Genomic DNA, 951,245 nt, shown 5'->3' on the forward strand with positions numbered 1-951,245 from the left:
ATGTACAGGTAACAATAATAATCAAATATTAATATATAATAAAAAAATACCAAAATGTATTAAAAGCTACGGGAAGGCACATAGATAAGATCCTACAGGTAGTAGGTAAGTTTGCCATTGTATTTATATTGGCCTGAATTAGTATCTAACCCTAACGTCTACCTTAGTATCTAACAGATAATAAAGGAAAATGAAAAAAATAGCCCAATGACACTAGCGAGTTTACATCCGTTGCAGTTAGGTGACTTTGTGAAAGATTTAACTTTCGCGATAGAGGGCATCGTCATATGCGGAGTTTAGGTTTAGAAAAAGTGTGAATTCGGAAAATATATCGAACTTACAGCTACTCAAGTGCTCACCGATGACAACATTTACAATAATGTATATAACGAGCTGCTACATTGCATGGACAGTTGGACACATTATGAACGTCGCTTCATGCGCGACAGTCGTGTGACCGGTCCGTAAACATTTATTTATTCTTACGGTCCTGCGACGCGGTCGCAGACCCAATACGCATGTACTGTATTCGCGCCAAACGCTGTTCTGCCGTTCACTCTTCATTCACTCGCTCGCGACCGAATAAGCCCGTCGCTCGTTCAGTGTTTCGAATTTCGAAATCGTGTTTGTGTTTTGTTTAATAAAATAACTCGTGGAAATGGCGAATCTGGCGCTTTTGGTCCCCGTGCTGTTGGTAGCATTATTCATTAAAGAAGGTATGTTTATTGTTTACTATAACTTTGCTATGAGTAATTCAAAAGTTACGATTGCGTAAACTTTGTTTACGTTGAGGTCACTGTTTACACTTTTGTATAAGCATTTTTGGTTAACGCGCACATTACAAGTACACAATTACATCCCGTTGTTATTTTAAATGAAATAAAACGGCTTTTATTCTAACAAGAGAGCGTTAAGTTTTCCCGCGTTCTAGTTTTGCTATTACGTATTACTCACACGTATACACGGCTCTACTCGATTAAACGAAGCAAACTTAAAAATGTGTTCGTTATCTTCAACAATTGCACTAAGTTATAAGTATAGTTAAAGCCTAAGGGGCAGGGCCGGAACAAGTTAAACCTGTTTGAGGTTGCAACACTTGGTTTAAGTTCGCTAACGTCGCAATGAAAGTGAATCCAATGGTATTTGCTCACGTGTGCTGCGTAGGTTGCTATTAAGGTTGTACTCGTATTTACTATACGAGCGTAAGAATAGAAGGTTGTTTAATTGCAAAAAATAATTTTAATAAGACTTTATAAAACTTACTTTGTATTGTGTGCTTATTGTTATTAAAATTACTTTTCCAAATCTGCGTATTTCATATTTACATTAGTATACGCGCAATTTAATTTGTTATACCGATAACGGCTCAAACTATTTCGATAAAGTTTTCTATTACTCGTACAAAAGCGAAACATTTAATGTAGAGTTGAGTTTGATACTTGTGTAGTTTTCCTGTAGGTTACTTGTCCCCCGAAAAAAAACAGACACACACACAGGTGTTTCATCTTACATAGAGGTCTATCAACTACGTAATGGAACAGTCAAAAGATAAAGAAATATAGGCATTTATAACTACATAGGTATATATATTTCTTTAAATAAAACATTTGACTCTACTATGTATTATTTGATGGTAAGCGATTACCGTGAATTATTTTATAATAAACGTTTCATTTATCCACTATTAGATTGATAAGTAGGTATTGATTAAAACGTTAATCCTTGATTTCCAATAATTGCAATAATGTTATCTCATTATAAAGGATGCAGCTTTCTTTAATTAAGAGTTTCAGTAAGAGTCAATTGAATGTCATTTAGATACGAAATTACCTATATATAGTAGTAAAAACTTTATTAAAGATTGATTATGAAAACAGGTCATATTTTTCGATATAGGTACTTAGACGCAAATAACTTATATTAATTATATGAAAAGATTAATTACAGATTACAGGTAGGTAGATACTTAATCAATATAAACCTCGCTAATTAACTCTACTTATGGTTAATAATATATAGTTAGCCAATCACGCTAATTTGACCATTTTAAATACATCTCTGATAGTACATTCGACGTCAACGATATGTGTACATATTTCGCCTTATTACAAAGAAGTAAGGTGCAAAAGTGTAAATATAATTTTGACGTCGACGGTACAAGCATCATATTTGAAAAAAGAAAACATGTCCAATCAGTTTGGTTTATTTTAAATGACTTAATTGAACTAAGGATTGTACAAACCAATTAATTGGACAATTTACGTTGAAATTGTCTACGGCTGTTATCCGCGGCATTGTGAATAAGGTAAACCTTGACTATGACTATTGTGTCGTAGGTACAACAAGTACCCAGATTCACTAGATTGTGTACCTATAACAATGATCACGTCTCGCTTAGGGGCCCGATTCGGATTTTGAAATAGATATCTATTAGATATCTTTTAGACATCACCAAGATACGGTAACGATATCTTTAAGATCTAACCTGTCAAATTTGACATTTGTGCGATTCTGGAGATACTCTTGAACGATTTCCACAGGATATGACTTAGAGATCCAATTCACATCTAATAGATATCTTACTCTATCTAACGTAAAAGTGACATTGGTTGCCCGAATTGCGCTGCAAAAGAGAACTAGTTGATATCTAAACTATAACGTATCTAGAATGGATCTAGTACGTGTCGTCTCTTGTAAATATCTTGAAGTTCGAATACGGCAGTAGCTCTTGATCATTCAATCAGTTTATATCTATAACAGCATCACTTTGCGCCTATGCATTTAATAATGCATCTACTATTAGCAAGGATACAAGAATGCTTTTAAATACTTATACAGTTTGGTAACTATACTCAGTAGTATATGTATGTAGGTATCTTACTAAAAAATATGTCCCGTATTCTTGAATATGATGTGTGCACCCATATTTTTACACATGACTGTATCATGTGTAAAAATATGGGTGCATACATCATAATCAAGAATATGGGACATATTTTTAGTAAGTTATATGCACCCATATTTTTACACTTGACTGAAGGTATAGTCAGCCAAGAAAGTGCTCTACCACTTTTCGACTCTATCATCTGACTGATAGAGTCGAAAAGCGGTAGACCACTTTCTTGGCTGACCGTATTTAGCTAATTTGACCCGAGATATATCTAAGTATAAAAACTCTAAAATTGACGGTTTCAGTTTTGAATTTTCTATGGGCTAAATGTTATTTTAAATCAACCGACGAGTATATCCAAATTATCGGACGGGTGAAGTAGAATATTTTATTCCATGTTAAATAAAGTGATTTATTTTTACAGCTAAATCCATTTTACTCTGTTTTCTTTCCTTATCAGTTAGAACATGCACTATTTACTTCGATCGAATCAATTTTTTATCATTAAGAATTGACGGTAAACATAAGACATGTGACCGTATTGGTACTTACATCGAGATATCGTGCTAACTTGAAGCAAATAAATTGTATAATAGTACTTTTTTATTACTTGGGAAGTAGTTTATATAATAGTATTACTTATATATAGGTGTGTTGTGTGTTAGGTACTTACAATTTTTTTAAATATGTCTCAATATAATATGTTCTTATTTCGACAAGTTGAAACAAATTTAGCACGATGATATTAGGTACCTACAATTAAAACAAATAGGCAACATATAAAGTTACATTTTTTTCAGGCCGAAATTTAATCACAACAAACCATCTTGCTAATCTTGCATCCAACTCAATGTACATAATGAACTTAAAAAACTGTGAGAAGTAAAATAATGAATGAATAAATGTAGTCTATACGCCCACTCATTTAAAATTTCAATACACAGAAGAAAATAGCATATATCAAGACAAGGTATTTCTGTCGCCTGTCGCCACATCAGTTGACAACCGAGTAGGAAGGGTCAAAAGACAAATGAGCAAAAGGAATCTGGGCGGGACAGTCTCCATCATCATTACGCTATTGACGTATATCTCAGGACTGGCCTTACGGAGCCTAATAAGAACAAAGAAAGCCTGATAAGAATGTGCATGAATGGGGCCAGAGGGCCTATCACGAACCACGTTCGTTGTGTTGTCTCTCTGTCGCACTTGTAAATTCGTACGTGTGACAGGAAGGCAATACGTCGAACGTGATTCGCGGTAGGCCTTCAGTACAGCGGTGTGACACGGCTACAACGCGATTGGTTGATGAGTTGGCATCACGCTTGCGATTGGTCGCATCTATTTGCGTTAGACTACACGATTGGCTCGAATTCGTGAGTGACACCGCTGAACTAGTACCATTTTTAATTACACAAACGGGTCTACCGCGATATAATTCCATTGTTTTTACCTTTAATTCCGACGTTTCAGCTGAGTTGCAGCGTGAGTTGCGTTTGTGTAATTAAATATGTGTACAAAACGCGAGAGTTTAAAGTGTTATAGTACCATTTTTACTATTTTTAGTGCCCGTAAGGCCCGTCCTGAGATATACGTCAATGCACTACGCGTAGCTCGCGTAAGGAGCGAGCTCTATCAAATAAAAATATCCGGCCAAGTGCGCGAAGCGACCCCTCGTTATAATGGCCTTGCAAATGTGCGAACAATTTATAATACAAGCATAATAAAGTAACACTCCAGACAATCACTTCAAGCCCCAGCGTTTCCAGTGGGTTCCCTTAAGCTTCCAATCGAATGAGCGCAAAGTGTCTGCAGAAATGCGGATATAATATGATATACAATACACAGAAAGTATTGTAGATATACAACACACAGAAAGTAGCTAGTAAGCTACACAGGCGTAACTATTCGAATTTTAATAACAGGTTAATAATTATACAGGTTGTATTATATCTGGATGAGTTACCTATGGATCCATACGGAAAGTGACTTTTTTGGTTGAAGAAATGTCACTATTTACACTGACAGATCAGGGGTCCGATTTTTGAATTTCGATCGCTCGATTTCGTCACTCGAAAATCGGTGGAAAACGGAAAAATGCTAAATGCGGAATACGAGCGATCGAAATTTGGAATCTATTGGTATTGACCACTCGATTTCAATTCTATTAGTAGAATTTAAATGCCTAGTAGTGGAGATATTATTTAACGAAATACACGAAATCGAGTGGTCGAAATTCAAAAATCAGCCCCGAGATCCAGATTTAATTCATGACCAGTTTTATAAAACTTATTAGAATTTGAATACAATACGCCTGACATACTCCTATATGTTGCTTTTAGATATAAAAATTCGCACTATAACTTTATTTAAATACAGTATTTTGAATAATTACATAAGTCTTAACTTTTTGCGATGTTTTTATCGTAATCATTTTGACCGTGGAGTATCTTAAGTTAATGCCTCTTTATTTGCAATTACAACATATGAGACAAAAACTTAATAGTGTTTTTGTTACAAACACTGAACAAACTTACAATTAAACAAGAAAATTACTGATGATAGTGATGATTCATTCATACCATACGAAGTAGAAACTTAGCAGCTTAGCAGCGTATTACTCATAATGCTACTATAGTGATACTTTATGACTAGTCAACAAATTGAATGCAAAATACATACTTTGAAAAAATAGTCACGTCGATGACTGGTATAGCCAATGAAATCAAATGGCGTTTGCGATAGTTCTCTAATGCATAAATAGTTTTGGCTGTTATTGAACCGCGTCGAAGATTTCACCATAACCAGTCAGCTTATTATATAACACCCGTGATTCCAGCAGCACAAATTAGTATGACAACCGGCGTAGCGAGACCGGTAGAATATTAATAGAACCATATCGGATTTAAACTGAGGTGATGTTGAGACAAGTAGGGGAATGTGTTTCGGCCTGATTCGAACTTTAGATCGTAAAAAAATTGCTAAAGATACCATATGGATCGGATATCAGTGTCAAAAGTAACGTTTTTGTTTGAAGAAACATATCCATGTCTTATCTTAAGCAAATTTTCGACATAAGTATCTTAAAGTTTGAATCAGGCCGTTTGTCATAGGTAATATTAGGTATTGACGGCTTGGACAAATCTATGATAGGTAGGTACCTATTTGTAAGGAAGGACTTGTCTTATTTGACGAACTTGGCTTTGTTTTACCAGACTCGCAGTCTTTCAGCGAGGTGTTAAAATTCAAATCTTTACCTACATTAGTAGTAAAGGTGCTTTTTCACATTAACTTTGACTTTTGCGTGCATTGACCTATAACAATATACATACATAACATCCTCGCGAACGAAACTCGTAGGTCAGCTTCAACAGAACCAGTTTAAACACTTTGCATCCATATTGTGCCAAAGAAAATTAAATTAAAAATTAATAAAGCTCTTTAAATAATTTTCTTTAATGGAAGTTGTTCTAGTTGTTGTTGTAGTTCTTTAATGGAAGTTGAAAAGTTATTTAAGTAAGTAAACCAACAAAATTGTAAACAAGTATTACCTGCAAATAGTCTTATTTATAGGGATGCCATAGGACAACAACACATTACCTGCAAATATAAATAGATTATATAAATTTAATTATATGTTTAAATTTAGAGTAACGTTAACTGCAAACATAATAATGAACATTTGTAGCTATACAAGTTTCAGTAAATTAGGTTAATGTCTCTGAAACCTAAATTATATTATAATATAAATAATTTAGTTACCATATGCCGACTAATCGATCGGACCATAAGCATGTTAGTGTAGGTACATGTATGTGTGTGTTAATTATTTTTTAGTTATAAAAATAAAATTACTTCCTATAATATTTGAATAAACTTCCAAAACTAACTAATTGTAGTCAGAAGCGTAGAAAAGTAATCCCCACGTATACTTAGTCACCCTTTTGCTAGTACTCCACATTCGCTAACTATACATACCTACTATTTACTTACAACATGACACATCTTTAATGGTATCGCTACAAATGTACAAATATCGTTGAGCAACTTTCACCGCGCTATCGTGACGCTATTCGGCACACTTTGGCCCTTTCCCATTGTGGCCGCGCTGCCCGAAGGGCTTTCTACCGTGTCCGCCTATTACCATTAAACAGTGACAATGACGAACAGTTTTATTGTACTCTCAGAACGCATTAATTCGTGGGTGCACCCAGATTTTAAGATTATGGTTACACAATATTCTATCTAATGAATCCCAGTTCCCATAAATCATTTGATTAAAATATTTAACAACTCTCGTTTTAGTTAAACCGTTTAGATACCCACGGTTTCATTCACTTGAATTTTTAGTCGCTATTGGCGACATGTTTCGGGCTCTTCGGGGGTCGTTCCTCAGGTCCGAAACATGTCGCACTAGCGACTCGCAATAGCGACTAAAAATTCAAGTGAGTGAAACCGTGGTCGTCTAAACAATTTAAAATATGTCTCACGAAAGTTTAATTCCGAACTCTAGTTTTGTTAGTATATTCCCATGCCTCTATTCGTTATTGGTCTTTGCCCATATTAATAAAACGAAGATCGTATTACGTCGCACATTGTTCACTTATTAGCATCATTGCACTATATATAAACTTGCGCGTATTTATAGAACATATCATCCATAACCTTAATCAGAAACTTGTCCTTACCATCAGCCGCCTTGTTTACATTACCACGTTATCGTATACGTAATCCGGTAGTTAAAATTGTAATAAATCACGCCCGTATATTATAAACCCACCCACGGGGCCGTAAAATCATACCTAAACCTTCAGGAATGATGTGAATTTTGACTAGGAAATGATGGTGGAAAGGTTATTTGGTACATCGATAAACATTGTGTCGCCTGACCTGATTCGAGCTTTGTTGCTATTCTGGTGCAGTTCATCTCAGCGACAAGACACGTGTCGTTGATCTAATTTGACTGTAGCCCTATACGAACATTCTTATGAGGTAACAGTTGGTATTCAGAAACATTCCTGAGGCAGCTGTGAAGTCTCTTAGACACTTCATTAAGTTTTTGATTAAGGAACACCTTATTTCGCAAATGCTATCCCATCTCCTTTGGTCTACCATATGGACTTGACTCAAGCTGAAAAATTATAGTATTTAATTTTAAAGAAATATCGTAAAACAAAAAACCTTATGGCAAAATACAAATTTAATATAAGACGTCATCGACTCCATTAAAGCATAAGCATGAGAAGACAGATTTATTATAAGCCGTAACTTTCTGAAAGATCTAAAGTTGTGATAAATTAGAAATGTCGTCTTTCTATACAGTGGTCATGATTTCAAAAAGTGTTTTCCAGTAAAAACGTGAGTAAACTCATTGATCCTTCGAGCTTAATTCTGCGCACTAAAGTTTTGTTGTGCGTGACTGCAATGTCACCTTTGCGTCACACTCACGCCCTATTAGTGCGGCCAAATGCCACGGTTAAAATAATTAAATATCAAAACCGATTTTCGGGTAGTAAAAAAGTTATCTCAAAACAACAGACAAAAAATACGCCTATAGAGAATTACAAATACATAGGTAATTCGTCCTGGATGTCCTGATTACCAATTAACAGAAAACAAGATACACCTGCTAATAGAATTTAATTTAACACTTCATATAGCTCTAGATCTTATAAATAAAAACGCAAATCTATTTAGCTGCCGGTCTTGCTTTGTTATTGACCTTATGTTGTGTCTTCAACAATCCATTATCACTAAAACAATGAGTATGTTTATGTATTGCAAATATAAACCACACATCGGAATAGTGGAGCCGTTCGTTTTATTTGTTCCGTTCGTTCGTTGTAAACTTTAATTTTCTCGTACGTACAGAGATATAAATAAAGGTTACCGCTTCCTCGGCGGTACCTTGACGATTTTTAACGGTGTTAATATGAATTAATGACGACCCATATAACCATTCCAGTCGCAGAATCATCAAAGTGGTAACTAAATGTCAGATGTGTCGTAACAGAGTCCACACAATGTGTCTAGAATTGTTTCGAAACAAAGTGTCGTCGCCGTGTGTACACTTTTCCGTAACAAGGTGTCGACACATTTGTGTGCACTTTGCGTGCGGTTTGCGACTAAATCTGACAGCAAATTTGTGACAGCAAATGTCAATATAAAATACCTCTTGAAAACCAAGGTTTGTCAAACTACTATTAGTGTCTCGTGTGCTCGTAAGTAATTCTAGTAAGTCATCATGGGCGATGCAAATGATAATAATCGACCAAAACCATATAAACACCCAACACCCGTCAACCATTTACAGAAAAGTTTTTAAAGAAATGCAATAAGCTACTTAGGTCAGCCAACGAATGCTCAAAAAAGTTGTAGAGGGAAATGCTCGGAACACAATTTTTGACTCTGTAACTTGGTTTGGACAAGTTAGGAGGTGAACATATCAAAAGTCCCCGGCCGTAGCCCTTGAGCGGGGGGTAGAGAGGGGGCTTTGAATGTCCCATTTTCCGGTTTTTCGATTATATCTCGGAAACTATGCATCTTAGCGACATGGCCACTTATACAAAATGAAAGTTAATTTAATTTGTTACAAGTTTATTCAGTCAATTTTTTCGATATGTTGAATAGTTTTTGAGATATCCGCTCTTGAAAGTTTATTTAGGGCTCTCAATTTTATCTTGATATATCTACATCAGTGAAGGTGCTAGGCCGTGTATGGTATCGTTTTCGTATAAATCTGGGTTGCTGAATCCATTTAACATGGAAACCATTCCACAAAATTAAAAAAATCTTTTTAGGGTTCCGTACCTCAAAAGCATAAAACGGAATCCTTATAGGATCACTCGTGCGTCTGTATGTCTGTCTGTCTGGATACACAAAATAGTTCTTTACCTATAGATGACAGGAAAACCTATTAGAAATGTGCAGTCAAGCGCGAGTCGGACTTAATGTACGGAACCCTTAATACGCGAGTCCGACTCGCACTTGGTCGGTTTTTTTTAAACTCCTCTTGACGCTTAACCGCTGAACCGATTTCGTTGAAATTTGGTATAGAAATAGTTTGCATCCCGGAACAGGACATAGGATAGATCTTATAACCAAAATCATCTTTTGAAGGTGTGAAAAATGGCGTGGAAATTTGTACGGGAAATCAATAACCGCTGAACCGATTTATATTAAATTTGGGAAGGTCTACATCTTTGATTTAGTTAAAAATGATAAAAAAAAACATGACTTCAAACCTAAACTTAAACAGTATTAACTTCAAGAAGTCAATTCTGAATTCCTCCCTACACCTCATTTCACACCTTTGAAGGATGATTTTTGAGATAACTTATTATGTCCTGTCTCGGGACTCAAAATATATGTGTACTAAATTGAAATTAAAACTGTTCAGCAGTTTAAGCGTGAAGAGGAGTTTAAGAGAAAGTAAGTTTATATGTTTTTACTTTGGAATGGTGTCAATGTGATACCATAACTAAATTTGGTACTGCGAATTTATACGAAAACGATACCAAACATGGCCTCGTAGCTTTACTGTTGTAGAAGTCAAAATAAAATTGAGAGCCCTAAATTCTTATTACTTGACCAAACTTGTGTAGAAGGAAAAGGAAAAATAAAAGTCTTCGGTAGGATTATAAGACACAAATATAATTTTTTTTTGCGTTACTATTTCAATTATCAAATATAAACATACCTTGATTATATTATTCTAGTGAGATCCTCACAGATAAACAAAACCATTTACTTAAAAAATTACAAGGTCGAAATGTCACGGAACTTGTGAGAGTAATACGTGAAAAATAAAAACTTTTATGACAAATAAATCTGGACACAATTTAAGAAGCATCCAATTGCGTCGAGGAATCATCTGTATATGTTTGCTTGTTTCATTACCTCCTCGCTTCTTTTTTTGTCCTTTGTATTCTGTAGCAATTTGTTAGATCTGAAAATAAAGATAACTTGCGTCGTCACGGATGTCGATTTATAGGTTTTAGGGAGTGCAGAATTCGAAAACGATGATCATTTTATAATCCAAGATGGCCGCTACGTATTTTGTCAGAAAAGTCGTCATGAATATCGTTTTATAGGTTTTAGGAAGTGCCGATTTCGAAAATGATGACCAGTTTGGAATCCAAGATGTGTGCCGTGCACTTTGTCATAAAAGTCGTCATGGATATCGTTTTATAGGTTTTAGGGAGTGCAGAATTCGAAAATGATGACCATTTTGGATTCCAAGATGTCTGCCGTGCACTTTGTCATATAAGCCGTCATAGATGTTGATTTATAGGTGTTAGGAAGAGCAGATTTCGATAATGATGACCATGACCAACAAAACGACATCCATGTCGACTTTTAACATAGTGCATGGCCGCCATCTTCGATTCCCAAATAGTTAATATTTTCGAAATCTGCGCTCCCTAAAACCTATAAAACGACAGCCATGACGACTTTAATGACATACTGCATGGCCGCCATTTTGGATTCCAAAATGGTCATCATTTTCGAAATCAGGGCCCCCTAAAACCTATAAAACGACACCCATGACAACTTTTATGACATAGTGCGTGGCCGCAATTTTGGATTCCAAAATGGCCATCATTTTCGAAATCTGCGTCCCCTAAAACCTACAAAACGACATCCATGACGACTTTTATGACATAGTGCATGGCCGCCATCTTGGAATCCAAAATGGTCATCGTTTTCGAAATCTGCGCCCCCCAAAACCTATAAAACGACACCCATGACGACTTTTATGACATAGTGCATGGCCGCCATTCTGGATTCCAAAATGGTCATCATTTTCTAAATCGGGGCCCCGTAAAACCTATAAAACGACATCCATGACGACTTTTATGACATAGTGCATGGCCGCCATCTTGGAATCCAAAATGGTCATCATTTTTGAAATCTGCGCCTCCTAAAACCTATAAAACGACACCCCTGACGACTTTTATGGCATAGTGCATGGCCGCCATTTTGGATTCCAAAATGGTCATCATTTTCAAAATTGGGGCCCCCTAAAACGTATAAAACGACATCCATGACGACTTTTATGACACAGTGCATGGCCGCCATTTTGGATTCCAAAATGGTCATCATTTTCGAAATCGGCACTCCCTAAAACCTATAAATAGACACCCATCTCGACTTTTATGACAAAGTGTTTGGCTACCATCTGCATGCAAGACATTTCTATTATTTTTACGTACAAAAATGGCCCCCTGTCAACTTCCAACCGAGATTTAATCGATAATTTATTCGATTAATGTTCAGATTAATTCAATTTCAATCTATGTTAGGTCGACTAAACTAATCGTGATTAAAATTTGAGGATTAACTTTTTTTATTCCATTAATTAGTCGAATAAACAGTTAATCTATTAAGTCCCATCTCTGACCACGTCATTTTTACACTTTGAGAATATCTGAAAACAAATGAACACAAGGAGCCATTTTGCAAATCCAGTAACTTTGTTATTACTTTTGACAGCGCGTGTCATGTGTCTACACAGAGTCGACACAAAGTCGAAACATTTGCGACTACTTTGTGGCTGCAATATTTCTCAGCCTTAAACCATATTTATACATCATAATTAACAAGTTTCGTAGTATGTAAAGCGTTATTTCTGTTATTTAAGTATAGTATACGCATCGAAGTACTAAAAATGCATCAAATAATATATTTATGAACACAAGCACTGAGAAGTAAACAATTTCTTTTCCAGCTAAACTAAAACAATGTGGTGGCGCGTTGATTATATTACACTTAGTTTATCAAATCACTCGAGCAGTTTAATTCCCCATAATAATTTAAGTCCTATTGTAATATAAATGCAAACAATATATAATTACGTCTTGTAATCCGTTTTAGAGATGGCGTATTAATGTCACTTATTTTTATTTAACTATTTTTCCATCTGACAGTTTCCATTTGACAGGAACAAAATGAACGAATGAACGAATGATTTTGGCATAAAGTAGTCGCAAACCCGAAACAATGTGTGCACACGGCGACCACACTTTATGTCACTTTGTGTCATGTGTCGACCCTTCCCCATTTCTGGTAACTGTGTCGACACGGCGACGACTCTGCGACTGGAATTGTGACCGAAACAGACGGTGTCGACACAAGATGTGTCTACACCGTGTCGTAACGGCGACTGGAAATGGTTGTATGGGGAGGATGATGTAATCAAATGAGTATTACCGTTACCGCCCACAGTAGTAATAAGAAATGTATCGAAATTACATTTTCTTTTACAAATGCCACTTGTACATACATTGCTTACCTACTAGTCTAATGACCTAATATTTTGAACACTTAAACGTTTTTGCACATATACATATAAATAGAAGACGTTGTAGATAAGATAAGAATATTCTAGGTTAAGTACATATATTACGTAAGGCTCAATGTAAATAGTCGTTTGTTAGAATTTTTTCCTGTATTAGTCGATATATGATGTTGATGGCTTCAATACATACAAAATGTACAAATATTATTATTACTTCCTAGGATAAACTTAAGATGAAGCAGTTTTTCAACAACAATACGGATATGAAAGACATATTCTTCTGTAACTTTAACCTGTATGTTAAATTAACCTACCTACGTGTTAATTCAGCACTGCGTTTTTAGCCATGACCTCTAGCCGCCCAGACGTCAGAATTTGCCAATAAGAGTGCAATTTTGATTTGTCAGAACTAAGATTCAAATTACAATGGAACAGGAGACCTTTTTATAGGTCTCTGGGCTGCTAGAGGGTCAAAACTGTATTTAATTACATGGTGATAAGGATAATATAGAGGGAAAATAATAAACTAGTACTCAATAGAGCTATCTCTATTATAAGCAGTATCTAATAGTAGAGCAAATAAAAAATCCGCGCCTTCAGGTCTAGGTCGTTTACCAACCTACATTTCTAGAAGTACTTAATTGCGCTGAGTCTATAAAGGAGATCATTTATCACTGATCGACTGATACGACCGACATCGAGCGACCCGCATAATTTGAATGAAATTCAATAAAAAAGCACGACCCGCGGAGAGGCGTTAACAGCCATTGTGACCTGAATGAACGAATGAATGGCGGCAAATCACATCATTCATTTATATTAATAAACGATAGCCAAGTTTATTCCCTTTTTATGGGGAAAAAGTGAATGTACAAGGGCGTTTATTTATGTGAAAGATAGGATAGTACACCTAACTGTTAAGAATCAGTAAATTACAAACTAGGCTTTTTTAAATAATTGCAATGACAGTTTTTTCTTTAATATTATTTATTACGTGACAACTTAAAAAAAAAGTTGACTCTCTCACAGATTATACAAAGACATAAAAAATACGTGTATAAAGAAATGAATTTGACACACCCAAACAACCATTTCTGGTCTGTTCTAATAAGTGCAAGTGAATCATAGACGGGCTGTGACCTCTTGACATATAATTATGATCCCACAGGATCATGCCTCATCCATTACTGGTACTTAAATAAACCAGATGGCTTACTGTGCCCTTATGGCTTCATTATAGTCATGAACCTTGGCACGAATCGATGGAGGATTAAGAGACTTAAAAAAACATAGTAAGAACTGCTAAAGTTAAGAATATACTCTTGCTAATCAGCTTTGTCAGCAGTGTTGCCAACTTGGCATAAATGATGCCAGATGTGGCCTATTTTCACTCGCTTTGGCACCAAAATTTTCCATTTAGCATCTGGCATATTTTTTAGCATAATTTTGTCTAAGCCAAATTTGCACCAACTTGGCAGCAACAATATGCGCCATCGCCTTATGTGGTTCATATTTTCATATGAATTTTGACTTTTGTGGACGGATGGACGTCAACGGACTATATAAAGTTGGTCAAGCAGATCTTGTCGGTAGAAAAAGGCGGTAGTTTTGAAAAATGTATGAGTTTTAAGTGTCTAAGTTCAAGTGACCCTTAATGGATTCGTGATATTTTAGCATTTTAGCATAGGTGTTTCAAAAATCTTTGGCATAATTTTGGCATAATCTAGACATTAGTCTAGCATTTTTTCAAAATCCGAGTTGGCAACACTGTTTGTCAGAAGAAAACATAGTATTTTGTATGGAAAATCACATCGCGTCTACATTTTTCAAAGGGCGTTTACTGACACGAACTTTACTGACGCATTAAATTGCGAAATGTCTCCGCTAGGTAGACATAGGTAGGTATTATGCTATATTTGACTGCTGCATTCGCACTTAAATGATGCCAAGATATGTACAGCTAACTGCTTCAGACCTTCTGTCTTAATTGATTGCAAATACGTATTACATTACACTACCTTTATTGTTGTGGTAGGTAAAGATTTTTTACATTATTTAATTTTGAGTTTTCAAGAAAGCTGCTATTGGAAATATGCATGTTACATGAAAGTTACATTCGTTCTTTAAACTTAAGGAGCCCACTGATTAAGAGTCCGCCGGACGGTATCCGCCTGTCAGTTGTTCGGAACTGTCAAAATTATGTCCTAACTGACAGGCCGGTACCGTCCGGCGGACTGTTAATCAGTGGGCCCCTTTACAATCGTTGAAGATAAACTAAACGAGATAGTGATTTGAATCGGAGAGACATTGTATCGAGGGTCCTGTCACCGGAAAGGGACAAATTGCTCCTTTGAACAGTAATTTCATTAATGTTAAAAAGGCCCCCGGTCCCCCGTCGTTTTAAAATTATCATTATTTTAGGGCTGTCAACAGTGTCAACCATTCTTATTTTTATATTTTAAGGGACATTTTGGCTGTCTACTATCAAATATGGACGTGCTTGAAAACGTGTACCAACATATGTGTCGTTAGGTGATTGATAATCTTGTTAACATTGAAATAGAATTTCCAAGAAAACTTTATCTCATTGTTTGCCTAGGACTAGGAGGTAATTGAAAAATGATTTATATACTACGTCCTAGAAAGCGTTATTATCATCTTAGCCATGTTTATTACAAAAAAATGTATGCCGATGTGTATAAATATCTGGGAAGATTAAAGTGAGGTACATAGTGGCTGGTAGTAGGTAAGTAAATACTGTTCTGGCTTATACCAATAGTATTCGCACTCGTACTACAAAGCAGGTAGTACCAATTGTTCGGATCTCATTGTAGTCAATAATGAGTACGCGTGATTAATGGTTCGATACAGCACAAGCCTATCAATTTTATTTATTTTATACACGTCACTAGAAAAGAAAATAATTATTTTGGCGAATTGGCAACCCTATTTTGAATTAGGTCAGAAAACGTTAATTAATATGTGGTAATAAAAATGTAGGTCATCTTAACAATATACGCCGACTGAAATTTTAATTATTTCATCGGATAACTATCTTGTCTCTTGAATGTTTATATTTTGTCTAGATATTAACATAGATAACAGATAACATGGCATGACTAGAATTTTTGGCTCAATCTTACAATAGACATAAAGCAGGCGTTACCCCGAAGACATGGCTGTTTTCCAACTACATTCAGAATAATATTAGTCTGCCAAGCTTCAGCTTTGAAACAGATACAATTAAATGAATACACATGCCAATATATCTTTACGTAGTTCTGGTTTTGCACGCCTATAGAATAAGGTGCAAAAGTGTAAACATATCCTTCACGTCGACTGTACCTGATACGAAAGTAGCCGGGATATACCATGTAACACTAGCGATCGAAAAAAGTAGGTACTCGTTACATAGGTCCATATCCCTAGAATGACGTCGAGGACCACTATCACTATTGCCAAGAAAATTTCAGAATACTATTGAGAATATTAACAACGTGCCATAGCTAGAATGCCAGCTAAATTTAATTTAGGAATTTTAAGCCCATAATAACCAACAGAACCGTGTCTTAAAGAATAACTCGTAGTCTCAAACAAAAACAGCACAATCGAACCGGTTCAGAGAACTCCCTAAAGAATGTAAAATGGAGCTTAATTATTTAACGAAAACTACAGAAAATACTTAATATTGCTTCTTGTTTTATGTCAATTCATATTACGAAACTTGATACACAATTTAATGCGTCAATAAAAATACTTTTAAAAATTCTCTCCGCATTTGCATTTCACCTTCCATCTTATCCTATATCTCGTTAAATACATACCAAGGTTATGAATCTATGGCTCAGTTAATAATACATAATAACATAATAATAAATACATAATAAATAACGCTAAAAAATACGCTCGTGTCAGCCATGGATCAAAATTCCAATAAAACCCTGAGAGGAGTCTCGGTTACCACCTCACGTTAAAAAACCTAACGACATTAAGTCAACCGTCATAGTACCTTGAGGGTATCTACCTTCGTACCTAGGTAAACATAAATAAACCGAATCAAAGGTCAAAAGGTACCTTTATGTACTACGGTTGGACAAATTCAACGGTAACCTTGGATGGACATTACGCTAATAGTGACGAAATCCCTTTGGGATGCTTCTTGTTTACGCTGACATGTCAATGTCGACCTATATTTACGAAGTTCGTTACAGCATCAATGAGGCATTAGGATTATGCGATGAACATTCGATATTTCAAATTTGGCCGTTAAAATGACGAAACAGTATCCAGCTGGTAGGTATTGTGAAACGTGTCTCAATTTAGAATGTGACGCTGGTTTGGTCCTTGCTAAATTAGACTATGATGAGCTCATGATAAATAAATTTACCTAGAAAACGAACTTTAGGTTATGGGCTCTTTGGCTATTAACTACTTCGGAATTTTGGGCGTCGGATCGTCTCTTACTTATATTAAATGCAACTTATTACTTAATTTAGTTAGAAATACCTAAGTATAATAGTTGCGACTGAATATCGAGGCAAACAAATACTGTTTTATCGATACCATTCTACATAATGGGTTTAACGTTACCTAGTGTATCTAATTACCATAATAAAAATAATGAATAAGTATGTATATAAATAATGCTAAAGTACAAGTATCTAAAACGATACCTACTTAGTTAAAGGAAATCGATCATAAGGCGCAGATCAAATACAAACATACTCGGTAAGTATGTTGGTTTAATGATGAACGATTATTCCTATCATGGATTTCACCTGTGTTTCATTTGCAACGCACAAATAGGCCCACACCGTGGTGGTGATCTGCCGAAATCTCTCATAACTGCATCAGTTTGAGACCCATGGGTTTGGGACCTGAGGAAGCTTCTTCTTGTTCTTCGCGTTATCCTGGCATTTTGGCCACGGCTCATGGGAGACTGGGGTCCGCTCGATGACTAATCCCAGAATTGGCGTAGGCACTAGTTTTTACGAAAGCGACTGCCATCTGGCCTTCCAACCCAGATTAGACCTTATTGGGATTAGTCCGCCGGTTTCCTCACGATGTTTTCCTTCGACGAAAAGCTCATGGTAAATATCAAATTATATTTCGTACATAGGTTCCGAAAAACTCATTGGTACGAGCCGGGGTTAGAACTACTTTGAACCCGTGACCTTCGGATTGAAAGTCGCACGCTCTTACCGCTAGGCCACCAGCTTTCTTCGACTTAGACTAATTGTTGCATAATCTGTTAAATCAAAGCTCGGTTTAGGAAACAATTCTTAGTTGATTAAAAATAGCAAGGTTATGATTATGATTGTTATCTTTTTTGATGGGACTGTGGGCCCGATTCGGATTATGAAATAGACATCTATTAGACATCCTTTAGACATCACCAAGATACGATAACGATATGTTTAAGATCTAACCTGTCAAATTTGACATTTGCGCGATTCTGGAGATACTCTTGAACGATTTCCACAGGATATGACTTAGAGATCTAATTCACATCTAATAGATATCTTACTCTATCTAACGTAAAAGTGACATTGGTTGCCCGAATTGCGCTGCAAAAGAGAACTAGTTGATATCTAAACTATAACGTATCTAGAATGGATATAGTACGTGTCGTCTCTTGTGAATATCTTGAAGTTCGGATACGGCAGTATTGTAAAAGAAGGACAATGTTTACTACTAGTTATTCAGTCCTCCATTAATATCCATTCGTTTTTATACTGACTCGTAGTGATTAAGTACTTTATTTCTTATTTTCATTGTTATTGTGCTTCGGATCCACGCACTCCAATTTTGTTACGGTTAATTGGCCGTTTATGAAGCCATTTATTTTTACCCTGCATAATATGTAGGTCAAGTCCTTCATGTCAAGACGCACTTTACAGGAGTAGTGATCCGTTGACCTCATTTCAGCAGGTCACTGGGGGAACCGAACGAATGCGCTAGAACCTTCCAATTATTTACTGCGTGTGACCAAATATTGGGTAACGTTAGATTTAATGATGTTGGTTTAGGGCCAAAGAAAAATATTGCGCGTACAAGTTTGTGCCGTAGCATCTTTAATCAGGAATCTAGAACATGTCGACATTTTCCATGAACATGTATGAACCCACCGATAGTTAAAGGGGATCTTGGTCAGATCATATAGAAGGTTAGGTACCTAATACCTACTGGCTTTCCGTCACAGAGGGGTCCTTACGCTTCAAGTGCAATATATAAGGACATTTCCATCTGAAATTATGATTGAAACGTCCTTATTGCAGATTAAGAAGCATTAAGCAGAAAAGGGTCCTTCCTTTTCTAATGGAAAACCACCTAGGCACCTATAAACTATATCACTCGCATAATTGCGGTGCCATTAGCTATTAGGTACCTGAGCTAAAAGCTATTAACAATTTCGGTGCATCGGTCAGATCATACATACATATTAGGTACATTGTGTTGCATTGCACGTTACGGAGGTACGTTACCTGCGTCTTGTATCTTGTACAGTCATCTGCAGAGATAGTTGTAAGTTGACCCGCTACATACAACTACGTACAAACTTCTATACAGACGTGGTCAATTATATCCGCAGCTGACCGTAGGTACATAAAATCGGAAAACATTTTCCTGCCTTCATTTTCAGTCGACTAAGAGAGTCCTCGATAAATCTTAATTAGGAAAAACTGTATAAATCTTTTGGTCTTTCCCGGTTGTTTATTAGTTTTTTATTATTCATTGAGCGAAGAAATTGAAAACACCGGCCAAGTGCGAGTCGGACTCGCGGACGAAGGGTTCTGTACCATTACGCAAAAAACGGCAAAAAAATCGCGTTTGTTGTATGGGAGCCCCACTTAAATATTTACTATATTCTGTTTTTAGTATTTGTTGTTACAGCGGCAACAGAATTATTCATCATCTTTGAAAATTTCAACTGCCTAGCTGCAACGGTTCATGAGATATAGACCGACGGACAGCGGAGTCTTAGGGTCCCGTTTTTAGGTTCTTAACCTTTGGGTACGGAACCCTAAAAATTGTATGATCAGAATAATAATATCTATGAGCATTAGAAGTCATTGCATTGGAAGTAAGAGATATTTTCCAAGTTAATTAGACACGAAAGGTTTCGTAAAATCGGTCAATGCTACCGACTTGTATTGCGTGCAAACTTTTATTGCATTCTAGTATTTCTAGTCAATGGCTTACCTATTATTTTTTTATTATTTAGAAGCGTAATTTTAGCAAATAATTATCAGTAATAAATGTAATAATCTAAAATGTCTGGTATTTCTAATTATGTACTTTTTAATTAAACGTCATTATAACATTTACCTATACGAAACGGTATTTAAACAATAATAGTCTTATTTGCAAGACGATTTGAAAAGCTAGGTACAAATCAAATATTGTAGGTACTTGTATTAGTCAAAAATATGTAAGTATGAAAAGAAGTTAAATCACCACGGGTACACTTTTGCTTATCAACACATGCCTACATAAGTAATATGTTAGTTTAGCTAGTTGAAGAAACGGGGTTACCATCGTTGCACCTGGTTTGAGCCACCAATTAACGTTTTAACTGAACGATCCTTTTGAGATAACGGTATGACGCATGCGTGCTAGCTATTAAGCGCACCACAGTAAGCCATGCATATCTTATACGTCGCAATTAAATGACAGTTAATGACATACCTTATGCTAATTAATTAAGGGCTATTTTTCCTTGGCTAATCATACTACAGTTTAAATGTGCCTTGCGTAATAGCACAAGACGAGCAATGGTTCCTTCTCACTTAAGATTTAATGAACTATGACCAATACAAGAGGCATTAAAAGGTTGGATACGGTACTGTTTACTATTGCCTTTATAAACCAGTAAGGTCAGAAAGGGACAAATGCAATAATTTTAAAAATATGATACAAGAAATGAAATGAGTCTAGAGCTTTTGAGCCACTTATCCTACCTACCATGGATGAACTTTATGACTGGCGAAAGTGTTAATGACAAGACTCGCTTTATGTATTTTTAGAGTTGCTGCATTTGTCCCATAGTAGCATTTGCCCAGCAGGGTATCATGATCGCGTTTTTATCACCTGTCATGTCATGCGTCACTTTCGCACTTATCTACATATGTACTTGTTAAAACGTGACAAGCATGGTGACAAATGATAAAGAGCCGGCCATCTTAGCACTTCTAGCTGACGGTACGGAACGATATTGTGCGATGGAATGGGATAAATATTTGTAGAATGAGCTTGAGCAAGCATGGAAACGCACCATTAAAGATCGTCCAAACAATAGGAAAAGGTACTGTAATGCTAAAAAGACGTCGAAGCAATGTTTAAAACATATTAGCAAAACGTAAGGCTAAAATGCTACACATAGGACACGTCACATGATGAATGGTGCGTATACGCAGTTCGCTTTGGTCATGAGATTCATGAGTGAACTAATTGGAGGCAAATTAAATTAAAAAATCACGGGTATCTAATTTGATTACTATGCAGACAGAGCATGTTTAGAATCAATAAGGTAAGTTTCAGATCGGTACCATGTAGTATTTGGTACCTACTTGCAAAATACGTACATAGCATGATAGACACTCTGACATGTTACTACCCTAATGTGGCTTCATGCAAAACAGAGCTTCGATTTGCGGATTTAAAACAGATTTATGCTGACGGATCACGAAAGCAAAGTTTTGATTTCGTGATACCATTTAAAGATAAAATGTTTGATGTTTGTACTTTAAAATCATAAAAACTTCTTTATAGTTTTTGTAGGCAATTCATTGATATGATAAATTTGCATGCTTGAGCGGTTTCACGTCGGCTTCAATGTCGTCTCATTGTCATTTCCGAGTTGCCGTGACGGATGGCAAAAACCTTAGCGCGGATGCAAGGGCCTTGCGGTACTTATTTCATTCTATAAGTTTTTCATTGTTGAACCGAAGGTTGACACCATTCCTGTCTTACAATGAAGTGTTTTGAAGCACTCATTCAGACGATTGTAAACTACTCGTATTACAGATTTTAAATACCTACGTGATATAATTGTACAATTGTACATGCTGGATATGTTACAACGAACATTCATGTCTAGCTAGAGGCCTAGACCAAGACTTCACCGCCAAGTGTCCCTTCTAGGAGAGAAGGTCACCTTTACGCCTTTACATTACCATATCTTTAAGCTATCCTGATCCTGAGTCTTTCATAAGACGACTGGGAAAACAGAGATGAGGAATATATCAGTAGGTAAAGTAGTTTTATTATTTAGCTGCATACCTTTTCCTTGTTTCAACGAGACTTAGTACATGAACCAACGATAACATCTCGGAATGAAGTTCCATAAAACATAAATTCATTATTCTTTATTCAAACCGAACATTGATAAAAACAGTCTGAATGGAATATTTTCCCATTGTTACGGTAATGGGAGGAATGACAATTATTACTGTTTCAACTACAAGCTGCCTACATGCTAGTTGACTGTTCATCTTGAAATTGCTCCATTATGTATTGTTATGGCAAGATTATAGTTTAGTGATAATTTTGTTGTTTGTTTATGCGTTAAAATGTAACTATTTTATTTAGGTAACTATCGGGGAAATAACAATAACATTTTTATCGAACTTATCGTTTTTTACTGACTACCTATGCAAAAGCCTACCTACTTACTTGTAAGTAAAGCAATTTCGCGTCTGCAGTTTCCGTAAGAAGTGAGTGTATTATACATAAAGAATCCATTAGATATTTTTTCGAGAGCCAAATTTGGTACTTACATGTACCAAATTTGGTAATTACACGCTTGCTACCTCACATCATCTCGGCGAAATATGTGGCCGGCCCAGGCCCATTTTAGCGTAGGATATTAAGTTTGGTTATGTGCGAGATTTACTGAAAAACCAACCTTAAATCAACCTTCTCTGTCTTCCAGGAGAATCCGTGCGTTGTTGGACATGCTCGTCGGACCTTCACAACAACTACTGCTCGGATCCCTTCATGGCCGGCCGGATCGACAATCCTTACGGCGTGCAACTGTCCAACTGTGACGCCAACACTGGCGCCACCTACCCTTACCTCACCTCGTCCAAGTCGGCTTGCAAGAAACAGAAGAAATATGGTGAGTTTCACAAATATACCGGGAACACCTGGACAACTGCTGCTTAGATCTATTCATAGCTTATATTACCCTTACCTGAACCCATTTTAGTGAGCGGAAGAAATGATATTTGTCTCCAAACAGACGGCGGAGCGACTACATTCCATCGTCACGATGAAAGTTTCAATAACTTGCCTATTTCACACTTGGTGTAAGTCTATCTGCAACAAACAAAAAGTTTTAAAACAGTACTTACCGTTTCTTTAGGTAGGGACCTACCGTTTTTTGTGGAACTTTCTTTTAAGGGGCCCACTGATTAACAGTCCGCCGGACGGTATCGGCCTGTCAGTTGTTCGGAACTGTCAAAATTTTGTTCTAAATCACGAGCATCAAATTATATTGAGCAGTACACAGCGTTTCGAACCCTACATTAAAACTATACACCTTATTTGAAATAACTTATACTTACGTAGATAGTTTCTCACGGCGTTTAAAAGTCCCTTTGGCCTATTTACGTTTTTCATTGTTTTGACCTCGCTTCTGGGTTACGTTTAACTGATAAAGTTTGGTACCCTTATCAAGGTTTCGCTCTGACTCATCTCATCTGTTAACACTGCTTCTCGATACGTAATAGTACTCATCTAACGTTCTTAATCAATCCCATTGTACACTCATAGTATAAACAGCAACACTCTTAACTGTACCAGGCGTGGCTCACTCCACGATTTCGTCGCTTTGCTACAGGTAGCTAAAAGTCCATCCATTTGGACCCAATTTTGGGGTTTGCCATAAGCCGCGCGTGGCGCTATCGCCACCTAGCGGCCATATCTGTGCTGATCGTGACAGACGCGTTTTGTTAGAGAGTGAGTCTTCTGTACCTAGTACTATTATTTATTCTGTGGTAGAGTTACCAGTGTGGGCGGTACGTGCAAACTTGAGAATCGATTCTAGTTAAGCGGTAAATAAACAAATTACTCTAGGGGCACTATAAGTGATTGATGGTGTGCTGACGGTTTAATTATGTGATGCTCGTCACATTGGAATGTTTACGTGACTACGTTGGTACATAGAGTTACTCGTAGACCAAGAAAAGTCAGCAGAGATTTTGTCAGCATACGCAGTGCGTGTTACTTTAAGGTTTACGTACTTATAGGTAAATAACACTGGCACTGCGTGTGCTGTCAAAATATCTAAGACTTTTCTTGGTCTAACTCTATTATCCGTGCTATTTACTTATCTTTATTGGGGTAGAGTTTTTATTGCTTGACTACCTGCAGCAAACACCTAGGTAGGTATAACGTAGGTATAAAAACTAACGAATGTAGAGTTAATTGTATGTATGTATGTATGTATGGCGTTATTCATAAACGCACTACAAGCCTCAATTATACTGCAAAACGTAATTCAAGACCAAAAAAAGTAAGAAATGTTGCCACTTGTTTACTAGCGCGTCTTGTATTTATGTACAAATAAGTAAATAAAAGTAACTTTATTCAATAGTAGGAGTAAAATTACTAAGGAATAAATTATCTTAGTGTGATTATTTACCAAAAGGAATTTACTATTTTACAAACAAATTATTGTAATGGCAACATTGTCGTACGTTTTGCAGTATAGTCGTGTATGAGTATGTTAAACTGATATTTTTATGTAACCTACTTATAAGAAAGGGATACAACAAATTAATTAATAGGTACAGTTATATGAATACGGGGGCGAGGCAAAAAAAAATAAAAAAAATACACCGACTATAATAATTATCACCGTCATTCAAATTTGATTTGCTATTTCTATTGCACACCGACTATACCTGTAGGCAGCTCAAACTAAGATATTCTTCAATGGGTACCTACGTTATTAATACCTGTAAATAGTTATGCAGCTTACCATCGTTATGTTATATTAATTCATGAAGATCTACCATAAGCCTTCATTACAAATTCCCCTCGTCTTACGTCCGCCTTATAAAGCTACTTAATTTACATTATACTTACCACAGTTTCTCAATGTCAACCTCACCTACCATTACACAACGTGGCCAGGAGTACTTATACATCATTCTATTGTGTTCTCTAACCGACGCTAATTATGTGATATACATGTGTAGGCATAAAGAAGCCGTGTAAGTGCTATATTTCGCGCTTCCTACTCTTTGGGAAAACTTAGATGTCACAAGGTTGAAACTTCTTGTCACGGTGTGGTATAAGATGATTCATAACCACTCAAGTTGTAGGTACCTACCTGCTACGTGTCCTTACATACTTGCCCTTCAAGGGCGCTTATATGTAGTGTTATGATAGGTAGCCATTTTTTTATGCGTCTTTTAATGTTGAAATAGTTTGTTCATAACAACAAAATACAGACTATGTTGTGTCATGCATGATACTTCCCATGTTTTTTTTATGTAATTCAAATAAATAAGTTCGTTTAATCACTCACTTATAAAATAAGTATACCTACCTATGTCTGTATCTTTAGGTATTTAAAAAAAGTAAATATAATCTACCCTCAAATGGTTCCTTGAGCCAGTTGAGGGTAAATGAAAAAATTACATGGTCAAAGAATGGAGGTTAAAGTCAGGTCGTTCAGTGACAGATCTAGGCGGCTTTGCATTTGGTTGGTTAACCAATAAATGTTATATAGTAACAGCACCAGTCATGGGACATTTAAGAGGAAATTTGGAGTATTTATGATATTTCCCATAAACATGTAAATGGTCTACCGCTTAGCGTGTTAAAATATGAAAGTCCTATCCGTCTTTCATGTTTTAGGCGTGTTGTATCAAAGATACTGCAATTAGTTTCCACATATTTAACAAATTAAAACTATGCTTTTTTTCTCCAGTCATGGACACCAAAGTTCCAGTAATGGGCCCCCGGTAATGGACGTGGATCCAGTAATGGGCCCCCTATAATGGACATTGCTCTATCAGTATAAAATATTGAAATGGGGAATAAATTACGGCAAAATAAAACAATTTTTGGTATAAGCTTTTATCGCTGAATGTATTTTTCTTTCCACAGACAATTATTATTGTATTAGATCCATCGAGACAATTCTAATATACCCTTACAACACAACACAATTAGTTAGGGTTTAATGCGATAAAGTTCCCATGGCCACCTCCTGTCTCCATCATCAGATCAGGTCCATGTTATCATAATATTGCATTATCATCCGATTTGCATACTTAATTACGTACTTACACAAAATTTCAACTGAATCGGAAATCGAAAAGTGGCTCAAATTCAGCTACCAAGATTGGACCCACACTAACTAACAGGGCAAGTTAAATAAAAGTTTGGAAAAACGATATTAATTTATCCGAAGTCCGAGAATACCTCCTGATTGACATATATCTTAACTACATTTTATTTCTGTATTGTTTAAACATGAAATTATGGCATAGCAAGCATCATTCTGTCATTTGTCTCATCATAGGAGGTACGCAGTTTTACAGCTCCTATTGGATTGGGCCAAATACCACTATTTTTTTACATCTGTGGAGTCACAAAATAGTGTGTTGTATACCTTATCTCATGGTAAATGCAATTAACAAAACACATTCTAGTTTTCATCAAGTATTAATTAATTAAAATTTAATAAATTAACTCACCTCTCTTAGCGAAGTTGTTAAGAATTCGTAGTGGTATTTTTTTTCAGTGACACGACAACTTTTAGGTTAACGCCAATTTCTTAAAAAACAACCAAATTTAATAAAACTTCAAACTGAAACAGCTCTAGGACTCTTATTTATGATAATATACAGCCAGTGTTTATAAACTACTTTTAGATACTTATTTTAGAGGAATTATGTTTTTTGTCCCATTACTGGTTCCACGTCCATTATAGGGTCTACTACTATAACTACCCGAAAATGTACTAATTAGTCAAATTATTTTTTTACTTTTATTTAAATACCTAAAGATACAGAGTATAGTGTTTTTCAATAACTCATGTCACGTTCTTGTTTATATTCTCATGGGTAATAGCAAGTCACGTCCGCAATAAAAAAGTCCTTATTTTTTCAACGGTGTACCTACATTACCTACAACTACTTACATAGCGATTTACGTAATAGATCTACCAACAAACAATGCACCCACGTGTATACGTTTGCGCAAGGTCGAAAGTAAGTAGATAATGTCCTGTTATTTCTGGTTATAAAACACGATGACTGCATCTTAAAATATAGATCTAAGTAGATAAGCTAACTAGTCTTGCTCCAAATTTGTTATGACTTATACCTCAGACCTAAAATACCAAAATTATACACCTACGTCCGCGTAGAAAAGTGCACATTTTCCCAGTGTAAAATTACGGTAGGCAGGTAATTTAATACCTAATAACTTTCATATGCTGACATAAACAGAAAGCGTGGGTAGAATGGGGATTTTATAAATAGATAACTTTTCCTGGCAAACCGCTTTTCTCCGTGATTATTCATCTTGGTTCAATGTAGCAACCATATCCGTAGTTTCTAGTGACTCTAGTCGCTCGGCTAGATTATCTATGTATCTAAGAGGGAAAGTAAAGATAATATAGATACTTACATTTCCTATATGTAAGTACCTAGTATGGGGTTAAAGTGAATACTTTAAAGTTCTTACTTATTGTGGGTATAATATAAGGTAATAGGTACTTACAACAAACACTATTTCTATACATAGGTACCTACTTACCTACATAAGATTTAAGTATTAAATTTAGCAAAATCTAGAACGTATTTGTTTTGCTTCACGATGTTCTGCCTATGATGTCTATCAGTTGCCCTATTTGCCCTACACGAAAATAAGTTCATATATTATCTCGGGTTGACCTCCACATTGGTTAATAATAAGTAGGTAGGTATTGTAATCGCAAAATGTAAATAGCTTATTTCTCGATAATTTGTTAACTTGTTGACCTGTACCAAGATACAGAATGATACCTTGATTTGACACGCATAAAAAGTTCTTTCTTAATTAGTTAACTCAAAACATCATAACTTACCTAGGTACCTTCATACTTAACCTATACATATAGGTATAGGTACATTTTTTACGTACATAGGAGGTAGGTACAAGATAAAAGTAGGTATAGTCGCACCAATAAAAGTCTGCAGCGGATTTGATAGCCCACGCAGCGCAAGTTTAGTGTTATTTATACGTCATCATTTCATAGAAGTTTGACTTTTAAAATGACACTTGCACTGCGTGGGCTATCAAAATCGCTGCAGACTTTTTACGGTCTGACTATATATAGGTATGTAATTGACTAGGTAGGTCTCTTGACAATCCAAATTATCCACCTTTAATTTTAAGCGGTCACCTAATGCAAAGTATCCTAAAGGTTGTCAACTTGTCAGGCACCCGACATAGTTTGCATGCGGCGATCGAAACATTTGTAGGATAATGTAACTAAAGTACATGCAGAGCGGTGAGCGGCCGCGGTGGAGGTCCTTGAGGTCGAATAAATGCTTTGAAATGCAGCTACAGGACGTCAGTGGGTTGGTACAGTCAGCTAAGAAAGTGGTATCATCTGATTGATAAAGTCGAAAAGTGGTAGACTACTTTCTTGGCTGACCGTACTTATAAAATTGACTTACCCTGTTGGCACAGGGGTCCAAAAAGACACCGACAAGAGCCTGCTGGCCAATTGTTGACTCGCCAGTCCGCCTCTACCATGTCGCTACAGCGATATCTAGGGCATCTACCTGTTTCACAATTCTCTAACATAAACTATCTCTATTCCAGTGAACGGCGAGCTCGTGATCTCCCGTGGCTGCACATGGAAGCGGGCCGACGATTACTCAACGACCTGCCCTAGCACGTCCAACGGGCCCAACGAAGTCACCTCCTTCTGCGAGACGTGCGACTACGATGGCTGCAACGGCGCCGGCGCCCTCGCGAAGACTGCTGCGCTATTGCTGGCGCCGCTTGCGCTTCTTTTGTTTAAGTAAACTTAATTTTAGATAATAAGGTGCCTTTTGAACGCCAGTGATATTAAGATCTTCAAATTAGCCTTATCAGAATAAAAAGTATTGCGCAAAACTTAGGCCACAGATAATTATTTCTCCAAGCCGCATGAGCTGTTGTATAAAGAGTATCTCTATAAATATAAAAAAAATAGGTAGGTATTATTCTGTGATGTGGAGTGGCGGGAATATGCATTTGGACAGAGCCAAGTGGCGGGAAAGAGGGGAGGCCTTTGCCCAGCAGTGGGACACACTAATAGGACAACAAAAAAAAAGTATTACTTACCGATGTTCGAACCGACGGGAAGAACCGTCGTTAAACACACCTAAGTTGTCATACCAACGACCATAATGGCTGGTAAGTTTACAAACACCGTTTGGTGTATAACATTGTTTACCTATATAATATGGCGTTCAAAAGGTTAATCATAGCCTGAACAGACTGGTCTTTGCGATCAAAAAGGGCATAATGTACAGTTGTACACAAGATGGAATGTAAACACTTCACATTGGCCGCCTTCGCTGGTCAGTCTTTTTGGGACCTGATTCTCGCGGTTTCGTTTTAGCATTTGTGATAAGGTATTCCGGTGTTCTGATATAATTATACGCAGTTGAAATTAAAGATACATCTTGGCAATTATGCAGGTAATTATATAGGCAGCTATTGGTTAGTTTATTACGATACGTATACGACTACCCATGCGAATATGTATTACACAATATTTAAACTGGTTTAATATTTCACCTTTAAATTAAACACGCTTACGATTGTGGAAATCGTAAGGTGTGATGCTTAACCTACATGTAAGTCAACGTTAAATATCAAAACATCGGAAAACTTCGTTTACTATGACAGAATAATAATTTATTACATAGCAGTACCGTCAGTAAATAGAGGGTCACAGATTACCTTAACCCTTATCTTGGCAAGGCTCAAAATATCTTTAATATAAACATTTTTTTAGTTTTTTGGCACCTATTGAGCATACTAGACTATTAAAAAATAAGAAAAAATATCCAGGATTTTCCAGTTTCGGAAAATCATATGTATCATATTTGATACAATGCCAATAACTCGACAAAATAGTTACCTACTTTTTAGAAGAAAAATGAAGATTTTAATAAAAATAAAACATGTAATGCAACAGAAATTAGCATTTACTGCTAATTAAACACAATCTAAAGCATCAGATGACTATTAAACCTGTAAAAATAAATTATATCTACGAATACCTGATCACATGGGCGGAAAATTAGATCCCTTAAAGTTTCAAAAAAAGTCGTCAGCAAAAAGTTGAGTAAAATATAAAAAGTAAACAAATAATTAAAAGTAAAAAAAAATATTTTTTTTTTACTTTGGAGCCATTTTTGCCATACACATATTTTTCCGTGCTACGGGCTACGGCGTAGCAATAATGCTACAGCGTACGAATATATAGTTAAATATCATCTAGTACTTAAAAAAATCAAAGTTTAACAACTAAATAATACGACAACTAATATTAAATAATTGAAGCATGTTTTGTAGCCTCACAAAAATAAAAAAATTAAATAATCATGTAAAAATATTTTGACGATAACTTGGCAATGTATTAAATGTAATACAATCCTTTCGATATGTACATTTCTGAGTTCTTGGCAGTGTATCAAATATAATACATAACAGTTTCATGTAAGGTTCTGCGTATTAAATGTTTTTAAATTCGAAGGCATTGTAAATATGTATGCATATAGAGACAGTAAAGATATCAAAATGTAGATTATGGAAAAATATATACTAACATAAGAAATAAATGCAAAACTTCCAGTACGAACCGAAATCTATTGTTTCCGCGGCGCCATGTTGATTATTACTAATTAATTTACAGTGACACTCGTGTCAATTATTTTTTTCTATAAGTAAGGAGGGTAGCTCGACATATTGATGGCAGAATTATTGTGTTAGGTAATTAAGTGAACCTGCTAGATTTTTTTAAGTTCCACGTATCACGGGTGTTACGATGCCAAGATAAGGGTTAATACTGTAAAAATAATGACGTCTTCTTCCTTACAGCTCGCTGTACTTCCTTGAAAGAACCAAATTAGTTACCCACCGTAGAGCTCTTTCTGACGTCCAGTTTTTCGCGGGTACGGTTTTTTATAGGATCCAGTTTTCTGTAGTATGCATGCAGGATCCCGCAAACAGAATCCTCGTGTGAAAGTTACTATATTAGCACCTATACTACTAAAACGGGATCCTGCAAAAAACCGTACACGCAAAAAACTGGACGTCAGTGGGAAACAGCTCGTAATGTAAGTTAATTCATTGTTAAACAATAACATAAAGCTGCTGTTTTTATTCGATGACTTACGTTTTACGTTCAACAAAGAATAATTATTCAAAATGTTTATATACCTACTTTTATTCTTCGAACAAGCCTTTGCTGTGCCTTAACTGTTTTTTTTTATAATTAATTCCAGCATTTTAATGTATTTTTATATACCTACCAGTGTACCTAAATAAATAGGTGGAATAAGCCTACTATTCACACTAGAACTTTTATGTTGTATTTGTAGATAGCTTGAGTACCTAGGAAGTAAATAAAAATTTACTGTAAGAAGCACGATTAGAGATGGGTAGTGAGTAAATACTCACGGGTAAATACCGAGTAAATACTCAGTATTTACTCAATATACCCGTATTTACTCGTTTATACCCAAATTGGTGGGTATAAACTATTTAGAGTGCTGAAAGTGGCATATAAATTTGAAATATAGGTGTATTTTGTAAGCCGCTACTGGATTAAGTACTCAAAATTGTAAGAAATGTATTTTTAAGAGGGGCACTCCATACATGTAACTAATTGTCACAAAAAAAAAAAATTCAGAAACCACCAACGTGTTGCACATCATTAAATGGGTCTTTAAAAATAACTGGAATGTATCTAAGAACATTTTTGGATAAATTGAATATTTTGGAAAAAAAAACGTTTCGAAAGGCCAAAATAATGTTTATCTCTCTATAACTTTAGAACCAAAGTTCAGAAAAAATATGAAAACATATCGGGAGATTAGCCGTATAATAGAGTACAAAAAACAATATTTTGAACATCATTGGTTGAGCCATTTTTGAGTTTTCTTTAAAAAACCCTTAATAAAAGGTCGTAAGTGCCGCGTAAACACACACTTTTTGCGCGACATGCAGTTATCTAGAACATCAATAGAATTTAAGTACCATATTTTTAAAGTAAATACCTTCTTATTTAAAACAAAATTGTTAACTTTGCATTATCACAATTTGCCTCTCACTAATAATTACCTTTTTTTCCTAAATTAAGCGTCCTATATGCTTTTTATTTTAAAGATATTGTTAATACACGTTAGCACTCTTCAATAAAAGACAATTTTGTTCTTAAATCTCACTTTTTGAATATTTTATAAGCAATCGTTTTTACCCACCTAAATGAGTAAATACGGGTATTTATCGGGTGCATTGAGTAAATATCGAGTAAATACTCAGTATTTACTCACCCCTACCCATCTCTAAGCACGATTAAACCTATATCTAAGAATAAATCAATGCATTGACTACATTTTACAATAGCACAATTTTTTTTTTTATAAGTAAAAATGTTTGTGAAATTTATAAGTTGTAAATATTGTTTTGAGTTTAATAACAAAAGGGTGTTTTTCATTTAATTAACGTAAAATAGTTATTTACGATACAAGTGCGTAAAAGAGAAAATTCGAAACGAGTGGCGATAAATTAAAACATCGACCGAAGGGAGTGTTTTAAATCGACACGAGTTGCGAATTATATTCGCACGTGTATCGTACGTTTTACAATACATATGGCCCTTTAAACTTTTGACATCGCACGAAAAGTGCTATTTTACGCACCAGTGCGGAAAAATAGGACCATATGTACTGTAAAAATACTTATCTACTTTTCACCCAGGCGTTATTTTTATTGTGACAGTTTTTAAATTCGGTTTTGAAAATCATGTTTATTTGTTTAAATTAACTATCTGGACAATTCTTACTAATTTAAGAAAGGTGCTAACTTTAATAAAGTTTAACCTAGCCTAGATACGATGTTTTATGCCTTACACCTGCTTACCTACCTACCTACTTAATTAGTTAATTCCATAGCCCCATTTCCATTTAGGCAAGCCGGGTGGGCGCATTGACGTATATCTTAGGACTGGCCTTATGGGCAATAAGAATGGAGCATGAATGGGGCCAGAACAGCGGTGTGATACCGCTACAACGCGCTTGGTTGATGAGTTCGCATCACGCGCTCATAGTTGCGTTAAGACTGCACGATTGGCTCGACTTCGTGAGTGACACCGCTGAACTAGTACCATGCCATTTTTAGTGCCCGTAAGGCCCGTCCTGCATCCTCCATGAAGGCAGAATGATCCTACATTGAAATGGAGCCTAGAGGCAGAAACGCCACTTGGCCAATACAATTTTTTTTTATGAGAATAGAGGCAAACGAGCATATGAATCGCCTGATGGTAAGCGATTACCGCCGCCCATGGACACCTGCAACACCAGAGGGGTTGTACAAGTGGTTATAATGTTCATCCCGTCACTCCCCGTAGGTAACTGTAGGTTTCAGGTACTTATATAAAGATTAGATATAATTTCGTAAAAAAGTTTATTTCTACACCTAAAGTAAAACTACAGTCACTAAATATAAAAAGCAATGGACGGAGTGCAGTCTTATTGCCACAGATTTTCTGCTTATATATAGATATAAAATTTATAAATACATTACTAAATTTCTTCACAAATTAAGTCACAAAACATTAGTATTATATTAAACCATGTACGTAAAATGAATCATAATATAAGATCAAATTCCGAATACATATACATATATTATTATATGATAAAAATTAATATTTATTCTAAAGTTTGTACAGAAATATGAGATTCACAAAAAGTCTAGTCTAGAAGGCACTACTATTTTCAAGTGCTTAGGCACAAGTGTGTATGGGTAAGAATAATATTAACACATTCAGTGCCGAAAACCTGACTATAGGGTATTTTATGCTTTACATGACTAAATTATGGAGAATAACCGGACAAGCCCCCGTACACAAGGAGATCCAGACGCGGAAATGGCATTGGGTTGGACATATCCTCAGGAAACCTGACACCCACCTATCCAAAGTGGCCCTGACCTGGAAGATGCCCGGCAAACGGAAACATGGTCGCCCTAAATCGACTTGGCGCCGTTCTGTGGAGCAAGAGCTGGGTGTATTGGGGATGGGGTGGGAGGAGGCTACCCAAGCTGCCCAGGACCGGAGTCAGTGGAAGGAAAAGATTCGAGCCCTACACCTCAGCAGGGGGTAACAGGATGGAAAGAAGAAGACATGACTAAATTTTTAAGGTCTGGCACAGATGGCATGTAGGGCTCAGCAGCAATGAATGTGTCAATTATTCTTCAGTCAAGTTTGCTTTTTATTTTATTGCTATATTTTTTACCTAAGAAGTAACTTTATTGATTTGTGCCGATCACACAACAAGAGGTTTGTTTTATCTAGTTTTTTTTTTTTTAATTTAGCATGTTTACATGAACAATAGTCAGTTTTACTGTTTATAATAAGTTATTACTTATTATTAATAAGTGACTGATGGAGCATCAATTTAAAAAAAGGTATATTTCTCTTATTGAATAATTCTTGTAGTTCGAATATTTATGCTAACTCTCTACTTTTCTAACCACAAAATGGCGAAACCAACTATCTATATTTGTATGGTATGAAACATTAGTCATAATTTGATATGTTCACTAAGGTAGGGCTCAATAGAACCCCGCCAAAGAGTGCTTAATTATGAGTTACACTTATTTCATAGCAAAAGTTACAATAAAGTAATCAATTGAAGAGTTCTGATTAAATTATCCAAAACCAAGTTTTGGACATTACTAATGGAAGTGATGTTTCAGTAGATTCAAAGTGTCAAGGTTAAACTGTCGTCTATCCAGGCCCATGTCTTCTGCTCCCCACACGCGCAGATTTGTTACGACAGATTTTCTTTTGCACCCAAGAAAACTGGCAAGTGAAAAGCAGCTTTAATTTGAATAAGAAAAAACTGTTTTTCGACTGGGGTTAAAATGGCTGGAGACCTCATAGCAAATACGGGGTACAGAATAATTGACGGAGATCTCCAGTCGGGTAGATAGAGGGGTCCTTCTTTTTGGCATCTTGGTAGACGACAGAATAATATCAAACTGGTATTTTTTACTAAGAAAATAGCTTCAATAAGCAGCTGATGCCGACCAGCACCAGCAGCATCAGAGGAGTCGGAGTGATCATGTACGATGCGTTACAACCATCCTTACTGTTACATGTGCAGTACTCTAAGAATATGTTGTAGGTCCCAGTTCTCATCAAGCAGAATCTCTCGTCCCCTTGGATGCCAACTTCACCGAGATATGCGCAGTCTCTGAAGTAACGCCATTCCCCGTTTACTGAAAAACCACATTAGTATCCTATTATTGTAAATTTTACTTAGGCCCACTTGCACCATTCCACTATTCCGGGATTGACTGTTTAAACCGGGAGCACAGAATAAATAATAGTACTAGGTACAGAAGACTCTCTCTCTAACAAAATGCGTCTGTCGAGAGCAGCACAGATATGGCACAACACCTTCACACACACACAGAACAGAACAGGCACCTTCTGGGCGAGCTCGCTCCATCGTAGGCCACGTCTACGCCTCAGCTAGTCTGTGGCCATGAGTAAGCCCATTCATAATAAATAAAAATAAAAAAATGGCTGCTAGGCGGCGACAGCGCCACGCGCGGCTTATGGCAAACCCCAAAATTGGGGCCGAATGGATCGACTTTTAGCTACCTGTAGCAAGGCGACGAAATCGCGGAGTGAGCCACGCCTGCCGGGAGTTATCATGGTTACCAGTACAATTTGACACTGGGTTAACGGTTTAACCACAACCCCGGATCAGTGGGATGGTGCAAGTGGTGCTTAGAGAATTTTGATTGGAACACACAACACAAACTTAATCAGTAGGTATATCACCTACCAGATAAGCTGCTAAAATCATAATAGATTACCATACTGCTAATAAAAGGGATGGAAATGACATTTGAATATTTAAATACATAATCAGAACGTATTCTATAAATTGAACTTACCTTTTTGTCTAATTTTCCGGCACATTGTTGGCCTCACACCCGGCAAATGAGGCAGTCCTTTTTCTTGCACGCAATCCGTTATGGGTACGGTACTGTTGTCGAAAGGGTCAGCGCACTTGGGATCATTGTTTGATCGACAATTCCAACATTTTATTGCAGACACTGAAACCAAAATTGAACCATAACAACCTAAACATAATAATGGGTGTGGTGCGGCTAACGAAATTTCAATTAATCACTTCAAATATTACCGTATGGCACCAAGGCGAAGATAATACTCAGACAGACCATTATCTTAAAAAACTCAGTCATTTTCTCCTATATCTATAATGATTTCATACACGAAATACACGAATTATCAAAATATAAATTTTAGGCGAACGTTTGAAGTTGACTTTTTTTGTCCTCAGTTTGACAGATGTTAACATTACCACAGATAAGGAAAGCACGCTGTGTTCAACTTTAAAGTCATTATAGACGGGTCTACCGGACCGCGAACTTGGTGCGGTCAAAATACTCAAAATATTATGTCTTTTTCGCTCTCATTTCTAGCTACGCGAACGTGCGCCGGACCGTACTAAGGTCGCGGTCCGGTGCGACTGTCTGTAAATCCTATTAGCTTGGAGCTTAAGGCCGTAACACACTACCGCACCGCACCAAGGTCACCGGCTCGCCGGGCGCAGAATTATCTCCTTCTCGCTCTCACGTAAGGGTGTGCGGCACCAAGGTCGCGGTGCGATAGTGTGTTAACACTATTAGTACAGACTAACTAAAAACCGTAAATTATACAAATTAGTCACAACACTACGTACTGGGTGTGTTCATTCATTCCGTTCTTTTCATTCATTCATTTCTGTTTCAAAACTGTTGAAGTATCGTGTGTTGAGTTTGCGACTTTGTTTTGTGTAACAATTTAATTATTTTCATGCTTTGTTAAAGTTTATATTTTAAATATGACAACTTTATACAGTGTATTGATTTTCGCTTGTACTCTGCCAGCAGGTAACTACAGATTTCATTCATAAATTTTCTATAATCTATAAAGACATTTTGATTTAACAACTATTTTAGTTTTCAGCGTACGTTGTTATCAATGTGCATCGTCCCAAAACTTGCTAGAAGATACTTGCGGCGCTTACAAGACATTCGACAAAGAGAGTCACATAGCAGTTGACTGCTACAGCGAAGAAACCAATATACAGGGAGCATTTTGCATGAAACTCACTCAACAGGGACCTAAAGGGTTTATTTGTAAGTAAATTATAGGTTGCAGACTCTTATTCCAGTCTTAATACATATAGTTCATGTGCTATAAACAAATGTACTCAACAAGTTAACAAATGCCTAAGTAGATAGTTAATCTGTTTTATGTACTTTCCAGGGGATGGTAGATGGCGACAAGTGATTCGCCGCTGTGCCTCAATAGCAGATACTGGAGTGACCACAGTGTGCAACTGGGGGGTGTATGAAAATGGCGTATATTGGGAGGAGTGTTACTGTGCTTCGGATGAGTGCAATGGTTCATCATTCATTACCTCTTCCGTTGCACTGACTTTGAGTACCATAGTTTTAGCTTACCTGCACAAACTTGTTTTGTGATGTAGTTAAGTAATACTTTCAAAGTTGACATAATTGATATTAACAGGGCTCAAACTTTTAGTGCCGATGATGTACCTAGATGATTGTAAACAATTACCACTTATAAACAATTACCACTTATCAATGTTTTGAATTAAACAATATTTTTGGAGGTAAATGAAAAAAATGTGTGTTGCTTACTGCTATAATTTCGTAAAATTTACTTTATTTACAACATCATCCAGTGTGTAAAATGGCATCATTTTTACATTACTTACAATAAAAATTTGAGTCCTGGACATATAAATGAAATGATATTATGGTGGGCTGAAAGGGCATTCATGAAAAAATAATAAAAAAAAAAACATAGGTACATTCTAATCCACCCAGAAGAATAGTTACCAACTGTTGAAAGTTTGAGAACCTGCATGATGTTCAATAAAAAGTAAATAAAAAAAAAACAAATGACCACAACAATTGGATTCTAGTTAAATTCTAGCCAAAGGAAGGTGTACCTATAAATATTAATTTCAAATTAATTTAACAGTGGAAGAAAAAAAAGTGGAAGTAACAAGCATTAAGCCTGTATTTCTGTTATGTTTACAGTTTTTTTACAGGCCATGTAAAGCATGTGTAATGATAACAGAAGTAATACAATTTTCGTATCTTGGGTAGAACATACCTTTTCCAATAGAGTTAGAACATGACAAGAGCCTAAATATTGTAAATTTGTATGTTGTTATTTTGTTCCGTCCAATTTATAATACTTCTTAGGTTTTAGTACTTATACATTTTATACTAACTTTTTAATGAAGTGAAAGATACCATTCTGGGGTAGAATCTGGACCTACCTATATGTATTTTTTCAATAGAGTAGGTTAGTAAATGTCAAGAGCCTTGTAAATTTGTGTCTTGTAATTCTTTTCCGTCCAATTTATATTAGTTTTTAATACTTATAACTGCATTTTATGCAAACTTTTTACAGCTGTCTTCAGTAAAGATCTTATTATGGTATAAATATTTTCTCATTTCAAGTTTAAATTTACACAATATTGATTTATGACAGAGTAGAGTTAGTAAAATATGTAATAACAAAATGCCTTAATAGAGTAAGTAAGTATAAAGTAGTATGTCGTGCCTTATAGTCCGTTTTTTTTAGCATTAGAAAGAACTTCGCAGAAGTAAGCTTGTGGTTCCAAATCCGGCACTATTAGCGGTAATAATTTGAAGTAAATTATATGTATTGACCATGCTAATTAGATAATTCAATAATTATTAACAATTAAAGAGCCTGATAAAAACTGCACGCCTGCTTCTGTGGAGTTCTTTCTAATGCTAAAAAAACGAACTGCATACTCATAAATTTTCATTGTAGATTGTAAGTGTTTCATTATCTGTTCTTTGACTTGAGAATCTCATTAATATTGTTTACTTATCAAATGATTCATGCAGACAATTATTTTATTATTTTCAAGATAAAAGATTTCAAAAACATTCCCTAACCTGTGATTAAGAAGTAACTTCTTTTTTAACAAATGTATTATCAGTTAAAATAATTATGAATTATTATAAAACTATGCATTTTCAAATAAAGAGGAATACCTATACACTATTTTTGTATAATTTTCAACATCATCATCATCATCATCATCAGCCTACTCTCGTCCACTGCTGGACATAGGCCTCTCCTATTGCACGCCATTGAGCACGATTTGCGGCAACTCTGATCCAGCTCTTGCCAGCCGCCTTGCGAAGGTCATCGCTCCATCTAGTCTGAGGGCGTCCTACGCTACGCTTTCCGATGCGCGGTCTCCACTCGAGAACTCGTCTACCCCAACGGTTATCGGTTCTACGGCTAATATGACCGGCCCACTGCCACTTCAGCTTGCTAATCCGGTGGGCTATGTCGACGACTTTAGTTCAACTAATTTTCAACAATGAACCTCTTATAGTGACTTAACGTTCTATATAACTATAAGCATGCTAATTTATCGAACAAGCATTCGCGTTGTTAACTGGCCAAGCCAGTAGGCATAATGATGCTAAATGCTGGTCAATGTAATTGATTTGGTTCCCAGACGATGGTAAAACAGTATATAGCTTTGTTAAGTTATTTATTATGACTATTATCAATCAATTCGTCATAAGTGGTGGGTAATCGCTACATTGAGGTAGATAATATAATTGACGAACTACAGAACAAATTAAATGGGGTTAGCCGGTTGAAGGGCTTATGCGAACCTCGACCTGCGGCCTTGCTCACATCTGGCCATTGGTTTATGTATTTCCAAGCTCTGCTTTGCTGTAGCTCGGCCTTCGGCCTAACACATCAGCGCGCCGCCATCGGCCCTGGGTGGATTTTGGCTTTCGGCCTCGCTTTCAGGCGATTGGTTCGAGACCGAGCTCAGTTCGCTTGAAAATCCTCCCTGGGTCTATAAAAGAAACGATTCGTGTATTGCATTGATACTGACTATACGTAATACGTATACGACCATATACTTGTAGTAAATAACTACATACTTATAGGTATTATCACTGGGCACATGTTTCTAACGTAGGGTGATTTTGTGTTCCAATCCAATACAGAACTCCACACCGTGAAGTAGGTAAAAGGTACACTTATTGAACACTAATTACTTTTCTACTGGTAGATGGTAGACAGTATACGTACCTATAGGTACCTACCCGATGGCCTAAAAGTGTACAAACATGTTTGCTCACAGCAATGCTGATAAACATCCTGATAACGCTTCCCAATCTGTAGGATCGCCAATTCGTCATCACAACAAGGTAGGTACTTAGTTGTGTCAAAACACAGGCTACTGTCTCATCCAATAAGGGTTGATACTGCCCTAATTTAGTTGAATTAGGTAGGTAGAAATTTTAAAATATTGAACTAAAATAAAAAAACCGGGCAAGTGCGAGTCGGACTCGCGCACGAAGGGTTCCGTACCATAATGCAAAAAATAAACCAAAAAAAAAAGCAAAAAAAGAAACTGTCACCCATCCAAGTACTGACCACTCCCGACGTTGCTTAACTTTGGTCAAAAATCACGTTTGTTATAAGGGAGCCCCATTCAAATCTTTATTTTATTCTGTTTTTAGTATTTGTTGTTATAGCGGCAACAGAAAAACATTATCTGTGAAAATTTCAACTGTCTAGCTATCACGGTTCGTGAGATACAGCCCGGTGACAGACAGACGGACGGACACTGGCATTTAAAATTTAAATTTGGAACACTTAAAAAAAACAATTGTGCATTTGAATTTCGAATCTTTTTTTAATATTTGAGTAGTATAGGTAATTTTGCAATTTTCTGTTTTCTTGAACATGGAGTGGACGCTTAAAGACAGCCGTACCGCAATAATTGCACTACATCGTTGTGGTCACTCGCCGACTAACATTTTTAAACTACTTGAAAATTTAAAATTCTCTCTAAGATTTGTGTATCGTACCATAGAAAGATACCTACAGTGAGGTCTCTAGTTTAAATGACAAGAAAAGGAGCGGTCGTCCGCGTACAGCTAGGACTCCAGCGGTTATACAAGCAATTAGGGCACGCATTGCAAGAAATCCCGCTAGGAAACAAAAAGTTATGGCCCTCCAGATGGGTTTGAGCAGAAACACGGTGAAAAGAGTGCTTAATCAAGACCTGAGACTTCGTGCTTATAAACGAAAAACTGGCCAGACTTTAAGATTTAAAAGATCAAAAGCTTTATTGAAGAAGTACGCTAAAAACAAGCACCGTTGTATACTGTTTTCGGACGAGAAAATTTTAAGATACGTTGTTAACTAATATTGTGAAACCACTATCCCAAACAATGTTTCTAAACCAGCATTGGGTTTTCCAGCAGGACTCTGCTCTAGCCCATAAGGCAAAGTCTACACGAGCCTGGCTCGCCTCCAATAAAATCGACTTTATACGGCATGAAGATTGGCCCTCCTCTAGCCCAGATCTTAATGCATTAGACTATAAATTATGGCAGTATTTAGAGGAAAAGGTGTGCTCAAAGCCTCATGCAAATCTAGACTCGTTGAAAAAATCCCTTGCTACGGCAGTGGCCAATATCGACATGAAAGTGGTGCGTGAATCCATTGACGACTGGCCACGAAGACTTCAAGCCTGTGTAGATAATTATGGCGGTCATTTCGAATAAATGTTTTTATTTTATTTTATTTTTCTTTATTATTTAGATTATATTATTTAGATTCTCTAGTTTATAAGCTTTCAAACGCTGTAAAAATTATACGGAATACTTAAACTGAAACTTTTTTTTTTATTTGATACTTACTATGTTTATGACAGAACTTATAAGCCGACTAGGTATTGCCCGTTGGATTTGATAATTTTGCTAGACCACTCTACAACACAGAAACAACCGTCGGAATTTCAACCTGAAAAAAAACCTACATACGAGTATATATCTTTTAATTTTTTCTAGAATTTGTGCACTTATTAAAGCCGTAAAGTTGAGTAACTCCGCTTTACGGCGCGTAACATTGTACGCGGGAGCTACTTGCCTTCATTGCTCGGGTTCATAAAGTTTATGTTCTCTAAATGCATTATTGGACAGTTGTAAAACTTAAGTAACCTAATATCTAGTAATTGAAACTTCTTCATCAAAAAATGTACGTACCTACACACAGCCAGGCCAGGCTAGTCCAAGGGACGCCATAAGCCTTTCAGTAAGAAGTGCATAATTTATACAGCTACTTGGAAAAAATCGACCTATGCCGCTGTGGGCCGGTGGCCGAATGGCACAGGCGCCTGCCGCGATAGCAGAGGACGCTGTTTCGATTCCAGCCTGGGGCACGGAGGCCTTGGTCACTTTTTCTTAGTACTTATATGACATTTATTTCAGTTTACCTATACCTGCAGTACCTACACACAACTGAAAAAAACTGACATATCTTGGTACTTGTTCTCGTTACGAGTTAGATAGATTCCTAACACATTAATCCATAAATAACATGTTTATTGATGTTCCATTATGTGAATTTTTATGTCATAATCATAACTTAATACACTTTGAATATTGACTAGATTAATACAGTATAATGTCGAATTTCACATGATTATTGGCTACCTTGCCTAAACGAAGTCGTTATTGTTTACAAATAATTTATTACCTAACAGGCCAACATGCCTTAATTGCCCGTGGGTACCTTTATATAGGTAACAAAAGTCTTACTAAAGTTATAACATACGTCTCCGCAATAAAGGCGACATAAGTTTCGTTTAGTTGCGCATTCAACGAAGAAATATTCCCACCGCGCGAAAAGAGTTTGAATATGATAAACGAATGCACTTCAAGCTAAACCGCTTCAGCGGAAGGGCACTAAAAGCATCTCAGAATTGTCATTTTCATACCTACTGATGTAATGAATTGTCGTTGTTCATTGAGCTTTCGCTAGCGGGCGCCCGTTACCGACTTCGGGGCGCACCGCCGCTCAGCGAGCGAACCTAGGAATCCGTTAATCCTACTCTGACTCACGGCTGAGTCACTACGAGTGAGCAAGCCGGCAGTATGTCCCGGGTCCTCTCAGACGCTCAACGCTCGCTCCCAGGCTCCAGTTTCCCTTCAGGCTTTTCTCTTTCAGTTTTCAGGGAACCGCGGGGGAGACCGCGCGTCGCCGGCCGCGCTACCGGCAGAACCGTTTCAAATGCAAAATGATTAAATAACCGAGCGGCACAGAGAGCCAATCAAACAGTCGAGTGATGCAATTAAATATCGGGACATTTTAAGTGATAAAGTGTTATGTTGACAAATCGAATACATAAGCGAACGATTAGTGGTGTCAAGAGAGGACAGTAAATCACATCGCGTCAGGATAGCTGTGACGGATTTCGGCGTAAGTATATTTTTATTATTTTCTTGTCATTATCGATTGGTGTTATTGTTTTGAAGAGCCGCTGGTTAAAGGTTACGACCTTTGGCCTGGGAGCCTGGAGCGTGACGTTATCTAACCGCCTCGCCAGGGACGCACCAATAGCAGGTATGTCGAGGAATTTAAATGGAAAATTCTATTCTAATACCTCAATTATTTTAATAGGTAATGAAAGTTCATATTACAGTCTTACTTTAAATTAAGTTGAAAATATTTTGTAAAATTGCATTAAACGTCTGGTTAGACAGTGAAATAAAAATCAGGGTTGTCAAAAGAGAAAAACTTATCGAAGGCTGAGAGCTTATTTTAGATTTACCGTGGAAAATAGATATAATCTGAGATTTTAACTATAAAATTCCCGAGAGACTCTAACATAAAATATTAAATATACCAAACCATATTCACTTAGGTTACGCTTACGGCTAAAGGTCGGGAAAGTAGATAAACATTACCTGAGTGACCCGTTGTCACAGGATACATACTCGTACTTATTTGATAGGTATAATCTGATACAATTTATCGTTTTTGACAAGCCTACTACGGTCCGGGCTCCCGGGCAGCCGAGCCAAGCCATGGCAAAAAGCCGGAACAACGCAAGGAAGATGATGTTGAAAAATTAAGATACATATTTTAACATTAAGTGGAAACGATTTATTCCTCTAAGTAGATTAGTAGGTAGTTATATTATTCTCGAGTCATTCGTATGGACCTATTCAAGATATACATAGGCATCTTGAATAGGTACATATTGTACATACCTAATACGCTTCGATTTGATTCAAAATATATAACATATATTTAGATATATGTGTTATATATAAATATATAACACATAGTGTAGACACTCCAGCAAAGTGCAGAACTGTAAATATATTGCAAGGAGATTAAACCAACTTAATCTATTAAATATGTATGTATATCTAGTTATGTAGATCCACAGAGTTCAAAGATAGGCAGGGTCGCTAAGATAAAGCTGTGATATCCTAACACGCTGTTAGCCTCGTATTTACACGCACACATTCTCGTTCTGGACAAACAATTCTAGGGCTGAGTGGTACAGTCACCTGCAATAATAAGTTACATGACGAAGGCCGTAATATCTGACACGATCATATTTGTAGAGCCATAAGAAGGTGTCACATATTTTTGCGGCCTTCGAAGAGTAACATAATGCAGGTGACTGTACATGGAAAAATGGCTTAAATTCGATAAGTAAGTAGGCTTAAATTCGGTGGGCGTGCGATACGGACTCGTCATAAAGTTATAGTTTTGCTTTAGCGACCCTACCTACCGCTATCCCTGCTATCCTACCGCTATCACTGTCTTTATCAATTGTGGGTCAAAAACTTGTCTCTCATGTAGACAAAGTTATCAGCTTATTTGCATGTATGTAGTGACTTTATCACATGGGTTAAGAGAAAAGAAGACCCCCTTTATAAGGGTTTAAATAATAAGTAAGTATAATAATATACATGTATGTAGAGACTCTTACTTGCAGGCAAACTGTAAATATAGTTTTGCAGGGATCTGTATAGATTTAAGCTCTGTACTGTGTATTAATAATAAATAATAAAAAAAAATAGAAAATTAGGTAGTACATAGCCCTTAACTTTGCGTAAGTAATGTCCCACAGGAGAGATGTGTAAGGCAACACCCATCATCCCCTTACACATAGGGTTGCCAGATCGAAAGGCGTTATTATCGGGAAAAAATAACAATTTTTCGGGATTTTGGGACTTAAGTCGGGAAAAAAAAACATTCTAATTAAAGTAATCGTATTAAAAACAACGATATTATTATTTTACATTATTGGAACTACGTCAGCTGCTCGGTCCATAGACGTTTTTATATAAAAATAGTATAATACTTTGAGATCTTGAACAAACAAAAAATGTCTTCTCATTATCTACCTAATATTATCAACGTGAGTCACTCGCTCGCTCGACGACAGTTTCGGAACTTGAAATTATTGTTTTATAACGTGAAGTTGTTTTTCGGGACAGTTTTCACTTTGTCGGGAATCGGGAACACATGCTAAAAATCGGGAGAATCCCGCCAAATCCCTACCATCTGGCAATTTTACTTACACACGCTTATCGAACTTATCGAATGTAAATTAAGGAACTTTTTAATTGGTACTGATCTGCCCATTTGTTAAAAGAACGAGCCAGATTGATGATGTCTAATAATTTGAAACGTTAAATATTTCATTATGTAGGTAGGTAGGTATATATATATATATATATATATATATATATATATATATATATATATATATATATATATATATATATATATATCAGAAGTCTCTTCATTAGGCTGGTAGGTTTGTTATAAATTCATGTCTGCCCCAGTTGGTCTCTGTAAATAAATGTATTAAAATATGAGTGATGAGGAAAAGGGAGTCATCATTATGCATCATTAGTCACAAGCTAACGATCCTTCTGACAGTAAAATTTTACATTTTACCTCCCACTTATTTTCGTTTTATGATATTTTCTTACTCGTTGCTCCTCTGGCACTTAGAAACAAGAAAAAGACGTAATTTTGTTCTCTGGAAAAGAAACGCGAAAGTGTAATTGGGTTATTTGGAAATGTTTTAATGTTAGCCATGAAGTCGCGTCGTTTGTAAGCAAATCCTCGAGTACATCATTAGGAAAAATACGCATTTATTATTAGGCAAGGACAATAAATCATGTTCCGTTCGTAATTTAATTTTGAGTTGAGCTTCACATTTACACGGCGCAAGAACTAGCAAGCATTGCTAACTATACTTTGGCAAATCCACTATGTCGGTAGAAAAAGGCGCGAAATTAAAATTTTCTATGTGGCCACCCTACGCGCCCATTTTTTAAATATGCCGCCTTTTTCTACTGACGGAAAGAATCTCCAATTTTTCTTTGGTCTACCTCTCTTCTTCGAACCCATTCATTCTACTTCGTCTACCAGTCTTATTCGAAATCAAGTACCTCGTATGTGGCCGCGTTTTCTGTCTATCAAATTATATAGTTTAGCCGTATAAATGTAAAAGATCGACAGAGTTACTTATACTTATCCCTACATTACAATGTATTCCTATCCTATATTGTATATCACTAGCTCAACACATATTTACGTAGTTTATCAATCTAGGGTGCAATAGTGCGCACAAAAGCAATTACGGACAGTGCGTCGAGTGCATGGCTGACAAATAACACAAGTTCAAATCAATTTCCAAGATTGAACGAGTGAATCACATAGCTGTAGGTACAATGTACTTACATGTACAATAGTACATAGTTAGAACGGTCATGTCCTTGGCTCTTATATCAATCTTAGATAAGTATAAAATAATCTAACCGCAGATGTATTCCAAATAATAAAGAAATAAACAACAATTTCTAGAATAATAAAATTGAAAGAAAGGTGGTTCGCTTTTCATACAAAATTCAATCAAAGCTCATTAAGTAACTACACACTATTAGTACACAAATATTTCCGCATTTATCTTCTTTCGAATATTCGTTTGCGCGAAATTAACAGGAAAACAATGTTTCATACAGAAATCATGCAAAATTCATAGTTAACTTTTCATCAATTTTACGTATGTGTGTGTCACAAATGTCGTGTACATTTGCGACGTTGCCATACCATTTCCGACGTTGCCGGGCTGACCACGGCTCGAATTTGGAGTGCCGTCATGTTTAGTGCAATTTTGTTGACAGGTAGTTAATTGACCTAAGCGAGAATTTCGTCAGCTTAGCTAAGAACTATCATGGCGTGTTATGCAAACAGTCGCATTTTTGCTTGCAAACGGAAGATTCCCGGTTCGATCCCCAGTCATTGTATGCTGGAACATAACTTTTTGTATTTTTGTTACACCTAAATTTCGTATTGTTTTTTTATTTTTATTTAATTTTTCTTATTATCATAAATCGATTATTAAGTATGGGCTACACGTATTCTTTTATTTTTACAAAGATAATTAGAAATTATACTCTACCTAATCTCTCTGATTTTTACAATCAGGACATCCTCACTGCAATAAAAACCGGGCAAGTGCGAGTCGGACTCGCGCACGAAGGGTTCCGTGCCATAATGCAAAAAAAAACAAAAAAAAGCAAAAAAAAACGGTCACCCATCCAAGTACTGACCACTCCCGACGTTGCTTAACTTTGGTCAAAAATCACGTTTGTTGTATGGGAGCCCCATTCAAATCTTTATTTTATTCTGTTTTTAGTATTTTTTGTTATAGCGGCAACAGAAATACATCATCTGTGAAAATTTCAACTGGTGACAGACGGACGGACGGACGGACGGACGGATAGCGAAGTCTTAGTAATAGGGTCCCGTTTTACCCTTTGGGTACGGAACCCTAAAAAGAAGTGTATAAAATTTCCTGTGGTTAAAAATAATGGATTTTGTCTATGAATGAAAAACACAATTATTACTATAGTTTGTTTTTTTTAGCATTAGAAATAAGGTAAACAATCTTGACGTGTCTTTTAATTGAAAAACACATTTTAAAAATAAGTTACGGCAAATATGTAACAATTATAAATCTAATACGATCATTTATATTCTTCTGCTTTCATAAGTAATCGTTTTTGATTTTTAAAAAACCTGATAACACTGAGTATGTGGGGGAAGCGCTGCTGGCCTAGCGGAAAGCAATTCGGAGGTCGCGGGTTCTAACCCCGGCTCGTACCAATGATTTTTCGAACTTTTGTACGAAATAGCATTTGATACCTATTTATGTGAGGGGGCAGGTGGAGGAGCCTCACAGGGATGATGGGAATGAAAAGGCAGGATCCAGAGCGATGAGGGGTATTTATTATTTAAATAAAAAGGCACCTGTAACAATACAGGTTACGTGTTAACAGATAGGTATGTATAAAAACACTTTCGTAATTAAGAAGGTTAGAAATCAAATAACTTACAATATGTGCCTTGGTGATGATGTAGATATATATCTGGAAGGTGTGCAGGGCCACAAAACGAGCACTATACTGAACTGCACGCACTTATGAATTATTACGTTTACTAATAAAAATCACACTTAAACGGTCGTGTTTAGAAACTTGGGAAGTACAGTCCGTTAGATAAAATGATGTTTATCGATCAAAGTATGTGATCGAACTGAAAATAAAAATCATTGAATGGAATTTGGAATAGGATTTGAATTTCAAAAAGGAATTTAGAATTTGTATGGTGCCAGAAATAGTATGAAGGTCGATAGTGTAACGCTTCGTTACACGCACCGTTACACTACCGGGGTCGCCCTGGAAGGGAAAATCCTGGGGCTTATGGCCAAAGGATTTTTCCGTAATGTAAATATAATGTAATGAATATGGGTATGAGTGATAAATTTAGAAGGTGGGGATGTTATATACAATGTTTATCATACAAGAGAGGCGATTTAAACATGCATACCAAAGGTCATTCATACATCATCTTATAAAATTTTGGTTAATTGTTTAACCAAAATAAGTTTCAATAGAGTACTCCTTTAAGTAGAGGACGTACTCATTAAATCGCTCTCCATTAGTATTAAGGCTTATTAATCAGTAACCACCCGCTGAATATTAATGAATCTAAATATAATATCTACAATAATGTGTACCTACAAAGAGTACGATTGTTGAAATTTATTCAACAAAGTAATGCCGTATGGAATGTAGGATTACTACAAAATATCATAAGATAATTCCTTAATGGAATTAATAAATGTACTGTACGGTACGTATGTACCTAAGTACGTAAATATGAACGTTATGTCAAGGGAAGAAATATATAAATAAGTATTGTTCTAACTCTGGTAGAGTTAGCTTTGAATAACGTTATATGAACGTAATATAACGTTATATAAATTAAATAGTATAAATGAACGTATAAATTCGTACTAAGTAGGTATGTACGAAATGTAATGAGTCCGAAATGTATAATGGGGATGAGATATAATTATAAATGTATAACATTATATACAATATTTTACAAGTTAGGAGCTTAGGAGAAAAGTAGCTAAGTTTGAGCCAAATAAGAATCTAATTAAGGAAAAACAGTATATTATTTATTTTAGAATTTTGGGGAGAGGTTTAAGGTCTCTAATATGCCATCGTCCGAGCATTTTGCCGGACATGTCTTGTAGGACATATACTAAGGGTGATATTTTTTTTAGGATAGAACATTTAATAAACTTGGGTGCAAGTTTAGCAGAATAGTGTTTAGGAGAATTACTAATTGCGTAATTTCGTTTCCAGACGATGTCATTTTCGTTGAATTCGAAATGTTGGTGATGTTTATTATACGATGAAGAATTGGTTTGGTGCGCTCTCCAAAGACGGGCTTGTACTTCGGAGAAGACAGGCTGGAGAAGACCAAGATTATCAGCGTATTCGTCTCTGGGCGCGAATATAATATCATCTGTGAGATCAGATTTATCGTATGCTGATCCACATGTGACTAATTCGCGACCAAATACAAGGAAAGAAGGAGTATAATTTGTTGTTTCATTTACGGAAGTATTAATAGCAAATTGTATCTTATGTAGGTTGATATCCCAATTCCTGTGGTCATCCTGTATGAATGAGGATATTGCTGTGGTAACAACTTTATTATATCTCTCCACGGGATTTGGTTGGGCGCATTTAATTGCGCAATAGTGTATTTTTGGGATCTGATAGGAGTGGAATAAATCCGTTGTCTCTTGACTAACGAATTGAGGACCATGGTCAAGAATTATGGTCTGTGGGATTCCATATACTAGGAAAACTAGGTTTTCTAGAATATGAACGATTACTGATGACGTAGCACGTTTAATCGCAAAGAGGAGGCAGTATTTTGAAAAACAGCAAGTAACGACAAAGATGAATCTGTTGTGTTTTAGTGTAGTAGGCAAGGGGCCGATCAAATCTATTGAAATGCATTGAAAGGGTCGAGAGCATTGCTTAGGTTTACCCATTAGGCCAAGTTTTAGTTGGGTTTGGTGTTTGCAAGCTAAGCAAGTCTCGCATTTGGCAATAAAATTTGAAATATCTTTGTACATTCCTGGCCAAAAATATTTCAATTTAACTTTATTGTATGTTTTAAATGTTCCGAAATGAGCGCAAGTTGGGGTGGAATGATTTTCTGTGATAATGGGTATTCTGTACTCTAGTGGGATAACTTCTTTCCAATTATACTCAGATTGGAGTAACGAAGGGGTTTTTGAGTATCGGTATAATTTATTATTATGTATTATGTAATCTGGAGTGGTGTTGGGGTTAGAACTGCATTTAGCGTAGATATTATTATACCAGTCGTCATTGGTATTAGAACTATTGTAGTTAATAACGTCTACTGAAGGTAAGCGTGATAAAGCGTCAGGGATTAGATGATCTTTACCACGTTTATGTTTAATTTCGAAGTTAAATGTAGATAGACGAATACTCCAGCGGGCTAGACGTCCGGTTGGATTATCTAGATGGAGAAACCATTGTAATGCGGAATGGTCTGTGTAGATTGTGAACTTTAAGCCGTTGTCAAGATAGCAACGCCAATGTTCTAGGGCTAGTAAGACACTTAAGAGTTCTCTTTCTATAATTGAGTAATTTCTTTGGGGACCAGTTAGGGATTTGCTCATATAAGCAATGGGTTTCTCAACGCCATCAAATTCTTGGGTCAGCATGGCACCGATGCCGAAGCTGGATGCATCACAGTTGACTGCGAAGGGTTTTGAGAAGTCTGGGCAAGCAAGAACAGGGGTAGAGACTAGAGCTTCTTTAATGGATTTGAAGGCATTGTCTTCTAGTGATGTCCATTTAAATGGTGGTGCTTTTTTGGAAGTGGAGGTAAGTTTAGTTAGTGGTGCAACCTTTGTGCTGAAATCGGGGATAAAGCGTCTATACCAACTTGCTGTACCTAGGAACTTTTTAACTTCTCGAGGAGTTGTGGGAGGTGGGATGTTAAGTATTGCCTTAACCTTGTCAGGATCTGTTTGAAAGCCGTGTTCATTAACTATGTAACCAAGATATTTAAGTTCTTTTTTGAAAAATGAACACTTGGGGAAGTTTATAGTAATGTTGGCTTGTACTAGCCTTTGGTAAACTTTATTAAGTAGAGTGATGTGTTCATCGAAAGTATTACTTATGATGATAATATCATCTAAGTAGGTAAATACTGAGTTATCAAGGTTTTCAGAAGGGAATAACGCATCCATAAAGCGTTGTTGGGTAGCAGGGGCATTAGTCAATCCAAAAGGCATTACGCGAAACATGCCTTTTGAGGGTACATGGAAACTAGTTTTAGGTCTATCAGAAGGGCGTAGGGGTATTTCCCAAAATGCTTTTGCTATGTCTATCGATGATAGATATTTAGCATTTTTTAGATTATCTAGAATGTCAGAAATGAGTGGGAGTTTGTAGGCATCTTTGCGCGTAATCGAATTTAGTTTACGGCTGTCGATGCAAAAACGCCACGTTCCATCTTTTTTAGGAGTTATTATGACAGGGTTTAGCCATGGGCTTTCACAGGGTTCGATAACATTAAGCTTTAGCATTTCATCAACTTCTTTGCATAAAGCTTTTTGTTTCTCTGGAGAAAGCCTATAGCATCGCTGTTTGATTGGTGGATGGTCACCGGTATCTATGTGATGTTCAATGAGGTGGGTTCGTCCTAAGGGTTTGGTTTCTGTTGAAATATTTTTAAATTTTTCAATAATAGTATCTGAAATTAACTGTTGAGTTTCAGAAAGGTTGTCATAATTAGTGATGTGTTGGTCGCAGGTGGAAATAACTAGGGTATCTATATGTTTATCAGAATATGACGTTATGTCAGGTAATATGTGGGGAGCTATATTGAATTTTCTCCAAAAATTTGTGCCTAGAATCAAGGGTTGCTTTACAGTAGGGATAACATGAGCGGTAATAATAGCCACAATATTTTTGTACGAAATTGGTAGTTGAATTGTACCAATAGAGTATATAGGGTAGCCGTCGGCTACAGAGCCTACGACTTTATGGTCGTAATTTATGGTAAAATTGTGGGATAAGAGAATTTTATGGGAATTATTTCCGAAAATAGTTAAAGCACTGCCACTGTCTAAGAGGCCACATAAAGTTAAATTATTTGTCTGGATGTTGACATAAGGTCGTTCATCGTATGGATCTTGAGTGAAAAGTGCTGATGTAGTATTGTATGATGACATAAATAATTTAATGGTATCTAACCATTGGTTCCATTCTGTAGCAGTAGTTTTATTTAAGTTACTTTTCTCCTTTATGCGTTTTTTGGAAATTTATGGCAAACTGTACATTTTGCAAAAGTGACATTTTGTTTGCCACAGCGGAAGCATACTATATTTTTACTTGTACAAATATCTAAAGAATGATCGTTTGTTCTGCAACGCGGACAGGAGTAACGTAACGTAGAAGGTGGTGCTGTTACAGTATGGACCGGTTTATTAAATGGGAATGGTGGTATGTACGGTTGGGAAGGGGGGGTATGGTTAGAATCTTGTTGAATGTTGGTATAGTTGCTAGAGCTATAAGTAGAGGTAGTATTACAGCTTTCGTACCATTTGCACGATTGGAATAATGTGTCTATAGACGTAACATCTGTAGGAACTAATCTGGAACTGTAATAAGGGCTCATGTTTCTACGGAGGATATCTATTTTTTGTTTTTCAGAAAGGGGTTCATGTAATTTGGAAAAGAGGGCTTCCATGGCTGAAAAATACATTATTATTCGTTCATGTTGTTTTTGTTTACGGGAATGTATATTTTGTAGTAAGTTGTGGTCATGGTCATGCAATTCGAAATCTTTTAAGAAGTGGGTTTTAAATGATTTCCAATCTGTAAGGGTTGTTTTCTTTGACCTATACCAATCTAAAGGAGTGCCTGATAAAAAATCGTATATATATTTGTGTAAGCGTTTGTCGTCAATGTTACGCGTAATTGCAAACTCTTCGATGTTTCGAATAAAATCATAAGGGCAACTATCGCCTTTATAGTTGAATTTTTTTAAAATCGCTTGGTTTTGCTTCAGAGAGGTTGGTTAATTTTCGAGCAAGTAGGTCTAAATTTGTGGAATCATCTATCAAAGAGGTTGCTGACGCGTAAGTTGACGTTGTTGTTGACGGTTGTGACATGTTAAATTTTGTTTGACATTTTGACAAAAATTCGCATATTTTCGAATAGTTGTCAATAATTTCTGGAGATAATTCAGTGGTAATATGGAGACGTTCTATTCTGTTATATAAATGAAATAAGAAAACCGCTATTCTATCGTGCTTCGCTTGGTTGGTGGTCGCAAGCTGTAGCTGAGAAGAAACTATTGTGAGGCATCTGCTAATTTCGGTGATATCCTGTTCAAGATCATATGGGCTGGAGAGATTCGAACACGGGTCCGCGAATAAATTTGGAGTGAGGAGCTGTCTTAAATCATCAGCCTGCGCGGTGGCTGGGAACTGAATGTTCCTGAGTTTGAGCTCATAGATGAGTTCAGGTTTATTTAATAGTGCTGGATTCATTGTTTATTAAAGTGGATACCTATCACGAAGAGAATAATTGATGTTATCAATATAAATAAAATATGTAGTTATTAAATTTTATTTTTTATTGAATCGAAAGGAGAAGTTTATTGTGATATTAGGCTTAGTTGTGTATATTTATTTAATCGGGTGAAGGATAAGCTATCGGATTATCTCCAACAGTACTGCCGTAAGTTAGGATTGGTTCGCACTTCAGTGACTCCAAGGAGTTTTAAAAACACTTAGGATTGAAACCAATTTGTGAGATTTCAGTGGAAATCTTGGATTGTGTAATTGTATGTGATAGATGTTTTGTGTAATCACTATGTTAAGAGTTTTGTTACGTGGCGCGACAAAAAGCGTAGGACGCTGGCATAATAGGGATTAGAAAATAGATATAGATAAATTGGTATAAGATGATGAATGATGATAGATGTATATGTAATTGGTTATTTAAGGGGGGGAATTTTGGTTAAACGGTTGAGGATTAGATAAAAGGTTGGTTGTAAAATAGAAAATTAAATAAAATGATGTTAGGCCGAGAGATATTGCGAAAATTTGAGTTGGGTCGACTATAACCTTTTAGAATTTTGAAAAGATCTTAAAGCTAGCAATTACAAACAATATAAAAAAAAATTGTTAGAAAAAGGAAAAATGTAGGACTGGAACAGCTGGTTGCGGTTGTTGGGTAGGAGGAGGTGCTGGCGCGGAGGTACTGGAACGGGCTGCTCAGCGTCGTAGGGCGGGTGGGTGTCTTGTCAGGTCCGGGTTTGAGCACGTTGATGGCGCCAGTGTGAGGGGGCAGGTGGAGGAGCCTCACAGGGATGATGGGAATGAAAAGGCAGGATCCAGAGCGATGAGGGGTATTTATTATTTAAATAAAAAGGCACCTGTAACAATACAGGTTACGTGTTAACAGATAGGTACAGTCAGCAGCAGATATACCTGAGCGGGCAAGGTGTCCAAGAAAAAATATACACTTCAATCGTCACAAAAATAAGGACATCTAAGATGTAATTTTCACGTAGGCTTTCAGTTCGTCACAAATACCTTAACTTCTGAGTTTTTCTTTAACACATACACCCTTATTTAATCACAATGACAGTAACGGTTAAAAAGTCAGTGGTAACTAAGCAATCAAATTCAAGCTGCTGTCATTAATACCTACACGCACTTCCAATCACGTACGTCAGCAGCCAGGGTGCCACCAGTTGCTAAGCAGTTGTTATTTCAATGGTAACTAAGCATCAACATTTTATCTGTTTAACTTTTAAATAAATACTGTAGCACTACGAATTGACACCTCCTTTCTTAAAGAAGTATTTTATCGTTAAGTGTCAAACTTATACATACAATAAATAAGTAGGTTCTAAAATGATCGGTTTTTTTATTTTAACTGTCATATGCGGCTGTTCTTCCAAACCGTTGATCATATTATATACCTATGTTAATATATTTATGTAGCCCACTTATTGTAGTAAAATATACTATACAGGGTGGCCCATTTAGATCGGCCAGTATGGGAAAATCTGATACTATAAGATATACACCGATCTCTTCTTAGGAATCATGTCATCGATTTTAGTAACACGAAAAACTGCATTCATACATTAAAAAAAATGTGTACTCAGCTCGGGAATCGAACCCCGAACGTTTTGAAAAATAAAACTAAGACTATTTCTATTTAGATATCGATTGTGTAGGTCTTAAGCAATAAATGTTACTATGAAACATGATGTCTGAAATTAATAAAATGCATTGTTTTCATATCCTTTAATTTAATTTAGTCAGTTTTCGAAGAGACCAGCATTTTTAGGGTTCCGTACCCAAAGGGTAAAACGGGACCCTATTACTAAGACTCTGCTGTCCGTCCGTCTGTCCATCCATCCGTCCGTCCGTCCGTCTGTCACCAGGCTGTATCTCAGGAACCGTGATAGCTAGACAGTTGAAATTTTCACAAATGATGTATTTCTGTTGCCGCTATTATAAGTAACAAGAAATACTAAAAACAGAATAAAATAAAGATTTAAGTAAGGGGCTCCCATACAACAAACGTGATTTTTGAGTACTAAATATCAACTGGCATTCCGCACAGGAGTAATCTAAGTAACGACCACTGCGGGTTCAAACCTACAACGTCCTGATAGAAAGTCGTACATACGCTACATGTGACATTATCTTCAAAAATTATATATAAACTAATGCGAAATTAACATAAAACCAGAAGACACAAATTAATAATAGAAATGAAACCCAAAAAAAAAAACAAAAAGCTGTAATATCTCTAGGTGCGTACGACTGAGATTTGAACCCGCGGTCTCTGCTTTGAAAAGCAAACGCCTGTTACTGAGACCACGACGTGCCTTGACAATTGGCTCTAAATTCGGCTTCAGTTAGCTTTTGCTATGTGTCATTCGTCTTGACGATTATATTAAAAGAAATAGTTTGCAGTAAGTTGACCGAGAGGCTCCTGTCAAATGGTTGAAGGGCAAAACGTGAGATAGATGTATGTGATGACAAGACTGTACTGCTTTCGATGATTGTCAAAACGCTTTACCTGAAATTAGCATGGCTATCTTTTATTCAATATTCGACCATACTTGTATGCTTTAAAGTCTATTTTTCCATATTGTTCAGATATATTTGACACGTTGACCGCTTAGATACCATTGGTTTTTTGACAGCTAAGGTATCAATGACTTGTTGTAAGTGTAGAAATTAATGAATAGCGACTGTTAACATATTTGTGACACGTTGAGCGCTCACAAGTAAATACTACCATGACAGTCAACAACTTTTTGACAGTTTAAACGTTTACCTCTCTTTGAGCACCTGGAGTGTATAGCGACTTCTGCTGCTGACTGTATGTATAAAAACACTTTCGTAATTAAGAAGGTTAGAAATCAAATAACTTACAATATGTGCCTTGGTGATGATGTAGATATATATCTGGAAGGTGTGCAGGGCCACAAAACGAGCACTATACTGAACTGCACGCACTTATGAATTATTACGTTTACTAATAAAAATCACACTTAAACGGTCGTGTTTAGAAACTTGGGAAGTACAGTCCGTTAGATAAAATGATGTTTATCGATCAAAGTATGTGATCGAACTGAAAATAAAAATCATTGAATGGAATTTGGAATAGGATTTGAATTTCAAAAAGGAATTTAGAATTTGTATGGTGCCAGAAATAGTATGAAGGTCGATAGTGTAACGCTTCGTTACACGCACCGTTACAATTTATACACCGATACCTATTTTTCGGTGAAAGAAAACAATGTGAGGGAACCGGACTAATCCAAATGAGTTTACTCTCTGGGTTGGAAGGTCAGGCCAGTTGCTTTCGTAAAAACTAGTGCGCATGCCAATTCTGGGATTAGTTGCCAAGCGGAGATTGAATATCTGGGAGACCGACCAAAGCTTACAAAACATAAAAACTCAAAAATGCGCGTTTTCTCATAGACCTAGCTAAGAGATCAAACCCCTTATAGCAAATTTCATCGAAATCGTTAGAGCCGTTTCTGATACCATCCAAATATATAAATAAATAATTATATATCTAATAATTGCTCGTTTAAAGGTAAGATAACACAAAGGAGAAACAAAAAGAAATTACCTACTCGCACCAGTCTTGAACCCCAAACCTCTTGCACGTATTTCCACGAACATAACGTTACGCTATTGCAACATACTTACGTTGTGTGAAATTGTCTACTACGAGGATCACGGAAACACTGTTTGCATGTGTGAGTAATAGTAGGAAAAAGCGTGACAGCAACACTCCGTCGAATTAAAAAGGTGGTTTTTGCACAATGAAGTATTCAATGTTTATTTTAATAGTTCAATATTTACTTAAAGAGTGCGCGAAACATACTTTTAAGTATACAAATACCAAGACCATTTCACAAAAAAATAAAATCTGAAATTTTGCAAAAGTGGTGCCATCTAGCGAGAGTTAAGTTTTGAGTAACCTAGGCGAACCACCTTGACGGTGGTCGTAGTTTTTGTTTTCGACTTCATGATACCTAATAGAAGCTATTTTACCTGTGACCGATCCCTAAACCTTATAAAACAAAGTCCCCCGCCGCGTCTGTCTGTTTGTGTGTTTGTATGTTCGCGATAAACTAAAAAACTACTGAACGGATGCGGTGTTCAATATCGATAGAGTGATTCTTGAGGAAGGTTTAGCGGCTCGATTCGGAAAATGAATTAGATCTCTACTAGACCTCAACAAGTTACGATATGGATAATTTAAAGATATTTGTAAGATAGATACGTCAAATTTGACGTTTCCGCGATTCTGGAGGTCCTCTTAAACGATTTCGACAAGTTATGACTTAGATATCCAAGTCACATCTAGTCGATATCTAATGTAAATCTAGTTGATCTCTATATCGTCTCTAGATCTTGTGATTATCTCGTTTCCCGAATACGCGTGTAGGTGTATAATTTGTTAGTTTTGTGTAACCCATACGAAGCCGGGGTGGGTCGCTAGTACTTTATACTCGTAATATGCAAATGATCAGTTCACGTGTAGGTAGGTAATACTCGGGGTTTGTACCTACCATAAAAAACCGGGCAAGTGCGAATCGGACTCACGCACGAAGGGTTCCGTACCATAATGCAAAAAAGGCAAAAAAAAAAGGTCACCCATCCAAGTACCGACCCCGCCCGACGTTGCTTAACTTCGGTAAAAAATCTTTATTTTATTCTGTTTTTAGTATTTGTTGTTATAGCGGCAACAGATATACTAACTAACTAAAATTTCAACTGTCTAGCTATCACGGTTCGTGAGATACAGCCTGGTGACAGACAGACGGACGGACGGACGGACGGACGGACGGACGGACAGCGAAGTCCTAGTAATAGGGTCCCGTTTTACCCTTTGGGTACGGAACCCTAAAAATCACACGTGTTTGGGAGCGTTATAAATATTCAAAGCGAATGTCACTGGGGGTGATAAATATTTACTTTGTACAACATGACGCGGTAAATTGGGAATGTCCAACCTTTGATTATATGTAAACGTAGATTTTTGGAGGTTATTAATGGGATTTGATTGGCTTCCCGTTGTGCAGATTCAATCTGGCCAATTTGGTGTCTTAGTGAAATGTGTAAACTGTAAATATTTATGTAGGGACCTACTTTACTTCGTGTAAACAATGCAATACACAGCTACTTATAATTTTTGTTTAGCCTATTGTAGTGTCCCACTGCTGGGCAAAGGCCTCTCCCCTGATTTCCACAACTCCCGCTGTAGTGTCTTCTCCGGCCAGCCACTGATGAAGGTGTCCAAGTCCTCCCGCCATCTCCGTCTGGGCCTACCACATCCGCGCTTCTTTAGCGGCATGCACATGGTGGCTATACTGGCCCACCTATCCGGATGCATGCAGCAGACATGACCCGCCCAGTCCCACTTCAGCCTGGCGGTCTTCTTCCCCACGTCAGCTATGCGAGTTTTGGAGCGCAATGTGGTGTTTCGGATGCGATCCGTCCTTGTGACACCTATACATCGTTTTTTTAGCATTAGAAATTAGGTAAACAATCTTGATGTGTCGTTTAATTGAAAAACACGTTTTAAAAATAAGTTACGACAAATACGTAACAATTATGAATCTAATACGATCATTTATATTCTCCTGCTTTCATAAGTAATAGTTATTGATTTTTAAAAAGCGTTTTTCAATTAAAAGACATGCCAAGATCGCTTACCTTCTTTGAAGTTCTTTCTAATGCTAAAAAAAACCGGGCAAGTGCGAGTCGGACTCGCGCACGAAGGGTTCCCTACCATAATGCAAAAAAAAAAAGCAAAAAGAAAACGGTCACCCATCCAAGTACTGACCCCTCCCGACGTTGCTTAACTTTGGTCAAAAATCACGTTTGTTGTATGGGAGCCCCGTTTAAATCTTTATTTTATTCTGTTTTTAGTATTTGTTGTTATAGCGGCAACAGAAATACATCATCTGTGAAAATTTCAACTGTCTAGCTATCACGGTTCGTGAGATACAGCCTGGTGACAGACGGACGGACGGACGGACGGACGGACGGACGGACGGACGGACGGACGGACGGACGGACGGACGGACAGCGAAGTCTTAGTAATAGGGTCCCTTTTTACCCTTTGGGTACGGAACCCTAAAAACGAACTATAGAATACTGCGCTCCATTGCTCGCTGGCAAACCTTCAATTTGGACTTCTGACTTATAATTACGAATAATAATATGTAGTATTAATAATTGTAATGAATAATGATGACGACTGCTCTCTGTGACAGTAAAGTTAAGTAACATACTTACTAATTACTAAATTATCCACATTTATATAAATTTACAATTATCGAAATAGAGCTCATTAACTTATTTTTCTAGCCAAAAATAAATGAGTTGGTGATTGGAGGTTTAAGTAGAAGTTCACTACTTGGGTAGGTATACTAAAGAAATACATCTCGCGTACCTACGAGTAAATGTGGTTTGAACAGAGTCAGAATTTAATAATACGACGAATTTAAACCTCCATCGAATCAATTTAAATCATCCGCTCCGTTTTGCTGATCTGGAAAACCTAAAAAACACAAAGAGAACATAAATAAACAGTGTTACATGTCGTAATTCCATCCTACGACTGGGGTAACACACGCCCCTCTGCACATTGTTTCAAAGGCAGGTAGGTAGACTTAACCAACCTACTAATTAAATGATAGACGCTCCACCGATCATCCGGGCTTCAATGCAAAATTTAGACCACGATACGCCAAAAGAAAATAAACGAATTAAAATCGAATTATTTGCAAAATAAAATAAAAAAACTTGAAACGACCAAAAAGGATATACATATATACATAGCTACACGTAACAATTATAAAATAAAATAAATGTGTTTAGGTAAGTAGGCTTTTTTTATAAAATCGGAATAACTGATTTTCTTATCAAATTCAAAATAAATATAACCATGGTTGTTTGTATTTCAAGATTTTTATTTATTCTTTAAAAATAATACATAATGTCAGTGGCGTAGCTAGGGGGGGGGGGGGGGGCGGCGGGGGCGGTCCGCCCCGGGTGTCACCCATTTAGGGGTGATACCCGACCGTGAACATCAGTAGTGCCACCTATAAAAATTTTCGTAAAATCATTGAAAATGAAAGCGATGGAGTACTTAAATCCTGAGCTATCTAACATAAATTACAATTACTCTTTTTAAATATATTTTACAATTTTGATTGAATTTTGGGGTGACACCCACAATTTCCGCACCGGGTGCCACCCATGCTAGCTACGCCACTGCATTATGGTCAGACATCGCACGTATACAAAGTAGGTACATATTACATTTAAATGGAGCAAAATAACTAGGGTGGGTTGGGTTAGGATACGGATTCTGTCATGAATTCCTACCTATTTCCTACTATTGGAATGGCACCGAAATATTCGCCCGCTCTTGCTTATATGTACCTACTTAATTATGCGGAGTCAATATTTTGTAAGCGTGACGAACATATATTTATCACTATAAACGTTCTAGGTTCTGCAAAATAGAAACGTAAACCTTTACAAATATGTAACAGGTATTTCAACTTACCTGCACAAATATTCACACACTACGACATCATAGAAAAACCTCACGCGATTTCGTACATACGAATATTTCCCGCGTTCCAGGAAATTTTACATCATGCTTACTCTTAATAGCATTGCACCTAGGGTTACCAGATTCAAATTTGGGATTTCCTGACAAAATTCCTGATTTGCGAAATTTTTCCTCGCTCAAGAAAAGTCTGCAGAGGTTTTGACAGCCCACGCTATAAAATTATCATGTCTATCAAAATCGCTGCAGCCTTTTCATGGTCTAACTCTATCTATGTATGCTTGATACATTGTTTAAAGATTTGTTTTAGATTTATGTAAGTAAATTTGAATGTAATGTACCTTCTTAGGTACCTAACCTACATAATAGAAAAGTCTGTTAATTCACTAAAATTCCCGACATTTTCGTATTCCGGCCGCGTTCCTGACAAACGGCCAAAATTCCTGACATGTCAGTAAAATTCCTGACATCTGGTAACCCTAATTGCACCGAAGTCTTGCATAATCGCGCCTTTCAACGTAACGCGATTCAGGTCGCCGGTGCATTTGCCCGAGGGCCCGGGCGCCATAGCTCCTTTGCTGAGCGGGCTTTCCCTCGCTGTTTATATAGTCAGGTAAGTACTTCGCTTCAGAAAATATCATCTTTCAAAGATTACCTTGGGAAGGTGTTGGATAGTTATAGCCAGTAGCAAAAAGAATAGATAGTATAGAGCGGTCCTGTCATAGTAAATGTTGTAGTCACTGTCACACACACGACTAAAACTCAAAATAAACACGTATAAAATTATCGAAAAATGAATATATCTGGATAAATTATTTTATTATTTTTATATAATTTTGACCCATGTTCATTCTCTGATATCTATGTGTTAAAATTGATAAATATGAAACGGTGTCGTCACGCCATCTAGCCGAGTATAGGCTAAAGGTGTGTGCGCCATCTATCCGAAAATGACTTTTTCTTGATCTCCGAGGCACGTTTTTTCTTAGACTTTATTCATCTTGTACGAAGTTACATATGTCTTTGATTATAGTTTGACATGTTTGTACATATTACAAAACAACGCAACTGAAACTAAAATAATATGATCAAATCATAGAGTCGTAGAAGTCTTCAAACATGCGATTAATAATGATCAGCTGTTTTAAGTGGGGGTATAATTAAATATTGTACCTTAGTATTTAAAACATGCTCAATGTGACATTGCCGCAGAGAAGGCTTATAAATCTTATAATATAATGAATGTTCAAAGTTTAACACTTTTAGAATTGGGTAAGTATTCTATATTTTTATAAACATATCCTAAAGATGCGTTTTAGATAACCCGTACTCGATATGAGTACCTAGTATTTAAAATAGGATCGGTGACTAAATTATCTCCCCAGAGGGACCGCATCTGCAGCCCAGCCCACGCGTCTAGATTTACCTACTCTGATAGCTTGCCGTCTCTAGCGGCGTCTACTTTACCAGTGAAAGATGATTGATATCAAATAACACGAAGTTGTAACACATATTGAAGTCAAGTTATGCTGGAACCTTACATTATTTTGTGAACCAGGTAGGACGAGTTACCAATATGATATTACACATCGATCGCAACCCCTCAAACACGACGAAGTCCGCAAACTTATTGCCCATGAATCCAGGCGGCCATATTGATTTAGGACGAGACGAGATCAATAGGGATTGAAGGATGTTACACACGTTAATAACGCGCGTGATACAAGTTTTCCTATTATTACTTGTTTAGATCAATTTTATTAACCTTTTTTACTCACATTTGCCACGTTTAAAAGTATTAAAAAATTAATTTCCCACCATTTGGGATGAAATTCATTTGCATAAGTAAGTCCAGTCACCTGCAATAGTACGTTACTCTTTGAAGGCTGCAAAAATATCTGACACGATCTTATTTGGAGAGCCCTAAGAGCGTGTCACATATTTTTGCCGCCTTCGGAGAGTAACATACTAGTGCAGGTGACTGTACCTACGATTGCCCTACGTCAGTAACCAATTTAAATAGCATTCCTGAACTTTTCTTTGCTTAACTCTTTTTATTATGAAGCGACGCGTCGATTTTGGAATTAAAAACGTTGGTTGGTTGGAACCACATTTTTTTTAACACATTTAAAGTATAAGAAAATTTCCATACTTCTGTACACAAAAACATTAATAATATGATTGACGTCATAACAAGAACTAAAATTTTTATTTCACAAAAATACTTTCTTCCGAATATTGCAGAGGATTAAGATACCAAGTCAATACAAAGGCTTTTGTTAAGCGTTTTTAAAGTAGACGTTAAAAAGGCGTTGGCCTTACGCTACGTCTTACGTAGGCGAACAACGCGCGAACGCGGCGCGGCGCGGCGCGGCGAAATCAATCCTTTGATGCCCATAGAAGTGTCCTACGTAAGCGATCTCGTTGCGAACGCGGTGCGGCGCGATTTGCACGCGAATGTCAGGCGGCGCGGCGCGGCGCGGCGGCGGCCGCTTTCGCCGCGCCGCGCCGCGCCGCGTTCGCGCGTTGTTCGCCTACGTAAGACGTAGCGTTAAAGCCAGGGACGGCTAGGTATTTGGCGAGAAATAATAATTAATAAAATATGAACCGAAGCGTAATTTGGCTCTCAGATTCCACTGGGCGGTGTCGAATATACGCTGTAAATATGAGTAGCCGGGAATTTTACATCTCACTAGGATTTTATGTAATACTTCGGTTTTGCCTCCTAATCTGTGTAGATCCTGGGCTGCATGTCATTTACAGAAATCAAAACCATTTAAAAAATCAGATAAAATTTTCACATGAGCTATGAGCTCAAGAAGATTCGCTTTTCAATTCGTTTTCTCGTACCTACTTACATACCTACCTATCCATTTAAGGTCCTGTTTGTGACAAGACTTCAAGTTCCGTTTTTTCCTTTAACGTTATGAAAAGATACTTAATTATAAATGAAACCTAGTGTGCAAATTTCATCTTTCTAGCTTTTGTAGTTTCGACTCTGCGTTGATATGTCAGTCATGCAGTAAGTCAGGACAGGTGCATTTATATAAAGTATATACCTAGATGTTTTCATGCTTCTATATCAAACCGACGCTCCCGAGAAATCGGAAATTTCAGACGATAGTCCTGATTGCTTTTGCCGTTAAACTGTACCTAAAGCAATTACGAGCGGAATTGGAATTACATTTGGATTAAGAAATATAGGTTGGCTCAGCGACAGGGATTGTTTACCCAACGATAAGTTTTGCAGACTCACGTGTTGTTTCCCGTGACTCAACCAGAAATGTTCGTAGGAAACATTTAAGCGGAAAGTTATTCCCTTCGGATCTGATTTGCCTGTGGCAACTGAAGACGTACGAGTTATGTTCGAAATTGAAAGTAATATTTCTCTCTTTTAAAATATATGTACCGCATTTTTTTGGATTCATCATCCGTATTTTCGCATTTCAGTGGCAGATTTTCCTAGGTTATATTATAATATGAAATCATTAATTAATCTTAGTATTCTTCCTACGGATGTTGATGGTATTTTGAGAGGTAAATGTGAAGTAGTAACATAACAAATCTGATGTACTTACACCATCAGTTGATAGACATAAGAATTCTAAATTAAAACTAATTTCCTGTAAGGTACTCTTACTTAATATCTTCCCCATCTTCTTCTTCGTCGGTATCACTCTTGACAGAGTGGTCGTGGTCATCACTTCAGGTGTTGGTGGCAAGCTTCACAACACGTCGCCACTCTTCTCTGATAGCCGCCTTCCTCGTGCATTCATGTAGTGATGATGAGCCATTTACTGCCGCCTTTATCTGGTCAGTCCACCTCATAGGCGATCTTCCTCGTGGCCTGGTACCCTCGACCTTTCCCTGGACCACAAGTCGCTCAATAGCCACCTCCCCTCGGCGGCACACGTGACCAAAAAAGGTGAGGATACGAGACTGCACCAAAGATGATAAACGCTGCTTGATGCCGAGTTCTCGAAGTATAGACTCGTTGGTACGGAATTCAGTCCACGATACTCCGAGCATTCTTCTCCAGCACCACATCTCTAGGGCGTCTATCTTCTTCTTCTCTACTTCCCGCAGGGTCCACGTTTCTGAGGCATACAAGAATATGGGGAATACAAGTGCTTCCCCATATCGTACTTGAAATCACCTTTTGTCTTAAACTACACCATCCTGCGGATCCATGAATATTTAAGCACCTACGTGCTCAGATCTTTTATTCTCGGTTGCATGACAAATTCGCCCATAAACTGCGGCATGCAATTTCAGGAGCTCCGTTTACTAGCAAACAAAATAGAGTGTCATCTAGCGTATTCTTGTTTACGGTGAACAAAAGCTGTGTATTCTGGAGCGCAATACTCCTTACATCGTTCATTTTCACAGACGCCCGAGTGGTAAACGAGAAAAGCAATTACGAGTGAAGCACATCCTAAGACAAATATCACATCGCAGAAGTAAATGCTTCGTAAGTCGAGCACGGTTTGCCTTCGGCTCGTGAATTTCAGAAGCAATTTCAAGATTCGAGTAGTTTTAAATGTTGCTCATTGAATTATTTCCTATAATAGGAGTGTTTTTTAGGGTTCCGTACCCAAAGGGCAAAAACGGGACCCTATTACTAAGACTCCGCTGTCCGTCTGTCCGTCCGTCTGTCTGTCACCAGTCTGTATCTCATGAATCGTGATAGGTAGCTAGACAGTTGAAATTTTCAAAGATGATGTATTTCTATTGCCGCTATAACAACAAATACTAAAAACAAAATAATAATAAATATATAAGTCCCATACAACGAACGTGAGTTTTTTGCGTAATCGTACGGAACCCTTTATGCGCGAGTCCGACTCGAACGTTGCCGGATTTTGTGAATAAGCACTTCTCATTTCGTTATAAACTACTTTTCTGCTTTAAAATTAAATACTGTCAGTTTTTTTCAAAAATTTCCGTCGTGAATACCGGAATAAACTTGAAAAATGTTTCTCATATACTCCCATATACGGCATCGTTTATTACTTTCCTAGCTCTCCCTGCTTTCAGGTAGCTTTGGCGTGAAATTCCCACTAAATTAGGTACGTGATTCACTTAAACATATTCACAGGATGAATAAGGCCTGAGGTTTGCATGAATAAGCTCTCACTTCTCAGGTTTGAATTCGGGTAATATCAGAGGCGTATTTACTAATTTGGCGCCCCGGGCCATTTTGATTTGCCCCCCCCCCCCTTCATCAGTGACGATAAAGTATTTTATTTGAGAAAAAAAAACCTGCAACCTTTGGGGTGTGAAATAAAAAAAAACTAAACATTTACCATTTACTCACATAGGCATTTACATTGTTTTCCTATGTACAAATTGTTTGACAAAATCATCAAAGACGCTGTCGTAATTTAAAACGTTTGTCAGCTCAGCTTCTAAGCTATTCAGGCACTCTTCGCTGATAGTGGAACGTAGATATTTTTTTATTATTTTCAGTGCAGAAAGGTGACGTCACTATAGTCATATGCCTTATGGGAATATAGTTCAGAGCCGGAAACCGCTACCAACTTTTAGTATGTTGTTGGGCATGGCATTGGGTCGCCAAAACTGCCGGGAGACGGCGGCGCCGGCCATCTACTTCAGCGGAATGACGTCATCAAAATGACACCCGCTTCGTTGCGAATATTGCATACTGCACCCAAACTATGCATAGCACATACACGTGTGGGGTATTAAATGAAAGCCAATTAAATAATCTATATTTTATTTATACAAAGTGTATCAAAATATGCAACAGTTTCAGAGAAATTTACAAAATAATAAAAATTACGTAAAAAAATATTCGATTATTTGGGTTTTACAACCAAACCAAAAGTCGGACGATAAAACAATGTACTACAACATTAAAGATGACGTCTCAAACCATACACTGATATCAATAAAATCAAAATTGGACCAAATATGTGGAAATTATGCATCAAAATGTAGATATTTGCCCAAACAAATGCATAAAAGTTAAAAAAATCCAAATTGGTCATTTTCAAGATAATCGGCATAAACTTCTAGTATGTTATTAGCAATATGACCTGGATTCTTAAACTGCCGGGAGACCATCTTTATTGTTCCCCAGTCACGAATTATGACGTCATACAAATAATCACTGCCGAATTTCGTAAAATGTAAATTATAGCTATACTATGAGTCACACATACATGTGTGTTACATGTAATGAAAGGTTATTAAATTTAGTATGATTCACCTAAACATTATTTCTAAAAAAAATGTACGGTTTAAGAGCTAGAAACAAAGAAATACCACTTTTTATGGAAAAAGTATATGTATATCAATTTTATAGCCAAACTAAAATCGTCAATAAAACGTTGCATATAACATTAAAAAAACCAGTTATTCAACTATACGTCACAGTTTAAATTTTACATTTTCGATAAAAACTGTGGAAGTTGTGGAAAAAAAACTAAAGCGCGCCAACAATTCTACCTTAATGCGCTCATATTATGCAAAGAATGGTTCTAATTATCGAGTATTAAATGAATGAACATTACATAAAATACATGAAAACGACATTTTTGAATGGAACCATAATTAAAAGAATAATAATTTACTTGATAATTAAGCAAAATACTGTTTCTTTAAGTGCATAATCTCCTCCTTTCAAAGTCGGTTTAAATGTGGTTTTTGTGACCTGGGCTACAAAGACAAATAAATTGACACCTCATTTATCATAATCAGATCAGTTGTTTCATGTAAAAAATACATAATTACATACGTAGACAGCAGTTCCTGCTGTAGTCGCGGTAAATATTAATATGAAATAGACTCTTACGCTACATTATTAGAGAAATGTAAAGTTACATGCCAGTAAGTAGGTACATGCCTAATACAAAATGCCTTATCGAGGTAAATGCCATATCAGTTCACTTAATGCGATACATAATTATATATTTAAGCCTCGATTAGCCTTATACATACATACATCACTGGCTCAGTGACCCAAAGCAAAGAGGATCTTGGCCTCTGACACAAAAGAGCGTCACTCTGCCCTATTCTGCGCCACTTCGCGCCAGTTGGGTATTCTTATAAAAGTGGAATCTTGAGTGGTGCAAGGGTTTCAAGGCTGAGCTGAGAAGGCTGGCAGAATTTTCCCTCTGATCCTCCGAAATACAGGTCACCCCTCTGGTCCTTCGAAGCTTCCATAAGGCATCTTGCTAACTCATCGAGGCGACGCCCGCTAGGCCTGCTAACATCTACGGCCTGAGGGTTTCAACGTTTGATGCCAAGCCACGCCAGGCCATAATAGTAAAGGTCTAATTATTGAATTTTAATTTTTTGTCCGACTACGGCAGAATTTGATATCTATGCGTGCATGTGTAGGTACCGTTTGCATGAAACTACTGAACTGATTTTGATAAATTAGGTGTCAATTTATTTGTCTTTGTAGCCCAGGTCACAAAAACCACATTTAAACCGACTTTGAAAGGAGGAGATTATGCACTTAAAGAAACAGTATTTTGCTTACTTATCAAGTAAATTATTATTTTTTTAATTATGGTTCCATTCGAAAATGTCGTTTTCATGTATTTTATGTAATGTTCATTCATTTAATACTCGATCAATAGAACTATTCTTTGCATAATATGAGCGCATTAAGGTAGAATTGTGGGCGTGCTTTAGTTTTTAACCGACTTCCAAATCCCAAAGGAGGAGGTTATCAATTCGGTTGTATGTTTTTTATTTTTATTTTTTTTATTTTTTTTTTATTTTTTATGTTTGTTACTCCATATCTCCGTCATTACTGGACCGATTTTGAAAATTATTTTTTTGATTGTATGTATATGCATACAGATTGGTCCCGTTTTTGTCAAAATCCAGTTCTGATGATGGGATCCATGAGGAATCGACGAAACTCCTCAAATCTTAAAGGCATACATATGGTGATTTTTGTGTTTTTATCAACAAATCAAGCATATACATTCAAAAACGTGACATTTGATGAAGTGGAACTGCTGATGATGATCAGAACGGAACTCTTCAACGACGCATAGTTCACCTTTGGCGATTTGTCCTCGTCGTTATGTTTGTTAAGCAAGTTAAGTTTTTAAGCCACAATTTTATCAAGCTTGAGTTCTGATGATGGGATCCATGAGAAATCGAGGGAACTCCTCAAATTTTAAAGGCATGCGTATAGAGATTTTTGTATTTTCATCAGAAAATCAAGTATTTTCATTAAAAACTGTCGCATTTGATGAAGTGGAACTGCTGATGATGATCAGAACGGAACTCTTCAACGACGCATAGTTCACGTTTGGCGATTTGTCCTCTTCGTTATGTTTGTTAAGCAAGTTTAGTTTTTAAGCTACATTTCTGTCAAGCTCGAGTTCTGATGATGGGATCCATAAGGAATCGAGGGAACTCCTCAAATCTTAAAGGCATACGTATAGAATTTTTTGTATTTTCATCATAAAATCAAGCATTTACATTAAAAACTGTCGCATTTGATGAAGTGGAACTGCTGATGATGATCAGAACAGAACTCTTCAACGACGCATAGTACATGTTTGGTGATTTCGAATATCGATTTTGACTTGGACTGGGACCCGGACTCATACCCGGATCCGGTTCGGACCCGGACTCGGACTCGGACTCGGACCCGGACTCGGACCCGGACTCGGACCCGGACTCGGACCCGGACCCGGACTTGGACCGGGACTCGGACCCGGACTCTGACTCAGAGACCCGGACCTTGACCCGGAAAACCACTATGATACCTAAACTAAATAAACCACTATGATTACCTACCATAAAATGTGGGTATGATGATGCCAAACCCCTCCCGCTCAAACTCCCGTACACCGCACCGCATGCGCCGTTAAGTGGGTTAGGTTAGGTTTGAACTGCGATCCTCACAGAACCGAACAATTTAAAGTGGGTTAGGTTTGGTTAGAACTGCGAGTCTTACAGAAACGAAATGCTACTAGAAAAGTGGGTTTGATTAGGTTCGAACTGCGATCCTCACAGAACCGAACTGCTATCAGAGAAGTGGGTTAGGTTAGGCTAAATAACTACGACCCTTACGGAAACGAAATGCTACTAGAAAGTAGGTACTGGTTTTACCTCCTTTTCTACATAGTGCACCATCTACCATAATCTTTCACCGGGCCCCATAGAAGTCGGTTTTTTTTTCTTAAAAATTATTTTTCCACAACTTCCACAGTTTTTATCGAAAATGTAAAATTTAAACTGTGATGTATAGTTGAATAACGGGTTTTTTAAATGTTATATGCAACGTTTTATTGACGATTTTAGTTTAGCTATAAAATTGATATACATCTACTTTTTCCATAAAAAGTGGTATTTCTTTGTTTCTAGCTCTTAAACCGTACATTTTTTTTACAAATAATGTTTAGGTGAATCATACTAAATTTAATAACCTTTCATTACATGTAACACACATGTATGTGTGACTCATAGTATAGCTATAATTTACATTTTACGAAATTCGGCAGTGATTATTTGTATGACGTCATAATTCGTGACTGGGGGACAATAAAGATGGTCTCTCGGCAGTTTTAGAATCCAGGTCATATTGCTAATAACATACTAGAAGTTTATGCCGATTATCTTGAAAATGACCAATTTGGATTTTTTTAACTTTTATGCATTTGTATGGGCAAATATCTACATTTTGATGGATAATTTTCACATATTTGGTCCAATTTTGATTTTATTGATATCAGTGTATGGCTTGAGACGTCATCTTTAATGTTGTAGTACATTGCTTTATCGTCCGACTTTTGGTTTGTTTGTAAAACCCAAATAATCGAATATTTTTTTACGTAATTTTTATTATTTTGTAAATTTCTCTGAAACTGTTGCATATTTTGATACACTTTGTATAAATAAAATATAGTTTATTTAATTGGCTTTCATTTAATACCCCACACGTGTATGTGCTATGCATAGTTTGGGTGCAGTATGCAATATTCGCAACGAAGCGGGAGTCCTTTTGATGACGTCATTCCGCTGAAGTAGATGGCCGGCGCCGCCGTCTCCCGGCAGTTTTGGAGACCCAATGCCATGCCCAACAACATACTAAAAGTTGGTAGCGGTTTCCGGCTCTGAACTATCTCTGCGATCGTTTCCCATAACATAAGGCATGGCACTACTAATGGTACTATTCTAGATACAGATTTATATGGGCCGTTTTTGTCACTCAATGACTATGCGACCCCGTTATATTTGCCTGATCTGATCGGTGACCGGTACTATACACGACGCGTATTACACAGGCCATGCCATTATCCCTCATTCTATGGTGAAATGTATTGTATTTGTATCTGATATCGAGAGCACTCTATCTATACTGAGTTTCGGCATGGAATCAGAAAAATTTAGTGAGATTCAATACCACGAAGACACAAGAACCACCCAATGTAGTCAGATGGGTCACAAATAATGCAGGTAATAGGCAGGTACGTAAGTGTAAACGCGAGCGTAGCGAGCGCGAAATTTTTTCGAGAAAATAGTAGGTATATTTTTAGGGTTCCGTACTTCAAAAGGAAAAAAACGGAACCCATATAGGATCACTTTGTTGTCCGTCCAGCCGTCTGTCTGTCTCAATATAAAGGGTTTTGACATGACAGCAAAATCGACAAATAATGCTTGTTATTTAAATTTTACAAATAAATAGGGGAGCGTCAAAATTCTGGTCGACCCTATCTGAACAGCAAATAAAATATGTTTTTGACCCAAATTTGCCGCCCCCTAAAATCTGCCGCCCTAGGCTTCAGCCTACTTAGCCTAGTGGTAAATCCGGAACTGCGCCGTACTAAGTAATATTTCTTGGACGAAAATCTTGCTTAATTTAGGTACTTGTTGGTAGATATTTTAAGCAATTGGTGGGGTTTGAAGCGTTCGTTTGTTTATTAATTTAAATGTCAATTAAAATATAGCTTAGTTTGATTATAAAAGGCACCCAGAAAAAGCCGGCTTCGCCGCCCCCCTCGGCCTGCCGCCCCGGGCCATGGCCCCCTTGGCCCTAGGGTAAATACGCCCCTGGGTAATATTGAGGTCTAGAATTAGAATGAAATATACGTAGTGTAAAGGTGTTAGATTTCATCACTTTCAAGCTTTCGAAGTAGGTAGCTTTATATTCTTCTTCTTCTAAGTCGGTCCCTCACTGCTGAGGATCGTGACTCCGCTTGCAAATTTTTCCTATGGCAGCTCTCCACTTCTCCCTGTCGGTTGCTTTGTGGAAAGCGTTACATAGTATGATGTCCATCACACTGTGCAGATTTATATATGAGTTTTATGATTTCTGTACATATTATAACATTTAAAAAACTTTATTAGGCACCGTATTGTGAAAACCTACGAACCTTTCGTTCTCCTGAAATTACGAGTGAATTTAGAATTAGTTACTTTTAGACGTACCAGCAGTGAGATATATTAAACCGAATATAAAGTATTCATTCTTACTATCCGTAACTAGCAAACTATATAAATAATCAAACAAAGAAGTCTCCCATTTACTTAGCCACTCCGATCGCTATTCTTCCAATCGCCGTCCGAAGTTGTTGCTGAAGTGACCGATTCAATTATTCGGGAAGTGCCAAACTATTCTCTCACAGACATCAATGTCACTTAGAGAGGTTTCGCACTACGTCCGATCCGAATCCGATCCGAACCCGTGAAAATATGGTCCGTAGTAGCCGTAGAACTATTTCTATGGTAAGTTACGCACCCCACACGTTGAATGACGGAAAGAAATCGGATGACGGAGATCGAATCTAGTGCGTAACTTACCATAGAAATAGTTCTACGACTTCTACGGACTGTATTTTCATGGGTTCGGATCGGACGTAGTGCGAAACCGCTCTTAAGGGGCCCACTGATTAACAGTCCGCCGGACGGTATCGGCCTGTCAGTTAGAACAAAATTTTGACAGTTCCGAACAACTGACAGGCCGATACCGTCCGGCGGACTGTTAATCAGTGGGCCCCTTTAAGTAATAAGGGTGTCCGTGGAAAACTAAGTAGGTATACAGAGACCGCCATCACCATGTCACCTGACAAAGAGCCTCCCAAGAGATTCAAAAGCCCATTCTGTAGACACGAAAGTTATTATGTTGATAAGTCTTTTGTGAAGTATATTTCATGTGCATATAATGTATGCTGGGACTATTGTGATTTTCGGGGACTGGCTCATATACAAATATGATAGTAACGCGTGGCCTAGACTACTCCGTTTTAAACCAAGAGACTTATAGTATTGGCTAACAAAAATTCATACACGAAATCTGATGCGAAAGAGTTTTACCTACCTAAGTATCTACTCCATGTAAGTTTCGTATTTATTATAAAATTAAAAGCATGAACTCAATTGTTAGTTGATCAAATGGAGGAATTTCCAATGGGGAGAAAAGAAGGGTCGGTAAATTTAAGGAGCGAGTAAACAGAATTTAAAGCAATAACGCGAGGTGGCTGCTAACTTTGATAAAGAGGTTCGCGTGATAACTTGAAATTGATTTACTAAGGAAATAATTAATCGCCTCTTCACATAGAGTGATCCTAAAAGGCAGAGGCAGCTAAGGAAGAATAGCGCTTTAGCTTATAGCAACGTTATTAAAATCATATTTTTAGGCAGGTACTCATATTGTTATTGGGCTATGTCCAGCAGTGGACTACTATAGCCTGATGATGATGATGATGATGATGATGACTCATATTGAATACGTAGGCTTTTAGGTGAAACGTGGTTCAAATAGGAGCTATTTTACTGTCGATCAAAGGTAGCTCAAATGTCCCACCAAGCGAGCGTAGTGTAGGTAGGTACCTACACTACGCTCATATTGTCACGGAAATAGGTCTGATTGGCCTGGTTCAATACCGACAGAAATCATGTAGCGATGGAACGTGAATTTACCTACCTTTTCGTGAACAGACGTTTCTGAATTGACATCTGTTCCATTCGATGAGTCTGAGAGTCGATGAGTTTGAAGCCGAATGGCTTTGGCTGTTCACTGCACCGTTAACGTGCTACATAACGAGACATACAATACAATACAATACCATTTATTTCTCTCATATAAGCTTACAGTAGTTTACCAATTCGCTTACACGGTAAAATAGAAGATAAGACACATTAACAAATTATAAATTCAAAGAAGTAAAAACTCAAATACAGTGAAAACCAAACAAATAGAATTAGGAAACAGATAGGAAAACAAATACAAATAGTGGCATAGCCTTAAACAAAGGTAAAAATTTAATATTAACTACCATGTTTGGAATAACTATTTGTTATCTAAAGTCGAACTGTAACTGTAACTTACAATGATTAATACAACAGACGGTGTCTTAAATAATCGTTCTAAATGTGACTGTTAACCAATAGTTGCAAAATGTATACCTATACCTACCTATGCTTTGTTAATAACCAAAAAATATAGGTACCTACTGTGGAATATATAACGCTCAAAGTCACAGACAACCTCACTTTATATTATGTTTCTAATGTTATGATGTAGTTTGATAACCACAAATTATTAAAGGAAAAGTGTTGCTTCAGAATGTACATTCATTTAAAAGATTTACCACATCATGCGTGGCCGGGTTTCATCGTGAAGAGTCTTTATAAGTTATTTCATTTCGCCGTTATAAAATAAAATTGAACGTCAATTAACATCCTAATTATACACAGCTTAAATAAGGAAAATCCATTGGTATTGTAGGTATTAAATAAATATAAGTGGTACAAACAAAGCGTGTGACCAGCACATTGAATGGATGAGTAATTGTTTCGATTAACTAATTAAAGTATCCTTGGCGGACGTGGCCAGCCTTGTACTTAATTAAATTGTTTTACAACTCAATCTACTCTATATATCGGTAAACATCAACCACATTTCCATTTAATAAACGTCGACTGTACGAGACAATTTTCAGAAATTTGTTACTTATTGATTTATTGATTCAGTAGGTACCTTATCCTAAAGATCATGAAACCGTAAGCTCGATCTAAGAAAACTAAATCTTTACTTACACTAAAGAATACATATTTGATTCCACAAATAAAGGCTATTACAAGAATTCACGATCAATATTTGTTTGTTACATCCACTCAAACCATGTAAATAAACTACTTATATCACGGAAATTGAATGTCTCCCGTAAGAAAATGGAAAACTCACGGTCATATCTGCAGAGAGGGAGGGAAAATTAAATTACTTCGAGTAGTTGGAATATAAACTAAACAAAAAAGAGGATAAACTGCTAGCTTCGTAGTTAATAAAATTCTCAATCTTTATTATTTTCTATGAAACAAGAAGTTTTTAAAAGTTATTAGCAATCTTAAAACCTGCATATCGTTTACTACCTAGCTAAATATGTAGGTACTCTTATTCAATAAAAACATTTAAGCATGTTAATTTTTACATATTGATATAACGTGTTATATAAACATAAAGGACCAGTGTATATATGTATGTATTATGTACTGGTTGCCTCCATTGAAAAATTACCTATAAAATTTGTGTATTGTATTATTATTACACAAATTATGCCTCACCGCACATAACCTACCATGCGCATACTTAAACCAGTTAAATGGACTACGGAGTGTTCTACAAAGCTCCTGTTGTGGTATTCCTGTTATGTACCTTAAACATATGTTATAGTACATATGTAGTACTAGTATCTAGTGCACTGTGCACCTAAGGTATTACCAATTTGATACCTAATGGAGTAAAGCCCTGCCATCAAACGTAGTTTTTACTGAGCTTTTTCTATTACCTGACACACGGAGCCGGCAGCGACAGCAACGACCCGACCGTTTGATCATCAATGCTGACATCCCTGATAAAATAAAGACTTCTTTTTTTACGATTTTCCTTGTTACACTTGGAGATAAATTAAGTTCTGGAAACTACACTACACTATGTTCAATTTGCAAGATTTCATGGCTATAAAATAGTAATTTGTGTGGGTGTGATTTAAATACCAATCGACATTATTCTGGTATTTTCGTTTTCAGAATCAAATGTAGGTATACGCATCTGCTAACTGTTTGTCATTACAAACTGGAGATAATTTATTTGTATTGTACCGTGAATTTTGCAAGATAACTCATGAATGAAATAATATTGTTCTCTTACGTATGAATAATTAAGTTGTACGAAATATGATAATTCTGTAGGTATTCCAAGTAAAATGAGAGTTTCATTAAATTCCGAGAACAACATGAAATATTAATTTGTTCCTGAGGGACTGTTTTGTGGCTTCACACGCCGGATATTAATTATTTTTTTGTAAGGCATCTACCTAACTGATGATATTTACCTATACTTACCTATTACACCTATCATACTTATTAAAAATGGTAATGTCCTATTTTTCTTACCATTACCGTTTAATGGTAAGAAAAATTGGACAACAGAAATTAGTTAAATTCGAAGAAAATAAATGCCATCAGAACGACTGCAAAAGTGCTAAGTTGAATTTGGCTGGCTTTTGCTGCTTGGTTTTTTTTTCTTCCCAATCATTTTACACAGGCAAGACTCCGTGATCTCCGTGATATATAAATGGAATTATCGAACACTCTCTGAACCTGTGTACCTACGGCCTATATACACTAATACCGTTACAAGAATATTCAGTTATAAGCTGCCGCTCGTACAAAGCGTGCAGGGATCGGAACCGATTTTTTGCAAAAACTTAGAAATATCCATATTTTTGGGATTATTTTAAACTCAAAATAGTAGTATAGGACTCAGTTGTGTTTTACGTAACGACTTCGTATACTTAATTAGATTGCCAAATTAGAAATGAAATAAATTTTAAACTGAAATAAATGTCATATACTAAGAAAAAGTGACCAAGGCCAATAAAAAATAGAAATAAATTTTAACAAAGAACGAAAAAATACCGTTTTCGTTCCCATACAAAAAATACCGGTAGGTATCCGATCCCAGCGTGTGATATCAGGCGGGCCGTATGCTTGTTTGCCACCAACGTGGTATAAAAAAAACAGACGTACCTATACGATACATTAAGTAAACGATACGGCTAGTTTTTGTCCAAATAGCTCAGCCCAACTATTACAAAGGGGTGAATGTAGACAAGTCGTATTTCTGCAAGGCGGACAGACTTTATTATCAAAGTTTGTGTCTTGTTTATGGGTGACGGAGAACGGGAAAACACATGCCTAAGTTCCATATTTATTTAGTTCGCTTTCTGGTTTATGGTTACACATTTTTTTTTTAAGATTGTTTTTTTTTATGATGCTTATAAATGTTTGGAATGTTAAATCTACCTATCATATTTATTAATAAAACAAATGTTCACAATATTTATAATTAATTACTGATAAATTTTAATGATCAATTAATCAATTTTAAAATGTGTAGGTACTTACATTATCAATTTTTTTTTAAAGTTCATGTAGGTTAATAATAATATAATAATACATAATTTATTTTGTTCGGGGCAAGAGACACAATATGAGGATTCCCTACAAGTGATTCTCTTGTGTTTCTCTAAACCCATCTAACCTTACATATAATTATGGGTTTTTTTCTGTTTGTTTAAATTTATCACATATATTACCTACTTTAATATAATTGTAAAAAAATAAAAGTATTAACAAAATAATTAAACTAAACATTAAAATAAATATATATTATACTATATTTAAGTAAAGTAAAGTTTATATGCCTCTAGCTCTAGTGTGTCTTAGGAAAAATATTATTAGTAAGAAACTGGGTTTTGATAGATCTTAAAAGTACCTATTGCTATAAAATATTGGACGACCCATCAGAATCCCATCATAAAATATATACGATAATACTATCGCTCGAACCCTGGAGGCATATTCTGATTGTAATAACAGGTTATGAATTTGATGTGGATTTCCATAACGAAATCCAGATCAAATTCATAACCTGCTAATAAATACAATCAGAATACGCCTCCTGAACGTATTTTGATGGCTACCGAGACGTGCCTAATCGTAAAATACTTTCTCATATCTATAAGAAGACCTCCTCAACTTTTCTTGAAAGTTTTATGAGTTGATTGTTATCCCAATCATCCCATTAGGTAGGTAAGTGACTTCAGTATCGATATGAATCAATGTTAATGAAAAATAAAGTTCACGCAAGGCAAAGAGAAGCATTAAATATGTTTGCAAAAGCGAAACCGGTTCATGCGAGAAATTAAATTGAAAAACCGGTTTGCAGTCACTTTGTACGTTAGAGGGGACACAACTTTCTTGGATCCTCGAAGCGATATTTTTTTAAATGTTATGTTTTAAGAACCCTTAACTTCTTTTTAAAGACCTATGGAATGATGCACCGCAAATTTATTTTACTAATATTATTTTTCTTAGTTTTAGTTACGTATATGGAGTGCTCCCTAGTAAGTAGCGGCTTACAAAATATACCTACGTCCCAAATTTCATTCTACTCTACGTATATTTTCTCGCTGTAGATGACAAACCTAAAATATATTATTTCCGGGCCTTGCCCTTTTAAGAAGTAATATTGCTAAGTGCCGTATTTTATTATGCTATGGAGTGTTACATTAAGTCGTAAGCTCTTCATTTATACAAATTGTATCGTAAAAGACGAAAAGCTTTTTCCAGGTTCAATTAAACCTGTAAAATAAGAAATAAAACGAAATTTCTTATTTAACTCTTTTAAATTGAGATTTAATTTAAAATATACGAGTGGTAGTGTGCCCAAAAAAGCCCTTTGGGACACCAAATTTTCGTAATATATGACAATATATTGGGTACTCAAGGTCAAAGGTGCTTAAATAAATACCACTTCTAAATCAATAAATACAGACTAAGAAACTATAGACCGACCGTTTAACTCAGTCTCAGGCGAGGACTCAGTTAAGCGGTCGGTCTATAGAAGAAACTGATGATGGTTGCAAAAAGTCTTATTATTCATTATTTGTTATTTTTTTAATTATTAATCATTCATACAATGATACAATTTTGACAGACGCCTTGAAATCTTTAAACTGCCGCGACAGTTCACAGTTTGTACTGTTTTGTTATGATATTCTTACTTACAAATAAACTGTGACATTTCTTTAACCGTCACTTTTGACACTGACAGATCATATCCATAATAAATCCAGATCAAATTTATAACCGGTTATTAGAATCAGATTACTCCTCCTGTATAAAAGATCCCCGTGGACGTTAAATCCCGAAACAACAAACAGACAAGTTATCGTTATCATGTCGGCGAGATAATTGTCGGGATGATTTAAACGTTTCCAAGTTTACCCGCGGAGTGTACATGAATTTTGAAACCATAACGAAGCTCAGAGAACTTTCTTGTAGCCCTTATTTAAGTCAGACTACTCTACAGCAAGGCTCGGAATCGGTTTTTTCTTCATACAAATGTTAGGTACCGGTATTATTACGTTCTTTGGTTTATTATTTCACTTTGAATGGGACAATCTAATAATACGAAGTTGTTACCTAAATACCTACACGATTCAGCCTTACGTAAAGAGCATAAAATAATTAAAAATATTGGGCTATTTTGGGATTTAAAAAAAACCGGTTCCGAGCCCTGCTCTAAAGCTGCCTGCGATAAAAATCGGTAATAAAACTGATGAGATATCAATTAGCTTTCTTAATGAAAAATAATCCAATCGTTAAAAGTTATGTTGTGTAAGTCACAAATTATTTTTCATAACATGTGACGACCGGTCTGGGTTTGTGGGTTGTGACCCTGCCTGTGACGATGGTCCTGGGTTCGAATCCCGGTAATGGCATTTATTTGTGTGGTAAGCACAGATATTTTTACCTGAATCATGAGTGTTTTCTATGTATTTAATCATTAAATATATTGTATATATCGTTGTCTAAGTACTCATAACACAAGCCTCCTTAATAGGCTTACCGTGGGACTTAGTCAATCTGTGTAAGAATGTCCTATAATATTTATTTAATTATTATCTTCGGTTACCGCGACAGTTACTCATGACATGAAACTCATCCATGCGAAATAATGCGTTTTAATAGTTTCATTTATTAGGGTTCCGTACCCAAAGGGTAAAACGGGACCCTATTACTAAGACTTCGCTGTCCGTCCGTCCGTCCGTCCGTCTGTCACCAGGCTGTATCTCACGAACCGTGATAGCTAGACAGTTGAAATTTTCACAGATGATGTATTTCTGTTGCCGCTATAACAACAAATACTAAAAACAGAATAAAATAAAGATTTAAATGGGGCTCCCATACAACAAACGTGATTTTTGACCAAAGTTAAGCAATGTCGGGAGTGGTCAGTACTTGGATGGGTGACCGTTTTTTTTTGCTTTTTTTTTGTTTTTTTTTTTTTGCCTTATGGTACGGAACTCTTCGTGCGCGAGTCCGACTCGCACTTGCCCGGTTTTTTATGTAAACCAGCTTTAATTGTGACGTGACGTGACTCTCATCGTAAATTTTCTATTTACTTTCAACAGTAAATAAAGCTAGAGCTACCCTAAGTGAACAAACTCATTCATTTTCCCATAGTGGAATTCGCCAAGCAAAACCAACGAGAATGATAAGTTAAAGTTAAATTCAATTAAGTTTTCCAGCATTTGATCAACTTGATAAAATCAGCATTAAATCGTCTCTATGCGGGCTGGCATGGCGGCTACCAAGATAACAAACCTTTAAATTTGGAGCCCAATTCGAGTTTTAATTATTAGATCTGTTTTCAATAAAATACTGATCTGTCAGTGTAAAAGTCACATTTTTAGTTGAAGAAATGTCACTTTTATAAATCAGTATTTTATTGGAAACAGATCATATAACTAAAACTCGAATTGGCCTGTTAAACCCACTTTAGTTTCGTATTTTGTGAATTGTGTTGTGGGACAGTTTTTAAGGTCCAATGAATCTGATTGCGGTCTAAAAGGATTCTGCAGAAAATGTATGGAGGTCCGGGGAATAAAAGGTTATTTTTAAGGGCTGTGATCTCCAGTTTGTCCCTGTAAATTGTCGCGTCTTTATAATAGGGTTATCTACTTTGTGGTTTATATACCGGGTGTTGCCTGTAATATGAGCAAAAATTAAACTATAGGCTGATGTACATCTCATATTTGTTCAGCGACTTTTAAAAATAACTTGTGGTTTGATTTTTAATACATTTTAAAGTTTATTCTAAGACGCAATGTATTGCGAATTTTGTTATGTTTAAGGTGTGACAAGCAACGTCAATCACAATGATATGGCGTGGCGATGGCGTCCATTGAAGATAATATTTATTTTGTATGAAAAATAGGGAGTCTTTATACTTCATAATTTTTGAAAGTTGTTGAACAAAAATGTCACCGTTTGAGGAGTACAATCTATGTTTTAATTATTTGCTCGTGTTACAGGCGACAGCCGGTTTTGTTGTACTAAAAATGATGTCAATCAAGTAAAGTTATGTAGGACCAATTTATCGGAACCAAGAAATTTCCTACATTTAATACTAAACTTAAATTAAATTATTAGGGGGCGGCTGTTATGACAATTAAAAAATAATCTGAGCACAATTTTATTATTCAGTTATTTTTGACTTGCAAAGTTATTTTTAAATAAACAGGAAAAAAATCACAGCTAAACAGCTATCTTAATTTTATTAATCACCGCCCGTATTTCGGGCATGCAAATAAGCCAATTTTATACGATGTAACTGGATTTGACTGTTCATTTCGGCTTATACTAAAGCTATAGTGAAGTCAGCGCGTCCGATTTCCCAGCAGGCTCGTGTGAAAACCTGATTAATTTCGCTTCGCTAGCAGTTACAGAGGGCCTACTGCGAACCACGTTCGACATGTTGCCTCTCTGTCACACTTTTAAATTCGTTCGTAAGTGTGACAAGTAGGCAACACATCGAACGTGGTTCGCGGTAGGCCCTCAGGTTTAATACGAAAACGTAGCACATTGAACTATATACGTACTGTCATAACAACTACATTTGATTGGAGGGTCAGTTATTCTGGCCTCACGGTGTAAGCTGGTTTTTTTAGGGAATTACCTTACTAGCTGTATGTATATCTCTCTTTTCTACGAGGGTGAGTGAACCAAGTCCTCGGACGTACCAGTGTAACGAGAACTTAGAAGTTCAGGACCCATAACGACCATAATGCATAGGATTTTTCTCTGGTTATAGTTTAAACTCACTTTTTTGCACATGTTAGCTTAGTTTCTCTTTAGTTTTTCTTTATTGTGTTTTTCTCTCAGGTTGCCCTGAAAACTAGCGCCATGGGTAAGTATAGTCATCGGTAAATGTTGAGTATAATACGATGTATTTGTAGGTTAAGTTTAATTTTGACACCAAATTAAACTATTTCTATTTTAAAACAACGTTAACCACACGTACCTATAGGTAATTTAAAAGCCCTTTTGCATGGTTGGTCTGAGCCATGCAAAACGCTCGTGCTAGGTAAGCTACTACGATTCCCCTGGATCGGATTGGCATTCGATTAGCCACGCTCCGCCAACGCACACCGATTGGGGATTTGCTTCCAATTCGCCGTTGCACCTACGTACAACTAACGCAAGTTGATCAAATGCCAATCACGCGCAAGTCTGCTACGAGCGTACTCTCTGCAATATACAGCTTGGCAAAAAAGAGTAGAATATAAAAAGTGGCAACACTGTAGTGTCGTTCCGTTTTCTTATATAAATTGGTTAGAAAGGGACGACACTAGAGTGTTGCCACTTTTCAATTTCTACTCTTTTTTGCTGTACATAAAAATGCAGAATAGGCTACTTTCGTATGACCGTTCGCTGTGGAGATCCTTGGGGGAGGCCTTTGTCCAGCAGTGGACGTCTTTCGGCTGAGATGATGAGGCTATTTTCCTACTATTAGGCAAATCAGCTTCTTTTTTAGAACTTATTCATTCTTTTAAAATTATGGCTTCAGTCCAGTGGGACTATTTTGCCAGTATCAAGGTATTAGGAGCTAAATACGATGACTAAAATTGTACGGTTAGTACAAGCACAGAATAAATAATAGTACTAAGTACAAAAGACTCACTCTCTAACAAAACGCGTCTGTCACGATCAGCACAGTAATGGCCGCTAGGTGGCGACAGCGCCACGCGCTGCTTATGGCAAACCCCAAAATTGGGGCCGAACGGATGTACTTTTAGCTACCTGTAGCAAAGCGACGAAATCGCAGAGTGAGACATGCCTAGTACAAGACAGTGTACGGTGATTTTATTAGCTCTTGTGAAGCGATAGCTGGACTTTAAAAGTAGTAGCCGTGGGCTACCGGCTGTTGACTCCAAAATAGTGGTTAAACGCATTTCAAGATTCTTAGTTCACTGCACTTTTTGTAATTTTAATTTGAGCCTTTTACTCTCTGCCACGCATACGGTAAATTTACTCCATGTTCGAGTCGAAAGTGTCTTTGTGTGACGTCCGTGTCTTAGAACGGACCAATCACGACACGGGACTTCGCTCACCTCGTCCCGCGCACCCCCGTATTTTAGGCATCATCGGTTTCATGAAATAATTGCTCTAAACTCGGTCTAATGGATTCCTAGTCTATGCTTTTACCATTACGGGACGTGCTACCGCCTTCCTGCAGTCGGAAATTAAATGACACCAAATGTGGCGTGAAATAGTAATTAGCTAAGTGTTGACTGTCAGGGGAGCAGTCAGCTGAGCTCATTTCTTTTCCCTCTTCCACTGAATCAGATTAATGTTTATGGTTAGCAGTTAATCTTTGAATTAAGTTTTATTACTCACTGTAACGAATCCGCGTACTATGCCTCTTTTTTTCCCAAAAGATTTTATAAAAAGGCCTATGTCCATATCCAGGATTAAGTTTTTTTATAGCAAGGTAACAGATACATATACTGATTTACTTTTGTTTTTTTTATACGAATAATTATCATTAAAATGGTTTAACATGGGAACTTAAAATATTACATTTCATTACATTATCTTACATAAGGTTACATTGCCAGTTGCCACGGGCTACCTTAACCCATTCAGCGCTTTTGCCTCTACGAAGTATTTTCGCTACATACCGGGAAGTCCACGTTATCGGCTACGACGTAGCGCTACGATCGTTGGTCAACGGTGCATGTGTTATTTTATGCGCTACGCGTACCGCAGTTACGTATTTTAAATTTCCTATATAATGCCTAGTTTCCTATCCCAGCTATTAATAAGCTTTTCATTTAATTAACTCACTGGATTTTCTGTCACTAATGAAAACATAATTATTTATAGCACCATAATAGATGTTTGCTAGTTCGTGATACGCGTAGGTTTGATTTTAATTACCGCACTGATTCTACACAGCGCACAAATGTGGAGCAAATATCGCGACTCGGGACACTATGAATGGGCATCGTTATCAATCTAGTCGACGGCTGACGTTAGGTATCCGTAGCTAAAATTAAACCATTTGTATTTGTGCTGTGATTGATATTAAAGTGCCTAGTGTTCATTATTAGGCGATGGTGGTGGTTAGTAGTTATTTGTCTTTCCGATTCAAACAATTTATTTGATGAGGATGTATTCCAAATGTGTTGGTGTGTCGTTTTGGCTTACTCAAACAGATAATTTCATCAATAGTACTAATATTGCGGTACTGCGTTACGCTATTACATGTGTATATGTACTAACATTGACATTAAATATTTAAAACTTTCGCGTTTAGAACACATATTAACTCACACTATTGACAATAATTAACATTATAGTGGGGTAGTAGTGGGTGGTTTGAAATGTCTACCCCAAACTTTTTCATACATTTTTTTCGGGTAGTTACACAAATCTCTGATTTCACATTTTGCTGGGACATTCGTTAGCCGCGACCACGACCAGTGAAACCTGTGTCGAAACGTCGGTGAATAAAGGTAATACAATGTGACGTCTCACGGTTAAAGGTACCTTATGGCGGTTGGCGCTTACGCTATTATTAACGCCGCTCTAATATTATTGCAGCGCTATGCGACGTAAGCGCCGGCCGCTATAAGGTACCTTTTGCAGTGGAACTTCACAACTAAATCCGTGATAGACCCGTCTATAAATGTGAGTTAACACTGACATTAAAGTTGGTCTGGTTGGTAATAGGGTTGATAACTATTGCCGACCGATCCCTCAGCTTTTTTATATTTTAGAAACTCATTTGAAAATACTTACTTTACTAATACTTGTCATTAGAGTGTAGTTGATCCTCTCTCTGATGTGCCCATAGGTGGCTCAAAACGCTATCTTCTTGCTTAAATACTCCCCCGACCGATTTTTAAAGTCGTATCAAAATAGGATCTAAACCTTAACAGATGTTAAATCTGCGTGAGTTTAGTTAAGTGACCGCGAGGACATACTTAAGCGGCTTCCCTTAAAGGGAGACAAAAGGCCCCGTGAGAAAAATAATCACTTACAGTGGGCGAGTAATGAGGGGCCCTTAGCTAATGACTTGTTTAGGGACCGGTGGGTTTGGCTACACGTGTTACGTGGGCAGCGGGAAAATATTTTTTAACGCACTAACTTCTAAAGCTTTATTTATAGATCAAAATGTTTGCATAACAACCTATTTTATAAGTTACAGTGCAAAGTAATTCAACATATTTGTTAACCTTTTGGGCGCCAATGACCGATATATCCGCACCGCAGGTTCAACGCCAAAGACAGATTAATCGGTCACAGACCACAGAGGAACATATGCATAAAGTTCAATTTCAGTTTTGACACTTGGGTGACGTGGCGTCTGAGTGACAGCTTTTGTGTTTGACATGGCGTCGAAAAGGTTACAAGTGTTGAACCAGGTTTTCAACTACCAGTCCCTTTCTAACAGACGCTGTCAAAAAGGGACTTCCACCTGTATTACAAGTTACAAGCTTTTGATAAACAGGGCACAGATGACAGTATGGATAAATGCATGTTACATAACATTTGGAACTCCATTGCGAATCTGGCTCACACATTTTCAATTTAAAATCAGTTTATTTTTGTGGGATTTGCAAGGGAAAACACAAAAATTGGCTTTTATACTCATCTTGACAGCATTGTGATGTGTTGTTTATGTTCTGTGCGCTATTGTACATGCAGCTTTACGCACGAGCGACCTTTAACATGATATTAATTATGGACACCAAAATTACTTACACATTGATTCGGTAGATTACCGCTGAATGGGGTAGCAACCCCAAACAAATGAATTGTTGGCGCTTTGAGCAGTTGAGCGGTTAATCTCGCCGACCGCTTAAAGGATACAATACGTATAAGTAGTAAGTTATAGTTGTAGCTATTTTAAACTTTTATGATGATATACACATCATAGGAGATTTCGAATAGTACTTTTATTAGATATAGTTTTATTTGCGACAGTAAATGACTTTTATTTTATATTTGATGAAAAAAACTCATGATGCTGTTAACGAAACGCAAATCTTAAAACATTGTCCAAAGCTGAATTTAAGCTTATTGAGTACCTATTTTGTCCGAAGCTCAAGCGTGAGTTTAATTAAACTATTGATTAACATTAAAATAACAATTTCAAAGTGGTTGTAAAATGTATAATGTAAATTCTCACTACCATGCTCTTTCCAACGTGACGACAAAATTGACGGTCTTTTCCGATGAAATATCCAATATTCTCGAGAACGGCAGAACGACACAACATCAGAAACCGCATTCGGATTTAAGAGCTTGATCTTTATTTGATCTCGGACTTTTCTATACTAAGTACGTAGTATAGCAGTCTATAGGTATTATCTAGCGAGACGCACTGGGAATGATGTCAAAATCACATAAAATTGACATCATATTTTTAAAATTCGCATATAGATTTTACGCTTAAGTACATTAATCAATACTAAGGTATAAGTAATTACTATTTTAATAATTATAATCGTTGTGGAGATGAATTTGATGTTTACAGCGACATTTCCCTAAGCGTAAACAGCGTGCTAGGTATGGCTAAGATATGTATTGAAACAAACTTAAAGTGAATTTGATGTCCTACAATAGTTCTGATATATTCTTTGTAGACATTACTTAATTACATGTATAGACATTACTTTTTATAATTTCATCTTTTCTATCAGATTTTAACAAACTTGAAACTGTTTTTTGTCATAATCCGGTGAGTTACATATTAATAAAGTTTTTTTCCAATAAGGTTCCCGACGATCCACGTCACGGTTGGCAAATATTTGATTTTATTTCGGTACAAACTTTGCAGACCTGTTCCTAAGTTTTCTAATGACTTCCATTTGATACCAATTATGAGACCAACGTTAATAAGAATGTTAAACGAAATGGAAAGTTAACTGAAATCTAAATTTCTGCGTAATTTTACATGCTCGACTTATCCCCTTAGTTAGATATGAAATAACATCTCTGGTAAAGTATGATACCTATGTATTTTTTAAATAAACAGATATAACGTCAGAGTGACAAATAAGAAAAATAAAATAAATGTTAACGGCATTTTTAAAACATAATAAAATGTTTAAAAAGGCATTTTTAAAACATAATAAAAACACTAAAAACTTATAAATAAAAAAAATATCCTAAGTCTTACAGCTGTATTCGAACAATGAGATACGTCAAATACTAGATATTGAAACGATATGGTTTAGATATGTCAGTGTCAAACAAGTGTCAAAATTGACATTTCTTCAAATAAAATCGTCACTTTTGACACTTGTTTGACACTGACATATCTAGTCCATATCGTTTCAATATCTAGTATTTGACGTATCTCATTGTTCGAATACGGCTGTTAGTCGCTCGGTAGAGTACCCAATTTTAATGATGCTTTAAACATTTAGGTATTTCACCCTAAAACTTTTTATACTGACAGATCGGTATCGTACAGGTGTGACATCTTATAAACATTGTTTGAATTCGGCCGTTTGTGACTTCCACGACTAAAACGAAGCAAACAACACGTTAAAATCGGTCAAGTTTGTGTACGGCATGTCTAAGGCATAAATACATGCTTTACTTATTTAAATAAGTAAGTAAATATTCTTTATTGTACCAATAATTATACATTTTACATACATGTAAAACTACAAAGAAATTTTAGTGCACCGATAGAACCCGGTAACAACAGGCGGTCTTATCGCTAAAAAGCGATCTCTTCTAGACAACCTTTAGGTAGGTAACAGGAAATGTAAAAGTCAACAGGTAGTGCACGGAGTGAAATATGGAGACTATTAAACACAAACACACATATTACATACTACTTATATTACTATTACAACAAAACCTAATACACAAATAAATATACAATATACGTAATTTATATTTATACTTACATATATACAATATATGTATTTATGAAAATACATACACTTTAAACCATTACTCGTTTACGTCATTGGGGTAATCTTATTTTTATGCCTAGGGTAACGTAACCCGCCCCTTAGCGGTCTATAACGGTAAAAGCCATTCAAGCGTGAAGCTACGCGTCACGTTATGCCGGTGACGTGAGCGGAGGCTGTTTAGGTTGTGATTACTCGTGGTTTAAGGTAACATTCCATTTCTGACCGCAGCTGCACCACTGCTCCGACACGTCGATGTTATTGTCAATTTTCATAGTAAAATGAATGACAAGACAAGAGTGACATTCCATTTCCAACTGCAGCTGCAATACTGTTCATTTTACTATGGAAACGCGTCGCTGTCATTATCAATTTCCATAGTAAAATGAACAGTATTGCAGCTAGGGTTGCCAGATGGTCGGGATTTGGCGGGATTCTCCAGATTTCTAGCATGTGTTCCCGATTCCCGACAAAGTGAAAATTGTCCCGAAAAACAGCTTCACGTTATAAAATAATAATTTCAAGTTCCGAACTGTCGTCGAGCGAGCGAGCTGACGTAGTGCCAATATAGACCAGCGGTGGAACAAAAATGGGTTTTGATAACATTAAAGTTTTTTCTTTTTTGATATGTTATTGTAAGCATGTTAAATAACATTCATGTAAAAAGTTAGAAAATTTTAGGTGGAGCGTTCGGCCATATTTAAATTTTTAATTTTTGCTAAATAACTATGTAAATATAAAATTAAAGTTACAAAAAACTTTAACATATTCAATAACACTTTAATTTATTCACACTATTCGGTTTTTAGAAATCTGGAACAGCTGCTTTCTGGTGAACGTAAAAACAGGAATTATTATGAAAATACAGAATTAGAGTAGCTGATATTGCAAAATTACGATATTATCTATCAACTTAGTATACATGTAAAAAGTTAGAAATGTAGACAATGTGCTTGTCTAGATATTGATTTCTCGTTAAGCAGTATAGCCAATATTGAATTAAAGTTTGTAGAGTTAATATTACACGGTCATAATAAAGATCTTACTTCTCACACAAAAGATTAGAAATATAAAATCACGGCGACACTAAATACTGATACGTAGGTATGCATTCCGAGCTTATATTAAGTTACATTTCAAACGCGCGGCGTTTGCGCGCGCCGCGCTGTGCGCCGTGGCAGGAGGCAGCGATCGACGGTCGCGGGCTAGCGGTTAGCGCGGTGCCCTTAAAAATACGCAAAGCGTTTATAAAATTATTATCAATGGTAAATAGTTATTTTACACAGTACACTAATGGAAACTTACCTTCCCTTATTTATTTCTATATGTACTAGGGATTGCCCGCGGTTTCGTTTACGTAGAATTCGTTATCGTGTTAAGTACAGAAATAATAGATACATTTGAAAATTATTTTAGGTGCATTGTCATACAGATAACTACCCTTGTTAAAGTATTCTTCAAATTCAATACACAGGTGTCATTTCAATATAATTTTGCGTAATTTGGCGCTTTTAGGTTATAAATGACTAGCGACATATATTTTTTAAGAGCGATCATCTCCGATAATATTTACTTTATCATAAAATCAATTTCAAACTGACGTTATTCAATATTTATCATTTTAAAGTCAATATTACCAACCAACTGATCCAATTTACCTACGGTAACAACTCAAAATTTGCATCAAATTAAATGCCACTTTTCTTATCCGTTACGAACAATCAAGAGGGCCTTTACGAGCTGATGTGGTGAAAATTTTATTTAACCTTCGTCCCTTGAAACCTTCACTACGCTCAAGGTTCAACTTTACGAACCACTAACTACGCTCGTGGTTCAATTTTAGAATGTTTGAATTTGTGAATGCCTCGAACAGCCAAACTGTGGAATGAACTGTCCGATACGACCTTCAAACCTTCAAAGACCCCCATCTTAAAGGTCGGCAACGCGCTTGCAACCCTTCTGGTGTTGCGGGTGTCCATGGGCGGCGGTAATCGCTAACCACCAGATGATCCGTCTGCTCGTTTGCCTCCTATTTAATAAAAAAAAATGTTTCGCTTGTTTGGGTATCAATATTAGCACGAGCGGTTAATCAACAACTTTTCCCCTTGTAAAACAAATAAATAAGGTAGATGAGGTGCAGGCATATGAGGCCCGGCGGGTAACAAGGCCCAGCATTCAAAAATAGCAGTTGCTCCCTATTATTCCCAATTATTCTGAATTTGTACTTGTTGCTAAGAAGGCCCACTGTCAGTGCAGGTAAAAAGGTCTAGTCCCGGGCCTTATTGAACGTATGAGATGAAATATTAGATTAAAATATTTTAAGATAATTTTCAATATTTTTAATCTCTTATTAATAAGGTCGATTTGAAGAAACTTCTATGAAATTATGACTTATAAATAACACTTGCACTGCGTGGGCTGTCAAAATTGCTGCAGACTTTTCTTGGTCTAACTCTAATAATTTTTCACTTGCTTTATTGACCTAAAGACGTTTTAAAGAATCAAAAAGTCTAATAACATTGAGGCACTTATACTTTTTAAAGGCAGTAACTAATTACAAGTGACTTTTTTTGTTAATACATAGGTAGGTATTTACGATCATCATCATATATTTAAGAGTATGACTCTTGTCGGTGGAGCAAATTCCATGTTTGGCGGTCCTCCGCCTTCTCTTTGACAGCCCGATACGACACGACTTTGATCTTTTCCTTTATTTGATCCATGTACGCTCTCCTTGGTCTTCCCCTCTTCCTGTTTGCTTCAACTTTCCCTTCTATGATATTTTTGATAAATTCGTCGTGTCGTATCAGGTGCCCAAGCATCCTTCCTCTTCTATTGTCTATAGTTCTTAACAAACTCCTCCTCTCTCCTACTACATAGGCCACACTGAATTTTTTGCACTACTGGCCACTGGTAAACATTTAAATTATGAATTGTATATTTAAAAAAAATACAGGCTTTTGATTATGGAATGTGACAAATGTTGGCGACAAATCGATCGTCTTTTGTTTTTAATGGCTTGTCAAAGTAAGTCAGTGCGTTGAACGTGGCTTTAACGCGAAAATATTTTTAGAGCTATGATTTTGTTATGATTTTAAAAGTTCGCTTACTCCGCAAGAGTGTAGTGCTTGCCTTCAAAATGCTTTTGGGATTGAAGCACCACATCTGAGCATCGTGAGGCGTTGGTATGGTAAATTTAGTAGAGACAGTATTATTCTAGATAATGATTTTCGTGAAGGTCGACCGTCCACGGCGATCATTCAAGGAAACGTGGCTACTGTGAGACGACTCATTGAAGAAAACCCACGAATCACCTATGACGAAATTTGAGGACAATTAGGGATAGGTATGAGACAAATACAAAAGATTTTACAAGAATATTTAAAAGTCGGGAAGCCTTGTTGTCTTTGGATTCCTCACGAATTAACTTCAGTCCAAAAACAGGTACTTTTTGACTGGTGCCGAGAAATGCTGCGTAAGTACAAGCAAGAAAGTTCAAATGCTGTATATAACATCGTTAGAGGAGATGAAATCTGGATTTACTGCTACGATCCGGAAAAAAGGCATTAGTCCAGTCAATGGGTCTTTCGAAGGTGACAGGAGGCCCATAGAAGTTCAACAAGCCAAAAGCGTTGCCAAACATTTTGATCGTCTGTTTTTTTTAAACGCGACTTTTTTGTACCGTACTTTTAAATAATAAAAGAACGTTAAATACTGAGTAGTACACTACCATTTGTGTGCCCGCAGTCATTGAAAAAGACCGCGAGAGACGACCGAGAAGCCGCATCCTCCTGCGTCATAATAATGCGTCCACCGATACCGCAATAAAGGCAAAAACATTTTTTAATTACGAAAACGTGGAAAATGTCTCTTATACGTATTATAATCCAGACATTGCACCCTGTGACTTCTATCTATTTCCCAAAATTAAGGATTTAATTTGGGGTTTGACATTTAAGACCCCGGATAAGGCAGTTACTACGTTTCATCACCACGTCGAAAACATGCAGTCAAGTGATTGGGCCTCATGCTTCCAAAAATGGTCTGAGCGAGTGAATATGTGCATAGAATGTAAAGGGAAACATTTTGAGAAGCAATAAATGTATTATTATGGTTATAAATGATTTTATTCAAAAGTTACGCAAAACTTTCAGTGCGGCCCTCGTATGCGTAAAACCTCTTCGTTAGTTTTCTTTTCTTTTACGATAGAATTGCGAAAAATAGATATTTAGCAACGAGTGACGAATTTTAAAACACGGTCAAAGGGAGTGTTTTAACGTGCTTATTATAGCACCGGTCGTAATGTAGCACCAGATGTACTGTAAAAATTATGTTAAAAGATAATACTTACTGTTACGAATAAATATTTTTACTGTAAAAAAATATCCCACCAAACACATTTTCATGTAAATTTTGTTGCTAAGACGAAACCATAAGACTCGCACTGTCAAAAAGTTGTCAGATCTCTTGTCGAGCCAAGCTTCAAACTCTACAAGCCCTAACTTCACTAACTCTACACCTTAGTCAAAATATGTGGCTTGGCTGTTTCGCTACCGCCACATGGGCATAAGGTGAAAAATTTATTAAATTCATTATTTTTAGGGTTCCGTACCTCAAAAGGAAAAATACTGAACCCTTATAGGATCACTCGTGTGTCTGGCTGTCCGTCTGTCACAGCCTATTTGCTCCGCAACTACTGCACCAATAAGTTGAAATTTGGTATACACATGTAAGTCTCTAGCCCAAGGACATACACGTAAAGTAAATAATAGAAATTCAAATAAAGGGGTCACTTTTGAGATGAATGATAAATAGAAGAAAAAAAAACTATATCTTGTTATAATTAATATAAGAGAATTAGAATATGAATTAATATAAGAGAATTTTGTTAGAATTTTAATTAGTATAAGATAGATATGTATATTGTCATGTTATTTTCTCGAACTCCCCATCGGCATACAAACCTCCTCAAGGTTTTGCCCACGATGGGTCTTGTAATAATAATGTACTTTATTTAGCTTATTGTTCAATAAATTAAAAAAAAAAATATATATATATATATATATATATCTCAAACGAAGGGGCTCATTGTAAGAATCTCAGATATATTTTTTCATAATTTTAAAATAAATAGTTTAGAAGTTATTTAAGAAAATACGCAAAAAATGACCATTCCCCCTCCCCCCTTATCTCCGAAACTACTGGGTCTAAAATTATGAAAAAAATACACATATTAGCTCTCTTCCTATAGATGACAGGAAAACCTATTAGAAATGTGCAGTCAAGCGTGAGTCGGACTTAAGTACCTAGTTTTCCGATACCTACGGGTTTTTTAAAGACTACTCACTTTTCTCTTAAAAAAATATATTGTTAAAATTTGTGTAATGTACAGAACCCTTGGAACGCGAGTGCGACTCGCATTTGGGCGGTTTTTGTATTATACTTACATACAATAGTTCTTGTAGAAACGAAACGGCCAAGCCACACACTTTTGGTGTAGAGCTAGTAAAGTTAGAGGGCTTGTAGAGTTAGAAGCTTGGCAAGAGATCTGATAACTTTTTGACAGTGCGAGCCTTATGGTTTCGTTTGGGCAACATTGTACATCAAAATGTTTTTGATGGGATTTCACTTCTTTTTGTAAGTTGTTTATGACAATCTTCCATCCCCTAATTTAAAGGGTTGGGGGTGATTTACTATTAAAAATCCTGAAATAAGTATCTGGTATAAGGCATCTGTTACACAATGTACTTCTTACTGATTCCCCATATAACCCTTCACCCCGTAAGGGTAAACTTTGGGGTTGAAATCTGCCTTCACCCCGTAAGGGTAAACTTTGAGGTTGAAATCTATTCTATATCCTTCCCCATGACAATACCTATCTACATACCAAATTTCAACTAAATCGGTTCAGCGATTATTGATTTCCCATACAAAATTAAACCCAATCTTCATCCCCTTAGGGATAAATTTTTTTTGAATTTATTTGTTGTTTGTGTACTAAAACTATCTTACATACCAAATTTGAGCTTCTTAGAGGACTTCAGGAAGTACCCGGTATTGATGATCATCAAGTGAGTGAGTCAGTGACGAAATCGAAGTTTTTAGATATGAATAAAATCTAAAGTATAAGAGCTATGCAATTGATATGCTTAATAAGTCCGAGAACTTTGTTTATCTGGTATAATCCAACCCCAAGTTATGAGGGTTCCAAAAAACGACGAAGCGCTTCGAGAAAAGGTAGATAGTGCCCTTGCGCTTTTCTCGTCTTGGCGGGGGCACTGCCGTGCCCCCAGATGTTAAAAGATGAGACTACTGTAACTAATAAAGATTTATGTTTAATTACCTACTATTTTCGCGTAAACTAGACAATTTTTATATCTTTAGTTATTAAGACCCAAAATAATTATTTTCACTTATTATAAATAAATCCTCCTGTTATGAAGTATCAAATATTGTTATTTGTATATGTATAAGTCTTAAGTTAAAGACAATAAAATCTGTTATTACCTACTGTCAAAATGATTATTTTTTGCGGGATTAAGTAATACACTGGTAGTGTTCAATAAGGCCCATAATAGGACTTTTATAAAAGGTATATTTTCCAAGAGTATCGTAATATTTTTATAACTATTTTGGTATAATGAAGAAACTTAAATAAATGAGAAACCTATTTGAGTGAGTTTTTCATACTTCATATCCTGTTTATTAAAAAAAACCATTTTAATTTAAGGTGGGCTGTATATAGGCATATACGGCCCACACGGAATATACAATAAGGTAAGTGAGGCCACTTACCTTATTGTATATTCAGGATGTATACCTTGTAATATTGATCAGTTGGTTTATAATATACATATTATGATATTGACGTTGAATAGGACAGGACATGACAATAGGAACCAGAAATAGGTATAGTTGGTCAAACCAATTTGTCAGTAAATAAAAACAAAAAACTATATTCATCCTTTTCTTTTGGGTGCTAGTACTAGTGTAAGTCAAAGATAGTATGATGATTCTCCCTGTCTATGTTTGAAATGAGACAGTCCTTTGACAAACTATGTATAGTAAAAAATAGTTGTGAATATCTTGTACATTTTTATTATTATTTATTTATTATTTAAATCTTGTCACTAAAAAAAGGTGCGAAATTCAAATTTTCTATGGAACGATATCCCTTCGCACCTACATTTTTCAAATTTGCCGCCTCTTTCTACTGACAAGATCTGATTGACCAGCTGTAGGTATTTTTACTTAATAAGATATTTTAATTTCACGTAATGTCCGCATCTAATTTATATATGTGCACGGTAAACAAACAAATGAATGATAAGAAAAGACAGACAGTGTTACTGAGCGGGAGGTGGGGCGAGATATAGGTAGGCTATGATAGGCTCTCGAGCGCCGCGCCGGCGACTGACGGACCAGCGCGGCGTATGTATGAATTTCGCGCCTTTTTAACTAGATTTTACTATTACAATGCAAGCTACACACAGAAATTTCTTACTTTCCATAATATGGCTGCGTATATTATTTTATAGTAATAGACTTATTTTTACAGACTCTAATTCAATATTAGATCTTATAGGACAAAAAACGTATATTAATTCTAAAGCATATATCTTATTCTTCTAGCTTTTTAGCTTGCCTATTAACTTATAAATTTAGATATGTTGTTGTGGATTTATTAAACTTTAATTCAATATCGACAAAATAATAAGCTAATTGTAGTTTGTCAAAGAAGCACGTTAAAAAAATTTCTAATAATTTTACATTAAAAAGCGTCATACATATTATAAACAATGGAACTTAAACATTGCACTTTAATTCAATATTAAAAAATCATTACTAAAAATATATAAATACCTAATTTATATCTAACGCTCGTTCTAACTTTTCATCATATATAGCATATATGCTTAAAAATATGTCCTATATCAGATAAGTATCACTTTTTCAACTTTAGAATTATCAAAACTTTTAGTGCAAAAATCCGGTCCCACTATTGAGCTAATAATGTAAAATATCGTTGTTTTTATACATTTACTTGAATTTGAATGTATTTCTTTTTTTCCCCGACTTAAGTCCCAAAATCCCGAATAATTGTTATTGTTTCCCGATAATAGCGCCTTTTGATCTGGCAACCCTAATTGCAGCTGCAGTTGGAAATGGAATGTCACCAGTGTCACCTTTACACTTTTAGGTGTAGAATACTGACAGCATAGACTAGGAATCCTCTAGACCGAGTTTAGAGCAATTATTTCATGCGACCGATGATGCCAAAAATGCGGGGGTGCGCGGGACGAGGTGAGCGAAGTCCCGTGCCGTGATTGGTCCGTTCAAAGACACGGACGTCACACAAAGACACTTTCGACTCGAACATGGAGTAAAATTACCGTATGCGTGGCAGAGCGGGGAAGCGCGACTATGCTCACAATCAGTCTGGAGGATGTTTTGTTTGTGACTAGCAGTGTACACCGATTTATACTGTGTAATCCAACTTCGAGCAAAAAAATGAGCGGGTCTCGGGTAAAAACAAGTGACGACGTGACAGCTTTAAGGAGGGCGCCCGGGCGGACCGCCGCGCGCAACCAAATGTGTTCGAGATTTTGAATCTCGAACGAGAATAATAAATTGCTCGAAGTTATGTTACTGCCGTATTCGAACTTCAAGATATTCACAAGAGACGACACGTACTAGATCCATTCTAGATACGTTATAGTTTAGATATCAACTAGTTCTCTTTTGCAGCGCAATTCGGGCAACCAATGTCGCTTTTACGTTAGATAGAGTAAGATATTTTTTAGATGTGAATTAGATCTCTAAGTCATATCCTGTGAAAATCGTTCAAGAGTATCTCCAGAATCGAGCAAATGTCAAATTTGACAGGTTAGATCTTAAACATATCGTTATCGTATCTTGGTGATGTCTAAAAGATGTCTAATAGATGTCTATTTCAAAATCCGAATCGGGCCCTTAGTTGTGGGTATTTAGGGTTCTCAAGGGTCGGGTTGGCAACGCTTAAGTGGCTCCTATGATGTTGCTTATGTCCATGGGCGACGATGACCGCTTCCCATCAGGCGGCTCGTCTACTCGTTTGTGACAATCACATAAAATATAATTTTTAAGAAAAAAAAAACCGACTTCTTTGGGGGCCGGTGAAAGATTATTGTAGATAGTACACTATGTAGAAACGGAGGTAAAACCACCCACTTTTCTACTAGCATTTCGCTTCTGTAATGGCTCCTCTACAGGGTGGGCCAAGCCGGCCACTCCAAGGGACGCAGCCTTGCGGTAGAATGAGATAGCAATATTACTTGCTCCCTCTAACGCATAAATGCGTCCCTTGGAGTGGCCGGCGTTGGCCCATCGTGTAGAGGAGCCATAAGGGTCGTAGTTCTAGCCTAACCTAACCCACTTCTCAGATAGCAGTTCGGTTCTGTGAGGATCGCAGTTCGAACCTAATCAAACCCACTTTTCAAGTAGCATTCCGTTTCTGTAAGGCTCGCAGTTTCAACCTAACCTAACCCTTGTTCGGTTCTGTGAGGATCGCAGTTCAAACCTAACCTAACCCACTTAATGGCACATGCGGTGCGGTGTACGGGGGTTTAAGCGGGAGGGGTTAGTAAGATTGGCATCATCATACTTTATACCTACATTTTATGGGAGGTAATCATAGTGGTTTATTTAGTTAAGGTATCATAATGGTTTTCCGGGTCAAGGTCCGGGTCCGAGTCCGGGTCCGAGTCCGAGTCCGAGTCCGGGTCCGAGTCCGGGTCCGAGTCCGGGTCCGAGTCCAGGTCCGAGTCCGGGTCCGAGTCCGGGTCCGAGTCTGGGTCCGAGTCCGGGTCCGTGTCCGTGTCCGGATCCCAGACCGGATCCGAGTCCGGTTCCGAGTCAGGATCCGACTCCGGGTCCGAATCTGGATCCGTGTCCAGGTTCCGGGTATGAGTCCGAGTCCGGGTCCCAGTCCAAGTCAAAATCGAAATTCGTTATCACCAGACGTGTACCATGCGTCGTTGAAGAGTTCTGTTCTGGTCACCATCAGCAGTTCCACTTCATCAAATGCGACAGTTTTTAATGTAAATGCTTGATTTTATGATGAAAATACAGAAAATTCTATACGTATGCCTTTAAGATTTGAGGAGTTCCCTCGATTCCTTATGGATCCCATTATCAGAACTCGAGCTTGACAAAAGTGTGGCTTAAAAACTTAACTTGCTTAACGAACATAACGAAGAGGAAAAATCGCCAAACGTGAACTATGCGTCGTTGAAGAGTTCTGTTCTGATCATCATCAGCAATTCCACTTCATCAAATGCGACAGTTTTTAAAGAAAATGCTTGATTTTCTGATGTAAATACAAAAATCTCTATACGCATGCCTTTAATATTTAAGGAGTTCCCTTGATTCCTCATGGATCCCATCATCAGAACTCGAGCTTGACAAAAATGTGGCTTAAAAACTTAACTTGCTTAACAAACATAACGAAGAGGACAAATCGCCAACCGTGAACTATGCGTCGTTGAAGAGTTCCGTTCTGATCATCGTCAGCAGTTCCACTTCATCAAATGTCACTTTTTAGTGTTCCGTACAAAACTTTGTTTACGGAACACTTATGGGATCACTTCGGTCTTGCAAATCAGTTAAATACGTTTTTCTCAGAGACCGTTTGACATAGATACCTAAAATTTGGAACAGTTATAGCAATTACCACCACTCATATTGTAAATAAGTCAAAACTGCTTATTTCTTATTAAAGGGGGAAATTTAGGGGGTTGAGAGGGGTAGGCTGAAACTTTTTTCATTTGTAAGAATCGTGTGGGGTACCACTACCATTAGAAAGCTTGCAAAAAATTGAGTCGATGGACTGATTTTGACTTCATTTTAGACTGCAATAGTTTCGTCAAAAAATGCATTTAAAGTTGCAAGTTTTCATACAAAAATTTTCACCTCTGTCCTGGCGATTTTCGCGAAAACTATAGCTAACAGGGAGCTGACCAGTCAATACCCAACTTAAAGAAGCATGGTGACGGCGGGAAAATTATCAGCTTAACTTTATCTTTATTAGTTTTCCAACTGCAGCTTGACCTTTGGTTGCTTAGGGCTAGCTAACTGATGCTTACACTGGTCAATTCATATTAGGCGAGAAACATCCTTAGTTAAAACTTTGGCATTGAAATTTATGACTTATGTCTTTGACACAAAGTTTAATTCTGCTTGCTTGTTTTTGTGGGATATTTAATTTTATCTCAATAGCCTACTATAAGTATGAGAGAGATCTACAAAATACGACCTTATTATATTGCAAATAAGTTTCAATTTCGAACGGGCTTTCCAACCAATGCATCTCAAAAATCTGAAAAATTCAAATTAAGAATTCCGTTCTTGACTGTCGTGTTTTTTTTTCCACAATAGGACACATAGAGTTAGTAAGGCGTATCCCACCAAAAACATTCTGTAAAAAACTAGCCAAGTCTCGATGGAGCTGCTTGTTTATCTCTAAAAAGTAATGAAATCTAGACAAAGTCGTGCCAAGTCTAAGGTTCCTTACTGCGATTTCTTTATTATTATAGTTAATGTTGTGTGACTTGGCCGTTGAAGGGTACACAAGGGTACAAAACCAGGTGCTCCATGACACCATTGCACCAATCTGTCGCCAGAACCGCTACCCATTGACGTTGATTCAATAACCAGTCAATTGTAGGCTTGATAAAGCTGCGTATTTCAATAATACTTATGTATGGGCGAGCCTGAAACAAACACTTCTTTTTGGTGCAATGGCAGATTGGTGCAATGGTGTCATGGAGCACCTGGTTTTGTACCCTTGTGTACCCTTCAACGGCCAAGTCACACAACATTAACTATAATAATAAAGAAATCGCAGTAAGGAACCTTAGACTTGGCACGACTTTGTCTAGATTTCATTACTTTTTAGAGATAAACAAGCAGCTCCATCGAGACTTGGCTAGTTTTTTACAGAATGTTTTTGGTGGGATTTCACTTCTTTTTGTAGTAAAAGCGTTGCGAGACTTGCACCTTTTTACATGTAATGTTTTTGATGGGATCTCATCTCTTTTTGTAGGCAGTCCTTCTTTTCGGGTACTCATACCCATACTATGTATACACATATCATAACTAAACATATCTTCATTCATACTCACATCGTACATCGTAGTGTACCTTTACTTTACCTACTATTTGTAGGAACTGCAACAGTAACTTTGTAATATCATATATTTATATGGGATTACAAACTTACTTATGCAGTTCTTAGATCTTTAAAACGTGACTGATATTGCAATATTTTTAGGTTTTCCCTTTATGTGGTCATTAAACCCTAACTCTGTACCAAATTTCAGCTCTCTGAGTTTATGGGAAGTACTAGTTCTATTCTGATGATCATGAGTGAGTTTCATAAATGCGAAACTTTGCTTTCGCTTAACTTCGGAACTAAATGACCTACAGACTTGAAATTTTGGATTTTAAGTATGTGATTATAGCTTACTGGACGACCAAAATTTCTGCGTTCTGGTCTTATCCAGAGGTTCTCAAATAGGGACCTGAAAATGCGGCGAAATGGTTCCAGTAAAGGATGGTACGGCAGTGCTTGCTTCGCGCTCGACTTGGCGGGGGCACTGCCGTGCCCCCCGATAGAGATAATAAAGTCATTTAATATTTATGAACAGCTTTGGCCTCATGTATAGATTTTATTGAGAGTATCTGATTCGTCGAAACAATATACACAATATTCCTTTTCATTAAGTACCATTACATTTCTGTATTAATTGTATAATTATGATATCTATTAATTATATTCAGTACTTATGTATATTTTTGAACGGATCGGTGAGCAACAAGATTCAGGGCTATAACCGCGAAAATAGAAGTTCGCAAATTGCGAGCATTTTTCTCTGTCACTCTAATTACGCCTTCATTGGAGTAAAAGAGAAAGATCCCCGCAAATTGCGAATTTCGGTTTTCGCGGTAGCCCCTCAGTCCTGTTTACGAGAAAATAATTTTGGAAGACATTATATACTATGACAGTTAAATATCACAGTTTTTAGAAACAAAGGTAAAATTGACGAAATATTTAAAGTAAGCCGATCTTGTTTTTTAGCAGTTCTAAATAATATTAAAGTCTATATATATGGCATAGAACTAGAAACAAAATCAAATAAAAAATAATAATGAGTTCTAAATTCAAATTGAAGGAGTATACATTTAAGGTATTATAGGCCAAGCGCGCAGCGCGCACCACGATATTAATTTTTGCGACACAATTTTAGAATCGCGCTGTAATATATCGCCATTATATCGCAGAAAATTCACTGCGCGCACTGCGATGAAAAAGTCGACGATTTGTTCATTCTCAACATGGATTTCGTACCAGTCGCTTGTCATGAAACGTGTCTTTAATATGCGATTGCTGTATGACTTTGAGCATTTATAACACAAAGGTGATCCCCGTCTATTTCCATAATTAAATGGTCAACATCTAGCGTCTCATTTTGAGACTCCATTGGAGATGCAGGTGCCGAGATGCGGGTTTGGAGAGCGAAATGCCGACTGAGGTCCGGCCGGGGTGCGATTTTATTATCATAGTGCGCGCGGGGCCGTACAACTCCGCATGCTGCAATCACTTTGCGACAATCGCGTCGCGAACAATCGCGGAAAAATGTGACAAATCACAATTTTAAAATCGCTGCGATTTTTTTGTCGCATATGCGCGCACTAACATATAAACACATACGTTGCATTTCTGCGACAAAATTATCGCAGGACAAAAAATCGTAGTGCGCGCTTGGCCTTACTCTAAATTATTATAATACATCAAGCATTCGCGAGATGCTCGACTTCGGTATTCAAACACAAAGCAATAGTACAAGAATCTAACTAAATGCAAAGGCCGAAGGAGCGATTCGAAGATCCGAAGCGTCCGACAGACGCGCGCCTCCCGTAACTTTTCCAAGTATTTTTAAGTACAAGTGTCTAAGTCGCAAGATCCAAAGGCTGAAGTCGCATTGGGCCGAAAGCCCGAAGCATCCAGGAGGTCAGTTCTAAACACAGGTAATTAATACAAGTGTCTAAATGCGAAGGCCGGAGGCCGAACTCCGCGTAGGGCCGAAGGCCCGAAGCCTGCAAGATGTCAGTGGTTAAACACAGAACTGACAGCCTGGACGCTTCGGGCCTTCGGCCCTACGCGGAGCTCGGCCTTCGGCCTTCGCATTTAGATACTTATACTATTGTTCTGTGTTTAAGTACTAACATCCTGGACGCTTCGGCCCTTCGGCCCTACGCGGAGCTCGGCCTTCGGCTTTCGCATTTAGACACTTGTACTATTGTTCTGTGTTAAAGCACTGACATCCTGGACGCTTCGGGCCTTCAGGCTACGCGGAGGTCGGCCTTTGGCCTTCATATTTAGACACTTGTACTATTGCTCTGTGCTAAAGCGATGACATTTTGCTAAAGCTCGGCCTTCGGCCTTCGCACTTAGACACTTTATACTATTGTTCTGTGTGTGTAGTTGAATACGGTATCCTAAAAACAGGCAAACAACCCCTGTAAAATGTAACGATGCGAGCGGTACGGTCAGTTTGGCATTGACATAAACGCTACCGTGGGCGTGAACGTAATTTACTTTCTATGCATCTCGCTCGTACTGACATATTAGTGCGAAAGAGATATACCTATAGGAAGTAAATTACGTTCACGATATCGTTTATGTCAATGCCAAACTGATGGTAGCCGTACGGAACACTAAATGCCTCGAGCTATCTCGGACTTGGCCAAATAATTTTTTTTTGGATGTATATGCTTGATTCGTTGATAAAAAACCAAAAATCACTATGTGTATACCTTTAAGATTTGAGGAGTTCCCTCGATTCCTCATGAATCACAAAAACGGGACCAATCTGTATGCATATACATTCAATCAAAAAAAGAATTTTCAAAATCGGTCCAGTAATGACGGAGCTATGGAGTAACAAACATAAAAAAAATAAAAATAAAATAAAATAAATAAAAAAAAACATACAACCGAATTGATAACCTCCTTCTTTGAGATTCGGTTAAAAAAAGTGGGACTACTATGCCGGGTCTAATAGACACTTTCCTTATACTGTGATGCTGGCTTGAAATTCTGTTTTGGATTGATTATACGTAAAATGCCTAGTAGATATAACCGCAATGTCTACCTATAGATTGTGTAATCCTTACGTCAAAATTTAAGCGTAGTGAGAGGTTTTTAAGGTACGTCGTGCAGTTCAATTGACCTGACGGGTTTCATAAATGTTTTTTTTTTATTCAAAATTTACCAACGAACATACTGTCTAAAACCTCCGATAGTCACGTATTGTGTTATCTTTATACCAGGAACTTCGTATCTGCTGGAATTTTAAGCGTAGCGAGAAATTTTGACGTAGGCGTAGACGTAAGGGGTAAAAGTGCAAATTGCAACGTAAAACTTGGTACCAATGTTAGTATGCACAATGTGAGAAAAAAGACATATACACCCCGATTTGAACTTTAATATACGTCAATTAATAGACTTAGAAACGATATGGATTAGATGAGTCAGTGTCAAAAGTGACATTTTTGTTTGAGTAAACTACACATTTGACACTGCCATATCTAATCCATATCGTTTCTAGATCTATTCATTACAGATTCATTAACGTACCTCAAAGTTCTAATCGGGCCGTTAGGATTTTAATTTAAATGAAAAATTCGTAGAACATGCTACGCTAGAGTGCTACGCAGGAGTGACCATGCTCGATAAAGTGCCTAATGTCTACATCCGCGGAAGCTACAAGATCAGGCCAATACAAGACAAAGTCACAGAATCGCGCTTACGCTGGTACGGCCATGTCATGAGAAGACCAGATGATCACATGACAAAAAGTGCGTTAAGCCTCATATCGGGACCATATCCTCGTGGCAGTGGCAGACCCCTTACTACATGGATGTCAGTTATTAAAAAGGATCTCTCCAGTAACAATTTAGATCCAGCAACGACCCAGAAACGATATCTCTGGAGAAGGAGGATTAGGAGAGCCGACCCCAATTAGAAATGGGACAAGGCCGGAAGAAGAAGAAGAGTAGAACATGCTACGCTACTACGCCGTAGCGCTCAACCGTAACATCGGATGGTAGAAGTTCGTTACGTCACAAGTCTCTGCGTTTCAGTCGATGAAGTGGACTTTAAACGAAGCTCAAAATAGGGGGCAATACGGAAATTGATTGTGCCTAAAACGTATCTTTGTTTCATTACTTATTTACCTCCTTATTCATAAAACTTTACGGGCCTGATTTAGTTACATTATGTTTTATCCCTTTCTCACAAATACATAAGCCGAAATGACGGATAAAGACAAACGATTACTAGCCAATTGAGATTTATAGCGCGTTTATGAATAAGGGGGTTAATCTTTATTGCATCTATATTAGAATAAAGGGAGCCCTGTAGAGATAACATTTATTACTTACCCTTTTTTACCATACAAAGTTTGACCAACCTATTAGTTAATATTGTATTCGGTTACCGCATTCATAATCATAAAATAAAACAATTCCAACGTATTATATCGCGTATAATGAATTTAAAGTACGCCTCCACGTTTCGAACCATTTACGGAGTTCGTGGTCAACGGGTAGTTATTATTGTAAATTTTAGTTAATTTAATCATCGTTCGATCATCAACGCTAATAATTACTACAAATCGAACAATCCAGCTTTGAGCTAACGGAGCGAAGCACCACTCAAATATATAAATACCTAAGTTAAGTCAACTACAAATATTTGTTTGAGCGGCACGCACTGACATCGAAATCAAAACGTTATTGAACTTTTCAGTAAGCAGTCAACGTTACTACAAAAACAAAAATTACCTAACCGTAGACAATCTGTCAAGAAAATAGCGGTGAGCAAAAAAAGAGATAGAAAAATCGGAGCATAAAGTGTAAAACGATATTTGAACTCGTCACAATATTGTAATCTAGTGTATAGTGTAATATTTCATTCTTACGAGACAAGACAGTGAGTTGAGAAATAAAATAGACTGTAACGGGATATTGTGCAAAAAAGGTTCTTTGTGTAAGAGAATAACAGGTAACTTATAGGAAAACATTTCTGAGAACGCTCTAGAGTAATAGTACATTACTACAGAGGCCGGGACGAAAGGGGTTGCCGGCCGAAGACATATAGACGGCCGAGCGAAGCGAGGCCGGATAGGTCTGAGCGCGGGCAACCCCATTTCCCGCCGAGGTATGTATAGTGCTTTTCTCAAACATGCAATGAAATAAATAAAATAAAAAATCCACGAAACCCAAGTTTTATTTACCTATAGAAAAAACTAAAAGTAAACTACACCCAAAATATAACCAACACGTACCTATATCATTATCACGCGTATGTTTTACACGAGTCGTGTATTTTTACTACCCGTATATTTTCATGTATCTTTGATTTTTTCGCCTTGTATCCGTCTGACTGTCGTTTTCGTCACATAAGTTTACATAGTCTTTCATGTTGATATCATGTTTCACATACATCGTTGCTTTATGCATGGAGTAAATAAGTGTAATTTCCACAGTGTTGACGAATTTGTAGTTACATTCATTTAAAATATGCCACAAAGCTGTTTCTAATAAACTGTAAACCATTTTTCTTAGTTTCTCAAATAATAAAATTGCCATAAGCAACCATATACATACTTCGTCTTCGACTTGGCGGCAGAGGCAGCAAGTTATTTAAAATCAATTCTGCTTACGCTGCCAATTCCAACACCTACGATTACAATTAATATTAATTTCATTATTTCGTCGGAACTCATATTAAAGTCAAAAAATCAACAACGCACCATAAATCCAATAAAACAGAATGAATATTTTTCAACTTTACCTCCATAACAATTTAAAAAATATAACTACGCGTGTTTGAGTAGACCTTTTTACCGCTAACGTTTAGATGAAATATTTTAAATGTTTTTATTTGTGTAGTTAAATTTATAATTCAAAATTATTAAATTATAGAATGTATTCTTTATTAAGTTCATGTTAATTTAATACAAATAAAACTGCAAATTACAGCAAACATTGTTTTTTGTTTTTTTTTTATAGGCGTAGTGGCAGTGTCATTACCATAAAGCAATGAACCATAAAGCAAATACTGCCTCTAGTTTTTTTTTAATGGATGAATGCCACGATGCTGTGTCACAAATATCTGTGAAATGAAAATTAAAAAAGAGGACTTTGCCGGCCTAGGCCTGCAAGATGTGTATGAAATTCCATTAACGACCTTTTGTCCTAGCCGCACCTGAAACGTCATACTTCGCAGCCTATTATAAGGAACATAACATCAATATTTCATTGCATGTTTGAGAAAATATTGTTATTTATACCGAGCTATCATTTTATTTCTATGGCGGTGGGTTTATGACCTAAGCTGTACCATACTTCTGCTGTACCATAAGTGATGACTTATGGTTCTAGCTAAATTGGTTGTTCAATATTTACACTATAGAATTTCCAATTTAGCAAGAACCCTAAATGGTATAACAATCCCGTGTGGTAACTGTAGGTACATGTTTGCATTGATTATGACAATTAATTTGACTACACTTATATAGACCTGGATATGAACCGTGATTACTTTTTGTATACGGTCACGGTTCATATCCCGGTCGATATAAGTCTAATGAAACTAACCGTGAATCATTCAAAACTGTTACAGTTAATTTGATTTTAATTATTGCCAGCCTATTCATTCATTAACATTTGTCTGAAATATTTAATCAGAGTCCATCTAAGCTAACTTTCCAGAGACATGATACGGAAAACGAACACAAAACTTCTCGTTTCCTATTAAATATTAAATCGGTTTGCGACAGTTTCACTCCATTAGGTACAGTCGACATCAGAAATATTGGAGCGGCCAAGGTGCTCACAAATATCTGAGCACGCCTCTATTGTCAAGGCGGTAGAGTGCTTGTTCAGATATTGTGAACACCTTGGCCGCTCCGATATATCTGATGGCGACTGTACATAACATTGTCGTGGGAAAAAACATACGCAAAACTCAATTTTCTCGCTATAACCCAACATAATCTCAGGGCATTAGGAATGTAGAAAATCGTGTAATAAAGGGTACCATTTTCTCTCTGAATTCTTAAGACACGGGAATAATAGAAAAAGAAATGTCGGCAAAATACAAATGCTTATCTGCATGGTATGTTAACATTTTCATTGCCCGCGAATCCCGCGATCCAATTTTCCTTACGAGTACAGGTGGTGATGCCGCCACCGAAATTACGGGAGCGAAAAAACTCAAATAAAATGTCATATACCAAGAAAACTTGGACTTTATTTGCGTTTATAATCTATTTAGTAGTGTTTCTACTTGAAATAAAAAGTAATTAAAATATTTTCTGAAAATAATTTAATTTGTTCTAATACTTCCAATAGTAAGGAGCGAAAAAAGTCCATATTTTTTGAGGCCTGCGGCTACCATGTTTGAAAAGCGATTCGCACATTTTTGTCACATTAGGACAGCCGATACGAGTAACTTCTTGTAGGTCTATCCTGCGAAATGAGTTGGAATTGATAGTCGTCAATCATCCGCGAATCTCTTTTCTATTTGAGCACAAAGTGTAATTAGTGCATACTGCTTACTTAAGTACCTACTTGCCACAACAGATGTCCGCATTTCCTTCGGACACCTTTGAAATCCTCTAAGAAAATAGCCTCCTAAGTAGGACAAATTCGAGGTAACCCGGACGGATGATGGTATCCCTACATATAAGCCAAGTTTCTGGCAGCGAAATGAGTTCCGGTTGCAGCGTGCTGTCATATATCGCTGGCACAAGACACAAATATTATACCCGGTACTAAATAAGAAGCAAATTTGAACTTTAAAACCCTGATCTTAATTTGTTATTGACATACGTGCATCTCGTTCATACTTATAGCTACATAATATATTACAAAATACATATGACCCAAAAACTAATTTAAAAGCACCAGAGCTTCGCGTATGAGAAGTATAACTCCCTGTTAACTCATAAAGTTTACATTCTATGCCAGAAAAAAGTAAACAAACATAACACTAATTAAAAACTAAACTAAAATATAAATATAAACTAAATAATAATATCACAAAAATTAAACTTAGTTATAAGTACCTATATAATATGTAGTTATATATTTCCTAAAATAGTTCCTTTATGTCATATTCTATTCGTTCGTAGCTTCGGGATCTTTTACTTAACATTTTTCATCGCCCAGTAAATAGCAGTGTAAAATCAAGCTCGCTGAAGCAGCAGTTTCAACGACTTGATAATTTGACGCTACGGACGAGTGCTCCGCCCAGAGGGCCTACCGCGAACCACGTTCGACGTGTTGCCTCTCTGTCGCACTAGTAAATTCGTACGTAACTGTGAAAGGGATACAACACGTCGAACACGGTTCGCGGTAGGCCTCCTGGGAACGCGATTACTAGAGTCAGACCGTGAAAAGGCTGCGATTTTGATAGCCAACGCAGTGCAAGTGTAATTTTAAACGTAAAACTTCTATGAAATTATGACTCTATCCAACAGTCATTCCCAAATGCGGGACAAGCACAAGCGAGTCGAAAGCTTACGTGAAATGTGACTAATAACTCTAATAAGTATTATTTAACATGCCTCCAACAACATGTAAAAAAAAAACTTAAGTGTTATCAGAAGCATCAACCGCTGGTCTATAAGCGCATTCTCTACATATTTCTATGTATTTGTACAAGGCCATCGCGCCGCATTTTTTTGATTTCGCGTCAAAATTGCTTGTATTACTAGGACACTTCCATATGTGTCAACGATTTGATTCTTCTGCGCACTTAGAACGCTTTGCCGTGGAACGTCACATATGTATCTTTACTATAAAAATCAAATAAAAAATCTAAAAAGTAATTAAAAACACAAACGGGCATAGGTAGGCATATAACATACAACAAATTGTGTAATAGTTATTTGTTTTACAAGGGGGCAAAGTTGTTGTTTAACCGCTCGTGCTAATATTGATACCCGAGCAAGCGAAAGATTCCAAAATTGAACCACGAGCTTAGCGAGTGGTTCGAAAAATGGAATCTTGAGCGTTGCAAGGGTTTCAAAGCACGAGGGTTAAACAAAATTTGCCCCCGAGTGAAACACAAAATTTTTCACCACACCAACCCGAAGCAAATTTTAAATGTAAAATATCAAACAAAATCAAACCAAATCAAATCCAAATCAATGTTATTAAATATTTGTCATCCAAAATCATCATTTAAAAGTCAATTGTACCAGCAAACATAAGAAACTAACTCAAAATTTGCATTTGATTACTTTGTCTCACATGTGAATAAAATGCAACTTTGCTATCAGTTTTCGAAGTGCAAAGTAAGCCTTTCCGAGCTGGTGTGGTGAAAAATATTTTGCATAAGAGATAATTGTGGGGACTACGTTTATATGTAAAAGAATCGACTCGTCCGCTCATCGTGATGAATACACCGGCAGCCCTTCCGTTTCTCTAAATTTACACTTATTAATGAGTGCTTAAGGTCCAATATCAAACCGCTTACTGAAAGCAATAAACACATCTGAAAAGCCACTTCTCAATTTTAAATCCCTTGCTACGCTTTTCTCTTATCATTAGGAGTGCGAGCGCTGTTTTAGCCAACTGCAAAACTCGCACTTTTTAAACCAATATTCGAAACAAGTTTTTTGTTACGGCTCGATTCGGAAAATGAATTAGATTTCTACTAGACTTCAACAAGATACGATATGGATAATTTAAAGATATTTGTAAGATAGATATGTCAAATTTGACGTTTCCGCGATTCTGGAGGTCCTCTTGAACGATTTCGACAAGTTATGACTTAGATATCCAAGTCACATCTATTCGATATCTAATGTAGATCTAGTTGATCTCTAAATCGTCTCTAGATCTTGTGATTATCTCGAAATCCGAATAGGCCTGTTAGAGTCCATTGTAGTAGTAGATACTTAATACAAATGTAATTGGTCGTTTTGAATATTATTACGTGGAAAGGGTCATTCAAATGTGTAAAGGGTTTTGCCCGAAAAGTTGCAAATTTTAAACTACATTAACATATTAGCCACGTTTAAACAAAAGTAGAACAAACTTTACTTGGTGAATGCGACCTAAACACACAAAACAACAAATAACCCAATATTAAACTTTAATTTAAATTCCGGTGAAGAACTTAATGCTAACATTACAAACCTAATACTATACCTTTGACATTATTCGTAAACGCACTACAAGCCTGAAACAGTCGTATCAAACCCAGTTTAAAACTATAAGACATTGATATCTAAATCGGGCTTCTGTTCCGGCTTGGGATTCGGCATATTATCACGGAACCGCCGTAATACTACATTTCCAGATGTACTAATCTCTCGCTACGGTAGCTTGAGTCTGTAAATCCAAAATCCAAAGCTTCAAGTGTTCAGCACAAATAGAAGACGTTATTTGCCAGCCTAAGAGATTACTACATTCATCATCGAAGGACACGGGCCCTTGGAGCTGTTTATCACGTCACGTCACACGCCACGGTCAGTCCCTAACTCCCAATATCTCAAATTACTAAACATAATTGTGTGTGTCGTAAGCAAGTCGTAAGGCTCGTGATAGTATTTAAAGTGTCATTCTATGGAGCTTGCTAACTATGCAAACAAACCGCCATATTGAAATCGTCACTGAAATCATTCAGTTGAATCAATATGGCGGATCATCAGAATTCAATATGGCGGTTTGTTTACATAGTTAACAAGTTCCATAGAATGACACTTTAGGGGCACTCTCACCACGAGGTTAAGTGCACGTATTGATAAACTGGTAATTCTGTTCTCTGTTTTCTAAATGCGCCCTCAAGCCTGAAACGGGAACACGTCTCTTTTCTGGCCCTTAAGCGCCACTTAAGCCACCGGTAAATTAATAAGCATGCCCGTTATCCCTCACGCTCCGGATCCCATGCACACGATTATTCCTGTAACGGCCCAGTAATTACATAGAAAGGAAATATTAGCCGGGAAAGGGTGATTTGATTAATTAATTTATATCAAGCAACGTTTTTCGGCTACCTACACTTTTATCAATAATTGATTTGACATTTAACTTAGGTACTAATTATTTGACGAAACTAGCAATACCTACTCAAAATTACATTTACAGATACAATGTATAATTATTTTCCATGGTATTTTCACGGAAACGAATGTGTCTTGCTAGGTACTTCCGTCAGTCTCGGTACAAAAATACTGAGGTTGACTGAAGTAGCATGACAAATACGAACGTTTCCGAGAAAATACAACTGAAAATAATTATGCACTACATCTGTACACACACATTTGGATTCCCAGAATACATAACGTCTGATAGGGTGAGATAACTCCTTTGTTGGGCCCCCAAATAAATATTAGTATATAATGTACATACTTATACACATAAAAGGGGGAAAAGGGAACGAAACGCAATCCGATCTTTTTCATCTGTTGACTTACATCTGAAGTGTTCCGGGAACCCCGAAGCCAAACGTAGATACTGACCTCTATAAAGTTTGTCTGTGCAAGACGCGGTGTGAAATCGAGATACCTCTGAGATAGTTTACGTAAGTACTTATTCGTTTCTCGTACTTGTCCGTACATGTATTGGCGCGAGGGTGACGCACGATAAGTAAATAACATCATTTAGATTTCATTTTGTATACGTTCGAATTGGCATGTAGGTAAGCTTTATTTGAATTAGTCCGATTTCCTTATGTTGTTTTCCTTTACCGAAAAACAACTGGTAAATATCAAATGTTATTTCGTACCCGGGAGACCCGTGCCTTTCTGATTGAAAGTTGAAAGTCGCATGCCCTTACCCGCTCAACAAACACTCCCGAATGAACATTAATGAACAATAATATTTTCACCACACCAGCTCGGAAAGGCTTACTTTGCATTTCAAAAATTTTGGAATCTTACGCTTGCTCGGCTATCAATATTAGCACGAGCGGTTAAACAGCAACTTTTCCCTCTTGTAAAACAATTAACTATTTAAGTAATATTTTGGTCTTAATGAATAATTTTCGGGGCAGAGGTGTACGGTTGGAGCCGGTAAAGGTTTATTTGACGTTCATAGGCGCATTGTAATATGCCTACTTGAATAAACTATTTTTTATCTTTATCTTTAATATTAATTTCCTATAAATTATTTGAAAGGTTCCCTTTTCAGTAAAAGTCATTAAAATCAGTTGCATTTTCTATCGATCGGCCAAGGCTCGAGAGCCCTTCGCTCTCCAGTGACGTTGGAAAGGCCATTAGTTCCAATGGCGTTCCAATACGTCATGACCTCTTGAAAGGACGCACGTCTACATAATATATGTATGATAGTGATCGGGCATGATTGTTTAGTATTAAGCCAGGGTTCTCAACAATTTTTTTTATGAAATATAATATATTTGATTTGCGTGGGTACATCCGAAATTTCGACGCAGACGAATGCAGAAAACGCTAGTTTGAACCCAGTACTGGGTGCTGACTTTAGTCATTAATTCTTTCATTGGTGTAAGTACCTAAGACATTTATTTCAGTTCTATATTAAAAGGTATTTAAAGTGAATTTATGATCCGGTCAAGTTATGACCTAACTAATGAATGGGGAAGACAAACAAATTATAGCCAGCATTCCATGAATGTAGTATGATATGATGCCTTTGAGTACGGTGCCTCCTCCTAACGCAACCCCCCGTTTTAGCATGAAATATGTACCGGTGGACATTTGCTTTTTTAATTTTTGAGAAAAGTATTTGAGTTAGAAAAAAAAGTGTCAAGGAAAGTAATAATCCTTCATAATTTTTAAACAAAAATGGTTATATGCAACTTTTTGGTAAGACACCATTATTCTGATATTTAAATGAAATTAGTAGTCCAAGTTCTAGCTATTTTTAAACCGTAAGCCTTTATTATCGAAAGAACAAATTATAACTTTGAAACATTTCAAACAACAGCCTATTGGAATAAATTATTAGGATGTTAATATGACCCACCCCCGTGTTATTTTCGAGGGATGTGCGATAAAACCCAATAACTCCTGCAAATGTGTTATTGAAATTAGAACTATATGTAACGTGCATAAAGTTCTTATATAAATGACAAAATACATATCTCGATTTACTTATCGGGTTTGACCGCCCATCCCTCGTTTTGTTCTTTACTGGACGTTAATTCTCAAATAAAATTCTGACGTGTTGTATTACATTGAAAACACACTAGTTCACGAGCATCCATTTTCCAAAGAAAAATATGTTAGGTTTTAACAAAGTAAAAAAAAAAGATCGTGGACTAACAAAAGTAGTGTCTGTTAAGGTTTACTCAATGCATAATTCAATGCCTATTATTATGTAAATAGTAGCCTCCTCTATATTTCGTAGACAGCGATGGAGCAATCTTATTTCTCGCCGTGTATATCCAATGCTTGCACACGCGTGGTCGAGTCTACTTCTTATTAGACCAGCATAACCTGACCTTTTAATCCATAACAACTATGCGTAATCAAATCAAGCTCCTATACTGGTCCATTGAGCAACCAAATTTCCCACGCTTGTACAGCAATTATAATAAAAATACCAACCACCGTGTTGTGACTGCCTCGTGGTCGCTTACTTGAATAAACAGCGCTTATTATTTTAAGTCTAGTTCAATTTTCATTTCCTTATTTGCATAATGGACATTCTATGATGTTGGTTTGAATTAAATTTCTTCGCCTCGGAAAAATACTGAAAGAAAAATAAATCTTCTGAACAATCTGAACTTAAAAATAATAAAAATTGATTTAGCGATCAAATGAAGAACCACCCTATTTTGGCTGTAAGTGGGTGGAAAATACAGAATGGATGTTTAAACACGTGTTATGTTGATTGATAACGGGACAATATAGTCTGGATCTTTAGGTATTTTAATAAAAGTAAACAAAATCTACCCTCAAATGGCTCCTTAAGCCAGTTGAGGGTAGATGAAAACATAACATGATCAAATAATGTATTGGTTAAAGTCAGGTCGTTCATTGACAGATCCAGGCGGTTTTGTATTTGGTTGGTTAACTTGAATGTTAAACCTACCCGAAAATGTACAAATTGTTCTTTTACATTTATTGAAATAGCTAAAGATACAGATATAGAAGAATGCTTAATTTTACAGCCTTTTAAAGTTTCTTCTAATATATTTTTACTTATGATATCTGTTATCATCTGTTGTACGAATTAAGCTAACCATTGCATACATGGATTTTATACATAATTTGATAGGAAGATGTACCTTTTCTTCATTTAAGTACATTAGGCAACGAAATATTACAATCTATGCATTGGATAAATAATTACCTACCTTTGAGAATTTGAGGCATAATAATAACAAACATTTTAGGACACAAACTGATATGTATTAGATAAAATCATTCATGCTCATATATGCGTGAAAACCTTTCCGATGGCTGTTTGTTTACGTAGGTATTGTAACAAATAAGGGATAGAAATAGAATGTTCATGTTGCGTATCAGAGGTTTTGATCAAATGACCCCTATATATCCCTATATCGACCCTTCATATTTACAATGAATAAAACTTTGTGATTTTCGAAGTTGTGACAGCTTTTATTGTTAAAAAGTACTCTAAGGGCCACTCTTGCACTATCCCACTAACCCGATGTCAACCGGTTAAGCATGGAGTTACCATGGTTACCAGTACAATTTGACACTGGATTTCTTAATGGTTTAACCGGTTAACCCCGGGTTAGTGGGATGGTGCAAGTGGCGCTAATCTGATTTGTCTATGACTGTGACTTGTTGAAATATTGTTTAGGTTGGTATTCTACCTGTCCAATGTCTTGGTCTAATGTGCATTGCGTCTCACTCTCTCACTAAACAAAATGTGAGACGTAAATACACACTACCTAATCTACCTACAGTATTTGAGGAAGAAATAAAATTAAAACAGGAATGGGCACTGGCGTAAATATTTTAATATGTTTTTCTTATATTGCCAACGAATCTATCTCCGTGGACCCCTAAAATCCATGATAACCCTTTCAAGGGGTCCGTCAAAATATTTGCCTAAGCCGTAACACATGCACGACAAGTCGCATCACTTACCCAAAATGGAAAATATGAGCCGGCAGCAGCGTTAAAACATAAATGTTTGAAAAAGGGTCCTGCTCTAATCACTAAAGAGAATAGCTGACGCCACCGGTGACCGTAGATCTGGCAGCTTCCTCGCGCAAAGAATAAGTATTGCGATACAGCGAGGAAATGCTGCCAGCATTTACGGCACCATGCCGCAGTTGGATATTTTGTAATCATTTATTTTAAGTTTAGTTTTATTTATTTTTAGATATAGTTTAAGTTTTGTAGGTTAGTTATTTAATTATGTTTTTTTAAGTATGTATATTAAGTTCGATTGCACTAATAAATATATCGATAAAGCCAAGAATAAAGGCAGCTTCACTTTGTTGTCATTCTACATTTTATTTATAGTCACGACCTACTACTTCGTCACTGTCTCACGGCAGCACCCAAAGAAATATCTTACGGAGTTCCTAAACTCATCAAAGTATGTACACCAGCTGCCGTTCCCGTATTAAATGTTGTTCGACCTCAAAACTCTACACGCTAACTTAAGAGGCCGGCCGATTTTAGTCGCAAAAATGTAAAATTGATAGATTTAGTCGACGAAATTGTACACCTTTTGGAGGTGGAGTACAGGATATGTGTAATACAAAATTACCGTTTTCAGCAGTTCAAACTTTACGAAATGTACAAATAAGATCGACAAAATCAGTTTAATTTAATGAGTCTGTTTTCAAAAAATTAATCTATTAAAAGGCAAGATGAGAAGACGTGCTAAATAATAGAAACCAGGGGCCTTATTCCACTCGTGCCAATCTGACATTTCACATCCACATCAAATCAACAGTTGATTAGTATCGCATGTTCATTGACAGTTACGATCGCACGTTGTCAAATGCAACAACTTGCGATCCTAACTAGAGCTGGGACACGTTGGCAAAATGCGTATCAAAAGTACGTTTCTATGAAAATACCAGTTTTACGTGTATCACCCCAAATAGGCAATTTACGTGTTTACCGTACTTAAGCGTCTTGCAAATAAGGGTTATTTATGCAAAAATCGACTTTTCATTAGTAGGGATCTGACGTAATCGTGACGTTTTGAGTCAAGGCCATTAATCAAATGACATATTAACAATGTAAAAATTTATTTCCATTATTTTTTGATCCATCAGACACACAGACGACTGTCAGTTAACAAAAAATATTTTACTTTAAAGTAAAGGTAAGAATGTAGGTACGAGGTGTTTGGCAACTTCATATTTGTTATATTTCGAAAATTAAAGTCCTTGCTTTTAAATACTCGACAAACAAAAAGTCGTCCATTAAGAAAAACCTGTCCCAAAATTTTTTTCAGTACAACGCCCCACCTCTAGTGTGGATAGAGTTCACTGACAGGTGGCGATTGTACGCAATTCCACAAGTCGCGATCCCTTAATGATCACACTCGCGGAAAGACTTACGTTCCATAATGGCCCCCCCGGTCACATTTCTTCAGTGGAATAGTCGAAGCATTATACCAAAGAAACCTGACCTTATTCAGCTCATCAACGATCATGCTGTGACTGTTGCGGCCATTTCGGAGACATGGTTACGCCCCGGCTCTTTTTTCAGAGTGCCGGGCTTCTCATGTCTTCGGGAAGACCGTAGCGATGGACGCGCCGGATGTGCGTTGTTCATCAAACGCGGTTACCCTTTCGCCCAAATTTCTATCCCCCCTCATTCGGATGGGATTAATGCCGTAGCTGCCAAGGTTATGGGCATTAATTTCATCTCTATATATATTCCCCATCCTGAAGTAGTTGATATATATGAATTAACGTCTATTCTCAAATCGGTTCCACCTCCTCTTATGATTTTAGGGGACTTCAATTGTCACAATATGTCATGGGGGTCATACCATTCGGATGCGTTTTCATCAGCCCTGTTGGATTTATTCGATGAAATCAATGTGGGAGTTATTAATGACGGTACTCCCACGCATCGGGTATACCCAGGCCAGAACCCCCAGTCAGTCCTCGATCTATCTGTGTGTTCTCCTAGTTTATCTTCTTTATTATCTTGGAGGGTATTACGCCAGTCGTTCGGCAGTGACCATTTTCCAATTATTATCACGAAGCCTTCTTCTATTCTTCCAATTCCGTCCCCTGAACCTCTTTTAAAACACAAAATTCAATCAGCAGACTGGCCCAATTATGCATTATTTGTAGAGGAAAGTATGAAAGAGTGGGACACGAGCGAAATGGGTCAAGATGAAAAATATTTAAAATTTAAAAATGTGTTAATAGAGTCCGCCGATAAATTTATCCCAAAAAAGAAACCTGCTAGACTTAAAATCCCTTCACCCCCGTGGTGGAACGCAGACTGTACGGCAGCCGTTAAGGAAAGAGATGCCGCTGAAAAAACTTTCAGCAATACCGGAAATCTAGATGACTACATTTCTTTTAAAAAAATCTCTGCACGTACAAAGCGCTTCCTAGCAAAGGCTAAAAAGAGAGGATGGAAGGGATTCTGCGAGAGCTTATCTCCTAGAACCCCTCCATCACTTGTATGGCGGAACATAAAGAGGTTCAGGAGTTCATTTCAACCAGAGTCTATGCCCACCACAGATGCTCCTTGGCTGTCAGACTTTGCAGATAGACTTGCCCCGTCAACTGTCCCTGAAGCATCCTGCTTGTTACTTCCCCCGCTGTCAGGCACCTTGAGCTCACTGGACATGCCTTTCTCATATTCAGAACTCAGTCTAGTGCTTAGTGGATTGAGAAATACTACACCTGGAGAGGATGGCATACCATACTGTTTCCTGTCTAAGCTAAATTCATCTTCACAGGAGTATCTGCTCGGTATTCTAAACCATGCCTTTGACACGGGAGAGATCCCAGTTGACTGGAAGACCCAAGTTATTATTCCAATCCTTAAACCATCTAAAAACCCAGACGAGGCTAGCTCATATCGACCGATTGCTCTTTCCGCGACAATGGGAAAGATATTAGAGCATCTGGTTAAAAATAGATTGGAATGGTTTGTGGAAAACAAGGGTATTCTAGCTGATACGCAGTTTGGCTTCCGAAAGGGCCGTAGTACAATGGACAGTTTAAATATTTTAACAACTGATATCCGACTAACCCTTTCAAAAAACGAATATCTGCTGGGATGTTTTCTAGATATTTCTGCGGCCTACGACAATGTCCTTCTTCCGGTGCTCAGGGCAAAAATGCTACATCTGAGCATTCCCGCGAAGATTGTACATATTGTCACCAAATTGTTCATGGGTAGGTCAATTAAAATTAGGAATGGTAATTCCTATTACCCACCTCGAACTTTGTGGCATGGTCTGCCGCAAGGATCGGTACTCAGCCCCCTGCTTTACAGTATCTACACCTACGACTTGGAGCAATCTGTCCTATCCTTCTGTAATATCTTGCAGTATGCTGATGACCTAGTCCTATACACATCAACAAAGTCAATGGACAAAGCCACTGCTAGTCTGAACACAGCTTTGGGTTACCTCAAGGATTGGCTTGATGAACATGGTTTGACCCTATCGCCAACAAAAAGCTGTGTAGTGACTTTCAGTCGCAGAAGGACCATGCCTGATGCAGATGTCTGTTATGGTGGTGTGATGATTCCAAATAAAGAGTCAGTTAAATTTCTAGGTGTTATTTTAGATCATAAAATGTCTGGCACCACACACCACAAATATGTACTGGGTAAATGTGAGAAAAATATTAATATTCTTCGAGCATTGTCAGGTGTCTGGTGGGGCTCCCATCCTTATTGCCAGAAGCTACTATACAATGCCATCATACGTAGCCATATAGACTATGGGTCATTTTTAATGGAACCCTGTAATAAGGATGGCCTAGATAAATTAGATCTTATACAGGCTAAATGTTTAAGGATCATACTAGGTGCTATGCTTCCCTCTCCCAAAAATGGCATGCAGGTGGAAGGTGTTGAACCGCCGTTGTCTCTACGCAGACAATACCTAGCCGACAGGTTCTTGATCAAAGCCAGCTCTTACAACAACCACTTGCTGCTTCCACGCTTGCAGGCGCTGGCACTGGAGGTCACTGAAAGCAGATATTGGACATATAAAGCTTTTCCCAGAATAGTAATTTCTTTTTCAAAATTAATTAATATCCACCCCAGTTTATATCAATCTGGTGCTAACCCTTTATTTGAAGTGGCGTTTGAGACCCTAATATACTCACCAAAGGTCATATTAGATATAGGAATTTTCAAAGATGATCCAGGAGCAAACAACAAATTTAATAAATTTTTAGATAAATGGCAAGATTACTTACCAGTTTTTACTGACGCTTCTAAGGTGGATCCTGCAAGATGTGTGGGAGCAGCGGTGTGGATTCCACGGTACAATATTGTTCTTCCATTTAAATGTCCTCCTCAAGCGTCCATTTTCACAGGTGAGGCAGTTGCTATTCTTGAGGCTGTCAAATATGCAGACACACATAACATTAAAAAAACAATTATCTTCTCAGACAGTAGGAGTTGCCTGCAGGCAATAGTAGGCAATCAATTAAAATTTAAAGCCAAATTCCCATTGATTCTCGAAATTAAAGCTGTGCTACGTAGGTGTGAATCGAGGGGCCTACATATTGTTCTCGGATGGGTTCCAAGCCACTGTGGTATTAGAGGCAATGAGATGGCTGATATATGGGCAAAACGGGCGATTGAGATAGGTTCACTAAAACAGGAAATTTACAGTACTGACCTATTGAGTTGTGCGCTATCTGATATGTTTAATACATGGCAGAGGCAATGGGATATTTCTAGATTGGAGACTGGTAAACATTATGGCTGTGTACAACCTCGAATTACTCGAAAACCGTGGTTCTATCGATTCCGTACTTCTCCGAAGTGGGTAATATCCACCATTTGCCGTTTACGCTTAGGCAAAGTATGTACCCCGTTATTTCTGGCTATGATTGGTGTCCGTGCGAACTCATTGTGTGAATGTGGGTTGGATGAGGGCAACTTGGACCACATCTTCTTTGCTTGTACAAAATGTAGCTACTCGCTGTACGATGTATTACCCGAAAATGTTCCACGACCTATATGCTTTAGCTCGCTACTTTGCCACATGGATACTAAACTAACTTCTATTCTAATTAAATATTTACAAACAAATAACATTAAACTCTAAATAATGTCTTGTCTTTTCTAATTTAATTCTTATAATTCATGTCAATCTACACTCGTTTTATTCTATACTCTATATTTCTATATTATATATATCGTTTTCTTCTCTTCCACTTCCTTCATGTTGGCACTACTAACGTTCTGTCATCCGCTTCCCGCTTCTTTGCTAATCGTTGTATTTGTCATGTGTTTGTCTGTGATGTTCATAACAATTATTTGTTTTTAGGTTTCCCCAACTACATCCTCCCAAAAATGCAAAATTATTATACCGAACATTCTCCTCACGTGTGAAAGTCAACACCGACATTGGCAAATTCACCCTGTGCAAAATTGCAGGGAGTAAGCCAGAAAAAAAAAAAAAAAAAGTCGCGATTTATCCGCATCAACTGGATATCCACGTGATAATTCAAATGTGCCTTCTCGAATATGCCCCCAGTACTTGTTATTTAGATATTGGTGTACAATTTCAACGACTAAATCTATCAATTTTACATTTCTGCTTTAAAATCGTTACCGGCCTCTTAATCGACATCAATCTGCCTTCGACGTAACGGAGAGGATGGCAACATTATAATGGATATCTAATACCCATTATAATGTTGCCATACTACGTTACGAACGTGTAATTGAATTACTTATCATTATTCCGGCATATTCCGTCTGTTTGCGTACCTATCCTTCTACACGAGTAGAAAATTCTAATGTGAATATGCTTATTTCGTTACTAGGTACATAAATACACGTGGAGAGCACGTATGCTAGAGGAATTATATATTGCGAAAATGTGATTGAATATTTTGTATTTCAAAACCGAGGCTACACAAGCTTTCACGGTCTGACACAAAATTCAATTTATTGAACTTTATATTCATGCGATAAACTGTTTTGTGTGATTTTCATGCGTCATTTCGATATTGTTGCAATATCAGTAAAATTGATTAAGTTATAATTATTAATTACCTACTTTGCAGTGTTAAACGGAAGATCTCGATATAATTGTACTAGTTAATATGCTGAGCAAATTCAACTAAACTAGCTTCTTCTTCTTCTTCCTCGCTTCGTTCCCGCTTGACAACTAATCCCAAGAATTGACATAATATGACTAGTTCTTACGAAAGTGACTGCCATGCGAACTTCCAACCGGATTAGTCCGGTCCGGTTTCCTTGTGTTTTCCTTCACCGAAAAGCAACTGGTAAATATCAAATGATATTTAACGACCTACGCATTGAAAGTCGCACGCTGAACCTCTAGGCCACACGCGCTTATTTTATGTAAATATGTTTACGATTTCAAATGGCGAGATCTTCTCATTCTTTGTAGTATTAGGGTCACAGATAAAGGACAGTACTTATATAAGAGGGTCTACTTATCTAAAATCGTCTTCAGAATATTTAAAAGAGGCATTTGTCTCTTTCCTCAACTGATAACTTATTAGACCCGATAAATCCAATAGGTGTGATGCGGGCGTCCCTAATTTATTTCAAACTTCCTTCCTCACCCTGTCTTCCGGCAAGTCAGCGCTTTCACTAGGCGTGTCTGTTGATGAATAGACGTAGAATTGAAGTTCAAAAGTCTCTGCCTCATGAATTTAAATCAGCTCTTATATACCTGTCTACTGACTCTGACTGTTTATTAAAAAAAAACCTTAAAACTAGTGGATAGAGGACATTTTCCAACGATGAGAAACGATGATCGGCTGTGATCAATATTTATTGCCCTAGGCTAACATGTCATGTCTACCGTGTTTGAACGTGGTTGTGTATACAGGGTGATTCATGAGACGTGAGCAGGACTATAATCCTACACACTCAGTAACTGATAATTGATCGATCACCGTAGTATTTAGGTGAAACAACCACACTTTTTCCTATTTTGTAACTTTTTGGTGAGGGCAAATTTAATTCTCTACAATCTTGGTCACCCTACAAAACCTAATTAATAAACATAAAACGTCTTTTACCGTAATGACAGCATTTTGATTACGAAGAAAATGAACTGTCAAACTTGGTGAGATACGAGTTTTCAAAAGTAACCAGAGCGTTATGACAGTGATGACATTCAATTTGACACAGACTATCGGTAGTTTGGTATTCTAATTTTAGGGTGACCATGCATGTCGTATATAAATTAATAACTTTTTTTTTCAACACGACTACAAAATTAACGTTAAACTCACTAATACTGATACGAAACACTTGCTTATAATTTACGAAATGCGCAGTGTTAGTCCTGCTCACGTCTCCTAAATCACCCTGTATATTAAAGTTTTTGTTTACTGGAAAATGTATGCGAATTGGTTTCATTTAATGGATATGCTGAAATACATTTTTATGCGAGAAACTTGACTAGATGTATCCGATTTCCGGAAGTGGCAATTTAAGTTTCTAATGATTATAACCCGAAGGCAATGAATAAAAGGAAATTCATCGCGAGTTATGAGGTGTTCAGTGTTCACCATTTATACGTCGTATTATCCTCGGATGAGTCTTGAACCTGTAAGTGTAAAGATTCAAATTATTTCTGAGACGGCACTATAGGTAGGTAAATAGGAAGAACTTTGAACAAAACAATTTTAAAATTAGGGAATTACCTACTGTAAAATGAATCAAAAAAGTATGTGCTTGTGAAAACAAAACGGGCCAAGTGCGAGTCAGACTCGCGCACGAAGGGTTCCGTACCATTATGCAAAAAACCCCACTTAAATATTTATTTTATTCTGTTTTTAGTATTTGTTGTTATAGCGGCAACAGAAATACATCATCTGTGAAAATTTCAACTGCCTAGCTATCATGGTTCATGAGATACAGCCTGGTGACAGACAGATAGACGAATAGATAGAACACACAGATGGTCAGACCGACGGACAGCGGAGTCTTAGTAATAGGCTCCCGCTTTTACCCTTTGGGACGGAACCCGAAATGAAGGTTCATAGGACAAAGAAACTATATGCGCTTATTGTACCGAATAATTTTACTGCCACTTCTATAGCTCTTTAAACTGTCCTTACATCAGTCATTTCTTTTATGCCTTCAAGATTTTTCTCGTTTTATTCAGCATGTTCGTAGCATAACGACCTATTTGAAGCTGAATAGTGAATTTACGACGCTGACGTAAGATAGATACGAAGAAATATCAATCCTGTTGTGATCCAAGTGGAAATTCCTGAAATGAAATTCACGGCTCATGTATTCCACGTACGCTTATTCAGGAGGCTTATTCAGATTTCAGTGACACCAAGTTGATATAAGTTGATATTAATCTCAGGCGATCCCTCTTACTCCAATATTAGTAAGAGTGAGACAAAACTAAACAGATACTCGTATCATTTAGATATCATATTTTACACTCTGAATATGATACACAAGTTTACCAAAGGCTATAAAACATTAGCAGAGGAAATTATTATTATCTGTATGGAAATGGATAGGATATAGATACTAACGTCTACAAAACATTGCGAAGTATGTACTAGTTTAATTACTGTATAGTTCCATACATAATGGCCATCGCCATCGTATGTTTAGAATTTGCCTGTTGGAAGGTATGGGTACATAATTAAATATGATAATTAATTAATTGTCATGGGCCAATTAAAAAACACAAGTAGGAAAGAAGGTGATGTTCACTTGTCCAGTGAGTTTTGATGTGGACCGTGGTAACACATGATCAAAGTAAAATCTTACGCAAATGGCGCAGAGTGAAAAAATATTCAAAAATTATTATGTCATCATTCTCTTGCCTTTGTCCCATTCACTAGGGGTCGGCGCAGCATGTCTTTCTCTTCCATACCTCTCTGTCGCCCATCATCTCATCATCCACTTGCGTTCGTTTCATATCATCTCTCACACAGTCCATCCACCTTTTCCTCGGTTTTCCTTTCCTCGTACTCACTAATTGTCCATAACTGTCCAAGCCACTCAAAATTGTAAAACAGGATAGGAAGGCGATTTATCACTCGAAACAAATTTCTCACGAAATATTGAACAGATGTCGTTGCGCGGGCGAGGCGAGTCGTGCCAGCAATTTACAAGAAAACTCGGGTCAGCTTTATGAACTAAAGTATTAAAATTGTTATGCATTATTCAGCTTGAAATGATTAAAGCCTTTGTGTTATCGCCGCGTTCTTTGGTTCGAAATTAGGCGCCTGAAAAGCCTCACACTGGTATGTTGATTTTGTACCGAATTAAGTACTCTAAATTTTAGAGAAGGAGAAATGAATTTGTGCTAAACTACTTATGAGCAATGTGAAATAGTGTAATAAAATAAATTGCAAATTTCTCGCCCTAAATATTTGCCATCTTGCAACGTATTTATTAACCAATTCACATTGAAGCTATTTTCTTGGTCTATTTTTTTTGTTTCCTTGATTTTAGTTTATAATCTAGTTATGTACGAGTAAAGAGTGTGAAAACTCATTACTACACAATGGTTAAATTATTTTATTTTATTTGATCCCTTGTTATAGGTAGGTAGAAAAGCGAATTCCAACAAAGACTGAATAATAAGATTGTCTTTCAAGGATTAATAAAAGCAATATCGGGCCAAGGCTTTGAACCTGAAACGATTGTATAAACGGAGCCTTGAATATTTTTTACAGATTAGCGGATCATTTCTACTGATTCTTTCTACGTAACATACGTACGCTCTACGTAAGACTTTCCAAACCTAAGCCTGTCTTAACCTGCCTGCCTGCCTGTCCTGTACCACATAGACTTTTATAGAGAGGAACAAAAAAGTTCCCGAGACACGTAATAGGCTTACCCTTAAGGCTTTCGTTAGAAAGGGATGAGCACAAAAGGGCAACGATCAAAGTGCATCCGTAAAGGGCTCGAGATAAGATAAAAAGCAATAACTCTTGCAAACTATTGTGAGGTCCAAACTCGACCTCGATGTAACAAGTGGTTCACCACTATATTCGGTATATAGTAGTTTGTGTTACAAGGGATCAAAATGATATATTTCCGTCAAGGGCGTACATTGAATCCTGAATGAAGCGATGGATTCTACAATAGAAGTGTTAACGCCCAAGACGAAATAATTTTGATAGGTACCGCGTGACACATACTGCTTTTCACAGCAACTATGAGGAAAATAAAAAAAATGTTGACACAATGTGATGCTTAAACAGATTATTTTAGCTAAAAAAGAATGTACAAAAAATTTAAAAATAGTGTGTTTGAACAGAAAAGTGTCACTTTGATTCCTCCTAGCAGGGAGGAAAAGTGCCACTTTGATCCCTCCTAGCAGGGAATAAAAAGCTCTTTTCCGAATAGGTGGTGTGAAATAATAAATACTTGACATAAACTGTATCTTAGATAAAGACCTACATTCAACTAGCTAAGTCGTGGGGCTCAGATTAACATAGTTAAATATATTTATATAAAATAAGTAAATAATTTGCTTACAGTGGCGACACAGAATAACTATTATTTATAAGGCACTAGTAGGTATTTCATAGTGGCGGGTGGTCACAGGACATAATCGTCTTTTGACAGTGGACATATGTCAAATAATGTGAAAGTTTTACTCCATAAACATACCTATCAGTGGCGGCGCGTCCATAAAACCCGATTCCCACCGGCTTGCCTGTTTTTGGACGTTTTAGCAGAGTTGTAAAGGAAATATGTAAGCCAAATTAGCCCCGGCTTGCCTTCGGATATGTTTGACGCGCCGCCACTGATACCTATTTACCTATTTTTAACGAATGGACAAAATAATAAGGCCCACTTGCACCATTCCATTAACCCGGGGTTAACCAGTTAAACCTGGAGTTACCATGGTTACCAGTACAATTTGAGACTGCTTAACCCCGGGTTAGTGGAATGGTGCAAGTGGGTCTAAGTTAGGTAAATTCATGCTTTCCTCTCCGCCAAAGAAACGTTGTTCCCAAGTGACGAAAAGAAATTTTCTTTAAAAAAAGCATCGCACTTATTTTTTTTATGGCAGTGGTAGAATTCTTGTCACGCGTCGTTCTTGGTTTGGATCTTGTAAATATTAAGTGGCTTTATAAACTTCGCTTCAATGATAATGCGTTTTTATTTGGATAAGGAAACTTCTGAATATAATTATCTAAACGAAGTCGATATTTGCATTATTTAACAAAACAAATTGGTGGAGAATACGAGTAGGGACTAGGGACCGTCAACTGGGGTGAATAGGAATAAAGAGTGGGAATGACATTTACCTCATAATTTCTTAAAAACTACCTACACACATTGTATCATGCAAGATGTGCTATTATTTTCAATCGCATAATACAATTTTTGGGATTTTTTTTAAAGAAATTATGCCTTTTCTCCTCGGTTGACTTTAAGTTTAGTAAAAAAAAAAGAAAAATGAGACGACAATATACTCGTACCGTAACATGCAATTCATCCTCAACATTTACTATAATACAAAAATGTATCTTGTAACTTTGTAGGGTAGTCACTGGTATAAAAATATTTCATTTAAATGATTTTGTTTTACTTTTCAATCCAGGTTTACGATTATAATAACTCGATTGTAGATCAATTAGTTAGATAATAATATCCTTTCAGCTCAGTCTCTAGAAATGTTCTATCCTGTATACAGTGTGGAAAGAAGTCCCGGGCAAGGCAATGAGTTTTAGAAAATCTTAGAAATGCAATTTTGTTTCTTTTAAAAAATAAAGGAATGTCTCCTTTAAGTAAAATGAGCCAGCTTAAGGATTTAAGGTAGTTTCCCTCCAGGGCCCGACTTATCTTTCCACCCTGTTTAATTTAAGATTATTATGTAATAGATAGGTACCTACTACTTATTGATCGTGAACTATAGAGATTTATCTCTATTTCTAAAACTATTATAGGGTGGCAGGTCCTTTTAGCGCGTTGTTTCATTCGCTCGTATCAATACTGACTGTACTAATGACATTTTTGAAGTCCATTTGGCTGATTAGCAATTCAAACTAGCTTTAATAGTTCCAAATGAATCTAAAACTATATTCATGCACGCTAATGGATATTGATTCCATCCAGTCCAATATCTCCATTGTCTGAGCTTGCACAGACCACAGACGAGGTGCTCCGTACCTATTTGTATAATGAAATGTGCTTTTCATTTGTGCTGTCCATTGTACTTACTTACAGGTGAATTTTACATTGTGAAATTCCTTTTCACGACTTTTTGTCACTCTCTGCGAGAATAATTATTTTAAGTACCTCATGTTTATTTATTTTTTTACTCTTTAAATTTCTCTCTCTCTTAATTAATTTGAAGATCGACTCAAGGAAATGAAAGAAGAATAAAGAGATGTTAGGTAAATTAATTAAAAATATGATCCGTCTCGTTTTTTCGAGAAACATTCATTATTTTGTTTATTTACATATTTTAATGATTTGATCATTTGTTCTTACTTGTGTGTTATCTGATAGAATATAATATAGAATCGAAATAGGTTAAAACTCAAACAATTATTATTCACTTATTAAGCTTCAAAAACATATATGATAGACTGTATAAAAATCGCTCTGTATTTCTTCTGAATTCTAGTCGAAATTAATAAACTATTGTTCGTAGAATATTGGGGTTATTCGCGGATGGTCTAGAACGCAAAATGACTAGTGTAATATTTTGTTTATATCGCAATTAGTCTAATCGCAAACGGTCTAGAACGCAAAATGCCCACATTATTTTTTTCCGTTTTATCTTAACTTTATAGCGATGTCGACGGAGCCCCGCGGAAGCGGGGCTTCTATTCTATGCTACCTGGCCTTCGGCCATTTGAAGATACGTAACGAATCTAACCTACCTATGTAAAATGTGGTGCTATTAAAAAGTGGGCATTTTACGTTCTAGACCGTCTGCGATGTAGACTAATTGCGATATAGAAAATTTATTACACTAGTCATTTTGCGTTCTAGACCGTCCGCGATTGACCCGAATATTGTACTGAACTGTGTAAACTGTATGTATTATGAAATAAACGTAAATTCCATAGCACTTTGGCCAACCCTTAACCACCATGACATTGTGAAAGGTACCTAATTTCTAACGTTTATATCAGGTAGAGGTAGACCAAGACAAGTCTGCAACGATTTTGATAGCACACGCAGTGCAAGTGTTATTTATACGTTATATAATTTCATACAAGTTTGATGTTTAAAATAACACTTGCACTGTGTGTGCTATCAAAATTGTTGCAGACATTTCTTGATGTAACTCTAAACATATTATTCCTAAGTAAAATCCTTCACTAAACTGGCTAGATCTGTGAGATGTACCTACATAAAACAGAGAACACAGAAGTCGACAAGCCTAACGGTGTTGGAAACTGTCGTATAATTTTCATTCATTCATTAAGTCGCTCCAAAGTTCCAAACGTGCTTAGTTTAGCAACTTGGCCAATTTAAATTAATGCGTTATATCTAAATTGGGAATTAGGAACATGCCTTCAGATCCCTTGGGTGTTCTAAATAGTGCAAATAAATTAGATAGCTACCGTTTGGGGCATGCTGCCATCTTTTAGTATAGGACCACGTGGCCGGGACATCTACATACCGGGTGTGGCCTGTAACACGAGCAAATAATTAAAATATATATTGTACTCCTCAAACGGTGACACTTTTGTTCAACAACTTTTAAAAATTATGAAGTATTTAGACTCCCTATTTTTCATACAAAATAAATATTATCTTCAATGGACGCCATCGCCACGCCATATCATTGTGATTGACGACTTGATTGCTTGTCATGCCTTAAACATAACAAAATTCGCAATACATTGCGTCTTAGAACAAACTTTAAAATGTATTAAAAATCAAACCACAAGTTATTTTTTAAAGTCGCTGTACAAATGTTGGTCAGTATGAGGAGTACAGCCTACAGTTTAATTTATTGCTCATATTACAGGCCACACCCGTTATACCTATGTAAATAAGTAATATACTTGTAAAATGTGGCGTTCCACAAAAAGCTAACTCGTTGTCCATGTATAAGTATTAAGTAAGTATATAGTGACGGAACATGTAAATACAAGGACTGTAACATTTTCATTTTCTGATGTAATGTCAATATTCATTATAAAATTAAACGTTTTTCCTTTTTGCTTTCAGATCCAGCCAGGCATGATTTGAACAGACAAGGTAGGTAATCATTTATTCCCAAAAGGGTCATAAACAAAACTGTGTTCGCGTCTTTCCTGTAGAGAAAAATGTACAGTTCGCGCGAACACGCTAGTTTTCTCTCCTGTGGGCAATAGTTTACAGCTTGTGGGCATGTAAGCAATGATTTTATCATAGTTCTCTAAATAAAAGGAGGACCTTTTCACGTGGATAAGGGTTAAATAGGAAAATTAACCTTAATAGTCCTTAACTCTTGTGTATGTCTACAGGAAAGACGCGAACACAGTTTTGTTTTTGACCCAAAACAATCATCCTCTTTGCTAAAGCTAATCTAACCAGAAATAGGTACCGATGTAGGTATATGTCATATGAATGGGTTTTTTTTTTAGTCGTCGACAGAAAATAATGGCGTTAAAATAGGATGTAAGTATTGTAGATATACCCGATATACCTATTTTAAAAATATTACTCTTATTACGTAAAACACCCCGTTGTGAAAATTAAAATGAAATTTAATAATGGCCATTGTTCCAAATGTAAATCTACTCTGTAAATGGTGCTAATGCTAATCTACATTTAATATTTGCATTCAATTTTTCACCCTCTATTTTGACGTCAATTATATTTATTGTGTGATTCACCTTAATTAGGCGTTTAATTATCTTTTATAATTTTCTCTCTCAGTGCACACATCAACGGTTAATAATTATTCAAATTATTCAAATCAAATAATCATTCAATCATCAAAAAATTGCTGAAATACATACCTAAAGTACCTATCGTATAAATCTAAGGTTTACTTGTAAGCCGAGTTATTAATTTTGAGGGAAAACCGTGAAACTTTACGATTAATTACGAGCCCTTCCAATTATCGAGGGTCAGGGACCCCCAGGTGACCGGTATCACGTGCCTGTCTTAATAGATCTCAAGTTTCTATACAGGGTGGAAAAAAATAAAGTACCTACCCAAAAAATTAAGGCACTTAAATTTACTAAAAAGAAACATATTTGTAAAAAAATATATCCAGGTCATATTGCTAATAACATACTAGAAGCTAATGCGGATTTTCCTGAAAATTACCAATTTGGATTTTTTAAACTTTTATGCATTTGTATGGGCAAATATCTACATTTTGATGCATAATTTCCACATATTTGGTCCAATTTTGATTTTATTGATATCAGTGTATGGCTTGAGACGTCATCTTTAATGTTGTAGTACATTGCTTTATCGTCCGACTTTTGGTTTAGTTGTAAAACCCAAATAATCGAATATTTTTTTACGTCATTTTTATTTTTGTGTAAATTTCTCTTAAACTGTTGCATATTTTGGTACACACTGTATAAATGAAATATAGTTTATTTAATTGGCTTTCATTTAATATCCCACACGTGTATGTGCCATGCATAGTTTGGGTGCAGTAGGTATGCAATAGTCGCAACGAAGCGGGAGTCATTTTGATGACGTCATTCCGCTGAAGTAGATGGCCAGCGCCGCCGTCTCCCGGCAGTTTTGGAGACCCAATGCCATGCCCAACAACATACTAAAAGTTGGTAGCGGTTTCCGGCTCTGAACTATATTCCCATAAGGCATATGACTAGGTAGTGCAGCTGCGGTTAAAAATGGAATGTTACCATAAACCTACCCAGTTCGAAGTTCGGGGACGAAAGTGAGCGAATTCCACCCTGCAGCTGTTTTATTACTCGAGCTCATACAAAAGAAGTTTTGAAAAGAGCTCTTGGCGAACAGCTCAGCTGTTACGAAACAAACCGGGAGTGGAAACAGTTCACAGACTGAATACAGTAAGGGCCCCCCCACATCTAGCGTCTTTCGAGCGTCGGCGTCTGTCGGCGTCTGGTCAGCGCTATGGAAAATAACGTCGCTGCGCAGTTGCGTCGAGCAGCGGCCATAGAATTGTAGACGCCGACGCTCGAAAGACGCCAGATGTGGGGGGCCCTAAAGGGTCAAACAGAAAACTGTGTTACGTCTTTCCTGTAGACATACACAAGAGTTAAGGGCTATAAAGATTAATTGTGACGTTCCACAGAAAAAGGTACCTTATGGCGGCCGGCGCTTACGTCGTACGTACGTTACGTAATATTGGAGCGGCGTTAATGATAGCGTAAGCGCCAACCACCATAAGGTACCTTTACCCGTGGGACGTCACAATTTTCTTATCTAACCCTTATCCACGTGAAAAGGTCCTCCGTTTATTGACAGAACTATAATGAAATCATTACTTACATGCCCACAAGCTGTTAACTATTGCCCACGGGGGAGAAAAATTTACAGTTCGCGCGAACACACTAGTTTTCTGTCCTGTGGGCAATAGTTAACAGCTTGTGGGCATGTCTGTATGTGTTCTCTAAATAAAAGGAAGACCTTTTCACGGGGATAAGGGTTAAATAAGAAAATTAACCTTTATAGCCCTTAACTCTTGTGTATATCTACAGGAAAGACGTAACACAGTTTTCTGTTTGACCCTTAAATGTCCTGGGTTATTCTCCAGATTTGTGGCGTTTAAACTCCGTCAAATCATACTAAATGTATTAAAAGTTTGATGGAGTTGAGGCTGACCGCAGTCATATAATTTTTCTTATAGTTTGAATGGCTCTTCTACACGATGGGCCAACGCCGGCCACTCCAAGGGACGCAGCCATGCGGTAGAATTAGATAGCAATATCACTTGCTCTAACGCATAAATGCGTCCCTTGGAGTGGCCGGCGTTGGCCCATCGTGTAGAGGTGCCATAAGTCAGGTCCCCACTGAAAACCAGCTCCACACGGATTGCCGCGGTATTATGCTGAGTCCTATTTTAGCGTTCAATATTTTTTATGTCTGTATATCTTCCTTTTTTATATGTAATATGTTGTGGCGTTAAATAAAATAAATGTATTTTATTGTTTTTACCTTTAATTCCGACGTTTCAGCTGAGTTGCATCAGCTGTGGTCACGGAAAGACTGACGTCCCAACAAATGTCAACGGAGATATTAATAAAACAACACTAAACTACCCGAAATTAGTTTATAAAAATGTTGTGTTTATGTAAATGTTGTTCAAAAAACACCCTAAAAATTTCAATCGAGAGGACGGTTACAAATTATCGTCTACTTGGGGACCAGTGATTCAAATGTTGAAACCAACAGATATATCTTCGGACCAGTGTACGGATACTGTGAGTGTTGTGTGTCGTGCCGTGGACAATAAACATTAAACTTTAACGGGTAGCTGCAATTTCTTTGTCTACCCCGAACATTTTTATAAACTAATTTCGGGTAGTTTAGTGTTGTTTTATTAATATCTCCGTTGACATTTGTTGGGACGTCAGTCTTTCCGTGACCACAGCTGATGCAACTCAGCTGAAACGTCGGAATTAAAGGTAAAAACAATGAAATTATATCGCGGTAGACCCGTTTGTGTAATTCAATATGTGTACAAAACGCGAGAGTTTAAAGTGTTAAAATGTATTTTAATTCTTCTTACTGATTGCTACACGGCACGCTGTGAAAGCATTTACAATCTCAGTATTCGAGTCTGTACTGTACCTATACTACGACGTCGCATGTTCAATTGTTGCGGCCCGTAAAGAAGTTTCATTCTAAATTAAACGACCATTTTCCAGAAATGAAAACTTTTTACGAAAATATTCAACTTGGAACGAGTATGTGTGAGTTTTCTTTCATATGGAAATTGTCGTTAGAAAACTTCACATTCGTAGCAATCGTTTATATAGAGCTTCTACAAAAGTCTTAACTACCTACCTATTTTTGACAAATCACTTTCAAAGTTACATATACGCCTAAGGTTTTATAATTTAATGAGGGTTTCCTTTCCGCGATCGAGTGTTTCACTAGGTGACAGCACCGTGGCGAGAGGTCTAGCTGTCATAATCTACCAATCATGTTTAACCAAGTTTTTTTGTTGGTCAAAAAGACCAGCAGCTGTCAAAAAGACTTCTCGTCACGGTGCTGCCATCTATTAAAAATCTCGATCGCGGACACCCAATACTTGAAAATATTTTTGAACTTCAATATTTGACTTGAATATGTAAATATTAGGTTGAATAAATATTTATGCTTTCAAGTTAACAACACATACTACTTATTAGAGTCCATCTATGCTAACTTTGCACTTTGCACTGACGTTACAGAACAAAGGAGTGTCGTTATTCGTTATACCGGGTGTGGCTTGTAATATGAGCAAAAAATTAAACTATAAGCTGTACTCCTCATACTGGCCAACATTTGTTCAGCGACTTTTAAAAATAACTTGTGGTTTGATTTTTAATACACTTTAAAGATTATCCTAAGACGCAATGTATTGCGAATTTTGTTATGTTTAAGGCGTGACAAGCAACGTCAATCACAATGATATGGCGTGGCGATGGCGTCCATTGAAGATAGTATTTATTTTGTATGAAAAATAGAGAGTCTAAATACTTCATAATTTTTAAAAGTTGTTGAACGAAAGTGTCACCATTTGAGGAGTACAATCTATGTTTTAATTATTTGCTCGTCCCATATAACCATTCCAGTCGCAGAATCATCAAAGTGGTAACTAAATGTCAGATGTGTCGTAACAGAGTCCACACAATGTGTCTAGAATTGTTTCGAAACAAAGTGTCGTCGCCGTGTCTACACTTTTCCGTAACAAGGTGTCGACACATTTGTGTGCACTTTGCGTGCGGTTTGCGACTAAATCTGACAGCAAATTTGTGACAGCAAATGTCAATATAAAATACCTCTTGAAAACCAAGGTTTGTCAAACTACTATTAGTGTCTCGTGTGCTCGTAATTCTAGTAAGTCATCATGGGCGATGCGAATGATAAAAATCGACCAAAACCATATAAACACCCAACACCCGTCAACCTTTTACAGAAAAGTTTTTAAAGAAATGCAATACGCTACTAGGTCAGGCAACGAATGCTCAATAAAGTTGTAGAGGGAAATGCTCAGAACACAATTTTTGGCTCCTTAACTTGGTTTGGACAAGTTAGGAGGTGAACATATCAAAAGTCCTCGGCCGTAGCCTTTGAGCGGGGGGGAGAGAGGGGGCTTTGAAGGTCCCATTTTCCGGTTTTTCGATTATATCTCGGAAACTATGCATCGTAGCGACATGGCCACTTATAGAAAATGAAAGTTAATTTAATTTGTTACAAGTTTATTTAGTCAATTTTTTCCATATATTGAATAGTTTTTGAGATATCCGCTCTTGAAACTTTATTTAGGGCTCTCAATTTTATCTTGATCTCTACATCAGTGAAGGTGCTAGGCCGTGTTCCACAAAATTTAAAAACAATTTTTTTAGGGTTCCGTACCTCAAAAGGAAAAAATTGAACCCTTATAGGATCACTCGTGCGTCTGTATGTCTGTCCGTCTGTCACAGCCTATTTTCTCGGAAACAACTGGACCAATTAAGTTGAAATTTGGTACATATATGTAAATTAGAGACCCAAAGACGGACATATAACGTAAACAAATTGATTTTATACCCAAAAAATGACCATTGCCCCCCCCCCCCTTTATCTCCGAAACTACTAGGTCATAAATTTTGAAAAAAATACACAAAATAGTCCTTTACCTATCACGATTATTAAGATGACAGGAAAACCTATTAGAAATGTGCAGCCAAGCGCGAGGCGGACTTAATGTACGGAACCCTTAATACGCGAGTCCGGCTCGCACTTGGCCGGTATTTTTTAAACTCCTCTTGACGCTTAACCGCTGAACCGATTTCGTTGAAATTTGGTATAGAAATAGTTTGCGTCCCGGAACAGGACATAGGATAGATCTTATAACCAAAATCATCTTTTGAAGGTGTGAAAAGTGGCGTAAAAATTTGTACGGACAATCAATAACCGCTGAACCGATTTATATGAAATTTGGGATGGTCTACAATTCTACATCTTTGATTTAGTTGAAAATGATAAAAAACATGACTTCAAACCTAAATTTAAACAGTAAGTATTAACTTCAAGAATTGAATTCTGAATTCCGCCCTGCACCACATTTCACACCTTTAAAGGATGATTTTTGACATAACTTATCATGTCCTGTCTCGGGACTCAAAATATATGTGTACCTTTAAATTAAAACTGTTCAGCAGTTTAAGCGTGAAGAGGAGTTTAAAAGAAAGTATTTTAATAAGTTTATATGTTTTTACTTCGGAATGGTGTCAATGTGATACCATAACTAAATTTGGTACTGTGAATTTATACGAAAACGATACCAAACATGGCCTCGTAGCTTTACTGATGTAGAAGTCAAGATAAAATTGAGAGCCCTAAATTCTTATTACTTGGCCTAACTTGTGTAGAAGGAAAAGGAAAAATAAAAGTCTTCGGCAGGAATATAAGACACAAATATAATTTTTAGAGTTACTATTTCAACCATCAAACATAAACATACCTTGATTATATTATTCTAGTGAGATACGCATATATAAACAAAAACATTTAAAAAATTACAAGGTCGAAATGTCACGGAGCTTGTGTGAGTTATATGTGAAAAATAAAAACTTTTATGACAAGCAAATCTGGACACAATTTAAGAATCATCCAATTGCGTCGAGGAATCATCAGTATTTTTGCTTGTTTCATTACCTCCTTGCTTCTTTTTTTGTCCTTTGTATTCTGTAGCAATTGGTTAGATCTGAAAATAAAGATAACTTGCGTCGTCACGGATGTCGATTTATAGGTTTTAGGGAGTGCAGAATTCGAAAATGATGACCATTTTATAATCCAAGATGGCGGCTAGGCATGTTGTCATAAAAGTCGTCATGAATATTGTTTTATAGGTTTTAGGACGTGACAGGTCCAACAATAGGGTATATTACTGCAATGTTCTGCCGCCAGAGTGCAGCACTACCGACTCAGTAAATTCATAGACTAACTTATACATACTGTGCCTTAAACTGTTTTTTGACAAGTTTTCAAAGACAATAAAATATGACATTGATGCATCAAGGCGGTTTGTTAACAAGTGCCTACCGGTAAACGCGAAAATCGAAATTTAGTTATCCGCCTCTTTATCGCTCGAATATGCGAGAGTGATAGAGAGGCAGAAACCGAACCCTCGATTGTCGTGTTTCACGATAGGCGATATGTGAGTGACGTAGTGACGCATGTTTGTTTACTGTATGTGTACTACTAGTGCCACCTACGCAGAGCTTTGCCTAATATTCCCTATTGTCTACATCACTGTAATTGAAGTCACAGGCCTCCATGGGCTACGATAAACGCTTACCATCAGACGGGCGGTGTGGTTGTTTGCCACCAACATGTTAATTAAAAGAAAACTCCACCATATCGCCAGTTAATAAGTTATTTTGCGAAGCTAATGACATTTGTCACAAGAAATACGACAATTGTCACGAAATTCCGACACAGAACTCAAGAATTACCGAAAGTTCTTTGAAATCTTGTGACAATTTCCATCATTATCATCATAAACATCGCAAAAGAAATACATGTTTTCGCCGATATAATAAAGTTTTTAAAAATAATACAATGATGGTGACAAACAGGAATACGGCCCGCCCGATGGTAAGCGATAACCGTAGCCCATGGATGCCTGTGACGTCAGCAACAATGAGACTTGTCGAAATGTCGCACCTGTCACGTTACGTCACATTGTCACGCCAGGGAGTACATCTGAAAATTGTGTGTTCCCATTTGTCCCCATACCGATAAGGTGGGAAAAAATGGGAAATATTTACATGCAAATCCTATTCCATCTGTTCCCTACGGAGATAAATGGGAATACATCCGAAAATTGTGTGTTCCCATTTGTCCCCACCCCGATAAGGTGGAAAAATGGGAAATATTTACATGCAAATCCTATTCCATCTGTTCCCTGCGAGGATAAATGGGATTACATCCGAAAATTGTGTGTTCCCATTTGTCCCCACCCCGATAAGGTGGGAAAAAATGGGAAATATTTACATGCAAATACTATTCCATCTGTTCCCTGCGGGGATAAATGGGATTACATCTGAAAATTGTGTGTTCCCATTTGTCCCCACCCCGATAAGGTGGGAAAAAATGGGAAATATTTACATGCAAATACTATTCCATCTGTTCCCTGCGGGGATAAATGGGATTACATCTGAAAATTGTGTGTTCCCATTTGTCCCCACCCCGAAAAGGTGGGAAAATTGGGAAATATTTACATGCAAATCCTATTCCATCTGTTCCCTACGGGGATAAATGGGAATACATCCGAAAATTGTGTGTTCCCATTTGTCCCCACCCCGATAAGGTGGAAAAAATGGGAAATATTTACATGCAAATCCTATTCCATCTGTTCCCTACGGAGATAAATGGGAATACATCCGAAAATTGTGTGTTCCCATTTGTCCCCACCCTGATAAGGTGGAAAAAATGGGAAATATTTACATGCAAATCCTATTCCATCTGTTCCCTGCGATGATAAATGGGATTACATCCGAAAATTGTGTGTTCCCATTTGTCCCCACCCCGAGAAGGTGGGAAAAAATGGGAAATATTTACATGCAAATACTATTCCATCTGTTCCCTGCGGGGATAAATGGGATTACATCTGAAAATTGTGTGTTCCTATTTGTCCCCACCCCGAAAAGGTGGGAAAATTGGGAAATATTTACATGCAAAGCCTATTCCATCTGTTCCCTGCGGGGATAAATGGGATTACATCTGAAAATTGTGTGTTCCTATTTGTCCCCACCCCGAAAAGGTGGGAAAATTGGGAAATATTTACATGCAAAGCCTATTCCATCTGTTCCCTACGGGGATAAATGGGAATACATCCGTAAATTGTGTGTTCCCATTTGTCCCCACCCCGATAAGGTGGAAAAAATGGGAAATATTTACATGCAAATCCTATTCCATCTGTTCCCTACGGAGATAAATCGGAATACATCCGAAAATTGTGTGTTCCCATTTGTCCCCACCCTGATAAGGTGGAAAAAATGGGAAATATTTACATGCAAATCCTATTCCATCTGTTCCCTGCGAGGATAAATGGGATTACGTCCGAAAATTGTGTGTTCCCATTTGTCCCCACCCCGATAAGGTGGGAAAAAATGGGAAATATTTACATGCAAATACTATTCCATTTGTTCCCTGTGTGGATAAATGGGATTACATCTGAAAATTGTATGTTCCCATTTGTCCCCACCCCGAAAAGGTGGGAAAATTGGGAAATATTTACATGCAAATCCTATTCCATCTGTTCCCTACGGGGATAAATGGGAATACATCTGAAAATTGTATGTTCCCATTTGTCCCCACCCCGATAAGGTGGAATAAATGGGAAATATTTACATGCAAATCTTATTCCATCTGTTTCCTGCGAGGATAAATGATAAATGGGATTACATCCGAAAATTGTGTGTTCCCATTTGTCCCCAGCCCGATAAGGGGGGAAAAAATGGGAAATATTTACTTTCAAATCCTATTCCATCTGTTCCCTGCGGGAATAAATGGGAATACATCCAAAAATTGTGTGTTCCCATTTGTCCCCGCCCCGAAAAGGTGGGAAATATTTACATGCAAATCCTATTCCATTTACGTACAAAAATGTCCCCCTGTCAACTTTCAATCCAGATTTAATCGATAATTTATTCGATTAATATTCAGATTAATGCAATTTCAATCTATGTTAGGTCGACTAAATTAATCGCGATTAAAATATGAGGATTAACTTTTTTTTATTCCACGGCATGGCTCTTACACTTTGAGAATATCTGAAAACGAATGAACACAAGGAGCCATTTTGCAAATCCAGTAACTTTGTTATTACTTTTGACAGCGCGTGTCATGTGTCAACACAGAGTCGACACAAAGTCGAAACATTTGCGACTACTTTGTGACTGCAGTATTTCTCAGCCTTAAACCATATTTATACATCATAATTAACAAGTTTCGTAGTATGTAAAGCGTTATTTCTGTTATTTAAGTATAGTATACGCATCGAAGTACTAAAAATGCATCAAATAATATAGTTATGAACACAGGCACTGAGAAGTAAACAATTTCATTTCCGGCTAAACTAAAACAATGTGGTGGCGCGTTGATTATATTACACTTAGTTTATCAAATCACTCGAGCAGTTTAATTCCCCATAATAATTTAAGTCCTATTGTAATATAAATGCAAACAATATATAATTACGTCTTGTAATCCGTTTTAGAGATGGCGTATTAATGTCACTTATTTTTATTTAAGCATTTTTCCATCTGACAGTTTCCATTTGACAGGAACGAAATGAACGAATGAACGAATGATTTTGGCATAAAGTAGTCGCAAACCCGAAACAATGTGTGCACACGGCGACCACACTTTATGTCACTTTGTGTCATGTGTCGACCCTTCCCCATTTCTGGTAACTGTGTCGACACGGCGACGACTCTGCGACTGGAATTGTGACCGAAACAGACGGTGTCGACACAAGATGTGTCAACACCGCGTCGTAACGGCGACTAGAAATGGTTGTATGGGGTGTTACAGGCCACACCCGGTATACGTCATATTTTCATAAACATAGGTAGCTTTTTCCAACTATAGCTTATAACTAAACAGACGCGCACCACACAACTTCTCTAATAAATTTGATTATGATTGACATGCAATTTTGAAGACTTATCCAAAAATTGGAATTATGTACCTACATAACCATAGTCGCACCAAACAAAGTCTGCAGCGGATTTGATAGCCCACGCAGTGTAAGTGTTATGTATACGTCATAATTTCATAGAAGTTTGACGTTTAAAATGACGCACTGCGTGGGCTATCAAAATCGCTGCAGGCTTTTTACGGTCTGACTATACATTTAACACATTTTTGGGAATGGGATAAATAATACCCAAGTTTTTCTGAATGCCATTGAGTATAAAGTTTACTTTGACAAACCACTCAAAGTTTCCATTGGACCCTACGACACGTTTTAAAAACTCGATAAGAAATTTCACTTAACGCAAAATGTAGAAGCAAATCTCTCTGGGTAAGCAAATTCACTTTGAATCTGCTCTGAGGCTGCTGGGAATCTCATTTGCTCTTTGTTCCGAAATTCGCGAACACCTTTTGTAACGGGAGGCTTTTTGCTCGCAAAGGAGACTTGGATTACGTGCTGGACTCTTAGCAAATTAGATGGATACGTTTTGTTTGAAAGCTTGCTCTCAAGCTAGACATATAGATATAGACTAACGGCGCGATAAAGATATGTGACGTCCAACGAAAAAAGGTACCTTATGGCGGTTGGCGCTTACGCTATTATTAACGCTGCTCCAAAATTATTGCGGCGGCCGCCATAAGTTACCTTTTTCCGGGGAACATCACATATCTTCACTATTTCATATCTAGTGAATCTCTAATTCATTTCCCGAATCGCGGCGCCAGCCGCCATAAGGTACCTTTTGCAGTGGAACGTCCCATCTTTAGTATTTCATATCTAGTGAGTCTCTAATTCTTTTCCCGAATCAAGCCGTATGGGTAACATTCCATTTCTGACCGCAGCTGCACTACTAGTACAAACGCGTCGGTGTTATTGTCAATTTCCATAGTAAAATGAATGGTAGTGCTGCTGTCGCTAGAAATGGACTGTCACCTTTACGAGACACAAGGCTAGGCATAACTTACAGCTATCTAACTTGACCCGTTTATCCCTCGTCACAATCGTCATCAATCGTGTAATAATTTTATTTTTCTGTTTTGTAAAATCTAAATATTTACATGTTCTATTTTCAGTTCTATTAGAGTTTTCATCTTACCCAATCGTATTTTTTTTAAGTTATTGATATTAGATTAGGATTATCTAATTGACTATTCTACTTCGAGCTCAACACATGGACGGAAATATGTGTCATATAATGGTGACATACTTATATCACTATACAAAAAAAGCGGCCAAGTGCGAGTCGGACTCGCCCATGAAGGGTTCCGTAACAGCAAGTAACACAATAAAATTGCGGTTTACGGTTTAGGACGTATTAAAAAAAAACTACTTACCAAATCTTGTTCAAACCAATTTTCGGTGGAAGTTTGCATGGTAATGTACATCATATATTTTTTTTAGTTTTATCATACTCTTGTTTTAGAAGTTACAGGGACACACATTTTACAACTTTGGAAGTGTCTCTCGCGCAAACTATTCAGTGTAGAAGAAAATGATATTAGAAACCTCAATATCATTTTTGAAGACCTATCCATAGATACCCCACACGTATGGGTTCGATGAAAAAAATTTTTTTGAGTTTCAGTTCTATGTACAGGGAACCCTAAAAATGTATTGTTTTTTTTCTATTTTTGTATGAAAATCTTAATGCGGTTCACAGAATACATCTACTTTCCAAGTTTCAACAGTATAGTGCTTATAGTTTCGGAACAAAGTGGCTGTGACATACGGACGGACAGACAGACAGACAGACAGACAGACAGACAGACAGACAGACAGACAGACAGACAGACATGACGAATCTATAAGGGTTCCGTTTTTTGCCATTTGGCTACGGAACCCTAAAAAGTGATCAAGCCCTCCATTGGCTCCGCGGAAAATACCTATTAATCTCATACCTATTGCTCTTCGGGCGGAGCTTCAAATATATTTCTTGATAAAGTTGAAATTCAATCATATTTGCAAATTAATCTAATTTGCCACGCATTTGCGAAGTACAAAAAAGCGTGAAGCGTGTTCATTCAAAATGACATTTGGTAAAAAATTCATAAACCAAGTTTGATTTCTGGTCCGTTTTTTCCCAATTTAGGTCAACTCGTTATGTTAAGCGAAGTTATGTTTCGCAGAGAGCAATCTTGAAATCCGGCGTGGTAAATTATCAAATGCTTCAAAACCATTTCAGATTACACTGTTTACATTTCAAAGTGTTTCAATTGTACTTGAGTGGCTGTAATATAGCTTTGACCAAAACGAGACATTCCTGAACTACTCTGTATCTTTAGATATTTAAATAAAATTAAGCATAATATACCCTCAAATTCCTCCTTAAGCCAGATGCGTTGAGGGTAGATGAAAACATTAGATGATCAAATAATGTTAAAGTCAGGTCGTTCAGTGACAGATCCAGACGGTATTGTATTTGGTTGGTTAACCAATGAATGTTATAACTACCCGAAAATGTACAGTTTGTTTGTATACTTTTATTTACATACCTAAAGATACAGAATATAGCTACGTCTAATAAAACCTTTTGAAAAGGGTTTCAGACGTTTGGCAGACAGCTCGTTCTGTTAGCTTTCCTCGTCAGTGATTGAAACAGAAAACGTGCTAGTGTCACGCAGAGCGATAAAAATAAATTTCCCATCCCTCGAAGACAAACATTAAAGAAAAGATAGGCGGTATTCTATAAGCGCGGCAGGCAAAGGAAATGAGGTTATCCCAACCTCCCGTCCGGTCGCCTGGAAACAGCTAGCTGAATAAAAACACGAGAATGCCAGCATTTATTGTGGATTATGTGGTCCGGTGGGAGTTATGACAATACAGGAGGCGTAATTCTGATTCTAATGACCGGTTATGAATTTGATCTGGATTTGTTATGGATAAGATTTGTCAAATTCAAACTTTCACGAAAAAAACTCAATCTCAAACTCATCTTTCTCCGATACCACGGGGACAAATTCCATCCTCGAAACGTCCGAGGTAAATTTTAAAACTTATTTATACGAAATAAATGTCACTTTTGACACCGACAGATCATATCCTTCTGATCAAACTCATAACCTGTTATTTCAATCGGAATACCCCTCCAGGATATGGTTGGGCTTTAAATGATGTTTACGGCGCGCGGATTCAGCGTAAGCTAACGGATTAAGAGCCGAGGTTAAATGTTTTGTAAAACTAGCGATATCAACTATTTTTCCATACCGACCCATATACCATAGCGACTTTTAAAAATAATTTATGGTCTGATTTTTAATACACTTTAAAGTTTATTCTAAGATGCAATGTATTGCAAATTTTGTTATATTTAAATGCATGACAAGCAACGTCAATCACAATGATATGGCGTGGCGATGGCGTCCATTGAAGATAATATTTATTTTGTACTAGCTGTTGCCCGCGACTTCGTCCGCGTGGAATCTTATCTTCAACATTTTACACTTTAGTACCTATAATTTTCATATCCAAGCAATGTTGAAATTAAGTATACTTTTCTTTTTTAGCAAGTTGTATGAAGTTTTAAGTCAAGTGGCTTTTGATGTTGGTTGCTGAAATTACTTTTTTTGTATTCTTATAATAGGTAGGTACCTATGCCCTTATACAAAGATTCAAGTTCGGCACTCACAAAATATCTGATCTCCATACAAACTTTCAACCACTTTCTCACCACCTTGGGGGATGATTTTCAAAAATGCTTGAATTAGTTTTCATGTTTTTTAATTTAATACCTTTTTTTGCAAAAAGTTCAAGTTCCTAGCTTAAAATTAAATTTACACCCCAAGACGAACTTTCATCCCCTTTTTAACCCCCTTAAGGCTTGAATTTCCAAAAACGTTGCAATTACTTTCTTTGTAACCGGCTAATATGTCTTTCTAAGAAGTTTCAAAGCATTTGTAATGGATTCAAACTTTGAACCCCATTTTAACCCTGCTAGGGGATGAATTTTACAAATCCCTGAAATCACCTTTATTGTCATCTAATAATATCCCCAAATACAAAGATTCAAATCCCGCGCTCGAAAAAATGTATGATATCCATACAAACTTTCAACCCGGCTTTCACCACCATAGGGGATGAATTTTCAAAAACGCTGATATTAGTTTTCTTGCATTTTAATTTAAAACGTTTTTACAAAGTTTCAAGTTCCTTGCTTAAAATAAAATTTGCACCCGCAGACGAACTTTCATCCCCTTTTTAACCCCCTTAGGGGTTGAAATTCTCAAAATCGCTTCTTATCTCTTGTACACTTTATAAATGCAATCTGGTGTGCAAATTTCAACTTTCTGGCTTTTGTAGTTTCGGCTCTGCGTTGATGAATCAGTCAGTCAGTCAGTCAGTCAGTCAGGACACTTGCATTTATATTTATATATATATATATATATATATATATAGATATGAAAAATAGGGAGTCTAAATACTTCATAATTTTTAAAAGTTGTTGAACAAAAGTGTCACCGTTTGAGGAGTACAATCTATGTTTTAATTATTTGCTCGTGTTACAGGCCACACTCAGTATACGCTTTTTTTTAACTTTTAATCACATGATTTTTGAAGAAAAAAAGTAGAGTCTGTGCGGAAAGAGAAGAGTCGTAGAATGTATGTCGCCCAATACATTCCATGACTCTTCTCTTTCCGATCAGACTCTAGGATTATCGGTAACTTTTTTTTTTAGTTTATTTATTCACTTTAAATTTTTATACAATTTTTACATGCATGCCACTATTGAAAACCTCTAGGGTTTATGTAATAGTTGGCGAGATCGCGCGGTCCACTCCGCGTTTGCTTAAACTATTATTACATTTGTTACATGCTTAGTTGTGATTCGGTAACTTAATAAGTAATAACACTTAACACAACTTAATCTATAAATGTCAAAATCTCTGTTTCTATTTTATACATTAGTCTAGACTTAGGTAGTATTTTTTTAGGATTGACATACATTTGCCGTGATTTTCAACAATGTTAATGAGATCATACTGTAAATTCTTAGGTAAGGTGTTTAATATATATGGGAGTAGAAATTCAGTTACTCTTTTACCGTATACATTGTTACTTTTACTATGGGAACAGTAAACTTTGGTTTACAAAAAGTTTACTGTCGCGTTTGGGGGCCTCGCCAAGATGACAATCGTTTGCGCTACGACCAGATAATATTATCTGTCTCTCTATCACTCTTCCATATAAGTGCGATAGAGAAATAGATAGCGTTTCTTTTCGTCTGTGCGATAGAGAGATGCCTTTGCTTGGTTTTTAGGGGTGGGTCCTTTTTAAGGCATTTACAAAAAATACAAAATACAAATGTTTTATTTAAATCCAAGTTTAGCCTAGCCAAGCAATGAGGAAATTTTCTTGGTTCTTTAGAAATCAGCACGATGTCTGTTTGATCACAAGTTTTTGAAGTGAAAACTTCTTTAGCGGCGCTGAGCATTTTTTTAAGGTAAGGAAAAAAATGATAAACTCGAGACAGCGTAACGCGTAACGCGCTGACGTCATGTCATGTGTGACGGACAATGTTATTCACCAAAGAACTTTAGTCATGTCATAACGTATCATAATTAGGTCAATTATTTAAAACTGGACTTTTATATTATTTAAGTTAGTTACCTATACACAATTATTTGATAGCCTGAGATACGTAATACATTATTTTTATGACGAAAATACCAGTGTTCCGAGTAAAGCGTAGACAAATAAATAATGTAGCTTGAACTGCGAATTTTTCGCATACCCATCTTTAGTGCTTAAAAATTATGGATTTATTCTACATAAAAAGAGACAAACCCACATACAATTAATATGAGTTGTAAGAATGTGAGGACAGAATGAACTGGAATATTTGCACTTGACTGTATCAGAGACTAATACAGTAATACAGATTGTCAATCTTCTTACAAAATCACTTTCAGCATTAACACGCGCTACCAAGTGAGACATGCAGGCCTTTTAAGGACAACACATTGATATACTTAGGTATTTCATTGAATCTAAAGTGTTGGCATAGAAATTAGTTAGTTTAGAAACTGTTGGATAAAATTACGTAAAACAATATTTATGTATTGCAATTGTAACATTTAGCTAGGACTAATAACGATTATAAACGCCAATCATATCTGAAAACCCGTCGATAATCTAGAGATATTAGAATATCTCTACATCATGTTGACATTTGTATTTGTTCGAAAGAAACAAGGTTTATGAAAGATTTGCTAGTGACTGTAGTCTTTATTATTTACTTATCTTTGACACTATGTAAGGAATGCTTCCAGTCGTTAGCTTGGTTATTATACTAGACCTTCACAAAGCTGCGAAGGCTATACTGGGATCCGGAATTAATATGCAACGCAGCGTGCGTTAATATTATTACTGCGGAAAATGCGCTCTTAGCCCGTTTTACTGGGTAATTTAAAAAACTGGGGTGGCTCTTCTTGCATTCAGATAAAGCTATTAATTAGACGTAGGTATAGCTTTTAAAGTATATTTGAAAAGTGGGTATTTTCAAGTAAGCAAATATTTCCTCGAAAAATTAATAATATGTAAATATTTGGGAGAAAAGCTCGGAAAACATATAAAAACTCAAAAGTGCGCGTTATTCTAGAGATAAGACCTAGCTAGATGGATTTTAAACCCCCATATAACCCAAATTTCATCGAAATCGTTAGAGCCGTTTCTGAGATCCCCGAAACATATATATATGTATTAGAGATGCCCCGAATAGTGAATTTGGCCGAATACAGAATACCGAATATTTAGCCCCTCTCTCGGCCGAATACCGAATATTCGGCGACCGAATATTCGGCATGACATGCGAACCTTTTTAGTCACAATTATTATGAAAACTGATCACCAATAAAGCACAATGTTTGCTAGTTAGAGTGAATCAAATCAGTCCCATGATAAAAATAAAATATTTTGTAATCAACAAAAGCTCAACGTACCTTCGTGTCTAACTACTTTTCAAGAATACATTTTAAATATGAAATACACTTACCTAGTTTTTGGTTACTTTTTTGTGTAATTTTTCTTTTTAGGTAGGTGGAACAGATATTCGGTATTCGGCCGAATAGTAGGCAACATTCGGCAGGATACCGAATATTCGGCAAAGTGGCCGAATAGGCCCAATACCGAATAGTTGCCGAATATTCGTGGCATCTCTAATATATATATAAATAAATATAATATATTAATACAAGAATTGCTCGTTTAATTAATAAAACAATAAAACATTAACTGCCAGAGCGAGCTGAGCGCTACGAGCTTAGCGTAGCGTAGCCGATAACACGGGAAAACAGGCCGCGTAGCCAAGATGCCAATCGCTTACGCTCCGTAGCGATCGAAACGCAACTGTCACTGTCGCGCTAATACGGAAGAGTGATAGAGAGACATAATGGTTTTCGTTGTCGAAGCGATAGCGATTGTAACCTTGGCTAGGCCGGCAGTATAGGCCCGTTTCGAACTATACGTCAAATATTACGACTAGAAACGATATACGATACGTTATTATAACGACGTTTCTTCAAACAAAAACATCACTTTTGACACTGACATATCTAATCCATACCGTTTCTAGACATAATATTTGACGTATCTTAAAGTTTGAATCGGGCAGCTAAGCGCTACGAGCGTAGCGTAGCCGATAACAAGGGAAAACAGTATGTAGCGAAAAACGCCTTAAATTGATTACCGTATTTTCAAATAACTATTTCCAAATTAAGAGCAGTTATAAAATGGCTAATACGCCTGGTTATGAGTGATGAGGTAGAATTGCTTATTACTGTAGATTTCATTTTTAAGTCTTTTTTTCTCTTTACTGCTTTTTAGTTTCCAATTTAGTTTTTGTATCTCCTACTTATTTATTTTAATTCCACTACCTATCTAAAGGTTTTCTGGAAGAGATTTCTCTTCACCGATGATGATGTGTTATGTCACATAACTTATGTGTTCCTTCGATGTTCATAGTTATGAGTAATTGCATTGTACCTACCTAGATTCCTTTCACTGAGTTAAAAAAAACAATAATGGTTTTTACTTCCTTCTAATTACATACGTGATTTTTTATTTATTTATTAATTTATTTATAAACAATATATATACAGTGGTACAACTAAACGAAATTAATAACTAGCTTTAATCTAAAATAGGCCCCTGAGGCATTGTACCAAGGATGCTGGCGGCATTTCCCCGCTGTATCGCAATACTGATACGTTGTGCGAGGTAGCCGCCAGCTCTTCGGTCACCAGTTACGTCAACCAGACGCTTCGCGATTTCTGCGAACAACTTACGCGCGCTGGGACCCCATGGACCTAGAGTTTCAACTCCAAATGGTACAAAATGGTACTCTCTACCGAGGCTTTTATATTTGTTACGTTACGTGAATTATTTCGTAAACGGTGTATCTCAAATACATGGTAAGTACTTAAGATACCAGTCATATTTCTTACGAGAAAGTAACTAATTAACAATGTATTAACTCACACAAAATCTATAAACCTACTATTATAATATAGTGTGGAATGATCAAACAAGTTGTTTAATGACTTACAATCTGCCACTAAGATCCATTACGTGTAGATCATTAGACTTAATAGTAAATTTCACGGTATTGGACAAATTCAAAGATTGGAAAGATCAAAGGGGCCCTGGAGATAGTATACGTAATCATCCGTTTAATTTTCGCTCGTGTTACGAGCTCCACCCGGTAAATAGGTATTTACCTACCTACGTAACCTTTATGTAAATTAACAATGGAAATCAGTCGTTTCTGCTAAAACTTTTTAGTAGTACATATATATACCTACTAATAATTGTAAAGATTAGCACCGACCTACTTATACTTAAAATATACTTTTAAACCGTCCGTAAACTCAGTAGGTATGTTAATAAAATCTATGTGCCGTTATACGGTGTCACAAGTCGCAACTCAAGCTGAGTAACATCATAATCATAAATCATAATCATTTATTTGCACATAAAAAGGGTTTTACATATGTAAAGGTGTTATAGAGTTACATGTCCAAGCCTTTTTACCTGTTTTTGACAGCATGCAAATGGGTCCTTTCCTTCATCCTTTTTGGTATAATACGTTCTTTTGTTATGTAATATTAATTTAGTATTTACATACATGATGTAAAATTTTAAACTGTTGTACACCAAATAAATATTTTTCATAAAAGGTTTACATACCTTCTTTATTAGTTTCACGATCCAATACTAAGTCAAACAAACAAAATGAAACAAAACTTACAAAACCAGTCGTTTTCAACCAAATCCCAAAAGAAAACCCAACGGAGAATTGTAATTGGAACAATTTCCAGTTCGAATGATATTTATTCTACGGATAAAGTTCACCTAAAACACAACCACACGATACGACACTGTGACGTAGCGCGATACGACGTGGTTTCACGGAGAACTACAGTAACTGTACAATGTGAAAAACCAACATAAACAAACAGGCCTATTCGGATTTCGAGATAATCACAAGATCTAGAGACGACTTAGAGATCAACCAGATCTACATTAGATATTGACTAGATGTGACTTGGATATCTAAGTCATAACTTGTCGAAAACGTTCAAGAGGACCTCCAGAATCGCGGAAACGTCAAAATTGACATATCGATCTTACAAATATCTTTAAATTATCCATATCGTATCTTGTTGAAGTCTAGTAGAAATCTAATTCATTTTCTGAATCGAGCCGAAAGTCAAGTGCAATGCACGAGTTGCACTACACAACACAACATATGTAGTATACCAACACATGTGTCACATAGATCAGATAACTTTTGTGATCGGGCCGGCGGGGACTAATGGGAATACACCATCACATGTAAACGTGACAAATCTGGTTGAAGAAATGTCACTGTTAACAGCCGACACTCCGATAGATCATATCCATAACAATCCAAATGCCTGTTACGGTCCAAATATGTTTGTTTAAGTTTTATTGCACAAAAGAAAAGCTTTGTGCCATGCCATTCATTCTCAACCAGTCAACCGGCAAAGCAGAAAAAATGTTAAAGTCCGACACGACTTTACGATGTCGCATCCTACTTCGATACGACATCGTGTCGTATAATTGTTTCAGCCCTAAAGGTTATCGGTTCCGGCCGTTAACTGGTTCCGATTCGCGGGCTTGTAATCGAATGCTTTTTCAATTTACACGCAGCGAGGTGGCCTTTGCATTTTAATTATTTTTTTACATCGGCCTGAGCGGCCTAGTGACGTACGGATTGGGAGATAGTTACATTTTCCTGAGAGAATGGCACTGGCCTCCTGTGACCTATTTTATAAAGCTACAAGTTACAATTTACAAGCGGAAGTCTCTTTCTAACCCTATGTGTTAGAACGAGACTTCCGCTTGTAAATTGTAACTTGTAGCTTTATAAAATAGGCCACTGACGATAAACGCTAGAGGCGTATATTAATTCTAATAAGTAATAACAGGTTATGAATTTGATCTGGATTTGTAATGGATATCTATAGTTACTATTCGTATGCTCTTAGCTAAGTAAAGTAGGTACTACCTAACTGGAACGGTGTTATTTTAAAACATGATTATAATTATATTATTTGTGGACGTTGGCTAATCTAATTTTAAACAATCTGAATCAGCCTGTTGTCTGCCTCTTTCTTTAATCGATTGTTTTGCTTTAAGCTGTAGGTATCTTTTACTGAGGTGTGCCAAAAACACAGACAAATTCTATCTATCTGAAAATATTTATTAAGATATATATGTATTATGAAATAAATAATATTAGGTACTTATACTTCGTTTTTTTAGCATTAGAAATTAGGTAAACAATCTTGATGTGTCTTTTAATTGAAAATCACATTTTAAAAATAAATTACGGCAAATAAGTAATAACGAACTATAGCGTTAAACTACAATCACATAATAAATAAAAAACGGGATTCGATACGTACCTAGCGTATGAATTCAATATTATCTCGTCAGGGGAATATTCGATGAAATATTCCCCATGGGAATGCTAGCTACCATTCTGCATCACTACACCAGTCACAAACACAAAGAGTCCTTTCATAGCCGTGTTTGTTATGTACCATCTGAATTTATTTTTTATCTGTTAACACTTTAAAAAGATACTAGAAAGGTGGATGTTTCAATTTACGCGGCGATAAATGGGCATGATTTTAATAATATTTAACTATGTTAAGTATTAAACGGGAAAAAGATTTCCTAGTCTAGATTTTTAATCTTATCTTTCTTTAATAATTAAGAAATCTCGATTAACTATGTATTAATCTGTGTTTACCTTTATTTAACCATGCGTTTTACCGGGAAGCCAATTCTGGCGTAAGAATTTGTTAAGGTTTTTGATCTTTGATCTTGACGATCGTCTTTGTGAGTGGTGCGCATCTCACTCACAACTTTTATTTTATTTTGTGATCTTTCAGCCTTCCTTGGTAAACGTAAGCTTAGCTTAGTGTCGTTAAACACAGAGGATACGAAACCTAAGGTCGAGTTTAGTAAAAGGCTTCAACCGTAAATATGCATGTAAAATGAGTTTTAGAGCGATTAGTCGAAGTGGGAAGTAAGTCTAGAAAGTCACATCATGGGTAGGTACTTTCTAAAAACAAGAGTGACTGTGCCTAATAAGTTCCCGTATTCAGTTTAAATAAATTGGAAAAAGTTATTGTATTCTAAAATGCTTTATATGCCACTGCCTGCAACCATGTCCTGGAGACGCATTAGCGATAATGTGTTCAAGTGCAACTGGATCCAATATTGTTCATCAAAACACCGAGAATTCAGGAGCAATAAAATTTTTCAACAACGTTTATTTTCTAATATTTTTTTCTAACTGCATTTATACATTTATTAAAGCAAAACAGTATTAACATTACTATCACATCAAAATCACTGTCGCATACACGGTCCAAACAGGAAAATCACGATTTATGGTACCTATCAACTAAGCGTTAGCCGCGTATAGGGCCGAATAAATGACATAAAGCCAAACGTAAACTTGGTGTGTGTTTTATGTGACGCGTCGTAACCGTAACTGTAACCGTAACTTAAGGATATAGCCGAAGACTGTGTGAACGTAACACATAACCAATGTTATCTGCCCAGCTGTCGTCATATGTATATTCTTGTTAATTCTATAATCAGTTATTCTTCAGTTCTTTTTGACCGAGCGTTAGCGAAGGTGTCCGTTTCAGCTTAAAGTGTTATTCTATGGAACTTGCTAACTATGTAAACGAACCGCCATATTGAAATTTTCAAATAATGATGAATTTACTAGTGATTTTTGTTTAAATACATAGTCAGCAAGTTCCATAGAATGACCTAAAGTGTCATTCTATGCTTTTAAATGCTTTCGTAACATGTCAGAATACTCTCCTCTGCAGGTCGCATTTTTTGATCTATTCTCGTAAAATTTTGAAAGCGATTAAGTACCCATTGAGTTATTGACAGAAACACTGTTTTATGTCACTTTAAAGATCATCGAATTACAGTCAATGCATGCTGAGTTACACCAATCTACAAACTAATATAACCGCAATGTAACTATAATGTCAAACGTAAGTTACCTACGGAACTTTGAATAAATGTATAATGTGTACCTAATAGTAGATAGGAAGTAGGAACATTACAGCAGAAATTATTTTAGAAGCAGAATGTCGTCATAGATCAATAGCTCCTGTCTTGTATTTAAATAACTACTCGAAGATTAGGTACTCGTAGTGACAGAATCAATTTATCAGGGAATTGGGAACGGAATATTGATTCTACGGGATTTTATTGTCACTGCAAACTAATTGAGAAATTCGATCTAGGGAGATTCCAATAGAAACGCGAAGATGTAAGTAAGTAACATAATTTATCATTAGGTACACCTTAAAATATTTTGATAAATACTGTCTCTTGCTGCTTACGAGTATAGTTTTCTAAATACATTCGATTCGTTTGTAGCTTGTAGGGTCTCGTTAATCCGCAAGCATTGACATATATTATGGGCAATAAGAATGGGGCATGAATGGGGCCAGCACAGTGGTGTGACACCGCTACAACGCGATTGGTTGATGAGTTCGCATCACGCGCGCGATTGGTCGCAACTAGTTGCGTTAGACTGCTCGATTGGCTGGAATTCGTGAGTGACACCGCTGAACTAGTACCATTTTTAGTGTCCGTAAGGCCCGTGCTGAGATATTATACGTACGTCAATGTCCGCAAATTTTACACTATAATCCTTCCGTCCTAGACTTAGTTCAGTGGCTTGCTCTGGTATCAATAGCACGAGGGGTTAAGCAACTACTTTTGACCTTTGTAAAAGAAATAACTATTTAAAATGAGAGACCTGATACTTCATAAGAGTTGATGGGAGGTTGAAAGGTTGTATGGAGAACATAAGTTTGTAGAATCTTAAAAACACATTGCGAGAGGCTAATGTTACGTACGTGTTAAAAAATAACAAAACTACCAACTAATTTTCACTGCACAATGTTTATATAAAATAAACAACCAATAAAAATCGACGCTAACGAAGTTGTGTTGTAGGCAACTAGAGTAGGGTAAAAGCACCAGTAGTCAGAGTCTATGTTCAAGATACAATTTGGACACTTATGGACCAATAGGTATTATCAATGTTTTTCTGTTCAAGAACAAGAACAGGGGCTGGATTTAACGACTTACACTTCATTTGAAAATAATAACAAGTCTTAACTCCTATGGTCAGCCGGGTTTACGCTCTTTTTAAAATTATACTGCTTCAAACCCAGTAGTCGGTCAGAGGAGGCTATTGGATTTTGTACAAAAAAGCAGTTTCCAATAGTCAGCCGCCATAAAAATATTACTTCCATACGGATTAATATTTTTTTTTACGTTTTTCAGATAGTTTAAGTATTAAGTAATTAGGTAAAGCAGTCCATATTCTTTTAAAAATAAATCACAGTTCGGCTACTAACGTCTTATCAAAATACCATGTGACATTCCAAAAATGGCGCATATCTCTTAACCTTTCATGTCAGAAGACACCACTACTTTGAAATTTTTTTGTGGATCATCGTTTAAAAATTAAGATATTTTTCAAATTAATAGTTTATCAATGTATAATACTTATTATCTTTTTTTGACATGAAAACTAGAAAAACTGTATTATTTACAGCCAAAAATAGGCAAGAAAGGCTGACTAGGTACTGGTGCACGACTGAGCACTGATGGTGCCTTTACCCTACCCATATTGATATAGATTTATTAATGGTATACTCGTCCGTCCGCTGCAGTGCAGTGAAAAATCATCCGATCGAGATATCAAAGAAATGAGATCCGTCTGTTCCTTACGGCGTAAACAGACTAATTTTAATTCCGGGTGTAGCCTGTAATATGAGCAAAAAATTAAACTGTAGGCTGTACTCCTCATACTGACCAACATTTGTTCAACGACTTTTAAAAATAACTTGTGGTTTGATTTTTAATTTTTATTCTAAGACGCAATGTATTGCGAATTTTGTTATGTTTTTTAAGGCGTGACAAGCAACTTTAATCACAATGATATGGCGTGGCAATGGCGTCCATTGAAGATAATATTTATTTTGTATGAAAAATAGGGAGTCTAAAATATTTCATAATTTTTAAAAGTTGTTGAACAAAAGTATCACCGTTTGAGGAGTACAATCTATGTTTTAATTATTTGCTCGTGTTACAGGCCACACCCGGTATACTTATTATTCATAAGCGAATCATAAAAGCCGTTTTATGCAATGTCCAGCACGACATGAGGATTAAATCTGAAATATAGTAACCGTTTTATGTGCAATTGTTTTCGGTAATGGTGCTCCCACACGGCAATTATATAACCTTATATAACATATGTGACGTTCCACGGGAAAAGGTACCTTATGGCGGCTGGCGCTTACGTCGCATAGCACCGCATTAGTATTGGAGCGGCGTCAATAATAGCGTAAGCGCCAACCACCATAAAGGTACCATTACCCGTGGGATGTAACGTCACATATATGTTTTTTTTAATTATTCGTATTCGTACTAAACGATATTATAGTATAGTTAATGTCGAATTGCTCTACTCACAAACAGCACAGCCGCAAGGCTTCGTTTCATCAGCCTGAAACCGTAAAGTCGGGGCTATTAAAACTTGTAGTATAATTTAAGTTTCATTCTAACGTGATAGAATTTCAATAAATCATGAAACCACGGACGTAAATAGAGCGGCAGCTCTGCCATTTCCAATAAACGCCCTTTGGTATCCCGTAAAAGGTCCATTGTTTGTAGAAGCGTTGTAGTGCCGACCCCACCCCAACCCACTGTAGGTATATAAACGTTAGGTAAATATATAATATCTAATTGGAACCTTTGGTTTTGTTTAATTTATCATATAAATGTTATCAACATGTTTACATAATTATTCTTTCACCACACCAGCTCGGCAAGGCTTTGCACTTCAAAAACGGATAGCAAAGTTGCACTTTGCTCATGTGAGGCAAAGGAATCAAATGCAAATTTTGCGTTTATTTCTTATGTTTGCTGGTAGAATTGACTTTCAAATGATGATTTTGGATAATAAATATTTAATAACATTCATTTGAATTTTATTTGGTTTGATTTTGTTTGATATTTGCTTCATGTTGGTGTGGTGAAAAATTTTGTGTTTCACTCGGGGGCAAATTTTGTTTAACCCTCGTGCTTTGAACCCTCGCAACGCTCTAGAATCCATTTTTCGAACCACTCGCTACGCTCGTGGTTCAATTTTGGAATCTTTCTCTTGCTTTGATAGCGCGCCGTATAAGTTACAGTTAAGTACTTTTGTTTACTTTGACAGCACTTTATTATTATTACTGAACACATTTAACATTTTATTACTTCATTAAAATCATTCGTGATTCGTGAATAAACTTCTAAGGCATTTCATATTTCGTTGACCTTTCTTAAAATAAATACATCTCAAGAAGAATGAAAACAAACGAAGAAAAGAAATGAGAAATGTTTCATAATCCCTCTATTCCTTTATCAATTTACCGTTGATAAGTTATTGTAATTCCTTTGAGAGATTTGTTAGTAATCATCAAGAAAAAAAGGAAACATAATCTAAATTATTATCATCGACTAATGAATATCCGTAGGATAATTCTCGCAACGCGACGACGGACTTGGTCCGAGCCATTTCTTAATAATAAAATACTAAGGCAGGGCAGCTTGTGGCGAGCTGTTGGGGAGTAACGACCCCACGGACCCGAGTGCTCCCGAGAGTCGGTCAGGGTCTCCGTCTCCGGCGTGTCTTCGTCGGTCGGAGTGGACCCCAAGGGGACCCGCAGGACTCTCAGCTCTGGCTTGCCTTCATTGGCCGTCCAGAGAGGAGTCGCTAGAGCTATATGCTCCAGGGGTGGAAGTGAAAGATGCATAAGACGCGAGTTGGCACAGTGGCTGTTAACAGTCACTGGGTAGAAAGCGGCGCACACCTCTCGACACCCCTGAGCCGCTCACACCAATGTTGCTCCTGGTCGTCTTCGCGACGGCAGTTTCAGGGGCCCATCTAGTCAGCGGCGAGTCACCGCCTGCCTCGATGACGGTGTTAACATTGTTATGGCAGGTGTCCGGACCTCTTTTACAATAGCCCGGTCTCATTGTCCACCCAAACATCAATCCATAGACCGGAATACTGTTCACTTTTTCTACAATAGTCCCAATGCCTGCTGCGACCGGTTCATGGGTGTCTATTGTTGCGCCTGTGAACGGGTTCCAGCAGGCGTTCTACATGACATTAAAGCTCTCCAAAGGGCCTCTACGTGTTGGATCTGTGTCCCCATGCAAGCCTATCAAAAAACCGGGATTATAGGCCCGTGATATCCAAGGAAATACTAAGTAAGTAAGTAGAGTCAGGCGTGGCTCACTCCGCGATTTCGTCGCTTTGCTACTACAGGTAGCTAAAACTCCATCCGTTCGACCCCAATTTTGGGGTTTTCCATAAGCCGCGCGTGGCGCTGTCGCCACCTAGCGGCCATATCTGTGCTGATCGTGACAGACGCGTTTTGTTAGAGAGTGAGTCTTCTGTACCTAGAGTACTATTATTTATTCTGTGGTAGAGTACCTAAGTTGAAAAAGGATAGAATTACGGGAAAAAACTGACAGTGGATGGAAACATCAATACATCCTCTATACAAGAAATACTGCAGAAAAAAAAGATAAATGAGATTGTTCGAAAGATGTATCACGATTTACGCGTAATTCGGTTAAGAGTGACATTCCATTTCCAACTGCAGCTGCAATACTGTTCATTTTACTATGGAAACGCGTCGCTGTCATTGTCAATTTCCATAGTAAAATGAACAGTATTGCAGCTGCAGTTGGAAATGGAATGTCACTTTAACCATGTGCGTTTGATAGAAACCTCGATGGCGCGTTGTAGAACTTTATAATATAAACACCTTACGAATTGTTGATATCAATAGGAACAGAAACTCATGCGCCATCTTTAGAACTGTTAAGCAATTGATGTTCCTAATAAACAGTTCACTGCAGTGGTGACACGCTGGTACCTACCTACGTGCACAATAATATAATGTTCGTACTAAGTAATACCACAGAATAAATAATAGTAGTACGTACAGAAGACTCACTCTCTAACAAAACGCGTCTGTCACGATCAGCACAGATATGGCCGCTAGGTGGCGACAGCGCCACGCGCGGCTTATGGCAAACCCCTGTGTGTGATGTACTTTTAGCCACCTGTAGTAAAGCGATGAAATCGCGGAGTGAGCCACGCCTGTAATACTAACTTGTATACAGGATGTAATGAAAGCACACTTATCAGTGAATCTCAGCCTATCTGTGGCTGGAAATTGTTGAAACAATGCATTTAGTGATACAGCAGTGGTTTGGACGTATCTGGAGCGCTGGAACTGTGGTATCATTGCAAACTTCCTGAACACCTGCGAGATTATCGCTAGCGTGAACCAGTTAAAAAACGTTTTTAGACCTCGTATAGTTGTTACAGATCCAGAGGTTGTATTACGCTGGTTTATGTAAGAATTCGACTCGCCAGCGCTTGCGTACTGAGAATACACGGCCTGAACTTTGTTGGAACGATGCCCGGTGGAAACTTACGCGATGCCTATACTCCAATGCAAACGTTTAATGTGCTGAGTTGCCACGATTTGTTAGCTGCCTTGGCCTCTTGTGCGATTTATGGTCTTTCATAATTGCACTTTCGTAATTAAGCAAGCCGAGGTGAGCTTAAAGTTAGTTCCGCAGTGCATTTTTTGTTTGTCCTGCAGAGTTTTTCGAAGAAATCTCTTTTTGGACAAATAAGCTGAAATAAAAGTAACTATACTTGGGTCATACTCTGAGAATATGGTTGCGGTTGCGTCTAGTTACTTTTAGACCGCAGACATATAAAAAAAAAACACAATCGAATTGAGAACCTTGTCCCTTTCAAATATTGGAAGTGGGTTAAAATTTAAATCCCATTTCCACTGTAAATTTTTTTTCACCCCCGACTTAATTATAGTTAGGTTATAGGTATTGTAACGTAGACATTTTCTTAGATTTTTAATTAATATTTTTGGGTTGAATTCCTTTTCTTATTTCAACGTTTTTAACAATATCCCAAACTAACGCGATTGATTGCACTTCTTTGCATAATCTGTTGCATTCAGATGCACCGTTTGATGCTTATCTGTTGTCGGGGTTGTCATATAAGTAAAAATAATTAAAACTTGAGATATTTATGTTGTATTTATGTTATAGGTAAATACCTACTGTTTAAAAGTTCAGAATAGATTGTGGAATATAATATCCTTTCTATACAATTTTAGGAATATGTTTATGTTTAAAATAACAAACTCCTAGGTATACTTTAACGGTTTAGGTTGTGCGTTGTCTGTCAGTACCTATCTAAGCAACGGGACTGATTTATAAAACATAGTGTCAAGTCTCAAGGTCTATTACAAATAATCTTAATCTTCTCTAACACACATTCAAATCTCTGTCTAGGTATAAATATGGCGGATGTGAAATTCCATTAACTCACTTGGTACGAACTACGTTCCACCTAACTACACACTGGAAGTTCCTACCTGTTGTATCAGAAATTCAGATGTTGCCAAAGCGCCGGTTTATTTTTATTGAAATGTATGAAAAAGAGCGACTGTGGGCTTTGATTGTGAGTATGGTTGAGATTATAGTTCGTTTTTTTTAGCATTAGAAAGAACTCCACAGAAGCAAGCGTGCAGTTTTTATCAGGCTCTTTAATTGTTAATAATTATTGAATTATCTAATGTAGCATGGTCAATACATATAATTTACTTCAAATTATTGCTGCTAAAAGTGCCGGATTCGGAACCACAAGCTTACTTCTGCGAAGTTCTTTCTAATGCTAAAAAAAACGGATTGAGATATGTATGATTGAGTATTAGGTGTGATTGAGTTCCCAGGTTTAATTCGATTGTAGGGACAATTTCCGCCCTAGAGGATAAAAGTTGCTCCATCAAATCGCTGCGTTGTTTGCACTATTTTTATGAAGCTTGGCATTATCTCTCAGCAGTCTACTAGTACTGCGAAACAAAGGAATAATAAGCTTCATTTACTAAGAAATATTGCTTTAGTTAAACTAAAGTTTGATTATTCGGCTCCAATAAGACAAATTCTGAGAAACAGAACAAAGCTCGTATTAATGCTAACAAATCTTACGATGAAACAACGACAACGAAGGCAAATGTTTTTTAACCAATTTCATGAAAATTATTCGTCGTGGGGGCCGATTTTTGAATTTCGACCACTCGATTTCGTGTATTTCGTTAAATAATATCTCCAGTACTAGGCATTTAAATTCTACTAATAGAATTAAAATCGAGTGGTCAATACCAATAGATTCCAAATTTCGATCGCTCGTATTTCAAAAATTAGCATTTCACCGTTTTACACCGATTTTCGAGTGACGAAATCGAGCTATCGAAATTCAAAAATCGGCCCCCTGCCCCTTGCTCCACACTAAAAGCGGTACAACAATAGGCAGTACGAGTACCTAATATGTACCTACTTTTTAAAAACCGGTAAAGTGTGAGTCAGACTCGCGCACGAAGGGTTCCGTATACCATTACCGCAAAAAACGGCAAGAATGTGACGTTTGTTGTATAGGAGCATATTTACTTTATTCTGTTTTAATATTTGTTGTTATAGGGGCAACAGAAATACATCATCTGTGAAAATATCAACTGTCTAGATATCACGGTTTATGAGATACAGCCTGGTGACAGACAGACGGACGGACGGACGGACGGACAGACAGACGGACGGACGGACGGACGGACAGACGGACAGTGGAGCCTTAGAAATAAAAATAATAGGGTCCCATTTTTACCCTTTGGGTACGGAACCCTAAAAACGACGAAGGCGATGTGAACAGACAGCCTTAGCCAGGCCGAGAGCCAAAAACTAACATATCATCTGTTTTCTAGACTGTTATAGCGAATGATATGGTATGTATAATATTGGATTGATGAGCTGATGCTCATACTAAGCATGCTATCTAACTTAATGATGTTAATAAGGCAATATTAATGAGATAGACGTACTTATACAAGTACTTTGATTAAATTATTATTGTTCCAGGCGGGTTGCGCGGATGGTGTGCGGAGATGGGCGGCCCGCGGCGCATGTCGAGCGCGCTGCTGCTGCCGTTCCTACTCGCGCTGCCCGCGGACACCGCCAACACCACCGGCTACCGGGTAACTACACTAGCACGTAGTCACTACCCTACATGACTTCCCGCGGCGCATGTCGAGCGCGCTGCTGCTGCCGTTCCTACTCGCGCTGCCCGCGGACACCGCCAACACCACCGGCTACCGGGTAACTACACTAGCACGTAGTCACTACCCTACATGATAGACCGCGGCGCATGTCGAGCGCGCTGCTGCTGCCGTTCCTACTCGCGCTGCTCGCGGACACCGTCAACACCACCGGCTACCGGGTAACTACACTAGCACGTAGTCACTACCCTACATGACTTCCCGCGGCGCATGTCGAGCGCGCTGCTGCTGCCGTTCCTACTCGCGCTGCCCGCGGACACCGCAAACACCACCGGCTACCGGGTAACTACACTAGCACGTAGTCACTACCCTACATGACGTCCCGCGGCGCAGGTCGAGCGCGCTGCTGCTGTTCCTACTCGCGCAGCCCGCGGACACTGCCCACACCACCGGCTACCGGGTAACTACACTAGCAGCACGTAGTCACTACCCTACATGATGGACCGCGGACACTGATTAACTACGAGGGGCAAACTGAAAGTTTTTACAAGATCTCTCCTTTCCAAGAAATTCCAGTGTTATCTATGCACACTAGCACCGGGTAGTCACTGTTATCCGTTATAGTCACGGTATGTTTTAAAGTCACTATCTATGTTATGGTCACGGGATGACACTAATGCGAAAAATATATTAATTAACTATAACTTAATTTTATCAATTAATGATGCAAATGAATCAATTTACTTACTTTTATGATATTTTTCAAACTCGCATAATTCAATAAAATAGAAAGTGTTCCTCTTCTTAGTCTTCTAACATTTTATTTGATACAATTAAGACTATATAATTTACATTTAGCTCGCTTTGATAACAATGAACTGGACTCGGATCACGTCCATCAGCTATCTATATGATCCGCGAACCAAAATCATTTCTCCCCGCGAAAATCCCTGGAGGTATCACAAAGATTAGGAAAGCTTGAAATCCTATTTCATAGAGCATACCCAAGAGGGATTACTGTGGCCTTTATTTATGTAACCTTTCAATTCTAAGAAGGCTTATATTACAAAGCTGGGTTATATCGAAAAATTCGATGGATTCAATTACCTATACAAGGTCTCGGTTACCTAAACGTTTAGCCATACTCTGAGCTCTGAGATGACGGTAAATTATCATAAGGTTTATAGGACAATTTTACGCAGATCGACCTACCTATAGTCCCACAATAAGCTATGTACCTAAGGCCAGGAAAATATATTATTGTAATAATTACACAAGTAAATGCCTTAACCAGGATTCGAACTCGAGACCTCCTCCTACGTAGGCAGGGTCACTACCTACTTCCGTCGATTACTTTCAGGCCCAGTAGTTGATTTTGTGGGCAACACCAGCCTACCATTGACAGCATTGTGGTTTACCGTGACCACAGAATAAATAATAGTACTACCGTACAGAAAGGACACTTCCTACAAAACGGAAGTTTGACAGCGATTCAGGGGCGAATCATGCTATCCCTTTCGAATGTATGGTATTTAGGGTTGTCAAAATTCAAGTCATTATCTTATCTGTGGTCGTGCACGCAAAAGGACGTTAAGTGGTGCCAACCCCAATAATTGCTCGGAGCAATGCTGAGCCGAACGTAGCCGAGTTTGCCCGAAGTCAGGAGAGTCTCCCCATTGGCCTGACGTCATGCAGCCCTTAGCAGTAGGTAGTATCCATTTTCAGCGCTCTGTAAAATAACGCACCTCCCAAATGCGACGTTAAATCTGGTTTTCTGTTTTATTTCAATCTGTTGCTATTAACAATTCAAATTATAATCCATCTGAGCAATCAATATTTGATTAGTCTAAATAAAATAGAGATTGAAACGGAAGATAAAGCACAACGTCCAAGAATTGAAATTCCTTTCTCTTGATAATGGCCGGGTTTAATCATTATTCTTATTTTTATTAACCTTACCTGCAAAATAACATCTTTTCTTTATCCGCTAAACCCGAACGGGATGTTGAGGAAAAGAATTGTTTTCCTTTCATGTTTTATTTCGTCCAGGTTTAAAAGGTCGAGTTTCTGGCTGGCGGAAATTACAAAAACCGGGCAAGTGCGAGTCGGACTCGCACACGAAGGGTTCCGTACCATAATGCAAAAAAAAACAACAAAAAAAAGCAAAAAAAAAAACGGTCACCCATCCAAGTACTGACCACTCCCGACGTTGCTTAACTTTGGTCAAAAATCACGTTTGTTGTATGGGAGCCCCATTTAAATCTTTATTTTATTCTGTTTTTAGTATTTGTTGTTAGAGCGGCAACAGAAATACATCATCTGTGAAAATTTCAACTGTCTAGCTATCACGGTTCGTGAAATACAGCCTGGTGACAGACGGACGGACGGACGGACGGACGGACAGCGAAGTCTTAGTAATAGGGTCCCGTTTTACCCTTTGGGTACGGAACCCTAAAAATGCGCGGCTGTATAACACAGAATAAATAATCTGAGATAAGAATGGCCATTGGGAAAACTACTAGCAACTCTAATCCCAAACTTCTGGGTGTCCTAGGGACACTACAATTAACATACCTAAGGGAAAATAGTATCAATATCTGTTGCCTATGACCATCTCTTTGTTGCTTTTGCACATTCTAAACTGCAAAACATGTGCAAAACGTAATTCAAGACAAAAAAAAGTAAGAAATGTTGCCACTTTTTTACTAGCGCGTCTAGTATTTATGTAAAAATAAGTAAATAGCCTCGTGCCGCCCACCATACAAAATTATAGCCAAGGAAGTTAGAATCTTGTTGTATTTTCAATTGGGTTGAATTTCATTTGTTCGAAAATTTTACGAGACAAATGAAATGCTACCTACTTTGTTTTGAATTAAGGTTGACATTCTATCGAAACTGAGTGTACATCCTAATGTACATTGGGCGGCACGAGGATAAAAGTACTTTTTTAAATTGCAGGAGTAAAATTACTGATAAATAAATTATCTTAGCGTGATTATTTATCAGAAGGAATTTACTATTTTACAAACAAATTATTGCAGTGGCAACATTGTCTTACTTTTGTTGGTCTTGAATTAGTTATAGCGATGAACTGAATGAACCATAGAGAAATATAATAAGAATAGAGTGCTCATCCCATACATCAGTTTTGGTACCAAAACGACTATTATTTTCGCAGTCGACATCTAGTATCGAGTAGCGGAATTATGAATACCGCTATTTGATACCTAAGTACTAAAATTCTCTAGTGTTGCGACTCACGAAAATTGTATTGAACAACAATTTACAACTACCTAATATTAAAAGCAGAAGGAGTTGAAAATAGATTTCCGGTTATAAATATTAGCTGAAAATTGTTAAACATTCGTTTTTTTATCGTTGCAATGCAACATATTGTCAAGTAGCAGTACTAATAACTCCGCTACTCGATGCTAGATGTCTACTACGACAATAATAGTCCTTTTGGTAGCAAAACTGATGTATGGACTGAGCACTCTATGTATATTTTTTCTCTATGACTAAACAGACTATTAGATTCTAGTCTGTTTAGTCTTCTATACTTCGTTTTTTTAGCATTAGAAATAAGGTAAACAATCTTGATGTGTCTTTTAATTGAAAAACTCATTTTAAAATTGAGTGACGGCAAATATGTAACAATTATGATTATTATGAATCTAATACGACCATTTATATTCTTCTGCTTTCATAAGTAATAGTTTTTGATTTTTAAATAGCGTTTTTCAATTAAAAGACATGTCTAGATCGCTTACCTTCTTGCAAGTTCTTTCTAATGCTAAAAAAACAAACTATAGTCACTACAAGTTTTGTTTGATAACAGTTGTTTGTTTCGTTAGTTTGGTTTGTTGATATAACAAAACCACAGTAACCACACGGCTGACGTCAATCATGTTTGTGAGCTCGTTAACCACGTGATAGGATGGGGTCGTTCAAGTAAATCAGATTTTAATAGGCGACACCTACTAACTTAGGTGACAGTTTACTCTTTCCGATATTATCGAAACCTCAACCTCGTTACGTGGACTACAGCAAAGAAGAAATAATAGTACTACCGTACAGAAAGGACACTTCCTACAAAACAAACCCGAAGTTTGACAGCGGTACAGGGTCGAATCATGCTATCCCTTTCTAATATGTGGCACTATCCCTTTCGGCTATTTAGGGTTGTCAAAATTCAAGTGATTATCTTAGCTGTGGTCGTGCACGCAAAAGGAAGTCAAGTTGTGCCAACCCTAATAATTGCTCGGAGCGGAGCAATGCTGAGCCGAAACCAGTTTTTACCGATTATCAATTGGACGTAGTTTCAGGTAAAAGATCCAATCCACAAAAGTACCAAAACATGAGTTAAGTATACCAGAGAGGTCTCTATGGTGTCTATTTTCATTCAGCAAAAAGAGGCCCAGTTTCCACTGCGTTTTCATATTTTAATCAACGTGGGATACCATCCCACATGTAGGACGGGTTAAAATATATATTCGCTAATAAGTATCCATTTCTCTTGGAACCTTTAGTTATATTCGATCAATTACGGAACTGCTCCACATTTATTTTATCGAAAGAAATCCAACCTGCTTGGATCATTTTTAAGAAAATGTAATTCACACTTTTGATCCTTAATATTATTAACGAAAATGATCCAATTCATTTGGATCCTTTTGAGAAACAAATTTTACTAAACTAAAATCCTTCAGATAAACAGCAAAAAGAATTCATCTCACTTGGATCACTTTGTTAAGAGCTGTTGTAAATTCTACTTTGGTGTGATAATAATCAGCACAAACGATCCATGTAGGTATTTTTTTTAACAATTATGGCCTGGATACGAGCCCCTTTAAGCCAATCCATGTAGGTATACTTGATCAAGCAAATCTTGTCACTAGAAAAAGACGCGAATTTCAAATTTTCTATGGGACGATAACCCTTCGCGTCTATAGGTTGCACCAAGAAAAGTCTGCAGCGGATTTGATAGCCCACACAGTGTAAGTGTTATTTATACGTCATAATTTCATAGAAGCTTGACGTTTAAAATGACACTTGCACTACGTGGGCTATCAAAATCGCTGCAGACTTCACGGTCTGACGTCACATTTTTTTAATCTGTTGCCTTTTTTTACTGACAAGATCTGCTTGACCAGCTATATTTTTATGATTCCTTTCTAAATTCTAATGGCGTTATTTTTAACTATTATGATCAAGTCCTCACTGCTAATTTATTACTGTAAGTATTGGCTTACTTAGACCAATATGCAATAATTGTCAAAATGTGCAACAACCGAAACCATTTTTTTAATTGACACTACTTACAATTTTTATTTAACGGTAAACATAAAAACGACCCAACGCGGTATTATAGTTGGTCAAGCAAATCTTATCAGTAGAAAAAAGCAGCAAATTAAAAAAAATCGCGCCTTTTTCTACTGACAAGATTTGTTTGACCAGCTATAACTGTTAAAATTATCACTAAAATAATAAAATAGGATTATAAACATAGGAATCGTTTTTGATCATTTAAAAATAATAAAACACGCAAAAATAATTAAATATATTTTGAATTCGTCTCCTAAGTTTTAAGCAAGTTATACATAGTATATTAAACAACTTTCTTAGTAAAAAAAGGTGCGAAATTCAAATTTTCTACGGGATGATAACGCTGCGCGCCTACGTTTTTTTACATTTACCGCTTTTGGCTACTGACGGAAATGACTATAAAAGTCACAAACTTTGGTAATTTGTTCTCTTTTTGGTAACTTGCAACACTGTTCGTGTCATAGTGTTGCTGCGCATTATCAAATTTAATCATGAGACAGTAATGTTCTTTTTTCAATATTTGGTTTAATGGTGTACCCTTATTTTACCGCCAAATTTTTTGCAGAATTTTGTTATACAGAAAATTATTCATAGAATAATCGAATCGCAGATTTTTATTACAATTAATTCTGTTTCTTCGATTATTCATTTCAAAGAAACATATTTTGTAACTTGATTAAACTTCAGAATATTTATTCAAAGATTTTTAAATAAAATAAAAGACTGACTGTAGAATTATTATTCATTGAATATTATTTGTGCGACACTACAGTTCACAGAATATTAATTTCCACAATTATTATTTTACAAAATTACCTTTCATATACTCTTAGTATTCATTGAAATTGCTAAAAAAGGAGTTTAGGTTACTTTAGAGCTGCAACTTCTAAGAAAACGAACCCTTGCTGGAAAAGTGGGTTAGGTTAGGTTAGAACTGCGACCCCTAAGAAAACGAACTGTTGCCAGAAAAGTGGGTTAGGTTAGGTTAGAACTGCGACCCCCAAGAAAACGAACTGTTGCCAGAAAAGTGGGTTAGGTTTGGTTAGAACTGCGACCCCCAAGGAAACGAACTGTTGCCAGAAAAGTGGGTTAGGTTAGGTTAGAACTGCGACCCCCAAGAAAACGAACTGTTGCCAGAAAAGTGGGTTAGGTTAGGTTAGAACTGCTACCCCCAAGAAAACGAACTGTTGCCATAAAAGTGGGTTAGGTTAGGTTAGAACTGCGACCGCCAAGAAAACGAACTGTTGCCAGAAAAGTGGGTTAGGTTACGAGTAGGTAGAACGGCAACCCCTAAAAACGAATTCCTTCCAGAGAAGCAGATTGCGTTAAATTAACGACTAAGTAAATAAAATTCGACTAAATGACTATTCTGTATATAAAATTTTGGTGAACTGTATTTATAAGAAGTGACTTTTCTACAGATCGATGATTCTGTGGAATGAGATTACATGAACAAATTGTTCATGAAACAAAACTAATGTTTCAAATTTTTGGTGAAACGTAACTAATCCGAACTAAAATTATTTAAAGTAAATATTCTATGTAAAGATTATTTTGCGATTTGAAATTACTTGAAACATTTTCTGTGAAACGAAAATCTGCAGAAAAACTGACGGCAAAATAAAGGTAAACCGGTTTAATACTGTTTAGCAAAACTAATTTCATTTTTTATGGTAAAATAATACATAATAATTAATTCAATTGTTTTAACTAATAATATATTTATGATTTTTTATCCAATGTTATTGAATGGATCCTAATTGCACAATTAAAAAAAACCGACTGTCCATGAAAAGTATACTTTTACGAAAAGGATCCAACCCCACATTTGGTCAAATATCTCGACAAATATTGCATGAAACTAAACAATGTATGTATAAATATATAAAATGCGATTTGGCTCGTTTTTCATCAAAACACATAGTATAAAAAATATCTACCAGTATAGAGGAATACCGATTCAAACTTTAAATTGCCATAACTTTTGTTCAACTTTTTGTGGATTGGAGCTTTTACCTGTAACTACGTCCAATTAATAATTTAAAATACATAATTATCAAACCCGAGTTCCGTGTTTCTAGGGATACTTAATTCCCATTCTATCATAAGTCGCATATATGAAATTATAATATTGCATGAAACAACCTAAAAGCTTTGGTGTAATTCGACGATAAATTATGTTATGTATGTACCTATAAAGTGTAGTCTTAGCCCCCCCCCCCCACATCTAGCGTCTTTCGAACGTCGGCGTCGGATCAGCGCTATGGAAAATGACGTCGCTGCGCAGTTGCGTCTACGTTGCGTCGAGCAGCGGCCATAGAGTTGTAGACGCCGACGCTCGAAAGACGCTAGATGTAGGGGGGCCCTTAAATTTAGAAGTTATGTAATGGAACTTTAACCCATTCAATCTATAATTTTCACATTTTAAGCAGAGCATTTGAACACGCACAATGCAAAATATTATTTTTTGGTAGGAAAAAACTAGAGATGCACCGGATATTCGGTTACTATCCGGTGTCCGGCCTTTTCGGCCCTTATTTTACTATCCGGCCGGATACCAGATAGTGGCCTACTATCCGGCCGGATACCGGATAGTAACTTTGCTTGATTTCGGAGTAAACAAATTGGTTTTAAGAAACAGTCACGGCCATAATCGTACTCGATTATAATTTAAAAACAATTTAAAAATTCCACTCACTTGCATGCGCACTCATGTCGAACCTAGATGTGAGTCCGCGCGAAAGATCACTACGAAACAAGCAGTGGCGGATTTGCAGTCTTTGCCGCCCTGGGCCCCAGGTCCTGTAGCCGCCCCTTTCTCAGCCTCAGCACCCATCATATTGACTACATTTTGAGTTATTTCTTGTTATCATCAGCGAATTTTTTGTCACAATTTGCCGCCCCCAAAAAATTTGCCGCCCTAGGCCCGGGCCTACTTGGCCTTAGGGCAAATCCGCCACTGGAAACAGGTCAAAACCTGCGCAATGGGCGCCTGAAAAACCGAATTGTAGGTATATTTCCCCCGGCCGAATATTCGGCCGAGGGTCAGGCCGAATATCCGGTATCCGTTGCATCTCTAGAAAAAACCGGTACAAAAATATAACCTACGTCGGCTCTAGCTGTTATTACCCACGCCTAACATAGTGCTGTTATAAATGGTACATCATCATCATCATATCAGCCCTTTATCGCCCACTGCTGAGCATAGGCCTCTCTTCTAGTACGCCACTTGTCCCGGTCCTGAGCTAATCTCATCCAGCAGTGACCCGCAATTTTCCGGATGTCGTCCACCCAACGAGCCAACGGACGCCAGGCGCTTCTTTCATTTGAAAGCGGCCACCATTAAATGGTACAATAACCGTAAATGTAACTGCAGCAATATATGCAGCATACCATAGTATCATTACAACGCCTATAAATTCAGCTGGTCACTCGGCAGACTGTCTCCGTTAGTAATTGGGACAATGGCAAATTGCTAATAATGGACGTTGATTTGATGAGCTGGGAACTAGATCAATGGTTATCCCTCCAGTCATATTGTTTGAGTAAACCCGCAGAATGCGTTTCATGCAGGGAACACTCATTTGCACAAACAAAACCGCAATATGCAAATTTTCGGCATTAATTTTAACAACTGTACTATTTTAGTCCAATTAGTTCGGGAATGAGATGAAATAATAATTTGATATTACAAATGCACAGAGTACACGCTACACACACATGCTAATAAGAGTTACTCATTTTTACTATAAGTACTATAGTACTTGTAGTATGCCCATAAAAATTCTAGTTTTATATCACGGTTTGATTAATTTTAACAATTTTTAAAATGTTATTTGCAGGAGGAACTGGAATCATCACTGGTTTTAGTCCACGCTGTCGCCACCGGAGCCACGGGGAAGCTGTGTGTTTCGTACCGCAACGGTCAGCTGCGGGCGCCCATGCACGTCACACGGTGGGACTCAGCCAGGGCTCGGGCGGACCTGGCGGCCAGCTTCTTGCACCAACTGGGATTAGACTCTGCTGGTCAGTAAACTTTTGTGATTGAAGTTACTTATGGCCCCAATTTCACTGGGGTCTGGTTATTTTTAGGGTTCCGTACCTCAAAAGGAAAAAACGGAACCCTTATAGGATCACTCGTGCGTCTGTCTGTCCGTCCGTCTGTCACAGCCAATTTGCTCCGAAACTACTGGACCAATTAAGTTGAAATTTCGTACACATATGTAAGTCTGTGACCCAAAAACGGATATGTAACGTCAACAAATTAATTTTAAACATAGGGGCTACTTTTGGGGGGTAAACCATAAAATTAAAAATCAAAGTTTTGCAAACTATGTCGTGTTACATATCAAACAAAAGAGCTTATTGTGAGAATCTCAAATATATTTTTTTTATAAATTTACGATAAAAAATTTAGAAGTTATTCAAGAAAATAGACAAAAAATGACCATTCCCCCCCCCCCTCTATCTCCGAAACTACTAAGTCTAAAATTCTGAAAAAAATACACAAAATAGTCCTTTACCTAAAGATGACAGGAAAACTTATTAGAAATCTAGAGTCAAGCGTGAGTCGGATTTAAAAACAAAAATGCGGTTTAGGTTTTTTTAGGGACACAGCCGCAATACTTTAAGTGAAACATGATGTAGACAGCTATTGCGAAGGCCCTAGGCCGATATCCGCATAAGGCCGAAGACCCGAAGCGTCCCGAAGAGGCGTGCCTTTAGCTTCAAGCGTGAGTTGGACTGTAGGTAAAAAAATGCGACTAGGCTGTATCTGGCACACAGCCGCAATGGTACTTGTAGTACTGATTGATTAGGTTACTAGGTATTGTCACGTGTTTTAAAAAGCACTATACAGGGTGGCCAAAAAATAAACTAAGTGTATTCCCGTTGCCGATGTGCAACCCCGAAAAATTTGGCTGTTTCATACGTTTTGGCTGGTCCGTTTACTATGGGAGGATACATTTTTTTTCGCGATTTCGGGTCCCATAGTAAATGTTGCTCAGTAGGTATAATCCCAAAACCTCCCTGGCTACGGGAATGTGCGTATTTTTTGGCCACCTTGTAGGTATTATCTCTCTTCGGCCTTCGCTTTTAAAACACTTGCGGAAGTTGTAGGAAGCGCGGCCCGTCGGACGCTCCGAGTTTTAAGCTCTACGCGGAGCCAGAGAATAAATAATAGTACTAGGTACAGAAGACTCACTCTCTAACAAAACGCGTCTGTCACGATCAGCACAGATATGGCCGCTAGGTGGCGACAGCGCCACGCGCGGCTTATGGCAAACCCCAAAATTGGGGTCGAACGGATGTACTTTTAGCTACCTGTAGCAAAGCGACGAAATCGCGGAGTGAGACACGCCTGGCGGAGCTCGGTCTCCAGTCTTCGCATTTAGACACTTGTACTATTGTTCGGCATTTAATTTCCTATCTAAGCTACTTTGCATATTTGCAGAGATATAAGCCACCACGCCAGAAAACTTCATATTACATGTGTTGAAAACTTGATTGACTCATTCGGGTTTTTCAAGACGTTTCACTCACGTCACGTTACACGTACAAAAAAAATTTTGAAAATTGTGTGATGTACGGAACCCTTGAAACGCGAGTCCGACTCGCACTTGACCAGTTTTTTTTACCCTATCGCCACTGTAGCTCCCCAGGAAAGATGTGCATCTCTAACCCTTTGCACCTATGCCCATATTATCCAGTGATACACCGACAAAGCCTGAGCCAGCCTTCTAATCGAATCGTCTGATTTCACTGCTGATGAATACTTTTTACTTGCATAATAGCATTGCTTTATTATTATACTTAATGATAAAATCATAGATATCTTCAGACTTTTAGCTTTCGGTAAAATCATAAAAACTCTCAGTACCTTAAGTGCGTATGTGTGTAAATTTATATCATTATATGTATAATATTTATAAGTCTATCCAATTATGGTTTCAACTTACTTTTTCTCAGTTGAATAATCATGACAATTAGAAGCCATTGTCAAATATAAAAATATTTATAAATTAAAAGTTTAATTTTACATTTCAGACGTACTTGAAGCGGTATCGAAATCACTAGTAATGGGTAATCAGAATTCTGAAAGAGCGGTGGGAGCAAGAGCAATACCATTACGGGCTGATACCAAAGTGAAGAATGCCACGGGTTGGCAACGGTATGGTACAGCTGAACCAGTTCCAGTATTTTATCCGCCACTAGAGCAAGTGCCTGTAGCTGATTACCCTTGGTACGAAAATATTAAAATATTTTCATCTATTTTTAAGAAATTTTAATTTTAGATACATATTTAGATTTAAAAACTTTTTTTACATATTTGTTCAAGTGTAACTATTTACAGGTATGAATCGCGGCATAAAACATCTCAACAGTCTTTCAAATTCATGCCTTCGCCAGTACCAGATGCAGCTATGAAGGGCTGGTGGTCCTTTCCCTATTTCAGTTGTGATGCCGAGCGGTGGCTACTATCATATACGGTTCCAGTACATTCGGCTAGAGAGTAAGTGCAATTAAATATATTTTATATACTAGAACGCTTAGTCTATTTATACAATTACAACTTTTATCTTTCTAAATGCCAAAGTAAACATGATGATGCGAAAAAACTAATCAAATTATATTGCTTACAGGCAGGAAGGAGTTGTGTCGCTCGACATAGACATATCTAATTTGGAAATAAATCAATGTGAGATGCCAACCAACGATAATCAGATATATTCCTTTCACGGCACTCATAAATGTCACAACGAAACCACCTTTGTAAGTCTTTTATGTTACATGTATCTTGACATCAAAAAAATCAATCTAGAAGAGCAAACGGGTGCAGGTTGCCTTTTGTAATACCTATTTTTAGGGTTCCGTAACTCAAAAGGAAAAAACGGAACCCTTATAGGATCACTCGTGCGTTTGTCTGTCCGTCTGTCCGTCTGTCACAGCCTATTTTCTCCAAAACTACTGGACCAATTAAGTTGAAATTTGGTACACATATGGAAGTCTGTGACCCAAAGACGGACATGTAATAAAAACAAATGAATTTTAAGCATAGGGGGTTCTTTTAGGGGGAATATGAGAAAATTAAAAAACAAAGTTTTGCAAACCATATCGTGTTACATATGAAATGAAAGAGCTTATTTTGAGGATCTCAAATATATTTTTTTAATAATTGTATATGAAATAGTTTAGAAGTTATTTAAGAAATTAGGCAAAAAATGACCATTCCCCCCCCCCCCCCTTACCTCCGATACTACCGGGTCTATAATTTTGAAAAAAATACACATAATAGTTCTTTACCTCTAGATGACAGGAAAACCTATTAGAAATCTTGAGTCAAGCGTGAGTCGCACTTAAGAAAAAAAACGCGGTTGGGCTGTTTTAGGGACACAGCCGTAATGGTTTACGTGAAACTCGGTGTGGCAAGCTTTTGCGAAGGCCGAAGGCCGAGCTACGCGTAGGGCCGAAGGCCCGAAGCATCCCCCAGTAGCTTTTTGAAACGCACGGCCGAAGGCCGAGTTGCGGGAGGTTAGTGTTCAAACACAGAACAATTAAGTATGGTACAAGGCCCGGAGCCTCCGACATGTACATGCTTCCTGCAAAGGAGATCGTCGATTTTGTTCTATCTTTTGTTAAATGATTGGGCCTGATACCTATAGATTACTGGAAAAACGTATAAGAAGTCTGCAATTAAGCGTGAGACTTAAGAATAAGAATTGCGGATAAGCTCTATCAGGGCCACAGCCGCAATTGATTTACGTGAAACGTAGTGTGGACAGCTAGTGCGAAGGTTGAAGGCCAAGCTCTGCGTTGGGCCGAAGGCCTGAAACATCCAAGAGAGGTGCACCTCCACGCGCAAGGTCGAAGGATGAGCTTTAGGAGGTTAGTGCTCAAACTGAACAAATAATTGGTTTAAGTACGAGTAGCTAAATGAGAAAGCTGAACTGCCGTATATCAGAGGGTGTACCGCGAACACCGAAGTTCGCAAATTGCGGGGATTTCTCTGTATACTCCAATGAAACCGTAATTTGAGTGACAGTGTGATGACAGCAATTTGCGAACTTCGAACAAAATTAAAATTAAAGTATGGAAAAATGGAATGAACAGTTGTAGTAGTAGTAGTAGTAGTAAACTCTTTATTGTACAAAAAGACATATTAAAAATAACATACAATTAGCAAGAAGTACAAAGGCGAACTTATCCCTTTGAGGGATCTCTTCCAGTTAACCTTTGAGTAGATGAGAGGAGAGAGTGAAAAGAGGGTGACAAATGCAGCAAAATGTACAACAAGGTACCAGAAAGATAAAGGATATAAATACATACAAAATTTATAGGATAAACATACATATATTACACAAAAAGGAAAGGGGAAAACACACTAAACATTGGAAAGAATTAGAACGATATAAAGCAACTATGCAATAGAAATATAGACAAATTAATCAGTCAAGTCATATAACCATAGCTTCTTTAACCTCTCCTTGAACGACGCAACCGATTGTGCCTGCCTGAGCGACACAGGCAGCTCATTCCACAGCTTCACCGGACGCACTGCGAAGGACTTGTTGTATCCTCGAGATTTGTGAGGAGGGATGGCAAGTGATAAATTCGCGCTCGAACGCAGACGGTGGCCACTGCCTTCAGCCAGAAATTGAAATTTTTGAGAGAGGTATAGAGGAGAAGAAGGTGTAAAAAGAACATTAAAGAGAAGAGAAAGAGTGTGAAGATCTCTACGGCGGCGGATTGGAAGCCAATTGAGTTTTTGACGGTAGTACGACACATGATCGTACTTCCGTAGTCCGAAAATGAATCTTATACAGACATTCTGTAAGCGCTCTAACTTGTCTAGGAGTTCTTCTGTCATGTCAAGATTTACAACGTCACCGTAGTCTAGTAAAGGCAGTAACAGAGACCGGGCCAGCATGGCTTTGGTATCAAGTGGAAGAAAGTTCTGAAGGCGCCTTAAAGAATGGAGAGAACCAAACAACTTTTTGCTCACTTCAGTGACATGAGGAGCCCAGGAAAGTGTCTGATCCATGGTGACCCCTAGATTTTTAACAGTGGGTGAGAAAGGAATTGGTGTACCATCAAAGAAAATTCTAGGTGCCACCTGCTCAGACAATATGGAAATGTAATGAGGACTTCCCAAAACGATCGCTTGCGACTTCATGGCGTTGACTTTTAAACCGAAAGATGAAGCCCATAAACAGACGGAATCTAAATCGGCGTTAATTTGGCTTACGAGGGAATCGAAATCATCAAGGTTGTACTTATGAACTTCGCTTTGCTCGCTCGTTCGAAAATGTGTGCAGTACGGAACCCTTGGGACGCGAGTTCGACTCGCACTTGACCGTTATTTTTTATTGTTCTAGTGCGAGTACAAGCCAAATCGAGAAGTTGGAGTGAGGCATGCTGGTTGGGCTCGAGGATCGTACGTTTGCCGTTGTCGGGATGGCTTCTATTCAACGCATCATCCTGATGGATTCAATGGCTCACTTGTTGAAGGTAATTGTTATTTCGGTTTTGGTTTCTTTACTAAGCCATGTCCAGGGTAAACTCAGAATTATTAGAACTATGGGCCACTCTATTAATATTCATAATAACTATTATTTATTTGTATTTATTTATCAATCATACATTGTCATAGATGCGTAATTTTCCGTAAATTTGTATGTGTTTATCTACCTACATACTTTCCAAAGGCGCGCGCTGCGGCCTCTCGAGCAGAAGGACACACTACATGTACCTTTGTTTTAAACACCCTATATTCTTATGTTTCTTATTTGTGTAAAGGATGCCGACATTATTGAACAAAATCATTTAAAGTATTACCTATATTAATTTCTTTGAAGTATAACCAAGTTCATCAGAATTCAGTGAACAGTGTAATTGGAATTGGTTTTGACTGTCGCCTGTTTATTTAAATTAGAATAACGAAAAGAATATAATAATCGTGATCCGAACCGATAAACCGTAACTCCTTGGAAAGTCACATGACATCACTATATGATCTCTACTTCTTTTTTCAACTGTCAAAACAAATGGCGCCAGTAAAGTTTATAGATATTTTAAGCCAGTGTTTTTCTTATTTTTCTGTTTGACAAAAAAGGTTTTCATAAACTTTAAACTAATTAAACAATTAACATTCCAAAGTATAGTATATGTAACTGGCGCAGGCTTTTAATTCAGTTTATTATGATTTTAACAGAAACGTATTTTAGATAGCGCTACGTATTTCTACTAGCAAACGTTTTTTTTGCTTTAATTACAGTTGCTTATCAAGAATACAAGGAAAATAACGGCTTGGAAAACTGGAGTGAGCCCTACCAATGTCTGCAATGCCAGCCAGGCTGCGAAACATGCCGGGGACCGGAGCCTTGTCTTGCTACTTATAACTGGCCTTTCCGGTAAGTCTTTCATTTCATTTTTAGGTAAGGAACCCTTGGGACGCGAGTTCGGCTCGCACTTAACCGGTTTCTTACTTTAAAATAGGAGTCGGAAAGTCTACGTATTTTTCTGGGATAATAGTGTGGAACAGAGGCATTATTTAAACATACGTACATATACATACTCATTTCCTCATTTGGTTTGTTAGTACCTAATTAATAGATAGAGCAGAATATATTTTTTGATTTCATTAACTAATGGTTCAGCCAATAACTATTTTGTAAGCTTTTATTTAGTTTCACCTGACCATTGTCTGTAATCAAATCTTGCAAGTTAAATTTGATCCACTTCCCGGTTTCCGATTGAGCTGAAATTTTGCATGCATGTATAAATCAGATGACAATGCAATATTATGGTACCATCAAGCTGGTCTGATGATGGAGACAGGGGGTGGCCATAGGAACTCTGTGATGAAACAACGCAACCTTGCAACCAACCAACCAACCAACGCAAAATTGTGTTACTGGTTTTTAGAATTGTCTCGATGAGTATTAGTTGTCTGTCGTAAGAAGAGTACAGTCAGCATTAAAAGCTTGTACCAAAAAAGAAATTTTTGCCAAAAACTTATTATTACTACTCTTGTTTCCCTTATTGCATAACAACCACAGTCATGTCTGATTCCAATTATAGTGCACCAGGTGCTATCACACTACTCTAGGGCTGCCCCTACTTTCACATATAAGGTGTATTTAAATTTTATCAAACATAGTACATGGTATAATAGTTGAAGGTATAGGTAATAGTTGAAATTTAAAAATTGTATTTTGATATTAATTTCAGGATATCCCTCCTGGTGATATCGGTGAGCTGTGCATTTATGACAGTATTGCTGACGATCTACACAAGACACCACAGACGCGTGAAGGTGTTCCGTGTTGCCAGCCCTGTGTTCCTTTCCATCACGCTACTTGGCTGCGCTTGCATGTATATGGAGGTAAGGCAATCTTCGCATTGGATGTTTATTTGCATGCTTATTAAAAGGTTGATGAGCTGCTCTTTTAAGTTGCTAATTGTGACAGAATCACTTGTCAAAACTTTATTGTTCAAATATAAAACAATTGTCTCATAGAAGCAAAATCAACAACATCTACTTTCCTTAACCTTAAGACTTCATAAGTTTATAATTAACATTGTTATGTTTCTTCAGCTGAAGTAGATTTTTGGGTTCTATAACAACCAATTATGTACAATGCAATTGAGGAGAGTCTTTTCAAAAGGGCTTATTTCTCTGAACACCATACAAAAATAAGCCTTTTTGAAAAGATACTCTTCAATTAGGTTAGGGACCTTTTTATTGTTGCACACTGCACAAATCAACCAATCATTGTCCTGTGAGCCATAGGAGAAAGCCCTGCATTGCTCTGAGAAGTATTACTGCCGAAGGTGAAAAATATGTATTCTTTTTGATATTTCAGATGGCAGCTATATTCCCAGTTCTGGACCGCTACTCTTGCATCGCCACAAAATGGACTCGCCACTTGGGATTCTGCATCACATACACAGCACTGCTTATGAAAACTTGGAGGTAAATATATTACTTATATTTTATTCCTCAAACAAATATTTTGATTTATTTGAAGTATCACTGAAATGAGTTATTTGTTTTTCTAACTAACTAATGATCAGCCCTAACCTCTAGCGGCCCACCATATTAGAAAAATTGCCAGGCAAATTTGAATTAATTGTATTAGAAAATAGAGTCGATTTTGCTTTGCTTTAAAATCAAACAAAACAAAAGCAACTCTGTTCCGTTTAATAAGGATTCAAATTTCATTGGAGGTAATTTGTACTAGTATTAGGACATTGAACCCCAAAAGGTTAGAGACCAAGAATCGAAAGTTTTAGCCAATGCCGGTTTGCATTTGAAGTCGAATTGTAACTGGCAATAATGATGCAATTGCTAACATTTCATTGTAAATAAAAATTTACTGAATCTTGTTAATTTTTTAACGCATTCACTGCCAGGGGGCGTGGCCTAGGAACAAATTTGTATGACGGTGAATGCACATGTGCGTCAGGGGCAGTGAATTCTCCCGAATGCACCCAGAATGCTGGGCCAAACTATCCATGGACAGGATCCCACAGGACTGGATCTCAGGGCAGAGGAAGACCCTAACGGAGATGGCGGGACAACCTAGATACATTCTGTGTGGAGTGGTGGGAGTGTGCATTAGACAGAGACAAGTGGCGGGAAAGAGGGGAGGCCTTTGCCCAGCAGTGGGACACACTAATAAACTAAAGAAAAAAAAAGAAATAAATCTTGACTTTTATACAATAAGCAATAATCTTCAAATTAAAATTTCAGAGTATCCCTGACATATCGCGTGAAATCCGCGCACAAACTGAAGCTCACAGACAAGCAGCTGTTGCAATGGATGGCGCCCATTCTCCTGATCATGCTCGTGTATCTCGGGACATGGACTTTGTCTTCACCCCCTGATGCAGAAGACGTGAGTATCGAATCACCTTCCTAGCTTCACAGCTTGCTAAGTTTCCACTGAGACGAAGATGGAGGTGCAGACCGCAGACCTGCGTCTCACATTTTGCTTATTAACAGAGACGCACAGACATATTATTGGACCAAGATTTTGGACAGATGGAATACCACCCTAACCCAATGTTTAACCTAATGTCAATGTGTAATATGGTTTCAGATCACAGACAATAAGGGCTTGAGATTCAAGCAATGCACTTACAACTGGTGGGATCACAGTTTGGCTATAGGTATGTATTTGTTAAATTGAATGTCAAAACCAAGTCATTTTCAGAATCTCAGTCTTCGCTCATTCGAATTTCTTGTGTTACGAAGGTTGTATTTTAGTGTACAATCGTTGACATAAAATATCTTATACTACTTATGTATATGCCATCACTTGCACCATGCCACTAACTCGGGGTTACCCGGTGTAACCGTTAATCCAGTGTCAAAGTTTAACCGATTAACCCCGGGTTAGTGGGATGGTGCAAGTCGCCCTAGTGTTCCATGTGTAGAGTCCAATTGTTATCGTTTCCAGGCGAGATCCTGTTCCTGTTATGGGGAGTCCGCGTGTGCTACAGAGTGCGCCACGCCGAGAGCCTGTACAACGAGGCGCGGCTCATCTCCATCGCCATTTACAACATCTTCACCGTCAACTCGCTCATGATAGCATTCCAGTAAGTCACGTTTTGCTCCTCAGTCTAAAATGGAATAAGGCAAGTCCACATAGAGTCCGCCTCGAGAGGAACTTGCCGCGCGAGGCAAACTGCCGGACCGGGTATGGGGAGTCCGCGTGTGCTACAGAGTGCGCCACGCCGAGAGCCTGTACAACGAGGCGCGGCTCATCTCTATCGCTGTCTACAACATCTTCACCGTCAACTCGCTCATGATAGCATTCCAGTAAGTCACGTTTTGCTCCTCAGTCTAAAATGGAATAAGGCAAGTCCACATAGAGTCCGCCTCGGGGGGAACTTACCGCGCGAGGCAAACTGCCGGACCGGGTATGGGGAGTCCGCGTGTGCTACAGAGTGCGCCACGCCGAGAGCCTGTACAACAGTGTTGGCCGAAAGTTAATGCAAATTGAAAATGTTGGCCATTAACCATTATAAATTGAATCGTAAACTGTAATCGTCCGTTACGGTTTAAGGTTCAATTTATAATGTTTAATGGCCAACATTTTCAATTTGGATTAACTTTCGGCCAACACTGCTGTACAATGAGGCGCGGCTCATCTCCATCGCGATCTACAACATCTTCACCGTCAAGTCGCTCATGATAGCATTCCAGTAAGTCACGTTTTGCTCCTCAGTCCAAAATGGAATAAGGCAAGTCCACATAGAGCGAGTTGCCTCGCGAGGAAATTGCCGCGAGAAGCGAAGCCTATTAAAATAAATCCGCGCGTTTCTGCTTCAACCATCATCCAACTATTATGTTTTAATTTCCCTACTAATGTAATTGTAGTCATATATTTTTATTTTACTTTTCAGTTTACTAATCCTGCCTCGGGCCGGGCCGGATATAAAATATCTGCTCGGCTTCATAAGAACGCAGTTGTCCACTTCTACTACAGTTCTACTAGTATTTTTACCCAAGGTATGTCTGCCCAAATTATGTTATGCTTAAGTTACATTCACAAATATGTACGTAAAAACATGTAAAGATAACAAAAAGCAAAAAAAAAAACAGGACATTATAGTTCGTTTTTTTTAGCATTAGAAAGAACTTGCAAGAAGGTAAGCGATCTTGACATGTCTTTTAATTGAAAAACGCTTTTTAAAACTCAGTAACTATTACTTATGAAAGCAGAGGAATATAAATGATCGTATTAGATTCATAATTGTTACATATTTGCCGTGACTTATTTTTTAAACATGTTTTTCAATAAAAAGACGCATCAAGATTGTTATTTTTATTTCTAATGCTAAAAAAACGAAGTATAGTGTACATCACGAAATAAACCCGACGCAGCATAATGCTAGTTGTGAAATCAGAGACCAGTGTTGGTTTTTAGAGTTCCATACCCCCAAAGGTTAAAAACGGGACCCTATTACTAACGGCTCGGCCACGACATCGAGCGACTTGCGCGGCGGGAGCGATAACCATAGGTGAGCGTGACACAGCGATCGGACCTTTCGCCCCAACCTGTGGTTATCGCTCCCGCCGTCGCAAGTCGCTCGATGTCGTGGCCAAGCCGTAAGACTCCACTATTCATCTGTCTGTCTGTCCGTTTGTCTTTCTGTCGTATCTCGCCCAGATACAGCCTGGTGTATTTCATGAACCGTGATAGATAGACAGTTGAAATTTTCACAGATAATGTATTTCTGTTGCCGCTATAGGCACATATTAAACTTGTCCGGTATTTTAATAGGCGGGTTTGTATCGAATTTGGTTCTTTCGCGGGCCATATTGTCAAGCTCGCTGGTGAGATCCAGCCAGCGGTTCCCTACTGTACAGTACCCGGTGATAAATATTGCACATCGGTCTTTAGAAAGGGAATATTGGTGACAACGAGAGAGAAAGAGACAACACTCTACGAAGCCGAAATTCCGATGTGCAATATTTATAGCCGGGTACTGTACGCTGTGGTTGTGGCAGGTGCTGCGCGTGGTGCGCGGCACGGGCGACACGTGGGACCGCGGCGCGCGCGCGCGCGGCGTGCCCGCCAGCACGTCGCTCAACGGCATCGGCCTAGTGCCCGACGACCCGCCCGACCTCTACCGCGAGAACGACGAACTCAAGGTACGCATATCGACTGCCTACTATATTAACACAATACTTAATAAATATTATTATTTTTCCTATTCCTAAACTCCAAACTCTGACAAATTTTAGAAGTATTACGGTGGGAGGTGACGAAAGAAGGACTTCTCGATGAACTCGCTTCTACTTCTGTCTCCTTGACTTGGAAACCCGTCCTATCCAATTTTTTGGATTAATATGCGAGCGAAAGTTCTCCGAACTAACCAATAGCAGAGGGGTGTTTCTCCTCCTTTCGGGCAAACTCGACTCCATTCGGCTCGGCATTGCTCCGAGCAATTATTAGGGTTGGCACCATTTGACGTCCTTTTGCGTGCACGACCACAGATAAGATACAGACTTGAATTTTGACAACCCTAAATAGCCAAAAGCGATAGTGCCATACATTAGAAGGAATAACATGATTCGTCCCTGAATCGATGTCAAACTTCGGTTTTGTAGGAAGTGTCCTTTCTGTACGAAGTATTTATTCTGTGCTTATAGGGTGGAAAATAATAGCTTCAAACACCCAAAATGTAAAAGTTATCCTAGGCATTGCTCATGAAATTGATATTTTTCAGGAGGAGGTGCAGAAACTAGCGGCGCAGATCGAGTTCATGAAGATCGTGCAGATGGAGATGCACAACCGGCACCTGCGGCCGCGACCCGGCGGCTACTTCAGCGTCTCCAGCCCGCACGTCACCGCCACCGCCGTCAACATCTCGCAGGTACAGTCAGCAGCAGAGCGAGAGAGTTGCTAAGCAGGCCAGGTGTTCAAAATGATCTTAGCACAACTTTATTGTTAAGAGAATAAGAGGGTGTTAAGGTAATTTTGGACACCTCGCACGCTTAGCAACTTATGCTGCTGACTGTACGGTTGCCATATGAAAAAAAAATCCTGACAAAAGTCCAGACTCCTCTTCTTCTTCTCTATGCCCTTATCCCACGTTATGTGGGGTCAGAACAACATGTTTTTCTCTTCAATTCTTCTCTGTCATTCAGCACTTACTCCTTCATTTCTCATATCCTCTTCTGACAAAAGTCCAGACATCACCCTAAAAGTCTTGACATTTTCTGTCATTACTTGAAAAACGATAACCACTTTCATCCCCCGTAAAATCAAGCGCTTCGTAAGTACACTGGAGGTTGCACTTCGCATGGTACAAATTTAATATTCCAGACAAAACGTTTATCATCCTAGTTATATTGGCCGGTTTTGACAATGATGACCGGATTTGTACTGATTAGTGAGAGCGACGTCCATAACAGTCCCTTGTTGTTTATTTGTTTACAAACCGAACTGAATTTCCATCTTCATCCGCATCTATTGATTTATCAAGCGCCACGTCGGGTCTGGTCGACACGGAACGAACCACGCAAGGAAGATGCCGCGCGAAGCGGCTCGGTCCGTGCAGAAGTGCCTCGCCCGAGCGCGCTATTGTCTCAAGCTCTCAAGCGAGGCACGTCTCCACGAACCGTTATTTCAACGCGAGGCGGCTCGTTCTGGGCATAAATAAAGCTTACAATTTAGATAAAACTGACGTTATTTGTTGATATTGCAGGACAGCACGGAGTGGCCGGGGCCGGTGTGACTGGTCGCGCTGAGCGACAGCGGCTGGGCGTGGCCGCGCGGCGCCGGCCGCCCCGCCGTGGCCGGCACGCGCGTCGTCACGGCCGAGGACGCCCGACGACCACATTACGTTTGAACCGCGCATTTCGCTCGTCGCTTATTATATTACGTTGCGCCGATTTGACGATTACGGGACCCCGTAGTTACCTCTGGCCGAGATCAAATCGTGTACCCATGTCGTGGCCAAATCTTAAAATTGATCATTTCATGAAATGATCGGTTGGCTACATCTTGAAGTCGGTCCTGACTCACCTTTTTTTTTAAGAGGGGAAATGCTTTACGCATACCACCCGGCCCGGGGACAGGCCGGGGTGGTTATGTGGGACTCTCTGTTGTGGGCTAATGAGACCCCAGGTTTACCCACTAAAACCCCTCTGCTGCCGCCTCGGTGCTATATGGCGAGGTCCCAGGAACGCCGAAGTACTCTTCCGCAACCTCGCCAGGGACCTGACTCACCTGACCAAACCATATCATGAAATGGTCAATTCTAAAATGACAATTCATGAAATGATCAAATTCTATGATCTAGCCACCAACTTGTTAAGGTTCGCTGTCCAACTTACCAATGCTAAATTTATGTACAGTCGACTTCACCGGTATAGAAATCTTGTCTTTAAAATAAAATAGGACGACAAACTGTAAACATATCTCTAATGTCGACTATACGATATCAGGAGTGACTATTGGGACCCAATGATACTGGTTAGGGTTGAATACCTATACTGTCGTCAACAAATATATCGGAACGGCCGAGGTGCTCATTAATATTTCAACACGTCTCTATTGTCAATGCGTTAAAGTGCATGTTCAGATATTTTGAAACACCACGACCGCTGCGATATATCTGCTAGCTGTATACAAAGATACGACATACGTAAGTAGGCTGAGCTGTGAAAATTTAACTTAGTAATGGAAAACTGATGCCTGCGTTAAACGCATGTAAAGGATTTAGAATGGCTTTGCACTCATTCCCGTAACGCGTTTGACGCATTCTCTTTATTTCTATCTCTTATTACTTTAGTTAAGTAGGTAACTCGTCTCGAACTCTCGACACGTCAAAAATGGCGACGAAGTCATTCTAAACCTGCACTAAACTAATGGCAGTTTCCCAACCTATTAAGGCCGAGCCACACCGGCTTGCATGTGCGTGCGCTAAAATGTTGGAGCCGCACACGCACACGTCACGCAAGCGGTGTGCCATCTCTCATAAGGATCTGTAGTATACACGTGCACGTCACGCACACGCAGCCGGTGTGCACAGGCCATTTATAAAAACCAATAAAAGTCGTAACTATTTGATATACAACCCTAGCTCAGTTAAAACGCTCAAGTCAAACTACTTGAGCCCACTATGCTTATTCCTAGAATACTTTGCTATATTATATTGATTTTGCAATCACTTTTAACATCTAAATATATCGTATGACCAGTAAGTTTCGTGGGACATTCATATCCAGCCAAAATCAGTAAATATAAATGTGTTCTCGACTAAGACTCGCTTATATAAAAGCTCACAGCTTAGGTAGCATCAGGTATGTTATATATGTGCTAGAAATAGATACGTAATAAATGGTCTTAAAATGAATGTTATATCAGCTCTAAGCTCTAAAGATTTTCGTTCTGAGGTATAGTTAGTTTAAAAAAATGCTAGTGTTTATTTCAATCGCTAGAATAAAGTAGAATGAGTTAGAGATTCTATTGATTATTTTGAATGTTATTTAGGTAAACTTTAGATATATCATCATGTCATTTATCTTACTATAACTTACCTCTTCTATGCTAGTCGTTAATTTTAATGTATCTAATAGATTTGAATATAAGTTAAATTCATTCAGTATTGTATTTTTATCAAAGACGCGCGTAGATATATGAATTGTTGAACTCTGGCTCATGCTAGAACAGACAATAAAAATACTGTTGTAGTCAAAATAGGGACTCTAAATTCATTGATTTAATTATATACACGGTGGCAAAAAAATGTCTGCATTCCCGTTGCCAGGGAAGTTTCGGGATTATACTGGGCAACTTTTACTATGGGACCAACCCCGAAATCGAGAAATAAACATAACCCTCCCATAGAAAATGGACCAGCCAAATTTTTGTTCACCATTTCTGGGTTGGTCCCATAGTAAACGTTGCTCAGTATATTCCCAAAACCTCCCTGGCAACGGGAATGCAGTAATTTTTCAACCACCCTGTAGGTATACGAGATTATTGCGTTACCTGAAGTTACCTTTAACACTGTTGATTTTGCTTTACCATATCGCTCCTTGAGAAACACAGTGTCATTAAGCGAAAAACGTGTTTTTTGGGTACAGAGCTTTAAAATTTTCGAAATCTTCAAACGTCTAAAACTGCCGTACTAAAGATAAAAGAAAGAGTTTTTTGCTATATTTTGTTAGATTTTAAACTAATCTTGTGAGTCATTTGAGTAAACTGTGTTTTTTTTGTTTAATTTCTAAGATAATTCAATTAAAAGAAAATTGTAATGTCACTATTCCGTTTAGTTTTGCTTAATGTCACATGACGACTTCGCAATATTGATTCAATTTATGGAACAGTGACACTATATCCAGTTATTTGATATAACTTAAAGTTTATTTCAAAGAAATAGCGCAAATAGAATCATTTTACATGGATGTTAATTAATATTTACTAAAGTAAGCGACTTTCAGTCTTAAAAAATTAGCAAATAAGACTAGTTTTTCTTTAAAACTAGAGTATTCTTAGCTTGTTTTGTTTGGCTATATTTTTACGATCAAAAATTACTAAAGTAAATAAACAAAGGGGAGGATAATATTTGGGGGATGCGATGCAAGGGGCCCGAATGTCATGTAACGGACCCCAGACCAGCCTCTCCTGCACGTGGTCACCCTGTGGAATACCAAACAAGCCTCTGGCGATCCACCAACCCGCACTGAACCAGCATGGTGGGCTTATGGCCCAATCTCATTTGACATGTACGACTCCTCGTTACGGCGCTAAGTACCCTGTAAAAGTGGTGCTAAGAATCCCCGGGCGGAAGATACCCACGTCATCATCATCCTGCTAGGCCTTGTTCTCATTTACTTGGGGTCGGCCTTCCCTGTTCTTTTCCTCCATTCTGCACGATTGAGTGCAACGTCGGCGTCTATATTGAGGTCTTTCAGGTTTCGCTGAACCGTCGTCAGCCAGGTAGCAGGTGGTCTTCGACGTCCTCGCTTGACTCGCTTCGTCGTTGAAATATCGAGCGCTACCTTAACCATGTAGTCTACAGGACGCCTCTGTACATGACCGTACCACCTTAGACGTTTTTCCGTTAGCTTTTCTGTTATTGGCGCTACTTTGAAACTACCCGGCGGAAGATACCCACACGCTTTGTCGTCAAAAAGAAGTGGCAGGACAACATTGTCGGATTATCAAATTACTCCGACAAGGTGGCTGTGTTGACGTTAAGCATATCCCAAATCCCAAAGCTATATACCTACCTTAACCGCAATCAAAGCCTACGCATCAACATCTACACATTGCGATGATAAGATTGAAGAGTATTACGAGATTATGACCCTCTAAATAAATCTACTGATGAAAAGCAGGAAACATGGACCATTGTCCTTGGTGAAGTCAGATCAAGCACACATACATAGTCGGACCACATATGGCCTTGGCAGCAGAAACGACCGTAGTTCTAGGTCTATTCCATTTGCCTTTGGTCGAAACATGAACGTAGATAAGTAATTCCTTTTTTCTCAAAAAAACTTCAAAGTCGCTGGACCTGGACTTCGCCTGGCGGAATATCACACACGAAATTGACTACTTATATAATAATATTTTCATCTGACAAAAGTTTAATTAGATATTTATTTATGTAGGTATTAGGTACATCAATAGGTTTAAATTTAGTTCCGATCACAGACCCGTGAGAGCAAAAATAAAGTTTAAGACTTAAATCCACCGTAAGCAATTAATTCATAAATAGGCAAAACACCTAAACAGAAACACACTCTTATTTGTAACCACGATCAGTTTACCTTAGAATTACGAAGTAATTTTGACACCTTACAAGAAGAGATACCACAAATACACATTCAGAAGTTCAAATTCAAAATAACAACATTATAAATACTTTAGAAACAGCCAGTAGCAAAATTAAACCAACCCGGAAAAACAACAAAAAACTCACAAGCGACACATTACGTTATTAGAACTAGCTCTTCTGAAGGAGGTACAAATTCTTCATCATCATAAGTATTATCTTTATTAACAGTTTCAACTAAAACAGTAGTATTAACTTTATTCAAATAGCTTTAAACTTTTTTGTCATTCAAGACACATTGAGACATTTTCTACTGTAAGAGAACAATAGTTTTATGGGTAATTAATAGGTAAGTACCTACCTAGTGATAATAATAATTAATGTGTGTTTTGTGTCACCTTGTCAGAAATAAAATTGGAACATAACAGACATCACAAAAATGACTTGCTAATTTTGATGAATGAAAAAGTATCACACAGCACATAAATAATATTATATTATAATTAATAAATATGGGAATCTTACACATACCAACCTAGTTCCACAGTTAGATCAATAGGGCTCGTAATGTGGCTATATCTATCTAATTATAAATAGTCGTCTAGTAGGTACCCATAATACAACTCTATTATGAACCTTATAGAAAAAATACAACACAGTGACATTAAACAACGAATGACATTCATTAACCACACCGTTATAAGCGTTCTGTACCAGTTGTAGTGGCTTTAAGCTTAAAACGACATTTTTCACTTAAGCATGCCAACTGTCGCTATGATAAACTAAGCTAGCATATTGACACTACACAGATAATGACGATCGACCTGCTAAAACTTCTGTCAGCTTCTTAAAATCACAATGTCACTTAAAGTAAAAGAACAGTACGTTTTTATTTTTAGTCAGCATTATGGCTTTAAGTTTTAAGCAAAACCGTCATTATAGGTATAATGTCACTTTACTTATTTCAAAACGTTATTCTATTCTATTAAATTCAAAAGTACAAGTGTCCTTAAAGGGAAAAGTACGATATTGCTTTAAATTGAGTTTTGATTTTGATACCATATTATAAGTTTAAAGTGACATAGTACGTATAGATACACTATTTCTTATGTAAATTGACGTACTTACCATTGAATCTCATAGAAAACCGTCACTAAGCAAAAAAATACAATTTACTTCCCTTTAATGACATTGTTCCTATGAGACGGGCACCTATTCCCTCTATTCGCCATAACGACATTAGCGCCCTCTGGCGGTTCTAATAGAGCTAGGGCGATAGGTGTCTTCGTATTGCGTGCGTTACGATCATACGAGCTAGATGGCGTTATTAACTCAAAAACCCCATTTTTTGGATAATGACGTTATGTTTCTCAAGGAGCGATATTACTATATTTTTTTATGATAGCTATAATCATATATTATTTAGTTAAGGTATCATAAACGAACTGTAAATATGAATCAGAAAGAAGCATAAATTCTAAAGTGTTGTAAATAAATTCATTAATATTAGTGATGACGTAGTTATGGTTATTATTTATTTTCTTTGACTGTCTGTGATAAAGTATAAATTAATGATTAGTTTATTCATGAATGTTGTAGAGGACATACAGAGTGGTAGTCAGTCATAATCAGCATTAGTAAAATATTCAACTTTTTTATGTGAGATGTACGTTGTAGGTATACTCTTTTTTCATAAGAAAACTTTAGTTATTTTTTAACTTCAGATACTGTGCTTTCAATGTTGTGATTAGTTTTGAGTGAAATACAAGATTATGCCAGTTGAGTGTTACTGTGGACACTGTGGTCATAATTAAGTATATTCAAGGATATTTTTGTATAGATTTGCTCTTTTAATGCTATTCATAAATAAACCGTGTCGTAGCTCAAAGCTACTAGTATTTAATGCTACAATTGTTCACAAACATTTCTCTTCCTAGTCTGTATGTAACATGTATCCAATTATTTTTCCATACAAGTTACATAACATGTGTGTAGATGTATACCATACCTAAGAGATATTAACTTAGTGTTCAGTGTTCTAATGAGTTGGCATAGCCATTCATGATTACGATTAGTAGAAGAGCCGGCCGCAAATTTTCTAACCGACTTGATACCACGATGAAATACACAATGGGAAACCATAAAAGTGATGCTAAGTCCGAATTCGATAGTCTGCCACGGCGGAACTTGCCGAAAGTACGAAAAAGAAGGCCACTTCCGGTGCGAAAAAAGGGGGCTGATTTAACCCATCTGATACCGAAATAATAGTTATGGCAGCAGTTAGAAATTTACATGTAGACACATAAAAGCGAAGTCTGCCAGTATTTTTTTTGCCGGAAGTGCTTGGCAGACGCTCTCAAAGGTGGCCAGCGGGACCCCTAATTTAACCCATCTGATACCACCATGAAACCAATTCCAGTCGGTAGGTATGAACCCTCATGTCAGGAATATATAAGTCTGCCAAGGTTTTTCCTGCCGAAACACCTTGGCAGACGAGATTATGTAAGCAAGGTCGGCATCGGTTACCCTACACTAACCCATCTGATACCACCATGAAACCAATTCCAGTCGGCAGGTACGAACCCCCATTTTAGGAATATATAAGTCTGCCAAGGTTTTTCCTGCCGAAACACCTTGGCAGACGAGATTATAAGCAAGATGACCATCGGTTACCGTACACTAACCCATCTGATACCGCCATGAAACCAATTCCAGTCGGTAGGTATGAACCCTCATTTCAGGAATATATAAGTCTGCCAAGGCTTTTCCTGCCGTAACACCATGGCAGACGAGATTATGTAAGCAAGGTCGGCATCGGTTACCCTACACTAACCCATCTGATACCACCATGAAACCAATTCCAGTTGGTAGATATGAACCCCCATTTTAGAAATATATAAGTCTGCCAAGGTTTTTCCTGCCGAAACACCTTGGCAGACGAGATTATAAGCAAGAAGACCATCGGTTACCGTACAGTAACCCATCTGATACCACCATGAAACCAATTCTAGTCGGTAGGTATGAACCCTCATTTCAGGAATTTATAAGTCTGCCAAGGCCTTTCCTGCCGAAACACCTTGACAGACGAGATTATGTAAGCAGCATCCACATACGAGGGATCCGTATTTTGGGATTATACAGATTACGGACATTATTAATAGCTGTAGGCTTATTTATTACTTTATGCTTATACATATTTGTATATTATTATGTTATTAATAAAATATATTTATAATTTATTAAACCTAAACTTAATACATTGGGAATTCATTACCTGCTTACGGCAGTAGTAGGGATAAGTGGGTCAGTTCTGGCTCACTGAGCCAGGCCAACAGTCCCTCCCCCTTTTTTCCCTTGTTGAGGCCCTGCAACCTTGCCTTGAACCCAAACTAATGTCATTGTAGCTCGAATCTAACCTAATCTATTTTTATTGCTTTTAGAATATTTCAATTATCTACTTTTGCAAAGTTAAAGGTTGAAATCTCTATTTCGCAAAATGGAATTTTAATGTGACTTTAATGTATGTGCAGTCTACTTAGTAATTGGGTTTAAAGATATAAAAACACACATTTATTTCCTATCCTAAGTATCCCATCCTAAGTTTATTCAAATAATATTCTGAACATATATAGTAATTAGACTGGTCATATTTTTCATAAAATCTATTTCGACTGGCAAAGCATATAACTTTTTGGCAACCGGGTTTTTTAACCTAATTAGATCCCGCTGAATCCGAATTTGCCGGTTGCTCGATCGAAATCTTGACCGGAAGTGAGATATTTGACATTAAAGGTCCCTTTTTTTCGTTTTTCGTAAATAACTCTTAAACGGTGGCACATAGCAAAAAATGTTCTATAACATAAGTATTCTGCATAAAATTGCCTACAAGAAAGATTCAGTACAATTTTTCACTAGGATCAATATTCAAAGAGATTTTAACGCGGGAAATTTAATTATAATCACTTCTAAGGTCCCGTTTTTTAGGTTTTCGTAAATAACTCATAAACGGTGGCCAATATCAAAAAATGTTGTTAGACGTTAATAATCTACACAAAATTTTGAACAAAAAAGATTCTGTATACTTTTCGCAGGGATCAATATTTAAAAAGATAATAAAGAGGGAAAGTTAATTATAATAAATTCTAAGGTTCCTTGTTTTTATTTTTTCGTTAATAATTTGAAAAGTATGACTCATAGCAAAATAAAAACTTATACATAAATAATAAACGTAAAATTTCCTACAAGAAACATGCAGAACACTTTTCGCTAGGATCAATATTTAAAAAGACAAAGCAGCGGGTAAGTTAATTATAATCAATTTTAAAGTCCCTTTTTAGTTTTTTGTAAATAACTCGTAAACGGTGTCCCATAGCGAAATAGGTTTTTAAGAATAAATTATCTACATAAAATTTCCTCCAAAAAACATCTAGAACACTTTTCTCTAGGATCAATATTTCAAGCGATATTAAAGGAAGAAAGTTAATTACAATCAGTTCACAGGTCACTTTTTTTAGTTTTTCGTAAATAACTCGTAAACGGTGGCCCGTTGCAAAACAATATTCTACATAAAATTGTCCACAAAAAAGGTTCTGTACACTTTTTCGCTACGATCAATATTTAAAGAGATATTAAAGGGGGTAAGTTAATTATAATCAATTTCCAGGTCCCTATTTTTAGGATTTCGCAAATGACTCGTAAAATAAGCCTCATAGCAAAATAAGTTCTTAATGTTCTTGTAAATAAATAATCGATATAAAATTTTCTACGAAAGACATATGGAACGCTTTTCTCTTTTTAGGGTTCCGTACCTCAAAATGAATAAAAACCGGCCAAGCGCGAGTCGGACTCGCCTTGCAAGGGTTCCGAACATTACCCAATTTTTAACAGTGTATTTTATATGTTAAACGCGAGTGAATTGCCTTTAAAAAACCTGTAGGGATCGGTTCAAAAACTAAGTAATGTCCGACTCGCGCTTGACTACATAATTCTAATAGGTTTTTCTGTCATCTATAGATTCTATTCTGTATATCTTTTCAAAATTTTAGACCCAGTAGTATCGGAGATAAAGCCCCCTTCCCCAAAATAAAACATTAAAATACAAAAAAATACCCCCCCCCCCCCTTTATCTCCGAAACTACTGGGTCTAAATTTTGAAAATAAAATAAAATAAAATAGTTCTTTACCTATATAGACGTAAACCTAAAAATAGGGACCTGGAAATTGATTATAATTAACTTACCCCCTTTAATACCTCTTTAAATATTGATCGTAGCGAAAAAGTGTACAGAACCTTTTTTGTGGACAATTTTATGTTTAATATTTATGTAGAATATTGTTTTGCAACTGGCCACCGTTTACGAGTTATTTACGAAAAACTAAAAAAAAGTGACCTGTGAACTGATTGTAATTAACTTTCTTCCTTTAATATCGCTTGAAATATTGATCCTAGAGAAAAGTGTTCAGAGTGTTCTAGATGTTTTTTGGAGGAAATTTTATGTAGATAATTTATTCTTAAAAACCTATTTCGCTATGGGACACCGTTTACGAGTTATTTACAAAAAACTAAAAAGGGACTTTAAAATTGATTATAATTAACTTACCCGCTGCTTTGTCTTTTTGAATATTGATCCTAGCGAAAAGTGTACTGCATGTTTCTTGTAGGAAATTTTACGTTTATTATTTATGTATAAGATTTTTTTTTCTATGAGTCATACTTTTTAAATTATTTACGAAAAAATAAAAACAAGGAACCTTAGAATTTAGTATAATTAACTTTCCCTCTTTATTATCTTTTTAAATATTGATCCCTGCAAAAAGTGTACTGAATCTTTTTTGTTCAAAATTTTGTGTAGATTATTATCGTCTAACAACATTTTTTGATATTGGCCACCATTTATGAGTTATTTACGAAAACCTAAAAAACTGGACCTTAGAAGTGATTATAATTAAATTTCCCGCGTTAAAATCTCTTTTAATATTGATCCTAGCGAAAAATTGTACTGAATCTTTCTTGTAGGCAATTTTATGCATATTACTTATGTAATAGAACATTTTTTTGCTATACACCACCGTTTAAGAGTTATTTACGAAAAACGAAAAAAACGGACCTTTAATGTCAAATATCTCACTTCCGGTCAAGATTTCGATCGAGCAACCGGATCGGATTCAGCGGGGTCTAATTAGGTTAAAAAACCCGGTTTCCAAAAAGTAATATGATTTGCCAGTCGCATCAAGAAGGAGAGCGATTTTGAATTTTTTTGTCTAGTCTAAATATCATTACTTATTCTGTGTACAGTGGAGAAAACGAATGAAATTATGCAATTTGATTTTGCTATTTTTAAATAAAGAGTAACTAAACAGTATTTTCCACAGTTGTTGGTAATGATACCATCTCTTACAATTTCTCTTCATGAACATTTTATGATACCTAACCTTCCAGTTTTCGCCCGAATTGATCAAAAAATTCACCAACTCCATTTACACCAACCAAATAGAAAACGGGTCCGTGTCCGAATTCGTGATCTCGAGTCCGGGTCCGCGTCCGGGTCCAGGTTCAGGTAGAAGTCGAATTCAAAATCTTGCTTGTTTTGCCAGTGGGGTAACTTGCTTAACAATCAATTAGAAAAAGACAAGTCGTCGAGGAGTTCCGTTCTGATCACCATCAGCAATACCACTTCATCAAATGCCACTGTTCTTAATGTAAATCCTTGTTTGCCTGATGAAAATACAAGAGTCACTATACAATGCCATTAAGATTTGTAGAGTTCCCTCGATTCCTTATGGATCCCATCATCAGAACTTGAGCTTCACGAAAATATGACTTAAAAATCTAACGTGCTTAACAAACATAACGAAGACACATCCCCAAACATGAGCTATGCGTCGTTGAAGAGTTCCATTCTGATCATCATCAGCAGTTTCACTTCATCAAATGTCACAATTCTGAATGTAAATGCTTGGTTTGTTTAAAATACACCAGTATCACTATATGTTAGGGTGGTTCAAAAAACATTTTTTTTTCCTAAGGGGCACCCCCTTATTTTGTTAGACTTATTATGTTGATAAATTGAGATTATAGTTGAGATAAATTAAGAAACTTGGTGTAAAAGTTTCTTAATTTATCTCAACTTTACTTCGTTTTTTTTAGCATTAGAAATTAGGTAAACAATCTTGATGTGTCGTCTGCTTTCATAAGTAATAGTTTTTGAATTTTGAAAAGCGTTTTTCAATTAAAAGACATGCTAAGATCGCTTACCTTCTTGCAAGTTCTTTCTAATGCTAAAAAAACGGACTATACAATGGGTAGGACATCAATTTTAAATGAGTTTGTATGAGTACCTCATTTTCTAAAATGAGGTGTTACAATGTCTTACTTCAAATGAGGTGAGGTACTAGCATATTTTCAGCGTCGACTATTCTATTAATCCAACGGGCCAATGGTGACAAAAATATTTAATAAATATACATATTAATGTATTCATCACTTCCTTTGTAAATTAATAAATAATAATAATTAAGGAGTGCAATTCTGGAGGTAGAAGGTAAGAATAGAACTTATAGGAGAAAGATCCCACATAGTAACTTAATTTGCTGCTTTTATGAAACTTTTTCTAATTTAGCTCTTTAGATTGTTAGATTGTTTTGTCCTCCTCCTTGCTACTTGATATAGTTTTAAGTATAATAATCACTAGCGAGAGCGACCCGCTCCGGCTTCGCACGGGTTAACAAATTATACATACACCTAAACCTTCCTGAAGAATCACTCTATTGATAGGTGAAAACCGCATGAAAATCCGTCCAATCGTTTTTGAGTTTATCGCGAACATACAAACAAACACACATACAGACAGACGCGGCGGGGGACTTTGTTTCATAATATGTAGTGATATATTTCATAACCATAAAACTACCACATTTTTAACAAACTAAGGAGAACAAATTCAATATTTTCACAAGTCATTATTATATAGAAGTGACTAACTTACCACTTCAGATAATTTAACAGTAATATCATCAATATGATATTAAACAAAGCACCATTCGCTCCGGCCGCCGCCGGCTACATTTACATTTCATTTTTTCATGCAGGTATTAGAGAACTAAAATTAGCTACAGCGACGTACGAACGAACAAAATAAATAAAAATATGTCACAATCATAATTTGTCAGTCCGAAGTCGTTTACAAATAATGTTAATAAAAAGTATTGCAAATTCGAATCGTTATAATTTACATCTACATGTTTATTTTACCTATGCAAATTATACTTACTTTTTATTTAATAAACTTGAAACTTATTGAAATGATCATATATTGTGTACGCTACAGTATTATATTTCAATAATATTTTAGTCACTAAAGGATTACTGTTTATAAGCAAGCTTCGTAAATGCCTGTCTGGTATACAGAGTGCGTACCGCGATCCATGTTCGTCATGTTGCCTCCCTGTCACACTTACGTACAAATTTACAAGTGCAACAGAGAAGCAACACGACGAACTTCCTTTTGGTGACTGATTTCTCGCGCCATTTTGACAAGTAAGTTAGGATCAAAAAGGCTTAAGATGTATGAAAGCTTGCAGCGCTTACGCTTGTTGTCTTTCGTGTTTAATTTTTAACGTATTTTCGGTGGTGACGCGAGGCGATATTGAAGTACGGCGCGTGTCTGTCTTACTCCCTCTTTGGGTATTTCTAATTCATTGTTTCATTTTGAAAGGATTTTTGAGGTGTTGACGTCACAGCGAGGCAGTGAATGGTACAAACTCAACGCATTTCTCGGTGGACCTTTTGTCGTTGCAATAAGGTTTGTAGTTCGGCAGTTGACAGTGTGGGCCATTACTCGTTTCTTCATTTGAGACATTTTGAATTTTGTATGTCGGCGAGCAGGCGAGCACCTAGCGCCTCGTGCCATCCAGGGACTCTTTTGCAAGTTGTGAGGAGCGTTGAGTTTTTGAGGTTCGCGAGTGAATTTGAAAGGATAAGAGTTTTTTTGAAATTTGAAGTGTGTGAATGATTTGTGTGGCAAGAGGTGTTTGTGATGCGCGCGAGTAAATGAGTAAAATGAATAGAGGAGTGAAGTAAGACATTTTTGCGGTATGAAGTACTGCGACAAATTAACAAAATGAGTGGTACAAATGAGGTGCCTCGCGAGTGAGCGACTCAACACTAATTTCAACGTGGTTAAGCACCACCTTGTATAGTATACAAGGTGGTGCTTAACCACGTTGAAATTTTGTATGTTGTTTGAAACCCAACAAAAAGAGTAATTATGATTCAGAATTTTATTTAAAATATCTGCACCTCTAGCACATCTTGCATCCGCGACTTAGACCGCGACTCGAGTCGCCATTTCCGCGGCTGTCAAATCTGTCGATTTCCATAGCATAACTTGTACCCGCGACTGCAACAGCCGCGTAGAGAACTCAAAGTCGCGGCGCGACTCGTCAGTGTTACCCGGCGAAATCAAAGTCTAAACAAATCGATATTTGCAAGTGGCAACACTGAATCGGAAACCAGGGATGCGCTAAATCATTCGTTCTTTGGTGGTAAAAAATCTAGTTTTTTGTCGATGGTTAAGTTTTTCCTGTCAAAGCCAAGGAACTTTCAAATTTTGTCAACATTTAATTACGGGAAAAAATATGAAAAAATGTAAGTAATAGAGCCTTATATACTTAATATTGATAATATTCCTTAAAATATATATTGTTTAAAAATTTCTGTTTAATAAACCTTTAAAATAAAATATTTTTGTTCTCATATTCCTGTTGTAAATAGTGTTTTTTTTTCAGAATAAGTTCAGCATTATCCTAGACACGATTGATATCCCGGCACCCAAAGGAAAATATTATTAACAGGAACGTGCCAACAGGACCCGAAGTGGAGATTCAGGAAAAGAAACACACTAGGCAAGCTTGTAGGTTTCAAACGCCGAGCTGTCCCCTTTTCTAAATTAACTAAGATGTGAGAAGCGCTTTAGCTTTAAGAACACCACCGAGGAAGTGAACTATTAATAATGACTCTAATGGTTATAGCGTACCTATCTAAGCTGCCACAGTAACTCTCAAATAAGTTTCATATAGTTTTTCTTGTGCCAATAATGGATGGCATGTGTGTGTACTGTGTACCTAACTGTTTATGATTTGACAAATTGATATGAAAAGCTTATTTCATAGTCCTTGATGAAGTCATGACCATATTTTATTGTCTTGTTTACAAACCAATTTTCTTTCCAGGGTGATATGTAATTGTCCTACGCCGCATGTCGAAGAAAAAGGAAGAGAGAAAATACTTTTCAAGGGTAATAAAGAAGATTCTTACAATTTCTCTATAGCGGTTCTAGATGTTAATATACATATATTAGGTTTAATAATAAGAAGTCGAATATTGCAAGAATATATAAGGCAAAGCAATATACTATTAATTTAAATATTGTTTTTTTTCTCTCCTGTATATTTACCTGAAAAGAAACAAAAATAAAGTAGGTAGGTAAGTACCTAGAACTCCTAGAAGCCATTATTAATTAGCTCCCCAAGGCCCACTTCATACCTAATGTTGACAGCAACATATCATAGCATGATCGTATCAGGCCCTGTCAAACATGAAGTGAAACATCTAGAACACGGGTATGTTTTAGAGGAGTTTCAATATGGTAGACCATATGATAACCGTACCTATGCTACCTACGCAGACTATGACATGAACGTAATGACTCCTTCAAAATATTGTTGGTCGGCTCGGTCCAGTCACGTCACGGTATGGTGTTGGCAGGGGACGGAATGGTTTAGTGGGAGTTGACTGATATTTCATACAAAGCATGATTTAAAGCCGGACATGATCCTGTTATAGCCACGTATTACATCATTCTGTTACAGTACGATGCAGCGGGCACAGGCCACATGTAGGTATGTTTTGTTGAAGTCGAGGAAGGTTCCAAACGGTACCTAAATAGTAAGAGATTGTTGAAATTAGACATCTAACCGTGATCCTAAATATTACTACTAAGACTATGGCTTACTTACTAAGTCGGATTGTTTGTTTTGAACATTTGTACCTACCCACCTCATCGGCTTCATTTATGTACAAGCAAAGCGGCCTCCGTTGTTAGGTTGATGAAAGTTTGGTGTAAGGAAGTCATAGGATTACTTTTACAAACTTACAAACCTGAATTGAAATTTAAAAATCCTCCATATGTACCTAATTACTTAATTGAGTACCTACAAGCTAGCTGTTTGAAATTAAAGTTGTAAACATGATGGGTGTGTTGTGGTACTTGTAGGTATCACCGTGCATAATCGATATAAGAGTGCGTAAAGCGCATTTAGTGATTGTTCCATACTTCCTTATTCCTTAGGGCAATAAGTAATTATACAAATTATATTATTGCATAATATATCAAACTTGTTTTTAAGTTATAATTATCATGAGTTTAGTTAAAAAAGTACAAGCAAACCACCCGCGAGAGCGAGTCGCGTTATAAAGTCGCGTAGACTTCGACTCGCGGATTGACATAAAGACGAGAGAATATTTTGTCTCTAAATAGGCAGTTGTGCTACGGATTTTAGTTCAAAGTCGCGATCGTTGTCATTTTCTGACAGTGACACCTGATCGCGAGTTTGTCGCGGCTCTCGCGCGTGAGTTGTGCTGCCAACACGCGACAAGCCGCCAAGGCGCGCCGATCTGTCACTTCTCACGCCTGTCGCGGCCAGTTGTGCTAGAGGTGCTGGTTTCACACTATTTGCACATGTGATGTATAAGTTTTGAAGTAGAAAAACATTTTCTTTCAAAATAATATCTTTTAAATCACACTTTCAAATAATGTGAAAACTACTACTTACATAAAAATCAAAAAAATAGTAACTTATTTATTTTTTTGATTTCATACAATTTGAAAAATTTCAAAGTGTTTGAGCACCCCCTTGTAGTTAAGATTGCAAGATGCTTGGCGTATTTTGTCAAAATAATAAGTGTAACAAAATGAGGGGGTGCCGCTTCTTCTAGCTAGAGTTTGAATTTTTCCCATACAAACGTGAACCACCCTTACAAGATTTGAAGAGTGCCCTCGATTCCTCATAAATCTCACCATCAGAACTGGGTTTTGACAAAGACGGAACCAATCTGTATGTATATACTTACAAGTTACAACTCAACTAAAAAAATATTTTTCAATATCGATCCCAAAATGACGGAGATATCAAACATTAAAAAACCGAATTAATATCTCCTTTTTAGGGTTCCGTAGCCAAATGGCAAAAAACGGAACCCTTATAGATTTGTCATGTCTGTCTGTCTGTCCGTCCGTATGTCACAGCCACTTTTTTCCGAAACTATAAGAACTGTTGAAACTTGGTAAGTAGATGTATTCTGTGAACCGCATTAAGATTTAAACACAAAAATAGAAAAAAATTGTTTTTTTTTTCTATTTTTGTGTTTAAATCTATTGAAAAATATTTTTTTAGTTGAGTTGTAACTTGTAAGTATATACATACAGATTGGTTCCGTCTTTGTCAAAACCCAGTTCTGATGGTGAGATTTATGAGGAATCGAGGGCACTCTTCAAATCTTGTAAGGGTGGTTCACGTTTGTATGGGAAAAATTCAAACTCTAGCTAGAAGAAGCGGCACCCCCTCATTTTGTTACACTTATTATGTTGACAAAATACGCCAAGCATCTTGCAATCTTAACTACAAGGGGGTGCTCAAACACTTTGAAATTTTTCAAATTGTATGAAATCAAAAAAATAAATAAGTTACTATTTTTTTGATTTTTATGTAAGTAGTAGTTTTCACATTATTTGAAAGTGTGATTTAAAAGATATTATTTTGAAAGAAAATGTTTTTCTACTTCAAAACTTATACATCACATGTGCAAATAGTGTGAAACCAGATATTTTAAATAAAATTCTGAATCATAATTACTCTTTTTGTTGGGTTTCAAACAACATACAAAATTTCAACGTGGTTAAGCACCACCTTGTATACTATACAAGGTGGTGCTTAACCACGTTGAAATTAGTGTTGAGTCGCTCACTCGCGAGGCACCTCATTTGTACCACTCATTTTGTTAATTTGTCGCAGTACTTCATACCGCAAAAATGTCTTACTTCACTCCTCTATTCATTTTACTCATTTACTCGCGCGCATCACAAACACCTCTTGCCACACAAATCATTCACACACTTCAAATTTCAAAAAAACTCTTATCCTTTCAAATTCACTCGCGAACCTCAAAAACTCAACGCTCCTCACAACTTGCAAAAGAGTCCCTGGATGGCACGAGGCGCTAGGTGCTCGCCTGCTCGCCGACATACAAAATTCAAAATGTCTCAAATGAAGAAACGAGTAATGGCCCACACTGTCAACTGCCGAACTACAAACCTTATTGCAACGACAAAAGGTCCACCGAGAAATGCGTTGAGTTTGTACCATTCACTGCCTCGCTGTGACGTCAACACCTCAAAAATCCTTTCAAAATGAAACAATGAATTAGAAATACCCAAAGAGGGAGTAAGACAGACACGCGCCGTACTTCAATATCGCCTCGCGTCACCACCGAAAATACGTTAAAAATTAAACACGAAAGACAACAAGCGTAAGCGCTGCAAGCTTTCATACATCTTAAGCCTTTTTGATCCTAACTTACTTGTCAAAATGGCGCGAGAAATCAGTCACCAAAAGGAAGTTCGTCGTGTTGCTTCTCTGTTGCACTTGTAAATTTGTACGTAAGTGTGACAGGGAGGCAACATGACGAACATGGATCGCGGTACGCACTCTGTATACCAGACAGGCATTTACGAAGCTTGCTTATAAACAGTAATCCTTTAGTGACTAAAATATTATTGAAATATAATACTGTAGCGTACACAATATATGATCATTTCAATAAGTTTCAAGTTTATTAAATAAAAAGTAAGTATAATTTGCATAGGTAAAATAAACATGTAGATGTAAATTATAACGATTTGAATTTGCAATACTTTTTATTAACATTATTTGTAAACGACTTCGGACTGACAAATTATGATTGTGACATATTTTTATTTATTTTGTTCGTTCGTACGTCGCTGTAGCTAATTTTAGTTCTCTAATACCTGCATGAAAAAATGAAATGTAAATGTAGCCGGCGGCGGCCGGAGCGAATGGTGCTTTGTTTAATATCATATTGATGATATTACTGTTAAATTATCTGAAGTGGTAAGTTAGTCACTTCTATATAATAATGACTTGTGAAAATATTGAATTTGTTCTCCTTAGTTTGTTAAAAATGTGGTAGTTTTATGGTTATGAAATATATCACTACATATTATGAAACAAAGTCCCCCGCCGCGTCTGTCTGTATGTGTGTTTGTTTGTATGTTCGCGATAAACTCAAAAACGATTGGACGGATTTTCATGCGGTTTTCACCTATCAATAGAGTGATTCTTCAGGAAGGTTTAGGTGTATGTATAATTTGTTAACCCGTGCGAAGCCGGAGCGGGTCGCTCTCGCTAGTGATTATTATACTTAAAACTATATCAAGTAGCAAGGAGGAGGACAAAACAATCTAACAATCTAAAGAGCTAAATTAGAAAAAGTTTCATAAAAGCAGCAAATTAAGTTACTATGTGGGATCTTTCTCCTATAAGTTCTATTCTTACCTTCTACCTCCAGAATTGCACTCCTTAATTATTATTATTTATTAATTTACAAAGGAAGTGATGAATACATTAATATGTATATTTATTAAATATTTTTGTCACCATTGGCCCGTTGGATTAATAGAATAGTCGACGCTGAAAATATGCTAGTACCTCACCTCATTTGAAGTAAGACATTGTAACACCTCATTTTAGAAAATGAGGTACTCATACAAACTCATTTAAAATTGATGTCCTACCCATTGTATAGTCCGTTTTTTTAGCATTAGAAAGAACTTGCAAGAAGGTAAGCGATCTTAGCATGTCTTTTAATTGAAAAACGCTTTTCAAAATTCAAAAACTATTACTTATGAAAGCAGACGACACATCAAGATTGTTTACCTAATTTCTAATGCTAAAAAAAACGAAGTAAAGTTGAGATAAATTAAGAAACTTTTACACCAAGTTTCTTAATTTATCTCAACTATAATCTCAATTTATCAACATAATAAGTCTAACAAAATAAGGGGGTGCCCCTTAGGAAAAAAAAATGTTTTTTGAACCACCCTAACATATAGTGATACTGGTGTATTTTAAACAAACCAAGCATTTACATTCAGAATTGTGACATTTGATGAAGTGAAACTGCTGATGATGATCAGAATGGAACTCTTCAACGACGCATAGCTCATGTTTGGGGATGTGTCTTCGTTATGTTTGTTAAGCACGTTAGATTTTTAAGTCATATTTTCGTGAAGCTCAAGTTCTGATGATGGGATCCATAAGGAATCGAGGGAACTCTACAAATCTTAATGGCATTGTATAGTGACTCTTGTATTTTCATCAGGCAAACAAGGATTTACATTAAGAACAGTGGCATTTGATGAAGTGGTATTGCTGATGGTGATCAGAACGGAACTCCTCGACGACTTGTCTTTTTCTAATTGATTGTTAAGCAAGTTACCCCACTGGCAAAACAAGCAAGATTTTGAATTCGACTTCTACCTGAACCTGGACCCGGACGCGGACCCGGACTCGAGATCACGAATTCGGACACGGACCCGTTTTCTATTTGGTTGGTGTAAATGGAGTTGGTGAATTTTTTGATCAATTCGGGCGAAAACTGGAAGGTTAGGTATCATAAAATGTTCATGAAGAGAAATTGTAAGAGATGGTATCATTACCAACAACTGTGGAAAATACTGTTTAGTTACTCTTTATTTAAAAATAGCAAAATCAAATTGCATAATTTCATTCGTTTTCTCCACTGTACACAGAATAAGTAATGATATTTAGACTAGACAAAAAAATTCAAAATCGCTCTCCTTCTTGATGCGACTGGCAAATCATATTACTTTTTGGAAACCGGGTTTTTTAACCTAATTAGACCCCGCTGAATCCGATCCGGTTGCTCGATCGAAATCTTGACCGGAAGTGAGATATTTGACATTAAAGGTCCGTTTTTTTCGTTTTTCGTAAATAACTCTTAAACGGTGGTGTATAGCAAAAAAATGTTCTATTACATAAGTAATATGCATAAAATTGCCTACAAGAAAGATTCAGTACAATTTTTCGCTAGGATCAATATTAAAAGAGATTTTAACGCGGGAAATTTAATTATAATCACTTCTAAGGTCCAGTTTTTTAGGTTTTCGTAAATAACTCATAAATGGTGGCCAATATCAAAAAATGTTGTTAGACGATAATAATCTACACAAAATTTTGAACAAAAAAGATTCAGTACACTTTTTGCAGGGATCAATATTTAAAAAGATAATAAAGAGGGAAAGTTAATTATACTAAATTCTAAGGTTCCTTGTTTTTATTTTTTCGTAAATAATTTAAAAAGTATGACTCATAGAAAAAAAAATCTTATACATAAATAATAAACGTAAAATTTCCTACAAGAAACATGCAGTACACTTTTCGCTAGGATCAATATTCAAAAAGACAAAGCAGCGGGTAAGTTAATTATAATCAATTTTAAAGTCCCTTTTTAGTTTTTTGTAAATAACTCGTAAACGGTGTCCCATAGCGAAATAGGTTTTTAAGAATAAATTATCTACATAAAATTTCCTCCAAAAAACATCTAGAACACTCTGAACACTTTTCTCTAGGATCAATATTTCAAGCGATATTAAAGGAAGAAAGTTAATTACAATCAGTTCACAGGTCACTTTTTTTTAGTTTTTCGTAAATAACTCGTAAACGGTGGCCAGTTGCAAAACAATATTCTACATAAATATTAAACATAAAATTGTCCACAAAAAAGGTTCTGTACACTTTTTCGCTACGATCAATATTTAAAGAGGTATTAAAGGGGGTAAGTTAATTATAATCAATTTCCAGGTCCCTATTTTTAGGTTTACGTCTATATAGGTAAAGAACTATTTTATTTTATTTTATTTTCAAAATTTAGACCCAGTAGTTTCGGAGATAAAGGGGGGGGGGGGGGTATTTTTTTGTATTTTAATGTTTTATTTTGGGGAAGGGGGCTTTATCTCCGATACTACTGGGTCTAAAATTTTGAAAAGATATACAGAATAGAATCTATAGATGACAGAAAAACCTATTAGAATTATGTAGTCAAGCGCGAGTCGGACATTACTTAGTTTTTGAACCGATCCCTACAGGTTTTTTAAAGGCAATTCACTCGCGTTTAACATATAAAATACACTGTTAAAAATTGGGTAATGTTCGGAACCCTTGCAAGGCGAGTCCGACTCGCGCTTGGCCGGTTTTTATTCATTTTGAGGTACGGAACCCTAAAAAGAGAAAAGCGTTCCATATGTCTTTCGTAGAAAATTTTATATCGATTATTTATTTACAAGAACATTAAGAACTTATTTTGCTATGAGGCTTATTTTACGAGTCATTTGCGAAATCCTAAAAATAGGGACCTGGAAATTGATTATAATTAACTTACCCCCTTTAATATCTCTTTAAATATTGATCGTAGCGAAAAAGTGTACAGAACCTTTTTTGTGGACAATTTTATGTAGAATATTGTTTTGCAACGGGCCACCGTTTACGAGTTATTTACGAAAAACTAAAAAAAGTGACCTGTGAACTGATTGTAATTAACTTTCTTCCTTTAATATCGCTTGAAATATTGATCCTAGAGAAAAGTGTTCTAGATGTTTTTTGGAGGAAATTTTATGTAGATAATTTATTCTTAAAAACCTATTTCGCTATGGGACACCGTTTACGAGTTATTTACAAAAAACTAAAAAGGGACTTTAAAATTGATTATAATTAACTTACCCGCTGCTTTGTCTTTTTAAATATTGATCCTAGCGAAAAGTGTTCTGCATGTTTCTTGTAGGAAATTTTACGTTTATTATTTATGTATAAGTTTTTATTTTGCTATGAGTCATACTTTTCAAATTATTAACGAAAAAATAAAAACAAGGAACCTTAGAATTTATTATAATTAACTTTCCCTCTTTATTATCTTTTTAAATATTGATCCCTGCGAAAAGTATACAGAATCTTTTTTGTTCAAAATTTTGTGTAGATTATTAACGTCTAACAACATTTTTTGATATTGGCCACCGTTTATGAGTTATTTACGAAAACCTAAAAAACGGGACCTTAGAAGTGATTATAATTAAATTTCCCGCGTTAAAATCTCTTTGAATATTGATCCTAGTGAAAAATTGTACTGAATCTTTCTTGTAGGCAATTTTATGCAGAATACTTATGTTATAGAACATTTTTTGCTATGTGCCACCGTTTAAGAGTTATTTACGAAAAACGAAAAAAAGGGACCTTTAATGTCAAATATCTCACTTCCGGTCAAGATTTCGATCGAGCAACCGGCAAATTCGGATTCAGCGGGATCTAATTAGGTTAAAAAACCCGGTTGCCAAAAAGTTATATGCTTTGCCAGTCGAAATAGATTTTATGAAAAATATGACCAGTCTAATTACTATATATGTTCAGAATATTATTTGAATAAACTTAGGATGGGATACTTAGGATAGGAAATAAATGTGTGTTTTTATATCTTTAAACCCAATTACTAAGTAGACTGCACATACATTAAAGTCACATTAAAATTCCATTTTGCGAAATAGAGATTTCAACCTTTAACTTTGCAAAAGTAGATAATTGAAATATTCTAAAAGCAATAAAAATAGATTAGGTTAGATTCGAGCTACAATGACATTAGTTTGGGTTCAAGGCAAGGTTGCAGGGCCTCAACAAGGGAAAAAAGGGGGAGGGACTGTTGGCCTGGCTCAGTGAGCCAGAACTGACCCACTTATCCCTACTACTGCCGTAAGCAGGTAATGAATTCCCAATGTATTAAGTTTAGGTTTAATAAATTATAAATATATTTTATTAATAACATAATAATATACAAATATGTATAAGCATAAAGTAATAAATAAGCCTACAGCTATTAATAATGTCCGTAATCTGTATAATCCCAAAATACGGATCCCTCGTATGTGGATGCTGCTTACATAATCTCGTCTGTCAAGGTGTTTCGGCAGGAAAGGCCTTGGCAGACTTATAAATTCCTGAAATGAGGGTTCATACCTACCGACTAGAATTGGTTTCATGGTGGTATCAGATGGGTTACTGTACGGTAACCGATGGTCTTCTTGCTTATAATCTCGTCTGCCAAGGTGTTTCGGCAGGAAAAACCTTGGCAGACTTATATATTTCTAAAATGGGGGTTCATATCTACCAACTGGAATTGGTTTCATGGTGGTATCAGATGGGTTAGTGTAGGGTAACCGATGCCGACCTTGCTTACATAATCTCGTCTGCCATGGTGTTACGGCAGGAAAAGCCTTGGCAGACTTATATATTCCTGAAATGAGGGTTCATACCTACCGACTGGAATTGGTTTCATGGCGGTATCAGATGGGTTAGTGTACGGTAACCGATGGTCATCTTGCTTATAATCTCGTCTGCCAAGGTGTTTCGGCAGGAAAAACCTTGGCAGACTTATATATTCCTAAAATGGGGGTTCGTACCTGCCGACTGGAATTGGTTTCATGGTGGTATCAGATGGGTTAGTGTAGGGTAACCGATGCCGACCTTGCTTACATAATCTCGTCTGCCAAGGTGTTTCGGCAGGAAAAGCCTTGGCAGACTTATATATTCCTGACATGAGGGTTCATACCTACCGACTGGAATTGGTTTCATGGTGGTATCAGATGGGTTAAATTAGGGGTCCCGCTGGCCACCTTTGAGAGCGTCTGCCAAGCACTTCCGGCAAAAAAAATACTGGCAGACTTCGCTTTTATGTGTCTACATGTAAATTTCTAACTGCTGCCATAACTATTATTTCGGTATCAGATGGGTTAAATCAGCCCCCTTTTTTCGCACCGGAAGTGGCCTTCTTTTTCGTACTTTCGGCAAGTTCCGCCGTGGCAGACTATCGAATTCGGACTTAGCATCACTTTTATGGTTTCCCATTGTGTATTTCATCGTGGTATCAAGTCGGTTAGAAAATTTGCGGCCGGCTCTTCTACTAGATAGGACTGCAGAGATACTGTTTTCGCTGGCCATAGCACAAATTTGGTATAAATATAACTATAAAACATCTGTTTTGATTGTGTAACCTATTTATCTCAATACTTAATAAGTGTATGTAGTTGTTTGTCTACTAAATATGAATTCATCTGCAAAATAATTTATTCTGAGATTAATATATTATTGTCTGTTGTTGAGGCTATTGCCTAATTCGGTCAAAGTATTTATCCTGTGTAGTTTTTACAACTTTGGAATCTCTTACATTTTATTAGTATTAATTTACTGTGCCAAAAATAAGATTTAGAATAAATTCAATATTATTTTTTCATTAGATGTTATATCAATGTTTTCTAATTATTAATGCATCATGGAGTGTTAATATAAACTAGAATTGATGTAATATTGTTATTCTCTGAAACTAGGGTATAGGAAAAATATGTAAGAAGTTCTGTTTTTACATTAAAATAAAGAAAATAACTGTTTGCAATGATTCGTCTATTTATCACCTACAATATATTCAGTACACAATGTAATACCAGTTACAACATCACTTTATAGTTGAAGTCTATGGACAAAACATTCACTGTCTTAATTTTTACTAAATTATTTTCTTGCATAGGTCATGCACCATCAAGGTGCTTTACAGCTTACAATCAATCTCTCATTTACAGTTAGACCTCAAAGCAATAGATTAATTTTTTACACACTACATTAGTAACAAAATCAATGCTTGTCTGACCATCGGTAGGCCTTATGTCATAGCAATAAGGTACCCCTTTTAACACGTTCACTGCCCCCGACGCACATGTGCGTTCACCGTCATACATGTTTGTTCCTAGGCCACGCCCCTTGGCAATGAATGAGTTAACTAATAACTATTTTAACCTGTTGATCATGTAGTTTGCCAATACAGTACAAAAAAGGGTACTATGATGTGTGTATAGATAGACATCAAGAACTAACATACTCTGCAAATATGTTTCTGTTATATTTATTCCTCTAGCATGACTTTTGATTGACATATTCATTGCCAAGAACACATACAGTGTGTTCATTTTGTACTGGAAACGGGTGCCCGGCACCGAAAGTGAGAAACTGCTTAAAGAACATTTTATGTATTTTATTGGTGAGTGCATGGTGTCTAGGACACCATTATTTTACAGGGCTTGTTAGTCAAAGGGTTAACAATTAATTCATAATCCAAACATGCAGTAAGGCATCTTGTGATGACAGTGATTAATATTAATTTTATATACAAAAAATAATTCAAATGGGCTTAAATACAAGTTCATAGCATCCTCTTCCAAATCTCATCAAAGATTGAATATAAGAGCTATTGGGTAGGTACTATAGGTCTATCATCTTGCAGGGGCTAATCCCCTGCAAGATCAGAGATGTCAGATTCCATTCGATTGTGGTTCCATGCAGAGGGCAGCCCACATAGCCCTTGATCTCGTTAAATGGAGGGACATAATCCTCAGTCATGAAGGAACACCGAAGAAGAATAAGAAGATAAGTCTACATTATAGGTAGATAAGGTAGTTGATAAGCAGTTATTATGGTCAGCAATACACTGGTTGAAGGCTTTAATGCATGAAGCTGTTTTGTATTATGTTAAAATTACCAAACTGTGAGGGAGGGAGGTAGCTGTACCTCTAAAGAACAGAATTAGTAACTAAATTTATGACCCTCCCCTTGGCCATAGGCCATTTCAACTGCTTCTAAATCAGCTGGCAACTCCCTAGTAGTATACCAAATACTTTTGTACTCCAGTGTTTAAAAATAGATAACTGGTAAGTTCATGTTCATATCCAAAAGATGCAATCTTAGTATAGTAACAGCACCAGTCATGGGACATTTAAGAGGGAATTTGGAGTATTTGTGATATTTCCCTAATACATGTGAATGGTCTACCGCTTAGCGTATTGAAAGATGAAAGTCCTACCCGTCTTTCATGTTTCAGGCGTGTTGTATCAAAGATACTGCAATGAGTTTCCACATACTTAACAAATTAAAACTATGCTATTTTTCTCCAGTCATGGACACCAAAGCTCCAGTAATGGGCCCCCCAGTAATGGACACTGCTCTATCAGTATAAAATATTGAAATAGGTCATCAGATCTGGTCCATGTTATCATAATATTGCATTATCATCCGATTTGCATATTTAATTACGAATACAAAATTTCAACTCAATCGGAAAACGGGAAAGTGGCTCAAACTCGGCTACCAAGATTTGACCCACACTAAAAAACGATATTAATTTATCCGAAGTCCGAGCATACCTCCTGGTTGACATATTTCGTAACTACATTTTACTTCTGTATTGTTTAAACATGAAATGATGGCATGGCAAGCATCATTATGTAAATTTCCCATTATAGGAGGTATGCAGTTTTACAGCTCCTATAATGGGATTGGGCGAAATACCACTATTTTTTTACATCTGTGGACTCACAACATAGTATGTTGTATACCTTATCTCATGGTAAATGCAATTAACAAAACACATTTTAGTTTTCATCAAGTATTAATTAATTAAAATTTAATAAATTAAGTCACCTCTCTTAGCGAAGTTGTTAAGAATTCGTAGTGGTACTTTTTTTCAGTGACACGACAACTTTTGGGTTGTCGCCAATTTCTTAAAAAACAACCAAATTTAATAAAAATTCAAACTGAAACAGCTCTAGGACTCTTATTTATGATAATATACAGGCAGTGTTTATAAACTACTTTTAGACACTTATTTTACAGGATTTGTGTTTTTTTGTCCCATTACTGGTTCCACGCCCATCATAGGGTACACTACTATATATCCTGTTATCATTACTTGCTTGAGAAATGTGGCTCTGAAAATATTGAACTTTGTGGTAAGTCTAGAGCCCTCTCCCCTTGTTACTATAGGGTGGTATTTCACCTATCCAATTTCTTTCTCCAATGTGTATTGCGTGCACTGACATTCTTCTTCTTTCTTCTTCTTCGTGGTTGTGACCTCATGTCTGAGGGACGTGACTCCTATGGGTTATTCTTCCTACCACTGCTCTCCAGGCCTCACAATCTTCGGCCATCTACTTCGTTGCCTGGAGCGAAATCTGGGTTATATTTTGGACCACACCTAACTATCTACTGGGTGCACGCTCTCTACTCCTTCATCTGTCGACACTCCCGGTAACTGCACTGACATTGGACTGGTGGAATACCACCCTAAAGCCAGCAATTCCATATGTATAAGCCCATTCAAATATTGATAGTAAAACTATATTATGATTAAATATGGCAAATCATGATTACATTCCAAAAATACACATACTTATACAAAAGTGTTAAGCATGAAACTAAACAAACACTATTTGTAATTAGTTTTTTGTAAGGTATGAGTACCTTGATCATTATCATTTCATAAAAATACTATTTACAAATTCACCCAAATAACCATCAAAAGAATATCAATAATATTGTACAAAAATTACCTAGGAATAGAACTACTAAATATAATACAATTATATGTACAATAAATTATTACTTTCAAGATGATTCATCCAAAAACCCATCATCTTTCAATGCACTCTGCGCACACAATAACTGTGCACTACTTTGAATTGTTTTTAAGTCATTTTTGTCCAAGTTCTTATTTATCATGTCCTGGATTTCCATGTTCTGTTTAGCAGTTTCATACACCTTTTCCAAAGCAGATATGTCATTCTCCTCCGCTGTGAGTAAAGCTTCCATCAAAGCTGCTCGCTCTACTCTGTTTCTCAAAGCTGTAACTTCTTGTTTTAATTTATCGTATTCTGTATCTGTAATTTCTTCTTCATGTACCTCATCAGCAGGTAACAACACATTTGAAGGCACGGTCAATATTCTCTCGATTTCACTGTCCACAACTTCTAAGGAAGGCTCTGCTCTTTCACAGTATAGCCGTAACAATTTTTTACACAAGATACGGATTGCTTCTTTGTCACTTTCATTGAGGTCAAGGGAATTTAGAAGATACGTTTCCATATCACACACACCAGTCCTAATTTTTTCCTCAACCATTTGCCGGAGAGCTATTTTGACGCGCTGCGCTCCGAAGCCAAAGTGCTGGGTTGCGTATTCTTCGTCAGTTCCACCTTTCCACCGATTCGTTCGAATCATTTTTAATGTGTATATTTATTTCAACGTTGTAAAGAAAGCGTAGGAATCGGAATAAATAACACCACAAACAACTAGCCAAGCCCAAACGGTAAACTTTCAAACACAAATTGACGTTTGGCACTTTGGCATAACGTCAGTGTTGCTATGTGTTTCAAAAGAAAGCCATGTCTTCTGTATTTGAAAATACGAATTTAAACATTTCTGTGAGATTTAATGAAAATTCCTAGCTATAATGTAATATTTTAGTATTCTTTTCCACCTCACTTTGTATTTAATGACTACTTTATTGTTTCTAATCCATTTCTAATTAAAATTTATCATTGATGGGTAAAAAGAAGATAGCACTGGCAGCCCTAACTAAAAAAAAAGAGCATTGCGGATGCTAGTTATTTCAGCCGACAATGGCTTGAATACAGCGCCATCTAGTAATAATTGTAAAAACACTGAATTATAACACTGCTACTTGCCAATAGATGTCGCTGATGCTAAGTAAAAAAATAATATTGCAATTGTTATAAACATTTTTTTAACTCTTTAATTTAATTTATAGCCAGGCTAATGCATTAATTAAGTACCTACCAACTTATTTGCCCACAATGACCCTATTCAACAATCCATGCTTGTTTGGTTAATTAATTGCAACGAATAAAAATGTTTTACTGGCCGTGATTTCCAAGAGACAGTTTTACGATTATTGCTAATTGCTGAGGGGCATTATTAGACATGAGTATTGTTTGTATCGTTAGAAATATACATATTCCTATACATACTTATCTTATACATTAGACTGTATACTGTGTAACATATTCAGTTTCTATTTGCGAGTTCCTATAATTGGCTCTGTAATGCTATCTAAAAAGTCTAATGTATCATTCATAGCTGTTGCAATTCCTTGTATAAATAAATAAATAATTAGTCTTCGAATACTCCGATAACTAAATGACATCATTCTAATATCAGATGCATGTTGAAATTGGCCTGCAAAACACAAGCAATCCCTAAACCGAATCGATTCTTAGTTCCTTTATACACTTTTGCGTTTATACTTTTAAGTAAATATTACCTACTGATAATTATCAGCTAATAATACCTGATAATTAATACTATGATACTATGTAGTTCATAGTACAGTAGGTACACCTACAGAAGTCAAATGGTATGATCGACTATGAACTTTCTGATTCCTTCATAAGTCATAATCTCATAATCATAATCATAACATAACGCTATGATAATACTCGTAAAGGATGACTCACGTTAGACCGGGCCGTGGCCGGGCCGGAGCATCCGGAGCTTCGTTTTCTATGGAAAGCACCACGTGATCACCGATCAGCCGTCATGAAAAATGACACGTCGGACGCCTCGGCCCGGGCACGGCCCGGTCTAGCGTGAGTCATCCTTAAAACGGCGTTGTCATTGAAAAACAAATTCAAAAATATTTTAGTTCCGAATTTAGAAACTGCTCATTTGTTATAAAACTTGTATCAATGTTTACCTATTTGTTTGTACTAAAAGTGTAGGTATCCGCTTGCTTATTGCCCCAATTCGCGATCCGATTGAAATGCATTTATATCGGAATATGGAACCGAATGGAATCTCGAAGACAGCATAATCTCATCTCCATCGCCCTAGATCCGAAAGGTCGATCACTTCATTTATAAATAGATAAACTCTGTATTACCGTCCGTGTACCTACCTACCTACCTACTGAGTTAATTGACTCGGGGATGGGAATGAGTTCAATTGAACTCTTTTTATTTGTCCCTAAGCTGAACGAAATGGGATACCTAACATTCTAACACCTGAGCACACTTAAGGTGGTTGATTCGTTGCTCAGGGAGGTATTCCTTCTGTCCAATATCTTGGTCTAATGTCATGGTGTCATACTCTCGCATTAAGCAAAATGTGAGACAAAATACCTACACATTGGACAAAGAAATTGGACAGGTGGAATACCTTCATTCAGTGCTCGTTCCTGTCTGGCCAAAAACGGTCATGTCAATGTCACTAAAATGTTTCGCGCTTCTAGTAAGTTTCAAGGACTTGATCCAAATCTATCAACATCTGATGGCTCCTCTACAAGATGGGCCAACGCCGGCTACTCCAAGGGACGCATTTACGCGTTAGAGGGAGCAAGTGATATTGTTATCTCATTCTACCGCATGGCTGCGTCCCTTGGAGTGGCCGGCGTTGGCCCATCGTGTAGAGGAGCCATGAAGAGTTCCTTATATTCCTCATGGAAGCCATCATCAGAACTGGACTTTGACAAAAATGTTCATTGTTCCTATGTGCAATAAGTAGGTACGTGACTACGCGTCGTTGAAGAGTTCCGTTCTGGTCTTCATCAGCAGTTCCACTTCGTCAAATGGCACTTTTTTAATACCTACAAATGCTTGGTTTGTTGATGATATTTAATTAGTGAATGAATCAGATGATTCAAGTAGGTACGGTCAGCCAAGAAAGTGGACTTTTCGACTCTATCAATCAGATGATAGAGTCGAAAAGTGGTAGACCACTTTCTTGGCTGACTATTAATACACTTACCTACCTACAGTCAAGTTCATATGGAAATACACATACTTTTTGACCTTATTTCAATGATATAAGGTGACTGAATGTATACATATTTATGAACTAGACTGTACCTAATTTATTTGGATTCTTATTGGAAAGTAGAGTACCTACTCTTGACCGTCAACGTCTGACTCTGACCTACATTATACAGTACACTACGGGTAGTAGGCAGTTAATTAGTATTTTAATTGTGTCAACTACAGGCATTCGTCATTAAAAAACAGAATCAGTGTATAATTATTAATTAATATGATAAACTATGACCACTTGATTATGTTCTTCTTCTTCTTCCTCGCGTTATCCCGGCATTTGCCACAGCTCATGGGAGCTTGGGGTCCGCTTGACAACTAATCCCAAGAATTGACGTAGGCACTAGTTTTTACGGAAGCGACTGCCAACTGATTTTCCAACCCAGAGGGAAAACTAGGCCTCTGACCACTTGATATTGTACCTAAGAAATAACCAGATTAGTTGGTAGTAGGTACCAATAAGTCGCCTACCTCTACAATAAACAATAAATTAGTTTATAGAACTCGGTGGAGACCGAGAGCCATAGAGCATATACTCGTAGTCGTACCTATATAAAAATATAATAAAATAAAAATCATAATCAAATAGAGGTAAAACACCCACTTAATGAATGGAATTCATTCATAAAGTGGGTACACAATTTTGCACCTGAGTGTACACCTATCTACCTGGTGTCAAGTAAAGAAGTTAACGTTTTTGAACTCCGGTGACAATGAAAATGAATTACAATGACAGGAAAAACTACAGACTGACTGTGTATTACGATATAGGAAGTGGGTTAAGTGTTAAGTATTTAGTTTAAGTGGAGCGAATTGTGTAAGAAGTATAAACAAAGTTGGTAGGTACAAGGGACCTACTCGGAGTGTGCATGAGTCCGTGGTTAGCCAATTTTTTTACATGTTACAATTCCATGGCCACGGCCACAAGTTTGTTCTGTTGCAATGTTGCAATGCAATACGGAATCCTGCGAGCTACTTATCTGCTCCGTTTTCCGAATGCTACATTTCGCGTTGTTCGCAATTCATTTCAGGCCAGTGCGTGTTACGTTTTTAGTGCTTATCAAGACCAAGCGAGTCAAACACTAGGCTAAACTAGAATAACTGCGACCTCGATAACCGTTTAAAGTATACGTAACACCCGAACTGGGTTTCTAGTGCGTTAATTTTGCATGGTTTCGGCAAGCTACTGGAATATCAGCCCAACCCGTTGTTTTGTACCGCGGCCGAGCGTCGCGTTCGCTTCGCATTCAGTTCAGTGGCAACGTGGATTTCGCACAGTTCGAACGTACGCGGCCGACGCGAACCGGTAACTTCTCTTGTTGTCATCGTCAAAATCTGCTTCTAAACTAAACATATTGAATTAAGTTCCATTCAAATAGTTATTCTGATTGTTCTAGTCAGAACAATGCTATAAATTTCACCGTTTTAGTTCAGTTTCGTTTGCCCACGCGCGTTTCGAGTGTTTACAAAGTTTGTTTGATTTGGTGGCAAGTTAAAAAGTACCTACGTATTTAACAGTGCAAGTGTGTGTTTGTGTCCGTGAACTTGTGGATTCTGTGCTGAATTTACTGAAATAAATCTGCTGCCGGCTAGGTGAGGCCACTATGTTATTACTTATTACAAAATTTGTACTCATTTAGATAACTACGCATGATAAGCGAAAATATTTGGATAAGCTACATGTGGTTGAACTCGAAAACGTGACGTTTAGGTTTGGAGGATTAACATTAACAACACAAATTTACAATTGAAATTGCGACTTCGTTTACTTTACTCGTACTCATGACACATGTCTATTTAAATACCTATTAATTTCGATGTATGTACCTATTTTAAGTATTAAGTAAGTAAATAATATGTTACGCATGGAAGTGCTCAAAACTTAAGTTAAATAAGTAAATACCTAATAGGTATTATCAGGCGTGGCTCACTCCGCGATTTCGTCGCTTTGCTACAAACAGGTAGCTAAAAGTACATCCGTTCCACCCCAATTTTGGGGAAAGCCATAAGCCGCGCGTGGCGCTGTCGCCACCTAGCGGCCATATCTGTGCTGATCGTAACAGACGCGTTTTGTTAGAGAGTGAGTCTTCTATACCTAGTACTATTATTTATTCTGTGGTATTAGCTTAATTTGTAGGTATGTCCAATTGTCCATGGTATCTATGTCATGTTCTTTTTCATATCGGTGAGCAATAAAAAATATTTGTATCGTATTGTACTATTACCTATTGCGGATAGATTTTTAAGGGGAAAATTTCCGCTCGGGAACTTTTCCACTTTCCTCGTACCTTTACCTACTAAATTGTGAATGGGAACATTCCCGGAACAGCACAATGGTCAGTTATTACCATCACCAAAGATATTTGACTATATGTATAATATATGTCTTCTATTCTGTCCGTTATTAGTCAATTAATCGGAACCCGTTTACCTAATTAGAATTAACGGTACAAGTTGAATGAAAACCGCATGAATGTGAAATATTCTGCTTGCACTGGTGTCTCCAGGATATAAATCAATATCCTGCGGTTACTAGCTACCTAGATAACGTATCTATCGGTTCAGTGTCTGCCGTGTCTGGGTAGGTGGACCGTGCGGTAGAATAGACTGTAGAGGGAATAGGGTTGCCTGATCGAAGGGCGCTATTATCGGGTAAAAATATAATTTTTTCGGGATTTTGGGACTTGAGTCGGGAAAAAAAATTCAAATTATAGTAATTATATTAAAAACAACGATATTTTACATTATTGGCACTACGTCAGCTGCTCTGCCCATAGACGTTTTTAAATCAAAATAGCATAAATCTTTGAGATCTTGAGTCGCTCGCTCGCTCGACGACAGTTCGGTAAGTATATATTTGAAATTATTGTTTTATGAAGCTGTTTTTCGGGACAATTTTGACTTCGTCGTGAATCGGGAACACTTGCTAAAAATCGGGAGAATCCCGCCAAATCCCGACCATCTGGCAACCCTAAGAGGGAAGTACCTACCTTGCTGTAGCCTGTTGGTAATTTAGGAAGGTAGGTAGGGAAATAATAATAGGTATCTATGATATAGGCAGACAGGACAACGTATTACGTATAGTATGACTAACCTAGGTCTATACCTATAGGTATATCTACCTATTTCGTAACCAACCGTTGCCCGTAGCAGGAGATGAGTTTAACCTGGATGGCCAGGAGATACCTACCTAATATATGTACATATGTATTGGTAGGTATCTCATGCGTATAGACGCATTTACCATGCCTGCCTACCTACTTTTCTTTTCCTACTTGTTTACAATATTACAATTAGGTAAAGTGTCATTCTATGGAACTTGCTAACTATGTAAACAAACCGCCATATTGAAATTGTCTCTGAATGATGAATTTCCTAGTGACTTTTGTTTACATAGTTAGCAAGTTCCATAAAATTACACGTTAGTTATGTACTCATAATGTACCTATACCTACCTATCCATTCACATGTATAGTTCGTTTTTTTTAGCATTAGAAAGAACTCCACAGAAGTAAGCGTACAGTTTTTATCAGGCTCTTTAATTGTTATTAATTATTGAATTATCTAATGTAGCACATTTAATACATATAATTTACTTCAAATTATTACCGCTAAAAGTGCCGGATTTGAAACCACAAGCTTACTTCTGCGAAGTTCTTTCTAATGCTAAAAAAAACGAACTATAGGTACGAACCTATAGGATCTATACTTGCGTAGGTATAGCTATAGGAAAGTCGTAAACTACCCATGTAGTGGTTCAATACCAAGTTTCAGGTTATTTACCGAATACACTGATGTTGTAAAGTACCTATATGTTACCTACTAATCGAAACGTCTGCAAATTAACAATACCTATTTAAAGCTTTAAGGCCAGAGCACACCGCCTGTACCTAGTGCGAGCCTTTGTTGTACGCACACGTCACGCAAGCGGTGTGCCGTCTCGTATAAGGATCTGTATATTTCAAAGCGCACGTGCACGTCTACGCATGCATCTTGTGTGAAAGGGCCTTTATGATCTGGCAAAACTGCTTTCGTATTCTGTTCAGCTCGTTCTCTACATGTTACATTTCTCAACCAACTCCCGTGACAATATTATGTAAACGGGTTCCAATTTTTTTGGGGATACTGTTTTTGGATTTTTTTCAAGTTTGCGAGGCCCACAGAGCCACTAAGCTGTTAGTTGTTACTACAGTGTAGTAGCTTGTTAACATATTTACCAATCTTAGATACCTACGATTAGATACATTCTCTTTGGTTGGTATATCTAATGAGTAATGACTAACTATCCCAACATTCGCAAATTATGAATGTATGTACTGTTGTGTGACTTTCTTTAAGTTTTAATAAAACTGTGCACAGTTAATGCATAACTAGCGAATATATTTTTATTCTGATTGAACAGTTTGCGTCAAAGTATAAATAAAGTATAAGGGGAACGTCCTAAAAGCTTTTGAATTATTTATGTACCTAAGAATAAATAGAGAACCAGCAAGTTATAGGATTCTTGGAATAATCGAAAAGTGGGTAGAGCTTCGTTTTATATCACAGGATTTTTGTGTAAGATTTATCAATTTATAGAGACAACTATATAATGAATTGAACATTCAATTTTGGTTATTTTGTCAGAAAAAAATTACTTAAACATATATATTATATATATATTAGTACTTAATTAGAATATATATTATTATTAGAATATGACTATACCTACTAGATATAGTCAGTAACAAAAAATATCAACGACTCTAACGTAATTAAAATATCTTGAGAGAGTAACAAACATGGTGTAGCTCAATTGTAGTTACAATTGTATATTCTTATATATCTTTCCAACCTCAATATGAAATAGGTACCTACAAACTATCTACCTACAGTAATAATAGTATTAAATGCCTACCTTTTTACTCATGCCCTTTTTTATCCCATAAATAGGAAACCCAATTAGATTTTAACAGCCTCCTAGCTTATTCGGTAGTAATCCTGCCTATTAAGCGGGAGGTCCCGGGTTAAAATTCTGGTAAAAGAAATAAATATCTGTGTGTTATCACAGAGTGAAAAGAGAAGACCTAGTAGTCGGAGCAACCACCTACAAAGGTGTAGATCATTTTAGGTACCTTGGTTGCACAGTAACTGATACCAACCGAAGGGAGGAAGAGATAGATATTCGAGTCCAAAACGCCCTAAGATGTTCGGCAGCGCTCCATCGAGTCTTAGTGTCCAAGCTGATCAGTAGACCAACCAAGATTCGAGTCTACAAGACCGTAATTAGACCAATTTTGATGTATGGGTGTGAAGCTTGGACGCTGACTCAGAAAGAAGAGAGCAAGCTCTTAGTGGCGGAGAGGAAAATCTGGCGGAAGATTCTGGGGCCTATCAGAGAGGAGGATGGAACTTGGAGGCGTAGAAAAAATAGGGAGCTAGAGGAGCTGGTTGCGATGCCTAATATAATTGGCGAGATCAAAGCAACACGACTCCGCTGGCTTGGTCACTTGGAGAGGATGGGGGAGGATCGTGCTGTGAGAAGAGCGTATGTGGGGCACCCGGGTGGAAAACGTCCGTCTGGGCGTCCCAGATACCGCTGGAGTGACGAAGCCCAAAAAGACCTGTCCGCCCTCGGAATACCCAACTGGCGTGAAGTGGCGCAGAATAGGGCAGAATGGCGCTCTCTTGTGTCAGAGGCCAAGATCCTCTTTGGGTCACTGAGCCAGTGATGTATGTATGTATGTATATGTATGTGTTATCACGGATATTTGTTCCCGAGTTATGGATGTTTCCTATGTATGAGTATAGGTATTATATTTATATATCGTCGTTTAGTACTAGTACCCACAATACAAAGCCTTATTGAACTTACTGCGGGACTAGTTAGGTCGGTATGTGTAAGATTGTCTTACCTATAACATTAATTTATAGCGTAAACATTTTGCAATATCGGAACTGCTTTGACTTTAAGCACGGACGAAGCAGGACATTTGGAAACGGGTTTCAAAAAACCTGTTTATTGTTCTTTTCTCTCATTCGGAGCTAACTTACTACGGCTCACGTGGTGGGTCGATCGCATGAGTGTTAACATAATAGGTAATTAATAAATGATACCCATTAAAACTAGGACCTACCTGGAAATCTCGTATAGAGGAAACTTAATACCTATTAGGGAAATCAATTTAGTCTCAAATTCAAATAATTTCAAGCAACTGTCCATGGATGTCCACGCTTGCCATCAGGCGATCCGTATGCTTCTTTGCCTCCTATATCATAAAAAGATATAGATAGTTACAGTTACAAGAACAAAAAATAAGTACAATAAACATTTTTTAAGAACTAACTCTGTTAGCCCCATACAAAAGAATACAGTCGTTTTATCCTTATAGGAATAAATTTACGTCAAGGTTCAGACTCGACGATACCTTAAGACTAGTTAGACACCTAGTGTCATGATCCCTATATTTATGTGTTCTATATAACATCCACTGTTCTCCGCGGTGCTATTTCGATCGGCAGCGCGCTAATTTTAGCATTCGACAAAGAGAATCAGTTGACGATTACAGCATGTGCCGTGGTTCATTTTGGGTTGTCGTTCCTATCGCTTGCCTAGTACTTATACGGGTCGGCAAACTTTTGAATAAGAGCCAACCGTAGTAAATCAATAGTCAATTTTAGGAATCTCAAAGAGCCACAAGATTTCAGTGGTCTAATACCTTCTAAGCGTAATTTTTTTGGGTGCCTTGAAGCAACTAAGCGTATGGGTTTTACCAGTCTAAGAGCGCTCTTTAATTATGCATTGTTACAAATCTGACGATGCGAGGGATGACGCAGGACAATGGTCTCACAAAAGAGGCTAACGAAGACCGTGTGAAGAGGAGAAAAAGTCAGAATGCGGACCCTGTTTCTAAGCAGCAGCTGAGATGCAACTGTTCCCGGACTATGGGGTTGGCAACTGTCAAAGGTTTGCATAGATGGCGCCATCATAGCTTGCCCTGTCAATCCCTACAATCGTGTCAAACTTTGTTTGTTTTTTAATACCACAGATGTCAGCCCTTTACGCGATTTGGCGTAAGCTGCTAAAAACTTCGACAGGCCAACCCCATTCAAATAGCTTGCTAATTGCTTGTTATAAGTTATAAAACGGTTATGGTTGTTATGGATCTGGGAACCGTTTCATAACATGAAATTGCTCTTTGAACAAACCTACGGGATGAAATGGTAAGATGAGAGAACGTTAAGGATCCCGAAAATATTGCTAAATGTATTTCCATTCGGTAGGGCACATGGGAATTTCGCCGCCTGTGTTACGTTGTTTTATTATTCATAGTGTTGACTTTATTAGTTAGAGTTCGAGATATAATATTGTTACCAATTTATCAAGTCTAGTATATGCAATAAATGTTAGTCTTCATAGTGAAATAAAATTATGGGTGAGTAGGTAGAATGTATTGTTATTTTCTTAATTTATGCTTCTTGCCTATCTAGGCAAGAATTCTTGGTATCTACCAACTTACTGGAATAACATACAAATACGTTGATTTTTTTCTTTAAAAGTCTATTCCTTCCTGTCCCGGTTTGGCACAAATGGAAAGAAATCATTCCCCTCTGTCCTCGTCCTGCGTATCCGTAACGGGGACAGAGAGGGAATATATATTGGAAATACACTACCAACGCTCTCGCAGCTAATCAGAACACGAAAAATTTTAATTGCTGTAGATATTTAGAGCGTACAATGTGTTTCTTGGCGGTCGGAGAATAATTAAGGCTTTTGGAAATCCTTGACTCGGGGGCCTACTTAAACACGTACCTTTTTGAAGTTAGTCGTAAAATTCTCGATCTTTTGTCGATGTAGTTTCATACTGTGTTTATTTTATTTGCAAGGTAACTATATAAGCAAGATATCGCCTTATAAAACGTGGCATAAAAATGCTGCCATCTTGTGAGATATTAAACAGGTATATAGAAAGGTAACGTATAATTTCGTTGTTACTTATTCTTTAATTTTGTCGTTTAATCAAGAATTTAGCCTACCTAAGTCTAACTTCGCACGGGTAATCCGTAACAAATTATACACCAAAACCTTCTTCAAGAATCATTATATTGATAGGTGGAAATGGACACAGCATGAAAATCGTTTCAGTACTTTTTAAGATTATCGCGAACATACAGACAGACGCGGCGAGGGGCTTTAAGTTTTATAAGATGTAGTGAAATCTGATCAGGAAAGGATTCTGCGTAGAAATAATTTTGAAAATTCTCAAAATTGAGGGTACAACTTTTTGAATAGGAATACACAATATTTATTACGGAGAATAAGGCCAAATTAATATCAAATCAAGATCAGTCAGATTGGAATTTGGATGGATAAATCGAATGATATGTGATAAGAAAAGAGCTTATATTCTCTGATTAACGAAAATTATGATTTATTACTCGCGTGACTTTTCGATAAGATATCTGATTACCTAGTTTCCTATTTGGCCACTGACAAAAAACCTATTGCCCCAATTAGTCATATTTTGAGGAGTCAAAGTTATTTTCAATATCATCCTAGAGTTAGACCAAGAAAGGTCTGCAGCGATTTTGATAGCTCACGCAGTGCAAGTGTTAGGTATTTTAAACGTCAATCTTCTATGAATACGTATATAAATTACACTTGCATTGCGTGGGCTATCTAAATCGCTGCAGAACTTTCTTGGTCTAACTCTACGCGATCCCAAGTAACTCTTTAACGTACTTAAAAATAAATGTCGCTTATACTGAATATACATACAAGGCTCAGGCGTGTTCAGATTGTTCTTTTTCTTTTTTTTCTTCAACTAGGAATGTCACTTTTGACACTGACATATCATATCCATAACAAATCCAGATCAAATTCATAACCTGTTATTACAATCAGATTATGCTATTTTTCTAGGGTTGTTCCGGGACTTTTACCACGGCCCACTTGCAAACTGAGAGGTCTGCTCGGAAACCTAACCCAAGAATCGTCATAGGCACTAGATTTACGAAAGATAGATCTAGAAACCCAACCCAGAAGGCCAGAAGGATTATTCCGTTTCTCTCACGCTGTTTCCTTCACCGAAAAGCAATATACATGTATATAATGAACTTAAATATCGGTAGGAAAATGGATGTTACAGAAAAAAAAATACTAGCATGTGACTCTGCAATCTATAGTGTTATAATTATCTTATCTTGAAATGGGTTTAGATAACTAATTTGATTAAACTAATGGATGGGAATGATGGGATTCAGGTGCGCTTTACTCGTAATGTGGAACAGACAGTTTAAGTACCGTAAGAGTTGTTTGCTTTGCTGTTTTTAACCTAACGACATTATCTTAATGGAGGCTTAACGGATTTAATTGAATCAGGAAATGTTTGATAAAGCGATTTGTTGATTAGCACATAGGCATAAAATTTTTACATATGCCGCGTGTCGCGTCGCAGTGATGCGGTAGTAAGGTTTTTGACGTGTCAGGTGGTATATTTAGCGCAAATCAAGCTAAATACTAAATCATGCCTACTTTAAATACTGGTAAACAAAAAAACATGTGTCGGTTAAGGCGTGCAATAAATATCTAATCGCTAGCATTAATTCCCTATTTATAAGCCTATTATTTCAACTTTTGATTGCAGAAATGTAATTAAGATATTGATTCTTGATAAGTTTTAAATGCTCAATTAGTGATCATATGATCAATCATATAGTTCAACGATCTAATCCACTTGAATCGAACTTTGCATTTGCAATGAGATAGACATCCCGATAACTCGATAAGTTGATTTACTACAATGCCTCTTTGCCCACCTCAAATATAAACAGCTGATAGGAATGAAGAATGAACCAGTACTACCAGTTTGATTTGATTTGAATGAAGTCAAGTCAAGGTCACTTTCGAGTTTTTCTTCGTACCAATTTTTATTTATATGAATGAATTGGCATGCCTTTAAGCGCGCCTATAGTTAACATAAGTTTTTTGTCAATAACTTAATTTTTCATACAATCGCACAGCTAAACTATGAAATGATCTCTCTGTCGCCTGCGGTGTTTCCGGACCGATGCGACCCTCAGACCAAGAATAGAGCATATACCCATCTCAAAGGCAGGCAACGCACTTACAACCTCTCTGCAGTGTCCTTGAATTTTAAGTCGGTTCGATTCCCGGACGTCTTTCTTTTATTTTTAAAAAGAAATAAACTGCATTTTAATTTTTCTTTAACTCGCTTGTCTTAAGCGAGTTAAAGAAAAATTAAAATGCAGTTTATTTCTTTTTAAAAATAAAAGAATGTTTCCTTTAAGTAAAACGATCCGAGCTAACTTAATGTTTTAAGGTACTTTCCCTCCAGGGCCACAATGTATAAAATATAAAATGAAATAGATGTCATATACTAGAGAAAAAGGACGTTTTATTTAGTATATGACATCTATTTCAGATAAGTCACGTAGTTAACTGAAACTCGTATGTTTATGGTAGTATAAAGGCCAAAGACTACAACCGGCAAGGACCAACATGCAAAAGACATAAACACCGGCGTCTGCAGCTAGTGGGCCGAAGGTAATAACCACTCGGCCGCAATGGGTGTCATATAACCGTAGGGTTACCAGATACAATCTGTAAGTTCCATGTTCCTTACTAAATCCCCGATTTTTCATTGCGGACACAGATAGAAACTGATAGTCTTTTAAGTTGTGTTTTTTGTACAGTCGGACACAAAATTGTTTCCTATTAAATTTTGAAATTTACGGTAAGTATATCATATTTTTCATTCTTTTACAAATCTTGCTAATCTAATTTTTAATACTGATGTGGTTTGAATTAGTGTGTTGCAACTGCGCTTTCTGCACTTTGGATTAAAGCAGCCGTGTAGACTGATGGTATACCGCAACAGAAATATTAAGTTTTTTCAACTAATGCAAGAGTGATAGAGACGAAGATAGGATAGGAGAAACTTCAAATTTGAAGTTTGTCGTAGGCCTCTTGCGTTCCATGGTGCATAAGAAATATGCAGCTTATTTTAAATAGTTACATGGATGGTTTGTAAATTAAGGCCTATTTTAGAATACCTACTTACCTGAAAGGGCCATTATAATTCTGATATATTGAGAAAATTTGTTCCTTCTGATAACCCTACCTTGAGTCCAGCTTAATATCCCCCGAACGAGCGTCCACGCCTAGCTTCGATATAATAAAACCTCTTTTGTTACTTAAGACACTGCCCAATGTTATTATCTCCGGCATAAAAATAACCGTTTATGGCAGAATATGATATTCAGTTCAGTTATAGTCCGTTTTTTTAGCATTAGAAAGAACTTCGCAGAAGTAAGCGTGTGGTTCCAAATCCAGCACTTTTAGCGGTAATAATTTGAAGTAAATTATATGTATTGACCATGTTACATTAGATAATTCAATAATTATTAATTATTAAAGAGCCTGTTAATAACTGCACGCTTGCTTCTGTGGAGTTCTTTCTAATGCTAAAAAAAACGAACTATAGATCAGTTTACTTTATACCTACTTATTTAAGGGAGTTCTTGTAAATCGTTCATTTCATTATCGTTCAAAACAACTATAAAAATGTTTTCAAAAGAATATCCAAGTAGTCCTTCCGGTCCTTCGCATAGATGTCATCGCAATTATTTAATTTAGGTAGTATAAAAACTATAATGGATTTAACTGCGTTACACATTTAAATCCATCAAAGATAAACCGTCAATGTGTAATACTCCGTTTCATTCTTATCCGTACCTTGTATGAAATCCAAAATTATGAAGTTTGATAAGTTTGGTTTTTATGTCAAAGCATAATATACTGCAAGAATTTTGCCATCCATATGCATTTAGTCAGTCAACTGATTGACAATAAGTCTGATTTCATTATTTTTCAAGAGACCCACTACCTTCCATAGGCATTTGGCATGATCATTACCATCCTTCTATATTTTAATAGCATACCCGTATTTTATTAGCATTCTATATTTTATTAGTTTCAAAGGTTAGTAGCCTTTGCTTTTAAACACTATCTACGCCACTAAATGACGCATTTAAAATCTTTAAAAAAATTACGACTCGATAGAACAACGCATGTTTAAAAAAACCGGACAAGTGCGCGTCGCACTGGCCCACCGAAGGTTCCGTACTTTTTTGTATTTGTTGTTATAGCGGCATCAGAAATACGTCATCTGTGAAAATTTTAACTGCCTAACAATCACGGTTCATGAGATACAGCCTGGTGACAGACAGACGGACAGACGGACGGACAGTGGAGTCTTAGTAATAGGGTCCCGTTTTCACCCTTTGGGTACGGAACCCTAAAAATGGAATGCAAATCGGGATGATCGTAAAGTTGTTTTAATTTACCTAGACCTTTATTAACGACGTTTCGATACGAATCCCATCAGCCTTGGCCGCAGGTAACTGAATAATTTCGCGATTAGCCCGTTTTACATACATATGTACAATCATTATGTATTTAAATTTAAAATGTTCAATTGCAATAATATAATATGGGAGACGTAACTAATTTCTTTCACAAAACGTGTCACAAAGGGAGACTTCCAATGATGACCACGACCGCTCTGTCAAGAGTGACCCGATCAAGAAGAAGAGAAGTAGAACTAATTTCTTTAAGTACTATATCTGAATGTTTATTTCAAAGAAACTATCTATGTGTAACATATTGAATATAAAATAACTTATTAAAATAAACTAAAACTACAAAGAAATTAAAATTAATACTAAAATAAAAGAAACTTACCTGTAAGTACTTAAGTACATAATATATGACATCGATACAATTTTAACTTCTCTTGCTCATATTTTATGATTTACATCGTTATTAATCCATAATTGTAATTTGATCATAATATTTTAACATTTTCTTTAATACAGTAGAAAAGAATCTACTTACATTTCTGTGTTATACATAAAGAGCAAGAAAAGTTGAAATTGTATCGATATTCTTTTTTGTGTTCACTCAGAGTTAAAAGTACGTAGATAACAAAAATACCTACATCAGAATGGGTATTGGAATGCCATTATTCCACGTAATTTTTAAATATATCTGATTCGGACACGCGTGAACGGCTTTCGTGCATGACTGTACCGTAGAAAAAGGGTCTTTAGAAACGTATTTCTTGTTGCATGGAGGAGATAAATGATTCTTGGAAGTACACTAATATGTTGGAGTGTGAAAAATGGAGTCCACATACGAAAGCCAATTCTAAGTTACATTTCAGTATGACTTCATTTTGTTGCCTGCGGCTCGCTCACGATAATAAATACGAGCGAAATGTAAGCGTATATTATTATGATAACAAAATGCCATCATTTGAATATCGAAACTTAGGTTCGAGGCAGTCTTAAGAATAGTACCTTATGTGACAACATTATTCCTATATAGGGATGGTTGGATTAATGGTCCGCTATAATGATATAAATCATTAACAAAGATATTATAAAATATTATATGGTGCCGCGACTAATTAATGACATTTTTGAAGTTCCTATTAAAGCTAAGAGTTTTTTAATCCTCGTACCTACTCAATTATATGCCAACGTTGTGACGATGTATGAATATCATTATATTCCTGAGTGTGTCTAACGTGTAATCTCATCCGCCTTTTGAACGACAATGACTGAATACCTAATCGTTTCAGTGCGTGTAGTGTAAAGGATTAATTTGTGTTTGGGTTTTCAGCGCTTGCTCCAAATGCAAGAACACCTTCTGGGGGCCACTTGAGTCCAAAGGATTATTTATTCTGTGCCAAAGGTTATAAAACTAAATAAACTCCACAGAAGTATGTTCTGTGATAAACTCCTTTTGGTTTATTCTCAGTTGCATAAAAATGTTTATACTCGTACCTATACCTATAGCGGCGTTACTGGCGTATAAACGTTTTATATCTGCTTCATAAAAGTTCAGGCTGATCCAGTTAATAATAAAGATTGTGATATTGCGATCGTATACCTAGGTCACATGGGCAGTTTCTTGTGTTAACAACTAAAAATACCACAGATTTATTAGACCGCGTATAACGTGTGCGCCAATCGAAACTACCTATGGTGTTTTCATTGCCATCCGATTCGTTATTTCGAAGTGAAGTGAACACAAGCATATAAATTAAAATCGTAAATTTTGTTTTGGATTTCACGGGCCTATAAATCCCGGTCTTTTGATAGGCTTGCGTGGGGATATAGATCCAATACGTAGAGGCCCTTTGGAGAGCTTCAATGTCATGTAGAACGCCTGCATGATCGTAAATTATTGTTATGTTTAATGGAAATCCTTAAAATATGGTCAGCCAGTTAACCTGTCCAGCACAGTACAGCCATAAATTTGAGGTCCGTATGTAGGAAAGGGAAAGCTGGATTAAGTTAAAACATACTACAATGTAGTATGTAATTTATCACAAAAAAAATAAGAGCCGACCGAGCACGTACGGTTGGGCCTATTCCAAATAAATCCACGATTTCAACATCCCAAAATATAAGCCAGTACCATGTTGCCGGTACAATACCGGAGGCGGCTTGTTCGTGACACCTCCATTTGAAATGCGACATGTCTGGGAATCTGTCAGGAACAGTGAGAATTTCTTACGTGAAATAGTTTAACAAGAGCAGTGACCAGAGATCTGGTTGCTATTCATCGCACTGTTCAAAACTAATGAGCAGCATATGATTTATTTTATAGTTCTGTTTCAGAACATGAAGTAGATATAGGTACATTTTTTATTTTCCATCAATGTTGTTATACCAAGTTGTTATAGTCGCTTTGTGTTATTTTGATGTCCTTGCTTTAAATAAGGGTCTGGATAAACTTAGAGAAGTGAGGTGTCAGTTTACTTCAGCTTATTCAAAATATTATTTAAGTAGCTAGTTAGTTTCCTAGTATACCGGCAAAAACCAAACTATGTGAATGAGATGGCATTGACATTCCTAGTTAATATGTAAATGTCTCATAAACTAACTATGCATCCAGTTAATTGAACAAAAAATACCGGCATGCCATCAACATTCTGAAAAAACTAGGTCTGAATTAGCCTCGCATGTTTACGTACCCATATGCATGGGTTTGGCAAGTACCTACTATTACGAATGACATCAGCTTTGTGATCCGACGTTGTATCTAAGGAACCGTGTCGGGACGATGGGTGTGAACAGTTCTCGTATTTCAAAGCTTCATCTAAAAATATTTCATGTCAATAACATTAAAATACGTATACTGCCTGCCGGCTGCCGGCCTATTAAAAGAGATTACCTTGTCAATTTAGTAATAATTTTATTTATCGCGTTAAGAAAGGATCGATATAATTTAATCAATGTTAGTTAAGTTTACGTGCTGACGCGATCGCTTGGACAGGTCTCCCCGGAAGACCAGCGTTAAGATACCTGAGAGGTAACTTGACATCAAGCTGAGGAGATACCTATTCAGTGACGTTTATTTAAATATACTGATAAAAGTGTCATATTAGTTTTAAGCAATACTGTAGGCTTCTTCTTCTTGGCGTGAGTAACAATTTGAGGCGAAACCGAAACAACGTTAAACAACGTTGCATACAATACTTTTTCTACGCCCAAGCACTTACTTTGAAATAAAACTGAAAATTTAACAAATCTTTTTAATTCAAGAAGTAGCAAAAATGGAGGGTACGGGCGGGAAAAGAATGAATGAATGAATGAAATAAAAAAAAAAACATGTCTAAGGTTCACTTATTTGTCAGAGATCACATTTAAAATAAGGTTGGCAACACTGTTGACTGTGTTTCATTCAGTATTTTTTAAGTGGTCATTACACGAAGTATCGTAAAATCGCCATAAAGATACTGCGTGTATGCACAAATTATTTTTTGGGGAATAGACTAAAGACTTGTCTTGACAACTATAAGGTAGGTTTTTAAAGGTGTGTGCACGACCCTTTAAATGACAATAAAAGTACGGGAGTAGAAAAAATTATAAAAGTGACCCCTCTGTTATCGTCGTTTGGCGTGGAGTGTTATTCTACATGTGCGCCTTTATAAGGCGGGATCGCAAAGCAACAATAAAAAAGAAAATAAAAAAAAACAATAGAATACAGATACACGTTTCAAACAGCAAACTGAAACTTTCATGAAAAAGTAGAAAATACTTCACTAGCGAACTACATCCTCTCTCAGTCTACCTTGTGATTGTGAGAGACTGACCCACCCACGGCACGTGTTCGCCATTTCTAAACTAAGCATGTGCAGAGCATATTTTAAGAATGACACATAAGCCGATTCTGTTTTAACAAGTTGATAAGGTTTTTATCATGTTTTGATACGACCTTTAGTCTTGTCATCAGGCATTTCACGTACACCAATAAGTCTGAGCAAGATGCCCAGAGAGACTAACGCAGATTGCACGTGACATGGTAACGCTAAAGGCCAGTGCACTTCGGGTGCGTGTGCGTCACGTGCACGTGCGCGTTGTAAGTTGTAACATAACAGTTTCTTATGAGAGACGTCACACTGCTTGCGTGACGTGTGCTAGGCCAGGTCACACGCAGCCGGTGTGGCGTGGCCTTAAAGGTCCAGGAGACCAATTCAAACTTATATTGTGATAATATATCTAAACTAAATATCAGTCGTATCAATTAAAACGTACTTTCAGTGACACGATCACGTGCTATCAGATTTGTTACTCGGTATTGCATAATTATATGTGTAATAAATACTTGTACATAAACCGATTCTGACCGATCGCAATGGATACATACGGACTTATCTCAGTTATGATCACAATCGATTAAAACAAGATCACATCTGGTTACCATTTTAGACCTACTGTTTTAAGCTTTAGAGTTGAAATTGGAATATCATTATTGACTGATTTAGTACATTTCAATTAATAGAGATGTCACGTTTTCACGTTGTAATACATTTGGGTTTACGGAGCACACGTGCTCGTGCATTTGACAGGTGGTTTCCATTGACTGGCTTTCAAAAGGCCGCATCGCATTTCAATGCGTGAATGCTTTATTGCTTTGTATTGTGCGTACCTATTCAGGCATAACCCGTACTTAGTCCTATCAGATCAACAGTTAATAGTTCCATCTCAGTTTTAGGCCACAGGAAGGTAAATTTGTGACCTAAAACTGAATTGTAAGTGTTTAAAATCGTCATGCTCTCTGACAAGTGGCAACCCTACATTGCGTTTTGTCATTTTTTATTATATGAGGATTTAGTACTTACTCTTTAGATACACTGTGATTAATCAAATAAAATCAAGTGATGTTGGTGTCTCAATCTCGTCGTAATTTTTAACACCTTGCCGCTTAGCTACTTGTGGTGTTGACTATTTGTGGTATTATCTATGAAAAGGGACCTTATTGTCGATGGCGCTTACGACAATAACTTCGATTACTAAAATACGTAGTAGGTTTAAATTGGACATTCTGGCTTATTTCGGTTCGCTCTATCCCAATTTAGCAATTAAGTTTCTGTGAATTGGGACAGAGCGAACCGAAATAAGCCAGAATGTCCAATTAAGTTTCTGTGAGGCTTCGGTCCGGACACATTCCATTAAATAAGTTTGCTCATCTGATGAGGAAAGCAGAGTCGCCCAACTGCGATATCTGCGACTCTGTGGAGGATGTACAGCACTTTTTAATGGAATGTGTTCGGACTCGGGACAAGAGGGCACAATTATTTGAAGCTGGGGGCTATACAGCAACAGATGTTGGGGTTTTCCAGTCGATATTGGCGGAACCCCTATCTAAACATGCGAAGTTCGTGTACCATTTCTTTGATATCTAGCAACACTAATGTAATGTAGAGTAATGTAATGTAGAGGCCCAACGGAGCCGACATGTCCCATAGATAAAGGCTCCTTCTAAATACGCAGATTTAAAAAAAAAAAAAAGTTTCTGTGAATACTGGAACATTCAATTTTGTTGTCTATCCATTGTGGAGGTCAATTAATGTTATGTAACGTTGATGAACTGATCAGTGATCGGGTTTAAAGGTCCCTTTCTATGGTTTTTTTTAAATAACTCGTAAACGGTAGCTTGTAGCAAAAAATGTTCTGATACATAAGTAATCTATATAAAATTTTCTACAGTAAACATTCTATACACTTTTTCGCTACCTTCAATATTTAAGGGAGAAAGTAAATTATACTCAATAAATAAATAAACATTATAGGACATTTTTACATAAATTGACTAAACCCCATGGTAAGCTCAAGAAGGCTTAAGCGTTAATTAAGGCGTTAATTGCTTGAGCTTGTTACTTGTGTTATAGGTACTCAGACAACGACGTATATAATATATCAATACTTACATACATAGAAAACAATCATGACTCAGGAACAAATATCAGTGTTCATCACACAAATGAATTCCCATATCAGGATTTGAACCCGGGATGAACGCACGCTCCCAAGTCCCAAAGGTATAGGACCGCAAGGTCCCGAGCAGGAATGTTACGGATGCAGATTTTTTGAAATCCGTGGATGCGGATGCGGATATTTAAAAGTTCATATCCGCGGATGCGGATGTCAAGATTAGGTACTTAAAAACTGTCAAATAATATCATTTTTAGTAATTTTTATTTAAAAAAACGTAACGTTTAGTATTTGAGCGAGAATATAGATGCAATATATTTAGTAAACAGTAACTTGGCCAACTTTTCTGAATTTAGACGATTTCTTAATTTTTAACAAGCAGAAATGTCTGCGAACGATGCTATTAACCTTAGAATAAATTTAAAACTGGAAAAAAATACTCTTAGGTGAGACTTGAACTCACGGCCTCTGGATCGATACTCCAGCGCTCTGCTATCTGAATCACCAAGACCTCATCCATGGCCAGCAAATTTTTCCACCATATTATAGGTCAAGGGGACCCTAGCGACATCTACCTTAAGAGTGTTACACTTCTTAAACGGCTACCGGAGTTCCAAGTTACATTGGAAATTCACCAGTTACGATGTGCTCAGATGGCACAGCGCTGGAGTATCGATCCAGTGAGTTCAAGTTGCACCCAAGATAGTAATTTTATCCACTTTTAAATTTAGACGATTTTACCTAGCAGTTACGCCGCCGTTAAGACGTTCCTGTACCGACTTGTTTGACATCCGCATCCGCATAAGCTCTGCATCGATTTTATGCGGACGCGGATGTCGATAATGGTGCGGATGCTCTGCGGATGCGGATGCGAATATTTGCAACATCCCTGGTCCCGAGATATGGAAAAGACATCAAAATAATAATAATGACGAGCGGCGAGTCACCGCCTGCCTCAATACACTGTGGACTGTGGATCGCAATGTTATAGCAGGTGTTCGGACTAGAGATGTGCGCCGATGGCAAAATTGTCAGCGGCGGCGTCCGACGATTTTTTCACCGGCGGCGGCGGCGCGATCGGCGTGAAATCGGCGTGGCATAATTTTTGATACTGCATGAGAATGTGGCTTAGAAACTCTACATTAAAGCCTTCTGAGTATTTACTAGGCTATCCAAAACATATTATGTGTGTTTTCTTAATAATTGCCGAAAATTATATCCCATCATGTCACTTGGCAGCCATTTATTACCAATACCAACCTAACGGTTACCAACGGGATGTTTAAATATTAAAATAAAAAGGATGCTTTAAAACGTATTTTTACTTTGTAAGCGGAATACAAATAAAACACAATAAAATATTTTTAAGTTGAGTCTTAAATCTATATAGACTTTTCCCAACCGCTGTCGCCTCACCTAGGATTTGTTACGAAATAATGTTGAACTACATACTTTAAGGTCTTAAGGTATTAAGGTCTACTTTGTTTGTTCTACTGCTAGCTTAGTGATGATACTTGGTGATTTAAGTTCCTATAAGTAGGTATCATTGTTTAGGTATAGTATAGCTTATTACGAAGCTTTAACTGGACTTTTATAATTATGATTGAAATATACAGGATGTCCCAAGAAGTAGTGATATACTGAAGCTGGGAGGTAGAGGACCTTGGGGACTATCTGAAATTCTGAATCACCTCCATGTATGTTCCGCGATGTTTCGTATTTTCGGAGTTATGAGTTTCTTAATTTTTCACCTATCGCCGAGTACGATGAGATTTTTATTTATGGTGACGTGAATTATTGTGGTAGCTGCTTGATTTTTTTCTGTGTGCTAAGCTGATAGATAGGCCAATCCATTTACTATCATTAGCAAAGAATATAATACTCACTAGGAGAAGAACGATTACTCCATACAAAAAAATGTCCCCAAACGTTTACACGTTTATACTAGTAGCGCCTTCGTTATGTACCAAACACTAAAGTTGACAACCGGTTAGCCTGGCGGGTATTGGTATTATAGGTAGGTATATAGTAATTCTGTTGATAAACATATTTGTTATATTCACATCACGAAATATATGAAAGATGCAAATAAACCCTTGTTTGTGGTATTATCAATTGATTTAAATAAAAGGGATGTTTATGTTTATAACATTATATATATTATTTATTAAAAAATGTTTTACATATAAAAATATACACTGAAAACTGGCAACTTAATAAAAAAATAGACATTAATAAAGCGCATTCACAAAGTTTTCAGTACCTTTTATACAAATAACATTAGGTATGCCTTACCTATTACACTTTACACACAGATACACTACACTTTACACACGGCATTTTACACAGATTTCCAACTTGTATTCATACATTTCTTCACGGTTAATTAATACGCTTTCCAGATGCGTTATGACTCGGTTCCTTCTGAACCCACTAAAGTTGTAAATTTCACTCTGGCTGCTTCAACAGCCGTTGCTCCGCATTTAGCACATTTTCTATGTGCATTGCTGTAATCCATGTAGGTACAGACTTACAGTCTTATTAAGTGGTACGTAGCGGTACACGTTGTATGTATTATTTAAAGATTTAATAAATAAAATTTTCGTTATGAACTTTAACCACAGCAGTTGGACAGAGTCATTGACAAATATATTTTTTGGTGTACTTTCGTTTGGGCTAAATACGTTTCGCCAAATTTCACTTCCCAACAAACTTATCGCAATAGTTTCATTTCCCAAAGGAACCTTTAGCAAAGTTACACTTCGCATATAATTTATTTGGTCAAATCATCATTTGGCATTATTTTACTTTCTCAAATGTTATTAGGACAAAAACTTATTTAGCAAACGTTTTTTATTGTCTAATATTATATCCCAAAAAGATGTTTGGTCAAAACTGTCACTTCGCAAATTTGACAAATAGGCATCTCTATTTAAATTTGTACTTTTTGTTATGTTAATATAGGTACGTTAAATTCTACTTAATTTGGATGGGTTGGGTTAGGTTTGAACTGAGATGCTCACAATACGGAACCGCTATCAGAAAAGTGGGTTAGGTAAGGTTAGAACTGTGACCCTCACAGAATCGAAATGCTATTAAATAAATAAATAAATTTGTTTATTTCAGACCATGAGATCCATATTTTTATTAGAAAAGTGGGTTACGTTAGGTTAGAACTGCGATCCTAACAGAAACGAAATCTATGTACTAGAAAAAGGTCATCGAAGTGGATTAATTAATTTAATAGAATAACGAGATGTAAAAAATTTGCATGACATTTTAAACTAAAATGTGGTTTAAATATTGGTGGTTATTTACTATTTTTGGGTTACAATGATTTTTTATTTTATTTATTTATTTATTTAAGCCTTTATTTTGCCTTAAATAGTATTTAATTATGATGTTCTTGTTTATTTTACTATATTAAGGACCCCTTTCGGGTATAGGCCTCCTCAAAATCTTTCCACCTTTTTCGGTCTTTTGCCGTGATCAGCCAATTTTCTCCGGCTGTGGCTATGATGTCCCTGGACAATCTTGTTGTGGGTTTTCCCGCCTTCCTTTTGCCATGGGGTCCTGGCCACTTTGTGACTTTGTTGGTCCATCTGTCATCTGTCAATCTTCCTATGTGGCCGGCCCATCTCCATTTCTGTTTCAGCGAAAACTCGAGTGCATCTATGATGTTTGTTTTGGATCGGATGTATTTGCTGTTGATCTTATCCTTTAGTTTTATGCTGAGAATGCTCCTTTCCATTGCTCTCTGGCATGTTCTTATCTTTAATTTGTTCTTGTTTGTGTGCACCCAAGTTTGAGAACCGTACGTGAGGCATGGTAGGATACATGTGTCCATTACTGTTTTCTTATGTTTGAGACTAGTTTCCTTTTAGAAGCTCTTTAAAACTCCAATACTTCCTCCAGCTGATATGGATTCTGCGGTCTATCTCCTGGCTGTTGCTGTCTGTGTCAAAGGATATTCTCTTGCCTAAGTATATATAGTGATCTACAAATTCGAGTTCTTTGCCTTGTATGTGTATTTTTGTAGGGGGTCTGTTAATCATAATTTTGGTTTTTGTGTGGTTCATTTTCAAACCGACTTTACAGCTTTCCTCGTTTAGCTCATTAAGCATTATTTGTAGAGTGTTGGAATTTTCTGAAAATATAGCTATGTCGTCCGCGAATCGTAGATGACTTAAGCGTTTATCAAATACTTTAATTCCTTTTGTATCCCAGTCTAGCTGGCAGAATATGTTTTGCAGCACCGCTATGAATAACTTTGGTGACATTGGGTCCCCTTGTCGGACTCCTCTGCCTATTTTGAATTATTTTCCTCTTGTTTCGGGTTTAACTCTGCTAGTACTGTTTTCATATATATTCCTTAAAGTATGTATTTGGAGTTTATCTTACAGTCATTGAGGGCCTTCCAGATTGCGTTGCGGGAGATGCTGTCGAATGCCTTGGTGTAGTCTATAAAGGCTACATAAAGAGGTTTGTTATATTCCCTGTATCGTTCTATGATTTGTTCCATGGTGTGGATATGGTCTGTTGTTGAGAAGCCTGCCCGGAACCCAGCTTGTTCCACTGGTTGGAGGTTGTCGATTTGTCTTGCTATTTTATTTAAGTTACAATGATTACTTTGGTGTTATTTACTTTAATAGAATAGCAAGATGTAACAAATTATACCAGACAAATAAAATTCTGCAGCCGCCTCTCTATTGGTATGTAAATTGTATGCCATGCAATATTTTGGGACATGTAAGTTATGCTAAATGATACTTTTGACTAAATAATATTTGGTAAAATGAAACTTGTCCAAGTAATTATTTGCTAAACAATAACTTGCCAAAAAAGACTGTTGCCAACTGAAAATTTGCGATAAGTTGTTTTGCCAAACATTTTATTGGGAAATGATAATTTGGGAAACATAGTTTGGGATATGATACTTTGGGAAACGTTTTTGGCCCATTCGTTAGTAAACCATATTTTTTATTATGGTGGGTAGACGTACCTACCCTCCATATATTTTATGAACATTGATAAAGACAGTTGGAAGCAAATATTCATTATAAAACTTAATCGCATGTAATTAAGTTTTAAGCGTTTTAAGTCCCGTTTTATGATTAATATTGTATAAAATTCGTGATAATTTAAATCAGAGTTGGGAGCATTGTTGCTGTAGAGAAATGTTTTTATTTTTATTACTCGCAACTTTTTCCCGGAGGCCAACGCACACATAGAAGCTTCAGGCGCACACATGCGCAATTATTTGGGGACATAACTTTCTTAGGAAGTGAACAGGCCTTGATCATTAGATCTTTGAATGGAATTAAAAAAAAAAACGAAAAATCGCGGAACATACATGGGGGTGATTCAGATAGCCCTCTAGGTCCTCTACCTCCCAGCTTCAGTATATCACTACTTTTTGGGACACGACACCTTGTATATTGTGAAGTAAAAGAAGCTGATAAGCACTATAAAATGACTATGAATTGATCGTGTGTAATTTTAAATGAATTGAATATTATGTGATAAATAAATCAAATCATATCTAAGTAACGAAAGCATGTGGCCAGTCACAACTCTGTAGTGGCCTCAGTAGCGGCATTGAAGGTGCAATACATCTTTCAAAATAATTGTCATCCTAACTCAAACTGGGGAATGCTTCTTGTTGATGCAAATAATGCATTTAATATTTAATGCTGTCAATAGACAACTGGCTCTTTGGCAAGCAATAATATATTGGCCACACTGTGCCCGGTTTCTGTATAATACATACAATGGTCACGCGGAACTGGTTATTCGCGATTTCGACATGAGACTGTACAGCAGAGAAGGTGTAACTCAAGGAGACCGACTGGCCATGCCTCTGTATGACCTTGCAACTCTGCCCATCATAAACAAAATGAAAATACCATACAATCTTGGTATGCAGACGATTCCTCAGCGCATCAGGAACAATATAAATATGACAGGACCATCCTTTGGCTACTTTCCGCAAGCCAAAAAGACATTGCTCATTGTATCCTAACCTGACAAACAAATAGCTCATCAGATCTTCAAGGGTACTAATTTAACTATTGTCACCGGATCTCGCTTCCTGGGAAGCTACTTTGGTGAAGGAAAAGAGAATTTCATAAAAAATAATGTAAATAAATTCGTCTCCACCGTTTAAAAAAATATCTCTTATCTGCAAGGATTCCCTGCAAGCTGCCTACACCGCCCTCACCAAAGCAATTCAATTCAAATGGTCATACTTACTACGTGTCCTGCAAAACTCCCACGATTTCTTTGAACCACTAACACATGTCCTACGCACTATCTTCCTCCCATCGCTCTTTGGAAGTGACGTTTCCCCAATTGAAGCCGACCTATTCTCCCTACCTATAAATAAAGGCGGTTTGGCTATTAGCGACCCTTTTAATGCTACTAATTTAAATTATGAAATTTCAAAAAAAAACTGCACTGCTCTCACGGAAGCCCTTATCGAAAATAAAGAGATTGTTCTTTCAGATCACTATACATTCATAAAAGACGCTCGCAAATATGGCTGCAAAGAAAAAGAAGACCTTTATAATAAACTTCTAGAAGCTACCCTAGCAAAATTTACACCTAACAAAAAACGAGTAATCGAGAGATCCATCGCAGCCAAGATGAAACGAAGTCCTCAAATTGGCTCTCGGTTATTCCAACAAAAAAAGATCACTTCGATCTATCCCCATACGAATTCAGAGGTGCGCTATCAGTACGCTACCATAGAACACCAAACGCCTTGCCGCAATCATGCGACGGCTGTGGCAACGGCAGCTTCAACATCGACCACGCGCTCTGCTGTAAAACTGGAGGCCTAATCACAAGGCGGCATAATGAGATTAGAGACTTATTAACTTTGTCAACACGCGTGGGGCAACGTAACAAAAGAACCAATAATCTCGGAAAATGACTGCGGCCTACGTGCAGATCTATCTTGTCGCGGCGTTTGGGATGCGCAGAGGGAGGCGTTATTTGATATCCGTGTCGTCGACACTGACGCTCCTTCTTATCTCTCATGACCCGTCACATCTGTACTAAAATCAGCTGAAGACGAAAAGCAGAGAAAATATTCCACGGCCTGTGAAATGCGACATGCAACGCTCACCCCACTTGTTACATCTGTTGACAGCGTCTATGCACCCTAAATGTCCTCCTTTATAAAACATATGGCAGAAACCATATCTCAACGGTGGAACCGTTCGCTAAGCACCATACTGGGCTGGATGAGATGTAGGATCAGTATCGCCGCTATACGCGCCATCAGCATGTGTATCCGAGGCACACGCCACCGGTTTAAGTCCACTGCCAGGTGGCTTGGGTTCGACTACGGTGCCGCCCTTCCACACATCGATTGATTGAAACCATTTTTCTACCCTACCCACATATGTATTACCTAACCCTTTGCAATCTTGTATCGCACAGTCGTCTACCGAGGTAGAGTATACAGCTTTGTCTGAAGATGCCAAAGAGGCGGTATACGTCCGTGCGGTTCTTGCTGAGTTGACAGGTTGTAGTAATACTGTTACTTTGTATAGTGATACTGATAACCAATCTGCTGTTAAACTGGCCACTAATCCAGTATTCCACAAACGATCTAAACATGTGGACGGTAGATATCACTATATTCGTCAGACTATTAAGAAAACGTGTTAGTTGACTTATATGCCTACTGAGCAGATGACTGCTGATGTACTTACCAAGGCATTGCCATATTGTAAGCACGAGTCTTTTGTTCAGGATTTGATGGAAGTCGTCCAAGATTAACAGGGCGTGTTGGAGGTTTCATTCATTTGTAAAATAGTATGTACTCCTTGCTGTAATCTTGGTCGATATGACATGCATTCAAATATGTGATTGACGAGATTATTGATTTCCCCTTGTGTTGAATAAACTCTGCTTATACATATATATTTGATAAAATAAATGTTTAAATTAACATTTATAATAGTATCTGAAGGTTGTCTGGAAGAGATCGCTTTTTAGCGATAAGTCGGCCTACTTTACTATATCCTGTCTTTGTTAGTAACATGTATTTTTTCTTTGTAGTGCATTATAAAATATTTCATTATTATTATATCTCCGTCACAAACTCTCGGGTTTTCAAGCCCGGACATTTATAAAGCATGCGTGGGGTATAGATCCAATACGTAGAGGCCGATTGGAGAGCTTTGATGCCATGTAGAACGTCTGGTGGAACCCACTCACGAGTATTTAAATAGATATCCGTAAACAACCGATTTCAGCAGGCATTAGAGGCTATTGTAGAAAAATGGAAAGGTTTGTGGTAAGTGGTTTAAACTTGGGGCTAGTTCTAAGAGGTCCGAACACCTGCTATAACATTGCGATCCACAGTGTATTGAGGCAGGCGGTGACTCGCCACTCGTCATTATTATTATTTTTATGTCTTTTCCATATCTCGGGACCAGGGATGGTGCGAATATTCGCATCCGCATCCGCAGAGCTTCCACACTATTATCGACATCCACATCCGCATAAAATCGATGCGGAGCTTATGCGGAAGCGGATGTCGAACAAGTCGTTACAGGAATGTCTTAACAGCGGTGTAACTGCTAGGTAAAATCGTCTAAATTTAAAAGTGGAAAAAATTACTGTCTTGCGTGAAACTTGAACTCACTGGATCGATACTCCAGCGCTGTGCCATCTGAGCACATCGTAACTGGTGAATTTTCAATGTAAATTGGAACTCCAGTAGCCGTTTAAGAAGTGTAACACTCTTAAGGTAGATATCGCTAGGGTCCCCTTACCTGTAATATGGTGGAAAAATTTGCTGGCTATGGATGAGGTCTTGGCGGCTCAGATGGCAGGGCGCTGGAGTATCGGTCCAGAGGCCATGAGTTCAAGTCTCACCCAAGACAGTATTTTTTTTCCACTTTTAAGTTTATTCTAAGCTTAATAGCATCGTTCGCAGACATTTCTGCTTGTTAAAAATTAAGAAATCAGAAAAGTCGGCCAAGTTACTGTTTACTAAATATAACGCACCTATATTCTCGCTCAATTACTAAACGTTACGTTTTTTTAAATAATAAATAACAATTTGACAGTTTTTAAGTACCTAATCTTGACATGTGTCCGCGGATGTGAACCTTTAGATATCCGCATTCGCATCCTCGGATGTCAAAAAATCTGCATCCGTAACATTCCTGCTCGGGACCTTGCGGTCCTATACCTTTGGGACTTGGGAGCGTGCTTTCATCCCGGGTTCAAATCCTGATATGGGAATTTATTTGTGTGATGAACACTGATATTTGTTCCTGAGTCATGATTGTTTTCTATGTATGTAAGTATTGATATATTATATACGTCGTTGTCTAAGTACCTTCTTGCGCTTACCGTGGGACTTAGTCAATTTATGTAAAAATGTCCTATAATATTTATTTATTTATTGAGTATAATTTACTTTCTCACTTAAATATTGAAGGTAGCGAAAAAGTGTATAGAATGTTTAATGTAGAAAATTGTATGTAGATTACTTATGTATCAGAACATTTTTTGCTACAAGCTACCGCTTACGAGTTATTAATAAAAACTATAAAAAGGGACCTTTAAACCTGATGACTGATCAGTTCATCAACGTTACATAACATAAATTGACCTACACAATGGATAGACAACAAAATTGAATGTTGAGTATTCACAGAAACTTAATTGCTAAATTGGGACAGAGCGAACCGAAATGAGCCAGAATGTCCAATTTATACCTACTACGTATTTTATTCATTGACGTTATTGTCGTAAGCGCTATCGACAATAAGGTCCCTTTTCATAGATAATACCACATATATACTACTCGTTTATAAGTCAGGTATCATATAGTCGTTCAGGTATCAGAGAGCCTGGCCGGCATTCCGGCAAATAAATAAGAACGAATACAGATGTATACAACTATATACTTATACTTAATTTAACTTCAATTTAACCTTGTTTCACAACCACAGTTACATAATTTAGTTTATCCAACTTTTAGACTCGCAATTCGGTATGAATATAATTTAGGCCGAAACCCTTGTAGTAGCCGAAAACTTTGAAACAAATTAATTTAGTAACATCCTTCATTGGTTTTTGTTATACATAAATGCTGACGATTCAATTAATAAGGGCAGCCAATTTCCCGCGTTATCTCTTGGGAAATCATTCAGTTTACCTGCGAAAATCGTCTAACACAATTCCAATTACGTAGTTATAGCATCTCAGTACCCACTGTGCTCTGTTAGCCTCTGTTGCTGTAGTTAGAACTTAGAAGTGTATAACTTTTATTTTAAGTGGCCAGTTATTTCATATATTTTGGACACGAAGTGAGACGCCTATTATAGTTGCAGATTCGGAATAGGTAAATACGCGAGCGTAAAATATAAAAAACAGTATTACTTACATAACAATTAAAGGCCAGGCCACACCGGCGCTGCGCATTAGCGCATTAATGTTGGAGTCACACGTCACGCAGGCGGTGTGTCGTCTCTTATAACGAACTGTATATTACACACGCCTGGCGTGCACACTTAAGGATGACTCACGCTAGAACGGTCTGGGTCCGGGCCTAGGCATCCGAGACGATCTGTAGAAAAAGATGGGTCGGAAATTCGGCCCGAATCCGGACCGTTCTAACGTGACTCACCCTTTAACCTGTGCCTGACCCTAATAGTGGCCGGTAGAAAAAAGCAGTACTTTAGTAGTAAAAGGCGGTGTTCCTTTTATCCTTTTCAGTTCTGGGTAACACAATACTAGTGCATTAAGTTTCCTTTTCCTAGAGTAGGTCATCTACACGTACCAGGTGCTTTGTTCAACGTAGTGCATCGTACATGCACTTAATGCACTTTACTGAGACATTCTACTGATCATACGTCAGGTAGGAACGAATTTTAAACAAGTGGAACCTAACAAATTTCAAAATTGACAAAATCCTGCATCATTTCGGAAATATTATTAAGCAAAAAGATATAGAATTTGATGTTTAATTTGATGTATGTGTATAATGCAGAATATATATCTCATAATGAGTTATAGTTACAGGTTAAACGAGGTCCTCGAGCGACCAATCACACTGTCGTCTAGACAATTTAGGTCCATGGAGGATGCTGGATACAAACATGTCAGATGTCAGCTCTCTCCACACTAACCAAATATCTAGACACGCGGCAGCGTGTCAAGCCAAGTTCAAGCAAAGGAACTGGCTAGCCAGCGCCAAGTGTAATATTACACGAACCACTTGGTGCCACTTTTGACCCTTCTATAACTCAAAACATCTTTAACGTAAACACATAAAACTACGTGTGTTTAATTATATCCATAAGGACATCTAGAAGCCCAAATTTCATGAAGCTAGCTCAAACGGTTATAAAGATATGAAGGTCAAAAAGTCGTAAATTTTAAGACTGACTGACATACCTATAGTACCTAAACCTAACCTACTTCCAGATGACCTAGAAGGATGAAATTTGGAATCCAGCTCAGTTATTGTGTGAAAGCGTAGGAAAAAATCTAAAAATTAAAAAAAGTTATAAAATAGGGGGGGTCCCCATACAAAAAAACCATTTTTTATTGTGACTGACATATAAGTACCTAAACCTAACCTACTTCCAGATGACCTAGAAGGATGAAATTTGGAATCCAGCTCAGTTATTGTGTGAAAGCGTAGGAAAAAATCTAAAAATTAAAAAAAGTTATAAAATAGGGGGGGTCCCCATACAAAAAAACCATTTTTTATTGTGACTGACATATAAGTACCTAAACCTAACCTACTTCCAGATGACCTAGAAGGATGAAATTTGGAATCCAGCTCGGTTATTGTGTGTAAGCGTAGGAAAAAATCTAAAAACAAAAAAAAGTTAATAAATAGGGGGGGGTTCCCATACAAATTTCTTTTTTATTGTGACTGACATATAGTACCTAAACCTAACCTACTTCCAGATGACCTAGAAGGATGAAATTTGGAATCCAGCTCGGTAATTGTGTGTAAGCGTAGGAAAAATCTAAAAATAAAAAAGTTAAAAAATAGGGGGGGTCCCCATACAAAAAACCTGTAATACGCGCTAAACAACCGGCCCACGGTGTGTCGTTGGCGGCGCGTGGCACCACATAATTAATACAAAGAACAGAAGTAAAAAACATGCAGCGGAAACACAAGAAAAAACATTAAATCTCAATACCTGCCTAGTTTTCTTTACAAAAAGTATTGATATCCCATCAAAAACATAAATGTAAAAAAGGAGAGCCAAGTTCAATACAAAAATTATGCTTGGCTGTGGGGTTCGCCGCAAAAAGAATGGAGATTTAAATGAGTGCCAAGTTCTATGCAAAATCCAAATATGTATTTATAGGAACAAAATAACATTATAAACAAGTATTAAACTCTATTTCTTTGCTTTATTGGATACCTATAACAATTGCTGTTATTTAAAAAAAATGTGAGATCTTAAAGTAGGTTAGATTTGGCTTGGCCAGTTTTTATCAGAATTACAAAATATATATGTTGAATAACTTTATAAAATGATTGATGTAATGAAAACTGGCCAAGTCAAATCTAACCTGCTTTAAGATCTCGCATTTTTTTTAAATAACAGCAATTGTTATAGGTATCCAATAAAGCAAAGAAATAGAGTTTAATACTTGTTTATAATGTTATTTTGTTCCTATAAATACATATTTGGATTTTGCATAGAACTTGGCACTCATTTAAATCTCCATTCTTTTTGCGGCGAACCCCACAGCCAAGCATAATTTTTGTATTGAACTTGGCTCTCCTTTTTTACATTTATATCTTTAACGGGAATCGTATTATATTATAGGCACTGCAGTCGGAGAATTGACTCAACTTTGTATTTAAGTAGGTATCACGAGGAAATAACACATTTTTACTGCATTTTGTTTATTTTATTTAATCTTAATTAAACTTTAGTGATTACTACATATTAGAGTAGAACTGTGTTCGAAAACTATTTACGTAGATAGCTACTTAATAAACGAGTAATTTATTTTTTGACGAAATTTTGATATAAAATGATGGGTCAATATTTAATAGGATATTTCTGATTAACAAAAAATAAGATACTTAGATTATTAAGGTATATAATCGCAGAATACAGGGAGTATCATCTCGGGGTGTATTTGAAAATGTATAATTTGATACCAATTTGATTTCAATATCAATTCGTTGCAAGTGTTGCAAAACGAACGAACTCATTTTGTTGTGCGTGTGTTGATATAGGAATCAAACGGATATATAAGTACGTATAGTTGGTCAAACAGATCTTGCCAGTAGAAAAGGCGGCAAATTTAAAAAATGTAGGCGCGAAGGGCTATCGTCTTATAGAAAATTTGAATTTCGCGCCTTTTTCTACTGACAAGATTTACTTGACCATATCATAATATGTTTTCGTTTTTGTACTATAGATTTACCCTGAATAGAAAACGATTTATTGGGGACAAGTTGAAATTATAAAAAAATACATACAGTAATTGAAAATACACATATGTTCTATCTAATAATTACTGATTGCAAAAAAAATATACAAAAATAAATAAATAAATCATATCATAGTACATACAAAGTAATACTCACCCACCGAAGAGACTGAGCAAACTGCCCGAAATCGAATGGTCACACTATTGGAAACTCACACTAGTTTTTAAGCAGCCCTCTGCTGGAAGGCACAAATGTGTACTGAACGGTCTACGCCAAATACTTCCTCATGTAAACTCTCCTCCCTATTGTTTTAATAAAATACCACGATATTAACCACTCGTAATGTTAGAGGCTTATTTTTCGAAACAGGCCGCGTAGCCAAGATGCCGATCGCTTACGCTCCGTAGCGATCGAAACGCAACTGTCACTGTCGCACTTATATGGAAGAGTGATAGAGAGACATAATGCTTTTCGTTGTCGAAGCGATAGCGATTGTAACCTTGGCTAGGCCGGCAGGTAACAAGTATCGTCCATTGATAACCAGATGCACCAATTGTTAAAACAGCTTTTAGTTTTAAGATAATCTTTATTGGCCTCTAGCACTAAAGTAATTGTTCGCTATTTGGAAAAGGTAAACTTTTTACCTGGGGTGGAGTACTTATGCGATGTGATTGTAGCCGTTATTGTATTTTTCAGCATCATGGTTCTTAAATTGGAATTTCTAGTTTATCAGCAGACATCGTACATTTTCCAACAATTTTGGTGCAGCAGTTGGTGGTGTTAACGGAATTGGTATAGATAATTTCAACTGAAATGGTAAATTAAGGTTCATATTAACGTAATTAACGCTAATTAATTATTAGGGTTGAAATAATTTATACCAATTCCGTTAACACCACTCCGGTTCACCAAAAATATTAAAATACTCGAAAATATACGATGTCTGTCTATCAGTCTTTAGTTAAGGGATAATGAAATAAAGTTGAGAAAATAACTATGTATACTTTCACATTTTACTATAGATACTTAATACCTAGCTATTAGGTACCCTAGGGTATTATACTTATCAGGTGCTAATTGCACAAAATAAATAAAATGTTAAATTGGTTGACTGCATCGAATTTTACCTTATTATATACCTACCTATTAGATCTGTAGAATCGGAATAATCCACACAGAAATTCAAACGTGTGCCGCTTGAATCTCATCACTGGTGATAGGAAGACAGGCGACATTTTGTCGAATTGTGAAATATGTATTTGCATCTGTAACAATAAAAAATAAGTGTACATATATTATAATTAAAAAATCGCAAACTTCGTGTAGTTATGAAGAAAAACCGGCAAAGTGTGAGTCGGGCTCGCGTTCCAAGAGTTCCGTACATTAAGTCCGACTCACGCTTGACTTTAGATTTCTAATAGGTTTTCCTGTTTCATCTATAGGTAAAGAATGTGAATGGGGTGAATGGTATTTTTTTGGCTATTATCTTAAATAACTTCTAACATATGAGTCGCTTAACTTCAAACTCGGGTAAATCCATCTGTTAGATTATGTGATTTTGGTATTAAGAAAACGTAATAGGGTAGATATTTGCTGAGAGGGTCCAATGGATTTACCCGAGTTTGAAATTAAGCGACACATATGTATTATAAAATTATAAAAAATCATATATTTGAAATTCTCTAAATGAGCTCTTTTATTTGATATATAACACGATATATTTAAAAAAAAAACTTATTTTTTTAACTTTCTCATTTACCGCCCATGTAGGTATTGAAATCGATCCTATTATATAAAAGCGTTCCGTGTTTTCCTGTTGAGGTACGGAACCCTAAAAATGTACCTAGTGCATTCATTCAATTTTATTTCATATTCATTTATTTACTCTGACAAAGTTTACCCCCAGTTTAAGAAAAGTTCGAGTCTCGAAAGGCAGCTGAAGTAAATGGCGCGTACAGGCCCATAGATTATGTAGCAAGTAGTTCTGTACCAAAAGTCGGTGTTTGACAATTTCTGATACAACACAACTTATGGTGCCATATAGCGTCATCTAGTTTACTGCAACACAACGAACTCTTCAAAAATTTCATTCTTGAATCTTGATACAACCTTTTATGGTTAACAGTATTATTCTCCTAACAATCGTTTACTGCTGCTCATCAAGAAAATCCCAACGTGTTCAAACATAATTTTAGTGCGTTTTTTTAGGATATCAACGGTATTAGAAAATAGAGTTGAATTTGTTTTGTTTTAAAATCGAACGAAACGAAATAAAAGAAACTCTATTCAATTTCATTAAGATTTAAATTTCATTGGAGGTAATTTGTACTAGTATTAGAACATTGAACCCCAAGAGGCTATAGCTACCCCATAGGCAATAGTTCAATTAAGCTTTGAATATTTTGGGTTTACGTCGATCTGTGTTATGACTATCCCCAAATTTAAAAAAAATACGGCCTTCGTCAGAAAAAAACATTATGAAATTGAAATAATGTGAATATATACATATATTCACATTCTACTTAATTATATTTGGTAAGTTCCCATATGCACTTACATTTCTATAACTTACAATGTGCATCATAGGTGAGAAATTAAATTTTCACCACACCAGCTCGGAAAGGCTTACTTTGCACTTCAAAAACTGATAGCAAAGTTGCATTTTATTCACATGTGAGGCAAAGTAATCAAATGCTAATTTTGAGTTGTTTTCTTATGTTTGCTGGTAGAATTGACTTTTAAATGATGATTTTGGATGATAAATATTTAATAATATTCATTTGGATTTCATTTGGTTTGATTTTTTTTGATATTTTACATTTAATATTTGCTTTGGTTTGGTGTGGTGAAAAATTTTGTGTTTCACTCGGAGGCAAATTTTGTTTAACCCTCGTACTTTGAAACCCTCGCAACGCTCAAGATTCCATTTCTCGAACCACTCGCCACGCTCGTGGTTCAATTTTGGAATCTTTCGCTTGCTCAGGTATCAATATTTGCACGAGCGGTTAAACAACAACTTTGCCCCCTTGTAAAACAAATAACTATTCTGTCATCAATATTCCTTGTCTTCCCTAGACAAAACATTTTTTTCTACACAGTAACACAAAAGCTGATTCATAGCAAGCAAGCAACGCGAAGTCGCTCGCTCGTTCATTTGCTCTTCGCAACCGAAGGAGGGTGGGCCGACAAAGGTGCATATCGCACTTGGGGTATTGCATTCAATATTTTTACCTGAGTTAATTCAGCAAACGGTTCCTTGTCTTCCCTTTAGTCAGTAACTATTCGCGTCTTCGCTTCCCTTGTGCGGCATTTAAGATGTCGCAAAGATTGTGGTTGCTCGTGGAATGGGTGGACGAACGTGATGTATTTCCCAGTTATGGAGTGGTCAATGTTGGTTCCTTGATCGGTAATGAGACGCAGTTACACGTTGGGAAAATGATATATGTTCGAGATAAGCACGGGAATAATACTCGGCGGGCGCAGGTTCTGAGGATATCGGGTAAGTTTTTAAATAACCGTTATCTAACTGTCATCTGAAGTCATTTTCATTATTAAGAGGATGAATGACCGCTTCTCCTTACAATTGTAGTCTTCATTTTCCTCTCAGGAGAATGATATTATGGAAAACATTTTTCCACAATTTAATCATTTAATGTATCATCACGCTCAACGATTGTTGCGCCATTCTAGAGTCCTAGCTAAATTGGTTGTTCAATACTTACGCTATAGAATTTCCAATTTAGCAAGAACCCTAAATGGCCTAACAAGCCCGTGTGGTGACTGTATAGGTATACATAGTGAATACGCACGTATATAAGTAGGTACTTATATGTAACATTAACCAAAGCTATGCCTCTAAGTTTGAATGTCGATTTGTCGATTACCAGGTAAAATATAGGTAAGTGTTAGGACTGAAAAATAAATTGCAAATTATATAATAATTAAAAAAACTAAATTAATCAATCCACCCCTCGTTTTTCATAGCTAATATTTACTAAAAGGACAGTGGTAAATGAGATTTGTGGACCTACTACAGGTACCTAGGTATTAATTTATTTAATTTTGGTTGGGTGAATATTATCATTGCGTTAATAGTGTGGTAAAAATGTTTGTGTTTCACTCCGTAGCAAAGTTTGTTTAACCCTCGTGCCTTGTCTTGAAAATTGCTACGCTCGTGATTCAATTTTAGAATTTATTGCTCGGGTATATACTTAGGGCACAGGTACTGAAAATTCCTGGACTGGCCACTTAGAAAAAATAAGTCGTCTCATTATATCAGAATCCAGAAACTTTCGGTGTGGCCCACGCACGTGGGATTAAACAACAACTCTGGGCTATAACCACAAAAATCGAAGTTCGCAAATTGCGGGCATTTTTCTCTAATTACGCCTTCATTGGAGTAAAAGAGAAAGATCCCCGCAATTTGCGAACTTCGATTTTCGCGGTTAGAGCCCTGCGCCCTTGTAAAACAAATATCTGTTTCCAGATAATAAACACTACGTGAAAGAACAAAAGAAATTGGTGGAGAGAGAGGATCATCAAGTGAAGAATGTATTGTCGCTTTGTATGCGCACTATTCGAGAAATGAAATCCGGCCCAATGGTAATTATTATTAATAAGAGATAATACTTAGTAGTTAATATTTGATTATATTCTTTTGTAAGATCAACTGTTAAGATAATAATTACGTCCAGTCCATGGGAAAAAATTGCTTTCTCAAGGCACACATTTTTTGTACCGAAGTATATTAAGGTGTGCAGAGTCCCCTTCTGCTGGCGTATCAGAGACGAAATCAAGACGGAAACGCAAGAGGCGAAGCGCAAATAAATCTTTGTCAGTATCGAAGGGAAATATGGAAGGTAGTACAGGGGTTGCGGCTTGCGATGAAACCTGCAATGCTACTCTATCCTCAGTAGAGCCTAAGGGCGATAACTTGGTGCGCAGTAGCGACATCTCTACGGAAGAAGAAATGGATGCTGCCATCGTTGGCCGTGACCCAGGTAAGGATAAAGGTATTCCAAAAAAGCGTTTCTCCTCACTACGAGGTACCGCTGGGCCTGAGGTCACGTCGCTTAAGGCGGTGGAATTCCAAAGGTACATACACCTTTGGAACATGTTGTCAGGCGTCGACGAAATACGTACATATTTGGAAACAATGTTTCCCGGAAGAACTTGCACAGTCCTTGAACTCAAACCTAAGGGGTCTTACAAGTCATACAAAATCGGCATCCCGTGCGAGCTATATGACAAATGTTTATCCGCGAATATTTGGCCCGAGAATGCTCGGGTGAAGCCATGGTTTTTTCGAGGACGGCAGAGAAACGACGGATACCCGGAAAAGCCCAAGTCCCAAGACGGAAAAAGTACCGATGTTAGATATAGTATACCAAAACCGTAATCAAACAACTAAAGCAGTTAATTCTAGTAAAACATTTATCTTAAACACATACTACCAAAACGTACGATGGCTTAAGACCAAACTCTTCGACTGGAAACAGAATCTCATGCTGTCAGACTCTTTTCAAATTGTGGCTGCAACTGAGACGAACCTAGATGGCTCCGTTAGCGATGCTGAACTATGCTGTGGCGACTGGAGGGTGTTGCGGCGCGACCGAGAAGGGCGCACGGGCGGTGGCGTGCTGCTGACGGCGCGCGCGCCTGTTACCCTTGAACGTCTTCCGCACTTCGAATCGGCGTTAGTTGAGGAACTCTGGGCTAAGTACACTCTTTATGGGCACTGTTTTTATGTGTGCGTAGTTTACATACCGCCAAGAGCGCATGATGATGTATATATCGCCTGGTTCAACAATGTAGAAAAATTTATAGAAATGTATTCCAGTGCCAAAATACTTATTGTGGGAGACCTTAATCTGTATAGCGCTTCTCCAAATGTTTGTGACCTGTATACTTATCTCTTATCTGTATGTAATCTATCGGATTTTAATTGCGTGACTAATGTAAATGATAGAATGTTAGATGTGGTACTGTTGAGTGCGGAGATGGAGAGCGCAGTGCGTGTACGGTGCGTGGCTCCGGGTGACGAGCTCGTAAACATCGACGCGCACCACCCACCGCTATTACTTACCGTCCAATACGATTTTTCTAAAAAGGCAACCATTTTGGATCCTTCAAATGTAGATAATTCGAAAGACTGGAACTTCCAAAAGGCTGACTTCTACAATCTTTACTGCGCAACGCGAGACTTAAACTGGTGTGAAATATACGAAACGGGTAAGCCTGATCTCGCAGTCGCTTTATTCAATACAAAACTATATAATATATTTGATCGATGTGTTCCTAAAAAAATACGGACAAAGAAACGTAGTCGCAGCTATCCCATTTATTACACTAAAGCCATTATTCTTGACATCGAGCTTAAAGCCCGCCTCCATAGAGAATGGAAGCGAACTAAAAACGAATGTGTCCGAGACCAATTTAAGACATTAAGATCAAAAATCAAACAAGACATTAAAGTAGCCTATGACGCCTATACTTCTAACGCGTCCCGCGCCTTATCCACCAATCCCTCCCATTTCTGGCAATATGTTAATACCCTACGGAGTCATGGGGGAACTGAGCCAGTAGTCACTCGAGATGGTAAGGAATATCAGGGAGCTGGTGCAGCCGATGCATTCGCTGCGCACTTCCAATCGGTTTTCCTTCCAGATACTCCGAAACTCGACCCAAGGCAGGCCAGCTCAAATACCTTGGCCAGTTCACAACTTGTGGATATAAGAACAATCGCTGCTGACTCTATCAGGCGCGCAGTTAAGCGACTGAAGCCAGGTACATCTGCAGGTCCGGATGCAATTCCGGCATTCATAATTAAAGGTTGCATTGATCTCCTGATTGATGTGATCACATACATTTTCAACTTGATACTGAACAGTGGCGAGTATCCAGATACATGGAAAATATCCCGTGTCACCCCGATCCCTAAGAAAGGTTCCAAGTTGAACGTGGAAAACTATCGGCCCATTGCCATACTGTCTGCCCTTGCCAAGGTGTTTGAGATGGTTCTCCATGATTACCTTCTACCACAGTGCTTGCCATATATCGCTAGCCAACAGCATGCTTTTCTACCTAAGAGATCTGTGGCCACCAATCTGATGGAACTGGTGGACCTTCTCTCTAGTAAGATGGACGATCACTGTCAGGTTGACATCGTCTATCTCGATTTCCAGAAGGCATTCGACAGGGTGGACAACGACGTAATGCTACTTAAGCTGGGAAAGATGGGATTCACCCCCCGCCTATTGCGCTTGTTTTCTTGTTACCTTAAGGACAGAAAACAATTTGTTAAGTATGGCCCCTATCTTTCCGAGACGTACACAACACGCTCAGGTATAAGTCAGGGATCAAACTTAGGGCCATTGCTTTTCCTGATTTTGATAAATGACTTACCTGAAGTTATTCGAAAATCTACGGTACTGTTATTTGCAGACGACGTGAAGCTGATCATGGCAGTTAAATCCGCTAGTGACTGTGAAAACCTTCAGGAGGACATCGACGCGGTCTATGAATGGAGTTTGGGAAACAGGCTATTATTTAACATTGCAAAATGTGAGGTAATGACCTATTCTCTTTCTTCCTTGCCTCTCTGCCATTACTACCGCATGGCAGGGAGCACAATGGCCCGCGTCGAAGAAGTTCGTGACCTCGGAGTAATATTCGACTCGCGGCTCACATTCCGGCCACACATACAGGATGTCACCCGCAAGGCGTTTCAAAGGTTGGGCTTCGTACTACGCAATGCTGTCTCGCTCACTGTAGATGCTACGCGAGCGCTATATGCGGCACTCGTAAGAAGCATACTCGAGACAAACGCTGTAGTGTGGAGTCCACACGAAAAGAAGTATATCCTGGCACTTGAACAAGTCCAAAAGAAATTCCTTCGCAACCTGTATAAGAAAATCCCATCAAAAACATAAATGTAAAAAAGGAGAGCCAAGTTCAATACAAAAATTATGCTTGGCTGTGGGGTTCGCCGCAAAAAGAATGGAGATTTAAATGAGTGCCAAGTTCTATGCAAAATCCAAATATGTATTTATAGGAACAAAATAACATTATAAACAAGTATTAAACTCTATTTCTTTGCTTTATTGGATACCTATAACAATTGCTGTTATTTAAAAAAAATGCGAGATCTTAAAGCAGGTTAGATTTGACTTGGCCAGTTTTCATTACATCAATCATTTTATAAAGTTATTCAACATATATATTTTGTAATTCTGATAAAAACTGGCCAAGCCAAATCTAACCTACTTTAAGATCTCACATTTTTTTTAAATAACAGCAATTGATATAGGTATCCAATAAAGCAAAGAAATAGAGTTTAATACTTGTTTATAATGTTATTTTGTTCCTATAAATACATATTTGGATTTTGCATAGAACTTGGCACTCATTTAAATCTCCATTCTTTTTGCGGCGAACCCCACAGCCAAGCATAATTTTTGTATTGAACTTGGCTCTCCTTTTTTACATTTATGTTTTTGATGGGATTTTGATAACATGTTCCACTCTGCTATGTTTGCGTAGTAGTTGCGTCGAATTCGTTCGAATTCAAGAGTAAATGTAATTGAATGCTCTTTTTAAATAAACTGTGGAAAATTTGGTCGTTGTGAATCATTTTTACATTGGTTATATGAATGAATGAATGAATGAATGATACTTTTATTGGAAACACACATACACAACAACATTAAAATAGGCTTAAATCTAGGTAAATTTGAAGTTACAGTGTTGCGAGAGGTTACAAAAAGGATAACACTCAGCATGTGTCGCAGCACATGAGTAGTGTTACGACGCTGATTTTCAGTGTACCCATTGACACGTAAAACAAACACAAAACAACACAGAACATAAAAACAAAACCGAAGCAGAATACAACAGAATGTGCGATTGACACGGTAATTTATTCACAATATAAGAAAACTGAGACATGTTATAAATGCTTACATAATACATAAATAAATATATAGACTCTAAAGCACAGTAGTCGGTACAAATACAGGTGGGTGTAGGTATAGGTCGGCTAGGTGGAGATCGTTTGTTCCTTGAGTAGGTGCAGTTTCAGTTTGGATTTAAACACGTATAGTGAGCTGGCATTTCTTATTGGTGGTGGGAGATTGTTCCAGCACCGCGTGGCTGCGTACCGGAAGCTGCCACGGAAACTAGCCGACCTGTGCCTTGGACAGATGAGGCGGGGGGCTTGCCTTATGTGTTTACGGGAGAAGGTTAGTCTTTCGTAGAGGTAAGTTGGTTGTTTGGTCAGCATAATCCCGAACAAGAGTGAAGTGAGTATAAAGGATTTACTTGGTTCAAGTTCCATGTTAACATGCATGTTTCTCCTACTTAGTTTTTTGGTTACATTGGGTTCGTGACGAAATACCTATTAAGTACAATTTTACTGAAATCAAAATTCAGTTTCAGTTTTGCTTGAAATGGAAGTGAGTATATGTAGTGGTAATAATAGTATTCCATGAATCATAGTCAGACTGATCACTGAACACAAAATGTGCCTGTCATGTTCCCTTTCCCCAAAGTTAGAAAGAGAAATAAATTTACCTTTGATGTGGGTATATTTACGTATAGTTTGACGCTTTTGTAGTGGTTTTGGACTGTTAAAAATATGAAAAAGAATCTTCCCTTATTCTTAATTATGTAAGAATGATAAATTGATGGTTACCTAATTGATGACTGAGTGAGTAAAGATTACCAGTCGGTTTCGAGTACCAGGCTGTATTTTTCTGCGTTTATACTTTCGGACCGAGGGTTGGGAGAAACGCGCCGAAATGAGACCGGAGTGGCGTCATGACATTAAAGTCGGAACTTCAAACTCAAAGCATGACGATGACTGGCTGGAGAATCTTAAGCGGAAAAGTCTTTGTCGTGCTCTACCACCTCCTGCGGACTGTTCTGCGTTTTGTGTGCGATCGATGTGGCAAGAAATGCCGCGCCGCAATAGGACTTTATAGCCATCAACGGCGATGCGGGACCGTTCTTACCGTTTTTCGCCATTCGCCAACATTGGCCACATCATCTGTTGTAGATGTTTCCGATCTACAACAGATGATGTGGCCAAGGATGATGATACTTTCATACATCAAGATCTTAGTGACTGTAGGGCAAATCTTGAACCTGAAACAGCGTGGCGATAGCTTATCATTATTTGTACACACGCGATAACCTTGCCACGTTCAGGCTGGCTTTTATCGCGGACATTTCCTGAGAATAAATCTTCGGTTCCTCAATGGAATCCTTGAACGGAAAGTCGAGGTTACAATAAATTAACACATAAAGGACAGGTGACTGGGTTTAGGTAATGTGTGTTGACTATCGATCTCCTTTCTCTTATAAAGATCTTATCCTGTACGGACATGATGGTCGTATTTGTCTACGTGACAGCGTTATAAAACGGTGTCCGTCTCTTTCTATCCCGCAGAATTAAAAAGTGACAGTTGTTTTATCACGTGGATAAATGTGGATAAAGCGATCCATAATAGGCTTGCTGGGAAGTACTAGGTAAAGTTCCTTCAATTACATTTATTAATTTTAGTTTTATTTTGAGTTAGTATATTTTTATCACTTTGTTTAGTCTCATCAGTCATGTCTCATGTAAATAATAATTATGCTTGATTTGATGCAACAACGTCGTAAAACGTTATCGTAACAATAAGCAGTTAAAAGCTATATAGTCACACGGACGTCATAATTTTATAAAGATATTATTATATCTATGTACCTATACCTAAATGCATCATATACCGTAATAATAAATCATAAAACATCGTTTCTTGGAATGGCTGTAAAACTCACTTACACACTTGCATTGTAAAAGTAGTATATTTAGTTTTATAGTGCTTAAATGAGGTCTAGTAAATGTAAATGTTTTATTACAATACGTGTACTTATTGTTGAACAATCTGAACAAACTCTATTATTTCTTAAAACCTTAAAATATCTATGGTCCATAATTCCATCCCGTATACATACCTACGACACTAGTAGGTATTTAAAAAGATGTAGCATGAGGGTAATAACTTAGATATAACATAAATACACCGCTACCACACGACCAACAATGACTACATTGTTGCCACAGTATTACATATCAAAGCATCTGTTCTTACATAAATATGAAATCACCATCATTTATCAAATAATCGCACGGTTTATCTTATCCATATAAGTGGCGATCACAGTCATGGACCAAACAACATGGACTTTGTTCGAGAATGGCGCTATTGCCAATTAGGGAGGTATGCCATGCGCCATATAATTGCTTTAATTCTTGATATAATCTCTGTAATGAATGAATATCGCCAGTGTACACAGATATCAGTGGTATTCATATTACGAGTATGAAGTAATCTTAATTAAAGCGAATAAGGTCAGGTCACTACTAATCGAAGCGTTCATCAAAATATGCAAATAATGTGTTTCGTTAATGTGTGTAGGTATGTGATTATAACAAAACACATACGCGCGTCACAGTGTAGACGTATGTCAGAGTTCAGACACGCCCCTAAAAGTAAATACGGTAATAAGTTCATCATCTTTGAAATTAACTCTTACGTTCATCGTAATGCGCTGCGATTTTAGTTTAATTACCATAGGTATAGTGCGTAGTTTTGTAACAGAGCCCGGCGGCTAATCCTATTGTCTATTGTTAAGTAAAACCGCACGTGCTACTTACCTGCAAAAAAGGGTCATACTTGTAAGATTCATTAACATTACTAATTATTAGAAACAGATTTAATGAAATAAAGAGTTGAATAATCATTGGTAATCTATAATTTAATAAATTTAAAAGTAACGTGATTGATAGTTGACCTTTGTAAATAGAAGGTAGTTGGAAGAAAGAATAAAAGACGACTGGCATGGCGGTTAACGGGCATTCGGTTACGGGCAGAGGTGAAGGGAGGACGATTGTGAAGTAAGGTGATTGGAGATTGAACTGTAACGGAATATTGTGATCAAGAAATATATTGTTGTTATGAAAGAAGGAATTTTTATTATACATCAGAAGTGGTAAGTACCTACAAGTCACTATGGTATTCCTGAATGTATTATATTATGTAGGTATTAATATTAGAACTGATCGAGTTAAATCTTAATTACCCAATTAATTTGTTACAATAGTAACAGTGGTGTAAAATTATTATAATTATATACCTATACATATATTAGTAACACTTATATTGGTTGTTGTTTTGTTGAAATTAATTATTATTTCATATTTCCTATGTTAGGAAGTTTATGTTTAACGGACGCTTAGAAACAAAGACACCGTTAATTTTATCAAGAACAAAATAATTGGGTAAACCCATTTCGGCCTATTCGTTCACTCGAGAGCAATTATACTGCAAGTTTTCTCTTCAAGACCAACAGTTAGGTCTTTTTTTTAGTGTTTGCTGTAATGCCTATCCATAATATAATTAAAGCATTCATTACATCGCGGGTAGCGTGAAACCTTTGGAACACAGTTTTATTTTGAATAGTTCGGATACCTTTATGATTATTTACAGGTGTAGATCGAATTCTTTTATTTAGTCTATGTATGTACCGCTTATTTGGTTACAACTTTTACCATATTTTCAATATATTACTTATCAATACGTCAGTATTATATAGCGGGGTTAAGTGTTTTCGAAATTATAAATTACTCGGACTGTAAATAAGTAGGAATGATACTTTTACTGGTAGTTACCGACCCGCCGACCTGGCCGGGGTTACAATCGCTGTCGCTTCGACAACGAAAAGCATTATGTCTCTATATCACTCTTCCATATTAGCGCGACAGTGACAGTTGCATTCCGATCGCTACGGAGCGTAAGCGATTGGCATCTTGGCTACGCGGCCCGTTTCGTATTCCGGATCCCGTTTCTGGATTTGGGTCCGTGCCGGATACTGGAACCGTGCCGGGTGCATACCTGATTTGTGCCGGATGAGTTCCGGATCCATGCTGGATTCGTACCGGATCCGTCCCAGACTGGTGCCGGATCCGTGCCGGATTGGTACCGGATCTGTGCCGGATTGATACCGCATGTATATCATTTGCCGGATTCGTGCCGGATCTGAACCGGATGCGTGCCGGATTGGTATCGGATCAGTGCCGGATCCCGAATTTGTTCTAGATTCCGTTTCTGTACCAGTTCTAGAATTTTCCCGTTTCGAAAAGCCTGTGTTCCGGATCCGTACCGGGATACGGATCTGTTTTGGATTTAAGATCTGTTTTAAACGTCCCGCATTCTACCCGGAAGCAGTAACGTAAATTAAATAAATAAATAAAACAGTCGAATTTAGCTTAATAAGAACAATTTATATTTGTCTATTATTAACAATCCAAAGATTTAGAACTCTTCCATTGCTGGTGTTGTTTTCGAGTTCCAGACTATGGACCATGAGGTAAAAACATCCAGGCGGCGCTTGAAAACTCCTGAGCGTGGCCGAAAATCGAAATCTGATGATGGACAAGAACGTCGAAGCCGAAGTCGCAACCGCCGCCAGTCCCCGGGGAACAACAGGCGGAGTCGCAACCGTCGAAGCCGCAGCAGCGGCAGACACGGCCGAGGCAATGAGAGATGGCTTCGAAGATCAACACGGAAGGTCAACGGCCAGGATCGCTTTCACGTGGAAGCCGCACAGGACAGGAACGGATGGCTTGTATATCTTTGTCGTCTTCAGTTGTAGATTTTAATAGATGTCGTTTATTGCTTAAACTGCGAATATTTTGGTACAGTACCTTAAAGTTATTTGTATTGACGAAAGTTGTCTCGAGGTACGGGTTCACAGATTATGGGGGTGGAATCGTTGTCCAGGCAATGCTGTGGTGTCCTGTAGTTCGCTCAAGTTAGTTGTATGGGGCTCGTTAGCCTAATTCATAAGTTTTGATCTTGGTTGTTTCCTCTTTTGGCAAAATGTGACGTTAACGCTGGTAAAGGAAAGACTAAGTTACGTTTCTTCAGTATTTGTTCATAATTTAGTAGGTATATAAAAAGAAAAAAAAAACAACAATAACGATCGATGCGCTATACGCTATACACCGATATTAGTACCAGCTGTAAGGATCATTATTTATTAATAGCTTATATTTTGATCATTCTTACTTTTGGTTATGATTAATTTATAAAAGAGTATCAATTGACTCATACTTGTCACTGGTTCCCGCCATGTTGAATTATTATAAAAGGCGGGTACCTCAGTGACAAGTGGCCAGTTCGAGTACGGACAAGTTAGAGTGAAGACGTCTTGAATAATTTATTGTAAATTGATTGTTATTATGTTCGTAACAAATGAATAAAGTTAAAATATTGGTACAAGTAATAGTTTTCATCATCAACCCGGTAATAGTCCAACAACTCAGAAGTTGGATCCAACAAAAATCGATAGGATTTTTGTCCACGCCGCACGAACGTAAGGTTTTCTTTTCTTTTTCGTTTGTATCAGTAAGTAAACTATGTTTACCGGAAAGTGTATTTAATTATGGTAAGTCAGTTCTTTATATTTCTTTTTTTTAATCCCTTTTACTTTAAATAAAATTGGTTTGATAACCTACCGTCAACGTCATATACTGTATATATCATTAAAGATAATCATGATGATTTGCTCAATTTTGGTATGTGTATGTGTAGAAAGAACGTACGAACGGATGACGGGTAATCTCGCTTATAATAAAAATATGGAATATAAAATCTACAGTTGTCATTTAAGCGTTTCTGAATATTACATATGAGTTAGTGAAAATCAGATCAAATGTCATTATAATGCTTCTATCTTATCAAACTCAATTGTATGATGGTGTACCACATCGATTATATCAAACTAAGGACTCATTATTTAGTTTTATTGCGAAGCAAGATAGCATAGTACAACTGTAGTAACGGACTACAGTAGGATATTGTTTTATGTACATTAAGATTTACGATCTGCTGCACCTTTTGAGGTCAGTTTGCGTTTCTAAAAATTGTATGAATACACTGGCTTTGTAACCGTGAAACCGATGAGTAAACTAAAAATAAAATCTTGCCAATTGAATACCTCTGAAGTAAACCCCTGATACGTTTGTATTAGCAATGCCTCTAGTACGAAGTTTTTAAACGCGATTTGCGTCAGTGTATAACTTAGTATTGTTACGAATGCATCTAAGAGATTGCTTTTATTAAAATGTTGGGCATTATAATATATGACCTTTCGGAACTCCACTTTAAAATTATTCTGATCACTATGTAAGTTTATTCATAATATTGCGATTCCATGCGCACAATAACGACAAGATTGATACATTATTTAAAAGAAAATGACGTGTCGATCTAAGTTCAAATTGGAAACCATAATGCAGGGTTACGTTATGTAACTTGTGTACCTAGTGCTATTAGCTATTAATGTTTTTTTTAACCTAGTGGTTTTATGCTGATGTCGGTTTTCATTCAGCGACGCTGCCCAACGCAGCATTACTTATAAAAGCCTCGATGAAGCTAAATGACTAGAACACGTGTTTATAATTATCTCCCTCTTGTATGGAAATACAACACCTCTATGACATGTTGGATGTTAAACGTAATAATAGTATGAATCAGAGTTGGGCACTTATAATTGCAATCTGTGATTAAACTAAAATAAAGCTTAGTCAAATGATTTCATAAGGAGTAAAGTAGCGGTCGTAAAACGAACCTTATTTTAACTGTATCAACTAAAACATTAGTTTCAATAACCATGATAACCATTTTTCTCGAATAATTAAAATAATTTCAAACCCGTGATCGATGATAAAATCATAAGTGTGTCATATCGAATTCAAGCTAATTGATAAACTCATAATAAATTTACAAAATAAGCTGCCGTTGTTAAAACTAACGTTACGATTCTCATTTTTTCTAATTTAACTAATTTTGCCCAACTCTGGTATGGACATACCTACATCTATATTAAATCTCCATGTTATGGAGCGTATGTCGTTTGTTGAATATACGAGTAGTAACTCGTTAACGAATGTACTTATGTAATATGATCTTATTGTGTTTCTATTGCACACTCCTCAAGATACGTAACTCGTAACTTTGTGCGCTGAGCATTAAAGTATTTTTTGTGTCAATTTACACATACTAGATATCGTGGACTTGAATCTCAATGGATTCAATTTGATAACCGGTCACCTTTTGTTTAGACTGTATAACTGTATGTCATCACGCCTAAATTCTATGACTAACGAATGTAATCAGTTTCATCATAACAACCTTGTAAGGGCCAGTAATTTTGGCACGAGTACTTAATCAATGTATATAAATCTATGTGTTACCATGATGATCATGGAGAAATAAGAGGTCGATGGGAAATCGATATGCTTAACTATTTGATATAATATTTGATTGCGAGTTACGCATACTTTAAACATTTACAGCCGTATTCATAAACAGTTAGAGCATTGATCATCAGTTGCTGATAACCGGATGTCACAAAACGTGATTCATAAACACTTTTTAGCGCTAAACAGTTGATCATCTCTTTATTAAATCCTCGGAAAGTTACGGAGCCGAGGACCCTTCTTTATCTGTTTATTATCTGCTATTTTACAAGATGGCGGTCACAAAACAGCTGATTTTGGCAAGAGTCACAAGAGCAAGAGGAAAGAGTACGTTTTGGTTAAAATTCCAAATGTGAATGAAAAACAACTTGAATATGTGCAATTAATTACGTATTAGATATCTGGATATAGTACGAAAATGGCGCGAAACCTAAATATCCCGTTTTTTATAAGTTGTTTATGTGATTTTGTGTATGGTGATTTTCGTTTAACCAAAATATCGATGGCAACAGAATTCTATGATCGCGTAGTCGGAAAAATGCATCATAAACGGAGCTAGTTCCTCCCTCACAGCTATTAGGCGTTTGGAGAAATAGGTAAACCCTCAGATTCACTTAAATCTATGGCGGCCAGCTTCATTGCGCGCCATACAATCGCATTTAATTTTCGAAACCAAGTTTGGCTTGGCAAGTAATATTAGAGCGTTCTATTTATTAATTTAAGATCAGGGTGTTCGCATTTCGCAAACTTAAATTCAATTGAATTTCTGGCGCACATTTATACCTACCTATATAATATTATAGACCCTGTAAGAGTACATCAATCTCGTTCATAGTTTGCTATTGAATAACTTACCATTATACCTAATGAGATCATAATATTTACTACAGTTAACTTGTTTTATAGACATATTTAAACAACTGTGTTTAATAAATATCACAGGTAAGTAGGCACTACTTAAAAGTATCAACTTATTTACAGGTAAAAGAAGTGTGCACTCTGTCAGTCTGATAAAGTAATGAAAAATCTGAAGAAGTCACCGGTATATGCAGTCATTGCATAAGCAGTTTGCTCAATATTGGCTTTGAGCATAACGATTTGGCCTCCAGGTAAAAATATTGCATTAAATTATAGTCACCATCATGTTATCAATAATTAGTTGACGTAAGCTGAACTTCATAGAATGAAAGTTTCATTTATGTCAACTAATTATTCAGTATAGTTATCCAGGTTGGATTCTATACCTACCTGTTCTTGACGCTCAGGTTTCCAGTGCTCCCAAAAATGCACTGTTGGCTATTTGTAACTCCGCTAGTTGCCTGTAGGCTGCAGTGCTTAATATCAGATGGGCAGCACTAAACTTGTCTTGTCATTGTCTGGTATTAAAAAATACCTTTTAATTTTATTCTACATAAGAACCATTAATTACCAATATTATTTTTGAACTTCTTTGAACTAGGTACATAGCATGTACCTATGAATATCTACTTTATAAAAATTGTACACTTTCATTAGAACAATATTGCAAACACATGAAAATCATAAATATGTGCAAAATAGGGTCCTACTTTCCTTTTAGTTTCCTTTTTAGAACTCTCAAAATGATTTGCTATTTATGGAATTTATATGAACATTTATTTTCTAATAATAATCTGGTGTTTTCTTTTATGCATGGTATGGTGTGACATAATTTATTTTAAGTACAGGAAACTGTCTAGATACATTTAATAGGATATGTCTAGATACATTTAAGATTTTATTGCATTGTAATGAGAAAAATGGAATTTTGAGTATTTCAATATAGATACAGTCGCCTCCAATAATATGTTACTCTTCGAAGGCAGCAAAAATGTGACATGCTCTTATGGGCCTTTGTCGTGTAACATATTATTGCAGGTGACTGTACATCATTAATAACAATTGTACAAACCTTAACAAGTCAAAAAATATATTTAAGTAGTAAAATAAAACACCAATTAAATTAGAACAATTTTATTACTTCAACCTAAATCAAGGTTTCCATTTTGATGTTTTTTTTTTCTTTTAGGTTTCTTGCTGATTTCCTGCTGGGACTTGCAGTGTACGGAGTCAGTTACACTTCTCCGACCAATATTCACAGCTGTTCGCAGGCCACAGCTTTTCTTCCAAAGCCTGGAGTTATTCAACAGTAACAGTGGCTAAAGATGGTACTTTCAGGATCTGAAAAGATGCAATAATTTGAATAAAAGTATTTTTGTATTCAACAATTTTCTTAAATTTTTAGCTTATGATGTAGTTATGGTAAACTAAGTATCATTTGAAGCTATAGACAGAGATCAATATGACTTCATTCATTACCTATTAGGTACTATAATATGATATCATTGTACATTGACCTTGCAAACTCTCTGGAATAGATGTCCAAACTGTCTGATGAGATATAGATTAGCCAACTTAATTATAACCAACTGTACGCAGAAAACATCTTATTTTTAATCAGCAGGTACACAGTTATTTAAATACTGCCTAATTTGTGAACCATCCTTCCCCGTAGTAAGTAGGTTGGCTAGGTGGCAGAGTATAATAACCATTGCATTGTTCCATGCATAAATAGCATTACAAAATTATTACTAACAAAAGTTGCACCTACAAGTAAACTCGCGACACAATGGCTTGTTACAATAAAACATCACTTGTACATATAATTATCATTTGGTTCCATTGTATGGTTAAGAAATATAATACCTATATTAGGTAGGTATGCATAATTTTAAACAAATACACCAAGCTCCACAAAGCACGGATAGATTTACCAAATTTATAAGTTTTATAACCTTTAAATAATGTCAAAGCTGTCAATGCAAGTGTCATTGTTAACACGTTCAGATACAACATTTTATGTAGTTACCTATGTCTATAATATATTATAAATAGATGGTCATGCCCAAAATTTGAACTGTACCTAGAGTTATCATCAAAATCGCTGCAGACTTTTCTTGGTCTAACTCTAAACACTGCAGGTATGAGGTAAACAAGAAAGTATAGGACATTGTTCATACCTGATTTAGTGAGTTTGAATGGACCTTGGTTTTGTTGACCCGTTGTGAATTTCTGCCGCAACCAGAATAAATTAGTGTGAACTCATGAACCATTATTCAATGGTTCTTCTTGCGGAGGCGACTGGAGGCCTGGTACGGTATCTGGCTTCGACTTCTTCTTTTCGCTAATTATGCACTTCGGCTAGAACCCCACTTCTTTCGACTCCATTCCACATAATATTGAAACTAAAAGCAATAAGAGATAGGTATATCAACATTGCAGTGACCTCATATTATTACTTATTGCTGTATAGGATACTTGTCTGTAAACGTAGTTACTTACCAAGTTTTATAAAATTACCGGCCATGCAGCAATCTTTGTTTATTTTTGTGGCACAGAAGCTATTTTAATATGAGATAATTCCGAAAATTAGTCAAAATAGTAAATCAACTTTTTCATGATATTACGATTGGCCGCTAGTGCTGCTGTCAAACTTTTTTTTTAAATTAATGTTCAGCCATATTTTTGTCTATGATGTGCCAAGATGCCAACATAACGCGTCTAATCTGCTTATTAGTTAAGAAGCCCCTAATAAACGTTTATAAATCATGGTTCTTATCAACGGCTTATTAAGCCTAAACAGTGGATTAGCTAATAAGCTGATCATTCCTCATTTAAGGATTTTTTATGAATACGGCTGTTAGAAACTCATTTACCCCTTTATTTATAGGATGTGAATATTTTGAATGACGTTAAAGTAAAATCATATTCATAATTGCAGTGTTTTATCTGACAGTAACGGTTGCTACATTTTATTATTTTCGTTTGTTTCTGTAATAGTAGTAAATCATACTTACCTAAATGAAAAAAACAAAGGACCTTAATTGGAATAATAGTGTATTCTGTGGATATCTCTGAAGTTGCGTGTAGTATTGTAAAAGTGTAAAGTTGTAACATTTACGCTTACGCGTAATATGTAGAGCCATATGTAGAGTCATATGTAGAGTCATATGTAGTCATATGTAGTCATATGTAGAGTCATATGTAGAGTCATATGTAGAGACATATGTAGAGTCATATGTAGAGTCATATGTAGAGTCATATGTAGAGTCATATGTAGACGCGTAATATGTAGAGCCATATGTAGAGTCATATGTAGAGTCATATGTAGTCATATGTAGTCATATGTAGAGTCATATGTAGAGTCATATGTAGAGTCATATGTAGAGTCATATGTAGAGTCATATGTAGAGTCATATGTAGAGTCATATGTAGAGTCATATGTAGAGTCATATGTAGAGTCATATGTAGAGTCATATGTAGAGTCATATGTAGAGTCATATGTAGAGTCATATGTAGAGTCATATGTAGAGTCATATGTAGAGTCATATGTAGAGTCATATGTAGAGTCATATGTAGAGTCATATGTAGAGTATATGTAGAGTCATATGTAGAGTCATATGTAGAGTCATATGTAGAGTCATATGTAGAGTCATATGTAGAGTCATATGTAGAGTCATATGTAGAGTCATATGTAGAGTCATATGTAGAGTCATATGTAGAGTCATATGTAGAGTCATATGTAGAGTCATATGTAGAGTCATATGTAGTCAGAGCTATACATAGCTATACGTTGAGTGGTTTTCATATAAAGAATCGATGACGTATGTGCAGACGCTAGTATCAGTAGATAGGAAGCGCCATGATAATCGATGTGTTTGTGTAGGTATACACAATATGTAACGCACGTGGATGGACGCCAAGCCAAATCTAACCTACTTTAAGATCTCACATTTTTTTTAAATAACAGCAATTGTTATAGGTATCCAATAAAGCAAAGAAATAGAGTTTAATACTTGTTTATAATGTTATTTTGTTCCTATAAATACATATTTGGATTTTGCATAGAACTTGGCACTCATTTAAATCTCCATTCTTTTTGCGGCGAACCCCACAGCCAAGCATAATTTTTGTATTGAACTTGGCTCTCCTTTTTTACATTTATGTTTTTGATGGGATATCAATACTTTTTGTAAAGAAAACTAGGCAGGTATTGAGATTTAATGTTTTTTCTTGTGTTTCCGCTGCATGTTTTTTACTTCTGTTCTTTGTATTAATTATGTGGTGCCGCGCGCCGCCAACGACACACCGTTGGCCGGTTGTTTAGCGCGTATTACAGGTTTTTTGTATGGGGACCCCCCCTATTTTTTAACTTTTTTATTTTTAGATTTTTTCCTACGCTTACACACAATTACCGAGCTGGATACCAAATTTCATCCTTCTAGGTCATCTGGAAGTAGGTTAGGTTTAGGTACTATATGCCAGTCACAATAAAAAAGAAATTTGTATGGGAACCCCCCCTATTTATTAACTTTTTTTTGTTTTTAGATTTTTTCCTACGCTTACACACAATAACCGAGCTGGATTCCAAATTTCATCCTTCTAGGTCATCTGGAAGTAGGTTAGGTTTAGGTACTTATATGTCAGTCACAATAAAAAATGGTTTTTTTGTATGGGGACCCCCCTATTTTATAACTTTTTTTAATTTTTAGATTTTTTCCTACGCTTTCACACCATAACTGAGCTGGATTCCAAATTTCATCCTTCTAGGTCATCTGGAAGTAGGTTAGGTTTAGGTACTTATATGTCAGTCACAATAAAAAATGGTTTTTTTTGTATGGGGACCCCCCCTATTTTATAATTTTTTTTAATTTTTAGATTTTTTCCTGCGCTTTCACACAATAACTGAGCTGGATTCCAAATTTCATCCTTCTAGGTCATCTGGAAGTAGGTTAGGTTTAGGTACTATAGGTATGTCAGTCAGTCTTAAAATTTACGACTTTTTGACCTTCATATCTTTATAACCGTTTGAGCTAGCTTCATGAAATTTGGGCTTCTAGATGTCCTTATGGATATAATTAAACACACGTAGTTTTATGTGTTTACGTTAAAGATGTTTTGAGTTATAGAAGGGTCAAAAGTGGCACCAAGTGGTTCGTGTAATATTACACTTGGCGCTGGCTAGCCAGTTCCTTTGCTTGAACTTGGCTTGACACGCTGCCGCGTGTCTAGATCAGTAGATAGGAAGCGCCATGATAATCGATGTGTTTGTGTAGGTATACACAATATGTAACGCACGTGGATGGACGTGTGAGACTTTAAGGCACGTGGATGAACGTGCGAGACTTTAACGCACGTGGATGAACGTGTGAGACTTTGACGCGCGTGGATGAATGCGCTAGACTTTTGTTCCAACTTTCATAAATATATTTACAACAATTTAAAATAATTAGTCAACCATATATCAGTATAATTTAATCATAAAAACATAATAAACAGTAATAATAATAAGCAAAGAAATTTCACACCTCTATTACTAATATGTTGAGTGGTCATCTGAGTGCAGTTTAGATTAAAGCGGTATGAAATATCATATTATGTGTGTTATACACGAGTTGGTAAAATCCTAAGATAGTAATAATACTTTTATATTCACAAAAAAAAGAGACGCAGGAATTAGATACCGACACTTGATTAATAAAAGGGAATAACGATTATCGCTCGTTCGTAACTATGAAATTACATGTAATGGAAATCGATACACGCATAGATTAATGATACCTGTTGTCTTAATGTTTAACTTGAACTTAGCTGGGCGCGTGAGCCATAGAGATTAGACATTCATAATGTAAAATATATATAAAACCAATGGTTATTAATGAGGAAAATACGGTAAATTCTCTGCAAAAGAAATAAAAGGCTCTTATGTTTAATTCATAAGTAAAGCTTTTAAATTTACACGGGAAGTCATTTTTCCATTATTTCGATCACCATAGTCCAACATTATTATGAACTTTTATATATCAAATAATAATTGATAAGGTGCTTCGCTTTTAATATACTGTTAAACTGTTCAATATTACTTGACAATTAAACATGATTATTATGCATATGTGAATTTACATATTTCGATAATGAATAATTCATAAGAAAGTCCCATTTATTTGAATGTCAATTTCAATATAAGTTATAAAGTTACAAAAATTAAATATATAATTTTTATTTAATGAGGCTTCAGAAAACGGTTCTTAATTTGTCTCACATTAATTATTTACGAATATCTCGATCTAGTAAAGTAAAATGGTATTATAAATAATATGCAAGATAAACTGTATTCTATATACCCACACTTTATTGTGTCCAAGGTTTTATACGTGAATTATAACAATAATAATATTTTCCTTGTGACTAACGAATTAATTTATTAATAAGTCTTATTTTCGTAAAGCCAGGATAATTTTAATAATAAACATACTCCAAGCATACATACATAATTACATGCATTAATTGTCGAATATGATTTAATTAGTATTATCATTAATTATTTAGATATGTCCGAAGCAATAACGAATTAGGATAACAAAATGCACCGTAATACCTATTAGACTTGTTTCTGAAAAAAAAACACGACTATAGCTGGAAATTAAATATTTCGTATCAACTACAATAATAAACTTGTTGGTTCAGAAAAAACCTGTTGAAAAAAAAAAACAAACATAATATTTCTTAGTCACTTGGTAACATGAATATTATTCGATCTAGATTCGCTAAGACTGTTATAATAACCAAATACTTTTTAAAATAAATCACAATGTAGATATTCATCATTCATATGGAATAATCAATTGACTAGTTTATGTCTGATGTTTAAATCCATTTTATGTGATGAGGAATTTGTTCTCGTAATGAAGTTATGAACTTCTGTGATAAAATTATTCATTCGTTCATTTAAATTTACAAAACCTAACGGCTACTTAGTTTATGTTCTTATAACCTACTTGATGGATCTTTAATGGCTATATTTATGACCTAAGGCGTGTAAATAGTTCAAATGAGGATTAGTCGGTCGCATTCATATAAAATATAAAACTTTGACTATTGATAATAGAAAAAAAAAAAAACATAATCTGTCACTTATATTATTATTATCAAGATGCTTTTATATCTCGGCATAATTATGATTGCATTCATGTCAACTACGGGCTGGGCCCGAAGATATAAAATCAGAACCATGCATTCTTTATAGAGATGTGACACTTATGTCCTATTTTCATTATTAAACTTTACTGCGCAATACATGATATAGTGAACTATGGACTATTTTAATTGCAAATATTATAATAATTAATACAAATCAGGTACAATATTTGGTAGTCATGTCGTTTATGTACTAAAATATTTGAAACGTGAAAAATAAATTCGTAACATGCTTAAATCGATATAACGATTAAAATATAAAGATGAATAATAATAAAATAAATCAATGAAATAAAACCACGAGTCTTATGCATTCAATAATAATAATAAAAAAGGAAGTGTTAATTTCATATATCTAAAGAAAGTCTTAAAAGTTTCAGAACGACCCAGGAGCGTCCAGGTGAAAGGGCCAGGGTTTGGTATTCCATTACCACCCAGGAGTGCCCAGGTAAGAGGGTCGGGGTGTGGAATTACTTCCGACCCAGGAGTGCCTAGGTGAGATGGCCAGGGTGATGACATTCCTGTTCCTTAGCAGAACTAAGGTGCTTTTACGCAGAAATACGATCGTTGACTACACCGCAGAGTCTTAGAATACTGGCATCATGGCAAGCGAAGCTGCGGCTAGTAGCGGCGCGAGATCCGGTGCCCCGTGTTACGCAGCATCAGCGTGGTCGGTGGCACCATTGCAGTTAATGAGAACGTGGCGTCGGTTAGGCAGACGGCGCAACCCGCGGTGACGCAACTATCTTCTGTTGGTGAAGTGATCCGTGTATAGCGGTTTGAATATTTACGTGTAAAAGTGAATAGTGTTGTGTACGTATATTATATTTCTTGAGCATAGTTATTGAAATTTAACAAGTGTTAAAGAAAATTTAATAATGCTAGATTGCGTAATCTTACTATTACATAATGAATTTTCTGTTGTTTAATATTTTATTATGTTTCTGCAGGTCGAACTAATTAAATTTATTCGTTTCTATGATGACATATAGTTTCTTCAACCTTGATAACAGACTTGTGAAACTTCTTCGAAAACCATAATTTGAACGATTAATAATATGTATTATGTTTTGGTATCGGCCACCTATTTCCTAATTATCATTAATTATCATTTTATGAATGCCTAATAATTAACGATAAGACACATTATAATTATAATCCTATTAATAGTAGATATCGTGCAATCATGAGTGCACTTACATGTTTGATATTTTATTTTCTCTTGTTACTTATTATTATTTAATATGCATATTATGTGCATAAATATCATTCACATAGTAATATTGGATCAGTGAATCTTGGTTTGTTTTAATGTATACATTTTAATTTAATTCATTATTTTCATAAATTGGTCTTTTGTTTTTATCATTTTAACTATTTTATATTAAGGTTTGGCGAAGGGTCTCGCCTCGAACAGGATGGCCGAGCTGTAAGGATCATTATTTATTAATAGCTTATATTTTGATCATTCTTACTTTTGGTTATGATTAATTTATAAAAGAGTATCAATTGACTCATACTTGTCACTGGTTCCCGCCATGTTGAATTATTATAAAAGGCGGGTACCTCAGTGACAAGTGGCCAGTTCGAGTACGGACAAGTTAGAGTGAAGACGTCTTGAATAATTTATTGTAAATTGATTGTTATTATGTTCGTAACAAATGAATAAAGTTAAAATATTGGTACAAGTAATAGTTTTCATCATCAACCCGGTAATAGTCCAACACTACCTACGTAAAAATGGGTTGAGCTAGGGCAATATAGGTTGATTTGCGCTGTGGTATATCCATGACATTTCGAAGATATTTAAATGAGTGTTAGGTTATTTCCTGACACTATTTAGCTGTGGTTTGAATGTACGCTGTAAAGTTGAGTTTCTCATCTTCCTCTGTCGGTTGTCAGTCTGCTCATACAGAATAACACCTAAGTACTTTATAGACGAAGTTTTTCTATTGTTTTACAATTACATGACGTGTGGTAGGTACCAGTGGTACCTAACCTAATATTAAATATGAATAAACTTTTGACACATTTAAGAGACCACGAGGCGGAAGCAGCTGTTTTATACACGCACACATATCTCGTTTAGTCTGCTTTTAGAGTTACAAATTGTATTGAAGCCAGTTCGTCACCAAAGCTAGACCGCTTTCTGTGAAGGCGCTTACTGCATCCCAGGAAGCACCGTGAAATAGTATTGCCGTGTCATCAGCGTAGCACAACGTCTGCATTGGTCAGATCCAAGAAAGTCAAGTCGTTAATGTAGATTAGAAACAAAGTTAATCCAAGTATATGTAAAGTTGTTTGTTTAAAATTACCGACTTGTTCTTTAACCCTAACACATGTGTGCGGCCCGACAGGACAGTTCCGCGTATCTGGGAAATCTACAATTTTCTAATTATTATTAGAATAATAAGAGAAACAAACTGACGGGATTTTTTTTCAATCTTATAAATCTTATAATGTTGGCGGGATCATTTTGGCTGGTGTTGATTGAATAACCAAGGTTGGGCCTACACTAGTAAAGTATTCGTTATAACCGTGTATTGATTCGCTTTCAGTATCCTTGGTTTTAAGAAGTTCGTTGCATTTTAAATATTTTAGCTTGGTTATTGTAGCAAGCAAAGCTCTGCTGATTGCTGTTGATCAATTCGTCAAGTTATGGATTAATGAGTTACGGATTAATGAGTTACGGATTAATGAGTTACGGATTAATGAGTTACGGATTAATGAGTTACGGATTAATGAGCTACGGATTAATGAGCTACGGATTAATGAGCTACGGATTAATGAGTTACGGATGAATGAGTCACGGGATTCATGAGTCAATGGATTAATGAGTCACGGGGTTAATGAGTTACGGGATTAATGAGTTACGGGATTAATAAGTTACGGGATTAATGGGTTACGGGATACGGGATTAATGAGTTACGGGATTAATGAGTTACGGGATAAATGAGTTACGGGATTAATGAGTTACGGGATTAATGATTTACGGGATTAATGTTTAACGGGATTAATGAGTTACGGGATTAATGAGTTACGGGATTAATGAGTTACGGGATTAATGAGTTACGGGATTAATGAGTTACGGGATTAATGAGTTACGGGATTAAAGAGTTACGGGATTAATGAGTTACGGGATTAATGAGTTACGGGATTAATGAGTTACGGGATTAATGAGTTACGGGATTAATGAGTTACGGGATTAATGAGTTACGGGATTAATGAGTTACGGGATTAATGAGTTACGGGATTAATGAGTTACGGGATTAATGAGTTACGGGATTAATGAGTTACGGGATTAATGAGTTACGGGATTAATGAGTTATTGGATTAATGAGTTACAGTAAACGATTTACGCATTAATGAGCTACGGATTAGTGAGTTACGGATTAATGAGTTACGGATTAATGAGTTACGGATTAATGAGTTACGGATTAATGAGTTACGGATTGCTGAGTTACGGATTAATGAGTTACTGGATTAGTGAGTTATTGGATTAATGAGTTACTGGATTGATCAGTTACTGGATTGATCAGGTACTGGATTACTTGATTAAGCAGTTATTGGATTAATGAGTTATTGGATTATCGAGTTAATGGATTATAGAGTTAATGGATTATAGAGTTAATGGATTATAGAGTTAATGGATTATAGAGTTAATGGATTATAGAGTTAATGGATTATAGAGTTAATGGATTATAGAGTTAATGGATTATAAAGTTAATGGATTATCGAGTTATTGGATTATCGAGTTATTGGATTATCGCGTTATTGTATTATCGAGTTATTGGATTATCGAGCTATTGAGTTGAGTTATTGGATTATTGAGTTGAGTTATTGGATTATTGAGTTGAGTTATTTGATTATTGAGTTGAGTTATTGGATTATTGAGTTATTGGATTATTGAGTTGAATTATTGGATTATTGAGTTGAGTTATTGGATTATTGATTTGAGTTATTGGATTATTGAGTTGAGTAATTGGATTATTGAGTTGAGTAATTGGATTATTGAGTTGAGTAATTGGATTATTGAGTTGAGTTATTGGATTATTGAGTTGAGTAATTGGATTATTGAGTTGAGTTATTGAATTATGAGTTGAGTTATTGGGTTATTGAGTTGAGTTATTGGGTTATTGAGTTGAGTTATTGGATTATTGAGTTGAGTTATTGGATTATTGAGTTGAGTTATTGGATTATTTAGTTGAGTTATTGGATTATTGAGTTGAGTTATTGGATTATTGAGTTGAGTTATTGGATTATTGAGTTGAGTTATTGGATTATTGAGTTGAGTTATTGGATTATTGAGTTGAGTTATTGGATTATTGAGTTGAGTTATTGGATTATTGAGTTGAGTTATTGGATTATTGAGTTGAGTTATTGGATTATTGAGTTGAGTTATTGGATTATTGAGTAAAGTTATTGGATTATTGAGCTGAGTTATTGAATTATTAAGTTGAGTTATTGGATTATTGAGTTGAGTTATTAGATTATTGAGTTGAGTTATTGGATTATTGAGTTGAGTTATTGGATTATTGAGTTGAGTTATTTGATTATTGAGTTGAGTTATTGGATTATTGAGTTGTTGGATTATTGAGTTATTGGATTATTGAGTTATTGGATTATTGAGTTATTGGATTATTGAGTTATTGGATTATTGAGTTATTGGATTATTGAGTTATTGGATTATTGAGTTATTGGATTATTGAGTTGTTGGCTTATTGAGTTGTTGGATTATTGAGTTGTTGGATTATTGAGTTATTGGATAATTGAGTTATTGGATCATTGAATTATTGGATTATTGAGTTATTGGATTATAGGATTATAGGATTATTGGATTGTTGGATTGTTGGATTATTGGATTATTGGATTATTGGATTATTGGATTATTGGATTATTGGATTATTGGATTATTGAGTTATTGGATTATTGAGTTATTGGATTATTGAGTTATTGGATTATTGAGTTATTGGATTATTGAGTTATTGGATTATTGAGTTATTGGATTATTGAGTTATTGGATTATTGAGTTATTGGATTATTGAGTTATTGGATTATTGAGTTATTGGATTATTGAGTTATTGGATTATTGAGTTATTGGATTATTGAGTTATTGGATTATTGAGTTATTGGATTATTGAGTTATTGGATTATTGAGTTATTGGATTATTGAGTTATTGGATTATTGAGTTATTGGATTATTGAGTTATTGGATTATTGAGTTATTGGATTATTGAGTTATTGGATTATTGAGTTATTGGATTATTGAGTTATTGGATTATTGAGTTATTGGATTATTGAGTTATTGGATTATTGAGTTATTGGATTATTGAGTTATTGGATTATTGAGTTATTGGATTATTGAGTTATTGGATTATTGAGTTATTGGATTATTGAGTTATTGGATTACTGAGTTGTAGAATTATTGAGTTGTTGGATTACTGAGTTGTAGAATTATTGAGTTGTTGGCTTATTGAGTTGTTGGCTTATTGAGTTGTTGGATTATTGAGTTATTGGATTATTGAGTTATTGGATCATTGAATTATTGGATTATTGAGTTATTGGATTATAGGATTATTGGATTATTGGATTATTGGATTATTGGATTATTGAATTGGTAATTTGCTATGGATGGAGGGACGGATATATGGTAACGATAAAAAAAAAAAGACGGAAATAGAGGATGTTATGTTGTGAAACACGTTTGTGTCATGAGAGTGATTCAGTAAGTAGCACAAAAAAATGGAATGAAAAATGGAATGGAATGGAGAAAATATGGAATCAAAAAACAAGAGGAATAATGTGCTACATATTAAATTTGATTAAAAAAAATGGTATGTTGTGAGACACGTTTGTGTCATGAGAGTGATAAAAAAAAACAGAAAAAAAAACAACAGAAATAATAAAAAAAAAGCAACCTAATATGTTAAGTAATGTACTTTATATGTAGTGATGATTTGTTAAAAAAAAAGTAAGTACTTTATATTATGTAGTAGTATGTGTAACATTAATAAAAACTTATATATCTAGATGGATATATTTATTGGATTTGAAATAATAATGTAAGATATACCTAGATGAATTCAATAAATAATAAAAAAAAAATGTATTTAGACAGACAAAGAAATTGTATTAAATGGGTAATGAAGTATTAATAATTTTCTTACTGAATGCCCGATGATTTGACATGCCGAGTGTAAGATTAGATGACAGACGCGATTAGTATGACTGTGCATGAGGACATGCACAATGTCAGGATGGGCGAGTGTAAGATTCATTAACATTACTAATTATTAGAAACAGATTTAATGAAATAAAGAGTTGAATAATCATTGGTAATCTATAATTTAATAAATTTAAAAGTAACGTGATTGATAGTTGACCTTTGTAAATAGAAGGTAGTTGGAAGAAAGAATAAAAGACGACTGGCATGGCGGTTAACGGGCATTCGGTTACGGGCAGAGGTGAAGGGAGGACGATTGTGAAGTAAGGTGATTGGAGATTGAACTGTAACGGAATATTGTGATCAAGAAATATATTGTTGTTATGAAAGAAGGAATTTTTATTATATACTCATTCTATTTGGCACCTGAGCGCGGGCTAGTCCATCGCTCAAAAAACCAGTGTAGGTGCGCTCTCCGATAACGCGGCTTTGTTACGCATCTCGATGACACATTTTAGACTGGTTCTGTAGTGTTCGACTCGCCGGCACTCAGTAACCGAATTACGCAAGTTTTTATGCAGGTGGTTGTGGCACGTGGCACGAGCGGTTTAACTTAACAATAGACAATAGGATTAGCTCGGGCTCAGTTACAAAACTACGCACTATAATATAGTCGGTAGATTTGTAAGTGGACCCGAACCGATACGAATCTATAGACTATAACACGACTTAAATTGAATGAAAAGGAACCCACGGGGAATGCCCAAAAATGTTACAGGAATTTACGTCGATAATCGTTTCAATCGTTTGCTTTAAAGACAGCTTGACGCACGGATCAATGAAAGTATGCTGATCAAATTTGAATATTTTTACAATAACTCCGTCACTTGGTGAGATCGTCTTTTAAAAGGCCGGGCGGGAAAGTTAGATGTTTAGATGCGTATATTTTATTAAAATGTTTAAAATTGTTGACACTTTATAACACACACACGTAGCTACTTGATATCGGTTATACATAGGTATGTGATACCATATCAACAACCTGAGTTGAAATTTACAACCTGCCAGCTGCGTTAATTATTCAGTATCTGTAACGATAACTGTAATTTTATTGCGTCCTGTTGCGTAGTTTGATTTGTTGTTTATTATTACGACAACGTTATCTTTTATGAATGACATGGGCTAATTATTCGAAAATAAATGGATATGGAAAATGTGATTTCTTAATTTTAAGCGTTTTTACTCACTGCGTTAGTTTAGTTTCTATTAGTAGTATTACTTCGCGTACAGCTCTAAATAGGATCATATAATATATACTGTGAAACCTGGTTAAGTGGGACCTGGATAAGTGAGAAACCTCTATAGCTGGGACTCATGGTGCGGTCCCGACACTTTAGCACTGAATTACCTCTGTTACTGAGAAAAAAGGAACCTCTATAACTGGAATTCGTTGCTGTGATTTTATAGTCACATTTACCTCTATAATTGAGACAGAGAGTGTATTTTACCTCTATTACTGAGACTATATTTATAAGATTACATTTTCCTAATTGTTTTTTTAGAATTTTATAGGGAATTGACTTCTGTATCTGAGATAACGTCAATCTATGACCTCTCTAACTTGGACTTCATTGAACAATTTCCGTATTCTTACTAACTCTTAGTCTATCCACAAATTCCGCATTTGCCTAATTGTGTCAAAACAACTTCAAGTTTGATTTGGTTAATTTATGTAAGTAGTTAAAACTATCGAAACGAAAGCTGAAATTTTGATCAGTAACACGAAAAAATAAATTTTGAGTTATTAAATTTCTTATACGCAATGAAGTCCGTATCAAATTTAATTTAATTTTGAAATATCTATCCTTTGGAGAATCATTCAAAATAAATTCAAAAAAATATTTAAACAGACTTAAAAAATATTTAGGGACAAGGATTATTTTACCTTATTTATTTTTAAAGATAATTACTAAATGCCTTATTAACCACCTCTATAACTGAAATATACTCTATTCTCACCTCTATTAATGGATACCCTCTGTAAATTAGACAAAAATTGATTTGTACCTGGCTAACTGGGAGCCTGGATAAGTGGAAAACCTCTTTAAGTGAGACAAATTTGCTCGTCCCTTGAGATCCCACTTATCCAGGTTTCACTGTATATCCTAAATTGTTATTTTAATAGAACTAAAAGTACTCTCAGACTTAGCCTATTTAATCTGTATTTATCATTCTGGAACACTTGCAAAGTTTTACGACGTTCAAAACTGTAATTTCGCTCCACAAACCTCGTAGGAGGCAATTATTTATATGACAAATTCTTATCTAATTAAGTCCAATTGGCCTCGAGTATGTCAACGTGATTAAAATATTGCTCCTAAATTTCTTGCTCGAGTTTGTCAGATTTAATTCGTTTTAGTAACATTATACTGGTTATACCTGGTTTATCATACCATAAAACTCTCTTAAGCATAGATTTGTATTCGGTTCTTTTTTTTTCGTCCGTATTCTGTTCGTAATTTCATAGCCATTTTACTCGAATACCGGATATACTGGATTTTAATGCAATGAGGAATATATTCCTCGTAGGTATATCGACATACTTTGGGTACACAAAAAAAAGATTTGCAAATACATACATAAATAAATGATGGACAATTAATGGTATCGTATTTTAAAGTCGATTAGTTAGCAATTTGACACATTTTACATCAGTTTTGCCAGCAACACAAAATCTACCAAAACATTATCGGTTCTTAAAACATTGGTTTTACTTCGTAACGGAGCGTAGTGATAAGGGATCGACGTGAACCCTCCGTGTGTATCGTACAGAACTCTAAACACGATTGATGTGTTTGGGTTATAGAGTCCGGTTCCGGTACGGAACCTAATCGATCTTGCGTTGTTTATACCACGTGGTACACAGTTTCATCTTCCCTAGGGCTGTCAAATCTGTGGCCCCAAATAGTAAATAAGCAATATAGCTCAGGTATAGGTAACATTTTCTTTCGCAACTCGTCCTGTTTTTTTTTCATCCGTAAACTACTGTTTTTACTTGGCTGGACTCGGGTCCACAATACCACCTGCAGTTGCATTAGGTACTGTTGCAAGATTACCGAAGTGCTGCGCCGTTGACGCGGCCGCTGTCAGTGTAAATTTCCGTGATAAAGTAATGTAAATGATGTTCTTCGTCGCGTGTACTGCCGTGATTAGAACATTCAGTTATTTAACCGTCACTTAAGGTGACAGTCCATTTCCGACGTCAGCTGCATTACTGTACATTTTACTATGGAATTTGACAATAGCACCGACGCGTTCAGTACCAGTAGTGCAGCTGCGGTTAGAAATGGAATGTTACCCTTACTTAACTAAGTCAATTTGACAGCCGCAAAGTAGTGCTCCTGAGTTGCCATCCGAATATCACGTTGTCTTTTTTTTCTGGAATCATATGAGATATAGGTTATACCCCGATTTAATTGGCAACCCTACTAGCTATCATCAATCACATTAAGAATGTTGATTAGGGACAACATTTGAAACACTTTCAGAATGTGAAAGTGTTTGTTTTTGTGTCGAGTCTTTGACTGCGAGTACTGCGACCTACTTACAACTATCTTGAAAGGAAAAGTGCTTTGCATAGATATGCCGCCTTTTGTATTAGCTCGCTTTTATACGAGTATTCCCACTTTGCTTAATTCAATTCAATTCAATTCGTATATACGGTGTAAAACGTACATGTCAATAGGATACAAAAATAAAAATAAAAACACACACACACACACATCTAAAACTAATTAAACCTAAACTACACACACGTCAAATAATTTAAAGAAAAAATATTACACAATATTAATACCCTCAAAATAAAATTCTTAAAATAATTATATAATCAATGTCCATAAAATTCATTAATACTATAAAAGGCCTTATCAATTAAATATTTTTTGAGATTACTGACAAACATCTCGTAAGAAGTTGCCTTTTTAATTTCCGGGCTCAGCTATTGAATATTTTTATTATTTTTACGCCAACTACCCTCGGTAAGTTGGATGCTTTCGCTAATCGCGCAAATACCGCTTTAACATCTCTTGTTTGATGATAAGCCTTTGCTGCACATGTATGGTTGGCTGTCGTTGCTGTTTACATTCTTATTAGCAGACATCATAAATTATAGCATTTATGGTGCAGCGGAGTGGTGTTAACAGAATTGGTATAGGTAATTCCAACTGAAATGGTAAATTAAGGTTAATATTAACGTAATTAACGCTAATTAATCATTAGGGTTGAAATTGTTTATACCAATTCCGTTAACACCACTCCTCTGCACCGAAAATGCTAAATTTTACGATGTCTGCTTATTACCTACTGGTAATACCCACGAAAGTGCCTGGTGTCTTTTTCACACTATTTTAAAAAAGCATGCGCTAGAGTTGTATTTTGCCTTAGGTACTAAATTAATTCCTATTGGCGATGGCGGTGTCTGTAGCATTTGACTTTGAACACCTTACATGATGATTCGTTTATATTATTTTAAGATCCAAATGGAATACATTATAAATAATATTAAATAATAAGTAACACATTTATTACACTAAGTACCTAAACGATTGTAAACAGTTACGTATTTCTGACCTAGTGGCTTAACATCTGAGTTAACAATGCATTAAGTACGTGTACTTACGTCAACAGGTCAGCAGCACTTATAAATAGATACACCAGGCAAAGGTTTTAAACAATTGCACTGAAGATATTATTAAGTACGAATATATTTATAGTATCCAAATACCACACCACACTTAACATCTGAGTTAACAATGCATTAAGTACGTGTACTTACGTCAACAGGTCAGCAGCACTTATAAATAGATACACCAGGCAAAGGTTTTAAACAATTGCACTGAAGATATTATTAAGTACGAATATATTTATAGTATCCAAATACCACACCACACTTAACATCTGAGTTAACAATGCATTAAGTACGTGTACTTACGTCAACAGGTCAGCAGCACTTATAAATAGATACACCAGGCAAAGGTTTTAAACAATTGCACTGAAGATATTATTAAGTATGAATATATTAGTATCGAAATACCACACCAATATTATGAAATTCTCGTTTCAAAACATTAGTAATTAGGTATGATACAGAGGAATGTATCTAGTTCGTAGTTCGTATTCTGTTATTTCTTTATCGGTTTATATATCCAATTAGGTATTTTATGACACGTAAAAGAAGATTCGGATCGGATGTTATCTAGATTCAAAATATATTGAGGCTGTTGAAGTATCTTATGCGAAACCAACACATTAATAAAATTAAATAATTTTGTCTGGAATAGTTACCCAATCATTAGGCTGAACATAACTTTTGGCAAATGCTTTATCATTCGATACCGCGCTTGGCACAAGGTAAAATACTTGCGTATGAGTAACGTTAGTGCTATGACTTGGCATCTCAGACCAAACCCTTTTAATGTGTGCGCAACAAAACAGCTATAAAATGTTATATCTTCATTGACTTCAGTAAAGTAAATAAATATGTTTTGTTATATGATAACATGACTTCCTTGATAGCTACAGTCATACATAGTCATAAGAGCAATTACTCCCCTTATGTTGATATTGTGATTGGCAGCTAGGATTCCAATTATTACTGACTAGACTAAGGCGCCACTATTAATTAATAGTGTTATTAATATGTAAATTGGTCAATTATAATTGTCAATAAACACTGTAAACATATGACGCTACATAAGAGCGAACCGATTAAGCATTTTTTCCTCATTCGTTTCTGGCTTTAGCAGATTCATAGTTAGATCTCGTTTTGGTTTAATTTATTTATCTATTAAACTGTACACATACTAGACTACACTTACACTACTACATAACAAATAACAAAAGACAATAAAAAAAAACCGAGAGTAAGAGTGACATCCCATTTCCAACTGCAGCTGCAATACTGTTCATTTTACTAGTTATGGAAACGCATCGCTGTCATTGTCAATTTCCATAGTAAAATGAACAGTATTGCAGCTGCAGTTGGAAATGGAATGTCACTCTTAGACTTGCTTGAACGAAAGTCGATATGACTTCCGAACTTTAGTTATACTATTGAATATTGTTGCTTTTTGATTCAACTTTCTTACAAGAACCTGAATATTCTTTCACATGATATTATAGATTTTGGAAACTAGTTATATTAACATTTGGTGCCGCCCGTTAAGTCTTTAAATAATTAGTATTGAGTACACTACAGGCGCATTGCCAAAATTCATCGTTCAGAGCGGCGGTGCGGCACATGTTCGGAATTTTAAGCATCTGCCTATACCTACTTAGTCTAGACTCGTGTGTATAAGTTGTACTCAGTGCCGAGGGGTTTTTGCTGCTAACAAATTGTATATGTAAGACGCTACCTACGTAATGTAATAGACGGAAAATAGGCTCAGGAAAACTGTTTCTAGAGCAACAAAACCTGTCTAGCGAATTTGATATATTATGCTTTTTACTGGATCTACGAGTAAGCGTCTGGCAGTTGTTCATTGCCTCCCAATTGCTCTTAGACTATAATAGGTAAAAACCTATTACATTGGCAACAGAGCTGCACATTTGTTTTCTGTTCAAAGGAAACTCTGAACACAATATTGTGTGTTAAAAACTTTACAAAAACCAGTAAAAACGTAGGTCAATACTCTTCTTATCTTGAGATTTTTAGAAATCCTTTGAATTCAGAGGAATTTGTTTTCACGTATCTTTCTTTGAGAACGTAATTGAATACTAAAACATGTCATAAACACGAAAGATGATGTTAGCATTTTACATATTGTACAATGAAGCTTTAAAATATTTATTATCACACTTATTTTACTATACGTTACTGGTACTAATATATTCATAGTTATGTTCAAGGGCAAAATATGCAGGTAAACATAAACTATTAAGTAAATGCCTACATTAAAGTGAATTAGCAAGGATGGGTTATCCAGGCCACCTCGCCTTAGTGAGGCGAGTGAGCGAGGCACGAAGAATTTAATATATGTGCAATTGTGCATACAGCAAAATTGTCGAGATGTCTGCCTAACATGCTCGCAGGGGCCAACTGGAAAACAGTACCAAATATACCTATTAAGTAGTTTTCGCTAGAATTTACTGAGAATTATTAGAACTCATTTTCCTAAACACAAATTATATGTACTTACAGTCAACTGTAAAAATATGGGTGTAGCCAACTTATTCAAAAATATGACCCATAGTTCGCTGACATAAGAGCTATGGGACATATTTTTGAGATGATTTCTGCACCCATATTTTTACAGTTGACTGTACCTATAAGCAATTAATCATTATTTATTCTTGTGTATAAATCCTGTTCTAATTTAGGTTTTTCATCAATTACAGGTAAGCACTGGCTGCTGCAATAGAGTGAAAAAAGAAAATTCCCAAGCACCGAGTGGCACTTTTACTCGCAATCTTTTGATTGTCAGGGCCCATTCAGAAGGTTACACTTGAAAAAAAAAGAAAAGATATTTCGTTTCAGATATCTGTAAATAATAAGACAGTAACGTTACTGTACTGTTATCTGGCTAGGCACTATGACATTGCATGCAATTAAGCTTATGCACATCCAACTGCAACTTTAGTGTCGTGTGCAATTATGTTTTTGTCGGCTTCTCCACGAGTTGGCGACTAAAGCGGCCAAACAATTTACAAGCTGTTTATTTGTGCTAAACTATATCCAATCTCAGTTTTGAATGATTCACGGTTTCACTAGACTTCAGTGGCGGCGATAAAAGCCGATTCCCACCGGCTTGCCTGTTTTTGGACGTTTGTTTGTAAAGTTGTAAAGGAAATATGTAAGCCATATTACCCCCGGCTTGCCTATGGATATGTTTGACGCGCCGCCACTGCTAGACTTATATACCCGCGAACAAGATGCCATGTAACTGCGTCGAAATATCGGGAGCTCGAAAACAATACAAAAGGTAATCACGGTTCAAATCCCGGTCGATATAAATATAGTATATCCAATCTATTTTACGATTACCTACTGTAGAAACAAGACAAGTGCTTTTTGGTTTCCACATGACACTTCTAATTCTTTATCAAAGTCACATAAAGGTGTATTTAAATTATTAAGCAAATAGTTTCGTTGACATTTTTACCATATTTAGGGTTCCGTACCCATAGGGACCCTATTACTAAGACTTCGCTGTCCGTCCGTCTGTCCGTCCGTCCGTCCGTCTGTCACCAGGCTGTATCTCACGAACCGTGATAGCTAGACAGTTGAAATTTTCACAGATGATGTATTTGTGTTGCCGCTCTAATAACAAATACTAAAAACAGAATAAAATAAAGATTTAAATGGGGCTCCCATACAACAAACGTGATTTTTGACCAAAGTTAAGCAACGTCGGGAGTGGTCAGTACTTGGATGGGTGACCGTTTTTTTTTTGCTTCTTTTTGTTTTTTTTTTGCATTATGGTACGGAACCCTTCGTGCGCGAGTCCGACTCGCACTTGCCCGGTTTTTTTGCTTTTTGTTTTTTTTTTTGCATTATGGTACGGAACCCTTCGTGCGCGAGTCCGACTCGCACTTGCCCGGTTTTTGTGTTAACTTCTTATTTTAAATCCTGTTTGTTAGATGGCAAACACATTTAGTAGGGTCAATAAGGTCATTTAGCATGCACTTTAGTCTCAGGCGATGCCGCTTGGCACGATTGTTCCTTAGGTCAAACAAAGTTGATCTGGCCCGGTAGCCAGGAGATCGTACCATGCAGACCCCCCCAAAAAGGGGGGGGGGTGAAAGAGTCGGCTCCCCAGGTCCAATCTATGCTATATTCCTTCCCAGTCTAGCAACTAGGGCAAGTTATACAGGGTGAAATCTGGGTCGTGTAGCAAGAAAGAAAAATAAGACTTGCCACTTAATTAGGAACACAACACTGTAGATTAGAGTGCATTAATTTGTATTTTTTTTGCACATACAAAAATAAAATACAAAATAATTTCTTATTTAGGGTCATGGTCACCCTACAACTTGACAAGACAAACATCTAGAATCTCGAAAAGAAAGTAGTGGTAACTTACGATAATTAACTGATAACACTTATCTTCGGTTTTACATTCAGTGTAAAAGCAATTAAAAGTTTGAAATAATTTAAAAACTTTATTAAAATTATTTACAAGCACTGGGACGGAGACTCCACAAGCTTTTAACAAATACGATCACAATCACAACTTAAACATACTTCAGGAGCTGCTCAAAGTGTGATCCGTTTTGCTGTCGACACAATTCGGCTCGTCCTCTTAGGTTATCTTTTAATCTGCCGAGAGCAAAGTGATCCATTTTCACACTTTGAAATGCTCCAATATCTCGCTGACAAAGCTCTTCGATGGTACACCAATCTTTTGATTTCGCCCCAGAGAAAAAAATCCAAGGGCGTCAGGTCGGGACTATGAGGAGGCCTTGCCACGGGTCCGCCGCCGCCTCGGCCAATCCAACGTCCCGGGGAACTGTTCATCGAGGTAATTGCGTACTCGGTGTTCAAAATGAGCCGGAGCACCATCGTGTTGATAGTGTAGGTGTAGGTTATGCAAGTAATGTTCCGGCACTTCTCGCAGTAATTCAGGCACCACTTTTCTCAACATATCAATCGATAACGTTGGTGAAATAAATCCCGAGCAGTGGTAGCACGACGTGCTTGGTAATAAAACATTACCATGTCAGACCGCTCAACATTTGAAAACGGATATGCCGCGGGCATCTTTCTGCTTAATTATCTTTAAAATTACCAGAATTAATGAACTCAATGTACAATCTTTGAATGATTTTACTTATTTTAAAGTTTTGACTTTGTCATAACAGTGACGGTTGACATTTCTTACTCATCAAATCAGTTGTTTATTAAATAGGTTTTAACAGTAATTGTAAGGTAACCATAATTTGTGTTTTTAACTGGGATACTTAAATTGTTGATTAATTAATGAATAGCTGCAATTATTTAAAAATTAACTTTATACCTAACATCGCGTTAATTTACCGAGTTAAGTACAATAGGTTTGAATCACGACCCAGATTTCGCCCTGTATATCATTTTCGTATAAATTAGGGACGAGGAATTCATTTTTGAAATAATTATTATGCCTTTTCATACAAAAAAAATGATTTTTGTCCAAAACATTAAAATGTTATGTAATTTTTTTTGTCTATTTTGGATGTTAAAAATCACAGTGTGGCGATTTGCACTAAATAAAAAATTGGACGATGTAGCCCATGTATTCTTTATTCTGGAAAATATCACTTTATAGAAGGCATTCATACATTTTTTTGTAATAAAAAAATAATTTATAGCGGGTGGCGGTAACGATTTCCATACAAATGGAACTATGCCTAAACTCAAAGATTAAAAATGTTTACTAAAACACTGAATTTGACATTTTAAAAGTTTAAATATAATGTTTTAATAATTTTTTCATGCGTTATTGCCCTTTTTTGGTACAAATTTGTTGTTTTTATTTTTCTTCCATACAAACTTTCTCCCCCCCCCCATTTCCCCCCTTAAGGGTAGATATTTTTAAATTTGTTTTTATAACTAACTTATACCTTTTGTAATTAATCGATGTTCAAACTGACAGTAGTTATGCAGAAAACAACCAACTCAATTTTTTTATCAATACAGAAAGCGACGAAAGCCACTGAGTTAGGGTGTAAGTCACTTTGACAAAAATAAAAAGTTGGTCGCTTTCTACAGAACTACGGTCAACTTTCAGGTTAAAATGTTCAGTAGTTTAGGATCTACATGTGTTTGAGCTAAAGACATTTTATTTCATAATATCCCATACATTATAATATCTAACAAAACTCTGCTGACTTCCAGACATCATACAATCTAAACCCCTGAAGATATAAAGCTGAAATGTTCAACATCAATTAAATGCGACAGAATTTAAGTTTAAGATAAAATCAAATTTTATAAAATCAACGCTTAAGGGGGGGAAATAGGGGGGAGAAAGTTTGTATGGAAGAAAAATAAAAACAACAAATTTGTACCAAAAAAGGACAAAAACACTTGGAAAAATTATTAAAACATTATAATTTATCTTTTAAAATGTCAAATTCAGTGTTTTAGTAAACATTTTTAATCTTTGATTTTGGGCATAGTTCCATTTGTATGGAAATTGTTACCGCCACGCGCTATTAATTGTTTTTTTATTACAAAAAAATGTATGAATGCCTACTATAAAGTGATATTTTCCAGAATAAAGAATACATGGGCTACATCGTCCAATTTTTTATTTAGTACAAATCGCCACACTGTGATTTTTAAAATCCAAAATAGTCACAAAAAATGACATAACATTTTCATGTTTTGTACAAAAATCATTTTTTTTGTATGGAAAGGTATAATAATTATTTCAAAAATTAATTCCTCGTCCCTAAGTTATACGAAAATGATATATAAGTTGCCCTAGTTGCTAAGACTAGGAAGGAATATAGCATAGATTGGACCTGGGGAGCCGACCCTCCCCCCCTCCCTTCTTGGGGGGTCTTCATGGTACGATCTCCTGGCTACCGGGCCAGATCAACTTTGTTTGACCTAAGGAACAATCGTGCCAAGCGGCATCGCCTGAGACTAAAGTGCATGCACTTCCATACATTTGTGTTCCTTACTGACCCTACTACATTATTGGCAACGCAACTTGACACACACACCTGCCGGCCTAGCCAAGGTTACAATCGCTATCGCTTCGACAACGAAAAGCATTATGTCTCTCTATCACTCTTCCATATTAGTGTGACAGTGACAGTTGCGTTTCGATCGCTACGAAACGTAAGCGATTGGCGTCTTGGCTACGCGGCCTGAGCAGAATATTCGCAAGCAGGTATACAGTAATCGATAATTTTGTTGCAGGTTTTTATTTTGCTTATGACAGTGTAACTTAGAGCATTTAAAAAAACTAAATGTTAGTTAATGCTCTAAGCAGTATAAGCATAAGAATATAAGAGCACTTTATATTCTTTTTTTAGGGTTCCGTACCCAAAGGGTAAAACGGGACCCTATTACTAAGACTTCGCTATCCGTCCGTCCGTCCGTCCGTCCGTCCGTCCGTCCGTCCGTCCGTCCGTCCGTCCGTCCGTCTGTCACCAGGCTGTATCTCACGAACCGTGATAGCTAGACAGTTGAAATTTTCACAGATGATGTATTTCTGTTGCCGCTATAACAACAAATACTAAAAACAGAATAAAATAAAGATTTAAATGGGGCTCCCATACAACAAACGTGATTTTTGGCCAAAGTTAAGCAACGTCGGGAGTGGTCAGTACTTGGATGGGTGACCGTTTTTTTTTTTTGCTTTTTTTTGTTTTTTTTTGCATTGTGGTACGGAACCCTTCGTGCGCGAGTCCGACTCGCACTTGCCCGGTTTTTTTTATTTAAGCATAAGAACACGTGATATTGTTATGCTTATACCTACCAACATATTACCTCCCAATCGAGACCACATTGTTTGTGACAATATGGCTATTAATTTTGCATAATTAGACTATTTAGACTTAATAAGGCCGATAATGTAGGTACGCGTATACAGGGTGGTCCAAACCTTGACGTTCAAAATTTTTTTTAGATTCCTCACGTCGTTGGCTTTGAGAAAATACCCCATGTATTTTAGCCAATTTTTCAAATACAAATGATTTATTCGTAATTTTTGAGTTCTGTTTTTTTTTAACTTTCCGGGGTAAAGTTGTGCACTGTGTTGGGCGCTGGTACTGATCATCTACTTTCCATAGATATGGGCTTTGCATATAAATTTTCATACGAGAAATCCCAAAACTCACGTCAAACGTCTTTCAAGATCACTGAACATCAGTGTGTCGCTCCGAAAATATACCCAATAGTTACAAGGACCAGGGATGTTGCGAATATCCGAATCCGCAACCGCGGAATTTCCGCATTATTTTCAAAATCCGCATCCGCATAAAATCGATGCGGAGTTTAATGCGGATGCGGATGTCGAACAAGTCGGTAAATGAACATCCTAGCGGCGGCGTAACAGCTAGGTAATTTCGCCATTAGCTATAACGAAATCGTCTAGATCTAGAAAAGTCGGCCAAGATACTGTTTATTACATACAACGCACTAACATATGCTTACTCAAATAGTAAACGTATCTTTATTTTTTTAAATACAACTTACTTAATGGCGCAACGACCCAAAATGAGTCTTGGGGCTCGATTCGGAAAATGAATTAGATTTCTACTAGACTTCAACAACCCATATAACCATTCCAGTCGCAGAATCATCAAAGTGGTAACTAAATGTCAGATGTGTCGTAACAGAGTCCACACAATGTGTCTAGAATTGTTTCGAAACAAAGTGTCGTCGCCGTGTGTACACTTTTCCGTAACAAGGTGTCGACACATTTGTGTGCACTTTGCGTGCGGTTTGCGACTAAATCTGACAGCAAATTTGTGACAGCAAATGTCAATATAAAATACCTCTTGAAAACCAAGGTTTGTCAAACTATTATTAGTGTCTCGTGTGCTCGTAAGTAATTCTAGTAAGTCATCATGGGCGATGCAAATGATAATAATCGACCAAAACCATATAAACACCCAACACCCGTCAACCTTTTACAGAAAAGTTATTAAAGAAATGCAATAAGCTATTTAGGTCAGCCAACGAATGCTCAAAAAAATTGTAGAGGGAAATGCTCGGAACACAATTTTTGACTCTGTAACTTGGTTTGGACAAGTTAGGAAGTGAACATATCAAAAGTCCCCGGCCGTAGCCCTTGAGCGGGGGGATGAGAGGGGGCTTTGAATGTCCCATTTTCCGGTTTTTCGATTATATCTCGGAAACTATGCATCTTAGCGACATGGCCACTTATACAAAATGAAAGTTAATTTAATTTGTTACAAGTTTATTCAGTCAATTTTTTCGATATGTTGAATAGTTTTTGAGATATCCGCTCTTGAAAGTTTATTTAGGGCTCTCAATTTTATCTTGATATATCTACATCCCCCAAGTGAAGTCCCCAATCCGCATTGGGCTAGCGTGGGGACTATAGCCCAAGCCCTCTCGCGCTCGAGAGGAGGCCTGTGCCCAGCAGTGAGACGTATATAGGCTGAGATGATGATGATGATGATGATATCTACATCAGTGAAGGTGCTAGGCCGTGTATGGTATCGTTTTCGTATAAATCTGGGTTGCTGAATCCATTTAAGGTATCACATTGAAACCATTCCACAAAATTAAAAAAATCTTTTTAGGGTTCCGTACCTCAAAAGCAAAAAACGGAATCCTTATAGGATCACTCGTGCGTCTGTATGTCTGTCTGTCTGAATACACAAAATAGTTCTTTACCTATAGATGACAGGAAAACCTATTAGAAATGTGCAGTCAAGCGCGAGTCGGACTTAATGTACGGAACCCTTAATACGCGAGTCCGACTCGCACTTGGTCGGTTTTTTTTAAACTCCTCTTGACGCTTAACTGCTGAACCGATTTCGTTGAAATTTGGTATAGAAATAGTTTGCGTCCCGGAACAGGACATAGGATAGATCTTATAACCAAAATCATCTTTTGAAGGTGTAAAAAGTGGCGTGGAAATTTGTACGGGAAATCAATAACCGCTGAACCGATTTATATTAAATTTGGGATGGTCTACATCTTTGATTTAGTTAAAAATGAAAAAAAAACATGACTTCAAACCTAAACTTAAACAGTATTAACTTCAAGAAATCAATTCTGAATTCCCCCCTACACCTCATTTCACACCTTTGAAGGATGATTTTTGAGATAACTTATTATGTCCTGTCTCGGGACTCAAAATATATGTGTACTAAATTTAAATTAAAACTGTTCAGCAGTTTAAGCGTGAAGAGGAGTTTAAAAGAAAGTAAGTTTATATGTTTTTACTTTGGAATGGTGTCAATGTGATACCATAACTAAATTTGGGACTGCGAATTTATACGAAAACGATACCAAACATGGCCTCGTAGCTTTACTGTTGTAGAAGTCAAAATAAAATTGAGAGCCCTAAATTCTTATTACTTGACCAAACTTGTGTAGAAGGAAAAGGAAAAATAAAAGTCTCCGGCAGGAATATAAGACACAAATATAATTTTTTTTTGCGTTACTATTTCAATTATCAAATATAAACATACCTTGATTATATTATTGTAGTGAGATCCTCACAGATAAACAAAAACATTTACTTAAAAAATTACAAGGTCGAAATGTCACGGAACTTATGAGAGTAATACGTGAAAAATAAAAACTTTTATGACAAAAAAATCTGGACACAATTTAAGAAGCATCCAATTGCGTCGAGGAATCATCTGTATTTTTGCTTGTTTCATTACGCTTCTTTTTTTGTCCTTTGTATTCTGTAGCAATTTGTTAGATCTGAAAATAAAGATAACTTGCGTCGTCACGGATGTCGATTTATAGGTTTTAGGGAGTGCAGAATTCGAAAACGATGATCATTTTATAATCCAAGATGGCCGCTACGTATTTTGTCATAAAAGTCGTCATGAATATCGTTTTATAGGTTTTAGGAAGTGCCGATTTCGAAAATGATGACCAGTTTGGAATCCAAGATGTGTGCCGTGCACTTTGTCATAAAAGTCGTCATGGATATCGTTTTATAGGTTTTAGGGAGTGCAGAATTCGAAAATGATGACCATTTTGGATTCCAAGATGTCTGCCGTGCACTTTGTCATATAAGCCGTCATAGATGTTGATTTATAGGTGTTAAGAAGAGCAGATTTCGAAAATGATGACCATGACCAACAAAACGACATCCATGTCGACTTTTAACATAGTGCATGGCCGCCATTTTGGATTCCAAAATGGTCATCATTTTCGAAATCTGCGTCCCCTAAAACCTACAAAACGACATCCATGACGACTTTTATGACATAGTGCATGGCCGCCATCTTGGAATCCAAAATGGTCATCGTTTTCGAAATCTGCGCCCCCTAAAACCTATAAAACGACACCCATGACGACTTTTATGACATAGTGCATGGCCACCATTTTGGAATCCAAAATGGTCATCATTTTCTAAATCTGCGCCCCCCAAAACCTATAAAACGACACCCATGACAACTTTTATGACAGTGCATGGCCGCCATTTTGGATTTCAAAATGGTCATCATTTTCTAAATTGGGGCCCCCTAAAACCTATAAAACGACATCCATGACGACTTTTATGACATAGTGCATGGCCGCCATTTTGGAATCGAAAATGGTTATCGTTTTCGAAATCTGCGCCCCCCAAAACCTATAAAACGACACCCATGACGACTTTTATGACATAGTGCATGGCCGCCATTCTGGATTCCAAAATGGTCATCATTTTCGAAAGCGGGGCCCCCTAAAACCTATAAAACGACATCCATGACGACTTTTATGACATAGTGCATGGCCGCCATCTTGGAATCCAAATTGGTCATCGTTTTCGAAATCTGCGCCCCTTAAAACCTATAAAACGACACCCATGACGACTTTTATGACATAGTGCATGGCCACCATTTTGGAATCCAAAATGGTCATCATTTTCTAAATCTGCGCCCCCCAAAACCTATAAAACTACACCCATGACGACTTTTATTACATAGTGCATGGCCGCCATTTTGGATTTCAAAATGGTCATCATTTTCTAAATCGGGGCCCCCTAAAACCTATAAAACGACATCCATGACGACTTTTATGATAGTGCATGGCCGCCATCTTGGAATCCAAAATGGTCATCATTTTTGAAATCTGCGCCTCCTAAAACCTATAAAACGACACCCCTGACGACTTTTATGGCATAGTGCATGGCCGCCATTTTGGATTCCAAAATGGTCATCATTTTCAAAATTGGGGCCCCCTAAAACGTATAAAACGACATCCATGACGACTTTTATGACACAGTGCATGGCCGCCATTTTGGATTCCAAAATGGTCATCATTTTCGAAATCGGCACTCCCTAAAACCTATAAATCGACACCCATCTCGACTTTTATGACAAAGTGTTTGGCTACCATCTGCATGCAAGACATTTCTACTATTTTTACGTACAAAAATGGCCCCCTGTCAACTTCCAACCGAGATTTAATCGATAATTTATTCGATTAATGTTCAGATTAATTCAATTTCAATCTATGTTAGGTCGACTAAACTAATCGTGATTAAAATTTGAGGATTAACTTTTTTTTATTCCATTAATTAGTCGAATAAACAGTTAATCTATTAAGTCCCATCTCTGACCACGTCATTTTTACACTTTGAGAATATCTGAAAACAAATGAACACAAGGAGCCATTTTGCAAATCCAGTAACTTTGTTATTACTTTTGACAGCGCGTGTCATGTGTCTACACAGAGTCGACACAAAGTCGAAACATTTGCGACTACTTTGTGACTGCAATATTTCTCAGCCTTAAACCATATTTATACATCATAATTAACAAGTTTCGTAGTATGTAAAGCGTTATTTCTGTTATTTAAGTATAGTATACGCATCGAAGTACTAAAAATGCATCAAATAATATATTTATGAACACAAGCACTGAGAAGTAAACAATTTCATTTCCGGCTAAACTAAAACAATGTGGTGGCGCGTTGATTATATTACACTTAGTTTATCAAATCACTCGAGCAGTTTAATTCCCCATAATAATTTAAGTCCTATTGTAATATAAATGCAAACAATATATAATTACGTCTTGTAATCCGTTTTAGAGATGGCGTATTAATGTCACTTATTTTTATTTAACTATTTTTCCATCTGACAGTTTCCATTTGACAGGAACAAAATGAACGAATGAACGAATGATTTTGGCATAAAGTAGTCGCAAACCCGAAACAATGTGTGCACACGGCGACCACACTTTATGTCACTTTGTGTCATGTGTCGACCCTTCCCCATTTCTGGTAACTGTGTCGACACGGCGACGACTCTGCGACTGGAATTGTGACCGAAACAGACGGTGTCGACACAAGATGTCTCTACACGGCGTCGTAACGGCGACTGGAAATGGTTGTATGGGAAGTTACGATATGGATAATTTAATAGTACATTATTGTCGAGGCTCGGAAGTAGCTACTTGCAGGCTGAGGATTCATTTTAAACGGACGACCTTGGGAGTCCGTTTAATTGAATCCGAAGCCAGCAAGTAGCCTTCCAGCCGAGTCATATATAGTGCTTTTCTCAAAAATGGTGCAAGAAATATAAATATCATAGAAATATTTTACAAAAGCAACATTCTTACGTATATATTTTCACAGAACAAAGCCCTTACCGCCTTTTTATTTTTTCTGACGTTAAATATCTCCAAAACAAATTACATGTGCTTTTCCAAATATACCACCTCACAGCCGCCGGATTACCTAAAAATAAATATTCACACATGCAACCCAATTAGTAATTATCAACAATGTAACTGCTTAAAAATCAACAAAGTCGCCTCTACCAAATACCTTGGAATAATACTAGATCAGCGACTCTCATGGCATAAATATATAGAACACATTAATTCCAGGGTTAGAAAACTTGTCTGGATTTTTTAAAAAATAAGATACATCGCCTCAAAACCCTTACTAAGCCAAATTTATACCGCACTTGCTCAATCTATTATAACGTACTGCATCACGGTCTGGGGAGGAGCCAACAAAACGAAAATTCTACAGGCAGAACGAGGACAAAGGTGCCTACTTAAAGTCATGTACTCCAAACCGTACCGATTTCCAACTTATGAACTGTATAAACTCTCGAATAAACTCACTGTTAGAAAACTATACATCCTAAATTCTATCTTAAAACTACATAAAACACTTACATACAAACCGCAACTTTCATTCCGTCGGCGAAAGCATAATGCTGTCCCCGCACCATATGTAAAATCTTCGTTTGCTAAAAGACAAAACACGGCACAATCTGCTCACTTATATAATACTATAAACAATAAACTATCAATTTATCACTTACCGCTATCTAAATGTAAAATGACTGTAAAAAGATGGTTAGAATCCCTTAATTATAATGAAACTGAATTACTTATTAACTGAAGCACACACACACATACACACACACACACACACACACACACACACACACACACACACACACACACACACACACACAAACACTATCGTATAGTTGATAGTAAACAACAATAAATATATTTAATTATTAATAAAAATGTAGAATAATTAAGCTGAATTAATAGTACATTATTGCAGAGGCCGGGAAAGGGCAATTCGTGGATGAGTTTCGATTTTGTCGGACGACGCGAAGCGGAGTCCGACAAAGAAGACGAATCCACGAATTGCTATTCCTGCCGAGGCATATATAGTGCTTTTCTCCAAACATGCGAGGAAATAAGCTAAAATAATTATTATTTAAGCATCAAGCATCACTCAAATCAAACCTTCACATCCAAAATGTCAAAAACAATTTCCCTCTTTAATTAATTTTTAAAAGTTAAAGGCACAAACTTATTCTGCCATTCAGTACCATTCAATATTCGTTCATTCAATATAATTGCGCAATATAGTTTGTCAAACCAACTTTTCAGTCAGTAAGAACCAGGAAAACTACACCCATCCTTTTCTTTTGGGTGCTAGTACTAGTGTAAGACAAAGATAGTATGATTCTCTTTGTCTATGTTTGAAATGAGAAAGTCCTTTGACAAACTATGTAAGCTTTATGAACACGGATGAGATTTAAAAAAATATAAAAATAATCTTTGATTTTATTAAGCAGTATTTGCACGATCATACACGTGAAATGATAGCTGATCGGGTCGTGTAGAAGCGGCTCGCGGCAATAATAATTGGCTGTTTGCGTTTTTTATTATTAAAAAGTAAAAAACACTACAGTAATAAGTTATTACTGTAGTGTTTTTTTACTTCCCGTCCGCTAGAACAGGACAGCGATAGTTTGATGTTTTTTAGTTAGAGTTTGACATTAACGAAGAACTTCCCGTACTATTTTTGCTACAGTAAGGTGAACATTTCCGAGCATATTGGAGAAAAATTATGTACCGACATACATTAATACAGAGCGGGTTCTCCTGATACAGGTACACATATACTTACAAGGAGGACTCAATTGTAATTGTATTCAAATTGTATTGTTTAACACAATAAACATTTTTCATTTTCATTTTCATTTTCATTTTAATAATAAAATAGAAGTGTATTTTTCTGCCGAAAATACGCCAACCTATTTGAGACAGCTAAATAGTTGCGGTACTAATCATCTGTTTGGCTGTCTAATGGGCCTGTGCCTTCATTTGATATGGATATGGCCATTTCAACTTTTAAAAAGTTTGAAACTCGACAAATAATGGAATTTGTATGCAACATTGCAGTCCTAAAATCGAGACTGCAATGTTTTTAACTTTTTAATTTTTGACTGACCATAAACTCCGCGCTTCGCGACCTATTTTTTAACCGACTTCCAAATCCCAAAGGAGGAGGTTATCAATTCGGTTGTATGCTTTTTTTTATTTTTTATGTTTGTTACTCCATATCTCCGTCATTACTGGACCGATTTTGAAAATTCTTTTTTTGATTGAATGTATATGCATACAGATTGGTCCCGTTTTTATCAAAACCCAGTTCTGATAATGGGATCCATGAGGAATCGAGGGAACTCCTCAAATCTTAAAGGCATACATATAGTGATTTTTGGGTTTTTATCAACAAATCAAGCATATACATCCAAAAAAGTGACATTTGATGAAGTGGAACTGCTGATGATGATCAGAACGGAACTCTTCAACGACGCATAGTTCATGGTTGGCGATTTGTCCTCTTCGTTATGTTTGTTAAGCAAGTTAAGTTTCTAACCCACATTTTTGTCAAGCTCGAGTTCTGATGATGGGATCCATGAGGAATCGAGAGAACTCCTCAAATCTTAAAGGCATGCGTATAGAGATTTTTGTATTTACATTAGAAAATCTAGCATTTTCATTATAAACTGTCGCATTTGATGAAGTGGAACTGCTGATGATGATCAGAACAGAACTCTTCAACGACGCATAGTTCAGGTTTGGCGATTTTTCCTCTTTGTTATGTTTGTTAAGCAAGTTAAGTTTTTAAAGCACATTTTTGTCAAGCTCCAGTTCTGATGATGGGATCCATAAGGAGTCGAGGGAACTCCTCAAATATTAAAGGCATGCGTATAGAGATTTTTGTATTTACATCAGAAAATCAAGCATTTTCATTAAAAACTGTCGCATTTGATGAAGTGGAACTGCCGATGATGATCAGAACGGAACTCCTCAACGACGCATAGTTCATGCTTGGCGATTTGTCCTCTTCGCTATGTTTGTTAAGCAAGTTAAGTTTCTAACCCACATTTTTGTCAAGCTCGAGTTCTGATGATGGGATCCATGAGGAATCGAGAGAAATCCTCAAATCTTAAAGGCATGCGTATACAGATTTTTGTATTTACATTAGAAAATCTAGCATTTTCATTATAAACTGTCGCATTTGATGAAGTGGAACTGCTGATGATGATCAGAACAGAACTCTTCAACGACGCATAGTTCAGGTTTGGCGATTTTTCCTCTTTGTTATGTTTGTTAAGCAAGTTAAGTTTTTAAAGCACATTTTTGTCAAGCTCCAGTTCTGATGATGGGATCCATAAGGAGTCGAGGGAACTCCTCAAATATTAAAGGCATGCGTATAGAGATTTTTGTATTTACATCAGAAAATCAAGCATTTTCATTAAAAACTGTCGCATTTGATGAAGTGGAACTGCCGATGATGATCAGAACAGAACTCTTCAACGACGCATAGTTCACGTTTGGCGATTTTTCCTCTTCGTTATGTTTGTTAAGCAAGTTTAGTTTTTAAGGCACATTTTTGTCAAGCTCCAGTTCTCATGATGGGATCCATAGGGAATTGAGAGAACTCCTCAAATATTAAAGGCATGCGTATAGAGATTTTTGTATTATCATCATAAAATCAAGCATTTACATTAAAAACTGTCGCATTTGATGAAGTGAAACTGCTGATGATGACCAGAACAGAACTCTTCAACGACGCATAGAGTACACGTTTGGTGATTACGAATTTCGATTTTGACTTGGACTGGGACCCGGACTCGGACCGAGAACCGGACTCATACCCGGATCCGGTTCGGACCCTGACCCGGACCCGGACCCGGACCCGGACCCGGACCCGGACCCGGACTCGGACCCGGATTCGGACCTGGACTCGGACTCGGTTTCGGACCCGGACCTTGACCCGGAAAACCACTATGATACCCTTAACTAAATAAACCACTATGATTACCTACCATAAAATGTAGGTGTTGTTAGTTGACTTAGTTTATTGAAGTGACAACATACATCAATGGAATACATAATGTGTAAAAGAAGTATAAATGCAAAATTTTGATTAGCCAGTTATTACAACACTCCCCCGTAATCAAAATAAGCCTATACCTTTCACACAATTCTGATGCTTTGTACGAGCTAACGGCTTAGTTAGTACATCTGCCCACATCTCCAAAGTAGGAGTGTAAATGACATTAACAATATTGTCATTTAATAAATCACGTATGAAGTAGAATCTGGTATCTATGTGCTTGGTTCTGTTATGGTGGACTGGATTCAGTGCCAGTTTTTGAGCAGACTGTGAATCATTATAAATTGGTATAGTTGTCAACTTACCAGTAAGTTCAAACATCAACCGCCTCAGAAACACAGCATCCTTCGCCGCACTCGACAAGCTCATAAATTCCGCTTCACTTGATGAAAGGGCAATGGTGGACTGCTTCTTACTCTCCCAAGAGATGGCGCCACCGGCCATGGTGAAGAAAAATCCTGTGTAGGAACGACGGTCTACAGGACAGTTGGCCCAATCTGCATCTGCATAACCATGTAGACATCCACCGCCTTTCCTGTAAATAATGCCCAAATCGATAGTGCCTTTTAAATACTGCAACACTCGCTTTGCGGCAATCCAATGGCTTTTGTCATATTTAGTGTTAAATTGACTTAAATACGATGTCGCATGAGCGATATCTGGTCTCGTATTTACAGCCAAAAACATCAGTGACCCTATTAATTGCTGATAAGGATATAACGAAGAATTGTTTACATTACCATCTTCACACGGCAACAACTTCTTTGCTTCCAATGGCGTAGGTGCAGACTTGCAATCCGACATATTAAACTTTCGCAACAAATCCTTAATGTAAGTTTCTTGAGATAATTTAATCTCATTAGGTTTGCTACTAATATTCAAACCTAAATAATAACTCAACGGGCCTAGCACTTTTAAGCTAAAATAATTCTTTAAGTCAGTTATGACGTTGTCTAACGTTTTATTTTCTGTATAGAATATGACAATGTCATCGACATGGAAGGCGAGTATTATAGACTCGGTACCAACCTTCTTAGTATAAACGCATGCTTCAGAAGGAGTTTGTTTGAAACCTAAACGGTTTAAAATTTCGGTTAATTTTTTAAACCAAGCCCTCGGTGCTTGTTTGAGGCCATAAAGCGAACGCTTTAGTAGGCATACTTTACCTTCTTGTCCAGGTTTAGCAAATCCCTCTGGCTGACTCATATACACCTCCTCCTCCAAATCTCCGTTTAAAAACGCCGTGTCCACATCTAAATGATGCATCTTCATACCTTTTTCAGCAGCCAACGCGAAAAGCATGCGCAGTGAAGAATTACGAACGACTGGAGAGAAAGTTTCAGAATAATCAACACCATAAGTTTGATTAAAGCCTTTGGCTACAAGCCTTGCTTTATATTTAATTACGTCACCATGTGCATTTTTCTTCAGCTTATAGACCCATTTGCAAGGTATGACCTTTTTATCTGGTCTGTTAACGAGAACCCACGTTTCTTTCTCAAGGAGTGATTGGTATTCATCTTGCATAGCTCGATACCACATATCTCTATCTTCTGCATTCATAGCCTGTGAATAGCTTGTAGGTTCATTCATCATCTTAAGGGATGAAGACTGCATGCATACACAATTGGCAGCAGGTTTAGGGTTTCTGGGCCTCAAATTATACCTTGGTTCCACAGCTTCAGTATTATATTTTTCATCGGCGACAGTACTCACCTGAGGTGTAAGTTCATTTGAACTATTTGACGAGTTCACTTCTGAACTTAGGAGAAGAGGTATATGCGCTGGTTCATCTAAATCAACACCAGACTTACTATCTTTACCTTTTAAATCCCGAAAATGGTTTTCAAAGTAAGTTACGTCTCTGCTTTTCACAATTTTTCTGGGATATCTAATGTCCCTAAAATAATAGCTTCGTGGATCTTCTGAATATCCGACGAAAATGTGTTCAGATGCTTTCATGTCCAATTTCTTCCGATGACATTCGGGGACCTGAATAAAAGCTCTACATCCAAAAACGCGTAGATGAGACAAATTTGGTATCTTACCATGCCACATCTCGTACGCCGTCTTCCCTTCGAGAGCACGATGGGGTGATCTATTTTTGAGATACACCGCCGTCTCTACAGCATCTTGCCAATAGGCCCGAGAAAGAGAGCTTTCAGAAAGCATTGATCTGGCTTTCTCTACAATAGAACGATTCGTTCTCTCTGCAACCGAGTTTTGCTGCGGGCTGTACGGAACTGTAGTTTGGAGTCGAATTCCTTGACTTTGTAAGTAGTTCGAAAATTCACCATTAACATATTCTTTTCCATTGTCACTCTTCAGTGTCTTGATTTTGGCTCCAGTTTCCCGCTCCACTGATAACTGGAAAATGCAAAACTTATTCTTTACTTCAGCTTTTGAAGAAATAAAGAACACAAAAGTCATACGAGAAAAATCGTCTATAAAGAATAAAATATATTTATTGCCTTGAAATGAAGTTTCAGGCAGGGGACCACAGACATCTGAATGAATAAGTTCCAAAACTGAGGTTGACTTTTTGTGTGAAACCTTTTTAAAGGGTTTTCGACTTTGCTTACCTTCAATGCAGGAGATGCATGGTTCCTTGTCTACCGCTGTGTAGTCGACGCCTACTGCATGACCCTTCTTTAGCTGATCCATTCCAATGCGGCATAGGTGACCTAAACGTCTATGCCAAAGCTTAAAGCTAGAAACATCGGAGTGTGTCTCAAATGCGGATAATTGACGAGGTGGGTTGACTGTACAGTCTAAAGAATACAGTCCACCACAAACAGAACCATGTAAAATTACATCACCTTTACAGGAAAAAGCATCAGAATCATAAAAGTTACAACCAGTTTTATCAAAAACTATGCTAAAGCCTTTATCAACCGCCTTCTTGACTGAAATAAGATTAGATTTCAAGTTCGGTACGTAAACTACATCCGTAATCTTCTTTATATCACTATTGTGACTGCTACTGGTAATAGAAATATCTCCAACGCCTGTGCTGGGTAATACTTCACCATTTGCAATGGTCACGGTCCCAGTTGAAGAACCTCTTACGTTTTCCATCCAATCTACTCGTGACGTCATATGTGCGGACGCACCAGAATCAATAAAGAATTTATCATCTTGAAAGCCGTCATTAACATTCAGCGCACATAGAGAATTCTTATGATTAACGGGTTTTCTCTTCTTGTCCTTCTTATGGGGACAATCTGGCCGCTTATGTCCTGGCTCCATGCAGTCATAACAGACTACCGGCTTCTTTTGATTCGATTGAGGCTTGATCGGGTTCATTCGGGATCGAAAGGCAGTACTAGGGTTATCTAAGGCTGGCTTATTCAATTCATTCAATAATTTCGTCTTAATAAGGTCTACAGTAATGTCTATATTCGAGTTTTCTAAAGCCATTACTAAAGGGGCATATTGAGGACTTAAGCCTCCAAGAAGAATTGCAGCTATTGAAGCATCTTCTATGGTTTTGCCTATATCAGCTAAATCTTGCACAGTTGACATGACAGCATTTATGTAAGTCTCTATATTAGAGTCAAAATCATCAAGGCAGTACCTGTACAGCTTCCGTTCGAGGCTTATACGTCGCCCTAAGCCTTTGTCCTCGTAAGCGGACGCCAGGGCATCCCAAGCTTCTTTGGCTGTCTTACATGATCTTACATGGGTAATAGCCATACCATCTACAGTAAGACATATTTTTGATAACGCCTTTTGATCGTTACGCAACTTCTTCTCAGCGGAGATATTGTTACCTTCAGGGTATCCGATGACGGTCTCCCATAAATCTTCATGTATGAGGTACATACGAATTTTGAACTTCCATGATGAATATCCTTCTCTGTTTATAAGTGGTTTTATTGCACTAAGAGAATTATTTGACATGATTACAGCTGTTCCAATGTCACAACAGAAAATATCGGAAAATTTGTGAACTGTTAAATCTTCACGGATTTTCACAAAACATACACGCACATATTGTAAAAACTTGGCGATTCACTTTTTATACTAGAATACGCAGTTTTAAAACGTGTAAATCTATTTAAAACATAAATTCGTGCTGATAACGTATGTTGTTAGTTGACTTAGTTTATTGAAGTGACAACATACATCAATGGAATACATAATGTGTAAAAGAAGTATAAATTCAAAATTTTGATTAGCCAGTTATTACAACAGTAGGTATAAAGTATGATGATACCAATCTTACTAGCCCCTCCCGCTTAAACCCCCGCCGTTTAGTGGGTTAGGTTAGGTTTGAACTGCGATCCTCACAGAACCGAACAAGGGTTAGGTTAGGCTAGAACTACGACCCTTACAGAAGCGAAATGCTAGTAGAAAAGTGGGTGGTTTTACCTCCTTTTCTACATAGTGTACCATCTACAATAATCTTTCACCTGCCCCCACAGAAGTCGGTTTTTTTTTCTTAAAAATTATTACACGGCAAAGTCGACTCTGACGTCCATTTTTGAGAAAAGATATTTGTAAGATCTAGACACGCGGCAGCGTGTCAAGCCAAGTTCAAGCAAAGGAACTGGCTAGCCAGCGCCAAGTGTAATATTACACGAACCACTTGGTGCCACTTTTGACCCTTTTATAACTCAAAACATCTTTAACGTAAACACATAAAACTACGTGTGTTTAATTATATCCATAAGGACATCTAGAAGCCCAAATTTCATGAAGCTAGCTCAAACGGTTATAAAGATATGAAGGTCAAAAAGTCGTAAATTTTAAGACTGACTGACATACCTATAGTACCTAAACCTAACCTACTTCCAGATGACCTAGAAGGATGAAATTTGGAATCCAGCTCAGTTTTTGTGTGAAAACGTAGGAAAAAATCTAAAAATTAAAAAAAGTTATAAAATAGGGGGGGTCCCCATACAAAAAAACCATTTTTTATTGTGACTGACATATAAGTACCTAAACCTAACCTACTTCCAGATGACCTAGAAGGGTGAAATTTGGAATCCAGCTCAGTTATTGTGTGAAAGCGTAGGAAAAAATCTAAAAATAAAAAAAAGTTGTAAAATAGGGGGGGTCCCCATACAAAAAATATTTTTTATTGTGACTGACATATAAGTACCTAAACCTAACCTACTTTCAGATGACCTAGAAGCATGAAATTTGGAATCCAGCTCGGTAATTGTATGTAAGCGTAGGAAAAAATATAAAAATAAAAAAAGTTAAAAAATAGGGGGGGTCCCCATACAAAAAACCTGTAATACGCGCTAAACAACCGGCCAACGGTGTGTCGTTGGCGGCGCGCGGCACCACATAATTAATACAAAGAACAGAAGTAAAAAACATGCAGCGGAAACACAAGAAAAAACATTAAATCTCAATACCTGCCTAGTTTTTTTTACAAAAAGTATTGATATCCCATCAAAAACATAAATGTAAAAAAGGAGAGCCAAGTTCAATACAAAAATTATGCTTGGCTATGGGGTTCGCCGCAAAAAGAATGGAGATCTAAATGAGTGCCAAGTTCTATGCAAAATCCAAATATGTATTTATAGGAACAAAATAACATTATAAACAAGTATTAAACTCTATTTCTTTGCTTTATTGGATACCTATAACAATTGCTGTTATTTTTAAAAAATGTGAGATCTTAAAGTAGGTTAGATTTGGCTTGGCCAGTTTTTATCAGAATTACAAAATGTTGAATAACTTTATAAAATGACTGATGTAATGAAAACTGGCCAAGTCAAATCTAACCTACTTTAAGATCTCACATTTTTTAAAAATAACAGCAATTGTTATAGGTATCCAATAAAGCAAAGAAATAGAGTTTAATACTTGTTTATAATGTTATTTTGTTCCTATAAATACATATTTGGATTTTGCATAGAACTTGGCACTCATTTAGATCTCCATTCTTTTTGCGGCGAACCCCATAGCCAAGCATAATTTTTGTATTGAACTTGGCTCTCCTTTTTTACATTTATGTTTTTGATGGGATAGATATGTCAAATTTGACGTTTCCGCGATTCTGGAGGTCCTCTTGAACGATTTCGACAAGTTATGACTTAGATATTCAAGTCACATCTAGTCGATATCTAATGTAGATCTAGTTGATCTCTAAATCGTCTCTAGATCTTGTGATTATCTCGAAACCCGAAAAGGCCTGTTGGCCTCCGACACGAGTACACGCCAGTTGTCTCGATCCTGTGCCATCTCCCGCCAGTTATCGGCATGGAGATCGCGCAAGTCCGCTTCACATAAAACTTACTAAAATATAATATTCGACGTTTTTTATTCGCGGATGTAAGCCTTTAAATATTTCGCGGGTGTCAAAAAATCTGCATCCGCAACATTCCTGATATAGGACATCGAGGAGTCCGTCCGAATATAAACGGAGCGTGCATGGGCTGTGAACGTCAGTCGTCCCAGTGTCCACACGTCAGGACGGATGGTTGCTTTATTGCGAACGCCCCGGCTGCCTGCGACAAATACTTCATTATTCTTCCTTTTTCGTGTTCCGTACCCAAAGGGTAAAAACGGGACCCTATTAAGTACTAAGTACCGTGAACCCCGTGTTTCTGGCCGAAAGGTCGGGTTTCGGAGGTTCCGGGTCAAACTGCCGAATCCGACACAAGAGCAACCGATGCAACGGAGCCACGCCGTTTTGTCGAATAAATAGTGTTTAGTTTTAAGTTTATAAAATGCATATGTAATGTAATATGAATATGTCAGTCTGTAAGGTATTTGTAATATGGGCCTTGTTGCCTGAATTAAATTTCTAAATAAATAAATAGCTAGGAAGTTGAAATTTTCACAGAATATTTAAGTGGGGCTCCAATACAACAAACGTGATATTCTTGGCGTTTTTTTGTGTATTGGTACGGAACGAGTCCGACTCGCACTTGGCCGGTTTTTTTCCTTCTTCTGTTCGAATTGAATCGACTCTATCGCACAACAACTTAAAAATCTAAAAAAAATCCATGTTTAAAATAAAAATCGGGTGTAATTTTTACATGATAAATAAAGACTCGTATAAAAATAAAACCATTTGTTCAAAAATCTCATATGAATATCAGTAATCCTGTAGGAGGATATTCCGCGTTCAAAAATATTTGCACAAATAATAACTTTATTTCTATCTATTCACCAAACATTTTTTCTAAACGACGAACTTTTGTCTATTATAACTTGACCCCCAGCATGGTATAAACTGCGTGGTTGTAGTTCAGGCTTATACTGATAGTTACTCCGAGTAGTTGTTTTGAATAGTCGAGTTCGGGCAAACGTGATTGGGTACCACGCCAGCAGATTTCGAGTTTCCGGTCAATTTGAAATTTACTTAGGACGTGGAGATTACGGCGGCCATTTGCGGAGTGGACCACACCAATTCATATGTGGAGATAATTATGGGCACAGCATACTTGTTTGCTCAACATTGCCAACTGAGCATTTCTTTTATTTTTTGCCATTTTATATATTGTGTCCTTTTTGGCCACTTTTGTGTTATTTCTAGTCAGGATCGCGAGCCGAGCCCTTTTCATCATTATAAGGAGAAAAACAGTGTCCTATAATTTCCATACAGTTTTCAAACTTTCCTTTTTGTTACCGCCATACAAAGTATATGGGGAAATGGTAACACAATAGGAAAAAACTCTAGGACATTTTTTTATCCCATTACGATTGAAAGAGCTCGTGTCGTGATTCTGAGAAGAAATAACACAAAAGTGGCAAAAAAGGTCACAATATATAAAAAACCGGACAAGTGCGAGTCGGTCTCGCCCACCGAGGGTTCCGTACTTTTTAGTATTTGTTGTTATAGCGGCAACAGAAATACATCATCTATGAAAATTTCAACTGCCTAGCTATCACGGTTCATGAGATACAGCCTGGTGACAGACAGACGGACAGCGGAGTCTTAGTAATAGGGTCCCGTTTTTACCCTTTGGGTACGGAACCCTAAAAATGGCTAAAAAATAAAAGCAACGTTCAACTACTCTATACATTGGTGACATTGGTCGCCCTTATTCCATTAGGTATTAGATATTAAACAGTGGTAAAATAAATGTATTTTTTTATTCCGGTAAGCTAACAGTAACGCTACTTAAAAATCCCATGGGTGCGGGTGTGTGTTATCAACGATTTACCTAATTATCGTTTAGCTACATTTGTTCTTACTTCGTAAAGTAACTGTTGGTGCAAAAGTTGCAAAAAACATGACGAGAGACTAGACAATTTTTGTACTTAAAAATTCGACACAGTCATCCAGCGACAGCTTGAATAGGATCACAGACACTGTCGAAAACAAAACATTTGTTATGTTAATGGGAATGATAACCAATAACACCAAGGTTATTCTGTTGCCTACCTAAACAGTCTACAGAGTTTAAAAAAGTATTGCATAATCCTTGTTAAAAAATTTACATGCGTCAATTTGACAAGATCGACGCAACTACACGGCACGTGTAAGAAAACGCAAAAAGGACTGTCGTAAACAAAATGTTGGGCCACAGATTCTTAATCCATGGAAAACTCCACTGAGCCTTCACGGTTAGCTGGCCAAAACTACAGACGAGGTAATAATACAGATTACAGACAGACCAAGACCCTTCAGTAAAACTATAACGGCTGGTTTAAAAGGGGCCTAACTTGCAGTTTTATACTTTTTATATTAAATTATACACGTTTTATTCAAAATATTATTCAAGAGTAAATGCCATGAAAAAAATCACTTAGGTACCTATATAGAAACTAGACTATATTTGGGAATGCTGACTCTACGCAAAACCTTAAAAAATCACGAAAACGTATCAATTGTATGTCATTACCTTGCGTACCATAGCAGTATAATTTTAGTATAAAATAGCTAATGATATAAGTATTATAAGTATCCGAGAGACTTGACTAGCAAAATTTTAAACAAAAGTATTATTTCGCGGAGATATTGACGAAAAATGTGAAAACCCGCGCAATCGCGAAATCTTCAGTTGCAAATTTACAGCTTACTTCGTCGCCCAGTACTTATGCACGCATTTCACGCATTTCTGAGGTCATAAGGAGCAACGCGCCATCGTACTAGTCTTTATTATAAACTAGTCGCTGCCAAAAGTGACCTACATCCCGTAAGGTCTAACAGTTGGGCAAATAAAGATGCTACAACTTGCGTGTTAATGTTTGTTCGTTTGTTGCTTGTGGAAAAATCCTGAGTTCATTCAGGACTCAGGAGTAGGAAATCTTCTTTTTAATGTTAATTAGACCTCAGATTCAAAAAGGACATTTTTAATGTAAAATATTGATGGAATAATTATGTACTAGCTATCGCTTAGATAAACGGAGGGTTTTGTCGATTCTAATACGCCAATGAATAATTGATGACCTTAATGGGAATTTGCAGTTGTTTTACTGCTTTGGCATAATTCATGGAAATTTTTACTTCATTTTGCATTCACGTTTTTATTTTGTGATAAATTGCTTAAACTGCACGTCAGCTTAAACGCATGGTGTATCGTAAACGTTAATTAGTTTTGCATCTCACCAGTTCGTAAAGGCTGGACTTTATGACGTATAAATAAAACATGCACTGCGTGATGTGCTATCAAAATCGCTGCAGACTTCTCTTGGTCTAACTCTTCCCTTATAGGCGGCCTAAGGTTGTTACTCGTACTTTAAAATTTCATTTCTAAATATTTCACTGACTAGTTTGTTAATGGACTAAAAAGTATCCCTTGACATAAATTTTTCTCTAAGAGGTACTAGCTAAAAAGCTTTCCATCATTCGTCGGGGCCATTTTGTGTTATCTCAAAATGTTTTACTCTTTCAAGCTGTGAGATAACATCGATAATTTGATCGAATTTATCGAGAGAAGTGAAAACCGACGTGGGTTCGTCGGGGGTGTTTCCGTTATCCGTAATAGACGCCGAATCGAATTGAGCAGATGACGGTTCATAGAACCATACAGACTGATGTCGAGTGGCGTCGTTTGATATTTATATCGCTCTTATGATATGGGTATTACTTTCGCTGAGACTTAAGATTGGATATCGCGGAAATTAGGGAGCAAATTCCGACAACGATAAAATTAATTATAGATGCTTTTGCTATTACACTATGCAAATATTGATCACGACTTGTTTTGATATAATATAATATGAAATAAAATAAAATATGATTCTGTTGAAAATACCGTATAAAATTAAACAAAGTAATAGGTATATCAAATTTCTTCTTCATTTCTTGGTACTCATAAATATGATCTATCGGTGTCATCGTCTCCAAAATAATACTTACAAAAATATACTCGCTTACAAATAAACCTGAGAGAGATTACTAGTACATTCGAAAAGCATCGATAATTGAGTTTATAACGATAAAGAAACTCCCTGTCACAAGACTACCAGTACATACTTAGGGCCACCCCACATTTAGCGTCTTTCGAGCGTCGGCGTCTGGTCAGCGCTATGGAAAATGACGTCGCTGCGCAGTTGCGTCGACGTTGCGTCGAGCAGCGGCCATAGAGTTGTAGACGCCGACGCTTGAAAGACGCTAAATGTGGGGTGGCCCTACTAAAATACCTGTCATTATATTTGGCTCCCTGAATTCAGGGACCTTATTCGACATGTGCAAATCTGACATTTCAAATCCATATCAAATCAACAGTTGATTGTATCGCATGTTCATTGAATCGCATTCTATCGCAAACATGCAATCGAAAAAAATAAGTAAGAAAAAAACAACTTTGTCTTATTACTACGATACGGTTTATAATGACTTTGAATTTGGGGTACAGCTGTCTGGTTATGACAATTCGGCATCGACAGACGCGGCCATATTAGCCGAAAGGCGGTCACTGCTCTGCCAAAGATCTCAACAACGACCGGTCTTGTTCAGTTAATCGGTCCATCTTTTTGCCCTTTCCTCATTGCCTACCTTGATTTATAACTTTGCACAAATTTGGCTGTGAATGCATATAGGTAGGTACATATCCCATACTTGACGTAGCACTTAATAGTCGTCAGTCAAGAACTTGTACATTTAATATTTATAAATATATGAACGCAACTAACAAACTCCTCGAGCAAAACTTCTTTAACGACTTATCTCCGCTTAGTAACTATAACATCAGGGTAAAAATCTTTATTCCTGTCACCGTATATCAAATCAACGACTCGGAGGAACTGAGAGCTTGAGCACAAAGCCTCAAGTTCAAGTTCGAGTTCTTTATTTGCACTTATCATGAATAGTGACACAAAACAAAATGAAATGCCATTCGACTTTAAATCTTACCAGTAAAAGATAGAATATTAAATGCAATAGCATTTCATTTTTAGTTGTACCACTGTTCATGATAAGCAACGTCATGTTGTACATATAGGTATTAAATAACAAATGAGTTGTTTCAAACATGAGCCCTGCAAGGGCATAGCATTTACTTAAGCTAACTTATACCTAATACAAATAAAAATGTAAAATTGCAATCTTATTAATACATCTTAAAACTTATCATCTAAATATTCGTCGACAGTGTAGTAGCTTTTGTTTATTAGGGTTTCTTTTAATTTTCTTACAAATAAATGTTCTTTCTTTTCTTGCTTTATATTTTGTGGTAATTTATTATGTATATATCTTTATGGACATTGATAAAGCCTCTCGACGTCACTCGATATTTCGGAGGCACGACGTTGTCTTTAAAGTATTATGGCATTCTTGTCATCACCCTTTTCCACCCTTAATGCGTTAACGCTGTTTTGAGAAAGGTAACGAATAATTTTCAGAATAATACGATAATAAAATAAGAGCGTGGAGACATGGGTACAGAAAAGGTCATAAATATGTAGGTAGGAGTTAGACAAAGACAAGTCTGCAACGATTTTGGTAGCACAAAGCAGTGCAAGTGTTATGTTAAACGTCAAACTTCTATGAAATTATGACATTTAAGACATAAACAAAAGACGTAAAAGTTAGACGATCGTTTGATTTTTATGTTATGGATCTGTCGTCAGCTGTCAAAAGATACATTTCTAGACCATACATTTTGTAAGTAGATACAATATTGTTTTATTGTCATTACATTTGTAGTACATAAGAAACTATGTACTTTTCCTAAAGTGTGAAAAGTTAAGTGGGGAAAAAGAGCGGGCGTGGCGGGAGATCGCAAAGTAGAGTAATTTAAAAATAACACTCAACGGACACTTGTGAGAATCCTCAGGAGATACTCGGATGTCGGTATCTCAGTATAAAGTCAAGGTTGAAGATACCGCCATCGGTGGCTTGGGGGCGTTTTAACGGATTACTTCAGTGGCTTTCGGGTAAGGGGAGCAATGGATTTGCGGCTAAACCGTATTAAATCCCTCAGAAGTGCGGTGAATTGCCAAGTAGCCGCAAATCTTAGTGACGGAAAGTTAATACCTGGTGAAAGCGGGGAACATTATCATTTACTGCGGTACCTACAATCTTTAGACAAAAATGCTTTGCATTAGAAAGCATTAGAAATAAGGTAAACAATCTTGATGTGTCTTTTAATTGAAAAACACATTTTAATAATAAATTACGGCAAATAATAATAGTCTGAAATGTAGTCTTTAGCCTGAAATCCCGAGTAGGAAATATAATAACTTTATGGTCTTGACTAATTTTTGATGGCCTATATGTACCATGTTTATCGCACCGATCTCATTATGGTCGAAGTTAGTACATGTGAGAGAACAACGCGTTTTCAATTTGGCACAGTTATGAGCACGACTCAATTTTCCAAGGCAACCAAACGTGAACACGACTTAGAATGTTCAAATTGATAATTTACTGTCGTAACTTAAATATAGATACAAACTAAATATGTATAAAATAACTACCTACTAAAACCCGCCCCGGTCTGACCCGACGCAAAGGTGCCCATCAAATATTTAATACATAAATCATTACAATAGTTAGATTAAGTTTTAACATCATTTATTTATTTAAACTTTATTGCACAAAATATATAGAACAATGTACAAATGGCGGACTTAATGCCAAATAGCATTCTCTACCAGTCAAGCAAGGCCCAAACAGAGATACCTACAATTGGTGCAGAGAGAGAAATATATTGAGTGTGTAACATTAATTTCAGCGCAGTTCAATACGAGATCTAATAATAGTAATAATGGCGATTTATCCTATCTCTATTCAATATTCTGGTATTGCATCGTATTGAATTCACGTCTATACCTATAGACATGCCACAAAAGAGGGTTAAACTGGATCCGTTCTCTGACTCGCCCCGATCTTCTACGAGTAAATATTCGTATCATATTCTTGTACCTAGTATGCAAATACTGGGTATTATAATGCGCATTATTTTGGTAGCGGAAAGTTTTTTGGCAGGAGTGAGATTGTTACGAATCATACTACTTTCATATGAATTTATATCAAATAATATAATACTCTGATTTAAATGCAACGTTTTACCGTAGAAAGGACAAATTCTCCCAACTTCTCGGAACTACGCGCTTCACCCGACAACTTTATTGGATATCAAATAAATAACATGGCAAAAATTATGATTCCTGGGAAACTGTAGAATAGAAGCGTTACACCGAGGACATAAATATTTAGGTAATACAAACTTCAACAAGGTTATCTGAAAGATAAATATACTAATAACTGAGAGAAAACTTGGAATAGTTGGAATATGTTAATTGAGGAGAAGTAATTTTTAATTTAGTATCTAGAGTTAGACCAAGATAAGTCTGCAACGATTTTGATAGCACATGCAGTGCAAGTGTTATAGACGTCTAAGTAAATAACACTTGCACTGCGTATGCTATTAAAATGGTTGAAGACTTTTCTTGGTGCTCTATTAGTTTTTATTTCATTAATTCGTTTATTTTAAATACATACCTGCACCTCTAGCACATCTTGCATCCGCGACTTAGACCGCGACTCGAGTCGCCATTCCCGCGGCTGTCAAATCTGTCGATTTCCGTAGCATAACTTGTACCCGCGACTGCAACAGCCGCGTAGAGAACTCAAAGTCGCGGCGCGACTCGTCAGTGTTACCCGGCGAAATCAAAGTCTAAACAAATCGATATTTGCAAGTGGCAACACTGAATCGGAAACCAGGGATGCGCTAAATCATTCGTTCTTTGGTGGTAAAAAATCTAGTTTTTTGTCGATGGTTAAGTTTTTCCTGTCAAAGTCAAGGAACTTTCAAATTTTGTCAACATTTAATTACGGGAAAAAATATGAAAAAATGTAAGTAATAGAGCCTTATATATTTAAGTTTTGATAATATTCCTTAAAATATATATTGTTAAAAATTTCTGTTTAATAAACCTTTTAAATAAAATATTTTTGTAAGTAACTATAATTAATGGAATTGCTATTATTCGTTTTGTTCTCATATGCCTGTTTTTTTTTTCAGAATAAGTCCAGCATTATCCTAGACACGATTGATATCCCAGCACCCAAAGGAAAATATTAACAGGAACGTGCCAACGGGACCCGAAGTGGAGAGTCAGGAAAAGAAACACACTAAGCAAGCTTGTAGGTTTCAAAGGCGGAGCTGTCCCCTTTTCTAAATTAACTAAGATGTGAGAAGCGCTTTAGCTTTAAGAACACCACCGAGGATGTGAACTATTAATAATAACCCTGATGGTTATGGCGTACCTACCAAGCTGCCGCAGTAACTCTCAAATAAGTTTCATATAGTTTTTCTTGTGACAATAATGGATGGCATGTGTGTGTACTGTGTAACTGTTTATGATTTGACGAATTGATATGAAAAGCTTATTTCATAGTCCTCGATGAAGTCACGACCATATTTTATTGTTTTGTTTACAAACCAATTTTCTTTCCAGGGTCATATTGAATTGTCCTACGCCGCATGTCCAAGAAAAAGGAAGAGAGAAAATACTTTTCAAGGGTAATAAAGAAGATTCTTACAATTTCTCCATTGTGGTTCTAGATGTTATTATATATTAGGTTTAATAATAAGAAGTCGAATATTGCAAGAATATATAAGGGAAATCAATATACTATTAATTTAAATTTTGTTTTTTTTTTCACTCCTGTATTTTTTACTTGAAAAGAACCAAAAATAAAGTAGGTAGGTAAGTACCTAGAACTCCTAGAAGCCATTATTAATTAGCTCCCCAAGGCCCACTTCATACCTAATGTTGACAGCAACATATCATAGCATGATCGTATAATAGGCCCTGTCAAACATGAAGTGAAACATCTAGAACACAGGTATGATCTAGAGGAGTTTCAATATGGTAGACCATATGATAACCGTACTGCTACCTACGCAGACTATGACATAAGCGTAAAGCGTAACGACCTAACGACTCCTTCAAAATATTGTTGGTCGGCTCGGTCCAGTCACGTCACGGTATGGTGTTGGCAGGGGACGGAATGGTTTAGTGGGTGTTGACTGATAATATTTCATACAAAGCATGATTTTGAGCCGGACATGATCCTGTTACAGCCACGTATTACATCATTCTGTTACAGTACGATGCAGCGGGCACAGGCCACATGTAGGTATGTTTTGTTGAAGTCGAGGAAGGTTCCAAACGGTACCTAAATAGTAAGAGATTGTTGAAATTAGACATCTAACCGTGATCCTAAATATTACTACTAAGACTATGGCTTACTTAATAAGTTGGATAGTTTGTTTTGAACATTTGTAACTACCCACCTCATCGGCTTCATTTATGTACAGGCAAAGCGGGCTCCGTTGTTAGGTTGATGAAAGTTTTGTGTAAGGATCTTAGGATTACTTTTACAAACTTACGAACCTGAATTGAAATTTAAAAATCCTACATATGTACCTAATTACTTAATTGAGTACCTACAAGCTAGCTGTTTGAAATTAAAGTTGTAAACATGATGGGTGCATGTGTTGTGGTACTTGTAGGTATCACCGTGCATAATCGATATAAGACTGCGTAAAGCGCATTTAGTCATTGTTCCATACTTCTTTATTCCTTAGGGCAATAAGTAATTATACAAATTATATTATTGCATAATATATGAAACTTGTTTTTAAGTTATAATTATCATGAGTTTAGTTAAAAAAGTACAAGCAAACCACCCGCGAGAGCGAGTCGCGTTATAAAGTCGCGTAGACTTCGACTCGCGGATTGACATAAAGACGTGAGAATATTTTGTCTCAAAATAGGCAGTTGTGCTACGGGTTTTAGTTCAAAGTCGCGATCGTTGTCATTTTCTGACAGTGACACCTGATCGCGAGTTTGTCGCGGCTCTCGCGCGTGAGTTGTGCTGCCAACACGCGACAAGCCGCCAAGTCGCGCCGATCTGTCACTTCTCACGCCTGTCGCGGCCAGTTGTGCTAGAGGTGCTGTACTGTTTTCTGATGAAATTAACAATACAACCATAACAGTAGACTAAAGTAAAACCAATACGTTTTCATCTCTATTTCGATACTGGTTAGTCAAACGAATACAAACCAAATCGAAAGCAAAATCGCTAGAACAAACAATCACGTTACCATCGACATAATGAATTTGTAGGTTCGTTTTGGATTGCTATTACACCCTCGCGAACGTCCTTAATGATATGGAGAATTGGGCTTTATTCGCAACAAATTAGGTATATATTTTAACAAACAAGACGTGAGGTTGACTGAATAAATAGTCGGCATGCTAAACGCTATTTGCTATCAACCAAACGCACTGCAAACTAAAACGTGATGAGTGTTGATCAAATAGCGTTTTGGAATTAGCACTACAACTCTACATTTAGACAGATAAAGTAACCTGAAATTAAGAAAACTGGGGGCTTAGCCAAGATGACAATCGTTTGCGCTACGACAACGGAACGCTGTCTCTCTCCCTAATATGGAAGAGTGATAGAGACAGAAAGCGTTTCGTTGCCGTGGTTAGGTTTGTAATCTTTTTCAATAGATTTCGTCGTTATACCTGGTTCGTCGTTACAAGCTATGTTATAAATCAACGGTTTTGACGGTATAGGTAGATACCGTAAAATGGGGGAGTTGGGTGAAATTTAACTTTCAAACCTCGATAAAATTTTATTATTACATACATACATACATACATACATACATACATATAATCACGCCTATTTCCCGGAGGGGTAGGCAGAGAGCACGGATTTCCACTTGCTACGATCGATTTTATTATTACATGTAAAAACTGAATGGTATATATATAATAAGTGGGGTTCTCTTATTTATCGCCGAAAATGGTATGGCCGATTATCACTTCCCAACTCACGTTTGGCGGAATTTCATTTCGCCGAATTTTCATTTCCCAAATTATCAAATGGTTTTGTTTTATTTGCCAACCGCACAGTTACCAACTAAACGTTTGGTCTGTGTTTTATAATGCCTATTTTCAAAATGACAACTTTCATGTCGTAGAATGTTTTAGTTGGCATAATATACACTTAGTTGTTTATTGTCTACCAATTGTTTGATTTGGTCAGACTGTGCCAAAGGGGCGTTTTGTAGGAATAACTTTTCTCTAAAATCAAAAATGGCCGAGATATTTGACACGAAAGTTGGGATATTTGACCCGGAAGTTGCTGTGTAATTACGTTTTTTAGGTTGTTGAAAAAAAAAATAACCTCGAAGACTAAGGCGGGAGCAAGCTCCCGCCTTAGTCTTCTAACCTAACCATGTCCAAGTCGGCTCTGCCCAGGAAGGTCTTGCTCGCTCGCTTCGCTCGCTCGCTGCCACTGGCTTAAAATATTAAAATATACATTTTAAAAAGTAATTTTTTATTTTTTGGTATGTATCTTTTTCTTATTTGTAACTTGTCTAATGTATGAAAAGCGAACTGTAGCTTCAACGAAACGTTATTCGTCCAAGAGTTGTTCGACCAAGTGAAATATTTGACAAATGATAAGTCTCCCAAAAGTTTAGAGGCGTTATAATAATCTGCTATACAATAATTCTACCAATTGAAACGTTGTCATACAAAAATTTGCTAATCGTTAGTTGTCAAAGTGAAACGTCGGCGAAACGTTGGTTGGCAAATGAAATTCCGCCAAAGATAGTTCTGCGAAAAGGCAGAACACCAATAAGTGGTTCGGACGTTTGTATTTTATTTTGGGTAGCTCCATTATGAAATGGTTCAAAACTTCATTCCAGGTGATTTCAACAAATCGAGTGTGCCGTATGATTTTTGATTTGAATAAAAAAAATTGAGGATATACTTCATGAGAGTCAACCCTCGTGAGAGGGTTTTTCATACAAAGGTGATTTTGGAAGATTGTTGGATCGATTTTTTTTTATTATGCGTATTACTATAGATAGCCCATTTTTAATTGGAATACATTATTTTTGTAGCAGTAGCCTTAAAATCCCTTCTCACCCCCCTCTCAAACCTTCTCTCCCCATTCATAATCCAACTCTCCCCGCGAAAACTACTCACCCCGTTTTACGGTATAGCTTAGTTCTCGCTACATCTTCATGAGCGGTTGATTTAGGATGAGAGGCGATGACGAATGTGTGCAAAATAGAGATGCAACGGATAGTTGTTTGGCCGGATACCGGATACCGGATATCCGGCCTGGACACTGGCCGAATATCCGGTATCCGGCCGCCGGATATTCGGCCGGTGGAACTATACCTACATTTCGGTTTTTCAGGTGCGCATTCTGCAGGTTTGACCTGTTTCCTAGTAAACGTTCGCGCGGACTCACTAGGTTCGAAATGAGTGCGCGTGCAAATCAGTGGAATGATTAAAATGTGTTTTAAAATAATAAACAAGTACGATTATGACCGTGTCTGTTTCTTAAATCCAATTTGTTTACTCCGAAATCAAGCAATGTTACTATCCGGTATCCGGCCGGATAGCAGGTCACTATCCGGTATCCGGCCGGATAGCAGGTCACTATCCGGTATCCGGCCGGATAGTAAAATAATGGCCGGATAGGCCGGATACCGGATAGTAACCGGATATCCGGTGCATCTCTAGTGCAAAACACCGCCCATTGTGTACGATTACATTGTAATTGTGAATGATGGTGTTTACTTGCTCTCGCTACGCTATAGGTACTCGTACTATATAATTTGGTGACAGGAACTTTTACAACGACGCGACGACGCGTTAACTGTTGATTAGTTTTGATTATTTCCTCCTATATTTTAGGCCTTTTGTTGTTTTGACTGAAACTTTTGAGACACTTCGAGCTGGTGTGTAGGTATAAGAATTTAAGGACAGGAAGTCTTACGGCCCAATTCGAACTTTAAGATACGTCAGTTAATAGATCTAGAAAAGATATGGATTAGATATGTCAGTGTCAAACAAGTGTCAAAAGCGACGTTTCTTCAAACAAAAACGTCACGTTTGACACTTGTTTGACACTGACATATCTAATCTATATCGTTTCCATATCTATTATTTGACGTATCTTAAAGTTCGAATATAGCTGTTAGATTTGACCTTATAGGTACCAATGTTTACATATGTTTTTCATACCGCGTTTCATCAGGCGATAGATATTTGTTACGAGCACCGCGCCGAATTTAAGAAATACGTACCTAGTATGTGACGTTATCTATGAAAAGGGACCTCATTGTCGATGGCGCTTACGCCATTATTAACGATGCTCCGATATAAATGCAATGCCGCGCGACGCTGTGCGGCGTAAGCGCCATCGACAATAAGGTCCCTTTTCATAGATAATGCCCCATATATCATCATATCAGCCTCTTATCTCCGACTAACTGACTTGCTGAGCATAGGACTCTCTTCTAGTACGCCACTTATCCCGGTCCTGAGCCAATCTCATCCAGAAGTGACCCGCAATCTTCCGAATGTCGCCACAGAATAAATAATAGTACTAAGTACAGAAGACTCACTCTCTAACAAAACGCGTCTGTTACGATCAGCACAGATATGACCGCTAGGTGGCGACAGCGCCACGCGCGGCTTATGGCAAACCCCAAAATTGGGGCCGAACGGATGTACTTTTAGCTACCTGTAGCAAAGCGACGAAATCGCGGAGTGAGCCACGCCGATGTCGTCCACCCAACGAGCCAACGTAGGTATATATTACCAGCCAAAACATTGAATTTCTCGTTATTCAGCGTGTAATTCAATTATTACAGATGGCAACTTTTGAATACCTAAACAACAAAATACGCCCAGCCTAATGAGATTACATTCCTTTCGCCCAGTTTAATTAAACTCTTCCCGGAGTTTTTGACATAATTTAAATTAAAACAGAGACGCTTTACACATACATTTTCGTACATTGACCTGCCATCCGCCTGTTCTCTCTCTCTATTACACATTACGCCTACGCCTATCTCTATTACACACGCATAATTATATTGCTGTCCCGCCCATGATGCCGGTTGTCAATATGCGATCTTGACAGCACTATAATTATTAATTATGTACGTGCAATAGAGACAGCAACATGCGGGTTAATGTACGGAAATCTATATAAGCGTCTCTTCTTTAGCGATGGACCGCGATAGGCCTATTATGAGGATTATTGCAGGCATGACACTTTGTATGAAAATCACACCATTAGCAGCCTAAAGCTAAAGGATGACTCACGCTAGCATGACGCTAACATCAAAACATCAAAACATCAACATTTATTCAGCAAATAGGCCACAAGGGCACTTTTACACGTCAACATTGAATTTACATAAAAGCAAAAATAATAACATCAACAATTTTATAAAATAAAACTAACAATTCAATCTAACGTATTACAATTACTAAGAGATGTATATGGTCTCTTAATGTCGAATTACATACAAAATACAGATAAAAAAAACACACACAAAAAAAATCTATAATATTTAGAGGTGTAAATGTCTCTAGGTGTCAGAACTATAAGATTATATAGTTTATCAAGTTATCCTTAGAGATGTATAAGGTCTCCAAGAGTCAATATCCTGTATAATTAATACATTCATTAAAAGAAAAGAAACATACGAGAACAGAATGAGGCGTCTCACTGTAATTAATTAATAAAAGTTACTAAGTATAATAGCTCGTGTTAGCTTAACAGACCAGTCTCCACAAACAGCACCCGTTCACTAGTATGACGCGTATCTCAGCCATCTAAAGCAGCATCAGCTAAAACGGTCCAGGTCTTGACCGAGGCTTCCGACACTTCGTTTTTCACGACAGGTGATCGGTGATCACGCGATGGTTTCTGTAGAAAACTGACGGTTCAGCGAGGATCCAGACTGTTCTAGCATGACATCCTTAAGAGCCAACAGGAGTGGTCATTTCTCCATATAAACGTACTCAACTGTTTCCTCCTTGAGTTTTGAAGCTATTAGAGCAATGATTATTTCAACACTGATTAATATTGTCATTATCTGTGTCGGACCGTTTAGCTTTTATTGATATTTTTGTTTTTTAAGGCGCTAGAGCCCTTCAAAAATGGCCAAAATGGCCTAATTGACTATGCCGCAATGAGAGGCGTGGTATTCAAAACTGATATCAATTAGTCAAAAAAACAAAACGGTCCGACACAGATAACTTCATAATGATTTAGATTTCCAAATTTGGTTACGATTGGTTAAGTTTTGGAGGAGGAAACAGTCGAGTACGAAACCTCGATTTTTGCGATTTTTACGCAGGATTTTTCGCCTTGTCCTTATATAGCACTAGTTTTAGGAGCCGCTTCCGTTAGCGAGACGGGTATATTTACCTAAAATATTTAAATCTCAGCTCCTGTTTCGTCTTAAGGCAGCTATCCAATTATAAGTCTTGTAAGTATGTAAAGTGGCTATAGTTAGTTTTTTTAGCATTAGAAATAAGGTAAACAATCTTGATGTGTCTTTAATTGAAAAACACATTTTAAAAATAAGTTACGGCAAATTATGTAACAATTATAAATCTAATACGATCATTTATATTCTTCTAATTTCATAAGTAATAGTTACAGATTTTTAAAAAGCGTTTTCAATTAAAAGACTTGTCAAGAATTCAAGATCGCTTACCTTCTTTCAAGTTCTTTCTAATGCTAATAAAACGAACTATAGGCATTGGTAGCATTCAATGGCCTGAAAAAAGAAAGTATTTGAATAAACAGAGATGAGGACCTTGGCCTGTTATTACGGCATCATTAATTACTCTGATTTTATGTTTGTACATAACCATGTCATCTCACCAAACGGCGCCATTGACATTTAGTATGTACGTACATTTGATGTTCGCATTAACTTGTCCATACTGACCTTTCTCAGTGGACGTCAAGAACGCGAGCGGTACGAGACAGGATGTAAGTTTAAGTGCAAATTGCTGGATGTGATTCCTGTTTGACTTTCGAGAACAGCCGAGAGCCAGCCTCAGTCGAGCAAGAAAGCCAGCTTTAAAATAAGTTTTTGGCAAAAATTTCACTTTTGGTACAAGCTTTTAACGCTGACTGTACTTTTCTTACGACAGACAACTAATACTCATCGAGACAATTCTAAAAACCCCTAACACAATTAGGTTGCGTTGTTTCATCACAGAGTTCCTGTCTCCATCATCAGATCAGCTCGATGGTACCATAATATTGCATTGTCATTTGATTTATACATGCATGCAAAATTTCAGCTCAATCGGAAACCGGGAAGTGGATCAAATTTAACTTGCAAGATTTGATTACAGACCGACAGAGAACGGGACAGGTGAAACTAAATAAAAGCTTGTAAAAAGTATAAAGGAACCTACAGATTCGATATGTCTAATCTAATCTAAATCTTCTTCTCCCTGCCCTTATCCCACGTTATGTGGGATCGGCACAACATGTTTTTCTCTTGCACTCTCCTCTGTCTTTCGTCACCTCAGTATTTACTAATCTAACCTAAATCAATGGGGTTAAACGAGCAAAGTTCAACGCGGAAGGCGCTGCAGTGGAAAGATTATGGTGATTGTAAGATTTTGTGGGTCAACTTCCAGGTTTCGTATAAAAATAAACGGACGAAATTTATGGTAGGAAATAGCAGGAACACAATTAACTTGTCCATAGATCAATTCTTCCAAAATGCCTAGGACCTAGATACTCGTAGTGATAAGATAAGATAAGATAAGACAGTGAAACCTGGTTAATTGGCACCTGGATAAATGGAAAACCTCAATAATTGCAACCAAAAGTCCGGTCCCGGTCCCTCGAGACCAAAAGGCCTCTATAATTGAAATTTTGGAACCTCTATAATTGCAATTTAGATTTTAGTGCTTTTCGTAATTTTGCCTCTGTAATTGACCACATCGCAACTAAGACCTCTATAATTGACACTGTGTTAAAAAAAACCGTTATTTTTGCTCTTTTTTTACCTCTGTTATTGAAACGAGTCTTACTTATTACCTCTGTAATTGAAATAATGTAGTTGTAGACAGCAGAAACAATATTTTAATAGCAATGATCATTTTATTTATATCTTCATCCAGAATTCAATTTATTTATTGGGTATCTATCACAGCCTGTAGTAGGTGAAATAGTTTTGTTAAAATCATAAACAAAGTATGCTTTTTACATTCTAATAAAACTTTCTTCTACAATTCAATTGAATTTATTAAACCCAAATGATTAATAAGAAAATAAAGTAGTAATTAATGTAGTGTAAAAGTGCAAGTATTGACAGAAGCTATATATATAGGTATATGTATATATATATATATATATATATAGCTTTTTTATAGACTAGAAACCCAGAACGTAAGAGTGTAAATCTACTTTCAATGGTTATTTGCACCTCTATAAAAGAAATTTGTCAGAACGCAACCTCTATTAATGAAAACCTCTATAATTGACACAACGATTTTTTGAACCTCGTTAATTGACACGACCTGCTTAAACGAAAAACCTGGTTAATTGACAAAAAATGGCCGGTCACTTGAGATTGCAATTATCCAGGTTACACTGTAATAGAATATTCAAAACTTTAATATCTACTTGATCGAATGAAAAGGTCGATTGGTGCCTTTGGATATACGACAGTTGTACTAACTGTGACTTATTACTAGTGAGCAATCGGAATAGGTTATATTTAAGTATGGCCTCAACTAAATGTAGCGGGATTCGCCACACTGACTTTACTTCCGAGTCATTTCCGACTTTAGGTGCAAGAGCATTTAGCAAATCGACTGTTTCATTCGAAATAGGGTCTTCATTTTGCATTTGGTAAGGTCGTTTTTAGAGTGTACAACTGTTCAAAGTATGTACTTAAGACATTTTTCGCTCATTAAAATTAGTCAAAGTAATTTAATTTTAAGGCTCAGTGTTATGAATAAGGGAACTTTATTAAGTTTATCGCTGAATGCTTCCTTTATTGTTACCAGTAGGGAAATTACCCTTTTTAATTTGTATTCCTTTGAGGTCCCTTTGATAAGGACGGGGAAACAGACACCCAAAACCTTTTTATTAAGGGAAAACTGATGATACCGGGAATATTAAATCTACACCAATTGCAATATCAAAGCAAATCAGTTTATTGAGTTTCCTCTTTACAGAAAACATTTCTAAAAGCTAACAATTGCGTTGCTTACTAAGAAGGTTATCAAATCATACAATTCACACTGCTCCGTTTATGGAAAAACCGGTTAATAACCGGTTATCAACCGAAAAATTTCCTACAGATAACTACATAAATAACATCATTCAGATATCATTCGATGTCACCTCCAGTATGCTCCCTGAAACGCATTAACGCAGTTAACTCTGATGGATTACCGTGAACCACGTCCGACGTGTTGCCTGTCTGTCGCACTTGTAAATTCGTAACAAGTGTGACAGGGAGGCAACGCGTCGAACGTGGTTCGCGGTAGGCCCTCTGTTTTTCTAAATTCACAGGGCTCGGAAAGTGTTGCGCTGATATAACCACTGAATCTGAATTGATGCCTAATGGTAACATTCCATTTCTAACCGCAGCTGCACTTCCGGTACTGAATGCGTCGCTTTCATTGTCAATTTCCATAGTAAAATGAACAGTAGTGCAGCTGTCGTTGGAAATGGACTGTCACCTTAAATCACGAACACGAGAGATTGCGACGTACAGAATATTACCTATTTCTGTCGGTTTCTCGTTACTGAATATAGTGAATATGATCGTACATTTCAATGGAATTCCCACAATTTACGCAGTTCAAAGCTCCAGTGAACGTTCAGATTCATTGTAACCGAATATCTATTCAGCGATATACGGCTTCAAAGTCTTCAAACCTACCTTTGTAATGGCGTTGTCACTATATCACAGATAAGACAATACAATACTCAATAGGGAGCGTGCAAACGGTTCACGTATTTATATAATGCCGGACCGTTTACAATTTGGCTTCGGCATTTTACAAACCGCGTCGTCATTTTACAAACGTGAAGCAGAGCCGTTTGTAAATTGACGACGCCGTTTTTAAACGGCGGATTCTTACAAAAAGCCTGCGACACATACTGTAAGGAGCGGCACAGGAACCTACTGTTTATTGGCGCAAAGTGTAAATGTCAAGGACCCCTATTCGACAAGCGACGTTTGACGTATCGTGTTGATCTCCCGTTGATGTGGGAAAAATCATAAGTTCTTGAAAAAGTCAAAATTTGACATTAACAATCCACAGTTAGGGTGACAAGCAAACCAAACCGAACCACCCTTAGTTTAGAGTGGAGTTTTGGTTGGACCAAATGATATTATCCACCGTTGATGGAATCAACACTCAGTATCCGATAAAATCAACTGTTGATTTCACGTGGATGCGAAATCTGACAGTTGTACGTGTCGAATTTGGCCCAAGTTTATAAAATGTTTCCAGTGTAGCCAACAAGATGACAGAATCTACAATACAAAAAAAACGTACGTAAACTATAGAGTGAAGAGGGAAACACTTGATTTGCCGATTCAGGCCAGAAGTTGCATTTGTTTAATTTTTTTTGTAACAAATGCAAAACAACAACAAAGTTGCACGTACAACGATAAAGAATCGATAATCATAAAGGAAAACGTTTTTTTACATACTTACCTACATTAGTCACTACATGCAGTCATTAACATAGGTAGACTTTAGTCAACCTATGTTGACAACGGCATAAAAAACTACGACGCAAATCTACACAAAGGCATTTTGTTCAAACGTGGTTCAAACCAAAAACAGTTAAATTCAGCTCATTAGTAAATCTTATGGCAACGTAATAAGGCCCTCTAGCAGGCATTAAAAGGCTTGCTACACGGTCGCCGACAAGCCTTCTAACCGTCTGACCTTAGTCTGTCCTTGGTCAGTTTTGGTCAAATTTTGTTGGTAACAACTGTCTACACGGTCCGGGACCGGCCAAGGCCACGCGGTCTGGGGGCTTGTCGGCGACCGTGTAGCAAGCCTTTAAGGCACGTGTTAGTTTGTCCATATAATTTTACACCAAGTCGTAATTTATGGCACTACGTCATAGTTTGCGTATCACGTGCTTAGGTTTGTTGACTGAAACCTACTATTATTTGCATACATGAGTCAAGAAGCATATTCAATAATTGGTACTAGTGTGATAAGTGATAACAATATCAGGGCGTCGCGCTCGCATACATGTAAAGGCAATGGTATTATACGAGTACTCACTTTTTCGGGATGCACTGTGTGTCAAAATGGGAATTTGTTTGTAAAACTCCAATAAGCCTTTAGATGTTAATAAGGTTTCAGATACCTATAGCGTATCCTTGAAGTAGGTATCATTGTTTATTAGGGTTCCGTACCTCAAAAGGAAAAAAGGGAACCCTTATATGTACTTATACTACTTATAGGATCACTCCTGCGGCTGTCTGTCCGTCTGCCCATTTTCTCCAAAAGTACTGGATAAATTAAGTTGAGATTTTTTTGGACTAATATTGGAATCATATATTGTGTTTTTGAATACGCCTCCAGACGTCGCAAGATTAAATACTGCCTGTTACAGCTGTTTAGCTTGTTTAAACAAACTTGATAAAACAAACTCGGATCCATCATTTTAGGTTTACGTTATGTTAGGTCCGTCAGTTGGCAGACCGCTATAGAGTATCGATCCAGAAGCCGTAAGTTCAAATCTCTGCCAAGGCAGTAGGTAATTTCTACTATAAAATTTATTCTAAGCTTAATGTAACGTATGTTTGTACCCTTATCAGTGCACTGTCGCTTGCCTGTAATTGGAACTCGGCCAGGAATCTGCGTTTCAATGAAAATACAAGGGAAAATACTCTGCTGTTAACAGCTTTTCCAATAGGAAATTTAATTGAAGGAAATTTAAATTGGTTCAAAGCTTGCAAAAATTTATGGAAGTGTCTGAAAAACGATTCTTCTGGGTTAGCTGTGAGTGAAGTTTTTATCAATCACTAGGTTTCTATAAGCTGATATGATGAATATATTAACAGTTTCTACAATGATTAGATTTAGACAGCAACTTTGATTTACGGTGGCCTGGTCATAGCCAGCATAGAACACTAGCTTGCACATTGTGACTAACCGGTGATGCTAACCAATGTCAGGTAATTCACAGTTAGTTCACGTTTTCTCGTGAGGTATGTTTGTAACGACACTTCGTTCGTTTACCACATCTTACTGTTGTCACGGAAAACGTGCATAAATTGAGCACAACGGTTAAAAGCCATCATTCAGGGTTGATTAACATCTAACAAGTAGCAGAGAAAAGATAGACAAATCAAGTTAACCAACTCAACGCCAGCTAGTAACTAAGCGCACTCATTATAATATGCAAAAAGAGCTTATTGCGTGGTTAAATACGTACGTGTAGACATTGAACAATCTGCCTGGATTTGGTGAAAATTGTGGGAGTAGAGTGCGAAGTACGACAATAATATCTTTGCCAGATCATTGCAGAAAGTTAGTCTAAACTCACTGCACGTCTTTTGGCTGATAATAGAGCTTAAAATACATACAAAAAATCCTTTTTATAAAATATGTTAAACCGCAAAAGGGCATTTCTAACCTAATACGAGAAAAAAGTGTCATTAAAAAAAATTGTCCCGTTTTGTTACGGTCGTAGTAGAAGGTTGTATTGACCAAACGGACCAAAAATTTTGGCGACACTTTTTCTCAGTAAAAATTTAGAAAGCTATTCTGAGTAGAAATGATATAAAAATTCCCAATTCTAACACAATGTTTTTTGGTGCAACTTTAAATAGAAATGCTCTAAAACGCAGCGGGTGCGTCCGACGCCTATGATAGTATGTCCGCACAAATGCACCTCGCTGCAGAACCCGGCAAATTGCCCGCCATTCTCCCATTGTCCTATCGACCTGCTGCGCAATGAAACAATTTTATCTACCTTATTGCAACTCTATTCTGAAGCCTGCAAAACTGGATGCTAAATGCTACGCCATAAAGGCCAAACCACCTGAGAATTATATTGTTATAACCTAACTATGGTATTTTAGTACTGCTGTGATAAAAACGATGTGCAGTTAACGCGACCAATTCACTGGAAAACCATCTCGGTTAAGTAATGCCAGCGTGAAAAAGGAGGCCAGACAAGGGGTTTTCAGACTGTTTGAGCACCTCACTTTTTTACTCACCAGAAATATTTCTGCCCCCCTTTTAGTACTTGTGCCCCCTTCAACTTTTGGGGTCGTTAGGCGTTTGTACTGTGAGCTTAGACTTCAAAGGTTCCGGTGGGAAATGTAAATTATAAATGAAATTCTACACACTACTCCGTGTTGCGGTTTCCGTCGTTTGCAGCAACATTGCAAAGCCGCGGTTCGCAGTTTCCTGTTTCATTATGTAGTATCTACTTAGTTGCGAGCATTAAACTAAGAAACACAGATTTATGTGTTGCTCTGATGCTGCAAGTGCCATCAGACAAGTGTAAATGCATGTGCAATTTACGTTAGCGACTTTATCTCCTTTAATGAGCAAAACAATATTGCTCTTTCACAAATGTGATACGAGTATGCCTACTATATAACCTCCTCCTTTTTTAAAGTCGGTTAAAAGTAAAAGACATAACAAAACTCCAGGTCACTTTGACGATGTTTCTTCATACTACTCAACGTCCCAAATATAGGAAAATTCCCAGCACGCATTTTTCACGCTGTGGGCTTCTTCAATTTCCGCTCAAGGACCGAGGGCTGAATACAGACTATGATTGAGAAACTAGTTATTTGAAACTGCTTTTCCTGGTGCCGTTAAGCTTAAGAGATATATTGACTTTGAATTTTATCCAAAGGATATTCCGATAATTTTTGTTAAATAAAATGCTCATTATGAAAATAGTCTGACAGAAAATTTATATTAGACTAGACATAAAAATTCAAAATCGCTCTCCTTCTTGATTCGACTGGCAAATCATATTACTTTTTGGCAACCGGGTTTTTTAACCTAATTAGACCCCGCTGAATCCGAATTTGCCGGTTGCTCGATCGAAATCATGACCGGAAGTGAGATAGTTGACATTAAAGGTCCCTTTTTTTAGTTTTTCGTAAATAACTCTTAAACGGAGGCGCATAGCAAAAAATGTTCTATTACATAAGTAATCTGCATAAAATTGCCTACAAGAAAGATTCAGTACAATTTTTCGCTAGGATCAATATTCAAAGAGATATTAACGCGGGAAATTTAATTATAATCACTTCTAAGGTCCCTTTTTTTAGTTTTTCGTAAATAACTCATAAACGGTGGCCAATATCAAAAAATGTTGTTAAACGATAATAATCTACACAAAATTTTGAACAAAACAGATTCAGTACACTTTTCGCAGGGATCAATATTTAAAAAGATAATAAAGAGGGAAAGTTCTAGTATAATGAATTCTAAGCTTCCTTGTTTTTATTTATTCGTTAATAATTTGAAAAGTATGACTCACAGCAAAAAAAATCTTATACCTAAATAATAAACATAAAATTTCCTACAAGAAACATGTAGAACACTTTTCGCTAGGATCAATATTTAAAAAGACAAAGCAGCGGGTAAGTTAATTATAAATAATTTTAAAGTCCCTTTTTAGTTATTTGTAAATAACTCGTAAACGGTGTCCCATAACAAAATAGGTTTTTAAAAATAAATTATCTACATAAAATTTCCTCCAAAAAACATCAGGAACACTTTTCTCTAGGATCAATATTTAAAGCGATATTAATGGAAGAAAGTTAATTACAATCAGTTCACAGGTCACTTTTTATTAGTTTTTCTTAAATAACTCGTAAACGGTGGCCCTTTGCAAAATAATATTCTACATAAATATTAAACATAAAATTGTCCATAAAAAAGGTTCTGTACACTTTTTTGCTACGTTCAATATTTAAAGAGGTATTAAATAAATAAATAAATAAATAATAAATAATTTCTTTATTCAGACAAATACAGTCCACATTTGTTAGTCTGTTGCTTATAAACTAGGTTAATTGTACTTACATATGTAAATACTAGCTGTGCCCGCGGCTCCGCCCGCGTGGAATTCGGTTTGTGTCAGTAAGCTGCTAAATATGTATATAAAAAAATGTTAATTACATTACGCTGTATTTTTTTATTCAAAAAATTATAACATTTATAATTTCCTGCATGATAATTTCTTAAAATAATTATATCTTATTGTTTCATACTTTTTAGAGCGCGATTTGTAGTAGTCCGACTACGCCCGACTCTTTTAGTATGAGAAAGTCGAAGTCGCCTAGCTTTGGACAGCGTGCAATGCGCCACATACGTCGGGCAATTCCCGCCTCTTTTAGTATGAGGGCGCCGAAGGAGCCCGGCTTTGGAACGCATTCAGCGCGCCACGTGCGTCGGGCTTAGCCCGACGCTTTGAGTATATGAGGGTGCCTTCGGCTCCCAACTTTGGCAAGCGTACAGCGTGTCACGTACGTCGGGTTACGCCCGACGCTTTGAGTATGAGGGAGGCGCCCGGCTTTGGAACGTGTAAGCGTATCACGTACGTCGGTCTACGCCCGAGACTTATAGTATGAGGGCGCCGAAGGCGCCCGGCTTTGGAACGCGTACAGCGTGCCACGTGCGCCGGGAGTAGCCCGACGCTTTGAGTATGAGGGTGCCTTCGGCGCCCAACTTTGGCAAGCGTACAGCGTGTCACGTACGTCGGTCTACGCCCGACTCTTTTAGTATGAGGGCGCCGAAGACGCCCAGCTTTGAAACGCGTACGTTACGCCCGACGCTCTGTGTATGAGGGCGCAGGAGGCGCCCGGCTTTGGGATGCGTACAGCGTGTCACCCACGTCGGTCTACGCCTGACTTTTAGTATGAGGGCGCTGAAGGTGCCCTGCTTTGGAACGCGTACAGCGTGTCACGTACGTCAGTCTACGCCCGACACTTTTAGTATGAGGGTGCCGTAGGCGCCCGGCTTTCGAACGCGTACAGCGCGCCACGTACGTCGGGCTACTCCCGACGCTTTTAGTATGAGGGCGCCGAAGGCGCCCGGCTTTGGAACGCGTACAGCACGACACGTACGTTGGGTTAAGTCCGAAGCAGTGCCGGATTAAGATATTTTGATGCCCTAAGCATTTCTAGACCATGATGCCTCCTCTCCCTAGGGTCATTAAGATTACATTATTTTTTTTGGTAAATTGAGTGAAGTTCATTGCAACATTACAGCTGAGAATGGAAATCAGTCACATCACTTTATCACGAAAATTGACAGTGCTGCAGCAGTAACGTTGTAACAGAGTAATGCTGCTGCAGTCGCCACCTGAATGTCACCTTTATTATATCTTAGAAAGTGATTGAAAACGCGAGCGAAGCGAGCGCGAAAATTTTTCGATATAAAAACGCAATATGATAGACAGTTGTACATTTTTACTTTTAGTATGGAAATCAGTCACATCATTTTATCACGAAAATTGACAGTGCTGTAGCAGTAACGTTGTAACAGAGTAATGCTGCTGCAGTCGCCACCCGAATGTCACCTGTATCATATATTAGAAAGTGATCGAAAACGCGAGCGAAGCGAGCGCGAAAATTTTTCGATATAAAAACGCAATATGATAGACAGTTGTACATTTTTACTTTTAGTATGGAAAGCAGTCACATCATTTTATGACGAAAATTGACAGTACCGCAGCAGTAACGTTGCAACAGAGTAATGCTGCTGCAGTCGCCACCTGAATGTCATCTTTATCATATCGTAGAAAGTGATTGAAAACGCGAGCGAAGCGAGCGCGAAAATTTTTCGATATAAAAACGCAATATGATAGACAGTTGTACATTTTTACTATGTACTAACTACTTAAGACATTCAGAAGTTAAGGTGTAATAAAGAAACTCAGATAAATAAATATATACCTACATACAAACACGAAAGCTGAAAACACAATACACTCTCTCTCTCTTTTTTTCGGGTAGTCGTGAAAAAGATGGCACTGTGCAATGAGGGGTAATTAATTTACTGTCTTTTAATTTTGTTGTATATTATAAAATCGACATAATTATTCAGTTAAATTTGTTGATGTCCGTACCCCCTCATCTAAACTTAGAGTTAATTTGACAAAAACCTTCCTCGGCTATTCATGTCACTACGTATTAAATTCAGCGCCATCTGTTAGTTTACCAGGGTACTCAATAGTGGTAGCACATATTTGAAAAAAGTTTGCCCCTCCTTCCTACGTAGCGCCATAAGATTCAGGGGCAAACTTAAATCAAGCGAGTGTTGTGGCTACCCCCCCTTTTAAGGGTTAAATTTTAATAGCCTATAACCTGGCCGGAGATTTTCTCGACAGATTAGTAAAGTTTGCATCAAAATCCTTTCAGCCGTTTTCACGTGATGCGCGTTCAAATAAACAGACAAACAGATAAACAGACAAACAGACAAAAATTCTAAAAACTGTTGGAACGTGTTCTGTTATCGATTCTAAGTATCCCCCGCCAACTTTTTTTCAAATATCTTCCATGTACAGACTTTCGACCCTCTACAGCTTTATTATATGTATAGATACTACATTTATACATTTTTTTAACCCTTTACCACATACGAAGCCATTTATGGCGGATATAATATTAAACTCTATTGACAGCTATTAATGAATAATGATCAAATTTAAAACAAACTTTCAATTTTTTTTTTATTTGTAGTACGGGGTTAGTTGATATAATAAACATCCCTAATATGGGGGTTCATTAGTGCGGACATCCAGTGTCTTTGCAAAAGACTGTCTGGCCTATCCGCTAACATATTTAGAATGCTGTTGGGACTACCCTGGATTCTGCTTCTAATAGACCCCATCTTTTTGCGCATTACGGCGTGGAAATCCTCTACGTGGGCGTCAGCGAACATTCCCGATGCGCTGCAGAATCTAGGGAGTCCCATCAGGACCCTAAACATGTTATTATAGAGGACTCGTAGGGCGTTGAGTGCTTTCTGAGTGTAACTAACCCACAGGCCGCTGGTATAAAACGATTGACAGAAGGACTTGAACAAGGTTCTCTTTACTTCCCCTGTACAATGTGCGAACCTGCGAGCCAGCATATTCCCCCGAACAGCCAACGCCCTACGCTCCCTCTCAATATCACTGTCGTCCTTTAGGTCACTCGTGATAATGTGACCTAGATATTTGAACCGGTCAACTTTCTCCAGCTCTTGTTCATGCAGTTTGATGGGTGGCACATAGTCTAAAGACCTGCCCCGCACCGAGAAAACCATAACCTGAGTTTTGAGACAGTTGTACTTCAGTCCATGTGAATCGGCATAGGTTTCGCACTTGCGCAGCAGGTCTCTAAGTGCACTGACTGACGGACTCAGCAACACCATATCATCCGCGTAACTAATGTTAATGTTAATGTTATTATTGACATTAAAGGGTGTAAGTTAATTATAATCAATTTCCAGGTCCATATTTTTAGGTTTTCGTAAATGACTCGTAAAGTAAGGCTCATAGCAAAATAAGTCCTTAATGTTCTTGTCAATAAAAAATGGGCATAAAATTTTCTACGAAAACATAATGAATACCACACACACACACACACACACACAAACTTTTCTCTGGGATAAATATTTGAAACGATATTAAAGAAAGAAAGTTCATTACGATCAATTCACATGTCACTTCTTTTTAGTTTTTAGGGTTCCGTTCCGTTTCCTCAAAAGGAAAAAACCGGCCAAGCGCGAGTCGGACTCGCGTTGCAAGGGTTCCGTACATTACCCAAATTTCAACAACGTATTTTTTATATGTGAAACGCGAGTGAATTGCCATTAAAAAACCCGTTCAAAAACTAAGTAATGTGCGACTCGCACTTGCATATTTCTAATAGGTCTTCCTGTCATCTATAGGTAAACCCAGTAGTTTCGGAGATAAAGCCCCCCCCCCTCATAGCCAAACAATGACCATTGCCCCCCCCCCCCCCATTTATCCGTTTACGAGCCATTTACGAAAACCTGAAAATAGGGAGTTTGAAATTAATTATTATTGATTATTGAACTTACCCCCTTTAATACCTCTTTAAATATTGATCGTAGCGAAAAAGTGTACAGAACCTTTTTTGTGGACAATGTTATGTTTAATATTTATGTAGAATATTATTTTGCAAAGGGCCACCGTTTAAGAGTTATTTAAGAAAAACTAATAAAAAGTGACCTGTGAACTGATTGTAATTAACTTTCTTCCATTAATATCGCTTTAAATATTGATCCTAGAGAAAAGTGTTCTGGATGTTTTTTGGAGGAAATTTTATGTAGATAATTTATTTTTAAAAACCTATTTTGTTATGGGACACCGTTTACGAGTTATTTACAAATAACTAAAAAGGGACTTTAAAATTATTTATAATTAACTTACCCGCTGCTTTGTCTTTTTAAATATTGATCCTAGCGAAAAGTGTTCTACATGTTTCTTGTAGGAAATTTTATGTTTATTATTTAGGTATAAGATTTTTTTTGCTATGAGTCATACTTTTCAAATTATTAACGAATAAATAAAAACAAGGAAACTTAGAATTCATTATACTAGAACTTTCCCTCTTTATTATCTTTTTAAATATTGATCCCTGCGAAAAGTGTACTGAATCTGTTTTGTTCAAAATTTTGTGTAGATTATTATCGTTTAACAACATTTTTTGATATTGGCCACCGTTTATGAGTTATTTACGAAAAACTAAAAAAAGGGACCTTAGAAATGATTATAATTAAATTTCCCGCGTTAATATCTCTTTTAATATTGATCCTAGCGAAAAATTGTACTGAATCTTTCATGTACGCAATTTTATGCAAATTACTTATGTAATATAACATTTTTTGCTATGCGCCTCCGTTTAAGAGTTATTTACGAAAAACTAAAAAAAAGGACCTTTAATGTCAAATATCTCACTTCCGGTCAAGATTTCGATCGAGCAACCGGCAAATTCGGATTCAGGGGGGTCTAATTAGGTTAAAAAACCCGGTTGCCAAAAAGTAATATGCTTTGCCAGTCGAAATCGTTTTGATGAAAAATATGACCAGTCTATATACTCGTACAATATCGTGTAAAGCATTTTTGGTGCAGCTGAGTGGTGTTAACGGAATTGGTATAAACAATATCAACCCTAATGATTAATTAGCGTTAATTACGTTAATATTAACTTTGAATTACCATTTCAGTTGGAATTATCTATACTAATTCCGTTAACACCACTCCGCTGCACCAAAAATGCTATAAAATTTACGATGTGTGCACGAAATTTCCTCGCAGAATTTCTGAATGAAAAAAATAATAGGTAATCAAAGAACGAAAGTTAAGAAATTCTTACCAAGAATGTTTTCTTGAAATTTTCCTGCTATGAAAATTAAGCTGACAACGAAATGCTAAATACTTTCTGTTAAAAAATGATACTCCTGCGGGGGCTGCAGGAATAACTACGTACCTCAGGTTATTCTTGAGTTCGTTATTGTTAAAATTCGTTTGATATTCTCTTAAACTTCTTACCCTGTCCTTTTATCATATCGGCTCATTCGATTTACTCATGTTTATACAAATTGATGGAACAAACAACGGGGCGTCGACACGAAAACTTTTCCACGGTGTTGCTGGGCGAAAATTCTACAGGTTTTTTGTTTTATTGCTCAAAGTTTATTTTTATTGTTTCATTGACATCGCATTTCGTGACGAAGTAACGTAACTTCGACTCCTACAATGGTTCGATAAAAGTTAAAACATTTTAATACTTAGAGAATTTTTTATAGTTAGGGTCAAAATCCCATTTCTTTTGAGAAATTATGGTTTTCTCGGTCGGTTGTTTGTTTAGAATCTGAAATATTGGTAAATTAAATTTTGTTTACTATACCATATTAGTATAATCCGTTTTGATTGTTTTGATGGAAAAAAAATTGAGAAAATAATAACATTTTGTTATAGGGTTTAGTTTAGAGAAAAATTGTTCAAGGGAGATTACTGTGACTCTGGTAGTGAAAAAGGGTATAAGTCTCGCGCAGCTTATATAGGTGTAAAAGGGCAAAAGTGTTACGTGGAACTTAAATCGTTTTACATCTGCGCTGCCTGAGATTTTTACCCTTAACACTAGGGCCACAAGGCTGTTAATAAAAGCGTCTGTAACTGTAGCCTATAGGTTTCTACATACTAGCTACTTTATAGCAACATAATCAATTTTCCAAATTAATCTCATAACTCAAAGAATATTTGCACTGCCCCTAGAAAACCAGTAGAAATTACTGGTAGGTTATCAATCTTGCATGCCCCAATTTATCGTAGCGAGGACCGTAATTCCAATCATTCACCAACATCTGCTTCCGACTATCGTGAAAATGTCCTTTTTGGCCGGGTAATTTTTTATTATTGGGAAATCGACAAATAAACCTACACAAAGGATAACACAAAACAATTATTATAAAATATTGATTCGTGGTTTTCTCACTATTTGTTACTAACAGTAAGTATACAGTTCCAGTTTGTTATTGATAACTGCCATAACTGGCCATCTAGCGAGCTATTCCATCTTTTTCACGGTATGAAAATATTTTTCGACCGCCTAAACTAAGTTGTTCGTAACTTGTATTTATTTTTTAGGTTTTTAATAAAGCTTTTCCAGCCACTGGGATCCGGTATAAAGGGTCACGGATATCACCCTTCAGGTGATTTTAAACCACCAGGGCCCTATTTCACCAACGTGACAAATGTCGCATTTGTCGACATCACTAGTTACTGACGTCACAGGCCTCCATAGGCTACGGTAACCGTTTACCATCAGACGGGCGGTTTGGTTGTTTGTCACCAACATGTTAATTAAAAAAAAACTCCACTATATCGCCAGTAAATAAGTATTTATTTTGCGAAGCTAATGACAATCGTCACAAGAAATACGACAATTGTCACGAAATTCCGACACAGAACTCATTTGCTGTCAAGAATTACCGAAAGTTCTTAGAAATCTTGTGACAATTGTCATCATAAACATCACAAGAGAAATACCTGTTTTTTGCCGATATAATAAAGTTTTTAAAAATAATACAATGATGGTGACAAACAGGAATACAGCCCGCCCGATGGTAAGCGATAACCGTAGCCCATGGATGCCTGTGACGTCAGCAACAATGAGACTTGTCGAATTGTCGCACCTGTCACGTTGGTGAAATAGGGGCCAGGTAGATCACATTACCCTGGCGCGCGAAAACTAACTCTCCCACACTCACGCAACCAATGCAACACGCTAACTCACATTGAATTGGTACAGTCGCCATCAGATATATTGGAGCGGCCAAGGTGCTCACAAATATCTAAACACCTCTCTATTGTCAAGGCGTTAGAGTGCTTGTTCAGATATTGTGAACACCTTGGCTGCTCCGATATATCTGATGGCGACTGTACTACACAGTACTAGTACAGCAGCGTGGCTAGCGTGGGTCGTGTTAGTTAATCCCTTGGTTATTTATAAAGGGTCCTTTCGTCGCAAGGGGGTTTAAACCCTCGTGTTATATCACGGTCAGTACGTAATTACACATACACACTACTATTTTATTACTTCCTCAACCTACTGCCGTATTCGAACTTCAAGATATTCACAAGAGACGACACGTACTAGATCCATTCTAGATATGTTATTTTTTTGATATTAACTAGTTCTCTTTTGCAGAGCAATTCGGGCAACCATGACATCACTTTTACGTTAGATAGAGGAAGATATCTATTATGGATGTGAATTGGATCTCTAAGTCATATCCTGAGGAAATCGTTCAAGAGTAACTCCAGAATCGCGCAAATGTCAAATTTGACAGGTTAGGTCTTAAACATATCGTTATCGTATCTTGGTGATGTCTAAAAGATATCTAATAGATTATAGAGTCTATTTCAAAATCCAAATCGGGCCCCTATACATTTTGCCAAACGTTTAGAAATCCGAATCTATTCATAAAGGAACATTAGGAAAGGGAATTATACTGTAAAATACGATAAACGCTTTGGGTATTTTATTTTGACGGGCAATCATTTTGTTCATAAAGTGTTAAATGAGGGAAGGATTTGCTCGAAATCTAGCAATGAAAATGGGATATACGCATACGCAAAATTACTGGTATTAGGTAATCAACTATAACTTTTTCTCTTATACAATACAATACAATACAATACTCTTTATTGCACACCTCACATACACGTAGTTTACAATAAATGGACAATAACATAAACAAAGACAATAGAGGTAACAACAGGCTCTTATCTCTCTTAGCCATAACTTAGTAATAAAAGTTGCACTGCGTTACTAAAGATTTCATTACGTAAAAAAGTTATGAAGTAACATACTTATTTAAATGCACTTCACAGTGCACTCAGCGGCCTTCTTTGCGTTTTGCTCTCTGCTCCTCTAGGTAGGGACGAAATCTTTACTAGGTATTTGAAAACACCTTACCAAGACCTGCATAAAGGCACCATGCTTTTATTCGTCATTGACGTTTCATTATAGTTCGTTTTTTTTAGCATTAGAAATAAGGTAAACAATGTTGATGTGTCTTTTAATTGAAAAACACATTTTAAAAATAAGTTAAATACGGCAAATATGTAACAATTATGAATCTAATACGATCATTTATATTCTTCTGCTTTCATAAGTAATAGTTTTAGATTTTTAAAAAGCGTTTTTCAATTAAAAGACCTGTCAAGATCGCTTACCTTCTTGCAACTTCTTTCTAATGCTAAAAAAACGAACTATAGGCTTTATTTGATATTGACGTTCAACCATTTGAACGATTTCCAAATGGAAGCTTCACTTCTCGGCGGGAATGTTTGGTAGACAAACATATGTCGCTCTAGTGGCTACGCCAGTAGTAAATGGCTGAAAATGTGTTTTACGTCGAGAATCTGTAAATATTTGCATTTTCTCAGCCGTGCATGAAAAAAGTAATACGGAATGTGATCACAATACAATAAGTTGGAAATAATTTCATTACGATTTTACTTACGCGCACTCGCGCAGTGATATAAGAATAAAATCATATGTTAAATATAATGTTCAAAGGGCGCTTCTGGTTTCTTCCTATCGCGCTATTGTATAAAAGTAAGTAGCTACTAGTGCTACTATTGATTTGCGGTCCAAAAGTTTCCAAATTGCAATGTTTTCACATGAAATAATTTCGGATATTTCTGATATTTTGTATGAGATTCGAAATTTTCCACTTCCAAAATGAAAGTTTCCTTTGTTTCCTGTGAAACATTCCTAAAATTTCCATGAAGTTTTTGGAAACTTTCCGCAAATTGCACATCTGTAGTAGCTACTGCACGATCGTCGGTTAGAACGATCCAGAAAACTGGAGGAGAATGACGATTGACAACAATGACGACCCTCCACGGGGAAAACAATATGTACTTAGTTCACGAGTGCCCAGGGGTCACAAGTGGGGCGGGACAGGAAACAGGAAAAGTTTGGGAGCTTCAAACTTTAGTTTGATGCTTTCAAACTTTTATTAGAAAAGATATGAAAAAAACCCGTGACACGTGCCGTGCTCGGCATGGTGACAATAATTTATCTTCCTTCACATTTTGCGCGAGCGTGGTGAACACGCTCGCTATTTTAGTTGAATAGCATTGTGTTCAGTTAGCAGCAGAATTAGTTACATTCTCAAGGGGATACGAGGTTGTGCAGACCATTTAAACACTTCACCAGTGACAGAGAACCTTCCGAATAGTTATATCTACTTATCGTGTGGTGTGGTCGTCAGGGGATTTTACCTTTCTTAGTACCTAGTTTGCTGTAAAGGTGGCCACTGACGAACCTTCCAACAGTCCAAATAGCGTGGCTACATTCCAAAATCGTACAATGTTTAGTATTAGGATGCCGTCCATTTGGATGAATCCATTGTAACGGCATCCATTTGGAAGGCTCGTCAGTGGCCTGCTTAAGGTAATGTAATCTTATAAACTTTCATTTTCTGCGGCCTTATTGACATGGTTTAGAACTATTTAAGAGAACAAAAAAGTACCTATGTTTCCGATGAAATACTTCCACGTTCAAACTTGCTTTACGTTTTTGCTCAACTGATGTAAATATGTACATATCTTTCTTCAACTAATGTAAATATTTACATATATTTCTGTTATTTTCTAAACCTTTTGATCGATTTTTGAACAACTAGCCTATGTAGATAATGTGGGTCAAATCAGTTTCTTTCCTACACATAAGAATAAGTCTAATAATCTAGAATTCTATTAAGCAATTTAGCGACTGATTAAATAAAAGCACTAGGGACTGGGGAATAACTTGATTACACTTATAATTGATAGTGGTGTGGGCCTTGCAAGTAATATCGAAAAATAAAGTAAATATATAAGATTAGACATTTTGCGAACCTACCTAGTAGGCATACCAATTTTCTATAACAAATACATATATTAAAGAGCCTATGCCTTTATGTTACAAATGAAACTGGGAATTGAATATCCAATAACTGTTATAGAAATAAATTTTACATTAGGGTTATTTATAGTTCTTGATTAGAGTTTCAGTACATCATTATTTTAGTAAATTATTATGTATATACACCGTGAAATTTTAGTGGTTGTTTTCCCGCGGCAGGGCGATTTGCTATCGGTAGTACTTTCGAATTATGATAGACAAACATATAAATAAACTGTTTTCCAAAAAAATAACCTAAACTCGAACAAGCGAAAAACAATAGTAACACACTAAAACTGCAAGTCGACGACAGTTCCCGATATTGTAAACAGATAAACAAATAAACAAGCACACGTTACTTTTTTAAAATGTGTAACAGGCTAGAGTGCTTTACTGTTTGACAACTGAAATTAAAATTTACTTAGACTGTTCCTTCACGATTAACAGTTGAAATAAAACCTTTTTATTAGTTTGATGATTGCCATTACTTTGTGTCAACTTTGGTAAATCGAATAATTACATCCTCTTCGCTTATTAAACTAATGTGATAACAGATCCTGTCAATGTCATCACTGCTATTTCTAGTAAAATGGATCGACATTACGAATATTCTAATTTAGAGTACGTCGCGATGGTGCAGCTGTACGCTAGGGCTAACTACGACTCCCACGCCGCCCGGCGACTGTACGCGGAACCGGACCATTTACAGTCGCTGCGTCTTCGGGGGATTTTAAACCCCCAAGTTCCCAAGGACGAACAATTGTCGCCGCAACACAGCGGCTGCTTAACCACGGGCAGTTTCAAACGCCAGCACATGCACAGGGCAGAGGTGTGTATTGAACGTGGCGGATTGCAGTTCGAACAAATATTGCGGTATCGGGAAGTTTAAATGTTTGTTTAAGTTTTTGATCATTAAAAGCTTGATCTTAACTTGTTATGTTTACTTTTAAGGATCTGCAAACTAACTGCACGTAAAATGTGTGAAGGAAAAATAAATGAAACTACTTTTTAGGTTATTTTGTTTCATTCACTCAAAAGAATTAGGTAGGTACTACTGCAGTGCTACTACTGGTGTTAGGTCACTTTCGAGTTTCGTTCGACACATTTGTAAATCTGGCATTTCTTAACATTATTTAAAAAAAAGATTACACATCGACTGTATATCGATAGCAGAATCATTTCGTTGCGGGAAAACAACCACTAAAATTTCACGGTGTATAATTAGTAAGCAAACAAATGTCCTGTACGGTTTTTCTGTGTTCTTTTTTCCTACATAAACGAACTGGATGTAAGAAGTGACGGCAAAGGAAACACGGTCAGACAACTTTTAATGGAAATATTTGCATGAAATTCTATGAATACAATAATGTTATTTTCGTATTTTCTGGTTAGATGAGAGCCTCGTACCTACGGCCGTCTATTACGCTAAAATAATATTAATAATATCATCATAAGGCCTCTTGAGGTACTGACATCTTGGCATATGATTTGAGCCACGTTTGTATAGTAATGGTCCAACTTAGGTACCCACGTCGCCATACTAGCTGTATAGAAAAGTGGATTACTTACCTCGAGGGCACCGACTGTATGTGAGAGACGTATAAGTATATCGGGGGGCACGGCAGTGCCCCCGCCAAGTCGAGCGCGAAGCAAACACTGCCGTACCTACCATACTTTACTGGAACCATTTCGCCGCATTTTCAGGCCCCTATTTGAGAACCTCTAGATAAGACCAGAACGCAGAGATTTTGGTCATCCAGTAAGCTATAATCACATACTTAAAATCCAAAATTTCAAGTCTGTAGGTCATTTAGTTCCGAAGTTAAGCGAAAGCAAAGTTTCGCATTTATGAAACTCACTCATGATCATCAGAATAGAACTAGTACTTCCCATAAACTCAGAGAGCTGAAATTTGGTACAGAGTTAGGGTTTAATGGCCACATAAAGGGAAAACCTAAAAATATTGCAATATCAGTCACGTTTTAAAGATCTAAGAACTGCATAAGTAAGTTTGTAACCCCATATAAATATATGATATTACAAAGTTACTGTTGCAGTTCCTACAAATAGTAGGTAAAGTAAAGGTACACTACGATGTACGATGTGAGTATGAATGAAGATATGTTTAGTTATGATATGTGTATACATAGTATGGGTATGAGTACCCGAAAAGAAGCACTGCCTACAAAAAGAGATGAGATCCCATCAAAAACATTACATGTAAAAAGGTGCAAGTCTCGCAACGCTTTTACTACAAAAAAGTTTTGAGATGTAATGTGAAACCAAGTCGGTTATTTTAATCAGTGCCAGGGGGTTTCTACAAAAAGAAGTGAAATCCCACCAAAAACATTCTGTAAAAAACTAGCCAAGTCTCGATGGAGCTGCTTGTTTATCTCTAAAAAGTAATGAAATCTAGACAAAGTCGTGCCAAGTCTAAGGTTCCTTACTGCGATTTCTTTATTATTATAGTTAATGTTGTGTGACTTGGCCGTTGAAGGGTACACAAGGGTACAAAACCAGGTGCTCCATGACACCATTGCACCAATCTGTCGCCAGAACCGCTACCCATTGACGATGGAAAATTGCCACTTGGAAAACGTTGATTCAATAACCAGTCAATTGTAGGCTTGATAAAGCTGCGAATTTCAATAATACTTATGTATGGGCGAGCCTGAAACAAACACTTCTTTTTGGTGCAATGGCAGATTGGTGCAATGGTGTCATGGAGCACCTGGTTTTGTACCCTTGTGTACCCTTCAACGGCCAAGTCACACAACATTAACTATAATAATAAAGAAATCGCAGTAAGGAACCTTAGACTTGGCACGACTTTGTCTAGATTTCATTACTTTTTAGAGATAAACAAGCAGCTCCATCGAGACTTGGCTAGTTTTTTACAGAATGTTTTTGGTGGGATTTCACTTCTTTTTGTAGAAACCCCCTGGCACTGATTAAAATAACCGACTTGGTTTCACATTACATCTCAAAACTTTTTTGTAGTAAAAGCGTTGCGAGACTTGCACCTTTTTACATGTAATGTTTTTGATGGGATTAGCTATTCAAATTAGTGAATATTTTAGATTAGTATGATAGTAATATCTGATTATGTATTTGGTATGCGACTTATAAAATAAGTTTAAGTAGGTCTAGTTAGTCAGGGAATGAATGTATGTAATCATAAAAGTAAGTACCTACCTACATCACAACTTTACAAACTTTTGTGATTGAAATATAATATAATTGATATTAGTATTTTGTTCACTATATTCAGAGTTCACATAAAATATTTGTATGCAGCGCACAAATTGGTCTGTTATTCCGTCTGTCACGTACTTACTTTGGTTCATGTGACGGATGTTAATTAAATTCCTCATTGTTTGGAAGGAATGGTAATGTCACGGAAATACGCCTCTGTTATTAATATTTCGTTCGCGTTATTATTTAGCCATGACTCGGAAGTTGGAAGTAACTTGGTATTTTGACGACGTTAATTCATTAAAACGTAGCGGTTTTGAGTTCCGGTAAGGGCAACTGTTTTATGTGTATTCAAGTATGTTATACCGGGTGTGGCCTGTAATACGAGCAAATAATTCAAACATATATTGTACCTACTCCTCAAATGACACTTTAGTTCAACGACTTTTAAAAATTATGAAGTATTTAGAGTCCCTATTTTTCATACAAAATAAATATTATCTTCAATGGACGCCAACGCCATCGCCACGCCATATACCTAATTGTGATTGACGTTGCTTGTCACGCCTTAAACATAACAAAATTCGCAATACATTGCGTCTTAGAATAAACTTTAAAGTGTATTAAAAATCAAACCACAAGTTATTTTTAAGTTGCTGACTCTAATGTTGGCCAGTATGAGGAGTACAGCCTACAGTTAATTTTTTTGCTCATATTACAGTCCACACCCTGTATGTAGGTATAAGTAATATATTATAACTGTAATATTGTTTTTATGAACTTCTACCTCTATCTACAGGTTATGAACACTAATATTCCCTGGTATCGGATATCCTCGTTGAAACTTTGATAGTCAAGAACTAATCATTGGAAACTTGGCGTTCGCGACCGAAGTTCCCGCTTGTCGACTTGGAGGCCAATTCTGCTTTCATCCTTTGATACGACCTAGAGTTGTGAGATTAGGCATCTCACGTACACTAATAAGTACGAGCGAAGTGTCTACTTATATAGAGACGACTTATTGCTCGTGCTGATTTTTGTGCACGAAATGTAACTATGTTGTGTCGTTGTGTCTAGGTATGCTTTACTGGTGCGCGTGAGATGCTTAGGGTAACATTCCATTTCTGACCGCAGTTGCACTACTAGTACGAACGCGTCGGTATTATTGTCAATTTCCATAGTAAAATGAATGATAGTGCTGGGGCCTATTTCTCGAACCATATTAGTCTAATATTATTAGTGTGTTGTCATGGCAACCCATATATAGAATATGACAGTTCGTGGACTAATAATATTAGTGTAATATCGTTCGAGAAATGGGCCCCTGCTGTCGTTGGAAATGCACTGTCACCTTTACTTAAGTTACTTACTCCTCTGGCGCAGCGACCCAAAGTGTGTCTTGGCCTCCAACAGAACTCCTCGCCTCTGTTCCCGGTCCTGTGCTGTTTCTCGCCAGTTTTCAACCTGGAGCTCGCGCAGATCAGCCTCCACCACATCCGTCCATCGATACCTAAATAGGTCGACCGACCGGGCGGCGTAAGGGCGTGAGATGCTTAATGACATCAATTAGGTACTGATTTCAAAATCAGAAGCTGCGTCTCGGCCAATCCGACGACTCGGAATTGATCTTGCTCAAGTTTACATTGCCATGGGAATCTAGGAATATATTGTGAAGTGTAGGAGCGTTGCAGGTTCTACTAGGATGACATTTCGGCTATACATTACACGTTTGGTAGCTAACTCAAAATGCATTAAGTTCGATTCGAGCTTGGTAGTAATTACATATCATATCTGCCTGCTGTCGTCTTTGATCTGAATTAGATGTTCACGTAAAAACATTGATTTACGAGCGTATTAAGTATTTAGAACGCTGCAGGTATATATATTCCTTAGTTATAGTGAGTAAAGCCTCTTAACTTTATTTTATCAACTCTCGATATTACATCTTATATTGAAGGGATTAAGGCAAATGTTTGAAAAGTTTTCCATACAATACATATGGCTTAAGGCTTATATATTCCATAATGACTGCCGGTGCTATAGTGCTTAGCACTTTATGAGGTTTTACTACAAAGTACCCAATAAAAAAACTAGATTTTTACATGGCATTTTTTAAGCCATCCAAATTTTATTGTGATTAGAAAAAGTTTAGTCTATGATACATTTTTGTACAAAAAATACTTAATTGTAACAAAACTGATAAAAGTACAAGTATAGAACCACGTCAAAATAAGTTCTTAAATACTTCACATGATCTAATAAAGTATTCGAAAAGTCTTACATTAATTATAATTACAACTCCAATAGCCGGTAGGCGGGTATTATTGGGGATTTTCGGCACATTTTCAAGTAAGTAAACAGTCTAAACTTTAACTTCTCAAGCGTAGACAAGAGTAACAAAGTTAAATTAGTTTCTTTACTAACAGCTCAAAGTATACAGAATCTTACAAACCTAGGCATACCAGCAACATTTTAAGAGAAAATAAGACCTATATCAAAGACATATTTAACTTCGTATAAGATGAATAAAGTCTAAGGAAAAAACGTGCCTTGGAAATCGAGTAAAAGTCATTCTCGGATAGATGACGCACACACCTTTGACCTATGCTCGGCTAAATGGCGTGACGACACCGTTTCATATTTAACAATTTTAACACTGATATCAGTGAATGAACATGGGTCAAAATGATATAAAAATAATAAAATCATTTATCCATATAAGTACTTATATAAATTTTTTTGATAATTTTATACGTGTTTATTGTGAGTTTTAGTCGTGTGTCGATAGATGGCAGTAAATTTACAGTGACTACAAAATTTACTATGTCAGGACCCCTCTATACTATCTATTCTTTTTGCCTATATCTAGTCACCTACACACGGGCGTCACAATCACAAGCATATAAGGGATAGCATACGTTGGGAAATTCCGTGTAGGCGGAAAGCCAATTATTTAGGACGAGCATAGCTTGTTGCCTGTACGAAGGTTTAATTAAAATGCCGATGGCCACAACACTGTGTATAACTTCTAATTATTCCAGCGACCGAGCTGGGGCAGTGATTAGGTTTACTTTTCAGGTATACCGTACCTTGCTTTAAAAACAAGTTTGTTAACAACGTTTTCCATATTTTCATAAAAAATAAATCGTAAGATCCGCCAGGGCAATTGCATTTACATATGATATGTGGCAAATGCAACTATACTCTAAAAATACAAGAAGTGTGTCTAGAGGTAGAGCCAACGTGTATTCATGGCACACTTTCGCCAGTCATAAGAGTTCACCCATGGCATAACCCTGGCTGACCTCAGGTCTTAGAAAGGTTGCCGATACTCGTATATCTATAATTTAAACATGTTAAATTTTATTAGTTAGACAAAACTAAATAGAATAGGTGTTACCAGGCGTGGCTTACTTACGATTTCGTCGCTTTGCTACAGGTAGCTAAAACTCCATCCGATCGACCCCAATTTTGGGGTTTGCCATAAGCCGCGCGTGGCGCTGTTGCCACCTAGCGGCCATATCTGTGCTGATCTTGACAGACGCGTTTTGTTATCTTAGAGAGTGAGTCTTCTGTACCTAGTACTATTATTTATTCTGCGGTGTTACTAAGTCACTGATCATACGTTTTTCTAGTGGGTGTAAGTACTATTATAGTCCTCACTGTTATGACTATCAATAAAATCGTTGAAATATTTACAGGTTGTACTGTTCGTATTCATACTCAACTGACAATAAAGCGATCATCATTAAAATTAAAATAACTTTCATGTTTAATTGGTCCAGCCTTTGTTACTAATGAACCAAAATGGCGGTTCAGAATCTCATTTGCAGCTTTTGTTCTCGATATTGCGCGAGAAACCCCGGGTCAATTAAAACACAAAACAGTTTTTTTACGGAAAAAAACCTGTTGCTGATTCATCATTTAGATGCTTGTTGAGATCTATTAGACACGACACGTGTTATCCCTCAACGAGGGCATCAATCAATTACCAATTACTCTTAAGTACCTACTTAAGAATAAGAATAATTTTTATTTATAATAATAAAATACGCATGCACAAAGGTGTCCGGTAAGCCCCAAACTAGGCTGAGCCTGTATCTTGGGGCTTACAAAAGAGTGGGTAACAGTAACTAAACCTAATTTAAATGATGTGTGAGAGAGGGTGATAAGATGTATGCTTTTAGGGTGTGTATATGTGGGTGTGTGTGGTGTGTGTGTGTGAAAGGTGACGTCCCACGGGTAAAGGTACCTTATGGCGGTTGGCGCTTACGCTATTATTAACAACTCTCCAATAATATTGAGGCGCTATGCGACGTAAGCGCCAGCCGCCATAAGGTACCTTTTACAGTGAAACGTCACAAACGATTGCCTTTTCTCTACAGTTTTTTTTTCAACACGGAATTTTACCGCGGCTCATGGAAAATATGGGGTCCGCTCTAATCCCAAGAAAAGGCACTAGTTTTTACGATCTGATCTCTCTTCCCAAACCAGAAGGGAAACAAGGCCATTACTGGGATCCATCACAACAAATAGGACTGCCTATTTGTTGTGATGGAGCATGATACCCAGAAGTTATGCAGGTGTTCATTGGTTGTTTGTGATTGTGTGTCCCTTCCCTACGCCTACGTGTGATCTGACTACGGCGTCCCTTTAAAGTATATTATTTCACGAAATTGCTCCACAAAGCAAATAAAACTTAAGCCTAATTTCAGACCGAACTCTCGGGATGGGCTTTATAATTGGCGGTACGCACTCCTTTCTCTAATGTAATTTGCATAGATTTACATGAAACTCTCTTAGCAGGGCCTTATTTGGGATTTAGAAAATACAAGTCTATTTTGCACGGTGGGTTTTATTAGGTGTTTCGGTTTTTATTTGAATAAATGTATTTGGTTATTTTCTCGGTAGGCGCAATTCAGGTAATTTATTAAATAGGTGTACCCTCGCTATTAAATATCGTTTCATGAAAAGCTCATTTCACAGATTACCAAGGTACCTATCTATGTATACATTTTTACTGACTCCTTGTTTTGGTGTGATAACGAGAAAAAACAACAACTGGATGTTTTTCTGATAAATATTTCAGAGTATACTGGTATATAATTTGTTTCCATTTTTCAAGTCAACACTAGGAATAGGGTTTCTGGTTTCTCGACCTTTTTAATTTCTCGAGGCACGGGAATTCTCGACCAAAATTTCTCGAGTTTCTCGAGTATCTCGAGAAATTTTGAAAGTTCCAAAAAACACCATGTTATTTTTGTTTTTTTGCTTTTTTACAAATCAGACTCGTAGGAATCGTAGGTGAGATCAATAATCAAACATATGGTACATTTTTAGTCACCATGAATTGCACTTAATAATCAAAAATACAGCAGAAAAAAACATAGGTGCAGGCGTGCGCACCGGCGATGTGTTATGGTGTATTTCTTTAGGTACTTATTCAACAAAATGTAAACAAACCACAATATGGTATTTTATTACATTATTTTGCTTTCATAAGTAATTGTTACAATTTACCTAATAAATGTTTTAAGTAGGTAACTACCTGAAAATGTAAAAAAAAAACATTCTTCATATTTATATAACTATCGAAAGAAATACATTATAGACACATCACGTGTTATACGCGTGTTTTCTTTTTACTTATTACAAGAGATTTATTTCTCGAGTTCTCGAGGCATTGATTATTTTTTTCCCGTCTCGACTTAGGACAAATTTCTCGAGATTTCTCGCCTCGAGAATTCTCGAGCAGAAACCCTAACTAGGAATGATTTGCAAGTAACTTTGTCAAGAACACGACATAATCCAAACATAAAACTAATTAAAAACTTAAATATAAAAAAAATATATATAAACTAAATATGTATAAAATAACTACGTACTGAAACTGAAACCCTTTGTCAAGTAATAAAAGGGGTTCAATCTAGACCAAAATTAGCTCGAACAACTACTTACATCCCAGTTGCCAGTAGGTCGTGACGCCCTGCAGACAATGTTCTATTACTTTGTCCCTTGTCCGTCAACTGTCGTTCCTCGCATTAATTAGGTTGGTCGGTGGTTTCTAGGTCGTTAGGTATCCCGGCATTTCGCCACGGCTCATGAGAGCCTGGGGTCCGCTTGACAACTAATCCCATGATTTGACGTAGGCACTAGTTTTTACGAAAGCGACTGCCATCTGACCTTCCAACCCAGAGGGTAAACTAGGCCTTATTGGGATTAGTCCGGTTTCCTCACGATGCCTTCACCGAAAACATCGCCTCGCATTAATTAGAGTACTTGTAAATAAACAAGTGACTTTCGGAGACTAACTTTACATGCGAATTTTGTTTTTGTTGAGACAGGTTGCAATTTAATAAACACTGCTTCGTTCGTACGATTGTTTCCTACTGGTAAGAAACAAGAAATAAGTTTAATAAATTTTGTATAGTATTTTGTATGACTTTGACGCAGGTATATGATGCATCAGCAAGTATGTGCAGCAGACATTCAGCATCTTCAGCTTTTCCTTTATATGCACTATATGTACCGGGGTCTTTATCTTTTATATTGTCCACGGAATATGCCTTGTTCTAAAATATAGTCCTAGGAGAACTTTCTTCTAGTTTAGTATATATATCTACGTAGGTTGTTCCATAAGTCTTGCAAAAGTGTAACTTCTTATTAACCTTTTTCAAAATAAAAACCATCACTGTTAATATACTTATGCTTGCGTTCAAACCATGCATCACACATGATCTTCCACCGCTCCTTTGTGACACTGGCGCAGGCTTCATCCCATGCACTCAATAGCTCGTCGTCAGTCGAAAACCGTCGTCCTTTTAACTGCCTCTTGATCAGCGGGAAGAGACCAAAATCGCACGGTGCAAGGTCGGGGCTATAAGACGGGTGGTCCAGCATAGTAAGCCCCGATTGCCCCAAAAAATCCTGAGTTCTGATCGCTCGATGAGCAGGAGCGTTATCATGGTGGAAGTGCCAACTGCCCAGATGAGGGATCCAGGGAGAACATAACTTTTTAACTTTTAGACCTTGGTGTAAAATTGAATTAAGTGTTGATGCGCTAATGTGGAGAATCTCCTCAATCTATCTGCACGTAATTCGCCTTTTAATAGTTATCAGTTTTCTAACAGCGTCTATGTTTTCTTGGGTCCTGCTTGTAATGGGTCGGCCCGGTCTTTCGCTGTCGTCTAAATTATAGTTGCCTCTTTGAAATTCCTTGTACGACCTGAATACGGTAGAAAGGGAAAGGCACTTTTTACCGAAGGCACCGAACATTTCCTCGTGGCACTCTTGGTAAGATAATCCACTCATTTGAAATTATAATAGAAAATCACTTTGTACTCGCGGTTACCGAGACTAGCCATTTTCACAATTGTTTCGATCTATTTACCGAATATCACGGCTGGCAGGCTCAACAAACACATCATGTAAGAACTTGTAATTAGTGGCAGACAACCATACGCTCAGTCATACATGTCAAATCCACTTCCACTTCCATTGCAAGACTTATGGAACAGCCTACGTATATGCATTTTCAAAATTATCCCGCTTTCTAAGTTATAATTTAACCCATACACTTTACGTTAGATAACTTACACAGCATATTTTACTAGACATAAGATAAACATAAACATACTTAATCAATTTTCTTGCCGGCAATAAATTATGTTATAACCTTACAATATACAAGTTTCAACAGTTGTTAAGAAACTAGGAACCTACGAAGTAGTGGCGTAATTAAGTTAGTGGAAGTACAATATTGTCCGAAGTAGTTTTGCCAAGTGCCATTAAGTTATGTTGCTGCACAGATTACTAAATGATAGATGGAACATGTACGACGTCTGGCCTTAATACAATATCGACGCGTATATAGCATTATCATTTTGATAAATAAGAAGAGTGCAGTTATACTACCCAGTCCTGGACGGATATGATGGTGGTTCTTATCTACGTGACAGCGTGATGAAACGGTATCCGTCACTTTCAGTCGCGCTCTGTTAAGTGTCAAATATTTTGTCACATGGATAAAGCCACCCATAATAGGCGTACTGGAGCATGCACTTGTAGCACACGTATAAAAATATCAATCGAAAGTTCTAGAGGAAAAAAACGACTAAAGGTTGTAACCGGAAGGTTCTTTTTTCGAAGAGAGTAATATTTCATACAATAACACACGGGCTATTACACTGATCGACTAGTCCTAATGGCTCCTCTACACGATGGGCCAACGCCGGCCACTCCAAGGGACGCAGCCATGTGGTAGAATGAGATAGCAATATCATTTGCTCCCTCTCACGCATAAATGCGTCCCTTGGAGTGGCGGGCGTTGGCCCATCGTGTAGAGGACCCATAAGATAAAACGGCTTGGAGAGTACTGGCCAAGAGTGTCCACAGTCGTCACGTTCCTTAATCATTAAATAAAGAAGAGAATTAATCGTCTAGCGGTAGTAATCTGTATGTTGCGGTAACCACAACCAGCATCAAAATTCCGTACTAAACAAGTTAGCTACAGTCTACAGTCATTAAGTCCAAGTGACTGTAACTGACAGTTTCAGGCATAATTAAGATGGTAACTCGTGAACTTGTTCAGTCCTGTCAAATATATTTTGAACTTTATTCCATTGTAATAGGGCGATGAATCTATGTAGGTATAAATATTTTTTATCGTTCAGTGGAATAAATGTAGAAAATAAGCGTTGGATTAAATTAAAACGAGCCCAGCCTTACAAATTGCGTGTTTAGCCTTATTCACAACTGAAAAATGTGGACGAAACACTTTTATTAAGGTTTCAAATTACTCTTTGTCTAATTAAAATTATACTAATTAGTACCAGTATTCTCATAATTCGTAAACAATGACATGAGCTGTACGAGTAGTTTTTAGAATAATGTGCTTCTTACACATATGTTATTTATAAATATTTTCAGGCAAAACTAAACCGCAAAATTGCATCCACAAATAAGTAGGATATCAGAGATGTCTTTCCCATCACGGAACAATGGTGTTTCGGAGCTTTGGAAGGCGTGCGCGGAGCCGAAGCCAACACGTAGAGCCCCTTTTGAGACCGAGCGGATGCTGCCCGTGTCATGGGCCATGGGCCGCACGCAGAGGCAACACCCGCCAGGGTGTAAAGACTATTGAGAGTTGATATCAGAGATTATTATTAGAATCACAGATTTCATGGCTGCCATCATAATACTTATTCAAAACTATTAGCTTCTGCCCACAATTTCGTGTGTGTGGAATAATGGATGGATGATAATGATGATGATGATAAAATTGATGATTGATAAAAACAGTTTAGTATAGTTAATATAGGTATTACGAATGAATGTGGAGGGAAGTACGAGGAAAGGAAAACCGAGGAAAAGGTGGATGGACTGTGTGAGAGATGATATGAAACGAACGCAAGTGACTGATGAAATGACGGGCGACAGAGAGGTGTGGAGTGGAAGAGAAAGACATGCTGCGCCGACCCCAAGTGAATGGGAAAAGGGCAAGAGAATGATGAGTATAGTGTCGCGAACATATCGCGAACCGGCTAATAGCTGCCAGCGTCATGGGGTAGATGGCGCTCGCAGTCACGTTTAAGTTAAAATAACCGCTTCTAGGTTATGGTGATTTTTTGGGGAGACAAGAGGGTAGACGCCGAACGATAGGGATAAGAGGAGGTTATGTGCGAACAAATCTACGGAGGGAGAGAATTTTGCTTTTGGATCAATTCAACGAGTTTCTTATGGTGTTATTATATTAATGATGTGTCTCTTGTAAATTGTGAACAGCGTATATCAGTAATCAGAGTGAACAGTGATCCGAGGGAATTGTTGATGGCTAATATGAACTTATGGTAAACTAGTGTGAGGAATGGGGTCGCTATAAGGGGAGGTTTGGAGGCGACTACGAAGTTCAGGAAACCAGGTGGATAATCAGGTGAATCTAATTTTATATGCAGGTAATAAAGTAGGACACCAGCAATGAGTGAATCGTCATCTCACTAACGTCCAGGCCTCATATAGGTATGTCGTATGATTACATATCGTTGACCAATCTCAGTAAAGGCATCATCTCATTCGATAGGTTAACAACCTGTGGTGAGCTTGACGACATGGTGGAGATGCTGGGATTATTTATGCACATGCATAATCATCATCAAAAGTGACATATGAAAAGTCAATTTATGTAATTATGCACGTACAACTTAAGCGTTAATTTTTTTTGTTGGTTCAGGTCAATTTAATGTTTTTTTTCAGGCTTGAAATGAAGCCCATATTTATGTAATCCTATTTTTGCAAAAAGGCGTTAAGCTGGCGAATATGTTTGTGTTTCAGCGGAGCACATATGCAATTAAGTGCCTACATTTTATTGAACATTCTTGCTCTTTGATATACAAGAGATTGTAAATGTCAGTAAATATATATACATAGTTTAAAAAAAAAGGTATCTAAACACATGAATTTCCTTGGTATATTATTTAAATGCAATAATATAGTTTCAAAAATTCTTCTTGTAATACAAAATACTAAAAAGCTCGCTTTAATCTTTGAAAGCAGTGTGTTAATTAATCAGTCCTATAGAGTGCAAATTTGGAGTTGATTCCTCATGATAAGCAGTAGAATGGAATTCCAAGTGATGGTTTGGAATGATAAAAATATGTATTTGAAAGCATTAAGTTATATATTTAACGTTTCACAGCAAGTATTTGTCACTGGTTGATGTGATAAAAATGTTTGTGTCACCAGGGCTGCAAAGTTTGTTTTTAACCTACGTGCCTTGAACCAGTTGCAACGCTCAGTATTCCAACATTTCTATGTTATAAGAATGAGAGAGTGGCAAAGATTGTCACATCAGAAAAGATAGTACAATATTGGTATGTTTACTATAAATTCTGTCAGAGAGGTGTTTATAATCAGTTTTTAAACACTAGCTTAGTAACACTACCTTCAACAAGAGCCATGGAACTGCTTAAGTCTCAGATTTCATTACCCACCATTATTTACATTTTTCATTGAACATGTCTAAAAACGTGGGGGACGAAATGGACATTCAACTCAAGTTTGAACGCCCTAAGCAGTAGAAACTTTACACGTATCAGTAATAATCCAATAGAAACTGAAATACATATATGTCATGTATCAAAGAAAAGGTGAAGAAGCCAATATTTGATAAACATAACTTGATTTTTTCTCAAAGTTGTGAATAATCTCATTGTTCTCTTAAATATCATATGATTGGTACCGTTACCATACCCGCTCATGCCTAATAAGTTTAAGTTGAACAGGAGGTTTAATCGTAATCTATATTTAGGTTTCTGTTATGATTATGTTCACAAGAACATAGTTTCATTTTGATATTTATTATGTTTGATGATGTAGTTGACAAGTTGCTTTACTTGTTTAGATTTAGTTACCTGACCAATCTTTGATAAAATCATGCACTAATAAAAATTTACGACATTTTGGATCAAATAAGTCTTAAATGATTCACGGTTAAGGGAAAGGTAATCACGGTTCATATCCCGGTCGATATAAATACATTTTGAATTAAAGTTTGCTGGTCGATTTGTGAACCAGCATGGATCCTCTCAAACAACGACTTTATCACCTGAGCTAGAAGATTCAAATTATGCAGTTGACCAACAATTTAACATTACTACATCTGCATTATTATTAGTACATCTGTTTTTAAATTGGGTTCTTAAGTGACGATTAGGACCTTTTTCGTAATTTAATTAGGTTTAAAGAAATTTTAATACTCATAAGAATATTACAATTCACTTACATGAGTTAACATACTTATATTAAGAATTAATTATCTTGCCGAGTACATTTTTATTTGTTACATAATATTAAGTGAAAAGTTCTTGCAAAATTGACTCAAAAATAATATATATGTACATAGGTAGGTATACATTTTTTATTTATTTTGCCCGCAGCGACTTACACAAGTAAGTACGCTTTATATTAGTTCCCATGCGCGAGCGCAGGCGCGAGGTCTCAGGCTAACCAGTACTACAGATCGCGGAATGCGTAGCGACTATGTGTGTTGGAGATCATGGTTACTGAGCTAGCTCGGGTGCGCCATTAACTTGCCCGCGCTCGGCAGGCGATCAGAATAGTACATAGCATGGTATAATAATAGTCAGTAACACAGCTTATAAAACGGAGGATGTACTTATAACTAAACAAACATTTTATATTTACATTTATAAAAAAATATATATATATAAATTCATATTTCAATGTTAAATGTAATGTTCAAACAATTCAATGTAAGACATAAAAGAAATCGCATAAATGATTAGATCTGTTAAAATAATTATACTCGATTTTTTTTTGGCATCTATGCCTTTGCAATTTTGTTTGTAACGTTGCAGGAGTTAAGATCTTAATATTAAAATAATAATCATATAATCATAATCATAATCTCACATTCATTGTTCTGTGTGGCCGAATAGTTTTAGAACCAAATTGAAAGTTTATTTTAATGCGGGTAGTTGATATTATGGCTTAACAACTGTTGTTGCTTACAAACCAGTTTAGGTCTGACCTCCGATCTTGTGTATTTTCTATTACATCGGTATCTAGTTAAATTGGTGATAAACAATATTTTGTGATCATGATGTTCCACGCCAAGTTAATTCTTATTGGATTGCATGCTTTTCTAGAACATGCATTGCTTGCAGAATACCCGCAATCACAAATTATCAGCTCAGCCATGATTAAACTAGTTGTGAGCGCAAGCGTGGTGAATTGACAACAATTTATACTGCGTATCTTTTCATGAAACGAATGTATCATGTTTAACGTATTAGCCTTATACTTATATGATCAATATTTTTACAACAACACAATATTCTTTACATATGTAAAGGAACTTAACACATCACTTATACTATTGTGCAGAACGGGCGGTCTTATCGCTAAAAGATTGATATCTTCCAGACAAGCAAACCAGGCTATTATAATGGTATGTTTTGCGGATCCATATTTTGTAACGGTTCGGGGAGCCCTATAGTGGTATAAAATAAAAGTAATAAAGAAATTTGTATTAACAAGTATATTTACCATTCCGACAAGACATTTAAGGTAATATTATAATAATATAGCTAGCTCAGTCGTAATTTAAATAAATAGGTATTAATTTTAGAGCACAGGGGGTGAGTCTGTGTTTCAATAGGCTGGAAGACCTTGGTAACTAGGGGTAAAAATATTTAAATATTGGGCGCCTTTATAAAATAATAAAAACCGTCTGACCTCCAGTTAGATAAGGAATGAGAAACGAGCCTTGCAGATTCGTGGTGGTGAGCTCAACCACCCCGGTGCCGCAGCCGCCGCCTCCGAACGTCCATGCTAGTTAAGCCGCCAAGGAAGCACCAGCTCAGCGCGGTCTGGAGCACATCCTCGCCCATGCCGACGCCCTTGACTAACTAGGGGACTGAAGGGGTAAACGAAAACCTCTTCTTAAATAAACTCTTTCTGAAATACCCTTTCTTGAAAGCCCTGCCTGAAGGCCTGCCTGAAGCCCTGCCTGAAGCCGTTCCTGAAGGCCCCAATGCAGAAAAGAAGCCGGCTTGAAAATCCGTGCTCTCATGTCGATGCATGGGGCCTTCAGAGGTTATGGTACGAGGAACATAATATTCTCCGATTAAGCGGTTTAAGCCGCGATTTAAACAAAATGGCTCACTGGCCTTTGAAGAAAACGAATCTAACTACACCATCTCATCCGAATTGAAAATGACAGCTGACAGATCAAGCCGAAGATATTTCCACTGCTGCGCTGCGTTTCGTTGCGCGCACGATGTAGATACAGCTTTCAAAACTCGTGTCAGTCAAGAAAAGATAATAATAATTTCCAAAAAGGAAAGAAGAACAGCAATTATACTTTTAATTAGGTTTTAATTTTTGTAAATTAATAAAAGAAAACCTTTTATTTAAGAAAATGCAGATAGCAAGCTAACTCACGCCCTCTGTCGATCCTTCCAGCAACTAATTAGCCTTTAGACCGACGTCAATTCGATCAATGCAAGTATTACCATTGCTCAACGCTAGATGACCTTTATATTAGAAACGAAATATATTAATGCCTATGAGGCTTTAAAAAAATGTTGTTACAGTACATCCCTCCCCGAATAAAATTTTGACGTAGGCAAAATTTTGAGCTGGTCTCCAGCTCCAAACATCCATCCGCAGAATGTAAACAACAGTTACCCACCACAAAATAATAAATTTAATAAAAAAAAAACAACCACCCAAATCGAACCCACGCACTAAACTATACTTACTTTATAAGGACTTGACATTCGCAAGTAAATCTCTAAGCTACATTACTACGAAACGTCGCATCGCATATATTTCTTGGTGACATAACGAACGGCCCAGGCCGCGGGTTGTGCGTCCAAGTGATATAGCGGAAAACGCATATAGCCAAGTGAAATTAAACTAACTAATATCGGTGACTGTACTACAACTAATTTAAATATATACAACGCGCATATCAGGCCGTGACTGTCAGACGTCACAGGTCTGAACTCGGTAATCAGACAATAACACAACAACAACAACGATACATTGACCAGCTGTGTCTGAACGACAAGCAGACGGTAACGTTCAAAACAACACGAGACACAAGGAACTCGACTGTACAGGCTCCATTTCAGGCAATGCAAGTCTGTCAGTCTGACACACAAAAATCCGATGTTTGCGGACAACGCTTTAAGGCGTGTACCAAAGAACAACCCCCTAACAACAACATTAACGTTCACGCATATGATTTAAGTCATACCGCAAAGCGTTAACAAAGAAGATGGCACTGCTATTAAGAGCTTGACGGTTTAAAATCCGCCAAAACCCGACCAGCCAGTGCCGTTTGGAATGCTGGTTTAAAGCGCCAGCACCCCGGTAAAACACGCGAAGAGACTTTAAATCGTCCTCTTCGCCCACCAAAAACAACCAAACCACGTGCCTGAGTTACGTTTGCTCAGACACGATCGAAAGGTAATAAGTACGCGTGTTCGAAAGGTAACTTTCCCTTCCGGACACTATGTAGATAAACACCTGCACGAAACACATAAAAAAAACTCCTACCGAAACAACAACAAAAAAAACACGCAATCACCGATAAGCAACTATTAACTAAGTCTTTACTCCATAAACGTAACGGTAATAAGGAAAAAACTCGATTTAAGTCGAGATAATAGATAAGGAATAGTAGGTAAATAAAATAACTCCCGGACAAAACCCTACAATAAGATTCAACAATAAAGACAAACCTCAAAGAAATGAACCCGGATATTGTTAAATGCGCACGTTGGACTAAGTTAAACGATTAAAGAACTAAGAGGTCAACCAGTTATTCAAAACTTAAATGGATGTTAAAATTTTTTTTTAGAATCAGCCTGTATGCTCTTCACATGTTTAACTTACTGTGTTAAGGTTCCAAAAGTACTACATATTTAATAAGAATATCTTGTGCTACCATTTACAAAACCGCAATTCACTATCATTAAGCTAGTAATAATATATTTAAGGTAAAAACAGCACCAAATATGTAACTGACTGTACTTAATTATTCTCCTACACATCTATAGTAAGTACATAATATCATTTAATTTTAAATTAACCACCTTCCGGAACAAACAGTAATAAATTTAGAACAACATATAAAAACAGCTGACTGTACATCATTCACGTCAAAAAGAGAAATTCATCTTCAACTATTAAGAATAAAAAGTAGGTATAAATAAGTTTGCGGTACTATTTGAAAGAAAATTTAGGTATAACTTGCTTACACTTCGCTTCAGTAAAGGAATAAAATAGGTAGGTATGGTCAGCACATTTAGCAATTAATAAGTAAAACTGAATAATTATATTTGCTAACTCAGTAAAAAAAAAGGTAAATAATTCCAACTGACTGTACTTTTAATACACAAGAAACCTCCTACAACAAAACATTCTAAATTAATTAATTATTTTTTAACTAATATTTTAACAATTATTTTGCCAACCATACCAATGAGGATAAATGTACACTAAAATAGGTACAGAAATACTTGTAACACCTGTTCATAACATTCTACTTGAAATTATTTAACTTACTACCTTCATGACTACAAGATAACACTCTCAAAAGTACAAACAAAATATTTAGTTTTAATTACACAGTACCGCAACACTCTAAAATAAATTGATAAGTAATTGTAAGAATACAAGGATGGCTATTGCTTTATAACCTCCATTATACACAACACATGGTACTTAAACGCGTTAACTACAAAATTAAATAATTAAAAGAATAATGGTCTTCCAGCTTGAACACACTAGAGCCACACGTAGGGCCGCCACTGTAACGGTTCGGGGAGCCCTATAGTGGTATAAAATAAAAGTAATAAAGAAATTTGTATTAACAAGTATATTTACCATTCCGACAAGACATTTAAGGTAATATTATAATAATATAGCTAGCTCAGTCGTAATTTAAATAAATAGGTATTAATTTTAGAGCACAGGGGGTGAGTCTGTGTTTCAATAGGCTGGAAGACCTTGGTAACTAGGGGTAAAAATATTTAAATATTGGGCGCCTTTATAAAATAATAAAAACCGTCTGACCTCCAGTTAGATAAGGAATGAGAAACGAGCCTTGCAGATTCGTGGTGGTGAGCTCAACCACCCCGGTGCCGCAGCCGCCGCCTCCGAACGTCCATGCTAGTTAAGCCGCCAAGGAAGCACCAGCTCAGCGCGGTCTGGAGCACATCCTCGCCCATGCCGACGCCCTTGACTAACTAGGGGACTGAAGGGGTAAACGAAAACCTCTTCTTAAATAAACTCTTTCTGAAATACCCTTTCTTGAAAGCCCTGCCTGAAGGCCTGCCTGAAGCCCTGCCTGAAGCCGTTCCTGAAGGCCCCAATGCAGAAAAGAAGCCGGCTTGAAAATCCGTGCTCTCATGTCGATGCATGGGGCCTTCAGAGGTTATGGTACGAGGAACATAATATTCTCCGATTAAGCGGTTTAAGCCGCGATTTAAACAAAATGGCTCACTGGCCTTTGAAGAAAACGAATCTAACTACACCATCTCATCCGAATTGAAAATGACAGCTGACAGATCAAGCCGAAGATATTTCCACTGCTGCGCTGCGTTTCGTTGCGCGCACGATGTAGATACAGCTTTCAAAACTCGTGTCAGTCAAGAAAAGATAATAATAATTTCCAAAAAGGAAAGAAGAACAGCAATTATACTTTTAATTAGGTTTTAATTTTTGTAAATTAATAAAAGAAAACCTTTTATTTAAGAAAATGCAGATAGCAAGCTAACTCACGCCCTCTGTCGATCCTTCCAGCAACTAATTAGCCTTTAGACCGACGTCAATTCGATCAATGCAAGTATTACCATTGCTCAACGCTAGATGACCTTTATATTAGAAACGAAATATATTAATGCCTATGAGGCTTTAAAAAAATGTTGTTACAATTTTCACTGGGCTTTAATCAGAATCATTGAGTTTATTTAAAAAGCTCGAATTTTACACTCACCTAGTTTGAAGGACTAGATCCACTCATATCATAAGATGTTAATTTGGAATTCCTTGCCTCGTCGTTGTTTGGTGTTACAATCGTAAGGAATTGTAACGGATTGGTTTCTTAGAAGTCGATATAATTTAGTTGTAATGTGCCTGGATGAAAATGCAGGAGGCAATTCAAATCAGATTACAATTTGATGTCATATGTACTCGTACAATGTACATACTACTCAAACTCAAAGGACCAGGAACATCATTGGAACTCAATCAGAATCACTCAGCCATTCCAATGGTACCAGCAAAGTGCCAAAAATGCCACTCGCTAGATTAAACAATAGTAACATACTCAATTGGCATGCATGATATTTCTGTTCTGAAAGATAAACGGGTAAAATGATTGTAAACGAATAAAAAACTGCCGAATTAATTTAAACAATATTCACTTACTTTACTTATGGATTGCGTATATCAGCGTTACATTAAGGTTCCAAAGACTTGTCTGTTGATGTAACAAAGTATAGTATCTCAATTTATTCCCAATTAACATTCCAATATAGATTGTTATCAGAGAGTCAGTAAATATCTACTTGGATAACGGTAAATGACAAAGGCAAAACTGTTTAGTATAAGTCACCACCAATACGTTTGCACTTGAGCAATACCCTAAGATATAATGACTTCCTATTATTACTGAACCATTGATTCTTAGTGTGGAAAGTCCATAGATTAGTGATTAGATAAAGTAGTAGTAGTAATCACTTTATTGTACACAACACAGGTTTACAAAAATAAATTACAGTAATGGAAGTACAAAGGCGAACTTATCCCTATAAGGGATCTCTTCCAGCTAACCTTCGATAAAGATTAACGAAACTTCTGAATTGTGTATATATGTACATACGATGAGACGATGACCCAAACCTAAAGGGTTAAAAATGCTAAAATAAATTATTATTGAAAAGACTCCCAATAAAAGGCATACTTATTGAATGGCCTACTGGTTTCTATATTATCTGCTAACTGATTTAGATACTTCTAAGTACATACTTTACTTTTACTCGAACAGAAATAGATAAGGGAGTGGGAGATAATTTAATGAATAGCCATGCATAACTAATATGATTTTGTTAAATGAATTGGAATCAAGCAACACATATTAATTGATATCGCCTATACCCAATCGAGATACTAAATACTAAAGTTTACGACCCTACATATTCATAATAATTATAGAGACAGTAGTAAGACCATGGTGGATTGGATAGGTTTCTGAATAAGAGGAATTCTCAAGTATTCGGTTATTTAAAAAAAATGTAATAAAGTATTTTTAACAATGATAGTAGTCATTATCCCACTCAGTGCAAGTAGTTATAAAATTAAATGATGGTATAATGACAAAGACATGTGGCGAACCTTTTTCAGTTGCTTACCTCCGCCTGCGAAGCAGGCCGCTAAGTCAACACAAGAGCATTTGTTACAGAGTATATTACCTATGTATAGGTAACGAAAAGGAATAGCAGGTATTCGCTGCGTGCAAAGCAAGTGGTGGGGGGAGCCGAAACAAACTCAGCGCTTGATGTGGCTAAATATGACAAGTTTGCAAGCAAGTGTTTCTGTCAATTCACATACTTTTCAGTTATTTTGTTCACGTTTCTTTTGCCTTAAAAATCATATTTACAATAAAAATGGGCCACGATAGATGTTGTGTGGTAAACTGTAATAATACTAGACGGTCTAGACGAAACATTAATAATAAATAATAATTTTATAAATTTCAACACTAGGCTAGAAATTAGCTTTTTATATCATATCATATAGTATCTATTCCAGGCTCAACAGCGTATTGGCTAAATATCTTATTTCGTCTGTCAACACAGCTTTTGCTTAGATGTTAATAAAATAGTATAGATAATACAGTGTGTACCAACATTCGGTGATTGTAATATTATGTAGTTATAATGCCTGTATTGCCTGTTATTGAAAACTGCAAAGGCTTACCTTTGGAACGTATATAGTTGTCTGTCGTCTATCACAGCAGACATTGTGATGCGAGTGAACATTATTTTTAACACAAAATGTGTTGATTTAAACCTGTGAAGAAGGAAGGAAAGGGTGATAGGTAACTTCAATTAAGTATTAAACTTTTTATGTTATAGTAAAAGGAAGAGATTAATCATGAGCCAAGTAATTATTGGTGTAGTTATGATCGTGGCATCAACTGTTAGCTTGATTATCAGATTTAATCAGAATATTGAGATATAAAATGCAGGCTGCAGCTACACAAGAATCAGAATCACAATTAAAATCAGATGTCATATAATGAAGTACAATAGGTATCTGTCTTCATTAATTTTAATATTGCTGTGAAATATCGGAGTGTTAAGGAAATGGTATTTGTTTTATGTACGACTACTACAGGAGCAACAGTCACAAGACAGTTATCAGCCTTATTCGTTGCACTATCCTCTTGAGTCACAGTGTACAGTTGGACACCTGTCCTGTGTGGTTCTTCACCAGTGCTCACCATCAGTACCTAGATATGCTAGCCTGTAATGTGGCTTTGTCTTTAATATTTTTCTGTTCGCCCACCGTGTGGCCATACGTTCATCCCTATCCCTACGCTTCCTTGCCATGTGGCCAGTGATTATGAGCTTCTCCAGACTATAGGGTCCTCTTCTGCCTCGATAGCAGAAGAAAGTACGTGCGCGATGAGTACAAATAGTGGATAACCTCGGTTTCATGTTGGGTTCGTCGAGACTTGATGCAATTTCACCTACTGCGTTCAAGCATTCTTCGCCAGTACCACATCTCAAATGCATCTGTCATATGGTGGGTTTCAGTTTAATAGTCTAGGTTTGGACATGTACAGAAAGTTCGAGAAAACAAGGCGTCCGCATAAGTGTGATCTTTATTGTATGTTCTCCCATATGCATACCCTGGCTAGTCGTTTCACCGTACCTTTGGTCACCTGAACTCTTATGACCACCCTTTGGTCGAAAACGCCATCGTCGCTTATTTAAGATCCCAAGTACCTAAACCAACAACTTGCCTCTAGATCGTGCAATTCATTAGTACTCTTCATTTTAACAGGAATATCGACATACATCAACTCCGTCTTATTTCTTTTGATCCTAGGGTATGAATCTGGTCTGGATGGATGAAGTTAAGGACTCATATCTGACATGCTCAATTTTAGAAGCAAAACCGCAAGTTACTTTCCACAGGCACTTAATCTAATTATAGTCATGTCATTTGCTTAACTGAGGTTATTGATACGTTGGCTACCAAGTCTACCAACTCAGACACCACCCTCACAGCCTTCATTGGAAGTCTTGAGTCATTATGTATTCACCGATGTTAGTGAACAGTTGCACTCCTTGATCAACTTTAAAAAGATAACTCGACGTGTTATCCCCATTTCTCTCATAACCCTGACATTTTACTCCAGTTAAGGAAATCAAGTCTTTGCGAAAGCCTTTAAAGAGTATACAGACAGACACCGCGCCCACTGTAATTTCTACTAATTGCCACATTGAGTATTTGCTACTCAGTGAGTACTCTTCTATGTCTCTCATGGTTCTCAAAGCTGTGAAGTGGAAATTCGTGAATAAAGGAAACAGAGAGGGTCAATTTGACACAACAGTGAAAATACCGTAATACGGGAAGCTGGCGATTATTACACTTGAAGATCTGATCAGTTACATCAATTCAAGAATAGTTGTAAAGTTGTAATGAATCGGTACCTCGGTACAGCTTGCTTTGCTGTTTCTACAATCGTTAGCATGACTGATATATATGTACAACACGGGAAAGTAAATGTAACGCAGTAAGAAAGAATTGTTGACAGGTTTTGTAACTAACCAAGATGAAAATAAAGTGCTTAGTTTATATTATTTGAGTGTAGCTCAGGTTAAATCCATACGAGTAGATGGCTTTCAGACCTAATAGAGAGGCTGACACGACTGTCCCAACTTATTTAAACTAGATTATTTCACGCCAGCATCAGAAAATGATAATTAAAAACTGCAGTAATTTTTGGCACAATATCCATTTGATAAATCAGAACGAACTGCAAGAAAATGTGTCTTGACTCGAAATAAATGCCTAATTTGAGCTTAGCTTAAGAAAAAAAAATGTTCTCTTGAGTTGTAGATAAAGTTCTTTTTTACATTTTGATTTGTCATTAAATGAGAATAGCGTAATTTTTCCTTGGCTGGGGAGGGCTGCCGGACATGAAGTAGATACACGTAGGGATGGATATGTCAGCAGTGTAGGTTTAATGAATAAGCAGGTAGATTAAAATACTTCACATAGTAGATTACTGCCAGTAGTATTAAGTAAAGAGAAGTGGGACCTTAGGTTACATATACACGTCACGTTCGGATAAGACGGTTGCTTTTGTCTGTGTAATAACTATCGTTCGATCGCGCGGTCGCCGCGGTGTTTAATAAAGTTACAGTTGTTTAATTACGCAAATTATGCTGGACATTATGTATACGTCTGCTGTAGTAGAAGTTGTGACCCTTGAAGTAGTGAAACAAGTTGTTAACGATATCACAAGAGCAAAGCAATATATAACATCACATATGGTAGTCATAGATAAAATATAACGTAAATGGAGTTCTCACTGTCTAACAACACCGATGTTTGGTATGAAATCGGTGTTGCCACGTTGTAATTAAGGACTGCTTGGAGCAATTTGGAACTGAACGCGCGAGATTATGGGAAATACAATAGTAATAGTCATAGGTAGACAGAGAGATCAGTTACGGACCAGAGATGACAAATCGCAGCCGTGATCCTACTCAGCTCAGCTCAGACATCGTGCTTACGATGTCTGATGATCCGATGGCTTAGTCGCTCACACCAATCTCAGGATCCTGCTTTCAGTCTCAGATCAGAGATCAGTTAGTTTAGCACAGATATCAATTAATCATATAATTATCATATCAAAGATCATATTATTAATCAGTTCAGCACAAACATTGATGAATGCTCAGACCAATCTCAGGATCAAATTATTAATCAGCTCAGCACAAACATTGATGAATGCTCAGACCAGTCTCAGGATCTTGTTCTTTATCAGCTCAGCACAAATACAGATGAACAATCGGATCAGTCTCAGAAACGGTGTACCTCAGCACATATCTATAACATCATCAGAAATTGTACGAAATCTCAGGATTCTCAGGTCATGCCGATTCACAGCGCCAAAGCCTAGAGAGGCATTCAGAGGATGAAAATCTCAAATACATTATTATTCACATTAGTGTTCTTATCATCTAATTGTTGATTTATTTACATGTTTGCCTATGAACATCTAATTCCAATTAAAAGAGTAGCTTCTTCCTGCGGGGCGGGAGTGTCGCGAACATATCGCGAACCGGCTAATAGCTGCCAGCGTCATGGGGTAGATGGCGCTCGCAGTCACGTTTAAGTTAAAATAACCGCTTCTAGGTTATGGTGATTTTTTGGGGAGACAAGAGGGTAGACGCCGAACGATAGGGATAAGAGGAGGTTATGTGCGAACAAATCTACGGAGGGAGAGAATTTTGCTTTTGGATCAATTCAACGAGTTTCTTATGGTGTTATTATATTAATGATGTGTCTCTTGTAAATTGTGAACAGCGTATATCAGTAATCAGAGTGAACAGTGATCCGAGGGAATTGTTGATGGCTAATATGAACTTATGGTAAACTAGTGTGAGGAATGGGGTCGCTATAAGGGGAGGTTTGGAGGCGACTACGAAGTTCAGGAAACCAGGTGGATAATCAGGTGAATCTAATTTTATATGCAGGTAATAAAGTAGGACACCAGCAATGAGTGAATCGTCATCTCACTAACGTCCAGGCCTCATATAGGTATGTCGTATGATTACATATCGTTGACCAATCTCAGTAAAGGCATCATCTCATTCGATAGGTTAACAACCTGTGGTGAGCTTGACGACATATAGTTAATATCCTGATATCTGGAAGACCGAGCTTTGCTCGGGACACATACAGAAACTCAAGAATGCGCATTTTCCCAGAGATAAAAGACCTAGCTGGATCGAGTTTTCGGCCCCGAAAACCCCCATATAGCAAATGTCATCGAAATCGTTAGAGCCGTTTCCGAGATGCCCAAAATATAAATATTAAATAAATGTACAAGAATTGCTCGTTTTTTTTATGAATTGGCTTACTCTTGGCCACTAGCCAGTGAGCAGTAAATATTAGGTTCAGGAAGCGGATTAAGCGTGAAACAGACTTTCGCATTTAATATAATGTTATTTAGTAGGGATTTCAGCTTCCTATGTCACACGTAGAAAAATATCATATAAAACAGACATGTACTCGTATTTAGGTAGGTACGAGCGGGATGGCTAATTAGACCATAAAACCTCAATACTGAATCTTCCATCAACAAAGCTAATTGCCGGCGCGACTCGAATTAGTTCCGAAGTCGGAACTTTTTACCCGGCCGAATGCATTTAAGATTCCATTATGAACGATTTAACCCAATTTAATGTAGCCACTGTGCCTGCAACTCGGGCTGGCCGTGTTAATCCACCTTCTTCTTTCCCCTGCCCTTATCCCACGTTATGTGGGGTCGGCACAACATGTTTTTCTCTTCCAGTCTCCTCTGTCTTTCGTGTCCTCAGCACTCACTCCTTTCTTTCTCATATCCTCTTTCACACAATCCATCGATCGTTTTTTGGGTCTACCATACCCTCTCCGTCCATCAACATTCATTCCTAACATTCTTTTGCCTATATGGCATTCATCCCTCCGCATTAGATGCCCATACCACGCTAACCTAGTACTCCTCATTTTCTCCGTTACTTTCAAACTTCCTCTGATATACTCATTCTTAATCCGATCCTTTCTCGTCACTCCACACATCCATCTCAGCATTCTCATTTCCGCTGCATGCACTCTTCTTTCATCCGCTACTTTCGTCGCCCAGCATTCTGATCCATACATTACAACAGGTTAATCCACCTATCTCTTATTTTATTTACAGGGGTTGTGCATCAAACGTAACAGCAGTATTCTTTGGTAATAGGTATATTGTTTGTTATAGATATCCCACCAAAAACATAAATGTAAAAAAGGAGAGCCAAGTTCAATACAAAAATTATGCTTGGCTGTGGGGCTCGCCGCAAAAAGAATGGAGATCTAAATGAGTGCCACTGCCAAGTTCTATGCAAAATCCAAATATGTATTTATATGAACAAAATAACATTATAAACAAGTATTAAACTCTATTTCTTTGCTTTATTGGATACCTATAACAATTGCTGTTATTTAAAAAAATGTGAGATCTTAAAGTAGGTTAGATTTGACTTGGCCAGTTTTCATTATATCAATCATTTTATATATATTGTAATTCTGATAAAACCTGGCCAAGCCAAATCTAACCTACTTTAAGATCTCACATTTTTTTAAATAACAGCAATTGTTATAGGTATCCAATAAAGCAAAGAAATAGAGTTTAATACTTGTTTATAATGTTATTTTGTTCCTATAAATACATATTTGGATTTTGCATAGAACTTGGCAGTGGCACTCATTTAGATCTCCATTCTTTTTGCGGCGAGCCCCACAGCCAAGCATAATTTTTGTATTGAACTTGGCTCTCCTTTTTTACATTTATGTTTTTGGTGGGATATCAATACTTTTTGTAAAGAAAACTAGGCAGGTATTGAGATTTAATGTTTTTTCTTGTGTTACCGCTGTATGGTTTTTACTTCTGTTCTTTGTATAATTATGTGGTGCCGCGCGCCGCCGACGACACACCGTTGGCCGGTTGTTTAGAGCGTATTACAAGTTTTTTGTATGGGGACACCACTTATTTTTTGACTTAACTTTATTTTAATATAGCAAATATAATAATACATATATTGGGGTAGTTTCAAATATCTGCTTGTAACGGTTCCAACGCTACAATAAAAAATATTTTTTTGTATGGGGACCCCCCTATTTTTTAACTTTTTTTTATTGTTAGATTTTTCCCTACGCTTACACACAATAACCGAGCTGGATTCCAAATTTCATCCTTCTAGGTCATCTGGAAGTAGGTTAGGTTTAGGTACTTATATGTCAGTCCCAATAAAAAATGGTTTTTTTGTATGGGGACCCCCCTATTATTAAACTTTATTTTATTTTTAGATTTTTTCCTACGGTTACACACAATAACCGAGCTGGATTCCAAATTTTATCCTTCTAGGTCATCTGGAAGTAGGTTAGGTTTAGGTACTTATATGTCAGTCCCAATAAAAAGTGTTTTTTTTGTATGGGGACCCCCCCTATTTTTTAACTTTATTTTATTTTTAGATTTTTTCCTACGGTTACACACAATAACCGAGCTGGATTCCAAATTTCATCCTTCTAGGTCATCTTGAAGTAGGTTAGGTTTAGGTACTATAAGTCATAAGTCAGTCTTAAAATTTACGACTTTTTGACCTTCATATCTTTATAACCGTTTGAGCTAGCTTCATGAAATTTGGGCTTCTAGATGTCCTTATGGATATAATTAAACACACGTAGTTTTATGTGTTTACGTCAAAGATGTTTTGAGTTATAGAAGGGTCAAAAGTGGCACCAAGTGGTTCGTGTAATATTACACTCGGCGCTGGCTAGCCAGTTCCTTTGCTTGAACTTGGCTTGACACGCTGCCGCGTGTCTAGATTGGTAATTTCGAGTAGGCTAAGGTGTTTGCCCGTGATTTAGAACTTTGAGTTCTAGGTCTAGAGTCTAGAGTTATACGGCGATATTCGGGAAATGAATTAGAGATTCACTAGATATGAAATAGTAAAGATATGTGACTTTCCACGGCAAAAGGTACCTTATGGCGGCTGGCGCTTACGCTATTTTTTTTTTATTTTTTTTTAGTATTATGCATGGGTTTACTCATGGCCACAGACTAGCCGAGGCGTAGACGTGGCCTACGATGGAGCGAGCTCGCCCAGAAGGTGCCTGTTCACTCTTGATTTGAAGGTTGCCGGGTTATAAGAGCACGGAAATATAGACGCCGGCAAGGAATTCCATTCCTTGGCAGTGCGCATAAGCCCCACAGCAGTAAGCATAAGGAGGGGTGTTATTATTAACGCCCCTCCAATATTCAGCCGGGGCAATGGTACCTTTTGCCGTGGAACGTCACATATCTTTACTATTTCATATCTAGTGGCTCTCTAATTCATTCACACCGAATCGAGCCGATAGAGTACTATATCTAAGCTGTTCTGCAGCGAGTGCAAGTTTGGCGGTGCAATTATATTTATATAACAATACAAAAGAGAAGCTCAATTGTATTTACGAATTTAAGTAAGTAATTTATTACCACTTATTTCGAAATTTTATTTTCCTAAAAAATAAATTATCAGTACTCGTGCCAATCATCAGTCACAATTAGGATTGTTCATTTTTTTTCAAATGTTCTATTTCGAAAACCATTTCGAGATATAAGGTTTTTAAACAGTTTCCGACATTTGCTGCGATATAATAATTGAGGATTGAAGATATTTCAACAAATATCCTTATGACCTTAGTTTGACCTTCTCCTGGGCTGAATGTAAAGTCATTGCATAATAAAAGTTATCGAACCATAGTATAATCCGTCACTCACGTATTGTCAAAGTTATCATTGTCATCGATTGTCATAACAAAATTTTTCAGTTAAACCGCTGCGCTTGTTTGTTACAATTTGATTTATACCTAAACAGTAGATTTCATTGCTTAATAATATATCAAAAACCTTGTTCCTATGTGTGGGAATGATTCACAAAAATAATAGTTCGAATCCACGAAGACCTACGACGTGAAAGATGGTGCCGTGAATTAAACTTGGAATACCTACCTACTTCACGTGTTACACACAGTATTGCTGTGAGAATCACGTCGATGTAAGTATAAAATTAATATTAATTTACTACAATTAAGTATTTAAAAGCTCACTTTATTGGTAGGGTCGTGGTATCTATTTATTTTCTGTGGTAATGTAGCCAGAGTATCTAAAGGCAAACCGTTAAACAGAGATGGTGCCTACTAGAAAGAAGGAATATACAAGAATACATAGCCATACTCAAAATCAGCCTGAAACTGCTTTAAAAAGATATAATTTCTAATTTCCAGGTACAAGTTGCAGTTCAAGCTGCTGATATCATGGTGGACAAGACTTAATAAAGAGTTGTGAATAATAAAACATGTTTTTGTTTACCTACTTTTTTATTAATTTGGGAAATACGTTATATATGTTTCCAAAAAAAATAGTAACTTTACATTAAATGTATGTTTATCATGTTCTGCACGAGCATCTGACAATGATGGCTTCTTGTTGACCATCCAGAAGAGAAGTGTATAGTTTGTTATTTACTCTGTTCCCAGGCATTATTTACGGTCGTAAAGTATTACGACGATTAATAATTAATATGACGTTCGTTTCAATACAAAATGCTCAACTTTGTTCTGGGCCCAAGTGCAGTTACATATCTCACAGCTGTATCTAAATAGGAATCACGATGACCTGAAATAATAGGATATAATTAGCAAAATTGGCATGTTCCTAATATAGTAGTATAAGTATGTAGTACAATATCCAAACAATGGTGACAAGCCGGTAGAAAGCACCCACTGGGTGCTAAGCTACCATTAGCAATGGACGCTTGTAACCATTTTATGAATCCAATCTTTTTACAAATCGAATCAGTTAAAATATATATGATGTAGGTAACTTACATTTGTATTTTTGCTCCCTTGATTTCAGCCAAGTTATGGTTGGAGTTGGATGCTTTATGGATACATACTCCAATAAAACTAAGTTATATTATATAAATTAGGCAGATTTCTGGAATCAGCTTTCTCAAATTTATAGCGTAGGTATTTTGAAATTAATGATTCAAAATAAACGAGTTTTCCATTCCAGACGATTGTTATTTATAGAAACACGTGACACTGACATTGTCGACAGGTGACATTAAAATCAATTGACAATGACAACTATTTTTTTAATGCTTGTTGTTGCTTGTGCATTATCCTAATCAGCCGACGACATGTAATTTACGAGAAGTCGTATCTCATATTTTCAATAAATTATAAATATTCAACCGAGCCACGAATTACTAAATCATTCAAATTGGTATCTTAAATTAACCTATATTTTCAGAAAATAAAATAAAAATGGGGGTTTAAAAAAATGAACAATCCTAATTGTCACAAATGAGTCACATTATGTCAAAACTAAAAACAAAGAGAAACTGAACACTCCATTCTCTTTGCTAATTACAAATTATAATTACTCTGTCTAGCTTCTATTCTCTGCTATATTAAGAATCCATTTAATTACATTACATTGATTAATGCCAGACTTAGTAACATTTAATAAAGTGCTTGTTTACTTTAGTAAATACGATACAAGAATAGATTGTATCAATGTTAAATTTTCAGGAGAGCTACATTTATTTGAAAGTCAACGAGGGCATTGCGAACAATTTGGAAGTCTCAAGTGGAAATGAAGCGTTCGCGTACTTCTTATGAGAGTTATGAGCTTATGAGTTTTTAAGTAGTCTAGCATAAACTGGAGTAACTGCCGGATTGAACTTTAATATACGCCAATTAATAGATATAGAAACGATTCAAACGATGTGTCAGTATCAAGTGACAAGACTACCTAATTATATATATCTACTTAACCATTACAAGAAAACTAGAGCTTACCTATTTAAAATTCCATATTAACCTCATCGAGGAAGTCATTGAGCAAACAAATTGACAAAATGGAACACCAAATGATGATTATCTGACGATTCTTAACTTAGATAAATGAGTACTGTCTAAATAAATGTATAACTCGTTGTAGCAGTCGATGCGATCCGCATTAGGTACTAGATTCGGCCTCCAAAATTACAATTCAAATTCTAACATTGTTCGAAGCAAAAACACAAGATTCTATCTACTTGTAAGGTGGTGGTAATGGTGCTCAACGCGGTCCCAGTACATGTCATTTTGAAACTTATGTCATTGTTAATAGAGGTGACAGCAGGGTGCATGTACTATAGGGGACAGCATAGAAGCCGTCAGATTTTTGGCGCGAGGCGTAAATGTGTCGTTTATGCTTCCCATGTAGCCCACAAGATGACAGAACCTACTATTATGCACAACGAAACGTACTGATGAGAACGTTAGATGGTAGCACTTACTTTGGCAATGTACATTACATGTGCACATATGTTTCCGATTTAGGCCACAAGATGGCAGACCCTCCAACGCGCAAGGTCCCTTTTGGGCATTAGCATGTCGAGCACTAGTACCACCTTACATATAGCAAAAATAATTACATTTTTGCAACAAACGCTGACCCTCCACGTGTTCGTGTCCTATTTCATTAACCCATTACGCGCTCAAAGTAAACAACTTCAGGAATTTTGGACTTGTCCATTAATTCGAGTATTTGTTTACTTCGTTTTTCAATTAAATTAAGATAAACATCTATTCCGGTATCATATTGTAGCGCAATTTATTGCGACACTTTTATTGCTCAACTGATGAAAGTGATGAAGAAAAGGTAGTGTTTTTATGTAGGTATTGTTTGTTATTGTTTACTTAATTAAGGTCTCACAGTTAAACTATAGCTTGCAGTTACATTTTAAACTACTATCTCAGTATGATCATACTCAGTATCGATACATGGGAAAACATACCTTAATGTGTAGTAGGTAAGCAATACAGTTGAGAAACGATACACACGACATCAAACTGAGAACAGCTAATATTAGCTCGTATCTGAAATACAAGCATCCCTTTTTTCATACGTAGGTTACACGTACCTCAGTCCTTTATTAAACCTACGGAGGATTTATGTGTGCTTGTAAGACTAAAAGGAAAGAAATGGAAGGGAATAAATGCAAGGTAACACGATACACTCATGTTCATACACGTACGTAAAATATACAACGTACAGTTGGCAGCAAACATAACTAAGCGTGTGATCGTGTTGGACCAAAGAGGACAAGTTTTTAAATACCTCACCCGATAAGCTATTTCTTCTTCCAACGAAGTATAATAAATTAATAATTTATACTCGTAGTACAATACCTACCAAATCCCTGAAAGTATTTTTTAAACCTGATAAAAACTTCAATGTTTAAGTTACTTTTGCGCCTAAAATTTATTTAAATTTATGGATTACGATGGCTCGTTACAAACATCCATAATATATTTGTTCCGGACAAAATAATATTCAATCAATCGTTTAGTTCCCCATAACAAATAGAAAAGCCACCGGAAACATTCGATGTGCAGGATAAATCTCGAGCTCGGTCGGGTCGGCATACTCCGTAGACCGGATATTGTTTTAGCAATATCTCCGGAAAAGCTATTATGGCTCGTACATATGACGCTTCATGCTAAACAGCAGTTGTATTTTATGAGAATAATTCATGGTATTACTTTGAACATTTTCTGATGTAGAATGTCGTCAACATAAATGCACAATTTAAGTTTCATTTCAAGTAAAGCCTACCCCCTTATTCATAAACGTTTACTAAAGTTGACAAGCCGATAATAATCGTTTGTCCCTTTCCATCATACCAATACGTCGGAAAGGGACAAACGATTATTATCGGCTTGTCAACTTTAGTAAACGTTTATGAATAAGGGGGTGAGTACATAAATATTGGTGTCGTCCTCTTAAATTTTACATAAAAAAAGTTTTTTTTTATCATAAATTTCAATATTGATATACTTATAACACGCTTATATCACTTAGGGCCACTTGCACCATTCACAAACCCGGGGTTAACCAGTTAAACCTGGAGTTACCATAGTTACCAGTACAATTTGACACTGGGTTAACGGTTTAACCCGTAAACCCCGGGTTAGTGGGATGGTGCAAGTGGCGCTTACTGTACTTTTCTTTCAACAAACAAAATTAGGTTGTGTTGTTTTATCACAGAGTTCCTATCCTAATGGCCACCTGTGTCCATCATCAGATCAGTCCGGTAGTATCATAATATTGTATTGTCACCCAATTTACATATGTATGCGATGTTTGGGAGTGGGATGCAGGTCTAATTTAGCATAATATTTGACCCAAGCATACATAAATATAAGTACTTAACTTAACCCTTTCGTCCGTAGCGGCAACTAGGGATTGCAATCCGGTCCGGCCGGATCCGGCACTTTTTAGGAGCTACCGGATCCGGTTAAAATCACCGGATCCGGGAAAATAGAAAAAAGACCGCACACAGCACCCACTGTGCGTTTTAGGTGAGAAAAATGCGACGTATGGAAGAAAGAAGTTAAACAGAATAAAGAACGAATGAAAAAGTCAAGATTTTGTAAAATAAGAACATATTTAATATGACGATGATTGAGAACAGAAGAGGATTTCCTCTTCTTTCATGTTGGTGGCACGACGATTACTTATTATACTTAGATATATACTTGTATATAAGCATGTATTTATCAATGTACATATATTTACGTATATATACATATACATAAATCGTCGCCTAGTAGTACTACCTAGAGTTAGTACCCATAGTACAAGCTTTGCTTGGTTTGGGGCTATAACTAGGTCGATCTGTACTGTGTGTGATTGTCCCCAAATATTTATTCATGAATTATTGAGTTATTTGTGATTTATGCTATAAAACTATATTCACGGATAAAAAATGAAAGCAAGATAATATTGGAGCGCATTTTATATAATTTTGGTTAAAAGTAAAATATCTTGTTATTAGAATGGATGTCAGAGTTACAAATAATTCCATCAAAGAACAGTTACTATAACTTGTCCTTTCAAGGAGTTCTCCAATTCCCATCCCATAATTATCCCATTAACAGGCTTTGGAATCTAATCAAACTTATAATTTTATTGTAAACGTAAATTTGAGCAGAAATTAATAAACTTACTTAGATTTCAAGTTTTATTTTTAAATTGAAATTGACATTGTGGCACTTTTTAATAGTAAGTTTTATTTTATTGTTAAAAAGTTTTTTCTTCTTAACTTTAAATGGTTGTTTTATGAATACATTTGTAATAAAAACTTTTTACAAAAAAAAGAAAACCGACTTCAAAAAGGATGAAATAAAATATTATCCTTTTTAAGTCTATGCGTTACCAACTGATATGTTTGAAGTCGGTGCCAAGCCAACTTATGAAGCATACCTACCATGATTTTGGTACGATTCAATAAGTATGTACGTTGGATTGCCTTACACGACGACAATGAACGTACTTTTTGTAGGTACAGTCAACGTTAAAAGTATGTTTACACTTTTCGTCTTATTACAAAGGAGTAAGGTGCAAAAGTGTAAACATATCTTTGACGTCGACTGTACCTGAACACACGATCAAACCTTCTTGGCACAGTCCGTACCATGTTTGTCGGCACGCAAGCGTGGGATTGGGACTGAGTTATTTCCCGTCCCTTATTCAGAGGACTACATTTCAAAATATAAAACAATTCAAAGAATTTACCTTGTTGCCAAATTTCACCTAAATCGGTTCAGTTGTTTAGCCATGAAAAGGCGACAAAGAGGCAGACAGAATTACTTACACATTTATAATAGTTATTAGTACAGTTCTAATGGGATTTATAGTCATAAAGCTGATTATTTTTGACGGGTATTGTTACTACTTGGCTTGGCACCGACTTCAAACATATCAGTTGGTAACGCATAGACTTAAAAAGGATAATATTTTATTTCATCCTTTTTGAAGTCGGTTTTCTTTTTTTTGTAAAAAGTTTTTATTTTTCCATTTTTAGTTTTAATGCATTGTTAAGAGCGCGACGCATGAATGAAAAACAACATCATGATTAACATTAAATGCGTGTACCTACTTTAATAAATATGTAATCAGGAATTTTCTCGAGGTAGTCTGGGAAATTATAATTCCTGTCACTACACTAAATCCATCCTCCGCCCCGCCACTGACCCAATCCCTCAACCCCCCGATAACTCTACCTCACAGCGCATCAACCCCTGATCCATCAACCCCTCGACCCTGAACCAGCAGCCCTTCAACCGCCATTCCCCGACCCCTTTAACTCCTAACCCTAACCCCCGATCAGTAGCCTTACCAGCTTACCAAGAGTTTGACATTGATTTATTCGCTAGCGTGTGTGTAACTTACTTTCTTTGCATCTCGCTCGTACTGGCATATTAATGCGAGCGAGATGCATAAAAAGTAAGTTACGAAGACGTTAGCGTCGCTAACTTAGCGAATATGTCAATGTCAAACTCGTGGTAGGGCTACACTTGCACTACATCAAATTGGCGGTTTTCGGAAGCAAATGCTCGAGTTACTTTAGAAAACACCGAAATCACTTTACACGTGCCTTTAAAAACTGAGGAGTTCCCTCAATTCCTCATGGATTCCATCATCAGACCAGAACCAAAAATAATACGGAAACACCTTGGAGGTAACTCCTTCCAAACAAAAAAAGAATTACTCAAATCGGATCACAGGTGCCGGAGTAATCGCTGAACATACTACATTTCAAAAAATCATCATCATTATCATCAAAACAATCATCATCATCAGGTCTACTTCATCAAAGTGGTGGTTTTCGGGAGAAAATGCTCGAGTTGCTTAAGAAAACACCCAAATCACCATGCATGTGCCTTTAAAAATTGAGGAGTTCCCTCAATTCCTTATGGATTCCATCATCAGAACAGAACCAAATTAAAATGGGACCAACTCGGAGGTAGCTCCTTTCAAACAAAAAAAGAATTACTCAAATCGGACCACGGATGTCGGAGTAATCGGTGAACGTACATAGAAAAAAAAAATAGCCACAACCGAATACAGAACCTCCTCCTTCTATGAAATGGAAGTCGGTTAAAAATACCTTTTGTTTCTCATATAACGCATAAAACTTGAAAACTATGTCATTTAATTAACTTTAATATCCTTATGCCTAACCGGATCCGGTCCGGCCGGATCCGGCCGGATTGGGGCTAAAATCCGGCCGGATCCGGCCGGATTGAAAATCGATCCGGTTTGCAATCCCTAGCGGCAACATACTAGCTATCATACTTAAAACATAAACGACGCATCTCCACTATAAGAATTACAGTTTGAAATCGAATGACTAGAAAGGAATATCAAATGGTTACAGGGTTTATCATACCTACACAAAGTTTACAAACATTCCAAGATAAATAAAAGCTTGTAACGTATAGTTAAGTCCATCTCTTTTCCTTTAATATGTCTTAGCCACGAAGAAGAGTAGATCTTATGTGTAGCGTAAATACCGCGCCCGGCCACAGCGCAGTCCGGATATTGTTTTAGCAATATCTCCGGAAAAAGCTCTGCTATACCAGAGAATAAATAATAGTACTAGGTACAGAAGACTCACTCTCTAACAAAACGCGTCCGTTACGATCAGGACAGATACTTATGGCCGCTAGGTGGCGGCAGTGCAAAGACGCGGCTTATGGCTAACCACCAAAATTGGTATGGAACGGATGTACTTTTAGATACCTGTAGCAAAACGACGAAATCGCGGAGTGAGCCACGCCTGGCTATAGTATAACAACCTAACATATAAAGCTTTTTCTGGGCTTGCGGCAAAATGAATAGCTAGAGATTTGTTTGACACAAAATGGGATTTATTTATCACTAATTTGTTTTTGGTAAGCGAAAATGTATGAGGTATTACTTGCAGTAATTACATCTCCGAAGAAATTAACAAGGTGTCATGACGCACATTATTCCTGAGCATTAAGCGGCTTACGATTACGTCACTACCTACCTATGTATAGTTTAATACTTATGAAACTGATAGTGGGCGGTAAAAATCACACTAAAAATCGGGATTCTGGCATTTTTTGCGGATTAAAGAGTAGCATTTCGTTAGCGACATTGGTGGAAGGCTCTGTTATGGCTCCTCTTCACGTTGGGCCAACGCCAACGAGGGACGCATTTATGCGTTAGAGGGAGCAAGTGATATTGCTATCTCATTCTACCGCATGGCTGCGTCCCTCGTTGGCGTTGGCGTTGGCTCAACGTGAAGAGGAGCCTTTAAGTATTCCAGTTATTTATTATACTCGTATTCTCATCGATTTTTTCCTATATTTCGTTCAATTCTATATTCTCAATCTAACTTGAGATTAACTTTCTCATAAAGAAAATGTACTTTCGTAATTTAACTTCCATACTTACCTACATTGTTTACGTTTTATGAGTTTTATCGACTCAAAACAGTCGTCAAGAACATTATAAAGACGAAGTCAGAGGTTTGTTATTTGCAATTTGAAAATGAAAGTTATTAATAATCCTGATCTTTGACGTCGCATAGTTGTTATGGCTCCTCTACAGCTACCTACACGATGGGCCAACGCCGGCCACTCTAAGGGACGCAGCCATGCGGCAGAATGAGATAGCAATATCACTTGCTCCCTCTAACGCATAAATGCGTCCCTTGGAGTGGCCGGCGTTGGCCCATCGTGTAGAGGAGCCATTACGAATAGGGTCTAGGTAAATCTGGATCGTAAGAGCCGACCCTGCGGTGTGTCAGCGATAATAGACCCGTAATGTTACGAAGTTATTAATTAGTTGTTTTATTTTTGTTCAGGTCTTCAGCGGGACCGCTGGAGGCGCGGAAGGTCCGGTTTCAGGAGTGCTGGAGGAGTAAGTATTGAATGAATGAATTAATGAAAATCTTTATTTCAGGCAACTAGTGGCCCAATACCTTAAAACTAGCATAAGTACTTTTTTTTTTATTAGCCTGTAGGATTGTCCCACTGCATGGGCAAAGGCCTCCCCTCGTTCCCGCCATTTGGTCCTATCCGATGCACACTCCCGCCACTCTTTACAAAATGTGTCAAGATCGTCCCGCCATATTATGAAAATATATTTTAAAAACACTACAAATCACATTATGATTGGTGGTTGGTTGGTTATGTTTGGTGGTTATTATATGTACTTACTTATTGCGTTTTGTTTCCTATTACCAAAGACATCTATTACGAAGCATCTATAGTCCATCATTTTTAGCATTAGAAAGAACTTCGCAGAAGTAAGCTTGTGGTTCAAAATCCGGCACTTTTAGCGGTAATAGTTTGAAGTAAATTATATGTATTGACCATGCTACATTAGATAATTCAATCATTATTAACAAATAACGAGCCTGATAAAAACTGCACGCTAGCTTTTGTGGAGTTCTTTCTAATGCTAAAAAAAACGAACTATAGTAAGAGAACGAAAAGTTGTATAAGAATTGTTAATTTTAATGTGTTAACCTGCTCACGAATACAGAATCCTGTAGGTATATCGTTGAAGGTACATTACAGACTGAATATCCGAAAATACCCGTCCTATGTGTAACCTCCAATCTAAGAATAATATTGGATTATGATAATATTTTGCGTATTAAGTTAACAATTTTGATGGATTACTTACGTGAGAATATTTTAGATTTACAAAAACATTCAATGTCATCAACTCATTACAATTTGAATTTACATGTCTATCAAGCCAAGTCTATCTTACACACGGATTAATTTGATGATAAAGTATTTTTTTTAAACATCTATTAATACCTATTTCTATCTAACTTGCCTCAGTAATAATAATAAGTGCATGCAATAAGTCACTAACAAACAAGAAATATAACATTTATGCCTATTTCTCAGAAGTTTCCATTTTCCATGAAAAGCGCCATCTCGCGGAAAACTCGCGTACTGTTAAGAACAGTTGATTACCGCGCTTAGCTGCATGGTGTTTTGTCGCTCACGTTTCGTATTCCAGTTGTACTTCTCCATGTGGTTTCAGGTCCTTCTAAAAGATGACGCTACTCGTAGGTGTTTGGAATAGAATACTAAAATGACTAAATGAACATTTTGTAAAATAATAATTATTATAATGTATGAAATGGTTATTTTACTCGACATGTTATGGTTTAATAGAAATAATCTTCCTCTGATGCCTTCATTTTTTGTGATGTGAATATAAGTGCAAATTATATGAATCTAAGGTACCTACCTATTACCAAATTACTTGACAAAAATGAAATGACTTGCTCGTACCTTAATATTAATAACCTTTTAACAAAGTTTTTCAATTTTTTTCGTAAATTGTGTACCTATTATAAAATATTCCGAATAAAGTCAATGTAGGTTATTCTAAGAAGCCTATGGAAGAGACTGGTCAGCAACATTAGGACATGATGTCACGATCCTCAGCATTGAGGGAAAGACTGATGATGATGATGAGGGTTATTCTGTTTATAAATTCGTGGATCACCGGTTAGGCCCACTTGCACCATTCCACTAACCCGGGGTTAAGCGGTTAAACTATTAACCTAGTGTCAAACTGTATGGCTAACCATGGCAACTCCTGGTTTAACCGGTTAACCCCGGGTTATTGGAATGGTGCAAGTGGGCCTTAGTGACTACTGATCTAAAGGTTTGTTTTGAATAAAGTACGTAGCTTTATTTATCGACTGTTTTGTTCGTAGGTGACGGCCTCAAGCTGGCTTCGTCGGGCTCAGGCAGCCCGGCGCCGCCGGTGCAGTGGCGCGTGCGACGAAAGCCAGGTACATATCACACACTATTCTCTATAGGTATGTCTTTGTCTATACCCACACCTAAGTATGCAACTAAGTCAACAGGGGGATTGAATCCATGAGTACTGGACTGAGGATTGCCGCATCCCTATACTGCAAATCGTAATTAGATTCCAAAAAATGTTGCCACTGTAATAATTTGTTTGTAAAATAGTAAATTCCTATTTATAAATAAACACGCTAAGATAATTTATTTATTGGTAATTTTACTCCTACGATTTAAAAAAGTACTTTTACTTACTTATTTTTACATAAATACAAGACGCGCTAGTAAAAAGTGGCAACACTGTCCCACTTTTTTTGGAATCTAATTATGATTTTCAGTTTAGGGGGTTTCATGCACTATACTTTAATAGAGTTGAATGCAAATAAAGTAACCATTTAAATGAAAATGAGGAATATTTAGTATCTTCTTAGAGTCAAATCTATACCAAAATGAAGAGTTGTTCGTTAGCCGCTTAACGAAATTATTTTAATAATTATATTAGCATGATTATAAGTCGAATTTCGGTTTCCCGCTGTAAATTTTGTAAGCCAAGTCATAAAACTAATAAAGACCGAAAATCGGCTTATTTTTCACAAACAAAAGCATTTGTTTGGCATGCTTCAAATGTTCTTAAGAAATACAAAAGGTGGTTTCGGGTTACTTATATGAAATTTCACGGTAGGCATACTCGTACCTTTTAGCGCATCGTATACCGTAAATCGGGGTGAGTAGGTTTCGCGGGGAGAGTTGGGTTATGAATGGGGAGCGAAGGTTTGAGAGGGGGGTGAAAAGGGATTTTAAGGCTACTGCTACAAAAATAATGTATTCCAATTTAAAATGGCGCTATAGTAATACGCATAATAATAAAAAAACCGGGCAAGTGCGAGTCGGACTCGCGCACGAAGGGTTCCGTACCATAATGCAAAAAAAAACAAAAAAAAGCAAAAAAAAAACGGTCACCCATCCAAGTACTGACCACTCCCGACGTTGCTTAACTTTGGTCAAAAATCTCGTTTGTTGTAAAGTCTATTTCAATAGAACTTGCTAACTATGTAAACAAACCGCCATATTGAAATTGTCTCTGAATGATCAATTTACTAGTGATGGGCAAGACTCATACCTACTACTTTACTAATGTCAAACCATATCGAATAATAAAATACCAAAAGTAAAAAACAAGTAGTTACTTATTTTTAATTTGTTTAATCACGATCAGATGACAAATTAGTACTTAAGAATGATGTATTGATGTATTTTATAACCGTGGCGGTAGGTACAGAGCGTGAGTTGGTTAGTGTGTAGCGGGTTTATATTACAAACTTTAGTCACAACACTACCCATCATAGACAATTGTAGAATTTAAAAGAAACAAAACCGCAATTCCATCAGGTCCTAATAACCTAACTTATGAAACCATTTTAAACTTTTAATTAAATATCCAATATACAGTTACATATTTATGTATTTTACGGAACGGACCGTTTCAATAGTGTATATGTGTATGGTTTCAAGGGTATTTGATGAGGTGGTGTGAAAATTCAAAGAGAAACAGTGATAAAACAAAATTACGTTGTTTATTTACATAGTTAGCAAGTTCTATTGGAATAGACTTTATGGGAGCCCCATTTAAATCTTTATTTTATTCTGTTTTTAGTATTTGTTGTTATAGCGGCAACAGAAATACATCATCTGTGAAAATTTCAACTGTCTATCTATCACGGTTCGTGAGATACAGCCTGGTGACAGACGGACGGACGGACGGACAGCGAAGTCTTAGTAATAGGGTCCCGTTTTACCCTTTGGGTACGGAACCCTAAAAATCGATCCAACAATCTTCCAAAATCACCTTTGTATGAAAAACCCTCTCACCCCAAATACGAGGCACTACGGGGTGAGGTGGGTTTTCCTCTTTATCGTCAAAGTTATGAAATGGAACTACACAAAATAAAATACAAACTAAAATACAAACGTTCGAACCACTTATTATATACACCATTCAGTTTTCACATGTAAAAATAAAATGTTATCGAGGTTTGAAAATCAAATTTCACCCAACTCACCCCATTTTACGGTACCTACTTCATATACGTATAGTAGTATGACAAAAGTATAACTACATTTACTTACACGATCAATCGTTAAATAAATGCGTACCTAACGTATGAAAAATGTTATTTATCCCATTTCGTCATTGCCAAGTCAACATCACAGTCATTCACATATATAAAAACGTACTCTAACGCTACGTCTTACGTAGGCGAACAACGCGCGAACGCGGCGCGGCGCGGCGCGGCGAAAGCGGCCGCCGCCGCGCCGCGCCGCGCCGCGCCGCCTGACATTCGCGTGCAAATCGCGCCGCACCGCGTTCGCAACGAGATCGCTTACGTAGGACACTTCTATGGGCATCAAAGGATTGATTTCGCCGCGCCGCGCCGCGCCGCGTTCGCGCGTTGTTCGCCTACGTAAGACGTAGCGTAAGAAGATAATGAGCCAACAACTTCACTAAATACGTCCCGTTTAATCCCGTCTTGATTCTCAGAGCTACGGCGTTAAGGGAAAACTATAAATTCCCCGTTTACGATTCCCGTGAAACTGACGCGATAAACAGGTTATATATATTCCTATAAACCTCATAAATTGTCTAAAGACAAAATCAACTTTGATGTCTACGACACAGAGTTGATATTTTAAAATGAAGTAAGCGTAAGATACGTGATTGTTTAGGATAGGGAAAAGGGCAACGATATATCAGTATGTTTCATGGTTCATAAAGCATATCTTAGAAAGATTAAGTCAATCAGCTGCATTATCGACGATCATACTCACGAAGCTTGGAGATTTGACTATAGTCTGTATCTTTAGGTATTTAAATAAAAGTAAACAAACAATTTGTAAATTTTCGGGTAGTTTTATATTTATTTATTTAACGGACTAGCAAGCGCAGCGTAGGACGTCCACCCACAAGATGGAAAGACTACCTTGTTAAGGTCGCCGAAAGACGCTGGATGCGGGTCGCTTCCAATCGGCGTATGGAGATCCAAGGGGGAGGGGAGGCCTATCTTCAGCAGTGGACGTCTTATGGCTGAGATGATGATGATGATAACATTTATTGGTTAACCAACCAAATACAAAACCAGCCTGGCGCAGTCACTGAACGACCTGACTTTAACCTATTTACGTTATTTGATCGTGTAATGTTTTGGAGCCATTTGAGGGTAGATTTTATTTACTTTTATTTAAGTACCCAAAGATACAGAGTATAGTTACAATATTTTCGTTAACTTGCATATTTTGATATGTTTGGCCTTGAGGAAATTCTCTGTTAAAATTTGTTGTCTACTACGTTCTGGAATCCGAATTTACTGAAAAGTACGAGTACATTCACTTTAGTGCCAATGTATTATACATTTATAACATTGACACCGTCGAGTTTAAGTGTCTGATGATGATCGTGCAACAAAAGACATTAAAATTAACAAAGTAACCCCGTTTAAAGTCTCGGAAAGCTCAAACATCGAAGGAACGTAAAGTCGTCAAAAAACGTTGCTCGAGAAAATCATATATTATTTTGACAATAAATAAAGAGTGCTAATGTCGATTCTAGATAATCGTTCCGCAAAAACTGCAAAGTTCCGTATTTATGTGGTGGGAGAAAGAGCTATTTCGTAAGCTTAAAAAGGCGATTTTAAATAACTGTACAAAGTATTTTCATCACAGACTTCCAAGTTAAGCCAAACATTCATTAACCTTTAAACATACCTAAGTCATTGAAAGACATTTCTCTTGGAAGGCCCTTTGTATATACCGGGTGTGGCCTGTAATATGAGCAAAAAATTAAACTGTAGGCTGTACTCCTCATACTGACTAACATTTGTTCAGCGACTTTTAAAAATAACTTGTGGTTTGATTTTTAATACACTTTAAAGTTTATTCATTTCATTTCATTTCATTTATTGAATGCCAACCATGGTATTACAAGGTGTTTACATACTATATTAATATATAACATTATAAAGTACAGCATGGACCCTGCTAGGGCGTGACAAATCTTAAAATATAACTTAACCTAGGGAAAAAAATGTAAAATTTACACTTAAAACTAATACATATTTTCAGCTCCGTCATTCATATATTCTTCGAGAGTGTAAAAAGCTTTAGATATTAAATATTGTTTTAATTTTGTAACAAAAATAGTGTATTTCTCTTCAGCTACTATGTGACTAGGTAAGTTATTGTAGACTTTCATCGACATGGAATGTGGTCCGTTCGAGATCATTTTGAGTTTGGCTATTCCAATCGGCACCAGTTTGTTCCTTGGCCTCAAGTTATGGTTTCCTTTACAAAGGTCTTTAGCTTGGGTATAGAGATAAAAATATTTCCGCACGAATTTGCATGACTCGAGAATGTACAAGGATGTCAGTGTTAGTATTTTGAGTTTAATAAAATGGGGTCTACATGATTCGTCCACGTATATATTGCTCAAAATTCTAATGCATCTTTTTTGGATTAAGAATAAGTCAGGGGCATTAGTACTATCGCCCCATAAAATAATGCCGTATTGTAACCACGCTTGCGCAAATGCATGATAAGCGGAAGTTGCTGTAGTTAGGTCCGAGGTTTTTTTAATTTCTTTCAGGGCGTAAGTAAATTGGGATAACTTTGAAGAAATCTTATCTATATGGTTTTTCCAATTTAAATGCTGATCAATTTGAATACCAAGCAGAGAGCATGTTTTAACAACCTCCAGTTTGGTGTCGTTATAGGATATTTCGGTTTCTAACGCTGTTCTTTGGTATTCTAAGACGCAATGTATTGCGAATTTTGTTTTGTTTAAGGCGTGACAAGCAACGTCAATCACAATGATATGGCGTGGCGATGGCGTCCATTGAAGATAATATTTATTTTGTATGAAAAATAGGGAGTCTAAATACTTCATAATTTTTAGAAGTTGTTGAACAAAAGTGTCACCGTTTGAGGAGTACAATCTACGTTTTAATTATTTGCTCGTGTTACAGGCCAGACCCGGTATACGTTTGCAGTCTGGAAATAGACTGCGTATTGCGTTTGAATGGAGCGTATTATTAAATCAAGATATTCTATCTCCCGAAGAAATGCGTGGGCAAAAATAGAATGTCAAGAACATCGGTAATTGTCTGAAGATATCAACTATTGATACTGTCTTGTCACGTAAAAAGTTAATAACGTAAATATAGCAGTGTCTGATGGAATTACATAATAAATAGTATTTTTAGGATTATAATTAGGTATTAAGGAGCCCACTGATTAACAGTCCGCCGGACGGTATCGGCCTGTCAGTTGTTCGGAACTGTCAAAGTTTTGTTCTAACTGACAGTCCGATACCTTCCGGCGGACTGTTAATCAGTGGGCCCCTTTCAGGATGACTCACGTTAGACCGGGCCGTGGCCGGGCCGGAGCTTCGTTTTCTATGGAAAGCACCACGTGATCACCGATAAGCCGTCATAGAAAATGACATGTCGGACGCTTCGGTCGGGGCACGGCCCGGTCTAGCGTGAGTCAACCTTAATGCGAGTGACAGAAAACTATAAACATTTTTCAGGGTTCTGCAATCTGCATGTCACAAAAAATCCCTACTGATCTCTGATCTCTACTATCTATTTCTACTAATATTACAAATGCGAAATTAATTATATCTTTTTGACCTACCTCTTCTAGTTTAACCGCTAATATCTGGGAGATTCGAGCTTAAAAATCAAAAATGCGCGTTTTCCCAGAGATAAGATAAGTTAGCTAGATCAATTTTTCGCCCCCGAAAACCCTCATATAGCAAATTTCATCGAAATCGTTACAGCCGTTTTCGAGATCCCCGAAATATATATAAATAAACAAGAATTTCTCGTTTAAAGGTATAAGATTACCGTTAAAACGTTATTCTACCCGGTAGCTAACTATTATAGCCGACAGGTAAATCTCGATATTTTTTCTTAAAATAGGTCTTCTTCGTTATACTCTTGACAGAGTGGTCGTGGCCATTATGTAGACTTTTGAGCGACTTGTTTAACGACACATCGCCATTCCTCTCGTAGAACTGCTTTTTGTGAGCATTCGCTTACTGTGGCCGACACACTGGCTTTGATTTGGTCGGTCCATCTCATTGGCGATCTTCCTCTAGCCCCGTTCCCTAGACGTTCTATGGATGTTCCGTCTCGCCGATACACGTGTTCAAAGAAGTTGAGTCCAAAATAGTTCTATTCACATGAAAATACCCTTTTCAAATAAATCGAATGTCTTTGAAATAATATTTGTGTAGATCTCGTTACGTACCGTCTATGGATAGGTGTCTAAAAAGTTCGCAATTGTTACTAGTTACGTTCAATGTTATTTTTAGTTCTATCGATATTTGCTTCAATAAATCTATCGTGTTATTATAACGTGTTCAAAGGTTCAATCTGAACTTTGAATATTTAACATTCTATTATTAGGGAAATACATGTAATATAAACAAAAAAAGTTCTATTATTAGTACCTCAACCTTTGAGATACAAATAATAAAACAATCCATGTAAATGTAAATAAATTATTTTCTCAAGACCTCTTACGAATTTGAGCCATGACCTCCAACATAATGCTTAATTTTGGAGCTCAACCTAAATGGGTAATATATTACGGCTCGATTCGGAAAATGAATTAGATTTCTACAAGACTTCAACAAGTTACGATATGGATAATTTAAAGATATTTGTAAGATAGATATGTCAAATTTGACGTTTCCGCGATTCTGGAGGTCCTCTTGAACGATTTCGACAAGTTATGACTTAGATATCTAAGTCACATCTAGTCGATATCTAATGTAGATCTAGTTGATCTCTAAATCGTCTCTAGATCTTGTGATTATCTCGAAATCCGAATAGGCCTGTTAGTATTTATTACGAGAGGGTTTCCCCAGCGATCATCTCTGTGGCTTCAGAGTGACATTTGTACCAAAAAACCCAACAAATTACTACAACACACATAAGTACGTAAGATTCATTATTTTATGTGTCTACGGTACGTAATGTACTTTGTAAGTGCGTCGCATGGGTTTTTCTCTTCATTATCCTCGTAAGTCCCCGTGTACTTTTACAAGTACAAATTAAATTCGATTTGTGAACTCATATAGAAATAAAAGAAAGTTCCAAATTCAAAAACGCCAAAATTGCCCTGGGTCTTACGAGGTTATGGCACTTGGTGGGCAGACGCTGGAAACCCCTTGGTAAAATGAAAGCTCTACACCGCTACAGCTTGCTACAGACGCGTAGAGATCGTAGCGACAGCGCTGAACGTGCGTAGCACAACTACCGGCCCGATTCCAACTTTAAGATACGTCAATTAATAGATCTAGAAACGATATGGAAGATGTGTCAGTATCAAAAGTGACATTTTTGTTCGAAGAACTGTTGACATTGACACATCTAATCCGTATCGTTTCTAGATCCATTAACTGACGTATCTTAAACTTGGAATCCGGCGGTACAAAATGAAGAAGCTTGAATCAACCGAATTCCACTTGAATGGGGAGTTGCTGTTCACCAGGGGGCCTAACCAACATGACAATCGTTGATAGAAAACGCCGATCGAAACTTAAATAATGTATGCAAATAGTCACGTGACTTTTCGTAACTTCTGTGATCCCGGTACATTTTTACTTTTCGTTTGGCGTTTGTCTATGTACGATTGTCATCTTGGGTAGACCCACAGAAGTTGCCCACGTTTACAGCGTCGAATATATAGGCCAAGCAATAAGAAGGTATAGAGGGAAATGCTAGGAACACAATTTTTGACTCCGTAACTTTGTTTGGACTAGTTAGGAGGTGAACATATCAAAAGTCCCCGGCTGTAGCCCCGGTGCTGGGGGGTAGAGGGGGGTAAGAAGGTCGAATTTTTCGGTTTTTCATTGATATCTTGGAAACTTTGCGTCTTAGCGACATGACTACTAAGACAAACCGAAAGCTGATAAAATTAGTTACAAGTTTTATCCAGTCAAGTTTTTCGATATCTTGAATAGTTTTTGAGATACCCGCTTTTGAAAGTTTATTTAGGGATTTTAATTTTTTCTTGATATCTACATTAGTGAAGCTGCTAGGCCGTGTTTGGTATCATTTTCATATAAATCGGGGGTGCTGAATTCATTTTCGGTATCACATTGACACTATTCCGAAGTAAAACCAAAATTTTAGAAAATATATTTTGTTTAAATCCCTCTTCACGCTTAAACCGCTGAACCAATTTCGTTGAAATTTGGTATAAAAATAGTTTCAATCTCGACACAGGACATAGGATAGTTTTTATAACCAAAAGTATCTTTTGAGGGTGTGAAAGGTGGGGTGGAAGTTTGTATGGGGAGTCAATAACCGCTGAACCGGTTTAGATGAAATTTAGGATGGTATACATCTGTATTTAGATGAAAATGATACCAAACATTACTTCAAACCTTACCTTAACCCTTAAATTGGCAAGAGTAAAAATTTGTAAAAACAAGTAATATAGTAGCATACCTTTATTTAATACCGTCTGGGGGTCTACAGAAAAATGTTTGAAAAAATCCAGTATTATCGGTTTTTCAGAAAATCTATGTACATCACCATGCACGTTGCCAATTTTATAACAAGAAAAGTAACATTGTTCTATGTACACGCTGGTTACCGCTGCCAAGAAGCCAGTAAAATATTATATAAAAATTAACGTAAATTATTATGAAAAAACATAATTTAGTGTGAAATTGTTAAAAGCAATTTAGTTTTTTTGTTCCTCCGACAATTAAACAAAGGAGCATATTGCATTTGACGCTATAAAATTTTGTCTATCCCTGTAGTAGTGTACATTTTACGGTCCACTCTCAGGAAAATGCCCCATGTTGTTAAACCAAAGAAAGTCTGTAACTCTAGGACGCTATTTCAGAGCCTTTTGTATTTTTTTTCTTATGGCACAGTTTCTCAACTTTCATTTCATCGGTTACCAATCTTCGTCGCTTTACAATGTCCTTCGAATAGCTCAAACCGGAAGTTCTAAAAGTAACCTAAAGCTGTATCTAATTCTGTTTTTTTTTCAGGCTGGTACATTTCACGTGTTTATATGAACCTCTTGTTGCCCTAGTATGTAGTTAATGGCGATGAGTGTTCAAGTGTAATGTAGGCAAATAATATCAATAAATCATAAATAACTGTAGATGGAGATTACAGAACCCTAATACGCTCGAAAGAGAATCAACGTGCTTTCGGAATTAAATCGTGCTTGATTATATTTATCGACCTCATCCTCGTCCGACAAGCTGTCTAGCAAATTTAATCGCTCCAAAGAAGAATTTAAAGAAGGTGGATCAGGGCTATCGTCAGAATAGTATTGTTTTCGCGTTGAATGCGCGTTGGTTCCTCATCGGAATCTGATTCATAATCAGAACATACATTTTTTACGTGAATTAAAGCTAAAATCTTATGCGATCTACATAGTGTTAAATACTACAGACAAAGAAAGGAAACCATTCTGTTTAAAAATATTTTAAATAAACAAGGATACGTAAAATCGATAGATTCAAAACAAAAGTTAAGTACAGATAGGTTGGCAACGTACACGGTGGTTACCGTAGTTACATCTTTACAAACTTGTCAACGGTAACCGTGGTGTACATTCCAATTTACCAGTGATTATCTTTATTATTATGCCTTATGCACACAAAATGACCAATTATTCATATACTTTACCATTTTCTTATGAAACACAAAACATAATAATCATAACTTGCCTACAGAAAAGTTGTTAAAATTTAACAAAACTTATTAGAGGTACTGGCGAGCGTCGCCGCTTCGAACAGATTTTTTGATAGCGACGTTAATTTTAATTTTATGCCATATCACATATTTAATTACTATTGATAACATCATTATTAAGTAGTTTCTGTTAATAAAAGCTTAGGGAATTAGATATGTTTACGACAGGAATTTTTACTAACTAACGTACACTGTGATGCACAATGCCAATTTAAGGGTTAAGCAGTATTAACCTCAGGAATTCAGTTTCGTCGACGAAGTTGAATTCCCTCCATACTCCATTTCACAACTTTAAAGGATGATTATTGAGATAAAAAGTATCTTATGTCCTGTCTTGGGACTCGAAATATCTGTATACCAAATTTCAATTAAATCGGTTGAGCGGTTTAAGCGTGAAGAGGAATCGAAAAAAAAAGGTATTTATTTAATGTTTATATGTTTTTTCTTAGGAATGGTGTCAATGTGATACCATAAATGAATTCAGCACCCCCGATTTATACGAAAATGATACCAAACATGGCCTTACAGCTTCACTGATGTAGATATCAAGAAAAAATTAAAATCCCTAAATAAACTTTCAAAAGCGGGTATCTAAAAAACTATTCAAGATATCGAAAAACTTGACTGGATAAAACTTGTAACTAATTTTATCAGCTTTCGGTTTGTCTTAGTAGTCATGTCGCTAAGACGCAAAGTTTCCAAGATATCAATGAAAAACCGAAAAATTCGACCTTCTTACCCCCCTCTACCCCCCAGCACCGGGGCTACAGCCGGGGACTTTTGATATGTTCACCTCCTAACTAGTCCAAACAAAGTTACGGAGTCAAAAATTGTGTTCCTAGCATTTCCCTCTACAACGTTTTTTGAGCATTCATTTCCTGACCTAATAATTAGTGACATGGACATGTAAAAGTTCGGATTTTGTGGATGGTTTGGTTTTCTTTGGTAAAGCTATCCGCCTCCTACTATAAACCTATGCCTATTATAAAACATTTATTTTGCTTTTAAATATATGAGGATAAAACATTTATTTTGCTTTTATGTATAAGAGGATAAAATATATAATAACTTTTAATAACTTCTCCGTTTTTCTTGTAATTTTTGTACCGATCTCTGTACATTCTATTTATATCTGTTGGCACGTAGAACTTAAACTAATTCCGTAATAGTTAAAGTGGATGGACATCAGTTATTAACCACCCCATCTTCTGATAGCATCGTTATTACGTCGTTATCCCCCAAGGTAAACCGATATTACACTATCTAACGGAAAAAGAGCAGTAGATATAGCATTGTCACATATACTTGTACCCTTTTTACATGTTGGATATATCCATCGCGTGCTGGCGGCGTATATCGTTGTTTCCAGGAAAATGTACAAACATATATAGTTCATCCTTTCGTAATTAAGTTATGAACAGAGATATATAATTGTTACAGACTGGTAGTCTTCATTAAGAGTCACACCAACCCGTCGTCAAAAATACCCACCCTACAATCGAAGTGGCGCGTTTTAAAAAGACTTGATTAAATTTAATTACATGAAACATGGCATTAACAATTACTGTTGAAAGTTAATTAAGCGTAGTTTAATGTAGTAAATTACTAGTTTTATTTAGTAAAAAATGTTATACCTACAAAGAAAATAATTAGTGGTTTTGTCGAAGTTTGCTATGCGACGAACACGCGATACAAGATACAATCAGCATATTATGACAGGTAAGGGTAGACTGACTTACTTGTGAGTTAATAAATAGTATTTTATGCAACAGTTTTATAAGAGGGGTCAAAAAATGTGAGTGGCGTGGGTAACAATGTGAGCCGAAGGCGAACATTGTTAATAAATACGCCATGAGCATTTTTTGACTACTTATACAACGTTGCATACAATGCTTTTTCTATGAGTAGGCAATATTAAATAAAATACAAAAAAATATAAACAAAATTTTATTTATGAAAATGTCAATTTAAATTTTGGATAGTAGATATTACTATATGTATGTAGCTCTTGTCTGCGACAAGCACCCGTAATACCAAATATTACTGCAACCTGTAACAAGAAAAAGGAGAATTAAATAATATTCAGTTTCAATGCAAAAATATAAAATGTACATAAATATAGCTCGTTGTACTGTGTACCCTAAAAATGTGTATCAAAAATTTTTATAACATATACCAACCTTGCTTAAAAGATAGATCTGATCCGGTGCTTCCAATTAGTCTTTGAAAATACACCAAAGACGTTTTCAGAGAATGACGAAGTTTTGTGCTCCAATCTCCACGCCATGCACTTCTCATAAGATTTGTCGTATAGGTGCTGAGATTTAGTACTTAGGCAACAAATTTTCGGTCGCTGCTTGTGCTGCAGCGGATATTTCTTCAGGTGTAGAAACAATGTAGTCCTCTTTGTCCATTTTCAACACTTTTTATGAACGCAAAACAAATAGTAACGCAAAGTACTCAAAGAACAAGAAATTACCGGGAAAGGCGGGAAACGAGAAACAAACGAGTAATGTCTATGGTTATGTTTTTTTTTTAAAGCCGTTACACACTACCGCACCGCACCAGGGTCGTGGTGCTGTAGGGTATAAAAGTATTTTTTATTATGTTGGTAGCAATGAACTCAGTACAAATTTGTTTCTTTTTTAATAAAAACCGTATGCATTCAATCGTTTGTCACGTTGGTAGCAATGTACCGGTATGTGCCACCTGCTACCCTGCACCAGCTTACCGTATCGTAATGTCTCTAAAACGATACAAGTGCTTTTTTGGGCAATAGACTATAGACTTTTAAGGAGTATTAATAATGTACGCCCTTATATGTTCGTTCGTGACTATGTAAATGACAGATAAAAGTACCCGAGTAGAAAAATGTATTTATTAAACACACCTGAGAAAGATGTCAGTCCAGATGGCAGTTGTCTATGAAATGGAATTGGGGTAAGTAAGTGGGAATATAAGTTTGAGCATTTTTGTTTTAGTACAGTCACCACACAGGATTGCTATGCCATTGTATTACTAAATTGGAAATTCTATAGCGAAAGTATTGAACAATCTATTTAGCAAGGACCCTAGGAGCGTGATGGTAACGGTACTTGTAGTGTTTCATTAATCTTTAATGATGCACTACTTTATGGCAAGTATTTATCATTTACTCGTCTTTGGTGAACAATAACAGTTTAAGGGTATTGGATAACAGGAATATGTGCGGATTCCCGGAAACGTCAGCGTCGTATCACGGGTCATATCGCATGTCATGTGATATGGTTGTATTAGGTTCGTTCTAACCAAACAATTCCTGAATGTTTATCATTAATAATAACCCTGTATCGCAACTGCCTGTAATGAAACTCATGAAAATTACTGACTGCAGTGTGTAGAATGGATCATGCCCAAATTGATTGCGGCACGTATAAAAAACCGGGCAAGTGCGAGTCGGACTCGCGCACGAAGGGTTCCGTACCATAATGCAAAAAAAAAACAAAAAAAACGGTCACCCATCCAAGTACTGACCACTCCCGACGTTGCTTAACTTTGGTCAAAAATCACGTTTGTTGTATGAGAGCCCCATTCAAATCTTTATTTTATTCTGTTTTTAGTATTTGTTGTTATAGCGGCAACAGAAATACATCATCTGTGAAAATTTCAACTGTCTAGCTATCACGGTTCGCGAGATACAGCCTGGTGACAGACGGACGGACGGACGGACGGACGGACGGACGGACGGACGGACGGACGGACGGACGGACGGACAGCGAAGTCTTAGTAATAGGGTCCCGTTTTACCCTTTGGGTACGGAACCCTAAAAATGAATACTTTGTTCAGGTTTATGGATGACTCACGATAGACCGGGCTGTGTCCGGGCCGGAGTTTCCGGCGCATCGTTTTCTATGATCGCCTGTCATGTCATAGGAAAGTAAGCGCCGGAAGCTCCGGCCCGGACAGGGCCCGGTGTAACGTAAGTCATCCTTAATACTGCCAGACTAAGAGAGACTGAGAGAGCTTGAAAATTTCCGGCATCGAAAGTAAAGACAAGAAAAACTTATTCCGACAATTCATCCAAGTTGAAATGGCTGCCACATATCAAAAGTCGCAATATCGCTTCAGAAGATGGATGGAACATACATTACCGCCAAAAACACCTTACGTCTGGAAGATCATGAAAAATCTTCGAAATAACCATTATATACGGCGAGATATTTCGGTCAAATAAGAAGTGTACAGAGTTCACCACATCTACTTTTTTTAAATGTTATATATAATGGAAATGCTTCTGTGGTTATAGAAAAATCTTTAAAAAATTTAAAGATGATGTAGGACTGTAAATATGTACAGGTACATTACATTATTAATGGTAGGGTAGTTTGTCTACGGATAGGTCCCAAAAATGTACCTAAATCTCATTTTGTTATGAATATTGCTAATTTAAGACATGTATTTATTACTGGCTTAAATATAAAGTAGCTTTTTTTACCTTTACTTACCAAAAACATAAGTTTGTAAGTATTTTTTGTTTCTGCGATATTAAATTTTGTAGGTCGGTATGGTATAGCAATTACTGTCGGCGAGGTGTTCATAAATAAAAACCTTATTTGATTTTTATTTACTAGTACTTAGTTCTTTTGATACCGTCATCCATATCCGATTATGAAATATAATAAATAAATTACCTTGTTTTTTCCAGATAATCATATAGGGAAATCGTGATGTAAGCTTTTGTTTCTCAACTTGGACACTCATAGTATAGATAATAGATTACATTTTCCATAACCTATCTGTAACAGAACGATATGCCATAATCCCGCCATTGTTCTTCAAGTGGAACAGTGAATCAGGTTAGCCATCATAATTCATCATCTCCCTTACTTCAAAGTATTTTCAAACCCCAATTTCCCCTGGCACTCGGTTTTTAGGTCGCAGCTTAACAAATTTGTTTGCGAGATGTTTCCAGTAATAAATTTGTTTGTAAGGCCGTACGGTTCTCAGTAATGCTGACAATATTCTTAAACTGGGTTTTCCACTACGTATGCTGCATTTCATCAAATTAACCAATTGTGGAATTTATGCACCAATTAGTTGGGTCCACATGATGATCGGAGATGGGTGAGTCACTCTGTAAAATAGTCATAATACGGAATTCTATTGCAACAATCCGCCTTTTTTTGTAAGTAACTAATTTGAAACGACTCCTGTATTTATACATATTTAAATATACTTCTTCGACATACATTACATTGAATAATGTGATTAATTAAAACATAAACAGCATACATATATGGTAGGCTTACTCTACGGTTACTTAAATGTTGCGAGTTCTTAAATTGAACTTGTTTGCCTACTTTTAACTTGTTTAACCACATTGTTTTGTCTTTATAATTATGTTTCTAGAATTCAATAAAAAATTAAGTCCGTAAAGCCTATTATATAACAATGGTCTTATTAGTACTACTACACAGTTTGTAACGTAAACCACACGTAGACGATTCGAGCGGATAAACGACTTATGTGTTGAGATTTGTTATTCTACATTGCTACCTAGTCGTTAAGGTAAAAAATCATTCGATCATTCGTGATGCCTTTGACTAAATAATCATATGTGACGTCCCACGGGTAAAGGTACCTTATGGCGGTTGGCACTTACGCTATTATTAACGCCGCGCGCCGCTCCAATATTATTGCGGCGCTATGTGACGTAAGCGCCAGCCGAAATTAGGTACCTTTTGCCGTGGGACGTCACATACTATGAGAAGCGTTCGAATACAATAATTGCCACGTGTCCCGCATATGTAACACGGCCTTTGACAAGTTGGATCCAACAATAAATTTAGTTTCTGAGGTAAGCTTAGGTATTGAAATTGATTTGATAACGGATATGATATATTATGAAGAAGAAGAAGAAGAAAATAAATTTATTCAGGACGCTTACAGTATTGCTTAAAACTAATACAAAACTTTTATAAGTATAAAACATAAACGTCACTGAATAGGTCTCCCCTCAGCTTGATGACAAGTTACCTTTCAGGTATCTATTATGCACTCGAACATACCTATACCTACTCATGCAATTCTCGGAGAAGTATGATTTCCGTGAAACTTGGTGGGTGTATCACTGACGTAGGTAAATTGACTGCTTGTGAATTCAGTAAATTATCTGTTTTCAAATGAATTCGTCGTATATCGCCGCGGAAATATTTCTCAGAAAGTTAACAAAGTGGTTCTATGTATTAGACCTGATCTAACATCTCTAACGAAGAAAATTAATCCAATACACCTTGATAACAATCACTCTTTTTGCGCACGAATATTTATGAAAATCTTGATGTTTATATATCATGATTACACATCGGTAACTCGTGGCATTTAGGTAGCAATTAAAAGATTTATTCTTAACTATTATTTGGGTTACTTAGTTAATAATATTAAACTAAGTTAAAAATTAATAAACAGCACTAATTCCTATACGAGTCGAGAAAAAGAAACCACTAAAAGAAGGAATTAATTAAACTAATCTTTTAAGTGCTACCTAAATGCCACGAGTTACCGATGTGTAATCATGATCTTCGAGTGGGTCATTGTAGTGAGGTAAATGTTAGAAAGATGGGACAAGACCGACTACATAGATTTGTTGTCAAGTTTTGTTTTAGATTACAAAAGTTTCGTGAAGAATCATTTGTCATTTCTATAAACGTGTTAAACGGTATGCATGTACCTAGTTATGTCTAAAACAATAAAAAATTACATAAAATAAATAATTGCATTGGCAAGTAAACTTTTTACTACATTTTAGTAATACATATCTAAATATGATCAAGAATGCACTGGTAAAATCCGCCGGGATCGTCCTAAGTACAGTGGAAACTGGATAAGTGGAACCTGGGTTAGTGGAAAACCTCTTTAAGTGGACCGAAGTTCTCGGTTCCAGTCCCTTGGCAACGAATTACCTCTATAAATGGAATTTTGGGACCTCTATAAGCGGAATCCATTTTTTCGAAAATTTCTTATTTTTACCTCTGTAACTGGAAGCAGCCGTCTTCGAAACCTCTATGAGTGGAATAGCTCTGTATTTTTAATAAACCGTCACACGGAGGGTAGTTTGTTTCGTTAACATTATCGTTCGTGTTTTAACTACGTATTTTGTATGAGTACATACTGGTTGCTCTTGCATAAATAAATATTAGGAGTGATTTTGTTTTTGAAATTTTGAAAATTGTATACTGTGTACTGTACTATTGTATACTGTGGATTATTTACAATATTGCTTTTTTTAAAGTCAGGATTACATACCTATTTTTTGTTAATACATATATGTATATCTACATACATATTTAATAAAAGATGATTATTTAAGTCTAGATCTTTTATTTGACCATACTATACGTGACCTCTATAAGCGACATTACTAGTATCCAGAACCTCCATTAGCGAGAGCCTCTGTAAGTGAGAAAACGTTTTATTTAAACCTGGTTAAGTGGAAAACTGGATAAATGGAAAACCTGGATAAGCGGAACTAAACAGCCGGTCCCTTGCGATTCCACTTATCCAGTTTCCACTGTAGTACCCTTTATAAACTTCAACCTTAGCGAGGTTAATATGATTATTTAGTTCAAGCTTCTAGCTAAATATAATTTTTAGTTCAAGCTTAAAGTGTACTAGCACTATCAACTTTTACTTGAAAGCTGCATTTTGTTTTTGTTTTCCGTACATCGCAAACAAAACATCCGACGGGCGTGCCAACTTTGCTTAACAAAAATGAACTAAAGTAGTAGTAGTAGTAGTAAACTCTTTATTGTACAAAAAGACATATTAAAAATAACATACAATTAGCAAGAAGTACAAAGGCGAACTTATCCCTTTGAGGGATCTCTTCCAGTTAACCTTTGAGTAGATGAGAGGAGAGAGTGAAAAGAGGGTGACAAATGCAGCAAAATGTACAACAAGGTACCAGAAAGATAAAGGATATAAATACATACAAAATTTATAGGATAAACATACATATATTACACAAAAAGGAAAGGGGAAAATACACTAAAAATTGGAAAGAATTAGAACGATATAAAGCAACTATACAATAGAAATATAGACAAATTAATCAGTCAAATCAGATAACCATAGCTTCTTTAACCTCTCCTTGAACGACGCAACCGATTGTGCCTGCCTGAGCGACACAGGCAGCTCATTCCACAGCTTCACTGGACGCACTGCGAAGGACTTGTTGTATCCTCGAGATTTGTGAGGAGGGATAGCAGAAGTTCTAAGGTCCTGTTTTCTAAGGGGACCTTGCATTTTGGAGACAAAGCAAACCGCTTGGAACAGGTGTTTCTGGGGGTGATCTGAGCCGATTAAGCCCGGTTGCCAAGAGGTTCCACCCAGCAGGTGGGCAGGGGAGGGGGGGCAAATGTGGCTCCGGCGCGCCTCACTCTAAGCTATATATCTGCATACATCTAGCAACTATATCAAGTTTGGTGTCTTTTTCGTGTAATTCGAGGATGAAGAATTCATTTCTGTGACTAAATTTTCACTCTTCCATACAAAAAAATCGAGAAATTAAAAATTCCAAAAAAATCTTTTCACTTCTTTTTTCGAAAATCTTCTACAAAATTAAAACTATGAGGATTTGCTCTAGAAAAAAAATACCTGTGAATAGCCCAGTTATCCTACTATATAGAATAGTAAACTTGTTAAACATTTTTTTTTCATAACTCTGATAAAAAAAATGTTTTGTGTCGCGCGGCGTACCTGCATTGTAAGAGCGGTATGCAGCGTTTAGGATTTTTAAGTATGTTTCGATGGTTTCTGATAAGTTGTTATTCTTCTGGTTGTAGAAAATTACTTCTGGACCTGATATATATACAAATATAAATTAAACGTATAAATATAGATGTTGGGAAAACTTTCGCCAATAGAGTTATTATAAATGTGATAAAATTAACAAAGCAGATGTTTGATTAAAATGCGGGTTAAAATACGAGTAAGATATATATTGTTCGCAATTGCCACTACATGCCCATGGGTCCGCGCATTTTAGTTTTTTCTTAACGCAGTTGCACCTCCCTGCCCATTTTGTTTTGCAGCGGCAACGAATAAGCTCTAAACAAGCAGCAGCCGCCGCAGGTAGGCTTGTACATATGGGCTCCCAATAACCATTTTGTTTGGACCAGCTCCAGTCAGCAGGACATGGAAGCTGTTGCTGAGGGGCTATAATCTGTCCCCAAACATAGCCTCCTTGGTAAACTGCACGGAAAAATATGTTTACGTGGGTAGGGCATCTTCCATTGGAGGCAGATTCTCTAACTGAAGATTATTTTTTGTAAAAAGTACTTTTCGGCACTCTTTTGCACTCGTACTTGTACCTGATGTACTCGTAAAATCAGTAACAAAATACTATGCATTTTGTTAAAATAACGTCTAGGGGCCAATTCACACCTCGTAATTCAAATCTGTCCATACTTACTATTGTAAGACTCTTACTTGCCATACAAGACAATAACAATTTTTATCAATATTGGCAATGCCTGCTCAATATTGCCTTGTTTGCCGTATTTAAACCCCTCCGTTACGGCAGGATATGCGCTCCAAGCTTGAAATACGCTTTTTTCCCTGTCCATACAAAAAAGAAACAGTGTCGCAACCTGAAAAGGTGTGGAATAATGACAAGACTTCTGACCTTTCTGGTCCTGTAAAATAAATTATATATCTATGCGTTACAAATAAAATCATATATTTAAAGAAAGTTTGCAGCACTTGACCAATTGCCCTGGTGAGCTGTCTCGTATACTGCGGTGACATATTTATTTTATTTACAATTAATGGAGGATTGGCACAGGAAAGAATCACCTGTTCCTCTCGTGCCATGCTATTGCATTTTCTTAAGCTAACGTTTGTAGTTCTTCCATTAATTGTAAATAAAATAAATAAATATGTCACCGCAATAAGAGACAGGTCAACTGGGCTAATGGTCACGTGCTGCAAACTTTCTTTAAATATATGATTTTATTTGTAACTCATAGATATATGATTTATTTTACAGGACCAGAAAGGATAGTAGTCTTGCCATTCTTCCACGCCTTTTCAGGTTACAACACAGTTTCTTTTGTGTGTGGAAAGGGAAAAAAAGCGTATTTCAAGCTTAAAGCGCATATCCTGCTGTAACGGAGGGCCTTCTTCTTCGTTACACTCTTGATAGAGTGGTCGTGGCCATTATGAAAACTTTTGAGCGACTCATTTAACGACACGTCGCCATTCCTCCCGTAGAGCTGCTTTCCGTAAGCATTCGCTTACTGTGACCGACACACTGATTTGGTTTGGTCAGTACATCTCATTAGAGATCTTCCCCTAGCCCTGTCACCTCCTACTCTTTCTTGCACAACTAGACGTTCTGTAGAGTTTCCGTCTCGACGAGACACGTGTCGAAAGAAGTTGAGTACCGAGTTTTGCCCGTAGAAAGCAACCGCTCTTTAATGCCAAGCTCCTCAATAATTGATGCTCAGTCCATGATATGCCCAGCATTCGTCTCCAGCACCACATCTCTAGTGCATTCACTTTCTGTTTTTCGGATGCCCTTAGTGTCCATGTGAGACATACAGCATACAGAAAAGTGGGAAATATGAGGGATCTGACAATCCTGGTTTTAGTGGTCCTTGTAATGTTCCGGAGGGATTTAAATACGGTAAACAAAACAACATTGAGCAGCCAATTTTGGAAAAAAATGTTATTGTCTTGTATGACAAGTAAGAGTCTTACAATATTAAATCTGAACAGATTTGAATTACGATATGTGAATTGGTCCTTAGACATTATTTTGATACTATGCATTGTGCTACAGTGTTCGGATCAGGTACAAGTACAAGTGTAAAAGAGTGCCGAAAAGTACTTTTTACAAAAAATAATCTTCAGTTAGAGAATCTGCCTCCAATGGAAGATGCGCTACCTACGTAAACATATTCTCCGTGCAGTTTACCAAGGAGGCTATGTTTGGGGACAGATTATAGCCCCTCAGCAACAGCTTCCATGTCCTGCTGACTGGAGCTGGTCCAAACAAAATGGTTATTGGGAGCCCATATGTACAAGCCTACCTGCGGCGGCTGCTGCTTGTTTAGAGCTTATTCGTTGCCGCTGCAAAACAAAATGCGCAGGGAGGTGCAACTGCGTTAAGAAAAAACTAAAATGCACGGACCCATGGGCATATAGTGGCAATTGCGAACAATATATATCTTACTCGTATTTTAACCCGCATTTTAATCAAACATCTGCTTTGTTCATTTTATCACATTTATAATAACTCTATTGGCGAAAGTTTTCCCAACATCTATATTTATACATTTAATTTATATTTGTATATATATCACGTCCAGAAGTAATTTTCTACAACCAGAAGAATAACAACTTATCAGAAACCATCGAAACATACTTAAAAATCCTAAACGCTGCATACCGCTCTTACAATGCAGGTACGCCGCGCGACACAAAACATTTTTTTTATCAGAGTTATGAAAAAAAAATGTTTAACAAGTTTACTATTCTATATAGTAGGATAACTGGGCTATTCACAGGTATTTTTTTTCTAGAGCAAATCCTCATAGTTTTAATTTTGTAGAGGATTTTCGAAAAAAAAGTGAAAAGATTTTTTTGGAATTTTTAATTTCTCGATTTTTTTGTATGGAAGAGTGAAAATTTAGTCACAGAAATGAATTTTTCATCCTCGAATTACACGAAAAAGACACCAAACTTGATATAGTTGCTAGATGTATGCAGATATATAGCTTAGAGTGAGGCGCGCCGGAGCCACTTTTGCCCCCCCTCCCCTGCCCACCTGCTGGGTGGAACCTCTTGGCAACCGGGCTTAATCGGCTCAGATCATCCCCAGGAACACCTGTTCCAAGCGGTTTGCTTTGTCTCCAAAATGCAAGGTGGTGGACCTTAGAACCCCAGCTAGGATGGCAAGTGATAAATTCGCGCTCGAACGCAGACGGTGGCCACTGCCTTCAGCCAGAAATTGAAATTTTTGAGAGAGGTATAGCGGAGAAGAAGGTGTAAAAAGAACATTAAAGAGAAGAGAAAGAGTGTGAAGATCTCTACGGCGGCGGATTGGAAGCAAATTGAGTTTTTGACGGTAGTAAGACACATGATCGTACTTCCGTAGTCCGAAAATGAATCTTATACAGACATTCTGTAAGCGCTCTAACTTGTCTAGGAGTTCTTCTGTCATGTCAAGATTTACGACGTCACCGTAGTCTAGTAAAGGCAGTAACAGAGACCGGACCAGCATGGCTTTGGTATCAAGTGGAAGAAAGTTCTGAAGGCGCCTTAAAGAATGGAGAGAACCAAACAACTTTTTGCTTACTTCAGTGACATGAGGAGCCCAGGAAAGTGTCTGATCCATGGTGACCCCTAGATTTTTAACAGTGGGTGAGAAAGGAATTGGTGTACCATCAAAGAAAATTCTAGGTGCCACCTGCTCAGACAATATGGAGATGTAATGAGGACTTCCCAAAACGATCGCTTGCGACTTCATGGCGTTGACTTTTAAACCGAAAGATGAAGCCCATAAACAGACGGAATCTAAATCGGCGTTAATTTGGCTTACGAGGGAATCGAAATCATCAAGGTTGGCAGCTGAATAAATTTGCAGATCGTCTGCGTAAAGGTGGTAAGAAGATTTTAATGACTTTGTAATGTTATTTATAAAAATGGAGAAAAGCAATGGAGAGAGAATACCCCCCTGAGGGACGCCAGAGGAGAGTTCACACCAATCAGAAAGATTATCATCAACTCGAACCCTCTGACGCCTCCCAAAGAGGTAGCTGCGAAACCAGGACAATGAAGTGGGTGCAACATTTAAAAGATTTAAAAAGGCTAGAAGAATGTCGAAATCAACTGTATTGAACGCGCTGCTAAAGTCCAAGAGAACCAAAACTGTGATCATTTTATTTTCTATATTAAGGCGAATATCGTCGGTGACTTTAACAAGAGCAGTGGTGGTGCTATGCCTGGGGCGGAATCCAGATTGGAAAGGGTTAAAAAGGTTATGTCTATTGAGATGAGAAGAGAGACGTCTATTAGCAAAGTGTTCAATTATCTTGGAAAGGACTGGTAAGATGGAAATAGGTCGATATTGGGAAAACGAGGAAGGATTAGATACTTTAGGAAGTGGAATTATGTGAGCATTTTTCCAGCACGAGGGAAAGACACCAGAGGAGAAAGAAAAATTTATTATATGCGACAGTACAGGAGCAATTGAGTCCGCCACGAGCATAAGCATATCCAAGCTCAGATTATCATCACCAACGGCTTTAGTTTTAATAGACTTGAGAATTGAGATAACTTCTTGTGAGGTAATGGGACTAAAATCAAAAAGAGAAATATCTGGGAGTGGAGAATTGGCTAAAAGGGCCAAAGAACTTTGCTTGACCGTCGGATCAAGGCAAACAGGGGAGGCGCTGAAATATTGATTAAGAGCGTTAAGATCTAGAGTACCGATAGCATTAGGTTTGGGCTTGCCAACACCGAGTGATTTTAAAAAACTCCAAAGTTTAGTGGGAGGACATTCGTCAATAGAACGATGTATGTATTTCCGCCTAGCGTCCCTGCAAGCCCTATTACAGCGGTTACGAAGCGATGTGTAAGCTCGGTGATTACGTTCCGAGGGATCATGTCTTAGTCTTATACGAGCTCTGTTCCTTTTCTTCATTAGGTCCCTAATGTCTGAGGTAAGCCACGGGGCAGGAAAGTGTTTGACACGTGTCGGTTTTAAAGGAGCATGCCTGTCAAAAACCGCAAGCAATACGCTGTTGAAAGTCTCTAACTTCTGGTCAACATCAGGTTCAGAATCTAACAAGTCCCTCCAACACACACTGCTTAAGTCGGCAATGAGCGCTTGTTTATCAATATCTGCAAGGTTACGTCTCATAATAATTTTATGACGTCTTTTGGGGGAGCGAATTTTGAAGGAGGCGAAAATTAAGTCATGGTTCGAGAAAGCAGATGCATTGAATTGACCGTGATGTGATACAGGCCCAGGAGAAGAAGTAAGAATTAAATCTAGTAGAGACGGGGGGCCATTATGCGGAAAATGTGTAGGACTAAGTGGTAGGATATGAATATTGAGAGAGGAAGCAAGGGACTGAAGCCTTATTGACCGATGGTCATTTTTAACAAGGCAAGTGTTAAAATCACCCATTATTATAAGATGCTCAAACTGCGGGGCAAGATTAAACAAAGTGTTTTCGAAAGTATCAAAGTAGTTAACGTTAGAAGAAGGGCTATAAAACACACCCAGAAGGACTTTAGTGTGATGTAGTGAGACATCGAGAAATAAATACTCAGGAGAATTTGAATAAACTGTGGGAGACTGAGCTGCGATCTGGCAAGAAATTTCACTTTTTAAGTAAATGGCAACCCCACCGCCACGTACAATGCTGTTTCCGCCATCCCTACTACCCGTTCTGTCATTCCGAATCAAACGAAAACCGGGCAAAGGATAGAGGGTAGATGGAAGTGACGGTTTTAACCACGTCTCGGAGATCAAAATGGCGTGAATATTTTTACTGTCGAAAGTAGCCAGAAGGTCTGGATAGTGGGCCGGTATGCTCTGCGCGTTAATATGTACGACATTAAAGTTTTTCGTGGCGGCTTTGAAAGTGCAATGTAAGCGATCGGACAGACCAGGCCCATCAGAATCGTCGCTCAAGGAGTCGTATATAGTCCTCCTCATCGGTTTCGATGACGGCGACCCTAAATAAATATCATGGACGTTGTCTGGCGTGAGCTCTTATGTGGCTGGACAGGCCGAACTTGGTCTTAAATATTATATTGCACGTGTGACAATAAAGTTGGCCAGCTTCTTTGAGCGTGTACACGTAGGAGGGCTTAGGTCTCTCTTTCCGTAATTGGCGTTTTGTGTCTAAGCTTGTGAGGCGGTTATCCTCGAACATTTTGACACCGTTATGGATGGTAGAACGCCAAGATGACCTTCTTCCAGCAAGCTCCTGCCAATGCTCAGTGTCGATGGCGCAAGCGCTCAGATGCCGTTTGAGCACGTCCTTGTAGCGCAGGTGCTGACCACCGTACATTCAGTACAGAACTACAAAACCGGAATAGTCAGGCGTGATACTTTTGGTTTCAAAGCCTAAATAAACACTTAATGCGAGTCTCAGGTCGTTAGAAGACGGCAAAACGTAGGTAAATCTTACCTAAGTCAGTAAAATTATCTTTTATGTGACATATTTTAGTTCCAATAACATGCACGTAATTAACAGCCTGCCTAAACAAGAATAAAATTCAAAGGGAAATTGTTGTTTCCAATGTACCTATGTAAATGAAACCTTTCCCCGAAACTGTGCCCTGACAGTTTAATTTAGACTGGCATCCCCTTTAATTGTATCCCTTCTGAAATATAGACAACGTAAATTCACAGGGCCAGGGTTTATTACTAGGAGTCTTCCTCGTTTATTGAGTTAAATAAGGGAAAATTAAAATAGTTTACGTTTTAATGTGGTGAAAATATTCATATTGTTAATTACTATATAGATCTTGCAAGTTTCGGATGAAAAAAAAAATTATGAGGTGGCCAAATTAGTAATAATGAATCATGGGTCAAAAGCTAGGAAGATTAATATTGTGTTACGTGTAACACGTAATTAAGTGTTTTAATATATATTGTGTTAATATAGCGTTTACAATATTGTAAACGAAAGCAGTGGTGGCCGAGTGGATATGACGTCTGACTTTCAATCCGGAGGTTGCGGGTTCAAATCCTGGCTCGTACCAATGAGTTTTTCGGAACGTATGTACGAAATATCATTTGATATTTACCACTAGCTTTTCGGTGAAGGAAAACACCGTGAGGAAACCTGCATACATCTGCGAAGAAATTCAAAGGTGTATGTGAAGTCCCCAATCCGTAGTGGGCTAGCGTGGGGACTATAGCCCAAGCCCTCTCGCGCATGAGAGGAGGCCTGTGCTCAGCAGTGGGACGTATATAGGCTGAAATGATGATGATGATGAATATTGTATATGTTACCTGTGAGTGCACTTTCGCCATTTTGCGCATAGATACATCATCCAGAATAGTGGTCACGCAACCTAACTACAAAATGTACAATGAGAATCCAATATTACTAATAGGTAACCCTAAATTGAAAATAGGTAGGTACCTTAAAAGAAAAATTTAAAGAAATATTGTTAGACAAATTCGATAACTGCATAAAACAACAGTAGTAAGAACCTAAGTACTTACAATGTATGCTAGTACTAGCTGTTGCCCGCGACTTCGTCCGCGTGGAATCTTATCTTCAACATTTTACATCTTTAGTACCTATAATTTTCACATCCAAGCAATGTTGAAATTAAGTATTTTTCTTTTTCAGCAAGTTGTATGAAGTTTTAAGTCAAGTGGATTTTGATGTTGGTTGCTGAAATTACTTTTTTTGTATTCTCATAATAGGTACCTATGCCCTTATACAAAGATTCAAGTTCGGCACTCACAAAATATCTGATCTCCATACAAACTTTCAACCCCTTTCTCACCACCTTGGGGGATGATTTTCAAAAATTCTTGTATTAGTTTTCATGTTTTTTAATTTAATACCTTTTTTTGCAAAAAGTTCAAGTTCCTAGCTTAAAATTAAATTTACACCCCAAGACGAACTTTCATCCCCTTTTTAACCCCCTTAGGGCATGAATTTCCAAAAACGTTGCAATTACTTTTTTTGTAATCGGCTAATATGTCTTTTTAAGAAGTTTCAAAGCATTTGTAATGGATTCAAACTTTGAACCCCATTTTAACTCTGCTAGGGGATGAATTTTACAAATCGCTGAAATCTCTTTTATTGTCATCTAATAATATCCCCAAATACAAAGATTCAAATCCCGCGCTCGAAAAAATGTATGATATCCATACAAACTTTCAACCCCGTTTTCACCACCATAGGGGATGAATTTTCAAAAACGCTGATATTAGTTTTCTTGCATTTTAATTTAAAACGTTTGTACAAAGTTTCAAGTTCCTTGCTTAAAATAAAATTTGCACCCGCAGACGAACTTTCATCCCCTTTTTAGCCCCCTTAGGGGTTGAAATTCCAAAAACGTTGCAATTACTTTTTTTTGTAATCGACTATTATGCCTTTCTAAGAAGTTTCAAAACCATTTGTAATGGATTCAAACTTTCAACCCCTTTTTAACCATGTTAGGGAATGAAATTTACAAAACCCTGAAATGACTTTTCCTGTCTTCTAATAATATCCCTAAATACAAAGATTCAAGTCCCACACTCGAAAAAATGTTTGATATCCATACAAACTTTCAACCCCTTTTTCACCACCTTAGGGGATGAATTTTCAAAAACGCTGAAATCAGTTTTCTTGTATTTTAAAAATATATCTTTTAACGAAGTTTCAAATTCCTAGCTCAAAAGAAAACTTTAACCCCATACAATCTTTCATCCCCTTTTTAACCCGGGTAGGGGATGAATTTTACAAATCGCTGAAATCACTTTTATTGTCTTCTAATAATATCCTCAAATACAAAGATTCAAGTCCCGCGCTCGAAAAAATTTTTGATATCTATACAAACTTTCAACCCCTTTTTCACCACCTTGGGGGATGAATTTTCTAAAACGCTGAAATAAGTTTTCTTGTTTTTGAATTTGATACGTTTTTACAAAGTTTCAAATTCCTAGCTTAAAATAAAATTTGCACCCGAAGACGAACTTTCATCCCCTTTTTAACCCCCTTAGGGGTTGAATTTCCAAAAACGTTGCAATCACTTTTTTTTCTCATCGGCTATTATGCCTTTCTAAGAAGTTTCAAAGCATTTATAATGGATTAAAATTTTCAACCCCTTTTTAACCCTGCTAGGGGATGAATTTTACAAAACGCTGAAATTACTTTTCCTGTCTTCTAATAATATCCCTAAATACATAGATTCAAGTCCACCACTCGGAAAAAATTTTGATATCCATACAAATTTTCAACCCCTTTTTCACCACCTCAGGGGATGAATTTTCAAAAACGCTGAAATTATTTTTCTTGTATTTTAATATTATATCTTTTTACGAAGTTTCAAATTCCTACCTTAAAAGAAAACTTTAACCCCATACTAACTTTCATCCCCTTTTTAACCCTCTTAGGGGTTGAATTTCTCAAAATCGCTTCTTATCTCTTGTACACTTTATAAATGCAATCTGGTGTGCAAATTTCAACTTTCTGGCTTTTGTAGTTTCGGCTCTGCGTTGATGAATCAGTCAGTCAGTCAGTCAGTCAGTCAGTCAGTCAGTCAGTCAGTCAGGACACTTGCATTTATATATATAGATAGATCAGAGTGTACTAAAGATAAACCAACATAGTCACAGTGGCTCTAGCCACCTGTATTTTAACAAGTTGTTAAAAACATATTTATTAGCGTTAAGGTAGTTTTTAAGCACCGCTGTACTCCTGTCCCGCGCCCGCGCCACCAGTCAAGTCGTCCTATGTTCACTTGTAATATACCTATAGGTACATAGTAAGAAAGGGCTACGCTGGGACGGTAGGACAGTGCAAAATTATGTCCCTGCTTTTGATGTACTTATAAAAAGAGCGAGCTCATTAGGGTTTCTGGTTTCTCGACCTTTTTAATTTCTCGAGGCACGGGAATTCTCGACCAAGATTTCTCGAGTTTCTCGAGTATCTCGAAAAATTTTAAAAGCTCCATAAAACACAATGTTTTTTTTTTTTTGCATTTTTAAAAATCAGACGCGTAGGTGAGATCAATAATCAAACATATGGTACATTTTTAGTCACCATAAATTGCACTTAATAATCAAAAATACAACAACAAAAAAAACTATAATTAGGTGCAGGCGTGCGCACCGGCGATGTGTTATGCTACAGTGTATTTCTTTAGGTATTCAACAAAATGTAAACAAACCACAATATGGTATTTTATTAGGCAGCAATATTCAAGTTAATAAATTTAACTCGATGTGACAAAACTTACAGAAGTTTTACTAAGTTTTATTAATTACTCGTACTTACTCAACGTAACAATAAAGCTTGGGCCCTGCCCCGCTGCCGGCGGCACCCTAGGTTAGGTTTTTTATAATGTGTTTATATGTATTTTTTATTGTTTTGTAAGTGTTTTTATATTTTACTATTATATTCATATTATAAAAACTCAAGCCTAAGAAGAATGATGAATAAAAGAAAAGCTGCTAAAATTGTAATGTTTTGCTAATAGGAATATATCAGGATGATTCGATTTATCAATTGTAAGGAACATTATTTATTAATAGCTTATATTTTGATCATTCTTACTTTTATTTATGATTAGATTATAAAAGAGTATCAATTGACTCATAGTTGTCACTGGTGCCCGCCATTTTGAATTGTTATAAAAAGGCCGGTATGACAGTGACAAGTGGCCAGTTCGAGTACGGACAAGTTAGAGTGAAGACGTCTTGAATATTTTATTGTAAATTGGTTGTTATTATGTTTGTAACAAATGAATAAAGTTAAAATATTGGTACAAGTATTAGTTTTCATCATCAACCCGGTAATAACTCAATATATCAGAAGTTGGATCTAACAAAAATCGATAGGATTTTTGCCACGCCGCACGAACGTAAGGTTGTATTTTCTTTTTCGTTTGTATCAGTGAGTAAACTATGTTTACCGGAAAGTGTATTAAATTATGGTAAGTCAGTTCTTTATATATATTTTTAAACTCCCTTTCATTTTAAATAAAATTGGTTTGATAACCTACCGTCACGTCTGTATTAAATATACTGTATATATTATTAAAGATAATGATGATGATTTGCCCAATTTTGGTATATGTTTGTGTAGAAAGAACGTACGAACGGATGACAGGTAGTCTCACTTATAATAAAGATATGAAATTTAAAATATACAGTCGTCAATTAAGCGCTTTTAAATATTACATATATGAGTTAGTGAAAATAACTCTTATTGAACTCGATTGTATGATGGTGTACCACATCGATTATTTCAAGCTAGGGCTAAGGGCTCATTATTTAGTTTTTTTTTACGTAGCAAAATAGCATAGTACAGTTGTGGTAGCAGTTGTTTTATACACATTGAGATTTATGATCTGCTACACCTTTTGAGGTCAGTTTGCGGTACTAAAATTGTATAAATACACTGGCTTTGTAACCGCGAAACCGATGAGTAAATTAAAATGAAAAATCTTGCCAATTGAATATCTCTGAAGTAAACCCCTGTTGCGTTTGTATAAGCAATGCCTCTAGTACAAAGTTCTTAAACGCGATTTGCGTCAGTGTATAAATTAATTTTGTTACGAATGCATCTAAGAGATTACTTTTATTAAAATGCTGGGCAATATAATATATGACCTTTAGGAACCCCACTTTAAAATCAATCTAATCACTATGTAAGTTTATTCATAATATTGCGATTCCATGCGCACAAGACCCATAAGACGATATATTATTTAAAAGAAAATGATGTGACGATCTTAGTTCAAATTGGAAGCCATAATGCAGGGTTACGTTATCTAACTTGTGTACCTAGTCCTATTGGCTATTAACATATTTTTTAACCTAGTGCTTTTATTCTGATATCGGTTTTCATTCAGCGACGCTGTCCAACGCAGCATTACTTATAAAAGCCTCGATGAAGCTAAATGACTAGAACTTACGTACTCCTCTGGCGCAGCGGCCCAAAGTGTGCCTTGACTAGATGACTAAAACACGTGTTTATAACTATTTCCCTTCTTACATGAAAATAAAACGCCTCTATGACATGTCGGATATTAAAATAATAATAGTATTCAATGAATCAGAGTTGGGCACTTATAATTACAATCTGTGAATTAAACTAAAATAAAACTAAGCCAAATGATTTCATAAGGAATAAAGGAAATAGCTTTCGTAAAACGAACCTTATTCTAACTTTATCAACTAAAACGTTAGTTTAAATAACCATGATAACCATGTGCTCGAATAATTAAAATACTATCAAAACCATGATCGATGATAAAATCATAAGAGTGTGTGATGTCGAATTCAAGCTAATTGGTAATGATAAATTTACAAAATAAGTTGCCGTTATTAAAACTAACGTTACTAATTCTTAATTTCATTTTTAATTTAACTAACTTTGCCCAACTCTGGTATGAACATACATCTATATTAAACCTCCATGTTATGGAGCGTATGGCGTTTGTTGAATACACGAGTAGTAACTCGTTAACGAAATGTACTTATATAATATGCTTCTATTATTTTTCTATTGCACACTTCTCAGGATAACTTTATGCGCCGAGCGTTAAAGTATTTTTCTCAAAAATGGACGGCAAAGTCGACTTTGCCGTCTAAAAAATAGGTCGCGAAGCGCGTAGTTTATGGTCAGTCAAAAATTAAAAAGTTAAAAACATTGCAGTCTCGATTTTGGGACTGCAATGTTGCATACAAATTCCATTATTTGTCGAGTTCCAAACTTTTTAAAAGTTGAAATGGCCATATGAAATGAAGGCACAGGCCCATTAAACAGCCAAACAGATGATTAGTACCGCGACTATTTAGCTGTCTCAAATAGGTTGGCGTAATTTCGGCAGAAAAATACACTTCTATTTTTTAATTAAAAAAATAAAAAGGCGGCAAGGGCTTTTTTCTGTGAAAATGTATACGTAAGAAAGTTGCTTTTGTATACTATTTCTGTGATATTTATATTTCTTGCACCATTTTTGAGAAAAGCACTATATATGACTCGGCTGGAAGGCTACTTGCTGGCTTCGGATTCAATTAAACGGACTCCCAAGGTCGTCCGTTTAAAACGAATCCTCAGCCTGCAAGTAGCTACTTCCGAGCCTCGACAATAATGTACTATTATTTTGTGTCAATTTACACATACTACATATCGTCAACTGAATCTCAATGGATTCGATTTAATAACCGGTCACCTTTTGTTTATAAACTGTATGTCACAACATCTAATAATAGTGTATTCTGTGGATATCTTTGGAGTTGCGTGTAGTACTGTAAAGTTGTAACCTAAAACTACGCTCATGCGTAGTATGTAGAGTCATATGTAGAGTCATATGTAGAGTCATATGTAGAGTCATATGTAGAGTCATATGTAGAGTCATATGTAGAGTCATATGTAGAGTCATATGTAGAGTCATATGTAGAGTCATATGTAGAGTCATACGTAGAGTCATACGTAGAGTCATACGTAGAGTCATACGTAGAGTCATACGTAGAGTCATACGTAGAGTCATACGTAGAGTCATACGTAGAGTCATACGTAGAGTCATACGTAGAGTCATACGTAGAGTCATACGTAGAGTCATACGTAGAGTCATATGTAGAGTCATATGTAGAGTCATATGTAGAGTCATATGTAGAGTCATATGTAGAGTCATATGTAGAGTCATATGTAGAGTCATAGCTATACGCAGAACAAGATATTAAGTGATTCTCATACAGAGAGTCGATGGCGTATGTGTAGACGCTAGTATCAGTTACAAAGCAGGATATAGCACCAAGATAACCATGTTAATCTTGTGGAATCGATATGACACCGTAGGATCGTGAACCCGTTAGTTTATAATCTAACGTTGGTTAGGTTAGGTTAGATTGTAATCTCCCTACCGTCAGTTTATAATTTAACTAGCGATATTATGGACTGACAAGTGTTTGCAATTTTGCGGTGACATGTACACGATATGTAACACGTGGATGGACGTGTGAGACTTTAAAGCACATGGACGAACGTGCGAGACTTTAACACACATGGATGAATGTGTGAGATTTTGACGTCCGAGGATGAATGCGCTAGACTTTTATTCCAACTGTCATAAATATATTTACAACACTTTAAAATAATTAGTCAAAATGTAAATAAGCATAATAAATAAAGGTTAAATAAGCAGTAATAATAAAATAAAAACTTAATAACATTGCTACCCATTATATTTAAAATACAAATAAACTAAACAATATTCACCACAAACTGAACTAAAATGGTTTTGAAGAGGTTTATTGGTATAAAACTACTGTCTGGCTCCAATTTCACCACGGCTACAGCTACACGTCAAGTTTAATTAAGATTAGCACGGAATAAATTACAGATTATGTGAATGAAATATCATATTATGTGTATTATACTACACAAGTTGCTAAAGTCCCAAGACTGCATTAATAATTTTTATATACACCTACAAAACAAGGTATATACAATGGTTCCTATTGAAATAATAGCCATTATAAAAAGTTTAGTAATACTGATAAATTGATAATATTCATTAATAAGCATCAGATTAAAATTTGATCTGTTAGATACTAGACGTTAAAATCACCCGTCTCATATTTCACATGTTAATTTCACGAGAAAATCCCATTTCCTCTAATGCCAATTACAATACAACTAGCAATTTAAATCTTAATTTTTAACAAGCAGAGACGTTTGCTATAAATTAAAATATAAATATATATTTTTTTAATAAAAGTTTTGACAATTTGATAGGGATATGTGAGATACCTACCAGTTTCGTAAAGTAGTGCTGAATGTTACTTGAATCAGTTATAATCAGGAATAAACATTCCAATTTTATACTTATACCAAGGCAAAATATTCGTTTTACTCAACCGTCATTTTTGACAGGTTTCCTTAGTAAGCCAGTACAGTAATCATTATTTTTGTTGTGGCTAATGAAGTCTTATTTTTGTGAAGTTTCTTTTGACTGGCCAAAATAATTTTGATAAATATTTTGATAAATTAATTATATCTGACCATAATGGATTATTTGTGAAATCAGGTCTCATTTGTTTAATTGTTAGACATGTCTGAATCGGAAATAAATTCGATTAACATAGGCATTGTAATGATTAGTTGTTTTTGTTTCGTTTGAAAAAAAAAAACACTTACTAGCCGAGGCGTAGACGTGGCCTACGATGGAGCGAGCTCGCCCAGAAGGTGCCTGTTCACTCTTGATTTGAAGGTTGCCGGGTTATAAGAACACGGAAATATAGACGCTGGCAGGGAATTCCATTCCTTGGCAGTACGCATAAGGAAAGTAGAAGCACTTATAATTGGAAACTAAATATTCACTATCAAAACTGTTCTACACTAATAAAATTTAGTTTTTGTTTGAATAGAACATGTTGGTTGCAAAACCACTTAGTATTTCTTAGACACCGTAAAACAAATTAATATCGTAATATAGAAAATAATTTTGATTACTTAACTAATACGATTACTTAAAAAAAGTAAGTACGTAACTAGTTAATCCTTACAATAGAAACATCATAAATGTGAAATAATGAACAAGTCTAAATGTGTTTAAATATGTTCTGAGTGATAAGGAATTTGTGGTGAGAATATGAGTTTTTGTAAATTAAAACATATTTATATTTTACTTATTTATTTAAATTTACAGACTTTGCTGATCCGAAATAGTATTTACTATTTGAATAATTTCTTAATAAGTATGTAATAGATCTCAGGACACGAGAAGAGTTCGGGTTCTTGTGTTTGATAAAACAAACTAAAGTATTGATGGATCTATGATGTTTCTGGTAACGACCTATCTAAGGCGTGTAAGCAATGCTTTCATTAGTCCTATTCACTTACACATAAATTTCGATTGTTGTATAATAGTCACCATAATAATAGGTTAAAAAATAGTAGAAGTGTAGGTACTTCTACTTCTTACTTCTACTGTCAAACATGTTTTTATCGTTATTGAACTCTACTATCAAATTAACTCCCGCATTATACTAAATCGCTGGCAACAGATAACATTCAATTCATTCAATAACAAAAGTAAAATTATACGAGAATAATCGAACGATAAAAGTAGCAAAAATAAAACAATTTCATGTTGAACATATAACATAATTATATTACATTTAGTCTGTATTAAATCCCTACAATTTTACCCACAAGTGGTAAGTAAACAATAAAATTACGTATATGTAGTATGCGTACAATTATTAAACCTGACATGTTCCCAATTCAAGCTTAAAATGATAGCGTCTTACAATGGAACAAAATAATACAATTTAACAAGTCTTAGTCCTTCAACATTAATTTTAAAAGAAAGTCTAATTTCATGTTTCTAAAGAAAGTCTTACAAGTTTCAGACGAAGGACCCAGGAGTGCCCAGGTGATAGGGCCAGGGTTTGGTCTTCGTTTACCACCCAGGAGTACCCAGACGAAGGACCCAGGAGTGCCCAGGTAATAGGGCCAGGGTTTGGTCTTCGTTTACCACCCAGGAGTACCCAGGTGAGAGGGTCGGGGTGTGTAATCAATTTCAACTCAGATGAAGGACCCAGGAGTGCTCAGGTGATAGAGCCAGGGTTTGGTCTTCATTTACCGCCCAGGAGTACCTAGGTGAGACGGCCAGGGCGATGACATTCCTGTTCCTTGGCAAAACCAAGGTGCTTCTACACAGAAGTACGATCCTTGCTACACCGCAGAGTCTTCAAATGCTGGCATCATGGCACACAAGGCTGCAGCTAGTAGCAGCGCGACATCCGGTGCCCTGTGGTGGGCAGCATCAGCGTGGTAGCCGGCGTCTTCATGGCGGACAGCAACAGAGCAACAGAGAAGGGCAGCACGCGTTGGCGCAACTATCTTCTGTCGGGGAATTATGTGGTGATACGATATAATTGATAACGGTTTGAATATTACGTACGTGTAAAAGTGAATAATAGTGTTGTGTACGTATATATTGTACTTCTTGCTCATAAAATTCTTGAAAATTTAACAAGTCTTGAAGAAAATTTAATAATACTAGATTGTGTAATTTAACTATACATAATGATTGAAAATGGAATTCCGCTTATGATTGTTCTATGGTTTCATATTTTATTATATTTCTGCAGGCCGATCTAATTACATTTATTCGTTTCTACGATGACATATACAGTTTCTTTAACCTTAATAATAGAGTTATAAAAGTTCTTTGAAACCCATAATTTGAACAATTAATAATATTATGTTTTGATCAATTGACATTTTATTGATACTTAATAATTAACAATAATACACATTATAATTGTAATCTTATTCTTATGATATGCATTTGAGTATTATGTTTGTAACTATTTCTCTTGTTGCTTATTATAATTTTATACGCATATTATGTGCCTAAATATCATTCACATAGCAATACTGGATCAATAAATCTTGGTATGTTCTTGATGTATACATTGCCGATTCATAATTTTTAAAAATTTGTCATTATTTTTATCATTTTAACTATTTCATGGCGAAGGGTCTCGCCTCGAACAGGATGGCCGAGCTGTAAGGAACATTATTTATTAATAGCTTATATTTTGATCATTCTTACTTTTATTTATGATTAGATTATAAAAGAGTATCAATTGACTCATACTTGTCACTGGTGCCCGCCATTTTGAATTGTTATAAAAAGGCCGGTATGACAGTGACAAGTGGCCAGTTCGAGTACGGACAAGTTAGAGTGAAGACGTCTTGAATATTTTATTGTAAATTGGTTGTTATTATGTTTGTAACAAATGAATAAAGTTAAAATATTGGTACAAGTATTAGTTTTCATCATCAACCCGGTAATAACTCAATACAATAGTAATTTAGTTTTGTAATATTTGTTATTACACTTAAACAAAAAATGTTAAAGTTGTTTTTCAATAAAAAGACACTACATGAATGTCATGATAGTTCAAAAGTTTCAAAACATGAAAATCGGTTAAAGCTAGAACGTGAGGGGACGGATCAAGGTAGTTTTTTATTTGGTTGGTAATAAATGTTTTATGTAGGTTCCTACCTGAAAATGTAAAAAAAAACATTGTTCATATTTATTTAATTACCTAAAAAAATACATTATAGACACATCATGTGTTATACGCGTGTTTTCTTTTTACTTATCACAAGAGATTTATTTCTCGAGTTCTCGAGGCATTGAATATTTTTTTCCCGTCTCGACTTAGGAGAAATTTCTCGAGATTTCTCGCCTCGGGAATTCTCGAGCAGAAACCCTAGAGCTCATCGCCAACAAACTGCCCCGCAGTTTGGCGAATTTTTGTATTGTGGTACGCATATTTTATATTTCCATATTATTTTCAATAAATAAAAAAAAAAACTTATAAATACGTCTTGGATTAATGCTTTAAGGGGCCCACAGATTCTATCTAGATAGATAGAGATTATATCTAGTTATAGATTGAGGCTGATATCGTCCGGCGAACTGGTAATCAGTGGGGCCCTTTATTTTGCGTGGTCCAACTAGTGATTGCAATCCGGATTATTCGAAGTTCAAAAATCCGGATTTCGGAGCGTTCGAAAATCCGTTTTAAAATCCGGATTTTGAAAAGAAAAAACCGGTTTTTCGGATTTTTTCTCACCAGTACTAATTTGCTCAAAATTAATGCTAATGCGAAATAAAAAGCGGTGCACATGAAGCGGTAACGCGGGAGAGCTATTGCCAGCCGGGCATTGCGCGTCGCGCACTCGCTCGCACCCATGCTTGCCCCGCGTCCGCCGCCCCTGCCGCCCGCTACCCGCTAAGTCACCGTCATCTGCACCATGGCCGCGACATCGACTCCGACTTCTCCTCTTTCCTCGGTGGCTTCCGCGAGTGCAATGACAACTGTTAATGGTAATCAACAGAGAGAAGACCAACGAGAGCTAAGTTTTAAAGAGTAATTAAATCAGCAGCTGTCTTTGCTCGACCAAAATAATCCAGGAGTTGCCCAGATTGCCTCACCGGATGCCCCGGATTTAGCTACCCTAATCCACATAGAGCACGAAGGCGATTCCATTGCAAAGAGGCGTAATGCAGGGAGACGTTATCTCTCCGAAACTGTTTACTGCCGTAATGGAAGACGCCTTCAAGCTCCTGGAATGGCAAGTACTTAGCATCAACATCAACGGCGAATACATCACTCACCTTCGGTTTGCCGACGATATCGTAGTCATGGCAAAGTCGATGGAGGAACTCAGCATGATGCTCGATGACCTCAACCGAGTTTCACAACGGGTGGGGCTTGAAAATGAACATGGACAAGACGAAACTTATGTCAAATGTCAATGTTGTGCCCATCCCAGTCTCTGTTGGGAACTCGGTACTCGAAGTTGTTGACTCGTACATCTACCTAGGACAAGTAGTCCAATTAGGTAGGTCCAACTTCGAGAAGGAGGTCAACCGCCGAATCCAACTTGGTTGGGCAGCAGCGTTCGGGAAACTACGCAATATCTTTTCGTCCGACATACCTCAGTGCCTCAAAACGAAAGTCTTTAATCAATGTGTGTTACCAGTGATGACTTACGGCTCCGAAACGTGGTCTTTCACTATCGGCCTCATCTCAAAATTCAAAATCGCTCAACGAGCTATGGAGAGGGCTATGCTCGGAGTTTCTCTGCGTGATCGAATCAGAAATGAGGAGATCCGTAGACGAACTAAAGTCACCGACATAGCCTACCGGATTAGCAAGCTGAAGTGGCAATGAGCAGGCCACATTGCGCGCAGAGAAGATGGCCAATGGGTTCGAAAAGTGCTCGAGTGGAGACCACGGACTAGCAAGCGCAGCGTAGGACGTCCACCCACAAGACGGACGGACGACCTTGTTCAGGCCGCCGGAAGACGCTGGATGCGGGTCGCTTTCAACCGGTACGAATGGAGGTCCAAGGGGGAGGCCTATGTACAGCAGTGGACGTCTTATGGCTGAGATGATGATGATGATGAATCCACATAGAAATCCCGTCCCGGCCGTCCACGAGGGCGGAGGAAAAATCGATAGCATTTTATCCTCCGTATACAACCAGCTATTATCAATACCACAAACAAGTGTGGAGTCGGAAAGGGCATTTTCGGCAGCTGGGGTGTTCTGTAACCGTATGAGGACGAGGTTAAGTGACGAATCTCTTGATGCGATGATGTTTCTTCGTTTTCATTTTTTATCAAAACGTGGAAACAAAATATAAAGGGTCTAGCAGGCTAAGCGAACAAGAAGTGCCCCCAACGACGGATTTGGTCTCTATGCTTAATAAAGAAGAACTCTCTATGCTTAATATCAGTCCTCCTATCTTCTTTTGTTTTCGAGTTATTCAGGATAATGTAAAATCATCAGTGTATCATTGAATAATTGAATTGAATAATAAAAACAACCTAATTTGATTGTTTGTTTCACTTTGCCTTTATGCCACATATTCCTTTCTTAAAATCCGGATTTAATCCGAACTTCGGATTTCGATCAAACCAAAATCCGAAAATCCGGATTTGAAAAATGTTCACGGATTTGCAATCGCTAGGTCCAACACGCACTTGGCCAGTTTTTTGTTCTGAACGTTTTGTTTCATAAAAGCGTGAAACAAACTTTGTTTGGCTAGCTCACTAATGAATCAACAAATTTTTGGCAAACTATATATAACGTTCCGCAACTGTTTCATTTGGCATACCTTACCGAGTACTTTTTTAGAAACTTAAAACATTCGCTATTATATTCCTAGTATAGCCAGAAAAAAAAGCTCTGGTTTCGGAATGGATGTATTAGGTATATCTGTCGGCGGCCGATCGTAAGATCAGGCAGATCGTAATGTTCCTGGGTACCTAATGTTTTGACGATAGTCACATTAAACCAATATAAGTAGGATAGGTTCGTTAGGTTGCTTCAGATGCCCGAAGGGCAAACTGCCCAGAAATAGGAGCCCCGCGTGGCGGGGCTCCGTCGACTCAGGGAACGAGTCAAATTTTTCACGAATTTCACGATATGCCTGGTCTTACGATCGGCCGCCGACATATCAATTTTATTTCTCTTCTATATACTTTTTATAATGAAATGAAATTTACTTAACAGCTTATATTCATTACGTTCAAACAAATTAAAAATATATCTGCTGCTTTTAATAATTGCAGTTTTTAATATTTATACGTTTCTTAAATAGGCCAAGATTTTCTCTGGCTTGTTGCGCAATTAAGTTAGTTTCGTGGAGGGGTAGACAAATTTACTCGGGTTTTCACTTGCTACGATCCTGTTGACTTGATCCTGTCACATAAAGTAGATATACGCTTTCAATAAATTCTTCTTATCATGCTCATCGTTTTTGGTTGCATACTATTTAGTTAAATGAGCAAATTCGCTGAGCTCAACTTATAAAATAGAAAAAAAAAACAACAGCATGTAAGTAAGTAAGAACGAGTACGTATGTAAACAAATGACAAAATAGCAACTACTAAATTACACCTATAGCAGTTCTTGTGCTTGTCGTCATTAAATTCTTACTTAAGAGGCTAATGAAAATACTTAAAACACGTAGTGTCAGAGGGCGCACTTGAATTAAATAGCTCTCGAGCAATATTTGTATTGTTAGACACATTTTTGTACAGTTTATGTCAAAGGTTACTTGCATATTTATTTTTAAGAATAAAAATAGGTGATTGTATTTACATAAGAGGCTACATTTCATGGACGTATGTTTTACACGTGCCAAACGCTTACATAACAACAAATGTTAATTAGCGGTAACGTGATTAATTGCTTCGGAAGCTTCGTTAATAAATTATAACCAATTAGCTTCTACCCGCGACTTTGTCAGTATAGAATGATGATTTCCGTGATAAAAACTATCCTATGTCCCGAGACTCAAACTGTCTCCATACCAAATGTCATCTAAGTCGGACAGACTGACAAAGCTATTGTGGCTTTTATAATATTTGTAGAGATACGGTTTCCTAGTTAGATATACATATTAATTAGGGCCGGTTTATACAATACAAACAATCAATTTTAGCAAACGGCATTACGCTGTAAGACCATTTGGTGGTAATCTGGTAAATATTTGTATTTCTCTTAACATTTGTATGTACAATATTCTTAGAAATAAAATATTGATTGATTGATTGATTAAACTTGCAACATTTATTAGTAAGATAAATTTGAGATGTATATTTCGCTTACGTTTATCGAATGACTGACTGCTCTATAATTTTCCAGGAAATCCTTATTTCAGTGCGGCAGCATATGCTAGATATGTATTCAATAACCTATTACAGTTTTATTGGAATTAACTCTCAAATAAACCAGCTCCCACTCATTCATTAAAAGTTTCCCAAAAAACATACTCAGTCCGCCCACCAACTCCAAACTAATTTTCTAACACTTTCCTAATGATACTCCTTAATGGCTGATAATTAACGCCCAGGAAAATCCCTCTCGAACTATGCGAATTAGGTAACACATTGTTCCAGGGAAGTATGCCGACATTCCAACTTCAATTAATAGCCAAACTTGACGCTATTGGCTCGATCAGGTGCGGGGGAGATAACGTGGGTTGATTTAAAGAATTCTGCGCCTGTGGTTTACAGATAAGCCTGTCAAGTGAAAACAAAAGCGAACTTATATTTAAGTAGCAGTAGATTGTCCCATTGGATTATTGGAAATGTTCTTAGGCGAAGGACACATCCCGGAAGACAAGGAAGACCTCCAACAACTTGGACCGATGTTCTTTGACAGATCTTCAAGGTGAGCACACGACCGGGTTTGGCCGGTCGGTAAATAATTTGACTTGTTTACACATGAAATAAAACTATTGAAACGGATTATATCGCGTATATTGAATACATACTACATCCCTTTACAGCGTTCGTGGTCAACGGGTGACTGAGGAAAAATTAAAAAAGTAAAGGGTGTAAATGTAAAGGGTTCGAAACGTCGGGATGTAGTATGTATTCAATAACTATATTTACACGATATAATCTATTTCAATAGTTTTATTTCTCAAAGGCATCGACTTTTTTCCGAAGATCCGCTTTCAGTTCAGGTTTCCGCCCCGTACAGAAATATGGGAAAGACGAGGGTCCTATCTATTCTGATTTTAGTTTTGTTTAGAATATTCCTGTCTTTCCATCAAAACAATTTGATAATTAAGCTAATTGAGGAAAATACATAACGTGGCCTAATGCAGGAAGGAAGAAACCGCGGATCATTCGTTACTAAGTTTATCGCTACGCCGTAGCTTTTGTTTTCCGCTTTGTAAAGAAAATCCTTCGTAAAGAGGTGTGAATGATTGACGCTGAATGTTTTGGTACGAGTATATTTAACTTATAATTTGAATTCCAATGCTAACTCTACTGCACTGCAAGCTATGTGTCTTCTACACGTGCCGCATAAGAAAGTGACCTTCAAGCCCAATTTTATTACTTACCTCCTACTTATTGAATAGTCTCGATTATGACACACTGCGTCGTAAAAGTGCGATAGTGATAAGGGCATTGCGTAACTGCATTTTGTTACGCAGTTTTATCGACGGTGACGCGGCGTTTAAATTTTTCAAATAATGTCAGTTAAATATTATGTTTACTTTTATTTAAACCGAATTTACTTAATAAATTTAAATATAAATATAAACTAAATAATAATGACGAACAAAAATTAAATAAAACAAATAACTAAAAATACTAAACTAAAACTACCTAAAAAATCTAAAACCTACAAATAAAAAATTGGCCCCAGGTCTGTGCCCTCCGGTAGGGTGCCCAGAAGGCACCATATTATGTTACCTACATTTATTTTGCGGTTTGTCTATAAATTTTCACGTGAGATTTTAACGCATCGAAATTACATTGGACTCCTATTTGCAGGTGGTCTCTCGCTGCAGCTGCAGCGGATTTAAAATTCAATATCGAATCGAATAAAAATCGAATTTGATTTTGCCGAATGCAGGCTGACCTTTTTGCATACATATATTTGAGGAACGCAGTATAGTTTTCATGAATTAGAATTAGATTTTTTAGATTTGAATTCCGTTATTAGATTTATTTATTTATTTAGAAATTTAATTCAGGCAACAATGCCCATATTACACATACCTTACAGACTAACATACAATATACATATGTATTTTATAAATTTAAAATTAAACTAAACACTATTTAGTATACAAAACGGCGTGGCTCCGTTTCATCGGCTGCTCTTGTGACGGATTCGGCAGTTTATGTGCATTGCATATCAATTCAGAATTCAATGAAAGTTGCAGTCGAATTTTGTTTCGACAATTCTATTTTCTCCTACGCCCTATCCTTGTTTGATTCAGCGAGGTCGTTTAAATTTAATGTGTATTATGAAAACATCTAGACTATTTCAGTGAACAAAATCTACAGATATGACACTTACGATACGACAGCCTTATTTAAACGATCGGGTACACTCGCTTGCATGACTAGACGTTAATTAATGAATGGGACATTATCTATGAAAAGGGACCCCTTATTGTCGATGGCGCTTACGCCGCCCATCGTCGCGCGGCATTGTATTTATATCGGAGCATCGTTAATAACGGTGTAAGCGCTATCGACAATAAGCACCCATTTCATAAATAATGTCCCATTTATTTTATCAATTTAATGATCTGGCGAATAAAATTGTATGTATTCCAAATATTTATATATTAATAAAAATGTATTCCAAATATTGTATATCATAATAATAAGCTACTACTCACTCTGCGGCCCTGACCACCGGCAGCTTGGACCCTGCCCCGCTGCCGGCGGCACCCTATGTTAGGTTTTTTATAATGTGTTTATATGTATTTTTTATTGTTTTGTGTTTTTATATTTTACTTTTATATTCATATTATAACTTAGCCTAAGAAGAAAGATTAAATAAATAAATAGCTACTTAAAATAATTCTACAAAGTAAAACATTAGCATACTGAAAATTTGGTGAATCATATGCGAGAAGTTGGTTGGCAAGTGAAATTCGGTCAATAAAAAAGGTAGGACACCGTTTTTAGGGTTCCGTACCCAAAGGGTAAAACGGGACCCTATTACTAAGACTCTGCTGTCCGTCCGTCCGTCCGTCTGTCACGAGGCTGTATCTCACGAACCGTGATAGCTAGACAGTTGAAATTTTCACAGATGATGTATTTCTGTTGCCGCTATAACAACAAATACTAAAAACAGAATAAAAGAAAGATTTAAGTGGGGCTGCCATACAACAAACGCGATTTTTGACCGAAGTTAAGCAGCGTCGGGCGGGGTCAGTACTTGGATGGGTGACCGTTTTTTTTTGCCTTTTTTTGTATTATGGTACGGAACCCTTCGTGCGCGAGTCCGACTCGCACTTGCCCGGTTTTATTCTACCTTATTGTTATAATCATAAACTAAATATTAAAAGCCTTATAATATCCGGCAGCTTTCTTGAAATACCTATACTGACTTTATTGGTGTGTAGAGTCGAACAATGGATTAAATTCACCCTTAAAATTAGAAACTAACTTTGAAACACCTGCCTGCACGTGCCTCTAGGCAAAGAGAATAGATACTATAGAGGGCTATTGCTAAAGTAAATTTTGTAGTCACGGTATATTTACTGCCATCTATCGACACACGATTAAAACTTAAAATAAAATTGAAAATGTATAAATGACTCAAAATATGTTTACGGATAAATGATTTTTATTGTTCCATACTGACCCATGTTCTTTCACTGATATGTGTTAAAATATCAAACAGTGTCAACGTCATCCGAAAATAGGCCAAAGATGTGTGCGCCATCTATTCGAGAATGACTTTTTCTTGATTTCCGAGGCACGTTTTTTTCTTAGACTTTGTTTATCTTATACGGAGTTATATGTATATATCTCTGCTCCAGGTGAGCCAAACAACAAAGGTAAAATTTGCTAAAATTATTTTTGAATCAAACAATTTCACGCAGCATTTCCATTTCAACCCAACGCTGTTTTTTAATTATAGTAGGTATTATTGTATTCACGGAATTATGGACGCATCACCTTTGTTGCGTAATTCCCTTGGAGGAATCGTTACTCGTAACGAACAATTTATTATTTCGAGATAGAGGAACAAAAGAAAGTCCGCACTCGACTTTGCCTCATTGTTGTGTATTTCTGAAACGGAAAATTGAGTATTGTTATTAAATATCATTTTAGCAAATTCGGGATGGCGTGAACGCTTTGATATCACTTTGAAAGTAAGACCTTGCCAAGTCTTCTAGAGGGGTCAATTTACCAAAAGTTTTCTTCTTTAGGTATCTTGTCTACCTAGTCATCAAATACCACCGTCGAGACTATTAACTGATCGTTCATAGGCCTTTTCGCATTGGCGTAAGGCCTTCCGATGGTCATGTTAAAGTTGCTCTTAGGACATTTTCATTCAAGGCGTTATAGTTCCTGCCAAAAATAGATCGCCATCGTGTTGTTAACTAAATAACTTATTGTTAAAATTTAGAAAAGATTTTTTTCACATCTTGCGCGAAATAAAGCACAAGAAAATTATTAGAAAAACGTAGCCAGTAGTTATTTTTTGATGCAATTAAATAAATCCATTAAATAAATCAGCTAGAACTATAAATAGTAGATAATTTGACCGTGACGTCATTTTTCCGTGTTCCGTCTAAATTCCATAGTATTTATGTATAGTTGGCTCCATGTTGACTCCTATGACTTATGCACTCCTATGTCTTTGGTGGCTAATTAGTATTTTAACAGTTCGAAAAAAGAAACTCATTCGACATAAGTACTGCACAACAAGTAAATATTTTAAACGCACTTATATATGAAAAATAAATATAAAATACCTACCCAAAGCTACCCCCGCTTCTGAAGAGGCTGTCGAAATACTATGAATAATTAAAAGGTAGGTACTTAGCAAAGTTTCTTTATTTAATTAACAAAAGTAGGTAAAATTTTGTGAAACTTCATTGAAAGATAATTAGGCCAGAAAATCCACCTCTAGACTTTTGTCCATTGTTTATTTTTATCAATAACATGTTAACTATTTATCTATTTTATGTTGCTGTTCTGTTTTTGAAAAGAGATTTATGTACTTATTTTATTACTCGGTCTCAAAGGTAACTTAAAAAAATCCTTTTGTTTAGATTGTTCTAATTACTGTCAAATTTTTTTCGAAACGAGTTTCGTGATTTTGACATTGATTTGACAAAGGTTTCGTTTCGTTCGTCTTCAACGTTGTTATTATGCTTATTGAGCAGCAAAGAAACATCCATCATATAAAACACCTTTTTCTCAGAAAATGATGATATCCGACTTTTTGTGCCACGTTCATTATTTTGAAAGAAATCCTTGTTGTTTTCAAGTTGAATTACGCGTTATTTTATGCTTAAATGAGTAGTTATACGCTTTGTTACCTGTTACAAGTGGACAAGTAGCTTCTAAAGTAGTTTTCACATAAGTTATTTGTCTCTCTATCCAGTTTCATGGTCAAATGTAGAACACGTATTCTTACAGTATCTTCCTACCTACTCGATCGCAGTCTTTTTGCGTAATAATTGAGCGCTCAGTTGGGAGGAAAATATTATACTACTTTCCTGAAATCTCGGGGTATCACGAAATATAACATTTGTAGCGATACAGAAAGAGACGACGCTCTATTATCTTTGAAAATATAACGCAGTCGGTAGGTACACTACGATCCGAAAGTGTACACGTACCTACATCAAAATATAGGTGATTTTAAATGGAATAGCAGCAGCCCTACCGACGTAATAAAAAAATCATAATCGTTTTTACGATAAAGTGAACTGAATTAACATTCGTTGTCATTTTTATGATGGTCAGAATAATTCTAGTCAATATCAGATGTTGGATATTTAGAGTTGTGATAAGCATAAATGAAAACGATTTGAAAGAAGGTAAGAAAAGGGCTGACACTCTTAAGTAATAACGTAAAGAAGTCACATTTGTTATTATGATTTAGAAATTGCTTAGCATCGGTATCGATAGTACTTGAGTCGTTATTTAATTAGTCACTAGCACTGGTTCATTTTTCTCCCTGTCAGACGACGCGATGGACATAACAAATATCATCAATATTAATAAACTTGAAAGGAAAACATTTCAACGGTTGATTGATCTATCGAATAAAGTAAACATGGACACTTAGCTTATTACGAGAAACGGCATTCCCAAAAATTACCAATTTCTGCAGATATCAATCATTTTCTTTGTGTGGGGAATGCAAAAGTTAAGTCGCCTCGCTTGTGACAGGGTATATATCATTGCCGGAATTTTCATATCTCGTAGTCTCGAAAAATGTTTTTGTATCGTGTTTTCGCTCATGTATTTTGCTTCGACGCCGTCGTCTGACAAAATTTCACTCGGCACCATTTCGTTTTTGCATTTATTAAGTGCTTGCGCGACTCAATTCGTTTTATTCGAAAATGGTGCGGCAATTTTGCGAGGAAAAATATATGTACGTAGATAACTAACTTGATTAAAAGTTTGATATTAAAATAACAAACAAAATGTCTGTTTGTTATTAGAGTCTGGCTACTGAAATTTTACCTAAATTATTGGCGGGAAATTCAAAAAATCTTGGGCTGGTCACACTTTGTGTAGTAGGTGTAGACTTTGGCGTCAATTGCTTTTTGGATTTTGAATGCAGGATGCTTGATAGATGACTGGATGATTGAATAACGTATACAGATGAACTTTTAAATTGTTTTTAATGCAAAAATCTTCAATACATGCAAATTTTAGTATCTAGGCTTATTAATTACACCATTTTGACACTGATTTTGAGTTCTAAAAAAGGGCGTAAGTATATGTGCGCTCGTCAACAGCGAACGGCGAAGAGTGATATGCAAATTAGATGCGGCTGCCCTCCCCGCGCGGTGCAGTCCCCTCGGATCTCCGTGAGATTAGGGTTCCTTAACATGCCCCCCGGCGTTGAAAGTCCTGCTTTCAACAGGATCGTCGTCCAGACGAAGAGGACAGATTCGATTGAAGGCTCTTCTGATGACGCCTCGATGTGTTTGGATATCGGCGACTCTGTTTACTCCGTCGATGCCTGGATGGACACGCACGATACGTCCAAGGCTCCATTTTAAAGGCGGCACAGCGTCTTCCTTGACGATGACCATCGTTCCTGTGTCGAGGTGTCCTTTGCATGACCTCCATTTTGTCTTTTGCTGCAACTCAGAGACATATTCCTTTTGCCATCTTGTCCAAAAGTGCTGGTGGATTTGTTCAATGCGATCCCATCGCTGTAATCTGGTCGGATTTATGTTCTCTAGTGGAGGAACTGGCAGAGTGGTAAGAGGACGTCCGACCAAAAAGTGACCTGGCGTTAACGGATTTAGATCTGATGGATCTGAAGATATTGGTGATAGAGGTCGCGAGTTAAGCGTAGCTTCAATTTTGACTAGAATCGTGTAAAGTTCCTCAAATGTGAGGTGGGAGTCGCCTATCACTCTGGTTAGATGATATTTAAAAGACTTAACCCCAGCCTCCCATAGCCCCCCAAAATGAGGTGCGTAGGCTGGAATGAATTTAAAATCAACAAATTCATTCGCCATAAACTCGGAAATGGAGGAAGAGTTTTGTTTTAGGAAAGCATTAAGCTCATTTTTGGCCCCAACGAACTGAGTGCCATTGTCTGAAAAGATAGTTGCAGGTTTTCCGCGACGCGCAATAAACCTGTGTAAGGCAGCTATGTATGCCTCCTTTGTTAAACTTGTGACCAGCTCGAGGTGCAGACACTTAGTGGTGAAACACACAAACACTACAACATAGACCTTGATTAGTTTACATCCACGTCCCTTACGGTCAGCGGCGAGAAGAGGTCCCGCGTAATCTACACCCGTGGTTTGAAAAACATAACCTGGATTGAGACGCTGCTCAGGCAAATGACCCATTATAGGGCTGACTGTTTGAGCCCGTAGCTTGAAACACCTCAGGCATTTGTGTGCGACAGATCTGGCTAAATTGCGACCACCAATAGGCCAAAACTCTTCTTTTATTGAGGCTAATAATAATTGGGGTCCAGCATGCATTAAACGAATGTGCTCTTCGTTAAATATGAGTTGTGTTAATGTGTGTTTAGATGAAAGCAATACTGGATGCTTTTTATCGAATGGAAACTGTGAATTGTTTAATCTGCCGCCTACTCTGATTAGTTCTAAGTCATCGATAAATGGAGATAACGAAAGAAGTTTATTTTTATTAGGCAATGATTGCCTTTTCACTAACTGATCATATTCTTGAAATGATTGCTTTTGAGACCATTTCAAGAGTAAAGTGAACGAATCTTTTAGTTCATCTGTGGTGAGTGGTCCAGATTTCTTTATATTATTGTTTCTGCAATTATGAATAAAACGCATTGCATATGCTAGTGCCCTTTTCAATTTAAGTAATTTAGAAAATCTTTTGTAATCAATTAAACCGTGATTTGTGTCTAAAGAGATTGCTGTAGCAGTTACCATTTCTGGCATTTCAATATTGTTTTTTACGAAGTTACTTGTGGGCCAATTAGATTCATCTTCCTTTAGAAAATCTGGGCCATTCCACCACATGGACAAATCTTGTAATTCTGACATGTTTACTCCGCGAGATAACATGTCTGCTGGATTTGTAGCTGTTGGCACATGGCGCCATTCGTGATTAGCAGTAAGTTCTTGAACTTCAGCAACACGATTTTTAACGAATTGTTTTAACTTGTTAGGCTGAGTTTGGAGCCAACCTAAAACGATAGATGAATCAGTCCAAAGAATACATCTTTTTATTGGTATGCGGATGGATTTGAGTACTCTCTCAGTCAGACGTGCAGCGACAAGGGCACCGCACAATTCTAGACGCGGAATCGTCGTTGGTTTTAACGGTGCGACTTTACTTTTCGCACATAGCAAGTTGATCTCCACTTGTCCGTTACATTCCGATCTAACGTACAAGCATGAGCCGTATGCGTCCTGAGACGAATCACAAAAAGTGTGAATTTCAATCACACTATTTGGATCATCATTGATGACACAGCGCGGAATTTTTAAATCAAGTACATGACGTAATTCAGATTGGAACTTGTGCCATAAATTTACAATATTTGAGGGTAAAGGATCGTCCCAATTACATTTTAATAACCAAAGTTTCTGTAGCATGATTTTAGCTTGAATGACGCATACGCTTAATAAGCCAAGCGGATCATATATCTGTCCTATGGCGGACAGAATTGACCGTTTGGTTGGATTTTGCTCAACAGTTTGCTTTATTGAATAATATAAATTATCATCAGGTGGTGACCAACCCAGGCCCAAGGTGTTTGACGAACCTTGGTCGCCGAGGTTCAATGTTTGACATGAATCTGACTGAGAGAGTTCTATATTGGATCTGATTTTACGGAGATTGAAACAACCTGCGGATAAAACTTTGCACACGCCTTCTTTTATTTTTATTAATTGCTCTTTTGTTTGAGCACCTGTGACCAAATCGTCGACATAAAAGTCGTCACTAATGATTTGGGCTAATTGTGAATCTGGACATTCCAAAGCAAGTTGTTTCAAACACCTGACGGCTAAAAATGGCGCGGATGCTGTACCATATGTGACTGTATTCAATTTGTATAATTTTAATTCTTTAGTAGGATCATCCCGCCAGATAATTTGCTGTAAATGTCTTTGATTTTCATGAACTAAAACTTGCCGGTACATTTTCTCAATGTCTCCGGTCAAAACGTATGGATAATGCCTGAATCGTAAAAGTATTGATAATAAATCACTCTGTATAGTGGGCCCGACCATTTGGAGGTCATTGTATGAGACCCCTGAACTCGTGGCAGCACTGCCATTAAATACAGCACGAAGCTTTGTAGTGGAGCTTTGTTCGCGCAAAATTCCATGATGTGGCAAAAAATAGGGCTTCTTGTTGGTTTGCGTGTCCGATCTGGTCTCAGACATGTGTCCTAGGTCAATATATTCAGACATGAAGTCGGTATACATTTGTTTTAACAGTGGTTGCTTGTCTAGCCTACGCTCAAGTGATAGAAAGCACTGTTTAGCTCGATTGAATGAGTCACCTAAGCATGATTCTGGTTTCTTGAGAGGAACTGCGACGGAAAATCGCCCATCTGGCATTCGAGTAAAGTTTTCCACGAAATTCTGTTCACATAAACGTTCTTCTACAGAATAGACCTGCTTAGAATTATCCGGAACCTCCTCAAGAGACCAGAATTTAGCTAGCTGTTCCTGTACTGTATTGTCCACGATCAGATTACATTGTATTGGTTTGACTGAATTTGTTTGTTTATGATTAAGCCCTATGGTAGGCCCGCCAACTACGTAACCGAGTTTTGTTTTGTGTAATATTGGATAACCTGTACCCAAACTAATTTGGTCGTGTTCAAGTAGCTCCCAGAATATTTCTGAACCCAGTAGAATGTCTATGTTCGTCGGGTTGAAGTATTCTGGGTCTGCCATTATTACATGTTTAGGTATATTTAGTTTAGGTACATTCGATTCTAGAGCTACAACCTCCGGTACAACGTAGAATGTCATGTTGGCTTTAAATTGGCTAGTTCTCGATTCGATTGTTGCATTGCACTTTCTTGAGACATGTGTCAAGACCTGTTTATTTAATCCAGTAACGGATGTTTGATATTCTGTGTATTTAAGTTGTAATTTACGTAACAAGGAATCCGTCATGAAGCAAGACATGCTACCATTATCAATAAAGGCTCTTACTTCATGGCGGTGGTTGTCCTTGTCGTACATGTGGATCACGGCAGTTGAGAGTACGCCTCGCCCTGATGGCACGAATACATGTGACGTCGCACCCACAACTGATGGCTCAGATGATCCTGACGCTGTATCTGAATGAAGCACTGAATTATGTTTTTGTGAACATTTCATGCATGGGCCCAATCTGCAAACGCGAGCCTGATGACCGGGGCGGAGGCAGTTCTCACATAACTTGAGCCTCCTCACCGATTCTGCTCTCTCGTTGACAGATTGTCCTAGAAACTGTTCACACCTATAAATGCGATGATTTTGCCTGCACAAGGGGCAGCTGTAATTGTATGACGCATATTTTGGCTGTGGTGCACTAGTGACTGCTGCGAGACTCTTGACGTACTCGGCAGATTTGTATCGATCAGCTTTGGCGCTGACATTTGTATTATTATTACTCATGTGTAACGTTTCAAGTAAATCGGCTCTGTTTTTCAAGAACGAAGTGAAATCATCTAATTTAATACCTTTTAAATCGGATTTATGCTCTTCCCATTCCCGCAATGTCCTAGCATCCAGTTTTGTACTCATAATATAAATAATGAGAGTGTCCCATGCAGCGGTGGGTTCTCCGAGAGTCTCTAAGGCTCTTAAGTTTTTAGTAAAAGTGTCTATTATTTTACGAATTGATTGATATGATTCTTTCTTATTTTGTTCTAAAGCGAAAAGCGCTTGGATGTGATTCTGAATAAGTATACGTTTATTGTCAAACCTGTCGCACAACAAATCCCAAGCGATTTTATAATTGCGAGCTGAAAACTCTAAAGATTTGATTACCTGCGCAGCGGCCCCCTCCAGGGATGCCCTTAAGTAATGAAACTTCTGTATATCCGAGATCGCCTTATGTTCATGTATCAAAGAGACGAATAAATCGTGAAACTCCAACCACTCCTCGTACTGACCGCTGAATTTCGGAATCTGGATTGTCGGTAATTTAATACCTCGAGTGCTTGTGTGTACCACCTTATGATTCGTGTGTGCCTGCTCCCCAGCGTCACCTGAAACGTACGAGGCACTGGAAGAATTATCATCATTTTTAACAGGTTTATTGGCGTTTAAGATCTCCTGCGCAAGGGCAATGTTCGCGTAAAACAAGTCTTCAAACTCTGTGCGGGCGGCGGAGTGTACGGCCAATTCATTTTCATCAACTAAAATATCAATTTCAGATTGAATTTCCTCAAATTGTGTATAAAGTGCGTCCATTTTGCTTAAACGCGCTTGAAGTTCAATGATTTGTAATGGCGATAACGAATCTAATTTTTCTACATAGTTAATGAAATTGGTTAACCTCCCCTTAATCGCGCCACGCTTACGTATTAAATCCTTTAAGTCTGACATTGTGTTGGGCTATGGGAATGGGTATTAAATGTTACTTGTATAAAACTTACCTAAATGATTTTAAAATTGTATATGAATTGTAATTAAATTGTATATTAATTGCCTTGTATAAATTAATCGAATTGAATAAAGTTTTAAAATGTATATGATTTGATTAGTTAAATACTTTGTATAAGTCTTAAACATGTAAACAAATGCAATGCAATTGCATTTCACAATTAAATCCTATTAGTTAAAATTGATTGCATAACTTGTTTACGTAAAAATGCAACGCGCATTAGGGCGAAACTCGCTCGGCCGCGGCCGCCGGCCGGCGAGCAACAGCGCGCTTGGAGACAAAGTACTTACCTACGTATGCACAAACAACTAATGATTTCGATTTTACGAATTACTTGCACTTGCTATTTTATGAATTATGATTTAAATGTTTGATTTGCAATGAAAAATGCATATAATGGTATGCAGTAATGAAATAGATGTTTACTATGAACTATTTACCGTTAAGTTTTAACTTTAATTGCAACTAAATATTTGTAATGCATATAATTAAATGTTTTACGTACCTATTTAACGCTACAATGGTAACAGTTTGGAAAGAACTCACTCTTAACCACTCGTTTCGGCCTTAAACCTTAAATTCCACTTTAATTTCGACCAATCCTTTGCACTTAACGGCTTTTGTTTCACGTAGGTAAATGTATAATGGCCGATTCCTTTTCTGAATGCAATTTGTAGATGTCTTGACTCTTCGGTTCAGCTGATTAAAACGTTCTGGATTCCTTGTAGGGCTTGATTCTTGTATATTTGGCTCGATGAAGGACCATGTAGACTTTGGCGTCAATTGCTTTTTGGATTTTGAATGCAGGATGCTTGATAGATGACTGGATGATTGAATAACGTATACAGATGAACTTTTAAATTGTTTTTAATGCAAAAATCTTCAATACATGCAAATTTTAGTATCTAGGCTTATTAATTACACCATTTTGACACTGATTTTGAGTTCTAAAAAAGGGCGTAAGTATATGTGCGCTCGTCAACAGCGAACGGCGAAGAGTGATATGCAAATTAGATGCGGCTGCCCTCCCCGCGCGGTGCAGTCCCCTCGGATCTCCGTGAGATTAGGGTTCCTTAACAGTAGGAATTATAGTTTTGATACTAGACAATATCTTTGATATTCTGTGCACAAATAAGGTACCTAAGGAAATAAGCTAAATAAACGTTTAAGTGCACTCAAAGTCAGCTCACATAATTTCTACCACTATTTAAAGTACAGTCAACGACAAACACACATGTTTACGTTCCAATATTTAGATTTTATAGATATTTTTCAGAACTTTTAATTTATCCGTTTCTTTATACACTTGTCCTATTTATGAGATTCAGGCATTAATAAATTCACGTACTTAATCAAAGTAATCGGCAAATGTTAGAACTAGTACTTAAAGTATCAAAATATTTATAGAGCACCAACCTCGTATTTTGTTTACATTTGGTTAGAAGTTGTAAACATTGCACTTTTTCATTATACAACGCTACACGTCGACTTCGCACATTGTCGTAATTATTTACGAGCTTAAATAATAGTTTGTGAACCTCACTCAGCATAGAAATTATTAATATTATTTAAAATAAACCCCATAAAAACCGCAAACAATTTGAATAAATGACATAAATCGACAACTGACTTTTAGCTTTTTTTCAAATCATAGACAATTGGTGATACAACAACGAAATATCTGTCAACAATTTTTGGCTAGCCAGACTCTATGATATTTCTTTTGATTGAAGCGATTACTAGCAAATGAAACAGGTAATAGTGTCCAAATAATAATAATCCACGGTCGAAAATGTAGGCCAGAAATAATTCAAAGGGCCACGTTATTTGTCCAGGCCGCGCATTTCCATTGCTTGAGAAAACGGACGAACGTTTTTGATTAACCAGGGCAACGTGGCCTAGAGGTCTATAACTACTATGTAGAACCAAAGAGATCGGAGATATCCCATCGAAGTTTCGCCGAAGGTATAGAGAAGCGATGGGAATGAGTTCATCAGGTACTATTCCAAGCTGACGTCTCCGGACACGGCGACGCATCCAATCAAAACAAACACTGATCGTAAAATCCTCTAATACTCACGGAAACACGCCGACCCGACTCGACCACTTAGTAAATTTAAACTAAAACGTACCTTATTACTTTGGATTAACAAACAGCGAGGAAAGTAATACAAGTAGCAAATTAGAACCTGGTTCAGATTGCTTTGAAAATATTCGTGAGAAATATATTACGGCATTGTTTATTTGTTGCCAACCATAGATTAGAGAACGATTTTTTATATCGATGTTGTCAATATTGTTTTTAATTCGAATGAGCTCTGCCAATCCTATCCTAAGCAAAGGTGGTGGATTGTACCCAATGTACCACCTTTGCTTGAACAGAGGCTTGCTGTGTTGACAACTGAAAGAGAAATGCAGATGCCGTCCACACGTGTACGGGATCTCTGACAAAAACAAGTGATTACAAAGGCACCGCTTGCATGGATTAACCTGGTTTAGTAGAGACGAGTGCCCGTAATTTGAACGTCGAATGTGAATTCCTAATGCGCTTTACGTCATATATAGTCGCACCAAGAAAAGTCTGCAGCGGATTTGATAGCCCACGCAGTGTAAGTGTTATTTATACGGCATAATTTCATAGAAGTTTGACGTTCAAAATGACACACACGTGGGCTACCAAAATCGCTGCAGACTATTCACGGTCTGACACTAATTACATTATTTTATCATTACTTCAAAAATATCAAAATAGTTTAATAACTTCATTATCTTCCGTCTTCTGTCATTTCTGATTCCATCATTCTAATCTAATCAATTCACTGTCAGTAGTAATGCCATGTCTAGTGTCATTACATTGACATAAATTCAATACTGACGGAAATTATTTAAATAATCTTCATTACTTGTCGTCATTCCTTCATGACAATCCCTACACTATCACTAAAAATGTAATTCCTTCGAAATAATGTCATTATTCACGATAGTGTCCGACCCATATAGGTACGGACCGGTGCACCAAACCGTGTGACACCGTTTCAGCTGGGAAACATCATACCTACTTCGCTGCCGATATCTGTTGTCTGTCAATTGTGAATGGTACAATTTAACTACTTCATTCACCTAATATGGTCGGTACACGGTACATGGGGTGCCTGGCACTGGTTACTATATACATAGTATGAATATAAATAGTAGGTATACGAATAAGGTGCGACCCAAGGGAAAGATCTTTTGCACAATGATTGTAACGAACAATTTCTCCGAATCGAAGGACTTTCGCGCATTGAACCCCGTAAAAGCTAATTTTAGACATTCTTGCCAGTTATTTTTTCTGTTTCTTAATTTAATCACAGTCTAGACACCGTACAACAGGCAAAGGTGGCACGTAACTACACTTAATTAAAATTATCACACACACTTAATTACGTTAATTTCAGTGATTTGGGCCTGCTCAAGCCGCTGCATAAAAACCTATTTCACTAAATAATAGCTTGTGTTTAAATGTTTAGTTAAGTTTTGTCTCAAACCCGTGAACAGCCATCCAGACGCCAAATTTTAACAAAAATTACCTCTACTTTTCTAGGTCTTTAAAGAACAAAGACCTCGCAATAGGTACATAATTTTTGACCTTCCTAATTCCTTAACCTCCTGGTTAATTCTATTTATATACGGTCAAAAATATTGTATTTACATAAAGTACTGACAAATTTTGTGAACATTGGTTATATTAAATAATATTAGAATATCGTTTAATAACCGTGACACTTACAGCTTACAAACGTAAAACTTCACTCGATCGAATAAAATATAAGCACATCAAAAAGTTTTGGTAAGTACGAGTATCTACCATACTACCATATGTTACAGACGCTATTGTGAAAATTGTTACATAAGTGTATATACACAACAAGCCATAGAGAACGTAAATGTATAAGGGCCCGATTCGGATTTTGAAATAGACATCTATTAGACATCACCAAGATACGATAACGATATGTTTAAGATCTAACCTGTCAAATTTGACATTTGCGCGATTCTGGAGATACTCTTGAACGATTTCCACAGGATATGACTTACAGATCCAATTCACATCTAATAGATATCTTACTCTATCTAACGTAAAAGTGACATTAGTTGCCCGAATTGCGCTGCAAAAGAGAACTAGTTGATATCTAAACTATAAGGTATCTAGAATGGATCTAGTACGTGTCGTCTGTTGTGAATATCTTGAAGTTCGAATACGGCAGTATAAGTTTCTGTAAGAGGAAAGGCACCACCAACCCTCCGCTAGAGTTTAGGTAAAGTTCAACGACCTCGATCCGTGCCGGGATCAGATATCGCTTTCTCTTCCATTTGATTTGTTGCTCTGAATGGATTCGGTGTAATGAATGATGCGTGACGTGTATATTTTATAAATAGGAATGTTATCGAGGAAAATCTTTGAAGTCTACATATATTTACACAATACATGCATATATGTGTAGTAAAATTTTTGCGTTGTTAATATTATGTATCATTTTATTCGTGCTTAGTTACATATTTATAATGATAACTGCTAAAGGATGGAATTCGCTTCCGTGATTCATTTTGCGATTATATAATATATCAAATATTTTTGTGCCGTTGCTCGAGCCAGAAACTCACCAAAATGTTCCTCCTTAAGATTTTTTATTTATTTATTTCATCATCATCATTTATTTATTTAGAACACATACAGTCATACATGATATTATAAGGACCCAAAATAAAAATCCAAATCGAATTCTAAATTTGATATTAATAATCAGTTCGATCTTGCGTTCACTTAAGCTGGTCTCGTATAAATACAGCGACAAGATTTTAATAGACTGGCTAAAAATACATTCAGTATCTTTACACCAGCAATTACTTTCGTTGCGTCGCTATAAAAGAGCGATAAGTCTAATTTTGGAACAATGACATTCTGAATGATCCATGTGCTTGTTACGATAATCTTGTTTATGTTGCTACCTTTCATGATCATTGTAATTATTTCCGTAGGCATATGGCCGACGAGAAATATTTATTAATGGAATTCCGATATGGACTGTAGAAGCCACTAATACCTATTCGTTAATATAGTATTAAGTCAAAATATGCCCATTTCGCCGTGTGCCTGCTATACGGCCACAATTCAAAATTTTTAATTTTCTGGATTATTGCAGATTCGTATTCAAAATTGTTCAATTTACGACCTTACTTCGAGAGCCATAGCAAAAAAGGTCTTTAAGAGCCTTTTTCTCACAAGTGGCCTTATGCATTTGACCATAAATTGTCAGACGATTCCCTGCAATACAGCCACTTGCCACTCCCGCGGCGTTCGCACGTGAACCTGACGGCCCTTTTGAGATGTGGCTATATAGCACACGTTTTAAATGAAGTTTTTGAGTTGCGTCCTAGAAAATAATAATTAGTTGAGTGATAATTACGATGAATCACTATAAATATAAAAGAAACAAACGGCAATTGGTTGTGTCACAGCAGTAAGTATTACACTTATTATTACAAAATTACCAGCTCGCCACCGAAACTACCACAACGCAACAAAATGATTAAGCAAATCTCAACTTTGTTTTCTTACAAGTGCGGTTCAATATGGCTCATCAACAACGCTTTTTTTACTAGTGCTAAGTTGAAATACATTGTGATGGGTTCCCCTCTTCGGGCATAATATTGTTTGTCAGAAATACACTTCGCATAACATGTATCGCAGAAACACTTTTAGTAGAATGATAACTAGGCATAAGTATTACTTTGCAGCATATTATTTAACAGAAGATTACTTTTGCAGACTTTGGTTTAGCATATTTTTATATACCATAATCATCCTGCAGCATACTTTCATTATGGCATAATGTTTTTCTACTTGCAGAAAAGTGGATTACGTTAAGTAAGAACTGTGACCCCCAAACAAAATTGAACCTGTGCCAGATAAGAAGATTATGTTAGGTTGTAACTGCGGCCTCCTGTATAAAACTAACGGCTCCCAGAAAAGTGGGTTAGGTTGGGTTAGAACTGCGACCTCATACAAAACGAACGGCCACCAGAAAAGTGGGTTAGGTTAGGTTAGAACTGCGACCTCATACAAAACGAACGGCCACCAGAAAAGTGGGCTAGGTTAGGTTAAGTTATCTGATTAACTTAAATGCATCTTGATAACTTTATGCTACCTAAATATTATGCAATACATTTATCTGCGAAATTAATACTCATTTAAAAGACTATTATGATCATCAACAGTATGCCAAAATATGGTTCTGGATTTTAAAACTCTGCGAAATGATTGTATGCTAAATGATATATGGGAAAGGTAATTCTGCCAAACGACATTCTGCCAAGTAACATTATGCAATACAAAAATATGTCAAAAATCTTTCTGCAACACATTAGTAAACCCATTGTGATATTCATTATTTCTTGAACTGATTACTTAAGTTACTTACTTGTAAGAATTAACTTACTGAATACATTATAATAAATAAATTGCCTGCAATGTTCTTAAAGATGTTGATTTCACAAATTAGCAAGGAACAGTATTGTGTTTTGATTTCTTATTTTATAATATAGTATAGTAGTATACCCTATAATGGACGTGGAACCAGTAATGGGACAAAAAAGCACAAATCCTCTAAAATAAGTATCTAAAAGTAGTTTATAAACACTGGATATATTTTTATCATAAATAACAGTGCTAGAGCTGTTTATGTTTGATTATTTATTAAATTCGGTTATTTTTTAAGAACTGTGCGTAAACCCAAAATTAGTCGTGCCACTGAAAAAAAATATCACGAAAAATTCTTAACAGCATCGCTAAGAGAGGCGAGTAAATTTATTAAATTTTAATTAATTAATACTTGATGAAAACTAGACTGTGTTTTGTTAATTGCATTAAGAGATAAGGTATACAAATACACTATATTTGACTCCACAGATGTAAAAAAATAGTGATATTTGGCCCAATCCCATTATAGGAGCTGTAAAACTGCATACCTCCTATGATGGGACAGTTGACATAATGATGCTTGCCATGCCATAATTTCATGTTTAAATAATACAGAAGTAAAATGTAGTTACGAAATATGTCAACCAGGAGGTATTCTCGGACTTCGGATAAATTAATATCGTTTTTCCAAACTTTTATTTAACTTGCCCTGTTAGTTAGTGTGGGTCAGATCTTGGTAGCTGAATTTGAGCCACTTTTAGATTTCCTATTCAGGTGAAATTTTGTGTAAGTACGTAATTAAGTTAACAAATCGGATGATAATGCAATATTATGATAACATGGACCTGATCTGATAATGGAGACGTTCAGCGATAAAAACTTATACCAAAAATTGATTTTTTTGCTATAACTTATTCCCCATTTCAATATTTTATACTGTTAGAGCAATGTCCATTATAGGGGGCCCATTACTGGATCCACGTCCATTACCGGGGGCCCATTACTGGAGCTTTGGGGTCCATAACTGGAGAAAAAAACATAGTCTTAATTTGTTAAGTACCTATGTGGAAACTCATTGCAGTATCTTTGATACAACATGCCTAAAACATGAAAAACGGATGGGACTTTCATCTTTTAACACGCTAAGCGGTAGACCATTTACATGTAGGTAACTAGGTATAAGGGAAATATCATAAATACTCAAAATTGCCTCTTAAATGTCCCATGACTGGTGCTGTTACTATAGGTATTCTAAATACTTTTTATTATTTTGAATGTTTTAAAAAAGAAGTTTCAAAGTTTTATTTGTTCAAATTTTATAAAGAACCTTTTAAACAATTAATATTATTTGGTAATGACATGGTATAATGTTGCTGATTATAAGCTAGTTACACATACACATATTGTTTCTATCAAAGTTGATAAAATAAAGGGATTTTAACTATTTTGGTGTTTTTATTTATATTTGCATGGTAACCTTTATCCAATAATTTTGTGTTTAAATTTGGCCGCATCTCAAAATCTTTAAAAAACGTTTTTGCAATACGGCCACAACTCTAAATACCTGTCTTTCGGGCCTTGTGTCTTAAAATATATACATTTCTTTTAAAAAGTGGCGTGGTTATAAGGAGGGTTATATCTTTCCGAGTAAAAAAAGCTAAATTTTAAATTCATAGACCTAAAACTAAAGGAGTAAGATCCTATTAAACACCCTGAACTATACTCTCACAACTTTGAGACGCGATTTCTCGAAAAAACGTTTTTTTGAGATGTGGCAGTTTAGCAGACACACGGCGATTTGCGGTGTTTTTGATTGGATTTTCTATTATACGAACTTAGGTTAAGGGAGTGATACGAAGCTACGAAGGGAATGTTTGAAATCGACACGAGTTGCGAATTACCTTTTGGCACGTGTATTGTACATACAACGTTTTACAGTACACGTATTGTGCTAATTACCGCACTAGGTCGGTAAAGTAGCATATATACTGTAAATGAATGATAATCAATGATTAACATAAAAAATAGTTCAATACACCATCAAAATACCGAAATGTAACTAGTAGTTACCGAAATGTAATACAATACCGAAATGTAACTAGTAGTTACCTAAACATAACTAAATGGGCACATACTTAAACGATAGATAGAGAATTGAATGTAATTCCACCTTACATCTTAATAACATAAAGGATTACGTTGTAAATCCGTTCCGTGTGACGTTAAGAGCCAACAGGAGTGGTCATTTCTCAATACAAACGTACTCGACTGTTTCCTCCGTGGGTTTTAATGCTAGAGCAATAATTTTTTCAACACAGATTAATATTGTCAATATCTGTGTCGAATCGTTTTGCTTTTTTTGATATTTTTGTTTTTTAAGGCGCTAGAGCCGTTCAAAAATGGCCAAAACGGCCTCATTGACTATGCCGCAATGAGAGATGTAGTATTCAAAACTGATATCAATTAGCCAAAAAAGCAAAACGGTCTGACACAGATAATTTCATAATCATTTAGATTTCCAAATTTGGCTACGATTGGTTATGTTTTGGAGGAGGAAACAGTCGAGTACGAAACCTCCATTTTTGAGATTTATACGCAGGATTTTTCGTCTTGTCCTTATCGCACTAGTTTTAGGAGCCGCTTCCGCGAGACGGGTATATTTACCTAAAATATTTAAAACTCAGCTCCTGTTTCGTCTTAATAACATAAGGGATTACGTTGTGGATCCGTTCCGTGTGACGTTAAGACGGTTTAAGACGTTTCTGTAGGCGAACTATTCGCAAAACGAAAAGGTGTTTTCATCAAACGTTCCCATTCACGATGTCGTTCTCAGGAATTCAATTTAGCTTTCGCTAAATCTATTTATGTCACGACAGACGAGAAAAGAAAAAATGGTGTCGAAAATCTGATTTCCCCGTTGTGTAAATTTGCCGGATGTCAATTCAGCCACGAATTAAAGTTACCTATAAATAACGCGAACTTCTCTCGTCTTTAAATATTTAAGATTTTAGGGATACGTTTCACAGTTTAAATCTTATAGGACATTTTTTATTAATCCCGAAAAATATCGAAAAAAAAAAGAAATGGGAGTTGGTTTCGGAGTGAAATGAACGAGTTTCACGCAGATGAAGTCCTATGGTAAAAGTACCTTCCTATAGTAAATTCGAAAGACGTTTTTAAAATCAGGTGGGTTTTCATGTTTCATACATAGTAGGTATCTAGTATCTACGCTACTAATAGCGGGAACTTAAATAATAATTGAAGTTCTAACACTTGTTTAAAAATGTCACGTATAGGTACGTAAGTAGTCTATAAACTACGAATATTTCATGTTGTGGATTTTTATTTATTTACTTGACTTAATCAATTAAGTCAAGTAAATAAATATGAAGCGGGCTGAAAGTGATACGTTTCGGCCCTATGAACTGTAGGTGTCGTTATGGTACAAATGGTAAAATAACTGTCTTGTTTCCCCGCCTGGAACAATTGTTATAATTTTACTCATCCCTGCTTTGATCTATTTTCATCTCTGTTAGAATAAATATAATGTGTAGGTAAGGTATAATGGTTATTTTTCGCATAACGCGATCTTAACAATATTGTAAAGAACAAGATATTGTAAATATTGTAATACTGTGACACAAATATTGACATGACAAACTTCTAGCCAGTGTCTCTACTGTACCTGTATCGGATGGTAAATTACATTGTCGCCAACAAAGTTACTGAGACGTCGGAACTTTGTGAATTGAAAGAAATAGGATTCTAACCCCATTCCGATTGTCCATATCAACGAATACCACTAACTGTATTTGTAAGTTACCTCTAACTAAATCAATTTCAGATCTGTTTAAGTCCAAATCGAAGTAGCTGACCTTTAAAAACTAGAAACTTTTCCTCAACCTACATTGCTTCATGTTTCTGATTAATAAATGTTATAATGGATTGTTTGTGCCTGTTTTGGCTGTTTTACGGCTAAAGTTAGAACATTGAATAAATTTCATAGACTCAAAAAGTTTAGCAAATTGGAAGTTTATTAAGATATTTTCTCATAAATCTAAGAGAGTAAGAAAACAGTGAAAAATATCATACAAGCTTGAAATTAAATAAAGTTCAGACGGTAAAATAAAGCGGAATCGACACAATTTCTATAATTTTGTTTAAATTCCTTGGCAAAGAGTCGAACATGAGGCAACCGAGTTAAGAAATGTAGGTCAGCCTGCAACATCCTTGTGGACGTGTGATTTCGCTTTTTGTCTTAAGTTCTACTGCAGCATAGTGCCAATAAGCCTGCCAAGAAATCTAGATGAGATATGGACTCGGCACGGCACTCAGGTCATCCCCCGCTGGCGTCAGCTAAGTTATTTATTTTAAAGTTGCAGCCAAATCCGTTTGCTGATCTGCATATCTGCAACTGGTTTTTTAAAATCAACAAGAAACATTCACCTTCTACACTTGAAAATTCTGTCTAGTAGATTAGAAAGCGATTTAAAAAAAATGAGGGATACGTTCGGAAGCGATTGTAAGTGGAAGATTGAGCTGACAATGAGACATAAATTAATATGTACTTAAAATAAAGAGAAGAATTACTGCGAAGTTTAAAAAAAATCAACTAAGTTGCAGCCACAAAATACCACTACATTGTTTGACCACTCACAATCTTTACAAGATTTCCAAGAGCAACTAAGTTTCCAAACGTACATTGGTAAAATGCACGTGGTAGGGATTTGAGACACTTAAACAATTCACAATAAAATACTTTGTAGAAATGGAATACATTTTGACTACTCTGAGACGCCGCATTCGCCCGCAACTAAGGTGAACTTTCTCGGAATGTGCGGTTGTAGAAATTCGAGTGGCGAAATATCTAGTTGTGCGCCAACTTTGTAAAAGTTTAAGCCCTTAAATACTAGATTGTGGTCGAATAAGTGGTATCTACCGTATCCGTACATATTTAGAGAGAAATTAATTTGGACATTCCAGGACTCACTTTCAAATGCTTTTTTTTATTTTATGTAATAAATTAAACTACTTATTCATGTTTACAGATCCAGAAATAAACATAATAAATAATGAACTGCGAGTGACATCATCATATCTCTTAACTATTCTTGTTATTTACTTGTTTATTTTTCGGCTAAGTATGTTTGGAGGAAATAAACCTAAATAATTAAATTAAATAATAGTCTTCTCTAAGATATTCTGTCATCAGAACTGGTTGGGGTTTTTTAATTATTTTTACAGATTTTTCAAGTGAAGGAACGCTTTTTACGTGTGGGACGGCTACTCCCACGCTAAAAAAGTTTCTTTTAAAATACGGTGTGAAATATGTTAACGTAATTTGTCCCGGCACCCGGCCCTCGTTTCTTGTTACTTTAACAAATTATGAGCGATTTCTCAAGCTACATTACTTGGAGGAAATATCATTGAAATATAATAGTGTCGTAACAGTCAAATCAATTACTTCTTAAGGTAATACTAATACAGTAAGCTATTAAGATTAGTAGATAAATAAAATATTAAACTGCCATAGTGCTATAGGATTTTTTCTAATGGTAGGTAAGTGAACTCAAGTAAATATAGCTAAAAATGGTGTGATCCTCCACAGCCGGACCACCTCGTCCGATTGCGCTCAGTTTTTAATGGCGAAATGTACCTCTAATGTACTTCATGTACCTCGTCGGAAATTGAACGTACCTCTGTAGTTTGGCAGATATATGCGTTTAAAAGGGGTCCGGCTGGGGAGTAAAATCTGCAGCCGGACCACGCCTGGATCCGATCATATCTGTTATTTTGAGATATAATTTAAATATCAGATGAATGTACCTGTTACGTACCTCCGAAGAAATCGTTTTTTTATTTAAAAAATGGTCTCATAAATGAATTTTCATACATTTCATTTTTTGAGTATACGCGTAAGCGCCTGTCAAAAAATAATAGCAACATAGTAGAAAACAAATGTATTCAATTCGGGCAAGTCGTCTAACGTATCAACTAGATACAAATGTGGGTGGTTATAGGGAGTGTTTTAAACCGACACGAGTTGCGAATTACCTTTTCGCACGTGTATTGTACAACGTTTTACAGTACACAGTTGAAATTCGCAGAGATGTTGCCGCTATAACAACAAATACTAAAAAATAATAAAATAAATATTAACGTGGGGCTCCCATGCAACAAACGTGATTTACTTTGCCTCTTTGTGCGTAATTTATAAATAAATATTAAGTATACGGACATTCTTATAGTAGACCGGCCAGCGAAAGAAAAGTGTTCTAGAAATCGATTTCCGCTCATGTCGTCCGGGATATGGGTGAATATGGTATCAATGCATTCAGTGTAATGCCTTGAACCCAAATATATGAGATGACAAGCGCGAAAGTGGTGGGGATAATTGCTGTGACGTCATAAAGTCGGCAGTACAAATATATGTATAACGTACTGTAACATTTTCAATACTTGGTCTAACAAATTATTAGAAAACGTTCAAAAATTTCACAAACCACAGTTGACTTCGAACTGCTATAAATTGAAAATGGCTGAATGGATTAGTCCAAAATACATACCAAATGACTGTGAATATCCTTTACATAATGTTAAAAAATGATTAACCAGATATATCAAAAAATAAGAAAAGTATATTAAGTTGGAAAAAAAGTGTAGGTCTCACAGTGTTTTATAGAAGCCAAAAAAGTGACATCCTCATTTTAATGCAAATTACTGAAGTTTAGATCATTACAAATGCAAGACTAAAATTCCCGCGTGTCCAATTTGCGTAGTTTTTGTGTAATAATTTTTTGAAAATCGTGTTTTAGGCACCCGGATATAAACTAAAACTTAAAAAAAATTGCAAATCGTTTAATGAACTTTCCGTTGTTTAGTATTATTGGATAAACCGTTTGAAGACGCAGATTTAGAGGCAATTGTGACATCTCTAGGTATATTGTTTACAAAGATATTAATGAATTTATTGTTTTTGGTTTTTATTTTTTTTCTTCTATGTTCCGCCGTAGTAGGAGCCCATATTTGTATGACAGCTTCATTTATATGTCTTCTATCCACCCTATTTTTTACAAGACCTAATTCCGTGGAAGATTGAATTTAAAGCCAATTAAAATTTTCGGTCAGGGCTGCCACTACCAATATCCGGTTTCAGCCGGATATAATATTAACGCTGTATACACAGTATAGCACTTTTATGGGTGGTAAAAACAAACTTTAATATGTTAATAAAAACCTACACATATGAAATAATAAGTTTTTTTAAGATTTAGTAATTTATTAGCTATAGATAACTTACAAATTCTTCCTCTTTATAATTAGGGTAGATAATTACATTTTGGTCGTTAGCTGTATGACAGTCAACTACAAAGAGACGTATACACTTTTGGACCTCATTACCATGCAGTAAGGTGAAACACTGCTGTATATATCTGTTTTTAGTCGGGTCATCATTTTCTACTTCGAGGCTCTCTGCCCCATCTTGCACCTCGTAATAACTGTCGTCTGGACAGAACTCGGATGTTGGTGTTGGGGTTTCCTCCTGAGATTCCTGTGCCTGTGGTGATTGCGGTGCTTTCAATAAAGCTACTGCGGCAGATGGTAGGGGACGTTTTTTAATATATTTTATTCTCTGTGACATCTGTTGTTCGGAAATTACTGGATCTGATGAGACTAGTGCTCTGTGAAACAAATCAGACATTGTTTTTATCCTATCCGATTTCCGAGTATGGTGTTCTCGATCGTGACGCCAATATTTGTTCCGTGACTCTGCTGCTTGCTCGGAAAGCATACCAACTGGAACAGACGAGTTTCGAATGATTGCAGCGCCATGGGCCAAAATTTTATGTATGGTGACTGTCATAGGATACCATTTGTAAGTATTGACATATTTTTGGACTAGTTCTTTACAAAAATTGCCAAACTTCTCTGCGTCTATTGGAAGACCACTCGACAATACAACTAGAACTGTGTGGGGATCGTCCAGAAGCCACTTCTCTAAGCCAAAGATGTTTTCAAATGCTTCACGATGTTTGTCAGACAAAACTGTTCTCGCGGTATTGCCGTCATTAGTAGTGCCACTATTGAAACGTACTGCCCTAAATTTAAATTCCAATTATTAAATGTTTAAAAATTAAATTAAATAAAGTTAGGGTCAAGTACGAGTTGGAGTTGCACATTGAGGACCCGTGTCATCGTACACTGTATGACATGGTAAAATTTTTTTAGACCCTTCGTGTGCGAACCCGACTCTCACTTGCCTGATAGGTACTTACTAAATCAGTTCTCGAAGCAGTGGGATCACATTTTCTTCCATATGAAGTCGAAACCAGATATCCCCAAGAAAATGGCGTATTAATAAAAATACCGAAGTGCCAACCCTAGCGGCCGGATAACCCGGTTATAGTGTTTCGATGATTACTTGAATGTTTCACGGAATTAGGTCTTGTAAAAAATAGGGTGGATAGCAGACATATAAATGAAGCTGTCATACAAATATGGGCTCCTACTACGGCGGAATATGGAAGAAAAAAAATGAAAACCAAAAACATTAAATTCATTAATATCTTTATAACCAATATACCTAGAGAAGTCACAATTGCCACTAAATTTGCGTCTTTGAATGGTTTATCCAATAGCACTAAACAACGGAAAGTTTACAAAATAATTTGCAAATTATTAACGTTTTTCGTAAAATCCGGGGGCCTAAAACACGATCTTCAAAAATTTATTACACAAAAACTATGCAAATGACTAAAATGAAATGAAAAAGACTACTAAGTAAACTCGTGTCGGTTTAAAACACTCCCTATAACCACCCACATTTGTATCTAGTTGACACGTTAGACGACTTTCCCGAATTGAATACATTTGTTTTTTACTATGTTGCTATTATTTTTTGACAGGCGCTTACGCGTATACTCAAAAAATGAAATGTATGAAAATTCATTTATGAGACCATTTTTTAAATAAAAAAACGATTTCTTCGGAGGTACGTAACAGGTACATTCATCTGATATTTAAATTATATCTCAAAATAACAGATATGATCGGATCCAGGCGTGGTCCGGCTGCAGATTTTACTCCCCAGCCGGACCCCTTTTAAACGCATATATCTGCCAAACTACAGAGGTACGTTCAATTTCCGACGAGGTACATGAAGTACATTAGAGGTACATTTCTCCATTAAAAACTGAGCGCAATCGGACGAGGTGGTCCGGCTGTGGAGGATCACACCTAAAAATGTACATATTATCACTTAAGTGTGTTTTTAATTAAATTTATCGATTTGAGATGCAAAATATCTTGACTTCAGACGACAAGCCTATTTCCTTTCCTGAAGTTGTCTCAGGAGAATCAAAATAGATAGTTAAAAGTTAAATCGCGGCCCACGCTGATAAAAGTTTTATTGTTTTACAATACGAGTATCTTGTAACCTTTATGGATTTTAGATTACTGTTCTATTAAGGACCGAACTTGTTGAAAGGTCTGCTGCCCAGATCAAATTAAAACTGGGTACTTATTTCCTGCTTATTTAAACTTCAGGTTTACGAGTCTTTATTGTCATAAGAAGATAATTTATTTAAATGATGAAGTTTTTAAATGAGACATTGAATATCTGGACATTTTCATGTCAGGAATGTGACGGTTAGATATTACCATACCTCGCAATCGAGTTAGCAAAACCGTAGCAGTTGCACATTAAGGTTGACGCATATATACGTATTTACTAAGTCAAATACAAAAACTATGTTTTAAATTAATTATTTAAGATCTGTTTGCGTGTGATTACGCTAAATAAGGTATTTACATCCTTGTGCTATACACACATCATTACGTTATAAGTAGGTAGAATTTATTTTGAATTTCAAATTAAGAGTAAACAAATTGAGATCAAATAAACAAAAATTTAAAGAAGTAATTTAATAATTTACTTTCCTGAAACACAAATTTAACTTTAAAATTAAAAAAATAGTGACTATGTTATCATGAGTTCATGATGATGATTCATGACATATGAACGCTAACCTTTACATTCAACTGTCATTTGCTATGATTTTGCTAGCTCGATTGCGAGGTATGGATATTACTGATACACGACTCAAGGCGCGCTTTAAAGTACAAGTTATGAAAGTGTCCATCTACAAAAATCTTCACATTGAATACTTCACGCTAATGAGTTGCTGCTGCTCCCTACAACTCGCACATCCTCCCTTGCGCATTGGAGGGTCTGTCACCGGTTTACTAACGAATGGGCCAAAAACGTTTCCCAAAGTATCACATCCCAAACTATGTTTCCCAAATTATCATTTCCCAAAAAAATGTTTGGCAAAACAACTTATCGCAAATTTTCAGTTAGCAATAGTCTTTTTTGGTAAGTTATTATTTAGCAAATAATTACTTAGACAAGTTTCATTTTACCAAATATTATTTAGTCAGATGTATCATTAAGCATAACTTACATGTCCCAAAATATTGCATGGCATACAATTTACAAACCAATAGAGAGGAGGGTGCAGAATTTTATATGGTATTTAACTGATCATTACATATACATAGTAAAATGTAACGTCAAAAACAGAGAGATGCCTATTTGTCAAATTTGCGAAGTGACAATTTTGACCAAATATCTTTTTGGAATATAATATTAGACAATAAAAAACGTTTGCTAAATAAGATTTTGTCCTAATAACATTTGACAAAGTAAAATCATGCCAAATGATAATTTGATCAAATAAATTATATGCGAAGTGTAACTTTGCTAAAGGTTCCTTTGGGAAATTAAACTATTGCGATAAGTTTGTTGGGAAGTGAAATTTGGCGAAACGTATTTGGCCCAAACGAAAGTACACCGTCTGTCACCATATGGCTTACATATGAACCTAAACTTTGACACTATGCTCCAACAAGTGGCGGGCTCCTATGCTGCCCTCTACAGATCACTTTAACTCTTGCGCATTTCCTACGTGTACCATCAGTGAAGGCTAATGCGTAAAGTCATGCACGTTTTCTTGCAAGCGAATGAATGTCCAGAAGAGATCGTCATTAATATTTCATTTAAACAGCAGTCAATTAGCTGACAGTAAAGACGCCCAAGGCCGCGCTGGAGTTTCAAGTTGATATCAAAGTAGGAATATCGATCAGCTGTTTGTTTGTACAGCCAGGTCGGCTACCCACTCCGGCGATGACATTATTAGCACAGATACAGATATAGACTACCTACGATAGGCTACGCAATTAGAAACCATATTGAACATCATCGAAGTAGAGCTCGCTAAACGAATCCCATACCTCCTCAGCCTTCTGTGTATTCCTAGAAACCTTGCGTAGAAACCTTTACTTCTAATCACACATTATCACACCCTTTTAGACAATGATTCCTGGGATAAAAAGTAAGTATCTTTTACCGAGCAAGGGTGAACCGTCGGTGCTTTAAACTTGGGCATAAAAGCTTTCTTATTTTCGGCTATTTTCCACGATATCTCGCATTTCTCAACTGATTCTTGTGAAATTTTGTGAGCTGTTCCAATAATTATATGTTTTTTTTGTCGATTCTAAATATTCCAAATGTCGGAGCCATGGGGGTTTGGGAGGTCTCGAGCTCATAGTCACTAGTAATATTAATATTAATAACTATATGTACGAATTATTACACCGAGAGCTTAACCACGACACTAAGTTGAATCTACTCTTCATTCCATGTTATGTTTAACCCTAAAGCTTTTGATATTTTCAATTGACTAAAGTACAGGTCGCAAACGTGTACGCAATTGAAGCGAGGGGCTCTCTAATATCTTCTAAATTAGAGTGGATCCGTCAAAGTTGCCTATATGGTCCATTAGTCCATCTGGTGGTTAGGTAAGTGATCAGTGGATACAGGTAAGCCAGAAATACATTCGTGAATGAACGACTCTTCAATCGGAGCGTTCGTGGAAAATTTTACACCGCTACATTTGGAAATCGAATGACGTCAAAGGATTTTGACGCCTATTTGAAGTAGGAAACAGAGGAGAATTGCATGGATGCGACTGGAGATGGTTAGGGATAATAGTATCGTATCTGTATTAATTCAAAACGAAAATATTACTTTACTAATCCGCGAAAAGATAACGTAACCCGTTATACTTGCGTATTTTTACATGCATCGTATCCGTTATTAATTATTTCCATACTCACATGTTGTCTTACGGACGACAAAGATATGTAAATAACTCATTTATAAATTAGACACCTACACTTAAGTAGTCTAATAAAATTAGCGACGGAGTGTAGGAAAGAGAGAAAGTGTATTAAATGGTTTGGAAAAATCATATTTGACATTTTATGTTTCCTTTATTGGGGGACTTGGACACGACAGGCTCCAAATAATAAATTATTATTTTTCCAAAGTGCAATTTATACTGGGAACAATGTGTACTAGGTACCGTTATTACCTTGTTGCCTTACACGTACACTGACGTTCAAAAGTGCATGGACATGTTTCAACCGTCGAAATTACGGTCGGCATCTATCCATGCACTTTTGAACGCCACTGTACCAAGGTACTCTCTCAATATAAGGAAAAATTGGTAACTATGTCTGGGACGCTTACAAAGTTACTGTGTTTCAACTTTGAGGAGCAGCGTGAGATACGAGATTTTTTCAAAATAGTGACGATACGATCAAATCATCAAATCTACGTCAAATCATGGGATTAGTTGTCAAGCGAACCCCAGGCTCCTATGTGAGCCGTGGCAAAATGCCGGGATAACGCGAGGAAGAAAAAGTGACGATATAGGATATTGGTAATGCGAAGATACACTAGCTCATCGATTTCACAGCAATTTTATCCCCGGCTATCACTAACACTACTGGTGTCGGGTATCATATTCCTAATGACGTAACTGAATATCCATTTATTATATTAAACTGGTAATCTGTTACACGGCTAGCCAAATCACCAAAACATGTAATAGGCAATATCGTAACAGACACGTAATCTATTTCAAACTTCATGGCTGCAAACATAGACGAAGTAATCATAAGACACAAAGTGATGGGATAGCGTAGGGCTGGTTCTGACAGTTACGTTAGATGGCGTTGAATTGCCCCCAGCATTTTGCTATGCAGTAATTGTGTTGTCAAGGTTTGGCAATTCGATGGCGCGTTTCAACGAGATATATCTGACGAATATGCTTCCAACATGTCCGTTTAATATGTCATTTTGTTGTTGATTACGTCCTAAGTAACAAAATGCATTTTATACCTTAAGGACCTACTTTTTTTTTAAAGTGTGTTACTTACTAACCAGAGCCTAGAGAATAGTGAACTTACTGGCGTAAACAAAACCATACTATGTTAGGATATATAGGTATGTATGTAAGAAGTTATTTAATAGTTACGTCAGACGCTACGCTACTGAATTTTATGCCTTTATAAAATGAATTGTGAACAAAACCGCATATAGAAGTGAATGTTTAATTTAGTCCAGGTACAACAAAGCTTTGGCCGGCAGCCACTGAACGGAAATGGTACCTACCGTACAGTCGGATAGCGGCGCTGAAAATAGAATTCGCGTCCATTCTAACAAATGCGGTCTTTTCTGAAATTCATGAAGCTTTAATAATAAGTGCGCAATTCGTGAGGTGTTTGTAATTAGCAAAGCGCTTTTCGTTAAGTAATTACATTTTGTATGAACATTTCACACGAGTTATAGTGACATATTTAATCAAGTAGGCACCAGTACGGATATGATGGTCGTTCTTGTCTACGTGACAGCGTGATAAAACGGCATCCGTCACTTTCTAACCCACGGTGTTAAAAGGTGACAGTTATTTTATCACGTGGATAAAGATGGATAAAGCCATCCATAATACGCCGGCAGATGCTAGCGTTTTATCCATGACAATGCGTGCTTAATCACGGTAGAAGGAATCCGGTAGCAAAAGCCCTAGATAATTCACAGTCAGTTAAAATTTTGTAATTACTATTGATTTATTTCTTAATGTATACACCATCTTACTATAATTTAGTTCGTATTATGATTTTACTGAAATACTATGACCGCGTCATGTGACGTTATGCAATTCATTCATATGCACTTCTTGCAACTGTCCTGCCGTTATGTTATGAGACTTAGGATTGCTATAAGATTACCTTTTAAATTATCAAGAGTAACAAATTTTACTTACTCATCGGTCCGATCCCCTTTTATTTCTTGATTTACATTCCTATGTAACATTTCTTCAAACCAATTGAAACTAATTTAAACTAAAGACGTTTTATAGTTATGTATTTTTATTTTATATCTATTTTTAACTTTAGTTTTAATAACTAAAGTACCGAGTCTATTAATAAAACATGTCAACTTCGCTTATACTTATTATTTGCTTTATTAAAAAACCTGCAATAATCCCTTTTTAATTTCTTTATAGTTTTTATTTCAGGTAACTTCCAAAGAATACCAGAACTCGATTCATGTGAGTACCCTATTGTTTTTTTCTTTGTGTTTGTGCTTGTGAAATTTAATATGGTAAACCATCATACGGTGTGCTCACATGGTATCATTATCTAAAAAGTTTGCTGGAAAATGTTTTATAGGTAGGCGATGTTTGTCGTATAATTTTTATAGTTTATTCTTTTCCCCTTTGCTTGCGCAGTTATTATAATTTTAACCGAATTTAATAAATAAATAAAAACTTTGATGTATTACTACGACAACACAACATTTGCATTTTGCATTTCATTCCACTCATACGAATGAGATGGATGTTGCTGGGTTTCATTTAGTATTAAACTGGTATCGCGAAGACTTGCCATAAGTACATGCTTTTGGTATTCAAGAAGGCCAATGGTGAAGAAAATTTAACAAAATAGGCGATAAAGAGTCGTGCTTGTATGAAATAAAGTGTGTGATTTTTAAGCCTGGTTTGATCATGCTTTCTCATATTTTATACATTTTAACTCATTATCAAAACCTCGTCCTCCAGACCTCTTTGGGTCATCAGGGTTGGATAAAAAAAACCGTTGGGTACACAATGATCATTATCCACGAATAAATTATTTCTCACATTGCTTAAACATTTCGTTGTTTTTTGAAATGCAAACAGTTGGTGCTGCATCTGCTGCATTTTTTACCTCTATGTTTTAAATTGCTTTTCATTTGTTACATTTTGTATGTAATGTTCGATTGTAGGTTTTTTTATGTACTTACCTGATCACATGTCTATGTCTATGGGACGGCCGAATCGTTGGTTGGTTGATTTGTTGGTTACCAATATCGGAGTTGGTCCCATAGTAACCGTAAACTGTAAAGGCATTTTGACGTGTAGGGATTTTACTGCTGTTTTATTCAACGGCGTGGTCGTCTAATTGAGAATGGCAACAACTATTAATTGTAGATCATAAATTGCTTCGTTTCCTGCGGCGTCTTCAATTAATTCATTCATTAATGCTCGTGTCGTGTCTCCTATCGCGTCTGGCTGATATGTCTCTATGAACGTGTGACATCGAACTAGTTACTCGCGACTTGACAGTGCGTAGTGCGTCTTGCCGACTCGCCTATACACTGTTTATCGAGTGTATGTGCAGTTGCAGCGTGTGTGGTTGTTTTATGCTGTTTATCAGTTTCATTCTGTCTTTGTGTGTGAGGGTTGTGAGCGCGTGTGCTGTGTGTGTGTAAGTGCGCGAGTGTGTGGGTGTTCCTGAGCGGCGCTGAGTGCGGTTAGACGGCGGCGCCAGTTGACTCCCAAGCGCCGCGCAGCCACTACGCTTAGCCGCGTTTTGTCCGCACCGCGATCCCAATAACTTTGTGCACTGGAAACTTTTCAAAGCAATTTTCGCGTGTTATCGAACTTCGCTTCGCGTTATCGTCGCGAATTACGTGTACCGCGCTGCGGGCGTGCTTGCTGAGCGATTAGACACGCACTTTCGCACGTGTAAACGTATCGGTCGGTCTATTTTTGAATATTCTCTAAACGCTACACCGCGAAGTTTTCGAAACGCCCGTACCGGGTTAACGCCCGCTGCACAGTGCAGTCGCAACGGCAGTGTTTTTGTTGACGGATAACATTTTGTGTTGTTAACCTCCGCTCAATCTGAGAGACGTTATCTGTAAGTATGACCCCGGTTGTGATACTGGCTGTTTGTTTAATCTATTACGCTGTGTTCATTTCGACATCAATGATATTCCTACTCCCTAGATACATGTTAAGAGAACCCTTTGATACTAGAACTTTGTTTATCGCAGTACCTATTCTGTCATTACAAAATATACAAACAAACTGGGAATAAATAAGAGTATGTGATCGCTGATCGATGAACACGTATCAGTGTTTTATATGTGTGCATCTTTGTGGGTATGCGTGAGGCAACACATGTATACAAACAAATGTGCCCACCGCTTCGGACTCGGTCCTACTATACATACATACATAATTACATACACGATATGATGTTGGTATGTGGATCTTAGGTACATTTCGCGTAGTTACCAATGTTAGACTGAGTTTGAAATGCGTCGCGGTATGGAATTAATAATAACATAATAAATAATTAAATATTTTATGGACACGAGACGATATCTAAATTAAACAGGTTTTACCAGTTCAAACTAAATTGATATACATAGGTACCTACCTATTTTTCTTTGATGTAACTACCTACATTATACAATAAGCGTTTTCACCTACGAATAAAAACACTAAGGCCTACTTGCACCATTCTACTAACCCGGGATTAAGCGGTTAAACCGTTAACCTAGTGTCAAATTGTACTGGTAACCATGGTAACGCCAAGTTTAACCGGTTAACCCCGGGTTAGTAGGATGGTGCAAGTGGGCCTAAGCGCCACTTGCACCATCCTACTAACCCGGGTTAACCGCGTTAAGTTAAACCTGGAGTGACCATGGTAACCAGTACAATTTGACACTGGTTTAACGTTTTAACAGGTTAACCCCGGGTTAGTGAGATGGCCCTAAGAGTTACATTCGGATGGCGACTGCAAGTTGCAACGTTACTGCTGCAGCGTGCAGCGTTGGGGTGGGTAGTGGTGTCAATACATCGCGTACCGTAAAATGGGGTGAGTAGGGTCAAAACTGAAATTTAAACCTCGATAACTTTTTATTTTTACATATGAAAACTGAATGGTGTATATGATAAGTGTTCCGGACGTTTATATTTTAGTTTTTATTTTATTTTGGGTAGTTCCATTTCATAACTTTGACGATAAAGAGGAAAACTCACCTCCCCCCGTAGTGCCTCCTATTTGGGGTGAGAGGGGTTTTCATACAAAGGTGATTTTGGAAGATTGTTAGATCGATTTTATTTATTATGCGTATTACTATAGCTCCATTTTAAATTGGAATACTTTATTTTGTAGCAGTAGCCTTAAAATCCCTTCTCACCCCCTCTCAAACCTTCTCTCCCCATTCATAACCCACCTCTCCCCTCGAAACCTACTCACCCCGTTTTACGGTAGGTACCTAAACGATAATTTACGAGTATCCACCGTACGATGTGATAAATTCATCCCTCTCGCATTTACTTATTTATAATTGTACTTTATGTTCAATACATAATGTACCTAATACATACATCTATGGCTGTTGGCGGACTTTATGCCTAAAGGCGTTCTACAACCCCCTAACTAACCTAAACCAACCCAAAACTTGCTGGCATAGAACAAACACTTCTTGTCAGTCATCGTAATACTATTAAAGTTCCGTCACACAGCCGCGTGTATATGTAAAACGCTCGCCCCGATAACGCGCCTGTGTGACGAAGCCTTTAGAGTCGGACCACACTAAGTTTTCATGCCAAACGTCAAGTATGAGCTTATAATAATTAATAATTATGTCGCTGTGCTTTCTTACTGCCAAGTTAGCGTTGCCAGAGTCCACTTAGAGATTTAGGTATATGATTGAACAGCTGTTAAGGGGCTCCCCCACGCCAATGACCTTCGATCTGAATCCCTTAGTTTTCTAATGTTTTTTGTAGCTTATCATATTAACAGCAACGGCTTTAAGCAATATAGTATCCCATATTTACTTTAAAGTTCATTGTCTTCGAGATATTTGGCATCAAAGTTGAACAATTTTAGGTTTAAAAACTGGTTTTCTGGCCATAACTTTTGTGTTTATTAGTTTAAAATTAAAACCTTGGCTACGACTTTTGAGACTTCAAAGACGAACCCAAATATGTAGATTTCGTACATGTAAGATCCTTCACTGCAAACTAGATACGAAAAAAGTGTTTATTTAGACAATGTTGAAAAAATTCATAAAAAAATAAGTATTCAATTTTTTTCAAAATCCGGTGGACAAAACCGGAGATAAAAGATTGAAGAACCGATAACCGATTGTCTTATAATTCTATCTGTAGTGCAGAAAAAGAAGATATGATTCAAAACTTGTCAAAAATGGATGAAAACCTCGGGTAGCCCCTTAAAAAAGATAATTCGTATTTATTTAACCTCTTGAATCTAAATGTACATTACAATTACCTACATATTCGTCCAATCTTATTGGAGCCTTTCAGGAACCAAATAAAGTAGCATTTCTTTTGTTTCAGTGCTTTATAAAACAAACGAAATTCGTTTTAATTTACTTATAGAATAAGGTTCAAATTAAAAAATTTAAAACTTTATATGGTGGGTATTATGAAGGTTAATCGGGGAGATAGGGTAAAAAAGATTTGCTGGCGAAACCTACCTAAGGGAGTAATGGGAACGTATGATTAGGTTAAATATTGCCATGCCACACTATTCATATTCATATATTTTATAGTTAATGAGTGATTACATGTCAACAGCATATAATTTTGGTTGTTATTAATAAATATATAATTCGTAAAATTAAAAAAAAAACAGTATATAATTTAAATACATTTAATTGTAAATAACATTCTTAGTTTAAGGTACTATTGCTAAAAAATAATTATTTATGGTTAAGATAGCTTCGTTAGTTCGTTTTTTTAGCATTAGAAAGAACTTTGAAGAAGTTAAGCGATTTTGGCATGTCTTTTAATTGAAAAACGCTTATTAAAAATCAGTAACTATCATTTATGAAAGCAGAAGAATATAAATGATCGTATTAGATTCATAATTGTTACATATTTGCCGTAAGGTTTACTCGGGTAATTCCGAATGTCGAAAATTGTCGGTTAATTCCGAAAAGAGACTTTTATTATGATGGAATTAAGGGTGATTTTCATCTGAATTTCGGAATTATCCGGCATTCGGTATTACCCGAATACACCTTAACTTATTTTTAAAATGTGTTTTTCAATTAAAAGACACATCAAGATTGTTTACCTTATTTCTAATGCTAAAAAAACGAACTATAGTGAATAAGTCTTTATTCACTAAGCTATCTATCGATTGTTTAGTTTAACCTTATCTGTCAAGAACTACTGCGTTCAGTTTTCTCTCTACTAAAAATTAAGCTAAGCTAATGTTTATATTCCGATAAGAAACGTACACAATTTTTCGAGACACGAGCGCCGTTTGCCAAACAATGCGAACGGTTTGTAGGTTAGGTATGTAACCAAATCGTTGTTGTTTATACCTATTTTGTTGTTAATTCATTATGTCGTCATTCATACGTAGTTAAATTGCCGTTAGAATCAACAAAGTACCGAATCTTGACATGATTTTATGACTTAAAATGGTAGGATTTATAAAAATATGAATTCGAATTTGCATCATATTTGTGATATTATTTGCTTACTCTACAGTATACCCAAAGATAATAATTCTTAATATGTTGAAAGTTACCAAATTACAACTTACAAATAATGTTAGCTATTGTACCTACTTAGTTGCGCATCAGTGTTTGAAAAAAATAATAACTTGCACGCGGAACGCTTTGCCGCAGTTTAATACAATTAACATCGTAATTGTTAATATTGTTATATCACTTAATGAAGTTAATGACGTCACAAGACCGCACGTATAGGATCATGGACCAAATGAACCCGTCAAATTACCTTAAGCCATCAAAGTCTAAGTCAAGTCGGATAATTCGATTGAAGGTTGCGCTTCAAATCACTTAATTTCGTCAGCTCACTCTAATCCATTATTGGGGAATCCATCGTTGTCCTTATTTTTTTCTTTTGTTCATCCACTTCTGTTATATTGCGGTAGGTAGGTATGTATACTGTATCTTAAGTTTCCTACTGCAAACAAAATCTTTTCAGCTGATATTATTACAGCATTTACCTTAACGATTGCAATTGTATATAAAGTTTCTAATAAGTGAGAAGAAAAAAAAGAGCGAATCTTTTATTTTTTGGCATTTTTATATATTGTGACCTTTTTGCTACTTTTGTGTTATTTCTAGTCAGGATCGCGAGCCCTTTTCATCCTTATAGAGAAAAATGTGTGACTAAAATTTTGTATGGAACACGGTAACAAAAAATGGTAACACATTAGGAAAAAAACTCTGGGACATTTTTTTATCTCATTAGGATCGAAAGAGCTCGTGATTCTGAGTAGACATAACACAAAAGTGGCAAAAAAGGTCACAATATATAAAAATTGCAAAAATAACATCTGTTCGCGTGTAAGAATTTTCATTGTTTTACGTCCTGACTTTCAAGTACTTAGTACTTACTAGTTCAAAAGTAAAAGTAATTCAAAATAAATCTTGTTCCACGTGTTAGAGCCAGTAATTTTACACTGGAAAAGTTACAAGAAACTGCAAAATTGTTAAAATTAAAAACGGCCCGTCTCGAATTGTGCAATTCTTGCTTGTTTTGCCACGGCCCTTGTTTACTGTTAACAGTTGTCACGCCGGTACAACAATTGATTTAAGCCGATAATAAAACGCAACTTTTCCTATTAGTTCTTTGCGTAGGCTATTTTGTGAATTTTATTCGTGGCTTATGATATAGAAGTCTGTCTGAAATTGCTTTGTAGATATAGGACGGTCACAGGACCTTACACAGATAAGTAATATGTAAAGATAGACAGAAATGGATGGATGGATAAATGATTACCGTTTCTATTGTTTTTAGAGCTCCCGATATTTCTACGCAGCAAATATCGGGATCTCGAAAATACAAAAGGTACCTAATCACGGTCCATATCCCGGCCGATAAAATGTCTAGTGAAACTAAACCGTGAATCATTCAAGACTATTATAAACATGTACGTACAATAATCGTAAATAACTATGTTGGTGCAATATATATGCTTTAGTCAACACTGTCGACAGAACTAAAGGAATAGATACAAAAAAACCGGGCAAGTGCGAGTCGGACTCGCGCACGAAGGGTTCCGTACCATAAAGCAAAAAAAAACAAAAAAAAAAGCAAAAAAAAAACGGTCACCCATCCAAGTACTGACCCCTCCCGACGTTGCTTAACTTTGGTCAAAAATCACGTTTGTTGTATGGGAGCCCCATTTAAATCTTTATTTTATTCTGTTTTTAGTATTTGTTGTTATAGCGGCAACAGAAATACATCATCTGTGAAATTTTCAACTGTCTAGCTATCACGGTTCGTGAGATACAGCCTGGTGACAGACGGACGGACGGACGGACGGACGGACAGCGAAGTCTTAGTAATAGGGTCCCGTTTTACCCTTTGGGTACGGAACCCTAAAAAGTACCTATACCAGATCAATTCCAATGTACCTAATATGTATGTACCTAATATGTATGTACCAATTACCCGTGTTCAATGACATAATCTAAGTTTATTGTCGATACTTTGGTTAATAATAGCAGTTCTGACGCCATTACCCATTGTTCTAAATTGCACGAACCAATCTAAGTGCTGTTAGTTCTGTAAGCTAGGTTCTCTGTAATTGTTTACGCGTGATTATTTACTAAGCTAGGTTCTAGCTCCTCACGGTAACATTGGGGGGACAAACAAACAGTTGTGAAGTTTTAATTATTTCCAGAGCCACTACTAAGCCGGTTAGCCCCGAAAAAAAATGTTTGTTGAAAGGTTTTAAGGTTTATTTAGATATCATTCTGATAAAATAATAAAAAGTTTAATAACCAGTGACGGTACCTTGGAGTCTTAATCGAAACAAAAGTTTGAAAAAGGCAGAGGCAAATAAACACATTGGAGCGAATTGAACTGAAGATTTATTCGAACAACGAACATTGAATAAAAACAACACACAGTATTTAAAATCAAATTGATTAGTTGTTTTGTTAGTTGTAGTAGTCGAATAGTTGGTTTAATGGCGGATTAAAAATCGATCTCATTAGTCATTACATTTAACATGATTGGACGTGACTGTTAATAACTGTTATTATTTGATATAAATGGGATCTTATTATTGCCTGGAAGTGATTCTGTATGATGAAAAACAAGACTGCTTTAGTAGTTCTAATCTTTTTTTACGCTGTTTTAAAAGGTATATTCTGTTGGATATGGAGCCCTGATCATTTCATTTTTTATCGACTAAATTATATTAGCAGCATCTTTTCCTTTTTTTCAAACATTTATATGGCTGTTGTACATTATACCTACATATGTGATTCCAAGTAGCACAAAGGATCAGAAAGACCCCCACCGCACACACTATGTGCTTAGTAACAAATTACCAAGTTTTACTTCTCCAGAAATAGATAAACGTTAATAATACTAGTTCATTAAGTCCATTAATATATGAAATAAATCCTAATAAGGGGATGATTACGCCGGGTCACGAACCTAGTAATTAGGGATATTGTACTGAATTAACATAGTCTAAAAGAAAATCAATCGCCATTTCTTATTCCGATCCCGTTTCTCGTCGTTAAGAAACCAAGGGAAACGAACCCAAAACCGTTATGAAACGCGCTTTTGCGATTTGATCCTTATTCGCTTTGCAATTCAGTTCGAAATAGATTATGGACGGAAAAATAATGATATGTGCTTGGAATGGCTGAAATACCATACTTAGTACTAACATGGAATGAAGTGTGCATTTTTTAAACAGTGAAACTTATCTATTCGTTGAATATCCATAGTGTAAATTTCGCGTTCGTGTTTGCCTTATGTCTATTTATGGATGGGATTTTGAACAGCGCGCCAAGCGGGACGTTTTGGAAACTCAAAATCCCATACAAAATGACACTCGTCACGTCACGCTATCGAATGAAATTTACACTAGAGGTACAGCTTTACATATGTATTGTGTAATGATTACCTGCGTAATATGACGTCTGTTTTTAAATGAATGTGATTTAAATTTAACTATATATAGAAAGTTCGACATTCCTTTTCTACTGAATATAGGTACCATACCACAAACTACGTACGTTAAAGAGTGCTTTGATTAAAATCGTTGTACACACCAGGATCTTTGCGAGATTGGTACTTACTTTATCAACATTTGTATGTCGGTAGTCGATTTAGTTATTAACTGTAATTAGAAAGATGTTTGTATTTCGCGTGTATCGAGTTCTTATGGTGTCACCTTTAATTCTAATCTTGGAACTAAAATGTACATAATATTAGCGCAATTTAAAACACTTCTTTGCCAAAAATTAGAGTAACCCCGCATACGGGTTAAGCAAAAGTGTTTCTAATTAACAAGATAAATGAAATGGTTCTTAAAAAGGACGAATGTGTTAAGTTCAAATGTAAATTGCTGTAATCGATAACAGTATTGCTACGTATTGCCACAAGTTATTAGAAAACGATAAAATTAGTCACCGATACCTATCTGCGTAACAATAATTAACCTATTGTTAATTTGTTACTGTATTCTAGAGAAAATTACTGTAGTAGTACGCATGTGTTAGATTAATTAAAGCAATATATCTCATAGATAAATTTATAAGGTACCACCGTGCAAATGCAATAGTTTACTTAATAATAAGTTTAATAAGATTAAGATTCTCTGCCTCTGGCTTGCCTTAGCCGGCCGGCCAGAGTGGAGTCGTTAGAGCTATAAGCTCCAGGGGTGGAAGTGAAATATGCATAAGACGCGAGTTGGCACAGTGGCTGTTAACAGCCACTGGGTAGAAAGCGGCGCACACCTCTCGACACCCCTGAGCCGCTCACACCGGTGTTGCCCTTGAGCCATCCTAGATGTCGCTTTTTTGTGGGGGCCCATCTTGTGAGGGCGAGTCACCGTCTGCCGGAAATAAAATTGCATACCGTTTTATTAGGCAGGCGTCCGGTTTTTTACCCCATAGCTCAGTACTAGTCCATCGCTTTCACCCAATAACCTAGTTCATTTTAGATTTCATCAACTCTCAATAGCCCTTACACCCTGGCGGGTGCTGCCTCTGCGTGCGTCCCATGACACGGGTAAGGGCAGCATCCGCTCGGTGTACCCCTTACATTTCATTAAAGTGTCAAAAGGGCCTCTACGTGTTGGCTTCGGCTCCGCGCACGCCTCCCAAAGGTCCGGAACACCATTGTTCCGTGATGGGAAAGACAAGAGTTTAATAAGTTTCATAGTTAATTTAATTAAACCGCAATCAGTGTTATTCATATTATATTTTCAAGCAGAATAGAAAAAAAAGGATGCCGTTATGTCATGCTTAAAAACTCACCGTAATTATTGAAAATAGTTATCGGTACGGTACGTTAGATACGTAAACCTACGTAAACCTTAATAATTCCCTCAAAGATCCCTCAAAGGGATAAGTTCGCCTTTGTACTTCTTACTAATTGTATGCTATTTTTAATATGTCATTTTGTACAATAAAGAGTTTACTACTACTAATTACATACTTGTGACCTAAGAACGTTAAAGATTAAAGATATCTCGTCACTACATTTTACTAATACACTATAACACAACGCTTCGTATAGCTAGTTGTATACGTTATCAACATAATAACATAATAAGTGTTAAGGTGACAGTCCATTTCCAACGACAGCTGCATTACTGTTCATTTTACTATAAAAATTGACAATAACAGCGACGGAAACAAATTCGGTGAAGGAAAACATCGTGAGGAAACCTGCATACATCTGCGAAGAAATTCAAAGGTGTATGTGAAGTCCCCAATCCGCATTGGGCTAGCGTGGGGACTATAGCCCAAGCCCTCTCGCGCATGAGAGGAGGCCTGTGCTCAGCAGTGGGACGTATATAGGCTGATATGATGATGATGATGAACAGCGACGCGCTCACTACTAGTAGTGCAGCTGCAGTCAGAAATGGAATGTTACCATTATAGGTAGGTGTTAACGACAAACAACGGTAGCTGAATAATTACTTGTGTACCTACTAAACCAACACGTAATATTTATTTGAACTATTTGAGGATGTAACTTAATAGTCTAACTACCTACCACCTTAATTACTTAAGTCATTAAGTTTATTATACAGTAAACATTGATACAAATATTATATTCGAGTCGCGATGATGTTCTAGTCCTAAGCGGTTTCTGATGGCTTTTGATCTATATTGAAACAACAATTTGTATTATACCTTTTAGGCTTTTGGTCCTTATCTTAGAAAATGACTTGGCAACGTATTTCCGCAGGCTAATACAATTTTCTTAGACAGTTTGACGAGTTATTACTTAATTAGTAATGTTTATGGATTTGATGAGCTTAATAGGTACTCATCAATCGATCTTCTCATGTCAAGTATAATTATCTGAGAATTATCTAGAGCTACTTAGAAGAATGGGAAATTATTTTCGATAGTCTATTATGCCTGTCTGCCGTATTCGAACTTCAAGATATTCACAAGAGACGACACGTACTAGATCCATTCTAGATACGTTATAGTTTAGATATCAACTAGTTCTCTTTTGCAGCGCAATTCGGGCAACCAATATCACTTTTACGTTAGATAGGGTAAGATATCTATTAGATGTGAATTGGATCTCTAAGTCTCTAAGTCTATGTCTCCTGTGGAAATCGTTCAAGAGTATCTCCAGAATCGCGCAAATGTCAAATTTGACAGGTTAGATCTTAAACATATCGTTATCGTATCTTGGTGATGTCTAAAAGATGTCTAATAGATGTCTATTTGAAAATCCGAATCGGGCCCTGTGTGTCTGTCGATAAGTCTGATTGTATGTCTATTTGTTAGGCTTGACGTTTTTTTTAATCAGTCGTTTTTTGGACCCGAGTCATTTTAAGGAAGGCGACAACCGGAACAGTTCATAGATACTTACCTAAAGAGGTGTGACACTGCACAGTATCACATTCCTACTTATAACGTAGTTGTAGTACGTAGTATTAAATATTTAATTACGCGATAGAGCCGGTTAAAACCAGTTCAATTCAAACACAAGTGTTCAGAATATGGCTATTAAACTTTCCCTTGTTTGAACACGAGTGCATGTTTCACGACATTTTCTATCTAATAACTGAGATACAATTCTGCTTCGAGTAGCTTGTAATGCATAGCGTCACGCAAAACGTACATAGCTAGACTATAGTCACAGTGAAACAAAAACATCAGTAGAATTCATAACAGAATATTGTATTCATAACAATCATGGTATGTATATTTTATTTTATTGATAGTATCGAGTACAATTTGTAGGTATATATATATATATAAGAATATCTGGGAGACCGAGCTTTGCTTAAAAAACGTATAAAAACTCAAAAATGCGCGTTTTCTCAGTGATAAGACCTAGCTAGATCGATTTTTGCGCCCCCGAATACCTCGTTAGGTCGAAAAATCGTTAGAGCCGTTTCCGAGATCCCCGAAATATAATTATATATAAATTAACAAGAATTGCTCGTTTAAAGGTATTAGATAGAATATTGTACAATTACTAAAAGTAATAATAATAAAAAAAGTTAAATAAGGCTTATCGGTTGGTGTTCTCTTAAGGCCTGTGCACACTGTCTTGCGTGTGCACAGGCCTTTATCGTATCTACTTGCATCATTCCTGCAAAATCTAAACGCTTACTGCTATTTAATCGAGTGCTGTGGCGTCGTGTTATTAAACAATACATAGTTAGCAAATTTTCCACAGCGAGAAAACTGTTTGTTTACGAAGCAGCAGTTATCTCGGGAACTCTGACTGCGGAACCGATAAAACAATTCGCAGTAAGACTGTTCCTTTACTGGTCATTAGACGCGCGTCGTTGCGTGGTTAAATATACTACTTTCTGGACAGAAAAGGTACGTACTTGTCAACTATCCGATAGTGATCTGAAGAGCGGTTTCGCACTACGTCCGATCCGAATCCGATCCGAACCCGTGAAAATATGGTCCGTAGCACCCGTAGAACTATTTCTACGGTAAGTTACGCACTAGAATTCTATAATGACGGAAAGAAATCGGATGACGGAGATCGGATCTAGTGCGTAACTATTTTCACGGGTTCCGATCGGTTTCGGATTGGACGTAGTGCGAAACCGCTCTTACCATGCATTTATTAGTATATTCCGCATATGGATCTTAAACGAATGTAAACAAAAAATTACGTTGCTCCAATGATATTATTCCATAGATAGAAAATGGCGTACCTCATTAGCTGAAAGTCAGTATCATACGGATTTTTTAGGTACCTATACATTCTTTTCGAGATTCATGAGTTTTGGTGCCCAGAAGACTGGTAGTGTTACCTCTTTGGATGGCCAGCTACAGACTTATTCTCTAGCCGAAGTAGCTGCCAGCCCTCTGGCCACTTCAGGTATCCTCCTATTTCATATTCATAATTATTATCCGTACCATTTTAAAGGCTGAGTAGGTTAATGTGCAGGTAACAATTTACGGCGTCGTCGAATTTAATGCAAATCAAAACCCCAATTAACCCCAATTAGCCTTTTCGCAATTAGCAATTTTTATCTTAAAAAAACGGGTTAAAATATTACAGTGTTTTCTTGAATGTATAAAGTGCATCTTAACATGTTTTATACTTTTAAACCGAATCAGATCAATTTTACAGTGTAAATGTAAGGTCTGAGTGGCCGCTCGAGTTGAGCGTACAGCGGGGCGTGCGGCGTGCATGTTAAACAAGTTCAAACGTATAGGAGCGGCCTTAATGCACGCTGCTCAAATCACTTGTGAGCCCGACGCCACGCTGCACGCCCCGCCGAACGCTCCGCTCCGAGCGTCCACTCAGGCCTTACACTAACGGCCCGATTCGGATTTTGATATAGACATCTATTAGATATCTTTTAGACATCACCAAGATACGATAACGATATAACCTGTTAAATTTGACATTAGCGCGATTCTGGAGATACTCTTGAACGATTTCCACAGGATATGACTTAGAGATCCAATTCACATCTAATAGATATCTTAATACTCTATCTAACGTAAAGTGACATTGGTTGCCCGAATTGCGCTGCAAAAGAGAACTAGTTGATATCTAAACTTAACGTATCTAGAATGGGTGTCGTCTCTTGTGAATATCTTGAAGTTCGAATAGGGCAGTAAGGCTTACAAAGGCAAACATCGATCTCGCCAGGTTTCCCGTTCAAGCTGTCGTCCAGATATCTCAAAGCGGGTAACGGACGTACCATCTCCGGCCCGTAAACCGTGTCTCGGCCTCTGTACCCTCTTTACTCTATCGCTATCATCCGAGGCGTATCTATGGCGCCTCTTAATTGCCTTCAGACTAATAATTATCAGTTTGCGTGCGCCGCGCCCCTTTACATGTTCATGAACACTCACACAAACGTAAAACGCACACTTGTGTGCACAGCACGTGCTTGGGTCCTAAGCGTGGTCACGCGGTAATATGTAGGTACTTGGTATTAGTTAATTATATGGCTGATCTATGCGTTTCACTGGAGCCGCGACGCCATTTTCGACGATGGATGAGAATTGCGATGCTTTATGCTTCATCTGACTGGGCTGTCGGGATCGTGGTCATGAATTATCTTCTCCGCTTGGCGCTTTCGCGATCTCATCTACTTGCTCAGTTGGTTGCTTGTAGCTGGGAGTGGGATAGTATTTTATAATAAAAAAATGCATTTATTTCGACAAACACGGTCCCTATTTTGTTAGTAGGTACATCTTAACAATTTAAAACTTATAGCGAAGGTTAACTTAAAAATAAACTTAAATACATATATTATATTGTCAACAAAGTAAATTAATGTCTAGAAACTACCGAGCTCATCTGCATTAAGCAAGACATTTATGCACCTACTTATTACGATATCAATAATCAAAGGTTCAGAGAATAGACGTTATTTTTAACAAAAAAAATGCTCTTTTTGTTAGATACATGCTACAAAAAGTGATCCTAAAAACTACCCTGTATCCCCGTAAGTAGTGTAAGTGCATACTATTACACATATATGTCAATAGAAAATGGTTCGGACGGCAGAAACGCTGACCTTATTCGTCCTCCAAACGTCCCATAATTTACAACTAAAAAATTATAACAGCGACAATAAACACCTGATCGAAGGTCATTTAACCAATAGTGGCAATATTGCACTCTTGTTTACGGAATATTATTTTTTAATTTATTAAACACGTTATGTTGATTTAAGTCTCAAAAAAACTATTTGCAAAACTGCTGCGAGTCATTAAGCAATATGTACTTTTCTTATGCGTAATTATTATGTATTATATTTCGGGGCCAGTCCTCTCAAAGTTTATCTTACTGGGATTGCTAGTAAATTATAACAATTTTAACTCCATTCTCTCCTCATAAAATGCTGCTCCATTCTCTCACCATATAGCTTTATCTATGTATAGCTCATTCAGCAAATCACAAGCACACACTTTTACATGTCAAATTTTTACAACTAATCACAATATTAAATAACCAGAAATTATAAAATATAATTACAAATATGGAATCAATAAAATATTAAATACTTTAATATTAGAGATGTATGTATACAGTCTCTAAATGTCGAATTACACAAAAAAACTAAATAAAAAATATACAAACGTTCTACGCGAAGCTAAAACTCCACGTGAAGTTAGATTAAACTGAAAAAGTAACAAAAAAAATCCAATAAGCTAAAAGTATTTATCCAACAACTGACATAATATGATACTTCAATAGCGCGGTTGAACTCTACCAGGCGTGTCTCACTCCGCGATTTCGGCGCTTTGCTACAGGTCGCTAAAAGTACATCCGTTCGCCCCCAATTTTGGGGTTTGCCATAAGCCGCGCGTGGCGCTCTCGCCACCTAGCGGCCATATCTGTCCTGAACGTAACAGACGCGTTTTGTTAGAGAGTGAGTCTTCGGTACCTAGTACTATTATTTATTCGGTGACTCTACCTAACTCCGTACCTATGCGTTTCCAATGTATTAGAATGGTGAGATGATAATAAAATATCATTAATGCCGCAAAACAATGACTTTGCGGAATTACGTAAAACCCAAGACCATATAAGTATAACATGTTAAAACAACATTTTTTATTTTCTTGAAAACAAAGTTTAAAAGTCAGTAAGATCGAGTCAGGCCATTAATTCTTTAGCGGTTGAATAGCCTCCAACGCACCCATCTTGCTTAGAATATCAATCGTTTTTCTTGGAAGTTGTTGTAGTTGTAACTACTTTCCAGCTTTGTACCATCTTCGTCAAAAATAAGTTTACATTTTAAACGTTATTGTATTGTAATAAGACGTAATTTGTATACCTACATATCTTCGTCGGTATACCTTGTGCGTTACAGCCCTGAACTAGATGTATCCTATTCGTGGATAAGGCAAAAAAAGTTGAGGTAAATATTGCACTAAGTAGGGTTCTGCATATAAATATTGTTGACAGCGCTGTAGTTCAAAGTGCGATTATTTTCTGATGATCTTCTAAAGGAAGAAAATAATAGCTTATAATTCTTGAGTAGCACCACGACGTCAATTAGATATTTTAATTAATAAGTAAATATTTACTCCGAAACCATAAACACATTAATCTGATGCGTCTGCAACTTTTTAATGAAATAAAAAAAATCTTTTGTTATTCTCTTGGCCTCAACCTATTAAATATATCTTAAGAATTCGAAAACCACACGCGAACCGTTCCATAAGTAGGTAAATCATATTCATAAAACACAGACGCCACTGTATTGTGAGGTCGTGTGACCCCGCTATCGTATCGCGACGAGCCTCTCAGAAGGAACCGATTCATCGCTTATCGCCAAGTATTTCGCAATGTCGATGACGACTGGAAACCTGATACGATTTCTTTGGTTAGTGTTCCGTTCTAATGCTATTTTCAATACGTGAAGTCAGTATTTACAGTAGCCATTCTGGAAATTTCCAAGGCTTTATGATTCTATGCGAGTATTAGATTATCTTGGATAAATGGAATTCAGTTAGTTCATTATGCAACAGGATCTTATTCTGCCGTCATATTAATGAGACCGGAATATTTATCATATTTTTGAACTCGCATAATGACCTATTTATTCACTTCAAGCGTAAAAATATCTTCCCTTTAAATATTTTAAAAGAGCCTAATTCAGATCTATTTAATACCAGTATACGTAAGTTAAGTACATACTGTACATGCAAATTACAATGAATACGTTCATTTGCTTACACTGTATTACAATATCATTGATACAAAGTAGATATACTTTAGTATAATAAAGTAAGATTGGAATTGAAATTGACTACCATAGAGACCATTAACCTCTATTGTGTCGTGCTATCTACAAAAAATATGGAGATTTACACTATTTCCCATAGAATACTAAACTGAGTCACAAGATGGCGTGGTGTACGTTTTTACGATAGATCCGGTCGCCTGGGGCGTTAAATTTCCAGCGGGATTAGGAAGCTATCAACACCTCGGCCCTACCCGGGCCTCGTGATCTATGGAACATTGGCCTTGTCCTGACACAAACATACGAAACTGCGATTGTAAAGCTAAAATAAAGGTATTAGTGTTTGGATACATGGTGGGCAGAATTGCGACTAAACCTGTACTCTCTGATCGATTGCTCTAAGGCAGCGGTCGGAAACCTTTTAGCAGCCAAGGACCACATAGTAGTTAACGAAGATGACGCGGGCCGCACTTTGGTAATATTTGTGACTTTAGCAGACATTGTCGATCGTCAGTAGTACATACAAAATAGCCAGGGAGGCTCGCGGGCCGCAAGCGAGAGGTTGGCGGGCCGCATGCGGCCCGCGGGCCGCTGGTTGCCGACCGCTGCTCTAAGGATTATGAGTGAGAAAAGACTCGAAAATCTTAACAACTGTAACGGTCGTAACACTTTAAATAAAACACATCTATACCGAAATAATTATATACGGTTCGAAATCAGACGTCGATCCGTTTAAGGGTTAAAACCGTACCATATAAACAAATCACAAATGGTGTTCCTTTTAATCGGTAACAATACTCATGGAGTCATTAAGACGGTGCGATTGTTTCCACGGCCGTAAAACGAGGGAAGGGATAAGGCGGTCGTTTGCAATCGCTTCACACGCGACCACACGTGAGCCCACATCTCATTAATTCAGCCGATACGCCGTGGCCAAAACATTGTGTCATTGTGTACCATTCCGATCACATGCCAAGAATGAGCGAGATGAACCAGTATAAAACGTGAGGCGATAGTTTTGCAAAGTGATATTTACAAAATATCATGCCTATTTTGCCTTACGCTTAAATACAGATGCCATGGTCTTTTTGTTGCTCAGATTTATTGAAAAACTTGACTAGCTCGTAAAGCGGAGACCTATAGGAGGAAGAACTGAAATATATTTCCTACAAATTTTATAGAGCTTCACCAAGAAATATTTTTTTGAAGTAAGTAAGTAAGTAGGTTAAAATGGGATATTATTAACGATAACTGCTTGGACAAAGTCGCGGATTGAGGCTAGTGGAAAGATATTGGAATAATACCCCTGTTATATTCCAACGTCTTACGAGCAGGGGGTCAAAGTCTGAGGCGCATAAGAGCGCTCTACAACAAAGCATACTTGTAACAGATCTCAAGGTAACATTACACTGGTCTGCCCAAGAACTCGATTCTAGAAACCAATAACATTACACGGCCACATTACTGAGAGAACAACCGGCTCAATTAAGAAGCGCCTCTCTCTGAAAGCATTACGTGCTCGCTGGAGCTATTTAAATTAGCACGTTGCTTGCCTTAATCCAACCGGTGGTCCCATTGAACGCGTTGTTTTATTGCATTTATTGTCTTTTATTCTACAATTGTTTGATGAAATAGTGAGTCATGCTGTAGATTCATCATAATTTCAGCTGAATCTATAGAGAACACAGATGTTTAGTACAGTAAAGTAAGACAATGATGAAGTCTCTCTAAATACAGAAATATATTTTTTAATACAGTTGCTCAAAAAGTGCTACTCTTTACGTAGCTGTTTAGCGTGCGGAAAGTTGGTTATCTCGAACTAGTGCTTTTTACTTTTCCAATTTTTTTAAATTTATACTTGTTCCAATTCACGACTACTTATTGATGAGTGTTAATATTAGTTTCCTTTAAACGTCGTAATCAGCATAAAAACCTACCGTTAATGTAAGAATACGAAAAATATTACATATTTCACATTTAATTACTTACCTCTTCATCATTATAACACGTTTATTTTTTAATATTCAATATTGAAAATTCCGTTCTTAATAAGTTGACTGAATGGAACGGAATAGCTGCCAAACGCCCATAGATATAATATACTTAAAGACGACGTCTAACCGAGCTGTCACTGTTACCACTTTTGTTTAGTGTACGATTAACAATGTTTTTCTTATTTTTTCGCAACTGTATTAAAAAACGTCGTTCGATACACGTGCGGAAATGTCATTCTTCACTCGTCCCGAGTCTTGCCACTCGCCTGCGGCTCGTGGCAAGATATCTCGGTACTCGTGAAGTAATGACATACCTTCCGCACTAGCATCGAAATGTACTATTCTCAGCATTGTTCAAAAAACTGCTACAAAGTAAATAGTTCGAAATATGCGCGCATATGACGAAATACCTTGTAGACTACAAGGAAACTTGTATGATAATATTGATAATGACATTGGAATGGGAGTGCGAAAATATATCTCCAACAGAATAATCCTATTTTATAAACATGAAATGAGTGTTTTCACGGTACATTTATTGCAAGTAGTTGTCACATTATTTTAATATAATTACAAGTTGACATTATTTAACAGGCTACCTTTTTTACAATAGTTTTTTTTTCACAGTCGCATGTAGCCCCGAACGTGTCTCTTAATTTTTTTAACAATACCGATCAGATTGAAACAATTAAATAAAACCATTCCCTATTTGCCTTCACGAGCATATGTCGTACAGTAAGTGCCTTTTAGAATGAAACGAAACAGTAAAGACAAAACCAATTAGCCGTTTTTTGCAACAAATAGCTTCCATACTCCGACGTCAAAGCGACGGCGGAATGGACGTCCCCTTGGAGTTTCAATTTCAAATGTAATAAACACGTATCGAGTGCAATGTCGGGATGGTTGCGTCTGATGTGGAATTATACGGACGTATTGACCCGAGGGGTATGGATGGAAATTGTTTATTTCTTGATAGTTTTGCCGTTCTGGATATACCTATACATATATAGAGTTCAAGATCAGTTCTTGTTTTTTCTAAAACTCTGCAACTCGTATTCTACGACTACAATCGTACGAACTACTACTTCTTCTCTTATCAAAACTTCTTAGTAAATATAATTCAGCTCAGAGGGGATTGAAATTAAACTTGAAGTTCTAATTGCAAATAATTTTTAAAATATTATACCTATACATACTCGTACGATCTTATCAAATTAAGGCACCATCGGTTGAAAGTATTGTTTTTCATTCCCCGCTACTTACAATAACATAACTCACCGTTTTTCCTAATTCTGAGTGAAACATTTTTTGTTAAATAAAAATTCAATTTTGAATTCCCCTTCTCTTGAAATGAGATGAAAGTAGCGAATATATACATATAGTAGGTTATCTACTGCAATTTCTAAAATTAACTTGGCCCTTGGATCTACGGGTCTTTATAAAACCGGGCCTAATTGACAGCGAGTCCTCTTCAACCGGAGACTGTCTGCTTATACACGAAGGGGTCTCCTCGAGGGTCTGCTCTGAACAATCATCTGTCAAGCCGCAATTTTCCCCCTGTCAAATCGGCGCCCTATCGGTTGAAGCCGTGAGGATTTTCGACGTTTCATATTGGATATTTTAAACATGAACACAATACGAAATCGAACGCTTGAGTATTCGAAGGGCTATTGTGTTTAAATAGATTTTTCACTAGAAATATATACGTAAAATATTGTGTTCGCTCAAGTCAACATTAGAAGTTACACCGATTCAGTAGATAAATTACGAGTAAAAAGTCAGAAAGAGGAATAAAACATTTTTCTGAAAATGCTATGAAATGAAATCAATAAATGAGTTAAGTATGTGAAAGCTCGACTAGTTACAATTGATAAAGCTATTGGCCCATACATACATTTGGCATTTCATTTCAAAGATGAACGGTAGGAGGATTGTCTGATCGTTACGTACTCTACCGATAACCAGAACGTATTATAAGAGAATAAGGACACATTACAGTAATATTCATTAACATTAAGGAATTCTCATGGTGACAAAAGTGTCGAAATTTTTCGAAACTAGTCGCTTCGATTTAGAAAAATTTCGACTACAACGGTTCGTCCTTGTAACGTGTATCTTTATTTGATTTTTGCTTGAAGCCCTCGCGCATGTACTTCTGATTAAAGATATACTACTCCTTACGTACTGAGTATATTCCGCTTCCAACCCACTTGCGACTAGTCGCATGACTCACAACACCAAATATGGCACTGGTCTACGACCCTACCCCATAACTGCAACGTCTAAAGCCGGATCAACAATATTAATTACAGGAGTGAACTCGTATATAAACGCACATAAATCGTCGCGAAATCCTAACAAGTACGTGGGTTTACCATTAGAGAAATGCAGATACTTAGAACTGCGCTTTAGTCAAAATAAAGTGCGCTGCAAAGATGTTATGCTTGTAAAGCTCTTGATAAATGTGCACAATGCACGAAGAATGGAGACGGTTTAGGTTTCTGTTAGAGATAAATGACCATTTTCATTACAAGTTACACGTTTCTTGCGCCGCCGTCATAGATTTCCCATTTAAATAATTGATGCAAATGAAGTTGAGAAATATGTATAAACGGCTAGTGTTGGATGCGGCACAAGTCACCCGAAACGTTCATCTGTCAGTTTTTATTAGCGAACTTTATCACAATCACACTTTAATGGAATAATTAGTGACAAATCCCAAATACCTCGCTGTTTTCGAGCATAGCTCATTGTGAAAAAAATGACTATGGTCTGGAAAAATCGCTCCTTATTTAGAGTACATCTATCTCCTTTTGAGCCCCATGATCTATGTTTTGTTCTATTACATGCGTCATAAATATGACTGTATTGTAAGCATGTTGCTTCTAAAATCGTCGTCGAGCGTCGATAACAGCCAGACAAAACGTCATGACTGCAATATTGGTCGTGAGAGACTGACCGCTGGGTGGGGCTCGGGGGAGTCTAAGGGTGGATGTTCATTCATCCGCGCCGTGACGTCACGGCAAGGTCATGCCCTCGGGCGGACGACAAAAACGACAAAGTCTAATAATTAAACGAGAGCAACTTTAAAAAGCGCTAATGCATTTGTAATGCCCACTAACTCAGCTGGGATACGAGTGATACGACCAAATTACATTTTGTAATAAATCTTTTGTTTTTCAGATGAAGTTATTTTCCACTGAAACCGCTCTAATGAAATGCGATTAAAACTGCATTAGTATCATAGATTTTATTTTCAAAAATAGTTTATACAGAATTAATTGCCGCTATCGAGTAGTTGGAAAGCCGAATAACTAATGTAAGTTGACTGGGATTTACAACAATCTGAATCCAAAAATAGAAAATGCGGCTTGACAGATGGTTGTTCAGAGTACACTCTTGAGCAGATCCGTCGCTCGAGTAGAGTCTGTGTGGAAAGACAAGAGTCTTGGAATATATGGGGCCCAATACATTCCACGACTCAGGTCGCCTTGATTAGGTATAAAGGGTCCATTTCCTCCGGCTAGTCTAACCGTAAAGATACGTAAGGGATGGCTATTATACGCCTTAATAAGAAACTTGCCCGCGTGCCTTGCATGGATCAGTCTTAGAATATTGATACAATTAACATTTCTATGTTGGCTTTCGTTGGGTAAAATTGCTTGACCAGTAACATAAATAAGTTGTTCCCAGTGTAACCCACAACATGTTTTTAAAGGTTTAATAGTTAAAAATAATTATATAGATTTAGGACGAGTTAGGGTATGTTCTTTTATTAGCCGATATTAATGACAGCGACAGACAGCTTTTTATTTGTGAGATTTAATCGATTACCAAAATAAGACAACTCGACCTCAAGAGGTAGTCAGCCAACAATAGGGCCATCTCGGCTTGTCAAACTCTGAACTAAAAGTGCTTAATCTCCAAGATCATATTATTCATATTCCACACACCCGCGTCGCGACGGTAGGTTTCTGGTCACAAATGACGCGCATGCCCTAAAAAGCAGCTTCGTGGAAACACTAAGAGTCCAGTTACCCAGCGCTGCGTTACTTGAGTCCTGGCGACACGGTGGTCTCTTGCGTTACAAGCGCATTATACGTGTTAGTGCTGACATCTGATTACGATTACTGAAATTAGAAACCATGGCATGCTTTGTTTGTCAAACTCTTCGTTATTGACAGAGGAACAGTATGTAGAAAAAAATGTATGGCAATGACAACAGCGAACGATAAATTTACGTGATAATTTTCATAAATTAGGTACCTACTTAAGTTTCCATTGGCATTTTATATAAGCGATTATCACTATGCAGGCCCGCAGTACTCGTTAAAATTATTGTTTATTAGTTTCTTTATTCATCATCCTTATTCATTCGTTATTATTGAGTAAAAATATCGTTCGGTTATTCTTAAAAGGTTTATGGCTACCGTCCTATCCTAAACACGGGTAACATTAGAATCTAACATTATAAAATCTCTCCTAATTTACCCACAAGCAAGCTTTGCTAAGTACAAAGCCGTGTTCTCGCAAGAAGAGAATATTCCGAGACCACTAAATAATTGCTACTAGGTATCTGGGTAATAAATAATTCCGAACACAACAGCGAAACATATTTTATGTTGTAATGGGGAAGCCTACAATTTTTTAGACGGGAGATTTATTATCACGAAAAATTGGTAATGAGCCGTTACTAATTTTCTTAGCTTGTCTTATTCTCAAGGTCAGGTTCTTGAGGTTAAAGTGGTCAATCGGTCATACAGGGTGTCCCAGAATTCGACGTCAAGCCGTAAACGGATGATAGACCAAGTCATAACAGTTATCATAAAAATACAAAAAAAAATCCAACTCATGTTCTTTAAAAATTATGGTCAGTTTAAAAATTCACAAAAAAATCCACAGCCTGTAATTATTCAAGATTACACAATAATAAAAAAATTAGAATAAATTATGGAATTTGTAGTAACAAGAGTTAAATAACCATTACAGGTTGTGGATTTTTTAGTGAATTTTTAAAGTGACCATAATTTAAAAAAAAACATGAGTTAGATTTTTTTTTTGTATTTTTATGATAACTGTTATGACTTGGTCTATCATCCGTTTACGGCTTGACGTCGATTTCTGGGACACCCTGTATATGTATTTAGGTGACTCGATGTGCTACGTAATATCAAGTAACATTAAACAGATACGATAGGCAAACGATATTACCAACACATTTTTAAAGGGAAAATGCAAAGATGTTTTTTCTTTAATTTTTTTAAATATCTAAGTAATATTGTATAGGTAAACACCCTGTGTGAGAAGTAACGTCATTAAGTAAGCCTGTAATTTTTTTTATTAGGTAAGTACCTAGTATAATATTAACTTATATGCAGTTTACTTGGTAATGGTAATAAAATGGTCAAGTGAAGTTGTATATGGGCAACTGAGTATCGAAATCTTTCTTTGTGTCTTATTTAAATGTTTTTGCCATAAAAAGCGACTATTATTAACGTAAAAAATCTACGCAAGCTTGTGAAATTATGCCAAGTGTTTTAACCTATTGACGTGTCTTATTTAAATGTTTCTTCCATAAAAAACGACTAAGTATTATTAACGTTAATAAACTTACGCATACTCTTGAAATTTTGCCAAGTCTTTCAAAACATCCAATTAAAATCCAGATAAAGCACCGCCAAGCCACTTTGTTTTGTATCAAACTGATTTATTTCGCGAAAAAATAATTAAAGCTGTAATTCACCAGGTTCAAATTGACCTTGACCTAATAAAGAAACATTCGCATGATTCATAGCACATCTCAGTTTAGTTTTTGCCTTAGTACCTAATTGTGACGTCCCACGAGTAAAGGTACCTTATGGCGGTTAGCGCTTACGCTATTATTACCGTCGCTCCAATATTATTGCGGCGCTTATGCGACGTAAGCGCCAGCCGCCATAAGGTACCTTTTGCCGTGGACCGTCACAATTAAGACTAGCACAATTTTTTGTCGGCCTCATTTCTCTGTCACGCTATTTTACTATCCATTATTTTCTATGGGGTTATATTGTCTATTGCGTGACGCGATACAAGCAAAATTGTGGCGTGCAAACCTGCTAATAATTTTCGGAAAAAAAGTTTCGATTTTACAATTTACTTTACAATGTAAGAAAGAATCATTATAAAGTGAAATACCTCCAAACCGCTACGCTATTTAATTTACTATTAAGGCTTCGTCACACAGGCGCGGTTTCCGGGCACGGTGTGAGCGGGGCGCGCCGCTTTTACATATAAAACGCTCACGCCCCGCTTACGCGTCGCCCGGTAAACGTGTCTGTGTGACGGAACTGGCGGAACAGAGCTCTGTTTTCACCACTAGATCTAGAATGTGTGCACAAAAAAAACGTGTCAAAACCTCGCCTGTCGCGTTGATGAAATCCCACCTTTACAGTTACAACAGTTCCGTACCATACAATACAATTAATTGGTTCGTTACGGTTCATAGTCGGCTGCACAAATATCATACCTACGCAGTTGACACTGTCGTTATCCACGGGAACTGAATTCGGTCACAAACCACTCTTTTTAATCATCCCACGCTAGGTAAAATGAAATTGCGAACAAGCAAAAACTCCAGGGAATTTTCAGCGAAATATGTCCCACCCACGAATGTAGGAGTTAAGTAATTTAAATTGGTCCATTGTAACTTTTAGCGACTGCAAATAAAACAGTAAAAGGGTGTCTCCTGTCCAATCCGAAAATAGTGAGCTTATTTCTACGTAATGTTCCTCTGGCCGATCTTGAAATAGTTCTGCCTACAGTTTTTTTTTTATTTGATAATGTTCAGTTGGGCGACAAGAGGCCATTTTACTTAGAGTACGAGTGTAAAACGTGCAACGTAGTGAACAACTATGTTACCAATTTTATTACACCTGACTTCCACCTTTTCAACGCCAGAGTGGAAGCACTATTCTCAAACTAGTTCAATACTTTAACTGCTTCACATTTATATTCATGTACCTACATATACCCAGATTCTGAACCTTGCGAAAAGCATTGTTTATGCCGTACCTACCCAAGTATCTTAAACTTAACCAAATCTCGCGGTATTTCAATGACAAACTCGTAAAAAATGATTTCAAAGGAATATGAATCATACACGGGTATTTGCACTTGACCTTCCCTATCGGGTCTGTGACCGCGCACCAAACAAACCTTGGCGGTACTTACTCGAACAACTTCACAGTTTTATTTCAACCGTTTCTTCCTTTAAAATAATAAAAAACCGTTTAAAACCCTTTTCTCATTCAAGAGCGTTTTCACACTGTCCGGTGTGTACGATATAGGATGTTGGATACGAATTATACGATACGACTACAAAGAAGAAAGAATTTTAAAAGTGAAGAAAATAATTATTATTCAAAGAAAGAATCGAATTTAAGCTGAGACATACTAACATTGAATAATTTTACGGTTTAGACTCACTTGTTTTTAGTCACTCGCGCGACATGTTCATGAAGTGAGTCTAAACCGTAAAATTATTCAATCAAAGAAAGAATTAATGCAAAAATATTGACTAAAGGTGGCCACTGACGAGTCTTCCAACAGTCCAAATAGCGTGGCTGCAATCCAAAACCGGGCCGTGAATGTCAGAAACGTACAATGTTTAATATTGGGATGCCGTACATTTGGATGAATCCATTGTAACGGCATCCATTTGGAAGGCTCGTCAGTGGCCTGCTTAACACAAAGTAGGCCTAAGTCCAGGCATTATAACAGATACCATCATCAATACCAACATAGGCTAAAGCTATATAAGAAGAAAAAGTTTTTATGTATTGTTTAATTCGCGTTATCGGTTTATAATTTTTTCTGACATAATTTTCTGGGTTCATGGGTCTTTTTTGTTATAAAAACATTATAAGTGTCACTTAACTTCAAACTTGGGTAAATCCATTCGACCTTCTGTGCAAATATATACCTTAATAACCTTTTCTTAATACCAAAATCGCATAATCTGACATATGGATTTACCAGAGTTTGAACTTTTGAAGTTAAGCGACTCATACGTAGGTAATGAGTGTAATGACTGTGCTTTTTTGTTTAATGACGAGGTGTTAACGTACGTCATCGTTAACACCATACCATAACACCTCGTCAATGTGATTATAAAAAGAGTTGAGTAGTTCGACCGCCTAAAGGTTTGAAGCACTTAACTGTCAAATTAGATTACAATTTATCATCAAGTTACTTATTCATTATTAATCGCACAACATCCAGTTCATTATTGAAATATGGCTTCATAAATTAAATGATTCACATAATAATGAACCTATAATATCACTACGTTTTTTGATATGGAATAGGAATAAATTAAATACAAGTTTTTCAGTTAGGCTAATGCAAAAAATGCTATTATGATAAGAGACTTAAGAGATGTTTATCGCCTATGTATAACTTTATTACTTTAGTATAAAATAACCTTGCAATGTCGTACCAACTTTATTCACATTTTAACTAATTTGGATACAAGATTTATGTACAGCTCATACCGTGTTGAAACGAGATACGCTCCCGGGCCAAAAAGACTTTTTTTTCGATGGTATAGTTATATGATTATAAGCACTTTGCTCGATAAATAGATAATTAATCTTAAATACCTGCCCAAGCATATCTCGCCTTCACAACATGTGACGTTATTTATGAAAAGGGGCCTTATTGTCGATGGCGCTTACGCCGTTATTAACGATGCTCCGATATAAATGTAATGCTGCGCGACGCTGTGCGGCGTAAGCGCCATCGACAGTAAGGTCGCTTTTCATAGATAATGCCCCATATTTATAACACGTTACGAAGCACGTGTACCTTGGTACAAACATTGTTTTTATGAATAAATTAAGTTAATAAACCGGTTTTTATCATACATTTAGGTATTTAATAAATATATAGAACGTATTTCAGAGGTCGATGCCGAGGTTGTTAGTAAATGCAGATTTTTCCCACCAGGAACATTGTATACCTACTTATTGACAACGTAATCTTTATTGCGGTCATTCGGGGCATTTATATTGTATTGTCAGGTAATTTAATATCTTGTCTATAAAAACTAATATCGTGTTCAACTGGTTCTTAAACAGATAATATTGTCCACAAACACGTGATATACAATAAGTAAACCAATATTTTTCACATCAGTAATAACAAAAGCTGTGACAGACTGTAACGAAACCACTTTCATATAACGGGACGGCACAAAAACCAACAGGCTTCAGTTTTATATTTTTTGTTTCGTTCTTTCGTACATCGACAGCGAAAGTGGCCATAGAATGGTACACAGCGATCATTAAACCCGTCATAAACTTGCATTACTTTCATTGCTTTTTTTTAACCCAGTTTGGGTCTCACATTTTTTTGTTTTTCTTCTTTACAGTGGTGCGCGCGCCTGTAATCTCTCGGTCGAGTGATGACTTCGGATGACCTTGTTTGTGGTTTGTCTTTGTGAGTGTCAGTGAGAGCCAGTAGTGTTTGTGCTGTAACCGGTAGTGCCAGTGATGTGACAATTTATGGAAGTGTCAGGTTTAACTCGGAATGTTCACAAAGAACGCCAAGGCTCCCGAGCGGTGCCGTCACCCTCATAGGAGCTACAAGAAGAAAAAGCCTCTGCCGCATACGCCCTGGAAGTACTTGATGAATTGCCCACTCGTTAGGAAATGTTTTGGTACGGTATTTTTTATTTTATTTTTTAGTTTTTTTTGTTTTTCAGGCACGTTTAATTTCACTTTCATAACTTTATTAATAACACTAAACAAACACATTGTTTAAGACACAATGATTTGAGAGGTTATACCGGGAAAATCGTTATGATTGAGGTGTTTTGATGCTTAAAGTTCGCGCCTGGATGGATATCAAAGGTTATATTTACGGCCCAGACAGACGGGTACTTTATTTAACATTTCTTCGACCAAGTCAAGAAATAGTATAGATGGTAAGGTTAACCGTGAGTGTATAAATGTAACTTATTGACGTAAGACAGTTTAGAAAATATTATTACAGTACATATGGTCCTATTTTCCCGCACTAGTGCGTAAAACAGCACTTTTCGTGCGATGTCAAAAGTTTAAAGGGCCATATGTACTGTAAAACGTTGTACGATACACGTGCAAATAGGTAATTCGCAACTCGTGTCGATTTAAAACACTCCCTTCGGTCGTGTTTTAATTTATCGCCACTTGTTTCGAATTTCCTCTTTTCTGCACTTGTATCGTAATTTTGCTTTTATGGTTTATCAAAATCTACTGGTGAGATGAGTGCCTCATCAGGTATTCTAATTGTTACGTGAGTCAGAATGAACCCAGGTAGAGTTAATAGTACATTATTGCAGAGGCCGGGAAAGGGCAATTCGTGGATGAGTTTCGATTTTGTCGGACGACGCGAAGCGGAGTCCGACAAAGAAGACGAATCCACGAATTGCTATTCCTGCCGAGGCATATATAGTGCTTTTCTCCAAACATGCGAGGAAATAAGCTAAAATAATTATTATTTAAGCATCAAGCATCACTCAAATCAAACCTTCACATCCAAAATGTCAAAAACAATTTCCCTCTTTAATTAATTTTTAAAAGTTAAAGGCACAAACTTATTCTGCCATTCAGTACCATTCAATATTCGTTCATTCAATATAATTGCGCAATATAGTTTGTCAAACCAACTTTTCAGTCAGTAAGAACCAGGAAAACTACACCCATCCTTTTCTTTTGGGTGCTAGTACTAGTGTAAGACAAAGATAGTATGATTCTCTTTGTCTATGTTTGAAATGAGAAAGTCCTTTGACAAACTATGTAAGCTTTATGAACACGGATGAGATTTAAAAAAATATAAAAATAATCTTTGATTTTATTAAGCAGTATTTGCACGATCATACACGTGAAATGATAGCTGATCGGGTCGTGTAGAAGCGGCTCGCGGCAATAATAATTGGCTGTTTGCGTTTTTTATTATTAAAAAGTAAAAAACACTACAGTAATAAGTTATTACTGTAGTGTTTTTTTACTTCCCGTCCGCTAGAACAGGACAGCGATAGTTTGATGTTTTTTAGTTAGAGTTTGACATTAACGAAGAACTTCCCGTACTATTTTTGCTACAGTAAGGTGAACATTTCCGAGCATATTGGAGAAAATTATTTTATTACATTATTTTTTAAGTATATTGATGGCTTTCAATTGAATTTAATTTAAAATATAATTCAACTCTCCTGAGGATTTAAGACTCAAGAGATTTTAATCAAGCCACCGTCCATAACTGAAATGCGTAGGTAGTTATTAAAACTAAAATATTTCTATTCGGAGATATATCGGTTAACAATGATGAATTTCTCGTCCCACGTTATCCTCAGCATCTGCGCTACAGGAATGTAATAATAACGTAATCCAGAAAACAAGTTCTTGCGCACATATCGTGGAATCGCGACGGCCGACGAACGTTCCCGACCTTGCCTTGCATTCCGTACGTGGCGGACCGTCAGGCCGACTGGTCCCCCGACTGGTCCCCCGACTGGTCTGCCGACCGGTTGAGGTGCATTGACGTATAATATCTAAGGACGGGCACTATGGGCACTAAAATGGTACTTGTTCAGTGGTGTTACTTACGAATTCCAGCCAATCGTGCAGTCTAATGCAACTAGTTGCGACCAATATCGCGCGTAATGTGAACTCGTCAACCGCGTTGTAGTGGTGTCACACCGCTGTACTGGCCCCTGCCATGCCCGTAAAGCCAGTCCATAGATATCTAACTATGTCAATGTTGAGATGACCAAGTTGCAAACGCTTTCGTCCTTTTTAACAGGATTGGAACTCTGAAGCATTTTTAAAATTCTGCGAAACCCACGGTCGTCAGATTTCAACTTAAAACTTAGGTGCTAAACTTAGCAACTTCGCAGAGTGTGTGTGAACCTAGCATATCAAGTGCTAGCATCTCAAACTTTTATGAGAGTTCTAGTAGCATCCCTAATAGTTCTACAGTTCTAGATGGTTTTTTTTAATAGTTCTGCTCATTTTCGCGAAAAAAATGAAATTTTAAAATGAGATGCTAACTTCACATTTTGACACTCCAGCATCCCAGCCATTACCCACTCCACAGCCTCGAAATAGCATTTAAATGAAAGATACTAACATTTCTAGACGATATATAATGAGTTCTAGTCAAAACTGTAAAAAAATTTTTTTCATATATGTATGGGACACGAACATGAAAAATAATTCTAGGTAAATTTTGATTAATGCTAAGTTTGAGCAAAAATCCGAGTTTTGACAACCAGCATCTCAGCAGTTCTGGATATCGAGCTCCCACGTGCACAAGAATAACCACAGTTCTATCTTCTAGAAGGAAATTTGACATAGTTTTGATAGACTATGTCCGAAAATAGTCTCGAAATCGAGTAAATGCTAAGTTCTGAGCGTAGCATCCCAGCCAATGCAGGTCTGATACCCAGCATCTCAGCAATTCTGGATAGCCAGTTCCCTAGTGCACTAAAATAACCACAGTTCTATCTTCTAGAAGGAAATTTAGCAGATTTTTGGAGGATTATGTTTGAAATAGTGTCGAAATAGCCTGACAATAGCCTCGAAATCGAGTAAATGCTAAGTTCGGAGCTGGCATCCCAGCCAATGCGGGCTAGATACCTAGCATCTCAGCAGTTCTGGATAGTCAGCCCCCTAGAGCACTAGAATAACCACAGTTCTATCTTCTAGAAGGAAATTTGACAGAGTTTTGGAGGATTATGTTTGAAATAGTCTCGAAATCGAGAAATAGCTAAGTTCGGAGCTTAGCATCCCAGCCAATGCGGGCTGGATACCTAGCATCTCACCAGTTCTGGATAGCAAGCACCCTAACGCTACGTCTTACGTAGGCGAACAACGCGCGAACGCGGCGCGGCCTGACATTCGCGTGCAAATCGCGCCGCACCGCGTTCGCAACGAGATCGCTTACGTAGGACACTTCTATGGGCATCAAAGGATTGATTTCGCCGCGCCGCGCCGCGCCGCGTTCGCGCGTTGTTCGCCTACGTAAGACGTAGCGTAAAGCATTAGAATACATGCCGTTCTATCTTCTAGAACGAAATTTGGCAAAGTTTTGAAAGATAGCCTTTCAAAACTCCAAAAAAGTATCAAAATCGAGGAATTGCTAAGTTCGGAACTTAGCATCCCAGTCAATGCAAGCCATACACCCAGCATCTCAGCAGTTCTGGATAGCCAACTCCCTAGAGCACTAGAATAACCACAGTTCTATCTTCTAGAAGGAAATTTGACAGAGTTTCGATAGACTATGTCCGGAAATATTATCGAAGTCTCGAAATCGAAAAATAGCTTAGTTCTGAGCTAGCATCCCAGCCAATGCGGGTCAAACACCCAACATCTCAGCAGTTCTGGATAGCCAGCTCCCTAGAGCACTAGAATATTCACAGTTCTATCTTCCAGAAGGAAATTTGACAGAGTTTTGATAGGCTATGTCCGAAAATAGTCTCGAAATCGAGTAAATGCTAAGTTCTGAGCTAGCATCCCAGCCAATGCGGGTCAAACACCCAGCATCTCAGCAGTTCTGGATAGCCAGCTTCCTGGAATACTAGAATAAACACAGTTCTATCTTTTAGAAGGAAACTTGACAGAGTTCTGATAGACTATGTCCGAAAATAGTATCGAAATCGAGTAAATGCTAAGTTCTGAGCGTAGCATCCCAGCCAATGCAGGTCTGATACCCAGCATCTCAGCAATTCTGGATAGGCAGTTCCTTAGTGCACTGAAATAACCACAGTTCTATCTTCTAGAAGGAAATTTGGCAGAGTTTTGGAGGATTATGTTTGAAATAGTCTCGAAATCGAGAAATAGCTAAGTTCGGAGCTTAGCATCCCAGCCAATTCGGGCTGGATACCTAGCATCTCAGCAGTTCTGGATAGCAAGCACTCTAAAGCATTAGAATACATGCAGTTCTATCTTCTAGAACGAAAGTTGGCAAATTTTTGAAAGATAGTCTTTCAAAACTACAAAAAAGGATCGAAATCGAGGAGTTGCTAAGTTCTGAGCTTGGCATCCCAGCCAATGCAGGTCTAATACCCAGCATCTCAGCATTTCTGGATAGCCAGCTCCCTAGAGCCCTAGAATAATCACAGTTCTATCTTCTAAAAATAAATTTGACGGAGTTTTGATAGACTATGTCCGAAAATAGTCTGTAAATCGAGTAAATGCTAAGTTCTGTGCGTAGCATCCCAGCCAATGCAAGTCTGATACCCAGCATCTCAGCCGTTCTGGATAGTCAGCTCCCTAGAGCACTAGAATAACCACAGTTCTATCTTCTAGAAGGAAATTGGACAGAGTTTTGATAGACTATGTCCGAAAATGGTATCGAAATTGAGTAAATGTTAAGTTCTGAGCTTAGCATCCCAGCCAATGCAGGTCTGATACCCAGCATCTCAGAAGTTCTGAATAGCTAAAACCCTACTGCTCTAGAATAATTACAGTTCTATCTTCTAGAAGGAAATTTGACAGAGTTTTGATAGACTATCTTCGAAAATAGTCTCGAAATTGAGTAAATGCTAAGTTCTGAGCGTAGCATCCCAGCCAATGCAGGTCTGACACCCAGCATCTCAGCAGTTCTGGATAAGCAGCTCCCTAGTGTACTAGAATAACCACAGTTCTATCTTCTAGAACGAAATTTGGCAGAGTTTTGGAGGATTATGTTTGAAATAGTCTCGAATCTAGAATTAGCTAAGTTCTGAACTTAGCATCCCAGCCAATGCAGGTCAGACACCCAGCATCTCAGCAGTTCTGGATAGCCAACTCCCCAGAGCACTAGAATAACCACAGTTCTATCTTCTAGAAGGAAATTTGACAGAGTTTCGATAGACTATGTCCGGAAATAGTATCGAAGTCTCGAAATCGACTAAATGCTAAGTTGTGAGCTTAGCATCCCAGCTAATGCAAGTCTGATACCCAGCATCTCAGCAGTTCTGGATAGCTAGCTCTCTATTGCTCTAGAAAAACTACAGTTCTATCTTCTAGAAGGAAATTTGACAGAGTTTTGATAGACTATGTCCGGAAATAGTATCGAAGTCTCGAAATCGACTAAATGCTAAGTTCTGAGCGTAGCATCCCAGCCAATGCAGGTCTGATACCCAGCATCTCAGCAATTCTGGATAGGCAGTTCCTTAGTGCACTAAAATAACCACAGTTCTATCTTCTAGAAGGAAATTTGGCAGAGTTTTGGAGGATTATGTTTGAAATAGTCTCGAAATCGAGAAATAGCTAAGTTCGGAGCTTAGCATCCCAGCCAATTCGGGCTGGATACCTAGCATCTCAGCAGTTCTGGATAGCAAGCACTCTAAAGCATTAGAATACATGCAGTTCTATCTTCTAGAACGAAAGTTGGCAAATTTTTGAAAGATAGTCTTTCAAAACTACAAAAAAGGATCGAAATCGAGGAGTTGCTAAGTTCTGAGCTTGGCATCCCAGCCAATGCGGGTCAAACACCCAGCATCTCAGCAGTTCTGGATAGCCAGCTCCCTGGAGTACTAGAATAAACACAGTTCTATCTTCTAGAAGGAAACTTGATAGAGTTCTGATAGACTATGTCCGAAAATAGTATCGAAATCGAGTAAATGCTAAGTTCTGAGCGTAGCATCCCAGCCAATGCAGGTCTGATACCCAGCATCTCAGCAATTCTGGATAGGCAGTTCCTTAGTGCACTAAAATAACCACAGTTCTATCTTCTAGAAGGAAATTTGGCAGAGTTTTGGAGGATTGTGTTTGAAATAGTCTCGAAATCGAGAAATAGCTAAGTTCGGAGCTTAGCATCCCAGCCAATTCGGGCTGGATACCTAGCATTTCAGCAGTTCTGGATAGCAAGCACCCTAAAGCATTAGATTTCATGCAGTTCTATCTTCTAGAACGAAAGTTGGCAAATTTTTGAAAGATAGTCTTTCAAAACTACAAAAAAGGATCGAAATCGAGGAATTGCTAAGTTCTGAGCTTGGCATCCCAGCCAATGCAGGTCTAATACCCAGCATCTCAGCATTTCTGGATAGCCAGCTCCCTAGAGCCCTAGAATAATCACAGTTCTATCTTCTAGAAATAAATTTGACGGAGTTTTGATAGACTATGTCCGAAAATAGTCTGAAAATCGACTAAATGCTAAGTTCTGTGCGTAGCATCCCAGCCAATGCAAGTCTGATACCCAGCATCTCAGCAGTTCTGGATAGGCAACTCCCTTGAGCACTAGAATAACCACAGTTCTATCCGCTTCAAGATAATTTGATAGAGTTTTGACAGACTATGTCCGACAATAGCCTCGAAATCGAGTAAATGCTAAGTTCGGAGCTTGCATCCCAGCCAATGCGGGCTAGATATCTAGCATCTCAGCAGTTCTGGATAGTCAGCTCCCTAGAGCACTAGAATAACCACAGTTCTATCTTCTAGAAGGAAATTGGACAGAGTTTTGATAGACTATGTCCGAAAATAGTCTCGAAATCGAGTAAATGCTAAGTTCGGAGCTGGCATCCCAGCCAATGCGGGCTAGATACCTCGCATCTCAGCAGTTCTGGATAGTCAGCTCCCTAGAGCACTAGAATAACTACAGTTCTATCTTCTAGAAGGAAATTTGACAGAGTTTTGATAGACTATGTCCGAAAATAGTATCGAAATCGAGAAATAGCTAAGTTCGGAGCTTAGCATCCCAGCCAATTCGGGCTGGATACCTAGCATCTCAGCAGTTCTGGATAGCAAGCACTCTAAAGCATTAGAATACATGCAGTTCTATCTTCTAGAACGAAAGTTGGCAAATTATTGAAAGATAGTCTTTCAAAACTACAAAAAAGGATCGAAATCGAGGAGTTGCTATGTTCTGAGCTTGGCATCCCAGCCAATGCGGGTCAAACACCCAGCATCTCAGCAGTTCTGGATAGCCAGCTCCCTGGAGTACTAGAATAAACACAGTTCTATCTTCTAGAAGGAAACTTGATAGAGTTCTGATAGACTATGTCCGAAAATAGTATCGAAATCGAGTAAATGCTAAGTTCTGAGCGTAGCATCCCAGCCAATGCAGGTCTGATACCCAGCATCTCAGCAATTCTGGATAGGCAGTTCCTTAGTGCACTAAAATAACCACAGTTCTATCTTCTAGAAGGAAATTTGGCAGAGTTTTGGAGGATTGTGTTTGAAATAGTCTCGAAATCGAGAAATAGCTAAGTTCGGAGCTTAGCATCCCAGCCAATTCGGGCTGGATACCTAGCATTTCAGCAGTTCTGGATAGCAAGCACCCTAAAGCATTAGATTTCATGCAGTTCTATCTTCTAGAACGAAAGTTGGCAAATTTTTGAAAGATAGTCTTTCAAAACTACAAAAAAGGATCGAAATCGAGGAATTGCTAAGTTCTGAGCTTGGCATCCCAGCCAATGCAGGTCTAATACCCAGCATCTCAGCATTTCTGGATAGCCAGCTCCCTAGAGCCCTAGAATAATCACAGTTCTATCTTCTAGAAATAAATTTGACGGAGTTTTGATAGACTATGTCCGAAAATAGTCTGAAAATCGAGTAAATGCTAAGTTCTGTGCGTAGCATCCCAGCCAATGCAAGCCTGATACCCAGCATCTCAGCAGTTCTGGATAGTCAGCTCCCTAGAGCACTAGAATAACCACAGTTCTATCTTCTAGAAGGAAATTTGATAGAGTTTTGATAGACTATGTCCGAAAATAGTCTGAAAATCGAGTAAATGCTAAGTTCTGTGCGTAGCATCCCAGCCAATGCAAGTCTGATACCCAGCATTTCAGCAGTTCTGAATAGCCAGCTCCCTAGAGTACTAGAATAACTACAGTTCTATCTTCTAGAAAGAAATTTGACAGAGTTTTGATAGACTATGTCCGAAAATAGTCTGTAAAATCGAGTAAATGCTAAGTTCTGTGCGTAGCATCCCAGCCAATGCAAGTCTGATACCCAGCATTTCAGCAGTTCTGAATAGCCAGCTCCCTAGAGTACTAGAATAACTACAGTTCTATCTTCTAGAAAGAAATTTGACAGAGTTTTGATAGACTATGTCCGAAAATAGTCTGAAAATCGAGTAAATGCTAAGTTCTGTGCGTAGCATCCCAGCCAATGCAAGTCTGATACCCAGCATCTCAGCAGTTCTGGATAGGCAGCTCCCTAGTGTACTATAATAACCACAGTTCTATCTTCAAGAACGAAGTTTGGCAGAGTTTTGGAGGATTATGTTTGATATAGTCTCGAAATCGAGAAATAGCTAAGTTCGGAGCTTAGCATCCCAGCCAATGCGGGCTAGATACCTAGCATCTCAGCAGTTCTGTATAGCAAGCACCCTAGTGAATTAGAATACATGTAGTTCTATCTTCTAGAACGAAATTTGGCAAAGTTTTGAAAGATAGTCTTTCACAACTCCAAAAAATGTATCGAAATCGAGGAATTGCTAATTTCTGAGCTTGGCATACCAGCCAATGCAGGGCAGAGACCCAGCATCTTAGCAGTTCTGGATAGCCAGCTCCCTAGAGCACTAGAAGAACCACAGGTCTATCTTTTAGAAGGAAATTTGACAGAGTTTTGATAGACTATCTCCGAAAATAGTCTGAAAATCGAGTAAATGCTAAGTTCTGAGCGTAGCATCCCAGCAAATGCAGGTCTGATACCCAGCATCTCAGCAGTTCTGGATAGGCAGCTCTCTAGTGCACTAGAATAACTACAGTTCTATCTTCTAAAACGAAATTTGGCAGAGTTTTGGAGGATTATGTTTGAAACAGTCTCGAAATCGAGAAATAGCTAAGTTCGGAGCTTAGCATCCCAGCCAATGCGGGGTAGATACATAGCATCTCAGGAGTTCTGGATAGCAAGCACCCTAGTGAATAAGAATACATGCAGTTCTATCTTCTAGAACGTAATTTTGCAAATTTTTGAAAGATAGTCTTTCAAAACTCCGAAAAATCTATCAAAATCGAGGAATTGCTAATTTCTGAGCTTGGAATCCCAGCCAATGCAGGGCAGACACCCAGCATCTCAGCAGTTCTGGATAGCCAGCTCTTTAGAGCACTAGAATAATTACAGTTTTATCTTCTAGAAGGAAATTTGACAGAGTTTTGATAGACTATATACGGAAATAGTATCGAAGTCTCGAAATCGACTAAATGCTAAGTTGTGAGCTTAGCATCCCAGCTAATGCAGGTCTGATACCCAGCATCTCAGCAGTTCTGGATAGCTAGCTTCCTAGTGCTCTAGAAAAACTACAGTTCTATCTTCTAGAAGGAAATTTGATACAGTTTTGATAGACTATCTCCGAAAATAGTCTCGAAATCGAGTAAATGCTAAGTTCTGAGCGTAGTATCCTAGCCAATACAGGTCTGATACCCAGCATCTCAGCAGTTCTAGATAGGCAGCTCCCTAGTGTACTAGAATAACCACAGTTCTATCTTCTAGAACGAAATTTTGCAAATTTTTGAAAGATAGTCTTTCAAAACTCCGAAAAATCTATCAAAATCGAGGAATTGCTAATTTCTGAGCTTGGAATCCCAGCCAATGCAGGGCAGACACCCAGCATCTCAGCAGTTCTGGATAGCCAGCTCTTTAGAGCACTAGAATAATTACAGTTTTATCTTCTAGAAGGAAATTTGACAGAGTTTTGATAGACTATATACGGAAATAGTATCGAAGTCTCGAAATCGATTAAATGCTAAGTTGTGAGCTTAGCATCCCAGCTACTGCAGGTCTGATACCCAGCATCTCAGCAATTCTGGATAGCCAGTTCCCTAGTGCACTAAAACAACCACAGTTCTATCTTCTAGAAGGAAATTTGGCAGATTTTTGGAGGATTATGTTTGAAATGGTCTCGAAATCGAGAAATAGCTAAGTTCGGAGCTTAGCATCCCAGCCAATGCGGGCTGGATACCTAGCATATCAGCAGTTCTGGATAGCAAGCACCGTAAAGCATTAGAATACATGCAGTTCTTTCTTCTAGAACGAAATTTTGCAAATTTTTGAAAGATAGTCTTTCAAAACTACAAAAAAGTATCCAAATCGAAGAATTGCTTAGTTCTGAGCTTGGCATCCCAGCCAATGCAGGTCTAATACCCAGCATCTCAGCATTTCTGGTTAGCCAGCTCCTTAGAGCCCTAGAATAATCTCAGTTCTATCTTCTAGAAAGAAATTTGACAGAGTTTTGATAGACTATGTCCGAAAATAGTCTGAAAATCGACTAAATGCTAAGTTGTGAGCTTAGCATCCCGGCTAATGCAGGTCTGATACCCAGCATCTCAGGAGTTCTGGATAGCTAGCTCTCTAGTGCTCTAGAAAAACTACAGTTCTATCTTCTAGAAGGAAATTTGACAGAGTTTTGATAGACTATCTCCGAAAATAGCCTCGAAATCGAGTAAACGCTAAGTTCTGAGCTAGCATCCCAGCCAATGCGGGTCAAACACCCAGCATCTCAGCAGTTCTGGATAGCCAGCTCCCTGGAGTGCTAGAATAAACACAGTTCTATCTTCTAGAAGGAAACTTGACAGAGTTCTGATAGACTATGTCCGAAAATAGTATCGAAATCGAGTAAATGCTAAGTTCTGAGCTAGCATCCCAGCCAATGCAAGTCTGATATCCAGCATCTCAGCAGTTCTGGATAGACAGCTCCCTTGAGCACTAGAATAACCACAGTTCTATCTTCTAGAAGATAATTTGACAGAGTTTTGACAGACTATGTCCGACAATAGCCTCGAAATCGAGTAAATGCTAAGTTCGGAGCTGGCATCCCAGCCAATGCGGGCTAGATATCTAGCATCTCAGCAGTTCTGGATAGTCAGCTCCCTAGAGCACTAGAATAACCACAGTTCTATCTTCTAGAAGGAAATTGGACAGAGTTTTGATAGACTATGTCCGAAAATAGTCTCGAAATCGAGTAAATGCTAAGTTCGGAGCTGGCATCCCAGCCAATGCAGGCTAGATACCTCGCATCTCAGCAGTTCTGGATAGTCAGCTCCCTAGAGCACTAGAATAACTACAGTTCTATCTTCTAGAAGGAAATTTGACAGAGTTTTGATAGACTATGTCCGAAAATAGTATCGAAATCGAGTAAATGCTAAGTTCGGAGCTGGCATCCCAGCCAATTCGGGCTGGATACCTAGCATTTCAGCAGTTCTAGATAGCAAGCACCCTAAAGCATTAGATTCATGCAGTTCTATCTTCTAGAACAAAATTTGACAGAGTTATGATAGACTATGTCCGGAATATTATCGAAGTCTCGAAATCGAAAAATAGCTTAGTTCTGAGCTAGCATCCCAGCCAATGCGGGTCAAACACCCAACATCTCACCAGTTCTGGATAGCCAGCTCCCTAGAGCACTAGAATATTCACAGTTCTATCTTCTAGAAGGAAATTTGACAGAGTTTTGATAAGCTATGTCCAAAAATAGTCTCGAAATCGAGTAAATGCTAAGTTCTGAGCTAGCATCCCAGCCAATGCGGGTCAAACACCCAGCATCTCAGCAGTTCTGGATAGCCAGCTCCCTGGAGTACTAGAATAAACACAGTTCTATCTTCTAGAAGGAAACTTGATAGAGTTCTGATAGACTATGTCCGAAAATAGTATCGAAATCGAGTAAACGCTAAGTTCTGAGCGTAGCATCCCAGCCAATGCAGGTCTGATACCCAGCATCTCAGCAATTCTGTATAGGCAGTTTCCTTATTGCACTAAAATAACCACAGTTCTATCTTCTAGAAGGAAATTTGGCAGAGTTTTGGAGGATTGTGTGTTGAAATAGTCTCGAAATCGAGAAATAGCTAAGTTCGGAGCTTAGCATCCAGCCAATTCGGGCTGGATACCTAGCATTTCAGCAGTTCTGGATAGCAAGCACCCTAAAGCATTAGATTTCATGCAGTTCTATCTTCTAGAACGAAAGTTGCAAATTTTTTGAAAGATAGTCCTTTCACAACTCCCAAAAAATGTATCGAAATCGAGGAATTGCTAATTTCTGAGCTTGGCATACCAGCCAATGCAGGGCAGAGACCCAGCATTCTCAGCAGTTCTGGATAGCCAGCTCCCCTAGAGCACTAGAAGAACCACAGGTCTATCTTTTAGAAGGAAATTTGACACAGTTTTGATAGACTATCTCCGAAAATAGTCTGAAAATCGAGTAAATGCTAAGTTCTGAGCGTAGCATCCCAGCAAATGCAGGTCTGATACCCTGCATCTCAGCAGTTCTGGATAGGCAGCTCTCTAGTGCACTAGAATAACTACAGTTCTATCTTCTAAAACGAAATTTTGGCAGAGTTTTGGAGGATTATGTTTGAAACAGTCTCGAAATCGAGAAATAGCTAAGTTCGGAGCTTAGCATCCCAGCCAATGCGGGCCTGGATACCTAGCATCTCAGCAATTCTGGATAGCAAGTACCCTAAAGCATTAGAATACATGCAGTTCTATCTCTAGAACGAAATTTTGCAAATTTTTGAAAGATAGTCTTTCATAACTACAAAAAAGTATCCAAATCGAGGAATTGCTTAGTTCTGAGCTTGGCATCCCAGCCAATGCAGGTCTAATACCCAGCATCTCAGCATTTGTGGATAGCCAGCTCCTTAGAGCCCTAGAATAATCTCAGTTCTATCTTCTAGAAAGAAATTTGACAGAGTTTTGATAGACTATGTCCGAAACTAGTCTGAAAATCGAGTAAATGCTACGTTCTGTGCATAGCATCCCAGCCAATGCAAGTCTGATACCCAGCATCTCAGCAGTTCTGGATAGGCAGCTCCCTTGAGCACTATAATAACCACAGTTCTATCTTCTAGAAGATAATTTGACAGAGTTTTGACAGACTATGTCCGACAATAGCCTCGAAATCGAGTAAATGCTAAGTTCGGAGCTGGCATCCCAGCCAATGCGGGCTAGATACCTAGCATCTCAGCAGTTTTGGATAGTCAGCCCCCTAGAGCACTAGAATAACCACAGTTCTATCTTCTAGAAGGAAATTTGTCAGAGTTTTGATAGACTATGTCCGAAAATAGTCTCGAAATCGAGTAAATGCTAAGTTCTGAGCGTAGCATCCCAGCCAATGCAGGTCTGATACCCAGCATCTCAGCAATTCTGGATAGCCAGTTCCCTAGTGCACTAAAATAACCACAGTTCTATCTTCTAGAAGGAAATCTGGCAGAGTTTTGGAGGATTGTGTTTGAAATAGTCTCGAAATCGAGAAATAGCTAAGTTCGGAGCTTAGCATCCCAGCCAATTCGGGCTGGATACCTAGCATTTCAGCAGTTCTGGATAGCAAGCACCCTAAAGCATTAGATTTCATGCAGTTCTATCTTCTAGAACGAAAGTTGGCAAATTTTTGAAAGATAGTCTTTCAAAACTACAAAAAAGGATCGAAATCGAGGAATTGCTAAGTTCTGAGCTTGGCATCCCAGCCAATGCAGGTCTAATACCCAGCATCTCAGCATTTCTGGATAGCCAGCTCCCTAGAGCCCTAGAATAATCACAGTTCTATCTTCTAGAAATAAATTTGACAGAGTTTTGATAGACTATGTCCGAAAATAGTCTGAAAATCGAGTAAATGCTAAGTTCTGTGCGTAGCATCCCAGCCAATGCAAGTCTGATACCCAGCATCTCAGCAGTTCTGGATAGGCAACTCCCTTGAGCACTAGAATAACCACAGTTCTATCCGCTTCAAGATAATTTGATAGAGTTTTGACAGACTATGTCCGACAATAGCCTCGAAATCGAGTAAATGCTAAGTTCGGAGCTGGCATCCCAGCCAATGCGGGCTAGATATCTAGCATCTCAGCAGTTCTGGATAGTCAGCTCCCTAGAGCACTAGAATAACCACAGTTCTATCTTCTAGAAGGAAATTGGACAGAGTTTTGATAGACTATGTCCGAAAATGGTATCGAAATCGAGTAAATGTTAAGTTCTGAGCTTAGCATCCCAGCCAATGCAGGTCTGATACCCAGCATCTCAGCAGTTCTGAATAGCTAAAACCCTAGTGCTCTAGAATAATTACAGTTCTATCTTCTAGAAGGAAATTTGACAGAGTTTTGATAGACTATCTCCGAAAATAGTCTCGACATTGAGTAAATGCTAAGTTCTGAGCGTAGCATCCCAGCCAATGCAGGTCTGATACCCAGCATCTCAGCAATTCTGGATAGCCAGTTCCCTAGTGCACTAAAATAACCACAGTTCTATCTTCTAGAAGGAAAGGTCATTGGGCATTTTGTTCGGACATATGACCCACAGCGTACACAAACGAAATAGGGCTAGGTATGTAGGTAAATGTATCTGCTACACAGTGGTATGAGTCGCATTCTTGCAAGCAATGGGAAAATTGAGAAAAAAATAAAAATGGTTTCTTATCATTTTTATTTTTTGGCATTTTTGCAATGAATTAAGTCAGAACTATTGGAATTATATCAAAAATACTTTGAATAGCTGCTGTTATATTGCGTTGCTGTTGTTATATTGTTTAATATCAAGAGGAACAAAAATAAAATCCAGTTATAAAAAAACAATATTTTTATTCTGCTTGATCAAAATAAATTGTTAATTCGTCTAAAAAGGCAGCAGGCGCGAAATAAAGGGGGAGTCACCATTCACCACACCGCTGGGGGCTGGGATACTCTTCGAGCCCCGCTCCGAGGCGGAGTACCGCAGGGGTCTCCCCTCCTTCACACCGATTGAAGATATCAAGAAACTCCTGGAGAAGCTGGGCCACCCCAAATACGCCAAACGGATACACGCAAAGAGGGGGCTGGGGCTGCACATGGCATCTACGGGATGTCGGAGCTTCTTCCACATGAGGAGTGTCAAGGTGGAGGCATGGCGCGGAAAGAAGGGGCCCGCGCAATGTCACCGCTGCCAGGGCTTCCGGCACTCATCACAAGGATGTCACAGACAGCTCGCTTGCGCTCGCTGCGCCGAAACACACTGGGCCAGCCCAATGCACGCGACCTGTAGACCAGAATTCGAAGGCCCACCTGCAAAAACTGCAGAGGAGACAAACCCCGGCAACAGCCGCAATTGACAACATTTCATTTGCCATTGTGCTATAAAACGTTTATCATGCTGCACGGACCACACTTTGTCACAATGCTGAAAGTAAAAACATTAATTACGCTATCCTGTACTGTTGAATAACTTTTTTCTGCCGGATGATACATAAAAAATAATTACATATTTAGAAAAGTGAGATTAAATTCTCTTTTTTAAAACTAGTTTGGTCTCTGTACGCGAAAATTCATAAAGCGGGTCAAAAACGCCCAATGACCTTTGGCAGATTTTTGGAGGATTATGTTTGAAATAGTCTCGAAATCGAGAAATAGCTAAGTTCGGAGCTTAGCATCCCAGCCAATGCGGGCTGGATACCTAGCATCTCAGCAGTTCTGGATAGCAAGTACCCTAAAGCATTAGAATACATGCAGTTCTATCTTCTAGAACGAAATTTTGCAAATTTTTGAAAGATAGTCTTTCAAAAACTACAAAAAAGTATCCAAATCGAGGAATTGCTTAGTTCTGAGCTTGGCATCCCAGCCAATGCAGGTCTAATACCCAGCATCTCAGCATTTCTGGATAGCCAGCTCCTTAGAGCCCTAGAATAATCTCAGTTCTATCTTCTAGAAAGAAATTTGACAGAGTTTTGATAGACTATGTCCGAAACTAGTCTGAAAATCGAGTAAATGCTACGTTCTGTGCATAGCATCCCAGCCAATGCAAGTCTGATACCCAGCATCTCAGCAGTTCTGGATAGGCAGCTCCCTTGAGCACTAGAATAACCACAGTTCTATCTTCTAGAAGATAATTTGACAGAGTTTTGACAGACTATGTCCGACTATAGCCTCGAATAGAAGAAGAAGATAGAACTGTGTTTATTCTAGTACTCCAGGGAGCTGGCTATCAAGAACTGCTGAGATGCTGGGTGTTTGACCCGCATTGGCTGGGATGCTAGCTCAGAACTTAGCGTTTACTCGATTCGAGACTATTTTCGGAGATAGTCTATCAAAACTCTGTCAAATTTCCTTCTAGAAGATAGAACTGTAGTTTTTCTAGAGCACTAGAGAGCTAGCTATCCAGAACTCCTGAGATGCTGGGTATCAGACCTGCATTAGCTGGGATGCTAAGCTCACAACTTAGCATTTAGTCGATTTTCAGACTATTTTCGGACATAGTCTATCAAAACTCTGTCAAATTTCTTTCTAGAAGATAGAACTGAGATTATTCTAGGGCTCTAAGGAGCTGGCTAACCAGAAATGCTGAGATGCTGGGTATTAGACCTGCATTGGCTGGGATGCCAAGCTCAGAACTAAGCAATTCTTCGATTTGGATACTTTTTTGTAGTTTTTGAAAGACTATCTTTCAAAAATTTGCAAATTTCGTTCTAGAAGAAAGAACTGCATGTATTCTAATGCTTTAGGGTGCTTGCTATCCAGAACTGCTGAGATGCTAGGTATCCAGCCCGCATTGGCTGGGATGCTAAGCTCCGAACTTAGCTATTTCTCGATTTCGAGACCATTTCAAACATAATCCTCCAAAAATCTGCCAAATTTCCTTCTAGAAGATAGAACTGTGGTTATTTTAGTGCTCTAGGGACTGGCTATCCAGAATTGCAGAGATGCTGGGTATCAGACCTGCAGTAGCTGGGATGCCAAGCTCACAACTTAGCATTTATCGATTTCGAGACTATTTTCGGACCATAGTCTATCAAAACTCTGTCAAATTTCCTTCTAGAAGATAGAACTTTGATTATTCTAGTGCTCTAAAGGGCTAAATATCCAGAACTGCTGAGATGTTAGGATCTAGCCCGCATTGGCTGGGATGCCAGCTCCGAACTTAGCATTTACTCGATTTCGAGGCTATAGTCGGACATAGTCTGTCAAAACTCTGTCAAATTATCTTCTAGAAGATAGAACTGTGGTTATTCTAGTGCCCAAGGGAGCTGCCTATCCAGAACTGCTGAGATGCTGGGTATCAGACTTGCATTGGCTGGGATGCTATGCACAGAACGTAGCATTTTACTCGATTTTCAGACTAGTTTCGGACATAGTCTATCAAAACTCTGTCAAATTTCTTTCTAGAAGATAGAACTGAGATTATTCTAGGGCTCTAAGGAGCTGCTATCCAGAAATGCTGAGATGCTGGGTATTAGACCTGCATTGGCTGGGATGCCAAGCTCAGAACTAAGCAATTCCTCGATTTCGATACTTTTTTGTATGTTTTGAAAGACTATCTTTCAAAAATTTGCAAAATTTCGTTCTAGAAGAAAGAACTGCATGTATTCTAATGCTTTAGGGTACTTGCTATCCAGAACTGCTGAGATGCTAGGTATCCAGCCCGCATTGGCTGGGATGCTAAGCTCCGAACTTAGCTATTTCTCGATTTCGAGACTATTTCAAACATAATCCTCCAAAAATCTGCCAAATTTCCTTCTAGAAGATAGAACTGTAGTTATTTTAGTGCACTAGGGAACTGGCTATCCAGAATTGCTGAGATGCTGGGTATCAGACCTGCATTGGCTGGGATGCTACGCTCAGAACTTAGCATTTACTCGATTTCGAGACTATTTTCGGACATAGTCTATCAAAACTCTGATAAATTTCCTTCTAGAAGATAGAACTGTGGTTATTCTAGTGCTCTAGGGGGCTGACTATCCAAAACTGCTGAGATGCTAGGTATCTAGCCCGCATTGGCTGGGATGCCAGCTCCGAACTTAGCATTTACTCGATTTCGAGGCTATTGTCGGACATAGTCTGTCAAAACTCTGTCAAAACTCTGTCAAATTATCTTCTAGAAGATAGAACTGTGGTTATTCTAGTGCTCAAGGGAGCTGTCTATCCAGAACTGCTGAGATGCTGGATATCAGACTTGCATTGGCTGGGATGCTAGCTCAGAACTTAGCATTTACTCGATTTCGATACTATTTTCGGACATAGTCTATCAAAACTCTGTCATGTTTCCTTCTAGAAGATAGAACTGAGATTATTCTAGGGCTCTAAGGAGCTGGCTAACCAGAAATGCTGAGATGCTGGGTATTAGACCTGCATTGGCTGGGATGCCAAGCTCAGAACTAAGCAATTCTTCGATTTGGATACTTTTTTGTAGTTTTGAAAGACTATCTTTCAAAAATTTGCAAAATTTCGTTCTAGAAGAAAGAACTGCATGTATTCTAATGCTTTAGGGTGCTTGCTATCCAGAACTGCTGATATGCTAGGTATCCAGCCCGCATTGGCTGGGATGCTAAGCTCCGAACTTAGCTATTTCTCGATTTCGAGACCATTTCAAACATAATCCTCAAAAAATCTGCCAAATTTCCTTCTAGAAGATAGAACTGTGGTTATTTTAGTGCACTAGGGAACTGGCTATCCAGAATTGCTGAGATGCTGGGTATCAGACCTGCAGTAGCTGGGATGCTAAGCTCACAACTTAGCATTTAATCGATTTCGAGACTTCGATACTATTTCCGTATATAGTCTATCAAAACTCTGTCAAATTTCCTTCTAGAAGATAAAACTGTAATTATTCTAGTGCTCTAAAGAGCTGGCTATCCAGAACTGCTGAGATGCTGGGTGTCTGCCCTGCATTGGCTGGGATTCCAAGCTCAGAAATTAGCAATTCCTCGATTTTGATAGATTTTTCGGAGTTTTGAAAGACTATCTTTCAAAAATTTGCAAAATTTCGTTCTAGAAGATAGAACTGTGGTTATTCTAGTACACTAGGGAGCTGCCTATCTAGAACTGCTGAGATGCTGGGTGGCTAGGATACTACGCTCAGAACTTAGCATTTACTCTATTTCGAGACTATTTTCGGAGATAGTCTATCAAAACTGTATCAAATTTCCTTCTAGAAGATAGAACTGTAGTTTTTCTAGAGCACTAGGAAGCTAGCTATCCAGAACTGCTGAGATGCTGGGTATCAGACCTGCATTAGCTGGGATGCTAAGCTCACAACTTAGCATTTAGTCGATTTCGAGGCTTCGATACTATTTCCGTATATAAAGCCCGTCCACGAAAAAAAGTGGTCGGTGTTACAACGATAAATTAGAAAAAAAACTAAGAAAAACAATTTCATGGGCTATTTAAATTAAAGTTTTATTAGTGTTCTTTAAAATTAATAAACCTCCTGTTCAACAAATTAACACTGGTAAAATGCCCTGACTTTGCTTCGGACTCCTTCCATCAATCTCTGTACATCACTTTTCGGTCACCTTTTTACATGTCGTATCCCACATTCTTTGAACTGTTGCTCATTTGTAGCAATTTTACCACTATTTTTCAATTTTCTTTTCATTATTGCCCAATAATGCTCTACCGGCCGGGAGTTCTGGGCAGTTTGGTGGATTTGGCTAATTTCGGTACAAAGGAGATATTATTTTCAGTGTACCATTCTAAAACAGATTTGGCATAATGTGAGGACGCTAAAATCAGGCCAGAATATGACAGGCTCGGTGTGGTTTTCTTATAAACGGCAATAAACGTTTTTTCAAACACTCTTTCGTGTAAATGGATTGGTTAATCGTACCCGTAGTAACAAACGATTTGCTTTTTTGACCACATGTACAGATGGCTTGCCAGACAAGGAATTTTTTTGCAAATTTATCAAGTTTTTTTGTTGTAAATTTTTTATCGGCATTCCCTCTTTGATTTGCCACATAGAACTGCAAACCTGGTAATTGCTTAAAATCTGCTTTCACGTATGTTTCGTCGTCCATCAAAATACAACCAAACTTCGTCAAATATTTTGTATACAACTTTCGAGCCCGGGTTTTACACAATTTATCCTTTGTAGCATCGCGATTAGGAACTGTAGTTGCCTTGTACGATCGTAAACCTGCACGCTGCTTGATTTTTTGGACATACGATTTCGATACCTTACATTTTCTGGCGACGTCACGGACAGAGAGAGTTGGATTCTTCTTAAAATGCTCGATTACTTTTTTTGCCTTAGTTTTATCAGCAGGACCGCGTTTTCTACCCGAACCACCTTTTCTTGAAACAGACAATCTGGACTGATAGTTAGCCAATACCTTTTGCACGGTTGACTTCGGAATTTTTAATAATTTGGCTAACTTTCCTTGCGATATACCGACATTTTGGTTGTAGGTGTACACGATCTTTTTTCGGATGTCCAGTTGGCTAGACGACATTTTATAAATGTTACGAATTTATAAACTCCAAATAGCCCTAAACGATAGCTTATTCTTCCCGCTATTTAACAATCAAAGTGACAGATGTCAGTTGTCTTTTATTTTATATATTTTTTTTATTAAATGCTGACCACTTTTTATCGGGGACAGACCTTAGTCTATCAAAACTCTGTCAAATTTCCTTCTAGAAGATAAAACTGTAATTATTCTAGTGCTCTAAAGAGCTGGCTATCCAGAACTGCTGAGATGCTGGGTGTCTGCCCTGCATTGGCTGGGATTCCAAGCTCAGAAATTAGCAATTCCTCGATTTTGATAGATTTTTCGGAGTTTTGAAAGACTATCTTTCAAAAATTTGCAAAATTACGTTCTAGAAGATAGAACTGCATGTATTCTTATTCACTAGGGTGCTTGCTATCCAGAACTCCTGAGATGCTATGTATCTACCCCGCATTGGCTGGGATGCTAAGCTCCGAACTTAGCTATTTCTCGATTTCGAGACTGTTTCAAACATAATCCTCCAAAACTCTGCCAAATTTCGTTTTAGAAGATAGAACTGTAGTTATTCTAGTGCACTAGAGAGCTGCCTATCCAGAACTGCTGAGATGCTGGGTATCAGACCTGCATTTGCTGGGATGCACAGTGTTTCGTCTAGAACAAGCTAGGTGGACAAAAGTCGTTATCAAATTATCTCTAATGAGTCATTAGATATGATAAACAACATGTTGAAACCCCCAAACCCATTAATAGATTATGTCTAACTTTCTAATTTTATGAGCCATAGAGTGCAGAAGTCAGCTAATGAGGTAAGTGCAATTGCACAATTTAATCAGTTGCAATTTTGTGATGCGTTCAACGACATCTCTTACAAGTAAAACGTTATTTTATGAAAAGGTTTGGTGATAGATCTTATAACTGAAGGTAAGCACTTTATATTTTTCATAAAAATATGTTCATATCAGTTGTAATAATGCTCGTATAGAGCAATAAATATGCACTTAAAAACGTGGTGAGATTTTCTTCATTTTAGAACTTTGATAGACTAGCAAATACTTGACACCGCTTGACACCGGTCTAGATTTTTGATATTATTTACTTGCATAATTCTATTTTATGATGGTGTATATTTCATTTTGCAGAAATTTGCAGAACATTTTTTTTTTCATTTTTTTGCAGAACACGTTCTCTCTATTTTAAGGAAGGGGTTTTTGAAGAATGGACAAATAAGGGGAAAAACGACAAAAATTTCCACCTTTATCAGTTTATATTGGTAAAATATGAGTTACGAGATTTCAAAGAAGAGTCTGAGAGACGGTAAAAAAATATTTTAACCAGTTATTCATCAAAACTGAATACCAAGTGGAATAGTGCGTCAAGATTTAAAGAAGCAATTTGTGAAAAAGTTTAAAAGTGGTATGGATGGCCAAAATATAGAATTACGAGTGTACATAACTAGACCAAGTGCATCAACGTCGTCTGAAAATGTTAATCCTGCAGGAAGACCCAAATTAAACTTCAAAAGTTCCCCTTTTAAAACGGAAAAAACGCTGAGTTAAAGATCTGGTACAATTACGTACCTATTTTTTAACTGCTGCCGAAATCCCGATTGATTCGTGATCGGCAGCAAATAAAACACGGCAAAAATGTTAAAAAATATTAGAGAAAGTCCACATAAGCCAACGTAGTCTTGTTCTTACGACAGCAGTAGGTACTTCAATGAATTCTAGGCAGCTAAGTGTTAATGAGGCATTAGCATATTATATTGAGTCAAAATCGACAAATACAAACTTACAAGCAGACTAAAATGTGGTCAATGAAGGCTGATTATCATAAATATTCATCATATGATTATTTGCCCAATGCAAAAGGTACAAGCGTGTTATTTCCTTCAGAAGAACTTTAAAAAACTTACGCAAAACAAGGAAAACAATTATTATTCTGATATAATACATGAGTTAGAACAGATTATAAGTTATTAATAATTAACAGATTAATTATTAATAATAAGTTAAGTTTTAATTAATCTTCTATATTACATTTTTATTTTTTTGTATATTTTAAAGTAAATACTATGAAAATAATGTATCTAATGAACTGTAAAATTTTGTTTATTATTGTGTTAATAATTTATTTGCAAAAAAATATATAATTTATTTAAATATATATTTTATTTTAATTTTTTTACTTTTTTTCATGGTATTTTAAAATTTTTAGTAAATTATATTTAATTAAGCAATACTAACCATAATACTACCCAAAAACACAAAAAAATAATTTTGTCCACCTAGCTTGTTCTAGACGAAACACTGTGGGATGCTACGCTCAGAACTTAGCATTTACTCGATTTTCAGACTATTTTCGGAGATAGTCTATCAAAACTCTGTCAAATTTCCTTCTAAAAGATAGACCTGTGGTTCTTCTAGTGCTCTAGGGAGCTGGCTATCCAGAACTGCTGAGATGCTGGGTCTCTGCCCTGCATTGGCTGGTATGCCAAGCTCAGAAATTAGCAATTCCTCGATTTCGATACATTTTTTGGAGTTGTGAAAGACTATCTTTCAAAACTTTGCCAAATTTCGTTCTAGAAGATAGAACTACATGTATTCTAATTCACTAGAGTGCTTGCTATAAAGAACTGCTGAGATGCTAGGTATCTAGCCCGCATTGGCTGGGACGCTAAGCTCCGAACTTAGCTATTTCTCGATTTCGAGACTATATCAAACATAATCCTCCAAAACTCTGCCAAACTTCGTTCTTGAAGATAGAACTGTGGTTATTATAGTACACTAGGGAGCTGCCTATCCAGAACTGCTGAGATGCTGGGTATCAGACTTGCATTGGCTGGGATGCTACGCACAGAACTTAGCATTTACTCGATTTTCAGACTATTTTCGGACATAGTCTATCAAAACTGTCAAATTTCTTTCTAGAAGATAGAACTGTAGTTATTCTAGTACTCTAGGGAGCTGGCTATTCAGAACTGCTGAAATGCTGGGTATCAGACTTGCATTGGCTGGGATGCTACGCTCAGAACTTAGCATTTACTCGATTTCGAGACTATTTTCGGAGATAGTCTATCAAAACTCTGTCAAATTCCCTTCTAAAAGATAGATCTGTGGTTATTCTAGTGCTCTAGGGAGCTGTCTATCCAGAACTGCTGAGATGCTGGGTGTCTGCCCTGCATTGGCTGGTATGCCAAGCTCAGAAATTAGCAATTCCTCGATTTCGATACATTTTTCGGAGTTTTGAAAGACTATCTTTCAAAACTTTGCCAAATTTCGTCCTAGAAGATAGAACTGCATGTATTCTAATTCACTAGGGTGCTTGCTATACAGAACTGCTTAGATGCTAGGTATAGTGCGTCAAGCAAATCTTGTCAGTAGCAATGTAAAGCAAACTAAAGTAGGGCAACACTCAAAGAGTAGTATTGCGCTAAGAAAAGCAGCAATGTACAATGTACATCGAACCAAAACTTTTTTTTCCGCTGAGCGCGCCTTGTCACGTACGTCAATTCAAATTGTCACTCGCGGATTCTCTATTGAAAATGTTTGAAATTGTTATTAATACGTATGGACGGACAATTTAAAAGCGGTGTGTGATGTTTATAAAAATGATTAACTAATTTGAAGATCTCAAAATAAAATTGTAAATGGACTATGCCGTTAAACAAGAATGTATGAATAAAATCATTGCTTCAGCAGGTAGATGTCATACTGGATTTTCATATTTTATTAGATTTCTCAGTTGGCACTGTAGGCATTGTAGGCACCTTAGCTTTAATTAAGCACAGTCTTATTTAATATATTGGTATTTAATGGTGACACAGCAGAAACATCTCTTGAAATAGAATCGATTCAGAATGTAAACATTGTAAACCATTTGTAAACAAACAAGATGATGGCTGTCATTCGCGATCCACATTCCACAGATAAAACACAGATAACACGCGATTTTCGAATTATTCGAACACAGTGTTGCTAACCCGCGATTTTTCAAATTTGCCGCCGTTTGCTACTGACAAGATTTGCTTGACCCAGTATATCTAGCCCGCATTGGCTGGGATGCTAAGCTCCGAACTTAGCTATTTCTCGATTTCAAGACTATTTCAAACATAATCCTCCAAAACTGCTAAACTTCGTTCTAGAAGATAGAACTGTGGTTATTATAGTACACTAAGGAGCTGCTTATCCAGAACTGCTGAGATGCTGGGTATCAGACTTGCATTGGCTGGGATGCTACGCACAGAACTTAGCATTTACTCGATTTTCAGGCTATTTTCGGACATAGTCTATCAAAACTCTATCAAATTTCTTTCTAGAAGATAGAACTGTGGTTATTCTAGTACTCTAGGGAGCTGGCTATCCAGAATTGCTGAAATGCTGGGTATCAGACTTGTATTGGCTGGGATGCTACGCACAGAACTTAGCATTTACTCGATTTTCAGACTATTTTCGGACATAGTCTATCAAAACTCTGTCAAATTTCCTTCTAGAAGATAGAACTGTGGTTATTCTAGTGCTCTAGGGAGCTGACTATCCTGAACTGCTGAGATGCTAGGTATCTAGCCCGCATTGGCTGGGATGCCAGCTCCGAACTTAGCATTTACTCGATTTCGATACTATTTTCGGACATAGTCTATCAGAACTCTGTCAAGTTTCCTTCTAGAAGATAGAACTGTGTTTATTCTAGTACTCCAGGGAGTTGACTATCCAGAAATGCTGAAATGCTAGGTATCTAGCCCGCATTGGCTGGGATGCCAGCTCCGAACTTAGCATTTACTCGATTTCGATACTATTTTCGGACATAGTCTATCAGAACTCTGTCAAGTTTCCTTCTAGAAGATAGAACTGTGTTTATTCTAGTACTCCAGGGAGTTGACTATCCAGAAATGCTGAAATGCTGGGTGTCTGACCTGCATTGGCTGGGATACCAAGCTCAGAACTTAGCAATTCCTCGATTTCGATACTTTTTTGGAGTTTTGAAAGACTATCTTTCAAAATTTTGCCAAATTTCGTTCTAGAAGATAGAACGGCATGTATTCTAATGCACTAGGGTGCTTGCTATCCAGAACTGCTGAGATGCCAGGTATCTAGCCCGCATTGGCTGGGATGCCAGCTCCGAACTTAGCATTTACTCGATTTCGAGGCTATTGTCGGACATAGTCTGTCAAAACTCTGTCAAATTATCTTCTAGAATATAGAACTGTGGTTATTTTAGTGCACTAGAGAACTGGCTATCCAGAATTGCTGAGATGCTGGGTATCAGACCTGCAATGGCTGGGATGCTACGCTCAGAACTTAGCATTTACTCGATTTCGATACTATTTTCGGACATAGTCTATCAGAACTCTGTCAAGTTTCCTTCTAGAAGATAGAACTGTGTTTATTCTAGTACTCCAGGGAGCTGGCTATCCAGAACTGCTGAGATGCTTGGTGTTTGACCCGCATTGGCTGGGACGCTAGCTCAGAGCTTAGTATTTACTCGATTTCGAGACTATTTTCGGAGATAGTCTATCAAAACTCTGTCAAATTTCCTTCTAGAAGATAGAACTGTAGTTTTTCTAGAGCAATAGAGAGCTAGCTATCCAGAACTGCTGAGATGCTGGGTATCAGACTTGCATTAGCTGGGATGCTAAGCTCACAACTTAGCATTTAGTCGATTTCGAGACTTCGATACTATTTCCGGACATAGTCTATCGAAACTCTGTCAAATTTCCTTCTAGAAGATAGAACTGTGGTTATTCTAGTGCTCTAGGGAGTTGGCTATCCAGAACTGCTGAGATGCTGGGTGTCTGACCTGCATTGGCTGGGATGCTAAGTTCAGAACTTAGCAATTCCTCTATTTCGATACTTTTTTCGGAGTTTTGAATGACTATCTTTCAAAACTTTGCTAAATTTCGTTCTAGAAGATAGAACTGCATGTATTCTAATTCACTAGGGTGCTTGCTATCCAGCACTGCTGCGATGCTAGGTATCTAGCCCGCATTGGCTGGGATGCTAAGCTCCGAACTTAGCTAATTCTAGATTCGAGACTATTTCAAACATAATCCTCCAAAACTCTGCCAAATTTCGTTCTAGAAGATAGAACTGTGGTTATTCTAGTACACTAGGGAGCTGCTTATCCAGAACTGCTGAGATGCTGGGTGTCAGACCTGCATTGGCTGGGATGCTACGCTCAGAACTTAGCATTTACTCAATTTCGAGACTATTTTCGAAGATAGTCTATCAAAACTCTGTCAAATTTCCTTCTAGAAGATAGAACTGTAATTATTCTAGAGCACTAGGGTATTAGCTATTCAGAACTTCTGAGATGCTGGGTATCAGACCTGCATTGGCTGGGATGCTAAGCTCAGAACTTAACATTTACTCAATTTCGATACCATTTTCGGACATAGTCTATCAAAACTCTGTCCAATTTCCTTCTAGAAGATAGAACTGTGGTTATTCTAGTGCTCTAGGGAGCTGACTATCCAGAACGGCTGAGATGCTAGGTATCTAGCCCGCATTGGCTGGGATGCCAGCTCCGAACTTAGCATTTACTCGATTTCGAGGCTATTGTCGGACATAGTCTGTCAAAACTCTGTCAAATTATCTTCTAGCAGATAGAACTGTGGTTATTCTAGTGCTAAAAGGAGCTGCCTATCCAGAACTGCTGAGATGCTGGGTATTAGACCTGCATTGGCTGGGATGCCAAGCTCAGAACTTAGCATTTACTCGATTTCGAGACTATTTTCGGAGATAGTCTATCAAAACTCTGTCAAATTTCCTTCTAGAAGATAGAACTGTAGTTTTTCTAGAGCACTAGAGAGCTAGCTATAGCTATCTGCTGAGATGCTGGGTATCAGACTTGCATTAGCTGGGATGCTAAGCTCACAACTTAGCATTTAGTCGATTTCGAGACTTCGATACTATTTCCGGACATAGTCTATCGAAACTCTGTCAAATTTCCTTCTAGAAGATAGAACTGTGGTTTTTCTAGTGCTCTAGGGACTTGGCTATCCAGAACTGCTGAGATGCTGGGTGTCTGACCTGCATTGGCTGGGATGCTAAGTTCAGAACTTAGCAATTCCTCTATTTCGATACTTTTTTCGGAGTTTTGAAAGACTGTCTTTCAAAACTTTGCTAAATTTCGTTCTAGAAGATAGAACTGCATGTATTCTAATTCACTAGGGTGCTTGCTATCCAGCACTGCTGCGATGCTAGGTATCTAGCCCGCATTGGCTGGGATGCTAAGCTCCGAACTTAGCTAATTCTAGATTTCGAGACTATTTCAAACATAATCCTCCAAAACTCTGCCAAATTTCGTTCTAGAAGATAGAACTGTGGTTATTCTAGTACACTAGGGAGCTGCTTATCCAGAACTGCTGAGATGCTGGGTGTCAGACCTGCATTGGCTGGGATGCTACGCTCAGAACTTAGCATTTACTCAATTTCGAGACTATTTTCGAAGATAGTCTATCAAAACTCTGTCAAATTTCCTTCTAGAAGATAGAACTGTAATTATTCTAGAGCACTAGGGTTTTAGCTATTTAGAACTTCTGAGATGCTGGGTATCAGACCTGCATTGGCTGGGATGCTAAGCTCAGAACTTAACATTTACTCAATTTCGATACCATTTTCGGACATAGTCTATCAAAACTCTGTCCAATTTCCTTCTAGAAGATAGAACTGTGGTTATTCTAGTGCTCTAAGGAGCTGACTATCCAGAACGGCTGAGATGCTGGGTATCAGACTTGCATTGGCTGGTATGCTACGCACAGAACTTAGCATTTACTCGATTTTCAGACTATTTTCGGACATAGTCTATCAAAACTCCGTCAAATTTATTTCTAGAAGATAGAACTGTGATTATTCTAGGGCTCTAGGGAGCTGGCTATCCAGAAATGCTGAGATGCTGGGTATTAGACCTGCATTGGCTGGGATGCCAAGCTCAGAACTTAGCAACTCCTCGATTTCGATCCTTTTTTGTAGTTTTGAAAGACTATCTTTCAAAAATTTGCCAACTTTCGTTCTAGAAGATAGAACTGCATGTATTCTAATGCTTTAGAGTGCTTGCTATCCAGAACTGCTGAGATTCTAGGTATCCAGCCCGAATTGGCTGGGATGCTAAGCTCCGAACTTAGCTATTTCTCGATTTCGAGACTATTTCAAACATAATCCTCCAAAACTCTGCCAAATTTCCTTCTAGAAAATAGAACTGTGGTTATTTTAGTGCACTAAGGAACTGCCTATCCAGAATTGCTGAGATGCTGGGTATCAGACCTGCATTGGCTGGGATGCTACGCTCAGAACTTAGCATTTACTCGATTTCGATACTATTTTCGCACATAGTCTATCAGAACTCTGTCAAATTCCCTTCTAAAAGATAGATCTGTGGTTATTCTAGTGCTCTAGGGAGCTGTCTATCCAGAACTGCTGAGATGCTGGGTGTCTGCCCTGCATTGGCTGGTATGCCAAGCTCAGAAATTAGCAATTCCTCGATTTCGATACATTTTTCGGAGTTTTGAAAGACTATCTTTCAAAACTTTGCCAAATTTCGTCCTAGAAGATAGAACTGCATGTATTCTAATTCACTAGGGTGCTTGCTATACAGAACTGCTTAGATGCTAGGTATAGTGCGTCAAGCAAATCTTGTCAGTAGCAATGTAAAGCAAACTAAAGTAGGGCAACACTCAAAGAGTAGTATTGCGCTAAGAAAAGCAGCAATGTACAATGTACATCGAACCAAAACTTTTTTTTCCGCTGAGCGCGCCTTGTCACGTACGTCAATTCAAATTGTCACTCGCGGATTCTCTATTGAAAATGTTTGAAATTGTTATTAATACGTATGGACGGACAATTTAAAAGCGGTGTGTGATGTTTATAAAAATGATTAACTAATTTGAAGATCTCAAAATAAAATTGTAAATGGACTATGCCGTTAAACAAGAATGTATGAATAAAATCATTGCTTCAGCAGGTAGATGTCATACTGGATTTTCATATTTTATTAGATTTCTCAGTTGGCACTGTAGGCATTGTAGGCACCTTAGCTTTAATTAAGCACAGTCTTATTTAATATATTGGTATTTAATGGTGACACAGCAGAAACATCTCTTGAAATAGAATCGATTCAGAATGTAAACATTGTAAACCATTTGTAAACAAACAAGATGATGGCTGTCATTCGCGATCCACATTCCACAGATAAAACACAGATAACACGCGATTTTCGAATTATTCGAACACAGTGTTGCTAACCCGCGATTTTTCAAATTTGCCGCCGTTTGCTACTGACAAGATTTGCTTGACCCAGTATATCTAGCCCGCATTGGCTGGGATGCTAAGCTCCGAACTTAGCTATTTCTCGATTTCAAGACTATTTCAAACATAATCCTCCAAAACTGCTAAACTTCGTTCTAGAAGATAGAACTGTGGTTATTATAGTACACTAAGGAGCTGCTTATCCAGAACTGCTGAGATGCTGGGTATCAGACTTGCATTGGCTGGGATGCTACGCACAGAACTTAGCATTTACTCGATTTTCAGGCTATTTTCGGACATAGTCTATCAAAACTCTATCAAATTTCTTTCTAGAAGATAGAACTGTGGTTATTCTAGTACTCTAGGGAGCTGGCTATCCAGAATTGCTGAAATGCTGGGTATCAGACTTGTATTGGCTGGGATGCTACGCACAGAACTTAGCATTTACTCGATTTTCAGACTATTTTCGGACATAGTCTATCAAAACTCTGTCAAATTTCCTTCTAGAAGATAGAACTGTGGTTATTCTAGTGCTCTAGGGAGCTGACTATCCTGAACTGCTGAGATGCTAGGTATCTAGCCCGCATTGGCTGGGATGCCAGCTCCGAACTTAGCATTTACTCGATTTCGATACTATTTTCGGACATAGTCTATCAGAACTCTGTCAAGTTTCCTTCTAGAAGATAGAACTGTGTTTATTCTAGTACTCCAGGGAGTTGACTATCCAGAAATGCTGAAATGCTAGGTATCTAGCCCGCATTGGCTGGGATGCCAGCTCCGAACTTAGCATTTACTCGATTTCGATACTATTTTCGGACATAGTCTATCAGAACTCTGTCAAGTTTCCTTCTAGAAGATAGAACTGTGTTTATTCTAGTACTCCAGGGAGTTGACTATCCAGAAATGCTGAAATGCTGGGTGTCTGACCTGCATTGGCTGGGATACCAAGCTCAGAACTTAGCAATTCCTCGATTTCGATACTTTTTTGGAGTTTTGAAAGACTATCTTTCAAAATTTTGCCAAATTTCGTTCTAGAAGATAGAACGGCATGTATTCTAATGCACTAGGGTGCTTGCTATCCAGAACTGCTGAGATGCCAGGTATCTAGCCCGCATTGGCTGGGATGCCAGCTCCGAACTTAGCATTTACTCGATTTCGAGGCTATTGTCGGACATAGTCTGTCAAAACTCTGTCAAATTATCTTCTAGAATATAGAACTGTGGTTATTTTAGTGCACTAGAGAACTGGCTATCCAGAATTGCTGAGATGCTGGGTATCAGACCTGCAATGGCTGGGATGCTACGCTCAGAACTTAGCATTTACTCGATTTCGATACTATTTTCGGACATAGTCTATCAGAACTCTGTCAAGTTTCCTTCTAGAAGATAGAACTGTGTTTATTCTAGTACTCCAGGGAGCTGGCTATCCAGAACTGCTGAGATGCTTGGTGTTTGACCCGCATTGGCTGGGACGCTAGCTCAGAGCTTAGTATTTACTCGATTTCGAGACTATTTTCGGAGATAGTCTATCAAAACTCTGTCAAATTTCCTTCTAGAAGATAGAACTGTAGTTTTTCTAGAGCAATAGAGAGCTAGCTATCCAGAACTGCTGAGATGCTGGGTATCAGACTTGCATTAGCTGGGATGCTAAGCTCACAACTTAGCATTTAGTCGATTTCGAGACTTCGATACTATTTCCGGACATAGTCTATCGAAACTCTGTCAAATTTCCTTCTAGAAGATAGAACTGTGGTTATTCTAGTGCTCTAGGGAGTTGGCTATCCAGAACTGCTGAGATGCTGGGTGTCTGACCTGCATTGGCTGGGATGCTAAGTTCAGAACTTAGCAATTCCTCTATTTCGATACTTTTTTCGGAGTTTTGAATGACTATCTTTCAAAACTTTGCTAAATTTCGTTCTAGAAGATAGAACTGCATGTATTCTAATTCACTAGGGTGCTTGCTATCCAGCACTGCTGCGATGCTAGGTATCTAGCCCGCATTGGCTGGGATGCTAAGCTCCGAACTTAGCTAATTCTAGATTCGAGACTATTTCAAACATAATCCTCCAAAACTCTGCCAAATTTCGTTCTAGAAGATAGAACTGTGGTTATTCTAGTACACTAGGGAGCTGCTTATCCAGAACTGCTGAGATGCTGGGTGTCAGACCTGCATTGGCTGGGATGCTACGCTCAGAACTTAGCATTTACTCAATTTCGAGACTATTTTCGAAGATAGTCTATCAAAACTCTGTCAAATTTCCTTCTAGAAGATAGAACTGTAATTATTCTAGAGCACTAGGGTATTAGCTATTCAGAACTTCTGAGATGCTGGGTATCAGACCTGCATTGGCTGGGATGCTAAGCTCAGAACTTAACATTTACTCAATTTCGATACCATTTTCGGACATAGTCTATCAAAACTCTGTCCAATTTCCTTCTAGAAGATAGAACTGTGGTTATTCTAGTGCTCTAGGGAGCTGACTATCCAGAACGGCTGAGATGCTAGGTATCTAGCCCGCATTGGCTGGGATGCCAGCTCCGAACTTAGCATTTACTCGATTTCGAGGCTATTGTCGGACATAGTCTGTCAAAACTCTGTCAAATTATCTTCTAGCAGATAGAACTGTGGTTATTCTAGTGCTAAAAGGAGCTGCCTATCCAGAACTGCTGAGATGCTGGGTATTAGACCTGCATTGGCTGGGATGCCAAGCTCAGAACTTAGCATTTACTCGATTTCGAGACTATTTTCGGAGATAGTCTATCAAAACTCTGTCAAATTTCCTTCTAGAAGATAGAACTGTAGTTTTTCTAGAGCACTAGAGAGCTAGCTATAGCTATCTGCTGAGATGCTGGGTATCAGACTTGCATTAGCTGGGATGCTAAGCTCACAACTTAGCATTTAGTCGATTTCGAGACTTCGATACTATTTCCGGACATAGTCTATCGAAACTCTGTCAAATTTCCTTCTAGAAGATAGAACTGTGGTTTTTCTAGTGCTCTAGGGACTTGGCTATCCAGAACTGCTGAGATGCTGGGTGTCTGACCTGCATTGGCTGGGATGCTAAGTTCAGAACTTAGCAATTCCTCTATTTCGATACTTTTTTCGGAGTTTTGAAAGACTGTCTTTCAAAACTTTGCTAAATTTCGTTCTAGAAGATAGAACTGCATGTATTCTAATTCACTAGGGTGCTTGCTATCCAGCACTGCTGCGATGCTAGGTATCTAGCCCGCATTGGCTGGGATGCTAAGCTCCGAACTTAGCTAATTCTAGATTTCGAGACTATTTCAAACATAATCCTCCAAAACTCTGCCAAATTTCGTTCTAGAAGATAGAACTGTGGTTATTCTAGTACACTAGGGAGCTGCTTATCCAGAACTGCTGAGATGCTGGGTGTCAGACCTGCATTGGCTGGGATGCTACGCTCAGAACTTAGCATTTACTCAATTTCGAGACTATTTTCGAAGATAGTCTATCAAAACTCTGTCAAATTTCCTTCTAGAAGATAGAACTGTAATTATTCTAGAGCACTAGGGTTTTAGCTATTTAGAACTTCTGAGATGCTGGGTATCAGACCTGCATTGGCTGGGATGCTAAGCTCAGAACTTAACATTTACTCAATTTCGATACCATTTTCGGACATAGTCTATCAAAACTCTGTCCAATTTCCTTCTAGAAGATAGAACTGTGGTTATTCTAGTGCTCTAAGGAGCTGACTATCCAGAACGGCTGAGATGCTGGGTATCAGACTTGCATTGGCTGGTATGCTACGCACAGAACTTAGCATTTACTCGATTTTCAGACTATTTTCGGACATAGTCTATCAAAACTCCGTCAAATTTATTTCTAGAAGATAGAACTGTGATTATTCTAGGGCTCTAGGGAGCTGGCTATCCAGAAATGCTGAGATGCTGGGTATTAGACCTGCATTGGCTGGGATGCCAAGCTCAGAACTTAGCAACTCCTCGATTTCGATCCTTTTTTGTAGTTTTGAAAGACTATCTTTCAAAAATTTGCCAACTTTCGTTCTAGAAGATAGAACTGCATGTATTCTAATGCTTTAGAGTGCTTGCTATCCAGAACTGCTGAGATTCTAGGTATCCAGCCCGAATTGGCTGGGATGCTAAGCTCCGAACTTAGCTATTTCTCGATTTCGAGACTATTTCAAACATAATCCTCCAAAACTCTGCCAAATTTCCTTCTAGAAGATAGAACTGTGGTTATTTTAGTGCACTAAGGAACTGCCTATCCAGAATTGCTGAGATGCTGGGTATCAGACCTGCATTGGCTGGGATGCTACGCTCAGAACTTAGCATTTACTCGATTTCGATACTATTTTCGCACATAGTCTATCAGAACTCTGTCAAGTTTCCTTCTAGAAGATAGAACTGTGTTTATTCTAGTATTCCAGGAAGCTGGCTATCCAGAACTGCTGAGATGCTGGGTGTTTGACCCGCATTGGCTGGGATGATAGCTCAGAACTTAGCATTTACTCGACTTCGAGACTATTTTCGGACATAGCCTATCAAAACTCTGTCAAATTTCCTTCTAGAAGATAGAACTGTGAATATTCTAGTGCTCTAGGGAGCTGGCTATCCAGAACTGCTGAGATGTTGGGTGTTTGACCCGCATTGGCTGGGATGCTAGCTCAGAACTAAGCTATTTTTCGATTTCGAGACTTCGATAATATTTCCGGACATAGTCTATCGAAACTCTGTCAAATTTCCTTCTAGAAGATAGAACTGTGGTTATTCTAGTGCTCTAGGGAGTTGGCTATCCAGAACTGCTGAGATGCTGGGTGTATGGCTTGCATTGACTGGGATGCTAAGTTCCGAACTTAGCAATTCCTCGATTTTGATACTTTTTTGGAGTTTTGAAAGGCTATCTTTCAAAACTTTGCCAAATTTCGTTCTAGAAGATAGAACGGCATGTATTCTAATGCTTTAGGGTGCTTGCTATCCAGAACTGGTGAGATGCTAGGTATCCAGCCCGCATTGGCTGGGATGCTAAGCTCCGAACTTAGCTATTTCTCGATTTCGAGACTATTTCAAACATAATCCTCCAAAACTCTGTCAAATTTCCTTCTAGAAGATAGAACTGTGGTTATTCTAGTGCTCTAGGGGGCTGACTATCCAGAACTGCTGAGATGCTAGGTATCTAGCCCGCATTGGCTGGGATGCCAGCTCCGAACTTAGCATTTACTCGATTTCGAGGCTATTGTCAGGCTATTTCGACACTATTTCAAACATAATCCTCCAAAAATCTGCTAAATTTCTTTCTAGAAGATAGAACTGTGGTTATTTTAGTGCACTAGGGAACTGGCTATCCAGAATTGCTGAGATGCTGGGTATCAGACCTGCATTGGCTGGGATGCTACGCTCAGAACTTAGCATTTACTCGATTTTGAGAATATTTTCGGAGATATTCTACCAAAACTCTGTCAAATTTCCTTCTAGAAGATAGAACTGTGGTTATTCTTGTGCACGTGGGAGCTCGCTATCCAGAACTGCTGAGATGCTGGTTGTCAAAACTCGGATTTTTGCTCAAACTTAGCATTAATCAAAATTTACCTAGAATTATTTTTCATGTTCGTGTCCCATACATATATGAAAAATTTTTTTTTACAGTTTTGACTAGAACTCATTATATATCGTCTAGAAATGTTAGTATCTTTCATTTAAATGCTATTTCGAGGCTGTGGAGTGGGTAATGGCTGGGATGCTGGAGTGTCAAAATGTGAAGTTAGCATCTCATTTTAAAATTTCATTTTTTTCGCGAAAATGAGCAGAACTATTAAAAAAAACCATCTAGAACTGTAGAACTATTAGGGATGCTACTAGAACTCTCATAAAAGTTTGAGATGCTAGCACTTGATATGCTAGGTTCACACACACCTTCGCAGACGCCCGTTTGATACCTTCATCAAAATTAAGAGTTGCCAAACTTTTGCACGTGTTTTAATAATGTCTTATCTACGTCTGTCACAAACTTCTGCTTAGGCATTAAATTTCGTTATAATAATCATAATAAATTAATGTTTTTATTAATAAAGTACAATTAAAGATAAGTAAGTATTATAATTTAAAACATTACACCAAAATTACATTAATCATAAAAAAACATCACATAATTACTATATTTCTACAAATTACATAAATGTTTTTATTTGCCAGATTTGTAACAAAGAGACGATCTTCCCCATCGAGCCAGAAATCACACTATGATAACGGCACCATGATTTTTTGATCCAGAATAAGTGTTTGTATGAATCTGGCATCAGATTAATGACAAACTCAAACTTGTCTGTAGCAAAAACTAAAGCAATTTTACCTACTTACATTGGCTTTTACTCTTGTTTTGTTTGAAAAGTCGGAACAATTCTAAAGAAGATAATTGATGTGGAACGGACCGAGTACGAGTAACAAGATTCCCGAGACAAATGATTCAAGGAGTTTTTGTCGAGCGAGTTGAACGATTAGTTGAGCGAACTCACTTGTTGCGTGGCCTATTGCAACTGACATACGAGGCATTTGTTTTTATTAGCCTGCTTACAAAACTATAAAGGCTGATAAAATTGAATCAATAAACGCCAAAAAATTCAAGCTATTGTAGGTTTTTACTTCTGAGGTTACTTACTAGAACTTATATGAAGGCAAATATATGTATAATAGTACTGGGCAAATCCGACCAATTATTGTTAGTTGCTTTTATGTCAAAGTAGATACATAAATGATGAACATATTCTAATAAACTAAGAATCTTACATGAAGCGAGTTACCAAAATAAATTATTTTTGCTCGAAAGATTCGCCTATAATGTATAATGATACGTCGATTGTTACATACTTTTTAACTCTAGTAAAACAAAGCTAAGTCTATATTAATTATATCGCTCTCTCAAAATCCTGATGGAAATTTCCGTAAGACCGACGGTTTTATGCATTAAGCTGGTAATGAAGTACTTGCAATCTCACAGTTAATAGTCAGAGGTCGCCGTCAAATTCCTAGTTCCCAGGCGGTGCATTCTGAATTTAAAAACATGATACTTACGTGATATTAACCATCGACTCGCTCGCACTTTTATATCGGTGGATAGGGACGCATTGAGGTTAATTTCAGATCAGTATCGTGATTTAAAATCTGAATACGCCCGCAGTAGCCGCTTCTTGGCGCCAGCTGTAATAAATCCCAGCGAAAGCATTAAAAATCTCGTTAAAATTCTCTCCAGTAGCAAGCCACAATCCTCTGGGAAGCTAACATGTTCTAAGCTAACTGCAGATTGGAACAGGCAAATTAAAATACCTAAGTATACAAAAAGCAAGTATTCTTTGCATACTGTTCCTAGTGCTCCTCATCTTAGCTTTTCTCGCTTTCCTGATTGTTGCATTGCAGCTAACGCCGAAATTGAAGTGGGCTGCTTACATTTTCTACGTCAATATCCGCTACCTTTTCTGGGAAAACGATTTCAAGCTTTATTTGCTTTAATAACATTATATTTTAACAACAAAGTTATCGATAACGATTTAGACCAACCAGCGTGTTGGCATTTACAATTGACAATTTTGTTGAAGGAAAAACACTGCGAAATATAAATGTACCTAACTGTAAATTCGTTATCTTTACGAAAATGCTCAATAAGGTATATAATATATACCATCTAATATTTGGGTAGACAAATTGCAAGCCGGCAGGCCTAAAACCGTTTTTTAGGGTTCCGTACCCAAAGGATAAAACGGGACCCTATTACTAAGGCTCCGCTGTCCGTCCGTCCGTCTATCAGTCCGTCTGTCACCAGTCTGTATCTCACGAACCGTGATAGCGCTACATAACCGATAACCGCTATAAAAAAATACTAAAAAGTACGGAACCCTCGGTGGGCGAATCCGCCTCGCACTTCTCCGGTTTTCTTTTTTACCTAAACATATGGCTCAAACTCAAAACACATAATACATAAACCACAAAAGGGCTAAGCTCCGAGAGCCAGAGATTCAAATTTTGCAAATAATATCACAGCTTGCCCCCATAAATATGGCATATTATAATAATTCGGTTGATATTACATTCGACGCGCGTGGGCCCGCGGCGCGATTTTTCCCGGATGAATACATTATCGCGGTTAGTATTCAAGTCGGGCGCCACAGATTGCGTTACCTTGTCGCCTTGAGGGCTCATTGCATATTGCAATAACTGCGGGTGAATCATAGAAAACGTGCTGAAATCGTATACCGTTATGTTGGGATGCGGTTTTGAATGTGACGGACGCGTGAGGACATGGTAATGACACTGCGTCGATAACTGACAGGAGTGGCGGGGTTTTCTAATTGACCGAGGCGTAACGTCAAATAGGGTAACTCGGGTTATGAGAGTTAACATTTGACATAGAAAATACTCCTCAATTAAATGTGGCCAGCACAGTACTGTTTACCGTTAATCCTTAAATCCCGAAATTTCGAGCTACCAGTCTTAAATACATTATTTCATTTAGCTACATAAATTCATAGGTATAGGTGCTAAATATTGTACGCATTGTACAATATTTATAAAAGCTTTCTAGGTGTTCTAAATATTGTACAATACGTTTAGAACCATGATCTATAGAAAGATTTATTACAAAGTTTGACACTGCAAAGTGATATACCAGCGTCAACCGAAGATCATTCGTTGTTCGTGTATGTTAAATGTTTCACTGCAGATCCTAAATTAATGGGGCCCGACTGCTACGTAAAACGGTAATCCACTGGCTGCCATTTTAACACCCCTGACAACATATTAAAATCATCAATATCATCATTATATTATCTAAATTCTTTCCAGAAATCGTAACAGGCGCATGACGCTGGCTCTTTCTTCCGTTTTCTCGGAAGCTTTTAGAATATAATGTACGAGTATATCGCTGCTCATGTGCCACGAGGCACACGAGTAACTTACTATATTAATCCCATGGGCACCATATATGTACATACCCCGTATACGAATTTATCACCGTAAAATTACAAAAATAATAACATGAACACAACACAATGTATAATTATTGGTGCAATAAAGAATATTTACTTACTTACAATTACAACACTCAATTCATTGTTCACAAGTCAAGTAAAACCAGACTGCTCCTAAACTAGTCTTTAAGTACATACATACCTATCACTCCGAAATTTTTGAAAGACGTTTTGAACCTTTAAAATCCGTCAAGCTGTTTAGGGCGTAGGGCGAGCCAGGAAGGAAAGTACTCGAAAAACATGCCTTCCTGACTAGGGCAGATAAAAATATTCTTTTAGTAAATTTAATCACGGGTAAATAAAAACTTATGAAAAACTTGAAAGGTCTTACAGGGAACTTGCATCAAGCCGAATAAAAAAGATGTAGATGTCTCATAGAAAGGCTTTGCTGATTAACTTTTCAGAAAAGGAACTGTCTCCATCCAAAGACGTTCTGTAAAAATGCAATCAGCCACCGCATTCAGGGCTGGTGCCCGTCCTATTCTGAATTATTCATCCTCTGTATTTGAGAACGGGAAATAGGTTTATTGAAAATGGTTTCCAGGTTCTTTTACTTATTTTTGGTCCAAGTTTTCGTCTTTCTTGCACGAACCCGTTACTTTCCTTATTCAAGAAGAGTCCGCATCTGCAAATTCTGGAACAGCATGATGCATCATGTATAATAGAGTTAGACCAAGAAGAGGCTGCAGCGATTTTGATAGCCCACGCAGTGCAAGTGTCATTTTAAACTTCAAACTTCTATGAAAATATGACGAATTAACTAACACTTACCCTGCGTGGGCTATCAAAATCGCTGCAGGCTTTTCTTGGTCTAACTCTAAGATCTTTTGTTATTTTCTTATAGATTTACCCTCCAAGTGTTACTACTTATCTACTAATCACTCCGCTCGCTTCTCCTCTCCTTAATAAATAGTATTAAACAGTCATTAATCACGATTTACGTTACAATGGGACTTGGAGCAATCTTTCCAGACCTTTAAGTGGATTCTGGGAATAAATCTCGCGTTTCATGAAATAACATCTCATTTATTAGATAAGCCGAAAATACTAGTTAATTATACGTACTTATTTATTACAAATTACAATGTCGTTTGATACATGTACATATATACGAAATAGTTCATTTGTCCTGTCCCTTGCATTGCCAAGAGGTTGAAGCACGTTGACGTTGGCAGACAACTAAAAAGTGTAGATTTTTTTATTTGATAAAAATGCTGTTGTAATTTGCCATTTGTAATTCATAAACACGTATTGGCATTTCGTTAAGATCGCCTTCTTAAGGATGCAATCGGCGAAGCGCAAGAGTCATAGACCAAGATAAAAAACCCGATCGTGGTAATAAAATAATGTAGTGCTTAGTAATAATTAGTCATAAAGGGCGATAACAATAATCTTGCATTTGTATATGTATAATGTTTTCACAAGTTCCTGCATACGTCTACTCATGAGTCATGTCATGCCACTCGAATGTTAATTTTGTAAAGTGGACTGTTGTTTACATTGCTACATTACGGCGCTGAATTTTCATTTTGAAGTCTCGTCATCGTATTATTATGTGCAAATTGACTACTAATACACGCAATTTGAGACACTTAAATAGGTACATATAACGCGCATATTATTCCAAGATTGAATAAAAACAAGTTGAATTTTAGGAGTGAAGAATTTTGTTATTGTCTCCGAGTCAGGAGGAATCTTTTTTCGTTTATTTGTAACGACAAAATTCTGTAATAAATTGCAGTAAATTAAATAACGTTGCGCATATAATTACGAATGCCAGGATACCAAATTACGAAGAAGCTCCTAATTTGTAATTAGACTCGTTTCTTATAAATTGGGGATTTTAAGTTTTTCCTTGATATTAGAACCTTTAAAAACGCAAGATCAGTAATTTCGTGAAAGCTGACATTTGGAATACGTGAACCGACTAATCTCATTAATTCGAGCCAGACGTTTGATGACATCATTTAGAGGGATAAGAAATGTCAGTAATTAAGGGAAAATGTATTTTTTACCCCAATAGCGCGGGTGTCGTAAAAAACAGTTGATTTAGGATATCCTTCGGGATATGTCTGGTAATAGGGGCAACATTTCTTACCTAAATTTTTTCTTGTTTAAATATATTTTCTACGTGAATTAGTTCGTACTCATGGGATATCTTAGAATTAATTTCGAGAAAAGCTTTCTGTGTTTTATTACATTTACCTTTACAGAATTCGCCTTTATACTGTTCTCCTTCTTTGTAATCTGATTCTAATGAGATTCTAAATACTGTTTACTGGGGGTATGTGTCTATAAATAAATAATTTAGAACCGTGGGATGATCGATGCCGTATATAGTTTTTATACTTTATTAGATACTCGTATTTGGCTTAATTTTCTAAATTAATTTCAATGTTTCATATTAAGTTTATCGTTATAGTTTCCCGCTTGAATCAACAACTAGGGATTCTTACGAATCCTTTGAGTCATAATCATATGTGGAAGCGGGAAATCTTGGAAATGCTTGAAATAGTTAATTTAGTATGTTGAATAATTTTACGGTTTAGACTCACTTGTTTTTTGTTATTATTCAATGTTAGTATGTCTCACAACAGTTTAAATTCGATTAATTTAGTATGTGTTTTAAGCAACGATGTTGTGATTCGCATTAAAAGAAGTAAACTGTTCATACGAAAACGATAGTTGCGGGCCTACACATAAACACATTCCATCTTTATTTGATATGGACGATATATATTCTGAAAGCGCTTTTGATTAAAATAAACAAAAATGCACGGGTTTTACGAAATTAATAACTTTCGTTTCTCTATTAGTCGCAGTCGTGTCCCGGCATACAAATATTTTTGTAATTAATTGAGCAAAAGGCGTTCATGTATTTTTTTCGGTTAAAATTTACTGGCCCTTTTCAAGTTGGACGTGAAAATAAATCAAAAGTGATAACAAGTTTCACAATTTGGTCTCGACAAATTGATGTCGCAGTGTTTTTTTAATTAACTGCGATTTATGAAAGTTTGAATTAATTGGATTGGTGTGAAATAAACTTTTTTGTTTTTCTTACATGTTTTTTAGAAATATGGTTTGTTTTATCTTAAATAGGAGTAGTTTATTGAATTCTTAATACTAGGCGACATCTTTAAAATTGTACGGAATTTAGAACACTAACTTTTAAACAACAATACATTTAACTCTGACTCGCTCCCCGCTTCCGCTTTTAAGAAGATTAAAATCTGTATAACTGATGCCTGTGTTTCTTGTGATAGAGTAGTTTAGAAAACTTTTGTATGGTCCAGGTGACGTTGACGAGAGACGTTGTTTATTTTTAACTATAAACTATCATACGCCATACAATTTTCTATACAAATTTGTTACATAATAAGTTTTTGCCAAATAGGTAAATTGGTTATTTCACTAACTCTTTTTGAAGTAGATTTTGTATTCAGTAATCTTAAAACTAATTTAAAAAAATACGGCGATGACGATGACTCAGTTGGAATTGTTTTTTAAGTTTTTTTATAAGTAAATCAAAGTTATAAGTACAATAAAAATGCATAATTTACATTGCATAATAACATTAATAACTAATCGTTTAACTTAAGTCAACCAAATCATATTTCAACAAAATGCAATCGCCTCCGCATTTCCGGTAAAATACAGTTTCGAATTTTTACAAACAATTTCGTTTAAATAAACCGCTCGGCTATAAATTTTGTTCACGCTGTGCATTGGTCCATATCGCCGAGGTACTTTATTTCCCAATTTCTCATGTGTATCTTACATTATTTTCAATAGTAGGCCTTATTGTAATATGAACTAGGTTATTTTTCCTGTAAAACAGGTTGATGAGATATGAGTTTGCGACGGTTCACATCAGTATTCGGATAACGTCGTCTGGGTGTGTGCTCTGACGGGTCAGACTTTGTAAATATTGTTTCAATGGATATCATTCAATATTTTAAAACGTCCAATGCCCTCTTATGTTGGTTTAAATTTACATGCTGTATTTAAGAGTCTTCGAGCTTGTTAGTTTCGTCCGTCTATGTCAAAGCCAAATGGAAGGATTATAATTGTATCGAACTATTAGGCGTAGGTATACTTATACGCTTTTATTCTGATTTTTTATATTATCATAGCGCCGAAAGGATTGAGTTTATATCGATAAATGCCTTGTCAATTTATTGGTATTTATATCTCCGATGACATTGATACATTTAAAAACAACTTCTAAAAAAGGGTTTCTTTTATTTAAACTTTTTACTTTGTTGATTTATATGAAGTTCATATCAAGATTTCAACAAAAAAAATTGGATAACATTTTGTCTCATCCTGATCATTTCCTATTATTATCCATTGCTTACCTCTACAATTTTCACAATATTCCTGTCACGGTTATCCTTTTATCAGTCTCTGCTCAGACATTCACCTTGTCAGATTTGGGGCAATTACCGCGAAATTCGTCTCAGACCACCGGCTTAACTCTAATCAAATGATAAAACTATTTACACGAAATTTGAAAACGAGGTTCGCGGTAGACCCCCAGTGTCGTTCTGATGTGTGATGGTTTAAACATTCAGCCAGTACCAGTGAGTTGAAAACATTCAGCCAATCAGTGAAGTGGAAAGATGTAAGTGTAAAGTGACGTTGGAGATGTAGCCAATGACAGATGGCGGGCAGCGCGGCGTAGCGCCCGCATGGGGCAGACGGCGAGCATGTGCCGCCTTAACGGATCATGTCTCCACCACAAGAAGAGTAAGTACTTGTACTTTACAAGGTAGAACTATCTAGAGCGTAAGCTCCGTGTATGTTCAGTCCAGGATTCCTTTTGGCTCGTGTGTAGAGTGTAGTTAAAACTGATTATTTAATTGACGTATATCTACCTGATGGTTCATCATAGGCCTTTTTCGTCTATTGCAGACGATTTATGGTGTTACAGCGGAGAAACACCGCTTTTGGTGGCTGAATAGACCGATGCGAGACCGACATGGTCAACCACAGGTCTGACGAGAAGTTTGCGGAAAAGTATGTGGAGTGTAGTTAAAACTAATTATTGCTATATACCTGATGGTTGAAGTTAAGTTAATGCTTCAATGGTATTGTTACGCTAGCCCAGTGCCCGATTCCTTTTTAGATTTCTTGTTCTAAAACTGAGGTGGATTTGATTTGTCTGGCTTTGGTATAGAAATGTCACTATTGACAGTTGACAGATCAAATGCACATCAGTTTCAGAACAAGAAATTAAAATCTGAATCTGGCTCCTGGGTTGGGTTTCGACTTAACCTTATTTATAACAAAAACCATTATTATTATCTTTTTTCTCTTATATAATATATCAGCAAAAACTTTCTGTAACCAAAATTTCATAAGTGAAAATTTGGTTCTCCAGTGCAGTAACAAAAATAAAATAATAACACTCGGCAACTACCCACATGATGAATAAGTTTCCAAGTTTATGTTACGTAGGTGGACAAGGGCCGTTCATCATGTGAAAAGAGGTTTCGTTAAAAACTAGTGAAGTATTTTGCTGCCCAGGCCACTGGAGCGGGTGTTGGTTTTCAAAGTAAGTACAGAGTATTCCATTCCATCTCCAAACAAAAATACAAGTAGTGACTTAGGGTAACATTCCATTTCTGACCGCAGCTGCACTACTAGTACGAACGCGTCGGTGTTATTGTCATAGTAAAATGAATGGTAGTGCTGCTGTCGTTGGAAATGGACTGTCACCTTTACAAAAAATCGCTGAAGTACAAACGAGCAGTCGTAGTGTCCGGACATTGAACCTCGAACCTAAAGCAAAATAATTCCTAAATGACTGAAGATAAGTTACTGCCATTGTCCCTGTACTATGAATTCGTTGGTCATGGCCATATATATGTCGCAGTAAGATAGATAAAGCCGTTATATAGTTATAACCTTAGGGATATAATTATATGACGTAACATAGTTATATGAAAGCGATTCATTACTATCTTACTAGGTATATAACTATAATACGGCTTTAGTTTAGTGATATAGTTATATTACTGGATTAAGTTTAGTGATATAGTTATATTACTGGATTAAGTTTAGTGAAATGATTGTAGGTAGGAGTGCAGCGGTGCGGCGGAGGTATAGTTATATCCCTAGGGATATAGTTATATGCCGTATAATACTTTTTAGCAATATTACGTAAAAGTACAGGTCGATTCACGAAAGTTGGCGCGAGATTTCTACTGAGTGACAGCTATTTTCATTGAAATTCTGTCAAATCTCGCGCCAGCTTTCGTGAATCGATCGCAATGCCTCATAAACCCTTAAAAATAGCAGCATGAAAATATATATAATAGTTATCTTACTAGGAATATGATTATAATACGGCATATAACTATATCCCTAGGGATATAACTAAACCTCCGCCACACTGCCGCACTCCTAATACCTACAATTACTATCTTACTAGGAATATGATTATAATACGTAGTTACGTACTATACGGCATATAACTATATCCCTAGGGATATAACTCTACCTCCGCCGCACCGCTGCACTCCTACTTACAATTATTTCACTAAACTTAATCCAGTAATATAACTATATCACTAAACTAAAGCCGTATTATAGTTACATACCTAGTAAGATAGTAATGAATCGCTTTCGTATAACTATGTTACGTCATATAATTATATCCCTAGGGTTATAACTATATAACGGCTATATCTATCTTACTGCGACATATATACTAGGAATCCTAGGAGTAATTATTTCATGAAACCGATGCTGCCAAAAATACTGTGAGCGTGGTCTTGTGCCGTGATTGGTCCGTTCAACGACACGGAAGTCACACAAAGACACTTTCGACTCGAAAATGGAGTAAAACTACCGTATGTTGTGGCAGAGGGGGTAGAGCTACTATGCTCAGTCTGGAGGATGTCTTGTCTGTGGTCATGGCACTGAAGAGGCGGGTGTCAGCGTCTGCTACTTGATTTATTACCAGTACGTGACTGGTTTTATCCTAGTTTTTTCCTATTTGAAATTTGGGAAATTTAAAGCTGAATCCGTGTTTTATGAGTCTCGTTATAACTTTCACGTTGTAAAGTTTGTTGACTTTGGCAAGGCTGCTTATTGATTAGAGATGTGCTGAAATTTGAGCAATTGTATCTAGGCTAATTATTAATTAGTCAGTGAGTAGTTTATGCCTTATTGTTACGTATAACTTAGTTTTATAGACTAACTTTAACTTGATTTTTTATTGCCTAGTTAATCTTCTATCATATCATATAGAACATTATTAATAGTATGGCCGGTTTTTAGGGTTCCGTACCCAAAGGGTAAAACGGGACCCTATTACTAAGACTTCGCTGTCCGTCCGTCCGTCCGTCCGTCCGTCCGTCTGTCACCAGGCTGTATCTCACGAACCGTGATAGCTAGACAGTTCAAATTTTCACAGATGATGTATTTCTGTTGCCGCTATAACAACAAATACTAAAAACAGAATAAAATAAAGATTTAAATGGGGCTCCCATACAACAAACGTGATTTTTGACGAAAGTTAAGCAACGTCGGGAGTGGTCATCAGTACTTGGATGGGTGACCGTGTTTTTTGCTTTTTTTTTTTTGCTTTTTGGTACGGAACCCTTCGTACGCGAGTCCGACTCGCACTTGCCCGGTTTTTTTCTAATTCGTAAATACGACGAAGATTACACAGTGTCTAAAAATGGAGCTTCGTATCCCACATTTTTTATGGGCAAAGCAGCATAAGCTTTCAAAGAATTAAATAAATAATCAAGTAAATACTGCAGGCGAAGCTGTTTTCCCTGTAAGATAAATAAAGAAGGCATCAATCGGCAGTGATATCGGGTTACAGGCGGGAACTCAGGCTCGGTAACTGAGTAAAGGTTTGTGCTCATCAATATAAAGAAAAATCCTACACCATTGATTAAACAACGTTTCTATATTAAATACGAGTATATTAATTTACATATGTGTAATGACCTAGTCAAAAGTGCATTCAATGAACCACTCCATGAATGTACAAGAAGGGCTACAGTACGGGAAGAATGGCGACGGATTGTGAAGCTTGCCACCAGCCCTGATATGACGACCACGACCACTCTGACAAGAGTATGACGACGAAGAAGAAGAAGAATGACCAGTTCGGACGATTCTGAGAATACTTAAAGCGTATAGGTACTTAAAATAATTTCCTCGAGTGCAAATCGCGGAAATAGGTTTTTCTCCAGATCCAAATACTAAGCCGGGCTAGTACAAAATGTCATGTACTGCAATGCACTATGATTTTTTACAGTATATATTTGCGACCTTAATTATACGATAACTAATTAGAGTGACGATAACTAATAGACCCGTGACCACACACGTAATTCCAAATCGTGTTACTTACTTTCCTTTTCGCCACAAAACACTTGCTTTTGACATTGATTGATAATTAGTTCTGTAACAACCCCTAACCGTCCAAGGGTACTTACACCCACGATAAAATGTACCTAAATGCTCTTAGTACACTTTGCGAGTTCACTAAGATCTACTCGTAACGGCTCGATTCGGGAAATTAATTAGAGACTCACTAGATATGAATAGTAAAGATACGTGACGTTCCACTACAAAAGGTACCTTATGGCGGCTGGCGCCGCGATTCGGGAAATGAATTAGAGATTCACTAGATATGAAATAGTGAAGATATGTGACTTTCCACGGAAAAAGGTACCTTATGGCGGCCGGCGCTTACGTCTCATAGCGCCGCTAATAATAGCGTAAGCGCCAACCGCCATAAGGTACCTTTATCCGTGGGACGTCACATATCTTTACTATATCGTATCTAGTTGATCTCTAAATCATTTCCCGAATCGCGCCGTAAGTATCGGTTGGTTGGTAACTATACTGGAGCGCGACCGTAACCACGTTACGTAATTTATGTATAAATTGCTCTCAGCGGTCGCGTGTTCGGGCACAGTATTAAATAATCGCACTTGCATGTCACACCAAAACGGAAACTTCCATTCTGAACTGTAATACAGTAAACGTGCTACTAATTTCATATCTATACGGCTCTGTTTGTTTACGTTTTATATTAATACAGACGGCATCGGAATCGTACTGTTTTCGAGTTTCTTTTGATCTAAAAATACATGTACCAAATTAAAAAATGATCCAGACATGCTGCTTGCATGCTGTGTAAAACGCAAAAACTCATACTGCTACAGATACATACGTACGTCTGAATGAAAAGTTAAGACGTGACACGTTGGCCTGTTTGATTTGACAGAATGACAAGTCACGACAACGACGTAGCTCCCGTATGACCACTTTAGTGTAAAATAAGAAAGTATTATACATAGTTGATAAATCAGTAGTATAGCCGTGAAAATATTCCAAGAAGTTTTAAATGTGATTTGTTATTTCCGAATGCCTTGGTCGTGAATCATTTGGAACATTTCAATTTCAGAAGTCGTTTTACGCTGCATTAACCACTTTTACTTTGTCCTTTGAATAGATACCCTGTGAGGGCTGGTCTTTTAGTTTTTGTTTATTTTTTTTTTATTGTTATGACAATACCATGGTATATGAACAAAATATATCTTATTAAACTTACTGATTTCTAGGTAATACAATCTGTTGCGGGTATTTTTTATTGATTAAAAATCCCAGTATCTTTAATGGCAATAGCTCTATGTTATCCGAATAATCACATAAATTTTCCTAGCCCGATAACCAGTTGTTCTCATTAATCTTACACACAAATACATGCACGGCGGAGAACCCAGTGACGTCACGGCTTGCTAATCGCATTTGCTGTATCTCACTAAGCGATTCGCTGATTCATTTGTCCCAGAACTTTGATTAGTAAAGCATCCCTTCTTTCCCGAGCCTTTTCAGAGTGAAAAGACAGTGCAGACATGATTATTTCGGCATCGGCTTAGTTGACTCATATAAATTAAAAATGGATGGCTGATAATGTTCTTAATAGTGTTATTAAAATGTTCCCACATGTTCTATGGACTTGATCAGATGACGTTTGATGCCTTCTTCAAAATTCATACACACTGATGTCGGGTCGCGTCGTCTAAACGAAACCGAAACGAATAAAAACAGCGGACTTTTGAAGGCAAAATTTAATGACTGGTAGGGAGTTCCTACTTATATCAGTTAACTCAATTATCGATACTTTCGTCAAATAATTGTCGTCGCCCCCAGCAGCTTTGTTAGTAGGTACTTGTGAAGTGTTTTAACTGTTAGTATTAGGTAATGTTTTAACTGTTAACTTCAGTTCATTCACTTCAAATTCAATTAGCTTAACTAGTTTAACTACATGACGTCAATTTAAATCGATTATAGCCCACCTGCCTTTACCTAACCCTTTACTAAACTGCTACAAAAAGTGAATGTTCATGTTGGATGATGTGGCTTCATGGACGCTAACGTATTTCATGGGTCACATTTAAAATGGTTTTCTTAAAACGATATGCGTTGTAAGTAATAGTAACTAAACAGGCCAAGACGAGTGGGAGTTGTCTAAATGCTCGGGACTGATTCGATTACATTCTGGACGCAAATGGATGACGTTTATCTCTCCCTTGCTTAGACCTCCACGTCAGAGACAATGATACAAGAGATCAATATACTATTGGAATGTACAGTACAGTAAACACCAAAAATATATTTACCTACACGATTTTGCCTTAATCTATCGATATCGTAACAAGTGTAGCGATATCGTAGCAAATGTATACACATGACTGTGGTTGTGACTGTACAGAGTTTTAATCGCAGTAAACTGTTAGCTTTTGTTTTTAGAATAAATAACACTATAAACAGGGATTCAGCTGAATTCGAGAGTAACGTTTCATAAATAGCATTTCAGAGATATCTGTTTTAAGAAGCTAAAGCTATATTAATGACTTGTTCGCTCCACTCAGATCGCAATTCCAGTGCTGATATTCAAATGTATTGCACAAATAAACGTCTATTATTATGTATCACAAAGCGATAATGTGATAAGTGTCTGCTAATATAACTGCGATCTAAATATAAATAGTGTTTAGTATTAGATCAGGAGATACAATAATATATGTATGAATTTAAGAAAAATGTAACATTACTGTACATTACAATAATGAAATCTAATGTAGGTACGAATACTATTCGAATAAAAAAGTAATGAAATAAATTTGTAAATCACTCTTCTCTCACCTTGTTAGTGGTACATTGTTTTGTTTTTATTCTATCAGAATTTTTGTTTTTTTGACTTTATAAATTACGCCCCTAAAATCATCCACATAATAATATACGCCTTGGGGTGCCCAGAATAATTATCCCGCATGTATTTTGTCCCATTCGTAAAAGAATGCCAAGAAACATAATTTTTACTTAGAGCCATACTTGGTACCCTTGGACCCGGGTATGTCCTTAAACTACGTCCAAGACCACCGGTGGACGGGCAGCAGCGTCCCTCAAATTCGGTGTACTCGACTGCGATCGCCAACCCGCCTGCCAAGTGTGGCAATTATGGCATTCACCCCCCATCATGCAGGAGGTCCAAGGGGGAGGCCTATGTTCAGCAGTGGTCGTCTTATGGCTGAGATGAGATGATGATGATACTTGGTACACTCTGCACATAGCATCTCAAATCTCCCACCTCGTCATTGCCCCTTGCAAACCAAAGTAACTTGGGAACATTACATTTATTTCTTTTACACGGCGGAACCATTTTGACGGTATCCCCAGGGTAAATATTCTTTATATTGTTTCTTTAGGATGATTAAACTCAATTCTCTATTTGATTACTTTCGTACCGTTTCTCACTGAAATCCTGACCTCTTTAAAGTTTCGCTCGTAAGATAGTGGGTTCCACTTAAATATTTTTCCATCCTCTTAAGCTTATTTACATAAATATTGCAAGCCACCGAGAGGGACCGCTCGAGGATAAAGCAAACGGAATATTTAGAATTTGGTCGGGATCTACATAAAATTCACCGAGCGTTTTCTTAGTTTAGCTATAAAATACTTATCCATTATACATACACGGTACCTTAAGAAGAAAGGTCACATGATTTAAGAATAAATCTAAATGACACAATTGAAATAAAATATGAGATCTTGTTTGAAAGAATGCTGTTGTTGTGAATTTCACATTTTAAGTTTATATCGCTTTATAGAGTGACATGCGAGTATACCTAATATATCATTGTTCAAAATAAACTGGCATCTTTTCAAGTTTTCCTCCACTTTCATATTTTTCGTCTTTGGCACTTATTTTACGCGTCTGATATAAGCTTGACATATCGAGGAGATCTCGCCCTTTCGTATTTCTACTAAATTATTTATGGAGTTTTACAATTCATTCGGTTGCTGAGAAGTTTCTATAATTTAAATGTGTTTGGTTTCCGTTGACTCTGAAGACACATGTTTCGTCTGTATTGTTTGCCTGTTGTCGTCTAATCCTTTTGATATTCTTCTGATACGAATGAGTTTGATTTGATTAAATTTAGAAATTACTAAGGGCTTCTAAAGTTTACATTTGCATTACTCGCAAGGTAGAACTTTGCAACTGCAATCAAATTTGGAAAGTTAGGAAAGTTTGAATACCTATGTTATTATAAGTTATAATTACTACTTATTTAATTGATTTTCGTACAGAGATTCAACATGTTGTTACTCTTGATAACTTAAGTTCGTTAACTTAAAGCTATATATTACCTTGCAGTGGAGGGGCGTCAAAAATAAGTAGAGTGAGGTGCTAGGGTATTTCAAAATAGGTAGCTAAATTTATAAACTCCTCGCCAATGGCACCTTCAGTACTTGAACCTAAGCTATAATTTAAGAGATTTTCCATCGTAAATGGCTATTCCAGTATCGTCGTCTTTTTTATCATAACAACAAAGTATGGGATAAGAGTCGTATTTAAAAACTTACTTTTGATAGATTGGCTGTACTTTCATCTTCGATTCATCTATCCGAATTCGGTTGTCAAACTTTGGCACGACAACATCGGTAACCTTATGTTTTCCATAAAGCGTTTGTATCAGGTCGATCACATTAAATGTTGAACACGTGGACAGATCTGGTTAACTGCGTTGTAAAACAAGATTGATAATGGTTCAAGTTTATTGCCTTCCATTCAGCTGTTTCCCGGCACTTCCGTATTGATAGACCAGTTTATTTTGTATATTTTCCTCTATTGCTTTTTCTTTATTGTTAGTTAATACCTTTTATTATAAAAGGGAACAGTGGATGGGAAGACCGAAGAAATACTAATAAGATCATTTTAGATCGACAAGCACGAATAATGTCCGTTACGAAAGTTAAAAAGGTGAAAATTAAAATCTCTGCATAACCCACCATAAAAATAATAAGGAATCAGCTGGCGTGACTATAATTATTACACCGCAGTAATGAAAGTAGATACACAGTTTACGATGTGTTACGATGTAAGCTTCTCTAAATTTGTCTATGTAATAGATGCATAGAGTTGGCTTCAACGGAAGAGTCATTAATTAACATCATGCAAGTTTCAGAACAGTTATTAACGTTATACAATAGATACATGCACCTCTGTAACTGGTACTTTGAAGTTGAGAATGCCCACAACAACAACAACTACAAGCGACCCTAATGAATGTTCTCTTCAAAATCGATCTGCCATAAATATACATATAAGTAATACACACATGAGGTGTGATAGATATGTTTGGTCTTATACTTGACAAAGTTTAAATTTAAAACGTATTAGCACCACTCTCGGTGTAAACATAGCAATTTGGGTAAAATTAGCAGTTGAACGAACCTCGCGTGACGTCAGTCCTCGTCGTGATGCAACGTACTTCTCTGCTAGATGAGTGCATCGACTTGCATTTAACAGCGTTATCTGCAAACCGTTTTTTGCAGTACTTTGAGTTGATTTTCCTTTTTCTTCGGCAGTATCCTTTTTATTGTAAGTTAGTTATATTGCAATTTCATGGATGAATTCACGTTTGCTGTTCAATTGGGTACTAAAATCTATGTACTTAATCTAAAATTATAATTTATTGAAATATCTTACGAATTGACTAACGTAGGTAGTTCAGCTGACTCATAAACTTCATCTTATGTAAGTATTATACTAACCAATATACCTAATAGATATTCTAGGAGACTGTTTTAATACCAATATTGTATTGTTCAGACATTGAACACGACTTGAATTAATTTCAATCCTATTACATATCAATCTGACAATACAATTAGGTAGGTATTTAATGTTTTTGACGTTTTTGCTCGAGATGTGTAATAGCTGTTACCTACTGAATTTTAATTTGTATTTGTACTGCGAAAATTGGCTGAAGTAGAACTAAAATTAGGAAATAGAATTGTTTTGATGTAAGTGGTTAATCTTACGATATACTTGTCTAGCCTCCTGCTACCCAATGTACATTAGGATGTACACTCACTTTCGATGGAATGTCAACCTCAGTTAAAAACAAAGTTTCATTTGTCTCGTAAAATTTTCGAACAAATGAAATTCAACTCAATTGAAAATATTTACGACAAGATTCTACTCGTAACTTCCTTGGCTATAAGTTTGTATGGTTGGCGACACGAGGCTATAGAGAGAATTAGCTACTTTTCAGCAATTATTCTCATTAGTGGTCTCCAAATGGATTTAGGAACCTGTTACAAGAACAGTACATAGTTAAATAGGTAAAGTTTGAGTTATCTCAGGGACAGAGTCGCCACAAACCAATTTAAACTTTGGGAACAAATCACACAGATTGCTCATTTTGCTGATCACCATAGCTACTTACGGCCAAGGTTGTGCAACCTAATATATTTTAAATGGGTCAATCCTGCGCAGATTTCATTGTTCTTCAATGACGTGACGGTTTGTAAATTGACAAGTACTAAAAAAGAAAGTTATTTTTGTCTGACCAGCAACTAAATTGACCATTACATTTGTGGAGATTCGGTAGAAATAAAGTAGTGTTCAATTAATATTTATTTGATACATGAGTAAAACGATCTTTATCTACTGATATTTTAGCTTACTATACTTATTATAATAACAAAAAAAGAATCGAAAATTCGCCATATTTATCGAGTGCCCTTTGATTAATCGTTAACCTGGCAGTCAAATAATGAATTTAAACATGGAAGAATGTATTAGCTAAATATCCCGGGGCATATGAAACGTAAGTAATAACATATGAATCTATGGATGTATAACTATCCCATAATCATAAATATCACAATAAATGTCATAACCGTTATTGCTTTAAATAAATCTGTTGGTTGTAAAGTCAAAAACTATGTGTAAAATGAGCCAATTCGCAGTTGGAGTTGCATATGAAACGTGGCGTACAAACGGACGTCGGACGTCAGTACAAAGCAAAAGTCCGTTATTGTGGAAAAGTCACACAACAATCATCAATTGCTACTTTCCTTTTCATATTCAGAGTTTAAACTTTATATCTGATACCGTTCTGCGCGTCACCAATCCACGTCTGTTGTTTTCATTGCGATAAAATTAGTACTAATATAAGATAGTTTTCCTTCGATTGAATCCAAAATAGTTCACTGGCCTTTGTAGGAGGATGGAGACGATCGATCTAGCCACAATACTCGTGTGAAAACGACGGATCGTTCGGGGCCGTGAACATTGTTTACGATTTTAGCCTTAGGCTGCCGTATTCGAACTTCAAGATATTCACAAGAGACGACACGTACTAGATCCATTCTAGATACATTATAGTTTAGATATCAACTAGTTCTCTTTTGCAGCGCAATTCGGGCAATCAATGTCACTTTTACGTTACATAGAGTAAGATATCTATTAGATGTGAATTGGATCTCTAAGTCATATCCTGTGGAAATCGTTCTAGAGTATCTCCAGAATCGCGTAAATGTCAAATTTGACAGGCTTGATCTTAAGCTTATCGTTATCGTATCTTGATGATGTCTAAAAGATGTCTAATATATGTCTATTTCAAAATCCGATTCGGGCCCAGAGTTACGGGGGCGTCGAGTTGATGTGTTTGATGTAGCTATAGTAAAGTGCTTATAGGAGTTGGAGAACCTGAATGGATACGCAGAATAGGTTAAGAATTATTGAGACGCCGTCTGAAGCGTGGGAGTTTGGAAAACTGACCTATGGGTAAACTGTGATGAGCTTAAAAGGTTGTTGGTAGTAAAGGGCAAAAACACATACACATGGTATTTTCTGATTAAAACTTGACAAAATATTAACAATTACGGAACCCTGTATCAATTTGACATTTATGTGGATGTAAAAATATATTATATTAGTAAAAAAAGTTAGTGAGTGAGTGTGAAAGTATAAGTATTAGGTAATATGTATAAGATAAAAATAATTTGATTCGTTTCAAAGATTCTCGCAGACTGACAAATAATTAATAATTATGTTGCCGTTGTCCATTATTTTTGATATCGATATTATATAGATATATCGATTAATTTATGTCATTATGTCATAGAGTAGTTATTTGCATTACAATATTATGTTTGTTTAACAAAGCGATCTCGTAACGATGCAATTCGAAGACATTAGAATGTATAACGGTCAAAACTTCAACCAGGAACCAGGCACATCCAAACCTAACGGCCAAACTTTGATCTAGCAGACCTCACCCAACTGTTACGCAATACTATTTGAAGCATTATTGTTCTGCAGCCCACGTCTAGCTCCGTTCCACTCGACTTGCATAAACTTAATTTTCTTGTGCACTTGCACAAATTAAATAGCTTCACTGAGTTTCTGCAACATTGAGTTATGACGCTTAAAATTGTGCAAGACGGGAATGAAAGATTTTTAAAATGGAACGCGCTCTTTGTTGCTTTTGAGGAAGACTTTTAAATAACTTAGTCGCTGACTGTTCCTAGTGACTGCCAACAGAGCCCTGTTGTTTTATTGGGTAAATACTCGAGTAGTTTGCTTGTAGGAAACAGAAATAAAAAAAGCTAGATGAACTTTGGAGTATCTTAAAGGAAGCGATTGCCGTTTGTAGCGCACTGCAATGTCTAACAAACATTGTTATTATTCTGTCGACGAATTCATAAACAAATGTAAATTGTAATGTTAATTTTTTGTCAATTGTACTACTTATTCATTAATTTTATAAAATTGAATTGGAGAATCACTATTGTATATAATTGCATTAATTGCATGAAATTAAATTAAAATCGTAATAGTCTATAGGTTTCGGTTTATTCTTGTACATAGTCAATTTATTTAGTATAAAAACAATATTTGAACGCCAGTCATGGCAAAACAAGGATCGAACAAAACAAAAAAGTAACACCTATATATATACGCTTGTTTGATGCACATAAACATTCATTCATTCATTCATTCAAAATAATGGGTTTCTAGGAAACTTGTAACATTTCTGACTACATGGAAGGTTCATTAGAACAATTTGCCGTTGCGTAGATATAATCAGTTGCGTTTCTTCCCATCTGATAGCCACGTAGCGTGAGCAGTGTCGTTTTACAAAGGCAACAATGTGTGGCACACTAACCCGGAGTGGGCGAGCGGGATTCAGCCCACAGGCTGCCATCATCGACCATAAAGCAAATTCGTGTCAAGTCCGCTCGCACTTTACGAGCTGACGACCGATATTACATCGAGGTAAATGTGCGTAAACAAACATAACAAAATTATTAATTCTGAACCCAATTTTGTCGATAAAAAGCATCGTCAATAAATATGTGGCTTGTTGTGAACTGCCAAGAACATTTATGAAAAGACGATGGTGTTGGACAAACGCCTTGTGTATATATTGCAAATTGATGCTAAAAGGATTTAAACCTTCATTGATAATGTTTTTAATTTTAAATTTGAATTATGATTAGTACTAGAAATGTATAAAAATATAGACTTAAGAATGTTGAACTGACAGGCTGAAGTGGGACTGGGCAGGCCACGTCTGCCGCATGCATCCCGGATAGGTGAGCTAGTATTGCCACCAAGTGGATGCCGCAAAACTTAAGTTTTATAAGAACATTATGATGAATGAACTCTATAATATATGTAGTAGTTTTAACATTATCTATATTTAAAATTCCACGATTTTTTTACTTCGTCGATGAGCATCGGTATTAAAGCCATCACAGAGTTATACAACAGTATTTTTTTCGAATTATAAGGCACATATTTATCTTCATTGTAGTACCTACAGTAAGTAATATTAATAGGTATTCCCTTTTCTTCCATCCTTTTATATTTTGTGAACCATTAATGGACTTGTATTGGGAAAAAAGGAAGTTACTTAGGCCATTGATCTGCTTTCCAAGGCCTGGGTCCTTTGATCACAGAGTGAAGTGTCCTATAACATTAAAAGCCTTAATTCTCAGTGAGCTATGCTTCACAAAGAGGTTTCTAATTTCCCTAAAATTTAGTCCTTTGCTTGTTATAAATTAAAGGCGCGTTGTCGTTGAAACACAATACATTAAACCCACCGTTTTTGGGCTTACGAACGCTGACAGACTACTATGGGCCCGATTCGGATTTTGAAATAGACATCTATTAGATATGTTTTAGATATCACCAAGATACGATAACGATATGTTTAAGATCTAACCTGTCAAATTTGACATTTGCGCGATTCTGGAGATACTCTTGAACGATTTCCACAGGATATGACTTAGAGATCCGATTCACATCTAATAAATATCTTACCAAATCTAACGTAAAAGTGACATTGGTTGCCCGAATTGCGCTGCAAAAGAGAACTATAGTTGGTATCTAACTATAACGTATCTAGAATGGATCTAGTACGTGTCGTCTCTTGTGAATATCTTGAAGTTCTAATACGGCAGTATGGCAGCCTCGTGAACATTTACTTATTTAGAATTAAATAATTCATATTAATTCTCTTTAATTCATAAACTTAGGCTGCATTATATTAATTTAACTAGAATTAATGGTGTGTACACTTACCTACTAATGTTAACATTGTTTTAATTGTGTACCTATTAACCTCATTATATCTGAACAAACATTAAACAAAAACATTACGTTTCGTTATGAGAGTTCAAGTGGTTCACCTCTGGGATCTACTATAGGTAGTACCTACGGTTTAGCAACTTTAAAATAATATAATATTTAAAACTTTCGCGTTTTGAACTCATGTATTTAAAATAATAATTGGATAGTAATTAAGATTAGTCATTGTTTAATGTTTTGGCACTGACAACGTAAGGCTGCTTGACTTGATGTAGCTCTTGGTGTACATACAGGGTGTCCCAGAATTCGACGTCAAGCCGTAAACGGATGATAGACCAAGTCATAACAGTTGTCATAAAAATACAAAAAAAAATCCAACTCATGTTCTTTAAAAATTATGGTCACTTTAAAAATTCACAAATAAATCCACACCCTGTAATTATTCAAGATTACACAATAATAAAAAAATTAGAATAAATTATGGAATTTGTAGTAACAAGAGTTAAAGAACCATTACAGGGTGTGGATTTTTTAGTGAATTTTTAAAGTGACCATAATTTTTAAAAAACATGAGTTGGATTTTTTTTTGTATTTTTATGATAACTGTTATGACTTGGTCTATCATCCGTTTACGGCTTGACGTCGAATACTGGGACACCCTGTATATAGTTGGTCAAGCAGATCTTGTCAGTAGAAAAAGGCGGCAAATTTGAAAAATGTAAGCGCGAAGGGATATCGTCTCATAGAAAAATTGAATTTCGCGCCCTTTTCTACTGACAAGATTTGCTTGACCATCTATAGTAAGTAGCAAAAGCGGACACTATCTGTGTTCCGAACCGCAACTCCCATTGCGTTGCGATGCATATTCTTAGTCTATAACTCTAAAATAATTGAATAGGACAGCGATTGATCGCCGTTATGCATATTTGTTTATTAAATCCTCTGTATCTAATGTCTGTACTTCTTACGAACAGGTCACTCAACCAACGATACCCACATAACGTAATTGTGCGATTGTCGTAGCAAAGCAAACATTGAAATTGCAAATTAGACTAGCTGCTGATCCGAAGGATTACAAATCCGATGAGCTGGTGGAGATTAAACATGGGTGATGCAAAGTAGAAATGTTAATCAGTACTTAGTCTTTGAAGTTTGTTGGAGGCCAAACCGGTATTATGAGTAAATTAAATTGTTAAGTAGGTCTAATAAAATTTATTTATTAAGTGGGTCTACATTTTACAGCTGTGTACATGAAAGTTGATACCGGTATCGGCAGAGCGTTGTAGCACGAATTTAAAAATGAAGCCTGCTTTGCAATAATTGGTAGAAATCGGGCATAAGTTTGGTTAGAAAACAAACTAAAGAATTAGAAAAAAGAGAATTAAAATATAAGCAAAATATATAAAATATGCATAAACAATGTTTCGAGCTTTTTAATCTGTTTTATTTACTCGCTTTGTTACCTTAAGACAGTTTCCCATTATCGTATATAGATTCGAGCTAATATGATTGCTGGTATCCATTTTCATGCAGGTAAATATACCCTTAATTCTTACTACGTTAAGAATGTGACATACTCCTCCTAAACCAAGCTTTTAGTGTAAGCTTTTATTTGATTGTGTTGATAGGTACTTAAAGATTATTTCAGTCGGCTTTTAAAATTCTCGTTAAACATAAATTACTGTTATAATTTTATTGCGAATGGAGCGATCATAGGAGTGTTTAATCAGCGGCTTAGGTAAATACGGGATCGATAGTGGTCACCGACCGATCGATTCATTTCATAGACTAGGAATCCTCTAGACCGAGTTTAGAGCAATTATGAATGCAACCGATGATGCCAAAAAAGCGGGGGTGCGCGGGACGAGGTGAGCGAACTCCCGTGCCATCCCTTCAAAGACACGGACGTCACACGAAGACACTTTCGACTCGAACATGGAGTAAAACTACCGTATGCGTGGCAGAGGGGGTAGCGCGACTATGCTCAGTCTGGAGGATGTTTTGTCTGTGATTCATGTGCTTGAGCACGGTCGGCATAAAAGTTCATTGTTCTATGACGTTATTACAGCGTGCACTGCGTGCACTAAAGGTGACCAAAATCTAAACACGTTCGGGCGATCTTGTAGGTAAAGGTGTGTCTGTTTCGCCTTGTAAATAAATGCATACAAAAAAAGCGGCCAAGTGCGAGTCGGACTCGCCCATTTAGGGTTCCGTAGCAGCAAGTAACAATAAAATTGCGGTTTACGATTTATGACGTATTAAAAAAACTACTTACTAGATCTCGTTCAAACCAATTTTCGGTGGAAGTTTGTATGGTAATGTACCTACATGATATATTTTCTTTAGTTTTATCATTCTCCTATTTTAGAAGTTACAGGGCACATTTTACCACTTTGGAAGTGTCTCTCGCGCAAACTATTCAGTTTAGAAAAAAAATATATTAGAAACCTCAATATCATTTTTGAAGACCTATCCATAGCGCACACGTTTTGTGAAAAAGTGTTTGATGAAAAAAAAAATAACCCCCAGAATTTATTGTTTTTTTTTTTTCGTGTGAAAATCTTAATGCGGTTCACACTTTCACAGAATACATCTACTTACCAAGTGACATACGGACGGACAGACAGATAGAAAGACAGACATGACGAATCCGTTCCGGGTTCCGTTTTTTGCCATTTGGCTACGGAACACTAAACAGACTAAATATTTTTTTCTGGAACGATGGAAACTTGCCGCCGTGATTTAGTCTAATTCTTGCCCGTAAGGCTGAAACATCCAATACATATTCATTTTTGTTTTGCTGAGGTATTTGTTCGAATATATCTAATTTATTTTGGTTTCAATGTTGTGTTAAATCATCGAAATTACTTTTCGGATCCATGGTGGTGGTCACGAGTTCACGACCCTCATGCAGGGCTCGGAAACCGGTATTTGCTCCATACAAAAATACCGGTATTATTACGTTCTTTTTCGTTCTTTCGTTTATTATTTCTTTTTTAATTGGACAATCTGATAACACAAATTCGTAACCTAAATACATGATCCAGTCTTACGTAAAGAGCATAAAATAATTCTAAATATTGGTCTATTTCGGGGTTTTCAAAAAATATTTACCGGTTCCGAGCCCTGCCCTCATGAGGTTACGGCGAATAAGGGCCCGATTCGGATTTTGAAATAGACATCTATTAGACATCTTTTAGACATCACCAAGATACGATAACGATATGTTTAAGATCTAACCTGTCAAATTTGACATTTGCGCGATTCTGGAGATACTCTTGAACGATTTCCACAGGATATGACTTAGAGATCTAATTCACATCTAACAGATATCTTACTCTATCTAACGTAAAAGTGACATTGGTTGCCCGAATTGCGCTGCAAAAGAGAACTAGTTGATATCTAAACTATAACGTATCTAGAATGGATCTAGTACGTGTCGTCTCTTGTGAATATCTTGAAGTTCGAATACGGCAGTAAGAAATCGTACGAACAGTGTTTGTCGGTTTGTCCATACACTAACGGGTTGAGGGACCGTCATGGCTTTATGCATACAAATATTTTATATGCTGGAGAGTGACTCTTTATTCCAGAAAGGTCCAGGATTCCCGAGGGATGGAATACATGCTTATAATGCGAGCGAAGTTGCGGAGAAAATCTAATGGGATTATTATTTGATGTTAATCCGTATTATGAAAGGGTTAATACATTGTAATTGCTTAAAATAACACAATTATTGTGGTAAGTTTTTCGTTTTTAATTCCGTAAAACATAGGTACTTTAGTGTGTTATATGCGTTGACTGTTTATTACTATGGCGTTTATATGACGAAACTACAGCTTGGCAAAAAAGAGTAGAAATTAAAAAGTGGCAGCACTGTAGCGTCGTCTCGTTTTCTTATATAAATTGGTTTGAAAGGGACGACACTACAGTGTTGCCACTTTTTAATTTCTACTCTTTTTTGGCAAGCTGTAGAGTGCTTGCATGACTAATTTTTAAAGTACACCCTCAAAGCGTGTTTAAAAAAATGTTTAAGAAAAACTTGCTGTGTCTATCGTACAAAAAAAAAATCATCATCATCATCATTCTAGCCTTCAGTCGCCCACTGCTGAGCATAGGCCTCTCTTCGTGTACGCCACTTATCCCGGTCCTGGTCTAGTCTCATCCAAAAGTGCCCCGCCATTTTCCGAATGTCATCCACCCAACGAGCTAACGGACGGATATAATCCGGATGGATGGATACATTACGGTTAAAAAAAATACTTAACATGAACGAAGTAGGTATTACTATTATTTATCATACGACACATAATATGATTATAATATATTGGTTATCAACGGAAGTAGTTAATGTAAATAAGTACACGTGAGGCTAATTAATATAATACTTGACTCCGATTTGATCTGTATCTTATTGATTATCGTAATACACTTTATCAGTTTATGTCGAAACTTTTGATAGACTTAACAGACGTCGTCATCTAATAAAAACTACAATTACATAATAATGGAAAAAAAGCAAATAGTAACCAAAATAATTTGCTGTTTAGTTACTATGAAATTGTGCTTTTCATTATACGGTCTGTGCGTGACTGTGGCGCCGCCCTAGTGGTGGGACATATTGCTTATTTGACAGTTGGCAATTACCAAATAGTATGAAGATGTCGTCCCACGAAAGTTTATATTTTCCCCACGTCGTGCGTTGGCGTCGCTTTTCCTCCCCCCACCACCAACTTCGCACATAGCCAATTAGGTAATTTAGCAACAAGTACTTAATTGTCGCGAGTTAAAATGTAAGTATGTTCTTAAATTGACTCCCACTAAATTAGCTTTCAAAGAAAATTGCTCCAAGAATTTTGAGCAGAAATTGCGCACTTGTGACAAATTATAATGTTCAAATAAGAATATATAACGTAATAATGAAACCCTTTGTTGTTGATAATTTAAACGATGTTAGAAACAGAATTTCCAGTCGAAAAGTAATAAAAGTTACGAAAGGCGTTTATTTCCTTATCCAAGATGGTGGTGTACCCGAAGATCAGCCGCATTCATCGAAGTTTGCAAACTGCGGTAATGTAACAGCGGGTTGATTCTGATTCAGCTACCTCTATGATGGCTGCTCGGAGTGCTCGGTGAGATAAGCGTAATGTCTCAAATTAGACACAATGTATCGAGGGCAGGAGTGTATGTATATGTTGCAGTCAAAAGTGTGAACTGGTCAAAAGGACTTTTAACCGACAAAAACAGGCAAAACTGCTTTTGACTGAGCATGTTGGTCAAAAGTAGTTTTACCTGAAAATCATAACTATTTCTGGCAGCAGTTTCGTTTTTAGGGCGTAGCAAAAAAAAAAAATAACCCTAACCTACCTATCTCTGGGAACAGTTTCGTTTTTTGGGCGTAGCAAAAAAAAAAATAACCCTAACCTACCTATCTCTGCGAGTACTTTTGACTGATAGTAACAGTCACAATTACTATTAACCAATGATTTTCAGGTAAAACTACTTTTGGCCAACATGCTCAGTCAAAAGCAGTTTTGCCTGTTTTTGTCGGTTAAAAGTTATTTTGACCAGTTCACACTTTTGACTGCGACATATACACGCTATAAAGTTTGGATTGTTAGTAGTGTCCCAGAGGGTCACGAATAGGGACGCATTCGCGATGTCAAGTGTCTGTGGCAGTTTTCCTTCATATCAACAATTGTGCTGTAATGATAATCAAAGTTTAAAAAGATAATTGAGTAGGAAATGTAACAATAACATTATGGATAGGTGTCACTAAACGTATCAAAACAGATCGTGACCGTGAAATAGAATAATCTCCAGATTATCGATGCCAACAACTGAGATAGATATGACCGATGATTAAATATAATTGTATCAATATAAAATGCGCAATTAGAAATTACTTGAAGCGAACATTTGCAGGTAACCAGGAGTGAGACATATATAAAAAGCTATATAGGTATAGGTACTTTAACCCAGTACCAAATACGACATTAGGTATGAAAAAATATCGAAACAATCAGTCAATTTATTTCAGTTATAAATATCCATACGATTGTTAGTAATTAGGTGTACCTTACAAGGCTTATCAACTATGGTTAGTAACATATAGAATGTAAGTAAATGAAAATATAAAATAAAATAAAATAGGAAAAGATAAATAAGTATACTAATAATTAATGTTATAATTTTAATGTTTGGTTAATTTATATTGTTAATACTTTTTTCCTAAGATAATATTAAATAAAATAATGCTTCTAGAAAAATATATAACTTACTTAAGTTTTATAACTAAGAACCTTTTAATTCACGGAGCGTTGACTTAAATGAATTGAATTTGGAATTACTTCTAAATATTCATTCTCATCTGCAATCCGCAATGTCAATGCAACCCGCAGTCCCAGCCACGATTGTTAGCATTTACATGACGCGAGGGCACCGCTTCAAATTGCTTGAGATGTCATTCGTTCCTAGCTACATTTGAACACAATGTTAGTCGAGCTACATTTATGTGGAAATCGTGGCGGTGATAAGCGAGGAGTATTCTTTTGTTGTGGAAGATAAGAACCATTTCAACTGTGAGCTGTGATCATTCTGCGGGTTAGTTTTGAAGGGTGTTGTAAAACAAACGTAGATTACTGTGGAAGTTGCTTCCCCAATGACTTTGTTCAACAATACATATTTGCCGTTTTGCCTTTTTTAGCGTAGAACAACTACTACGGTAGGAGATAGTTGAGCTGTCCCTGACATTTGTTTGTGTGATAACTAGAGTGTGTCACAAGTAGAAGCGGTCATATCACATGGTAATATTAGCGATTGCCATTAGATAGCTACTGGCAGTTAACAAAAAAACCGGACAAGTGCGAGTCGCACTCGCCCACCGAGGGTTCCGTACATTTTAGTATTTGTTGTTATAGCGGCAACAGAAATACATCATCTGTGAAAATTTCAACCGTCTAGCTATCAAGGTTCGTGAGATACAGCCTGGATACAGACATTGGAGTCTTAGTAATAGGGTCCCATTTTTACCATTTGGGTACGGAACCCTAAAAAAACCCGCCCACAATTATCGATTCATCGTATTACCTCGATCAAGTTCAAATCCCAGGGTCTGCCGGTTTGTGGTCAATTGTTAATTACTTCTGTTACTATGAGAGTAACTAATCACTCTAATTAGTCAATTTCTCGCGGTGGCGGGCACGATTAGCCTTTCAAGGTCCTCTGGCTTGATTAATGCTCGTCCATACACCACATCCAATTCCGTAGCCTAGTTGATGACCTATGTGAACGTTTACTGGCGAGACCACAAATTTGTTAGATTGGCTACTATATATTTGAACAAGTCAAGCGAGAGCAACGAAAATGGTTGCATGTAGATAAAATATGGTGTAGAATTTATTTTCAAATGTTCAATGTTCTTAATTTCCTACATGATATCAATTACGTGAAATAACTAGCACCTCGTAAACAGCAGGGTTGAATATCACAAAGGGGATAATTTAGGTACCTAGTGCCTAGCTTATATATTTTTGTCAAGATTGTCATGGCTCATGTCACCTAGGTAGAGACAAGATAACTTTTAAAATTAATTTAAATTCTTTTGAGACAAAAAAGTAATAAACCTTGAATAAGTTTGTTCGAACGTGGTAATCCGACTATCCTAACGTTCACCCGTGGTTTGGCCTAAATGACTCGTATGAAAACGGCTCAATCCTGACCTAGGTCAGGAACATAGCTTAGTCTACTGGAAATAAAATCTACCGGTGTTCTAAAATATGCCCATAACTAGCCAGGTAAATAAAAGACCACCTTTAACAGCAGGTAGGCTTTTAACCTAGATATCCGATCGTAACGCCGCCGTTCTGTTTTCAAAGTTAAACTGAGAATGAAATTCACTATAAAATTGGCATAGTTATTGGCAAATTAGTTAGAGGAGGATCAGGGTGGCTTTATTGGCTTCGTTGCCTATTAAGTGATGGTTTCGGCGTAGTTAGTAGTAGTGAATTCATTGTGTTTACTATTTCCGGTGGTTTTTATAAAATTGGATGTGACGGGGTCAAAAGCATAAGGTTCAAAACAAAAGTCTATTAAAATGAACGGAATTAGATTTCTAGTAGGCCACGGGACTTTTTTATCCACAATTCCCTAGTGAATGCAAAAGTATTCAAATGTTTTACCTACATTATTATCTGCTCACTTTGCATTTTTTCAGTACGGGAAAACCACGATGCGCGATAGCAATCAAGATGTAAGGATATGTGATAATTCGTCTTTGTTACTTATGCAAATTATTTATTGGGTAAAATACATACATTACATTAGGATTTATACAAATAATGTAGTACATAGACTTGTTACTTGATATATGCAATGCAACTTTTTTAATTTTTAAACTATTTAAGTCACCTGACCGTCTAAATTCTGCCATTCATGAGTTCGTTTAAAACTTTTTTAGTGAGCTATCTCTATCTGACTCGAACTTATTGCTGTATCTCTTACGAATAACTGAAAAAAAAGGCTCAAGTTCTTTTCTCCTTCGCGTGTATTCGTAAAATTAAAGTATGGCATAAACCAAGTCAAATAAACTATTTCGTTTATTTGAATTGGTTTACCGAACCGAAAAATGGATACTATATGCATTTTACTGAAAATGCATATTAAATTTATGCGCTTCAATCATTGGTAGTAAAATTTATGCGATCGTTATTAATATGCTGATCCTCGTTCATTTGAATATCAGAGTTCCATATTTTTTATTTAAATACGTTTTCGATAAGCTTCTCTTTTGTCTTTGGACTTTATTATAGCATTGTCATTTTATTACTTTCCTGAGGTGCTGGTGCTCGACGCGGTCCCAGTACATGTCATCTTGAAACTTAAGTCATTGTCAATAGAGGTGACAGCAGGGTGTGTTCTTTTGGGCATTAGCATATATGTCGAGCACTAGTAACACCACTTTATGTCTTTAAACTGCGGTGCAGATTATTTTGATCTTACATAGAGACTTGATCATGTATTTAATAAGAAATTTACATGCACCGTCTCTTTATAGGTAACTTTTATTGTAAGAACCCCATAGTCCGCTTAGTCCTATTTATAATTTTATGGCCTCCTAGCCTAGTCTGTAGTGACCTACGAAGCAGGAGGTCCCGGGTTCGTATCCCGGTAAGGGGCATAAATTTATGTGTTCATCACGAGTATTGTTCCTAAATCATAGATGTTAACTATGTATTTATCTATATATTTAAATCGTCGACTAGTAACCCATAGTACAAGAGTTGCCTAGTTTAGGGCTAAAATATGATCTGTGAAAGATAGTCCCCAAATAAAAACATAATAAGGGTGCCGGCTGGTAACGAGAGCTGTCAAGAACAGGTTTCCCGCAAGAGCAAACGTCCCCAGTCTCCCCTACAGAACGCTGTTCAAAGTAATCAAGTCCAAACATTGCCTACTTCATGAACAATTGATTCTACAACGAAACTCAATGATAATTAAACTCGTGTTGTTGAATTCCTTGTCGCGCTAATATTCATTAGCGTTATAAAGCGCCTTTAGGGCACAGATCACTTACACTTGGACGGTTTGTGGTCACCGCACATTGGCACTTCCATACAATCAATAGGTACTAATTTAGCTAGCGCGACGAGCGGACTCAGGACTGAGCGATCTAAAAGAACTCCTAAAATTGTGTTGTGCGCATATGCACATTGATTTCATCACCACACAGGTTAATAAAAAACCAGACAAGTGCGAGTCAGACTGAGAGTTCCACACTTTTTAGTACACAGTATTTGTTGTTATAGAATCAATAGAAAATTTCAACTGTCTAGGTTCATGACACAACCTGGTGACAGGCAGACAGACAGGCAGACGGGTCAGTGTAGTCTAAGTAATAGGGTTCCGTGTTTACCCTTTGGGTACGGAACCCTAAAAGAGAGTTGCTCGTTGCTCTTTTTATCATACCTATACCAGAGCTAGCTCTCCGTCTATTAACGCGGATAAGGACTCAATCAGATAATTAGGCTTCATTTAGCCTAACTTTGAACTATACGAGACATGTGAACCTAATTGCTGTGAAAAGGTTCGCTCGTGTCATTGTAGGAACCTGCCCAAAACCACTATACAGACACCGCAATCCACTACCAATACAGCTCTTACTGAAACAAAGAGCAAACGACCGCCCGTATTTCTAGCGAGGACCGATTGACTCAAATCAATTACTCTAATATACAAAAAATATTGCTGTGTATTACCCCTAATAGCGTCTATAGGTGGTAATCTACGCTCCAGACATTCCAGTTTTCAAATGAAACGTTTAGTGTTCCAATTATAAGTAACGACGCGTTCACACGTGTCATTTTCAATTAGGCGAAAGCAAACGCTCACCGGCTCGGCTCGAGTTTCATTAACGACACGCCATCTAAAACTAACCTTAGCAAACGGTTATCTACTCAAATAGTTAATTGCTTTAACGACCTTGTCTCCGGTTGATAAGGTTCATATTTGTGATGACGTCAAAGTGAGATATTAGGGTGAGAAAGTGACGTACGTAACGAGTTTTAGCGCAATGCCGAAATGTCTTATATCTTATACGTAACTTAAATAGTTCCCAAACACGTAGGTGGTGACGTGTTTGGAGTGCCTAGTTTATAATTTTGTATATTTCGTACCAATATAATAGAAAATGACATACCGGACGCCTCGGCCCGGGCACGGCCCGGTCTTAGCGTGAGTCATCCGATCCGTAAAAGTATTGATTGTCAGGTTTTTTAACGACGTGATGTGATGACAGCTAAAATATGTATTGAGAAATGAAGGAAAAGTGAAAAAATTCACTGTCTCGGGCGAGACCTTAGAGCATTTAATAACCGGAGTCGCCTTTAAGAGCTTACTTCTCTGCCGAAAGCCTTGCACAATTGTGCAAACTTTTGTATGGACTGACGTTTATTTGGCATAGCTATTTGTACGTTACTTACAAATAGCCATACATTTGACGTGCCCCTCCCCGCAAAAATACTCAGGGCGAGACTCATACTCGCGACTCCGATGACAATAAACAATTGTGTATCGACATACATAGTGTAGTTTAACAATACTATACATATCTAGTTGTATTTACGATACGCTACGCTTGTTTCAGTGAATGGGCGCTCGGAATGTATATTTTCTCAAAAATGGACGGCAAAGTCGACTATGCCGTCTAAAAAATAGGTCGCGAAGCGCGGAGTTTATGGTCAGTCAAAATTTAAAAAGTTAAAAACATTGCAGTCTCGATTTTGGGACTGCAATGTTGCATACAAATTCCATTATTTGTCGAGTTCCAAACTTTTTAAAAGTTCAAATGGCCATATCAAATGAAGGCACAGGCCCATTAAACAACAGCCAAACAGATGATTAGTACCGCGACTATTTAGTTGTCTAAAATAGGTTGGCGTATTTTCGGCAGACAAATACACTTCTATTTTTTTATTAAAAAAATAAAAAGGCGGCAAGGGCTTTTCTCTGTGAAAATATATACGTAAGAACGTTGCTTTTGTAAAATGTTTTTATGATATTTATGTTTCTTGCACCATTTTTGAGAAAAGCACTATATATGACTCGGCTGGAAGGCTACTTGCTGGCTTCGGATTCAATTAAACGGACTCCCAAGGTCGTCCGTTTAAAACGAATCCTCAGCCTGCAAGTAGCTACTTCCGAGCCTCGACAATAATGTACTATTGATTGATGGTCAATGTGTTGTAGTTATGTGCATGAGGAGTGATCTCATCCCACAATAACAAACAATTGTACAATTTGTTGCAATCGCATGCAACACTCTCGGTTAAATTTTTTTTTGCTTTACAAACATTAATCATACAAAACTGCATAATTTATTTGGATTTTTCCGATATCACTACACCTTATAAAACAAAGTCCCCCGCCGCGTTTGTCTGTTTGTGTGTATGTATCTTCACGATAAACTAGAAAACTATTTATTTATTTATTTATTTTAAACTTTATTGCACAGTAAAAAATATACAGTGACAAAAGGCGGACTTAATGCTACACGGCATTCTCTACCAGTACCAAAACTACTGAAGGGATTTTCATGCGGTTTTACCTATCAATACAGTGATTCTTGAGGAAGGTTTAGGTGTAATCCAGTGAAATTGTAGAATTTTTAACGTGGCTCTTCTGCGTCAAATCCGGTCAAATTAAGTCATGCAAAAAATCAGAAGTATGGATTTAACGCAAACGCGAAATGTATAAAATTACTATAGTACCGCCTTATTCATAAACTTTTACTAAAGTTGACAAGCCGATAATAATCGTTTGGCCTTTTCCGACATATTGGTATGATGGAAAGGGATAGACGATTATTATCGGCTCGTTAACTTTAGTAAACGTTTATGAATAAGGGGGTTAGTATATAATTTGTTAAGGTTTTGTGTAACCCGTGCGAAGCCGGGGCGGATCGCTAGTAATAACAACTGTTTACCATTACAGTTGATTGCTCCGAATAATGAATCCACCACTCCATATCTCTGTATAAATATAATACGATTAACTAACGTTATTAGGGAAACTCCGATAAAGCAATCCATCAAATAAACAATCTGACTAGCTCGGCGAATAACAATCCAGTACTGCCCATAAACAAACACCGTGTACCGACACATAATAATAGGTACATATTACGATATACCTAAATATATGGCCATACAAAACAATGCTTGGAACTTCATTTACGAATGAAATTAAAATGATACCGAAAACATATTGCCTGCGTGGTCTTGCTCATTCTTATGGGCAACTTTTAAAAGCAAGCGAGACTTATTGATGTGACTGTTGAATTGGTATTACATTTTGTTTTCTGATTGTGGTCCAAAGCTGATTGAACGTACCGTAATTGAGTTTTATTATGCCCCTGTCACACTGTTAACGATGATCGTTTCCACTTCTCGTATCATCATCTATGCTCATATTAAATTAGAACCTTGTTTCGTTCCGAACAAGGTTGACTTTTAAAAATATGTACCTACTTGCTAGAGACTACGAGGTTTACGGTTTTGAATTTACATCCTCGTAAAAGGTAGCCTGCATTTAATAGCTACCTGGGCAATTAGAATATTAAGTATTATTATACGTCATGTCAATTAAATTTACACTTTATATCTCCGATTATTGACTCGCCTGTGAGTTAAAAAAGGTGCTGTAGTTCGTTTTTTAAGCATTAGAAAAAGACTACGGGATTTTGACGGGTCTATTAATGAAAAAACGCTTTTTTAAAATAAGTAACTATTACTTATGAAAACAATATAATGTAAATAATCGTATATGATTCATGATTGTTACATATTTTTCAAAAGTGTTTTTCAAATAAAAAGACACGTCGAGATTATTTACCTTTTTTCTTATGCTAAACAAACGAACGCAGAAACTCAGAGATTCAGAAATTTGCTTTATATTTATAAGTATAAACTTGGCTAAAGGCTGGAGTGACAATAAATGTTAGTCTACTTATTCCTAATACATGAAAATGTGGTTTACTATGATCTAAAAATCTATTTTCAAGAACTGTAAGTATCTTATGTAAACAAGATGTCAGCCGTGTGTGAAGTTTCTAAGAGCCCATACAAAAGTCTGTAGCAAGTAGACCTGACGTCGCCTGGCTTGGCCTTCTAATCCATTTACAACAATCGTTAGACATGTATGCCATTATAATGTAATGGAATGGCTATTACAGGCACATCTTAATAACTTTGTAACGGACTAGATTTAAAAATACATATAAGTACCTATAGTATAGGTACTTATATGTATTTTTGTAGCTTTTCAAGCTTCAATCGTGTAGGTCCTATACGATTGAAGCTTGAAAAGCTTGCAAGCTCTAAACTCTTGAAAATTCTGCATATGAAAAAAATACATAAAAAGTATAAGTATAGTAGGGGTTAATCAAGCAAATTTTTATTAAATCTCGAGTTTTAAAATTAATATGTAATAACTAGTAAGATAAATGCTAACTCTAATCAATCTACATTATATTTTCTAGAACACGGAATAGGTACCTACATTTGGCTTCATCCTGGTATTAGGGTAAAGGTACCAGAGGTACCTTCACCTTCTTAAGTACGTTTATACCGCTCGTTTACGGTACAATCACTTTCCGGGAGAGCCTCCAAGATATTTCAGCGCAACATTAAAGATATTATATTGTCATTTATTTTCTAGAGTATTTAACATATTTCCAAGACGTTTCACTTACCTACCTGTTGGGATTGTTATGGGAATCGGAAGTATTTTTTATATTTTAACACGGTAACAATCGGTTATATTTTAACACGATCACTGTTAATTATGAGTTACTTACACTAATTGCTGCAACGAAGCTCGGCGTACTAGCGATTAAAATTATAATTTCTGACTTCTTCCTTTTACTAACATTGTTTGTAATAAATACTTTCAGGGGTGCATTCTTTCAAAGACCGGAAATTGTTAAATTCGGTCTTTTTAATTCTAACACTTAACATAACGTATAATTGAGTCATTCTATGTAATCAATGTATGGGAAAATGAAACAAATTAATATAGTTTTCAAACCTGTGTGACGTGATACATCTAGGTGTACTGTTTAAAATTCACCACTCTCCCCCCCCCTCCACCTGACGCTCGACCCCCCCCCACCTTGAAATGTGTCCCCGTTGGTAGTTTTTTGGCATTCTCACGAAAACTATAATAGATATCAAAAAAGTGTCAAGGACAGAATTAATCCTCATTAAATTTAGAACAAAAATGGTCTTATGTGTTTTATTATAAGTTGGACGGTATTCAAGCTATAAGTACTTGTATAACCTTAAAATAACAAAATAACCATACTAGTATGACGAAATGCAGAATATCTTCAAAACGGCTAGACCGATTTTAATAAAATATACCAAAAAAGTCACCGCAGTGAAGCCAGCTATCAAACATTGGGCGAACCGTTCTTCTGGCCTTCTGTAGACTCTTCCTCTTCGGTCACATCCATTCAAGCATATTCTGCACACGTCCGAGAAGAGAACTGGGGTCCATTGCTCAATGGTCCAGTCCATATGATTTTCTGCAAACTCTCTTCGGGCTGTACGGTGTCGCGCCAGCAATCTGGGCCCCGTTGCAGGCCTCCTGGGTGTCAAGTTCGCTTTCTTAAGTCTTCTTCTTATTGTCCACTCACTGGCAGCCACTCCTCGTATCTCACGCAGACGCTGCTGGATGGCAACGCTTGTCAGGTGTCGATCTCGGAGAGATGTTGTGACAATGAAGCGGTCGTCCCTCTCTGATGTACACTTTTTGCGGCCGCTTCTTGGTCTTGAAGTAAAGGATCCAGTCCGTTGGAACCTCTGGTAAACTCTGCAAACTGAAGATTGACTTAAATTCAGCGTGGCGGCTACTGAACGTTGGCTACGCCCCTCTTGCAGGAGCTGAGCTGGACGACTTGGCGGACTTCAGCTTCAGTGGTTTCCATTTTTCACAGGTCTTCTTTACGGGAAAATATGCGGATATGTGTACCGGTCAACTTCTGATAAGTGACTGATAACAACCCCTCCCCTACCCCCCGTTTTATAGGGGTCAAGGGCAACTCGTGCGCGTGATAACACGAAACCACTCACAAATCGGGAAAATGCCGATAATTTGAAAAATACTGGGCCGTTTTCCATGTTTTTTAACTTTTCGTAAAGCTAAAACTTCAAGGGACATGATCTCATTAAAATAATTGATCAAAATTATTCGGTTTACAAAATTATTGGGTGCAGTTGAAAAAAAATTGTATTTCTGTGTTTACCTGTGACTTCGTAACGCCGAAACGGATGAACCGATTTTGATGTAGTTTCTTTTGTTTGATAGCTGGCTTCACTGCGGTGACTTTTTTGGCATATTTTATTAAAATCGGTCTAGCCGTTTTGAAGATATTCTGCATTTCGTCATACTAGTATGGTTATTTTGTTATTTTAAGGTTATACAAGTACTTATAGCTTGAATACCGTCCAACTTATAATAAAACACATAAGACCATTTTTGTTCTAAATTTAATGAGGATTAATTCTGTCCTTGACACTTTTTTGATATCTATTATAGTTTTCGTGAGAATGCCAAAAAACTACCAACGGGGACACATTTCAAGGTGGGGGGGGGTCGAGCGTCAGGTGGAGGGGGGGGGGAGAGTGGTGCATTTTAAACAGTACACCTAGACGTATCACGTCACACAGGTTTGAAAACTATATTAATTTGTTTGTCTCAAAACATATAATGACTGTATTAGTAACCAAAAGAGAGGAAGAAAAACAGTGTCTGACTGATGAAGTTGCTTCGGTCGAAGGTTCGGTTTGGTGCAAAAACTGCTAACCAGCAGACACCTCTTGTACTTTGCTTTAGGATGAGTTTACAACTCCGTCATTTTTATGAATAATGATCCAGCTGGTATTCTAACTTCACATTTAACAAAACTAGTCGGAATCGACTATCATAAAATTTTAATTCGTGTTCCACAAAATACAAAAGGATTTATAATGGCATAGTCTAGACGGGGCTATTACATATATCAAATGAAAGTTGGGTGTGGACACTTCATAATGTAGTTACTTCGACCGTTCTTTCAATATTTCACTTTTAAGACGGCATTAAATAGGCGATCGTTTTTAGAGGTTCCATTCATTTGTGATAGACGACTCTGTAACGGCTCCTCTACACGATGGGCCAACGCTGGCCACTCCAAGGGACGCAGCCATGCGGTAGAACGAGATAACAATATCACTTGCTCCCTCTAACGCATAAATGCGTCCCTTGGAGTGGCCGGCGTTGGCCCATCGTGTAGAGGAGCTATTAAATAGTAACTGGAAAAGCCTTTGAAAATCTACTTTGCAGTCTCTTTTCAACAAAAGGAAATTGAAATAAATATTCTTCATGGGTTCCCCTCCATTGGCTCTGCACAATTTATTACCTTTATTTAAATGTTTTATGAGAAGAAATGCAGTTTGGCCTTAAAAGTATTTTTATTCAGGATTGTTTTTTTATTACGTAGAGTCAAAAGGAATATTTAAAGTTTTCTGTTTCAAGGAAAACTGATTATTTCGAACTGTATAAAAATACTGATAATTTTATATTCAATAACCGCACATATTTTCATAACTTTAATATATTAAAAGTGAAAAACTAAACTGTCTCAGGCGTGGGTTCAACCTGCGACACTTGATCACCATACACTTGAGGCCTACAGTTTTCCTAATTCATTAAATCTTTACCATATTTATTTCCGACCATGATACCTGCAGCGGTATCATGGTCGCATTTTTATCCCCTGTCATGTCATGCGTCACTTTCGCACTTACATATTTGTTAGAACGTGACAGGCATGGTGACAAATGGTAAAGAGGCGACCATCTTAGCCTTACTGTTTATGCTCTCCATTCCCAGCATGTTTCAACTGCTACGTAGTAGGAAAATTATCAAACGTTAAGTACCCCTGTCACGTCCTCTCGAACATAAAAGGGGTGTTTCGTAACATATCTGCTTTGATTTATTAGTGTCTGTGCTTAGCTAACGAAATTCATGTCTTAGCTACGTACAGTACGTACTGACGACATTGTATTGTCTGAGCAATCTAACACGTATTACGTATACGTAATGGCCCGTTTAGACGGTTCAAGAACTTGAATGCAATTTTCGTTATATTGGTATTTGGTCGATCGACTGAATTCATTGTACTTTGAGGTTAATCATATTTATTAATGAATTACCTGATTCCTAAATATTGTTAATTATTTGCGCTAGACCGCTAATGAGTTAAATACAATATTAATTTAGACATTGTATTTGTTTGGAGAGCACGTTTTTTGTACTTTTCGTTCTCTTCTAAAAATCGCAATTATACATGCTATTAATACAATTTTAAAAAAACCCTTTGCCCTGCAGTGGGACACCAAGTAGGCTAGGAAAAAAAAAACCCTAAAAAATACAAAAAGACAAATACTTTGCTACAAGCTGCGACATGTATGATCCTAAAGGAAACAAGTTTATTACACCTTCCGAACTTTATTTTATTTCCATTGACACGCAACGAGTGACCTTAAGCAGATATTACAATTCATTGAACGTTCCCGCCGAATAAAGATCTAGAAGGCTGCTAGTAAACAAGCAACAGGTGGTCGCCATGCTGAAAGGTCGAACACCTGGACACGTATTCGGTGTGTATGTAGTACAGACTACCACCAACAGACGCGTTATAAAAATAAAACGAATGACGATATGAAGCGTTCTGTAAGACCACGATGTCATCACACGTACCTACAGTAAGCATCAATAACACGTCAGAAGTGATTATGATTATGAGTATCTGCAACCATAGAATACTTTTCCAAATAGAGATATTGAGATATCTCTACATTTCGCGTTCAAAAGTGTGTTACAGTTGACAAATCTCTTTTAGTTAAGTTGTTAGAGAATGTTAGATACTTTTGACACATAGTTTGATCCGCTACTTTTGATGCTGACTGTACTATAAAAGTGACACCCCATAGACCTCGCTTTAGGAGCTTTTACGAAAATTAGATTCCCATACATTGGCGCTATATCATTTGTATAGTGTAGTATTTACCACGCCGAGAACAGCAAGACTCAGTTTTCTTCTTCGTCATTGAAAACTTTACCCTTATAGAGTTAAAATTTGTGTTCAACTGATCATATTTGTAATTTATAAGATCATAGCTCGGAAAGTGTACCTATATTATTTTACCTTATTACTTAAGTAAAGTTTTATGGTAAGATCGACATTTAATTATTATATAATAATTTAATAATTATAGCAAAACTCACAGTTTTGACAAAATTATCCAAGCTATGATAATGAACAGCCGCACTTTCTTCCTAAATTTTGTATTGTGACTACTCATCGCACACGTTCCGTCTAGTAAGCAAGTGGTCTGTGGTATGTAGACGTGCGATTTAATAATATGCAACATCACACACCACGTATGCTGATTATTGATGCGAGTTCACAGGTTGAATGAAATACCACAACAATGTTGGCTTGTGCAAATAGGCCATTCTCCACTTCAGTTTATAGGTAGGTACCTATGTAGACTATGTAGCTACTGGGGACATTAGGGTGTCGCAAAAAACTTTTTTACAGTACATATGCGTAAAATAGCACTTTTCGTGCGATGTCAACAGTTTAATGGGCCATAATATGTATTACGGTAAAACGTTGTACGATACATGTGTGAATAGGTAATTCGCAACTCGTGTCGATTTAAAACACTCCCTTCGGTCTCCCTTCCTGTTTTCCGCACTTGTATCGTAAATAACTATTTATTATTTTCCGACGGGGCACCCCCTTATTTTGTTACACGTAAGTATTATGCCGATAAAATACACCACGTATAACTTTATATCATCTACAAGAGGGTGCTCAATCACTTTGAATTTTTATATGTTTAAAATCCAAAATTCACTATTAGGTAAACCATGTATTGCAAATCTTCTCAGTACCGACGGTTAATTAATTATTCGCCTAAATATTCCTCAAGACCCTAACGATTCAAAGTTATTTTCTATTAGTTTATTATATAGGGTATTTATTATATAAGCCAGTATATAATTAAAAAGGTTTTCCCCGTTTTCGTAGTAGGTACAGAGGAGCCCGCCTCACAAAACTACACATGTCCACATGACGAGGGTGCTTCGTTCTGCCGTCATAACACCGATACCGCCGTCAATTTGGACGTCTACCGAATATTGTAAACGCATTACCGACTTGGACATTCGCAAACAATATAAGTTTAAAGAGCTTGGAGGGTCTAACACCTTGTGAAGTAAATCGATAAACTTAAACTTGACATTGACAATTATCAACCTCAATAAGCTGTAGTGGTGCAACTGCCCTATTACTATTATTTATTCTGTGGTGGAATAAATAAAAAAAACCCGAAAGGGGCCCACATATTTTTTAAGTTAATTTTTAAGTTATCTTTTACTTTTATGTTATATATTTATTTTGTTTGAAGTATGTGCGGAAGGAACAAAGCTTTTTTATTTATTAATTTAGAATAAATAATAGTATTATTTATTCTGTGGTACAGAATAAATAATAGTACGAAAGGAAACTTCTTACAAAACCGAAGTTTGACAGCGATTCACTGTTGAATCATGCTATCCCTTTCTAATATATGGCACTATCCCTTTCGGCTATTTAGCGTTGTCAAAATTCAAGCCATTATCTTATCTGTGGTCGTGCACGCAAAGGGACGTCAAGTTGTGTCAACCCTAATAATTGCTCGGAGCAATGCTGAGCCGAGCGGCGCCGACGAGTTTGGCCGAAGTCAGGAGTATCGCACCACTGCCTGTACAGTGTACAGGTTATGGCTCCTCTACACGATGGGCCAACGCCGGGCACTCCAAGGGACGCATTTATGCGTTAGAAGGAGCAAGTGATATTGCTATCTCATTCTACCGCATGGCTGCGTCCCTTGGAGTGACCGGCGTTGGCCCATCGTGTAGAGGAGCCATTACGTAGGTACCTACACTCTCTTGCGTGTTGTAGTATCTGCCCTCTATTATAGTTATGTTTCAGGCTTGAATAAGGCTTAAATAAGTAAGCTTTATCCAAATAACATCAAAATTGTTAAATAATCATGAAACAGAATCGATTTAAATATTTGCGTTTAGGGTATAAATGTTACATACATGGTACCTATACAGGCTATACCTACATAATATTTCCTGTCCTCTAAGTTGCATTTTCATGTTTTATACCGAATCGAATTACATTATATCTTCCTACAGCTACAGGTGTTATTTCAAAAACTAAGTCTGATAGAAAATTAAATCACTAAAGTAGCTTCTATATTCCTGAAGGTATTTTCATGGCGCCACTGGCTGGTCTAACAGGATTAACTCTAAGCCGTTTTGAGCTAAACACGGCGGGAAAACTTGGCTCCGCAGCTTGGAACAGCTTAGACGAGATGGCAATGAAGATGATATGCATCTAAAAAGATGTTTATACGATATTCTCTTCAGTTTATTTTTATTTTGGTTAATACTCAATGCTTACTTTGAAATGATATATTAATTTCATACCTGATCATTAGTAAGGTAAATGCTCGACGCGGTCCCAGTACATGTCATCTTGAAACTTAAGTCATTCATTATCAATAGAGGTGACAGCAAGGTGTCATCTATTGGGTATTAGCATGTCGAACACTAGTACGTTTACCTTATTATCAGTCTGTTTTAACAACCATACGACCAAGGCCTATTGACTTCCTTGGAATGACGTGACCCTTCATAATTGTACATGTGTGCTCCGTTTCTAGAGCTGTATTGCCAGTAATTACCATAAAAATATTTTACTACAGCAACATTGCTAGAACTGGCTTTGTCTATACGATTTCTAGGAACAAATCCAATTATTTTATTAAATATATTTTGATTTGTATTTTATGAAGTAGTCAAAGTCATATGTAAATTATTATTTATTTTTTGAAATATGTAAATTATTATCTATTTCAGTTTGTCTTTGTCTATGTTCATAAAATCTATGAAGGGTAGACGAGCCTCTACCCTCCTTGATAAAATTAAAAAAAAAATCTTTGTCAATAGGCCTCTTTGATAGGCCTTGATTTGAGTCTGGCCGGTAAGAACATAGACAAGACAAAAGTCTGTAATGTCAATGCTGTCATTTAAGTCATTTAACGCCAATAATATAAATTTTCATATAAAACGATTTATTCACTTGAAATATATTTATTTACCTATTAATTTAAAAATAAAATCTATTCATATTTACGAGCAACATATCTAAATGCGTCTTCGCACAGACTTAGTTAAATTTAAACCGTTGTCGCTCTTCCTTCCTTGCTGTATTATGTATCCGGCAATGGCGACTTCATCAACAATTCTTATCCGGATTATGAAAAGCCCTAATGTGTGTGTGGAAACCGTTGTAGTAAACCAGAAACAGCGATAATTTCAAGGTAAGAAATATATCAGTCTTTAAATAAAAATGAGCGTACTAATTACCAAATTCAAATATAATTATTTAATCTTACTATCCCCGTAAGTCCCGCGGACGCTATATCGCGTCCGAAATTATAATCTAAATTCATCATAGATGTAAAACCTCTCATTGTTTATGAGTAAGCTGGTAAATTTAGACCTTAGGAATTAGCGACGTTAGTAATTAGGAAGTTAGATTATATTGTTTAATTTGTGACTATTTTGTTTTAGAAAGTGAATCATGGCTTGAGCGTGAGATAATAATATAATCCTGGCCCGTCATATGATTTCTTGGAAAAAGCTCAAAGGGCACGTATCTGCTGCATATACAGACTAGTTTTCCGGTGACCAAGAACGCTGCGTGGAGCTGTGGAGCAGAAATGTCCGATAACCGGATAGATGTAATAACAGCTTGTAACCATTTGCCATATCAATGTATGTATTCATATGTATTGCTCCTAACATATATACACTAATCCTAATAGGAATGAAAATATTTATATCTTAATAATACGTAACTTTTTGTAACCTTTTATATTTGACGAATTTTTAAATATAGTACCTAATCATTATCTTATAACGTATTTCTTTATTTATTTGAGATATGCTAATTTAAGAGCCCAACAACGTGCACACTAGCACCACTGCTAAAATAAATAATCGTGATTATTTAAGTTAAATTTAAATTTTACAGGTATTTAAAAAAGTGGCAGCTACTGACTGTATTGTGTATTTAAGTACCTTTTGAATACATCAAACTAGTTTTTATGCTGGATTCGTCAATCTATGAGCTCAAAACAAAAACGGCCGCTTTAGTTTTGAACGGGTAGGTTGACGAATCCAGTAACATAAAAATTAGTTTAATGTATTCAGCAGTGGCGTTGATGGGCTCTTAAAAACCTGACCCCAACAAAAAATAAAATAATACAAAAAGAAATTCCCTCTCCGGGATTCGAACCCAGGACCATTAGCTTCCTGAACTGGATTACTGCCAATACCCGCTAGGGGCGCTAGGCTAAACGGGTTGTCAATTCTAATTACAATGGTATCCTACCGAGCGCTAGTAGTATAAACGAACTTTTGAAGGGGACATTTTTTTGTATGGAGTTATCGTTCTTCTCCTAGTGAGTATTATATTCTTTGCATACGACACTCTAATAGTGTTAATGAAAAAATATAATATAAATCCTCCTTATTGTACAAGCTCAAAATAAATTTAAAAAGAAACACAATAGATACATATAGACAGAGTTAAACAGTAGGCCTTATCGCAAAAGAGCGACTCTTTCAGACAACTAATAATTAAAAAACGAATAAAAATAATCATAGATCATATAGTTGGTCAAACCAATTTGTCAATAAATAAGAACAAAGAACTACTTCTCCTTTTCTTTTGGGTGTTAGTACTAGTGTAAGATTAAAATAGTATGATTATCTCTGTCTATGTTTGAAATGAGACAGTCCTTTGACAAACTATAGTAATCATTGACGTATAATATCTAAGGACGGGCTAATGGGGCACTTAAAATGGTATTAGTTCAGCGGTGTTACTCACGAATTCCGGCCAATCGTGCAGTCCAACGCAACTAGTTGCGACCAATAGCGCGCGTAATGCGTACTCTTCAATCAATCGCGCGCGTGATGCGAACTCATCAACCAATCGCGCACGTGATGCGAACTCTTCAATCAATCGCGCGCGTGATGCGAACTTATCAACCAATCGCGCGCGTGATGCGAACTCATCAACCAATCGCGCGCGTGATGCGAACTCATCAACCAATCGCGTTGTAGCGGTTTCACACCGCTGTACAGGCCCCTGTCATGCCTCATTATTATTGCCCCTACAGCCAGTCCCTAGATATACATATATGTCAATCAAAGGTTCCGGAACCTATATTTAATGGCTCACGATCGTGCGCCTGGTACCATATCTACCTCAATTTACTTACATCTATGATGTCAATGATAGTAATAGGAACATAGATAAGAATAAATTTTAGTAGTTTTCAAAGAAAATGAAGTTAATACAAGTTTAGTATATTGTAAAACGACGGAAATAACTAACCACAGCTAACTTGGACTTCGCTCTTGGCAGTTGGAACTTGTTCGAGGAAAACACGCGTTTTCGTCCAAGTTCGCGGAGTTGTTAGCTTCACACTAGTTTTCCTCTAGAAACTGCTTTAAATACCTAATATTGAGTATTTATTGGGCTATAACTTAGCACTATAAGGCGTGGCTCACTCCGCGATTTCGTCGCTTTGCTACAGGTAGCTAAAATACATCCGTTCCACACCAATTTTGGTGGCTAGCCATAAGCCGCGCGTGGCGCTGTCGCCACCTAGCGGACATACCTGTTTTGATCGTAACAGACGTGTTTTGTTAGAGAGTGAGTCTTCTGTACCTAGTACTATTGTTTATTCTGTGGCACTATGCATTAAAAATTTACCACTTGTACTCAAATTACCACTTGCGGGAGCCAATCTTGCCATTGCCTTATACTCGTACGGTTGCATTTTCCAATAATTACGTCTACCTCTATGAATGGCTTGTTAAAGCCTCACTGTGATTGCCAACAAGTAGCTAGGTGCCGACAATAGGTCCATTTAACCTATTTACTCTACAATTCGTGATAATAAGGTTACAAATATGTCTAAATAGGTTCGTTGCCACCTTGATTTTCTAATTTGACGGTGACATAGACAGGACACGAAAGAATGTCATTTTCTCAATATTTTCTGTAGGTAATTGTGTTGAGTCGGAATATTGCAAATTTTATGGCTGGAAAATTATTTTCATGTTGTGATTGGTGGGAAAAATTAGGTACATACGATATACCTACATTTTAGATGTAAGTCGTGTAAAAATATGGATTGCTTAATCAGCGTTTGTGCTAATGCATTTGTTGATTTGAGTCATATCAATATCATGCAATGTGATCATTAATTATTTCTACATAACCTGCTTTTCATCGCTTATGTTTTTATATTCATTGCTGTTGATTGTATTTTATAAAAGGGATGTTTTTTATTCGATCTTAAATTCTTACAACATAATATTATGTAGGCATTGGAAGATGTAACAAAACATGTTACAGTTTAATTTACTCAGTAATATTTACATATATCCAACATATAAGAGCTTTTATTCTAAAGCCACCATTTACCTTCTGAGTGAAACTGAGAATTTTTAACGAAATGAACGAAATGGATTTGTGATAGGTACCTATTTGTCTTTAATTCGTTTACGTCTTTCGGGTTTAATTTATTGCACTTTTGACATTAACTCTACCCTAACCGTGTCTGGCTAGGGCCCTAGAGGCCATAATTTATCGTTGAATATATTAATGTTTGTATATTACCGTACACTGGGTAAAATTTATGTACAACCTAAAATATTGTTTCGACTCCACGTGGATACACTTTGACGTAGACTGAATCATCGACTGTATCGATGGAGCCATATTCTCTCTCTTATCCTAGCCGATTTCGACCACAGTGATTGCAAAATATTCCTTAAGTGCGGAAACTATGCCTCGCCCGCTCGTGCATGTGACTGCAGTGGCCAATCTTCGTCTGCAAAGATGGAATAGGGAGTGTTACTGCAATGTTCATCTGCTGCCAGAGTGCAGCACTGGTGCACCCAGTAAACCATAGAGTAACTTATACCTACTAGGCCTTAAACAGTTATTGACAGGTTTTTACTATGAAATTGATGCATCAAGGCGGTTTGTTTACGAAACGCGAAAATCGAAATTTCGTTATCTGCCTCTCTATGGATCGAATAAGTAAGATTGAGAGAGGCAGAAATCGAATTGTCGATTTTCGTGTTTCGCGGTAGGCCCTGTGAGTATGCTAGTAACGTCTCATACGCAGAGTTTTGCGTAATTGAATTGTTCATGTTCAAAAACTAAACTATGGTTTCCATTGTTCCAGGTCTACAGTTGCGCAGCATAGAGGAGCCGGCAGGTGGCGCGGGCGGCGGTGTGCCCGCGGCCACCTGCTATGATGCGGAATGCGCGCGCACTGAGGCCTGGCTGGACGAGAATCAGGAGTTTGTGCATGATTACTTCTTAAGGTTGGTTTGATACTATACTTTTTTTTAGTAGCCTATATTGTGTACCACTGCTGGGCAAAGGCCTCCCCTGTCTTTCGCCACTCCTCACGGCTCCCGCCAGTCGCCACAGAATGAGTCCAGGTCGTTTCGCCTGATACTATACTATGATGGAGAAATTCTCTTTCAGCTGAGTTTGTGGCACCATTACAGTTCCAGGGGATGAGGATGCCCGCAGCCTTGCATGGCCTGCCTGGCTGGACGAAGGAGTTTGTGCATTATTACTTCATTAGCTACTATATGCCTATAAATCTAATGACTGACAGAGAAAATGTAGGCAGGCAGCTCTAGTTTAGGATCTGAGATTGACGTTGTAGTTAATGTTTCGTAAAGTCACAGTATTGACGGTATAAAGTGATATCAACAACAAGCTTCAATACTTGAATGAAGTAAAAAGTCGATAGTAGGGAAATTTATTTGCCATTTCTGGACAACAATGCGACGGCTCCTCTTATAGAATTGAGAAAGTGCAGAATTTCTAAAATAAATTGTATTCTACTCGTATATAATAGATATGTTTTTGGAGAGGTTTCGCTGGTTGTAAAGTAATTGAAAGGCATCGTTTATACCTTAAATGTTATAATATATTATTGATTTATCGTGGGAGAATTATTCGGCCTATTTATTAGACTTGTCATGTCAGTGTGATGGACAAGATGTGTCCGCTATGTTTGCCAATATTGAACATGTCTTAACACGATTGGCTAGCATGAGCGTAGGTTAATTAAATACTGTACCGATATTGGCTACATGTTACTTTAAATATTTATTACTTTAAAATTTCATATTGGTACATTTATTAAAAAGTGGGCCACCCATTCAAGTGTAATAGACAGAATGCTTCCTGTAAAATAAGGTCACTAAGTCCTTGTAAATTGATATTGACCATGTCCTCATAAACGCTGACCTTGACTTAACCTCAGAGATAACATGAGATAATACAGTTACATCAGTTTTAGTAGAAGCTGCATATGATGGCCAAAGATAATTTAGACTAGAGGAATATTGTCAAAGTAAATTATGTAGTCAGTATATTTACTGCCATCTTTCGACACCAATGATACACTTTTAGAACGCCATTTGACTTTGATGCTTATTTTTTCACTGATATGTGTTAAATTTGTTAAATGTCAAAAAGTATCGCCATCTAGTCGAGGATAGGCCAAAGGTATGCCATCTTTTCGAGCGACGGCGCCATGGCCTACTTCCTCTATATCAAATTGTCTTTGATATAGCTCCAATACAAGCTACATTTTTTAATACATTTCCAATGTGATTCGTAATCACATAATAAGGGTTTAGTGATTTTCAAGTTGCATCACTTCTATCCAGAGCGGCTACCGCGAAAACCGTAATTCGCAAATTGCGGGGATCTTTCTCATTTACTCCAACGAAGGCGTAATTAGAGTGACAGAGAAAAATCACCGCAATTTGCGAACTTCGATTTTCGCGGTTATAGCCCAGATGGAGTAGTGACCTACAAGCATAATGGAGCTTCCATCGCTTGCATACTAAGCACACGGGCTCCCAAAACTCATTAAAACTCGATAAGCAGACATAACTTTGCATTGTTGCCGTGTTGCAGGTTTACCAGTGTAAACTTTGGCTTTCGCTGAAACATCATACGATCGTTGTTAGTTCAGGACTCGGGGGCGAATCGTAAACATGAAATGTTTCATGGATGTTTCAAATAAGATTACTTTTGCCATGTTAAGTAGGTAATTAAATCAAAGACTTGTTTATAAGGGTATGAAGTGACTGGTCTTCTTGAGTTACACTTTAGATTTGACCGTATATTTTCAAGAGTTATAGTCATTCTTATTGATTAAAAAAATTATTTAAGCACCACAATCGGCACATACTTGTAATTTTACGATGCGTTTCTGTATTTCAGAAAGGTTAATTCTTTTTAATGAGGACCTATTCTGGCAAATGGTGTTTTTTTATTTATTTATTTAATAAAAAAAGAAAATACAAGTACAAAACCCAACGTGTACAAAACCTTGAGAAAATTTGTGTGAATTGTGAGCCGATGGGGAGTTAAAATAACATCACTACATCTTATAAAACAAAGTCCCCCGCTGCGTCTGTTTGTATGTTGATGAACTCAAAACCTATCAATAGAGTGATTCTTGAGGAAGGTTTAGGGGTAAAATTTGTTAACGCGTGCGAAGCCAGGGTGGGTCTCTACTATATACCTATCTAATAGTAAGTAGGATGTTGCAACTGTCCACGGTAGGGTTAATCATAAACGTTGTGTAAAGCGTTGTCCGCCAACAACGTCGATAAGCCTATCGCAAGCCGTACGACTGTGGGTTAAGCCGTTCATTACATGCACATACATATTGGCCGCGCCATGTCATCATTAAACGGCATATGCGGTAATCCCACAAGACTGCAACTGCGGATTCAGAGCTCGCTGCACAATTGGCTGCGAGGTTGCACGGAAAAAACCGTTACAGATTTTCTGACCAATAAATATTTAATACACTCAGTCCTATCTACAAGACTCAAGTCATTCCTGAGTTGCCTAAGTGAGGTACGAGATTGAAAATCTCTCTATTAATTATATCACGATTGTATAAAATACTATCTTCGCGTACTTTTGATTCTTCCAGGTTTGTTAAAACACTGGCACGAAAAATAAAGGCATCTACGAAGGCAGTGACACTACGGATCCATAAATCAACAGAATCGCCTTATGAGTTTTATTACTGTTAGTTGGTACGACATTATTGTTCTTGGGACATCTACATTTATAAAGGCGTAAATATGAAACAAAAATTAATGTACAGTCGCCATCAGATATATCGGAGCGGCAAAGGCGCTCACAAGTATATGAACACGCCTCTATTGTCAGCGTTAAAGTGCGTGTTCAGATATTGTGAACACCTTGGCCGTTCCGATATACCTAATATCTGATGGAGACTTTTACATGCCCCCAGCCCCCAGCCGCTTTTTTTAACATGGATCTTCTTGAGCTGTAGTGTTGATAGTGGGCTTATACGTCAAATGGATGAGAGGTACATTGAGCATTTACTGTTTTTTTTTTGTTTATCAACCGGAAAGCCTTACCCAATTGCATTGCGTAACAAGTGCCATTCAGTTGCAATAGCAATGAGTGATTCGATAAATCAAACTTAACGTGCACAAGCGTAATGAATGGCCAATCAATTACTTCAATTAGCTATATGTAAATGTCCACCCACGTTCATTTAATGGCGCGTAATTTTGGTGGAATGAGAGAATTGCGTTGGTTGTAATTTGAATAGTTCGTGAATGAATGTAGTTTTCGAATTATGTCTAATGAAAGTAACAAGAGTTGTCTTCATTAGAAATATAATTCATATCATGTATTGCTGCTCATTTAGCGTCAATTGAATAGCCGTTGCATATTAAAATATTTTTTTTAGGATCCTACCTATGATGATTCATAGGAGCGCGAGATTTGCAATGAAATCAAAATAATTATGGTATAAAATTCACGCCAGCTTTCGTGAATTACCTTGTATACGTCGTAAGTAATTTATATACGTCGATACTTTCCTGTTTAAGGTTCATATGATCCTGTATAAGGAACAAGAACGAGGTTTTGGCGCTAGAATGGTGAACAATTGAACATTGCGTTTAATTGGAGGATGCTTCATTCCCCAATGGTATAACGTCCTCACGCGATTCTCGACCGCAGCCGAACGTTCAGAAGTAGGCCATGCCGTAATGAGATCTCAAGCCTTTCTGACGTAGCACGTAGTTACAGTTTGTTTATGTAAAGGCATCAGACTTCGGCGAATATTGATTTGATGAAATACTAGTAAAAATATAAGTATTGTAGCTATCTATATAATAAAGAGCATCATAAATGTTTGTAGTCGCTTCATCACTGGAGCTATTTAAACTTATACGAAATATGATGCTTCTGAGGTAGTTTAACACATTAATCTGTTCCTCTAAATACCAATTATAAAGTGTTCATGGACAGAGAACGTGTAAAACTTTCAAACAAATACAAACTTTACAAAATCGATTGTTATAACCGAGTTCAAAGGTGGAAGTTAGTTAATATTCTCTTTCTCGCCTCTTTATTTTAAAGTTTCTTAATAATGTTCTATTTTGAACACCTTACCTAGCTAATATGCCAGCACATATTTAGAAATCTCTGTAATACAAATGGAAATAAGAATGTTGTCATGTTGTGATGTTTCGTAGGACCAAAATTTTCATTTCGCAGCCGTTTCTTCAAACTTCAACACTTTAGTGAGCATCATTAGGCTCCTATAGAGCAGTGGAGGCGTGTCGTAGCTTGTTAAAGTTAATATTTAACTTGAGTGCCGTACTTGTACCAGTATTGAGTTTGGAACTCCGCACTCGTTAGCTCCTAAGTTCACCAACTTGATTTGCCAGTTCCTACAGTTTTCGGCCAACTTCTTAATCTCCCGTTCTGCTCAGATACGGTTAAGTTTATTTTAAGCTCATTTCCTTAAATTACTAAACATTTTAAGGCCTGTGCACACCGGCTTGCGTGTGCGTGACGTGCACGTGCGGGTGCGCTAAAATGTTGGAGCCGCACATGCACACGTCACGCAAGCAGTGTGCCGTCTCTCATAAAGGTTCTGTATACTACAACGCCGCACGCGCACGTATACGTCACGCACACGCATACGTCACGCACACGTAGCCGGTGTGCACAGGCCTTTATGTTGTAGGCGCCACAGGGTGCGCTTCAGCCCGTGTACTGTATACGGTGAAGGCGGTTGGTGTTTACAAGTTCCAAGTTATTTTAGTTTTGTGAAGTATGTGTTACTTGCGTCTTACTACGGGTCGTATATAAAAGTAGATACTTACACGCGTATTCGGGAAACGAGATAATCACAAGATCTAGAGACGATATAGAGATCAACTAGATTGACATTAGATATCGACTAGATGTGACTTGGATATCTAAGTCATAACTTGTCGAAATCGTTCAAGAGGACCTCCAGAATCGCGGAAACGTCAAATTTGACATATCTATCTTACAAATATCTTTAAATTATCCATATCGTAACTTGTTGTAACTTGTTAACGGTGTTACTGAATTTATACTTACCAGATAAGACGTGTGTTTTTGATACAAGTAGCTTTCATTCATTTTATGAAATATTTTTAGACCATAAAAAAGGAATAACAGGTCTTAGGGATTGGCATCCTAAAATACATGCTGAGGACTAACTATATAACCTATTAGGTGTGAGGACATCAAAGAAAACTTTATATAGATAGTTAAATAGATACTGATACTTATGGTCTGATGTGTTATGATTATGAACAGTTGCGTTCTTAAAGGAAATGTCGTCTGGTAAACAAACGTTAACTGTCTCATTCCTCAGAATTGTCTTGATCCACGCGATGACAAGGAAATTACAGTGATAATTTTCTTGTTTAATAATTTACACTGTTATAACCAACGGCGTCTGGAACGCACCGAGGCGAAGCGGTGGAGACTGCTTGTTTACAACTTTGTGATTGTGGTTTATGTGAATGTCTATTACCAATGCTCACGTGTCACGTTTGCAAGAATGCACTAGTTTACAGTTAGTCTTTATCTGTCAACCAAGCGCTGCACTGCACTGTAATTTACTTTATGCGTTCACTCGTAGCATCAGATACAAAAGTGTACCTACAATGAAGTACTGCCATTTAGAAAGCTTTCCGCTTAAACCTGGCCGCAAATTTAACGCGAGGTACATACGTCGATGTAGAATGAGTTTGAAATGCTATTTGAAACGGGAACTAAAATGGTGGTTGCGAGCGTAAGTGGGCATCCACTCGGAGCAAGCGGGTGTTTTCTGCGGCCGTGACCGCTGCATAGATTTTAAATGGTGGGAAAATAAGTGATCCCATCAAAAACATTACATGTAAAAAGATGCAAGTCTTGCAATGCAATTCTTCTACTACAAAAAAGTTTTGAGATGTTATGTGAAACCAAGTCGGTTATTTTAGTCAGTGCCAGGGGGTGTTAAACCGTAACAATAAGATATCTTTAATTTTTAATACGTATAACGACTTGGCCTACTTTTTTTTTCGGCAGGAAAGCGACACGGCAGGTGGTAGACGCATGGCTGGTGTCGCACGCGACGCCGCCCAGTGCCGAGCTCGCGTCGCCGTCGCGGGCTGGATCTGGCGCCACCACACCAGTCAGGTCAGTATGATACCGTCTCTTTTGATCATCACTTCGCCTCACTCATATTTTAATACTTTTGTTTGACTTTTATTATTAATTTAAAACTTTTATTTGCTGTAAAATACATTTTATATGTACCTATAGGCGGACTTAAAAAGAAAAATAAATCAAACTAAAATTGTGTATATGGTCATTAACATTTTCACTACTTACCTACCTATTATTAAAAACGGGGTATTAATTATGTGTAACCTTAACGCATTCACTGCCATCAGGGGGCGTGACCTAGGAACAAACTTGTATGACAGTGAACGCACATGTGCGTCGGGGGCAGTGAATGTATTAAATGCTATTTTGTACTGACCAAGTTTGCAGCAATCACCTTGTTAGCGGAACAAAATATAGAACTAACTAAATGGAAGTTAGTACATACTTCAATGGTAAATTACGTTGAAATGCTTTAAAACCCTGTCATTTTATTTTAACCCAATAATTCCGTCTGTATCTAATTCATGAACGTCCAATTAAACTGCAAAACGTAATTCAAGACCAAAAAAAGTAAGACATTGTTGCCACTGGAATAATTTGTTTGTAAAATAGTAAATTCCTTTTGAGAAATAATCACACTAAGATAATTTATTTATTAGTAATTTTACTCTTACGATTTAAAAAAAGTACTTACTTTTATTTACTTATTTTTACATAAATACAAGACGCGCTAGTAAAAAGTGGCAACATTTTCTTACTTTTTTTGGTCTTGAATTACGTTTTGAGTAATAGTAACTTGAAACTAGGTACTGTTGCTAATAAGCCAGCCTTGATACTAACGAAAAGGTTATCGTGTACCTACGTTTCCTAGTAAAAGTTATGGACATTAACCGTTAGTATAAGTATTACGCTTACTGCTTGCTTCTTATTATACTGTAGCGTGCTCCTTATTGTAATACAATTGTAATATAAGCCTACCGATTACCACCCGGTGAAACATAAAACCAAACTCCAATAAAAAAAGCCTACACAGCGTAAATCTACTTAATGACTTATTGTTCGATATTTTTTAAAAGATAAAACTTTCAGTAAGTGCATTTTTTCTGACTACCCCTATACACCCTATATACATACAACCCTACACACACCCTAGCAAACACGCAAACCAGATATATATATTTTGTTCTCAAGTTCGTTCACCCTATAACCCGATTTTACCAAAGATTCTGATCCGGCTTGTCAGAGTAGGTTAATCCACAGTAAGGTATAAATAGCCGCCCGGAATAAGCAAAGCTAAGCCTCGTCATTGGATTCAACTCACGAGTCGAGAAAACTCATAGAGCTCCGACCCTCCCGGGATTACCTCGAATACTCGAGCCCGCCGTGCCGCGACCTTTCGTTGGGACTGTGACATGTTAACAAGTGCCATTTTGATTTCTGTCAAAACCTTGGCTCGGATGTGATCTTGATCTATGATAATGTGCGAATACGATGAAGAGTTTAGGTGTATATGTCCCATTTTATTCGTAAAAAATACACTACTATGATACTTGTATAGTTTGCATAATCCAGACTCTTACACTTGAGGCGTATAGAATAGATTGCTGCACAAATACCTTTAAAATGTTACATTAAATCGAACGTACGAGTATAAGGAGTGTTTTTTAAATTTTTAAATTCTAGTTCAGTGTACCCAAAAATCGCAAAAAAAAAAGTTGTATACATTGCAGCTGTAGATCAGATCATATGTGACGTCTTACAAGTAAAGGTACCTTATGGCGGTTGGCGCTTACGCTATTATTAACGCCGCTCCAATATTATTGCGGCGCTATGCAACGTAAGTGCCAGCCGCCATAAGGTACCTTTTGCCGTGGAATGTCACATATTTCATATGGGTTAGCTTAGCCTATTAGTTCGTTTACGCAAAATCGGGGTTGGTCTCATAAATATCATAATAAATATTGTAGACATATATTCACATCACTGGATATGGGTAAGTGTTGGAAAACACCATGCATTTTAAAGGCAATAAGTTTAATATCGCGATGTTTTGGGATGCTACATCAGTGTACCTATGTATATATTTTTGTAGATGTCCCTACATACCAAAACAAATATTCTTCTTTACTTAGGTACCTAACTTATATAATTTAAAGTGATAAAATATTAGAATTCCCGAGCTGGGTCGTCAATAAAATGCACCAGACACTTCTCATCAATCTTCAGGTTTGCGCTGATCTTATAGTTAGGGAGGCGAATAGGGGAATTTTCGGCAATACTCGAGCGTGGCAGTTTAAGATATGAGAGATACCTTAGACCTAATAGAACAACCTTGTAAAGTATTTAGCTCTATATGTAGTGACGCGCGCCTAGGATAGACGATCAGATTAGTAAAAAAAAATGGATAGTCTGAAATACTCGAGCGCGTCAGATTAAGATATTGGGGGTTGATTTTAGTGTTTAAAGACTAAATTTAACTAATCTGACGATAAGTCCTTGACGCCGCCGAGTTATAGGGTCGCGAACTTGTAAAAAAAAAACGTTAATCCGGCATTCTCGAGCGCGATTTTTTTTATTTTTATTTTGAAGAATATAATCTAAAACTTACTAAAAATACAAAATCTGCCGGTTTCCGCATGACCGGAAGTGTGGAGGAGCCATTTCGTCTTCCTAAGAACGCGTTGCGGCATATAAGTCGCGAACGATACATGTTACAAAAAAAAAGTTTAAATAAACAAAAAAGGTAATATTATTTTACACAAAAAAAGGTCTCTTTACATTTTTGTCCAAAGTTAAAACTTTTTGACTTGAAGCATCATAAAATCGGTCAGATTAAGAGAACCCACCAACATTTTTGTCAGATTAAAAAAATATGCTTTCAGGATACCGAGATAAACCTCCCCTATGAAAATCTGAGGCGCTCGAGTATTTCAAAAAAACTAATTTTTTTTTGCATTTTCAAAAATTCATCGTAACTTATCGTCACGCCGAAATCGTCAGTTTTTTTAAAGGAAGCTTCCTTTGGGCCTACTTAACACCCCTTCCGAAAATCTGACGCGCTCGAGTAATTTTTTTTTTTTGCATTTTTGACTACTTTATATGCCTACCCCCACCACGCAAACCGGCAGATTAGTATACCGTTGTTATCAGAGGCACTCGGGGCATACGTAGTATGAATATCTGACGCGCTCGAGAATGCCCAAGTAACTGTTTTTTAACATTTTTGAAAAACCGTACACACCAAACCCACCGCTAAAATGGTTTTTGCCATACGAGCTTTTCTTTTCGAAATTATTTTATCTTTCGATTTTGATAGGTCTCGACGGCGCCGTTGAATTACGCCATTTAGCTACCTCGCCTCCCTAACTATTATGCAAAAGCATTTCCCCCTCCGTTGTTTTACTTCCAGTCATGTTTGGACTTTCCCTTTGGTAACCCTACTTGTAACCTCCATCAATCTTATGTCACCCTCTCACTCTTGGTAATTTTAATATAATATACTGATGCATGAATTTATTATCAAACTAACAACGCTTATGAATTGGGTTTGAGATGGGTAAAACAGATTCTGCCTGTCACTCTTATTAACCTCATTCTTAATTGAATTAAAACTTTTGGGCTTAATGATAAACAAAGAACATTCATAAGGACCGTCTAAAACTTACAAACATACAAACGTGGACCTTATTACAAAAGGCATAAGATCCACCGATGTACAGTTAACAGTGTGAGCGATGGTAAATTAAATATACATACATACACAAAAATCATTCATTTAAACAAACATTACCTTTTTTGTAATTGCGTTCCAGGCCACACTTTCCGTAAATATATATGGAATAAGAAAATTCTCGCTCCTATCTGCTAGGCACAGTATCATAACATTCATAACTCTATATGAATAGTTAACGACTTATGAGAATTTACATGGAAATCAACTTCGCATTTGATATCGCGCTGACAAAGTTAACTCGAGTTGACGAGTAAGGTTAAATAAAATGCGTCAGTTTCTATAGCATTTATGATAATCATCATCATTCACAACTGCACAAGACAGAAGTATTTTTAGGATTCCGTACCCAAAGGGTAAAACGGGACCCTATTACTAAGACTTCGCTGTCCGTCCGTCCGTCCGTCCGTCCGTCCGTCCGTCCGTCTGTCCGTCTGTCTGTCACCAGGCTGTATCTCACGAACCGTGATAGCTAGACAGTTGAAATTTTCACAGATGATGTATTTCTGTTGCCGCTATAACAACAAATACTAAAAACAGAATAAAATAAAGATTTAAGTGGGGTTCCCATACAGCAAACGTGATGAAGTTAAGCAACGTCGGGCGTGGTCAGTACTTGGATGGGGACCGTTTTCTTTTTGCATTTTTTCGTTTTTTTTTTTGCTTTATGGTATGGAACCCTTCCGTCCGACTCGCACTTGCCCGGTTTTTTTTTGATTACTGATAAAGGGTGAAAAGTTAGTTTTAAATCTTGATAACGATAAGAAGTAAGTACTTACTTCTTATCGTTAAATGTTTGTCGAAGTCGCGCAAAGTGTCTAATCGAAGCTCGATTGATTGTTTTATCTTCTTTACGGCTTTATAATTCTCGATTGTTTGAAGGCTATTGGATCTTTGAATATCATTAATCAGAAATGTAAATAAGGTAAAATACTCGTACCTACTTAAAAATCAACGAAGTTGGGAAAAGTTCCATAGACTGGCCAGGTGACAGAAGACAATGTTGTCGAATGCCGTGGTAAAAAAAACGCTAGATGGCGCTTCGAAGGGCACAGTTTTATTTAACTATGGACTCAGCTGTGAAAGGAACGATTTACCTTTGCAGGATAATAAGGCCTTTGGCGAACGATGACAGTATTTAACCCAATTCCGTTTTATTTGGAGTCAAGTTACAGTTGCCAAGAGAAAATTGGCTCTTGCCGGCACAAATTGTTCGACTACCACTTATTTAATTAAGACCCTGTCTAGACGTTTAAAGTTATCTCCGTATTTCAGTCTTGAGCCAAAGCACTCATTACGCCCAGAGCGACAGAAGAAAGGGTGATTCGACATCAATAAAAGCTTACCTATATAACTTACCTAAATTAATTTTACCTTCATTAACTAGAAACCGTGTCATCTAACTAACACACCAATTTTTATTCAACTGTTTCCACTGCTGAGATTTGAATGTTCGTTTCAAAATACTGCTACATTTGTAAAATAAGTAGTTTGAAGTCTAATAAATCCAAAACGACATACAAAAGCGATTTGGACCTTTTCCCAAATCGCGCGGTGTGTAAACAGAGCGAGACCAACTCTTCCTTATCATCTTATCGGATATTAAATTATGCCTGGCGTGTGTCCAGGACGCCTAATTGCTGATTAACTTTATGTCGGTCTTACTTGTCACCACTAATGTTGCCACTAAAATCCATTGCAAGAACAGAAAACTCGTTGTTATTACATACCCCGTCATTTATTTTGTTTATGATACACGTGTTTGGCAATACAACGGAAATATGCAAGAGTTAAACGAAAATGTGAATCAATAAATTCCTGGAATTTAATTAGATGCATTGCACTATACTTCAGAAATTTCAGCTATATTTGTTGAATGTAAAGTGTTCACAGAAATATTTCAATAATTTTAGATCATACCTGTTTATTATTTAAGTGAATTCAGACATGAGTCGCGGGCGAATTACGTGCCTTTGTCATTACTTGAACACTTGACGTTGTTATAAAAGGAAATGAATTTGTGAAGAACATTGTGTTTCAATAATTTTTGGAATCAATTCGTAAGAAGTATTATCATTATTTTTTGTTTGTGTCGTATATCATCACCATTATTATTCCTCGCACTTCGCCCCAGAAACAGTATCGTTATCTAAAAGACAGAACGCATTTCTTCGGCAGGAAGATATCGGCGCACGAGTTCGAGCGAGGCGGGCTACTGAAGCCGCTGGTGACGACGGTGGACGGGACGCCGACGTTTCTCGGCGACCAGCCGCATGCCGCGCCGTCGCGGCCGCAGCGCCGCTCGCGACATGAGCTGAGGCAGCTCGATGAGAAAGAACTCATATTTGAGCTGGTGAGTTATAGTCTAATGTTAACGGGTCTTCAATCGTATACAATACAATACGAATTCTGTTTATTGCATAACCTCAAAATGCACATGGAAACACAAGTAATACATGAAGACAGAGGGAAACAACAGGCGGCCTTATTATATCGCTAAAGAAACGTATGGTCAGCTCCAGAGACGTTTGACTCTTCTTATGTGATGTTTACAGGGATGTTAGGTTTATATGCAGCTGATTGAACATTAGCATGACAAAATTGGGGGTGTAGTGTAGGTCTATGATTTTCAATAGATTGGAGGCGCTGCTTGGCTACCTTTTTACGCCTATCCCTTAGGCTTGTAGCTAATATAAATTCGTACAAAAGTAACCACATAAGTCGCAATTTTTAAAACTACCAACTCCTCACAAGCAAGCCTTATAAAAAAAGTTGAGTGTTGTTTCATTTGGTATAATGTTACGAACTCGATATAAAATTGTTTGGTCACTTTGTATAACTACTTCAATAGTGTCTGTACCCTTGTTAAACTTAGGTGTACTGCCATTAGCCTCTTTACAAGCATTAGTGCTTGTAAAGCGACTACGCAAGTTATTTGAAGTTTGAATTGAAGTGTATATAGTGACTGTGTACCTACGTCAGCTGTTAAGTTTAGCAATTGAACCTCAATTCATTCAGTGAGTAGTTGTTTGTTGTTAGTATTGATTCATTCACTACATTACAGTTGATAATGGTCGCGGTTACTGCATCTCTACGAATTAATAATATAGATGGCGAGTCACAAAAGGACTAATAATAAAATTGATAGCTCATTGGAATTATAACACCTGTCACCAGTAAATACTACCAAAGAAAACATTTGAGGTATTATTGTCGGGAACATGGTTGTGTTACCTTATTGTGCATTAACTATTAGATCTCAATGCGATAAAAGCAGAAAGTTAAATCAAAGTTTTCTGCAGTTTATGTTTCACTGACAGTCACGATCACTAATCACAGTATCTTTATTTAAGCTTCCTTTGCCATTGGACTGTGCAAAGTCTATTTTTTATTTTAGTCTTTATTAAGGTTTTCATGAACAAGAAAAGTGTTTTTTATAAATCGGTATCTTTTTGCACCTCGCCGGTATTCTTTGCTGACTAATAAAGGGAATGGACTAGCGATCTTGACTTAAAATACCTAGACCTGCTTAAAATACGCTTCACACGGTTTTTTATGCCCAAAGGCGCCTAAGGCATCAAGTCAGTGTACAATAAACGTTGAAATGTCCCACAATCGCCATCGGCTGGCTCTACATGTGTACAAATTAGTCCCCGCCGGGTCACGATAAAGCGGGACCGCTGATAATGAAATGTCAACATAGCTACCGTAACAATGTTTGAGCGGGCGGCCTATGAGAATTTAAACTTACTAAGATAGGTAAATTTGTAACCCTTTAGTGATTTGACTTTTCATTATTAGAAGGGTCTGCTGTAAACATTTGTTTTGAGTCGGACCCGGTTTTGTATTATCCTCTATAGCCGTCCTTAAAAGGTCTATTCCAGTCTGTTGTATTATGTTATGAATCTTCATTTGGTTGGACATTGCATTTGTCTTGGGCAAAACTGACAGGCCGATATCGTCCGGCGAACTGGTAATCTGTGGGCCCCTTTATACTAGCATACATTTAAATGGCGAATATCGAACAAAATAACGTTTTTTTTTGTTGACGTCAATGTACATGTATGGTCGGGCGAGTCAGGCACCGTTCATAACTTGCGCGGGCGATTATAAGAAACAATGTAATGTACCTAATATTGAGATCAGTAACAGATATAACAATAACAACTAAATACATTTACTATAATCAGAAAGATCTATATTCGTTTGCAATTCGCCGTCTGCAAGCGATCGGAATTTCGGTGTCGCTCAGCAGCAACTGTCAAAGTTATAATCAGGGCTGGCTCCGGCGCCGAGACTTGTCAAAAGCAGTTATAAACAAAATCCCAGATGTCAGCGAGTAGTGTTACTTACCCAAGGTCAGTGACCGCCTGGACGTGCTCTTAATCTCATCTGAAGTATTTTTATTTTACAAAAACAGATGAACGTGAGTGTTTTGAGCGTACAGCTGTTAAAAACACCAAGCGTATTTAATGTTACGCTATTGTGTTCTCATTTTTCTCATTAATAAAAGAATTTTTTGCTGTTATTTTTTATCTGTACGCACGTTTCGTCTCATTTCGTGCGAAGGCACTAAACGTTTCATATGAGGACCAGTATTTTTTTAATTCAGGAATATAAGACGAGACTAACTAACTGTCCTACTCATACTTACAGTTCTTTACATGCACCGGACACACATGACTGATGTCATTCGACTCTGACTATACATATACAATATTTACGTATACATTTAGTTATAGTTTACACACAACAATAACGTACTCGTACACAGATCATCGTGCCGTCGCGGCCACGTTTGATAAAGTAAATGATGCGCGCGCGCGAGTGCGCCTGTACTGAGACCAACACGCTTATCTGACCATTAATGGACCATATTTCTTTACTATACAGTTGATAAAAGGTCAGTTTATTGCAATGACAGCAACATTTGGCCATTCGTGATTCTCGTTACGTTGCCCTAAAGTTGACGAATACACAGATAATGTTGCCGTCGATGATATTTATTAGCAGTTTTTTGATAATAAGGCGAAGAGCCGTGGGATAAGCTCCTCGTAAACCGTACTATGACCACGAGATCGGTTTGTAACGGTCGTGATTTATTTGCCGATAATATCGTTTGTGAAGCGACTTAGTTCCAATTTATATTATTTGGTTGATCGCAATTTCCAGCTATAAATTTGAACTGAAAGCTATTTACACATATGTTTAAATATAACTGACGTAAAATAGACTTAATAAGGTTTCGTAGTAATGAGGTATCTCATTAAAATACATAATAATTATGTAAACAATGTAGTTTTTTAAGTATGTATATTAAGTACGTATGCACTAATAAAGATATTTCAAAATTGAAATTTGTAAACAATAATAATGTTTACTTACAGGGACCCGTCGCCTTGAAACGACAGAATGCGTTTAAATATCCCAAGAGCGGAAGATGTGGGAACTGCTCGAATGTACGAAAAGGTTTTACTTATCACAGTTCATATGTAGATTTTCGTAGCTTATACTTTGATCGGGCTTCTAACAAATAATTGGTCCAGTACTTTTGGAGAAAATGGGCTGTGACAGACGGTCAGACAGACGAATGAGTGATCCTATAAGGGTTTCGTTTTTTCGTTTTGAGGTACGGAACCCTAAAAACGTCAATTTTACGAGTCTGTTATCCTAGTTTCTATAAAACCTTTTAAGTCGGCTGCCCTCCTCATTTTAGCACTTACTGATTTCATCTAAAATGGCTCTTTTATCTAAAGTCTTTCTGAAAATGTACGTAGGCACTGCGGCTGCTACTTGGTTTTCCGTAGAGACTAGTTAGTTGAGGTATTGGTAATTAAAGACGGATTTTCATAACATTTTGTTACACATAGTAAAACCACTTCATCGTTGTCCCGGCTCATGGGAGCCTGAGGTCCGCCTGGCAACTAACCCCAGTGAGTTGAAACCACTTACAGCTGAAAATTACATACAATTTCATGTACCTATTTATAAAACTTTGGCCCACTTGGGATTTGAGCCCTCGTCTTTGGATTGCCGGTCCTATTTATTCATTTAATTAATTAATTATAGATTCAACGTACTGTGAGTAGGTGTTGTACTACAACATTATTTGTGCCCTGAAACTTGTAGATTTATTATACATTTACGACTGGCCATCCAACTCAGTGCAACTTTGTTGCGTGATGTATACATCTGTTGCACTGGCTATGCTGAAAATAACCGCTATATTTTAGCTAATAATTTAGCACACCAACACATTAAATTTAACGCACTAATTCCTTCTTTTGTTGGTACTAATAAAGTCCCAATGATAAGCACTGTGGTTGCGTTATCTTGAAGAAACTGAAATTAGCAGCGAACTGATATACATGGAAGTATCTGTCCGCTCAGTTATGACCCAACGTAAACTATTCGATTGTAGGCGGTGCTTACAAACTGTTCGATTCGCAACTTCAGTTCGACCGAGATGACAGTCAGTGACGGATGGCTAAATTGATTTATAAAAACAACGTTTTTTTGTAATTAAAAATGTCTTCATGTGTCGTGAAGTGGTGCAGAAGTTATTTTAGTTCATACTAAGGACAGTGGAATCACTTTTCACTTGTAGTAAACAGATAACTTCAGTAAAATTTGGAATAAACATGACGATTTATTTTCAATACTACCGTGCTAGGCTAAAACGTAACAACTGCATACGACTTTCATAACAACATACGACTTTTTAAATTGCGAGGATAATAGGGATGGTGTTATGCCAAATAATTTTTAAGAAAAAAAAACCGACTTCCATGGGGGCCGATGAAAGATTATTGTGGATGGTACACTATGTAGAAAAGGAGGTAAAACCACCCACTTTTTTACTAGCATTTCGCTTCTGTATAATGGCTCCTCTACAGGATGGGCCAACGCCGGCCACTCCAAGGGACGCAGCCATGCACTATCACTTGCTCCCTCTAACGCATAAAAGCGTCCCTTGGAGTGGCCGGCGTTGGCCCATCGTGAAGAGGAGCCATGAGGGTCGTAGTTCTAGCCTAACCTAACCCACTCCTCAGATAGCAGTTCGGTTCTGTGCGGATCGCAGATCGAACCTAATCAAACCCACTTTTCAAGTAGCATTTCGTTTCTGTAAGGCTCGCAGTTCTAACCTAACCTAATCCTTGTTCGGTTCTGTGAGGATCGCAGTTCAAACCTAACCTAACCCACTTAATGGCGCATGCCGTGCGGTGTACGGGGGTTTAAGCGGGAGGGGCTAGTAAGATTGGCATCATCGTACTTTATAACTAAGTACATTAATTTTATGGTAGGTAATCATAGTTGTTTATTTAGTTAAGGTATCATAGTGGTTTTCTGGGTCAAGGTCCGGGTCCGAGTCCGGGTCCGAGTCCGGGTCCGAGTCCGGGTCCGAGTCCGGGTCCGGGTCCGAGTCCGGGTCCGAGTCCGGGTCCGAGTCCGGGTCCGAGTCCGGGTCCGAGTCCGGGTCCGAGTCCGGGTCCGAGTCCGGGTCCGAGTCCGGGTCCGAGTCAGGTCCGAGTCCGGGTCCGAGTCCGGGTCAGAGTCCGGGTCCGTGTCCGGGTCCGAGACCGGGTCCGAGTCCGGATCCGAGTCCGGGTCCGAGTCCGGTTCCGAGTCCGGGTCCGAATCCGGATCCGAGTCCAGGTCTGGGTCCGAACCGGATCCGGGTATGAGTCCGAGTCCGGGTCCCAGTCCAAGTCAAAATCGAAATTCGTAATCACCAAACGTGTACCATGCGTCATTGAAGAGCTCTGTTCTGGTCATCATCAGCAGTTCCACTTCATCAAATGCGACAGTTTTTAAAGTAAATGCTTGATTTTATGATGAAAATACAAAAAAATCTATACGTATGCCTTTAATATTTGAGGACTCGATTCCTTATGGATCCCATCATCAGAACTCGAGCTTGACAAAAATGTGGCTTAAAAACTTAACTTGCTTAACGAACATAACGAAAAGGAAAAATCGCCAAACGTGAACTATGCGTCGTTTAAGAGTTCTGTTCTGATCATCATCAGCAGTTCCACTCCATCAAATGCAACAGTTTTTAATGAAAATGCTTGATTTTCTGATGTAAATACAAAAATCTCTATACGCATGCCTTTAAGATTTGAGGAGTTCCCTTGACTCCTCATGGATTCCATCATCAGAACTCGAGCTTGACAAAAATGTGGCTTAAAAACTTAACTTGCTTAACAAACTTAACGACGAGGACAAATCGCCAACCGTGAACTATGCGTCGTTGAAGAGTTCTGTTCTGATCATCATCAGCAGTTCCACTTCATCAAATGCAACAGTTTTTAATGAAAATGCTTGATTTTCTGATGTAAATACAAAAATCTCTATACGCATGCCTTTAAGATTTGAGGAGTTCCCTTGATTCCTCATGAATCCCATCATCAGAACTCGAGCTTGACAAAAATGTGGCTTAAAAATTTTACTTGCTTAACAAACATAACGAAGAGGACAAATCGCCAACCGTGAACTATGCGTCGTTGAAGAGTTCCGTTCTGATCATCATCAGCAGTTCCACTTCATCAAATGTCACTTTTTTGGATGTATATGCTTGATTCGTTGATAAAAAACCAAAAATCACTATGTGTATGCCTTTAAGATTTGAGGAGTTCCCTCGATTCCTCATGGATCCCATCATCAGAACTGGATTTTGACAAAAACGGGACCAATCTGTATGCATATACATTCAATCAAAAAAAGAATTTTCAAAATCGGTCCAGTAATGACGGAGTTATGAAGTAACAAACATAAAAAAAAATAAAAAAAAAAATAAAAAAAATAAAAAAAAACATACAACCGAATTGATAACCTCCTTCTTTGAGATTTGGAAGTCGGTTAATAAAGTAGACGATTTTATTAACTTGTGTTTAGTTTAGGTATTTTCTATATAATTATAAATGTAGTAATAAATTCCTTCTTACAGATTTGTTTTTCCTTTTTTATTTCATGAGATGGAGCTATAAAAAAACTACCTAGTTATTTCAAATTAATAATCAAATTTGGTATTGTCATTTTACATTACTTTCCATTCAGATTCGCACAAGATGCTATTCGCAGAGAACTATGGAAAAAGCTGTCCAATTAGAGAGACATGAAATTGAGTGGATGCCTGTCAAGATATCTAGAATATGTTCTATTCACGAGATATACCCGTGAGATAATCATACCCGGTCTCCTATATGTAGATACATTTTTTTCTGTCGCGCTTTCACTGGATTAATTTAACAAATACACACATTATCTGAAAATGTTGATCATTTGAATCCACCCTCTACGTTTACTGTCACATATATGTAGGTTCTTTCTCAAGCCATTTCCGTCAGTAGAAAAGAGCGGCAAATTTAGAAAATGTAAGCGCGCGAATGGCTGTGGTCCCATACAAAATTTTAATTTTGCACCTTTTTTTCTAATGACAAACTTGCTTGACCGGCTATATACATATAAAATATTTCCATTGGAACTCGAAGTGGGGATTTATTGTGACTCCGCCTCAGGGCCGGATTAAGCATGTCGGGGCCCCTAGGCAGTGCGAAGCTCAGGGCCCCCTACAGTCAATTCTGCATACAGCACATTCAGTACAGGGAAATAAAAGTTTGCGTTTTTAATTTCAATCTTCAGGCGTCGGCCAAGCCGATCCAAATCGAACGATGTCTTTTTCGCTCTTATTGCGTGGACATAAAGCTTTATTCTATCAGTTTTTGCCGATTCCGCGTCGCGTCAAGTGTGGGGAGAGCCCTTTAGGCTTAAGGCCAATTCCCAGTGGAATACCAAAGATGAGAGCTTCAGCACCACTTTCTTATCTACCTCTAATGGCCAATTTTAAGCGAGGCTAAAAGCTAAGCTCACTAGTAGTAAGTTGATTTTCTCAATAGTCAATATTTTGAGAGGCTGAACAGCCATTGCCCGACCATAAGACCAAACGCCTAGCAACATGATTAGAATCAACCTAATAATAAAGAATTTCCATATATTAAAATTACTTAAATTACTATGAAGACAATTTTAAACGTCAAAACTTCTACGAAATTATGACGTATAATTAACACTTTCTTGGTCTACGAGTAGGTACCTCTATTAATTCACCAGTCAAGCTAACATGTAGATACAGGGTCAATTTAAAGAACTATAAATAAACGCGAGCGCAGCGAGCGCGAAATTTTTTTACAATATCGCTAATTGTGAAACCGTGTTAAAAGGCCGGGTATCGATCTTCATCGGGCCTAATAATAAAAAATTTACTCATGAATTTTAAGCCTATGGAACAAAATTTGATTTGGTGCGCGCTGAGTCGCCGGGGCCCCCTAGCCGAGGCGGGGCCCCCAAGCCGAGGCGGGGCCCCTAGGCAGTTGCCTACTTTGACTTAGGGTTAATCCGGCCCTGCTCCGCCTGTTTAAATATTTTTGACCCGATTCGTGTACCCATGTAAATTTTGCAGACTGTATAGCCAGTCCGATTTCTAAGATCAAGTTCGCCATACATTTACTTACTTTATCTTAGAAAAACGGACAGACTATACTTGAACGTAACTTCGCACTGCCATACAAATTGATACTAAAATATACAAAATACTTATTATAGCACAATCATCATTCATTTATACAACAATGATATATTTACTTATGTTGAGTTAGTCTGTCATTTCAAAACAACATTTTAACTAGTTATCTTTTAATCTGCATTAAATTATTATACGTGAGTTATTTGACTGGTTCTTCAATGTATGGCATAAACCTATCCCTGTCCAACTCATATTCTAATCAAATATGAACCGCGAACTCTCAGCGGCCAGTACGTACAGCAAGAAGGTTAATAGCGGATTAATGTCCCTGATTGGTAGTTATTGACATTATATGCATTTCATCTACACTTAGCTATGTACCATTAGTATAATAAAGACGACTATTATTTCGTTTACCAGCTTTGATTACAGGCTCTGTAAGCGCGTCGTCTTATTTGAATGTAGGCGTAATTGTGTATGTGTGCTAATTGGGCCCGAGAATTTGAACGGTAATGTTCCTAAAGGCGGTTTCCATACTAAATATATGCGTTCACTGGAAATTAGACCTTATAATGCGTTTCGGTTTAAGCGATTTATGTAACTATTATTGAATCCTTGATGACAGAAATAATTTATTTAATAAACATATAAAATTAAAATAGGCCAAATTAGCCACGGACGGGATCCCACAGGATGGATCTCGGGGCAAAGGAAGACCCAAACAGAGCTGGCGGGACAACCTCGATACATCTATGTATATAAGTATGTAATTATCTATATAAGTATGTATATCGTCGCCTAGCACCCATAGTACAAGCTTTGCTTAGGGGCTAGGTTGATCTGTGTAAGATGTCCCCAATATTTATTCTGTGTGGAGTGGCGGAAGTATGCATTGGACAGAGCCAATTGGCGGGAAAGAGGGGAGGCCTTTGCCCAGCAGTGGGACACACTAATAAGCTAGCTAAGAAACAACATAAACCGTATTACAAACATTACCAACCCAAATGATTGTAGGTACCAAATCTTGATTACTGCAATGATTTCGAAATACGTCCACACTATCTGCTTCGTCAAAGCGATCTAGACACTTCCATTGTATCGCCTAGCTTTGATTAATTTGACTAGAAATGTTCAGTTAATTAGATGCGTCAGCGTATTGAAGCCCGAAGCCGAGTACAAACCGATTGAGGTGCATCGAACACGAAAGCGATTGAACCGAATGATTCATTACCGATTCATTGAGAGCTGTCTGCAAGCCGCAACTAGGGTTGACAATGTCACTTGACAATGACATCGCGCTGTATGTCTGAATGTAATTATGGTACCTATATTGTATCGACCATTGTTACCTGGTGCTGACCCAGAAATGTAGGGTGAATAATTATTATTTTTTTTTTTTTTATCATGCATGGGTTTACTCATGGCCACAGACTAGCCGAGGCGTAGACGTGGCCTACGATGGAGCGAGCTCGCCCAGAAGGTGCCTGTTCACTCTTGATTTGAAGGTTGCCGGGTTATAAGAGCACGGAAATATAGACGCCGGCAAGGAATTCCATTCCTTGGCAGTGCGCATAAGGAAAGTAGAAGCAAAGCGCTTAGTGCGAATTGGCGGAATATCTACCAAGTAAGGATGGAAACCGGCCGTTATTAGATTCATGTGACAAATAAAATACCTTCTTGGCGAAATAGGGGCCAGGGCCAAAGCAAAAAAGCAAATGGAATCCTGTTTGTTATTACGTGCTGAATTTCATTCTTATATAGCGCCCAAACGGGATCTATAGTGTCATTCTAGGGAACTTGCTATGTAAACAAACCGCCATATTGAAATTGTCTCTGACTGATGAGTTTACTAGTGACTTTTGTTTACATGTTTAGCAAGTTCCATAGAATGACACTTTAATATGAAGATTTTAGATTTGTATTTGACATCCTTAACCGAATGACAGATAACGGGAACAGATGAAGTTGTTCATACAAATACTTCTGTGTAAATCGTTGCTGTCTTTCGTATCTTTATTTATGGTCGATAGTCGACGGTACGTTCAAGCGCATTCATACTTGCCATAACGAGTTAGCCTTTGGGTGTTTTCGTTATATACGAACGGTTTTAAGAGAGGTAAAAATGGTTATGGTGTGGTATTGGGTGCAAAGACTGCAAAGATGTCTGCGCTCCAACACCATAAGACATGATTTTTAGGGTTCCGTACCCAAAGGGTAAAACGGGACCCTATTACTAAGACCGTCCGTCCGTATATAGCAAACGTGATTTTTGACCAAAGTTAAGCAACGTCGGGCGTGGTCAGTACTTGGATGGGTGACCGTTTTCTTTTTGCATTTTTTCCGGTTTTTTTTTGTTTTATGGTACGGAACCCTTCGTGCGCGAGTCCGACTCGCACTTGCCCGGTTTTTTGAACAATGGTTAGGTATTGCTGTCCGGTGGAAAAAAATCTGAAATTAAAAGCAAATGTGCAATAAGTAAATATGAGTCAAAGGAATGGGGTCTTGACAGTAAGCATTCATACTCGCAGGCTTTAGATGCCTTTCTTTAGACGTTTCAATAATTATTATGCAAACAGTGTAGTGATGCGCCATTATTTGCAAGAATTTTATCGTATACTGGCGTTTGCGTGCGCTTCCGTAGAATTTTCAATCTCCCGTTTCATCCACTCGTTCTTTTTGTTAATCCAGGTTAAGATAAGAGTTCTAATATCATCGTAAATTATTTCACCCATTATGCGTGATTCAGTAATAAAAAATATCCAATTCCTCACGTTTATAATGTTACTAATAGGATTTACTCGTATAGTTATCTTTTATTGGTCTTTAAAACAATATCAAGGTAATAAGGTAGGAAATGGAAATGTAACGTAAGAATGTAAATTTTTTGTTAAACATCGATTCTAACTAAATGTCGATTTATAACGCGGAATGTTTTATTTTGGCAGTTTCAATGCTGTTATTTATTCAATGATTTGCTACAGTCCGTATCTTTGATGGTGAACATTTTCTACCAATATCCTCTAATATAATGACATATACATTTACAAACGAAACTGGAGGCGGTCACTAGTATTAGGGACAAGTATCGATAATTGAGTTTATCGATATAGGAACTCCTTAGCTGTCAATAAATTTTGCCCCATAGAATCCTATGTCTGATAATGACGGAAACATGTCAAACTTTCGTATTTTTTCTAACCTGTATTTGGTGTAAGACGATATATCAAGCATATCTCGTATATTCTCGACGAAAGTGTGAGGGTATAGTTATTGAACGTTATTACTACGAGTATTATCTAACAAATTTTATCCTAGAATTTGAGAATAGATCTTAAACTGGCATATCCGTATGAAACAAAACTATACAGATGTGCTAATTATCTCCATAACTGGATAAGTAAACTTTTAGCACACTCCGTAAATGCCATCCGAACTTAATTAGCATAAAATTAAATAGTAACAATGTGCCAATGTTCCCAGTTTATATAGACTTTTACGATGTTCATTCAGTATTAAACAGCAAGTAATAGACGTTTACTTACGAGAGTTGAAAATAAATGAAATTTTGCTTAGGTAGTTACTCCTTCTGGGGAATCTTAGGTTTTTTCGGTTACAGGAACGCAAGAGACGCTTAACGACAGATAACGGGGATCATATTCATATTATATCTATACTTTACATTTTACCGTAATTTTTTTGCGAAACGAGTTTGCATATGTAACCCAATTTTATTTATGTATCTATATAAGATAAGGTAGATAACCTATATAGATTAGATAGGATGATTCGGAGTTCAATTTGCCCAAACACGTCTGAACCTAATCTACGCCGGGATGGAGGGCATTTGTTTAATTCGCCATGGCAATTTATCCCTGTCGCGGTAGATAAACGAAATGATTAATTATCGACGATTTGGGTCGAACGTGACCGGTCCAATAATCCTGTAAGGACTAAAAGGGATTTAACACTTCGTTTTTTATGGTTCCGTACTCGAAGAGGACAAACGGGACCATAGCTACTACTAAGCCTTTCCTGTCAGTTAGTCTGTCAGAATTCTGTCAACCTTCTCATCCTATGCTAATGAAAGGGGCCAAAAGTTTAATTATAGTACGACCTGGCCCCAATTTCACATCGGTGACAGGTGCGACGAATTGTAAAATCACTGTTGCTGACGTCACAGGCATCCATGGGCTACGATTACCACTTACCATAGGGCGGGCCGTATTCCTGTTTGCCACCATCATTGTATTATTTAAAAAAACTTTATTATATCGGAAAAAAACAGATGTTTCTCCTGCGAAGTTTCTGACAATTGTCAAAGATTTAAAAGAATTGTAAGTAATTCTTGACAGGTAATGAGTAATATGTCGGAATTTCGTGACAATTGTAGTGTTTCTTGTGACAATTGTCATAAACTTAGCAAGAGAAATATCTTTTTCTTTTCCGATATCATAAAGTTTTTTTTAATAATACAATGATGGTGGCAAACAGGAATACGGCCCGCCCGATGGTAAGCGGTAACCGTAGCCCATGGATGCCTGTGACGTCAGCAACAGTGATTTTACAATTCGTCGCACCTGTCACGTTGGTGAAACAGGGGCCTGGGAATCGTCGTTTTTGGGTGTACGATACCTAATACAGAAAATAGTTTAGTATTTTTATCTTTATTAAAAATAATGTAAACAAACTCAGACCCTTGCTCAGCCATTTGCCAAACAGTAATTACGACAAAAATAAAATAATGTGAATTAAACAAATCTATTATTTATTTTATAAGCAGTGGTGGCCGAGTGGATATGACGCCCGACTTTCAATCCGGAGGTCGCGGGTTCAAATCCTGGCTCGTACCTATGAGTTTCTCGGAACTTATGTACGAAATATCATTTGATATTTACCACTAGCTTTTCGGTGAAGGAAAACATCGTGAGGAAACCTGCATACATCTGCGAAGAAATTCAAAGGTGTATGTGAAGTCCCCAATCCGCATTGGGCTAGCGTGGGGACTATAGCCCAAGCCCTCTCGTGCATGAGAGGAGGCCTGTGCTCAGCAGTGGGACGTGTATAGGCTGAAATGATGAAATTATTTATTTGTTCACAAACTCAGTCTTATGGTTTTGATGTTTACATTTAGGTATTTTAAAGAACTATACATAATACGGTAGAGCAGCGGACGCCAACCAGGCCGCATGCGGCCCGCGAACCTCTCTCTTGCGGCCCGCGAGCCTCCCTGGCTATTTTGTAGGTAATATTGACAAATGACAATGTCTGATAGAGTCATAAAAATTAACAAAGTGCGTCCACTTCGTTAACTGCTATGTGGCCCGTGGCTGCTAAAAGGTTGCCGACCGCTGCGGTAGAGTAATATCTAATTATGATGACATTGCCATAATGTTTTCCGATATTACATAATACCCCAACGGTAAACAATGAGGCTAACTAAATCTCATCTCATCAGTCAGAACGTTCAGACAAATAATCGAACGATCGAATGAGTGAATGGAAAGAATTGTTCGATAGGTTGTGAAACTGTTGCGGCTACTCGGGAACTAATCATTGGCTCTTCCGGCTCGTTTGATGTAGGAATAATGGAGATAAGACATCAGTCATTCTTTTGTGAATGTAGTTTGTCTAACGTCGTTCATGAAATGGAACAATGTAGTCGTGTATTCATTGAAATATATATGTACATATTCACTCACATGATTGATATTTTTCAGTGACCTCTATTCTTTATTTATTTTTCTTCTTAAGTTAGGTTAATTATAATATGGATATAAAAGTAAAATATAAAAACACTTACAAACAATAAAAAAAAAATTATAAACACATTATAAAAAACCTAACCTAGGGTGCCGCCGGCAGCGGGGCAGGGCCCAAGCTGCCGGTGGTCAGGGCCGCAGAGTGAGGAATCGACGTACTATACGCGCCGTGTCCAAAATTACCGCCTTCTGCATCTGACTTGATCCAACCACCTAGCGAGAGTCTCTCTAGGTGTTGGTCGAGACTCTTCGCTATGAGACCGTTCGCTGACACGACTATAGGAACAATGATCGACCTCTATTATTATTATAAAATAAGCTGGAGTGGATATATGTATAAGATTTCGTTTCAGGTTGTTAATGTTAACTATTATATGTCATGCATATTACCACTATATAGTACTCGGTGAATTTATATATTACCTAAGTACCTAATTAGGTACCTTATCGTATCCCAAGTATAAAAAAGTATCTATGTAAACCTACCTGATGTCAACATCATTAATTGTATATGTTAATGAAAATGTCACAATCGTCAATATTGTAACATACTCGTATATTGATTAGATGTTTATCCTACCAACCGAATTCGGGCGTAGTTAAATTATCGATCAACGGCTTTACATTTAATTCATAGGACCAACAATTGCGCTTAATTGAGTGAAACCATTCATGGACGTAACAAAACACCAATCAAATTTAACCAGCCACTTCGTAACCAAATAAACAGTCATTCGAAATATGGTAAAGCAAAACACATACGTCGTGGGCTTTGTCTGTCTTTAACTACCCCCTACACGTATGTTATTCTTCGTGTGGTGGCAAAATGAACTTTATCACTTGCTCTATGATGTTTATATTCGGAACAAACATTGACAAGAGATATGAGGTTTGGGCAGTTAGTTTATGTGAGAAGCTCGTAGACAAACGCCGCTTTCAGTCGACATCGGCCTGATCGGCCATCAATGAGGACTATGAATATTCACGGTCGCTAAATAAATGCAGGGCGCTTGTTTCTACGGAAACTGATTCTGATTTATACGGAATTTCTCTTCAGAATGATATTTTAACAGATCGTAGCGTAGAGTGCTTCGAGAAAAGTGGCGCGGCTTTCAGCATCGATATCTTACAAGATACCTGCTGTACTGAATGTGTTCGTAACGTATAGTAGGTGTACCTACACATTCAGTACCTGGATTAGTTAGTATTAAAACATACTATTGAATTAAGTGAAATTAATACTGAACCTATTGCTATAAGAAGACCCAAAAATATCACTGACGACAACTAGGTTAGGCAGAAAATATTTTAAAAAACAATTTCATGTATAAGTACTACAATCTTCTGACGTGTCGGAAGCCGGTGTTGCTCGAAGCTACAATCCAACCTTTTTCCTTGAATTTAACAGCCCTCTATTTCTTATTTTTGACCGTGACCCGCAACAAATAAGGTGCCAGCTAGGACCTAGGTGGACCAATAATTGCAGTAGTAACCTCAGTTAGCCAGAATAGCACCGTGTTGGTGCTATTCTGGCTAACTGAGGCCAATCGAACGCAGTTACGCAACCGAAGTGACAAAGTGTGATCATTGGACCGCGGACAGCTGGTCATGGTGCTGGTACAGTTGCAATCACATATATTGGAGCGGTCAAGGTGCTCGGAATATCTGAAGACACACTCTAACGCCTTGACAATAGAGGCGTGTTCAGATATTTGTGAGCACCTTGGCCGCTCCGATATATCTGATGGTGACTGTACATAGGGCTGTTGCCACGTGTTAAGATGTTCCTGACTCTGCAGCAACATGCTGAGATGCGGCCATTTCATGACACTTTATTTTCACTATGCTCTTTTTATGTACAATATATGGGAGACCGAGCTTTGCTCGGAAAATATATAAAAACTCAAAAATGCGCGTTTTCCTAGAGATAAAACCTAGCTAGATCGACTTTTCGCCAGGACAATACCATGATTAAAATATTATTAACAAATATCGATAATATTCCGTTCCAAATCTATACATTTAGTTCCGGAAATTGGACGGAAATGGAAGTTGAAGGTGAGTTAAACCTGTCGGAATGAGATGAGACGGGTGGAGGCATAGTGTTGGGTAGGGCGCGAGCTCTTTGAGTCCTCTGGGCTATAACCGCGAAAATCGAAGTTCGCAAATTGCGGGCATTTTTCTCTGTCACTCTAATAATTACGCCTTCATTAAGGAGGGAGTAAAAGAGAAAGATCCCCGCAATTTGCGAATTTCGGTTTTGGCGGTAGCCCAAGACTCGACTCAGTTTTTCAGACTCTTATAATTAAGTTTAAACTACAGTTCTTTTATTTATTTATTTAAACTTTATTGCACAAAATATATACAACAATGTACAAATGGCGGACTTAATGCCAGATGGCATTCTCTACCAACTCAACTTCATCTTTTTCAACGTGATAATGACCCGAGTCTCTTGTAGAGACTTGAGTCCTTTTCAGAGAACTCTCGATTTTTTTACAAACATTTTCGAAATCAATTGTCTTTGTGTATAATTTGTGGATTAGGTACATAAACCATACAATAACGCCTAATTTATTTAATGTAATTTAGGTAAAACCTATAAAATTGTTGACGGAGTCATTATTTGGAGACTCGAGTCCTTTTGAGTTGCTCCTAAAAAATACTCGACTGGGGACTTAAAAGACTCCGAGTCTCGTAAAAACGAGCTGAGTTCTTCAAATTCAGACTCAAAGGACTCGAGTTCCCACCAACACTATGGAGGCATCGCTGTTTTTTCCTGTTAACGTCCGATTAAGCGGAAATCATAAAAACAGAAATCCATATAATAAATATGGAAGAGTAATTAACGCAATTGTAACCCACGTCACATAGTCACGCGTCACGTCACAACAAGGCGGAGTGAAACAATATTTCTTTTCAAAACGTAAACAAAAGAATAACTAATAATATTGTTGCGTGAGTGACTAATAATAAATTATTGCTTGTGTTTATCGACTTTTTATTTTATTTCTCGCTTTTAACTTTAGCATAGCAGCAAGAGGGTTAAGCAATAACATTAAACAATCTGCATAGTGCTTGACAGCATTCGCAAATGATGGTGCTTATTTCTCAAACAATAGAACCGCAATTTGGAACATGAATGAAGTTTTCCGACAACCATAACATGAAGCAAACTTTGTATAGGAATGACCCAAGTTTTCATAATAGGTACAAATGGTACAATACATTTTATGTCAAAAATAACTTTGATGTTTAGCATTATTTTGTTTCTCACAATAAAAGAAATAGTACTTATAGAATAAAAATAGGTATAGTGGAACTAGTAGAAATAAGATATCTTTAACTGTAAAAAGTAAGATAAAACAATCAAATGTCGATTTAATCCATTGAATAATAAAAAATAAGTTTCACTGGTCTTCAATTCAGTTCTTGTTATGTTTTCATTGTATTTAATTCCGTATGCCAGCAATGAGCATGATGTTAGAGCAAAATAGTATACTAATTAAAAATCTACCGTATTCGAAAATTAAAAATCTGTTATATTCGCAAACTGTTGCTAACCAACTAAGTGCCCTTAAAATCTGGTGTCGGTTTGAGTGTAATTTAACGAGAGAAAACACGAAACTCCAGTCAAGAGTCAACAGGCTATTAACTTAGACTGACTAAGCTGCCGAGGGGTTGACCAGTAATTTGCTTAGGCAAAGTTTGTTTAGGTGTTTAGTTCGGGCCGTACGCACAGATTTAGGCTGACTGGCTTATTATTAGACTGGTTTTCTATGGATAGTTACATTATAATATTTATCGCAATCGTGAAATAAAATGAAAACACGGAGAACATGTCTGTTGATTTTATTTATGCACTAAAAAAATGAAGAAGGTAAATTAATGGTTCCGATAGTGGTGACTAAGGTGGTTCGAGTTCCCAAGGATGCACAATTGCACAGGGCTCGCATCTGTCCGCGATTCTGCCGTAACCGTGAACAAACGCGTAGGTAACAAACATACTGCCGTATTCGAACGTCAAGATATTCACAAGAGACGAAACGTACTAGATCCAGATACGTTATAGTTTAGATATCAACTAGTTCTCTTTTGCAGCGCAATTCGGGCAACCGATGTCACTTTTACGTTAGATAGAGTAAGATTATCTATTAGATGTGAATTAGATCTCTAAGTCATATCCTGTGGAAATCGTTCAAGAGTATCTCCAGAATCACGCAAATGTCAAATTTGACAGGTTAGATCTTAAACATATCGTTATCGTATCTTGGTGATGTCTAAAAGATATCTAATAGATGTCTATTTCAAAATCCGAATCGGGCCCATACTTGTGGATGCGCTGGAAGTGACAAGCGTCCATAGGTACGGTTATAGGTATAATTAGCTTCGTGCGTATTCGTTCCTATTTACAAGTTAGTTTGTAGTAATCAAAATGGATTGAATTTGTAACTACCCTTTTATTTAAAAACATTAAACCGGAATAAGTACCTGACGTATTCGTAATATATTATTTGAACATAATTGCAAACAGTACATTCACATTCATCCGGCGGTTCTTCAGGCTGTAATCGATTTTCAACTGTGCAGTCACGTGTAATACGTTCCATCCATTTTAAGCCCTATGCCGATAAAACAAGGTTGAAATTAGCGTTGCCAGCTTTCCACGTTATGCATCAGTCAATTCGATCTTGCACGTGGGGTCGCTTCACACCCTTCCGCGGACGGAGACGAAGCGGCTGAGTGTTGACTTGAATAATGATATAGTCAATACCACATGCGGTACCGGCCAATATTGCTTATGTGCAGAGGGACTAAAGAAACGGCATTACTGTGGCTTAAATGTATTAAATAGTGGGGGATATGCTGACTTTAAACGTCATAATTGCTCTACCATGGCTTACTTAATTGAAATGGATAGTCAATGTTCTCGTGTGTACAAGCATGATTGGTAGGTATATGTTTCCTATAGTATACATATAGCATATCTGTTTGTACAGTCGCCATCAGATATATCGCAGCGGCCAAGGTATTCACAATATCTGAACACGCACTCTAACGCCTTGACAATAGAGGCGTGTTCAGATATTTGTGAACACCCTGGCCGCTCCGATATATCTGATGGCGACTGTACTGGATGGGAGTTTATGATTTCTTCAGTTATTTCGAAGGTGACGTTACGCGTGCGTGGATTTAGACTACGCGGGTACTTAAATTGTACTCGGCAAGAACCAATATTACAGACAGTTACGCTAAAACCTACGGTTTAATTGATAGCCGTAGTATATAAAGGTCAAATTATAGCTGTCAAGTTTTGATTCTTACGTTACGTCGACTATAACTTTATTCGCTTTTACGCTGGGGATGTCACTCAATCCAATCGACATTCACATCCCATTAACCCTTTGAATAGAACAGAACGCCACGGCTATCGTGTGCGGCGCGTAATCGTGAACTTTGTCGGAATGCATAAAGGTCGTTATTGGGCTGTAGTCGCGCGTAACAGTCTTTGGCGGTCAAATGGTTAAGTCCCATTAAATAATCACACAGATAAGACATCCCACCAGACAGCATAGTCGCGCTACCCCCTCTGCCACGCATACGGTAATTTTACTCCATGTTCGAGTCGAAAGTGTCTTTGTGTGACGTCCGTGTCTTTGAACGGACCAATGACGGCACGGAACTTTGCTCACCTCTTCCCGCGCACCCCCGCATTATAGGCATCATCGGTTGCATGAAATAATTGCTCTAAACTCGGTCTAGAGGATTCCTAGTCTATGAATAATCATCAAAATACTTAAAATTCCTATTCCTAACTAATAAATATCCCATTGTTTCTCAGGTGAAAGACATCTGCAATGAGCTGGAGGTGCGGGTGCTGTGCCACAAGATCCTGCAGAACGTGTCGATACTCCTGGACGCGGACCGGGGGTCCCTTTTCCTGGTGCAGGGCGAAAAGGCGGCGTCCCCGCATCCTCAGAACGGCAGGTAAGAATTACACTGGCTCAGTTACTCAAAAAGGATCTTGGCCTCTGACACAAGAGAACGCCATTCTACCCTATTCTGCGCCACTTCTCGCTAGTTGGGTACTCTGAGAGCGGACAGGTCTTTTAGGGCTTCGTCACTCCACTCGGTATCTGGGACGCTCGGACGGACGCTTTCCACCCGGATGCCCCACAAACGCTCTTCTCACAGCCCGATCCTCACCTGTCCTCTTCAGGTGACCGAGCACTCCACCAGCGCCATCGTATGGCTTTGATCTCGTCATTTAAGGCCCCCACTGATTAACAGTCCACCGGACGGAATCGGCCTGTCAGTTAGAACAAAAAGTTGACAGTTCCGAACAACTGACAGGCAGATTCCATCCGGCGGACTGTTAATCAGTGGGCCCCTTTATAGTAGGCGCCGCAACCTGTTCTTCTAGCTCCCTATTCTTTCTATGTCGTTAATTGCTGTTTAAAATATAATATTTACGCGGTTTAGACATTTTATTAGGTACACCATTTTACTGTCGCTATTGTTGCTACCATCGATTAAAAAAAAAAAAAACTCTTGGTACGAAGCATAGCAATCGTTTGTCGATTAAAAAATTTACGAATTTACAATAAATGGTTACGCGCTACGGCGTAGCATATGCCGCTAAGTGTACTACGAGTATACCTCTTCTATACATACTTAGATATTATACTATTATAGTATACCTCTACTATATACGAGATATGTACGTTACAAGTACTTTCCTACATATGATCCTACAAAGACATCCATGTTCTTTGTGGTATTCCAACTATAGGTATTATATATGTGGTATAAATGTATAAATTGGAATCGATATTTAAACCCTCTTAACAATAATCTGTTTTTTTTTTACTGCATAACCCCGTTCACAATACTTTTACCATTCCTTTAATTCTATTAACTGACTAACAATTTATTAAGAAAGTTACCGATTGCTAAAACGTTATATTGAAACAGGAAAAAAGGGGAAACGGCAAGAGTTATGTTATCTCGAGTGACATTATCATAACTGGGGAATCATTATTACATTTAATCTACATCCAGGTAATAAATCAGACTCCCCCACCGCATTTGTCTTTCTCGGCTAATCTGAAAAATGAGCATGATTTAATATCCTTAAATAATAATACAACGGGTTGTTCCTGTGAGTTTATTTTAGTCGCGACTTTTAATAATTTGTCGTGGTGGATAAACGTATAATACTTTTCACTCTACACTTGTCACTTTCTCGCTATCATATCCACAGCGACAGATAAAAATGTGACAATTATAATCCTGGCGTTCAATGTTTCGGGTTCAATTGGTTCATTAAAGAAGAAATATCTAATTAATCTGTATGTGAATTATTAATTAATCTGTATGTGAATTATCCCAAATCGAAATAAATCGACTGACTGTTTTTGATCATAGTCATCAACACACTTATCTGACCATTTGAAAACCGTATTTGAACGTGATAAGGTCTACTTTTGATCAGCTATAACTGTTGCTGTTTTACGTAGTTCATTGTTAGATTTTACCGCAAAATAAAACCCTTCCAATGACAGGCGAACTTTGACAATTATTGCTATGTTTGTATTTACGAATTTGTTTGCTGATTGCTAACAAGTTTTTGCGCTTATCCAAGTCTAATTAACATCCAACGTGGAATTTTATTTTATGATGCCGATCGATTTTTATGACGATGGAAAAGCTTACAATATGTATTAGGTGTTAACGAAGGGTTTATATCATGCAGGAGCTTGATTCCTTAGTATCTTCACGTTTACTATTCGACTTATTAGACTGGTTAATAATGTTGAGTTTTAAAGTATAACTTGTCGCAGACTAAAGCCGCTTTAGGGAAAGCTCATATTTATTACAAACAATATCAAGACACATTGTCTTTACATAATGATTGATTCATAATACTTTCGTTTACCACTTCGCCACATTGTCGGTTCGTGTTTACTGGTTTTTTGAGCAAGTACTGTTTAAAACAGTATATTATGCACGTGCATCCATAAACTAAGATCATGCCAGTAAAATGGAATATGTGAAATATGTTTCTAGCTTCTTTATTAGCGAACGCAGGATGACGTTTAGTTCAGCTTATTTCTTTTACTCCGGTTCAAATGCAGGTGCTTTCAATATTTCACCGCTTAAGTTTAAAAAAAAAAATTAATTTAAAATATGATAACATATGACTCGTAGAATATATATAACTTCTAGCCGCCCAGAGACCTATAAAAAGGTCAACTGTTCCATTCTAATTTGAACTTTGTATTGACAAAATAAAAATTCATTTTGCTTGCCAATGTTTGACGTTTGGGCGGCTAGAGGATAATACAAATGCATTTGTATGCAAACAAGCGAAGGTAACACGTAAAACATTGACGTCATGTCATTTTATTATCGATATTATCGTCGATGTAATGACATCACATATGCAGTATTAAATGTTTTTATTATTGTATGTTTATTAACTTATGTTAGGTAGTCACACTTCTTGTACGTATTGTGATATGAAATAGAATTACAAAAGTTAATATTATTTCAGATTTCTAATTATGTATGAAAGAGCGGCATAAATCCTGGGGCCTACAACAAAAGTGCCTTACTTATTTATAATTAGGTACGTCACATATAGTCAAAGGTTATTATTTCTACCCGGCTTCTGCGTAATAAGTAAAGGTCCTTTGTTTGTTTAGGACTACGCATATTTGCCGTTCATAAGCGAAAACTTGAACTGAAATATTTTGTAGATTAGAATTTTCGCACACATGCATCTTATTGCAGCAATTGACTACATTTAAAAGGATACAATCTCATTGCTGTCGCTGGTCTCCGATAGATTCTGAGGAACACAAGTTATGTTTCGTTATTATTATTACAATACAATACAATCCAAATTATTCTTTTTTGCTCACCAATATGAAAAAGAACATGGATATTTGAATACGATATAAAATTACGTTTAGAAAGAGAAAATTATTTATCTATCGCGCGACATAAGCCCCGAAGCCACTCGCGCCGTGTTGCCGTGCCTAGAGCATTAAGACGAGAGAAGCTTTTGATAAAAGAGTTGGAAAACCGTCTGCAAAAAACCTATTGCTACAAAAAGTGGTCATGCGAAATTGATCCGGGACCCGCGACAGCCTTACGTTTTATTCATGTCAACATTTCCACGCGCCTTGCCATAAAATATACCTTGCAAAGTATGCCTAAAAGCATCAAATGACGCGCATCCCCGTCTGCGAATATTATTACATACCCAGCTTGCCAGATGTCATGTGTACGTGCCTCGTCTGAACACTCAGAGGTATTAAAAATGAAAGGAATGAAAGCTGCTGACTTGTGCATAATATAAATATACGGAGACATATTTGCGAAACTGTTACTAGAAACCCGAAGACGTTTTGGATATTTAAAAAAAGTCATATTTTACTGTAATGAGCCAACTTTAAATTGATTAGTTATATGTAACTTAAGAACTATATTCATTTTATAGTTACTAAACATCAACATCAACATGTCTCTGATATAAAAGACATAGCGACATATGGTGCTGGAAGTATGTCACAACTCACTTGCCTAATCGAAGAAGTCTACTGAGCAAAGAGGCAATAAATTGTCAATTTGGAAGATCTAATGGACAGAAAGAAAAATTATTCTAAGGATAGAGCGTCCACGAGAGGAAGTTTAGATCTTAAAATAAAAGAGAGCTTAATGATTGCATCTGGAATGAGTGACCTTTCTCTAGCTGTCATTTTCCCTTTGACCTCTCAATAAGTAACAATATATTATATATAAACGAACTATTTATTTTTACATGCAATATTCCAACTAAATGTAATAGTTAATCTTACACAAACGTTGATATAATTAAATTCTATAAATCTTTATAATACAAAAAGCCATCTCATGAATGAGATATTAAGACGAGTACGAGCTTTATACATAATAAATGTTCACGTATAAAATATAGTCTCTTAATGTCCTTATGAAATGCAAGAGCATGTATGGATTGTGTAGCTTATATATTAATCTACTCGCGTCTTAGCTCGTCTTGGCAACGAAACGGGCAAGCGAGATAATAGGCGAATATTACTTAGGAACCTAGTACTTACTCACTAATGAGTATACCATATTGTTTTAATGTCTTGCTAATGACTGGTAGGTTTCTTACGTACAATGAATTGTATTATTTTCTTTAGTTAGGTATAATACATTTAAATCTTGTAATTCTTTGTTTTATCCGTAGTTCGGTGCCGGTACTGCCGGTGGCGGTCACCTTGGTGTAATTTAATGTTTTTAGCTGATTTTTAACCAAAACACGCTTCGTTAAAAAAATTAAAATAAACCCTTTGTTAGTTTTTTAAATTAAAACTCCAAGCATTAGCTAAAGTTTCATACGACACATCTTGAAAACTTTACTATACAGGGTGTCCCAGAATTCGACGTCAAGCCGTAAACGGATAATAGACCAAGTCATAACAGTTATCATAAAAATTAAAAAAAAATCCAACTCATGTTCTTTAAAAATTATGGTCACTTTAAAAATTCACTAAAAAATCCACACCCTGTAATTATTCAAGATTACACAATAATAAAATAATTTTTAAGAAAAAAAAACCGACTTCTATGGGGGCCGGTGAAAGATTATTGTAGATGGTACACTATGTAGAAAAGGAGGTAAAACCACCCACTTTTCTACTAGCATTTCGCTTCTGTAAGGGTCGTAGTTCTAGCCTAACCTAACCCACTTCTCTGATAGCAGTTCGGTTCTGTGAGGATCGCAGTTCAAACCTAACCTAACCCACTTAACGGCGCATGCGGTGCGGTGTACGGGGGTTTAAGCGGGAGGGGCTAGTAAGATTGGCATCATCATACTTATATACTTACACATTTTATGGTAGGTAATCATAGTAGTTTATTTAGTTAAGGTATCATAGTGGTTTTCCGGGTCAAGGTCCGGGTCCGAGTCCGGGTCTGAGTCCGGGTCCGAGTCCGGGTCCGAGCCCGGGTTCGAGTCCAGGTCCGGGTCCGGGTCCGAACCGGATCCGGGTATGACTCCGGTTCTGGGTCCGAGTCCGGACCCAGTCCAAGTCAAAATCGAAATTCGTAATCACCAAATGTGTACTATGCGTTGTTGAAGAGTTCTATTCTGGTCATCATCAGCAGTTCCATTTCATCAAATGCGACAGTTTTTAATGTAAATGCTTGATTTTATGATGAAAATACAAAAAAAGCTATGCGTATGCCTTTAATATTTGAGGAGTTCCCTCGATTCCTTATGGATCCCATCATCAGAACTCGAGCTTGACAAAAATGTGGCTTAAAAACTTAACTTGCTTAACAAACATAACGAAGAGGAAAAATCGCTAAACGTGAACTATGCGTCGTTGAAGAGTTCTGTTCTGATCATCATCAGCAGTTCCACTTCATCAAATGCGACAGTTTTTAATGAAAATGCTTAATTTTCTGATGTAAATACAAAGATCTCTATACGCATGCCTTTAATATTTGAGGAGTTCCCTCGATTCCTTATGGATCCCATCATCAGAACTCGAGCTTGACAAAAATGTGCATTAAAAACTTAACTTGCTTAACAAACATAACGAAGAGGAAAAATCGCGAAACGTGAACTATGCGTCGTTGAAGAGTTCTGTTCTGATCATCATCAGCAGTTCCACTTCATCAAATGCGACAGTTTTTAATGAACATGCTTGATTTTTTGATGTAATTACAAAAATCTCTATACGCATGCCTTTAAGATTTGAGGAGTTCTCTCGATTCCTCATGGATCCCATCATCAGAACTCGAGCTTGACAAGAATGTAGCTTAAAAACTGAACTTGCTTAACAAACATAACGAAGAGGACAAATCGCCAACCGTGAACTATGCGTCGTTGAGGAGTTCCGTTCTGATCATCATCAGCAGTTCCACTTCATCAAATGTCACTCTTTTGGATGTATATGCTTGATTTGATGATAAAAACCCAAAAATCACTCTATGTATGCCTTTAAGATTTGAGGAGTTCCCTCGATTCCTCATGGAACCCATCATCAGAACTGGGTTTTGACAGAAACGGGACCAATCTGTATGCATATACATTCAATCAAAAAAATAATTTTCAAAATCGGTCCAGTAATGACGGAGATATGGAGTAACAAACATAAAAAATAAAAAAAATAAAAAAAATAAAAATAATAATTATTAAGAATAAAAATAATAATTATTAAGAAAAAAGAACCGACTTCTATGGGGCCCGGTGAAAGATTATGGTAGATGGTGCACTATGTAGAAAAGGAGGTAAAACCAGTACCTACTTTCTAGTAGCATTTCGTTTCCGTAAGGGTCGTAGTTATCTAGCCTAACCTAACCCACTTCTCTGATAGCAGTTCGGTTCTGTGAGGATCGCAGTTCGAACCTAATCAAACCCACTTTTCTAGTAGCATTTCGTTTCTGTAAGACTCGCAGTTCTAACCAAACCTAACCCACTTTTGTTCGGTTCTGTGAGGATCGCAGTTCAAACCTAACCTAACCCACTTAACGGCGCATGCGGTGCGGTGTACGGGAGTTTGAGCGGGAGGGGTTTGGCATCATCATACCCACATTTTATGGTAGGTAATCATAGTGGTTTATTTAGTTTAGGTATCATAGTGGTTTTCCGGGTCAAGGTCCGGGTCTCTGAGTCAGAGTCCGGGTCCGAGTCCCGGTCCAAGTCCGGGTCCGGGTCCGAGTCCGGGTCCGAGTCCGGGTCCGAGTCCGAGTCCGGGTCCGAACCGGATCCGGGTATGAGTCCGGGTCCCAGTCCAAGTCAAAATCGAAATTCGAAATCACCAAACATGTACTATGCGTCGTTGAAGAGTTCTGTTCTGATCATCATCAGCAGTTCCACTTCATCAAATGCAACAGTTTTTAATGTAAATGCTTGATTTTATGATGAAAATACAAAAAATTCTATACGTATGCCTTTAAGATTTGAGGAGTTCCCTCGATTCCTTATGGATCCCATCATCAGAACTCGAGCTTGACAGAAATGTGGCTTAAAAACTAAACTTGCTTAACAAACATAACGAAGAGGACAAATCGCCAAACGTGAACTATGCGTCGTTGAAGAGTTCCGTTCTGATCATCATCAGCAGTTCCACTTCATCAAATGCGACAGTTTTTAATGAAAATGCTTGATTTTCTGATGAAAATACAAAAATCTCTATACGCATGCCTTTAAAATTTGAGGAGTTCTCTCGATTTCTCATGGATCCCATCATCAGAACTCAAGCTTGATAAAATTGTGGCTTAAAAACTTAACTTGCTTAACAAACATAACGAAGAGGACAAATCGCCAAAGGTGAACTATGCGTCGTTGAAGAGTTCCGTTCTGATCATCATCAGCAGTTCCACTTCATCAAATGTCACGTTTTTAAATGTATATGCTTGATTTGTTGATAAAAACACAAAAATCACCATATGTATGCCTTTAAGATTTGAGGAGTTCCGTCGATTCCTCATGGATCCTATCATCAGAACTGGATTTTGACAAAAACGGGACCAATCTGTATGCATATACATACAATCAAAAAAATAATTTTCAAAATCGGTCCAGTAATGACGGAGGTATGGAGTAACAAAATTTTTAAGATGAATAATTTTTTCTTACCCATATATAATTTATTTACCGTTTAATATAAAATTAATGGTTATTTATGTAAGTTTATTAGGAATATTAATAGGTTACAACCATACAACCGAACACCGAACCGAACCGAATTGATAACCTCCTCCTTTGGGATTTGGAAGTCGGTTAAAAATAAAAAACATACAACCGAATTGATAACCTCCTCCTTTGGGATTTGGAAGTCGGTTAAAAAATTAGAATAAATTATGTAATTTGTAGTAACAAGAGTTAAAGAACCATTACAGGATGTGGATTTTTTAGTGAATTTTTAAAGTGACCATAATTTTTAAAGAACATGAGTTGGATTTTTTTTTTGTATTTTTATGATAACTGTTATGACTTGGTCTATCATCCGTTTACGGCTTGACGTCGAATTCTGGGACACCCTGTATGCTCTTTAAGTTTCAATCCGATATTTCTGACCAAGTGTTAAAACGAAATGTGCCGGACAACAAAATTCTTTGTTAAATTCAAGGATTCAGCGGTCGCCAAGTGCAAGGCCAAAAGTTTTCGCTCACAGAAATAAAGCTTCAAGGCTAATATAGCACAGTATCAGGAACAATGACGTCAATGACAGTAAATCGTTAGGTCACATCCAAAAATCACTAAATACTAAACAAATATTAAACAAAAATCAACTTTAATGTGGTACTCATACGTTTCAATATGGCTATGAACTTGTGGTGGTAATTAGTGAGCTCTGGTTGTCACCCGAAGAAATTATCTCTGAAAATTGTCTGTGTTTGGCAACGATGTCTAGATTTCTTGGTTGTAGCTGTCGGTATATTCAAAACTGGACGTAATCGCAAAACGCGTTCCGTTGTATGTTGAACACGACGGACATACAAGCGGCCTTATTAGGTTTGTGGTCGCTTTGACCTCAAACACGACTTCTTGTTTATACAATTTTATTTTATTTACAAACAAACAGGCTTATCATTTACTGCCCAAGTTTGTTTGAAGATAGAATGCTTTAAAGTGTCATTCTATGGAACTTGCTAACTATACAAACCGCCATATTGAAATTGTCTCTGAATGATGAATTTACTAGTGACTTTTGTTTACATAGTTAGCAAGTTCCATAGAATGACACTTTATACAAAACTCTCCTCCCTTCCTACTACCTATACCTGCCTACCACCTACTCCCTACCTACCTACCTCCTACCTATACATACCTACCTCCTACCTACATATACCTACCTACCTCCTACCTATACCTACCTACCACCTACCTACCTTATACCTGTTTATGTCCAATAAAGTGGCATACATACGTACTCTCTTAACGTTAGTGTCTATGTTTATATGGCTTTATCCAGTATTCCTCACACGTAGAACCATTTGACATGATGAATGTCGCACTCAGCATGACCGGAACAGGGTTATTCCTACCGCCTTACGGAACAGAACTACTACTAACTTATCTTTTACTTCTTCTACAGTTTCACTGCGTCGTTATTTACGACAGAGTACTTAATTGGTTTTCTTAGTATGTATTTTTTCTGGCTGGTGATAGTTTTTCTTAGATGTTTGCGATAGATCGCTAAAATATATGAAAAGTAAGTAATGTACGATGTATATTACGAAAATAATATCCTGTTTTCTTTTATAACTCTGAAAGGGATAAAGAGTGACATTTGATTGAAGTGTATTAAGTTTTTTTTTTATTATTATGAATGGGTTTACTCATGGCCACAGACTAGCCGAGGCGTAGACGTGGCCTACGATGGAGATAGTGAATTGAAAGTGTATTAACATTAACCGTTAAAAAATTATGAGATAAGTTGCAGGGACCCGTACAATGCGTGTTAAGTATTAAACGTGATCGTATTAAGCGGGTATTTAAGCATTTTGTACTACTAGTAAAACTGGCAAGGCACTTTCAATTTAACCTTAATAAATATTTTTTTTATATTCCATGTTGCGGTTTTTGTTACAAAATGCCACGGCCAAGTGATCGCTCGCAAGTTACAGTAAATTTAACCCATTTTAAAAATTCCCTTCTTTACTGGAACACTTTGTAAAAAGTTAAATAGCGATGCAGAAGAAATAAGGTCGTGGTTACACTTACCGCAAAATTATTGGTAGTTATTTTGATATAATATATAATACAAAATAATTTTAATCTAAAATTCAAATTCACTACCAAGGACTTCGATGAAATTTATAATTAGTTACCAATTTTTACTTTCAAGATTATTTTTGTAAGTACCAAATTACTAATTGTTCTAATTTGTTTACAAAACGGGCCATTTTCATAGCAAATATTTATGCACCAACTGTTGTTGTTGTCTGTCCTAGGGCACCCCGGAGGTGCATAGGGCCTCCACAAGATCCTTCCACGCCTTCCTGTCTTGAGCAACCGTGCACCAACTGCGAGAAGCAAAGTTTTGTGTAAAAACCAAGTCCGAAGTTTTTGCACACAAACGTACCTAAGCTATTTCTAGTTAACATTTTTTTCATCTCATTCTTACAATTAAGTACACACTCGTAATTAAGTGAACTACAAATAAACAGGATTTTAATTATTTCCGAAATACGAAAGCGTTCTTGGGTCACTTGTTACTAATTTCTAAAATAAAAGAGGAGTTTAGCTATTTATTGTCCTTTGATGTAGTGAAACAAATTGAGAAAAGGTCTTAGGATATACTTGGCTACATAACTAGATGTCTTTTGCAAGGGCCTGCTTTTGTAAGTAACAAATGTATCTTTCCAGCAGAGAAGGATCCTTACGCACATGCAGCATGATCCTTCTCTGCATGAAACGCCGCAAATAACTTTTCGGTAACTCACGTCTGTTGGCCTAAATATTGGTGTAGTTTCTCACCTCAAAGTATGTGAAAAAATAGCGAATGCAGCTATATTTGCGCAAAAACGGCCAAGTATGTTCGGACTCGAGCCCTTTAGAGTCCTCTGCTTCTAAACTCGATTTCTTTTCAATATGTTAGAGACGCCTAGTCTTTTGTAGAGACTCGAGTCCGTTTTAGAGAGCTCTTTATTTTTTTGTATAAACAATTTCGAAATGCATTGTCTTTATGTAACATTTGTGGATTAAGTTGACACAAATCACAAATCATACAGCAACGGTAAATTTCCGTTCTGTTATTTAGGAAAAACCTATAAAATTGTGGACGGAGTCTTTATTCGGAGGCTCGAGTCTTTATGAGTTGCTCTTAAAAAAGACTCAACAAAGGACTCGAACTGGGGACTTAAGTAAAGACTCGAAAGTTTTTTAAGCTCCGAGTCTCGTAAAAACGAGCTGAGTTCTTCAAATTCAGACTCTAGTTCCTACCAACACTGGTTCGACCTAATAAAAGGAACAAAAAGGATTGTTAGTGGCCTCTGCACTACACTAAATCGTGTATCGGGGACATAAATATGAGCATCCCTCGGGAACAATATGTATAGTGCTAAAATGTTACCTTTATTTGGACTTCAGAACTTATTATGGGATCATTGTCCAAATATTTAAAAAAAATAGTTTTATTCAACGGCTAAGTTAGTGTGAAGAATTTACAACGATGAAACAATAACTTTATGTACATATTTAAGTGATAGAAATTGCTTAGTTTTCATATAAAAGTTTTTTTGATGCATTAAACGCTCAGGTTTTTCTTCAGCTATAATGCTTTCAAATTGAGATTTATTTTCTGCACAATCAATACTTAATCTGTACCACTTTGTTTCAACTTCGATCATAGTCCATATTTAAAATCTTGTCACAAAATATGACCGTTATGAAAGCGTATAGGGATATCTGTATGATTATCTTCTATCATAATAATACATATATTTCATGTATAATGTACCTTTTGTTACCAAAGCTGCAAAGCGCAGCACAAATAAATTAGCTGCCTCCATTATGAATTTTACTAGCGACCCGACTTTAGCTCCGTCAAATAAACATCCCGACTTTTACGACGACGATTTATCTTTTACATTTTATTGGCCATTTTCGGACGCGGTCAGGATTTCCTGTATTGTGTTCCTTTATGGTTTAATTTTTCCCGACTATGATCAGATGGCAAAGCCAAAAGCAAGAGTTATGATTTTAGATGTATAGATATCTAGTGGTGGACTGTATGAGTGAGTTTGTGGGTGGAAACACGTATAAGCTATTACTTATTTTAATACATATTACCTATACCTAAAATATAAACTAAAATTAACCTTAACTCCCCGGGTGACGCTGATGGCTCCTTTTAATATATGGTTAGAAACTAAAAGTACTGCAATGCTTTAGAAATAAATACCAGCGAAGGCCTTAGTAACGAAACCCAAAGCGGCTTTCATTCTGACGTTTAATTAATTACATCTAGATTAATAATGATAAATCGTTGACGAGAAACACTTCAGTGGAAGACGTTAATATAATTCTAGTAACGAAATAAATTAATGTAATTAAGTTGGCTTATTATCTCTGGAAAGATTACGAAGAATAAAGTACAATATTTTTCGCTACGTAAAACGAAAGTCTACAAGGGTTTATGTAGATGGAGTGTGTTTTAGAATTAGTTAATAAAAAACGTTTTTGAATTGGCCACCATATTTTTCAATATTCCCTTAGAAAGTTAATTTATGGTCCACGTTAACTAGATGGTTGGCCGAAAATTTATCTTAAAAGAATCTTCTGAAGATAAACTCTTACGTCTTTACATGACGCAGACACACTGCCATACTGTTAAAAGATACTCATAAATCCTTTGTACATACGACCTGTTAGTCGGGACAACGTACATATAACAAGTCGCGGGACCTCTCAACGATATCTCGCGACACGAACAAGAACTTACTGACTTATATTAAAAATCCTTTATTTACGCAACTTTGGAAATTTCGTCTTCTTGACGACACGTTTTCTTATATTTTGACAAATCGTTGGGATCGGGATGTACTTGTTTGTATTTGAATCGTAAGTTTTGATAGGTTTTTGTTATACTTTGATATTTTATCTTTGGTTTGCGCCCACTTAGGTAAATTGTAAATAATTTGTTTATATAGATATAAATAATGAATAAATAATAATAATCTCTCTTCAATGAATGAATGATAATGAATGTTGATGGACTTAGAGCGGATGGTAGAACCCAAAAACAATGGATGGATTGTGTGAAAGAGGATATGAGAAAGAAAGGAGTGAGTGCTGAGGTGACGAAAGACAGAGGACATAACCTGGGATAAGGGCAGGGGAAAGAAGAAGATAGATATAAATAATATGAGTGAAGCAAACTAGGTAGTTTTTTGTAAAATGTCCAATTTCTAATTTATTTGACACGTCTTCTTTACATTCACATATCTGATAAAAGCTGAAATTAAATTTTGTAAATTATTCATGAGGTCTATACCATTCTATATTTACCTGTGATATCAGCACTTTTTTATACTTCATAACATCACTGGAATAAAATGATACCAAACATTGCTTTATTTTCCGATCTTACGCATAAGTGGTAGGTACTTTACAGGAGATGAATTCAACAACGGCTCCACGCAACGATTCGACGAAAACTTTTCCTTGTGTTCCATTGGTCTTTTGCCTTCGATTTAGAGAAATACTAGCAATAAAACCTCGCCTCCCTACCTTTGCTGAACTTAACGACATATTTAAATTTAAATCTGTTCCTTAAACGGGAAGAAGTGGTGGCACTTCAAATATTCAGTGAGTTTAGTAACCCCGCTTAGTACCACTATCAGCAGTTTTGACATTGACACATTTACTCATGTCTAAGTAACTTACTTTCTATGCATCTCGCTCGTATTCGCATATTAGTGCAAGCGAGATGTATAGAAAGTAATTTACGAAGACGCGAGCTAATATGTAGCCGTATAGGTTCTAAATGCTACTTTAATATTAGTTAGGTACCTAGTTTTCATTTCCTTCATGTCGTTGATAGAAAATTTAACGTGTCAAAAAGAAATTAATTAATTACTTATTATTCTGTTATTTTATGTGTTTTTGTCTAGACTAATAAATAGTAATAAATTATACCAATTGCCTTGGACTCCTTGTATCTATGGTAATAAATAAGTAGGTATCGTCGTGTAAACCATTAGGAATTCTTGAGACTACTTTATTTATTAATGGAAAGATGGTTTTTTTTTGAAGTGTGTACATTGACAGTTACAGTTTATAAATGAATTATTTAGAGCTACCAATTATAATAAGTCGAGCTCACTCTCACAATATCATGTCACATTTTGTTTTAATTTCGTGTGGGACTTTTCGTATAAGATTCTTCAACGGAAGTCTGTCCGTAGGTTCGGATGAAAACATCTCGCTTTGGTTTTTAGTTAGATAAAACCATCCCGGTATTACTAGTAAAAGTATTTATACCATCAAGTATTTTTAGACCTGTCCCCGTGCCAATACCACAGAATCAATAATACTAGGTACAGAAGACTCACTCTCTAACAAAACGATCAGGGGGCCGATTTTTGAAATTCGACCACTCGATTTCGTGTATTTTGTTAAATGATATCTCCACTACTAGGCGTTTAAATTCTGCTAATAGAATTGAAATCGAGTGGCCAATACCACTAGATTTCAAATATCGAGCGTCCGTATTTCAAAAATTAGGTTTTCCCCGTTTTCCACCGATTTTCGAGTGACGAAATCGAGTGATCGAAATTCAAAAATCGGCCCCCTGGACAGGTATGGCCGCTAGGTGGTGCAAGCGCCGCGCGCGGCTTATGGCTAACCACCAAAATTGGTGTGGAACGGATATACTTTTAGCTACCTGTAGCAAAGCGACGAAATCGCGGAGTGAGCCACGCCTGACAATACCTGTTACAGAAGTTATGTAACAAGGTCGCCAGATGTCGCTAACAAGTCAGGGGGGCAAATGTCATTCGCTGAATTGAAATTCATCAGATCCCACGAATCCGCTTTGGCAACAGGTTATCTTTATTACTCTTGCTAAAGTTATGGGAATTATCTTCAGGCAATTTGAATACTTGTTGTAATTCAAAGGTCAAAACGTCTTAATTTGCTCTTTAAGAGTTATTGCATTAAACAATGTAACCATTAATTATTGGATATTATATAAAGTAGTGCAAGTTAATTTATCTGTCTAAGGCCCACTTGCACCATTCCACTAACCCGGGGTTAACTGGTTAAACCAGGAGTTACCATGGTTACCAGTACAATTTGACACTGAGTTAACGGTTTAACTGCTTAACCCCGGGTTAGCGGGATGGTGCAAGTGGGCCTAAATGAAACTTTATTTAGCCTTATGATTTTTCCTTGGAGTTAACCGAATCCCGAAACCTCTTCTATAAATATAAAGCAAAAGTCTGAAATCATTGATATAGGTAACATATATTCCATTTACTTCATAGCGCCTCATCTCATTTATATTAACCGATACGAGAGAGATAAGATTTTTGCCCCGACATAACATAAACACAGCATATTGGAGCAAGCGTTATTTATCCAATCCACAGATTGGATAATCCCGGCATATTTGTATGTAAATATCACAATATTGTACAAATGCAATTGGATAAAAGCCGAGAAAATATCAAGAGCAAGGACGAGGGGTCACTGAGAAGGGTAAGCTTATTTGTTTTGTTTCCCTTTGCGATATGAGAGAATCAATAAGTTCGAAAGAGAGGGAACGAGGAGAATACGCCTGGATTCAATAATAATCATAGCCATAGGCTTAATGTAAATCATAGTGCCCTTGAACTCAATCAAATCGTGAGTCATGCGTAGAGGATACACATTATACCTGTTGAGTATTCGCTTCAGTATTAACACGATATGGGTACTTATACTTTTATCTAACAGCGTAATGTAAATGAGGGTAATGTGTTCATCAGTCTATGTATGTAGGTATGTTTGTTGCTTGGTGGCGCACTAGAAACCAAACACGGGGACAATTTTGATGATTTTTAAGCATTCGATTTGTTTTTATTGTCTAAATGTCACTGAAGGCATGACAATTAAACAATGTAGCGACAGTCAGACGTTGTTCAAACCATGCTTTTTTAAAGCTTTGACTACAAATGGCCCTGTGGCTGTGTAATAATTTTATTATTATTTAGTATGTACTTAGTTATAACGTCTACTCGTAATCTTTATGCTTTTATCTCAAAACTCATTCGAACATCTATAAAAAAATGTTCTTTCAGTTATTAAAAGTACAGACAGAAATAAAATTATAATTTTTGTCATAAAGTAATTTCGCATAAATTGTTACCTACCGGGAATTGAATTCTTGTTTACTAAGTTTTTTTTTCTACGTTTTCTCACAGCTCTAAGATGTAAACTTTATTCATATAGCTGGTCAAGCAAATCTTGTCAGTAAAAAAAGGCGCGAAATTCAAATTTTCTATGGGCTGATAACCCATCGCGCCTACATTTTTCAAATTTGCCGCCTTTTTCTACTGACAAGATCTGCTTGACCAAGTATATATATGGTACAAAAGTAACGGGATAACTAGTTTTCGTGCTTGGGACCGTTGCGCGTGTAATCCCTTGGAAAATTACATAAGTTTCTGAAACTGCTCTGACCATTAATTTTCTTGAGACTGCAACTTTGAGATATACATAAAGTTTTAGTCTGACAAACTGACAAGACGGTTTAAGCTGCGGTTATGTATGGCTTTAGCATTACGAAAATTCCTCTCACATTTTACACGACGACTAGGGAATTGTCAATAGGAAAGTTATGACTTAAGCATTTATTTAAATAGCTCGTTCATAACTATGTGCGTGTCTGATATTTTCATCGTTGGTAACGTTTACCTGTCGAGTAACAGGTGGGTGACTATACCCGTTGGTAACATTTACCTAAGTTACCTAACGGATTGTCTTTCTTATCCTTAGGTTTACGCATGCTGCGTTTACCGGCCATGCAGTTGGCGCGTACTCGCCCTAAAATAAAGTTCAACTTTCTTAGCATATTCTCCTTGGCAGATTACTAAGTACATATGTATAATTACTGGTCATCTACTCGTAGTTCCTCTTGTGATCACAATCGAATATGGATGCGTTATGACTTAGGTATATCAAAGTATGAATAATCTGCAAAACCCTTCACCAATATCTTGTAAAAGTTCTCAGTTTTCAAACACAATCGACAAGTTACTGTCTCAAAACTCGAACTGTTGGCAGAGTAATCAAAGTGGATCCAAGTTCGCAGCTGATTTAACAAATTCTGCGCCCGGTGCCACAGCCGTCCCGCAAACAGAGCCCTCGAAACGGCTTCTCGACGATTGGCTGGCCCTATTACCCTCGCTTACAGAGTCAAATGTAAACTAGGAAAACGTTGAGAAGATTTTAAACAAGTATGTGCAACCGGAGAGCACAGCATTTCTGGTTTTTATGAACCTTCTATTCGCCCCTGTTTTGTCAGCGATTGAATTATTATCCCTGGAATATTTTCATTGGCCTCTTTGCCTGTTGCCTTAAAGGACTTAACATCACTTCAGGCGGAGGAAGCTAATATTTTTTGATTTGGAGAACGTAAATGTTGATAATTTTTTCTACCTGTCGTGCTCTTTTTCTGTCTGTCTTTCTCGCAAAATATTGCAAATTTTTTGTAGTTACTAAATATAAAAACTTCTAGTTAGGTACTAAATAAAATAAAAAAACCTACTGTAATTAGGACGTTCCTAAGATCAAAAAATAATTCTTAACATCAAATTAACGAAAATGAAAATAACTTCATTGTCAGTCGTTAATTACACCATTATATCTAGAAATTTCTAAATTACATTTCATTGAAAGAATCAACGTTGAATACTGTGTGGGTTGTACCTAATTGTAAGGCTTTTAGGGCGCGGATAAGGTCACGTAGGTTCAGCGATGAATGACGCGAACGGAACAAGGAAATACTGCTATAATGAAGAACTTGTCCTATGAATACTGGTATTTTGACGGTAATATGTGTTTAGAAACTAAGTAAACTTGAGGTAAAATATCTCTTGTATTCAAATAGGTTAAGTTAGTGTACATGTATAGTATTTATTCAGAAGAAGATTAATAGTAACGCGACGTTGCATGTACAAGTTGTTGTCCCGGTCTTATTGCCTGAAATCGGTACTTTTATACCCATTCACCTCTGCTGCATTCTGCTTTGCTTTTCTTTTTTATTAAGTCTGTGGTGGTGCCTTGATTTATAAGCATGGGCTAAAAGTTAATTCACGAAGAAATTCAGTGTATTCTCCGTATCTTCTGCCAGCTAGGTTGCATTGTTGCAGGCATAAAGTAACCTAACCCCGAGAACAACTACCCATTGTTAAGATTAGTCAGCTTTGTATGTTACTAAGTAATGTAAACCTAACTCAAAGAAAAAAAAATTCTACGTTCACATCCAGCTATTTACGTGTGTGTGCATGTAGGAATAAAGTTACTACATGTGTAGCAGTCACTTAAGCCTCAGCCCCTCGAGATTTTATCGAGTTTGTATGAACTCACGCTAAAAGCCCATGTTCTTACGGTTTTAGATGTGATGTATTTACCATTGAAGACATTCGAATAATCGTTTATCTTACGTATTTGCGATGACGATACAAAATGCTCTGATCATGTTACCTGGGCGTTTTGTACCTTTAATTAGTTTTACTAAAGTCTAGTGAGTCAATATTTACGTGTCGTCTAGAGGTAGTGTTTTTTCGTCCTTCACTCTATACTTGTTGCTGTCTTATATTTAAATACGGCATTTATTAAAGTTGGTTGGATCCTATAAAGGACTAATTGTAGGTAATTTAGGCTCGACCTGATTATAGCATCCTAGTTTCATTTAACAAAAGTTTGGAGTTAAGTTTATAATTTCTATGCGTCTTTAGGCAAATTAACTTATACTAATGTTGCAAGGATTTCTAAGTAAAGTTTATTTCGTGATTGGCAAAAAAATCTATAGGTACCTACATGTTGCGACATTTTACAACTTCATTTGGTAGTCACATAGAACTATGAAGGGACGTGATAATAAGGACTCCATAAAGGTCTGCTTTTATAATCCATTAACACTCATCACTTATTGCTTCATCCGTAACTGAAAAACAAAAACATCTAATATCCGTCAACAATATCCTTATCAAATTATCATTCCGCTTTTTTCCACTTCTTATTTACTGCGACAGAGTTATATCTCGCACCGTACGCTCGACTGAATAGTAACTTTTGCACAGCAATTACTTCCCCTGTTTTGGCGAGGCTGTATCATGTGGCGCATCGATTTGTCCGACCACACGCGGCACTGACAGCCGGCTCATATTATTTGTCCGGCGGAGTTTTATTAAACGGACTCTTGCTTTTTCCGACCGGGGAAATTCCCTTGACGACAGTTGGGAATTCGTTTATGTGACACCTGCCGCTTTACTGCGATACTTATTTTGATTCTATGAAATCTATTTATTCGCGATGCTGAGATACGTAAACTGTGAAGACGCAAACCTTTGTATCGTCAAAATTCACATTAATATTCTAGTCTAGTAAGTCTTTGTAAATGAGTAAATTGACTGTTTAAGTAGATTTATTATAAAAAATAAGCGGCATTACGAGCGGAAAATGTAAATACATATAAGTAAAATAACTGATTTGCAAGACCCAAGTGATTCCATAAGTGTACCGCGAACAAAGTTTAGTGCGGTACACTGTAAGTGTAAACTACGTGAAAGAGGTGAGGTGTGCAATAAAGAGTATTGTATTGTAAAACATGTTTATATTTTTGTACAGTAGCAATCAGATGTATCGGACCGGCCAAGGTGTTCACAATATCTGAACAAGCACTCTAACGCCTTGACAATAGAGGCGTGCTCAGATATTTGTGAGCACCTTGGCCGCTCCGATATATATGATGGCGACTGTACCATACAGTACAGTAAAATAGCCCTTTTATGTAATTAAAGTTCAGCGGCACTGCTTAATAATGCATTTCCAGTCGTAAATCATTATTTACCGCACAGATTGGAATTAGAGTCCCACGGGAACCGGGATTTATTGCGCATTGGCACTTTACGGGCCGCCATTATACTCGATACTGCAGTCAGTCATACTGACAACAATATCCTGCATATTTACGTTTTGCAGAGGGTGTGTGATTTTTTATTTAATAACAAAGAAGAAATAAGCAAACACAATAAAACTTAGGTTCCTACTAAGTACAAAAACGTATAGATAAAAAATTTGGTCCAGATCGCTGTCAACGGGCAAGGTGACCAGAAGACTGGCCCTATTTCCTCGCTGAATGGCGATACTAATACTCTGGGCGAAACAGTGGCCAGCCCTTCTGGTCGCCAGAAGCCTCAATTAGTCTCGCCAACAAATCTTTATACATACAGCCGACGCGCACTTACTTCTTTTCATCATCATCATCATCTCAGCCATAAAACGTTCACTGCTGAACATAGGCCTCCCCCTTACTTCTTTTACTCGGTTCTAAAGTTTCATAAAATACCTTAAAAATAGGAAGTCGTGAAAGCGAATGTTCCCGATCCACACATGCCACTTAGCAAGAAAGAAACAGTATTTTTAGAATGTAACACACACACCGTTAAAAGCATACGAGAATGGATAGGTGCTCCAAAGCTTTTAACAATAATAACGGAAACCCTTTCTTTAGAAGCTTTTAAGTTCATGCAATGAATATGCGCATGTTGCGCATAATGTGAAATTCATATAATATTATCCATCGACATCTCGATATTGATCTTCTTCTACGCCATAATTCTATGTTTTAGTTATTTCTGACAAACACGAACGTCAAAGGGAAAGCCTGTGGAACATTTTGTGGATTCTTCTAGCGACCGGTAAAGGAAATATTCGGCATGTAGGTAGGCAATTCATCACGGCGAGTTACACTTGAAAGACCCGTGTCGACAAAAAAAAGTATACAAAGTGATGGTTTGCTAGACTGACGCATTTGTCAACCTAAACTGTCAACCTATCTACACGGCTAACAATGAGCTCGAATATTATCTATCGTTAAAACCCCGAGATATTCCGACTAGGGGTACAGGCAAATTCCTGCGGATTATTGCTCGTTATTCATTAATTTGGGGCTTTTCTCTTCTGTTTAAATTGGATTATTATAGGAGTCATTTGCATGAATATTTCGACTAAATTAGAGCCTAGTTACGACTCGCTTTGTTAATTAGCAGAAATAATATCAACATCGAAACTGTTCGTTAACATATTTGACAAAGAGTTATTTCATTTAGATGGGATACAAAACAATTACGTTGGATAGCTCCAGAATTTACAAATTTTCTTTTGTATCCTTTACGAAGAATCTGTATTGTATTAGATAATGTTTGCGATGTAATCAGGAAACGTTTTAGAAGATTTATTTTCAATTTGAATAAGGTTCGTTCTCCTTTTCTACGCTCATACCCCGCTGGTATACCGAAATCAATAAACCAAACAAGAAAAGCATTTCACTTTTCTTTTAATTTTCGGTAAACAGGACAATAATGTTACCTACAATATTGTTATGTATGATATGGAGAATATTGATAAAAATATACGATATGATGCCTCGATGCAGATGTAGTATGTATGTTATACTCAGGAACCACAAGAACAAGGAACTTGTAGCAACAACAAGTTTATTTAAACTGAAACAAGGAAATAAAAATACATACATATATGAAGAGAGTTATTTACTCCTATTAGTGCACAACTTTATCATTTCACAAATAACGGATGATGCTTTTTCTGTTTGATAGCATCAGACTAAAAATACTGAAAAATGTCATTTAAAATTTACGTATTTCACGATAAATAGAAACATGTCGTGCAAGTGACTAAAATACGTGAGTCAAACCGTAAAATTAATTTAAAGCTTAGCTTAAATAAAAACATATTTATCGTTTTTCATCATGATTTTAACATATTGTCACCAGATGCCTCGTGTCGAAGTTGTTCGACGTGTGCTCCAAGTCCACGCCCGAGCAGATGGAGCACCTGGAGGAGATCCGCATCCCCTGGGGCAGCGGGATCGTCGGCTACGTCGCCGAGAGCGGCGAGCCCGTCAACATACCCGACGCTTACAAAGTAAGTGTGTACCAGCCTAGTGTCGACGCTGTTCGTGTGCTCCAAGTAGCCTGAGCATGAGCAGATGGAGCAGTTTTAGGAGATTCGCATCCCCTGGGGCAGCGGGATCGTCGGCTACGTCGCGGAGAGCGGCGAGCCCGTCAACATACCCGACGCTTACAAAGCTGTTCGTGTGATCCAAGTAGCCCGAGCAGATGGAGCAGTTTTAGGAGATTCGCATCCCCCATCCAGCATAGCTGACCATGTACAGTTTCATTTAATATATCATTGTGTTAAATCAATTGCACTATTGAGAAACAGCATTGCCTACTTCTACGTCTAAATCAGAGAAATTTAATAACCAAATATTTACTTCCGTGTTGGAGTATGCAATCCCCGTTGTAGATAAACTATCCGTCACGTTCGAATACCTCAGTATAAAAGTTTTGCGGATGTTTTATTCATAGCTAGAAACTATATAAATGCGACTATCATTGGTTTTCTGGTCGGTGTCAGCCTCAGTTTACGACATCGGACATTCTATAGCAAGTATAAAATTGTTGATGGGTTAGCAGCTTTGGGCGCCATTTTTAACAAACTTCTAGTAACAACATAAATTGAAATACGATCCCCTAGTCATCGTGTCATCGAAAAAATATGTAAATGTATTTTTGTAAGGTATAGGAGAGGCATGGGTAGACCAAGACGTAGCTATGTAGACCGAATAAAAGCAAAATCCGGTGTCGTATCGTATCAAGAGGTCAAGGATATGGCATACGAGAGGGAGAAATGGAAAATACTCCACCGACAAGAGGATATATCTTAAATTGAAGAAGAGATTTACTTATTTGAAACTTCATTATATTCCTTTCGTATTTTCCTCCACTTCAATTTAATTAACAGAGAGATGTAAGAACAAGCTCGGAGTATCTTTTTAATGAATGCCATGTGTTTCCTAATTAGGGGCGACTGTCCTGATGTTCTTTCAATTTACAGTATCGAAATACAGCTTAAAGCTAAGCTGAAAAACGTAAAGGTATTGAGACAAAGAGAATTTAACAATAGATTTTTCTCGAATGAAGTTTTATTCGCTGCGAATAATTTGTATACTTTAATAGCGTGTTCGAGGGTTCCCAACACGTACATTACTTTAATTATTCTACAAAAGATGTAACCTAATGTTGTAAATAATTTATTATTGGACAGTTAAAAGGTCAAGAAACTACTCCTGCTCAAAATTTTTCGAAATCTCAATATACACCTAAAACATAAAACTTGACTAATCTTGAAAGAATGAAGGACTCCCATTTGTTTTAAAGAATTGTAAACCTAGAGCATAAAAAAGCAACAAAAAGTTCGAGCTCTATAAAAGTAGGTTACTTACTGGAAACACCCGAAACTCGCATTATAGTATTTTTAATCACCGAAGTCTAAAACACATTTCGTACTCGGCAACCTCACTAAAGGGCCATTGAAAAAGCAATTTGAGCGCTATTTACTCGTTAACCAACCACGTCATAAGCAACCTTTTACCAGCCCGAACTACCGGCTTCCTGCCTAATTAGAAATTGTATTAAAATTTAATTTTCTTGCTGGAATGGCAAGTAACACGACAGGGGATCGGATGTTTCTCGTTCTGAGACCGCCGAACGACTAAGTATAAGATGAGAATTTAATTTTTATCTACTTAAACTTTTTTAACAAGGCAATAAAAAAAAAGTTGGGCAATAAAATGCATGTTTAACAAGATTTTCATTTTTCTGGCTCCTTTGTTTGACCGAGCTTTTTATAATAATCTAATCGGAAGAATTATGTATATTAAAAAGTTAGAACGTAAGTACTTAAATTGATAATTATGAATGAAGTATTAAATATTCAACGAATTTCAGAATATTCGAGTATAAGCATCAATCACGGTGACTATAGAAATTGGCGAGTCATTAATGTGGTGACGTGCTCTCCTCTTAAAGGTTTCGTTTTCTTTCGTAAGAATGACTTCAAGAACTCGGAACTCGCCGTGAGTTCTCACTCAATCACTCAAAAAAACTGTGAACGGTTTTTATTTTTATATATTACTATGAAGTAGGTACAGTAATACAATCAATTTAAAATGTGCATACCTTCCTAATTATAAGGTTTGTCCGTGCCTTTAATACAGGTATAATTACCGTAATTAGTACAAGTACATTACGTTACCCCTCTATAGAACTAATTATAGAAATTGTTATAATATATGCGTATAACAATTAGTTACGATTGCATACGCATACCATGTTATGATAAATGCATTGTTAACGTAAGAAACGCTACGTTTAACATATGATTTTAAATGTTGCAAGGAGATATCACTCATGTTTTTCTTACACTGCTTGAAATTTCAATATCAAATGCACACGGATCCCGAGAGGTTTCCAGACATGAGCTGTTTTTCCAAGTACTTACTTCATCACAAAGTTTTCTCTAAACTAAAAATAACACGTCTGCTTGCAATACTGGAGGTCGTGAACATTTTATGTGATAGTTATGACATAATGTTATCTCGTTTTATACTCACGGACTGAATTTCTATTAGTTCGAGTTCTATTTGTGTCGATGTCTTTTGGTGCTACATTAATATATCTATGTGAATGGACGTTCATAACGTAAAGTCTGACCAGTACTGATATAGTATCATTGTTAAGATCATGTATAGGGTGTCAGTTAAGTATAGTATCAAAAAAATCGTTCCAGTTGTTCAGCGGTGAGGTGGATAGTGCTGGTTCGAACGAAGTGGTTGAAGAAGAAAACTCGGTCTTGTAGGTTGAAGAAGAAAACACAAAACAATATATTTAATATAAAAGGAAATTAACACATACAGTTCGTTTAAGGTGAAAAAATGAAGTTAAAGTTTTTACGGTTGCCATAGTAACGGAATAAAGAGTTCTGTTGGACTTGCCAACACCAGTGAAATTCCGCAACAGGCGCGTAAGTATAGTGCATAATTGTTATCCTTCGTCTTTTCTCGGAAACGTTCGTTTTTGTCATGCTACTTCAATCAACCTCAGTTCTTTTTGTACCAAGACTGACTGAAAGCGCGAAGCGCCTTTTAAGGCCTATATACACTGCGCCTTTTGCAGCTTCAAAGTTCATTCTATAACTGCGCGATTGCATCGCAACACCGGCGTAAGCGAGGGTGTATCACTTTTTACCCCAAGTCCTTCGAGAATAGATACACAGATCAAAGGTACTTTATTCTCAGATGTTTTTTTATTCTTTCCATAAATACTTCAAGGATAAGCCTTCGGAAATAAACACGCCCGAAGGGATGTTCCATATAGTAGTGCTATTTGTTCCCCTTCAAATGCATAAAGGGGAATGCTTATAAATACACCAGGCGTCGAGAAAGGCCGACAGTTTTTGTCGGCGCGTCCCGGTTGACATCAAGTCATAGACTACCTTTAACAGATACCGCATTGTAAAGGTTTAAGAATGCTGGCGATCACCATACACAGACTCTTTCATTGTTCCTGTAAAATAATACGCAACATTCAGTATCATCGCAGATTCTCAATTTTCTCAAGAGTCGTAAAACGTAGACGCAACAGAAATGAGTGTTGGCGCTCTAATCGCCTTGTATGCTCCATTTAAGTGATCTGTGGTCGCGCGTGACATCAGACGAGACTTTGTATTTTTTCCGCTTGACGCGTTAGATGATAACACCCGAAATACCAAAAAGGTTATTATTTTCTTTCCCATTTGTATTGTTTGAGCTTAAAACAAAAGAGACTACAGAAAAAACATTTCACATTTTCCCCGCACAAAAACGTTTTGTTTATAATCTTTTATGAACGCTTCGCCCAATTCTGTCAGTATCTCTGAATAGTCGACATAGTCGTACTCGTACCGATGGTCCAAGTTCAAGGTTTATGCAAATGCGGGGAATCAAAGTTGGCGAAATCCAGATGCCTTAATGTTATGCCTTGGCTTTATCTGTTTCGAGACGTGAAATATATTACGAGGAAAGGAAAAAATGAAACGGTAATGCCTCTTTACGACTGGCCATTAAACAATGACAAAGCCAGGGAGCTTACATTGCTCCGTCTATTACGGTAACTGTTGCGATCATCATCCTAATGAAAGGAAAGCCTAACTTTTTCACATGTTAACATTAAACATATTACGTATCATTAATGATATATGAGCTCGTTTATCGGATTAATGGCTTCCATCAAAAAAACGTGACGTACGCGTTAATAAGAGATATAGCGGGGTTGTTATATTGAAGCCGTTAAATTCAGATGATGTGATTATGACAAAAATGCGTAGGAAAATGTAATTTCTGTGTAGCTATGAATCATATTATGAGTAGGTCTGGTTTTAGACTATTTTTGTGTTTGGTCATAAACTATATTTTTATTACAATTCGAGAGAGTCCTTTCGCTCGATCCTAACATTGTACGGTAGTCGTTAACCTTGTAGTTTATATCATTACCTTTTTAAATTACTAAAAAATCATGAATATAACATAACTTGAGTATGATATGGTGTTTTATGCAACGCGCGTTGTCCGAGCAAAGGTCTCTAGCTTTACGAGTCATTTATCGTAAGAATTCTAAGCATGTGGGCTGCGTAAACTTTCGTCCCGACATTTTTGCGAGCTTATGGAACAGTTTATAATATTTCGCGTACCGCATGCGTGCGTTTTATGTTACGATTGGCTGAAAATAAGAATCTTTTTACCAACTTCCGGAAGACTCTGATGTTTTTCTGGACTATCAATTTTGTTACTGGAATGAATGTTTTATATCACAATTCTCTCGTTTGAAATCAGATTTGAATTTGAATTGCCATGGTCTAATACAGCTTATAGGTCACTAGTCTGTGTTACAATTACATAGAAAGGTCTACAAACTTACTGCTTTATTACTTTTACTAGGACTGCTATAAATTCGAGTTTCTTCAGCCGTGTGGCAGTAAAATCTGTTGTTTATTAAGTCCATATGTCAGCCGGACCGCCATTAGCTGTGATCCTTCTGGCTGAGCTCTTCGCTACACGCACCTGGCCGCGACTATCCCTACTGCCTTCTAAAACAGGCGTAAGGGCTCAATGACCTACCAGTGTAACTAGATCTTTAGATCCGTTTAATTTGATAGAGTACTCTGTATTGGTATGTCTGAGCCCTAGACTGACTCGTGTGCTGCAAACGTTTGGAATGTGCTCCCGTGTTCCATCTCGCTTTGCGCTGGATATTTGAAGCTTTTGAGATTAGCCATCATTATCTGGTTTTGTTTTTTATTTTTGAAATGTAGCTAGTATTCTTTTTTACTTCAATTTGATTGACAAGATCCTAAAAATTGTTCTATAGTTATCTGGCTTAATTAAATTTTTTGGCATAATTTTATATGCATTAGCCCAAAAAATATGAGTCCTTTGTTTCGATGTTAATATTAATGGCTAAAACATATCAGCTTTCAGGGTAGAATTTTCCAAACATTAATTACAAAATAATGACGCCGAGAGAACTTTTCACTTAGCCGCTTAGAAATATGTACATACTCATGTTTGCGGATTCTAGATTGTGTTCCAAAGATCGCGCAATTTGAAGCATACCTCAATTAGCCAAAAATTTGAGCTAACACATGTTTCGGCGTTTTTGTACTTAGGTACCTACCTATCTTTGATATGAAGCAGTTTGGCACTATTCAGTTTACCGCTGCAATAATACATATTATTAATATTATTTACAACCCAGATTTAAAGATACAATACAATTCAATCTTTGAACTTTTAATAACTTTCGACGCACACACGAGATTTCTTATGAATTTTTATGCAAGTTTTAAAACGCCATGATGCCCATGATGAAAGTGTATACGAGTTTATACATTTTATCTCAATCCAAGTTTGATCCAGTTTTAGATCTAAAATGTCTTTTTAGTGTTCCGTACAAAACTTTGTTTACGGAACACTTATGGGATCACTTCGGTCTTGCAAATCAGTTAATTTTTATACCACATCGGTGGCAAACATGCATACAGCCCGCCTGATAGTAAGCAGTCACCGTAGCCTATAGACGTCTGCAACTCCAGAGGTGTCTGAGAATTATTATATTATAGGTGCAAAGGAATAGTGAGGGTGACCGTTTTGTATGCGCCATCTAGTGATCAGTGTTACCAAAACATAACGTTCATTATACTGCCATTATATCGCGACGTTTTGATTTATCGTGTAGGCTTTATCATGCAAAAAGTTAACAAGCTGCTCATTACTGAAACTGAAATATTGCGGTTTTATCTATTGGCGCATTTAAGCGTCACCTTCGGTATTTAAAAGGTCATATAATTAATAATATAATAATAAATAGATAATGTTTTTTATGTGTTTTTGTATTTTACTTTTATATTCATGTTATAAATGACCTAGCCTAAGAAGAAAAATAAATAAAAAGATAATGTTATAAGGACGTTCTTACACAAGTTGACTAAGTCCTACGATAAGCTCAAGAAGGCTTGTGTTGTGGGTACTCAGACAACGATATATATAATATACCTAGAAAACATCCATGACTCAGGAACAAATATCTGCGCTCATTACACAAATAAATGCCCTTAACGGGATTCGAACCCAGGACCATCGGCTTCACAGGCAGGACTTCAAATGCCATAAATGTTTTATAAAGAAGTGAATGTAACAAAAAATGAGATATTTACAAAACATAAGTATCTGCAATTCAAAAGCAGTGCTATTAAGTGCGGCTAGTTAATACGAATAAAGGATAAAGTACCGAAGTTTTGCGGCGTTTACTGTATTTCATAGCATTTTTTTTTTAAGCTTGGCAGTATCAAAACGAGCGATATTACTCGTTTAATACGAAACCCTCTATAATATCTAGTGTTCATTGAACGAGCCGCGAGAGCCGTACTTTATGGAGAAATCCGTTATTGCGTGTCTGCATTGTGTTTCGGCTTAAAAGGAGTTAGCAACATGTTATGGTAAATCTTATAACTATTCAAGAATATTATCCACGCAATCTGGCCTTCAGGTAAAAAAGTTTGTAGACCCCTGGTATAGTCGCCATCAGATATATCGGAGCGGCCAAGGTGTTCACAAATATCTGAACACGCCTCTATTGTCAAGACGTTAGCGTGCGTGTTCAGATATTGTGAACACCTTGGCCGCTCCGATATATCTGATGGCGACTGTATCACTACACCTTACAAAACAAAATCCCCCGCCGCGTCTGTCTGTTTATGTGTTTGTATGTTCGCGATAAACTCAAAAACTACTGAACGGATTTTCATGCGGTATTCACCTATCGATAGAGTGATTCCTGAGGAAGGTTTGTGTGTAATTTATTAATTTGTTAACCCATGCAAAGCTGGGGCGGGTTAGCATAGATATATTTTGGCCGCCTCAATCTCTAAAGATACTAGACCGTCTTAAGAGCTAACAGGAGTGGTCATTTCGCCATACAAACGTACTCGACTGTTTCCTCCGTGGGTTTTGATGCTAGAGCAATGATTTTTTCATCACAAATTAATATTGTCAATATATGTGTCGGACCGTTTTGCTTTTTTTTGATATTTTTGTTTTTTAAGGCGTTAGAGCCCTTCAAAAATGGCCAAAATGGCCTAATTCACTATGCCGCAATGAGAGGCGTAGTATTCAAAACTGCTATCAATTAGCCAAAAAAGCAAAACGGTCCGACACCGATAATTTCATAATCATTTAGATTTCCAAGTTTGGCTAGAATTAGTTAAGTTTTGGAAGAGGAAACAGTCGAGTACGAAACCTCGATTTTTGTGATTTTACGCGGAATTTTGCGCATAGTCCTTATCGCACTAGTTTTAAGAGCCGCTTCCGTTAGCGAGACGGGTATATTTATCTAAAATATTTAAAACTCAGCTCCTGTTTCGTCTTAACTCATAAATATCAGGATCTCATCTCTCAGTGCTTTGAAGTGATCATTGTATTAACTTGGGAATATTAAAGGCTAATTTGTCGTGTCCGTATAAACATTTATTCTGCCCTCGTTTGCTGGCCGACCTGAGCTTTATCCGAGTGGAAGAATACTACTAGTGGTCCAGTTTACAGGATATAGCGATCATCATTGGCCTTTACGTCTATTGCAGACGATTTATGGTGTAACATACATTACACCGCCTGGGACGGAATTAAGGAAACGCAGGGATGCCCAGCACCTGCATTACCCTCTCGGCTTCACTGTCTTATGCCACAGGAAAGGCGAGCCAATACGTGTGGAGACAGAGTCAGCTCCAGGAATCTGCAGCATATTTCAGGTTGGACCCTACTCGCGCCTTACGGAAACTCCATTCCGGGTTTTATTTTGGAGTATCCTTCTCCTAGATGGATTGCAAAACAATGCTAAGAGGACCATCTCCCCTGTGACAAAATAGCTTCTTACTTCGTTTGTGGACTTAGTCACCTCGTACGACACCCTATCCTATGTGAAGGTTGGCGCTATTCTGAAGCCGGCCACCACACGGCACGGCACGGCGGGTGATATAGCGATATCACTTTAATTAATATTTAGGTATAGGTAGGGCAAACATACTAGTACTCGATATGCTAATACCCAATACACCTTGCTCTCACCTCTATTCACAATGACTTAAGTTTCAAGATGACATCTACTGGGACCGCGTCGAGCACCAGTACGTTTACCTTATACCTATATACATGTGGTCCTTCAAGGTTTCGCTTTACTCTACTAGGTGTACCTATAGTAGGCCATTCTGTACAAATTTTACCATGAAACTTAAGGATACTGTTTGTATAGTTTATAATAATTATAATAGACCCAAAGACGGTTGATTAATTGATCCCGATGTCAAGGAATGAATACCTAATCCGACTTTAATTTTTTTTAAGATTGAACATCAGTTTATCTCATTTCTACCATTTTTTGGCCATCTATCCTATTAGAGGTGGCCGAAAACTATGTAACTTATATTTTTTTTGAGATTACACTTAGTTAAAAAAGTATCCTTTGAAAGTTTTGGTGCCCATGCGGCTATATTTCAGGCACCATACGTATATACGACATGGAAACTGATAGTATCTGTGTGCAAAACTCAACAAGGCATTCAGTACTTAAATAAAATACGATTCATACATAATAATATTAATAATATGTATACTGTCGCGTTGAGCTCTACGCTTGCCCCAAGCCACAATGTTGTCAGCAGTCAAGCTGGCGTAAGTTTTATTCATGGTATCAATATTTCACGAGGTACAGTCAGCAGCAGAAGTTGCTAAGCGGGCCAGGTGTTCACAATGATCTTGACGCGACTTTATTGTTAAGAGAATAAGAGCGTGTCAAGGCAATTTTGAACACCTCGCCCGCTTAGCAACTTCTGCTGCTGACTGTACGTAGTACCTATCCGTGAGCGAGAGGTTCCCATTCGTCAAGAGGCGATACTGGATCTTTACTTTCCACCATCGTACTGGCTTGTATCGAAGATGGGGTCTATCTCGGTTGTTTTTGCGATCTTTTACAATAAGTACGTTAGTGTAAAGGGGCCCGCAGATTACCAGTTCGCTGGATGATATCAGCCACCAGTTGTTCGGCGCTGTCAAATTTTGCGTTTAACTGCCAGACTGATGTCGTCCGGCGAACGGGTAATCAGTACGGCTACCATCAGTTTTGCATTGACATAAACCGCTATCGTAATTTACTTTCTATATATCTCTTTCGCACTAATATGTCAGTACGAGCGAGATGCATAGAAAGTAAATTGCGTTCACGATAGCGTTTATGTCAAGGCCAAACTGATGGCAGCCGTACAGTGGGCCCCTTAAGAAAACCAAACTTAATTGTGACGTCCCACGGGTAAAGGTACCTTATGGCGGTTGGCGCATACGCTATTATTAACGCCGTTCAATATTATTGCGGCGCTATGCGACGTAAGCACCAGCCGCTGTAAAGTACCTTTTGTCGTGGAACGTCACAATTGAGTAGGTAAGTAGGTAGGTATATAACAGAGTAACTATTTATTTTTTATTAGTTACGTCGACCCTTTATAATTACTTTATTTCATTTAAGTATATTACTTGCGTAAGTAGTAGGTTTTATACTACGCCGTAATCACATATTATAATTTTTATTAAACATGCGACTTTTATGCGTACTCAAAAAATATTTGTCTACATTTAACGAGAGTGGTTTAATTATTAGCTTGTAAAGTTAATGATGCGGTTTATATTCAGTCATAAAAGAAATAAGGAGACAAAAAGTTTAAATGTCGTAAAGCGGGCTGTTAACACAAGAATTTATTAAGCAATTTCTATTTATAATAAAACTTGGGATATTTTTTGCGACAATAGCATTTAACCCTTTATACGCCAAGATACTTAACCCTTTAGACGCTAAGAGCAGCTAAAGTCGTCGCATCGTTCATCTTAGAGTAGTAAAACTTGTGACGTAAGGTCTCAATAAAACAAGGTTTATATTGGTTCGCTTACGTCTTTATCTTGCTTGGAGGATATAACCAAACGGAATAGCCATTAAAAGACGTTTTCCTCTGACGAAACTTTATGACCAATGGTCATACACATTGTGTCTATTTAATTTCCAAAAGTTAAATTAAAACTTAGTAAACATCATGGCTTTAGGTAGGCCTAAGAAGCGTTGGATAGATTGTAGAAGAAGATCTTAGGAAGATGGGAAAGTTTACCAAGAAGGATCTTAGGAAGATGGGAAAGTTTACTGGAAGAAGGGCGCCAGGCATCGCGACAACTGGAGGAAGATTGTGGTGGAAGCCAAGACCCACAAAGGCTTGTAGCGCCAACGGAAGATGAAGAAGAAACATCATGGCTTCACCACCATAATGGACATAATTTCATAGGAATTTTGGCGTTTGTGGATGCCATATTAACCCACAGCAACAGCTACCTACGAAAGGTTTCATATACAGCTATTTAGCTATTTTATCCCAAAAGCTTGACGGCCTTTGCAACATTTTTAAAGCGGTGCGGAAGATCGAAATTTAATCCCTATAATTTGTCTACACCGGGTCTCAATGTCAAAGCGATGTAATAATAACGTAGCGTAAGGGCCGCCCTTTTATTCCCCTTTCAACCGCCATTGCCAAGGTCATGATTCTCTAAGATCAATTCATCACGCTTAATTCCTTGCCGTCCCGACATCAAGGACAAGTGAATAGTAAAGATTGTTAATTACCATTGAAAGTTGGGTGTCATGCGTAGGTAGGTTAATTGATGTGTCTACGGGAAGTTTCCGAGATTGCAAAATGTTTCACAATTAAAAATTCATAAAACCACAGAATAAATATTGTACTAGGTACAGAAGACTCGCTCTGTAACAAAACGCGCCTGTTACGATCAGGACAGATATAGCCGCTAGGTGGCGACAGCCCCACGCGCGGCGTATGGCTAGCCACCAAAATTGGTGTGGAACGGATGTACTTTTAGCTACCTGTAGCTAAGCGACGAAATCGCGGAGTGAGCCACGCCTGACAAAACAAACACGAGAGGATGTTTTCAAAATATGTACAAACTTCCTTTTGTATTTCTAAAGTTTCCATGAACTTTTACAACTTCTTAGAAATTTTCAGCAACTTGCACGTTTGCTGTGCCTGAACATTGTGTGTACCCGCAATAATATGTTACTGTTCGAAGGCCGATGGCTCTATAAATAAGATCGTGTCAGATATTTTTGCGGCGTTCGTTGTGTAACATATTAATGCAGGTGACTGTACGGCATCTCTTCCCATACCGCGTGAGCTATGGCGTTTCAGTTTAATGGGGTTGGCAACTGTCAAACGTTTGCATAGATGGCGCCATCATAGGTTGGTCGCTTTTTCTATGAGATTTGGCTTAAAAGGCTGGCATCTAGGATATTGAAAAAACGAAAATTTGACACAATACTAGGGATTGACAGGGCAAGCTATGATAGCACCGTCTGCTAAAAACTTCCACCGGCCAACCCCATTAATAGCCATCAGAACTACACTGTTTGAGATTAAAATTCTGTTTTTATATACTGTCTCCACCGCTATCTTAGTCGTGACGTCACCGCTGGCACGCCTCCAGCCCTGCGGCCTTGCCACCAGTTCATGCGTTCTCGCATATCCATGCTTTATAAAAACAATTTGCATACAAATGCTGAATGATCGCACTAGACAGATAGTGAATCTACTATGCGAATCTGCGCGATTCTTAACCTTACGGCGCTGTGATATGATCGAAATTCTTAGAACAGAACGTAATGTTTTGTTCTGTTTATGCTCTTATTTGAATTTCGTTGTGGTAACGTTGGAAAATTGCTACTGCATTTGATAGTATAGGTGGTACGCGTTGGAATGTTTTGGTGCTATTTTATGTTCTTTCGAGACATTAAAATGAATAAAATAAGTAAAAGCTATAGCAGTCAAGTGGTAAACCGTTCGAGTTACGTACCAAATGTTCAACATGATTCCTTATGCACAGATACCAAGAAAAAAGCGTCAAACCTAATCAGATATGATACCAGATTTTTTTTAAATTACCTGTGAAGTTATTCAGTGTCGGTGGTTCAAAATACAATGTCGATTAACGGGAGCATTGGAAAAGCAAGTATTTGTACAATTAAATCGGCAATTACTTACTCATGAGTCAGTATTAGGACTGAACTGCAATGCTAACGTTAATTTGTATTTTTGTACTGTATGTTTTTTTGAAGACGGGTACAATTAAAACCTACTTTTCTATAAATGTCGGAGTACTATGCCCGGCCGTAACTGATATAGAACCCCTTCGGATGGCAGCACCTCCGGTTGAACGGCAGGAGAAATGGCGCGGCCATTTTTTTAAATATGCCTTTGCGTGGCAGAGGCCGCGAGAAGGTTCGGTCATAACAAGCCCGTAATTGGCAGAGACCGTCTCGCGGCATCTGTGCGACGCTGCATTTTGCGCCTAAAATAAAACCGTTAAAACTATGCCTTGCTTGCTCACTCTTGCAAGATGCATTCGTCAATAAACAAGGATAGTATTCCCTAACGGTCGAATTCCCGCGTAACACAAAGTCACGCGCCAAATTCGCGATAATCACCCATTGAGGCCCCGCCACTTGACGTATATTTTTCCAAAATGGCTGCGCCACTCAACCGGCTTGTTATATCTGTCCGTCTCGCGGCCACTGCCACTTACCGTAGGGACCTCGAGGAGGACAATGCCACTCGAAGGGCTAATTGAACTCCGACTGGCCTACAACCTACGAGTACCGAAAACGTATTCGAACAGCAAATGACATGTCGATTAAGGTCAGAAGGATATATTATATTACCGAAGCGAAAAGGAAGTCAAAGAACGATGTTTTCGGAGTTGGACTTTTTTGCTAAGATGTCATATTTGAAGCTATTGTATCCATTCAAGTTGGACCAGATTATTCAGTATAGCTAGTGAGGCAGTGGGGTAGGTATTTGTTGTATGATATCGTTTGTTCAAGACAGTATTTTTATATTTACCTGTTTTGCGATGATATATTGGTGGTAATAGGTACTATATATTACAGGTACTGGACTAGTCTAAAAAATATATTTAAATTAAGTATATGAAATCTTTCTAGTAATTCTTGTATATTTATATATTTCGGGGATCTCGCAAACGGCTCTAACGATTTCAATGTTTGCTATAAGTATGTGGGTTTTCGGGGGCGAAAAATCTGTCTAGCTAGGTTTCACCTAATATATTTGTAAAATTCAGGCTAGGAAGGGTAGGTATTATAAGTACATAAGCTGTTCCTTTTTAAATCATCCCATCGTCATGTGTTATATTTATCCGACTCTTCTCTCGTGTAGACGATCTTACCAACACAATTCAGATAACATGTTGTTACTGTGTTCTTTATTGTTACGCTGTGTATAACGAGTTTTTTAACATAACATAATACTTACATATTCATTACTTTTTATGCTAATAGGATTTTCTAAACCCTAACTTAGATTACCTCGACAAAGAAAATATCCATACTAATTATGATGGTAATATCTGCGGAGGTTCTACAAGTTTCCGTATTTATTCAGATTATAAATACTCTTTTATTTACTAGCTTATGTAAATTTTAAGGAAGCTCATCATCATCACAATTAATCTGCATTTTACAAAGTCGGAACAATGCAACGGGCCATTTAACATAAATTAAGATAAAGATAGCAATAAGTAATATTAAGTATAACTGCAGGTAATAGAGTTAGACCAAGAAAAGTCTGCAGAGGTTTTGACAGCCCAGAGCACACGCGGTGCAGGTGTTATTTGAAACGTCTAACTTCTATGAAATAATGACGTAATAAAACTTGCACTGCGTGAGCTGTCAAAATCTCTGCAAACTTTTCTTGGTCTGACTCTACAAGTAACTGCGAACGACACAGAGAGGATAAAACTTCTCAACGATATGTCTCGTGACGTGATTTATTTGACAGTAGCCGACGCATACCTACCCGCTTTAACGTCGGATAAAGCTGAGCTGAGCCGTGTCACGGGACTGACAAAAATATCGCGACGACCAAATGTTATGATTCGAGGGGAGAACGGCCTCCAATGGGCGAAGAAAACTGACGTAAGTTTAACACTTACGAGTGCGAAAGAAATTGCCGGTTGCGAAAAACAAAGTCAGACTTAACTAAATAGAAATAAGGTTGAATTCTGGCTAGTAATGGCAAAGTTAAGTGAAATCATAATGTTGCTATATTTTATGGTGTGAAAATTGCTGTAGAGAAGAGAGCAATAACGTAAATGAGGCAGTGATTTGACTAAACAACTAGATAATGTTTCGCGCAGTATGATTTTAGTGGAGGGTTTTGTGATTTAGTGACTTTATTAGGGTTCCGTACCTCAAAAGGAAAAAACGGAACACTTTATAGGATCACTCGTCCGTTTGTTTGTCTGTCTGTCTGTCCGACTGTCACAGCCTATTTTCTCGGAAACCACTGGACCAATTAAGTTGAAATTTGGTACATATGTAAATTAGTGACCCAAAGATGGACATGTGGCGTAAACAAATGAATTTTAATCATGGGGGGCATTTTAGGGGGGTAAATATCGTGATATTATATTAAATGAAACAGCTCATCTTAGAGCCATTGCATTCCCCATAAAATTTTGATAAAAATACACAAAATAGTTCTTTACCAGTAGATAACAGGAAAACCTATTGGAAATGTCCAGTCAAGCGTGAGTCGGATTTAATGTACGGAACCCTTGAAACGCGAGTCCGACTCGCACTTGGCCGGTTTTTTTTTGGGGTTCACTTTAAATTTGCAATCTGGTCTTGATTACATTTTCCTTTATGTCGGCGCTTTGATATTCTTCAACAAGTGAGCTTAGACGTCGCTTGTTGGTTTGCTTCGTCATATGTAGATTATTTCATTTTCTAGATTATGTTACCTTATACTCTGTACAAAGGCTGTCATAGTTGTCAGGGTAAGTTAGTGTAATTTAGAATCTAATAAGATTCGTGATTTCATTTCTGGCGTAAGTAAATAATATTATTTGATATTACATATTATGTACATGCGTCGTTATTAATAGTACCGACCCAATTATCAGTTATACATATGCTGGATTGATATAAATATTTCTCAAATTGACATCGTTATACACATTTTACCATAATTTCCCAAAGCAGTGTAAATGTTCCTGTAATATAATAATAAAATATGTCAAATCACTTAAAAGTTTCTTCGAGAGAAACTTCTCAGAACGAAACGCTTTACTTTTACGATACTTCGAAAGATCAAGTCGTAAAATGAACCACGGAATCGGAGCACATTTCATTCCGATTCCTGGTTTTGGTTTCTACAAACCCGCTAAGTTTCATTGGTAAATTTTACTCTCCGCTGGAAGAAAATAAAATTCCTCTCAGAGCGAAGTTACTGTTGTCGAATCGGATTTCATGCGGTGGTTTACGGCTATTGAGCTCGAAGAGAAAATAGTTTTTTCAAGTTTAGTGTCCATTTCAGCGAGCTGAAGTTTTTAATGTAATAAAGTTTAGTGATGTAATTTATCCCTCGAAACGAAATTATTTCCATGATGTTTATATGTATTGTAAAAAATACGAGATATAGACAAATTGACAGTGTCGTAGGTTTAACGCTTTTTATGTAAGAAACAGTCCGACGAACTCCAGATTTTATGGACACCCCAGCATTTTTCATAGTTTGTTGTTGTTATGTCAGGCAGCGCCACGAGTGTTCAAAATGGGAACTAAAAACTGTCAAATGGCGGCGGCTAATGGCTCGCTGTATTACATTACGGCTAGCCATGTTGAAGAACGTAATATGGCGTCGAATACATTCCGGCGGATTCTCATTCAGCCGCATTCAATCCGGCTAATCGTTAAACCGCCGCATTTCAAAACGCCCCTCTTTTTGAAAACGGCTAGCCGTAATGTAATACGGCGGATTTACTATCCGACTGCGACATATCCATTTCAATATCAAAATTAATCAGAACTGTCTATAAGTGGGAGGCATTTTTTCTCCAAGACAGTATTTGTTGATTCCATTAAGTATGTCTATTTGTTTATGTAGTTAAATTACCTTGTTTTCATTATAGTATTGTGCTTCACAGAATCATTCATATCGCATTCTCATTCACAGTGTTCAATTCACTAACTTATATAATTTTCCACAACAATGCACTTGAAACTTATATTCCCAATTGGGATTAGCTCCGTATCAGCGGCATGGGTTCAGTCAACGATTTAAACCCAATCTGGCCAGTTGACAGGCGTGTATAATGGACGGTAGCTCTCATGTTCCTAGTGTATTGAATTACCAACAGTATGCCATTTGTAAAAAGAGAAAAATCGCTGATGAGATTAACGTTGTCGATGCTGGTACTTGAATTTAGATGAAATACCACGCCGATTTGTTAAGCGAATTATGTAAGTTTATTGTCGGTAACAATCTGTGGCATCGTCGCCAGTATACCTACATCCCACTGCTGGTCATATCCCTCCTCTCAGGTTTCCCCTCTATCAGGTTTGAGCTTTTGGTCCCCACGCATTCCGTCATATCAGACTTGCACGCAATCTTCTCTCTTGCTCTTGCTCTCTTGATCTTTTGCTGGTGCCTACGGTTTTTTGTAGGATCCAGTTTTCTGTAGTATGCATGCAGGATCCCGCAAACAGAATCTTCGTGTGAAAGTTACTATATTAGCACCTATACTACTAAAACGGGATCCTGCAAAAAACCGTACCCGCAAAAAACTGGACGTCGGTGGGAAACAGCTCTCACCGCTCAGCTACCAGTATTTTTCAATCAACAATCTGTGTACTGTTGTTGATTGGTTTCGTTTTGGCTTTCGGCCATATGCCTGAATGCGGATGCCGCAGAAATGTTCCCTTTCACAGTTTACTGTGTCGTGTCATGTGTTGAGCGTAGGTTACGATGTAAAAGTTAACATTTATTTTTCATGGGTTCGTTGATAGATTTTTGGGAATAGGTCACTATGTTACTGGATGAATATGTTTTGCTGATTTTGATGTCCTTAGTTAGTTAACAACTTTATGCATTTTAAAAGACATGGTGATGATTATTATAAAAGATATAATTATGACATACTTACACAGAAACAAGCGCTAGATTTTTACCTTTAAGATTATTTATTCCGTTTGACATTTTTCACTCCACACTAACTTTTCAGGTAAATTTAGGTTTACTATGTTTCTAAATTAAATATCTCTCACTTGAAAATAGAAACACCGAGAATACTTAGAATAGTTCTCATGGAGGCCTGCGGTCTGCGGTCGCCGCTGACAGAGTCCGATTGCACTACGGCCCCTTACTATTCTTGACTCAGTATCTAAAAGGGATTACATTCCACCACAAGACTAAGGTCTTTGAATCCTTATTAAACCGTCTGTACTCAGTATTGCGAAATTGTGTACTGCTGTTAACGAAAGATAGTTCGTCCGTTATGTGCGCTATGAGGATTAACTTTGATAACACGGCGGCCCAGGGTCTTAATTAGGATTGGCTTGAACTATCAACGCTCAACACCAATATTATAAGAGTCTAAATTTCACGTTGCGTAACAAATGCTATTTAGGTTTTTCTTTAAGGCTATATTTAAGTTAAGATTTACCTTATTACCGTTTATTTACATTAACCGTGAGCTAAAATTTCATCAATATATCAATAAGGTGACAGTCCATTTCCTACTGCAGCTGCACTACCGTTGCGACGTTACTGGTGCAACATTACTGCAGCGGCAACAGCGGCGGTGACTGCTGCAGTCACGTTATGAATCATGTCAGTGTAACAAAAAAAAATTGTATAAGTATGAAAACGTAGTATGTTTTCGTGTATTAACGAATTGTATTTTGTTACAGGATGAACGGTTTAACCACGACATCGACCAGCAAACAGGGTACAAGACGAGATCGTTACTATGCATGCCTATCAAGGATATCAATGGAGAAGTTATTGGGGTCGCTCAGGTTGGTATACAAGGGACAACATATAAACTAACATATATACATATAAGCGCTCAACGCATACATACAGAGTCATTTTTGGCCCGTTAGCCATATTGTGCGAGATGATTAGGTAGGCCATACTGAACAACTTTTTCTATGGGACGAACTCCGAAATCACAAAAATTTTTTTGGCCTTTTCATACATTTTGGTGGATGTCGAGGTTTTCTAGGGGAAGGCCAATTTTTTTTTGGGATTTCGTGGTTGGTCCCATAGAAAAAGTTGTTCAGTATGAGTTACCTAATCACCTCGCACAATATGGCTATTATGGCTAACGGTCCAAAAATGACCCTGTATAATATTCCCTTACCTAATCTTTGTATGTACTACAAAACCTCACCAAAAAAGCAAAGTAGGCAATTTTCTAAAATTGTATATTTAGATTAAAACTTTCGGTTATTTTAATAATTAAATTAAGTTTGATAAACATATTGCTATGATGTGATCACAAAACGGACGGGACGAAAAAATGGGGCTCGGTAAAAGATGAAATTAAAAAAGTTCCCCGCACCCTTATCGTAATAAGATTAAATATTCCAAAGTTATTTGCGAATGCCCCTTAAAAATGTTAGCAGAAGTTGGAATTATTTCGCAGCTTCTGCCTGTTGCTGGTGGCCGTAGGGGAAATGAAATCTTACATCAAGCGTAAATAACTGACGTCATCTCGACCGATTGCTTTTCGGGCCTTGACAATTTTAAGGAGTAATTTGCGTGAAGGCCTTACTTAATCAGATTGCCGATTTATTTGGCAGTTCTTTGTTCTTAACACTCTGTTTTGTCATTTTCGATGGCAATTTATTTTAAATTCAATTATAGTTTTGAGGTTACTTATGACAAGATTTCTTGCTTGAGTAGTTCTCGAGATATTTAGCAATGTGACAGACGGTCGGACGGACAGAGTCGCACCTTAAGTTCCTTTTGTACCTTTTTGGTACGGAACCCTAAATACTAGGTTTTATTCAGAGTTACGTAACTTATTCATAGAAAGACGTTTATAACTTCTGGAATAAATAATTTGTCCAGAGTTATTCTAATATTCACTCACTGAGTAAAAAATGTATTTACAGAGAGAAAGGTTAATTAGAAAAGTTGGAGCAGGCCTAAAGTCTGTCTGATAAATGTTAAATTTTGTTCATTTATTTTGGCAATGTTGAGTGACTTCTATTCTCTAACTCTATGCATATCATAGAGCACATGTAGAATTATGTATACGTACGGTACGTAGTATTATAAAGTACGGTACGTTAGGTAGTATAAAGTACGTACGTAGTATACTATAAATATTGTTTCCCGCTCTCAAGTATTTGACTCAAGTATTAGTATTTGTTTCCTCCAGGTGATAAACAAACAGAACGACGGCCCGTTCACAGCGAACGACGAGAAGGTGTTCGCGTCGTACCTCCAGTTCTGCGGCATCGGGCTGCGGAACGCGCAGCTGTACGAGCGGTCGCAGCTGGAGGTGAAGCGCAACCAGGTAAGGGTCTCCCTACTATCAGAGCTATCTACTCTCTCACACAGTCCATCGCTGCACGGATAGCATGGTCGCGTTTCCTCCAGATGATAAACAAACAGAACGACGGCCCGTTCACAGCGAACGACGAGAAGGTGTTCGCGTCTTACCTCCAGTTCTGCGGCATCGGGCTTCGGAACGCGCAGCTGTACGAGCGGTCGCAGCTTGAGGTGAAGCGCAAAGCGCAACCAGGTAAGGTTCTAGCACGACTATCTACTCTCTCACACAGTCCATCGCTGTACGAATAGCATGGTCCCGTTTCATCCAGGCGATAAACAAACAGAACAACGGCCCGTTCACAACGAACGACGAGAAGAATTCTCGCATCGTCCAATGGCTTGCAGTTACTCTTTTAACATTTCAAATATTTGTTGAGAAAAGACCGAGAAGAAGGGAAACCTAGAATTACTTATCTCGGCCAAATAAAAAATAATGCGTCGTATGAGGAAATTAAATAAAAGACTGGCACAAGAAAGAAATGATTAGCGATTACTCCACCGGCAAGAGCAAAGCTCTTAAGTTATGATGATGATATTGATGATCAATACAAGTCTTATATTATTTTTGACCAGGTGCTGCTCGACCTGGCCCGCATGGTGTTCGAGGAGCAGAGCACCATCGAGCACATGGTGCTGAGGATACTCACGCATACGCAGAGCCTCATAAGATGTCAACGAGTACAGGTAAGCGTCCAACATTTGATTGCAGCAGTAGATTTCTTGCGTTGGGATGAGAAGACTGCGCGACTGCCGTACAGTCTTCTCTCTGTAACGAGGGATCGAAACCGGTTTTTTTTTATTACTTCTATACTTTTCTCGATTTTTAATAGGCTACTTTCCTACTATTCAAATTTGGAATTTATATGAAAAGGAGTATAGTGACGTCACGGTCAACTCACCTACTTTTTATATTTCAATCCGATTTATGAGATGGAAATTGTATTTAAAAATAACTACCTGTTTCTAACAATTATCTGGCTTTATTAATTATGCACAGGGTGAAATAATTTATTTTAAAGAGAGGAAACATCCAAAATGTAAAATTTGTTTTTACTAGCCTTAGTCAATGAAACGAATGGTTTTAAAGCCCAGAAATAACCTAAACAGCGAATAACCCAAATTAAAAACCGGTTAATTATATGAAAGATTTACCGGTTCCCGACCCCCGATTTCCACCAACTCTAATGATACTTTATACATGCAGTTTTCATGTTTGAACGTGACAGACATAAAATTGACTAACAGGTGAAATCCCTCCCTTTTACGAGATAATTTTTTCCATAGCTGCTAGCCTGTAATTAGTAGGCAGCAGTGCCCGGCCCTGGGGCAAATCTTTTTCCTGAATGAAAACGATCCCATGTAGCCTTGCGAAATAAAAAGCTTGTACACATAATTAAATAAAAACGAATTTGCGTATTTGAGATACGGATTCCGTGTTATAAAAGCAAACAGTTTTTTGCTGCTCTTTTTAAGGTGTTTGAAATGTAGTAATTCAACGGTGGAACGCTTTTTGCTATAGGTATAGGTATGTATCTTTCGGCGTCAGTAGAAGCCATGAACTGTACAAGTACACGGAAAAATCCACTAGAATTAAATAAATTTTAATTCAAACTATTATCATCGAACTATTAGAAGAACGAGAGTTAATCGTGTGCACTTGGTTCGTGGTCACATTCTGGTTGAAATTTCGATGTTTTCTGATTTCAATTGCTTCACGAACTTTTCTGATGCAGTGAGGGCGACCCGTTAAGAGAACTTTGGGATTGTGGAGTTCAATCCAGTGGTTGGTCCTGACCAAGTCCTGACTCTAGTAAATGTCCGGCTACGGCAGACTTATTTATTTGACGAATGTTTACAGAATACAAACAATACAACAAAACAAAAATTACAATTATAGTTATTTTATAATTGTAATTTTTGTATCAAAAAATGTTTGATACAGAGCGATTTAGTATCAAAAAATTTTTGATAGCACAATCGCTCTGTGTAACGTAAATTCAGAAGTCCCTCCCCTTCAGAAGTCGGTACCCGGATTAGGTTACGCCGTAACTCTCCCCTGTCCTTGACATTCTTGACGCAAACATATTCTTTTCGGTATTTGAATTAGCATAAACATTATTCTTCCTACACGTTTTATGCAAACGCTCATTTGGAACGTCGACGCCATGTAATCTCGCTTTAACCCCGGTTGGTGAGGTTGCCATTGCCAAGATATAAAATTCTAAAGTGCAGACTGGATTCCTTATATTTTTACTACCAGTTAAGTTTTTGTAAATACATACTGGCATTGCGGAGTAATACTACAATTGGTGTGTGTGTCTAAAAACACATAAATGAATTTATCTGACCAAAAATATACTAGTATTACTAGTAATACTCTAGTTAATAAAATCTCCAAAAATCGTCCTCATCAGTATTCGTGTTCATTATCAGTCCTTTATCAACAATTCGCTGGCTCAATATTACAAAGTTCTATGTTACATTTTCGAGATAGTTGAAATTCGACTTAATGTCACTATGATAATGTTCATTTCAGTTCGATAAAAGTGAAACATAGAACCCTGTAATAATGGGCCAGCGATATGTTAGCATTTTTGTAAACGGGCTGTATTAAGCCTGACAATTGATCAAAACTCCTGACATCAGGAAATTCCGCTATCTCTTTATTCCAGTTGGAGGTATTCTTAATCAGAGCAGTATTATCTCAAAAGCATTAAATTATACAGTCAGGTTGGACACAGGAAATGCGAGTTTTTATGGGTCACGTGCATAAAAGGAATACGGGAAAATATCGAAACAGACACATTATTATTGCACCTATATAATATTTATAATGCCAATGATCCAGATACATGGTTCAATATTATGTTTCTTATCGTAATAACAGACTCGTGATACCAAAGGATTCGTATCGACGATCGCGAATTAATTATTCTTGAATTAACACGGCATATTTTCTTTTATATCCTTATATATGTGTTTGGATTGCTAAACATTTCAGAACGTTAATTAAAACGTACATTTTCGTTGAAAGCGTTAAGGTGAATATTTAAATACAGAGAGAATGCTTATTTATGTATTACGGGTACACATTTCATTTCACATTTGTGGATGTCGCGGTACCCATTAGCGGGGCGGTGTTTAGAGGCGGGAGAATCGTTCCGGTGTCTAAAAATCACCGTGACTTAGAACCGACAACGGCATACGTACGTTGCAGCTTGTATAACGATATTTTTACTTTCAGTGACATTTTGTTACTCCGTATCACAGAGATACCTCTAAGATTGACGTAATTACGTGCCTAAACGACACTTACGAAATCAGTATTTGGTGTGAAATTTGATATATCAAGAACCATGACGCTAAAGTAATTTTGTAGCGTTTACAAATTTTTGCGTGACAAGTCACTGTGATAACTTGGAATAACACGCAATTAATTAATGCTGTATTCTTTATTGGAACACTAATTTATCGATCTTACAATCAAGACGCCATATTGGAGAAGAGCGAGACAGCCCACAGATAAGAGCGACCATAGGCACTTAAAGCTGACATACACGAGTATATCACACTCTCCCCCACCAGTTTTAAACAGTTCTCCGGAATGTTACATTTTACCTTACGCTAGACTTATTCCTAAAACAATATAAACTTAAAATGACTGTACTTAAGTTTACAACTTCTTTCGCTAACTATAAAAACCTATTTTATATAGTTTTATATTATTGTGGCACACGTTGTGAAGATTTTGCATTTTTGTCAAGCGGCCGCCATTATGCAAAAACAAAAGCAGATCGACTGCGTCTATTTTGCAATTTTGCTTTTTCAACTTTATCACTTCTTACACTTTGTTATTAATTAAAACTGTGATTTTTTTGTTGGTTCGTCTATCTCGTCGCCACTGTGATAACTTGGAATAACACGCAATTAATTAATGCTGTATTCTTTATTGGAACACTAATTTATCGATCTTACAATCAAGACGCCATATTGGAGAAGAGCGAGACAGCCCACAGATAAGAGCGACCATAGGCACTTAAAGCTGACATACACGAGTATATCACAGTCACAATCCTTTTTGATGGCGGATCACTGTGATTTTTTCATTGTGACGTTATTCATCCTTCCTCGCCCTCTTTTTCGCTCTCGTAGTTACCACAATACGTTTGTTTTCGAAACGCTGTTGTCAGTATAATTAATTCAACTATCAAAGGAGTGTGGCTTATTCCACTTTTGTCTGCGTGTAAACCGAGGTGCAAATGGATATTAAATTAAATATCTTATGTTTTCGCGGAACGCTCAAAATAGTTGCCTCTGAATGGAAGATTGTTATTTACAAAGACGTAACGTCTTCCATACATATATAAATATGTTTTAATGAATAATTTAAATTGTTATTGGAGGCTATGCTATAGATAATGTCTCTATCGATAGTTAATCTTTGTTTTCTATAAGTAGTGAACGTGCCATCAATGAAATTTCGGTCGATAGGTACTCCTAAAAGAAAAAAAATACATTTCCAAACACGCCCACGTACGAATATTTTATTAGTCTTGTTTAACCATACACTAGTTTTTTTTAACTATAAAGTACTACACATACATTTTCTATGCAAGAAACTAATGAGCTTTCCACACTATTGCCCATTAAAAAAATAGACAACAACAACATTATACTTAATAAATATTATTGACATTTATAATAATATTATACATATATTTATGTATACATCGAAACCTAAACCGTCTTGAGAAATTAAAGTCTCTTCGGTTTCCTCTGTAGAATATTACTCGATCCCGGCGGATACCGATTCAAAGGCACAGAAATGAATTTCTCTTGTGGATCGAAATTGAAACCTATATCGAGAGTCCCAAATACCTAGAGCGCATTTATTTGGTCTTGTATACAAATCGTAGTTGGATTTTTTGTACCAGGGCGCCTAGCCAAGTACCAGTCGTTTATCTTCTTCTTCTTCGTCGGTATCACTCTTGACAGAGTGGTCTTGGTGGCAAGCTTCACAATACGTCGATTCTCTTCTCTGATGGCCGCCTTCCTCGTGCATTGATGTAGGGATGATGAGCCACTGCCGCTTTTATCTGGTCGGTCCACGTCATCTTCCTCGCGCCCTGGTACCTTCAACATTTCCAGTCGTTTATAGAAAACGCCAAACTACTTAAATAAGTATCGTAGGAAAGGAAACGGTTACGTCACTATTTCGTCACATATGTCATCCCCATAGATAACTTTTCGTCTGGCGCTTATATAGATATACTTGTATTAAGATTGTTGACCAGACCCTCAGCAATTCTGTCACGTGTTTAAAGCAATAACTCTACAAAATAAATATAAGGAACAAATATATGAGAGTGCAGAGTGCACACGTGGACACGTCGTTATGAGTAACGCCGGCGCGACAGCTTGCGTGGATTGGAAGCCGGTAACATGTTTAAACGAATAAAATTGTAGTGTTCTTTCAATTTTACGATATATTAATAGTTTCTCAGAACACTAACATGTACACAATAACATCTGAGGGTTGTTTATTTTATAATAGATTCACCCCGCCGCTAGTTGTACTTATAACGGGAAACTCACATTAACCTCAAATGATTTTGTTGTGTTATCTGTTGGAAAATACCAAGATATAACAAAAGAACGCTAAAAAATCTCGTTTCTATTAGATACTTAAACACGTTTTATGTGAGAAATACGTAGGTAGTAATGTACATAAACGGTAAAAGCGTAACATTCAATGAGGACATCTAAAATTACCTATAGATCGACAAACTGTTCCCCAATTTGTCTGAAACCATTAACCTCTAGTCAAACCTTGCCAAGTAAAATGAAATTTTATTTTGTCAACACAAAGTTCAAATTAGAATGGGACAGGAGACCTTTTAATGGGTCTCTGGGCTGCTAGAGGTTAACCACTCCCGGCGACCGCACGGGAGTTAAATTTGAACGTTGTTATGCTAGCAAACAGTGTTAATTTTGGGTTCATTTCGGTCCAGCTTTACATGAGTCAACCATTCGATTTAATTCCATTTTGCGACTCGATATAAATGCAAATTTTATTGTTAGCTATATTGTTGCGGGCAGTAATTAACTAGGCGCTACGTGGTATTTATTTATAAAAGTCCGTTTTAAAGAAAATGTACAAAAGCGGGATTTTGCCCGAGCTTTTTTTCTTATTGTTGTATTTTAAATGCGGTCTGAAATTCTTATAAATTGTAAATCTTTTGGCTGAAGTTTGAAACTCAATTAGGGTACATCGCCAATTATTAGCCAGTTTTCAATTACTGGCCACCTATACTAAAATGAATTCTGTGTATAGGTGAATAGAACTCATTTTTGTAAGAGGCGGCCAGTTATTGAACGAGTGGGTTGTGGATAAATTTCAGTTACTGGCCATTTTCCTTATACTGAAAATGAGTTTTATTTATCTGTAAATAGAATTCATTTTTGGAATAGGTGGCCAGTAATTGAAAACTGGCTAATAATTGGATTTTCGTACCTTATATACTAAAATGAACTTTGTTCACCTATAAATAGAAATCAAATTAAGTGGCCAGTAATTGGGGGGTGGCTAGTAATTGGCGATGTACCCTACTGAGTGTTTCCTCGGAGGAATTTTTGATATGAATTATAAATTACTTATACGAAATCTCCGCAATCGTTTCTAGTTCCTTAAATTACTTAAAATTTTCGTGTACAAATCTCCAGTGATTAAGTATGCCTCTTACCTTGTCGTACCTTAAGGGGCTACCCGAGGTTTTCAACGATTTTTGACAAGTTTTGAATCGTATCTTCTTTTTTTGCACTACAGATAGAATTATAAGGCAAACGGTTATCGGTTCTTCAATCTTTTATCTCCGGTTTTGTCCACCGTATTTTGAAAAAAATGAATACTTATTTTTTTATGAATTTTTTAAACATAGTCTAAAAAAACACTTTTTTCGTATCTAGTTTACGGTGTAGGATCTTACATGTACGCAATCCACATATTTGGGTTTGTCTTTGAAGTCTCAAAAATCGTGTCCAAGGTTTTAATTTTAAACTAAAGCCTGACAACAGTTTATTTAACCCTGAGATAGTGTCGCTGCAAACAGCTTACGTATGGCAATAATGTGCGTACGTCATGTATAGTTGGGGTAGTGGGCATTGGCTTCATGTTGATACTCGTATAATGTCAGAAACATTCCTTACAGAGAATTCGGTTCTTTCAATTTACCTAATCGTCAAAATCTGATTCTAAATATTTAATATTTATATATTCTTCGTTTTCTGACTCTGACGAAGTCTGATTTTCATCAGATGTTGTGTCGCTTTCAGGACGACCAACCTCTATTATAAAACGTTCAGTCTCCAATTCAATTATAGGACCTTTATTCCTATAATCGCCTTCAATTTTTTTAACATGATCACAGCAATTGCTTCAATTTTCTTGAGTTACTTCCTATACGATACGATAACCAGTTCAATACAACCGCACTATAAAACGTCAATACCGGTCATGTCAACTTTAAAATTTACCAACAACAACAAGTCAAACAACACAATCCTTCGTCTTTTTTAAGCTGTAAGTATTTGATTGCATTCACTACAATTTTTTAGCATCTTTGGAATATTTTTAATGGCATTTTTGTAATAAAACCGTTTATATTTGTATATATTCGTAGATATTTTCTATTTGTTTACATCGGTGACATTCGATGACATCCAACGTTCGTTGTCAAAGAGTACTTGTTGCCAGTAAAAGAAATTAGTACCATTGAAAATCCGCAAAATGGCGAGGGTCAAATAAACTGTTGTCAGGCTATAATTAACACAAAAGTTATGGCCAGAAAACCAGTTTTTTAGCCTAAAATTGTTCAACTTTGATGCTAAATATCTCGAAGACAATGAACTTTAAAGTAAATATGGGATACTATATTGCTTAAAGCCGTTGCTGTTAATATGATAAGCTACAAAAAACATTAGAAAACTAAGGGATTCAGATCGAAGGTCATTGGCGTGGGGGACCCCCTTAACTGCTCTTAGGAGTCCAGTCTCAATGTGTTTCCATGAGGTGTGTCCTGTGTACCATACATACGTATACATACTGCCGTATTCGAACTTCAAGATATTCACAAGAGACAACACGTACTAGATCCATTCTAGATACGTTATAGTTTAGATAACAACTAGTTCTCTTTTGCAGCGCAATTCGGGCAACCAATGTCACTTTTACGTTAGGTAGAATAAGATATCTATTAGATATGAAATCTAAGTCATATCCTGTAGAAATCGTTCAAGAGTATCTCCAGAATCGCGCAAATGTCAAATTTGACAATTTAGATCTTAAACATGTCGTTATCGTATCTTGGTGATGTCTAAAATGTATCTAATAGATGTCTATTTCAAAATCCAAATCGGGCCGATACATATTTAACCACCAATTTTTGCTACACCCTTTCCAGGGTCCATGTATGTAACATCTGTACTGTGGTATGCAAATAAAGATCTCTTATCTGTTACACATAAAGTATGTAAATAATTATCCATTATCCATCTTCTTATGCCATAAGGCGATGAGGGCTATGATAGATGATGAATACTTCCCTAAGAACATGAGTGTTATGTGTTATGAATATTTAACATCTAACTTTTAGAATTTATTCATCTGTTAACACTTATGGCACTCCACAAGGTAAATTTGTTATCGCTTTTACATTCGCAAGAACAAATTTCCATTAGGGGCTCTCGCGTCTCCTTATATTGTTCTCCGTTCGCGATGATCGAGTTTTGCTTGGAAATGATCCAATAAAACATTAACCCTGGAGACTGGCTCGACTTAGATGCGGAGTACGAATACGTCAACCGTCTTATTATCTACAAAATTCATTTCATATAGTTTTTCTAACTATAAATCCGTTAGAGTCGATATATTTTAGTACCTACAAAATGACTGTATATACTTTTCCGACTGATGTGAAATAAGTGGAATGGTTTTGAAGAGTAGTTATAATTTATCTCTTAACAACCTACAGTAATAAATATCGTACAAATTATAACACCACTTATATCGTGTCAGTTTTTAAGTCCGTCAACATCAAAATATATTTCCTTCGTTCTGAAAATCGGTCTTCATTTGTAATTGGTCGGTGCGCGTGAAATTTTTTATCCAATTCATCAATTTGACATGCATCAAAAGCAGTGATTGGACAAATTAAGTGATGAATTTAATTAACACGCGGCAATTGGCTACCATTCACGTGTTTGCGTTACGTCATCTCACACCTGATGGAAAGGAACCCGCAGATTTCGATTAATTTGCTAGGCTTGTTACGCGTAAAGCTTTGTTCACAAAGAGGTGCGTTAAATCACAAGATGCTTTGAATAAATATTTTTTTATTAGAAATCAGCACGCTTTTAGAACTGTTTTTTTTATAAAGTAGGTTTTTAACTGCCAATTTAGATCTAGAATAGTTATTTTTCTATCTATTTATCTAAATAATTTATAAGATATAGAAAATACTACCCGCTGATGCTACTAATGGAAGGAGAAAAGGTTCCAAGATAAACATAAAAAAAAAATTTTCTCCTTCAACGCTAAGACTCTTAAACTCAGGGCTTGCATTCTGCGACTAGGTACTCTATATTGTAAATCGCATGTAATACGTATTCAAATGTAAATAAAAAACTCTATTTGCTCTAAATAGTCCTGCTCTCATAAAGTAAGAATAGCTATAGTTGCCGATTAGCATACATATAAGCGAATGCGTATGATTGATGATAGGTACATCGGCAATTGAAATACAATGAGTTAAACTTTCATGCAATAACTAACCTATAGAGCCTGCGTAAGTACATACATAACTTCACCAAACAGAAACAGTCATGCCAAGACCGCAGTTAATGATTTTATTATATACCGCATTAGGGCTAGCGAGCATATACACAAACAGTACGTGTACTATGTCACTGACAGTATCAAAACTGACATATACACTAACGTCTACGACTACGTAATTTACTGTCTTATCTCGTTCGCACTAGTAGGTACGCGAGTACGAGCGAGATGCATATAAAGTACCTAAGTTATATTCTCGATAGCGTTTATCTCAGTGCCAAACTGGCGGTAGCCACACAGGTTTTCCATCCAATTATTCGCTCATTCCGTAATTCTGCCCCAATCTGTAACCCCCAAGGCGCAGCATTAGAAGGTAAGGACATGTTTTCGCAAGATAACTAAAATGCGGCCGGAGGCTGTTGAGAGCATCCCAAGGGTGTCGGGTCGCGGTAAAGCCGATCGTTTTCCATTGTTATTTGAGCTTACGGCGCCCTTTTAGCACCTCCAGCCCTTCACACATTAATTTGGCTACCTGAGTCCTAATTGTTTATTAAGGATTAATTAGATGTGTGTTATTGGACTTCGCAGTTCGCAGGTAATATGTACAATGCCGAGAATTAAAAAAGGTAGTTGTTTATGTAACTTTATTGTATTATTCTATTTTTTTTCTGCCAAACTGCAGCACAGTTTGTTGGCAAAAGCAACTCCCTTAAACGTAGATGGGTAGACTTAGCTAATTGTCTAGTTAATTGTTAAGTACATAAATATTATTGCTAAGAGTAGTCCAGAAAATAACAGAGGGCAATATAATTTTCAGAGCATCTACATCATTATTTCGAGATTATGTAGTACATTTTTATGCGAAATATTAACATGGCTTAAATTTCAATTCATCAATCAATCATCAGAAGAAGGTTCATAAATAACAAAAAATCCGCACCACCAAACCAATCCCTATAGATCGACCGCTTAAATGAGTCCTCGCCTGCGCGGTACGGGGGCGACGGGGAAGGATGACTAAGGGCGGCGGGGAAGGTGCAGGCGGCAGGCGTACGTCCCACCCCGTCGCCCCCCTACCGCGCAGGCGAGGACTCATTTAAGCGTTCGGTCTATAGTTAAATTTTATTCAGATACGGTTAAAATAAACTGGATTTAAGATGAATTATCCAAATTTTTCCCCGTCGGCATTTTCCCAAAGTCGCGCCTGACTAGGGTTACCAGATGACAGGAATTTTCCTGACATGTCAGGAATTTTAGCCTTTTATCAGGAATGGGGACGGAACACGAAAATGTCAGGAATTTATGGAATTGATAGACTTTTTTATAAAGTACATTTTAATTTACTTAAATTAATCCAAAAACATTGTAAAAAAATAATAAATGAGATCCACTCAACTTATCAATAACTTCGTAATTATTAATTAACAAATCTTTACTCAAAAGCATACATTCATAGATGTTTTCGAAATCGAATCGAATCGTACCGCGTTGACGGCTAGACCCCGCCCCGTCATCGTCAAAAATATGAATGTCAGGAAAAATACTCGGAAATCAGGAATTTTGTCAGGAAATTCTTAATTTGTATCTGGTAACCCTACGCCTGACCGATGTCTGGCAAATGATCAAGACGTACGATACTTCTCCACTTCCCGTTTACGCCGAGATAACTCGTTATCGATGATGAATGAACTTGCGACTTTTTATGCCAAATATTTTTTCCGAAACATTTCAGCTGTAATGTTTCGTGTAATTCGGTAAATTTATTTTTTATGGTTTCTATAATATTTTGATACTAAGACTTGTTACGGTATTCAATATCCTAAATAAAAGAAAAAAAAGCCACAACCGAATACAGAACCTCATTCTATGAAATTGAAGTCGGTTAAAGAGAAACTTTTAAATGTTACTGTACTCAACATTCTAATCTCTAATCAAAAAGAGCTGTAATTGTAACGTTCACATATGCCACTTACGACTGTAAAATCTATCTACAGATGTTACATACGATGAGCGGTCCGGTGAGTGACCCTGCCTGTGAAGCCGATGGTCCTGGGTTCAAATCCCGGTAAGGGTATGCCCATATTTCAATGGACTAAAGAATGATAAGGAATTAATAGTTGAAGATTGTGACGTAGTACGAGTAGGTACACAATTTTAAGTGTCCTTGTCTATGCACGCGTTAATTTTTAGAACACATAAAATACATATAAATAAGTCAACTCTTTCATACTATGCAAATTAAAATACTTACCGTAATAGGCCATCTCTTTATAGTCCTTTTAGCATTTTAAACGATTGTAAATCTTATTCGTAAACGTCAATGATAAAGTTTACGGCCCGTATCTGTTAAATGCATCTAAATAAAATATCGCCATCAAACCGTCTAACGCTGCGTCTTACGTAAGCGAACAACTCTAGAACGCGACGCGGCGCGGCGGGTCCAAGGCGTTCGCGTTCGCAACCAGATCGTCCACGTGGGACATTTCTATACGTATCAAAGGATTGATTCACCCCGCGCCGCATCGCTTCGCTTCGCGTTCGCGTGTGTTCGCTTACGTAATACGCTGCGTAACTCACACCAACGTGCTTTATTGTCAAAGCGGAGACAATAGCAGTCTTTGAGGGCGTCGTAAAAACAATAATGGAAGGATGCTTAATCGTTGACTGGTCAAAGAACAATATTTCATCTCGACAGAGCGGTCATTTCCGTTTCTTACGTTTGTAGATGTGGCAAATCAGACGATCGCTTTTGTTTGGTGTTTGTACAAAGAGCGCCACAATTTTTCTCGTTAGCGGAATGCCTTTTTATTTCCGTACGTGTCTTGTATTTATTTATTGAATCGTGAAACGTACTAACTGGTAGCAGTGTAGATAGCATAACGTTAACGATTCTAGACTACTATTATAATAATTATATATAATGGTTAGTACCTGGTTTGTGCATGTTGACTACATGTAAGGTATGTACGAGTAAGGGTTCCTTTTAAGTTGTTTTTAAGACGGATCACAATCATATTGTCGTTTTGGCGAAATATGTAACATTGATGTTGTATGTACCTATAAATCTCCTTTTTTTTCGATTTTAGAACTTCAAAAATATCGGTAGGTAATTCTGCTATTTCTTGCTTTTTTAGGTGGTACTTATTTTACACGTACCTATTTCGTCGTTTAAGTAAGTACCTACTATCGTCTATTTCGACCTTTTGGACATAGGTAATACCTATACATTTTGTTATAATCGTAACTCCGCAATATTAACAAGAACGCAAATTATAAATCCAGATATTTAAATCTCATATCGCCAGTCTAAACCGTGATTATGGCATTACAACTGTAGGTCAGTTGTCGGATACACATTCTGCATCGGGAAAGTAATTCAAAATGTATTGGTTGCCTGCGCTCGCTTGCACAAGCACTGCGCAAAATTAGTTAGAAGGCGCAAACTGATAATCCAATCGCTTTAAATTAAATTAATATTAAATTGGTTCTCGCTGAATTCAGCCACTGAATATCGCGCGTCAATGTACTTTATTACCAAATCAGACAATATCAGTGATTTGAGAGCGTCATAAAGCGAATGAAAAGGATCTTAATGGTCAGTTAGGAGTAAAATATGTTTTATGTGCGCCAGTAACGTTTCAAAAGATCTTTAGCGTCATCTTTTGCGCGTTTAAACAGACCATTCTCATGCGATATGCGTGCATTCGGAACCGTAAAGTATGTTAACTACACATGCGGGCTTTGTCGATGGGAAATTTATCATGCGTTGCGTGTCGTTGTTATTACGTGAAATCGTTTGAATATGTGTAAGTGCTTTTTGATGACATTGAGGCCAGTCAATAGTGACTTGTATTAGTGGCCCTCCCTATAAAGTTGAAGGCCCTAGGGGCTAATCCCTGTAAGAGCTTATACACATTTGCATACATATTTGTGTCATGGATGTTTTCAATGCAATCCTGTACTGATTTACCAACAACAGAGTGTGTACAAGTATCATGCAAGTTATTTCATGTTACAGCCATTGTTCATTTTTGTTTTGGTCGATCTATGCGAAATCGGCTCAAACATGTTTACTTAGGTTTAGGTATTTAATTTTATATCATATAGGCCATTTCAACCAGTTAGTTTAAATTAGGGAATGCAAATCGGTTATTTTCGGTTATTTTTTGTATGGAAATGATCGGTTTTTAACCGAAACCGCGGTTATTTCCATACAAAAAATAACCGATTTGCATTCCCTAGTTTAAATCAATCATTAGAACAGTGTATATAACATGTGTGTACAAATGTCAACAAATATAAAACGTACAAATAATGCCAAGGAAAGGGACTAGTGTTAAGTCAAACTACATATATGTAAAGAGAATGTAAACAAACAAAACTATGTGACTACAAATTATACTTACAAATTGGCCATGATTTGTCGAATTACCGGGTCACGTGTTAACAGTAGGTATAGATCAGTCTACTTTTATCAGTTTTAATAATACTTTCGTACATTTCATGGATTAGGAATACCGAGATACATAAATGTATTATTCCGTACAGTCGTATTCTAAGTTTTCCCTCTGGCCGAAACCCAAATCATCGAAAATAAACCGACTGTAAGATTGTAACCGCGCAATGGCACTGTAATGTTTTATTAGATCCATACCCCCGGGACGAAAACTTACATAAAGCCCTTGAATTATGAACAAGAATGTTATCTGTTCAACCTTTTCTGTGTTCCGTTGTCACACTGAGAACCCTTATAATTTTGTCTTGTGTTTTATCTGTCGGAAGGAGAATTTATTACCCTCACCCATAAAAGATGCAGGTTTATAGGGGCGTGTTAGGTTTGGGTAGTCTGTCAATGAATGCATTAGTGCCAAATTTTCACGATAATTTATAGGCACAAAACGTTACGTTTAGGAATGGAATTTATTTATACCACTCAGAGGTATGGCGCCTTTTCCTGTATTGTGTGACCTTTTACATTTTCATTTTTAGGGTTCCGTACCCAAAGGGTAAAACGGGACCCTATTACTAAGACTTCGCTGTCCGTCCGTCCGTCCGTCCGTCCGTCCGTCCGTCCGTCCGTCTGTCACCAGGCTGTATCTCACGAACCGTGATAGCTAGACAGTTGAAATTTTCACAGATGATGTATTTCTGTTGCCGCTATAACAACAAATACTAAAAACAGAATAAAATAAAGATTTAAATGGGGCTCCCATACAACAAACGCGATTTTTGACCAAAGTTAAGCAAAGTCGGGAGTGGTCAGTACTTGGATGGGTGACCGTTTTTTTTTGCTTTTTTTGTATTTTTTTTTTGCATTATGGTACGGAACCCTTCGTGCGCGAGTCCGACTCGCACTTGCCCGGTTTTTTTCTCTTTACTAAATGCGTTTTCTGTCAACTATTGTCGCCTTGGTTAGGTCACATGACCCATTGCTAAAGAACGCGACTCCATCGACATAGCATCAGACAGTATCATTTTCCTAGAGCTTATATTAGATCGGCCCATCAATTTGATAGTTATAAAAATGATTCTCACTTCACTTGCACCACCCCACTAATCCGGGGTTAAGCGGTGAAACCGTTAACCAAGTATCAAATTGTACTGGTAACGTGGTAACTCCAGGTTTAACTGGTTCACCCTGGGTCAGTGGAATAGTGCAAGTGGGCCTAAGAGAACCAACTTGCTTGGCATTCTTCTCAATGATATGTGTTTGTTCCAGGTCCTTCTAGTCCACGAAGCGTCGAAAGGCAGTTTCTCCCGCGTGTTCGACCTGGAGGCTGGCGACGAGACAGAGCCCGGCACGCCCAGGACTTCCCCATACGAGAGTCGCTTCCCCATCAACATAGGGATCACCGGTTATGTAGCCACTACGGGAGAGGTTAGTCACACATTACTATTTTATTTTATGATGACGTGTTCATGTTTTAGTTTGGTGTGCCTGAGAGAAGAAAGTGGAACACGCTTAGCTTTTTTTAAAGCATTAGTCTATAATATTACAGAATATATTATCATGCCGCGATCAGAAAGGGATTAGAAATAACAGATTTCCATACACTTACGTCAAAATCAATATGGATTGACAGCTATCTCAATCCCTTTCTAATCGCGATTCAGTAATACTGCCACACAGTGTTTTGTACCTATGTACCTACTTACCTATCGTAGGACATGTGATGTCGGCAGACGTTTAAAAATTAAGAACTTCTATTTAACGCGTTGTTTTAAAGTCCCCATTACGATATTTTTTATTGAAAAACAAAGGTACCATCGCCCACACTGTTAACTGTCCACAAATGCCTTTTGTAATAAAATCCACCGATGTACAGTTAAGAGTGTTGATGTTTGTACCTTAAATTCTGTCATGTCTAATAACTAGTGAAAATTAAAGCGTAGTAACGTGCAGGCTACGCAAGCTTTGCGCATAGATCAGGTAATGATATTAGCATAGTATCAAAGCATAGATCGACACATTCCGCATGCAATCATTTTACACACGACGGATGGAACGTCCCTCGGAAATCTTTGAGCAATAGAAATGAAAATCGCAAAATGAGCCAACAAATAGCATACCTACGTTGCATTGCAGACTTTGTTGCAGTATGTTCCCACCTTAACCTCGTAAAGCCCAATGTGCATTACGATACACACTGTTTCAATCTAATTGGAACCTTTCAAAAACGAAATAAAGTAGCATTTCTTTTGTTTCATAAACCAACGAAAGTCACCCTAATGTATTATACAACGAGGTTCAAATTAAAAATAGGGAAACTTTCTATGGTAGGCCTTACGAGATTAAAGTCGCCAGAATTCGAGTAGAAAGAAAATACCCTTAAACGCCGGAAGGCAGGAAGGATCGCAACCGATTACACTTTCCTTCTACATCATTCCCATCCGTTTTCCACTTTATTCCAACCTTGTTCGAAAAGACACTGAATTGGATTGTTCTTCCAATAAAGCTATAAAAGTTATACTTAAACGGTTCCCATTTAGGCACTTTCCCAAGCGATTGCTCAGATCTCAAACTAAGTGAGAAAGATAAAGCAACTACAATCCGATGCTAAAAACTTGAAACAAAAAGTTTGAAACAGATTTCCCTGAATAGCTTGCCCTTTGGAATATCTTTTGTAATGGACTTACCATTTGTGTTTTGAAGTTACATTAGGACCAAACAATTATACAATATCATCATGTCGGAATTTTTTGTAAATATTGGAATGAGAATGTTTACGCAAATAATTAGAACAAATGGTTTGTTTACACTTTTGTTATTTTTAAGTAGACACAGAGCGTATGTTTTTCAAAATTCCAAATGAACCAAAATTAGCTAAACATTGGCTAGAGGACTTGATAAGTAGGTACACGTGGAACGAGATTTCTGGAGGCGTACAGTCGCCATCAGATATATCGGAGCGGCCAAGGTGTTCACAATATCTGAACACGCACTCTAACGCCTGGAGAATAGAGGCGTGTTCAGATATTTGTGAGAGCCTTGGCCGCTTCGATATATTTGATGGCGACTGTACATAGAAACTATTAAATGGTGGATAGTTTAGTAGCATCAGCAACTCCACTGGGTATTCTCACATTAGTGCTAAGTGCAGCTAAGCTTAGAGGTTCATGTGCGAATACACGATGTAGATATTTGTGTTGCTCCGTAATTTCCCTATAAATTGGAACCTTATGATATTTTATCGAAGTATAATATTAAATCATACCTAATTGTAGATTTTTATTCAAGCAGAAAATTGCTTTATAAGTCCCTGGAAAAAAGTTGCTTTTACACACCATTCTTTGAAATTTGAAACCAATTCTAATTCAATATTAAATTTATCGTTGTTGATGTATCGTCGTCGTCAATTATTCTATATTCAATTCTGCCACCATGTAGTTTTAGTTCCAGTTTTAGCTTTAGTCTTTTACCAGGCCTCACTGAAAATCAGCGTCACGTTGTGTGTCCTAGGATACACAACGTGACAAGAAGCTGAGTGAGGACCTTTTGGCACAAATATTTATGTGATTAAATTTTAGTTTTGTGTTATTTTATTTTGCGTTATTATTTGTGCTAATAAACATTTTTTATTCTTATTTTTAATTGTTGTTTCTTACAGACTGTGAACATAGCGGACGCATACCTGGACGCCCGGTTCGACCCCTCGGTCGACGAGGGCACGGGCTTCAAGCACAATACCATCCTGTGTATGGCCATCAAGAACTCGGAGGGCAGGATCATCGGAGTCATTCAGGTAAAGTATGCTTTTCATTACTTTAAGGATAAAATTGTTTCCACTATAGGCTTTAAAAGCTGGAAATATACCTATTAATTAACCCTTCTTATGCTTTTGTCAAAAATTGATGTCAAAAACAGGCCTATTTATCCGCAACGCAGGCTTCGTCCGGTGGCTACAAAGCCTACAAATGCAAATCAGCAACATGCCTCGTCCCAAACAAACCAAGGATGATATCCGCAACAGGCTTCGTCATTATAAAATCTAATATTCTGGTTTACATCATGCAAAGATTCACATTCTTTTTATAACTATAAATACTCTTGCGTATTTGTAGGTTTATGGAAAAAATTGTCAATATCAATCGAGTTTTGGTTGAAAAAAACCTAGTGAATACTCTATCTATTGTACAATTTAACGTTACGAATTCGACATAAAAACCTTTTTGGCAACAGAGATTGCTGCTTTATTTGCAGTGAATTCGAGTAACATTAGATTTATGGCATTGGATGGCAATTTCATCAAGACATTAAATAAAATGGTGTCCTTTTAGTCTTAAGAGCCGTTTCAAGTCCTTTGGGCACGTTTAGTCTTATGGACTTTATTAAGGATATTCTTAAAAATAGACTATTTGTTTAATTTACGGCGTTTATATTATTAGTACCGTGTTTATGATAGGTAAATTTCTTTTTTCTTGAAGTTTTGTTAAGAATAGAAACTAGGTAAATTATGGGTTTAAAAATGAATATTCGCTGTAAGCCTTTTGCAAAATTTGAAGTAACATTAAACGTGCTAACATTTTAACACCGTTTCAACGATAAAATTAAGTCGGATATGAATTCATCCCGCGCTCCAGTACGTGTTAATTAACAACTCGGTTAAGGCGTTTAATGTGTCAGCATAATGTTGGCTGGAGTCGGTCGGATTGTCGCATATGTCGGGCGGATTGTCGCATACGGCCGCAATGCGCAACAGCTTCATCACAATAATTCCGCTATTACTTCATCAACCTCTTAACTTATACAACTGTATCGCTGCAAAAGCAACCTCGGTTTGTGCAAAATAAAGCTCAAATTTGGAAGTACAGATACGAGGTTCTGGACGTGAGGTCAAATTGTCAACGCTACCGACTGTAATTCTTAATTTGCTTTAAAAACCTTCTGCGCCAAGCAGAAGTTTTTCAAGTCGTTGCTTGTGTTAGGGTTCCCTGTTTAGTTTAGTTTGGTGCTCTAGTTGGGACTTAACGAACCTTAGCCTAGTTCGAAACTGCTGTCTGTTTTTTGTTTCGTTCATTATGGAAATGTATTTCATTAAGCATTCTCCGTATGATACCTACTTAAAGTTCAAATAAGAACTGACTTTTATTTTTATTGACCGATTGTTTTACGGCAATACATCTGTTTTGAACGTGATGCCTTCTTAAAGTTAATATTATTATACCGACGATGATACGATTCATATGTTTATAATTATAAGATTACTCCTCATGGGTTTCACCGGCCAAATATTTATTTAATAATAAAAATAGCAATAGTTTAACTTAGCTATTGCTTTATAAGTAACAATTTTATTTATAGAGAGTTGTGTTTTTCTGTTGTTTCGCAAACCGTCTTTCTAATTGCAGCCATTCTTTATTTATTTCACTACGTGTTTTCGTAAAAGACTGCAACAATGCACACTTTACTCTCTTGGCCGAATAGACTCTCATTGCTGGACGAGCGCGAGTAACGCGTGGCCATAGATGATGCCAGTGTAATGGCTCCTCTACACGATGGGCCAACGCCGGCCATTCCAAGGGACGCAGCCATGCGGTAGAATGAGATAGCAATATCACTTGCTCCCTCTAACGCATAAATGCGTCCCTTGGAGTGACCGGCGTTGGCCCATCGTGTAGAGTAGCCATAAAGAAAGCGCGTGTTGCGCAAACCGTTCATTCTAATTGCAGCCAATCTTTATTTATTTCACTACGTGTTTTCGTAAAAGACTGCAACAATTCACACTTTACTCTCTTGGCCGAATAGACTCTCATTGCTGGACGAGCGCGGGTAACTCGTGGCTAGATGATGCCAGTGTAACGTGACCTAACTATCCTATACGCAATCAAAGATTCTAATCCTGGTTTCCTCATGTATACCTATGCTATACGCGGTTGGAATAACTGACTGTTCACGAATCCCGTTGGGAATAAGGCAGCGCTTTGCTGGACAAAATCAACAAAGTTGTTTTCTCGGCGTTTGAGAAAGCGCACATATAAAATAACAAAGGTAATTCGACGGTGATGTTGAGGGTACCTTTTCGTTTTCCGGTAATGGTCAAGAATAGTCATTTACGATACACGTGCGAATAAGTAATATGCGAAGTCCCTACTTTCCGTACTTGTATCGTAAAGAACTATTACAGTACATATGGTGCCACTTATTTTTTTTTTTTTTTATTATGAATGGGTGTACTCATGGCCACAGACTAGCCGAGGCGTAGACGTGGCCTACGATGGAGCGAGCTCGCCCAGAAGGTGCCTGTTAATCAGATAATGTAAAGTAATCAAAAATCATTTATTGTCAGGCAACAAAGGCCCTATACATAAATAGGTACCTTACCTTACAGGCTTAAGGCCAGCGCAAACCGGCGGAGCACAGCGCAGATCACTTTAAAATTATCAATGTATTTTCTTCCCTATTTCAATTACCTTCAGGTATAAATTTAAATGCTTTGAGACGGACCTCGGAGCATCACGGAGGATTGTTACTCCGCGGCATCAAGGAGCACGCCAGAGGATACCGCGGCGGTAGGCGGCGGCATGCCGCGGCATCCCGCGGCATGCGCCGAGGCCTCCCGAGTGAGCCGGAGTAGCGCCGGGACGACGGGGGAGAACTATATGCATACTAGTCACTAATTCCTTGTGATAGAGTACACGCGGCAGCATGCCGCGGCATCCCCCGGCCTGCGCCGAAGTGCTCCGTGGTGCGCCGAGCGCGAGCGCCGGACTGGGGGATTTTACCTCGCCGGTGTGCGCTGCGCGGCGTAAATGCGTAAATCCTCCGCCGGTTTGTGCTGGCCTTTACGTGCATACAATAATTATAATCTCAAAATTTAAAAATCATGGGCCCAATGTCATGATATCGTAAACTGAAGTGTATTAAAAGGAAAACGCTACTTTTACACTGGGCAAGAACTCTACCTCATGTCACAGTACAATTAGGATTGTTCATTTTTTTTCAAATGTTCTATTTCGAAAACCATTTCGAGATATAAGGTTTTTAAACAGTTTCCGACATTTGCTGCGATATAATAATTGAGGATTGAAGATATTTCAACAAATATCCTTATGACCTTAGTTTGACCTTCTCCTGGGCTGAATGCCCAGCAAACATTTTAAGTATTTTTTCCTAGGCTCGAAGAAGATTTTACCAATTTAAGTGAAAATGACGTCCTAAGTCACCAATTATTTTACGTATTGTACACTTTTACTTCCAAGTCAAAATATAGGGATAATAAAACGTAAATTTCACTTCATAAATACACCATGAAGTCAGGGACTTAGGGGTTGAAAATAAGGCAAAATATTAGGTAAAATTAACCTTAAACCCTGACCAATAGGTCAAATCTACTAATAAGGTATTTTAGGTGTATTTGCGACGTAATTATTACTTATACGGGGACTATGAAGTCACGGACTTAATGGTTGAAAATAAGTCGTATTACTAGGTAAAATTAACTTCGTACCCTGACCAATAGGTCAAATATACTAATAAGGTATTTTAGGTGTATTTGCGACGTAATTATTACTTATACGGGGACTATGAAGTCACGGACTTAATGGTTGAAAATAAGTCGTATTACTAGGTAAAATTAACTTCGTACCCTGACCAATAGGTCAAATATACTAATAAGGCCATTTAGGTGTATATGCGACGTAATTATTTCTTATACGGAGACCATGAAGTCAGGGACTTAATGGTTGAAAATCTGTCGAAATATTAGGTAATATTAACTTCGAACCCTGACCAATAGGTCAAATGTACTAATAAGGCATTTTAGGTGTATATGCGACGTAATTATTTCTTATACGGGGACCATGAAGTCAGGGACTTAATGGTTGAAAATAAGTCGAAATATTAGGTAAAATTAACTGCAAAGGCTGACCAATAGGTCAAATGTACTAATAAGACATTTTAGGTGTATTTGCGACGTAATTATTTCTTATACGGTGACCTTTAGGTCGTCGATTTTATGTCGATTTAGCTACTAATTTTAGGTAAATGTTACTTAAAATAGATACCAAATTGCGACCATATAGTTAAAATCACTTGTAAAGTACTATCAATACCATAAGGTTGTGCCGCCATTTTCTTTCATTATAACGAGATGCTAAATATGAAATTGCATAATTTAAGTTGTTATATCTTGAATGGTGCCATCGCACGGTACTTCATTGTGCTAATATTCAAAATAAAACAATATTTTTGATCAAGTCAATACACTCACACACACAAATATTCAATTACAACACTCAATTACAAGCAAATATATGCATTTTGATTTTATAAAATGTTGAAAACTTAAATATTTCAAAAGCCCATCGATAGTTTTTTATGTAAACCTAACATACTGCACGAAAAAAATTTCTGTGCACTAGATTTCATCGTTCTTCATCAGCGTAATCGGCCTAAATTATTTTACATGACTTAGTGGCCGCCATTATCATTGCACAACTTAAAGTTGTTTTCTTGTTAGACATTTTGTTTCTGAGTGAAAAGAATATATAAGCGTAATGTTTGTGTCTCTTTTTCTCTTCATCGCGTCTCATCTAAATATTGCCTCGCAGAGTAATTATATGGATAAAAATATGTCGCCATCACGTCTAAAGGTGGTAAAGAATACCAAATTAGTACATTTTCACTACGCGGCACGTCGTGGCGACGTCGAATCCACGTCGGAAACATGACCTAGTGTTGACCTAATGGTTGTAATCACTAATTTACCGTCAATAAATACGTCGCCGGCACGTGCGTTTTTTCCCCATTTATGTCGACTCGACGTGCCCACGACGTCGATTCGACGTGCCTCATTTTGGTCTCCTAAATTGTGCGACCTAAAATAGGTGCCTTTTTCGGAATATCGACCAAAAATGTTTGCTGGGTGTAAAGTCATTGCATAATAAAAGTTATCGAACCATAGTAAATAAATCCGTCACTCACGTATTGTCAAAGTTATCATTGTCATCGATTGTCATAACAAAATTTTTCAGTTAAACCGCTGCGCTTGTTTGTTACAATTTGATTTATAATTAATACCTAAACAGTAGATTTCATTGCTTAATAATATATCAAAAACCTTGTTCCTATGTGTGGGAATGATTCACAAAAATAATAGTTCGAATCCACGAAGACCTACGACGTGAAAGATGGTGCCGTGAATTAAACTTGGAATACCTACCTACTTCACGTGTTACACACAGTATTGCTGTGAGAATCACGTCGATGTAAGTATAAAATTAATATTAATTTACTACAATTAAGTATTTAAAAGCTCACTTTATTGGTAGGGTCATGGTATCTATTTATTTTCTGTGGTAATGTAGCCAGAGTATCTAAAGGCAAACCGTTAAACAGAGATGGTGCCTACTAGAAAGAAGGAATATACAAGAATACATAGCCATACTCAAAATTCAGCCTGAAACTGCTTTAAAAAGATATAATTTCTAATTTCCAGGTACATGTTGCAGTTCAAGCTGCTGATATCATGGTGGACAAAACTTAATAAAGAGTTGTGAATAATAAATAATAAAACATGTTTTTGTTCACCTACTTTTTTATTAATTTGGGAAATATGTTTCCAAAAAAAATAGTCATTTTACATTAAATGTATGTTTATCATGTTCTGCACGAGCATCTGACAATGATGGCTTGTTGTTGACCATCCAGAAGAGAAGTGTATGGTTTGTTATTTACTCTGTTCCCAGGCATTATTTACGGTCGTAAAGTATTACGACGATTAATAATTAATATGACGTTCGTTTCAATACAAAATGCTCAACTTTGTTCTGGGCCCAAGTGCAGTTACATATCTCACAGCTGTATCTAAATAGGAATCACGATGACCTGAAATAATAGGATATAATTAGCAAAATTGGCATGTTCCTAATATAGTAGTATAAGTATGTAGTACAATATCCAAATAATGGTGACAAGCCGGTAGAAAACACCCACTGGGTGCTAAGCTACCTTTAGCAATGGACGCTTGTAACGATTTTATGAATCCAATCTTCTTACAAATCGAATCAGTTAAAATATATATGATGTAGGTAACTTACATTTGTATTTTTGCTCCCTTGATTTCAGCCAAGTTATGGTTGGAGTTGGATGCTATATGGATACATACTCCAATAAAACTAAGTTATATTATATAACTTAGGCAGATTTCTGGAATCAGCTTTCTCAAATTTATAGCGTAGGTATTTTGAAATTAATGATTCAAAATAAACGAGTTTTCCATTCCAGACGATTGTTATTTATAGAAACACGTCACACTGACATTGTCGACAGGTGACATTACAATCAATTGACAATGACAAATATTTTTTTAATGCTTGTTGTTGCTTGTGCATTATCCTAATCAGCCGACGACATGTAATTTACGAGAAGTCGTATCTCATATTTTCAATAAATTATAAATATTCAACCAAGCCACGAATTACTAAATCATTCAAATTGGTATCTTAAATTAACCTATATTTTCAGAAAATAAAATAAAAATGGGGGTCTAAAAAAAATGAACAATCCTAATTGTGATAAGCTTCGCGTGAGCTAGAATGCAGTAGAAAATGTTCGTTAAAGCAATACCAGGGTTATTTTACCATCGCTTACATGACCACCACAGCGCATCTTCTAGCAAACCAGTGGAAGCGAGGCCTCGAATTCCGTATAAAAATGGTGTATTTTAGATCACACTTTTACTGGTAGCATCGGAAGCGATGTGCATCGAGCATTTTGAATGTTTGTTCAGTAAGCCTTTACGAGCCACTTTATTCTTCCCTAATTTGTTTTCGGTACAGCTATTGCGGATTTTCTCTCTAGTTAAGCGCTTTTAGATGCATTAGACAAACGAGTTTCAACCCACTTTTTTTTAGAGAAAATGGAGCGTTTATTGGTTTCATCGTTATTTATACCTTCCAAAAATTTAATTTGATCTAAATCGAGATGATCGAGTGTAATACTTTTTCCAAAACGGTCCATTAAAGTCCAAAACAGATCCCATCATCAGATCATTTTATTTGAACGTTATAAGTAAAACAGGTAAAAATTTCAACCCGTATACCGGGTGTGGCCTGTAACACGAGCAAATAACTAAAACATAGATTGTACTCCTCAAACGGTGACACTTTAGTTCAACAACTTTTAAAAATGATGAAGTATTTAGACTCCCTATTTTTCATACAAAATAAATATTATCTTCATTGGACGCCATTGCCGCGCCATATCATTGTGATTGACGTTGCTTGTCACGCCTTAAACGTAACAAAATTCGCAATACATTGCGTCTTAGAATAAACTTTAAAGTGTATTAAAAATGAAACCACAAGTTATTTTTAAAAGTCGCTGAACAAATGTTGGTCAGTATGAGGAGTACAGCCTGCAGTTAAATTTTTTGCTCATATTACAGGCCACACCCGGTATTACAAGTTATAAATATAAAAAATACATCTTCTAAATAAAATTAGCCTAGAATAATTTCTAAAGTGAATTTAACCATTTTCAGTGCGCCTCATTAATTTACTTTGAATGGTTTATGTAAATGTGAAATGTGTCATTGGCAAGCTCACTGTGTCATCATTAACTTCTCGTCCAGAACACTCTTGGCTCTTTATCTCTGAGCCTAGCCATTGTGTATGCCTATTCAGCTCCGCCCTGCCTTGTCATCGGATTTTCGTCCTAATTGACCCTAACGACAACCTTATCTCAATTAGGTTGAATAAGGGCACCATGCCACGTTCGCAGATGATATGATTAGTATTAGATCATTTACCTACACACTCCGGCATTTGATCGTCTTACTATGCCTAATGGAAACAATATAAATAATGAAAGTTCGTTACTCCTGATATACAAAAAAGGCACACGGTGTTACATAGTCAGTCAATAACTAAAACTAAATCCCTAAGAATTTCATCGTAAACTCTGATGAAAACATACACGTGCCCTTAAAATATTGAAGGAACGTAATAAGATTAAGCACGTAAGTGGTTATAAAATTAGTCTCACGGGAAATAAACCATTACTCCCGCCCGGGACTACCGCGTTAATCCATTATTTAATTTCTATTCAACTCCTTACACGGTCTCTTAGGAAATGAAAAGGATTAATATAGCTATGCAATTCGGTTGATTAGATAAATCTACATAGCGTTTTCTGAGAAAGAGAAGCTCCATTATAAAAGCGAAATAGCGAAGCAAATGACTCCTCAGAACCGTAAGCGATAGGCCATGAGATTTGGGATCGCATTTCATATCTGCTGGCATGATCCGAGTGGTCGTAAATAAACCTAATTTATAGGCAGAGCAGCGTAATAAATATCTAGGCACTAGATCCTAAAAGCCTTTGGAGAACGAAATGCTTGGAATCTGAGTATTTATCATACAGAAAATATGTTTTAGTGCATTTCATGTCGATATTTTGACGTGGAAATCTTTTAACGTCAAGCTTATGAGAAGTGTTTGCGATATTACTTTTAAAGCAAGCTATTAAATAAAATCTGTCTAATGATTAAAGTTTCATATACCAAGTGTCGTGTAAAATCTTATGGAATGTAGTATTAGCATAAATCTATGCTATAACATTATTACAATAATGGAATGTAGATAATATTTTATATGAACATCGTTAAGCAATTCTTGGGATGACGTGAAAGCGGCATATGAAATGCGTGTATTATCACAGCACATACCTATTAATTTAGTTAAGGACTTGGTGTCCTATTAAGTCTGTACTTTGTATAGATGTGAATTTTCACCATCATCATCTTAATTAGCCAAAACATGTCCACTGCTGGATAAAAACCTGTCCCAGAAAACTTCACAAGGACCAGCCTTTTTAACAATAACTTCAATCTCTCAATTTTCTGTTCGACGACTCTGTGCTTTTAAAAGATGAATGAATAAATAATCTTATATTTTTTGTTCATCTTATTGTATTTATTATCATCTAGGCACCACAGTCAGCGTCAGAAGTACCTATCTATGATAGCTTAACGAAAAGAGATGTCTCTCTATATACACGGAGGCCAAAAAATAAGTGCATTCCCGTTGCCACGGAGGTTTTGGGATTTTAGGTACCTACTACTACGTTTACTATGGTACCAACCCCGAAATCGCGAAAAGTATAATCCCAAAGCCTCCCTGGTAACGGGAATGCACTTCTTTTTTGGCCACCCTAATAAAATAAGAAAATAATACAATTAAACTGTCACGGATACTTCTGAACGTGAACATAGAGATATATTTCTTTTGAAAAAAGTAATCGAGAGTGGCTGATATTTTTGGCGCGTTGTTTCATACGCTACTGTATTGTACATAAACTGTTTTGTATGTACTGTATTGTACTGTACTGTAGGTACTATATAAAATAATTAATTTTTATAAATCACAATTTCTCTCTTTGATTACAGTTAGTAAATAAATTCGATGAGCTGCTGTTCACGAAGAACGACGAAAACTTCGTGGAGGCGTTCGCGATATTCTGCGGGATGGGCATCCACAACACGCACATGTACGAGAAGGCCATCACGGCCATGGCCAAGCAGAGCGTTACTCTTGACGTGAGTTCTTCTTTTTCCATATAACCACAGATTATACGAATAATAAGAATGACGAAAACTTCGTGGAGGCGTTCGCTATATTCTGCGGGATGGGCACCCACAACACGCACATGTACGAGAAGGCCATCACGGCCATGGCCAAGCAGAGCGTTACTCTTGACGTGAGTTCTTCTTTTTCCATATAACCACAGATTATACGAATAATAAGAATGACGAAAACTTCGTGGACGCGTTCGCTATATTCTGCGGGATGGGCACCCACAACACGCACATGTACGAGAAGGCCATCACGGCCATGGCCAAGCAGAGCGTTACTCTTGACGTGAGTTCTTCTTTTTCCATATAACCACAGATTATATGAATAGTAAGAATGACTAAAACTTCGAGGAGCATGGAGATGGGCATCCACAACACGCACATGTACGAGAAGGCCATCACGGCCATGGCCAAGCAGAGCGTTACTCTTGACGTGAGTTCTTCTTTTTACATATAACCACAGATTATACGAATAGTAAGAATGACGAAAACTTCGTGGAGGCGTTCGCGATATTCTGCGGGATGGGCATCCACAACACGCACATGTACGAGAAGGCCATCACGGCCATGGCCAAGCAGAGCGTTACTCTTGACGTGAGTTCTTCTTTTTCCATATGACCACAGATATACGAATAGTAAGAATGACGAAAACTTCGTGGAGGCGTTCGCGATATTCTGCGGAATGAGCATCCACAACACGCACATGTACGAGAAGGCCATCACGGCCATGGCCAAGCAGAGCGTTACTCTTGACGTGAGTTCTTCTTTTTCCATATAACCACAGATTATACGAATAGTAAGAATGACGAAAACTTCGTGGAGGCGTTCGCGATATTCTGCGGGATGGGCATCCACAACACGCACATGTACGAGAAGGCCATCACGGCCATGGCCAAGCAGAGCGTTACTCTTGACGTGAGTTATTATTTTTCCATATACAGTATGTATCAGAACGAAAGGCAAAGAAAGAGACACATTAATGTTTGTCATACTGAGCAACTTTTACTACCGACTAACTCCGAAAACGCGGAAAAAATTGGATGTTTCATACATTTTGCTGGTCTGATGTTGAAATTTCCTATCAATCAATAGAGAGTCATTTTTTTTTCGCGATTTCGGAGTTTTTCCCTTAGTAAAAGTTGCTCAGTATGACCTAAACATTAATGGGTCTCTTTGCCTTACTTTCGTTCTGATACTTATACGAGTATATACCCTTTCCCATAGTTTATATGAATAGCCAGGTACTTTCTCTTATTAAAAAGCGAATGCCTACCGTTTTAAATAACTACACCTTGAACAGGCGGGTAGTTGACCGCGGGCGCCGGCGAATCAACGGCGAAACAACCCTAGGTTGACTTTTGCAACCCACGCGCAGACAGGGGCGTAATACCCCGGGCCATCCGGGCCATGGCCCGGTGCGATGGGCCGGGGTATGCCCCTGGCGGATTGCATTTTGTTTTTCTTCCTTGACTTTTGGGGCGGCGAAACTTATTGCCCGGGGCACCACATTTCAAAATACGCCCCTGCGCGCAGAGTATTTTTTCTGACGATCTGTGCCTTTTTTGCTGCACATATAGAGGTCATCACAACTATGGTAAAGCAAAGCGTCACGAGTGTGTAATTAAAAAAGTTTCCGCTCAATCTAGCTCTGCTCTACTGTGTTTGATTTTTAAAATTAGTTTTGTAGAAAAATGAAGTTCGATTTTCCCGTGGTTGCAAGCTTTAATATTTCTTTCGGAATTCGCTTGCTCGTTCTAAAAATAGAGTGTTTTAATCTTCTAATTTACCAGGCTTCTTAGGTTAAACAAAACTTTAAATGACAAAATAACACATTTTCATTTCAACAAATTTGGTTACAGGTTTTAAGTTACCATGCATCCGCTACATTAGATGATGCACAGCGGTTACGAGTAAGTAATGTAATTGTCTTTTTTTCACTTTTATTTGCTTTGCCAAACATGCTTTAACCATAATTTAGTTTTGTATGAAATGTTATTATTATTAATACGGCATGATCATCCATTACCTGTCGCTCCTTCTATCTTTCCTCTATCCTTCCTAAGGTAATTAACTAATTAGCAGTAATATTGGGTGCATTATTACCAATTAACAAATATTTAAGTAAAGACATGCAATGCTTAGTAGCAGTGCATGTCTAGATTAAGATCCCATGTACGTACGGTATGAAATGTCCAATGTAAAGTAAACCCTAAATGGCTCAATAATTATAGTCCGTGACTGTACATTAGCGTCATCGTTTACTCGTAGTTACATTTCCAGACGCTGAGGATAGCCTCGTCGGCCCACTTCAGCCTCCACGAGCTGGACTTCGACGACATCCACATGAGCGACGACGACACGCTCACCGCTTGCCTCCGCATGTTCCTGGACCTGGACTTTGTGGAGCGGTTCCATATCGACTACAGCGTGCTGTGCCGGTGGCTGCTCAGCGTTAAGAAGAACTACCGGAACGTGACTTACCATAATTGGAGACACGCTTTTAACGTCGCACAGATGATGTTCGCTATTTTAACTGTGAGTATCTCCTTCTATTTCCATAACGTTTTACTTTAGATTACATGCAGTGCTGACTTTGTCAAACGATTCCATTCTCATGCTTTTCACCACCAATCTTCAAAAGCTTCAAAATTACCATCACCAATTCCTGTCCTAGCTTCAGGCAACTGATTATGTTTCCAAACTTTGCACAGATGATTTATTGAAACCCTTGGGATCGGTTGCACGAAACCGTCTGTCACCGTTAAAACATTCTCTAAAAGGAAGTTTCATAGTACATTGCTGAGTGACGTTGATCAGCCCATCAAGTGTCGTTGGTGCAACTGGACCTTATTCTACGAGCAAAAGACACGTAACGTGACCTGACACACGTTACATTCAGAGGTTTATTTCTTCAATGATGTGGGCGCGTATTCATAAAATCCTTTTTGATCTAGTCGGGCTAGCACATGATTGGCGTGACAGTATCTCGCGTGCAAGATAGACTATCCGTCTTTTTCTAACTATATTAATTAAAGAGAAACGGGTCTATCTCGCGGGCGAGATACTGTCACGCCAATCATGTGCTTGGCCTACAGTATGCCGTACCCAAATACATGCAAATCTATTGTAAAACCTCCTTGCAGACATTTCGATTAACGTTTTGCCTTAACGGTACAGAAGGTTGATTGGTAGAGAATACCTCATGGCATTAAGTTCGCCTTTTGTGCACTAAGTCATTTCTTTTGTGCAATAAAGTATAAATAAAATGTCCATTGCAATAATGTTGAATATTCCAGGAAACCCAATGGTGGAAGATTTTCGGCGAGCTGGAGTGCCTGGCTCTGATCATCGGCTGCTTATGCCACGACCTTGATCACCGAGGGACCAATAACTCTTTCCAGATCAAGTGAGTTGCGGTATTATCTTATCTTATTGTTTTCGGGGGCCCTTGCGGGTATACTTCGACCCATAGGGATCTTTGGGGGAGTTGCGGTATTGCTTTTGTACAGATATTAGGCCACAGTCATAAATATATACTCAGAAACGTTCGTATTTGTCATGCTCGTATAGTCAGCAGTAGAAGTTGCTAAGCGGGTGAGGTGTTCAAAATTACCTCGGCACGCTGTTATTCCCGTAACAATAAAGTCGCATTAAGATCATTTTGAATACCTGGCCCGCTTAGCGACTTCTGCTGCTGACTGTACTTCAGTCAATCTCAGTACTTTTTGCACCGAGACTGACTGAAGTAGCAAGATACGTTCGTACGTTTCCGTGAAAATACTATGGAAAATAATTATGCACTACATTCTGTACTGTCTGTGCATCGGGGGCAGGAGGTAATTAGACATATTTATGACCTCAGTTTAATATTGTTCTAATTCAATCTGTAACAACTAAGTGTTGCCATGGCATTGATAATATACGTACACAATGTGCTTGGTGCAAAGGTGTACCTCCCTATAACTCCGCCTTCTCGCTATGAAAAATGTGTAACAGCTATCGATTTTATTTAATGGACGAGGATTTTATTGTTGCTGAGAAAAGCCTTTTACAGTTTTTTTACCTTTGTTAGGGTTTTATAAAAACATTTTATTATAAAAGCTTTAGTTGAACTATAATAATTCGGATTACAGAATAGTCTATATAGAATAATATATAGAAATAACCTTTTAATGTCCGTCCCACTCATCCATCTATAGATAGATAGATTTGATCAATTAAGTTCTTTGTAATAAGTAATGTTATTTCTTGATGAATAGAATACTTTTGCGCTTTTGTTAATTAGTTTTTAGGGTTCCGTACTCAAAGGGTAAAAACGGGACCCTATTACTAAGGCTCCGCTGTCCGTCCGTCCGTCCGTCCGTCCGTCTGTCACCAGGCTGTTTCTCACGAACCGTGATAGCTAGACAGTTGAAATTTTCACAGATGATGTATTTCTGTTGCCGCTATAACAACAAATACTAAAAACAAAATAAAATAAAGATTTAAGTGGGGCTCCCATACAACAAACGTGATTTTGACCAAAGTTAAGCAACGTCGGGCGGGGTCAGTACTTGGATGGGTGACCGTTTTTTTTTGCATTATGGTACGGAACCCTTCGTGCGCGAGTCCGACTCGCACTTGCCCGGTTTTTAGTTTTACCCGACTATAGCGAAAGCTGAAAGTAAGGATGATTTCGGGTCAAATTTTTTATTACAAGTTTCACCGCAGCATTGAAATTACTGATGAATGACATCCTCCCTTTCTACGAAAAGTATTAAAAAAATCCACTGACACTGATCATCGTTGTATCCTCCTGAGACTAAATGTGTCGCTTAACTTCAAACTCGGGTAAATCCATTCGACCCTCTCAGCAAATATCGACCTTATTACCTTTTCTTAATACCAAAATCGCATAATCTGACAGATGGATTTACCCGAGTTTGAAGTTAAGCGACTCAAATGTACATTACAATGTACATAATCGTGCAATCTAATTTGAACCTTTGATGAACCAAATAAAGCAGCATTTCTTTTGTTTCATTGCTTTTCAAACAAACGAAATTTTACAAACGAAATTCGTTCCAATTTACTTATAGAATAAGGTTCAAATTAAAAATATGAAAACTTTATATGGTGGGTGGGTAAGTTTATTAATGAGTAAACTTACATTTCCAGGGCATCGTCACCTCTGGCGCAGCTGTATTCGACGTCCACCATGGAACACCACCACTTCGACCAGTGTCTGATGATCCTCAACTCTCCTGGCAACCAGATACTGTCCCATTTGTCTTCAGACGACTATGAGAAGGTCGTCAAGGTGCTTGAGGACGCGATCCTGTCGACAGACCTGGCTGTGTACTTTAGGTAATTTTTATACTTATTTTATGTCTACCAAAAAGAAAGACAAAAAGTTGTTTTGACAATTGGTGACAAAATTAGACGCAACACTGATGACGGGACGTAGCTAAATAGCTAGACTGTTGTTAGTAAACAACAGTCTTAGTGAATTGTACCATCACGCTCCGCAATTGTAATGTCACTAAGGGTCCTAACTAAATTGGTTATTCAATACTTGGCTAAGGAATGACCAATTTAGCTTGAACCCTAAATGGCTCAATAATCACGAAACGTGACTGTACCAACCTAAAAAATACTCTTCACATTTCAGCAAACGCACGTCTTTCATTGAGCTAGTCGAGCAGGAGCGGTGCGTGACTGCGGAGTGGGGCGAGTGCGAGGAGCGGCGCGGCCTGCTGCGCGCCATGCTCATGACCGCCTGCGACCTGGCGGCCATCACCAAGCCCTGGCCTGTCGAGAGGCGTGTGGCGGCTTTAGTGGCTGGCGAGTTCTTCAGACAGGGGGATCTTGAGCGGCAGAACTTGAACTTGACTCCTATTGTAAGTACAATACGGTTCATTTTACCTTATGTTCATGACCTCATGAGCGACGCGGCCTGCTGCGCGCCATGCTCATGACCGCCTTAGCCTGGCGGCCATCACCAAGCCCTGGCCTGTCGAGAGGCGTGTGGCGGCATTGGTGGCTGGCGAGTTCTTCAGACAGGGGGATCTTGAGCGGCAGAACTTGAACTTGACTCCTATTGTAAGTAGAATACGGTTCATTTTACCTTATGATCACATGAGCGGCGCGGCCTGCTGCGGGCCATGCTCATGACCGCCTGCGACCTGGCCGCCATCACCAAGCCCTGGCCTGTCGAGAGGCGTGTGGCGGCTTTAGTGGCTGGCGAGTTCTTCAGACAGGGCGATCTTGAGCGGCAGAACTTGAACTTGACTCCTATCATAAGTGCAATACGGTTCATTTTACCTTATGTTCATGACCACATGAGCGGCGCGGCCTGCTGCGGGCCATGCTCATGACCGCCTGCGACCTGGCCGCCATCACCAAGCCCTGGCCTGTCGAGAGGCGTGTGGCGGCGTTAGTGGCTGGCGAGTTCTTCAGACAGGGGGATCTTGAGCGGCAGAACTTGAACTTGACTCCTATTGTAAGTACAATACGGTTCATTTTACCTTACGCTCATGACACCTGCGACCTGGCAGCTATCACCAAACCCTGGTATGTAGAGAGGCGTGTCGCAGCTCTAGTGGCTGAGAGTTCTTCAGGCAGGGCGAACTCGAGCGGTAGAACTTGATAGGGGTATATCGTAAAGTTAATGACCGCCTGCGACTTGGCAACCATCACCAAACCCTGTGGCCAATCGTGAGACATGAATTTTAGTCTTAATATAAAAGTACAATACGGGTTATTTTGCCTTGGTAGACTAATTTCTATAAAATCATCAGTTTCTGGTCGCCCAACCTCAACCCATCTGGCATGGAAATATTAAACAACATAAATGTGACTCACAGTACCATACAACGTTGTTTTATCTTTTTCTAAGAGTGTGAAAACCCTGCGGTTCGCAGAGGCTCATTCATGGTCATCGTGACTTGTATAATTTAAAAAATTGTATATTATTTTTTCTTTTCATTTCAGGATTTGATGAATCGGGATAAAGAAGATGAGCTGCCGGCCATGCAAGTCAAATTTATCGACACAATCTGTTTGCCTATTTATGAGGTAAAGTATAAACTAATCAATCCTTTGAAGTGTCTTGGATGTCTTCTTCTTCCTTCTTCCTCCTCGCCTTTTCCCGTTATACGCGGCTTTCCTTATTTTGAGTCTCCAGATAGTTCTATTCTATTTATAAAACTGCGTGGAGACTTTGTTTTGGATGTTAGTGTTTTTTTAGGGTTCCGTACCTCAAAAGGAGAAAACGGAACCCTTATAGGATCACTCGTGCTCGTGCGTCTGTCTGTCTGTCCGTCTGTCACAGCCGATTTTCTCGGAAACTACTGGACCAATTAAGTTGAAATTTGGTACACATATGTAAATTAGTGACCCAATGATGGACATATTTTTTTTATAATTTTAAAATATATAGGTTCGAAGTTATTTAAGAAAATAGCCAAAAAATTACCATTCCCCCCCCCCCCCCCTTTATCTCCAAAAAATTAAATTTTGAAAAAAATAGTCAAAATAGTTCTTTACCTATAGATGACAGGAAAACCTATTAGAAATGTGCAGTCAAGCGTGAGTCGGACTTATGTACGGAACCCTAGAAACGCGAGTCCTACTCGCACTTGACCGGTTTTTTTTAATTCGTTCTTCCTACTCTCCTACTCTGGACCCGCCTTCCCGAGTTAGTTAATCTTTATAACCTCTAGCCGCCAAGACGTCAACACTTACCAAGAAACATGCAATTTAGGTAGGTACGTCAAAATAAAGATTCAAAATATGTAGAATGGAATGGGAAACCTTATATTACAAACCCCTGGGCGACTAGAGGTTAGATATGATATGCATAACCCCTAAAAATATTTTTTTATATCATGAAAAGAGAACAAGAACTAATATTTTATTTCTCAATTCCAGGCATTCGCAGTCCTATCGCCGAGCCTACAGCCGATGCTAGACCGAGTCAAAAGCAATCGAGCGCACTGGATCGAGCTCTCCAACAACGACAAGAACGACTACATGGACAAGGAGCCAGAAAGAGACAAGTCCAGCCTTAGCTCCCACGTCGAGGACACCGATACGTACGAGGGAGACAGCAGCGGCGCTGTCAGCTTGTCTTCGGAGACCAATTTCAAGTATGAAAACCTCGAAAACCCAGTCGTAGGGCTGCTAGCCAACAACGCGCTCGCGCTCACTAATCAGGGTAAATTCAACAACGTCAATGACGTCAATTAAGACGCATTAGATGTTTCGAAGGCCAATAGAGAAGCCAAATCGTCCAATTAGATAGCTTAGCGTAAGTTCCGTATCCCGCACAGCACAAGACTTTCGTATTTTTAATTTTACTTTCAACCAGCGATTTCTGTAATTTGTTAAATGTAAATCGATGTTCCTATTGGTCTGACTGGGAGGTATATTTCACATGGCGGGCGTAGAAACAGATGTGTGATATTTATGTAGTAAATAGTCGATATAGTCAAATGAATTTCCCATAACGCATGGCGTTTAATAAGTAACTTATCACCTGTCGCTGCACTATTTTTGTACACTTCATTTACTAACGTTTTTAAAAAAAAGTAATATACTTCGAAGTCTGTAACTACGTATTAAATTTTACTCGTTAGAAACGATAACGAAATAACTTATATTTCAATGTATTTATGATGATAAAACTTCTAAATCGATGGTTTATCGGAAGATACGACTGTATGAAATTTACAGTGCCCAATGAGTTTTTAGTCGAAAATATAACTGAATGACATTTATTTGTTTACTAGATTTTAAGTATCGTAACGTGTCAAACATAAATGACCAAGAAACCAAAAAGTCTTATTGTACTAAATTATTATTAATTGTTTTTGAATTCACTCCGTAAGCTTTGAGTATTACGAATGAATTTCGGTACTGTTGTTTTAAAATTTAGTTTAGATGGAGCATATCGAACGATAGATTGTTTAAAAATGTAAATTATGTACTAGCACAATGTAAATAATAATCAAGAATGTTACTAACAAAATAATCTTCACTGAGTACTTATTTTCGCTTGGGCATTTTTTGTCAAAATTGTTAAATGTTAGTGTCGAAATGGCGTCCAGCAGGCGTATTATGGATGGTTTTATCCACGTGATAAAATAACTGTCACTTTTTAACACCGCGGTATAGAAAGTGACAGACACCGTTTTATCACGCCGTCACGTAGACAAGAACGACCATATCCGTACAGATCAAAATATATCCATAGGTATGTCTGGCTTCATATTACGCTTGACGCGATTAATTTCTTACTTTGAATTAGACAAGCCCTCATCTAATGCTAATAGAAATGGCACCACCACGTTTGATATTTAACGAGTTTTGACACAAAACGCCGCAGCGCTTATTTTTATGTTCAGGTCTTAATGGGACCGGGAAAACTTCGTCTTTAGATGGTCAAGCAAATCTTGTCAGTAGAAAAAGGCGCGAAATTCCAATTTTCTATGAGACGATATCCCTTCGCGCCTATATTTTTCAAATTTGCCGCCTTTTTCTACTGACAAGATCTGCTTGACCAAGTATATCTTGTCCTTAAAGGAACAGAGGCCTCGCAGGTTTAGTTACAGGACATCCTCAGGGAGTTGTATTTCTAGTTGAATCCAGTGTTGGTAACGATTCGAGCCCTTGGAGTGCTCACCTTATTTTTTGAAGTGGAAACTTTAGCGGCGCTGTGCACTTTTTGTGATGGGGAAAAAATGTTAAACTCGCGAGAGCGTAAGACGTAAGACGCTTCGTTAGACGGACACGTGACCTGATCGAAAAACTTTTACAATGTTATTGAGTTTCCACTTCTGCCGGCACTCCCGGAGTGGAACCCCTTGTTATCTTTTATACGTTCTTATGTTAACACCAGAGAACTCTTAGGATACTAGTGTTCTTTTAAAACGCATTATTTTTACATGCGATACGTGTTCTTATTCATGGTCGTTATTGTATCGTTGTCTTTCAATAGCTACCGTTTTCTTTACTATTACGACAGGGTTAATAATAGTGCTTGAATCTTTTTTAGTCATACTTCAAATGGATTTTAAAAGGACCCGACTTGACTAATAAAAAGAGTTGAAAGCTTTAAAGGTAATCGGGAAAATCAAAAAATCACTCGACACAAGAATAACACAGAGGCAAATATACGAAACTTTGATATCGTCACTACTTTAAAAAAAAATCTTGTATGTTGTTCTGTCGATCCAAAGAAAAATGTGGGATAGGATGCATACAGAGTTACTGCGTTTCAAATTTGAGTTGCAGTGTGAGATACGAGATATTTTCAAAGTAGTGACGATATTCAATATTCGCTGGAGCCCGCCTGTGCCTCTACACGATGGGCCAACGCCGGCCACTCCAAGGGACGCAGCCATGCGTTAGAATGAGATAGCAATATCACTTGCTCGCTCTAACGCATAAATGCGTCCCTTGGATTGGCCGGTAATCGTGTAGAGGAGCCATAAATGTAGACTCGTGAGACTCGAGTGATTACCAACTCTGGTTGTATCTGCATATTTTCTTATTACCTCATTAAATCATTAAAAGTTGTTAGACAGTTACGGTACCCAATAAACCATTCCAATCTTTGTACCTACCTTACATTCGTGTTGTCTATATCGGCGGCCGATAGTAAAATCAGACTGTCAATGAAATTTCTACGCATATCGTGAAGCGTGAAAATCATTGTCTCGTTCCCTGAGTCGACGAAGCCCCCTATGCGGGACTCCTATTTCTGGACAGTTTGCCCTTCGGGCATCTAAAGCAACTTAACGAAGCTATCCTATATATTTATTGGTTAAATATGACTACCGTCAAACAATACATAGGAACTTTACGATCGGCCTGATTTTACGATCGGGCGCCATCTATATGGCCGATTTTGTAAACGATATAAGACCTAATAACAAAGGCCGTTCGTCCCGAGGACAATTATCGTCGTATTGGCCCGTAGTAAACTAAAATTGTCAATTAACATAAAGTTAATACAAGTTAGAATGTATTTAGCACTTTTTCTGTAAATTTATTTCGTGCTTTGTCCAAATAAATTAATGATTGTCATTGTAATTCCTGATAAATCTTATAATCAAAATGGTTTTCGAGTTATATGAAAACTTTGATGTACTTACTCATTCCATGTCAAAATAGTAATTCTTAAAGTTTAATCTGGCTTATTTCCTCTAAACAATACAAGACTTTGACCAATTTGTTCCGTAAAGGAAAATATGCGAAGAAAATATTTTCTATTTGGAATATCTCTCTATAAGCATAGGCGTTGTTATGTATTAAACACTAGATCGCTTGTAATTAAAATTTAATCTAACATCTTGAAAAGATACGTAGATATATGTGACGTTTTCAACCGAAAGCTACCACTTTGTCGGTTGTCGATAAGGTTGATTTCAAATAAAAGGTACATGGAAATAGCGCCTTATTGACAAGCGACAATAAGTACACTTTTGGTTAAAAATAGCACATATGTATGTGTATTTGTTGGACCATATTTGACAGTTCGGGTGTCTCTTGGAATGCTAATAAAGCCGACCGCGATTATCAGTGCATCTTATATCTGGTCCAATGTGTATTTGCGTCTCACATTCTGCTTAATGAGAGAGTGAGATGCAATGCACATTGGACAAGGAAATTGGACAGGTGGAGCCCATCTGTGCGTTAGCACTATTGCTTATCCGTGTGTATATTACACGACCGTGTTTAATGCATACCAACGCCCAAAATATTTTACATGAAGAAAATCTCAAATTAATTGTGGTAATAAACTATGTACAACTATAATGTTAAGATTGCTGTAAGTATTATTAGAAGTAAATAGACAATTAATAACTGTAATTCACTAAATGATGAGTTGTATGGTGTGTGAATATGGAGGTTGTTTTGTTCCAAACAAAAATGTTATTTATTTATGATTAAACGAAATTTTAAATACTTTAATGTTTTATTATTGATTACAACGATGAATTGATGATGAGAGCAGCGAGTATTCACCGAGCGAGCAAGTGGAGGGGCGAGTGGGACTATCACTTCTCTACTGCGACCACTTCTCCAGACAAACATTATGTACATTTTCCTCTCTGAATACCTAGGTATTTACACTCTGGCAAATATTTTTTTTTAAATTGTTATATCATAGCCTCGGAGTAATTTACAATGGAGCCGCCATAACAGGCGTTCCCCTCTGGAAAAGTCCGCGGCCGCCGGTCAAGGAGGTTATATAAAACTAGTTGCCACACATAATACGCCATTTAGCAAACGTCAGTCTAAGTCAGTGTGCGTTACCTCGTTCCCCGCGCCGAAAACGACAGAATGTTTCAGATAGAAATTAGTGCTCGTCTCCACTCTATTGTTAATTACTCCGAGATCATAGCTGTGAGAGTAAGGGTGTTATTTCACGTACCTATCCAATCTCTTTGACCAATGTGAATTTAGTCTCACATTTTGCTTCATGAGAGAGTGAGACGCAATGACATTGGACAAAGATCAAGATATTGGACAGATGGAACCCTGAGAAAAGCTGTATTTAGCGCCATCTGCCGCCATCACACATTATCAACGAAAGAGGCATGTTAGGTAACTTTAACTACAATCCCTTCAGGTGTATCCAGAAATATTGCTTTTAGAAGTTAGAAAGTACTTCATCGGAAAAACGTAAGATGGCGCTTTACTTTTATTCCCATACAGTGAACTAGTAACCACTTCGTAATTACTGTTCTTAAACCCTAATGGTTATAATTGCCGTTTTTCCAACGTATACTAATTTTATAGGTTACAAATAATCAGAATAATTACATGTAATCACATTCAGTGTTAGCTTGTTGTGAGAGTTGTGAGTGCCGTCAACTAGTGACGATTCGAGAGTGCTAAGAATATATTATATAACAGCGGTGCGGGTAGTTTAGAAACTATTTAGAACTACTTCACTGCCGTGCACTTGCCGTGACGCCAAAATAAAACTTATGCATGTGGGTAAGTTCTATGTTTTGATTATTTACGTACGTTGACACGTTTTTTTAAGGGAGGATTAAACAATTGAAGGGATGTTTACAAAAACAACATAACTGCTTAGAGCGGTTGACACTTTTTTAAGAACATTGTTAATCGTTTCAGGTATCAACCAGTGTGTAGTCATGTTATGTTGTTTTTGTAAATCTCCCTTCAATTGTTTTGCTTTGCTGATAAGCTGTAGTTAATAACTTAATTCAGGTTAGTATTCGCATTAGCTTAGTTAAAAGATGACAGATCGGTTGGACAAAATGGAACTGTTATTTTAGTATCTGAGATATACCTATGCTTATAATAAATAAATAATTAAATAAATAAATATTGAGGACATCTTACACAGATCAACCTAGCCCCAAACTAAGCAAAGCTTGTACTATGGGTGCTAGGCGACGATATACATACTTATATAGATAAATACATACTTATATACATAGAAAACACCCATGACTCAGGAACAAATATTAGTGTTCATCACACAAATAAATGCCCTTACTGGGATTCGAACCCAGGACCATCGGCTTCGCAGGCAGGGTCACTACCCACTAGGCCAGACCGGTCGTCATAATATCGAGAAGATATAAACACAAGATTTCATGTCATAATAAAGGCAAAAATTATTATTTGTTTTACATGGGGGCAAAGTCGTTGACCCTTCGGGGTTAACCCTTGTGCTAACTGTATTGATCGAGCAAGCAAAAACCTCGCTACGCTCGTGTTCCTAACGAGCGTAGCAAGTGGTTCGAAAAGTGGAATATTGAGCGTTGTGAGGGTTTCAATCAATAGGGCAAGTGGGAAACAAACTTTGCTCTTGAGTGGAATACAAATTCGTATTTTTACCACATCAACGGAAGGAAAATACAATAAAACATCACAAATCATCACTTAAAAGTAAATTCTACCAGCCAACATGAGAACTCAAAATTTGCATCAGATCATGGTATAATAATATACTCCGCCTGGTACTCTCTTCCTGTCTTTTCTAGGTCACCTGACTGACACAAGCCTACGTCATCATGAGACAGCGCTATATGATAATATGCGATACCGCTATATATAGCGGTTATGTTATTGTGACGTAGGCTTGTGTCACTCTGGAAAGAGAAGACCATGTTTTATTAGACTATGCATCAGATTACTTTTCAACTCTTGTGTAAACTACCCGCACCGCTGTTATATAATATGTAAAAAAAAAACTCTTGTGTAGATAAAATGCAACTATCTCATCAGGTTTTTCTGTGCAACTATTGTAGGACGTTAAATTTAAAAATAAGATACGCGTTGACGAGTCTAAAATACATTTGTGCACATCTCCGGTCGGAATTATATGAACGGGCCTTAAGGCTGGCGCAAACCGGCGGAGCGCAGAGCAGATCACCGAGGAGGATTTACGCCGCGCAGCGCACACCGGCGAGGTAAAATCCCCCGCGATACCGCGAGCGCCCGTCAGCCCGAGCGCTGGCGGCCGGCGCACCAGGCCGCGTAGCCAAAATGCCAATCGCTTACGCTCCGTAGCGATCGAAACGCAACTGTCACTGTCACACTAATATGGAAGAGTGATAGAGAGACATAATGCTTTTCGTTGTCGAAGCGATAGCGATTGTAACCTTGGCTAGGCCGGCAGGGAGCACCTCGGCGCAGGCCGGAGGATGCCGCGGCATGCCGCCGCGTGTACTCTATCACAAGGGATTAGTGACTGTGTGCACGAGTTCTCCCCCGTCGTCCCGGCGCTACTCCGGCGCACTCGGGAGGCCTCGGCGCATGCCGCGGCATGCCGGCGCCTACCGCCTCGGTATCCTCTGAGGTCGGTCTCAAAGCATTTAAATTTATACCTGAAGGTAATTGTAATAGGGAAGAAAATACATTGATAATTTTAAAGTGATCTGCGATGCGCTCCGTCGGTTTGCGCAGGCCTTTAGGGACTATCTTTACTTTGGAACTTTGTGTACGAAGGCGACGCAAATCACAGTCGGCAAAAAATACATTATTTTTGAAAGAAACTTCATAAAATATTCAATAAACACACAAGTGGTAAAATTCGTAATTTAAGTGCGCCTGAAACTGATTGTGTACCTACCACGCCCAGAAACCTTATGTTTTCGAGGTGAATCTAAATCATTCAGTAATTTATTGACTGACTTCTAAATAGCGTAGGCGTGACTCAAACGACCTTTTTATAGCAATTTTTTAGGGCTCTAGGAATTCTTATTGTCTCGCAAAGCCAACGCAAATACTCTCCCTTTCTAAAGTGAAGAATTAAAACGGAGCAGCCGTGGAACGCGACCGGCGTAGGTGCAGTAACAATGCCGAATGACAATTTCAAACGACGAGTTTTGGATAGAAGCCAATCAAACAGTTTTATTTTAATTTAACTAGTCGGCTGTTTAACGCATCGGACGCAAGTAAGCGCTCCACTTTTCTAAAACAGATTGTTTATTAAAATGTCTGTAATCTCGCAGTTTCCCGCCAACATTTCCATCAATAACACTGCGCATGTTACTACCGCACGCGTCTGCCTCTTACCGTTTTGGGGGAAGTGAAAGGGAAAGTCGATAACCTGAAAATTGCGCGGGCATGCGCAATGAAAAACTTAGTCGTACGATGCGGCTGCCATGGTCCGATCCCAAAGTGTACACCGTAGTAGCGATCTTACTGCGGCGCTTTTAGAATAAAGTACTTAATAGACAATTTATTTATAGTTGAAATACTGTGATCATAGCAAGATTAGTCAATATAAGTAACGCTGTAGATATAGGTCGACTTTATTTCAAATGGTAACAGAAAATAGTACAATCGATATAACGTGTACATAAACAATTTCTTGTTAGATTGTTTTAGGCAGTTTTATCGGAGAAAATGGGTTGTGTGTAGTGAATTTAGAACGAATCCGGTTCTAGTGACTCGGTAAGTACCTACTAATGTTTATAAATTTAGGTCTATTATAAACCTAGGGTAGTTTTAGGTATCTATACTTAGTGCTTAGGCAGTGGTTTAATACGTCACTAAATCACCAGACAGTCCTTGGTAAATCACTAAAAATCAATGATTACCTTCGAATGACATTGTATATGGAAATTATAGAGTCGAAGGCATATATCTATGTATTAATGTACTTAGAATACTTAGATGTCAGGAAATACTAATGTAATTACATCATTAGTACCATGTAAAGTAAAGGAAAAACACTAATACCTACTTCTTTGCAATACTTAGTTCTTATACACATCTAAACAGACGTATGATCAATCAAATAGAGTTAGACCAAAAAAAGTCTACAACGATTTTGATAGCATACGCAGTGCCAATGTTATTTATACGTAATAATTTCGGAGTAAGTTTGACGTTTAAAATAACACTTGCACTGCGTGTGCTATCAAAATCGTCGCAGACTTATCTTGGTGATCTAACTCTAGAATCCTTGGGTTACCATCTATTTCTATAGATTCTTAGTGTATTTAATATTCGTCAATGGTTGAAAATATGTTGGATTTTTAGTCTTGACTGATCCCTGATTTACCGATTATCCAACTAGGTAGAGTGACGGCACCAATCATGGACATGTTAAGCGCACTAAATTAGAATTTCGTTTAAAAATGGGATGTTTTTTGACGATACAAAAATGGTAATTTATTTTTCGGCACTTAAATACATGAGGAACATTTAAACAAAACCAAAAATTCTGTATGTTTAATATATAATTAATAAAAAATATGTAAATTGAAATTTACGAAATCACCATTGATGGACATCAAAAATTCAGTAATGGACACCCAGTCATGGACATGGACCCAATTATGAACATCCATTAATGGACACTTTTGTATTGAACACATAAATGAAACAAATTATATCACAAATCAACTTTTATTAACGCTATTTGAACTTTCCTTTAGATTTCTAAGTTATACTATAAGAGTTTTAGTCCGGTTGCCGGCTGCATGAAACAAACCTGATCAAAAAATAGAATATACCTACCCTGTAGAGGAGCGTTTTCACAAATCGTTGTTGGTGACGTATGTGGAATTCCACTTTGGGAAATATTTTAAATTATTTTATGGTGTAGCTAATTAGATAGTTTATTGTTTGAGGTGCATAAAAATACTAAATTTATTGAGATATATTAACAATTCCAGTAAATAATCGCAATTAATCTCGTGTCAGGCTAGGTCAAGGTTCCATTACGTCACTGATTTTGCGATTGATAAAAAAAATACAGGAAGGGTTAAAGTGTTTTAATTTTTATTCATCAAAATATAAACAAAAGAATCTTTAAAAAAAAATATAAACGTCTTCTAAATAAAACAAAACAACCCCGTTTTTATCAAAAAACTATCCCTTACGCTACTTTTCAGTGCTTTTTACTATATATTATTGTCTACAGCTTGACAAATGACTAATATTTTAATGAAATATTAATAAATCACTGATACATAATAAAGTTAAATAACTTTTACAAATTAACATCTTAAAATCGTTAGAATATTGTATATAATATCTTAAGAAATACATCACAGCCATAGCAGGACATATTAGGCCAGTCGGCCCAGTGGCGTAAGCTAGAACACAAAATGGCGTTTAGGAACTATAAGGCAATGTTCATACTGCTTTGCATTTTCAAAAAATAAAGTAAACTACCAGAATTATTTTATTTGTGACCACCTCCACAGCTCCGATGTTATGATGGTGACTGTACATCTTGTAATTTTACATTGTACAGTGGGTCTGACGAGGTTATAATACGCACACAATATATAAATTTATTACCTTTAGCAAATTAGCTTCGTTATGAAACGACCCTAAGAATTCCATTACGTCACTTTTTATTTCCATTCACGCTATGGTGGCGTAATGGAGGTAACGTATTAACGACAACGCAACATTAAAATGTAAATTGCTAATTATCTATTAGATCTTCAATTGAATGTGTTATTTATTCGGAATAACGAATAAATAACAAGTTCAACAAATTAAAAAGTTTTAAGTAGAGGATTATCCTACCTTATTAAAATCAGGCGTCGTATTGGAAGTTTTGTTTTTGACTGAATGCCACGCGACCACTCTAAACTCATAATGCGCATCAACTGCCGTAGTTTTCAACAAAATGGCGGCTGCTATTGCCTTGAAATGTTGCCTTAATTCAAAATCAGATCGTATTTGTTTAAAAAAATGTTGCCAAGCCTTTAAAACTGCGGTGGCGTAGTATGGAAATTCCGCTGTACGCTATTCTGCAGGACAGGACAAAATACGTTGTTTTTAATTAAATTTGTACTGTACTACTCGAGTTTAAGGTTTAGAATTGAGGATTAGTTTATTGTTGATCAGAAAAATAGCCGTTACTTTGAAATAGTCTTGGAATAATATTTTTTTTCTTACTCTGATCTTTGCCTGGGTAGTATGGGACACGTCAAAATTGGACTACTTTTTTAAGGTTTTTCGGTTTTATTTAAAATTTTGCAATGCTAAATGCGTTATTTTAGGACCAATAAAAAGCCAAATGAGTCGAAAAATAGAATGAAACTTGTATGGTAGGATACCTGACTTTGGGGACAGTAAAAAAAAAGTGGTCGGCCTCACCTTAGCCTGGCAGTTTTTGCAGTCCGACCAGATTCATTGGACCACATGACAGCTACAATTTACTTCATCTAAAAATAGAATTGGTGACGTATGTCTTGGTCGGCCTCACCTTAACCTGGCAGTTTTTGCAGTCCGACCAAATTTATGAAAAAAAAAACATGAAAAAAGACCTATCGAAAAGTCGTATGAAACTTTTATGGTACGATAACTGCCTTTGAGGACAGTAAAAAAAATGGTCGGCCAAATCCTGTATTGGCCGGCCGATTGGCGATTGGGTCGATCAAATTTGTGGTACCACGTGAGAGCTACAATTTACCTCGTCAAAAAATAGAATGAAACAAACTGATTATAATAGCTAAAATAAACCTGTTAACGTATGGCTTGGTCGGCCTCACCTTAGCCTGGCAGTTTTTGCTGCCAGGCTACGAGTTTTTGCAGTCCAGATTATAATAGCTAAAATAAACCTGTTGACGTGTCTTGGTCGGCCTCACCATAACCAGTCAGTTTTTGCAGTCCGACCACAGTTATAAAAAAATCATCAAAAAAATCTTATCGAAAAATCGTATGAAACTTGTATGGTACGATAGCTGCCTTTGCGGACAGTAAAAGTAAAGTGGTCGGCCAAATCCTGTGTAGGCAGGATCCTGTGTCCGACCAATTTTGTGGTACTACGTGAGAGCTACAATTTACTTCATCAAAAAATAGAATGAAACAAACTGATTATAATAGCTAAAATAAACCTGTTGACGTATGGCTTGGTCGGCCTCACCGTAGCCTGGCTGTTTTTGCAGTCCAACCAAATTTGTGGTACCACGTGACAGCTACAATTTACCTTGTCGAAAAATAGGATGAAAAAAAAACGGATTATAATAGCTAAAACAAAACCTGTTGACGTATGGCTTGGTCGGCCTCACCGTAGCCTGGCAGTTTTTGCAGTCCGATCAAATTTGTGGTACCACGTGACAGCTATTATTTGCCTCACCGAAAAATAGGATGAATAAAAAACGGATTATAATAGCAAAATAAACCTGTTGACTTATGGCTTGGTCGGCCTCGCCTTAGCCTGGCAGTTTTTGCAGTCCGACCATATTTATCCATCCATCTAAGACAAAACAAAGAGCCCAATTATGGACAACTAAAAATACCCAGTTATGGACATCGTCCATTATTGGAAAATAAAGAGCAATCACAAAATCAACTCAACTCAAATGTTTAGTGCAACAAATTAAATAATTTAACACAATAAACTAAAAAAGTAATAAAAAGCTTAAGCTTGGACACTTGTCCATTACTGAATTTCATAAAATTTCGAATCCAGTAATGAACAAACCCCACAAAAAACTTATTGCTGTGACTGGACATATTCAACTTAGCTCAATTTACTTGCAATATAGTATTATTCAATAAAAATAACATCAAATCTCATTACAACATAACACAAGATAACACCATGCACAAATATGTACTCACCTCCTTAACGATTTCAACAACAATAACGGATTTTCATGACCACCGCCCGCAACGAGATTTCACTTCGCAGCCATCTTAGAACAAAACGGCTGATTTTGGTGACGTGTGTCAAAATGACAGCTCAAACGTCTATTGGTTATGCTTTAGTGTTGCCAGTTGAAAAATGTTGGGACAGTTACTTAATAAATTCGATCAACGTAAAAAATGTCCATAATTGGTGCCGTGTCCATTACTGGTGCCGTCACCCTACTTAAATGTTACTGCTTAGCGTTTCGGCGGGTGCCTATATCTTTTTTAATTTTCAAGTAGGGTCTGTGCGGAAAGAGAAGTGTCGTAGAATGTATGGGCTCCCCTATTCTTTGGTTCCCCTACATTTCACAACTCTTATCTTTCTGCAGAAAAGCATAAAACCTTCCTTAGAATAAATATCCATCCTTGAATTATCCAACCTTTTTCAATTAAGTGAGTTGACTGGCTGAAATACAACAATTTCAGTTAAAAAAACAATAGCTATCAGTTCTATTGTCAAAACTAATGGCGTGGTGTGGCGTGGTGTGGCGCGCCTTATCTCGGTGGGGGGTTTGCGAAGTATAAACAGAAATAATCAGTTGCATATAGTGTAAATGTGAAACGACCACGTTTTTCAAGGTGATCCTTTTTATTTTAACCTTTATATCGTACCAGGATCTAGCTCGGTTGGACACAAAATTGTTGTTTTACACCAGATTTTTAATAACATGTAGAGACTTTGTACCTACTCTTTGTATAGATACATTATTCGCAGCAAAAAACCTCAAATTTTAAAATGTGAGTGTTTAAAATATATCACATTTATTCAAACCAACCTTAAGTCGTTTTTTCAGATGAAACAGGTGACTTTTTGCAAACAATATCTATATCGTGATAGGCATGATCCCTTTTCGCCTTACGGCTGGTCATCTTCGTCATATCCAAAAAATATCTCTAGCCATATAGAGCGGGGAAATGCTGACAGTATTTTAATGAGTTTTTGATCTTAGTTTAAGTTATCGAATTGCGGTGTAAATAGGTGGTGTTATAGGCATTTAATAAGCACGATACTATAGATAGTGTGTATAAAGAATACTCCTTTGAGGGATCTCTATATATTACCGATAGTAACAAGTTGTCTTACATGAGACTTGGTACCTAACTGACAACACGGCCTCATTTAAGCACACATTTATGCTATTCGCGTGATAATGCAATAGATAATGTATTACGTACTCAGTAACCAGTCGGTGCGCGCGCTCTGAACGTTTATTTTGACTGAGTTTTAGTTTTTATTTATAACTCGAAGTGTTTACATACTTGCTTTTTAAAGGTACGGAGCGGCGGCGGTGAATGAATCCGGTCCTGCACGATGTTAAAATGTAAGTTTTTAAAAACTTTTTAATAAGTTTGCATACCTACCTATGTAAGTGTTCATACCTTAAGTAATTTACTTGAAAATACTTGTGTTTCCTGTAACAGATTTCAAGGTTGAGCGATCCGACAGTGAATGTTATTTGCAAGTGTATTTATTTTACGAAATCATGGTTATTGGAGTTTATTCTTGAGAAAAGTTACCGATTGGGTTTTTGTTAACTTCTAAAACGGCGACATTTTTCGCAAAAATTTGTTTATAGTAGAGGAAATACAAGCTTTTGTTTAACTTGCAATGTTTGTTACCTACGTAGGTACCTTACTTTGCCAAGGTTAAATCTTGCAAGCAAGGTTAAAATTAGTTTTTTCGTAGCATTACACTGTTATGGTTATCTACATTATGAGTGGTCTGGTGATTTAGACCGAAAGTATCAATAGGAATTAGGAACTATATTTACAAAACAATAACTTGCTAAACATCAATATACCTATTGTGGAATCCTTACTAAGTATCTAGTAAAGAACTATCTAAGGAAGTGTACAACTAGTAGTACTTAATAAAAGCTTTCATTAAAATAAAATTGTTGACAAAACTTAAGTTGTTGACAATAAAGCTCTCATGTAGGTAGGTGTAAAATAAATAAATAAATATTATAGGACATTTTTACGCAAATTGACTAAGCCCTGCGGTAAGCTCAAGAAAGCTTATGTTGTGGGTACTCAGACAACGATATACATATATAATATATAAATACACAGAAAATAACCATGACTCAGGAACGAATATCTGTATCATCATAGAAATAAATGCCCTTACCAGGATTCGAACCCGGGACCATCGGCTTCATAGGCAGGGTCACTACCCACTAGGCCAGACCGGTCGTCAAATAGACTTGTTGACTGTATTTTTAGTGATAACACCTACAAAACATACCCAAACCAAACGTACCAAAGCTTATATGAACTCAACAAATACCTAAGTACTTATAGGTAAAATAAATTCAGAAAACCTAACATTTGACATACTTTTTAACTGCAATTTATTTAAAATTCTACAGCTGCCGGATCGTGTTGTGTCAACACAAAGTCAACAACAATCATAACACATCGATCATTGAAATTGACTAGAAGTGTGTAGAATATTCAAGGGAATATTAGTGCTTACTTAAGCCGTAGGTACTCAGTTAAAAAAAAAAAACAATCTGCACGGATAGCATGGTTGTCACTTTATCGTTTGTAGAACGATAAAAAGGCGACCATCCTAAGCGCACAGGCACTAAGCATAATCAATCAATAATAAAAAAAACCTTAAAAATTACCTACCAACCCATCGTTTCCTTTAATTTGCGAATCTGGCATTTTGCTAATTTGACATTTTGCTATTCTGACATTCTGCTCATCTGACATTGTGCTAACCTGGCATCCTGTTAATCTGACATTTCCTCTCCATGCGCTTCTTTGTTTCCTTGAAATACCAAACTCTGACAATATTGACTGTGGTTTGAATTCGCTCCAGCCTATTATGGATCGCTTTATCCACGTGATAAAACAACTTTCACTTTTTAACTCTGCGGGATAGAAAGAGACGGATACCGTTTTATCACGCTGTCACGTAGACAAGTACGACTATCATATCCGTACAGGGGCGTTCTTTTTCTAAACATGTATTTAATCCCTTCAGGCGTCTGATATAAGTATTAAAAGTATAAAAGAGCAAGCAATGAATTTACTATTTACTCGTACTCGACTACTCGTACAGTTTATTCGATACCTCTTATCTCAAGATAATAGTTTTGTTTCCTTATTTCCGCAAATAATAGGTATTGTTATTTTTCCATATTATAAATAATACCTATTCTTAAATGTGTAGGTAATAACTTTACAATGTATTTAGCGTTAACCCATTAAAAACTGTCGATTCGGGGGTTTATATTATTAGTGTAATACCGGAAACGGGCTCCTAGTGTGTTTTATAAAAACAACGATATGATACCTAAAATATTGTTTACTTAAAATCCGCTTTGCAATCCAATTTACTTCGGTATTTGATATGTTTATGATTGCTACAATTTCAATAGGCAACGCTATCGCCCCGATTGTATCACTAAATGATATTAGGTATTTCACATAAATTGCGTTTGGCTTTTGTTATTGACTAGGCAAGCAAAACGATAGTTTATGGTTTTAGGCATATAGCTACGGTAAAATGTTGAATATATATTGCTCTAACATAGTCATCATCTCAGCCATGAGACGTTCACTGCTGAACATAGGCCTCCCCCTTATGGGGGGTGAATGCCATAATCGCCACGCTTGGCAGACGGGTTGGCGATCGCAGTCGAGTACACCGAATTTGAGGGACGCTGCTGCCCGTCCACCGGTGGTCTTGAACGTAGTTTAAGGACATATCCGGGTCCTAAAATAGTAAACATCAAATATCATTTTTGAATTCCTAGATCCATGGTATATCCCACCTATCCAATTTCGTTGTCCAATGTGTATTGCGTCTCACATTTTGCTTAATGAGAGAGTGAGACGCAATGACATTGGACAAATATATTGGACAGGTGGAATACCACCCTAGGGGACAACTTTCTGAAACAGAATGATTTAAATTAGCGTAAGCGCACAGTAGCGTAAGTTTGGCCGAAGTATGAAGAGGTTCTGGTTTAGAAGATATGTATGTATGTATGTATTTACTTTATTGTACATAGAAATAAAAACACGAGAAACACATTTACAGAGTCAATTAAATACAACAAAGGCGAACTAATCCCTGAATGAGATCTCTTCCAGTTAACCTTAAAAAAGAAGAAGAAATTAAAATATGAAATGTGAAGATATTAGTGATTTTCAAAATTTCCCCGTTTTCGTAGTTACCCCAATGGATTACCTATTTAATTGAGAAAGATCTTCCCGCGAATGTATAGTGAGCGGCTGCCGCCGGGGTTTTCTCGTAAAAGTAATACATAATATCTACGGTGTCTTGTGAGACAAGTAATTATAGTTTTGTCAAGAACCTTCCTAGCGTTGTTCCGGCATTTTTGGCACGCCTGGAGGAGGTTGGAATCTGCTCGGCAATTTAATCCCAAAAATTATTAAAATAGGCACAATTTTTTTCTAAACCTACTGTCAACTGATCTTCAAACCCAGAAGGGAAACCAGGCGTTATTGGGTCACGATCACGAACATAATAATAAAGAAAAAATATTTCAAACGACAATTCATCCTTTTTTGGGCCGACGACAGAACACATGTGTTCTAATTTGTTATCGATGGTACTTGAATGGAAGTGGAACATGTCTCACGTATAGTGGTGCAATGCGGGCAATATATGGGCCACGGCGAGCCTTTCGGCAGGCTGTTACATTATTCGTAGTTTATCTTGAGCAAAGAGAATTGGCCTGATGACAGTAACAAAAAATCATGGAAACAATGGTTTCAAAGAAACGTATATGTTAATATGATTCTAAAATATGGCCCAATCTCAGTATAAACTGAAGGATTATTAATATATTCAATAAAATAAAAGTGCGAAATTCTCCGCTCGGCCATTTTGACTGAAACACCAATCAGAGGCGACGTAAGAGTTGACGTCATCAATGCATGAAATATTTCTTAGAGCAACATAGACAACCTCATTGACTGTAATCCATTACGTACTCGCCAAAGAGTTTGAAGGTTCATAAAAATATTGTTTCGCCACTAAACATTTATTATGTCCAAAAAATATTATTACACGATATAAAGTAAATATTTATTTGATATTATATAAATAAAATGCTAAATAATACGATATTTCCCCAAAAAACTTTTTTAATTATTTGGCTGAACGGAACTATCATTGCCATGTTGGTTGTCGTAACTAGAAAAAATTAAAAAGTAAATCCGGCGCTCGGTGATTTTCACTCAAAATTTACATGTACATATCTAAATAATTCATCTTAAATTGCAACCGTGTGAGAGTCTTTGTATAAAATGACTTATTGTGAACAATTTTTGTAATGTATTTATCATCCCTAATCGTAATTAATATATGGTACATTAACAATATCATTCTGATTCAAGGGAAATTCGTAACTGTAGGTATGTAAGCAATGTCTACCACCATAACTTATGACGTCACAAATGGCGTGCGAGGCGTTTTCGCGCGAGGTTTAAACTGGCTATAATAAAATGCAATTATTTATGTTAAATCTTATGAGTATAGCTGAAATATTGTGTTTTTCGGAACCAATACAAGTGTACCGACAATATTAAAAGGTATTTCAAAATTTGTCATCAGGCCAATAGTGTATAGAGACGGATTGTCAAAGTAAATTATTTAACCACTATAAATTGTACTAGGGTGCATTGGATTAAATGCGAAGGCGAGGTAATTCCGAAACTGGCAAATATCTACTAAACTAGAAACACTTTCTACTGTAGGAACAGTACGCAAGATGCCAATTGGGGCTATTCATAAATTAAATCATTTCAAATTAGGGGGGGGGGGGTCTGGCCACCGGATAACGGTAGCACGACGTAGGAGGAAACAGGGTCATTCAAAGCATGATTTTTGGATGATTTTAGGGGGGAGGGTCCAAAATCGTCAAAAATCGATGACGTAATTTATGGACAGCCCCCATGTAAGCGTTGCAGCGGCGTAAGTGTTGCTAAAGTATGAACTGTTTCTAGTTTAGTAGATATTTGCCAGTTTCGGAATCACCCCGCCTTCGCATTTATCCCAATGCACCCTACCGTCTTTCGACAGAAGATAAAACTGTTAGAATGCCATTTGACTTTTATCCTTATTCTTTCGCTTTTATGTGTTAACTTATTAAATATTAATATTAACGCCATCTACTCGACAATAGGCCAAAGGTATGGTACAATCTTTTCGAGCGATGGCGCCATAACCTTCAGCCTACTATCGAGTAGATGGCGTTAATATTAATATTTAACTAGTTAACACATATCAGTGAAAGAATAATGATCAAAGTCAAATGGCGTTCTAACAGTTTTAATCCTCTGTCGAAAGATAAATGAACTGTACTGTAGCTACATAATTTACCATGACAGTAACTCCTGTATTTCAAATTCTCTTTGATCTTGAGTTTCCACGTTTGACGCTGGCTCTGCTAACTTAACCTTGATGCTGGTCTTGATGCAAATTCTTGACTATCTATTGTCATATTATGGTAATTTGTTTATTAAGTTTAAGTATTTTTTCGCATTAAATTAAGCTTCGATTTAATGAACAAAACATTTAAGATATGAAACCAGCACCTTTGCTCAGGAGCGAGTTAACACACACATGCGGCAATTATAAAATAAACATCTTATTATGATTTTTAAGTCACTACCCAATCTACATACTTATACACATACGAATAAAATTGGTAAATACACCTATCAGATCAAATAGGCATAGGTACAGTAGCAACAAAATTGACGAATAAATAGCTACCGTATATTTTACCAAGTCGTGTGTGAAATGATTTATAAATAAAACAATTTATTTTCGTCTTTGATAAATACTAGTATCTATTTCGGTGTTAGTTGGTAGAAAGGTATTTGCTATTTGATCGTGACTCCTACTCACCGAAAATGTATTTAGGTAGATGCTATTTCAATTGCTTAGAGAGGCAAGACGAATAAGAACCAGCATAAGTGCAATCTTTGATTACCAGTACCAGAGATATATATAACTCCGTATAAGATAGATAAAGTCTAAGAAAAAAACGTGCCTCGGACGGCCAAGCAAAAGTCATTCTCGAATAGATGGCGCCATTACCTTTGGCCTATTCTCGGCTAGATGGCGGTAACGACACCGTTTGGTATTTAACAATTTTAACACATATCAGTGAAAGAACGTGGGTCAGTATGGAACAATAAAAATTAAGAATCATTTATCCGTAAACATATTTTGATTATTTTATCCATTTTCAATTTTATTTTAAGTTTTAATCGTGTGTCGATAGATGACAGTAAATGTACCGTGACTACAAAATTGACAATGACAGGACCCCTCTATCTTCTCTTCTAAGTCGGTCCCTCACTGCTGAGGATCGTGACTCCGCTTACTAATTTTTCCTATGGCAGCTCTCCACTTCTCCCTGTCGGTTGCTTTGTGGAAAGCGTTGCTTAGTGTGATGCTGTGATGTCCATCTGGGCGGATATTTGGTCACACCATCTCGTTGGACTTGGTCCTCTAGGCCGTCTGCCGTCCACCTTTCCCATCACCACAAGTCTCTCCAAGTTGTCAGGGTCTCTGCGAGCTATGTGACCGAAGTATCTTACCCCCCCTATACTACCCTATACGGACCCCTCTATACTATCTATTATTTTTGCCAGTACTTACTCGTATAAGTATATACAGAAATCTAGCTCAAAATTACTGTTTGACTTATCTATTACCAATCCACCATCAAAGTAGTTTTTAAGGTGCAGGTTGGGGGGAGGGCGTGGGGATTTCTTTTTCGCTATCTGGACATACATGGCATTTTAGTTAATAATTAATAATGTGTCGATGAGTTGAAATTACCCCGTAGTCGAAATTGAACCGCTACACCTTATACTTATCAAATTTTGACACGTTCTAACGAAGGACAAATATCATGAAAAAAATCACACCGCAATTAGACTATATCCAAGGGCACACTTTGATTGGAAAAATTTGATTGGAAAAATCACGAAAACATGCCTAAAGTTCATTTATTTTCAGTCGTACATCGTTACCCTGCAGACTAAATAAGTTGTACAATTTTAAGTAGGTATAAAATTGCTAGTGTTATAGCCGAGGGATCTGACGAGCAACATTTTGAACAGGAATATATTTTCAGAGTTCTTTTATTTCCTTCTAATTTCCTGGCTTTACGTCCCTTCATAACTGACAATTCCTAAAAAAAAAGGCGTCCATCGTTGTTGCTGTTCTAACGCTTGGTAAGCGTTTAGAATGAGACCCTAATATCGACGTCACACAAACTAACGAGGGGACAGAAATGTCATTGATTATTAAATTAGGGTAGCCGGAATAAGTGGGAGGTAAAACAAAGTGGGCGTGGGGAAAAGGGGGTTGTGTTTCGCGGAACAGGGGTGAGTTAGCGTTTATTTGTTGAGTGAGTCTTTGCATTAGATCCTGTTTTTAATTACCTCTAATCATAGTTCACACTGGAACAATAGGTTAATACAATAACAATAATTATTAGCTTTTTGTGTACCAGAACCGGTTGTGGCTAAAATAAATACCGACGGAACCGTAAAAAGATGACTGCTAATGTGAGAATATGGACTTGTTTTTTTAATAAAGTAGGTACTTCGGCACCTAACAATTCCAAAATAAAGTGCTCTGAATATCGTAGTCAGACTACATGAGTTGTTTTTATTTTCGGTAATATGAAAATGATAGTTCCATTCCCCAAAATTCTCCGACCGATCAGTTATTTTTAGAGATGCAACGGATAGTTGTTTGGCCGGATACCGGATACCGAATATTCGGCCTGACCATCAGTCGAATATCCGGTATCCGCCGCCGGATATTCGGCCAGCGGAACTATACCTACATTTCGGTTTTTCAGGTGCGCATTCTGCGGGTTTGACCTGTTTCCTAGTGAACGTTCGCGCGGACTCATTTCTATAGTTCGTTTTTTTTAGCATTAGAAAGAACTCCACAGAAGCAAGCGTGCAGTTTTTATCAGGCTCTTTAATTGTTAATAATTATTGAATTATCTAATGTAGCATGGTCAATACATATAATTTAGTTCAAATTATTACCGCTAAAAGTGCCGGTTTTGGAACCACAAGCTTACTTCTGCGAAGTTCTTTCTAATGCTAAAAAAAACGAACTATAGGTGCGCGTGCAAGTCAATGGAATTATTAAATTGTTTTAAAATAATAAACAAGTACGATTATGACCTTATCTGTTTCTTAAATCCAATTTGTTTACTCCGAAATCAAGCAATGTTACTATCCGGTATCCGACCGGATAGTAGGTCACTATCCGGTATCCGGCCGGATAGTAAAATAATGGCCGGGTAGGCCGGATACCGGATAGTAACCGAATATCCGGTTCATCTCTAGTTATTTTAGTAAAATTTTGGTACAAAAACAAGATGATTAGATAATTAATTGGATACGAGTAATTGGCCAATTTAACTGTGATACACTAGTACCTATATGTAAATTATAAACAGACATTTATTTATTGTTATTGAAGATATGTTTTGATAAGTGTAATGAATGTTAAATAAAAACTGCTAGGCTAGACAAAATTAAATCGTATGCCAATGTCATAGATGACGTTTTTTACATTATCTGTTTATAGTAGGTATTTTGTTATATGATAAGTAGGTAGAGGTACCTACATCAGGTATCTATTTTGTTTTGCAGGCAGGCAAATAACATAACATTGAGTTGCTGCAATAGTCTTTTCTAAAATGTAAATTAATACGCACGACGCAGATACCTATACCTACAGAATTAGTTAGGTATTGGTACAATACTTCCTTATACATATTATTATGTTGTCCTTATTCGATGCTAAAACTATCACACATTCATATTATTCTTAATTTTTACACCATCATTTATAAAATAAAAACATTTCTAAATTGTTCATTGACTTCTGTAATTCTCGAACGGATCAACATCCGTTAGTTAAGACAATAGTAACTCTGTAATCAACATTTTTTAAAGACTCGTTGTCTCCTTTCTCGAGAAGTGGGTCGAGGTCATTGTATTGCAATGTCATCACATTATACATGCTGGTACCCTTCCCACATAGGAAATGTATGCAGCTCGATACATCCTATTACGGTACAAAGTACTTACCTACCTTCGAACGAGACATGTAATAAAACTCAATCATGATTTAATAGTACATTACTACAGAGGCCGGGACAAAAGGGGTTGCCGGCCGAAGACATATAGACGGCCGAGCGAAGCGAGGCCGGATAGGTCTGAGCGCGGGCAACCCCATTTCCCGCCGAGGTATGTATAGTGCTTTTCTCAAACATGCAATGAAATAAATAAAATAAAAAATCCACTAAACCCAAGTTTTATTTATAGAAAAAACGAAAAGTAAACTACACCCAAAATATCACCAACACGTACCTATATCATTATCACGCGTATGTTTTACACGAGTCGTGTATTTTTACTACCCGTATATTTTCATGTATCTTTGATTTTTTCGCCTTGTATCCGTCTGGCTGTCGTTTTCGTCACATAAGTTTACATAGTCTTTCATATTGATATCATGTTTCACATACATCGTTGCTTTATGCATGGAGTAAATAAGTATAATTTCCACAGTGTTGATGAATTTGTAGTTACATTCATTTAAAATATGCCACAAAACTGTTTCTAATAAACTGTAAGCCATTTTTCTTAGTTTCTCAAATAATAAAATTGCCATAAGCAACCATATACATACTTCGTCTTTGACTTGGCGGCAGAGGCAGCAAGTTATTTAAAATCAATTCTGCTTACGCTGCCAATTCCAACACCTACGATTACAATTAATTTCATTATTTCGTCGGAACTCATATTAAAGTAAAAAAATCAACAACGCACCATAAATCCAATAAAACAGAATGAAAATTTTTCAACTTTACCTCCATAACAATAAAAAAAAATAACTACGCGTGTTTGAGTAGACCTTTTTACCGCTAACGTTTAGATGAAATATTTTAAATGTTTTTATTTGTGTAGTTAAATTTATAATTTAAAATTATAAAATTTGGTTAATAATGTATTACTTATTAAGTTCATGTTGATTTTATACAAATAAAACTGCAAATTATAGCAAACATTGTTTTTTGTTTTTTTTATAGGCGTAGTGGCGGCAGTGTCATTACGAACCATAAAGCCAATACTGCCTCTAGTTTTTTTTTATGGATGAATGCCACGATGCTATGTCACAAATATCTGTGAAATGAAAATTAAAAAAGAGGACTTTGCCGGCCTAGGCCTGCAAGATTTGTATGAAATTCCATTAAGCCGCACCTGAAACGTCATACTTCGCAGCCTATTATAAGGAACATAACATCAATATTTCATTGCATGTTTGAGAAAACATTATTTATTTACATGGTGGCTAAAAAATTAGTGCATTCCTGTTGCTAGGGAGGTTTTGGGATTATACTGAGCAACTTTTACTATGGGACCAACCCCGAAATTGCGAAAAAAAAATTCACCGTCCCATAGAAAATAGACCAGCCAAAATGTATGAAACAGACAACTTTTATTTCGTGATTTCGAAGTTGGTTCCATAGTTAGTAAAAGTTGCTCAGTATAATTCCTAAACCTTCCTGGCATTGGGAATGTAGTTATTTTTTAGCCAACCTGTATAAAGGATTAAAAGTAAAGATAGATTCTGAGTAGGTACCTATACATTTCTCCAGATACTTAATAAATATAACGGTCTTTTAATGAAAACACCAAGAATATTTCTTTCAAATAATGTCTAATTCAAATATAAATAAAATATTCCTTACTTTCATACCTACTAAATGTCACGTCAATGTCTATAAGTCTCTAATTCGTTTTATCCAAGACATTTCCCGTAATCAAACAGAGTGCTGTAAAGTGCCTTTTTACCGAAAGAAACTCGTCTGTCAGTCTTATCGAAGAGAAGCCCTGAATATTGTATGTGCAAAAATCAATAAAACTAATTAAATACCGTCGGTCAGGGAAACAGCTGTCTTGTTGAATGTCAGTCTCGCGCTGGTGATAATGTATTTATGTAGCTTCGACCGCTGCGGGCGGTGAGGCGAGTGCAAAGATTATCTATATCGTAAGTAAATTATAAATAAGATTAAAGTTTCGGTTGGTTGTTGCTAGAGTGAACAGGCACCTTCTGGGCGAGCTCGCTCCATCGTAGGCCACGTCTACGCCTCGGCTAGTCTGTGGCCATGAGTAGGCCCATTCACAATATAAAAAAAAAAGAGTTGTTAGTTGTTGCTACAGACTTTCAACCTCTGTTTTACACGTACCACCTTAGGGGATGAATTTTCAGAAACTGTAAACACAAATTACTTTCCTTGTGTTAAAAAAAATGTCTGATTAGGAATCTTCAGGTTTGCTTTATGCATATGCACGTAGGTCTATGTTGCTCTGTGGCCTGTGACCGATAAATCAGTCTTTGGCGTTGAACCTGCGGTGCAGATATATCGGTCGTTGGAGTCCAAAAGCTTAAACAAAGTAAAAAAGGAAAAATGTCACAAGTACGAGTAGAAACTATTAGTATAGAAGCGGATACATACGCCCCCTTAACGTACCCTGATTTGCTGTTGTCCATTATTCTATCTATCAGTTATGTTTAATTACCTTTTCACCACACCAGCTCGGAAAGGCTAACTTTGCACTTCAAAAACTAATAGCAAAGTTGCATTTTATTCACATGTGAGGCAAAGCAATCAAATGCAAATTTTGAGTTGTATTCTTATGTTTGCTGGTAGAATTGACTTTTAAATGATGATTTTGGATAATAAATATTTAATAACATTCATTTCGATTTGATTTGGTTTGATTTTGTTTGATATTTTACATTTAATATTTGATTAGGGTTGGTATGGTGAAAAATTTTGTGTTTCACTCGGGGGCAAATTTTGTTTAACCCTCGTGCTTTGAAACCCTCGCAACGCTCAAGATTCCTTTTTTCGAACCACTCGCTACGCTCTTGGTTCAATTTTGGAATCTTTCGCTTGCTCGGGTATCAATATTAGCACGAGCGGTTAAACAACAACTTTGCCCCCTTGTAAAACAATAGTACATTTCGATGCTAGTGCGGAAGGTATGTCATTACTCCACGAGTACCGAGATATCTTGCCACGAGCCGCAGGCGAGTGGCAAGACTCGGGACGAGTGAAGAATGACATTTCCGCACGTGTATCGAACGACGTTTTTTAATACAGTTGCGAAAAAATAAGAAAAACATTGTTAATCGTACACTAAACGAAAGTGGTAACAGTGACAGCTCGGTTAGACGTCGTCTTTAAGTATATTATATCTATGGGCGTTTGACAGCTATTCCGTTCCATTCAGTCAACTTATTAAGAACGGAATTTTCAATATTGAATATTAAAAAATAAACGTGTTATAATGACGAAGAGGTAAGTAATTATTAATTAAATATGAAATATGTAATATTTTTCGTATTCTTACATTAACGGTAGGTTTTTATGCTGATTACGACGTTTAAAGGAAACTAATATTAACACTCATCAATAAGTAGTCGTGAATTGGAACAAGTATAAATTTAAAAAAATTGGAAAAGTAAAAAGCACTAGTTCGAGATAACCAACTTTCCGCACGCTAAACAGCTACGTAAAGTAGCACTTTTTGAGCAACTGTATTAAAAATAACTATTACAGTACAATATGGTGCTACTTTAACGCCCTAGGGCAGGATTAAGCCTGATTAAGGACAATATGTGCTTATGTCAAAAAATTTAAAAGCCATATGTACTGTAAAAAGTTGTACAATACACGTGCGAAATGGTGATTCACACCTACTAGTTTTCGCCCTTGTATCGTAATGTAGTATTACCGCTCACCCTGATCTAAAGTTATAGCCACTGACTATGACTGTAACATTGCATGTAAAGTGTGCAAGGGTTCGGAATGCGGTCGATGTATTTGGTCGTTTTCGATATTTTTATAACATTCCGCACGATATTATATAGACTAGGATATAGAAAACATCTTAGAGCTTTTTTACTTATTCAATCAACTGCACCCTGACCTAAAACTGCAACCACCGTTTCACAGATTACGAATACTAGATGGAACATATAAAACTACTAGCGTTGATCACTGATGGTTACTGGTATTATATCTACTCATGTACGCACATGTATTACCTACGTGCACATGAAGAATCGAAGATTGAGCAATAAAAATACATGGACTGTTGTAGTATACAGCATTGTAGCGACCCGTGGACTACTTTTCTACAAGTAACAGAGCGCACTATATCGGTGTGTCCTTTAAATTTTACAACGTGGGAAAGAAATTAGTCTATGCACTTCTAAGATTGCACGTTTTGGGTCAGTGCGGCGTACCGGGTTTCTGTGTCACAGCGACCGGATCCTTTACAACGCAGGGTCTATAAGAGGCAATCAGTGCACTTGTAACATTGCACTATAAGGCGTGCAAGGGTATGAGATGCGGTCGTTGCACCCGACCGTTTTGGGTCAGTGCGGCGTACCGGGTTTCTGTGTCACAGCGACCGGATCCTTTACAACGCGGGGTCTATAAGAGGCAGTCTGTGCACTTGTAACATTGCACTATAAGGCGTGCAAGGGTATGAGATGCGGTCGTTGCACCCGACCGTTTTGGGTCAGTGCGGCGTACCGGGTTTCTGTGTCACAGCGACCGGATCCTTTACAACGCGGGGTCTATAAGAGGCAGTCTGTGCACTTGTAACATTGCACTATAAGGCGTGCAAGGGTATGAGATGCGGTCGTTGCACCCGACCGTTTTGGGTCAGTGCGGCGTACCGGGTTTCTGTGTCACAGCGACCGGATCCGCCGGCGGCTCTGTGCCGAGCTTAATGCCTAAGGGAGCACTAACTTTAATACCTGTCTCTGTCTTATTAGGCGGTTTTCAGAAAAAAGGGTACCATTTCCTTTCTTTCTCGTGATTCTGAGTCTAAATAACCCAAAAGTTGATGGTTTCTCGTAAAAAAGCAAATGATACCATTTTTTCTGAAAACCACTGTATTCGGTTGTATTCCCAGATATTGCTGCGCAGCGCGTTTTTCGATTTTTACTTTTCCTCACCGATAATTCCATATATTTTGCTCCTCGTAAAGAATTAAGTTTCCTCCAGACTTACAAAAATACCTAATTGAATATTGTTCGAATCATTTGGAAACGATTTCGCATTACCTATTCAAGATAATATATTTTATACACGGTGTAACATGAGGAAACTGAATAATTTTAACAGCGTATTCCTGATCATATTTAGAGACAAAAATGTCCTATAAACTTTTTTGAATTTTTTATTGTTACATTGTGTAAAAGGCCTTTTTGATGGTGATGTTGCTGCTATGGGACGTAGTCTAAATATCATTATTGATAGATGTCAAAAAGTGACAAGTGACACTTTGCAAAAAGTAGGTTTTACGAAAAAAAAATGTAAAAATAAAATCAACTGTAAGTGACAAGTTTACCAATAAGATGTATGTATGTAAGACATCCTTTGTAGGCTTCGCCACGCGAATTTACAGGCTGGTGCCTCGATAACCGATCTGGCGTGTCTCAAAGCCGCCTCCAAATCTGAGTCGGGTGCATGGTTGCACGCCTTGCCATCCCCTCAATTAGGCACACTGCTAGACAACGATTCCCTAAGGATCGCAGTGGCCTTAAGGTTGGGGTGCAAGGTGTGCAACGCGCACCGCTGCATCTGTGGAGTGATGGTAGAAGAGAACGGCCACCATGGGCTCAGCTGTCAGAGATGCGCCGGTCGTTTCCCCAGGCACCATTCTTTGAATGAAATAGTCCGTCGAGCGATGCTGTCGGTGGGCGTCCCGTGCCTCCTCGAACCACCGGGGCTGTCTCGAACAGATGGCAAACGACCCGACGGGCTGACGCTGGTTCCCTGGCAGAGAGGGCGGTGTCTTATATGGGATGCAACTTGTGTGAGTACATTTGCTGCATCCCATGTAGGACACACCGCCAAGTCGGCAGGTTCGGCGGCAGAGACTGCCGCCAAAAATAAGCGACAGAAATACTCTGCCCTGGGAGCCACGTACGACTTCGTGCCCGTCGCTGTCGAGACAGCTGGGCCCTGGGGACGGGAGGCACGAGAGCTTTTCAGGGAACTTGGAAAGCGCCTCAGAGAAAAGGGGAATGACCCCCGTTCTGAGTCATGGCTTGTCCAACAGGTCTCCATCGCCATACAGCGGGGTAACGCTGCTAGTGTGATGGGGACCTTTGGACCCGGCATGGCTCAGAACGGGTTTTAGTTTGTTAAGTTTTATACATACATACATAATATGTAAAATTGAATAAATAAGATGTATTGACCTAAACTCATATTACATTTGTTTCTTCTTTTGACCTCAGAAATGCGTGGTTAAAATTATTCGGTTTCCTCATGTTACACCGTGTATTTAAAACAGTCAAGCTGCCTAAGATATTAAAGTCTTTCGTAGATATTTTCTTATTTCAAAAATAATATAACGGTTATACTTGTAGCTGCAAAAGAATTCATACATTTGCGACCCCAACTAGTTTTTGCGAACGAGATGACAAACCAAAAGCAGAGAAGAGGTCAACGACCGCGAGCCTGCCGCACAACATATAATATTATGATTCGATAGATAACTGTAAAGATATATATTTTTTATTGCCAATGAATTTAGGTTATGCATTTGACTTGTAGGTAATCGCATGTCGTTTACGTACGATTAGTTTTTTGCGTTCTCTCATGTCAGGAGTCGGCAAACTTTTGAAGAGCAAACCACAGCAGAAATCATCAGTTTTAAGAATATTAAAGAGCCACGACAAGTGATTTGACTAGTCATTTTTTTTAGTTTAGTTATTATTACACAACTTTTTTGTTAAGGACAACCACAAAACTACATTTTGTTTGACTGTGGAGTCTTACTGTATTATACTTAATTAAATTTAAATATTATAATAGGCTTACATTGAGAGTTATAATACTTAGGGTATGTCATGAATACTCTGTAGGGTAACACATACACATAACATTTTCAGACTGTTTTTAAATCTACTTTTTTTGGGGTCTTTTGGGGTCTAATTCTAAACTGGTCTAATATAAGTGTTAACTGTTGGAGTGCCTTGAAGAGCCAGAATTGTAGGCCCAAAGAGCCGCATGAGACTCGCGAGCCGCGGTTTGCCGACCTCTGTCTTAGATGATTGTTGTAACGGTGTTATTCAACAACTCGACGGGTTGTAATATAGTTTAACTGTTTTTATATTTGAGCTTTTTGGAATTGGTGTTTAGTTGAAATCCTAAGTAGATGAAAAAAAATCATTTAAAATTCACAGTTTGTTCATAATTTGTAGTCATTACTATTATAAAAGCATAACTATTGATTTGATAGGTAGTGTCGAGGGTGATGGCGATAATGTTGCACATGGCGATTTATTGTAGAATGGATTACCCGACACCCCGACATAGACCCTAAAATCCGCTATGTATCATCTCTCGTACTATGTTACTTTGGCAACAAATCGCTATGTCTACAAACTTCACACATGACGAATTTAATGATCCAAATTTAGGTCGCTATTAGCGGAAGCAGTTATAAAGTTGACCCAAAAAATTTTTATTAAGCTATGAGCTTCATCACATATGTTCCTTGAGTAATTCTAAGCATTTCAAGCCTGGGAGGCAATAAGAAATGTGTGTCTACTCGGATTTGTAATGGATTCAAACTTTCAACCCCTTTTTAACCCTGTTAGGGGATGAATTTTACAAAACGCTGAAATTACTTTTCCTGTCTTTTAATAATATCCCCAAATACAAAGATTCAAGTCCCGCGTTCGAAAATTTTTTTGATATCCATACAAACTTTCAACTCCTTTTTCACCACCTTAGGGGATGAATTTTCAAAAACGCTGAAATTAGTTTTCTTGTATTTTAATAATATATCGTTTTACGAAGTTTCAAATTCCTAGCTTAAAATAAAACTTGAACCCCATACAAACTTTCATCCCCTTTTTAACCCCCTTAGGGGTTGAATTTCTCAAAATCGCTTCTTATCTCTTGTACACTTTATAATTGTAATCTAGTGTGCAAATTTCAACTTTCTATCTTTTGTAGTTTCGGCTCCGCGTAGCAAAAATCTCCAACCAAATTTTTCACCTTTTTACGTTTTTCTTGTAAAATTACTATGAAATTGAAAAAACAAATATCAGCAATGAATTCTACGTCTTTGGTTTATACGAAAATGATACCAAACTTGCCCTAGTACCCACCAGGATCAGAGTAGATTTTTTTTAAAGATGACGGATGGCGGCCGTCTTTGTACCCCACCCTCCCCCCCACTTCAGGCTAGAAATGCTTAGAATTACTCAAATATCAGATGTGATGAAGCTCATAGCTTAATAAAAATTTTTTGGGTCATGTATGGCAGCGTTACATAACTGACTCCAGTATATGTAGCAAAATTTTGGTTAAAATAATAACAATGTAAAAATTACAAAAAAACTGTTTATTTTCTTCATGAGTATCATGTAAAAATCATTGATTTATTAGAAAAAAATACAGGTGCAACAAATATATTACAAACAGGAATATAAACAGTTATTTTTGTCTCCTTAAAAGTAGCTTAAAAATACATGGCGATTTTTTTATTCGCACCGACGTAATGAATGACTGGTATTGTAGTTACAGCCTGGTCACAAAACTATTGAACCATCGCCCTACCAGACGGGTCACATTAATCTCCCGCTCGGCGGTTACTGTGTCGACTAACGGTACAGCAGCAGATGGAGCCAGTTTCGCCTACTCTCAACCAAAGAGCGGTTACTGCAGATGCGGTCAAAGAGCGGTTACTGCAATTGTTCAACGCTTGGACAACGCTAACAGCAAACAAATACATTTGTGAAGTATTGTGAATTAAATTTTCATATTGCCACAAATGTTAAGTATCAAATAACTACAGTCTTCTGCAGCCACTAAGGCGCCACTAGCACGCCACACATCCAATATCTCCCGAGCAATCAAAAAAGCTCCCAGATTAAGTTACTTGATTTAAGCTCAGAAATGCACGCTTGCAATGAACGGAAATCAAAGTTAAGTAGGTATTTCTCGCCTACTCGTCTAGAGGCGGTACACTAAATGAGTGAAGCCAAACGAACGCTTGTCTTTCTTAATAAATCAGCGTCACTCGGATAGTGTAGGTACGTCAAGACATTAAAGAATCATGACAATATCAAACCATGAGTCAATAGTTTTCGCGAGTCAACATATCAATCTTTGTATTGGAGCTGTCTGCACTTAACATTCTTTGGGGCACTACTCGATGCCAACGATCTGAACCCGACTTGTATTGTGTCATGCGCAGTTATGTGATGTTTTTGACCCATATCCGTGGTAATTGTACAAAAACTGACCATTGTCCATTATGATCAGGCCGTAATTAACTCTTTAATTGTTAAGCACCTATGTTTAATTTAACAATAAACAATTTTGCTAAATACGCTTTAGGAAGCTTTGCGTAAAATATGAAATTATAACGAACAGACAGATACATTATGTAGACAGCTTTACAGGTATTACCATTCACACTTTTAACTAGCAATTAAAAATCAAGATATTGTTTGTTTTTAATTTCATGACAAAAGGCATTATTTCGTTAAAAAAAGAATCCAACTAAAATCGTGATTAAAACACTTTAATCGTCAATATTAAGATTGCGCTAAGGAATGTACGAAAATTTTAATCGTCATATAAATATCGCACTCAATTTACGAAACTATCTCGTAGCACCTTCATAATCATCATAAAAGTCCGTGTTGGTCAATAAATCATGACAAACGGACCGCCACGATGTTGGAATCCTTTCAATGCCGTCTCTGATGGGACGTAAAAATTTGCTCTTAAAATTTTTCGTATTCATTTCTGCAGCTGCCGGCTTGGCTTTAGAAAATTGAGGAAATTAAAGTACAGTCAGTTATAGAAGCTTCTATTAAAAACATATAAATACTTAGATTCTGTTCTTTCAACATATACTTTCCTAATGACGAAGCGTTAGCCCAGGAAAAATGTACACTTTACAGGGCAACTTACTATAATATTTATAGCGTGACATAATTACAATTACATAATTTAATACATACTATAGCCTAAAGACCGCTATTCAAACGAATACCTGTGCTAATACCAAGTTTTAAAATTTCCCGTGACTTTTTAGAGTCGATTTTTTTAATCACATTGTGTGAATTTAATTTTTGTCAATAATTTAATTTACTTTTAACTATTTAAATTAATTATTTGTTACTAATTACTTGTGCCAATTTTTGCAGAATTAAAAGCCAATGGTCAGATAAGATAACGTCATTTTTACAGAGAAAAAATAATAAAGATGTACAGTTTAAGATCCGAATAAACGATGAAATAATCACCAGCGCATTACAATTATGTAAATTGACATGTACTGTAATCTCGCTGATATATCTGCCAAAAGTGGGCCAAGTTTGCTTCGCTCATGTTCAAGCTTTAAGCCCGACCGGTTGAGGGCGTCGACCCCTCAACCTACTGGCTGCCTGGCCCGCTCATTTCGCCATTTTATTGTGATACCTAGCCGCGTATTCTCACTGGCCGCTAAAACGGGAGCCTATCGCGTTCTTAAGCGAACCAGAGTAAAGTGATATTAACATCTACCAGGTGTGGCCTGTAACATGAGCAAATAATTAAAACATAGATTGTACTCCTCAAACGGTGACACTTTTGTTCTACAACTTTTAAAAATTATGAATTATTTAGACTCCCTATTTTTCATACAAAATAAATATTATCTTCAATGGACGCCATCGCCACGCCATATCATCGTGATTGACGTTGCTTTTCACGCCTTAAACAAAACAAAATTCGCAATACATTGCGTCTCAGAATAAACTTTAAAGTGTATTAAAAATCAAAACACAAGTTATTTTTAAAAGTCGCTGAACAAATGTTAGTCAGTATGAGGAGTAGCCTACAGTTTAATTTTTTGCTCATATTACAGGCCACACCCGGTATAAGATAAAGATAGTTTATTATTCAAGTAGGCATATTACAATGAGCTTATAAACGTCAAATAAAGCTACACCGGGTCTAACCCTACACCGCTGCCTCGAGAAGATTTTAGTCCCCCCTCAATTGGAGAAGGGTATCCCAATATGGGACCGGCAACAAATATAGCGATCCTATTAGAGTGCTATTATGCCGAATTTCTCCAGCGATCAACTTGCCTGCGATTGTAATGACACCGCTAGCCGTAATCCACTCTCCAGACGATAGTTATGAAGGCTTACTTAGACATCCATTAAGATAAGCCTGCAGAATAGGCAGTAAAGATCGCTGATACCTGAACGGGTTGCACTGACTTGTTTATTATTATTTGTGCAGTTAATGTAATAAATGTAATGTTGAATGATATTTTGTTTTGTGGCGTACTTTGTAAGTGTCGGTTGGTTGTATAAATTTATTATATTCCGACAAATATCAGACACTTTGGAGACCCGGTTTAAACTGTCCAAGTTATGACAAGTTCTGATTCTGAACCACTTTACTGAGTTCCGCTTTTCTTACTAATATTCGAGTTTAATTTTAGTTTTCAGCATCGTTCGCAAAAGTTTATAAACCGTTGCGAGTTCGCGTCAGCTTATCCGGATTTCACTATGAATTTTCATACTATGTTGTTTTATTATATTTATAAGGACCGTATCGTTAATTATGTTAAACAAGTTTGTGATGCTACGAATAAAATGACAATATTTTGTGTTGGCTTTCGTATGCCAATCTATCGAGAATATAATTAAATTTTGGAATTGAAAGGAAAAAACCGGGCAAGTGCGAGTCGGACTCGCGCACGAAGGGTTCCGTACCATAATGCAAAAAAAAACAAATAAAAAAGCAAAAAAAAAAACGGTCACCCATCCAAGTACTGACCACTCCCGACGTTGCTTAACTTTGGTCATAAATCACGTTTGTTGTATGGGAGCCCCATTTACATCTTTAGTTTATTCTGTTTTTAGTATTTGTTGTTATAGCGGCAACAGAAATACATCATCGGTGAAAATTTCAACTGTCTAGCTATCACGGTTCGTGAGATACAGCCTGGTGACAGACGGACGGACGGACAGCGAAGTCTTAGTAATAGGGTCCCGTTTTACCCTTTGGGTACGGAACCCTAAAAAAAATACTTAGTGAAAAAACGGATTTATAAAATACAATATGTTTTTTTAAACTTTAAATAAGTAGGTAAGTAGCTAGACTTCAGTTTCTGATTTTCTCAATCGCCGCTTTATTCACTAGTTTTAAAGTACCTACCTATGAGATATTCATCATCATCATCATCATTTCAGCCTATATACGTCCCACTGCTGAGCACAGGCCTCCTCACGTGCGCGAGAGGGCTTGGGCTATAGTCCCCACGCTAGCCCAATGCAGATTGGGGACTTCACATACACCTTTGAATTTCTTCGCAGATGTATGCAGGTTTCCTCACGATGTTTTCCTTCACCGAAAAGCTAGTGGTAAATATCAAATGATATTTCGTACATAAGTTCTGAAAAACTCATTGGTACGAGCCAGGATTTGAACCCGCGACCTCCGGATTGAAAGTCAGACGTCATATCCACTCGGCCACCACTGCTTCACATGAGATATTAGTTAGTAGGTAAATACATACATATATATTTGTCGTATCGTCGCCAGGCAGAAACAATCCTTATTAATTTTTAAGAACCATGTAAGACTGTCTTTTAGTACATTTATTTCTTTACTCAAACAAACAACTTAAACAAACTTGCATAAAGTAACTTCCAGCTTATCGTACTGTGCTACAATCTAGGCACTTAAAATAAATTCCTTATTTATAACCACGCTGACTTGTGGGATCCGAATAAAACCAAATAGGAATAGAATTTCTAAGTATTTATGTATGTGTGTGATTTTACATGTGCGTAATACGAATATGACGTGGCTAGAAATGGCGACTGCTTTCGCATTCATCGCTTGCGTTGCATCGACCTTAGATCGAGTCGGAGCTGTAGATGCGACATCGTTTTAAAAACAAAGAAGCGACTGATGCCAAGTTTTGTAAAATAAATTAGTTTGTTGGGACATGACATGTGTCACTAAAAATATGTAGTTAGTTTTCTTTTGTTCAAATACACGGTGTAACATGAGTAAACCGAATAATTTTAACAGCGTATTCCTGATCATATTTAGAGACAAAAATGTCCTATAAACTTTTTTGATATTCGCCTAGTTTCAGAGATATTATTAATTAAAAAAAAAAAGTTTTTATTGTTACATAGTGTAAAAGGCCTTTTTGATGGTGATGTTGCTGCTATGGGACGTAGTCTAAATATCCTTATTGATAGATGTCAAAAAGTGACAAGTAACACTTTGCAAAAAGTAGGTTCTACGAAAAAAAAAAATTAAATATCAATTTTAAGTCAATTCAATATCAATTTGCAAGTAAAATTTATTTTTTATGTACAAATACACTCAAAAAATTGAAAAAACAAAGCAAAAAAAAATTTTTTTTGGCGAAACTGACCTAAACTCATATTAAATTTTTTACTTCTTTTGAACTCAGAAATGCGTGGTTAAAATTATTCGGTTTACGCATGTTACACCATGTATAATTTTGATTAAATAAATTATACTTATAGCATGCAATCATCAATTGGTTTTAAAACCCTATGAATAAGGCAAATTTCCGATGGCTACATTTTTAGTAGAAAACATAGTGAAATATTTGGAGCATAATACTTTATGTACTACATAACTATTAGAGCATTTCTCAAAAAGTTTACATGTACTTACATTTCGGTCACATCTTAGATTTGTATAAAAATTGGTATGCTGGTAAAGTACCAACATGAAGCTGAACAACTTCCACCACATTTCCCAAAATGTCCCAGAAAGTTTCTATGAAACATTCCTTTTTCGTTACGAAATGTGGAACGAAATCTGGTAACAAGAAAGGAAAATTCTTATTTTACAAGAAACCAAGTCATAATTTTCCTTCAGAAGAGTTCAAGAGAAAACTGTAAACGAAAAGTTGATTGACCCATCTACAGTATTTTTAATCGAATGTATCTTAGTTCAAGGCTGGTCATCTCGCGCTTCCCGTCACTTGCGCATGCACATTTGGCTCCCTATAGGGCGAGATCCTGGCAAACCTGTGATATCTTGCATAGTAAACGCTCTATTTAAACATTATTAGCCTCCCGGATACACTTAAAATAGGTACATTCAGTATACACTATCCAGTCGAGAGTATCACAGCAATTACGTAAAGTAATATAACTCTTAATTGGTCTCCAGTTGACGCTGTATCCTGCGTGCAGTGTCAAGTGCTATAGAATTGTTGCTGTATTCCTGGGAGCCTAGCCTCGTTTGCGCCGTAGCGAACGAAACGCTAATGTCTCTTTTTCACTCTTCCGTATTAGTGCGATAGAGGGAGAGAGTTTCGTTCTTAATGAAAAATGAAAGGTGGCAAGGAATATTACCAGCTGGTCAGGCACCATCGGTCCTGTGAGTTTTTTTCCGCAGGAGCTTCGACGCGTAGTGCCTGTATTGGAGGTTGTATATGTACTAGACTGGCACAATATATTGTAAACCTATTACGTCTAATGTAATGTCAATGTTTGAATAGAAAATATATTGATTCTACCCAAAAACTAGCCTTGACTATCTGTTCCACTTATTCTGCTGGAGACCAGACCCTGGTTCTTCTAATAGCCTGCAGGCTCTGACCTCAGGCTGACACCATGGGGGTGTGTTCTTTTCTTGTGATATTACTTTGTCACTCAATGACACTATCGCCTTCATATTTAATCTAGAATCAGTGTAGTCAGCCTTCCAGTATTTTCTGCTCCAGACATCTTCGTTTTTACAAGCAATGTGGCCCGTTCTCTGCCTCCTACTTTAAGGTTGGCTAGTTTCTGATCTTATACCTTAGTTTTTCTTCGTATCCCTAAAGGGGCCCACAAATTACCAGTTGATCATATCAGCCTATCAGTTAAACGCAAAAGACAGCTCTGAACAACTGACATGGTTGATATCGTCCGGCGAACTCGTAATCTGTGGCCCCCTAAGAAACGACGCAACAAAATCTACGAATCTACCGCTGGCACTCATCGAATGCACCGAAGTTCAAGGATGGTCATCTCTGCTTCCCATTGCATGCGCGCATTAATTCCGCTCACAATCGCGACTACCACCATTGTCTATCACTGGGCTCAACAACCTCGTAAAGGATTAATGACGCCATTGTATGGCGTTTATTACGTTCTTGGGGCTTGAGGTACCGCGGTTTGGGTCCAGTGGATGTGGGACCTTATGCAACTCGATGCACCTTGTTGGTTGGGCTTGTATATTTATATAAATTAAATACTTATTGCAAAGTAAAAGGCAGTAGTAAAGGCGGATTAAATGCTGGAAGATATTTTCTGACAGATATTACAGTTTTTATGTGCGAAACAAAACATTTCACATTTTGACTTAAACTATTCTTAATCGATAAATATACCTAACTACCTATTTAATTTTATAACAACCTTGTCATGATAGCTTTCTATACCTATCTATAATTATTTCGAAGCAATAGACTAACGGTTATGGCTAAACAAAGTTCATAAATAGACGCTGTTAAGAATACAGAAGTATTATCACGCATTTTAAAAAGGACAGGTGATATTAAATATAAGGTTGTAATAACGGGATTACAAGATGTTTATGAGCAAAATTAATTTTCGCAGCGGTGTGTCACTATCAAATTAAAAACAAAACCGGCCGGGGACGCGTCGAGTCGCACTTGACCAATTTCTCATTTCATGCTAACACCTGCAGTGTAGTTCACAAAGCTTTACAAACAGTCGAACCAGTATAGTCTCTTTGTGATACGATTCAGAATCCAGTTGAGCTTTGTTCGGAACGAGCTTACGGTCGAATACAACATCTTTTGTGAATATACTCCGCTAGAACCCGACTCGCGGTTAACGCATAACTATTCACGTCAAAAATGCTCGTTGGTAATGGGTTTTTGACCTTTCGCAAAGTTAAGCTTTATTGCAGTGGTTGACTTTATAAAATATATAATAAACACTCCAGTTTTTCTTAACAATATTAGACTACACATTTTTGTTTTGCTATTTCATACATTAGGAAGAACTTATTTAAAATCAACTGCTGATTTCCGTGTTGTACCTACCAAACAAGATATAACCTAAAAACAGTCTAAATCCCAAATTTGCCAATACTATAGTCAGCTATAGGTAGATGGTTAGGCGTATAAACGCGATTTTCAACATGAACTTCACTGTATTCTCTCTGTGTTATATACTTGTTTTGTGCAATAAAGTGTTTACTACTACTACTTCTCACAAATTATGCCTTCCTTCTCTGAATCTTAATACTCACTCTAACCCTCAACGTGGCGCAAGGCGAACTACTATTTCCTACAGCAAGTGCCAACCACTGGGATTCTTAGACAATCCCCAAAGCCAAACGACACTTGCCTGTCTTTATTTGAAATCCCGTGCTCATTTCCGCTGCAAATTCATTCATCTACCGCTGGCGCGCTGAATGTCGCTGTCAATACTTTGCATTCTCTGAATAGCGTCTATTATTTACAGAGAAGTGCTATGTTAATCACATGGCACGTGCAAAATCGAAAGCAATTCTAAATTCAATAGTCAGCCGTATTCGAACAATGAGATACGTCAAATACTAGATATTGAAACGATATGGATTAGATATGTCAGTGTCAAACAAGTGTCAAAATTGACATTTCTTCAAACGAAAACGTCACTTTTGACACTTGTTTGACACTGACATATCTATTCCATATCGTTTCAATATCTAGGATTTGACGTATCTCATTGTTCGAATATGGCTGAGTGTGTTGAGTTTCAAATTCAAATCACATTTGTTTGGACTTTTTTATGTGACTAGGTACGGCAAAACCAAAAGAAGAATCACATTTTAGCAGTCTAGGTATATACCTAGGCATATACACACAGGTACAAAAGTGCGTATCCAATTAATGAATCAATTATACATTACGAGATGACGTTTAGCATCGAATCGTAACTGATTTCCAAAAAGTTTTCAGTAGAATAACTATCAAATAAATAAAAAAATTAAAAAACCCCTCAGCATTTAAATGTTTTTTAAGTACATCAGTTTTGGAAAATAATTAATATTCTTCAAACTGCTTTATCGATTTTTATCAAAGATAGCTAAGAACCACCGCAAAGAAACTCGTTTTCACATCAAAAAAATCGCATCGAAATCGGTCCAACCGTTTGAGAGCTACGATATCACCGGCAGACAGACATTAACGTCAAAAATATAATTTTAACACCCCTCTTATTGCGTCGGGGGTTAAAAATAAGTCGCATCCTGTTAATTTTTTTAAACTTTTTAATTACCTACAAATAAAATAACATACCAATTACTCGTACAGTCACCTGCAATATGCAATATGTCACAACGAACGCAGCAAAAATATTTGTCGCGATCTTATTTGTATTGTAGACTTGTAGAGTCATAAGAGCGTGTCACATATTTTTGCAGCCTTCGATGTGTAACATATTATTGCAGGTGACTGTAGCTATCACACGCGTATTCGGGAAACGAGATAATCACAAGATCTAGAGACGATATAGAGATCAACTAGATTTACATTAGATATCGACTAGATGTGACTTGGATATCTTAGTCATAACTTGTCGAAATCGTTCAAGAGGACCTCCAGAATCGCGGAAACGTCAAATTTGACATATCTATCTTACAAATATCTTTAAATTATCCATATCGTAACTTGTTGAGGTCTAGTAGAGATCTAATTCATTTCCCGAATCGAGCCGTCAGACAGAATTTTATTACGTCGTTATAGATACGTTGCGTAGTTAAAGTAAGTATAAATATAAGCAGGTAGTGAGTGTAGCACTATTTTACGATATAATTAAGATGTTATGAACTTATAAATATATGTTACGGCTAGATGCTTTTAAAACACAGTAAACGAAGTCCTTACTCTATTCTATCTCATCCTTTGAAAATGTGCAAGGAATAAATATCTTACGACTGATTCTAAATTAAGATTAAAAGAGCGAGTTAAGTGCTTATAAATAAGGGACCGGCGACTTCCACAATCCCTTAATTAACGCACACTTTGTTTATTACCAAGTAAAACAACTATTTCTTACGGTACACGTGAAAATAAAAGAAAACTGCCACATTTCTAGTAGGTAGGCGTTCAATAGTGTTTGGACATATTTCAACCGTAATATTAAGGCATTACGGTCGACATCTAGGTATCCATGCATTTTTGAACGCCACTGTATAGTTAAAATTTTTCGAACTGATCTTGTTCACTTACCTGTACTAACAATGGCATTGTTCTATTACAATCCTATTATCTGCTTTTGTTCTCGTAGGCGCCAACCAATTTACTTACAAAATAAGTTAGAAGTACATTGCATGTATATTGAATTTTAAACCTTATTTCTTGTTGAATGGGGTTAAAATGGTCTAAAAAGATAATATCATATTCAATCTTTTGGAAAGTCACATGCACCTTAGTCACGACAGGGACGTATTTTGGTGTTAAATAAAATATGTAGAAAGATAAAAATGTATAATTATTAATAATAATTTATTATACATATTAGTTAACAAAAATAATCACATTTAATCAAAATCAACAAGTTCTTATACAAATATATATCAATATTCAATCTGCGAAATGTTTTACGTGCTACTAGAGGCAAAAAAAGTTACATAAGTGTATATATAAAAAAATAATCCCATGTGTCCAAAATCAACAGATTCTTATACAAAAATATGCCTTTAATCTTAACACACACAATTTGATAACAGGCCAGGTAATTATTTTTTATTGGTGTCTCGCTCGCTCTTTTATTAGGTATACTTTTAGGTATAGGTCAGAAAAAATTACCACTAAATAACATTCCGACATAAACAGATAAACCACGTGCTTATCAATTGCAACAATGCGAGTACGACCCTGGCGGCACATCTGTTATCTCTAAATGCAAAACGTGTGAAGTGTTATTCTTACCTTCAAAGCATTTTTATCCTTATGATAAGACTGTAGAGCCGATAATATAATGAAATTTTATGGTATCTCATAGCTGTTTTTCTACTGAGTGCATTCTTTTTGAGTGTCGATGGTGGTTAAATGCAAAAAAGTTAGGTTAGCCATTATTTAGTTAGTGTATTTTGTAGTCTATTGTTTAAAGAAATAGAGTCGTTAATCTATACTAACATTTCAAGGCGGTTATAATCCGCTTTTACTACGAGGTGATTATCCTAATTTGTGGTTTACCATCCACCAGATAATAGGATTGTAATAGAACAATGCCATTGTTAGTACAGGTAAGTGAACAAGATCAGTTCAAAAAATTTTAACTATACCTACCTTAAACATACATGCTCCGAGCGAGTGTATTATCCTGTGTTAATTTTATGCATCATTTGTATAAAGGTGTTGTACTATTTTCTCTTACACGGAATTAAAGAGAGGAATAAAGTTCGCGAGCGGGTATTTCATTGGAATATCGCGTTATGGCATTTAATTTTAATAATTTTGTACGTTTTTGTACTAAAGCTACTTTTATATAAGTGTGTGCGTGGCTCCACTCCTTATCCATCATATTTTTACATCAATATGCCAAAATAAAACTATGTGTTCTTTAGACATGTGTAAGTAATGCTCGTAATATCACAAATGAGATATCTCTCGAACACGTAATATGCCATTACGTATCTCTCCGCGAAATCAACCAGTACTTCAAACATCACGCATCACGCGAGCCGCACCGAGCGCGCGAGCGCCAACGACCGGCCGAAGCGGGCGAAATGGATTCAATTCCAAATACATTGACTCGCCGATATGAACGGTCAGTTCAAGTCTACGCACGGAGCGCGTAATGTGTAATGTCACTTGTGATAGTGTCATGTTTGTTCGCCATGCCATGCCATCATTGATTTGTTATCTCGCTCGCACTCGCACTCAGTGCTCGCTCGCTCTCGCTCTGCGATGCTTTCGGCTATCTTCGGAACCATTCGGATAGGTCCGCTCGGCCGATAGCCGCGGTTTAAGTTGTCACTCACTAATATTTTTACGAATATGATTTTCTGCAATAGATTTAAAACTCTAATGCGTCCGCGTAGAGCTTAAAATGTTTTCTTATAATACAAGAAGGACGCGGTCAAATGGAGTAATTTATTTGCGATTTTGAATTTGACGAAAAGAAAACCGTTTATTATTATTGTTGTGAAATGTTTGATAGTTTGCTTGACTTTCGCGGTTCGCGGCAAACAAAGTACGAGTTAATACTTGTTTATCCTTTAATTTAATTGTGAATTAGTGCATATCGAGACTGACTGTAGAAATTCGAGTTGTTTATAAAGACTGATTGAACTAAATTGCAAATACGAGTATAGTTAAATTAAATTGTGAAAAGTGTAAATAATAGTTTCGTTATGGCAATATTCTGATAATGTATTAGTGCTGGTGACTTGGTGAGTAATCGCTTTTTTACGGACTATTGGTGACTTTAACTTGATTGACCTATTTAAAAAAATGGTTACAAACGAACTACTTTACGGAGAGAACCAAAGCGAGCAAAATGTACGCATTGTTATAGAATACTCGCCATATCGGGAAGCTCCATAGGCAATTATCTACCTCCGAAACTTACATACATATTTGATATTACATAATTACATTATTTTATAATTTATAAGAACTAACAAAAAATCTTTCACATAAAGGTGACAAAACGCAACGCGTAATAAATAGATCGATCGCCGATACGGATACGAGACGCCCTAGAATCACTAGTGCTGTAGAGTGCTGTATGCGCTGTAAGAGATAGCTGTAATGTGGCCATCTCGCGCGCGCCCGTGCGCTGTTTCACGGTCGGGTCATGTTTCGAGTGATGAGTGATGTGATATCTCAGTGTACCATTACGTGTTCGGAAAAGTGATGTGATATAGCATCACTTTTCGAAGCACTGTTTCGCGCATGTCTAGTGTTCTTCCCAATTTTGGATATCACCGTTAGTGGCGTTGGTCACGATCTCACTATGTAATGGCTCCTCTATACGATGGGCTAACGCCGGCTACTCCAAGGGACACATTTTTGCGTTAGAGGGAGCAAGTGATATTGCTATCTCATTCTACCGCATGGCTGCGTCCCTTGGAGTGGCTGGCGGTGGCCCATCGTGTAGAAGAGCCATGAGATGGAGGCGAAACGACAATCGTAAAGAAAAGATGCGATTTTTCTTATAACATAATTCTCAACTCACACAGAATACGACGTCATTCAACATTGTATGTTGTGTTGGTAGTCCCTAAAGCTACTTTTTTAATTTTAGTAATAACTAGATATAGAAGGTTTCGGATGCGTTAGCATTAAAATCTGAATATCGGTCAAGGATGTCTTAAATTTTTAGGGCTTCGTATTATTTCGATAAAACATCGATAATTGCTTTTTTCCCTATATAACTATAATGAATACCTATTTGTTTTTCACATAATTTATACCTACGATAGCTTTAGTAGTCCGTGTCGGATGCACACGTAACGTCGTAACGTTCGTCGGTTAACGTAAACTAGATAAATTTAAACTAAATTACAAATCAGCAGGTTGCAGAATACAGCCGTTAAATCTAGGATATGATCATGGAGAAATAGGTAAGCTTATAGACATAGAGTGTATAATCATACATTTAGTCTGTCAAGCTCAAGCCATTACAGTCAGTAGAAAAATACCGGCCAAGTGCGAGTCGGACTCGCACACGAAGGGTTCCGTACCACTACGCAAAAAATTCACGTTTGTTGTATGGGGGCCCCGCTTAAATATTTATTAAATTATTATTCTGTTTTTAGTATTTGTTTTTATAGGGGCAACAGAAATACATAATCATGGGACCAACTCTTTATAACTCAGTACCTACTGACTTAATAAAGGAGTCGAAAAGTGACACAATATTTAACAAAAAGCTAAAATTGTTACTCATAGAAAAAGCTTACTACTCAATTGACGAATTCATAGTCTCTGCGTAACGACCATTGATGTGTAGCATTATAGGCATAATTAAATTAATTAATTTATTATTGATAATAATATTTTTAAATATAAGAACTGAATGTCTTGTAAGTACCCAATTATTTTACCAATAAAAATCTGTATCTGTATCTGTGAAAATTTCAACTGCCTAGCTATCACGGTTCATGAACCGTGAATCTCATGAGATACAGCCTGGTGACATACGGACAGACTCTTGCTCAGTATAATTCCAAACCTCCCTGGCAACGGGAATGCAGTTATTTTTTAGCCACCACAGTGTAAATACACTTACAAAGACAATTTCGTAGTTAATGCAGAGCCCAGGGGCTACGTTATCTCAACCGAAGTATTTATGTTTATGTCTCTTATTGTTTGGCAGCAGTGTTTGTAGTTCCACTGTCAATATTTATTCGGTCTAGTTCTCGTCTTGTGGGCTTATTAGTGATTAATATTCATAGATACTTATTTCAACATATTGACTTGAAACATTCAATTTCACTGCCGTATTCGAACTTCAAGATATTCACAAGAGACGACACGTACTAGGTCCATTCCAGATACGTTATAGTTTAGATATCAACTAGTTCTCTTTTGCAGCACAATTCGGGCAACCAATGTCACATTTACGTTAGATAGAGTAGGATCACAGGGCGGACACGCCATACATCGAAAATCATTTGCGTTTATATGTGTGCACGGCACGTCTGTACACGCGTCATTGTGTGAGTAAGTGGCTTAGGGCTGACTCGTGCGGCGCGCGGGGAAGGCGAAGCCGAGGTTTGCCGAGGCCGGCCGCTGCGTTGCATAGTTAATTCGACCGAAATACGTAAAAAAACAAAATATAGGTTTATGTTTAACAAAATATAGGTTTATGTTTTATTTCGCTCCAATTGTTGAATTGGTTTTGTCAGTTTATAGTCCTGCACGTACATGGACTTTCAACACGCCATTATTAAATGTACCTTATTGTTGATGCCTATTGATTATTTTATATAACATACATAATTATTTCTTAAATTCTTAAAATTAAATTAAAAATCAAACGCGAATGTCCCGCGACCAACAAGTTCTTTTTTGTGAAAAGAGTGTTAAACTAAAAATAAAACATTTACGAGGAATATCTGTGTAGAAGGTCTAGTTACCTTAGGTACTTTAAATATTAAATGTTGGCTTAACATTCACAAATTCAACGAACGGGTTTTAATTCATATGATATTATTATTTTTACGCAAAAGTATAGCCTTATTTACTGATACATATTTCGTCTCTTTGGAAAACTATATTATTATTCATTTCTACAATAAGTAGGTATCCGTACTACCCGTACATCGCACAATACACCGGCATTTTGAACGTTGCGTCATCGCGTCGCGGCGTCGCTAGCCGAACTGAGGGTACGTCAGGAGTCCGTCAGAACTCAGTCGCGGGGCGAGGTAATCCGAGTCGGGGCGGGGCGGTGCGTGTCCGTTCTGTATGATAATACTATTACTTATTCTGTGGTAGGATATTGTCTATTAAGTAGATGTGAATTGGATCTCTAAGTCATATCCTGTGGAAATCGTGCAAGAGTATCTCCAGAATCGCGCAAATGTCAAATATGACAGGTTAGATCTTAAACATATCGTATCTTGGTGATGTTTAAAAGATATCTAATAGATGTCTATTTCAAAATCCGAATCGGGCCCTTATTTCAACATATTGATTTCAAACCATCAGAATGGTAAAGCCATAAACCAAAATTCAGATAACAGAAATGAAATTTCAAGTGTTAAGTCGATTGAATTCTAATAAATTCGTTATCGGTCGTTGAACTTCTAACTTCTAATACGAAACCAGTCCTATGTTTTGGGAGTTCACTAACCTCATCGTTTGGCAAGGAAGTAATCAGACCATGTCAATTATCTCACATAAGACTTGTGACTGTTTCGCTTGCAATTTAGTAATGTTTATCAACAATATATGATATGATATGAAGTAGAGGTTTACCCGTGAAAAAATGGCACCACGGATGTGAAGAGTCACGTACTTACTTAATAGTAATGCTACGGTTTTCACTTAAGTAATTATTGGACCGGTCGTAAGTTTGTTTGCCAAAAAAAATACTGCCGTATTCGAACTTCAAGATATTCACAAGAGACGACACTTACTAGATCCATTCTAGATACGTTATAGTTTAGATATCAACTAGTTCTCTTTTGCAGCGCAATTCGGGCAACCAATGTCACTTTTACGTTAGATAGATTAAGCTATCTATACTATCTATTAGATGTGAATTAGATCTCTAAGTCATATCTTCTGGAAGTCGTTCAAGAGTATCTCCAGAATCGCGCAAATGTCAAATTTGACAGGTTAAATTAGATCTTAAACATATCGTTATCGTATCTTGGTGATATCTATAAGATGTCTAATAGATGCCTATTTCATAATCCGAATCGGGCCCATAGTCTTGAAATAATTTATTAAGTCGAAGCATGTTTTATAAAATAGTTTTTATTTTTCAATCACGCACATAAGAACTTTCAGTGTTTTAAAAGGCTATGCTGGCTGAAAACGAAAATTATATGGAACAATGAAAATTGTTAGTAGTTATTACATTTTACCAGTTCTTTAGTAGACCCCAAATGAAAAGGATAAAACAACCCGGCTTACCGTTGCTTGTATACCAAAAGAGAGAGGTGGCTAGTGAATAGGAGACAGGGTACATGGCGCGGCATGAGCGCATTGTCGCAAGGGCCGCCGCACCGGCCGCGCGTGAACGCAGGCGCATACGCGATCGATCAGTGATCTACGATACTCGAGTGTTTGTAAATATCGTCCCCGCTTAGCCTTCGCTATCGATTCGGTATTGATTTTTGTGCGGAATGAATACGTTTGTTTAGGAAGCTTTGCTTCTTTTGTTTTTTAAATTACATTGTGTATTGTTTGTTTTTTTTTCTTTTAACGTTAAGTTGTTGTACATTAGTCTTGCGGTTGTTGGTTTGTATCTTTAAGTTAAATAATCGTTTCAGTAAGTACCAGTAAGATTGAATACTGTTTGTTTAGCTTATCTTCCTTTGTTTTGATTACATTTAAAAATATTCCGTCGTGCGGTCTTCGGTATCCGTAGGTCCTATACCGTCGGTATTTTATCTAATGATCATGACTTTTAATTAGAACGGCCTTCGCATCTATCGTTTAATACTTCCGCCTTCAACGCTATTGGATGCACTTCATTTATTCCACTTGAAAAGTAATCTAGACTGTTGAAATGCTTTGTTTTACATTGAAATTTATTGCTTGGAAAGGTTTGAGTGGTTATGAAACTTATTATTATAATAGCTAGTAGGCGATGCGATGCGATAGGCGAACGTGCTTACGATCACGGCTCGGGTCTCGGGCAGAAATTTGATAGCCATATGATACAGTGTTTGTGGGTCAGCGCTTTGCGATCTGTAGATGCGTTGTTAGTTATAGGTAATAGGTATAGGTGTTTACACTGAGAGAAAAATCATCACCAGGAATTAAAAAACAGTTCTGTACTGGGGGAAAAAATGAAGTTTTATAGTTCGTTTTTTTTAGCATTAGAAAGAACTCCACAGAAGCAAGCGTGCAGTTTTTATCAGGCTCTTTAGTTGTTAATAATTATTGAATTATCTAATGTAGCATGGTCAATACATATAATTTACTTCAAATTATTACCGCTAAAAGTGCCGAATTTGGAACCACAAGCTTACTTCTGCGAAGTTCTTTCTAATGCTAAAAAAAACGAACTATAGTAATAATGGACGTCTCACTATTTCTGTATAGTTTATTTATTTCTACAAACAGCTCAGTAATCCCAAATATAATTTCAACAAACAGATAATAGAAATTGCAAGAACTAATAGAAATTGCAAAAGTCAATTTGTTCCTATTAGTTAACTCTCCTTGTCCCCGGATTAAGTTTATTTTTGTAATTCTAAGTGTGTTTTTGTTGTACTTTTCTCTCAGTGTAGCTACTTATTTTAATACAATAGCGTAACGATGTCGTTGGGTGATGGATTTACAGAGAAGGTCGTTAATATATTATTTCCTTTAAAGTGTCAAAGTAAACTTCAGTCAATTTAGCTCGAAAGAAAGTTCATGTATTGTTTATTATGTGATTCAAGTTATAAGCCTTAATTCCATTTGCCTCAAGTCGGATCTTAGATATTATGAACTTTTAATGAGTGAATACCAAAAAAATTGTTAGTAAGTACATAGTTAAGGACCCGTAATTAGTCGTTAAGTTAATTGATTCCATTGTGTTACGACAATTAAGCTATTTCTATTTAAGTTAGGTTCCTACCTATATGCGTGAAAGTGGTTTTGCGGACCTGTATGCTATAGACATATATTGTGTATGAATTAAGTACAATATTAACACAATTTACAATTAAATGAATAACACAAATGAATGAATGGTGTCGGTTTATTTGACGTTTATAAGCGCATTGTACCGAATATGACTACTTGAATAAACTATTTTTTATCTTTATCTTTGAATCAATTAAATAAGACTAATTACAGCTTCTTAAGTACGTACAATTTTATCCAATTCACTCTAATAGGTTTATTCTGTAATTTAATGCTACTGCTTCGCCTATCAAATAGGTATACTTACTTACGAGTATAAGTATAAGGGAATTTGGCCATCATAGATGACCTTACAAGTCTAAATAACGGTTGCCCTTGAGCTCTCTTTTTATTTGGCCCTTTTCGTACGTTCATTCAATAAGTACTTACCGGTTCAACAATACCGGTTTGGCGTAGTCTTTAGTGGGGTAATGAATAGTAAAGTGCCAAAGAAAACATCAAGAATATGCCATTTACACTACAAATTATGTAGGTGTACGTCAGGTCTTTCGTTTAGGAGCAGTCTTTCATATTAATTGTTACACCAGTGTAAATTTTTAGATACGGGGCTGTCCATAAATTACGTCATCGATTTTTGACGATTTTTGACCCCCCCACCCCTATAATCATCCAAAAATCATGCTTCAAATGACCCCATTTCCTTCTACTTCATGCTACCGTCATTCGATGTCCAGACCCCCCCCCCTTATTTGAAATGACGTAATTTATGAATAGACCCTACGTACCTAATACAAAATCTAAAACCTCATTCATCATTCATTCATCATCATCATCATTCATTCCTTCATCATCATTTTTCATCATTATCATCTCATCATTTTTCTTAAAAAAAATTACTATTGTTATTTTCAATTTTAATCTGAACCTAGTGCTGCTATAATGTTACAAAGGGCATCAAAAAGATAAAGGATAATAAATATCCAATCCTCATCTAATTTGAATAAAATGTTACAATGTAGGCATTCTGTGGACGTACATCCAGTCGTTTGCGACCAACAACACGGCGCATAAACATCATTATTGTCTTACTCGGCGCAATGATGTACCTACATAACTACAGTAAGTAGATGTAGAGCGCGTGTAAATAAAATCATAGTAAAACTTTAACAACAGTATGTAAATCCTACGATGTAGATGTCCTGCGGACACTCATCCTGTAGTTTTCAAACAGTACGGGCGTCCAACTTTCTTACTGTTACTTTTATGAAATTATTAGGGATTTATTGAAATATTTTTTTTTCAAACAAGACCAAGATGACATGCCTATCGTCTAGGTATTGTATTCGAATGGTAGATGTCACTTTCAGGACAAAGGACCTTAAGTTCGATAGCTTTAAAGTTAATAAACTCACAGCGAAATAAAAGGTAATCGTTAGGACGTTCGATAGCCTAATCCTCAGGTTTGTTACCTGTATTCCAGTGGGTAGATGGAAACAAGTTAAGGACACTTTAGATTCGGCATCAGAAAAGAGGAAAATAAGAACGATATTCTAGTCTAGCTCTAAGCTTACTGCTGCATCTAGTTATACTGTGCCGTGACTCAGTTAGCCGTAGGTGTCTCATTTCGCATGCGCTCGCGCTGCGCCTAGGAAGTGCATTCGTTTTACATCGCGAATTATCCGTCGGTCACGTACGCCGCCTAAGGAACCGCTTTAAAACACTTTTCATGCTTGTCAAGACAGTTTAAACACTTGATGTTGAACTTAAAATTGGTTTCTTTAATTGGCTTTTCCGTTTTTTACACAACACAACATACACAAACATAAAATTTGGTACGTTTTGCTTTTTGTTGGTATATTGACTACATTTACTTACCTACCCATATTGTAACTTTCCTCGATTGATTCTGCAATTTCAATATGGGTACCTACAGTCAGCAGCAGAAGTTGCTAAGCGGGCGAGGTGTTCAAAATGATCTTGATGCGACTTTATTGTTAAGAAAATAAGGGGTGTCAAGGTAATTTTAAACACCTCACCCGCTTAGCAACTTCTGCAGCTGACTGTACCACCGTTTGCTTTCGTAAAGCTGTTGTGTGGGGTGACATATTCGTTCAATCGAAAAAGCCCCTTAATAAAGAAAAAAAAAAAGCTGTTGTGTGATTAATTAGACATCCTGTAATCGTTTTCTGCAGATTTTTCTTAATGGGACTAGTTGATCTATTTTTGGCCGTTGTGTATATTTCTAACAGACATTCAACTCCAGGTTAGCGTTTTGTTAAAGTTTGTCCAATATCTTTATTTACCTATGTAAACCTACCGGATGGGCCTCTATCCGGTTTGCTCTGGCGGATCACGTGCCGTCAACGGTAAAATTTCTCCACAGCGACATGACTATAAAGCAATTAAAACGGTCCGTAGCGTTTTTTAACTGTAATCTCAAGAAAAAAATGCCGGATGGCGAATTGGCGACCTTATCAAAACACGTTGGTTTCGCAGGTCATTGACCCTTTCGTTTGTTATTGCCGCTCGTAACACAATCACACCGATTATCGAACTGGGCTATATTGAGCACCGTTTAACTACCTACATCGCATGCAGTTGCATACTTTGTTGGCTATTTCAATTTGCAACTAACGCTACGTCTTACGTAGGCGAACAACGCACGAACGCGGCGCGGCGCGGCGCGGCGAAAGCGGCCGCCGCCGCGCCGCGCCGCGCCGCGCCGCCTGACATTCGCGTGCAAATCGCGCCGCACCGCGTTCGCAACGAGATCGCTTACGTAGGACACTTCTATGGGCATCAAAGGATTGATTTCGCCGCGCCGCGCCGCGCCGCGTTCGCGCGTTGTTCGCCTACGTAAGACGTAGCGTAAGCAGTCAAGATCTTTTAATGCCTCATAAGCTCATATCCTAGATTGCAATCTGGATTTTTTAGTATTTTATGACAGATTATAAAAATTATCAAGCACGATCTCTCGAGTTTTTGAAAATGATAGTTTATCCGTAATCTTGTGATGAGAAGCTTTTGGCAAGTAAACACTAATATAAATAGGTATCTCAGGAGTAATATAACGTAAACTACGTAGAGGATACACTAGTAGTATGGGTAAAACGTACACATACCTACATATTGGGATAATCGCGAAATGATATCATTTTTATAATGTAGCTTGAACAGAGGGTGATGACACCCGAACGAGCCTACGGTAGAACAAGTTTCGGTGACAGCCGTGTAATTTTATTGTTTCGTGAACCAGATCGAAATGTCAGAACCACCGTTAGGTGTGAATGTGCCGATAGCGGAAACTGTCAGTAGTACTATCGCAGTACCAACCTAACAATGGATGACGGTTATATGAACTTTATCCTCTCGGTTGCGGTCGGAAGTTGTCAGTAATACCACAGAATAAAGAATAGTACTACCGTACAGTAACAAAAATAAACTAAATCCGGGGACAAGGAGAGTCAACTAATAGGAACAAATTGACTTTTGCAATTTCTATTAGTTCTTGCAATTTCTATTATCTGTTTGTTGAAATTAGATTTGGGATTACTGAGCTGTTTGTAGAAATAAATAAAACTTTACAGAAATAGTGAAACATCCATAATTATTACTAAAACTTAATTTTTTCCCCCAGTACAGAACTGTTTTTTAATTCCTGGTCATGATTTTTCTCTCAGTGCATGCTGACCCTTTCTAATATATGACACTATCCCTTTCGGCTATTTTCTTATCTGTGGTCGTGCACGCAAAAGGAAGTCAAGTGGTGCCAACCCTAATAATTGCTCGGAGCAATGCTGAGCCGAGCGGAGCTGAGTTTGACCGAAGTCAGGAGTTTCGCACCCCTGGTAATACCGGTGTTACAGTACCAACCTAGCAATAATGGACGGCGATAACGATAACTTTATCGTTTAGATTAGATTATTTTGAAATTAGGAATAAAAGCTGAGACTAGTTTTTTGGGTGCTCTTGCTTGTATCAGAAGACAATTGATTTGCAGTGTAGTTAGTTACCATGCAGGAACAGTAGTTACCTCTACTTGATTGGATAGGATCTTAGTTGTTCTTTGCCTATTGTCATAGTCGCTTAAGGTTATAACAGCAGTAATGATACTGTAAATATTTCGCGAATATATGACTATTAACACTCTTGACAGTACTATTGGCAGTACACTCATTGGGTACTTAACCGCCGATAAAAAGTTACTATTATGAGTAAAAAGGAAAACTGGTGAGTTTCATGCATTGCTTTTTTTCGCATCCTAAAGAATGAAAACTATTAAACAAGCTTTAGCTGCTTCCTTCCAGAATAGGGACATAAGCAGGTACTCATGCGAATACTAAGCTTCCAAATACTGCGACTATTTTGCTGAGAATCTTGTATCTATAAACACTGTACTTTGGCATACAACGTACCGATGTAAAATGTACATTAAACCGCTATGTACCTTACTGCGTAGGGGTATATCAAACCTGCACCTTCGGGAAACAAACGACTCCATTTACTAATCACCCGATTTATTCCTAACTATGCTATCCCGCAGAACTGTTTGTAATATCAATATCTTAGATATAACAAATGTAGTTATTACAGATATGGTCCGGAGTTTGTATATAGTGATCAATTGGAGAGGCTTACGTTCAGCAATAGACGTTTGTGACTGTGACTGACCTGAATTTTCGCGAGATGCACTGAGATATCAGAATATAGTATATCAAATAAATAACATGTTTTAACATTCACTTCAATACGCTCCTGATCGCCCGACTTCGGTCAATAATTCATAAACGACAGCATTCCAAGAAAACACAAGCTCAATCAATTTCAAAAGCTCATTAGACTTTTTAGATGTAGTAACAGTCCTACTGCCGTATTCGAAATTCAAGATATTCACAAGAGAAGACACGTACTAGATCCATTCTAGATACGTTATAGTTTAGATATCAACTAGTTCTCTTTTGCAGCGCAATTCGAGCCACCAATGTCACTTTTACATTACATAGATAGAGTAAGATATCTATTAGGTGTGAATTGGATCTCTAAGTCATATCCTGTGGTAATCGTTCAAGAGTATCTCCAGAATCGCGCAAATGTCAAATTGGTTAGATCTTAAACATATCGTTATCGTATCTTGGTGATGTCTAAAAGATATCTAATAGATATCTATTTCATAATCCGAATCGGGCCCCTAGTCAACTTTACTGTTTCGGGCGTTATTTAATACTTCTGTTTGGTTTAGTTACCGCTCTTTGGCGTTATTTATCGCTTTACGATCGGGGTCAATGTGACAGGGGCTTTGGAAACAATTATTGTTGACATTAAACTAAGAAAAGCCGCGTGCATATTATGAGTGATTTATGATTACGTTACTCAAAGGAACTAAGCATCAAATGAAATTGTAGTCAATAATGAATTCCATGCCAATAACTTGTGCCTGAAGTGTGAATTTAGACCCATTCCAAAGAATGCAAAAACTTGGCAAGCGTTAACCTTTGACGTAGCATAAAATAAGTTTTCCTTTCTTCCCCACTCAAATGACCCAGATGCAATTTTTAATTTTTTAATAAAGATGAGGTGGGAAAACGTTCTAGCCGACTTGCTTAATTACCCTTGTTTTTGCAATGCTTTATGTTTTTGATATTGTAAGATTGTGTCTTCAGAATTGTGAGTAACTTCAGAGTGTTATAGCTCACGATTTGTCAGTCAAAGTACTGAGCGAATGCCCTGGTTCGCAACTTCGCATTAAGTAGTACCTTCTAAAAGCCGCCTTTGAGAAACCATTTCAATGGTTACTGTAGTTATTAGGTCAACACGCCGCTCTGCACTCGCAGCGAGGATTAAGATTTATAGTGGACGATACCGTTTCTCCATACAAACGTAGACTACGTTTTGCTCTCTTGATATTAACATTACAGTATATAGAAAATTATTTTCACACGATTTGATACATATTAATCATAACTATGCCCCTTCGTTTGTTTGGATTTTATAATAAGAGCTGGGAGCTTCAAAACATATGTGATGTGAAAAGCAAAACGGCTCTGCCCATATATACTGACAATTTTGTTTCGAGCCCATGCATGCAGCACTGCTGTTGGAGAGGACAATATGATTTGGACAACTTTTTTGAAAAGTACATTTTTTCAGCAATAAAAGAGTCATGCAAATATAAAATAAACTAGATTAAACATTACTATTATGGTTCCCATTACTGGGTAATTTTATATTCATGTGTAAAATTTATTAGAATAAACAAATTTGTTGTGTGGAACTAGACGAACTAATCGGGGCTCGTATAGTGTGTTGAGGATTGTTGTTAGGAAGCCGTTTCAGCCTACTCGCAATCAGTGTTTGCTGTTATATTAGGTTGGGTATATTAGGCTTCGATAACACTTGCTTTTAATTGGCCGTTTATATTTAATGATATTGCTGATCCTTTAAAGGCTTTAAAGATATACTTTTAAGTGGAATTTCATCATCTGCAAACTAGGACAGATACTTACTCCATCAGACTAGATTCTTTAGTCTGCTGTTGGATTTAGATAGATATCCATGTACCCATTCGATTTTAAAATCAATAAATAACTTGTTGTTGTTGCTAAAGCGACTGTATCATAATATCTTCCTTTTTTTACATTTCGGGATAGTCGAAGAAGTAATCAGTTGGGTTTATACTTTTGAACTTAATTAAGGCTCCAACCTATAGGTATAATAGCTAGCTCGATGGACTACCCTGATAACTTTGGTTCGGCGTCAGATCACCTCAGTATACTCCTAGATTCAATTCTGTTTTAAAACGCGATTTCTTAATAAAATAACAGAAAACTATAAAGAAAGCCATAATTTCCACTCTGTTGGTAACTGCCGGGTCGGTACTTAAATGCGTTTTTAATGTCTTAACATGCGGAGCAGTTTATTATCGTTAATCACGCGTTTCCTTTCATACTGGACGGGCATGATTCTCGGCCAATAATCAGACCAATTATACAATACCCCTTACACCCCTAATAGCTGCTCAGGTGATTTAACAACCATAAATTGAGCTATATTTGATAGCTTTTCGCAGTGAAACAGCAAAGGGTGTCGTAAACATGAATATCTCCGAAATTGATTTCAGGCAGCATGTTCTGTTCTCGTTGTGGTTAAGTATTAGACACTGGAGTCCTATTAGAACGTTATAAACGGTTTATTCAAGTGCATCTTCCTTGGTGATGCACTTATATTGGTGCGACTGACACTTTATTAGTTTATCCTGAGTGCACTTGCAAAACCAGTCCGAATAAACTCAATGCCACTCGCTTTTTACTTACCGTAAGCGGTGTGGCAGCTCTCTTTGTGACATACAGTTAGTAGCACAAGTGAACCAATGTCAATGACTCTCATATATTTATCGTGTAAAAATTAAAGGGATAAACAGTCTCGCTTGAATACTTTTATTATAAGAAACTGTACACTATTAACTTACATTTAAGTGTAATCATTAAGTTTGAAATCACTGTAATAAACTTTTATACTCAAATTAACATTGAATCAGTTTTGCTCCTCCTAGTAAGATAAACATTGAATCAGTATTGCACCATATATTTATGAGAAATTTTACACTATTAATATTTTGTCCATAGTCCTTTGGCCTTTTTTACTGCAGCCAAACGCTTACCCATGCCCTTTACTACTTTTTCACAGTACGCAGGCGACAGTAACTCCCATTGTTCTTGAACTCGAGCCCACAATATGTGTAATGACGATGGCGGTGAGTCGTAGTTATTCACTAACGCTTTTTTTAACATAGACCATAGGTTTTCGATGGGGTTTAAATCGGGACTTTGAGCTGGCCATTCTAACACATGAAAACCCTGTTCAGACAACCATTTTTTAACAACTTTTGCAGTGTGTTTAGGGTCATTATCGTGTTGAAACCATATTTCGTTGACTGGGAACGGCATATTCTCCAGCGTTTCCCCTAACTGCCTCTTTAATATGTCAAGATAGATCTCTTTGTTCATTATCCCATCAATTTTACGAATAGAACCAGGTCCAAAACAAGTCATACAGCCCCACATTTTGATGTTACCACCTCCATGTTTAACAGTTTGTATGAAATCTCGCACATTCATCCCTTCTCCTTCTCTTTTCCAATTCCATTGACGGCCGTCCGTTGAGTATCTGTTAATTTTAGTTTCATCTGAGAAAATTACCTTCGCCCAGTCTTCCTCTGTCCACGTTTCGTACTTCTTCACGAATGCTTGTCGAGCTTTTACATTTTTCTTACTAATAAGCGGTTTCTTTTTCTTCTCCACTGCTCGGAATTTTGCACCCTGAAGACTTCTTATCACTGTCCATTTACTTACGACCTTTCCTGTTTGTTTTCGTAAGAGTGAGGCGGCATGCGATGTGGATTTTGCTTCGCCAGTGACCATATAATGTACAATTCTACGCGTGTCTTGCGGGCTTAACTTTTTTGTTCGCCCCCCACTGTTCTTTTTCAAAGGTTTTGTACATTTTTGTCTTATTCTCTGCACAGCCGACTGGCTTACGGTTAATTTCTTGGCTATTTTCCTAGTCGACAGCCCTTCCTCCAACATTTTTTTAATCAAATCATTGATAGGCTTGGTAAACGGTTTCATGGCTAACGTTTTATTTTCAATTATGACACATCATTAAAATAAATGCACATCGGATATAAGTTTAGTTTTAAGTCCGATTAATCAAACGGCCTGCTATCGAAAGAGGTCGGAGCAAAATTGATTCAATACTAATATGACCTTATAGAGAAAATGCATTGCTTCAATCTGTAATTATGTAATGGCAGACCATCTCTATATAGTACACTAACAGAAAATAGTGAAATATAAAATTAATTAGTTATCGTTTTTATGTAAAGTAAAGGTACATGTCAAAGTAGTGAACATTGGTTCACTTGTGCAACTAACTGTACATATAATTTCTTACCTTGTTTCCTATTAACATTATTGTTAATCTAGTAGGTAGGTAAATATATATATATTATTTCTCGTTCACAAGAAAAGCACACCGGATGGCAATAACAGTGAAGGTTAAAACGGCACCGGCCGCTTCTCTTTGAAATGTTCTATTTAAACCGCATGGTCGTAGGTCCCATTATTTCTATTTGTAGTTTAATACGTTAAGGCCCATTATGACTTGTTAAAACATTATAATTGAATTATTTTGGATACGAGCCCACAATGAAAAGACTTGCGCAATATTGTTCTATGTCTATGTCTAACATACTTTCTATAAAAGTCCTATTATTAGGTACATAACATATTTGTGGTAAAAACAACTCTAGATACCAAAATATTATCTAACTTTTCTCCATAGCAACAGAAATCTTCCTGTTGCTGGTATTTTACTGGTAGCAAATATTCAAATACAAAATCATAATAAATATCTCTTTTTTAAACAGACGATTCAAATATTGCAATAGCTCCAAGCGACTTTGTTATTTGCTTGTTAAGTTGTCATGTCCTGGTCATGTCATGTTTATAGACAGGCAGGTCTTGATCTGACACTGTTTTAAAACAACTTTTGGCATTGCATTTCATTTTAAATAAGTACCTACATAAAACGGATAATATTTAAATTGTTTCTGCTTCAGTGGACGGAAATTTTTGCACTTAAGTGGAAACATCAACCGCGACGGCTTTTTCAAGTGTTTACATTTCCATAGCCTATCGGGCTAGGTACTTTAGACTTTATTATGCTTGCAAGCCACATTTGCCCCAGCAATTACAATATCTAGTTTATGTTCAGTTCAATGACCGGCAGACCGATAAGATGTACATCATCAAAAGCTAGATTATTCCCTGATACCGGACGACGGAGTTAATGAACTCCACAAGGCCACTTCGTCCTCGATATAACTATAAAACCTTTAAGTTTTATTGATTCCGATTCATTCTGTAACAAAATTACCCGATATCGAATATCTTTACTGCGATTAAGCGTCCATATTTACATACATTACCGAGTCATAAAATGTTTTTAAATTCAGGGTACGCTTTGTGTATTAAGTGCCGAGGAAAATGATGTGCAAATAAAGAAAAAAAACTATGTGAAACTGTGAATAAGATCTACCAAAATGGGAAGCGGGAAATTCGGTTTCAATGTTAAAAAGGACAAGGTGAACGCGGAAGAGGCTAATAAGACTGAGTTTAGTGTTAAGGATAGCATTCGAAAGATACAGAAGAAATTAAAGAAGACTGAAAAACAAAAACAGAAGACTGAACATGTCAAGGAGAAGACTATTTGGTGGAACCAATGCGGTGGTTGTAAGTTTTATTTTATTTTGTACAGTACCGGATATTTCCAAAGTTTATACAGACTACCTATCTTCAGTAGTCTTCCTTGCCTCTTACTTGGATATTTATTTAAGTACAAATCGTTTATTATTTATGATCATACTTAATAACTGGCTAGTTTATGCTAGTTGGTTCCAACCACGTCATTTGACGATATAAAATGCATAAGATTACTGCCGTAGTTTCCGCCGAGGCCCTTCAAGGGCCAAGATTGTTACGCTCTTTGAATCTACAATGAAGGGAAATTAGAGCAGCAACCAGCAAAAGCTTTTGAAATCGACCAATACGAGGTCAACGTCGTGACCTTAAACGTCGCCTTCAAATCGTATGAGAGCCCTTCTAATGTTTTAAACATGGATTTCGGCATTGACTTTTGCGTATCATTAGCCCTGTCCCTAATATTGAGTACCACTTTTGCTTGTTGCGTAACCGAGTAATGCGTTATGGTTGAGCAACATGCAAGCTATATTATTTAACTGCATAATTCGTTTGTTAGTTAAAAAATGTATCTATAGTCTGATAAAAAAGAGTAGAAATTAAAAAGTGGCAATACTGTAGTATCGTCTTTTTCAAATCAATCTAAGACAACGGGACGACACTACAGTATTGCCACTCTTTAATTTTCTAATCCCTTTTTTTCAGACTATATTTTAACGTATTCTTAAAGTAAAGCGTTTTATTTCACCATATATAGCCGAGATGTCTTAAATAACAACGCTAAAGTGTGTCAGTGGAAAGCGCGAGAGAATCCCGAGAAATCTATGCGCTAACGACGCCGCGTGTGCGCGCGCCCCGTTTCCACTTTCTAAACTGGCTAGACTGCGCAGTTTATAGTTCAGGAACTGTTGCTCCGAACACGAAAGTTGTCTTATTGACATTTCCTTATTTGGCGGATGGTATCGCTGTGCAAATTGCAATGTTGCTTCTATGAAAATGTCAGTGCCTTTTGTTGTGTACAATTCCAAAAGTTAAACCTTTGTATCTTGATTCTGTTCTGACACGCTTACGCTTTATCCAATAATGATTTTCTTTTATAATAATATATGCTTCCCTGTCACCTCAAAAAGGGTTTAATTTTAAAGTCTCAGTAGAAGGTTCGCGTCAATTGTCATTAGTCAGGTTGTGATTGACATCGAAGGCCGGCGCAAGTGGTCATTATCGAAAGCCCTAGCAGCAGACAAGTATCTTGTAAGCCATTAATGGTGTCCGCTATTAAATACCACCTTATTTGGTTTTAACGAGTTATTAATCAGACGGACAGTTCGTAATGCACTCAGCATGACGTATCGACATCTTTCTCACTTCCGTAGACTGTATTTATAGTTATACTGTTTTTTCAATATCGCTTACCTAGTAACATATACCCCAATCTGACTGTATTGAATTATTGATTAATGTCAGGACCATTTTTAGATGTCTAGAGACTTGTTATGAAACTATTTTTAAAATGAATCATAAATTTATTTTGTATCAACTCATCACGACTTATTGGTTTAGCTCTATAGGTTATAATTGTTTTTTTTTAATTGGTAACTTAGTTGTAATTTGCGCGTCGTAGCAATTTACTTCTGCTATGAAATAGCTTTAAGTGAATAAAATTGCACATGCTATTATTCTAGCCCGTTAAAAATGTTATATAGTTTCACGTCTTTAACTATAGGTATAAGAAACAGGAAAGATAAATTGGGACCTAAATTATTTATGATTTCATCATCATCATTCAATATGATATCAACTACCTATACCTACTCGTACAATTTCAACGTACCTACACTGCCGTTCATTCCCTTAATTGCCACTCTCATCCAAAACACTCCCACATTCTTTATTCTAGATGGGTTTGTTAACTCATCAAAATGCATTCCTCCTCATTAAATATTCACCTTTTGTCCTCAGTGAGCGAGATCGACCAGTACCTATGGATGGTTGGAGGATCAGCCGGCGCGCTGGCGCTGACGGGCGTCGCGGCCGCGTCGGCCTTCTACCTCAGCACCCGGCCCAAGCCAGAGAAGCCCCTCGTCACGCTGCACGAGCAGAGCCTACTTGAACCGGTAAGTGCACCATTACCCACACTTGTTAACTATCTCTCTTCTTAGTTATACTCTCTCTCTCACTCTTTTCAGAGTGTCGAGGTCAACTGCTAACATCAGGCACAAATGTTGCTTGCCGTACGATTTCTCGCCATTTTCCGCGGTTGGATGTCGTTCTGGAAATTGCGTTCAGGGGTCTTTCCATAGGGGAGGGGGTGTCATTTTGTTAACTATAGGGTAAGGTAGACCTTATGCCTTTTGTAATAAGGTCCGCCGATGTACAGTTAGGAGTGTGGCTGTTTGTACAAACACTCACAGTAAAGTATGAAAGTACTATGCATAAGAACAAGATGATGCATGAAAATATCTTGGTTCAAGAAGAGCAGCTACAAATTTAACAGTTTATACTTGGGGCTGGGACTTTTCGTAAAGTCGGCTTAGACCAGCGGCACGTGATTCTTTAAGCGCATTCCCCATTGAAATCACGAAGGATCATCACTATCATCAGTTAAATAACTGTATGATTCTCCTTGATAATTATTTTAAGGCATGATTACAGTGAATATCGTATTATATTTTACTGGACATGTTTTAATCTGTTTTGTTACTCAGCTCGGATCAGCTGTTTTAATAATACTGTCAATTCTTCCGATAAGTCCTAGATTATAACCGATAACGGCTTAGAAGCTTTGCCTGATAGCTCCAGCAATAGGTACTGAGTAAAAATAATAATTGATAAAAAAAGTCTGTCTCTTAAAATAACAAATTGCAAAATTATTTCCGCGCACGATAAACTAAGAGATATTAGTCGTAATGGTGGACTATGACAAATAATATTATAAAACTTCACAACTATTACGTCTGCCACTCGTTCTATAAAAATCGTATTAAATTATAAATATAATGATGACGAAAGGGAACTCCTTTATACTGCGGTATCGGAGCTCTACTTGTCCTAATCCAAGCGGGCCGTGTGGACTTGGCAGAGCGCATCTTTGAGCGGTATTTTTAACTCATTGTACAACGAACAGCCCTGCTGGCTGCTCTCCTGCCCAAGTCTCTAACGAAAGTGATAGGAAGTACATCGTTTCCGAACTCGGGAGCCAAACCTTCAATTGACCAACTCAAACTTTGAGAAACTTTTACCGAGGTGCTAAGTGTAAAATGTCTCGACTAAGCTGCATTGTGTTTAAAAGACAGTGTTGATTGCGCAATACAGTGTTGTAATAGTTTTCCTGATATAGTTAGTGTGTTTCGTGTGATAAGACAATCAGGATGGCGTGCTGCGATTGTTGCATCGGGACCTTGCCCATTCGCCCTCCGATCAACCTGGCGGATCAATCAGAATCATGTAAAGTAAGTTAGTCGTTCAAACCATTTAAAAGATATGGAGAGTTTTAGGATATTATTGATCAAAAATCTTTAAAGAATATATCAATAAAAAAAAATTAAGAGCCTGTTTTAGTGTCCCATTGCTAGGAAAAGGCTTCTCCCCTTGATTTCCACGACTACCGTTGTTGAGCTTTTTCCGGCCAATTATTAATGAAGGTGTCTAAGTCGTCCCGCCATCTCCGTCTAGATCAATTATATTATTTTTATTAAATGAACTCTAATCCAGCCTGAATATCAAACAGAAAATAAATAATGGAAAAATATCGGAGCACCAGACCTGATATTAAATAATTGAATTATTTGAAGATGGTTACGATGTAATAGATGACAAATAATAAACATCATACTAAAATTAATTGGCGTTAGGCTACTTTGTAGGACTAATGCCGATCCCCACGAGTAGAGTTGGCAAAGCTCTTAATACATCGGGACTGGGGAGGACGTTTACACTCGTCTTGCCGAAGATACCTACATGTGAATCTTTCTCGTGGCCTATCAAAATAGATAATTTCTAGATTTTTCTTTTCATTGACTTATTTTGAATAATGTCTAGAAAATAAAAATAATAAATATTAATAATGTACCTAATCTGTCTGAATTCACATTATTTGCATTTCATCTAGTAGACCGAAAATTCGAAAAAAGAGATTACCGAAAATAAAATAAATAAAACTATCCAAGTATTCATCCTATTTATTTTAAATTAGGACTTCAGATAACTGATACTTTAGGAAATTAGAAAAAAATGATGGACTTCGTTGAGCAATTTATAAGATTTAGATTGACTTTTATGCGCTTTGAAGCGTTTGCGTGTTTTGTGAGTAAGATTCTATGTCTTTATTTTATTTTGTACAACCGTTAGATTCGTATTATACTGATTGTACTTGTTTGATATTGTAACTAACAACATTTACAAAATTTAAATTTAAATTATTATTTTGCAAGTTGATCGTGGTTACGAACCTCGTTCAAATTGCATTGACTTGTTCTTCATAAACACACGTGTGTAGCGTTTCAAACATTACTTTTTAACTGGGTGAATCAACTTTTCTTGCCATTAGTTGCCATGGTTACGGTCTCCTGAGTCACTCTTAAAATACTAGTTATTTCGTATTTAAATGAACCAGACTTGAATTTTTTGGTAGTTTGCCTTTCCTTAATGGGACATCTACTTAGCAGAAGCAGGTTTGTAGAACATGGTAGAGCAGCTCTTCTAAGAAACTATGCTACTAATGTCTCCTCTCCTGGCTGATGGGACAGAATAACAACAAGAAATATTTGATCGAACCAACTATTTAACCATGATCTAATCTAACTGCTGAATCGGCTCCTTTGAACTAGAAATAATCGTCCAGCGGCCCTATGTACTTAAAGGTTAAACTTATTTAAATATATATATATCAACAGTCATAACACTCATAACTGGAATATGATCTTTTGACACATTTTTATTTTATTTAAACATAAACTCTAAATATTCCAACAACAGTTGAAAATTATCGTAAACATCAACATTATTAAATTATGTACGAGTATGTCACATTAATAAATACAACAGTGTACGATTATTGCAATAATTGCATAGAATATTAAATAACTGTGAATGACACATAATAAATATTATCTGTAAAATTTCATTCAGAATTTATTTTTATTAATAATATTGGTACAACCTACTTTCTGGCTAATAGCAATGCCATCAATTTATACTTTATCTTGCCTTGTTATCTTATGATGAGAAATTACTATAAATTAAAAGTTGTGTAAAAACTGGTAGGGTCAATGTTACGTTCGTAGTAACAAACAAAAGTTTTAACAAATAAAAATAAAACACAGATCATTAGCATCCCATTTTGAAATTGTTGGCAAACCGTCCAGGAAAGTCACGGGACGTATCGAAAATTAAATGTATTGAAACCAGAACTCATTAAAATGTATAAACGTTTTAAAAACCATTATTATTTTTGTTACATTATATAACGCACAGTAATCCAGTTGTTTGTGTGTAAAAAATCCGAGAGATAATAAACATGTCTCATTCATAAATTACTGTTAATGTGTTTCAGAGATTTAGTTCGTTCGATTATCTTATAAACATTGATATGCCAGTTAATCTCGGAGTCGTTTATGATGTTCGTCTAAACCATAGAGAAATATAGTAAGAATAGAGTGCTTACTCCATATATCGGTTTTGATGCCAAAACGACTATTATTTTCGCAGTCGACATCTAGCATCGAGTAGCGGAATTATCAGTACTGTTACTTGATACTAGAATTCACTAGTGTCGCGACTCACGAAAATTGTATTGAACAACAATTTACAACTAATATTAAAAGCAGAAAGAGTTGAAAATAGAGTTCCGATTAATCCGGTTATAATTAAGCCTCTTGTACAGTGTATATTCTTATGTGCAATAAAGATTAACCCCCTTATTCATAAACGTTTCCTAAAGTTGACAAGGCGATAATAATCGTTTGTCCCTTTCCGACGTATTGGTATGATGGAAAGGGACAAACGATTATTATCGGCTTGTTAACTTTAGTAAACGTTTATGAATAAGGGGGTAAATAAATAAATAATATAAGTTGAAAATTGTTGAGAATTAGACTTTTCGGCTGTCGGAACATCTATTGTCAAGCAGTACTGATAATTTGGCCACTAGATGCTAGATGTCGATTACGAAAATAATAGTCGTTTTCGGTACTCAGGGCTCGATTCGGATAGATGTCTATTTCAAGACATCTATTAGATATCTTTTAGACATCACCAAGAGACGATAACGATATGTTTAAGATCTAACCTGTCAAAACTGACATTTGCGCGATTCTGGAGATACTCTTGAACGATTTCCACAGGATATGACTTAGAGATCCTATTCACATCTAATACATAGATGTCTTACTCTATCTAACGTAAAAGTGACATTGGTTGCCCGGATTGCGCTGCAAAACAGAACTAGTTGATATCTAAACTATAACGTATCTAGAATGGATCTAGTACGTGTCGTCTCTTGTGAATATCTTGAAGTTGGAATACGGCAGTAAAACTGATGTATGGGGTGAGCACTCTATGTATTTTTTTCTCTATGTTCTAAACAATGGACTCGGAGTCATAGTCAGCTGAAATATGTCCGAATGCTTTCCCGTTGAGTAATACTCACGCCAGTCGTTACTATAAATAATGTCTGTGAATGTTGAAGAAGATCATGGTCGTAGTCGCTAATGACAAGCTGTTGACAAATTTTTACATGAACCGGCGTTGGGAATTAATATAACTAGAGTTCATAAATTAATATATTAATTAATTATAGTGTCGAGGCTCGAGATTTGGTACAGTCACCTGCAATAATATGTTACTCTTCGAAGGCCGAAAAAATATGTGACACGCTCTTATGGCTCGACAAATAAGATCGTGTCAGATATTTTTGCGGCCTTCTTTGTGTAACATATTATTGCAGGTGACTGTACATCATCTCGTTTTTATGCCAGATCTTTGAAGGCTTTGATTTTGGAGACTCTCACCGAGTTTCCTTTCTCACTAGTGAATTCGGTCGACTAAGGTTCGGTTGCACCAAACTGTTCGTATCATTAAAGAGTTTGCAATTTTTTATGTATGGAAAGTTTCATAGTAAAGCGCCGTGGCGCGCCGGCTGACGTTGATCAGTCTGTCAAATGTGGTTGGTGCAACTGGCCCTAAATGTTTTTAAATTTTCGGTAGGTAGTCAATACATAATTGTAGATACTCGATTAATTGTGCAAAATAAACAAAATTGACAAACTTTCATAAACTATAATTAAAGAGGTCGATGCGTAAATAACTATAACGTAATCATAAATATACTTAGTGACACTTATCTGTCAATACAATGCAGAATGCAGTTTCAAAAATGCATGTATCAAATGCAATAAATCTTTTTTACATTGCAACGTGAACTGAATAATAACATACATCACGCGCATTGTTAATGTGACGTCAATGCATTATCTAGTAGGGCGATGTCTTGTGACATCTGAATCCTTGCCAATCATTTAATTATGTTACTGTCTCGTATTGACACGTGAATTCCAATGCGGTCCCATGATTCAATCATGCGTCTCCTATAGATGCTTTAATTAGTTAAAGGGTACAACGGGACCCTATTACTAAGACTTCGCTGTCCGTCCGTCCGTCTGTCACCAGGCTGTATCTCACGACCCGTGATAGCTAGACAGTTGAAATTTTCACAGATGATGTATTTCTTTTGCCGCTATAACAACAAATACTAAAAAAAGAATAAAATAAAGATTTAAATGGGGCTCCCATACAACAAACATGATTTTTTAACAAAGTTTAGCAACGTCGGGAGTGGTCAGTACTTGGATGGGTGACCGTTTTTTTTTTTGCTTTTTTTTGTTTTTTTTTTGCATTAGTCCGACTCGCACTTGCCCGGTTTTTTTATTGATAAATATGTTGCTATGCGACTATCGCACACGCTTAACGTACTCGTATATCTTAAAATTCTTTAACCCTTCTAATTTTGGTGTATGTATATTAAAACTTTGTGTCTAGACATGCCCGAATAGTCCACAAATTTTAAGGTTCCGTACCCAAAGGGCAAAAACGGGACCTTATTACTAAGACTCCGCTGTCCGTCTGTCTGTCTGTCACTAGGCTCATGAACCGTGATAGCTAGGCAGTTGAAATTTTCACACATGATGTATTTCTGTTGCCGCTATAACAACAAATATTAAAAACAGAATATAAAAATATTGGTATTTAAGTGGGGCTCCCATACAACAAACGTGATTTTTTTTGCCGTTTTTTTAGTAAAGGTACGGAACCCTTCGTGCGTGAGTCCGACTCGCACTTGGCCAGTTTTATTTTTTACACGAATAACATGTTGTAAGAAACGATTAATTTCCACTAAGATTAAAACTTCAGCGATAAATCTGGATAAACGAAATAAAAATGTCCGGAGGATAGGGCCGGCGTGTTAACACTCAACCACAGCGTCGTACACGTCAAAGATATGTTTACATTTTTCGCCTTATTACAAAGGCATAAGGTGCAAAAGTGTAAACATATTTTTGGCGTCGAATGTACAACGCGGAAATAGAACTCCAGCCAAACGTGTCCATGTCCACAATGTCACGTAGGTATTTGTGTGAGACTATATTTTTACATGCCAAGATCAACTTTGCAGAAATGACCTTCTCAAGAAATTCCTTGTCTTTTTTAGGGTTCCGTACCCAAAGGGTAAAACGGGACCCTATTACTAAGACTTCGCTGTCCGTCCGTCCGTCCGTCCGTCCGTCCGTCCGTCTGTCACCAGGCTGTATCTCACGAACCGTGATAGCTAGACAGTTGAAATTTTCACAGATGATGTATTTCTGTTGCCGCTATAACAACAAATACTAAAAACAGAATAAAATAAAGATTTAAATGGGGCTCCCATACAACAAACGTGATTTTTGACCAAAGTTAAGCAACGTCGGGCGGGGTCAGTACTTGGATGGGTGACCGTTTTTTTTTGCTTTTTTTTTGTTTTTTTTTTTGCATTGTGGTGCGGAACCCTTCGTGCGCGAGTCCGACTCGCACTTGCCCGGTTTTTTAGACAATCCGACGAATGTTTCTCGTAAAATGATAACAGTATTACCCACATCCATAGTATGGATATGGGTAATACTGTTAGTATTGATTATTTGATTAGACGGTAATGGATGCCATACCGTAACATGGATGCTGATGAGCAATAATGTGTCAACCCACATTAATTTTTCAATAAGATGTCAACTCAAAAATTGACGCTTAGGGGTCATCCATTAATTACGTCACACGTTTAGGGGGAGGGAGGGGGTCAAGAAAATGTGACATATTGTGACATGGGGGAGGGGGGAGACACAAACTTTGTGACGTCACTTTAACTTCATCAGTAACCGAAAATTTATTTAAATTATTTAGTTCGCTGTACATTTAAATAACAAGTTTTTAAAACGAAAATAGTTTTTAATCGTTTAATTTTCTTTCCTAAGCAGTTTTGGGTTATAAAATTACTAATATTTATATCGTCAAAAATATTTTGATAAAATATTAATAATACTTAGGTACTTACTTAATTCGATTTGGCGATTTCGTAGAAAAAATATGACGTCACACTAGGGGGGGAGGGGTTTGCCAAATGTGACCAAGTGTGACAAGGGGGGGGAGGGGTCAAAAAACCTAGAAATTGGTGTGACGTAATTCATGGATGACCCCTTAAAGTAGACATTTTATTGTAAAATGGATGTGGGATGACTCATTTGTGCAACACCATCCACATATTCTAACAGTGAACAATAACTAACTTCATGTCATACATGGGCTTGTAATGAACCAGTACAGTCAGCAGCAGAAGTTGCTAAGCGGGCGACGTGTTCAAAATGATCTAGACGCGACTTTATTGTTAAGAGGATAAGAGCGTGTCAAGGTAACTTTGAGCACATCGCCCGCTTAGCAACTTCTGCTGCTGTCTGAACCTACTAATAAACAATAATGATGTTAAAGATGGACATCACAGTGGTCAGTTGTTCGAGTTCATTTAGTTCATAATGAGGGCTGTGCAATATACGTACTAGTACAGTCGCCATCAGATATATCGGAGCGGCCAAGGCGCTCACAAATATCTGACCACGCCTCTATTGTCAAGGCGGTAGAGTGCGTGTTCAGCTTTTGTGAACACCTTGGCCGCTCCGATATATCTGATGGCGACTGTACATTACGATACGAGTGCAAAAAGTAGGAAATTCGCAACTAGAGGCTATAAATTAAAACACGACCGAAGGGAGGGTTTTAAATCGACACGAGTTGCGGATTACCTTTTCGCATGTGTGTTGTACAACGTTTTATAGTACATTATAGGCATTATTTATAGCCCTTTAAATTTTCGACATACGCACGTATTAGTAATGTAGCACCATATGTACTGCTGTAAAATATTTTCCGACAACTTCAAATGCAGAAGATTTTCATTTTCGAAACAATAACCTCGGTAGGCTTTACCTTTAATTTTTTTTGTTCTGAAGAAATCTGTAAAACATACCCATTGGAAGTATTTTTATTATATTTGTACGATGTACCTATAATAATATATCTTACTTGCGGTAAGGACTAGTCACTAGTAGAGTCTGGCGGAAAGAAAAGAGTAAAGTCGTGAAATGTATGGGAACCAATTCATTCCACGACTTTTCTCTTTCCGCAGAGACTCTATATAGGTACGAACTTCTAGCAGATCCTGGGTTCAGAAGTAGAAGCTGAGGGTGCAACCGGGACAAATGCTAAAGGGGCCCACTGATTAACAGTCCGCCGGACGGTATCGGCCCGTCAGTTGTTAGGAACTTTTTAAAATTTTGTTCTAACTGACAGGCCGATACCGTCCGGCGGACTGTTAATCAGTGGGCCCCTTAAGATGAGACTAAAATATAAATAATATTATTATATGTATCTGAACTGCCTAAGCTATATGTTTTAAGAGCAATAAATGGCAGTGACTTTGATGCAACTCGCTTTCAGCGCCCAAGGTCATTTCACTCAATTATAACTCTATAAATTTAAGTGGCGTTCGCCTAATGATTCCAGAAATAACGCAGACGCTTCAACATGTCACTGTACCGGCTAAAAATACTGCTGTCGGCACATTTTTTAACTTGGCAACTGTTGACCACTTCCTTTTAACCTTGCGCACCAAAGCCAAGATCAAGTTGTGTGACGCATACCTAACAATTTGATGAGCATTATCAACGATAATTATTTCACTAAACGTAAAAGTAGAGTTAAAATGAGTTCAAAAATTGTTTACCTACTGACTCCTTGATGTGATTCCTGATATACTTGCGGGATATTTTTATTGTAAATCTGGATGAAATGGCTCAGGACCGGGAAGTGGCGTACTCGAAGAGAGGCCTATGCTCAGTAGTGGGCGATAAAAAGTCTTATATATGATGATTATTGTAATTATATTCGATGAGAAAATTAAGACAATGATAACGCTTTTACGGTGGATAGAATAAATGATCTGCAGCCTAAACCCTAGCCTAAACTTGATTAAACATTAAGTACATTATATCCGTCTATATATTGTTTCACGAAATAGAATCAGATTACAGTCTTATATCAAAGGATTACCTATGTTATATAAAATACTAGCTACCCGCCCCGGCTTCGCACGGTTAAACCTTAACAAATTATTTACCTAAACCTTCCTCAAAGAATCACTCTATTGATAGGTGAAAACCGCATGAAAATCCGTTCAGATCCGTTCATCCGTTTTTGAGTTTATCGCGAACATACAAACACACAAAGAGACAGACGCGGCAGGGGACTTTGTTTTATAGGATGTAGTGATAATATCTTTATTGTTAGTTTACAGAAGTGCCTATAATTTAAAGAAAAACATGTTTACATTTTGAACGGCAAAGAACGAATTCTTGACATTATAGTTCGTTTTTTTAGCATTAGAAATAAGGTAAACAATCTTGATGTGTCATTTAACTGAAAAACACATTTTAAAAATAAGTTACGGCAAATATGTAACAATTATGAATCTAATACGAATAATACGATCATTTATATTCTTCTGCTTTCATAAGTAATAGTTATTGATTTTTAAAAAGCGTTTTTCAATTAAAAGACATGTCAAGATCGCTTACCTTCTTTCTAGTTCTTTCTAATGCTATGAAAGTAAGCAAATGTTCTTTCAAGATCACAGTTGAATAACCCCATGACCTATAAAGAAATTATGCGCTAAGTAATGTACTATTCATAATGTAATGAACATGCAGCTTGCCAAAATCGTTTGTATCTATCCCACAACTGACTTTGACACGTTCGTTGTTCCATTTGTCATTGTCTGTGATATATATTTGTAATATACCGTAACATGTAAGATTAGTTCACACTACAACTCAAAATACGGAGTTACCAGGCCAAACGCATAATGTCATTGGGTTAGCAGAGAGTTATTTACATGTTGTATTAGTGAGTCTGTGTAACATTCTGTGTTAGTTTGTTTGGCTGCATTTTTGAGGTCAATGGAAGCGTAAAATGTTTGAAATTTGCAATGGGCATATGTTGGACGAGGTGAATGGGGTCATAAATAACCCGTTTACAGCTGCATGTTGCGTTAAGGAGATTACTACTGATTAGTTCTGTGTCGTGGGGATTCAGGCTAGTGACCTTTTACTTCAACTTTCTTCGTCTAATAAAGTTTCAGCTAGCCAATAGTTAAAAATAGCTTAAGTAATAAATAATATTTTATTGTCAGACATTTTTAACCAACATTTTCCTTTTGTTTCAGGGTCCAGAAATGGTCAGAGTGTCAAAATTCTACAAAGAAGCAAAAAATGGTCGATATCTTCGTTACCTTCACGAAGATACGCGTACTCTGTACGAAACTTTCCGCCGAGGAGTTAAAGAATCAAGTAAGTGTTTTGTGCTTTAACCCTATTTTGGATGTCGTTAATCAATCGTTATCTTTCGACATACATACCTGTGGTAAAAAGTTACTACTCTGCACTACGAAACCGAGGCTTATAATTTAGCTTCATACATACAATTAGATACACAGTCGTGACTCACTGCCTGCAGCCGTCGCCGCAAAATTCACAATTGCGAAGCAGGGAGTGCCCCAAGGCACAATTCTAGGGCCCACCTCATTTCCCTCCACGTTTCCGCTCGTTAACGATAAATACGATAATACACGTTTATTACAAAATATTGCTAACATGAACCTCATCGGCGAACAGGCTTGGGTACAGTTAAAAGTATTGCTACTGAAGTAGTCGAGCCATTAATGTTTTTGCTATCTTATTGCCTTCGAGCCTTTTTGCGGAAAAAAATTAAGCGGGCTTATCCGTGGAATATTCCTTAGCAGCGTTGCATTGAGATGCATTTTTAGATCAGCAGGATAATAAATGTACGCGATAATATTTAACATTGTTGCTTTAATGGAGGCAACGGGTTTTATGGCCAGTTTAAGTTAAAAGCTTGTTTAATTTACTCACCAGATAATGGCAACTGTCTCGGTTGGAGGGAAAGTCCAAATAAGCCTTACGTGTGGCAGAACTACAATGAGACCCTGCTGCGAGCGAAGAACTTTGGATCAGGACTATTATGTCAAGGTCTTACACCGGGGCAAAACACATTTATAGGTGAGATATTTTTTTTGGACATTCTGTTCGATGGAATCAAGCTAACAATCAGATTGAGCCTTCTTGGCTATTAAAGTCATATTAATTCATGTGGAGTTTAAAATTTCTTTCCTGACCATATTTGGATAAATATTTTGTTTTTTCAGGTATATACTCACAGAATTGTCCAGAATGGATCATGACAGAACAAGGTGCCTATTGTTATTCAATGGTCATAGTGCCACTGTACGACACGTTAGGAGCCAACGCATGTGCCTTTATTGTTAATCAGAGTAAGTATTTACCAAATACATACTTATTGTGGAATCCTTAATTTTTTTTTCATTAAAATTGACATTTGAATGTTAACCGGATAATTTATGTCGTTACTGGTTTAATCAAAAGCCTCAATTTAAATGATGTTTTTACTCGTAAATAGTACGAGTGTAAACTAGGGTATCGATAATAAGTTAGGTCAATGTGGCTAATTCCGTCATGGGGACTATTCCGTCCACGAGCCTAGGTATATATTTTTTTGTTTTTCAATCGTGGAAAAAAAAACATTTGCTTTTGATTGCTGAAACTAAAAGCTATCGCTGCTTTGTCGACGAAATTATCAATGATCTCCGTTGTTCGAGAAAAACGCTAGTGGACGGTTAATAGTCCCTATGAGGGAAGTAGCCACATTGGCCTTAACTGAAAATACGCGTTTAAAATTTTGTCTACAACAATATCTGGGGCGCCAAGTCGAGCAAAACAAAGACGCACTGCCGTACCATCCTTTTCCCGAAGCGATTCGGGCGATTTTCGACGTCCTGTAATTTTGTGCTGGCAAAAGCTAGAACCCTGAATTTACAGTGATTTAAATATTTCCAGCTGACATGTCGCTCGTCGTTTGCGAAGACGACAAGAAAGCGAACCTGCTCCTGGACCAGGCGCCGCGGTGCCTGCGGAAGCTGATCACCATCAAGGAGGTGTCGCCCTCCACGCACCAGCGCGCCAAGAGCCGCGGCGTGGAGATCATCAAGTTCAGCGACGTCGAGTTCCAGGGGGCGCAGAAGGATCACCCCTGTGTCGTAAGTGATTTATCTCATCATCATCATCTCAGCCATAAGACGTCCAATGCTGAACATAGACCTCCCCCTTGGACCTCCATACGTGACGGTTGGAAGCGACCCGCATCCAGCGTCTTCCGGAGACCTTAACTAACAAGGTCGTCTGTCCTCTATCTCTCTGTCTGTGTGTCTGTGTGTGTGTGTGTGTGTGTGTGTGTGTGTGTGTGTGTGTGTGTGTGTGTGTGTCTGTATGTGTGGGTGTCTGTATCTTGTAATTTACCTAATCCCCACTAATACATACATAAACTAACTCTGTCTGCTTGTATGTCTTGTCTGCTACCTCTTCATTTTAAACCGCTGAACCTATTTTGATGAAATTCGGTATGGAGATAGTGAGGCATCCCACGTTGACGAAGTTGCGGGCAGCAGCGAGTAAAGTGGTTACAAGTTTTTAATGTTGTACAAGCTTGCCTTGCCTTGCTTAAATAGCAATCATGTTTGGCTAGCCAAACTTGCACATATAATTAAAAATTAAAGTTTCTTGCTTGTGTATAAAGATCAGAACAACCCCTAGACCCTAGAATGCTTCCTAGCTTTCTAATTTTTTTGGATTCATAACTCACAAGCTGGCACATCTTTAGACGCTATAAAATATTTTTATTGGCCTATTGTGTGCTATAAAAGCTATAACTATCGAAAGCATCATAAAAAGCAAATATTCTAACGATCTACGTTTCTGGAAGATGGCTGGGAATCAAAGAATTGTGTCTAGTCTCGTACATTCCCAGACAGAAAAAGAAATGAACCATTCAATTCTCCATTTCTTTCCTCGAGAGCTAACAATGGATTGGCATTCCTAGAAACCTACCGCGGCTATATTTTTCAATGTAAATAATTTAAACTGTTTGTTAGAAACGACTTAAACGACAAAAACTTGCAAAAGTAGTTGATAATAATGCACTAATAACTGCATATCATGGCCTTGTAGCCTCTATATTACGATATGGTGTTATTTTTTGGGGGAACTCAGTCAATAGAGAAGCTGTTTTCAAAGCCCAAAAAAGATGCGTACGGGCCATTTGTGGAATCAATATGAGGGATAGCTGTGTTCCATTCTTTAGATCTTTTAAAATCCTAACGTTTCCAGCACTATACATATATGAACTAGCAAATTTTATAAAAAACAATCCACACCTATTCAAATTGATATCTCAACAACGCAAGCTTCCTCTACGTGTACAATATCTTAACAACATCTGCAATAATCAACACAACACAGCTTTCTTAGGTAAGAGTATACTAGGTATGGCTCCAAAAATTTTCAATAAAATCCCAAACTATATAAAGTGCCTGAAACCTGACCAGTTTAAAATACAACTAAAAACATACTTAATTAACAAATGCTATTACTCAGTAAGTGAATTTCTTGCAGACACCTGAAACAATTATAACTTGTCCATTTTAGTAAACACCCTGTATAATAGTAGTTTAAGTTATTTAGTTTTTGATTGTAATTGTGTGATTTCAGAAATTTTATTATTTTATTTGGAAGTTAAACAATATAATATTCTATTCTCAATGTTTATTGCCGTAATATTACTAATAGACATAGCTATTGTTTAAATGTAATAATTTATGGTAAACATACTCGTAATGAGTCACCATTATTTTAAGTTTAATATTTGTACGCCAATAGGCAAAACACAGAGCTCTATTTATTATTTTATATATAACACCTTAACTGTACCTGTGTTCCACAAATAAATTTTTACTTTACTTTACTTTACTTTACTTTACTTTAGTTCTTAGATTCGGTTTCGAAGAAATATTTTTTTACGTTTTCTAACTTTCTGAGAGATTTCAAATCAGACCGGGTAGAAATCAAGGTCTACCCAACATCGGGCCCAAAAAACTGTATTTGACAATAGATATATTATTATATTTCTAGCCGCCGAAACCTGAGAGCCTCTGCACGATTTGCTACACATCCGGCACGACGGGCATGCCCAAGGGCGTGATGCTGACCCACGAGAACGTGGTAGCGTCCATGTGCAGCGTCATTATGCAGCTCGGCGAGCACCGGCCCGCCAAGACCGATGTCATGATCTCCTTCCTGCCCCTCGCGCATATGCTGGAGCGATGCTGTGAGGTGAGGCATTGCTAAGATTGTTTTTCAAGGCACCATTAAATAAGGCTCCTACTTATGACTTGAAAAAAAAGTAGTAGTAGGTATACAGGTAAGCAATAGGAATTCGGTCATTTGGAAAATCATACGGAGAAATAACTTACTGACCTGATTAGAATTGAAAATCGTCGAGAGGAAAATTACAAAACATAGTTGTCAATCATCGTGTAGGTATGCAATTGCGAACGGGTCTAACGCATAGTGCTATAAATAAATACCTATCATTGTTCAAGTTCAGCAAATCGTATATGAACCGTAACCGTGACTCTTGGCAGTTTCTCAACATTTGCTTTCCAAGGTTTGCATTAAGCTGTCATCTAATTAGTTTTTATTAATCATTAGTGGTAACAAATCATAAACCATTTATTTGAAACTATGTCAACAAACATTCGTACCTTGAAGACGGATGTGTAAAAGAAAACATGAATTTAATTCAATCTTATAGTTCGTTTTTTTTAGCATTAGAAAGAACTTGCAAGAAGGTAAGCGATCTTGACATGTCTTTTAATTGAAAAACGCTTTTTAAAATTCAAAAACTATTACTTATGAAAGCAGAAGAATATAAATGATCTTATTAGATTCATAATTGTTACATATTTGCAGTAACTTATTTTTAAAATGTGTTTTTCAATTAAAAGACACATCAAGATTGTTTACCTAATTTCTAATGCTAAAAAAAACGAACTATAGGTTATAAATTTTCTCTTTTGAGAAATTATAGCGAACGGTCGATATTTAAAAGGGACGATCAAAGACTGCGTACAGCTTAATTGTTATTGAATAATATTTGATAAGTTACCTGCACCATGTCTATTTATGGCAAGATTTGATGGTTTTGAAAGCATTTTTTTAAACCGATAACTTTTCAACACAAAACTAACCTTGACTATGAAAGCTTTAATCCAAAGAGAAGAGAATTAATGACATTTGTTATTAACGGTACAATTACTTGCTCTGACGTGTATTCTGAGATTAAGTAGGCACCTAACTCGTAGAGTACAGTCGCCATCAGATATATCGGAGCGGCCAAGGTGTTCACAATATCTGAACACGAACTTTAACGCCCTGACAATAGAGGCGTGTTCAGATGATTGTGAGCACCTTGGCCGCTCCGATATATCTGATGGCGACTGTACCTAGATAGAGCAGGAGTTAGGGAATCCAATGGTCTGTAAATGGCGGCTAACACAATAAATGCAGTTCTTCCAGTTTCTCAAAAAATCTATGCATAGACTGATCAAAACATGCCTTGAAATGCAACTAAAGTGTAAACTCTCGTTTCAGAATGCTCTATACATGGTAGGGGGAGCTGTCGGCTTCTATAGCGGCGACATCAGGCGGCTCGCCGACGACCTGCAGTGCCTGAAGCCCACGATGATGCCCGCGGTGCCGCGGCTCCTGAACCGCCTGTACGACAAGGCCCAGTCGGAGATCTCCAGCTCCAAGATCAAGAAGATGCTCTTCAACATGGCTTTGTCTGCGAAGGAATCAGAGTTGAAGAGGTATTACAGTCTGCTAATGCTTTTTATGTAAATGGAAGAACGGTCGATGTCCACAGTGGTAACATATTAGGGTAATCTTCAACATGGCTTTGTCTGGGAAGGATTCAGAGTTGAAGAGGTGAGGGAAGTCTGTAAATGCTTTAAGGGAATTCAGTAAATACATATGCATGGTAGGAACCGAGGTATTTACAGCGCTTTCACAGATGAGCGGCGATCTCAGACAACTGACAACTGCTGATCAATGTAGAAGCCCACAAAGTTTGAAGTCCTTGGATCTTATTTTTTGACTAAAAACATCTGTTATAATTGAAGGGATGTTTACAAAAACAACATAACTGACTACACTGGTTGACACCTGAAACGATTAACAATGTTCTTAAAAAAGTGTCAACCGCTCTAAGCAGTTATGTTGTTTTTGTAAACATCCCTTCAATTCCAGCTACAAATTGCTTCCTTTATCGTTCCGGTAAACCGTTTTCGTGTATAGTTAGTTTTTAAAATCTCAACTTCATTGTTATTGATATGACCTTCACACGACTCACGGTAAACCTCGTCTGCAATAAGTGAGCGATCGTATATTATAACACAATCGGAATAAGTATCGCTCCTGGACTGCATCAAGAATCTTGCTGATTCACAATAGGGTATTTTCCTACTAGCCAAATTAGTTCATAACTGTCAAAACGATTTGCTAATATGGAATTTATATGAAACATTACATCGTGACGCCACGGTCTACTCACCTACTTTTTATATTTCTATCGGATTCATTAAATAGAACTCGTGTTTAAAAATAACTCCTATCTGTGTTTTTCTAATAATTATTTGGAGCTTTTTTTCGTGCATGGTGTATAATAATTTATTTTATGGCTCCTCTACACGATGGGCCAAGGCTGGCCACTCCAAGGGACGCATTTATGCGTTAGAGGGAGCAAGTGATATTGCTATCTCATTCTACCGCATGGCTGGGTCCCTTGAAGTGGCCGGCGTTGGCCCATAGTGTAAAGGAGCCATTAGATACAGTGTATTACACTCCTATTGTTCGTTCCCAGGGGCATCATCCGCGGGGACTCCATCTGGGACAAGCTGGTGTTCCGCAAGGTGCGCGAGGGCATGGGCGGGCGGCTGCGCATCATGGTGGTGGGGTCGGCGCCGCTCGCCGGCAACGTGCTCACCTTCGCGCGCTGTGCCCTAGGCTGCCTGGTAACAACCATTATTATTTTCTTCAGATATACGACTAGCTATACCTACCCAAAAATTATTCAACTTCAAAAACTGATAGCAAAGTTGCATTTTATTCACATGTGAGGCAAAGTAATCACATGCAAATTTTGAGTTGTTTTCTTATGTTTGCTGGTAGAATTGACTTTTAACCCGTGGAGCGCCCTACACAGACAAGTGTGCTGGTATATAACTAGTATAGGAGTTCCATACTACGGTAATTCTGGGGCGCTCCAAGGCTTAAATGATGATTTTGGATGATAAATATTTAATAACATTCATTTGGATTTGATTTGGTTTGATCTTGTTCGATATTTTACATTTAATTATTGCTTCGGGTTGGTGTGGTGAAAAATTTTGTGTTACTCTCGGGGGCAAATTTTGTTTAACCCTCGTGCTTTGAAACCCTCGCAACGCTCAAGATTCCATTTTTTTTTTGGAATTTTGGAGTCTTTCGCTTGCTCGGGTATCAATATTAGCACGAGCGGTTAAACAACAACTTTGCCCCCTTGTAAAACAAATAACTATTTTTACTGCATATCACATCATCACGTTACGTGACACATTTTATGTGTATTTATGTGCATTTCACTAAAAGTTTGAAGCAATCCGCCTGCTATGTGATATTTTTATACGTACATTAACGTCAGTTTGAATTCATCATTAGACAGTTTCTTGCTACAATACGTCTGTTGTTTAATATTTTTACACATTAACGTCAGACGGCATAAAATGCCACTTCCTCCACAACCCACTCATTTACCGTCAAGAATAAAACGTGTATGTTTTAATACAGTTACCTACCCTTGCGTAAAACTCATGACATTACTCCTCATTCTCACATTCCATCTTTTATGGTGGCCTATATTTTAAGAAATACGTTAAAGATGCAATAGATAACAATAGTAACACCACAGAATAACTAATAGTACTACGTAACACTCGTTGCGGTCTTGTATTAGATAGTCTAAAATTCGAGATACTTTGTGTTTTTGAAAACCTTAAATTGTACATTGAAACTGACATTACTAATTATCCAGATACCAATAATATTATCAAATAAGGTTTACTCGGGTAATTCCGAATGTCGAAAACTGTCGGATACTTCCGAAAAGAGACTTTTATTATGATGGAATTTAGGGTGATTTTCATCTGATTTTCGGAATTATTCGACATTCGATATTACCCGAATACACCTTAGTTGGTTATTATGGACCAGATTTTCGATCAATATTATTTTCATGATACGAATAATTGAGTAAATACATAAATAAGGTCATGCGGTTTATTTTAAGGAAAACTACTGGAGTTCTCAACGCTCGTGGTCATGAAGACGCAAGAATAAACATTAGTTTAGTATATCCGGAATATCTTTACAGTCATAATATTTTGAATCACGAGTAATCTACTTATCTAAGAATAGATAATCCGGCAATAAATATATGCCGACTTTACTCTGATCTTGAAACCTACTCGTACCTACCTAGTGAATCAACTTGACTTTGAAAGCATTCCATCTAATTCATAATCGCGTAGTATAAACGTTTCTCATGACATGATACATGCTTTGAAACAGGTACTCTACCTACATAAGAATTTTTATTGCTCTCTTTGTTGAGTTCATTACCAGAACAAAATGCTACTGCGAACTAGTCGGAAAATTGAGTCTCTTTGTACCTATTACAACGTCTTCAATAATACAATCTAGGTACCTACTCGTAATGCCTCAAGACTCGTGGTGAAAAGTTGATGTAGACTTTGTATACTATACTCTGTCTTTAGGTATTTAAATAAAAGTGAACAAAATCTACATTCAAATGGCTCCTTAAGCCAGTTGAGGGTAGATAAAAACATTACACGATCAAATGGGGCATTATCTATGAAGAGGGACCTTATTATCGATTGCTCTTACGCCGCACAGGGTCGCGCGGCCTTGTATTTATATCGGAGCATCGTAAATAATGGCGTAAGCGCCATCGACAATAAGGTCCCTTTTCATAGATAACGTCACAAATAATGTAGGGCGTAAGCTACCCGAAAATTTACAAATCGTTTGTTTACTTTTATTTAAATACTAACGATACAGACTATAGGACAACCGAAAAAAAGATTTATTTGTATAGCTAAATTATTGTCATCTTAAGTGATACCGGATACTCGTGAGCAGTACGAGTATCCGGTAACACTTCGGTCTTTGGAGTATGGTCAAAGGCGCCTAGGTTTCAAAAGTATGCATACGTATATTATATATGTATGTATGCTCTAGAAAGTTACGTTGGGCTCATAATGACCGAGTGGCCTAGGGATTATGGCGTCAGCCACGAAAGAATTTGGTTGGAATCCGGCCTCGGCTATTAGAAGGCTTTGGAAGTATTTGAGCTTATAATATAATTGTTTTTCAGATCGTGGAAGGCTACGGTCAGACGGAATGCACCGCGCCGGTGACTCTAACCGTTCAGGGCGACCACGTGCCTGAACATGTCGGGCCTCCCGTCGCTTGTAACAAAGTGAAGGTAAATTAGATTACTTATTTTAAAATAAATTTACCTATATTCAATTACACAAACGGGTCTACCGCGATATAATTTCATTGTTTTTACCTTTAATTCCGACGTTTCAGCTGAGTTGCACCAGCTGTGGTCACGAAAAGACCGGTCTTTCATGTGACCGGTCATGAAATTATATCGCGGTAGACCCGTTTGTGTAATTGAATATGTGTACAAAACGCGAGAGTTTAAAGTGTTATAAATTTACCTGTTGTTTGGTGCAGCTAGGCCATAGTGAACAGACATACATTATGTCAAACGGTTAGTTCCCGATTCGCCGGATTCTTGTTTCGTCGGATTCTCATATAATAGGATTGTGATTGTGACGTCCTAAAGTAAATCCGGCGAAACAGGAATCCGGCGAAACAAGTATCCAGCGAATCGGGAAGTAACCTGTCAAACTAGGCAATAAGGTGCATGTAGGGAGATATTGTGGAGAAAACTCTCAAACTTACCATAACAGAACAGTTTCCAGAAAAATAAACCTGTCTGTAGTAGCAAGTTACGAAAAAGATTAGGGCGTTTGGTTTGAGCTCCGATCTCTTAAAGGGGCCCACAGATTACCAGTTCGCCGGACGATATCAGCCTGTCAGTTAAACGCAAAAGGTGAAAGTTCCAAACAACTTGGGCCCCTTTAGAGAAGTTTTACCCGTAACAAAAGAGAAGTTGACAGTTGCCGTACTGTTGTTAATGGAAAGAACAATCCACTTATAATTCATCAGGTTTTCCTTGAAGGCTTACAGGTTTTCTCCAAAAAAAGTATAAGTACTCTTATCGCGACGTGTGACCTAATCATATTATTATTGACAGCTTGTGGACGTGCCCGAAATGGAGTACTACGCGGCGCAGGGGCACGGCGAGGTGTGCGTGCAGGGCGCCAACGTGTTCAAGGGCTACTTCAAGGAGCCCGAGAAGACCGGCGAGGTCATCGACCACGACGGCTGGCACCACACCGGCGACATCGGCAAGTGGCTGCCGGTGAGTACACTTTATATGACAGCCAGGTTGAGGACGCTCTCGAGGTGGAGTTACTATACATATATACGAGGCGTTAAAGCGTTCAAGGACCTTGTAGCTTACGATTTTTGTCCATTGGCTACGATATTTCGAATGAGACTCGAACGCACTCTATTATTACTAACCCGTTGAAAAAACGTTTTACTGGCTTGTTTTGAAACGTAAACGTAATAAAAATACATTTTGTTAGATAAGTTCGTCGACTAATTTATTTAAGTATTTATTGGTCTTATTTGTCTTTCAGAATGGCACCTTGAAAATCATTGACAGGAGAAAACACATTTTCAAACTATCACAAGGCGAATACATAGTTCCTGAGAAAATAGAAAATATATACATAAGAAGTCAATATGTCGAACAAATATTTGTACATGGAGAATCATTGAAGGTAAGTAATTTGTACTTCTTATTATCATTTTACTTAACACTTCAGTAGTATTTTTTAATCAATGACAATATCAAAAACTAACAAGTCTCAGAATTTTTTGTCTTTTCAAACATTTTGTACGAAATCGCATTTGTGGTAACTTTTTTGGCCAACGCGATATCCGCGACACCGTCCATGGTTAAAAACACTAAACCTCTGGTAGAATCGATCTCGTCCAATGAAATGGGTAACACATTCTCCCACTGTCGTGTAGCATGAATGTGGAAGAAATAGAGCTCATAGTTCAATGTGATACTATCCATTAGGATTCAACTTTTAAACTTGTCGCATGTACAAATGACCATGTACTTGTATTTTCAGTCGTGCATAGTGGCGATCGTGGTGCCCGATGTGGACGTGGTGAAGTGCTGGGCGCTGGAGCGCGGCATCAAGGGCACGTTCTCGGCGCTGTGCGAGAACCCCACCGTCAAGAAGATGATCCTCGACGACATGCTGCAGTGGGGCCGCAACGCCTCGCTCAAGACCTTCGAGCAGGTCAGAGTTTATATCATACTGGCTTTGTGAGAAGCGATGAGTAGATGTAGTTTTTGACAAGCGGTTGTTACCGGAGTGCGTCAAGGGCGTGTTCTCGGCGTTATGAAAGAACCGCACCGTCTAGATGATCCTTGACGATATACTCTAGTGAGGCTCAACGCCTCGCTCATAACCTTCGAGCAGGTCAGTGCTGATGCCCAAGTATGGTATTGTCCCTATGGTAGGTTTCCGCAATACCGGGTTGGGGGTAGGCTGGTCCATCCAGCCCGACTCCTCAAGGAATCCTATCAAACCATTTATGTAGAGTAGGAATTCTCGGAGATCTGAGATATTTGGAGCCACTCAGTCATTCCAGCATTATCTTGTGGTCGTTAACAAATCCACATGTCTTTTTTATTGGCTACAATGAACCGTAGAACCGTGTGTTCTGGGTAAATCAACATTATAGAGTCTGAAAAGTTCTTGGTAAAATCTTATCTTTAGCCCTTATAGGTGCTTTCATAGAATATACAACAATTTTATCACATTGAAATCTGATACAAATCGATGTTTCCTTTTATCACATTGAAATCTGATACAAATCGATGTTTCGTTTTATTTTTTATTATTTACTCTGACTCTAGTAGAGTAAACTAGAGTTGTAGATGTAGGTGTTAAGACCGCTAAGCTTAAGTGGGACTGGGCTGGACATGTCTGCCGCATGCACCCTGAAAGGTGGGCCAAAATGGTTACGGAGTGGGACCCACGGAACACCATAGATGGTGCTAGTCGGAGTGCAGGCAGACCAAAAAGGAGATGGCGGGACGACTTGGACGTATTTTGTCCGGATTGGCGGGAAACTTCAAAAGACAGGGTTGAGTGGAGAAAGCGAGGGGAGGCCTTTGCCCAGCAGTGGGACACTTAGCCAGGCTATAAAAAAAAAAAAAATTACTCTGACATGCTTTATATTTAAACATTTTTTTTACATTTAATTAAATGCATTTTTACATGATATTTTTTGTTTACAGGTAAAGGACATCTACCTGCACCCAGATCCATTTTCAGTGCAAAACGGCCTACTGACCCCCACAATGAAGGCGAAGAGGCCAGAGATCAGGAACTACTTCAAACCTCAGATAGAGGACATGTACAAACAGCTCGAATAACACTAGCATACACTAGATAATTATGTTTATCACAAACTATTTGTGACGTTGCAGCTACAATGGGCTGTTTTAATAAAATAGAAGGGTTTGATGATAAAATAAAAATAAATATATTATTAGACGTAAGTGAACACACCGCTATAAGTACTTCTGTTTTATTAAAACAGTCCAAATCATTAGACTAAACTGTGATGTATAACATCACTATACTCTTTAGTATCCTATCACAGTACAATGTGTTCTTTATAATTTTAGTCACTTTTCACTTTCTTAATAATATCGTTTTACTCTTGATAAGCGTAAATCAGAATGGCGGTGTCATGGAAAAGTGTTGTGACAGTATTTAATGCTATTTTTTAAACTGCTTCGAAATGATCACGAGGTACTAAGTCAAAAACAATTCACTTAGGTAAAATTAAGAAATTTTAAGCCAATGTAGGTTCTGATAGTTTGGTAGTTACATCACTTACATCTGCTTTCCTTTTGATAGCAATAATGAGGAGCGTTGTGCCTCGGACAGTCAATTAATGTCTTCATCGCTTTTGTATCTTTCTAGTGTTCTGAATTAATCACAAGCAAATCCAGAAAAGACTAGTTTACTCAAAATTGTCGTCGGTATGATGGCGGGCTGATAATTGATTTCATTTAATACACAGAAGTTTTGCAAAACCGTCCGAATTTCAATGAGACATTATTATATACATGAAAGAAAACAAAAAACTGTACCTACTCACCTATAATATATCAATCCTAGTGTCATCTGTTTATCTCAGCATTCTACCTTTCAAGACTATCCTTAGAACATAAATAATCAATTACTTCAGTGATATGCAATTCACTAACAATAATAGATTAAAATTAATTAAAATCATAAGCAATACTTTTGACAGGTTAGTAAATGTATGAGACGGAGGACATAGAAAGCATTTCCGGAAATCTGCTTAGTGATTTGGAATAATATTACCAAGCGGCTTACGGAAAATCTTCATTTTAACCGAATTTGATATGAAATAACCCTTTTCCAAAACTAAGCCATACTTGGTTTTGATGTTTGTTCATGACAAATTTGATTGAAGTGGACTTTTATCGTTAAAGAAAGTTATCATATAGGTAGGCTTTTTTTATAGCTATAGGGGGTAATACATTGTCGTGGCAATTCAACGTTGAAGGAAAAAAGTGAGCACATAATACATGTTATCTATAGGTACTGCGACTGCGACTTACTAAAAAAAATCAAGACTAATGCCCACATTTTAGCTGTAACATTTTTGGAAACAATATTCACTGCTTAGAGTCACATTATAATACAAATTGTAATAAATTTATACATAGAAAAATTTCATTTGGACAGTGCGTTTAGCTTGCGCTATTTATTTAAATATGTACTTAGAGTTTTATTTCGCTGAAAAATAAATGCTATAAAATGTAGCATGGACCCTTAACATTTTTTCTCGTAATATCGGATTCTTAAGTTTAAATTGAATTGTTAAATATGCCATGATTATGCACATACAATTTTGGTAATTTATTTGTGACTTACCATGAGTTTTATAGCTTATTTTCAGTGTATGAAATCAATATACATATATATGTGACCTTGTAAAGTATTGTAAGTAGGGATACTCGTATGAAAGCTGTGCCTTCTACCATCCTTCAACGAAAGCTTCTGTGTAATGTATTGCAACCATTTTTGTGTTTATACCCGGCGTATTTACTGTGAATATTACCTATCTACGATTATAAAATAACATAGATCAGCCTCAGCGTATGTTAAGAACAAAAGCAAGTTTTGAAAAAGAAAAATGAAAAGTTAACGCTGGTTAGTAAAACACAAAAATAGATGCAAAGTTTACGACAACATTTGTACAGAAAAATTAACAAAAAACTAAGAGGCGAAAGTAGATATTAACAGTAACAAGTTAACTGTCCATCGATGGACCTTTTATGTTATTGCAAAAAAAATCGAAACAACAGTTGATGACGGTACCTATTTTAATTTTAGATTTCTATCTAAATATGTTATTGGCGTTATTGCTGAGTGGATTTAAGTGATCTGTGAACTAGCGGGTGAATCTCTTTATGTTTGATCATTATTAAACTGTCGACTGACTTATTTTTAAATTGTGTGGTATAATATTGTTTTTAACCTAAGTAAAGATTAAAATAAATAGTTATATAAGAAAGCAAGTCAGTCGACAGTTTAAAAGTAGATGTTGGCCGTATATCTCCTTAAAGTAATTGAAATGTTGGAACATGTGTAGGTCAAAATATTCGCACTTTGTTAGTATAATTTTATATCGTGTATGCTATCCGATTGGTTCAGCTTTGGGCGGAACGCCGGGCGCGTTCATGTTGTTCAAACCAAAATTTTGTTGTTATTGGTGCAAGTTGCTACAATAATTTATTTTTAATAAAAATTTAAATAATTCGCATATTTTTTTATTGTCTCTCCCTTCACTTTGTTGTGATCGTAAATTACCTATTTTAATTTACTTTAGCTCGTAAAATTGTGTTTGAATACCGAAAGATTATTATCTTATAAAGTTATTGACGTTTTGACATCGTTAATGATTTTAAAAGCAATCGAGATTACGTATTTTATTTCTTTTTAATATACTTTTTTTTACAATGACCCACATCCAAGCAGTTTTTAATGGTCGGGGCGTAATACCTTATAGGCTTACTTTTATCAATTTTATCATATTACAGTACACATTGAAGGCTTCACAACTCGTACGTATGGTATTCCGTTTACCTGCAATCAGATCGGTCAGACTCCGTCAGAGACCTTCGGCACATCCTAGCATTGAATTGTTTGGTACCTACCTAGGGTTAGGTGCCGATTCTATGGAACAGTAAAAAAACGATAAATAAAATACTGTCGCATAATTATGCATATTTGTGGCATAGTAAAAATACGTAGTGGATTTGTGTTTACTTGGGCCATTGTATTCAAAGTTGTACACCTCGAAAAATTTATATAAATATAAGTGGTTTATTTGATGTTTAAGTAATCAAAGAAGAAAATAGGTTTTTCTTGAGTATGTGAGAAGCGACGTTTAAAATAAAATTAATTAAAAATTAAAAAAAAACGACTGCTATTTAAAAACGAATTGAAAGCTAAATGTAAATTTTAGATATGTTAGTTAATTCAACTTAATGGATATATGTATATTGGAATATAAGTGGCCAGACACCGTCACAAATGGCAAACGCAAAAGTTTAGGCTCATTTAGGATCGTGACTGAACCTGTAGCCTGTAGGTAAGTATATAAATTTTATTTCTTGGACATTCATGTGTTAATTTTTTCCTATTTTAAAGGTCCCCGACTGCAAACGCAATAAAATATTTGTCTATTCGAACACTTTACTCACACAAGCAATAGGGGCTTTAGTATAGTTTTTTACCCGTATAACCTTGTCGCAAGCTAAGCACAATAATTTTATTCGTGTTTTTATTTGGTATGATTTGGTTTTCCTAGGCTTAGCTCACCTTAATGCCAACGGTTTGTAATTATGATCGATTGGAGGGAAATATTCGACCGTTTAAGATAATCTTAAGACAATGAAACAGATAAGACCAGACGACCTCTTGAGAGCCCACGATCGTAGCCACGAGGACTATTTTCATGTCGTGATTCACGCAACGCCGTGAGATCGTCGCCGTGAACTAAATTGTATTTGATTATCTTTATCCTTAGGTACGAGATAAAAATAGACGTAGGTATCCGACCTTAGGAGAGGATAGGATTGAGATTAAAACTAGAGATGAAAGTGGTTAAGCGACTTGGATTAAAAAGCAATGAATAAATTTTGAAAAATATTATACCATGGGGAACCCGTATATATTAGGTAAATTAATTAATTGATTTATAAATGGTAAGTACTAAGTACCTACATGTATAACATTTAAAATAATTAAACCAAGAATAAAAAAACACACATTAGCTCATCACGTCACTACAAAATGAATTGCTAATGGCTCTACTAGACATCAACGAGCAGAAAAGAATGCAATCTCCCATCGTAAAATCAAACGTAGGTGTAAATACGATAACAAACTAATAGTGGAATCAACCCGACCCACTTTTTCCCATACGCAATAAAAATAAACATTTGACACATCGTGCTGAGAGATCGAAGCGCCGGGAAGTGCGGGTAAACATCAACACACCGATGTCCAGAAATGTCGAGAACCTTGTGGAAGTCGAGGCCAGCAAAACCATGACTTACCTGCTCAAGAGATTACCTTGTTGGTTCAATAATTATTCCGTTAGATAATTGGCTAAACGATCTTAAAACAAGTAAAAGTTATAAACAAACAGTATAGTACACAAACAAGGAAAATATTTAAAATCTTCCAAACTTACGTCCGACCTGATATTGAGGATATTTTTTGAAGAAAACGGTTCAGCCAATCATGTAAAAAATTGAGCTATACCTACTCGAAAATCTCTTGTTAGATGGTCAAACCACGGCGGGCATAGAACATGCTCCCGGCTCCCGGTATAGTTTTTTACGTCTCCGTTTTTACCGTAAAATTTCTGTCTGTTTAATATCAAAATCTAACGGTAAACTTTTCAAGGAAAGATATTTTATTTAGTAAATATAAAAAACTTCAAAGAGCCTCTCTACAGAGAACAATCAGAGTCAAATATACATACTATTATAGTGACAGAAAAATTGGCCACACGACCCTATTCCTATGGTAACAGAGGTGTGTTGGGATATATGTGGCCACTTTGGCTGTAACTATTCATTTGACACTGACAGTACATAAAAAGAATGAGTTGAGTCTCGCTCCATTGGCGGCGGCATCCTTGTTAAAGGTTAATTTCATTGTATAAAAGTTTTTTAGAAATAATTTACGTTTAAGAATAATAAAAAAAAACTAGAGATGCACCGGATATCCATTTACTATCCGGTATCCGGCCTATCCGGCCATTATTTTACTATACGGCTGGATACCGGATAGTGACCTACTATCCGGCCGGATACCGGATAGTAATGTTGCTTGATTTGGGAGTAAACAAATTGGATTTAAGAAACAGACACGGACATAATCGTACTTGTTTATTATTTTAAAACAATTTATCACTCCACTGCCTTGCAAGCGCACTCATTTCGAACCTAGAAATGAGTCCGCGCGAACATTTACTAGGAAACAGGTCAAACCTGCAGAATGCGCACCTGAAAAACCGAAATATAGATATATTTCTGCTGGCCGAATATTAGCGGCCGGATACCGGATATACGGCCGATGGTCAGACCGAATATGCGGTATCCGGTATCCGGCCAAACAACTATCCGTTGCATCTCTAAAAAAAACCCACCATACCGATCTAATGTTGTAAATGAAAGCTTATTTTTTTGCGGCCAGCAAAGTATCCATTACTTACAACCCCTCATCGGCGTAAACGAGTCGAACGAGTGAACATTAAAATTGTGGATCGCTCCAATAAACTTGTCCAAAGCGGTTCAAACAACATCTGATGCTGTTATTATTAGACCATTTTATTCGTAGACTCCTACGCTCTTTAAGTGGTCGACGCGAAATTCTACATTACTGTTGCATGAGCAATCTTGAACGTTGTTGATCGCTTCGCTCAAATTACTTGAAAGGTTATAAAGAAGACCTAGTCGGCTCGATTCGAAAAATGAATTAGATTTCTACTAGACTTCAACAAGTTACGATACGGATAATTTAAAGATATTTGTAAGATAGATATGTCAAATTTGACGTTTCCGCGATTCTGGAGGTCCCCTTGAACGATTTCGACAAGTTATGACTTAGATATCCAAGTCACATCTAGTCGATATCTAATGTAGATCTAGTTGATCTCTAAATCGTCTCAAGATCTTGTGATTATCTCGAAATCCGAATAGGCCTGTTAGGATCAAGGAATGTAATAGTAAGTACCTAATATTTCAATCTGACATTGTTTATATTTGAGAATCGATAAAGGTACTTACAGTAATTTGATTCCCTGGACACCATCTAGAACCATCTCTAGTTTATCTTCTACAACAGTGCTTATTGATGTATGTCATGTAGTCTAGTAGTTAAAGTGACTAGGTTCTATAGTGGCCTAGGAATCAATTGGCTGACTACAAATGAGTCGTATTTAAGTTTGCACTAAATAGCAGCCAATAGACGACAGGTCTGGCCTAGTGGGTAGCTGGGTAGTGACCCTGCCTGTGAAGCCGATGGTCCTGGGTTCAAATACCGGTAAGGGCATTTATTTGTGTGGTGAGCACAGATATTTGTTCCTGAATCATGGATGTTTCCTATGTATTTAATTAAAGTATTTGACGCTCCCGTATTAAAATAAATAAATAAAAATAAAAATCATTTATTGCAGATCAAAGATCCATATAGTGTTAGTAACAATTTTGACTTAATAACTAAGTTAGTAGGTACAGAAAATATCCAAAACAAAACAAAACAAAACAAAACATGACAAATTGGCCCACGATTGGTCGCGGCCTCATCCTATTTGGCCCTGCCGATGGCCACTTCGACCCAGTATTTAGTTATAGGGCAGTCAAGGCTCTCCGACAATACTTTGAGGAGGCCGTTGCCGCTGCCACGCACTCGCCTGAGTAGTGATCCCACACGCTTGCGTCTGATTGCGTAAAAGTCGTCCGTACGTACTTCTGCAAACATGTTGGACGCACTACAGTGCTTCGGCAGCCGCAACAGCATCCTCAAAATATTGTTATATTGGACTCTTAGTGCGTTGTATGCCCTCTGTGTAAAACCTACCCACAGACTGCAAGTGTAGAACGTCTGACAGTAGGCTTTGAAAAGCGTCAATTTGACTTGTTCATTACACCTTGCAAATCTGCGGGCAAGCATATTACCGCGCACCGCCATCGCCCTTCTCTCCCTCTCTATATCCAGGTCATCCTTTAGGTCTTCTGTAAGGATATGCCCCAGGTATTTGAACCTCTCAACTCTCTTCAAGGGCACGCCGCACAGCATGATCCTAGGTATTGTTGTAGGGTTGTATTTACTGGCTTTGAAGAGTACAAACTCGCTCTTGCTTGTGTTATATCTAAGACCATGCTGCTCAGCATACCCCTCACACACAGAAATGAGTTGCCGTAACGAGTCGCTCGACGGACCCAGCAATACCATGTCGTCTGCATAACTGATGTTGACGAGAGGTATTGGCGAGATCAAGGCCGTCTAACACGAAAATTAAAATTTCGTTATCAAGCTTACTCTATCGCTCGTATTAAAGCAAGAGTGATAGAGAGATACACGATAGAAGACAGATAACGAAATTTTGTGTGGTGCTCCGTACGCAGGGATTTACGTAATATTTCCTATTGAATTGATATTTGTGAGAATCGTTTGGCTTTATTTCCAATTCAAAAATTCAAAACATATTTATTTCATAGCTTGGATGTTACGGTGAAGTACAGTGATCTCCACACTAGGCTTAGCCTGTGACGTGTGAATCTAAGCCAAATACAAATTATTATTAAATCCAGTACAGTCACCTGCACTAATATTTATTACACAACGAAGGCCGCAAAAATATCTGACACGGTCTTATTCTGTTGAGCCATAAGAGCGTGTCACATATTTCTGCGGCCCTCGAAGAGTAACTTATTATTGCAGGTGACTGTACGTTAAAATTAAAACTAAGAATTTTTATTAAATGTCTAATCCAACTGAGTACAAAAGACTACAAATTAACGCCATCTACCGCCAAGTAGCGAAAGTAGTTAAAAATAGTGATATTCTGATATCCCTCTTGAAATAATTTATTGAATAAAATGTTACTACCACGGCGGAGTTATTCAAGTACATCTATTATTTAGAAAAATAACCTTGATCGATAACTACACTGATTATCATTCAGCGCGAAGTAATCAATCTATTATTAGCATGACTTCGAACCTATTAAAATGTTTATTGCTAGATGACATAAAAAGTCGGTACTCTACTGTTTAATCTACTGTTAAGTAGATATATTATACATATAAGTACCTACGATTAAACAGTGTTCAATTATGATAACAATGGTTATAATTGGCGTTGTTCCTTGCTGAACTTCCGCCTAGCTACGTGTTTGCCCAATTGTAGGTGCGATCCTTCGTAAACTGTACTACAATTAAAATGCAATGGGATGTAATGATAATGACGTACTCAAACAAGCGTAATAAAATTGCTTGAGCATTCATTCATATTCACAACGCCGCGCGTTTTTATTTATAGATTTTATACCTTATACCGCTTATCGGCGCATCACGTAGGGGCATCTACTGTTTCTGTTAGTTGGCATGCGGGCTTCACGCTAGCAACTCGCGTCGCGACCGCGCCTCGTGCTGCCATCTAGTGGCCCGCTCCGCCAGCGGTGACCTTGCCAGCCTAACCGCGCCGTTCATTGGCCACAGACGCCACGATCGCTCCTCTCTATCCATTTCTCTCGCTCCCAAAACTATGGCATTCGGGCACAAAATACACCAGCGATGACAATACGCGTATCCAACAAAACAGGTGGCGATGACATCGCCTGTGACCTGTCAAAATGACGTGACGTTAACAGACAGTCGTGTTTATAACCTCTCTGTGCAACTAATCTATATTCTAGTGTAAACATGTTGTTTGGCAAATTGTGGATGGCGTTTCAAGATGAGTTAGGTGAGTAAACTTGTATTTGTTAACTTTTAGGTTACGTAATATTGTTTGGACCGGTGTCAGTCGACGCTTTGGATAATAACGCTTGATTGATATTACAGAGACAAAGACGTGATCTCTGTTTCTATAAATATCTCACTGGCACGGCAGTTAATCAGCAGTTTACTTGATTCAATGCATTTGCCACTATTTGTCGTAACGGCTACTTAGGTACCTTACCTAAGTGTGTAGCGCCTAAGTTAGTATTACTTGCATGCATACCAATGTATCGTGTTGGTTTCTTTACTATGAATAGGTAGGTTTACGTTATGAACACTAAGGTTTTAACCGGCGAGTCGCTAGGTGTAGGTATGGATATCATCGTCATTAAACATTTTTTACTTTGTTTATTTGTTGAAACTTAATGAATAAACTAAGTACATACCTATATATTCCTTCTAGGTACTTTGTATTAATACATACATATTTTTTTCTCACAATTACGTTGATGACTTAAGCCTGACGGTACCTACCAATAAACTTAGAGGCGTTACCTTACTGGACGCACGAGGAAAACAGTAAAATACCTACAATAAAACTTCAGTAGATATCTAATTAATAACTACCCAAACTGTATGTATGATACCTATCTCCGCAAATAGAAATAATTAAGACCGCCTAGTGTCTAGCGCACTGCGCAGTATGTACAGCCCTTTTCTCTTGTACCTACGTAATACCTACGTTTTTAATTTGCTTTTACTAATGTACCATGACTTTTGTAAATCGAATGAAAAATACCTACTTCCCTGTTTTTTTATCTGTTTGAATAATTAAAGTACCTACCGGGTTGGTAAATACCTGAGCCTGGTTGGTAAATCGTATTCTGATTGGATTAGTGATTTGATGACTCGATTTTATGACGGGTTGTTTACCATCATAAGAATAAAGATACGCACATATGTCGCACAAAACATTAAGATTAGGTATGCGATAACGACATTAACGACTACTGAACGTGATATGTAGGTTACATGTACGGAAATGAATGTGTTATTTTGCATACACACCTAGGGTACCTACTACCTACCTACCTACTGTATGTTGTTTATGCCAGTTATAAACATATGCTGTAACTACTTACAGCAGGCGTGTCTCACTCCGAGATTTCGTCGCTTTGCTACAGGTAGCTAAAAGTACATCCGTTCGACCCCAATTTTGGGGTTTGCCATAAGCCGCGCGTGGCGCTGTCGCCACCTATCGGCCATATCTGTGCTGATCGTAAGAGACGCGTTTTGTTAGAGAGTGAGTCTTCTGTACCTAGTACTGTTATTTATTCTGTGCTTACAGTAGGTATAACGTTCCATTTCCTCTGGCCAGTCCTAAAAGTCTAAACTTTTATCTGACTTCTAGTGGTTACAAGAGGTTTTTAAAAAACTCGCCAAGTCCGTCGCAATTCTGACAAAAGACCAAAAATCCTGACAAGTTAATAGACCCTAGATAGAACTCCCTAGATGAGAGATAAGAGTGGTAATTAACTCATCGTGATCAGTGGTTTAAAATTGCCGATTCTAAGAGCTACCCCACTCTAGGGTCTCTATGGCTGCTCCTCGACGCCACGTTGGCGCAACTGCGCAGCGGCGCTATTTTCTATAGCGCTGACTGGATGCCGACGCTCAAGAGACGCTAATGCGGGGTGGCCCTAGAGTATCCGAGGTTTTGATGATGATGTTCAATATAGTCATACTGGACAACATATATTTCTCCGAATCGTGAAAAAATATCCCTGCTCATGGGAGCATAGGTTAGGTTTTGGCTTCTGAAATCATTGCCAAATGTACAAATAGCGTTATCTGTCCAAATTTTTCTACGCCCTACCACCATATCACTCGTATCGATAGAAATCGATAGCCACTCATTAATCTAAACTAATCTAAAGGTATCTGCTAGTGCTACGTCACATAATATGTATTTGGCGTGCCCTGGCATTGTAATCCGATTGCTTTCGCTCAATAATGCCGAACTCTCTGAATCAGTAAATCTGTGAATTGCGGATCTATAACAATCTCTAATTTAAAAAAAACCGGCCAAGTGCGAGTCGGACTCGCGCACGAAGGTTTCCGTACCATAATGCAAAAAAAAAATCTGAAAAAAAAAGAAAAAAAAAACGGTCACCCATCCAAGTACTGACCACGCCCGACGTTGCTTAACTTTGGTCAAAAATCACGTTTGTTGTATGGGAGCCCCATTTAAATCTTTATTTTATTCTGTTTTTAGTATTTGTTGTTATAGCGGCAACAGAAATACATCATCTGTTAAAATTTCAACTGCCTAGCTATCACGGTTCGTGAGATACAGCCTGGTGACAGACAGACGGACGGACGGACGGACGGACGGACAGACGGACAGACGGACGGACGGACAGCGAAGTCTTAGTAATAGGGTCCCGTTTTACCCTTTGGGTACAGAACCCTAACAACTCGCCCTGCCTCTGTTCTCTGTGACAATTTACGCCTAATAATGACAATTCGCCTTACATTCCTGGCCGAACATGTAAGTGTATGTATAGTATATTGACACTACGTATTGTGGTACGTTACTCACTCCGAAATATACAGTTGTCAGTGTCAGGTGTCAATTGGTAGAGTTAAACCAAGAAAAGTCTGCAGCGATTTTGATAGCCCACGCAGTGTAAGTGTTAATTTAAAAGTCAAACTTCTATGAAAGTATGACGTATAAATAACACTTGCATTGCGGTGGCGATCAAAATCGCTGCAGGCTTTTCTTGGTTTAACTGTAGTGCGATTAGTCAGAGACGTTCGCTAAGTGGTACCCCCTTCTCTCTCCACACAACTCGGGGCCCGATTTGGATTTTGAAATAGACATCTATTAGACATCTTTTAGACATCACCAAGATACGATAACGATATGTTTAAGATCTAACCTGTCAAATTTGACATTTGCGCGATTCTGGAGATATTAATTACTCTTGAACGATTTCCACAGGATATGACTTGGAGATCCAATTCACATCTAACAGATATCTTACTCTATCTAACGTAAAAGTGACATTGGTTGCCCGAATTGCGCTGCAAAACAGAACTAGTTGATATCTAAACCATAACGTATCTAGAATGGATCTAGTACGTGTCGTCTCTTGTGAATATCTTGAAGTTCGAATACGGCAGTCGGTCAAAATAAATTTCAGATAGAAACAAAAGAATTGATAATCTAAAGTCGGCCAAGATCATGCTGTTACGTAAACTTGTCACGTCACTGCCCTGTTTAAGCTCGTCTCGATATTTGATGTCTGATAAGAGTGATAAGGGTATCGGAAAAACATAAAACGATTCGTTTTCGTATTATCTATTTGTTTCCTATTATCAGATGTAAGTAAAGTAAAGGAAAACGTGAGTTTTGTCAATGAAATTGAAATTGAAGTAGTGTCAAGTCCAATGTTATAGGTACCTAATACCAAAGACATATGTAACTTCGTATAAGATGAATAAAGTCTAAGGAAAAAACGTGCCTCGGAAATCAAGAAAAAGTCATTCTCGGATAGATGCCGCACACACCTTTAGCCTATGCTCAGCTAGATGGCGTGACGACACCGTTTCATATTTAATTACATAGATATCAGTGAATGAACATGGATCAAAATGATATAAAAATAATAAAATCATTTATCCATATTTTTTTTTGATAATTTTATACGTTTTCATTTTGAGTTTTAGTCGTGTGTCGATAGATGACAGTAAATTTACTGTGACTACAAAATTTACAATTACAGGACCCCTCTATACTATCTATTATTTTTGCTAATACTTAAAATAAAGAATTACATGCGGTTCCGGTTATCATCTTGAATATGAATATTCTTGGTAGGCTGTAAAAAATTCGAAAGAGTTACTTCAGGATGATAACGAGTTTCATCATCATCTTTATCATATCACCACTTGTCCCGGTCCAGAGCTAATCTCATCCTGAGACATTCTGAGAGAAAGAAAGAAAAAATAAAGCTAAAAAAAAAGAAAAACAAAAAAAGAAAAAGAACAGAAAGGAAAAGATGGAGAGAAAAGAAAGAAATAAGAAGGAAAAGAGTTTACACGATAAGAAGGCCTACAACGAAAATTGGTAATTACAATTTCATAATCTGCTTCTCTACCGTTCGCGCGCGTTAAAACATGCAAGAGTGATAGAGAGGCAGATGACGATAGGTATTTTGACTTTGGCACTAGGCTCTTAGTTTAGTTTGTTGTTGTGGTTATAAGTACTAGTTATAGTTTACCTAGTCAGAGGTAAGTTAAGTTTCCTAAAGAATAATCTGGCATTCAGTGTAAAATGGCCCCAAAATATTTGTATGTTGTTTCGTCACAATATAATTTTTAACGAAATATTATTTTTTTAGGATTGGATCGTTGCGTGGCATGCCTTAATTTAAAAAAAGTTGTTCAAGAATAAAAAAGTACTGATGCAAAGCATTGTAAAAGGAGTCGTAATTATCATTCGCAAACTTTTGCAATTAAAATCGGAACAATATTAAACATAAAGCCCCAATAAACGCACATTTCGAAATGCTATAAAGTGGCGCAATGCCTTTAAATGAGACGTGCCAACGAAATAATTATACACTGACCGAGGTAAACAAAGATGTTGTTAGGGAACAAGGCCAGGGAACCACTTTCGGAACGCTTTGGACTTTGATACCTAATTGCCGTTCTTTATATATTTGTTATTTAAAAAAAACAGAGACTCTTTCCAGATAGATTTTCGTACACTTACCGGCCTGTTGCTGTCTCTATTGCACGCGCATAATTATATTTCTGTCCCGCCCATGATGATTTGTGGATATGCACATCCATCCATGAACCGCTGGTTGTCAATATCACTGTGCGAGTTTGACAGAAATATAATTATGCGTGTGCAGTAGAGATAGCAACATGCGGGTATGAAAATCTATCTTTATTTTCAATTAAATTCAGTGTTTGCGTGCGACCACCGGTCACAAGTTTGAAAATAGAATAGGGTACATCGCCAATTACTAGCCACCCCCCAATTACTGGCCACTTAATTTGATTTCTATTTATAGGTGAACAAAGTTCATTTTAGTATATAAGGTACGAAAATCCAATTATTAGCCAGTTTTCAATTACTGGCCACCTATTCCAAAAATGAATTCTATTTACAGATAAATAAAACTCATTTTCAGTATAAGGAAAATGGCCAGTAACTGAAATTTATCCACAACCCACTCGTTCAATAACTGGCCGCCTCTTACAAAAATGAGTTCTATTCACCTATACACAGAATTCATTTTAGTATAGGTGGCCAGTAATTGAAAACTGGCTAATAATTGGCGATGTACCCTATAGTAGTAGCGGTTGACCAAAATCAGCTGCAAATGGTGTTAAAGGTATGAAAATCGGCAGGATTAATCTTTAGGCCATTTGAATCAATTTGACCCGTAGCACCAAAAAAAAAAACAAACGGAAAGGAGTTATGACGTCATCTTTTTTTGTATGGAAAAATAAAAAAAAAAGTTCAGAAACCTATCGTGTGTGGTACTAAATGAAAGGGCGTTTTGAGCCGGTTCTAAAAATATATCACATTATTATATTTCCATCACTTGCATTCAATTAAAATAAAAATAATTTTCAAAACATACCAAGTTTGGGCTCCTCCAGATACGATTGAAACCGTTGAATTATTTTTTGCAAAATATACCTCAAGTAATATCCAATATCCTCATATCTAACCCCAAGAAATTAATTTCGAAAATATTTAGTTTTAGAATTTTTATTTTATTTTTATTATTACAAATTGTAATCTATCAATCTATCAATGAAACGGCCTCCTAGCCTAGTCGATAGTGACCATGCCTATGAAGCAGGAGGTCCCAGGTTCGAATCCTGGTAAGGGCATTTATTTGTGTGTTCATCATCATCACACAAATAAATGCCCATATACAAATATATACAAGCCCTGGTAAGGGCATTTATTTGTGTGATGATGATGATAAACACACAAATAAATGTCCTTACCAGGATTCGGACCTGGGACTGCCTGCTTCATAGGCAGGGTCACTATCGACTAGGCTAGGAGGCCGTTTCATTGATAGATTGATAGATCACAATTTGTAATAATAAAAAATTTAAAAATGATACTAAAACTAAATATTTTCGAAATTAATTTCTTGGGGTTAGATATGAGGATATTGGGTATTACTTGAGGTATATTTTGCAAAAAATGATTCAACGGTTTCGTATCTGGAGGAGCCCAAACTTGGTATGTTTTGAAAATTATTTTAATTTTAATTGAATGCAAGTGACGGAAATATAATAATGTGATATATTTTTAGAACCGGCTTAAAACGCCCTTTCATTTAATACCACACACGATAGGTTTCTGAACAATTTTTTTTATTTTTCCATACAAAAAAAAGATGACGTCATAACTCCTTTCTGTTTGTTTTTTTTTTTGGTGCTACGGGTCAAATTGATTCAAATATCCTAAAGATTAATCGTGCCGATTTTCATACCTTTAACACCATTTGCAGCTGATTCCCGAATTTCAGGCTGTACCGCTATCACTAATACTAAAATTGAACAACTCAGGCCGCGTAGCCAAGATGCCAATCGCTTACGCTACGTAGCGATCGAAACGCAACTGTCACTATCGCATTAATATAGAAGAGTGATAGAGAGACATGAAGCTTTTCGTTGTCGAAGCGATAGCGATTGTAACCTTGGCTAGGCCGGCAGGAGCGTTAAAATAATTTGAAATGATGTTCAGTCTCATTGTAATATTGGGATCGGCCAGAACCACGTCATAACTAAAATTCCGCTACGGTTTGTTGTTGATTTGATGTGATTTTCAAAGACGAAGGACGGGATTTTATGTATGTATATCTATGTATGTGTACTCTCTATTTTACAAAACACTAATCACAAATAATTATTTTTATTAGTCTGATTAAGATTAAATTGCAGAGATATGACTAGCTTCAAATACCTTTTTAACACTATGTTGATAGTCACTGTTGGGCACGTTTCTAACACGTTTGTTAGCTGTATATGGCGTACACAATTACACACATAATTTTGAATTAAATTAAATTCAGGTGTAACCTTATGGAAACGCAGGCGACCGTAGAGACACGCACTGTTAACTTTTCAACAGGTTACACGGATTATAATATCACTAGAGTGCCGCAGGGTCAATGCCCGCACTTATCTGTGTATATAGCCCCAATTTTGGGATGACGATATTACCTATCCTATTTTAATTTTTTATGGTACCTTCTGCCTGCGACTTCGTCTGCATAGAAGTGGAATGATAATTTTCGTGATATAAACTATCCTATTTTCTTCTTCGGGACTCAAACTATCTCCATACACTTTCATCTAAGTTCAGCAGTTTAGATGTGAGGAGGTAAAGTAGAGTCTGGCTACTGAAATTTTACCTAAATGTTCGGCGGGAAATTCAAAAAATCTTCGGCTGGTCACACTTTGTATAGTAGGAATTATAGTTTGGATACTAGAAAATATTTTTGATTTTCTATGCACACGTAAGGTATCTAAGGATATAAGTTAAATATACGTTGACGTGCACTCAAAGTCAGCTCACATAATTTCTACCACTATGTAAAGTACAGTCAACGATAAACACATATGTTAACACTTTCTCACCATATACCATTGTAACAAGGCGATAAATGAAATGTAGTGTAAATAAGACCTAGCTCGATAATACCGTAATCTTAAGCCATCACCAAAAAAAATATATAAGTACTATGCCAAATATGTTAAATGCTAAGTATCAAAATATTTAAAGAGCACCAACCTCCTGATTTGTTTACATTTGTTTAGGAGTTGTAAACATTGCAGTTTTTCGTTATACAACGCTACACGTCGACTTCGCACATTGTCGTAATTATTTACGAGCTTCAATAATAGTTTGCGAACCTCACTCAGGATAGACATTACTAATATTATTTAAAATAAACCCATTATAAACCGCAACTATCCGCAAACAATTTGAATGAATGACATAAATTGACAACTGACATTTAGCTTTTTTTTTAAATCATAGACAATTGGTGATATAACAACGAAATATCTGTCAACAATTTTTGGCTAGCCAGACTCTAACTGTCAACACAACAGACACTAAAGACAGACAGTTCATTTCCTTTTATTATATTAGCAGGGATTTGTGTCAAGTAACTTGATCAGCACTATCGGCATATTCGTGGAAAATGGCAAGCAAAAACAGAATTTTGGCTTTGATATCTTATAACTTTAAGTTTTTATTGAATATCTTTAACATTTTGGCGTGTTTATGGTATTAACTGTTACATATATTTGTACTCTAAGTATCATGCTTATCATTTGCCTCACTAAAAGGAAAATTCGATGAGATAATATAGGTAAGGAGCATTTGTATTGGTCGTAAGGTCAAAAGTATTTACCTTGATATTTTGTTTTGATGTTAGGTATGTTTTAAATTTATATCGGATTCTTTTCCAACTGTTGCCAAGGTTTGTTTAGCGAGTCAGAATAAAGTCAGATAAATTTAGAAGGAATAGTACGACTAGGGACGAGACGTCAAAGGATGACATATCAATGACATATAGGTACCTATATATTATATGAATATAAATGTCAAACACAGTAGGTACTTCAGTGTTTAAAAAAATGTATGCACACGGTGGTTAAAAAATAACTGCATTCCTGTTGACCAGGGATTTTTCGCGATTTCGGGGTTGGTCTCATAGTAAAAGTTGCTCAGTATAATCCCAAAGCCTCCCCTTTTTTTTTTTTTACGTTGGGGAAATGCGTTTACGCATGCCACCTGGTCCGGGGGAACCAGGGGGGATGACGGACTAACCAATGAAGGACTACCGTCTAAAACCACCAACGAGTGCCGGCTCCGCCTCAGATAGGGTGCCGCAGGGTCGCTATCAGCATTCGACCGCGTGCGCCCCGGCGGTCGGCCTGCAGGCCGTAAGCATTTTGGGTGCTAGTTGGTTAGCACCCCAGTCCTGTGAGCTTTTACCCGCAGGAACTCCCCCGGGGCCCTGCGTAGCTCACTACGGTGGAGGCAGCAAACGCGCATAGCGCCTGGCTCTGCCCCCAGCCCGTCGTCGGCGAAGTGGATGTGCGTCTGGATCGTTCTCGCGCACACGCTCCGCTGCTTCCTTTTGCGACATGACTTCGTCACTGAAGGAGGCCATCGCCTTCCATGCCTCTTCGTTGTCGAGCATGGCATTAACAATGCTCGCCAATGAAAGGTTTGCACCTAGGGTGGCTTGAAGGGTGGCCCGCTGGGGCCCCCAAGCGGGGCACTCCTCAAGAGTATGACGCGCCGTGTCTACAGGCGCGCCACACTCATGGCACATGGGGAATTCCTCCCTCTCTATGCGATGCAGGTACTTACCGAAGCATCCATGGTCAGTAAGTATCTGCACCATGTGGAAAGTTAGCGCACCTTGCCTCCTTTCAACCCAGCGTTCTAGATGCGGCAGTACTGCATCTACCGTCATCAGTCCATATTTTGCATCGTCTAGTTCTGCCCTCCATCGGCGAAGTGTTTCCACTTGTGCAGATGCCCGGATACTTCGAACTTCTTCTCCATCTGGGAACTCTGCCGCCGCTCTTCTCCCAGCTCTGTAGCGGTGAACCTCCGCAAGAATGTGAGCCTGAAGGTCCCAGGGAGGGTCTGCAGCCAGGATCGTTGCCGCTGTAAATGAAACCGTACGATATCCACGTACAACTCTCAAAGATATTGCCCTCTGTGGTCTGCGGAGCAGAGCCCTATTATCGGCAGAAAGGGCACCAACCCATATGGGAGCGCCATATAGGGCCATACTCCGCAGGGCACGAGAGTAAAGGAGTCTACAAATAGAATTTGGCTCACCCACGTTAGGAAGCAGCCGACCGAGGGCTGCAGCTGTAGACATCAGCCTAGGGGCAAGACTGGCGAAGTGCGCCGTGAATTGCCAACGGCCATCTAAGAGGAGGCCAAGGTATTTCATTTGGGGCTTTACCGCCACAACCTCCCCGTTCACTCTAATGTTGGCATTACGAGGGGGTCCTTTTCTCGGACCATGGAAAAGCAGAGCTTCCGTCTTTGGAAGGGATACCTCGAGACCCAACTGGTGGATTCGTTCAACCACAAGTGAGGTGCCAATGGTCACCTTCCTCGCTGCATCTTCATATGAGAAACCCCGACACGTAATAAGAGTGTCATCTGCATAGGCCAACACATTCATTCCTGGCAGGACTGGGCCCCGTAATAGCCAGTCGAACCCTACATTCCATAACGTGGGCCCCAGAACGGAACCCTGAGGGACACCCAATTCAACTGGTCGCCGAAGAAGCTCACCATTTCCGTCTTCCCACGCTACGTACCGATCTTCCAAATAATTGTTCAGCAGTCGCTGCAGATAGGTAGGTGCTTTAAAGAAACGAAGTGCCTCCTTAAGCGTTTCGAATGGGAGACTGTTAAAAGCGTTCTTGACATCCAAGGAGACTGCCAGCATTACATTTCCGCCATCTGTAGCCTCTCTTGAGAGCGCTTTCAGGTGGTCTATTGCGTCGACTGTCGATCGGCCCGCACGGAAGCCGAATTGCTTGTCAGAGAGGTTTGGGCCCACTTCTTCCAGGTGTCGGACGAGGCGGTCAGCTAAGATTTTCTCAAGCAGTTTACCCACCTCGTCCAGCAGCACTATGGGTCTGTACCCAGACGGTTGACCACTCGGGCGACCCTGTTTGGGGATCAAGCAGACCCTGCCTGTCTTCCATCGCTTCGGGAATTGTCCAGTACGAAGACACTTGTTGAAAAAATCCTGGATCCAGTCCACCCATGACTCTGCGGCAATAAACAGTAGTCGACCGGGCACCCCATCTGGTCCTGGAGCCGTGCGTCTCTTACGAAGCCGATATAAAGCTTTCGTCATTTCTTCATCTCTTATTGGCGGGACATCTGTCTCGTTATATGTCGTTTCGAGAGAGGGGGGCGCCATTATAGGAGGATCATGTCCCAGCGAGACCGGGAATAGAGCTTCCATGATCCTTTCTACAGTCTCCCGTGATAGAGTCTCAGTCGCAGGGGCACCTTGCGCTATAAGTTTCTTGCGTGCAGTTTTATAGGGGCGTCCCCAGGGGTCTCGACTTAGGCTGGCCAGAATTTCCTCTCTCGCCCTAGCTTTCGACTGACTGATTGCCTTCTGCAGTTCTTTCCGCTTTTCCCTGTAGATGCTTCGCAGGTGTTCTTCCATTACAGGGTCTAAACCATAACGTCTCCGATAACGCACGTATGCTCTTCGAGCAATATTACACACCGTTCGTAAATTTTCGATATCTGATGACCACCAATAGACATGTTGCCTGGGTGGTTGCCGCCGAATCCGAGGCATGGCGGCATCACATACCTTAACCAGAGAGTCGCATAAGTGATCGGCCAACTCATCTACCGAGGACCGCTCTACCATTGCATTAGAGGTCGCCCAGCGCTGCACAAGTGCTGCTTCCCGCGCAAATTCCCGATCCATTTTCGTGCATGCCCAACGTACAAATCGGCTGTGCCCTCTGTTCGGTGTCGTCGTTACAGAAGAAGGAGAGACAGCGAATCGAATATAAAGATGGTCCGATAGGGTCTCCACTTCTTCTTCCACTTTCCATCCCTGTACTCTTCGCGCTACGGCAGGTGTAGCAAATGAGACATCTACCACGGATCCTCCCTGATACCGTACGCAGGTCTGAGATGTTCCTTGATTTAACAAGGCCATATTTGCGTGAAGAGCCCAAGTTTCAAGGGCCCTACCGCGTGAGTTCGTGACGGTATCACCCCACACCCGGGATCTCGCATTGAAATCGCCAAGAACTAACATAGGCTTCGAAGACCATCTGCCGACCACCGTTCTGATAGAGTCCAGGAAAAGCTCAAATTCTATCAAAGTGCGATTGGGAGAGAAGTAAATTCCCAGAACAACATACTCCCTCCAACTTGCTGCAACAAATCCTGTGCCTCTCTCAAGAAGTGTTAGCGGAAACTGCCCGCCCGGACGCACAGTCACGGCCACCAGACCATCCAAATCGCCCACCCAATGTGGTTGAGACGGAATAAAATAAGGCTCGCAAGCCACTCCTATATCGACCTGCCACTGCATCATAGACTGTAGGAAAAGATCCTGGGCCGCAATGCAGTGGTTAAGGTTAGTCTGAAGGAATTCAGTACGCGAACCTTGATCCATTACTCTTGCATATTATTAGTTTCGGCATTCTCTCGTTCCTTAGGGGGGCCAGCACTGGAAGCAGTCCCGGTCCGTGAGGCCACCTTTCCAGTTACAGGTGTAGGTTTACATCGTGGGCTACCCATCACATGAGCGTGGGGCCTATTTGTCTCTGCGCACACAACACACTTAGGCACTGGTACTGAGCAAGATGCTGCTCGGTGCCCTTCTTCGCCACACCGGTAACAGAGATGCTCCCTACTTACCTCAGACGGACACAATGGCTTCGTATGTCCTACACCCATGCAGCGATAACATCTCATTGGGAGCTGCTCCAATGCAATTACACGCGCAGAGCTCCAGCCTACTAGAACGCGTCCTTTTTCCACCAATATTTTAGCCGCAGTTACAGGACACCTTACCACTATGGCACCCATTCCCCCAGGACCGCGTTGGACCCCACCCGCCTTCACTAGATTGACAGCACAGCCCCCAATCCTGGCTATAACCGCTATGACACTTTCGGTTGTAGCAGAATCGTCCAGATCCATTATACGCACAGTGGCACACTTGGTGGGCCGGGTGACAGCTGCAACCCCCTCCAGCACTGGACGTTTGGTCTTGGCCTTGTTTTTCTCGGCCGTTTTCCTCGTCTCTGGCACCACACTAGCAGCAGGTGTCTTTTTTGGCTTCTTTTTCTTTTTATTGCGGACTGGAATAAACCCGTCCTTATCTGCCGGGCCTTTTTGATTGATCTGCACTTGGTGAGAACTAGTTTCACTCGTCCCTGCGGATAGTGAGCTAGCAGTAGCAGTCGGTTGCCACGGAGTAGGCGCTTCAGTTCTACTCTCCACTGAACTGGCAGTGACATTAGAGTTCGTCTTTTGGCTCTGAGTTTGTAAACTTAGATTCTTGTCTGCAGCCAATGGGGGCCGGCATGGCTTAGGTGGAAGAAGACGGTCCTCGATTCCTGCAAACCGCGCGTTTATTATATTTCCTACGGAGGATATAATCGACTTCCTGAGTTCCTCTATTCCATCGCTGTCCACTGAGAGAACTTTATTTTGAGAATGAGTCTTGCTGTCCGCCGAGAAAGAAGCTCTCATTTCCGCATAGTCTCGCCGGTAAGCCTTCATTTCGGTCTTCATATTTTCAACTTCCCGCCGCAGTCGGTTGTTATCCGCTCTTAGGCGGCGGATTTCTTCCGCCTCCGACCGGGAGGCAAGGATATTTACCATGTTGTTTAAAGCAGTAATTTCTTCTTTCAGGTCCTTACCGTTTTTTCCCCTCATATTTTTAGTCATCTCTGTTACCGTCATCATTTTGGCTTTTAGATCTTTGACAGATATGTCATCGGCCGAGTCAGCGGTGTGAACCAAATCTGCCCCTGAGTTGGGCAGTTCTGATGGAACCGGCTCTTGGAGGCGTTTTCGCCATTCTCTGTTAGCGGCTTCTTCACGGGCCTCCTCCTCCGCAGCACGAAGTTCCGCCCTGGCCCGACTTAACTCCGACACTCGGCCGGCACTAGCTTTACCACCTCTGTGGCTAGTTGACATTTTTGCCGCCGCTGGTTGCACTTCATCTAGATCAGATGCGCCTTCAGATTCAAGATCTATTACTTTGTTTGCTGACCTTTTGCGTAAAGCGTGTCCACCTATCAAAGGCGACTCGTCAGTAGCAGGACCTAATAAAATCTCCTCTCCACTTAAAATAACCGGTTCTGTCACCGTGGTTAGGTGACCAGTCCCGCTTCCGTCCATAGATCCACTATCACTACATACGTCCATCTCCAAATTCTCTCCATCCGCATCATCGTTTTTATTATTATTGTTTTTAAGTTTTGTTGCCATTTGGTTCCCACGAGTAAGGGACGATTAGTACTACACCTCAGGTGACGCCCATTCCAAGGTGTGGCTATATACTGTAGAGGTCGCCCGGTATCTACAGGTTTTTACGACTTCGCTGTCGGGTTTTATAGGGTTTTCCTTCCCGCGGGCCGGCCAATAAAGGCAAACCCTCCGGTCCGCAATACCTCCCGTACCCCATAGCGCCTATGATGGGGGTCTTTGGGAAAATATTACGATCTCCGGGATTTAAGGTGAGCTGGCGTAGGCTCCCCTATTGGTAGTTACATGGTAACTACCCTTCTCCTAATTCGTCATACCTTGGTGTGCATCTAGTCTAAGGCATCCTCTGCAGATAAGAGGAAGATCCATACTAAATCCGTTCGAGCTACACCCACACAGCCCACAGCAGCCAAAGGCCACCTCAACCCTACGGTCCATACAGACCCTACCCCCGTCGCATCTGGGGAGTCCTCTGCCTAAATCAGAGGACTTCCTGAGCGAAACCCCCCTCCCTCCCCTGTCAGGACAATTGGTAGCACCAGTAAGCGAACCCCTATAAGGGGATCACTTACTGTTGCTTCCGGGGCGCACCGGCCAAGACCCTTTCCCTTCCTGCGGATCCACGAGGATCCAGAGGAATTGAAAGGCCCCGGGCACTCTTGGAGGTTTCCTAACATGGCTCCCCATCCCAAAGCCTCCCTGACAACGGGACTGCAGTTATTTTTTGGCCACCCTGTATAATCAATGTGGCAATATGTCACGGTTCAAACCAATATAAATGGTTATTATAACATTGAATGAATACCGTGAAACAATGTACTTTTTACGTATGTACCTATAATTGCTCGGCGGGCAAATCCAGTGTGCCCATTGGATAATGATTCATTTTGCACATGTGTAAATCGGGCATCTTCAGTCTTTAGAGTCCGTGCCTGTAATAATAATATAATTTGTTGGGTTCTTTATTCCATAGCTAAAAAATAAAATATAACTGAAACACTTTATTGACTTTAGATTCCATCAACTCTCAAAAGTCCTTACACCCTGGCGGGAACTGCAGCATCCGCTCGTTGTAAGTACCTCTTACATTTCATTAGTGTCAAAAGGGCCTCTACGTGTTGGCTTCGGCTCCGCGCATGCCTCTCAAAGGTCCAGCACTCCATTGTTCCGTGATGGGAAAGACATACCTACAACAATAAAATTGTTAATACATATGCTCTTTGATAGATTGTCGACAATTGACCACTCCTTCCTTGCATTAGTAAAGGCTACTGTAATATTTTATGTCGCAATGAAGAATTCCATAATTTATAATTTTATAATTTATAATTTTACAGTTGGCAACTTTTTCTAAGAATGTTAGCAAAGAGCCGGTTTGAAGTAGTATGAATAATGCAAGTATGCATAACATGTAATGTAACTCAGTACACGTGACTCGGGTAAATATCGGCTGGGACTGTGGATCGAATGGCAAACAGACGTCGTATTTCTGTTATGTGATGGCTTTTTAGTGTTTTTTATTACAAACTGACCAGTTAATTATCCTCCGTCTTAATCAATAGACCACCAACATAAGTAGGTAGCTAAATAATAAAAATAAACAGCGCGAGAGGCCACAGAAGAAATAATAGTACTACCGTACAGAAAGGACACTTCCTACAAACCCGAAGTTTGACAGCGATTCAGGGTCGAATCATACTATCTCTTTCTAATATACAGCACTATTCCTTTCGGCTATTTAGGGTTGTCAAAATTCAAGTGATTATCTTATCTGTGGTCGTGCGCGCACAAGGAAGTCAAGTGGTGCCAACCCTAATAACTGCTCGGAGCAATGTTGAGCTGACCGGAGCCAAGTTCGACCCAAGTCAGGTTTTTCCCCACTGGAGAGGGCTTTAGCAAATCAAACCTAAAATCGCAATTTCGTTATCTGCCTTTCTTTTGCTCTTTCATTTTTGTGCGATAGTGAGGCAGATAGCGAAGTTTTGATTTTCGCGGCAGGCGTTCTAGCCAAGTGCGAAACCAAACTGTACAAGCGGGAATCGCATGGTCGAAGATCTAATCGCGACGTAAAGAAGCTTGATGTTTATCATTTCTAAGGCGATTAGGAGACTAATTCTGTGTGCTCCTTTGTTCATACATTTTTAGTGTTCCGTACAAAACTTTGTTTACGGAACACTTATGGGATCACTTCGGTCTTGCAAATCAGTTAAATACGTTTTTCTCAGAGACCGTTTGACATAGATACCTAAAATTTGGAACAGTTATAGCAATTACCACCACTCATATTGTAAATAAGTCAAAACTGCTTATTTCTTATTAAAGGGGGAAATTTAGGGGGTTGAGAGGGGTAGGTTGAAACTTTTTTCATTTGTAAGAATCGTGTGGGGTACCATTAGAAAGCTTGCAAAAAATTGAGTCGATGGACTGATTTTGACTTCATTTTCATTTCATACAAAAATTTTCACCTCTGTCCTGGCGATTTTCGCGAAAACTATAGCTAACAGGCAGCTGACCAGTCAATACCCAACTTAAAGAAGCATGGAGACGGCGGGAAAATTATCAGCTTAACTTTATCTTTATTAGTTTTTCAACTGCAGCTTGACCTTTGGTTGCTTAGGGCTAGCTAACTGATGCTTACACTGGTCAATTCATATTTAGCGAGAAACATCCTTAGTTAAAACTTTGGCATTGAAATTTATGACTTATGTCTTTGACACAAAGTTTAATCCTGCTTGCTTATTTTTGTGGGATATTTAATTTTATCTCAATAGCCTACTATAAGTATGAGAGACATCTACAAAATACGACCTTATTATATTGCAAATAAGTTTCAATTTCGAACGGGCTTTCCAACCAATGGACTAGGCATCTCAAAAATCTGAAAATTCAAATTAAGAATTCCGTTCTTGACTGTCGTTGTGTTTTTTTTTCCACAATAGGACACATAGAGTTAGTAAGGCGTATAGAGATAATAAAGTCATTTAATATTTATGAACAGCTTTTGCCTCATGTATAGATTTTATTGAGAGTATCTGATTCGTCGAAACAATATACACAATATTCCTTTTCATTAAGTACCATTACATTTCTGTATTAATTGTATAATTATAATATCTATTAATTATATTCAGTACTTATGTATATTTTTGAACGGATCGGTGAGCAACAAGATTCAGGGCTATAACCGCGAAAATAGAAGTTCGCAAATTGCGAGCATTTTTCTCTGTCACTCTAATTACGCCTTCATTGGAGTAAAAGATCCCCGCAAATTGCGAATTTCGGTTTTCGCGGTAGCCCCTCAGTCCTGTTACGAGAAAATAATTTTGGAAGACATTAATAGTATATGACAGTTAAATATCACCGTTTTTAGAAACAAAGGTAAAATTGTCGAAATATTTAAAGTAAGCCGATTTTGTTTCTTAGCAGTTCTAAATAATATTAAAGTCTATATATATGGCATAAAAAAATAATGAGTTCTAAATTCAAATTGAAGGAGTATACATTTAAGGTAATGAGTTCTAAATTCAAATTGAAGGAGTATACATGTAAGGTATTATAGGCCAAGCGCGCACCACGATTTTAATTTTTGCGACACGATTTTAGAATCGCGCTGTAATATATCGCAGAAAATTCACTGCGCGCACTGCGATGAAAAACTCGACGATTTGTTCATTCTCAACATGGATTTCGTACCAGTCGCTTGTCATGAAACGTGTCTTTAATATGCGATTGCTGTATGACTTTGAGCATTTATAACACAAAGGTGATCCCCGTCTATTTCCATAATTAAATGGTTAACATCTAGCGTCTCATTTTGAGACTCCATTGGAAATGCAGGTGCCGAGATGTTGGGGTTTGGAGAGCGAAATGTCGACTGAGGTCCGGCCGGGGTGCGATTTTATTATCATAGTGCGCGCGGGGCCATACAACTCCGCATGCTGCAATTCACTTTGCGAAAATCGCGTCGCGAACAATCGCGGAAAAATGTGACAAATCACAATTTTAAAATCGCAGCGATTTTTTTGTCGCATATGCGCGCACTAACATATAAACACATACGTCGCATTTCTGCGACAAAATTATCGCAGGACAAAAAATCGTGGTGCGCGCTTGGCCTTACTCTAAATTATTATAATACATCAAGCATTCGCGAAATGCTCGACTGCGGTATTCAAACACAAAGCAATAAAGTACAAGAATCTAACTAAATACAAAGGCCGAAGGAGCGATTCGAAGATCCGAAGCGTCCGACAGACGCGCGCCTCCCGTAACTTTTCCAAGTATTTTTAAGTACAAGTGTCTAAGTCGCAAAATCCAAAGGCTGAAGTCGCATTGGGCCGAAAGCCCGAAGCCTGCAAGATGTCAGTGGTTAAACACAGAACTGACAGCCTGGACGCTTCGGGCCTTCGGCCCTACGCGGAGCTCGGACTTCGGCCTTCGCATTTAGATACTTATACTATTGTTCTGTGTTTAAGTACTAACATCCTGGACGCTTCGGGCCTTCGGCCCTACGCGGAGCTCGGCCTTCGGCTTTCGCATTTAGACACTTGTACTATTGCTCTGTGCTAAAGCGATGACATTTTGCTAAAGCTCGGCCTTCGGCCTTCGCACTTAGACACTTTGTACTATTATTCTTTGTGTGTAGTTGAATACGGTATCCTAAAAACAGACAAACAACCTCTGTAAAATGTAACGATGCGAGCGGTACGGCTAGCATCAGTTTGGCATTGACATAAACGCTACCGTGGGCGTGAACGTAATTTACTTTCTATGCATCTCGCTCGCACTGACATATTAGTGCGAAAGAGATATACCTATAGGAAGTAAATTACGTTCACGATATCGTTTATGTCAATGCCAAACTGATGGTAGCCGTACGGAACACTAAATGCCTCGAGCTATCTCGGGTTTGGCCAAATTATTTTTTAAATAAATGTCAATAAACCGTTGTAACGATTCTATGCTAGCGGTTACGCCCACGCATACGTACCTACCTATTGTGTCGCTGCGAACCTGTCAATATAAGTGCCTTCTTATTTTTAACATAATATATGAACACTTCGTCAGTATTAGTCGAAACTATATGATGAATTCCTAAATGTTCTTTAGGATTTATATTTGCCATTTCTATGTTCTCGTTATTCTTAATCTCTAAAGTTGCGTGACAGCACTAAAGCCACGGGTCATGTGCTATATTATAGTTAGTACATACAGCATCTAGAGCTTCGCTTAGTTCTACTAATAAAAGCCGTGAATTCTAGTTACTAGCAAGAGCACTAGGACTTTTTGCCTATGATTACTTTGTCGATCTTTACCTACTGTTAGCTACTTACTCTAAGGTGTAGGTATTCGCGTGCTACCTAGCGAATCACTTCCGAACGGTGATAATTTCCGAAAATCATTAATAATTCCATCATAACATATCATATAGATTCCACTATTTTTACTCTTTCGATCTTAATAGAAGAAATAAATCGCCATAAGATTTTTATTTCCATTGCCTTACCATTTTTCATATACGTACCTACTTTCCTTTTATAACGGTAACATGATGGAAGTAATGTATGGAAATTCAGGAACAGCTTTTTCTCCTTTTAGGATCGAAAGGGCTTGTGATTCTGAGTAGAGTCACAGTATAATAAAGAGTACTAACGTACAGTATGGACGCTCCCTGCCTCCCGTTGAAAGTGCCGCCCACCCGCTCTCGGCTACCTCACAGTTACCGGCTGGCAAGGACGCGACGACGCGGTGCGCAGAGCGGAGACCACGTAAAATATTCAAATATTCAACAAATATTTACAAAACCTATCAGATCACACTGAAACCACTACAATATCTATATGAACAAAAAATCATGTTTACAACTTACGTAATATGTTGGTGGCCTGATTTTCTTTACGAAATTTTCGTTACTTTGTTTATACTGATTCAAAATAGGAAACTATTGTATAAATTGAGCTTAGATACCCACCTTACAACATAATACGATTCTTATTTCTTCCTAATTCGCGCAATGAGTTTTGAGTCATTGAGGTCATCGAACTTGACAACAAACTGGCGAGAACCCTCGCACGTCTTATCTCACTCACATAAGCATGGTACGCGTTCACCTACACGAGCTTCTCTGTGTGCGTAGCAACGCGTTTGTTTCATACATTTGATCGCCAGTGTCCGGGGTGTGGTAGAGTAGACAACATATTTCCCTTTGATAAATAAGTTAAGTGTGCAACTGTTAATGGCTCTAATAGATTTAAACTATTTTACTACGATACCACAGAATAAATAATAGTACGGTACAGAAGACTCACTCTCTAATAAAACGCGTCTGTTATGATCAGCACAGATATGCCATATGTGACAGCGCCACGCGCGGCTTATGGCTTTCCCCAAAATTGGGGCGGAACGGATGTACTTACTTTTAACTACCTGTAGCAAAGCGACGAAATCGCAGAGTGAGCCACGCCTGACGATACTACAAAATAGTTCATCCAGTTGGAAACGTGTGCTTGATTGTCTGACGCAGACTAAACAATGCGTCAGTAGCTCAAGAAAATGTTTGCTACTCGTGATTAATGCATACTTCCTTCTGTTAAGAAGACAATAATGTCGAATGGGACTTGTTTTTCAAATATACAACTACCCAGAAACTATTCAAAGGAATGAAAAATAAATTATTATTATAAATTAATTCTTCTAAACTTCGAGGTGAACAAAAAGCACAAGAGCAAACAACTTTCAAATTAATAGATTCTTCATTATCTGAACGACGAATTAGCCTTAACCCTTTATAAGGCATAACCCTAATAGCATTTTCTTGTAGGGATTTTGTTGGGCCTTTGTTTACGTATTAGTTGGGCAACCGTTATATTTGGCCGTACGATTTGCTGGAGGGCCCTCGACAAAGGCCCTCCCGAAGATTCCCAACAGAGGGCCATTAGAGTAATTTTTTCGTTGGACCTATTTAAATAAATCATACAATTATTCAACGGTGGTGGTTTTGGTTGGGCCGTGGTTGGGCCTATACACATTTGTTTGATGGTTGGTTAATTGTTACATTTGGCCGTACGATTTGCTGGAGGGCCGACGACAAAGGCCCTCCCGAAGATTCCCAACAGAGGGCCATTAGAGTAATTTTTTCGTTGGGCCTATTTAAATAAATCATACAATTATTCAACGGTGGTGGTTTTGGTTGGGCCGTGGTTGGGCCTATACTCATTTGTTTGATGGTTGGTTAATTGTTACATTTGGCCGTATGGCTTGCTGTAGGGCCAACTGCAAAAAAATATAAAAAGGGCAATTTTTTCGTTGTGCTTCTGTTTGCAAATTCAACAATTACCCATCGGCAAGTCAGGTAGGTCGGTAGGTAGTCGTGCACCAGGTTGAAGGCCCAACACAGCTTGTCCTACAAAGGGCCAACATTGTAACTTTAACGTTGGGCCTTGTGTAGGATTCTTACAATACTACCGTAGGTAAATAGTTGTGTAATTTATAGTGTGCCTACAGTCTAATTATGTAATGGGCTTTTGTTTACGAGTCCTACAGTTACCCTACGTTAAGTGGTTGTGTAATACGACGTTGGGCCTTTGCTGATAAATATTACAATTACACTACGGTAGGCATTGGTTGTATCCACATGAAGGCCCTAGGCAGCAGTTGTTGTTAATCTTCTCTGTACGTTCCAATTTTAGTATACGTACTGCTGAAGCAAGTACACTTACTATACACTCTAATTTGTATATATGTCGGCGGCAGATCGTAAAACCGGGCATATCGAGATATTCCTAGGCATATCATGAAACGCCGCCATTTCATGATCTGACTAAGATTTGCCCAGGCATATCACGATCTGCCTTATAAAAGAGGCGGCAGATCGATCAGAGCATTGGCATTCGTTGATATTCCTAGCTTCATACCGGGCGCATCGTAAAATAACCTCGTGAGGATTGGACGATATGGCTGGTGTTCGCTAGGCATGTCATGAAATGCCGGCGTTTCATGATCTGCCTAGGAATATCACCCTGTGAGGTTTGCACGATATGGCTGGTGTTCGCTAGGCATATCATGAATAGCCGGCATTTCATGATCTGCCTAGGAATATCACCCTGTGAGGTTTGTACGATATGGCTGGTATTCGCTAGGCATATCATGAAATGCCGGCGTTTCATGATCTACCTAGGAATATCACCCTGTGAGGTTTGCACGATATGGCTGGTGTTCGCTAGGCATATCATGAATAGCCGGCGTTTCATGATCTGCCTAGGAAAATCACTTCGTGAGGTTTGCACGATATGGCTGGTGTTCGCTAGGCATATCATGAAATGCCGGCGTTTTATGATCTGCCTAGGAATATCACCCCTTGAGGTTTGCACGATATGGCTGGTGTTCGCTAGGCATATCATGAAATGCCGGCGTTTCATGATCTGCCTAGGAATATCACCTCTTGGGGTTTGCACGATATGGCTGGTGTTCGCTAGGAAGATCATGAAATGCCGGCGTTTCATGATCTGCCTAGGAATATCACACCCTACTTATTTGATATGCCTAAACGTAGCCAGGCAAATCGTCAAACGTTGAGGTTTGAACGATATGGCTGGTAGTCGTTAGTCAGATCATGAAATGGCGGCGTTTCATGATATGCCTAGGAATATCTCGATATGCCCGATTTTACGATCTGCCGCCGACATATATACTAACCGCACTTTGAAACTTCGTAAGCAAGATTTATGTTTTTTGAGATTTAAATTGAGAAAATGTTGGTAAAATACAATTTTTTAAATTTATGTATAAATTTTATAGTTATAGCTATTAGATTTATAAGTTACTTTAAAAAAATATTATGATTATATCCGGAATAATCGAGAAAATAACTATAACTTCGATGTTTGGAGACAGTAACGCCATCTAGTGACGCCACAAGCAAACTCAACTGGTATTGTTGGGCATCAGTACTACAGCCAATGTTGGTAAATGCGATATTTGTGCTCACTGGGCCAACGTATGTTATCGTTGTTTAGCCACCGGTACCAAAATACACAAAGGCCCATTGTTAGGCGTCAGTGCCACAGCCAATGTTGGTAAATACGATATTTGTCATCATTGGGCCATCGGATGATATCTTTGACTAGCCAACGTTACCAAAATACACAAAGGCCCATTGTTGGGCATCCGTGCCACAGCCAATGTTGGTAAATGCGGTATTCGTCACCATTGGGCCAACGAATGTTATCGTTGTTTAGCGAACGGTAGCAAAATATACAAAGGCCCATTTTTGGGCCTCAATGCTACATCCAATGTTGGTAAATGCGATATTTGTCGTCATTGGGCCATCGTATGATATCGTTGATTAGCCAACGTTACCAAAATAAACAAAGGCCTATTGTTGGGCATCAGTGCCACAGCCAATGTTGGTAAATGCGATATTTCTCATCATTGGGCCATCGGATGATATCGTTGATTAGCCAATGTTACCAAAATACACAAAGGCCCATTGTTGGGCATCAATGCTACAGCCAATGTTGGTAAATGCGATATTTGTCATCATTGGGCCATCGGATGATATCGTTGATTAGCCAACGTTACCAAAATACACAAAGGCCCATTGTTGGCCCTCAATGCTACAGTCAATGTTGGTAAATGGGATATTTGTCGTCATTGGGCCATCGGATGATATCGTTGATTAGCCAACGTTACCAAAATAAACAAAGGCCCGTTGTTGGGCATCAATGTTACAGCCAATGTTGGTAAATGCGATATTTGTCGTTATTGGGCCATCGGATGATATCGTTTATTAGCCAACGTTACCAAAATAAACAAAGGCCCATTGTTGGGCATCAGTGCCACAGCCAATGTTGGGAAATGCGATTTTTGTCATCATTGGGCCATCGGATGATATCGTTGATTAGCCAACGTTACCAAAATACACAAAGGCCCATTGTTGGGCATCAATGCTACAGCCAATGTTGGTAAATGCGATATATGTCGTCATTGGGCCATCGGATGATATCGTCGATTAGCCAACGTTACCAAAATAAAACAAGGCCCATTGTTGGGCATCAGTGCCACAGCCAATGTTGGTAAATGCGATATTTGTCATCATTGGGCCATCGGATGATATCGTTGACTAGCCAACGTTACCAAAATACACAAAGGCCCATTGTTGGGCATCTGTCCCACAGCCAATGTTGGTAAATGCGGTATTCGTCACCATTGGGCCAACGAATGTTATCGTTGTTTAGCGAACGGTAGCAAAATACACAAAGGCCCATTGTTGGGCATCACTGCCACTGCCAATGTTGGTAAATGCGATATATGTCATCATTGGGCCAACGGATATTATCGTTGTTTAGCCAACGGTACCAAAATACACAAAGGCCCATTGTTGGGCATCTGTGCCACGGCGAATGTTGGTAAATGCGATGGTGGGCCAATACAAAATTAACGTTGGCTACGGAACGAACCTCATCCCAACGTTTTCCCTACCGTTGGCACCGTGGGCCCCAACGAAAATGCTACTAGGGAAGGGCGTCAGGAATTATGTCCCAACCCAACCCATAGGCGTACTTTGAAATGAAGTTCAAAATCAGGTGGGAAATATAAATAAAGGCGTCTCGTCTGCCTTATAAATAAAAACTTAATCTACTAATATGTTTACACGTCATATTAAACTGCAAAACGTAATTCAAGACGAAAAAAAGTAAGAAATGTTGCCACTATTTTACTAGCGGGTCTTGTATTTATGTAAAAATAAGTAAACAAAAGTACTTTTTTAAATCGTAGGAGTAAATTTATCTTAGCGTGATTATTTATCAAAACGAATTTACCATTTTACAAACGAATTATTGCAGTGGCAACATTGTCTTAATTTTTTGGTCTTGAGTTACGTTTTGCAGTATAGTTGTTGCATATCTAGGGGTCAAATTATAATGGGGAAAAGAAAACACTGCGATGTAGTCTCTATAGATACTCATTACCTAGTCAATGTACATTGCGTCTGAATTAGCAATTTCTAGATTCACGAGGTTTGTATGGCCGTGGACGTGGCCATTTGTGGTCCAACTACGCTCCATTATGGCTCCTCTACACGATGGGCCAACGCCGGCCACTCCAAGAGACGCATTTATGCGTTAGAGGGAGCAAGTGATATTGCTATCTCATTCTACCGCATGGCATGACAGACAGGGGATCGAGACTTTGTATTTGTATTCTTATCACATTCGACGAATGGACCTCACTTCAATTGACTAGGAAGCAAATATCAAAATAAGTAGCCCAAATATTTTATTTTTTGTGTTTTATACCGAATTAAATTAAATATTATAGATAATAATGAAATCTAAAATTGTCCTAATCTAGTCAAAATTAGCTAAGACAAATGCAATTTTGATTCGTCAAAATTTAAATTCACAATCGGAAGGCAATTTTTATTTAATTTTTCACAGGAGTGGTTTCCATCCCAATTACCTAACAGAATGCGGCATGTTTTGCAGATGCTGACAAAAATATTTACATGTCACTTTTTTATTTGAAATCCAATTCGTGGTTTGTAATTTTTCTTTCTCTCTCTCTTTATGCAATATGTAACTTGAAAATGATGCAGCAACTAAAAGCAATAAATCCACGAAATGAGTTGAAACTTAAGCCCCATTTAGACGGTTCTACAACTTGCATGCAATTTTCGTATCGTCACATTGCGGTATTTGGTCGATCGACTGAATTCATTGTTCTTTGTAGTTAGCAATGTATCGAATATTGCAGGCAAGTTCTTGAACCGTCTAAATGGGGCTTTAGGGTTGGTTGCATGGCACCAAACAGTCTGTCACCGTTATAGCGTTCGTTAAATTTTATTGTATGAGAAGCTTCATAGATCTCTGCTGCGTGACGTTGATCGCCTTTAGTAAAGTTGCAGACTTGTTGATTCAACTCGCTTGTTGATTGGTCTACAGCGGCCTCGGTCTGTTTTAAATTTGATACGGCCTGGCTATTTGCATTCAATCGTCGAACCCGCAAAAAAGACATTATTATGTATGTACCCAGCGTCGGTGGAAAATCCTTCATCAATATGAATGAATCGGCCGTTGCTTTGTAGGACCAATTTGTGTACGGACAGACTTGTAAATAGGTATTGCGAAATGTTTGGACTGAATAAACTCATCTTTAAGTTTAGTACTATCTTGCCTTAACAGTTACGGAGAAAAACAATCTTACAAGCCTATATATGTAGTATTATATATAGCCATGTATACCAATACTGGGCATAGAGCATTAGATTTATACTCGTTCAAACTAATAATGTAATAACTAACTTTTGTATTGGTATACAACATGCATATATATTGTCATCTTTCTATTACACTTATATGAATGGGCGGTTTTTTTGCGTAATCGATAATTTTTTTTAAACCGCGCTGTAATATTTTAGAACTACATAGTAGTATATTGGTACACCCACATTAAAATCGCAGAAAGCAATTAAACGAAAATAACATAGGTATACAAAATGTGTTTACGTTATCACCATTCCAGATATTCTTATTTATACCAACCCACAAATTATTAACACTTAAATATATTATGTCATGACGAGTTTTTGAACACTTTTTCATGTTATATTTTTATATATATTAGCACACAGCAGAAGTGTAGATCGCAAGCAATAGTATAGTATCAATACACGTGCTATTTTTGGCGTATTGCCAGTATAGATATACACAATTAATTTATCTATTAGTGAGTTTTGGACGAGTGACAAAAATAAACCTGTCAATTTGCCGCTAGCTTCCGCTAGAAACAAAAGCATGCGTTAAGATAATTATGAGACTTGCATCCATTTTAGAATAGATAAACATAGCGGTTTGTTGATCTGGTGTCCAATTCTAGCGGAATGTGTCTGTTGGAATTTCCTGGCGGATCCGGAAAAATGGCGAGATCGAGGAGTCAGTGGCCGAACCCAATATCATCGGCGAAACGAAAGCCCACAGACTTCGCTGATTCGGTCACCGACTCAGAATGCATGAATGGATAGGGCTGTCAAGAGGGCGTTCTTGGGACGACCGACTGGTAGCCGCCCGATGGGTCGGCCCAGGTATCGCTGGGAAAACAGTGTGACGACGGATCTGCTTCAGCTTCGCCTCAGTAACTGGCAGGAAGTTGCGCAGGATCGGGACAGGTGGCACACTCCCGTTTCGGAAGCCAAGATTCTCTTTGGATCGCTGAGCCAAAATAGTTAGTCTATTGGAATTTGCGATTATCGTTTCATGTTATTAAATTTATTATTCTTATGTATGTCCATATTGTCCATCTACATCCCGCGGAGGTCGGTGACCTAATGTCCGTATGTCAATCCATCCAAACTCAGTTAAATTTATCCATGTTATTGCTCATGTATGTTGTTTCTGTCGTGTCGTACGAGGGAATTAAAAGGCTGGCCCAGCAAAAAGAAGAGTGGCGATTACTCCACCGACAAGAGCATAGCTCTTAAATACTGATGATGATGATTGCTCATGAGTCCATATTCTTCTCCTTTCGCGTCCTCGTCAGCATTCACTTTCCCGTAATTTAATGTTTAATGGCTTTGGCCTTTTATTCTCTCGCTACCCAAAGTTATTAAATGGTTTCTCACAATGTTTTTCACCACCAAAGAAAGGCGATCGCCAAATAAATACGACAAATCGTAACTAAGTCCTGACACTAATTTTTATGAGGTTCCCATTAAGGTTGCAAGTATCAGAATCGGGGGTAATCCTCCGGTTTGGCTGTCGTTAATAATAAAAATAATTATTTCAGCATATATACATCCCACTGCTGGGCACAGGCCTCCTCTCAGGCCTCCTCTTCTAGTCCAGTGCGGATTGGGGACTTCACATGGATTGATTAGGGACCTTTGAATTTCTTCACAGATGTATGCAGGTTTCCTCACGATGTTTTCCTTCACCGAAAGCTAGTGATAAATATCAAATTATATTATGTGGTAGTCGTTAATCAGAAATATTTTACATATCACGAAATTCACCATAATTTCTAATCGACGTAAATATGCCATCCAGTTCCGATTTGTTTATAATATAAACGCGGATGAACGTAAATTGTTTACGCTATCGGCGTTACAAATCTTTTGATCCTCTAATACACGTCATGAAGAGGTGCTTATGGTGGATTTATTTTCGGTTTAGGGCCACAGACATTTCCTTGGTGGACATGGCTAGAGGCTACCCGTGTGTCGGAAAATTTAAGACCTTGGTTTCATGTTGACGCTGTAAATTTCGTGTGCTATTTCGATACGAATTTTGATACGAATTTAATGCAGCCAGTGAGAAATCACTTGCATATAATTAATCAAATGTAACGGAAGGTGTTACGGTGCTATTGCAAATATAGTTTACAATGCAATGCCAACCTGCGTTGTTTTGATGTTGTTACTTTGATGCCGTGATGCCCGTGATACACCAAGCATTTCTAGACCATAGTGCCCGCCTCTCGATCGATCTTGTCTAAGGAGACGCGGTCCCAAAGCAACTACTTACCTGTACTTTGCTTATGGTAGGTAAGCTCCTGTCTCTTAGGCCGAAGAACTGGAGCGTCCGGGAATAGGGTGAACTGCGTGGCCATCATCATCATATCAGCCTTTTATCGCCCACTACTGAGCATATGCCTCTCTTCTAGTACGCCACTTGTCCCGGTCCTGAGCTAATCTCATCCAGAAGTGACCCGCAATTTTCCGGGTGTCGTCCACCCAACGAGCCAACGGACGCCAGGCGCTTCTTTCATTTGAAAGCGGCCACCATTCAGTAAACATTTTAGTCCACCTGCCATCACTCTGCCTAGCAACATGTCCCGCCCAAAGCGACCCATGCTTTTCACTTACTCCACAGCTCCGTGCCTCAATGGTACAGTCGCCATCAGATATATTGGAGCGGCCGAGGTGCTCAAAAATATCTGAACACGCACTCTAGCGCCATGACAATAGAGGCGTGTTCAGATATTTGTGAGCGCCTAGGCCGCTCAGATATATCTGATGGCGACTTTACCTATAAAATTATGTCATTTGCTGAGGTTGCATGACCTGAAGTTCTTTTCGACACACAACTTTCTCCAAAGCTATATTCATATTTATACTGTTCCGCTTGTGTTTATATTAATAAAACTTCTTATTCAACATTGAAGGTACGAGTAAGGTCCATTGGCTAGGGATTACGTATGTATACATGTAGTTATGGTGCGATTAAGTTGAATCAAGATACGATCAACAAAACAAGACTTCAACTATGAACGAAATTACATATACTGTTATCATAATAATTGGACAAACATGTTATAGGGCGATGCGCACAGATACTAAGAACTTGATGGGCGTGTCAGTTTAATTACGCTGCCGATACGCATGTTTACTAACTGTCGTTCATATCGTACTCGTATGAATACGTAGTGAACGCCGAAGTAGCTGGACTATGGGATGTATGTAAGGTGTGTTGGGATAACTTCTAACTTTGAATATGGCTAATATCTGATAAACTACATACCGGAAGCATTTATACATTGGCAAGGCTTAAGGCTACAGCAACGCTTACCAAGGTATCTCGGTAGTGTGTGGTGGCTCTAATTGTTGCTGCAATCAGTAGAAAGTGAAGAAAAATCAGTAGTTTATATTAAAATGCAATTTTCAAAATAAAATTATCCGTCATTCGAAATTATCTCAATACGCCTTACCCTTTACCATATGGAGTACCATGGTGCCATCTTATTGCGCAGGTCACTCTTATGGCTCCTCTACACGATGGGCCAACGCCGGCCACTCCAAGGGACGCATTTATGCGTTAGAGGGAGCAAGTGATATTGCTATCTCATTCTACCGCATGGCTGCGTTCCTTCGAGTGGCCGGCGTTGGCCCATCGTGTAGAGGAGCCATAAGAGTGATTGAGAGTGAGTGAGAGCCATTAGCTACGATTAGTTTGGTCATTAGTAAGAACTTATATTAAATTTAATTCATTTGTTTAGATCAATAGTTACTAATTAGGTACTTTTCGTGCCTATTACTCGTACCTTGTAACATTTGACATGTGTTTAATCATAAATGAACAGGGATAACGTTTTGTAAAATCTAAGTGGCCTGTTTCATTGCTCTAGAGTCTAGACTCTAGAGTTATACCAAGAAAAGTCTGCAGTGATTTTCATAGCCCATGCAGTGCAAGTGTTATTTACAAGTCATAATTTCATAGAAACATTTGATTTTGACATTTTAAATGATGCACTGCGTGGGCTATTAAAATCGCTGCAGACTTTTCTCAGTCTGACTCTAGACTCTAGTCTACACTGTAGTCTACTGGTACAGGTACACTCTAGTGTACCTGTACCAGTACACAACAGTGGCAGGACTGTTGATATTACCTTACCTACTCATTACGAGTGACTTTGGGCCCGATTCGGATTATGAAATAGACATCTATTAGATATCTATTAGACATCACCAAGATACGATAAGGATATGTTTAAGATCTAACCTGTCAAATTTGACATTTGCGCGATTCTGGAGATACTCTTGAATGATTTCCACAGGATATGACTTAGAGATCCCATTCACATCTAATAGATATCTTACTCTATCTAACGTAAAAGTGACATTGGTTGCCCGAATTGCGCTGCAAAAGAGAACTAGTTGATATCTAAACTATAACGTATCTAGTGAGTGTCGTCTCTTGTGAATATCTTGAAGTTCGAATACGGCAGTTTGTAACAACACTTCTATTTACAGAGTCGTTCTCTGGCCTTGATTGCGTTAATTTGCATCGACAGCGACGTTTACTGGAAGGCAGAAGCTACTTATGACAAAGACTAGAAAACACAACAGTTAATTACTCAAAGGTTAACTGGAAACAATCCCTTATACGGATAAGTTCGCCTTTGCACTGCCTACCCTGTGCCATAAATTTGTGTTTTGTAAAATAAAGAGTTTGTACATACATACATGAACTATTTACAAATGTATAAGTTGCAGAAAGTTTGCAGATCGTTGGAAAATTTTACGAAATCTTCAGGAAAATGCCTCAGGTATTAGAAATTTTCATTCTGATAAAATTTATTTAACAATACATTTTGAGAAATTTGCGTAATGTTCCCAAGTGAAATGATTTCTTTTTTTTTTGTACCCAATGTTAACAAAAAAGAAATGCTCTTCTCATATAAATAGATTATTTATAAACATAATGCCCTGTAAGTTATTGTAGGGCTGCTAAAAGGAATACCTAACAGACGAAGTTACTTTCGCATTGATTATATTATAGTAGGGACACAGAATAAATAATAGTACTAAGTACAGAAGACTCACTCTCTAACAAAACGCGTCTGTTACGGTCAGCACAGATATGGCCGGTAGGTGGCGACAGCGCCACGCGCGGCTTATGGCAAACCCCAAAATTGGGGCCGAACGGATGTACTTTTAGCACAGAAATAATAGTACTAAGTACAGAAGACTCACTCTCTAACAAAACACGTCTGTTACGATCAGCACAGATATGGCCGCTAGGTGGCGACAGCGCCACGCGCGGCTTATGGCAAACCCCAAAATTGGGGCCGAACGGATGTACTTTTAGCTACCTGTAGCAAAGCGACGAAATCGCGGAGTGAGACACGCCTGGTAGGGATTAGCAGTCTCAATTGAGTGCTCGTCTCTGTCACCAAAGTCAATAAGGCACGATGGCGATAAGTATTTAAATTTTGCCCCAAATAGAACGAGCTGATAGTGGCAACTCGTTTTCAATTAAAACTAATTTACTGTGTCGATGATGTTATGACTTCTGGCTAGTAGTGTTGTAGCGTTCCCGGGAATATTCGCTACACATAAGAATATTGAGCAGTTCTGAATCTAAAGTCACATTCACTAAATACAAATTTAAAGATTTCCCAAGAAAAAAAAACAAACAACCGAAAACAATGCTATTTCAAGTATTTCAACGTGGCAGTAATGGGTGTAAGAGAGTTTCACAACTCTTAAGTTTAAAACTCAGCTTAATAAATATATTCATTTTATTTAAACTTCCAACGAAATTTAGTTCGGTGTTCAGGAGTGCGGATTAGGTCAGGGCAGTGCGGATTTACACATGTTTTTTTATGCATTTAATCATGTTTTTTACTTTGCTGGAGATCTATGTTCAGCAGTAGAAGTCTTTTAGCTGACATTATGATGATTACTTGAGGAACATTCCCGATACGTTCCCACGGCACATCACTGGCTTAGCTCGCGATAATGGCGTGTGCGCGGACGCACTCGAATGTTTCTTAATCTCCTACATCCTTTTGCAACTTTATTAGCAAGTCCATTTTAATTGAGCACGTTTTTTGCTTTTAAACACTAATACCTACTTATCGAAAATAAGTTTAAAAAACTTAATCTTAAAAGAATTTAAGAAGCATTGTAAATATCGTATTTTAAGTGTAGCTTTATATGTCTATCTGCAAAATGAATTCTGTGAACTATAACTCACTTGACTTAATAGGGCGTTTTCACTAAAGGCCTGTGCACACCGGCTGCGTGTGCGTGACGTGCACGTGCGCGTGCGGAGTTGAGAGACAACAGATCCTTATGAGAGATGGCACACCGCTTGCGTGACGTGTGCGTGTGCGGCTCCAACATTTTAGCGCACGCACACGCGGACGTCACGCACACGCAGTCGGTGTGCACAGGCCTTAAATGTGTACAGGCAAGTGTAAAACTATGGGTGCACATCATCTCAAAAATATGTTCTATCTTCCTCCTTCCTCCTCTTATGTCAACGAATTAAGAACTATGGGACATGTTTTTGAGTAAGTTGTCTATTGTCTACACCCATATTTTTTACACTTAAATAAATAAATATTATAGGGACATTCTTACACAAATTGATATAATATACAAATGCTTCTAGGCATAAAAACATCCATGACTGAGGAAAAAATATCTGTGCACATCACACAAATAAATGCCCTTACCGGGATTCGAAGCCGGGACCATCGGCTCGGATACAGTTGACTGTATTAGATACCTAATCTATGATCATCAGATCATCACAAACGGTCAATGTCACGAAAGTGACAGCAATGCCTATAGTGCCTTTTTCAAATTAGTTACCTAAACCACAGAATAAATAATAGTACTAGGTACAGAAACTCACTCTCTAACAAAACGCGTCTGTTACGATCAACACAGATATGGCCGCTAGGTGGCGACAGCGCCATGCGCGGCTTATGGCAAATTGGGGTGGAACGGATTCAACGGATGTACTTTTAGCTAACTGTATCAAAGCGACGAAATCGCAGAGTGAGCCACGCCTGCCTAAACTAAAGCAGAGGCACCTACATGAAGGGGATGTACGGTCTCCGTGGAGACGGCAAGTTGCCAGGTGAAGGTATTTCACCGCAGGAAAATTCCTTCCACGTGGCACTCACCAGATTTCTTGGCACCTGACGCCAGCAAACAGTGTTTAAATGTCTTATCAACTTTATTATGCACGCGAGCTGACACATAAATACAAATACATCTTAACAATGTAAAATTGCCTTTGAATTAAAAAACAATTTTTAAGAAGAACCGTCCTGTGAGCGACACCATCTTTTTTCTTCTTAACCTGGTCTACTATCACCGCCTTACAGGATACATTCACCTCTCGAGCGCAGTTCTAAAAATACAATAAAACAAAAGGTGGGAGCTATTTCTGCGCAGCTATTTTAATTCCCGAGCTATATTTGTACGGGCCGGTTTAAATATGACCAGTTTAGTCGAGTTGAGCTAGTTATCTCGATGCCCATCCCTGGGGAGCTATTTTTAGATTCGTTTAGTCAGTTGTGGCCATTTTTAATGTAGACGGACGCAGGGGAAACGATTATAGTTGCTAACTAAACGCAGACGAGGCACATGGTCAGAAAAACTAATGGCACATTTTCTGTTGCATTATTGCATTTGATCCGTTTCGTTTGGTGGTTGGTTGGTAAGAATACATGTGCGATGGATTTCGTGGAATGAAAGTTGTCACCATAGCACGGGGCTCATGGTTTAACTACTCACACTCACAGGCTCAATTTACTCGTAAGTTACGAAGGCTCGTTGAGCAATGGAAACATGAGCAGTGCAGGCTCGTGAATGGAGCCATTTGAATGCAAGCGACTCCAGGATGGTACAGTGTGCTTAACTGCATATAAAGTGGTTTTACTTGCAAAGTTAACCATAGTTTGGTATTAGTAAAATAAGAGCTTCAGTTCTAATACGCGTTTATTTTTCTTGTTTAAATGTTGGTTTTGTAGAGTTCTTACATGACATACCTAAGTACATGCACTTGTTTCCTATTTAAAAATATGTACATTGCACCTTGTACAAATACATTGTTGTTATAACTGTCTTAAAATCAATTTAGACTAAAATTATTTTCCAATTTTGAATAAATAGATAAAATAGCTCCATCTTAATGTAATACCTACTATCTGAATCCCAGGGATCTCTCCAACGACAGATTGTGCGCCCTCGTCTACAGTAACAATTCCTTGTGATCATAACCAGAAGGTCGGTCTAGCTTGTTTTGAGCTTTCCTATGCTGTGCCAGTGAACAGTTTCATTAGTCAACATAGTAGTATTCGGCAATAGCATATTCCCCTTCGATCTTCACGACTCTATACTGAAGCTCTTTTTCCGCCATCATCGTTTGAGTCTACGACTCTACGTCGCCCGTCGGCATCCTTTGATGATAATGATTATTGTTTTATAATTTGATACTTTTAATTGACTTAAGCATTATTACAAGAACAGGAATAAGTTCATTTATTTCTAAATACCTATCATTCTTGAAAACAGGAAGTCCACAAATAAACTGGTAATTATAAATGCAGTTATTATTCATTACTGCGAGTCTATAAATAAATAACAACTCCAATAATCAATTAATCACCTATATGCCAATTATAGTAATTTGAATTTTATGTTTATTTATAACAATATTATGCTATTTATTCCGGATATGCTGACGATGCCAATTAGGTTTTTTATTGACGAAAAAAAACTTATGATAAACTCTATTCGTTAAGTAATCAATAATTCTCTTATTTTTCTATTATACATAGGTATTTATGTGGGTATTTTCAGTTCATTTTATATGTATTACAAAGGCTACAACAGATTTTTTTAGGGTTCCGCACCCAAAGGGTAAAACGGGACCCTATTACTAAGACTCAGCTGGCCGTCCTTCCGTCTGTCACCAGGCTGTATCTCACGAACCGTGATAACTAGACAGTTGAAATTTTCACAGATGATGTATTTCTGTTGCCGCTAAAATAAAGAAAAATAAAGAATTAAGTGGGGCTCCCATACAACAAACGTGATTTTTGACCGAAGTTAAGCTACGTCGGGCGGGGTCAGTACTTGGATGGGTGACCGTTTTTTGCCTTTTTTGCATTATGGTACACTGAGAGAAAAGTACAACAAAAATACACTTAGAATTACAAAAATAAACTTAATCCGGGGACAAGGAGAGTTAACTAATAGGAACAAATTGACTTTTGTAATTTCTATTAGTTCTTGCAATTTCTATTATCTTTTTGTTGAAATTATATTTGGGATTACTGAGCTGTTTGTAGAAATAAATAAACTTTACAGAAATAGTGAAACGTCCATAATTATTACTAAAACTTCATTTTTTCCCCCAGTACAGAACTGTTTTTTAATTCCTGGTGATGATTTTTCTCTCAGTGTAGGTACGGAAGTTACGGAACCCTTCGTGCGCGAGTCCGACTCGCACTTGCCCGGTTTTTTTTAGGACCAACTATAGTTTAACCCCTTTATAGTTAATAGTTTCGCTATGTCTGTTATATTTTTTATGGGTTGTCAGTTACAAACTTACGTACTTACTAAGTAAACAAATACATAACAAAATAGCAATTAAAATCAGCCTTCTTATTTTATTAAGCAGTCAAGTACGGCACTTCTACAGTCGATTTAGATACTAAAGCTGTATAAAATGCACATTTAGCTTCAAAGGGCAGTTTAATAGAAATTAAATGAAGACTAAAATGTGACGTCCCATGGGTAAAGGTACATTATGGCGGTTGGCGCTTACGCTATCATTAACGCCGCTCCAATATTATTGCGGCGCTATGCGACGTAAGCGCCAGCCGCCATAAGGTACCTTTATTCTTTATTCTTTATTCTTCCATAATTGCATACATGTAGTAGGTACAAAAGATATTAAATATTATATTAGGATCTTACATGCTACCCGATTCGGGTGTTGCAATATTTACACTAATTACTTATTCTAACATTATACACATAAAATATACATATTTACAACTTATACTAAATTTAACTACAACTATCCGCTACAAATTCATCGACAGAATAAAAAAAATTTTCTATTAGGTACTTTTTAAGTTTCTTGATAAATATTATTATACCTTTTACCCTGGAACGTCACAAATGAAGCCAAGACGTAGTTAAGCAAATACCAAGCTTTTGGCTGTATCATTATGGAAGGAATGCCGACCGGTTTCCTAACGCTCGTCGACTCTTCGCTACTCGGGGGAGTCGGGGGCTTGTCCCTATGAGATTAGACCAATCTATTAAATTAATGGCACGAAGATTGCTCGAATAATTTCTTGCTAAATAATATTTTACTTATTAGTTATTTGTTAAAAGGATGGGTATTATGTTGAGTCTTAGCACTTGAAAAATTTTAGGACCCATGATTAAAATATATCAAACTCTCAGTAGGATCGCTCATAGGCAGGTACGAATAAATAGATGCCCGATTCAAATTAAAGTGTGTCTAATTTATGATGTTGTGGTTGCATTTGATTTATTCTGCATACTTTATAATGAATTACCTACTCCATGATAAATGACGGGGTGAAGTAATATAAAACATATGTTTCCAATTACATGCACCTTAGTTTCTTACAGCAGCGACGCCATTACTTCCGTCAGCACCCTTTTCTTGAGAACGTCTCATTGATACACCTATATACTATATTTATCTTAACATACTGAGTAACTTAGTATGACAAGAATAGCGAGTCCAAAGTCCGTTCGTTTTGTTGTTAAAGACTTCGGTACTTGCCTACAACTTTATTCATGAGATATCGCGCAATACATCTTCCTTCATACACTGACTGTCAAGGTCAAAAAAACATATGTTCGCGTGCAATATAACCCGTAATTTTTATGATTAGACATAATTACATACTTACTTACTTACTTACAGAAAGATGGTTCTGTCATGACATGTGTTTAACGATTTTCCTACTTGGGTAGGTACCTACTACTTTTTATCGTGTTTCCTACGATACAATGATATAAATAGACAGTTAATAATAGATTCAACAGATGCATACGATACTATATAGACATTAATGTAAAAACACTCATTGACTTCTTGGTCTTCTTACGTGGTACCTAATAATAACCACAATAATTATGTGTTCAGTTTATTAAAATATATTTATATCATTATTCCATCAGTCTTCAATATCAAATATTTTCTAAGATGTTTTTTATTTTATCTCCCTCTATCGGACAAGCTACCAAACTACCATCTTGCTTGAACCGCGTGATGCTAGCGTAACTGTTGTTGTAATTCCGCTACTCGTCACTAGATGGCAGTAAAGAACAAAGTTTTTAATAAATACAAGCAAGAAATACTTTATTTATCTTATTTGGTCAGATATTTTTTTACGTGTATTCATAATATTTTATTATGTAAATTTTATATACTTTATAAATCAATTGTTATAGAAAATAAATAAAATATGTTCCTACTTATTTGTATAATTCTGACAATATCAAATTTTAATCGCAATGAAACCAATGAAATACAACTTTTTTTTTGCCTTTCAATGTAGGTATCAAAGGTATGTACTTAGTATTTTTCCTACTAGACAGAGCAACTATTAAATAAATAGTGGCAAATTTGTGCAAAAATAGGTCACTGTAGAAATACCCCACTTAGCTGCAATGAAGCTAAATTGCACGCGTAGAATACCTAAAATTGTTATTTGCGCTTGCTCAATATTAAAACTATGCAACTAAGTAGCTTAGCATTTAAGATACATGCTCGAAGTCAATCAAGGTTTGCAGGAAATTTCGGAAATGCTGTTAGAAAGACGTGTTATATAATTATGTCGGCGGCAGATCGTAAAACCGGGCATATCGAGATATTCCTAGGCATATCATGAAACGCCGCCATTTCACGATCTGACTAAGATTTGCCCAGGCATATCACGATCTGCCTTATAAAAGAGACGGCAGATCGATCAGAGCAATGCATTCGTTGATATTCCTAGCTCCATACCGGGCGCATCGTAAAATAATTCCTTTATTTGCCACTGGTGGCGCTGCATTCTATGTGGCGTTTTGAGCAGCATGCGTAGGTAGATAGGTGATATTCCTAGGCAGATCATAAAATGCCGGCGTTTCATGATCTGCCTTGGAATATCATCCCTTGAGGTTTGCACGATATGACTGGTGTTCGCTAGGCAGATCATGAAATGCCGGCGTTTCATGATCTGCCTAGGAATATCATCCCTTGAGGTTTGAACGATATGACTGATGTTCGCTAGGCAGATCATGAAATGCCGGCGTTTCATGATCTGCCTAGGAACATCACCCCGTGCGGTTTGCACGATATGGCTGGTATTCGTTAGGCAGATCATGCAAATGCCGGCGTTTCGTGATATGCCTAGGAAAATCACACCCTACTTATTTGATATGCCTAAACGTCGCCAGGCTAATCGTCAAACGTTGAGGTTTGAACGATATGGCTGGTAGTCGTTAGTCAGATCACGAAATGGCGGCGTTTCATGATATGTCTAGGAATATCTCGATATGCCCGATTTTACGATCTGCCGCCGACATAGTTATATACTAATATGGTAAGAAGTATATTTTAATTAAATATAAAGTTTGCGGGCTGCAGTTTCCAAAAAAACTGCAGTCTGTTTTGTAATTTCTTTTACAGTCACCTGCAATAATATGTTACTCTTCGAAGGCAGCAAAAATATGTGACGCTCTTATGTTATGGCACTACAAATAAGATAGTGTAAGATATTTTTGCGGCCTTCGTTGTGTAACATATTTTTGCAGGTGGCTGTAAGTACCTAAATAATAATTATATACTTACGTTTTTTATATTTAAAAATGAGGAAGATGATGTAACTCATGATCAAAAGATAAATTTGCATCTAACTCAGAATCGAAATTCGAAATCCGGAAAACCTATGAAAATCTCGCAGCGAGCTCGTTTACCGGCGCCCGCGCACTCGCGCAGGGTGCGCGCTGCGCGCTTATCTGTCTCAACTCAAGTGGTTTAGCAAATCTGGATTGTCATATGTAGTCGTAGCTTATCGAGCGCATAGTCTTGTGAAACCAATATAACTGTGATCTGTTAATGGATGGATCAACATTTTTGTGTTATTCTGAGTCGTTGTCGTAGATGACCTATTATTAAAATGGCTTAAAGTTACTTTCAGAAAAATGCATGTCTGGTAAAATAATAGGTGCATTAATTCGGCATGCGTGAAAATGTCAAAATTTCAATGCTTAAAGGTAGGTACGCTTTGTAGCGTTTCATCGTAGCTTGTAGCATAGTTTTTCCGATGTGTAGTGATGATACTTCGTAGAGGCGGAGGTAACAAAAATGTGTTAGAGTCAGACCAAGAATAGTCTGCATCGGATTTGATAGCCCACGCAGTGGAAGTGTTATTTTAAACGTCAAACTCCTATGAAATTATGACGTATAATTTCATAGGAGTGCACTGGAGCACATAGGAGTGTGCTGCGTGGTCTATCAAATCCGCTGCAGACTTTTTTTGGTCCGACTCTAACTATTTAATTTAATTATTGATGTCAACAATTTATCAATAATATCTAAACAGGTCCACAGTTATCTTCTTATTTTAATATTTTAAAATCGGAAACAAAACGTCACAATTGTAGTTTATTGCTGCGGCAAACAGTTCTTCTTAAACGGATTTCTCTGAGGCGATATTCGGCAGTCGTTAGGAATCAGCTCTCTGCCACCGTGCCTTGTTCCTTAAGCCTTACGTACTAGTAGCTCTCCGTAAACCAATATAACCAGATCTCAACATCTAAAGCAACTATTCGTAAAGTAATACCGCACATACTGGATGCCTAAACCCTCGACTCGCTCGTCGGTATCGGAATGACCCAGCTCAATATAAATTTATTACACACTCGCCTCTGTCACGTGCACTCGTCTCTTCAGATAGTGTGGAGAAAATTTTCCGACGTCTTTATTTTCAGTTGTGTTAAATTCGGAATCTGTGCGTGATACCGATAAGCCGAAAAGTAACTGTTGTGATAGTCATTTTGAGTGCTTAGTTACTGTTAACTGGATTTTCGGCGTTTGCGTAGTGTTATTGTATTTTTGGTAAGCCAACTTCCTGTAATACCTTTAAATGGGCTATTCTTGTTTATTTATATGTATATATTTTGGGAATCTTGGAAACGGCTCTAACGATCGATGGAATTTGCTATATGGGGGTTTTCGGGAGCGATAAAACGATCTAGCTAGGTCTTATCTCTGGGAAAACGCGCATTTTTGAGTTTCTATATGTTTTCCGAGCAAAGCTCGGTCTTCCAGATATTGATAACTGATACTATAAATAATATGTATAAGGTGCATTGGGGTAACATGGAAAACATGGTAATTTTTAAAATCACAATATGACTACTCCTGAAGCTGTTTATAAGCAATACTTACGCTAATACTGTAAAGCTCAAAGTGTTTCTCCTTTAGTTGATATTTGTTATTATCTAAATAATCCCCCCTCCCCACCATACACCTTTTTATAAATTTTATTATGAATTATTATATTTATGGTTATATATTAGTGTCCTTGAAAAATTTGAATAATTATATTAGTGATACATGACTCTGCAAACTTGTTATTATTATATGCGAAAATAATTTACAAATGCTTAAAAACATCAAAAAAAATGATAAGGTCTTTCTTTAAATACCTGTATAAGTAGGTACTTATACAGGTATTGAGACAATGTAGGTACATTGTCTCATTGTTGAGCACATTGTACCTACATTGTTGATTTGTTGATTAGATAGGTACCTATAAAATTTTTAAATGTTTCAGGAACTTTATAATACCAAAGCAATCACAGCCCTTGCGGACATTTTTAGCAAAATTCAATCATTTTGTACATTCGGACCCTATCCAAGCGAACACTTATAAAATTTTAAGTTAAAATGCGAAAGTCTATAAAATGCTTTAAAAATAAGTTTTTGGCAATAATTTAATTTTTGGTACAAGCTTTTATCGCTGACTGTACTTTTATTTCCACATGCAACTACTCGTCGAGACAATTCTAAAAACCCGAAACACAATTAGATTTCATTGTTGTATCACAGGGTTCCTATGGCCACCTTCCAGCTCCATCATCAGATTAGCTCTGTCATAATAATATTGCATTGTCATCCGATTTATACATGCATGCATAATTTCAGCTCAATCGGGAACCGGGAAGTGGATCAAATTTTACTTGCATGATTTGATTACAGACCGACAAACAGACAGACAACGGGACAGGTAAACGTAAGGTAAAAGACTAAATAAAAGCTTGTAAAAAGCATAAAACACCACGAACACCGGTGTTTGCCGGTGTTTGTTATGTACTTACCTACGTCACAGAATAAATAACAGTACTAGCTAGGTACAGAAGACTCGCTCTCTAACAAAACGCGTCTGTTACGATCAGGACAGATATGGCCGCTAGGTGGCGACAGCGCCACGCGCGGCTTATGGCAAACCGCAAAATTGGGGTCGAACGGATGTCCTTTTAGCTACCTGTAGCAAAGCGACGAAATCGCGAAGTGAGACACGCCTGCTTACGTCTAAAGTGGAGTTCAAAAGAAATGGTAAATAATGCACCAAGCCTATTATGGATCACTTTATCCACATTTATCCACGTGATAAAACAATTGTCACTTTTTGACTCTGCGAGATAGAGAGAGACGGACACCGTTTTATCACCCTGTCACGTAGACAAATACGATCATCATATCCGCACAGAAGAATGTGACAGATTTTGTTTGCAACATATAACTTAACATTTTTACGAACGTTCTTTTCACTAAAATATTAATTGATAATTCACATATAGTACCTATGTAAACTGTTGACAATACCATGTTATGCCGTAAAAGTAACAAAGTTATGATGATGAAGGTAAATTAGTTTGTTTAACATTATTCGCAATTTCTATTGAACTCGGCTTTAAATTCTACATAATATGTTACCTATATCAAATGACAAAAAATATCAGACGAACAGAAGAGTTGATAAGATCAAACTATCAACAGAACAAAAACAATCAAATGGTCTATTTCTAATTTTCAATCCAGAGGTTGTCGACCGTGGGTACTGATTAGATACCATTTATCATTTAAATATTTGTTTTACCCATTTAATTTATTATGCTTGCACTGTCGATCGTGATGTATTGGACAAGTTGCTGGTAGCACTTTGATTTGTGTTTACGTCAACACCATTCACTTCTAATGCCGTAAGATAAAATTTATTTAATGTCAGTAGTAATGCAACGCACCTTGTGTATAATTACTGTGCTTTATCTTTGCGTCTCTATTGATTTACGTGGGATATATAAATTTGATATTTTTTACACAAAAAAGGGACATTTACTATTTATAATTATATTCAACAATCTATATAATACTTATGTATATTCAACAATCATTTTTCCAGAAAGAAAAAATCAGTAATTTATAATAACCTTAACATTTGATGCTTGTGATCCCATAAGCAGAACATTGAACTTTATTACTTTACAATAAAGCAGTAAATAAATAAATAAATATTATAGGCCATTTTTACACAAATTGACTAAGGTCCCACGGTAAGCTCAAGAAGGCTTGTGCTGTGGGTACCTACCTACCTACTCAGACAACGATATATATAATATATGCGCACTTAAATCAAATACATAGAACACAACCATGACTCAGGAACAAACATCTGTATCATCATACAAATAAATGCCCTTACCAGGGATTCGCACCCGGGACCATCGGCTTCATAGGCAGGGTCACTACCCACTAGGCCAGACCGGTCGTCAATAAATATCGATAACTATAAGATCGGAACAGATAAACAGTGACGCATCTGACGCATGCGTCGACTGTTCGTTTAGCAAGCCGGCTGTAATTGAAACCTCGTGATACGATACATATATGTATACTATATGAATTAACAACTGCCGCATTCGAACTTCAAGATATTCACAAGAGACGACACGTACTAGATCCATTCTAGATACGTTATAGTTTAGATATCAACTAGTTCTCCTTTGCAGCGCAACTCGGGCAACCAATGTCGCTTTTACGTTAGATAGAGTAAGATATCTATTAGATGTGAATTGGATCGCTAAGTCATATCCTGTGGAAATCGTTCAAGAGTATCTCCAGAATCGCGCAAATGTCAAATTCGACAGGTTAGATCTTAAAAATATCGTTGTCGTATCTTGGTGATGACTAAAACATATCTAATAGATGTCTATTTCAAAATCCGAATCGGGCCCCAAGTGTCTAAGTAGTTAAGTCGTTTTGTTCCATTATTTCTGTCTGGCAACTGCTCTGACCGTGAAAGTCGCATATTTGTCTCATTTAGCTCAGTAAACTGTTTGTTTGCTAATAAGTTTTCACTGAAATTATTTTTCATAACTGTCGAACATGTTTTTTCTGAAATTATTTTTCATAACTGTCGAACATGTTTTTTGTAGCAATAACTTTTTAACCAAACTGAAAAGAAGTTACTTGTTCGGAAAATTATAAAATTAAATTAACCGTCAAAATTGCATTATACATAATCTTTGAATAAAATAAGTTCTGACAAATAAGCATAAGAGTTTCCCTTAAACTCGTAGCTAGGGGACGGCAAATCGTGGGTTGCCATCATTTAGGGCTCTTTAGTAATATAAAAATCGGCTCTACAATTTAGAAATAAAAGTTGATAGACCAAAATCAATATTGTAGTTCTTTGAAAAACTTGAATGGCTATTTTTACTATGGATGGCTCCTTAAAAGTTTGCCGATTCCTGACGTTGTCGATATCGAAGATTATTTTTAGGGTTCCGTACCCAAAGGGTAAAACGGGACCCTATTACTAAGACCCCGCTGTCCGTCCGTCCGTCCGTCCGTCTGTCAACAGGCTGTATCTCACGAACCGTGATAGCTAGACAGTTGAAATTTTCACAGATGATGTATTTCTGTTGCCGCTATAACAACAAATACTAAACAGTACGGATCCCTCGGTGGGCGAGTCCGACTCGCACTTGTCCGGTTTTTTAGTAACACACTTGTCCTTTATACATATCGAATAGCAATAAATCACCACAAGAATTGGATAATTTTATAAAGCTGACTACTATCTTAGTAAGGCTAATAGCAACGATTGTTCATTCTAACTACTAAACCCTGACCCGATACTAGGAACGCTATTTGTAGGCTGCGTTGTTTGTAATGAAATAATCCCATTTATTTTAAGTATTTCAAATAGGTGTGTTAAGGTGGTGGTACTGGTGCTCGACGCGGTCCCAGTACATGTCATCTTGAAACTTAAGTCATTGTCAATAGAGGTGACAGTTAGGGTGTCATCTATGGGCATTAGCATTTCGAGCACTAGTACCACCACCTTCTTCTTCTTCTTCTTTCATCATCTCAGCCTATATACGTCCCACTGCTGGGCACAGGCCTCCTCTCGAGCGCGAGAGGGCTTGGGCTATAGTCCCCACGCTAGCCCAATGCGGATTGGATTGACTTCTTCTTCTTTATTATTTGAGATCTGTGCTCTTGTCGGTGGAGCAATCTCCAACTCGTCCGGTCCTCTGCCAACTCCTTAACCTTCTGTTATGACACGACCTGAACCTTTTCTTTTACCACCACCTTACTTATTATATTTAATCATGAATCATGTATTATCCGTTAATGTTAATTATAAGGTAGGGTTTGTTTGGTTTTTGTAAGTTGTTTTTCGCTTTGCTTTATTCGACACGGGCTTAGAAGAGATGCAATGCCCCACGTCTTTCACAATTGAATACATCATTTTTCTTCAGAGTTAGACCAAGACAAGTCAGCAACGATTTTGATAGCACACGCAGTGCGAGTGTTATTCATACGTCATAATTTCATAGAAGTTTGACGTTTAAAATAACACTTGAACGTGTGCTATCAAAATCATTGCAGATTTATCTTGGTCTCACTCTATCCACTTTAAGGGTACCTATACGTAGTTTGAATTCAGAACCTTAACTTGTTTTATTTTTGCAGTTTTCGTTTTATTTATATCCAATGTCGATTTTACCTTAACAAGTCCTGACAAATGTATTTACTTACAAGCATTTATGTTTCTCACCTTTAGCAGAATGCCCTCAATAATATTTCGACGCACAATTTTCGTGTCACTCAAAATGAAGTCTTCTGGCTGATTATATGGTGTCAAGAATAAGTTTAAGGCCTGTGTTTGTTATTTTCGGACATTGTAAAGCTTTAATGCAGGTTGATTTAATTTAAAAATCAGTTATACCGGCGAGTTTACCATTTTCCTTAAACGTAAAATTACTACATTAAGTATACCGGTCTACCAGCCGAGAAGTAATATCCTAAATGTATGACACCTTATTTCAAAAAATAGTTTTTTTTTTAATTTTTTTAATAGTAAGTACCTATGTTAAATATTTTCATGCTGAATACGATTCAAAATCAACTCTCTAAGTCAAAATATGTTTAAGAAATAACGTCTGGACCTTACCTACCAAAAATTAGGCTCCGCAATAGTTAAATTTCTAGTAGGTATTAGCTCTATCTTTAAGTTACGGAAACAGAAGAGATCTATCCATCTTCTTCGACATAAATAAAATACAATTAAAGTTCATATATTGTAAGACTAAATTACCTAACAATATATATATAATTATTTTAAAGATCACGAAGAACTAAAATGTTAATTAACTTCAAGAGTTATTAAATTTTAAATGAAATCCTTCATTAGCCAGCCGTTAAATTACGTTTAAACTTTTACATTGTCATGATTTTTAAAGAATAATTATTTTTGCCTGTTTTCATAATTATTTTAACATTTAATTCTGAGTTATGAGTGAAACTGTCATGGGTTCGTTGTAGCTTTTTGTTGATTTGATTTAAATCTGTCAGGTACCTACTTAATTATTTTACTGCGCCACCTCGTTGACTGGGTGTGCTTGGCAGTCATATCAGGCGATGAGTTTTGGTAAAACGTAAAAAAAAAACTCGTAAATAAAGTCCCTTCACTTTATACATTTTAATGGCCACTTCTGGTTATAGTATCCGTCGATGGTTATATATTCCTATTTCTCACATGCTTCCTGTGATCATGCTAGCATGTAAGAGTTATACAATACCCTGTTGTCACTTAGCTTGACGAATTAAAATACATAGCAATAAAAATACTTAATATAGACTTCATATTTCTTAAATTATTAATATTATAATCCATTAAGGATCAAGTAGGTATCAAATTGACATGATGTGACAATTCTCATCAAAAATTTATATCACATGACATTGTCTATGTTACGTCGCTCAATGTCAGTATTATCAAGTATCGATTATAAGTCATGTGCAGTGTTATTTATACATACATGCATTGTTACAACTGGTTTCTTTGGAACGATAGTGCACAGAAATGTCATTGCCAATACTCTGTCTAGACTCCCGAGGATAAACGAAATAAATGTCATGTACAAAGGAAAGCAAGAAATTAATTCATAAAAAAGAAAATTTAATTTGTTCTTAGAGTACTCCCTAAATAAGTATACCTAAATATCTTGAAGTTCGAATACGGCAGTTTGACATCAGGAATAATATGAATATGTCCTCAGAAAGTTCTGCAGTTGACAGTAAATTTCCAAATTGGTCACTGCAGCTTAAATGTACCTACTTTTATTTTCGAAATAACTGTCTGCCTGTGTCTGAATTGTATTAAACTTATTAATTTATTCAAAATTGGATATATATTCGTGTTAAAATAATTTGAACAGTTTAATCATCAACAACAGTCGGTTTGGCAGTAAAAATCACGATGATCGGTTAATAGACTGACAGCGTCCGTTGAGAAAATATATTTTTATCTATTTAAAAATTAATCCAAATATTTGACAACTTTTAAACACTTATTTTATACTTACTTATGGCTTATATTTATACTTTTTATTAATGATAAAATAGGTATGCACATGAGGCAAAATAGAAAGTATCGAAACATTATACTTGTTTAGTTTAAAGTCGAGGTACTGATATGAGCTAGTATATGTATAAGCGAAAGCTCACTTAAGTATATATCCTATTATCATTTTCACATTGTCACCACATGTCATCACAGAAACACTAAGAGTCGTTCGAAAATAGACCTTCGTTACATGTAATAAGGATTTTATATTCAAGGTTGGGATGAAAAGCAATACTAGTTATCATAGACCTCACAGCAATTTTTACGACCGTATAATCTGGACTAAGTATCAATCTTTTATCATTTCTAAATGGACTACCACTGCCAAGTGGAACTGTGAGCACAATATATATATGCACACTGAAAATATAAAATCACAGTTCTACTACCTCTACTACTTCTTTTACCTACTTTGGATTTTGGATGTAAAATATTTACTTACCTACTATTCTATAGGTTATAGACTGTAACTTACAGTGCGACATAAAATAGTAAAAATTACCTAAATAAAATGGAACTAAAAAAAATCCATACTAAATTGTTGCCATGTCGAATGTATGTTTTATCCGTCTTGTATTAGTTATCGTTACAAAACTAAAAATCAAATTGCATAAGTATCTGAGATAAACCAAGTATTAAGTGATAAAATATATTTATGGCTGTGAGTAAAAAAGGTAAAGACAATGAGATTGCAAGAAATTACATAACAACCAGAAACACTCAATTTAATTAAGATTATATTGTGTTTATTCTTATGCTTATTTTAATCTTTAGAAATATAGTTCCGACAATCAACACTTTATCTTCATTATCGTTTCTAATTTCATAAATCTTTATTTATACTACCAAACATTATTTATATCATAATTATTTAACTAACTTATGTAACATAATAACTCTTTTTTTCTGTCCACGTTATTTATTATTATTACCTTTACTAATAGAGTTTTATGTGTCTCGTATGTCGTAAATTCGTTGTATTTGTCACCTTTATTAATGATTAGCCGTAAAAAGTACCCATTAAATTACTTTATTTAGAACTGGAATCCCGACCAGTTCTAAAATAGGCTCCATAACTCTATCTTCATTAACCACGCTTACAGAACTGCACTCCAAGTGACCATTATATACACTTGTACGTATTTAAAGTGATAGCGATAAATGATAGTGAATGGTAGTTTTATGTTTTTATTCGTTTACAATTTTTCAATTAGGGGCTATTCACAAATTACGTCATTTCAAATTGGGGGGGAGGGGGGTCTTCGGATGATAGTAAAACGAAACGGGGTCATTCGAAGCATGATTTTTGGATGATTTTATTGGGGGGGGGGGGGGGGGTTCAAAAATCGTCAAAACTAGATGACGTCATTTATGGACAGCCTCATAAGTGCAACGTCACGCAGTAGTATTACAATTTACAATTGAAGTACAACCTAAGTAGTGAAATCAACGTAATAAAAATAGATCGATCGGCATTAATTTAGCTTTTATCTAGATATGTATACCTACCTACACGTATATAACAGTATGTATTTAAATATTTGTATCAGATTTTTCACCTTATTTTATTTTAAAATAACTCGCGTCGGTTATTTGACACTAGACTACTACAAAGTCCTTATAAATGACAGCTTCTGTGATCTTAATTTTCCTTTCCGTCTATTTTAATTGACGTTCAATAGATTCAATTCCACTCCGGCTGTCGCTCGCGCAATTATGTGATTTACTCGCCTGTGCAAGTGCGTGGCTATTCATAAAACTCAACGAAGGCACCGAATAAAGGACGACTCACGTTATGGCTCCTCTACACGATGGGCCAACGCCGGCCACTTCAAGGGACGCATTTATGCGTTAGAGGGAGCAAGTGATATTGCTATCTCATTCTACCGCATGGCTGCGTCCCTTGGAGTGGCCGGCGTTGGCCCATTGTGTAGAGGAGCCATTAGACCGGGCCCTGTCCGCTTCCGGCGCTTACTTTTCGATGACATGACAAACAGGCGATCACATGATACTTTCCATAGAAAACGATGCGCCGAAAGCTCCGGGTCGGACACGGCCCGGTCTAACGTGAGTCATCTTTAAGTAAATATGTAATAGTTATGTAGTATTGCATACAGAATGGCCACCCACACCCCGCCTCGAATGGACTTACCTCACACCGCGGCGGCAGCTTAGGGAATGCAAGCAGGGTCAAAAATGGTATTATTTATGCCGATATTTTTATACTAAATATTTACCGATCGCATTATCTACTACATATCTCTGATTAGCAACACAATGTCGGAGACCCGTAAATTTCCTGTTTTCAATAACTCGGAACCTTTTTTTGACCCCACTTTTCCATGATTACTACTACCTAATAGTACTAAAGCGTGTCCGTCACATTGATCATCAGGTTTTCTTTTAGGTAAAAGTTTGGTCTCCGTGTAGCCATAATTATCCCCAGTTTTAGTGTCATGTATAATAGTGACAGATTAAAATTTTGGTACAACTTTTTTTGTGAATGTGCGCTTTGGCCTGATGCGGCATTTGGTCGTTCACTTCCTATAAATTGGCGTTTATTGCTTACAAACATTAAGCAATGTTTGATAACATTCTAGTAGGATAGCTTTCCTCAAGCAGGATAGCTGTTTGAAACAAAGATGAAATGTTCTCTAAGCGTAGCAATATTAGATATAATATCTTAGGTATACTTATACATTACAGTCACTTGTTTAATGACAGAAACTTCAACCACATTTCTGTTACCATTATATTAATTTAATGAAATAAATATAAAGTAACTGTAAGTTTTAGTATTTTTCATTCGCTTTATTAATTTTATTCATTTTAAGAGAATACGGTAAACAAGTACCGTATATTTTCCGATATTTGTTAATTTATGCGTGGTAAGGCAGCAGTATTATAGATTATGATATTGCTTGGAACTTGGAGGATGTTTTTTTACAGTAGAGTAGATTGTCTGTAAATTCAGTTGACGAAATGCCGTATCTGACCGCGATAGTACCTACATGTTTTTTATTTATTTTGATGTTAATCTTCCGAGATAATCTAGAGTTCTTTGTGTCTGTGACTGATGTGACATTCAAGGATGTTATTCCACCCACTTACCGTGCGCTGGGGGCCGATTTTTGAAATTCGACCGCTCGATTTCGTGTATTTCGTTCAATAATATGGAGATATTATTACCTTTACTAATACTAGTGGAGACTACTAGGCATTTAAATTCTACTAATAGAATGGAAAACGAGTGGTCAATAGTATAGATTCCCAATTTCTATCGCTCGTATTTCAAAAATTAGCATTTCTCCACTTTCCACCGATTTTCGAGTGACGAAATCGAACGATCGAAATTCAAAAATCGGCCCCCTGGCCAACGAACCAGTTCAAATACTACGAGTATATAATCACAACGTATCTAAAAGGGTGTCAATTTTGGCAGTGGACCTTCACAGTCAAAATTCACTTTATAATACCTATAACTTGACAATTTCTCGGATTGAATATAAGCTGTATAACCTATTTTATGTTTTTATTCGAAAAGTTCTTACGGATCATGAATTTATTTTAACTTCTTCCAAGAGTCCAGATAAATTTGAATCATATCACCAAAGATTCTTCGCTATACCCTATATCTCTAATTCTCCATTTATTATCTTGAGGCATAGTCGGCCGATTCTAATCGTCTCTCCTCAAAACTTTGTACACCCTGATGCTGGCTATGGCTGATGGCGGCTGACCCGGGTATGTCCTTAAACTACGTCCAAGACCACCGGTGGACGGGCAGCAGCGTCCCTCAAATTCGGTGTAGTCGACTGCGATCGCCAACCCGCCTGCCAAGCGTGTCGATTATGGCATTCACCCCCCATCATGCAGATGGCGGAGGCCTATGTTCAGCAGTGGACGTCTTATGGCTGGGATGATGATGATGATGATGATGATGCTGGCTTGTCTGAAGCAGCCTTGCACCCTGCCTTGATGTGATACCAACGTTCTTGTTCACTGGTTTACCGAGAACACGCCTCTCCCGCGTAACCAATACACGGTCAGCATGCGTCTTGTTCGATTGTGTGTATATGAGCCCTTTATTCTGTCCATATAGTTTATGCACACCCACCGGAAATATACAATTAAATAGCAACAGAACACCCACTAACGAAACTAGGGTAAGGTTGTCGTTTATCACAATGGTAGGACGTTCTTGGACATATATTCGCTTCATTCTACCAAGTTTATGTTATGTTCCTTAAAATGCCATTGTGCCGCTTATTCAAACCGTCTCCTTGACGTAGCTTATCCTTTCAAGTGGCATACGTCATTTTTGAGTAGTTGGAATTTCGATTCTATTTTAATTAATCAATTTTCAACTTTAAATGACGTAAATTGTCCGGGAGCCAGTTCCTGTCACTTCAAGGGTTATTCTTGGACTGTTAATTGGTTATCACGATATCATTGTTGTTATTCATATTACTCAAACATTAAATCGGTTAGTCGCTATCCCGCTCGCCGCTTGCCGTGGTCTTGCCTTGCTTTGGTCTTCAGTTGATACTGTACGTTGCGTAGGTACAGTGTCACAATGTATGGGAAGAAGAAAATCCTTTCAACGGGACTTCGGGAAATAGGTGTTCAGCATATTGAAAAGAGCTCGACTCAATTTAAGATTATTTAAAAAATTATCCAAGTTTAGATAACTTCTTATATTTACCCTGAACCCATTTGCGTTGGCTCTCCGCCCAGCGGTTGTCTCTTCAAGAATATCAGTTTTGTTTTTACAGTTGGGTTTAAGTAACTTTAAAGTGTATCTGTATTTTGTTTCAAACTCATACAATTTAGGTTGTCTATTTTTAATGCCATATTTTCAGGCCCTCGTCCCTAATATAAGTTCTAATATAGTTTTCGTCGATAAGAGTCACTTGTGCACAATATGGTGGTGTACAATATGTGTACAAGTCCAGGGCCAGTTTTTAATCGGAACGTATTTTATGATTAAATTTTACGTTATTAAATCTCATGTCTCTCTCACTATTATGAATTTGTCTTAAATATGCTGCTATAATTGATGATAGTTAAAAAAAAGTTACACGAGTATCATGCTATATCTACTAAAATACATATTTATAGGTTTCATCCAAGCGTCATCTAACGACATTCTCAATTAACTAATCTAATGCGCTATTATTGTAGCTCTAGACTGTCATTGCAATGTGTAATCACGTTATATCATTTTAATCTTAGTTTATGGCAGTCAGGTGCCTTTATCGTCTGGGACGATAATTCCGTTTTAAAATTATCATGCCAATTTGATTGAGTTCTCTGTGCGTCTCTTTCATGTAATTATTTAAGTACGAGCGGGAAGAACTGAGATTGGAATGAAGTTGGTACATTCATTTGAAATCTGAATATGACTCTGGGATAACGGAATTGGCAGGGCGGTGTAAACAACTTGTCGATACCAAAGTTTCATTATTCCTGGTGATTGCTTTGGTGTTTATACCTCGTTTATTATTAACATGGATTTTAATAGGTTACTTGCTAAGGTGCTTGCGGTGTTTAAAAGTCTTGCATAAATACGAGTACATAGTTACTTCGAAAGAGTTTTTCTTATTGGGTTTGTGATGCTGACTGCAATTAATTTAGCTGATACTACTATGTTTAGTATTTTATTTATGTACGCTAGTATGTATGTTATTCATGTATTTTATTTATTTGTAGACAATATGTTAATTTACTTTTAAAATGTTATTGTACATTGCGTATTTTGTTTATTCTATCTAAGTTTAATTTTCCCTTCATCTACTCGAAGTTTAGTTGGAAGAGATCCCATATAGGAATAAGTTCCTCTTTGTAGCTTTATACCTCTATTTCTGTAAATTTTAAGTAAACGTGTGTTGCTCACTGTTAAAATAATACTGTTAAAATAATTCTTAGCATATAAGCTGTATCATTGTATTGACCAAGGTGTCGTATCAGCTTATCATCCGTTATCTTCCCGGTGTAATGTCAGTGCAGGAGATGAGTCGGATTAGATATCGGTCATGTGCACGGTTTGCGTCCAAATCAGGTGATCAGATATTTCGACAAACACTCGTTGATCGGGACAATGAGCGCAGTCTTTTGTGTTCGATAAAAAATTTTAATGGCGCATTTTCTTAGGTGATAATAGTTTTGTTTTTCAATTTGTACAAATACGTAAAGAAAAGTTCTTAAGATGACTCATTTAAAAAGAAAAACAATTGTAATATTTTTTATGAAATCATAGATAATTATTTGATAATTTTGTATTATTGATGTTTTGTATTTGTTTGCAGGACGTTGTCGAGGCACGTGGGCCTGACTCCGCGGCGGCCGACCCGCAGCGCGCGCGTATCTCCACTACACCGCCCGTCCGCGCTCGCGTCGCACGTCGCTCACTTCCCGTGTTCCCTGTGCTCGTACACCGTCCACTAGTGTCAGTGAAACCAAACTAAAACTAACCTCACCCCCCCAGTGAAAACCTCAGTGGTGTTCCTGTGAAGTGCTCGGTAGCCGAGTGAATGCGCGTCTGTTTCGATACCCTCTGCTTTGGATCGTCACAGCGTGTAGCTGCTGACGATGAGCCGAGGGTTGTAGTGCATACTGGTGGAGGAGCTCTTACCGTGGCTCCCACAGTCAACGGCGATAGGCGCGCGTTAAACGAGACTTATAGAGACATCGAACTGAACGGAATAATGGGGACTCCAAGCATGAATTCCGATTCAGAGAATTGTGTCGCGAACGCGACTGTGACAAACGATATGCAGCCTTTAGTTGAAAGGATTAGGGAACTGGAAGCGTTGTTGAAGCAACGCGACCAGGAGATGCTGGAGTTGCGCTCGCAGCTGGATAAGCTGCAGAGCGTATTCCCTTACCAGCAGTACGCTCGCGGCTCCCGCGGGCCCCGCAAGCAGAGGGCCCAGGGTATCTCCGCCGAGCCGCAGACCAGCTCCTCGCTGCAAGACCTGGCGCACCAGACCTTCCCCGTCTATGACAAGAACGAATCGTGAGTACCATTCTTATCAAATTCCTAAATATTTCGTAACGCGCAAAATATGTGGAATTCTTATGCAGTTTTAAGCTTGTAGTATAAACTATTTTGATCTTGCAGACAATGCGTTGAGTGCTTCATAAATGCATCGAGGATACGCTGCGGGTGCATGTTATTAATAGAGATTAGAATTGGATGAATCATAACTCATAGTCAGTTAATATTGTTTATACTTTGATGCAGTTAAACATAGTTTATGATATCTTAGTCTGCTGTTGAGTTGTAAACGGTTCTATGTACAAAAATGTTTAACAATGCTTCATAAAATAATTTTCCAGTAATGTTTCCTCGTAACATGGAAATAATGAGTCAAATTTACGTCTAAGAAATTATGTCATGTTGGTTGTGGATGATTATCACAATTTGTGTGAAGATCATTCTTTGTTCACGAACTGAAAAAACGTGATGGGATGTTGAATATCACACATCAATTTCAATTGGCACTCTTTTCAGAGCCTTAACTTTGTTTGTTTGTTTGGTAAACTGAAATCCTGTTGTCCATTATGAATGGTAATTGTATAGTCACATGATACCAAAAAAATTACGCTAACCATGCTACGAAAATCTTGAACTTCGAACAGGATATTTATGTACCCTTATCAAAGTTCGGGGTACCATGCTATATAAAGTAAACATCTGGCGTCTGATAAGTCCAAAACCCACACGTTAATTTTTACACGTTCAAGGTCGCTTATCACAGTTTCATCAGGAACGTTAAGTAATAAAACTTCTTTTATGTGGACGTTAAAACGCCTTGTTTAATTGAAGACTTACTTTTAGTGCATTTTTTGATAGCATTATTTATTACCTATTAAATAATTCTTAATGCGTATAAAAGAGTTGTAATTCCAAGATGTAATGAAAGGTATTCCACGATGTCCTACTGGAAAATTATGGTTAAGAAAACTAACAAACAAAACGTAAACAATTTACCCGCATATAGACATAAACAAGCCTAGAAGGCCATGTAATAGCCAAAAAAGAACTAAGTACTCGCTCATTGATAAAATTAGTATTCGCGTCGTGACGGTACTTAACGCGCGATCACCTAACCCTTTAGTCCGTAGCGGCAACATATTTGCCATCATATTTAAAACAAAAACGCATCTCTACTATAAGAATTACGGTTCGAAATCGAATGACTAGAAAGGAATGTCAAATGGTTAAAACGAATGGTAATAGCATGGGTGATCCTGAATTTCAACCAAGTTTGGCGTTTTTCGTATGCAACGCAGCGGCATGCGGGAAGGCTAATTTGGTTAATTTTGTCTGCATCCTTCGATCATGTGATCGCGTGTTATTTCTAGGCCACGTTAACCAGAGCTGACAGGTTATCGGTGGATCTGACGTTCAATTGTTTTGAGTAGGTGTCGATGTAAATCGATAACTAAGTAGAATTTGATTTGACCTTGCAATGGATATTCCAGAAATTACATAAGGAACGTACTCGTTGTAAGCACCAGTGTTATTTGGAATAATTCTATAAAACCATTTTTAATTTCAGTCATCAGTACGTACACAATAGTTTGGTAGAAAAAAGTGGTGGAGATTTTAAGATCATTGCGAAACTCTACATTTGTACAGTCACGGGCTTAATATAAGAATAAATATAACGACTGTTGAGAAACGTCTTCATTCGTAAGGACATTGTAAGAAACCTGTTTAAGTCAATGGTATGTTGAAAAAATATTTCTTTCGCTTTATGCAGTGGGAATGTTGCAGTACTGTAGACATTCAATTAAAAACTTGAAATTGAAAACTAAACAGATAAATATAATTTGCAATTGTAATTAGATCACATGACTGTGTATTAATTATAATTAAACATTCATCAAAGATAAACATTCTTTTGTATAGCGGGTTCATGTTTATTTTCATTAACGTGAGTAATTTTTATTTAACCTTTATGTGATGAGTAAGGATTTTTTCTTCTAGGAAAATATAATCAGAACCGATTATAGATATGTATTCTACGTGTTAATGTACTATTTCGAAAACACTAGTTCAAGGAAGCTAAGATAACCTTTCTGATAGTACGCATCTCATCTCTTTTGGAGGCTCCAAATGTAAAGTTGTGTAACCGCTCTAGGAAGTATGTATATGGTATGGTTATCTCCGCGTCACGTCAAAACATTCAAATTTATTGACATATATTTGAACTTGGGGTAATCCCCAAGTTCAAGTACTTATATGTCAATAAATTATAATTAATAGTAATACGTTATTATTTATCTAATTAATTGACTAAACACATGGGTAGAAACAAAATAAATAACTTAAATTAAAACTTACAAATAAATAATAATGTCCCAAGTCCTGATCCCAGAAGGCTGGCCGCATTACTCCTCTGGATAGCTATGCTTATCAGAACATGAACAATATTATTTGAACATGTTTATGAAATTTCGTGTTCATATTCCGCTCTTAGGTCTTGAATTGACAGCAGTAATATTTTATAGCTGCTAATAAATTGTATAAGTATGTTTGATTGATTGCATTTGTTAATCATAGTTGTATAATTGCCATGCAAATTAATATTTACATAGTTAGATTTATCTAGATCATATGTAGGTTTACATCGATTTCAATTATGATAATACATATCATAAACTTGAAGTGTTTCTCTATGTAGGTCTCAGTACAGATATCAGTTTTATCGTTTATGTTGTTATTAACGGCTACTGTTTAAAAAAGATTAAATTACTTGTATTATTTATTATTAGAAATGAAACGCATATCTAACTGTGTTCTTTAGGATAGCAATGCGAATTAAATAACAGTTGCTTTTTGTTGAGGGAATTATATTCCGTTATTGATTCAGGTGACTTCAAACTCATGTTCATAACTCGTGGTGGTTCACAAGTGTTTGTGACTTCGAGGGTCAATAAGTGTCTCACACTCAAGCTCAGGAAAATGCATAAAATCGTGTTCCAAAGTCATGGCTAATTCAGAGCCAAAAACAGACACGTGAGTTTAAATTTTGTCATTCATTTGTCATCATTACATCTATCTTGTTTACTTTAACCTCCACATGTATGCTAATTTAGGAACTAGTGAAACAAATGAAGATTTCGAATAAAGCTAGCTGTGTCCTTCGTCATATCTTTTAAACAAGCCTCTTTCAAAATATCTTATCTAATCTGATAATGTGATAGTACTCGAAATAGTTTAATCCATTTACGATTTCTTCAATCATTATTTATACGGGCGTTGTGATTTTAACATCTTATATTTCGTATTTATCTTTTGATATAAGTGTATACAATATTGTAGTAATGATACCGTCAAAACCGTCATTTTTAATGAAACTTCGTGATATTAAACTGACCTTTGACATGAACTTTTTAAGGATAGCAGATAAGGGGGTAAATTTATCACTTAGTCGTAAGTTTGATACTCCGGCCGAATTTTAACAAGTTGCATGGCTTTAACCAATAAATATGACACTATCGCACTGCTTGGGTTTCCGATCGTCGCTCTTGATTCTCGAATTACTATAATATTCTGACGTGAGAAATTACGAACACTTTAAAGTTAATTGAAAACGGGGTGGAAATACAACTGTAAGAACACGCCCAAAAGTAACATTCAGAGAAATGTCGTTCCAAAATTAACCTTTACGTTTATGTACAGGTAGGTAGCATTAAGGGTCAGTCATATAGTAATTTTTACTCAATTAAAAGGCGCGTTTGTGGTTAATATGTCATCGTTCCCGCGAACTCATACATAAGAACCAGGTCAAGAAGGCGGTAGACCTTGTTTTGTGAAATAAGGTATGGGTGTGCTGCCACAGATTTGCCACAATATTTTTCTTTATTTCCAAACGGCTTCAAGAGGGTACGAATCAAAACTGTGTCAAGATATTCAAGAGTGTTATCACGCGTTTGCTTTATTGTTCATGTCGAGAAAGGACATCGGGGTTGAATTGTTGCTAATTGAAACCTAAGGATATCTGCTGCATAATTCTTTATTGCTCTTTTATTGTTACTAATTGTGTTTAATATCAGTATGATAATTAGTTGGCCTGCTTATGATAGGGCGGTAATTGCGGCGCGGCAATTTTGCATGGACAAATTGGGTTAATTCGTGATTTAATGATCCTGTTCCTTGATACCTGTTATTTTCAATAATTCATTAAAGGGAGTCGAGTTGGTGTTTAATACGAAACTATAACTTCAATAGTACAGTAGTTTACATGTGTGGGTCTTATTGAATTTATTAGACATGTATTGCATACCTAGGATTTTACAGTAATGTTTTCCTCTATATATAGGTAGGTATAATTGTATTACGTAATATCTACTAAATATAAATGTTCATTAACTTTCTATTACTCGTATGTTTATTCGTTCATACAACCAAAACGGGGAAAAACATGGCTGGGTATAGTGGTTACATTATCTCTGTCGTGAGGCAAGCAAGGATTAGTCTTTAGGTGCTGTGTAAGTAAGTAAACTTTACGGATGCGAATCAGTTCGAATGCCTAAACTATTTAAAAATACATCAGAAGGCGCTACTTTAAGCGACAGTACTTCAGAAGCAGAACTTTAAGTGACCTAGTGATCGTATTACAGTAGATTGTATAGTAGTTTTAATATCTCTTCTTACGTATAAAAGCTAATATTAGTATTAATTCTAACATTATTCATGTTGAATGTGTGAGGAATAATGATCAGTTCATATTATATCTAACTAAACCATTTAAAAATACATCAGAAAGCTTCGCGCTCCGGTCCATCCATAAAAAAACTAAGTTTCAAGTAGCAGGATTTATCTAGCAGCATTTATCTAGCAGGATTTCGTAAGACTAAATCCTGCTAGATAATACTAACTAAGCATACTAAGATTTTCCCCTAAAAGAGGCAAACAGGACAAATGTTGTCATGTTACAACACGATATTCTTAGTTAAAGGTAAGAATCTTTCTGAGTAAGGAATAAGGATCAGTTGAAATACCTGAGCTATTTTAAAACTACTTCAGAAAGCGCCAGACCATATATCAGCGGTGCACTGAACCAGTAGCGGCCGCGTGGAAGAAATCATAACCAGTTCGGGACGCCTCCCGCCCGAGGATCGCAATTTGTGATATGCAGACTGTAAAGATGTTTAGCGTGTTAGTTTTTTGCATAAATTAGCATAGTAGGATAGGTATATGTATTTTTTTAGGGTTCCGTATAAATAAATAAACGGAACCCTTATAGGGATCACTCGTGCGTCTGTCTGTCTGTGTGTATGTCACAGCCTATTTTCTCGGAAACTATTGGACCAATTAAGTTGAAATTTGGTACACATATGTAAATTAGTGACCCAAAGATGGACATGTTTTTTTACAATTTTAAAATACATACATAGGTTCGAAGTTGTTTAAGAAAATAGCCAAAAAATTACCAACCCCCCCTTTATCTCCGAAACTACTGGGACTAAAATTTTGAAAAAAATACACAAAATAGTTCTTTATATATAGATGACAGGAAAACCTATGTGCAGTCAAGCGTGAGTCGGACTTATGTACGGAACCCTAGAAACGCGAGTTCGACTCGCACTTGGCCGGTTTTTTTACTTCTAGGGTCGATTATTACAGTAGTACCTAGTTGGTGCCACACGGTAGGTATTTACATAATTGTAAATTACATTTAAATATTATTTAAATGCACGAAAGTTTTTACAGTAGGTATAGTATTTGTTGGCGCTGCCATTTAATTATCTAAATCAGCAAAGTCTATATTGGCTCACGTACAATTTTTCGTTCGTATATTTTTAATTAGTACCTAATACCGTTTTGTGATCATAATTTAATATAATTTAGTTTCTCATTAAAAAAGGAAGATGATGATGATTTAAAAATGCGATACCTACTTTGTATTACTGCCGACATTGTCTTCCGAAAATTTACTCATAATGTCACAGAGTTTAAGTATATTTGTATTCAAATGTCGTTTCTTAAAAAGTTTTTAATCGCAATTGCAATTTTATATGAACTTTGGCACGCCCGTTTGCATCTCTATCGCCTGATTAGTGCATAACTAGGTACGTAAAGGGGCCCACTGATTAACTGTCCGCCGGACGCTATCGGCCCGTCAGATCAAAATTTTGACAGTTCCGAACAACTGACAGGCCGATACCGCCCGGCGGACTGTTAATCAGTGGGCCCCTTAAGAATTTAAACGAGTCTGTGTTTTTGAAACATCCATTTGCGAACTATTTAAAACTAGCCGGTGACAAAAAGCTGTACGAAGCCCTCATTACATGAAATCGCTGGATAATACGATGTTAATTGCCCATACGAGTACATGGCGCTAATTACTTTGAGGTATCTTTATTTAACACTTGATATGTTAGGTATGTATAAATTGCTACTAAGGGCGATAACTACATGGTTAGGTACCTACCATACTTACGCCAAGTTTAGTATGTCTAGTGATGAATGTATGTCCATCATTTTATGCTCGAAAATGTTATCTAAACTTTTTATTTTTCTAATTTTATTTCGCAAATAGCAATTGATAGTGTATGTAACCAATGTTATGCCATTGCTATAAAAAAATTATACTCATTTCCAGTTTCTAGGGATGATAAAAAATATGAAGTAATATTTCCGGTAACGTAATCATTTTCCAGTTATAATTGAATTTTTTTAATGGATAATAGTTATAATAGAACAGTATTTCCTTATTTTACAATTCAAGCACGTAAAAAAGCATTCTTACGTACTGGTAACTATAAAGACATTCATTCCTTTAGTGCACATCACTACATGTACCTATATCCAATAAATTGATGTTGCGTGAACTCCTAAATATGGAGATTGTAGAAAACGTATTTTATTACATGCACGAGAATATTCACAACTTTCAAGTCCTTTTAGTGCCAGGTCCTAACCTGGCGAAGTGAAGGGCATAACGTCAGTGTACACATCGCATGTTTGGCTAACACGAAATTATTTGCTTTAACTCTTTCGGACTTGCGTCACTTCGTATTTGCGTGGGCGTAATACTCGAATTTTAGGGCCGAGACACTTCCAGTCGATTCTTCCAGTATATTACTTACTAGATTAAAATAATCTGACCACTTACCAGGCTTTCGTCATGCAATGCTTTGTATTTTTCTCATACACGCGCGGACATATTGTCATTAATCATTATGTTCTGCAAAGCATCAATGCGAGAGCTTCTGCTATGCGAGCTGGCAATGGATGTTCCTACAATATTGCTGGCCTAGGCCAGAGAACTGGGCCTGTAACGCAAGGTGACGTATCTAAAAGTACTTGGCCGCCAATCCCTAATTTCTGGGCCTAACTATTAGTTGTAATATACTATTACAAGTAGATAATTTTCCTCTTAATGACTTGTTTAGGGCCGTAGTGACCCTGCTTACGGACCTGATGCTTTAAATTTGTCATTAGGCTATCTAATTGTGTATGAGGAATGTTATGTCAGAATCGTAGCAAGTGGAATTCCGTGGTCTCTGCCTACCCCTCCGGGAAATTGGCGTGATTATATGTATCTAATTGTGTATATGCACAAATATTTCCACTTTGTTTATGCAAACAGCCAAACAAGCATGTTTGTTCTATCCCGTCCGATAAACATCTAGATTATCTAGTAATGACGTCTTTTCATTGCTAATGCGTACGGTGACATTCTTTAAGCATTTACTCTGCATCATCAATTCCAAGATAAGATCTCTGCATATCTTATTTATCTACTGGAATAAGTCCGAAAAGGCTAGTTTTATGTGTTGGAAACCTGTTGCCATTAATTTTGTCCTTAAGAGTGGCAAGTTTATGTTTAATTAATTAAAGGAATCTAAGTCATTACTCTTGGCAACATTATTTGCAGCAAAAAGCTCACACGTTAAGTACGAATACTAACGAGATTTACAAGATTCTGTTATGTATTACAACGCATGTACGTAGCGTGTATGTATACATACATGGAGTAAAATTTAGGGTAGAATAGGATAGTGTCCGTAAATATTATAAATTAATATAGCGTATACACAGATAGTGCCATTGTTTCGCAAATGTGCAGAAAGGCCTTCTTTTATTACAAGTTATTAAAGTGAAGATTCACTTAAGTACAGTTTCCTCAGTATGTGCTTGACTATATTTTATTAAAAATATATATATGCTATATATAAGTTATCATACGTCACGTTTAAATAGATTCAATAACTGCATTTAAAATAACGATTACGTTTCTAGATATACCAATTATAATGGAAAACTACTTTATAGAGTTACTATTTTTTTTCTTTATTACATAAGTTTTCAGTTGCCTCTTTAACAGTATAGAACTACTTATAGATTTTTTTCAATGTTTACGTCAGAAATACCGTGATCTGCGTGTATCACTCGTCTCGATACCGTGCGTCTGCGTCGATCAGCTCGCAGCAAAAATGGCGCATAATAAGCAGTTCCAGTACGGAAGGAGCGAACTAGCGACTTCCGCCGACGAAAGCGACCTCGCTCCTGAGGGCCTACCGCCACATTGGACTTGTTGCCTCTCTGTCGCACTTATAAATTCGGACGTAAGTGTGACAGGGAGATAACACGTCGAACGTGGTCCGCGGTAGGCCCTCTGCTTGTACACTGAGTTTTCTTTATTAGATTACAGTCGATCAGCGATTTTAAACGTCAAACGCCCACTCTCATCTACAGTGCGGAATGGGTAATTTTTAGGGTTCCGTACCCAAAGGGTAAAACGGGACCCTATTACTAAGACTTCGCTGTCCGTCCGTCCGTCCGTCCGTCTGTCACCAGGCTGTATCTCACGAACCGTGATAGCTAGACAGTTGAAATTTTCACAGATGATGTATTTCTGTTGCCGCTATAACAACAAATACTAAAAACAGAATAAAATAAAGATTTAAATGGGGCTCCCATACAACAAACGTGATTTTTGACCAAAGTTAAGCAACGTCGGGAGTGGTCAGTATACTTGGATGGGTGACCGTCTTTTTTTTGCTTTTTTTTTTGTTTATTTTGCATTATGGTACGGAACCCTTCGTGCGCGAGTCTGACTCGCACTTGCCCGGTTTTTTTTACTATGAGTGAACGTCTTTCCTGTGCACATCAGAAAATAAATTTCCTTGGAACGTTTACAGGCATGTTGAGACTTCTCGGCGGAGGTACCTAACGGCTATGTTGTACTTGTCAATTGACGTGTTAAAAGGTGTATGATAAAATACAACAAATCCTTAGTGCTCAAATCGTTCATCATCGTTCGTTCATATGCTTTTGGGGCGGGTTTATTGTTGGTGCCTATACAGGGTGATTCATGAGACTTGAGCAGGACTAATCCTGCACACTCAATAACTGATAATTGATCGATCCCCGTCATATTTAGGCGAAACAACCACAGTTTTTCCTATTTTTTAACTTTTTAGTGAGGGCTAGTTTAATTTTCTACAATCATGGCCTACACAATACAAGACCTAATCACTGAACATAAGAACTCTTTAACCGTAATGACAGCGTTAAGATTACGAAGAAAATAACTGTAAAACTTGAGTGAGATACGAGTTTTCAAAAGTAACCAGACCGTGATGACAGTGATGACATTAAATTTGACACAGAGGGCCCGATTCGGATTTTGAAATAGACATCTATTAGATATCTTTTAGACATCACCAAGATACGATAACGATATGTTTATATAAGATCTAACCTGTCAAATTTGACATTTGCGCGATTCTGGAAATACTCTTGAGCGATTTCCACAGGATATGACTTAGAGATCCAATTCACATCTAATAGATATCTTACTCTATCTAACGTAAAAGTGACATTGGTGGCCCGAATTGCGCTGCAAAAGAGAACTAGTTGATATCTAAACTATAACGTATCTTGAATGGATCTAGTACGTGTCGCGTCTTGTGAATATCTTGAAGTTCGAATACGGCAGAGAGTATCGGTAGTTTAGTATTGTAATTTTAAGATGACCATGCATGTTGTAAATAAATCAATTACTTTTTTTTTCAACATGACTAGAAAATTAACGTTAATCTCATTAATACTGATACGAAACAGTTGCTTATAATTTACGAAATGCGCAGTGTTAGTCCTGCTCACGTCTCCTGAATCACCCTGATAAAGAGACCGCGCGTTAGCGTTAGGGTTGCCAGATCGAAAGGCGCTATTATCGGGAAACATGAGAAATTTTTCGGGATTTTGGGACTTAAGTCGGGAAAAATAAAAACATTCAAATTAAAGTAATTGTATTAAAAACAACGATATTTTACATTATTGGCAGTATTGGCACTACGTCAGCTCGATCGCTCGACGACAGTTCGGAGCTTGAAATTATTGTTTTAAAACGTGAAGCTGTTTTTCGGGACAGTTTACACTTTGTCGGGAATCGGGAACACATGCTAAAAATCGGGAGAATCCCGCCAAATCCCGACCATCTGGCGACCCTAGTTAGCGTACCTAGAGATTCTTCACAGGCTTTTGGCTGACAAAAAGGGTCGCTTTTCAACTACCATGCTATCTGTGATTCAATTGACGTGTGACGAGCACCGCTACATCGATTTAAATGAAATTTGATATAGAGATAATTTTGAGGCTGCTGCTGATAGTTTTTACATATAATATGCCTAGCCTATAATAAAGAAAGAAATCTTTTATCAGAAAGAAATTTATTGCGAATCCCGGCGCCCGTTTGTCTGATTTTAAATCGCATCGAACTGGTTTCATATTGAATCAGAATGTTTAATGACAAAACATTTCAGATATCAGAGACAAATCGACTCATATATAAACTACGCTGTTTTTGCAATGCATTCTGACAACTTCATAATATGCGTTAATAACATTCGAGAGCATAAAGGTGATACTTTTCCTTTTGCCTTGCTATTGCAGTCGCATTTTTATTTGCCGCTGTAACTTCGCCCTTAAGTGCAGGTAATAAGAGTGAACCCTTTTTGTGCGCCTGGAGGTTAAATTTGGACATCTCTTACCTGATAATTACATTAATTAAAGACCACCTAAAAAGCGTAACCGTGAGACGATTACGACGCAGCCATAAATAAACGTAATTTACTCTGAAAAAGAAAAATCGTCTTAAAATTACGCTTAAAGTATCGAGTCGGTAATGTTAAACAGGTTTGATTGAATTATTTTCGCATTTTAACTATGTATGGAGTGTCATCAGCTCAGCGCCCTTATTGGACGATATTAATGCCTCGTGACATCGGCGGGTTGCATTTAATCTACCATCACCAACTCATTGCATGGTCAATAAATTGCCAAGTGTATTTCATATAAATTAAAGTTTAAGACGAAACAGGAGCTGAGTTTTAAATATTTTAGGTAAATATACCCGTCTCGCTAACGGAAGCGGCACCTAAAAGTAGTGCGATAAGGACAAGGCGAAAAATCCTGCGTAAAAATCTCAAAAATCGAGGTTTCGTACTCCTCTGTTTCCTCCTCCAAAACTTAACCAATCGTAACCAAATTTGGAAATCTAAATGATTATGAAATTATCTGTGTCGGACCGTTTTGCTTTTTTGGCTAATTGATATCAGTTTTGAATGCCACGCCTCTCATTGCGGCATAGTCAATTAGGCCATTTTGGCCATTATTGAAGGGCTCTAGCGTCTTAAAAAACAAAAATATCAAAAAAAAGAAAAACGGTCCGACACAGATATTGACAATATTAATCTGTGTTGAAAAAATCATTGCTCTAGCTTCAAAAACCACGGAGGAAAACGAGGAGTACGTTTGTATGGAGAAATGACCTCTCCTGTTGGCTCTTAACTATAAACTTGCTCTAAAGTTCCAAAGAATCAAAGTTAGAGAAGGCGGCATAAAATATGGGCCTTCCTTGGAACTTCTTTAACGTTCAGATAGATATCGGTGTCAATTGGCATTAAAATATTGACTGCTTACATTTTTTCCTTTATAATGCTTTGGAAAAGTAAAATAATTTTCCTTTCAGTAAATAAAGCCATCTCAACTAATTGAGGACCTTATAAACTATATGAAACCCAAAACTGATTTTGAGCTTTGGCTAATTAAAGGGCCCACTGATTAACAGTCCGCCAGACGGTTTCGGCCTGTCAGTTGTTCGGAACTGTCAAAATTGACAAAACTGACAGGCCGATACCGTCCGGCGGACTGTAAATCAGTGGGCCCTTTACAGTAATTACCTAGAGTCTGTGCGGAAAGAGAAGAGTCGTGGCAGAAACGGGAACTAACATTTTAAATTTTATATGGCAATCAAACCTTTGACACCTGTCTTGTAAAAAGTAAACAAACTTCTGTCAATGTATATTTTTATTAACAAAAACCGCAAGTTTTATGTATAAAATATTTTCAAAACACGATAAAACCGTACATAAAACCACAAGGAAAATTATATTTAACATTGTTCGGTTTTGTCAGCGGGAAGAAAACGGCTAAGAGCCGACTATCGACTTACAAAAAGTCGCGGAACGTGTTTCCGCTATTCGCGGGTATTGATGTTGTATTTAATATTAAATAATTACCTATTTAATAAGCCCCTTAAGTAACTTGTCTCCGGTACATAATCGGTAAGTATATTCATTCAAAATATATTCATTTTCATAAATATGCAGGTCATTCATGATCTTTAAAATAACTGACAAATAGTCTTGATACTTGCCATTTTATGCATATTTATATGTAATTTCTTTTTCAGGATTGTGTAAAAGTACCTACGGTATCTCGAATAAAAGACCGCTAAGTAGGTGATATACAAGAATTCGTAATCTACGTGCCGGATTCAAGCACATCCAGTTCAGATGAAGATAGTTCTATGAGTGTCCCTGGTTGTTTTGAAGCTAGCTCTAACATAAGTGACATTGAATATTTTAATTCAGACTTCGATTACAAAGAATAAAACTTTTTCTAACAATATATTTCTTTATTTGTAGGTTCTGTTAGTTACGAAATTATATTTCATATTTAGTAGTGACTTTTCGGCGAAGTAAAATATCGTGAGATGAGAGAACCGGACATATCCCCAATAAGGCCTACCTACTTATGCACTATTTTTATTCATATTCATATTCATATTTATTATTAATAATGTATACATACATTACAAGTCAAGTTTACAATGGGTGAAATATATCCCAGATAAAATTACAGTTCTATTGCCCAATTTCTACCCGATCTACCCGGTTTTAATAACTGTTGGACTGCACAGATTAGGCAGTAAATAAATGAGACTCGTATCTTGTTTGGTACTAAAATTACAGTTGTATTGGGCAGATTCTTAAATAGTTTTAGCAGTTTTGTCAATCGCAGTCACTTTTTAGTATCTGAGATATAAAAACAAGTGTATTTTAAAAAGAAAACTAGTGCTTGCGCTAAATCAGAGGATTGAGTTGACGAGCCGACACCACCACCAGGCTCCGTTTCGTAAGCCGTGGTAAAAAACCGGAACAAAAGGGATTCAAGTATCATGACCTTTAGTGTCGTACTATAATCACGTGACCAGTGTTGTCAGCATAGCAAAAACCATAAAATAGCACTGGCGCGCCCTCAAATCCCACGACTCTTCTCTTTCCGCACAGACTCTACCTATTTATTGACTGAATTTTCCCGTGACACATAAATACAATTATCTACCTACAAACAAATTTAAGACTTCCTTCTTCTTGGTAATTGATTAAAAGAGCTCACATTGCACCTATCTGCCTAATTTATTCACCTTGATTTGTCAAACTAAATTTACACATTTTACACTTACTTAAGTAAATTATGGTGGAATAAAGAAACTCACATAAATAAATATATACCTACAAACATGAACGCTGAACACAATACACTCTTTTTGTTTGGGCAGTCGTGTAATAACCGTTAATTAGTATTTCCTATCTGTCCATGAGTGTCAACTGTCATATTATATACGTTCTAATCCCCGATCGGTCACACCTGATCACATTACCAACTTGCATTCATTCTATATTTAGGCGTTTCTCACACACGTAAGTAAAGTCACAGTATTTTTTTACTTTATATCATTCAAAAAGATATTTTATGACCTTTCCTATGTCAAGGAGCTTAGGCCAATTCGAACCACTTTTGACATGAAAATTACATATATAGATATATGTAATTTTCATTTCAATGCTGTTTATTTAGCAATCGCTCGCTCGTACATGTCCGTACCTACATGTTTTGGCGTGAGCGAGATGCACGGACAATGATAACAAATAGATGAAATAGACATCATTTAGGTATCATTTTGATGTCAAAATGGAAATACTAATTGGCCTCTATATCTAAATGACCACTAATTAGTATTTCATATTTGTCCGAGCGTGTCACCAGGCGCTCTAATCTCCGATCGGTCCCGAACTTGCATTGACGTGCATTAATCACGATCTCTGCCTGTCACCATTGACGTGAGGAAACTAGGCCACTGCATGTCTGCAGGGCCGTATTTGACATTTAATCCCTTGGTTTTTGGTATGCTTAGGCCCACTTGCACCATTCTACTAACCTGGGGTTAACAGTATAATTGGACATTGGGTTAATGGTTTAACCGCTTAACCCCAGGTTATTGGGATGGTGCAAGCCCACTTGCTTGCCTTAGAAGTGTAAAAGGAGGTTTGGAATGCATAATGCATGATAAGTATTACATTTTTACTTTAATACCTACAAAATGTCTGATTTACTAGCTTCTGCCCCTGTCTTCGTCTGCGATCCTTGAGCCCGTAGTCAAGGTGACAATTATTTATAAGCGCTAATCTAATAGTAAAGTATAAACATGACAGATTCAAACAAAATGATAATTTCCGTTAATCATTTAAATTTCGATTGACGATTTCTAAAATCGCGTGTCACTTACCTCTATTTATTTTTAATATTTTTTGATGGGGTCACTATAATAGGTAATAATTGTTAGGTAACAATTCATGACAGTTGAGTTCTATGGGGTTTATATAAAAAGGACGGTGCTCAATAAATTAACCGACTTGGTTTACGTTATTTCTCAAAACTTTTTTGCAGTACAATAAGTACCGTCGTCGTCGTAAGACTTGCATTTTTTATATTTAATGTTGTTGATGGGATAAACTTATATAAACAATTGAAGAGCGATACCTTAGTTGTATTTATTGAAACATTTCAGTTTTGTTGTACTCCTAGATTGCAGGAATGCGGCCCTGCTCGACGTATGTTACACTATTCATACATAGGTATATTGTTTTACAACAGTGGTTACATTTTCCCTTGAAAATAAACGTTTCAATGTAATTACTAATGAGCTTTTATCATAACTATCATACTTGCCTCCGTTTGTCCATTATGATCAAACGGCTCTATCTGAACCTGCAGGCGTATTATGGATCGCTTTATCCACGTGATAAAATAACTGTCACTTTTTAACACCGTGGGATAGAAAGTGACGGACACCGTTTTATCACGCTGTCACGTAGACAAAAACGACCATCATATCCGTAGGTACTGGACATTGATGATGCTCGAAAGTTTAATGCAAGTTTAAAACCAGATTTTGAGAAGAGATTTTGGAATTGTTATCGTTTAGTACGGCACGTTCTTTTGAATTTTTCGCCTTTGGCGGGGAAATAATAAATGGTTGATTTGTTTTTGACGCTTCTCGTGTTATGATATTTTCCAGAATTCATGGAAGTACCTACCTATAGTTAAAGTGTAGGTAAACAAGCTATCGATCATCATAGTTTCTCCACTAACAAAGTGTGTAATAAATTAACGTGCAAGTATTTGAAAACCTGGGTATTATTTATAAACATGGAAAGTTTTAGTGCTCTCCGTATGGACAGAAGAATTATATTAGTGGTCAGAAAACATTTTACTTGTTATGCTCAAATAGTCCGAATAATATTTTTGGACTAATAGGTATGTATTCTATTTTGGTAGATTAGTTTATATTACCTACTTTCCTTATGCTTTGTATGGTCAACGACGGTTAAAAATAAGTGTTTTTATGTGCTTTATTAATGGAGACAAAAGCGAAAACAAGTTTTTAAATTCACTATACATGGTGTGTCTGACCATGGGGCTATAAATCCAGGACTTGATTTTACTCGCTGAACTAAGCTACTTTTACTATAGGACCAACCCTCAAATCGAGGAAAAAATTTTGGCTTTTCCATAGAAAACGTCGACATCTGATCAGCCAAAATGTATGAAAAAGTACAAAAAAAAAATCGGGACTTCGGGGTTGGTGCCATAGTAAAAGTAGCTCAGTTTAGCGAGTAGAATCGAGCCCTGGATTTAAAGCCCCATGGTCAGACACACACTGTATAATGACATTTTATATATTTTGGTATCTAGTCTAACAATATAAATTATCTTTATCAAATGATCGCAAGAATCTTTCTAGTTTTTGTACCTACAATATCTTTACAATTACACAAAGTACTTTTTCACGCAACAGTACTTTAATATGTACTTATGCATTAATTTCCGGTAGGTACCTTATCAAACCGCATGCCCTTGATGAAGCCCTTAATCAAAGTCACAAAGCTGTTAAGGGCCCTATAGATGCCTCGAGGTGAGACCATGCACTTTACAAGTAAACGATTTGACACAAAATTTCCACTTCACGCCTTAGATACTAAAGAACCGACCACACTGAAAATTTTTGGCATCAAACGGGTACCTAATGGTTACGGCTGAAAGCAATCACAAAGAGACATTCCAAAAAAGAGGGTATTTTGGAACTAGAGTGTTTTGAGACCTATGCATTATGAGAATAAAGTATTACGCCACGCACAGGTGAACACAATTTGGGGTATTTTGGGACTAGATCTCAATGGTTCTCGTGTAAATCGAGAATGAGCCTTTTTTAAAATATGGTATTTTGGGCCTAGTTTCTTATGAGAAGAGGGGCTTTTGAAATTAGAGTGTATTGACTAATAGTGCGTTTTGAGACTAGTGCATTTGCCACCGGAAAGGATTGTAGCGGAGTGTAGTGTGTCAAAACTGTTAGTTTACAATCTAACGTAGGTTAGGTTAGTTTGTAACCTTCTTACCGTCCGTTTATTTAACTATCGAGATTGTAAACTGGCGGGTGTTTACAATTTTACGTTTCCATCGGTAAATAAATCAACCAATAGAAAAACACGCACCAATGGTAAACTAACTCACACAGCTCTAGTTCCTCACTCTCCTTTAACACATTCACTGCCAAGAACACGTACCTATGTGTTTTCATTTTGTATACTGGAAACGAGGCGCCCGGCACCGAAAGTGTCGTTAACACTTTCGGTGCCGGGCTTTCAAACACCAGTGTGGTCGCTCCTTAAAGTGGTAATTTTATGTCCGTTTTAATATTGTATCTGGTGCCGACTCTACATAAATCAACACCTAATCTGATTAGTGATTACTGGACACGGCCTGTTAGGCCAGTCGAGTGGCCTGTCAACTGCATATTACTAACTTGACACCGCTATAAGATACTTTGCAGAAGTTGCAGATACATATTAATATGTTAGAATTATTGGATTGATTGTGTAAGTAGGCTCATTGCTATTAAAATGCCCTATTTTAATAATTCTACTGGTAAACTCATTAATTCATTATTATGATTGTGATAGAGGACTGCAGAGATTGCTTACGTTTGACTTTTTTTGTACATTATAACAGTTTGCTCATTTTTTAGCCTTATAATACCATTATACTAGCCTTCGTCCGCGTAGAAAACTTTAACCCCCATATTCACCTTCTTAGTTGAGCAGTGAGCGCCTTCCAAATGGATGCCGTTACAATGGATTCATCCAAATGGACGGCATCCTAATATTAAAAATTGTACGCTTTTGACATTCACGGACCGATTTTGGATTGCAGCCACGCTATTTGGACTGTTGGAAGGCTCGTCAGTGGCCACCTAAAAAACGTGTTTCAAATTTCAAGATTCTACCTTCAACGGTTTAGGCTGTCAATAATTTAATGTATTTTAAGTATAAAATTCTAAATCAGTCAACATTGTTATTCCTTCTAGACGCTAGGTGGCACTGCTAATTAATATTATTAAAAAAAGTTGCCCTTGTATTTATGTTTTATGTATATGAATTTATAATTCTATTAGTGGCTATGTACCTACATGTACGAGTATAATAACCATTTTCCTTTAACTATTTACGCTTATAATTTTAATAACATCCTTAACGTTATGTTCATAAAACTTTTATATGTTGTATATCATGAAGTAGTAAATAAACGATGTACCATGAAGTGATTGAATATTCGTACTTAACTAATAAATGAAATGCAATTCAACTTCCTTCATAAAATTGATGGGCAGATATTTTTATGTTTTTAAATGGCAACAGCTACCCTATGACGTGGTGAGAAGGTTAAAATTCCTTTAAAATGAGTTATGAGTATGACGCTAAGCGGCTAATATGAAATCATCGCACTTAAAATAGTGCACAGATTCTTCGATGCGGGCTGCGTCCACACGCTGCCCAGATAAAACTGTCCTATTTATCTAAATTTAAACCTTATTGATAACGTATTAGGAATTAAATTAAAACACGCAAGTGTGCTTAATAAATTATAATTCGACGACATCGTAAATTCAATTGAGATAGCCAAATAAAGAGCCGCTTATAGGCTACGATCGCAATGACGAACTTCAATGAATGGTTGCGCATTTCAATGAAAGATGTATTATATTAAACAGTTAATGAGTTCTCGGAGAACGGTTCATTTTAAAAGGAAGTATGAATTAACGCTCCGTTCATGTAAATACTTTGATTATGTATGTAATATATGTCCTACCTATATATTATGTAAAAAATACAAAAAAAGTTAATAAAGTTATATTACCTGCTTAATCACATAGATACCTTAGTACATACTCGTACAAATTTGATTTTTTCATTTCTTGCGTTATATTTTATTGACAAGTAGTTTAATATTTCTGAAATTAAATTAATCCTGCAAATAAATTTCTATGCTAGGGGGGTCAGTTAGGTATATATACCTACATGTAAACTAATTCTGCGACGACTTTTCAAAACAAAGAGTCATTATCACATCACTTTGTCTTTTCAAAATTAAAAAATCGAAAAATAGGTATAGAGTAAATGTACAGAGAGGGAAATGGAGACTGCGTTTGTATGGAAAAGCGTCCACCATCCTCTTAATATTGCTGCATTTGATAGGAATGTAGCTGGTTACGCCAAGCTCAGAGTTTACCTGTAATAATTATGTACTGTACATAGCATAGTCATACTTGAATGACACTGTGTAATTATATACTTACGACTACTGACATGGGGACTACGTAATTAAAATAATTATGTCCGCTAAGCGCGTTATGTTATAGTCGTTTAAGTAATTACGCTAAACTAGTAATACATATACTATGTGCTAGGGTTGTGTATGTATATTATATGCACTTGTATTAGTAATATGCAGTTTAGGAAAATTGCATGCAATTCATCATTTTGGACATTATGAACAATGAACCGTAATGATATGTATAAGAATAACTAATCTGGATCTCTTTAGGGGGTTAAGTCAAATTAAGTTTTTGAAAAAAAAAAAATTTTGGCACAAGCTTTTATCGCTGACTGTATTTTCCTTTCTACAGGCACCTATACTTAATACTCATCGAGACCATTCTAAAAATCCCAAAGAAAATTAGGTTGCGTTGTTTTATCACAGAGTTCTTATGGCCACCCTTGTCTCCATCATCAGATCAGCTCGATGGTACCATAAAATTGCATTGTCACCAGACTTACGTACTTAATACCTATGTATGCATGGAAAGTGGGTCAAATTTAACTTGCAAGATTTGACCCATATAGGTAGGTACATTGCAAGTTAGCAAAAAGCTTTTAAAAAACCCTTTCTTCAAATTTCTAAGTCCGTTTGCTTGTCTAATTGTCTATGCGTCGGCGTCGTCTGTCAGTATCAATATAATTGAACTGTATTAGTATAGTCATTAATTTTCTATGTATATTGATGTGGGTACAAGAATTAACAACAGGTCCACAAATATGAACGAACGATTTTGTCGGTGTGTTAATGCCAGAAATTGTAATTTACACAAATTTTCAGAACGTCATATATTTTGGCAATTTTGCGTGTACAAGTTGGCAAACAACTTGGCTCTTAAAACCGAAGATGACCGAACAATAATGTCATTTAGTTGGCGCATAGCAAACGCGTTGGATTTTAATCATAATTATATGGGCAAGCATGTCAATAAATAACGCAGAATGCAGATCATATGGATCATTTTATTTCAGTAATTATTTCTGTTACTTATTATAGTTCGTTTTTTTTAGCATTAGAAAGAACTTGCAAGAAGGTAAGCGATCTTGACATGTCTTTGTCTTTTAATTGAAAAACGCTTTTTAATAATCTAAAACTATTACTTATGAAAGCAGAAGAATATAAATGATCTTATTAGATTCATAATTGTTACATATTTGCAGCAACTTATTTTTAAAAAGTGTTTTTCAATTAAAAGACACATCAAGATTGTTTACCTTATTTCTAATGCTAAAAAAACGAACTATATATCTGAACCAGTTACCTACGCTGTTGGATTTATGCCTTTTAAGTGTTTTACGTTCTTGTATCTCCTATTTATAACCACACTAGTTACTTAATTTATACTAACGGCAAAGGCGTTCTACCAAGCCCACATAAATTTAAATTTTAAGTGTATCTATTATTCTCGCGACGTAAGAATTCAGATCAGACAATTCTTACCATAAGAATAACACACACTAAACAACATTTGAGTGGGCAGTCTATTTTTAGTACATAAACGAGATGTGAACTGTGAACCGCTCATCACGAGCCACCACGCAATCAATTTGACCCATCAAGACGCATTGTTGTATGCCCGCCGCTTGTATCATTGAAATGTTTTGTCATTGTTGAACTTTAGGCGTAGGTATTATTCATAAGAAACATTTTGACAGTCTAAATTTAGTAAGTAAGTAATAAGTTGATAACACTGTGCTCGTTTTTTGCAGTGTTTCTAACGTACAATGATAGATAAAATTGCGTATAGTTGTGCAGTAGCGCCATCTGCCGTCGAGTAGCGGAAATGTTCAAAATTGCAGTAGTAAAGTAGTAGTTTGAAGTATGAGCGTGGAGATGGCAGCACCGAAAACTTACCAGTGTACGTCCACAATATTAACTCGCGGTTTTCTATTTCTGTAAGTAGAGTACTTATGAATTATGATGACATACAATTTAAAAAATCTTCAATCAAATAATAAGTATGTAATTACAATTTTTTTGTCCCATACGCTTTTATTGGTTCTGGGACTGTGCGAGTATGTATGTATCCCATCAAAAACATAAATGTAAAAAAGGAGAGCCAAGTTCTTCGGTTCGCCGCAAAAAGAATGGAGATCTAAATGAGTGCCAAGTTCTATGCAAAATCCAAATATGTATTTATAGGAACAAAATAACATTATAAACAAGTATTAAACTCTATTTCTTTGCTTTATTGGATACCTATAACAATTGCTGTTATTTAAAAAAAATGCGAGATCTTAAAGCAGGTTAGATTTGACTTGGCCAGTTTTCATTACATCAGTCATTTTATAAAGTTATTCAACATGTATATTTTGTAATTCTGATAAAAACTGGCCGAGCCAAATCTAACCTACTTTAAGATCTCACATTTTTTTTAAATAATAGCAATTGTTATAGGTATCCAATAAAGCAAAGAAATAGAGTTTAATACTTGTTTATAATGTTATTTTGTTCCTATAAATACATATTTGGATTTTGCATAGAACTTGGCACTCATTTAGATCTCCATTCTTTTTGCGGCGAACCGAAGAACTTGGCTCTCCTTTTTTACATTTATGTTTTTGATGGGATATCAATACTTTTTGTAAAGAAAACTAGGCAGGTATTGAGATTTAATGTTTTTTCTTGTGTTTCCGCTGCATGTTTTTTACTTCTGTTCTTTGTATTAATTATGTGGTGCCGCGCGCCGCCAACGACACACCGTTGGCCGGTTGCTTAGCGCGTATTACAGGTTTTTTGTATGGGGACCTCCCCTATTTTTTAACTTTTTTTATTTTTATATTTTTTCTACGCTTACACATAATTACCGAGCTGGATTCCAAATTTCATCCTTCTAGGTCATCTGGAAGTAGGTTAGGTTTAGGTACTATATGTTAGTCACAATAAAAAAGAAATTTGTATGGGGATCCCCCCTATTTATTAACTTTTTTTTGTTTTTAGATTTTTTCCTACGCTTACACAGAATAACCGAGCTGGATTCCAAATTTCATCCTTCTAGGTCATCTGGAAGTAGGTTAGGTTTAGGTACTTATATGTCAGTCACAATAAAAAATGGTTCTTTTGTATGGGGACCCCCCCTATTTTATAACTTTTTTTTATTTTTAGATTTTTTCCTACGCTTTCACACAATAACTGAGCTGGATTCCAAATTTCATCCTTCTAGGTCATCTAGAAGTAGGTTAGGTTTAGGTACTTATATGTCAGTCACAATAAAAAATGGTTTTTTTGTATGGGGACCCCCCCTATTTTATAACTTTTTTTAATTTTTAGATTTTTTCCTACGCTTTCACACACTAACTGAGCTGGATTCCAAATTTCATCCTTCTAGGTCATCTAGAAGTAGGTTAGGTTTAGGTACTATAGGTCTGTCAGTCAGTCTTAAAATTTACGACTTTTTGACCTTCATATCTTTATAACCGTTTGAGCTAGCTTCATGAAATTTGGGCTTCTAGATGTCCTTATGGATATAATTAAACACACGTAGTTTTATGTGTTTACGTTAAAGATGTTTTGAGTTATAGAAGGGTCAAAAGTGGCACCAAGTGGTTCGTGTAATATTACACTTGGCGCTGGCTAGCCAGTTCCTTTGCTTGAACTTGGCTTGACACGCTGCCGCGTGTCTAGATAAGGAATCCGGGTAGTTCAGACTGTTGAGTAATTTCAATACGGAACCCTAAAAAATGGACTGTAATATGATGGAATTATAAGTGAGTTTCGGAGTTAACCGACATTTTTAAGTAACTGGAATTACCCGAATTTTTACAATATTTTTACATATTTGCTAGGTGTCTCTAAATATTTATATTTGTTAAATAAGGTAAAATCCTCATCATATTGATATAAGTATTGTCATTAATACACGATTAGCACGATTACATAAAAATCGCTCGTAAGAAAATCATATTAAAATTGTAACATACTTAGGTATCATTCCTATCAACGCTGTTTTCACAGAACAACTTAACGCTAACACTTTTCACAAAAATGACATGTAAACAAAACAGAGTTTTCATCAAAGAGGTAAATCTAAAATAACTTTTCCGTGGAATAAGGCACATGTGGTGAGGTCGACGTCAAAGATATGTAATATATGTATACAGTTTTCGCCTTATCACAATTGAATAAGATGCAAAATAGCTTGAGATATTTTGAAATCTACTGCTATGTACTTGAAGATACGCCCATTTAGATTAGGAGGGCGGTTCTGTGATGTTTTATGGCAAAACAGATTCAAGGTTGAAAATATACAGGCAGGACCGAAATAGAACGCGGCTCGCATACGAATTGGCCATTATGTTGGTAATAGATGCTCATCTTGTCAATTGTGACCAATATAAGTACTGGTGAAAATTTGCAAGTCACGAATTTTCTGGAGTTGGCTAGTTTTCTGTAACTTTTTAAAAACAACGTTACGTAACGTACTTACAGTTAGCATCAATAGTACCTACCTGATGAAGCACCGTGCTCATAGCCTTGTAAGACCCAGGGCAATTTTTGCGCTTTTGAATTTGGAACTTTCTTTTATTTCTATATGAGTTCAAAACTCGAATTTAATTTGTACCTGTACAAGTACCTACACGGCGACTTACGAGGATAGTATCAGCCACCCTGGAATGCATTTCCAAATTATAGAGCTGTTAGGTACCTAGGTCTACAGTTCGCTAAAGTATCTGTCAAAGTCAAATTGGAGACAAAAACTTATGTAAGTATCTCCTTTTGTTAATTTATTATTTTTATTATAGAATGGTCAGAGACTTTTAAAGCGTAGTCTGATTTGCTATTTTTGATGCTGATGTGTGTACTGACGGTTGGATTATGATTTCATACAATTATGTACATAATTTTAGAGGATAAGGATAGGTATATGTGGTGTCCCAGAATTCGACGTCAAGCCGTAAACGGATGATAGACCAAGTCATAACAGTTATCATAAAAATACAAAAAAATATCCACTCATGTTCTTTAAAAATTATGGTCACTTTAAAAATTCACTAAAAAATCCACATCCTGTAATTATTCAAGATTACACAATAATAAAAAAATTAGAATAAATTATGGAATTTGTAGTAACAAGAGTTAAAGAACCATTACAGGGTGTGGATTTTTTAGTGAATTTTTAAAGTGACCATAATTTTTAAAGAACATGAGTTGGATTTTTTTTTGTATTTTTATGATAACTGTTATGACTTGGTCTATCATCCGTTTACGGCTTGACGTCGATTTCTGGGACACCCTGTATACATATGTAGAATACGCTTAGGTCAACATGTCAATACCAACAACAACAACCAACATTTACATTTAACAGCAGTTTATCTAATCTTACCATTTATAAACCGATCATTTACTAGCAACGAATGTTCGGTGAATGTCAACAAGTGTACTGTACTGTTCTGAAGGTACCTAGGGGAAGTCAGGGTTTTGTGAATATTATAGAAACGTTTGTCACATGCCAGTCACATTCTAACTAGTATGTAAGTGCGAAAGTGACGGGCATAGTGACAGGCGATAAAAATGGAACCATGCTGCGCCCGACAGCATGCAATATGGTCGCATGACATTGCACATACCTGCCCTCATCGTTGGATATTTCCATTTATATACTCGTACTTACCTCGCGGTTGCTATAAGCGTCTAGAGATCAACGTTTGCGCTATTTTTAGTGTCATGTTTAGGTATCGTCTAGTAAACTGACATTTCGCTCCGAGCACATACAATATCCGCTGCTCGCTGGCACGCTTACAAAATTAAAATTGTAACAAGAATAATTAATTATCTTTAGCAATTTTGCCTACCTTTTACTATCAGCAAAATTTCATGAATTTCCATGTACGTTTTTAATGTTGCTATTTTATAGCTACCAGGCAATTATTTTTAATGTCGTCCGACCACTTGGTTCGTGGCTTTGTTTTGTATGGGCTTCCCAAATAATTTCTAGGCATCATATAATTAAACCATAAATAATTGTGTTTTATTATATGAATAATAATATTATTCATTTTATGTTTTAGACCGAATGAGCACAAAGCGCGAAGTGTCTCCGTTTCAGCGTGGGCAAAAATGCTTTCATATTTTCAGCTGTTCTCCTTTACAAACCGCATTTCTCAACCGATTCTCGTGAAATTTTGTGAGCATGTTTAACAATTATACTTATTAACGTCTTGTAGATTCAGTTTTTTCAGTTTTTTTTTGGAAGACCGTGGATGCGATGCGGGTCGCTTCCAACCGGTACGAATGGAGGTCCAAGGGGGAGGACTATGTTCAGCAGTGGACGTCTTATGGCTGAGATGATGATGATGATGATGAGATTCTATTTTTGGACTCGCGAGGTCTATAATTGACAGAACCTAACCTATTTATGTATTTTAAAATAGTTTTACGTTTCATGTATTAGATACTATTTATATGGTCTGGTAATAAATAAAAACATTGCCCTACAAATTGTTCATCAAATTAAATTGACAATCTGCATTTGCAGTTCAATTCTGGTGTGTTACTCCTTAATTGAAGTATTTACATTGGTTCGGTATAATAAATATCAATTAACTTTTACACAAATTAATTGACTAATGAATAAAACATGTTCATTTATCTGTCTCACCTACAATTGCATTGTGGATTATGCTCGTGTCGTATGCCGTAGTAATGGCAAAATAGTAAGTTTCCGTCTGGTTTTTATACTAGATCCAACCGCAAGTAGGTATCCATTTAGCATAGAATATAATAAAATAATTCAATTATTGCGGAACACATATTTTAGTAGGTATTTATGTATTTTAATTAAATATCTGAACTTTCCCTTCGTTCCCTGCTGGGGCGTGACGATAAAATTGTGATCTGATAACCACAATAAAGAATAAAAGCGTTTTTGTTCATTTTAGGTATCGTTAAACCTTTGAAGTAAAATTAAAATTGCAAATATGACCTATTATATAGGCAAAACAATAATTTCGTATGTTCGGCTCTTCCTCCCTATGTATTTATTTATTTAATCTTTATTGCACAAAAGAAAACCTTACAGTACAAAAGGCGGACTTAATGCCATAAGGCATTCTCTACCAGTCAACCTATAGGCAAAGCAGAGAGACTCAAAATTCTCACAAAATTTTTGTGAGCAGGGTCTATAATTAAACGGATTACATTTTTGTTTTTTTTTTCAACTTGGCAAAAATATGAGGGTTTGCGAGGACTACCTAGCTCACAGAGCCCCTAATCGTCGAGTAGTAGTAGTTTTGTACAACACAAGTTCAATGTAATTACGTACTAACAACTAGTATTTGAAACGGCCAATTATTTTTGGCCTGATTCGACAATGCGTATAAGAAGTCACAGTGGTACCATACCGATCTGTCAGTGTTAAAAGTGACATTTTATCCACCAAAAAAAGTTACCTTTGATACAGACAGATCAGTATGGTATCGTATCGCTGTGACTTCTTAGAAGCATTGTTGAAATCGGGCCGTTTGTTTTGTTTCTTTTTACACAACGTCTTACCTGATAAACTATATGTTTCTTAATTTCTATCATGTTGGATAATTAAAAAGGACTTTATTTTAAACAAGAAAAAATCAAAAATACTTATACTTCAAATGTATAAAACTCCTACGCGTCTAATTTAAGACAGGTCAAACGTCGTTAACCTTAGTGAACTATGTAAATGTAAATACCTAACAAACTAGTGCAAATATTAAGGCAAAAGCTATGCAATCCACTTCAGCAAAGGTCAAATCCTCGAAAAGCATCAGCTAAGCACTCCTCAAGTCTTCAGGAAGGCCGCACCGAGACCGCGCAGTCAACGCTCGGCGCGCACGCCGGTATCACGCGACCGCTCCACGATTTAAAAATCGAACGCGAGAACGTGACCATAAACAAAAATAGCAGAATTGTTTATTTTTAATTTTAAAGTTGGTAACCTGCCAGTGATCAAGTGCAAATTGGGCGACGTTTTTTTAGTTCTTTAATGTGCAAATTTTTTTAGAGTCTTTATTTTGTTTAGTTGTCATACGATTCAACACATAATTAAACTGTTATGGCTAGAAGAAAATTGGTTAAATGAAGTAGGAGAAACTTAAGAAAATTAAGTCAACCATAAAATTAAGAAATGTAAAAAGTAGCCACCGAAAATCTGAATTGGTAATGCACTTACTTTAGTCATAGTAATTTATTTTATAAAGCCAATTTACAAGTCAGAGTTAATAAATAACATCAAATCATATTACCTATAATTGTCAATTGAGCTACAATGTTTGCACATGTAGCTGCTACATCATAGTAAAATAGCAAAAAATACTCAAAAATTTACAATAATTCACTACATAAACAGTCAAGTCACAATTTTTTCTTTTTTTTTTATATGACAACTGGTATTAGTTTTTTGAGTATCGATGCATACCTAAATAAAGAACACTATTATAAACATTTAAGCAAATAGCTTGAATACATCCCAAAAAACAATACAATAAAGAAAAAAAATCATAAAATCATAAGTCAAAAACTGTTACTAGTAGGACGTTGATACTCAGCAAAAATATCCTTCACCATAAGAGGTACTCACAAAAAAAACCCGAATCAAATTGATTTAAGGGCCAACTTACTATGGAAAACTGACTATGGCCTTTATTGAAAGAATACATTTACTTAAATAATTATTGGGAGAACTGAGCATAAAGCTATGATATCATCGTTATAAAGAAATAACAATAAACATTTAGCATTCTAGTGTCAATGGGGAAGATTGTTATTGAGATATTTCCATCACTTTTTGGTTTAACTAGTTATAACATAAAGTCACTAAAATCATTTGGGTTATTTGTACACTTCGGAATTAATACATTTTCAAACAAATCGTTCTTCCGTCTTTCGCCATTATTAAAAAAAGTCTTGTAAGCAGACATCGTAAATTTTATAGAGTTTGACCAAGAATAGCCCACGCAGTGCAACTGTTATTTTTACGTCATAATTTCATAGAATTGTGACGTTTAAAATAACACTTGCACTGCGTGGGCTATCAAAACCGCTGCAAACTTTCCGGGTCTAACTCTAGAATTTTTGGTGCAGCTGAGTAGTGTTAACGGAATTAGTATAGAATATAGATAATTCCAACTGAAATGGTAAATTAACGCTAATTAATCATTAGGGTTGAAATTGTTTATACCAATTCCGTTAACACTCCGCTCCACAGAAAATGCTACAAAATTTACGATGTCTGCTTATGATTTTGTTTAATCAGTTCGTTAGCGCAACAATTCATAACGCCCTTGTTAAAAAATAGCCGCTGTCACGTAGTTGTCAAACTGGCTGTCTGTGCGTCGTCGGGCCAGATCAGCTGATATGAACAAACCGACGACAAATTAATTATCCTTGCTCCTAATGCCACAGATTACATTTACTAATTATATAGATACTTGGTTTTTGCTCGAGGCATCGTTTGTCAAGATTGTACTCTTTTGACACTAAATTTTGGATGAAATGTACCTTTTGTTTAGGACCTATACTCAGGATGCAAATATCTTCCATAAATATGTTGATAAGTAGTAAAAAATCATTTAGCTGCTTTTGAAAGTAAACGGCATTTTCCGCAAGTCTACAACCATTGTGCCTATTTAAGGTATTAATATATATAAGTAGAATAGGTCATTTAGTGTAATAAATTTCCACCTATGTTCACTAAATTTTCTTAAGCTTGTCTGTCACGAGCTAAACAAAACACAATTGGCTAAATTATACATATTGTACTTGTGACGTAGGTAAAGTCCCTACTTAAGTGCCCTCTTGAAATTTGAACATTTCTCATATAATTTATTTCCTTAATGAAAGTTATCTTTGTTTCCTGTAACATTTTCCTGAAATTCTCTAGATGTTTTCCAACTTTTCTCCATCTGTAAACCTTTACAGATGAAGAAAGGTACCTTTTTTAGGTACCTACCTATAAGTAGTTAATGTCGAGTGATTAGATGGTTATACTTTGCATACACACTGTATTACATTCGTATAGAGGGTGTGCACTTTTATAGCTCGCTGTACATGCATAGTACAGTGTACCTAACTTCGAATGGCATAGGTCTCGGTGCAAGATTCATCTCTTGAGATAGCAGTTACAATCGTGATAAGGGCTCACGGTTTCTAAAAAAATCGTGCTTTATCCATTTTGATTAAAATAAGTATGGACCTTAGGTAAACATAAGATCGTGGTATGGTCACGCTTAGCAGCATTGTCTTACGTTCACATTTGTCTTATTCCAACCAGTTTTATCTACCTACCTAAATATTTCATTTTAACGCAAGAGCGGTTTGCAGATTTTTTTCTTCCACACAACATTCATTAGTTCGTGTGAGTCTGTAAATTTACCGTAAGATTTTCTCTAGTAACTACCTATCCCTACTAATATTATAAATGGGAAAGTGACTCTGTCTGTCTGTCTAATATCTTTACACTTTAAACCGTTTTAGTTACAATTTCGTATGGAAGTTGAAGTCCTGGGGAAGGACCCAGGATAGTTTTTATCACGGAAATCATCATTACATGCAGATAAAGTAACATGCAGCAGCTAGTTTACCTTAACTCTATACTATAATAAAATCATCAACGGCCACTGGATCCCTGACGGATGATTGTTGCAACGCTATGTCTAGAGCGGTTGAGACGGCCAATGCAACATTATCATAATCAACTGTCCTTTATAGCCCTTTGAATTCCCGTCGCACGCGCAGCTTGGCAGCGCAGCCGTCGCACGGGCAGTGGACTCGCATCGTTGACTTCCGACATCGAGATCAGCCTTCGTAAACGCCTTCCGGAATTCTATTTTTTTCCAATTAATTGTCTGTTGGCTGTCTTGTCTTACCATTTGTGCACTGTTGACATAAATAAATCGGTTTAATAGGGGTTGCCTTGAGGACGAGATAAGTCGCGTTCTGGCATCTGTGTGTAATCAAACTGATCGAGATGGAAATCGCGCAATTATTCTTTGTATTCTTTCTGTTTCTATTTTCCGTAGAGAATGCAAATCTTTGAAATATTTTGTACGTTGCATATGTACATACAGTCTGTTCGGAAAGAGAAATGTGGAATGTATTGGGTCCCATACATTCCCCGACCTTTCCGCACGAACTCTACCTTTAGGTATTCGGTGAAACACGATTTGACGACAAAGTAATTGAATGTGCAGATATAGATCATTAATACAGAGAATTGAATTAAAATAATGTTTTTAAAATATGTATAACTACAAAAAATCATAATCACCCAAAAGTTCTCTTCTGCTGGAACAACGTCAGTGAAGAACGTCAGAGAAGTAGGGATATAGAGATAACGTAGTAAATCTTTTTAAAAAACCTGCTTCTCTGTAAAACCCATAAAACAGTTTCAAGTATGATTATCCGTTAGTTCTCATCTTTGTATCATCTGATTTATTTACGACACATATAAGTAGGTAATTGCTAATGTTTCCGGTCCATTTGCATTGAATACCATCGTAGTTATAATTGTCCATAGGGAGAAGTTGATCCCTAATAAGAATAGAACAATAGTGTTAGGTCATATCGTTGCTTAATAGGTTTACTTTGACACAGTCAGTTGATTGTTTTCTAAAAGAGTTGGCACATCTGGGTCATAAATTATCAATCTTTGGATAATTTATGACCCAGATGTGCCAAACTCGCTGTTGTTATGATTATGTTTTTTTTATCTTTTTTAAAATGTAGGTAACCAGTGGAGCTGATATGATTCATGAAAATGGTGTACACTTCAGTCACATCAGTTTAGTCTTTTCTTTTGGAGTCTTAAACTCATATTAAGACTCTTAAGAGTCACAAATTAGCCGCCGCCATACAGTTGAGGTAAAGCTCATATTTTAAAACGACATGTCGAAATAACTCTGCACGCGTTCTATTATTAGTGTTCCGTCAAAATTTTGTTCACAGAACACTTATGGGATAACTTCGGTCTTGCAAATTACTTAATTTTGTATAAAGTAAGTACATTATTTAATAACGAAGATTAATACCAGGCATAGATATCTGTATGACGCTTTAATATTTATGCCAAGTTTCATGTTATTTTAGCATATCGTTTAAGAATGAGAGCGTTATTTTGATTTTATGGCAGCGACTAATTACTCGTAAACTAGATACATGATCTACTACTCCTTGATAGTCTTTTTTTAGCATTCCTTACATAAGCATACTTTTATACTGTATGACTATAGTTATGACTGCGTATAAGATAAATAAAGTCTAGAAAAATGTGCCGAAAATCAAGATTTATGGTCGAAATGATGGCGACATACCTTTGTCCTATACTCGTTTGATATTTAACACATATCAGTAAAATAATAATACGCCTCTATATTAAATTATCTTTGCTTGTAGTCTCGTCCGTAATATACTTACAGATAGTTCTGAAATATTTATATTCCCTACTGTTGTTTCATAATGACACGTTTTCGATTTCAACAGTGTAGTATGAGTCACATCAGTCAAATCACCGCGACGTTTAGTGACTAACGAAAATAAACTCGTTAAGTGGCTATTTTCCCCTCATATGACATCGACCTATTAACTTTTTATTTTTTTACAAACTCACGGACGTGCAGAATTTCTCCACAATGTGTGTCAGGGTGAAGTACCTGTAAATACACGCCTAAATCATTAAATCATCCGTTCATGAATTAACAAGAAATAGCAGTGCTTAATTATGTGGTTTCTTTGGGAACAAATAAGAAGGTGACATTCATTGCCGCACAGCTGTTCTTATTAAATGTATGAGTTTTCTTATAAACCACCCCACTCTAGCGTCTTTTGAGCGGCGGCTTCTAGTCAACGCTATGGAAAATGGCGTTGCTGCTCAGTTACGCCGAACGTTGGCTATATACTCAGAGACACTTCTCGGATTGCATCCTAATTGGAAGCAAAATTTAAATACGTAAATATTTACGTCAAAATCACTTTTATCTATTTTAGTCTTGCATCATGACACCACACTTTCTTTACTTACAGTAATTAATAAGTTCACTTTAGTCACAGGTCACAGGACTTCTTTATATTTCGGTCGGGAGAACGCTAAAAATTGAGAATGTGCATTTAGTAAGGTTTTATTTTTATTAGTAGCATCGAATGCAAGTGATAAATTAATCTATATCATTGACGTTATATTTCTCAGATTGATCTAGAATATTACAGCCGCATACCGTTTCCATGCCAAAGCAAATTCCAAGATTTACCTCTGATCTGCGATCCAAGGCATAACGTCGCTACCATTTCCTGAGGTAAACATCACCTCACCACGTGCAGGCTCACATGTCCTTACGTCATTATGGGATGCTTCTGCTAATGGAGCCGGCGTTTGTCGTGATAACGTCAATCCACTGAATAGCCAACTGTCAACCTGGCTAAAACGGGCTTAATTAGACGAGTGACGTCAGTGGTGTCATGGAGATTATCCAACTTTTATATATTATCGTCAAATTAAACATGATAAAGTAAATTGCACTAAGACGATAAAATCGAGTAAATTGCAAATTTTATTTGTAAAGAAAATAGGAAGTACCTAATAGTAGAAAGAAACTCTCGTTCAGTTTGGATATTGCCTATGAAACTTTCAGAATATTACTGAACCCATTGATAGACTATTGGGTTTCAAAATAAATTAATGGTAATTCTTGATATGGTTAAGGTTGATACTGTTGATAGCTATCATTTATCATTCTTCAAATATTTAAATTAAGTAGCCATTAACGTGATTTATTCATTGCATTGAATGTTTATACTTTTAAAAGGCACCTGTTAAATGTATGATCTCGTTAAGATTATCAGCATTTGATTAGAGGTACTTACTTAATTCTTTGCGTTCAGTTTTATTTTGACGTCATAGCCATTAAGCCCATCAGTTTCTGTTCTATACGTAGAACGTATGAGAACAGATTTATCAATAATTTAAGCAATATAATATGAAGGTACAAAGCTACATACTTACTTTTTGTTATATTAGATTTATTTGGATATTCTGTATGCTTGAAAATTACAGAATATAAACGGTTAGGCATCAATTCGGATGTAAGATTGGTTGTAAAGGTTTAATGTACCAAACAACATACAGTCTGGGCTCCCATCCAACGTGAAAAACAGGTCTAGGTCAGATTGAAGACAGCTATTAGCTACACACATTGCAACAAAATGTGCTTAAGTGTTAACACTGCTGCCGTGTTAAATCTCATTTATATTTGCATAGCTTTCTATTTTTTTTATTATTCATTTTTATCGTCACGAATCTCGCCATATTTTCCAAAAATCACCGTCGATAATCAATCAATACGCAGCGTATCGTGCTTTTACCTATCATTATGTTAAATATGACCTTACCCTGAACACACACCTCTGCTATACTTAGAAAGGTATCGGTTACAACGGTGGATCGGCCTTCTAAAAAAAAATTACCTAAGTACGCATAGCAACTACAACTAGTTCTTTTCACACTCCCACTTTCAAAACGACTATTGATTTAGAGAATAATGAGTATGGTGACATAAATATAACAAGACAAAATGTCACTACCACTTATAGTTGTCGAGAAAATAACAACACGTGCCTACACAATCATCGATTGTGATTGTCTTATTTATGTCTTATGTTATTTCTATTCAGTCTTTGCCATTTGTTTAAGGTACATAATTCTTAATCTTGTATGATGGACAAAGTAACAGTATTTCAAACATTTTAGAATTCAGTAGCATCATCACGCGCTTTTCATTAGCTTGCTTCACGTGATGAAGTCATCACTAGATGATAACCTCAATTAACCAGTATTTTAAAATGGCACTCCGAATGTTGCACTTTCTGTTTTATGGCCAAATTTGCATAGACCTTCATTAAACCGTCATGCGAGATCATAAAAATCTAAATGGGCCTTTGCAAAGTCCTCGCTTGCGGCGGCCGACGGAAGAACGAGTGTATTTATATTTTAATAATTCAGCTTTGATGGATCGTCAGTAGTTAATCAAGTTTGATTAGAACGTATCGTATGTTGACTAAGCGAAATGTAGATTGTTAATGTAGTCGAATTTACTGTCGTTGAAAGGGTCAACTAATTTAAACTTTGAGCCAGTCTCCAAGTGGCTACGCTCGACATGAAGTATACGACATACTCATTTGTTTAATGTCTGTCTGAACAATGGGAGTGAACGAGTGAAGCTTCTTGATTATTCTAGGCACACATGTTACTTTTAACCATTGAACACACCATTGGGTTTCTACAGAAGTGTTTCTTAACAGTCGTTAAGTGCCTTTATTTTTCACTTTGTGCGAGTCTTCTAATTCTGTCCTATACTTACATTAGTTATTTTTAGGAGTTGTGACGTACCTAATCATGAGTGTAAGGTAACATGTATAGATTTATACATGTAACAAATTGACATCCTAATACTTTTCACGAGTAGATATTTATCTTTATCTATTATCCATATTAGCGATAACAAAACACTTTATTACACAGTTAGCGCTTGTAATACTGGTGCAGTGAACGTGTGAAAAATTATTATGAAATTACATTCGGAACATTAAATTGCGTCACAGTGACCAAATAATAAAAACAGTGACAAAAATGGCGCAAACGCATACACAGTGCAAAATGGATCACAATTACAAATTGGAGAAGAAATATATCGAGATGAAGCGGCTAGTGATAGAAAAGACGGAAGAATTGAAACGTAGGGATAAAATTATAGCTCTCCTTGAAAACGAAATAGATGAAAGAGATGCTACAATAAGATATTTGAAAAATGAAATTGACAAATTCAGACAAGTTGTTAAGCCTTTGACTAGACAGATAATAGACAGTCATAGAAATGGAACGGACGGCGATGAAGATGGATTTGTGATGAAAACGCCGGGCGTAGAAAATACCAGAGTGTTGCCACTTATTGAGCCCCGGCTCAAAAGAACCGCCATATCAGCTGAGCCGTTATCATCTCTCACTCAAGACAATGAGATGAAACTAGTCAAGATACCTAAAAGCAGCAAGTGAGTATTGCATAAAGAAACTAACCTTTTAAAAATAAGTGTCGAGCTACTTTGGGACATGTTTTTCAAACAATAATTCATCGTCGTGATAAAGTAAACAAATTTTATTTTAACGATGGGTCGTTGACAGGTCGAAAGTGTCGCTACGGCTAATTTTATCTGATACATATTTGTATTATGTACCTATGTACAGTCACCTGCAGAGAAAAGGTACCCGCCCCCCTGCATAGAAGTATGTATGCTACGCGAATAGATAGTATTGCTGACTGTACATTGGATCGAACGGAATTTCCTGTAGTTGGCTATTAACCTCTAGCCACCCAAAGGTCTGTTATAAAAGTCTTCTATTGCATCGTGTTTTGAATCTTTATTTAAAAACCTTAAAATTGCATTTGTCTTGGCAAATTTTAAACCTAGGACCTATATCATGTCTTTTAATAATTAACCTAAATAATCCATGGAAATCCATGCATAAACGAGAGGTCCGGCACCAATTTATTTATATTTATTTAACTTTAACCCTTTAACTGATAATAATTAAAAAAATTGCAAGCACGTACGATCTAGGTTATATTTTTTATTAATTTTAAACGAGAATTATTTTTTCCATTAGTTGTTTTTTCCAAGTTACAACTGTTACAAGACTGCAATATGTTTGCCATTGTCGGTCAATGAATGTCATAAAGTAGCAATTTTCATAGTGCGACTGAAACTTTGTAGGGAAAATTATTATTTTTTATAAAATAAGTTAATTTAGTGTAAGGTCAATGCGGGTAAGTCCGTCTACAAGGCAAGTCCGTCAACACGTTATAACTTTTGAATTTGAAGGCGTATGCGACTTTGGAGTCCAGTCGATTAACCAGTTTTTCGCGCTAGTTCCGTCACTGTAAAACCGATGGCGCTGTGACAACCAACTTCAGAGCAATCCGCCTCAACAAGTCATTTCGTGTTTTGAACTCGAAGTCATAGTGCGACAGCCGTTCGAAAAAAAATTGTTAAAAATAGTTTTTGAAAAGATTGTGCATTAGAAAGTACCTACGTAGGTAGCATAAGAACCAGCTGTCTTTATTCTATTTTTAAAATATCAGATATTAGCTTAGTTTTGTAATTATACGTTCCACAATTTACCATATTAAAATTTGACTAAGTTGGAAAGTCCGTCTATTATGTTCAAGGCAAGTCCGTCATATGCCGGACTTTCGTTAAATCAGAGATTACCAACTGTTTTTGCGACTTTAATAATATAACGATTTGATAAGGTATCAAAAAATCCTCCTGACTTTGCGCATGATGTTACTTAATTAAATTTTGATCTCAGTAAATTAAAAGAAACGATAAAAATTCATTTTAAAATCACTATTGACCTTTTATTTCGGAAATCAAAAAAATAGATATGTTTAATTATTTGGCAAAAAAGGTTTACTACCCCATTGTAGTATATGCCGGACTTGCCTTTGTTTTAGAAAAATGGTGTTTATTTCGAATCTGAACCGTATATTAACAAGTTTAAAGTACACTTTTCATTGTTTTGATCCGTTCTTTTTAGGAATTTGACTATGAACATATACGCACCCATAGATTGGCTGATATTATCAGACGGACTTCCCTTAAACTGCATGGGAAGTCCGTCTACTCACCGAATTTAAAAAAAATGCCATTCATTTTGCTTAATTTGTGCTTGAAATGATCTGTCACTAAGGCTAAACTATTAATTATTAAATTCTTCGTCGTATGCGATTACAAGCAGTAACATAGGTGAATAATTAACGGAACTAGATCACTCCAAAGTCAAAAAAAAATAAAGTATGCCGGACTTCGCCACATTGACCTTACCTACCTATAAAAGCATTAATTTGAAGTTTGAAATTTGAGAATTATGATTCTCGACAAAATCAAGCGTAACTAATTATGTTCATAGATATTTTTGTTCAAATGTAGGCAAATATCAAAATATCTAAGATCTTGCCAAAGAATTAACATTTTACAGGAGATGGAATAACTTTTATCAGCTCTCCGTTTTTCGTAGATTGGTAGGTACATACGAGTATATATACTCCAATGCGAACTAAAATTTATGTTAACTAACAACGCGTTTATTAAGAAAAAAAATTAAATGTTCGAGTTCGAGTTCGTGTTCGAGTTATCCGACAGAAAATATCTTACACTTAAACTTAAACTTAAATACGCGATTAGGTCCCGATGTACAATTTAATAATGGCCAAATATCTTGCCGTTACCCACTAAAGGATTAAGAGATGTTTAGTCGAGCAAAATATACATAAATATGAAGATCTGACATATACCAACAGCAAGTCCAAATCAATTTGTACGAATTGATATAATTATAAAGCGAACCAAAATGACAAAAACTACAATAGACTTACGTTTACAGGCGCTTTACGTACTTCATTTCCGTAAACGTGTTAAAACTAATAAAAGAAACATAAAACCGATTTGAAAATGTCAATTGGTGTATCATTACCAATATATTTACAAATCTACCACCAATATCTTTACAAATTAGAATATAACTTTAGGTCTGCTTTAGGTATATCCTTATTACTATAATTTTCCGGATTAAGTAACAATAAGTAAATTATAAATTTGCGCATACATATGGTCTGGATGAAAGTCAATAGGTATGTTTATTATTAATTCTAGACCAGAAGGCTAGCAGTACCTAATGTACCTATTAGTAAATAAATATGTAGGTATACCTACAGGTAAATAAAAATACATACAAAATATTTGTACTTAATTACATATTAAATTTGGAAAGTAAAACCTTGTAGGGTCATCCTTTATTTGATATTGAGTTTGATTCACCAAATAGAAGGAAATTTATTATTACATACCTTAGTATGTAGTACATAGTCCATATAGATATAAATAGCTGGTTCGCATTAGCATACCCATTATAGATTTAATTGGTCTACTCATGAGTTCACCCTGTCAATACAGTCATCCATCAATGTGATTGAATTTCACAGTAAGCATGTGCATGGAACCGTCCAAGGCCAACATGTGTTAGCCGGGGTACCTTGGCTGAACCCATTTGGTATAATTGCGTACGGTGCGAACCTCAAGTTTGTCCTCGCCATCGGCTGTGTCACGATTGATGATATAAATCATACGCCATATACGGTGGCATCGTTTGTCGTAGTAGATGCATTTCGTTAAAACAAATAGTAATTTGATTTTTTTAGTTATTTGCTAATGAGTTTAGCAGATGGCACCAGCATAGCTTGCCCTGTCAATCCCTTGAAGTGTCAAATTTTTGTTTTTTTTATAGAATTTTATGCACGGGATGCCAGCCCTTTAAGCCAAATCTCATAAAAAAGGGGCAAGCTATGATGGCGCCACCTATGCAAAACTTTGACAGTTGCCAACCCCATTCGTTGAGCGCTTCGGGCTTACTCTACATTATCATTATTATATTCAAAAACAAGTTCTTGCAGCCCTCCGTTAAGGAAAATAAACCAACAAACATTGTTTGATGACAATCATGAGTCATTTAGCTTCCTAATGTTATTTTTTAGGTCAGAACTTGTAATATTCCACCTTACCACGTATCTGTCACTCCCATGCCGTGCACGTATACTTCCGAATATGACAACCTATTGTATTTAAACCGGTCGTTCTTGACCTTATCATTATCACGTCAACGCAAACATAAGAGTTCCGGTGGCTGAAATCGGAACTAACGTTGTCACGTACAAGTTGCAGTCTAGTTGAAAGGCAGTGGCGCCACGTTTTGCTGAATTGGTGGATGGCAAAAAACCGGTTGACTTAACTAGTTGGTATCAATTTCTTTTAAGGGATTAAGAGTCAGTTGCATTAAAGCCATCAAACCATTTGTAAGTGAAACTAGAGACTATTTTTCACTAAAATTCTATTGTATGTGTTGTATTCGCGTAATTTTTTATATTATTTTTCTGTGTTGACGAGAATGCAACAGATATTTACTTAATAAACGGCTAAAACTATAAATATAATGGAACCTCAAATTGGCAAACAAACCAAAACTTACTGTAGGTACTGCAGTGAAATTATTCTAACGTCACATATTTCATAGTTATAAATTGACCCTTATATGGATGGTGTTAAGCAAAAATGTGTCAACCCACAAAAAACTGACGCTTAAAGTTGAAATTTTATTGAAAAATTAATATGGGTTGACACATTTTTGCTTAACACCATCCATATATAACTTTAAGTTTATCAGTTAAACGGTAGATCTTAGCATTATATCTATAAGGGTGAATTCATTACTGCCAAATATGTGATGTTAAAATAATTTCACTGTAGTGACTATACAAAATACATACAGACTTACGAAGTCGGACACCACTAGTTATTTCACTGATTACAAGATTTCTTATCCAGGGAAAAATAGTGGTGTAAGTACCAATGTAATCAATTGATCATGACCATAATCGGTATCTAGACCGATAAAAAAACATAGGTTTTTTTTATTTGTGTAGTTACCTCTACTTATGACTTATGAGTCACAGATACTTACTTACTTACTTGAAATAAATGAATTTTAATTTAATTTATCGAAAAACACATTTCGCATAGGGCAGGTGCTCTGGTTGTGAATGATGTCGTCATTTTATGACAAAATTAATTTATCATTCGCGAATGATAAGTATTTTACGTTTGATTGAAAGTTATTATACGAGAAACTGCTATTTATCAACGAATGTTTTATTGGAGGATTGACGATATCTGATAAAAGAGAGGAAATGTACAAAAATGTAACACTTAAATAGGTACTATATTACTAGTACTATAGGTACGTGAAAAGGCTGTTCAAGATTGAAAGCCAACATAATAACGTTTTTTTCGTAAGTACCTAAAAAGTTTTTTACCTAGGTATAAACTAATCACGTCATAAGTATTTTTAAACTCGATAGGTAGGCTGACAGGTACTTTATACCCCTGGGGGCCTAGCCAAGGTAACAATTGTACATCGACAAACGCCAAATGAAAAAAGAATCAATCGGGGTGACCGTGCTACGAAGTCACATGACAATTTCCATGCGTTATTTAAGTTTCGGTTGGTGTTTACTATCAACGATAGTCATCTTGGCTAGGCCCCCAGATATGTACATATTTAACGGACGAATCCAGCAGACGTCTCGGTGTAAATGTCGCAGGCAAATTGTAAGAATCAGCCGTTTAAAAACGGCGTCGTCATTTCAAATCCTACACCGGAACATGCGACACAACAAAAAACCGCTGTGTCGCCGAAATAATTTATAGCTTGTAAGATTTTTACATTTTTTACTATTGTATGTTAGTTTGTAAGGTATATATATCTATGTGCCTTAGTTGCCTGATAATAAATGATATTTAATTTTAATATTTTTTTTAATTTACAAAACGTGAAGCCGTTTTGTAAACGGCGAATTCTTACAAAATGCCTGCGACATAAACACAACTGAAAACGCTAGCCTCGCCCGCTCGAGGCGAATAATATAATAGAAGTAATATTTTAGCCCATTAGAGGTACCTATATATCTTATCTCGGCAATCAGGATAGCCTAGAAGTCGTTACGCCTAACAGCCCATCATTAGAGCCATGATCTTTACATAAATCTGTCTTCTAGTTTATGACGGACTTAAAGGTTATCCTTGTTAAGCCTATAACTGATGTTGCTCGGAACTTAACTCAATGTTTGACATCTGACCATTAACTACTGATGTATGTACCGCTTTCTGCTGCAAGCCGGTAATTATTGGCTGATAGACTATGGGGCTGAGGATAATAAATTTAGCACCTTTTAAGTGTAATTGTATAAATTGCGGGTTGCTCAGTATAAATACTTTACGGAAGGTCTAACAGTTGAGTCTTACTTCAAGACCGTGACCATACCGTAATGCGCTTTGCCAGAAAATTACAAAAGATTAGACGAGGTAAATAATTACCAAATACCGTATAAACTATGTTTACATAAATCCAGAATGAAGGTGTCAGCTGCAGAGACATTTGACCGATTTGCATAAGTGTTTGCAGCAGGGTCAGGTATCTATATCTGAAGCCGACTGTACAAAACGCTACAAAGTATAAAAGAAAAAGTCGTTGTTTATTGTGTCCGATCGAAACCAGATTTTTATTCCGAAACCTGCCTAAGCCGAAACCGAAACTTCCGTTGCACACTTGCGTAAGGCGCGGCCGAAAGGCTCTGGAGTTTTTGGCCGCAACCGAAACCAAAAGTTCGATCGGACATTACGAGTAGTTGTTTTATTCTGGTTGTAGATATTGTCAGGCGTGGCTCACTCCGCGACTTCGTCGCTTTGCTACAGGTAGCTAAAAGTGCATCCGTTCGACCCCAATTTTGGGGTTTGCCATAAGCCGCGCGTGGCGCTGTCGCCGCCTAGCGGCCATATCTGTGCTTATCGTAACAGACGCGTTTTGTTAGAGAGTGAGTATCTGTACCAAGTACTATTATGTATTCTGTGGTGTGTCTATAATTATTAGTCTCTGATATTATTTTTTTACGTTTTATAATTTTACTTACATCCTTTGCGTTGGTGCTGTCTGTCTAGATACTTTTATTTTACAGACCAGTGTTAAGTAGAGTATAAGTAGGTGCAAAATGGATAATCATATTACCTATGTAGGTACATTATTTAGCATCGATTAGGTAACCGAGAAATGTTTTTACCCTAACGACTATGAATAGCATGAATTGACTGTCGGAAGAATTTTAAACCTGGGTAGTTTGCAGCAATTCAGAAACCATACGATAGGTAACTCAAATTACGATTAATGTGATAATTTGTAGGTAAATAAATGTAATACAAGTATTATCTATTGATAATCTGGTAGAAAAATTCCTTATTATTATTTATTGATTAGAATAGGTTTAAAACTGCAAAAGGGTTTCCCGTCATTTTATAGCACAGATACATTATCTAATCTTATGTTTAAAGTAAGCTTAACTCGATTACGATTCGGATATATAGACAGATAAATACTGCTAATTTTATCCGCATGGCTATGAATAAACATGGCAATGTCTTCCTCGTTCATTGAATGATAAATCCAGTGTTTGGGGATGATAATGCATTTTTATAGTCTGTCAAGCCATTTCCTTCAGTAGAAAAAGGCGCCAGAGTAAAAAATACATATATGGGCGCGGAAGATTATTGTCCCATACAAAATTTCTTTTCTACTGACAAAGTTGTTTCATCGGTTATATTTATTATTTCTTAAACCTATCTGGGGGCACGGCAGTACCCCCGCCAAGTCGAGCAAAACAAAGACGCACGGCCGTACCATCCTTTTTCCGAAGCGATTCAGGCGATTTTAGATACATATTGTCTAAAAAGATAATTTCTCTTAACTTAAACTTTTTCGATTTCAGATCTCGGGAACTCATCAAGAGCGCGATACTAGACAATGACTTCATGAAGAATCTTGAGATGACGCAGATCCGCGAGATCGTGGACTGCATGTATCCAGTGGAATATGCCGCGGGCAGCCTCATCATCAAGGAGGGAGATGTCGGCAGCATCGTGTATGTTATGGAAGGTAAATATAACATCATTTATTTAACCTTTACCGTTTTGAAGCCATCTAGCGGCGAGTAGTATAACTAATATACGTACGTGCTGCCATCTATTAGCTCGTCACTAAATCATGTAACGCAAGTTGCACAGCTTACCAACAGTGGCTCTAGTTTGGCTATTCGCCGCTAGAGGGAGGTGTTGTCAAAAATTTTATAGGTGGGTTTAGTTCTATTAGCGTAGTATAGATGGCGTTAGTAATGAAGCCTGCAGTTGGTTTTTCGGATTCAGTAACTATAGTTGATATTTACAGACTTTATAATTATTAAACAAAATAATAATAATTTGATCGAAGTTTTAAAATAATATAGGACGTCGTATAGTAGCGTACTAGAGTATTACTTGCATTCGATGACAAAAAATATATATTTAGGTACCTACTAATTATATAATAATAGCTGTATATACCTACTAAACAAAATATACCTTCATGATATTCGTACTTAGTAATAATGGTTATGATCACGAAAATAGAATGCTGTTGTTATTGAAGTATAATAATACAAAGATTTAAGTGTGTACCTAGCAATTTTAACTTTTGTGGAATTTAACGTTAGGTTTGATTCTCCATTTTATATTCAATAAAAACTCAACAAGTATCAAGTAAACATAAACATGAACACGTTAAGAACCAGGTACTTTCCCTTAGTCGTGTGCGAGAAAGCGGAAAAGCAGGCGATTTTCCTGTGGCGGCTCGGAACTAGCGGAACTAGTTTTCCGCCGTGCGATACCGAATGCTTTCGTACCTAATTAGGAAAATACTTGGCAAATTGTTGCAGTTACTTACTGTAAAAAATGTTTCGTCAAACTACCGATTTAGTATAAGAAGAAAAAATTTTTAGCACAATTAGCTAGGCTAAATGAGCCGTGTTGTTGACCGTCCGGCCGTCTGTCTGTCTCAATGCCCCCTACTAAATAACTATGATTTATAAACCGGGACAATTTGCTTATGGGCCGGGACACCGGGACATCATGCTTTAAACCAGGACATGTCCCGGCGTACCGGGACGTATGGCAACCCTAATCTAAGGGCTAATGGAAAATCGACATTTCCGTATCTGCCACTCCGTCGCTCGAATATTATGCAAGAGCGAAAGAACTTCTTTTCGCCGGTCATTATCTAATCTATCTAATATAGGGTTGCCATACGTCCCGGTACGCCGGGACATGTCCTGGTTTGAAGCATGATGTCCCGGTGTCCCGGCCCATAAGCAAATTGTCCCGGTTTATAAATCATAGTTATTTAGTAGGGGGCATTGAGACAGACAGACGGCCGGACGGTCAACAAAGTGATCCTATTTGGGCTCCGTTTTTTTTCCTTTTGAAGTACGAAATCCTAAAAATCTACCTACTATTATCTCGAAAAAATTTCGCGCTCGCTTCGCTCGCGTTTTCATTTAGGTACCTACATTATTTGGACCGTCAAGTTGAAATTTGGTACACATATATTATGTCAATCTATAACCCGAAGACGGACATGTAACGTAGGTAGATAAAATGAATTTTAAACATAGGGGGCACTTATTGGGGGGTAAATGAGACACATAATAAACAAAGTTTTGCAAACTATATGGTGTTATATATCAAGTGATAGAGCTGTGGGAATCTCAAATATATTTTATTAATAATTTTAAGATTAATAGTTTAGAAGTAATTTAAGTAAATAGACAAAAAATTACCACTTCCCCTCTTTATCTCCGAAACTACTAAAATTGAAAAAAAAAATACTAAATAGTTCCTTACCTATAGATGACAGAAAAACCTATTAGAAATATGCAGTCAAGCGTGCGTCGGACTTATTACTTAGTTTTTGATCGTCCCTTACGGGTCTTTTTTAAACATTTCACTCACGTTTCACATCAAAATATACATTGTTGAAAATTGTGTAATGTACGGAACCCTTGGAAGGCGAATCCGACTCGCACTTGGCCGGTTTTCGTTAAATGTCCCGGTCTGAGCCCCCACACTTATGGCAACCCTAATCTAATATGATAATGAGACCTAATGATTACTAAATTTTTAACTGTGAATACAGAGGTTTATGATATAATTCATAGTTCAGGGACAGACAGCATATTGATCTCTTATAATGTTATGTTCTACACTGCCACGTTATATTGAATCTAATAAGAAAAGTGTGTCTCATGATTAATCGATATATAGACGACAGATATACCTACCTATTTAGCCTACTTATTTTATTATTACATATTAGGTACCTACTTACTCTAGGTAGAGCATTTGTCGGGTGAAAAGTGATTTGATAATCATTTGTTGATAAGAAATATTTTTATATATCATGTCCTAATGCTAAGTTTATCCTCAATGTTATACTTATTTACTTACAATAAAACATACAATTGCATGCTATTATAAATCAAGTGTTTCCGCATACTTAGGACATCTAGGTAAGTAGGTATACTACAAAATAAATATAATATACCTAAATTGCTTTTTTTTTTACGCGGAACGCGAGTCCTAGTCAATTGTTATGATTTATTATGATTGACAACAATAGTAATTTGTTCGCTTCCGTTATTTGCAAAAATATTTATGTTAAATAATAATAGACTTGTACGTCCTTGTTAGACCCGGATATGTCATAAAGGATGACTCACGTTAGACCGGCCCGTGTCCGGTCCGGATCTTCCGGCGCTTGGTCCGGATCTTCCGGCGCTTGGTCCGGATCTTCCGGCGCTTACTTTTCTATGACATGACAGGCGATCACGTGATGCTTTCCATAGAAAACGATGCGCCGGAAGCTCCGGCCCGGACACGGTCCGGTCTAACGTGAGTCACCCTTAAGTGTCATAACCGCCGAAGCCAAGTCGAAGTCATCAATAAACATGAAATTCAGTAAGGTTAAACAAAGAGGCGAAGTTGTATGAGTCAAGAATCCATGGCTCACATAGCTGACTCAACGCGACATTAAGTACATACTAGCAACTAGCTCATGTATCAATTACATATTACATTATAAGTTATTTTTGTCATATTTTAACGGGTATTTAGCAACTAGATACCATAATAGCAATTACATATGTGGTCTATTGGCTATGCGCGACCTGTGTGGTATGGAATGGAAATGTAGGAACGCGGACGGGACCTAAATTAACATATTTCCGACAACTATTTCTGTCATATATCCGCCGGGTGTGGGAATTTCTTCGGCACACCGCTACTATATGGCCACTAAGATGTAGAGCGATAGGAATATTAAAGTAATATATGAATTATATTAGTAACTATTATTATTTAATGCAAATATGTACTACATGGCATCTGAATCGAATTTGAAACGTTGTCGGCAGCAAGACAACTAAAGAAGGATGGTTAGAGAAAGATAGAGTGAGTGAGAGAGAGAGAGAGACAGACGATTTCGACGATCCTTCATTATCTTTATTATTTTGGTAAGTTAATTAATAATTACCGATGAAATAATATACTAAAATTGCTTACCTTCTTTCTTAAGCGTAATTGGGTCAGACATAGATCAAAGTTCGTTCGTCACTTCTGTGGGCACTAATTCCTTAAGTAATGATTTACAACACAGGTTAATAGAAAAGGAGATAACCTCGATAACCCTTTTGTTTTATGGTAATAAGCGTTCAATAAAAAAATAGTCTTATAGCCGTATACTTTGGGTTGGATTTCTATAAAATAATGTGTCTGACTTAGGGTTGCAAATAGAAAAAAAACCAAATGTTTTTTTTTCAAATTTATGAAATAAACCTGGCACCACCATGGTTTTTTTTCTAAATTAGGTTTTTTTTTTCAGATGAACAAAAATATGCTCAATAGTAACAACGTACATTTTAATTCCATAACGTTCAGTATACAAACAATTTTTGGGGAATCCCTGAATTCCCCGATGCGGCGACGAGAGGCGTTGGTGTTGCCAACAGTAAATTGCGATAACTACCACTACAGATTTCATTTATGTTGTTATTAATCAAAGTTGTTAAATTAAATTAGTTTAATGGTTAACATAAAGTCTAAAACAAGTAAAACAACCGTAAAAGTATTAACTGCCTTGCAAATTTTGAGTTTTCATACTTTTGAAAAAAAAACGTACTCCAGAAAAAAAACGGTTCTTTTTCACGGTTTTATTTCATGTTTTTTTTTCAAGTCAGAAAAAATACTGTTTTTTTACAACCCTAGTCTGACTATATCGCTGGATTTAGTTCGTCGGTCATCAAATCACCATTAGCTAAATACTCTTACTCGTAGTAAAATTTAAAACGAACAAAAAAGTGTAATATAGGCTAAACCACAATCAGCTCTAATGAGTTTTATGTTTTTTTGATGTGTTCTTTTTAGGGTTCCGTACCCAGAGGGTAAAACGGGACCCTATTACTAAGACTTCACTGTCCGTCCGTCCGTCCATCCGTCTGTCACCAGGCTCTATCTCACGAACCGTGATAGCTAGACAGTTGAAATTTTCACAGATGATGTATTTCTGTTGCCGCTATAACAACAAATACTAAAAACAGAATAAAATAATGATTTGAATGGGGCTCCCATACAACAAACGTGATATTTGACCAAAGTTAAGCAACGTCGGGGGGAGACGTCGGGAGGGGTCAGTACTTGGATGGGTGACCGTTTTTTTTTTGCTTTTTTGTGTTTTTTTTTTGCATTATGGTACGGAACCCTTCGTGCGCGAGTCCGACTCGCACTTGCCCGGTTTTTGATGTGTTCTTTTTTATGATTCATGTCTATATCAAGCAAGAGAGTAGATATACGATTATGATCATAAGTTACAGCGATCATAAGTCAGAACTCAATTCCAAAAAAATGTATATGTACCTACTTTGGTACCTACCTATACACTATACCCTCTCTCCAACCTACTAACTAGGTAAATTTCATACTCGTTGTACAAATATTTAACTATTAAATTGATTTCATTGTGGTCGAAAATTGGTCTTACATTTATACCTATATGTATAATATCCGTTACACAAAGGAACGAATTTGTCTTAAATATCTTTTCACCTCAGCAGCTCGAACAAGGGTACTTTGCTTCTTAAAAACAGTGAGCAAAATGCGATTTTGCTCACTGAGTCATTTTGTTTCACTCAGTGAGCAAAATCGTATTTTGCTCACTGAGTGAGACAATATGAGTGAGCAAAATCGCATTTTGCTCACTGAGTGAGACAAAATGTCATTCAAGTGACCTTTACAGTCAAATGTAATTTCAACATGCGGGGTCTAATACAAGTTCGATATACTTGGGTTCTATTATCTCTGTCCCTCTAGGTATGTTCTCACTGCTTAGGGTGAAAATTTTTGTGTACTACACGAGATCAAAGTTATTTACATCTCGTGCGCTTTTGAATCCCTTACTACGCTCAAGATTCTGAATTAGATTCACGAGCGTAGCGAGAGAGAATCTTTCGCTTGCACGGGACTCAAAATAAGCACTCGAAGAAATATCAAACTTTGATCTCTTGTTGTACAAATAACTATTTCCATATTTTGATCGATTGTCTACTAATTTATATTTTAAACCAGTTTCCATTTATACATAGAAACACATGATACGATGCATACGCCTTTCGTTTTCACTCAAAAGAAACTTAGAAAAAGCAGAAAGCATAGAAGAACGTTAATAGTGCACTTAGGCATTAATGTGTAACTTTACGCACAGACAAGTCACGCAAATTATCGGACACGTGCCATAAACAACCGCTGTATTATCAACTCAAATAGTTGGCCATTATCCCATCGGCCACCGTAAACATGACTTCACACAAATAACAAGTGATCGGCAGAATGGCTACACTTTCACTTAAATTTTCCAACTTAAATGGAGCTAATAAACCAGTTAAGTATTCAAAAATGTTAATTTGTATTATAAGCTAATCTGTATCTAAGAAACTGCATTTAGTTATGAACGAGACATCTGACCTTCCATTAAGGCCAAGTTGGCAAGTTCTTACCCCCTTATTATTTATAAACGCGCTACAAACCTCAATTAGCTAATAATCGTTTGTCCTTATCTGTCATTTTGACTTATGTATTTGTTAGAAAGGGATAAAACATAATTTAACTAAATCAGGCTCGTAAAGTTGTATGAATAAGGGCATTAGACTATAATAAATTGATAGTATATACTTGAATACCTAGGTAATTAATTATGAGCTAACTCTATCTGCACGCGACAGGCTTAGCAGATATTAGCTAATTTTCAAAATTACCCCACTTTCAAAGTTATCCTAATGCCCCTTAAATAAAGAATATTTTGTTAATAGCGTAACCTGGCCTTAAATGCAAGTATCGGAATAGAATCAAGATCCAATGACGTCACCCTTTCTGTTTCTGTTGAAGTTTGTTGGTCGTCTAGTCGGTAAAAACTTGACAAGGTCTCGAGCTCGGACGGCAAGGCCAATCACGCATTGTCACTAGAAGTTTTTGCTGACGATAACGTAATAGGGGCTTGACAATGAAATGCGATATCTATTTACGATTAGGGAAACCAATCGGGTATCCGTTTTCTTTGAGAAATCGGAATTTAAAGTAATATGAGACGCGCACAATGATCACGGGACGCGATGAAAAGACGCCTATATTCTTTGTATCGCAATAGCATTAACAAAATTGCTTCGCATATTGCGCCTATATTTTGCTGCCTTTATAAACAAAGTCCGAGCAAGTCTAGGTCTTTATTTGTAATAATCATTAGATGTAGTTAAGTTATATAAGAGAAATGTTTATTACCGCTTAGGTTATCCAATAGGTCAATGTTTTATAAAGTACAGTTATTTGGACTTCCCACATATATACAATTTAGGCAAACACGAGTATGGTGATGTCATGTCTGTTGTAGTGTGTGTGATATTGTAGTCGTTTAATTTTGTTGTCTGAATCGAAATTATGTTATACCAAGTTATACTTATGTATCTGTATTATCTGTATTGTTGAGAGGTGTTTCAAAACGTGGTATTTTGTAGAATCGTGGGCAATAGGCAATTTTCAAGTAAGTTCCACTTGCTTGAGGCGAGAACATTAGGCAATAAAATAACATTACTACGGCCTTAATGTTCCCCAAGCTTCAAGTTTATTGTCTGAAATTCTGTTTTGAGAAGCACGGTTCATAAAGTAGGTGTTTTGTTATTGAGAGTTTGTTTTTAAACAGAAAATGGCCTATTCCATGGCCCTTATCAGGGTGAAGAATTTAAAAGAATCTAAAGGAGCATTTCATGAAATTGTCTACCGTTGACCCGTACAAACGCGAAGTTTCTGAAGATTTAAAGGTGTAAGAGTTTCCTTTTCTATGACAAATGGTCAAAAATATGCACAGAAAAATAATCGCCTGCTTTAAATGCCGAGAAAAAAGTCGCAACACAGGAAATACAATGCGTTTGTACGGGACAGCCCGTGGAATGCTCCTAAAAGGCTAAAATTTAATGTTTCATTCATCAAAGTTGTAAGAATACTTCTCCAATATTGATTTACAAATTCAAATATATTGCTAATTTAGTAGCAAGGATCGGATATCGGTATTTTTTGTATAGTAACAAAAACGGTATTTTTTCGTTCTTTGTTAATTATTTCATTTCTAATTGGGCATGTCTACATATTAGAGGTCAATTTTTTGTAAGAATCGTTGAGTACGGTGACGGTGAACGATGCAAAATTAATCTAGTTAATAATTCTTCTTGCATCTAAAACGTCAACATTGTACAAGAGAAAATCTTCGCGTGATAGCGGACCATAACTCTGCATCGGCATTTTAACTTTTTCACCGGAAAGATCATTAATCTTGGCACTGTTTCTAGATCAATTAGTATCCATTACACGTTCTAATTCCTAGATAAGTGGCGGAAAATATATCAGTCTATCTAGGCTAAAAGTCCCGTCGTTATCAAAGTCTATGTCCATTCGTGCACATCTATGTACGTAGTTATAATCATTCGTTTCTTTCGGATCGCCTTCTACGCATTCTGACGACGAGTCTATCCACATCACGCGATCTCTCTCGACAATGTTAATCGGATACATACGGATACGCGAATGCAAATGGTTGTTTAGTTCATCTGATTTCTGCTTCAGACTTTATTAAGTCAATAACCGTGAATATATATATAAATTATAAGTTTAGCAATGTTAAATATTGTTAATCCGGATAAAAATAACCCACAGAAAATGATCCGGATAATCATTTTCTGTGGATTACTTGAAAAATCAACCAAGGACGCTCAACTTTCAATTTTAGTACCATGCAATGTAATACGCAGTTTCAACTTAATGAGCACTTAGGACCTAAATTTTATTTCTGATGATTATATTATTGCATTTAACGTTCACTCTGTACGTTAAAAAAGGTCACCAGTTTAAATCGTCATCCATAAAAGGACCAGTTCCTTGTTTGACGTTACACGCATTAGAATTCCGACGATATCAATTAAGAACCCCTTTCCCATAACTAACTCATTGTGGTCTGAAGAATGTTAATCGTAGAGCATCCATTGATGATACTGATAGGACGTACCTAATAGGGGATAATGCCCGTATGTCGCATTACCCGCATTATTCCTGCATTGTTCAATCAAAAGCAGGAACGATGCAGTAATAGTAAACCGCCCTATTCATGCCGAGTTCCACTTGGATGATTGTGAATAAGATGTTCTTAACTGTACAATTTGCTGCTTACTCCGTTATATATCTTATGTTCAGTGTTGTTTCCTTTTCATAAGTAATTCCTGTTTGTCGTAAGCTCAAGTAGTTTATCTGGAAGAATTCCGTAACCAGGATTTTTTTTTTTATCGATACGCAAAAGGAGACATTTATAAACTTAGCCGAGGTGCGATGTAGAAAGTTTGTAAATAGTTACGCAAATAGGTATGGCTGATGTAAACCGCAGGAGCAAATACATGATTATTATTCAAGCCCGCCGCGCTAAGCAAAAACAATACAAGCTTCTATTTCCAGCTTCTGACACAAAAACATTGAATCGTACCTGTAGTTTGGTTTCGTTATTTTTTGATGCTAAGGTTCATCCTTGCGTAAAAAAACACCTTGAAGTAATGTACCTATGTTTTTGCCGTAACCTCAGTCTAGTTTTCTTGAATTAAATAGTAGGTACATAAAACCAATATTGAATTTGATGTTCAAGCTTTTTCTTTTCCAAAGGAAGCCTGCTTTTCTGAAATGTTCGGATGAATGTGGGTCAAGCATAAAATTAAATACATTGATGGACGATGAAAAATATTATGACAGAAAATATTAGTCATGTAACTGTGTTCATTTTAACTGTCATACGAAAACAAGTGAAAAGGCCTTCACACAATTGGTATGGTAGTCATGAATGTCATGATGAATAATACTGTAATGCCTATCTCATTGAAACATTGTCAAAACAAACGTAGACAACAATAAATACGTGACAACAATGTGAGAGCTATGGCAACAACAATAAAGTGAGATTTTTATTAGTCACAGCATTAGTAACATTCCTTCATCCAATTTAACACTCGGGGTTTATGTTTAAGAAAGTACGAGCTATCTAATGGCTTAGGCAATATCCAAATATTTTTTATAAGTACCGAGAAGCTGACCTGAAGTAATGGAATATCAGATCGTGAAAGTGAAATCATCACGATTTTTGCAGCCTTGACCGCGGTCTGATTTACATCATCCATGGCTTCGGATATCCATTTGCATCCTATTTCCATTTCTACTTTTACTTTGAACTTTCGTTCTCTGATTTGGCAATAATTAGCGAAATGTTAAATATACACACTTTGTAATACAGTCAGTGGTACAGTCGGCGTCAACGATATGTTTACACTTTTCGCCTTATTACAAAGGAGTAAGCTGCAAAAATGTAAACATATCTTTGACGTCGACTGTACATTTCTGAAGTCAAACTGATGAGGTGGTATTTGTATATTTTTTATTGTCTGTTCGACTAAGCAATAAATATTCTAGTCAAGTATGAAACGCATTTTAATTAATCGATACTGTTGCTGGATTCTAGCAATGGAGTCTATGGGTATATGTGGGAAGTACTTAATGTTCTATTTCCTAGATGATTTAAGGTGGAGATGATCTCATCCATCGGCTATCGTTTGTCTTAGACTTAGATGATTGTATAGCCTCCAAGAAATTGAAGAATATATACCCGCAGCCAGAGAAATCGTTACAAGTAGCATATTCTATCGCTATCATCCAATTTGCAATTTTCATCGCTTGGCTGAGTTGTCTCAGCATTTTGCAATATCTAGAATTTCTCTGAATGTTTATCGACATCTTTATTGCTTCTTGCCTTTCTGTTTGTATAAATTTACTTTTACTCAAGTAGTGAACACTTAACCAAGTGCTTCAAAATCTAGAGGTTTTAGCAGCTCTTTAATCCGTGCGTCGCTATAAGAATTATACAATACACTGTAATTAAGTGCTTATGCTCCTTTTTGTTTCATAAGAACATTTCCTTTCACTGCTGTTTTAATTATTCACGTTGTCTTCAAGGATAATGACGATACTTTGAGTAGGTACACTAAGTGCCAATTTGCCATTATCATCTTAATGATTTGGCGTATAGGTTCCATCCTTATTGCAAAAGCTGCTTTTGGTATTAGTTTGAAGGTGATCTTCGGTACCCGGTCACTTCGCACCTTGATCTGGTTTAGACTAGTCAAATGCAGTTCCCGTTTCATTATTCAAGAAGTTTATTATTAGTCTAGCTAGATTGGTTGTTTTGAATTCGACGTGCATTGAGGATGTAGATGTATTGACACTATTGACATCCATTATTTACTATTGTTTCTCAGTACGTCTCACCTGTTGAAGATGAACCAATAACCCTTCTTTTGTTCTGATCCATGATTTATTTTCTTACCTAGGTATATTATTATATGACTAACAAGCTAACAATTACATGATTACATACTAGCAAACGTCATATACTATTATTATTTATTTTTACCCGACACATAGAAATCTGATATTTCTAGATTCTAGGGGATGGCTCTACTAAATAAAAATAAAAATGTTTAGTAATAGGTTAAAATGTAAATAACACTTGAATGAAACCATGAGCAACAATAATAACTACTTAATAATTGTATTGTAGTATTTTTATGAAAGAAACCGGTCCTCATTTCGCATTTTTTGTCAGAATATAGGTCAGTCAACCGAAAAATCCCTCCCGTCTACCAGCTTGTCTAGCTTTTGTATTATTATTACGAAGTTCTCTGGAGCTTTTGCTCCAGCTATCTCGCTTGTCTGTATGGGTTGGTCTCGCTCGCACGCGTCACCCGTGCGTGCGCCGGAGTTGATTCTTGAGTCTTGACTAGGGCAGTAAGCGGAGCGGCGCTGACGTGATTGGTCGCTGCGGCCGCGGCACTTCGCGTTCTGAATTTAAAATAGTCGTGATCGCGTTTTCTGTGAAGACAAAGACCTGTGGCTTATGTTAAGTTTGGTTTGTGAAATACTTTATAAGCTGTGGTTTGTGTCGTGTCTGAAATAGTGATGATAATTATGATTTTTTTCGCGGAAGTTGCAGCTGTCACCTCAGACAAATTTCAAAGGATCTCAAGTGTTAATCTTAATATTGAAGTTTCCGGATTGGATACCCACTTTATGCTATAACAACCTTTCGTTACATTGCTATGTAGCTCACGATATAGTTGAACTTTACTGTATTGTAAAATATGTCCGAATATTTTTATTGATTTCATTGTTTACAAACATAGATGGGCAATAATTACAAATAAGTAAAAATGAATCATTTGGATTGTTGATGACTACACAGTCTAGCGCATAGGTATAATACCTATGTTATGTTTCACACTATAAGAAATCTGAAAGTCGTATTTTCGAAGGCTCTCCACACTCCTCCAAGGTTACTAGCATCCATTCTCGAGTTTGCGTGCACTACTGGATATTATTTGCCGTGAAAGTATTTTTCATTGTTTCACACTATAGATGCTTAGGTATTTTAACATATTAATCCTCATCTGAACTTTCTAAGTCTGTATAGTTTCACATCGTGACATTTTTATCACCCACATCTATTTGAATATCTTGAGGCTGAATGTTAGAATTGGTATTTATTAACTCGCCTCGACTTCGATTGCATTGTTCTGAGTGTACTGCCCCATATAACTGACGGACTCGTTTAATAATTAATGAACTGTTGCTTCAGCATGAATCGGTTAGTGCCTCGTGGAATTTTTTCAAATAATTCACACTTTTTACATACACGCATTTACATTTTAGATACTACTACTGCACCAGTTTTGCTCGGTTCATTTGATATATAGTTTACGTGCTTTGGCAACAATGAACTATACTTAAATCTCTTTTGTCCCATAGCAAACATATACCTAGGTAAAGTACCTAAACATAGCATACATACTCGAATGTGTTGAATTTAAAATTTATATCGGGGGTTCACACCCCCTCCTGTAGCAACACCGCCTCCAAAATTTTCACTTACAAAAGACAAGATAGTATGCGATACCACCCTATACAGGCAAGACAACACAATTTAAATAACGTGAAATTCACACATACACACACGACACGATCCAAAATATCCTTGTAATCGAATCATACTGATGATAGGTATAATAAAATTGTTTTATACCATTTTAAATTACAGCTTTTACAATGGTACTTACAATTTGCATAGATACACAAATACAACGGTATGCTGAACATCTTCAACAATTTCTATCAACTTCGATTCGCCAATCTATATATTATGACTTTTACTATTGACTTCTTGAACTTCACTCATAGTTGTCTAACCTATGACTTAACCAGCGTACTTGAAGATTAACGTCATGTTCGGCCTTCCAAAGAAAGATTAGAAAGTCAGATGTTTATCGCTTCGATTCGGTAAGCGGGTTGGACAGCACAGACAGCACAGTACCTACACACGAAAACAGTATGGCACGGCACGCGGCGTGGCTGTGTTATTAAGATTTTATCACAAATAATAACCTGAACCATTAGAAAGCCTATCAGACCATACAATGTGTTGTAACTATTGTCATACCTACCTTAATAAATGATGGTTACAGCGCACACCTCTGATTTATCTGTCGTTGAAAATTTTTAGTCATCATAAACAAAACATGTATCATCATCCAAAGTTTGGGAATAGCTAACAAGCATAAAAAATATTTAAATAGCAAACAGTCAAATAAATACTCCATTCATAACATAACGTTATGTATAAAGATAACGGCCGCGTTTATTCAGAACATGGATGGAATAATAAGAGTTTATGTCATTGTGGAGAAAGGAAAAGCATTGTCTTGGACTTAAATAACATACCGTTACAGTTATAAATAAACCCTTGTACCTACGTACTATTTGTGGCATTCAACCTCTGATCTATTCAGAGCTTTAAAAGACGTCATTATTTAAAACCAGCCTTTTTTTATTATGGACTAATCATAATAAATATCATTTTGAAGAAAAAAGGGATTTCAGTAGCTTCATTCAGGCTAATAGGTAGATTATCTATATTGTTGAGCTCATTAGATAAACTACTATTGTTTTGTATACCTGTTTGTCATCATTAACAACAAATGAAGAGTCATTAGGTATTATATCTTTATTTATTTTTATCTTAGCCATAAACATTGAATGGAGTATCCCACGGAATACGGTTACGCTATAATGACTTGGCTCACTTATCGAATCGATATAAGCCGTATTCGTTTACCCGAGCCCATTAAGGCCGATAGGTACAGCTGTTTTTCTCCGTTCCTGGAGAGATTTTCACGTCTCCTCTGGCGAGTCCGCTGAATATGTGGACCAACGAACTGGTTTCAACCCGCTATCGGCTGCTATCTAGAAATCGTTTCCTATTAGCCCGATCATGCGTACAGTAATTGCAACTTATGCGTTACACTCCACTATCCATTTGTACTGATTATTCAGTTAATTTGCAACAATCAATTACGCATCACCATTGTTTTATATTCGCGTTAATGTCTCGCATAAATTTTCTTTCTGCAGTGCAATCAGAGTGAAAGTGCAGTTGATAACAATAAATGCCGCGTGGCTCACTCGCCCAGTCCCACTTATCTAATTTATTATGCAACTTCATTCCATTTGCATTCATTTGATGGACCTCGAGCCCCAGTTAGCGCTTCCTTATAGACTAAGGTTTTGGGCCAAAGAACCGCTTGTGCAATACATGCTTGCGTCCCGTGACGCATCCGTTCTTACGAAATTGACCGTAGCTGATTTAGCGCTGATACTTTCATAAATTAATTCATATTTCACTTGAACAAATTTATTTAGTCTATTTTAATACTTATTTAGAATGTTATCGTGTTGTAACTTGTTTCGAGGGTCAAGTAATCAGGCTACTATCTGTATGACTTGCGTCACGGCTGCTCCATTTGTACCAGGTCACTTGAGGTCTTCATGAACAAGTCAATAGCTAGTACGTGTAAGAATGCCAGTTTGTGAATCTTTGAATATTAACTTGGCTTATGAAACAGAGGTCGTTTCTTTGCGTTGCGCGCCCAAGCGTTTATGTTGCAAATGCTCATTGTTTCACAAATTAATATTTTCATACGTATTGAAACAATGAAGCCGGCAATTGCATGTTTATGTAGTTCTAGAGATGATTAAATAAGGTACCTACCATTACTAGGGATTTACATATACTCCGACACGCACATGCATGGGTAGAAGGTACCTATAAGCAATTTGTATTGGTTTAATCGTATCTTAAATTTGAATGGCAGGATTGAGATAATTATTTAATATCGCTACAAGAAGCGTGACTACAATCAATTTCGTGTAGGTGCGCTAAGAGTAGGCAGATTAATCCCATACATCCGTTTAAATATCAAGCTAAGGTTGTTATAGCATAAAATAACATATCTCTGATTTAAACAGTCGTAGGTCAATGCCGAATGAAGCCGAACACAAAATTATTAACACGAGAAAAAAAACGTGATTGCGGTAGTACACTATGACTTAATGACCTTAACCTAGAAACACTAGTCCGCTAACTCAATCAGTGAATTGCGTCCATCAAACGGGACCATGAAATTACTCTTAAATGTGACCCATTCAATGATGGGAATAAATTGGGAATATTGTGATCTACTGCTTCTAAGCACGAAAATATGAAAATAAAACCGTATCCTGGAAAAGTGGTCATGGAGGACCCGTGGCTTTCGATAAATGACAGGACGATGGACCTGGTGTACGCCGCCAACTGGGTCGGAGCAAGGAATCTTAGCGAATACAGGGAACACAGTAATTCCCCACCAAAATCTCAATTTAACTCCATAATACGAAGCGAATCATGCAGAAATATTGGTCGTAATGCAGAAGCTAATGGTAATAAAGAATACTCAAGAGAAGACAATGGATACTCTTATTCCAACAATGTTCCTAATGAAAATATATCTCAGTTAGCCAAATATCAACAAAACATCGAGGAAAAAGCTAGAGCGAACAATAATCTCATCATGCAGAATAAGTTAAAACATAGCTATAGTTTTAAAGATATGCCCAATGGATATAGACCATCAACATTAAAAAGGGTGAAACGAAGAAATTTTACGGAATGGGATATTGAATCGTTTCCATCTAATGGGAAAACGCCACCTGTTCCACCACAACGCAAAGATTCCCTCAAATATGCTCATCGGCAAAGAAAAATTGACAAGAAACATCCACTCCCGGATCCAGGCCCTGTACCTCCAGACCCGTCATCAGAATCTTACTACGAATATTATTCAAGAGTTAGTCAACAGGATAATAATACTGACAGCCAAAAACTTAATCAGTTACAAAAAGATCCAAGTAAGGATACTAAACAAAACGGAACTGGAACTGTCAGAGGTTTTAGCAACGACACAATGTACCAATTAATAAACTCGATGGCAACATTAGATTTAACGCCAATAAAATCTGGTAAAGAGAACACGGATTGCGAAGCGGAAGATTTGGGCATATACATGCGACCTATAAACGGCTCACCATCTGCAAGCAATCGCCTAACTGAGAACACTACACAGCATACGACCGAACGAAACGGACGCATCGAAGACGCTAAACGTAGCTTTCGTTCTAAATCCCTGAGAGTTAAAAGCGAAGGGCGAGCACCGCTTCGAGCTTATCTCGATGTAGTTCAGCCTGACGGTGAGCCTCACAATGGTGTCACTATCACACAACCGAAAAGAAACATATCGCCAAGTGAACAGCTGATGATGATGCAGTACAAAATGTACAACGGAAACCAAAACCCTCCTGCAACTCCTTTGTCCAATGGATATCATTCGCTTGACAAAATTAAAGAAATTGATAATCGGACTGCAAACGGTGTTTCGAATCAACTTAAACCTGATAAATATGGCAAATTATACAATACAGTGAGAGTGAAAAGTGATAGTAGGTACGATAGGTATAATGACATTACGACTTTTGAGCCTCCGAAAGAACGTTTAGCGGAATCACGCGTCACCAATGGTAACGGTGTATACTCGAGAAGTGCTAAAAGTTCGTCGAGCGGTTCAGATTCGGATTTTTCTATTCCTAGACCTAAGTTAATTGTGCCAGTGCATACGTATGGAATGAGAAAAAGGAGGACTGGAAATCTTTGTCAGCGTGATAGCAATGCCACGGAAGCGTCTTTGGATGCCGGGATTTTGTTGGATGTTACTCGTTTGGAGGAAGATACAAGTGACCAACTGGCTGGAGTCCATCTTTCGTCTAATGCCGATTCAGGTAATACATCTTTTCTTTAAATTTGTGATGATCTTGCTTATAACAATCTAAAAATAGAGACTTATCTGTTATCACCCGAATACCGAACTCCTCTGTTTACTGATGTTGATAGATGACAGAATGCATTTGTTTACTTGCACAAGGTTAAGTTAAATAATTTGGCCAAGCCCGAGATAGCTCGAGGCATTTAGTGTTCCGTACGGCTACCATCAGTTTGGCATTGACATAAACGATGTCGTGAACGTAATTTACTTCCTATAGGTATATCTCTTTCGCACTAATATGTCAGTACGAGCGAGATGCATAGAAAGTAAATTACGTTCATGCCCACGGTAGCGTTTATGTCAATGCCAAACTGATGGTAGCCGTACCGCTCGCATCGTTACATTTTACAGAGGTTGTTTGCCTGTTTTTAATAGGATACCGTATTCAACTACACACACAGAACAATAGTACAAAGTGTCTAAGTGCGAAGGCCGAAGGCCGAGCTTTAGCAAAATGTCATCGCTTTAGCACAGAGCAATAGTACAAGTGTCTAAATGTGAAGGCCAAAGGCCGACCTCCGCGTAGCCCGAAGGCCCGAAGCGTCCAGGATGTCAGTGCTTTAACACAGAATAATAGTACAAGTGTCTAAATGCGAAAGCCGAAGGCCGAGCTCCGCGTAGGGCCGAAGGCCCGAAGCGTCCAGGATGTTAGTACTTAAACACAATAGTATAAGTATCTAAATGCGAAGGCCGAAGGCTGAGCTCCGCGTAGGGCCGAAGGCCCGAAGCGTCCAGGCTGTCAGTTCTGTGTTTAACCACTGACATCTTGCAGGCTTCGGGCCTTCGGCCCTACGCGGAGCTCGGCCTCCGGCCTTCGCGTTTAGACACTTGTATTAATTACCTGTGTTTAGAACTGACCTCCTGGATGCTTCGGGCTTTCGGCCCAATGCGACTTCAGCCTTTGGATCTTGCGACTTAGACTTGTACTTAAAAATACTTGGAAAAGTTACGGGAGGCGCGCGTCTGTCGGACGCTTCGGATCTTCGAATCGCTCGCTCCTTCGGCCTTTGCATTTAGTTAGATTCTTGTACTATTGCTTTGTGTTTGAATACCGAAGTCGAGCATCTCGCGAATGCTTGATGTATTAAAATAATTTAGAGTAAGGCCAAGCGCGCACCACGATTTTTTGTCCTGCGATAATTTTGTCGCAGAAATGCAACGTATGTGTTTATATGTTAGTGCGCTCATATGCGACAAAAAAATCGCAGCGATTTTAAAAGTGTGATTTGTCACATCTTTCCGCGATTGTCGCAAAGTGAATTGCAGCATGCGGAGTTGTATGGCCCCGCGCGCACTATGATAATAAAATCGCACCCCGGCCGGACCTCAGTCGGCATTTCGCTCTCCAAACCCCAACATCTCGGCACCTGCATCTCAAAATGAGACGCTAGATATTGACCATTTAATTATGGAAATAGACGGGGATCACCTTTGTGTTATAAATGCTCAAAGTCATACAGCAATCGCATATTAAAGACACGTTTCATGACAAGCGACTGGTACGAAATCCATGTTGAGAATGAACAAATCGTCGACTTTTTCATCGCAGTGCGCGCAGTGAATTTTCTGCGATATATTACAGCGCGATTCTAAAATCGTGTCGCAAAAATTAAAATCGTGGTGCGCGCTTGGCCTATAATACCTTAAATGTATACTCCTTCAATTTGAATTTAGAACTCATTTATTTTTTTATTTGAATTTGTTTCTAGTTCTATGCCATATATATAGACTTTAATATCATTTATAACTGCTAAAAAACAAGATCGGCTTACTTTAAATATTTCGTCAATTTTACCTTTGTTTTAAAAACTGATATTTAACTGTCATATACTATTAATGTCTTCCAAAATTATTTTCTCGTAACAGGACTGAGGGGCTACCGCTAGAACCGAAATTCGCAATTTGCGGGGATCTTTCTCTTTTACTCCAATGAAGGCGTAATTAGAGTGACAGAGAAAAATGCTCGCAATTTGCGAACTTCTATTTTCGCGGTTATAGCCCTGAATCTTGTTGCTCACCGATCCGTTCAAAAATAAACATAAGTACTGAATATAATTAATAGATATTATAATTATACAATTAATACAGAAATGTAATGGTACTTAATGAAAAGGAATATTGTGTATATTGTTTCGACGAATCAGATACTCTCAATAAAATCTATACATGAGGCCAAAGCTGTTCATAAATATTAAATGACTTTATTATCTCTTTACGCCTTACTAACTCTATGTGTCCTATGTGGAAAAAAAAACACAACGACAGTCAAGAACGGAATTCTTAATTAGAATTTTTCAGATTTTTGAGATGCCTAGTCCATTGGTTGGAAAGCCCGTTCGAAATTTAAACTTATTTGCAATATAATAAGGTCGTATTTTGTAGATCTCTCTCATACTTATAGTAGGCTATTGAGATAAAATTAAATATCTCACAAAAATAAGCAAGCAGAATTAAACTTTGTGTCAAAGACATAAGTCATAAATTTCAATGCCAAAGTTTTAACTAAGGATGTTTCTCGCTAAAATTACTGCGTAATATGAATTGACCAGTGTAAGCATCAGTTAGCTAGCCCTAAGCAACCAAAGGTCAAGCTGCAGTTGGAAAACTAATAAAGATAAAGTTAAGCTGATAATTTTCCCGCTGTCTCCATGCTTCTTTAAGTTGGCTATTGACTGGTCAGCTGCCTGTTAGCTATAGTTTTCGCGAAAATCGCCAGGACAGAGGTGAAAAATTTTGTATGAAAACTTGCAACTTTAAATGCATTTTTTGACGAAACTATTGCAGTCTAAAATGAAGTCAAAATCAGTCCATCGACTCCATTTTTTGCAAGCTTTCTAATGGTACCCCACACGATTCTTACAAATGAAAAAAGTTTCAGCCTACCCCTCTCAACCCCCTAAATTTCCCCCTTTAATAAGAAATAAGCAGTTTTGACTTATTTACAATATGAGTGGTGGTAATTGCTATAACTGTTCCAAATTATAGGTATCTATGTCAAACGGTCTCTGAGAAAAACGTATTTAACTGATTTGCAAGACCGAAGTGATCCCATAAGTGTTCCGTAAACAAAGTTTTTTATTGTACGGAACACTAAAAATGAAGGGCCGTGCATTACATGTGCTATATAATTCTGACGTCATTTGTTGAGAAATAATATTGTGGCTACTGTCATCACGTAGTATTGCATTATCAGTTACCCTCGTAATTGCATACTTATGTATGTCGGCATCAATTACTGAGGTTTGTTTATATACATTAGCTTTACAAATTCATACATTACTTATGAGGAAAACATGACTATCACAAGTGACAAATACATACCTATTTATATCATAGGTTGACTATAGCAAATAACTTACATTCCCCGAAAATTTGATTCATCACGAACTCTGTAATTAATCAGTGTTACAAGAGGGATAAATCTTATAGCCGACTGCTTAATGATCTAGATTTACATAATAATAATTATTTAAACAAAATTAATTTGCGTTTTATCATCGAGTCTACGATTTCTCTCTAAAGCGTATAGGTTAAAAATTATATTTTAATTTGTATTTTAAGGAAAAACTAACGAAAGAAGAACTTACTCAACACTTATTTACGAATAATTAATTTACAGCAAATTTTAAAAAAAGTGGTAAAATGTGATGAATAAAACGCAGAGGAAAGCAAACTTTATAATTTTTAAGTTAAAATAGGTACTTCAATTTATTTCTCAATTCGTTTTTATACGGGAATTGTTGAGGATTATTGATAATTGTTTTTATTTATTAACTTTGTTACGACTTTCAATTACTTTTTATTCACTTCTTACTTTCAAATAATTCAAGTAAACTGAACGTGCGTAGCTATGGTGTATGAACTTTTAACCCGCGCCAGTAAATGCTAAAGCAAGTTGCCTTGAAACACTTTCGATCTTTAGCGTCATTACTCCGCGTCCGCTGTAGTAACGACATAAAATCCAAATGTATTTATATTATTACATTGTACATTTTATTGAAATACTTACTAGAAAAATAGAAGCAACTAAACATTTTCCGAAATTGCAACACGAGTTGACATCATCTCATTTTATGTACCTATACTTTCGATACATATCTATTTAAATTGCTTTTAAACATGTACAAACAATGTCTTCTCTAAGAAAGCTAAAACAATTATCGTCTCGCTAAGTTGGTGCTATTTTTCTTTATTGACAAGTTATTGATATCTCTTTGCCTTGTTGGAAAAGGTGTAAAAAATTACTAAGTTGCGTGTTAGAATATCAACCAGCTTGACATTTCAATAGTTTTGTACGATGCGGGCTGTGAAATTTGTATCGCCGATTTTCCCAGTATTATAAAGAGAAATTTAAATCGATCATGATTATCTTTCTCTTTACTCATTTGCTACAGGCATTTTTTTAGATTCACATCTTACTCGAGGTTATCCTCCCTGATCTTCCAAATGACCTTTTTAGTTTTTAGTGTTCCGTACAAAACTTTGTTCACGTAACACTCATGGGATCACTTCGGTCTTGTTTATATTTTATATGATGTGTAGTCGTTGAGATTTGATAACCTTATGGTAAGTATGTTTTTGGAATGCTCCTTGGAATGGAAAGAATTTTCTCCTATAAGTATGAGATCCTACTGATGATATAAATAATTAACAAACAACATGAATTGCAGATATGTTTACAGTTATTGGTGGTCATGGAACTTTTACAATAGTACTGTTAGTTATCACATTCAATAGACAATACTGTACGTGTCAAAGGACAATGGCTCCATATAAACAATCCGGATACATACCTACCGTACCGACACTGCGCGTGTGCAGCGGGATATAGGAAGATCATTCAACTGTGCAGGAAAACCTTTGAAAACATTAGTATTCTCAATGGGTTTTAATAGCTCGAGGACTTTTGTATGCCTGCCAGTATTGCCTTGTATTAGTTATATCGTGTTTCTACTTTGAAAAAAACTCTTAACTTGTTCTGCCAATCGAAAGAAAAATGTGGGTACTATGTATGGGATGCATACAGAGTTAACTTTGAGTGACAGTGCGAGATACGAGATTTTTTCAAAGTAGTGACGATATTCTATTAAATGTCAGAAGGATGAAATAAACAAAAGAACTGTAGATCCGTTTGTTGCGGAATAAAACTGGTGTATCTGGATATAAAAATAAACTACTTGGGGTTCAAATATTCTAATTGCTGAGTTTATAAGCGCTTGTAAAAAAAAAAGTATATACAGGGTGTGTCTGACCATGGGGCTTTAAATCCAGGACTCGATTCTACTCGCTAAACTGAGCTACTTTTATTATGGCACCAACCCCGAAATCCCGAAAAATTTTTTTTACTTTTTCATACATTTTGGCTGATCAGATGTCGACGTTTTCTATGGAAAAGCCAAAAAAATTCCCCGATTTTAGGGTTGGTCCCATAGTAAAAGTAGCTCAGTTTAGCGAGTAAAATCAAACCCTGGATTTAAAGCCCCATGGTCAGACACACCATGTATGTAGTAATAATGTAGGTATTGCGGCCGGAGTAGGTAGTCTCTCGAGACCAAAAGGATCCTGCAGCTGTTTTAAGTTGCAGGGTTGGATCAAGAGTTGTAGTAGGTGGTAATCACAATAGATCAGGAATGGTCGCAGTGATACATAGGCTTTGGAGCCTTATATAGCCCCTAATAAAGAAGAAGAAGAATGTAGGTATAGTTGCATCAAATCTTGGATAGACAATTTTCACCCACTTCTAGTGGTCTGATTGACTTGATAGTTTGATTCGCAGTTACGCTACGTCTTACGTAGGCGAACAACGCGCGAACGCGGCGCGGCCTGACATTCGCGTGCAAATCGCGCCGCACCGCGTTCGCAACGAGATCGCTTACGTAGGACACTTCTATGGGCATCAAAGGATTGATTTCGCCGCGCCGCGCCGCGCCGCGTTCCCGCGTTGTTCGCCTACGTAAGACGTAGCGTTATAATGAGTAAATACTAAGATTTTTTTACAATTTTTTTTAATTAAAGTATGGATGAATTTCGAATGCCTTTTTATCGCCTAGAACATGTAAAAGCGCACATTACACATGGTGGTACAATAATTTTCACACGCTTCTCTATTTGTTCCCACTGTTATCAACTTCAGCGTTTAAACGTACCAATCGGTGGCATTGACTGTGCTCGCGATTAGCTCAACATTACCAGAAGCATGTGCCCACTTGAAACGTAAGAGGGCCATAAATACTTCCTACTCATTCATAAATCTCATAATAAAAGATATGTCTTATACTGACGAACTAAAGTCACCGACATAGCCCACCGGATTAGCAAGCTGAAGTGGCAATGGGCAGGCCACATTGCACGCAGAGAAGATGGCCGATGGGGTCGAAAAGTGCTCGAGTGGAGACCACGGACTAGCAAGCGCAGCGTAGGACGTCCACCCACAAGATGGACAGACGAACTTGTTAAGGTCGCCGGAAGACGCTGGATGCGGGTCGCTTCCAACCGGCACGTATGGAGGTCCAAGGGGGAGGCCTATGTTCAGCAGTGGACGTCTTATGGCTGAGATGATGATGATGATGATGATACTGAGAAGTCTTATTCTTGGACGTAATATTTTTATCAACCAAATATATTCAAACAAATCTAATTATAAATTTCATAACTAATCTCATTATAAATACAATTGAATCACTAGTTTTTCTTATTTTAAAATTGGTAGATTGTGCATTATCATTACCATTCACTAGAATGAGTCATAGTGGTTTGGTGGCAATTTTATTAAAAGTATTGGCCTTGATATTTAAATGACTTCACTTCCAAGGGACCCGTCTCTGTTTTTTTTACCTGAGTTGATTCAACTAAAAGTTTTAATATTTATGCATTTTTAGGGATCCGTACCCAAATGGAAAAAACGGGACCCTATTAATAAGACTCCACTGTCTGTCTGTCTGTCATCAGGCTGTGTCTCATGAACTGTGATAGACAGTTGAACTTTTCAGAGATGATGTATTTCTGTTGCCGCTATGACAACAAATACTAAAAAGTACCCTCGGTGGGCGACTCCGGCTCGCACTTGTCCAGTTTTTAATCATCGCAAACACGGATATGGTTGTTGGTTCTTATTTTTAGGCAGTAATTCGAAACTGAACTGCGTTCGTATTTGGGATAATTGAAGGAAGAAGAAACTAAGTAACCCGGATGAGTGATATTTCCACGCTTATAGACAGATACTAGATAAATATACATATTACCAGATAAATATTCAGATAAGATTTAGTAAACATAAATTATAGAAGTTGACTTACACAAATTACAGAAATCTGTCACAAGCCTGTATTTGGATGTGTATATTTAAAGCCAAACGCGAAAGGTTGCGGTAAAACACTTATTTGGTGAAACCGATTGCGTCAAACTCAGATCCGGTAATTTACAACGTTGTGAATGGGAATGATCATGCAATTTGAAGTTTATATCTATAGTGGTTAAAAAACCGACGAGTTGAATTTATGTGCAATTTTGATGATGTTGCCAAATTATTTTCTGGTTCGTGATAATGACTCATACTACGTATCGGTATATTTTGAGGTGGTGATGAATAAATGATATTCAGATAACTTGTCATAAATCTATAACTAAGTTTTCATAGTTAACTAATTTCACTATGAATACGAATTCAAGTTTTCCATTTTAAAAATTTGTATTTGAACTTACTAAGAACTCTTATAAAATCCGATTTCGGTTCAATTTCTGTTTAGGTTTGGTACTGATCCATTGAGACGCTAAGACAAAACAGATTCATACTCGTTCAAAAAACCGCCACCCGTACCTGAGAAATGACTTTGCTAATGGCGATTCCGTTCGATACACGTAGGTAAAGGGCTAAAGAGATTATCCTAAAATCCTCGGCTCTTTTATTACATATTATACTGTTAAGTACTCGATTAAAAGGAATGCCATGATGCTAGCAATAATGCAGGTAATTATTAAAGTGTTTACGTCTATTACAATACAATACAATACTCTTTATTGCACACCTCACATACACGTATTTTACAATAAATGGACAATAACTAACATAAACAAAGACAATAGAGGTAACAACAGGCGGTCTTATCGCTTAAGAGCGATCTCTTCCAGACAACCTTTGGGTATCGGAGACATAAGAATTAGAATATACGGTAGGTGGCGCAAAGAAAAAATATGAAAAGTCGAATTGAATATAACTAAACAACACAAAACATTACTATAGATAAACACCTATCTAACTATTTTGCTGATAGCGTAAGAAATTAAGAATACGATCTTCCATATGTAAACGTAATTCCTATTTCTTCCAGAGGGCCGAGTGGAGGTGTCCCGAGAGAACAAGTACCTCAGCACCATGGCGCCCGGCAAGGTGTTCGGCGAGCTGGCCATCCTGTACAACTGCAAGCGAACGGCCACCATCAAGGCGGCCACCGACTGCCGGCTTTGGGCCATCGAGCGCCAGTGCTTCCAGACCATCATGATGAGGACTGGGCTCATCCGACAGGCTGAATACACGGACTTCCTCAAGAGGTATGTAGAGTTTTGTTATCACATCATAATCGTCATCATCTTCATAACAGCTTATAACCCTTCCATATTAAGGCGATCAACCTAATGCAGCATCGTCAGTATTGGAACGGAGACACAAAAACAAAATTATTTTTCTCACCGGTAACAAAAATATAGATCGGACATTAGAATGTAGTGTAGTACACAGAGTACCACAGCAGTGTTGATGCCAACCCAAGTAGCACAGATTAGCTGTATAGCAGCCGCATAATGAAGTACGAATACGCTTGAAGCTGGAATAAAAAAGCTGCATAAGAGCTGTATAAGCCTCTTTTCAGCTTTTATAACTCTTAAATGGGCACAAATTATGCAGCCTTAAGTTCACATAGCTGTTTAAGAGCATTGTAGCAGCAATTTAATGGAATTATAAGGGGTAACAGGAGTTATAAGAGGTGTATATTGACTGGGTAAGAGACCACCAGTTACCCTTTATTCAGTTAATATGTCACATGTGCGCCCTAATACCGGGAAAGATTGACGTTGGGCTGAATAAAAGATAATAATTAACATACTTTTACACCTCTGCCTTAAAAAACATATTTATATTGAAGCAAAAACCTTTAGCGCAACAACACCATAAGTCATTTTGTTAAAGTGTTTAGTTACATGTTAGTACATGATCTTTTATATATTAATGTGAGAAAGATGTTTGGGAATGCAAGTTTATTGACATTATATATATACATTATCTAAGAAAATTTCAATGCGCCACGAGAATAATCAGGATTTATTTAAATTAATGATATAAATAAGCTATTGTGTAAAAACTATTTTAGTGGTTTGGACGGAATTATGAGATAAAAAGTTAATAATACGTTATAGGAAGTGCTAAACTAGTGATTTAGGTTAAGAACTCATGCACAAAACGTTATTGTTGCCCTTAAAAGTTGGAAAAGTAATTTAAATTTTGTAGGTTATATACAATAAAATGGCGGTCAATGTTAAAAAGCAACGTGAACCGTTAAAATTCTAATATGCAGCATACGACTGTTATATATCTGATTAAGATACTTAAGTGAACCACTATAAAGTCCAAGTCGTTCTTTCGATACACTAGTGAACCTCTAAACAGTTATAAGGTATCTTGTGAACGTTTAAATAGCCGCTATACACACAGTCTCAATGGTAGTATAATAGGCTGCTTAGCGGTAAACATGTTCAGCGCTAAGCCGTATTATGCGCCACATGTGTTCGATTATACGTCTATTGGTTTCATAACAGTTCACTCGTTCTCCCTTATAATAAGTCAGCAAAATAAAAGCTGCTTTAGCGGTAAACATCTTCAGTGATAAGCAGTATTATGCGCCACATGTGTTTCATTTATAGGTCTATTGGCTTCATATTAGTTCACTCGTGCTCCCTTAAAAGTCAGCGTAATAAAAGCTGCTTAGCGGTAAACATGTTAAGCGAAAAGCTGTATAATGTGCCACATGTTTTCCATTATACGTCTATTAGCTTCATAATAGTTCACTTGTGCTCCCTTAATAAGTCAACGTAATAAAAGTCCACAATTACCTCCTTATACAGCACATGGCGTAATTTTATCCACTAAACAGACCTTATAACGGTTAAAGCATTTGATAACCCTTAAAGCTGTATAGGTTCGTAGCAAATATACCATTATATCACTCTTTGCGTATTAATGGTAGTTTTCAGAGCCGTAATGCAGCTTTTAATCAGCCCTAAGCTATATAAATATCACTGAAATCTATTATACAGCTGTAGGACCACGAGTGTGCTGTTATAAGTGTCTTAAAACGCACAGAGCGTTAGATAGAACTAAAAGTGAGTTGTTATAGAGCTATCTGTGCTACTTGGGAAGCCAAGATCCTTGTATAGGTAGTAAAGTAAAAGCAGCTACAAATTTCTTTGGCATTTTACATAAAAAATACGTTCTCGTCACGCTTTCTGTGAGTGTTTACAATATTGTGTAGGCATCAGGCATTACGATTGCTGACCGGAATTGCATCGTTTGATTCGTTGGTATAAGTGCACTGTGAACACAAATTACCAAGTAGCATACAGTCAATAGGTTCCGTAAACCGCGCAAATGAGTTTAAAATGGACACTTTATGGTTGCGAAATGTGACGAAGAATCTAATGGTAACATTCCATTTCTAACAGCAGCTGCACTACCGGTACTGAACGCGTCGCTGTCATTGTCAATTTCCATAGTAAAATGAACATTAATGCAGCTGTCGTTGGAAATGGACTGTCACCATTAGGCAAACTTAAAAGTCTAAGGCAAAATTATAAAAACAGTGATTTTTTAAAGCAAAGTTTAGGTTCTAATCGTCGTAGAAATGTAACTAAATTGCTGAAACTATTCTAGCCTTCCAGGCCTTCGCCATCGTCATCTTGTTAGTTTGCTAAACGATTTAATGATATTACCGCACTGTACACTACTGTGGTAGTTGATGGTCTGTGTGAAGATTCCTTGTGACATAGTTAATTGGCGGTACAACAGGTAAATTTTAAGTCAAACAATTCTTTATCATCATATAAATATTTAAACCCAAGCCTCGTTAAGGTTACAACACGTACTGAGACCCGAATAAAAACTGCTCTGTCCACTAGCAATCAGGATGACCCAGAAATGCATGACGTCGCTGATAAGACACGTTCAACCAGACTTGAAATGTTTCGGAAGTTCTTCGTACGTTTTAATTGAGGCGGTATTATTAAACCTGTCAATTAAATTCGAATTGTTTTTTGACAGGAGCTTAAAACTCGGCATATTACTTTAATGGTTTATTCTTCGATTGAAGAATATCAACTAATATTTCTGGGGCGTGTGTTGTGAGCATTTCTCAACACTACTGGCTTTACCGGGTTGATAGATTTTAAAATGTAAGGTGTCATTAGATCAATTGGTCTTCGTTGCAAGACTTGCGAGGTAATTATTTTTGTAAGTAACTAGCAACCCGCCCCGGCTTCATACGGTTTAACAAATTATACACATAAACCTTCCTCAAGAATCACTGATCTATTGACACATGAAAACCGCGTTCAGGAGTTTTTGAGTTTATCGCGACAAACACACAAACAGACAGACGCGACGGGGGACTTTGTTTTATAAGGCGTACCTATAAGTTTTTTTTTACAATATTAACATTGCATGTTTTACTTTTGTCACATACTAGGTACGTATGGTTCATAATTAGAATTATTCACCTACACATTCCATTTTACTTTCTGTTACTACGTTCGAATGAAGAAAACATCTCTATCTGGAACGGCTATTTCGGTTTTTTGTTCGTAATGGGACGTTGTTTGTAACAACGAGGCCACTAACCCCGCTCGTCTTGGATTTATTTAAAAGTTTGTTTTGACGTCCACATAAGGAACAACCGCTCAATCGTTATATTTAAGTTACCTATATTGTTCTTTAGCTGATAAAATCTTATTTTTATCTTTAATTATCATTCAACGTATCCTTAGCACGGCAGAATGTTTAAATAGATATTAAATGCTTTGCTATTTGAAATTGTTGACACAAAATCACAATGCAATATTGTAAATAATGCTGTCGTCGAGTATCTCGTTGATAACAAGACTAAATCTTAAACAAACAAACAAAAGACATTCATAGTTGCTTGCTGGAGTACACAAGGGTTCAAGAATTCCGTCTAGGGCAAATGGCACAATACCAATGACAAAAGAAAGGATATTGACCTCAAGCAAGACATTTATGCAAATATTAGCCGTGCAGTGGCCCACTCTTCTGCTTTTGAACCAGGACATTTGCATGCACGAATACCTAATTTATTCGTATGCTATTGTGCATAATATTCGTGGTAGTTTAGTTGGCACTTGGCATTACAAACACAAATGTTAAAAGCGTGCTTCTGTGGATTGGTGACTCGTCTAGTAGACGTGAGGAATATAAATGCTGTTCTTAATTTTTGAGTGCACAGAATTACTGAGGTCATACGAGAATATGTGTTGCTTAAACCCCAATTCTTTATATGGTAGGGCAGGAGCGTGGTGAATAGTAAAATATAGGTCTTAGCTTTGTACATATTGTTGTTTTTGGAATAAAAAAGCAACATACATAACCCAGAAGCCGGAGCCTCGAAGGCAGTTAGAAATAAATTACTTATAAGTATGTAATTGTTAACCGGTACTACTAGAAAAGAACTATATTTTGGTCACCTAATATTAGGTAAGTTAACTATCATTACCAAAGAACCTTTACAGAAACCTGTTCGACTACCTCTAGTAGTTAATGTAATTACAGACAGCCTGGCACATTGTCCAAGGATATCGTGCGGAGGTATGCTAATGTCAGCAGCTGCTACAGTGAATCCTTATGTGCCTTTCGTGTTCGCCTCTTATGGCGATCCATCTTCTGAAAAGGCATTAACACAATAAAGATTAATGTCTCTATCGTGTGGGGTATATGGTTACCGACGACGGTTATAATAAAACTGTTACGCTTAACGCATTAGGAATGTAATGCTTTCGTGGAGTGAAACTCGGTACTGATAGGACTTCAACCCGCGATAAACTAAATAAGTATGTAGGTACTATATAATAAAATAATAAAGAAATCCAAAGTAAATTTAGAAGAAAACTGACTGATAAAGTATTTATTTATTCTACTTACAGACACAACGGAGACAAATTAAACGAAACACAAACGTTAAAACTCGTCAGCCTTATTACTGTCAGGCAGATAAATGAACTGTAGTGACACAGAACTACATAAATAGATTATGAACACAAGACAATCATAGGTAGGTACCTACAACCTATCAAATGAGAACAAAAGTAAAACAAAGGAATTGTTTATGAAACTAGTACTAGTGTCACTGCGTTACCCAAGCGATTTGCGACACACCGGCACGTTCTCGCCTTCATGATATTCGCAATCCTTTCACTGCATCCACGTCCTCACCAATAACGATTGTTTAGGGTTGTGTCAAAAGTTTTTATTGGGTCCCCTCATTCTTGTATCGTTGCTCAAATGCTGGGGAATATGGCTCTCGTGATGCATCGAAGCATCCGCTTTTGAGTGTCCCACTGCTATGCGGCAATTTCCACGACTCCCGGTTTAGTGCTTCCTTCAGTTAGTTTTTAAGGAAAGTCAACCCGTATTGGCTGGATAGTTATAAAAAAATCTTGACAATATTCATGATTCTTCCAATTCTTCGCTTTATTTATACTTATTTCCATGAATAACACTTACAGGCGTCGAAATTAGGGCTTGCATTCCGGAATTCCGGAATTTCGAAATTCCGGAATCTCGGACGAATTTTCCGATATTACAATTCCGGAATTGATACAACTGAATATCGAAAATTCCGGAATTGGATTTAAGTACTTTTGTTAGGTTTATTATTGAAATTTGTTAAGAAACTACACTATACTTGTGTTTTTTATTGTTATTAAGTGCCTCTTAGTCGTTTAGTGAACTACTAAAACAGTGGGACAATAAGGGCTCATAAAAAAAAGCAAAGCGATTTACTTGCTTAGAATAGTCAGAATAGTCTGAATCCTACATAAGCGAATTTTAAGAATTAAAATTTAATAATATTTGGGATACTAGGTTAGAAAAAGTAGTAAGCTATTATATTTAACTATTTTATAAAATTATGCATCGAATGGTTTGCTAGCAACTATAGTTTCGCCAAATGCCCCGAATCATAGAAGTGAATAAAAGTAACCATTAAAAAGCATCATTAACCATTAATTGTATAAAGTGGTAAAATAAGAGGTGAAAAAAAACATAGCTACCTACTTCAAATTAAATTTCTCTGCATCTGAAACAATACTAACTTTTGTAAACGTAAAGTATCAGAATTTCACATTTTTTGTTGTTTTTTACTAAAAAATCGAATAAATATGTTAAACCCTAGTTCCGGAACCAGTTCCGGAATTCCGGAAATGGAATCCAATATCGAAAATTAGTTCCGGAATTGGAAATCATCCGATATTGCAAACCCTAGTCGAAATAGAAAAACAAAAACATTACCTCATAGGTTTGACCGTATTTCATACAATTGTACAAAATTCCTGACGTAGGTATCAGAATAAGTTCTGACATCGGCAACCCTGTACTTGTTATTCAATCAGACTTAAATTGAATCAAACATTTAACGACACGTACACGATGCGATATTTCAATGTCCGACGGTCAACGAATCCTGCAAATGCATTGATTTCTTTTAAGTAGAAATCTTGTCATTTAAATTCTTGAAACTGGTTGCTTGGGTGTACGGAGAAATGTTTTAATTACTGGTATTTTGAATTTGACAGATGTAATTTAATCAATAGTTAGCCAAGAAAAACTAATTTCCTTACTTGTTTCACTACATGCTCACAATTTGATTTATATAAGAAGAGATTAAGGCTCGGAAACTATTTTCATATTCTGCATTGCACTAAGTACATAAAAAATTACCAGGATTTAATTCCTCCACCAGCTTATCTAGACAGGACCACTAAATGTGTTCGCCATCTCAAGTGGCAATGTAGGTAATAGATTAGTCTAACTAGTATTATCAACCAGCTAGATCTCAGGGTGTTATGATGAGGCTCGGAGCTATTTTCCTGTATGCGAGACGTAACTAGCACATCCTTAAGTCCCCGACACACTTTACTCGCAAACATTTACCTTAACTAGTTGGTTTTAGTTAAATGATGTTATGATGGTCACCCATTAGCTCACAACTTGTATTATACATAGTAGTAGTAGTAGTAGTAGTAGTAATCACTTTATTGTACACAACACAGGTTTACAAAAATAAATTACAGTAATGGAAGTACAAAGGCGAACTTAGAATAATTTTATGTAGTATGTATGTGGACCCGGGTATGTCCTTAAACTACGTCCAAGACCACCGGTGGACGGGCAGCAGCGTCCCTCAAATTCGGTGTACTCGACTGCGATCGCCAACCCGCCTGCCGAGCGTGGCGATTATGGCATTCACCCCCCATAAGGGGGAGGCCTATGTTCAGCAGTGGACGTCTTATGGCTGAGATGATGAGGATGATGATGATGAGTATGTATTTATAAACTCTTTATTGTACAAAACATAAAAACACAAATATGGCACAGGATAGGCAGTACAATAAATCCATGGTGTGAATACGTTTTACATTTACATCAAAATTATCTACTGCTAATTGTCCTGGTAGCCTAGCCAAGGTGACAATCGCTTGCTCTTCGCCATCAAATCGCGTTGTGTCTCTCTATCACTCTTCTATATTAGTGTGACAGTGACAGTTGCGTTTCGTTCGCTATGGAGCGTTAGCGTTGTCATGTTGTCTACGGGGCCTGTTCTTTGTTGTTTTCATTGTACCTCATTAATAAAGGCAGTAAGAAAATCCAGCTATTATCAATATTATTATACATATGAGTCCAATTCGTTTGTTAATCAACTATTAGTATCTAAGTAACATTTCAAGTACTTATCTAATACTCTCAATATCAATGAAATTGGATCACTTTTTATACACAATTTCCATACAAAGTGTACCGTTTCCACTCCGCTAGAGTGTATTTATTAACTAACAGTATTGATTATATAAAAGATCAATTATACGAATTATGCATAACCAGTTACACTAATCAAGTCACAAAAGAAGCCTTTCAATTTAGACTACTATATTAACGCTCACTTTCAATACAAACTAGTAACATTTATGCGGCATTTACCTGCATGTATAATTCAAGATTTTCAAGTAGACCAGGTATTTATTTTCGATCAAATTATTCAAATCATTTGCAAAAACGATAAACATTGTCGAATCATTATTATTAACTAAAGCAAAAACGACTTAAATAAATGTAAAGAAATTCAAGTCATGCAGTTACATCATGATTACTGTTATAAATTACTCTTTAAAGAGCGTTTTATACGCTGAGATAGAGATAAAGTTGCATAAAACGTTTTTTATTTGTGGGGATAACTAACTTACACCTATTTCGAAAATTTCGTAATGTGTACGTAATTTTATGTCCATTACTTTCTACTCGGACGGCGGCGTAAAATAATGCCCTCAATCGTGGTTCTTGAGCCAGAGCCTGAGACCCAGAAGCAATTATTTTGTTTTTGAAATTGGAACCCTTATTAGTTAGACAATAAAAGTTCATAATAGGAACTTAGGAGGTTAAAATAATCTTCATCGTACTTTTGTGTGTTCTATTTGGTATAATAAGCATCGCATCGTAATGTAAGTTACGCATGCAACGTCATACTGATATTGATTTTGAATTTCGTATTTCTATGTATTCTCTCTTTATTGAACTGTGCGTATAATTTCATTCGTTCCATTCGGCTCACATTGCTTTATCTACCTACACTACAGCACAGTTCATTTCATCCATTAATACATCAAATCTAGTTCAAAAGCATTAACAAACATCAAAACGTACACGACTCTTGCTCTAATTGAAATGCAGTCAATCAGAATAATTACGAAGTACGTTCACATTAGACACAGACGATAAAAAACCAATCAGAAGTCCGAAACCCCGACACCCGCGATCAACTTGCACTTGACCGGTTTCCGATGATGTAACTACTGGTCCAGTTTCTGACTTCTTTTTTGTTGTTTCAGCGTTCCGATCTTCAAGAACTTACCCGAGGACACGCTTATTAAGATCTCGGACGTTCTAGAAGAGACGCATTACCAGAATGGAGATTACATCGTCAGGCAAGGTGCCCGTGGTGACACGTTCTTCATTATATCTAAAGGACAGGTAAATATCAAACCATATCGTCGGGTGACAAGCAAAAGTCACTAAGTACCACCACAAGTTCATAGCCATAGTGAACCATATTAGTAGTAAAAGAAGGTCGATTTTTGATCAATTTTTTTTAGTAATTAGTCACTTTTGCTTCACCTGACGATATTTAGTTTTAAAAATATAATTAACCTTTATTTATTTTTGTTTCGCCGGATTAGGTGTTGTATAAATTTAATGTTCGGTCTCTCAAGGTCGTGCGAGATTCTTTTCTATTAGCCCATTATTATTTTATGTCGTGTCCATTTTATTGACATAGATAGATCATACATTTGGCACGAGAGAGATGCACATAAATATTTGTAAAGTTTGAAAATATTTCCTGGATGAAAATTATACATACCCTCTTGAAAGTTGAATTAACATGTTGAAAACCAATGCTTTGAATTCTTATAGCTATTAGGTATATTATTAATCTATTGTTAATTAGGAATGTATTATACTAGCAACCTGCCCGGCTTCGCACAGGTTAACAAATTATACACCTAAACCTTCCTCAAGAAACACTCAATTGATAGGTGAAAACCGCATGAAAATCCGTTCAGTAGTTTTTGAGTTTATAGCGGACATACAAACACACAAACAGACAGACGCAACGGGGGACTTTGTTTTATGAGGTGTAGTGATATACTCTTTATATGTGTACATATATTATGCACTTAAGTATATTCCTATTATTCCTTTGAAAAAATCTTTCAGTCGAACCGGACATGTCATACTCGTAAGTAACAGTAATGACCAAGGTCTTGTTAGTCACAAGAGTTAAACGAGTCATTAGTCAACATGATTCATATTTTATCAACTTTTTATTTGTCGTCCAATAAACACTAATCGTTCGTTCGTCGTCATCATATTGAATTTGAGATCTTTATATCTCACTATTTATTTGGATGACATCGGCTCGTACGTGTGAAGATGTTCTCCAAATACGAAAGTCAACAATTTCACTTTCGTTCCGCGGTTCAACTTTCGAGAGACCGGCTTCGGCGTGACTTCTTCAACCACGCCTCTATGTTTTGTAAACATAATAACGCAGCCTTTGATCATTACTCATTTTCGATATCGTAATCGTCAAATCACGTAATTATTTTACAATAGGCGATGCAATTTGTGTCTAAAAGGTTTTTTTATTATTTAATCGATTCTTGAATTACTCAATGCGTCTAGATAGGGTACTGTATTGGCTTCCGCAATAAATAATGCTTCTCGTCTGACGACCTTCTGTGGTTCTTAATTTAAATTTGATTAATATACTTATCGTCTGTAAGAATTTTGATTAGAATAGAAACGTTGGCTTTCTTTTCTCCGTCTGATCTGACCACAGCTTTGTTACTTATTGTTACACCGCCAGTGTGGTCTATCGAAGGTCGAGATTTGTTGTATATGGAATGGGCGTGTGACTAAAGATTTTTCAACTGCACATAGCTGTAGTGGTAGAGGCCAGAAAGTCAAGCTATTGTGCTTCCAAGGTCAGTGTTCTCAGTGAGGCTTATGCGCGGTATTTTAAGGCCAGGTTTTTTAACCAATGTGGGAATGTATTACAGTGCAGTTGGAATTTGGTACATTGCATTTACTGCATTTTTTACTGTTTGGCCGTACTGTAATTACTTTTAAAAATTATATTTTACTTTGCAATGTTCTTAGGTATGCAAGTTGCCGGTTTCAAAGTTAGAAAACCATTTTTCAATCCCTTGGTAACTAATTAATTTACTTTGTATATATTAGCATAAGTATACTTCTGTTACTTTAGTGACAATGCAATGTAATTAGGTACTCGTAATATGGGTGGTGTTAATTATGTCTGGTTGAACCGTGGAGAAGGTGATGGCATCCGTGGACACGGTACTCGTTACATACTTCTCAAAAATAAACCTGTATACTTTTTTCGAATCATTATAGTCAAAGAATTTAGTTTCCGACCTATCTCGTACCTTGTCACAGTGACAATCAATATGAAACTCGTTAATAGACCTCATTACTATTGTCATTGTGATAAGGTACAAAATGGGTCAATATTAATTCTTTGACTGTACAACAATTTGATGAATGATGTTGGAAAACTATTATTGCGTCATTTAACGGCCTGTGTTCGTAATGTTTATATCGTACCCACATGTTGTTCCGATACCGGCATCTACTAGTTTAACAGATGTTTTGAGATACTTATGAGCGGCGTGAGGCGTGAGGTCCTTTATTTAATCAGCTTTGATTACTTTTCATCGGCAATGTATTGAATTTTAGTTGCTAAACACCATTTTTACCTATCGTATGTAGTAGTACTTAGTACTGTAAGAGTAAAAACACCAGACCACCATTTATAACAACATTTTTAACATTTTCAGAAACTAAAAAGAATAATAAATTAAATATTTACTCAAAATGTAATAAGTTGGTAGGTTATCTTATCTATATCTCTCTAGTATTTATTGTCATTTTTAGAGTCGCGACCAATATAGGGCGATTTTTACATATTTCTTTATTTTAAAATGTTTGAATAACTCTGCGGATTCCAAGTATAGTTAAAATTTAAATAAAATATATTTTTCGACATTCGTTGCGTCATAGACAAGTTAATGTGGTGTGTAGGAGATAATCGACTGTTAAACCTATATTAGGTCACACAGGTAAAACAAACATTAAACCATTGACAGATTCATTCATTCATAGGCCTTTCAGTCTATTGCAGACTATACAAACAGTGTCAGGCAGGGCGACAACGTCAGATGACAGATTAACCTTTGTTAATTTACGTATAGTTCGTTTTTTTTCATTAAAATAGGGTAAACCATATTGAATGTCTTTTTTTTTAAAACACGTTTTAATAATAAGTCACGCCAGTTATATTCTTTAGCTATCTGATCTGATCATGAATCTAATACGATCATTTATATTCTTTCGCTTTCATAGTAATAGTTACCCTAGTAGCATTTTCGTTGGGGCCCACGGTGCCAACGGTAGGGAAAACGTTGGGATGAGGTTCGTTCCGTAGCCAACATTAATTTTGTATTGGCCCACCATCGCATTTACCAACATTCGCTGTGGCACAGATGCCCAACAATGGGCCTTTGTGTATTTTGGTACCGTTGGCTAAACAACGATAATATTCGTTGGCCCAATGACGACATATATCGCATTTACCAACATTGGCAGTGGCAGTGATGCCCAACAATGGGCCTTTGTGTATTTTGCTACCGTTCGCTAAACAACGATAACATTCGTTGGCCCAATGGTGACGAATACCGCATTTACCAACATTGGCTGTGGCACTGATGCCCAACAATGGGCCTTTGTGTATTTTGGTAACGTTGGCTAATCAACGATATCATCAGATGGCCCAATGATGACAAATATCGCATTTACCAACATTGGCTGTGGCACTGATGCCCAACAATGGGCCTTTGTGTATTTTGGTAACGTTGGCTAATCAACGATATCATCCGATGGCCCAATGATGACATAAATCGCATTTACCAACATTGGCTGTGGCACTGATGCCCAACAATGGGCCTTTGTTTATTTTGGTAACGTTGGCTAATCAACGATATCATCCGATGGCCCAATGACGACAAATATCGCATTTACCAACATTGGCTGTAGCATTGATGCCCAACAACGGGTCTTTTATTTATTTGGTAACGTTGGCTAATCAACGATATATTCCGATGGCCCAATGACGACAAATATCGCAATTACCAACATTGACTGTAGCATTGATGCCCAACAATGGGCCTTTGTGTATTTTGGTAACGTTGGCTAATCAACGATATCATCCGATGGCCCAATGATGACAGATATCGCATTTACCAACATTGGCGGTGGCACTGATGCCCAACAATGGGCCTTTGTTTATTTTGGTAACGTTGGCGAATCAACGAATTCATACGATGGCCCAATGACGACAAATATTGCATTTACCAACATTGGCTGTAGCATTGATGCCCAACAATGGGCCTTTGTGTATTTTGGTAACGTTGGCTAATCAACGATATCATCCGATGGCCCAATGATGACAAATATCGCATTTACCAACATTGGCTGTGGCACTGATGCCCAACAATGGGCCTTTATTTATTTTGGTAACGTTGGCTAATCAACGATATCATATGATGGCCCAATGACGACAAATATCGCATTTACCAACATTGGCTGTAGCATTGAGGCCCAACAATGGGCCTTTGTGTATTTTGCTACCGTTCGCTAAACAACGATAACATTCGTTGGCCCAATGGTGACGAATACCGCATTTACCAACATTGGCTGTGGCACGGATGCCCAACAATGGGCCTTTGTGTATTTTGGTAACGTTGGCTAGTCAAAGATATCATCAGATGGCCCAATGATGACAAATATCGTATTTACCAACATTGGCTGTGGCACTGACGCCTAACAATGGGCCTTTGTGTATTTTGGTACCGGTGGCTAAACAACGATAACATTCGTTGGCCCAGTGAGCACAAATATCGCGTTTACCAACATTGGCTGTGGTACTGATGCCCAACAATACCAGTTGAGTTTGCTTGTGGTGTCACTAGATGGCGTTACTGTCTCCAAACATCGAAGTTATAGTTATTTTCTCGATTATTCCGTATATAATCATAATATTTTTTTAAAGTAACTTATAAATATGATAGCTATAACTATAAAATTTATACATAAATTTTAAAAATTGTATTTTACCAACATTTTCTCAATTTAAATCTCAAAAAACATAAATCTCGCGTACGAAGTTTCGAAGGGCGGTTAGTATATATACAAATTAGAGTGTATAGTAAGTGTACTTGCTTCGGCAGTACATATACTAAAATTGGAACGATACAGAGAAGATTAACAACAACTGCTGCCTAGGGCCTTCATGTGGATACAACCAATGCCTACCGTAGTGTAATTGTAATATTTATCAGCAAAGGCCCAACGTCGTATTACACAACCACTTACCTAACGTAGGGTAACTGTAGGACTCGTAAACAAAAGCCCATTACATAATTAGACTGTAGGCACACTATAAATTACACAACTATTTACCTACGGTAGTATTGTACGAATCCTACACAAGGCCCAACGTTAAAGTTACAATGTTGGCCCTTTGTGGGACAAGCTGTGTTGGGCCTTCAACCTGGTGCACGACTACCTACCGACCTACCTGACTTGCCGTTGGGTAATAGTTGAATTTGCAAACAGAAGCACAACGAAAAAAATTCCCTTTTTTATTTTTTTGCAGTTGGCCCTACAGCAAGCCATACGGCCAAATGTAACAATTAACCAACCATCAAACAAATGTGTATAGGCCCAACCACGGCCCAACCAAAACCACCACCGTTGAATAATTGTATGATTTATTTAAATAGGCCCAACGAAAAAATTACTCTAATGGCCCTCTGTTGGGAATCTTCGGGAGGGCCTTTGTCGAGGGCCCTCCAGCAAATCGTACGGCCAAATGTAACAATTAACCAACCATCAAACAAATGTGTATAGGCCCAACCACGGCCCGACCAAAACCACCACCGTTGAATAATTGTATGATTTATTTAAATAGGCCCAACGAAAAAATTACTCTTATGGCCCTCTGTTGGGAATCTTTGGGAGGGCCTTTGTCGAGGGCCCTCCAGCAAATCGTACGGCCAAATATAACGGTTGCCCAACTAATACGTAAACAAAGGCCCAACAAAATCCCTACAAGAAAATGCTATTAGGGTAGGTACCTAGTTACTGATTTTTAAAAAGCGTTTGTCAATTAAAAGACATGTCGAGATCGCTTACCTATTTTCTAATGCTAAAAAAACGAACTACTTATAGTTAATTTTAAATTTTCTTTACTTCCTTAAATTCGTGTTCTTATTTTCTTCAATAAGCAACGAGAGTATAAACTGTGTAAAATAGGTACTTATATATACTGAATTAAGTACTGAATGCATAAGAAATACGAGTATTAACATTGCTTTTATAACAAAGGACCTACGACGACGTGATGTTTTACTTTAACTGCCAAAGTGAATTGCTATTATTTATTACCGCGAGAATTAAACTGCAAGTACAAAGCACATTTCCTCGTTCATTTGGTTATTGCAAGGTACTTGACCTTGGGTTCAATCCAAGGGCATTGTATAAGCGAAACTATACATTTTCATATTAATCGAGCAGGAGCCAATATATATATTTAATAATATTTATGGTAAATACCTAAGTCAAAACATTGTTTATTATCAATCATCATGGCAAATTTTAATATAAAGTATAAGTACCTACTACTACTAATATCTTAGGGCCCCCCCACATCTAGCGTCTTTCGAGCGTCGGCGACCACAACTCTATGGCCGCTGCTCGACGCAACGTCGACGCAACTGCGCAGCGACGTCATTTCCCATAGCGCTGACCAGACGCCGACGCTCGAAAGACGCTAGATGTGGGGGGGCCCTTAACGCAGGGGTTAAAATTTTGAATTTGATGATCGTAGAAAATTATTGATTTTTTTTTATATAGGAGGCAAACGTGAGACGGATCGCTGATGGTAAGCGATCCGTATTTGCGCCTTGTTGGAACTGAGGGTAGGCCCTCAACCATCAACCATCTCGACGTGTTGCTTCTTTGTTGTGCTTGTAAATTCGTACGTAAGTGTGACAGGGAGGCAACACGTCGAACGTGGTTCGCGGTAGGCCCACTGTTTAGAATGGATATGAAGTCAAAGTTTAGAAAACATGTCATTACTAAGTAGCTCAACCTTTTGGAGTCATTGTACCGATAATGTTATTTTGTCACAAGCCATTCATCTCACTCTCAGACAATGTCGCCAACCGCTATTGGAGTCCACGTAACGTAACCAAAATGCATTAGAATTTCAACTAAACCCAGTCACAAATACATTAACTTTGCCTCGGGCAAAGGGAAAGTGTAACCTCAGCAATACCCAATTAACCCTGACAAATCGGACAATAAACACAATATTTCCAAAAGAAAGTAGATGAGCTAACTAATCCGTAACGAGAATGGCCGGTACTTGTGAAATGACCGTATTTACGTAAAGTAAACTAGTTACTTCAACTGTAGTTATCTCATCCGCTTCCTTAGGTAATCGGGTTTGCAAAAGAGCTTAAGTTATGTCTTCTATGGTCAAGTTTAGGAGTGTACTACATTTGATTTACAACCTTAGTTACATAAAAATAAGGTATATATCATATAAGTAACACTTTTAGGTGACGTGTTATAAATATGGACTTTATCTATATGTGATAAGGTAGAAAATCAAAAGTATGATAACCATCTGACTGTGTCAGTTAGTGAAGTACAAGTACGCTTAGGCCTCTTTAGTTTGACATGATACGGTTACCTCACTCAATAAGCAAGTCACTTTTTTGATCTTGTCCAGTTCGTTGCAAGTTTGTTGGATTAGGAAGTTAACTTTTTATGACTTTTTGTGCGGTTTGCTAAATTAAATTAACCGTTACCTCATTGCATAATGTGAGTTATGAAAATAACAATATTATATATAACATTCAAACCGGTTATGATTATGAAGTTGGCGAAAAGGTACCATTTAAGCAAATTATTTTTTATGTAACAGCTACAGAATAACTAACCAACCCATTAAGCATTGTGTAAAACAAAAAAGAATATAACTTTTTTAGGTATAACGTTACTTTAGACTGGGTTGTGTTAAAATTCGTTACATCCCATGTAGTTTGCTATTTAGCAGGTACCTACCTAAAATTTATTTGAAACGGTCTAATGATTCTATATAAAACCTACCTAGCTATTGTGTTAGATATTTGTTGTTGTGATAGCACGCGATATGAACGCAAATCTGACGTAGCATACTGCATTCATATAGTAGATTATACAATATAAAGTAAATATGTAGGCACCTATAAATCGACCGCTTAAATGAGTCCTCGCCTGCGCGGTACGGGGGCGACGGGGTAGGACGACTAAGGGTCGGTTGCACCAAACTGTTACGAACGTTAAAGAGTTCGCTAAATTTTTATGTATGGAAAGTTTCATAGTAAAGGCGCGGGGCGCGCCGGCTGACGATGATCAGTCTGTCAAATGTGGTTGGTGCAACTGGCACTAAGGGTGGCGGGGAAGGTGCGGGCGCCGTACGCCTGCCGTCCCATCACTCATTTAAGCGGTTGGTCTATAGTCGGCATTTGTTTTCTATAATGACACGCACGCCACTCTAAATGAACCTGTTTAACTTGTACTCTTAAGTATAATTATTCTAGTAATGACTAGGCTAGCTATGGACTAAGCCGGTTCGTGTGATGTGAAAATTGAGGCTAAATTGTATGTTATTTTTTCCAGGTCAAAGTTACACAGAAGCTACCTAATAATGACGAGAAATTCATCAGGAGCCTCACTAAGGGAGACTTCTTCGGTGAAAAAGCGTTACAAGGGTAAGTTTTTAATCTTATCTTTTTTTCTGACTCGTTTGATTATATTTTTGAATATTAAGATAAGACGTAATAATACAAAACATTTCCAAACTCCTACCTACTTAATTTTTGCTGATTGGGGTCAATTCGTTAATCGGTTACTTTGGTTCTCTATCAGTGGCCTTCTTTTAATCCGTACTGAACACTCCATCCTGTATGATCTCTTAAGTGACTCATTCTAAGAACTTTCAATATTATACCTATGCATAATTATAAGTAATCCTCCTGCTAATTATTTTCTTTGAACATACGTGTACGCTGCTTAGATAGTTTTAAAATTTATCACAACTTTTGTAAATTTCAGTGACGACCTCCGAACAGCGAACATCATTGCTGACGCCCCCGAAGGCACCACTTGTCTCGTCATCGACAGGGAGACCTTCAACCAGCTCATATCCACCCTTGACGAGATCCGCACCAAGTATAAGGATGAAGGCGAGAGCAGAGCTAGGTAAGGGTTCTTTTAAATTTATTTGTTCCTTTAGGTATAACCTATTGTCAAAGCGCAGAAGTCCAGCAGCTAAGCCGAACTATATTCCAACTAACGTAGTAACACCGGTGACCGACATGGGAACCAGTAACCCGACACTTCAATTTTCATCCAAGAACATATGGGTAAGGAACCGATCTCCTAATACGGCAACACTAGCAGCTACTGGACAGTGTTGCCATATTAAGAAATCGGGTTCCTAAATTACTGGCTGAGATGTCGGCCACTGGTGCCATAACACACTAAAAGTTTTTGGAATTTCTAAGTTGTTAGGCAACATAAAATTGCCTGCACTTCAAATTACCGAATCAAGAGTTACAGACATTCTAATTGCCGATGATCACGTCCCAGCTATGACGCATGAATGGCAGTTCTCAGATGATAATCACCCAGGCATCTAATGACTAATGAGATTTGAAAAAGTAATGAAGTAGCCAAGTTTCCTATGTCAAGTTCATCATAAAAACCGGAGCTAAACCGGCTTCGACGCAACAATAGAGTTCAAATGAATGAGTCCTCTACTATTGTGTCGCTTATCTTTTATTTTTCACCAAAACAATGCATATTTTGGTGTTTTACGTCCGTTGATTTCACTGTCTTTAATTCGTTCTGTTTCTTTGATGCCAACAATTGCGAGGAAAATTGTGGTAAGTGTTGAAAACATTTTTTTTGCGTTTTTTTAATAATGCACAAGTGTCAGAACATGATAGATGATTTTAAAGAAACTTATCAATGTCAATGAGGTTTGAAAGAAGTCTTTAATTATAGGATGGAAGTCAGTGTTTAAGATGGTTATAAACTTTTCTCTTAGCTCGGAAAACACGTGTTTTAACAAGCGGCATTGAGTAGTAATTGCCATTCCCGCGGTTTTATGCGATTGTGAAGTGCTAAGCACAGTCTGTGAATTCTTCGTTTACCGGAGCGCGGGCGCGTTGAGTCTTTGAGCGAACCAGCGTATCCTGGTCTCTAAATCCATAATAAAACTCGGATATTGGAGAGCGTTTATATATTGGTTCAATAGAATCATCAACTCGCCCGAGCTTTGAAAGCGATGTGAACAATACCTGAGAACACAATACGCCTGTGTAGAAGATAGCTTCGTCAAATATAATGGAAATGAAATTGAGAATGAACAAAAGTTAATTAATAACAAAAGAGTTGATTGCAGGTGCCATTGCATCAGGACTATTAAATATTTCGAAATTGTCTACGTTGCTTATATTGCTCAACCTTATTGTTAGAAAAGAACTTACCGTTTATGTTATTTGAAATGTTCCACAGTCTTATTCTTAAAGGAAATGACCATACTACCCACAAAATGTTATAGTGTATGATGCTATAGGGCACATAGGGATATAATAGGTAGAAGGAGATAGGTATTGGATCGATAGCTCGCTTTTTAAGCTCCTTAACGAATTTAGATTTTTAGCTCCCAAATAAACTTATACTCCGTGCCTACAGTTGGTTTGAAACTGTAGCAGTGACAAATATATTTACGTATCCGAGTAGGTGCCTAGTTTGATCTTGAAAATGTCTATTAACCTAACTCCAATATTTCCAGACTTAACGAAGAATTCGCAAACTTGCGCCTCTCAGACCTGCGTATCATCGCGACCCTCGGCATCGGCGGCTTCGGGCGCGTGGAGCTCGTCCAGATCCAGGGAGACCCGACCAGGTCCTTCGCGCTGAAACAGATGAAGAAGGCCCAGATCGTTGAAACGAGACAGCAACAACACATCATGTCGGAGAAGGAGATCATGTCGGAGATGAACTGCGAGTTTATTGTGAAACTGTACAAGACGTTTAAGGATCGGAAGTATTTGTATATGCTGATGGAAACGTGTCTTGGAGGAGAGTTGTGGACGATACTCAGGGACAAAGGTGAGCTCTTGTTATTATTAGTCGTATTATCCTCTAGCGTCCCGACCAGACCCGACCAGGTCCTTCGCACTGAAACAGATGAAGAAGGCCCAGATCGTTGAAACGAGACAGCAACAGCACATCATGTCGGAGAAGGAGATCATGTCGGAGATGAACTGCGAGTTTATTGTGAAACTGTACAAGGCGTTTAAGGATCGGAAGTACTTGTATATGCTGATGGAAACGTGTCTTGGTGGAGAGTTGTGGACGATACTCAGGGACAAAGGTGAGGTTTTGTTATATTAGTCGTATTCTATCAGTGTGCATGTAAGAAGAGAACTGAAGCTCATTTAGAGAAAAAACATTTAAAATAAAAACATTAAAATTAAGCAAAAACACATGATCTACGTTCTAGACCGTTCGCGATGTAGACTAAAAGCGATATAGGCAAAATATTACACAAGTCATTTTGCTTTCTAGACCGTCCGCGACTATACCATCTACATCTCCAATAATAGCTTATATAGTTTATCCTTCATCATTCTATCATTCTTCCATCCTTTTTCTGAGCGTTACTTATTAGGTACAGTTCTACAGAATGCCTTATATTTTAATATATTCAATCTTTACTATATAATATAGGTAGGCAGGTATTTCTTGTGCAATAAATGTTACGTAAATATAAGAGCAAACTATTATTGTAAATGTCATTTTAAATTACCAGTTGTATAGCTTATCTAGTCTAAAGCAAGCATATTCAAAGCTTCTATAGATATTTGAATACCTCCATATACAATTATACATTCTATTTATAATGAAGGCAATAACTACTAACCAAATATAGAAAAGGGCTTATACTTGGGGCCTTTGTAAATACATTCCTTTGTAGCCTTAATATGGCCATCATAAGCCATTGAACCTTTTGTCCAATTTAAGTTGACGACCTCTTTTGCATAGTTGTGAGTGGCCTACGAAGTTGGTGATCTAAGGTTCGAATCACAATATGGGCATGTATTTGTGGGATGAACAAGCACATTTGACAACGGACAAGACTCGTACGCGAAGAAGCCATTCTTATTTTGGTGAACTTGTCTAAACTTGTCCTACATAATAATTAATTATGAATGTTTTCGTTTCAGGTCAATTTGACGATGCTACTACAAGGTTCTACACAGCTTGTGTAGTAGAGGCGTTCCACTATCTACATTCTAGGAATATTATATACAGGTAAACTATATTTATTTATTTTGTTTGAACTTTATTGCACAGTAAACAATATACTATGACAAAAGGCGGACTTAGTGCTACACGGCATTCTCTATCAGTCAACCTTTCCTTACTCTTACATATTGTATTGTTCGTTCAGGAGAACTAATTTCCCACAATATTTTCTTTACACTTTCATTATTTATTTTATTCGTCTCTGTTATATAACTTAAATACAATATCATTATGTTACTTTCCTTGATTATAAACGTGTGATGTTCAGTCTTGCTGTCATATTATTGTTTCTTCATGTTTAAACACCACATATAAACAAATGGAGGCAAATGTTATTAAGTAACGTTTTAATAATTAATCTCCTTACAAAACTCCACGTACCTAAATAAGATGCAACGATAGTAGTTGTTCAAAATAAAGAAATGTGTAAAATTCTAATCAGCAATATACGTAAATAATTAAAGAGTCTTACTCCATTTTAAAATTTGATGATGTCATTGTGTCGCTTGAAGCTATTTAAATCAAAATCATGTTAGTCGAGTCAGAAAGATTAATCTAAGCTGGTATTTTACTATAGGCAAAGAGAATAGATAGTATAGAGGGCCATTGCCAAAGTAAATTCTGTAGTCACGGTGCATTTACTGCCATCTATCGACACACGATTAGAACTTAAAATAAAATTGAAAATGTATAAATTAATCAAAATATGTTTACGGATAAATGATTTTTAATTTTTATTGTTCCATACTGACCCATGTTCTTTCACTAATATGTGTTAAAATTGTTAAATATCAAACGGTGTCGTCAACGCCATCTAGCCGAGAATAGGCTAAAGGTGTGTGCGCCATCTATTCGAGAATGACTTTTTCTTGATTTCCGAGGCACGTTGTTTTCTTAGACTTTATTTATCTTATACGGAGTTATATATATCTCTGCTATAGGTAATTACTAATCAGGATCCATATCTCCCCACTTGATGTAGAATTGTAGATATAATATTTAAGCACTATTATTCTGTTCCAGGGATCTTAAACCAGAAAATCTCCTCTTGGACTCCAAGGGCTACGTAAAACTGGTGGACTTCGGCTTCTCCAAGAAGCTTCAGGCCAGTCGCAAGACGTGGACGTTCTGCGGTACTCCGGAGTATGTGGCGCCTGAGGTCATCATGAATAGGGGTCATGACATCAGCGCAGATTATTGGTCGTTAGGTAAGGGATGGGAAGAAAAAGCAGCACAGTATGACTGAATGTGAATAAAACTCACACTTTCTAAGGAAATTGAGTGAAAAGTGACCCGTTAGCATTGCTCTTCTACATAACAATGTAATGAGAGAGAAATGTTTCGGGTGGGAAATGTTCCTCGTATTTTTTGTTGTAATACATGCCAAACTACCTATAGATATATTTTTGAATCCGAGCATCGAGTATGTTGTGTTCTCCCTATAAGCCCAAGCAGAGAAAACATGTTTTTATTGCTCAAAAGATGGCGCTGGCGCTCCTGCTTGCGACTTGTTCTAGCAGTTCGGCTACTCACCGACAGATGGCGCTGTTATTAAATTTTCAATCTTAACATTCCAGGTGTCCTTATGTTCGAGCTGCTGACGGGCTCGCCGCCGTTCACGGGCGCCGACCCGATGAAGACCTACAATAAGATCCTCAAGGGCATCGACGCCGTGGAATTCCCGCGCTGCATAACGAGGAACGCGGCCAATCTTATCAAAAAGCTGTGCCGGGATAATCCGGCCGAGCGGCTTGGCTACCAACGAGGAGGCATCACGGAGATACAGAAGCACAAGTAAGTGTTTACTTATTCAAAAATCAAATCAAAATAGATTTATTTCAGATAACTATGATCCATACATGATAAATTTAGATAAAATTACAAATAACAATAATAATCATACATCACAATAATGCTAATAAATGTTAAATTAAAATTAATATTAAATCACATAAAGTTCAAATTAATAAACTAAGCACATAATATTTTTAAGGGAATACCAGACGATAGGACGAAATGTTTGTTATTTCTAAGTTTTTCACTCGATAGCTGAAACTAAACAACTTCCAAGTATCGCATTTAGGTAACACAAACAAACTGGGCTTGTAACTAAAAAACTACCGTTGATTCTATATTTGTTTAATTAATCATTATCGTCTTCCACCTATCACAAGCAGTGAATAAGACAATTCTAATTTCAGTGAAATCCACCGAAGTATCTTGAAAATCAAGGAAATAATAATTCATAATATTTGGTCAACTATTTAATCCCTTAAAAGTGACTCCTTTTACAGTTGACTTCCAATTTCCAACAACTTGCATTTCCAAGTTATCCGATTGAACTCGAATGCTGCTTACAGCGTCATATTCTATATAACTTGCTTGTCTCCCCATACATAGGCTGCCTTTTATATTTCGGGATTTAAAATTATTAACAACTTTATACTAACAAAAATAGCTTTATTGTTTACAATGCGTACGCAGCGTAGTTCAAGGTCTATTGTAACTCCCGAATCTCATTCCAGATGGTTCGACGGCTTCAACTGGGAGGGCCTGGCACAGCGCACCCTGGACCCACCCATAATGCCCGTCGTCAAGAACCCCGTGGACACTCACAACTTCGACCAGTACCCTCCTGACGCAGACGAGCCACCACCAGACGACCTCTCAGGCTGGGACGCCACCTTCTAAACAATAAGCTGGTGCTTTTTAGTAAACTACTTTCTAACCTCAAATTGGCCCAAAAGGTTTTGAAAGCGACCTTTGTAAAATATAAAATACTACAGTGGACTTAACCGGTCTACTGTGGAGGTTATGGCCATTTTGAGACATGAAACTTGTTTATGGAAAAGACATGGATGAATTGAATTTAAGAGTCGTAGACTCGATATTCGAGAACGCGACTGGCGAAGCTGGCCACGAGAGGTCGCTATTAGCGTCACTGCGGGTAAATGCGACTTAGGTTCGGAGATGGCAAAATCCTAAAGTTTAGGTATTCATTAATACGAATTTGTAGACTCAAAGCTTGCCAACTTAAATCTTTTGAATCGCAATTGTCAGAACAATCCTACGTTGCGGCATAGTTGATGTTATATTGCCATTAACTTTAGTTAAGTTATATTTTAACAGGGTGACCGGAATGCCAAAATATCGTGTTACCATATTTCCAATAACAAAAATACATGTTAATGCATATCGATTTGCTAAAGTTCAATAACGTTTCCGTTTTTATTATATTTTATTTTACTCTTTAACTTTTACCATAGTCACCGCAATATAATAAATATAGAAGTATCTATTATAGAATATCCCCGATTAAACCACTCGTCTTGTTAGGTGAGTATGTTTTTATTTATTCTTCTATTTCTTCTCCCGGCCGATTATATTTGTATATAATACACAGTTTATAAAACTGAATCTAATATTTAGTCGACTACATGTTAAGGATTTTATTACACTACAATAATTAAATCTATTACGTCTTTATGCTTTTAAAATGACAGTGAATGAAATTGTTTAAAACAGTTCATTCGTTCCGCGTGTAAAATTTGAAAGTTACTTTTGTTATATCTTTTAATTCAGCATGGTGCTCAAATGGTGTATAAAAGAGTTTGCTATTTTTATAATTCCTAACAATATACATAACCACATTATGTATTAAATATTAGTTATTTACTAGGAGTAATAATAATTTATGAATTATATTTTAATATCCAAAAGTCCACTAATCTTTTGTTTAGTATTTTGATAAGTGTCTAAGGTAAATGTCCCAATGTTTGACATCAACTATTGACACCGTTGTAACCTATATTGCTAGACATTAAGAATGAAGGTGGCGACTATTGGGCTAGTGCCAAGTACTGGGACATTTACGTTATTAAAGTTTAGTTTGTCATGTACTAAACGTAGGTTGCTTTCTCTACTGGTAGCTATCTCGTAAACATGACATATTGTAAGATTGTTAAGATTATAATATAAATCGGAATAATTAAAATAGTCAATCTAATTCTAAGTCTTCCATTTAACAACATGTCATTGTAAATATCCTATTAGTAAAATTCGATAACGTTATAAATAACATTTATAATTAAATTGTGTATGAATTTGTAAGTAAAATTTGTTTTTGAGACGTGAATTTATGATGTTGTAATTATGAAATATATTTTTTATGTATAAGAACACTATTTTTGTAATCAGTTTCAGTAATTACGCGAATATTTGAGAAAGTATGTAAAATATACTTTAGTTTAAATAATCTGTGTATTATTTACTCTCATTCCTGCATATTTCGCGTGCGCATGCGCTTGTTTGTCACCACAAAAAAATCAACATTTTATTGTGTTTTCTTACTGGTATTAACTGATATATAATTATTAATTAACACATTTATTGCCACCGAGCCATACAAAACATCCGTGCCAGGCCAAAAAAAAATACCTACTTAGTCATAATACCTATAGTACCACGATCCCGACTATCGGGTCGTCCGGCCTGAGAACGAAACCATAAAATACCGATAGTCTGGTTTTCGCCACTGAATGTGTTAATAAAGCAAGAGAAATGCTGTTCAAATAAATAATATATTAGTCATGGCGAAGGTTATTGTCTTACAATAAGGCAGTTTTATTTTAAACAACTTCAATGTCATATAAGATTTAGTCAGTTTAATAATAAACTATGAAATGAAAAAATATTTTACATTTTCTTTAAATTCATTATGATCTCAGTGATCTCAGTCGCTAGTTGGTATTGCCACAAGTATTGCGTTAAGTATAATAACTATCGGAGGTAGCGGATAGCAATATTAACTATGAGGGTAGTTTCAATCGTCGTCGTAATAATTGTCGTCGTTCGGAGAATCTGTTGTAACACGAGAGCGCCGCCGGTGGGTAAGAGGCAAACTCTCTAAGGCGTAATCTGAAACAAGTAACAAAAGTAAGTTTTAGTAAAATATTCTAACGATCTAAAACCCCTAATATATTTAAAATTTTACCTTTTATTTATATTAGATATCATTTTTTTTGAGTATTAACACATTCATTACCACTAAGTGCTACGGGTTACGCTCGTAGCGCGTAGCCACGGTTTCGCCGTATGTAGCGCGTAGTCGCTACGAACAGTGTACCCGACAGTCGGGTTCTTGGTGTTGAATGTGTTAAAACATTGTATAGACCGACCGCTTGAATGAGACCTCGCGTGCGCGGTACGGGGGCGCCGGGGTAGGGCGACTAAGGGTCGGTTGCACCAAATTGTTCGTGTCGTTAAAGAGTTCGCTAAATTTTTATGTATGGAAAGTTTCATAGTGGCGCGCCGGGGCGCGCCGGCTGACGTTGATCAGTCTGTCAAATGTGGTTGGTGGGGTGTGTAATGTTTAATATAATTATAAAAAAACTATCATACATTTGTAATAACGCCATTTGATATATTATTGTATGTTATAATGTCATTTTTATCATACGTTTCCTTTAATATATTGTGATTTCATCTAAATTGTCATGATATAATGCCTAATGTGATATAATTTTCAAATATTATAAATACATGTTTTATAATAACATTTGTAATATTATATTTTTGTATAACGTAATACTTCATACAATTTTATCAAGTATAAATACATATATTGTATAACCTTTTGTGTCATATTTCATTTACTGATAACGTAAAGTTTTACATACTTTTTATAACTAGTACGCAAGTCTACTGCTTTTGCTAGCTATTTTAACCTAGGGAGGTCACAGTTCTAACCTAACCTAACCAATTTTTTCACGTTTTTAGTTCTGCGGGGGCCGCAGTTCAAACCTAACCTAAACCACTTTTTTGTTAGAGTATTTTATTCTACGGAGGGTCAAAGTTCTAACCTAACCTAACCCTCCTTTTGTTAGGTAGTTATTCGTTTATACATAAATAGTCGCAGTTCCAACCTAACCTTACCCATTTATGTCATGCAACTATTATGCCATACAAATAATTATGTGATGTCACTTGTTATAACAAATAATACACTTTAGAGTATTTAATCATTATGACAATGTAGGTATATTAGGGGAAGTGTAAATATACCTTATGATCATTATATCAATAATAACATTATGTATACCGTTAATTAGGTATTACGGTAGTATGCCATTTATTACGTTATTCCAAATAACGATATATCAAACTATAATATATGAAAAGTAATTATAACAAATGTAATGCACCCGTGGTTGGTGCAACTGGCCCTAAGGGTGGCGGGGAAGGTGCGGGCGGCGGCGGGCGCTCGCGCTGGCGAGGAGCGAAGAGCGAGGACTCATTTAAGCGGTCGGTCTATAATTGTTGTGAAATGTAATGAATGTACTGGTTTAAGGACGATATGAGGTGTGTGGCTTGAACTTCTATTAGACTATTGGTTACTCGTTCCGTTATTGGGAAGTTAGATTTTTAGGGTTCCGTACCCAAAGGGTAAAACGGGACTCTATTACTAAGACTTCGCTGTCCGTCCGTCCGTCCGTCCGTCCGTCCGTCTGTCTGTCACCAGGCTGTATCTCACGAACCGTGATAGCTAGACAGTTTAAATTTTCACAGATGATGTATTTCTGTTGCCGGTATAACAACAAATACTAAAAACAGAATAAAATAAAGATTTAAGTGGGGCTCCCATACAGCAAACGTGATTTTTGACCAAAGTTAAGCAACGTCGGGCGTGGTCAGTAGGTACTTGGATGGGTGACCGTTTTCTGTTTGCATTTTTTTCCGTTTTTTTTTGCTTTAGGGTACGGAACCCTTCGTGCGCGAGTCCGACTCGCACTTGCCCGGTTTTTTTTTATAGTGAGGCACTTAAGTATCCAGGATTCAAAATTATATTTTACTCACCTACTGGACGGAAGATTAGTTCGTCCGCCTCACCCACCAATCTGTCGAACAACTCGCAAGCTGCCGCCTGATGTTCAGAAAAAATACTCATTTTAATCACAACATTTACTAATGTACCTAGTTATGTATGACAGTAAAGTTCCTTGATGATGAATGATGGTCCCTATGTATGACACTAAAGTTCCTTGTCTCTTTTGGTTGGGTTAAAAAAAAATAGATACTTAGTTGAAGAAATAATATATAGTTTTCGTGGAAGGTTTTTAGGACACTGAAATTGCGCTTATATTGTACAGAAATTGCGAGCCATTCAGATTTACTGTAGAACAAATTTAATATCTAAATACAAATATAAAAATATGAAATTATTTATTTTCTTTTCTGTACATTTTTCACTGCGACTGACACTATATTTCGTTTATTTTAGCATTAAAGAAAGAACTTGCAAGAACGTAAGCGATTTTGACATGTCTTTTAATTGAAAAAGGCTTTTTAAAAATCAAAAACTATTACTTATGAAAGGAAAAAAATATAAATGATCGTATTAGATTCATAATGGTTACATATTTGCCGTAACTTATTTTTAAAATGAGTTTTTCAATTAAAAGTCACATCAAGATTTACCTTATTTCTAATGCTAAAAAAACGAACTAGGCTGAGCCTGTTTTGCGGAGTCCCTTAAACTTTGAGTTTAGAAATATAATGTGTATTCAGTAATTGGTACTTAAGATTGTTTAGGTTATTACGTCCTTACTTACCAGTATCAATACGGAGTACAAAAATATTTTTCTGTCCATCTTGAACCACGTTTGAATATCTTTCGCTAAGTCTTCAAAATGAAGGCCTACGGCTTACTAAATGACTGAATACGGCAACTGATCAAATAGTAAACACGTATTGTTAACTCTATTATTAAATTAATTATAGTTTTAAAGAGCTCTTGTGTAAAAATATGTCTTAAAGCCTCATTTAGATGCAATATTTGATGAATTGCTAACTAGGTAAATAATAGGTGCAGCTGCAGAGTAAGTACCTACAATTTATAATACTCATTTTGTCTTGCTGCGGCATTGTCAATTTAACCGGTTTATTTCGTTCCTCGAGAACGAAATGAGAACGAAAATGGTGTAAACCGTTATCTCAAAAGAACAGTTATTTAACCGGTAACCGCAAACGAAATCCGTTTCATTCCCGAGCGAATGTACGAAACCGGTTTGACAAATGAGAATGGTTTCCGAGCCCTGCCTACAATGAATTCATACGTTCATCTGCATCGACCAAATACAACCAACTTCTATATTCTTAACAACAGCTATTAGTTTGTCCAACTAAATGAAAATTGAAACTAATTCAAACGGGTAAGAGGGTTAAAGAGATGAGTTTTTACGGCTGGGCAGCTTAAGTCCACTATCTGCACCCAACAAGCCTGAGAACGGTACGGTTTTAGAGGGATTTACTTTTTTCATACTCCGAGTTCTTGCCAAGATACAGTAACTACTAAAATTTATAAAAAATGAATATTTTAATAAACTTTCTGCGAAGTCCACGACTCATTGTTAAGTACGTTGGCTGATACAATAGCTGATGGTAGTGATGATGTTGGTGATGGATAATTTACTAAAAAGAAGCATCGGCCATCTACTAACTTGATAGGACAATATTAGAAAGACAACAGTAATTAGTATCAATGGCATACTCAGATACTCCAAGAGGTTGGTAAGAATCGGTCTCATCATGACACCGCTGCTCGAAAGACACTTACTTACCTACGCAACATTTACGCAGCAAATTTAACTTATGGCAAAAATATAACGCATAAGACTCTGCTACGACAAGTTCCTAGTAATGCTTCATTTCTGCTGAATATTATACCTAATTTACAAAAAAAATACAAAAATATTTAACATCAATAAAATTATCGAATTGTGAGTTACGTAAGCAACGACTTAATTCGCTGTATCTGATAATTTCTGTAAACTTATGTTAACATGTAAATGTACATTACGGTATTGCATGAATCTGAGACGCAAGTAAACAGATTCAAGCGATTTTGAGAATTAATGTACGTTCAGTAAGGAGGAGTTTGAAAGTTGCACTACACAGGAAAATTTCACCCACGATCCCATGACTGGCACCCGATGACCATTTTTAAAAAGTATTATTCCATGACTACACAAAAGGGGGGGAGGGCAGGCCATATACTATTGGGTGACCAACGTCCAGAAGGATATAAAAGAATATAGCCTAAGCGGAATAGATGTCGTCTTAAAGTGACATTCCATTTTCAACTGCAGCTGCAATACTGTTCATATTACTATGGAAATTGACACTGACAGCGACGCGTTTCCATTGTAAAATGAATAGTATTGCAGCTGCAGTTGGAATTGGAATGTCACTCTTAAGATCAAGAAATCCGACCCAGCGTAACGGAATAAGGCGAAGAACAGGAAGAAAAAGTACGTTTCGTCATCATGAGATGTCATATGCATTCTAAAGGGGCCCACTGATTAACAGTCCGCCGGACGGTATCGGCCTGTCAGTTGTTCGGAACTGTCAAAATTTTGTTCTAACTGACAGGCCGATACCGTCCGGCGGACTGTTAATCAGTGGGCCCCTTTATAACTGGGGCTACCGGGACATAGAGCTGGGTCCAAGGAACCAGGACCAATGTCGTCAGGTCTCTTGCCATCGTCTTTCGAGATGCCGTTTGGTTCGAGAATAGCCGGAGCGTTTACAGTGGAAAGGGACCTGCGGATGATATCATAATTTTAGGCTGTGTGCATCTTGTTTTGTCTCTAGACTTTATTGTAATTTAATTTGATTAAATAAGTCACATGTTACTTGTATACAATCTGATACCACTTCCGAACGATTGAGTAGGAGTAGGTAGTCATTAGAGTCAAGGGATGGAAACCAGGAGCCAGATGTTAGGACGACATTAGAAAGACGGCAGGGCCGACCTGGCATAGAACCGCCGCATACAGAACAACATGGAAATCCATGAAAGAGGCATATGTTCAGCAGTGGACGCAAATATGCTGGGAAGAAGAAGAAAAACAGTCATTAGAGCATTATTAGTACCAAATCTTTGCCTTTCTTTGTCATAAAGCCGCCTTTTCACTGCACCATCCCCAAAGTCCCCCAACTGCATCAAAAGCCGGAATTCCGTCGCGCGCCCTATCACCACCTCCTTCCCTATCCTGTCAGACTCCCTACAAAGTTGCTGGCCTATTCCTATTCCAGTAACATCAAGCGCGGGCGAGTCGAACCACGGTATAGTATCTCAGAAATGAGTAATGTAATGCTGATTAACGCCATCTCTGGGTTTTGCTCCAAGTCTATCCCTCTGAGTGTGGCTAGGCATAATTCTTGTATGCAGATGGTAGAAAACAAAATATACCAAACAAATATTTAAGCAGGTAACTTAATCGTATTTAATTAAAACTAGAAGAATATTTTTTAATAAAAAATGTTTCGAGATAGTTACTAACTTAACGTTGCAAATGAACTAGAAAACAAATTAATTTTGAAATATTAGTATGAGTCGAACAAATGCTCGGCCGAACCAGTGTACTAAGTTTATGCGAGTAGGGTCATTATTCCAAGATTTTTTTTAAAGCGCATTTTAGGATTTTTACTTTACGGGCATTCTTACTTTTGAACGAATTGGCTGTTCATAAAGCAAAAATAGATGTCTTTCATGACTCTGCAAACATTTTTAAATTACCTACGCCTTACGAATGTCATGTCAATAGCCATGCAACGCTATCTACATTGCTGCCAGTCGTTACAATTAGTATTTTATAAGAGTATTGTCTCTGCTGCAAGCTTATGTTATTAAATAAATCTTATTGAATCTTATTGTTAGAGTAGGATCATACGAAGTGTTTATGCCAATGATATATGTAGGTACCAAGTAGGTATGGCGCTCCAATGCGATGCGAGCTTAGCATGGTCGAATGCGCAGCATACGGTATCAACAGAAGACTAATAAGGCCTAAGCATCTAGAATAACACCCCTTTTCTCTTCCGTATCGAGTGGGTTGCGTTCGCAAATGTTTGCGTATATTTGCTCAGCATAATGGGGTCAAGCGTAAATAACGTCAGTTACAATAGACAAAGTTAAATTGAACAGAATCCTGTACTTACAAGGATCGTAATGTTGATTTAGAACGAACGAGCTAATGCATGAAAATTCTTCATATAAGTAAATGTGTGTGCACCTCAGTGTATATTATGCCGAACAAGTGATATTTTTCACTTTGTGTTATGAAACCCCTATAATGATCTTCGCATTCGCTTCTCCCTCGCATTGCACGTTCTAGATAAATGATGCTTCTCATATTTTGTACAATATTTATGAAAGTAAAATAAACACAAACATTTTTGAAACTAAAACAAATCAAATAGAAGAAACATTAACAGTTGTCAGTCATTGACAGTGTGCTAAACAAATAAATACGCCTTTCAACATAATACAATGTACCTAAGTGATATTTCTATATTTTTGACGACCGGTCTGGCCTAGTGGGTAGTGACCCTGCCTATGAAGCCGATGGTCCCGGGTTCGAATCCTGGTAAGGGCATTTATTTGTATGATGATACAGATATTTGTTCCTGAATCATGGTTGTTTTCTATGTATTTAAGTATTTATATTTATATATTATATATATCGTTGTCTGAGTTACAACACAAGCCTTCTTGAGCTTAGCGTGGGGCTTAGTCAATTTGTGTAATCATGTCCTATAATATTTATTTATTTATTATTTTTATTTATTTATTTATTTAATTTTAATTTTAATACGAATAACAAATACTCGCTGACTAAAAAAAAAATTACGTAGATAAGATCTACGTATTTTTATTACTCCATTAGGACCTAGGTTTCTAGATTATGGCTACTAGTATTCTAAGGTTATCTACACATTTTCTAAATGCCTTCTACACAAACTTACACATTTTACCGCATATAACGGCTAGCATGCATCGCTCACATTTATTAGACCGATCGATGTCACTTATTTACGATCATTGAGCGTATAATTCACAACGCATTTTCTAGACATTGAACATGTGTTATAAGAAACATAAAACATTCTAGTTACAGAAAGAAATATTGGTTAACAAGTTGACGAGATGTCATGTCACTGTCATATGTCTTGGCTGAAACAGACAGACCAATGAACATGACTCTTGTTTTTATTGTAAACCACATTGTTTTTAAAAGAAACCTGGCCCATCGGGTGGTACAAGAGGCAGTCTCTTGTACCACGCGATGGGCAAGGTTTCTTAATATAGTATAGTGCTGTGTTAGGAACTTCTAATATAATAAAGCTATGATTTTTCCACGTCATGGCAACGTTTATAAGCGCTACAAAAAATGAATCAGGTATATGAAGTAGGTACCTACTGTATCACCACATTTATTATAAAAGAGGAAAAAATTCAGTCATCAGTCATTGAATTATTTTGGGAAAATAATTCAAATCCTACTCAAATCAGGAGTAGATAACTTTATAGCAGGTAGAAAAATACCAATTACGTACCTGTATTAGTTATTACCTTAGCTCATTTTATGCTCGACGTGCGAAAAATCAGTAGATTTCTACTTTCTTTTAACTTTTTTTTAACCAGTTTTTACTTATTTTTTACCCGAACACGGCAAAACAAAAGGGAAGGCTTAGGTTTTTCGCAGTCCTGAGTCGTACGAGTAGGTGTGTGCTTTTGTTTGAGTCGCACGTTCCTCTTCCATCCTAGTCGTTAAACTATTAAGGCGATTTTCAAGAGAAAAATAAATTGCTGTTTTTCTCGAAATCGGCTACTACAGAGTTGGGATCAAATAGATTCGTGATTGCAACAGAGTTTCTAAAACCAGAAATTAATTTTCCTTTTGATTGCCCCGGCCCTAAGCGTGAGGCGAGGAAGCAATACATTTTCGCGCGGTGATCACATCATTCCTGTGGTCCCGATGCAAAATGTAACTTGATCTCTGGCTCGTAAGAGACCACGTGCAAAGCGAAGGCCTTAGTGTTTTGGTCTATTGTTAAATGGGATAATTTGGTTCCGTGCCAGGGGTCCGACCCTCAGTTATTGGCATGTCAATGGTAGTGATTGACTTTGGTGGATACACTGCAGTTGGTAGGAACGTAATGGTATGCAATAAATTACCTGTCTTAACCTACCCTTAAGATGTGGGTCCTTAGATGTTCACATTTTTACCGTAATGGTGGTGGCGTTAATCGCTTTCATTAGCCACCAGCTACGCACATTTCACCAAGCTAATAGAATGTGTGGTCAGGAGAAGGAAACAATGCAATACAATCTATGAATGCCACGCCCTCGATAGCCTCTAGCTGCCCAGAGACCTATAAAAAGGTCTCCTGTTCCATTCTAATTTGGACTTTATGTTAACAAAATAAAATTCCATTTTGCTTGCCAAGGTTTGACGTAAGGGCGGTTAGAGGATAGACAAAGAATGAATGCCTACTTTGCTGTTGCCACCCATAAGTCTGTATCTTTAGGTATTTAAAAAAGAGTAATCAAATTCTACCCTCAAATGGCTTCTTAAGCCAGTTCATGGTAGATGAAAACATTAAATGATAAAAATGTAGGTTACAGTCAGGTCGTTCAGTGACAGATCCAGGTGGTTATAACTACCCGAAAATGTACAAATTATTTGTTTACTTTTATTTAAGTACCTAAAGATACAGAGTACCTATAGATAGGGTTGCCATACGTCCCGTATATACGGGACTGTCACCGTGTTTAAGTATCACGTCCCGTATTTTTACTGGTCCCGTATTTTGTCGACCGGTCCCATAACACAAGCCTTCTTGAGCTTACCGTGGGGCTTAGTCAATTAATAGCGCTCTAGAACAGAGCTCTCCCAGCAACCAGATCCCCCCCCCCCCCCCGTTTCTGAGGCGCAATATGGCCCTCAGGTAAAAAAGTTTGGAGACGCCTGCTCTAGAATACCACTGTCCCTTATCAGTTCCGATTATTATGGCAACCCTACCTATAGTTCGTTTTTTTTAGCATTAGAAAGAACTTCAAAGAAGATAAGCGATCTTGACATGTCTTTTAATTGAAAAACGCTTATTAAAAATCAATAACTGTTACTTATGAAAGCAGAAGAATATAAATGATCGTATTAGATTCATAATTGTGACATATTTGCCGTGACTTATTTTTAAAATGTGTTTTTCAATTAAAAGACACATCAAGATTGTTTACCTTATTTCTAATGCTAAAAAAACGAACTATGTAGACCCAAGTACAACCAATGCGTTCATCATTATTTTTATTAAATTGGTGGTAAAGAGAGTGGACTAATTCACAAAATAAGTATGTAATTAAGTCGAAGTGTATCCACGTGGATACAAGGACGACCTTGCTAGGGCTTACAGGTCAAGATTCAAGAATGTCGCTTATGCTTAAATGTAATTGAAGTGTGCAATAAGGAAGCCATCACGAATAATGTAAACATTACATGAGTGCGAAAGAGGCAGCCGAGAAATGAAACGTTTTGAGGGTCTAATAAATCTTGAGTATGAAAAATTGCATTTAGGTAAGATGGGTGGTTACTGGTTATATCTTGGAATAATTACAAAGGAAATGATTAAAGCAGTCACATATTAATTCTGAATTCAATACTTCCAATGACACTTGGGATCATTCTGATTTTTGTCGCGCTTTTAATTTTTATCAGGCAATCTTGTACAATCTAGATCTATTAGGCCCCCAAACATATACGATTATTGTAGCAAATTAAAGATATTGCGTAGGTACTTGTTTGAATATATGTAATTAGATAAATATAGAGATAAAGTCATGACAAAATAGGTACCCAAATTATATATGGTATCAAGAAAAAAGGCTAAATTGTACAAAGAAAAGGCATCTAGTGTGATGTTATTTTAGAAAATTACACGTTGTCAACCTATAATATATGAATACCAGATTTAGTATCTGCAAAATAAAATTTCATTAATATGAAATTTTAATTTATAATTAATTTAAATTTTTACTAACTTAATAGGCCCACTTGTACCATCTCAACAACCCAGGGTCAAGCGGTTAAATTGTTAACTCAGTGTCAAATTGTACTGGTAATCATGGTAACTCCATGTTTAACCGGTTAACCCCAGGTTAGTGGAATGGTGCAAGTGGGCCTTAATAAGTTAAGTTAGTTGTAAATAAAATAAACGGCAGAAGCTTCACAAAGTGACGCGAGTTAGACGCTCAATTGTCTGTGTATTACGATTATACATTACCCCCCTTATTCATAAACGTTTACTAAAGTTGACAAACCGATAATAATCGTTTGTCCCTTTCCGACGTATTGGTATGATGGAAAGGGACAAACGATTATTATCGGCTTGTCAACTTTAGTAAACGTTTATGAATAAGGGGGTATGAGTATAAAGGAGAAAAGGACGACCTCATATTTGTTTAATCCATTAGTAAAGGTTATTTGCGAATATCATTAATATCGGCGAAGAACTCTGAAGTTGAGAGCAATTCACCAACTTTATCGTGGCAGGAATTCGAAGGTAGTCCAATCATTGACGTGAAGTTAGCAGCAGAAATAACTTCGCTAATAACAGTACCCAATAACTTGCTGAAATAGTTTTTTTTACTTAGTGACAATACTACATTATAGTCTGTCTTGAATAGATGTGTGGCCATAATCTGTGTAGACCGCGCTTGAATATCCTCATTCGTAAATTCGGGCACATTACAATGTACTTATGAATGTCAAAAACTACCACCGACTATGTAACCTACTACACAGTCCCGATTGTCCCGACACTGTACTAGCGCAAGAGAAGATTACAAAATGCTTAATATCTTAAAAATAAAAGTGAGGATCGATTAAAAAAAATTACGCATAGTTTACTACCGGAAATGTAATATTGATACAGCCTTTTTTTATAGAATAAAAAGTTTATACTATTGTACCATACCTATCTCTACTTTGATCGGACTATTAATGTTATATTGGAATTCAATAAATTTTGTGAACATCCAGCCAATAAATACTTTATTCCTTCAGTCAGAACTTCAGAACACGGTGATGGTGAAAGTTTATTATACTATAGGTATTAGGATTCTTACATAATTGTATGTCGCCAAAGTCAGACAGTTCTGAAAGGAAAGGGTTTCGTCTGGGACTTGACCTGACCGAAATAAAAATAATCGAATTATTGTAGGGATTATCATGAAATAAATGAACATCTATAATTTGGCTTCAATATATTAGACCTGCTAGCATGAGTTGCGTTCCCGTGCATGGCTATACATTTTGCGCGATTTTAAGTAAGTATATAGTAGTAGGTAGTTTTAATAACACTACCACATTTTAAGTGTATAGTAGTAGGTAGTTTTAATAACAAAATTTTCGTGAGACACAGAAATTTTAAATAATTTCGCAATTCAACGCGGTAACGCAGCGAGTGTGATGGGCACCTTTGCGCCGGGGGTTGCGCGAGAAGGTCTCTTTGAGTAGTTTTTATATTCTTTGTTTTATTTTAGATATATTTAGGGTTGTTAGTTTTAATTTAGTATTATTTATAGATGTATTTAGTTCATACGTTTTTAAATATATTAAAATGGGTCACTCCTATCTCCTATGTCCGGGGTTTCGACTTAAAATACGGCTTAAAAGTGACGTTTTAATATGTATATTTAAAAGGTTAGTAAACGTCCGTCCAGTTCGTGTATACCTATAGAATATAGATAAGTTCCGTAATAAAATAATACAGCCCGAAACATATTTCAAAAGGAGACCCGAGGAATGAATGAAGCCCAAATTAATCTCACCCCAGCGCGGACTCGCTTGTATTTTATTATTCTTGGAGTTTCTTTGACGGCTGCATTAAAATTTATTCGAAAAGGCGAAATGAAAAAACACAGGTCGAGACTTAATTCGAAGGAGCTCGGCTTTTAGCATTGAGATTTAAGTGTGTTTGTTAAGATTGAATATGAATTCCTAGATTAACATACTTATTATTGCCATTATTGGTCTACCGTACAGAGACGGTTGGTAAGAAGTTTGTATAGTCAGCTATGGAGTGATTGAAAGCTTGACTGCATGAAGCTGATTTGTATTAATAATATGTTAAGTAATAATGTGATATACCCTAAAACTATTTTCAGTCACTAAACTCAGTTCTCGTTTATCGGTTACCAGAAAATCACCGCGTAAGTTGGTAAAGACCTGCCTGAGATAAGTGATAGATATTATTCTGTGGCATCAGATCATTGTACGTTTGAATGGCCTGCACGTTTTGTAAGCAATGTAGGGGAGACCAAGGTGAGTTGTGACAGATGAGAGTTGTGACATCGTCGATTTTTTGGAATCTTTTAACTAGAAACTAGGCCGCATAGCGCGCGTTTGTTAGTTCAAGTTACGAGCTAGTCAAACGCACGCTATTGCGACGCGACCTAGTTTCTAGTTAATAAATTCCAAAAAATCGACGATGTTACAACTCTCCTCTGTCACAACTGACCTCGGTCTCCCCTACCTATGACAAAAACGGAACGCATATAACACGTTACTGCGTAATCCGTTGCATGAAGTTTCGGTGTGGTCTACCCTAACAGGCCGTCTGTGCATAGAGTTGATCACACGATCGCTTCTTCCACTCATGCTCTGTTAACACATAGGTACACTCAACACACACATAACACTTTCCAACTCATCACGTACTCTACACTTAATTCTTTCCCGGATCACACAACTACACACCCAGAAACAACGCGTATACCGATAGCGCCGAGTTTCTGGCAACAAAACACTTTACAGGGTGGAGGGATTTAGTCCGTAGGCGGCTGGGAGAAAAAGCTCCAACGCAGCCGAGTCGGGCATGCTGTCGGATACCGGGCCGGCAGTATCCAACGAGGATTACCTCCACCTCTGACAAAAATATAAAAAAAAACAGGCCGTCTAGCATGAGATGCGTTCTCACGAGCGATTCCATACTTAAAGTCGCGCAAAATGTATGGAGTCCCGCGCGGGAATGCAACTCGGTCTGGTCTTCAAAGTCCCTCGAAGTCTTTCTGCGAGATCGAACCAGAATAGAGGAACTTCACAGATGATTCGAGTGTGGGCATTGTTCGTATAGAAAGGCCGATGGGGCAGAACCATTTTAACGCAGCGACGGAAAATCCGGAAAAGTGTGAGAACGGGGAAGAGCAAAACAAGGATGCACAATGAATATCGCAAGGATCTGTTGGTTTGATTTGGTGACTGCATGATCAGCCTGCAGAAGGATGTTCTTTGACTAATAATAATGTAGAAGTTGGCACAGTGGCTGGTAACAGCCACTGGGTAGAAAGCGGCGCACACCTCTCGACACCCCTGAGCCGCTCACACCGATGTTGCTCCTGGTCGTCTTTACGACGGCAGTTTCAGGGGCCCATTTAGTCAGCGGCGAGTCACCGCCTGCCTCGATGACGGTGTTAACATTGTTATGGCAGGTGTCCGGACCTCTTTTACAATAGCCCAGTCTCATTGTCCACCCAAACATCAATCCATAGACCGGAATACTGTTCACTTTTTCTACAATAGTCCCAATGCCTGCTGCGACCGGTTCATGGGTGTCTATTGTTGCGCCTGTGAGCGGGTTCCAGCAGGCGTTCTACATGACATTAAAGCTCTCCAAGGGGCCTCTACGTGTTGGATCTGTGTCCCCACGCAAGCCTATCAAAAAACCGGGATTATAGGCCCGTGATATCCAAGGAGACCATGTAGAAGATAGGGTTTCTTTACATACCAACCGGTTTTTTGAGGTGAAAACTTCTTTAGCGGCCCTGGGCACTTTTTGAGGTGGGGAAAAAATTACATGAAAAAGGTTCTAATCTTGTACGGGTTGCAATACAAGATCTTGATGAAATAGCTAATAAAAGTGAACTGTACTGGTGAATAAAACTCAAAATATCATGACCAAATATATTTAGATGCGAGGTCTGCAGGGTAACTTTACAATTTCTATTCGAATTTTAACCCTTCTTTGCATGTTTTTTTTATTTTTGCCCGTAATTAATATACGTGTCACGTAATTGTTTACTGATTCTGGGAAAAATAGTAAAAAAAATTACATCATCGATTTTCACCGCGAAATCAGTGTCAGAAGTTGCATAGGCTAAATCATATTTTTGTAAATATATAACTATTAGTAAGGGGTTACTGATAATAAATAAAAAAAACATATTTTCGCCAATTTGGCGTAACATCATTTATTCATTTGAAATTTTGCTTGAAATTATAAAGATATACTACGTAATATATAATATTACTAGCTGTTGCCCGCGACTTCGTCCGCGTGGAATCTTATCTTCAACATTTTACATCTTTAGTACTATCATTTTCATATCCAAGCAATGTTGAAATTAAGTACTTTCTTTTTTAGCAAGTTGTATGAAGTTTTAAGTCAAGTGAATTTTGATGTTGGTTGCTGAAATTACTTTTCTTGTATTCTCATAATAGGTGCCCTTATACAAAGATTCAAGTTCCGCACTCACAAAATATCTGATCTTCATACAAACTTTCAACCCCTTTCTCACCACCTTGGGGGATGATTTTTAAAAATGCTTGAATTAGTTTTTATGTTTTTTAATTTAATACCTATTTTTGCAAATAGTTCAAGTTCCTAGCTTAAAATTAAATTTACACCCCAAGACGAACTTTCATCCCCTTTTTAATCCCCTTAGGGGTTGAATTTCCAAGAACGTTGCAATTACTTTTTTTTGTAATCGGCTATTATGCCTTTCTAAGCAGTTTCAAAACCATTTGTATTGGAATCAAACTTTCAACCCCTTTTTAACCTTGTTAGGGGATGAATTTTACAAAACGCTGAAATTACTTCTCCTGTCTTCTAATAATATCCCTAAATACAAAGATTCAAGTCCCACACTCGAAAAAATGTTTGTTATCCATACAAACTTTCAACCCCTTTTTCACCACCTTATGGGATGAATTTTCAAAAACGCTGAAATCAGTTTTCTTGTATTTTAATGATATATCTTTTAACGAAGTTTCAAATTCCTACCTCAAAAGAAAACTTAAACCCCATACAAACTTTCATCCCCTTTTTAACCCCGTTAGGGGATGAACTTTACAAAACAATGAAATTACTTTTATTGTCTTCTAATAATATCCCCAAATACAAAGATTCAAGTCCCGCGCTCGAAAAATTTTTTGATATCCATACAAACTTTCAACCCCTTTTTCACCACCTTGGGGGATGAATTTTCTAAAACGCTGAAATTAGTTTTGTTGTATTTTAATTTAATACCTTTTTACAAAGTTTCAAATTCCTAGCTTCAAATAATATTTGCACCCTCAGACGAACTTTTATCCCCTTTTTAACCCCCTTAGGGGTTGAATTTCCAAAAACGTTGTAATTACTTTTTTTTTGTAATCGGCTATTATGTCTTTCTAAGAAGTTTCAAAACCATTTGTATTGGAATCAAACTTTCAACCCCTTTTTAACCTTGTTAGGGGATGAATTTTACAAAACGCTGAAATTACTTTTCCTGTCTTCTAATAATATCCCTAAATACAAAGATCCAAGTCCCACACTCGAAAAAATGTTTGATATCCATACAAACATTCTACCCCTTTTTCACCACCTTAGGGGATGAATTTTCAAAAACGCTGAAATTAGTTTTCTTGTATTTTAATAATATATCTTTTTACGAAGATTCAAATTCCTAGCTTAAAAGAAAACTTTAACCCCATACAAACTTTCATCCCCTTTTTAACCCCCTTAGGGGATGAATTTTGGAAAATCCTTTCTTAGTGGACCCCTAGACCTTATAAAAAATCTAGTTGCCAAATTTAGACTTTCTAGTCCCAGCGGTTTGGGCTGTGCGTTGATTTAAGTCAGTCAGTCAGTCAGTCAGTCAGTCAGTCAGGTCTTTCACGTTTATATATATAGATTACAAACCCTGAAAAATTAGCCCAAAATCACATACTAAACATCGTCAACTTCCAGGTTTTTCCAAGTTTTCCGAAATTTCGTCTTTCGTCAAAGAAGGGTTAAACAATTAACGCTACAAATTATAATTTCGAATTTTAAACAAGCTCACTGAACAGCAATTTCGGTAGAGAGGTTCAATAGAGAGGAGGATGGGTCAATTATACATAGTGCTGCAGACATTTTGGACTAGTCATTGAGTTTTCACTTCTGTCGGCACTCCCGGAGTGCAACCCGTTGTTTTTTTTTTCTCTTAATCGCCTCGGACCTAGACGTTACTGATACATACGTGATTTGAAAAACTGACAGTTTATAATTGAAAATAGAAAGCAGTAGCCATAATGGTCCATTCATGAAGATTATTCAAAACTATCCCATCGTTTATAACGGAGAACAAAAGCAGATTTATTATGAATAACACACAATGGGTATGTGAACACTAATAACATGCAATACGAACATGAACACATCAATTTTAAATTCGCGAGAATTTAGTAGTTACAGTGATTAAAATATCGGCAAATTGAGGTGTTAAAAATACAATAATATTAAGTAATTTTCGAGAGTAAACCAGACTAACCCCAAGGCCTAGCTTAAAATGAATTCCGATGATGATTGACTATGACTTAATTAAAAAAGAAAAAGAATTCTAACAGATTATTCGATATTTTATCCGAGCCTTGTCTGAGGCTTTTTTCAAATTACTAGAAAAACTGTTATTTATTTTTCCAAAAATTCTCGTCATCATGATAACATATGGCATATGGGTTCTGTTTTACTCCCTTTCCAATTTTAATTTCTCACTTAGTAAATATACTTGTCAACGGCTCTAAATACTGGTTTGGTTACTATATAAGCACAATTGTATTCATGCATAATAATGGCTCCTCTACACGTTGGACAAACGCTCCGCCAACGCTTGGCCCATGAGTTGGCCGTGCCTTGGTCGGAACGCTACTAACTACACGTGGCCACGTATTCGTCATTTTTAATTTTTAAAAACACAAAAAGCATGAACGTCCATCCTCGACCACGTCCGAGCACGCACTGCCGATCGGGCCACGTGTAGATGCGTACCGCAATCGCTTGGCCAATCCCTTCGATGTGCGGCCGAAAAACCGACACCGCGGCCAACTCATCGCCATCCCGCGCGCCAAAAGCCAACCGACACCAATACCCCCTCTACACGTTGTCCCAACATATTAGTTAGACCAATAGGTTGGGCCAACGTGTAGAGGAGCCATTACCTATTGTATCAGAATATGACGCCTTACTGAGCATCTTTTCTTAATACAATTCATGTGTAAGCTCAGGTCGTGTTAGTATTAGCATATTTACATTTCAGAGGGCGCTAGACAGGTTGATAATTAATTATTAATAATTTAAACGTAACATTTCATGTGTTAATAAGGGGTGTCGCTTACGATTATAGTCACAATCACAAAATATTATTATATTGGCGGTGTGCGCCATTTGGGCGCAATATTTTCATATTAAGTACTTAAAGTACTGGACCATTGGCAGATGTCAAATGGTATGAAAATTTCTACTCACATAAATTAAAATTTTGTAACTCTCAAAATTCACACTCTCAGAAATAAAAATAACTTACGTATATTCTTGCATCCCGGATCAGAGCAAAAACGATCGATAGTACTTTTGAATTTAAAATATTAATTAATAGCTAGCTTTTTCCGAAGACTTATTATATCTAGATACATTATACTATATAGAACACTATAGGACCGTAAGATATAAATTTATAGACTTAGACTTCGACGATACTCGTTTATAATATTGCCACAAAACAATTTCTAGAGAACCGGATGGAAAACACTTCCGATCTTCACTACTCCTATGCAATTAAAAGTGACATTCCATTTCCAACTACAGCTGCAATACTGTTCATTTTACTATGGAAACGCGTCGCTGTCATTGTCAATTTCCATAGTAAAATGAACAGTATTGCAGCTGCAGTTGGAAATGGAATGTCACTCTAATCCTTTCCACATAACATGAATCGTTTTTTAGGGTTCCGTACCCAAAGGGTAAAACGGGACCCTATTACTAAGACTTCGCTGTCCGTCCGTCCGTCCGTCCGTCCGTCTGTCCGTCTGTCCGTCTGTCTGTCACCAGGCTGTATCTCACGAACCGTGATAGCTAGACAGTTGAAATTTTCACAGATGATGTATTTCTGTTGCCGCTATAACAACAAATACTAAAAACAGAATAAAATAAAGATTTAAGTGGGGCTCCCATACAACAAACGAGATTTTTGACCGAAGTTAAGCAACGTCGCGCGGGGTCAGTACTTGGATGGGTGACCGTTTTTTTTTGCCTTTTTTTGCATTGTGGTACGGAACCCTTCGTGCGCGAGTCCGACTCGCACTTGCCCGGTTTTATTACAATGGACAACCCTGGCGTACCCCTTATTAGTGTGAATACGATGAAACGAACCTAACACTACAAACAAACATACATTATACAATCAAAAAACGCAATTACATAAATTATCAACCATATTACCTTAATAATACGAGTCATTGCGATTGGATATTAGTTTCGTGAGTGCATGGGGTATTTGTCCGAATGGCCTATATACGGAAAGGGTGGTGAAAAGGCTGAAATTTTCCCTCTACTAAATAATTAATTTATCTGTTGCAAGGGGAAATACGCCGTGTTTTGCTTTTTGTGCTTTATTGCTCTAGATATAAACTATATTCTCGGTTGAATTGTGTATTGATGAAGTCAGTTTTGTAAACAAGTCCGTTCATGGTTTGCGATTTGTAGTTAATTCTAAGTATTTTTATTATTAAATATATCTGTTGCAAGGGAAAATACGCCATGTTTTGCTTTTTGTGCTTTAATGCTCTAGATATAAACTCTATTCTCGGTTGAATTGTGTATTGATGAAGTCAGTTTTGTAAACAAGTCCGTTCATGGTTTGCGATTTGTAGTTAATTCTAAGTATTTTTATTATTAAATATATCTGTTGCAAGGGAAAATACGCCGTGTTTTGCTTTTTGTGCTTTATTGCTCTAGATATAAACTCTATTCCCGGTTTAAACTCTATTCCCGGTTGAATTATGTATTGATGAAGTCTGTTTTCTAAACAAGTCCGTTCATAGTTTGCGATTTGTAGTTAATTCTAAGTATTTTTATTATTAAATATATCTGTTGCAAGGGAAAATACGCCATGTTTTGCTTTTTGTGCTTTAATGCTCTAGATATAAACTTTATTCTCGGTTGAATTGTGTATTGATGAAGTCAGTTTTGTAAACAAGTCCGTTCATGGTTTGCGATTTGTAGTTAATTCTAAGTATTTTTATTATTAAATATATCTGTTGCAAGGGAAAATACGCCATGTTTTGCTTTTTGTGCTTTAATGCTCTAGATATAAACTCTATTCTCGGTTGAATTGTGTATTGATGAAGTCAGTTTTGTAAACAAGTCCGTTCATGGTTTGCGATTTGTAGTTAATTCTAAGTATTTTTATTATTAAATATATCTGTTGCAAGGGAAAATACGCCGTGTTTTGCTTTTTGTGCTTTATTGCTCTAGATATAAACTCTGTTCTCGGTTGAATTGTGTATTGATGAAGTCAGTTTTGTAAACAAGTCCGTTCATGGTTTGCGATTTGTAGTTAATTCTAAGTATTTTTATTATTAAATATATCTGTTGCAAGGGAAAATACGCCGTGTTTTGCTTTTTGTGCTTTATTGCTCTAGATATAAACTCTATTCCCGGTTTAAACTCTATTCCCGGTTGAATTATGTATTGATGAAGTCTGTTTTCTAAACAAGTCCGTTCATAGTTTGCGATTTGTAGTTAATTCTAAGTATTTTTATTATTAAATATATCTGTTGCAAGGGAAAATACGCCATGTTTTGCTTTTTGTGCTTTAATGCTCTAGATATAAACTCTATTCTCGGTTGAATTGTGTATTGATGAAGTCAGTTTTGTAAACAAGTCCGTTCATGGTTTGCGATTTGTAGTTAATTCTAAGTATTTTTATTATTAAATATATCTGTTGCAAGGGAAAATACGCCATGTTTTGCTTTTTGTGCTTTAATGCTCTAGATATAAACTCTATTCTCGGTTGAATTGTGTATTGATGAAGTCAGTTTTGTAAACAAGTCCGTTCATGGTTTGCGATTTGTAGTTAATTCTAAGTATTTTTATTATTAAATATATCTGTTGCAAGGGAAAATACGCCATGTTTTGCTTTTTGTGCTTTAATGCTCTAGATATAAACTCTATTCTCGGTTGAATTGTGTATTGATGAAGTCAGTTTTGTAAACAAGTCCGTTCATGGTTTGCGATTTGTAGTTAATTCTAAGTATTTTTATTATTAAATATATCTGTTGCAAGGGAAAATACGCCGTGTTTTGCTTTTTGTGCTTTATTGCTCTAGATATAAACTCTGTTCTCGGTTGAATTGTGTATTGATGAAGTCAGTTTTGTAAACAAGTCCGTTCATGGTTTGCGATTTGTAGTTAATTCTAAGTATTTTTATTATTAAATATATCTGTTGCAAGGGAAAATACGCCGTGTTTTGCTTTTTGTGCTTTATTGCTCTAGATATAAACTCTATTCCCGGTTTAAACTCTATTCCCGGTTGAATTGTGTATTGATGAAGTCAGTTTTGTAAACAAGTCCGTTCATGGTTTGCGATTTGTAGTTAATTCTAAGTATTTTTATTATTAAATATATCTGTTGCAAGGGAAAATACGCCGTGTTTTGCTTTTTGTGCTTTATTGCTCTAGATATAAACTCTGTTCCCGGTTGAATTGTGTATTGATGAAGTCAGTTTTGTAAACAAGTCCGTTCATGGTTTGCGATTTGTAGTTAATTCTAAGTATTTTTATTATTAAATATATCTGTTGCAAGGGAAAATACGCCGTGTTTTGCTTTTTGTGCTTTATTGCTCTAGATATAAACTCTGTTCTCGGTTGAATTGTGTATTGATGAAGTCAGTTTTGTAAACAAGTCCGTTCATGGTTTGCGATTTGTAGTTAATTCTAAGTATTTTTATTATTAAATATATCTGTTGCAAGGGAAAATACGCCGTGTTTTGCTTTTTGTGCTTTATTGCTCTAGATATAAACTCTGTTCTCGGTTGAATTGTGTATTGATGAAGTCAGTTTTGTAAACAAGTCCGTTCATGGTTTGCGATTTGTTTGTGCGTTTGATTCTAAGTACAAATCACAATTCATAATAGTGTTTGGGCAAGTTAAAGATTAATTTACTTGTTTATTTTCTTCTAGACTTGTGCTAGAATTTATGACTTGTTTTACTTAAAGCTTTAATTAACAACAATGTCGTCTAAAATACCGACCTTAGACGTGCTTATTTGCATGGGGTCTACATATACGAATGCCTAACTACTTCACATGTAAGCGTAAATATTTGCCCTTGGGAGGGGAGTGCAGTTTAAAACTGGTTAATGTCTAAAAAACGTTGTCAAAAATAATGTACTTAGTAATAACATACAATACATCGTACGTAATAGTACATCGTCACTAAAGGTCGTATTCCACCTGTCCAATTTCTGTGTCCAATGTGTATTTTGTCTCACATTTTGTTTAATGAGCGAGTGAGACGCAATGACATTGCCGACATTGGACCAAGAAGATGGAATACTTACCACCCTAACACCTGACGTATGTTTTCTTCCGCCAAAACACTATTACTATGAATACATAATATCAAGTGGATCAGTGATCACAGGATATAATTAAATAAAAATATAAAGAATAAAATCACACAAAAGCCATTTGAAAAATGTTTTATTTAGTGCCGTAAAATGGGGTGAGTAGAGTCAAAACTGAAATTCAAAACTCGATAACATTTTATTTTTACATATGAAAACTGAATGGCGTATATAATAAGTGTTCCGGACGTTTGTATTTTAGTTTTTAATAAAAACTGGGACTACCCAAAATGAAATAAAAACTTTTTATTTCATTTTGGGTAGTCCCATTTCATAACTTTGACGATAAAGAGGAAAACCCACCTGACCCCGTAGTGCCTCGTATTTGGGGTGAGAGGGGTTTTCATACAAAAGTGATTTTGGAAGATTGTTGGATCGATATTTTTTTTATTATGCGTATTTCTATAGGTCTATTTTAAATTGGAATACATTATTTTTGTAGCAGTAGCCTTAAAATCCCTTCCCCTCTCAAACCTTCTCTCCCCATTCATAACCCACCTTTCCCCGCGAAACCTACTCACCCCGTTTTACGGTAATTTATTTCTTATCGACATATTCTCATTCATATTTAGGTATGTGAATCCAAATACCTAAAAATATATTTCATTTTCACATAAATCGCGTAAATCCTAGGTTTCCAATTGAATAAATGTATTGTTTCATTTCAATATGAAAAAGGTACCTACGGAATTTTATTAAGTAAATGAAATTAAAACAATTTCAGCACAAAAGGGAGGTTATTTAATCAAAACGTCGCACCTTTGTTTTGTAAAGGAACAAAAGTCCAATTAATAAAAACCATATACACAAACCACCCTACTACACATTGGTAGCAAATATAATATTTTATTCGCTTACTTTGACAACATGAAATCCAGTTTTTAAAAGCATTGAAATGTCAACTTTACTGTCCTCAATTTAGAGTTCCTTATACTATCAAACAAACAGCAATGATAGGAGGTTTTAAAATGAAGTTGTCACAATAAAATTGAAACGCCGTCACTGTCAGTCCGTTCATATGTTGCGTGAGTTAGAATGAGATGGCATGCCTGTGGTGACATAGTAATTGAGACGTTACCACGGTCCGAGTACAAATTGGCGAGTGTAGCGTGAAAACACAGCATGAGGTCATTGAACTGCGTGGGGTGGCGTTATGAAAATTACGTCTGAGTAGGTGTTACACTAATTACTTACTCTTTTGTTACTTATTCGAAAAATTTATGTAAGAATATATAATACTTAAATTATTTTAACATTTATCATTTTAACCGATTTAAGTATCGCTAATTTAATTACCTACGACTAATTGTCATCGCACCTAAACACGGTGGCTAAAAAATAGCTGCATTCCCGTTGACAGGGAAAAAATTACCTTCCCATAGAAAATGGACCAGCCAAAATGTATGAAACAGCCAAATTTTTTGTCACGATTTCGCGGTTGGTTGGTTGGTGGATTTTTTAGCCACCCTGTATACGAAGGAATTTTGCTACAAAATGAGAAACAGCTTTAACGAGCTACGGCGTAGCGCTACGAGATGTGCTAAACCGCGAGGGATTTTCTGTGTTATTTGATATCTTTTATTAAAATCCATGCATCCATTAAACTAAACTTACCTTCTAAATAAAATAAAATAAAATATCAGTTATTATACATAGTTTGATATATAAAAACTTTATTGCAAAACATTATCGTGACAAAAAATATTGAACTTATGATAAGAATAAAACTAAAACTTACTTAGGTATGTCTATTAAATATTCTCATCATGTTCATCCTAAGCGTATGTAATGTACATACTTAGACTTTCCATATGTTTCACTAGTGATTGTCAGGTATGATTAGCTCCGCTCTGGATGAGTAATTTTGTATGGAAAAAACACTTCCCGTGAAGATTCGATACATAGGCAAGTTAGAGCCTAAACTCTGTATCTTTAGGTATTTAAATAAAAGAAAACAAATAATTTGAACATTTTCGGGTACTTATAACTTTTACTGGTTAATACAAAACCGCCTGAATCTGTCACTGAACGACCGACTTTGACCTACATTATTTGATCATGTAATTTTTAGGGTTCTGTACCCAAAGGGTAAAACGGGACCCTATTACTAAGACTTCGCTGTCCGTCCGTCCGTCCGTCCGTCCGTCCGTCTGTCACCAGGCTGTATCTCACGAACCGTGATAGTTGAAATTTTCACAGATGATGTATTTCTGTTGCTGCTATAACAACAAATACTAAAAACAGAATAAAATAAACATTTAAATGGGGCTCCCATACAACAAACGTGATTTTTGACCAAAGTTAAGCAACGTCGGGAGTGGTCAGTACTTGGATGGGTGACCGTTTTTTTTTTATTTTTTTTTTGCATTATGGTACGGAACCCATCGTGCGCGAGTCCGACTCGCACTTGCCCGGTTTTTTTCATTTACTTACCCTCTATTGGCTTAACCCTTCGTATGTCTAAGCACTGATCATTGCGAACGAATTTAAACCTATAGATTACAAAGGATTTTAATTCGTGCGCACTGATCAGTGCTTAGACAGACGAAAGGTTAAGAAGACTTTTGAAGGTAGATTTTGTTTACTCTTATTTAAATACCTAAAGATACTATAGTAAAATCAATCGAATATTCGGTACGCAAATTACAGCCCACTTTACTAGGATCAAATCGGCAAGTTCAACTCAGATTCATTAAATCCATCTCTTGCGTGATGATTGTCTAACAAAGCAATTAGTTTTCTGATTGCCGACCATCGTCAGACACGACATCATGTGTCGTTTGAAAACAGCGACGAATGAAACATATGGACGCGCGGTTTTGCTGTTTCGACTTATGCAATTATGTTTATAAGTTTCATAAGTTTGGCAATTCAGCAGTATTATGTCGTGGTGACCTCTTCCTGTTCCATCGAATTTGAGTAAAATGTACATAATACAAAACACGTACTCTTTATTGTCCAACCTCTAAATTCATGTACCTACAAGGAAAACACACAATATGTACATACAGAGGTAAACAACAGGTGGCCTTATCGCTAAAGTGCTATCTCTTCCAGACAAAAGGTTGTCTTGGTCCAGGTAAGGTAAGGATCTTGCCTTATATGTACGTTTCTGTTCTTTAATTTTTTTTTAGATGTATCACGTGACATTGTATATGAATGCGGTTTCTATTACATACATATATACTCGCATGTTAAACGATTTTCTTAGAATTTCGTACGTACAAACAGCAACACTCCTAACTGTACATTGGTGGACCTTATTACAAAGGCATGGTCCACCGACGTACAGTTAACAGTGTGGGCGATGGTACCTACTAACTAATTTGGTCACCCTTACGCGTGCCTATTTGTACGCGTTCCTATTGGTTGCATATACGATCTATATCGTTGTCATAAAATCGCTGTTTGTTAGCGTTCGTGTGCGGCGAGAGGGAAAACAATGAGGGTGTGCATTCTGTGCATTTTGTTATGCGACAATATGCATGCAACATGTAGTTCCGCGTGCACTGACTTTGACACTCGTTAGAAGTTAGTGCATGCAATTAACGTTCTGTTGTCTCATACTATCTTTTACATATACTTAGATCTGGGCGATATCAAAATAATGAAGGAAGTGAGGTCGATATGAAGGAAAACTAGTACTAGAAAACCCTTTTAGAAAAGTGTGTTTTTAGTTTATGCTTAGGTACTTATGCGAGATAAATCAGTTCAGCAATCTTAGAATTACTCCATGAGAAACGTTATAGCTCAAACATCCTTTATATTTGGCGAGAACATAACCACATACTATGTATATATTATACATGTCGGCGGCCGATCGTAAGATCAGGCATATCGTGAAATTCCTAGGCATAACGTGAAACGTGAAAATCTTTAACTCGTTCCCTGAGTTGTTGATCTGTTACATATACCCATGCATGCGTCATAGATGAGGAATCTTCCTCGAGACCTTAATTGTGAACTATCATGCTCTCGGCAGCTGACTTGCAACAGGGTCAGTCCGTGTGAAACCTTATAGCTGAACAGCTGTTAAGTTCGATTAGAACACGTACGCACTTCTATACTACAAGAACTTCTAGGTACGTAAAATACCGGCCATTCATTATAACATCATAAATGTCAATACCAAAAGAGTTGAAAATAATCTTTATAGAGTTATGAAATAGACATAGGTACATTTTGTAAGTAAACATCAAGTCAGTTAAAGCTGTATTGTGATGTTGACTGGCTTTAGTAGGGCCATAAAAATCAAAACCTCACCTTCATTTGTCAACGTTCCATAAGAAAACTTGAAGAACATCGATGTCAGTTACAGGGCTCTATTGCCTTCTAAAAATCCGCTTGGAATTGTTTAACATAGCTTGACATATAAACAGCTTATCCACTGATTTCAAAAAGTCTTAAGTTCGCTTTCAGAGTTTACTAGTAACTAGGGATGTCCTGACTAGTTGGGAAAGCCGTCTATTGGGGCTCAATTGTAGTCGACGATTAGTCGGCAAAATAGGCCGATGTCGAAGTGACAGAAAATCATATCAAAAAGCAATAAACAGCCAATGTTTACCACATTATTATGCTTTATACCTTTTTTACTCAAATTCTTATTTAGGGTACTTACGAAAACTTTTCCTCATATTATTGATGCTATAAGCGAAAAGCGTTTCCGTTTCAGTTGGGCAGAATGTTTTCCGATGACCGGGTTTAGTTAGTAAGAAAATTAGGGTGTGAATTTCTTTTAATAATGTCCACAGGAAAAAAAGTATGACCTTAACTCGAACAAAAAAAGTTTTTTGTACCCTTTTGTTCACTCTTATACTTAATTAGATACTCACTGGTTCAGTAGTTAGGGCATCATTTATCCATAAGTTTGTCGTAGGTACATTCAACGGCAAAGATATGTTTACACTTTTGCTTTGCCTTTGTAATAAGGCGAAAAATATAAACATCTTTGACGTCGACTGTATGTTCTTATAGTCACATGGTTATTTGTACAGAGAGCATGTTAGTTATTTACTTTTGCGTGCTGAAATAGTTTTCAAGCGAAAACTGAGCGATCCGGAGTTTACTCCAGTAACTATCGGTTCTACGAGCTATTTGGCTTCTACTACTTCATCTTAATAAATCTGGCAACTCTCCACTGACTTTCAATGGTAAAAAGTGTTTCCTCTGTTTATTGTAGCTGTGAGTATCGGGCCGTAAGACTTCGTACATCATGAAGCCAAATCAAAGTTAAATTTTGATGTCAAAATGATGTCGTTTTGTTATCATAACAGCTGGTACTTGTTCCTACATATTATTCTATTGGCGCGAACGAGCTCGGAGTAATTAACAATGGAGCCGCCATTAACAGGCATTCCCCTCTGTCGAAAATAGGCGGCCAATGGTCAACCATATGTATGGACTGACGTTTATCTGACGCTACGTCTTACGTAGGCGAACAACGCGCGAACGCGGCGCGGCGCGGCGCGGCGAAATCAATCCTTTGATGCCCATAGAAGTGTCCTACGTAAGCGATCTCGTTGCGAACGCGGTGCGGCGCGATTTGCACGCGAATGTCAGGCGGCGCGGCGCGGCGCGGCGCGGCGGCGGCCGCTTTCGCCGCGCCGCGCCGCGCCGCGTTCGCGCGTTGTTCGCCTACGTAAGACGTAGCGTGACATGACGTACCTATACATTTGATGTGCCCCTCCCCCGCAAAAAACGGCAGACTATTTTGTACCGAAAACTTTAGACATGGCGTCTCCGTTTTTAATTACTCCGAGCGAACGAGACACACAGGCGAATATTAACAAAATGACATCCTTTAGGTTTCACATTGTAATTTCGAATTCCCCTCCTTGACCGTATTGTCAGTCAGCTGAAGGGAGCGTGATAGTTTTCAATGAGGATCGCGGAAGATTCCTTTATACGCCTCCGATTGATCTTAGATTGGAAGTGTGTTGGCTTTCAGCGGGCCTAGCCAACTGACAATCTTTTGTAGAAAACGCTAAACGAATCTTAAATAATGTTTGGAATTGATCAGATCACTTTTTGTTGTGTTTATATACTTGAGGTACTATGCGATATACATACTTATATGTTTCATTGTTGTGTTTGTTGTTGTCAATATATAGTAGACCTCCAGAGACCCAATTTAAACATGTAGCTTAGAATGCGGTCATTAAAAATCTTAATATTGACATTACTCGTAGTGCATCGTGCGCATTCACTTTTGGGAATAGAAGAAGATTTTTGTCTTCCTGCATTTATTTGACGAAGTTTCCCTGTCTCACCATTTGAGTTAAACACTGACATTTCGCACCATCCTCTTAACATTATCCCGCTTCTTTGACTGTGGCATCCATTAGGATACTTTCATACTACCTACTTATACAGGGTGATTCAGGAGACGTGAGCAGGATTAACACTGCGCATTTCGTAAATTATAAGCAACTGTTTCGTATCAATATTAGTGAGATTAACGTTAATTTTCTAGTCGTGTTGAAAAAAAAGTTATTAATTTATTTACGACATGCGTGGTCACCCTAAATTTAGAATACTAAACTACCAATTTTCTGTGTCTAATTAAATGTCATCGCTGTCATCACGGTCTGATTACTTTTGAAAACTCGTATCTCACTCAAGTTTATTTTCTTCGTAATCAAAATGCTGTCATTACGGTTAAAGAGGTTTTGTGTTTATTAATTAGGTTTTGTAGGGTGACCATGATTGTAGAGAATGAAATTTGCCCTCACCAAAAAGTTAAAAAATAGGAAAAAGTGTGGTTGTTTCACCTAAATACGACGGTGATCGATCAATTATCAGTTACTGAGTGTGCAGGATTAGGTAGTCCTGCTCACGTCTCATGAATCACCCTGTATATGCTGTTAGACATTAACTCGTTATTCGGACACTATCAGTATGTCGACATTAACACATCAATGCCCTACTTAAAAAAACGTAGGTATTAAGTACGATCAAGGAACTTGATTTATGTATAGGTACCTAGTACCATCGTCCCTTCCCTTGTCACAGGGGCAATAATATGAGATCGATCTAGCGGTTTTATATTGATTGTCGCTTTGTACAAGGTGCGAAATGGTGCGAAAAATTAAATTTCTCGACTGTATTACGCAGTATTTCTTCGAGATTGATGACGAAGGTCGGAAGGCGCAACCCTACATTCACTACAATCTCAGGGGCTACCGCGAAAACCGAAATTCGCAAATTGCGGGGATTTTTCTCCTTTACTCCAATGAAGGCGTATTAAGAGTGATGCCCACAATTTGCGATCTTCGATTTTCGCGGTTATAGCCCAGTACGACGCCAGTAAGTATAACGATCTGGGCTATAACCGCGAAAATCGATTTTACACTACCAAGCTCGGAAAGCTCTTATGGGGCCTCGAATGTTCAATCACCTATCGAATGAAATAAAAGGCCTAATAACATCTTCATTTAAACGACACCTAAATGTTACTTACAAGGAAGGGTACCCAACTGTCCAACTCCGATTTGATTTATTTTGATATATGTTATAGAGTAGTCTAAAATAACGGACACGTATTTTTTTTTAGCTGCCCAAACTCAACCTGTTAGGAGAAAATGGCCTTCAAAGTACTGAAAATTGACCAAACCTTCTAATTTCTGAGAAGAGATTTGAAAAAAAAATTGATAATTAATTACTGGTTTCGTTATATGTTGGAGAACATGAATAAAGAATGGGGACGTGTTTTATCATTTCACCACAAACTCATTTTTTATATAAAATTATATTTATTAATTATATAGTTTTTTTTTATGACTACTTTTAGACTACTCTATAACATATATCAAAATAAATCAAATCGGAGTCGGACAGTTGGGTACCCTTCCTTGTTAGTAAAGTAAGAAAAAGTTATTATAACAAAATTGTTATTTACGATACAGGTGCGGAAAAGAGGAAATTCGAAACGAGTGGCGATATATTAAAACACGACCGAAGGGAGTGTTTTAAATCGACACGAGTAGCGAATTACCTATTCGCATGTGTATTGTACAACGTTTTACAGTACATATGGCTCTTTAAACTTTTGACATCGCACGAAAAGTGCTATTTTACGCACTAGTGCGGGAAAATAGGACCATATGTACTGTAAAAGAACTTTATGATGATAATAACTATGACATTTAAAATTAATACTTAATAGGAAGGAGTGTAGTATTAACACATAATAATTTTTGAATGTTATTGTTATGTTATGTTCACGAATGATGTTAGTTTAGTTACTAATATATGTAGTTTAAGAATATTTTACGCCTTAAGAGCACCACAATGGACACAATAAACTATTTTAGAAAATCTGTATTACCTAATAGTTACCTCTACGAGTACATATAACCAAGAATAAAGAAATTGAAATTGAAAAGGCCTAGTGGTAGCAGGTGCGCTCTCTGAATCCGAAAAGCTCCAATGACCCACTTTGTTTCCTTGGACATGGCTAGATATATACAAGAATTAGATATCTCATGTACCAAATGCACCTGCCTCATCGCGTTTGTCAGATGGCGTTATCCGCGTAATAAAATAAACATCACTTTTTAACATCGCTCGATTGAAAGAGACAGACACTGTCATTGTCACGCTCGTAAGTAGATAAGTACCTACGACCAACCATTATAATATCTGTGATATATTATAATAATGCAAATGTGACGACCACTATACCCTGGATATAATATTAATAATTGACTAGTCTCTTTTTATTAAACTTGTTAATCGATTTAGTAGATCTTATTTATTTCCCCTTATTAACAAAAAAAATTACTATAGTTAAACAAACCAGAAAATACTTGTACAAAGATGAAGTCTTGTTATTTATTTGGTCACAGTCCTCCATGAAAAATATTAAAATAAAAGTAACGTAAGTAAGTAGTCCTTCATGTATATTAAAATAAAACTACCCTAATAAAAGTAATACAGAGTAATAATATCATATATCATACTACATATATGTGCATGATGACTGATGACATCAGGTTTTGATGTTTAGTGGTCTACTAAAATACATGTCTGAGAGGACACCAAAAGCAAAAGTACCTATGTAATCAATCTCTTTTTAGGGTTCCGTACCCAAAGGGTAAAACGGGACCCTATTACTAAGACTTCGCTGTCCGTCCGTCCGTCCGTCTGTCACCAGGCTGTATCTGACGAACCGTGATAGCTAGACAGTTGAAATGATGGGTGACCGTTTTTTTTTTGCTTTTTTTTGTTTTTTTTTTTTGCATTATGGTACGGGATCCTTCGCGCACGAGTCCGACTCGCACTTGCCCGGTTTTTTTCAGCTCCTATGGGAACGATTCCCTTTGCTGAAAATAAAGGGCGATTCATTAGTTTGGAGCCCTAAGTGTTTTCTAATCTAATACTGGTTTGATATGATCGGAAATATCGCCTTTCGAAGTCCAATGCAGCTTATACAGGTTGTCCAGTAATTAATGGACAACCTTCTAACCATCGACAGGGCACCTTGGGCTGGTTCAGAAAATGCACTTATAGGTCTAGTAAAAGTTTCGTGGTTTTCGAGATAATCGCACTTTTATGTCTTTTTAGGGTTCCGTACCCAAAGGGTAAAACGGGACCCTATTACTAAGACTTCGCTGTCCGTCCGTCCGTCCGTCCGTCCGTCCGTCTGTCACCAGGCTGTATCTCACGAACCGTGATAGCTAGACAGTTGAAATTTTCACAGATGATGTATTTCTGTTGCCGCTATAACAACAAATACTAAAAACAGAATAGAATAAAGATTTAAATGGGGCTCCCATACACCAAACGTGATTTTTGACCAAAGTTAAGCAACGTCGGGAGTGGTCAGTACTGGGATGGGTGACCGTTTTTTTTTGCTTTTTTTTGTTTTTTTTTTTGCATTATGGTACGGAACCCTTCGTGCGCGAGTCCGACTCGCACTTGCCCGGTTTTTTACTATTAGTTAGCACCATACTTCGCTTTAATCACCATCTAGGCCATATCTTTGTTTGTAGAAATGTAAATAGCATGTGTGATACCATTTTAGAATCAGTATTAGATAAACTATTTTTAAGAAAGTTGGCCACTCTGTTCTCCATACATTTTTTTTTTCACCACAAGCGACCAGACTTCTTGAAAATGTTAGAGTATAGACACTCTGTATTTTTATTCTTTAATATTTTTTATTCAATAGTAAATTTACAATATAGTCACATTGATCACAAACAAACATTAAAAACCATAAACCAACATGCAGCTTATTAATAATTTAACAAAGTGATGTTTTTTTTAATTCATTAAATCCTTCAATAGGTATACTTACACTTATAGTGCGACATAAAATAGTAAAAATTAAATGGGGGCTTCCTACGAAACTGTCACATTTTTGACGTAAAATGCTTAAACAATAAACATGGCAACAATTTAATACGAGTATAGTTTTTTTTTGTTCCATTTTATTTAGTTTCTACTATTTTAGGTTATTTTAGTTCGTTTTTTAGCATTAAGTACTTGTGAAAGCAGAAGAATGTAAATGATAGTACTAGATTCATAATTGTTACGTATTTGCCATAACTTATGTTTAAAACGTGCTTTTCAATTAAAAGACACATTGAATCAAGATTGTTTGCCTTTTTTCTAGTGCTAAAAAAACTAACTATAAGTACGGTAGTACTATTAATTATTCTGTGCTATAAGGACTATAAGTACTCTTTTGTTCTCCAGCACAATACTGTTATTGCAATAACCTCGCGGCAATTAAAACTCGAATGATTTCCTCAGCCCGAGAAGACGTTACTTAGTATTACCGTATATGCGTAGTGACGAAAGCGTTTTCCACACTCGGTTGGCTACGGTGCGAACGATTTTCTTCACCACGCTGTGTCAGTTTATTAAATAGAAATAGTATTAAAAAATAATTACTATCTATGTTTTTCTAAAATTATCTGGCGCTTTATTTCGTGCACGGTGTGAAATAATTTATTTGAAGTAGAGGAAAGTACCCAGTTTAATATGTTTTTTTTTTAGTTCCATTTTATTTAATTTCTACTATTTTAGGTCGCACTAAGTATAGTAGTACTAATTGTAAGTACTCTTTAGTTCT

The 951,245-nt window shown here is 37.1% G+C and overlaps 12 protein-coding genes and 3 long non-coding RNA genes across 24 annotated transcripts; 9 read left to right on the forward strand and 6 right to left on the reverse strand.

The window, feature by feature from the left end:
* Positions 1-548: 548 nt before the first annotated feature.
* LOC134672397 (uncharacterized) lies at positions 549-29,229 on the forward strand. Its single transcript, XM_063530276.1, has 3 exons — positions 549-716; positions 23,122-23,307; positions 29,022-29,229. Exons 1-3 carry the CDS (start codon positions 659-661, stop codon positions 29,225-29,227), a joined length of 450 nt encoding a protein of 149 aa, XP_063386346.1. The 5' UTR covers positions 549-658; the 3' UTR covers positions 29,228-29,229.
* A 4,638-nt stretch (positions 29,230-33,867) lies between these two features.
* On the reverse strand, positions 33,868-36,803 carry LOC134672398 (uncharacterized). Its single transcript, XM_063530277.1, has 3 exons — positions 36,644-36,803; positions 36,393-36,554; positions 33,868-35,705 (listed from the first exon to the last, which is right to left on the reverse strand). Exons 1-3 carry the CDS (start codon positions 36,702-36,704, stop codon positions 35,479-35,481), a joined length of 450 nt encoding a protein of 149 aa, XP_063386347.1. The 5' UTR covers positions 36,705-36,803; the 3' UTR covers positions 33,868-35,478.
* A 430-nt stretch (positions 36,804-37,233) lies between these two features.
* On the forward strand, positions 37,234-39,563 carry LOC134672699 (uncharacterized). The gene is made up of 3 exons (XM_063530649.1): positions 37,234-37,394; positions 37,464-37,643; positions 37,774-39,563. The coding sequence occupies exons 1-3, from the start codon at positions 37,346-37,348 to the stop codon at positions 37,989-37,991; spliced, it is 447 nt and encodes a 148-aa protein (XP_063386719.1). The 5' UTR covers positions 37,234-37,345; the 3' UTR covers positions 37,992-39,563.
* A 3,727-nt stretch (positions 39,564-43,290) lies between these two features.
* On the forward strand, positions 43,291-185,700 carry LOC134672389 (probable G-protein coupled receptor CG31760). 4 transcript variants are annotated; one of them, XM_063530264.1, is made up of 18 exons: positions 43,291-43,824; positions 130,594-130,623; positions 161,843-161,958; positions 171,147-171,330; positions 173,350-173,545; positions 173,657-173,815; positions 173,946-174,075; positions 176,679-176,811; positions 177,578-177,713; positions 178,534-178,687; positions 179,169-179,278; positions 180,059-180,203; positions 180,408-180,477; positions 180,768-180,906; positions 181,717-181,822; positions 182,825-182,968; positions 183,547-183,693; positions 184,528-185,700. In XM_063530264.1, exons 3-18 carry the CDS (start codon positions 161,869-161,871, stop codon positions 184,555-184,557), a joined length of 2,073 nt encoding a protein of 690 aa, XP_063386334.1. In that variant the 5' UTR covers positions 43,291-43,824; positions 130,594-130,623; positions 161,843-161,868; the 3' UTR covers positions 184,558-185,700. The 4 variants fall into 4 exon arrangements, with proteins under 4 accessions (XP_063386334.1, XP_063386335.1, XP_063386336.1 ...); XM_063530265.1 differs by lacking the exons at positions 43,291-43,824; positions 130,594-130,623 and having other exon boundaries at positions 161,813-161,958; XM_063530266.1 differs by lacking the exons at positions 43,291-43,824; positions 130,594-130,623; positions 161,843-161,958 and adding an exon at positions 162,004-162,079.
* Positions 185,701-209,184: 23,484 nt separating this feature from the next.
* Positions 209,185-212,961, reverse strand: LOC134672395 (protein MIS12 homolog). Its single transcript, XM_063530273.1, has one exon. It carries the CDS (start codon positions 212,845-212,847, stop codon positions 212,236-212,238), a length of 612 nt encoding a protein of 203 aa, XP_063386343.1. The 5' UTR covers positions 212,848-212,961; the 3' UTR covers positions 209,185-212,235.
* A 7,668-nt stretch (positions 212,962-220,629) lies between these two features.
* LOC134672399 (uncharacterized) lies at positions 220,630-221,165 on the forward strand. Its single transcript, XM_063530278.1, has one exon. The coding sequence runs from the start codon at positions 220,730-220,732 to the stop codon at positions 221,159-221,161; it is 432 nt and encodes a 143-aa protein (XP_063386348.1). The 5' UTR covers positions 220,630-220,729; the 3' UTR covers positions 221,162-221,165.
* A 42,431-nt stretch (positions 221,166-263,596) lies between these two features.
* Positions 263,597-265,656, forward strand: LOC134672701 (uncharacterized). Its single transcript, XR_010099375.1, has 3 exons — positions 263,597-264,090; positions 264,476-264,603; positions 265,542-265,656. It is a non-coding gene; the product is annotated as an uncharacterized LOC134672701 (long non-coding RNA).
* Positions 265,471-267,225, reverse strand: LOC134672700 (uncharacterized). The gene is made up of 3 exons (XR_010099374.1): positions 266,855-267,225; positions 266,533-266,757; positions 265,471-265,693 (listed from the first exon to the last, which is right to left on the reverse strand). It is a non-coding gene; the product is annotated as an uncharacterized LOC134672700 (long non-coding RNA).
* Positions 267,226-313,948: 46,723 nt separating this feature from the next.
* On the forward strand, positions 313,949-315,091 carry LOC134672702 (uncharacterized). The gene is made up of 3 exons (XR_010099376.1): positions 313,949-314,296; positions 314,466-314,587; positions 314,902-315,091. It is a non-coding gene; the product is annotated as an uncharacterized LOC134672702 (long non-coding RNA).
* Positions 315,092-429,126: 114,035 nt separating this feature from the next.
* LOC134673014 (uncharacterized) lies at positions 429,127-434,644 on the reverse strand. Its single transcript, XM_063530968.1, has 2 exons — positions 434,035-434,644; positions 429,127-433,491 (listed from the first exon to the last, which is right to left on the reverse strand). Exons 1-2 carry the CDS (start codon positions 434,593-434,595, stop codon positions 429,403-429,405), a joined length of 4,650 nt encoding a protein of 1,549 aa, XP_063387038.1. The 5' UTR covers positions 434,596-434,644; the 3' UTR covers positions 429,127-429,402.
* Positions 434,645-456,733: 22,089 nt separating this feature from the next.
* On the forward strand, positions 456,734-681,571 carry LOC134672403 (dual 3',5'-cyclic-AMP and -GMP phosphodiesterase 11-like). The gene is made up of 21 exons (XM_063530286.1): positions 456,734-457,205; positions 483,897-484,184; positions 567,716-567,857; positions 573,961-574,071; positions 579,950-580,124; positions 599,898-600,043; positions 621,593-621,743; positions 640,058-640,165; positions 641,539-641,676; positions 642,285-642,395; positions 657,263-657,421; positions 659,652-659,786; positions 669,432-669,581; positions 671,477-671,527; positions 671,898-672,152; positions 672,914-673,023; positions 674,775-674,963; positions 675,268-675,496; positions 676,590-676,673; positions 677,529-679,028; positions 679,164-681,571. Exons 2-20 carry the CDS (start codon positions 484,055-484,057, stop codon positions 677,844-677,846), a joined length of 2,892 nt encoding a protein of 963 aa, XP_063386356.1. The 5' UTR covers positions 456,734-457,205; positions 483,897-484,054; the 3' UTR covers positions 677,847-679,028; positions 679,164-681,571.
* Positions 681,572-685,228: 3,657 nt separating this feature from the next.
* Positions 685,229-764,078, forward strand: LOC134672386 (long-chain-fatty-acid--CoA ligase 1). 3 transcript variants are annotated; one of them, XM_063530259.1, is made up of 15 exons: positions 685,229-685,544; positions 691,027-691,075; positions 738,389-738,543; positions 749,226-749,349; positions 749,935-750,078; positions 750,225-750,350; positions 750,934-751,133; positions 753,061-753,261; positions 754,582-754,799; positions 755,852-756,002; positions 758,423-758,533; positions 759,377-759,544; positions 759,828-759,971; positions 760,332-760,505; positions 761,513-764,078. In XM_063530259.1, the coding sequence occupies exons 2-15, from the start codon at positions 691,066-691,068 to the stop codon at positions 761,648-761,650; spliced, it is 2,064 nt and encodes a 687-aa protein (XP_063386329.1). In that variant the 5' UTR covers positions 685,229-685,544; positions 691,027-691,065; the 3' UTR covers positions 761,651-764,078. The 3 variants fall into 3 exon arrangements, with proteins under 3 accessions (XP_063386329.1, XP_063386328.1, XP_063386330.1); XM_063530258.1 differs by lacking the exons at positions 685,229-685,544; positions 691,027-691,075 and adding exons at positions 724,569-724,663; positions 736,186-736,462; XM_063530260.1 differs by lacking the exons at positions 685,229-685,544; positions 691,027-691,075; positions 738,389-738,543 and adding an exon at positions 739,532-739,878.
* Positions 764,079-768,143: 4,065 nt separating this feature from the next.
* On the reverse strand, positions 768,144-768,791 carry LOC134672876 (uncharacterized). Its single transcript, XM_063530823.1, has one exon. It carries the CDS (start codon positions 768,789-768,791, stop codon positions 768,144-768,146), a length of 648 nt encoding a protein of 215 aa, XP_063386893.1.
* Positions 768,792-769,917: 1,126 nt separating this feature from the next.
* On the forward strand, positions 769,918-917,868 carry LOC134672383 (cGMP-dependent protein kinase, isozyme 2 forms cD4/T1/T3A/T3B). 5 transcript variants are annotated; one of them, XM_063530247.1, is made up of 12 exons: positions 769,918-770,306; positions 823,928-824,637; positions 867,318-867,484; positions 892,610-892,829; positions 901,437-901,578; positions 909,916-910,007; positions 910,351-910,497; positions 912,098-912,417; positions 913,536-913,623; positions 914,641-914,825; positions 915,195-915,411; positions 916,143-917,868. In XM_063530247.1, the coding sequence occupies exons 2-12, from the start codon at positions 824,153-824,155 to the stop codon at positions 916,306-916,308; spliced, it is 2,229 nt and encodes a 742-aa protein (XP_063386317.1). In that variant the 5' UTR covers positions 769,918-770,306; positions 823,928-824,152; the 3' UTR covers positions 916,309-917,868. The 5 variants fall into 5 exon arrangements, with proteins under 5 accessions (XP_063386317.1, XP_063386318.1, XP_063386316.1 ...); XM_063530248.1 differs by lacking the exons at positions 769,918-770,306; positions 823,928-824,637 and adding exons at positions 851,724-851,834; positions 859,415-859,941; XM_063530245.1 differs by lacking the exons at positions 769,918-770,306; positions 823,928-824,637; positions 867,318-867,484 and adding exons at positions 878,832-878,973; positions 882,403-884,238; positions 912,477-912,682 and having other exon boundaries at positions 912,098-912,211.
* On the reverse strand, positions 782,535-784,364 carry LOC134672877 (uncharacterized). Its single transcript, XM_063530825.1, has one exon. It carries the CDS (start codon positions 784,362-784,364, stop codon positions 782,535-782,537), a length of 1,830 nt encoding a protein of 609 aa, XP_063386895.1.
* Positions 917,869-951,245: the final 33,377 nt, after the last annotated feature.

This window comes from Cydia fagiglandana, chromosome 17 (assembly GCF_963556715.1).
Source record: "Cydia fagiglandana chromosome 17, ilCydFagi1.1, whole genome shotgun sequence".
Lineage (NCBI taxonomy): Eukaryota > Metazoa > Arthropoda > Insecta > Lepidoptera > Tortricidae > Cydia > Cydia fagiglandana.

Excerpts from the sequence above, each read along its gene's own strand:
- LOC134672877 (XM_063530825.1), bottom strand. The coding sequence starts at position 784,364 with ATGGCAACAAAACTTAAAAACAATAATAATAAAAACGATGATGCGGAT.
- LOC134672398 (XM_063530277.1), bottom strand. The coding sequence starts at position 36,704 with ATGACTGAGTTTTTTAAGATAATGGTCTGTCTGAGTATTATCTTCGCC. Across the intron at positions 36,555-36,643 it reads CTTCGCCTTGGTGCCATACG|TGTCTGCAATAAAATGTTGG; the intron begins GTAATATTTGAA and ends TTTTGGTTTCAG. Across the intron at positions 35,706-36,392 it reads CCGGAAAATTAGACAAAAAG|TAAACGGGGAATGGCGTTAC; the intron begins GTAAGTTCAATT and ends GTGGTTTTTCAG.
- LOC134673014 (XM_063530968.1), bottom strand. The coding sequence starts at position 434,595 with ATGTCAGACTTAAAGGATTTAATACGTAAGCGTGGCGCGATTAAGGGG. Across the intron at positions 433,492-434,034 it reads TGGAGGGGGCCGCTGCGCAG|TTTCTAGGACAATCTGTCAA; the intron begins GTAATCAAATCT and ends AGGTGTGAACAG.
- LOC134672389 (XM_063530264.1), top strand. The coding sequence starts at position 161,869 with ATGGGCGGCCCGCGGCGCATGTCGAGCGCGCTGCTGCTGCCGTTCCTA. Across the intron at positions 171,331-173,349 it reads ACTGGGATTAGACTCTGCTG|ACGTACTTGAAGCGGTATCG; the intron begins GTCAGTAAACTT and ends TTTACATTTCAG. Across the intron at positions 183,694-184,527 it reads CCGCCGTCAACATCTCGCAG|GACAGCACGGAGTGGCCGGG; the intron begins GTACAGTCAGCA and ends TTGATATTGCAG.
- LOC134672386 (XM_063530258.1), top strand. The coding sequence starts at position 736,273 with ATGGGAAGCGGGAAATTCGGTTTCAATGTTAAAAAGGACAAGGTGAAC. Across the intron at positions 736,463-738,388 it reads GTGGAACCAATGCGGTGGTT|TGAGCGAGATCGACCAGTAC; the intron begins GTAAGTTTTATT and ends TTTTGTCCTCAG. Across the intron at positions 750,351-750,933 it reads TGCCTTTATTGTTAATCAGA|CTGACATGTCGCTCGTCGTT; the intron begins GTAAGTATTTAC and ends AAATATTTCCAG.
- LOC134672876 (XM_063530823.1), bottom strand. The coding sequence starts at position 768,791 with ATGGTATTGCTGGGTCCGTCGAGCGACTCGTTACGGCAACTCATTTCT.
- LOC134672399 (XM_063530278.1), top strand. The coding sequence starts at position 220,730 with ATGTATGGGTGTGAAGCTTGGACGCTGACTCAGAAAGAAGAGAGCAAG.
- LOC134672395 (XM_063530273.1), bottom strand. The coding sequence starts at position 212,847 with ATGATTCGAACGAATCGGTGGAAAGGTGGAACTGACGAAGAATACGCA.
- LOC134672699 (XM_063530649.1), top strand. The coding sequence starts at position 37,346 with ATGACAACTTTATACAGTGTATTGATTTTCGCTTGTACTCTGCCAGCA. Across the intron at positions 37,395-37,463 it reads CGCTTGTACTCTGCCAGCAG|TTTTCAGCGTACGTTGTTAT; the intron begins GTAACTACAGAT and ends CAACTATTTTAG. Across the intron at positions 37,644-37,773 it reads GGGACCTAAAGGGTTTATTT|GGGATGGTAGATGGCGACAA; the intron begins GTAAGTAAATTA and ends TGTACTTTCCAG.
- LOC134672383 (XM_063530246.1), top strand. The coding sequence starts at position 882,630 with ATGAAAATAAAACCGTATCCTGGAAAAGTGGTCATGGAGGACCCGTGG. Across the intron at positions 910,008-910,350 it reads GGTGAAAAAGCGTTACAAGG|TGACGACCTCCGAACAGCGA; the intron begins GTAAGTTTTTAA and ends TGTAAATTTCAG. Across the intron at positions 912,418-913,535 it reads GACGATACTCAGGGACAAAG|GTCAATTTGACGATGCTACT; the intron begins GTGAGCTCTTGT and ends TTTTCGTTTCAG.
- LOC134672397 (XM_063530276.1), top strand. The coding sequence starts at position 659 with ATGGCGAATCTGGCGCTTTTGGTCCCCGTGCTGTTGGTAGCATTATTC. Across the intron at positions 717-23,121 it reads AGCATTATTCATTAAAGAAG|GAGAATCCGTGCGTTGTTGG; the intron begins GTATGTTTATTG and ends TCTGTCTTCCAG. Across the intron at positions 23,308-29,021 it reads CAAGAAACAGAAGAAATATG|TGAACGGCGAGCTCGTGATC; the intron begins GTGAGTTTCACA and ends TCTCTATTCCAG.
- LOC134672403 (XM_063530286.1), top strand. The coding sequence starts at position 484,055 with ATGTTCACAAAGAACGCCAAGGCTCCCGAGCGGTGCCGTCACCCTCAT. Across the intron at positions 669,582-671,476 it reads AGCAGAGCGTTACTCTTGAC|GTTTTAAGTTACCATGCATC; the intron begins GTGAGTTCTTCT and ends ATTTGGTTACAG. Across the intron at positions 671,528-671,897 it reads ATGATGCACAGCGGTTACGA|ACGCTGAGGATAGCCTCGTC; the intron begins GTAAGTAATGTA and ends TTACATTTCCAG.